This window comes from Lepisma saccharinum, chromosome 1 (assembly GCF_977018435.1).
Source record: "Lepisma saccharinum chromosome 1, izLepSacc3.1, whole genome shotgun sequence".
Classification (NCBI taxonomy): domain Eukaryota; kingdom Metazoa; phylum Arthropoda; class Insecta; order Zygentoma; family Lepismatidae; genus Lepisma; species Lepisma saccharinum.
The window spans coordinates 3,265,072-4,239,405 of NC_139229.1; the positions used below are offsets into that span (position 1 = coordinate 3,265,072).

General features: G+C 38.5%; 6 protein-coding genes across 23 annotated transcripts; 1 reads left to right on the plus strand and 5 right to left on the minus strand.

Annotated features, from left to right (window-relative positions):
• Nucleotides 1–1,514: 1,514 nt before the first annotated feature.
• LOC145992166 (thyrotropin-releasing hormone-degrading ectoenzyme-like) lies at nucleotides 1,515–58,496 on the minus strand. Of its 2 annotated transcripts, XM_083128457.1 has the most exons (15): nucleotides 58,411–58,496; nucleotides 46,064–46,694; nucleotides 41,764–41,919; nucleotides 39,040–39,336; nucleotides 35,120–35,303; nucleotides 31,169–31,325; nucleotides 29,959–30,040; nucleotides 28,103–28,286; nucleotides 26,690–26,882; nucleotides 9,626–9,903; nucleotides 8,604–8,803; nucleotides 5,287–5,448; nucleotides 4,914–5,057; nucleotides 3,465–3,546; nucleotides 1,515–1,933 (listed from the first exon to the last, which is right to left on the minus strand). In XM_083128457.1, exons 2-15 carry the CDS (start codon nucleotides 46,684–46,686, stop codon nucleotides 1,775–1,777), a joined length of 2,901 nt encoding a protein of 966 aa, XP_082984583.1. In that variant the 5' UTR covers nucleotides 46,687–46,694; nucleotides 58,411–58,496; the 3' UTR covers nucleotides 1,515–1,774. The 2 variants fall into 2 exon arrangements, with proteins under 2 accessions (XP_082984583.1, XP_082984592.1); XM_083128466.1 differs by lacking the exon at nucleotides 58,411–58,496 and having other exon boundaries at nucleotides 46,447–46,630.
• An 18,306-nt stretch (nucleotides 58,497–76,802) lies between these two features.
• LOC145991207 (catechol O-methyltransferase domain-containing protein 1-like) lies at nucleotides 76,803–134,976 on the minus strand. The gene is made up of 5 exons (XM_083127464.1): nucleotides 134,879–134,976; nucleotides 82,490–82,618; nucleotides 80,456–80,691; nucleotides 78,803–78,934; nucleotides 76,803–77,231 (listed from the first exon to the last, which is right to left on the minus strand). Exons 2-5 carry the CDS (start codon nucleotides 82,579–82,581, stop codon nucleotides 77,002–77,004), a joined length of 690 nt encoding a protein of 229 aa, XP_082983590.1. The 5' UTR covers nucleotides 82,582–82,618; nucleotides 134,879–134,976; the 3' UTR covers nucleotides 76,803–77,001.
• A 20,062-nt stretch (nucleotides 134,977–155,038) lies between these two features.
• Nucleotides 155,039–205,380, minus strand: LOC145992179 (catechol O-methyltransferase domain-containing protein 1-like). Of its 2 annotated transcripts, none has more exons than XM_083128502.1 (5): nucleotides 205,351–205,380; nucleotides 160,496–160,624; nucleotides 158,412–158,647; nucleotides 157,035–157,166; nucleotides 155,039–155,428 (listed from the first exon to the last, which is right to left on the minus strand). In XM_083128502.1, exons 2-5 carry the CDS (start codon nucleotides 160,585–160,587, stop codon nucleotides 155,199–155,201), a joined length of 690 nt encoding a protein of 229 aa, XP_082984628.1. In that variant the 5' UTR covers nucleotides 160,588–160,624; nucleotides 205,351–205,380; the 3' UTR covers nucleotides 155,039–155,198. The 2 variants fall into 2 exon arrangements, with proteins under 2 accessions (XP_082984628.1, XP_082984621.1); XM_083128495.1 differs by lacking the exon at nucleotides 205,351–205,380 and adding an exon at nucleotides 188,139–188,235.
• Nucleotides 197,266–243,892, plus strand: Spag1 (Spag1 axonemal dynein assembly factor). The gene is made up of 12 exons (XM_083128479.1): nucleotides 197,266–197,412; nucleotides 202,011–202,159; nucleotides 204,096–204,255; nucleotides 206,663–206,791; nucleotides 208,705–208,909; nucleotides 213,332–213,493; nucleotides 217,278–217,405; nucleotides 219,054–219,172; nucleotides 233,704–234,394; nucleotides 235,767–235,911; nucleotides 239,732–239,902; nucleotides 243,582–243,892. Exons 2-12 carry the CDS (start codon nucleotides 202,014–202,016, stop codon nucleotides 243,659–243,661), a joined length of 2,136 nt encoding a protein of 711 aa, XP_082984605.1. The 5' UTR covers nucleotides 197,266–197,412; nucleotides 202,011–202,013; the 3' UTR covers nucleotides 243,662–243,892.
• Nucleotides 243,893–246,232: 2,340 nt separating this feature from the next.
• On the minus strand, nucleotides 246,233–902,161 carry pHCl-1 (pH-sensitive chloride channel 1). 16 transcript variants are annotated; one of them, XM_083128521.1, is made up of 19 exons: nucleotides 901,746–902,161; nucleotides 489,091–489,178; nucleotides 469,717–469,812; nucleotides 467,465–467,518; nucleotides 465,844–465,906; nucleotides 464,274–464,336; nucleotides 453,493–453,537; nucleotides 447,607–447,669; nucleotides 443,937–443,999; nucleotides 430,678–430,760; nucleotides 421,480–421,542; nucleotides 407,124–407,188; nucleotides 375,748–375,974; nucleotides 362,997–363,079; nucleotides 339,116–339,253; nucleotides 300,945–301,312; nucleotides 271,320–271,451; nucleotides 261,576–261,680; nucleotides 246,233–252,832 (listed from the first exon to the last, which is right to left on the minus strand). In XM_083128521.1, exons 3-19 carry the CDS (start codon nucleotides 469,800–469,802, stop codon nucleotides 252,701–252,703), a joined length of 1,833 nt encoding a protein of 610 aa, XP_082984647.1. In that variant the 5' UTR covers nucleotides 469,803–469,812; nucleotides 489,091–489,178; nucleotides 901,746–902,161; the 3' UTR covers nucleotides 246,233–252,700. The 16 variants fall into 16 exon arrangements, with proteins under 16 accessions (XP_082984647.1, XP_082984639.1, XP_082984663.1 ...); XM_083128513.1 differs by lacking the exon at nucleotides 901,746–902,161 and adding an exon at nucleotides 720,287–720,469; XM_083128537.1 differs by lacking the exons at nucleotides 271,320–271,451; nucleotides 901,746–902,161 and adding exons at nucleotides 285,120–285,170; nucleotides 720,287–720,469.
• A 25,748-nt stretch (nucleotides 902,162–927,909) lies between these two features.
• Nucleotides 927,910–969,847, minus strand: Rab27 (RAS oncogene family member Rab27). Its single transcript, XM_083128637.1, has 6 exons — nucleotides 969,783–969,847; nucleotides 966,051–966,227; nucleotides 962,242–962,327; nucleotides 958,558–958,672; nucleotides 956,912–957,024; nucleotides 927,910–939,644 (listed from the first exon to the last, which is right to left on the minus strand). Exons 2-6 carry the CDS (start codon nucleotides 966,192–966,194, stop codon nucleotides 939,446–939,448), a joined length of 657 nt encoding a protein of 218 aa, XP_082984763.1. The 5' UTR covers nucleotides 966,195–966,227; nucleotides 969,783–969,847; the 3' UTR covers nucleotides 927,910–939,445.
• Between the last annotated feature and the right edge of the window lie 4,487 nt (nucleotides 969,848–974,334).

Below are 974,334 nucleotides of genomic sequence, written 5' to 3' on the forward strand. Positions count from 1 at the left end.
ATAATACCCTTCCCTTTCAAACGTTAGTAAAGTGTTCCAACATTTTTGTTCAAACATATTAAACAAGTGGTTTAATATACTATACATGACATACATGACCTGTAGACAACATCAAGGAAAACAAGTTTTCTTGTTAAATATTTTGTTACACATTTTATCTTGTTTCATTATGTCATGCACTGCAGAATCCTTCCTTCTTCGTACATTGAAGTTGCAGCACTTCAAGAAGAAGAAGGAGTATTCCTTAGCGCACGACACGATGAAGCATGATATAAGGTAATGGTTCTAAAATTTATAACATTGTAATCTACATGGTCAGATATATTTTCTTAGGCTGTGTCCGAAAGGTTCCAAATCGTACTTGAAGCGAGCATCCTCCGAGTATGGTCTTGGAGTGCGGTCTTCAAGTCGTGGACTGGAAGTACACGTCTTTGGAATTGCACTTCGACTGCAGCGCCAAATATGATCAGTACATGAAACTGACGACACGTTGTTTTCCTCGCGTTTTAAACACTTATTATTCACCATAGAAATCACATAGCATTTTCAAATGCTTGTACACATACATTTCCACACATTAGAAGAACTATAACCAACAACTTGCTGGCCCATAACATATATCTACCTGTGTTGCTGGCTTTCTACCTCCGTGATTTTAAACAGATGAACAACAAGTGTGGAAACCACGTGACCTAGTCACCAACAATCTGTACTGCGAACTGTGCACTTGCGTACTTCTGTTCTTGGTGCTTTCGAACTGTAGTAGGTGACGTCACTTCATTCAAGACGATACTTCAAGTCTGTACTTTGTACCTTTCGGACAGGGCCTCATATTCCATTAAGTTAAAAAATATGTAGCCTTGTTGTAGATTCTATAAATTCCTAGTACAGGAGGTGGTTGGTTCATGTAATTTGACCTTGCTCTCAGAGAGAGTAAACACACACAATGTGTAGCACAGTGGTTCCCAAACTTTGCACCATGGCACCCTGAGGTTCCTTGACTGGCTTACAGGTCACCACAAAATGTTCCAATATTTTCACTTATTATTCACTTTCAGTTATTCTAAATATGTGCTTATTTAGTACTTTTTACATGAACAAATGTTTCTGAATTTGAAATATGTGTTTATTTTTTAACTTAAGGCAAGCAACCTAACAACACTAACTGAACATTGCAAGTGTTAGATAAGCCTACATTCTGACTTGGGCACTGTGGAAAAATCTTGAAACTCTAAGGGTGCCATGAAATGAAAAAGTTTAGGAACCACTGGCGTAGCATAAATATCCAGATGTCATTCAGATAATTCTGCTGGATAAATTCTTTAATGAAATTAGAAAAAAATTGAAAGCCCAGAATGAAATAATCGTGTTATACTGCCAGTTTTGAATTATACACCATTTATGTAAGTTGGTAACACATTTCCAAAAACGATTCCATTTTTACAGGATGTGGTTGTGATTTCGAAATAATGCAATCTTTAGAAGTTGAGAATTTGAAATTTTTATTTACTCGCTTTTACCTTGCAAAATAAACACTTGATCTTAAAAGTATGCAATATATAAAAATATTCATTAATAATACTTGTACTTTTAAAATAGAGTAAATTTTAAGAGACAGGATACAATATTAGAGTATGAATACAAATATCATATGGTGTGAATTTTCCTGAAAACAATACAAGGTAGAGTTGCAACCAACAACAATCAACACCATTAAATAGCCACAGAAGGGTGGAAGTTCAAGAAGACTGAAGCACGTTGAAAATAAATTATTTCAGTTTGAACCTTTCTTTTGCATGTTCCAGTTTTGAAGCCATGCAGAAACCTCTCTGTATCTCTCAATCATCCACCTTATGTTGCTCTCAGCTGTGCTTAAGGGCATGTGGAGCCTGATACCTAATGCACGTTCAACGTTACTAAGAAGTTCTTTAACCTAAAATGAGATGTAAGAAATGTTTAAATTAGAACTGATTAACAATGTATCATTACGAACTGATGCCAGTGGATACAACCAATTATATTTAGTGACGTACCCAGGAATTTTGAGTGTGTGGGGATGAAGGGAGCTGGCACATGACTATAAAAAGCATAAAATCCCTCTACGATTTTCCACCAACTCCTCTGTCCATTGTAGCACTTTGCTATCAATTCTAGCTTGTATTCGTCAAGAAGTATGAGGATTTGTTGCACTACAGTAACTAAAATGTCCATAAATGTGCTTTAAATTATATATAAAAAAACACAATGGGCTCTCTTTAATTCAAACTCCAAGGTCACACAAAAAAGTTCAAATCATCCAAAATTCAAATGAACAAAAACATCATGTCGTTAAAGATGGTTTAAAGGGGAATAAACTTCCATTTGAATTACCTAGTACTTTGAATTATCCAAGTTCGAATTAAAGAGAGTCTACCGTATATGCTAACAACAATTTAAATGTCTATGGATGTATAATAAATAGGTAAATGAGTTACTTACTCTCTCAGCAAGACTTACTTTTAAAATGGATATGGAAGCCAACCCAGCAGTGAAGAAACAAGTTCTGAAATAGGTGTTTGCAGGGGCCACCGAAATTAATAGATCCTTTATAAGTAAGTCTCTCGGAAACAAATAGTAACTTGTTTAAGTATTTAATAAATTCCTAAGTGAATTCCGTGGGAGTAAAACATGGTAACCAACATTTTGGTCATCATTGAGTTACAAAGTTAAAAGAGCCATCCTTCAATTTTCACATGTAATTAATTGCCATGTCATGCAATTTGCATTGGACTCATTGATCCCTTCTGGAATTGGTAGAAATAACAGGAAAGCAATTTATCTACAGCATAGCTTCTAATAATAATGACAAAAATGTCACCATGTTTTACTTCCTAGCCCTTCACTTAATAAATGACATTTTTTCACATGATATTTTATGCAAGAATAAGAGACATAAGAAATAAGTAAAAACTATGAAATTTAATAGTTTTCTGTTTTATTACAAATACCTGTGCCCTATGATGGGATATTTCGATCTGCTTCTTCGTTCACTCTATAGGCTACTATAAGACCCAAGTTGCAATGTACACTATTGTTGTGCAAATTTTTCAATGTAAATAATAACTATTGTCAGCCAATAAATGCTTGCACCTAGAAAAGCTTGTTTCTACTTCAACTGACAAGAGCCTAGCGAAATAACTAAGTGTTTAAAGTAAATTATTTCACCCTGAAAAGAATAATATGCTGAGTATGACCGATAAGTTGTTAAAATATGATCAATCACAGTGAAAATATAAATGCATGCATATGCCCTATCAAAGCACCTTAATTTCAGTTTTTTTTATAATATGAATTTCTCTATAATTATAATATTATGTATTAAAAAAACGACTGGTTTGTTTTGTTGATTGCAAATTTAGCACTAATCTGCAGAAAAACTAAATTTAGGATATGAGACAATGTTTCGATAACATCTGCATACATACCTTTTCTAACTGTATTGCTGTATGAGAGACTGATATAATTCCTTTCATAACGGATTTCAGGTGAGGCACATTATATCTAAATCTGTAGGGGAAAAATAAAAATACATGTACAGTTTTCACACTCGTAAATATCAAATCTTTAAAACTGCTGCATCCACAAATAACTTTTATTTATGTTGTTTTGATTTGTCTATGTGTGTGTGTTACAAGCAAAGTAACATATTTTTTCAGTTATTTTTCAGGAGAAATTCATTCCTTTCATCAGATATTTATTAATAAATTCTGATAAAACAGCTGATTTTAACATTAGTTAGTAATGAGAAGACAATATATGTTCAAGTAATATGTCCACACATATTATGTTAATTTATTTTTGGAGTTAGACTTATTCAGAAAAATACAGTTTCACATTATACCACATTTGGTACATCCTGTCAGGTTTCCCATGCTTGCCGATCATTGACAATTCTAGCAGAAACCATGCAGTGTTGCCACTATAGACCGAATGAACCCAGCATTGGGGGAAGCTAAGGCAAGGCTGCGATTAAGATACGAGGGATTGCACAAATTCAACACCACGCTTACAAAGCAAGCTTCTTGCAGACACAAACAAGACACGTGGGAGTTAGATCACAATGTGGCAACAGCGATTGCATAAGTGCCTTTCCTCTGGCTTCCATTCACTGCTCAGCAGACTATTTTTTCCTAGTTTCTCATTGGTACCGGAACTGTCGAGCGATCGCTAGTGCGGGAAACCTGACAGGTTGTAACAATCGCGGTGTATATATTTTCAGCACAATTTTTTTGTGTCTCCACCAAGGTATTGCATCTGGGACCCTTTGATTATAAAGCGATGATGCTATCACTAGGCCATTTAATAATCATGTGGTTAATTATCACCAATCTACAAATAAATATCTTATGATGGGAGTGTGAATTATCCTAAAAGATAACAGTAGGATGTTTGTAACACATAAATCAAAGTAAAAACCTAGACAGTGTCCACCCTTTTGCGGTATCTGACTGTGCCATATTTAAGCACTTTAGTCACTGTTACTCTGCACTTTCACATGATAATGCCATGTAGTATAAAGTGACACAAAGACACAGAATCAATTATTCAATATTAGTACTAAATGACTTCACACTTATAAAGTAAAGCTGAGTTATGTTGAATTAATTCTCTCTGGCTATCGACCAGGTCAATTCTGGAAAGGTTTCCGAGGTTTCAAGAGCTAACATCACTCTCATCTTCTGCCCTGAAGATGTTAGCTCTTGAAAGCTTTGAGAGAATTTATTCATCATTCGTCGCCAGGAAACCTTCAAGACATACGTTATTTAACAAAAGATCAGCATGTTTCTCTATACTGTATTAAGTGAGAGAAGAACTAAGGGAATGTACAGTATGTTACAGTGACTATTTTGTCTTTCAAATGATAACTTCCTTACCTTGACAAAAATGTATTCCATTGATTAGAAATTATATCCAAAAGAATGGGAAAACCTTTTGGATTTTCTGTTAGGGAAACCAAGGCTTTAGCTGCATGGGCTGTCGTCAATTGTGTGACATTGTTTAGGGCAATGTTTATATACCTACAAAATAAACAATGTACATTAGAAAAAAGGCAAGCAAAAATCCCACAATATGTTAAATAATATTCATGATTATGTTTCATTTCTTGTATTACTCGTTTTGGCATGTGTTTGATTTTTATCAATGTTTCTACTGTTTCAACAGACTTCTTCCATTTATAACATGAATATGATGTTCTCTGTTTGTACCAGATTATACCAGCTACTATTCCCTTCTTCTGGAACATACCTTAAGATAGTGTGCTGTTGTTGGGAACATGAGAGGCTATGAAGCAGAACCAGAGATTCCTGTGGTCGATCTAACAACAATCTCCAACCAAAATCCCATTCCTCTTCTCTACCCATTCTAATAGCAGTGCAATACACAGTCTTCTTAAATGCATCTGAAATCCTGTTGAAAGATGAAAAATACAATATGTGTTAAGATTACACAGAAAATATTTTTTTCTTAGAACTCAAATACGAGATCTGTGAAAAAAGAAAAACTTTTTCAAAATTATTTTATCTACTTGTTATACAGCTTAATCAGGTTTCTCTCTTTCAAAGCAGTTAATATCCTGCCCCAATGTCATTTCTTTCATTGTTGGAATGCATTTTGTGGAATTCCCATAGCAAATTTTCTTTATCTTCTGTTGCCTGTAAACAGCACCCTTTATCGACTGACGAGACTTTCAAAGTCCCACATCCTACAAACGCTTGCTACATTACACAGTTGGATTCTGACTCAAAAGGTCCTGTGCGTCCCTGTTAATTGTAGTGTCTACTACTCACAACAAATGGAAGGAGCTGCCAGAAGTATATGCAAGGGAGCAGTAAGCAATTCCTTAGACCTAAGCGTCAGTAATGGAGCCATATTGATCTCGTAAGAGTGCAGTGGTCTTAGATTAATGAAAGCTAGATATTAGAATAACTATAAGGACCCAGAATTTTTTATATCTTATTTTCAGGTCACATAAATATGATTATACAATAATTTTGGCAAATATGATCGGAAAGTTGTTTTATGAGCAAAACCTCATTTGGGACTTTACGTTCCCAACAGGCTTCTGGTGTCTACTTTGCTCGAAAAGAATATTGATGTAGAATTTTCCGTACTTCTAAACTAGTAGCGTGCTCCAAATTTTCAAAACTGGTGGTATTTACATTTTTTCTTAGCAGACAGCTATCATTTTGCCATTTTTCCTAATTGTGACGTTATTTTTTTATGAATACTGAGCCAAATATGGGCTATGACCTCTTCCTTGCCCACCCCAATGTTCTAGACAGCTCTTTTTGGTGTTGTAGGGCTATGGCACAAATATCGATTTCGATGAGGATGTTTTAGGTGACTGACTGGCAGGAAATCTCTCAGATGTAGGGACACCATTTGAGCATAATAGCGATGAATGTAAGGTAGTGGTGTGCCCAACGGGGTGTTGGCAGGGGTAATAACACTCCTCCCTCTGCCCTTTAGCCTAGGAATTATTAAAAAGACTCAAAAGGGGGAAAGACGAAAAAGAAGGGCTGGCTTCTAAAAGAAGTATATATAGCCTACCCCCTTACCAAAATCCAGAGCACGTGAGTGTTGGAAAGTCAAGAGTGATGACTCATTTTATTTACTCATTCTTGCTCATTTGTCGTTTAATTTATATGTCTCTTCTGAGGAGTATATTCTAAAATGCGTAACAGGTAGGGTGTAGATATTTTGCATGTAAATGTTGAATGGAGTATATATTCTATAACCAAACACCATATGATGTACATAATTTATCTGTTTATATGCAAAACGTCAGTGGCCTGTCGGGACTTCTGGGTCCATTAGTTGTAATTAATATTATTACAATGTCAGATGATTTTTTGTTGTCAATCCTGCCAAAGGAAGTCTTACTCATACATATAAATGTTTCAAACTGCCATTTTGTTCCATAACAAAAATTCGTAAAGGGTTAAGAATGGATTTCATTTTGGGAAACAGAAAGAAGTCAGCAGGTGCGAAATCAGGAGAAAAGTCAAGCTAGGTTACAGCCATTGCCATCATGGAATTGGCATGGTGTAGCTTCCATCTTTTATTAGCCCTACACTCCCTCAATTGAATGCTTGCAGACTGGAAACAAAAGAACATTCAGTGATATGAAAAATGGACTATTACTTCTAAAGAATTCCACTAGGCAGCACCTGTAGCAGAATAGCAAGTATTGATGAATTAGTGTATATAAAAAAATAGAGGACAATTATTTTTTAAAACTAGCGCAATGTTATAAAATGGACAACTAATATTTACCATGAATCAAAAAACATGATTTGATTTCCACATTTTGGAATGTAAAAACAAATAAAATGATAAATTATATCAATCATGGTGTTAGTTATTGGGAGCGAAAGAGCTATATTTTTGTAATTTGACAGAAACGAAAGACATTAATCAATTAAAATGGCTAATTAAAAGAATGAACAAATTACCCGATGAGATACATTATTGGATGCATTGTCAGCAGAGTCATGAAGTCATAAATTCACATCCCAAGTCATTGACATTATTCATTAAAATACCCTCTCTTGATAAAAGCAATGTTACAACATATCGCAACTTCTACTGCCTTTTAATAAGAGATACAAGAACAGTAATACCGTCTATCAGAGCTTGAAGTGGAAATCATTAGGTGGGGACTGTTTGCTTGAGGCATGGGTGTAGCTGGGAGCATGCTTCACGTAATTCTACCTAGCTGGGGAATACCTTCACTTCCAGTGCTGCCATCTACATTCAAACAAAATAAAATGTGATTGAACCCCAGCTTACCAGAGAAGGGGGAGGGTGCTGTCAGGCCCACCATCTCTACTTTTTTTTATTTTTCAACTGAACATTTTTATAAAATATTTAAAATAAATTACATTGCTTCCTAGGATGTTCTCAATATTTCTGTATTACTTTTGTTGATAAAAATATAAATGTAATGCAAATAGGAGGCAAAATGCACTAGGAGGGCCTCATCTTTGCCTGGGTAACCACGTGAAACGTGGATACTCAATCAGTGAGGGGAATGTGGAAAGACTCAAGGGAGACATTGTAAGCTAAAACTTAAAGCAGACATCGATACTCGGCCAAGCAACACAATTTGAGACTTGCATGCCATTGAGAGTATAGAATTGGTTGGTAATGATGGCAATTTTGATAAATTATTCTAATTAATAAGCAACTGCACCTCTATAAACACAGAAGTATTAATTAAAAATGATTATGGTTTTTATGAGTTTTAGTGAATGGTAAAATATGTGTGTGACACTCATGAAGTAATTGGTTATTATTTCTTATCAATGTTAGTAATATTTAAATGACTGCACATTTATAATCAACAAAGGAAGCAGTAATTCAATAACAAAATGGTTTCATGAATTCTAAAGGAAAAAAATAAGTGTGGGCCTATGCGGCTTCCCTCTCAAGTAAGTTAGTTTCTCGTACAACACGGGTAAGCTAGGGTTAAGATACAAGCTTATTTAATTGTTTTACCACCAATCAAATCAGGCTTGTTTTCTAATTGCAAAAGCTGAACTGTGCTTGTGTGTACTTACGCTGCCTGGTGTGAAGTGTTGTAAGTCTCCATGAGGAAGTGATACAGATGTTGCGACCAGATGATGCAAGGCTCATAATCCACTGCACATGCCCATTCAACCAAGGTAGATGCAGAAAATTCATTTGGGTCCCTTTTGTTCGCCATCAGAATGTTAGCAAATTGGATGAAATGGGTTTCTAGAAGGTCACCAATGTATTTCTGCAATGAAAACCAACACTGATATGCAAGAAAAATTAATTTAGTTCAGAAGTTCAATGAGAATTATCTTACAGATGAAATGTAGCTATGTTCATAAAGTTAGTGGCACAACAGCACTTTTCATTGGGTAAAGTCCCATCAGCACTTGTATCGGTCCTTCAAGAATGAATTGTAGACCACTCCAATGGCGAAGTGGTGATGTCATGACCTTGTAACCAAGATATCCTGGATGCAGTACAATAGCAGGTGGAGGTGTTGCATTGTATACCCAGCCCCAATTAGCCTTTCTGTGCATAAAGTGGACTTAAACCAAAAAGAAAGAAAGAGATTCTGGTAATTGTTCTTTTCAAGTAGCAAGTATCTCTCCAAATGCCTTCAAGTAATTATTTTTGCTGGTGATTCCTCAACTACTAGATTTATTGCAGTAGTGTTTCTTCTTTTCTTTTGGGGGGGAGGGGTGCAGATTAAGGTGAAAAAACATTAAGGACAATACTTTAGCACACATAATATCTAAGTATTCAATTAGAATAATTTTAACAGGACTAGGATGTGTATGAGGCTTTTTTGTTTTTGTGTATGCGACTTTGAAGGAACTGAAATAGTACAACAAAATATTTATATTAAATTAGCTTCAGTTTATCTAATAACTTTTCATTTTTAAAAAACATTATAATTATAATTGTGAAGTATTGTGAAGCTCTGATTCGCGTAGCAAATCAAATGAAATTTGTGTAATCAATGAATTGAAATAAAATTAAAATCTAGATAAAATTTGCCAGATTAAAGTACATTAGGTATCTGAAAAAATACATGTTATCTTACCTGAAATACTGGGTAGACATCACTGTGCAAAAGGATACTTTTTAAAAAGTCGAAATTATTTAATGCTGCTTTCCATGGAATATATTGCACTTCATGTTTCAAATACTGCAACAAGTTGAAAGTTACGTTATAGCTCAGTAGACCAGCTCGAGCAAAATTTAATGAATCGTCTATTAACTGTGCTCTGTTCAACACTTGGATTTTGGAATAATGGCCATTGTTTAATTCTTCAATTAGTAATATCCAATTCTTAATGTCATAATTTACACGATAGTAACCTGCAGAAAATGAAAAGAGAGAAAACTGTAATTCAATGTAAGCTTGTATAAAAGGATAAAATATATGAAAGGAATATGGTTATATGCTTTGAGTGAGTGAATTTTCTGGTTTTGTTGATGTGGGAGTGCTGTTTCCTTGACTCATATTTGAATGTTCCCCCTTCTATTGGCGTTTATGTTGTCTTGATTTCTTTCCCTCTGAGACTGTCGCTCGAGGTTTTGGTCTTCTTGTAATTGTTAGGGGCTCACTGTGGTCGAGTGGTACGATGCGTGAGCTTAGAGATGGCCGCTGTTCCAATTTCATTGACTGCGGGGTTGCTGTCCCATCTAAGGCTGTCTCAGAATTTGGCTGCTTCTCGTCTTATGACCTCTTCTATTGGATCTATCTTCGGGTCTTCCTGTACTTGGATGTTTGTTGTATATCTGTCTTGTCTGCTGATTATCCTTGCTGCTTTCTTTTGGATGATTTGTGGTTCCTCTATTGTCGTCCTGACTGTGTGATGGCACGCTGGTATGGCATACAGTATGGCTGGTCTTATCATTGTTTTATAGAGTTATATCCTCATTGCATTTCCGCTTCATGGACCTTGAATGTCAGACAGGTATCCAATATAAGCCCTAGGTATTTTGCTGTGGATGTGTAAGGTATTTGCTGTCCAAATAATTCCAGTGTCTTCTGTTCTTGTCTCCTTTTGCGTGCAAAGATTACTGCAGTGCTCTTGGTGACGTTGGTATTGATGCACCATCTGGTCGACCATATCTGGAACTCTTGGAGTTGCCTGTCGAGTGTTTCGCAGCATCCTTTTAGTAGTCTGGCAGAATGCAAAGCTACATCATTGGTGAAGATTGCTGGGAAGCACGCTGGTGCTATCGGTATGTCCTCTGTATATAGTGCATATAGTATCGGAGCCAGTGTGGAACCTTGTGGTATTCCAGCCTTGAGGCTCCCTGGAAGGTTGTGATAAATGTTCTTTCCTCTAGGTAGATGGCTATTGGATGAGTGTGGGTGTCCTTGATGGGCATGCGGAAAAGCTTTCTGATAAGTCCTTGTATCCACACCTACTTACCTACTTAAAAATATCCTAGGTATACATTGATTTCCCTTCAAATATCAGCCAGTTTTGACCCTAAATTTCAGTCATTTGCATTAGATGTGTTGAAAAAAGGTACGGAACATAAAATGTAGCCTGAAATGTACTGAAGACAATGTTTTTTTGTTTTTTTTTTACCCCAGATTTCTATAATTTTTCTTAGCTGAGTTATCATAATTATCGCAACTGTCTGCATAGACCAAAAATGTTGCAAGTCATGAAACAAAAATGGCCACGATTTTCAAACAAAGTCTAATTTTAGAAAAATAATGCCTGTTTTGAACTACCATTGTACAGGGGTTACATCGACAAACAAATGAAAAATTTAAAAAATGGTCGAGCGACCAGTGCTGGACCATTTGGTACGGATTGACCCTGAAATTTTAGGCAATTTCCAAAAAACTTAAAATTTTTGTTAGAAGGAATAAAAAAAACAAAAATTTTATTTTTTGTAGAGAAAGAGCATGTCCTTACAATGATTTTCAACATCAAAAGTTTTTGGTTCCATCATACCCACATAATGAAAATTTAGATTTTCGTAACCTAGTTTTCCCACCACAAAAATTAGGCTACAAATCCATTATTAGTCTTTTTATAGGCATTTGTAAAACTTTTTGAGTCCTGATGTATTTTTCTGAAATCCTCATTATTTCATTGAACTTTGTGTAAAATTTCAAAGAGATAAGATGATTGGTTAAGGAGAAAATAAATAAAATGTAAGCAAGGGTATCTTGTGTCGAGGGTCTCAAGAGTGACAGACAACACTGATTTATGACATTTCAAAGTGCTGTAAAATTAAAACCATTTGAGATAGAGTAAAAAAAATGGGGGGGGGGGGGTTCTTTCAACCATGAAGGAAAGGTGTATACCAAATTTCATCGAAATCGTAGTTGGTGGGTGTCAAAATCTTAGATTTGGAGTTTAATTGATGTGGAATGACCCTCAAGTGAGACAGTAGGCTTTAGGGATGGAACAGATTTTTGATGTTTTCCATTATTCAGGAAAATGTCCTGTCATTAATACAGCATTGAATACAGTGGCATCGCATGCGGTTCACATACGGGTGTTCACAATAAAAATTTTATACTGATTGGAGATTTACTACTCTCCCTTGTAACTTCATCTTCAATATTGAACAAGTAAGAATAACAGTTCAACTTATTTTCAGCAATTTCCCCGAAAATCATACTATATCTGAAGTAATGCAATACTTTTTTATTCGATTAACACTCTTTTAATTACGTTATTTACAATTAGTGATGTCTAGCAAACTAATTAGTATAACATGCAATCTCAGGTATGTACAACGCAAGATTATCATACTTCGCAATATACTTTGTATTACATGGACCATATGTTAACCAACCACATTCATTCAGCATTAAAAGCATGTGCATCGTTACTGGGACAGAGAGGAGGACGCGTCCAGTCCAGAAAAAACTATTTTGTACATATAAGATATTTGGGTATTGTACAGAATGTCCCCTCACCCCGCCCACAATAACTCGGTTGTGATGCTTGTGACTGAAGTATCAGTCAATGTGACATTGCTTGTATTCCTTCTTTCCTATATAGTGTTTCGTATTTTTCCTCCTAGCCATGGTTCAGAGAGAGATTGATTTTCGACCATTTAAAGCAAGGGTTCCAAAACTTGTTTGCTTCACGGCTCCCTTAGTTTTTTCAAGACTTTACCGCGGCGCCTAGAATATAGCCCTCTCTAACACTTGCAACGCTCAGTTACTTGTAAGATTGCTTGTCTTAAGTTAAAAATTAAACACGTATTTCAAATTCCGAAACATTTTATATGTAAAAAAAAAAGTACTAAATAAGCAGATATTTGAAACATTCATATCATTGACTAACGATTCAGTGAAAATATTGGAACATTTCGTAGCGCCCCTGCAAGCTAATCACGGTGCCCCAGGCACACACTTTGGGAACCACGGATTTAAAGCGTATAGTAACATCTGTTTGTCGTCGTCATTAAAATATTTATCCGTCGTCGACTTGTAATCGAGGGGTCCCGGGTTCGAAAACCGGTGGATGCACACAGTGGTTCGGATTCCACTTAGAACTGTAGGTCCAGTCCCGATTAGCCTTACTGTGCATAAAGTGGACTTAAAGCAACAAATAAATAAATCAAACATGTTTACCATCCTTGATCTTATACGTTGCACGAAACGAGTCTCTTTTTAAGCGAGTCGCATGTGCAAATTGTAACAAACGCCCAGGATGTGTCCTGTGTTTGTCCATGAATTGCTGCCTCCAAACAACAAACAAGGAAAACAAAATTGCGCGATCACAACGTTGCTCCCACATAACCAATTGTACTTCTTCGTGTATCAGTAATTTTTGAAAGTTCTTTTAATAACGCATTTGGGAGTACTTACCTCTTGTACAATGTAGAGGTCCGGCTGGTGAGGGCTCATCCTTTTTCCTTGAGTTCGTTCTGCTTCGCTCAATCACGAAAATGACTTTTCTTTCAAACTCCTAACAGTATTCACAAAACACAACACTACACCACACACACGCCCACGTCTGAAAGCCAGTGCACATAATTTCACCCAACCGCTTGTCAATAGATATCTTGCTCTCGACATCGACACTAACCGCCTTTTATCCGTTGCCGCCAAAGAGCACAGGCTTTTTTGTTGCCCCGAAAAACTAATGGTACTTGGTCTTTCCAAAACAAACATGCCCCGTTACAGTTCTTCCACAGCAGCAGTGTTGCCAACAATTGAAATGCAAAAGTTGCTAAATCTTCAACATGCGCTAACTAAAAATCGCTGAATCAAATTTGCTGGTGAAAAATGCAAAATGTATTTTTTTTAAAATGCTGTGGGGAACAACTTACACCAGGTTTATTCAAAGTATGTGTGTTTATATGCACAGTAAAAATGCATTTAATTTCAATTGTGATAATTTAAATGCATATATTATTTCAACTTTCTAACTTCAAAAAAGAAAATATATGTGTAGCAAAAATACAGCTCTAGTTTTCTGAAAGTTATATTTTGTTCTTTACAATAAGCATATTCTAATAACGTAGAGAATAATAAAAATGATTTACTAATATCAATTGGTAACTTTTTTTGGTAAGAACTATTTAGGCCATACGAACCCATACAGAAAATTACCAGAAAAATGTGCATTGAATTGATGTAAATGTAGTCGGCACTTTCCTTTTCAATTTAAGTTGGTGAGAGTTATTTCCTTGGCATGAAAAACGTTCATTACTAAAGAAAGTTGCACAGTCTGAATTGCCCTTAGACGCACATGCGCAAATCATATAAACTTTGAAAGATATTATGTAACTCCTGCAGACTAGTTTTTAAAGAAAAGTCGCTCGTCACTATTCCGTGAATTTTAGCGCCCACTGGAATTTAAAATCTGCCAGGTTTAGCGACTTCTCACTAAAGGTTGCAACTATGTAGAGCCGATCTTTTCGAGTCCTCCTAGACATGCCTTGTATATGCTGCATCCTGGTGCCGAATGTAAGAAGTATTACCGCTTGGATCAGGGTTCGCACCACAATTTTCGCACAGCCCAGTGAACATTTTCGGCCTATAGCGGCAAACAGCCCCTTAGCTGCTAGTTCACAACACACAACACAGCAATTGTGTTCATCGCAACCATGGAACACAGTGGGAATCAGTGTTACCAACTATCTAAAAAAAGTTATCAGACGTGAAAGACGTCGTGTCAGAGTAAATTGTGTGTGTATACTCGAACATCAAAAAAGTATTATTTTGAAGAAATATATGTGTGTGCATTTAATATGTACGTAATTTACGTAATACAAATGAGTGTTCACGTACTCATGCGAACATTATCAGGCAACGTGCCTGATTGAATAGCTTCGTGATGAAGATGAGAGCTTTTCGTTGGAGTTTCTTCAGCATTTCTGGTGTAATTCTGTCTAGTCCAGGCACTTTATTGTTGGATACTTTTTTGATCGTGGCATAGACTTTCCTGGGAGTGGTGAGTTCTGGTTTCGTGGCTAGTGGACTACAGAAGGTTGTTTCACGTTGATGGTAACGATTTCGATCACCAGGGAGTAGCACGTAGGCATAGCACAGAGCAGCAGAGCCAGTAGGACGAAAGTATACTGTGTGTTGACTTGCAAAAACGATGGTTGGTGTGTGGGTGAGTGTTTATATGGCACCAAAAATTCCAGTCTTTTGGGAGGGGTACATCTGTGCCCTTTTCGACGTTGGTTATAGTTATAGCCAGATAATTAAACAGTGCCACATGAAAGCATTCCATGTGTCAAAGAAGGGCATCAATGCAGTGTTGAATCGCCATAGAGCTTGCACTGTACCTGTTGCTGGAACCAGTCAAAGTGGGCCTCGGACATATCGGAAGCCCAAGCGTTCCTTCGATGTTGTGCGGAAAGTGAGATCCTTGGTGCGATGTGAAAAGCCTGCAATGCAAAGAGTGATTGCACAGGCAGTGCAATGTTTCCCTGCAACTGTGAATCGCATCATAGCCCAAGATTTACAACTTGTGCGGAAGCACAAGGCTCAAGTTCATAAGCGGCGTGCCTCACATGTCCAGGAGAGGAAGACCAACAGTCGGAAGCTCTACGAACGCCCTCTGGCAGGGGACCGCTGGAAATATGTGGTGTCCCTGGATGAAGCATGGGTGTATCTGTCGGGATGTGGTAATAAAAGGGCCATCTACTATCTTCCACGTGATGCAAGAGGTCGATCTGAGTGGGTACGTGAATGTGCTGAAAGTTTTCCATGCGGGTTCACAGTTGTTGGTAGTTACTGCCATAACGGCAAACTTCCACTGCGCAGAGTGAAAAAAAAGGCTAAAATAAATGTAGCCTATTAGCAGACGAATATTTTGGAGCCACTGTACAGACATGATATTTCTTCTCTCTATGGCAGCGACACATCTCGTGTTGTCATCCACCAGGACAAGGCTTCCAGTCATACGGCAAAGTCCACGCAGGCATACATGGATCAGATGGCACGTGAAACGGCATCCTTTACAGACATCCCTGTGAAATCCCCTGATGCCTCTTCCATGGATTTTTGTGGGTTTCCGTTGTTGAAACGAGCCTTGGGAAGCAGACGGCCCCGCACAATAGAAGGTCTTTGGAAAGCTTGTCAGGAGGAATATGATCGTTTAATGTGAAGTGCCCTTCCCAGTGTGTGGCCATTATGTTTGCCTGTTCCTGTAGGTCAAAGGTTAGCTGGTTTCCATCATCCAGTACTGTTGTCCCTGCTGTGGTTGTCGTTCTGGTACATCCCTTGACTATCTTCCAGAATTCTCTGTGAGTTGGCTGCTTTCCTATGAAGATTCTTTCCCACTTTTTAGTTGTTGTTCATTGTAGTTGGTTTCGGACTCTTGTTGTGAGATCTTTCCATAGACACTTATATGTGGTATTCTGTGTCCTTTACCATCTTTTCTGGAACCATCTCTTGATATGTTATATTGCTTGGAGTTTCAAGTCCTCTGGAACTTTGTTATCTATAGGTTGCTGTTTTGTTGTGCTATGTCTAGCAGCCGACTGTATTTCTGAGGTTACAGTGGTCCTTACTTGTATATGTCTTCTGCTGTGTGGATCTGCTCATTTAGGTCGGTGGTTTCCGCCATAATTTTGGTAATTTGATTCCAGTCCATGTTGAATCTTGACCTCTTTGGTGCCTCGTGGGTGAGAATTTTTGTGGCACGATGACCTGTATTGGTAGATGGTCTGAGGATAATTCTTGGTGTACATGTCCTGCTGTCAGTATAGCATTTTTTAAGAGTTCAACATCCAGAACGTCTGGCTCTCCCCTTCCTTTCGAGTAGTAGGTTGGTTCTGTTGGTGCTTCTATGGTGAATCTGGAGTTTTGTAGTATTCTCTCCAGTTGTCTTCCAGCCTCATTTTGTACCCTAGAGAGCCAGAGTCTTCTACTGACGTTGTGTTCCCTGATTGTTTCTCATAGAATCGTCATTCGCTGTGCTTCTGATCTGCTGATGATGGGAGGTTGCTGGCCCCGCACTCGCTGTCTATCATGCTCTGGTGATAAGGTCTTCTCTGATTGGCTCTCGCTCTATCTTGATTTGCTGCGAATCTGCTCTCTTTGGGGAAAACATTCAAAACCCTATTCTGCCAAAAGAAAATGACGAAAATGGACAACAGTGCATCACTCTCACAAGAGATACCCTACTAAGTGAAAATAATAACATTCAGTGTGGTAAACAATCTTTGTGCTAGTCTACGGACAGAGTACAAAAATGCGCCGACCAATCAGCAACATCTTCTAACAAGAAAATTGAAGAAAACTTCGAGGAAACAAGATCGGAAAATACAGATGAAAAACTGAGGGGAAAAATTACGGATCTTGAATGTGAAGTGCTATCATTGAAGGAAATTATTCAACTGTTGCATAGTGATGTTACCAATGCAAAGAAGGAAAATGAGCTACTGAAGAAAAAAGTGCAAGTACTAGAGGCGGATAATGGAAAAACCAAGACTTGGAGTGAAGTTGTGAGCAGTGGAAAGAAACAATGTCATAAAAATGAAGAACAAAACGTCAATTTGTGGTGCAATTTACAAAATATGTTCAGTGTACTTCAAGATCAAGAAAACGAAAAAGGAAACGTTTACTTGGGGTGCGAACTACAGAATAAGTCCAGTGTACGTCAAGACCAAGATCAGGATAAAAACTGCATCTCCGGAATTTTCAAAGAGAAATGCAATCTCAAGCAACAACAAAATATGATCAATGGACTGGGAGAAGGAAAGAAACTGAAAGCAAATAAGAAAACAAAGAATGTAAAACCCAAAGTACTGATATTAAGTGACAGTCTTGGAAGAAATTGCTCAAATCTTTTGTCTGAGTATCTGCCGAACTGTGAGGTAAGTGGCATTGTAAAACCAAGTGCAAAACTAAAAGATGTTTTAGATGATTGTAAGAAACTATGTTCAGACTTTACTAAGGAGGATAATATTGTGATAATGGGTGGTACAAATGACATAGCGTACAATGAATCAGAGGTGTATTTGCGGGAACTAAAAACAAAACTTGCCATCCTGAAGAACACAAATGTGCAAGTAATCCAAATTCCTGTAAGACATGACCTCCCAGAATGGTCAATAGTAAACAAGGAGATTAAGAAGACAAACAGACAAAGTGAAAACCTCATCAATGAAATAGACCATGCAAAGGTAATAAAAGCAAATAACAACAGAGAAAATTTCACCATGCATGGCTTACATTATAATGTAAACGGAAAAACAAATTTGTGTCAGTCCATAGCTATAAGTATTGCAAGTAATCAGGGAAACGCATAATATCTGAGTCAGTACAGAAACTGACTCAGTCATCATTATCATTATCATTATCATTACCATTTACACAAAGTACGTTATCTATCTATTCACGTAATACTAGTGAAACTTGGCCAATATCTGCAGACAAAGTAATCAGGTCACAAAATCTGAACGCCAGTGTAGATGTACATACAGTTAATGTAAACAAAAATGAAAAACTTCTTATCTCTGAAAACAAAAATATTTTTAGGTTAATGAGTCAAAATTTTCAGTCATTAAGGAACAAGGTCCATGAACTGGATGTGATTCTTGGATCCCTCACAGAAGTCCCACATATAATTTGTGCCACTGAACATTGGTTGCAAGAAGAGTTTTCTTCCACACAAATTCCAAATTTTAATCTAGCGAGGTGGTGCTGCCATATTAGTTAAAAGCAATATACCATATGAAAATGTAACAAAAACTAATTATTTAAATGAAGAATTCAATTTTGAACATGCAGTAGTGAATTTAAAATTACAACAAAATGAAACAACAGTAGTTTGCTTATACCGAACACCAGATGGACATTTAGGCACATTTTTTGAAAAATTAGAAACAATGTTGTCCATTTTACTACATAAAAAACGACCCATTATAGTGATGGGCGACATAAACATAGATTTTTTAAAACACAGTCCGGAAAAAAATGAACTAAATACAATTCTAACCTCCCATAATTTGATTGCAACAATAAATTCACCAACAAGGATAACACCAACACGTAAAACATGTATTGATCAAATAATAATTAACCAAGATTTTTTTGAATATACCACAAATATTTTACCTTTAGCTTTGTCCGATCATGAAGCAGTTTTCATAAGTGTCCATATACCAGAGAATATAAAAGAAAAAACTGCAAAACATATCACTACTGTAGAAAAAAGAAAATTCACCAAGGAAAAGATAGGAAACTTTGTATATTCCTTAAAGAAAGAAAACTGGACTGATGTGCTCATGGAGGAAAATTTAAATACGAAACTAAGCTTATTCACAAAGACAGTAAAATATCATTTTGAAGTAGCATTTCCATACAAAACATACAGACAACCCCTAAATCAAACAAAATCAATTTTCTGGATAACTAAAGGGATAAAAAAATCCTGTGAAACAAAAAGAAACTTATATAAAGACATTCAGAAAAACAAGAATCCCATACTTAAAGACCACTACAAAAAATATGTAATTATTCTCAGGAAGGTAATAAACAATGCTAAGAAATTAACCATTGCAGATAAAATATGCAAATCTGCAAATAAATCAAAGAAACTATGGGAAATTGTTAATGATGAAACTCGTAAGAAAAGAAAGAACATGAATGAAAAAATAGAAATAATGGCTGATGGAGAGAAAATAAGCAATCCCCTTGATGTAGCACAAATTTTTAATACATACTTTGTGAACATTCCCAATACCATAAATAAAAATGCAGTAATCTCTGCACCTAGATTAAGAACATATTTCAACAGTCCCAGAAACACAAACACTATGTTTCTCACACCAGTAACTGAGGGAGAAGTCGAGAATTAAATTTAAAAAATAAGTATTCATCAGGGCCAGATGAATTTTCAAGTTCTCTACTAAAAAATGTGCGAATAGTATTTTACAACCACTAGTAAGTATTTGCAACACATCTTTAGAAACAGGTATTTTTCCTAGTGAGTACAAAATAGCAAAAGTGAGACCATTATTCAAGAAAGGTAACAAAGAAGAATGCTCAAACTATAGGCCAATTTCTCTTTTATCGGTCTTCTCTAAAGTAATAGAGAAAATTATGCTAAATAGATTAGTAACTTTCTTAGAAAAATACGACATTTTATTCAAACATCAATTTGGATACCAAAAAAGTAAGTCAATATCAGAAGCTATTTTTGAATTTACAAATAACATTCTAAAATCGAGAGACAAAAAAATGCATGTGCATGAATTATTTTTAGATTTCACCAAAGCATTTGATTTGGTTCAGCGTGACATTTTACTAGATAAAATGGACCATTATGGAATCAGAGGTTTAGCAAAAAAATGGTTCAAGTCTTATTTAAAAGACAGATGTCAGTATGTAGATATTAACAAAATCAAATCAGACCAATTGTTCCTCAATACAGGTGTACTCCAAGGCTCAATTCTAGGACCAGTTTTATTTTTACTCTACATGAATGATCTTCCAGAAACCTTATCAGAGTCTCAAACAATACTTTTTGAGGATGATACAAATATCATAGTAAAAAGCCTGGAATATGAGCAACTTCAAAAGAATTCCATTTCAACAACAACACAACTAAACACCTGGCTAAACAACAACAAGCTTTCCCTGAATGTTAATAAAACAGTTCTAATAAATTTTAATCCAGCAAAACAAATAAAAAACGTAAATGTAATTATTAACAATGAAGTCGTCAAAGAATGTAATGCAATAAAATTCTTAGGAGTATGGATAGACTCAAAAGTTAAGCAGGCTCTGCTACATGATGAGAATTTTGAGAAATGTTTTAACTTTGAATGATTTAAGGACAGTATATTTTGGACAGATTCAACCTGTACTTACATATGGTATCTCTTTCTGGGGCAGTTCACCCAAAATGCAGAAAATTTTTATTTGGCAAAAATGCATATTAAAAATTATGAAGAATGTATCCCTCTCAAACCCAACAAAACAAATTTTCAATGAATTTCAAATATTACCTCTTCCATGTTTGTACATATTAGAAACATTGTACTTTATTCATACAAATTCTAAAATCTTCTCAAAAAATCTGGACATACACAAGTACAGCACTCGTATGCATAACTCCCTCCATCTTTCTACTGTCCGCACATCCAAAACACATAGTGGTCTAGGATTTCAAGGTGTAAAACTCTATAACAAGCTGCCAGAGGAACTCAAGAATCATAATCCAACCAAATTTAAAATAACAGTGAAAAGCTTGCTTATGAAGTATTTGTTTTATAGCACACAGGAGTACTTAAATCATATTTTTCATTAATAGACATAACCTTTGATTTTCTTCCATTTTTATGTTCAATAATAGCCATAACCTTTGATTTTTCTTCTATTTTTTAAGTTATTCTATACTCTTTTATACTTTTTTATATGCATAAGTATGTGTTAATTCCTTTGTACTCAAAATCATACATGTAATTAACCTATCCCATATCATAGTGCTATTTGTACTTATAAGATCAAGTGGACGGAAATAAATCAAATCATATCATATCATATCAGACTGTCTCGTGACTGTTAAACTAATGTACTAGCAGTGTCATATTGTTTAATTGATTGAAATGAAAATTTTGTACATTTTGGGGGAGAGGACCAACATACATTCGAGGGTATGTGTTAATTCCTTTGTACTCAAAATTATACATGTAATTTTATGTAATTTTATTATATTTTTATTTTATACTATACTCTTTATACTTTTAATATGCTTAAGTATATGTTAATTCCTTTGTACTCAAAATTACACATGTAATTGACCTATCTCATATCATAGTGCTATTTGTACTCATATGATCAAGTGGATAGAAATAAATCTTATCTTATCTTATCTCATTGGTCCGTCTCATGGAAGGTTCCACTTTGCTTTATTACTTAAGTTTATGAGCATTGTGTTCATAGATGTTACTTTCAGCTTATAACAAAGCCCATTTAGGTAATACCTAATAATAATAATGAATATTAATAATAGTTCTCATAACACACAAAGATATGAAATATTTTACTTTAAATATTTATTATTAAAAGGAGAATGGATTAAATGCAATGATGCAACTGATCAGTCATTTTACTGACCAAAGAAACTTCTATCTATAAACAACCATTGATTGATTGATTGATTGATTTAGTTTATTTTACTTCGCGTTTTGTGCCTCTTGGCTAATTTGCGAAGATGGGGATGAGTGATGAAATGATGAAATTGATGAATGGACATTCACAAACAACCAAGCCCGACCAGCATTCGAACCCGGTACCCTGGGCATCGCAGCGCGATGTGCTAACCACTCGGCCACAGGGTCGGGCTATAAACAACCATTAATTTACAATTAATGTTTATATATTATACATGGGTTGGAAATTTAATAGTGGCAACTATTAATTTACAAATGATACAAAAGAGATACCTCTGTGAAATTTTTACAGCCCTTCGATGTAGTCACCAGTATTGTGTACAACCGTTGCTAGTGATGTGGAATTGTAGTATTTCTGTAACAGTGCCTGTTCTGTGGATGGTTCGAATGGAGTGGTGTATTGCTTGAAGAATCTCTGAAACAGTTCGGAAGCGAATGCCCTTTATCTTAGGGATTAAGTCTGGGAAATGGTAGAGCATCTGTCAGACCCATCGACCTAACAAATCATCCACAGCTTGCACTACATGCAGTGGCGCAGGAACGGGGGGGTACAGGGGTACATTGTACCCCCGCAAATTTTTGAAGGGGGTACTGTAGCCCCCTAAATCCGTAAATCCAGTTGTACCCCCTGTACCCCCCTTTGGTAATTTGACAGCAGACGGAAGGTGCTACTGTTAAAATGACCTATTATCAATTCGCCCAATAAAAAATGTATTATTGTTTATAAATTTTAAGCATTATAGTCCTTACCACAGAAATTCAAAACATTTAATTGTAAACTTATTATACTACATTGTGCTTGCTACTAGTTAGTTCATTGACCTAAGTTCTTGGAAACCTCTTGAAGGAGATGAAAATTGTTTAAAATGTGTGTGGAACGATGGAATCAGATTGACTTTCAGACAATTACGCTGCAGACGATTGCTGCTTTGCGTAAGGGAGGGTACACATTTCTAAAGCAGTGGTCGCCTCGATTCGAAGATAAGATACAAATCTTCATCAGAAGAGTATATGACTGACCCCATTTTCTTTTGAATATTTATAATGGAATTTATATATTAAGATATCTATATATATATTTTTTAAAAAAATAGAGTGCCGATTAGCCTATCTGAGAATGAGGTGAATTTGGAATAAGTTTTCATAACTTCATAACCGAAAGAAAAATAAGCACAAACAAGAACGAGAAGGACCTCACCACACAGGAGACGAGATGAGGCTGTGACAATTCTCGACTCATCGCATCGCGATATCATTCCTAGGTGAAATGAAATATTTCCTAGACATTTAAACAGGGTGCAATTTGCGATTTTATCAGAGGGGGGACTATTTTTTACCTATGTATTAGGTATACTTATAATTGGACATTAATTGCTTAAAATCTAATTGTGATATCGAATACAACACAAACACAACGCCATTTTATGTTAAACTCTAAGGACAAATTGTAAGAAAATTACATTAGTCAGATGAATGCACGAGATAAATGAGACTCACTGCAGGTTCTATTGGTAGATTTTGGATTTGATTTACAAGGTCTCTGGGAGTAAGATGGGAATATTTGATTGATTGATTTGGTTTATTTTACTTCGCATTTCTGCCACTTTTGGCTAATCGCGAAGATGAGGATGAGTGATGATGATATGATGAAATTGATGCACACTCAAAAATAACACCCATGGGCAGGCCAGGATTCGAACCTGGGACCTCAGGCGTCATAGCGCGCTATGCTAACCCCTCCGCCACGGAGTCCGGCGAGGTGGGAATGTGTTTTGGATTTTCATTGTAGATGCGAAAATCTTTAACTGTGACGTGCACATGCTTTTGCTTACATTAAAGTTTACCTTTTCACATAAACGAGAAATTGACATGTCATCCTAAAACACACGCATGTATCTGCATTTAATACCACTACATACGAAAATAAACCTTGGCCGGCACTTCACATTGTCCACCAAAAATTGAAAAGAAAGAATAAACTTTTGAGCGTATGGCTTTCCTTGCTACTTCTGAGAGCTGAAGGATTTCGGTTTTGTAAATGTACCGAATGATATTACTTTCAGTACTTGAAGAGCGTCATTACGTACAGCTAATTATATTACAAATAAATGATTTGTCAAATTTTTCACAAATATTTCAAAGTTAGACTTCTTACGAGTTGATTGGGAATTATCTGAACTCAGTTTTTTCTTTTTTAATACAACACCCTATACATGTCTGAGAAAATACCAAATACATGGCTTCTAAAAGGTATTGGATGTGGTACACATCTGCTACAAATTGTTTAAAGATATTTTTATGCGTAGCTATGGGAATTTTAAAATGATAATGAACGGAACTGAAGTGGAACTCTATATAACGTAGTTTCTATATCCAGTGGGTGGGAGATGGTTATTCCTGGTTGGGGTGGCTCAAGATCCCCCTCACTCCTGTTTTTCCGTTCCGTGAAATCCAAATAAGCCCAGAATGAGGTCCAGAGCTTAGCCTTATATGTTTCAGAATTGTTATCTGATTTTAATTTTTTTTTAAACTTAAATTCTAACAAAAACAATGAAAAATATTTATGCATATTTTGCATTAAATAACAGGACATTCGTGTGTGCTGTTCTAAAAGAGAATATTTCTTGTGGCTTCATATTATACCTAGGTATCAAGGGCGTTTTTGTGGGGGTCCAGGGGGTCCGGACACCTTCCCCCCCAAAAGACTTACCAAGTAGTAAAAGTAATTTATCAAAATATAATTGTTTAGCATTTGTTATACTCAATATCCATCAATGCCAACACCATGCTTGAACAGCATAACAATTAAAAGTTAGGGTGCGGCAGAAATATCTCCCGAATTTCATTTGTGAATAACAAAGCAACAATAGATGTTATGCAAAACTTTATTGCACAGTTGGAAAGAACAAGGTTGACCATTTTATTGCACATTTGCAAAGAACAAAATGTTCCAATTATTTTTTGTCAAAATTGCCACAAGTCACCATTTTGTGTGACATAGTTGACTTTGTTTTAAAATGATATCGTCCAAATGCCGATCTGCACAGTGTACGCATTTCTGAAGTCTCGCCCTGAAGTTCTGTATTACCCTCCTAGTCATGTCTGGTCGGTATTGCCGCTCTTTCCTGTCTGATACCATCTTTCAGATCATTGGCTGTCCTCGGCCTTCCTTGGTAAACTTTAGCCTTCAGGTACCCCCACAGAAAGAAGTCGCAGGGTGCGAGCTCGGGGGAACGAGTTGGCCATGGAAGGTGACTTCGAAGGGAGATCAGACGCCCTGGAAACATTTCACGTATCACGTTCATTGATGCGCGTGCTGTGGCACCATCCTGTTGGAACCACACAGCCAATTTGCCACGTTCATTCGATTGCGGCTGCAGGAAGTTGCGCAACATCCATACATAACGGTCAGACATTACATTAACTGCGTGCCGACTTCCTCAAAAAAGTAGAGGCGTTCATGGAGTTGTCTCGGTACACATGGGGAACAAAATGGTAATCCTTGTTCTTTCTAACTGTGAAATAAAATTTTGCATAACATCTATCGTTGCTTTGTTATTCACAAATGAAATCCGGGAGTTATTTCTGCTGCACCCTGTATACTCGATGGTTTCTCCGCTGAACTTATTGGAAGGCAAGGAATTTGGCTCATACGGCTTTGAAGGATTCCAAAGATTTATGCACACTACTAATGATAATATCCATAAAATATTAATCACGAACTTTACTTTTCGTTAATTGGATCTAACTCCTTTTTTTGTTATTCAATAAATATTCAATTATCTTTCTATCTGACATTAAATTCCTTGCCAGGGCAGTTGTTTTTATGCAAATCTTGGCGATCTTACCTACACGTACGCTAGATAATAAATACTTGCTGTTATATTTCTATTCTTTTACTATCTTTTACCTATTCATGTAATAATAACAGGACATATTTAATTAATTAATATATTAATTTAATTAAATATAATTATCCTAATTATTATCATTGCGACACTTGATTGGATATATATATATATATATATATATGGGAGGCTGAATTTTGTACCCCCCCCCAAATGAAAAACGCTCCTGCACCACTGACTACATGCGCCTGAGCATTGTCCTGCAAAATGACGGGAGGATTCAGCAGAAAGTGTCCCCCTCTTGTTTCGCAATGCAGGTCACAGGTTATGTTCCCAAAATGTACAGTTATACCACAGAGAAGTTAATAAGATTCTACTTCGCTGTGGTAATACTGCGCATTGACGGTCTGTACTGGAGGTGTGGCAAGAGTCACCAGAACTTGCACATTAGTGGTGTTCTGAGTCTGACTACATAAGTCTAGTCCTCCAACTCCAAGGATAGTCTATTCCTCTCGTCACTGCGCATGCACATAGCGTTGGAAGGAAGAGTCCCTTTTCTGGGAGGTAGATTAGGTATCAAACTAACATGTGGTATAAGTGAGAAACACCGATTCCATTTCATGGCGTATATACAGCAATGTTGCCACTATTAAATTTCCAACCCACGTATGTTTCTTCATTACCTGCTTGTTTCACGTTGAAGATTGCCCATGAATTGGTCTGTGGAAGGCCTCTAATTGTGAGTTCCTCTTTTTGAGAGGGGAACCAGATTTCTGGAGTTGTTTTATTAAAATCAACATCTGAAGCATGAGTGAACGTAACAGGGATCCACCACCTTTCATTTGAGTTTTGGTCTGGTAGTATCATGAATCTTTCCTGATGTAAACAAATAAAATAGTCATTGAAATTTAGCCATTTACTCAGGACACTTAGTCAAGTAGACTGCTGGTGAAGATAAAACATTCAAGTTTATAAATATATTTTAGATTTGTTTAATAAAAACCAAATATCAGTGATTGACACACTTTACAATTTCACAAATTTCTGGCACAGATATTCCAAAACAGAGCATCTAAATATGTTTCCCTTTTCTTTGATATTTTATATCTTTTGAGGCATGCTAATTCCACTTTGAAACAATATTCTTTCTGATTCCTACCAATACTGATACCAGTTCAAAATACTTTTTTTCCCCTTCCTTTCTTCATATTTTGTCCTTACTATTATTTACAAATTGAAAGTTATTCTGATAGTAATAATGTTATAACATAAAATATTACTTTCTAACTTCATAATGACTCTGTATCTAAATTGTTCTAAGTATAATCAAGGGATCCCAGGTTCGATACCCAGTACGAGGCACATTGCACAGTGGTTTGGATCCCACTTTAAACTGCAGGTCCAATCTTGATTAGCCTATTTTTCATAAAGTGGACTCAGAACAAAAATTCAAAATATTAAAAACTCAAAATTGTTCTTAAGTATTGACAAAATTATGGAATTACTCCAATAATAAAGGACATTTTTACAGAAATGCACCCATGCCATACATAAGTGTGTTACCATGAAGTAATCAAAATCCTACACTTTTCATAATGCATAGAGAATGTCTGGGCTTCAAACAATTTGTGCATCTTCCAGAAAAGAAAACAAACTCTGGAAGAAACATTAGTAGGTTGGTATTTGTGGAAAGAATGACGAATTCTCCCTCTCTGGATACTTGTGTACACCCTTTCCAGTTATAGTTATTCATCTTTGGGGGAGGGATACAAACAACTTGCATCAATTAGCTTTTCTTTGATTCAGCTCCTTTCATGGTCAGTGACAAATGGAGCAAGCAAGAAAATTTTTGTCTTCACCAACGTGTTCACATAGTCCTGTGCCTTATTTTTTGTTCAACTTTTTAATTTCTATTTGTTTTTCCCCACCTACCATCTTAGATGTAATTATTTCCGAGTTATCAAAAGTTTCTTGGGTATGAAGATGAAATTGTAGATAGACACTTTATTGCAGCTAACATACTGAAAATGTATTGATGGATGATAGATACCCCTTACAATGAGTTTACTGAATATATGTGAACATGGTTACAATACCTGATATAGACTGGCTGTTTCCTTTACATAATCTCTATGCACTGACAGAACAGGGTATCCTGGCTGTAATGTCCAAGTGTCCATGATCTCTTTCATACTCATGTTACGAGGAAGAATTTTGTCTTCATGAGCTACTTCTGAAAGTGCCTTCCAGAGGTCATCTTGGTCTGCATTGTCAAATTTCCTGAAATATATATATTAGAAAATAAAGACTGTGCTCCTGCAGACATCAAATATTTTTATTTGAAAAATCATAGAGATCAAGTGAAAACTTCTCTTTTTGACCATTTAATTTGATTTGATTTTTGTAATTTAGCATAAATTTTCTGCCAGTTTTAGCAAATCACGACAATGAGGATGAATGACAATATGATGAATTGAACACTAACAAAGAACATCCATGCCCAGGCTGAGGTTCAAACCTGGCATCACAGTGCACGGTGGTCTAACCACTCCACCATGCGAGTCCACTGTTGACAATTTAAAAAACTATGACATTCTACTATAATTTGCGAACAAACTCGTTTACTTCTGATTACTTTTCTACTTCTTGATCAGCTTTCAGATTATTTCTTTAGGAAATTCCGAAAATTATGAGATTGGTTGAGATTTGTTTTAAGTTCACTTTATGCACAGACAGACTAATTGGGATTGGACCTACACTTTAATGTGTGATCCGATCCTCTATGTGCCTCCACCGGATATCGAACCCAGGACCCCTTGATTCAAGGCGACAATGTTATCACTGTGTCATCAGGAAAGCCAAAAATTATGAGTACTTGTTTAGCATGGTGGTCGCTTGATGCACAGAGGCTAACAAGAACAGACGTACAGTTTTAAATGAAATCTGGAACTCATAATGGACCATGACTACGAGTGACGTCATGCTTGAAACTGAGTCTACACAATCCGAAACATGTGGCCTTTGCCTAGTGATTACAATGGGGTTTTCCATTGCAAGGGGTAACTTCTAAAACTGTGACAGAAGTCATGAAACCAAATTGTGATGTGTATCGTACATCAATGTAAGTATAAGATTTTGGAGAATACGTCTATATATAACAAATATCTTACAGATGAGAATGTAAAGAATAAATGGAGTAGGAAATCGAATAAAGCCAATGCTCCTAAAAGCATCCGATCCAGAATCACAGGCAATGGGAGCCTCTGATAGAGTCACGTATGGCTGCCGGTTTCCCATCCATAGCAGCTGAGTGACTGCATTTGAGATCGGGCTGACTTCGGCTGTGCTCGGAACTGGAATGTCTAGATTTTGTATAAAAGTGCATGGTTTTCTTACTCCAGTTAGGGCCTCCCCGATGGTGCAGTAATAGCATCATCGCCTTGTAATGAAGGGGTCCCTGGTTTGATACCCGGTGGAGGCACAAGTGGTTCGGACCCCACTTTAAACTGTACGTCCAGTCCCAATTAGGCTTACTGTGTATAAAGTGGGCTTAAACAACAAATCAATCTTACTTCGGTTACTTTTTCCCTTATTCTGTGTAAGGTATACGTGATATATAGTCGTATTCTCTGAAATCTCATCTTTACATTGATGTACGATTCACATCACAATTTTGTTTCATAACAGCTGTTGGAATCATTAAAGCAATCCCCTCCGAAGGAAAATTCTTTGCTTTTGAATAGGAGGAAAACGCTTATGCGATTTTTGTTTAGACTCAAAATGTAGTCGTTCGTCTGCTGTGATGTCACCACTAATTTGGTTGGTCCGTTTGTACCTTTGCTGGGTGTAAAATCTAGTATTCAATTATCTTATTGATAGCTCGTGTTTTTTGCAAGTAGCAATGGTGTCAACAATCTTTCTAAAATTGTGAGAAATTGAAGTCTGATCATACCTGTTGTTCAAATAAGATGTTAATCCTCTTCTGAACACCTCGCTGCCAAGTATGAAACTCATCATTCTAACAAGGACAGCTCCTGGAGAAAAAGACACATAATGGCATCTTCCAAAGAGTTTACATAAGCTGCAACCACACAAGACACTAAGTCGATCTTGTAACTGAAATAATGTCAGCTTAATAAAATTGTTCAAAGTAAAAAAAAGAAAAAAAAATCTACCTGAATGTCAAATTCTGAGATTTTCAATAACATGGAGATGGAAATAAACCCTATATTTTGTTGAGATTTGGATAAAATTATTGTTGTAAAAAAATTGAGGATTCAATATTCATATGTTTTCTTTGGAGAAAGTTGTCATTGTAACACTGGTATAAGAAGTAGCATTGTAACTACCAAAAGTCCAATAAAAGGCAACACAAATAACAAAGTACGGTATCTGCCATGGTGGAATTGTTGTTAGCAATATAAATACATAAATTGCTACAGGTGTTACAAATATCGCGGCTGAACACTGTTTTGTCATATCTACACCTTTTGTTGGAAATGATTTTATGGTGTTATCGTATCCCATACATGTTAATGCATCACATTCCGAGGCGAGAAATTTGGGCATAATGCAGATTATCAACAATAATAAAATGTTTGCGCAAATCCTGTATTCAAAATCCACTAGGGGCATGCTCAGGATTTTGAAAGTGGGGAGAAGGGGGTTACTTTTATATTTTTTATTAGTTAGCCCTCATTTTGCCAACTTTTCTTGCATTTGACTTTTTTTTTTAATAAATCTGTGCCAAAGGGGGTTATCGCCCACACCAATCCCCTGGGGCATGTCACTGAAATCCACATATGTTCAAACTTGAATCAGCTCTCTTGAAAAGCTAGTGCAGATGGACATATGACAACATAGTATTAGCCGCGATATGACAAATATGCTCTGTGAGGACTAAAAAATATTATCCTGAAAATACAGATACATCTCACAAGCTGTAGGCATGATAAGAATAACATTTCACCTTATATTCTACTGAATACTTTTTAAGAGCATATTAATTCTCATAGTCTTGTGCATACTACATGACATATTTTTTTCTCATAAGTTATATGTTAGTAATAGTTTCCAATGTAAATAAGTTCATTATGTACTACAATCTAAGGAGTAAGGATGAGAAAATTGGCCACTTTATTTGATTAAGCAAAAAAATGTACCTTTTCCATAAGTAATTTGATCTAATATCTTGTCTACATCTTTTGGGTCATCTATTCTAATAGAAAGTGGATGTGATGCTTCTAGTGATTCTAGATACATTGTCGGTTGGAGAACCTTCATCACAAACCATTCCATTATATTCCATGTTGGATCTATCTGAATGAAACAATGATAAAAACTTATGCAACTCAAAATATCCATCATTTTATATATATAAACTGTAAAAATTAAACATTTTTTTTCAACAGTAAAACTTATTTTGTCAACACTTTTTTTTAAAACAAAATAAACTAAAAAGATTATTAGTATTGACAACTGATAACACTTAGAATTTATAGCAGGGGTAATTTTGACCATATTTTTCATTGGACTTATGCAATAAGGAAAAAGTATATTTCAAATATTTTTGTGTATTTGGTACATTTATATAACTTTGTCTCATACAAAGTTTTAATTTTGCTTTTAGAGAAGGTAAGAATCTTGGAAATTAAGAATTCAAGAAAGTAGCTTAGTAAATTGTCATGTTTCTTTCATTTTGAGATGATATTTCAGATAAATCCCTTTATTCTCAGTGGCTAGAGAATTTTCCTGAAATTCTTCAGGAGCACATTTTTCCTTGTTATGCACATAGAGAGAATCCAGATGTTTGGCCCAGAAATATCCAAAATATTGTGAAACACTTGAACCTGTCGTCTCTTAGAACATTGATGATATTTCTTATGTTGTACCACCTCCAAATATTTGCGATAAAATTCATTGTTCCTGTACAAAACATGTTCTCCAATGTTTCACATCAACAGTAGAATGGATAAAGCTCAGACCATGATGTTCTTTTATGTCTTCTCCTGATGGAAACCTCCATTAATCCCAAGATAAGATGAATTAAAGAGTTACGGCAGTTACATTTACTCAATCACATAATAGACAAAACATGAAATTGAAGAAAATAAATAACAATGTTACATTTCACTTGATTTCTCAAGTACAATTCATAACAAATGTTACTCAAAATTTTTATAAATAGAATTTTAAATAGATGCCTATGCCCTAAAATGAACGGAGAGATAGAGCAAGAACAGTTAGGCTTTAGAAAACAATGAATGAATGAATATGGGTTGTCAAAATGAGTGGATGCAGTAATTCTAGGGGAAATTCCCTTCCCCAGTTTCATAAAACTACTCTCAAAGTTTCATATCTACATCTAAACTATCCTACAGACAATGTCACTGAAGATTAAGTACTGAGGTAAATTCTTTAAGCAGATAACTAAAAAATATTGAAACAGTCAAAGTGAAATAATTTGTGTAAAATGTGAATTTTAGAATGCAAATAAAAAAAAATATCGAGATATATAAATAACAAAAAATAGCAGGAAAACATATTTAATCTTACACTGAAATCATGAAAGTAACATGTGGAAATACTCCGCTAAATGCCTCTGAAATTAATTTACTAAGAACAGCATTCATAGAAGTAATGAAAATTTTTATTTAATAATACATAAATAAAGTAAGTGCCCAATTTGAAGGAGGAACAAGGAATACCCTTTGTGGTTTCGGTTTTGTTTTCTTTATTTGTCCCAGGGATGATATATGGAATGTTGTTTCTAAATGCATTTCTCTTTGTATTACGCTATACAAACCAAACATTTCTTGTTTTTCGGATGGCAAAAATTAACAGTGAAATGAAGTATGATAGGGACTGTGAGCTTATTTGAATACTTCCTCATCTGCTGCTAATTGTGAGACGTGAACTTCATGTATCCTCCTCTTCTGAGCCAGAAGAAAAAGAAAGGTCTGCTACTAACAGTCTCAGTGATTCTGATAGAATTCCATATTTGCCAACAGACAACGAAGACAGTCAATATGTTATTGCATGTCCTACCCTGGTGACAATAAAGTGAGAAAAGTTAATCCCATCCACAAAGATGTGCTAGTCTGCTAGTAATAAGAAGTTTGTAACATTTATTGTAGGCTACATAGATGGATAGCACAAGGGACGTTGGGGTTTATCTTCTCAATTTATTTCCAAAATGTTGTTCTGCCTACACAACTTTTATAAATAATGTCAATAGTTTGGGCATGAAGATATGAACCCATAAATGCGAATGGAGGCCCTCCCTGATGGCGTAGTGGTAACATCGTAGCCTTGCAATCTAGGGGTTCCGGGTTCTATACCAGATGTAGGCACATAGTGGTTCGGATCCTACATTAAACTGTAGGTCCTGTTCTGATTAGCCATACTGTGCAGGAAGTTGACTTTAAACACAAAATCAATCAACCAACCAACCATAAAGGTGATTGATTACATTTTCTATTTCTTTTTTTTAATATAATTTTTCTTCAGAAAAGTCGGGAAAATTAGGAAAAACACATCTCACACACACACACACACACACTCTCTCTTCTACTGCTTCTGCAATGGAAATATTCCATTAGATAATTATTTTTAACCTTTCGTTTTGGGTCATTCCATGCCAAACGATCCAATGGTGGTAGCATGGCTATTTTAGAAAAAAATAATTTTTAGTACATACGTTTGTACATGTTTCTAGATATCAAAACCAACGTTCAAAATAAATATTGTCTTTAGTTTGCCTGGGGCAGCCATTTTTCCAACATGGCGCATGTCTTTTTTTGCTCATGTAGCACTTTTTAGAAACCTTATATCTCAAAAACCATTAGAGCTAGAGAAACAAAATTCATTTTGTAGCTAATGAAGTATACTTTCTATGATATTCAAGTATGTTTTACTCAAAAATTGCATCATAAGAACGAAAATTATGGTGGAAATGGGGGTAACAATAGTTTAAAAATTGGATTTTTAAACCTGATTTTTGTCAATGAAGGTGTTTAGTCTAAGGCTTGATTTTTTTTCATGGGATGTAGTTTAACCTTACTTTGCAACGTCAGAATTTACCTCATATTGACCAAAATGAGTTTAATATAAAAGTTGAATTTTTACTGTGAGTTAGGTTCATACAGGGCTTCCTTTGTGCCAAATTTCAGAATTTTTCAAAAGGAGAATCTGAGATGTTTAACCCTGAAAACTGTCAAAATTCAATGAACAGCCATGTTTGAGCCCATGCTGTAAAAAAGGGTTGCATTTCTAAGCATTGATATTTTATTTACAGACACGCTGCAGGCAGGTATACACATGAAAAAAGAATCAAGCCTTAGACTAAACACCTTCATTGACAAAAATCGGGTTTAAAAATACAATTTTTAAACTATTGTTACCCCCATTTCCACCATAATTTTTATGCTTACGATGCAATTTTGAGTAAAACCTACTTGAATATCATAGAAAGTATACTTCATTAGCTACAAAATGAATTTTGTTTCAGGTCTCTAGCTCTAATGGTTTTTGAGATATAAGGTTTCTAAAAAGTGCTACATGAGCAAAAAAAGCCATGCGCCATGTTGGAAAAATGGCTGCCCCAGGCAAACTAAAGACAATATTTATTTTGAACGTTGGTTTTGATATCTAGAAACATGTACAAACGTATGTACTAAAAATTCAATTTTTCTAAAATGGTCATGCAACCAATAATTTTAAAATTGGTTCATTTGACATGGAATAACCCTTTTATGAAATGTATCAGTGGTCCTTCTAAATATGTCTGCATCCTGAGCCATCAGGTGTTCAAGATATATTTAAGTGCATCCCTTGATTATTGAGCGTAATAATCAACTCTTACGACTTTGAATATTATTGGCTGGTATAAGCAACAACATAACAACAACAACAACATAAACAAAATGCTCTGATAAAACAATATAGTCAGTTTCATATTGATAGTCCTTCTTAAATCTTGTGATACTTGCCAACACATGCTTTATAAATAAAAGATAACCCTGTTGTCACCAACAGATCATAAGTAAAATTTATAAATAAAAATTCAGAATTAAACATTAATTTCAAAGTGTAGGTAATTTCACTGTACGTACTGATTGTGCTGCTAAATGATCCATGTACCTTGAAATTCCTTCACTAAGCCATAAATCTCCCCACCATTTTGGAGTAACAAGGTTTCCAAACCATTGGTGTGCAATTTCATGTGCAAGCAAGGACACGATATCCTTCTTTGTGTTTTTTGTTGAGTGTGCACTATCATGGATAAGCAGTTTTTCGCTGGAGAAAAAACATCAAGGTCAGACGCTTTTTGCACATGCACACACAGTTATATATAAACTTAATGCATCTTCCTATATATCTATACTATGTGAAGTGACATGTGGAGTTGCATAAGGCTCTATCCTAAGGCCAGTACTATTATTTTACCAATGTTTTTTTTTTTACTGGCTATATCTTCCTTATATGTGGACGAGAAGCTTTACACTGACTGGCAAAATGTTCAGAAATTCTTAGGTCAAATACAAATAACACATCGTAAATGGTTGACCAGAAATAATTTCATGATACATAACAACAAAGCAATTGCAGAAAAATTTCACCATCATGTAAGTAAGAACATTAAGGAATCGGTAATAAAAGATGAGAACATCACATACATGAATTCCACAAAATTCATGGGCATTTGTGTGCAAGATAATCTCAATTGGAACACACAACTTCATTAGTTAATAGAAAAATTATGCAAAACCACATGTGGCATAACAATATTGAAACAGAATAAATAGAGGAAAATAAGAACAATAAATTGAGGATGCAGTTCAGAAATTTTTATTTTCAAGAAAGTAGTCTGAATTGTGTCAGGAAAGAAAATGAATGGACATCCTAGCTTCTCCAAACTTTTATCATCACTACAACATAGTATAATAACTTCAAGATTGTAATACCAACTCTCAATACCACCCCATTAGAAAAGAACAAACAGCCTCCCCGATGGTGCAATGGTAGTGTTGTCGCCTGTAAGGGGTCATGCATAGTAGTTCGGATCACACTTTAAACTGTAGGTCCAGTTCTGATTAGCCTTTCTGTGCATAAAGTGGACTTAAAATGAAAACCCAAGAAAAAAGACCAAATATTTACAGGCACCAATCTATATAACAAACCACCAGATTATATATAAAAAGAAATCAAAGGCAACACTAGTTCAGGTCATAGCACATTAAGTGCCTGACTTTTGGTCTCACAACCAAAGATGTCCAGCCTCAACCTCAGCCTCCACGAGCATTGCGAGGCTGAGGCTGGAGGCAGACCTTGAGCTTGGAGGCTGAGGCCATGTGAGGCTGGAGGCTGAGATGCAGTTCGGAGGTTGAGGCCAAGTTGGAGGTTGAGGCCTAGATGGAGTTTGGGGGCTGAGGCACTGTGAGGCCAGAGGCCAAGTTGGAGTTCAAAGGGTAAAGCCATGTGAGGCAGACCTTCAACTTGGAGGCCGAGAACCTCGCTCTGTAGTAAATAATAATACTTTTCTATTCTATTCTATTTATCGGTCATTTAGTCATCATTCATTCTTGTCATGTGATTAGCCAAAAGTGAAAGGAAAGTGATGCAAAATAACAAAAGATACAAATACAGGGTGTCCAACATGAACACTACCAAAAAGAAAGTTGTATAACTAAGCAACAAACAGGTTTATTGGCATGCGTTTTTTTTTTAAAAGACAGAGAAACTCAACAAGTTTTTATGGTAATCAGTAGATCTCCACGTGTGCACCACGTGTTGTGCGACAGACGTCCAAACGAAATTCTATCTCCTGCCAGGTGTTTTCCAGCATCTGCAGGGAGACTGTGTCACAAGCACTGACAATCCTCAAACGCAAATCATCCAAATCCAGTACTGGGGTTCTGTACACATTGTTCTTTATGTAGCCCCAAAGGAAGAAGTCCAAAGGGGTAAGGATCTAGAATCAGAGGATCTAGGAGGCCATGCGATGGGACCACCAATTCCAACCCAACGACCTTCGAGGACTTCATCTAAGCAATTCCTCACGTGAGTGGCATAATGTGGGGGGGGGGGGGCTATCTTGTTGGAACATGTATCCTTCCGGTATCTGAGGTAAATCAAAATTATCAAGCATGTCCAAATAAACATCTCCATTTATTGTTTGTTCAATACCAGGTGTGCCGGTTAATAATTCTTACTTTTGTCACTGGATGGTGCTGGAAGCAAGGGTTGGTGCAGAGTCTCAACTGCTACGTCAGTGTGTTGCCAGGACAGTACCTGTCAAAACGCCATGGATGTGCAACCGAGTGCAAGTGATCGTGATATTGGGTTTGTGTGGTAAACATGTCGACCTTCAAACCAAATAAGGAGCATGTGTTCAATCAAAAGAAAAACGAAAGTGAAAGCCATCGTATCCTTGTGGAAACATATGGTGACAATGTCCTAATGCAAGATGCGTGTGTACGTTGATTTCAACGATTCAAAAGTGGTGATTTCGACTTGAAAGACAAACATCGCCCAGGCCAGCCGAAAAAATTCCAAGACACCGAATTGCAAGCACTGTTGGACGAAGACGATACGCAAACACAACAATAACTGGCAGAGAAGTTAAATGTTGGTCGCCAATCCATATCTGATCGTCTTCATGCCATGGGAAAGATCCAGATTGGGCGACAAGACACGGAAAAGTGATTTGCAGCATGACAACGCCTCATCACACACAGCGAAAGGCGTCAGAGACACCATTTCTGCACTTAGCTGGAAATTCTTGCCCCACCCACCATACGCACCAGACTTAGCCCCTTTGGATTACCACTTGTTTTCATCGATGTCTCACTCAATTTCTCAGCAACACTTCAACAATTACAAAGATGTCAAACAATGGCTTGCTGACTGGATCACCTCAAAATGTGAACAATTTTTCTGGTAGGGCATCCACAATTTGATGGACAGATGGGCAAAATATATAGCTAGCGATGGTGCATATTTTGAATAAAGCATTTGTTACTTTTCTCCCCACATACACTTGTTTTCTTTGGGATCAATTAAGAATTATTAACCGGCACACCTGGTAAAAAAGAATGGACCGATGACCTCTTTCACTGTGAGACCTCACCAGACATTGATTTTCTTTCTGACTGTCTTGTTCAACTTCTCTCACAACGTGTGGATTCTCAGACCACCATATGCGACAGTTATGTCGGTTCACTGCACTAGATACGTGAAATGTACACTCATCGGAGAACACCATACGGCAAAGAAATTCATTGTCACTATCAATCTTGGTTAGGATACTGGCAGCGAAAGTGTATGTGGTAGGTAAGTCATTAGGCTTTAACTTCTGAACCAACTGTATCTTATAGGCATGAAGATGCAGTCTTATTGTGGACAACATCATGAATAGTTGATCTAGACATATCGAGTTCCCTACTTGCACGGCGAATGGACTTGGTGGGGCTTCGCTGGAATGTTTCGTGAATTCTATCGACATCAATCAGGGACACCTTCTTGCCAGGCCACACAATATTTTCTTCCAACAGTGACCTAGTTTCAAGTAGAGTTCTATGCCAGGTTGTTATTGAATATCTTTCTGGTGGTTCCTGCTGGTACTTGTGCCGAAACTTCCTCTAGACAGTTTTGGGAAACTTAAATTCTGCTAACCAATAGCAGCATTCGACTTTTTGCTGCACTGTAAACACCATTTCCACATGAAACGAACGCACAAGAAAATTCCGACCGAGCGAATACGCGACAGGCTACGAAATGAACAGGTGCGTTATCGCGTTCAATGGACTTGCATTGTTGCCACTGCCACTATAATAAAACTTGTTGAGTTCTCTGTCTTTTTAAAAAAACTGCATGTCAATAAACCTGTCTGGTGCTTAGTTATAGAACTTTCTTATTGGTAGTGTTGTTGGTGCCGGACACGCTGAACATGCAAGCAATGCTTTCCCCTTTTCCAGTCTTCTTCCAGGCTGTTAAATTGAAGAAACAAATATTACATATAATATTAAAGTACCTGGCAGTTATCAATCCCCAGTTTTCCATGGCACTGTAATGACTCTCTGGAAGGCCAACTACATCTAGTTTTGGCAAGGGGAACGGGAGCTGTAAGTAATCCTGGAAGAACTGCATAATAATTGGTGCAACATGCATTGCATACTGCATTTGTTCATGAAGGTCACTTCGTATCCACATATTTAATCCTGGTCCCATGTTCCACATGGATAAATTTGATATCATGAATGCAACTAAGTACGTGGGCATTAGTTCCGAGATGTGAAAGTGGTCCCAAAACCATCCAGGCATTTCTTCACTGAAAACAACATATGTATTACAATTAGCAAAGTTGTCAAAGAATGAATTATTAAAACTTACATATTTCGAACTTACTTTCTTCAATAACGAACTACTCTCAATATTTTAGCAAGGTCAATGGGCTATTTCTCAATAATGCACGCATAAAATACAAAATGGAAAACATTTAGAATGTAATACATTTTTCTCATAAATCAATGCAATATTCTTGAGAAAGGAATCTGATTATGTTTTTTAAACTGTGATTTTCAAGATTCTCATATTTGTTTTTTAAAAAGTACAAAAATAATTGTTTTGCTCTTAAAGGATCTTATAAATTAAAATAAAGATTATATTTGAAGATTTCTTGAAAGTAAGCATCTGTTGAATTCATAACTTGAACATATAAATCTTAGCTAAAGCCACTGGAACACCAGAGAATTTTGTTTAGGTGGACTGTGTGGACAAAATATTATAAGGTAGCCTCTGGTTCTGTGGTCATGGCTACCAAGTTTGTTTCATTCTTCTAATTTATCTTTATCATCCTTTTATCCATTCTTTCCTTCCCTTGCTTTCTATTTCACATTCCCTCTTGCATTTCTTCTCATTCTTTCCTGTTTAATCCAACATGAAAACAGACATGCTACAGTCAAAGAAATTGATGGATTGATTTGGTTTACTTGGCTTTCGGCCACTTTTGACTAAACGTGAAGATGAGAATGAGTGATTATATGATGAAATTGATGAAGGGACACTCACAAAGAATATTCAAACCCGGGACCCTTGGTGTCGTAGCGTGCTGTGCTAACCACTCCACAACCGGGGTCGGCTCAGTCAAGGAGGTGGTATCAATATTGGACATTAGTGTTGGATCATCATTCAGGACGAGCTTAAGTTCTGAAAAGTTTGGTGGGTACCAAAGCGATTGCCACCTGAAATAAAAGAGACGTGTCAATGACACGTCTCTTTTGCTTCTGAGGCTGATGGCGAAGCATTTATGCAGTGTATTTTCACTGTGGATGATAGCTGGGTACACTTCTACAAGCCAGAATGAATCAGACAAATCATGGAGTGTACCCACACCTCATCCCCAAACTGAAGAAGTTGCGGGTTCAGCATTCTGCAGGCAAAGTCGTTGACTTTCTTCTCGGATCACAAGGAGTTGATCTTAGAGCATCACATGCCTAGAGGAAGCACTGTGACCATTGCCACCTGCTCGGACCTTCTGAGGGAAAATCTGAAGCCAGCTATTCACCATAAATTGTGCAGGTTGTCAACAGAGGGAAACACCGTCAGATTTCCACATCTTCGGTCCACTGAAGGATATGCTGAGTAAAATTCACTTCTGGGACAACAATGAGGTTTTGTTGACAGTGCATGAGAATTCTTTCCTCACAGTTTCTACATGCATGTCAAGAACTGGCATAAGTGCATTAAACTAGGAGGGGACTATGTTGAACAGTCATAATGTAATTATTTCAATGTTTGCAATCAATACTCTGTGAACAAAAAATTAAGTTTTCCATTGAATATACCTTGCACAATAAATGTTCTAACTTAGATAAATGTTTTTTTTTTTATCTGTGGTTCTAAACAGCAATGAAAAAAAACTTGCCAGCTATCTATCATACGCGGACGAATCAAAAAGTAACTTACACCCGAGCCATGTTCCTGAACTAAAAGACAGAAAATGATCAAGCTTTGTGGCACTGTCCAGTATGTATTCTCCCCATACCCAAAGCAGCCATGCTGCAACTGCTTTAATATGAGAGTAGTCACCGTGTCAGTATGGCGTGTCTTACTGAGGTGGCATCCAACATTAAGTTGCACTCAGTCATCCGATTTTTGAGGACACAAAGGCATAATGAGAGTAAAATCCATCGCCAAATTGTCGAGGTGTATAGTGGGAATACAATGTCATATCCCATGATCAGTAAATTGCCAGATATTCGAAAAAACGAACGTGAACGACGAACAGTGTGTCAGGCAGCCTGCAACTGGAACACTATCGACAAAACGGAACATGTGAATGCAATCATCCTTGCCAACCACGATGTGAAAATTAAATGAGATTGCAAGTGAACTGAACATATCATACAATAGTGTGTCTCTGATTCATGACCAGTTGGGTGTATAGTAAGCTGTGCTCTCACTGGGTTCCACGATTGTTAACCTATGAGCACAAAAGTCAACTCAATTGAAATTGGATGGAATTTTTACACACAAGAAATCAAAAAACTGGTCACAGGATTCAAAAAGTGCTTGGAATACCTTGGTGACTATGTCGAAAAACTTAAATGTTCATGCATTTTTCTCCAATAATTATTTTATTTCTAATGTGTCTTGTTTGTTTTATACAGGGGGGTGTAACTTACTTTTTGATTTGCCTAATATGATAGAATTATACAACATGTGTTTAAGGAGGAAAAAAGAAAGATGCACTTACATAGGTTCTGTGCTTTTTCTTGGCATATTTGAAAGTGTAGTCATATTCTGTTTCCTTGCAAGGCTGATTTCAAACCTTGCTTTCATATTTGGTTCATCAAAGCAGGGAAATGCTTTTCTTGCATGAATTGGGAAGAACTGACTAATTGATAGCCACCTAAAATGGAAATCAAACATACTTTATATATTTATTTACATATTAGCAAAAATATTATTATTGTTATTATTATTACATGTAAACTCTTCTGATCTAAGGACTATTCTGCCAGTTTATATTGAACACCAACAATTTGAAAGAGAAAACTTTATTTCACAAATATACTCACAAAAGTATACTATTGTGTTGATACTTCTAAATTCTTGAAAGGAGGAAATGTGTAGCTCATTTGTTTTTGTTTTTTTCTAATTCGGTTGTATGTACAGTCACCAGCAATAAAATGGGACATCTAGATCCTAAAATGCTCACTTTCCTGCAATGCATTGTGTGTGTTGAATAACTCTAAGGTGATAAGTGGATTTTAATGGCAATTTCCACTTCTACCACTGCTGTAGAGTTTGGCAACAAACACAGCGCCTTGCAGGGAAGCGAGTATTTCAGGATCTAGGTGGCTTATTTTTATTACTGGTGACTGTGCACTACAAACAATGTATTATATTCTATTTTGTGGTGGCCATCAAAGAACACTGCAGTAAGGGTTCAACACTACTGGTCTGTGTACAAGTGCTTATAGGTTAAAAGAGGGCTTGCTCCATTTTGAGGATATCATACAACTTCTATCATTCTTAGATTACACTGGTCAACAGCCAAAATGCGACATGAGTGATACATACAATTTCTAGTCAATATTGGTCTCCTAAAAACGAAACTGTAGTTAAAAATCGCAATTGACTAATTATAATTGAGTTACAGGGCATTAATGATTTGGAGAAGTTCCCTATATATATGGTATTCCATAGCTGTAAGAAGTAAAAGTTGAGTTTTTCTTTTCTTATCTTATTTTTTTTATTTGTTGTAAGGAAAGGGGGAACTGTTCAAGATCAGCCACAAAACCTCTTTATTCATTGTTTTGTGAGGTGTTAATTTGTGCAGACGTGATTGTGGCTTTATAAAACTAGGTTGAGTGTGTGCATTTATCAAAGATCGTGTTTGCGTATTACGTGGTCCGTTTCTGGTAAGGTTGACATTTAATTAAATTGCTGAGTGATGTTAAAAAATATCACGTAAATGCATTATCAATGCTAACAATGTCTGTTATGTTTGTGGTCAAATTGTGTTTTCTGGACAGCGGAGAAATATTACCCCTGCTGTAAGAACAGCCTACAATCTATATTTCGGTAAATACTGCAAATTCGGAGATGAAGATAAGACTTGGGCTCAACATTTCCGTTGTAAGACCTGCTACACGAATCTGCTGGACTGTATGAATCACAGAAGATCATTGGTGTCATTTGCTATTCCCATGATTCGGCTGGAGCCCACTAATCATACAGACGATTGTTTATTTTTTTGTATGGTCCCATCAATACAACGTATGTCCAATACTAAAAAGAACACAATTGTATTTCCAAATATTCGTTCTGCTTCTCGTCCTGTGGCGCATAGTAATGAACTACCTGGTCCAACATCCCCTGAATCTTATTCCGTAGACTCACAAGACGAACCATACGATCCACAACCTTCCACATCTACAGATCCGGACTTTGGAGGTGATGTTAAACTTACAGAACAGCACAAGGTTAGCCAAGGGAGAGCTATAGCCTCCAGAGTTCAACAATGGAATTTTCTGGCTAATAATGTGAAGGTGTCATTTTATCGTGACGGTCAAAAAATGTTGGAAGAATACTTTTCTACCGAAGGAGATCTGATATACTGCAGTGATGTTAATGGTTTGTTGGGGGCTATGGGCATTAGCACATCTGCGAAGAGTGGCAGTTGTTCATAGATGCATCGGTATAAAGTCTAAAAGCTGTACTGCTTCATAACAACAATCAATTGACGTCAATCCTTATTGGTTATTCTGTGTAAAGGAAGGAATCGTATAATAGCCTAAAATTCCTCCTTCAATCAATTAAATAGAACAACTAGGTACATACCTATGGAAAATATGTGCAGATTTGAAAGTCATTGCTATTTTAACTGAACTCCAACAAGGCTATACCAAATATTGCTGTTTCCTCTGCGAATGGAATAGCAGAGACAGAGCTTCTCATTTTATTAAAAAGGATTGGCCATTACGTCAAAGTATGGAAACTGGAAATATGAATGTACATAATGAAACTCTCGTTGAATCTGAAAATATTATACTTCCTGCACTTGATATAAAGCTTGGACTGATCAAAAACTTTGTCAAAAAGTTGGATCAATACTCTTTGGTATTCAAATATTTACTTAACAAATTTCCAAAAATCAGTGAACAGAAGATCAAGGAAGGAATTTTTGTGGGCCCTCAAATTCGTCAACTTCACCAGGACGAGATCTTCTAACACCTGCTAAGTGATGTTGAGAAACGTACATGGAGTTCTTTCGGAGAAGTCTCCAACAATTTTTTGGGAAACAAACGTGCTGAAGACTGAAAAACTTGTAAATATTTTGGTTTCATCGTATCAAAAAATAGGTTGCAATATGTTCCTTAAATTGCATTTTCTACTCTCATCTCAATTTCTTCCCGAAAAGTTGTGGGGAGGTAAGTGATGAACACAGTGAGCATTTCCACCAACAAATATCTGTAATGGAGAAAAGATACCAAGGGAAATGGAGTAGAGGAATGCTTGCCGACTATTGCTGGACAGTAACCAGGGATGATCCAGGACTTCACTAGAAGAGGGAAGCAAAGAGGAAGCGGATTTAATCCCACGTAAGTAGTAAAGAACACACCATACAGTAGTATAGTAGAAAATATTTATTTTGTGATTAATGTAAAAACTATGATTCATGAATTTACTTGGAAAGGCAGTTCGCATAATACAGTTCAAGCGTAAAAGTCACATGCACACCAAGCATACGTCATTCCACTACGTTAGAACATTGGGAAACCCGACTTTTCGACAATACCTCGTATAATTCTTAAACCGGAAGTCGAGTGGCATTTTCATTGTCAGTTTCGTGTTCAGCATCATGGATTGATAAAGAAAAGTTAATTTTCATCCATGTCGCAAAAAAAAAATTAAAATTTGTTGACCAGTGTTATTGGTCAATTATGTGATGTGTTACTTATTGACATGGATTATTGTATACATAGTGTTTCCGTGGCCATGTAACCAACTTTCAGGGATGATGAAAGGGGACAAAAGCATCAACTTGAGATGAGGAAGCCCTGTATGCAAATGCCTCATTCAGAAGTTATAAGCCAAAATCATTGTGATGAATCACAAACATGTACGGACATGAGACCACTTTTTGACCACGTTATTGAACTATAGAAGCATCCTCTCACCTAACCCCAACCTCAACCAAGCATCCACTTACCTAGAATTTTCATTTCAAGTACATACTTCATAAAATTAATGGGGAAAAAAAGGTATTAGTATGGGGTGAGTTTATGAGTGTCTAATCTTAAAAATAGAAGTCAGGGAGAACTAATGCCCTGAGACATGCTTCTGTGCGTGGATGTGTCTGTTTATTTCTCCCAAACAATAGATAAAATTTTAACAGTTTTTTTTTTTTAAATAATACTTTTAGCACTTTACGCTCAAATTATAAATATTTCCTTTCTTGAGTTTGAGTTTCAAGTTCACTAATCGGGACTGGAGCTACAGTTTAAAGTTGGATCCGAACAGGTCCATAGCCAGAATTTTATTTTCAGGGCGCTCATCCCTTATCAACAGCCATCAACCATATAAAGGCAAAAATTTGGGGGGGGGGTAGAAGTCCTGAAGATTAATATCTCCATGCATTACAACTTATTATACAAGAAGTTTAATCCTGTTAAGGAAGTAAAAAAAAATCACAACTATACACTAATTCCAAACAAAACATTTGTAGGATTTCGGGGGGGGCTTCAGCTTCTAGAGTCCACACCCTGACTACGTGCTTGGATTCAAAACACTGTGCAATGTGTCTCCACCCAGGACCCCTTGATTATTTCCTTTCTTACCTCGAGACTTAACAGATCATCTAAGGTTCATTGTACTTATGAATCAGTTTGATAATTATGACTCAATGTTACATTTTAGATCTAAGATCTAATTGAACTCTCAATTAGGCTGTTATTGCCTAATGCCATAGTAAGCTGGATATCATGGCTACAAAAGACTGAAAAGTTAGAAGAAAACTCAAAACAGCAGACCAAGTATGTGATTACCTTTCATTCCCTGTCAACTCATCCTTATAGGAGCTCCGGAAAAAGGCAGTCATGGTACTGATGCTTAAAATACCAGTAAATTTTATGAACACAGTGTACTTTTGTCCAACTGACATTTCTTCTCCAAGATAAATGATGTAGAATTGTCTAACCTCATCGCGACTATAGTTAACCAATGGCAAAAATTTACCAGTTACATCATTTTCTACGGTAACATTCTCTTCTTCTATGGCAAGGTCTACTACATGCAATGTTACATTAAACGTTCTAACCAGACACCTTACACGGATCCAAACTTGACCTTGAAAGGTGGAATTTTCTTCCAGGAAAGTGATCAAGCGAATTCTGTAGTAAAGAGGTTTCAAAGATTTTGGAAGTCTTACATTAACTGATTTGGTCGTGCGTTGCATGTAGTTTCTCTGGTCATCTTCTCGTAACCAACAGTTGGACATATAGTTTCCAAACAGACCTGCTAAGATCATCACTGTTATCACCATAATGGTCAGGACCACAGCCAATTTTCTTGAAACAAAGCATCCTCTTCCATTTCCTAGTCGAACAAATTCCTTCGATTGCTCCGCAGAGAATTCTATCTCCTCCTTTCCTCCACTAGAGGTCTCCATTTCATTTCCTGCAAAGGTCAAATGCAGAGAAGATTAAAGAAAGGAAAAAGGATCAGTTTAACAAATTGAAACTGGAGCAACTGATATGAGACTAATGAACAAAGATATAGTGTGAGGCTCTCAAATTCTTCATATGCAATGTTTACTGTGGATATTTTTAGGGGTGAACCGATACCAATACAAATACTTGTAAATTGCAATAATTAAAATTTGTTCAAAATATTGATCAATAGTGGTGCGAAAATTTTCTTCTCAAATTATATGCATCACTTTACCAAGAAATTTGTTTTAGAGTATTCGAGAATTACATCAGAATATGAAAATAGATCATTATGTAAAAGTAAAGTGGTAATCACAAAATATAGTGTTCCATGCAAAATAAAAATTCATTTTGAGTTCTGCAAAACTTCGAGGATAAGTAGACTCTGCGAAAGTGTTGCTTGGTATTTTTGCGGACCTCGTGTAAGACCAATATGCCGGAAAAGTATCAGCTGGCATCGGTAAATGAATTCCAACCGATACTTTCCGATCGACTCAACCATAGTATTTTTATTTATATTTTTGTTATTTAGTGCCTTTTCTGCTCCCTTTTGAGTAATTGAAATGATGAGAATGAGTGATAATTAGACGAGATTGGTGAATGAATACTCATAAATAAAATACCCATGCGGGGTGTAAGGGGTACCTTCCACGTAGGCGCCCAAAAGTCAACCTCACTTCCACGTAGTGCACCCTGGACTAAAGACTAACGAGGCTCTGGCGACTGGCACTATGGCCAGTATAATTTTGTGTGTATTGTCCTGTTTTTTGTCCTTGTGTGTGCTGAGTGCCTGTTGACAGCCTCAGGTTTTAACAGAAGTCAGAACATTTTAAGATTTTTTAATTATGCAACGTTAGAGTTGTCATTTGTAATGGTAAGGGGCTGGCCCCCGTATAATGTGACGGGAGCAAAATAGCCTAAGTGCTGACGCTCCCACAATTTTAAAATCAAATTCAAATTCTAAAATACCCATGCCAAGGCAGACACTAGAACACAGGATCTTCGGTAGTGAGTTTGAGAACCAACCATTTAACATGTCTGGTCACTTTTCTGAGGGCTTGGCATTTCAAATCCACCCAAATTTCTTGAAAAACTCAATATGCTGACCAAGGCAGAAATTTATTTTATTTTAAAACATAAACTAAACGTAACGTTTCAATCTTCTAGCAACGAGGTACAAAACAGGAAGATATATGTACACACAAAAATTACTCACCTCCAGACACAAGATTATTAGAAAGTTGTTTCTGGAACATTCCAGCAGGTGTTCCCAAGCATCAAGAGGGGACACGTTTTGGACATTGTTATAAAGAGGATGGGACATGAAATTATAGGAGAATGGGATAGTGAAAGGGTAGTGAAGGCACTGGAAACCATTTGGAATAACGGTTACAGTAAAATGGGGGGTAAAATAATGTTAATGAGTGAAGGACTGAATATAGGCTCTATCCTAAGCCCAGCATTGGTTGAATTGGTTATGCATGAATGGGGGGGAAAAGTGGTCGAAAAAGGAGGTTATAAAATAATTCTGTTTTGCAGATATGTGGACGATTGTTTTGGCATATGGAAGGGAATGAAGAGGCATCTCAACATATTTGCCAAAGAAATGCAAGATAAAGAAAGAGGGATATTGTTGGAACTCGATATAAAAGAGGAAGACAAGATAAGCTACCTAGATATATTGATGAAGAGGAAGAGAGGACAAGAAATTGAAACCACTAGGCATCAGAAGAAGTATGCAGCGGGGGTATTATGCCACAAAAGAATGGATGTAAGTGAGATGACAAAAATAAATTTTATAAAGAATATGGAGAACAGAATCAAGAAAATATGCACGAAAGAATGTGAAAAAGAAGGCAAAATAAATAGCCTATGGAAACAGCTGGAAAAAAATGACTTCGAGAAGGAGGATAGACTGGACATAAACAGAAAAGGAAGAAAAGTTGTAGGAGAGAAGAGGAAGAGAAAGAAAGAGAGAGATGGTGTGGAATAAGGAGTTTGGGGAAGACCACAGAAATGATATGCAAAGTGCTTAGGAAAGCGGGTATTAAAACTTACAGGAAGGGAGGGCAAAGCATCTTAAAAATAGCGAAGAATAAACAAGAAAAACGAAAACACAGAAGAGGAAGAGGAAGGGATTATCTACAAAGTGAAGTGTAAAGAATGTCAGAATGTGTACATAGGAGAAACGAAAAAGAGGCTGAAAGACAGGTTGAAACAACATAGGGATGATGTACAACTTAAGAGAGAGAGAAATGCGATATTTAAACACACGAGAGAAACAGGACATGACATAGAGTGGGATGAGGCTAAGCAGTTAGGAAGGAAGAAGACAGTACTAGTGAGAAAAAGGAAGGAGGCCAAGGAAATAGAGAAGAAAGGAGAAGACACAATGAACTGGAATGGGGGACTCAAGATAAACAAAGAATGGAAGAAGGTATTAGAAAGAGTGGAAAGGACAAAAGCGAAAGATGAGAGAAGAAGGAAGAGGAAGGAAGAAAGAAAGGAAAAACAGAGTGATATAAAGAGTCCGACCACTTTCCAGATGAAAGGAAATGTTTAACTAAATCACCTGTCAGGTGAAAGTACAGTTGACAAGGGAAGACCACCTGCTGGAATGTTCCAGAAACAACTTTGTAGTAATCTTGTGTCTGGAGGTGAATAATTTTTGTGTGTACATATATCTTCCTGTTTTGTACCTCGTTTCATTTGTACTTGGTACAGAGTCTGATAAATTCATTTCTTAACCGAATATCTCTTTTCGGATGAAGATGAGTTTTTTTATAGCTATAACCAAGTTTCTTTATCGCTTGTAAGATTGTTGTAGTTGATATATTACCCCACTTCTTTGCTAGCTCTTTTGATGTCACACCAATATTTAATTCAAAAAATTCTTTAAAATCTTCTAGATTTTTGATTGCTAGAAGATTGAAATGTTATGTTTATTTAATAGTTTATGTTTTAAAATAAAATAAATTTCTGCCTTGGTCAGCATATTGAGTTTTTCATATCATGGAAACAAGGCTTAATGGTGTTACAATTCCAAATTTCTTGTATAATAATTATATCCTTTTTTTTTGTTTCTGACTAAATGCTCTTGTGTCATTAAGTTGAAATATTTGTCCACAGACATGCCATAACTCAACCAATCATAAAATTATAATATTAAATTCTGCAACTAAGTACGTAGAAAGTAGCGTAATCTAGTGAGAAGTTTGACTTATTGCATGTACCTTTTATCGTTACCTTTCGAGCATTTTTCCACACTTCAAAATATGCACACAACAAACAAAATTAACTCTTATCATAAACTCTGATTTCTTATGTGTAGATTTCTGAAATTATTATTACTATGACTGCATGCAAATATTAGAAACTAGCATTCATATTATGAAATTCTTGTTATCTAATCATGAAAAATTGGTGCATGTTTCTTCGATTATGTGAATTATCATATTTCATCGTGTGAGAAGCAGAAGGGATGTAACTCAAATTTATCAAATTTACAGGAGAGAGAAAATAAAGTATTCTTAGGAATGTGTCTGACTCTTCAAAAGAGTCAGTAAATTGAAGAAACGTGACTCCATCTTACTGCTAAGGAATATACTCCAAATAGAGCCCTTCAGGAGAGATTTAAATAAAACTTAAAACAGCATTAGGAGTTATATTCCTCTGGTTCTCATAGGACAATTTATAGGGCTATTATTCTAATTTGGCACATTTCAATCAGAAAAATATCAAGACTTTTAGGGTACCTACATAGCATTTCTCTTTCATACATATCTCTTGGTAGATAAGGAAAATGTGTCGCAATTTCCTGTGATTGCTACATTGAGAAATTACAGGGTGGCTCAATAAGTCACTTAACACCCTCAGTACAAGGCCACTGCGGCATGGAATTTGAAATTGGCGATGACCAATCGTTATCTGGCCAAGGGGGATCCACATTGACGCCACCCACACGGTCGGCGGCCATCTTGAATTCAACTTCAGAATTTTAAATGGGAAGGGGGTCGTGCGACATCAAAATGGGCTAGAATTTCACGAGAAATGCAATGGTGAAGGTTTTCTCGACGTATCTTTAACCAGTAAAAAGTTATGACTGAATTCTTGTACCAATTTGCTCCTTTTCGAGGTGTTAGAAAAATGCCTTAAAATTTGTTTAGCGCTTCGGTAATGCATCGAGATCAAAGTGTCGCCTATGGAGAGACGTTCGCATGCCATTGCACATTATTTTAATCGGATACATCCATGAAGAGCTGTGCATTATGAATTCAATAGGGAACAACACCAGAACACTTATGGGAACGTTATGAACCAGTTTTTGTCCAAAGTTAGTTATCAGATGACAAGGGTCACATATTCTGTTTATAAACTTCCTTATGAACATAAACATTAGCCTCGTGTGTTTAAATATTGCAATATAAAACGAGAGAAACAGGACATGACATAGAGTGGGATGAGGCTAAGCAGATAGGAATGGAGAAGAGAATGCTAGTGAGAAAATGGAAGGAAGCCAAGGAAATAGAGAAGAAAGGTGAAGAAGATACAATGAACTGGAATGGGGGACTGAAGTTAAACAAAGAATGGAAGAAGGTGTTAGAAAGAGTGGAAAGGACAAGAGAGAAAGAGGAGAGGAGAAGGAAGAAAAATGAAGGGAAAAGAGCGTGAGATTAAAAGTCCAACCACATTCTATATGGAAGTAATTGTGTTTAGCCTTTTAGGTGAAAGTAAAGTTGGCAAGTGAAAGTCACCTGCTAGAAAGTTCCCAACAACTTTCTAAATAGTCTGGAGGGAGTAATGTTTGTGTGTATATATAATACCCGGTTTTTGTATCTTGTTACTTTTGTACTTGATACAGAGTCTGAAGAAGACCTTGCTAGAAGGTTGAAACGTTACGTTTAGTTTATGTTTTTAATAAAATAAATTACTGCCTTGGTCAGCATATTTAGTTTTTCGTATGTGTGAAATACATAATTTTTGGTTGACTTTCATTTTCTAGGGGGGCACGGCACCCCCTTGTCCCCCCCTTCCGGACGCCCTTGCCTGAGTATGTGAAATAGTAAATGTAAACTCCGCGACTTAAATTAAATATTTTAAATATATACAGTATATGCCGTTTAACTGAAGCAGAATTAGAATTTTCTGGTATATATTGGAATAGATCAGACCCTTTTTATTGTTAATATATTTTTTGTGTGCATGTGTGTGGGTGGTGAGAGGCGGTAATATGTAAGGTTGAAAAATACAAAACATCTGCTTCTACCCTTGAATTTTTGGAAATTTCGACGTGAAAAGCGGGATTTATACTTGAATTTTTTCATGGTCCTACAGTGGACACCCTGAAAAAGATATTTTCAGACCTTTCAGAAAACCACTTCAGGAACGAGACAGTTGTGCTGGAGTATAGCTGTAATAAATGAATAAATTATTATGTTGAAAAATTAAAATAATTTTGAAATCTTTAAATTCGTTCTTTCATTAAGCCGATAACTTTTCAGACCACCCTCCTACACGGAGCACGTGGCTAACTCTACAAGCGGCATTGAAGCCAAACGCCCCTTAGCCCTAATGGCCAGTACGCCACTTGTCGTATGATCACGCCCCCCCCCCCTAAGTTTCGAGGGAAATTGGAAATCGTAACATGCAACAAGATAATGTAATTTTTTAATCAAGTGTTGCATTCTAGTCCAACGATTACTGGATCAGCAATTAGCGCGTCAATTAGCATTCGGCAACAGAAGTTTGTATTTGCTCCAGCGGGAGGATAGTAATTTGATAATTTTGTCGGTGTTGCGTCACCAGGCCCGTAGCTAGAGGGGGCAGGGGGGGCAACTGCCCCCCCCCCCGAGTGACTGCTTTGTCCCCCCTGTGAAAAATACAGAACACATTCTTACCTGGAATTCTCACTAATCTTTACAATTATATCATGTGTTACTCCAGCAACATAACGAAGACACTTATTGATTTGGTGATTTATTAGGGTGTATTGGATTCCGCATAATATCGTATCAGGATGGGGGTAATTCCCTTCCAGATTCAGACTTCGGGAAATGATTTCGCAATTTTCAGTATCTAGAACAGTTGTGACATTTTGAGTACTCTTGTATTAAAGGTGCCTAATGTGTTCGGATGTTTTTCTTGGATGTGTTGCTATGAACTTGGAACTGCTTACATTTTTGTTTCCTAAGTCTACCTTTTGGTAGAGAGAGGGAGTGGATATTTGATTCTTGTCACGCAGCGTTCGTTGCTTCTCTGCCACTTCTTGATGAAGAGACACTCATAAACAGTGACGTAAGCACAGGGGGCATTGTCCCCCCCACCCCAACCTTGCATGGAAGTCCATTCTAGGGGAAGCAAGCATTAAAGTAAAAAAACAAAACTAGGATAATCTAAGAATAGAAGGACAATTGGATACTCATGATGGATTTAGTTTTCACGTGTTCCTTGCATTTTCCTTCCAGACGGCCAAGGGCACTTGCAAGGGGAACAGAGGGGCAATTGCCCCCCCACTAGATTTCAAATTTTATACAAATAAAAATAGTTTTCGTAAAATTTTCTTGCTCGCTTCGCTCGCAATTTCTGCTGTTCTTGTGGTCCGAATTCAGAGCCATAGAGTCGGTCCCTGTGGCCGAGCGGTTAGCACATCGCGCTGCGATGCCAAGGGTCCCGGGTTCGAATCCCGCTCGGGCTTGGTCGTTTGTCAATGTCCATTCATCAATTTCATCACTCATCCCCATCTTCGCAAATTAGCCAAGAGGCACAAAACGCGAAGTAAAATAATTAAATCAATTAATCAGAGCCATAGCTATGAAGCGGCGAGAGTCGGCCCTTGGAGTCAAACGATCTATGAAAAAAAAATGTTAAAGAGAATGCCATGGCGCCCCGTAAAATTACTTGCGGCCTATTAAAACAATTTCTTTCTATGAAACTTAATATGAAATATTAATGACGACACTGTAATCCAAGAAGTCATTGATCAATCAAGGGTTTCCTATTTGTTTGTCAGGTGTCAAAATATGCTTAATACAATTCACACAATATTTTGCAAAATGGTTAACATAACCAGTAGGTAAACATTGTCTGTAGCGATCCAAGAGTCTCCCCTTTGAAGGAAATAGAGTCCGTGGTGGACTAAGGGACCCATGTTTTAACGTTTTAGCAAGTACAAAAAAATGTATTACAAATTTTTACACAGTTCATCAAAGTGTAGATAACATGTAACCATTATTATTTAATTAATTCTTTTTTTTCTTGCTTAACACAACACAATGGTGTTCTTGGATTCTCGTTAGATTCCTTCGTGCGTAAAAAATATTTCATACTGTAAACTAGAGGGAATCATTATGAAGCATGATTTATAAAGAGCTCCCTTAATCAGTTCTGCAGAGAGACCCAAAGCTGTTGATTAATCATCTATTAACATTATCGACCTGAAAATATCAAGAAGATACAGTCCCTATCAGCCTATTTATGTTAAACTTTATATTCTTTGGAAATCTGGAAAGGTGGTTATCGAAATATTGCTATTTGATGTTGGTCGAAGTTTTTTTGTTCGTTGCAGTTTCAAGATATCATCCCTTTTCTGTTACTTATCTCTTTCTGGGGAGGGGGCAAGTGCCTCTGCGTACCCTGCTATATATCCCAATGCGACACAATATATTAAAAATTTGCCCCCTCTACGATTGACTCCCCCCCCCTACAAAGAATTCCTGGCTACGGACCTGTGCGTCACGCACTCTGTTGCGTAGCTACGAGTTCACAGATCGATATTGAGATAGCCAGACTGGTTGCTAGGCTCCAAGGAGAACTGTAGGAAAAGGTGTCGGCGCCAAAGGATTAGCGACACGCTTGTGATTCTCGTTCAACTCTGGCCTTACTTTCACCAGGAACTACATACAGAAATGTTGATTTACCGAGTCTTTGGCAGTAACGACTTACTTGTGACACAGTTACGTTTTCAAGTAATCAGTAGCCTGCTATTAAGCTTACTTTGTATTTTGTTACTTCCATGTTTTCATTGATTGATTTGGTTTGGTTGTTTTACTTCGCTTTTCTTCCACTTTTGGCTGATCGTGACGATGAAGATGAATGATGAAATATGTGAAGGGACACTCAGAAAGAATACATATGCTCAGGCCGGGATTCGAACACGGTCCCTGTGCTAACTGCTAACTATTTCACCACGGGGATCGACGTCCATATTTTCACACTTTAGATCAATTATAAATTTACATGGTCATCAAGAAAAGCATCCTGCTTATATTTCATGCATGAAATATTAAATCTCGTCTAGAATAAGACTTTCAAGAATTGAAGGAGAACGCCAGACGAGCTGCTGACCACTTCTGCACCAGCATACATAAACAATCATTCTTTAAAGACACGTAGGGTGCAAGGGGAAAATTAATGAAAATAGTCGACAATTTGCCGAGCAATATTTGTGCATCCCACTGTAAATAATTTCTAACTACTGCACTCAAAACAATATTATTTGCCAACATTTATTGAACATAGTATACTTACATATGAGAACATTAAGGAATTTCGAGGCGTTCTTCTCAAAATAAGCGCCTTAAGTGGAAAATAATATCTGAGGGATGTTTCTTCGAGCCTTCGGTTTATACACTGGGGGTATTCTCCTATGGTTTAACATGGTGACAGTGAGACAGCTGGAGGAATGTTTTGAGAACATTTTGGGATCCCCTCTCACTTCAAGCACTGTTCAAGATATGTGCAAAGTGTGGCAAAATTTCCGATAAAACTATACGTCACGTGAATTCGATACTGAAAATGGATGAAAAGCGTGTTTAGCCTGCAATTTTGTAAGATATTTTGGGCAACAATTAACATTCTTTGGTCTCGCAAAAGTTGCAGAAAAGCGGAGTAAAATAAATCAATCAATCAAACCAAAAAGTCATTAATTTTCCTTTTTCTTTACCTTTTGGAAAGTTTATTTTAATCAGGGCTCGAATTGGAAATTTTCACGAAACAGAACCCATCACTTTCGTTAGCATGGTGTTCTTTTGTATCTGGTTACTAGAGCGACGAGATTAACGACTAGTTCAATAACGCACTTTATTACATAAACATCAAATAATATAAAATAAATTGGACACGAGTGTTCTGAAATTTTCTTCACTTTATAAAATGTAAACAGACGAAGATCGTGGGTGGTAGTCAGTTCGCCCAGCTGAGGAAAACCTTTTTGAATTAAATTTGTATATCCTTAATACTCTTGTCTTAATAATACTTATTAAAAATAAGTTTGTGAAAGTGAAAGATATTTCCATATTGTTATTTAGCGCATGATCAAGGATTGTATTTATTGTTTGACTGTTGGGTTAATCTGCAAGAACAATTGAACCGGTGAGACCAAGAAGGGAAAGATTCCACTTTTTGAACAAAATGGGCTGAATACTGGGCCAATCCATATGAAGTCATACAACATGGTTGCTCGTCCATTTTTAAAAAAGTTTATTTTTTGTGTAGTGTGAGCCTCATATGTTGATAGTTCAGAACCACCGTTATTTTATTTTTACTATCACCGATTTGAAGATGGCGGGCATTTTTTTATCATGGCGCGCGTCATTTTCTCCATTCGTAAGCATCAGCGGCAACTTTTTTTTCTCAGCTCTGGTAAGTCCTACGACAATGAGACAAAATCTGTGATGTTAAGCACATTATAGGCTACAATTATATTTCTGTGTAATTTTCTAAATATTATTCCTTCATAATAAATTTTAAGGTCAAAATTGTGTATTTTAATCGCTCAAAATGACATTTTTGAACATTTTTTTTTAGAGGAAGGCAGTTTTTTTGACACTTGAATTTTTTTGTGCAAGTACCTGTGTACCAATAGAGTATATCAAAATTATTTGAAGCTTGAGACTTTAATACTATTTTTTCTACAGGGTCATAAGCATGTACTTTTTGTTAAAAAATTCCAAGTTCAGGGTTAAATATCTCTGGTGGGCAGTTGTTTAAAAATATGAAATTTGTACACAATACAGTACTCCATGATAAGTAACTTCAGTAAAAATTTTGAGTTTGAGATTCAATTGGTTTGAAACATACAAAACTCGTGAAAATTTCAATATTTTGCATTAAATATGGTATGCCTAATTTCATTTCTTATTAACATTTTGTGTTAAAATTCTGCAAATTGTAATTTGGAATGTCAATGAACAACATTACAATTATGAAATGGATCTACAATAAAGTATATATACGAGGGCGTGCTGAAAAGTAAAGCTTCCTATCTTTTTATTTTCTTTGTTACCTTGTAAACGCATTTTGGATTTTGAGCAACCATACATTGCACTAATAAGACTTTCCCGCTACTCCATTGAAGGTTTCAAACTTCTATCGCCAGGGGGTGCTGAACTATTACGAGGAAAATGGCAGCATGTAACCATGCAATGTCGGTGGAGCACCTGAAGCAGCGTGCCGTGATCGAGTTTCTAACCGCAGAAAATGTGCTACAAATTGACATTCATCTGAGACTGAAGGCATTTTATGGGGATGAATGTGTAGACATCAGTACTGTGCTGTGCGATCTTGAGTTTATCATGCTCTTAATGAAAACCCCAACTGAAGAAATTTCAGCTATGTGAGAGAATGGAGTGAAAGGCCACGAACTGCAACTGATGGCGATAATCGGAATCGTGTTCAGCTTGGGTTTTTTTTTACGAGCATAAACAGCCCATTCATCCCCATAAAATGCCTTCAGTCTCAGATGAATGTCAATTTGTAGCACATTTTCTGCGGTTAGAAACTCGATCACGGCACGCTGCTTCAGGTGCTCCACCGACATTGCATGGTTACATGCTGCCATTTTCCTCGTAATAGTTCAGCACCCCCTGGCGATAGAAGTTTGAAACCTTCAATGGAGTAGCGGGAAAGTCTTATTAGTGCAATGTACTATTAACGAGTACTAACAATTTAGTTCACACTCTGAGGAGAAAAATGTCTAAACATCTAAAAACAGGAACGGTCGGTCACCACGGAACGAGAAGGTTCCAGATATTTACGAACCGGAACGCCGCTCCGGTATATTCTCTTTTATTTTATAATATATTTAGTCTTTTTTATATACATATGTATATATAATGGGAGTATACGCACATTCACATTACTGACTAGAAATCGAAGAAATATATGTAAATCAGTAAAGAAATGATCAATTTAACTTTATTAGTAGTGCACTTATTAAATGAATTTCTTAATTTTTAATTTCTTATAAATCCTTTTCTGTCTTATTCCTTTAACGCTGCAAGAAAAGCATTAGATTATAAATAGTGATTAACAAGGAACAAATAGATTGGATTTGCTGCTTTAAGTCCACTTTATGCACAGTAAGGCTAATCGGGACTGGACCTACAGTTTAAGGTAGAATCCGAACCACTGTGTGCCTCCACCGGGTATCGAACCCGGGACCCCTTCATTACAGGGCAACGACGCTACCACTGCGCCATCGGGGAGGCCAACAAGGAACGAAGAAGGCACACATGATTTCATGTTATCCTAGTTAAAACGCATTTTACGCACCATATGTCGGAAACGGATTTCACGCTCGAATAAGAGAGATGACACTAGTTTCATCTTTGCAACAGATGGTAATTTCGTTCACGGTTTCACAGACAAAAATAGCAAAACAGAAATTGGACTATCTTTTATCTTACCTTTACGTCATCAAACACGAGATGCTACGCAAGATGAGGTTTTCGAGATCTGACTCATCTCATCGCCGTGTCTTCCTTTCTGCGAGATTCTAGGCGCCAGGAATCGACACGCGCATGCGCCGTTGCCTTGGCAAAAGTCTGTAAAGAGATAGACTGAAGGATTTGGCACGGAAAGTGACAATGTTGCCAGAGCATATTATTTATCGTAGATGTCCCCATTTCAGCATGATTAATGAAAAAATGGGGCCCCTTCGTAGCCAAATGGTTAGCGCTCTCACCTTTGGTGCGAGAGGTCCCGAGTGCGATTGCTGGTGGACAGGTTTGCCAATTTTTTTTAATTTTTTTTTTTAAACAGAACAGTTATTTGTTTTAAACATGTATTACATGTTTTAAACAGTGTTTTAATCAAGAGGAAAAAACATGTTTTGAACAAATTAAGCGTTTAAAACATAATGCCAAAAATACTTATTTTCTAACGCCAAGTGAACAGTGTTGTTTCTTGTTATAGAATAAACACCGGAATTCTTAAAATACCTATTTGAATGCCGAGACCGTGAGCATGGCTGCCATGGGTCGCCAGATGAACAGCGAAAGTGAAATTTTCGCGGTTATCCCGTTCGCGCTTAATCTTTTCGCTTTTATTCCATCGCTCTTGTTTCGTACGCGCTTAGGCTGTTTCGCTCTAGCCGGTCCACGTGGCGGAGTGGTTAGCACATCACGCTACGACGCCAGGGGTCCCGGGTTCGAATCCCGGCCAGGGCATGGATGCTTGTGAGTATCCATCAATTTCTCATATCATCTATCATCCCAATCTTCACACATTAGCCAAAAGTGGCAGAAGAAGCGAAGTAAAATAAAGCAAATCAATCCGTTTCGCTATTGTTCCTTTTGCGCTTAAACGTTTCGCGTTTTTTTTCGTTCGCGCTGTATCCGTTTCGCGTTTAATCCTGTGTTACGTTTCGCAGTTGGGTCCTTTCGCGGTGTCAGCAACAAAACGCTCTGCATCAAGAGCAAATCAGGGGGATTGCTGAGTGCCCCTTTACAGCCTCGACTTTTAACCTACGCAAGATAGTCCTCAACTATCTAAAAATTTAATAAGGAAGGTTTTTTAACAGATATATTATATTTTCTTGTCAGGAGGCTGTCCTCAATTTTGTTTAAGTTAATAATAAAAAGAAAAGGGAGGAACCCCTCGAAGCAGCCCTCCTCCACCCGCATACATTCGAAGGTATCCGCTTAAGCCCTGGATATCTAAATATAAACCAGGATGTCTTTTGCTCCGAATTGACTGGTTCCGTTTCTCTTTTATATGTACTTTATTTATAATATTACATGTATTATAATAACTTTGAACATTATTTGATTTATGTATTTTCATTACAAAACTTTGGTTTGCAAGACTTGTTCTGGTAGCCAGAACAGGCCTAATTTACATAAGTACACAAATAAAATAACTTGTATTTTTCTTTTATATACCTATAACTGTAAACATTTTTTAGTGCCTTGTTGTTTTAGTTAAGGGGCTTATACCCTTATTGCACGACGGGTAAAAAGAGCCTGCCTATGTGCTGATGTGTATACATACACTCATTAATTGTATCTTTACATTTCTTATTTGATTTCAAATTGTCCATACGTTTTTCTTTCATCTTTCTTACTTATTTACTATTATTATTTTTTGTTTTGTTTTCTTTTTTTCAAATCAGATACAGCTGCCAAAAACATGGGAAAATTTACGGAAAGAAATCTCAGTAAGGCCTAGCGATTAAAAAGTTGATTTTTTTTAATCACGGAGAAAAAATATTCGTACTTTTGTCAAGCGGACACTAGCGATAAATAGTTGCACGATTTGGAAGACATCACGCTCTTTTACTAGTAAATGGCTGCGTTCCCTGTAGCTTTTCTTTTCAAACTGAAGTAGTTATTGAGGAAGTGTTCTCTTTAAATCACAGTCCATTTTAAGTAATAAGAACTGGAACAAATTGAATTATCAGTGAAAAAATTTCAGTTTTTTATACGTTAGTTTCACTGTTAAGGTCATTTCAATGTCACTGCTGAGAACAATTCTTCAAAGCCTATAAATCGAAAAATAAACAAAGATGTCTGCCTTCTTTTCTGCATAGGTCATATATTTTCCTTTCACAAAGTTTCATGTAGTTACCTGACACTTTTGGCTTGTTTAAGATCGAAATGAACATGAAAATATTAAAAGTTATCATGATCGCCAAACATATTGCGAAAGAGTATAAATATGTCCGAATTTGTTCTTCCTTTGATCTTCTTTCACGCCACTTTTCTACGAAGATCTCACGTAATTCTAGCCACAACTTTTCTTTCTCGTTCTTGTCCGAATATTCTTTCGAACGTCTATTTAAAACTTTCATATAAAACGTTCTGCATCAAACGACATTATACATTCGCCCAGCCCCGATACCCTGAGACTTCCTTTGCCCGAAAGCTAGTCAACAGCAATTAGAGTGCGCTCTAACACATTCCAATCCGTGTGTTTATTTTTTACGGAAAACAATTCCGTAAATCCCTTGAAAATGGAGCATGCTGTAACTTTTTAAACGCCTTGATTTAAAAGTTGCCAGTGCGCGCATTCCCATATTAACCCTTACGTTCTATTCCGGTGATAAAAAAAAAGTGCTCAAGCAGAGTGATTTTTAATCGCTAGTGCGGACTAAGCATAACGTAGAGACTGTCAGAGTTCAACTGCAGCACCATCCTGCACAGCCTTCCCCTATCACTTGTAGATTCGCTTTCTCAAGCTGGACTCGTCTTCTGTGTCTGGATATTACACGAAACTCTTCAGTGCTTCATGTAACCCATATGGAGCGTTTTTGAGAGCTTTGAATGACCCGTAAATATTTTTCTTTTGTGGCAACATTTTGCCCAAAGTATAGGTGGGTTTCATGTGGCGTCAGGATTCGCACCGCCGCCATGTTTGCGGCAAAGCTGTTTGTTTGTTGTCTGCAAGGAAATACCTACCACGCAGCGTTCGTTAAACCTGCGCCAAGTGCACGTTTGTTGTAAGTACTGTGTAAAATGTCTTTAACATTTCTTGAAAATGCAACGTAAATGCCAACTGTCTGTTTTTATCTACTTGAACCAGCTACCGGTCAATAAGGGGGTCCAATGAGGAAAACAATTAGGGAAAGCTGGAACAAATTTTATTATTTTTCTAAAAGGGTTCTTAACAACATATTAATTTTGCACCCCTGTGCCACCCCGGATTTGGCCATCTTTGAAAAATGGCGCCCAAAATCAGTTTCTTGCAAATATCTCGCTTGGAAAGCACTTTACAGCAAAAGAGGTTATGAAGAAAAATAATCTACATGAAATTATCTACACAAAAAGTTCTGTGTATTTTTCTTCTAGGATGCTTAGTTTGGGTGCTAGATGAGCGAGAAAGTTTAGGTTATTTTCCCCGCCCCGTTTTGCAAGCGCGCAACTCAAGGAAGCACCTGTTACATGATGTTTTGCAGTATATCTCTTCTATAAAACGGGACTTAATACATTTGTTCCTTCTTTAAGAATGTCATTCATGGTTCAATTGCTTTTATCATTGCATGCAGTACTTTGTAGGAAATAGTTTAGTGTGTAAAAAAGGTAAAAAAAAAAGGTAAAGTGCTTCCTTGTGCTTTGCACCATGCCAGTTTAGTGTGTGCGGGAGATAATATGTTTGGTTGGAAAGTCAAGTAATCTCCAAAGGAACATGTTGACCTTGTCCAAAAGGGCTATTTAACAATAAAACGCCAATCTAATCGAGGAGTCCCAGGTTCAATACCCGGTGGAGGCACATTTGGTGGTTTGGAGTCCATTTTCACCTGTGTTGGGTCCAGTCTCGATTAGCCTATTCGTGCATAAAGTAGACTTGAAACAATAATTCAAACCACAATAACACCATCACAAAAGTTTTGGTCTCTGATCTGGTCACTTATGACGACTGAGCCATGATGTGCCCCATGAAGAGTTGTGGGGGACGGCAGAGAAGTGACTGACTCAACGCTAACCAAGTGGATTTTTGGCATGCCTACTAGTTCACAGATAAAATAGATGAGCTGCATGTCGATGTACGAAAGTCTCCTATATCAAGGGATAAGCAAAGATTTCCAGTTCTTTTGTCAGTGATTCTCTCTCACCCATCATTCCCTGGTTTTGATTGTATGGAGCAGTAGCGTACGCAGGATTTCATCAAGGGGGGTGTTATTTCTAAAACTTTTTTCCAAATTCACATTACCATTGTTTTATTATACTTTAATTAAATAATAATAATCACAATTAATTAATAATACTTATAATTAATTAATTAGCTGAATTAATACTAATAATACTACTAATACCACTACTACTACTATTAAGTAGTAGAGATCTACATAAATATAGTATTTATGAAAACAATAGAACGAAATTACTTTCTAGTCATTCGATTTTTATCAAATCCTGGGAGCATTTTTTTGTTTCTTTGTTACGAAATAATTGTCTGGTCAACGAGGTGAGACATTTCAAGGGTGAAGAAGATCCATAAATACAAGAAAATATATTAAAATAAATTGAAATAATCAAAGTATGGAACTCATCCAAGGAGCTGCGGTGATCTGGTCGGTAGAGCGTCTGACAAGTGACAATCACGTTAGAAATCCGGATTCGAAATTCCCGAAATTGGTTGGAATTTTCCCGGCTTTTTCCCCGCATAAATGTCCCCGATAATTCACATCCTGCGTACGCCAGTGTGTTGAACATTGTTGCAACTGAGATACAAAACAACTGTTTTCTCTTTTAAATCATAGTTACCCTAACCTAACCTCATAAAACTCGTGTTTATTTTCAAAGCATCACTCTGAGAGACGCATGTGTTTGGAATGCTCTGCTTTTCTCCATGCTGCATGGAAATAATAATTCAAATTATTATTATTATTATTAGTAGTAGTAGTAGAAATAGTAATAGTAATATTATTGTCCCAGATGTTTGACTGTGAAAAATTGGCCATTTAATTTTTTTCACAAGCTCAAGGGGGGGGTTTAAACCCCGTAACACCCCCCTTGCGTACGCCACTGGTATGGAGTCAATAATTACAGGATTAACAGGAAACAAGAAAACCAATCCTTCGGCTGCTCATGATGTTAGAATGTCTCCAGTGTTGAGTATTTAGCAAATGTCAAGTTTGAACGAAATAAGAGAGATAATCACTGGATCAGTTGATCCAGAGGTTTTATTTAAAATAATATTTTACTAAAAAATCACAAGACCTATTCAGACTACAAACTGTCCCATACCCGTTGTAGCTGATGAAGTAGGGATGTGGAAAACCAAAAAGCCTGCTCTTTATGATTCTCTTTGAACCACTCTCTGAAAATTTCACAGATGGTATCAACAGACAAGGAAGCTGCACCTCCAGAGTTTCTTGGCATTATATTCTGTGAACGCCTTCAAGGTTCCACAAGGGGCCTTGTAGCTGTAGAAAATTGGGCTAAAGTGTTCAGTGATCTGTGAACATTGCAAAGATTTACCTGTTCAAAACCTGACACTGTTCTATACTCTGTTCGGGGAATAGAGAAGGAGATAAAGCGAGTGGGTGGCGCGAAGCACTGCAAGCTCCTGTAAACGGCTAGTAGCTACAGTAGTTTTCCCCCACCATGCAATTCTGTTCCGACTCACGCAGAGGTTTGGAGTTGGGGGTGTGGAGTTAGGGTCCCACACTTTCTTGAGCTCGGCCGAAGGTGGGCGTGATGTGATCAGCACCATGCCGCCTTTACCCCCAGTTTACTCCAGGTACCCACTTTATACGACGCTGTGTGTGCTGGAGCCGCTTGAACAAGTGGAAAAAAAATCTCCGTTCTTTCCCGCTGGAGATCGAACCCAGGTCTCTCACGTGGTGGTCAGATGCCCTGACGACTCTTTTTTTCGTCAAGGAATACTCCTATGCGGTAGTATTACCCGTCATTCACCATTTTCCCAACTTTCACACATATCACTTTTTACTAATATTCTAGGTTTTTCTCATTACGACATACACAGGCATCCATGATCCCTGGCATTGCAGCCTGCTGTGAAAACCAGTCCGCCACGGAGGTCGACAGGACTGAGCTACCGCGGCTCATACATTAGAATAGATATTATAATAAGAAATAAGACCTCAAGTTACCTTGTAAGAAAGTGTCCTTGTCTTTCGCTCTTGCAAAATAGAGTGGAGAGAAATAAGTGAAATTACTCGCTCCTCTAGCACCCTAACGGTGCTTCTTAGAACAAAAATGCACATAACCTTTTTTGTAGCGAATTTTATGTAGATTATTTTTTATCATAACATATTTTGCTGTAAAGTCCTTTCCAAGCGAGATATTTGCAAGAAACTGATTTTGGGAGCCATTTTCAAAGATGGCGGCCAAATCCTGGGTGGTACAGGGGTGCAAAATCAATATATTGTTAATAAAATTTGTTCCAGCTTTCCCTAATTTTTTTTTCTTATTGGACCCCAAAATCATCCAGTAAGTAACCTGTTTCCTGCTCGGGGTGGAAAAAAGTGGTTATCCACAACCTTGAGTACAGATTAACTGAAAATTCCAAGACTCAGCCATTCTCTTGTAGGTTTCCTTTTAACGTTTGTTCAAGCGTGTTGAGTTGTTCAAAAACAGTAATTTCACTCCTTGCTTTAACAATTTGGGATGTGCAGGCTTCTGTGACGGAGTGGTTAACTGAACGCACTACGATACTAGGGGTATCGGATTCGAATCTCGGCCTGGGCATGACTGATCTTAACGACAAGCCACATATACCAGAAAAACGAAGTAAAATAAACCAAATAAATCAATCAATTTGAGATACTTTGATACATCATTAACATGTTTCAACAAAGCAGTGCTTTTTTCTCACTGTCCCGCTTCAAGAGGTCTGACCATAACAGCCCCTTTTCCGCGGGGATCGTAAACTTGTGACGTCACCGCGGAAGCAAGGTTTACCTCTACTTTGACAGTCATTCGAAAGCAACGACGACGTGTTAATATTTTTCAATAGTTGCGTCAAAATATTTCATTCATTACGTCGTTCACTTCGTTTCTGGGGCATGGCATGGACGTAGGCCTAGATTATCTAGAAATATATTCGGGGAGGGTTCTCGGACGCTGGTCAATTGTATCACATGCAATAAGAATAGCAAAATTCTCTTGATATTACAATATCTGCTAATAATACTATATTATAAGACAAGGAGCGCATAAAGTGGTTGACTTTTGATATTGCCACCGAAGTTCCCGACCTGGGCGTGCATGTTATACATCAATTTCATCCAATTATCACTCATCGTCGCGATTAGCCAAAAGTGGCAGAAAAGCGATAAAATAACTAAGTAGAAAGAAATAGATACAGAATAGATAACACTTGTAATAATTATGGATTATTATGTCAATAGATTCAGAGAGCCGCGGTGATTTAGTCTGTAGGGCGTTTGGCTGCTACGAGACCCGAGTTTGATTCCCGATGTGGGTGATCTAAGGTAAGAATTTTTCCGGCCTTGTCCCTGCATGAAGCGACTCTGGGGTTCACCCAGCCTCAAATAAATGGGTTCTTGGGGACAACCCTCGGGGTGGGCTAAGTCGGCCAGAGCGTGATCCTGATCACACATCTAAAATGACGAGTGAATAATGACACGGTGAAATGCGCAATGGGAACTTTACCTTACCTATATGAACAGACAGTACTTAAGACCACTATTCTTTGTATCAGAGGGAGGTGTCTACCTAGAAAATTAAAGTCAAAATAAATGAATAGAAAAATGAGAAATTTATAGATTAACGGAAAGATCGATTTGATATGTTATCTGAAGTCCACTTTATGCACAGATATGCTAATCGGGACTGGGCCTACAGTTTGAAGTGGGATCCGAACCACTATGTGCATCCGCTGGGTATCAAACACGAGACCCCTTGATTACAAGGCGACGACGAGATTAACGAAAATGTTGATAGTTCCAGATGGTTAAAATGTAATGTATTATTATCATCACCATGCACTAATTTCCGCAGGCACTGTCAATACAAAACTAATTCATTCAATAGTTCCAGATGGTTAAAATGTAATGTATTATTATCATCACCATGCACTAATTTCCGCAGGCACTGTCAATACAAAACTAATTCATTCAATAGCCGGAACGCCAATCACAAATGAATAGACATGGGAACTACGTACTTTGATTTGATTCGGTTTATTTTACATCGCTTTTCTGCCACTCTTGACTAATTGCGAAGATGGGCACGAATGATGATATGATGAATTTTATCAATCGACCCTCACAATCACCCACGCCCGGATTCGAACCCGTGACCCTTGGCGTCGTAGTGCAATGTGCTAATCACTCCTCTACGGGGGCCGGCTCATGGGAACTATATTTCTGCTACTATTACTACTACTACTAATAATAATAATAAACGTATTAAAATAATGTCATTTGATTTAGTATATTATTATCATCATTAGTAATTTTTTTCGGGGAAGAAAGGTTTCGATACTCTTTAGGTTCCTTTGTTATATTATTATTATTTGTTATGTTCATCATAAAAACTACTATAAATATTGTGGTATGTTCATAAATGGTCGTGCGGGGTGTAAGGAGTGTCTCAAGACACTCAAATGTCAACCTCACTGGACTACATTATTCAGGGGCGTCTGAATCCATGGCCAGTATATTCCTCTATGGGGCTTCTGTGGCGTGCTGTCAATATGTATTTGTGATTGTCCCTCATCTACATCTTACCACCATTTTCCTTCGTCTTCACAATTAGCCAAAAGTGGCAAAAAGCGCCAAGTAAAATAAAACAATTCGGCATTCATAATTGATCGTGCAAGAGAAAAATGGAGTGATTATATTATTATTATTATTATTGCATCCTATAAACACAAGATCTATCGTGTCTGTCACTTCAGGAAACTGTAGGTTCTCAATTAAAACTTAAACGAATTGTACTGACTGAAATGTATATTATTTTTTCTACATTTCGGACCACCTAACCGACAAGAGTCAAATTTAGCTCTCTTTGCTCTTTACCTATTGTTCACAAGGTGTAACAAAGGATGGACTTCCGTGTATTATGTCGCAGCAGGAACCGAGTTCCGCCGACAAACTGAGTTCCGGAGCGTTGCGGCTCACTTTAAATCCTGCATGCTGCAATTAAGTATTTTGGTTATTCAATTTTAGTACTTGGCAACTTTTCCTCGGGAGATTGATCCCCTCGGACCCTCCCTCTAAATACGACGTTACATACAAAAACGCCAATAACAATTGCAACAAGTGCCTCCAATGCGCTTCCTTGCAAAAAGACTGGCGAAGGATGGCAAGTGCTTCAGCGATGACGTCACAGAATTCTCGACCGTTGTTAAAAAGCCCAGTTATGTCGGGACCTTCTCAGGCAGGAAGGAAGACCTTGCGCAAAACCTACTACCGGCACCTTTTCTCGTGAATAGGATAACAATTAATAACAGTTTGTGTTAATGAATTAAATATAAATAATCAAGTCCAAGCCTGCAATTATCAAGATGAATTTAACTTTGAATGTTATCATTTTTATCGTCAAACTTATCAACAACACCTTTCTACCAAATGATACGATAACAAGGAAACGCTACTTGCAAGTATGATAAAAAAAATACCAGTTCAATCCATTTGTACTAAAAGTCGCATTGAAATGAGATATATGAACTTACCTCAAAAGAAATGTTCACCCCCCCCCCCCCCCCGCTCTGTACTGTTTGTTTTGTTCATTAATGTTGGCAAAATTTATTCTCGCCATGACGGCGTGTTCTAATCAACAATCGGAAAATTCTGTGCCATGAATTGCACCTTCTGTTCTCGGAAAATTCTAGGATAAACGTGAGTGCCTGTTCGACGTAAACAACCTAATATTGCACAAAGTATACCTGCTTGAATTCTGAATGTTTACAAGTACCCGCCACAATCATGGCTGCTCGATTCCACAATGCGACAGTTTGTGACGTAGGTGAAACACACCTATATCTCCAAATGGAACAAAATTGTAAGCAGTGCATTGGACTATACCAGAGCAAAGCTAACACAGCGCATAACGGTTATCTTGACAAGATCCTGTTTCCCTGCTGGCCGCTTCGGGGAGGAGGGATTCTAAGGTTGCTGTTTGTTGCCCAGACAGACAGCAAGATTAGCTGTTTGATTACAAATTATTCGTAGGTAATTGCGACAACAGTGCGTTTCTGCCAGAATGGCAGGTCCCGCAACAGAAGAAAGCTTGTCTAGACTTTAGAACAAAATCGGCAACTATACCCTGTCCCAAATATCTCTGGAGCAAGGCCTCGCCTAGTGGCGGAGATGAAGGGTGTGACGTTGCGATTATATATTATATAAAACCGCACCATCGCAGTTTACAGAAGGAACTTTCGTTTGAGAAAATAAAAAACGAAGTTCTCATGTCTGCCGCCAGAGGGTAGCTCCCTCTGTCTGCTGTACACAGAAGTGCTGCCTCCTGGCGACACTACCCAGTACCTCCCTCAAAACTACGCGGAAATTGCTGGTCCTCCCACACTTCCATTTTCGTGCATAGATGGGAACCTGAAGGGACATACTTTCACCAGGCAGCTGCAGTCGCTCTTTTATCAGCCCGATATTCTAGAGTCGTTTTCACGTTCAGAAGAGAGAAACCGCACAGTGTTGCCAATGCAGCGCTAGCTCATGTCGCCGGGAAATGATGACCTTCCTTCACAATGAAGGTGTTACATATTTTGTATATATAATGATAATCATATTTAATTATTAACATTAATATTATACTGTGAACGTTACAGTTACCCTTTTTACTATGATCCATTGCGATCACTAAACACGCGAGTGTAATGCACGAATATGACACTTCAGAAATCACTTAACCCTTATGGACACGCGTGAATATTTGTGACACAACCACACGCATGGGGTGTTTTCCACCCCACACTTTATATTGCAGTTTTTTACAAATGTATGAGTAAAAAAGGTTTTCTGTTGTTTTTTTGTTAACAATTAGTCTTTTCCATAATAGTTAAACATATTTTAGCTATATAAAACAACTGTATAGTGGTTTGAATAATTGTTGATTAGACAGTTACATTTTTCTTCTGTATTTTAAAGTATCGTTAAAAAAGAAGTAAAAATGTTAACTGTACCCAAAAAAAATAGTTTTTTACTTGCATGTGGTTACAAGACAGGGCAATGAAACAACTGAAGGTATTTTAGTCATAGGTTTATTATACAAATTTATTAGTAAATCACCATCGAGTATTGGTCAATTTAGCCAGCTGTTTATAATATCATAAAAACTTTTTCCCAAACCAACAAAATTTTTAGAGTGCTTTTTTTAATTTTTGATAAAATCTAAACAAGAGTATTATTTAAAGAGATACATTTATAAAAAATTATAAAATTTAAATCAAATTTACAACATGTTACTTAGCTACTGACAAAGGTTTTTGTGAGTGAATGTTCAAATTTATTCTGGGCAGCATTCTTCGCAGTAGATTAAGGTGTGCTCTTTACAATGCTGTCTATTATGCTTTCATCTATCATACACAACCACTCATCAAGTGGGGTTTTTGGCTTCTTTAGCAGCGGCTTTTACAGTAGGATGATGTGTACTTACAATATTATGAGCTCTTGTCCTTGCGTTTTGTGGTGGTGTTTGTTTCTTCCATACAATAGTTTAATCTTTCCCTATATAAGTGTTAAGTCTGTAGGCCAATGGTAGTTTGCTGTCACTGTCACTTTCTTCACTTTTACCACTGTCACAGTCTTGTTCAGTTTCTGTATCATGTTCACTTTCGTGTAAACTGTCTTGTTCTGCATCACTATCTTCGCCGACAATTGATTCATTATCACTTCCACACTCATCCAACATGGACAGAATCCTCGCATGTTTGCTACCCAAATTATCCATTTTTGGAGTTTTTTTTAAATATGCAACTTAAAACACCATCTAGACTACAGTTCATAAAAAAACGTAACAATTAGTTAAAACAAATAACAGAAACTAAAAAAGCAGCATTTTGGAAATGTGTAACGTAAGCACACGCGTGGGGTGTAAAGCACCCCTGGCCAAGTTTGACGATGTTCACTGAGTGACAGCTGCGCGCAAACTGATTGACCTTGAGTCAATGACTAGAGGGGCAATCAACGGAAAGGTACCTGGAAGGCCACCAACAGAAACAAAACACTTTTAAACGTAGTAAAGAAGAGAGACTGTCTGGGGTGGATTACACCCCAACGCGTGTGCATAAGGGTTAAAAAAGTAAAAATCACTGAGAGCTCACACAACTGAAAACACTTTTTCGGGAGAGGGAAAAAGTCTAAACAGACCAAAGCAGATCTCTCACTCAAGTAAGGGGACCCTGGCACATGGGTTAGATTCAAGTTGAAACCCAAACAAACAAAAGATTTATGGCCCACGTGAAATGATAAGACGTGAATGACTCAAGCAAGGCATGTCATGTCATATTTCTATCTTGAAGCCCCATATTTTGTCACGTGTTGGAAAGCCTTTCAAAGGTTAATATGGTGTCTATGAATTTATGTTTACGTTGGAAACTGAAAGGTGATCTTCATTTCAGCATTAATGTCTACAGTAATGTAAACGAAAACAACGTGTATTTGCGACAGCACTAATGTTGCTCACAACAGCAGCATTGGAAATAATTGTCAATTATTAAATTTAAGTAATTTCAATTCTATTATAACAAACTGCATGAAGTTCATATTTTTACTGAATGGAAATAAAATAACTCCAAAACTTGGTGGTGATTAGCTGGAATGCTGCGGTGAGTCAGCTCAAGATGGCCAGACAACGTCTCCTTACTTCGCGCGCGGTTCGGGTTAAAAAGAAACTCCAAATGCATGGAAGTAATATTTCTGGGAACCTTTGAGTGGTTATAAAAAATAATTTCATTATTTTCTCCACAACTTTGTCGCTGGAAGGTTTTACTTGGAATTACAGAACAAAAAATGGCCAGCGACGACATATTCTACTGCACGAATATAAAAAATCTCCACATACTTTATTTGAATATTTTTTAATGCGAATATGTTTTAAAGTATTGATAAATTCTGAGTACCACCGTCACCTATGACAATTAAAAAACAGTGTCAATTTTTTTAATAATGAAAGCTTCAATTTTACGGCATGTTTCAACGTTAGGAATGAAAACAATGTAAAAATTGTGTTTTCACAGAAAATTTGCGTTTTTAATTTATCTAAAATTATGTAAGCAAGTTACCAGTTTTTTGTGTTCACCATCGTATTCTCTACAAAATTTCATGCAAAACTGCAGGTACCGATTTTACTTAAGCTAAATTTGTAAATCCAGAAATTTGACAACAGCGCGCTCGTATTTCCCATAAGAAAAGCATTGCCCATAAGAGCCCATTGTGTCTTCTGAACGTGAAAACGACTCTAGTACCGTATCATAGAACTTGAGGTTTTCATGGTGAGCAACAGGAGCATGCTTTAGACGATCTTGATACCGGACTGTGAATTGACTCGCCATGTCACCGAAGACAAAGTGTGTAATACACATTTAAGGCACGTAGAATCGGAAGGTTCTGGTAAAATTGCGACCACACACAAAGGACCTATAGTGAAGTGAACATAAAATTTTGAACTTAGTGCAGCAGGCCGTACACGTCTACTTTCGGACCTTTTGTTATTTTTTTGAAGCACGAATTCATTAGTTCCCTTTTGAAAAGAAACCACGGCACAAAAGGTGAAATTTTGACTGTCCCTTAAAATGGAAACAACACATATATTAAATTTTCGACCATTGCAAGCATGCTCTCGCCAGATTTGTGAAATGGGTATCCTGTAGTCAAAGCCGTATTCACGCGCATGATTGTTCTAGATTTTGCCCGTCGGCTATAGGATTGTGAATGCGTCATTAAACAGAGAACTGATCAAAGATAACTTCCATTTGGGCCATAGTGTAGATTATTCGTCTTGGTGGGAATATTGAAGAGGGATTGCAAAAGAATATTTAACAAAAAAAGGCCTCATACGTAAATTCTTGTGCGTCAAATTCCCCCACCCCCATTGTAGTTTTACCTTCCGTTAAGTTTTCCTTCCAAGTAGAAGCGTCAAATCGTTGGCTTTTGTGATAGTAAAGTTACATACTCATGTGTAAGTAACGCGACACAGATGAATAAATCCTTAAAATATAAATAATTGTTGGATGAGATAAAAATACGTAACCAAACCCTTGTACCTGAATATTGTAGTAATATAAATATATATATATATATATATATATATATATATATATGTGCCAGGCTCGCTGGTCGAGTTGTTGGTAACGTACGTGAACCTTTATGTGCGAATGTTACTAGATGCACGAAAAGGGGGTGTCGCATAAATTGTGGTTAAATTAATGTCTGTTATTTAAGGTGACAATAATATTGTTGATAGATGTGTTGGATATATATATATACGTACATTTACATATATGTGTACAATCAACAGCAAATGAATTAGGAGAAAAAAGATTTTCTCGACGAAAAATGAGTTGGCAATGCTGCGAACACTGAGGCAATCTTGATAAGAGGCTTGAGGAGCGTCGAGCTAACTTTCCTGAAAAGCACAACTCAACTCCAGTATCGAAGGTCATGCTACACGTGGATTGGCAACTTTCGGGAGCATGCTGTCTGTCTACACAATTCTCCCCAAATGCCTGTTTGAAGATGAACCTTCTGCTCGCATTTTATTTTTCAAATGTAGTTCTGACGTTGTAGTCATTTTACAATTATTTGTATTTGTTCTTATTTTGCTTTGCTTTTATGTCACCTTTAAAATTAATCGAAACTATGAAGATGGATGATAATGAGATTAAATTGATGAAGAGACACTTAAAAAAGAGATTGCCAGACCAGGACTCGAACCCGGAACTTAAAGCGGATAAGGTGGGGAGACCGCCAATAACCCCCGGCCATGAACTGGAGTATGAAAATTTGTAATTGCTCAGGAGTATTTTTTGTTCTGTTCATGACTAATACCTGCTTTCGGACACTTAATTTATTAGTGACACACTTCGTTCGGTGGGGACAAGCCACGTATTGTTTGAGAGGAGGGACACATCTCGTTCATATACTAGAAACAATCATGGACTATACTTGAAATGTAACGTGCTAAACAATACTTTCGGAGATCAGTTGGACATAGCAATTTTGATATACAAGTTGCATTTTCTCTACTTATTCATTATGCCTAATAGATAATCTCGCAACAACGCAAAATGTTTTAAGTGACTCGAATTCACAGTGACTAATATATACTGGACCTACATATTTTAAATGCAAAATCTAGGTGACGAAAATATGCCTCAACACGAAATGAAAATGCAATATTCATTCAATACACTAAAAAAGCTAACCAAAGCAGACTTTTAACAACATTACACACGTAACGTTTCCATCCTCTAACAGGGTTTTTGTTGGAGTAAGATTCACATGGCGTAATAGGATTATCATTCACTACAAAGCAATAGCTATAAACATGAGATAAACCTGAAATGAGGGGTTAGAATTCACCATAAGAGAAGTGCAGCAGGTAAAACAAAACACATATGTAAGGAAGATGTGTGTAAGTGTAAGTTTCTATGTGAAAATTGACTGAGTGGTAGCACTAGACGGTTTTACGTCAAGGATCCTAGGTTCGAATACCGATCTGGGCATTGGTGTTGTTTCTGAATGTTCTATTTATTTTATCTTCACTCATCTTCATCGTCGCGATTTCCCGAAAGTGGAAGAAAAGCGACGCTAAATAAAAATAAAAAAATATGTGAAAATTAGAAGGTTAATTAAGAGCTGATAGGTAAAATATACTCTATGAGCGATGTTCGATAGAAGTTCTGTTAAGATGTCAAACCTGTAAGAAGCAAATAGCGAAGTTGTGTGAAGGACTGAAGATAAGCTTCGATCACATGGTCACCTGGATTGTCTCGAGCTGAACTAGTAAATGGGCGATGTTTAATCCCCAAGGCCATTCTGCAAAACGAATGCCAAAAGAGGCTCGTGTGTGGATTTGGTCAGCATGAAATTGTTGGATGATGATAAGTGAATGGTATTTTTTCTGTTTTCGTTATTTTACGTTGCTTTTCTATCTCTGGATCTTGAATGACGAATAAATTAATTTGGTGAACTGATAAACACAAAAAAGCCAACCCCGTGGCTAATTGGTTAGCGCACGCGCTTCGAAGTAAGGTGAAGATGTGTCATTGTCTGCATCCCACTTCCATCTATCACATCTTCAACCTTCATCATTGCGATTATCCGAGATTGGTAGAACAGTGACGTGAAATAACAAAAATATCACCCTCGGTGTCGATTTCAAAGTTTGAAGTATTGCTGTTTTTGCATTCAATAGCAGCTCTAGATTGTGACAGTGATGTGAGATACTTCTGATTTTATAAGAAATAGTAAAACGGGAAGAGCGATAGATATTCCTCTATTTTCAATTTTCTCTAAAACTATTTTCCCCGACTGTGGTTATAATGAATTCTATGTAGTATGAGAAATATACTTTAATTTATACTAATTTATTCATATGCAACTGATTAAGAGAGCCTCCACGATGGCGCAAGGAAATCGTCGCCGCATTGTAATCAAGGAGTTCTCGGTTCGATGCCCGGTGAAGGCACATAGTGATTCGGATTCTAGTTTAAACTGTAGATCTCTTCCCGGTTTGCCTATTTGTGCATAAAACTCAGACTCAGAATGATTAAAGACTTTTCGAAATATTCTGTCTGTATCGGAATGGCAACTTTCTTCAGAACGAAAATGAATTCGTAAAGCAATAATACGCACAGCACTTCTAATTACCCACTGCCATTCAACACGCTACTATTCGTAAATTCAGAATTATTATTTTAGGGTTCAAATTCTGGCATCTGAAAGAGGGACACTTGGCCCCAAAAGTTTCAGGTTTGTTAACATTTACTAGTTAAGGATATTTTTATTAAGCTCCTGGGACCTGAGGAACAAAAATATAGATCTTTTAAAATGATTTCTGAAATTAAATGCAGGCTAGAAATTATGCAGCACACTAGCCCAGGGACGCTATAGCTTATTCATGGGATGGAAAAATTGTCATTTCCTGGTCTCAGCATGGAGTTCTATCTCTGCAGTGTTTCCTTATCAATTTAATGTAATTATCATCCATCCTCATAGTTGCGACAAATTATAAACAAAGCAAAATAAGAAAAAAAATATTGTAACATTACTGCAATGTCAGAACTACGTTGGCAAAAAAAAGTGAACACCAGATCATTTTCAAACAGGCATTTGGGGAGAACTGTGTAGAGGTAGACAGACAACGTACTCCCGAAAGTTGCCAATCGACATGACCTTCGGTACTGAAGTTGTGCGTTGAGAAAACTTTGCTTGAAGCTCCTCAAGCGTCTTATCGCAAATGCCTCGGTGTTCGCAGCATTGCCAACTCATTTTTCGTCGAGAAAACCTTTTTTCTCCTAATTCATTTGCTGTTGATTGTACATTTAATTGTTTAGTGACAGGTTTTGAAGTAAATAAAAGTCACGATTGTTAACGTTTTTGCTTGTGCTTTCTTTGCGTTTACACATCGCTATGCACTAATGTAAATTGGGTAACCATCCGTACGTTATCTTGTCGCGCAACGCGCACACCGCGTAATCTTGAGTGTATTTGAAATGTATGGTGTATTCCTTTTGTGTAATTAAAATTGTTTGTTTTCAGGCGTTGATATATATATATATATATATATATATATATATATATATATGTTTGCTCTTGAATTTTGGGGGTTGCTTTTTGCGTGGACTTAGTACTTTTGGCAGGGGAGAAATATTAAGCATTTTCATATCTTTGTTGGTAAAATTGGTACCTAACGGACGTATTGAACGCGTGATCCGTTCGACCCACTACAACAGGGCTTTGCTCGCTGATGTGCGCGTGTGGATCAAGCAATTGCTGGATGCACACGCGATAAAGGTGTTTGGGACGTTTTGCCTAGGTTAAATAAATAGGGTTATTGACTATTACCATCTCCGGCATTGCTTCCAACATACCGATCCCTCGCGGGCGTCGATAATCCCAAAACCAAAAGGACACGTCACAAGGGGAGGGGGGGAGGTCGATTGGGCAGAGGTAAGGGGAACAGGCTGCTAGGAAGGCTGGTAACTACAGTCGCTTTCCTCCTCTCCATGCATTCACATTCCCTCTCACGTGTTCATTTGTGGAGCTGTCTCGTGTCACTACTTGCACAGGGACTTCTTTTCGTTCGCCTGCTCCAGATATAAATGGGACAGAGTGTATGCATTGAAACTTCCTCATTCTACGCTGTACTACCCTAATATAGACACACATTATATATAGACACAAGAATAAATGTTAGGTTATTAATAACAACAAAATCTAATAATACAAAACATTTGTTTTTAACACACAAAATAAGATACAAAGTGAACATCAAAAAGAGTACAATCAGAAACACTATGTAGGAACTGAGGAATGTACAACAGCAATGAATGCATTCAAATAATTTATGGCACTCGAACACAATTGTTTACCACAGTCATGAACACTAGTTTTTCAAGGCAAGAGTTAGTCCATCGCCTATATTCAAAAGTGAGACAGTGACTCTAGCATCATCTCTCAGCTTTTCATTCAGTTCCTTTGTGTAGATGGTAGCAGCATCTGTTGGATTGGATTGGACCACAGTTCCTCGCCACAAAACATTATCAAAGGATATCATCCCTCCAGGCCTCAACAACTCCAGGCAACGCTCATAGTAATTCCAGTAGTTTTCCTTGTCTGAAATGAACACCACAAGAATTAATAACAACTTACTGAATGCCAAATGGTTGTAAGCACTTCAAAAGATTATGTTACGTAATCCAGAATAGGGCATTTCTTTGATATGTGAATTCAATTGGTTGACCAGGAGATAAACAACTGGGAAATTTTCTTTTGACTGAATTCTAAAAGTAAAACTATCTCCTGTGGATTGCATCATGTCATGAAGCAGGGTTTCTCGAATTCCTAGAATTCTGCGTGAATTATTTATTGGCTCCAGGAATTGTGCTTGAATTTTTCTCCGTAGACGTGAAAATCTGCAAGTTTTATTAATGCAATCTCATTGAATTTATAAATGTCCTGAGGCAAGTTTTTTAGTTTAGTTTTTATTTTTATCGAGAAAGGAAGGGAAAGCTGCGTGGAAATTAAAACATAATTCTCTCAATCTGTTTGCTTTGTTAGTGTCCTTTGCAGAATGAGATTATTGTGAGATAATGTATCTGGAAGCTGATCAGTTAAATTTGACTTCAAAATTCTTATTCAATTAACAATTATTTGTACATTAGTATATTCCATGCGTAACGTTCGTACTTGTATTTGGAATCTGAGTACCTTAAATGAAGTACCTATTAAATATTAAGGCTGTACCATTTAATTGAATTGAATTAGAATTTTTGGATACATTAATATCACACACACCTTTTATATTGTTAATTCTATATATGTGATCGCACACGTGTGTGTGGGGGGGGGGGGGGTAAGTAATACGTAAGGTTGAAATATAGAAAATATCTGCTTGTACCCTTGAATTTTTAGAAGCTTTGGAAACCGGGAATTATGCTTGAAATTTATCATGGTTCTAGAGTGGTCACTCACCCTGTGAAGTCCCACACATTTTCGTTCTCAGCCGTAATGGAGGTGATGTGATCAACACCATGCTCTAGACATATTTACCTCCCCCCACCCCAGGGTTGCCCAGGCTGGGTGAGCTTCTCAGCAGGGACTTTGCCAGATAAATTCCCATCTAGCACAAGCCACCCTAGGAATGGAACGTGGGTCTCTCACCTTGTAGTCAGACTGCCATACTTGTATTCATTTCATTCTACGTATTTCAGTTATTTGATGTTGCTTTTCTACCTCTTAGTTTCACAGTAATGATGAGACTGAATAATGAACTGATAAAATGAATGAAGGGGCAAACGGATTCGAACCTGGAACCTCTCTCCCATTGAGGCTGGTTGCCATACTTGTATCCATATAAGTAATAAACAGTTTCAAATAATATCGTCTCCTGTCAGGTATATTATCAGATGCAAATCGGAATATCACTCTACAACTTACATATTTTTTTAAAAACATACAAATTCCAAGTGGCACATGCAAATAGTTTTATTTTTATATTAACATAAAAGGAATTATGACACTTGACAGTTTCAAAGACCTCATACTTTCCCTACCTCCTAATAAGGAAAGAAGATTTTTTAAAAACATATAAAATTCAGCAAAATGTTAACTGAGAAAATATTGACACACTCTATTCCAAATGCATTTCCATCCAAACAATCAAATGTAGATTTTTTTTTTTTTACCTGCATCAATAAAAGCAAAGTCATAAGTTCCAGCTTCGCCATTCTGTAGCAGTTCGTCCAAAGTCTGCAATGCAGGTTTGATCCTCAGATCAATTTTATCAGCTACACCTGCCTCCTCCCAGTATGGACGTCCTGCAAAGAAATTACATTGCTGTAGAAACATAACAGACTTTGGGAGTTGAATAAAGTAAAAATTTATGTTACAATCTAGGAATTGCACCATTCAATGAAGGCACCTAGAAAATATATAGGTAGGTTTACACAAATCCTTGATCTTGGCAGTAATTGAGGTATCACATAATCCCACAGATAAAAGAGACAGATGATAAGAATTGGCGGGGTATTCAGCCCTTTTTTCTGAGCAAAGTCTGAGAAGTTTCGTGTAGGAAATTCTGAACTACGTTTTAAATATAGTGGGGGGGGGGTCTTATAATAGAAGAAAGACATTCTACAGCTTCAGTCTCTTGAAGTTGTTTGTTCCATCAATGGCATTGACTGGTAGGGAGGAGAAAGATCTTACTCTACACACACACATGTGAGCATATGTACTTATTTATTTTGTCATTAAATATATATACTTAGCAATATATCACTGCATATGAATAAAAATGACATGTTTTTTTCTGTCTTGTTCTGTATTGTTTTGGGTGAAGCGCTTCTATATTGCTAATTGGGTGTTATATGATTCTATAGTATAGTTTAGTAATTTATATTACATTATATTTGTGTATGTGTTCTACCTGTGTTATGTCTCACTGTATTATATTATGTGTTTCTCTTGTTTTTGTTTTTTTATTGGCTACCTTCTGTAAAAGGAGATAATTTCTCTGTTGAAGGAAATAAATAAATAAAATAAATAAATAGAATATATTAATAAATATTTAAAAAATACATTATTAAATACATAGAAAGAAATTAATTTGTTACTTTTATATATATCAGATATTTATAAAGTTAAGATAGTTTTATAATGTAATAGTTGACATGAAATATGTTTTGTTTAGTTTTTCCTTTCTATTAATAGAAATCGTATTTTTGTCTTGCATTCTTGTTTTAGTTTTATTGTTCATATTGTTGGTGTGGATCTGTTAATGATCTCTTGAAATAGATAGTGTGTGTTTCTAATATTATCCTTAGTGAAGTACAGTATTGTGCGAAAAACTATTTTAATATTCTTGTATGACTCTTGAATATTTTAAAGCAAAATGCTTGGTTAATGGATTCATACAATTGGAATGGAATACTTACACACTAATATTAATAAATATTTATAACACCTTTAATCAGTAGTGGCAATTCATTGTCAAAACTGAGAGGAAAGGGGGGGGCAAGGAGACTTAATTGTTGTCTTGGTAGACAAGGCTTAGCTTTAAGAGGACATAGTCTGGGGGTAACTGTCCCCCTGATTGCCGCCACTGCCATGAATTGTTACAATTTTCAAGCATTGGTATCAGTATTGGTGGTAAAATCAGTAAGAATATCAGCACCGGTATGGGTATCGGTTCAAAGTAGTATTTACTCAGCCCTACCATTAATGCTATATTTTGTTCCACAAATCGGACTTCATGGACTCACTGTATAAAGAAATCCTGATGTGCATTTCAGATATCAGAAATATTAGATAACAACACATTCATGCACTGAATTACTTGCCAATGTCTGCGAACTGCTTTTGCGTGTCGCAAGCAACGACCTTCCCATCATCCGGAATGCAAAGGGCTGCAGAAAGGGCACTGACACCTGTGTACACACCAACATCAATCACTCGCTTGGCACCAATGGTCTTCATCAAAAGCATATTTAAATTGATCACTTCCGGCGTTCCCATCATTCCACCAAACTCATGCTTTCGAGTTCTCTCATGCAGCTTCTCCTGTACGGGGTGGAACCTAGAATAGAAAATTAGTACATCATGTATTCATAGGTGAATGGAAGGGGGTAGACACTCTCTGGCCCCCAAAATATCCCCCTCCTCACATCTCAGTTAAAAATATATATATATATTAAATGAACAGATAAAAGGTGTATTTCAAAAACATTGGTAAGCTTTCTTTCTCTAAAGCATTTATTAGTCTCGGTGAGAATTATTTGAGGTGCATTTATTGCAAGTCCCAAGGCACTATTGTTAAAAGAAGGAACAATTTTGTATAGGTTACAGTCAGCGGCGGAGCCAGGATTAACCATTTAGGGGTGCTGAGAGGGTGCGGAATGAAATTTAGGGAGTGCGATGTTGCGATGAAAAATGCATATATGTTATAACACCATTAAGCCTTGTTTCCATGACATGAAAAACTCAATATGCTGCCCAAGGCAGAAATTTATTTTATTTTAAAATATAAACTAAACGTAATGTTTCAACCTTCTAGCAAGGTCTTCTTCAGACTCTGTACCAAGTACAAATTCTGCCTTGGTCAGCATATTGAGTTTTTCATGCATACATGCTTTAGCCACTAAATCAACTTCTAATAGCCTTCTATGAATATATGCCAATGACTTGATTCATTTTTGCTTGCTTCCTTTGACCATAACATGTTCAGAGAAGCAAATGTTGCTTCCCTTTTAGATTAGTATCAATGACTTGCCTGTAGTATACAATAATAGTGGCCTCTCTTCAATACTCAATATTTTACATATTATAATGACTACATGGTTTTCGTAAGTCAAAACGTAAATGACATTGCAACATATAAAAAAAATCTTGTTGAATTAACGAAACACGTTTAGTTAAGCTATTTGGTAACTGCAAACAATGAACATAGTACCATTTACTAAAGTTGGTAATTTTGAACAAATTCTATGATAAGTATGATAAGCACATATGCTCGATTACTGAAGAGCATTTAGTACTTGTGAATAATCATTTCTTTGTCGCTTGTTTAAACAAATGTTTTGTTGCCAGAAAGTATTTTTCAAAACTTTTTCCTCTGTGAGGAGCTAACAGTATTTTCGATAGAAAATTGGTTTTACGAAAGGGGTGTGGAAGAAAATTAAGGGGCACGTAAGCACCCCTTCGCACCTCCCTGGTTACAGTTAAAGAAGGCCCTTTTTCTTCAAAAAATTTCTCATACCAGCAGTACAATTATAACTTCACAACCTTGAAATTACCTTCTAATGCTGAACATTATTGAATAATAATGATAAAGATCTATGACAGTACTTTAGATCGACGTTTGAATTTGCCACTGAAGTCCCAAAGTTCGTGTCCTAGCCTGGGCAAGAGTGTTTTTTTATACTTTGAGTTTTGTCACATCATCAATTTAATGTAATCATTGCTCATCCTTGCAATTAGTCAGCAGTTCTCAGAAAAGCGATGCTAAATAACACAAATACAAATAAACAACTATATAACAGAGGCTATATTCTCAGGAGGGGAGAACATGGATTTAGAATTCAGAGTTGGGAATGTATTTAGAAATATAGAGCATTGGAAACAATATAGAAGCGGTAAATTATCTGTCTCCCCCTCCTCAGTGGCGTGCCCAGGATTTTCGAAAGAGGGTGTATACTTTTTTATTAGTCATTTCACATTTTGCCATCATCTTCTGCCTTTGACATTTTTAAAAAAAATTTGGGGGGAATACTGGGCTAAAGGAGGGTTATGACGCCCCACCAACCCCTCCTTGCACACGAAACCTCCCCCCTCCTTTCGACTCCAAAATGTTGAGTAATGAACAAACGTGTACTTACTTTGTCGAATGTGATAAACAGTATTCCAATATTTTATTCCCTTCGTTCCATGGTGCGATGCTCTTTCCTACAAAGCCCTTTGAGGATGTCATTCTGGCTTATGGTAGGAGAGGCGATTTTATTTTTCACCTGAAAATATTAAATATGTTGATGAGAAGACACGTGAAGAAAAGTAATTGTGATTTTAAAATAAACTTACTTATACAAAAAAAAGAAAGAAATTGATAACATCATTCTTAGAGTTAGAATTTTCTTCATAAATTCCAGAATGAATATTTGTATGCATAGTAATAAAAGAAAAAAACTTGGTATCTCTCCATCACATCAGGGACAGCGCCAGGGGTGGGCACGGGTGGGCAAGCGCCCACCCAAAAATCCCTGTGCCCACCCGATTGCCCACCCAATCAAATTCAATAAGTACATATACTTGGAGATATATGAATGACTCGATAAATAAGTATTCTGGTGTTCATAACATGTATATTTTACTTGTGAATATTATCTATGCTAGAAATATTCACATATTATCAACCCAAGTAGTGGGTTTTGTGGTATAACCAGGACCGGAAAGGAAGAGCCCTCCTCAAGCAGATTTACCTATACTTAAAACTAGCTCAACATGCCCATATGAGCTTTTTGCTCAAGTGTGGAACCCCCTCTAATCGAAGATTTTTGTAAAAAAGCCCTCATGGATTCCATGAGAAAGGAAGAGCCCCCTCAGATTGTTTTGCTTATACTTACAAAAGTTGCATCAGCCAAATTTTTGTCCATAAACTTGTCAAAATTGGCCACACTTAAAACTAGGCCAAGATACACATACACACCCATATACACACATATTTACTTCCAATTTAAGTTTAATTGGATACCAGCTTCAATCTAATATTAAAACAATGTAATATGCAGAGACCCTCTAGAATTGCTCCGTGACTCTCTCATTTCTTACATCATAAACATATGATTTTTCTCCTATGAGAATAACACTACATATGGTGTCATCAGGTAATGCCTCATGAAATTCACAGATAATTTTAATATTTGTTCTGTCATTCACTACAACTTGTTTTCTTTTTGAAGCATTGATTACAAACATGGGTCTCTGTGTTTTGAATTCATCTGGTGTGTAATACATCTCAGTATTGCCAGTAGTGACCCTTTTGAAAGCCGTAAAAGCCTCATATAATTTAAGAAAATCATCCTTTGACATATCTAAATTGTAATTTTCTCTAGGAAAGACCTCATTTCTGCCATTTTTAAGATATATGTTTTTGATGTTGCAGTTATCAAATTTGCTTGAATTTTTTTCCTGATTGTTGTGTCTTCCAGTCTGAAACAATACCACCACAAAATCAGGCATGTCATATTGAATACTGGAGAATGAATTTGTAGCATCAAATTCATAATATGTACCAGATGCAGGCTTCTGTACACATTGATATGTATAAAATTGCAGAGGAACCTGTGGATTTTTTATTATATCTGCTTTGTATTTAAGAGCATAACTGGCCTCATACTCAACAACAGGGATTCTTAACTCCATAGTCTGAATAATGCATTTGCCTGCATCTGGTAGGGTATTGGGCAGAGCTTCTCCTGTAGAGTTTATTGCACTGTACCTCATCAAAGCATTATTATCATTTGCAGCTCTTCTAAATGTGATTCTTAAACCACCCTTCCACATAATATCTTTATAATCCGAGAAGAATCCTGGCAACAGGCGCATCGGGAACAGCACTGTGTGGTTCTTAGATAATATCTTATCACCAGCTTCAAATCCACCGATTTTGTAGTATGAAGCCTCGGTTTTGGATAATTTTAATGTGGCCAAAGCCGTGGAGGTAATGCCGGGATAATCCACTCTGTTTATAACAACGCCATGCTTTCTGATCTCAATTTCAGAGAATAGATGCGGCACAAAATTATCTACAAGTCTTATATTTGAATTTGCCGGATAATCGGTACCATCGAGCTTTACAACATCAAATTTGATGTATAAATCTGCTCTGTGGGGGTGTATAAATCCATCCCCTACATCAAGATCAACCTCAATCTCTGTGTTGGGTTGATTTAAATTTGCAAATGTCCTCCTGTTTGGAGGGAATGATTGTAGCTCATAACTCTCAATATTTTCCATTTTCTTCTTGTATGTATTTTTATTTAAATATTAATCTCTATGATTGCAGTTGTTGTGGCTCCAGCAAAATCAACTAATTCTTCTTTTTCATTAGTGACCATCAATTCAATATAATCTATTCTATTATGACACACAGGAAAATATAATGTTGGGGATGGATTGTAGATGATAGGCTCCATGAATTCAGAATTAGGCTTGAATGTTGCAATGATGCCTGTTTGTTTGTGAGTGCCTATGCCATTTGATTTGGTGATCATACCCTCAGCCACATTACAGTGAATATTCAGAGTCTCTATGGCCAAGAATTTAGGTATATTCATAGCAGTGTGTTTGATGCCTGGTTCAAGTTTTGTGTTGTTCTCAAAGCCTAACAGCTCTCCTATAGTACCCAGATTCACTGTTTCTGTGGCAGATACAATTTCTACTCTGTGAGTGACAGAATTTTGACTTAACACTACACCTCTGGGTAATTGAGCATTTAGAGTGGATAGATTATACTGCCCTGGAGTAATGACAATTTTTTCATCCCCAACTGCAATTGTATTGTTGTGGTGTGTAATATTGGGGATTAGGTACATGCCATAAAATGCCCTGAGAGCTATTGTTTTGGGATATACAATATCATCATGCAATTTGAGTTTCAATATTGAATTTTGGCTGGTGAGATGGAATACCCCCATGATGTTTTAAATACCACAAGGCTTTTTGAAAATCTTCAATTGATGGTTTATTTATTTGAGACATGTATCTAAGAACAGATAAACACAAATGTCCGCAATTAACATCTTTGAAGTTTTGAACACGGGCATTATTGTAATAAAGATTAGGTGATTTTAGATATTTTATTAAATTTTCAGGAGGAACACCTCCAAATGAATCAAACACAAATGCCTTATTGTTTAAATATTTAAGATAACAAATCCAGTGAGTGCCCTGATTTTTGTACTCATCCAAATTAACAATGCCACACTCTTTGTTGAGTGGTTGTTCTGGTAAAGAATCAGACATGTACACACCTCTAAAATGTTTGATGCCCAGTGGCTTGATTAAAGCTTCAATATCTTGGTTTGTAAGCGGCTCTTGTTTTTTTTAAACTTATTCATGGCTCTCTTAACACCTTTGCCTTGTTTCTCAATGGCCAGGTTATGGCGCTTCAATTCATCTAATTCTGCCCTATTTTTCTTGGCATCTATTACTGTTTTTGCTATGGCGGCTGATCCCCCGGCCAAGCTCCCAACAGCCCCGAGAGCAGCTAAGATGGCAGGGATGGTAAATATAAATCCCCCCACATGTGATTTTTTTCTTGATTGCTGTAATTTTTTTAATTGGGGGGTACTAAGCAACAATTTCATACCATGCCCCTTTGCAATACAAGAATTTTTTTTCTTGCGCTGCTTTTTGGTCAAAAGACTGTCAATAGTTTTAAGAGATTTGAGACCTGCATAAGGTATTTGATACATAACACCCTTGGCCTTCATTGTAGGTTTATTATATACATATTCACAACCCCCACCCCAATTTTTGTTTGGTGTTCATAGCTATGGTGGTTCCCAATGCTGCTATTTTTTCACTCAAAGAAGCATCTTTGCTTACAAATCTGCCAAATGCAGCCTCTTCTAATTTCTTGTCTGCAACATGTCTCTTGTCAAGATCAGAATGTGTGTTGTATGCTATGTCATGGTCTCTACAAGCAGCATCTAGGGGATTAACACCAGGATCACCTCTGTTTAATCTATGATCCAATTTTGTGCCTGGACCACAATACTGATAGCCTGGAATATGTAGTTCAAATGGCAGCTTGTTTATAATGTCATTAACAAGGCCCCGACCCTCAGAAATATTCCAAAATTTAGGTGGTAGAGTATTAATTATTTTTATAAGATATCCAATCCCCTTAGTGTCATTCACTATAAAATTAGACAATTTTGTACTTATCATGTCCATAATTCCAACCTTTTCATTGTAAAAATTGTGGTTCCCAGCATTTTCCTCCCCAGCTATCACCAATAGCCTATCTACAAGTTTCCTGACATCATCAACCCACACAAATTCTTTGGGCAGGGTGTTGTATTGTTTGATTCCACTGCCAGTCTTGATCTGTGACCATATGGGCTTGATTAAATTATTGTATTTTGCCCCACTGCTCGACTTGACTCTTTTTTGTGTGGGATCATTGTTCTGGTATAAAGCATCTGATTTTATTAATATTTCTTTGTAATCCTCATAATCTTGATCTGTATAGCTGCCAGGCCTTTTCCTAGTCATCAGTTCCCACAATCCAGGTGTTCCGGAGTACTTAACAAAAGCACCTTTTTCTCCGAGACGAGATTCTGAATATACAATTATATCATCTCCCATAAATGTTACTCTGAAATTGCCAATTCTATGAATAATGCTACCATCAAGCTCTGTGTCAGCATATAAGCCAAACACCTCATCTTTATTGTCTTTAGGTGTGGTTAAATATTTTTGAGCAAGAAGACCCAATTCAATAGGATCCTGACTAGCCTCAATTCTTCTAGGAGCAATAGGACTAGGTGTGTGAATACTTGAAAGTGGGGTGAATGGATAATCTAATATGTTCCTAGCAGCTACAGGTACAAGCTCTGTGAGCAAATTTTGATTTTGCTCTGTAACAGTTTTGATATTCTTACCTAAATTATTAATAGCATCAATTACAGGCTGTTCTGTTTGTTTGTGTTTTTCATAAATTCCACGGTTCTCTGATTTCCATCCCTTAAATCTTTTTACAAGATAATCTCTTAACTTAAGATCATCAATGATTGGCCTTTTCATGTTTATTTATATACGTCTCTACGTCTAGAAAATTGTTGATTTTATTTCTGTATTTGCCACTATTGGGTGTTCTTGTCATATCAATTGTGACAAACCCATAACTGTCCTGGTTCCAGCACTTGCTGCAAAATTTGGAAAAATCATTGTAGCTCAAGTCCCCACCTACATATTCATCATGTATGTGTTTGAGGTTGGTATGGTCTTGATGAAACACACATATAAAATTGCTGTTGTCTCGGATCAGCTGCTTGGGTATTTTTGAAAAAGTCTGTGCCAGGTAGAAGCAATCAATGTTTTTGTGCCGGCCCTGTGTAAAAAAATTCCTAACCTTGTTTTGATTATCCAATATAATATCATCAAACACAACAACAGAATTATCGAGACAGTCATGAAGTGGCTTAACATCTGGTTCAAAAATGGCAATATCCAATCCATCATATAGCTTCATCAGCTGCTGATATTTTAATTGTTCCAAGCTCTTAGAGAAGATATACAAGTGCCTGTTTTTCCAGTCTAACCAGTTGGGTGCCAATAAAAAATTATCAACCATTAGTGTAGTTTTACCACAAGCAGATGGCCCAACAATAAGACACCTAATATTATCAGGCAGCAACTTGCCATTTCTCTTATTCTGCTGTTCAGGTTCTGGCAGCCTCTTTACAACATCCCAGGTGTTCATATTATCACTTTGTTTGCATCGATCCAGCTGTGTTCTGGAAGTCCCAGCCATTTGACAAGTAACTTGTTGCCTTTTCTGCGGATGATTTTTTCTATGAGATATGTGTCAGGCTGTTTAGTTTTGCTGAGCTCTTCTTCATAAAACCTGCCTTTGAGAATTTCTCCTCGGTGATCCTTTATTATATATGTGTTAAGGGTCCCGGGTTTAACTTGAACCACTGTAAATAATTCAGTGCTCCAGTTTCTTGTAAAGCCTCTCTTGAATAAGTGCTTATATTTGCTTATTCTTACTTGATCACCCACCTTGTATTTGGCCTTTCTTGTTGTTGGCTGATATCTAGGATAATAAACAGTGCTGATCAATTTTTGCTCATCAGATGAAGTTACTTCAGAGGGTTTCATGTTGATTGTGGAATGGACTGAGTTGTTATATTTATGTAGAAGTTCTGGAAGAATATTAATCCATTTATAATTACCTTGGAGGGTAAATTGTTTATACATAAGATTTTTTAAGGTTCTGTTGAATCTCTCTACAATTGAGGCCTTGAGGTCACTGTAACTCGAATAATGTTTTATTGCCTGGCTTTTAATAAATTGTTGAAACACTGAATTATAAAATTCTTTGCCATTATCTGTTTGCAAATAGCGCGGGGATCTTCCACTCTGATTGATGATTGTTCTGATGGCTTCTGTAACACATGTTCCAGTCTTGGATTTGAGTGGCACAGCCCAGGCAAATTTTGAAAATGTGTCTATTACAGTGAGTAGATACTTGTAGCCCTTGTTGATTTTGTCTAAGTTTTTCAACTGTCCACTTGCCATTTCAATCAAGTCGCTTTGCCATAAATCATCTATGCCCTTTGTGACTACTGGGAGTCTCTTAAAATTATGTCGGGCCTGTCTGTGTAATTCATCAACAATAATTTTTCTAGACATAATATGTGAACAAGAATATTGCAACTATGGGATGTTCAGCAGCTGAGACTGCAGGATTTTCTAAATATAATTTGTCCCCTATTTGTATTTTAAATTCCAGAGAGCCATCATCTTCAGTATATGCTGTTTCCAATGTATTGGGATCTGTAAAATCCTCCAATTCTACACTGGTGATTTTCACTTTGTTGTCAGCATTTGTTATTGATAGGGTAGTGGTGTGCCTGTGGCTGAAACCAATATTTGATCTTGATTGGTCTCAATGTGCCCCCAACAAAAAACTGGTAATAAAATTGTGCAGGGGACAGCATATATATTTTGCCACCTGGTGTAAATGGAGAATCATATTCTTTGTTGGGGATGCTGTACAATTCAAGAATTACTGAATGTTTAGGATTTTCAATTATGCCTGTTATTTCCTTTTCTGCTGTGAGCAATCTGCTTGTTACAGATTCAAGGTGCTCATTGATAGTCCTAACAATCTCATCGTGCCCAGGCTTGATTCTTATGTCCACAACAAGTTTTTTGTATTGCTGCACAATTTCTTGAAGCTGGGTGGCAAAAACAGACAGAGCATTTGCTTGATTGGATTCCATGGTCCCTAGCTGTTGCTTGATATTAGCTACAATTTGTTGCAAATTTTCAACAATTGCCAATTTTGAATTTTGAGCTGTAAGATCATGGACCTGCCTTCTGATATCCTCAAACAGGGCATGCAGTTCATTAATATGTTGATTGGTTGGTAGAGTGGCCACTGTCTGAGTGAGATGTTTGATCTCTGCCTGGATATTCTTGATATCTTCTGATTTCAATATGCGATTCACTGCTCTCTTAATATTTTTAAGTTCCTGTGATGTAGGCAGATTTGATACAGTATTTTGTAAAAATTCAAGTGCCAATTTCACATTGTTTAATTCAGAAGCATCAGCCACATTTTGCATAGCATTTTGGAGCAGAGCTATATCTGCCTGAGTGGGTGTGGATTGTTGTAAAATTTCAAGTTTTGTTTGGATTTCATCTATCAAGTGATGAAAATGAGATAGTTCAGATTCAGTATTGAGGTTTTCAAGCTTTGTGATTTGGTGCTGGACACTGACAAGGGTATCTACAATCCCAGGCAATCTGGATTCAAGTACATTTGCCAAATCACTTTGCACTGCTGCTATTGTACCTTCAAGATGGGTTATGGAACTTTGAATTTTTCCAAAATCTTCATATGTTTCAAGTTGCAGCTTAATATTTGCTACACTCCGAGTTATTGCATTCAAAGCATCAGAAGATGGCAAATTGTTCATAAAATTTTCAAATGTCTCAATTTTTTCTTTAACCTCGGCTATGGCATTGTTCAGAGGGTCCAGATTAGGTATTTGGAGTGATTGAATCTGTTCTTTTAGAGTGGAAATGACTAGATCAAAATCTTCTTGTGATTTTATGCTTTTTACAATTGTTTGGAGCTGTGTCTGGACATTATTTATTTGCTCTTCCAATTGTTGTTTCAATTGCTCAGAATTGGTGGCTTGGGTCTTAAATTTGGCTTGAAGAGCTGCAACAGCTTCTTCCAAACTTTGAAAATTATCCAATGTAGCCAGGTCAGTATATTTCTGAAGCAGCAATTTGAGTTCAGAATCAATTTTAAGAAGAGGGTCCATGCATTGTGATTGCAAATTTGTAATTTCTAATTGAAGACTGGCATTGAGTGTAGTTTGTAAAGCTTGTAAATCACTTCTTAATTTCTTGACTCTGACATCAAGCATCAGAATCTCATCACTGTGATCTTCATGTCTTGTATGGCCAAAAATATCATTAGGCATTTTTGATTTAGTAGTTATTTATTATAGAATATTTGATTCTTAATTCTATAAAAAAGGGTATAAGCTTGTCATATGATCCCGGGACCTCAATATATAAGCAGTCACCAGCAGAAACAGTATAAACAGTGCCAGAAATCATGTTTGAGTGCTTAATTCTGTAAATATTTCTCCCTACTGAAATTTTAACATCACCCTCAGGAGTTGTAATAAATTGCAATTGCCCACCTACAGGTAATTGGTAATGATTTAAATTATTGTTAAATATGTACAATGTTTTGCCTGTTTCATCATCAACATCTGTAAGTATGCTGTTCAGGTGAATAATTAACAAGCCACTCAGTTTAGACAGCATATCAGAAGAGGCTTGTGGTGTCGGCAGGTCCATAATACCTTGTTTTTTGAACCCAAATAAGTTCATAGGCATGTTTATTTATTTCAAATCATGCTCTGGAATTGGGCATTGATTGCCATTTTTCAAATCACAATGACCCCATGGTAAAGTATGTATGCCACATGATAAAATGCATCTCTTATCATCATGTGGGTCCAGAGCCACTTTTCTTACAACATTTGAAGTCAATAAGTGATCTTCACTCTGAATTCTGGATTCTGATGTTCTGATTGAACTCTGGGATTTGAGGCAATTTTTATAATCTTCAAATTGGAGCTCTTTTTCCACAGCTACTTTGCCAATGCCCTTGGCTTTTTTGACAACAGCACTACATGTTTTAAAACTGTACGTCTTGGCACTTAACCCAGCAAATTCCACAATAACATCACCAAGTGTCTCATCTTTTAACTTGCCGGGTACCTTTTTGTTGTGGGGTTGAATATTCAAATAGCCTGGCAATTCACTGGTATCAAAATATTTAAACAATTCAGGCTGTGCCATATCTTGATAAACATCTTCTGTTTGAATATCAAGAACAAAACTATCCGTGTCCATGTACATCAGTTTTACTCTATCACCATAAAAAGGTTTGAACACATCATAATACAATGTTAACATATGTAATTTGGACAATTCCAATATTGCAGCCCCTACATAAATAGGTTTATCAAACTTAATCTTTGTTTTTTTCATGTTGAAAAGTGCCATATCTTCATCATAAATTCTTCTGTAATTGAAATTAGGCTTTGCAACCAATTTTTTGCTCAGACTGGGGTCAGTAATTATTTTAACATTGGTATGTTTTCTGACATTTTCAATTGTTTTGCCATATACAGAATTAACCATCAATTTAAACAAGCCCTTATCAAATTGGCTCTTTGCAGATGTTCGAAGCTCCGTGTTTGTATTAATGTATGGTTTCAACCATTCTGAGTGCCTGAACCTCAAAACTTTTCTAACTTTGGTCACTTGAACAACATGTTTCATCAGGAACTGGAGGTACTTGTAATGTATGACATAGCCCTGTTTTGACTCCAGTGTCATCATGAGCTTCTTCTGTTTAGAGCCAGGTGAGCATTGAACCTCAGGAATTGGGGGCAGATCAGAAAATTTCTTATGTAAATGATTAGGAATTATCAGATCAACCTCTAAGAAGAGGCCATTTTCACGGTCATCTAAACCCTGAAGATCTTCAATATTGAAATCTTCAACCCATTCAAGCCCTGCATATGGCAGTTTTTGCATCATAGCGTGACCATAGAGGCTGTTGGCATCTACATATGCTATATAATTTGATGGCCGTGCTGGATCATAATTGGGAATAAGCTTGTTATTTGCTCTGGCATATCTCTGAGAACATTGCACCATCCCCCCTCTTATACCTTGCTCCATAAACAGGTACATATCTTGATCTTGGATCAGATCCAATGGCTTTTTGGTGTTTAAAAACATTGCAGCCCATGCTAGGCCCGGGGCACTGTAAAAATACACTGGGTCCAGTCCATAATTTTGCATAGAAGATTTTCTGAATGCCTGCATTATATCTGCTAAGAGGGTTACATCAAGTTTCAAATAAGCCATGTGATAATCACCAAATGTCTTGCATTTTAAATTGTTCCACACCAATTGGGCATGCTGATAATCATCATCAGTGATTCCAGATCCTCTGATTTTGCTGTAAAACTCTTCTTGTGGAGGCAGGGAGCACTCATCAAATTTAGAAAAATCTGTAACATAATCATATGGATATACACCCTTCCGCCTAATTAATTTCAGGTCCTGATTTGGAAACAATGCACGTGTGATTTTGAATTGATCATCAGATAATTGAGTGGCCAGTGTAGCCAGGCTAGCAGATAAAATTCTGTAAGAATCAAGAAATCTCATGTGAATAGGAACACCATTAACTTTAATTGTTTTGCTAATAGATATATATTTTTCATCATTTTCAGCTAAAATATTTAAATTCTGCTTCTCAAACCCCTCGTACCTGATCAGATGATGAAAATCATAATTGGATGCTCCATGGCAAAATATGGGGATAAATCTTGGTCTCTTGATCTTAATATTACAGCTATTACACAGGGCCATTAAAAATTTACCATCTGTATGAGAATGGTGATGTACCTTGATATTTGTATCTGAAAATTCAGAATCACATACCGGGCATTTTTCTGCATTGCTGAAATCTTCAATCTGTTTCTCTGTTAAAGGCAACATGGGTTTTGATTTTAATAAGATGTTAGATGCTATGTCACGGCACTCATTTTCTATTCTATATGCAAATATTTTGATGGCATCTGGTCCCATGTATGAATCTTTTTTGGTAACAACACCATCCTGTACAACCACATAACAAAAGCTGGAAGGTTCATGTAGCTGGTATGGTGTAATTGAAGATTCTTCAGGATCTGGATTGCAGGATGCAAGAGATTTGAGATTTGATTCAGAATCCCAGACAATATATGCTGTGTGTTCCAACAAGGCTTCAAACTTTTTGAATTTGCAATTTTCACTTGGATTAGGCATCACCATATGAACAGGTTTATGGTTCCCACAGTATTTCAGATGCTCAATTAACTTATTTTTTGCAATTTCTGTATTCTCTTCAGGAACCCCCTTCACCGTTTTTCTACCATCAAATACAGTTAAACATCTTCTGCACAACTTGAATATTGTATTGGATTTGTCAAGTTGTATTCTCACTAAAGCTTCAAGATTATGTATCAGAGTGTAATGATATGTATCGTCCCCTTCAATTAAGAGCAAATCAATTGGAACAGCAGATTCATCATCAATTGTACTGATTCTGAGAGGTGCTATCGGGCAATTGCCAGTGGAGCAAATAAATACATTAATAGATAATTGTTTGCCATTGATATGCCTGGCCTTTTTTTCAAATTTATCAATATTCTGAACTAACATTGGATATTCTAAACCCTCCATTGCTTCATCAAAATCATGTTCATGTTGTTTATAATAAGTTATTCTCTCAGGATGCCTTGAAACTGGATACAAAGCAGCTAAAATACACCACAAAAAGCATTTCTCATCATTATTTTTTATATTAACCACAGCTGTTTTGTTTTTAATATTATCAGGTAATGGCAAATATGTAGAACCTTGTAATGGGCTGAATTCAGAAATATTAACATATAACTTGTGAGGAGAGCCGCATAGGCTCCATCCAGACTCTTTTGCTGCAAATTCAGAGTGTTTAATATTCAATTGATCCATCAACCTGCTTATTATTGTGTCTGAATTTGCATTTGAATATACCGGTACAGTTTCTGTTATGTGGGGCTGTGTAAATTTTGTGCCATTTGGCTTCTTATATTGCGTATACAATTTGAGGGAGAGCTTATAAGGGCTATTTTGTGCATTTAGAATTGCCTGCAGATCAGGATTTACACTGTTCAAAAAATTCTGAATACCACATCTTGGCTCTGATACAAACCGATAATCCCTAAGTTGGGCATTAAAACTGCTATGGATAGGTGCAAAACATAGCTGCTTTGCAGGTCCAGCATTAACAGGTGCTTCATGCTTCCTTTTGAGACCAGATGTAGATGCTTGTAGGGACTGTGCAGAACAAGTATTTTTATGTGTATATGTGAAGTATTGCATGCTGTATTTTCTATGGCATTTGGGGCAAATTTTTGTGGGAGTTCTGTATTTGTCTGGGTTACAAATCTTTTGGTGTCTGGCCCAATTAGAGCTAAATATATTCTTATTGCATTGGTTACAATATTTTTGATTCGGCATTTTTGTTGTTGTTTATTATATACAATTTCCTGGGCTTCAATTCAAAATTCTATACTGGATAAAAATATCAGTTGGGTTCAGCACTGTGCTGTGTATATGCGTGTATGTATATGTGTGTGTGTGTGTGTTAATATTTTTGGCTTTGGTATTTATATAAAATTTCCTGGGTTTTAAATCTAATCTCTATGCTTAATCAGTTGGGTTCAGTACAGACAAAAAAACTGCATAGCTCTATGTCAATTAGTTCTTGAGATTTGTATTTAGGAACCACTTTGGGCTGTGTGGGGGTGGGGGTGGGTAGGTGTGGGTAGGGGTGCATCTTGGCTTAGTTTTAAGTGCTGTGTTCAAAATAAAAATATAATAGCTGGTAGCTGTATCCAAGCCCTATTATAATTTTTGTTTCTCTATTCTGTTACTAATTTTGATCCTAGGATAATTATATTTATGGGGGTGATTCTGCATAGCTGGAGTATTTTCTCCTGTGCGTACCTCCCGTTTCTCTGCTGGGTGTACATGCAATCAACACTGCACGCCATGCCCTGGCGCTCGCAGGAACTAATCCATCAAGGCAATTGCTGAAGGCAATAGAACAAATCAATATATTGATTCCCAGGCCGGTTGAGAACTGGGTCTTGAGAAGAAAGCAGCGGCCTTCAGAGGCACTGACCTAGCACAAATACCTGCACAAACATGCATGTCCCAGAAGGCACTGACCTAATGCCATGTGTATTGATTTTATATAACAACTTGGACAGATATAAGCCTGACTCTAAATATGAATAACATGTGTAACATGTGTAATATGTGTAACAAATATCAGATTTTGTATTAAAAAAATGCAAAATATCCCAGTTTCAATTCGATCCATTTATCTGAATCGAAGAAACCAACAATTCACATATCCCCATATCATTGTATGCTTGCCCTATTAGCACCTCTTTTGCTGTTGTGCTCAATTAATTTTCACTAATTGGCAATTTTCTTGAAGAGGCCTAATAGAACAAGATATGGCGGTATGAGAAATATGTGAATTAAAGATATTTTAGCAATATACGACGTCTTAAGAAAGGCATATTCGGCTCCAAAGTACTTTGTCTAATGCTTACTACCATTCCCTATTACTGGCAAAAAGAGTTAAAAATATTGACATATTGACTTGTTCCCAAGTGTTCACCGAGTTCAGACATTTGCACATAGATGGCCCTGTTGTTGTTGCTTATCAAATACTGGAATATCTCTAAAACAAGCAAATTTTGTTTACTGTTTTCTACAATTGGCAATACTGACATGTATTACACACCAGATGAATTCAAAACACAGAGACCCATGTTTGTAATCAATGCTTCAAAAAGAAAACAAGTTGTAGTGAATGACAGAACAAATATTAAAATTATCTGTGAATTTCATGAGGCATTACCTGATGACACCATATGTAGTGTTATTCTCATAGGAGAAAAATCATATGTTTATGATGTAAGAAATGAGAGAGTCACGGAGCAATTCTAGAGGGTCTCTGCATATTACATTGTTTTAATATTAGATTGAAGCTGGTATCCAATTAAACTTAAATTGGAAGTAAATATGTGTGTATATGGGTGTGTATGTGTATCTTGGCCTAGTTTTAAGTGTGGCCAATTTTGACAAGTTTATGGACAAAAATTTGGCTGATGCAACTTTTGTAAGTATAAGCAAAACAATCTGAGGGGGCTCTTCCTTTCTCATGGAATCCATGAGGGCTTTTTTACAAAAATCTTCGATTAGAGGGGGTTCCACACTTGAGCAAAAAGCTCATATGGGCATGTTGAGCTAGTTTTAAGTATAGGTAAATCTGCTTGAGGAGGGCTCTTCCTTTCCGGTCCTGGTTATACCACAAAACCCACTACTAACCCATAAAAAGCCAATTTTGTCATTAGAAAGTGAAAGTAAATACTAGAGCTATTAAAACAAAAACTGTGATCAAATCAATACTTCCATGATTAAAAGCAATTAGTAGGCTTAGGAGGCTCAAAATTATGCAGGGTATGATCAAGATTAGATCAGAATTTAGGGTGAACTTGAGGACTGCAGCTCCGGACCTCCACATACGTATATAAATCCCGAACTGGGTATGGTTAAAATAATCTCTAAATAAACAAATAAAATCATCATCTTAGCGTTACTTCCTCCACCAACACAATACATTATTTTGATTTTGTAATTATTATTATTAGAATAATTTAATCAAGAAGACTTAGATGGGCAGGCCATGTGACACGAATGGCAGAAGAAAAAAATAGTTTACAGGATTCTTGTTGGGAAACCTGATGGTAAGAGACCAATAGGAAGGCCAAGACGAGGATGGAGGGATAACGTTGAGATGGACCTAAAAGAAATCGGCAAGGATCGAAATGATTGGATTGATCTTGCCCCGAATACGGAAAGATGGAAGGCTTCTGTTGCTGAAGCCATAAACCTTCGGGTTTAATTATTCTAGAGCGTATAATATAGTTTTAATTAGCTCTGCATTAAAATTCCAGAAGTGTCCCTTTTTTATATACTTGTTATCTTCAAATATCAATATGGTATGCGAAATATCAACTTTATATTCATTCTACTAATAAGAAGGAATCACAATAATCACTACAATACCAAAGTGAATAAATTTTAATAAACCAGTTATGTATGGAAAAAGGTACAGAATTATTCAATTGCTAATGAGTGGCTGGCTTATCCTATTTATAAATCCTCGTTCCATACATAAATTTTGCCACATGAATCAGCCGAAAATGTTAACAGAATCTGTAGATGCAGCTTAAGTAAAGAAAAAAGTTATGTCACGAAGTATCCAGAAGACGATTTTATTAGTTTGTTTTTAAATCCACTTTTATGCTCAGATAGGCTAATAGGGACTAAACCTACAGTTTAACGTGGAACCAGTGTGCATTGTGCTTCCACCAGAGGAGGGGGGAGTCGAACACAGGACGTCTTCATTATAATGCGACAGCGTTATGCCTTTGGGGAAAAATATACAGAAAGAACTCGCACCAAACGTGGCATTTTATCACCACAGAAGATGCGTCCATTTAAGGAGGGTGATTGCCTGAGACAAATATGTGAGACTTTCGGAAAACAACATCATTGTTCACGGAATTAGCTGCCTTGACTTGATCCACTAATTAAACGCTGTGAAATTGAAACTACCATCTCAACTTTCTAAGAGGTATGAACTAATGCAACTCCATTTTTGGAAGAGTAAGTTGTGGTTGATTTGTTATATTTAACCTTTAAACAGCCGAGCCGGTTTTCGAGAGTAACCCCTCTCTCGCCGCGGCCTTTGCGCGCGATTTTTAAACTTTTACACTTATTTCAGAAAAAAACGTTATATCTCGGAGAATATTTGAGCAATCTACTTCAGATAACTTTTGTTCGGAAACAAAAACATCGGAGCAGGCGACCGTGTACAATTTAGAAAGCCCAAGTGAGAAAAACGGGGTTGGGAGGGGCCAAGTCCCCAAATTTCAATGAAAAAAATTGCGTTCGCCCCCTCTTCTCCCGTTATTTTGGAAAAAGGGCGCAAACTTTTGCATTGTTTTCAAAGAGTAGACCTTTTGCAACAAAGTGAAACTTGTTTCAAGTTCTAGTTCTCATACAAGCTGAAATATGACGCAATAAGTACAATTTGCATTTTGGCTAAAAATAGCTAATTTGCATATTAGAGAAAGGGGGAGGGGGTGGGTTTTCTTCCACGTGACATTTCAAAGTTTTATCTGAACATGTCAGCGTTTACAACCTCACATACAAGTATGAAGGTCCTAAAAGCACGTGAATGTTGTAATCGGCACCATGGGTCATATATGACCCATTGGCTGTTTAAAGGTTAAAGTCATTTTTCTGCTAATTTTGATAATGATGACGATACGGTACAATGGTGATTAGGTTAAAGTTAGGAAGGGGCGAAGATAAAAAGAAGCTCACACTCAAAATACAAACCCTCATAAATTATTACTTTGACAGTGGTTCCAAGCACCAGGGACTCGTTGCCTAAAAGAATCAAGTTTCCAGGGTGTGCTGCACAGGATAGAAGTTGACATTCTAGTGTGTTCGAAATGGTCACGTCATGCAAACCAAGTCATTATGAAAAATATATGAATTATTACTGGAACGGTGATCAACTTCGATGAATTCCTTGTGTCCTAAATCATTTTGTTACCTCAAAAAATATGTTCATGTAACCAACCATACGTGTATTGCTTCTCCCGCATTAGTAACATGACAATTCAGAAAACAAATATTAACTTAGCTAATAATCTCTTCAATTGTGAACAGATTTTTTGATCTTACTTGTTTGTGAGTGATATTCAGTCAAAATAGCCTTTCATTAGCCTAGGAATACTTCATGGACAATGAACAAAGACTTTGATTTCCGTGTGTGTTTTAAATCATTCCTAATAAGACGTTAATTTTAATCCAAACATTCAGTGGCGGCGATTAGGAGGACCGGGAAGTGGGCGATGCAGTTCCCCCCGCCACATTTTGCCCCCCGCACTATGGTCTCTTTATGCTAAGCCCTTTCTACCAATAAAAAGTATATTGTCCTTGCCCCACAAATGTTGGCACCCAATCGCTGCTACTACAAACATTGAGATAGATTTGTCAGTTGTACAAACCTTGTAAGCTAAGAAAAGTGACCCCCAAACGGTAAGATAACTCTTTCAGTCAAAAACTCATACGATGAAAATATTATGCTCAGGAACATGCATTTAAATTACGAGAAACTTCACGATTCTCTACCATCGCACTTTCTATCACTGTCGCCGAATACATAAAATCAAGTATGTGCCTTGTATTTGCAACACAAGCTTAAACCTAATTCACATTTATTGCACTGTATTAACATGCATGAAAGAATGTGATTAGAATGATGGCTGGGCCGCGGTATTTTGACCGTGCGAAGGTAGCATAATCATTAGTCTTTTAATTGGGGGCTAGAATGAATGGTTGGACGAGGAATAGACTGTCTTTAGTTAATTAATATATAATTTTACTTTAAAGTGAAAAGGCTTTATTTTTTTAAGGGTTTTGTATTATTAATTCACCCGAATAGCATAAATGATAATCATATTGGTAGGGCTAGGGTTAGGGTAAAGACTAAATGACTGCGCATGGGTAAACACTTCCTTGAAATAATTGTGTCCATCAGAGACAAAGCGATAGGGAATGGAACAAGATGCGACAATAGATTAGAAAAGAATAAGAAAGAAAACAAGAAAAGGGAAGGGAAAAGAAGTAAGAGGAAAATCGGGAGTGTAAGAGAGAGGGGGATACATACGTCTTACGTACACATACATGGTCTTACATTTATACTGCCCACCCTAACATATCAATAAGGAGCTTCTGCCCACCCGGTCGAAAATTTCTGGCGCCGCCCCTGCATCACATTCAGAAATATATTAATATTTCTGTAACAAGGAGAGCTATTTGTTATATATAGCATTAACGAGCTCTACTCTTGTCTGTGGAATCATGGGCGTCTGGAAGGTGTGACTGTCATCTTTTTATAACATTCACAATTAAGTTGTATTAATGATAAAAATCTTTGATAAGAAGAAAGACATTTCATTATCACTGTTACTGTTCTAATTATGTATTATGGGATATAGTGTAATATATACCAATTCGTAAGTAGATTTCTGTATTTTCTTTCATAAAACAAATAATATATTTTTACTAGTTGCTAATACAAAACTAACAGCAACAATTATGGCGACCTTCAGCCAGGATTCGTGAATATATAGTGTGGAAGTTATCTTCTGATTACTTTAAATAATGGATCGGAAGCAACATTCTTACAACTTAAGAACGGGAGTTTTCTTAAGATCCGATGTCGTCGATAGTTTCAGGGAAAATGAAACTATTGAAGAAAATGCTGACCCAATGAAGAATATTATTTGTTGCATTAACATTGAAGCAGATTCCCATCTTGTGAAGTGCAATAGCTGCAATAAATGGGAACATTTGGAGTGCAGAGGTTTGATTGTAATACACTGGGTAGCTCTTCTAATGAAAACTATTTTTGTAAATCTTGTAAACCAGATTTTGATCCTTTTTTGTTAAAATATTATACAATTACAGTGAATCCAAACTTGGACAAGATTATTGCTGCATTTCAAGTTACGGTTACCCAAAGTTTGCAGCAAAATAATGAAAATCTTCAAGAAAAGTTGCAACAGAACATTCGCTGTGAATTACAACAAAATAATGAAATGTTGCAAAAGGAGTTGCAAAAGGATATGCAACAAAAGAATGAAATGTTGCAAAAGGAGTTGCAAAAGAAGTTGCAAAAGGAGTTGCAAAAGAATATGCAACAAAATAATGAAATGTTGCAAAGGGAGTTGCAAAAGGATATGCACCAAAATAATGAAATGTTACAAAGGGAATTGCAAACAAAAAAATGAAATGTTACAAAGGGAATCGCAACAAAATAATGAAAATCTGGAAGAGAAGTTTCAAGCCATTCGAAATTAATTACAGCAGCATAATGTTAGGTTTAACGGCCGGCTTGATCATATTGAACATTCGTTACAAGATGTTGCCCAAACTTGTCAAAATGTTAGCAGTGAGTTGAGGTGTAAATTGGATGAAGGTATTAGTACAATGCATGTCGAAGTTTCAGTTATTCAAGAACAAATGAAGAGTCATGACGGAAAGTTGGCAAGGTTGGAAGTCTGCAATGAGGAAATTATGGAGAAATGTACTCAACATGAGGTTAGGTTTGAAACATTAAATGCGGAATTAGATAGAATGAAGGTAGTTCAGACTGCTACATGTAGCTCTGAAACCTTGGTAAATGACCTTAGAGATAGAGTTATTTCTTTGGAGCAAGGCAATGCCATCAGCAAGAGTGTTGCTAACGAAAGTTTGAATGGAAGACGAGAACTGAGCGAAGAGGATGGAAATAGTAAACAAACTGAGCATGTGGCTTGTCAAACAAATAATGCAAATTCAAATCGAAGATCACGAAATGTTAAATTTCGGGCTAGTGCTCGAAGTGACAAACGTGGTGTTGGTTCTTCCGGTTATGATTCATCTGATATTGATGTACCTGCAATTACTAAACGTAAATCAGGTCAGAACGCTACTTCTTTAGGAACTGATTTTACCTATAGGCTTTCCAATACATCTTATTTGTGGGATCCTTTATCACGTGACGAATCACCTGCTCATTTCACTACACATCCGTTGGCCAATAGGGACTTCGCACTTTCGGAGAATACATATAGAATGCCAGTTTTATGGCATTATGGAAGTCCTCTGAATGCCAGTTTTCATAATGAAACTCAGTGTTGTACAACGAAAGCTTATTCAAATAATCCAATTTCACAAATGTGTTTTCAGGATACACCTTCATGTGAGAAGCCATTATATACTGTGGCTGGTAATACAAATGCTACAACTTCAATGAGTCCGATGTTTTGTAATCAAAATTACATTCCCAGAAATGACATTTTCAATGATCCAATTAACATTGCTTCTAAGAATTCTCAGTCTCCAAATTTTGAATCAAAACAGTTTTGTAAACCTGCGTGTGCAGAATGTAATACAAATATTTCTGCAAGAAACCTATTTGGAGAATGCCCGGGTAAAGTTATTCGTGTAAATGAGCTAAGCCAGTTACCACGTTTTGGAGGTGACGTCTCGAAACAATCAGCTAGGGAGTTTATAGACCAGCTGACAACAATGTTAAATTTGATTGGTGTATCTTCTCAATATCGCCTGCAAGTTATTCACAAATGTTTCTACAATACTGCAGCGTATTGGTTCAATAGTGAAAGACGGAATTTCTCATCATATGATGATTTTGTGTGCAAGTTTCTTGAACAATTTGCTTCGAATGATTTGTTAGAAAGCCAACTGGCAGTTTTGCGTTCTCGTAAATACAGCACATCTTCTGGTTTATCATTAGAAGCGTACGCATTGAAGGTATATTCATCTTATTGCAACCTTGTAGAAAAGCCTAAACAAGCTGAGATAATAAGAGTAATTCTGAAGCAATTACCAGAAACAGTTTCTAAGAAAGTGGGTTGTCACGAAATTTCCAACCTTAAACAATTAACACAAAAACTCAGGACAATAGACTTATATTCTAGTGACAAAACCAAATCTTTGTCACTACCTGGTGATTATATAAGTGGGGAGTACAACTCGAATAGGTTCGAAAAATCTAGGCATTTTGTAAGGCAAGTGTCTATGGAAAATAAGTCATGCAGTGATTCATCTACCCAAACAGTAGCTTCAGAGAGACTTATGGGCCAACCAGCTGCTAGGAATCCCAGAAACAACTATAGGCAATCTGGAGCTAACCAAGAGAGCTATAGGCGACAAGGTAACGATCGAAGTTTGTACTTTCATAATAACAATCGAAGAACAAACACTCAAAGGAACGCTAGTAATGGCAATAATACAGATGCACCTAGATACAACAGGAATAGGAGATTTCAAAGTCCGACCAATACAGAATTGCGAGGTGACTACATTAACACTAACTCAGAGATTTCAGCAAGGAACAATGGAAATTTCCGAAATGGAATGAATTGCAATGACATTAGTTTAAATCAAGAATGTTCCTCAGTAACTAATGTTACTAGTGGGAGCCCTCCGAGAACATTAAACAACTAAGGCGGGGAAATGCGCTCCAATTCGCCCTGCCAAAGGATGACCACATGAAGCTTACTTGTAATTATGATCCTTACCTTTTGCATGTTAAGTCTTGTCTTGGTGACTTTAATAGAGTTAAATATTTAGGCGTTGATAAAGAAGATGTTTTACCTGTTGCATTTTTGCTGGAGTGGTTTGATTCAGACTGTTACAGATAAAGGAACTCCTACACCTTTACTTGAAGCACCAGAAATACAGGGAAGAATTTGTGACTTGTTTCTTAATTGTTTAATTGACACTGGTAGTTAATGTAATTTGTTGGATTACAAGGTTTGGATCACTCTAAGTTCTTTATTGCCAAGTATAAAGCTGGAACCAATAGAAGGAATTCAGTTGGCTTGTTTCGCTGGTGAGCAACGTATAAAAGTTGTAGGTTTTAAATATGCCATTATGCAGTTGGAAGATGAATTTTTCCACGTGGGTTTATATGTAGTTAAACAATTACATGCCGATTTGATCTTGGGAGCACCATTTTTGTGGCAGTACAAGGCTATAATTAATTATCGTATGTCTACTGTTGAACTAATTCATTCAAGTGGCAAGGAAGTATGAGTTCCACAAATAATACTTGCTCGCAAAATTCCGTAATTGAATCTTGTAAAACTTTAACATTTGAATCTTCTCATGTTAATGGTTGTGTTTATCTGGCTTCTGAAGAAGATATCCATAAGAAAGTTTATGGCAACGAATATTGTGAAGCTGGAGTTGCTGATAATTTATTTAATTTATTACTGAAGTATCAAGATGTGTTTTCGGACAAACCAAAGACAGCCAAGGTGGAATCTTATGACATAGAGCTAGATACGAATGAACCTATAGTAGCATCTACGTACCCTATTCCATTCGCTAGGCGAGATGATATGGAGAAAGAATTAAAGAAATGGAAAACGTGGGGAGTAATTCATGAAAGTACTTCTCCATACCGGAACTCTCTCCACATAGTTCCAAAGGCAGGTAGATTGTGGCGTCCTGTTGTTGATTTTAGGAAGCTGAATGAACATGTAATATCACCCATGACACAGGTTGAACCTATATCTGAACTTTTGCCTAGGTTGAGAGGCGCAAAATTCTTTTCGACGATTGACCTAACTTGTGGATATTTTCAAATACCCCTGACACCTAGATCTTATAAGTTCACATCTTTCTCATATCGTGGTATTTTAATCGAATTTCATTTTTTGCCTTTTGGTATTAAGAGTGCTGTTAGTGCTTTTGTCGACAGAATGCATAAAGTGTTTGGCAATGATACTAGTTCATTTCTTATAGTGTATGTGGATGATATTCTCATATTTTCATCATCACTGGAAAGTCATTTAAAACATTTGGACTACGTGTTGAAAACTTTGAAAGAAGTAAATATGTCCATCAAATTATCGAAGTGCACATTTTGTAAAACTGAAGTGAAGTTTCTTGGTCACATAGTATCAGGTGAAACCATCGCTGTAGATCCAGAAAGAAATCTAGCAATAACTGAATATCCTAAACCACTAACTAACTCCCTAGCCTTCTTAAACCCGAAGGTTCATGGCTGCAGCAACACAGCTCCAACAAATAGAAAAGCGTTAAGAAAATTTTTAGGAATGGTAAATTGGAGGAGAAAATTCATGGATAAGTTTGCAATGATTGCGGCTCCTTTATACGATTTACTTAGAACGAATAAGAAATGGGAATGGAATGAAGCACATCTCCAGGCATTTAAACGTCTGAAGGAATTGGCTTTGTCTCCGGAGATGTTAGCTCAACTTAACTTGAACAACACTTTCCATGTAAATACTGATGGCAGTAAAATAGGAATCGGTGGAGTCTTATGGCAATATTCTGACGATGGTGAAACTTTGATTATCCAGTATGCGAGCAGAGTTTTCCGAGGTTCAGAATAACATATTCTGTGCATGAAATAGAATGTCTTGCCATCCTTTTTTCCGTGGAAAAAATTTTCAATATATCTATTGGGCAGACCATTTGTAATACACTGTGACCATCAATCACTTTCTTGGTTAAATTCAGCAAGATCGTTAAATCCAAGGCTTAATAGATGGGCTTTGAAATTGCAAAATTATGATTATACAATTCAGCATGTTAGTGGTTCTGCAAATACGGCCGCGGACGCGTTAAGTATTGAGTTGGCAACTAAGTTCCCGCCGTTTTTTTTAAGGAAGGTGTTAAAAGGTTAGTTTTCAATAAACAGATACAAGTAGTTAATCAATAATGTATTCTCCTGTGTTGTTTACAACGTTTTGCCAACGTTCAACAAGGTTTTCAATACCTCGTCGGTAGAAATCACGTGGTTTAGACTCGAAAAAGTCATCCAACCAAGCTCTCAATTCTGCATCAGTATTGAACGAAACTCCCCGCATAGCATTCGAAAGAGATCGAAAGAGGTGAAAATCCGTTGGTTCCAAATCGGGAGAGTATGGTGGGTGTGGCAGCACTTCCCAACCATGAGCTTGAATGGCGTCCTTGGTCATATTGGCGATATAAGGGCGGGCGTTGTCGTGCAGCAAAAGAACACCATGCTGCCGATTCGGTCTTTTCTCTTGAATAGCCGTGTTGAGTCGTTCCATTTGTTGCACATAGAGTTCCGCGTTGATCGTTTGGTTCCTTTCAAGCAATTCGAAATGCAGAATCCCTTCCCAGTCCCACCATACGCACAACATCGTTTTACGCGGATGAAGTTCCTGTTTCGCGCGTGGGGTCACTTGTTTCCCGGGGCTCAGCCATTCCTTACGCCGCTTCATATTCATGTAAAGGCATCATTTTTCATCGCCAGTAACGATTCGGTGAAGAAATCGTTCCTTGTGTCCATGGGTTGCACGGTGCCGAGCAAGCAAACCAGCGGAGATTGTGGCTCGTTGATTTTTGTTGGTGACACTTAAAGTGTGAGGCACCCATGCTCCACACTTCTGAACCTTTCCCATCGAGTGAAGATGCTTCTCTACAGTAGTGTGGGAGCAACCCATTGTCTCTGCCAGTTCCCTTGTTGTTTGACGCGGATTTTCATGCAACAGGTGGTTCAATCGCTCTTCATCGAACTCAACTGGACGGCCAGAACGAGATGCGTCTTTGAGGTCAAAATTTCCTTTCTTGAACTTCGCATACCAATCACGGGCGGTTCTTTCAGCTATAGCACACACTCCATACACAGCACAAATGTTGCGAGCAGCTTCTGCGGCCTTAGAACCTTGATTAAAGGCAAAAAGGAGGAGGTGTCGAAAATGCTCATTCTTCTCAACTTGACATTCAATTTTAATGATCTGTAAATAACAAAAAAAAATGTGTCTTAGTAACAAAGAAACATAAATTTAGGTAGAACAATATATTCTCTTTCGCATGATGTACACCTTCGTGTCAAACGTATTTAATGTCATAGAGATTTTTCCAATTAAAAAAAACCGGCAGGAACTTAGTTGCCAACTCAATAGATATCCAATTAAGTCACAAAACAATTTGTTTCCTTTCACTTTACATGTAAACTGCACAGATATTGGTTTACTTGAAGAAGAATACTTTTTTGTATTAGATGAAAGTACAACAAAACGATGAATTATGTCAACGTATAATTTCTATGTTAGGTAAGGGTGATGACCATTTCGAAATTAAGGGAATATTTAAACTACATAAAAATATATTTTTTTATAGATCTATCAACTCGAATCATTGGAGAGTTTTTGTACCTGAAGCAGCTGTCAAGAAAGTTTTGTATGAACAACATGATTTGACTGGCCATTTCGGGTTTTCTAAGCTTTATAAGAAGTGTTCTAAATTCTATTTCTGGCCTAAGATGAGAGGAAGTGTCAAGTCATATTTAAGTGATTGTATGGAATGTGCAAGGACGAAACAAAAAACACAACACATTACCAAAGAAGAGCTTCACGTGATTTCTTACAAATTACATCAGTTCTTATCTTTAGACTTGATTGGTCCATTGCCATTATCTCAAGGATATCAACATATTCTGACTATTGTAGAATTAACCAGCAAATATGTTATGGCTTATCCTCTCAGGAAGGCAACAACTCGAGAAATTATCAACAGAATTAACTTAGGTTATTTCCATCATTATCCTATGTGTACAGTTATGTTAACGGATAATGGATCACAATTTAAATCCGGTGAATGGGAAAAATTTTTGAAGTCAATTGGTGTAAAGCATATTCTCACTTCACCATATTCGCCTCATGGGAATCCAACCACAGATCTTGGCCCAAAGTTTTAACAAATGTTATAAAATTACTAAATTACTCATATAACGAGGTTGTTGGTTTCACTCCGGCTGAAATTTTTCTACACGAGGAAGTTCGGGATAAAATAACTTCTGTTATTGACTGGCCAGAAGAGATGAGCGAATTGTCTTGGACAGCTAAATATATTCACTTAATTGAAACAACTAAACGTTCAAAATCTACAAAGAAGACTCATTCAAACGCAGAAACCCCTACAATTGTTCAAGGTGATTTGGTTATGGTTAGGAATCATGCAAGAAGTTTTGTCTTGAACAAAACTATCCATAAATTTTATGACTTATATGTGGGGCCATTTTTGGTGGAGGAAGTGAAGAACAATTTCGTGAACTTGGTGTCTTTAGATGGACAACAGATAAAGTGTAGATACAATTTACAAAATATCAAACCCTTCCACTGTTCATTGGAGAAGAAACACGAGTTGTTGTTGAATGTTAACAAATAGGTGAGTTTCGAATTGATTGTCATTCTTTGAAAGATTTGTTATAGTATTAAATGTTGTTTTGAATGTTGAATATTTTAAAGTTATGTAACTGTTCGATGTGTATATTTAAGATCTTCTATCTTTTTAAGACACCAAAGTATGATGTCTATATTTTCTTCACCCCAGGAGGGGAGGTTATTGTGACTGTCATTTTTTTATAACATTGACAATTAAGTTGTATTAATGATAAAAATCTTTGATAAGAAGAAAGACATTTCATTATCACTGTTACTGTTCTAATTATGTATTAGGGGATATAGTGTAATATATACCAATTCGTAAGTAGATTTCTGTATTTTCTTTCATAAAACAAATAATATATTTTTACTAGTTGCTAATATAAAACTAACAGCAACAAACGATGGGCAAGGGTGGCTGTGGCCCCCCTGGAAAATGAAAGCCAACCAAAAATTATATATTTTTCACATATAATTTCATTTCATCCACAATAATATGTGTTAGTTATTGCATGAATATGATAATTCAAATTTGAGCACTGTTTTTTGAAGGAACAACACTATTATTGGGGAAAATGTGCCCCTGGAAAAAAAATACCTTCCTTACCCCTCCCTGAAATCCTGCGGACGTCCATGTGTGGAATCTAGGGGTGTGTGGGATAGAATTTTTTGGGTCGGGACGGGAAATTTTTTAAATCCCGACATTCCGGACGGGAAAAATTCGCAATTTCCTGCGAAAGTCGGGAAATTTTCGGGACGGGAAATGTTTGGAAATTTCCTGAAGCTCTGAAAATCTCGAAATCTACACGTCATGTTCACTTTAAGTGATTGTTTTTGTATTTCTGGAATAAAAACTAACAATTTACGATAAGTTCCAGAAACTTACAATGCAGAAAACGTCGAGAAATAACGACTTTTTAAAATGACCATTCTGTATTTCCCAACTGCTCGGTGCCAAGGGTCCCGGGTTCGAATCCCGCTCGGGCTTGGTTGTTTGTGAATGTCCATTTACCAATTTCATCACTCATCCCCATCTTCGCAAATTAGCCAAGAGGCACAAAACTCGAAGTAAAATAAACTAAAATCAAATCAAATCAAAATCAAACAGACTGCTCGGGATCCCGAAAAGTCGGGAAGTCATTTCCCGAAGTCGGAATCGGGACGGGAAACTTTTTTCCTGATCCCGGTCCCGATTTTCGGGATCCCGCACACCCCTAGTGGAATCTGTAGAGCAAGGTGAAACGGAGAGAAGAGAAAGCAGTTCGCGCTGCTGCAAACGGCTGGTACCTTCACTCACTTCTCCTCACACGTTCATTGGGCTAGCCCTCTCGAGTCACCCCTTGCGCAGACTTGTTTTGGTTCGCTCACTCCAGAGATCAGTATTGCCAATTTAGCTCTTTTGGAGCTAGATCTGGCTCTTTCATACACTCATTGGCTCCTAAAATTTCGAATCGCCCCAAGGACCTTTTTAGCTCCACGACCGTAAATTTAACTCTAAATCTAGCCCTTTTAGTATTATACTGTCAAGTATAGTAAACAATATAAATGCCTCGCTTGTCCTAACGGAGGGGACTGGCTACTATATTTTTAGACTGGGAAATCTAGAAATTTTGAGACCGTGAAATTAAGGATCTATCCAAAATTTATTTCCTAAAACTGTCGCTTGGGTCAACAGTGAAATTTTGGAACTCGCACTCAAGGGCGTCGGCAGTGGGGATGGAAATTGATATCGTTCATTTCAATGTGTATGTATAAGAAATGGAAAGTTTGTTATTTTTATTGCTAATAACTAGGGAGCGGAAGTTGATGACCTAAAAAATATATGTATATGATCTATAGAATGTCCTAAAAAATGGGGAAAATGACGTAAAAATGCAAAAAATGACCATTAGATTTGTTAGTTTCAGGTTAAAAATTTAAATGAAAAAAAATTAAACAAATGCAATCTTGCTTTTAAAAAAAGGCACCAAATGATACCACATGCACGTTCAATTAAAATATGCAACGAGGATTTCCAATGGAAAAATCTTATCTTAAATTTGAGTTTGCCCCAAGACGGACACCTAGTAGTTTCCCCCGACACAACAAAGACCAGTCACCAGTTCAGCATTTCTTTTCTCGTAAATTGCAATCCAGCCAGATATATATATAGGGTCATTCCATGCCAAACAATCCAATGGTGGTTGCATGACCATTTTTAGTACATAGGTTTGTACATGTTTCTAGATATCAAAACCAATGTCTTTAGTTCTCCTGGGGCAGCCATTTTTTCAACATGGCGCATGGCTTTTTTTGCTCATGTAGCAGTATACAGAAACCTTAATATGTCAAAAACAATTAAAGCTAGAGACCTGAAACAAAATTCACTTTGTAGCTAATGAAGTATACTTCCTATGATATTCAAGTACGTTTTGCCTGAAATTGCATCGTAAGTACGAAAATTATGGTGGAAAATGGGGTAACTATAGTTAAAAAATTGCATTTTTAAGCCCGATTTTTTTAATGAAGGGGTTTAATCTAAGGCTTGATTTTTTTCATGTGTAGACCTGCCTGCAAGGTTTCTGTAAATAAAATATCAGTGCTTAGAAATGCACCCCTTTCTTACAGCATGGGCTCAAACATGGCCGTTCATTGAATTTTGACAGTTTTCGGGGTTAAATATCTCAGAAGGGTCCCCCTTTAAAAATTCTGAAATTTGGCACATAGGAAGCCCTTAATGAACCTAACTCAGTAAAAATCTCAACTTTTATATTCAACTCGTTTTGGTCAATATGAGGTAACATATGTCACCTAATTTCTGACGTTGCAAAGTAAGGTTAAACTACAATCCATACTTAGAATAATAAAGTCTTTTCTTTTTCTTTTTAAATTTGGGTTAAATAAAGGCTCAGAAAATATAGTAACATAAGGTTTTAATACTTGACTTACCATAAATTGAAATTACAAGGTATGACAATTGAAAATCTGCGAAATTTCATTGCAAAAGGTTTGATTTATTAGGTACCCACGACCAGTTGGTATTGTCAGCTCCAGTTTCCTATTCATTCTCTTTGTTAAATCAGGCCGGATTCTTTGTTCTTTCACTAAGTTCCTAAGTAAATTATCAGAAACCTTCAGTTCATCACATATTTTTTCTTGACCAAGTGGTAACTAATGATTCTGACCCTTTCAACATAAGTATTTTTGCTCATTTACATTTTTCTTCTTATAATTTCAATGATATGATTGTACTGGCCACGCAAAAGATTGTCACACTTGCTTTCCTTTTCTTCAGTTTAAATACTTAGTGAAAAGCAACTTTCCAGTTTCCTTTGCACTCCTTGTAGGATGTGAATAGTTTTTCGAGCAAGATCACTATATTGTTTTTCTGCAATCAGCCTCCTCAGTTTTGAAACAGGAGATGCATAAAAAACAGAAAAGACTTCGTGCATTTTCTTTAGTTTTCCTTTGCTTGGCAAAAAGACATGATTTCAATTCTGGCATATAAGTGAGTCACTTTCTCCACATATGAAACTTTTACTCCAACATATCAGGCATATTGATTTTACTGGTTTTCTTGACACTTTTTTTTACCTTACCTTACTTAACCTTTTCTTTAAGTGGTACTTCTGATGATCACAACATACTTTACCATATAAAAAGCTATATTTAATGGTATTTGCATATTGTCTCTAAACCATACACCTGTAGTCTTGACCTAAGAAGTGTTATCATTTTCACTGACTTCGTTAAGATTAGTTAGGTCTTTGGGAACCTTACCAAAAGGGTATTTATGACAGTCCTCTCCAGTTAGAAATATTACAGAACACTCCATTTCCTGTCACAGATAACGAACATTCACAAGTCACTACTCTCGGCACATTAGGCAAAGGAAGAATGACAGCAGAGATTGTACATGCACAGATCACTTCCAGGCTTGCCTAACATCCTATCAAAACATGTCTCCGAATCTTCTGCTGTGCATGACTCACATCTATTTCAACGAATGTCTTTTCTTGGAAGAAAAAAAAGTGGAAAATAAAGTAAACAAAAGATAATATATTCTACCAGCTTTGACACTCCAAAATAAATAGCCTACTTTCAGTGGAGTGCCCAAGGACATGGCCGTATTTAGAGGGGGGTTTCTAGGGTTCAACCCCCCCCCCGAAACTTCTGACATGTTGGATTAATGGATGTTCAGAAACCAAAATCTGTAACAAATTTTCAATTTTTTTTTCGAAGCATCACAAAAATACAAGGAGACAATGTTGAAACGATCGAGCTAGAATTTTCATACATTTGGAATTCTGAAAGTTCAGTGAAACAGAATTTATTCTCGGAATCGCAGCCCACCGGCGACCCCTCCATTATCACTTCTGCTGTCATCTTTCCAGTGTTATTCCTGCGTCACAAGGAATATAGACTCAAGATTCCCTTATGATTGTCCGAAAATTCCCCTTTCCAGCTTTTAAATTCCACGTCCGATAAAGTCGAAAATAAATCCCCCTTGATAGGAGTTCAAAACCTAGTACCTCCAGTTTCGTAGCGCATTACGTTGGCGATTGAGGTTACAATCCATGCACCAGGCTAAGCTTTTAAAGAGAATAACTGGTTCCACACTTTTCAAAATTCCAAAAATTTAATTTTAAAGTCAAACAACAAAAACTTTATGACTAAAATTTCCATCTAACTTTTAACGTTTTTTCTTGAAGGCATCTAAAGTTTAATGACGAAGTAAAATAATTGTGCATTACAGTACACACTGTATGAAACGTAAGAAAAACAAAAAGAAACTTATGCTGGATATTCACTCATCTGCTGGATTGAGTAAGCCCCCCCCAAAGAATATAACAATAATATAATAATTATTATTAGTAGTAGTATTATTATGGAATAAAATTGTTTTATTATTATTATGAAATTTTAATTATTATTGTACAATTATTATTATTTCTATTATTCAAATTTCTGGCGACGCCCTGGGAACAATTATGAATGAACCCCCCCCCCCCGAAATTTTTTCCTGCCTACGGCCATACCCAAGGAGGGGTTTGTGGGGGTCATAACCCAATACCTTTGGCCTAGTATTCCATAAACAATTAAGTCAAAGGCAGGATAATGTGGCAAAAACACGGCTGTATACTAAAAAAGTATATGTAATCCCCTCTCCTCCCTTTCGATATTCCTGGGCATGCCACTGCCTATCTTAAGCTGCATGTACTGCTACATTGATAAAAATATGGGGAAAGCTAAGTTTTGGAGCTGACAATACCAACTGGTCCTGGGTACCTAATAAATCAAACCTTTTGCAATGAAATTTCGCAGATTTTCAATTGTCATACATTGTAATTTCAATTTATTGTAAGTCAAGTATTAAAACCTTATGTTACTATATATTCTGAGCCTTTATTTAACCCAAATTTAAAAAAGAAAAGACTTCATTATTCTAAAGTACAGGAGGCCTTAGAAAGAGCGTTTCGCGGGCTAACAGCAGACGTCGCTCGCACACTGACTGCCGATACTCTCGTGTCGTCTGCTCCACAGCCGAACAAACAGGCCGAGGTAGCAAGAGGCAGAGGTTATTCACCCTTCCAGAAGGGTGCAGTCAGCTAGCTGTGGCAACCGGGCTCGCTCATTCGCGGACCTGATTGGTTCTCGCAGACACACCCCCATATTGTCGTCTGCTGTAAGCCAGCGAAACGATCTTTCTAAGGCATCATGCAGTTATAAGTATTGAATGTAGTTTAACCTTACTTTGCAACGTCAGAAATTAGGTGACATATGTTACCTCATATTGACCAAAACGAGTTGAATCTAAAAGTTGAAATTTTAACTGTGAGTTAGGTTCATGAAGGGCTTCCTATGAGCCAAATTTCAGAATTTTTAAAGGGGACCCTTCTGAGATATTTAACCCCGAAAACTGTCAAAATTCAATGAACGCTGTAAATGCTGTAAAAAAGGGGTCTATTTCTAAGCACTGATATTTTATTTACAGAAACCCTGCAGGCAGGTCTACACATGAAAAAAAAAAAATCAAGCCTTAGACTACACCTCTTCATTAAAAAGATCGGGCTTAAAAATGCAATTTTTTAACTATTGTTACCCCATTTTCCACCATACTTTTCGTACTTACGATGCAATTTCAAGCAAAACATACTTGAATATCATAGGAAGTATACTTCATTAGCTACAAAATAAATTTTGTTTCAGGTCTCTAGATTAAATGGTTTTTGAGATATTAAGGTTTCTGTATACTGCCACATGAGCAAAAAAAAGCCATGCGCCATGTTGGAAAAATGGCTGCCCCAGGAGAACTAAAAACAATATTTTTTTTTGAACATTGGTTTTGATATCTAGAAACATGTACAAACCTATGTACTAAAAATGATTTTTTTCTAAAATGGTCATTCAACCATTTTTTTAAAAAAATTAGTTGATTTGACATGGAATGACCCTATAGGCATATGTTCACCTTGGTGAAAAGACTCAGGAATATTACCAAAATGAAAGAAGTGACAAAATATGACGAAACAATACACCGAATATAGCGAAAAATGACGGGAAAATGCCGAAAATCGGGGAAAATGACCTAAAACCTGAAAATTGGCAAGAAAAAAATGCAAGAAAAATCATTTTAAAATTACCTTTTTTCGGATTCTAGACGCAATGTAATATTGTGTATATTTAATGGGCATCGTATCCGAGATGTCAGAAAAAAGATGATATTTCATCAACTTCCGCTCCCTACTAATAACACAAACAAATTTCAGGTAGTATGCGGACAGAATAACCAATGTGAACAAGGGCGTCTACAGGGACACTTGCTCACCTCAGATTAGGGGTGTGCGGGACAGAATTTTTTTGGCCGGGACGGGAATTTTTTTTAATCTCGACATTCGGGACGGGAAATGTTCGAAATTTCCCGTAGCTCTGAAAATCTCTAATTCTACACGTCATTTTCAAGTTAAGTGATTGTTTTTGCATTTCTGGAATAAAACAAACAATTTCCGACAAGTTCCAGACACTTGCAATGCAGAAAACGTCGAGAATTAACATATTTTTAAAATGACCATTCGGTATTTCCCGACTGCTCGGGATCCCGAAAAGTCGGGAAGAAATTTTTTTCCCGATCCCGGTCCCGAGTTTTCATTAGCTTCACGTTAGTTGTTAGTTCCTTCAAGAATTTTCGTGGACACTTATCAGATATATTTCCATTAAACTTGGGCTAGTGTTATAATTCATTAGGCTTAGGGATTCTGGTCTTATATTTTCCCACTTCCAAATTACTTCCGTTTACTTTGTCCAACCATCTTCCATTGTCGCTCCCTTCTTCACTACTTTTCCATTTCCTTTTCTTCCTCTGATGATTCCTTTTATGCTTTATTTTCTCCTCTGTAGTCGATTCGTCGCTACTACTTTCCTTATTTATTGTCCTCTTTTCATACTCTTCTTTTCCATCATTTCCTTCTCGCTTGAAGCCTATTGGCTTATCTTGTATTCTCATATCCTCTATTTTAGGGATTATTCCTCTCCATTGTACTTTATTCTCTTTCTTTCCTTTGTCGATCTTACTTTCGAGGGTTTGTACTTTCTTATTACTCTTCTCTAATTCTTCCATAACTTCTTGTCGTTCTCTAATTATCATTTCTCTAAATTTCAAAGTTTCCTTTACTATTGTTTCTTCTGTCACAATTTTCATTTCTTCTACTCTGTTTTCTACTTCATCTATTTTAGAGATGTTAATATCTATCTGCTTCTTATTTGCCAAAATTTTGTTTTCTAAACTTGTACTCCTCTGCTGGCATTCTTCATTCACTCTTGAAGCTTCCTTTTCGATCTTTCTATTGGTTTCTTCATGTCTTTCATCTGATATCCTTATCATTTCTTCTATCTTTCTCTCAAATGCTTTCCTGTTTTCTTCGCATACTTCTGCAATCTCTTCTAACCTTTCTTTAACTTCTTTTCTATTTTCTTCCATTTTCTCTTCCAACCTTCTACTGTTGTGATCTTGACTTTCTTTTATTACCATCATCGTTTTCATCAACATCTCCATCGTGTTTTGTTCTTCTTTCTTTCCTTCCTTTTCCTTTAACTTTACTTTCCTGCATTCCTTGCATTCGTATCCTTCTCCCCTTTCACATATCTTCTCATATTTTTCTTTCCGGATTCCTTCACATAACCAGTGTTTCATTTCTTCACATACCTTACACTGTATTATTTCTTCCTTATTTCCTTCTTCGCCACAACATATATATATTTTCCTTCTTCCATTTTTGCTTTACTTATCTTTCCAAATTCTTATTCTTTGCGTTATTTCAACCTCTGGTCTGTATCGTGCCCCACACGTTGGTCGCCATTAATCAATGCCACGTCCTCTCACGTGAGCATCTACCAGCTTAGCACAGGGGAGAGACAATGAGATACCTCTGGGCACAGATCAGGGTTACTAACGCTACAAATATATGGAAAGAAACAACAGATTTAACCCACTACTGAGGGTACAATTCGTACTATATTCTGGATTAATTATGTACAAATATTAAATAACTTTTGAAGTCTTTTCATACAGTAATTTTCTTCTATTTTTATTTTTTATTAATTCTAACCAGTCTTCTTCGGACTTCTTCTTCCTATAATCAATATGGCATCTTCTTCTTATGGCCTCTTCTTCTTATAACCATTATGGCATCTTCTTCTCATGGCCTTTTCTTCTTATAATCAATATGGCGTCTTCTTCTTATAATTAATATGGCGTCTTCTTCTTATAATTAATATGGCATCTTCTTCTTCTTATTAATGAAATTTCTTCTCCTTGTATCTAATAATTAAAGTGCCTTCTTCTTGCAATTAATAAGGCTTCTTCTTCTTATACTCGCTAATATTTCTTCTTCTATATATTTACATCTTTATTCCTCATCCTTTCTTTATTCTTTATTTATATCTTTTGTTTCGTTCATTGATTTTTTCTAAGGAACATTTTTATATCCTGGCTGGCTTGATTATTCCGTGGATTCTTTAGATGAGCTTCCGTAAATATCAAACTTCCAACTAAACAAAGAGAAAGGGGGTTAGTTAAAGATCGCCGCCTGGCCGGCGCTAACCTTAACTTGGAGCTACAATGTATGCGCTTCCAAATGTGCTTGGGTGCTGCCGAGAAATGGCGCTACACCTGGGGAAAACAACCCAAAAGCCGCACGAAACTCTCAGTTCGTGGGAACTGTAATAGACACAGAATCGTAATTACAATTCGACTTCTTTACTTTTATATCATGATCACTTATGCTATTACTGAATATTAATTACCCTTTCCACCTTATTTATATCCTGATATTGTGCTAAGTTCATTTATTTATTTCATTCTAATTACAGTAGAGCGTCGATTATCCGAAGTAATTGGGGGACATGGGTGTTCGGAAAACTGGTTTGTTCAGATAATCGAACTGTACATGTTTATTTGCCACAAGGAAGTACTGTACAGTAAATTTATTCATAAAAACAGGCATCTCTTTAAGTATTACAAAGTAACGTACAAAGGCAACTTTAGTAGGAATATATAGTATGTGGTACAGTTTATTAAACAAAAATATGTACATATTACATACGCATTTTGCATGAACAATACACACAGTAGGTACACAAAATTAACGTTTAAAAAAATCCTTTATTTTGGTCTGTCTAAGCAAGCCTACATGATGGACGGTAGGGTGGGAGAGTAACAGGTGCGAGCGAGTACACAGTTCGGTTAAGCGGTCGTTCGGTTGACCGACGTTCGGATAATCGACGCTCTACTGTAGTATTAATATCTACAATCATTATTTCACCACATCATCTCTTTGCTCCTTCTCCTTTCACAACGGCAAACGTCTTCTTGAGTGCTGCCATCTCTGGCCCACTTTCTAAACTGATTTATGCATCATCTTTTATAACCGTTGTTCCTCTTGCCTGCTGCCATCTATGGTCCTTTATTTCAAAGAATAGCAACGCACTTTGTGTACGTGACACATATGTAGACATTTTAGGTGGAAATTGCAGGCTCTACCAGGACCCGAATCCGGGCTCTACCAACTGAGCCACCTAGCCATCCTTGACTTCAACCGATTTTTCGTTAAAATGTCTACATAGTACATGTCCTGTGTATATCAAATCGTAAGGTGTTGCCTGTATAGTGAACAAGCACAGAAAATATAGGAGAGAGAAGAAAACTGAGGAGCATTCCCACCGGTTGAGGATAATTTTTTTCTTCTGTGGTCAACAAGAGCTACTACTTCGAGGTGACAATGACGGTGGCCTAATAAGAGAGATTTCACACCGTTGGCCTAATAAGGGAGATTTCAGATTTCAGCCTGAGGATTTCAGAAGTCGAAATTAGGTTTGTGCGGCCTTTTGTGTCGCTACGGTGTGAAACGTTGCTGTTGATTGGCCCATTCCAATCGACATGTATCGCGTGTCCCTTCGGTCTGAAACCTTCCTAAGTGTTGAAAATCCAAGTCACAAGGATGGAAAATTAGGGCCTTGTTAAGGTTAGGTGCAGACGACAGTCCCCTAAAGGATCATATCCAAACTGCAGGAAGAACGCATCTTACTTCAATCTCCAATACGGAATGATAAAAACTTCTGATGAGTTGATTTTAAGAAAATGTGTCCGAGATAAAGAGTGGCGTACCCAGGATTTTCGGAAGGGAGAGGGGTTACGCATACTATTTTTGGTGGTCAGTCCTGATTTTGCCATATTTTTCCCGTCTTTGACGACGTTCTTCTTCTTCTTCTTCTTCTTCTTCTTCTTCTTCTTCTTTTTTTTTTAAAAAAAAAAGGAATACTGGGTCAAATGGGGTTACGACCTCACCAACCCTCCCTTGGGCACGTCACTGGAGATAAATGAATAAACATTTGATCATACTGGGAGACGAAACATTAGATGTGTTGGAACGGAAGAGTTTTCATTGTACATTAATTGTTTCGTGATCCATCTGCATTCGAGAAGACTTCCTTTGTTTCGTGCCGATATATGACAAGACAGCGGAAGCTGTGACAAGCATTTTTGAACACTTGTGAGTGCTAAGGCCTGAATCTGAACAATTTGGTGGGTTTCGGCTTTTATAAGAGCTGCAAACATGGGAGGACAAGACACGTTAGTGGTGTTCAGGCTCGAATCACAGATACATATTCGAGAGCTGTCTGCGTCCAGTTCGCAGCCCACAATTTGACTCTTCGCGTTGTCAAGTGGATTGTCCATCCCATGCATGTGTAACAGCTTCGTAAAAACACTCAAAGACACCATAGATGTTTTTATGCCTGATGAGAAGAAATGGACAAACACACATACTGAGATGGTTCCGGCACACAATGTTAATGCATGGAAACAGAGGAGTCGGGTGGTAAAAAATGTTCTGATTAAAATGACAGCCTTACAGTGGCGACGTTTTAAGGGATAGTTGCTCCCCATTTTTGCCTCAACATTATGGCCTCCTAATGTTAAGCCTTGTTAAGTAAAGTAAACTTTCTTTGCACCGTCCTCCGCCCCCCCCCTTTTTTGGAACTCAATTGCCACCACTGTTCTTACACATACAATTGTGAGGTGAGGTTCTTCTTATATACCCCTTAAAAAAATGGTGTTGAGCCCCCCCGAAAGGAATTCCTGGATACGTGCCTGCCCCTACCCGAGATATCTGGAAAAAGTTCAGATTTTTATTCTATTACAAATATTTATTTCTGTGAGCTACAAGCTGTCAGTTGCAGCAATTAATTACCATGTTACAAGAAAATAACGAGAGAAAGTTCTCACAAGAGACATTGGAATCATGTTGACTGCCGTAACTAGATGTGTGCTGGACGGAAAAAAATTCATCAGGAAGAGATTGGGAGGAAATATTAATTACGTTCACGACTGAAAGAAATGCCCATTTCCCGACCTCCGGATTACGAAAAGTCGGGAAATCATTTCTAGAAGCGGGAACCTGGCCTTAATAGTTCACAACCCGTTATTTTCAATTATTACTTTTTTCTACGTTATCCTTCGCTTCGGCATGTAAAAACATGGAACAGAGGTACCATAGAGGACAGTAGATTAAGTGGTATAATAATAATAAATTTGGGATAATTTGTTTATTTGTAATATATTATGCTTTAATAATCATCATAACAATAATCAGGCTCGTACCCAGAAATGTTTGATGGAGGGGGGCCAGACCGATAGGCGAATTTTGAAAAGAATGTTCTCTCATATTATAGCTACACATATATGTGTATATATATATATATATATATATATATTAGGGTGATGACTTTTTCATTTTTTTTCACAAAAAATATTTCTTGTAGCACAAATGGATGAACTTTTGCCTATTAATGTCTAAAATGAGGTATATTCCACTGAAATATTGAAAAAGGTGACGCACAAACCATTTTTAAATTTTATGTATGCCATTTTACCATTTCATAAAATTGTATTAACAATATTTATATATAATATAATTCAGCAAACAGAGTTGTGCAATAATTTATGCACCAGAGAATTGTATGGAATATTCCAGAAAATCATAGAACGCTGTGCGCCGTCTGGCCGGATTGCGACGTCACGGTGACGTAATTACATGGGAAGCTTCTGTACAGTACTAAAATTTTCTTCAGCTGTTTCGCAGTGTGGTATAAACTGCTATTAAGCGAAGTGTCCAAAGCGGGTAGTTGAGTTTTGATTAGATTAATTTGGTGTCAACATTATTATTGCCTTATAACTATTGCGCAATGCGCAATTTCGCATTATCCAGAGTATATTATAAAGAAATCCTTGTATTATTTGGTGAGCTACATTTAACTCTCTTGCTAATTATAATTGAGCAACTAATATATTATTAGTGTCTGTCTTTTTTTTTATTTTCTATAATTGTTTTTTGCTTGTTTTTAAATAAAATATATGGAAACTCAATAAGTTTCTTTAATTTGTTACGTATTTAATATTTATGTTAAGGCCTTTTCTATTTCTGTTGCTGAGTAGAAGACAACATGTCGTTCAAGAAGACCTCTTCTAACACGGAGAAGAACAAGGAAACCTGGACAAAGAACTTAGTCCAGTTTCAAGCGCCATCAAGAAGAGGCAACGTGGCAATTTATGAAGCACCCTTGAGTGAACGGAGTCGCATGCCCCTGAAAAGCCACGTCATTGGACGCTTCAAATTTCTTGAATCCACTGCCAAAGAATGGAGAGAGAGGATCGGTCTAATTGTTGTGGAGCTTAAAGCCCTATGGATCAAAACATTGAACTTCCCGCATGTATCTGATCAAGCCATTTGTGCAAAACTAGCAAACCTTCTGAAAGAATATGAGCGATGCAGAAAGAAACAAAACTTTGATTCATTGAATGAACTGTTTGACGTGACCAAGGTGAAAGGCGAATGGATGTGCAAAGAGGATGAGAACCTCTACAAACTGCAAATTGAGAGCAAGGGCCAGGTTGGTTATTCCAGTTGCAAACATGCTAGTGCAAAGACCATCCACCCATCCAAGCGAAAGAAGGCAATGGAAGCGACTGTGTCAACACTTACCAGCTCAGCGTCACCTGATTGTTCCGACAGTCACACGGACTCATCCGACAACAGCAAAGACAGTCCTTGGGAGGATGAGAATGAAGCATCAACGAGCACAAGGAAGCATAACCCAACAGGCATTGCAAGACGCCTTTTTACAAGCTCAAAGATGTCGTCCCACGGAGCAGCAAAGATGTGCCGCCAGCTTTCTGGTGAGGGCATTGAAATCCCAACCCCATGTCAGTCAGCAATCCACAAGGCTATCTACACGAGAGCTGCTCAGATGAAGAAGCACTTGGTGAGCACGCTTCATCTGGAGAAGTGGAGCATACACTTTGACGGCAAACACATTGATGGCTTTGAATATCAGGCCGTGGTCCTCAAGAATGAAGCAAAATAAATTAAGTTGTCTGTACTCAAATTGAAAGATGGGAAAGCTCAAACAATCGCAGAAGGACTCCAGGATGTGTTAGAGGAGTTCAACCTGTGGGGATCAAGTGTGATGATTGTTGCTGACACAACAAGCGTGAATACCGGCAAGAAGACGGGCGTTGTTGTTCGGCTGCAGCAAATGTTCGAAGAGAAAGGTCACCCCAAACCCAAGTTCATCAGTTGCCAGCACCATGTGCTGGATCGCGTTCTTCGTGTTGTCATGGACTATGAGCTCCATGGTTCGACTAAATCACCAAACATCGAGTACTTCTTTGTGCAGGATTTGATGAGCAATTATGATAAATTGAAAGCAGCCTTCAGCAACGGTAAAACTGAGATAAAGGAAACAGGCAGCTGGAGAGACGACATGAAGTTTCTCTACCGCCTCACTCGTGTCTTCCGTCATTTCACTGACAGGAATGAGATCCCCTTCATGAAGTTTCAACAGATCCCAAACATCAGCAATTCACGATGGAACACTCGTGCCATTCTAGCCCTTCTTGAGTTTATTCTGATGCCTGAAACCCGGAGCAGGCTGCGTCAAATTTGTTCATTCATTTCCTACTCATGGGCTGACCATTGGTAATATATATGGGGAGGATAGGGCAGGCCCCTAGCCAGGAATTCTTTGCAGGGGGGGAGGGGGCGAAGTCAATCCTAGAGGGGGCAAATTTTTAATATATTGTATCGCATTGGCAGATATAGCAGGGAGCAGGGTATTCAGAGGCATTTGCCCCCTCCCCCCAAAAAAGAGATAAGTAACAGAAGGGATGATATCTTGAAACTCTAACGAACAAAAAAAACTTCAAGCAACATCAAATAGCAATATTTCGATAATGGCCTTTCCAGATTGCCAAAGAATATAAAGTTTAACATAAATAGGATAACAGGGACTGTATCTATTTGATATTTACAGGTCGATAATGTTAATAGACGATTAATATGTACCAACAGCTTTGAGCCTCTCTGCAGAACTGATTAAGGGAGCCCTTTATAAATCATGCTTCATAATGATTCCCTCTAGTTTCCAGTATGCAAAATTTTTACGCACAAAGGAATCTAACGAGAATCCAACAACACAATAATAATAATAGTTAGCCTACATATTATCTACACTTTCATGAATTGTGCAAAAAATTGTAATACATATTTTGTACTTGCTAAAACATTAAAACATGGGCCCCTTAGTCTACCACGGACTCTATTTCCTTCAAAGGGGAGACTCTTGAATTACTACTAGGGGTGTGCGGGATCCCGAAAAGTCGGGACCGAGATCAGGAAGAAAATGTCCCGTCCCGATCCCGACTTCGGGAAATGACTTCCCAACTTTTCGGGATCCCGAGCAGTCGGGAAATACCGAATGGTAATTTTTAAAATTGGTTAATTCTCGACGTATTCTTCATTGTAACTGTCTGGAACTTTTCAAAAATCGTTCGTTTTTGTACCAGAAATGCGAAAATAATCACTAGAAGTGAAAATGACGTGTAGAATTCGATATTTCCAGAGCTTCGGGAAATTTTGAACATTTCTCCCATCCCGAATGTCGGGATTTAGAAAATTTCCCATCCCGACCCAAAAAAATTCTGTCCAACATAACCATTTTGCAAAATATTGTGTGAATTATAGGTGAAATACATGTGTTTGACACCTGACAATCAAATAGGAATCCCTTGATTGATCAATGACTTCTTGGATTACAGGGTCGTCATTAATATTTCATATTAAGAAATTGTTTTATAGGGCCCAAATAATTTTACGGGACGCCACGGCATTCTCTTTAACATTTTTCTTTCGTATACATCGTTTGGCTCCCAGGGCCGACTCCCGCCGCCCCATATGGCTCTGAACTTGGACTACAAAAATAGCAGAGATTGCGAGCGAAGCGAGCAAGAAAATTTTAGGAAATGTACTTTTACTTGTATAAAATTTGTAATCGAAGTGCCCTTGGCCGTCTGGAAGAAAAATGCAAGGAACACGTGAAAACTAATTCTATCATGAGTATCCAATTGTCCTGATATTCTTAGATTCTCCTAGTCTTGTTTTTTTACTTCAATGTTTGCTTCCCCTAGAATGGACTTCCGTCCAAGGTCGGGGGTGGGGGAAACAATGCCCCCTGCCCCCTGTGGTTGCATCACTGTTTATGAGTCTCTTCATATATTTCACCAGTGGCGTAGCGTTAATGAACGCCCATACGCCCGGCGTTACCTTTATTTAAAATGAGGAAAAAAATACGTGCATCCTGTAAATAAAAAGTAAAACATTACTAATAGTACATATGTTTGACCTATGTAGCATTATAATAGCTATTTATCTCGGTTCACCTACAACGCTCCGCTAACAGCTCTCTAGCTAGCATTTTTCCAATGCCTTTGCTGGCTGGACGCCGAGTAGGTTTGGCGTACAAGACTCTGCCTTACAGATTAGAAGACTCTGCTGCCTGGAGGGAAACCTTGGATCTCTACAGCACGTGCGAAATGCTCCCTTTTACGCTGGCGTACGAGCCAGGGTTCATGCGACCCTTCCTGCAATGCCACCCTAGCAGAAGACGAAAACCGATTTTCTGCTGTTTTTTCTCGCGCGGGGAAGCAGGGAGGAGTTGACCTGTGTTGTTTTTCTTTCTTTGTGTGTTTGTGTGTTGTGTGGTGCTACAAAAAGCAATATGACTGACGTAAGTTTACCAGACTTAAACATACTAAATTTCTTAATGACAACTTCATTGGGTAATTTATCATATGAACAGCGATGCGTATTAAAATCTAAAAGACCAACACCGCTTTTGTCGATTAAAGAAGTCGGTAAAAATCGCGTTCGTAGTTTTCAGTACTCGTGGTATGAAAGATTTCCTTGGTTAGCTGGGTGCGCTGAAAGAAACAAAATGTTCTGCTACACATGTATTATGTTTGGGTTCAAAGACTCCGAATGGTGTAAGGAAGGTATTTCTTACTTAAGTAATCTAATTAAAAAAGCTATGAAACACCAGTCTTCCAAAAATCATTTGTTGCATAGTGAGGCATTTCATTTACTGGGCAAAACACGCATAGATCATGCTTTATCGGAAGCTGTCCGACTTCAGGCAAAAAAACACAATGAGATTGTGTTTTCAAATAGACAATACTTACGGCGACTGATTCAGTCTGTAATATATTTAAGCAAACAGGAGCTAGCCTTCCGTGGGCACCGAGAGGACGGGAGTGCTGCCAAAATGCTGGCTCAAAATGAATCAATTGTTAGAGATCATTTGCAGTCAACTTCATTATTAAAAGGAACATCGCCAGACATTCAAAATGACCTGACTGAGGTAATAACTGATTCTTTAAATGAACGAATCAAAACTGAAATAAATGAGTCTCTTTTCGTTGCTATTCAAGCCGACGAGACACTAGATGTATCTTGTAAGAGCCAAATGAGCATAATATTTAGATATTGCGTGAATGACAGAGTAGAAGAAAGGTTCGTTGGTTTTTACGACGTTTCGAAGGACAAATCTGCTTCTGGATTATCAGAAATAATACGTCAAGTTTTACTTGAGTGGGATGTGGACGGAAAAAAAGTTGTAAGTCAGACATATGATGGCGCCTCTGTAATGGCAGGTAGACAAGGAGGAGTTCAAAAACTGGTGAAATACTTTTGCCCATATGCTGTTTTCATCCATTGCTATGCCCATCAATTAAATTTGGTGCTTTTACATGGATCGAAAAATATAAAACAAGTTCGTTTATTTGTATGTGCCTTGACTGCTTTTCACAATTTCTTCAGTAAGTCTTCAAAAAGAACAGTTTTGTTAACTGAAAAAGGATTTAAGCTCCCACAAGCCAGCAGTACAAGATGGAATTTCCATTAGAGAGCAGTTTTCACCATTAAAAAGCATTTCACAGAACTGTATTGCACTTTCAATGAAATTATCGATGATGATGGCGGTGTATGGGACCATGAAACTGTGAACTGCGCAGTAGGACTCAAGAGATACATGGATGATCCAATTTTTGTGTATCTGCTCTGTGTTTTCGAAGCTTGTTTTGTACACATTGAACCTCTATTCAAACTCATACAGTCATCTACAGTGAGTATATTAACTTGTCATAAGGAAATAAATGCTGTCATCAAAAATATAGAAAACCTAAGGAACGAAGATTTTGTTGAGAGTTGCATTGAGAACAGCATGGTCTTGAATGGAAATGTGATATATGATGCTAAGAAGAAAGACACTTTGAGAGTACTGTGTTTTGAAATTATAGATTCTCAAACTAGGGGAAAGTGGGGGAATTGCGACCACCTAAGGGAGATTTTAAAAATCTCAAAAACTGTACGCAGTGAAACAAAAAGAAAATGTGCGCCTGAAAAAGCAATGTTTGTAGTACATCTCTGCGTATCACTTTGCTCCCTGTCGTTAATAGTTATATCTGTGAACGTCAAAAAGTAACAATGTGCGTGTGAGCGCAATTGCCCTATTGGTAGGGTAATGGCACTCAGTAATCATCCTAACAGTAAATCAATACTATACTATGTACTATACAGAAACTATATCTTTAAGTACTTATATTTATTAATATGCAAATACAAATTAAATTGTGCACAATTTTGCACAAAAATGCACACATGGGACGCTTATTATGAGAAACGTCTTTGCACCCTTCATGTTCCCATCACAAACAGCGTGAGCGCCATTACCCGATAGGTGCCAGATTATGTTATTTGTTTCTCGTCTCATGAAGAACCTCAAATGTTTACTTTATAATAATTAAGAAATAAACAGGAGATACTATTATTATATCTGTAAAATTTTCAAGACTCTAGCTTAAAAGTTCCGTCTACTTACCTTGCACTTTTTTCCTTCCCAATTTTATAAGAAAATATGACAAATTCGTTTTTCGCACCCTGCTTCTTAAAAGTCAACCCCACATGTGCCGCCTTTTGTTTGGTGCCTCGTAGTACTGGGTTCTAGATGTCAGCACAGGTTACTCTTCAATAACACCCTCCGTAACGACTACAGAGGGGTGAGCGCCATTGCCCGCTGAGCGCCATTCCCCCACCTTCCCCTACTCAAATGATATGCCGATTTGAAGATCTTCCTCATATACATTTCATGGAATTGATGTATGAAAATAAATTTAGAGACTATAGCGAAACATTTCCCCAGAACAAAGTAGATAACTTAGTAAAGCATTATAAATTCTTTGATAGCAACCAACTACAAAATGAACTTCATAATGTGTATGCAGATGAAACAAAATATTTGGCTCCTAAAGATCTCCTGAAATATTTTGTTGCAAATGGTCTAGATTCAGTCTATCAGGAAATAACAAAACTACTCCGCTTAGTGCTGACCATACCAACCACTACAGAGCCAGCAGTGAACGAAGTATGAGCACCCTGAAGAGGATCAAATCCTATCTTAGGAATTCCATGAACAACAATCGCCTGTCATGCTTGAATTCTTTGGCAATTGAGAAGTCCTTATTAGGTGAACTTTCATCAGAGTCAGCATTTCTTGATAGGGTTATAGACATTTTTGCAGAAAAGAAGAAAAGAAGGTTGGATCTAGTGTACAAGGTTGTGTAAGGTAAGTTCTTTTAATTTATTTCAAATGTAATATATTTTTATGCTTCTAAAAATGTTATTTTGTACCGAAAATTATAATATAGACATGTACGGTACTTATACTTGCATGTGCCACAAGTTTGTGATTTGTATTATTCATATTATGGCCACAAAAAGATCTTGGCGTTACCACCCGAAATGGTCATGCTACGCCACTGTATTTCACATCATCACTCATTGTTGCGATTAACTAGAAGTGGCAGAAAAGCAACTCTAAGTAACAAAATTCAAATATCCATTCCCTCTACCACATGAATCACTATTACCAAAAAGTAGACTTGGGAAACAAAAATTTAAGCAGTTCCAAGTTCATAGCAAAACACCCAAGAAAACATCCGAACAAATTAGGCGCTATTAATACAGGGAGGTTATTGCAGCATGCCACCGCTTCAGCGTCGGCCGCTTGCCGGCCCAGTCATGCAACAGGTGCCGGCAAATTGCGTAACAGATAGCCCGTTACACAAACCGCTTGTTTTGTAATGTTTCCACTTTTCACAATTATAGTTACAATTACAACTTAAATAAGCACGTACCTTGCCGCAAGGATGCTGGAAAAGGTGTCCTCTAAAATACAAATATTTCTGGCACTTTATTTTTGACATGTAATCTTTCTTAGACACCGCTTCAGCGTCGGCCGCTTACCGGCCTTGTCATGCATCAGGTGCCGCCAAATTGCGTAACAGATAGTCCGTAACAGAAACAGCATCGCGGCGCATAAAGCAAACCGAAAGTGTAAAATTATATTTAAAACTAATAATAATGATGATCACTAACCTTCTGTGTTATAAATGATGTTGAAAATGACCTCCTTCAACACCAATACATTTCCGGCATCTGCGTATGAAATTCCTCTGAACATCCATAAGCTCCTCAGGTGTGATTCTGGCAATTTCTCTTCTTATATTTTCTTTTAAATCCTCTATTGTACGCGGGTTATTCTGATACACTTTGTTTTTTAATGTTCCCCATAAATAATAATCACAAGGAGTAAGATCGGGGCTACGAGAGGGCCACAACTCAGTACTGATAATTCTGTCCTCAAAAATCTCGGCAATAAAATTAAGTGATTCATAAGCAGTGTGAGCAGTAGCAGAGTCCTGCTGAAAAAATGACTGCTGGCATTCAATGTCCGTTAATTGTTCAAAAAATGGTTGTAGTATGTCTCTTCGATACCTTTCACCATTGATAGTACCTTCATAAAAAATAGGCCCTATTATTCTGTGCGCATTCAAACCACACCACACACCAATTTTTGCAGGATGGAGCGGAACTTCATGCACAAGGTCAGGTTTTTCTGCGCTCCAATAGCGATTGTTTTGTGAAATAACTCGGCCATTCAATTCGAACCAAGCTTCGTCTGAAAATATGATTAATTCTGGATTTACTCTGCCAGCAACAATATTATCCAGCATCCAGTTACAGAATCGAACTCTAGTCGCGTGATCGCGCGGTTGCAATTCATGAACCACTGTAATTTTGTAGGGTTTTAATCTAAGTAATTTAGTGGCATTTCGTGCTGAGGATTTTGAAATGCCTGTTTCCTGAGCAAGCCGACGGAGGGATTTTTTTGGAGTATGTTCAAGTCGTTCACCAATTTCGTCTAGCTTTTCTTCCGTAAGAACACGTCGTCTGGAAACACGTTTCTTAGGTTCAAGAGATCCTGTCTCTCGTAATCTTTTAACGAGGTTGTAAACAGTATGTCTGTCCGGAACAGGATTGCCAGGAAATTTTCTTGCGAATCGCCTGACTATTTTTCTGCAAGAGTTCGTTTTCACGTAAGTATCGTACATAAAAACTCTTTGTTCAAGACTATATTTGTTTGGCGGCATAACTAATGAATGAATAACAATTAACACACGATAAAGCACTAGCACTGAACAACACGAGTACTGATAAACGCAAACCGAAGTGAACACGTCTAAACAACTGGTAGCCGACAGCTGTCGCATTCGCGTAGTATCGAGAGGCTTCTCGCGGCTTACCACTACTCCGATAAGCCGCTGACGCTCTTGCGACATCTGAGGAATTTCGCTTCTAGCGTCGGCTCTATAGACACTGGATGGACCAAATTTTGAGGGAAGCACAACAAAAGACTACTCTATGAGGATATGTAATGCTCCTGCCGCAACTTTGAAAAAAAAAAAAAAAATATGGAAATTACGACGTTCAGAAATTTTGCGTAATTACGGGGAAAATAGAACTTTGGGATTTGGCCCCCGTTTCCCCCTGGACTCACAATTGTCGGAATTTACATAAAATGTTGCTTTTTGTTCATTCTTACATTTAGAATTTAAATTTCTTAAAAAGATGCAGTTGTTGAGCAGTTATAGCCTTTTATATTCAGTTTATCCCATAGTAGCAAAAGGGGAAAAGTGCTTATTTCAAATGGCGCTCTCAGAAAGAAAAACGCACACAGTGTATGATCGCTACTTTACTTCAAAAAAAATATTCACACGTTAAAATTAAGTGACACTGTTAAATAATTCGTTTATCTGCGCTTTCGTTTTGCATAATAATGTATACGTAACCTCCCCCCTCGAAAATCTTGGGCACGCCACTGACTCTAGTGTTCAAAAGGATTAATCTTGTGTTATCTGCAAAATAAGAGTCACGGTTTTGTTTATTCGAAGGCAAGACAAGAATGAAAAATTGAATCCTTTATGTTGGATGAGTCATTGCTGTCAGAAGCGATATGGGCAGAAATAAAGTGCCAGAAATATTTGTATTTTAGAGGACACCTTTTCCAGCATCCTTGCGGCAAGGTACGTGCTTATTTAAGTTGTAATTGTAACTATAATTGTGAAAAGTGGAAACATTACAAAACAAGCGGTTTGTGTAACGGGCTATCTGTTACGCAATTTGCCGGCACCTGTTGCATGACTGGGCCGGCAAGCGGTCGACGCTGAAGCGGTGGCATGCTGCAATAACCTCCCTGTACAAGACTACTAAAAATGTCACAACTGTTCTAGATACTGAAAATTGCGAAATCATTTCCCGAAGTCTGAATCTGGAAGGGAATCCCCCCCCCTAATCCTGATACGACATTATATGGAATCCCATACACCCTAATAAATCACAAAATCAAGAAGTGTCTTTGTTATGATGCTAGAGTAACACATCATATAATTATAAAGAAGATTAGTGAGAATTCCGGGTAGGAATGTGTTCCATATTTTTCACAGGGGGGCAAAGCAGGCTCTCGGGGGGGGGGGCAACTGTCCCCCCTGCCCCCCTTTAGCTACGGGCCTGGGAGAGGGTGGGTAGAGAAATTTGCTCATTTTGTTACGAAATGTTGAAGAATAGCATATAGCATAGCAGAGAGCTTAAAGAAATTGTATGATAGGGGTTTGCAAAGTCCCTGACTTTTCCAGGTATTTTACATAACTGTGTAATGATTTAACATGCTAAAAAATAAGAGTTACACTTCAACTTTGTAAGTTAATCAAATGAATCACGTTTGTTGAACATTTTTCAAAATAAATTAAAAATAAAATGAAAGAACCTTTTTATAAGCAATGTTACCCAAGAAGGAAGATTGTTGGTAAGATGAAACGAAACGTGTTTCCGGTTACAAATTCTGCCAAGCAAAGATCATTTAATTCCCCTGACTTTTCCAGGTTTTGAAAACTTTCTTTAAAAAAATAATTTGTTTCCAATGACCTCAGTCCTAGCCTTGTTGGCCTCCTCCATGGTGAAGTGGTAGCGTCATTGCCTTGTATAATGAAGGGGTCCCAGGTTTGATACCCGGTGGAGGCACAAGAGGTTCGGATTCCACTTTAAACTGTAGGTCCAGTCCCGATTAGCCTTACTGTGCATAAAGTGGACTTAAAACACCAACTCAAACCTAGCCTTGTTTTCCTGATTCCTCCCTTGTCCAGGACTTAGAAGTCAGTGGGAACCCTGTAAATAAATTATCTGAAATGAACGTGTAAGTGACTTCACCCTGGCAGTGTATCTGCTGGCGTAATATTGTTGCTATAGTGTATTTTCGCTTTTAGAATCTTATTTGACAGTAAAAATAATGCCAGTGGCAACCAAGAAGCTATTTAACGGGGATGCATACAAGTGGGATAGAAAATGACATTATCAACAGCTCGTAGAATCGAATTTTTTGGACTTGATGTCTTCTGCACACTGTGAAAGTTGTCTGTTATACGGTCACACACAAGAAGAAAAGTTGCAGTAAATTCCGGTGGACAGAATTTCGAAAATAACAATGTACTTAATTTCTTGAGTGTTTTGGACAAATAACAATATATGTTAAAAGTAGTACTTCAGGCAATTTTTTGCCCCAAAAATCTAGCAATGATTCTGCTGTGAAGTGGATTCTCCTATTTACATAATATTAATTAACCCTAAGCCAATGAGTGGCAGAATGGACATCAGTTGCAGAAAAACCCTGATATCGGAGCAAGAAAACAAAGTTTTTTTGTCCTGCTCAGTGGTGGCGAAAAGGGATCACCAGTGACGTGCACTGAGGAGTAGCTAGTCTAGCAGAGATAGATCAATCCATCTCACATCTCGAATTATATTCAAATCACAATATTTATTGTCTTGTTAAAGCCACCACAGCTCATATGCAGCGCCTTTTTTTTCCACGCTCTTCTCGTCCATCGGTGTGATCCGCGGGCAAAGCTGACTGGATACCCTATCTCGCTCTTCTTCCGCCTGACCAGTTTCCAGTTTCCAGGTAGAAACGGCCACCCGAAAGAAAACGAAGATCTCTACCTCCCTTGCTCCCTCTCCCCGCTGCAATGGGCTGCAATGGTTGAAAGTCCGTGCTTTCAGGTCCCCCAGTCTATCTCCTATAGGACAGATAGGGGATTGGTTTCTCATAGATTTTTTTGTAAATCCTCTAAAGAACTCAGGGTAAAATTTTCTGCAGTTCTCTGTATTTACACATTTTACAATATGTATGTATAATATGGGATGAAGTTTTATTATTTATGAAATGGGAACGTGTTATGTGCAGACAATAATGTTATGCTTTCTTTCTTTTTTTTCAAGTATGGATTATATAATGATTAAATTACAAATATGTGCTCAGGCTCTCTCTCGTTTTAGTAGTGTTTTATTTAAATATACTACTCTTGGCCTCTAACAGTCATAAATATGGATGTAATTATTTGGGCAAGAGAACGCGCGTTCATGTTGTTGTTGGATTGGTTTACTTTACTTCGCTTTTCTGCCATATTTGGTTATTGCGAAAATGAGGATGAGTGATGATATGATGAAATTGATGAAGGGACCTCATATGAACAATCCAGGCCAGGATTCGAACCCGTGATGAGTGCGCATTCTTGTCCTGTGTGTTGTGCTCTGCAGTGAATAATGAAATAATTTGGAATGAAAAATGTATCTCAGAACTCAAAAAGCCAAATGAATATTATTGAAGAAACTACAAAAAAGTGTGTTTTGTTTCCTGTTTTGTTTCTGTGCATAAAGTGGACTTAAAACATCAAATCAACCAACTGTGCGGGAGTGGTTATCACAGCGCGCTACGACACCAGGAGTTCCGGGTTCGAACCCCGTCCTGGGCATGGGTGTTCTTTGTGTTTGTACCTTCATTAATTTTATCGTATCATCTTCGCAATTAACCAAATGTGACAAAAAAGCGACGCTAAGTACAAAAAATGAAATCAAATCATTGATTGATAGCTCGATTTGGTTTATTCTACTTCGTTTTTCCGCCACTTTTGGCTAATCGCGAAGATGATACGATAAAATTAATGAAGGGACACACACAAAGAATACTCATAGCCAAGCTGAGATTCTAACTCTGGCTTAGTAGTCAAACCAAATCGTTTATTATCTTCGAATGTGGGTGGGGTTTACGTGTACTTTTTTTTTAGTACTCATTCATCATTTTGTAATCTTTTCCTGTTATTGACATTCTTTTTTTTTAGGAATACTGGTCTCTAAAGGGGGAGGGGTGTGACCCACACCAACCCCCCCCCCCTTGAGCACGCCACTGACTGCTATCCCAAGTGCCGACGTCACCGCACGTCTCTGCAGAGCTTGCGGTGCGGGTGGAGAGCTAAATGCCCCTTATATGGTTGGTTTTGTATTGCAGTCATTGAGGAACCTTTCTTCCATAATGAAAAGCGTATAGAAAATTCCCCTCTATTCTAATTATGTGAAACATTTGTGACAGAGCCGAAGCGAAAAGGTCGGGACATGGATTAAAAGGAATGGACTGTCCCGACTAAATCGCAACGTCTGATAGCTTTGCATCAATGGTTATAGAACTAAAATGGCCCAATATTGCAGACCACAGACTTCTAGAGCCTGCCACTGTCCAGAAACAACCTAATAATTTGTGCAAGCTCAAAATCGAAATTCATGCAAAAATCAACGTAATTTTTGTAGGTTTTTTTATTCGTTCAAATTAAAAATTTTCATGGCTCGAAGGGGAGGGGGTATGACCCCCCTTGGGTACGGGCCTGACAATAATTATTGCCGGCCTCCGTGGATGTCACAGCGCGCTACGAAGCCGCAGGTCCCGCGCTCGAATGCAGGCCTTGCGTTCATTAGTGTCCCTTCATTGCATATCATCCCTCATTCTTATCTTCGCGATTAGACAATAGTGGCAGAAAAGCGAAGTAACGCTAAACCAAATAATTAATAATTATTATAGTTATTATTTCCACTATTCAAATTTTACCAATGGCCTGACACCCTTACAAATATTTCTAGCAACGCCCATGCTCGAACCTGGCACGAAATACTAGAGCACTAATTGTTTATTTTCTACTATACAAGGGAATAGCAACCTCAACACATGTTCTTCCACCTTTGCGCATGGCGCACTACTGCCCCACATCCTCTCGCTACAAGTAGGCCGGGCTGCTGCGACAGAATTGAACAAAACAAATGAACAGCGAATCAATATGCCACAGTTTGCTTCTTTTCCTTGCCATACGATATGTGTCTATGAAGAGCTATATACAAAAGTGCTAGTACTAGTAGTACTCACCGGTTATATCACAAAATGTTTCAAACAGTACTTGATTTCCCTATATCAACTTTCTTCCTGTACACAGAACGCGAGCTGTTTTCCTTAAACACGCCCACTGTCACGTGATTTCAAGGTCGTTGATAGGTCGTTGTGAAGTGCAAACTCATTCTTTCAGCTTGTAAACGGTGATTCACAATTCGTGGAAGAAAATCGTGATTGGAAAGGGTTCGAAGAAGCAAATGGGGTTTTGACCGTTTGATTACAATATTTATCCATATCTAAGCATGACAGTGGATCGTATTAATAAAAATGTACATTTCTCATCTTTTTGAGCACGTGCTCCATTTCGTCCGTTTTGATTAAGAGGATCTAATGTATTATTTTGCTTCTCTTCTAAAGTTTACTCTGAATTCTGCCACATGAACTTAACTTGAAATGTTATAGACCATCAACTTTGGAGGGCTGAGACCGCTAAACCATCAACTTTGGGGGGGGGGGCTATGACCAGAGACAGCAAAATACGACTTATTACTATATACTAAGTACGGTATGCGCCAAAATATACAGTACTGAAACTCTCACACCTCGAACGTGTGTATGTGTGTGTCGATGGGGAATTTAGGTAAAAATGGCAAAGGAAAAAATGGCAACGGAAAAAATGGCAAAGTGAAAATGGCAAGCGGAAAAAATGGCAAAGGGAAAAAATGGCAAAAGGAAAAAATGGCAATGGAAAAAATGGCAACGGTAGAAATGGCAATAATAGAAATGGGAAATGCAATGTATTCTGATTTTATGTGAAAATTGAGAAATTATGTCTATCGTTGCATCATTTGTAATTAAATATAATATAATTTTGATGTCTTAACAATGTCTTTGAATAGATAAATTGTATTTGATGTTCCCAAAAATTATTATTAAATTCTTCATTCTTTAATCTGGTAGAACTTGGGGCACCTATAAAATTACTATAAAATCACATGTTAATGAAAGGTGACCTTTTGAATAATTTCAAGCATGTGAAATGAAACTTGGAGGGTAGCATAACAGGTGTTTTAATTTTGACTGAAAACAAAAGTTTACATCTTGGGCGCACCTGCTGACCAATCACACGTGTTTAATACAAGTATGACTTCACCCCAACTCTTATCTACCCCCAGCACTAATTTGTGTCACTCATTCCGCTCAGGGAGACGAACTTGTATACTTCTTCGAAATGGAAATTGTTAGATTGCAGAAAGGTGGAGAGAAGCTCTTTTTCCTAGGATACGCGTATACAAAACAGTCTGATCTGAAGAATGTTATAAGGTGGAGGTGTGCTGACAGGAACAAATTCAAGTGTCGAGGAATTTTACAAACAAATTCATATAAACAAAATCTTGTGTGTTCCTATGACCATACGCATCCACCTGATTACGATGCTGTAAATTGCTCCTTCTGAGGCCGAAGAACTGGTAGACTACTTTGACGCGACTTACGTATCGGGAAGTTTCAGAAGAGTTGGAACACATGTTGACAACTCGTTGAGGCTCAGAAGCGTCCCTCCACGCTTCCCTCCGCATACTTGGAACACTCACGAGACAACGCTATCAAACAACCCTCATACAAATAACATCTGCGAGGGATGGAACAACAAGTTTTCGCATTTGGTGGGCTACAACAAACATCCTACAGTGTGGAAGTTAATCAGGTGCATCCAACAAGAAAATGCAGCAGTGAAAGCGATTATTCTGCAGGCTGAGAGAGGACAACTGCCAAAGAAGAAAACCAGGAGAATATATACCGACATGCAACACAGACTGCGAAATTTGTGCATTGATTACAGTGCTAACAAAAGAACATTGGAGGATTTCTTACGAGGAGTTTCACATAACCTAAAGTTGCAATGCATGTAAAGTGACGAAATCAATGATGATACATATTGTTAGTTAAATACAGAATTGTAAAGTGACGAAACCTAACGTGAATATATACTTGATTTGTTAAATACTGCATCAATGTTTTTCTTCCCTCCGAATTACATATGATTTGCTTATAACAATTATTTATAATTCCCTAGTTTTGGAACCCAAACACAACCACTGGATATGTACAATAAATAAGAATTGTTGCTGTAAACCAAGTGAAAGTTTCAGAATACGTGCCTATGACTTTTGCCTTTGTGGATACTTGCATCGTTCGCATTCTAAAAAGGAAGAAGAATAAGTCTGTAGTAATCGTATTCTGATACTTTGTTACGTTCATGCAATCATGTAAGATTGATTTCGAACTGTACCACGAACATTTTATTACGTTTGGTAACCTTATTCGGTAATATAGTGTATAAATTATCATAAACTAATTTCACACGTATCAGGTATTGCATTCTTAAGACCTGATGAATACTCTTTACAATTTACATGTGAATTATTTATATCAATTATTTATCATTTGCTTTTCCTTTCTTCTTGTCGGCATTTTTACTTTCGCCATGCTCACTTTTGCCATTTTTTCCGTTTGCCATTTTTTCCGTTGCCATTTTTTCCTTTTGCCATTTTTTCCCTTTGCCATTTTTTCCGTTTGCCATTTTTACTTGGCCATTTTTTCCGTTGCCATTTTTTCCTTTGCCATTTTTACCGGACACCGTCGATGGGGCATAGCTCCAGCCGCTCGTGTTCTCAGCAGTGAAAAGGAAGTTATAACTGTGTATGTAGTGTTTCTTTCTGGATAAATAAACTCACAGATGACAACAATGTAATGTTCGTCTTTGAATTTCAGTACTGTATATTTTGGCGCATACTGTACATAATTATGAGTATTGTTAACATTTTTACTAAAAAGAGTTTCAAAAGACGATGTGAATGAACTAGGGTAGTGGATGGGACGTTCGGGCTACAAATGTCTCTCACATGACATTCAGAACGAGATCGTTGATATATTAGGGAGATCTGTTTTGCGCTCCGTGGTAGCAGATATTTAAAGTTGGGAATATTTTGCTATTATGGTTGACGAAACTTGTGGCACATCCATCCGTGAACAATTGACATTCTGCATTCGAACTGTGAATGAAAATTTTGATATTTTTGAGGAAGTCATTGGCTTTTACGACATTCAGAACCCTGAGGCTAAAACTTAAAAAAGGGAGGGAGTGAGTCATTCATTAATTTATTTCAGTGATCAGAGCCCCCCCCCCCCCAATAATTTTGACAAGTCGGCGCCCCTGCGAGTACCTTATTGCGGTGGTTAATTTTTAAATGGGTTTTGGTTGATTGATTTTGATTGAGTTGATGTTTTAAGTGCACTTTATGCACAGTAAGACTAATCGGGGCTGGACCTACAGTTTAAAGTGGGATCCGAACCACCATGTGCCTCCACCGGGAATCCAACCCGAGACCCATTGATTACAAGGCGACGTCTCTCTACCACTGCGCCATCGGGGAGGCAGGGATTTTGGTTTTTAATATTTCTATAGTATAAAATTACATTACATTTTCAAGGTAAAAAGCAATATTAGTTTTTTGCTTACACTGGTCGTGAATTTTGCCCTCGCGCTAATTCAGTTTCAATTTTATTCCCTTCGAACTTACTCCGGTGGTGAATCCGAGTTCACGCTAAATCAATTTCGGTTTTATTCCTTTCGCGCTTATTCCATTGGTGAAATTTTTGGTTCGCGCTAGCAAATTTCGCTTTTGTTCCTTTCCAGCTTACTGGTGAATTTTGGTTCGCGCTAAATCAGTTTAGCTTATTCCAGTGGTGATTTTTTGTTCGCGCTAAACCAGTTTCGTTATTTCTTGCGCGAAGGTGAATCGGGCTAAATCAGCTTTAATTATTTTCATTGATGTTTGTCTATAAAAATGAGTGAGTTACAGACAGTGTGGGGGAAATTCTACTGGCTGTCTAGAGACATGAATGAGATAATTGAATTGTATTGATTTGTTGTTATAAGTCCATCGCCATCGGGGAGGCCTTGGACATGAGATAATGATTTTATATATATATATATATATATATATATATATATATATATATATATATATATATATATATATATTGATGTATTCTCTGGATCCTCGTTGTTACGCGGGATCTTGCCGTGAATGCAGTAGGACCCATGACAGAGCAAGAGGTTATATATACACACACACATACACGCGTGTGTGTTTAGGTATGTAGGCCTACGTTTGTGGTCACTAGAGAAGAGGGGTTGGGGAGGTATCTCGACAATTTTGAAATGGTAAATGTGGTCACTCCACACTTCGTTTTATGTCACTCAACCTTTAAAAAAAAAAAAAAAAACGATGATGACTTTATGATCAGAACAGCTAATCGGAACTGGGCCTACAATTTTTAAAGTGAGATTTTGACACCCACCCCCAGAAATCTACTCTGGGACCGAACTTTTGGGGAGCTCAATCGAATTTGCGCATCACGTTTGGGGTGGGATACAATTAAAAAGTTTTATACCCCATAAAAATAGCACCCAAGACTACCTTGCTAAATTGCGGTTATATTTGCAAAATCATAAAAATTACTCATTAACTTGCTTCTCAGGCCCTGTTCTGCAACACTCCACCCTTACCGGGCCGCCTCTGGCAGGAAAAACCCAAATAGACAACTAAATAGGCTCGTTAGTCCTGGTCCTATCCCGTTCCTCACCAGAGCGCTCGGAACCAAAGAATCAATCACAGGCAAGAACTTACTGATGCAGGGTGATTGCTGAAAACTCGCTAAAATGGGCTTTATACATTTATTTACAATTTAACAAAACAAGGCTCGGATTCTTCCAATAATTCTCTAATTTACATTATTTACATTCCTCTAACTTGAGCCCCACGGCAGAACTGCCAAGTGGAAGCTAAGCATCGGCAGAACTGCCTCGGGATGCTTTTTCTCTTGGGAGGCCACTAGAGCCCGAAGATCGCTCTGCCTTCTGCTATCCAGTTCCTAAACACACTCTACCTGTCCTCTGACAGAGGCCATAATTATACTTCCTCCCGCGTCGCATCGGGGAGGGCTGAAAGTTCAAACCTTATTGGCTCTTATAAGCTACACAGAACCATGGAAGAAACCCAAGCATACAAAATCATACACAATCACAGAAAAGAAACAAAAAAACAAATACTGTTTGTAACAGCCCTAAGAGCTTAACACAAGTTCCATTAGCTTGTTAATTCTGAAAAATTGTTAGGCGGGCAAGTGCCCCCGCCAAGCTACACTTATTAGACTGGGTGTTATGTCCTAATATGAATGACATAAACAGAAATAATTATCTCAAGATTGGAACTTCATAATTAATATATTAAAACTTGTAACAAGGTGGATTACATGATTAAAACTTAAACATCCATAAGACATATAAACAAGATGCATAATCGTTGATATGCACAGACTATGTACATTGGCCATAACTGCTAGTTCACCACATACAATAATGTATTTTATAATATATATCAATCTTCTCCCCTTCTAGAGAAAACAAACTTATGAGGGGTAAAACACTCTTGGCCTTTTTACTCTTTCAGATTTCCTTCTTACAAAATCACTTCCTCCCTTCGAAGACGAACTTGTTCCTGGACCAAGTCTGCTCGCTTCCTTCGAATATGAGCTACATTCTTGCTTCGGAGACGAACTGTGAGCATTGTGTTCTTCACTGTCGCTTAGTTCCTGCCGATGCATTTCATTTTTAATCGGAGGATATAAATATGCATGATATGCACTATCGTCATATTCCTTGGGTATTTCTGACTGATTTGAATCTCCTCCTGTTTCATGAAGAATCTTTAAAAAAGAATAGTGTACATTTCTGTATCTGCCACTTTCTATATCTCTTACTTTATACACAGCAAAACTGCATCTTCCAATAATCTCTCCTTTCCGATATATATTTCTTTCAGGGCAGTAATAATATACGTTACTTCCAATTGAAAATTTCTCACATTCATAATGAACATTTTTAGTGTCATCTTTAATGATTATATTACTTGCAGTGTTGTAAGAAAACATTAATGAACTTGGAGATGTTCCAGTTGATGGCAATGGAGTATTGTTATGCCAGTGTATTACTGTACGCAGTAGTGATTCTACTTCAGTATTCAATTTTCTAACATCCCCTTTTGGAAAATCTCCTATGATGGTTAGATACCTTTTCACGGTATTGACTGTTCTCTCAGCCAACCCGTTTCCCGAAGGTTTATATGGGCAGGAATGCTTTAGTTCAATGCCCAACCTTTGGCAGAACATCTTAAATTGTTCACTTGCAAAGGGTTGTCCATTATCTGAGACTAACTCTTTTGGAGAACCAAGTATGTAAAATTGGCATTTTAAATGTCTAATTGCTTCCTGAGCCGTTAAATTAGAACATTGCCAAACATTCAAAAATTTCGTGTGAGCATCAACACACAACAGGACTAAATAACCATTGAAATAGAAATGATCGACATGTACACGTTCCATGGGTTGTGATGTCGGTGTCCATGATGTAAATTGTCGTTTTGCTGGAGCTCTTGCATTCGTCTGACAAGCATCACATTTTGCAACAAAACTTTCAATGTCAGAAGTCATTTTAGGCCACCAAACTAAATCTCTGCAAATCTGTTTTAATCTCACTACGCCACTGTGAAGGCCATGAATTTGAGTGAGAAACTTGCATCGCAGTGTCTCTGGCAATACAATTCTATTTCCCCACATCAACAATCCATCTTCTGTTGACAGTTCCAGACGTTTCTTCCATAAAGCTACTGCTTGCTCATTGATTTGTGGATCAATTCCTCTTGGCCAACCATTCTTAACGTAAATTGTTATTTTAGACAACAAACTATCGCTTTTTGTATGCTCCTTGATCTCAGATATGCGTAATGGTTGTAACTTTTGTTCTAGATCTGCATACGCTGTCAAAACCAAATCTGATTGCAATTCTTCAGGTAGTGGTAATCTTGACAAAGCGTCTGCTATTGGAACCTTCTTAGAATACACTATTTCGTAGTTCAGAGATGCCATGAATATTTTCCATCTCTGCCAACGTGCATTGTGTTGCATTGGCACTGGTGTATTCGAATCAAGCAATGATTTCGCAGTCGTTGAATCAGTGTATATTGTAAATTTTTGACCTGCCAGATATAAGTAAAAATGTTTCACAGACGAAACAATGGCTAATGCCTCTCTTTCTCCCTGACAGTAATTCTTCTGAGCAGGTGAAAGTGTAGCTGAAAAACACGCCACTGTTCGATGTTCGCCATTTATCTTGTGCCCTAATCGTCCTCCAACACCGTAGCAAGAACTATCCGTTTCTAGGATTATTTCTTTTGAAGGATCGAAAGGAATTATACCAGGTGTCTGAACAATCTTATCTTTAACAGCCTTAAATTCCGATACACATTGATTTGACCACAACCATTTTTCGCCTTTCCTCAGAAGTCGATATAGGTGTGGTATTGTAGATGACAAGTTGTGTAGAAAACGGCTTTGAAATGCAACCATCCCTAAAAAACTTTGTAGTTGAACCTTATCCTTTGGCTCTGGACTTTCTAAAATAGCACGCACATGTTTTTCAGTTGGTGTGATTCCATTTGCCGTAAAACGTCTTCCTAAGTAAATCACTTCTTGCACTAGGAATTCAGATTTACTTAAATTGACTTTAACATTATAATCTTTAAAGCGTTCCAGAACTTGTTTTGTTCTTAGGAAACATTCTTGTAGACTATCTCCAGAAATGATAACATCATCAATAAATGCTGCAACTCTTTCCAATCCTGTTAAAATTGAATCAATTACCTGTTGGAAAAGCTGAGACGAAACATTTGTACCAAATGGTAAACGTTGCATTCTGTACAAGTGAGAATCATAATTTAAACATAATATGTTTTGTGAGTCTGGATGCAAACTAACTTGTAAAAATGCTGAACGTAAATCAAGCCTGGTGTAGTACTTTCCTATTTTAACTTTTTGTAAAATATCAGGAAAATCTGGTAGAGGATACACTAAACCATCGGTTTGAAAATTGACCGTCTTCGAGTAATCTACACAGATACGTATAGAATTATTTGATTTCTTAACTGGCACAATAGGACTTGCCCATTCTGAATGTTCTATAGGTGCTATAATATTCTGCTTACACATATTATCTATTTCTTCTTTTATTTGATCTCGTAATGAATATGCTATTCTGTACGCTTTCCTGAACACAGGCCTAGCATTCTTCTGTAAAGGTATTGATACCTTGATATCTTTAATGGGTGTACTAATATCCTCATTAAACAATTCTGCAAAAGATGTCAGTAATTGTGAACGACAGTCTTCAATGTTCATTTGTTTTACATTACTTGAATTATGTACGTCGCCTTTATGTTTGTTCATAATCATGGCTTTGCAATTTTGCCCTTGCACATTTGATGTTCGTGAACATTCACTTACGTCATCAATCTTCTGTACCTTTGGAGTATCCATTATGCCTGAACGCTGAATTTTCGAACAAGCATCTGGTAGCGAATCTTGTGATTCCAAACCTAAGCAAGCATATGTAGAATCTTCATTTTGAATGTAATCAGTTTCAGGAAACTCATTTAGAAGTTTGCTGCGCCAATCACCAAATAATATGTTCATTCCAACTCTGCCAATTAATATATTTGTATTAATCTTATCGCCAACAACAAAAGGCATCATGTACATTTTGCCATGATAGTAAAGTTGTAAGCTTAATTGGCCTAATAAACACAATCTTTCACCTGATATCGAAGTATATGAATTTAATAACGGACTCAGTGTGAAGTTGCCAATAAGATTGGTTAACAAATCTTTGGAAATGAAATTAGCAAAACTACCAGAATCGATAATAGCTTCTAACGATTGGTCTTGTATTATAATATCAATGTACAAAGGTAAACGTTCATTTCTCAATGAAATCTGATCAGATGTGTGTTGCAAATTAGAAATAGATTCGTTTGCTTTTTTATGGTACATTTGTTGCGTGTTTGTAGTTAAAAAAGTATATGCACTATCTTCTTGTACAGAGAATAAGCTAAGTTGAGAATTGCGTTCTCCATAACCATTACTTTTGGTATCCAAATTACTGTTTCTCATTTCACAATTTCCTTTATAAATACTAGATAAATTGACTGCAGGTTCCTTCCATTGTTTATTTCTTTCGAAACATGCAGCCAAGAAATGTCCTTTCTTCTTACAGAAACTGCAAATAGCATTTAATGCAGGACAGTTTTCTTTGAATGTACAACCTAACCTTGCACAGCGCTTACATTTTATATCATTTGCTTGATTTTGCCGTGATACAAATTTTTGGCTAAATGCAGTATGGGGTTTAGATTGTGACATGCCTTTGTATGCATTATTTGTTCCGAATCTTGATTCTCTTGTATCTTGTTTCTTTGAAAAATGAGCTTTAGCAAACGAATTGTTTGTACCGAATCTACGTGAGCCTTGTATTTGTTTATTTTCACCTATCAAAAATGCATTTTGATTGACTTTATTTTTATTTGTGCGTATTATCTCATGTTGGAGTACTACATCACAAACCTTTTCGAATGTGTTGGGCATGTCTGACAGTAATCTATCTTTTAGTATACTATCGGGTAGTCCGAACACGAGTTTTTCTCTAAGACGAGTGTCTAATTCATCTGTTGTAAACTCACAAGTTATTGCAGCAACTTTTAAACGATTTATGTACGATGTAGCTGTCTCACCTTGCTCTTGCTTTATTTGCATAAAAGCGAATCGTTGAATCCATTTATTTACCTGCTGTGCATATATTTTTCGCAATGTATCAAAGAGTTCCTCCAAGGTGCAATCTTGTGGATCCTTTGGACTTAATCTGTGTTCAAGCTCTTGATATGGTAAACTACCGATTACAGAAATAAGAGTAAACACTCGTTTCCTTTCTTGTATATCGTTAGCCTCAACAAAAGCCTTGAATCTTTTAATATACGAATTTATATCCTGGCTTGGGTCATAAGCCTCAAATGCAGGTATAAAACTTATGTGTTTTTCCATACTGGCTCACTTGGAATTAATTACTATAATTCTACTTACAGTAGTAATTATTTATCTTCTTTAATCCTCGTCGCCATTTTGTTATGTCCTAATATGAATGACATAAACAGAAATAATTATCTCAAGATTGGAACTTCATAATTAATATATTAAAACTTGTAACAAGGTGGATTACATGATTAAAACTTAAACATCCATAAGACATATAAACAAGATGCATAATCGTTGATATGCACAGACTATGTACATTGGCCATAACTGCTAGTTCACCACATACAATAATGTATTTTATAATATATATCACTGGGACTCCTTAAATACAAGACAATAGTGATTACCCCTACTATATATTTAACGCCCATCATTGTGTTCATAATTTCATGATCAATTGCTGTTACGGAACTGATCAAGAGAATGAATTCAATATTGATTGTTCTGTACTTTTAGTCATGATATTTTATAAGTGCGTTTAGCATTACCAACTTGGCAATGCATTCTAAGACCAAAAAATATTTCCAACAAAGGATACCACATTCCAACTTGTCCATGTGTTTTAATTCAGTGATGTTGAAAGATTTTGTATGTGTTGTCCACGGGACGAGACGAGACAGGCTTTTAAAAATTCGAGACGAGACGAGATTGACCATGTGTCATGAGACAAACGAATATTTTCGAGACGAGACAGCATTTCCACGAGACGAGACAGGCCAAAGTCTCGTCTCGTGGGCGACACTATCAGTGTAACTTCGTCACTAGATACATCAAGCCATGGCCATGTGATTTTCCATTTCTTAAATTTTTTGGGGGCAACCAACAACCAAACGTAACTCACCAGTAGATGCACTTGCAAATTTTCATAACCGATCCTTTGATTAACACATCCTTCACCGCTACCAGCTTCATCAGATTTCATTCATTTTGAAGGCAGATTCCTGATATTGCAGGGTCCAAAATTAAAGCAACAAACGGAAATTCTTTCCCGTGTATCCATTTGACCACTAATACGATCAGGTGAGAGTAATATGTATGATGTCATAGACAACTTGTTTAATATAGAAAATCAACTAACCTTAGTGTGCCAGGATTTATCTACCAAAAAATCACGATAGCAACAGGTTAAACTTGGCAAATTTATAAAAAAAATCACACGAGGAAAGGATTTCTGTTTGTTGCTTTAATTTTGGACACTAGTGTAGTAATGCTCGCTTTTTTCACTAATATTCTAAATATTCTAGCTTCTCAAAGAAATCTAGCTCATTATTCTAAATAAAAGCATACTTCTCTTTTTTTCATATATATAAAAAAGACTTCGTAAAGAGCTATAGCGCTCACGTCGAAAATTCCATGTAAGCTACCTTCATGCACTATTGTTCCACTCATATAAATACAGACGTTCCTGTGGTGCAAAGGCGTGGCGTGCATGTAGCCGCTGTTACCGCAGGTAACACCAAAATATAAGGAATCGAAGAACCCGTCTTAAAATATTATTACGTACATAAACTGGTAATATTGTCGTAAAGTAAACATTGCAGACTGACATTTTGTCTGACACCGGCAAAAGCGAAGAGAAGGACTGATCCGGTACCCTCCACAGGCAACATGAGGAAAGGGCCCTGAGCCCACGCAAGGAAGACTTCGCGTTGCGGCAAAGACTGGCCACGGGAGGAGGAGTTCGGTTTTTGGCATGCCTGTTTAGCCGGCGCATTTGCCGGTGATCCTTACCGGAAACATACCAGTGTTGCCATATTCAATTGACAGAAAAGAGCTAAGTCGCCTAATCGGGTCTATCTTACTCTGAAGGTGTCCAGTCACACTGGGGAACGATGGCGCAGTGGTAGCGTCGCCGCCTTATAATCAAGGGATTCCGGGTTCGATACCCGGTGGAGGCACAAGTGGTTCGGATCCAACATTAAACTGTCCCTATTAGCATTACTGTTCATGAAGTGGACTTAAATCGCCAAATCAAAATTTTAAAAAATCAAATCACACTATGGCAAAAGCAAACTACCAAGTGATATTTTGTATTTACACTAAATATCAGCGATTATGTAAGTCCTCTTTGTCCTTCTTCGACATCATGGGCGAGAAGGAGAGGAGAGAGATGGGGATGGTCAAGGGGTCCGCTGTCCTAAAAATGTCAACCTAAAATTCTATACTTCACACATATAATATTATTTCGGTTACAGGAATTTGTGATAATTGTTGATAATACTGATTGAGATTGACATACGTTGTCGCAGGAATGCAATAATTTCGGATTGAAGCAATGTTTTTGAGGTGGTAGAACTGTTTTTGGGTGAAAACAATACTTACAAGCATAATTTCCCGATTGTTATCTTAGCACGCTCTGAAGTGCCAGGTGTCGCAGGTTCGAATCCTCAGCAAGAAATGGTTATTTCAATGTTCGTTGTTATTATTTTACTTACATAATTATAAAAATTAATAATTACATACACAAAGAAATAATAATTTTATTTCAATAATTCACCATGCATCCTCATCGTCACGATTATCCTATAAAGCGAAAGCCTTAAAGGTAGCAAAGGACGTAAAATATACGAAATAGTAGTGGTGTCAGAAATGAGATTTCAGTGGATTTAACGAAACATGGGAGTGGGAGTAGTTAGGAAACAGATGAAGACTACATCTACTCTACATACGTCTTATTTGAAACGAAAAGTTTCGCGATTTGGGCAAATCTGGTTTCAAAAGAACTAAGATGGCAACATTAGTAGATCTGGACTTCTTGCAGGTTCCGAAGGAAATATTGGGGAAGGGCCGATGCTGAGAGGGGAGGGGGCAAGGAGGGTGCTTCACGTGTTACAAAAGTAAACAACGGTTTGTGGGAGGGACTGTACAGTGAGAGTTTTGTGACTGGTGTCTTTCGTCTTTATGTTGTTTTCGGGCATTGTCAATTAATTAATGGAGCTTGCTTCGAGTTCCGAGGTGGCGGGTTCATCCTATCTGGACAGTGTGTGTAATCGTGCGATAGAAGATATTTTGAAGCAATCTTCCGGTTCGTTCTTTTGCAGAAAAAATCGAAATTGTGGTGAAAGGGAGGCCAAAGCCTATTTTGAACGATTTAAAAACCAAATCGTCTGCTGGATATGACCGACATTTCAATGTTTCCTGGTATAACGACTATTTGTGGTTATGTGGATGTGCGCAGTTGTCGAAACTCCTTTGTTGGCCATGTACTCAATTTTCGGGTGAAAAAAAACGTCGAATTCAGGTGTGGATAACATGGACCATGACCATGACGCACCCAAAAATTCAAATTCAAATGAAAAACTTCTCTTTATGATAGCATCATAGAAGTTTTTTGATTTGATTTGATTGATTTTGCTTCGCTTGTGCCACTTTTGGCTAATTTGCGAAGATGGGAATGAGTGATGATATGATTAAATTGATGAATAGACATCACAAACGCCCATGCCCAAGCTAGGTTTCGAACCCAGGATCCCAGCATTATATAACTATTTTCAAAGTCGCATTGATCTGCTCTATAACTAGCCTTCGATGTTTCTGTAAGTATCAAATTACGTATTATTGTGTCAACAACCAATGTTTGCGATTTCACTTTAGTCCTTATGTCAACATTTTTTTTCCTGATTAATAACTTTACCAAAATCTAGTATTGAAATGCATACGTACCAGATTAATATTATATGAACTACTTGGAAGACATTGGGGGGGGGGGGGGCATGAGGTGGGGAGGCGCCCAAGCCTCCCTTAAATGTCCTACTGATAACCGGTAACACTTTTAAAAATCCACGCCACGCCACTGTATTGTGGCAACATTTTGCATAAAGTATAGATGGGTTTCATGTGACGTCAGGATTCGCACCGCCGCCATGTTTGCGGCAAAGCTGTTTGTTTGTTGCCTGCAAGGAAATACCTACCACGCAGCGCTCGTTACACCTGCGCCAAGTGCACGTTTGTTGTAAGTATTGTGTAAAATGTCGGTAACATTTCATGAAAATGCTACGAAAAAGCAGTCTAGTTTAGTGTGTAAAAAGGTAAAAAAGGTAAAGTGCTTCCTTGTGCTTTGCACCATGCCAGTTTAGTGTGTGCGGGAGATAATATGTTTGGTTGGAAAGTCAAGGAATCTCCAAAGGAACATGTTGACTTTGTCCAAAAGGGCTATTTAACAATAAAACGCCAATCTAATCGAGGAGTCCCAGGTTCAATACCCGGTGGAGGCATATTTGGTGGTTTGGAGTCCATTTTGACCCGTGGGTCCAGTCTCGATTAGCCTTCTCGTGCATAAAGTAGACTTGAAACAATAATTCAAACCACAATAACACGATCACAAAGGTTTTGGTCTCTGATCTGGTTACATATGACGACTAAGCCGTGATGTGCCCCATGAAGAGTTGTGGGGGACAGCAGAGAAGTGACTGACTCAACGCTAACCAAGTGGATTTTTGGCATGGCTACTAGTTCACAGATAAAATAGATGAGCTGCATGTCGATGTACGAAAGTCTCTTATATCAAGGGATAAGCAAAGGCTTCCAGTTCTTTTGTCAGTGATTCTCTCTCGCCCATCATTCCCTGGTTTTGATTGTATGGAGTCAATAATTACAGGATTAACAGGAAACAAGAAAACCAATCCTTCGGCTGCTCATGATGTTAGAATGTCTTCGATGTGTAGTATTTGGCAAATGTCAAGTTTGAACGAAATAAGAAAGATAATCACTGGATCAGTTGATCCAGAGGTTTTATTTAAAATAATATTTTACTAAAAAATCACAAGACCTATTCAGACTACAAACTGTCCCATACCCGTTGTAGCTGATGAAGTAGGGATGTGGAAAACCAAAAAGCCTTCTCTTTATGATCTTCTTTGAACCACTCTCTGAAAGTTTCACAGATGGTATCAACAGACAAGGAAGCTGCACCACCAGAGTTTCTTGGCATTATATTCTGTGAACGCCTTCAAGGTTCCACAAGGGGCCTTGCAGCTGTAGAAAATTGGGCTAAAGTTTTCAATGATCTGTGGACATTGCAAAGATTTACCTGTTCAAAACCTGACACTGTTCTATACTCTGTTCGGGGAATAGAGAAATAGATAAAGCGAGTGGGCGGCAAGAAGCACTATAAGCTCCTGTAAACGGCTAGTAGCTACAGTAGTTTTCCCCCACCACGCAATTCTGTTCCGTCTCACGCAGAGGTTTGGAGATGGGGGGTGTGGAGTTAGGGCCCCACACTTTCTTGAGCTCGGCCGAAGGTGGGCGTGATGTGATCAGCACCATGCCGCCTTTACCCCCAGTTTACTCCAGGTACCCACTTTATACGACGCTGTGGGTGCTGGAGCCGCTTGAACAAGTGGAAAACATCTCCGTTCTTCCCCACTGGGGATCGAACCCAGGTCTCTCACGTGGTGGTCAGATGCCCTAACGACTCTTTTTTTTCCTCAAGGAATACTCCTATGCGGTAGTATTACCCGTCATTCACCATTTTCCCAACTTTCACACATATCACTTTATACTAATATTCTAGGTTTTTCTCATTACGACCGGATCAAGAAAGTGTGGGGCGTTACCCCCACACCCCCTATACGCCTTCATGGCGTGGTGCTATGCACAGGGGAACACTTTACTTTTTTTTTTACTTTTTTACTCTCATTACGACATACACAGACATCCACGATCCCTGGCATTGCAGCCTGCTGTGAAAACCAGTCCGCCACGGAAGTCGACAGGACTGATCTACCGCGGCTCATACATTTAGAATAGGTATTATAATAAGAAATAAGCCCTCAAGTTACCTTGTAAGAAAGTTTCCTTGTCTTTTTCGCTCTTGCAAAATAGAGTGGAGAAAAATAAGTGAAATTACTCGCTCCTCTAGCACCCTAACGGTGCTTCTTAGAACAAAAATGCACATAACTTTTTTTGTAGAGAATTTTATGTAGATTATTTTTCATCGTAACGTCTTTTGCTGTAAAGTGCTTTCCAAGCGAAATATTTGCAAAAAACTGATTTTAGGCGGCATTTTCAAAGATGGCGGCCAAATCCGGTGTGATACAGGGGTGCAAAATTAATATGTTGTTAAGAACAATTTTTAGGAAGATAATAAAATTTGTTCCAGCTTTCCCTGTTTTTTTCTTATTGCACCCCAAAATCTGAAAATTCCAAGACAGCCATTATTTTCTAGGTTTCCTTTTAACGTTTGTTCAAGCGTTTTGAGTTGTTCAAAAACAGTAATTGCACTCCTTGCTTTAACAACTTGTGATATGCAGGTCTCAGTGACGGAGTGGTTAGAACAACGCACTACGATACTAGGGGTATCGGATTCGAATCTCGGCCTGGACATAACTGATCTTAACGACAAGCCACATATAGCAGAAAAACGAACTAAATTAACCAAATAAATCAATCAATTTGAGGTACTTTGATATATCATTAACATGTTTTAACCAAGCAGTGCTTTTTTTCTCTCCGTAAAGACTTTCCCCCACCCCGCTTCAAGAGATCTGACCATAACTGCCCCTTTTCCGTGGGGGGCGGGGATAGTAAACTTGTGTAGTCACCGCGGAAGCAAGCTTTCCCTCTGCTTTGAAAAAGTCATTTGAGAACAACGACGACGTGTCAATATTTTTCAATAGTTACAAAAAAATATTTCATTCATTACGTCGTTCACTTCATTTCTGGGGCATGGCATGGACGCAGGCCTAGAATATCTAGAAATATATTCGGGGAAGGTTCTCGGACGCTGGGCAATTGTATCATATGTAATAAGAATGGCAAAATTGTCTTGATATTACAATGTCTGCTAATAATACTATATTGTAAGACAAAGAGCGCATAAAGTGGTCGACTTTTGATAGCCTATCGCCACCGAAGATCCCGGGTCTGAATCCCGGCCTCGGCGTGCGTGTTCTTCATCAATTTCATCACTCATCGTCGCGATTAGCCAAAAGTGGCAGAAAAGCGACAAAAGAACTAAGTAGAAAGAAATAGATACAGAATAGGTAATACTTGTAATAATTATGGATTATTATGTGAATAGAGGCAGGGAGCCGCGTTGATTTAATCGGTAGGGCGTTTGGCTGCTACGAGACCCTAGTTCGATTCCCGATGTGGGTGATCTAAGGTAGGAATTTTTCCTACATGTAGCGACTCTGGGGTTCACTCAGCCTCAAATACTTGGTTCTTGGAGACAACCCTTGGGGTAGGCTAAGTCGGCCGAAGCGTGATGCTGATCACACATCTAAAATGACGAGATCGAAGATATGTGGTTAATGGCACGGTGAAATGCGCAATGGGAACTTTACCTTACCTATATGTAAGACCACTATTATTTTTATCAAAGGGAGGTGTCTCCCTAGAAAATTAAAGTCAAAATAAATTCATAGAAAAATGAGAAATTTATAGATTAACGGAAAGATCGATTGATTGATTTGTTGTCTGAAGTCCATTTTATGCACAGATAGGCTAATCGAGACTGGGCTTACAGTTTGAAGTGGGATCCGAACCACTATGTGCATCCACTGGGTATCGAACACGAGGCCCCTTGATTACAAGGCGACGACGAGATTAACGAAAATGTTGATAGTTCCAGATGGCAAAAGTGTAATGTATTATTATCATCACCATGCACTACTAATATCCGAAGGCACTGTCAATACAAAACTAATTCATTCAATAGCGGGAACGCCAATCACAAATGAATAGACATGGGAACTACGTACTTTGATTTGATTCGGTTTATTTTACTTTGCTTTTCTGCCACTCTTGGCTAATGGGCACGAGTGATGATATGATGAATTTGATGAATCGACTCTCACAATCACCCATGCCAGGATTCGAACCCGTGACCCTTGGCGTCGTAGCACGATGTGCTAATCACTCCTCTACGGGGAAGGCTCATGGGAACTATATTTCTACTAATACTACTCATAATAATAATAAAGAAAACGTATTAAAACAATGTCATTTTATTTAGTATATTATTATCATCATTAGTATTTTTTTCTGGGAAGAAAGGTTTCGGTACTGTTTACGTTCCTTTGTTATTATTATTATTTATGTTCATCATAAAAACTACTATAAATATTGTGGTATGTTCATAAATGATCGTGCGGGGTGTAAGGAGTGTCTCAAGACACTCAAATGTCAACCTCACTGGACTACATTATTCAGGGGTGTCTGAATCCATGGCCAGTATATTCCTCTATGGGGCTTCTGTTGCGCGCTGTAAATATGTATTGGTGATTGTCCCACATCTACATCTTACCACCATTTTCCTTCGTCTTCACAATTAGCCAAAAGTGGCAAAAAGCGCCAAGTAAAATAAAACAATTCGGCATTTATAATTGATCGTGCAAGTGAAAAATGGAGTGGTTATATTATTATTATTATTATTATTATTATTATTATTATTATTATTATTATTGCATCCTATAAACACAAGATCTATCGTGTCTGTAACTTCAGGAAACTGTAGGTTCTCAATTAAAACTTAAACGAATTGTACTGACTGAAATGTATATTATTTTTTCTACATTTCGGACCACCTAACCGACAAGAGTCAAATTTAGCTCTCTTTGCTCTTTTCCTATTGTTCACAAGGTGTAACAAAGGATGGACTTTCGTGTGTTATGTCGCAGCAGGAACCGAGTTCCGCCAACAAACTGAGTTCCGGAGCGTTGCGGCTCACTTTAAATCCTGCATGCTGCAATTAAGTATTTTGGTTATTCAATTTTAATACTTGGCAACTTTTCACCGGGAGATTGATCCCCTCGGACCCTCCCTCTAAATACGACGTTACATACAAAAACAAAACGCCAATAACAATTGCAACAAGTGCCTCCAATGCGCTTCCTTGCAAAAAGACTGGCGAAGGATGGCAAGTGCTTCTGCGATGACGTCACAGAATTCTCGACCGTTGTTAAAAAGCCCAGTTATGTCGGGACCTTCTCAGGCAGGGAGGAAGACTGATTTTACAGACCTTGCGGAAAACCTACTACCGGCACCTTTTCTCGGGAATAGGATAACAATTAATAACAGTTTGTGTTAATGAATTAAATATAAATAATCAAGTCCAAGCCTGCAATTATCAAGATGAATTTAAGTTTGAATGTTATCATTTTTATCGTCAAACTTATCAACAACACCTTTCTACCAAATAATACGATAACAAGGAAACGCTACTTGCAAGTATGATAAAAAAAAACACCAGTTCAATCCATTTGTACTAAAAGTCGCAGAGAAATGAGATATATATGAACTTACCTCAAAAGAAATGTTCACCCCACCGCTCTGTACTGTTTGCTTTGTTCATTAATGTTGGCAAAATTTATTCTCGCCATGACGGCGTGTTCTAATCAACAATCGGAAAATTCTGTGCCGTGAATTGCACCTTCTGTTCTCGGAAAATTCTAGGATAAACGTGAGTGCCTGTTCGACGTAAACAACCTAATATTGCACAAAGTATACCATCGTAATCAAGGTTCAAATTTCCCCCCGCCCGCTTGAATTCCGAATGTTTACAAGTACCCGCCACAATCATGGCTGCTCGATTCCACAATGCGACAGTTTGTGACGTAGGTGAAACACACCTATATCTACACCAAATGGAACAAAATTGTAAGCAGTGCATTGGACTATACCAGAGCAAAGCATTCACAGGGCATAACGGTTATCTTGACAAGATCCTGTTTCCCTGCTGGCCGCTTCGGGGAGGAGGGATTCTAAGGTTGCTGTTTGTTGCTCAGACAGACAGCAAGATTAGCTGTTTGATTGCAAATTTCTTCGTAGGTAATTGCGGCAACAGTGCGTTTCTGCCAGAATGGCAGGTCCCGCAACAGAAGAAAGCTTGTCTAGACTTTAGAACAAAATCGGCAACTATACCCTGTCCCAACTATCTCTGGAGCAAGGCCTCGCATAGTGGCAGAGATGAAGGGGGGAGGGGGTCGATTGGGCAGAGGGAAGGAGAACAGGCTGCTAAGAAGGCTGGTAACTGCAGTCGCTTTCCTCCTCTCCATGCATTCACATTCCCTCTCACGTGTTCATTTGTGGAGCTGTCTCGTGTCACTACTTGCACAGACACTTCTTTTCGTTCGCCTGCTCCAGAGATAACTGGGACAGAGTGTATGCATGGAAACTTCCTCATTCTATGCTGGACTACCCTAATGTAGACACACATTATATATAGACACAAGAATAAATTAGGTTATTAATAACAACAAAATCTAATAATACAAAACATTTGTTTTTAACACACAAAATAAGATACAAAGTGAACATCACAGAGTACAATCAGAAACACTATGTAGGAACTGAGGAATGTACAACAGCAATGAAAGCATTCAAATAGTTTATGGCACTGGAACACAATTGTTTACCACAGTCATGAACACTAGTTTTTCAAGGCAAGAGTTAGTCCATCGCCTATATTCAAAAGTGAGACAGTGACTCTAGCATCATCTCTCAGCTTTTCATTCAGTTCCTTTGTGTAGATGGTAGCAGCATCTGTTGGATTGGATTGGACCACAGTTCCTTTCCACAAAACATTATCAAAGGATATCATTCCTCCAGGCCTTAACAACTCCAGGCAACGCTCATAGTAATTCCAGTAGTTTTCCTTGTCTGGAATGAACACCACAAGAATTAATAACAACTTACTGAATGCCAAATGGTTGTAAGCACTTCAAAAAATTATGTTATGTAATCCAGAATAGAGCATTTCTTTGATATGTGAATTCAATTGGTTGACCAGGAGATAAACAACTGGAAAATTTTCTTTTGACTGAAATCTAAAAGTAAAACTATCTCCTGTGGATTGCATCATGTCATGAAGCAGGGTTTCTTGAATTCCTAGAATTCTGCGTGAATTATTTATTGGCTCCAGGAATTGTGCTTGAATTTTTCTCCGTAGAAGTGAAAATCTGCAAGTTTTATTAATGCAATCTCATTGAATTTATAAACCTTAGGCAGGTTTCTTAGTTTAGCTTTTATTTTTACCAAGGAAGGAAAGGAAAGCTGCGTGGAAATTAAAACAAATTCTCTCAATCTGTTTGCTTTGTTGGTGTCCTTTGCGGAATGAGATTATTGCGAGATAATGTATCTGGAAGCTGATCAGTTAAATTTGACTTCAAAATTCTTATTCAATTAACAGTTATTCGTACATTAAAATATTCCGTGCATAACGTTCGTATTTGGAATCTGAGTGTAAAATTGCAAATGTAAACTCTGCACCTTAAATGAAGTACGTATTTTAAATATTAAGGCTGTACCGTTTAATTGAATTGAATTAGAATTTTTGGATACATTAAAATCACACAGACCTTTTATATTGTTAATTCTATATATGTGCATGCACACGTGTGTGTGTGTTGGGGGGGGGGGGGGGTAAGTAATACGTAAGGTTGAAATATAGAAAATATCTGCTTGTACCCTTGAATTTTTAGAAGCTTTGGAAACCGGGAATTATACTTGAATTTTATCATGGTTCTAGAGTGGTCACTCACCCTGTGAAGTCACATAGGGGGTGTGGAGGTAAGGACCCACACATTTTCGTTCTCAGCCTTAGTGAAGGTGACGTGATCAACACCATGCTCTAGACATATTTACCTCCCCCCACCCCAGGGTTGCCCAGGCTGGGTGAGCTTCAGAGCAGGGACTTTGCCAGATAAATTCCCATCTAGCACAAGCCACCCTAGGATTGGAACCTGGGTCTCTCACCTTGTAGTTAGACTGCCATACTTGTATTCATTTCATTCTATTTCAGTTATTTGATGTTGCTTTTCTACCTCTTAGTTTCACAGTAATGATGAGACTGAATAATGAACTGATAAAATGAATGAAGGGACAAACGGATTCGAACCTGGAACCTCTCTCCCATTGAGGCTGGTTGCCATACTTGTATCCATATAAGTAATAAACAGTTTCAAATAATATCGTCTCCTGTCAGGTATATTATCAGATGCAAATCGGAATATCACTCTACAACTTACATATTTTTTTAAAAACATACAAATTCCAAGTGGCACATGCAAATAGTTTTCTTTTTATATTAACATAAAAGGAATTATGACACTTGACAGTTTCAAACACCTCATACTTTCCCTACCTCCTAATATGGAAAGAAGATTTTTTTTAAAATATAAAATTCAGCAAAATGCTAGCTGAGAAAATATTGACACACACTATTCCAGATGCATTTCTATCCAAACAATCAAATGTAGATTTTTACCTGCATCAATAAAAGCAAAGTCGTAAGTTCCAGCTTCGCCATTCTGTAGCAGTTCGTCCAAAGTCTGCAATGCAGGTTTGATCCTCAGATCAATTTTATCAGCTACACCTGCCTCCTCCCAGTATGGACGTCCTGCAAAGAAATTACGTACATTGCTGTAGAAACATAACAGACTTTGGGAGTTGAATAAAGTAAAAATTTATGTTACAATCTAGGAATTGCACCATTCAATGAAGGCACCTAGAAAATATATAGGTAGGGTTACACAAATCCTTGATCTTGGCAGTAATTGAGGTATCACATACCCAGAGTATACGCCGCTGGTCATTAAATATATATACTTAGCAATATATCACTGAATATGAATAAAAATGACATTTTTTTGTCTTGTTCTGTATTGTTTTGGGTGAAGCGCTTCTAAATTGCTAATTGGGTGTTATATGATTCTATAATATAGTTTAGTAATTTATATTACATTATATTTGTGTATGTGTTCTAGCTGTGTTATGTCTCACTGTATTATATTATGTGTTTCTCTTGTTTTTTTTTTTTTTATTGGCTACCTTCTGTAAAAGGAGATAATTTCTCTGTTGAAGGAAGTAAATAAATAAAATATATTAATAAATATTTAAAAAATACATTATTAAATACATAGAAAGAAATTAATTTGTTACTTTTATATATATATCAAATATTTATAAAGTTAAAATAGTTTTATAATGTAATAGTTGAAATGAAATATTGTTTTGTTTAGTTTTTCCTTTCTATTAATAGAAATCGTATTTTTGTTTTGCATTCTTGTTTTAGTTTTATTGTTCATATTGTTGGTGTGGATCTGTTAATGATCTCTTAAAATAGATAGTGTGTGTTTCTAATATTATCCTTAGTGAAGTACAGTATTGTGCGAAAAGCTATTTTAATATTCTTGTGTGATTCTTGAATATTTTAAAGCAAAATGCTTGGTTAATGGATTCATACAATTGGAATGGAATACTTACACACTAATATTAATAAATATTTATAACACTTTGAATCAGTAGTGGCAATTCATTGTCAAAACTGAGAAGGGGGGGGGGGCAAGGAGACTTGATTGTTGTCTTGGTAGACAAGGCTTAGCTTTAAGAGGACATAGTCTGGGGGTAATAGTTCCCCTGATTGCCGCCACTGCCATGAATTGTTACAATTTTCAAGCATTGGTATCAGTATTGGTGGTAAAATCAGTAAGCATATCGGTTCAAAGTAGTATTTACTCAGCCCTACCATTAATGCTATATTTTGTTCCAAAACTTTGACTTCATGGACTCACTGTATAAATAAATCCTCATGTGCAGTTCAGAAATATTATATATGAACACATTCATTCACTGAATTACTTGCCAATGTCTGCGAACTGCTTTTGCGTGTCGCAAGCAACGACCTTCCCATCATCCGGAATGCAAAGGGCTGCAGAAAGGGCACTGACACCTGTGAACACACCAACATCAATCACTCGCTTGGCACCAATGGTCTTCATCAAAAGCATATTTAAATTGATCACTTCCGGTGTTCCCATCATTCTGCCAAACTCATGCTCTCGTGTTCTCTCATACAGCTTCTCCTGTACAGGGTGGAACCTAGAATAGAAAATTAGTACAACATGTATTCATGTGTCAATGGAAGGCGGGTAGACACTCTCTGGCCCCCAAAATATCCCCCTTTTCCCATCTCAGTTATATATATATATATATATATATATATATATATATATATATATATATATTAAATGAACAGATAAAATGTGTATTTCAAAAACATTGGTAAGCTTTCTTTCTCTAAAGCATTTATTAGTCTCAGTGAGAATTATTTGAGGTGCATTTATTGCAAATCCAAAGGCACCATTGTTAAAAGAAGGAACAATTTTGTATAGGTTACAGTTAGCAACGGCGCCAGGATTAACCATTTAGGGGTGCTGAGAGGGTGCGGAATGAAATTTAGGGAGTGCGATGTTGCGATGAAACATGCATACATGTTATAACACCATTAAGCCTTGTTTCCATGACATGAAAAACTCAATATGCTGACCAAGTCAGAAATTTATTTTATTTTCAAACATAAACTAAACGTAAAGTATCAACCTTCTATCAAGGTCTTCTTCAGACTCTGTACCAAGTACAAATTCTGCCTTGGTCAGCATATTGAGTTTTTCACGCATATATGCTTTAGCCACTAAATCAACTTCTAATAGCCTTCTATGAATATATGCCAATGACTTGATTCATTTTTGCTTGCTTCCTTTGACCATAACATGTTCAGAGAAGTAAATGTCGCTTCCCTTATAGATTAGTATCAATGGCTTGCCTGTAGTATACAATAATAGTGGCCTCTCTTCAATACTCAATATTTTACATATTATAATGACTACATGGTGTTCGTAAGTCAAAACGTAAATGACATTGCAACATAGAAAAACAAATCTGGTTGAATTAACGAAACACGTTTAGTTAACCTATTTGGTAACTGCAAATGATGAACATAATACCACAATTTACTAAAGTTGGTAATTTTGAACAAATTCTTTGATAAGTACGATAAGCACATATGCTCGATTACTAAAGAGCATTTAGTACTTGCGAATAATCATTTCTTTGTCGCTTGTTTAAACAAATGTTTTGTTGCCAGAACGTATTTTTCAAAACTTTTTCCTCTGTGAGGAGCTAACAGTATTTTCGATAGAAAATTGGTTTTACAAAAGGGGTGCGGAAGAAAATAAAGGGGCACGTAAGCACCCCTTCGCACCCACCTGATGCCACCCCTGGTTAAAGTTACAGAAGGCCCATTTTCTTCAAAAAATTTCTCATACCAGCAGTACAATTATAACTTCACAACCTTGAAATTACCTTCTAATGCTGAACATTATTGAGTAATAATGATAAAGATCTATGAGAGTACGTTAGATCGACGTTTGAATTTGCCACTGAAGTCCCAAAGTTCGTGTCCCAGCCTGGGCAAGGGTGTTTTTTTTATACTTTATGAGTTTTGTCACATCATCAATTTAATGTAATCATTGCTCATCCTTGCAATTAGTCAGCAGTTCTCAGAAAAGCGATGCTAAATAACACAAATACAAATAAACAACTATATAACAGAGGCTATATTCTCAGGAGGGGAGAACATGGATTTAGAATTCAGAGTTGGGAATGTATTTAGAAATATAGAGCATTGGAAACAATATAGAAGCGGTAAATTATCTGTCTCCTCCTCCTCAGTGGCGTGCCCAGGATTTTCGAAAGAGGGTGTATACTTTTTTAATAGTCATTTCTCATTTTGCCATCATCTTCTGCCTTTGACATTTTTTAAAATTTTTTGGGGGAATACTGGGCTAAAGGAGGGTTATGACCCCCACCAACCCCTCCTTGCACACGATACCTCCCGCCCCTCCTTTCGACTCCAAAATGTTGAGTAATGAACAAACGTGTACTTACTTTGTCGAATGTGATAAACAGTATTCCAATATTTTATTCCCTTCGTTCCATGGTGCGATGCTCTTTCCTACAAAGCCCTTTGAGGATGTCATTCTGGCTTATGGTAGAAGAGGAGATTTTATTTTTCACCTGAAAATATTAAATATGTTGATGAGAAGACACGTGAAGAAAAGTAATTGTGATTTTAAAATAAACTTACTTATACAAAAAAAAGAAAAAAATTAAAACATCATTCTTAGAGTTAGAATTTCCTTCATACATTCCAGAATGAATCTTTGTATGCATAGTAATGAAAGAAAAAACTTGGTATCTCTCCTTCACATTCAAAAATATATTAGTATTTCTGTAACAAGGAGAGCTATTTGTTATATATAGCATTAACGATCTGTACTCTTGTCGGTGGAATCAAGGGCGTCCGGAAGGAGGGGCAAGGGGGGCCATAGCCCCCTGGAAAATGAAAGTCAACCAAAAATTATATATTTTTCACATATAATTTCATTTCATCCACAATAATGTGTGTTAATTATTGCATGAATATGATAAATTCAAATTTAAGCACTGTTTTTTGAAGGAACAACACTATTATTGGGGAAAATGTACCCCTCGAAAAAAAAAAATACCTTCCTTGCCTCTTCCTGAAATCCTGCGGACATCAATGTGTGGAATCTAGGGGTGTGCGGGACAGAATTTTTTGGGTCGGGACGGGAATTTTTTTAAATCCCGATATTCGGGATGGGAAATGTTCGAAATTTCCCGAAGCTCTGAAAATCTCGAAATCTACACGTCATTTTTACTTTAAGTGATTGTTTTTGTATTTCTGGAATAAAAATTAACAATTTCCGATAAGTTCCAGAAACTTACAATGGAGAAAACGTCGAGAAATAACGACTTTTTAAAATGACCATTCGGTATTTCCCCGACTACTCGGTGCCAAGGGTCCCGGGTTCGAATCCCGCTCGGGCTTGATTGTTTGTGAATGTCCATTCATCATTTCATCACTCATCCCCATCTTCGCAAAGTAGCCAAGAGGCACAAAACGCGAAGTAAAATAAACTAAATCAAATCAAATCAAAATCAAACCGACTGCTCGGGATCGGGACGGAATTTTTTTTCCCCGATCCCGGTTCCGACTTTTCGGGATCCCGCACACCCCTAGTGGAATCTGTAGAGCAAGGTGGTACGGGAGAGAAGAAAAAACAGTGCGCACTGCTGCAAACGGCTGGTACCTTCATTCACTTCCCCTCACACGTTCATTGGGCTAGACCTCTCGAGTCACCACTTGCACAGACATCTTTTCGTTCGCTCACTCCAGAGATCATAGTTCTTTTTGAGCCAGATCTGGCTCTTTCATACACTCATTTGGCTCCTAAAATTTCGAAATGCCCCAAGGAGCTTTTTAGCTCCAGGACCGTAAATTTAGCTCCAAATCTAGCCCTTTTAGTATTATACTGTCAGGTATAGTAAACAATATAAATGCCTCGCTTGTCCTAACGGAGGGGACGAAATTTTGAGACCGTGAAATTTTGGAACTTGCACTCAAGGGCGTCAGCAGTGGAGATGGAAATTGATATTGTTCATTTCAATGTGTATGTATTAAAAATGGAAAGTTTGTTATTTTTATTGCTAATAACTATAACTTGACAAGTTTAAAAACAAGACGCTGCACCTCACATCACATTTCCCCACTCCATTGTCTGCGGCGACGTTCGTTCGCAGTGTTGCAACCTGGAGGGAGCGGAATTGTCTGAGAATTTTCAACTAAATTTGAATGTGAAAGGCATGAATTAGTATCCCGTCACCTACGCTACCTATTCATTACACTAAATTCTAAATACATTTTGATATTTTCCCTTTAAACCTTAAATGAATTAAGTTATATTAGGGATATTTCTTACCAGCATAAGAAATGTATGAAATAAAACGATAGAAAAATGAAAAATATATAAACGATAGAACTGAGCTCACCTTCTAAATGTTTTTCAGTTCTCCTTCTTCAGTTTCACTCTCCCACTCATCCAAGTCTGTGTCTACCGATGAATCTGTGTCCGTGTCTGAATCGGCTTCACCAAATCTGATTACACTGTACAACACGAAATTTGTCCTTTGCTTAAAAATATGTTTTTCTAATGTATTTTTGCATGCAAAAGACGAATCTGCAATTAACTTCTTCGTATCACGTACAGTTTTTTGAAAAACGCCATCTTTATACATTATGTGTATTAATTACGTTTAAACAATTATAAATTCCTTTAACTGTTTTTTTTTCAGCGCTTGATAAAAATGATATCGCTATCAGTTCGCATTGTTACATAAAGAAACGTTTTGCTGGATCCTCTAGTGATAAATTTGTTACATAACAATAACCGTGCTGGCACCACTGACGAACAAGGGCTGCCGTCTGTTTTGTCCTATCCAAGGTGAAGGTTGTGATTTGCAATTGCAGGTGTTTGTGTAAAGTTTTAACGTTTGTGGCAGGTTTCTGTTAGTGAGGTGGGTATGAAAAGGAGGCTTCATTCAGTGGATCATAATGTCCCGTCAGTGTAAGAATAACCTTGATTCATTTTGTTATATATGTGGTGAACTGACGTTGAAAAGTCAAAGAACCCCTGTTGCCAAAAAAGCATATGAACTGTATTTTGGATGCCGAGTAGGCGATCAAGATAAGCGATGGGCAGCACATATCTGCTGCAATTCTTGTTCCAGGAACTTGCGAAACTGGATGCAAGGAAAGCGAAGTGGGCTAAAATTTGCCATACCAATGGTTTGGAGAGAGCCCAAAGACCACGTAAGTGACTGTTACTTTTGTTTGACAGATGTAATGGTCTTCTCTTCAAAATCAAAACATCACATCCGATATCCTAATTTGGAATCAGCAAGGTGCCCTGTGCCGAAAGCTCCCGAAAATTTTAAATTTGATACATCAATTGAAGAAGGAAGTTCAGGCAACGAGGACGTTGACTTCGTGCCACCAACCCTCTCAAGTGCACCACATCTCATCACACAAGAAGAGTTAAACGATCTGGTACGGGACTTAAATCTATCGAAAACAAAAGCAGAAATCTTGGGCTCTCGACTTGAAGAATGGAATCTATTGGATAAAAATGTCAAAATCAACACGTTTCGATCGCGACAGAGTAACTTTTCGTCTTGCTTTTCGGAGACTGGAGGAATTGCATTTTGTAACAATATTAATGCTTTATTTCAGGAGTTGGGCCATGAACACAATCCAGCAGAATGGCGATTGTTCATTGATTCGTGTAAGATAAATCTGAAGGCAGTATTGCTCCATATTTGTAATGCTTATCCATTAGTGCCAGTGGTGTATGCTGTTCACAAAAAGGAAACATATGAGGTAATGCGTGACATATTGCAGTACATTGAATATAATACATTCAAGTGGCGAATCTGTGTAGACCTGAAAGTAATTGGAATTCTTACTGGCATGCATCAAATTTTGTTGCTTTCTGTGTGAATGGGACAGCCGGGACCGAGTTAACCATTGCATGCGGAAAATATGGCCACCACGACAGGAATATGTAGAGGAGAGGAGGGTATTATGGAATAGTCGGGAAATATGGAATACCAAGGTTTTGGCTCTATTCGGTGCTGCTATCACGTGAGAATACCATGAACTACTCAAGAAAGACTCCCATGATGCAGTGCAGTGAGAGCTGACCGCTTGTTGTTGTGTTACCACTCGCTACAGAACAAAGTGTGTTTCGTGATTTTCAAGAGTTTTTGCAGGTAAGTTTTCAAACATTTTAACCTACTAGTACACATGTGACTGGAACATTGATGTTAAGCATAATATACACTAAAAGAATTGTAGTTTGTTATACTGTGGTCGTTTTTTAGCTGACAATGTTTTGTCCATCCGTTTAAAGGTTCATTTTCCAAGATGGCGTGTCGGGTATTATAGAATACTAGGTATTTCATAATACCCGACGTAAAAGTATAGTATTCCATATAACCCGACAAAATATACTGAATAAAAATTTAGTTAAAAAATGAGTTTTGCGTATAATATTGATAGCTAAACAATAATTATTACTACTTACATAAATAGTAATATAGCCTAATTTAAAACCAAAGTACATTTTTTTAAAAGCTAAATCCATTTGAATGAGTTGAGTTTGAGTTGGTGTTTTAAGTCCACTTTATGCACAGTAAGGCTAATCGGGACTGGACCTACAGTTTAAAGTGGGATCCAAACCGCTTGTGCCTCCACCGGGTATCGAACCCGCGACCCCTTGATTACAAGACAATGACGCCACCACTACGCCATGGGGAAGACCCTCATTTGAATGAAAACAAAACACAATTTTTCTGTTATTTGAAAATTAGTCTACAGTCTAGACCTACAAATAATTTGTTTTAAGATGTGTTTTATCTATTTAAACCTACCCCCCCCCCCCCCTTAGTTGCAAGAGTTCTAAATAGTCTGGTTTTTTTTTCCAGATATGCCTAGAAAGAAGGAAGATGAGGGAAAGAAGCGAAAGCTTTGGTGTGAGACGCAGATGGCTAAGGCTATAGAAGCTGTTCGTGAGAAGAAGATGGGGTACCTTAAGGCGTCCAAGGAATTCCAGGTTCCCAGAGCGTCTCTCTTCCGCCTTGTCAACAGTAAGGAGAAAAATGCAAAGGTAGCAAGCAGCCTCAACTACTCTTGGCCGTAAGCCAGTTTTTCCTAAACAACTAGAAGACAAGTTACAAACATATTTAGTTGAGATGGAGGCCATGTTCTATGGGCTCACAAAAAGGGATGTCTGCAGTCTTGCCTATCAACTTGCGGTTCGCAATAACATACCCCATCCATTTAAGGACGAAACTGCTGGCAAAGACTGGTTCTACGCTTTTATGAAAAGGAACCCGAAACTTTCAATTCGTAAACCCATGGGTACATCTTTTGCCAGGGCCAGGGGATTTAATAAAGAAGAAGTAGACAAGTTTTTTGACCTGATCGATGTTGTTTTCAAAAAACACAACTATCCTCCTAACAGGATATTTAATGTAGACGAAACTGGTTTGTCTGTGGTGCAAAGTAAAGTTCCTCATGTAGTAGGCCTAAAAGGAAAGAGACAAATTGGGTCCCTTACTTCAGCCGAAAGAGGTTCTCTCGTAACCATCATTCCCTGTATGAGTGCAGGAGGTGACTTTGTCCCGCCTCTTGTGATATTCCCGAGGAAGAACATGAATGAACAACTTCTTAGAGGTGCTCCACCAGGGACCATCGCATCGTGCCACCCGTCTGGTTGGATACAGACAAACATTTTTACTAAATGGTTTAAACATTTCATTGATGTAACAAAACCCTCAGCTGAGTCACCTGTCCTGCTTCTCCTTGACGGCCACACAACCCACAAGAGTAACATTGACGTAATTAGTTTAGCAAGGGAAAGTCATGTTACGATTGTATGTCTACCTCCCCACTGTTCGCATAAAATCCAACCATTGGATAAAACCTTTATGAGTCCATTAAAGTCTCACTATAGTGAGGAAGTGAGATCTTTTTTAAGGCATAGCTCAAGGCCCTTGAGTATTTTTGATATGATGGAACTGTTTGGCAGGGCCTACCTTAAAGTACAACGTGGGGACATAGCAGTAAACGGCTTCAAAATGACTGGTATTTATCCTGTCAATAGAAATGTTTTCAGCAGTGAAGATTTTATTGCTTCTACACTCACTGTTCCTAGGCCTCAGACTATGACACCCACAACTGACCCTCTTCCATATTCGTCTACCAGCTCTGATTCACCTCAACCCTGTTCTCCCAAGAGTCCTGATGTGGTTGTCCCTGGTACGTCTAAGTCAACAAATTTTGTCCTACCCATAGAGATATCACCACCACCTCCAAAAAAGCAAAAGTCAAATAGAGGCAGGAAAGCTGGATCTTCTTCTATAATAACCTACTCCCCATATAAAACACAGTTAGAGGATGAACTGAAAGAAATGGACAAAAAGAAGGAACCAGAAGCTTCAAAACAACAAAACAAACCGAGCATTCAAAGACCCCCCGTTCAGAAATTAAACTTAGACCGACCTTCTAGACCTAAACCTAAAAGAGATGACTCCAGTGTTAGCAGCGATGCATCGATCCATTCTGATGTATCATCTGTAATGGACTTCATGCCCTCAACTAAAGAACCGGAAAACAAAGACGCTGAATGTATCTTCTGTAACGGAAAATTCTCCGAAGATCAACGCGGGGAAATTTGGATTCAATGCTTCAGCTGTTCTCTGTGGGCTCACCTTGACTGTACCTTAGCAGAGAAAGAAGATTATATCTGTGACTTTTGTAAATAGACTCGAAGCAGAAATGAGTTGCACATAATCTTAGAAATATGGTTTTTATAGTTCAAAATAACTATGTTTTATGAAGTCTCCTTAGTTTTTTCAATGGTTTAAACCACCTATTCCATATTACCCGACTATTTCATATTAGCCTCCATTTGTAACTTTTTTTTTAAATATGTTTTTTTTATAACAGCAAAATAAATAGTATTTTTCTTACAAGTGACACTTCATTACAATTAGTTATAGTATGTACTCATGATGATTTTGGGTATTTTATTCAAAAACTAGTGCAGTTATTTTTAGAAATGTAAATGGTATTCCATAATACCCTCCTCTCATCTACCAGGAATCAAGAACGTATCACATCAACGACTCGTGAACCCTAAATATGTTTTTCTTCCCCATTACACATCAAACTTGGTGCACTGCTTCCAAATCATGGGATGCCACATGTCCCTGAAATTACATTTTTTGGATTCTCATTTTGACTTCTTTGAACAAAATTTAGGGGCTGTTAGTGATGAACATGGGGAACGGTTCCACCAAGACATTGCAACATTTGAAAAGCGGTTCAGTGGACGATGGAACGCAAGTATGCTTGCTGAATATTACTGGTCTATCATCAGAGAGACTCCTTCAGATAGATACAAGATAAAAAGATCACAATTATCATTTCCGTAGAAGTTTGTACTGTCTTTTGTTTGTATACCTGTCTAATGTCTGTGTAACAAAATGTCATGTGACTGTACAATACAAATGGTATGTCTTGGGAGAAAACTGACTTCACATATTGATTTAGTACCTTTAACTTATTTAAACTCACATGTTTTCAACCAAAGGACATTTTCGTAGACATTTTTTTAGTCTTTTGTTTGTATACGTTGATTTACCTGTCTAATGTCTGTGTAACAAAATGTCATGTGACTGTACAATAAAAATGGTACGTGTTTGGAGAAAACGGATTTTACATATCGATTCAGCACCTCCAATTTAGTCAAAATCACCTGTTTTCAACTAAAGGACAGAACATGACCTCAAATTTGTTGTACAGTGTTATCAGTTCATCTACACGCTTGTCCATAAGTCCATCTCTTTCAAAGTAAGAATCTTGCAGCCAAGAGTAAAGAGCATAAACATTTCAATGCTTTTGAAAAGAACACAGGCAAGCGTGTTATCAGATTGCGTTCTCGTAGTGATTGTTGTAGGATAAACAAACGAACCACCACCCCACTAGTTAAAAAAAAAATGGCCACTGCTCGATGTCGCATTCAGAAAATGAAGTCCTTCGCCCTGTAGTTTCTATTTGTTATAAACCTTAACGCACGTGCATAATACTACAGTTTACGATCGGCGCACCGCACGCATTTTCAAAGGCCGGATTAAATTAAATGAACCACTGATATAATAGGAGCCTGAATGCACCGTCACGCTAAACAGTGAAAATTGTTTGTCATATTTGTTTTAGCTTAATTCTGCTGAGTTGGCACCACTGGTACTCTCAACGCCAGACCAGTGAGTAGAAGAGTGGTGGGGAGGATGACGTAATAGGAAGTGCTCCGCAGCGATCTGCGCATATCGGGACTTAACTTGTCAGCCAATAGGTAGCGGAAGTTGATGACCTAAAAAGTATAAGTATATGACCTATAGAAGGTCCTAAATGGGGAAAATGACGTACAAATGCAGAAAAAGATCATTAGATTTGTTAGTTTCAGGTTAAAAATTTAAATGAAAAAAATAAACAAATGCAATCTTGCTTTAAAAAAAAGCCGCCAAATAATACCACATGCACATCCAATTAAAATATGCAACGAGGATTTCCAATAGAAAAATCTTATCTTAAATTTGAGTTTGCCCCAGACTGACACCTAGTAGTTTCTCCCGACACAACAAAGACTGTCACCAGTTTAGCATTTCTTTTGCTCGTAAATTGCAATCCTGCGAGATATATATAGGGTCATTCCATGCCAAACCATCCAATGGTGGTTTCATGACCATTTTAGAAAAAAATCATTTTTAGTACATTGGTTTTGATATCTAGAAACATGTACAAACCTATGTTAAAAAAAAAAAATATTGTCTTTAGTTCTCCTGGGGCAGCCATTTTTCCAACATGGCCCATGGTTTTTTTTTTCCTCATGTAGTAGTATACAGAAACCTTAATATCTCAAAAACCATTAAAGCTAGAGACATGAAACAAAATTCATTTTGTAGCTAATGAAGTATACTTCCTATGATATTCAGGTATGTTTTGCTTGAAATTGCATCGTAAGTACGAAAATTAGGGTGGAAAATGGGGTAACAATAGTTAAAAAACAGAACAGACTTCATGCATTTCCTTTAGTTTTCCTTGGCTTGGCACAAAGACATGATTTCAATTCTGGCACTTGAGTCACTTTCTCCACATATGAAACTTTTACTCCAACATATCAGGCATTTTGATTTAACTGGTATAGGGCTTTCTTGACACTTTTTCTTACCTTACCTTACCTTACTTAACCTTTTTTTTTAAGTGGTACTTCTGAAGATCACAACATACTTTACCATACAAAAAGCTATATTTAATGGTATTTGCATATTGTCTCTAAGCCATACACCTGTAGTCTTGACCTAAGAAGTGTTATCATTTTCACTGACTTTGTTAAGAATAGTTAGGTCTTTGGGAACCTTACCAAAAGGGTATTTAGGACAGTCCTCTCCAGTTAAAAATATTACAGAACACTCAATTTCCTGTCACAGATAACAAACATTCACAAGTCACTACTCTTGGCACATTAGGCAAGGGAAGAATGACATCAGAGATTGTACATGCACAGATCAATTCCAGGCTTGCCTCACATCCTATCAAAACATGTCTCTGAATCTTCCGCTGTGCATGACTCACATCTATTTCAACGAATGTCTTTTCGTGGAAGAAAAAAAAGTGGAAAATAAAGAAACAAAAGATAATATATTCTACCAGCTTTGACACTCCAAAATAAATAGCCTACTTTCAGTGGAGTGCCCAAGGAGGGGTTTGTGGGGGTCATAAGCCAATACCTTTGGCCTAGTATTCCATAAACAATTAAGTCAAAGGCAGGATAATGTAGCAAAAACAGGGCTGTATACTAAAAATGTATATGTAACCCCCCTCCTCTCCCTTGCAAAATTCCTGGGCACGCCACTGCCTATCTTAAGCTGCATTTACTGCTACATTGATAAAAATATGGGGGAAGCTCAGCTTTGGAGCTGACAATACCAACTGGTCGTGGGTACCTAATAAATCAAACCCTTTGCAATGAAATTTCGCAGATTTTCAATTGTCATACCTTGTAATTTCAATTTCTGGTAAGTCAAGTATTAAAACCTTTAGCCCAGGTTCCAGTGTAAACATGGTTATGCTTCAATGAATTGTATACCGTTATTACTCACTGAAATAATCCTTCATATTTACTGGACAACATTTACATGCTTCGTCATACTCCTATATTATTACGATAACTGCATGTTACACCTGCACACAGAACCGAAAACGTGTCAATTGACACATTTATTTTGACTCCAAGACAAAATTACTCATTTAGTTGTGTCGATTGATGCATTAAAAGTAAAAAATTGTTATGAAATGATCTTGTTTGATCTTCCCAATTGATGCATTTTTGATGCATCACACGGAACACCAGCTGATGAAAGTACCCTTTTATGCATTTCCATGTGTATATTTACACACCAAAAAGTGTATCATTTGCGGTTTATGCACGTTAGCTATTGGAGTCAATAAAAACTCCAAAATTGTGCTTGACCGTTTGTTTATAAACTTATTTTTGTTCTTTAATTTTTCAAATAATTTTTCCAGAGTTGAAAGGAAGTAAAGTTTTTGTGTACTTCTTAGTATACTTGTAGTAGTAGTTGTGCGTTTGTGTTTTTTTCTTGTGTAGTGGTTGTTATGTGTTTGTGTGTCTTGTGCAGTAGTTGTGCTGTGTAGTGAGTTTGAGTTTGTCTTGTGTAGTAGTTGTGGTGTCTAATGTGTTTGTGTTCGTCTTGTGTAGTAATTGTGCTGTCTAATGTGTTTGTGTTTGTCTTGTGTAGTAGTTCCTCCATTCATATTCATATTCATATTCATATTCTTTATTTCCGTTGACCTATGTCCATAGGTATGAAAATAGTCATATAACAATACATACAGTAATAAAATATTAATACAATTTTAGACAAGGATTACAGTAATGATTTTAAGAACTACTACATGAAGGAAAACGAAATACACTAATAAAATATTAATACAATTATAGACAAGAATTACAGTAATGATTTGAAGAACTTCTGCATGAAGGAAATCTAAATAGACGAAGAATACACTATTGGAGTGAAATTACATATAATATTTAAGGCGAGCACAATAATAAGCAAAGAATTCTTTTTTAGTGTAAAAATAAGATGTAAAAGTAACTATGTGACTTATACAACATGGAAGAATGCAATATATATACACAACTGATTAATGATCATTTAGGCACAATAATAGCATATAGTGAATACTTCATACATGATAATATAAATAGTATAATTCCATTTTCTGAACAACGGAACCCTCTTTGTTGACAATTTATGTAATTTAATATTTACAAATTTAGAAATTCATTTATTAAATAAAAACAATGTCGTAATAAGAATTTTGTTAATTCCCTCTTAAATTGGGTAGTTGATTCCATTGTTTTCATGTGATCAGGTAATTTATTATACAGGTGGATACCTACGAATTTAGGACCTTTTTCAAGGAGAGTGGTATTATGAGTTTGTATAACCAGATTGTGATTTTTTCTTGTGTTGTATTGACGTACTTCGTTGATACGTTTGGAGAAACTAGACATATCTTGTTTTACATAGCACAGTAAATGTAATATATATAGGCAAGGTAATGGTAGAATGCCAAGATCCCTGAAAATTTTCCTATATGGTTCATTTATTTTCTTTCCTGCCATAATTCGTACTACTCTCTTCTGCAAAATAAAAATTTTTGCACTGTTTCTAGCATTCCCCCAAAATACAATTCCGTATGTTAGTTGTGACTGGAAAAGACTGAAATATGTTATTCTTATTGTCTCCCTGTTTATTATGGTTCTTAAGGTTCATATACCATATATGGTTTTGCTTAATTTCCCTGCTAGGGGATTTATTGGGGGTTAGGCGTAGAGCTGACAACTCTGCACTGTAAAAAGACATGTCAAGAAACAGAAATATAAGGCCATGGATGTTCCCAAGATAAAATATTCCGGAGGTAAAATAGTCCCCCATTCGGGTCTCCGGGTGGGGACTACTTTGGGAGATCCCTGGACTAAGGATAAGATCTACATTAGAAATATGGATATTAAATTAGGCACCTGGAATGTTCTGAGCCTTTACCGGCCTGGGGCATTTCAGTGTACAATTAATGAAATAGCTAAGTATAAATTAGATGTAGTAGCTGTCCAGGAAGTTAGGTGGCCAGGAGAAGGGAATTGTAAAACTAAAAATTATACTTTTTTCTATGGTGGTACTGAAAATCATAATTTTGGAACAGGCTTTTTCATAAATAATAGAATTATCTCTTATTTATGAAAAAGCCTGTTCCAAAATTATGATTTTCAGTACCACCATAGAAAAGAGTATAATTTTTAGTTAATAGAATTATCTCAGTGGCCGCGGTGGCTCAGTCGGTAATGCTTCTGACTACCATGCTAAAGGTCCCGGGTTCGATCCCCGGCCGGTTCAAATCCGGGAACTTTTCTAAAGGTGGAAGCGGCCCCGGCGCACACCCAGCGTCGAATAACATGGGTACGTGGGGGAAACCCTGGGGGGTAAAGGCGGTCAGGGGCGTGATGCTGACCGGATCAAGAAAGTGTGGGGCGTTACCCCCACACCCCCTATACGCCTTCATGGAGTGGTGCTATGCACAGGGGAACACTTTACCTTTTTTTTTTTTTATAGAATTATCTCGACTCTTAAAACAGTAGAATTTATTAATGATAGGATATCATATGCAGTTTTACAGGGTAGGTGGTGTAAAATTATTTTAATAAACATACATGCACCAACGGAAGATAAAGATGATAATACTAAAGATGATTTTTATACAGAGTTAGAACAGGTCTTTGATAAATTTTCTCAGTATGATATGAAAATTCTGTTAGGTGACTGTAATGCACAGATTGGCAAAGAAGAGATATTTAAACCCACGATTGGTAAAGAAAGTCTTCATGAATTAAGTAATGATAATGGTATAAGATTGTGAATTAAGAATTTAATTGTGAAAAGTACCACTTTTAAACATAAAGATATCCATAAATATACCTGGTCTTCTCCAGATGGTAAAACTCATAATCAGATAGATCATATTCTCATTGATAAGAGAAGGCGGCATACTAGTATAATTGACGTTCGTACACATAGAGGTGCTGACTGTGCCAGTGACCATTATTTAGTAATTGCTAAATTAAGAGAAAGACTCTCAGTGATAAATCATAAGCAACAAAATCTAAAAGTTATAAAATTTGATACAGGAAAGTTTTCTGATGAAAGAATTAAGAAAGATTACCAAATTAAACTGTCAAATAGATTTGATGTTTTGCAGGATTTAAATGATGATGAAAATATAAATGAAACAGACATAAATGACGTAAAACAGGTGTAAATGAGTTTAGAAAGGGGTGGCAACCTAAAGTAAACTTGATAAAAGATAAAGATGGTGATTTTCTAGCTGACCCAAGCGATATTCTAAATACAAGTAGATGGAAGAACTACTTTAATGACCTTTTAAGATAAGATAAGATTTATTTCCATCCACTTGATCATATGAGTACAAATAGCACTATGATATGAGATAGGTCAATTACATGTATAAGTTTGAGTACAAAGGAATTAACTCATACTTAAGCATATTGAAAAGTATAAAGAGTATAAAATAAAATTACATGTATGATTTTGAGTACAAAGGAATTAACACATACTTATGCATATTAAAAAGTATAAGAGAGTATGGAATAACGTAGAAAATAGAAGAAAAATCAAAGGTTATGACTATTAGTGAACATAAAAATACAAGAAAAGTCAAAGGTTTCTCATCTGTGCTATAAAACAAATACTTCATAAGCAAGCTTTTTACTGTTATTTTAAATTTGGTTGGAATATGATTCTTGAATTCCTCTGGCAGCTTGTTATAGAGTTTTACACCTTGAAATCCTAGACCACTATGTGTTTTGGATGTGCGTACAGTAGAAAGGTGGAGGGAGTTATGCATACGAGTGCTGTACTTGTGTATGTCCAGATTTTTTGAGAAGATTTTAGAATTTGTATGAATAAAGTACAACGTTTCTAATATGTACAAACATGGAAGATGTAATATTTGAAATTCATTGAAAATTTGTTTTGTTGGGTTTGAGAGGGATACATTCTTCATAATTTTTAATATGCATTTTTGCCAAATAAAAATTTTCTGCATTTTGGGTGAACTGCCCCAGAAAGAGATACCATATGTGAGTACAGGTTGAATCTGTCCAAAATATACTGTCCTTAAATCATTCAAAGTTAAAACATTTCTCAAAATTCTCATCATGTAGCAGAGCCTGCTTAACTTTTGAGTCTATCTATACTCCTAAGAATTTTATTGCATTGCATTCTTTGACAACTTCATTGTTAATAATCACATTTAAGTTTTTTATTTGTTTTGCTGGATTAAAATTTATTAGAAATGTTTTATTAACATTCAGGGAAAGCTTGTTGTTGTTTAGCTAGGTGTTTAGTTGTGTTGTTGTTGAAATGGAATTCTTTTGAAGTTGCTCATATTCCAGGCTTTTTACTATGATATTTGTATCATCCGCAAAAAGTATTGTTTGAGACTCTGATAAGGTTTCTGGAAGATCATTCATGTAGAGTAAAAATAAAACTGGTCCTAGAATTGAGCCTTGCGGTACACCTGTATTGAGGAACAGTTGGTCTGATTTGATTTTGTTAATATCTACATACTGACATCTGTCTTTTAAATAAGAGGTGAACCATTTTTTTGCTAAACCTCTGATACCATAATGGTCCATTTTATCTAGTAAAATGTCATGCTGAACCAAATCAAATGCTTTGGTGAAATCTAAAAATAATCCATGCACATGTATTTTTTTGTCTCTTGATTTTAGTATGTTATTTGTAAATTCAAAAATAGCTTCTGATATTGACTTACTTTTTTGGTATCCAAATTGATGTTTGAATAAAATGTCGTATTTTTCTAAGAAAGTTACTAATCTATTTAGCATAATTTTCTCTATTACTTTAGAGAAGACCGATAAAAGAGAAATTGGCCTATAGTTTGAGCATTCTTCTTTGTTACCTTTCTTGAATAATGGTCTCACTTTTGCTATTTTGTACTCAATAGGAAAAATACCTGTTTCTAAAGATGTGTTGCAAATACTTACTAGTGGTTGTAAAATACTATTCACACATTTTTTAGTAGAGAACTTGAAAATTCATCTGGCCCTGATGAATACTTATTTTTTAAATTTATAATTACCTTCTCGACTTCTCCCTCAGTTACTGGTGTGAGAAACATAGTGTTTGTGTTTCTGGGACTGTTGAAATATGTTCTTAATCTAGGTGTAGAGATTACTGCATTTTTATTTACGGTATTGGGAATATTCACAAAGTATATATTAAAAATATGTGCTACATCAAGGGGATTGCTTATTTTCTCTCCATCAGCCATAATTTCTATCTTTTCATTCACGTTCTTTGTTTTCTTACCAGTTTCATCATTAACAATTTTACATAGTTTCTTTGATTTATTAGCAGACTTGTGTATTTTATCTGCAATGGCCAATTTCTTAGCATTGTTTATTACCTTCCTGAGAATAATTACATATTTTTTGTAGTGGTCTTTAAGTATGGGATTCTTGTTTTTCTGGATTTCTTTATATAATTTTCTTTGTTTCACAGGACTTTTTTTTATCCCTTTAGTTATCCAGGAAATTGATTTTGTTTGATTTAGGTGTTGTCTGTATGTTTTGTATGGAAATGCTACTTCAAAATGATATTTTACTGTCTTTGTGAATAAGCTTACTTTCGTATTTATATTTTCCTCCATGAGCACATCAGTCCAGTTTTCTTTCTTTAATGAATATACAAAGTTTCCTATATTTTCCTTGGTGAATTTTCTTTTTTCTATAGTAGTGGTATGTTTTGCAGTTTTTTCTTTTATATTCTCTGGTATATGTAGGAGATAAATCAGAAGTAAATGAAGAACACACAGCAGAACCTTTAGTTCCATAACCTAACTTGACTGAAGTTAAAGATGCTATTAAAAGGCTAAAGAATAACAAAGCACCTGGCATTGATTTAATACCAGCTGAGTTAATTAAATATGGTGGAAATTCATTAATATGTCAAATTCATAAATTAATTTGTTTAATATGGAATAAATAAGTGGCCGTGGTGCCTCAGTCGGTAACGTGTCTGACTACCATGCTAAAGGTCCCAGGTTCGATCCCCGGCCGGTTCAAATCCGGGAACTTTTCTAACGATGGAAGCGGTCCCGGCGCCCACCCAGCGTCGAATAACATGGGTACCTGGGGGGAAACCCTGGAGGGTAAAGGCAGTCAGGGGCGTGATGCTGATCACATCACCCCCACTCATGACCGGATCAAGAAAGTGTGGGGCGTTACCCCCACACCCCCTATACGCCTTCATGGCGTGGTGCTAAGTACAGAAGAACACTTTACCTTTACCTTTTTTTAGGAAAATCTTTGGACCTAAAAGGGATGAGGAGACAGGTGAGTGGAGAAGGTTACATAATTTAGAACTACATAATTTGTATTCATGTCCAGATATTATTAGAATAATTAAATCAAGAAGACTTAGGTGGGCAGGCCATGTGGCACCAATGGGAGAGGAAAGAGGAGTTTACAGGATTCTTGTTGGGAAACCTGATGGTAAGAGACCTGTAGGAAGACGAAGATGGAGGGACAACGTTGAGATGGACCTAAGAGAAATCGGTAGGGATGGAAAAGTATATAGATCTTGCTCAAGATAGGGAAAGATGGAAGGCCTCTGTTGCTGCAGCCATGAACCTTCGGGTTTAAGAAGGCTAGAGAGTTAGTTAGTTAGCAAGTATTAAAACGTTATGTTTCTATATTTTCTGAGCCTTTATTTAACCAAAATTTAAGAAAGAAAAAGAAAATACTTCATTATTCTAAGTATGGAATGTAGTTTAACCTTACTTTGCAACGTCAGAAATTAGGCGACATATAATACCTCATAGTGACCAAAACGAGTTGAATCTAAAAGTTGAGGTTTTAACTGTGAGTGAGGTTCATGATGGGCTTCCTATGTGCCAAATTTCAGAATTTTTAAAGTGGACCCATCTGAGATATTTTACCCCGAAAACTGTAAAAATTCAATGAACGGCCATGTTTGAGCCCATGCTGTAAAAAGGGGTGCATTTCTAAGCACTGATACTTTATTTACAGACACCCTGCAGGTAGGTCTACACATGGAAAAAAATCAAGCATTAGACTAAATCCCTTCATAAAAAAAATCGGGCTTAAAAATGCATTTTTTTTTTAACTATTGTTACCCCATTTTCCACCATAATTTTGCGTACTGCAATTTCAAGCAAATTATACCTGAATATCATAGGAAGTATACTTCATTAGCTACAAAATGAATTTTGTTTCAGGTCTCTAGCTTTAATGGTTTTTGAGATATTAAGGTTTCTGTATACTGCTACATGAGCAAAAAAAGCCATGCGCCATGTTGGAAAAATGGCTGCCCCAGGAGAACTAAAAACAATAAATTTTTTTGAACATTGGTTTTGATATCTAGGAAAAAGTACAAACCTATGTACTAAAAATGAAGTTTTTCTAAAATTGTCATGCAACCATTTTTTTAAAAATTGGTTGATTTCACATGGAATGACCCTATAGGCCTATGTTCACCTTGGTGAAAAGACTCAAGAATATTACCAAAATGAAAGACGTGACAAAATATGACGAAACAATACACCGAATATTGCGAAAAATGACGGGAAAATGCCGAAAATCGGGGAAAAAAACCTAAAACGTGAAAATTGGCAAAAAAAAAAAAATGCAAGAAAAAAATCAGTTTAAAATTACGTCTAATATTGTGTATATTTAATGGGCATCGTATCCGAGATGTCAGAAAAAAGATGACATTTTATCAACTTCCGCTCTCTACTAATAACACAACCAAATTTCAGGTAGTATGAAGAAAGAATAACCAATGTGAACAAGGGCGTCCACTGGGACACTTACTCACCTGAGATTAGCGGTGTGCGGGGCAGAATTTTTTTGGCCGGTATGGGAATTTTTTTTTTAGCCCGACATTCGGGACTGGAAATGTTCGAAATTTCCCGAAGCTCTGAAAATCTCTAATTCTACATATTATTTTCAAGTTAAGTGATTGTTTTTGCATTTCTGGAATAAAACAAACAATTTCCGACAAGTTCCAGACACTTGCAATGCAGAAAACGTCGAGAATTAACAACTTTTTAAAATTACCATTCGGTATTTCCCGACTGCTCGGGATTTCCCGATCCCGGTCCCGACTTTTCGGGATCCCGCACACCCCTACCTGAGATATCTGTGATTTATTTCTGTGAGCTACAAGCTATCATTTGCAGCAATTAATTACTATGTTACAAGGAAATAACGAGATAAAGTTCTCACAAGAGACATTGGAAACATGTTGACTGCCGTAACTAGATGTGTGCTGGACGGAAAAAAAATCATCAGGAAGAGATTGGGAAACAAATATTACTTACGTTCACGACTGAAAGAAATGTCAATTTCCCAACCTCCGGATTACGAAAAGTCGGGAAATCATTTCTAAATGCGTGAAACTGACCTTAATAGTTCACAACCCGTTATTTTAAAATATTACTTCTTTCTACGTTATCATCGCTTCGGCATGTAAAAATATGAAACAGAGGTACCATAGATGACAGTAGATTAAGTGGTATAATAATAATATATTTGGGATAATTTGCTTATTTGTAATATATTATGTTATAATAATGATCCTAACAATAATCAGGCTCGTACCCAGAAATTTTTGATGGAGGGGGGGCAGACCAATAAGCGAATTTTGAAAAGAATGTTCTCTCATATTATAGCTACACATATGTATATATATACTCCCTCTGTCCCATAATTATTGTCCGGTATACTTTTGTTTGTTGTCTCATAATATTTGTCCCATAGGCAAACTGTGACATTGGTCTATCCAGAAGTAGAAAATTAAACACGGGAATGAGTCATACAACGTTGTTACTCAAGGATCAGTACAAATTTGCCGAACAAGTATCCAAAAGAACATAAATAAAAAGTCACCATTTTGGCATACCGGACTATAATTATGGGACAGAGGGAGTGTGTGTGTGTGTGTGTGTGTGTGTATATATATATATATATATATATATATATATATATATATATATATATATATATATATATATATATATATATAGGGAGGATAGGGCAGGCCCCTAGCCAGGAATTCTTTGCAGAGGGGGAGGGGGCGAAGTCAATCCTAGAGGGGGCAAATTTTTAATATATTGTATCGCATTGGCAGATATAGCAGGGAGCAGGGTACACAGAGGCACTTGCCCCCTCCCCCCAAAAAAGAGATAAGTAACAGAAGGGATGATATCTTGAAACTCTAACGAACAAAAAACAACTTCAAGCAACATCAAATAGCAATATTTCGATAATGGCCTTTCCAGATTGCCAAAGAATATAAAGTTTAACATAAATAGGATAATAAGGACTGTATGTATTTGATATTTACAGGTCGATAATGTTAATAGACGATTAATATGTACCAACAGCTTTGAGCCTCTCTGCAGAACTGATTAAGGGAGCCCTTTATAAATCATGCTTCATAATGATTCCCTCTAGTTTCCTGTTTGCAAAATTTTTACACACAAAGGAATCTAACGAGAATCCAACAACACAATAATAATAATAGTTAGCCTACATATTATCTACACTTTCATGAATTGTGCAAAAAATTGTAATACATATTTTGTACTTGCTAAAACATTAAAACATGGGCCCCTTAGTCTACCACGGACTCTATTTCCTTCAAAGGGGACACTCTTGAATCACTACTAGGGGTGTGCGGGATCCCGATAAGTCGGGACCGAGATCGGGAAGAAAATTTCCCGTCCCGATCCCGACTTCGGGAAATGACTTCCCGACTTTTCGGGATCCCGAGCAGTCGGGAAATACCGAATGGTAATTGTTAAAATTGGTTAATTCTCGACGTATTCTTCATTGTAAATGTCTGGAACTTTTCGAAAATCGTTCGTTTTTGTACCACAAATGCGAAAATAATCACTAGAAGTGAAAGTGACGTGTAGAATTCGATATTTCCAGAGCTTCGGGAAATTTTCAACATTTCCCGTCCCGAAAATTTCCCGACTTTGTCGGAAATTTGCGAATTTCTCCCATCCCGAATGTCGGGATTTAGAAAATTTCCCGTCCCGACCCAAAAAAATTCTGTCCCACATAACCATTTTGCAAAATATTGTGTGAATTACAGGTGAAATACATGTGTTTGACACCTGACAATCAAATAGGAATCCCTTGATTGATCAATGACTTCTTGGATTACAGGGTCGTCATTAATATTTCATATTAAGAAATTGTTTTAATAGGGCCCAAATAATTTTACGGGACGCCATGGCATTCTGTTTAACATTTTTCTTTCGTATACATCGTTTGGCTCCCAGGGCCGACTCCTGCCGCCCCATATGGCTCTGAACTTGGACTACAAAAATAGCAGAGATTGCGAGCGAAGCGAGCAAGGATATTTTACGAAATGTACTTTTACTTGTATAAAATTTGTAATCGAAGTGCCCTTGGCCGTCTGGAAGAAAAATGCAAGGAACACGTGAAAACTAATTCCATCATGAGTATCCAATTGTCCTGATATTCTTAGATTCTCCTAGTCTTTTTTTTTTTACTTCAATGTTTGCTTCCCCTAGAATGGACTTCCGTCCAAGGTCGGGGGGAGAGGACAATGCCCCCTGCCCCCTGTGGTTGCATCACCGTTTATGAGTCTCTTCATATATTTCACATCATCACTCATTGTTGCGATTAACTAGAAGTGGCAGAAAAGCAACTCTAAATAACAAAATTCAAATATCCATTCCCTCTACCACATGAATCACTATTACCAAAAAGTAGACTTGGGAAACAAAAATTTAAGCAGTTCCAAGTAACACATCCGAACACATTAGGCACCTTTAATACAAGACTACTCAAAATGTCACAACTGTTCTAGATACTGAAAATTGCGAAATCATTTCCCGAAGTCTGAATCTGGAAGGGAATCCCCCCCTCCCCTAATCCTGATACGACATTATACGGAGTCCCATACACCCTAATAAATCACAAAATCAAGAAGTGTCTTTGTTATGATGCTAGAGTAACACACCATATAATTATAAAGAAGATTAGTGAGAATTCCGGGTAGGAATGTGTTCCGTATTTTTCACAGGGGGGCAAAGCAGGCTCTCGGGGGGGGGGCAACTGTCCCCCCTGCCCCCCTCTAGCTACGGGCCTGGGAGAGGGTGGGTAGAGAAATTTGCTCATTTTGTTAGGAAATGTTGAAGAATAGCATTTTCTAACCTATATGTATGCAACCACGTGATAAATATTTGCAGTTGACACTGTCATTTGTTTGTCAGAGAGCTTAAAGAAATTGTATGATAGGGGTTTGCAAAGTCCCTGACTTTTCCAGGTATTTTACATAACTGTGTAATGATTTAACATGAAAAAATAAGAGTTACACTTCAACTTTGTAAGTTAATCAAATGAATCACGTTTGTTGAACATTTTTCAAAATAAATTAAAAATAAAATGAAAGAACCTTTTTATAAGCAATATTACCCAAGAAGGAAGATTGTTGGTAAGATGAAACTAAACGTGTTTCCGGTTACAAATTCTGCCAAGCAAAAATAATTTAATTCCCCTGACTTTTCCAGATTTTGAAAGCTTTTTTTTTTTTAAAAAAATAATTTGTTTCCAATGACCTCAGTCCTAGCCTTGTTGGCCTCCTCCATGGCGAAGTGTGTAGTTCCGTTTCTAGGATCTTACAGATACGACGACGCATATATTAACAATAACAACTATTAATTACTGCCAAAACGGTAAGATACAAAATTGTACAAATTTCTATGACGTCTTCACCTCGAGACCGCCATTCTACGGGATACCCACAGACTATTGAATCCCGCGTAAAGTGAGCATAGTTGCCAGTGCGCAACATTCCCCCCTTTGCGAACATTACGCGCTAACAATACTATTTCTACTTTTACACATACACTAGCTAATACTAAATTATTTTACATGTATATGCCTTTACATATTTTCTCCATTTTTGATTTAGTCTCATTTTTAGTTAGTATATCAGCTTCTAGATTTTCTGAGTTTACATGTTGAAGATACACATTCCCATTTGCTACATCCAGTTTTACAAAATTATATTTTCTATTTATATGTTTAGTTCTTGCCTTTACATTGTTACTTGAGATCCAATCAATTGCTGATTTACTATCAGTTTTAACAATCACTGGTCTATTTACAAAATTTCCAACATCTAATTCTGATATTAAACTTATGACCCATTTTATATCACACAAACCTTCACATAATGCAATCAATTCTGCCTCACAAGTAGACAAAGCAACCAAATTCTGTAATTTGCTTTTCCAGCTGATGACTGAGTTTCCAACCTTGACAGGATAGCCAGTACGAGATTTTGCTTCTACTGCTGTACTCCAACTTGCATCCGTGCATAATTCAAGCTTACCACCTTCACTTGAAAAATTTAATGCATAATTGCACGTACCTTTCAAATATCTATATACTCTTTTTACTGCTGCTAGATGTATTTCCCTTGGATCTTTACTATACCTTGCCAATTGACTAACACAAAAAGCTATATCTGGTCTTGACCCTACAGATAAATACATAAGTGAGCCTAACATTTGTAAGTACTTTGTTTTATCAACTAGTTTTGACTCTTCAAAATTATGCAAATCTTGGTTCAAATCACCTGGTGTTTTCACTGGATTACAATCATGAAGTTCATACTTCTTTAATATTTTTGAAATATAACCCTTTTGTGACAACTGATAACCTTCTTCACTTACAATTATATCCATACCCAAAAATGAACTTAAGCTATTATTCTCTTGAATTACAAAATATTTCTGAATTATTTGCATTATCTTATCTATGCTTTCATTATTTGGACCTACTACCAAAAAGTCATCAACATATACTCCTATGTACAAAAGTTCTTGTCCTGTCAGTTTATAGATACAAGGATCACTTTCCAGTCTTTTGAAACCTATTTTGGTGAGAACTTCGTTCAGTTTCTCATTCCAACAAAGACCTGATTGTGGTAACCCATACAAACTTCTTTGTAATTTACAAACTTTGTTTTTATGCTTATCTTCCATGAACCCTTCTGGTTGTTCCATGTATATTTCTTCCCTTAAATTACCATATAAATATGCAGTTTTTACATCATAGAGTTTTACTTTCATTTTGTAATGTGCTCCCACAGTTAACAATACACGTACTGATTCCATTCTTATTACTGGTGAAAACGAACTCTCATAATCAAGGCCTTCTCTCTGTCCGCAACCAACTGCCACCAATCTTGCTTTTCTTTTGTATATTGTCCCATCCATGTTCTCCTTTGTACTAAATACCCATTTGCTTCTTACAACCTTCATGTTCTCCTCTCTGGGAACTAATGTCCAAACATTATGTGATTCCAATGCTTGCATCTCTTCGTTCATTGCAATCTTCCAATTTTCACAGTACGCTGAACTCATAGCTTCATCGAAGGTTTGTGGTACGACATCTTGTGCAAAATTTGTTTGTTCTCTTGCTTTTATCCTCTCAGATCTTTTCACACCTAGACTTTTAAGTTGATCTTCATTTCTTTTCAAATTTCCTTTGTGTCTTGTTTTTAACACTTCGTTTGTTTCTCCTTTCTTCCGTCCACTTCTTTTGGCTCCACTGTCTTCTATGGTTAACTCATCTGTTTGTATTTCTTCTGGTGTTAAGTCAAGAAATATGTCCGGTCCTCTTTCTTCTACCTTCGATTCATGCAAATGGACATTGCTGTTGTCATATTGCTTACTTTCCCTGTCTTCATCATGTTTATACTTCAAGTTGTTGAATTCTAGTTTCTCTTCCAAATTACAATTCATCAGTAAGCCTCCACAGTTTCTTTCATCGAACACAACGCTTCTAGCTTCATGTATTTGTTTTGTTTTGGGGTTGTACAGCCTGTATGCTTTCCTTTTTCTGGAATACCCAACAAATATTTCCTTTTCTCCCTTTGGTTGAAATTTGCTTCTACACTTCTTCGGAATGTATCTGTATGCCACACATCCATATACTTTCATATGTTTTACTGTAGGCTTCCTTCCCGTCCATCTTTCCATTGCAGTTTTTTTTGTGCCACCATCCTTGGTAGGTATGCAATTTTTGATGTACGCTGCCGTTGCAACCGCTTCAGCCCAAAATTCTATGGGTAACCTTGCATCAATTAACATTGTTCTTCCCATATCTAGTAGTGACCTGTTTGCTCTCTCAGCAATACCATTACTTTGTGGACTGTATGGAACAGTTAACTGGTGATCAATACCTTCTTTGTTAAACAACTCTTGAAACTTACTGTTAACAAACTCAGTACCATTGTCTGACCTTACACTTTTTATACAATTGTTAGCTTCCTTTTCATATTGGCTTTTAAATTTTACAAAGTAATCAAAAGCTTCATCTTTAGTTTTGAGAAAGTATACAAACACCCTTCTACTGTAAGTATCTACAATAACATACATGTATTTAGCACCCCCCAATGACTCTTTTTCTACAGGTCCACATAAATCCATGTGTATCAAATCTAGTGGTTTCTCACATACATCATTGCTTTGTTTAAAAGGAAGTTGTACAATTTTTCCTTTTGTACATGCATCACACAATTCTAATTTATCTGAAGTTTGCTTAAAATCTAAATCTCTTACCATATCACTGTCCTTCATTTTATTTAAATATTTTTCATTCAAGTGACCTAATCTTCTGTGCCACACGTATTTTTCATTGTTTACATTAGTTTCCATACTTAAGCATGCATCCTTACAATGACTTACATCTGATCTTACATAAGTTTGTAACGTGTACATACGATTCTTTTCCTGTGCTTCTGGCACTAACATGCCATTTTTGTCAATTATCCTTGCACTATTTTTGGAAAACAACACTTCATTATCATGATTCACTAAACCTCTAACTGACAATAAATTCAAACGCAAATCAGGTACATATAATACATCATAAATACATACATCGTGAAGTTGGCCATCATTTGTGACTGTTGATACCTTAATGTCACCTTGCACTTTGGCCTCCATCGATTTTCCTTCCTCCGCAAGTTGCACTTCACTTTGCACTTCTCTTCTATTTATCAGCCAGTCTTCTTTATTTGTCATGTGAGATGTACAACCAGAATCTATACACCATACCTGCACTTCTCTTCTGTCTTCCTGCATGTCGTATACACTGTAACCAGCTTCCATGTTGTCTTCGCATGTGAATCCCGTCTGTTTCATTTTTCCCTTCGGTGTTTTAGAAGATGTAGATGCAAAGGTAGACGTAGAAGGTCTCCTAGCTTGAGCTTTCCCACCTTCTTTATTGTGCCAACATTCTTTCGAAAAATGTCCTACTTTTCCACACGTCCAGCATCTTCGCACAGCTTCTTTATTCTTCCAATACTTCTTATCCCGTGCCTTGTATGCCTGTTCGGATTTTTCATTGTAGTCCATTTTATGCAACCTAACCTCTTCTTCTTTTAAGGTATCTTGCACTTCTTCAATTGTCGCACCCCTTTGTGCTCGTAATACTGCTGCGACGTTTTCATACTTCTGATGAACACCCCGTACAATATGATACACTACTTCTCGTGTCGTAATTGGTTGACCCAATGCAGCACTTCTTGACATTATGTTTCGTGCTCTCAAAACATATTCGTCAACACTTTCCTTCTCACCCATTTTTATATTCTTCATTTCCACACCTATATCTATTATTTTGTCCTGTGTGTTTCCCGTGTGAATGCGTTTAAGTTCATCCCACACTGTTTTTGCACATGTCTCGTTAATGAACAGTCCAGCCTGGTCGGGCGATAAAGTAACAACTATGACACCAAAAGCTTCGTCATTTTTCTTTTCCCAAACAATTCTAGCTTTTTCTTCTGTTGGTTCATCATTCAATATTGCGTCCTTGTACAATCCCTTACTTCGCAACACTGCACTTACCTTTAGTGCCCAGACATGATAGTTGCCATTGTTCAGTAATTCTATCTTACTCACGTCTGCCATTCTGCTAACTACGCTCTGCTACCACTGTAGTTCCGTTTCTAGGATCTTACAGATACGACGACGCATATATTAACAATAACAACTATTAATTACTGCCAAAACGGTAAGATACAAAATTGTACAAATTTCTATGACGTCTTCACTTCGAGACCGCCATTCTACGGGATACTCACAGACTATTGAATCCCGCGTAAAGTGAGCATAGTTGCCAGTCCGCAACAAAGTGGTAGCGTCATTGCCTTGTAATGAAGGGGTCTCAGGTTTGATACCCGGTGGAGGCACAAGTGGTTCGGATTCCACTTTAAACTGTAGGTCCAGTCCCGATTAGCCTTAATGTGCATAAAGTGGGCTTAAAACACCAACTCAAACCTAGCCTTGTTTTCCTGATACCTCCCTTGTCCACGACTTTGAAGTCAGTGCGAACCCTGTAAATAAATTATCTGAAATGAACGTGTAAGTGACTTCGCCCTGGCAGTGTGTCTGCTGGCGTAATATTGTTGCTATAGTGTATTTTCGCTTTGAGAATCTTATTTGACAGTAAAAATAATGCCAGTGGCAACCAAGAAGCTATTTAACGGGGATGCATGCAAGTGGGATAGAAAATGACATTATCAACAGCTCGTAGAATCGAATTTTTTGGACTTGATGTCTTCTGCACACTGTGAAAGTTGTCTGTTATACGGTCGCACACAAGAAGAAAAGTTGCAGTAAATTCCGGTGGACAGAATTTCGAAAATAACAATGTACTTAATTTCTTGAGTGTTTTGGACAAATAACAATATATGTTAAAAGTAGTACTTCAGGCAATTTTTTGCCCCAAAAATCTAGCAATGATTCTGCTGTGAAGTGGATTCTCCTATGTACATAATATTAATTAATCCTAAGCCAATGAGTGGCAGAATGGACATCAGTTGCAGAAAACCCCTGATATCGGAGCAAGAAAACAAAGTTTTTTGTCCTGCTCAGTGGTGGCGAAAAGGGATCACAGAGCTTGTGGTGCGGGTGGAGAGCTAAATGCCTCTTATATGGTTGGTTTTCTATTGCAGTCATTGAGGAACCTTCTTCCATAATGTAAAGAGTATAGAAAATTCCCCTCTATTCTAATTATGTGAAACATTTGTGACCGAGCCGAGGCGAAAAGGTTGGGACATGGATTAAAAGGAATGGACTGTCCCGACTAAATCGGAACATCTGATAGCCTTGCATCAATGGTTGTAGAACTAAAATAGCCCAATATTGCAGACTGCAGATTTCTAGAGCCTGCCACTGTCCAGAAACAACCTAATTTGTGCAAGGACAATATCGAAATTCATGCAAAAATCAACGTAATTTTTGTAGGTTTTTATTCGTTCAAATTAAAAATTTTCATGACTCGAGGGGGAGGGGGCATGGTCCCCCTTGGGTACGGGCCATACAATAATTATTGCCGGCCTTCGTGGATATCACAGCGCGCTACGAAGCCGGAGGTCCCGCGCTCGAATGCAGGCCTTGCATTCATTAGTGTCCCTTCATTGCATATCATCCCTCATTCTTATCTTCGCGATTAGACAAAAGTGGCAGAAAAGCGAAGTAACACTAAACCAAATAAATAATAATTATTATTTCCACTATTCAAATTTTATCAATGGCCTGACACCCTTACAAGTATTTTTAGCAACGCCCATGCTCGAACCTGGCACGAAATACTAGAGCACTATATGTTTCTTTTCTACTACAAGGGAATAGCAACCTCAACACATGTTCTTCCACCTTTGTGCATGGCGCACTACTGCCCCACATCCTCTCGCTACAAGTAGGCCGGGCTGCTGCGACAGAATTGAACAAAACAAATGAACAGCGAATCAATATGCCACAGTTTGCTTCTTTTCCTTGCCATACGATATGTGTCTATGAAGAGCTATATACAAAAGTGCTAGTACTAGCAGTACTCACCGGTTATTTCACAAAATGTTTCAAACAGTACTTGATTTCCCTATATCAACTTTCTTCCTGTACACAGAACACGAGCTGTTTTCCTTAAACACGCCCACTGTCACGTGATTTCAAGGTCGTTGATAGCACAGATTAGATATAGGTCGTTGTGAAGTGCAAACTCATTCTTTCAGCTTGAAAACGGTAATTCACAATTCGTGCAAGAAAATCGTGATTAGAAAGGGTTCGTGGGGTTTTGACCGTCTGATTATAATATTTATCCATATCTAAGCATGGCATTGGATCGTATTAATAAAAATGTTCATTTCTCATCTTTTTGAGCATTTACTCCATTTCGTCCATTTTGATTAAGAGGATCTAATGTATTATTTTGCTTCTCTTCTAAAGTTTACTCTGAATTGTGCCACATGAACTTAACTTTAAATACACATTTCAAATGTTCTAGACCATCAACTTTGGGGGCTGAGACCGCTAAACCATCAACTTTGGGGGGGGGGGGGCTATGACCAGAGACAGCAAAACATGACTTATTACTATATACTAAGTACGGTATGCGCTAAACTATACAGTACTGAAACTCGCGCACCTCGAACGCGCATGTGCGTTTGTCGATGGGGCATAGCTCCAGCCGCTCGTGTTCTCAACAGTGAAAAGGAAGTTATAACTGTGTATGTCGTGTTTCTTTCAGGATAAATAAACTCACAGATGACAATAATGTAATGTTCGTCTTTGAATTTCAGTACTGTATATTTTGGCGCATACTGTATATAATTATGAGTATTGTTAACATTTTTACTAAAAAGAGTTTCAAAAGACAATGTTCATGAACTAGGGGAGTGGATGGGAGTTCGGGCTACAAATGGTTCTCACGTGACATTCAGAACGAGATCGTTGATATATTAGGGAGATCTGTTTTGCGCTCCGTGGTAGCAGATATTAAAAGTCGGGAATATTTTGCTATTATGGTTGACGAAACTTGTGGCACATCCATCCGTGAACAATTGACATTCTGCATTCGAATTGTGAATGAAAATTTTGATATTTTTGAGGAATTCATTGACTTTTACGAGATTCAGAACACTGAGGCCAAAACTTAAAAAAAGGAGGGAGTGAGTAATTCATTAATTTATTTCAGTGATCAGAGTCCCTCCCCAATAATTTTGACAAGTCGGCGCCCCTGCGAGTACCTTATTGCGGTGGTGAATTTTAGGTTCGCGCTAAATGGGTTTTGGTTGATTGATTTTGATTGAGTTGATGTTTTAAGTGGACTTTATGCACAGTAAGACTAATCGGGACTGGACGTACAGTTTAAAGTGGGATCCGAACCACCATGTGCCTCCACCGGGAATCCAACCCGGGACCCCTTGATTACAAGGCGATGTGTCTCTACCACTGCGCCATCGGGGAGGCAGGGATTTTGGTTTTTAATATTTCTATAGTATAAAATTACATTACATTTTCAAGGTAAAAAGCAATACTAGTTTTTTGCTTACACTGGTCGTGAATTTTGCCCTCGCACTAATTCAGTTTCAATTTTATTCCCTTTGAACTTACTCCTTTGGTGAATCCGAGTTCACGCTAAATCAATTTCGGTTATATTCCTTTCGCGCTTATTCCATTGGTGAAATTTTTGGTTCGCGCTAGCAAATTTTGCTTTTGTTCCTTTCCAGCTTACTGGTGTATTTTGGTTCGCGCTAAATCAGTTTAGCTTATTCCTGTGGTGATTTTTTGTTCGCGCTAAACCAGTTTCGTTATTTCTTGTGCGAAGGTGAATCGGGCTAAATCAGCTTTAATTATTTTCATAGATGTTTGTCTATAAAAATGAGTGAGTTACAGACAGTGTGGGGGAAATTCTACTGGCTGTCTAGAGACATGAATGAGATAATTGGATTTGATTGATTTGTTGTTATAAGTCCACTTTATGCACAGTAAGGCTAATCGGGACTGAACCTACATTTTAAAGTGGGATCCGAACCACTATGTGCCTCCACCGGGAATTGAACCCGGGACCCCTTGTTTACAAGGCGACGACGCTACCACTGCGCCATCGGAGAGGCCTTGGACATGAGATAATGATTTATATTTTATAATTATATATATATATATATATATTTTGATGCATTCACTGTATCCTCGTTGTTACGCGGGATCTTGCCGTGAATGCAGTAGGACCCATGACAGAACAAAAGGTTACACACACACACACCCACACCCACACACAAACACACATACGCGTGTGTGTGTTTAGGTATGTAGGCCTACGTTTGTGGTCACTAGAGAAGAGGGGTTATTAACGACCGCCATGTTAGGCAGATTTCAGTTGTATATTGGCATTTATCTTATTCGTATACTTTCAAGTTAAGAACTTGGATTAAATTATTTATACTTAATTGTTTTTATAATTTATGTATATATTTACGTTTTATCATATGTTATAATATTATTGCAATATTTATTCAGAATTTATAGGCTAATAATTATCCCAAATAATATATGCAACGTTTTCATTGTTTAAGCACAAGTTAAATACATCTCTTCTTAATATCGATTTTTGTTCAACAATGTACAAGATTGAAGTAATTTGTCTTCGTTATAAACTAAATCTTTATTTAATCATTTTTATGTGCAAGGGCAAATATGATTTATTTGATAAAATGAGTTTAGTTATTTCTATATAGTTTAATATTGTAATATTATAGCAAAGTATTTCTCCATCGTTTTCAATAAAATATCGTATTCCTATTGGCTGTTTATGTTAGGAGTGGGGGAACCACGTTTCGTGTTCTTGGCGATGTAAAAACTTCCACGTTGGCATTTTTAATTGTTGCCAACCTGAACTTTAGCTTACTGTCGCTAATTAACATTGATGTGTTATATAAATTATCAGTTTTCCTTGTGTTATTTTATGTTATGAGTTTGTATTGTAAGTTAGAACAATCTGTTATGCTGCGCCTCGCGCTTGAGGTCTTGCTATTAACTGTGAAGGTGGTGCGCGGACTTTCGTGTTAAATAAATTGCTTGTCACTGCCTGCGAGCGTGCATGACCCAACAAAATATAAATTTTAACTTGTGCGAATCAGTATGTACGCGCGCGATTCGTGATTAAAGATTTTGGACATTTTAATTATAAAGTATTTGGAATTTTATTTACTGTCACGTGTCGAAATTCGGCGGTTTCCTTCCAGGAGGAAGGGTGGATCGTCTTAATCCCGATCCCTGGGTGAGAACTGGTGCTCCCAACTGACCAGCCGGAGCAAGGAGCGGTGTGTTGCCAATTCGAATCTCCATACCCTGGAGTTACGAGTGGTGACACGTTGCATTGCATTTTGTGGCAGCCAGCCGTGGGGCCTTGCAGGTTGGGGAGATATCTCGAGAATTTTGAAATGGTAAATGTGGTCACTCCACACTTCGTTTTATGTCACTCAACCTTTTTTTTTTTTAAAAAAAAAAAGAAAAATGATGATGACTTTATGATCAGAACAGCTAATAGGAACTGGGCCTACAGTTTTTAAAGTGAGATTTTGACACCCACCCCCAGAAATCTAGTCTGGGATCTAACTTTTGGGGAGCTGAATCGAATTTGGGCATCACTTTTGGGGGGATACAATTTAAAAGTTTTATACCCCATAAAAATAGCACCCAAGACTACCTTGCTAAATTGCGGTTATATTTGCAAAATCATAAAAATTACTCATTAACTTGCTTCTCAGGCCCTGTTCCGCAACACTCCACCCTTACCGGGCCGCTTCTGGCAGGAAAAAGCCAAATAAACAACTAAATAGGCTCGTTAGTCCTGGTCCCATCCCGTTCCTCACCAGAGCGCTCGGAACCAAAGAATCAATCACAGGCAAGAACTTACTGATGCAGGGTGATTGCTGAATACTCGCTAAAATGGGCTTTATACATTTATTTACAATTCAACAAAACAAGGCTCGAATTCTTCCAATAATTCTCTAATTTACATTATTTACATTCCTCTAACTTGAGCCCCACGGCAGAACTGCCAAGTGGAAGCTGAGGATCGGCAGAACTGCCTCGGAATGCTTTTTCTCGGAAGCCACTGGAGCCCGAAGATCGCTCTCCCTTCTGCTATCCAGTTCCTAAACACACTCTACCTGTCCTCTGACAGAGACCATAATTATACTTCCTCCCGCGTCGCATCGGGGTGGGCTGAAAGTTCAAACCTTATTGGCTCTTATAAGCTACACAGAACCATGGAAGAAACCCAAGCATACAAAATCATACACGATCACAAAAAAGAAACAAAAAAACAAATACTGTTTGTAACAGCCCTAAGAGCTTAACACAAGTTCCATTAGCTTGTTAATTCTGAAAAATTGTTAGGCGGGCAAGTGCCCCCGTCAAGCTACACTTATTAGACTGGGACTCCTTAAATACAAGACAATAGTGATTACGCCTACTATATATTTAACGCCCATCATTGTTTTCATAATTTCATGATCAATTGCTGTTACGGAACTGATCAAGAGAATGAATTCAATATTGATTGTTCTGTACTTTTAGTCATGATATTTTATAAGTGCGTTTAGCATTACCAACTTGGCAATGCATTCTGAGACCAAAAAATATTTATAACAAAGGATACCACATTCCAACTTCTCCATGTGTTTTAATTCAGTGATGTTGAAAGATTTTGTATGTGTTGTCCACGGGACGAGACGAGACAGGCTTTTAAAAATTCGAGACGAGACGAGATTGACCATGTGTCATGAGACAAACGAATATTTTCGAGACGAGACAACATTTCCACGAGACGAGACAGGCCAAAGTCTCGTCTCGTGGGCGACACTATCAGTGTAACTTCGTCACTAGATACATCAAGCCATGGCCATGTGATTTTCCATTTCTTAAATTTTTTGGGGGCAACCAACAACCAAAAGTAACTCACCAGTAGATGCACTTGCAAATTTTCATAACCGATCCTTTGATTAACACATCCTTCACCGCTACCAACTTCATCAGATTTCATTCATTTTGAAGGCAGATTGCTGATATTGCAGGGTCCAAAATTAAAGCAACAAACTGAAATTCTTTCCCGTCTATCCATTTGACCACTAATACGATCAGGTGATAGTAACATTTATGATGTGGTAGAGCAGCCACAAGCTGAACTTCGACCATGAATAAAGAAATTCTAAATTCTAAATAGACAACTGGTTTAAGATAGAAAATCAACTAACCTTAATGTGCCAGGATTTATCAAGAAAAAATCACGATAGCAACAGGTTAAACTTGGCAAATTTATAAAAAAAAATCACACGAGGAAAGGATTTTTGTTTGTTGCTTTAATTTTGGACACTAGTGTAGTAATGCTCACTTTTTTCACTAATATTCTAAATATTCTAGCTTCACAAAGAAATCTAGCTCATTATTCTAAATAAAAGCACACTGCTCTTTTTTTCATATATATAATAAAAAATGACTTCGTAAAGGGCTATTCGCGATTAAAATTAACCGATATGCCATCTCGTGGGATTTTCAGGAAGTACTCTAAGTAGGATACGTTGTGTTGTAGTCGTTTAAAGCATGGGGAATATGCGAGAGAGTAAGGTCTACTGTTCAGTTGTTTTTTTTTGCTCTAAATCGTTTTATGGGTCAGAACAAATTAAAAGTTTTCATGTGTTACCACCCTGTGGAATCAACAAAATTAAATGTATTAATAAATCAGGGAAAACGTAATTGACAGAAGATTGGTATGGGGGATATAACACTGTAATTCGGAAAGAAAATTACGAAGAATGCACGAGTCTGCTTACTTTATTTTTCAAGAGATAAATATATATTACCATGAAAGTAAAGTTTTAAATTGTACTTTATAAATAAAGCTTTTTTTCGAAAAATCATGAAGCGTCTTACCCAATGTGTCCATGTATTATCGGTATTACGTATGTGTGAAATTTGGAACAGATGCAAGTCGATTAAGAGGGAAGATGAAAATAGTTTGAGAATGAATTAATGTCAAATGTAACCAGAAAAAAGTGGGCATGTTAATGTTACTGTTTCATTCAGTACGATGTCCTTTTTCAGTGAGTATAGCCTAGTTATGAAATCGTGAATATTATTATTAAACCAGTCTTTCTCTTTCGAGAAAGAACTGCAACGATATATTCGCAATTTTCTTCTGTCCCAGCTTTTCAAGTACAGGCCAATTTCAATTCCTTTATTTTCAATCAATTTCCGAGAACCCCAGTTACATGACGTGCAGATGATACAGCACTGCTTTGGACAACCAGTGCGTATACATAGTTTCGTCTGCATTTTCCTTGTTATTTTTACCTATAATAATTAAATGCTTAGTTCTCAGTACAGCTTCACGTTTGTTAGAGCACCTGGAATTCACATCGCATTCGCAATATTTTTAAAAAAATGCGTAATTTAAACGTTTTCTACCATACCAGTCATGACAACACGCTGCTATTTTGTACTACTGCTGAATGTGAACAAAGATTTATCCTACTTAGAGCGGCCATATTGAAAGCGACACTAGCGCTCAGGTGGTAATTTTAATCGCGAATAGCGCTCACATCAAAAATTCCATGTAAGCTACCTTCATGCACTATTGTTCCACTCATATAAATACAGACGTTCCTGTGGTGACAAGTTCGAGTCACGTGATAACTCATTTGTAAGTTCCACATTCATTTTGGGTGGCTTTTTCCTGCCAAATTCTGTGGACAAAGAAAGGGGAAGAGGGGAGGTGGTGATCAACCCTGGCCACTCCTTTGACACTTTTAGGAAAAGAGCTGCGGCGCTTGTGGCCACATCTGTGTTCGACAAATGGAGATTCCAGTTGTCTGACAGAAAATGTTGCAATTGAATGGCGAAGTGGGAAAAAGTAACTAAGTTGCCAATAATTTCTTGTTTCCACTCCAAATATCATTCCCCCAGGGATAGAATTTATCTATCAGAAGGGGGACACAAGTATCCAGAGGGAGGAAATTCCCCCATCCCCCCTACAAAACCACATAGGTTACAGATATCGTTACTCGAAAAAGTAACTTACAGCAGTATCTGCAGTACAAGTAACTCGTTACTGCTGAACAATGGCATTATTACACCTAGGCAACATGTACCACGAGAAACCAGAGCGAGGGCCTCCCCGATAAAGTCGTCGAAGAGGTCCAGTGTTCGATATCCGGTGGAGGCACATGCCACAGTTGTTCGGATCCCGCTTTTAAACTGTAGGTCTAGTTTCGATTAGCCTTTCTGTGCATAAAGCAGATTAGAAACAACCATTGAAACAGAACCGGGATGAGTAAGATAAAGGAGCTACTCTCTTCGCGCAAACTACTCGGGAGGTACTGTCGCGAGTACTCGTTCCTCTCGTTTGCCCACATGGAGACGCCACTGTACGAACAGGCTCGGGGCCGATATTAATGTTTCTATTATATGTATATATAAAATTACATATTTCTCACTGAAGAGTATAGCAAGTTATTGTATCCTAATTTAATATATAGACCGTGTTAAAAATGTAAACATAAACATTGGTGAGGTCTTGCTCGGTCCCCCCGGAACTTCCGGTTTAGGCCAGTCCCCGTTGTTGCCAGTGCAAATTCACCAGCATATGAAGTAAGAAATGAGCACTTGTTTTCATCAGTTATGCGACGATAGTCAAGGAAGGTATTTGTTAAACTTCTACTATGAAGGAGTGGACGTCTAGAATCCGTCGGATGATCAACTGCAGAGCAGATTATTAAAATATGACGTGTCTTTGTGGCCGCCAGTTGTATAGCACACTACGTAAAACTACAGAATCTAGGTACATACAAGTATCTCATGTACACGCACGACGAACGTTTAAGTATATTGAATTATTTTGTAAATGGAAAAGTGAGAGAAAGATAATTCTATAAAACAAGTGATATTATTATATTATAAAGTATGCTTAAGTGAATCTTTGCCAACAAATCTGCAGAAGTAATGACACATAACAAATGCTAGTAAATATATGTGCTTTCAACGTCGCCTTTCAACCTGAGCGATTTAGGGAAAACCTATGATATGGTATGCCACTTTCACTTGCACGAATTTACTTCAAGCAACACTGGAGTTTTCAAGCGATATCGGGGTTTCGCACAGAGGCATTCGATCTAAAGCAAACCATTCACAAGTCACGCTTGCGCAAATAACAGACCGGGGCAACACAATGTACGGTATTGATAAAGCGGCCCAGTCCGAGCGACAAGCGACACCTGCAATTTGTTGTTTTTTAATATTGATTTCCAAGAGACACGTATCGCTGCAGTCTGAAAGCTTCATTACGTGTCGCTTGGACTGGACTGTTGTTTTCTCAGTACCATACATCGTGTCGCTTCGCTCTGTTGTACTCGTATGCAAGATGAATTGTTTCCTTTAGAGTAAAGGGGCTGTTGCTTGTCGCTTCGGTGTGTAATCTCCGTGCCACTTAAAATAAGTGAATTCTCAGTGATCAATGAAATTTTTCGAACCGAAGCGACACGACAAGCTGCACGTGTCGCTATAATTCCCAACAGCGTGTATTATGCCGCCTGAGACTTGATTTCCCATGAACGGTAAATGCTTATTTATAGACTAAATGGGCCTGTGTCGCTTGTCACTTCGGTACGAACCACTGCTGTTGTGTGTCGCTTGGGTTTGAAACCTCACTAAGAGGCGTACTTTTCACCACAACACAATACGCAGATAAACGATCAACACGTTTGTAACAAAACGCAAGTCGTAAAAATCCTTTCCGGGTACCAGTCCTTTCTCGTTCTGCTTGTATCAACAGGTTTCGTCTCTCTACGTTCTTCAGAAACCTACGAAGTGATACTTGACTCAATAAATTTGTTCCCGATCGAACTGTACAACCATATGCTACACAGCTGACACCCTATTTCCTTTTAAAAGAATCACCACTTTGCCCTTTCGTATTAACGTCCATAGCATCCTAAGCGTAACCGGATGTTCGAGGGGGACCAGACGAGTGCGCATGCTCCGCAGTAGCTCCGCCTTTAACACCGTCTTAACACCAGCAGAAACTTATTTTCGTTCCATGAAAACAGATGAATTCGCACAACAGCTTTCAATTTTCGCCATGACGTCATCTGTTGCTATGCCGACGGGTTATTTGGGCACTCCAATATGGCGCTTGTGAGTCGACTTTCAAACATGTGCAATTGGATGTCCGATGAGTTTTAGTTTTGAAGTTCGTCAGTAAGTGTAAGTTTGTTGCACAAACACGTGAAAAGCTGCATAATTACTACTGTTTGTCTTGCAAACTTTGTCAAAGGTAATTTATTGTTTGTTTTTCTACATATTTCTCATACAATTGAACTAAATACTCTCTGTGATTTCAGAACCTCTTAGTGAAGGCAGCCGGTTGTAGCAAATGTTTTTTTCTCTCAATGAACTAACAAACAAATACAACAGTACAGTCTCTATTTAACTACTGTGAAACGCTTCTAACTGTTACTGTTTAAAACATTTAATTTGAAACATATTTTATCAACAAGAACTGGCTGGCTACTCGTGACAAACTCGGAACCACCAGTTTTCTTTTTCTTTTAAAGAAAAGAATAAAGTATTAAACGAAATTTCGAACTGAGGAAACTGATCATAAATGCCATCACGCGTGGTCTATACTCGCATTAACATAGTGTTTTGCTGGTGGTAATTCGTATTTTTTGGCAAGAATATTTTCACCTAATTCTTGACACCATATTTCCAGTGTGATTTAGAAACGCATTGGAAAAAACACATGAACTGAATTTCTTCTAAATTTTAATTAATACTACTGGAGGCAGTTATATGTTAATGGACGAGTGAATAGAATTTTCCTAATGAAGGAAACTCTCTCTTAAAGCAGATCGGGTAACAGTATGGTATAGGGAAAACACATTTCACTCGTTCATTTCGTCATTTTTTACATTCGTACTTACCTATTATGCATTGCGAAACATTGTTTAAGGTGGGATTCTGCTTTTTTCACGAAAATAGCTTCAATTTTCCACATATCGAGTTCGTTCCTCTCACACACAATATGCCGGAGAAATCTTGACTAATGTTGTCGATGATCAGTGGGTTTGCAGTGTTGCAACCTTCTTCACCGAAAAATACCTACTTTCGTGTTACTCATTTTGTATTTTTTTCTGGGTTCGAAAACCCCACGAACCATGCATGGATAGCCCCACAAACCATGCACTTGTAGCCTCACACACCATTCACGGATAGCCCCACAAACCATTCTAATAGCCCCACGAACCATGCACGGATAGCCCCACAAACCATGCACGGATAGCCCCACGAACCATGCACACAAGGTTAGGTTCTTTGAGGTTAGGCCAACATAGTTAAAATTGTCATGTTCTGGCAAAATTTGTTTAATATGGAATAGAGAAGAAATCCCTCAACAGTGGAAAGAATCCATAATTGTTCCTGTGTTTAAAAAAGGTGATAAAATGAACTGCAATAATTACCGTGGAATTACTCTACTCTCAACAACATATAAAATATTATCTAACATTCTTTTAACAAGACTAACCCCATATGCTAATAAAATTATAGGTGATTGTCAATGTGGATTTAAACGTAACAGATCAACTACAGATCAAATTTTTCACATCAGACAGATACTTGAAAAAAAGTGGGAATATGATCAAAATGTCCATCAGCTATTCATTGATTTCAAAAAAGCATATGATTCGGTCAAAAGAGATAAATTATATAATATATTAGTAGAGTTTGGAATACCTAAGAAGCTTGTTAGTATGATAAAAATATGCATCAGTGAAACAGAAAGTAAAATTCGTGTGGGTATTAATATGTCTGACAAATTTACAATTCATGATGGGTTAAAACAAGGAGATGCATTATCTCCATTGCTTTTTAATTTTGCCTTAGAATATGCTGTTAGGAAGGTAAAAGAAACTAAAGAAGGACTAAAATTAAATGGTATGACTCAGTTGTTAGCATATGCAGATGATGTAGACTTACTGGGGGATACAATTAAGAATAATGCTAAAATATTTTTCAAAACTGCTAAAGAGATAGGTTTGTAAGTTAACAAAGAGAAAACTAAATATATGCTTACAGGCCGAAACCAAGTGTTAGGTAATAATCAAAATCTAATTATTGATAACAACTCGTTTGAACCCGTTTCCAATTAGGAGAAATATTAACAAATGAAAATTATATTAAAGAGGAAATAAAAAGTAGGCTTAATTCAGGAAATGCATATTACTTCTCTCTTCATAAACTTTTGTCTTCTCGTTTAATATCTAAGAAACTAAAAGTTAAAATATACAAAACCGTAATTTTGCCTGTAGTATTATATGGATGTGAAACTTGGTCCCTTACATTGAAAGAGGAACATAAATTGAGAGTATTTGAAAATAAGATCCTTAGGAAAATCTTTGGACCTAAAAGGGATGAGGAGACAGGTCAGTGGAGAAGGTTACATAATTTAGAACTACATAATTTGTATTCATGTCCAGATATTATTAGAATAATTAAATCAAGAAGACTTAGGTGGGCAGGCCATGTGGCACGAATGGGAGAGGAAAGAGGAGTTTACAGGATTCTTGTTGGGAAACCTGATGGTAAGAGACCTGTAGGAAGACCAAGACGAAGATGGACCTAGGTATGGAAAAAGAGTATATAGAACTTGCTCAAGATAGGGACAGATGCAAGGCCTGTGTTGCTGCAGCCATGAACCTTCGGGTTTAAGAAGGCTAGGGAGTTAGTTAGTCTGGCAAAACAATGGCGAGTTTGGAAACACTGACCGAGGGTTACGTCATTGCACGCATGGAACATTTGGTTCATGTAGTCGAACGTAATGGAGGCAAGAGCTTTTGTGCATCGAAGAGACATTAATGTCGAAAAATGCATGATTTACCGGCCGAATCAGTTGAACGAAGGGAGAAAACACTTCCCCGAGCTTTCAAAAGTCTACAGAAACTCAGTTCCGTAAGTAATTTCTCCTGTAAAGTTGAAGAAATGTGTTTTCCCTATACCATACTGTTACCGCAGATCGTATTTGGAATATATCCAAACCCACACACCTTTACACTTTATTTTCTTCTAAATGTGTATAACTCTCAAACTTTCTTTATTTCATTGCTGCTATAGAACACTATATATACTAATGTAAATTCATCACATTTTCCTTAGATGTAGCTTTTGCATATTTTTTTTAATATATAGGGCATCAAGTCATTATTTGTATTAATTTTGTTCAAAATGAAATGTTGTATGGCTTAATTGTAACCCTATGGAAATAATAAATAATAATAATAATATTTGGCCCAGGTTCTGATTGTGTAATTCTGATATCATCATGATACACATGTACTTTGTACATGTCTTGAATTAAATATCTACTATAAGCACATACTGAATATGTTTTGTGCTTACTTAATGTGGGGCTGTTGACCCGCTGTACCTCCTCGATAATTACATTGAATTTTTTTAATCGACAGATTTCAGTGTTTTACGTAATATGAATTTGGTTCCAGTACACAGAAAAAAACAAATAACACAGATATTCGATCCTAAAGTATTGCCCATGTAAGTAAAAAAACTGCCATCATGGAGTAATTTTGCTCCTTTTTATTAGTAAAATGTATTTGTATGCACACTCAAATAGCTAAAGAGCATTTGCAAAAGACCACACCATCAAACTTAGCGCTCCTAACCGGACAAAATCATTGAAAATTGCTATCAGTCCTAAACTAACAATATAAAATTATAAACACCAATAAATGTAACATTTCTAATGTTACTTTCACTTCTATTTTAGTTTTGTAAGTTTTCAGTCCCTCATGTATTGATTTATTTTATTTCATAATACATTTATGAAACTAGGCAACGACCCATCTGCTGCTGTTGTGGAATCATGTTGAGTGCTATATTCACTTTGCAAAGCCTTTTGGCATTCTGCTTCACACTAAGACATACTTTACCTCTTGGTAACACATTTCTGCAAGCTTTAAACAACTGAAAATGTTCATAAACAACATAATTTTCATACAGCATGCAAAATGTTACACTTTCTCAAAGGAGAACGTGGGTAAAGGGGATCCTACATTTTTTTTTTGTTTGGGCAGAAGAAATCTTCCATGGTACTACTATCTGCTTATGCAAATAGATTAGGTAGGTCAAGTTTGGTTTATAATGATGCTCCTATGTATTTGCCATCTTCATATTTATACATTTTATGTTGGTTAGGATTGTTATATTTGATTGCCTTAGTTTTTCCATACATTCCTTCATGTTATTCATATGTATGCAGTACTTTCTGTGCAAGACACACACATCACACAGCAGCTACTTTTGAACATGGTCATTTGCATAAACTATTTTTCAAAACATAATTACTTGCAAATGAATATTTTTTACACACAAATTTGATATCTCTGGATTTGAAATTTACTTCCACCAACATATCTGAACAGTATTCTGAATGCATTCTGCATTTTCCTGTACAACTTGCATTCAAATCATTACATCGGGCCTCCCTGATGGCACGCTGTTGGCTCTCTCTTGCCCTCCCCCCACTTAAAAAACTGATTTACAGGCATCCTCGATGGCACAGTGGTAGCATCATCGCCTTGTAATCAAGGGGTCCTGGGTTTGATGCCCGTGGAGGCACATAGTGGTTTGGATCCCACTTTAAACTGTTGGTCCAGTCCCGATTAGCCTTACTGTGCACAAAATGGACTTAAAACACCAATTCAATCAATTAATCAATTACACAATTAGAACAGAAACCTATTATTTTTAAGTATCATTCAGTTTACACCAACATTATGAGAAAATAATTTCTGACAGTAGCAGAATGTAACATAAAGCATTTTTTTTAAAAAAAAATTATTATTTTGTTTGTTTCAGTGAATGATGGGGGAGGAAGAGGGAGATTCTAGAGGAAGGAAACAATCTCTCTTGGAGAAATATGACATCCCAATTGAACACTTGGATTATGCATACATTGAAAAATGTAAGAATGTCAAGGAACTTGAAAGAATTGTAAGAATATTAAGGTAATGTGACGTTAGTTTCTTCTCAAAATTAGCTCGTGTGCAGTACATATGATATTGGCTTTTAGCTGCTACTAACATTGTAAGTGTTGAACTCTGGAGATGCCAAATGAAAAAGCAGTAATATTATTAGAATGTATATTAAACTGAAGTAACTATTCAGTTAACTATTTCTCTGGCACACACAGGATTAATATTAACATATTGAAAATTGTTAAAATTTTGGACTCTGCTATCTATCAAACTTGAGTCTTTAGTATTATGTAGCAATGCCAAATGAAATCACAATTTTGTCAGAGGTTCGATCCCCACCACTTAAAAAAAAAAGATTGTTCAACTGAAGATGAGAGAAGATGTGCTCTTTCTAGATGCGGTGTTAGAATAACTCTAGTTGAAAGCACTAATGATATTAGGTGGCTGGCAGAAGTTTACGCTGTTACCATGTTGGAGCCCAACCCCGTGTATTTGGAGGTTTAAGAGAATGAAAGCTCTCGTTGTAGAGTTGGTATTTGTAATGCATATGATATAAACTGACAGTATTTGCTCGAAAGGTCAGGGATGACACAAAAGTGCCCCAGAGAGAGGTTGGTCTGACACTCGATCTAGGCAACGCAGTCTGGTTGGCGTTGCCACACAAGAATACAAATGTAGAACAAGTGGCGAAATCATTGGTACCTTTTTGTATGATAGTAATTTAGCCAGTTTCTTCTCCAGGTGTGGAAATTTATATTTTGATATGCAACACAATTAATGAAAAGTATTTTTTGTAGATTTGTCCTTAAGGGGAAGAGTGACAATTACGCACCAGTTATGCATTTATTTCAATATCGTCAGAATGGGCACTAATACTAAAAGAACCCTTGACTGTTCAAGAGAGCAAATGGGAGTTTCGACTTTTCCTATGGCTAAGACAGTTCAACATGTCCTTTTTCCATCCATGTCATTGGATGTTTGATATTCCCGAGAGAATGAATAAAACAGTGCTCCCATAAGCGTAATGCATTTCTCCTTGCCTCTTACGGCCATCCTGGCAGTGTTGGCAAACTCAATGTACATAAAAGAGCTAAGTTTCACCTTAATCAGAGCTAAAGTTGACTTTCAAGGAGCTAGATTAACGAAGGCTTCATAAAGTGCCTCCTATGGTAATTTTAGGTGTCAAAGTGATGACAAGGTATTCTTTACTCTGATAAGCTTACTTTTCATTTTTCCTTGTAAATTTTTCTCGCAATCGGTTTTGCCACCCGGCTGGTGGCTTTGTCAGGCATGTACTGTCTTGCTGTGGATGGCATGGTTCCTTCTTCTTTCGCTTGTGCTCGTGGCGGCGCTAGTTGATGCGGTCCTTTCACTTTCTACCATTCTGGTGCAGGTGTATTGCTTCCTTCTTTTGCCGGGCATCAGGGTTTTGGCTCTGTACGCTATGGTTCTCTGTCTCGTCGTCTGCTTTCATGGAACAGCGTTTGTTCTCATGTGTAGGTGGGGTATTTTCACCATCTAGATCTGGTGGCATCACCCATCTCAATAATCCACCAATGGTTGCATGAAATTTGAAATAAAGGAATCCCGGTTAACAATATTATGTCATCTTAATGTCAGCTATGGCACTATAAAAAAGCAGCTGAGGAGGTAAGAGAGAGTGGGGCGATGCAGCCAATATAACAATATCAAATCACATGCAAAATTATATACTCATTGCAAAAGTTGGTATTTTTGGGTCAGAGCCAGTGATGGCATAACAAGGGGCAGGGAGCAGGTACCACAGTTCACAGGCAAATGAGTGTACGAAAGAGCCAGATCTGGTTCCAAAAGAGCAAAGCTGGCAACAGTGCTCGGAGAGAAGGACCTAGGGGAAATTGTTACTCCCCCTGATGTGTATAAGTGAAACAGAACTTTTCTTATGTTTTTAATATTGATGTAAACAGATCTTGCTTTCAAATTTCAGATCAGAGGAGGAAGGGTTGTTCCCACATCTGACTGAGTTTGCCGAAAATCATTTGCAGAAATTCAAGCCAAATAGTAAAGTCTTACGCCATGCAGAACCAGTTCTTACGAAAGCTATGTTGGACAAATCAGAGTGGAATAAGTTGTCAGAAGATATGGAGGTATGGCTTTATAAGATATATCTTTCCTGTTGTTTGTTTCTACATTATGCCACCTCTCTCTCAAGGTTATTTACAACCCTGGGACAATACAAGGACACATTCATGAATTTGAAGCTGGGATCTGTGGCTTCATTGAACTTTAAACTAATTAGTCTTCCACAGGCTCAGACTCTTATATATTTCTAGTAGAAAAGGAGCTAGTTAAGGTGACATTGGCCACTACAAATACTAGTGCATTTCTTAAATATGGAATTTTAAATTATTGGTTATTACAGCTACTTCTTAGAAGCACATCTTCCACAAGTTAACACATATCCAAAAATCCTGTTATTTAGTAATTTCTAGGAATGGACCAATATGGAATTTGTATAAAATTTACCAAAAAGTCGATTCACAAATGATCCTTGAAAACATTGAATGTCTCGTCTCATGTAATGAACATCACATGTATCATATATACCAGGTGAATTGCTCCCCAAATATTTCAGAAATGGAAGGTGCTATTGATGTGCTTTTTTCACAGAAATGAAGTGTAACCAAGGACTCATTGTAGCCCTTACACAGATTTTTATAATTATCAGAATGTGTATTTATTTTAGAAACTGACAACTGCCGGTCTGTACAATTTTCAAACTACGATAGCTCGAAAACTACTTGTACTAGAATCCTGAAAGAAACACCATTGACATTCTAATTTACTCTAGTTTCATTTTGTTACTGTCAATAGGCATTGTTCCATTTGAAAAAAAAGTAACTTTCTAAAATAAATACACATTCTAATAATTATAAAAATCTGTGTATGGGCTACAATTATGAGCCCTTGGTTACACTTCATTTCTGTAAAAACCACATCAATAGCACTTCCATTTCTGAAATATTTGGGGTGCAAGTTTTAGGTGATTCACCTGCTATATATGAGAGTGTGTAATTTCTTGGTAATATTTTTCTATTCCCATATAATTTTTATATAATGAAATATCCAGTGAGCCTAAATTGTTTATATGGCTTTTTATTACCTAATATACACAGTGCAGCAATTTGAAATCGAGACTGGTGCTGTAAAAAATAAATAAGTCTTCATAGAAAGTTACTTACCAGGGATCATTCAAAGTAGGACCCTCCTGCATCCACACATCATAGCGCAATGCCTACCGTGCATGGAAGGATTGCTGGAATTCGTTTTGTTTAACGCTGTTTAAAATCCATGTCGTAGCCTTCTTGATTGTTGGTATATCATAAAAGTAGAAACTCAGTGCAGATTTTGGTTTAGAAAATAAAAAATAATCACACGGATCCAGATCCGGTGAGTAGGCAGGGTGTGACAACACACAGAGTCGATTTAGGGTCAAAAAGTTCTTCGCAATTACAGTCTTGTGAGTTAGGGCACTGGCATGAAGCAGACGCCAGCTGCCATCATCCCGATACTTGGGCCTCTCACGTGTTATTCTTTGCATCAAACATTTCAGTACCTCAAGATAAAATGCAGCAGTAACAGTCAGTCTGAAATTTCATTCTTCAGTAATGATTGTCCTCACTTTGTCAACCAATTTTGGTGTTCTCAACGTCCCTGCTGCACCTGGATGCTCGTTGTGTTCAATTGGCTTCCGTCCTTCACTGAAACGCCTGAGACATTCAAATACCTGCGTACAGGATAAACAATTGTCCCTATAGACTTGCTACAACATGTGAAACATTTCTGCAGCAGTTTTACCCAAGAGCGCACAAAACTTGATGTTTGCTCTTTGTTCCATGTTGAAATCACGATGCACTTTCACGACACGTGCCCACATTCAACAACACCAGAAGCGGTAATGTCACTCAAGGTCAACAAGCTCTGCGTCAATTGTTCGTGAGATACCCGTTACTTGTTCTTGTCTTGATGTCAAATTGCCGTACTGTGTATGTTTACTGTTCCCAGGGCAATTATTTTTTGTGAGTCTATAGGTATATTAACAATTTGGTGAAAATTAACTGAGCAGAAATATGGTAATTTATATTTGTATTATTGATGTAATCCATTTGAGTTTGTTTTATTTTGAGGTCACTTTATGCACAGAAAGGCTAATCACGATGGACCTGCAGTTTAAAGTGGAATGCAAACCACTGCAATGTGCCTGCACCAGGTATTGAACTCGGGACCTCTTTGATTACAAGGCAATGTTACCACTACTCATCGGGGAGGTCTTGAGGTAATCAATTTGTTTACACTAGTTACAATTCTATGAAGTGTACGAGAAGCCATTTAATATGAAACCATTTTGTTGTATTTATTTGTTTGCATCAATAACAGCATAAATAATTTTTACCATTGTGGAATTCGCAAGATCAAAATTTCATGTAATATTTTATAAATACTCTCCTGAAATATTATGAAAATGGCTGGATGTTGATAGGTCGATATTTGTAGGCATGGACTGCAGACATGAAGAATCTTGAAGATAAATTTAAGTGCGATTGTAGTGAAGCAGTGGATGAACCTGCTCTGCCATCTATTCGAAGAGTGAATATTGAGAAGAAAACGAAAGAGAAAGAAAAGGTAACCTTTTTTGTGTTCTTTGAAAATTTTAAATAATTTTTGGTCTTTATATTGAAACCAATGAATAAGTGGCACACCATTGGTTAAGCCGTGAATGCCACAGAATTTCACTTCTGACTTGTTGAAGGTAAAGTTCCCCGTGCCGTGATTACACATGTAGAGGATGTGTGGGGTAGGGCCCCACACTCCGGCCATCTTTAACCCCCAGTTACCCATTGATTTGAGGTTGGGCGAGTCCCAGAGCCACTTTATGCAGGGACGAGGCTGGACAAATTCCAACCCTGGGAATCGAACCTGGGTCTCCCTTGGGCTGTCAAATGCCCTACTGACTAGACCATCATGGCTCTCATCACTTCTGGCTTGGCTTATTTTTATCTGTAGCAACAAGGAGTGTATATCATGTATAGCTCTTAAGAAATAGTGCATTAATTGCGGCCATGTGGTGCTGCTAAGACACTCTTTACCAGCCATCCGAAGCAGTTTACACATGCTGGTGAAACAGCTTTACCACCTGTCTCTTAAGGTTAAAATAAATCCCTTTAGTATTATGTGGGTGTATATATACAGGACTGTCTAGAAAGGTGGATCACAAAGGCAATGGGGCTCGATGTGTTGACCAAACTTTCATTGGCAATACAGTAGGTCCTCGATTGTAAGAAAGTCAATACAGGGTGTTTCCGGGCTGAGGATACAAAGTTTCAGGGATGATGGAGAAGGGCACATGTATCAATTTGAGATAAGGAACCCTGGTCCAGAAACGACAGTCGAAAGTTATAAGCTAAAATCGGTGTATGAAGATGTAATACTTTCATTATCTGCACAAGTTTCACAAGCTGCTACATTCACAACAGTTGTTCAAGGTGGCGTCCCCCAGCTTCCATGCAGGCATGACATCATCGCACAACGTTCTGGCGTACCCGTTGGAACAACCCTGGGGTCGTTCGAACAATGTCACAGGAATCGAGACTGCAGAGGATCTCCTCGCAAGAATTCTTGCTTCCTGGGTATGCCAAAACTTTGTGCGATGATGTCATGCCTCCAGCGAAACCGAGGGATTCCACTTTGAACAACTGTTGTGGATGTAGCAGCTTGTGAAACTTGTGCAGGTAATAAAAGTATTACATCTTCATACACAGATTTTCGCCTATAACTTTTGACTAAGTCGTTTCCAGACCAGGGTTCCTTATCTCAAATATATACATGTGCCCTTCTCCATCATCCCTGTAAGTTTGTATCATCAGCCCGGAAACACCCTGTATAATAATAATAATAACCCATGGCGTGACAGCACTTGTGAATGGCCTTGGTCTATCTCTCGACTGCCAGTCTCCCTCCCACAATCCTTCCTAGAGGTATGGAGTTCTTCAACTCGTAATTGGGGAGATGTGGGGTCAGCACGTTGAACCCTCAGCTGTTGTAGGAGATATCCGTGACCGGATTACGCTACAAAGATCAATGCCTCCACCTTAATGACTCTTCATATTGTTATCAGATTGCAATGAAACTTTACACACATATAATGCGATATGTTACTAATGCACACAATAGGTAGCCAACATGTGTATCTATTTTCACACAAACTTTCCAATTGTTCTTCCTTCAAAAACTTTTTACAGTAGAGGAGGAATTAATTTCGGGGTGATCTTTGTACGTTTTTCATGGGAGCAAGCCAGAGAAACTGCAAATGCAAGAAAATGTAAAATGGAAGAAAGTTTCATAACATTTTACTATGTTGGGACCATCAGGATTGAATGTATAATGCAGGAAAATGTAAAACCTGGGAACGTTAAATCTGAGTTCCACTGTACGTTGATATTTTATGGATTCACTTCTTAACATTCATTTTGTTTCTTGCAGGTTTCGTCATTTTAAAAATTATGTGCTGTTATTTAGCAAAATTCTTTTCTTTATAGACTGGAAATAAGTCCCAGAGAATTAGTTCATTTGACTATGCAGCTTGGGATAAATATGATGCTGATAAGGAGCTACTGAAGATGGAGTTGGAGGAAGAGCAAAGAAAGGAAGAAGTAGAGAGGAATAACAAACATAAGGAAAAGAAAGAAAAACTTCAGAAGAAGAAAAAGTTGGATGAAATGCAAGAAATAATTGAAGCAACTCGTAAGTGTATAATGCTGTCCTGAATGTTCGTATAATCACCATTTCACAATAAAATCTAAGCTGAACCATTTACGGTAGAAAATCAAACAAGCCATCAATATAATGAAAAAAACTGGAAGTTTTATTCCCACTCAGTGGTCTTATTCAGCTTAGCCGATGCTCCACTAGGATCATTATTGTGTCACAAAATAGCTAATGACCAGCAGAAGGCATATTGTGTGTTGGAGCTATCGAGAACTGATGCAATCACAATGGTGCAAAGACATTTCCGCATGCTTTTCAGTAGTAATGCATAAGTTTCACTCTCGCGAAGGATTTGCCAAAGTTACAACTGCGAATTGTTAGTGTCTTCGAAATTCTTGACAAGGACTTGCTGTCTCGTGTATAGCAAGTACTTGATTATCGTTTGGACCTTTTCTGCGTTACACGTGGTTCCCATGTTGAATCTTTATAATGTGAGTCATGTGAGTAAAACTTCAAGAGTTCTTCTTTATATTGATGCCTTGTCTGATTTACTATCATAAATAGTAACATCATAATAGCTGTGTAAAGTTGCACCATTCATTTTGAATTACCCTGTATAATGTAGCATTATTTAAAATATCAAGCTGCAAGAGTGTAACTTCTTTTCTGTTGTAGTATATTTATATATTTCATAGGGATGATTCGATATAATTTTTTTGTGATATTCTAGTAAGCTGGTAGAAGTTCCATGAAGAATGTCAATGATTCTCTCACATTCACCACCTTGATTAATGTTTGCATATACAGGGTGTTTCATAAGTTCGTTTACAATGCTTGGGAGGTGATTGTACGAGTGAAAATAAGGTGGAAAGTTCATGTAACGAAATTCCGGAAACTGCTTTGTTGTCGAGTTATTGACCTTTGAAAACGTGGGAAAATGATTTTTTGAAGTGAATAATGGCAAAACGGGTGGAGAGAAGTCGTCGGTGTTGGGCGGTCCACTAAGAAATTGGGTACGCTCTTGTCAAAAAATCATGTGGCAATGTTGTGCAATGTCGGCGCAAGGGATTCCCCAAAGGACGCGAACGAAGATGTTCACGGGAGTGGGGTGGGTGTACGTTCTGCGTGAGCTGATATCGACGAAAATTGGCATGTGTTGAATGGCACCAAAAAACAAAGAAAATTTCCTGAGCGAAGGGCACCATGACGTAAAAACGAAAAAAAATGAACTGTCGTAGATTGCATACCCTGAAGGGCACACAGTATGCTTAATGGAGATGTGAAGGGAACCTCATCACAGACGGTTTTCAATGTGTCCACCATGTACTTCCAAGCAGAGGCGACAACGGCGAATCAAGGATTGTCTAGTGTGACCCAACAACCCCGGCGTTTCTGCTATCGATGCTGCAGCTACATTAATACGGGCAACGAGGTCCTCGGCTGACAGGACAGGTGTTTCATAAACGAGGCGTTTCATCTCTCCCCAGAGGAAGAAATCCAGGGGCGTAATATCAGGCGATCGAGGTGGCCATCGCACAGGGCCTCCCCTGCCAATGCACTGGTTGTGGAATACGGTATTGAGGAAATGGCGCACATTCCGATTGAAATGTGGGGGTGCACCGTTATGTTGAAACCACAGTCTTTGTCTCAGTGTCAAGGGCACGTTCTCTAGTAGTTCAGGCAAAACCTCACTGAGAAATGCTTGATAAGTGGGTCCACATAGGCGAGCAGGGAGAATGTACGGTCCAATCAAATGGCCATGCAGTATTCCACACCACACATTCACTGCAAATCTGTGCTGATGATGTGCCACTAGCAGTGCATGTGGATTTTCATGTTCCCAAACATGACTGTTTTTACTATTGAACACACCAGTTTTCGTGAAGATAGCCTCATCAGTCCATAGTACCGTATTCTGAAAATTGGGGATAGTTTCAATTTGATGAAGAAACCATTGGCAAAAGTCCTCACGTGGGCCAAAGTCCCGAGGTAAAAGATCTCGCACTTTCTTCAATTTGTACGGCTGCATCCCCTCTTCTGCCAGGACTCGCCACACATTCACATGGGAGGTGTTTCGTTCGTGGGCTAGTGCGCGCGTACTGGTGCCTGGATGTTCCAACACTGCAGTTAGCACATCTTCCACAAACCGTCGTGTTCGCACACTTCGTGGTCGTCCAACTTCTCGACGAGGTGGCAACACTGATCCTGTTTCCCGAAGTCGAGTGTCTACAGTTTGAAATGAGGTGTGCGATGGTAACACCCTATTTGGAAAACGTGCTCCATACAGACGCCTTGCAGCACAGCTATTATCTCCAGCCTCCCCATAAACCAGATGCATGTCCGCCAGCTCTTGGGACTTGTATGCAGCCATCCCTTACACCAGGCTACAAGTGTTTATGGCCGTTAACACTAGTACACTTCACAGAACACGATGGGCTGTGGCTAAGAATTAACACGTAACACTGCTACATCAAATGTTTGCCCAACACTACTGTCCAAGAACCTCACGTCTTTCCATTCAACCGTGAATGTTTAACAACCTGCTGCTGGCACAGCACCTGAAGCACGAATGGCACAGACATGTGCTCTCCTTCATGAGGAAACCTACACTGTTGGCGCCCGTAGTGGGAAATGTGGTACTAAACGTCAGATCACATGGACACCCATGTGATCTGACGTTTTTACGTCATGGTGCCCTTCGCTCAGGAAATTTTCTTTGTTTTTTTGGTGCCATTCAACACATGCCAATTTTCGTCGATGCCAGCTCACGCAGAACGCACACCCACCCCACTCCCGTGAACATCTTCGTTCGCATCCTTTGGGGAATCCCTTGCGCCGACATTGCGTGATTTTTGACAAGAGCGTACCCAATTTCTTAGTGGACCACCCAACACCGACTACTTCTCTCCACCCGTTTTGCCATTATTCCCTTCGGAAAATCATTTCCCCAAGTTTTCAAGAGTCAATAACTCGACAACAAAGCCGTTTCCGGAATTTCGTTACAGGAACTTTCCACCTTATTTTCACTCGTACAATCACCTCCCAAGCGTTGTAAACGAACTTACGAAACACCCTGTACATTACAAAGCAAGTTTCAGGCAATTACATGGGAGAGTTAATGAAATGAAAACCTTAATTTGATTTTGTTTGTAAAGTAGATTTCTGTATGTAGGGTTGCACTATTTTACTTCATTTTAGCACAGACCTATCGCTGATCTACATATATTTTCAACTCTTGAGTTACTGCCTGTATACCTTTAGAAGAATAAGTCTAAATCGTTATAATTAGGCTTGCTGATAACCGACAGTACTTGAACAGTATTAGCCGATATAGGGATATTGGTTTATCGGTAAAATTACTGGTAATTGTACCAATCTGATATAACAAAAATATGTAATTTAGTGGAATATTGTGCCATTTTATTGTAATGTTTTGGATATAAACATACAACCTCATTCCGTATTTTTTAAGAAAATGCAGCACATAAATGTAATTAGCCTATCTGTGCAAAAAGTGGACTTGAAACAAACAAGCAATACAGCAAAGGGCAGGCTCATAGAATTGACATATACATATGAATCAAAGCTTTATAAGTTTGTCCTTCATTTAGTGTATTTTTAAGATATTTAGTGTGAATAGTAGAGTGCTGCAGGGAGAGCATTTCACTTCAGCACCAAATAGTTTGCATGGACGATGCTGAATTGAGAGCTGCTTCGCTCGAGCGAATAATGCTCGAACGGTCAAAATGATCGGTGTACGCTCGAAGCCCAGTAGTACACGTATAACCGTAATTTGTCTCTGGTGGTAAGCACTCAAATATGGACCGTTAAGTGAACAACGCAGTTAAATTGAAACTTAAGTGAAGATAGTCATTATCTCCATGTTAAAATGTAGTTTAGGCTATCTTACCAATACAGTGATATATGAAAATGAAACAGGTTTGTGGGCTGAAATTACCAAGGTGGATATTTTACATACAGTACATGTGTCTAGAATTATTGTCACATTAAAATGATATGGAATTGTATTTGCTTGAGCATAGCATGCTCAAGGGTGGAGACTCGAATGAGGACTAGCAAGCGAAAGTGGTCTGTCTCATGCAGTACTCTAATGTATAGTCATAGATGCATTTTTTAAAAGCCCCATCATAACTTTACAGATACTCTGTATATTTGGTGCCGGACCCTGTGGCCGAGTGGTTAGCACATCATGCTGTAATGCCAAGGGTCCCAGGTTCGAATCCTGCTCGGGCTTGGTTGTTTGTGAATGTCCATTCATCATTTTGTCACTCATCCCTATTTTCACAAATTAGCCAAGAGGCACAAAACGCAAAGTAAAATAAACTAAAATCAATCGATCAAACAATCAATCTGTATATATGGTAACCTCAGACTTCAACTTAATTTTGATTTTGACTGTACAGTGGCGAAATTGACATTTTTTAATATATTTGGTAGGTCACTACAGCCAAGCAGAGAAGGAAGTATGTGCTAACCGAGAACGTGAGAGAGGAAATGAATATTTCAGAACGCAAGATTATGAAGAAGCAATCCGATACTACACACGCAGCATTACAATACTGCCAACTCCTGCAGCTTATAATAATAGGGCACAGACAAGTAAGTCTCAAAATTTAACAACCATTTTATACACACTTTTTAAATTTCCTATACTCGAGCAATTTTTCATTGATGTATCAGAAGCATAGTAAGGATGCATTTTTTTCTAGTATTGCTGTTAATATACTAAGAGTTGTTGGAAATATTGGAACTTTGATATTGCGACATATCGTCAAGATAATATTGTCACAGATGATATGATACAATTTTTTTCTGCATCGTGATATCTGCGATATATCGTCTCCACGATATACATTGCCTAATATCATGACAACATATTGCTGACACAATATATATATCATTTAAATATTGTGATGATATATCACCAAAATATCATGACAATATATATCGCTGACATGATTTACCGTATTTACTCATGTATAATGCTAACTTTTTCCAAAATTTTTGCTCCCAAAAACTGTGGTGTGTATTATGCACAGAATAATTCGGACAGCCAATATGAAACCGTACAGGGTCATTCCATGATTTTGTGAGACTTGCATTGATTTTTCATGTTTATGGAACCCTTTCATTTTATATATTGTTGTAAAGCTTAAATCCTGCAGTTTATGATATGAATATGATAACAATATTACATACAAGATGGTGACACTAATGTGAAATGCAGTTGAAATAACTTCATCACAAAATGAAGGAACGTTCTGATTTTTATGGTACTTTGCGTGATAAGGAAAAAAAGAATAATAATTGAAATGTGTTACTGGCCAAATAATATTATATATATGGAGTGTGTAAATGCCTTAATGGAAGAAATCTTTTGCTGCTAACTGCTAGTTTGAGGGTCCTGAATGTGCCTCATATAAATGTTACGTTAGTCATGGAAAAAGTATATATTTTTAAGTTTTTTAGAAAAACTAAGGAAGGAATGAGTAAAACTGCGTATACTGTAACAGTTTGAAAGCCATTTCCCATGATTTTTCACTTTCTAATGTAATGTTCTGCGACACCAAAAAAAAGCAGTGCCATTCTAGCAAAATTCAAGAATGCACCTCCCCTTACATGGGATGTGTATCAGCTGAAAATAACTTCCTGAGCACTGCAAATCCATAACGTAATTTTGATCTCGCTGTCTACTATTACAGAATAAATACAGGATCCATTCTGAAAGTATTCGAACTTATTTATTTGCAAACAATTTATTGATGACAATTACAACTGCTGTCAATATTCTTCAATGTAGGCACCTTCAGCCTCAATACGAGGGCCACTATTTATATTTTGAGCCTTGGCAACACTGATTGAAGTTAGGCACGATTTGACGTTTGCACGGAATCGTCTGGCATTATTGACCATAACGTACTTCAAATGTTTTGTCAATAGCTTGATTTGTGTTGTTTATGTTGCCGTGGAGATTGTGCGACAACAATAAAATGGAATTAACTTGTGAACATTTTCGTGCGATGATTTTTTACGATTTTCGACGTGGATTATCAAGACAAGAGTGCATCGATCAACTTACTTCCACATTTGGCGATGAAGCCCCATCCTTTGCCACTGTGAAACGCTGGTATAACGAATTTAATCGTGGCCGCCATTCGCTCAGAGACGAGATTCGCGAAGGTCATCCAAAATCAGTTGTTGTTCAAGAAAACATTGATGCTGTGCAAAACCTAATACTGCAAGATCGTCATGTGACATACTGTGAGATTGAGGCAACCATAGGCATTAGATCCACCAGCATATATAAAATATTACATGATCATTTAGCTGTGAGAAAGGTATGTTCTCGTTGGATCCCACACAATTTGACAAAAACTCAAAAAGACGCTCGCGTTAATTGGTGCAAACAAATGCTCAATAAATACAATCGTGGTGCTTCAAAAGACGTATATAAGATTGTAACAGGTGACGAATCATGGATATATGCATATGAGCCGGAACGTAAACAGCAGTCGACTGTATGGGTGTTTCAAGATGAACCCAATCCAACAAAAGTTGTTCGCGCTCGAAGCACATCGAAACAAATGGTCGCCTGTTTTTTCGGGAAAACTGGTCATGTGGCAACTGTGCCTTTAGAGGAACGTAGAACGGTCAACTCTGAATGGTACACAACAATTTGTTTGCCAGAGGTCTTCGGTCAAATATGGAAAACAAACAAACGCCGTCGGATCATTCTTCATCAAGACAATGCCAGCTGTCACACATCTCGTCTAACAACCGACTTTATGAACAGTCAAAAAATCGAATTGATGGGTCATCCACCGTACAGTCCTGATTTGGCACCCAATGACTACTTCTTGTTCCCGAATGTCAAGAATAAATTGCGTGGACAACGATTTTCGTCGGCGTAAGACGCCGTTGATGCGTTCAAAAACCATATTATGGAGGTGTCTCAAGAAGATTGGAAAAACTGCTTTGACAAATGGTTCGAACGAATGCAAAAGTGTATTGACCATAAAGGAGAATACTTCGAAAAACAATAAAGCAGTTTTCAATGCCAAATTCCTGTTTTTCATTGTTAGGCTCAAAATGTAAATAGTGACCCTCGTACAGTGAGTATAACGACTTTTCCACTGTTCACAGCAGTCCTGGAAGTCCTTGACTAACACCCTCTTTACCACCCATGGTGGTCCCAGCGTGGCAGCTTGAACCTCTTCAATTGACGCAAAATGCTTCCCCTTGAGCACCCTTTTGACCTTGGGGAAACAAAAAAGAAGTCGGCTGGTGCCAAGTCCAGGCTGTAAGGGGGATGAGGCAGCATTGCCATGCGTACGTTGGCCAAAAACTCACCTACCAACAGCGCTGTGTGAGCCGGCACATTGTCGTGGTGAAGCACCCACCTGTCGGGGATGTCAGACCGGATGCGCTGGACCCTCTGTCGGAGATGCTGAAGCACTGTTTTGTAGTAAGCTGCATTCACGGTGGTCCCAGCAGGTACAAACTCTTTGTGCACGACCCCCTACGCGTCGAAAAAGACGAGGAGCATTGTCTTCACCTTTGATTTTGACATCTGGGTCTTCTTTTGACGAGAGGACGCAGGGGTGTGCAATTCTGAACTTTGTCTTTTGCTTTCGGGGTCATACTAGAATAGCCAAGTTTCATCCCCAGTTATCACTCGGTCGAGAAATTTCACAGCGTAGCGCTGTTCCAAAGTGCGCTCCATTTTCACCAAATCCACCAACTGCAAATTCTCGACGCGAAGTTTTTCCATGTACACAACACGAGCGATTGCACCTCAACCACTGCTCGCAGGCAACTGAACGAGGCCTTGTTTTGAAGGTTAAGGTTCCCACTGCCCCCTGGCATAGCTTACCTGAACCCTCGACCGATTCTTGTGCTGCGCTGCGGACAGTTCGGATACTTTCAGAACGGACCCTGTAAGGTGGTTAAAGAGTGAAAGCTTTGGGATCCTAAACACAGTGGAGGGAGAGGGGGGGAGGTGGTGACTCATTGCATACACAAGTGATATTCTTCTCCTCTTGGTCCACATAGTAACAGGTGATTCATTGAATAGGTATGATGTCATTCACTCTTGATCGACATAACAATAGCTTTACGACCTACAACCAAGAAAGCCATTTCTTGAAACTGGATTATACCGCACATTATATACGAGATGTAATTGTTTGTCACTTTTCCCTATCAAAAACCAGGGTGCGCATTATACACGCACGCGTAAATACAGTATATCGCCAAAATTGATATTGCCTGGATATTTTTTCAATATCGCGATATATCATCTGGATGATATATCGCCAACACTAGTGTTGAATTATATAATACTCGTACAAAGAAGTAATGAGTATGATTATTTATATTTTAGATTTAAAACTGAAGAAATATGGGTCTGCATTGCTCGACTGCAATCAGGTGTTGAGGTCTGAACCTAACAATGTAAAAGCATTGTTGCGAAGAGCTATGGCATATGAGTACAAAAGCGAGTTTACAAAGGTATGCATTCCTTTTCCAAGAGAAATTTTGTGTTTATTCGTTAGTCAGTAGTCAAGGCACTGTAGATGATTTTCAGCACAATAGCATAAGAGTAATATGTAAAAGTTTATTTATGATTGAGCGTGATAATGGATTTTAAGGTGCGGCACCATTCCAAAAATATAGCTGTTTTAATACTGATCGTTTGAGATATGTATTTTAGGACGTGAAATCAAGTAAAATGAACACACTTTGTTGCACCTTTTCATGAGATTATCTCATTTATCCCTTTTTACCCTTCTTCTATGCTTCAGCACCTTTTTCCTTCTTTTTCTTTCACGTTTTGTTAAAACATTGGACAGAAACATAAATGATTTTCATTCTTCTTGAGCAGCTACATAAAATCCTACAGTCTGATTTTGTAGAGCAGAACGATATTTCCCAAGATAATGTAGTTTCTCCACATATAAGGATCACCTGAGCTCAGAGTGTCAGCAACTTACATTCGAAAACATAGAAATGATGAGTTCAAGAAGTTGGTTGAAACGCAGTGAATGCCACGGTTTACTTACTAAATACTGGTTACTTTATATAATTACTGATTATGTTATTTGCTACAGTGTTGAATAAAGAACTTTAATGTAACTGGTTCAGACCTGAAGAAAGGCATTTTAGCATCTTTTTTTTTTTTTTTTGCACTTTTTGAAAATATTTTCAGAATCTTTTTCTCCTTTCTCAACCATAATTTTCACCTTAAAATCCTTTCCCTAGTGATAAATGCAGTTAAAGTATTGATCCCATTTCTTTAGTTTGTTTTTAAGTCCATTTTATGCAGTGGCGTGTCCAAGGGTGGTTGGTGTGGGTTATACTCCCCCCCCCCCCTTTTGGCCTAGTACATATTCCTAAAAAAAGGAACATCAAATGCAGGAAAAGATGGCAAAATGAGGGCTGACTACTAAAAATGTATACTTAACCCCTCGTTTCAAAAAACCTAGGCATGCCACTGACTTTATGCACAGCGAGGCTAATTGGGACTGTACCTACAGTTTAAAGTGGGATCCAAAGCACTATGTGCCTTCACCAGGTATCAAACCTGGGCCTCCTCGATTATCAGGGAGGCCCCACCATTTGCATAGAGTACTATGTGTGTTATTTGATACAAAATAATCCATGGCAATTATGAATGTGTAGCACTTGGCTACATACAACACAGGATAAAATTTATTTTTGAGGGCTAGTAGCTCTGAATAAGGGCCTGAACTATCCCTCTACACACTGCGAATTTTTGTCATTGGATCACAGGAAATTCTGTGTGTGTGTTGAGGGGGTCAAGGGGTAATAATTATGGTGGTTTTAATGTAGAACTTTGAGTTATACAAGGTGTATATTTTCACTTATATTGTATATATAAGGACCTCACAGGCATAGGTCACACAGAGTTCCACATTTCCTAACAGCAGCCCAGCTTTATTTTTCATTATCAGAAAAGCATCACAAAATAAAAAGGTAAAAAAAGTATGTAAGCATGTAATGCCCAGACTCATGGTCTATTCTTGTTTGAGCCCAGATTTTGTATATTTATTATTTTATGCAATTAGTTGTGTAAAAGGTAATGGCAAAGCATTGTACTACATGTTAAATAATATATGTATATTTTTTATTCCATTAGGCTCTAGCAGATTTCCAGAGAGTCTTGGAACTTGACCCAAATAATGCCACTGCCCAGAATGCCATAAGAGAGTTGCAGAAGAGGTGCAACATTAAGGAAGAAGGAATGAAAACAAAAAGGTACGTTAAGAGAAATCTTTCTTTTGCATGTCAATTGTTGTTCATTGGCAGGTTTGTGTAAAAGCCAATGTCTTCCATATTTCTATACTGCAATTTCTAAGCAATTTTAAGCGTGTTTTATAAAAAAAAATAGAAAAATATCAATTTCAATATAAAAAAATCATAAAAAATATTTTTTATTGATTTTTATCCACCCGGCCCCTAGTAAAAATGCTAAAATATTTAACTAATATTATTATTGTGTTACACTTTGTTGGCATTCAACATATTCTTCTGAAACATATTAGATATGTGCCTCCCTCTTTTAATGTTCTAATTCCTGGGATTTATTGAGGAAGAACCCAGATAAGTCTGAAGAAAACCGCTTTTTAAGTACAAAAATTTTTCCCTTTTTTAATAAAACTTTATGTGAGTGCATCATCAGTACAGATTAAAATTTCATATCAGTCCATTCCTAATAAATACTATTAAATGATTATGAGATTAATGTACTTTCACCAAAAGTGACTCTGATTTCTACATAATCCTTATGTACATTATTCTATAAATTATTTATTTATAGTGATTTAAATAAGACCTTATTTAAATCTCAATTTAAATCAATCAACTTTGTGGGCTGATATGAAATTTTGCCTTATAAAGGTAAAGTGTTCCCCTGTACTTAGCACCGTGCCATGAAGGCGTATAGGGGGTGTGGGGGTAACGCCCCACACTTTCTTGATCCGGTCATGAGTGAGGGTGATGTGATCAGCATCATGCCCCTGACCACCTTTACCCCCCAGGATTTCCCCCAGGTACCCATGTTATTCGACGCTGGGTGGGCCCCGGGGCTGCTTCCATCGTTAGAAAAGTTCCCGGATTTGAACCGGCCAGGGATCTAACCCGGGACCTTGAGCATGGGAAATTTTGCCTTATACCGATATAAAATTTGCCAATACTGATCTGATATAAAATTGTAAATGGTCCTTGAAGAACCTGATTAGTTCATTGACCTCCTTAATAAATATGTGTTTCAAGGTGATGGCACTACAAAAAAAGCTGCATATTTTAGACATTTACTTTTTTAAAAAGTAGGGCATGGAGATTATCCATGAAAATAATAATGAAATGGCAGAATTTTGCACTAAATTGTAAGATATTTATAAATATATCGGATTGGTAAAATAATATGACGATCTTTGTCATAAGTGTCTTCTTATGTGTCTATATTTTGATTTTGTTTGTGGGCTAAAACTATATATTTGTCAAAAGGATTGTTCTTAGACATTAAAGCCTATCGAGTACTTTGTTCGCTCACAGGTGGCAGCTGTATATGGTACAGCTGACTGAGTTGCTCTTTGGTACCAAGAATACTCAATAGATGTCATCAGTTCACGGTTGACATCGTATTAGCATAATTAAGTTGTGTTTGTTGAACTGCTTATAAATGTTATTTTAATTCAAGGATTATTAATGTCTAAATAAAATAACACATCCAAAATAATACGAACTTTATTAGAATTTCGACATGTATCTGGACAAGAGCGAAGGAAAACATTGAAGGTTGGGAGAATTGAATCGTCTTCAATGAACTGTTAAAAGAACGGATCGAGGAACTCATGGGTGTATCAGGAAAGCAATGGAGGTTTGGAGAACAGAATCGTTTCCCAGGAATCGGGTACAAGGAAGGGTTCGAGGAGGTCATGGGTGTATCAGGAAAACAATGGAGGTTTGGAGAATGGAATCGTGTCCCAGGAATCAGGTAGATGGAACGGATTCAGGAGCTGGTCAAGAGCAAGCATGGAGAATGGGCGTTGAAATTTAGCGAGCCTGAAGAATCCATGGAAATTGCAGTTATTCCTGGATTATAAGTTGATCAGATTAGCTCGTTATGTACGCTAAAGATTGCAAAGTGTGATATCTTATAAACATGGATGTGAACGTTCGTGTGACAATGGATAATTGAGCTGAAAACTGTTGTTACGGACTTTGATGGGAAACAGTTGTGATATATAAGTACACTTTATTATCTTCCATCCGAGTGACAATCGTGAGATTGCTCCTGAAATCTGGATAAAGTGATATATCAACACTTCAATTAATATGCTAGCATCCGTGTGGCATTAATCATGGCCATTCACGAATTTGCCTAACCATAAACCGTAAAACGTGGCGGGAATATAACGTGTCGCGCAGCCATCTTGGGAAAACTTGTTGACAAGTCAAAAATTAACGTAAAAGACAGTAATTGCAATTTACTTCAAGTATTAATGCACGGCACATTTGCATTCAATGTATAATTCTGTAAAAGATATTCAGTACAAAATGAAGCAAAGTTAGTGTGGAATAGTTTATATGAAAATGTCAGCTTTGTAAAGGGTATAAAATTCCTCACCTGCAATCAGTTTTATTTGCCTGGTATTGGTCTTATGAAAATTTCTTAAGGGTGTCAAAATTGAAATCCTACTAGGTTCTTCTTGGTGTCATGCTCCATTGATAACCAATGCATGTATGTAGTTATATGTTTTAGTAGGTATGACACTTTGTTATGAGTTCTATACTCACACAGCACAGTGTGCTTTGGTTTAAAATTTCTGTAAGCTATTGCTCATCGTGTAGGCGAATGTAATTGTACTGATTGGATAATGTCGCGATTGGCCTAGATGAGTAACATTAAGCGATGGCTGTAGACTTGTAATTAATATATACACCGTTCTTGATGCTGAATAAAAATATATATTTTGAATCTATGATTTTGGGTTTCAGCCCAAAATATCATGCAGGGTGTAGTTGATTAGTTATATGTGTATTCTTTTCCAGAAAGGGGGGAATGTTCATCTCTCACTGGTCACTATGGGTAATCTTTGTGCTTATGTAAATGTGGAAATATATAGGGGAATACTTTAAACTAAGGAATTTATGAGGGTCTGTCTTTTCGATTCACTTGGAATGAAATAGGGGCTCGGAGGGAAGAGGCTTGGTGGATGAGTTGATATAACATATGGTTTGTCCCTATCTATTAAGAGTGGGTGTCTTATGGAAAGTATTGTATAGGGTCAAATCAACCAATTTTTTAAAAAATGGTTGCATGACCATTTTAGAAAAATTTCATTTTTAGTACATACGTTTGTACATGTTTCTAGATATCAAAAGCAATGTTGAAAAAAAATTATTGTCTTTAGTTCTCCTGGGGCAGCCATTTTTCCAACATGGTGCATGCCTTTTTTTGCTCATGTAGCAGTATACAGAAACCTTAATATCTCAAAAACCATTAAAGCTCGAGACATGAAACAAAATTCATTTTGTAGCTAATGAAGTATACTTCCTATGATATTCAGGTATGTTTTGTTTGAAATTGCATCGTAAGTACGAAAATTATAGTGGAAAATGGGGTAACAATAGTTAAAAAAATGCATTTTTAAGCCCGATTATTTTAATGAAGGTGTTTAGTCTAAGGCTTGATTTTTTTTCATGTGTAGACCTGCCTGCAGAGTGTCTGTAAATAAAATATCAGTGCGTAGAAATAGACCCCTTTTTTACAGCATGGGCTAAAACATGGCCAGTTCATTGAATTTTGACAGTTTTCGGGGTTAAATAATCTCCGATACCCATCTTTACCCCTTTAAAAATTCTGAAATTTAGCACATAGGAAACCCTTCATGAACCTAACTCACAGTAAAAATCTCAACTTTTAGATTCAACTCGTTTTGGTCAATATGAGGTAACATATGTCACCTAATTTCTGATGTTGCAAAGTAAGGTTAAACCACATCCCATACTTAGAATAATGAAGTCTTTTCTTTTTCTTTTTTAAATTTTGGTTAAATAAAGGCTCAGAAAATATAGTAACATAAGTTTTTAATACTTGACTTACTAGAAATTGAAATTGCAAGGTATGACAATTGAAAATCAATGATCCCATCATTGATATAGGTCAGATTCCGTGATCCCGTTACAATAATCTGTAATTTTACCGATAAACCGATGCTCCGATATGCCTATATCAGCTGATACCGATATTGCACAGATTAATCTGTCCCATTTTTTATATTTTTTATAGTTAATAACAATATATGTTATTTTTATATGAAAGGTAAAAAAAAATGTAAAAATAGAGATGTGTTCATTATCTAGTTCATTTCTGAATGCAATGCACTGTACCTCATGCAAGGTTAGTGTGAATACTTATATACAGTGGCAGGTCGATAATACATTGAATTGTGGCCGAGTGGTTAGCACATCGCGCTGCAATGCCAAGGGTCCTGGGTTCAAATCCTGCTCGGGCTTGGTTGTTTGTGAATGTCCATTCATCAATTTCATCACTCATCCCCATCTTCGCAAATTAGCCAAGAGGCACAAAACGCGAAGTAAAATAAACTAAATCAATCAATCAATACATTGCATTGTGGATCAATAACCTAAATTGTTAGGAATTTTACATTTCCTCGCATTATACATTTCATTCCTCATCCCAATATAATAAAATAAGTTCTAATTATAATTATTGCCTGAATTTTATATTTTTCACATTTTTGGTTCTTTAACCTCAGGGCAATGTATAATCGACGTTTTACTGTATGTAAGTATTTCATTGCAACAATACCATATCATTTCATGAGAGGGTTGTTTATATATACAATCTTGATACAAAATTAATCATAATTGCGCACTTTCATAACTACCAAGACATTTGGACTGTGTGAAAATGTTGCATGAAATGTTGAGTTTATTGAGCAATTTTCACACCGATAGTACCCCTGGGGGCATTGGTGCATGTACATTACAAAAGACATGTTGACATCGCACATATATATATCTATACATCAATTTGGCAATTTTTTTAATAATAATATAACATAATATAATAGTAAAACACACAATGACAAATTATTTGTTGAAGTGAACTAGTGCTGTAAAAGTACATGTTATATAGTGTATACAATCTAAATTTATTTTATAAAGTTAGTTAATTCTTGAAATTCTTGAACTGAATATAATGTGTATTCCAATAACAATTTTTTCACTTTACTTTTAAAGATTGTGGTTCTCTCAAAATTTTTGTAACTTTTTGGTAATATATTGTATAACTGGATGCCTGAGTAAAAAGGTCCTGTTTGGAATGCAGTTAGCCGCACTTTGGGAATGTGGAAGTTATCTTTTTGTCTGGTATTGTAATCGTGAGTGTCTATGTTCCTTGGATAGTTCGATTTTGTTTCGTGTATGAAAGTAAGTGTTTCAAGTATGTACAGACTTGGAAGTGTTAATATACGTAATTTTTTGAAAAGCGGTTTACATGTATCAGTTTTATGTGCATTTGCCAAAATACGCAATGCTCTTTTTTGAATTTTAAAAATCCTCTGCGATTGAGCCGAGTTTCCCCAAAATTGGATACCGTACCTCAAAATACTTTCGAAGTTTGAGAAATAGATATTTAGCAAACATACTGTATTGAAACTATTTTTTAAGGTTCTTAATTGGTAACATGAAGAAGAAGAAGAAGATGCAGTAACGAACGTTTGTTTGTGCTCCGCAAATTTGTTTAATTTACTCAGTTTTTGTGTCTATACTGGATATTCCTGTTATAAAACAAATGCAGTAAGTACTGTAGATTATATATATACATAAATCAATCGAAACTAGTAATGTAAAGTGATATATTTAATCATTTCTCGTTGCTCAATACAATGTAAACAAAGAACAGCAGTTTCAACGACAAGTGTAGTCACATCGTTTATACAGCACGATTGGAGCACAATCGTTCGGCATGAATGCGTGTGCAGTGTGTTCGAAACCTGTTTCGAGGCAAGAACTTTTATCTAAAATACAGTGTAGCAACTGTGTTAATTGGTTTCACACGAAATGTGTTCAGCTGAAAGACGCAGATGTAGAATTTATAAATTCTACGAAACAAGTATGGCGCTGTAAAAATTGTGTAAAGGATAGACGCAGTAGTATATCTCTTGAAAGTGATTCGGAACCAAGTGAAATGAGTCAGCCGTCTATGATGGATGTATACAAACTATTGCAAACGCTATCAAAGGAAGTGGAGGAACTGAGGAAGCAAAATAAAGAGACAGAGCGGGAATTGAGCAAATCATTGGATTATGCTCATCAAAAACTGGATGAAAATGTTGATTTAATAAAAAAGCAATCCGAGACCATCGCCACATGTCTTGGGCAGGTGGAACGGCTGCAAGAGGAGAACACTCAACTCAAGAAACAACTTCAGGAGACGCAGTTGCAGCTTGATGAACTTGAACAATACGGGAGAAGAAATACAGTGGAAATTTTCGGCATTCCCGAAAACCCAAATGAAGATCCTTATGAAATTGTGAAAAATGTAGGACAGGCTCTAGATATGCAAGTGGAAAAGGAAATGATAGACACTTGCCATAGGTTAAGGAAACTTCCCTATCAAAAATCAGCAGGTATTATTGTCAAGTTTGTAAGGCGGGCAGACAAAGAGAAAATTGTACAAAAACGTAAGGTTAAAAGGAATCTTAATTGTATCCATGTAGGATTTTCTGGTAATGACAGTGTGTATATTAACGAAAGCTTAACACCACTTCGTAAGACCATATATGGTCAAGCAAGAAAAATAAAACGAGAGAAGAATTATGCATTCTTGTGGGTCGACAGTTCAGGTACGATTAAACTAAGAAAAAGAGAAGGTGACAGAAATGTTTTTGTTTTAAAGACAATTGAAGATATTACTAAATTGGCATGACTTTAAATGGCTTCCCCAAATGACATTTCCATTTACTATCAACATTTACATCAACATTTCATAACAATATCTGGTAGTGTTAAGTTAAGAATGAAAACAAATGATTCGGTGGTTCATATACTAAACTCAATAAATGATGTTCTCAACTTGAAGTAAAGGTATGACCGAAACCGATAACTATTTTTCAATATATTATCAAAATGTAAGAGGAATTAGAACTAAATTAGATCAAGTATACAGGAGTATATTAACCGCCAACTACGACTTTATATTGTTAACTGAAACTTGGTTAAATAATAGTATTTTTGACAGCGAATTTATAGATGATAGATACCTTGTTTTTCGTCAAGACAGAAATTATAGAAATGGGGGTGGTTCATTAATAGCTATCTTAAATTGCTTCCGTGCTCAACAAATTGAATTTAACATTGACAATGTACAAGTGGTTTGTATTAAGGTTGTAATAGACGGAAATGTTTACATTATTGTCTCAGTATATTTTCCACCAAATTCAAAAATTGAAACTTATGATGATTTTTTTGTAAAATTTGAAGATGTCATTAATTTCAACACTTATAATATTATACTTATTGGTGATTTTAATCTACCTCTTGTAACTGGTCCAGATTATGATCTACTGGAAGGTGATCGTATTTGTTTAGCATTAGCAAATTTTATTTCTATGTTTAATCTCCATTCTTCCAATAGTATTAGGAATGGCAATGGAAGAACCTTAGATTTAGTATTAACTAAATTAACTAATATTAATGTCATTAGATCTACTGATACGATTGTACCTGAAGATTACCATCACCCTGCATTGATTGTCGAAATTGTAAATTCTTTTATAAAATTCAGAGAAAAGATCAGTGGCGTACCCACTTATAATTATTCAAAAGCGAATTTTCTTGGCCTATATAAGGACCTGGAGAAAGTAAATTGGGGTCAAATAATTAAACATCATAATCCAAATATTGCATTATCACAATTTTACTCATTACTAGACGCAGTTATAAGTAGGTATGTCCCTAAAAGGAAAAGATATAAAAGATCATATCCAAGCTGGTTCACATCTGAAATAATAAGAACTTTAAAGAACAAAGAATATTATAGGAAAAGGAAGAACTTATCCTATTATAACAACATTATGTTTATAGAGACACGTAGGAATTTAAAGAGTATGATAAGTAAAGCATACAAGTCTTATTTGAGAAATGTTGAAGAAAATATCACTGATAACTCAAAGATGTTTTGGAATTTCATTAAAAACAAAAAGAGAAATTTAAGTAAACAGAAACAAATGACTTATGAAGCCCAAAATCTTGAGTCCAGCAAGGAAATTGCCGATTCCTATGCTAAGTATTTTAACAGTGTGTATTCCTCTTCTCCCTCATCATATTCAATTCCTGAACCTTCCTATACTGAAGTAACTCATTGTCTTAACATTCACTCAGTAACTAATGATGATTATAACGAATCTGTAAAAAAATTAAAATCGAGTAAATCTAGTGGTGCGGATCAAATTCCTACTTATATATTTAAAGCTTGCGCTGATGTATTACGCATACCACTTTGTCATATATTTAATCAGATATTAAAAACCCAAATATTTCCGGATATTTGGAAAATTAGTAAAGTAATCCCTATTTTTAAATCTGGTAATGCTTGTGATGTAAAAAACTATCGACCTATATCTCTTATATCCGCTCCGTCTAAGATATTTGAACAAATTATTTATAAAAAAATATTTAACCATGTCAAACCATTTATAACTACAGAGCAACATGGGTTTTACCCGAACAGAAGTACTACTACTAACTTGATCACGTTAACCCAATTTGTTTTTGACTCATTTAATGAGGGATCCCCAGTAGATGTAATATATATTGATTTTGCCAAAGCTTTTGACAAATTAGACCATTCAATTTTGCTTCAGAAATTATCAAACTTTGGCTTTTCCATAAGTTTATTAAAACTAGTAGCTTCCTATTTAAGCAATCGAACCCAATTTGTAACATATAATCAGGTAACCTCTTTTCCGTTTATTGTGCACTCTGGCGTACCACAGGGTTCAAATTTGGGCCCTTTATTTTTTCTATTATATATTAATGACTTACCACGAACAATTAAATACTCCAAGTGCTTATTGTTTGCCGATGATGTAAAAATATACAAGAGAGTAAATCATGAGACTGACTGTCTAGCTCTCCAATCCGATTTAAATAAATGTTGCGTTTGGTCACAAACAAATAAGCTTTCTTTTAATGTCAATAAATGCTTTGTACTTTCTTTTGCTCGACGACATATGAGATACACTCACAAATATATAATTAACAGTAATTCTTTAAGTAGAAAAAGCATTACCAAGGATTTAGGAATATGGTTAAACAACAAACTCACCTTTGATACTCATATTGAAAAAGTAGTTAACGACTCTTATAAAATGCTTGGCTTTGTTTTAAGAAACTCCAAAGATTTATTTAATATCAACTCTTTAGTATATTTATTTAATAATCTTGTACGAGCAAAATTAGAATACGGGAGTACGGTATGGAACCCATATATCTCATGCCATATCAATAAAATTGAAAAAATTCAGAACAAATTTTTACGACATATTTACTACAAAAAATACAAGAGATCTTCATATGCAGATCGCATCTCCTATGTTAAATTACTAAATGAATTCTCATGTGATACACTTCAACGAAGACGCGAAACGGCTGACCATATATTCCTATACAAACTTGTCAATGGTATACTTGAGTGTGAAAATCTTATACAGTTGATAAACTTTAACGTCAATTATAAGGTATTAAGAGTACGACAACCATTTTACTGCAATAAATCAAACACAAAATTCCATCAAAATTCTCCAATCATTAGATTATTAAGTAAACATAATAATATTGTCCCGAATGGAATTGATTTGGATTTTGCTTTTAATATTAAAAACTATCTATATAGTTTAAACAACATATTAGATATAATATACAAATAAAACAGATCTAATTCTAGAGTGATTTATTTATAGTCTCAAATACAATTTATACCCTTCCAAATTTTGTATACATATAAACGAATTCAAATTTGAACTTTTGCTTTGTATTGATTATTCCTGTTTCCTATTTAAATAGTGGTATTCGTATAATTTCTTTATTCTTCTCAAGCTTTTATAGTTTGTTACTTGTTTATGTTTTGTTTCTTCTGTCCTTTAGTTTTCTCCTCTGTTCAAAATTTGTAATATGTATATGTATGTAATTTTTTGTATTTGTGTAACTTTTGTATTTGTATAACTTTTTGTATTCATATTTATACCTATAATGTTTTGTGTAATAATTACTATGTGTTTGCATCATGTATTATATATTTATGTAAACTATACTGTATATAGCCTATTGTAATTGGAGCATTCGCTCTGTTATAGGTGATTGGTTAATAAATAAATAAATTAACATACGGTGTTTAGCCTCTTGCATAAATGATCTATGTGAACTTTCCAGTTTAGACACTCGTCTATAAATATTCCAAGAAATTTTGTATTGTTAGTAGCTGTTATAACGGCATGCCCTACTGTGAAATTATATTGCTTAATAGAAGAGTTTTTGGCTCTAGATACACCAAATTTTATTATATTAGTTTTTTCGTTGTTCATAGAAAGTTTGTTTGCTGAAAACCAGCTTTGTAGTTCAGTAAGAGCTTCTTCCGTTTTTTGAATTAATGTTACATCGTTAACAGAATCTACCAAAGCCGTAGTATCATCAGCGAAAAGAGTAATTTGGGCGGTATCAACATTTGCTGGAAGGTCATTTATGAACAATAAAAACAACAGGGGTCCTAGTATCGATCCTTGGGGGATTCCAATAACCACATCTTTCAATTCGGAGTAATATGTTGTTTGCGTCCCATTATTGGATATGCTATTTATTGCAACGCTCTGTTTTCTATTCGATAAATAGGATTCTATTAATTTGTTTGATACACCGCGGATTCCGTAGTATTTTAATTTCTCTAGTAGCAAGTGATGATTCACACAGTCAAACGCTTTTGATAAATCACAAAAAATTGCAACAACAGAATACGTTTTGTTTATGGCGGAAAGAATATTATCAATTACATCAAAAATGGCATTTTTTGTTGTTTTCGATTTCACAAACCCATTTTGTTGCTTTATGAGTATCTTTTTATCTTCTGCATACTTTATATTATTATCCTATTATAGATTAATTTTTCGAAAATTAGCCCTGTTGACTTTTTGTTTTTCATATTTCGAATTATGTTGGAAATTTCTTCGTCTGTAGTAGGGGTCATATAAAAAGAATGCGTGAAAGATCTTTTCACGTTATTTAACTTTTCTTTGTATGTGTCCGTTACGCTGATGTTACGTTGCAGGTTAAGTGCTACATTAACAAAATAATTATTAAAAGTATTAGCTATTTTTTGCGGATCTGTGTCTATTACATTACCTGTTTCTAATATGATATCTTGATTCGTGTTCGTTTTTTTACCTGTAATATGATTAACTATTTTCCATAGTTCTGCAGTTTTGTTTTCTGAATTATTCAACTTTTTATCAACATATAATTGTTTGCAATGTTTTAATGTTTTCTTGTAATTTTTGTTGAACTGTTTGTAATGATCTTTAAGGGTAGGGCTGTTTGCATATTTACTCTGTTTATGCAATGATCGCTTTAATTTGCTAAGATTTTTAATTTCCTTGGTTATCCATAGGCAATTGTTTTTGTTGTGAACTCGTGCTTTTTTTATGGGAAAACATTTATTAAAATGGTATCTTACAGTATCAAGAAATTTTTCGAATTTCTCGTTTACGTGTACAGCCATATTGTTTATAAAATCCCATGTTTCTGATTTAAGCGCTTTTCTGAATTTTGAAATGTTCTCATCATTGTTTGTGGGTCTGACAAATCTGAATTTTGCGCGTGGTTTATGATTTCGCTTGTCTTCTATTACGTTTACCTTAATAAGCTGAGAATCATGGTCAGAAAAACCTATGCAAGTTTCTACTGAATATTTAATAACGTTTATATTGGTAAAAATATTGTCTATTGTACTTTTTGTTTTTTTGGTGATTCTAGTTGAAGTTGTAATTGTATGAAACATGTGGCCTCCCCCAACGGTCTAGTGGTAACATTTTGTAATCAAGGTGTCCCTGGTTTGTAACCCGATCGTGCTTTAGATCCCACTTTAAAGAGTAGATCCAGCAGGGTTGCTATGCATCTGGAAAACCTGGAAAACAGGGAAATGTAAGGGAAAAATCAGGAACATGTCAGGGAATTTTGCAGATCGTCTGGAATTTACGTGCATTTTGGAGTCTGCAAAAGAAAAAGTTGCAAAATGAACAAGCAGGCCACTTCTGGATTCTGTTCTTGTGAATCCACTCCCAAAACCTTCTTTCTTTCGTTGTTGTGATTCTCTGTCTTGTGCAAAATTATGGTTCCTTCGAATCTCTGTAAAAAAAATCACTTTTATAATACTAGATATTACGAGGTGCATCCAGAAAGTAAGTTTCTCTATTTTAAAAAAAAAAAAAACCAACACAGTTTCATTAAACCATTTATTGGCAACAGGTACAGCAAAGTTTCAGCTATTTTTCAACATAGCAACCACCAGAATTGAGACACTTGTCGTATCGTGGTATCAACTTTTGGATCCCACTGTCGTAGAACTCTGCCGCCTGTGAATGGAACCAGCTTGTGACAGACGTCTTCAGCTCTTCATCATTGCCAAAACGCTCACCGGAGGACAGGAATTTCTTGAGGTGCAAGAAAACGTGAAAATCGCTTGGAGCCAGATCAGGACTGTAAGGTGGATGATCAAACAACTCCCAGCCAAATTCCGTCAAAACAGCTGCTGTGCGCCAAGCCGTATGTGGACGAGCATTGTCATGGAGGAGCACAACACCTGCAGTAAGCATGCCATGCCTCTTGTTTTGAATAGCACGTCGCAATTTCCTTAGTGTTTCACAGTAATGGTCAGCGTTCACCGTTTCACCTCTGGGGAGGAAGTCAATGAGCAAAATGCCCTTCCTGTCCCAAAACACAGTGCACATCACTTTCTGTACCGACAGCGTCTGTTTGAATTTCTTCTTGACCGGAGATCCACTATGCCGCCAATGCATTGACTGCTGCTTGGTTTCCGGGGTGAAGTGCGAAATCCACGTCTCATCGCCTGTGACGATCCTGTCGAGGAAATCATCGCCGTCATCATGGTACCGTTGCAGGAATGTCAGTGCTGCTCCTGAACGTTTCATTTTGTGTTCGGGTGTCAGGTTTTTCGGCACCCACCTGGCACACAATTTTTTTGAACAGCAGGCGCTGCGTGACAATCTCATGCAACACGGATCGCGATATCTTCGGAAAAAGGCTACTCAACTCCGTAATCGTGAAGCAACGGTTCTCTACGATGCGCTGCCGCACCAGCTCAACCAGATCATCAGTGATGAGGGACAGACGCCCACTGCGCTCTTCATCATGGACACTTTGACGACCTTCCGAAAACTGCCGACACCAGCGACGCACCATCTGCTTACTCATAATGTTCGGCCCATAGACCTCACAGAGCTGACGATGAATGTCAATTGGTGCAATGCTTTGTGCATTCAGGAACTTGATCACCGACCGAACCTCGCATGCGGCGGGAGAAGGAATACGAGCTTCCCATTTCGGACCACTGCTGCCTCGCTGCTGGCATGCGGCGGGAGAAGGAATACGAGCTTCCACTTCGGACCACTGCTGCCTCGCTACTGGCGCCGGGCGGGATCTGTCCGCCTGGCACATGATTGATACGTCTTAGCTCTGCTGCGTATGCGCAATTTACATGGCTCATTATGTTTACTTTCACGGGAAAAAAATAGGGAAACTTACTTTCTGGATGCGCCTCGTAGAAAGAATATCAAAGTAAAACTTGCAGTCCAGAAATCTGATTGATAACTAAAGTACATTGACAATATGATCATAATTATCGGAAAGGGTGGTGAAGATGAGGTTATCGTCTATTATTTTATAGATCTTAGTCTTGTTGGCATTTCCTATAGAATTCCTACATGCAACAAATATTTCTCCAGAAGCTGTGTACTTATAAATGTAAGGAAAAAACAGCATTTTCTACAATACTATAAATGTGCCAGAAAAAGAAAAATTGTGTATGGTTTATGAATTTTTTGTTTTTTGTATATTGCGGAGATCTGTTATGTTGAAATAATGTACCTCTTTTATCTTAGCCTGAAGGCTAGATGCACATGATTGTAGCACACAATACATTTGATGCCAATTGAAATTTTACATTTTACTCTTCGAATTTTCATGTGTTCTTGTGCATGTAGAATGAAATTTGCTAAAATAAAAGTTGTGAAAGTGAATATTCATAATAATTAACAGGTTATCTATTTAATTGAAAACAAGGTTCAAAAGCAAAAATCATGATGATAAACATGTCTAGAAAAATTTCATTTTTTGACTGGAAAACCTGGAAATGTCAGGGAATTTCATGATCAAAAAATCGTAGCAACCCTGTCCAGTCTTGATTAGGCTATCTGTGCATAAAATGAACTTAAGAATAAACTTGAGGGAAGAATTGGTTCAGTCTTAAATGTAAGCCAATTGTTTTCAATGCTGATGTGTATCTCTGTCATTTCAGCTCTAATTTGTAGTTATATATTTTTCATGTGTTCAAATCAGTCAAAATATTGTAAATGTACAAAAGAGAATTTTTACTAAAATGTTATTTATTATTGTGTGAATAAAAATTTAACTCACATAACCCTCAGAGTAAGTTATGGTTTTAAAAGTAGTATATTTTTCCTCAGGTTAATAATTGAAGACACAGACAGCGATCAGATAGAGAAAGACATGTCAGAACTGAAAATTGATGATAAAATTCAACACAAGACTGAATCTGAAGTGCTTGAGCATGATATAGAACCCAGCAGTGACGTTAGAACGAAAGAAAACGAAAATCCCGAAAGCAGAATTAGCAAAGAAGAGAAGAGAATACCTAGTGCAGAGCATGAACTAAACGACAGGACAGAAAATACATCGCAAGGTAGCAAGCAGGGAAGTTTATTGTTTAAAAAGGACAGTGATAAAACAATAACCATTGCGAATAAGTATAATAAGAGAACTGCAAAGGAAGTGCACAAGAACGATAACAGTGAAGATGAATTTGTGAAACCCTACGGTAGACCATTTACTTACCAGTGCAAGAATAGAATCTCAGAATGCCAGTTAAAGAATGCAGAAGCATTGGATAGTAAACCTCATGCAGGGAGTGGGAAGATGAAAGAAAGGCATAAAGTTAAGATTGAGGTAGAAAGGGAAAGTGACGAGGACGAGGCACAGGAAACAAAAGTTTCAAGTTCAAAGACTGGAAGTGGCTTTCCACAACAATGCACAACCAAACAAGTAGATCACTCCACAAGGCAACCAAATAAAGAGAACGTAGTTTCTGTTGTTGAGTTGAGCAAGAAAGGAGGAGGGGATTCGGTAATATTATCAAAGGTATGAATTCTCCTTCTTAATTACAAATATAGCTTGTTCATTTAATTTATAATATCAGGTGTTTCAGAAATAACATAGGGGGTTACAAAAATTAATTCCAAGTAAACTATTGAACTTGTGTTAATGAAAACAGTCCAGAATGAATGAGGAACACAAGCAGTTGGTGTGTGTGTGTTTTGTTAAGCTAAGAGTTCACCTTCTTGCCCATGCAACACTCACATCACTCACTGTTTTGTTCAGCTGCTGTGGTCTCCAAGATCACTGCACCTTACACTGTGTGACTTCTTTTTGTGGGGTTTCATCAAAGACAGGGTATTCGTCTCACCGATGCCGCATGATATAACAGCCCTAATTGAGAGTATCATCGCAGCGATAGACACTATCAACAGGCCCATGTTGATGCGTGGCAAGAACTAGACTATCATGTCGATGTGTGCCGTGTCACGCGTGGTGCACACATTTGTAGTTGTTAAAGAAACTGTTTGCGTTCCATTTTTGTTCTGGACTGGTTTCATTAATGTAAGTTCAATACCTTACTTGCAATAAATTTTTGTAATCTCGATTATTTCTGAAACACCTAGAATAAGACATGGAATTATGCTAGGATTGTGTGGCATCATTTTCTTCAAGCTTTGTTATTTACTGTATTCAATATTTGGCCTCAGTTCTTGAAGAAATGATGTCTTACTTAAAATCTTAAGTTTTCAGTTCATAGTCATAGTGATGGGCCTCCCCTATGGTGCAGTGGTAGCATCATTGCCTTGCAATCAAGGGATACCAGGTTTGATAACCGGTGGAGGCACATAGTGGTTTGGATCCCACTTTAAACTGTAGGTCCAGTCCCAATTAGCCTTACTGTGCATAAAATGGACTTAAAACAACAAATCAACCAACCAACCAACATAGTCATAGTGGAACTGTTACTAGTAATGAAGATGCTGCTTATGGTGGCTAAAACTTTATATTATATTAAGGATATTGATTCGGGTACTCTTGCTGATTCTTGCCAGTACCAGTACAGATGCTTGAAAATTATAACAATTAAAAGTTTTTCCAAGTATTTTTTTTAATATTAGAGAGCAAGTGTTCATTCCAATTGTAAGCATCTTTTTATCATAGGATTGCTTCAAAATATTCAAGGATTGCAACAGAATATTCAGATGTCTATTACATAATCACAAGATATACAGTTTCAACACAATATTGGTTACAAAGTGAATGGAGACTGCAACAATGTTTTACTGCAATAGTTTTTATTTATTGTATAGGAGGACGTGCCACTGACTGTTTATTGTTTTCTTTTTTTCATTTTGATTGTTAGTAGTACTTAATACTTTTGCAATGCACTGAATAAATTCTTTTCTTGTTTTAGGAAGCAGAGGATGCAAAAATTGAGAATTTTAACATCCAAACCCCCTTTGAATTCATTCAGGCATGGCAGGCTTTGAGAAACAATACAGGCTTAGAGCAACATGCTCAACTTTTACGGAGTTTAGATCCCAGCAAATTTGTAGCATGTAAGTATGTAAAAGTTCTAAAGTATCCTTTTTAATTTCAAACAGAAACACGTGAACATTGAAACACAAAATGAATTGATATGTTGTGAAACATACAAAAAAGTTATGTACAAATTGAAGCTCAGCCAGGATTCAAACCTAGGTCTTTGGCATTCTGTGCCAATGCTCTGCTACTGAGCCACCAAGCCAAACTCTTGAGTTCCCCATAATTTCAACCACTTGGATCTCTGTGTAATTTTTTATGTTCATTCCTTCACTTTCAGGAAGGTGCCATTAGTGCCCTCATGTGCAACAACAACAAAAAATTATCTATTCCATAGAAAGAGGTGACTGCCACGTGGGACACCTAGGTTTGATTCCTGAGGTGGGTGATCTAAGGTTGGAATTTTTACAGCCTTGTCCCCACATTAAACATCTCTGGAGCTTACCCAGCCTCAAATTCAATGGGTACCCAGAGCTACACGAGGTTCGTGATACCTGTCTCATAGAACTCAGGATTCTGTTGTCGGAGCCAAGCCCTTGCTTCATGCTTGACATCATCATCATCAGTATCGAGTGATTACAAGCATAAGAAAACAGTTTTTCTTTGTGACGTTTCAGGAGAACACACGCTCCTTTAATCAGACATTTATTTTAATTTTGACTAAATATACAGTTATAACAATGGTTAGTAATTTTTTAAACAAAAAGAATCCGTTATATAATGGATGTTGTCAATGTTACATTGTTGTAATATAGCAACTTAACTGTGAAAAAAGCAGTCTGTTTTATTTTTATTTGAGATTTTTAAAATTATGAATCCCAAATATCATCAGGTAATTCAAATTCATCATTGTTTTCACAAAGTCTCTTGATGTTTTCTGTTACATTAAATTTTAAAGATGGTGGCTTACTCCATTTGTGAAAAAGAAAACTCCATACTGGATCTATGTTACCATTTTCATTATTTAATTTATTCCAGTGTTCTTCTGCAATGAACGAAGCTTCCCAGACATTCAACTCTGTGTTTCCCGTTAATCTTTTTAAAACCCTTCTCTTTTTAATCAAATGTTTCCCTTCGATGATATGAGTTGACAAACCTGTTCTTGGGTTTAGATTTATAATGTCCAAATCGTGTTTGTGCCATCTTATTGCCATTTTCCTTGCTGTTTGCCCCACATAATCCTTTGAACATGAACAACTTATATTATATATTCCTGTGGTTTCCACATCTGGTAGAGTTTCTCATAATAATAATAACCGTAAACTACAAGAAAATAATTCTATAATGCAAGCAATGCGTACATACAAGAAAAACTAGTATCGAGTGAAACTGGAGTCTTCCGAGATGCTTCTTCAAAGGATCAAAGAGATGGTAATCACTTGGAGCAAGCTCCGGGAAGTATGCTGGATGATGGAGCAAATGCCACCAAAAACGAGCCAGGCCAGGACGTAAGGGTTTGGCTCCGACAACAGGACCCCGGGTTCTATGAGACAGACATCATGGACATCGTGTAGCTCTAGCAGTGGCGTACGCAAGGGGTGGGTTACGGGGTTTAAACCCCCCCCTTGAGCTTGTGAAATATTATGAAAAATGCTGTAGGAAACAAAATGAAATAGTCAATTTTTCAGTCAAATATCTGGGACAATAATATTACTATTACTACTTCTACTACTACTATACTACTAATAATAATAATTTGAATTATTATTTCCATGCAGCATGGAGAAAAGCACAGCATTCCAAACACACGCGTCTTTCAGAGTGATGCCTTGAAAATAAACACGAGTTTATGAGGTTAGGTTAGGGTAACTATGATTTAAAAGATAAAAAAGTTGTTTTGTGTTTCAGTTGCAACAATGTTCAATACACTGCCGTATGCAGGATTTTTTTTTTTTCGGGAGGGGCTGAAATAATAAATGTGGATAGCACATGGCTTCGTTTTGGAGGGCAGGATGCATAATAAAATATTTCGTATTTTTGGAGCTTTTCAGTCTATTAAAATTGTATTGAAAGACGAAAATGGTAATCGGGATTCACTTTAAAAGAGGTTTCGCATTTACACATTTTGATTTTTTTAAAGTTCTTAATGGATTTTTATTTGAAAATACTGATTTTCTCAAAATTTCGGTAGGGGCTGGAACACCATCGGCCACCCCTCCACGTACTCCAGCGTTCAACGAACATGTATTTTTTTTGTGTGAACAATGAGAATTAACTAAATAAAGTTGTTGGTACGTTGTAAGAGGTTAATGTATAGACAAAGGCTAGGCGGACAAGAATACAGTCACCAATTCGCCTTCCCATTGTATTGTTTACCACAGCACGTTTGAATGTCTCTATTTAAAATGTGTCACCTTGTAGACTAGACAATTATTCAAATGAAAATAAGCTTAAATTGTAAAATGTTTCATTGGTAAGAACAGGGAGACAATCCAGATGTGAATTATCGGGGACATTTATGCGGGGAAGAAGCCGGAAAAATTCCAACCAATTTCGGGAATCGAATCTGATCTCCCACGTGATTGTCACTTGTCAGACGCTCTATCGACCAGATCACCGCAGCTCCTTGGATGAGTTCCATACTTTGATTATTTCAATTTATTTTAATATATTTTCTTGTATTTATGGATCTTCTTCACCCTTGAAATGTCTCACCTCGTTGACCAGACAATTATTTCGTAACAAAGAAACAAAAAAATGCTCCCAGGATTTGATAAAAATCGAATGACTAGAAAGTGATTTCGTTCTATTGTTTTCATAAATACTATATTTATGCAGATCTCTACTACTTAATAGTAGTAGTAGTGGTATTAGTAGTATTATTAGTATTAATGTAGCTAATTAATTCATTATAAGTATTATTAATTAATTGTGATTATTATTATTTAATTAAAGTAAAACTGATAATGAGAATTTGAAAAAAGTTTTAGAAATAACACCCCCCTTGATGAAATCCTGCGTACGCTACTGAGCTCTAGGATAAATGCCTGAACCACGGAGGGATTATGTTGAGAAGTAGTGTGTGAAGTATCCTTTTTCGTGAGTCCGTTTGTATTAGTCTAATAAATACCTCCTGGAATTTGTAGGCTTTGTATTCTTTTTTTTTCGATCATCCCTCGTATATGCACAGGGAACTTTACTTTTACCTTACCCTAGAATGGTCATAACAGTGTTCAGAGATCCATGTAAGTTGTGGAAAATGTAATGCGACCAGGAGTTGCCACACAACTTAGAAGTGGAACAACAGAATGTCAATGTCGGACCTGGTCCAACTTACAAACAGAATGGGTTAATGATAAAACAGTTTAGCAGCGACTTCAGTCTTTGCTTACTATAAAAAACATGCATTGTACTCGAACTTACAAATTTAATATCATGTTCACATGGAAATCTATATGAATTCTCATTCCAATGCACAATGTATACCTAGGCATATGTATGTTGTCTATATTTACAGGCATTTTTTGAACTACAAATATTTCCAGCTGAGATTATATGCACCTAAGATGTAATTACTCTAATTATTCGTAATTTTCTTTGTAAATAATTACGATTTCCACATGACGACAGTTACCGAACCTCAAATTACATTGTAAGGATATTTTTTTCTTTTATTTTTAATATTTTTGGATGTTTTCGACAAAAAAAGCTTAACTTTTTGTCTTTTGATTCATTTGGTAGATAGTATCATATCCACCACACCAAAGAAATCTTTTTAGTACATGCTTTCAATATACATGAACTCTTATAATTACCATGAATTATGTGGTTGAAAGATCTTTAATCTGAAACCAAACCACGGAAAAAAATGTTATGATTATGTATTTTTTTTTTCAGTGCTGGGGAATAAATTGGATGACCCTATGCTGGTGACAATGTTGAACTGCATGGAAAATCATTTTCATACTAAAGATGATTTAGAACATGCCTTGGCTTTGTTGACAAGTCTCACCAAAGCTTCACGATTCAATATAGCATCTTTGTTTTTATCATATTCAGAGAAGGAAGGTAGGTGACACATTGAAAAAAAGATGTCAACATTTGGTAGAATAATATGATTCCTACAAGCACCTGAAGCATTTTGTTTTGTTACATTTCAGATCACGTGTTCCCTGTTAGACCCTTAAAAACCTGAAAAATATTTTGCCTCTTCATTTTTTTTAGTGTTTCAGTCACATGATACCTTTGTCATCTTTTTAATTGAAAACCAGTATTTTTTTTTACAATTAGGGTTTTGACAATGCTATAAGCTTAAAACTTGAGTTGAAGGGAAAATATTAGCAATAATATTGTACATTAGAGATGGGACAGATTAATCGGTATTCTTCAGTTCCGACCAATATCGGTGTATCAGTTTATCTGTAAAATTACCGATAATTTTACTGATCCAATATATCTATAAATATCTTAAAATGTAGTGCAAAATTCTGTCATTTTGTTATAATTTGTATGGATAATATCTGTACCCTACTTTTTAAAAAGTAAATGTCTAAATATGTAACTTCTTTTGCACTGCATTCATCTTGTAACATATATTTCATTTATTTTAATGTACCATTCAGGTTCTTTAAGGACCATTTTGAATTTTGTATCGAATCGTTAGAATATTCGTTACCGGCATAGGTAAATTTTATATTGGTACTTTATCGGTATCGGCCCAAATTTCACATCGACCCATCCCTATTGTATGTTAACAATAACAGTAAATGATGTGAAACAATTACCAGCTCTGCAGGTAATTGGCAGATTTGCATTATAAATTTACCAGTCTTCCCACAATTATTCAGGGTGGCCACTCTAGAACCAGAATAAAATTCGAGTATAATTTCCGGTTTTCAAGCTGAACTTTGCAAAAATTCAAGGATACAAGAAGATGTTATTTCTATTTTAACCTTATGTAATACTGCTTTGTACCACGCACACAATACTCACACAAACATATTAGAATACAAAGGGTCTGTATGATTCCAATGTGATCAAAAATTCTAATTCAATTCAATTAAACGATATTTACAGAGGTTGTTCGCTTTATATCCGACCATTTTCAATTTTGTGCTGCCACCTGGCGTATCATGCTGGAACTATGGGTCTCCTGGCGGGAGCACGGTTGTGTCTGACCTTGTAGGTGCGTGAGTGTTGGTAGTGAATGTTATCAAATGGCGCCGAAAAAAAACCGGTATTGGGAGGGTTACGTAATGGACCTTTTCCATGCTAAGTTTTCATACGTACACATTGTAAAACACTCAGGCCCGTTACACACAACAGGCTCTCCTTGTGAAACATTCACCCATGAAAACCACCAGGAGAAGGGCTGCAAACAAAGTGTCACATACCGTGACATTGACGGCAAGGGGCGCAGCAACTTTGTTCGTCAGTGCAGGGAAAGTTTCCCTCGTGGCTTTATGGTTGTGATGGGATTCAGATATGAGGGTAAGTTGATGATTTGCAAGGTGGACAAACACGTGAAGGTAAATGCCAGATACTTCCAAGACTCCATTCTGACACCTATGTATCAGAGAGACATCACACAATTGTATGGAATGGACGCGAACCAGGTGATGATGCATATGGACAAGGCTTCGAGTCATACCGCCAGAACATCACTACGTTTTTATCAGGAAATGACAGAGGAATTAGGAATTCGTGTCATTCCGTTTGAAGACATTCCTGTGAAAAGCCCAGATGTCAGTCCAATGGATTTTTGCGCATTTGGACTGTTGAAAAAACGTCTTCAATATCGCCGCCCACGCACCCTGGATGGTCTATGGAACGCTTGCAGGTAGGAGTGGGACAGAATTCCCATGCCTGTCCTGCGCCGGAGCTTGCTGCAATGGAAACTGCGATGCCGGACGATAGTCCACAATGCTGGGGGTCCAATAGAACATGATCGGTGGTGGCAGCGTGGTATCTCTTAAGGTGAGTACCCATCAAAAATGGTCGGATATAAAGCGAACAACCTTCTGTATATTTAAAATATTTAATTTAAAGTGAGGGATTTACATTTGTTATTTTCACAAACTCAGACTTGAAATAACATCTACAAACACAAGTCGCAAATGGTACGAGATATGCTAATCTACAAAAAATTAATTGTTTGAGAATTTAAAACTCAAATTTACCTGACTGACTTCAAGGTATCTTGCAATAATTTTCCGTTTGTCAGATAGATTGTTCTGCAAATGACACTAACAGAGTAATCGGATCAAGAGAATTCTGTTTTATTTTCCATGCAGTTTTATTTTCCTTCCTCAATAAAAGTAAATACTAAATTTGCCTCAGTGCATTTATAAATATGTATAAATTCAATGGAATTTGAATTCATAAAAGTTGCAATGTTTCACATCTACGGAGAAAAATTCACCCATGATTCCCTGTGAGTAGCCACCCTGTTATTGAAGATTTCTCCTTTCCAAATTAGGATGTAATGAATGTGTGATAATCATGAAATACTGAATAATCATCATAAATAAATGTTTCTCCAATTTGCTTGTAGAGAAACTATAATTTTCTCACTGGTGGCACTTTCACCTCTTGTCAGATAAGGGATGTTATAATCTGAAATATTACTAATATAGCACTTCTATAAACTGTGGATGAACACAAAGGTTACATGACATAAAGAATGTGCACACACACACACATGCATCCTCCAAGAACTAAAACTATGCAGTTGAAGTTACCTTTGTCACAGCTCACAGACATGGTCACTATTAAGAAACTCTGGCACTCCTAAACCTGAAGATTTATTGCTGCATCAACAGAAGTCTTCACATTTCATGTTTTCATCAAAAATGAAATATGCATGCCCCTACCAATACCTATACAGATTTTTGAAAATTGTAAAAATTCGAAGTTGATTAAAAATGTGGATTATTATTATTAGTGTGTAAGTATTGCATTCCAATTATAAGTAGAGTTTTGTTTCAAAATGTAAATGATGAAAATATAATTTATGTAATCATCAAGTACAGTTTTTCCACACATTGGTGGTGCAAAATAAATGGAAACTTAGAATTTTGCAAAATTTACAGGGTAATTTGACTCCACAAAAATGCCAGAGAAAAATTCCAACCAATACTTTCCGATACCGATACATCAGTATTGGTATCGGCTAAGCCCTAGTTTTAAGAGATGGGCAGATTAATCAATACATATCGGCCAATATAGGCATATCAGTGTATTGGTAAAATTATCAATTATTTTACTGATCTGGTATCTCTCTAAATATTTTATTTAATTCAAAATTCTGCCATTTTGTTATAATTTTTATGAATAATCTCCATGCCCTACTTTTTAAAAACATAAATGTCTAAATATGCAAATACATTTGCACTGCAGTCACCTGGAAACAAACATTTATTAAGTAGATCAATCAGGTTCTTAAAGGACCATTTGGAATTTTATATCAGATCAGTAGAATATCATTTATAGGTAAATTTTATATCGGAACTTTATCGGTATCGGCCAAAATTTCATATCAGCCCATCCCTAATTTCCATCATTGTGAATTAAAATGAAAAATTACCAAAAATCTATACAAGTTTTAACAATTATTAATACAAACACATTCCAAACCAGCAACCTTGATAATACTATTATGTATGCCATACATTTTCATTATGCCAGCTGTAGTGTATTGTAATAATGTACACTTTGCATTGTAACAAGTTACGTTAATATTTTTCAGCACTTATGCAATTCTTCAGCAAAATCGAAGCCCAAGGTTTTCTACAAGTTGCAAGTTTAAAGGAACTCTACAAATTGTAGTGCTAGTCGTTTATCATTTGCAGCAATGAATTTGAATAATACATAGTTTTAATTACAAGAAACTAGGACTTTCAGGTAGGATTGAAAAATTTTGTTAATTTATTGCATTAAATGTAATACAATCATTACAATATTATGTGTTTTACTTTTTTTTAAAAAAAAAAAAGTGTACACTTTTAAAAATATGTTGAATTCAAATTTTACCTGTAACTGAAACAGATTTTCTTTGGACAGTAAACCTTAAATCATACAATGTGGAGTTATTTTGGGAATAAATTAAGCTAAGAAACGCCATAAGCAAGATGACTTCTATTAATGTTATGTGGAGATTATCAACACAATATTCTACAAGAACATGAAGGTGGTAGAAAAATATAAGGTCAAAGCATACTTACATGTTCTTTTGGCCCTGAACCTCAACGTTTTCAGTCGAATTTCCCTTCACCACAATGGATTGGTTAAATGGTGATGTCACTAGTAGCCAATGTCCCGGATGTATGTTTCCAAACAAAACTTTCAACCCATTTACTCTATCCTAAAAACATTCGCAAGGGAAGTTCGTTGCGGACAACTTGACTGGGAATAGTGAACGGTTTTTAGAATTTTAGAGGTTTTTACAGTTTTTTTAAAAATTTTATACAGGAGGACCAAAAAGTTTTTATAATAGGTTTTAACTTAGGTAACGATGGCTTTTAAGAACGTAAATTGTCAGAGTGTAATCGATCTTCCTATATTTTTGAAGAAGAGAGAAGTTATCTCTCGAAACGTTGTAAATGAAGAACAAACTATACTTGCAAAAAACGTAAGTAAAACTGAATTTATATTGCATCGAAAATGTATTGGAAAGGGATAACTTTTGTTACAGTGACAGCAGTTAACAAGCAAAATAGTGAGGTATATCGCACATCAGTGTAAAGATTAGATTCTGGTGAATATGTAGATATTTTACTAATTACGTACAAACAGATGCTAATTAAGAAATAACGTAAGAAAATGGGGTATTTTTTTGAGGAAACTCATGAAAAATTGAAACGCTCGGAACATTGGCAGTTTTAGTCCATATTTAAAGAATAATTATGGGTGAAATCTAATCGTAGGAGGTTATCATTTGTTACTGTGACAGCAGTTAGGAAACAAAATACTGATGTCTGTTGTGTATCGGTGTAAAGAATATATCAATGTTTTTGTAGTAAATTGTTGATGTTTTTCTTGTAAAACTACTTGATTTTCTTACGTTACTTCTTCACTAAAACCTTATCCATGAGAAATGAGTAACATATTCAGGTGTTCCTGGATACACATTGATGTATGCAGAGGATATGGTGTGTATGCAAACATTAAATTGAAGAAAGTATGAATGGAGCATGCGTGAAACGTATATCAGAATACAAGAATACATAATTGATGATGTTACAACTAGATACTGTACATGGCTGTAGGGTTTAAGGCATCATGCTTTGGGCTTGGGCAATGTGGCACATGTTGGTTTCTGTCTCCTGGGGAAAGCTTAACAACTTTTCTCCTTACATGTTGAAAGCAGTTTTTGGAATTTTTAATATTACGAATTTTTAGGAGCAAACTTCAACATATGTTATAATAAATATATTTATATAGAATCGTTCAGAATTCACATGATACATTAGAATTACAAATATATTGAGAAAGGTTGGCCTTGTACACAAACATTTCATTCAAGTAAAATTTTAAGAAGACAAAGCTTTCAGCTAGTAACATGTGTCTTGGTAAAGGTTAGTCAATGTAGATGTTAGTAGACAGCCTCACAATGTCATCAATGGGAGCCTCTTTTTCCAGTTGGAAGAGACAAAACCGCTTGTACCATATGGCCAACTGCAATCGACTTATAGATTGCAAATACATTTGATACACACTCTGTCCAGGTTACCTCTGGAGCAAGCAAACGAAAACAAGTCTGCGCAAGTAGTGATCAAGACTGCTCCACCAATGAACACGTGAGGGAACGGGATTCCATGGAGGGGGGAAGTGACTGTGGTTACCAGCCTTTTGTTGTAATGCGTGACCTTGTTCCACAGACTCTAGGGATAGAGTATAAAGTTCCAGTATATTTTGCAACATGTAAATAATTCAAAATGGTTGCAAACTTCCAAAAAACACTCCAGCAAAGCAAACCAAGAATTGGAATTTACCAACAGCATGTGACGAGAAGTTTTCCAATCACATTCACAAAGTGAGTACGGCCACCAACCATTTGCAGATGCGTACACTGCTTCACTCTGCCTACTCCCAGTCTTCCCTTTTCTTACTTTAAGCGCCAGCCCCTGTGGCAGAGTGGTTAGCACATCACTCTACGATGCCAGGGGTCCCAGGTTCAAATCCTTCGCAAATTAGCCAAAAGTGGCACACAAAGTGAAGTAAAATAAAGCAGATCAATGTTACTTTAAGTGCGGCTTTTTTTTTTAATACAGATTCCTGGGACAGGGTATACATGTTGAGTGCATTTACGTATAAGATGATGCACGTTTTTAATGTGTACAATGCATCTGATAATACTACTTCATCATGAGTAAATAAAACATAAGCACATGCTTCTTTAAGATAATTGTGTAATCTTTTATTGAAAATCATGTTGAGAAAAATATACATGAAATTATTTACAGCTTGATATTTACAGTAAATTTATCAGCATATGTGTAAAACATTTTAACAAAACAACCATTTCTAAGACCAGTTTTTACATAATCTTGGTAACAAGGAAGTTGTAGAAAAGCTAGATCCATGAACATACTGAGAACTAACATTTGAAAATAATAGACAAATAATGCAGTACAATGTCATGTAATGAAAAATGGCATAATAATGAAAAATGTAAAGTGCATTAGGAATTATCACTGTCCTCATAGAATTCTACAAGGCTTCAGAAGGCATTCATAAATATGTGAACATTAGCACAGAAACTGTGTATAAATGTACTCTTTCACTTCCTCTCTCACTCCCTCTTTCTCAAGGCATTTACAATGTGGGCAGGATAAATTTTAGAGAGAATTCTCTGAACTTAATATTCATATTTTTTGCATTAACCGAAGTAATACTTTTTTTTTAAAAAAAAAAGAAGTATTGTGCTAAAAAAAATGAAAACTGCAATGTGTGCAAAAGAACATTTTTGGGAAAAAAATTGATTTTGGAGCTCAATATTAAAATGTATGCCACCATAAAATTATATAGGAATAACCAGACTAAAACCCTTGTGTTTCAATAGCCTTATTCAAACATTTTCAGCAATTTCGCTTTCTTTCAGTTGGTTTAATTTTATAAAAGAACTTTGGTTCCATTTAAACAAATTGGAAAAACAAAGAAAGGTGACTAAGCTAGTCATAACCTTTTGTAATTCCTTGTTTAAAATTTTGAAAGTACATATGATAGAAAACACTATCTTTTGAAAAATAAAAATCATATAATCTACATCTCACTTCTAGATATATATATATATATAACATTTACATTTTGAAAAATATGTACTGTACACAAATGCTTGTATTGATTAAATAGGAATTCTATTCGGGTTAGGTAACTGAACTCGTACAATTTTCTTAAAGAAGGAGGACATTATATAAATTTAATAACGAGGAAAAGCGAAGTAATTACAATGCTTTCTATTGAAGTGGAAATATAAACTACAGTTTTTATATGAAGTTTCAAACATGTCCTGAAAAATATTATGAGAATGAATTATTATTGTCATTCTTATATTATATTTCTTTCATAAGAATAATAACAGCATCTTGCAAACTTGTTTTTTTTGTGCCCTCAGTGTTCAAAGTAACAGGTATCTTAATGCTTCTCCAATTATCTTAACTTACGAAGCTGATACTACATTTATAAACAGATAATAATTGTAATAAATGTTTTAAAATATTGTTCATTTTCTGCACCCAGCAGAATTACATACGCACATTAGATACAAATTAATTATTCAATGAAGTGTGTTCAAATTAATCGTATGCATATAGAGTAATGACAGCTTATGTGTCTGGCATTTTATTCAGCAAATAACTGTTCCTATTCTTGGTCTCGTATATTTTTTTTGCATTTTACAGTGTTAATAATTTGCAAGAAATTAATGCAAATATGTACATGGCAGTGACACACTGTTTTGTGAAATAAACAAGGTGAAGTTAGAAAAAATATTATTTTGAAAGTTTTTATACATATTAACATGATAAATTATATTAATTTATAACATTTTATATAATTCATTTATAGCTGACAATAGCTTATGTGAAATTTTCAAACAAAAGCTCTGTTATGTTTTTATGTAAGAGTGTTAGCAATCATTACTTGAAAATTAACATTTGTTACTTTAATTCTAAATTTTGATGCAGTTCATAAGTCAATAATTTAGAATTATTGATTATATGCTTTACATGTCTTCCAACATATTGAATGTTTTTTGAATAAAATTTCATTTAAAAATATCTTAAAACATGAACTGAAGTGTGGCCCAATTTCATGTAAGTATGCTCGGTATTAAACTATGCCACATTAAACTTCAAAGTGCATCTTTTAAAGATTTTATAAACACAATCAATTTTTCTTACACTTTTTTTTGATATTTCCTGATTTCACACTCTCTGATCTCTTAGAATTCTATTTCTATTTAATTTCAAAGTAATACTGAATTGTATCTCTCACAGCTAAAATAATGTGATTAATACTTTAAAAGTTTAAAAAAAATAATTAGAAAATTGTAGAAAACATCTTATTATGCAAAGTTAGATTTTCTATGTTTGCTAGAAAAATTAACTTAAAATTATATTTTTTATAAAGTTAAATACTTGATCACAAGGGCTTTAGTCGGTTAACTTACAATATAAATAATCTCTTCTTTTTCTTCAAATACTGGTCACTTATAGAATAAATAACAAACTTGTAACAACTACCAACAGTAATGTTCTTATAATATGCCATCATGATATAAATAAAACACTGATACTTATGTTTTTTCTATCATAACAAAAACACATATTCTGTTTTCATGTTCAAGATATTGCTATGTTACTGAATTATAAATATTTTATTTTAATGAGTGGAACTATCAGCAGAATATGAAAAATGAAAAACCTCACAGAATTGTCCAAACAATTGCTTATAAATAGCATCAATGCATTTTCACACAGTGTGCTAGTGCAATGTTCATGATATCACACTGCTGTACTCATGTTTTGCAACCTTAAAAGACAATTAGATATTACTATTTGTTAAACACCTCAGATATCTTAAAAATAGCGAAAAAGAAGCTATACCAATTCCTAAAGTCCCTTTTTAATTACTTTAAATATTAAGCTAATCTTAAGCTTTCAATGATAAATTTCTGTTTTTTCCCCACTACTTGCTAAGAAATCTTTTAATGAAACTCAAGTCACTTTTCGAATGTATAAAGCACTTCTAAATTATTTTTGCATTTTCATTATAAGTCAGAGCAAAGGCACATAGCAAAGAACAGCTGATTTTTTCTTGAAACAAATTAATAAGTTAGACATTAGGAGAATATTGAAGGCCAAATATTTATCACGGGGCTTAGTTCTTCATAAATATGGACACACTTCACTTTATTTCTTTACTGTGTGAATGACAAATATTGTCATTACTAATGTTCATCATGTCATGTAGATTTTCCTGGTTTATGCGATAAATGTCTCTTGCATTATGAATTCATGTAGGTAGATTCTTGGTGGGTAGCTGTAGCTATATATATTATACACATGTAATAAAAATATTCAAAAAAGTTTTAATTTATGAAAGAAAATTACATTTTGCATGCATGTTGTTTCTACCATTATCAATGCATCTTTAAATATAAATTTGGTCTTTGATACAGATTCGATTATTTCTTATATGTCATACTTTTCTAAATCCCAATGTCTGATTGAACCTAACCAGCAATTTTTGTTTCTTGAAGAGGAATCTTATGATTCGGAAACTTTGTCTGTTCTCTTGCCAATTTTCTATCGACAATGTTCTATAATAATGTATATATTTATTCTTCTTTCTACCTACTTCTTTTAGAACCTTCATCTCTGTTTATGCTAAATATATATATATATATATGCAATGGACGTGAATAGTTTATATTTATATATATTTCATTTACAGCAAACATAGACTGTTTTTAACAGAACATGTGTTCATACTCCCACAACACAGGGTGAATTCAAAGACGTACAGCAGTGTGAACTAATAAGACCTTTTTATGAGTATAAATATGAAATACGTGAACCTTGTATATTCGTAATTGTTGTTAGAAAATGAAGGGGATGTAGCTTGCACTATACTGCCTTAACTAAACTTCTTTTACTACATCAGTAACAGCGTTTAGTAATTACATGACTAGAATAACAGCTCTCTCTGTCTACTGGCACAGCCTTCAATTACATGTTAAATATTTTTGCAATCACTTTATTTATATACATTTTAAATCCTGCATGAAGCAATGCAAGTTTCCCTTTTTTTAACAAACTCGTTTTATTTTTCCTTTTCCTTTTCGAAATATTTTATCTGCTTGCTCAACAATTAACTGAGAAAACAGATTATATTTTCACACAACCCAGGTTGAAAATAATAATGTTTGGAAGAGATTCTATACAGTTGCGATAACGATGCGTAAATTATCGTTTGAGAATATAAGCATTATTATAGTTCAATAACAAATAATTTTTTTAAGGGGCAATGATGCTTAATACTGGCTAAAAATATCTTAACAATGCTTTCGCTAAATAGTTTGTTGTTATTCCTCCTCCTCTGTGTAAATGTGTGCTTGTGATAGTGACGTTATTATTATTAATTTTCTGTTTTCTTTCAAGTTAACAATTATTCAGAGAAAAATCCACTGAACAATAATATTTGTATTCACTTAACAAATGGGATGAATGACACAGTATTGGACAGAATAGTCAAGTGGATTAAACCTGTAGCAAATTCTACTTTTCTTATGTATATAATAAGTTCAAATAGACAAGAGACACAGATGAATCTGATATGGCATAGCACTGCATAGTTTTGATGCACACTGACTAATTCTACAAGTTGGTCATATCTGAAGCACTTTATAAAAAAAAGTCTATAAGGGTACAGTTCGTATCATTAGTAGCACCAAGTTAATTTCTATTTTGTTAAATAAATAACTGTGTTACCCATCTCATCTCCTTGCACAGCAAAATCTTACCAAAAGTATTGGTGTTCGTACCAACGGTGGTTTTGGGGGACAAATACATTAAGTGAAATTACTCTACCATTCTAAATGTGCATAAAAAATGTACAATGATTCATAATATAACACTTTGCATATAAAAATTGTAGGAAATATTGTTAACATACCTTTGATTCAAGCTGTAGATCCTCACTGTAAGCACTTACATTCAAAAGTGTTTCTTTTTTAATCCTTTCAGTGAAAAAAAATGAAAACACGGTTGCACTTAAGTTCATATTATTCATTGTACACTGCTTGTATAGTTTTAACACTATGAAAAACATCCTGAAAGTTCCATGATTATTTCAAAATTCTCTGTTCTTCATTTCATAGTTTCATTTCTTATCGTTTGTCCCATTTTTTCACACATGGTCACGTTGGTAGATGCAATTTCCCTTTCCATGTCATATTCTATCTAAAGTCTCACTTATTATGTCATAAACTCAATAGCATAACAATAACTCATGCCGATAACAGCAGATATACGTATTGTTTTATGTGTACATAAGCATATATATACATATATATTACATTATTCTTCTTGTTACATAAATACCTTTATGTAGCAAAAAACATTCTCTTGCTTGCCATGTAGCTTATTCTGACGCTCGCTGCAAATCTTCAAAACATGGATGGTGTATGAAATAATCTGTAGGCAGTATGAAATCAATTCATAGTCCCTTGCAAAATTAAAGTTTTGCTTACATAGCTCGTTATTCAGTTTTAATATTGTTAAAATTTCAACATCATTATTAAAATTTGTATGTCATAACAAGCAATAGAAATTCTTTTCGATTATTACCATTAAACCTAATATAAATTATTTGGGAAAAAACAACAATAGTACCTGCGTGGAGAAGTGTTTAGGTATATATTTGAGTAGCGATTCACCTCACATTGAAGATTGTACATCACGCTACTAACACTAAGCCAATTTGTCTTCTCAAGACTGAAAACAACCTTATATCACTTAGTATTTAGCTATATACAACTGAAATATGCCTTTCTGAAAGACATACATCATACTTTTATCTGTGAATATTTGTGCATTTGTTAACACGATGTGACACATTATATTGGTCCTGAGAACAGCAGCGATTAGGTTTGAGCATCTCCTGTCATAAAAATCACACTCCCAATAGTAGCATAGTTTAGAATGGTATTAATTTTGTCGTAAGAAAATTCAAATTTATTAAAACAAAATATCAGGTTCTGCATCATCGTTACTAATTGATAATAGCATACAACTTCACAATATAATATCTTTAAAAAAAATCATGAAATCAACTAAGAAAAATAGAATGTTATTTCAAGAAGAAATATGTCCATGCTTTCAAAAATAAATTTGAGTTTCATATTTACAGCATTAAAGGCTTAATTTTTCAAACAATTTGCAGAACCAGTATCCTTAAGCCTTTCATTAAAAATTTGGCATTTTTTATAAGCAAAGCGATCATGCTGTTCTCATAAGGGTGAAAACAGTTAAGTTTTAGAAGATAGAAAGGCATAAAATCACATAAGGCCAGAATTATAAAGATAGTGGATCACTCGTGACAAAACAGACAGTGCCCCGTTTTCCCATTCTCAAATACTCCAGATGACCAAAAATATTAACTTAGTGAACAAGACCGAATACATCGGTCAAGGCAATTTCCCCTGTTCTGTTTCTAAATTTCCCTCCACGCACCATCAAGCTTATACAGTACTATTCAATGTTTAATGTTCATTATGAACAATGATTTCAGGTTACACATCATGATTCATAGCATGACAAATCATGCAAAAAAAGTACTTCACAGGCAAAATTTCTACATTCCTTATGAAAATGCTCTGTAATGGACAAAGAAGAAGATAAGGAAGATGGCATAAGCTGTAGGGAATATGATCCTGGCAATGACGTCGATAGTTTTTGCCACTCTGATCGGATGGGGAGGTTCTTTCTTGCGGACCTGTAAAAAAAGCAAGAGATTCATGAAGTGTGGTAAATATGAACAAAGTTTCATATTCCACTGTTCTTGTTCTAGCAACCAATTAATTTTGAAAGTCAACTGTCCATGGTAATGAAGGCAATGGATCTTCAAAATTAATAAATCACTAAAACAAGGCCAGCCTACTGTCGAATTAAAAAGTATGGATACTAGAGTGTGCACTCTAAATTAAAAATTAATGAGTAGATCTACGTGAAAACAAGTTACATCAAAATTTAGCTTATTCAATTCTGCGTTAAGCTATGGTAACCAATTTTTTTTTTCGAGTATGCCTTCAATTTTTTATCATCATAACAAGAAAAGAAGTACTTTTTTTGGCATTTTCCAAACTACCACTCTCTTTGAAATTCAATAAATGAAAAACTTGTCGGATCATGATGAAATTTACATACATACAGTGCAGGTAGAAAGGCTTTAAACAAATTCTTAATTTTCAGGTTTTGTAAACAGACAAAAACAAGGTTCTTATCAATTTCATGAAACAACTTTTTCTTAGTTTCATGGTGTTGTTTTGAATCTCTTTGCAGCTGTTTTTTGAACCCATATCATTGTTAATTCACATTGCAAAACAGATTTTATGTAAAGGTAGTGATTGCTGCTACAACTGTTTCAAGCATTCCCATTGGCTGGTAGCTTTTTGTGGTGGTAAGGATAGACTTGTTTGGTTTGGTTCTCTTAGAAGACGACGATGAAAAATTGTTGTAACAAGCAATACCGTCCTTATGCCAATTTTAATTCAGAGGAAAGATGTGTGTTGAACGTGGCTACACCGCTTGCAGTGACTGCCTGCAGTTTCCACAGCTTAACGGACATTTATTTAATTATTTATTCCAAGTTTCAGATACAGCACTTAAAAAGCCATTTTACACTGAAAACTAACAAGAACAAGTCAAGATGGTTTTAGGTAAAAACAAAAAAAATTTAAATACTAGGGTGAATCAAAATATTACACCCAACCCATGTTCCTGTACTAACAGAGATAAAATAATCACGCTTGGTGGCAACACTGTCTGGAATGTTTTCTTCACACACCAGAAGCACCCGTGCTTCAGCTGATTTAGTATCCGAGTAGTCACAGTGTGAGTATAGCGCATCATATTGAAGTGGCGTCCAACATTGAGGTGCGCTCTGTCGTCCGATTTTTGTGGGCACAAAGGCATAATCAGAGTGAAATCCATCACCAAATTGTTGAGGTGTATGGTGAGAATGCGATGTCACGCCCCATGATCGCAAAATGGTGCCAGATGTTCGAAGAGGGAAGATCGAACGTGAACGACGAACCGCATGTCGGACAGACTGCAACTGTGAACACTATCGACAATGCAGAGCATGTGAATGCAATCATTGTTGCTAACCGCTGCGTGAAAATTAAAGAGATTGCAAGTGAACTGAACATATCCTATGGTAGTGCATCTATGCTGATTCATGATCAGATGGGTTATCGTAAACTGTGCTCTTGCTGGGTGCCGCGCTTGTTAACCGATGGGCACAAAAATCAACGTTTTGATGCTGCGCTGTCATTTCTTCGGCGTTATACCACGGATGGTCCGCAGTTTCTGAGCAAAATCATCACAGGAGATGAGTCCTGAGTGCACCAATACACAAAGTGGGCATCCAAGAAATGGAGACACAAGGATTTGCCACCATCAAGAAAAGCCAAAACCTGTCCAACGGTTCGAAAGGTCATGCTGACGATCATCTTCGATTCCTAAGGCATTGTTTACAGTTAGTTTGTGCCCCCCGAGGAACAACAATCAATGCCGCAAGATACTGTGAGACTTTAGAGAAGCTGAGAAAAGCCATTAAAAATTGAAGGCCCGGAAGATTGAGTGATGGGGTGTTTGTTCTTCACGACAACGCTACCCCCCCCCCCATACAGCTGGTGTCACACAGGATTTACTGCAGAAATTCTAGTGGGAGGTGTGGTCTCACCCTCCCTATAGTCCCGATTTGGCACCCTGTGACTACCACCTTTTCGGTCTTCTCAAACAAGACCTAGGGTGTCAGCATTTCGTGTCAGATGAGGAAGTGCAGGAAGCAGTCTCAAAGTGGTTCGAAGAAATTGGACGGAATTTTTACACAAAAGGAATCGAAAAACTGGTTACACGATACGAAAAGTGCTTGGAACACCTTGGTGACTATGTTCATGCATGTTAGTCCAATACTTTTTTTCTTTCTAATGTGTTTTGCTTGTTTTTTCCAGGGGGTATAACTTACTTTTTGATTCACCCACTTATAAACATGATAAGACAAAAACAAGGAAACAAAGAAAAGATTTACATATTCATTCTTAGAGAAGATCGGAAAATATTTTCGGGGGCAAAAATGTTGATGGGTAGTTTATTATAGAACTTGCTCAGCCTGTGGAACAGAGAGCGCTGTAGAAGGGAAAGCCTAGCGGTAGGGTTGTGGAACAATTGAGTGTCTCGGGTCGATCGAGAGAACTCTGAAATTGAATTTTGTAAGGAGAAATTCAGATCTTAGTTTTCCATTGAGGATTTTATAGAAAAATTTCATATCTGCCATATCGCGTCGGGTCTGCAGTAACTTAATGTTCAAAGTAGTCAGGATGTCAGGTTTCTGAAGATGCCGCAGAGAAGGAATTCTCTAACGAACAATGGCGGTAAAGAAGCTGAGGAATCCATGCTAGAAAGATTTGTATTGGAAGCCATGGCCCAGACTGGAGAACAGTATTCGAGAATCGGAGAAATGAATGACTTAAAAAACAGGCTAAGAGAAGTTGGAGTATCAATTTCAGTGAATCTGTAGAGGAGGCCTAAGAGGCGCATTGCACTTTTAGTTGTAGCTGCGATGTGTTCCTTAAAGTTCAGTTTTTCATCTATGATAACACCTAGATCTTTTTGGGTTGCATCGCAGTAGTGCCAGAATGTGCTGTGTTGCCACAATTCGATGCGAATTAGAGTCCAAACTCAAGTATCCATAATTTTTAATCTGATAGTAGGTGGATACAGGGCAGGGGGAATCAAATATTCATTGCTCCTATAATCAACATTTTTCAGAAGTCTAATGAAAGCAGATTTTTGTTCCTTAGTACGAAGACCTATTTAATCATAATATAGGGTGCAGCAATGAATCGGGAAAATTTGCAACACTGAATATCGCTAGTTGTTGCATCAGAGGTAATACACGACTATCATTATCTTGCAGCCCTCTGCTTTACCATTCAGTTATGATGGAGTCTTGGAACGGGGCACAGCTTGCATTCTCCATAAAAAGTGCATTACAAAAACAATAGTTGATTGCATGTCCGTGCAGTTTTTTGGGTAGGTTAGAAAGCACATTGCGAAGAATGGCCATAGAAATTTGAGCCACCTCTTCCCAGATCCAATTTTAAAACATGCTTCCTCAAAGTTTCCTCCATGTTTTGGTCAGAAAGCACAGGGTCATGAATGTTAAAATGTTTCCAAAATGCACTCTGCGCGGACACGAGCCTATCGCCATTTTTGTTGGTTGGTTGATTTGTTGTTTTAAAGTCCACTTTATGCACAGTAAGGCTAATCGGGACTGGACCTACAGTTTATAGTGGGATCCGAACCACTTGTGCCTCCACCGGGTATCGAACCCAGTACCCCTTGATTACCAGGGGGTCATTCCACGTCAAATCATCCAGGCCATGTCACCCACCATCCCCGATTTTGATGAAATTCGGTATGCTTATAGAACTTTTGATGCTGATTACAAATATGACAACTTTTTAAAAATTGGTCAAGGGGTTCAGAAGTTACGCGCTTTTTAAGATCTCAGTGTACGCCACATGCGGCTCTACTTTGAATGACACGCATTAGGTTATAAACGATCGTATCTTCCCTTGGGTTTGCCGTAGAAACTTCAAGTTTGTTTTCTTTTGTTCAGAATAGTATAAGCTTTCATTTAAATAACGTTTCAGATGAATGCATCAATAAACATGTATTTTTATATATAGTTTTATGTTTTTTTTTAGAAAAATAAATGACTAACTTCAAGAGCAAATTTCATGCAATGCCCCCCCTTCAATTTCCCCCCAATTTTATATGTAGGTCGCTCAGAGTGTGTACTAATGCCTGATGGAAAAATTGGGATGGGTGGTTCAGAGACAGGGTGATAAAAAATAATTTGCATAAAATGACATTAATAGTAAATCTTATTAAAAATGCTTATGTATTTAGCACAAAGCCTGAAATACAATATGTTTCAAGCTACAATATTCAAAATTTATGTTCACTATGTGTGAATGTAAACATAGGCGTAAGCTGGTAGGGGCAAAGGGAAGCACTAGCCCCCTCACAAATTTATAATTAATTTTAAATTTGCAAGTAATAATTACAGTGGAACCCCAATTTAAGTTCTTCGATTTTACATTTTCCTTCATTTTGCATTCAATCTTGGTGGTCCCAACATAGCAAATTGTTTAGAAATTCTCCAAGATCTTACATTTTCCCGCGTATTTAGTTTTTCAGCTTGGTCTCCTGGATAACGTAAAATCGAGGTTCCACTGTATCTAAGTTAGTTTCAACTGTCTTCAATTTTTTTTAAATTATATATATTATATAATTATATATATAATCATTATTAACATTCCCAAGTTTAGCAAATTTATCTTCGAGAACATTCTTTTTGTGCATTTTATCTCAATATGGAAGTTCTTTTTTGGCTACTCTTCATGGGGATACGTAATATGAAGTAAGCATTAATACTACACATTTGTGCTGATTGAAGGTTTTTCAAATGGAGCTTTTTCGCCACATACCACAGAAAATATCCTTGTGACGGGATGGTTGGAACAGTAAAAATACTTCTATAGTATAAAGCAACAAGTATGGCAATTATGTACCAATTCCGTAGAAATAGTATTCAAGGCATAAATTTCTTAGTAATGATCTAAGGCGAAATGACAATAGCCCACAGTACAATGTGTCAGCGATTGCAAAGTACTACAACAGTACCAGGAAGTATGCACTATTTTGAACTTACAGGTTCCTTAAGTTACTTTTTACAAGTAACTGAGTTACAGTCACTCGTTTAAAAAGTTACTCAGTTACTTTTACTGGTACTTTGAAAGTAACTGAGTTTCTTTTACAGTTACTGTAACAGTAAAATACTGTTAATGATCATTGATTTGTGTAAAAGTTACACACAATCAATGACCATGAAGATTTCCGTGTTTTAATTATGTTTCTAGTACATAATATGTATACATATATTTACATTATTACTGCTAATAAATGATGGAAAACACAGTCAGCTTTGCTTGAACGATTATAATTTTTTTTAAAAAATCATTTGTATGCTGACCACAGTATTTTGAATATGGTGTCATTGATTGATTCCCCTTCCACCTATTTCTCTCTCCTCCATTCCAAGTTCAACAAGATCCAAAGATCCACTCCCTCGACAATGACATTTTCCTAGCTGGACAACCACATTCCAAACGAACACAGCAGTCTACCAAAAACAATGGAGTTTTCACATACAATTAGAAATGAATTACAGTAAAGCGTGGATGTTCTAAATTTAGCAAGCAACAAAGCATAGCTTCCTTGCCAGCAATTCCAAGAAAAACCTTTCACGTAGCATCCGGTGAAGGTACATATTTTATTTTTATAGTCTGGAACAGAATTGTACAATTTTGCTATTTCCCTACCGCGAAAAATAACTCTGTTACCGTTGTTAACGTTACAGGTACTTACTTTTAAAAGTAGCTAGTTACAGTTAGAATTTCTAAGTAAAAAGTAACTGTTACTTGTAACTTTGTAACTAGTTACTTTGAAACACTAGTTGTTTAACAGTCAGAGCAAAAATAGTAAGTGGTGATGTAATATGTTTTGTATAACTGTATGGTTTGACTTTTGTGAAGAAGTTACTTTCCGAATTCCAACTGTAAATAGTTATGTAGTAGCATGTGTGTGCATGACTCAAACTTGTTTGTAGGATTGCTTCAAAAGTCGACATGAAAATGGAGATGCAGCTATTAAATTCTTGCATCCACTTGGTCCATCAACTTCCTGCTACTGGTCAAAAAGTATCCTGTATCCAGTGGACATCAAACACAAATAGAAGGACATATTTACTTAGTGATAAGTCAAATACTTTAGTGTGTTTGAAATGGTCAAAATATCCATCTAAAATCTGAACGGCACAATTTATAGTACATGAAATTTTGGCATTGCATAGAGTACAATTTTTAGGTACTATATTAATAGGTGTAACTTGGAAACTATCTTTGGGTTGAGATAATCACGAAGTTTTCCATTGCATAAAAATAATGTCCAGGATTATTTGATAAATAAATTTGAAAAATCACAATTATTACTCTTTATTCATTTCTTCCTCAAGTGCCAGGAGGATCACAAAATATATTTAACTTGTACATTTTAATTAATCTATAAATTTGTGAGGGGGCTAGTGCTTCCCTTTGCCCCTACCAGCTTACGCCTATGTTTACATTCACACATAGTGAACACAAATTTTGAATATTGTAGCTTGAAACATATTGTACTTCAGGCTTTGTGCTAAATACATAAGCATTTTTAATAAGATTTACTATTAATGTCATTTTATGCAAATTATTTTTTTATCACCCTGTCTCTGAACCGCCCATCCCAATTTTTCCATCAGGCATTAGTACACACTCTGAGCGACCTACATATAAAATTGGGGGGAAATTGAAGGGGGGGCATTGCATGAAATTTGCTCTTGAAGTTAGTTATTTATTTTTCTAAAAAAATACATAAAACTATATATAAAAATACATGTTTATTGATGCATTCATCTGAAACGTTATTTAAATGAAAGCTTATACTATTCTGAACAAAAGAAAACAAACTTGAAGTTTCTACGGCAAACCCAAGGGAAGATACGATCGTTTATAACCTAATGCGTGTCATTCAAAGTAGAGCCGCATGTGGCGTACACTGAGATCTTAAAAAGCGCGTAACTTCTGAACCCCTTGACCAATTTTAAAAAAGTTGTCATATTTGTAATCAGCATCAAAAGTTCTATAAGTATACCGAATTTCATCAAAATCGGGGATGGTGGGTGACATTTTTAAAAAATTCTGGATGATTTGACATGGAATGACCCCAGGCGAAGACGCTACCACTCCGCCATTGGGGAGGCCCTGTCCCCATTTTTGTAATACAGTTTTACAGCAAATGCATTCCTTGTCCCGTTTCATAACTGAATGGTAAAGCAGGAGCTGCAAGGTAGCAGTAGTGACATGTTACCTCTGACAATTAGTGATATGCAGTGTTGCAAAATCACCCAAATCATTGCCATTCCCTGTGTAAACATTATTACATGTAATTTATATTTCGTATTATTATACGTATAAGAGCAATAAGCAGAAACTGTTTAAGATTTAAACTGAGAATTGTGTGAGGCTAATAAAAGTTTCAAAATTAGTGTTTGCTTTCATTTTCTGTGTGCCACAGGTGCAGTATTCATTATGTATAATTACAAAACTTGGTGTGTTCAATATCAAACCATTATTTTACCTAACAAAGTAGCAATTTTTAATCATATCCAATAACATAATCATGTTCTTTTAATTTTCATTGGAATTTGATGCTGTAGTGAATTTACAATGCTTCATATAAAATAATATCACACCATAATTTCATTCAGTAATTAAACAAAGAGTTGACTGAAATATATCAACACAATTTTCTTTAGGTACTATTTTTTAAGGATATGATTTCAGGATTGGATATTCGAAACACTAGCATCCTACAAACCCATAAAAAAAAAACATACACAATCAATTATTTTTAACAGGCCCGAGTTGCCGCTCCCTAGGGTCTGCCCTGAATATGAAACTTTTTTCTACATGTAGCAGAATTTTGTGATAACTGCACAATAAGTAATATTTTGAAATATTTCTTGAAGCTTTCCTGGCAGCGAACAATTTTTTTTCCCCTTGGGATATCAAGCAGGGGATTTCTGGATAGGCTTCCGAGAGCTAACTTCACACTCATCTTCAGGCATTGGAAGTCCCTGAAGATAAAGAGTGACGTTAGCTCTTGAAAACTCTGAAGCCTATCCGGAAATCACCAGGTTGATATCCCAAGGAAACCTCTTCACAAGTAATATTTTATAAACACATTAATAATGAACCAGTGTGATAGCAAAAAAGCACTAAACAATCACTAAAATTAATGGTATCAATATTCTATGTACCAAATATAAAATTTTAAATATTCCATAAAGAACTTGAATGATTCATTCACTTCATTAATTAAATAAATGTAATAAGAAGACTACAATAGCTTTTGCCTTGGAGAAAAAAGTTCAAATTTAGATATATCCTTGTTTTTTTTGTAAAGTATATTAATAATACCATTGCATTTCTTTTAAGAACATCAAATGTGAAGAATTTTGCACTAAATAAAATACTCTGTGCAAGAGGGGTGGAGCTTTCTGAAATTGTTAGTTACTGATGAGCTGCTTTTTCTTCTTCTATGCAAAGTTTCACTGTACGTGTGTGTATTACACATTGGAACCCCGAGTTTACGTTTTTCAGGGGACAAAGCTAAAAAAAACTTAAAATGCAAGAAAATGTAAAATTCGAGAAAAAATTCTAGCATATTGTTACATTGGGAGCATGAAGACTGAATGTATAATGCGGGAAAATGTACGTAAAATCAGGGTTCCACTGTGTTTGTGTATATAACCAATCTTATATTATGTAAACATTGCATAGACCTACCTCTGTTGCACAACCGTTATTGGCCGAGTGTGTGCATGGATTAGGCCCACAGTTAGTACAAGTGACGATCTCATTGGGTCCAGTGACATCACGTTTTCTGTCACCCTACAAGAAATTAGAGCAGTGTCAGAAAGTTTATTCAATTTCCACATTTTTATGATTTCTCTATAAAAGCCAATGCCACCTCAGAGTTATTTAGCAACTGCACTTGCAAAAAAGTAATGTTATATACTGACTTTTTTCTTCTATCATACTATCAACAGTAAAATTTACTATACAAAAAAAAGGTCACTTATCTAAGCAATATGTGGTTCTGTAAAAGAGGGAGGGTGATGAACTGACTGCACTATGATCTATTGACCCTGTATACATGTGTGTAAAAAATTAAAATAATGTTTTTGGTATTGAGTAATATCTCAGTATCAGCATTTCACATTTGTTGTCCAAATAAATGGAAAATTCGTGTTTAATTCTAGCATCCATGAAATACTGTTAAGTCCTGAAATTTATAGGAACTTCTATCAGTGAAAGAGGCATAAGAAACAAGTACTCAAGACTAAGAGAACAATTATGTATGATACAAACTGAGATTTATAAACGTAAATATAAAATGTTTTAAAATTGGGATTTAGGAATGGTTAAAAAAAAATGAGTCAAGACAAATACATCCATCTGTTGTGGTATTAAGGACCTGCATTTTTAATAAAAAAGTCTCTATAAGATGTCAACACGCAGTTGAATATTTAATATTGAATACAGCAAGTAATGATGTTCCAAAATATTTTCAAGACATTAGTTCTATAAAATTACTGTCTGTCTATGTAAGATATTAGAACATTTGTTTTTCCCTTTTGGAGAAAAATATATATTGATAAGCTTTGAGACTGAAATTTAAATTTATCATTATTTTGTAGAAAAGTATAATCAGCAGGATATTAATGATAATTATTTTTCCAATAACATTATGACAAATTATTTATATAATCTTAGATAAATGACCCTCTGTAGATGATATAATAAATGGTTAATTAGTTCTATGGCATAGGTGCTCTCACAACAATTAAAGCATTTACATTTGGGTGCCAGTTGCAACACTATTTTCTTGTGCACACAAACAAACACTTTACTTACTTCAGAGTCCATATAAATTCAGGCCTTGTCAGACACAACATAAGATATAGAAAGAAGAAGGCACTGTGAAAAATAACAAGTACACTTATGAACATGGCTGGACAATGCACAGAGGTTAGATTTGTGCTTTTGGGCTTCATGTGTGCGAGTGAAAATAACTTTTAGATAGGAATAAGTTTGTGTTGTATCAAAAATTATGATTATCCAGTTGATCTCATTGGTTCATTATTATCGAAATAACATTTTGCATATTCTAATTACGATCTCGCAAGTAGAATATAAATAAAAGAACTTTATATATTTTTTGGATGTGAAATATATTTTCTTTGTGTTTAAAAATATTTCTAATTTTCCAAATACATTAATGATACTAAATTGGAAAATAAGAAATGTTAAAATGTTTCTCAATTAGTGTCTTGGTATTTATGTTACAATTTTTTTGTTTTTCTCGAGATTTATGTTACGTATATTATTATATATCTTATTAATTTAATGTGTTTATTATTAATGGAAGATAATTTGGGTTTGGTGTGGTACTGGAGTTAGAACTTTCTTAAATGTGTTAATCCACTCACATAGCAGATGTAGAAATACCACCATTTCTGTCATTTACGTAAAATTCCAATATTGCTGAAAATCTGTACAAAACTGTTTGAACATATTGAAATCAGAGCAAGTTATCTTAACTACATCTCTTAAAAGTTTCACGAAGTCATTGATACAATAATATTATTATTCTGTCACAAAATTAAAGCATGCGACCATCATTTCATCATACTTGTAATTTGGCCAATGTCTTCGTTAAATCTTTGAAAATACACCAGAACTCTTCAATAATCACTATCTATTTCAATGAGCAAATTAGAACATACAAATTTAATAAAACAAATGTTGGATTAAAGATTTAAAACACCTTGCCACACCATTCCTAAAATAAGTCACTACTAGCACATCTTTTAGTAAACATATGAAAGTTAATATTGAATTTCTGGGTGAAAAAAAAAACAAAAAACATATAAATCAGCGACAGAGAAAAGGTTCATGCAAATAAAGAACACAATCAAAATTCAAAAGCTAGCAAATTATTGAAGAGTTTTCATACATGTAATTAATAAACTGTTAAATATGTTCATATGTAGAGGAAATTGAATTAGGTTTCTCATCTTACTGTGTGTTAGTTGCTAGTCATATTTATGAAATCATGTATTTCTTAGCCAGAAAATAACTGAGTTGTAATGTAGTTGCATAATTCATTACTTGCAAATATTATGAAATACTGTGTAGAAGATTTCTACAAAACGTGTTTTTTTTAAATGTAAATTTTATTATTCAACCCAAATATTGATGTAAATTTTGAAATGCATTCATCAATATAATCATTATTTGGTTATTATTCAAATAATCTGATGGAAAGGGAATTTTGTAGATGGTTAATTATATTGAAAATTACGCAAGTTAGATAAAGTTTCCCGTTCGTATTGCACCATGCCATGAAGGCACATTTAGGAGATATGGCCACTTTGGAGGTGATGTGATAAGCATCATGCTCCAGCCACCTTTACTCCCCAGGTACCCATTTATGTGAGGCTGAATGAACCCTAGAGCCACTTTATGCAGGAATAAGGCTAGAAAAAATTCAACCTTAGATCACCCACACCGGGAATCGAACCTGGGTATCCCATGTAGCAGTCAGATGCCCTACCACTGTGGTTCCTATATTGCAAATAAATATTGACAATTTTTTAAAATTTTGTACAAAGAATAACATTTATTTAATTTGCTTAGTTATTGTCAGAACATATTTGTTAAGAGAGTCGATTGTTCAAAATTTGCTTTGACTTTAGTTAATGCACATGAGTGTTATAAAAATCTCAAAATGTATTTAAAATAGTTTAGTATATATGCAAAGCATCTATATATTGAATGCACTAAACTGAAACTGTATTAAAGGTAAGGTTATTGTGCATTGCCCAATAGTACAACAGAGTATTTGGTGTACAGAAGAGAGACATTTAAATAATACAAACCTTATAGCACTGAAATATTACTTCCAAATTAAATCACATCTATATACACAAGGGGAAATATATATGTAGTATGAACAAGATGCACTTCCACAAGGAAAATGTTACATTTGCAGAATCAATAGATATGTGCTAGTGTGGAAAGATTGTGCGACATTAATCAGTTGAAACAGAAAAGGAGAGAGAGAGAGAGAGAGAGAGAAAGATTCATGAAACATTATCATTTTTCATATTATAGTTTGCTTTTAATTTAGTAGTAACTTTATGAATCTATTTCTGCTCCTTTTTATTTATTGTTCACTTATTTATGTGGTTGTTTTTAGGTCAGCTTTATTAAATCTGCTTTCAGCCATTGTTTGTTATACCAAAGAGTAAGTATAGTTTATTCCTACCCATACAATTTTTTAAGCTTTGTCATTACTGTGTGCACATTTCTTGAGCAAAGATTGTTTGTATCCACATTTAAAACCTTAAGTATCTATATGTTAAATATAAGTAATAATAAGAAAATACCAATATTTCAATATATGAAGTACAGTATTGGACTCATGGGAAATATGTTGCATTATAAGTATAATGTATAATGCTAGCGAGGTTCGGGTAACAGTAACATGTTTATAATGAATAGCAAACACATTAATATTATGTGAAACACTTTCTAATATTATTTAACAGTCGCATTTTAGAAGGTTCAGATGTACAAACGTGACAGTACTAAGGTGATTCCAAATTTACTATTTTGCTAATTTCTCCATGCTAGTGATTTTGGCTCTTAAGGTTGGTGTGGTACTTCACGATCTGTTTTAATTAATTAATCATATGAAATAATTGTTGCTACGCTGTCACAACATACAGAAATATACTTGGCTTTACCTTGCAAAACTTTAAATGTAAAAAGTCAATTCACACAACACAGCACAATAAAATTGCACTTTCAACACTTAAAACATTTCACAATTTTCATGGTCATTCCATGAGGACTTGCCTTAGCTTGTAGGGTATATTTTTTTTTTTTTTTTTTTTTTTGCATGGAACTAAAAGATTATTTTTTTAAAGTGCACCTTCATTCTGAAGGGCTGTGTGTTTGACTTTTCATGTTTGAATAGTTCTAGGCAAGTACACAGCAATTTGTTTTGAATAAAGGTAGTCTCAAAAAGACTTTATAACCTATGAAATTTCTACCAGGTTCCAATTACTGAAACTGATGAGCATACAGAGGCTTTACATGTGGCATTATTTCATTCATTTATAGAAAAGTTTGGAAAGATAATGACATGTACATCATTGCCTTTGAGTTTATTGGGGGCCATTGTGTATAATACACCAATATCTTACATATAGGGGCTATCCACGAGTAAACAAAAACATATCGAATAGCGAAATCGATTGTGGAACTGTAGAACAACTACTTTCGGTTCACTGCCGCTAGGTATTGAAGCGCGTACTTGCAGTGCGTGCTTGTGGCCTTTCTTCTCTTTTTGTTTATCAGATGAAATGGATCATGTAAAAACACTTAACGATGAGGAGAAAAATATATACCTGGACAAAGTAGAAGGTTTTCCACATCCATTGGATGAGCAACTACAAAGTAATATGGGATTATTCCAGGCTGAGATCTGTCTGTTCGCTTACCGTCGTTACATTTGGCGATATTTGTAAATATAATAGAAAGTAAATTTCCCTACACAGCCAAGCGCTTAAGGCATATAAATATAAATCTTTGGATCCCTACATTTATGTTTAAATTGAAAAAGTGCAAGATGTACGGACATGCAAAAAATGAAAAATAAGGCTTTCTTTTTTCTTTTTTCTTCAGTCAGGGTGTCAGCGGGATGCGGTAATGCACACGTGCTTATTTTGTTCCCGTTTGAACGCAGAAATACAAAACACTCATTGTCATTTTAAATCAATTTTCTACTATTGTGTTAATCATGACTATGTAGATGAATAATAAACTGGAAAAATTAATGATGGGACAAACACAAAGATACCTGCCTGACCAGTGTTCACAAACCTAGGACTCCTCCTCTATCAACATGCTAAAGACAAAATTTAATAACAATACACCCATTTAGTTTTCTAGTTACACAACAATATTTTTTCTTGTTACACTAAAATATTTCTTTCTGGTTACACAAAAATTTAATACAGTTCATGTGTTCTTCAAGAACGTAAAGTGTAACCTAACTGACTATGACCGAGCATCTTTTGAAATAAAAAGTAATATTTTTGCTCATATCACTAAAACAAAGAAAAAATCGAGATTTGAATTATTTCACTTTTACTTTTAATGAAGTTCAGGGTGCTAGATGCAAAATTTTTGTTCGAAATGGGATCAGGTTGGGAAATTTTGAAGACCCTGTCATTCAAGACTGGAAAGAAATGTTATTTACCGACAAAATTTGGAGATTTTTGGGACGGAAAATATTCAAAATTACCCCACACTGAAAAAAATGTATTAACCTCAGGTGATGAGTGATTTTGCATTTCTAGAATAAGACTGCTAATTTCAATAAACTTCAGATACTTATAGTGATTATATATATATATATAACTCTGTGTGTGTGTGTAGAAAATAAACCACTTTTATTTAGATTTTCCTTAAGTCGGGATGGGGACGGAATTTTTTCCCGGTCTCAACTTTTTACGATCCTGCACATACGTTGTGTTGTGATTACTGCGGAGTCTGCTGCTACTAAAGTGCTTCCAATTTTCACGCCTGGCAGCTTGAATGCAATATTTTTGGTGCCATGGATCTCGAGGAAATGAATGAAGAGAGATATGTGCAAGATTATTTAGCCCTGAACATAGTTTACATCCCACTGCTACACACCTATTCGTTCCTTTCCTGTATGACACTCCCTTTAGCGGCATGTTGTGAACCTACGAACCGGAAGTTGTTGTGCTACAACTATGGCGTCCGTGCGAAGGCACTTCCTTCCGATGGATAGCCCCTATACTGTACATAATACATTTCTCTGGATTATTGGGGGGATGCATCCCTCCCCAATGTTAAATGAACATGTGAAGAAAACATGACATGCAGCTTATTGCAAAGGAAGTATTCTGTTAAATATTTGTACAAAGAGTATAAATTCAGGATTAGAATTGAAACTTTCAAATCTCCAACTATGATTGCAAATAAAAGAGGCTTCACGTTTAGAGTTCTGAACTTTCGGACAATTTCTTTACAGGATACATATTATTAAAATGTTTATTAGAGAGTGGTTTATATGCAGTCATGGATATATCGGAATATCGGAATGCGGATATAAATGACAGAATTTGCAGAGATGTACAACAAAATGTAGGATTAGGCACTCAAATGGTGAGAATATTCCTTGTACTATCTGCGAATGGCTAAAATGAAGAAATTAAGACAATTTGATTTCAAATTGCCATTATACTGCACTATATACTTACTCAAAATAAACACTGATTACTAATATGCACAATTTCAAATGATATTGTATATAAAATATAATCTATCCTGTTCAATGTTGCAGTGTTAGTTTTTTTTATGTGTGTTCTATTGTAACAAAAAATTACACAGAATTCTTTTTTGTGCCAAATGTTTCTCCACAACATATCTGATGTCTGCATACTTTGCAAATAATTACCAAGATCATTAATCAAAATATTTTAGAGACAGATAAATTTCATACCAACTAGTCAAAAATGGTGTAATAATTTCATTATTGATCTTAAATTAATATCGAGAGTATGATGTAGAATCTATTTTATGGAAGAACTCATCCTATGCCACCTTGTCAGCATATTCAAGCTATATCCAAAGTTCCATGTTATTTAAAAAAGGTAAAGGTGCCTGCCTGTGCACAAATGCCATGAAGGTATATGGGGGTGATGTGAAGATAGAGCTCCACATATTCTTGATCTCTACCATAGTTAGGACGATGTGATCAGCATCACACCCGGTTGCCTTTACCCCCAGGTACCCACTGATACGAGGCTGGGTGAGCCTCAGAGCTGCTCAGAAACGGATAAATGACTGGAAAATAAGTATCACAATACACTTTTGGTTTAGATGCCATAAAAATTATGGTTAGAAAACAACATATTTACTGACTGAGAAAATTGAAACTTTTTGGTAAAATAGTTTTGGCATATTGATAAAATGGATTTATGAGAACTAACTATTCTTTCTATACACTGTGAAATTGAAGAATGTGGTAAAATATAGAGGAAACAGTGAAGCGAAATGCCATAAGTAACCCTCTGGCAGTAGATGGTATATCTGAATAGATATTGATATGGTCACAAATATTCATCTTTCTAGCTATTTTACTTCACAAAATAAGTTACTGGCAGACAATAACACAGTTTCAAGTCTTTATAATCTGTTTATTTGGTTTGCAGTTAAATATTTCTATTCTTAAGCAAGTCTATATGTAACAAACTTTCTTCAATAATGTATGGGCCTTGGTAGAGAGATGGTAGAACAATTGAATGCTGAAATATCATATTCAGTCTATTATGAGCAAAAAATATTAGTAAAAATTTCAATTCCATAGAATATTGAAATCTTTAAGAAACAAAATTTGAAGTGTAGGTATATCAAGTTGCTATTCTTTTCCTCTTGTTAATCACAGTATGATTTTATACATATAATATTACAATGGATAGGAAAGTAATGTGGATGTAATCTGTAGAACATAGACCCTCTTGTAGAAATTAGAATAATTTAATGAAAATTTTCAAGGAAGGAAAAATAACGTTTGTTGTAAAATTCAATTTTAATAACGGCAATCTATTTTAATGAGAAATATTATTTAAATAATTACCATAAATGCACCAAAAGGTTTCACGAAACAAATCATAGGGTTTCATGCTGATTTACAGGGAACTTTTGATTTACAAAGCAAGATGATGTTTTATTACTGATTTCACTTGTGTATTTTTAAGAAGAGTAATAGTACAACACATTAGTTATTACTTTCAGAATCTTTACACTGACTAATACTAAATATAATAATTTTAGCTTCCTAGTTAGTATGTAATATCTCGTCTTGTATTGTAACACAGCTGATTTCCCTTTACATTGAAGGAAAACTATTAAAACATATTAATGAGAGTATAATATGTCGTAATTCTTCTAACTTGTTTATTTTTCTTTCTTTTTTTTTTGTTATACTGCAGGTTGACATAACACTAAGTGATAATTACCATAAACCTACTAATTATCTATTGAACTTGCTCATTTAATTACAAATTTCCTACATACAAACGCAGATATTAACTATTTTCTGTAGAATAAGAACTCTTTACTAACATTTGATTTTTCAAAATTAAAATTACCGCATTACCTTAAGATATTTTGAATTAGTATTAGAATAATTTCTAGTTAAAAATTTTAATTATATGCTTAATGGGCCTCATTGATAATTTAGGGGCTATCACTATTGCCATGTAATCAAGGGTTCCTGGGTTCAATTCCTGATAGAAGCAGACTGCTATGGGTCAGATCTCCCCTTAGACTGTAGGCCCAGTGATTCTGTACCATTTTGTAATAGTTTTGATGCTAAAAGCCAAAGTTAGATATTCTAACGGCCTTATATGGCAATTGATTACATATGTATATAAATTTACATATTCCAAGAACTTCTACATAACATGTTTAAACATTATTTTAGAAATAATTGAGGGAGTTATGGAAAGTATTTAGGAGACATGCTATCCAACTAAAGTTGATCATCTCTCCGAAAAGACATTATATTTTAATTCATCGGACAGTTTATGGGCATTTAAATATAATTTCTGTTTTGTAAGTACCAGCTAAGTTTATTATCTGGAAAGTATTATTCTGAAGGTTTATTAACATGCATATCCATGCGGTTCAGGCATTTAGTATTTAACATTATGTCTTTTTGTGGCAGAGAAAATGATGCAAGATAAGTGATGTGTTTGTCACTACAAATTTACTTAATTTTCAATTATACTAGATAAAGTCCACTCGGCCAAAGAATGGACTTGAGGAAACCCAGACTTTCCGCCTCCAGTTCAAGAGGGAAAAAGCGGTGTTGATACCGGTTGCTACACGTCTGATTTTTGCCCAGTCGTACACGACGCCTCTTTCTGTCAACATGCCCCCTAGGCTCGCATTTCAGGGAGAGGCAGGGAAGGGAAGACCTATTTGCTTGGTGCGCTGCAGCACCATTAAACTTCGCCCTGTTTGACCTTGTTGGGAGTAGCCACATATTTCGAAAACAACTCGAAACGAAAAATTTGGCAACGCAGAATACCACAAGAATTTCCCCTCACCACGGCAACTGGACAAAGCCGATTGGTTCAGGGGTTCATGTGACCCTCCCTGGCTTTTGACGGAAATGACAAAAATAGATTTTCCAAGTCCGTTCTTTGGCCGGAACCACTGTAGATATAATAGTTATTTAGATAGCTTGAACTATTTTTTAGTTACAGTAGTGAAGAAGCTCTATTAAAGTGAAGATCTAGTTTATGCAAGATGCATTCCTTTTCCCGTCCCTACTGTGCGAAGTACAACATTTTTAGATTCAACACTTCTCTTGTGTGCTGTAAGAAAAATACACGATAACAGAGTTGCGGCTAATACCTGTCTTTCAATATGGGTAATTGACTCCTTTCCATTGGGAGTTAAAGTGGTCCGGGTTGAAAGAAACTTCTCAGTGAGTGGGGTAACAGGTGTGTCCTTTTCTACGTGTAGCGGGCTCACTCGGTGAAATAACTAGAAAAGTAATTCCAATACTTTATTCCAGATGTAGGCCAATTTCTTGGCTTTTTCCTCCCAACCAGTCGAATTCCAATATAAGATTTACCTGTCTTTCTACCAATTCCAATTATGTAATATTTTAGTGTAGTTTGTTGCTATATTGATTTTCGAAAATATTAGTATTTCAGATAATTTTATTTCCTTTCTAGAATCTTGTTTCACAAGTTTCTAGCAAATAGTGCACTACTTGTATTAATATGAAATTTGGCATTGTTGAAATCTAGAATTACATCTCAATTTTCTCAACAAAACGAAATTCGAAATCAAATTAATTTTAATGTTGGTTTCTGATAATACAATCCTAGTTCATTCACATGGAAATGTTATCTTGAAATTTTTGCTTGTTGTGCAAGCTATTAAAATGCTAACAATAAATTTATTTCTCATAATGAGGTACTTTTTTAAATAACAAATGTAATGGCAACCTATATTATCATGTACTGTACACCTTCATATGCATATGCAAAGGGAAATTTATCAAGATGATGTAAGTTTTTCTGCCATCATGATTGTATTGTGTTAATAAATTCATTAATTTGTTTTCTTATTACATTTTAGCAGTGAATAATACTAATTATTATATCTACAAACAATTTTGCATGATATTCAACGTAAAACTTTTAACTATACAAACCTAACGTAACCATGATTTGATGACCCAACATGGGAGAAATCACATGAAGTAATTCTACCTTTACATTTCTCAAATGTAATGTGTAAGGAAATAAATTTGCCAATTTTATAATATTTTCAAATTTCAAATATTCATGATTTCATCCCTTGAATTTACTCTTTTAATTTGTTTCATAAATGTTCAAAATTAAATCAAAACATAAACTCATTAATTGATCTGCGCTATTTGCCAGAATATTGCATTTGTTAATATAATTTTCAGTACAAAGTAAGTTTCACTCAAATGTTAACAGTCATCTATGACAATTTTCATAACTTAAAAGAATGGGAACTGAATGATACAAATTTAAAATTGATTATTTTCATATGACTATTATTTTATTTCAATTAATAATGAACCTTGATGTCTATAATTTAATATAAAAACCTACAGATATAAATATCTGGGTATTTCAACAATAATATTAGATGTGACATTTAACATTTAGAGTGAACATTCTACAGTACAATTGGAATTGGAATTCCTATATTATATCAAGCTTGTTGCATTGTGTTTGTATGTTTTCGGGTAGAATACATGGCACCAAATTCGGTAAATTATCTTCAACACTTTCACCAATTCCTGAAATAATTTTTAATAAAAAGAACAGGATATCTGTGAAAAATCTTAAAGCTACAAAAATTTTCATTTTGCATTTCTCTGTACATGTTCACACGTATTAAATATTCTATGGATGTAAAATTTCAGACTAAAGAAGTACAACAGTGAGTATTAATTTCTGAATAACTGGAGTTTATTTCTCCGATTTTAGTTAAAACTAAACAGAAATGCATATTAATAAAAACTTTTCAAAAAATGGATGATATTCAACTTGACGTTATCGTGCAGTGCACGTTGGGAAGAAACAGCATGAAGTGCAGCAAACATATTTACAGGTAGGAATTGTAATTTTCCTGGCGACTTGATTCAAACAAGTGTTCTCAGGTTACCAGCCAGGTTAAATCGGCGTTAGCTTCCAATTTTCGAGTGCTCTCATATTTACATGTGTTACGAAAAGAGTTTCTCTCCTTACAGTGAGAAAATTTGCAATGTTTCATGGAAACACATTGCTCATATGATCACGATAATCACACCTTGAATCACTTCGGCAAAGACCACACACACACAATGCTTACCCTGCATGTTTTCAACGCAGGATCTGATCTGTTTGCCCGAAATATGGCAGGGCAGGTACGATTTCATGCAATGAATTGTGTGGGAAGTAGTTCAATGAATATCATCCATTAAAATTGTGTATTTGTGTACATATAGTAGATGTAAAAGGCATTGAAATTACATTGATCAAATATACTAATTTATGCTATTTATTGATATTTAATTGAATTTCTATATCAACCAAAAGCAATAATTCCATAAAGTAAGCATGTTGCTCCAACAACTCCAGCTCTGACATTGAATTGTAAGGAAGAAATAATGAAAGAATCACTGTATAGAAGATCCTATTTCAGCACATAACCAAGACCAAATACTGCTTTACAAATAACCTGGTTTAAACACAATCCCTCACCGTCCCCATACACGTTTAGCATTTGACATGGTAATATAGTGGTGCACGAATTCTAGGATTTATAGCACAGAATTCATAAAATAAGATGAAATTAGTATTAAGCATCATTAATCTTATTCCACTCCTGTTAACAGAGAGAAAGGATAAAGCACAATTTGTATTTTAACTTGTATTTCTTATATTTTGTGTACCTTTCTGTCTCTTTCGATGAGTATGAATGATGGTTAGATGAATTTGATGAAGGGATACTCACTTCGAGGACTCAAAACCACAACCCTTCAAAGTAATCGAAAATCCAATAATATTGCATTTATAAGTACAGTTGATGACCTAAAAATGTTTTAAAAAATGAACCAAATATGTCAAAAAAATATGACTCGCTCTCAAAATGAATGATTGATTTCATTTCATAACTTTCAATAGAGTAGTTGAATAATTCGATAAAGCTCATTGTTTGGTGGTTTAAATTGCCAAAGCAAGTACAGTAAAACCTCGTTAATTCAGACCCCGATAAGCTGGACTTCACTTAATCTGGACAGGGAAAAAAAAAAAAAGAATGCAAGGTTTTAAATGTGGCTAGAAGTCAACAAGAGAACTTCCCAAAGAAAAGGCAGTCAACCACTGATGAAATTCTGTTTCCCGCAGACTTTGTACTGTATAGTGTATTTAGGCCTATGCCCTTTAAATACACCATAATAAACGTGTTTTGTTGCTATAAACGGAGTTTTAATGCACTTTCTACTGTTCTTTGAGGTTATTTCAGTTAATCCGGTCAACTTATCCCTCCATTAGTCCAGATTAACGAGGTTTTACTGAACAACCATTTCACACTCAGAATAACTGGAGTATATGAATATATTTTCTCCCTAACTTCTAACTCTGAAGTCATGATTAAGCAGAATTAATTTCCTAAATTAAAATGCTATAAGCTGCTATATCTTTGTGAAGTGTAGCTTTCCAATATGCAATCAATGGGCTACTATAGGGAGAGAACCACTTATGAAGTTGCCGAAGTAGGTGATGTTATGGGTCAGTATTAGACCATAAAAAATATTTCATTATATCTTTGAGAAGATATTTATGATATAGCTCCAAGAAGTTCTGTTATTGGACATTCATCTTTAGTAACAAGTTATCAAGAATTCTCCAGTGAACAGTGTCTCTTCAATTTCTTTTACACAAGAAGTGCATGGAGAGTGCATAAGCGTAAATAAAAAATCTAAAGTTCTTACCTAAATGGACTGGATTTTGGATTTAGAAACACAATGTGTAAAATAATAATTTTGTGTTATTGGTGAATGAAATCTTAAGTTTGATTTGGAAACTTTACACTTATATTCATAATCTTCACCTTCTATCACTTGTGTGAAATATTTTATGATTTTTTATTGCTTTTTAACCTTTACTTTCCCAATGGTCTATGAGTGTTCCATTCACAATATAGCCTGAGTCGCCCGATGGCACTCTCATGGACCATCGTGTTAATTAAACAATTCATGTGCTTTTAGGACCTTCATACTTGTATGTGAGATTGTAAACGCTGACAGATGTTGAGATAAAACTTTGAAATGTCATGTGGAAGAAAACCCCCCCACCCAGGACCCCTCCCCCCCCCCCCCGACTCCAAAGTTACATATGGAAGCTGGCGCGAATTTTAAATTTGTACACTTATTTGACAAAATGTTATAACTCGTAGACTATTTGACCAATCTACTTCGGGTAACTTTTGTTTTGCAGCTAAAACATAAGGGCATGCAACTGTGCAGGAAACAAAACGCCAAAGCCAATAAGAGGGGTTGGGTGGGCTGCGGCCAAAAACTTTCAATTAAAAAATCATAAAAATTGGGAGTTTGCCCCTCTTTCCCTGCTATTTTGGGAAGGGGATGCAAACTTTAGCCTTATTTTCAAAGCATGGTCCTTCTCAACCGAATAAAAGTCATTGCATGTTCCTGGGTGCATTACAGTATCGAATATGTGAAAAAAACTCCCCATTTTTATGATTTTTTTCATTGAAAGTTGGGGGCCATGGCCCACCCAACCCCTCTTATTGGCTTCGGCGTTTTGATTCCTGCACAGTTGCATGCCCTGATGTTCTAACTGCAAAAAAAAGTTACCCGAAGTAGATGATTGCTCAAATAGTCTCAGAGATATAATGTTTTTCTGAAATAAGTGTAAAATTTAAAAAATCATGCGCGAAGGCGGTGGCCAGAGAGAGGTTACTTTCGAAAACCCGCTCGGCAGTCTAAAGGTTAAAGAAGTTTTTTTATTCCCCTTTTTGCTGTAAAAGTTCTGGGACTCTTGGTATAACTAAGGGATAATCCAAAATCAAGGGAAAATGCTGTCTCAGCAAAGAAACTACAAAATTTGTATTTAAGAGATTAGTTCACCTTCTGATGTAATTATGCATTATTGCATGGCTAAATTTGGGGGTAAAATGTACTTCTCTCATTTTTGAAACCAAATGCAACGAACATTGTAATATGTAGGTATTCACCATTTGTTTTGTCTCCCTCCCTATTTATAACATAAGTCAAGTAAGATGAGTATACATACATGTTATATTTCAATTTCCAGTAGCGTAACTCTACTTTTCCACAGAGGAATGTATTTTCTCTGGAAAATAGTTTGCAGGCGGAAATACTCTTTTTAGTGGCATGCCAAGGTATTTAATAAGGTGGGTAATATTAATAATGTGGGTTTGTTATGGCTTATTTTTGGGCAGCCAGAACTATATTTTATCTTGTATTGATGCATCTGACAAGCCATTTTGAAAGTTCGGTCAAAAACAGGAAGTTCAAACTCTTGGGAACTTTACTGGACATGCCACTTTTGTATGTTCTTCCTGTAGTAACCAGCTAACCGGTGTTGCTTATTGAGGTATCCACAGAGCAGAATTACAGTACTGTATTCAGATGCAAATGTTCAATAATAAATTCCTTCTTTATAATCATTCATTCAGAGGAAGTGAAGAGGAATTGAACCCAAGTATATTGTTATATTATAAAATGAATGCCATAATACGTTTGTAACAATCAACAGAGAATGATGACCAAGTATATCTCGTTGAAAACTTGAATTTGTGTTGGATATTTCTCCATTTCTATAGTTTGTAAAAATATAAAACCATTTAACTACAAAGGCTGTCACAGAGAAGGTGAGACTAATTCCTGTATAGGAAAACAACAACCTCCATTGGCTAGCAAATGTACTAGGGTGAAAATTTTGTTCATTAGCTGCCGATTGAGACCAAAATGAGCGCAATAGGTCAAAAAGTTGTGACTGTGTAGCAGTTAAAAGACAAGCATGTACATGGACCCCTCCAAGCATCATTAAAGTGAAACAAAAAAATTACAAACCACAAAATTTTTATTCAGAATCAGCCATATCGAGTAGACGTACATCTGTTTCAAAATAGGCACCATTGACAGCTAATCAAGCGTCCATACGCTCCTGCCACTTTGTGAATGTCTTTGAAAATTCGTTGTCAGGTAGCGAACTGAAGAAAACTTGCGCTGCGGTGATCACTTCTTTGTTCGTCATGAAATGACGACCACGTAAAGTGGCCTTTAAAAGCGGAAATAGCCAAATGTCGCAGGGTGCAAGGTCCGGGCTGTGTGCTGGATGCAGGAAAATTTCTATTTTTCTCTTCGTCGCGTAATCCTGAAAAGCCCCGCCAGTATGCGGGCATGCATTATCGTGGTGCAATATGAAGGAGTTCTTCAAAATGCGTCCTCTTTTTTGCTACGTGCTGACTCAAGTGTCTCAATGACTCCTTGGTAATACTGTGGCTCTACTCAGTCTGTCTTGATCGGCATATGCCTGTTGCATATGTTTCTGCAGCACTTTTCCCTAAACGCCAACAAAATTTTATGGCATGTCGCTGTTCATCTTGAATACTCATCGCGAAAAGCAATGTTATACACAAAAACCTGGAGGGGTAAACGAAACACGTTCCACGTAAATCAACACAGCTGCTCACTAACGTGGTTTTGCAACATGTGACAACTTGCTATAGAAACAGAATGAGTCATCCTACACGACGCGACTAGTGCCGAAACCATAGGCAGTGTTGCCAAGTCAGGAAAAAATCTGTCTCACCTTCTCTGCGACAGCCTTTGTACAAGGATATTTCAACTCCACTTACATTCTTCGCATTCATACAGCTTAGAAGTTTTTAACAGTCAAATTCTATTCAAATAGTCGATCACCTTAAAATGATCTATTCCCATAAAAAATTACTGATATAATAAATATCACCACTAATCTAAAAATATTACATGTTGTCAGTTTTGAGAAATGTGCACATATCAATGACAAAGAATAACCAATATAGGAATAATGAACATACAAAAGTACTAATTTGCTATGCAATTTGCACTACTTACATTCCTCATGCTATTTGCATATACCTTTTGCACATTTAAGTTGCAAACTATGCACATGTTTGCATTTCAGATATTCCAGCTTTTTAACTTGCTCATATTAAAGTTTGAATATTACCATCAGCAAATATAGATATGGATACAGCACATAAGCCTTTCTCCTTAAATTTCTGAAGCAGTGTTTTATAGAAAGAAAACAATGGTTAATATAACATCACAATATAACTTACCATAATTGGACATGCAGCCTGAGAACATGATTACACAACCTTTTCAGTGTCTTTTTGATACATGCAACACACCACAACAAAAAACAACAAAAATTACACAATTGGAGCTAAAACATTAGGCCCATAAGCAATTGTTGCATATTAAAAATTATATAATTATCTTTGCACAAAAAACCTTATTGTAATGAACGAGAAATCATATTAAACAGTAAAATTAATTTGAAAGCAACGATGGTAGTGAATAAAATAAAACTGTTGAACACCAGAACACCAATCTGGTATAGATTTATTCTCTGTAATTGAAACTATATCCAAGTTTAAGTTTAAATAAATGTCTTCTTTTATAATAAAATTATAGCATTTTTTTATTATTGTAAGGATGTTTGCTAGCAAAAATTTCATCCAGTACTGAGCTGCCAAGACGAAAAAAAAAATTGAACTTCTCCTATGTTATAAGAGTTTATGTTAATTGGTAACAACATAAAATTTATATTAGCAAATTGTGTCTGTGTCTGTGTCTCTTTGAGTAAAAAAAAAGGTATATCAGATTGTATGTTCAAACTCAGTAGACTTTTATCCTAAATCGTGCACACACTCTTAAATTGACAGTGTATTACATTAAGGGTAGAAAGAAATTCACAAAATGTAAGGTTGAATTGTTGAAATTTGTGTTTGTAATAGCATTTGGAATAGAGTTTACTTGCAGGATTCACTCCAGATGAAATAGTTAACAAAACTAATAGAAGAATGGAAATCTATGTTCAAAAATATATGTAATGGTTTTTACTTCATAGTTGTATTCATATGTGCTGCCTTTCATAGTCTCCATTGTTGCTATATAGTTTTTCAAATAACCTACCAATGAAGTGCTGAGGTAAGGTGTCAATATACAAATCAAGAAAATATTTAAATTATTATTGTACCTGTGGTAAAGATACTTTCACTTTCAAACAAAATTTGTATAGCTAGTAAACAGAGTAGTATTTGAAGGGAAGAATGAGGGGCAGCTAATTGTTGGTGCTTTAGGTGAGGGGGTTGTATACACAATTCATACACTATCCCAATACTTCAAGAGAGATTACTGAAATTTCCCTCCCACTTGAATTTTGCCAAATACCACACTGCTAGTAAACCAGAAAGAAATACGTGACCGATATAATTTTACCAATACCAATAAATACAGCCACATACAGGTACTGGTATACTTATTTAATATAGAATTCTAAACATTAATATCAAACATAGCAAACCATAAATGAATAATTCATCCACTTAACCACAGGAGAGGAAGTGAATATTTGAAAATTATTTATTATTGGAGGAAAGTATAAGAGTTTTAAATAAATGCCAAGATTCACAAGATGTAAGTTCTGTTTGTTAAACTGACAAAATCAAAAAAAAAAATGCATTGAACAATATTTGAAAAGCAAATGTAGCTAAGTTCGAAACCTTCACTAAAGATTGTTATTAAAACAAGAAGGAACAAATGATAAATAATATGTAAAGGCTTATTGTTTTAATAACATTTCAGAAGTTTTATCAATAACTGTCATCCAAGGGATTTTCTAAAAAAAAAAAGTAATGTAAGATTTGCAGGAACCATCTGAAGTAATGTGACCAAAAAGAAGGCTTTGTATTCAGGTTTTCTGTTTTAAACCACAATGAGGGTATACCAATATGGCATTATTGGCTGATCATCACTATCAACTAATTAATTGGTCTTGTCATAATAGGATTGGAATACGAGGGCCACTATTTATATTTTGAGTCTTGGCAACACTGATTGTAGTTAGGTGCGATTTGACGTTTGCACGGAATCGTCAGGCATTATTGACCATAACGTACTTCAAATGTTTTGTCAATAGCTTGATTTGTGTTGTTTATGTTGCCTTGGAGATTGGGCGACAACAATAAAATGGAATTAACTCGTGAACATTTTCGTGCGATGATTTTTTACGATTTTCGACGTGGATTATCAAGACAAGAGTGCATCGATCAACTTACTTCCACATTTGGCGATGAAGCCCCATCCTTTGCCACTGTGAAACGCTGGTATAACGAATTTAATCGTGGCCGCCATTCGCTCACCGACGAGATTCGTGAAGGTCTTCCAAAATCAGTTGTTGTTCAAGAAAACATTGATGCTGTGCAAAACCTAATACTGCAAGAACGTCATGTGACATACTGTGAGATTGAGGCAACCATAGGCATTAGTTCCACCAGCATATATAAAATATTACATGATCATTTAGCTGTGAGAAAGGTATGTTCTCGTTGGATCCCACACAATTTGACAAAAACTCAAAAAAGACGCTCGCGTCAATTGGTGCAAACAAATGCTCAATAAATACAATCGTGGTGCTTCAATAGACGTATATAAGATTGTAACGGGTGACGAATCATGGATATATGCATATGAGCCGGAACGTAAACAGCAGTTGACTGTATGGGTGTTTCAAGATGAACCCAATCCAACAAAAGCTGTTCGCGCTCGAAGCACATCGAAACAAATGGTCGCCTGTTTTTTTCGGGGAAACTGGTCATGTGGCAACTGTGCCTTTAGAGGAACGTAGAACGGTCAACTCTGAATGGTACACAACAATTTGTTTGCCAGAGGTCTTCGGTCAAATACGGAAAACAAACAAACGCCGTCGGATCATTCTTCATCAAGACAATGCCAGCTGTCACACATCTCGTCTAACAACCGACTTTATGAACAGTCAAAAAATCGAATTGATGGGTCATCCGCCGTACAGTCCTGATTTGGCACCCAATGACTTCTTCTTGTTCCCGAATGTCAAGAATAAATTGCGTGGACAACGATTTTCGTCGGCGGAAGACGCCGTTGATGCGTTCAAAAACCATATTATGGAGGTGTCTCAAGAAGATTGGAAAAACTGCTTTGACAAATGGTTCGAACGAATGCAAAAGTGTATTGACCATAAAGGAGAATACTTCGAAAATCAATAAAGCAGTATTCAATGCCAAATTCCTGTTTTTTGTTAGGCTCAAAATATAAATAGTGACCCTCGTAATGTAAATTTCTAATTGAATTTATGATATATTTCTTATGAACAAAGATCTCCCTTACTTGCACACAGTAGATAAATTTTTCAAATGTAGAACTTTTGTCACTTGTTTAAAATATTTTGAATTAGTTAATTTATTGATTGAGTTGGTGTTTTAAGTAAACTTTAAGCACAGTAAGCCTAATTGGGACTGGACCTACAGTATAGTGGGATCCAAACCACTGTGTGTGTCCACTTGGAATAGAGCCTGGGAGCCCTTGATTACAAAGTGACGACACTACCACTGTGCTGTGCCATCAGGGAGGCCCCTTTGAATTACAGTTAATTCAACAGAAATGTTGAATGTTAAGATGCATAGTAAGATTACAATGCAGAATAAATACCTGCAGTTTTAATAATATTTCAGAAGTTTTTTATACCATCCAAAGATTGTATGTTGGGGATGTTTTTTTTTTAAAAAAAAATGTAATGGTGGATTTGCAGAAACAAGGAATATAAAACATTCAGCTACTACAAAAAAATTCTAGTTACCCTACTGCTATTTAGTGAAATAAAAACAACATACCATCACCATATGCACCATTTTGTGAATCTATTGAAAAGCAACCTGGGGAAATTCCAATTTTATTAATTATTCATTTGAGCTTGTCTTCTGTGATGCAATTCCTAAATAAAGAGCACAGAATCTATTGCGAATATTAGTACTAATGCCACGGCATGTGTATGCAACTCACATTTATTATCTGATTCTCAACTTAAAATGATGTTACATTTATATACTCTTAATTGGCAGATGAATGATAATGACAGCAGTTAATGGGATGATTTGTCATTTACATTTAAATTTACTTTTCTGTACCTCCGAGAGATATTTTCATGTGCAAGAATGAAGGGTAGGTGTTTGATTTCTTTATATAAGTAGATAAAAATCATGTTTCTGTTGAGAATATAAATTTTATGCGATACATTTTGACAGAATGTTAACCGACCAAAGACAAACAATTCTTGACTCTTAGGGCCTCGCTGATAGTGTAGTGGTTAACATCGTTACCTTGTAATCAAGAGGTCTCAGATTTAACCAGAGAAGAGTGATTCAATTGGTTTGTAGGACAAAACCTGATTCGCTTATCTGAGCACAAGCTGGACTTAAAAAGCCTTATGTCCAGTAACCAGAAGGATTTTGGAAAAAGTGACAAATGTCCTACATTTTGAGCATCACATAATTCGTGTTAAGGAAACATGTCTTTTAGTTGGAAAAATATAAATCATAGTGAAATTTGAGAAAAATTGATTTCTTGGAGAGAGCCTCTCTGAAATGTTATGGATTGAAAGTTTGCGAATTTTTATACTCGACATTTCATAAAAAATATGGTGCTAATTTCACATCATTTGTTAAACACATTTCCCAGTAATGTACGTTTCTTACTTTGAATAAGTGTGTCCTACATTTGCAGACAGCGTACCCTATTTTTTGCTTATACTGATTTGGTAACCCAGCTATTACTATATTATTCCAGCTTTTGGTTTGCTCGGAAACACAACATTTCCATGTAAATAACAAATACAGCTACGGAGGTGAAAAGTGTAATATATACACCATGATACCATTCCCACAGTGCAAATCACAAGTGAAAGTAAGGAACAACGAAGTTGAAGATGAGAAGACATGGAGAACTAGGATCCAAAATAATAAAAAAAAGGTAAAGGGTAAAGTGTTCCCCTGTGCATAGCACCACGCCATGAAGGCGTATAGGGGGTGTGGGGCTAACGCCCCACACTTTCTTGATCCGGTCGTGAGTGGAGGTGATGTGATCAGCATCACGCCCCTGACCGCCTTTACCCCCCAGGGTTTCCCCCCAGGTACCCATGTTATTCGACGCTGGGTGGGCGCCGGGGCCGCTTCCACCATTAGAAAAGTTCCCGGATTTGAACCGGCCGGGGATCGAACCCGGGACCTTGAGCATGGTAGTCAGACGCGTTACCGACTGAGCCACCGCGGCCATCCAAAATAATAAAGTTGGCAAAAACACAAAGGATAGGCGATTTGAGCCAATATTCATCAACAACAACAACTTCCAATTTTAATGTATAAATTAGAGTTAGTTATCATCATAACTGCAATGATACAGATGAAAACAGTCCAATAATGTGGAAACATTCTATTTCACTAGTTGAATGTAAGGAGGAAAGAAATTTTCCAATATAGTTTATCCATAACTTCTCACTATAGCATATCTATTTTCATGTTGTTTGATGCATTCAATCTCAAACACTTTCAGTGTGTTCTATTAAATACTGTTGTTAGACTAAACAGTAAGCTTCAAACATTACACCTTTATATATATTCTAAACAAATATAATGTAAATTGCTGTCATAATGTAAACATTAGATTTCAGCTTCCCCTGCAGCATTTAATCTAGGAAATTGATTAAAATCGAGCATACATTCCTCAAAATATTTTATATGTTTGTAGCCCAATATATATTTCTATATCAACATTTAAAACGATATTCATTTGCCTACCAGGCCAAAACATTATATTTATAAAATGCACAAAGTGTAAATTATGGTCTGAAAATAAAGATGGCATTTCATTGTTGCACTGTACTTCTTCATTCTCTTTTTTACGTTGCATCTGAAACACAATTTGAATGAAAGTTGGACTTTAATTTAATCAAAAACACACTCAAACACTGTATGATTATAACTGCAAAATGTTCAGTGATTGAGTGTGCTTTTAATGTTTAAAAGTAATGTCTTCTGAAATGAGATAACAATTTTGTTCGAATTTGATATTATATTGGCCATAATTGGAACAAAAGATTTTTTTTGTGTATCCTGAAATGTAAATATATTCACACATTACTTCAGCACAGCTTGTATAAAAGTTTGCCTAGTTCTTATGTTGTAAAGAATTAAATTGAAGATCAATTTGTGTTCCTAGGTGTTAGGCTGCAGGAAAGTGTTTATCGAATATGAATGCTCTCACGGCTGCTTTACGCTTTTATGAATCCAAGTTTTAAATTATACTCATTGTAAGGAAAAATCTGTATGCCTAGGGATTAAAGACATTATTGTAACATAGGCTAAAATATTAATTAATGATAACAGGTATGCTTACAGCAAAATGATTTCATGTGATAAAAGGAAAGAAACTGCATGATTGTGTAAGCAAATGAGAAAAAAAAGCATAAACACACATGATTAAACAAGGAAAGCAACATGTAGGAGTGATGGTGTGCAAATATGCTTAATTAAGCACTGCATGGCATAAATAGTAGTAGTACATGGTATACAGTTCTTATTCTCATATTGCAATTGACAAACCACATGTACATGTTAACAAGTATTTTGTAAACGAAGTGTGGGTTTTTAAGCACATCACAAATAGTAAGCAATATTTTGAATAGGCTACGAGTTCCTTACTCATGCTTTTAGAATAGTGTTAGCAGAAGGTACTGTCTTGGCAGCTCTGCCACTGGTATTTCTAAAATCACATTAGAAACAATAATTTTTATATGTATATATATATATAAACAAAGCACCAATGTGACACTAATATTCCAAAATATCACGCTCCATTATTTGCTTTACTGATCATGAAAATGAAAGTGGGCATTCAATCAAAACATGAATATATATTTATATATATATTTTTCATTTTTTTTACTTATCTTGAAAGACCATTTATGACAAGTGTCACATGGGCAAGCTATGCTGGAAGACAGGGCAGTACGTCTACACATGCAGGCATGCATCGCAAGACAATACCTGTCTTACCAACGGGCTCGCCAATATTATGCCTATTCTGCTCAGAACAGCTGGAAGTCGCTGGAAATGAAGATACGATGCTCTTAAAAAAGAGAATCATGCAGCTTTCTTTTACAGCAAATACATTGACCAGAATATGACATCACTAAGTTTCTGTCTCTCTGTCCGGACCTGAAGTGAAGTCAAGTACACAGTGTTCATGCGAGAGAGGAGAGAGAGAGTAAAGAGCAAGGTGCAAGTTCGTGTGAGCATGCACATATGCTAGAGAAGACATGTGGTTCGGAAGGAACTGTCGTGGTACTCAAGGTGCATTAAAATAGGTTATGCATGCAGATTAGTATCAAGAATCTAACACATGCATTTATCCTGCTAATATCATCAATTCTTCAGTTTTTGGTAAGTACGGGGTTCTTTAAAAATAACTGCCTGGTTTTGTGATTTTATTGTGGGGGACTTGTCGTCATTATATGGGTATACATCTTTGTCTTACATCCACAAGTTTTTATTTGAATAGTCTTGTACATCTCTGGTTCCACACTTCACTGCCAGAGGTTTGCAATGCAACATGGTGCCATGAGGTGTAGAGAAGGCATACTATGTCCTGCAATTCCACGGAACAAAGTCTGTAACGACCGTATGATGAGGGTGGACAAAATTTCAGAGCCACCATGGTAAAAAAGCTTTCTTAAGTGGTACAAACAATTTGCTGCTGTGCAAAGGGAAATCCAGTGGCCGACCCTCAGTGTCACATGAGACTGTGAAATAGGTCCGCGAAGCTTTCCAACGAAACACACAGAAATCAACAAATCAGGCAAGTCAAGAGCTTCAAATGCCACAAGCAACCATGTGGAGAATTGTCCGAAAGCATCTGTGAATGAAGCCATACTTCTTGCAATTGTAGAACACAGAATGGCTTCACCTCCAGATGCTAGCATGCTGCATTGCACACTCCTAGTGGAAGTTGTACAGTCACAGACACTGCCGGCTTGTAACGAATACCTTGACTGTACACCCATATAATGACAAGTTACCCACAATGAAATCACAAAGCCAGAAGTCCTTTTTTAATAACCTTGTATATTATTTGCTTACGAAGTTAAAATTTTTCAATGTAAACTTATTTTTAATTTAATGCAGGTAAGCATGGAATCAGATTTTAGTATTGACAAATCCACTAACGACATAGTTAATATAGACTGCTGAAGGTTATGGGGGAGAATACACATGCACTTCCATTATTGTATAATTAAAGATATGGATTTGAAGATTATTATTATTTTGGTTGTTTATATTGCAATATGATTTGCAATTTTTCAGTCTTCACTTCATTGTGCCACAGCTCAGTTACGTAGGACTTCATACATATGACTACGTATGTTGGAAATAGCCATGTTAGGTAGAAAAGTGACAAAATATAATTTATTATTGTTAGAATAACTATACTTTGAAATCATAATCAGTGTTTCAACAAAACCGACCTCTGTGATAGAGTGGTTAGCACAGCATACTACTAGCCAGGGATCCAAACCTGAGCAAGGGTACCTATTCTTTGTGAGTGTCCCTTCATCAATTTCATCATATCATCACCCATCATCATCTTCACCATTAGCCAAAACTGACAGGAAAGTTAAAGTAAAATAAACCAAATCAATCAATTAATTTTTCAATGAAAAGGTTCTACAGGTAAAAAGAGCCAACCATTGTGCATTGCACCATGTTGTGCAAATACAGAACATGTGGAGGAAGGGCTTTACAAGATTCTCGATCTTAGGCATACTGGAGAATATGCGATGCCGGGCATATTTATTTCCAAGGTATCCACTAATTTGAGACTGAGTGACACCCCAAACCACTTTATAAAGGGTACCCACTAATTTGAGACTGAGTGACCCCCCGAACCACTTTATGCAAGGACTTTGTCAGAATAATTACCACCTGAAATGATCTGCCTTGGAATTGAACCCAGGTTCTCTACCCTATCAACTGGACCACCATGGCTTACAAGGTCTACAGGAGCAATATGAAATGAGAAACCTTTAAAAATGTATATATTTCTGTCGTTCCTATTTGTAATTTACAGTACTATCTGACTGAAAAGACTATGTGCAATCTCTTGTAACCTTTCCAGGGTTAATCACCTATTACTTTTGGAGGACCACTGCCTCCATTATACCTAGTTCAAAAGCTTATCATCCTGAGATCTACATGCGATATGTATTTACCTCATTTATACATTAATGTTTACTTACGTCAATAATATTTGGAGATACTTGAGCATAAAACTAGTGAAAGGTCTTGAATAATTTGGGGCACAATCCATACAATTTTTCTTGGATAGGTTTATTTAATCTTTATATTGAAGCTTCTATAATTTTATCTTATTGCATATCTCTTCCAGTGTGTTAGAATTTTTGATTATTGTTCTGTAATACTCAATTTGAATTTCAAATTTTAATGAACATCAATACTTATTTAATCATGAAAATGATTATTTTATTGTATTTCTGACAATCTTTTATGTAAGCTGATGCTTTATTCATTGTTTATCTATTCCTATGCTTCTCATAACTAAATGAACAACAGTTTTGCAATAATATGTAAATTATATTGAAGATTATAGTATTAAATACTTGATACCAAGGTTGCAATTTTCTTCCATTCCTGTTATGCAACATTAACATATGTTGATATGTAGTTAGTACCACATCAAAACTAGTCTCTTACAGAAATTTCAATTTTTTAAAAAGAATAGGTTGTAAATATATTTTAAATCTGATTTCTTAGCATATTATAAATATTTGCAAAAGGATCCAATTGCAGTTTCTGTTTTGATATTTTCATCGATGCCTCCTCAACAGTGGGTCCCAAAATTGGGGGTGCGGGGGCGAAGACAGTATATTTCCCTTTGTATATAAGATTTAGCTTAGTGCGGAGCGAAAAGTGGGGGGGGGGGGGGCAAAAGTAACGAAAGTGGGGGGGGGGAACTTCCCCCCTCGCCGCCACTGCACCTCAATGAAAAAGGAAGACAGAAAAAATGTGTAAGAAATATGTTTTCATAAAATGTGAAGGAATCTATTTCTCAATGACCTTTAATATTACTTCATTGCATGCAATCATTTTATAATTGAATAAATATACTAAAAAGCAATAAACCTTACACTACAAAAGCTCTACAATAACCATATGCTAAGAAAGCATGAAATAGTTCTGAAAAATATAACATTTGCTTTCTATTGTTATCAAGCATTGAAAGTGAAAACAGTTTACACAGAAAGCTTCTTTACATAATGTTTAAACTAGAAGTGGAAAAAAATAATAGAATAGATTCACTAATGAAATACAATAATTGAAACTTGATAATATCTGCGAAGTTGATGTTGAAAGTTTATGAGTTTGACTATGATGGAAGTTATAGAAATGAACAATTTGCAAACATGAAGAGTGAAGAAGTAGGGGTTATTTGTGGTCACAAGTCAGTAAGTCAGTAATAAATTAATTAATTACTTTCTCTTACGAAAGAGATGGGGGGGGGGGTATTTTCCTGAACTGTCAATTACTATATTTATTGAAGTTTTAGTGTAAGTTTTAGAATCTACAGCATGTTCCCATCTCTTCTTTGTTTTTTCAAATTAACATACTTCCACAAGCATGTAATCTATTGTGCACACATACATCCTTAATCTCAATCACAATGGAGGTCACGTAATCAGCAACATGCTCCAGCTGCAGTTACCCCCATTTTCCCCAAGGTCATCCCCAGCCAATGATGACATGCTGAGTGAGCCCCAGAGCTCATTATGCATGAAATTAATGAAAAAAAAATATATTTAAGATCATCCACTTTGAGACACGAACCTGGGTCTCCAATGTGGTAATCAGTCACCCTACCAACAGCTTATAATACTTGTTTTATAATTTATTATTCCACTTACAAATATGAAGTACCCTTAATACGACTCAAATTTATAGCAACTAGTAACATATTGGCATAAATTTATTGTAACTATAATTAAAAGCTGATATATTTAAGGAAAATATACACAGTGTTCAGCCTAAAAGTATATCGTGGATGGTAATGCTGAGAAGTTTGATTCAGTGTACTTTATAAACAAGGATGTATTTAGAGGGGGTCCAAGGGGTCTAGATCCTCCCAAAAAACTTACCAAGTACTAAAATTAAATAATTAAATTATACTTGTTTAGCATTTCTTCTATAATCGAAGGCAAGGATTATATGGGTTTGAATAGATGGCACCCAAGAAGATTTATGCACATTACTGCTTATAATAATGCATAAAATATTGATCAGAAACTTTTCTTTTTCATGAACTGGACCTAACATCCTTTTTTGGTATTCAATAAATATTAATTTTTCATTAATTAATTAATTAATTTCATTGCCAGGACAGTTGTTTTCATACACATTTTAGTGATTTTTACTAAGCTAGATAGATGTTATATATCTATTGTTATGCCGTACATTTTGTGGGCAGATGGTATTTCGATAAACTATAGTGGTTGTCGCCATGCCATATGCAGCAGTAAATGGTTCATTACAAGCCACAAATGTCCATGACATGTAAAAGATGGTCCCGAAATAACATTTCACAAAACACTGACATTTCTGAGTATTTAAACCCATTATAAGCATGCTCTTAAAATCATAATATGAGCACTAGCAGACATGTTTATGAATGAATGAATTAGAATTTTTGGGTGCGTCGGCACTTAAGGCCTCTTTGCACCCTTCAATATTTTCAGGCAAATACCCCCTTACCTAAAATTCTGACTTAAGAGATTAAAACAAAGGGTAAAAAGCCCATTGGGAAAAAATAAAAATGCAAGGCTGTAAAAAGACCCGCACAAGACAAATACAACACAACACATTAAAAGGTCAGAAAAAACTAAAAGCTTCCTCACAGATGGTGGAAGAGACCAGATCTTCGTAAAAAGCTAAAAACCGTTGATAAAATACTGTTATCATCGCCCAACAGGGACGACAAACAGCTGGTGGTAAGCAAGATTTGCACATTCAACAAGAATATGCCGAATACTTAAAACTACATTACAAACACAACACAAAGGGTTGGGGGGGGGGGTTCCTGCCCTTGCAGCAAGTGACCATGGGTTAGACAGCTGTGTCCAATACGCATTCGGGTTAGATGAACTTCTTCTCATCGAGAGGGACGGGATGAGGAACACCAAGCACTTGCAGTGGGCTTAATAGCATGAAGTTTGTTTTCGGTGGTTGCATCCCACTCTTCCTGCCAAGTGTCAAGAAAGCTCACAACGAAACACATTCTGCAGGTCGCTAGCTGGCAGAAGATGGACGAGAATGTCGCCATCTGCATCAGCAGACTTGGTAGCAATATCGGCAGCTTCGTTCCCCTGTATGCCCACGTGACTAGGGACCCAGCAGAAGCGGACATCAGCACGAGCCGTCTGAAGATGCGTTGCACTACTGCATGCCGGGAATTTGGTGAATCCAGAGTTTGCAACACGCTGGTCGAATCACTACACACAAGGACATTCTTCAGGCCATTCATGCCAGCAAAGTCCAGTGCCTTGAAGATGGCGTACAACTCTGCTGTATAGATGGAACAGGCAGGATGTAGAGAGTAACAGGGACTTTGAGAGTCTAGGACGAAGGTGCAACTGACTGATTTCACTGTTTTGGATCCATTCGTATAAAACACATTAAAATTGGCACACGAAGTTCTAAAAACTGCTGCTGGTATATGACCATTGGTGTTTTTGCCTGTGGTAGAGCTGTCAGAGAAAAATCGATAAAAGGTGCAGGAAACTGCCAGGTTGGGAGAGGCGGAATGAGTGGAGATACACCAGAAGATCACTGTCAACACCAAGTGCTGACAGGATCTCGTCTGCACGAACATCAAATAGTCTAGTGACACTAGGGTGGAGCCAGTACCTGGCCAGCCTACTCTCACCTGAGAAGGTGTAATATGAAGGATGTGAGGGCGTTGAACGAAAATGGAGGAAGTAGTTCAGGGAATCCAGACACATCAGGGGACACGGACACTCCAGGGGACTCGGACAAAGGTGGCCAGAAGATAGCCATCCTTCCTTACACCAGAAATCTCTCCGGAGTACTAAGCCGAATCCTCAAGAAACATAGCATAAAAACGAGGCTCGAACTGGATCCAGATTGGTTAGCGTTAGTTAACCAGAAGCATGCACCCAGCAGACATGCCACCCGATTGGACTGCCATCTTCACTGGGATCCCCCTCTACAAACCTATATACACCGCGTTGACACTCAGAACTGCACTTCTACCCTGAAGATGAGTGTGACGTTAGCTCTCGAAAGCTTGAAATCCTCCACAGCTCACCTGGTCGATAGCCCGAGAGAACCTTTTTATCTTTTGTTGCCAGGAAAGCTTCAAGACTTACTTCAATTTAATTAATGATATACTTTTAGGCTGAACACCCGGTGTAAATGCTTCCTGCCTTACATGTACCTATTTTTAGTTTTGTAAAATGTTAATCTGCATTATGGTCCAAAAACTATGGTACATCATTTTTTTTCAAAAATCAGTAAATAAACTACTACCTTAACTTTCATGATGGGTTGATAATAATGATGTAAATATCTATACTTTACCTAGGATTTCACTAAAGTATAACAAGTTTAGCAGTACACTACACTAGCCACTAGACCATACAGCCAGCTGCACAAACATCTAAGAAGTGTAAAGTAAAATTTCATATGCTATTTGACTCTTTCTAAAATTAATATCTAGTATAACCTTTATTTATGGTCTAATTTGCAATCATAATTTAATATATTTTTTGCAAAGAATGGATGCTCAAACAGGACTTGAACCCAGGTCTCTTGGTTATTGTCTACCAACTGAGCTACCGAGCCAGCCACATCTCTCTCTAAACCAGGATGTCTCAAATAATTGAGGGGTTTCAAAAAATTATTGCAAGTATTGAATTTACGTTAATGAAGCCAGTCCAGAATGAAAGAGGAACTCACACCTACAAATGTTCAATGTGTGCACCACGAGTGACACGGCACAGATCAACACGACAGTGTACTTCTTGCCACACTCGCATCAACATGGGCCTGTCGATATTTTCCATCACTCCGATGATACGCTCTCTTAGGACTGCAATATCACGTGGGATGGGCGAGACAAATACCCTGCCTTCCATGAAACCCCACAGAAAGAAGTCACACAGTGTAAGGTCCGATGATCTTGGGGACCAAACCATTGCACAAAACACTGAGTGATGTAGGTGATTTGAGTGTCACCTAGCAACAGGGATGTGAACTCTCAGTTTAACAAAACATACACGCACAAACTGTTTGCATCCCTCGATCGTTCTGGACTGGTTTCATTAACGTAAGTTCAATAGTTTACTTGTAATAAATGTCTGTAACTCCTCAATTATTTACGAAACACCAAGTGTACAGACACACATACATGGGTTAAGTCATAAGCAATGGCAACTATTTTTTTTTTTTTTTTTTTTTTTTTTTGCAAGTTCAGTCGGTGAGTGACAGCGTTCAAAAATTATCCTACATGATAACGCAACAGCTCTCACAGCAGACATTGTTAGGCGTCGCTTACAGCGGTGGAGAATGGAAGGTTCTTCCACACCCACCTTATTCTCCTGATCTAAGTTCATGTGACTACGATCTCATCCCCAAAGTGAAGAAGCCATTGCATGGGAAACCGTTTGCCAACAAAGAAGAGATCGTAACAATATTTCGGCAAGAGGTGGCACACGTTAGCGCTGCACATGCAGTGGATGGTATTCAGCGCCTGCCTCATCGCTGGCAACGAACAGTGGATAATCTGGGTGAATACTTTGAAGGTTGTTAAAGAGTCTAGTCTTGTGTACTTGTTCATGTCATAATAAAACACTGTGTTCCAATGTCCTGTGTTCTGACTCTTCCCTACGAGAGTCTCCTGCATCCAGAGTTAATCTGGTGGCTTCATTCGAAGGTACATTCCATACACTTGCAAACGTATATCTTAGATTTTTCGTGTTGTTCCCTGTTCGCGAGAAAAAAAATAATTGCCATGACTTATGACTTAACCCTCATATATGTATGGAGAGGCAAGAAAGCAAATTAATGTACAAATACCTAAAACCATATTCATACAACCTTACTATCTACGATGACTTTATATTCAAATGTACAGTGGGATCCATGCGTATTACCGTGCAATTTGTCCATCACCATGTTCGTGCACTTTATTTGACCCAATAAGAGCTTCAAGAATTAAAAGAAAACTCAAAACAAGCTGTTGACAACTTCTGCACCAGCATACATAAAAATCCATCGCTTAAAATGCACAGAATGTTACAGAAAAATTAATGGAAATAGTCATGGACAATTTGCACGGTAATACTCATGGATCCCACTGTACACATAATCTAATATGAATATGAAATGATTCTTAGCCACCCAATAATGCACTACTGACTTTTCTAATGAATGGCATAATGAAAAAATGATAACTAACTTAGCCTAAGAAAACTGAACCTCCTTTCAAGATAAATGCTAAGAGATGGGAGAAATTATGAGATGCCTTACTGGTAGTGGCTCATAGTCATATATTGGTGAAGTGGTTTATTCATATTTTACTGATCCAATATTTTATATTAATAGCCTATAACGTGATGGAAAATTGGGCCGTTTTGTTATTATTTTTTTATGAAGTTTATGGTTTTGTAAAGTAAATGTCACAAATGGTTTCACTCTATCAGATTCTTCATTTTTTTTCAATTTTATAGCAGATTGGTTGCTAATCTTAACAAGTTCTACATCTGTAGTTAATCAGTATTGGAGAATATTTCATATTGACTGTTTCCAATTAATATTATTCAGTTTCTGCATGGATGTAGTTTCTATATTAGCGTAATTAGTCACTGTTCACTGATTTCCTGAATCGGACATATCAGTAAGTGAATTTACAAGTTATTTAATTTAATAAAAAAAATTGAAAATTGTGAAGGGGAAATATTCCATTTTGAAATGTGGCGTTTATGTGGTGCGTCAGTAATATTGATGACAGTTTCTTTAATGAAGATTTGATACGTAAAAAATAAATATTGTCAGATAAACAAAGATAATTTTGCTTCTAATTTTTAATTTGTAGCGATTCTGTCCTTATGTGTTAGTATGCGTACAGATTTCCACTGTTTTAAATGACCTTCAAAAACTAACAATTATGAGCACTGAAGTATAATTTTGACTCCCTACATATATTATGAACTATCGAAATATTAAAATTCAATGCATACCTCTTACCAGGAGGTACTGAAATTGAAATGAGCTAGTTTTTTTAGAAATATAATTTCTATAAAATGTCAAGTTACAGATGTTCACAGTGAGAAGGAGAAGATGGCATGTGAACATGTACAAAGCATGCATGGGGAACACACACACACACACACACTCGCAATCACACACATACACCCACACCCCCACCCCCATACACGCACACAAACAGAGGGTACACAACTGGGTGTACTTCAGAAGAGGAACATGCTGGGTGTCAACACCGTGTCCTAATGTCACCCATGTGAAACACACAAACAAAAATCAACAATATCAGAACAGTGTGAAAAGCAGAGATCATTCATCAACATAGACTGAGAAAAAAATGAATGAGAAAATTCAACGACAACAACACACTACACTTGACCAAAGCATACCTGTTTTTTTTTATAATATAAAAGTAGATATCTCGACTAGTTCAATAAAAAGTGCCCTTTTTACATAAAAAAGTTAATTACAGGATGGATAGCAATGGCTTTAGCCTTCCATAATTATCATTCAAATATATATTTTAACAATCGGTGCTTGAACCAAATTTCTTCATTCCTCTTCCTGATATACCATCCTGTAATTATCAATATGTAACCACCATGTTTCTCATTCTTCAAAAAAATGTAACAAAAGTCAATTATCTTACATTGTGATGAGAAATAACATAATGAAACTCATTCTTTGTAAATAATAAAAAAAGGCAAGTCTTATTTTAAGGAAAACTATATTTAGGAAATTGTTTCAAGATCAAATCTTGAAATTAAAAAAAAAATGTAGGAAGTAAGCTTGCATACATCTAAACAAATGGAAATTTAACCGTACAATTTAATGTAATTCTCGAAGCTTTCCTGGTGGCAAATGATGAAGAAGTTCTCTCAGGATATCATCCAGGTGATTTCCGGATAGACTTCCGAGCTTTCGAGATTTACGCCACTCTCATCTTCAAGGATTAAAGTGACGATGAGATGAGAGTGAGGTTAGCTCTTGAAAGCTTGGAAGCCTATCCGGAAATCGCCTGGCTGATATCCCGAGAGAACTTCTTCATCATACAATTTAATGTCCTTAAAACAATTATGATTCAAGGACAGTGGTGGTGATCATTGGGACATGGGGGCTGCCCCCATTTTTTGCCCATACACTATGGCCTCTTAATGCCAAGCCTTGTCTACCAAGAAAAAGTCAACTGTCCTTGCCCCCTCCCAGTTTACTGCTACTGTTCAAGGTATATAGATAGCTGGCTGGCTGCAAGTTTCCAATAGACAAAGAGAATTCAATGATGGGTTTTTCAGATATCAACATAGCTTTATGATGAGATAAAAGTAGGAGGACACAAGAGTTGAAAAGAAGCCATCTGTCAAAGAAAACGGGTACTCCCTTTTTGAAATGCATTTTATGTAACTTTCAAGAAATCTGCATTTATTCAATTGCTTTTGATTAATTAGCAACTCTATGTAGAAAACAGTTCAAATGGTTGTGTAGTCAAAAGCATATTTTGCAGAATGATCCTGTGCACTTACTATTATATTTTTAAAAATATGATGAACAGGAAAGTTAATTTTTAGATTTTCTTGAATGGAATTAACTATTTGCAGACTAGACATGAGGAAGCATTCTAAAATATCACAATAATGTGAATGTGTGCAGTACAGGCTTTGTAAAAGAAATATGAGTGAGACTTTGGGTGTTTTACAGGTTGAAACATTATACCGTTCCAGAAATAAGAATGGGACTTTGTGTGCTGTATGAGCCGAGACAATGTGACATGTTATAAATGTGAATGAGAACTTGGGTACTGTAAATGATTACATTTGCATGCACACGTCTGAAAATAAAATCAAGATGGATATTGATGTGATGCATAGTACAGTGCTGACAAAAAAAATTCTGAATAATGTGTGGACGTCTTGATAACCTCTTGAAATATCCAAAAGAGATTTCATGTATATGTGGAAATATATATCCAAAGCAGCATTTCTAACAGACATTCAATGGGTGTCTTTTAACTGGACATTGAAATATCCAATGGATATATCTTGTAAATTTGTACTATAGGAGTTGTTGGCTTTCATTTGAAAATTTCAGCCATCAGAAACTCGCATCATTCCTAGGTTGCTGCAAGAAACAGCTGAGTGCTTTAGTGACATGATCAGGATATCAAGATTTTATACTTTTTAATCCATTTTAGCTATTTTAATCATGTTTTAACTCTACAACAATCCATTATTTTTTCCATCCCTGAAGGCTATGAAAATTTTGAAATCAAAACGAGGTAGGTGTGTGCACGTGTGCTGTCATTTTATCTCAGTTTTTAATATGTTGATGTCAGATGTTTATTTTCATGATATTTTCTGTACTTTGTGAAAATTTTGGTTCTCAATATAGCAACACAGTACAAGTGCAAAATCAATAGAAATTACAGGACTATAATCATATGTGATGTTTATGATAATTTGATATATTTACATTAGAAATCTTCAATATTTTCTGATTCCCAAACTATGTATAAAACAATGCCTGTCACATTTCTTATTCTTCTCATAGGCTGTTCGCAATTGGTTTTGTATTTCTACTCTTCCTAAAATATTGTTACATTCTATAAATAAAATGCATACTTAAAATTCCATAAACATGGTGGTTGCATACCTACTTTGTTGATAACATATTGCATAAATGGTGTAACAACACAGTAAAAATTTATATAACATCCAAGACAGTAAAATACAATCAATATTTTCTATATACCAATGGAGCAATCTATAATAAAAATATCATTAGACATAATAATACTGCTACAGAACAACTACTACTACTTCTACTTTAAAAAGTAAAAGAAACTTACTTAAATGACAAAAATAACAACCTGCAATGAAAATTATAATTATAGTGTTTTACAATAATTTCATTCAGCAAACCCCAACTGTGAGTGATTTACATAAAAGAGCTATTTTTCTTTTCAAAATGAGGTAAACAAAGTATAGTATGAAAAATACAATCACATGCAAGTTGTCTATGTTACAAGTGTGATAGAATGACGCTATTTTTATTCATTATGATCCGTTTGAGCACTTGACATGTACATGTGACTTGTATTGTAAAAAAAAAGTAAATAATATCACTTTTGAGTTGCCTGTGCACATTATGTGATATTTATTGTAACATGTTTACGGTGAAAAGGTGTTGTAGACTTATTATTTTTTTTTTAATATTCTATTTATTTGTCACTGAAGTAATGACATAATGCAATGTTGGTATTCCTCCTCAATGGATCAGGGGAAGTTTGTGTATTATACCAATTACATTGTAATGTTAAAATTATAATATAAAGCACTCGTCTTCTTGAAAACAACCCATTCCAGGCTTATTATCATTCAGTTAACCCAGTAACTATTTCTCTTGTAGTCTACGGTTATTACAAGCATAAAAACACAGTTTTTTTGTTGTGACATTTCAAGAGAACACACGCTCACAGTAACTGCGGCGGATTTACATATAGGCTCTCTAAAAATGGTATTTTTTTTTGCGGAACCTCTATATATAGACGGTATTTAAAAATTAATGATTGTTGTATTTATAGTTAGTTATAGTTATTTTTTATGTTATTTATGATGAAACGATTTTGGAGTTGTATCTATATAGAGATGATTTCTTTTTTAAAGCACTTCCCTTCAATGTCGCCGCACCCATGAATTATGCCTCAATATTTATTTGTTAGTGTCCAAATAAATTTCAAATAAAAATTTAAGGAAAACACATTTCCCAAACTGCTGTAAGGTCATGTTATATCTGTCGGACATTTGTTTTGATTAAACTAAAAATTGTTCCTCCCATAATTGTCAATATACGTAAATTATTACTGCAGCATTGGTTTTCAGAGGGGAGAGAATATATTTGCATACAGATTTGGAAGCAAGTTACGTACATGAACAATTTGATTAGAAATCAATTTATACATATTGATGGTCAATTTCAGATTGGTACATGCATATTGATTACCTAATTAAGTTGCTGTATTCATTAAAGAAGAGCAATTTGCTTGTTTGAATACTGATAACCCATAAAGAATAATCAGTTGGCTTAAATCAAATGCACAAATCAATGTACGCAGTCATATCAATTTCTGTACAATAGTTTAACACCTTGAAATTCTAAATTATATAAAATGTTTTTTCACTTACATTTTCTAGTGTACTTATGATATAATATTTCATATTGAATATAAATGTATTCAAACTATAACTAACGATGGACATGAAAGTTTAATTATAACCAACAATCACTAAATATTTTGCAAGGAAAGTCATTACTATTTTTTTTCTTGTTTAAGATGATAAACAAGCTTGTAGAATGCAGAAATGTTCTAGTGCCTTTCATATTGACATACTATGTATTACATTATTTCACGACTTATTTGCTTGTAATATGCATAATTGTAATCAAAATTGCAGAATATCTGTTTTAGAAACTGAAGATAAATTAATTTGAAGAGGCATCAACTCAAAACTCTTTTGCAAAGGAACTTATAGTCAGTCTCTCTCTACACATTACAATAACTTATGGAAGATTATGCATACTTGCTCTACTAGAGAACATAATTACCTAACCAATGCACAGCTAGAAACTACATTTTAATTGTAGCATTAGAAATATGTAGCTTTTGTAAAAATGCTATTTTCCTGCTTGGTATTAATGTTATCATAAACAAGGTTCTACTGTAAGAGTGCACCTGAACCTTGAAACACATTTTCTAATGAAGGTACAACATTATTCTATGCTGGGCTAAAGTTCACTACTCATGTAAACATTTGCTTTAAATGTACAGCAAACAATACAGGTGTACTGTAATGAACAACCATAAATTATCTAGTTTCCATGCCATTGCATAACCATAATTGTTAACTCATGGGTGATATTTTTCAAATTTTGTGATCATTCACCAATGGACGATATTATCCTTGAAAACTGTGGTAATATGTAAACCAAAAAGATACTTTAACTTTACCATATTTTCATGCATGTGAATAAATATGATCACTCATAATTGTATAATGAAAGATTTTTGCTATGATGAAGCCATTTGATAAAATGTGATCTTCTTTATGTTATTAAGTCCCATTGATAACTCTAACACAAATAAAATAATAAATAAATAATATATTTACATGATAAAAATATAAATGAAACAAATAGTATAAGTAGTGTCTGCAGCTGTCCACAAAAATTATGGCCTTTATGAAACACTAAATATGAACGTGAGATAAAGCAATGTTTCTTTTTAAAACTTAATATAAACCCTTTTATATTTTACCATACATTACCTTTTCCTGAGATAGATAACAAAAGGTCTGGATATATCGACAAAGGATCTTAACATTTCAACAGTAAGGAAATAATTAGAAATGACAGAAATGGTAAATTCTTGCGATATGTGGACTAGTCGAGTGCCGTATCAGGGAAACTGCATCTTGATTGTAGCTATTTCATATCTTCAGTTCTGATACCAATATATTTTTTAGCAGACTTTTTTCACTAAAACTGCCAGGACCAAATTATGTGTGTGCTCACAATTTGTGCAATGTATGTGTGTGAAATTTGGGAGGGGGTGTAAACAATTTATGTAAATATGAGGGAGAAAATGTCAGTTGTCAATTGCCTAATGAATGCACATAAATTCTGCATCCATTATCATGATAATGTTTCATTACTAACAATTGAATTAGGTATATGGTACTCAAGAACATTTTTCTAATTAACATTGAACTTTCTGTCTATGAAACAAAATAAATAACACAGGGTCTTTAACAAATAATATCAGTAAACAGAATTACTGATGTAGCATAAAATATAATGTCAAGAAAATACTTTACTTCAAAGACTTGAGGAGGAATATTCAACTTTTATAGTAACCACTAAGTCTAATAGATAAAATATTTACTTTCTATCGTTAATTTCTATTGATAAAAATCTCTTTCTTTAATCATCTGTTGCACCGAGTGACACCATTATTTGGAATTAAGAAAATTGATGCCTTTACAAATTATTCTAAGATGTGTACAATTCTTGGCATGAATCATACATTATTACCTGAATTTTAAAAATGTTTGATGGTGGTGCCACCTATTGAAGTATTACAAACTTCCAGATGGTAGGGCGTGCAATTCATGCCAATGTTGATGGTTGCTTTAGAAGAATTCGTAACTGCATTTAATTTTCGAATTAACAAATAACAATACCATTATTTAAAATAAATGAGAGATAACGTTGATGCCAATATAAGCTGCCAACCAAGATACCAACCAAGAGAGCCTACATAATAATAATATACAGAAAATAATAAATTTATGTAATGTGGTGTAATTGCATGTATACACAAGGCGATATGTATTTCATCGAGGCAAAAAAGTTGAACAATAAAGTTGTGCTGTGTGTGATTTCAAGCAGTGAATTTAACGCATTGGATTGCACAAAAGAGCGATAAAAAAACACCTGGAAGGGAAAGGTACACTTAATGCTTTCATTATTGGATACCTGTGTGACAGGATTCTCCCCTGGTCGGTACACAACATTGTGTAGCGGTCTTTTCCTACCCACGTAGTTAACACACACAAACTCCAGCAGGCTGGCGTAGATGAAACACATGCACACTCCATCCCACACGTTCATAGCCGTGAGGTTGGACACCACAGGCAACGTGGACCGGAAGCCATTTGATGTTGTGAAAAAGTTGAGCATTGTCGTCACACCGATCATAACTCTTGCCGGCACTGCATTCCACTCTAGCCAGAACGTGATAAAGGAGCTCGTCACTAATATTATTCCTGGGATGAACACTGTTGTAAAGTAGAAGGAACGATCCCGCGTGAAGATGAGGTCAACTTGAAGGCAGCTGTAGTTCCCTGTAACAAGCATAAGGTCGAATTTCAGTACACCAGTATGGGCATCAAGAAAATAAGTTCCATAATATTACGCTGAGCTTTTGTTATTTCCTAAATCATCAACCCAATAGAGTGATTGGATTACAAGCAACAATCTGGAGCTTATACTTGAATTTTGGATCTTTTTGCTTAAACACTATGAGAAATTGATAACTGAAATTATAATAATCACATTGTTTGTAATATACATGGTCCCGAGTTCGAGGCATGGCTATAGAAAAGCATTTCTCACTGGACTTTCATCTTTATGACTCTCACACAAGTGCAGATGCCCGACTAAACTTACTTTTCTTTGCTATGAAAATTACATGAAAAGACAATTCAATACAGCATGAAAAGGTGACAAACTATGTGACCAATATTTTGTGGTCATTGTCAAGGCAGAGAAAAAAACAGGCAAAAGTTTTCACATCAATCAGACACAAATTGACCATATAGTAATGCTGTAATTTTGTTCCCCTGTGTGTTTTTATTTAATGAAAAGATAATACCAAGCAAAATTACAACTTTCTCAATGTATGGTTGTCAGTTTCAATAAAGAAACTTATATTTTTATCACTAAGATTCTCAGTATGAGCTAAACTTACATGGTATGAAATTAGTTACATAGTACACAAATAAACCAGCTCTACACTTAATTCAATTTTGATTACATATATATAGATTAGATAATGCTGGGGTACCTTTCCAAAATCAGTTGCAATGGTGACAAAAAATAATTATGCTTAGTTCATCATAAGAGCTACGAAATATATTTCTGTCATTAACAAAACAATGACTAGCTTTTTCCTTCCAGAAAAAAAGGACTGTGTGTGTGTATCTTTGTTATTTAGCATTGTTTTTTTTGCCACTTTTGGCTAATCGCGATGATGAGTGTGAGTGGTGATAGATGAAATTGATGAAGGGACACTAACAAATTCACCCAAGCACAGCCTGGGACTTGGAGATGGGAACTTTGATAGCGAAACTGAAAGTCAACCACATTATACGCTTGTATGTCATTTTGTAGTTAGAATCAGTGGCTTAGCCAGATGGGGGTTAAACGGAAGGCCCTCCTGTCCTTAAAAAGAAAGTATTAGATACATGAAAAGATAAATGAATATAGCACTGATTATTAAAGACAAGTTAATACAGTAAACTACATAAGCCAAATATTTGTAGAAGCTAATACACAATCATCATCTGATTTGATGAAGTAGGAAATAACAATTGTAATTAATAATTAGAGCAAAGCATATCTATCTATTATATCACATACTTCATACTAATTTTTCTATATTTTACTCTACGAAGCTCTGTCTAAATGTGTATAAAACTAGATGTAGATTCCTTCTATAGCGGCAATAATTCACTAGTTCAACAGCTTTGTATATCTAATTCATTATCAACTGTGTTAAATCATTGATGCAATAATGTGAATAATTTAAGTGAGATCTAATTCTACATCTTCCTCATCTACGGGCTACTCAGTGTTGTCTGTCTTATTTACAACTTCATTCTCTTTTAATTTATAGAAGTGGTAGATGTGTGCACGTTGATTATTCATCATTTAGGATATATTATTGGTTATATTTTTTAAAAAGTATTATCTATGCAAACTAAAAATTTAAGGTAACAAAAAATATTTAGAATTGATTTAAAACTTGCTTTAAATGTAATTTAGTTATTTCTCTTGACCTACTTGTCAATACAAAGTTTATTCTATAACTAATATCACATGTCTTCATATCAGTTTTCACCATGTTAATAAATTCATCTTTTTTTGGCTCTATGTATGCATGCTCTAGAAAATTATTCAAGAGAATGCATGCTTCAAAAAAATTTACTCTGATTTATTTCTGATTGAACTCCTGTGGAAAATTTTGTTTCAACTTGCTAAAATCTGAAATAGAAATGTTTGAAGTGTTAAATAACAGAAATGTCAATTTTAAGATATTACAATACACAAAAATTCGAAGGAACAGTTAATAGTTAGAAATTAGCACACTAGATGATATTGTCGTATATTTTTGATATTAAAAGCCAATTGATTTATTTGTGAACTTGGAGTATACCTGTGTAAGAAGGGGAAATGTCTTGTCCAATCTTGATACAGAGAAAAATATTTAATAACGAAGCATCATATTTGTATTGTTGTTATAACTAGCGATTTGCACATGAACCATTTTTTATCTTCAAAAACGTATCAATTTGACAACTGCAGTGGAAAAAATATTAGTGTTCACAGTGAAATGTAGTTAAAAATCCTACTGAAAGTATTTGAAAAATACATCTACAGTTACAGTTGATTATGAAGAGAATTTCTCTCTCACTGAAGGAGATAATTCAGAATCTATTTGATGTGGATTTATTATGATTACTGCTTCTTTAGAATTAATATATAATACTAAATATTACACAAGTCTTCTTTGGTAAATAATGGACATTGTAAATTATTGACATTAAGTGAAGATACAAACATATCTGGAGCAAAACAAATTGTGTTTTATATTTCTGTTAGTTTTTAATATTGAAAAAAGTGTATAAAATATAAGTTTGATATAATACAAAGAGTAAATATCAAATTTTGTTTTCTAACATTGCTGTGCAAAATAACATCACTGTACACACTAATTCCTTTAAAAAAAATAATGGAAACACTCCCTGCACCTTTCTCAAAAATGCACCTAAAGACTGCACTGATTATGTATATACAGGGTGTCATTAAAATGATGCACATGGATCACAGAAATGTAAAGAGGAGATATAAAAACATTTTTAGCAACATTTTTGTTGTTGGTGCATCCTTTCAGCACTAGGAACACTAAAAAAGGCAGTCTTGCTGCCTGTATGTTGGCAACCCAACATAGCATTTAATCACATCTGTGAAATCAAATAGCTTTGTCTCAAAACCCTGCACAATATCAAGTGGAGTTCCACAAGGTTCTATTATTGGACCATTACTCTTCTTAATATATATTAATGATTTGCCAATAAATTTAAATTCAGCAAAAACGACTCTTTATGCAGATGATACAAGTGTAGCCATCACCGGTGGTAAGGAACAAACCCTTAACTCTAATATCAAACATGTAACAATCAAACTCAGCAAATGGTTTTCTGACAATAATTTAGTATTAAACAGCAGCAAAACTGTGGCTGTCAATTTCCATCACACAAGGAATAAAATGATAAATGAACCAAATGTTACATTAGGTAATATGACAGTAAATCACGTTAAAACAGTCAAATTCCTGGGAGTATGGATTCATGAAAGCTTAAAATGGGACCCACACATAGATCACCTTTCCACAAAACTAGGTAAAATTATATTTGCCATTAATACACTGAAAACAATTTCAAACTTAGAAACATTGAAAATACTATATTACATCATGTTTCAATCTTTAATTAACATACGGTATAATCTTCTAGGGAAATTTCACTAATAGTAATAAAATTTTTGTGCTGCAAAAGAAAATTGTCAGAATAATAGCAGGAGCTAAGAGAAATACACCCTGCAGAAGACTTTAAAAATTTAGGCATATTACCCTCACCATGCTTGTATATACTTCATCTGCTGATGTATGTAAAAACTGACTTAGATTCCTTCAAATGTAACAACTCCTCACATAAATATTATACAAGGAATGGCAGCAACCTCACAATACCATCACACAACACCACATTATTTGAGAAAGGACCTAAATACATGGCTGTTCACTGTTTCAATAACCTTCCAAGTGACATAAAAATAATACAATCAGCTACCTCATATAAAAAGCATGTAAAAAAATACCTATTAGACATTGTTTTCATTCTGTTAAAGAGTACCTGACAATAAATTGCAAATTGTCACATCCTAAATGAACTCCTAGGACATGTATATGTATGTATTGATTTTATCTATTATATGTATGTAAATTAATGTAAACCTTGCAACTAACAGCACGAACAAGGAGAGTCAATCATAATGTAATCAATGTTTTTAAATGTTATGTATAATATCTTCATACTTGTACCTATTTGAAAATAATTATTAACTGTAGTGTTGCTGACATGTTCCATACCATGTGTGGAAAACAACCACTGTACAATGGTCAAAGGAATGAAATAAATCACATCATATCATATCATATAACAATTTTTTAGGTGCACAAGAAAAATTGCTAACACAGAAAGAATATTTTGGTCCTTGGGGGCATTCCCTCCTCCTCCCCCTCTGACAGAAATTTCGGGTTGCACCCTTGGTCACACTTGTAGCAAGGTTTTGCTCCTTTCCCTCTGACTTCAGTTTTTCCCACTTTCTTTTGCATACATTATTTGTTTTCCAATTGTTTTTAATATTGTTGCTTTATTTCCCTTTGGGTTACTGGACTCGTTTCCTGCAACACATCATGTGGATGTGTGTGTTCCTTGCAACCATGGCCCATGTAGTTTCCCAATAGGAAGAAACGTCACAGATGCGATTAAATGTTATGTTGGGTTGTCAGCATACAGGTGGCAAAAACAGGCTTCTTTCAACGTTCCTAGTACCGAAATGAGGCACCAATTACAAAAATGTTAAAGAAAAATTCAATATGCAGAGTCAAGAGTCTGAAGAAGACCTTGCTAAAAGGTTGGAACGTTAAGTTTAGTTTATGTTTTAAAATAAAATAAATTTTCTGCCTTGGTCAGCATATTGAGTTTTTCATATCATGGAAACAAGGCTTGATGGTGTTACAAAAATGTTGCTGAGAAAATATGTTTTTATGTTCTCTCTACGTTTCTGTAGTTTGCAGGTGCCAATTTAATGACACCCTGAATAAGGGATTAACTGGCACATGCTGTCAAAAACATACAATCATGTAATGAAGATGATGCAATGAGAGAAATTGGTAAACATGGTGCCAACTTTACGATCTATTCAAACTCTTTCATTTTGTGACTACCACAATTGTTTGCTGTTCATTTTAACCTACCCTATGTTTGTATGGGTGAGGGGAAAGATATATATATATATATATAAATACATACACACACAGTAGAACCTCAATTTTTACATTTATCCGAGGAACAAGATTATAAAACTTGAAGAGCTGGAAAACATAAAATTTGAGAAAACTTTATAACATTTCGCTCCATTGGAACCACGAGTACTGAATATAATACGGGAATGTAAAATTGGGATTCCACTGCATATACCTGATATTCTGTGAGCTATTTTGACTTTTTAGTTTCAGTGTTTTTACCCTGATTTTAATGTGGGCAAGACTACTTTGCTTTCCTACGTGTGCCATGTTCTTTCCTTTGATGCGACTATTTGCTATCCTCCTAAGAAACAATATATTCAAAAGAATTGTTATAATAGTTGGTATACTTCTAGTATCAATCATGTTTTGTGCATGACATGTTTTGTCATACAATAAATGTTGTTGTAAAAACAAAGAAAATATTATTAACATAAAATTTGATTAAGGTGACAAGATTCTCCATAATAAATAATTAATTATTTCAGTAACACAGAGAATTTTAATTAAATGTGATATTACCTAACACAATATTTACAATCTTCATGTTATAATATTAATTACAGCATATTTTTCCAAGGTCAAGTCATAAAATTTGTCTTCCATAACAACGACTGTGTTTTTAAGAAAACAAGACAATTGCAAGTACAAGCATATTTCAGAAATGTGTTCCTACTGTAAGATTTTGTAAAGAGAATAAACATACTTTCTATGAGAGTTCAAATTACAAAATAGCATTAAAATGCTATTGAAAAAATCTAGATAGAAAATCTGTAAAACAAAATATTTATAAGATTGATTGCAGTCTACAGAAAATTAACTACTCAAAAAAAAAAAAAAAAAAAAAAAAAAGTGTGAAAAAAAATTCCAGCACAGTTCATCGAAATACTTGCCAAATGTTTGCATTACCATTGTTGTTAAACTGGATTGATTTATTAGTGTCTACTACACATTTCTTAAATGTAGTACTCACATCCCAATCCTTCACATAATCATTTGCAAGAAGTGCCACAAGCATCACTGAAGGTAGGAAACCGAGTAGTAGGTGCAAACCAGAAATGTACCACTAAATTATGCTAGTTAACCACCAAAGACACATGTCTTTCGTTTTCTTTTTTAAAATATATTTTAGAGTACAGTATACTCAGTTTAAACTCAAGTGTTTCACATGAAGAACTCTTCATGTGAAAAATTGAAATGTAAGTATTATACTCAAGAAGTAAACCACACTACAAACATGGAGTATAGATATGGATCGGACAACCAGAGTTCATAGAAGGAAACTGCTTATTATATCCATTAAGCTTGCTATAAAAATGCTATTAATAATGAGAAACTTGAATAATTAAGCATGGGAGAAATATATATATACACACACAAAAGTATTTGAGGAACAGAATCAAAAATATGATGCAATTACATTTTGAGTAATAATTTCAAATCAAAATATTGTTTTGGGCCTCCCCGATGGCGCAGTGGTAGCGTCGTTGCCTTGTAATCAAGGGGTCCCGGGTTCGATACCCGGTGGAGGCACAAGTGGTTCGGATCCCACTTTAAACTGTAGGTCCAGTCCCAATTAGCCTTACTGTGCATAAGGTGGACTTGAAACACCAAATCAACCAATCAAAATATTGTTTTGAATGTATAACATAATTTTGGTTCAATATGCCGCCTAAAAACAATCATCCTGCCAGAAAAAAATAATTTCTTATTATTTTTCTGCATAAGACAGACACACACACACACACACACACACACACACACACACACACATAATTTATGGCTGTATATAGCATATTATATCAAGTAAAAATGGTACAAACAAATTAAAAATCAATAATAATAATAATAATAATAAACAACAATAACATCATATGTCAAATAAACAATGTCTTCATAACATATGTATGTTCTACATTTATAACATAAATGTTCATTCTGAAGCATATCATGAACACTTCTCTGCAAGACCTACATACAGCTCATAAATAAAATATTTCGTTAATATATTTTATAAAAACTACATTCTTCAGAAAATGGTTCAAGAACACAAAAAATGAATGAAATAATTAACATTCACATTATATTAATTTTAAAATAGATTGCATTTTTATTGTTTTGTTTCTAATTATTTTATGCAACTTTTGAACCTGAAAAATTAATCGCTCTAATCACCCTGCCATGCAAACTAAAAATTTCTCAATTAACCCTTAACCACAGTCGTGAACATTTTGGGCACTAACACAGTCATGCAGTCCACAGGACCTCTATGAAAAAAAGGAATATAAATATATCAAGACATATTTTAAATGATGTGAATTTAATCATGTCTTATGCTTTGTTATTCACTGAACACAATTACGTAGTTTTGAGAGCGAAACATTATTTTTTAACTTCCCTCAAAAAAATATTTTGTTTATATTGTGAGTTCAAGCAAAACATATACACCAATCCAAAATATCTCTTAACTGAGTATTTACACACAGCTGATCAACGTGAATTTAGTCCTTAGTTATTGTTTAACATTCATTCTTCAAAACCACGGGTCCCTGTATTCAGTATATGCCACAAATAAAAAAATCTGCAATTCTCTTGTCTATTGATCGTAATAAATCATCAGTGATTTTAACCCTCAAACACAGTCGTGACGTCCGCGGGACCGCTGTATATAAATAGAACACCACAGAAGCAGATAATGCAACCTTTTCCTTCAGGCTTTCACAGCACACTGAAGTTGAGGAAGGTACTGGAAGAGAGGCAGCCTCAAGGTCAAAACTACTGGCGGGGTAACAAGCAAAAGGAACATTCTGGTCCGTGGGATGTCACAACTGTAGTTGAGGGTTAAAAATGGAATGAGTTGAAATGCAGTTCATTTGCAGAGAAACACTACAAAGAAAACATTGCAATGAATTAAGTACTTCCTTGAAATTACACAAAATAGAGCAGTTGCCTACATTAGAATAGAGAATTATGAAAATATATGCTTTAAATAGGATACGAACACAGGACCCCTAGCTTTGCATCACTCTACACTAACTACTTAATCACTCCAGCACCGGTGTTGGCAATTTATCAAATGGACTTTGGACAAAACTAGATCTCAAAGAATTTTTATTTAGATGTGTCATTTGGACACAGACATCACCTGGGTGAAATTATTAATATTTTCTAAAGCAATGTTGTAGTAAAATTTTAACTATGTACACTCCTGTTCACATAAAGTGGCACACTTTTAGGGTTTAATACAGAGGTTCCCAAACATTTTCGTTTCACTGTGCCCTTAGTGTTTCAAGATTTTTCCGCTGAGCCCAAGTCAGAATGTAGGCCTATCTATCTAACACTTACAATGCTCATTTAGTGTGGTTAGGCTGCTTGCCTTAAGTTTAAAAATAAAAACATATTTCAAATTCAGAAACATTTTATTTGTAAAAAATAATAAATAACCACATAATTGGTATAAGTGTTCTTTCAGTGAAAATATGTGAAGCTTTCACGGTGCCCCTGTAAGCCAGCCATGGCACCCCAGGGTGCTGCAGTGCATACTAAGTGAACCACTGGTTTAACAGTTGAAAAATGTCAAACTCTATCTGAACAGGAGTCTACTTTTAGAATCATCCACTTCAGAGAAGTGTTGAATCCAGTTACTATCAAATTTCATGGCTGGGGGTGGGTGGGGGGGGAATGCCACTGGCTTCAAATAATAACACAAATATAAATATTATTTTAAAAATTGCCCCATACCTCTGATATTAAATTAAATTAAATTAAGTGTACTTTTCGTTAAGACTGCACAAGCACGCCACCACCATTCCACAGCAAACTGTTGACTGACTAACCGTTAAAATAGCTGCAGGAAATTTCTACCGTTTTCAGTAGACAAATTCTACTGTTTTCAAATGTCTTCTACTGTGTACTGTGAAATGTACTGAAATCCTATTGTAGATGTACTCTACATTAGGACTACTGTACTGTGCAGTAAGGCTACTGTACTGAAAAAACAATGTAAATAATAATGCATAATACACTGCTACCATATATTATAAAATCATTTATTGACTCCAAGAATAGACAAATTAATTCTTGACACTATACTTTCAGTGATTTTGAAGTGTATTGGAAAAACAGCACATGAACTGAATTTCTACTGTTTTCCTAATAAATACTACTGAAGTCAGATATATCTTAATGAATAGGTTACTATAATTCTTTCTTAAGAAATAACTAAACAAACCTTAAAGGAGATAGCAGTTTGAATACATGATCGTATCAGTTGATTTTTTCAGCATGGAATTTTCATGGTTATTATTATATCTGTGTAAAGCAATTGCAGAAAGGATCCATTTTTTGATCAATGTAGTCAACAGTGTTTGCTTGTTTTGATTTTTCAAGCATTGAGGGTCAGGTCTTCATTTAAACTAATTTTTTGCTGTTTTCATGTGAATATAGGAATAACAATATGTCAACTTAGGTATAAAAGAGTATGTTTTTCAATTTTCTACAAGTATGTTAACCATAATGAAGCTACATACTTAAAAACGTGTTCACTTTATTTGATTTCTTTGTTGCGTGAAGGCATTCCTAAGTATCAAGTTTCACATGCTTTACCATTCATTTATTTTAGTTGTTTATGCAATTTTTCCATTGCATTTTAAGTTGTATAGATAAGAAAATGTTCATTACTGACAAGAGTACTGTTTTGAGACAGCAATATACTGAACACAATAAAATATGTTAGTTGTACAATTATATTACTGCAAACGTTAAGAGTACAGTTCAACTACTTAAGATAGAGGATACAGTTGGACTACCAAAAACAGTAGAAAACATTAGCAGTACAGTTCATCTACTCAAAAAACAGTAGAAGACAGTAGCATTACAGTTGATCTACTGAAAACAGTAGATGTTTCAAAACACCCATTGATCTACTGAAATCAGTAGACAGAATTTTCAGTAGGGGTTGCACTACATCTGTCAAGTTTCAATGAAATGGAATTGTATTATATATAGCTGGTTAGCAGTTATCAAATCGGGCAATAATTTAAATTCATTCATTGTTTTGAATTTTAATTACAAAGATTGATTGATTGAATTTATTTTACTTCGCGTTTTGTGCCTCTTGGCTAATTTGCGAAGATGGGGATGGGTGATGAAAAGATGAAATTGATGAATGGACATTCACAAACAACCAAGCCCGAGCAGGATTCGAACCCGGGACCCTTGGTGTTGCAGCGGAATGTGCTAACCACTTGGCCACAGGGTCCGGCTTAATTACAAAGAAAACTGAATGTGTTTATTGTTACGAAAAAGCCAGAAAAAATACATTCTGCGTTAAAGTAAAGGAAGGAAAGGCAAAGTGAACATTGTTGTCAAATTTCTTAGTAGCTATTGTCTGAATGCTCTGCCAGGTTATTGAAATTTTTTGGGGGGGTCTATTTCTGGAGGGGATTTCTCACCCGGACCATCATCTAAATTCATCACTGCTTCACGTAAGCTTAGTTGAGTGCTTCCACCCTCTCTCACCCTCCCTCCCCCAATAAGCTTAGGTTTCTATTATGTCAGTTTAGATTGTTCTGGAATTCGATAGGTTAGTAATTATACCAACTTTTGTCATATCTTTTATTCAACACTGCACTTTCAATCATAACATTCAAGAGAATATTACTTGATATTACCTTGATGGATTTCAATGTAAACATCCCAGCATTGTAACAACACACAAGGTTACATTTTTCACTCATAGTTAAGCATCAGAGTGATCATGAGAAGAACACGACTTTACAGATTTTGTTTAACCAACCTTGCATACATTTTAAATTTCAGCAATTACAAGATTGGTCAATTTACATTAAAATTAGCAACATTGGCACCTCGACATCCAATTCCTCTTGATAACACTGTGCATCAGCAGAATCCAGACAAAATTCAAGTCGAAGTTTCCTTTAAATTTGACTTCAGCAGTAATTGGTTCTTGACGCTTCTAGAGACCAGATATGTGTGTGTGTGAAGTGTAAGATGTGCACAATGATAGAATGGCCAAGTTAGTGAGGCTGAGTGTGGAATACAACTGGAGAGCAGCAATTATGGCCAATGAAAACATAAGGTTCTTCAGATACCGGAGATTGACTGTATACAACGTCACACACAAGTATGTGGCTTCAGAGAAGTCTGAGGAGGGTTCGGCCCCTAAGAGAGAGAAGTTCATTCTAAGGGGAAGGTTGCAAGGACCCCGGCAGTTGTCCAAAGAGGCCAAGAGCTCATTTTGGAAAACCCAGGGATGTCACTTAGGAAATTGGCGATTACTATGGGCGAGCTGAGTGAGACCAGCATGCGTCAGATCACTGAAAAGAACCTGAGATATGCGAGCTATGTGAGCAACATTTGACAGATGTTGTCTGATGCTGTGAAGACCACGAGAGTTGCTCACTGCAACTTGCTTGTATGGTCTCCGAATGGTCCAGTTTTAAACCCTCTGGGCTATTATGGGTGGGGTGTTATTGAAACAGTTACTAACAAGTCCAGGCACCCCAACATAGCATCTCTCCAGGTCACTATTGTGGCAGTATTCTCGGATTTGGAGCAAGAGCATTTAAAGAGGGCATGCTTGCACTTCAGGCAGAGAATCGAAGCGAAAGGGGGTTACATTGAATAACAGGACTCATGAAAGATCCCTTCACTGACATGTGAAAGCTTGTTTGATAAATTTTTGTCAAATAAACACTTGCTATAATACACGGCTTGTTTTGGCAAGATTTTGTTGCCGCACCCTATAGTTAACAGAATGGCAGAAATTTATGACATTCAGTAACTCATGCTTGTATCAAAATCAATATACTGAAGAAGAATCACATCTACAGTGACTAAATTGTTGAAAAATTCACATTTTTTATCTTTATTGAAGATAATTCCAAAGCTTGAATTGAAGATAATCTTATGTAGAACAAATAAAATACATATACAGGGTGTACACAAATGAATATCAGAGTTTTAAACTTGTATATTTTCTATGTTATACACATTACAAATATGAATGATATATGAAATGAAAGAGTAACATACCAAGTTTTCATAATCTACATTACAAGTGTTCAATGTGGGCACCATTTGTGATACGGCATACATCCAGCAAGTAGTCCATTTCTTGCCACACTAAACTTAGCAAGTCTGGTGTAATTGACTCTACTGCTGCAACAATCCTGCGTCTCAACTAAGGTAAGCGGGCAGGTAGCGGTTGTACATAAACATGATATGTAGCCCCACAGAAAAAAGTCACAGGGGGTGAGGTCAGGGGAACTTGGAGGCCACTGGAGAAGATGCAAGTCGTCTGCACCATGATGACCGATCCAACAATGGGGGAAAACTTCATTTAACCATTCCCGCACTACATTATGAATGTTACCAAATGATGTGTTGTTTATCCTCCAGTTGCGGAAAGAGCAAATTTTGAAGCATGTGTAGATATGAAATTCCAGTAACAGTTTCTTCCATAAACTTGTTGTTTAGATACTGCACAAAATACATTAATTTCAGTTGAATCCTGTACATGCTGCAGAGTTTCCCGTGGGTTCTGCGACCCCCAGATATGAACATTATGTGTGTTCATTTTTCCACTTAGATGAAATGTGGATTCATCGCTGAAAATCATACAACTAAGAAAATCGTCATCTTCTTGATTAAGAATTTGTGTGCAGAAGTTTCTACGAGATAAATGATCTGCAGGCTTTAGGGCCTGTAACAGCTGCAGATGGTACGGTCTCATTTGGAGTCTTTTCCTTAACACTTTCCACACTCATTGTTGGCATTGCTAGTTCTTGACTCGCCTGCCCCACAGAATTTCTAGGACTGAGAGTGAAAGCCGTTTTGATGCTTTCCACCTTCTCATCTGATACATGCGGCCATCTGAAAATTTTACCTTTACACAAGCATCCTGTCATCTTAAACTGGTTATAAAACCCACGAATGGTGTTGTCAGACTTCCAAATCTTGGCCGATACCCCCGTTGAACTGTAAGAACTGAATTAGACCTCGAGAGTTCCAACACACAAAAAGACTTATGGTCGGGAGTCGCCATCTTTACAAATGGCTCCGCCAATCTGCAGAGTTAGGAAACAAATTTTTCACAAGCGTAGAATTGAAACTTGGTGAGTTACTCTTTCATTTCATATATGGTTCATATTTGTAATGTGTATAGCATACAAAATATAAAAGTTTAAAACTCCGATATTAATTTGTGAACACCCGGTATATTACTGCTTTATATGTCCTTTCCTTCAATTTATGATTAATATAAGCAAACAGTTTTTCATTCAGTTCACAATTATGAAATTTACCAATTTGAAAATGATCTGAGAATGTAGTATTTAAACACACTTAAAATCTCTTCCATCTATTTTATTTACCAATAGACTAATGCCTAATCAATATAAATTCAAAATATACAAAAGTATGACAATAAGCTGCTTTCAAGAACAGTGACAAGCTACCAAAGTGATGTTTAGCAATAAAAGCTTAGCATTTATTTTCCAATATTTGTAGATAATTCTAGGGCTGCTGGATAGTTGAGTATACAAAATGATATTTCATACTATTGTTATTACAGTACCGAAAATATCAAAATATTTACACACCAACCATCTATATGTTATTGGATATTAAGATATTTTGGTACTTTTTGACTCCAATATTCTGATTGAAATCATTTTATGAAGCAAGAACTAATTCCTAGTAGCTAAAATTCAATATCAAGCAGCTCTAGATCTTTTGCATAATCTACATACAGAGTTTTATACTTTCATTTAATGTGATACTTTATTTAGTTTATTACATACATTTACGTACAAAAAATGTTAAGTGATTCCTGTACTACATAGAATCAAATGCCAGCAGAACTACATTGTAGAGCACCATGCACATGCTAGCCAATGAAATTGAAGCTTCTAATAAGCTACTCATTATGCATTTTTACTAGAACAAATATGGATTTGTTTGAAAAGAAAATGCATAACAAGTGAATCAAAACATGACATTACTTCAGTGCGATTGCTTGTATGTACGGCAAGTGGAGCTAAGTAGTGCCACTTCTCTCTGAGACGTCATTATCTGTGAGTGTATAATTACAATGGCAAGAAAATAAGTTCCCTGAAGAGGACTAAATCTCAACTATTTTGTTTTTACCTCTGTCTGTATATGTGTTGCACATCAAACAATGTTTGATATCACTCCGATCTTGAGGTATCGATTCGGCTGGAACAGAATGTAATCACTCCGTTTAACCAAACCCGCCAAGTTAGAACGAACCCACAGCTGTGGCGGTAGAATCCAGTGAATGCTGTGGAGCCATAATTCTTGCAATGTTTTCATGCAATTTGTGGCAAATGGTTTTTCAATCATATATCTAACTACGCTACTCAATGGTTAAATTAGAGGAAAGGATGTGGTTATGTTGCATAACTAAGGTGGACGTTTATGGAACAGAGCGATATCTTCTCTAGTTTGTACTGCATTCTGGCTACAGCTGTCAAAACTAATGGATGATATTCAACTTGATGTCATCATGCAGTCCCGAGTAACCACAACCATTGGACCAACTGCAGTTTTTACGTGGGAAAGGTTGGGTTTACGTTGGTTGGCAAATTGAAGTTTGTTTTATGTTGGAAAAGGTTGTTGCCGCCAACGTTTGCCCAACCATGGAAAAGTGAGTCAAAATCAGTTTTAAAAACAACTTTCTCGTATTAAGACAACTTTCAAGAGTATGCTGTAATTTCGAGGGTGTAAAATAAGTGACATGTAAGTGTTTTTTTTTTCTTTTTCAAATATTTCAGTCACTGCACATACTGGACATATAATATTTTGTTAATGAAAGTAGAAGCTATTCTTAACTTATAGTCACTCACCAGTCCTTTGTCTGTTTAGCTGTAGCAGAACAAGAACATTCTTACAGGTATTATTGTGAAGGTGGTTAAACAATGTTATGTGCAGACTAAATTCCATGAAAGGTTGAAAACTAAGTAAACTCAAAAAGGTTTTTGTGCTACCACTTGAAGATATGGTGCCTTGAAAACAATGATACAATATGAATGAGAAAGTGCTGTGTATTTCCTTTATTTTACACAAACAATAGTTACTATAGTTTATATTTGGCCTCATAATATATATATATAATATCAGAATACAAACCTATCTATACTTTAGTTTTCAGTATGTTGGTCCAAGGTAAAAAAACAAGCCTTGGGCCAACGTTGGAACCAAGGCCAAAATTAAGGTTGCCCAATGACATGTTCTTACATTTGGCCAACCATTTTCAATACGGTTGGCCCAACCACTTGGTTACTTATGAGTGTACTCTGGGAAGAAATTGGGCAAACAAATTAACATGTGTTAAGGAAAGAGTAAGATAAGATAAAATTTGCATTTCACCACTCTATGCACTTTTTACGTTTTCTGTAAGACTTCAGAAAATGTAGAAAGTACATATTCCTCACATGACCGCAACAACCACACCTTGAATCGCTCAGGCAAAGATCATACGCACAATGCTTACCCGGCATGTTTTCAATGCAGGATCTGATCTGTTTGCTCGAAATACAGTGCAATGAATTGTGGGGGAAGTTGTTTGCTGAATATCATCCATTGCTTACAGTCTGTTGAGGTCTAAGAACATGGAACCCGATTGCTAGTATTTGCTGCAGGATTTGAATTACATAGGTACCAATTTTTTTTTCTAGTGTGCATATTGTGATGTCAACATTTTAAGACATTCGAGGGGTGTATGCTATGTAAGGTATGGGACCAGAAAGATTATGCAGGTAGTGAAAAGGGTCAATATGCTTGTTTTTCTACATGAGAATGCTTTATATAACTCCAGTTACAGAGGTACTCCATATCCACAACCGTATTCCATAAGTCCTACCTTTTTATTTAATATTCACTCCTTCAAAAGTTACAGTCACAACATATATTCAAAGAATTTGTACTGGATTGTAATAATTCCATTGAAAGCCACTGGGATTGTTGCAACCAATATAACACTATAAACACTATCTATAGTGTTATGAGCATTATGAAATTTCTATTTAACATAGAAAGAAAAGTTATTCCTGAATATATGCTTAGTTATTTCTATAAATCAAAATGGTATTTCACAACCACCTCCTTTAATCCATTAAGAACAACAAAGATATAACTTAAAAGTTTCTCCAAAAATCTACTGATAAACTAAGTTCACATTTCAAAATCTACATTATCATTTCTTAAATGAGGAAAACATTCATAACAAATATGCTAGAACTAATTTGTAAGGTACCAAATTAAATAGCAAATCCCAAAAAATATATGGTTTGCCGAGCAATTTTCACAAGCATATATCTCAAAATATCTGCTGACTCATATGTTAAGAATTTTATAGTAATAGTAATGCTGTTAATAGCAATGAAAAAATCAAGCCATCATTCATTGCAAATGTATAACATAGGAAAAAGTAAGAAATTACAATATTATACACTTATTGCAACTCAATTCACTATATGAATTTCTAGATTTCACCAAGTACCATAGATACCATGAAGACAAGTCATTTTAAAAAATAAAATATTAAATCACCTGAATTAGGTTAAAGAAATCTGAGAATATTTTATAACTTTAATGTCGAAAGGAAAGGATTTTTAAAATTTGACAAAATTACTCTATTTACATGATGAATTTATGACTCAATCTCTGATCTCTATTCTTTAATTCTGATTTCATATACGGGGATAAGAAAGAAATTGAGAAATAAATACTGAACTAATGTATAATTATTTTGTGGTTGTATAATTGTTGTGTCTGTACATGATAAAGAATTATAAGTTTTGCATATGATTTTGAAGACACATTATGATTTTATAAACAAAACTTTATTCACTTTATTATTTCTTATAAAAATTCTGATGTCACTACATTTTTACCAAAGTGAATTAGAGAATTCAATATATTATGTTTAACTTCTGTTAAATAATTTATTTCTTCCATTCAATATTGTTACTTGTTATGTTGAATATTCTTTGCTGCAAATTAGTTGAATTCATGAAGAAAATGCAATATTATGCATTCTGATATAATTTGCTGGTCTCACCTTGAAACATATTTGCATATTTCACATAAATTAAGAGATCTCACTACTAAATAACATACAGAGAAATCGTTTGCAATTGGCAACCAACTGCAAATAAGCTGTACACATTACAAAATAAACAATAAAAACTAACTATATAGTTATCATTGTGTAGGAATCCAAGAAATAATTATACATAAAACAAAATATCTCATCAAACTAGTGAAAATTGATACATCAAGAACTGTAATAATGATGAAATTATAAATTGATGTGAACTGCAGATTTGAAGGAATTGATTATAATTTGCAACAAATGAATTGCAAAAGAGTAACACAGACACATGTATTTTGAATATGACCATATATTTCTTCTTTGTGATATTTTGGACACACATACAAACAGCAAAAACTTTGTACATTTGCCCCACTTACAAAATTTCTACTATGTACATCTTTATGCAACATGTATTTTCTCTCTGAAAATTGCAAACCAGCGGACATATGAGGCACTTTACAAAGTAAGTAGCTTTTCGTGTTGGTCAGCTACTCTTTTGCCATTTATTATTATTATTATTTTAACTAATATCCCAGTGCTTTTTGAAATAACAGGCATTTCTATGTAATTTCAACATGTCATTACCCCAAAATTATACTTAACTTCACAAAACAGTGTGTTATTTTGGATTTTGAAAGATGCTTTACGAGACAAAATACTATACACATATACTATCAGAAGTGATATGAATAGGAGAAAGAATTATGTAACAAAAGTACCATCTTGGCAAGTTGTAAAATTCTTTATTGTATATTTCGCCAAGTTCACCTAGCTTGTACAGGGACATTGTAAATGAATTAAAATAATTGCCATGTGTCCAAACCACACAAATTATAACTATGAACACTTACATACTAGACTGCGGAGTTAAAAGTATAAAAGTTGGTATCCATATGAAGGTTGAAATTGTTGAGTACTACGTATAAAAGGCCATGGTTAAAACAATTTATGTGTAAATGATACCTTTTAGTTTTACATGTAGTGCTACAAGCATTTTAGTCTTCCTATGATACCTACTTTTATACTTTTACTGCTGTAGTCACCAGTAAGTAAGTGCTCCCGTTTCATAATTTATCCTTGAAGAAACCAAGTGAGCTTGGTGATATACGGGGTAATAAAACTTATGAAGTGCTAATGTATCTTTTTTTGTATTGAGATGTTAGCATGTGGCATGAGCCAAGCATTAAGGAAATAATTATGTTCTGCTAATAACATGTTTGTCTATTATTTCCGCCAATTTGACCTCAAATTTAAAAAAAAAAAAATAAAGTGATCATACCCTTTGAGGGTCACATTCTAGGCATGTATCCATGTACGACAAATATAAGAACCTGTGGCAAGGCTGGAAAATGTCGATCAGGTCCCGAACTTTGTGTGTGGTTTTTCTAGGTTCATTGGCACCCAACTTGGGGAAGGGGGAGACTTGCTGTACCCTCAACAAAGGAGATGTTACCCCAAGGTGACATTGAGACCAAGATGAATGAGACTACATCTTACATATTGCTGCAGCACTCAAGATTGTATAAAAGAAATTTGTTTATTCGTTTTCATCCGACATACTGCAACTGAACACTACTGCATAGTGTATATTAGAAACAGAATAAAATTATTTCAGCACGGTTCAATACTATTCCCACAATTAATTGACAATTATTATTGCTGGTACCCATGGCAGAGTGAAGACAGAAGTACCTGTTTTGAATCATTGATCACGGCCATCTTTATTCTGAGGGAGGCCAGAGTCTTCAAATTTAGCAACCCTGGTTAATGTCACATCAGCCAGTCGATGTTACTCGGAAGAAACAGGGAATGAAAGCATAGATGTAGAAAAGTAATAATTTTTCGTAATCTGTTCATCCTGTAATCATGTCATTCGCACAAATTGTATTCGCTAGAGGATTCAACATTATTTTTATTGAAGAAAATCAGTATGTTATTAAGTTGTTTAATATACATCAGATTTTCTGAGCCCCATACCAGAATTTCAGGGTGCTTTCCGTCCTTCTCACATGGTGAATCATCAAATTTAATAAAAGAAAATTGCATGTTGAGAAAAGTTGTGTGTATATGAGGCACCACATGCTAAGCTTTAAAGTCACTCATAAAACTTTTAAGAGCACAACAGGCCTAACCTAACAAAAACAGTAGAAAACAAATTACTCATTTCTTCACTATAACATATCTCCGCGAGAGAAAAACAACAGAAATGCAAAACCTTCTAAACCATGCAAAATTATCCAGTTTTTCGCAGCACCCAAAATGCCACTTGTTTAGGAGGATTTATTTCAAGATAATCAATTTTATGGAAGGAATTATTTTAGCCTGTACATATATATATGCACACAATACAAATATTTGCACACACGCACATCGTAATTACAATGTATTGTCTGTTGAACAAAATCTTGGTAAATTATGTCATAGATTGCTAAAATGAAGAAGCTGTACAGAAATATTATGTGCATAAGATGAATTTCACACTGACTGTAATACTCGCCCATGGTGGTTCATCGAATATAGCCTTATACCAGTGGCGTGCGGTGACATTTAGACTAGGGTACGCAACATGGGCCAACCGAAATGGATTATGGGGGCCAGAACCTCCCTCCCGTGTCATCATGTTATTCAGAAAATAACTTCCTTCTACAATTTTATAATGGGAAATTTCTCATCCTTGTATCAATATTCAAATGTAACGAGGTAAAATATATGTATGATATTTTATATTCGCAAATATATTCTGATAGTAGCTACGTAGAGGCCAACAATTCAACTTCTATTATTTCCTTCATGCAGTGCGATGAACATTGAACGGGAAGGAAATGGCTCAATCATTTTCCGTCGTTTCAAATTTCATGTAATAAATTTGATAAATCTCAGTATCCTCTACTATTTCACAACACCTTTCACAGAGGAAACCAACGAATAAGGCCAACAATAAAGTTTGACTGTTTTTCTACTCAGTCAACCACTCTGTAGAGATATTTTTTTCTTCTCAAAATGCCTAATATACTGCTTACCATCCTTCACAACTCCTGCCTGAAACAACTCTTGCAAATCAGGAACAGACCTTCCATTTCGGATTGTTTACATTTTTTTCGTAAATGCCGAAAATCTCTTCTCCAGAATGTCATCAATAACTCCCGGTCCCCTTATTTTAAAGTAAAGACGCCTAATATGAGGATGGTCCCTAATATGAGATAGAGGCCGATCTCGCATATGTGGAGCCACAGGCAATCGATGATGTATCAGATACATACGTAGCACCTGGCAAATCTGTTAGTCTCTGAGAAAATGTGCTGTGGTCGTTGAACAGTGTAGATGTGGGACGTGTTGGAAGCATTTTGTCAAGGCAGAATATTTTGCAGAGGTGGAAAACATTGTGGGTTTCAAAGGTAAGTTAATTGGGAGACATAAAATCATTGATGTACCGTTAATGGTAATGAACCAAGCAGTCTGCTGTCAGTTTTTGAAGATTCGCGATGGCAAATTTAAATAAAAACATGGTGGTTGTTTATTCGTGTACCAATGCTCCAAATATGAGACAGTGAGTGGTTCCCAATACGAGATATGTCTCATATTAGGGTAGCTTAGGTTAATCTACGATGCTCTGTTTATAATGTCTCAACACATCGAGATTAAGTGAATGTTCTGATTTAGGCAAAAGTATTTTTATGTTATTAACAATTATTTCTATTGTTGCAGATGGCACCGCGTCGAAGAAAAGCATGGTCCAGGGAGAATATGATAATGGCAGTGCATGCTGTTAGGAACAAGGAAATGGGTTACCTGAAGGCGTCCAAGCAATATGCTGTACCAAAGGGAACACTCGAACGATATGTAAAGGACCTGAGACTACCTGAACAACTATTATCATTCACCTTAGGCAGAAAACCAGTTCCTCCACCAGAAATTGAAGATGCATTGGAGTCATATGGCATAGAAATGGATAAAATATACTTTGGATTAAGAAGACATGATGTGAAGGAGATGGGCTTTCAGTTCGCTTTCAAAAACCAACTTCAGCATCCATTCAATCTACAGAAGAAAGCCGCGGGGAAGAAATGGCTTTGCAAGTTTATGAAGAGGCACCCGTCATTATCCTTCAGAACTCCACAAGCTATCTCCAGTGCTCGTGTACGGGGTTTCAATGAGGGAAATGTGGGAAAATTCTTTGATATCTTGGAACCTGAAATGGAGATGATCAAAGCTGCACCACAAAGAGTTTTCAATGTAGATGAAAGTGGACTGACTGTGGTTCAGCACAAGCACAGCCAGGTGATTAGTGCAAAAGGAAAGAAACAAGTAAATGCTCTAACATCGATGGAGAGAGGACGTTTGATCACAGTTTTTACTTGTATGAATGCCATTGTTTCGGCGGAAAAACATGAAGCAAGAGTTAAATAAAGCATCATTTAAATATTTAGTTTCTAAAGAGTTTCAAATATCATTCCGAAATGCTCTGTAAAAAAGGTAAAGTGCTCTCCTGTGCATAGCAGGCGTATAGGGGGTGTGGGAGTAACGCCCCACACTGTCTTGATCCGGTCGTGAGTGGGGGTGATGTGATCAGCATCATGCCCCTGACCGCCTTTACCCCCCCCCCCCCCCAGGGTTTCCCCCAGGTACCCATGATATTCGACGCTGGGTGGGCGCCAGGGCCGCTTCCAACGTTAGAAAAGTTCCCGGATTTTAACCGGCCGGGGATGGAACCCGGGACCTTTAGCATGGTAGTCAGACGCGTTACCGACTGAGCCACCGTGGCAACTGTTCCGTTCAAATTTCCAAACATGTCGTTCCTTTCAAATTTCCAAACATGTCGTTGTGGTATTAAAAGTAAGCAAGTCGCTAGTATTCTTTAGTTTCGTTAGCATATTATCATAGATGCCTACTAAAAGTTGATTAGTATTTGATTTGGTGTCTAAAACATTCATACATGCTTCATTTTTTTCTTTAGTTTCAAAATCACACTGCCTAAATTTCATTCCGCACCCCCTCAGCACCCCTATATGATTAATCCTGGCGCCGTCGCTGGCTGAGATCTATGTAATAACAAAAATTAATTATTACTATTATTGATAATGAGTACGTAATTGTAATTTATTATTACAATAATTTTTTGGATAATTGAAATTTTAAGTTATGCATCTAATTTCCGAGATGAGTTCAACATTGAACTAGGGAAAGTTTGAGATGATTCGTCGACAACACAGTGGAACATTTGTTTTATTTGTGACTTTCTACAGATTTCATTTCATTGCTATGAAATGTTCCTCGCGAGGTAAACTGGGGAGAATAATGAAAAGATGAAGAGAAGAGGGTGTGGTTGGGGAAGTATATCAATATTCTCATACTTGCAGACTGCTCTTTCTTCTATTTGTATCCATTCTCCTTCTTTATTTTTTTAGATTCTCGATTTCCTGTCGCTCCTAGGAGCTCCCACATAGCCTAATGGTTATCACTTTCATCTCTGGTGCTAGTGGTCCTGGGTTTGTTCCCCAGTGGGAGTCTCACAATCATGAGGGAATGTGGGTTATTTGAGAGCAACAATACTCGACTTCAGTCTCAAAAGATAGAAAACAGCGGCGATGGGACTCGATGTGCTGATCATGCACCACCAAATGAAGAGCTGCTTTCTTTTGTTTCTTCTATACTTTCCTTTGAGTTTCCTTTATTCCTCTTTTCTCTCTCTCTCCTCTATTTTCTCCCCCTCCCTCCCCACTCCATTTAAGCATTCAATTTCAGATATCCCATAAACACCATATCCCATATCAGGACGCAACTTGTTGATCTTCTCTAATCTTCGGACCTTCCCGATGGCGTAGTGGTAACGTCGTCGACTTGTAATCAAGGGGTCCTGGGTTTAATGCCCGATGGAGGCACATAGTGGTTCGAATCCCACTTTAAACTGTAGGTTCAGTCCCGATAAGCCTATCTGTGCATAGTTTTTTTTTTATTTTTGTTATTTAGCGTCGCTTTTCTAGAGCCTGACAAGTTAAGTCCCGATATACGCAGATCGCTGCGGAGCACTTCCTATTACGTCATCCTCCCCAGCACTCTTCTACGTACTGGTCTGGCCTTGAGACTACGAGTGGTGCCAACTCAGCAAAAGCAAGCTAAAACAAATATGACAAACGATTTTCACTGTGTAGATTGACAGTGCCGGCTCATATCAGTTTATCAGTGGTTCATTTGATTTAATCCGGTCTCTGAAAATGCGTGCGGTGCGCGGATTGTAAACTGTAGTATTACGCATGCGCGTTAACGTTTATAAGAATAGAAACTAGAGGGCGAATGACTTCATTTTCTGAATGTGACATCGAGCAGTGGCCTGTTTTTTTTTTTCAAAGCCGAGTGGGCAATCGCTAGGAGAAGGCAATCTGATAACATGCTTGCCTGTGTTCTTTTTTAAAGCATTGAAATGTTCTTGCTCGTTACTCTTGGCTGCATATTTTTGAAATGCAAAAATCAAATCATGCCGGGTCCAACGAAATCCACAATCTGCTCTGGAAAGCCCCTTAGAGGACAGGCCAGAGAAATTGTTTACAATGTTGCAACATATTTGCGAAATCAGAAGGAGTTACACAAACTTAAGTATAATGTTGTAGAGTCCACATGCGCCGCCACGAGAGTATCTACTCGTAAATGGATGGTTTCTCAAGTTTTAAAAGAATTGGATTAGATTGATTTGTTGTTTTAAGTCCACTTTATGCACAGTAAGGCTAATCGGAACTGGACCTACAATTTAAAGTGGGATCCGAACTACTATGTGCCTCCACCGGGATCCCTTGATTACAAGGCGACGACGCTACAACTGCGCCATCGGGGAGTTCAAGTTTTAAAGGAAGGAAAAGGAGTCGTTGGCGAAAGATGAGTTGAAGTTCTGTACTCCGACAGGTAGAAAACAGACCAGGAAAAAGGGAATACAAATTTCGTTGAAAATCCTCAGACCATTCCGCTCCCTCCAGGTTGCAACACTGCGAACCAACGTCGCTGTAGAGAATGGAGTGCGGAAATGTGGTGCGAGCTGCGCAACAGCTATTTGCAGCGTCTTGTTTTTAAACTTGTCAAGTTATACCACTTTTGACTAATCGCGGCGATGAGGATGAGTGATGATATTATGACACTGATGAAGGAGCACTCACAAGGAGCATCTATACCCAGGCCGGAATTAGAACGTGGGACTCTTATAGTGTCGTGCCGTGCTGAGCTAACCACTCCGGCCACTAGGCGATTAACGCAAGAGGTAGAAGACGATTTAAAAAGGCAGTTATGTCCCTATCAAATCCACTCCGTATATCATTTCCTGAGCATGCCTATAATTGTTATGATAATTTACATTTTTTATTTGAACTCCTCTAAAAACACGCTTTCAGCCCGCTGGATAAACTACCGCATTTGTGTTTCATCCCATTTGATATCTACCTTCGTCGGGATTTTAAATAACACGAAAAGGAAAGAAAATGACAGTATTATTTGGCAACACTGCAGAACTGAAGTTCATTGCAACAGACAGTCTGGTGCGTGCAATGCGGGTGGATGTAACATCGATTCTGCTGCAATGTTACGAATGAGACCGAGACACAAGAAAGGGGAGGGGGAAGGAGGGCGAAATATAACAGCGATAACGCGGGCTTCTGATAACGAGAGGGTTTTCGTTTCCGAAGAAAAGAGCAGGAGAAATGTATCGCAGGAAACGAGCGAAGGAGAGAAAAAACACCTTGCCCCAGAATCGTGCGAAACAGTTTCATGGAATGGAAGCCTCGATTCCGCCTATTCAGCTCATAGCGGCTGATGCAGAAGTGGAGATGCTGACATGCAACTTCTGGGAAAATCATACAATAACGAACGTTTGTCTTGATGGTGCTGCCATCTGTTGTCGAAAAGTTACTGCAAAATTGCATTTAATACCCCCTTAAGAATAATACTGAAATACATTTGAAAGCAGGAAAGGAGATAGGTTTGGAAGTTAGCACAGATACAACTAAAATGACGAAACCAAGTGTCAGATAATAAACAAAACCTAGTTATAGATAACATGAAATTTCAATCAATTTCTACATTCAAGTGGGGGAAGTGGAGGTACAGTAAGCGGCATTAAAAATGGGACACCTACATCCTGAAATACTCGCTTCCTTGAAAGGCATTATGTGTGTTGCCTAACTCTACGGTGGTGGTAGAAGTTGATATTATCCCCGTAAAGTTAGGCAACACACATAACGCCTTGCGGGAAAGTGAGCATTTCAGGATGTAGGTGTCCCATTTCATTGCCGGTGACTGTACATTCAGAATGTCGTCCATCTGCGCAAGTGATTCGATCAGCATCACGCTCAGTGACGGCGCCAGCCTGAAATAATTGGGGGGGGGCTAAAGATTTCGGAGTCAAATTCTCTGGGGCTAACATATACCAGCTAAAAGGTATTTATTAACACTTTCCTACGGTACATTTTTACCCGTGAGATATTTTTCAATTAGATCCAAAGATAAATCACTGCATTTTGTTGCATCACACACAAAAGCACTTTTAATCACGGATCTTTCATGTCAAGTAAAATGCAATAATTCTATTGTCGTGTCTTCCAAAATATTTTTTTAGTGGAATATCATCACAGACACAGGAGAAGGTCTAAATATGGGCGAAGGTTTAAATATGGGTTTTGGAGTTATCAGCGCTCCTGGGTGCTGCAGCCTGGCAGAGGCTATTGGAACTGGTTATCTGTCAAGGACAAAGGTCGCGGCGCCAATTCGCAAGAGAAAGTGGTGGTTAGTTTCGGAATTGAACGCTGTTATAGAATTGCGACCTGCGAAAACTTTTTGCAGGCATGTTTTAACTCTGCGTTTTCTGAATTCTCATCTGATTTGTATAGGTTATGATACTAGCGGTACATAAAACAAATGTGGGCTTTTATAATGCCATGATTTGTTTGTGAAATATGTACCACAGAGAGCGAAAATAAATTGAAGAAGAAAAATAGCGTAATGGTCTAAATATGGGCTATGACATGACGTCTAATGTTGAGATCACATTTTCAACAAATATTTGGATGTTTATCTTAATTTCGATTTTTCTCATTCCGCGTGATTTTCAAAACAACAGATTATTCATAAATATGAATTTCATAATGTTTTAGCGATAAATGATTGTTTTTTTAAATTTTAATTGCTTTTTGTGATATTGCCACTAGTAGCCCATATTTAGACCACAATTTTGAAATACATCATTTTACCATTTTTTGGAAATTGATTTTTTTTAGAAAAATGGAGGCCTTCTATACTTTAGCATGCTATTACATTTAAGTATATATTTCATAGATATGCATTTTAAAGGCAGGTGCTTGATATATTAATTTTTTCCTCCGAAAATGACAAGATAAAAAGGGGGGCCCATAGTTAGACCTTTTACTCCACTAATTACTATTCATATAAACAGTACAAAATACGTCATAAAAGCTACGGATAAACGTATATAAACATAACACTATTTCTATGTAAAGAGTTTGAGTACTTTTTTTTCTTTTTGCTAAAATGAGAAAATGAACCACATCAAGAAATACGATAAGATAGGCTACGTATATTTTCATGAGCAGTTACAACCTTGTTTAAATCCCAAGATTTTGCAAGCTCTTTCTCAAAGAGACAATAGATAGAGCACTAAACCTCTCGTTACCAATTCGATTACGAAGATAACACCTGATTTGCTGCAAACATCCGTTGATGAGGGGTATGCACATTTCAATAACACAAAGCTTGTAAAGTTCGTAAAAGGCAGTTTTTAATTTTCAACCATTGCAAGGAGGTGCTGAAAGGTCTTTATGTTTAGTTCCTTTCTACCTCATAGTGTGCCATAACTCTAAATTGTCCAAATCACAACAACAGGGAGCGGCAAAAGATTGTAGCTTTTCGTGCTTCATAAAAGTGGCACTAACTTAATACAGTAAAGTAAGCATGGAATAAACACCACCACCCTTGAATATAAAATGTGTTAATGATATTATTTACTCTGTTGTCATGATGAAATACCTTACGTTTTCTTGTTCAAGGACTGAAATTCAGAACTTAGACATGTCCTCCCCGATGAATCAAGGAGTCCCGGGTTCGATTCCCGGTGGAGGCACATAGTGGTTCGGATTCCACTTTAAACTGTAGGCCCAGTCCCGATTAGCCTTACAGTGCATAAAGTGGACTTAAAACAACAAATCAATACAGAACTTAGGGCTAAAAATGGGGAGGATACGAGAAATACCGTCAACATAGGAGGTGCCACTCTCAAGGAATAAACATATTTTCATTATAAATTCACCTCCATCAGGAGACAAATATATTGACATAAAAGCAAATAATAGAGTTGCAACCCTTGCATCGAGCATTTTGATTAGTGAAAATAACTGCTGAAGATTATAATTTTATTTCAAAATATATTATGCATAAATACTGATACGAATTGGATCAAAGATTGATTCTCCTGCACGGATACCATTATGACGGTACTGCAGAAATTACTTTCTAACCTCACAAATGATAATTAATTAAGATGTAGGACTAAGACTGCGAGCAATACAATTGCCCAAGCATGCTGATTTTCGCATCGTATTGCAATGATTAGTTGATTGGATTTGTATTAAGGTGCAGAATATGCACACAGACCTACAGTTTCTAGTGAAATCCCAACCGAACCACTTACTGAAATGTTATGCCTCGACCGGGGATGGAAGCCAGGACCCCTTGATATCAGGTTTGGGGCTAGACTATCGGGGGTGGGAGCCCAATTTTAATGTTAGCATTTAAGAATCAGGTAGTTTGTGTACTCTTTGATTCTTTACCATCGTATTTGTCCCTCTCGAATATTTACAGCGATAAGAATAGATATAACGACGAAACCAATGAGAGAACATCGCTATAACACTTGTGCAAATGTCTGGACTTCAATGAGGAACTAACAAACAGAAAAGATACATAACGCTTCTTTAGATTTTGAACGTCGTCCTACACATTCATTTTAAATTCATTTGTTACACCTGCTAGACCTATTTCGAAACTGTATATGCCAACAACCAAAGAACAATGTCACAGTCACTGAGTACATTCACCTACCAGACAGTCGTAGCAAGTTTGGCGACTCTATTGGCCAATTACTTAGTATCAAATAAATGATCAGTGGTCACCGTTATCCAGGCATATCTGCAGCTCTTCTCCCCTATTTAATTTTACAACACATCATAGATAAGGTAACCTTGCGATCTAACCGAACTAGAAAATGTATTTGGACATTGAACTTGTCCCAATGGAAGTTTTATAATGGAAAATGTAAACTTCTACTTTTTAAGTTTTCGATCGAAATGCATCTACCGTATTACAAAAATCTAGGGGGGCTGAGACAAGTTTTGGGGGGCTTCAGCCCACCTAGCCCCCTGTAGCGCCGTCCCTGATTACGCTCCGGCCGCCTTTGCTCCTAGGGTTACCTCGAAGTACTCATTTATTAGAGGCTGGGCAAATCCCAGAGCCGCTTCATGCAGGGACATTACTAGAAAGATCCCGACCTAAAATCATTCACCCTGAGAATCTAACCCAGGACTGCTGAAATGGGCTTCAGAAATTTATTGGTTCCATGTTTTCAGACTCTACAGGTTATGTCTATTTAATAAAAGTTATTTCAAACAAATTGGGTAAATACAGAAACAATAGCACCCAAGAAGCGCTATCTTAAGATATATATATTGACAACATGTTTACGTGTCGTTAAAACAAAAAAGAGAAATTGATTGATTGATTGATATGGGTTATTTTACTTCGCATTTCTGCCACTCTTGGCTAATCGCAAATATGAGGATGAGTGATGATATGACGAAATTGATGAATGGACACTCAAAAGGAACTCATATCCGGGGCGAGATTCGAACCCGGTATTCCTGTCGTCGTAGCGCTCTGTGCTAACCACCTTGCCACGAAGGTCGGTCCTTCTTTCTTTGTATCTCACTTCATTTATTCGTCTGGCTGTCTCTCACTCTCTATGGTTTCTTTAATGTCGTATTTTCTCTCTTTTCTTCGTCGGGCTCCGTGGCGGAGCACAGCGCGACACGACGCCAGGGGTCTCGGGTTCGAATCCGAGCCTGACTGTTCTTTGTGAGTGTCTCTTCATAAATTTCATCATATCATCACTCATGCTCATCTTCGCGATTAGCCAAAAGTGGCAGAAATGTGAAGTAAAATAACCCGAATCAATCAATCAATTTCTCTTTTTTTGTTTTGATGACACGTAAACATATTGTCAATATATCCCATTTACTGACAGTTTCTAATCATTTTATATGACTTTATAATAGCCACACTTCTAAAACTACTATAAGTAAATATTTACCGTCCCATTTTTTATACGTAGTTATACTGGATATATAATGTGAACAAATGACTGATAATATGACATAAACCTTAGTTTACTCTTATCTGCAGTAATGGAAAACAAGATCCCCGTCCCATATTCCTCACGATTCAATTCGATAACAGAAGAAAAGTAAAAGATCAGAATAAAGTCGAATACAAAACAGATATAAAAGAGGAATAAGGACAAAATTCATGGAATCAAAAGAAGAGAAGTAGAATGGACAAAAAAAAAAAGAAGGGTCGAATGCACCGATTTTGCTTAGAAACTCGTACGTTTCCAGCTGGGTGGCAGCACAAGGAGCTGCTGTGTTGCCAAACTTTTATGCCTTCGAGAAACACATACGTATGGGCGGTCATCCGAACTTCCCAGGCATAAATGCAGAACATTTGCAGTAGAAACATGGAGGAGAAAAAACTTTTAAAGCAAAACGTTCCGTTAACCGTTCCCCGAAAAAACATGCCATTTGCAAGACTCGCCAGTATTTTATCATCTTCGAGGAAAATATCATCGTGGCATTATTTTCCTTTTCCATTCGGGGGTCCACGGGCGAACCGCTTCCCTCTTCTTGCCAGAATTTGCATGCGTCGTCACAACAGTCGGGAGAGATAAAACTTGTCCTCAACGTCGTGTCCCATATGCGCCATAAAGCACGTCACAGAGGGCGTGTCCTTCGGGCGTAAAATGTAATAAAAGTTGACGAGCGGAACCTTGTAGTTAGTCCTGTCGATGTAATCCTGCTCCACGCGAGTTTATCTTTAGTTTTTGCTTCTTCTTCCTTCTTCCCGCTCTTTTTGTAGTCTGTTGGTCAGTGTGAAGCAAATTTCACTGTTGTCATGATGCAAATCGACACAGTTGAACACAAGCTGAAGCTACAGTTACGGGCAGTGTGCGAATTAACGGGGGGGATGCTGGGGATCCACCCCTCACAAAAATATAATTATTTCTATTTCTGCCAGTGATGTTTTTATTCCCTTCAAAGAAAATGAAACTGAAAGCATAAGCTTAACTATGTAACATACACAACTGAAAAACATCATTATCGAATATTTATTTACCGAAAAGGACACGATTCTGCAACTGACCAACCTCACCGAGCCAAGACAATAGAAGACTGTTCTCCACTAAGTTTCATGTCATAGTGCTGGTATTTTACATGTATCAAAGTAGACAGCAGGAGCGTATATTCGAGGCTAGCCAGGCTGTCTGAGAAGCCCAATGAATTTTAGATGAAGTTGCTAAAACAAGAAAGTTTTGCGAGCTCACATTTTAAGTTCACGTTCTTTGAAATTTGAATTTTTTTCTACTATCTTTCAACGCATAAACAAGTAAAATGAAACCATAATTTAAAATGTCAATTTGACTTGACAAAAAATGTAATCATTAAAACTATTATAACAACACAGCTGGTTCAAACCTAGTCCTAGTCTTTGTATTCGGTATTGTTTTGACAATGTTTAATGTTAACCTTATTTTTTCGTATTTCCTCGTTACTTACTCATTCTGTTAAACATATATTTCATTCCTTCGTTTGACCGAGGTTTCCACATTTATAGGCATGGGTCAATAATAATAACAGTTATAACTGTAATTATTACTGCTTTCATTTTTGAATCAAAAAACGTTAAAGAAGAAAGAACCTTCCCCCTTTCAGCACATTCTTTTTCCAATTCTAACACTCCAGTTTGGTGAGATAGCCCATATATTGAACTCAGCATACGCCATGGTACATAGGTTATGTAGACATTAAGTTTGAACTTGCTAATGACTGTTTCTAAATTACGTGTAAATGTTATCGTAAGATCTAATGGCCAAGGTTAGAACCAATGTTCTAAGCTACTTAGAACATCAAGGCAATAGTTTAGTTACTGACTGCTAACATATAATTTGCACACCCAAAAATAAATCACAAATACGCCACTGAGTGAGCATCCCCACCCCCAAGCAAAAAACGTAATTCGCACATTGGTAACGGATACCGGGTTTTCTAATCGTAATATAAGTTACTGCATGGAGCAACGTGTCAACAGGGAGGCCCAATCTCTGACACAGATTAAAAGGTTACGTCACATCCCGAGAAGATGATAGAATATAGCAGTACGACTCGAATGAAGAACCCGTAACACTCCCTGGACACGCCACTAGCTAAGAGAGGTTATAATTAAATGAGGAGCCTGCTTTTACTTTTCCCCAAAGAATTTATATTTAATAACAGTATATTCCCATTGAGGAAAGACATTTCTCTACCCTCTATCAGTGGTGATGGTGAAGCGTTATCATAAGAGGTCGATATTCTAACAAAATCGATATTTTAATGCAATACGTACGAAGGTCTACAGTGGCGCCCTCCAGGTTGTTGACGAATCGTATCCCGAATAAATATTTCACGTTATGGCTGTGTCTGAATTTATAAGCGTACCGTTACATTGTTCCCCGTTGCTTTCCTGTCCCGTCGAAGTCATCCGAATCGAAAGGCTCCCCAGCAGCACATTTGCCACTTTTCCCGCCAGGTGCCAGTTTGAACGTCAACCAACTCGTTCTGGGGGCGCAGGGGCAGAATACGCACGCCAACCAAACATCATAATGTGTTCCACATATTTACTACTTAAATTGAGAATGTGATTTCGCCTTTAACAATTAAATTAACAATTATCTTCAACCTAGGTAGATAAAGTGTATAATGTCATCCTATACAGTTCAGTTATCCACTTCATCACGTTTGACGAAGCTGTTTCATGTATTAAACTTACTTATTATTTTGACACTTCAGCAACGGTGAAAGTCTACCATGGTCGATTCTGCGTGAAGGTAGTAAAACTTTCGTTAAAGTCCTAAAATAAGCAGTTCTATGGATTACCCAGCTTCTTATCAATGGGTGCCTGGGGCTACCCTGAGGATAAACATGAACAGAGCGTGGTACTGATCACACCATCTCCAATACGGCCAAGTCCAGAATGTGTGATGCCTCCCAACGCGTCTTCATGATATTGGGCAATGCAAAGATAAGATAAGAGCTTTAGCTTTCTATTTTGATTCTTAATAATAACAATTCTCTGTTCATATTTCGCCTATTTTACGTCACTTTTGTACCCCTCGGGTTAATCGTGACGATGAGGATGATAATGTAAACTTGTGTGTTTTTTGATGGGACACCTGCCTTGTCTAGCGTTCGAACCTGGGACCTCTGGCTTTACAGCGCGTTACAGTAACCACTCCACCACCCATGTGGGCATAATAATAATAACAACAACAGGAAGAATGTCATGAACATTTTCTGAATACAGACGCAGCAATAGGGTGACTTTTGGCCGTGAAGCCCCTCCCACTCCAAAAAGGGGAGTGTTTACTAATCTTGAAACAGTTTCAGAAAACAATATTTTTCGCATGTCTTTGCATGTATGTAGCCTAACCGGTTTAAGCAAGTAGCCTATTTTGGAATTTGCCACACCCATACGTATTTTAGTACAGCGTCAGACTGTAAATCCACATTTCCATGTCATGTTGTTAACGCAGGTATACTTAACTTCTTGCTTTCATTAAACAAAAAAAATGCTTTCAAGCGATCACGCTGCCAATATTTTGCACCACGGAACAAAGTACTATATGGCACATATGCAGAATTGGGGGTATAGTGGTAAAAACAAAATCGGGGAACTTCCTCCCACATTAAATGATGCTAATGTCCTAAATAATCACTTTGTGAACGTATGCCGCGACTTGAAAATAAACCACGAGAAAGTTTCTCAGCTGTGTGACCGTTTTTACGCTGGCTGTTTCAGTGAGAGTGCGGCTGATTTCAGTTTTAGTGAAGTGGATGAATCCGTTGTCAGAAAATTCGTGTACAAAATCGGATCAAATGCGGCCGGAGTTGACGGCATATCTGTAAAAATGATAAAACTCTCACTTCCCCAAATCCTTCCGCCATTAACGCATATAATTAATTATTCCCTCATCACAGGCTGTTTCCCGCATTCTTGGAAGGAGGCAAAGGTCATTCCCATACCTAAGAAACAGAACCCGAGCTCTGTAAATGACATTCGCCCCATTAGTATTTTGCCGGTACTCTCAAAAATCATTGAGAAAAGAGTAAACGATCAAGTTCGTAAGTACATTGGCGACTATAACATTCTTCCTACGCAACAATCCGGTTTTCGTCCTCACTATAGAACGCAAACTGTTCTCCTGAAAGTGACCGACGATATTTTCCATGCAATGGACAAATCCCATGTAACAATGTTAGTTTTACTTGACATCAGCAAAGCTTTTGACACGCTACCACATAAACTACTTCTTGCAAAGCTACAATATTACAAATTCTCTCCAATAGCACTCAAATGGTTCGAGACGTATCTCCGTGGAAGGCAACAGCGTGTATTAACAGATAAACTGTCGTCGACTCTGCTAGTGGATGCTGGCGTCCCTCAGGGTTCAATCCTGGGTCCTTTGTTATTCACGTTAGCAGCTGCCGACTTGATTACGTCAGTGAAATATTGTAATGTGCACTGTTATGCCGATGACACGCAATTGTATATATCGACAGATACTTTTAATTTACAAAATGCGATTGCACTATTAAATCAGGACTTGAAAAATATAAGTAACTGGTGTGAATCAAATGGCTTAGTTCTAAATTTAAATAAATCTACATTTACTATTATCGGAAACAATAATCTCGTGAAACAAATAAATCTCAGCGAATGCAAAATATTAATTGAAACGCAGAACACAACATTCTGACAGACACTACGAAATTTGGGCTTGACCATGGATCAAAAATTAGACTGGTCTGAACATGTACTGAAACAGTGCGGTAAAGGATATTCAGTGCTAAAGAGCCTCTACACGCTTGTTGACTTTATTTCACCCAAAATTAAATTAAATTTGGTCCAATCTTTAATATATCCTCTTTTCGATTATTGCGATGTTGTTTACGGGCCAAGAATCACAAAAAGGCTCTCAGGCAAAATTCAGAAAGTCCAAAATGCATGCATGAGGTATGTCTACAGATTTAAAAATCACGAACACGTTCTCCCTGTGCTTAATCAGCACAAAATTCTCAACATGGCAAAACGGAGAGAACTGCACATGACCTGCATTACTTGCAATGTTATAAATAAAAACATCCCGGACTATCTGAGTGTAAAGCTTAAAGCCAGGAGTGAAACGCACTCTTACTCCACCAGAAGCGCCGCTAATCTCCATATACCTCGCTGCAGAACTTCTGTTTCGGATTCTTCATTCAGTTACGTGGCACCTAAAATCTGGAATGCACTCCCGAACGAAATAAAACAACTGAACTACAAACACTTTCGTAGGGCAGTATATGATTCACTGATTGATGATCAGAAGCAAAGTAAGACACATATGATTAAAAACTGTTTCCTGTGAATTATTGAAAAAACTGGACCGAAACTAAGTTAATACATGTATATTATTATCTTTTCATTTATTAGCACACACGCACTGTATATATTTTGTCATCTGTTTTCTTTTTGTGATTTTCTTTGTGTAGTAGTAGTTTTTCTTAGTTTCTTTTATGTTATTTTACTTAAGTAGTGTCTTATAATCTTCATCTATAATAATGTACCTAGGTACTTTGCTAAATTTTTCTTTGTCGGGTTAGGTGGTAGATCAGCATTTGCTGAACCTCGCCCAAGAATAAAGACCATTGAATTGAATTGAATTGAATATAGCACGTGCTGAAAAGAAGAACTCATGCCCTAAACGCAGATCCAACCTATTTTTGGTTTGTCTTTCGCATCTTATTCTCGCAAGTCGCGTCTGATGGATCCAGCCTACAAGGCAAAGGGAAATTCTGTTAGGGTCTCGGGTTTCCGCATTGGCGCTGCAGTAGGGCGCGTGTCACGCTTCCATTAGTTGAATTCCGCAATGTAATTTCCCTACTCCCCGCCAGAGGGCTGGGACAAAGAAGGTCGGAGCGTCCGCTGAGAGGGGCTAGGGTGAAGGGCGAATGACGTCACTGACAATGAGATTGGAAACGTTTTTTTTTTCAGAGTTAGATAGGAAGGTATAAACGCACGGAGGTAAATGAGTTAAGTTGCTAATCCTGATAGCAGAGAGAATTCAGTGAAGATATGCGTTGTGTAATATTTTAAGCTAATAAATAAGATTATAACTGATGATGTGTATGAACAGTGGCGATATGGGTATTTGGATAATAAGAGCTCCGAGTTTGTAATTAGGTCACTGATATGGGCAAGGTTGAAGAGAAAATCTCTACTGCAGCGCTCCTAGTGGACAATTTGAAAATACTGGTGTTGAAGTTTCTCCCATACACTTCCCCAACACGAAAAATAATTCGATTCCACTTACTATTATAACGGGTAAATAAGCATGGTTATTCAAATACATTTTAATTTAAACAACAAACAACCAATTGCACTCATACCGTGACCGAATAACTTCTATTTTCAATAGACTCATGGGCGGATCCAGATTTTTTTTGGGGGGGGGGGTTAAAGCACAGCATATTATAAGTGGGTATACAGGAAATTGATAGTGTGTACAATCTACTTCGGTGTATGTGAGTACACATTTACACAGAAAACCCATGAGTACTCACTACGACAATTACAAGTACGGAAAAATCTGTTCTCTTTACATCAACTGTTATGTATCCCACTTTTCCTATCCATAAGGTGTCTGCCAATGTTTAAGTCCAATTTATATCTGATGCAATATAATCTGGACTGGACCTTCAATTTAAAGTTAAATACGAACCAGTCTCCACTAAGTATCGAGGCACAGACTCCTAAATTACGAAGTGACAGCGTTAGCAATTTTTGTGTAGAAGTACAGGGTATCTGAAAAGTCATGCAACCGAGGCTTCGTACATACGCACGTAACATTTGTACAAAAAGCAATAGAGACATGCACTGGGTATTTCCTTTCTCTATGTGGATTTTTTTAAAATATTAAACAAGAAAATGATTAATAAGAGTAACCTAAGTAACTCTTTTGTACGATAAATTTCAAATCTGTTATATCATCCAGGCATTGATTGAATGACATAACCAGATGTCGGGCACCTCTGACACGACCAATGTTGCCAGCACACCTCGTAATTTTGAAATAAAAAAAATGTTTTATGAATGTCATAATTAACCCCATAAATGCACAAAATGCATAAAACTTTATCGTTCTTGCAACAATTAGATAAATACCCACAGAGACGATCGATACACATGGAAAAGTTTTGCAAGCGACACCACACCTGTATTCTATCCTTCTTTGTTTTTACTTCGTACAAAAACTTTTTCTTACACCTTAGTAACTTTTCTCCCATACTGAACGTTCATATAGAGAATCATGTTCTTGTTTATTATTTAAAAATCATCCACATAGACTGCACGGTTCATGTCTATCGCTTTTTGTACAAATGTTACGAACGTTCAAAGTCTTAGTTGCGTGACTTTCCGGACACCCTGCAGTTCTGTATTACCACTGATTTTTATTTTTTAAAAAAATTAATGAATGGGAATTCAGAATTAACTTCCTCAGTCGAAACTATGACAATCATCGGAAAGTTTAGTTTTGTCTCCATCAATGTAAATTTACGTACATTCGCACCAATAAGAGAAAACAGCAGCCAACTAGGAAACTACAGGGAAAAGTCTACCTTGCTGCTATTCTGTTTACTTCAAGTGGGCTTTGTGACAAAATCTTAGCTCACTTTATAGGTGAGTTTCATGTGACGTCAGGATGCGCACAGCCGCCATGTTTGCGGCCAATTTTATTTGTCGTTTGCAAAGAAATATCCACCACACCGTTCGTTACATCTGCACCAACTGAACGTTTGCTTTAAGTCACGAATATCTGTGTTGGTATCCCCCGCCCACCCGCTTGAATTTCTTATGCTTACAAGAACTGGCCTCAATCATGGCTGCTCGAAGCCACCATGCAACAGTTTGTGACGTAGGTGAAACGCACCTGTAGGAGGCAGAACCTCGCGACATCTATTGGCCTACATTTGCACTGCTCAAGAAGAATCCAAAGTACTTTATTCAGCTCATATTACAGTACAATGTGATGTAACTTGAGCTGAATTCTATACGCAAGGTGAACTATCTCTTGGTGGGAAAAAAGGAATGATGTTAGTTCGGCGAAAATGATTTTGCAGAAATTTTCATACAGTAAAACTTCAATTATGAGATCTTAGATCGCTTTTCATTTGAGGCCATTTACACTGGAAGAAACATGTCTTAACTAGAAAAGAAGAGAAGCATAACTCGCGCACTCACCTCGCCAGCTTGGCTTTTCACAGTTGGTAGTTTGATTCCGTATGAGGTATGCATTCAACGTAGACAAACTTGGTGATGTTTTCAAAGTTCCGTCTTTCGATTTCCAAACATACTCCATCACTGAACTCTCATAGGATACTGCAAAAGAGGAAGGAATAAAACGTACAGTATATATCAATATTATAATATTAAATCGACACGTATTATCCTACTGTTTATGAAACCTGTAATTCATTTCGAATCTAACATATACAAGAATATAATATTCAGCGGTAATTGTAAAGCTCACCGTGAAAGATGGTTTAAGATGCTCTCCTGTCACTGTCGGATTAAAAATTACAAACACTCTAGTTTGGACTCCAATTAAAAATTAACAAATAGACCTACATAAAAACGAATTACGTCAGAATTGTGCTTACTCAATTCTGCGTTAATTTATGGTAACCGTTTTTTTCTTGAGTGTACCATCTATTTTTTATCGTTGTGAGAACAAAAAAGGCACGTTTTTTTGGAGTTTTGAAAACGATCGCTCTCTTTGAAATTCTATAAATAAAAAAAAACGGGTGGGCCGATCGTGGTGAACTTTTAGTACTGTGCATGCAGATAGGTTTTAAACACAATTTTTAATTTTGAGATTTTTAAAATTTGTCAAAAAACAGTTCTTATCAATTTTGCAAAACAACATTTTCTTAGTATTGTGTAGTCCTACAAATACAATATTTATCTGGTTTTGAATCTCTTTGCAGTTGTTTATAAAAATCATAATCATTGTAAAATCTCATTGCGAAACAGATTTTATACAGATTTTTATTAAACGGAGTAAAGATGTACGTGAAACGTGGCAACACAGCACGCAGTTTGAACGACATGGTTGTGTGCGGTGTTGCCACGTTTCACGTACATCTTTACTCCGTTTAATAAAAATCTGTATAGAATCGGTTTCGCAATGTGAACTGACAATGATTATGATTTTTATACACAACTGCAAAGAGCGTCAAAACAAGACCAATGTGGTATTTGTAGGACTACACAATACTAAGATTTGGATTGGATTGATTTGTTGTTTTAAGTCCACTTTATGCACAGTAAGGCTAATCGGGACTGGACCTACAGTTTAAAGTGGGATCCGAACCACTATGTGCCTCCACCGGGAATCGAACCAGGGAACCCTTGATTACAAGGCGACGACGCTACCACTGCGCCATCGGGAAGGCCCCAATACTAAGAAAAAGTTGTTTCGCAAAATTGATAAGAACGTTTTTTTGTTTTTTTTTTGACATAACACATTTATCCTGGCCGGGACTTGAACCTGGGAAACAGCAGACACTGCATCAGATTTAACATTTCCTTTCACTTCGGAAAAACACATCTACAAGTTTTTGCGAAGTTCGGACCGACAAGATAAAAAGAAACAACTCCAAACATTAACTCACTGGCGGTTTTAATAATAAAACCAGGGCTGGGAAAACCCAAGCACTTATGGGTGACTAATTTTTAGTTTCCCCAAAAGTTCCCTCCCTCCAGAGCCCCTTCATTATTCGCATTGAATTTTTAACATCTCCCGTGATATATGCAACCCATGCGTACATGTAATAAGCTCGGGGCATTTCTCCAGCCTAATGACGTCAAGATTACGGCTGGCTGCTTGTAAACGCTTCTCATGTCTCTCTAAACTGCTCCGCGCTGCGACAAATTAATAAGGGCGCTACATGAAGCCATTATAACTTTCAACTTCCCCCCTCTCTGCCTTGCGTCACCCCCTCTCCTCTCTCCCACGCCGCTGATACTAATTTCCTAGCGCAACCCCCTCCCTTACAAATCACAGTGACCTTCCCGGTGGCAAGACCTATTAAAATGCACAATATTATATATATATACAGGGTGACTGGTAATTAGACGTAATCCCCGAAAGGGGTTAAGGTAGAGACAATTTGCAATAAATTTGAACATATGATACCCCGTCCGAAAATTAGTAGTTTTCGAGATAATCGAATTTCTATTGTTTTTTTTTTTAAATAATGACAATTTTCCACATAAAAAGATGAATTGAGAAAAAACTGCTCATTGTATGGAACTTATTTCAGCGTTTTCTGATAGCTAACAAATAAGTGGTTCGTTGAAAAAAAGTTTTTCCCAAATAACAATCACATGTAAGTAACGGGTGGGTCTAAACTTACAAGTGATGATAAAAAAATGCAACCTTAGTTTACTTGGCAACGTATTAATAACAAAAATGGTATGACACGAAGCGTACAAATTACGTAAATTACTTCCTTGTGACATCTGCTATCCAACAAGGTACAAATGTTGCTAACATTCACATTTGTGTACAGTGTCTCTCAAAAGTTTTAGGACAACGACATTTTAAACTAGGCAACCCAATTTACATAAGCCGTTGGTGGGTTGCGTGCAGAGTTAGGCTCAATTTCAGGGTTGCCACATGCACAATAGATATTTATAAAATATGCGAAAGAAATATAAACAAGTATTATTGTATAAAATTATTAAAAATATCACTATTATATCGCAAATGACAAAATTCTTTCTGAAAGAAAAAGAATAGGTTTTCTAGTATTTCATCGCTGATGAGTCTACAGTAAGGTAAAGAGGTGAGAGGAAACGAAAGGTTACAAAGGAGAGGAGAAAGAGAAAGCGAAAGGAGAAGAGGAAAACTAGAGGAGAGAAGAAAGAGAGGATAGGCGAGGAGAGGAGATGTAGTGAGGAGAATGGAAAAAGATTCGAGGAGAGATGAGGAAAAAGAACAAAGAAGAGAAAAGAGAAGGAAAACGAGACGAGAGGAGATGAGGAGACGAGAGAGGGAAGTGAAGAGTAGAGTAAAGGAGAGAAAGGAGAAGAACGAAAAAGAGAGAATAGTGCAGTGGAGTCGGAAATCTAAGACAGAAAGTAGATAAGAGGAGTGGAGAAGAGTGGGATGGAGATAAGATGCGAGAAAAGTAGGGAAGGCGATATGAGATAAAAGCATAACAGAAAGAGGGGAGAGAAGAAGGAGAAGGAACTGGAGAGAAGAGGTAGTTGCAGAAAATATCCTCTGAGCGTCAAGAATGGATGCATTGGTCAAATTATCGACATGAAACATTCAATAACATTTTGAAATGTATTGGAGAATATATTAGATCGGTGCGAAATGCCTTTTGGCTGAGTTCAGAGCAAGTTAAAATCTTTCATGTAAGATCTTTGATTTTACCTGCGATTACACCACTAAAAAAATGAACGTAATTTTTAATATTTATAATAATTATTCAATTTTTGTCCACTTCTCGGTTCGTTGAAATGGAGATTTTGTAATACAATATTTCCCCTCCCACCATCGTTAATTCCAAACGGAATCATTGCGTTTCACACGGCGTGGACAATGAACACAATGGGATATGTCTAAAACTTACGAAAATTTTCTGCCACCGGAAGGGTTTGAACCTACGACCATCAGATTGACAATCTTGAACGGGAGCCACTACCCTACAAGCTTTAGCTCCTTAAACCAGGTAGCAGAACCACTACACCACGCCTTTACCTTCGAATGAAACAACAATTGTTTTTACGTATTCTGTCCCTCCAATATTGTAAATGTCGTTTGGTATACGTGTAGTTGAACTTTTACTTTAATTTTCATTTGCTTTCTTGTAGTATAACCGATATCTTCGAGAAATAATTTTCGAAGTGATTAAAAACGAGAATATTGGTAGTTGTGAAAATGCAAGTTATTTCTTCTAACTTATTATTGTGATTAGACATTATTAATGGAAAATATCTAGAGGCTTGAACATTACAGGACGATGTTCTTTTCCTGTGATACTGCAACAGACAAGATGCTTGTTTACTGATGCAAGTCTTGTGTCCAGAACAGTCTTATGAAATGTATTTGCTGTTGCGTAAGGTAACACGAAATAATTACACCGTGTGCGAACTACCAAATCTGCGCAACGTTATACGTAAACAGGCGGAAAATTTTATTCATAAAATCATCTCACATTTGACAGTATGAGTCAAGGGAGACTCGTGGGACACTGTGTTAAGGTGCTGGACTAAATCCTTCTAATTTTTCTTCCTCGAAGAACAACAATTTCTAAGGAAAAGCAACAGTTATGCTCTTTCTTATTTCTTTTAAATGCTTACAGTTTCCTTTAATTGGGTTAAAAATAAATAAGATTATTGCTTGCATTTCTGTCATTGACGTAGACCAGGTCCGTACGCAGGATTTATTTGAGGGAGGGGCCAGACCCAATTATATATATATATATATATATATATATATATATATGTATATATATATATATGTATAGACAGAGAGAGAGAGACAGACAGACAGACAGACAGATATTACAAAATAGTTCAAATAGTGCGAGCCCCATTAAAAAGTCATGATAATTCTGTGTTTAGAAAATAATATATTTATAAATTAAATGTTGCGTACTTAGAATTATTCATAAAATAAAGATCATGTCTAATTGTGAGTTAACAAAAAAAACAATAATAAAGAGACATTTTCGCATCATATTGCAGTTCGAAAAAGTCGGGACAGGGATTGAAAGTAACTCACTGTCCTGACTAAATCGGTGAATCGGACGTCTGGTAGCCTTGGATCAATGATTATAAAACTAAAACCACCCAATATTGCAGCTTGAAGACTTTTGCGCAAGAAACCGTGAAACAAATGACTTGGTTTTCAAAGGCAGACAAGCTTGGTAGTCTAGCTTGCTCGCGATCAAAGTGACTCACTCACGCTATTCAAGGCCGCTTCTTATCGCAAAACACTGGCCTTCGATGCACAGTGTCTGCACCCAGCACGTTACAAGTGACCAGAGTCGAATTTTAAAGAGAATCTGAAGAATGGTAGATTTCATCAGAAGCGGGTAGGTAGGCACCAGCTCAACATGCAATAGTTTAAGTGATAATTCCAAAAAACCGTATTGAATAATTATTGGGATAGTAATACGTGTATCCGCTTCTTTTTAACAATGTAAGCTCGAAGACAATCTGTATTCCATTTATTTATATTGGCAACTTGGTCAACCGGAGGTTATTTTATCGCCTTCGATAATCGAATTGTCTGATCGATTATTTTTTGTTTACCCAGGAACATACCCCATAGGAGATTTCCGAGACCGGGTTACGCTACACACTCGTAGCTCCCCAATTTCTTCACAATGGTGGGTTGCTACCGGTCCCATACACAGGCCGAGAACCTAGAGAGTGAGCGTAGGTGGACTCGAATCCATGCCGTCCTGCAGTCGGAGTCCAAAGCACAGCTCCTTAGACCGCACGGTCACGGAGGAGGACTTTTCTTATTTTACCTTTGGCTAATCGTGACGATGAGGATGAATAATGAATAGAAAAATAAAGAAGGTCACGCACAAAGTAGAGGACGATCTTCAACCTCTTAGGTGACGAGTTCAAGCCCTAAATATGAGGATTTCAACCTTAGACGACCTCAATTTCAAAATTATAAACAAAATGCCTACTTACACTAAACTTCTCATCAAGGCCAAAATAGTTTGTAACTGTGAATACAAATTGACATTTTTTTTCCATGTGAGTAAGAATTAAATGTGTGGCATGCACAGATAGATGATACCTTTTGAGAAACAATTAACTGTATTCTGTCCCAGCATCTCTGGAGCAAAGCCGCGCATAGTGGAAGAGAAGTGGAGAGAGGGGATCGAGTGGACAGAGCGAATCAGTGCACGCTGCTGGGAAGGCTGGTAACTGAAGTGGGTTTCCTCCGTCCACGCAATCCCATTCCTCTCACGTGTTCATCGCTGCTTAGATACTTGTCTTCGTTCACCTGCTCCAGAGATAAGTGGGACAGAGTGTAGTTCGCATACATGTAGCAAGTAAAGAAACTTATCCCAGAATGAAAATTCCACATAGTTTTAAAACGTTTGTTTAAGCAATGAATGACTGGAAATGGATCACACATAATTCCCTTGCCAAAATCTAGTGGTCGAAAATTAATTTCAAGACATTTCATATCTATTCACCATATTCCAAGTTATAATGAACTATTTCGTAGATGTTCATGAAACCGTTATAAAATTACAAATAAAATATATTCACAAGCTTAGATACGAGTGTCTGTAACCCACTGATTACAAGTGAAGCTCTTCTCAATGCAGCTGTTGCATCGGAAACTCAGTATACTAATACCAAGAAAGAAATTCAGAGTTAAATTTCAAATGCATGTGAATAAAGTAATTCTAGAAGTACAGAGCTATATCTGAGTATTTAACTTCTTTTTTGCAGATGACGTTTACAATATTGAGGCGACAGAATAATTAGGAACTGTAGCTCCAAGAGAAACAAAGGGCGTAGTGTATTGGGTAGAGTTCTTGAAAGCATTGCGGTCCCACTTTCGATCCTCCATACTAGATGTTCCTTAAAAGAAAATCCCTTCCATTAAACAAGAGCATGGTAACATTATTTGTAACAGCAGTATATAGTGGCTACATTGTTCTGCATATGGAATTTATAAAAAAAATAAACAAATAAATGAATTGACACACGTTCAACGGGATATTTTTATATATAAGATCATGGATTATGATACTCTAACGATAATTGTGTACTGCTTCCAAGACATTGACAAATATTAATGAAATAACTATTTATATGTGTGGCAATTCAGGACATGCTAATTTTACCCCTTTTCCCACTCGGGTTCAATGCAAGGATACCTCCGCAAATATCGAATGAAAAGTTCTCACCATGTGCAATTCTCCATTAAATGTTTTCGCCGAGTCGTACTACTTTCGTTTTCTTTGTTACAAACAATACTTGTTTGCAAGTTACATGCAGGAGAGTTACATCTAGATTTCACATTGGTCAGCTCCTTCTACCTGGCTTAAGGAGCGAAAGCTTGTAGGGTAGTGGCTATCGTTCAGGATTGTCAATCTGATGGTCGTAGGTTCAAACCCTTCCGGTGGCAGAAAATTTTCGTAAGTTTTAGACATATCCCATTGTGTTCATTGTCCACGCCGTGTGAAGCGGAATGATTCAGTTTGGAATTAACGATGGGGGAGGCGAAATATTGAATTACAAAATCTCCATTTCAACAAACCGAGAAGTGGAGAAAAATTGAATAATTACACTGGGGAACAGTGAAATTGCGGCACAGTGTTTGAGAGCTAATTTAGGGCAATTTCATGCTGCTGAATAATGATATAATAATATTTTTCCTGAATTGGCTCTAATTTATGAAATAAATGCAACTAAACCAAAATGGCGGAAACATCAGACATACATATAAATGAACTTCCAACAACAATTTAATATTTCTTTTTGTGATTACAATCATTATTATAAAAATAAATTTATATAGGCCTATGATCATAATAATTAAGAAAATATGTACACAATGAAGTAACAAACTATGTGAAACATTTTCTATACAATTTCCTGCTGTATTGCTTTTTAGGACAATCCCTCTGTAAGCTCCAAAAGTAGTCGGCCATCATGTGTCGATCCCACCGTCCCTGGTACCTTTCTTCCATTATCCTTATATCCTGATGGAGCCTTTCTCCCTGTTCTTCACTAAAATCACAAAGGTTCTCAGGGAATCTGTCAATGTGGCTATGTAGAAAATGTATCTTCACACTCATATTAGCTCCCAATTTCTCAAAATTTTTCAACATAATTCCAACTATATCGCGGTAGTTTTCTGCTCTGTGATTCCCAAAAAGTTTTTGACGACGGACACAAAGCTCAGCCAGGCCTCAGATTCGATGTAAGACATGTAAGTTGTAAAATTGGCATCATTTATAAGTGTACAAATTTGTGGTGGTCCGTCAAAGATTCCTGCCTTCAATTTTTCAATACTTAGTCCTGGAAAAGTGTGGCATATATATTTGAAACAATCACCACTTGTATCTAAGGCGTTGACAAACTGTTTTATCAACCCAAGTTTAATATGCAGAGGCGGAAGGATGATTTTGTCCCTATCTATCAGCGGTTCATGAATGATATTAGTTTTTCCCACTAATATTTTCCCTTGGGGGCCAAACTTTTATCGTCCAATGCTTTTCTCTAACACGACTATTCCACAAACATAGGAAACAGGGATATTTTGCGTACCCACTTTGCTGTCCTAGTAAAAAATTCAACATCTTCAAATCCACACACACGAGCCACTTATGTTCAGCATATTCATTTCTTTTCTAAAACCATTTTTATGTTTTGGTATTCTTCCTTAAGCTTTGTTGAGTGTCCGATATATTGCCTAGCAATGCTTCATAAGTTGCCTAGCAACAATTTACAAATAAATAAATAAGTTTCTTAATAGAAATTTCAGTCCATTATCAAATTTTGATATTACCGAGAAAAGCATAGATTAATTTTACCTCCTACATTTTCCATGGTGTGTTTATTTTTATAACTGGAGTCAATTCAACTGAACCAATCATACAATTGGTAATCACAGCTGTTTTGTGTGTTGAAACTGTTATTAAACTTTATGCCACAAAATAAAATCTTTTTTTTGTTCCCCAGTGTTATTAAAAATTACGTTCATTTTTTTTAGTGGTGTAATCGCAGGTAAAATCAAAGATCTTACATGAAATATTTTAACTTGCTCTGAACTCAGCCAAAAGGCATTTCGCACCGATCTAATATATTCTCCAATACATTTCAAAATGTTATTGAATGTTTCATGTCGATAATTTGATCAAAGCATCCATTCTTGACGCTCAGAGGATATTTTCTGCAACTACCTCTTCTCTCCAGTTCCTTCTCTTTCTTCTCTCCCCTCTTTCTGTTATGCTTTTATCTCATATCGCCTTCCCTACTTTTCTCGCATCTTATCTCCATCCCACTCTTCTCCACTCCTCTTATCTACTTTCCTGTCTTAGATTTCCGACTCCACTGCACTATTCTCTCTTTTTCGTTCTTCTCCTTTCTCTCCTTTACTCTACTCTTCACTTCCCTCTCTCGTCTCCTCATCTCCTCTCGTCTCGTTTTCCTTCTCTTTTCTCTTCTTTGTTCTTTTTCCTCATCTCTCCTCGAATCTTTTTCCATTCTCCTCACTACATCTCCTCTCCTCGCCTATCCTCTCTTTCTTCTCTCCTCTAGTTTTCCTCTTCTCCTTTCGCTTTCTCTTTCTCCTCTCCTTTGTAACCTTTCGTTTCCTCTCACCTCTTTACCTTACTGTAGACTCATCAGCGATGAAATACTAGAAAACCTATTCTTTTTCTTTCAGAAAGAATTTTGTCATTTGCGATATAATAGTGATATTTTTAATAATTTTATACAATAATACTTGTTTATATTTCTTTCGCATATTTTATAAATATCTGTTGTGCATGTGGCAACCCTGAAATTGAGCCTAACTCTGCACGCAACCCACCAACGGCTTATGTAAATTGGGTTGCCTAGTTTAAAATGTCGTTGTCCTAAAACTTTTGAGAGACACTGTACAAGAAATAATACTTCATTCGTCTTCATGTGAAAGGAATCAATGAACAATACAATTAAAGAACATTACACGTCTTGCTCAAAGTGGGCACCTCCGTTACGAATGCAGGCACGCAGGTTTTTACGGACATTTGATCTCTTAACTCGTGATGTGATGGTGTCCTTGATGTGTTGACCAGCTGATAAGATCCTCTCCCTGAGCTCTCCTTGCGAGTTTACCAGTGTCTTGTCATATGGCTCCAAATGTATAAGTCTTAAGTAACAAATCTGGGGATCGAGTCGGCCAGGGAATCGGGCCGCCTCGGCCAATACATTTCTTTGGGTAATTTTCATCCAGACACTGTCGCACGGCCAGGCAGAAGTATGGATGGGCGTCATCAACAATCATTTGTTCGAGCCATTTTTCCTGCCCCAGATCTTAAATGGCATCACTCATGAACATTTTTTGAGGAACGGGATGGCAATGTTGTTGGAGGATGTGCCTTTAGCTACAAGACGTGACATGATTTATCAGCATGATGACTGCCCAGCTCGATCCCCCGATGGATTTGACGCCTTACCCACCCGTTACTTACATGTGATTGTTATTTGGGAAAAACTTTTTTTTTTGTTTACTAGCTATCAGAAAACGCTGAAATAAGTTCCTTACAATGAGCAATTTTTTTCTCAATTCATCTTTTTATGTGGAAAATTGTCATTTTTTTAAAAAACAAAAAACAATAGAAATTCGATTATCTCCAAAACTACTAATTTTCGGACGGGGTATCATATGTTCAAATTACAGCGCCTTGAATAACGTAGTGTGGAAAACGACCCAAGAAACTGGTTCCCCGAGACGATGACAAGTAGATGGCAGTGCGATCGACCCAGGTGCTAATTTTGTTATGAAAGTAATGCGGCTTAGTTAGTTTTTGGAATATATTGTGTAGATTTGTTTCTCTAGAAAGGCGGTAAGTGAATTGATGGAAACAGTTATATTTGTGGAGTGATTTGCAGTCACGAAATGGCATTAATTTGGAAAGAAAAGTAAAATAAAATTAATAAATAAATAGCATGCGTAACACAAGAAGAAACATCGCAATGTGATTCCGGACGTCAGGTCTTGGACTGTGTATTAGTTTATTTTTCTATGTTATTAGAATATAAATAGTATCCTGAGAGATATTTCATACCGAGGCGACAAAATACAAATGTCGCTTGAAAGCGAGCAGTCGGAAATCAATGCAGCCTTTCGAACCGTAGGGACAAAAGCTCTGACTGCACAGTTTCCTCAAGGAGATTTTACACCAAAGCGACACGCGACAAACGATACGAGGATTTCACACCAAAGCGACACGGGTCATTCGGTCCAAGGCAACTTTCATACCGAAGTGACACATGTTGCTTGGAAAGAAGCCAATCAAGAGCAACATTTCACATCGTAGCGGCATGACGGAAGCACAGGCCAGCGTTCGGTTGGTGAAATCCTCAAGCGATAAGTGTCGCGTGCCGCTTGTCGCTTTGGTGCGCAATCTCGCTAAAGCAAGACACTCATTGCATCGCGTATGCGCGAACTACAAACCACGGCAACATGTTGCAAGCTATTGAGGAAATGGCCCAGTTTGAGCGACGCAGAAGCGACAGAACGACACGTGTGGCTTATCGCGTCGCCTAGATCTGTTCTTGTAATGTGCGGTTTATCGTGTCGCCTATCTGTTGTTCGGAAGCAACGCTTGCTAATAGGCTGAAGGCACCATGTCGCTTGTCACTTAGTTGGGAACTCCCCCTGTAGCACGTCGCTTCGGTCTCAGCACCCTTCCTTTAAGGAGCTTTCCGACCGAAGTAACAAGTAGCACGCAAATACGACATATGAACGTGTCGTTTGCTGTTTGGACCCTCATGTGCAATGAATGCTATTTTACAGTCTGGAAGTGTGTGTCACTAGTGTGACAGTGTGAACATCCCGTGTCATTTGTCCCATTGGTTTGAAAGTTGCCTTACACTCATGTCGATGGCACTAAGAAAGTTTTGTGGGGTTCCCCTTGTCGTTTCATGCAATCATCATTATCATCATCGCCGCGATTAGTTTAAAGCGGAAGAAAAGAGACAGTAAATATCAAAAATACAAATGCTTCAGTGTGTATATCTTTAAATGAAATGATGTTGATGATAATAATAATGAACCTAATTCGTACACAAAAATTTAGTTGCCAAGAGCATTCCATGCGTATTTTTTCTCCCGTATTATTAACGAAAGTATGACGATAACAGGACGTGGTCGACTGTCTAGAATGTTCGTTAATATCTTCACGACCACTGTACCAAATATCATAGCAATTATCACATTCATAGAAATGCTTCATGTAAAAGAATCAGACGTTGCAGCGAAAACTACATTTACTTCTATTATAAGCAGTCGAACACCAAGCAGCGGGGTCAACACCAGCGCCTCTAACGGATCATTTTCGAGTGGAACCGGCCAGAGAGCGCAGAAGCATGCCGTTTTCCACCCTACGTTATTCTAGGCGCTGTAGTTCAAATTTATTGCAAATTGTCTCTACCTTAACCCCTTTCAGGGAATACATCTAATTACCAGTCACCCTGTATATATAATATACGAGGGTCATCCAGAAAAAAAGGAACGTTTTGGTGTATAACGCAAATGACGAATGATGTATGCAATAAATTATGATACTCGACATCTCTGCATATTCGCCATACCCATTCAAGCACTTATCATAGTGCAATACCAGTTTGTTATTACCGTCATTGTACTCGGTTGTCGCCAGTGTTTTCAACCATGTAGCGACATATATAAATATACAAAGTGGTCCAAAAAGGACTTTACAACTTTGTAAGTGCATGAAAATTTATTCGGAAACGTTACAGAACTGACTGTGGTGTCATTTTGCAAGTTTGACTAGCGTTGTGGAATAGTACCCAATTCCGCTAGTGCAAGCGCCACTGGCAGTTCCATTAAAAGTGACTGCTTTCACAGGTCAAGAGCGATATCGGTGTGTGTTCTGGCCGCGTCCACTCCCAACAACATGGCGCATCACCTTACTACGTCACCAAAGTCCGGGATATCCTCAGTAACAGATTTCCAGGCCTATGACTAAATCCCCAAAAGTGAAAATCGAGGTTGTCAGATCAGGTGAAGGAGGTGGCCATGTAATTGGTCCACGTCAACCTGGAAAGAGCTGGAATGAAGTGAAGTAGACGTCCATCAGAAGTACCAGACGAGATGATTTGTTGATAACTATATCTTTCATACGTTCCACAAGTGACAACAGGAACTAAGTCAAGTACGTCTTAACAAGGAATTAAACCTAAGGCCCTTTGCCTCGCAGCCTGATATGATGCTCTTGGTCTGTATCAAAGGGTCCCGGTTTCGGTTCCAAATGTAGAACTCATGAATATAGAACTGCTGGGCAATCGTATGCTATTAACATGTAATAATACTCTTAGTGTCTAGTCCTGACTCTCGTCGCTTTTCTGCCTATTTAGGCTATTCGCGACGATGAGGTTGCATGATGAAAGAGAAGAAGGGACACTGACAAAGGAACACTCGTGCGAGCGGTAGGAATCGAACCTGGGACCGTCGATGGCGAGCTCCTTAACCCAGTACTCAAGGTTCTGTGCCACCGATAGGCTATACGACTGGCTGTAGTGAAGTTGTTATAGGTCTTGTCTACTCTTACGGCGGACGATCCTCATGCTAGCAATGCAAGTGGGGAGCGGGGATTACGCCGGAGACCAACCAGACAACAGCGGTGGCGCCGAGAGTTACGACGCGGCGGGAGGAGGTGCTGCGCGCACATCGTTCTACAGGCTGCTGCGTTTCTTATCGTGCTGGATTGGTCGCTTCCCCGCTCACCACTTTGCGAGGATAGGCCCCTGTAAGAGTAGCCAAGACCTATAACAAAGATTTCATATTGCACGTAGTCAAAAGTTACATCCTAAAACGTTATGGAGACCCGCCTTACTGTAGTGTTATCTGGGTTGTCTACACACAAGGGTGAACCATAAGATGGATTGATTCTGTTTATTTCACTTCGTTTCTCTGCCACTTTTCGCTATAGTCCAGGGGCATTTGTCCATAGTCTGTGGATTTTTAATGAAGGGAAGAAATGGCTATCAGTGATACTTTGCTAATGTGGTAAAATCATGTACTAAATAATAATAATAAAGTTAGTCTTAATCGTAAGAAATGTAAAGTCATTCACGCGTGTCCCATACAATACTCACATAACATGTCTGGTGGTGGAAATTCTAATAGAGAATACCTTTACCGATCTCGGAGTCACTTTTGACCAAGGTGAATAAAAATCATGATTTTTTATTTAAAAACTCATTTTTAATGATGTTTTCAATTAAATCGATTGTTTTGATTAAAACAAAACACGCTTAAAATTGCTTGTGCGGTTTTGGGCACCATACATAAAGATATACCGTGCGTCCATTTCGATCTGCAGCCGAGAGATCGGGAGAAGCGTGGCGGGCGGAACTGACGGAGATGCCGACATTTGCGGCCTGAAATGCCCGCTTATTTTTATGGACATATGCAGACATTTATATAAATATTGCAAAACGAGCACTAACCTGTGTTATAAGAGTACGGTTTTAATTTTAGTAGCTTAGTGACTGTATGTGCCGATGATTTTGACACGCCCACCTCTTGTGAAACACGGCGTAGAGGTTTGTTTGGAGAACGTTCTAACGCTGCACCAATATCATCGAGTTTTGCTTCGGTTAGAATCCGTCGTTTTTGCTTAGGTGTTTTAAAATTTAACGATACAGTTTCTCGTAATTTAAGGACAAGATGTCTAACCGTATCTCTGTGTGGAGTTGAAACTCATGGGAATTTCTGTACAAATTACCTACACACGTCTCGACACGAGTTTGTTTTCACGTAGGTACGTGTCATACATAAAAAAAAATTGTTCTAACGTGAATCTTGCGGCTGGCATTCCAATCGTCTCACTGACACGTCACACATACACACTACAATAACACAAACAAGTAACTGCAAGTAACCAAGAATAACACTCTTGCGCACAGTACGAAATTAACACGCTCTTGGTTTACATTGCTCGCCACTATATTTACAACTCTGTCTTCATCTAGTCGCGAAGGAACAAAAAACTCGAGCTCGGAGATTTCGGATTGCAAGGAAGCTCACGAACACTATTGACTTTTAACGGTTTCTTCTACAGCGTAATCTTGATAGAGTGTTGCACATTCAAAACCTCCAAACGATCCCCATCGGCACAAAACTCTTTCAAGGATATAAACTTAAGCAGGTCAAAACTATGATTAAAATGTTTTATTATCTGTGACTCTTAACATCGTTTCTAAAGCGTATTTTTTTGTGTATATAAGAGCAGAACTTGGATGAATTACAGAAGAACTTTTGCGTGTTATAACACAGGTTAGTGATCGTTTTGCAATATTTATATAAATGTCTGCATATGTCTATAAAAATAAGCGGGCATTACAGGCCGCAAATGTCGGCATCTCCGTCAGCGCCACCCGCCACGCTTCTCCCGATCTCTCGGCTGCAGATCGAAATGAACGCACGGTATGTTTTTATATAGAAAGGATTTTTGTGGTAAACGGCCCTGTAAAATTGAACAGTTTCATTGAAGCAAGTAAAAAAAATATATGCAAATATACATTTTTCTGTTTCTGATACTGTGTAGATGAACCTACTAAAGAATGAATGTGTGTTAATGAAACTATAATAGAATCAGTAACCTTTCTTCCAGTGAAAATAAAACATTCCGGATGTACTATATAATTGTAACTTAAAATATAGTTTATTTACAGTTTAATGATAATGACACTATTTATGGTTTAACATGATTACCTACACAAAATGTTTGCTATTTTTGTCTATAAAAATTATTGAATTTTAAATCAAAAGAAATTTAAGTGTGTTTACACATTATAAAGGGTGTTTAAATTTCAATGTTACTTGTTTTTCTCTTTTTTGTAGGAGAAGCAGCAAGAAGTTTTGTGAGTTGGGAAGGAGGGACCTTGTGGTGAATGAAAATGCAACGCTACACCATTGAACAACGTGCCTTCATAGTGAAACAGTATCGCAAATGTGGGGAAACCTGTGCAGAAGTTGCTCGTAAATTCCGTACCAAATATGGAAGACAAAGTTGTCCGTCAGACATGGAAATCAAGAGAATCTGTGCCAAGTTTGAAGAAAGTGGTTCAGTGAGGGATGAAGTTAGTCCAGTACACCGTCGTCATGGTCGCTCCCAGGAAAATATCGCAGCCGTGAGTGCAAGTCTTCAAGAGAACCCAAACACATCAATTCGTCGCCGTTCGCAGCAAATAGACATAAAAAAACACCTTATTCAACATTTTACACAAAGATTTGCATTTAAAGGCATACAAAATACAGTTAACCCAAGAGTTGAAACCAAATGATCACACACTATGTCGTGAATTCGTGAATTGGGCCCTAGGGCAAGAAGAGGACAATAGCGAATTTTTCAACAAAATCATCTTCACTGACGAAACCCATTTCCACCTGGGTGGATATGTGAATAAACAAAACTGCCGGATATGGGGTACAGAAAATCCACGAGGAGTATTCAAGAAACCAATGCATCCACAAATGGTAACAGTGTGGTGTGGGTTGTGGGCAGAGGGTGTGATTGGTTCATATTTCTTTGAAGATGGTACTAATGTCATTGGAACTCGATATCGAGCGATGATTACACGTTTTCTGTGGAATGCATTGGAAGCCATAGATGTGGTTCCAACAAGACGCACTGCGTCCCCAACAATTGATCTTTTGCGTGAAAAGTTTGAGGGGGTGCATAATTTCACGCAGGGGAGACATCAACTAGCCGCCTACATCATGTGATCTGACACCCCTAGATTTTTTTCTGTGGGGTTATTTGAAAGAACAAGTATAAGCATGCCAACAACCCACAAACAATGCAGGACCTTAATGACAACATTATCGCTGCTACCGCATCAATAGACGTGTTTAAGTGCAAATATCATTGAACATTTTGATAAAAGACTGATTGCTTGCCGCAATTCCAGAGGGGGTCACTTGTCTGACATCATCTTCCATTGTTAACCGGAACATGTGTTATTTTCATTCCAATATTAAAGTTTTCACTTTTCCATTCTTTTTTGCGTTTCTTTAGCAAATCAAAGGTAACATTGAAATTTGAACACCCCTTATATTACATTTCAGCCTGCCCTCGTGGCGGAGTGGTTAGCACATCGCGCTATGACGGCAGGGACCCCGGGTTCGAATCCCGGTCTGAGCATGGATGTTTGTGAGTGTGCATTCATGAATTTTATCGTATCATCACTCATTTATGTACTTTCACGAAAAGTGAATCTGATATCAAAAAATCCTTATGTACAATATTCTGTAAATTATTTTTAAAGTGATTTAAATCAGTTATTTTTTTTAAAAAAATAGCCTGATTTAAATGAATCCATCTTGCTTTTGATCAGTCGTTAAGCTTTCAATCACACATTGCGCGTATCCTCAGCAAAGTCCATAGACACTTAGGATTCCTATTGAGTATGGGCAGCCAATTCAGAAAGAGGGGGAAACTTTCTTCTGGCTGTAGTATGCGTTTGTTAGATCGAAACTTAAATATGCCTCGGTTGCTTGGGATCCTCTTGTCAAGAAAGAAATAGACAAAATGCAAAAACTTCAAAATAAATTTCTGAGGTATCTATTATTTAAACTTGAAGGTGAATATCCGAAGATCACCCCGGGTGACATGTTGCGTGAAGTGTAGGGTGTTCCGTCGCTCGAGAAAATAAGACAAATACATCAATTAACTTTGCTATCTAAACTTGTTAACGAAAAATAGATTCCCAGCTCTACTCTCACAACTAAACTTATATCTTCCAAACGATATGTCAAGACCCAGGAATAACCTCTTCAAAATCTCGCATGGAAGAACCAACATGGCAGAAGTGGCCCGTCTCGATTACAGTCGGGCAAAACACCCCCTTCACAGTCGCCATCCTGCTGGTACAATTTCACTCCAGCAGTTGCTTAAATGTAGCCCTTTTGGCCCTTATTGAAAAACATCGCCAGGTTTCAATTCACCTCTTATCCCCGTCGCCAATCTCAACCTACCGTCCTCTGAATCCGAGATTCCAGAAACACCCCACCCAACCCCTCCCCCACCCTCCTGTGCTCCAATTCAGGATGCTCGCATTAACAAGCAAATTTCATTAACGAAGTTGCCCGACCACACCGGAAATTTATGCGCAACCTCCTCCTCCCTTCATGGCTCTCACTTATCGCACGATCCTCAAACACCTTTTTTCAAGCCCCGCCCTATGTCTTCTGACGTCAGGCTAAATGCTATCGTTGTTAGGTTGGGTAGGTTAGGTCTCTTAGCATAAGTAATACAGGGTGTTCACATTAAACCACCGATTTCAAATTACAATTGTGAAGAAGCTATTTTACATGGAGCCTTGCGGTTTGCGGTATAATGTAAAGCAACCCCATTTTTTATGTGCTGAGTAATTAGCAACGATGACGACAATCGCCAATTTCAAACGGGCGTTTGAACGGGAGCCACCAGGTGTAAAAACAATTAAGAAAAACTAAATATGCTGACCAAGGCAGAAAATATGTGACGTAGAGTGAGATGAGGCTAAGGAGATAAGAAGGGAGAAGAGAGTACTAGTAAGAAACCACAGGGTGGGCTCTTGGGGGCTGACCCACCCCCCAATTTCACTTCCTTAGCATGATTAAACATCTTGGTAAGTATACTGAGAAATTCATCTTTATGACTTCTACCCCCCACTTTTTTGCCTCCCCCGTGGCGCAGTGGTAGCGTCGTCGCATTTTAATCAAGGGGTGTCGGGTTCGATACCCGGTGGAGACACATTTTGGTTCGGATCCCACTTTAAACTGTAGGACCAGTCCCGATTAGCCTTTGTGTGCACAAAATGGACTTAACACAACAACTCAATCAAGATAGCGGGTGCTGATTAGAAATGATCACCCCCCCCCAATAAAATTCTGACTACAGGCCTGGTTGCTTTCGTTATGAGAAGCGCCGATGAGAGGATGACGTCATGAAAGGCTCCTAAACCAATCTTTGGACTGGAAAAACAGGGTGCAACGATTATGCAGTGATTATGCTAACAGCCCTAAGCCTAACATGCTAATAGCCGAACCTTGTGGCCGAGTGGTTAGCACATCGCGCCGCGACGCCAAGGGTCCCGGGTTCGAATCCCGCTCGGGCTTGGTTGTTTGTGAATGTCCATTCATCAATTTCATCATTTCATCACTCATCCCCATCTTCACAAATTAGCCAGGAGTCACAAAATGCGAAGTAAAAGAAACTACATTAATTAATCAACCTAACATGCCTAATCTAACAACGAAAGCAATACGAACTTACGTCAGAAGGAAAGGGCGGGGCTTGACGAGTGGTCGAGAAGTGTGCGATAAGTGCCAGACTCCTATTTCATACCCGAAGGTCGTCGTGCGAATTGCTTTGCTCGCTTTCCGATTTCATTCGCTCGATTTCGGAGGAAAGAAAGAACACATAAGTATTATTATTTCTCGCTCAGCCGATTTTAAGCTGTGCTCTGGGAGGGGCAGTCTACTACGAAAATGTAGCCGAGATAACGAACTTTGAGAATTGAAATATGTGTGAAAATGAAAAGGTTTACTTAAGTGACAATAGCCAGATGTATTTATCAGCAAAAGTGTACTCTCATTATTTTCATCTTTATTTGAAAGTCATTCTCCTTCTCCACTTCTCTCTCATACACAATTGTTTTTTGCCTTTTCCCTGAATCATTGTCTGTTGATTTTTGAAATTCTTTCTACATTTGCCTCCCTTTTCTTCCTTCTGTTTCTCTCTCTCATTTCTGATACTTCCTCTTTCCATTTTCTTTCTTTCTCTTTCTGTCTTCCTCTATACTTTCACTCTTCTTTCTCTTTGTTTTTATTTATCAATTTATCCTATCTCACTCTTTTGCCAAGTTACAATGGTGGAATTTATTTGTCAGTAGCAATGTACTCTCATTACCTCTCATTATCTCTCAATCAGACTAATTATCTCAAGTCACAATCGCTACTTTGACGGTACAAATTCGATTATTACCTCTCTTTTTCGCTTTCCATCTCTCTTTCTCTTTCTGAACTTGTACTATAATTTTCTTCCTTTTCGTCTCTTTCTCACTTTTCTCTACAGTTATAGTTTCTTTTATTTTAAAATAATCAACTTTCTCTCTCTGTCTTTTATCTTTTCTCACAGTAAATTTCTTTCCATTTCTCTTCAAGAAAATCATTGTATCTCTTTCTTTTTCTTACTGTCTCTCTCTCTGTCTTTTATTCTCACAGCCATCCCCTTTCTTTTCTCTTCCATTTATTTTTCAAAAGCATTATCTCTCTCCTTTAACTTCCTATCTTTCTCTTTTTCTCAGTCATTTTCTTTAATTTTCTATTTGAAAAATCATTCTCTCTCTCTTCTTATCTCCTATCATTTTCTCTTTTCCTCTTACTCTCTTTTTCTCGAAGCCGTGTTGTTTATTTTTCAAATTTATTATCTCTCTTTTTATTATACCTGTCTCTTTCTCACTATCTCTCTCCTTTAATCTCACAATCATTCCTTCTTTTCTCTTTAAAAACAATTATCTCTCTCTATTTACTTCTGTTTCCTTCTTTGTCGTTCTCCGTCTTTTATTCTCAAAATCATTCTCTTTCTTTTATCTTCAAAATCATTACCTCTCACTTTTCCTTTATCTCCTATCTTACACAACCATTTTATTTTCTCTCTCAAAACCAAAATCTCTCTCTGTCCATGAATAATTGAAGGACCATATAGCGATATGTGCATTTTGTTCACCGATTCACTTGGAAAGGTGAGCCTAACCTTATCAGTGCAATGCCCGTTCTGAAAGACGACCAGGAAAATAACACTTCCGAAACGAAAAGCAAAAATGTATCGACGCAACCTTGAGGCAAAATGCGACAAGGGACGAAACGCGAAACTTCACTTTCGCGGCTATTCCGGCGCCTCGACCGAACAAAAGCGGAAATATATCTCGACGAGACAACGACCGAGAGGGGAAACTTGTCAAGAGAACCTCTGCAATGAAGCAGATGAATGCTCCTCTGAATCTCAAGGGACAGCCTAACTTTAGCCACATTGTGATGAACTCACGGGAGTGTACGTATTTAATGCAATCTCTGGTGCATTTTGATCCGGGCCTTTTGTGAAGTCGACGACGCATGCGCAGAACAAAGGGAAACTTGGTTCAAAAACCCGAAAAGTTCCGAGGGTTTACAATTCGTCTTCTTTAAGCCGACACGGTTCAAGAACCAACGACAAAAGATTTAACAAGAGTGCCATTAATCAGGGAAGAAGAGCAGAAGTTTTCAGAGGTCCCAGGTCGACAGGGAAAGAAAGAGGACGCCAACTTTTCATTCCCACATTCTCATCTTCGTTCAATATATAATGCATCACGTTCCGCTCAGCGGGACAAGCATTAGACAGGCGTAACGGTAACCGAAACTTGTAAAATCTTGATGAGCGATTGAAAACGATAGAGTTTCAAAGAATCTAACGTGGAACTTCGTGCTGCTGTTCTTTCAGTATGGGGCCTCCCTGATGGCTTAATGGTTAAGTCGTCGCCTTGTAATCAAGAGGTTCCGGGTTCGATATGCGATGAAAGCACTTCCACTTTAAAATGTAGGGCCACTCTCTATTAGCCTGTCCGTACACAAGGTTGATCTGAAACAAAATTCTTTGGAGAACTTTGATACATAAATTAGTTACCTTGATTTCGTCATTTGTCATTTCGTCAAATTAAATGCTCAGAGAAAAATATTTAGACATAAAAGTGTTAAATCAAGAAGACTTAGGTGGGCAGGCCACGTGGCGCGAATGGGAGTGGAAGGAGTTTAAAGGATTCTTGTTGGTAAGACGGTAAGAGACCTGTAGAGATGAAGGTTGAGATGGACCTAGAGGAAATCAGTAAGGATGGAAAAGATTGGATTGATCTTGAACAGGATGGGGACAGATGGATGGCTTGTGTTGCTGCATAAATCTTCGGGTTTAAGAAGGTTAGAGAGTTGAGTCGAGTTGATTTCGTCATTTCTTTAGTGGACATCAGCATATCATGACCACCCGCCGTAAAGTAAGCTCCAATTTGTTTAAATAGCAATACCTTATGGTGAACCCATGTTCCAGTGCCGTGGGTGGTGCTAATGGAGAGCTGGGTGGGAGGTGTAAAGGGTTTTAACCTTCCACGTAGTACACCCTGGACTTCATTTTGTAGACTAACGAGGCTCTGGCGTCTTGTCCTTTTTTTGTCCTTATATTGCTGAGTGACCCTTTACAGTCTCAGCTTTTAACTGAAGTCAGAATATTTTAGCCACCGACATTACAGTCGTGTTCTTAGTTATCCTCTAGATAAGGTAAGAGGCTGAATCCCGTATCATGTGACGGGTGCAAAATAGCCTAAGTGCTGACAATCAATCAAAACCAATTGTGAGCTATTTATAGCCTCTAATGCTAATGAATGCGTCACTCAGCTATCATATTTGCTCTTAAGCAAGGTCTATGTACGCATTGATATCATAAATCATTCCACGTGTTTTACCCCAATATGTATATCTCAGTAAGGTCAAGAACGAAAACAAAATAAGTTCTACATGAAAAAAAGAATGATACGGCAGAAAATTACCAGGGATTATGTTTCTGATAAAGGGCCTGGCCTCCGGATTTCCATGTGCGTGTTGGTTTGCATGAAACCCTACTCGTCCTTGCACTATGATGGACTTCGCTACATAAATCACTTCAGACACCGGAGTTAACAAGATTAGGAACTTCAAAGGCTACCGACGCAACAATGGCGAGGTGGGTTAGCACCTTCTCTGTTCCCGAGCTTGGGTTCGAGTCTTTCCGGTCTAGGGATCTTCAGAATAACATTAAGTACTCTATTGTTGCAAGTACTAAGGACATTAACTTCCTTAATGCAAATACAACTCAGCACTCGTAACTGAGGTAGAAGAGTGCGGAAGCAAGTCTGAAATCGATCGTCTTTTGTTGTAAAAGTAATGCGAAATTTTGCCTAACTAGAGTACTGCATGGGACCATTTTCCAGTAAGGCAGTGGTTCTCAAACATTTTCCCCTTTAGTCGTAACCTAAACGTCTAATATATCCCCACCATAGGTTTTCTCCGAATAGTGGGGTTTGGGGATTTTTTTTGGCTGCCTGATCGGTGGGGCGTTTTTGCCATGTCGGAGGCGTGTATCTGTAATACAGCAAAATGGCATTCGGTCTGTATGTGGAAAGATTTTAAACAAATAATCCTACGTTTGTTATTATTGGGTGTTCCTACGTTTATAATCTTTATGATTAGTTACAAATATAAAACTGTGAAACACATGTATGCTAAGAAGTGTATAAAAAACTTTAATTTCTATATATTTTTTCCAGAGTTGTTGAAAAACAACTGTAAACAAACTGTCAAGCACAATTTAGGAGTTTTTATTGTAAATCCTCAGTGTTTCTTGTGAGAAGGATGTGCCTGCATAGTCTTGATGTCTGGTTGTGCACTTGAAACTTTCAAGCAGAGATTCGGCTCTAAATTTAGTCTACTATAAATTTCGAACGAGTATTTTATTTCAAATCACATGAACGAAGAAAAGATTATGAGTGACAAAATCAGCCTTATTTTCCAGTTGAACGTTACAGCTATGAAGTCTGCCCTACGCACCTGCAGCAAAAAAGTTGTCGTGTGGGTATTCTCGACACTTCTTTTCCAAGCTGATCGCGTACCCCCTTCAAGTCATTCATGTACCCCTGTGGGTATGCGTACCACAGTTTGAGATCCACTGCAGTAAGGCATTAGGAACGTCTGAAGCTAAGAATATAAGTTGAGCAAGTAGGATTTTTATGGGTTATATATGTACAGGCGACTAATCGAAAAAAAAATTCGGTCACAATTTCTGAAGCCAAAAAGTAAAACCGTAACAATTTCTGAATGTAAAATGTACCCCATTCATCATAGATGCCTGTCATATATGTTGAATCCTAAAAGAGCCTAAATCACGATTTATGAATCAAGAAAGTAACTCTGCCAAAATTTATGAATCCCGCAAGTACTTTAGTCTCAATTTCCGGGTCTAAAAACTTAACACATCATAATTACGACATCTAGAAAGTAAGAGTAATCTAAAAGTTTATGAAGATGAAGAATAATTCATCTCTACTTAATGCTGGTAAATGCTAGAGAATTCTTTATTAAGTGGACCATTGTCGCTATTTTCCAACTGGAACTTCAAACTGATAAATCAACACCTCTGTTTTCCCCCCCCCCCCCCGAGATATCTTGAATTCATCTGAACAATTTAACTTATAGGTCCCGCTCATTTTATATTCCCCAGGAATATTCAGGCTGTGCGTGTGTGTGTGTGTTTATGCACTTAATAGATAAGCTACTTACTACTCTCCATAGAGAAGGAACATTCTGGATCATCAAACGGGAAGACACTGATCATGCCTTGACAGGACAGTATTAGATGCCTCCTGGAAAGGATAAAAGTAATAAACATTCATTCAACTACAAAAACCCATTATAAGAACATTGTAAACTTAAATGTGGAAACTATGACGGTCACAAATACATACTTAATGAATAAATCACATTCTACTGACCGATAAAACATTCCAAAGCTTTGCATTTGTATTTTTTTTCTTATTTTACACAATTTTTCTTCCTCCTTAGGATAATCGCAACGATGAGGATGAGTAATGAAACATATAAGACAGGGCTCTAACCCAAAACTTTCGGTAGAGAGGTCATTAGTCACTTAGTGAGGGAGATTATAATTTTTTGCCGGGGTGATAGATCGGGGACATAAAGTGGATGCTAAAGGTTGAAGAGTGAGAAGGAGCGTCGTCGTGGAGCAAAATGGAACCCGATGCGATAACCTGGCTGCATTTGTGGCAAAGGATACAACAATTTCAGTTTGTGAATGAGATGAAAGAGAAACATATGAGTTCTTTGAAACTTGAAATCTGTATAAATATGGCGTGTTGTGAGAGTTGGAAAACACTTTAAAAATGCAGTCATTAAGAAATTTCCTCATTTTCTGGATATATTGAGTTGGTGAGTTTGTCCGGAGAGAAACATAACGTAATATACCAACCCTACATTCACACGAAACAAGTTACAGCACATTAATCACAAAACTGTGAAATCGCCATTCTATTTCTTCTTTGTATCTACTATGTGTAAAGGTAAACCAAATTGGTAAAGTTTATTTGAAGCTCTTTTTATGCTAAGATACACTAATTTTGAATTGGATCTGCAGTTTAGAGAGTACCGGCGCAGCGGAAACACACAAGGAAATAGTCTAAGGGGATTAAAACTCAAATTAATTACAATTCTTTTACAATTCTTGTACACATGGATGTTGTGCCTTCATATAATTACTCTTTAATTTCAATTGGTCTAAACTGCTACTGTAAACACTAACTAACTAACTGTCTAGCCTCCTTAAACCCGAAAGTTTATGGCTGCAGCAACACAAGCCTTCCATCTGTCCCTATCCTGGGCAAGATCAATCCTATCTTTTCCATCCTTTAAGTTCATCTCAACATTATCCTTCCATCTTCGTCTTGGCCTTCCTACAGGCCTCCTATCATCAGCTTTCCCAACAAGAATCCTGCAAACTCTTCTTTCGTGCCACATGACCTGCCCATCTAAGTCTCCTTGATTCAATTATTCTAATAATATCTGGACACGAATACATATCCATGCAGTTCTAAAAAAATGCTAAGAAAAATAAGGAATTGCGTTTGTAATATTAGTACAAATCTTATTGGAACAACTGAATAGACGAAGGAATTCACAGGGAATGAAAATAAATTTGCACGGAAGAAAAACTGAGGGACAGCGTTACGAGCTTAAAAGCCACTGAAACGAGAAACCCGAACAAAGAACGAACATCTCCGAAGATAAATGGATCAACATCTAAGATGAAAGAAGATCCTGGAAAGAAATACTAAGAGTGATATCAATAACCCATCGCAAAGGCCCAGAGACATAATAAATCCGAAACGATTTCTTCCATTAGATTCGGAGAGATGGGCAAGCTATTTCAAAACAAGCGATGAACGATATGTTTTGGAAGCTGTGGCAAATAAAAGTGTGGGAAGGAGGAATTGGCGAGATATAAGAAATGCTTCTTCTGCGCTGGCTGCTACAATGCGTTCGAAAAGTCCCCGCATTAATACTTTCTTTTTTTTAAAAAAAGCTACTAAGGTAGGGCTACCATATTTTGAAATGCTAAAAAGAGGACATTTTCTTCGAAAGCCACAGACACACATGTACCGGGTTTACAAACCATACACTCGCCTTCAAAATCGTCTCTACCACATCTAAAACATGAATACTTTTCTTGTAACTCATTACTACACTTGCACTTCCTTAGGGTGACCAGACATACTCTTTTTAAGAGTATTATACTCTTTTAGAGGTTCATATACTCTATACTCTTTTCAATTTGCAAAAATCCCCAAATATACTCTTTTTCCTTACTATTTAATTTCATTCATTATTTTACGCGTAAAAATGCCTTGAAAATCCACAGAACGGAAAACGTCAAGATGTCAACAAACTGAAGTATTTACTCCTTGACTCAAGAATTTCCTATGAACAATTTCAAGTGTCATTTTCATATTCCATCAACAAGCAAAACATATTTCAAATTCATTGGAATTTAATGATAATGATTAGGGCTGAGCCGATACCACTTTGAACCGATACCGATACTTGAAAATTGCAATAATTAAAATTTGTTCAAAATATTGATCAATATTGGTGTGTAAATATTCTCCTCCAATTATATGCATCAACATACCAAGAAATTTGCTTTAGAATATTCAAGAATTGCATCAGAATATTAAAATAGATATTATGTAGTCACAAAATATAGTTTATTGTGCAAAATTAGTGTAAAATAAAAAGGAAGTTTTAATTTTGCATAATTTCCAGGATAATTAGACTGTCAAGAAGTCGCGCGGGATTTTTGCGGACCCCGTGAAAGAGCAAAATGCATGCGCACCTTCAACCTATCGACTATACTCTTTTTGGTCAACAAATATCTGGTCATCCTAACTTCCTTTTAGGCATATTAGTAGCTTACACCGTGTTCGCAAACTCTAACTTCCACTTCGAAACACGAACAAACGAATGACGCGGAAATCACATCGACCGGAACTTGAAACTGTAACAAAAAACGACTAACGCTTAGCGCATCGTCCAGTACTGCCAACATCAGACGTTTAATGATTCGAAAAGTTGTAACTTCGTGATCTCTGACCTATGATGATTGGATAAAAGTAAAAACCCGGACATTTTAACAGAAAGTAAAAACCCGCCCGGACGCAAATTTCAGGGTCCGAAAAGAGGACATGACCGGGAAAACCAGGACGTACGGTAGCCCTAACTAAGGCATCTGCATGAGTTGGCAACCCTGTCAGTAGGAATGAGCATGACCTTGAAGAACGAGTTTAGAGCAGTACCACTGTTAGTCCTCGGTGTGAGACGTACGATCACAGATTGTCAACAATGCCCTTTGCGCGCGAACACCGAATCGCTTTGTTGGAAGCATGCTTTGAGTTTATATCATATGATAGATATGTGGAGAAACGGAAAAGTTTATTTCCCGAAGATCCTGCACCAGGTAAAAGAGCAGTCTATGTTTACTCAAATTTAGTTTCAAAATTATTTCTGTGTATTTCAACGCGCGGAAAGTGGTTTGCCGTCTTGTCAGTGTGTTATCGATCTGAGAGATTGCAGTATTACTCACATTTAGTTTACAAATATTTTTTTTTTGTGTATTTCAAGAAATCAGTCCGAATGTATGTACTATTCATTACGTTGGCAAATTCAATAAACCATAAAATTCTCAAACTTTGAATGCGGGGTTTTTCGAACGTTCTGTATTACAAGCATAATAATAGCAACATAGGGGAGACCGGCGCATAGCGATCCCCTGGCTCGAAAAAAAAAACGCATTTTACGGCGCTGCTTCCAAGCGGGAAACATGTCAACTGCAGAACAGCCATCTTGAGTGTGTTGTAGCCGATGGGTGTTGCGGAACGTGGGTTGTGAACAACAGGTGGCGATAAAAAAATTGGTTTTTGGCACGTCTGAACTAAAGTAAGCAGTTTATAATATCGTGTATACCTAACCTGTTTCATATTTTCTTCTCTGAATGAAACCTGTTTGCTTCAACTTGTTTGTGAGTTACTTACTTTTAATACATTCACTTTTTATTAATAATATTAATTAATTCTATACTTAAAATCGTATTTGATAATAACAATTTGAAAAGGGATCACTTTGCCCCGAACCCTTTTGCATTACCTTCATTTTGACCAAATTACTTCTTAAATACTCAATGAAATAACTTCAAACATACATTAATGTAAAAACAAATGCTGTGGTATCAGCTGTGTAAAGTTTCATATTCGTCGTCATACAGTGTTCTGTAGGAAGGGTCAAAGCTTAGGGGGATCTCCTACATTACTATATCTGTCAAGATAAAATGGTGACTTATTTACCTAGCAAATAATAAGCTGAGTAAACTATTCCGTTCGATCCATCCGCGTTAATGTGAAAGTGAAAATCGATTTGAATCAATCCGGTTACTTGGAAACGAAAGTATAGGAATAAAAGCAACGTTTAATATCTTTGCATTGGTCACATTTTCTCTTCATTTACGTGGAGGTTAAGCTTACTAGTAAAGAGCGTTACTACAAAATTAGACATGTATGCGATATCTATAGCTATATATGCATATACAGGGTGTGTTAGAAATATGGCTACACGTTCGAAGTAAATGTGTTACTGTACAATGTCGAGGGGAATGGTGAATGGTATATCAAATTTGAAACTCCATTTCTTCATTTCAGATAAGATAAGTATCACGCCCCCGAGCTTACGTCATTAGCCAAGATGGCGCTGAACATGCGGCAGAAATGTTACAGTTGCAGCGGGAGCAATTGCATACCAGAATGATCGTGAGACTGGCAAAACGTGATTTTAAGGTAACATTGTTGCCATCGACTGTGGGAAAGTGGAGAAAACGACTGGTTACTTCAAATTTTGTTTAAGTCCTTTGGTCTAGAGCTAGACACACCAATTTTACTTGAAACGTGTAACCACACTTCTGACTCACCCTGTATATATGTCCTATTACAATACATATTGCGTTATAAGTAGACCTCGGATTCTAGGTTTTTAACCTATTTTTTCCTTTACAGGTATGTAAGGAATAATAAGTTATGTCAGCGTTTTGTTAAAAAACTCAACAACTGATGAAGTTTTTTAGTGCCTAAAAAAACTATTTTGCTTGTTAGAACCTATTAGGTTTATGCGCCTAAATCAAGCCTTTTTTAAGGTTTTTATATATTTCTAAAGGTTTTACAGAATTTGTATGTCATACAAAGGCATTTGCTTTGTTTGGTCACGAAAAACTTCAATGACGAACGTGTTTGAAACGTCCTCTCTGTCGATTTCCCTTCCTCCGAGTCCATGGTGATTTCTCAAAGCTACAAAAAAAGCAAAATACCCGGTGCTTCTGTTACTGTACAAACCAAAGTGGTCTGATCTGTGTGGTCTTTCTCACTTTCGCGCCACTTCCGTGCTTTGTGGCATTCACGCCTTGCAAACTAACATTTCAGCATTGAAGTTTGCACCACTCACTATATTTTTGTTGAAATATTTTTAGAATATAAGATGATCCTCACAGACAAAATTACGGAGTTTGACTGTGGATAACATGAAAAACGATTGTTGCCTAACTATATGGCGAAGAGTGGATTTTAATAGCAAATTTCCAATGGTAAGTTCTGCCATCGCCGTAGGGTTAGGCAACACACATAACGTTATGCAAGATTTGTGCAGGATATAGGTGTCCCATACCTATCAGTATTTTTCAGGAATTTTGAAATATTTTAAGTTTTTTGAACTTACTTCAGGATTTTTCGAACCTAAGGTAACATTTTTAGGTCCTATTTTAGGGTTTTTAGAGCCTATTTTAGGAACCTAAAAGAACACTTTTTAGAACCTAAAAATGCGAGGTGTATTTATAAGCTTAGCATTGTCTTTGAAATTTGAATACAAGGTACGCTTTCCTGTAAGTGGAGAATTGTTTGAGAACCACGGGAGTAGAGAGAAACATCAGAACCCTGTACAGTCACGGACACTGCCGGCTTGTAATGAATACATTGACTTTCAATGGAATCGTTACAAGCCGGCAGTGTCCGTGACTGTACATAAGAAGTGTTTGTTTGAGTTTTTAAGTCAACTTTATGCACAAATAGGCTAATCGGGACTGAAATCCGAACCACTATGTGCCTCCACCGAGTATCGAACCCGGGACCTCTTGGACATAAGAAGATGAAGACAAAATTCGCAAAACAGAAAGAAATAGACCGACATTGTTGAGAAGGCTCTACAAAGAAAGAGGAACGTGATAAAGTGAAAACATTTCATTCGAGCACTGATGGACTGTAAGTATTCAGCCTTTCCTAGAAGAGAAATTCTAAATTTAACCACAAATTAAACAGTGTCAAGGTTTGAACCTGAGGCCATCCGAGTATCACCCCACGCACCTAACCGGCTATGTAGGTCACTCACTGTTGGGAACTTTTGAGGTGAATAATATATTAGCTTTTAGTAGGATAGAAAATGAGAGGAGATTTCCGCATCGCAGACTTCTTGCTTTTCGCAACCCCCCGCCCTTTCCAACCTACACAACGCCCTTCACCGCGCGCAGTGCTACTCTTGGGGAGACAGTGTGAAATATTCACGTCATCATGAATGATTCAGGAAGAAGTTCGTCCTCAATTCGCGCTGGAAATCGATCAGTTGGCAACGCTGATTTCCATCTCTGTGTAGTATAGGGTAGCAGGCCTATTAGAGAGGGAGGTTTGCATTTCGATGAGGTTGGACAGAAGGAGGGGGGAAGGTCTTTGTTGTGCAATTAACGGAAGCCAACGTTAGTTGTCTAATGGTTAGCGTGGGTTGCTTCGTCTGCACGAAACGTGTGATGGTTGGCAAAGTTCACTTTATGCACAAAGAACTAATCTGGACTTTGGAATGTTTGAGCTGCGGTAGGAATTAATTTTGGTACGCTGCGCGCAGAAAGGTTTTAAACATAATTCTTAATCTTCAGATTTTTAAAATGTCAAAAAAGCGCGTTCTTATCAATTTTGCGAGACAACTTTTTCTTAGTATTAGGCAGTCCTACAAATACAATATTGGTCTTGTTCTGCAGCTCTTTGCATCTGTTTTTAAAATCCATTGTCATTGTCAATTCACATTGCGAGACCGATTTTATACAGATTTTTTATTCAAAGGGGTAAAGTTGTACGTGGAAAGTTGCACACACCGCCCGCCCGCACTTTCCACGGTGCGACGGACTCGACGAGTCACAACGCGACACGATACGAAACGGGAAGGCAACTCCATTTCTTGCCTGAAATCGGACAGCAGATTTCCTCCATGCACGCAGTAGGTCTCGGTCTGTCCTTTTATAATTTGGGAACCGGGTAACGATACATCAGAAGTACAACAGTGATGTTAGATGTACCAGTTTAAATGTTGTGAATTCAATATCGGGTGTACACGATGAACCTCCAGGGTTTCGACGCAATGTTAAAAATCAGAACATAAAGTTACGTCAATCCAATCTTTTGTACATTAGGCGCCCTCTAGTTCGGCCACCTCGGGACCGAACCGTACGCCGAACTAAAAAATGACCGAACGAACCGAAGCGATGCAAAAAAGACCAATTAATCCTATAAACGGTACGGCCATCCATTAAAATTAGTTATATGCTAGTTTAAATCATGTTTAATTGCATTTTACTGTACAAAAAACAAACTACATCTGGCCTACTTAGTACTTACCGACAACGTGATGTTTTTCTCGTTGTCAGGTGTCGTCTATTTTCTTTACCTTCACCCATAAATGCAACTGTTGATAGCTGGTTCATTAAGTATGAAAATGAAACGAAAAATACAAAACACAACGGTATAAACACTGTCACTAATTTATATGAGACTATACAAATATGGGGCGGACCGAACCAATCGAAGCCGAACTAGAGGGCGCCATATACGCTCAAGTTTGTGTTTTGTTTTCTATTTTAGTTCCCGCGCGTCATGCTTGACAGCGCTGTCGTCGCTTTTGCGAAACAGGCGTCTTCTCAAGAGAAAGCACACACTGTGGTATGGTTTGCGGAGTCAAAATCAATTGTTACGGTGCAGAGTTAAGTTTCGGCGTGTCTTTCACAAAACGCCGCCAACGGACAAGAGCATCAGGGCATGGCACAGACACAGAGGTTTTCTGGAAACGGGGAGGGTGTTGAAGAAGGGGAGGAACGCCACGCGTCCCCGACGAGACAGTTGAGCAAGTTGGTGATGTTTTCGTCCCCACTCCTCTGGACTTCTTCCTCGGGTGTATGTTAAGGACGCAGTTTAATCAACGAAGGTGCCACACGTAAATGCTCTGCGTGACCGAATTGTTTCTGCCATTGATACCATCCTTGACGACGTGCTGCTGCGCGAAGTGGAATACCGGCTAGATATTCTTCATGTCACTAAAGGTGCTAACATATAGCTGTGAAATTTTTTTGTAAGAAACTTTTTGAGTTGCTCTTTGCAATAAAATTTCCAAAAAAATGTTCAGGTGCGTTCGTTTTAATTTCCCATCACTTCAAAATACCGGAGGTTCATCGTGTACACCCTGTATTTCTAGCAAATAATTGGTTAGAAGATACGATATTAACCATTTAATATAAGATTCAATGAGTGCATTGAATTGCAGGCTTCAAGTTGCCCCCGTTTCCGGTCTATGATTAGACGTCTGTGCTTGAATGGATTGGCGCATGCGCAAATCGTTTAACCCCAAGCTGCTCCACGCGAGACCAAATTCCACGGACCTTCGTTGCTTTGTCGGAAGGTGACTCGAGTCAAATGTTTCGTCCGGTGTGCGGCCTCCCTAACTAAACGTGCAGTTATATGCATACATAATATGCAGGTAAAAATGTATACTGCATGCGAGGATTAGATTAAAGGAAACCTGTGTCCTAATTTCTTTTCTTGAAACATCTCTCTCCGAGCAAAATCTGTTTTGAGTTAAAAACTAACGTTCAGATATCACACTTGAACCAGACTTACAGAGGGATCTAAACCATTTAAACTCCCCTTCCCCAGCAGGAATCGAATTTGGGCCCCCTTAATTACACGTCATCACGTTCTCGGAGAGGCCCTTTCCGAAAAACCAAGAAATGCTGAAACCCGGTACACAAAGGTGAAACCAGGGATGTTATAAATATCTCCTCCTTATTATTAACTTTGAGACCAACATCCGCAAAAGCCGTTACGTAACGATCCCGGCTTTGCAATATGCACAAAGGAGATTATGAAGGCAGTGTGGCGCCTCGAGAAACACAAACGGACGATTCGGCGAATCAGTGTTTCCATATGCAATTTCATAATTTCCTTTTAAGATTAAACTATATTTCACTTCCCAATAGGAATTTTAATCTTCATCGTTAACTACTTGCTATTTAGTTAAAGCAGCCCGGGAATAAAGTGAATTAGCATGTAAAGTTAATTGAGCCACTGTCTAGTGCTTTTAAAGTATATTTATTCTAACACTCCGTTCTCTCGCCTTCAGGTAAATAAAAATCTTCTTGCCTGTGGTGGCAATCAAACCTACGGCAGACATTTTAACCCTATCTTACCCGTGCCGTATTTACTTACCTAAGGGGGGGCTCACAGGCCCCCACTTTTTTATCATTAATATTCAAGAAACAATTTTTTTTATTGAATCACTGCTTCCTTCATTGAATTTGATTTTAAAATTGTGGGAACGTCAGCACTTAGGCTATTTTGCTCCCGTCACATTATACGGGGGCCAGCCCCTTATCATTATAAAGAACAACTCTAACGTTGCATAATTAAAAATCTTAAAATGCTCTGACTTCTGTTAAAAGCTGAGGCTGTAAGCGGGCACTCAGCACACATAAGGACAACAGGACAACACAAACAAAATTATACTGGCCATGGGGTCAGTCGCCAGAGCCTCGTTAGTCTTCAGTCCAGGGTGTACTAACGTGGAAGTGAGGTTGACATTTGGGTGTACTACGTGGAAGGTCACCCCTTACACCCCACTTCCTTCATTGATTATAAATGTGCAGTTATTTATTAATTATAATAATATCAAAAATTACCATTATTAATTAAAAAAAATAACCAAATATTAGACGAGTGTAATACACGTATTTTACCATTCGTCAACCCTCACAAAAAGATTTTAATTAATGTTTCTTTTTATAGAGGGGCAGTTGTTTATTAATTATAACAATTACAAATATTTCCATCATTACCACCGATTGTACACAGTCACTGGCATTAGTGTCTCGAATAACACACATTCAAGGATGGCGTTTGATAGGCTAACCAAGTGCATATTGCCTTTTATTTACATTACTTTTATGCTTTTATGAACGAAAGTAATGTGGAAATATTGAGAACACCTTTGGAAACAATTTAATTTATTTCCAATTTTAAAAAATCACAGTTGAAAAATCGAAAATATATAGGTGGTGGGCCTGACAGCCCCCCACCCCCTCGGATAAGCTAGGGTTAATACAAATCCGGTTCTGATACCAACTACTTCACTCCTACTTCTCTTTCCCTCTTTCGCTCTCTCCTCTTTTCTCTCTGTCCCTCTCTTTCTCTCTCCTTCTCTATCTTTCTCTCTCTCTCTCTCCCCTTTCTCTTTCATTCACTTTCTTTAGGTATATGCCAAAAAAGAAATTACAATTATAAAAGGTGAAAAGAATCAAAACGAATAAGCAAGATACAATAAAATATTTTAAAATACGTAAAGTTTATAATTGGCAGATATTTTTGTACCTTCTAATTGTATTAAAACTTGTTACAACAAAATGTTTCCTTCATAGTTGAAATGTATTTTATGAGAAAAATGAGGAAACAAGTTTAATATCCATTGGCAATTTATCCTGTTAGCATAGTCAGGAACATAAAAATAAGGTGAACTTAAGTTTCAAATGTTTTTGTTCTATTTAATATAGAATGCTGATTTCTGTACAAAACTATAAGGAATTGTGATGGGTCAGCCCTCTACTGGCCTGATCAATATTGCCCTTTTCAATAAAACTTCCTCTTTCCGTCAGGAAAATATTATATTTGAATTTCACTGCTTCTAGGGTAAAAAAGTTGTAAATGGCAACACTGCGATGGAAATGAATAAGATAAAATAAAACCGAGCTGGAAACTGGAAACGAATGTCCATCTACAACTTCGTGTGCCGCTGGGAATAAGGGAGATCAAGGCTGCGGCCCCCCAGCCCCCCCCCCCCCCCGACAACCTTCTTGGTAATCCAGCAGCAGTCGTAGCAGCAACAAAGCGAATGCTTTTAATTAGGAACTAAAAACGTAACTGGTTGGAATGGATTGTGTCTCTCTTCTTGTTCTCCATTTTCACGGATGACCAGCTTCGTATGAGAACCAGAAATAACGAGGTATGGTGTTGATTAAGATTAAGAGGCAGTGGATTCGGTGGAGGGTGAAATCATTTCTGGTGGGATCTGTTTTGTTCTCTCTCTCTCTCTCTCTCTCTCTCTCTCTCTCTCTCTCTCTCTCTCCATTTTTATATTTTGCTTTCACTCTCCCCCTCTCTTCAACTTTCTGTTTCTTTACTTACCATTGTGTCTATTTTTTTATCTTTCATTGCCTCCTTCTTTTTCCCCTCTTTTCTTTATATTTTCTTCCTCTCTCTTACTTTTTCTTCTGCTTCATTATCCTTTTTCTATCTCTCTCTCTCTCTCTCTCTCTCTCTCTACGTACTTTTCCTCATATCTCTTTCATTCCTTCCCTCTCTTCGTTGGAATTTCTTCTTGTTTTTCTTACTCTTTCTTCCATTCTGTTATCTTCCTTTCTTCCTTTGATTCATTGTCTTCTTTCTCTCGCCCTACACATTTCTCCTTATATTTCTCTCTCTTTCTTATCCTTCCTATTTTTCTTCCTTCTTGTATTTCTATCTTTATTTCTCTTTTTTTGTTTTCTGCCATTTTCTCTCCATTTCTTTATCCGATTCATTATATACCCCTGTCCCTCTTTACCTACCTTCTCTAATTAACTCTCTAACCTTCAATACACGTTTACACGTTGGTTATCCGAGAGCGTATTTACAAACCCTATAGTACTGCAGAACCTCTTGCGATATTTGGCTACTGATTGGCTGCCATTCCGGAAGTTGATGCAGCGTTCCTTCAAGTTAACGCAAGATGGCAGGGTTCAAATTAACAGTGTAGATTTCAGATATCCATCCCAACAAATAAGAAACCCATTTACATTAAGGTTCATTTTTTAGCAAAATTATTTAAATTAATGTTTTAGAAGACAGAAATCAGAACTCTTCTTGAAGGGAATGATTTTTCTATTTAAAGTGACACCAGTGCAAGCATTGTAACTACCAATGACTATTGAGAAAATTATGTATATCCACCGTATAGCATTTTAAACATTTATTTTATTATATAAACGTATATTTCTTAACGTAATTCCGACAATCTGTTTACAAACTTTATTACAATATAATCAAAAGTCTTATTTTTCCATACTTTTGCTGTAAGTGAAGAAGCAAGGAACAATGGACACGGAACATAAAGATTTCCGGTGCACACAGCCAATAAGAAAGTGTTATATACCTCTGGTTCTGCAACACTATAGGGTTTGTAAATACGCTACCCGAGAACACTTATTCGAATCACGTCGCCAGGAAAGCAAAATTTCTATTTATGTCGTATAAAGATGCGAATGAGAAAATTGTGCCACAAACAACCATATCACAACTATATTGTCTCCAGTAATAGGGAAGACAGTGAGAAAGCTGAATTCTCTGGAAAACAAGTCTCTGCCCAAGTGGTGACCCGAGAGCGCTCGACCAACGAACGCGTGAGAGGGGAAGTGAGTGAATGGAGGAGAAAACGCGGCTGCAGCTACCAGCACGCACTGCTTTGCTTCCCTCACTCGCTTTCTCCCCTTCTCTGCCGTTACGCGCGGCCATGCTCCACACATTCCCGAGGAAAACGTTCCTCACCAAAATCGATGGCAAATGAGCGTTCCTCGTTGGCACCTTACCTCATGACGTAGACGACCGTTCCGTTCCTGAAGATCCTCAGAGCGAAGTGAACAGGGATGAGGGGATCCTTGAAGTCCCCGTGCATGATGAAGTACGTGTCCGGCAGCCACACGTCCTCGTAGTGGTGGATGGCGTTCAAGTAGCTGAAGTTGGTGTCGGCGCCATACTTGTGCTCCAGGCGAGGGTCGCCCCACGTCTGCTCCAGTAGAAACTCCACTTCGTATTTCTGGAAATCAGAAACATACGCATTCAGCATTGATTTAAATTAATTCAAAGAATTAATTTATAGAATAATGTACACAAGGATTTTTGGAGATACCAGTCACTTTTTGGTGAAAGTACATTAACCTCGTAATCATTTAATAGTTTTTATCAGGCTCTAAGAAAGGAAAATAAAGGATACAAAATATATGTACTAATTTGCTGAAGCTCATTCGAAAGGAAATGTAATATGTTAACTTAAATTTATCTTGATTTAAAATTCGATAATGCTCGGCCCTCGTTGTGGAGTGGTTAGCACATCGCGCTGCGACGTCAGGGGTCTCGGGTTCGAATCCCGACCTGGGCATGGAGAGTCTCCTTTCATCAATTTCATCCTGTCATCATTCATCCCCATCTTCGCAAATTAACCAAAAGTGGCACAAAAAGCAAATTAAATAAAGCAAATCAATCAATAAAATTCGATAATGTTTATAAACAAAAATAGCAAACATTTTTTGTAGAAAAATATACAAAATACTAATCGTGTTAAACAATAAACAGTGTCATTATCATTAAACTTTAAATAACTATGGCAGCTGATATTTTGCAAACTATAATTTTAAAAAATTACCAAATTTTAGCTACAAAGATTATATAAAAATATTTTAAGTTACAATTATATAGTACATCCAGAATGTTTCACTTTCACTGGAACATAAGTTACTGAAATTATTACAGTTGCATTAACACACTCAACAAACATTTTCATAGTAGGTTCATCTTGTACCTACACAGTATCAGAAACGCAAAAATTATATTTACATAATATTTTTTTTTGCTTTAATCAAACTGTTCACATATTTTACAGGCCCATTTACCATGAAAAGCCTTTCAAGCGATTTTAAGTGTGTGTTTTTTAAACAAAAAAAGCATTTTTAAAAAAATCCGATTTAAATCAAAAACATCATCAAAGCTATTTCTTCTAATATATAAAAATGGATGTATGTGTGTGTGTGTGTGTGTTTGTTGCGGCATAACTCTCGAACGCCTGGAGCAATTTCAACCAAACTTGGTCCACATATCACTTGCAATATGAAAAGAAATAATGTGGGGTTAAGACGTCCCTGGCACCCCTAGGGATGGGAGCGGGAAGTGGGTGACATGTAAAAATAATCGAAAACGACTGATATTAGTGTGGAATCCATAGTTTGCGGGGTCGCTAAGATGAATAGTGACACTCCCAATGCCGTTCATTTTACACTATAATAATTAGAAATCATTATTTTCCCCTCTAATACAATATTGGGATAAATAAATACCGAGGCAACGCCGGACAATCAGCTAGTTTTAAATAAAATCATGGTTTTTATCCATCCTGACATTCAATATACCAAGGACAGACTTCTTCTATCTTCCCGACTCCTTACAGGGTAGGAGCCTTCGTTCAAAAAGACATATTTATTGAGCTGATCGGTACAACTGACTAATAGTCTTCAAAATAGGCACCTCCTGCATCAATGAACTTCTGTAGGCGGCTTTTCCATGACTCAAAGGCGTCCCCGAAGTCCTGTTCTGGGATGGCTGCAAGGGCTGCCTTGACATTTGCTTTGATGTCCTCGATGGAGTCGAAACGTTTTCCTTTCAGCACTGATTTTAAGCGTGGAAACAAGAAGAAGTCAGGAGGCGACAAGTCCGGACTGTAGCGAGGCTGGGGGACCACAGGAACGTTGACTCGGACCAGGTAGTCCTTGACGATGAAGGCGGTGTGGCTGGGGGCGTTATCGTGGTGAAGCTCCCAGTTGTCCTTGATGTCCCTTCGCTTGCGCGCGACGCTTCTTTTCAGCCTTTTCAGGACTTCCTGGGAGTAAGCAGCGTTCACGGTCTGTCCGGGCGGGACAAACTCGTAGTGGACGATCCCTGTCACTCCGAAAAAGGCGATGAGCATGGTCTTCGTTTTCGATTTGCTCATCCGCGCTTTCTTGGGACGGGGTGAGTTTGAGGTGTGCCACTCAGCGCTTTGTCGTTTTGTTTCTGGATCGTACTGAAAAGTCCACGTTTCGTCACCGCTTATCACTGTCTCGAGAATGGCAGGATCGTCTTCGCACAATTGCAGCAGTTCTTCGCATCGGAGCACTCGGTTCTGTTTCTGTTCTGCAGTCAAAACTCGCGGCACAAGTTTCGCGCAGACTTTCCGCATGTGCAAGTCCTTGGTAACAATGCGTTGCACCGTTGTCTCCGATAAGTTCAGGGCTTCTGCTACTTGGTAGAGACTCAAACGCCGGTCCGTGTTCAAAAAACCACGCACTCTCTGCACATTCACGTCAGTTCGGACCGACGACGGGCGTCCAGACTGGGATTCGTCAGTCACCTCTTCCCGGCCCTCACGAAAAGCCTTGTGCCACTTTTTGACTTGAGAAGAGGGCAGACACTCAGTCCCAAACGCCTGTTGAAGCATTGTGACCGTTTCGGAAGGAGACTTGCCCAACCGGACGCAAAATTTGATCGCGTAGCGTTGCTCTAACGAACTTTCCATATCACCGTGTCACGCACCACCGTATAGGGGCTACTGTTAAGGCCGATGCTACCGCTCCGAAAGCTGGGAGCCAACTGACACGCGTTGCGCTGCGAAGCAGCGTTGCCAACCCCTCAACTACGAAAAGTGCTGTTCGAACTGTGAAATTATGCTAGAATGCCACCCAATTGTGCTAGGCAGTATTATTATTATTATTATTATTATTATTATTATTATTATTATTAAAAATATATTTTATTACTATTTTAAAATGTTATATTTTATCCCACACGCTCAAAAATACACTGAAAGATGCACGCACGAAGAATTAAAATCATGCACAGGAACAACGCTTTTTTTTTGCCGCGGAGGAGACGGCTTCCGAAATGGTAAGATGTCGAGTTGACTGAACCGAACCGAATACAAGCTGAAGATAAAGATGGTAAAAATTTGCCGACAAAGGAGGGCGCCACATGAGCTTCATTTGTCAATGAAATTTTCTACTAAACATTCCTTGCGAAAATACAGGCACCGCTAATGGCTGAACCCTTGTGTCGGTGCTAGGAAAGGACAAACTTTTGATGGTAGCCCGCCCCAACCCTCCTCTTCGATTTTATGGCAGGAAGATGCGGAAGAGATGAAAGGCGTTGGTGAGGGACGGGATCCCTGGGCCGGTTTACTCTCTTTTGTTGGAAACATGTACACTCCTGAATTAGAGATGTGGTTACTTTTATTTTTACTTCTTCAGAGCACTTTCCTTTGAGTTCAATATCTACCGACGGTTGCAGATTATGCTAGATTTGGGTGTTATGCCAAACACAGGGTGCTAGGTGCCAAAGACTGTTAAATTATGCTAGGTTTAGCACCATTATGCTAGGGTTGGCATCGCTGCTGCGAAGCCAACACCCACCACCACCGTTCATGTCAAGCAGAGTGCGCTGCAGGGTGCGCACGCGTCAGTATAAAGTGAGGCTCATTACTTATGAATCCTACCCTGTATTATCCATGTTGGGAGATAATGATAGTGTATTATTATAGAGAGGATTCACACCGAAGCTTGGGAACTAACCAATCAGCAACAACGTTTCACACCGTAGCGGTATGACAGATCAAACAAGCCTGCGTTAGATTGGTGAAATCCTCAAGCGGCACGTGTCGCCTGTCCCTTCGGTGTGAAATCTCCCTACGTTACGTTTTTAGCTTTCTGAGAAGCACAGGCTATTTACACTGTCTCTGAGAACATTTTTAACGTCTGCAGACCTTCTTAATCTTTATTTCATTTACGGATTTGGTTTGTTTTACTTCGCTTTTCTGCCACTTTTGGATGAGGATGAGTGATGAAATTGATTAAGGTACACTCACAAAGAACGCTCAGGCCAGGATTTGAATCCTCAACCCCTAGGAGTATGCTATAAGTTTTAGTTTTAGCTTTTGGTGCGGGTGTAAGGAGTGACCCTTCCCGAAGATTCCCAATGTCAACCTTCCTTCCACGATAGTACACTCACCCTGGACTGTATTTTGCAGACTAGAGAGTCTCTGGCGTCTGGACTCACAGCCAGTATAATCCCCTGTGCGACTCGTGTTGTGTCACCAATATATGTCTGTGACTGTCCCTTCATCCATTTCATCTTATCACCACTCATTTCCATCGTCGCGATTAGTCAAAAGCGGCAGAAATTCCACGTTAAATCTAACAGAATAAAATAATAGACATTTGAAATGCGCTAAAAATATAAACATCATTGTCTAAACGTTGTAACTGTAATTGTGCATATATAGGGGGCCTGATGGTGTTGTTAGCACCGGGCTCCCAGTATATAAATCCGGATCTGGACTTAAGAAAACCTTAACGGTTAACGATTCTTCCAAAGATAGTAACTAATCTGTACTACTTTACCAACGAAGTAACTGTAACTCTTACTTCTAAATATAAAGGAAGTTTCCCAAGATAGCGTCAGTTAATGGTTTTGATGGATATGTTGTTTTAAGTCCACTTTATGCACAGTAAGGCTAATCGGGACTGGACCTACAGTTTAAAGTGGGATCCGAACCACTTGTGCCTCCACCGGGTATCGAACCCGGGACCCCTTGATTACAAGGCGACGACGCTACCACTGCGCCATCGGGGAGGCCCAGTTAATGGTTTTATGCATGGTTGTTAAGGGTCCAGGAATTTAAAATAAATTCAATTCCGGTCCAGGAGAGAAAATCAGCGAGCGTTAATGGGTTCTGGACTGTAAGGAACCTTTTTATCTGTAGAGGATTTCAATTTGATCCAGGAACGATTCTTTCGGGTCAATTTAAATACGGTCCAGGAAACCTTTTTCCGGATCAATTTACATTGAGTCCAGGAACATTTATTCCGGATCAGTTTAAATAGGGTCACAGTTCCTTATTGAAATGAAACATTACCCAACTTGGAACGAATTTAAATTGTAAAAAGGTTCCGGTCCTGTTGCGGAACCCAATAGAACCCATTAGAATGTAGCGGTTCCTGCATCTTTAACAATCCCAGGGTTGTTAAAGGTCTCGGAAATTGTAAATAGGTAAATTCAATTCCCGTCCGGGAGAGATCAGCAAATGTAAATGGGTCTTGGACCGCAAGGAACCTTTTTATGTTTAAAATATTTCAATTCGGTCCAGGAACCTTTTATCCAGATGAATTTAAATACGGTCCAGGAAAGTTGTGCGAGACAGAATTAAATTGTCCTGTTTGCGGAACCCAATAGAACGCATTAGAATTTATGAGTTCCCGAACCTATAACAACCCTGGTTTTATGTGATAACGCAGCTGCACATCTACAGAGCATTACAAGTGCTCACCTCTAAAACTCCTTCCGAGGCGAGAACTTCGAGAAAAAGATGATCAGTGGCCAGGTGCGGGAATCTCGCGAAGATCAACTTGTCCTCGGCATTACTGGAACCCTCGCCCCCACCCCACCCCATTCCCAAGCAGAAAAGTTTGCAAAAACCTCGCCCTGCGGCGCCACTGACGCCTTCTAATCCCCGCGAACAGTTGGCGAGAGAATTTGCAATTTGATACCTCGTGATGAGAGGCCCGTTTCTTTAAGCCTCGAATACAACTCGCTTCTCTTCTGATGCAACGGTTCGTTACACCCGCTCATGTTTTCCTCAACTTGAGAAGTTCAATCTCCTTCCTTCAACACCCTTCGCTTCCTGTAAACTATCACGTAACTTTCTTATTCTCTTAAGAAAGTTAATTGTCTGTAGTTATTTACAGGGAACAGTACCGTAATTTCAATTACCGTTACTTCAAAACAAGGTGCATTAATTTAAATCAGGTGATTTTTTTTAAAAAAAAATCATTGATTTAAATCACTTCAAAGAAATAATTTGTATAGAATAATGTACATAAGGATTTTGTAGATAACAGAATCACTTTTGGTGAAACTATGTTAATCTCGTAACCAATGAATGGTCTTTATTAGGCTCTAAGAAAGGAAACAAAATACCGTGCGTCCATTTCCTTGCGAGGCCGAGAGATCAGGAGAAGTGTGGCGGGCGGCGCTGGCGGAGATGCCGACATTCTCGACCAGTAACGTCCCGCTTAAGTTTACCCTCGAAAGCATTTTGCTTCGCTCGGCATCGTTTGGAGGTTTCGCATGTGCAACACTGTATCCAGATTACGTTGCAGACTAAACCGTTAATAGTCAATGGTTTTAGTGAGCATTGTTTGCAATCTGAAAGCTCCGAGCTTGAGTTGTTCTTTCCTTCGCGACTATAGGTGCCCTGGACAGAGATGCGAATGGAGTGAGGAACAGGCCTTGAACCGAATGCGTGTTAATTTCGTACTGTGTGAAATAGAGTTTACCGAAATAACCGTCATAGCATCGACGAACTAAAATACAATATATGGGCATAACTTGGAAGAATTACGGAAGAACTTTTGTGTGTGAATCAAAAGTTCATCAAACGATGCCAGGAATGTGTGAATGTAGATGGACATCACTTTGAACAACTCTGATAACACAGGTTAGTGCTCGTTTTGCAATAATAATACAAATATCTGCATGCTAAAGATATGTGCATAAAAATAAGCGGGAAGTTAATGGTCGAAAATGTCGGCATCTCGGCTAGCGTCGCCCGCCACACTTCTCCCGATCTCTCGGCCTCGCAAGGAAATGGACGCACTGTAATGTACTGACAGGGTTTAGCTCACTTGAATGGAAATGTAAACTGCAAACAAATTAGATTTCTCTTGATTTAAAATTCAATAATTTCTATAGGCAAAAGTAGCAAAAAATTTGTGTAGAATAATATGCAAAAAGCTAATCATATTAAACCGTAAATAGTAATTGAAACAGATCACTAAAATAGATAATTAAACTGTAAATAAACATGGCAAGTATCTTAAAAATGACGAAAATTCAGCTGCAAAGAATATAAAAAATATTTTAAGTTACAAGTATATAGAACATCCAGAATGTCTTATTTTGACTGAAAGGAAAGTTACTGAAATTATTATTAGTTTCATTAACACATTCAACGATATTTACATAGTTCGCAGAAACAGAAAAATATATATTTAGGTACATTTTTTATTTGCTTTAATCAAACCTTTCAAATGTTTTACAGGATCGTTTATTAGAGAAATCCTTCCTATAGAAAAAACATATCTATATGTATGGTGAAAAAAACCATACAAGCAATTTTAAGCGTGTTTTTTAAAAAAAATCAAAAGGTTGATTTAAATTTAAATAAAATCTTATTTAAATTTTAAAAAAAATATAAAAAAATATGATTTTTATCCAGCCTGCTTCAAATGTAACGCCAATTACTTGTTATCAAGAAGAGAAAAACCTCTAAACGCACGGCCATGAAATTAGGCGTGTGACAGAAGTTGTCGCTGTTGCCACGTTGGAGCACAACCCCTCGTGTTCGGAGGTTTAAGAGAATGAACGATATCGTTGTAGAGTTCGTCTACGTAATCCACGTGATACAAACTGACAATATTTGCTCGAAAGGTCAGGGATGACACAAAAGTAACTTAAGAGAGATCTCTTCCATGGGACGCTCGACAGATCTCTTTTAAGCCATCCTGAGGACCGTTACAGGAAGATGAGATTTGCAGAAAATGTCTCTCATGATATGTTGAATGGCCCAAACTGTTCGACAACATTTTGTGGTCAGATAAGGCAGTATTCCCCGTTGAGGGTTTTATTAGTATCAATATTGCATTGGTGAGAATCTTCACATTTGTGTTGAGAGGGCACAGGGACGCGCAAAGATAACAGTATGTCGCAGTACAGGAACAATAGTTGTTCAAGCTGCTCGGTTATGAAAATATGTCAAGAATGTTGGGGTTTATTTGGAGTTTTGAATTATGAAAAACACAACTTTACGGAGTGGACTGCATAGCAACACCAGTTGAAACAGAATTGGTTAGCAAATAATTGATTTGATTGATTTGTTGTTTTAAGTCAACTTTATGCACACTAAGGCTAATCGGGACTGGACCTACAGTTTAAAGTTGGATCCGAACCACTATGTGCCTTCACCGGGAATCGAACCCGGGACCCCTTGATTACAAGGCGACGACCACTGCGCCATCGGGGAGGCCGGTTAGCAAATAAATGAGTCAATCATTTAAAAACAACGAATTTTTATGTACTAGTCTTACGTCATTACGAATTAATTTTAGAGAAATTAGAAGGCGGTTTGAGACAGTGTTCGAAAACTTGTGAACAAATTCAGAGAAGCAGGTTCTGTTGTGGATAATGAAATAAATGGTGTGCGATTACAGAGGAGAAAGTAGACGACGTTGGAGCACAATTAGACGTTTCCATGACGTCTGCGTGGCGAGTTAGCAAGCTTTTAAACCTGAAGCCATGCATTAGAAGAATTGAAAGAAAATATCAGGGGAGAAATTGAAGGAATTTCGAAAGAGGAACTCATACGTGTTAGTGAAAATTTCCTTAAAAAATGCCGTAAATGTGTGGAAGCAAGACATCATTTCCAACACCTCTTGTAACAAGGTACGTGCGCATTTACATTGTAAATGTCAATGTAATTGTACGAGCTTATTTCATTAGACAAAAAAAGTGCGCGTCAAATCTCCTGCATATGGCCTTGAACGGCTGAACAGCAGCAGCGACGAATCACAGACGTGCGGCGTTGCCTAGTTCCGTGCTCTCCGTGACAAGGCGTTTAGCTCAAACACGCTCTCTTCTTTCCGTGTGAGACATGGCACCGCTGCAGTGCGCTGCTATTGGCTATCGCCATATGCAGGAGATTTGGCGCGCACTCTACGTAGCTAGTTGTTCCACTTACGCGGATGTTGCTTCCAGTTTGGCGGCAGACGCGCTCGCGTTGAGCGTTGAGCTAGCCGTCGCTTTGCGGGCACCGAGGCTAAGACATGCACTGTATAATTACACTAATTGCAACAGAATCCGTTAGCAAAGGAAGTAGCTATAATCATTTAAATATATTGAGTGACTTATCAGACATCATGTATTCCTAAAGTTTATTTAATTCTATTTTATATGTATATCTGAAAATTATTGTTGACGACACCAAAAGTGTCACGACACCAAAAGTGTCCCCTTTAAATCAGATCAGTTCTATCCCTTGGTTCTCGTCATCATGTACTGTCAACAAATTTGTTTAGGCGTCAATTGCTCTCTTAGGGACTGCATTTGTCGAATCAAGGCGCGATATGTTGAGCCATCCCCTCATTTTTCATTCTATTTGTTGTTCATCCCACTACTCCTGAGAAATGGTGAAGAGTCTAAGTGACAGATAAGTCACTTAGGGATCTATTACGTCGATTCTGGACAAAATGGCCACCAAAACTGTCCGAAAGTGATTGACAAGGGTAGACAAGTAGCTTATAAGGGTTAAGGTTTGGAACTTTTACCGTCCGACTTTTCCAGAGTTCGGAAAGTCTGATATTTGTTCACTTGCAACAACCGAGTTTAAGTGAAACTTACTTAGTGGATAGCAACTGTCTTGAATACGTAATTACAATAATTATTAATTTCTTTGAAATCATAAATCTTGATATATTTTTTTTGTTTCTCTTTGTGCACAGAATGGTTAATCGGGACTGGACTTGTAGTTTAAAGTGGAATCCGAACTACTATGTGCCTCCACCGGGTGCGTATTCACAAACCCTATAGTGCTACAGAATCTCCAGCGATATGTGGCTTCTGATTGGCTCTCATTCCGGAAGTTAATACAGTGTTTCTTCAAGGTGGCAGGGTTCAAATTGACAATGTTGATTTAAGATATCCATCCCAACAAGATAAGGAAGCCCTTCAAATAGGTTAATTTTGAGCACATTTTTTAAATTAAGGTTTTGAAAGAAAATAAGAACACTTATTGAAGTTAGTGGTTTTCTTATTTAAAGTCACATCAGTGCAAACATTGTAACTACTTATGCACAGTCTCATTTATTGTATATTTTCTATGTCACGTCCATGGTTGATTATACAGAAATGGATTTAATTAGTATATTCTAAGATATAAAATGTCTCCTATATGCTACAAGCGCTTTCAGAGATATCAACAATTTTATTCACGATGGCTTCTATTGTTTTTTATCGCCTGAAAACGATTCAAAAACATTTTTCACATTTTTTGCCATACAAATACATAATTTCGACAATTTGATTATAAATTTTATTTCTAATTAATCACGAGTCTGATCTTTCCATACTTATGCCGTAAAAAGACAAACAACGAACGACGTACAAGTCAATAAGAGAGCATTATGTGCCTCTGGTTCTGCAGCACTCGAGGGTTTGTAAATACGCCCACCGGGTATCGAACCCCCAGGATTCCTTGGTTTTCAAGCCGATGACGTTACCACTACTCCATCGGGAAAGGCATGAAATTATTATGTAGAATCTTCATTGTTAAAGGTAGAGATGGAGCTCTCCTTTCGCATCGTAGCGTGTCGTGTGGAGGAGTGATATTCTCAAGTTAAGGGAATGTACTGAGCCTCACGCCTTTGAGCCACGGATACTCATTGCTTGCAAGCTTCTTGAGCGTCAGAGCCGCTCGATTGTCAGAAGAAGAACCACCTGACATCACTTAGAAAGGAATTAGAACCAGGCTCACCAGCGTTGTACTGTTCCTCACTCATTCTACTTTATTTGTAATTCATTTCCTTTTTGTGGTTTAGTAGTTATATTTCTAGTTCATCTCTGTTAAATAATTTTCATTTATTCATCACAAACTTATTTTTGGTATTTTGGTGTCAATTATTGAAATGTTCTAGAAAGCAACTCATTTTGATTTGTTGGTCTTACTTCGGTTTTCTGACAGTTTGGGCTAATCGAGAAGATGAAGGTTTTGATTGAGTTGGTGTTTAAGTCCACTTTATGCACAGTAAGGCTAATCAGGACTAGACCTACAGTTTAAACTGGGATCCGAACCACTATATGCCTCCACCTGGAATCGAACCCGGGACCCCTTGATTACAAGGCGACGACGCTACCACTGCGCCATAGGGGAGGTCTTGAGAAGATGAAGGTGAGTAATGATATGATGAAATTGATTCAGTCAAAAGTGCCAGAAACGCGGCGTAAATTAACCAAAGCAATAAGATCTTGTTTCTAGATGTTACTTTTAGCTCACATTAGCTGTTTTCTCCTCCCATTCCTTTTTCTTAAAGAAATTAAAATATTTAATTACCCCTTCACAGTGAGGTACGCAGGAGCGGAGGCTGATAGGAGTACAGCCCCTGACTTTTTTTTTTTAAAAAAATCACATGCTCAAATAAAAAGAGTAAAAGTCTCGACCAAAAAGTGATAAATGCAACTCCACTTTAAATGACCCCGAATAACAATTTTTTGTCTTTGAACAATTTTTAAAACAAAGGTTAAAAGTACAATTTTATCGTGTTATCTCCCTTAGCAACAGCCACATTTACAGCTCCAGCCCCCCTCGGAAAAAATCCTGCGTACGGGAGTGCTGTTCCATGATTAACATTAAGACAAATAGATTTTATACATCTTCAAGGGACATAATGGGTCCGATTTCTAGTGCTACGATTCTATGAAACCCACCAACGTAGAAAAAGCATAACATCTACGTTTCGAATCAGTATTTTCGCATTATTATTGTTTTCCCCTTTTCTTCCTGGAAAAATTGCTGGGTCGTTATGCAATCTGCATAGTTCCGTTGAGCAAAAATCCTGCGGTAGGATCAAATATTCCCTGTGCGCGTTATCGTCGGACGAATATCCGGGGATCTGGCTGCAAAACGTCCCGTTGTATCGGTTTTTCATAAGCCGTGTAATCCTGGGTGTAATTATCTTGTAACACCTAGCGCCGCGTTCTGCTGTTTTGCGCAATATTGTGTTTCGCGGAGGGCGAGGCGAGGGATGGCACGATCGACGCTCTCTGCGTCATTTGGCGGTCGTCGCCTGTGATCCACTGCATGGTCACGTGATCCTCGGACATTGCTGGGCAGGAAGCTCCAATTAAGGTGGAGCTGCGTTAACGACCCTTGGTTCGCAATAGCGATTCGAGATGTCCCCGTCAGGGGCGGATTCAGTTTTTCTTTTCTGAGGCTGGGCACAGCATTTGCTATAAGTATATATATGTATATACATGTATACACCCCACACACACATAAATATATACATACATAAATGTGAGCATTCCATGTGAAAGTGCCACTGAACCTCAATTTTTAAAATTAAATGCAATAACTATAATAAATGATGTAACTTTATCATATCTTGTAAGTGAATGATATAAAATTGACTGTTGGATAAAAATTCAAGAATTATACATAATTAAGTTAGAAAGTAGAAGGTATTTTACATATTACTGCATTCGTTTATTTTAACTTTTTGATTTACTTGTGTTTCGTACTGTGTCCCACCCGTGACACCAAAAACAATTAATTTCTCCTTTAACTGTTAGATTTCCCCTCAAATCCACTAGAATATTCAAAGATCAATTACCTTCTTTCTTCGTCTTAAATAATATATTTTTCATCATTTGACAATTCACAGAAATTAAAACAATTTTCTTTTTAAGTAAACAGTCTGTTCCACCCGTGACACAAAATCTACAAATCTGGAAAGGTGTCTTAAGGGTAGTTATGTTTAATCAAAAGTGTTAAGTTTTATAATTCAATGCAAAGAAACTATAAGAAAAATGTTAAACATGTTGCTTAATTATTAGTAGAATAGTTACTTTAATTAAAAAATGTAATCAATGCCTCATATACATACATACATACATACATACATATGTATATATATATATATATATATATATATATATATATATATATATATATATATATATATATATATGGGGCATTGATTACATTTTTAATTAATATTATTAATTTATATTTATATATTAATATATATCTAGGGTGTTCATAAAGTCCCAGTACCTTTACCAAAAAACATAGCTCGGAAACTACATGCAATAGAACAATTCTGTTGATTGCAAAATGAGCTACAACTCTCCACATTTATACGCCATACACCTCAATGAGCGCCCCTCTAGTTGCTCTCAGAACATCAAGGCGGTAATCCACTTCTGCCCATACACGCCCCAGCATATCACCAGTAAGAGTTAGGATACTCTCCGTTATTCTTCTTCGAAGAGTAGCGACATCCGGAACAGGAGTGCGTTAAGCACAATCTTTGACATACCACCAGAAGAAGAAATCCAAGGGTGTGATATCAGGAGAGCGCGGTGGCCAGGGAATAGGTCCATCACGGCCTATCCATCTGCCTATCCAGAAGACCTCGAACATCCTTGGATCAATGATGGGGTGCCCCATCTTGTTGAAAAATTATGGTTGGCTGGAATTCCTCCAACTGAGGTACTGTTCAAGCATGTCGTAGTAAATGTTTTTTTGTAATGGTACCGGGACTTTATGAGCACCCTGTATTAGGGATTAGCTAATACCGATATCGATGTGTCGCAATTGGTATCGGTTGGATTTTATTTACCGATATCGGCCGATACTTTTGCGATGTTTATCTTTCCAAGGGTCCGTAAAAATATCGGGCGACACTTTCGCAGCGTAATTATCCTGGAGGTTATGCAGAGTGCAAAGTTTCCTTCTATTTTGCACCAAGTTTGTGTGAGAATTGCGTTTTGTGATTACACAACACGCATTTTAATATTCTGGCGTAATTATTGAACTCCGAGCGACAAGTTCAAGTTTCGTGCCACTTTCGTACATAAGGTTACATTTATTTCCGAAGGTTAATTTGCAAGTGATACGTGTCCCTTGCCATCTGTCGCGTGTCGTTTTGTTATGAAAGCTCCCTAGCGCGCTCGCATATGGTGAGTAAAACTTCTGTTGTGTTTGTAATTAAGTCAGAATGTCACAGTGTGTACATAGGAGAAACAAAGAAGAGGTTGAAAGAACACAGGGATGGTGTACGACTTAAGAGAGAGAGAAATACGATATTTAAGCACACGAGAGAAACAGGACATGACATAGAGTGGGATGAGGCTAAGCAGATAGGAAGGGAGAAGAGAATGCTAGTGAGAAAATGGAAAGAGGTCAAGGAAATAGAGAAGAAAGGGGGGAGAAGACAATGAACTGGAATGGGGGACTCAAGATAAACAAAGAATGGAAGAAGGTGTTAAAAAGAGTTAAAGGGACAAGACCGAAGGAGGAGAAAAGAAGGAAGAGGAATGAAGAAAGAAATGATAAGGACAAATAGCGTGAGATAAGGAGTCCAACCACTTTACAGATGAAAGGAAATGTTTATCTAAATCGCCTGTCAGGTGAAACAACAGTTGACAGGAGAAGGCCACCTGCTGGAACACCTGGAAAGGAATGTTCCAGATAAACAACTTTCTAATAATCTTGTGTCTGCAGGGGAGTGATTTGTGTGTGTGTGTGTGTGTGTGTGTGTGTGTGTATATATATATATCTTCCTGTTTTGTACCTTATTTCATTTGTATTTGGTACAGAGTGTGAAGAAGACCTTGCTAGAAGGTTGAAACGTAACGTTTAGTTTATGTTTTTAAAAGATATAATATATGTCGGCCTTGGTCAGCATATTGAGTTTTTGGTAATTAAGTGTAACAAATGTGTGCTCTTGTCTTCCTTAACATAAACCTATGAATTTGACTAACGTTCAGAAGTAATAATAAAACAGTTAATAGTGATATGTAATGGGATAGTTTCATTTATCTTTTTATGTTTCATTTTTGGGATTTCATTATAAGCTGTAAAATATATACATTTTTTCTTAGTTTATTTCTTTTCCACAATCGAATTTTATAGGATACAGCATACAGATTTTCATGTATTAGGAACATTCTTGCACCACATATATATACCTTTGTATTTGAGATAATATTGCGTCAGAATCCCTAGGATTTTCAAAATAATTGTAAAATTCTCTCAAAATGAGTATTCAGTTAATACATTTATTTGACGAAAACTCCTGAAAAAGATTATAAATTATTTTCAATATTAAATTTTACAAAATTCCCTCACAATGATAATACAACTTTTAAAAGAAAACCAGCACGTACTAAAAGGTAATATTAAAATTATTTTCCAGATATAAATTTATCATCAAAAAGTAAAATAAAGTGCTCCTCTGTGCGCTGCACCACGCCATCAAGTCGTATAGGGGTGTGGGGTTAGGGCCCCACACTTTCTTGATCTCGACTGGAGCTGAGGGTGATGTGATCAGCACCACGCCCCTGGCCGCCTTTACCCCCCAGGGTTTCCTAGAGGTACCCACTTTATACGACGCTGGGTTGGCGCCAGAGCTGCTTGAACAGGTTGAAAAAGTCCCGGTTCTCCCACACCGGGGATCGAACCCGGGTCTCTCGCATGGCAGACAGACTTTTTTTATCATCAAAAAGTGCTTTTGTTATTTGGAGGAGTTGCATGATTGTGCATCGTACACCTAACGGCGAAAGAAACAGTAGGCGAATTGTCCACCACCATTTTCATTCCGTCTGTAATACACATTGTGATGTAAATGAATTGAAATAAAGACGTCAATAAGCAGAGAACAACGCCTGCTTCGAACCAACATAGTTTCATTCCTTAAAACAACACAGGATGTAGAACAAGAAAGTAATGAAAATAGCAGTGGACAATTTGCTTACCATTATCTTTGCCGTTGACTGTACCTAAGCATATCATTTTTGAAATTCATGTAACTTTAACTCCAGAAAAGTAATTTCAAAATCCAAAATTCGTATGGGTATGGCACATCATTCGAAATAGACCTAGACTGAGTTTAATTCGTTCCCCTTTTACACGCCATTTTTCAAATGACGCATACTTAAGGAGGAAGCTTTTCATCTCCAACGAAAGAAGACATCCTGCCACACACTACAGAGCCAACGAGCGGCCTCAAGCAGCCCACCTAATGAAGTGTTCCATCCCCAAAAACAAAGCCTTCGAAGACCCGGAGCTGGCGACAGAATTGATAGACCGCCTCCGACACACATCTCCATAAAGATCAAGACCTTTCTCCCCCCCCCCCCCCCCCGCGGAGGGGTGAAAGAAGATCAAAGAAGACGACGAAGCCGCATTCCGGAAACACCGGAAAATCCTACCGAGGAGCGGCCCCTCCTTAATTACCGGAGTTTTCCCGGAGTCGAAGAATGCAGAAGTTTCAAGTTCTCCGGAGATGGTTGCTACGGATTTCGAAGGCGCGGTGGGGGGACGCACTAGCAAGCGGCGAAATTAGTTCTAGTACTTTAACTAAGAAACTTTGTCTTTTAGAATACCATCGGGGTTCGAGATTCTCTATTCTTGGCGAAGAATCTTCCTTTCATTTCATGGGGGCAAAATTTCCGTGCCTTCCCCCTCATGGAAAAACAAGAGGTGTTCATAAAGTTCCCGGAATGTTCAATATTGCCGAAACAGGACCTAGCCTTTGATTTAATCAATTAATAACACGTTGGTCTGTAAGTTTTTTTATGCTTTACGCCTCTTTTGTAAATGCAAAACAATTTGGAATCCCCAAAATATCCTTAAGACAAAAGTACAGTCCATTTGACTTGCATGTAAAAGGTAAAAAGGTAAAGTGCTCCCCTGTGCTTAGCACCACGCCATGAAGGCGTATAGGGGGTACGCGGTAAAGCCCCACACTTTCTTGATCCGTTCGTGAGTGGGGGTGATGTGATCAGCATCACGCCCCTGATCGCCTTTACCCCCCAGGGTTTCCCCCAGGTACCCATGTCATTCGACGCTGGGTGGGCGCCGGGCCCGCTTCCAACGTTAGAAAAATTCCAGGATTTGAACCGGCCGGGGATCGAACCGGTTCAAATCCGGGAACTTTTCTAACTTATGTACGGTTTTGAAAATGATGGGATATTCATAAAGTTCGCGGAATCTTTAATGCATGACCGAAATTGATACGCTAAATGCCTTCGTTGTTAGGTTTAGTTTTCTTAACATAAATAATAAGTTTCCAGTGCATTTGTGCTAAGAGAACAACCTAACCTAACAAGGAAGCCATTCCTTGCTGACGTCAGAACACGAATGTTGCTAGAGTCTTGTGCGATGAGTGAGAACATCACTGGTTGCACAGTGTAATCGGGACTGGAATCCGAACCGCTGTAAATTGTACCTGCACCAAGACACAAACCCAGGACCTCTTTGATTATACAGTGATAGTAGTATAAGTAGTTTTTTGTGAAACAGAAGTAGTCGTACGTTTTTATTATTAACATTGATTACAAAAAGGCTTATGCTTGGGAATTCATTTCCTCAGGCTAAACTGTCACCAACATGGGAAAATATTTGACCTAGAATGCTATGCCTTTGTGTTCATTAGCTAATGTTATTGGCTCGTAATCAGCAAGTCCCGGATTCGATTTCTGGTATCGATTTATTTAAGTGTCTATAAATCTAGCAGAGGTTTGCGGGACATTAATGTTTTAGACGGGACGGGAAAAATTCGGAACTTCTTTACTAAGTCGGGAAATTTTCGATACGCTTGAGTGATTATTTTTGTATTTCTGGTATAAAAACTAACTTTTTCCGAGATGATCCAGACACTTACAATGCGGAAGACATCGAGAATTAACGACTTTTAGAAATTACCATTTCCAATTTCCCGATTGTTCGGGATCGGGAAGTCATTCCTCGAAGTCGGGATCGGGACGGGTAAGTTGTTTTTCTCCCGATCCCGGTTACGATTTGATTTGATTTGATGTTAAAATTTTGGGTGCGTCAGCACTTAGGCTATTTTGCACCCGTCACATTATACGGGGTGCAGCCCCTTATCTTTACAAATAACAACTCTAACGTTGCATAAGTAAAATCTTAAAAGCTTAAAATGTTCTGACTTCCGTTAAAAGCTGAGGCTGTAAAGAGGCACTCAGCACACACAAGGACAAAAAACAGGACAACACACACAAAATTATACTGGTCAGAGTGCCAGTCGCCAGAGCCTCGTTAGTCTTCAGTCCAGGGTGTACTACGTGGAAGTGAGGTTGACATTTGGGTGTACTACGTGGAAAATCACCCTTTACACCCCCCGGTTACGACTATTCTGGATAAAGCACATCCATAAAATCTAGTCCCGATTAATTATTTGACGATCTGAAATAGAACTGCTAGAGAATTTGTTGTTCGTTCCAGTATAATGCTACTAATATTTTTATATTATTTAGTCATCCATTTTGGGAGGGGTACGTGCACCCCGTGCCCTTCCCGCTAAATCCGCTATTGCACGTATTCAATTAATGAAAAAGAGAAGGATTATATTTCCAAGTATGGAGCATGTTATATGGCACGTCGAGAGGCTTTGAAGCGTAAACAGAAGTCCAAAATCTCTATAGACAGCTCCGTGAAAAGTGTCAAGATTAGAAAAGCAACAGTTATGCAGATTTTATTCTCAATTTTTCTTCCTGCGAGCGAGGAAAATCGTAGCTGCTTATTAATATTCCTCTCGAACCGCTGAGCATACGCTACCCATCAGGAATATCTAATTACCCGACAGCTTCTGGCGAGGGATTTTCTCGAAAAGGATTAGTCTCGAGCTCCCCGGTGCCGAGTTAGCGGGCGTTTTATCTCTTCCGCGCCCACCTGAAAACCCTATTCACCCTAGCACCGGACTCATCTGTATCGCTTCCCACAGCTGCGGGCGGTAAAAAGGAGTTTTCTAATGGCACGGTTAATGAACACTGGCCAGAGAAAAAAAGTTTGAAATGGCAGGAACGGTTTTGCATATTTCGCGCTCTGTAAGGTGAATGGACCTTATAGAAAAAGTTGGACCAGCACGCTGCCAGAAAGAATGAAATATTGAAGGATGAATTTTTGTTGGCGTCAAAGAGACTCGCCTGTCAAGAGACTTTTAATTGCTAGAAAATTGGAGTTGGCTGTGAAGTTAATCTATTTCAATTGGTTTGTCCTACTTTCGAGGGAAAAGCAGCTTATCCAACTTTAATTTTGAGTAGAATTGGTATGAGACCACTTTATGTACAGAAAGAAAAGCGTGACAATAAATTTACTACAAATACTAATATTCTATGGAGTTCTGCTCTTTCACTTTGACAAATACTATACAGGGTAATTCAAAAAGAATGGTGCAACTTTACACAGTTATTATGACGTTACCATTTATGATAAGCTGTGGACGTTTTACTAACATGACTCACATTACAAAGATTCAACATGGGAACCACGTATAATGTGGTAAACATCCAAAGAATAATCAAGTGCATGCTATGCACGAGACAGCAAGTCATTCTCCATGGTTTCGAAGACACTAACAATTCACAATTGTAACTTTGGTAAATCTTTCGGAAGGGTGAAACACGTGCATTACTACCAAAACGCATGTGGAAATGCTTTTCCACCATTGTGAGTGAATCAGTTCTTGACAGCCCCAACACACAATACACCTTCTACTGGTCACTAGCCATTTTGCAACACTGGCGATCCTGGTGGAACAGCGGCAAAGCAGCATAAGCCCACTTAGGGAGAAGAAAAAGTCCAGAGTTTATATTGATATTGATGCCTTGTCTGATTTTCTATCGTAAATAGTAACGTCATAATAATTGTGTAAAGTTGCACTATTCATTTTGAATTACCCTGAACTATTTGATGCAGGGTTAAATACCGTTTTGATTACGCTGTATGTAAAACTTCGGAATTAACGCACATGTCTGTATTCAAATCAATATGATGTAGACTTACTGGGGGATGATATAAACACAATTAAGAATAATGCTAAAATATTTTTCAAAACTGCTAAAGAGATAGGTTTGGAAGTTAACAAAGAGAAAACTAAATATATGCTTACAGGCCGAAACCAAGTGTTAGGTAATAATGAAAATCTAATTATTGATAACAAATCGTTTGAACCAGTTTCCAAATTCAAATACTTAGGAGTAATATTAACAAATAAAAATGATATTAAAGAGGAAATAAAAAGTAGGCTTAATTCAGGAAATGCATGTTACTTCTCTCTTTATAAATTTTTATCTTCCGTTTAATATCTAGGAAACTAAAAGTTAAAATATACAAAACAGTAATTTTGCCTGTAGTACGTATTATATGGATGTGAAACTTGGTTCCTTACATTGAAAGAGGAACATAAATTGAGAGTATTTGAAAATAAGATGCTTAGTAAAATCTTTGGACCTAAAAGGGATGAGGAGACAGGTGAGTGGAGAAGGTTACATAATTTAGAACTACATAATTTGTATTCATGTCCAGATATTATTAGAATAATTAAATCAAGAAGACTTAGGTGGGCAGGCCATGTGGCACGAATGGGAGAGGAAAGAGGAGTTTACAGGATTCTTGTTGAGAAACCTGATGGTAAGAGACCTGTAGGAAGGCCAAGACGAAGATGGAGGGATTTCTACTCGTACTATAGGCCGAGAACTTTATTTTGATACAGTTCTCGTGAGGTCTTCCATTCATTGACAGGAGGGGAAGGCAACAGACAGCAGGTATTTCCGATGGCGTGTGGAATATAATCTGCCTTCGAAGGGCTTGGACAATTTATTCATTTTATTTGCTTGTATTTTTCCAGGACTTGTGTAACAGCATGTTTGCACCATTTGGCAACAACAGTTCGCAGACGGCAGACCAGTTAAAGCGGGGACCCTACGAAGCTAAACCTTTTGGCCTATAAATGATCGTATAACCTCAGATCTTGCTCTGATCAGGGGCGTGATCATCTGTTGAACGAGTGTGCGTTCTACTTCTGCACTACTTGCGAAAAATTTCAGAATCATTTGTAGCAGTAGATGGGTTGAAAGGGAGATAGAGAAAGAAGGGAAAAGGGGAGAAAGAAAGTTATAAAGAATGGGAGAGAAAGAAATTTTAAAAAGAAAAAAGTTAAAAAGATATAGAGGAGGAAAGAGAGAAACAGAGGAAGAAAGAAACCAAGTGAGAAACAGAACAAGAAAGAGATACAAAGTGATTAGAGAGAAAGAAAGTAAAAGACAGAGGAAGAAAGAAAGAAAAGTGAGAAACAGAGGAAGAAGGAGTAAATGAAAATTATGAGAGAGAAAGTGAGAAACGGAAGAAGAAAGTGGGATAGAAAAGAAAAACAGATAAATAAAAATTTCATTGGATTTTTGTTATTTAGTGTCGCTTTTCTTCCGCTTTTGACTAATCACGACGATGATGATGAGTGATGATTGATTTGGTTTTTTGTACTTCTCTTTTCTGCCACTCTTGGATAATCGTAAAGATGAGTGATGGTATGGTGAAATTGATGAAGATATATCGTCTAAATCTAAAGATTTGGGAAATCGTAGATGGCTAATCCAGCCTCGAGCACTTGATAAGCGAGAGGGACGGTTATACCAGTAAGAGGGGGTACGCCCCTGTGAAATGAGAACACACGCGCATTCAATTTAAACATTTCACTTGACTGAACAGGCAGGACGAGGAAAGACGATTCCCTGCTCGTAGCGAACACTGGATGCAAAGGATTTGCAGGTACGTGCTGTTAGCGAGCACACAAACTTGACCTGTCTTGTTTGTCCTTGAAAGTGGTCAACATGCAAGTGTTGCCAGTGATACTTTATAATCATTTTAGTTTGAAATTAGCTAAGTGAAGGGTCCTCAACAATTTAGGTTAACTACATGAAAGTTTTTGTTAAAATATTGATATACAAAGGGCGTTCAATAAGTTTTGCACAGATGGTTATAATATTTTTACTAGTTGCAATATGATGATTAAATTTTAGGTGAGCATACTTTGATTGTTTGGCTAGAAGTCCATGTCACTCAATGTAGCCTCCATCTGCTGTGACGCATCTCGTCCAACGTTCTTTCCATGCCTTGAATGCACTTTGGTAAAATTCAGGTGGCTGACTTTTACACCATTGTTTCACACAAGAAATGAGGTCCTTGTCACTGTCGAATATTTTTCCTCGCAGGTGTGACTTCAGACGACCAAACAGGAAGAAATCCAAAGGAGCAAAGTCAGGAGTATAGGGAGGCTGAGGGACGACTTCCCATCCCATTTTCATGATTTTTTGCTGTGTCATCATGGCTGTGTGATGCTTGGCATTGTCATGATGGAGTTACGACGTGCTCTTCAAACCAAGAGACCGGATCTGCAAGGTAAGGTCATCAAACTCCATCATGACAATGCCAAGCCTCACACAGCCATGATGACACAGCAAAAAATCATGAAAATGGGATGGGAAGTCGTCCCTCAGCCTCCCTATACTCCTGACTTTGCTCCTTTGGATTTCTTCCTGTTTGGTCGTCTGAAGCACACCTGCGAGGAAAAATATTCGACAGTGACAAGGACCTCATTTCTTGTGTGAAACAATGGTGTAAAAGTCAGCCACCTGAATTTTACCAAAGTGCATTCAAGGCATGGAAAGAACGTTGGACGAGATGCGTCACAGCAGATGGAGGCTACATTGAGTGACATGGACTTCTAGCCAAACAATCAAAGTATGCTCACCTAAAATTTAATCATCATATTCCAACTAGTAAAAATATTATAACCATCTGTGCAAAACTTTTTGAACGCCCTTTGTATTCCATCTTCCTTAAAATCAAATTTTACATAGGAAATGTAAATGTTAACCAACCTAGGTTACGTTTTGAACAAAGGGTAACTTCCTAAGCCATTTGTAGGTGTTAATATCAATTTTAGGTTAGGCTAGCTATGTTTAGTTCCCTTAGCCTAAATAATATTTTTTCATTGTATTTATGCTAATGGAACCTAACCTAACATGCCTAACATAACCTTGTAGACATTTCTCGTCTGACGTCGGAACACAAGGTTGGAAAACTGTTCTGCGACAAGGAAGACCTGATTAAAGAATGATCAGGGGTGAGTCAGGTCAGGTCAACAGGCACCAGTCTCCACGCAAGTTGGCTTATCACTGGCAACACTTGCATGATGACCAGTTTCAAGGACAAATAAGACAGGACAAGTTTAGGTGTTCGCTAAGAGCACGCACCTGCAAATCCTTCCGTAACTGTGTTCACTGAGAGCACGTGTTCGATACGAGCACGTTCGCTAACAGCACGGCACCGGAAAAACATAGGAGATGTTCGTTACCTGTAGCCCTGTTGGAAGATCTTGTCATTGGTGGTCCTCGCTTCGACGGGCTCCTAATCTGTAATAAAACGCAACTAAGGGGCGTACTCCGTTATCCCCAACACTACCCTACGTAGTCCCGATCACTTTCTACTCGTAACTCTCCTCTTTTCCTTTTGCTTCGACTAATTGGGAGCTCTGTCGCAATTACTACTTCTGATATCAAATTGAAGGCACCTAACAGCTCACCCGGACTATTTAACTGGAATTTGAACTTTGGATCGCTAAAACCGCCGTTGACTAGATCGCGTCCCTTGTCAACGGCGTTTTACAACTCCACTGAAGGTCGCTGGCGTGATTTGCTTTTAAGGAGCTCTTTTCCAATGCTTCAGCGGGACCCTTTTTTATAACATGATTAGATTATTTATTTACGACGCCCGGGGTTCTAGGTTCGAATCATGCCTGCGGAGTGATACGATATTCACAAAGAGTAAGCATCCTCCAGACCGGATCCCTGGTGTCGTGGCATGCTGTGCTAACCACTCGTCCACGGAAATGAACAGAGAAAACTATTAAGAGAAATGGAAGAAGACGTGGAGTTGAAGAAAATGAAACAAGGAATGAAAAATGAAAAGAAGGAAAAGAAAGAGAATCTTAGTAGCCATCATCTAGGGCCATCCACTCTTGAGGACACAACGAACGAAATTCTGTGTCGTCGTCACCAGCTTTCATGCTGTTGCTCAACCAATGTCCAAAAGCGAATTATACGCTCCGTACTAAGAAGACACACCACTTCCTCAACATCGTAGAAGGCGTTGCTAAAAATCAATGAAAGTTTTGCCAGCGATACAACCTACCTTCCTGACATAATTCAAAGTTACATAAGCCGCCCCGAAGAAACTGAAGCGTTCGATTCTTGATGGCCGCGCCGTCATGGTGCAATGCGGTAGCGGTGCCCGAGGGGTCCCTAACGTCACACGCTCCATGATAAATGATTTGCTCCTCTCAACCTTGGAATAAACTTGTTGGTCCCTCGTTGTATCCGAAAGGGCTTCCGCCAGATAAACACAGGCCGGCGCGGACGATGAAAGATTTCTTCCTGACGCTCATGTGATCACGACGACAACCGAGATGCGACTCATCCATCTATCAGAGCGTCGAGATAGCGTCTTCTCTTCGTTTGGTCCATGCAGCTTCCTCCTCTCCCACCCCGTCCTTTGCTTTCTACCAATGTTTTTAAGAAGACCGTTTATTGATAGTTGCGGGAGCGAACTTTGACGGCAAAGCCTTTGCTCTTCCCAGTGGTAGAATTGCAGAATTGTTGCCACAGATGCATCTTCACGTAGTTATTTTTGCGTGACTGCAAGTTACTTTCGAAATTAATTGAAAATACACGCTGGTTCTGGTTTTCGTCGATCCCAAAAAAATTAACAATATCATTCCGATGATAAAAATAATATTTGATTTCCTTAGTCTCAAAAACCTATAATTCGATACCAAACAGAATACAGTTGCCTCATGGCAACGATGAGGATGGGAGGTAAAAGGTAAAGTGCTGCCCTGTGCTTTGCACGACGCCGTGAAGGCGTATAGGGGATGTGGAGTTAGAGGCCCACACTTTCTTGATCACGGCCAAGGTTGGAGGTGTGATCAGCACCACGCCCCTGACCGTGTTTACCCCCGGAGTTTCCTCCAGGTATTCACTCTATACGACGCTGGGTGGGCGCGATACCCTTGTGGAGGGACGTTCTGGCTCACGTCCCACTATAAACTGTAGTGACACTCCCGATTAGCTTGTATGTGCCCACGGCGGGACTCGAAGCTGGGAACTTCGATGGCGAAATCAGAAGTTGACCATTTAACGCGCTCATTCACCGGTTATGGAATTTTAGGGAGCTTCGAGACCCAAGCGACTAGCGACGCGTCTCGCTAGGACCGTTTTCTAGATGTCGTGCATCGTGTCGCCTCGGTCTGTTGTTCGCGAATGCGAGGTGAATGTTTTGCTTTAGACTGAAGGAGCCCGTGTCGCTAACTGCTTTGTTGTGAAATTCCTGCGTCGCTTGTCGTATGTCGCATATCACTTGTCGCGTGTCGCCTACCACATGTCGCTTTCTTATTCTGTCTTTTTAATCATTACGCAACAATGACATTGGATCGGATATTTCAAAATGATATTCTTATCTTGTTATCTATCTTCTATGTATACAAAAATGGATGTATGTGTGTATAATGTTTGTTCTGGCATAACTATCGAACAGTGTTCGGAAAGTTACTTTTAAAAAGGTAACTATTTAAAGTTACAGTTACTCATTTTAAAAAGTAACTCAGTTACAGTTACCTGTACTTCAAAAGTAACTATAAGTTGCTTTTACAGTTACTTTCTGCTGAAAATTTTCTTGCAACCAAATTATACAAATCGATCATTAATTGTAATAAAATATTTTGTAAAGAGTAACATGTATTTTATTTTAGTTACTGGTACATAGTATAAATCTTCGTATATTTATATTTATTACAAAATAAAGTGCTCTCCTGTGCTTTATGCCACGCCATGAAGGCGTATGGAGGTGTAGAGTTAGAAAACCACACTTCCTTGATCATGGACGAAGGTGGGGGTGATGTGATCAGCACCACGTCCCTGGCATCCTTTATCCTCCAGAGTTTCCTCCAGACACGCACTTTATTCGACGCTGGGTGGGCGCTGGAGCCGCTTCAACAGGTGGAAAAAATCTCGGTTCTCCCCCACCGAGGATCGATCCTGGGTCTCTCGCGTGGTAGTCAGGCACCCAAATGACTTTTCTTTTTTTAAGGAATAGCGATATGCGGTAGTGTCCCCCGTTATTCACATCTTCTCAATTTTCACGTATGTCAATTTTCTGTATTCTTATTGGAACAAACACAAACATCCATGTCCGAAACAAACTAGAATCCAGAACCCCTGACATATAGTGCGTCGTGCTAACCACTCCGCCACGGAGGTTGACCTGAGCTACTGCGACTTAAACAGTTGTATTTATTATCATTGTTCTTCTTAAGGAATGTTCATTGGAGTGAGGGGGGATTCTAGAAACTGTATAGAAAGAGAGAGAGATATCACTCACGTAGAATATTTTCTAAGAAGGGAGGTCTGTTTCGCATAAAGGGCGCGTCAGAGAAAAATAAATTTGTTGTACAATTTCAAGCAGTGACGTATCAAGGGGTGGGCTAAGTGGGCGATCGCCCGGGGATTCGCGCCTGAAGGGGCCTCGCTTCGCGTCCCATGGGGCTTATACGAAAAATGTAATAAATAGAAATTAGAAAATAAGATGGAAAAGGCAATAATGAAATTGGGCGCAATAAAATATCTGGCTTTAAATTCTAGTTAAACGTTAAATTTGAATCAATACGTCAAAACGGGCAGGCAGGCAGGAGGACTCAAAACCTAAGAGTAGGGGGGGGGGCGAAATAAGTAAAAATTATTGTCGTATTTCTTATGTGAAACATTTACTAAAAACTCACGATACCTTGTGTGGATATTTACCCATTTATTACTTATTTTAATAAATGGCACTTATCTCGCCCAGGGCCTCACGATATATTGCTACGCCACTGGAAGCAAGTGTTGGGTATTTAAATGCTTGCGTTGCTTTCAGCTTCCGGAGAACAGAGAAATACATTTTGAAAGTGAGTAAAATTATTAAATAACGTTTTCGTCAGTAATTTAGTATTATTTAAATATGATCATTTGCTGATGTATCCCTGGAGATTTTGTACAGATTCACATTGATATTAAAGAATGGATGGGAGCCTCGCGATATATTGTTACGTCATTGATTTCTAGTGTTTATGAACCAGAAAATAATAAAAAATATAATGTGGTAGCCTATAATTGTGAGTTATCGATGAAGGTAACGAAGTGAAAATGGCATTTTAAACTTACCCCTTCAGTTCTCTCTGAGAGGATCACATAAACAAGCTAGGGTCTTCCTGATTCGTTAGTTTGCCACTTGAGTGTTGTAATTCACTGTTGTATCAATAATAATGGTGAGATCTGTTGTCTCTGTTATTTCAGGAAAATGGGTTCTCATTTAAATCTTAAACGAATAGCACTTACCAAAATATATTACTTTTTCAAAATGTCCAGAAATGCTGAATAACCATAAATAAGTGAATTCTAACCAGAAATATTTTTACTTCCATTTTTAAATTATCAGGAACTGGGTTGAATGAAATCACGTGGAAACAATTACTTTGTTTTCCATTCATAGGCGCATTTGCTAGCTCCCGTCTTCTTCAGTTTCGTTCATACTACCAGTATCGTTGAAATCTTTCGTTAAAACACTGAAATATTGCAGTTTCAGTTTTATCCAATATTATAGCAAAGGGAAAAAACTATCGGATGCTGCTTGCAAAGGGGGAAGTTATAAGGTCACAGAGGAACAAACTACAGAAACAAGAGGCATTTCACAGCACACAACTGACAATGGCAAACTGTCAGCAATAGGAAGGAATTCTCCTCCTAGAAGCTTATCTTCTCGCTTCTGGGAAATCCACCCTTCTTCTGAGGTGTGCATATCGCTTTGGAATTCAGGTCTACCAAACGAAAGATGAAACATATGATAAACCTTGAAATTCCTGGCACCTGGCTGGAGTCTACCGACTGAACACCTCCAGGAGACAAATTTAGTACAACCGCTTTCTCTTTTCCTCTTCATCTATTGTTTGTGAGAATTAATGTATCGAAGGATGGGCTTTTACTAGGGACGTTCAATATATAAGTTTCCCTGTACTATAAAATATTATATAAAGCAATGCCATTAAAAAGAAGCACATGGTTGACAAGCGCCATCCTTCGTCTACAAGGAACAACAATCGATTCGTTATCAGACGTGAAGGCGCATGCGCTCAAGGGCGAAAAGTAAATGCTTGTTCGGAAAACGCGGGCTCGCGTCATAAGGAGTTCAGAAGCATGTATGCTAAGGGCGTTCTGCTTATGGACTTTTTGCATCGAGGAAGAACAATTAATGCTGACCGTTATTGTCAAGCATTGGATAAACTGAAAAACGCAATTCGACATAAGCGACCAGGTCTCCTGTCAGCTGGTGTCATTCATCTTGACGATAACGCTCGCCCCCACTCAGCAGTGCAAACACGACACAAAATTGAAGAATTGGGGTGCCCCACCCTCCATACAGCCCCGATGTAGAGCCGAGTGATTTCCATCTTTTTTCGGTGTTAAAGTCTGAATAACAAGGTTACCGTTTCGAAACAGATGAAGAAGTGAAGCGGAATGTGAGAATAGTGCTCAATAGCCAGAGCCCTGATTTTCTTGTAAAGGGTATGGGCAAATTGGTGCAACGGTGGGACAAATGCCTGAATCTCTATGGGGATTATGTGGAGAAGTGAGGAAGGATCCTCCTACACATGTATGTATAGTTTTCTAATGTATCTTAAAAATAACATTTTTTACAGCATACGGAAACTTATATATTGAACGACCCTCGTATATCACAGCAGAAACTAAATTCCGGCTCACTTTGAGTCCTAAATCACCAATAATTTATGACACTTACATAGCAATTTAAGTGTCGTAAAGTAACTGTAAAAGTTACTGTAGAAGTAACTATCAAAACGTTACTTCTATCGTAAAAAGTAACTCAGTTACAGTTACTTACTTTTAAAAGTAACTAGTTACAGTTATATTTTCTCAAAAAAAGTAACTGTTACTTGCAACTGAGTTACTTGTAACTAGTTACATCCAAACACTGCTATCGAACGCCTGAAGCAATTTCAACCAAACTTGGTACACGTATGACTTACAATCTGGAAAGAAATACTGTGGGGGTAAGACACCCCTGGCACTCCTAGGGGTGGGGGAGGGAATGGGTGACATGAAAAAATAATGGAAAACGACCGATATTAGTGTGGAATCCATAGCTTTCGGGCTCGCTAAGATGAATAGTAGCACTCCCAATGCCGTTCAATTTATTTATTCTTGCTCCTGGAGGTGAAACTAAAAAAATTGTTTATAATCAAGTTTTGAGTTAATTTAATATTATAGTGAATTTGTAAAATATTTTAGTTTATAATTTATATACTGTACTTATACTTTTAAATACCTGTAAAGAGAATGTTATATTTTACACTATAGTTAGAATTCATTATTTTCCTGTCTAATAGAAGATTGGGATAAATAAATACCCTGGCAACGCCGGGCAATCAGCTAGTCTTTCTTACAGAATTTAAATCAGTCTTTGTGTTTTCGGTTTGGTGTGCCACTGACGTGGAATTAAGCAACACACACAATGAGATGCAGGGAAGAGAGTGTTTCAGGATGTAGGTGTCCTATTTGTTTTGCCGGTGACTGTACGAACTAGTCTTGCTTGTCTGAGACGAAAAGCAAGATTAATTCCTAAAATTACGTACACAACAGAGGAAGTCATGTTTTCTGTAGACTGTGCGCCAACATATTCTGTTTACTGTCGCAACGATACCAATTCTTGTTCTCTGCCTCTAGTCTAATTGTCTTTCCCCCATACACCCTTCTCGCGATTTCAATTTTCCTTAACTACGGGAAAGCAAGATAAGTGCTTTGCTGCCTTGGTTCCTTCACAAGGAAGGGCTTCATTTCCCGGAAACAAGGGAGGGAGGGGGGGGGGCAGAAGGGGCAGGAGCGTTCCGATTTTTCCACGGTGTTTATTTCTTTTTTCGCTTTTCCTCCCGTTTCTTCTTCACGCTTTACTTTTTCCCATTTTTACCGCCATTCCCCCGAGCGCCATTTCATAACTAATAACACAATCCTGTCTCATAGGATGTGTCATCAAACGCGTGGAAAGGCTATATCGCTGGACGAGGTCGAAGAAATGATTGAACGCCGCGATATAACGGTTTCTTGTTGCGAGGAGGAGGAGACGCAAATTGAACTCGAAATGCTGGATCTTGTCTTCCTCTACTCTGCGACGGTTGATTTTTCCACGTCACTGCTTACGTCACACCCATTCACAGTGAAAAGTTGAGGAAGATTCCTCCTTAGCGGAATGAAATTCGTCTCCACTTGATTGCACAGTAAGGTAACGTTATTCCTAGCGCTTGCGACATGAGAATACACCAGAAGATCAGAGATAAGGCTCAGCATGTTCTCGATCTCGACAGCAGGTATTGTTTATGTTTGTGTTTCGTTTATTTTACGTCTCTTTTCTGCCTCTTTGGCAAATCGAGACGACGAGGACGAGTGATGATTAGATGAAGTTGGTGAGGCTTCCGAGCCGGTTTGTGAATGGATATAAAGACCACTAATTATATTAAAATAGCTATCATATCATTCTTTTGCTTCACACATTTCTACATATTTCAATCGACACTACATATTTTGTGGCAATTTTACTCAATATACCGGGTGATCCGTTTGAGATGTCAGAAAAGTAAACCTTGATACACAAGAGGTTAATGTACGTATCTCCGAGCAGCTTGTTGTAATATAAGCAGAAAGGATGTAAGTTTCGAACGAGTAGAGGTTTACAGACTTCAGCCACATGGCTGCGCTACTGTGCATGGTAACGAAGGTGGTGATCACGTCACAACAGCGCACACAGTATGTCGTCTGGTATGCGACATTTCCGAGTATTACATGCATGGTACTGCCGCCATGCAGCTGAAGTCAGTAAAGCTCCACTCATTCGAAACTTACATCCTTTCTGCTTATATTACAACAAGCTGCTCGGAGATACGTACATTAACCTCTTGTGTATCAAGGTTTACTTTTCTGACATCTCAAACGGATCACCCGGTACATATGTTGAAAGTTTCAAATGACCTCAAATCTGTTCACGAGTATGAGTATCGTGGAATATGTGATTTAAAAACTAAATAGGTCAAAAACAATATGTATTTTTAAGATACGCTAAAACTACAAAACTACTGGCTATAAATGGGTGTGTGAATGGAATGTAACTGTGTTACAACCAACTAGTAACTTCCAAAAACTGTTCAACACAACTTCGATTTCAGTCACAACGTTATTGACCTGTCCAATGCGGTGTTTCTCTACTATATTGACCATCGTGTGTGGCGAGCTGTATAATCATCCCTTACACCTTGACAAGATTTTGAAAGACTGATCACAGTAAAAAGAACATGAGAGAGAGAGAGAGAGAGAGAGAGAGAGAGAGAGAGAGAGAGAGAGAGAGAGAGAGAGAGAGAGAGACTTTAAAACTACTTACCAAACTTGACTCGTCCGGTGACGCTAGGCTTAACAATAGGACGCTAATGACAACAGTCATCTTGGCTGGAAGACAAGGGAGAGACATGTTAATGAACTGTAACAGCAAAGTGATTTAGTAAGCATTGTTTATTTTCTAACATAATACTAAAATACTAAATCAATTAGTTCGCCAATTCCTAAACCTGCACGAAGATTACCTCAAAAGTTTGATAATTTGTTGCAATTTCGGTATTTAATATTGACGAATGAGCGATCAGACCACAAGTGGTGTAATTCTACTTTTTATTGGAAGGGAGTTTCATGTATAACTTATAAGTGCGTAGTATTAACATTTCAGTGCTAGAAGTAAGTATCTCCTAAGTTTCAAATTCTTGCTCTTAGAGGCGCCACTATGTTTGTGCTCCAACAGTTAGACATAATACTCAGTTATCTAAATGTTCCTTTTCCTCAAAACTATCTTATATGGAGTTAGTTACTTGTGTTCTGAACCCATCAGTATTTTATCACATTAACAACTACCAAATCTATTTATAGAGGGTTAGTCAAGATCTGTACACCCTTAATATTTGAGTGCAGCCACATAAATATTTCAGAATTTGTGCGGGTTAGGTATATGGTTCAATTGATCAAATACATTTATTTATGTATATGTGTATAAGTCGTGCGTGCACTTGTGAGTGATCGAGTGCATCGGTATTTCATAAAAAAATATGGTGATATCATTCAAGATTAATTTTTCTCATACATATTCTGTATCAAAGTTGATATTTATTTATTATTTATTTTAGATACTTTGTTAGTGATGCACTGATTTGAAATCCAAGAAATCTAAGGAAACTCTGATATAAGATTGGTCTCGTTTTGGTTTTATACTCCCGGATTTCCATAAGCAAGAAACAGTTTTTAATGAAGAACTCAAGATATGAAACGAAAATCTATTGAATCCGCATAAAAGTATGCAGTAGCCAAATACAATATTACCTGAATTTGGTAAATATTTTTAAACAGGGATTTCCATTTGCACACCCTCATTATCTTTGTGTTTTTCATACACAGTGAAGGTGGTATTTCGAGAAGAAAGATTTTTTTTCGCAATTCATATATTCTCGCTAGTCAAAGATATTTCTGTTTAGTTACCAGTGAGTCATTAGATAGATTGGACAGCTCTAAATGATTTAAAACGTCCCTCACATTATAATATATAATGGCATAATTATAAAAATGCAAAAAAAATTGAATCACCTAATAGCGTGAAAAAGAAATAAGTAAATAATTCTACTATTTCTGTATTCAGTGAACTTTCTAGCTAATAAATATTTCAATTTTTTAAAGTTTTGTGACTGAGCCAAATATATTCATTTATTTAATTTATTATGTATTGCTTAGTTTCGTGTTTAATATGCATGATGATATATTTGTGTTGTTATCAATTTCTATTTTGTTATATTTCGCGAAAATGTTATGTTGATTTAATATGATGTAAAATGTGGCGCAAAAGTAATCATCCTGTTTCAACTGACCTTTATTTTGACATCTTGTTTTTTATATCAGTAGTGTTTTGTCAGTTAAATAGAAGATACTCACGAAATTTATTGTGTGCGAAAATGAATAAGTATACCACACAAGGAAATGTGATAATATTTTTAAGGAATAATCTATCTGTAATCTTGCCACAACGAGGATTTAGACGACATTTTTCCAATCGTCCAGCGCCTTCGCCGCAAGCCATTCGACGTGTTGCTTCCTTTGGGGATATTTGAAGTCATTGGTTTATGTGAATAAGCCAGAGACGTTGCAGCAACTTAAGGACAATATTCAGCATGAAACTGAAAACATTTACCCGCAGATTCTTTCCTACATCATGGAAAACGCAATAAAAAGAGCCAAAATTTGCATCAATTCGAATGGTGGTCATTTATTGGATGTTATCTTTAAAAATTGAGGACATAAAACTTACAAATATCAATAAAAGTTTAACACAAAAAGACCTCCTTTGTTTAATTTAAAACCCAAGCTATAGGCTAAGAAAATCAGGTGATGACTTTTGCGCCACCTTGTATAACTAATTATGATCACATTGTTGATAATGTAAAATTACGATGTATAAATTTCTATATACATTTTGAGCATAGCAACGGAAAAGAAACAAAGGAATATATATTGATCGATATAAATGGGAATTTTAAGTAGTAACGTCCGAGTTTTCATTGAATTTATCAAACTGCAAGCAGATTTGGATAAAGGGAAATACTAGGATGTTTCGTTGAAGCAGAAGGCTTGCTTCAGTTTCCAAACAAACTATTTTCTTGGCATTCTAAGTACCACACGGGGTCAGAAATCTGGTGAAGTAGAACTTGCGTCACTATCCCGCAAAGAGTTAAGCTGGAACAAGTTCTTGTAATGTAATGGAGATGTCGTTTCTTCATTCCAATTAATTTTTAACCTAATCTTTCTGCCAGTTTCATTGGGTATGAAGGGAATACGTCCTTAATACTTGCTATTTCGCCTCGTGACATTCGCTTGCCACTAAATCTTAACTTGAATGGAATAAATAAAACTTAAATGACAGAAGAGAAGCTACCACCTCGCTGAAAAGCTGAATGCTCAGTGGGTCAGAGGACATTAAGAGCGTGGAGAAAAACGAGTGCATAAACTTCCAACGGCCAGATTAATGAGCGCTTAGCGATTGGGCTATTATTTAGCAATTCTGAATAGTGTAAAGGTTAATGTCCCGCTGGAAACCCCCTCGTGGGGGCTGAGTAATGGCCCCCTTTATTGGCACAGAGTTGGCATTCTAGCTGGTGAACCCAATTACACCCTGTTGTCATTCCAGAGCGACCAATCACTCCCCTGTCATTGTTGAAGGATTGTGAAATAGCCAATGTGTGTAATGGAGTCGTCAATGGGGCATTATAGCCTGTCGTCATCATGGCAGAGTGTGACGTTTGGAGCTTTGCGAATTAAACAATTTGAAATGTATCGTGAACGTAAACTTCCCCTTTACAGTATAGTTAGTACCATGGAACTGAGAAGGGGAAGGAGCAAGCATCGCGCGATTTTTCTGAAGCCGGGTCACGTGACAGAACCGGAGAAGCCGGACCAAAACATTCGAAGACGCCGTAAGAAAGCATGGGATTTTGTGTACTTTTGAATTAGATTTAGGAAGCAATGGTGCCTGCTCAGCACACGGCTGTACTAACAGAAGCGACAGGAAACCTGAAGGAATAATATTCCATAAGCAAATAACGCTAGTTATAGTCTGTTTTGTAGGATTTAAATGTAAAGTAAACCTCGAGTTTGCCTTTGTAGTTCGAGCCTACTTCCATGCTCCTTCCAGCCGCGTGCGCTTGCAGCAGCCGATGCGATGTTCTTCTGTCTGTTGAAGTCATTGGTTGAAGTAGATGCGGCCATCTTACGCAGACCATAAGCTCCGCCCACTGGCTTCAAAACAAAAGCAAGGAGTGATACGAGACTGCAGGCATCTGGTTAGTACGGTCATGAACGCTTTTCGGTTCTAACCATCCCAGAGGAGTTGTCCGTCGCAACCCAGAAGTGTCCGTGACTGTACAAGTCAATGTTCGGCATTATATTGCACCAGAAGTAGCACACACGTAGGGTTTCATGAAAGAGGTGGAGGGATCGAAATGAGGCCAATATCGTGACTACTATATCTGCAGCAAATGTAGACATTTATACAGAAATTCACATGTTAAAATATACTGATCGCAGGCCCGATTGGCGGCTGACCTACATAGCTCCATCTGTCCACCAATCGTCTTCGGAGGTGTGTGTCTCGATGAGTATCAACAACCTCGGTTGCGAAGTAAAAGCTGTAGGGGTAACATCGCTCTCCCGTTACAACGTTGCCAAACGTACGTCTGCTTTTGTCAGTTGCTTTTACAGAGGTTGTTTCCGATCTATGGTGACGATTTCAAACGGCACCTACCTTACGAGAAACCATGTCGCCACCATCGGGAGTGCTCTATTTGATGTCCCTGCATCTTTGCCATTGCCCGACAGCGAAGTTTCCGCTGTAGGAGACTGGCACGAAGTGTAGTCATGCCCAGCCTCAACCACTCCTCCTGACAGGCTTTCCATAGCCTTTCAATGGTGCGGGATCTCCTGTGGGACAAGGCTCGTAGGCCGAAGACGCAAAGGTCCATCGGTGAAGCATCATGTGACCTCACTGGCACGAATTCCAGTTTATTCTGCCATTTCTTGGAGGAAGAGGCGAGTTGAGCGAGATGTGTGACTTGACACCTTGTCTTGATGCACCCACAGACGACTTTGGTCCCTCCCGTAGAGGTGGGGAATGACATGGCGATAATAATTGGAATTAACCTTCGTATTTTTGGCAACACGATGTATGGTCAGCTTCCCATTATACGAGTATCCAGCAATGATCATGAAACCTGTATTTGCTTCTTTGTACAGTGTTTGGGTGTTTTGTGTACTAATTTTCCGTTCTTTGTGTACCGTTGTACACCTTTTCATCCAGTAACGGCTTCTCCGTTTTACAGTGCGTTTGGCAACATGCTGTGTATCCGACGCTCATTTGTTTTCTACGGCCAGGCTCTTTGGGTGCCTTGTGACTCGAAAATGCCCGATGTCAGTCGAAGAGAATTCAACTGATCGCTGATTCGTTGTTTCCCAGCCGCCAGATGGAAATGTGAGCGGTATAGACACCTCTTGTGACGGATCTGTTTAAACCGTTTGAAGAAATAAGACTAATAAGGGATTGATCCCATTTTACAGGTATTCCAATTTCTGATGATATTTTTTGGATCTCTATTCAGATTACATTTGCAAAGGGTTAGAAACTAAACTGACGACAATTTCAGAGTATTATATTAGATAAAAATGTTCTTAACAAACTTTTAACATAAAATGCGTAGTTTAGGAAGGGAGTTGAGCACATTTAGACCCCGAGAAATGTGTAAATATTTAGTTTTTGCCACAAAATAATTCTGGGCAATTGCTAATGTGTTGAATTTGGTAAGAATCGGTCCATATTTTTGAAGATGGATACGAAAACTATCCAATTTCTGCTCCCTCTTGTCTAGGTAGAATAATGTTTAGTTAATTCATTATTGGAAAATAATCATCCTTGGGATTGTTTTTGGTGTCAACTATTTTTTTATGTTTAGTATACAAGCAGCAACATCGCTTCTTCACCTAACTCCATCTTATCTAAGTAATGTTTGAACTAATTTCTTGTTCACACAGAAAAAATCAGAACAGAGAGATTTCATTTAGTGTTTCAATTATAACTTTATTTCATTATTATTATCAAGACCAATATTTAATACTCAACCGGAACTTGTGTCATAAAATCTATCATCGAAACTTAAAAGTTCACTTACGTATTTAGTTTAGTGCCTGCACAAGGCATTACCTTATATTCAGTACATAGTTAGCAATACTTGGCTACATAATAAGAGTTTTGCCGATGGCGTAGTGTAGTCGCCTTGTAATCAAGGGAACCCGGGTTCGATACCCGGTAGAGGCACATAGTGGTTCGGATCCCACTTTAAACTGTACGTCCAGTCCCGATTAGCCTTACTGTGCAATGGACTTAAAACACCAAATCAATCAATCAATCAATATGTAGGACGTAATATCTTGCGTAGTGAAGAGGTAATGATTGTTCTAAGTCAATTACGCGCATCATTCAACTTCGAGTAACCTTTCGTTCGAGGTTCACCAGTGATAAGAGAAAGTCATTTCTCGCCGGTGCTCAAAGCCGCATTTGAATACATCCCTTTTGAAAAGATAAGGATATTTTCTCTGCTTGTTTTAGTGCATCTACTATACACGCCTAACGCCTGTATTGCATCGTTAATCTAAGCTTCCTTCTCAGGGGAACAGCATGATGTCAACTTCAGTTTAGTGCGTCCACTATACACATTCGAAGTGCAGAAACTCGGGGTACATGGTGGTGCTACGCTCGGATGAATGCCCGACCCGCAGCTTGCATTACCCTCAGCTCTAACCATTCCACTCATTAGGCTTCTGCTAATTGCCTTGGATATCGAAATTTAACACCGGAACACCGTGTTGCGACCAACTCCCACCCCTCCCCGACTGTACGAAGGGCCTTCATTTCCCAGCTCTGTTCCACTTAATTTCCTTTCAAAGCATAAAAAAAATGTCTTTTTCGGTATGTATTTTTCGTCCATTCGCTTGTATCTTCTCTGATCTGAGCATTGGTCATCGTTGGAAGTATCCATATATTGTAATTTTCTCTATTTTGCACAATTTGCTTGGTCTCGTTATCAAAATTTCGATTTAGATAGAAATAACATCCAATAGCAATCCTTTCTCCGATATCCGTATTCCGCTTTTATAATTTTACTTACTGGACTCCACTCCCTACACAGTCCTTTCTTTGCTTCGTACTTAATTTTGTCGATTTAGATACACTACACAGGGTGTCCGGGCTAGAGGTGTACTAATATTACTATTTATAATGCGAAAACTACGCCTTATATTGTCTCGTAGTGAAGTTCAGTCCATAGACCATCGATCCCGGATTCCAGTAGTCAACTTGTACGATCAATAGCTGTTGAGAAACTTTGTGGCCTCCGAGATCCCCAGATTTGAACCATTAGATTTTTTTAATGGGGCTTCATTAAAGAGGTTGTGCACAAGAGGGAAGTTCACGATTTGGGTGATTTGAGACATCGTATCGTTGCGCTAATAACGCCTCAAATGCTGCTCAACACTTGGCTTCAGCTTGAGAATCGTTTGGATATCTGTCGAGCTATGGCGCTGGTAGTTTCAGAACATAATCATCTATTTATTTTCATATATTGCTATGTATTGGTAGGATAGACTAAATTACATTTTAACATGTTAACATGTTCACTTCAGTTTCAATTTCACTGCATCTTTCACCTCACGATCCATATTTGAGGGCGTACTACCACAGACAAATGACGGTGATACGTGTACTACTGAGTTTCGAGCGTATAACGATCGTTTGAATGTTCGAGCGTTATTCGCTCGAGCGTCATCCGTGCGAACTATTAGACGATCGAGCAAGAAGGCCTCGATGGAGCACTCTAGTGGCAACATTGAGGTGTACCAGCGTACATAAAAAACTTTCTGAGTTACGTTGTACAAAACTGGGACAAGAAAGTTAATAAACTTTACAATTGCTACAAGATATACGTGTATTTTTGTATACCTCTGGCCCGGACACCCTGTATTACTGTTCTGTTCATTTCAATCAACCTTTATCTGTACCATTCCTTCCCCTACATATCCTGCTCCTTTATTTTCCATTAACTAATGCATTTAGTGTATTTGCAAATATTCCCCGTGTATTTTTATTTCTGAAATTCTATTTGACATCCTTCCTTTTCTTCGCAGTCTGAAAATTTATTATAAATTGAGTTTGGTAATTTCCTGCATTACTGTCTATATCTGTTTGACTTTCTTTGGTATATTTTTCACATTACAATATCTGTACTAATTTTGATTTGTCTGTTTTTCTCCTTATTTTACGTCTCCCATTATTTGGTAGCTTCTCAGCATTTTTCTCAATCGCCTCGCTTGCATTATATATTGATAGTATTTTATCTGTTATAATTGTTTAGGTGTGTTCATTTTTGTATACTGTAATTGTCTAATTTATGTACCCTTTCTCCACTTTGATCTACAAACACCTCCATAAAACAGATAGTATGTCTGTAATATATGTGTAGTGAACAGTGCCTTCAGACAGAAGGAACTGGCACCACTGTTAACGGAAACATGACCGACAGTAAACGATCCTTGTAACAAACATCTTTGCTTGTAACTTCTTGAGTTCTTGTTATACTTCGTGTTGTACAATAAAGTACGTTGTTAAGTTAACGTTAGTCTTTAGTAAGACGACGAGGCAATGTCTATTTTCAATATTCAGCCACCACATGCTTGTCACGAACTAGCAGACTTTTCTATAGGGTTCCTGCTTATATAATAACCTCTCTGCAAATATTGACATTTTCTTGTCAGAACGCAGTTTTCGAGAATCGTTAAGAATGTTCGTGTAACTTAATTTTTTCTGTGCCATCTTAATGCCTTGTTTTGTTGTTTTCTTGATGCTACAGTTTCAGTATAAAATGGTCTTTCAGTACTGTATATGAAACTTTAAGTAAATAAATAAGGAAGTAAGTTACTCTAAAATAATATAAAGCTAATGACATTTGAAGTTAGTCAATATTTTCATAAGGCGAATTTAATTATATTGCTCCTACACCGAGCACGTATTATATGCACTTAAATTGACTTTATATTGAAATTCCAATTTCCTTTATTTTCATGGCTTCATGTTCTATTTTCCATCTCTTTCTAGTGGAGATGATGTGATCAGCACGACGCTCCTATCTCCTTTACCCCTACCCCAAGATACTTAACGATATGAGGCTGGGTGAGCTACAGAGCAGCTTACCCGGGGACGTAGTCAGAAGAGATCAGCGAGATCACTCACCCGGAAATGAAACCAGGGTCTCCTGCGTGGTAGTCAGACACCTAGCTGATGAACGGCAGTTCTGAAAAATAGTATTTTTCCTACGCTAAATTCCACGATAGTTCACGACTCTCTTCCAGAAATTGGTAAAATAATGTTTCACTGTTACGTGAAGGCTGAACCTTCGCTGTTTATTGCAACAAGCCATGAAGGCTCAAAGAAAGGCACATTTAGGATATCGGCCATTGCAGAGGTGATTTGATCAGCACCACGCTTCGGACTCCTTTATTCCCATGTACCTCATTTTATCAGAGGTTGGGTGAACCCCAGAACGGCCTTACGATGGTGTGAAGAATTCCCATTTGAGATCATGTGCCCCGGGTAGCAGACAGATTCCCTAACGACTTGATCATCATGGCCCCTGCCGAACCGCAATAAAAATTTGCAATGATCATTTTCGTAAGAAAGTGCAAAAATCTAATATGGCAAATTTACTTCATAATGTAGAACGACATGAGTTTGTGACGATCGCACTTTTTTGTTGTCAAGTAACCCATATCTCGTAATACAAAGATGGCAGCCGATCACGTGACCAGTCATGTCATACATTCTCTCATTTCACTCTCTCTCTTCTTTGCAAGGGCTGGACCCTCCGATGTGTCGCGTTTGTAATGTTTCTTAAAGTGTTCGGCATATTCTTGTTGAATGTGCTGACTTTGCTTTCCTCAGACAAACTTTTAATCTTCCCAGCTGTTGGTCATCCCTGTTGGGCGATGACTTCAGTGATTTCTCAAATGTTTTTTAGATTTTGCCTCTTCCGCTGTCTGTGAGGAAGCTTTTAGTACATTCTGACTTTCTAATGTGTTGTTAGTCTTGCGCAGATCTTTACAACCTTGCACTTTTTACACCCTTCGATTGAACTTCTTTTAAGATAGAATTTTTGGTAAGGGGATATTTCCCCGAATATATTGAAGGGTGCCTTATTGGCCTGAAGTGTCGACGCTTCCAACAATTTTAATTCATTCATTCTCTTTTTAACCTACTCTTGTGATGCCAAGATAGTGGTGGTTATCCTTCTCATAGATGGCGGGCGAGTGATAATACAAGGATGAACATGAAGAATTTTCGGGAGAAGCATAATTATTGTGAATATCCTACCAAAAACGTTAATAATATAAAAAACATTTTAATAACTTCGAGTATAACATCTCAATTCAATACGAGAGAAAAGTGCATTCTAGAAACTCGATGAAAGACTTTGCAAAGAGATAGAGACATAAACAATAATTTCTAATGTCCCTGGCGGTATTCAATAACATGCTAGTTCAAAGAAGGGCAAGGCGATTCTAAGTTATTATTGTAATTTCGCATACTTTCGTAACATTTTTATTTTTTTAGACTGGTGAACACAATTTTTAAAGGTCAACCATTACAAAAATCATCCTTGTGATATCGGGGCTTGAACTCGGAACCTTCGGTAGCGAGACAGAAGTTAATGGACAAGATTTGTAACAATCTAATGACTAGGGCTTGAATTTTGAAAATTATTTTCTTTTTCCTAGTGTCCGAAGACGAGGCCCAACATAATATAGCTATGTTCATTTGGGTCATTGTAGGACAGAAAAAGGTGGGTTTTATTTGTCGTTTTTTTGCCTTTTTCGGCGTTTTTTTGGCTTATTGGTCCTTTTTTAGCCTATTTTCAGGTGTTAACGGCTTGTTTTTGCAACTTCACCTTCTTTCGACTACGTTTTTACTGCCCATTTTCAATTCGAATCATCATCAGTTCATCACCTTTTAAACATCCTTTCTGTGGTAAAGAAATAAAAAAGGGAGAAATAAATATATTTGAACCGATCCCTGAAACGAGAGAAAAACATTTTTGGACGACTGAAGCAGGTACGGTACAAGGTCCTTCAACTATAACTTGTCTGGAAGGTCGCGCTGTAAGTAGCAACTTTCTCTTGTTTTGAAGCTTTCAGCACGGTGTATACGACCAGACAGCACATGCCTGCAAAGATCTCAAGGTGCCGCGCAGAGGGAGGGGATGGGGAGGTTAAAACTGAAGTTATTAATTAATTTGGATCAAATTTATACGCCCTTTCTTTCCGTTTTTAGGTACTTTTTTGATATTTTTAGGTCTTTTTATATGTCTTTTTTGGCAATTTATAGGTCTTCAACTTCCGAACCTTACTAATGACGCCCTTGCCTAAAGTAAAAGAAACATTTACAGAGCTAAAGACAATGAATCACGTGAAGACGGGCGAAGTGTTCTACCTCTATAGACATTTCTTTGTAGAGAAATAAAGATAATTGGCAACCAACAGTATGATCATTAACGCAGAGTTTTAATATAGCTTAAATAACATTATGATTAACTAGTCTGATGACTGGGCAGGAAATACAAATACGCAATATCTAAGACGTATTATTGTTGATTTGGAAGTTCACCAAAATTGAATATGAGTATTAGGGTCCAAACAGTGCTAACTCTATTTATTTTCCAATTATTTCCATATCGTGTGGAGATTTGAGGAACAAGAGTTGCCTAAATTCTTTACCAGACCAATCTGTTGTGAAGACCAATAAAAAATACTCATCCTAGATCTAGTTACAAACATTAATATTTCGAAGATATCCCAAATCGCAGGATTGCTTTCGAAGAACAAATTGACCCGTTGAAAAAGTGTCTGCCCTAGGGCTGTCAAGTAGCTACATCATTAAAGAATATGTTAGAAATATTATCACAACAAAAATTTATGAAAGAAACTTCTTTTTAAAATGTGCAATTTGCTCAGGTGCAGAAGAAAAATGAAATGTGTGTAGTTGTTCGTTTGAAAATAAATAAAATAAATTGATGTGCACATATTATCATAGCAAAGTGTTTAGTAGACTTTGTACATTAGAAACCATTCCTTACCGGTTTATGGGAAGTCAACATGGATGTTTTATCTACTTCTTTTAAAGGGAGATTTTAAAATTCTATTTAGAAATCTTATCAAGCGGGTGATTTCTGGAAACATTTCTAGGCTTTCACGAGCTAACGCCATTCTCATATCTTCGCAGTGACATAAGCCTAAATTCGATTTATATATCCGAAAGCACGGACTGCCGAGAGGACGGATCACCCGACTGACCTGCTACCTACACCTTGATCCGACGCACATGCCTTGAAGGTGATACTAACTTTCTTCTTTGAAAGTTAGAAAACTTTTACACATTTCCCTTGATTGATAATCCGAAATAATATTTTACTTAAGATGATATGATATTTCTGAATATCATCGATAACCATGCTAGTACTTTTATCTACAATGTTTACTGATATCTATAATTCTACCTTTACTTGTGTAGCTCAGAAATTTTAATATTTATATTTAACAAGCAGTTTTTATCTTTCTATTTTTCCATATAATTATTAAAATCATTGATTTATTCAAATGAAGACATATTAATTTAGGCCGATTTTTTTCTGATATCGACACTAGTGTTATTAGTATATATTTGTTATTGTTGCAAAAGAGACAACCACTATTTCGAAAAATTCATTTTTTAAACTCTTCGTTTCAAAAAAACAGTCATGAGCAAATGACAAGTCAGCACCACACTTATATTTTACTATTTTGAAATTCACGAGGAAGATATATTAGTGACAAATTCCTCTAAAATTCTCTAATTTCTTAACAAGATCGATTAAATATTAGTTTAAAACGTTGGAAAAATCAATGAATAAGAACGATTTAATAGTCTATTTGAACCGCTTTTAGAACACAGCTGTTCCTAAAGAAGTTTGATTTCCAAATATTTGTTCTCAAGAGGAGTAGATCTAAATTGATATTTGCAAAGACTACAGTATATAGTAATCTGCTAAGAGACTATCAACGTTTCTATTTAATTATTATGAGTTATATATTAAAAAAAAGTTACTTAAATTATTTGATGTCAAGGGCAAAGCTACGAGTATCACTTATTATGCTGTTAATTTGTGTTCTTTTATGATTTATATTATTCTAAAAAAATATATTAGCTGCGGTATAGCAGTTGATTACATATTTCTGGATTTGTGAAATCTGTACAGATACTACTAAAACTCTAAAAGTGCACAAACTAGAGTCTACTCCACTACTTTACGTGGTAGAAATAGTGTACTATAACATGCTTGTGATTTTGTGATAATTTAGAAATTCATTAATTTATCCAGTTTATTGTTGTTTTCTTACTGCACGCATTAAGAGGAAGTTTATGAAATATGAACAAGGGATTCATACTTATAACTGAACAATGTGTTGTTCTTTACATGTTAGGTTTATAACTTAAACTTCCAATCCAGGAACAAAAGTTTAAAAACAATTACAAATTTAATTAGTGGAAAAGCTTAGTATGAATTATTATTATTATATTATTATTATTATCATCAATTAAATTGCTGTTAAGTATGGAGTTAAAGGGATTATCAACGTTTGCATGCATCTTATTTGTCTAAAGTGTTTATCTTTGTTTATTATTACAAAATATAATAAACGAAATTGTTTATTGTGTTGTGCATATGATATATGTACTTTATATGTCTTGCAAATATTGCTACTAGAATTAGAAATACACAATATTTAAACATTTTAAATTTAACAAAAGAGAAATAGAAATAATAACTTAAAATTCAGATCGCTATGTAATATTTACATCTGCAATAGATGGCAAAGATGATGAATGCAGAGATGAATAGTAATGAATATTCTACCATACATTCATATGAGACATGAGAGAGACATAGAAATTTAATCATAGGGAAATAGGGGTGTATCAAGAATATTTGGAGAGCAAATACAAATTCCTATGAACAACAGGAAATTGATTCTGTATGTTCAGGATTGGTACACATTGAAGGATTGGTTTCAAGTGATACTGAACTAACAAAGATATACATGGTTTGATAAATGTGATCTGAAATTAGACTTGTGACCTTGATCAAGGTACAGTTTCGCAATTCCCTTCATTTGCTTAAGCGTTATAAACACACACGGCACTCAGTATGGTTCAAACATGATTCGGTATTAAGTGACGTCATAAGTTCGCAAGATGGAAGTCAAGTATTCGAGTCGATTAGCCAATAGACAGCAACGGTGCTGTGTACTTTAAGTTTCAAGGAATTTAAGATAATTTTCCGTTGATCTTTATAAATAAAATTTAATCGTATAAATTTGATAGTTCTTATCAATATAACGCAATATAAACTATTCTGAATAGTTTCTTGTCGTTTAATATATTTCACGGAATTCACCACTTTGAAATATTATTTTGATGAAACTGTAACTCTCCTAATAAGTAAATCAAATAATTGACACTATCCGTCTATAATTTTGTCTAGCATAAAAGTATATTGCCAATAAACTGTTCTCACCGTTCCAAATAAAACAAAATTTTTGTGCAATATAACAAGAATTTTAATTTAATTTATCGAAGCTCACCATCTAGTGAGTTTTTTGTAAAGCACGTTAGTTTTCCGCTATGAGAAATATATTGTCAGTATTGATATTATGACGTCACACATTTGTTGTCTGCTGAGGAAACTACGCTAGCTTTTCACAAAATCTAACCTGCCTAACCTATTCACATTTAATTTTTACTATTAGATGCATAAGTGAATAGATTAGGCAGGTCAGATATCGTGTGTTCCAAGTTGCTATAGACGTCGCTAGCAGCTCGTGTTTTTCCGTATTGGAATGATAAGTTCCCTCCCTAAGTTCAGTAACATGTTGACTTCAACATATGACGTCACGGAATGAATGGCTCTCCCTTAACGAAACAACCATGTACAAAGTCCTTGATCGTGTGTAGCAGGGCGAAAGAATGCAAGTGGAAAGCACAGAAGAAAGCGAAGTGATTGAACTGAGAAACAGCATACCGTTGGACTCACACTTCTCAGTCTTGGATGTGGATGTACCATTTTCTGGTTTGCAAGTTACGTCTGAAAAATTTAGAAAAAAAAAAGAAGAAAAGTCATATGTCATAGAAGTAAGAATTTTTTTTATCACATGATTAATGTCGTGTGAACATATCTGGAATGGGTCGAAAAACAATGCAATTCTTCATGTTATAAAGGTGAAATATTCTATGAGTGCATTAAACTTTAATATTCATTACAACATCAGTTCGTAGTGTTGCTTATATGTTCATTGCAATAAAAATAGAATAAAAGCTATGCAGTTTTTTTACAAATATTTTTGTAAAGCAATAAAATGTATCAAAAAATAAATATTTCAAAAATATTTAAATTGTGCATGCATCTTGTAATAAATTAGACAATCTTATTACAGCTTTAAAATTAATATTTAGAGAAAATTATGTTTAAAAATTTGAAAAACGAAAAAGATAAGAAAATGTAGTCACAGACCACTTGTTTAAATATGGCCTTAAATTTAGTTGAAAGCTATAAAATACCATTCATTCTATGATAGCGATGAAGTAAATGTTTAGTTATAAACGTGTATAAAATAATGGCGGGATAGAAAATCTCATAACAAGAAAGATGCAAGAATTCCAAAAGTGTTGGATAACGTTTCGAAGGAAAGAAAATTGTCAGCCTCAAAGCTCGAGGAGAGGAGGTACAGCTCGCATTCCGAGTAAGAAGTAACAATAGAAACGATGGAGTGGAGATGTGGATTTAACCCCAACCTCCTAGTCAATCGCTAATTACCAAGGAAGCAAAACTAGATAAATACACACTTATTTAGTACAAAGATGAAACGGTACACATTCAATGTGTTTGTCACCCAGACCGCCACACAAATCCGGACATGAGAAATTTTCAAACGAACGCCTTGAGAGGCATCTCAATACGGCGAATATTTGCTTGTAGACAAGTCAGACCCCAAGACAGACAGAAAAGGGGAGAAATCGAATGAAAATGAGAGACAGGAAGAGAATAAATGGAGAAGGATGAGAGATAAAGAGGGGATTGGGAGAGTTGGAGACATTACAAGATACAAGAGGGAAAAAATGAGAGATGGAAGGATAAAAGGGGGTTGAAAAATGCAGAGTTTTTCATAAAGAAAGACAGAAATGGGGATGAATTGAAATAGAATGAGAGAAGGAAAAGAACAAACGGAAAAGAATGAGAGATAATGAAGGAGAGAAAAATGAAGAGATGATAAAGTACAGAAGATGTAAAGATTGAGAGAAAGAGGGAAAACAAAGAGAAAGGAAGAGGGGAAACAATGAGAAATAAATAGGAAAAATAGAGAGAAAGAAGAAACAAAAAGAAAAAGTAAAAACAGAGAAATAAAGAGTAGAAACAAAGAGAGAGAGAAAGAGAAGAGAAACAGAAAGAGGAAAAACAAAGCTAAACAAAGCGAAAGAAAGAGGGGATACAAATAGGAAGAAAAAGAAGAGAAACAGAAACAGAAAGAGGGGAAACAAAGAGAAGGAAAGAAACAAAGAGAAAGAAAGAGGATAAACAAGGGAAATAAATAGGCAAAACAAGAGAAAAGAGACAAAAATAAATAAAATGGGGAAGAAATAAAAATGAAGAACAAATAGAAAGATAATAAACAAAGAATGAAGAGAAACAAAGAAAAACAAATAGAAAGAGGGGGAAATAAGGATAAACAAGAAATAAAGAGAAGAATCGATGGAAAACAAAGAGAAAGAAAAGGAAGAAGTAGAAGATATATAGTGATTATGATAAAGATGGAAAGAAATTGATATAAATTGATAGCCAATGAAAGAGGGAAGAAAATGAATTGAAAATAATGAGGAAAGCAGAAAGATGTCGAGGTAGAGAAATAGAAATTAAAAGATAAGAAGATGACAAATAAGGGAAGACTGAGAGAAAAGAGATTGAGAATGAAGATAGAGAGGGGAAAATAAAGGAAAGAGAGAAGAAAAATACAGAGATTAGAATAAAAAAGAAAGAAGGGAGAGAAAATGAATGAGAGGTAGGAAGAGGAGAAATTGAAGAGATAATGGGACACAGAAAATAAAATGGAGAGATAATACTATAGAATAGCGGGAATGAATGAGAGAAAAGGGTACAAGAAGAATGATAAAAGAAGTTGAAAACATAGAGATTATAACAAAGAAAGAAAGATAGAGATGGGAACAGATAAAAGGGAGCGAAAGACAATAGCTCTTAAGAGTCCACGAGTCCCGAAACGGAGCCCATTTGAAAACAATTCGGCCACCGTTGACCTCACAGGAAAGAAATTCTCTCGCGACATCACTGGGCGCCTACAAAATATTTTTTTATCTTACGCCGTTACCAAGTATTGATCGAGACAGTTGAAATAATATATAGATTCCAACGTTTATTTGGGTATTTTCTGATTATTGTGTGAGCCTCGTGATCATCTAACTGAAACTAAATCTTTGTCATCCGTAAACCCGAAGGTTATTTTCCGCAGCAACATAAATCTATTATGTATTTCTCTCTCTTGGGCAAGATCAATCCACTCTTGATCATCCTTACCAGTCTCTTCAGATCCACACTAATATTGTTTTAAATCTTCGTATTGGCCTATCAACAGCTTTCTTACCAGTGGCGTGCTCATCATTTTCAAAATGGGGGGTTATGTATACTTTTTAGTAGTGAGCTCTCATTTGGCAATCTTTTCCTAACTTTGATATTATATATTTTCTTAGAAATAGTGGTTAATAGTGGGTTATGACACCTAAACCCCAATTGGACACGCCACTGTGCCTTACCATCAGGTTTCCCAGCAAGAGTGGTGTGAACGTTTGCTCGTTGCCATCAGAAATAATCTTTCAATTATATCATAAAATTTACTTCAAGCCGGACCCTGTGGCCGAGTGGTTAGCACATCGCGCTGCGACGCCCAGGGTCCCGGGTTCGAATCCCGCTCAGGCTTGGTTGTTTGTGAATGTCCATTCATCAATTTCATCATTTCATCTCTTATCCCCATCTTCGCAAATTAGCCAAGAGGCACAAAACGCGAAGTAAAATAAACTAAATCAATCAAATCAAATCAATTTACTTCAATACTATAGAACTTGAATAAACCAAGTTTTCGGACGAATAAACAGAATCTATTATAGGTTCATGGTATTATAAAGTGTGTCTGCAGGCCACAAGAGTAACATGGATATGTCTGTTTTTCTTGCATCTAGTATTGCGAGACGATACCACGACGAGATCGATATTATATTCGATACTTAAAACAGAAGGAGACTGGAGCTTAGACATCGAGATGACACCAAAGAACGAGACAGGACGGTATCATTTCACATAGTGTTACATGTTTAGTGCATCGTGAAGTTTACCGAGACTGTGAAGATTTCCACATACACGCGAGTATTCTCAGGTAGTCTTCAATGGGAGATCATAAGAGAGAAAAGTATAAGATCTTATGAAGCTTAGAAAGGAATTAATATAAAAATATCCATGTACACTACGCCCCAGGACTCTCTGGAGGAAATTAACGAAAACAATTGCTTTGCGCAAATAGAACCGCGACTGCAGCTACCAGCCGTTTCTAGCAGCGCGCACTCCTTTGCTCCGCCTACCCGTTATCTATGTTCTCTACTGTTATGCGCGGCCTTGTTCCACAGTCCCTAGGCATACACTTCCTCTCTCAAGCGTCGAGCCGTCTACAGTCCCTACTTGCCCAGAGACATGTTTTTGTTAGCTTGCTCCAGAGATTCCTGGGACAGTGTGCAGCTTTGCCTAGTGAGTTTACATGAAATAAATGAAGCCTCCATTCTCGGTTAACATTTTTCGAATTATGCGCGAACTTTTTACCATTTAAATATCCCGAAGCAAATTAAATTAAGGAACGGTTTCTAGTTTTAATAATAATTGATCACCAGTATTCTAATTAAAGTATTATTATTATTAATCCTCCATTTCACTACGTTTGTATTGTTGAACCCCGATATTTATCATTATTTCTTAGTTTTATTGTTATTGCTTTTCTTAAACAAGAAAAGTATTTGTATTAAACTGAAATTATATGTAGGATTTTATTTAAATTATTAATGAAAATACAATTTCTAATTTCGGTAACGGACAGTTTTATATTATTATTATTATTATTATTATTATTATTATTATTACTATGTACGTGAGGGAAATTTCTAAATGGCAAACAACATCCTGAACTAGGGTATAGTGAAGTTTATGTAGATCCATAAGCACAATCATTTGTATTAAGAGTCTTGTGCTCGAACCAAACCTCTTTTTAATATTACTTATAATCATTATTTATGTATTTACTGACATTTATATTTACTAGTATTTATATGTATTTAACTAAATACAGAATATTTCATCTGTTTTCAGCGCTTTTATGTTACTTCGACAAAGATTAGAAATGCATCTTACATGAGTTAATATAATATTATAAACTAATATAAATTAGAATTAAGGAAAGATAAAGTACGTAAAGTGAAAAATGACAGTTTCATATAATCATAAGTAATAATTAGATGGAAATCACGTATTTCTATGATATTTTATGTGTTTCCGGAGTAATGTGCTACACAATGTAGTCGGTATAAAATTTCTGATGTATATAATGCGTAGCGTAATTCCAATTTAGAAAGGGAGAGATGAAATGTAAGCTGATCAAATAATTAAAAGAAACAAACAAATAATACCAATTTTGCATAATTGAATCACAACTGAACAAATAAAAGCATGTAAAATATGACGTCCACTAGAGAAGAGCTGGTTGCTTCGCCTGCTGAAATGTGGGATACACACAGCACCATCTATTGAGCGTTAATAAGTAACTTTTGTTAATAAGTATTTTAATGTTACTATTTTAACCCTTAGGTGGAAAGCCTTTCTTAGGAGCCGCTTGCGTCACAAGAGGAAGACGTACCCGAACTTTCAAGTCTTTACAGTCTGTTCCAGGAGTCTGCGAAGCAACACCGGAAAACACTGTCTGGGGAATCTCTGGAGCGAGCGAACGAAAACAAGTCCTCTGCGCAAATAGTAACTGGAAAGGGAGAGGGATTGCATAGAGGGGGAAAAGCGACGGCAGCTAACAGTCCTTTGCACCAACGTCCACTCTCCTTCTCCCCTTTGTTACCGTTATGCGCGGGCTTGCTCAACAGATTCCACAGAGGGCCGGTTTCGAATACGGGCATTGGTGTTCTTTGTGTCATCATATCATCATTCATCGTCGCGATTAGTCAAATGTGGCAGAAATGCGACGTTAAGTAAAAAAGAATCAAATCAAATCGGAAAAGACTTCCTTTCCTGTAAGCTCTTATACTTCCACTGTCATCTTCTTTCACTCTGAAGTACGTTGCTTCTGCACTTCTTTCACGCTCTACAAAGTTTGTCACGTGACACTCAGGTCCGAAGGTTACTTTCTGTATGGAGATATGCCAGCTTCATCGGTCGTGGAAAAGGTAATCTATTAGAAGACATTTTGAGCCCCATTAACTTGCAACTGAAACGCAATAGATTGCTCGTTCAGGCATTAAAAATAACTTCAAAATTTGCCAGAAGATGGCAGCTGCTCTTTCATACCGAGAACTGGTAAAGAATGCGTTTCTTGTCTTTTGTTGTTTAATGAGTAAGGATCCATTATTTCCAGCGTTAAACTTTACAAAGGAAATAAATAATTATAATCATGTACAAGAAATATTAATAGAATATAAATAACCTAGTTTGAAATTCTTGCATAAAATAATTTTGAAAATTAATTCAATAAATATAATTTTAGAAACGATTGGAGAAAAATAGGTATTGATTACAATTTCTTTCGAGTGTACATGGACATCTATATCCTGAAATACTCACTTCCCCGCAATGCGTTATGTGTGTTACCTAAATCTAAGGCGTTAAGTGGATTTTAATAGCAAATTTTCAATGCAACTTCTACTACCGCCATAGAGTTAGGCAACACGCATAACGCCTTGCACGGAAGCGAGTATTTCAGGATCTAGGTTTATCATTTTTAATGCCTGTGAATGTACACATAAATGGAACGTTTGCTGCAATGTTGATTGGTTTTCAAAAAGAGTTTCCATTTTTGCGACTAGTTCTTCTTCTTCCATGTCATGAGCAGTGTTGCCTCAAACTGAAGGTACAATTTCCCTTTCCGAGGGGCAAAATTCCCTTTACTATGGGCAAAACTTCCCTTTTTTGCATTCAATTTTTCCCTTCACTAAAAATCGCATACAATTATAATAAGTAGTACATAATCTGTACTAATATTGAGTTTGGTGTCTTAAAATTTCCATTGAATTTTGATGTTTTTCATTCCATTTCTTTTAAAATTTGATCCGAAATTTCCTTCATTTGGCAACACTGGTCATGAGGGCAGAGAACATGACTATTCCATAAGCTACCTACACTCTGTCCGGGAATCTCTGGAGCAAGCGAATGAAAAGTAGTGGCTAGAAAGGGCTCGACCAATGAATGCGTGAAAGGGGAAGTGAGTGCATGGAGGGGAAAACGTTGCTGCAGCTACCAACCGTTTATAGTAGCGCACACTACTTTGCTCCGCCCGCCCACTCGCTTTCTCCCTTTCTCTACCGTTATGCGCGGCCTAGCTCTACATATTCCCGAGACAAGAGTATAGCGTGTGTATACCCGGCCTTTGCTTTGCTATGGAACATATTATATAGAAACACACAGACACACACACATATTCAGTGTTGCAAAGGGGTTTCATATGATATATTTCTTTGCCACATCAAGATTTGGCATGTGTTGTTTCGAACAATTTATCTCGATCGTATAGAAGCCGTAGCCTATCGCGTGGATAGCCTCTCCAGCCAAGACTTTTCAAGCGCGCGCTTTTCAAACTTGTCGCGATATACCAAAAAAAAAATAATCGAGAACTAATTGTTGTACAGAGATTTAGTGGTTTTTGTTTTCGAAATGGCAGGCGGTTTAAGAGGAGGTGAAATTCATGCATTACACCTCTCAATAATGAAAATTAGAGGAAGAAGAAGGAAATAAAAATAATATATCCGGCACATATAGGGCAAAAATGACGTTCTTCGAGAGTCCTAAAAGAAAGAAAAGAGATTCAAAATAGAAAGAGAAAAACAGACAATGAAAGGAAGAAGGAGTAAAAGTGAGAAGTTCGACAAATTAGTAGAAAGAGAGAGATAGAGAAAAAGATAAAGAAAGAATATTGATAGAAAAACATGAAAAGAGAGAAATAAGGACGGAATGAAAGATGAAGAGAGAAAAATAGAGTAAAATTGATAAATATGAAAGGGAAAAGATAGAGTTAAATAAAAAAGAAAAACGAACTGAGAAATAGAGATGGGAAAATAAATAAGGAAAAAGATAGAGATTAAAATAGAAAATAGATGGAAAGCGAAAAAGACCAGGAATGAAAAATTTAGAGAAAGGAAAACAGAAAGTAGGAAAATAAATCTTAGAAACTGAGAAAATAAGGAAAGGAAGATAGAGGGCAATGATACCAAAATAAGGAGAGAAAGAAATGGACAAGTAAAGAAAGGGTATGTGATAGAAAAAAGAAGGAGACGGGGAAATTGAGGAGGAAAGAATGATAAGAAGTGAAAAGAAATGAAAGAGTGAAATAAAGAAAGAAAGGAAGTCCTCAGCAAAGTTATGAAAGATTTCTGTTGTCGTACGGAGACACCAAGTATAAGACTGAATGTACACCAGTTCCTTTGCTGAACTTCAACCAATAGAAAATTGGACATCAATATCCTAAAATACTCGCTTCCCTGCCTTGCGTCGTGTGTGTTGCCTAACTCTACGGCGATGAACGAACTTCAATGGAAAGTCTTCGCTCATCATCATAGAGTTATGCAACACACATGACGTCATGAAGGGAAGAGAGTATTTCTGGATATTTATTGCGGGTGACTGTACAATCAATGTAAACCTGCACTACAGGTGGTTTATTAGATGTGTAAGTATACCCTACAAGCTGCATTTATGTGTGTGTGTGTACACAATATTTGGAAAGCTCTACATATACAAAAGTTAAAGAAATGAAACTTATAGATGTAATGTTCATAATATAAACTAATGTTTTTCAACAATGAAATACCAAAAGCATGCGAGTTATAATACTGCAACAGATAACAGATGTACAAACTTTAATTTAATGTACTTAATTAATAGTTCAATTAATTAATTAATATCTCTGTACGCTGATTGGGAAAAAAATTGAGTTGCTTTATTTTACTTCGCTTTTTTGCCACATTTGACTAATCGCGAAGATCAGTGATATGATATAATGAAGGGACATTAAGAATGAAAACCCATGCCGGGATTCGAACAGAAGTAATTCTTTATAATGAATGTTTACTTCTGTAGGGACCTGGAAATTGTGAAGTGTCTCATCACACAACATACTAATATATAGATTTAGCATAAGCATCAAGGAAGTATCGAAACTGGAATTTGTTCTAATTTTCACAATTATCTAGTGTCATAATGATCAAATTATGTGTCATATCTAATGTCAAATTATTACTTAATATTGAATTTATCTACAAAGTAAGAAATTTGTCATCATAGAGACTTCTGATTTTATCCCAAATATTCAGTGCAAAATCATGTTATTAAGGTAGAAATTTAATAAATTTTAAGGCGAGAATAGACTTTTTGCAGAGTGTTAATAAGTCTACTCGCATTTTCTTTTTAGACTTACGTATTAAATAAGTAATTTAGGGTCTATTGTTATAGTTCACTAAAGTGGTACTAGATGCAGTGGTAGCATCATTACTATTAACAAATTCTTAACAAATTTCTTTCACATAATGACAGAAAAATTCATAAATTTAATGAACTATTATAATATGTATTAAACATGTTACAACTGATAATAGCTTTGTACACTTGTACAAAATCTAGTTGATCGTTCTAAGAACTCCAATGGTTGTTAAATAATAACTATATTACAGCTTACTAGCAATATTAAAAAACATGTTTCTGTTGCAATTGGCTATTTTTAAATATTACTCTACTAAAGCTCAAGTGTATAATTTAATACAAGCGCTGAGCATTCTTGTTGCATACAAATATAAATTTAACAGCTAATGTGTATAATACAGTGAAATTTCATTATGATTATCATTAACAATAATTGTAATTGTAAATATTACATCTCTACAAGAGAAAGATGAAAATAATCCTTACGTGATGGGGCTATCCTCTTGTCGTATCTATCCTTGCATAGCAACGTATCCAGGATTGCTTTGTCTGACCTTTCTTCATGCGAACTGAAAAAAAACACATTAATATCAGTATTACACCCTTTGAAATGTAACTTAATCATATACAGGGCGTCTAAAGAGTTCCGCACCATAAGCCAAATTACAGTATTCGTTCAATATGTACTCAGTAGAGTTCCACACAGGTCTATGAGCGGATCCACAAAGGAAAAGAAAATTCTTGGGCTGACATGGCATTCGCCCCCGATCGCGGTGAACAGGTAGGCCAGATAGCGCTGAACACTCGTGATTTCAAAATATAAAGTCTAACGGATTGAAATCAGGCGAGCGTGAAGCCCATTCAACGGGTCCTTTGCGACCAATCCATTGTTCCTGAAACGTGGCATCCAGCAACAAACACGCATTTGACCTACGGTGCGGGACTTTTCAGGCATCCTGTAGAAATGCGATCATCAGATCCACATTGTAATTGAATACAACAACGGAATTCATTGAACATTTTGATCAGAGGTCACACTATCTTGTTATTAAATATATGGATACTATTATAAATAATTATTAAATATATGCAGAGTATGCAGGGCACAGAGGGAGGGAGAAATCCTAGGCGCCCACATACAAGACAGGAGGACAGATCTCCTTCGAAATCGCGGAGGGGGAGGGGGGACGGGCTCAGATATTTAAACTGTGCGAAATACCCCTTATTCCATTTTTGTGTTCATTCCAGAAGAGAGTTCTGCTAAGCAAGGAAATCGAATTTTAAAATTACCTGCATGTAATTTCGTTTCAATAACAATACATTGGGCCAATTATTATGGAGGATTGATAATTACTGCTACGGGTCCGTTACAGAACGACAGAGCTACAAATCCAAGCAGTGTTTGGACAAAGTGCCTCAATTATCCATAAATGTACTTTGTTTTCTATTCACTTGAAAAATCTTTCGAACGGCTCTGATTGATTTGGTTTATTTATTTTCGCATTTCTGACACATTTTGGCTAATCGCGAAGATCAGGATGAGTGATTTTTTATGAATTGATGAAGGCGCAATCACAAGGAACACCTATGCCAAGGCCGGGATTCGAACCTTGGACCTCTGGAGTAGTAGCGCGCTGTGATAACCAGCCGAACGGCTTTGAGTGTTCATAATGGTTTATCTACCATGCGAGAGATCCTGATTCGATCCCCGGCGTGGGAGAACCGGGATTTTTATCTACCTGTTCGAGCGGCCACCCAGCGTCGTATAAAGTGGGTACCTGGAGGAAACTCTGGGGGGGGGGGGTAAAGGCGGCCAGGGGCGTGGTGCTGATCACATCACCCCCACCTTCGGCCGTGATCAAGAAAGTGTGCGGCCCTAACCCCACACCCCCTATACGCCTTCATGACGTGGTGCATATCACAGGGGAGCACTTTACTTTTTTCTTTTCCTTTACTATTAACAAGTAAATTAGTATTGGTAGATACTAATTATCAAAGCAATAAATTATTTTTTAAACGTAGTATTAGCAAGAAATGGAACTACTATTTTAGTTATTGAATTTGTAAATGAACAACCTCAGCAGGATGTGCTCCTTACTATTACTTTAATGTCAGAACTAACACAGCTTTACAGCTAGCTGTTTATTTGCATCATTTTTGGTGAGCAGGAGTGGTTCTCAATTATGGGTCAATCCATATGAAATAATACCAGCTGGTTGCTTGACCATTTTTAAAAAAGTTTATTTTTTGAGTGGTGTGAGCCTCATATATTGACAGTTCAGAACCACTCTTATTTTATTTTTACTATCACCGATTTGAAGATTGAGGGCATTTTTTTTATCATGGCGCGCGTCATTTTCTCCATTCGTAAGCATCAGCGGCAACTTTTGTTTCTCAGTTCTAGTAAGTCCTACGACAATGAGACAAAATCTGCGATGTTAAGCACATTATAGGCTACAGTTATATTTCTGTGTAATTTTCTAAATATTATTCCTTCATAATAAATTTTAAGGTCAAAATTGTGTATTTTAATCGCTCAAAATGACATTTTCGGACATTTTTTTGAGGGGGAAGGCAGTTTACTTGACACTTGAATTTTTTTGCGCAAGTACCTGTGTACCAATCGAGTATGTCAAAATTATTTGAAGCTTGAGACTTTAATATTTGTTTTTCTACAGGGTCATAAACATGTACTTTTTGTTAAAAAAGTTCAAGTTCAGGGTTAAATATCTCTAGTGGGCAGTTGTTTAAAAATCTGAAATTTGTACACAGTGCAGTACTTTAGGATAAGTAACTTCAGTAAAAATTTTGAGTTTGAGATTTAATTGGTTTAGGAGATACAAAACTCGTGAAAAATTCAACATTTTGCATTAAATATGGCATGCCTAATTTCATTTCTTATTAACATTTTGTGTTGAAATTCTGCAAACTGTAATTTGGAATGTCAATGAACAACATTACAATCCTGAAATGGATCTACAATAAAGTATATATACGAGGGCGTGCTGAAAAGTAACGCTTCCTATGTTTTTATTTTCTTTGTTACCTTGTAAACGCATTTTGGATTTTGAGCAACCATACATTGCACTTATAAGACTTTCCCGCTTCTCAATTGAAGGTTTCAAACTTCTATCGCCAGGGGGTGCTGAACTATTGTGAGGAAAATGGCAGCATGTAACCATGCAATGTCGGTGAAGTACCTGAAGTAGCGTGCAGTGATAAGAGTTTCTAAACGCAGAAAATGTGCTAGAAATTGACATTCATCAGAGACCGAGGGCACTTTATGGGGATGAATGTGTAGACATCAGTACTGTGCAATCGTGGGCTGTTCATGCTCGTAAAGATAACCCCAGCTGAAGAAATCTCAGCTATGTGAGAGAATGTAATGAAAGGCCGCGAAATGCAACTGATGGAGGTTATCGGAATCGTGTTCAGCTGGGGTTATCTTTACGTGATAAAAAAATGCCCGCCATCTTCAAATCGGTGATAGTAAAAATAAAATAAGAGGGTTCTGAACTGTCAATATATGAGGCTCACACCACTCAAAAAATAAACTTTTTAAAAAATGGTCAAGCAACCAGCTGGTATGATTTCATATGGATTGACCCTTATGTGAAACGAAACCAGTTACAGTATTTTGGAGTGTATATATTTTTAAGCTCACCTTATGCACATATAGGCTAATCGGAACTAGGCCTACAGTTTAAAGTGGGATCCGAACCACTATGTGCCTCCACCGGATATCGAACCCGGAACCCCTTGGTTACAAGGCGACGACGCTGCCACAACATTATCGGCGAGGCCCTCCTTAATGTTTAATTTTTAACATTAAGAAATACTAGACCAGGAGAATGGACGCACCCATGTCTCAATACAGGTCTCCCTTATCGAACAACGCGATGCCAACTTCTTGTTCTGACGCCATACGCGGAATGCCTACGTTGCTAGGTTTGGTTCTACGCGTATTAGCATAAATACACAGAAAATGCATTGGCGGTGTCTCGTCGGAAGTAACGTCACCTAGTGCAGTTCGGAAGCGCCAATTAAACAAGCAATACCACAGCTCGGAGCACGCGTCGTTGCAGGCTTGAGTACTTGGCTAGTGCACTCGTTGTTCGTTTGTTTGAAATCACGGAGGTAGAAAGCCAGCAAGGTGTTGGTTAAAGTTCTTCTGATGTGTGGAAATGTATGTGTTAAAACGTTTTTAAATGCAATGCGATTTCGACAAGGGAGACCCGTTTCAAAACAGTCAGTCGTAGCCGGGAAATATTGAAACAGCAAAACTACATGGTCTCACAACTACGAAGGCACTTCTTTGTTTTCCCCATGTATTTCGACGGAAGAAACAAACCTTGGCTAATTAAAAGCAAGAATATGTATCTCGTGGAAGTAGAGCAATTAAAAATTAAGACCATTGTTTATGATTTCCCCCATTTGCGCAGAGAACGATAAAACTTTTAAAGATGGAGAGAAAAAAAGAGTTCCCTTGCAGCCATGTTCCTTCTAGCATCAACGTCCACATTCTTCATTTCTTATGCAACTGTGGGAATATTTGTAAAGAAAAGGACACAAAATTCTTCTCTTTCTAGGTTTCATTATTTTTTTCTTTTCTTTTCCTTCTTAATATTCAAGCACCGAAAGGGTTATAAAAATGTTTCTTCTTAATTATGTATTCCATGCTAAAAATTTCTATAGCCTTCTTGTACTCGTATTGTGTTCTTTTATCGCAGTTTTAACCTACTCAGATTTTAAAAGGGAAAAGATTCCTTCCATTTACATTATAAACAAGTTAGTGTAATGATTTTGGATTCAAAGCAGAACCTTTATAAAACCTAGAAATGCGGAGCGTTGATCTGTTAAGCCATTATACAGGGTGTCAATATTGAAACTGAACAGTTTTAAAGCAGCATTTAGTGTAACGCGTATTAATGAGAGCATTGGGATATTCACAATTTGCTCGTTGTAAAATTGACAGACAAAAAATTAATACGCACAGTGTTGGTATTTCACTCCACAAACATTATAACTGCCGTAACTGTAAAAATTACTATCGCACAGCCTTCACTGGACCCTATAGGAGAAGTGTATTTTAATGGAAACGTTGTATGAGTTTCTAATAATAGATATAATAACAAATATAGTGATGTATAACAACTTTCCAAATTGATTGTCAACTTTTTCCATCTCTTGAGGCAATGGAGAACAACTGAATTAAGCAGTTTAATTTATTAATTAGGAATCTACCCAAAGTTATGAGACACCTATATTTATATATCTTATTAATCGTTCGTTTTCAGAACAAATAAAGTATGCTGGGCGTAAACAGCCACATGCAAAGCTGTAAGTCCAATAACATTTTGTTGAGTTTAGTTAAGTTGAGAACAAATAAACATCTATTGTATATGGACGACAGGCACTTCTAATTACAGACTGGAAATGATGCGCTTTTGTTTGAAGCATTGAATCATCGCTTGAGCATAGCCCGGAGAGGGAGGGGTAGAAATATGCTGGAGATTGCATTCTGATTTGAGTCTGCGGAATGAACAATTGAGGGTTTCCACATATTAAACGTGTTTCTTATTAGCTATATTGCTATAACTTTGTTGTTTTTGCATTCACTGCTCATTACTAGGACCCGGAAGTTGAAAACCTAAAAAATCCCAAAAAATGACCCATAGAATAATCTCAAAATTATTGAAAAATAACCTGTAAATATTTTTTCTCTTAAAATGAAAGCTAGATTTTTCATTAATTAGAAGAGAGTAGTTGAATAATTCGATAAAACACGTTGTTTGGTGACTTAACGAAAAAATCAATTATGTGCTAATATAGTTTTCTATATTATTGCCTTAAGGTTTCATGAAATACACAGTAAGGTTTATCTGTATAAGCCACCCACCTTCTTTCAAAGTGGACCTTGCACTATACAGTAGCCAGCATTTGAAAATACAGTTGCGTTTCGCGTGCATTAGATTATAAATTTATGTTGTGACAAATTTTATTTAATACCACAGATTAAAGCGATAATAGTGGCCAGCACGGGAACCTCAGAGTAGGCTTCACACAAAGTATTTTAAGTTTGCCGGAGGAAAAATAAATAATACATTGCCAAAGATTTCGGTTAAATATAACATTGTGCTCTTGCATTGACATATTTACGCACTTGCTAAAAATACCATGTTAGGGAATTTAAATATGAAAGTTATGCAAGCAAATGCATTTAAAATTCCGTGGGCAGTAAAAATAAACTAAAAAGCGTTTCAAAAATAAAACAAAAACAGCAAAAAATTACTGAAAAATGGTCTAAAGGCCAAAACATTCCGGTAAATGCAAAATAAGAATATGTTATGGTTCTAACTGAAGTAAAACGAGCAGTATGTATGACCGATTTGCGGCTATCTTGCCAATTTACTATGTTTTCAATCACAACGTAACAGCCTAAAACCACAGTCTCTCCACACCTTGACCTTCAAAACAGACATTTGGAACCTCAAGGGTTTTCAAAATAGGTATTTGGGATCATAGACACAGTTGATAAAGGCTTGATTTGGTGTCAAGATGTGGAAAAACGGTGGCTTTAGGCTGATACATTCTGATTGTAAACATAGTAATTTGGCAAGATGGCCGCAAATCGGTCATACCTCTACTAAAACGGACTACAATCATGTTTAGTATAGTCTATAAGGCCAAGAACCCTATCCATTACAGTCGAATCAGATCTTCAGGGGATATGTACAAGATGTAAAAAAAATACAACTCAGATCTGTTGACAGTGTCCCAAAAGGTGCTTTACAAGTTCGAAGTCTTATAGCACAACTTGTAATTGACATAGGATAATATACTTTGTTGTAGGTGATGCCTTTGTCAGGTATTGAATATTGTGCAGCACCACACCGGGCCTTAGAAGTGAGAGATGTCCTGGACAGATTTCCAGCACGTTGGATTGGAAGAGATGGTCCAATTGCCTGACATTACACCCCTGGACTTCTTTTGGTGGGGCTATTCAAAGACACGGTGTACGGAAGTCCTGTCGTTGATCTTGATGATTTGAAGGCCAGAATAAGACCTGCCATAGCCACAGTTCATAGGAATATGCTACAGAGCGACCACAAATAAAGAAAAAAACTTCGGCTAAAATCGTTTGAGCACCTTCCCCTCGATCCGTTCAGCTCGGGCCATAAGGAAGCGTGGGTCACACTGCCCCTTTCCGCCTCGCGCGAGTACGGCGCGGTGCACAAGAGTTATGGGTCTGCGCAGGTTTTTTTGCCTGTGGTTCCACTATAGAGAGGGTGCAGACAGAGATGCACGTGTCAGCAGAGCTGCTCATGTTGACTAATACACAACAAAACTTCATGCGTTGGTAATTAAAATGAAGTAAGGTATGTTTCCTTATGTCAATTGCAAGTTGAGCTGTATGACATCAAAGTGGTAAAGTACCTTTAGAGACACCCTGTATAATGAAAATTCAGTTTCGCCTGTGTGATAATTTTTACAATGCGCAAAGTTGCAACTTGTAAATGATTCACTACAAAAAAAAACCTCACCGAGATTTATTACTGCTACTATTGGCCATCGCCTACCTACGTAATCGGCACGGGTGGATTGTTTAGCCCGAATTATCCTCAGATAGAAAACGGGTAGCAGTTTCATAATGGCTGATTGAATGCGTCACACTGGTTCTCTGTAGAAAAGCAGTCGGTCGCTGGCAGAGAAAGTCTAGGTTGACAAAGTCACTTCCTAATTGCAGGTCCGAATAGCGCCACCTCATTCATATTCATGCGCCGCCCCTTCGGGCTTTGTCGGCGAGCGAGAAGGCGGAAGGAACAAAAACAAATGTAAATTGGAGCTGTTTGCTCGTGGAAGACCAGCAGCTCGCGGTTTCCGGCGACTGTAGTGATTGCAACGCCAGGCGGAGTGATGTTCTGCCGACTGACCCACGGTGAAAGGAATAGGTCGGGCTGGGAACAAGTTCTATTCACGCTGCAGTTTCAATACAACGAAGAGAACCTTCATTTCTTGAAGGTAAAGCCAAAGTTTCATCAGTGAAGGGGTATTTTCCCGAGACCCCGCAGCAGACAAAACTGATAGAATATTCCGTACTTTCAACTTTCAAATTTCAGAATTTCAAAAACTTGACTAATCGAAAGGCAATTTAAATTTAATATTTCGTTGGTTGTTCAATAAATAATGATCATTATTTGTTTTATTCAAATAGATTCTCGCTATAAAATTCAATATGTGTTATATTGCTAGCTTAATGTGTAATGTACACGCGCTACTAGTTACATTGTTTTGACTTCAGTTGAGAAATGTTCAGCTCCGCCTACGGCAATAATGTTCGCTCGACGAACAATACGCTGCGTTGAAATTTTGATTTCGTCTGAACAAATCTTCAGCCGAGGTCTATGCAATGCTACGGGAGGCCTATGCAGCGACTGTTCTGCCCTATAGCACATCAAGAAGGTGGTCTAAAATGTTTAAAGAGGGGTGACATTCAATTTCAAAGGAAGGTTGACCTGGAGCTCCGATCATCGCCTTTACGGAAGAAAACATCAAACCTCTGCCGTCATTCGGAGAGAAGATTGTCGAATTACTTTAAGAGTACTACAGTGTTAGTAATACTGAAATTTCATTGGGTGCCACCCACACGTTGGTAAGAGAAAAATTACGCATGAGACGTGTGTGTGTGTGAGTGCTGTGGGTTCCAAAACTGCTCATACCCGTATAACAGGACGTGCAGGTTTGCTCTCAGTTTGAAGATGATGTTATAGGAACACGAGGAGTTTCTTTCAAAGAGAATCACTGCAGATGAAACTTGGCTACATCATTTAGATCCGGAGAGCAAACATCAAAGCCTTAGCGGAAAGCATTGTCCACCATCAGAAGCAATAGCGAAGGCTGCGGAGGCGATTTTGAAGCACCTATCAAGAAACGACTTCCAGCATGGCTTTGAAGACTGGAAAAAACACTTGGACAAGTGCATCGCATCTAATGGGTACTACTTTGAGTACTACCATCAAAATTATGAAGGTATGTTGTAAAAAAAGAGATCATTCTATATTGAACAGCCCTCGTATATAGCATCCTCATTTCTCTTTCAACACTTTCAGGAACATTTAATTATTATATCTTACACAATTCCTAATACGAGTATTACTGAAACTACAGGGTTCACCAAAAGCATTAACTACTTATGTACATGGGCGCCGTAGAAAATTATGAAGGAAATTGTCCTGAAGTGACATAAACAGAGTGAGAAAGGGAGAAGATAGAAAAAAAGAAATGATAGGAAGAGACAGAGACAAAGTGAGTGTGTGAGTTAGGGAGATAAAGGAATATAAAGAAAAAAGGAGAAAAAAGAAGCTTGAGGGAGAAAGAGAATAAATGTCAAGGAGACAGAAAATAGGAGAGGAAAGGTAGTAATAAACAGGAAAGAGAGTAAGTAAGGAAAATAGATTATATGAGTGAGAAAAAGGAGAAAAGATATACTGCATATTCAAGAAACAGAGAAAGTAAAAATTAAAATTAAAATTAAAGAAAGAAGTAATGAAGTTTTCTTTGTTCCAGAGGGCGCCCATGGCCACATCGCTAGTCAACAAAAAACTCACAAGCAATGTCCAACCAGTTGATTCAATACGGCGGACGTATTACATTAAACATTAAAGAATAGTTACGGACCTGACGCACCAATTAGGGCCTCCGGTTAGCCAGGGCTTGCTCTTCATTGGCTTATTCGTTTGACGTCAACCAAGTGGAATAAAGCATGAACGACACATCGCAAGTTGTATTAAGAAGCGAGTATTGCAACTTTGACCTCAGTTGTGACATTACCTTGAGACTTATTTGCTGCGAGTTAAACTTAGATGCTAAGTACCAGAGCCTATGTATAACATCAGCCTGCATGGGTTTGGCTGACTCGCAGATGACTGTTGTCTCTGAATAATTTCAGCATGCTGATTCCAAAAAAAAAATCCATCTTTACCCATCACGTCTAGTTTTTTTTCAGAAAACAACAATATATTAACTGCCTTAATTTCACAATAAAATGTGTAGTTCCATCATTTTCTCAATAGATGGCTCTGTTTACATGGTGGCAAAGTATTGGTTTTCTAGAATACAAATCCTCCAATTTTCAACTAGAAATCACATATAATAGTAAGCATTTAATCCGCCTTCTATCCTCACAAGACACATTGACATAAAAATTGTAAACTTTGATTACATAAGTTCCATTTTCGAAATCCCTCATAAAAGTTTCCTTCACAAAATGTCGAAAACTCATTGTTATAATATGGTTGGTTGATTGAACTTAATGACGTGGAAAAATCCTGATCTAAAAGAAATCCTGACATTATGTGTTTTTTTTTTCTTTCTTTTTGTTTTTATTCATTTATTGTATCTTTGACAACGGTTGGTTGTAAGAACGGCCCATGAGGCCGAAACACGCCTGCTTAAATAAAGACCATTCTATTCTATTCTATTCTATTGTAATAAATGTGTCATATCCGTCATCAGCATTCAAAACACTTCCAGAATCACCTATTGGCTTGTAAATAACCGAAATTTCCTTGTTGAAATTTATTTTATTGCGTTCTGTAATAGGCGTAATGGAATGGCAAATATGAGAATTTTGATTGTGAAATTGTGAAAGATCCTGACGTGATGGAGGAAAATGTATGTCATTTCCGTGATCAGCATTCAAAATACTTACAGAATCACCTATTGATTTGAAATCATCCGAATTTTTTTTCCCAAAAATTCAGGGCTGTGTAATCCTTTTCGTTATCGATACCCAATTTCATTTTGGTGTTTGAAATATGATTTCTGTACCGTTCTCTGTGTTAAGCAGATATCCTGGGAAAGTAAATGTTTAATTTAAATTAGATTCGGTTCATTGTCTCGTTTGCCTGTATTAGTATTGGCGTCACTAACAACATAAATTGATATGTAGACTTCTATAATTTCTCTGTTACTCTTTCATCCTATTTACACCATATTTCTTTTCCCCCCTCTCTCACACTTTCATAATATGTTTATATAGAGTAAAACCTCGTTAATCCGGACAGGAAATAAGCAAAAAGAAAGCAGAATGCAAGGTTTTAAATGTGGCTAGAAGTCAACAAGAGAACTTCCCAAAGAAAAGGCAGACAACCACTGATGAAATTCTGTTTCCCGCAGACTGTGTACTGTACTGTATAGTGTATTTAGGCCTATACCCTTTAAATACACCATAATAAACATGTTTTGTTGCTATAAACAGAGTTTTAATGCACTTTCTACTGTTCCTTTATGTTATTTAAGTTAATCCGGACTTTCGTTAAACCGGTCAACTTATCCCCCCATTAGTCCAGATTAACGAGGTTTTACTGTACTTATGTATTTCCTCCTTATCTCTCTCTTCCTTCCCATGTTTTCTCTCTCTCTCTCTCTCATCCTATGGTTCTATTTCCTCTTTCAATACGTTTTCTTTCTTGCTCTCTCTTAATCTTTTAGCCTGTTCCTCTTCTAACCCTCTCTCTCTCTCTCTCTCTCTCACACACACACACACACACACACACACACACACACACACACACACACACTATTGTATCCTACGTTTCTCTCTCTCTATCTTTAATCCTAAATTCTTTCTCTTTCCTCTTTCACTCTTTTATATAGTATTTCTTTTTCCCCCTCTCGACTCTTTCTTACTGTTTCTATCTTTCCCCTCTATCATCCTGTTTCTCCTTTTTTCCTCTCTCTCTCACATTTTCATCCTATGTTTATATCTTTTCCTCTCTCTCATCTCTTATCCGACGTTTCTCTATTTTCATCTTTTTCTCCTTCTATCTCTTCCGCTCCATCTTTATCTTTCCCCCATCTCTTCCTCTGCGATTCTATCGATCTCTCTTTGCATCTTTTATTCTTTATCCATTCCTCTGTGTTTGTCCTTTACCACAAATGATTTTGATTTTTCTTTAATCTAGACCATCGTTTCTCAACGTATGGGGCGCGACCCACTACTGGGTCCCGAAGGGGCGTTTGTTAGCTCACGAAGTGGGGCTCGAAAATTTATTTACTGTGTCTTAAGAACCTATTACATTACGAAGATATATTGCTTTAATTATTTAAATTCAACCCGTGTTATACGTAGTGTAAACTGTTATTATCGCTCTACCATTGCTTTGTACCGGCATCTCTCTGATGTTTAACTCAAAGGAATCCGATATCTGTCGTTTTTGTTTCGGTCGCACCAAAGGGTTATTAATTTTCTGTGTGTCACATGCTTGTCGACTGAAGGTGTCGCTTGATATTTCGTTCTTCACCTCACATTGTGCGAAAAGGGATTTTCATCCCTGATTCAAGTTCAGAGTACAGAAATGGGCTCAGATTTACGACTTGAGTTAACCACCATTGAACATATCCCAGCATGTTTTCAATTTCAGCACATGCGTTTATATGTTAGACTATAGTAAATTAGTCTTTTAAATTACATATTTACTTTTCTAGAATGTGCAATTTGTCTAAGCAAGCGTAAAAGAAGTTTTCTTAAAGTACTCGATATTAGCAAAAATATGATTATAAACTCGGTGCACACCCCTACAAGTAACCAAAGACTTAATATGCTGACCAAGGCAGAAATTTATTATATTTTAAAGACATAAACTAAACGTTACGTTTCAACCTTCTAGCAAGGTCGTCTTCACACTCTGTGCCAAATACAAATGAAATAAGGTACAAAAGTGGAAGATATATATATATATATATAAACAAAGAATGGAAGAAGGTGTTAGAAAGAGTGGAAAGGACAAGAGCGGAAGAGAAAAGAGGGAAGAGGAATGAAGAAAGAAAGGATAAGGAAATATAGAGTTAGATAAGGAGTCCAGCCACTTTTCAGATGAAAGGAAATGTTTATCTAAATCGCCTGTCAGGTGAAACAACAGTTGACAGGAGAAGTCCACCTGCTGGAACACCTGGAAAGGAATGTTCCAGATAAACAACTTTCTAATAATCTTGTGTCTGGAGGGGAGTGATTTTTGTGTGTGTGTGTGTATATATATATATCGTCCTCTTTTGTACCTTATTTCATTTATATTTGGTACAGAGTCTGAAGAAGACCTTGCTAGAAGGTTGAAACGTAACATTTAGTTTATGTCTTTAAAATATAATACATTTCTGCCTTTGTCAGCATATTGAGTTTTTGGTTATCATGGAAACAAGGCTTAATGGTGTTGTCACCCTACAAGTACTTCTGCCGGCGCCCATGCTTTTGGGTCCCATGAAGTGTAATATCCTTCAAGGCGGGTCCCGGACTGGAAAGGGTTGAGAACCACTGCTGTAGACTGTTTGAATGGGGAGGTGAGGATCCGCTGAGATTATTTTACGATGACGACGTCCCTGAATTACAGGTAATCGAGTACAGGAAAATACTGAAAAGTATTTTAATACTTTTTTTATAGTGTGAAAGTTACATATTTAAAAAAAAAACTTGCATAATAGTAATTTTGTTCCGATTCATTTTCAAGATCATATCTTGTAGCAGGGCATTGATGGAGAAATTATTTAAATATAAAACAGTACCGTAACCACGATACATCTAAATTCATGCTTCTGATTGGCTGTTTAGACCTTTCCGAGCTCTGGATTGGCAGAGGTACTTGCAACTAAGTGTATTATCCGATAATCCACAGTTAAGGCCAATAGTCGAGTGGTTAGACACACATTGCCGCTAAAGAAGTGTTAGGTCACATAATCCCTTAACTCACCGCTCCAGCATTTGCCTGCAACCCTCCACCGGATCAGAGGCTTTTCGTGAAAAGCAAGGGTAGCTGAAAGAATACAGAAATTAAACGTTGGGTGCATGAGGGGCTGGTCCCACGATAGACCCCATAATAACGACAAAGCATTACGAAATTATGATACACTTGAGGAGGTCCTATTTCGTTGCATCGAGAACTGTCATTCTTTTGAATGAAGTGAACAATAAGGTATGAACGATAAAAAATATTTGAATGTACAACTTCTGAGATAAAGAACATGTAAATAGCCACCTCTACAGTATGAATTGGACTAGATTGCAACATATGACAAAATTCAAAATTACGTCACTAGTTTTTGTTTGTTCAAGTTTGGTTAGTTGTTGAATTAGACTTAGAAATATGATCTAAACTAAACTAACCACCGTAGTATTTAGCCAACAGGGGCATTACTAGACGTAAAATAGGCAAATAAAAACTCGAAAAAAATGCATTAGCGAATTGATTTTTAATGTTTTTATTCCTTATACACATATTTATTTTTTGTGATGAATTTTATCTCAGACATTTGTAACTTTAATAAACTGAGTAACGTGTAAAGAAATTTACAGATCTTTTTTTTAGTATAACTATGCATTTAAAGCCAGTGGCAAACTGATTACTATTTCCACATGTAGATCGCACTTCATTATGTGTGATATAAAAAACCGTGTACTTATTGCCCATGTAGTAAAATTACCGAAACAAATTAAGATTTTAATATTCTATTATATTGACAGGATTATTTTTTTAAAAAATCCATTAGCTCTCTAATGCAATTATTATTATCACTATCATTACATTCCTGTTAGAAATCTTGCTTATTAATACATGCGAAAACGTTGCTTGTTACTCAAATGCATTACAGTTCTTGACTAATTAAATGTCTCAATTATGATATTAGATTAAATTCCAGAAAGACATACTACTTAGTTATGTACTACATGACATACATATGTACAAGAACACAAAGGTGTCTAATAAAGTGTCTATCGTAAAGATCCCTAGATGGCAGACTTTATAATATTTTATGAAACGATAAATTAATTAATTAAATACAGTTCACTTTAACTGGCCTATTAAATTTTGAACGCATATATTTCATACTTAAATGAATTATGGTTTATAACTGTAATAATTACTCTTATTTAATTTATGCACTGATTTGGCTTATTACATTTGAATGTAAATGTACAAGGCTCAAACGACTGTTTTCGATGAAAAGGGATCGATGCCTGGCTCTCATAGTAACAAAACTGTCTAATAGAAAGCCTAGATCCTGTAAAGCTCGCTTTCTACGTGGTCTTATGTGCATGGCATGACTACTACAACGATGAACAAACGTCATTTGCGTAGCACGCTACAACGTCAGAATTTGTATGTTCGAATCTAACCGCTATAGCGATGTCAGTTGCTGTGAAAACTGCGAGAGGTGTTTGCCAATCGCAACACACGTCATTACTCCGTTGAATAAAAATTCTGTATAAAATCGGTTTCGCAATGTGAATTGACAACGATAATGTTTTTCATAAACAACTGCAAAGAGCTTAAATAAGATCGTATTTGTAGGACTACCCAATACGAAGAAAAATTTGTTTCAGAAAATTTATGAGAACCTTTTTCTTTTGGTCTGTTTAAAAAAATCTGAAATTAAGACTTGTCTTTAAAACCTTTCTACCTGCTCTGTAATTAAATGTCATCATGATCGGACAAGTTTGTTTTTATTTATAGAATTTCAAACAGAACGGTCTTTTGTAAAACGTAAAAAGCAAGCACTTTTTGTTCTTACGACGAAAATAAAATCAAAGGCATACTCGAAAATTTGTTACTAGCTTAACGCAGAACTGAATAACCTAAATTTTGGTGTAGCTGGTTTTTACGTAGGTCTAATTGTTAATTGTTAATTTAAGTCCAAACTCTAGTATCCATAATTTTTAATCCGATAGTAGGTTAACTATTATATAATTATTATTATAATCTAATATAGACATTAATAATTATGAATATATTGTGAAGCATTTTAACTTTTTCAGAATTCCAATCAACTGACACTTTTGAAACACTAATTACCCAAGATCCACCTGCTACTTCAGGGATACAGCTAACTTCCTTGAAGAAAAACAATAGCTTACCCTTGTGTTGTCTCAGGTGTGTGTGGTTTGCAATTAGCTGCTAAATATTGTGACATCATCTTAAGGTTCTTTTTTGTTTTCTTTTTTTACTTTCTTGTACAGCTGGCACAATATCCTTTTTACACTCATAAGCACTTCCTTCTAAGTTGCTAACAAACATTATTTAAACAAGAATAAAGATGGGACATCGTAAAAAGCAGATCATATTTGCCATGCAACATGCTCACAGATTTATTAAACTCATCTTTTGGAACCGTTCTTCATCTCCAGCTGAGTTCATGGATGTTTCCAATCTTTCATGAGTCTCAGAAATTAGGAAAGTTTCAAATACTACCTCTAAGGTGACTAGAAATATGATTGATGTAAATTTCATTTCCAATGCATTTACAACATGAAATTAGAGAATTAATAATGGCCATTAAGACAATTGTTCATAAGTTACTTTGAAGATTTTTCTAGAGAACCTACTTCCCTTATTCTTCATAACATAACTCTACATTTTCAATAAAGTTTGAGTCTACTTTTGTTATTAGCTTCCTATAAATTTTATTTACGATAAGTTAGTTTGGTGGTTGTCAATGTAATGTGCCCACATAGAGTATTGGTAAGTTAAACTATCCAGCCTAGCTCTTGCCTATTTTGGTTGGGAGCAGTATGATAGGATTAAGTGTTATCTCTATTTCCTCATTCTCACCAAATGGGTCACCAGCCTAGCTCTTGCCTATTTCTGGTTGAGTATTTAAGGATTAATTTTTCCCTCTTGCTCCATTCTCACAAAAAAGTCACCACACTTGCAATTGGCTATGCCCGGGGCAGTACGACAGGATTAGGTATTGCGTCATTGCAACCCAACAGGCCACCACCCTATCTTTGAGGAATTAGAAAAGGATTAAGTTAACACTATTGTTTTATTCTCACTTATCAGGACACCAGCCTAACTCTTGCCTACTTTGGGGGAATAAGGGTTATCATTCTTGCGCCATTCTCATCCAATAGTCACCAAGTTCCTAGACTTGCCTAGTGTGGATTGGTGGCTTTGAGGAGAATGGGTATTGCTCGAAAAATATTGTAATTTACAATGGGTTGTCTTGTTATTGAGTACTGCAAGACAGAAATATATGACTGCATTGGAATTCTTATAAAATTGTTAGTTTAGCAGTAAGCTACACCTATTTTCTAAAAAATCTTCAAACTGATCACAAATAACGACCTCACAAACTAGTCGTGGAGTTTGTGCTACAAGTATCGTCTTCTAATGGAGAAGTTCCTGGTTTGTTTCCCCCACAGAGCGAGCATTAGCCTCGTCGCACAAAGAGGAAGAAAAGAGAAACAGACAAGCAGAAGCAATGCAGGCAGCAGCCAGCAGTAAGGCTACGGAAGAGATTCTAACTTAGTGGATCAAAAGGGAAAAAAAAACAGCACTAAACGAAAGCCACACACAGTCACGGCTATGCAGCGCGTGTTCGCAGCAGATATTGGCAAACACACGCTCATTCACGTGAACTCACCCGTGGGAAATATATTCGCAGTTCTGCACTGATGATGAATATTTCGGCGAATAGCAGGGGTGACTGAAAGAAACAGCAAAATCAGATTTTATGGACTCACTATAATGACATTGACAATGATGGAAAGACATGACACAGAGATTAAGAATGAGTAAACGGGTTATGTATGTTAAGAAAGGATATGAAGAGATGAAAATTAATGAAAGGGAAGCATAAGAGTGGCGGGAATTGAAAACAAAAACCGAAATGGAAGTTGACAAAAGGAAACTGGTGTAAGTAGTAGGAGATAGGACTGGTGGTAGCTTAAAGCAAGGAAAGGTGTGATAATGAAGGTTTCCAGTAGAAAACAGACGGACTAAACATAATATAGCAGAGTTACAGCTCTAAGTTAGACTAGAACAGTGCTACCTGTACAATCAGCACTGCTCTATAGGTCAGATAGATCAGAGGTATAAAACTCGCGGAGTAAATGTGGGAAGATTTCGATGCAACTGGCTGGCTACAGATCAGAGTATTAAGTTAAATGAAATGTTGCAGTATTTGATGAGAGAGCACGATAAACAGAAGTTGGAAATGTATGAGTAGAGAGAGAAAAAAGTAATGACAATATGTAATAAACAAGAAAATAAAGATGAAGTAAGAATATAATAAAACGAACGGATACAACTGTGTGGATACAAGAAGTAGTTTTGAGAAGCAGGACAAGGAAAGATTGGAAAATGAAACGTTGCAGTATTCAAAGAGAGGGTAGGATAAACACAAGTTAGGAATAAATGAATAGAGAGGAAAGGTAATGACAAGAATAAAAAAGAAAATAAGATATGAAATAAGAATGTAATGAAGTAAGTGAATGCAACGAATGGGAGAGGAAATAAGAGTTTGCAGGATTCTTGTTGGGAAACCTGATGGAAGATGGAGGGATAACGTTGAGATGCACCTAAAGAAAACCGGTAAGGATGGAAAAGATTGGATTGATCTTGCCCAGGAGAGGGACAGATAGAAAGAACGCTTGTGTTGCTTCAGCCGTAAACCCTCGGAAGATTAGTTGAGTGAATGCAACCGTATGGATAAAAGAAGTGGGGTCTGGATAAATTGGACAAGGAAAGGTTGGATGTAATGTCGAGAAAGATTGATTATAAAGATTGAAAGTTAAGGAACACCAGTGTGTGGAAGACTGTCATGACAAAACTAGATTGCACTAAGAATAGGTAAATGCAGATGAAATTCCGCAAAGAAGATGTTCGAAGTTCGTTGAAGAGAACAAAGAAAATTGATGAAAGAAGATACAAAGCACAGGACGATTTCAAGAGTCAACATTTTGAAAGTTTAAAGAATGTCATAGTATACGGAAACAATTGCAAGAAGCAGCAGAGAGACCTACTTGGATGCAGAGTAACGATGAAGATATTTATAGAAGCACTGTGCTGTAGTTAACACGAGCTGAGCATGAAATCGTAATACGTGGAAATGGGTTACTGGTGACGTTGTGCAGGGAATTCCCAGGGGGAGTATGACGAAAACTGCCATTATTATGGTGACAATGGAAGAGGAAAGTAATTTAGTGGAGGATGTAATAACAGGTCTTATGAGAACGGCTGAGGCTGGAGCGTCATGTGAGGGAGGAGGGGATTAGTTAAAGGGAGAAGTGGATGTTCTCGAATAATTGGAATTTGGTTCTAAGCTGTGTAAAAATGGATTAATCATTAAACAAACAATACAATATGAAACAAGTTGGTTACAGAAGCGCTATGGACAATTCTCAAATTTGTTTTTGGGATAATCAGGAATACAATTTCAGGATTCAAAGATCTGCTTTCGATTTGAGAAACATGTCATCGCACATTGTAAATATTTCCTATAGGGATGAGAATTATATAACACAGTTGGAAAATTTTAAAATAGAGCACAGGAATACTAAGCCATGGGCATATCACTGCGTACGTGTCCATCATCTATTTCATGAATTCATAGTAGGCATAAAAAAAGCGAAGTAAAATAATAGAAACAGAGAAATAGCATTGTATTTCTCATACTTTACGTCGTTTGTCTTTCATTTCTGGCTAATCGCAACAGTCAATATGATTGAGTGGCTTTTCAGTCACTTTTGGATAATCACGACGATGAAGATGAATGATGATTTCATGGGTGTGATGCAAAGAACATCCATCTACCGAACTCCGTGGAGGAGTGGTGAGCACAGCGCGCTACGACTCCAGATGTACCGAGTTCAAATCCCGGCCTGTGCATGGGTGTTCTTATCAAGTAGCCCCTCATCAATTTCATCATATCATCACTCATCCTCTTCGCCATTAGCCAAAAGTGGTAGAAGAGCGAAGTAAAATGAACAAAGTCATTCAATCAAGCCCAGGTCGGGACTCGAACCGAGGATTTTCTAAAGCGAGATCGGAAGTCGACCACTCAAGAAGCCCGACCACCGACCCCGGCGATTGCATGATCAAGGAAGATGTAGAAAACAGCACGAGCTGACGGCAAGGAACTGGAAGAGAACATTCGCTGACCAGATGGTGAGTCGACCCACCACCCGACGTTCTACGGCATCGAAGCGGCTTAGAGGAATAAAGTTTAAGGGTTTGACACAAACAGAGAAATACAATAAATAATTTCTTTTCTATATACAGGGTGTCCCAAAATTCCCGCATCAATGGAAAGTTCTGTGTAGGTGCGTCATTGGATGGATTTGTCACAAGGATCAGCGAAGTGGACTCCTCATCACCTGACGTAAACCCATTGGAATTTGCAGTATGTGAAATCCAAACTGAACACTCTGAAGACCAAGGACTGCAGAAGAGTGCCATACCACCATACCATTCTGCGGAACATGCACGTTATGTTTTGGCATTGTCGTTGTAATAACAATATTGTAATTTACCCATGGATGCGAGACTTTTGGACCACCCTGTAGATACTCCAATATCTACAGAGATGGCAATACGGGATGTAATTTTCTTGCCATTAAAAACGTGTGAGCACTAAACAGGAAAAACCGACGGTTGAAGTAACTGTTAATTTTATAAGTAACGTTACTGTAAAAATAGTTATTGCAATAAGGTTGAAATATTTGCTTTAAGAACAGTAAAAATGAGATTTTGATGCATCTTTCTGGATGATGCATCTATTTGTTTCATCTGATGAATCTACTTTCCTGTGTGTTGGAAATATATTGAACCCTAGCGCATGGTAAGAGAAGGCTCGTTGTCTTTTATTTAAAAATCGGATAAGCGTATAAATTCGATTAGAACGAGTTTTAGTGTATACCATTACTTCAAAGACTGGAAAACAGGAACAACGATTGGTAGAAAGTCGCACGATTCAACAGATAAAAGGAGCAACATTGCAAAACTACACCGAAACAAGGGTTGTAAAGCACGTGATTGTGGCGGTTTGAGCAGCCATTTTGACAAAGCAGAATTAGGTTATAAAACAGAACGTTGGACGATTCGCACACGTTTCAGCCTTTAAAACGCACCCGTGCAGGACATAAAGCTACGGAGCTGGGCAAAGTTTAACTTCGCTGGACCAACCGAAAGTTTTCTCGTCCGGCAACAACGAAAGCCTTTTTATTTTGTGAGGAGAAACGTTGGACTCAACCGGCGAACACTCTTGGCGTTGCGAGTCTAACTCCAAACTAAGTGAAGCATTTTTCTTTATCCCACTAATATATACTCAGTCCCAGGAGTCTGCAGAGCAACGAAGTGTATAATGGTAGAGAAGGGGAGAAAGCCAGTGCGCGCTGCTGCAACCGGCTTATAGCTGCAGTCGCGTTGCCTCCTCCATGCAATCCCTTTCACGCTCGCTCACGCGTTCATTGGTCGAGCCCTCTCGAGTCGCTACTTGCGTGGAGGACTTGCTAACGTTCGCTTGCTCCACAGATTCTCGGGACAGAGTATAATAACTTGCTTTAGGGCGAAGACTCAAGTATTACGTAAGCAATGCTAGTGTGGACTCTCAAAATATGACGTCATCAAGATGACCGTCAGACAGTTTCGCTACGATGCATTTAACTACACTCTGTCTCGGTAATCTGTGGAGCAAGGCTGAGCATAACGGTAGAGAAGTGGGGAAAGCGAGTGGGGGAGAAAAGCAGCGCGCTACTTCAAACGGCTGGTAGCGGAAGTCGTGTTGCCCCATCCATGCACTCACGTCCCCTCTCACGCGTTCATTGGTCGAGCCTTCTTGAGTCACTATTCCGCAGACACTTATTTTCGTTCACTTGCTCCAGAGATTCCCGAAAGAGAGTGTAGTGATAACTTGTCACATGAGACATACAAGGGGTTGTTTTTATGTTCCCAAAAGAACAAGACGAACTTATAGTTAAAACTAGTTGTTGTCATAGTAAGCGTCTTGTTAACAATGTTGCCAGATGCTGGACTGAAACAGTTTTGAGTTTCTGCAACAGCTAACGTACAAGGTGTAGGAACAAGTTGCTTCTAAGTGCTTTCACACTTAAGTAGGAGAGCTAAGTAGCCAATCTGTTTGCAGACGTTCTTTGCACACAATTCTCTAGGTCTTCAGTCCTTCGACAGATTGGCTTTCTTTGTAATCTGAAAGAATTACACATGTTCAAAGGTAAACTTGGAGACCCAAATAACAGAAGGCTACCTAAGCATATTATCCTGTTTTAAATTTGTATTTATGGACTTCTGAATCAAATCTGAATATTATCAGTTGGAAATATGTCTGTTAATATTCTGTAATCTGTACGTACGTATAACAGAGTTAGGTTCATTATATAAAGTAGATATCTTACGAGCAGGCACGTAGCCAGGGGGAGGGCTGAAGCTTTCCCTGAAATCCTACAAATATATAATTTAAATAGTGTATAGTGGTAATTAATTTTACTTCCTTATCATCCTTAAACATCATAAAATAAGTTGTATTATACGGAGAAATTTATCTTCCGGGATTCTCCTCCACACTTTTTTTGTCTTTTGATTACGGTTGCTGATTAGGGATGAGTCCCACCCCTCCCCAAAATAAAATTATGGTTACGGGCCCGGTTACGGAATATTACAACGTGCACTTTTGCTGCTAAATTTTATTATTTATGTACACTATTGGAGGCACTCCTTTACAGCGAGCTTATATCATAATGACAAAAAACAATATAATGAAACATTTGCATGTTATTGCTTTTTTTGCTGAGGCTGCAATGTGTATCAATCGAGTGGGCGATTCCAAACGTAAAAGGGGAGGCAGGTAAAAATATGCACGAAACGTTGTGTTGTTTATTTCAGTATTTCGTTTACGTAGGTTCGGTTGTTTACTAGATCTCATATTCTTTACTACTCTTGAAATTCCATTGTTATAACATCAGCAATTTTCACGACCCAGTTTGCGTTCCACTTGAAGCCTCCACCCCTATTTTGCTCCTGGACTCGTCCAATCAGCGCATGCGCTCTTGCTTCGATGATCGCTACAAACGCTGACAGTTTCTTTATACATGCTGGAAGTAGTAGTGCCTGCATACTGACATAGAACAGTTGCCTGCAATAACAACTCTGCTTTCAGCATGACTTTGTACCAAGCATCCTAGGTTTGCAGTTTTGTTCGTTAGGTGTGTCTGTGTGAAATGATCAAAATGTTCAACGATCGATATAAACTTACCGTGCCACGTTGAAAACGAAGAACATAGAAATGAAGACTTTAACACAATCTAACACAGAATTGAAGAAAGGAATTAGTGCACCAGATTAACAAATCTTGTTAAAAAAGCAGTTGTAAGTGCTTAATGAGGTTAGTGTGGAAGAGAAGGGGTAGACCTGAACACGACTTCAACTTATTAGAAAATTAATAATTACAAAAAGGTGAGACTAGGTGAAGAAAGGTGAGAACAAAGCACACGGCACACGATAAAACAAAACTCACCACCAATTCGTAAGGCAATCTTGGATGCTAATGTTTCTTGGTTCACTGCAAATAGAAGAAAAGAAATGAAACTTCCAACAATGGGCTCTTCAACAATGAAATCCTAAAGCATGATTCATGTTGTTTGTAGAATGGATTAGTAATTGATATGCTTAATTGTGGTGACGTTTTGGAGTGTAAATCTGTCTCCATCCTGGGGGATCCATGACGAACAGCTAGTTTGTTTTTCTTCTTTTTGATCGCACCTCGTATATTGAAAAAACATACATTTTCCTAATAACGCATGGTCAGAAATGCATGTTTACAGTTATGGCCGTGTGATGGTGTTGATTACAATAAACACGTGAAATACTATAAACTGGTGCACGCCCAAAACTCAATGCGGGGACCTATATTTTGAAATTTTTGGTAGTGCAGAGCAATTTTACATACCTGGAAAGCAAGTGATCTTTCAAGTTTGATAATTTGGAATTGGGTCAATGCAATTCACGAAATGATGGTTAAATTAAGGTGTGAATTTTTCATCTCCAACTAGAGTTGATGAGCTATATCTTTGCTGGTGATTGTGGATACTCCTCGCACAGATACATTCCTGTAGTTTGCTTTTTTTTGCTTCGTTGTCAGGTTTTTCTTTATGAGCGTCAGAGTTTATTTTGCTTAAATCTCATTACACATGATTTTCTGATGAGTGCATTACATGCTTTGTTGGAATCCCTCCCGCAACTGTCGCAGGGAGAAAAAATCTAATTTGTTCCCAGACGACACAAAACAAACACGTACATATAACATTAAATCCGGTCAGAGAGCCGACAGCAGCTCTTGGAGAAGTTGCAATCTGGCCTCTGGATCTTGAGTACGGCGGAGGGCTTGAAGTCCATCCACCATTCTGCGTAGAGTCTGGAGAAATGTTGGTTCCAAAACAGAAGTAGTAGCCAACGCAGGTCCTCCATATGGTCGGTGATCGGAAGTGAAGGTCTCCACGTGGAGACAGATCCGTATCGGAGGGCTCGGAGCTTCGGACGGCGGTGTTGAAGTTGACTTGGAGTTTGATGCGGCTTGGAGGCGAGGTGTTTCCTTCTCCTTATTTTTTTCTGCTTCACCGTCGTATTTTTCTTCGAGCTGGGATTGCGAGAGGTCTGAAGTAAATGTTGGTACATAGGGCAACCCCTGTAATTTGCCGTGTGTATGCCCTCACAGTTGGAGCATTTGGCAGGCTGTTCTGGAGAGAGCAGAAAGAAATCGAATGTTCTCCAGAGCATTTGACACATCTGGGTTTCATCTTGCAGTAGCGCAGCGATGGCACTGCAACAGTTGTTGCGATCGGAGATTTCCTACGTCAACCCTGAAGTGGGCCTGGTATTCCACGTTGTAGATTTCCGAAGAAGATAAATCGTCTTCGGAGTCGAGTTCAGTTCGTCGTAGGGTGACGACGACCAGTGGAAAAGTCGCCGGGTCGGGATCCCGGGGTGTAGCGCCGAGACGAACTTGCTTTTGCCGGAAACATCTTCCGTTGTTTCAAGTGGCGAATAGAGTCAACGTTGAATTCTTTATCATGCAGAGTATGATATATATCTTCCTCAGAAAGATCTGGGAGTAGATGCCGAATGACCACCTTGCGGAAGCCTTTTGTAGCAGGTCCTGCAGCCACCTCAACTCGCCCCGACTTTTGAGTGAAAAGGTATTGCCAGGACGTGTCATCCGCATAGACACAACTCGTCAAGTCTAATTGTTATTTAAAATATGAAATATGTAAAATAAATTTAAAAAAAATATTAAAATCACTTTATATTTCATCTCTTGATAAGGTGACCATTGCGTTGAAGAACGCACCTTACAGTATAAGAAAGCATGGATTCGGTAAACTAGTAAAAAGCATAGCTATTTTGTAACTTTTAGCAATATTTGTAGGGTCATATTCGTGGACGTCCGGAAGAGGGTAATGAGAGTGAAGCCCCTTACCTTCACTGTAAAATGAATGTCAGCCTAAAATTATACAGAAGGTTGATCCGTCTATATGTGTCCGAATTTAAACCTTCACCCTTGCTCACAGAATGGACCGATCTGAATGATTCAAACAGCAGAACAAAGCCAAAGGCCTCTAGTATCGCGCCAAGTTCGTGTGTGTGTGGTGTGTGCATCATGGCTCCCAAAGTGAACCGATTTTGGGAAGGCTACGTCGTAGCACTTTTCCACCCTAAGTTTTCCGTGACACAGATTCAAAAACAGTGCGGGGAAAATGTATGTGCATTGGCGTTAACGACCATCAAGAACATAATTAATCGACATAAACACCACGACGTTCCAGCACTTCGTTCACCCACAAAGCGACCGTGTACTGCGGTGACTCCACCTGTAGCTCGGAAGATGCGCCGAATGGCCCTACAGGAAAACCCTCCTGCGCAACGTGTGATGGAAAGATGAGTGCACGTGGCACAGTTCACTGTGAACCGCAATCTACGTGACAAATTAAAGCTTGAGATGGTGTTTAAAAGTCGCGGACACTTCCTCACTGCGGCCCATCGGAGGGGGAGAGAGAGAGTCACTGCAGGCACCTCTACGAACGCCATCTATCCTGGGAAAAGTGGAAGTTTGTTGCCACACTCGATGAAGCATGGACTTATCTATCCGATTGTGGCAAAATTCGAGCCGTAACGTACACCCCACGTGGCGCAAAAACCCGTCCTGACTTCATCCGTCGGTGCAAAGCAAGTTTCGCGAAGGGATTTCTGGTTGTCGCGGGATACTGCTATGACGGCAAGTTAACGATCCGGCTGGTGCCTAAAAACTGTAAAATCAACTCCGTATTTTATCAGCAACATATCCTCACACCAATTTATACACACGATCTGCCCCGTTTGTATGGAAATGCAATAAATCAAGTCAGTGTGCATATGGATAAGGCCTCATCAGATACATCTCGTTCTACACAGAGATTTCTGCAACAAATGGCGGCAGACACCGGCATCCAGGCAATTCCCTTCCAGGACATACCAGTGAAGTCACCTGATGCCAGTCCCACGGATTTTTACGGGTTTGGCCTATTAAAAAGAGCACTTGCATCTCGTTGTGTCACCACTGTCCGTGGCCTCTGGAAATCCTGCCAAGAGGAGTGGCTCAAGATCCGGTTCCTGTACTTCAACGGAGCCTCCTACAATGGAAGTTACGGTGCAGGGCTATTGCCAGGACCAATGGTGCTCACATCGAGGGCAACCGCTGGTGGTCCCTGGTTTTTCCTAAAGTAGGTGAGACGTCAAAATCGGACACATATAGACGGATCAACCTTCTGTATATTTCACACGTATAGTTCCATTTCAGTCACAGTTTTAGAAGGTCGCAGAAGCATGCCCTCAAACAGAGAAGTGTTTTCTTTGAGAGGACAGCTCCTTTATGGGGAAAAGATGTCTTGTTTACCCCCTAAAAATATACCTTGCCTGGCCCTCCCTGGCGGACGTCTACGGTCTTGTTTTGGTAGTTTTAGAAAAAAATGCATGAAAAACAACTCTAGTTTTACCTATCTGCTATCACCTCGTATTTCAGAAACAATGTATATTCATCTCAACTGGTAAATTATTGTCATTTTTTATTATCTACACTGCATTGAGATTGTGTAAAATTAAAAAAAAATACGTAAGCAAATCAACTGGAAGCATCCATAGGACCAAAAATACAGTTCTGCCGATGTTCTAGGACATCTGCTGTATAAGTGTCAATTGTCAGCTTGATTGATACGTGTAAGTGTCCGATGAGTGAAAGACATGTCAGATTATACATAAAACTGGAGGAATTTGTGTACGTGAATCAAAAGGGCAATTGCCACTAGGCTATCCTAGGCTATAGCCTATGTGCAGCAAGTCCATGGCACAAAAGTGAGACGCTGAAGGAGGCAGGAGTGACAAAGACCATCGACTATTAGAATGCCTTACTACTGTGATAATATGGCAAGAAAACAACATGTCAAGCCCTTTTACTTTCTTATTTCATGAAAGAAGGTAGCAGGAAGTAGTTTTCAAAGTCAACATTTGCAAATAAATGCAGTGAAGAACTCGGGAACAACTACAGTGTTAAATGCAGAATGCACTACCAAATCTTACCAAAAATCAAAATTTCAGACGTTTTAGCGATATGTTCCGTGAATCACTTATCAACGACCAGAAGCAGGGTAAATCAACATATGAATAATGAAAAATACTGAGTTGCCAGAATTTATTTTTTCTTACTATTCAACTTTCTCGACTTCAATTACTTTATTATATAATTCACTGCTAATATTGTTCCATTGTATATGATTTTATCTCTATTGTATTTTATTGCACTTAAAAAAAAAGGTAAAGTGCTCCCCTGTGCATAGCACCACGCCATGAAGGCGTATAGGGGGTGTGGGGGTAACGCCCCACACTTTCTTGATCCGGTCGTGAGCGGGGGTGATGTGATCAGCATCACGCCCCTGACCGCCTTTACCCCTCAGGGTTTCCCCCAGGTACCCATGTTATTCGACGCTGGGTGGGCGCCGGGGCCGCTTCCAACCTTAGAAAAGTTCCCGGATTTGAACCGGCCGGGGATCGAACCCGGGACCTTGAGCATGGTAGTCAGACGCGTTACCAACTGAGCCACCGCGGCCACATTTTATTGCACTTTCTTGTTTAATTTCCTTAATTTTTTTGTTTTAATTTTTATTTGAATCTGTTCTATTATATGGGATGTTATTCAATTTTTTTTATTCTTTTGTACTTTCTTGTTCAATTTCTTTGTAATCTTGAATTTAATTTAATTTTTATTTTAATCTGTTCTATTGTATGGGATTTCATTCCATTTGCATTTTATTGTACTTTCTTATTCAATTTCTTTGTAATCTTAAATTTTATTTTAATTTTTATTTTAATCTGTTCTATTGTATGTGATTTTATTCCATTTACATTCTATTGTACTTTCTTGTTCAATCTCTTTGTAATCTTAAATTTTATTTTATTTGTTTTAATCTGTTCTATTGTATGGGATTTCATTCCATTTGTATTTTATGGTACTTTCTTGTTCAATTTCTTTGTAATCTTGAATGTTATTTTAATTTCTATTTTAATCTGTTCTATTCTATGGGATTTCAGTCCATTTGTATTTTATTGTACTTTCTTGTTCAATTTCTTTGTAATCTTAAATTTTATTTTAATTTTTATTTTAATCTGTTCTATTGTATGTGATTTCATTCCATTTGTATTTTATTGTACTTTCTTGTTCAATTTCTTTGTAATCTTAATTTTTTTTAAATCTGTTCTATTGTATGTGATTTCATTCCATTTGTATTATATTGTACTTTCTTGTTCAATTCCTTTGTAATCTTGCATTTTATTTCATTTTTATTTTAATCTGTACTTTTTGGGGTTAGGTGGTAGACAAGCAACGGCTGAACCTCGCCCAGCAATAAAGTCAATTCAATTCAATTCAAATGTAACCCCCCCCCCCCATTAAAATGACCCCGATTTCCATTTTTGAGAGTGAAAATTAAAAAAAAAAATATTTTTGTGTATGGAGCCTCCCTAGAAAGCTATCATCTTTAAAATTCCAGCCGCTCCCGAAAACAATTCCTGCGAACTTCAGTGGTTTGGCTGGTCATTTTCGTCTTCAAAGATTCTTTGAATTCTTTGCCTAGGATCTGTCATCTCTTCATATGGACTGAACTAAAAAAAAAAAATTAGCATCCCTACCCACACAAAGAGTGGGAATGACACAACTTTCAATGTATTTATAATTAAACATATAAATAAATGAATATTTACACGCAACATGAACACCAAATCGTACTATATACAAAAACAATAAATAAAAAAATTGAAATCCAAGCAAAGTAAGTACTGTACAACAAAAATAACTGCACTCTAGATACATTCCAAATTTCAAATTTCATTAAGAGATGACAGCACTTACTTAATTGTAATTAGCGAATCCGCTAAAGCTCCTGTATTCAAAAATAAAAGTTAGTAATTTCTTAGATCTATCTTGTAACTTCGACTTCAAAATAATGCTATTCCAATACCTAGAAATGAAAACAGCTCTACTAAGGAGAGAAATTTTGAAGACAAACTCTCGAAACAAAGTAGACAGGCATTTGTTTTCTTCCTTCGCTTTGCTTTCGTGTTATCATAGACATTGGGCTTCAGCCGCATTTTCACTTGAAGTGTCAAGCGCAGTATAGTACTGGCGTACGCAGAATTCTTTTGGGGAGTTGGATATTACATAGTAGCTACATAGATATTTCATATATTTAGAACTTTTCACTCTCAAAAATGGGATCATTTTAAGCCGAACTTGCATTTACAACTGTTTAATCCAGAGTTCTTCAATGCTTTGATATGAAATTGTTTCTTTTCTCAAAATGTTGGAGAGGACTGTGGCCCATCAGCCCCTCTCCTCTGCATATGCCAGTGCTGGTGACCGAAGGTGTACTCAAGCCCGCCGTGAAATATTCCTATCTCATCCAAAAGCTTACAAGATTAATTTTCATAATGCTTTACAATTGAGTCAACACCACACACCCATACACACAGGAATGGAAAGGATGAGAGACAGAAATTAAGACGTAGGAAAACAGAATAATAAAGAAAAGAATTAAAAATATAGAGATAGAGAAATTGGAAGAAAAAATGATTAAACAAAGAAGGGAAAATATAGGAGAAAGAAAGGAGAAACAAAGAAGGAAGGAGCAAAGAGAAAAACAGAGGACAGAAATAGAGAAAATAGAAAGAAAAAACGTTGCAGAAATAGAGCAACTAGGAATGAGGAAGGAAAGACAGGGACAAACAGACAAAGGAAGAAAGAGAGATAAACAGAGGGAGAAAGAAAAGGTTGGATAAACAGAACAACGGGAAGTATAAGAAGTAGAAAATAGAGAAAAGAGAAAATTGCTGAAGAAACAGAGCAAATAGGGGGTGATAGATTGAAAGAAAAAGAGACAGATAGAGAGAGAGAGAAACAGCGAAAGAGGAAGGGGGAAGATAGAAAAAATAAGAAAGGAAAGATAAACGAAGGATAGAGAGAGAGAGAGAGAGAGAGAGAGAAGGAAATAGGGGAACAGTGAAAGGGAGAGAAAGAGAGTGGTAGAAAGCTAGAGGAAAGAAGGCATACGAGAGAAAAGAGGGAAAAATAGTAAAATAGAGAGAAACAGTGGAACGAATAAATTTGAATTTCTTGAATTGATGTTTTTAAGTCCACTTTATGGGATTATCGGGAATGGACCTACAGTTTAAAATGGAATCCGAACGACTGCGCAATGTGCCTCCACAAGGTAGTGAAACGAATAAAGATGGGGAAAAAAATAGGTTAAAGTACAGAATTTTTCGAAGCTATCACCACCTGAAAATATTTCATCCCTCCCCCTTGAGTCCTCGTACTGACTACTCACTCTTGCAACGCCACCGCACACCCCTCCTCTCGGAACGCCAGTGGCAGTAACAGTCTTTGAACATCGCTCCGATGGCAATTTTTATTTAGTAGAAAATCCCATGCATCTCGAGTTACAACCTCCTTTCCCGTCGGCCCACATAAAAGGAGCCGGCACGCATTTTTCGCACAACGTATCGAAATCTCTTTCCCCGGAGACATATTGCATTCAGAACACATGCCATGCCAGTCTCCAGCGTGCCATAAATCCCGGATGAATTAGTGTACGGCGTGAGGCACGTGTAATTTGCGTCCGCTGCTCGTACGAAAATGATACGCGACGGCGATCAGAACAGAAATTCGTTTGCAGCCCTCTGAGGTCTTCTCTATGTGAATAATTACAGCGAAACAAGCTGCAGCGTCGCAAGGGCTTTGAAAACATATTTTTTTGTGGCAGTAAAGGTAGTTTTTGTACTCTTACATGTTGACATTCAAAATGGCATCCTCCGCGTTGGGCGGTAGTTCAAATATTTACGTATAGGTGGCAGGCAAATCGTAGTATTTACTTTTCTGAATCAAAGTTTCCTTTCTGCTTTCTTTTTAAAGACTTTGAAATTTCCATTAAATCGAGAACTTTCTGCTTAACAAAATACTGTCTATAAAGTATATCTTCCTGTTATTTTTGGTTCACACACACTGCTTTCTACGTTATATCTCTAGTTATCTTCATGACACGTGATCTTATTTATTGTGGCAACAAATTTGAAGCCAGATCATCATACTACGCCACTACCACAACTTTAAAACAGATGGGAGTCAAGGAAACGGTACTTCTACAAGAAAACTTCAAGAAAATGCAACGTTGCAACGTTCGAATTGATGTAAAGGTTCAATAAAGTACAAATCATCAGAAAAGAAACCTCAAAGCTGTTATGAACAATAAAATAATATTAAGAAATCAGTAGCCTAAATTTTCAGACCTTGTTATCATTTGAATGCAATTCAACTGAACATAAAGGCCATAAGGAGCGAGTGAACTTTTCAGAAGGTATTCGAGTGACAATACCACTTCCACCTAGTATTCTCTGGACTGAATTGTTTCCGTCTAACGAAGTTCTGGCGTCAAGACTCAGAACCAGCATGCTCATCCTTGGAACGGGTCGCGTTCTGTTCAGGTGTGTTTATGATTCCCTTTCATAAATTTCATCTAATCACACTTATCCTAATCGTTGCAATCAGCCAAAAAGTGGCCGAAAAGCAACGTAAAAATAACCAATCGGTCAAATCAATTGAACACAACTCCAAAGTTGTTTGTCTACGGGGTGTCCCAAAAGCAACCGAGACTTAGAACGTTTGTGCAAAAAGCGATAAGAGACATGAACCTTCCACTGGATATTAACTTACAAGTTACAATCGTACAAGATATGTAGGGTAGATTTGTGCATGATAAATTTCAACTCTTTTATTTCATCTTGGCATTAATTGAATGACATATCCAGATGTACGAGAACACGTGGCACTGACCTCCGACACGACCAATGTTGCCAGTACACCATGTAATTATGAATGTCATAATTAACCTTAAAAATCGTCTGGAATCCATAAAAATGCGTAAAAATTTATCGTTCCTTTTGCATATCGATAGAGACCCACAATGACCATCGATACATATAGAAATTTATTGCAAGCGACTGCATGGCTATCTTTCATTCATGTTTTTTTTTTCTTCTTTCAATAACTATATCTTAGTAACTTTTCTTCCATAATGAACGTTCGCGTAAAGGATCATTTCCTTGTTTAATGTTTGAAAAACATCCACATAAACACAGTTAATACACAGTGCAAGTTCATGTCTTTATCGTTTTTTGTACAAAAGTTATGTACGTTCAAAGTTTCACTTGCGTGCCTTTTTTGGACACCCTCTTCCTGCTAAAATAAATTTTAGTCTTAGATAAGAATGCACACATATAAAGCTAGCGACAACACCAAATACATCAAAACTGAAAGCAAGAATTGCATAGGTATTCATACGAAGAAATATGACTTTCCAAATTTCCCGATGAACTGTACAAATCAATATGCGAGATAAAAAGAAGTGATAATAATTGGAAAATATATACAAAAGATTCGTGAGTAATATAAAGTAGGCCGTGTGCGAAGGAAAAGACTCCAGAGAAGAATTAGGAAAGTTTATTCCAGAAGGAAAACTTCGCAGAAGTTTTGAACATGAAGATGAGCGTGTGGTAAATGATGTGACTCACTCACCAACTTGGATCGTCCACATAGTCTGTGACCGTTGGCGCTGTTGTCTGACTATGATCCGTTGGGCTGCAAGAAACACACACTGTCAATACAATCTTGCTCATGGTAATGATTGGGTGTGCAATAAGCCAGCAAAATCTGGCGAAAGTCTTGAAGAGAGATCGCACCAGGGTAGATGTTAGGCAGAAGCCAGGAAGAGAGGGACTGAGCCCGCTTGCACTAGTCAAGCCCCGTCATCGCATTTGTTCAAATCTTTCAAAGCTGAGCCCATATTAAAAAAATCTTCTGTACTTGAATCCACGCACACTTAAGTTGAAATTCTAAGAACAATAGCGTGGAATGTTATTGTGTGTCGTTTAAACGGAGGAGAAACCATATGCAAGGTGCTTCACTCGCTATCGGCTCCTCTTTGAAATTAATGGACGCAATTCAAGCAAATTTGACACGGATATAGTACTTTGGTATGAGAAGCATGGTTACGGCATGTTCATATCAAATTTCACTGAATTACGTTCATTCGTTTGAAAGTTATATGGGAACATCAGGGGCCGAGAGCGAGTGAAACACTCTGTATATACGTAGTTCTCATAAAGTTAATAATTCAAATGCAGTTTCTATAATCATAAATTCCGTACATAAGCATCGTGCCATGAAGGCACATTTAGGCGATGTGGGGGGGGGGGGGGTAGGGCCCCACATATTCTCATTCTCGGCCATCTTGGACGTGTGATCAGCACCACGCTTCGGCCGCCTTTACCCCCCAAGGGTTGGCTCCAGGTACCCATAGATTTGAGGCTGGCTGAGCCCCAGAGCCGCTTTATGTGGGGACAAAGCTGGGAAATTTCCAAACTCAGACCACTGCGGCTATAATCATAATTTAAATAGTGAAATTTCATTATGTTAAATATGCATTATGGTTGTTTTCATCGATGCCTTACTCAGGCAAATTATGCCTAAGACAACATCGAATGTAACAAGTAGCAGAACGAATATTCACAATAATTAGGGATAGAATCAATAATTGTTTGGTTTTCAATCGTGCGTGACGCTTGTTATTCGTTATCCTAAACGTTAGTGTGTTAAGTATTCTCTACTGGGTGAGGAAATATGTACTTCCGAAACGTTGACTTAACAACCGACGAGAAACTCACCTTTTGGAAATATTTGAGAAATCCATTCCTTCCGTTGCATTCGCTAGCAAACACTCAGGTGGACTGAAAATAAGTGAACTTAAATAAGTAAAGGAAACGAAAATCATAAGAACAAAATAAAAATGTACAAAACAAACATACAGCAATTTAACATTAATTGAAAATGAAACGTACTAATGAGAAATACACAAAATAAAATTTAAGTCATACAAAATAATACATAAGAAACTAAATATGTTTAAAGTAACGAATACATGAGTGAATGAAGTAAAAAATAAATATTAAAATATAACAATAATAAAATATGTGAGTTTGTTAGGATTGAACATAACAGGACCAGAATATCTTATGTTCAAGTTATTTTTTTTTTAAATTGAGGGTATACTACAGCTACGTGGAAATAACCTCAAGAACTGCTAGGAAATATTATGAAATACATTCTATCAGGGATATAAACAATAATAAATTACAAAAGGATTGAATTGAAAAAAAGAAGCGTGAACAAGGGGAAAGGGCAAACTTTTAACCCTATTGTAATAATGATATGCAAATATTTCTTGATTTCGTGTCCAACCGTGAAATTGTATTAATACAAGATGAAAATATGCCTAAATAAACTCGATAATGTAACCACTCTTATCAGTATTTATTATCTACTGGATATTTGTCATGTTGCTATTTTAAATTTAAACATTGTTGGATCGTTTTAATTTGTTTGTGCGATACTTGAGAATGTAAAGAAAATAAAAGTGCATATTATGTTACTGATTCTAGTATGTTAGTAGACAAATATACAGAGATGATAAATTTTTGCAACTTTTAGATTTGCAACAAGAGTGAAACTATATAGCCGCAATCTATTGTTAAACACGAATTACATTAAGCCACGATAACACTGGTCGACATGGCCTTGGTTGTCTCGCAGATGACTGTTGTCTCTGAATAATTTCAACATGCTGATTCCAAAAATGAAAATCATTTTTACCCATCACATCAAACTATTTCAGGAAACAATGTATTAACTGCCTTAATTTCACAGTGAAATGTATAGTTCTATCATTTTCCTTACAGATGGCTCTGTTTAGATGGTGGAAAAATATTGAGTTTCTACAATACAAATCCCCCAATTTTGAACTATAAATGAATATAGAATTGTAAACATTTAATCCATCTTCTACCTTCACGTGACACATTTGCATAAAAATTGTATGAACTTTGGTTACGTAAGTTTTAATTTTGAAATCTCTCAAAAAAATTTCATTCACAAAATGTCCAAAACTCAATTTTGTAAAATCGTGGGTTGATTAAACTTGGTGACGTTTGGAAAAGACCTGACGTGATTGGAAGAAATGGATGTCCGTGATCAGCATTCAAAATACTTCTAACAATCACCTATTGGTTTGAAAACATCCGAAGTTTTTTCTTCTTCAAAATGTCAACCATTGTAATTGATAAAAAGTATACTTCAATAAAGGGTAATAACTAAAGTTAAGTTGTTGTGAGGAGATTAGATTCGTTACTTTGGTTCCATTGGTTAGTGCAAAGTCAGAGGGTAATGAGGAAAACTCACCACTCTATACTCTCCCCACTTCCGATTTCTGACGAAGAATTACCCCAAGCACAACCTGGTGGGCTGTAAAAGCAAGTCTTCCTTATCAAAAGTGCAAGTAAATAATAATATAAAACAGCCGAAACAATATATATAGTTCCCAACTAAAAGTTCACATTAAAAAGGTAAAAATAAGAGTATATATCAAGCAGAGAACAAAATACCAAATTAATGAAGGAAATGACCTACGCTATTATTAACCTTTATAAATTTTGTGTGTTTAGTTACCCAAATAAATAACGTTTTTAAGTTTCATTAACATTTTCTACTATAATATTCTACATGGTAAATATGTTTCTTTCTTAAAGATTTTCTCTACATAAGTATTCTGCTATGATGTTATGTGAACTGTTTTCTAGTTTAGTTTAAAAAAACAGTAATGCTTCCCTGCTCAGTGTTTCCTGGCGACGTTACTGATAAAACTATTTTCTCCTCATAAAAATATTACAAAACAGCGAGTGATAACAGAATAGTAACAAAAAATTGACGAATTACTTTGAAAACCAAAATGAGTATACTAACGAACGATGTAATTTAACTTACATGAAAATATTCTACGCAATGTGAATCCTAAATAACCCAAATCCATTCTTTCAATCCACTTAAGTCGCCAAAGTTTGTATAATGAACTCAACCATGCGGGCATAGTGTTATATAGTGCAGGGTTAAAGGCACTGCAAAGAATAAAAAAATAAAACAAAATAAGGAAACACACAAATTTAAGGAAAAACCAAAAACTTAAAAGGCAACAGTTGTAATTTGTATTGAAAGGCACAGGCACAAGGATTATAGGGTAGAAAATGCGAAAACTCGAATAAAGAAAATGAACACACTACACTATAAATAAAATAAAAACAACACATGCTGCACAAATTGGATTTCTTTGACATTGAAGTTTGTTTATAGCTTTGCCACATTTGTAACCCAAGTTTAATGCTCACAATTTTCAATCATGAAGGCAAAAATAAAGTGTAAAATTTTGTAAAGATCAAAACACTAATATTTTTTTCAAAAGGATTCATAAATATTTATTAAAACAACATAAAACCTTACATGGATTAATAAAAAATTGACGTTTTCAATAAGAGAAGGATAATGGTTATGATAATTCAAATGAAAGCACAAGTTGTGAAATATGGAAATTCTTAAAAATACAATACGAAGAATTTATATTCTTTAAGAATTTCCATATTTTGCAACTTGTGCTTTCATTTGAATTTTCTTAACCATTGTATTGATGGATATAAGAATGTGTGTATTGATGAAAGTAGTTACTTAATTTTCTCAACAAGAAAGGAATTAAATTGAACAAAATGATAGAAAATGTAACTCAAATAACAAACATCAGAATTAAAGCATAACAAACCAAATAATTTTAAAAGGAAAATCGTGTAGACATCAATAACTGAAAAACTGCCTACATTCACTTGTTTTATTTTCGTAATTGGAATTTTTAGATCTTAGTTATCGTTAATCGAGACAGTTAGTGATTTGATAATTATGGGAAAAGCAGAGGTTCACAAATTGATGCAATTTAGTTTACTTGGAAACCTCTAGAGTTCGTTAGTAGCTGCGAACTCACCACTCTAAACTTGCGTTTACAGATGGCATTGCGAGCTCCTCACTTCCGGGTGGACTGTAAACAAAAATACATGTAACTATCTAAAAGTGTAATAACAACGCAATAAATTGACCTGAGATGGGAGAATTAAATGACGAAGTGGTGTTTCTCAGTGAAGGAAAGTATTACCAAATTATCTAAAGGCTCTTTCAGTATGCAAATGGAGACCAGTTGTTTTTCACTCATATCCTCCACCAGCAAATTTAATTAACTCCCAAGTAAAGACTACTCGAACACAGATAATAATTGTTTCTAGAAAAGTGACTTATATTGACATTTCGTGGTAAAATTTGTAATTGATAATAATGGTGTTCTCTATATTTCATGAGAAAGATTCCAAATAATGTATAATAAATAAATAGTAAGTTAGAAAACAATGTGTTTTGCTTGTCGGCTCTTGAGAGTATTGGTGTTTTGTATTTTTTAATATTCCTCCCTATGAAGTTGGTCATAACATAATTAGAACAACACTGTCAGGGATCATTCCTACGGAGAGTAGTAGCCCATTAAAATTTAATAAACTAATATAACTTTTACATTAATTCGAATGCTTATGTTCGTAATCTAAGTTCACAAAAATCAATTTGTAATAAACAAAGTAATGTTAAATAGAAATTTAAATATGTTTAACTGTTTTGAACAGCATACTTCTCGAGAGAACCTTTTTGGTGAAGAGGATTCTTTCAGAAACTGGTCACACGAAGAACCCACGCCAACAGAGATTCGGCCCTTGTAAGGACAACATATTCTGCCCTTCTAAGGATCATGAACATGAGTAAACGTCAAGCGACAGGCACAGAAGTTCTTTCAACCAGAATGTATCGGGTTACCACAATTAAAATTGTTCTATTCAGAGTCGTCTCGAGCCCGTTTGAAGCATCGGATTACGGTGAAACTTGGTAGAGAGGCTTTGGAGACAACAGAGAAGCGAATGCCGACGATAAAAGAACAGTTCAAATATTCACCACCAGGTGGCACTGAGGCGCTGCAGTAATTTGAGTTTATATTGGTATAGCAGCGTTCAGTATGCAACGTGAATGAAGCTTTGGAAGCGTAAGACAGCGTCATCAATGGTCTCACGAAGCGTTTCAATGTTTTTCCCTGTGCACTGATTTCAGCGCCAGATTTCAACCGGGTGGTGAAAATTTGAACTAATTTTATTTTCGTCAGCATTCGCTTCCACATGGTCTCCATTGTCTCTCTATCAAGTTTCACCACGATCCGTTACTTCAAAAGGACTCCAGAAGGTTCTGGGAAGGGCAATTTTAATTGTGGACACCCTGTATGCATGACGCCAACACAGCATCAACTCGCATCGAAGTCAAGGAAACGGAACTTTACACAACACCAGTCAAATTGAGCATCTGTCTGGTAAAACCCTGAAGAGGACATTCGTTCTCCACAGTATAAACTTCAAGATGTATTTCTGATCATTTAGAACAATCTGAACGACAAAACAAATGTTTCATGTCGAATGCATCGAAATTTCTTTGTTCTTCCGGTAATCCCAGAAATTTCTGCAGTTCTTCAATTTCCTCCACCTAGGCGCAAATACCGCAACATTTATATTTTGCTATTTGAAGCAGCTTCCTACGACTTTGAACATGAATGATGATCATGTGAAATAGATGAAAGTACAAACACAGTTATCCCTGGTCTTTTTAGATTGGAAGTTATGTTACGTCGCTTCTCTTCCATTTTTCACTAATCGCGACGATGAGGATGAATGATGACATGATGAAATTGATGAAGGGACACTCACGATGAACACCCATGACCAGTCCAGGATTCGAACTCTGGACCCCTGGCGTCGTAGCGTGCTCTGATAACTACTCCACCACTGTGGTCGGCTGATACCTGATCTGGACCAGCGATTACACCTGATGAGGTCAAAGGGCAACAATCTTCATGAAGGACATATATAGATTGCTTCATTACTTTTTAAGTACTACAAACACTATTAATTTCTCGTAAGAATGAACCCTTTCCTTCTTTGAAAAGAATCTCAGTTCTGCATCCCACTGTGCAAGATACACTGTATAAAGATAAGTAAGGCATCAATAGCAAGACATATTCGAATAATATATTTTCGTTATGTAATTATTTCCATGAAAACAAAAGGTGAATGCCAAATTCAGACATTTGCTAGCATGCAAAAAAAAAAAAAAAAAAAAAAAAAAAAAATGATGGATGGTCATCATCTTATTACTTACATCTTTGATGACACTTCCGCATTGCAAAGGTACAATGAAACGGCGATGAAGCCGAACCATGCCCAGCGCAAGAATGTCCGCACCATCTTAGGGCATCTGCAATAAGAGAAAGGTGTGTGATTGAGTATAAACACCTACATTTGTGCACATCGTGATATAAACGACATATGAGTAATACTAACAAATGAAAATGATATTAAAGAGGAAATAAAAAGCAGACTTAATTTAGGAAATACGCCTTACATTTCTCTTCATAATATCTAAGAAACTAAAAGTTAAAATATACAAAACAGTAATTTTGACTGTGGTCCCTTACGTTGAATGAGGAAAATATTTGAATCTTAAAGGGATGAGGAGACAGGTGAGTGGAGAAGGTTACATAATTTAGAACTACATAATTTTTATTCATCTCCAGCTATTATTAGAATGATTAAATCAAGAAGACTTAGGTGGGCAGGCCATGTGGCACGAATGGGAGAGGAAAGAGGAGTTTACAGGATTCTCCTTGGGAAACCTGATGGTAAGAGATCTGTAGGAAGGCCAGGACGAAAATGGAGGGACAACGTTGAGATGGACCTAAGGGAAATCGGTAAGGATGGAAAAGATTGGATTGATCTTGTCCAGGATAGGGACAGATGGAAGGCCTGTGTTGCTGCAGCCATAAACCTCCGGGTTTAAGAAGGCTAGAGAGTTAGTTAGTTTTCTTGACAATAAATTCGCGCCTAACGTGGATGCTCTTAGAACAACTTCAATCTGAAATACAAGATAAGCACAGCATTTGTAAAGAACACTAGGATAGTACATGGAAAGAATTAAAATAATTGATCTATAAAAATCTTGCCTGAAATGCTTATTAACTGAGTTTGCGGCCTGATATATCTGTTATTCTTTTGGCACTTATCGGTGGAAGCATTTCATCGGCTGTAACCTCTTAAATATGCAACACGACATATATATTCACAAAACTATTTTGGTTATGGTTTCAAGTGATGAAAAGTTCATTTATGGTGTACCTCGCATAGTCCGTGTTATAATTCCATTGCAAATGGGTATGGGTTATTTACAACGATAAAATACAAAGAATTAATGAAAAAATAACATTTTTGTGTGAAGGATTTAAGGTTATTGCCCACTGAGACGACGGAAGAGCACCACCCAGAACCTCCGAGTGGAAAATTCCATGCAACTTTCCAAGGTTATCCGGGTCGGGTCTTTGAAACTAGTCTTGCAACCTGATGTATATTTGTCAGGTGTTGTATCGGAAAGTTTCTAATTAAAGAAATGGTCAACAATGTCGATGTGAAACAATGAGCCCGAAGTATTTCATGTCAAACGTAGACCGACAATGTAGTGTTACCATTGTTGACATTTACAGTTTTGCACATTGTAGTTGCAAACAAACGTTTGCCGCTTTCAAACCAAAAGTATAACATCTAACATTATATTTATAATTGCCGATCTCCTGTCCGAGTGGTTGGTACAGCGTGCTACGACACCAGGTTGGATCCCGGCATGGGAATGGATGTTCATTGTGATGTTCCTTCATCAATTTAATCATATTACCACTCATCCTCATTCTCATACTCACGATTAGTCAAAACTGTCATAAAAACGAAGTAAAGCAACCAAGTCAATGAATCCCCGCTTTCGCAATTCTTCTTCGTCTTTGTGTCATTTTCTTCTAATCAACGCCAGTGCTGCAACAGCCAAGTCCGTCGTTCAAAATCTCTTAAACATTGTAGTTAGCACAATTGGCTGGCTTTTTATACAAAAAATCTGAGTACTCTGTGAAGAAACCAACACCAGACTCGCGTTGATCGTACCTTGACCGGGGCGAAGCTTGTTATAGTGTGGATACCTTCTGACCCTGACCGTGAGCGGAGCGTTAGGGGATGAGAGTAACCTGAGTTTTGCTTGAGCGTAGATGTGAATCAAGCTCACTCAGATGCGGCAATAGAACTTTTGTCTTTTGCTTTTATTGACATCAAATGGTGTAGCTCGCGAATGTCACACACTGTCGGCTACTGCAGTATGTGACATCAATCTATTGAACAGCCCTGCCCTATGACGCACGCTCTACAACGTCTTATTGTTGCGCTACTAGAAATATTCTTCTTGTTTGAGCTGAGCCTGCATATTGCCTGGATGTGGAATTGCTTCATTTAGGCAATAGGAACCTTAACTCCCGTGTAGCCACATAAATATGTATAAGGTTAACAAATGCTTCGTTGGCGATTTGCTTCAATCCCTAAACCTGCATTACGTGAAATAAACAGAATATACATGGTGATTCAGAAATTGTTCTGTATTATTTTGCTTTCGACTGTACAATCACCTAATGTTTGTAGGTTTGCATGTTTATTGAGCAGGACGTATTAAACTTTTGTACATATCCAGTTCCTTTAAAGTCAAAGCCTTGCCTTATTATTGTAGGATATAATCTTGTCCCACATAAACTGTATTGTAAATATTGTATAGATGTGGATACTTAAAATGTCGGTTAGTCATAAAATTTTTATAAAACTGAAGTGCATCTTGTTGCAATAGTCGAAGTAACAATCTTGGTGTGCGCTTAATCAAAATCTGACACTAGTGTCGCCATCTGCAAGGTGACCTGAAACTGGCACGGAATTTTCCTCGGATAGGAAACACGACGCTTTCGTGTGTATAGAACTGCATTGCGTGCCCCTTTCCTGCAAAAGACAGATTCGCAGCCATGTCGATAACCTCTTAATCGCGTCTGCCATCTTTGGTCTTTGCGTGATCAGTCGTCACGTGACCTACAACACTTGCCTCCCCTTGCAGTTGTGCACAACTTGGACGCGTTCCGAAGGAAGGCGTAGGTGCCAGAGTGTTGACTGCAGCCAATAAAGAAGCAATGGAGATTGGCTGCGTACTCAATTCATTAACAGATACAGTCAAATCTCACTATAAACTCATCCTCATTATTAGGGAACGGATTTTAAGGTGCGGCACCTTTCCAAAAATATAGCTGTTTTCGTACTGATCGTTTGAGATATGTATTTTAGGACATGAAATCAAGTAAAATGAACGCACTTTGTTGCACCTTTTCGTGAGATTAGCACCATTTTGATGCTTCAGCACCCTTTTCCTTCCTTTTCTTTCATGTTTTGTTAAAATATTGGACAGAAAAATAAATAATTTTCACTCTTCTTTGCAGCTACATAAAATCCTATAGTCTTATTTTGTAGAGCAGAACGAAAGCTATGAAATGGTATAATATAATCATTGTAGCCTCAATAGTTCCGAAGATAATGTAGAAAAACCCGCGAGAGAAAACACAAACTTCAACAAAACCTATTCGGCAGAAGCTCAGCTCTCTCTGCGGTCCGCGCGCATTATATACAGAAGGTGCAGAAAAAGAGAGCATTGAATTAAGGCATTTTATCAGCATCTTTTTGATAACATTTTCAGAACCTTCTTTTCCCTTTTCCAACCATAATTTTGCACCAATGTGCAAATCGCATTAACATACCGTAGAGAGAATACAAAATAAATTCTTGATGTATTTGTATTATGTAAAATATAATAGGCCATTACTACAAAATGTAAACTTTAAACGGTATATTAGACAATAGTTATTTCCTCAGCCAACTGCAATTAAATACTATGAAAATAATTTACGTGGGCGAAACTTATTAAATCTCAAAATACATAAATCTCAGAACTATAAGACTGGTCTATTAAGTAGAATGTGTGATTTGTACAATACACTTTCAATTAATAACCAGGCCTTAGATTTCTCATTGCCTTTCAAAATTTATACAAATGGACTGAATCAGAATTATAACAAATAACATCGTTTACTTTTTATTTTCCAGTATATTCTACAATTATATTTGACATGTATTCAATATATGTAAGTACGTAATTGATTACTTGTATTATCTGTTTATGCATGTTAGTTTTTCTATATAAACCAATACATGTGAATGTTTATCTACCGTCTATAATTGGAGGTTTTTACCTCTGTTGAGGACAATAAATAAATAAATAAATAAAATATACTCGCCCTCTGGAATGTGTAGAGCAAGGCCGCGCATAACGGAAGGGAAGGGGAGAAAGCCAGTGGGTGGAGCAGTATTTAGCAGTGCGCGCTTCTGCAAGTGGCTGGTAGCTGCAGTCAGATACCCTCTCACGAGTCCGTCTCGAGTCACCACTTGCGCAAATACTTGTTTTCGTTAGAGCATCGTATTATTTTCTGTCTCATATGGTAAATCCCTTCCTTGACAGTGTTGCCAGCCTCCCACGCGGAGGAATTCTGAGAACTTGTCTCGAGTTGAGTTAATGTCCCTGCATTAGCGCTTTGCAGGAAAAGGTCGCGTTAGGTAATTCACTTAGACCCTCTGCAAAGTGCCATTATCCTTGTTAGTCCTTACTTTCCGCCCACCACTGGGCACCTTATTGCATTCCAAACGCCAAGTGATCTATCTCGTAGAAATTTCCCGACACAGTGACGTTCTGGCGAGGAGTGCGCAGGGGCTCTTGAACACCCCAGATTCTCTCTGATGGCTTATTATTTCACATTACCCTCCTGAATTTGAAAGCTAATGTTCTTCCACGTGATAATGGGTGATGATTCCAGTTCTTATTACGTTTTACTACATTGCTAATTTTGTGACTTACAGTTCTCTATTGTTAAAGGAGTGTTGCGCTATGTACGTAAGTTCCTCTGTGCACAGGAATTATAATTTTCAAACTGTTTATATGTATACAGATATATATTTGTGCGTGTGTGTGTCACTATTTTTATTTTCCAGAAGGTCTTAATTTGTCGCTGTTTTTATAAATAACTCATTGGAGCTAGGCTTGAACACGCTTGATTTGTTGTTTTGTGTCCACTTTATGCACAGACAGGCTAATCGGGACTGGACCTACAGTTTAATGAAAATAGTAATGATACTAGAAGCTCAGTCGAACAAAACACGCTCATGTTGCAAGTGTCCCCCTCCGTTCGTCTGGGTAGTGAGCGGAGGTGTTCATTTTAAATCAACCTCTCTCTCCCTCACGACTCGTCTTCACCCTCCCGTTTTGCTCTCACAAGCCGACCGTGGTGGAGTGGTTAGCCCAACGCGCTAAGGGTCCCGCGAATCCCCGACTGGGCATAGTTGTTCATTGTGAGTATCCATTCATCAATTTCATCATATTACCACTCAACCTCATCTTCGTAATTCATTGATTGATTTGCTATATGTTACTTCGAATTCTGTGCCACTTTTGGCTAATTTGCGAAGATGGGGATGAGTGATGATGTGATGAAATTGATGAATGGACACTCACAAACATCTATGCCCAGGCTGGGATTCGAACCCGGGACCCCTTAGCGTCCTAGCGCGATGTGCCACTGGGACCGACGGTTCGTAATTAGCCAAAAAGTTAAACAAACAGTAATTAAACAAAGTTAAATAAACAATTAAGCAAAACTCAAACTAGATATTTCCATGGTTTCCTCTTCTCTACAGAAGCGAGGAAGCAATGAGTAATAACAGCACACACCTTGCATTCAATATTCATCGGTATTTGATTTAAATGTGATACAGTTGCTTCTTTTCTCAGCGTCGACATATTACAAACTGAGCGTTATTGTTTCTTCCCATGTGTGAGCCGAGAGAGGCTTCAGTATGCAAGAAGCAAGCGTCTACATGTGTGAGGTTAAGAGCAGACTCTGTCCAGGGAATATCTGGAGCAAGCGAACGAAAACAAGTCTCTGCGCAAGTAGTGACTCGAGAAGGCGTGAGTGCAGCCACCAACAGAGTGTTGCTCTGCCTCGCCCGCTCGCTCTCTCCCCTTCTGTACCGTTACGTTCGACTTTGCTCCACAGTTTCCCGAGACAGAGTGTAGACGCAACACGCACACACCTGAACGTGGCTTTACATCTTCATTCAATACACGCAAGTTACCAACGCTCACGAAAAGTTGAACAGGTGCAAGCGATACTAGAAATTCTGATTAACTTTCTGCATATTCAAATTTTGATGCATTTTCACTTTTTCAGCTTTTGTGCACTCCCTTTAGCTAATTAACCTGGATTGCGTTGAGAGTTTCACACACGAATTGATTTCCATTGTTAGGCCCCCGCCCCTTCTCCCCTTCGCCCTCCGCCGCCTCCGGGTTGGAAACATCTAATCAATTAAAGAAGTGGTCGGTTTCAATTGGCGCTCGAACGTTTACTATGGCTGGAGCGGTTCCAGATGGAATCCAAGAGAAATTTTCGCGGAACAGAAACGGAATGATGAGTAGCGGAAACTATATTGCTAGACCTGCGGTAGCGAAGTTAATACGAAATGAAATGATGGATTTAATGAATTCATAATGTAATCAGTGTTTCTGAAGAAATTGTCGGCGCAGTGGTACCGTGGTCGCCTTGCAATGAAGTGGAGCCACATAGTGGTTCGGATTCCACTTTAAACTGTAGGTCTAGTCCCTATTAGCCTGTGAATAAAGTGTACTTAAAACACCAAATCAATCAATCGAAGAAGGAAAAGTGGTTATTTGAACAATTTCCTGTGCCCCTTGCTAGTTTTTTTATTATTATTCAAGTCCACTTTATGCACAGGTGGGCTCACCGGGACTGGATCTACCGTTTAAAGTGGTATCCGAACGCCTATGTGCCTCCAACGGGTTTATGCATAGAAACGCTAACAGGGACAGAGCCTACAGATAAAAGTAGGATTTGAACCAATGCCTCTACCTGGTATCGAACTCGGAACCTCGCCTGTTGAGTAACTCAATCAATATTCCCGGTTCGAATCCAAGCAAAAGGCTTTATATTTCCTGCGGGAGCATTCGCATGGAACATACCCCTAAATATCCTACAAAATACAGAGTAGCCGACCTCAGTGTGGAGTGGTTAGCACGACGTCAGGGTAACCGGATTCGAATTCCGGAATAGGCATAAATTTTCTTTGAGAGTGTCCCTTTACCAATTTCATCATATCGTCGCTCATCCTCATGTTCGCCATAAGACAAAAGTGGTAGAAGAACGATGTAAAAATAACTAAATCAACAATACAGGCGAATTCAAAATGATCCACACGATTTCAACTGGTCACATGTTAGGAATTTGCAACGTTACAGTGACTGAGTGATACAACAATGTCAATGAAAAAGGAAAACTCATATATATCATATCTTGTAAATTCAACTTGACTTCCCTCAATAACACAAACAACATCGAGATGGTAGACTAGATCCCACATGCACGGTCCAGATGGGCAACGTTGACCTGTGTGCGGCACGGAAATACAATTAGGTGATCTGTTAGGCTAATGAACTCCACAGAAAGCCTTTTCCCTTACCAACCCTTTACACTGGTTTCTCGAAGAACTACATTGTCAGACGTGACATCTAGCGGACTGACATGAACTTCATGAAGATTTCCGTTTTGTAGATGCACTTACCACTTTGGCGTAGTAAATACAAAATATATGGCCATTTTAAATTGGATGAACAATTATGACTTATCTTGTATACCTATTTGGAATATAAGGGTTTTATTTTTCTAGTTTTACATACTCATTGACGGGCGGAAGGGGTGAGGTAGTCGACCTGATAGGGTGTCGACGCCTTTGCTGCCCTGTGGCGTCATCGCAACCCTTGTCATTTACACTCTGTCTCGGGAATATGTGGAGGGAGGTCGCACATAACAGTAGAGTAGGGGAGATAGCGAGCGGGAGGAGCAAAGCAGTGCGTTCTGCTGGAATCGGCTGGTAGCTGCAGTCATTTCTCCTCTCACGCGTTCATTGGTCGAGGCCTCTGGAGTCACTGCTTGCGCAGATCCTTGTTTCTGTTCGCTTGCTCCAGAGATTCCCGGGACAGAGTAAAGATTACCATGATTCATAGTACCGTACAAATCAATGGGTCTCCCCGATTGCGTAGTGTTAACATCGTCCTCTTGTTAATCAAGGGATACCGGGTTCGATACCCGCTGGAAGCACAGTGATTTGGATCACCGCGGTATTATAGTTGATAGGGCGTCTGACTGCCACGCGGGAGTCCCGGGTTCGATTCGATTCACGGGGTGGGTGATCTAAGGTCGGAATTTCTCCTGCCTTTTCCCTGCATAAAGCAGCTCTGAGGCTCACCAAGAATCAAATCAATGGGTATCTGGAGACAACCCCTTGGGGTAAAGGCGGTCGGAGCGTGGTGCTGACACCTCCAAAGTAGCCGAGATCGAGAATCTGTGAGGCCGTACCCTCACATCCCCTAAATGTGCCTTCATGGCTCGATGCTATTGATATGATCCATATTATTATGTGACGTCACCGGTAGAAAATATGTCACTAATATATTTATTTTTGTGAAAGAAAGCGTAATTTCCTTGTTATTATATGTAATATTGCACCTTGTTTGTAATGTATATCTTTGTTTAATATTTATTGTATTTTATGCTCTATTATGAGTAGTTTAATGTATCCTCATGTTTACGAGAGTGCACTATACGAATTTGTATTTCTAAACATGTATAGATGTCAGTTTTGTTGGTAGCATCTATTTGTAAATAGTGAGTGATTCATCTGTAGGCTACTTGAATCTGTGTTCTTGAAATAGTATAATCTAATAGCGAGGATATCGCGTAAGAAATATCACACTTTCGCCACGTATCGACGAAGCTTTTAAACCTAAAAGGAACTCCTCGGTGTTGTGCATACATCTTGGTGTGGTAGTTCGGGGCGCAAGGTAGGTCTATGTGATCATAGGCATGCCGATAGTCACGCATTGAGTTTATGCGTTTTTAGTTGAGTCAATTCATCGACAAAGGGAAATCCTCGCCTTCGTCTCTTGTATATTCGCATTATAATTGCCATAAATAAAGAATAAAACCTTTTAGTTTATCTACTGCAGCAATGTGGTTTTATTTCTCTGTGCTGTGAATATTGTGTTTGCCTAACACTATCCCTGTACCTGAGAGGAGTCTGTGTACTTCACCGAGTCTCATCGTTCACCGCTGAAGTATTATTAAGTCATTATTAATAATTATAATAGCTGCTTAATAGTATAATACAGGCTTAAACATTTCACTATATGCATGGAGAACTTTACCTTTACCTATCGCATTATTGGTCCGGTCCCGATTAATCTGCCTGTGCATAAAGTGGACTTAGAACAAATCCGTCGATGCATTTTACTTAGTTTGAAGTTATGTACGAAAGAGGAAACGTACGAGCTAATATCAGCATACACTGAAGTACACGTACATCCCTCCCCCCTTCCCTTTAGAGAGTTAGCAATGCGGAGAAAAGCCTTTGTGCATAACAGAATGAAACAAAGACATGAAGCTTGAGAACAAATGAGACACAGGGGTGGGCGGGAAAGTGGGTGAAGCTATTCGTGGCCATCTTGCCTCCACGCTGGTAACAGCCTAATTCTCCGGCCTCATCCGTTGAATTGCACCTCACCTCCTTCGTCTCACGAGCGGTAATACCTTCAAATTATCTCCCGCGTTCTGGATGCGCCAGTTTCCAGCATCCCAGATAATGCAGCAACATCTTTTGCGGACATATTAGATGCGTCTCGGAAAACGGGACGTTCCCGGAATTTATTAAAGGAAGGAACTGGGATGGAGAGGAGCAACAGGAAAACTGGAATGCATGTTGCATCGTGGAACGGACAAGGTACAGGAATGTAAACAGCTTACGATCAGTTACCTTATCTGTTCATTTACGATTACGACTGGTGGTAGGTTCAAAATTTAAAAAAAAATATTAATATCCATTGGCGCTAAGTTTTGAAAAAAACATTGAGTGGGCTGAATTCTGGAATTTAGTTTATACTTTTATGCAATAATATATGTCCTTAGGCTGAGGAAATGGCGTAAAGCACCTTTTTGTTCTTTGTTCAGAAAATGTAGACTTTTACGTTTAAATATCCATTCATTCCGTAGAGGCTGTTTTTGCCCCGTGCATAAAGAACCGTGCCACGAAGGCATATTTAGGGGATGTGAGGCTGGGGCACCACATATTCTCGATCTCGGCCATTTCAGGAGTGATGGGATCAGGACCTCGCTCCGCGCACGCGGCTCTGGCGTCTGGAGTCCCAGATAGTATAATCTTCTGTGGCGCTAGTGTTGGGTTGTCCCTTCCTTCATCTCATCATCATTGACCATTACCCAAAAGTGGCTGTCACGCTCCGGGGGTACTTTACATCGATAACAAAACAATTGAGGCGATCAGAATAATAACGGCAGATCCCAACCGACCTCGAATTTTGAGATATAAGTATGACGGTATATTGCTGCCACCTACGTTTCATATGCTGAAGTATCAAAAGAATTGGGATATGCCAAAACTCTCATATTCCACCTTTAAAATTCGGCCGTAAGGAAAATGAAAATATTTTCAGTGGAAAAATGACATATCCCAACTGTGTGTGCTTTTGGTTATGTCCGCTACGAGTTCGGCGGCGTTGTAGACAATATGGCAACGTCCGTGACTGAGTGTGTTGTTATGACAGAATCTCCGCAAAAAGGTCAAAAACGAATGAAAACTCAACTGAATGGGTAAAAAACAAACGGAAGTTATGCAGAAAGAGTGGCAAGTTATATGTAACAAAAACTTAAACTGTGGTTCCAGAAGAAAGACGTCAACCATTAGAGAAGTGCTGTAACTTTCCTGATTCAACTGGCGTGTTTCAACGTTTGTCTGACGATGTGAAGGACACTTCGTTTATAGAGTTTTATGGCCTTGGTGATTATAATAAGCAGAACATCCATTTGTTTAATTTAATCGAGAAAAATGAACCTCGAAAGGCATACAAAAAGGACAGAATAATCAGAGGCGAAAGTAGACGCAAGTTTACCTATAAGTAGGCCTATCATGTTACGGTAAAGAATGAAGCTATTGAGAAGAAGGGAAGGGAGATGCAGTGTTTGCATTGCCGCAACCAATGGTGTGATGTCATTGAAGCAGCAAGAGTAAAAAACTCTTTCACTATTAATAAAATGAACAGGGAAGGTTACTTGCATTATTGTGGAACATGATAATCCTGATATTGTAAAATATAGTTTATCTTATTCTGACATTGACGTGCATCAAACAGTTAATTTTAGTAAACGAGATAAAACTTTAGATGTTTCATTGTTTAAGTTTCAGCAGAACTACAGTGAACAGAGGAAAAGTTAAGAAAGCTAAATACACTGACCTGATGCAACTATTGAAATATATACTACCCGTCTATCATGATTTTTATAAAAAATCTTCTTCATGATGGTGTTAATGTTGAAGAAGAATGTGAAAATTTTGGAATGGAGCTGGATTAATACAACATGTTAAATAAATGTAATCTCAGTAAATAAGTTTTACCCCATTTTTTCACTTGTGTATATTTTCTCCTAGTAAACAGCACAAGATCTGTGAAACTATTAACAACAACGGTTCAAGAATTTGCAGATAAACTTTAAAAAACATATTTAAAACAAACTAAAAATATTACGTTCTAATGTTAAAAATTCCCCTGAGTTTTGAAATTAAACAGATAATGTTATTTTTTTCAAAATGAACTTTGGTTGGGATCTGACGTTACTATTCTCAGCGCCGCAATTATGTTTATTGACATCTTCGCCAAGGTAGGTGCGTCACGGTCGGAGCCTAAAAGGGTAGACTTCATGCGAGTCAATCTCACGAATCCATGAAAGATTCACAAAAGAAAGGACTGTCAGCAAAGGATTGTGGCCGCAGCGTTCACCGGACTTAACCACTTGTGACTTTTATCTGTGGGGCAGTCTGAAGGGAAAAGTGTACACAAATAATCCAAGGACATTAGAAGACTTGGAGGACAATATTTGTAATGAAATTTCGAGAATTGATGCCGCAGAGTTGTCCAGAGTGTATGATAACATGTTAAGGCGTGTACAACGGTGCATTGAAGCACAAGGCGGTCATTTTCAGCACCTACTGTAAAAGACAAGATCGTTTCAGTACGATTATTTCTTTTAAAAAGTTCAGACCTTTGCATTTCTTATTTGTTTTATTTATTTTATTTCTTGTTTGTATCTGCTCGTGGCAGGGTTCGGTTTTTCGTGCGCCACCCGATACAATCACATTTCAATTAAGGTGCGGCTTTTCCTTTATAACAGTGTGTTTTACAAAATTAACATCTCACGCAACTCAACGGAATAAATAAAAGATTGGACAGTTCTACAAGTGTTTATAAACCGGAAATGACTTCCGCTTCCGATGCCACTTTTAATTACACATAAGTCCAGAAACTATAAATTTGATAACACAAACCACAATATTACAGACAATAAATAAATCAAACAGGGTTCTGTGAAGTTAACAGAAAACAAATAAAATATTACATATGGCCAAAATTAACAAAGCGTATCAAGGTTGCGAAAGGGATGAGACGTCACTCCCATCACGCATCACAGTAAACAGCGAACGGGTTTACAGAAGAGAGAATACGACTTTCTTACGAACAGAGAAAACATACATTTATGCAAAACATCTCTCCTCTAGTAACTTCATAAATATTAATTTGCTGCCAAATACGTATAGGGTTGTTTGTTTGACCAATACGTGTATTCCCTTGCATGAAAGTACTAGCACTTCTTATTTACATCATGAATGTGCAACAGTGTTTACCACATCCGTCCTATCGACAATAAGTACAGGGTGTGTCAGAAAGGTGGCTACAAGTATGATTTACCTTTTAAAGAAGACGGAATATCGTCAATGGTGTCATCATCCAAGTTGGCGCTCAGCGTAGAGCAGCAAGTTACAAGTGTCCAGCATATTTATGTCCCGTAATATCTGTATAAATTATATTGTTGGTTCCATACTTTCGAATCGCCCTGTATTTCAATCCTCTCATTTTACATGTCCAACTACATTTGTGGGCAAGAAGCTAGAAATCTTATGTTGCCTGCTATTTTGATAGATGGCCGATTTCGAGAGTCGATAATGACAGAATCTCTTAGGGTATATTACAGCACAAGTTACCTTTTCTGCCCCCCTTTTCCCTTTAGCAATTTTCTGCCTACACTAATATTTCTGCCTAACGATGTGCCTCGGTAGACCATTGTGTGTACGGAACTAAATCTCAGTGGATGAAGGTTAAAATACCCTTCGTTAATTTTCAAAAACAAAACTTCAATTAAAATTAAGTAATCCTCAAACAAATTATGACATACATATTTACAAATGCAGATGTAACAAGTATGAACATGACTCATCATGACCTTACAAGATTAGTTCCGAAAAAATACGACGCTTTTGGACAGGATCCGGTTCCGAACTCGCGCACCATTTCAAGTTTTCCGCTGTGTTTAATTAGAATAGAAGGGTTCAGCGTGGTGATCCCGTGGTGGAAGGGTGTAATAGAGGAATATGTAACTGCCGGTGGGGCTGTTAACTGTAATTACATAGAGGCAACAATTCTTGCGCATGCGCGGTTACATTCCCCCTTCATTACACTGCCAGTTCCCTTCCCGCTAACGCAACGGTAACGATTGTCATTTATTTCGTACGTTACGTGGTTGCCACCGACCCAAACTAACGACACTGGCTCTACAGGATGCCCACAAAAAGTGCACTTTTTTACATCTGAATTACACATTGTATGTATTCCTAACGTACTGCGTGGGGAGACATACATGACCTGGTATATATTTGTATGAAGTGATTTTAGATATTTAGCGTCGCTTTTCTGACACTTTTGGCTAATCGCGACGATGAGGATGAGACATGATTAGATGAGAACGATGAATGGACGAAGAGGCCAGGACTAGAACCCAGGACCTTTGGTTTGAGTTTGTTTCTGAACTCTACTTTATGCACAGAAAAGATTGCAACACTATGTGCCTCCACGGTAGCTACCATGTTACCACTACGGAATGGGGAGGCTAAACAGAGCCTTTGAGACTAAACCTCGAGATGAATGTCGAATAATAAAATACTATTTATCCTCTCGAAAGTAAAATGATGTTTCGTCACCTGAAATTGGCACAAATCATCAGTGTGATTTATGTGATTTCTGCACGTAAATTAAATTTGTCTTCCGAGGTACAATACATGCGTGGATGAATCAAAAAGTAAGTTACACCCCCTGTAAAAAACAAACAAGACACATTAGAAAGAAAAACTATTGGACGAAAACGCATGAACATTTTACTTTTTTCAACATAGTCACCAAGGTGTTCCAATTACTTATCGTATCGTGAAACCAGTTTTTCGATTCCTTGTGTGTAAAAATTCCGTCCAATTTCTTTGAACCACTTTGAAACTGCTTCCTGCACTTCCTCATCTGACGCGAAACGCTGTCCATCTAGGTCTTGTTTGAGAGGACCGAAAAGGTTGTAGTCACAGGGTGCCAAATCGGGGCTATATGGAGGGTGAGCCCACACTTCCCATTTGAATTTCTGCAGTAAATTCTGTGAGACAGGATTTACTGCAGAAATTACTTAATGGTGGGTAGCGTGGTCGTGAAGAAGTACAACCCCATCACTCAATCTTCCGGGCATTCGATCGTTAATGGCTTTTCTCAGCTTCTTTAAAGTCTCACAGTATGTTGCGGCATTGATTGTTGTTCCTCGGAGCACAAACTAACTGTAAAGAACGCCTTCGGAATCGAAGAAGATTGTCAGCATGACCTTTCGGACCGTTGGCCAGGTTTTACCTTTTCTTGGTGGTGGAGAATCCTTGTGTCTCCATTCCATGGATGCCCTCTTTGTCTCGGAAGTGTATTGGTGCACTCAGGAATCATCTCCTGTAACGAATTTCTCAGAAACTGCGAACCATCCGTGGAATAACGCCGAAGAAATGACAGCGCAGCATCAAAACGTTGATTTTTGTTCCCTTCGGTTAACAAGCGCGGCACCCAGCGAGAGCACAGTTTACGATAACCCATCTGATCACGAATCAGCATAGACACACTACCATAGGATATGTTCAGTTCACTTGCAATCTCTTTAATTTTCACGCAGCGGTTAGCAACAATGAATGCATTCACACGCTCCGCGTTGTCGATAGTGTACACAGTTGCAGGCCGCCCGACACGCGGTTCGTCGTTCACGTTCGATCTTGCCTCTTCGAACATCTGGCACCATTTTGCAATCATGGGGCGTGACATCGCATTCTCACCATGTACTTCGACAAGTTGGCGATGGATTTCACTCCGATTATGCCTTTGTGCCCACAAAAATCGGACGACAGAGCGCACCTCAATGTTGGACGCCACTTCAATATGACGCTCCATACTCACACTGTGACTACTCGCATGCTAAACCAGCTGAAGCACGGCTGCTTCTGGTGTCTGAAGAAAACATTCCAGACAGTGTTGCCACCAAGCGTGATTATTTTATCTCTCTTAGTACAGGAACACGGGTTGGGTGTAACTTACTTTTTGATTCACCCTAGTAGATACATACACAATATTTAATGAGTTTCTTTTTATTAACGCACATAAACTGCTGACTTCATACTCTAGTTTTACTCGAGTTTCATGACGTGATATATACTATGAACTTACTCTGCCATCTGAAGTTCATTAATAATTATCAAGTTATAAAAACTTGAGTCTGAAAAAGAACATTCTTCGGACAAATCCAGTTGTGACAGTGATGTATCGGCACGACGTGGCAACACCGCAATCTCAACCACTAGCCTAGTTTACTGTCTCCGAGTATAGAACGGAACCTGGATTCAGGAGAAACTGGATTCACGGGTGTTGATTGGTATTAATTTAACTTTAGAATAAATTACAGTTAAAGTCTGTCCAGCAGTGTGATAAGTAGAAAACGGATTTTGAGGTGCATCACCGTGTTACGTTCCTTCTAACAGTTATTACCCTATGCTCTTTCTGTTGGGGCTTTAGGACTCTTCAGACCTACACTGAAGCCATCTCTGCATCATGGAAACACTTGACACCATTGTATGGGTTTGACTGTTTATTGGCAAAAATTTATTACAGTTAATTTTTTTGGTGAGAATGGGGAGTAAACTTCAATTTTTGGTATGAAGTTTAGGAAATACTAAAATTTGATGTTATAGAATTTAGAAAGTCTATCTAATTCCTGTTCCACACAGGCGTTTCCTTCCTATTAAACACAGGAAGTACTGTCTCTATAGCCTGTTCCACACAGATAGTAAGCCTCCTTCCTATTACACACAGGAAGTGCTAGAATATTATCCAAATTTGAGGCTTTTATACCTAAGGGTTTACTCTCCAACCCCCGGAGATTACATAATTTTCATATCATAATACAGTTTCATTCTTTTAAGTTTTTTATACATATGTTCATTGATCATTATACAATTTTAAAAGTTGAGTTATAATACATTTCTTTCTTTTATCTTGCTTCACAAAAAGAAAAATTGTAATTTACAAGTTACAGTTATCAGTTGATGCATCTGGTTATATACAGGTTAAACGCTTCTTTCATCTAAGCACTGATTGGCGGAACAATAAATGAGTAATACAACAGCGTTACATTTCTCAACATTTTGCATAAGAATAAAGCCGTAACAACCGTTCCACAAATATAGCTGTTTTCACACCGATTATTTGAGATATGTAGTTTAGGATATGAAATCAAGTAAAATACACACATTTTGTTGCACCTTTTCGTGAGATTAGAACATTTATCCCATTTTTACCCCCTCTTTGATGCTTCAGCACCTTTTCCTTCATGTTTTGTTACAAAATTGGACAGACAAATAAATGATTTTCACTCTTCTTGAGCAGCAACATAAAATCCTATAGTCTCACCTTGTAGAGCAGAACCAGAGCTATAAAATGGTATAATATAATCATTCCAGCATCAATAGTTCCGAGGATAATGTAGCAAAACCCGGGAGAGAAAACACAACTTCAACAAAACCTATTCGTCAGAACCACAGTTCTCAATGCGGTCCGCGCTCATTATATACAGAAGGCACAGAAAAAGAGAGGCATTTTATCAGCATTTTTTTGAAAACATTTTCAGAACCTTTTTATTTTTTTTCATTTCCCAACCATAATGTTGCACCTTAATATCCTTTTTGCTAGTGATCAGTCAAAAGTTTGATACAGACGAATGACAGGCGGCTCTCGTTATTTACACACCCCCGTATCGATTAAAGCGAGACACGGACAACTAACGAGCCAGGTTATGAATACCTTTTCCCTCCCCAACAGCGACAAATTAAAATCCAGGAAACTTGACAATCATTCTCTCCGTTGATTTTCCAATCAGGACATCGAGACAGGAAAAATATTCAGTAACTCTTCACGGGCTAATTGGTTTCCATTGTGGACCGTGATTAGCTTTTGTCTGTCCCGATCATCACCGATGGTCGCCTGCCTCTGACGTCTTCACAATGTCGTTCTCTGACCGCGCCACGAGATCTCAGGAGGTAAAAATAGCTATTTCTCTTTCATTGCAGCTAATTTCTATTCGTTTCCAGCAAGCTCCATTATTGCTGATCTCATCCATGCAATGTGGTCCCTCGCACGGGAAGGTCAGCCTCCACGGTCCACTACCGTGGCTGACGATGTGGTTGGTAGACAGAGGATGCAAGGGAGGAAGGAACTGGAGACCTATTTCAATTGTGTTTAGTGCAACTGGCTGTTTTTTCGGTCTGGTTTTGAATTATAAAGCGTCTGTCTTCTTCTCGTGTAAAGAAATCATCAAGACTTTATTTTGGAGCATTGAAGGGGCACAAAAGATTCTGTCTCGTTGATGTGTTTTGCGGGAGCAGGACTACGGAAGAACGACACACAGACACGAAAAACATATGTATTTTGGAGGAAAATATTCTTTCTCCAAGGCACATCAAGACTGAGAAGTGTTCGATTAGAACAAATTACCACTGGAAACAAGAATGAGTAATTTATTTTATTGCTGAAAGAACGGTTCCTGATATTATAATATTGGCGTCTAAATATTTTTGATTCCATAAAAAATATTAATGTTAATATAAAGGGTGTCTCAGAAACATTTTCGTTTTTGAATCCGCTCTATGGGACAATTTGCACATTACGGAGAAATGAGATAGATCGCAAACGCTTGGCAACATTGTTAATATTTAGTTCCCATGAAGCGCTTTACGGGGCAGCCATATGCTTTTGGTGTTTGTGCGTTTTATAAAAATAATAATTCTTATGTTGTTGTGCGTCGTTTGTCATTATAACCTGGCAGGAATGAGAGACGTCCCAAGCTCAAATTTAATTAAATATTGGGTGAGAAAGCTTGAAAACAGTTACTGAAAGAGTAAGGTATACACCCGAATGCCACAAAATTTGAGAGAATTGAAGCAAAGCATTACAGATGAAATTAATGCTATTCCTAGTGCCATGCTTCGGCGAGTGATCGAAAAATTTAGTTGAAGAATAATTGAATGTGAAAACATGAACGATCACAATTTATCCAATACTCTTTTCCACAAATAAAACTTTAATGTTTAAGCTTTCTTTTGGTAATAAATATATCTTTATACCAAAAGATTTTAAGTATTTATTTTAATAGTTTTAAAAACGAAAATATTTCTGAGACACCCTTTATATAACATTATTATTATACATACATACACACACACACATATATTCGCATACAGGTATAACACTCATACACGTACTAATGCCTCCACGATGGCGTAACGCTGTCTCCTCGTAATCAAAGGAATCCGGGTTCGATCTTAGTTTGAACTGTAGGTCCAGTTCTTAGTAACCTCTCTGTGCATACAGCAGACACAAAACGAGGTTTATCGTACGCGCGCGTGTGCAAATATGCCTCAAAGTGGCCTCAGAAAATTAGCTGGGAATGCTCCATGAAGTTACTGAAAACATACGCTTATACAATTATCTGGCAGCACGATGGAGTACCCCCGCACTATGGTCTTATTATACGGGAATTTCTAAATGAGTACTTCAAGGAGTGGATAGGGAGAAGAGGTACCATGTAGTGGCCTGCATGATATCCGGTCTTAACCCGATGTGATTTCTCCATGTGGGGAATTCTGAAAGACAAAGTTTTGACCGCGAAGCAGCGAGATTCGGAACACTTGAAAGAACTAATAGAACTTAATTTTTCACAAATATTCACACCATACTTATGTAATACCATCTGTAAATCAGTATAAAAAGGTGTAATAAGTGCATCGAAAACAATAGCGGCCATTTTGAGCAGTTGCTGTAACGGGTAATTTTTATTTCTATGTAAATACAGTCATATGGTTTGCATTTTCGGTAAACTGACTCTATATTACTTTCCCACCATTAAGTACTGTAAAATCTGTGACAGGTAAAGTTTTAAAACAACTAACAAGTTTATTGTAAATGAAGATTCCTAATAGTCTTGTTTTCATTCACTTTAACGTGTTAGGTCATTATTTAGTTCAAGGTTGCATTAATCGAAAAACAGTGTTGCCAACTAACCTTCCTGCAATGTCGACGTGGCACTGCTCTTTTCTAGTGACAGTCGTGTACCGGCGTGGCCATTATAACGCCGGGCCAAAGCAAGCACCTGGAAATAAATGGAAATGCACTGAGGTGAGAAAATTATACATATGCCACTTACAATTGTATTGAGTATAGTAGGTTATAACAGTAACAAGATACATAAATTAAAATTCACATGCAGAATAGCATTGAACAAAAACTGGTAACTCTGCAGCAAAAACATATATGCGCTCTGTCTGTGGATCAAGGCCGAGCATAACGGTAGACAAAGGGAGGAAGTGATTGAGCGGCTTAACCAATAAGAGATATGTTCGCTTGCTCCAGAGATTCCCGGAACGGAATATAGTATGGAACAGTGTTTGTGATTAAAGAGAGTTGATTTGGTTTATTTTACTTCGCTTTTCTGACATGATTGGTCAATTGCGAAGATGAGGATGAGTGATGATATGATGAAATTGATTAAGAAATACTCACAAAGAACACCTATGTCCAGGCCGGGATTCGAACCAGAGACCTCTGGTGTTGTAGAGCGCCATGCTAACCACTCCGCCACAAAGGTCGGCTGCGATTAAATATAAATTAGCTTTGGGCAGTAATCAGGTTTAGGAAAGTACAGGAGCAAAAATTGCTAAAAAGTGGGGGGGGGGGGAACTGCCCCCTAATCACTGCCACTGCATTTAACGGTACCAATCACTAGGAAGTATAAAAAAGGTAAAGTGTTCCCCTGTGCTTAGCACCACGACCACGCCATGGGAGAGAAGTATAAAGTATACTCTGTGTGGAATCTGTGAAGCATTGCCGCGCATAACTCAATAAAAGGGGAGAAAGCGAGTGAGCGGAGCAGTGCATAAAACTGTGTAGCTGCACTCACTTCCCCTCTCACGTGTTCATTGATCGAGCCCTCTGGAGTCATCACTTGCGCAGAGACTTGTTTTCGATCGCTAACTCCAGAGATTCCCGGGACAGAGTGTAGCTATCTCACCTGAGATGGACACGACCACCAGGTAATCAACGATCGGTGTAAACTGTTGCCCTACGAGAGTTCCTCCAGGTGCTGACGACAATCAGCGCCCCCAGAGGACACCTTGCGACCGCGAGTTCGAGTAAGTCCCCGATGGGGGAACCGCGTGGATACAAGGAGAGGCATGAATATTGATGTCTCCGAGGAATTGGTCCCGGTGGACGAGAGCCTCCCGTTTAACCGAATCTTTTGCTTCGGAACAAAAATTATTCCAGGGGGATTTTACGGTTTATGCCAAGTTTCCAGCCCTGTAGATCAGGGGAACTTCTGGTAAGTCACCATTAACAATTCCAAACAGAACTCCCAAACCACAGAAACACTGCAATCACGTACACTCACCGGCAATAGGAATGGGACGCTTAGGTCCCTGCAAGGCGTTAAGTGTGTTGCCTAACTTCACGCCATTAAATGGATTTTAATAGCAAACTTTCAATGGCAACTTCTACCACCGCTTTACAGGAAAGCGAGTAGTTCAGGATCTAGTAGGTTTGTCACTTTTATTGCCGGTGAGTGTACCTATAATGTATCCAGTGGCGAGGCCCTGGGCGAGATTAGAATGTGAGGCACCCATCCGATCTTAAAATTTGAAATCTCGATGTGAATCGATAGAAAATCTTCAAGGATACCTAAAAAATATTTAATAATTAGGACTAGGATTTTTATGACCTACTATTCACCAAAATATGCAAAATAAAATATGCTCGTATGACCTAAAATATTACAAAATATGCCCTATAATTTGAAAAATATGCCCCTATAACTGGACTGTTTCAATCATCAATATCTAACATATGCTGAGATATTTTTACATACCTACATTTTTTTAGTTCACTTTATGGACCCCGAGTTGTAATGCACAATAAATACTTTCTCTAAATTTTCAATTAAAAATGAAAAAGATTTTGCTGCAGTCCAAAAATACCTCGAGTGAACATGGGAATAAGAACGAAACAACTTGGAAAATGACTGTATATTTCTTGAAAAAGCAAAAATATGCTGAATTTGACCGAAAATCCATCAAAATATGCTCTATCACACAGAAACGACCAAATATGCCAAAATATGCCCTTAAAAAGCACCTTAATTTTATAAGTTTCTTCATAATATGAATTTATATATGTTTGGGGAACACATCACCCTTACCAAAAAATATATATATATATATTCTGAGTCATGAAAATCTTAGCCCTATTAATAATATTCGACGGAGAAATTTACACTGCTGACATTTTCTTTAACCGAAGTAGTGTAGGAACAGAGCACTTCGAGGTTTCTCGGAATTTTGAGGGAGCGGTATTTCCACCCCTCGCAAGTCATCAACAGGCAGGGTTGGGTGTTGCCGTTGCGCCCAAACAATGTTTCCAGCTCGAGTAGTTTGTGACCAGATTGAAGAATGACCGCTTGTGCGGCGGTAAACCGCATATATGCAAAAAAGTACAATTTGTCTCGCATCAGAGCGCAATACACGCTAAAACAAGTATAATGGTGGCGGGATGCTTATGTAGATTATCATATCTCCGGGCAAGTGCTATTATTCGCAGCAAATAACTATTCTACTATTGAGACAGCCTAAAACGAGCAACATGTTAAAAGTAATTATCTTTACAAACTACGATTTCTTGAGGCGCACATTATTTTTCTCGATTTCGTGAAGACCGATTTTGAGAATCCTCCTTAGCAAACGATGGCTCAGTGATAGCGTCGTGGCCTTGTAATCAAGGGGTCCCATGTTCGATACCCGGTGAAGGCACATTGTGGTTTGGACCCCACTTTAAACCGTTCCGATTAGCCATATTGTGTATAAAGTGAACTTAAATCATGTCTCAGCTCCTTAACAAACCTTTCGAAGAATAAAAAAATTAAACAAGTAAATACATTTTTGTCATTTTGAGGTAAATTATCATTTTGGTCTATTTTTGGTTCATATGAATCTGCCTCGCCCTCCTCCGTGTCCGTGCTTTGGGCTCCGACTGCAGGACGGCATTTGTTTTATCAGAAGGACCACCCCCGAATAAATATCTGAGGATGTTTTACAGGTTTCATCGCATGTAAGATGGGCTGAAGAGCCTGATGACGATGAAAAAGAACCGATTCATAGGTGGCAACACTTACAGGCAGAAACGACCTTGGCAGAAATGACCTCTGATTGGCACCATGTTGACAACTGACTCAAGAAGCCCCGCGACCGAAAGAACTTGAAGTGCTCGGATCCTATATTGGCATAAACTTTAATAATACGTTTCTAAAGATGTTCTTCAGGCGCTAAGACATAACTGAAATATCCTTAAACATGCTAAACTTTCTAAAAATTAGAAATGCAAACTACGAATCTTTAAAATTAACCTATATTGTTTTTAATTAGTTTTGCCTTTGCATCCTTATTTCAAAATTTGTAGGATGTAAATATCGCAAACAATGGCACACATTGACCCTTCCGGAAACGTTTTGACAGCACCTCGAAAAATCATTGCTCACATTAACCCTTTTTTTATAGAAGCGTGCTCCAGTCTCCCAGACAGGGTCCTTCGCACCAAAAATAAACCGACATTATGCGGGGTGGCATCCTTCATTCTAATGAGACACAAACCGGTAATCCTGAGAACAAAGTTTCCATTTTCGACTTCGCGCTGAAAAACAGCTTGACCGGCTTCATACAAACCTTCAACAATATGGAGAGAGAGAAAGAATTATGTGGTTACAGACTTGGCAGGCGGCCATCTTGAACTGGGCCTTGCTCTCTTTTTCACTGCACGTATGTTTACGTTCTCAACAGACCAAAAGCACAGACTTTTTTCCAACAGACACGCGCCCTAACCGCAACAATGAGTACACCAAGACCCTCGCACATCATTGCTTTCCTCGAGGCTACTATTAAAAGACGCAAAACAAAAGAACGTCTACGACAGGATGACGTGCATTTACGTTCGCGCCATATCGGCGTTGCCTTTGTTCCGTTGAGATAGGCTGCACATGGTTTGAGTGGCGTTATATTGCGCACAACTGTCCGTCTTTCACCCTGCTCCATAGCAATGTTTATCAGAGGTTTGTGAACAGTGGTTGTGAAATTTGGTTTTTCAAGGTGTAATTTCTACAGGTCGCTTGGACCAGAGGGACCCACCACCTCATTTTCTTTGATTTCTCAACTGTGAAATTTTTTATAAAAAATTGAAAATAAATTACATTGTTCCCTACGGTGTTCACAATATTTCTGTATTACTTTTGTTCATAAAAGCATAAGTCTAATGTAAATAGGAGCAAAATGCACTAGGTGGGCCTATCAGGTGATATCTTTGAATGCGTGTCATTGGAGACACTCATGCCACTGGGAGTGTACAATTGGTTGGCAATGGTGGTACTTTGTTTACTAAACCAACTGAACCTCCATAAACAAAAGCAATATATTATGGTTTTTGTGAGCTTTAGCGAATGGTAAAATATGTGTGCCACACTCATGCTATAATTTGTTATTAATTTATATTAATGATGGTAATTTTTGTAAATATTGTAATTAATAACTGCACATATATAATCAACAAAGGAAGCAGTTATTCAATAACAAAATGGTTTCTTGAATTCTAATTATGAAAAAAAAGCGTTGGGCTGTTGCCCCCCCCCCACCCTATTGAGGTAAGTAAGTTTCTCGTACGGCACGGGTAAGTTAGGGTTTAAGTCGGGACGTTCACGAAAGAAATGATAATGAAAGAAATGAAGATAAAGAATGAGAAACAGTGGGAGACTATAAGACGCGAGAAAGAAACACGAAGAGACAGAAAGAAACCAGCGATAAAGAAAGGAAGATAAATGAAGAAACGGGAGACAGTCAGAAAAAGAGAGAGAGAGAAGAAGGCAGGCAGTGGAAACGAAGGAATAATCAAAGAAGAGGGAGATAAAAAGAAAGACGATAAATAAAGGAAAAGAGAGAAACTAGGCATAGAAGATTCACAAAGCAAAGTGACATATAAAGGTGTAAATGAATTTAGAAAGGGGGTGGCAACCTACTGTCGGGACGCGCTAGCAAGCGGCGTGGAACCACCCACTCTGGTAGCGACGCGCTGTTGCCGGATTGACCTACTTCAGGATTTTCGCGAGCCCACAGAAACACGTGTAGGATTAAACATCTGGTTAAACAGTCAACAACGGGACACTTCCATTGTTCTCATTCCGACTCTGTTCATGTTTGATGGAACAACGTTAACTTCTGTGCGTGAGCGGGCGTTCGTGTGTGTGTTTGTAAGTAAGAGTTGTTTGGATAAATTGTACTGCAATGTCGGAAAGAAGAAAGAAAGTAATTGGTACACTGCAATGGTAGCCGGTAAGCAAAAACAACTGATTCTTTAACTACTACTTCTGTTCTTTCATTCATTTTTTATGTTTTTACATACAGGTAGCTCAAAGCATTAATAACACGTAACAATTGCCAAGCGTTTCGTTGTAATTTATTGAACTCTGTATTGCCAGAGCCTGTTTTGTCATGTAGCTTCCCAAATTATCTCACTTCACACACCCACATGTGCCTCCCCGATGGCACAGTGGTAGGGTAAGTGTTGTCGCCTTGTAATCAAGTAGTCCTGGGTTCGATACCCTGTCGAGGTAAATAGTGGTTCGGATCCCACTTCCAACTGTAGGTCCATTCCAGATTAGCCGTAGTGTGCATAAAGTGGACTTTAAAACACCAGCTCAATCAATCAATTCACACACAATTAATTTGTTCTTGATAAATTCTTCTCCGTAATGCAGTAATTCAGTTCTGTAAAATTCTGTTTTAGAGGTGAATTTTTGTAGGTTCCTCAAAATATAATTTAAAAACGTCTTAACGAAACGAAGTTGTACGTAATTTGCCCTAATTTTCAAGAAATACATTTCATTTGTACGTTCTGAAGCTTCAACAATCGCGGCGTGTCAAAGAAGGCAAAGAGAGGCGGCATGAAATCAAAGGAAAACGATTTGCCACAGTGTTGTTCATAACACAAGACGCATTTTCTTTTGTTGGAAATTGTGATACGATACAACATAAGTAAAAGGATGCCGGTGGCTGATGATTGCAATGTACCATAATAAAAACACAACAAAGGTTTTTTCAGTGAAGGTTTTCGGTTGCTGTGTAGAGCAGGAAGATAAAATGTTTCATGCTTGCCAGAATGCTCGAGCTTGCCAACAGCTGACTAGCCTGTCCGTGTGTTTGTGCGAACGTGGCAACGTAGAAACCCCCCAACCACATGGCAGCCAACAAGGAGACAGAATTTGGTCACGTTCTGCCGTTCTGCGTTCTGATTGCACGCCGCTTCTTATCGCGTCCGTACAATAAAGTAAACTTGATAAAAGATAAAGACGGTGATTTTCTAGCTGACCCAAGCGATATTCTAAATAGATGGAAGAACTACTTTAATGACCTTTTAAATGTCCATGTAGGAGATAAATCAGAAGTAAATGAAGTCCACACAGCAGAACCTTTAGTTCCAGAACCTAACTTGAGTGAAGTTAAAGATGCTATTAAAAGGCTAAAGAATAACAAAGAACCTGGCATTGATTTAATACCAGCTGAATTAATTAAATATGGTGGAAATTCATTAATATGTCAAATCCATAAATTAATTTATTTAATATGGAATAAAGAAAAAATCCCTCAAGAGTGGAAAGAATCCATAATTGTTCCTGTGTTTAAAAAAGGTGATTAAATGAACTGCAATAATTACCGTGGAATTTCTCTACTCTCAACAACATATAAAATATTATCTAACATTCTTTTAACAAGACTAACCCCATATGCTAATGAAATTATAGGTGATTATCAATGTGGATTTAAACGTAACAGATCAACTACAGATCAAATTTTTCTCATCAGACAGACACTTGAAAAAAAGTGGGAATATAATCAAAATGTCCATCAGCTATTCATTGATTTCCAGAAAGCATATGATTCGGTCAAAAGAGATAAATTATATAATATATTAGTATAGTTTGGAATACCTAAGAAGCTTGTTAGTATGATAAAAATATGCACCAGTGAAACAGAAAGTAAAATTCGTGTGAGTATTAATATGTCTGACAAATTTGCAATTCATGATGGGTTACAACAAGGAGATGCATTATCTCCATTGCTCTTTAATTTTGCCTTAGAATATGCTGTTAGGAAGGTAAAAGAAACTAAAGAAGGACTAAAATTAAATGGTGTGACTCAGTTGTTAGCATATGCAGATGATGTAGACTTACTAGGAGATGATGTGAATACAATTAAGAATAATGCTAAAATATTTTTCAAAACTGCTAAAGAGATAGGTTTGGAAGTTAACAAAGAGAAAACTAAATATATGCTTACAGGCCGAAACCAAGTGTTAGGTAATAATCAAAATCTAATTATTGATAACAACTCGTTTGAACCAGTTTCCAAATTCAAATACTTAGGAGTAATATTAACAAATGAAAATTATATTAAAGAGGAAATAAAAAGTAGGCTTAATTCAGGAAATGCATGTTACTTCTCTCTTCAAAAACTTTTGTCTTCTCGTTTAATATCTAAGAAACTAAAAGTTAAAATATACAAATCAGTAATTTTGCCTGTAGTATTATATGGATGTGAAACTTGGTCCCTTACATTGAAAGAGGAACATAAATTGAGAGTGAGTGGAGAAGGTCACATAATTTAGAACTACATAATTTGTATTCATGTCCAGATATTATTAGAATAATTAAATCAAGAAGACTTAGGTGGGCAGGCCATGTGGCCCGAATGAGAGAGGAAAGAGGAGTTTACAGGACTCTTGTTGGGAAACCTGATGGTAAGAGACCTGTAGGAAGGCCAAGACGAAGATGGAGGGACAACGTTGAGATGGACCTAAGGAAATCGGTAGGGATGGAAAAGAGTATATAGAACTTGCTCAAGATAGGGAAAGATGGAAGGCCTGTGTTGCTGCAGCCATGAACCTTCGGGTTTAAGAAGGCTAGGGAGTTAGTTAGTTAGTTATATATAAGAAATGATGACTATATACAGAGTGGGGCAGAAAAAACTTATGATATTTAAAATGATACACCACAGTACTTAAAAAGAGTTCGTCTTTTTTCATGTGCTAGCTTTACAGCCATATGTATCAATGCGCACAATTTGCAGGTTTTTTCTTCCCCAGAAAATAGAAGTTTCAGCAACCGACTCCAGCAGTGTGTCGACCAATCAAAATGGGCACCATTTGCAAGAGTTATTCCCGCACTTAATGTTGGTGTAAATCATAGTTTTATTTTTTCAATAATAACTGCATACATATGGCTATAAGGCCAGGACATGAATAAAGATGAACTCTTTTAATTTACTGTTATATAATTTTAAAAATCATCCTGTACAACCGTCACATAGAGCACCACTCGTAAAAATTGCACGTTCTATTCGATTTCTCTACTTTTTTGTCAGTTATTTCATATTATAATGATCTTGTTTCCGTATCAACAGCAAGATTGAAGTCTGACGTGCATGACAGCATTCTTCTGTTTCCTACAGTAGTTCAGATTCTCTCAGCTTGGTGCCTCTGTATTCAATATGCAAATGGTGGACACTGAGTGTGTTGTTTTGTTCTATACGGCAGAGGCAAGTGACAGTTTCTCAGATTGTAATTGACCGTTAGCAAGTGCGGAACAGTGTTGTATAAGCATTGTAAGTTCTTCCTTATTCCTGCAAGTTGCGAAATATTGGGTAATTGTGTTTGACACAAGTCCCTAAAGAAGAAAGAATCCTGTTGCGCTATTTCTCTGTAATCTGTGGAGAAATGCCATGCATAACGGCAGAGAAGGGGAGAGAGAGAGCGGGTGGAGCAAAGCAGCGCCCGCTGCTGCAAACTGCAGGACAATTTTTTGGGCAATGTTCAGAAATTTGTGGAGCAAATCACAGATTTATACCAATCGTCACTGAACCCGTACGACATAAATCCTTTATCCATTGATGAATAAAAGATATACACTAATCATAAGATGACAGAAAAGCAAGTAATGGTCTCAAATCAACAAATATAGGGTCTACCAAATTGAACGTCAGATCTTTACAATTAGATAGAATGGAAACCACAAGTGATAATGACATACATTTTGAAGAGCAAACAATGGCATTAAGTTTTGAACAGTATGTCGTTCAAATGTCCTCTGCTTCGGTGGGTGAATGGATTCTGGTTGTCCAATATTCCAGCACGTCTGCACATATATTGAGCGGTACAGCCTCAATGGTTCGTTCGATGTTCTATTTCAGGACACAAACTGTGCATGACTTAGTCTCATAGCCCTTAGATTTGACATAACCCCATAGTAAATAATCCAGGGGGGGGGGAGGGTTAGGACACATGATCCTGGTGGCCAGTTCACATCATCCTTTCTGGACAGAACTCGTCCGGGGAACTTTTCCTGCAATAATCCCATTGTTAGGTGAGCTGTGTGGCAAGTTGCACCATCCTGTTGGAAAAACACATTGTTGATATCAAAATTTGCCAGTTTAGGCCACAAAAACTGCACCACCATATTCCTCTATCACTCCCCATTGACAGTAATGTGATTTCCATGCTGGTCCTCAAAAAAATAAGGCCCGATCACACCATTGGCCCAAAAACCACACCACACAGTCACTTTCTTAGGATGAAGGGGTACGTCCAGAATCACTTGCGGAATTTCATTTGCCCGAATCCTACAGTTTTGTTTGTTCTGTCGGTCCATTATGTAGACCATAAATTCCTCTCAATGCATGAAATGTCTATCGAACTGAACACGAATTTTGATAATAAATTCGAATAATTTCTATGCGTTGTTGCATTGTGTATCTCTCCACGATAACTTGCCACAGACTACTGCACACAGATGTCACAGTTCCATCTCGTCATTAAAGTCAGTGTTGCCATAACACTCATTCAAAGTTCTGACGTTCAAATTGGTAGACCCTTTAGTAATTTAATAACTACTCTTCTTTATCACAACACGCCACTCCTTCAATCTTACCTGACTCTACATCACAAATGTCACCATCGTGAGAATTATTACTATTTAAGTAGGTTCCTTCATATGCAACATTAGATTTTAGCCTACGTGAATGTCTAGGCTTCGTTTCTTTAGATTTATCTGCCAAGATTGCACAGAATAATAATAAACTAAAGAAATAAAATATTTAGGGTCGCTAATTTTGTCTTCGCAACATGTTCAACAAATTGCAAATCCAAGACAAAATAAAATTTAAAAGTCTATAACTACCATTGCGCAAACTTCTCACCACGCATCAGAAGATTGTCCTTTCTTTTTTCAATCCTGGCTGTAGGCGCCAAATTATTGAAGCAAGCCTTTTACTTGAACTTCAACGAAGCATCCTAGTATTCACTTTACGAAATAGGAATTAGGATTTTGATAACTTCAATGAAACTCGGACGTCATTATTTAACATTTCTATATATTTTTTCACTTATTGATCTACTGTGTTTTGTTTCTTTTTTCGTTGCTATGGTCAAAAATGTATAATAGAAATGTATATATCAAGAATGTTATAATAATTAATTATACATCATATTAATGCAACAACGTTTTCCAAAATATAACAAAACAGAAATTGATTACATAGATATATCATCGTGCGTATTAAACACAAAATTAAACAAAACATAATAAATGAAATAAATGAATATCTTTGGATCAGTCACAAGTTACCGCTTCGGGGAAGGCGTTTTGAATCAATGGAATCCATTGAAGGAAATTCGCAGAAGGAACTCAGGGCGATACCGTCTTCTGCGTTTGAAAAGTGTATTGAAGACTGGGTTAAGCGTCGGCATAGCTATGTGTGTTGCATCTGATGGGGTCTATTTTGAAGGCGACAAAATAAATGTTGATGATTAACCACGTATTTTGTGTTTTATTCACAAATTCCGGGTACTTTTTGTACACCCACCGGCGAAAGAAACAGTAGGCGAATTGTCCACCACCATTTTCATTCGATCTGAATGTATGATGGCAATGAATTGAAATAATGACTTCAATAAGCAGAGAACAATGCCTGCTTCGAACCAACATAGTTTCATTCCTTAAAACAACACAGGATGTAGAATAAAAATGTAATGAAAATAGCGGTGGACAATTTGCTTACTATTATCTTTGCCGTTGACTGTACGTAGTAGTATAAATACAACTGTCTCATGCAACACTCTGAGTGAATTGTATGTAGTGGTTTATATTTGAACACATGTGTACAAGAATAAAAGTATTTATCGATAACAAACTACTTTGAACCATGAATTATAAAATGATAATACTTTTATTATTTGCATTGTTGTTAAGATGAATAGAAATATTACAGTGAACAAGTTATGTGATTTCAATGTAAGGAATAGTTTTGATGACACGTGTATGCCGTCTTAAGAACTATCGCAAAGTCCTAAAATATTACAAGTATAAACAGCATCTTGACCATTTGTTACAAATTAATCTGCCTGTTAATGTTGTATGCTGAACTCAGAATATCAACATGCTCGAGTGTAACAAGAATTACCAATATTTCATTTTAATTATATACTGTAGCGTGACGTCGGGTATGGTACGGGATCGAGTCACGCCGGGACGTATCTGAGATAAATAAGATAGGTCTTTAGTTTTGACTTAGCTAACCACCTCTGCCCTGAAGGAAGCTGATGAAGGTTTGTTGGGAGCATCTGTTGTTGAACGCTACTCACCCCTTGCTGTAGGTCTGGCCCTCCGCTTCAGGTTTCTGCGATGGTAGGAATTGGAGACGTGTGCCCGCTGAAGAGATCGCTGGCGGCTATAAGAGGTGGCTTTATTCTATGGAGCGCTGATTCTCCGGACTCGGGTTGGAGTTTAGGCTAATGATCTTCCGTAGTCCGAACTGTTTCTTGGGCTTCTCGCTTGCTGCCGCCTCGTAAAGTTGTGATCTCTCAACTGGCCGTCGTCGTGGTCTTGTTGATCAATTTGCTGGTAATTGTGGAGCAAAGTGAGAGATCGATTTACCGTCTCCAGGGGTTTTATACTTTGGAATTGAGTCATGACTTGGTGGACTTTGCACCTCCAGCTGTACACCTGGGGTATCCCTGGATGCAGATGGAGATTTACAGTGGAGGTGCACTCACCGCTGGCGACGGCCGTTGCCTTGCTGACTGTGGAGAGCCGAGTGGAAAATTCTTGTTGCTCGGCTCTGTATCCGGTGGAATGTGGGGTGAATGAGCGTTCAACTTGCGAGCTTCAGAGCGATGTTTTAGGAAAATTGATGTTTCTACCTTTATGCTCCTAATTCCTTCATCAATACATTGACTTCAACCACATCGGTTGAACAAGCAAAAGTATTCTCTACTCGAGCATATACTTGTACACAATAACTATCACTCGGTATAATCTTGCTTTCAACTGTACATGGCAATTAGTGCTTTTCGTCGAATTTTAACCAAAAAAACAGATTTTTCATGGATTTTCCTTACAAATGTATAATTCTTTTGCAGTTGCAAGTATACTGAAATATTTCTGCACTCACGATTGCAATAACATGTGTACTTGCAATGTCCTTTACAAATGAAATTAATGAATAGTTGTCATAAATACAGCAAAGGTACACGGAATATTCGCCTTGCATTTAGGCTTGATGTGCATACAGATCATCAACGCCAAGTCTAAATAACACCTTTGATAACAAAATTTGGTGAACGAAAGGGAGTTTGAATTATTAGTAATTCAAGAGATTTTGGAAATACTTGTTTTGTTATTACCTACTCTCTTCGTGTGGAAAACGAACGACTGATAATGCGTTCTCACTTTCACTGCAACTTCGTGCGAAAAGTTCCGTACTATAAAAATATCACATTTCGGTCGTCAAAACTTACATTAGACACACATATGCCACTTGGAGTACGTTCCTCATAACATACACGGCGTGTGAAGTTTGTATGATACTTATAATACATCAGTCCTCGAATTTATCGCAAGATGGCGACTTCCGATAACTTACATTTAACGAAAGTACATACTTTGCAACTGCGCAATTTTTGTCGATACTCAATTCACACTATTTGAAATAAATGTATTCTTCTTTATTTGAAAAGATGCGAACACGCGACGTGTAAGTAAAGTCTTGTTTCCTTTTCACTATACAAAGGAAAAGGCTTACCTCATCATGGCAGTAACATTCAGCGAGACAACGATGCCTTGCTTGTACCACTTTCTGTTACAGGATTCCTCCAGCAGATTCTCATTGCTTTATCTGCTCCTTGAGTATTAGCTTACATCGAGCTGAATATAGAATTCACAGGCAGAGTCCATAAACTGAGAAAATGTCACCCGTTTTTCCTTCCGGAGACCAAAACAACAACAGCCAGTACGGCTTCCATGTCACGTGATCCTTTATTCCTGCCTTTTTTCCCGCTCTGTGCCATATCACAAAATGTACACCAGCGGAGGTACTCCTTTCGGGAAACTCTGCGAACATGATTACATAAAATAACGCAATTATTACCTAACAACTATTAAACTTGCATACGTACATCCTTTGTATATGTTACCAAATAAACCTAAATACACTTTACATTCATTTACATTCTCTCATAAATAACTTCCAAATCTAAAGCGATAGATTCAACACCATCTAGCGTGAACTTTACAAAGTATAGTAATCACGTTCACAGTAAGTACACTGTTCTGTACACACACGACATCTGTCCACATTAGGACAAACTACGTAAGTGCAAACGTTATGACCAGTGATGTGCCGCAGACTAAGTTTACGTCTACATGCGTTGTCTACACGTAATCTACGCGTAGATTACATTGGGTTGTAGTTTACATAGACTATGTAGACAATATAAAGTGCATTAAAATTAATTTTCAAGAGTTTCATGAAAGGGAAGTGACATTTTCAACTATATTGGTTCCTAACGAAATGAAAAGAATCCTATTTACAACAAAATTTATCTTCTCTTCTATTATCAACTATGGAGGAAAATAAGTAGTATGCAAAAAACGACAACAGATGGCACTCGTGAGGCAAGAGTGGTCTTTTTCCCCAAAACACTAGAATATTTCCTACATTAGATTTCTTCCTAGGTGAGAAATTGTTCGAATTTGAAACAAAGAGTATGAAAAGTTCTCCTCACACACCAGCAACTGATACGCAGTATAATTTTATTTTAATTCCACGGCGCCCTTTGCTAAGTTATCACCTTTCGCCATGTTGTTTACATAGTTTACGTAATCTGATTGTATACAATAGTCTACGTGTAAAATGTACTATCGTTGTTTATGCATAGACGCACATCATTGGTTATGACACGTCATAGTATATATTAATTGTATGATACAAATATGTAGTGTGTGGAGAAAGTAATTTCATTTTGCATATACTTATCACTTTTGATTATAATTTTACATGAACTATACTCTATCCCAGGAATCTCTGGAGCGAGCGAACGGAAGCAAGTCTCTGTTTCCAATGAACACGTGCAACGGAACAGAATTACGTGGAGGGTGAAAGCGACTGAAGCTACCAGCTGTTTGTATCAGCGAGTACTTCTTTGCACCGCCCACCTCCTTCTTATCCTTCCGCCCCATCTTGCTCCATAGATTCCCGGGATAGAGTTTAAAGCAGATGAACGAACTTGGAGCAACGTTTTTGTTCTGCACAAAGCAGAACTTGGGACGCTGTACAAAAGTAAAGAAAGGGGAAGACACTTTTATACCTTGCTTTCAACGTGCACGACTATCTAATATGGTAAGCTCTCTGCATGTGGGTTGTAGAATCTGTTCAGAAAAAGTAACCGTGTGCTGGAAAATGAAACCTCGTATAAAGTTAAAAGCTTCCAGAATGAAACTCAATTTCCAGAAGCCTGGAAGTTCCACCACGGCTACGTCCTTCCCCGCAAATGAAATATAATGCCTGCTCGTGTGTGTGTGTGTCGGCCGTAAGGTGCAGTGAAACGAAAGTGCTGCCACCTGTATTGTGTTAGAAGTTCTTTCTTTGAACGTCCCTCTCGCGCGAAGAGAAAAGAGGGAGTGTGCGGGATTCCTCCCCCTTTTTCCTGCAAATGTTCCGTGCTTACTTAGAGCCAACATAAATCTCGTAAGGTGAAATAGAAAAAGTTTGAAAAAGTATTCAGCTAGATAAGTGGGGGAAAAGTGATGCTCTTAGTGTAGCACCGTATATAAATTATTTCATGCATGATATTTATGGAAATATGAATTTATGATTACAGCAATGCCTGGATAATTCTTTCAAGGTTCGCAAGGTATGACTCAAAGTTACTAAAAAGGGTGAAAGTTAAATACGAGGGGCAATAAATAAATAATGCATCCATGTTTTTAATTTCTGATCAAGTTGACAGACTGTGAATGTCCATGTACGATATTATAGAGGTATCATTACTTTACTAATGTATGATTTTTTTTTACAGATGGTTGGCTAAAACAACGAGCTGTCATTGAATTTCTGATAAAAGAGGGTTGCTCACCCTAGGGCATTGGCGTTTAAGAAGGGGTGCCTGATGGGGCTACAGTCACTCCGAAATTCCGTGAAATTGAACATTTTCAATTAAAGTATCTATAGCTGTGCCGCCGTACGAACCGGTCTCCAATCACAGCGCAGAACGGCTATTATGAGAAAATCCTGTTTCCCTGCCGGCTGCTTCGGGGAGGAGTGTTTGAAAGGTTGCCGCTTGTTGCCTAAAGAGGAGGCAGCGGTAGGTCTAATTGGCTGTTTGACCGCAAGTTCTTTCGTAGGCAAACGCGGCAACAGAGGGTTCACTGCCATCAAGACGCCGGCTGTAAAGGCTGCGGGATTATAGTGAAGAACACGGAAAAAACAGAGTGTAAATGCACCCCATTAACATGACCCCCTATTGCCAATTTGAGAGTGGAAAATTATAAATATATGAAACTGTGTGCCGCTCCTTTAGTATATAGTCTTGTACACTCGCCTCAATTAGTACTCCGGCATATTTGCAGATGATACAATTCAATCTACAAGTGTATCAATAAACGCTGTGTAAAACACGCCTTATTACTAACTTCTTTGACCACCTTTACAATTCCAGCCAATCCCGAAAATAAATCCTGCTTACGCCAGTGCCTAAGGACATCCACATTCGACTGCAGAACGCTTATGGGGATGCTGTAGTGGGCATTACCAATATGTGGCGTTGGGTTTCAAGGGGGGAGCATATAAACAGAATCGACAGCAGTCACTTATGAGAACCGTTGATGTGTTAATATGATAAGACAGACGCCCACATTTCAGAAGTTGGTGATGCATTGGACTTGTCATTTGGTTCCACACCAGGCACTCCGTGGCGGAGTGGCTAACACAGTGCGCTTCCGGGAGAGAATCTCGGCCTTGACGTTCTTTGTGAATGTTCCTTCATAAGTTTAATCATATCATCACTCATCCTCATCGTCCCAATTAGACAAAAGTGGCAGAAAAGCGACGCTACGTAACAAAAATCAAATTCAAATGAAACAGGCGGTAATCGAAACTATAGCTCTTTTCAGTTGTTAACGGCGTGCGCTCTAGAAGCTGGCAGGAGAAGTGGAGAGCGGGGAAACGACCTATCCAGCGCAACGAGACAGGCCGGTTAGAGAGAGAGACTGCAGCGTTGCCAGAGTAGCGGGAAAGGCGAGTTGAAATCGAAAGAACCATGAAATACAGACGTCCCATTGTTCGCGTATGGCCTGAGAATGCGTATTATCCCCATCTTGTGGTCAGCAGAATACCGATAATTGTACGATATCAAGTGTATACGTTGTAGGAATTCTTTCCAACTGTACCGAATGGTTGTCCATTACAATCACTTCGTCTTTGATGTTCCTTTCGTCAAGCGGATCTAAAAACTGCAAAAAACCACTGAAAACTAATTTACATTCCTGTAGAAAACCAGTGTGACTGGAACCTACGTGACAAACAATAATGCGCCCACCTTTACCCACGGGCAATTTTAAACCCCCTGCACCCTCTTTATTTTGCCAGTTTTTCGTTGGAGCGTAATTCCTATGTATGTACGTTTCATCTAAATGAAATACCTATATAGGGCAAAGGTTCCTTATTTTTTAGAAGATCCATTTTTCGCAAAAACGTTACTCTGGCTGTAACTATATCGGCTCTCTCCATCAGAAATCGTCTACCGTCATTGCTCTTTTTATACTTTAACCCCATATACTTCAGTATCCTCCACAACGACGAAACTCCCCACCGAAAGCTTATTTGTGTATGCAAATCAACGAAAACTTGTTCAGTGTTGGATATTCGCCCTTTACATAATACCCGAGGATAATTCTTCTTGTTATATCTTTATCGCAACCGTCGATTGTCTTTGTGATACTGTTCCTTTGGTTCGTTTGCGCGGTGATTCAAATGACGTGGAACCCGACGCCTCAAGACTGTCTTTGCCTTCCCTAACAATACGCTGCACAGTTCGCGTACTCACTCCAAAAGCTTCCAACACACTCTGTTGCACTTTGTGCACACTTACCAAGGGACCACTGTTTTCTGCTTCCTTTTGATAATATCCATGAACCCTACTGATTATTTTCCTGCCTTGGCTATAAACTACCCTCTTTCCTGTTCGCCATTGTACGATACTTACTGCCAGGGGCGCCTATTGTCAAAATTATTAGAGGGGGCTCTGATCACTGAAATAAATTAATTAATGACTCACTCTCTCCCTTTTTTAAGTTTTGGCGTCAGTGTTCGGAATCTCATAAAAGCCCATGAATTCCTCAAAAATATCAAAAATTTTTATTCACAGTTCGAATGCAGAATATTGATTGTCAACGGATGGATATGTCACAAGTTTCGTCAACCATAATAGCAAAATATTCTCGACTTTTAATATCTGCTACCAAGGAGCGCAAAACAGATCTTCCTAATATATCAATGATCTCGTTCTGAATGTCATGTAGCCCGAACGTTCCATCCACTCCCCTAGTTCATGCACATCGTCTTTTGAAACTCTTTTTTTAGTAAAAATTTTAACAATACTCATAATTATATACTTAGTATATAGTATTAAGTCATGTGTTTTGTTTTCTCTGGTCACAGCCCGCCCTAAGTTGATGGTTTAGCGGTCTCAGCCCCCCAAAGGTGATGGTCTAGTCTAGAACATTTCAAATGTGTATTTAAAGTTAAGTTCATGTGGCACAATTCAGAGTAAACTTGACAAGAGAAGCAAAATAATACATTAGAACTCTTAAGCAAAATTATTTGGGGGGCTCTACCCCCCCCCCCCATCGTTAACATTGGGGGGTCTCGAGGCCCCCAAGCCCCATGGAGTCGGCGCCTATGCTTACTGCGTTAATAAGCACAAAGCTCCCTATGGAACAACGAGAGTGCAAATAAACGTCACATCACATGCCATATACACGTTTATCGAAGAAACAATGCAGTTAGGTAATACACGACGCGACAACACGTATGTTATTCCTACATCCCGCTCATAACAAACAGGAATCAACACTGGGGCAAAATACCATCAGCAACGCGGTGAAGTGGCAACACAGCAACGTGCAGAACGAAGTTAGCGCAGCTTCCTCCCGCAACTGCGTAACTCTCGGCTCCACCGCTAGGTGGTCTGGTCTCTGGTTGGTCAGCGGCACGTTCCCCGCTCCCCACTTCCCCTGCCAGCTTCTAGAGCGGACGACGTAAGAACTGAAATGAGCTTTTTTATATAGCATTCTTTCAAACGGTACCATTACATCACGTCAAAAATGACGTACAATGAAGAATCAAAATTAAATAACTATAAAGCAACTGTTCCAAATTAGCACCACAAGCTATGAGATTAAAGTGTCACAAAATTAATGAAGTTACCTGACCTATTTTATTTTTTTAAGGGAAGTACCCCCCACAAGTTATGAGAATTGCCTTTTAAAACAGTTGAATTTGTTGTGAGAGATATCTGAAATTTTGATCGATGAAAACTTCTAAATTGCGCTGTTGCCACCAGGGAGTCGTAACGTACCCAATTTGCGTTACACGGTACGTTCCATTTTGTAGGAGGAAGAGTATGGTTCAGCTGCTGGTACCCATGGAACGTAACGAAATGCAATATGTTACAGACTGACGTTACAGAGAACGTAACAAAATGTATTATGGTAGATATTAACGTTATAAAGGAACGGAACGAAATGAGCACATTGGAACATAACGTAATATGCAATATGGTATATACTACCGTTACAAGGATACAAGGAATTTAGTAACGAAATGCATTGTGGTATATACTAGCGTTACAAAAAAACGTAACGAAATGCAACATGGTAGTAAATAACGGTACATAGGAACGTAATGAATGCAATCCTCCGTAACGGAACGAAGTGAAAGGCAATATGGTTAATTAACGTTACATAGGAATGTAACAAAATGTAAACCACTGTAGCGGAACGGAACAAAATGCAGTTGGGTACATACCATCTGCATAAGGAACGTAAATAAATTCAGTATGGTAGATGTTAACGTTACAAGGAAAGAACAATTCACAAATGTTTGCTAGTAACGTTATAGGTGCGTGACAAATATAATCTATTAAACATCAAGGAAGAAAAAGGAATAGCCCAAATCTCTTACCTTTCTTTTGAACATTGCGAAAAATAACTCAGTATATCGTATGGGATTAATGTGAAATAGCCGTTAAAAATATGGTTGTTTGTAAAAAAAATGAATTTCAACCAGGGTTGTTAAAGGGTCAGGAATTTTAAATCAATTCAATTCCGGTTCAGCAGGGAATATTAGCAAACATAAATGGATCTGGACCGTAAAGAGCCTTTTTATGTTTAAAATATTTCAATTCGTTCCAGGAACCTTTTCTCCGGATCAATTGAAATACGGCACAGGGACCTTCTTTCCGGATCAATTTAAAGACTGTCTAAGTTCCATATTGAAATGAAAGAATACGCAACTTGGACCGAATTAAAACTGTGCGATAAAGAAGGTTCCGGTCTTGTTGCGGAACCCAATAGAACCCATTAGGATTTATTGGTTCGTGGACGTTTAACAATCCTGATTTGAAAATTACATTTTTGGCTCGAAATTGAATACAGCTTCCAACTAGTGTAGAAATGAGTAGTCATAGACGTGCGCACGGGGTGCAAATGGGAGGGGGGCACATGCCCCACCCCCTAATCATTGACGTCTACCGATATTTTCGACGCAGGGACAAGCAAGGTATTTTTCCATGGGGCATATTAACCAGATAATAGTGTTGCCCCCTCAAGAAACACCACTTGAATTCGAAATTATCGCATTCCTGCATTCCCATTATAATAAATTAATGTACATTACTATGACTGGGATCAAATTATACGCGTGAAATATATACTTTTAGCTGACATTCGTTTTCTAAAGGGGAGATGTGGCCATCCTCGCCCCCTTTCAGATTTCCATGCTCCTATATTATTATACTTTAATCCAGAAATTTAGGGTTGAGGAATCTTATCGCCGGTTATTAAACGATATTATGCTCTTGAAGAAAATGAAGTATTACGAAGCCGATGAAAGTTCACAAAGCAACAACGGCGGAAGAAGGTGCAGTGGCACAACCACAGGGGGCAGGGGAGATTAGCCCTCAAACTTGTACGGAAATCAATTCTAGGAGGTAAGGAAGGCAAACATTGGACCATAGAAAGAAAGGTTGCAGAATCTAAGAGTAGCAAGACAAAGGGATACTGAAGATGGATTTAGTTTTCACGTCTGTCGTGCACTATTTCTTCCAGACGGTCAAGAGCACCTGCAAGGAGGCACAGAGGGGCAATTGCCCCCTCTTGATTTCTATCTTTATACAAATATAAATAAAGTTATATAAACTTGGACAGTTGCTGCTGCTTACGGTGTACGTTTTGCCCGTGTAAGGTAATAAATAGATGTATTATTAATTTTTGAAACCCCACCGTTCATTTATAAACACACTGTATATGAGTCATTGTGAATTCGAGTCAATTAAAACATTTTGCGTTGTTGGGAGATTATCTATTAGGATAAAATTTGGACATAATGAATCTAAGTAGAGAAAATGCAACTTGTATATCAAAATTGCCATGTCCAACTGATCTCCGAAAGTAGTGTTTAGCACGTCACATTTCAAGTATATTGTAATAATCTTCAATTAAGCCAAACGTTAACGAACAAAACAACTTTTATTTAACTTATAACTTCATGTTATATAAACTACATGAAATACATTTAACAAAGACAAAAGACAAAAGACAATCTCTCTCCAACTCGACTTGCTCACAGTATCTCTTCTAAAATTTTTATCTTTTATATTTTTCGTAACTTCTATCATATATGATTGATTAATTTGAGTCCACTTTATGCACAGTTAGGCTAATCGGGACTGGACCTACAGTTTAAATTGAAATCCCAATCACTTGTGTCTCCACCGGGTATCGAACCCGGGACCCCTTCATTACAAGGCGACGACGCTACCACTGCGCCATCGGGGAGGCCATTTCAAGTATAGTCCATGATTGTATCTATAGTGCGCGTCAAATCTCCTGCATATGGCGATAGCCAATAGCAGCGCACTGCAGCGGTGCCATGTCGAAATCTCACACGGAAAGAGACAGCGTGGTCGAGCGAAACGCCTTGTCACGGAGAGCACGGAACATTAGATAATATAACATATAATAAACATAATGGGAGAAAAGAACATACCTGATTAGGGACTGCATAATTCTTTCAATATTCTCAAGGTGGAAGTTGTGGAGCCTTTGTAAGATATTTTGTCCCGTAAAGAGTACGTTATCTTTTTGGTAGTAGAAAATTCGCCACGATCGTAAATTTCAAAGACTGTTCTACGAACTACGTCTTTTTTCAAAGTCATCTAAATTTGTCGTTCTTTTCGGTATATTAATGTGCTTTCTAGTCTAGGTTATTGAAACATTGGAGCAGGCCCCGATCCACATTGTTTTGCCCCCGAACATATCCGAGAAACGGTAGCTTGATTCACACCACACGCTTGAGCTGTTAGATCCTGGCACTTCTTAAAGTCAATTTTACTTCTTTGTTCGTCACTCGAACACTTTTTTTTTTTAAAAATGTACACCTGAAAAATCACCTGTCGTGCCTGGCTTCGTACAACACTGTATTTTTCCCTCTTCTCTCGCCATCACTACCACTTGGTTTACTCAACGACATGCTGCACACACCCACTAAACACATGAAAAAAAAAAAACGAACAATGACGGTATCCTCTTCCTCAACTTCTTCTGCCATCACTGGGAACGAACGTGCCCTGTTCCCTTAGCTAATCGGAAAGTTTCAGAATGCAACAGGAACGAAGGGAGAGCAAAAAGGATACAATGCAAATACGTTTATAATAACATTGCTTCTACAGAGGGAACGGTATAAGCTACAATCACGCTTGTTTTTCGTACATACTCGCAAATTCATTATCTTTCCATCTGTTGAACTACTGACACTTGAAATAATCTATTTATATCCGAGCGCCAGGTACACGATTTAGTAGCGAGGTGAAACAGCTTCTGAACTAGGCAACGCTGCACGTCCGTGATTCGCTGGTGCTGTTCAGTCGTTCAAGGTCATATGCAGGAGATTTGACGCGCACTCTAGTAGTATATGAACGAGATGTGTCCCTCCATTCAAACAATACGTGGCTTGTCCCTACCGAACGAAGTGTGTCACTTATAAATTAAGTTTCCGAAAGCAGGTATTATGCATGAACAGAACAAAAAATACTCGTGAGAAATTACAAAAATTATAAGTAAGTTCGTGGCGGGAGTTATTGGCGGTTTTCCCCACAACCTATCCGCTTTAGGTTCCGGGTTCGAGTCCTGGTCTGTAAATATCTTTTTTAGGTGTCTCTTCATTAATTTAATCTAATTATCATCCATCTTCATAGTTTCGATTAATTATAAAAGTCACATAAAAGCGAAGCAAAATAAGAACATATAAAAATAATTGCAAAATGATTACAATGTCAGAACTACATTTGAAAAATAAAATGCGAACAGAAGGTTCATCTTCAAACAGGCAGCATGCTCCCGAAAGTTGCCAATCCACGTGTAGCATGACCTTCGATACTGGGGTTGTGCTTTTTCAGGAAAGTTTGCTCGACGCTCCTCAAGCGTCTTATCAAGAATGCCTCGGTGTTTGCAGCATTACCAACTTATTTTCCGTCGGGAAAATCTTTTTTCTCCTATTTAATCTGCGGTTGACTCTACAATACAGCATATTAATCAAGATACAACAACTGAATTACGGCGAAGTAGGTTAGAAACCCTGCGTGCTCAAGAGCAGCTTCGATAAGGCACCGGAATTGTTTCGAGCTGAAGCAGGAAATGGGCGACGTTTATTCCCCAAGGCCATTCCGTAAAACTAATGCCACAAGAAGTTTTCTGTGTGGATTTGGGAGCATGAAATTGTAGGTTAATGATAGTACTACAAGACGTCAAGTGGATTTATTTTTCTGTTTCGTTATTTTATATAGCTTTCCTACCTATATAGTTTGAATAACTAATTAATCATTTGATGAGCAGACAAACACGAAGAAGCCGATCCCGTGGCAAATTGGTTAGCGTAATAAACTGCGAAGTCTAATGTCGGATTAGAGCCTGGACTAGAAAATATGGATGGGTTGGGTCATTGTCTTTATACCACTTCCATCACCTATCACATCCTTTATCATCGCGATTAACCGAAAGTGGTAGACGCGAAATAAAAATAGAACCTTTGCATGGAAGTCCGAAAGAGAGGCAAGGGAGGGGGGGGGGGGGGTTGCAAGACCCACCTGGAAAATGAAAGTCAACCAAAAACTATATATATATATATCACAATTCCATTTCAGCTGCAATAATATATGTTAATTATTGCATGAACATAACTAGCTAACTAACTAACTCTCTAGCCTTCTTAAACCCGAAGGTTCATGGCTGCAGCAACACAGGCCTTCCATCTGTCCCTATCTTGAGCAAGTTCTATATACTCTTTTCCATCCCTACCGATTTCCTTTAAGTCTATCTCAACGTTGTCCCTCCATCTTCGTCTTGGCCTTCCTAAAGTTCTCTTACCATCAGGTTTCCCAACAAGAATCCTGTAAACTCCTCTTTTCTCTCCCATTCGTGCCACATGGCCTGCCCACCTAAGTCTTCTTGATTTAATTATTCTAATTGTCTCCTCATCCCTTTTAGGTCCAAATATTTTCCTAAGGATCTTATTTTCAAATAAGATGAATATGATACGTAACTTCAAATTAAAGCAATGTTTTTTTTAGGAGACAACACTGTTATGCACCTTTTTTGCTCCCCCGGAAAAACTACCTTGCTTGCCCCTCTTTGGAAAAAACTCAACAAAGTGCATTGTGAGGGAAATGCGTTTCAAGTTGTCAGGCACAGTTCGAGCTCTACAAAAACTTGGTAACAGTAGATCGGAATGTTTCATGCGTGATTTTCAAAGATTTTATGAAGTTTGCACTGTGCCTGGCAACTTGAAACGCATTTCCATCACAATGCACTTTGTTGAGTTCGCCCTTCGTATCCGCAATGCCTCATATTTTCAATTACTTTGAAGCATTTTGGACCATTTTTTATTTTTATAAGCAACTGCATTAATTGATAGAATGATCTTAAACATGAAACTAATTGTTTCTTCCAATGATTAACTGTTTTCTTTGCCTTTCATTACGCTAGGTCACTCAGCCGCTATCTTCGTTGTGAGCCTAGATTAAGTGTGATTGGAGCTTATCCTATATGCTTTCTTCATACAGCATGGCTGTCGGCTACATGTTTGACATCTTAACACAACTTCTTTCAAACATCGCTCATGAAATGTATTTCACCTATCGTCCTACGGGAATCAGAGGGACGTAACTACAAAAATGCTGTTTTCAGTTTCGTGAAAAAAAAAATCCTCTGAAGAGTATTTGGAGTAAATCGACATTTTCCACTTCTAATGCTTATCTGTAAGGCGGAGTCACATTTAAGAGTCATATTCCTAAGAATACATTATTTCCTCTCCTATTAATTTGATAAATTAGAGTTAAGTCGCTCTGGTTCTCACACACGCTTTCAGCTCCTATTTTCCAAAATTTGGCACGTTAGGTATTACGCCAGGTGTGTCATTTGGGTACGATACTACATTTTTATTATATGCCTGTGGAGATTCGAACAGTGTTCTCGGCTTGCGAGCCAGGTTATATCGGCGTTAGCGTCCAACGTTTGGAGCGCGTATATTCCTCTAAGCAGGATGCTCCAATTTAAGCTGGCTCGCAAGCCGAGAACTCTTCGTCAGGAAAGCTACACTTTTTTACCCATGAAAGTTATTGTCCGTGGCCTGCAAGCAAGGTTCTTGCAACAAACTGCCTCGAGAGAATTATGCGTAGGCTATGTGTGACTTTTCTGTTTCTCAGACCACGTGTGACTACCTACAAATTATGTGAAACAATAACATAAACAACTTCCCATCTGAGTATGAGAAACCACTTGCATTCTAGCCGGGTTCGATTCCTGGTGGAGGCACAGTGATTCGAATTCCACTTTAAACTGTAGGCCCACTCCCAATTAGCCTATCTGTGCATACAAGTAAACTTAAAACAAGACAAACTTTCATTCTAACCTCAGTCACTTATGGGAGCTGCTTAGAAGTAGTAGTGTTGACTGCCATGACTAAAATTTCTGGATCCAAGTTCACTTCGTCTCAACGATTTTATTTGTTGTTTTAAGTCCCCTTTATGCACAGTAAGGCTAATCGGGACTGGACCTACAATTTAAAGTGGGATCCGAACCACTTGTGCCTCCACCGGGTATCGAAGCCGGGACCCCTCTCTCGACGATTTGACCGAGTCTGCACTCCCTGCGCTGCACTCCGCTGTCTATGCAATGTAGTTTTAAAAGTTGTTAACTGAGGTATCCTAGTCACCAATTCCACCGCTGCCACCGGTTAGTCAAGGTGTGACTCATCATCAGCCAGGCTCGGACGAAACGCAACTCATTAAACCGTCGCGGACGAACTGTATCATTTTTCTAGGAATTTCGCTTTCGGACGAAACGCTACTGAACCGTACAACAGTCCCAGTGCCTGCTCCAAGTTGCACAGCTGCTTTCGGAGCTCTTGGTTTGGAAAGGGAGTGGGGATGAGGAAAAGGTCTTGATTTTTCATACTGAATCTCGTTCATTTCGTTCTCCTATTTCTCTTGGTTGAATTTTCTGAGATACGGAATCTACCTCATTTTCCTTTTCATTACGTATTATTGCGTCACCCACAGTACTCTTACATGTACTTAACATTTTCAATTTCCCTGTACCTGCACCCTTTGGTTAGGTAAAAATAAATAACTGCAGTTCGTCAAATGTTGTATTTTTGTTTTTGTTACCCATTTTTCTCGTACTTCAGTCAGGGGCAATGGAGCTACTGGTAACAGACGTAGTTAGGAAATAGCATGAATTGTTTCTTCCCCGCACTGTAGTTGACCGATAAAAGAACTATGTAAAGTCTCGTTTCTATTACCACAAATTTTACCGCGCAACATGACACGCGGCATGCGACGCTGCATGTGCCAAGCATTTGTTGAAATGGAAACTGTCTGCAACATGCCGCGGCGCAAGTGCCGGGGACAAAATTGCCCCAAACGATTAAGACGCACAACGTGCGCGGCGACAATGGAAACAGCCTACAGCAAGTTCCTGGGCACGGGCATACGAACTAGAGTAGAAACAGACGACGCGACTACAATCTGTGGTCCAACAAGATTTAATAACAATGCAAAATCACTTGCAGTCATTCTTACAAAGTTTTCGTATCCACTTTGAAGACGTAAGTCTCTCATCAACGAGTTATATGCTCCTTCCGAATTTCTTTTCGCTTGAAAACTTCTAATCCACCATCTAGGTTGTTTTCGCCTCTTTTTTTTTATAGAAATTCATGATACGCGCCTGCCATAACCACAAAACCCGCCATAGCTTTATTGTTCATCTTTGCCCAAGTTAAATCACCACCAAATTATTACAATACAAGAGAAGAAACACTGACTACTCTAAAGCACTGCACAACGCTACACTGCGATCCTGCACTCCAGTGTTGTTGCGGACGTATTTTGAAGAAGTAGTTTTGAATTGGAAGCAGTACGAGTACACTAAATGACGCGCAACATGCGCCGGCACATGTTGCACCTCATGGATCTGGAACTTGTCAGAATGGAAACGTAGCTTAACAGAAACAGAAGGCTTTCACGATTTGTCTGAATATTAAAGTGATCTCTTCTTTCACACCCAAACATAAATAACTATTTTCAGATTTGAAACCGTAACAGGGGTGTAAGGGGTGACCTTCCACGTAGTACACCCAATCGTCAACTTCATTCCACGTAGTACACCCTGGACTGCTCTTTGCAGACTAACGAGGCTCTGGCGACTGACCCTATAGCCAGTATAATTCTGTGTGTTCTGTTTTTTGTCATGTGTGCTGAGTGCCCCTTTAGAGCCTCAGCTTTTAACCTAAGTCAGAATATTTTAATATTTCAGTTATTCGATATTACAGTTACGTTATTTGTTATGGTAAGGGGCTGGTCCCCGTATAACGTGGCGGTTGCAAAATAGCCTAAGTGCTGACGCACCCAAAATTAAAAAAGAAAAATGTAACAGGGAATATAGCTTTAATAAATGTCTATAAATATTTCACTATCGTTTATATTTATGTACATGTTGTTAATTTTGAAATATTGTGAAGAAATGCAGCAAAATGCTACATATTCGATTACTAATGTGAGCCACTGTACATGTTATGTTTTTATTTCATGAACAATGCGACACCACAGGTCCCGAGTTCAGATCCCAGCCTGTATATTGTTTTCATTATTTTCTTCGTGATGTCCTTTCATCAATTTTGTCATTGCATCACCCATCCTCGTCTTCGCGATTAGCCAAAAGTGGCAGAAAACCAAAGTTAAATATAACAAATGAAAATCAAACATTACTTTGCAAGACAAGAATGGATAGGTTCTTTTGAAGCTGCTGTTATTAAAAGCAAATTGTATGTAGCTTTCCTAGACAGAAGTTTCAAACACAGAAACTGATTGATTGGATAAGGGCTGTGGATTCCTACTCGAGCAGAAAATATATATGTTTCAATTTATTACGTACAACAATAGCAGACTGATTTCCCGCTAAATCAAAGAAAACTTGCATTCACGGTTACAAATTGACGTGTTGAATGACCTTAACTACAGACTTCGCTCACTCCAATTCTGATTAATCGAACAGCACATCACAACGTGGGTCATTAAATATTTCCAACTTACTCTCGAGTTCCTCAACTAAAAATAAATTGACTGCGAGACAAAAACTCCTCTGCGATAACTATATACCACGTTATATGCAGAGTATATGAAAGTTGAAATTCCATCATAATAATTTGAATTCTTCAAGTAGTAGCTACAAATATAATTTTTCATGCATATTTTCTTAGCATTGAAGTTTCTCACTTCACAAGGATAACATATATATAGTATTTCACAAGAGTTTTTAGTTCGAGCTAGTCGTAGGCCTAATATGAATATAAACGTCACTTCATTACTTAGTTTAAAAAAGTGCCAGGCAATCAAAATTCGAGGGTATGCCTGAAATTATTTGTAGTATCTCATGTATCAAGGGGGCTTTTTAAGTAGTAATAGTAGAAACGTAATTATACTGCATGTTGCAACTGAAACCCTAGCCTCGAAGACCGAAGTCGTTGGGTGATCCACTCATACACTCGGTACCAAACATTTCAAGTTCGAGTAGACACCTGGGCATGGCTGTTTTTTTTTTTGTAAGCATCCCTTCATAGATTTAATATGATCATCATTCATCTTCATCGTCGCGATTATCTACAAGTGGCAGAAAAGCGATATAAAACAAGAATAATAGTATAACAAACAAAAGAGGATAAAAGGATGAACTGAGTTAATGATAGGAAGTTTTATAAAATTACTGTTTCTTGAAGAATCCTGTCCTTTGTTACGATTTTATTTCTCAGTCACACGTTGCTCAATGTTCAAGTCGACTGTCGTCCTTACGTACTTGAAAATTACTTTCATGTCTGCCTATGCTCTTCTTTCAAACGTGGTAGGTGGGCGCTCTGTCTGTTTCTACACCAAAAAGTTTAATGAACCTCCTGTCCAAGAAGACAAGAATTACTGAAAGTAATTTTCAAAATTGTAAGCGGATGAGGGCCCTTGTAAATGATAAAATATACTGTCCTTTTATTCGCTTAGTTTTGAGAATCACTTCCCATATAATTCTTGCCTTCTTGAGAGTCCAATGGCCCTGTCTAGCCACAAACCAGTTGCACAAACGCGGTTTCGTTTGTTTCGTACAACAATTCCATCTAACGTTTCGTTTCTACGTAGTTTCTACTTGCTAAAAGTGCCTTTCATATCGCCCCAGGGCGTTCTCTACTCGGCTGCTTCGTGACCGAAGGTCACGTGTACAAAGTTTGAGGATTCACATTTTCCGATTTTGCGTGGTGCTGCTGCTACGAGCGAACACAAGGGAAAAAACCTTGGACGAAAAGTCCCAGCGCAGCTTCCCTTCTACTCTTCAGCTCGGCCCATAAGGAAGAACGGTCAACTCTCCCCCTCCCCTCCAGGCGGTAGTACAGTGCACAGGAGTCGCGGGTCTGCACAGGTTTCTTTCCTTGTGATTCAGTTCGCCTTATCAAGGTCGTGCAGCAAGCAATTATTTTTCGTCTTCCGATAGGAAAAAGCTTGCTTCTCGCTTACGTGGATGAACGCGTAGCACAGATGATTCTTTGGTTGGTCCTTTATGTTTCGTCCTTCAGCAACTTAATCTAAGCACGAATCATTCTCATCGCCAAACATACTGTATTTTTTTAATTGATGTAACACATGTAAACTGAAAGAGAGAGAGAGAGAGAGAGAGAGAGAGAGAGAGAGAGAAAGAGAAAGAGAGAGAGAGAGAAAGATAAACGTTTTCTTACAACAAACGTTTGTTTTCCTATCGTATAAAGTGAACGCACATGTTAAAATTCATCTTTCATAGATAATCAAATTAGAACAAATCCACGTAAAGTGATTTAGTATGCAGAAAATAAATATATTTGTGATAAATACATAGTTAATCAGTAAATTCCAATAACCAGGACTTCTGTCACGCCAAATCTTGTTTACGGATGTTTTCAAACGTTTTGTTTTACAATTTCATTTTTTCACTGACATCCAAAACGAAAATACGTATTATAATTTAATGACTTTCAAAATGTCAAAATACTGTAATGTTACTATGCTGCCGATCACAATTATGAGGCTTCTTCGAACCAGGGTTTCGGAGCGGAGCGGATCAACGCTCCAGCTGTTGCCCACGCTCAGGAGCGAGGAGCGAGATTCTAAGAAATGGTTCGCTCCGCTCCGGAGCGGAGCGATGTCTTAGCCCGCTCCGCTCCGGAGCGGAGCAGCGAGAATCGAAAAATTTCTCGCTCCGCTCCGGAGCGAGGAGCGAAATTTTAGAAAATGGTTCGCTCCGCTCTGGAGCGGAGCGCTACCTTGACACGCTCCGCTCCGGATCGGAGCAGAGGAAGTTGGAAATTTTCTCGCTCCGCTCCGGAGCGAGGAGCGAAATTTTATAGAATGGTTCACTCCGCTCCGGAGCGGAGCGATACCGTGTGACGCTCCGCTCCGGAGCGAGATTATAAGAACTTGCCCACTCCGCTCCGGAGCGCTCCGAGGTTGGATAATACGAGTGTATACAGAAAACTAACGATCAAGGGTTCCGAGTACATTAGTAATTTTGTTTGTGGAATTTGTACGGCATTTGAACATCGCCTGTTATTGTTGTTATAAAACTGATTATTACTAAAGCTAACGCCACGGAAACAGTCCAGTCAAGATCACGTCACTCACCTACAGTGTTGCCAATAAGCAAGGAATAATCCTTACACAAGACACCAGGGAAGGCACAATCAACCGCATACGTACAACGCGCAATGTGTCAACTGTGAAGCGTAGAAGAAGTGTGGAAAACCTGGAGAACCAGGGGTGTGTAGAAGGCAAGGGGAAGCTTTGATCTTCACTGGACTGTTTTCGTGAAGAGAGCGATATTATTATTATTATTATTACTATTATTATTATTATTATTACTATTATTATTATTACTATTTTCATTATCACTTTTACTACTCTACTACTACTTCTGGGGACAATATATTTCAATAGCAGGTGTGCCACCTGTGTTTTATAAGTTGAGAGAATGGAACTCTCATTTCCTGCCACCAGGGATCGCGACTAAAACTCATTTCCGTTCGACTTCTGGTTCGGGCTAAGCACTTCGGCATATCGGTCCGACGTTACAGTCCACACCGTGGGAGAAGTGAGTTATTCCGGAATATTGGTTCGAGTAACATTGGTCAAACTACTGCAGAGAATCCATTTGACCTTTCGAACGCCAGGAGCACGCAGAGGAAAGACGAAACAACGTGTACAGAGGAAGATGACAGGCAGACAGGTGTTCATGCAAAACAAAACACTCGCTGGTGCATGATTGCCATATCTAACTTTCTTTGCGCTGGTTATGATGATACTTTGAATGTAGCGAAAGATAAAAGTTTAAAGTAATTGGGAATTCAGGTTGCTAATTTTCACTGTATGTTTGTTCCGGCATAACTCTCGAACGCCTGGAACGATTTCAACCAAACTTGGAACACGTATCACTTGCAATCTCGAAAGAAATACTGTGTAAGACATCTCTGGCACCCCTAGGGGTGAGGGTGGGAAGGGTTGACATGTAAAACGACCGATATTAGTGTGGAATCCATAGTTTTCGGGGTCGTTAAGATGAATAGTGATACTCCCAATGCCGTTCAACTCCAAAACACCCCTGGCAACCCTAGGGGTGGGGTGAGAAGGGGGCGACATGTAAAAATAATAAAAAACGACCGATATTAGTGTGGAATCAATAGTTTTCGGGGTCGCTAAGATTAATAATGACACTCTCAATGCCGTTCAATTCCAAGACACTCCTGGCACCCCTGGGGTGGGAAGGGGGTGACATGTAAAACGAGCCCGACCCTGTGGCCGAGTGGTTAGCACATCGCGCTATGACGCCAGGGGTTCCGGGTTCGAATACCGGCTGGGCATGGATGTTTGTGAGTGTCCATTCATCAAGTTCATCATATCATCACTCATTCTCATCTTCGCAAATTAGCCAAAAGTGGCACAAGAAGCGAAGTAAAATAAAGCAAATCAATCAATTAATTAGTTAGTTCTACTATAGACCTTCAATGATTACCAAGGTTTCAGATGCATGGAACTAACGATTAAAGATTTTATTTGTCGTTGTTGTACATTGTTTGCAATAATTGTAGACAGCTTATAATTCCACTAACCGAGACTGTTTCGGAAGGATCCCTCCATCCGTGTTAAAAAAATATTTTAAATGCCCATAAATCAAAGTTCACAGGCACACATACTATGAACATACTTTTAGAAGAGAACACATATTTTAAAACGTCTCTTTAAGAAAGTAACAATACGCGTAAGCCAGAGTCGGTGTAGCACACTTTTAATACGATTGGCAACGCTGCATCTCCCTCGAAAAGGCAACGATCTGTCTGCCAAGTACGTACAACAGCAGAAGTCATGACGCAATGCACCTGCCAAGGAGCGAGCAAGACACTACGCGCCAGTTTCCTCCACCTTTCCTCTTGAAAGGGGAACAACAAGGCCAATCCGCTAGCCGGTAGCACTGACGTCAGTCACCTACACAAGAAGCGCAGAACACGAAAACAAACAGGGCTGTCGTGTGGGGGAGGTAGCATAAGCAAACGTACAATCCCGCAACACTGATTGCTTGAACGGGTTCATATCCAAATTAAGATAAGGATGAGATATGATGAAATTGAAGAAGGGTCAATCACAGAGAACTCCAATTCCCAGACTGGAGTCGTGAAGCGTTGAGATAACCATTGATGTGGGGGTAGGGCCCGACACATTCCCAATCTCGCTCGGCCATTTGGAGGTGATGTGATCAGCACCACGCTCCGGCCACCTTTACCCCCCCCCCCCGAGGGTTTCCCCTAGTTATCCATTTATTTGAGTCTGGGTTAGCCCAGGAGCCGCTATATGCTGGGACAAGGCCGGAATAATTTCGAAGTTAGATCATCCACCGCGGGATTCAAACCCTGGTCTCCAGCGTTGCAGTCAGACGCCCTACCGACTAGACCAGCAGTTGCGGTTACACCATTCATATATAAAAATAACTATCTCACCGGATATGAGCTTGCACTTCAAATGCTCCGATTGCGGATCAGAGCACTATTGTATCTCGCCCCGCTCCGGATCGGATCGTGCATGTAAAAATAAGTAACCACTCCGCTCCGGAGCGGAGTGCTGTCGTCCCACGCTCCGCTCCGGAGCGAGGAGCGGAGTAGAACTGACGCTTCGAAATCGCTCCGGAGCGCTCCTTTAGTACGCTCCGCACTCCGCTTCGAAACCCTGCTTCGAACACGCCTTTTAACGGTATTTGCTATTCGTAACGGATATGTGTATCACTTTTTCGAAACAGACTTTTGTGGAGGAAAAGAACTGTAACGTTACAAAAGTAACGAGCACAATTATACGAGAGACCTATGTTATTCTATCCGGAACACGGCATCGGACACGGTATTGCACATCGGAACGTCTGTATGATACCAGCTATCAATAACGTTGTTGCTTTGAAGCAAGGAGTGTAACGTTTTTACAGTCGTGGCCTCAATTAAGTTACTGGTTAATTGTAACGTTACTACCACTTTCCATACACACTAAAGTTACTAGTCAATACGTGACAAACTTGTTTCTTACCCTGTAACGTTACTGGTTGCCGGCAATGGATGTAACGTTAAAGCGTCACCTAACGACCTACTGCTTTGCAGATCAGTTATGGTTCGGTACCGTTATGCACACCTGTAACGCAATGTTCATATACCTGAGGTAACGTTTCTGTTCACGAAAAAAGTTATTCTGTTTCTGGTTGTAACGTAACGGAAACCGTAATTGAAAATACCGTTCCATTTCGTTACGTTACGACTCCCTGGTTGCCACATGTGGGAAAGCAAAGCGAAAGCGGGACAAAGGTCGCTCGTTCCCGCGCACTGTGTGGCAACGTCAAACTGGCTGCGTTGTCTAGCGTCTAGCGTCAGACCGTCCTCTCTCCGGGGGCACTTTTGTGTCATTCCTGACCTTTCTGTCCGTTTGTATCACATGGATTACAAAGACCAACTCTACAACGAGATCTTTCATTCCCTTAAACATCCGAGCACACGGGGTTGTGCTGCGACGTGGCAACAGCGCCAACTTCTCCTTGCTTTTTAGTATCTGTCAATACATTTTTGAAATGATCATTTCATATCAAAATAATAGATATTGTTTTACCCAGCCCTGCTACGAGTGATGAAATTTTACCTACAATCAGGAATGTATTACTCCGCGTAATCCAAATCATGACGTCCCATTGCATCTTGTGATTCGCTCGGTATTACTGGTGGCTGAAAAATGTCTAAATGCAAATTAGGTGTCAGGAAAAGATTGACATCCGGTAACGTCAAGCGTGAGACAAGCTGTTCAAGAAATATCAGTTTAACGACCAGAAGTAAACAAAGCACAAAAACAGATAAAATGTTTTCGGTTCTACGCAACAAACAGTACAAGCTCAAGACTTTCCGTTGGATTTCTTCCACCGTGGCAAGTTTCCTGCGACTTCAACGACATCTGACCGCAACATACCAAACTACAACAGATTGGGACATTGGCCAAGCAACGTCCGGACGAAAATCTCCAAGAATTATGTTTCTAGCGAAGTCGTAAGTTTTGTATTATTTGGCAGCCGAGAAACTGGATCCAAAGAAGAAAGCACAGAAGCATGATTTCGTAAAGTTTTCGCGCCCATAAGCACATTTCACGGTAAGTTAGCACGGATATGATAAGAAACCGCGGAACGAGGGGATATATATATCAAGTGGGAATAAAGTTTCCTCGCAATTTTTGTAATGTATTGTTTTAGGAATGTTGTATTTTGTATTCTGAGTAGTGTTGCCCACGAGACGAGACTTTGGCCTGTCTCGTCTCGTGGAAGTCTCGTAGAAATGCTGTCTCGTCTCGAAAATATTCGTTTGTCTCGGGACACATGATCAATCTCGTCTCGTCTCGAATTTTTAAAAGCCTGTCCCGTCTCGTCCCGTGGGCAACACTAACTGAGGTGCCGTTTTTCACCGATGACTCATGAATTGTACAGTCACGAACATTTCTGGGTTGTAATGATCTCATTGAATGTCAATGCGGTTGTTACAACCCAAAAGTGTCCGTGACTGTACAAGTAATGTTTCGAAGTCAAGGTTTCGGGTTCGGGTCCTGGCCAGAGCATGGGTTGGCATGTGAACCATATTTTAGATGACGTCACAATTTATAATATGTTACTAGTGTACCATATTGTAAAAGAAGATTTGATTTTTCCCTATGTTATTGTGTATCATATTGTACATTTTGTCGTAATGTGTTTTTGTGCACAGATTTTCTTATTATTTATTGATTATAATATACATATTACAAAAATAAAATAAGGAAATAAGGAGAATATACAATACAGTTACGTTAATGAAGTGTTGTTCGTCTGTAGTAGCTATAAACGGTATTAAGTATAATGTTTTATGTAATTTTATTTTTTTTAAATACAGAGCGAAAAGTGGGTAGTTAATTTATTAATTATTCGTTTCTATTGTAAATCGTTTTTATGATCTGCGTGATCGTTAATTTCAAAACTAGGTTATTATTTTTGTTTTATCATATTTTATTATGTTATTTAGTTTATAGATATCTTTCTGGAAAGAAACAGTGAGACTCATTATTTATATCGTTGGTTGGATGCTGTACGGCACACTGACGCTCGGTACTCTCGTCCGACCACAACCAGCTCAATTTCTAAATATTTCATCTTTTGCCGTCGTAAATGATCCCTATGTCTAGTGGCATGTTCCATGAGATGGCAACACTAGCATGACCCCACAGCAGACCAAGGACTTCTGCAGGAAATGTTCTATCAACGCGTGAGGTGTTTCTCGCCGATTCGGAGGCGATGAACTCTCTTCGAGAAAGAGCCATTTGTCGGAGAAATGGCGCCTCGGTCCAAGCTTAAATGTGATTAGATTTCGAAGAACAGCTGCTTTACCCACGCGCCACATGCTTACCGAAGAAAACATGGAGTTCCGTTTACGGCATTAGATTCGAACCGTCCACCCGCGGAAGATGAGATTACGCCATGTCTTGGGAATCTGTGGAGCAAGGCCGCGCATAACGGCAGAGAAGGGAAGAAAGCGAGTGGGAGGAGCAAAGCAAACTGCTGGTAGCTGCAGCTATTTTCCCCTCCATGCAAACACTTCGCGTGTTCATTGGTCGAGCCCTCTCGAGTGATTACTTGTGCAGCGCAGAGACTTGTTTCGTTCGCTTGCTCCAGAAATTCCCGGGACAGAGTGTAGCTCAAAAGAAAGAGTGTACACGTGGTAGGGGAGAAAAGTCGAAACATGCCGCGCAAGCTAAATTAACCGTGGTACCCGTCGTCAGCCTCCAAATTTGGATGCGGGAAGCAAAGCGCACCCCTGTTAATTTGGTTCGATCGCTCACCGCCACTGTCGCGAAAGCAATTTCTCTTATCCCAGTGGAACTCATACCCAAACTGCCATCTTGGGCTGCAAGTCGCTTCACCCTTGCGGCAGCCCCAACCGTTCAAATTCAAATTTGGAGGTTGCACGGGAGACAGTCAGTCCCCTCTCAGCAACTTTGAATTCTCACCGCACTTGCGAGAATGAATTTCCTCTTATTGCTGGTGAATCCAGAACGAAAGGCGGTTGCCAGCTTGGGCTGCAAGTCGCAAACTTCAAGAGAATATCTCGCACCGGTATACTTGACGCCATGACCCTTTACCGGGCCACGCCACGACAGTTGAGAAACACTGGGATAGAGGAACAAAGAGAGATCAAAATATAGAAAAGAGGAAGGGAAGAGAACCAGAAGAAGAAAGTGATACAGAAATAGAGCAAGAAAGAAATATGAAAAGAAAGAGAAAGCGAATATAGAAAAAAAGGAACAAAGAAAGACAATAAGAGTGAAAGCAATAGAAAAACAGAAGAAATATAAAACGAAAGAAAGAGAGAAAAGGATAGAGAAATAGAAGAAAATAGAGAAAGCTATAGCTAAATAGGAGAAATAAAAGATCGAAATAAAATGATAGAGAAATAGAGAAATATCGAAGTGTAATACATAAGAAATAGTGTCTCTCAAGACTCGTTGCTTGTAACTTGAGGTATTTTTTTGGAATTAATGAACCCTCAATTGGAAGGATGAAATTGACACAGGAAAAAAAACCTGAAGATATTAAAACCATCCACATAAACTTAATTCATTCTCTTTAATAACTGCTGCCACCTAGTGAGCGCCTACGGTAGTGAAGGACCTCCTCCGAAGCAAACAGCGGTGCTGCGACTATAATTATAGGCGACTGAGGCCGTATACGACCCGACCATCGGGTTTATGCTCCATAAACTAGCAACATATTCGTCACTGATTGACCGATCGATACAGTCCATTCTGTGTGACGTAATAGCACCATTTCGTAGCCATATTAATTTCATTTCAGTATTACCAACAGCCTAATGACCAATCCTGCAGAGCACGACCTCAGACAATTAAAATGTAATTAGAACGAGTGTGCAGAGAGAAAAAAAAGTATAATCACAACGAGTGTTCACACAAAGAATAAAATTGAAGTACAATGACAAACTATGCAGTCCAAAAAATGGCATTTGGTTAGAACAAGTATACGGTCCGGGAAATCTAATTGTATTAGAACAAGTGAAAATAAGTATAGAGAACACATTAAGTGGTACAGAAACATACAGGAAAATGAAAATTGAGTTAGAACTAGTAAATAAGCATAATAATAAAACTTAAATAGGAGTAAACACAGGTTAGAAGTATAATATTAAAATAGAACGCGAATAATGGTAAAAAAAATTTTAAAAAATCAATTAGAACGAGTATTGATTGATTGATTGGATTTACTTTACTTCGCTTTCTGCCACTTTTGGCTAATAGCAAAGATGAAGATGAGTGATGATGGACTGATTGATGGATTTCGTTTATTTTACTTCGATTTTCTGCTCCTGAGGATGAATGGAGATAAGATAAGGGCTGAAGGGACAATCACAAAATATATCTGGAACAAGCAAACAAAATCAAGTCTCTGCGCAAGTAGTGACGCGAGACGGCTCAACCAATGAACGCATGAGAGGAACGGGATTGCATGGAGGGGGTAGCGACTGTTGTTACCAGCCTTCCGAGTTCGCTTGCTCTAGAGATTCCCGGGATAGAGTATAGTTTGAATACTTACAGCGTGATTGGTTTCCGGCAAATTAACAATTTCACCGTTGCATTGTTCCAAAGAGAGTTTCTATTCTTGTCGCAGTGTTGCAGCAGTACAGTTGGAACCAAACTTTTCAATTTTCCCTCATCTACTTTCCGCTTCAAGGATAAGAGTAGCGTCGGCCGGCTTTGAAATCAGACTGGAAGGACTTTGAAAAGAAACGACACGTAAGTTCTTTGACGTAGTTTTCACTTGACGTGGTTCGATTCTCGACATCCCCTAATCCATCAAGCAAACCACTTACAGCCTGGCTCTCTCGACACAGTGACAGTCCGCTCAACCTTGGTGGTCCCATAATGTATCAAAGGCAGCCGCTGTTGGGAGGGATTGGCTATCGAAGATCGATCAGTTGCTCAGTCAGCGCAAACTATCCTCCACGTCTTAACGATAAGCTTCGACGATATGATACGGTGCTCCAAGAATGCCCGCAAATGGATTTCAACAATGTCCACTATACTCTGTCCCACTCTGGAGCGAGCGAACGAAAACAAGTCTCTGCGCACGAAGTGACCTGAGAGGGCTCGACCAATGAACCAGTGAGCGGGAACGGGATTGCGTGGAGGGGGAATAGCGACTACTGCTACCCTTTGCATCAGCATTAGGTTTCTCCCCTTCTCTACCGTTATGCGCGGCCTTGCTCCACAGATTCCCGCGATAGAGTATACGTTGTGGTTGTATGTAGAGCCACGAACAATTGAAGGTGGGGAATTTCTCCGTCTTTGACCCACATAAAGTGGGTCTCTTGTTCACCAAGCTTCTCAAAAATAGTTACCTGCGTGTGCGGGAAAAGGTGTCAGGAATGTGGTTCATCACATCATCTCCAAAAATGGGGCTTCCGAAGGGTTAGTGGAAAAGCCATTGTGTTGTAATCAAGGGGTCCCGGGTTCAATACGCGATAGATTCACATAGTGGTTCGGATCCCACTTTAAACTGTAGGTCAAGTCCCGATTAGCCTATGCAGGACTTTTTCATGACTTTTCTTGAGCTTTCATCGTTTTTCTTAACCTTTATTTGAAATTAGAAATTAAGAAAAATATACTATATTTAAAGAAAACCCCCTACCAAAGGGCCACTGATGAAAACTGAAGCTGTATTTAACAAGAGAATTAGACATGCTTTATCTTGCATCCTGGACTGCATTTGGTAGACTGGCGAGGCACTGGTGTCTGTACTCACATCCAGTATAACCTTATGTGGGGCTCGTGTTATTGTCTCCATATACAGTGTGGCCAGAAAATCCCTTTACACCCGAACTAATTGCATGTAACATTGTAAGATGGTAAGATATTTAAGATTTTTGCCTCCCATCCTGATTATTGATATGGCAACAGTACTCCTCACGTGAATTGCCACGTGTCTGCCGCGTAACTTCCACGTGACTGCCCGCGGAGGGAGAATAAAGTCTGTGCGTTGACCAGTTCATTGTCGCGCATTTCCGTCTTTGATGAACACCAATAGCAGATACCTGTGACTTCACTTTGGAGGAGCGCTTAGTGACGTGTGTATGAGTCCATGAACGGAAGCACAACAACGAAAATATGCCGCAGGTGATGGATAGGTTTTGTGAACGGTTCGGTAAGGAGCCACCAAGTCGTCAGACTTTGATCACGTGGGAGAAGAAAGCTTTTCGCCTGGGAAGTGTTTTGGATGCCACTCGTTCTGGTCGTCCATCAACCCGAAAGGAAACGTGTGCAGACGTTAGTGTGTCAGTGATGCGTTCACCCTGCAAGTCGACCAAAAAGCGTTCTGCAGAACTTGGAATTGCAAGGAGCACAATCCAGCTCCACACGAAAATGGACTTAGGCCTGCACGCATTCCGGCCAATGGCCATCAATGGGCGTATCAAGCTGTGCAGGGATCATGGAGGTGCACATACGGATATTTTGGACAACTAACTAAATATTATTAATGTAGGAATGAAATAAGTATAGGTGTAAAGGGACTTTCTGGCCACCCTGTATATGTAATATATGTAATTGTCCCTTCATTCATCTTATCTTACCACCATTCATCCTCATCTTCGCGATTAGCCAAAGGGACAGAAAAGTGATGTAAAATAAACTATATCAATCAATAAATCAGTCATTGTGATAGCAGAAATTCTATACCACAGTATAATTTCTTGACTTTTTATTGACTTCTTGGCCTACCTTTTGACTAGTAGACACCCTCATACAATATAAAAAAATGGACATTTCCTTGGTATTTCTGTAGTAGATTGTTTTTTTGTTTGCAGAAAGACGTACATGGTCGAGCTTCGTGGCGGAGTGGTTAGCACGGCAGGGGTCCTGGTATCGAATCCCGACCCGGGCATTGTAGTTCTTTGTAAGTGTCCCTTCGTCAATTTCATCACTCATCTCATCGTCGCGATAAGCCAAACGTGGCAGAAAAGCGACACTAAATAACAAAAATGAAATTAAATCAAACTTACACTGATCAAAACTAGGCCGAAGTTCTCAAGTTCAACGCAGCATGCAAACAAATGCCATTATAATTGTGCCTTCGCCGATTGGAGCGTGGCGACTCCAGCATCCATCTCGGTGCAGCACGATAGACGTTGGAGTTCAAATGCGTCCACCTCCAGCACGATATCGATTCGCAGAATTTCACCAATGAGCTTAAAGGCCGACAAAAGTTACGTCAGCCCCGACTTATTGTCTTTTGACTACATTAGGCATGTGTCGCATTTCCATGTGGAACAATAAGCCATACGTGTCGAACGAAACGCTTGCATGCGTAATTGTTCCACGCACGAAGCCTGGCCTAGCATTTTTATGCTCTTGTTTGGACAGAGTGCCACGAGATAGGGACAGAATTATAATAGGCTACGTCCGCAATGCATATACGCGCCTACACCGGCCCCCGTGGCTGAGTGGTTAGCACATCGCGCTACGACGCCAGGAGTCCCGGGTTCGAATCCCGGATGTTGATGGGTGTAAATTCATCAATTTCATGAAATCATCATTGATCTAATCTTCGCAAATTAGCCAATAGCGGTACAAGAAGCGAACTAAAACAAAGCAAAACATTAAATCGTATAGGTGGGTTTGATGTGACGTCAGGATTCGCACCGCCGCCATGTTTGCGGCAAAGCTGTTTGTTTTGTCTGCAAGGAAATACCCACCCCGAGGCGTTCGTTACACCTGCACCAAGAGCACGTTTGTTGCAAGTACTGTGCAAAATGCCGGTAACATGTCATGAAAATGCAACGAAAAGGCCAACTCTCTGTGTTTATCTACTTCAACCAGCTACATGGAATCAGTTCGTTTTCGTATTTATTAGTGGTTCGGATTCCGCTTGAAATATTTACATCCAGCAAGTAACCTATGTTTCCCGCTCGGGGTGGGAGGAAGTGGTCATCGAAGACCTTGAGTACAGATTAACTGAAAATTCCAAGACTCGGCCATTATCTTCAATGTTTCCTTTTAACGTTTGTTCAAGCGCAGTAATACGAGATGTTGAGTTGTTCAAAAACAGTAATTTCACTTCTTGCTTTAACAATTTGGGATTTGCAGGCCTCAGTGACGGAGTGGTTAGCACAACGCACTACGATGCTAGGGGTCTCAGATTCGAATCTCGGCTTGGATATGACTGATCAAAACGACTAACCACATATAGCAGAAAAACGAAGTAAAATAAACCAAATAAATCAATCAATTTGAGATACTTTGATATATCAGTAACATGTTTTAACCAAGCAGTGCTTTTTTCTGACAGTACGCAAAACCTAATACCGACACCTTTTCTCATGAATAGGATAATAATTAATAACAGTTTGTGTTAATGAATGAAATATAAATAATCAAGTACGAGCGTGCAATTATCAAGATGAATTCAACTTTGAATGTTGTTATTGTTATCGTCAAACTTATCAACACTTTTCTACCAAATAAAACAATAACAAGGAAACGCTACTTGCAAGTATGATAAAAAAAACACCAGTTCAATCCATTTGTACTAAAAGTCACAGAGAAATTCGATATATGAACTTACCTGAAAAGAAATGTTCACCCCCCCCCCCCCCCCCGCTCTGTACTGTTTGTTTTGTTCATTAATGTTGGCACGATTTATTCTCGCCATGACGACGTGTTCTATTCAACAATCAGAAAATTCTGTGCCGTGAATTGCACCTTCTGTTCTTTCTCGGAAAATTCTAGGATAAACCTGAGTGCCTGTTAGACGTAAACGACCACCCACCCCCCCCCCCGCCCCGCCCACTTGAATTCCGAATATTTACAAGAACCCGTCACAATCATGGCTGCTCGATCCCACAATGCAACAGTTTGTGACGTAGATGAAACACACCTATACGCTCCTGCAATCGGTAAGGCTGCATTCCTCTAAGCCCAGTAGTCGGTGAGTCGACTTAAAAAACCTCAGGTGATTGCGTTTATATCGGTATTAGTAAAAAACAAGGAGCAGATTTCAAATTGTTATTTCCAACAAACCATACGCGACAGGAACATAATCCGCACATCACTGGATAAACGAAGGTTCCAAGTTTGAAATTTAATTATGAGGCTTTTTGTTGAATCTACGGCGGAATTCACGTTGCACTTCAACAATGGATTCACACTTCGCAAATGCTAGCACACAAAATGACTTTCCCTGTGGCGTCGTCTTTTAAGAGTTACTGTTAGTGCAAGAACGAAGCCAATTGTGGTACAACAAAACTTTGAACTCTAATCTATCCAATGATGCGCGGATCATGTTTCTGTCGTGTACTGCTTGTTGCAAATAACACTTTGAAATCTGTTCCATCTTTTTTAGTAACCCTGTATTTATTTCTTGTTTTGGATGACGAAATTAAGGCACAAGCCTTTTCTTCTACTTAACCATCTCTACTTGAGATTTTACAAATTGATTACAATAGCTAATTGTTTGCGAAATATATAAAAACTAAAAACATTAAAAAACAAAGCAAAAGAAAATACACGAAAAATATACACTGCAAGAAAAGTGAAAAAATATAAATGAAACATACACACATACATAACAAAAGTACTTAATATACAGAAGAGCAAATGAGTTTCTGCAACAAAAAGTTTGCAAATAGGGTTGTTCTATTCTATATTTCTGTTTCAGTACTGGTAAGTTAGCTTCAGAAGGTGATTTTTTAATTCTGATTTCAATTGGCCGAGAGAAGAAGAGCTTCTTATGTAGTTGTAGTAAACATCGCCTACTGGAAGTGTGATTATGGTTAGGATTTTAGTGCACAATAAAGGACCAGATAATGCTCTATAAAAATTCAATAACACCCTAAAAAACACCGAAAACGCTTTGTAAAATATTCAAAATGCTCTTTAACAACAAACTTATGTGTCGGTCTCTTACATTGAAAGAGTATTAGAAAATAAGATCCTTAGGAAAATATTTTGTCGTAAAAGGGATGAGGAGACAGGTGAGTTGAGAAGGTTACATAATTTAGAACTACATAATTTGTATTCTTGTCCAGATATTATTAGAATGATTAAATCAAGAAGAGTTAGGTGGGCAGGCCATGTGGCACGAATGGGAGAGGAAATAAGAGTCTACAGAATTCTTGTTGAGAAACCTGATGGTAAGAGACCTGTAGGAAGGCCAAGACGAAGATGGAGGGATAACGTTGAGATGGACCTAAAGGAAATCGGTAGGAATGGAAAAGATTGGATTGATCTTGCTCAGGATAGGGACAGATGGAAGGCTTGTGTTTGCTGTAGCCATATACGTTCGGGTTTAAGAAGGCTAGAGAGTTTGTTAGTTCATTTCATCAGTCCTGCTTTGCAATCCACTACTAACAACATACGTATGTTGTCAAACAATGTGACTGTAAATAGCCTCTTAACAAAGAAATGAACATTGAAAAGCTCATTTCAACCTCTACCGCTCGTATAGGACCATACTTCAAGAAGACTATGTCACCAGCTTCCAAATTATCTGGCAGTTCCCCAGCAGCCGGCCCCCGTTTGTGAGTGTTCAATTATCAATTTCATCATATCATAACTCATTCCCATCTTCGTAAATTAGCCAAAAGTGGCACAAAAAGCGAAGTAAAATTAAAGAAATCAATCAATCAGTTCCCCAGTAGGAAAAGAAATCTCCAGACAAAACAGTAGCGATTGAACATAGCGTACTAAACCCTTCATTTTTGTTCAATCACTTGCTTGACTACTACCTTTCATACTTTCCCATTAACTTTTTCTAAGGCCCGCTTTACACGGGAGCATAATTTTAACATTTTTGATAGCATAAATGCTATGTAATGCTTCCAAAAATCTTATAGCAGATAGTATTTTACACGGAGCATTTCATGTTACACTTCAGTTACCTTTCGCGATTACAGTGTATAATATATACAGCACAAAAGGCACGCCGAGTTACACCATCTATGCTGAGTGCACGCTGTTCACAATTGAAACAACCAACATATCCTTCCATACGTGTACTGAGTACGCTATACAGTATGTATTCAAGCAGCGCCATTCCTTTGTACCTAATACCATTTTATGGGAAACGTTATTCATTTTGTTGAATAGGTATGGGCTTTTAAAAAGGTGAAGTGATAAGTTGTTTACATCTCACGCGGCCGCCATTACATCTGCACTTGTAACCTAGAGCTCGCATCTCATTGGTCACGCTACAAGAAATGCAATGGAAATATGACCGATTCTATCCTTGAGAAATGCCATAAGATTTTTGACCTTACACGAGCATTTTGGTCATGGCATAAATGTTAAGCAAAATGCTTTCGTCTAAGGCGGGCATAAGTTAGTTGTCACATTTTGCACTAGGTGTCTCTGTTCCAGAAGGAAGGATTCTTCTGATTTCCTGGAACTAAGGTTGTTTTGTAAGAAAATAAATAAAGAAGTCATTTTTCGCCCCTGTGAACCTGATGTGAAAAGTACCTCGCACAAACTCCATCTTCTCTACTTCCCTCTCCCCTCCCCCCCGACAAAAAAAACATATCACAGCCTCGGAAAGTTTTCGAATATTGATACCTTTCATGATTTAATGCGCTGGTTTATATTCAGGCGACCTCATTTTTATAAACTATTCATCCAATAACCTCAAAACTTTTTCCCCTAAATCGATTTTTTCGGACTTGCTGGAGCGAACCTTATAAGACTTTGCAACACTGAAAACGTCTCTCCCTTCACGGAAGGGTAAAAAAGAACCGTCTCCGTCCAGAACTCCTCAACTCTCGCGGTGATTATCGGAACAGATAATGCTCCAGGGCGTCTTCCCTCTGGAGAAATACCTGACTGGAAACAGGAATTATGTCAGTCAAGCAGGAGGCACGTCTTTCGGTTGTCAGTGTTGCGAAACAGCCCCGACACCCACGCCACCTGTGGGGATGCAAAACTTTCCAGAAAATTACCCAAGTTGCATTGCGAGACAGCTCCCGTACGTGCTGCCCTCTGTCCAGCCTGCCTGGCACGTTACATAACACCATGAGGAAAAAATGTGTACGCTCCTGTTCGTAAAGGCGTATATTTTAGTGCTGAACAGTTGAAGTGTGTGTCGCTTTATGTGAACAGGAGTATACATGGAGTATGCTTAACTTGCAATCTTATGCAGTTTTACTTGCATTTTTCTAAATATTACGTCTTCTTTTCCTCTCTGTCTCTTTTTTCTGTTCATTTCTCCTTTTCTCTAGTTGTTCTTTGTCTTTCCTTCCCCCCCTCTCTCTCTCTCTCTCTCTCTCTCTCTTTTACTGTTTCTCAAGCTCTTCCATACTTTCTCCTCCCCTCTTTTCCTACTGTTTATCTCTGTTTCTCTAGCTCATCAATACATTCTTTCTCTCTCTCTCTTCCTTTGTTTATCCTCCTCTCTCTTTCTTCCTCTGTTTATATATATCTCTGTTTTCCACCAGCTCCTCCATTCATCTTCTTGTCTTTCTTTATTTCTCATTTTCCCTGTCTTCACAACTTTTCTTTGTATATCCCTCCCAATTTTTTCCTCAACATTTTCATGTACAGTCACGGACACTGCTGGCTGGCTTATAATAGTTCCATTGAAAGTCAGTGCATTCATTACAACCCAGTACTGTCCGTGACTGTACAGTGCTTCAACTGGGCGTATATAGCTCACGTAAGGGCGGGGTTCAACCTTTGGTTCAATTAGGGTTCCTATATTTCATAAGTGAAAATCCGGGACACTACTGACCGGTAGCTTGTTGGCGAGCGGGGGGGCTGTGCCAGATAAAGTTGTATGTATGTACAACATAATTGTCATTTACATCCACATTGTGTGTGAACTTTATTTTAAAACTGAACAGATAGGCAACCAAGCACTGACTCTTTATAGTAAGCCCCGGCTTCGATACCCGGTGGACGCACATAGTGGTTCGGATCCCGCTTTAAACTGTAGTTCCAGTCCCGATTAGCCTTACTGTGCATAAAGTGGACTGAAAACACCAAATCAATCAATCAAATCTTTATAGTAAGCAGATTACTATACAATGGAAGAGAATCGTAACTGTAATTCAGCACTGCTAGCAGACGGCGGAGCCATAGTGAAGTCTAAGATGTTTGCAGTACCTTCTTGTAACTCGATAACTCTTGTATTATGGAGAGGAAGCGGTTCAATGTAGAGTTAGATTGTTTTGTAAAATGAGCATTTTAAAATTACGTCCAATTTTACGTAACATTTTAAAATATAAATAAAGTTGAGGAAAGTATAGTCTTAATTATTTCATCTCTCCCAACCGATTTCAGGACATTTGTGCATCCCGAAGAAACCATTCGGGACACCGGGACAAATGATACCATTCCGGTATTGTCCCTGAGAATCCGGGACGTATAGCGTCCCTAAGTATGATCTGGCTATCAAAATCCACTCTGTCACCACATGAAAGGCCACACATTTATTAAATTAAGTCTATCTACGAACTTCTAACTTTTCTACATATAATGAGCATAAAATGCTTTGAAAAAGCTAATCCCAGCTTCTCTTTAAAGAAGAATTACAATTAGTATTTTCCTCCTTGCTACAAAATAACATCATCGGTGTTATTTTAATATTCGTATGTATTTACACTTAACAGTACAGGGTCTATTAGTCGAGGATCTCCCGTTGAATTGCGAGGACATTATTTCAAACTCCTTAATGTTAGTTAAACACATCCTCTCGGTTGTTGAAGATGAAACTGGCAGTGTAGCCAAGATCACCAACAATTTGTGCATATTTGAGTACAAGAGCTTCTCACAATTTTCAACTGCCTACAATGCAGACCCTGAACATGTCTTTTCAAATACGGTTTGCCACATTATTCATTCAGATTTGAAAATGTAAAAAATATCAACCAGGCCATCCAACATTTTGACACACTGTTCCAATGAATGAGGAATAGGCATTTCATATTAGAATAAGTTGTTGCAATTTGTCAATGTGTTGACTGTGTTCAGAGAAACTTGGGTTCATTTCTACTACAAAATGGTCCAAAAATGGACAACATAAAGTTTCTGCTATTAGTGTATACGATTTCACAAGTCACCCTACTAAGTTTTGATAATTTTCTGTCCATCTTGTGTCGAACAACATGAGAACGTTACAGTACTTCCCTAGCTAACTTGCACTGCATTTTTTACAACCAAATTACTTTGAGAAGATTGATAGATTTTTGCATTATTTTACTTCTCCTTTTGTGCCACTTTTGGCTAATTTCCGAACATCGGGATGAGTGATGACATGATAAAACTGATGAATGGACGGACACCCACAAACGCCCATGCCGGGTTTCCAACCCGGGACCCACGATGTTCTAACCACGAAGGGCTGCTCCTTTAAGAAGACTCGAGGGAAAAAAAAATTATAACTGATTTGACACTCTCAATATCGCAGAAAATCTACAGAAATGAGCAATAGCCAGGGTTAAGATATGTGCCGACAATGTACAAAAATTACTTTTGGACACTTCTCTGAAATTATCTATCTATCTCACCCCCTTAATTCTACCACCCATTACATCAGCACCATCATATTCTTCACTAACTATTAATTTTTCTAAATCCACACCCACTCAACCCAGAGAGAGTAGAAGCACTATAATAGCTGAAGCTAACCCAGATGCAGTTACAATCTCCGGGACAAGTGTCCCATTCCGATCTAGAGTTAGGAAAATGGTTTATCGACTTTCTGGCTTATCAAACAGTTGGAAAATTTGAAATTATCAAGAAATTAGAACCTGAGGAATACTTAAATCTTGAATGGTATCAAACCATATCGGGAACTTCTAATGAAATTATAGACAATGCTTTTGTAAATTTTCTTAACTGGGGAGGGGGGATGGCTTCTCTGTGTTCTGCCTTTCCTCGAGCACTGTTCATGTATCTGGCTAGCCAGTGGTGGGAGGGATTCCAAGCAGAGTGCAAAATCATTGAAAGCTGGTGGGGGAGAAATATCTTAATCTACGCACACACACACACATATATATAGTATATATAATCGTATAATCTTTGATTTTATCACTGTGATTCCAAATTTCGTTTTTATGGAAGAACTAAAGATTTTCAACTTCTTGACAAAATTTCTCATTTCCCCCAGTTTTGCAACAAAGTGAAATTTATCAATCGTTTATTAATTTTTATGCAAATTTAGGCTTTTAAAACTCATATAATCTGTTATTTCGACCCAATGATCAAAAATAGATTTTCCTGGAAGCTTTCTCCAGTTTCCAATCCAGATGGTACTTTTTGCTCATCTTCGTATTTTCTTGCGGATCTAGACCTAGAAATGTCGTATAATCTTCCATTTTATCACTGTGATATATATACGTCGTTACATGTTGTGCATAATTTTAATGTTATTAAATATAAAAGTAAATTACTAAATATTTTTAAATACATTATTATTGAACACATATAAAGGAATTAATTTGTTACTTTTATATATAGCAGAAATAAAACTAATTTCTTTACTAGTTAAAGATGTCAATATATTATAAAATATAATGCTGGACAAAAAACTCTGACACCTTAATATTTGACATCTGAATTGCAATTACTTACGAATTACGCTCTCAGTTAAGTATTGAACAATTGAACATTCATTATTGAACATTTTCCATATTGTAATATAATTAAGCCTTGTTTCCATATTAAAACCAATAAGTTGCTGACCAAGGCAGTTTATTAGTTTAGTTCTTCGTCTGAGGAAGACCCTGATACAGGGTTGAAACGTTACGTGTTAAGTGTTTTTATCTTAATAAACTGCCTTGGTCAGCAACTTATTGATTTTACATTTTACATAGTTTTTCTGTTTATTATTTATCTATTTATTTATTTATTTACTCGTATTTACTTATTTGGAACACCTAGTAGGCTCAAAATTAATTTCATGCAATTTTGTTTTAATTTATTGACTTTCAATTCCTATTGATGTTATTTTGTTTAATGTCTAGAGAGGCATGAATTTCGGTTCATAATAACCATAGTAACAGATATTATTGACAGTGGCGGTCCCTCCATGGAACACAGGGAACAGGCTGTTCCCTCCTACTTATCGCCCATTGAAGCTATTTAAATTATCTATATTAACATAATAAGAACACTTCTTTCTCCCGAAATCAACATTTCCAAAAGTAACGCCGAAGAAAAACATTCACCGTGTCAGGGCGTTTGTTTACTTCACCTACCCTCGTCGTTCATCCCTCTACGGCCTGATGCTGAGTATTTCCGACCACGCGCGAAGGTAAACGATCCTCACCACGGAAGCTGAACTCTCTAGCTGTTCCCTGCGAGAGACATAGCGAATTCCTTTTCCTTCGAATTCTTGCTATGTGCTAAGTTTAATTGCGTCGTAGTGACAGTTTTGAGTGTAGTAAGTCCATATTTTCCTAATTTCATTGCAAAATTGCGTCTGTCATTCATAACGAACTGGAAAAATGTTCTATAGTCTTAGCGTCTGCTAAATGCTTTGGCTAAACGCTGCGAAATAGCTTCCGAGGGAACAGCTCGCGTCCATCTGTTCCACCAGCCCCAAGCCAAGGCTTAAGACGCACGCAGCGGCAGGACAAGAAAGCGAATGTTGCGAGTGTTGTATGATCGACCGGCTGAAATAGAAGGCGAAAGCTTTTAGTGCATTGGACTTTACAGAAAAGACAGCAAACCAATACCTATCCTAACTGGATTAAAGACTAAAACGAAATCATACACAAGGCATTTTCAAACACGTTACTCAGGCACGTATCCAGGAATTCCTTTCGGAAAGGGAGGGGGGCTGAACACCATTTTTTAAAGGGCTCTAGATAAAACCTCAGAATTGTATGTTTAAGGCCAGTGGTGACAATTGGGTGCCAAAACAGAGGGGAGACAAGGCTTAGCATTAAGAGGCCATAGTTTGATTGTGCAGGCAAAAAATGGGGAGCAACTATCCCCTAAATCGTTGCCACTGTTTAAGTCTGTCATTTTCATCAGAACGTGAAATCGGAACACTTTCTACCTATCAACTTATTTGTTTTCATGCTGTAACGGCACCACCTCAGTATGTGTGTTTGTCCATTTCTTCTCATCAGGCATCAAAACATCTATGTATCAGAAGTGTTTTTACGAAGCTGTTACACATGCACGGGATGTACAATCCACTCGAAAACACGAAATTCAAACTATGGCTGACAGTTCTCGAATATTTCACTCTGATTTGAGCCTGAACACCACTAATGTGTCTTGTCCTCCCATGTTATGTTTGCGGCTCTTATGCTCCGGAAGTTCCGCTGTCGTCAATGTCCTTAGCTTTGGGCCCGAACTAGAACTAGTAGTAGACTTCGTTACTTTACGGTATTTAGTCCTTTTCATTTTCGAATCAGTAGATCTTATAAAGCAACCAATGGACACTGACTGATCACTAACCGACTGCATGTATTGCCACACTTACCTCTGAAGTCTTATTAACAGATTCTGTTGTACAGATCAACCGCGAAATTGAAGCCGCGTATTTATACCTTCATTATATTTTATATAATGAGGGAATATAAAAACTATTCGTTAATATTGCCAGTAGTTCGACTCCTTCTCTTATTCAATAACGTTCCCTCTCGCGCCTTCCACAGATTAAAAGTTACAACGAATCGCCCTACGTGTGGTGCTACCTTTGTTGTGCAGCTTACAAATGCTGACAAGTCTCTACATAGTGTTAAGTTCGCTGCGACAACACCGAAAGAGCAAGAAAAGTTTACGTGCAATATTATCAAAAACAGGATTATAGTACATTCTCCGTCTTGCCTTGGTAAGTATTTCTCTCCTTAAATTATCGTCACATCATTCAAGAAAACAAAAACAATTTTATGTAGTGTAAACTAAAAAAAATCCTAGTGGGGGGGGTCCCCTCGAGCCGCCTGATCCCCACCTTGGATACGCGCTATTAACAATAACAGGATTATATAATATTCTCCGTCTTGTCTCGATAATTATTTATCTCGAATTATCATCACATTATTCAAGAAGCCAAAAACCTACGTAATTTTATCTAGTGTAAACAGAAAAATATCCTGAAAGGAGGGGGGGCTCGAGCCCCTGATGCCCACCTTGAATACCTGCTATTTACAATAATAGGGTTATACGTAGAACATTCTCCGTCTTGCCTCGATAATTATTTCTCCTTAAATTAACGTCACATTATTTTATTTCACACCACAAGAAACAAAAAATCTCATTTTATCTAGTGTAAACCGAAAACATTCGGGGGGGCTAGAGCCCCCTAAGCCCCCCCTTTGGATATTTGCCTCAAGTTACTACAACTCTGTAAAATGATTAACTGGATACTTTTCCAGCGGCAAATTATTATTGTCCTTGTTTGTTCCCGAGAAGGGAGTTTGGAACAGTTCGGGTTTTGTCACAATTTCTACAAATCTAGCGGACGTCATGAAAAAACTCGGCCATCTGAATGTAATCATTTCATTGAGGACTTTTGAATTACAAGAATACTCAACTATATATACTCAACGTAATATACAAATAGAGAGATGAAACAGGATTCGACCAAACATGTATTTCATCTGATCACTCATAAATTGCTTTCATTATTTTTTTCTTTGTTGTGCATCAATAATTTTGTTTTTAATGTTTTCTTTACATTATATCATATTTGTTTTAACAATGTTATTGTCATAATTTTAACGTGCTTCATGTATGTCACTTCTGACAATTTGTAACATATGTATCGTATATTTATTTAGTTCATTTCAGTAAGGGTTGAATTTTACTTTGTCTACTGCATTATATTACGACAGGCATGGGAGGTTGGGGGGAGGGGGGTGCAAGTGCAGGTCACCTGTTCCCCTGCCTGATTTAGCACTGCACGCCACTGTTATTGACATTGTCATTGCTGGTATTTTTCTTGCAAATGTATTGTAAGTTTGCTAGCTTGAAAATGAGACGTGAAGAGGTAGTAAAAGCAGTAGCTCTTCGTGATGATGGTCGTATATTGCTAGGGTGCTAAATATAGCACAAAGTACTATCAATGAAGCTCTCAGACGGTATGATGCAACTGGTTTCTATGGTAGAAGACCGAGTTCTGGTCGGAAACGATGCACAACAGCACGGGAAGATCATTTCATGCGTATCATGGTCTTCAGAGACCGTCGTACGACTTCAAATATTGTGGCACGGCGTTTGAGAAATGTTCATAGCGCTGTGATTTCTTCACGAACAGTTCGTAGAAGACTGAATGAAAGTGGTTTATCATCTCGGAGGCCGGCTACAGGTCCCAGGTTGTTAGCACGTCACCGGAAGCGAAGACTGGAATTTGCTACACAACACTTACATTGGAATGTGGAGCAGTGGGAAAAGGTTTTATCTCCGATGAGTCAAAATTCAACCTACGTTCATCAGACGGGCGTGGACACGTATATAGAAGACCTAATGAGCGTTATGCACAATGTTGTTTCGTTGAAATAACACCCTTTGGAGGCGGTGGTGTCATGGTCTGGGGATGTATTTCTTTACAAGGACGTACAGAGTTGGTTCTTGTAGAGAATGGGGCAATAACAGCTCGCAGGTATATTACAGAATGTTTGGCAGATCATGTAGTACCATATGCACCATTCATAGGCCCAGATTTTGTTTATATGCATGACAATGCGCGTCCTCACATTGCGAATATTGTCACGGAGTACCTGGACGAAGTTGGGATTCCGCGATTAGAATGGCCACCACAAAGTCCTGACCTAAATCCGATAGTGCACGTCTGGGATCAACTGAAACGACATATCAGAAACCGCGCAATAGTTCCAGAGCTAAAACGTGCTATTCAAGAAGAATGGGAGCAATTGGACCAAGAAGTGATTGCCAACCTTATTCGAAGTATGCCACGGCGGTTACAAGCTGTAATTGATGCCAGGGGAGGTAACACCCGCTACTAGACAGCTTATATACCCCATACCCCACCAGTACCAGTTAACAATATTAAAAAAAAATATTGCTAAGATTTTTTTTTCTATTTTTTTGGTAGTTTTCTGTAACTTTCGTTTATGTTCTAATTTAACTTATTAACAATAAATTTTAATTTACTTTCTGTTGAATATATTCAGGTGTTCTTATTTCCAATAATTTCTGCAACATTTGATTAGCCTTCGAATCAGAATTTATGCGTTATCACAAAAAATGCAAGTATCCGGTTTTTTTTTGTCCAGCAGTGTAGTTGATTTTTTTTATGTATAAGTTTTCGATTTTTATTAATAAAATCGATTAGATTTCATAGTTATATTTGTCCTATATTCCTGTTTTACTTTCTTGTGCGTATATTGTTATTGGTGTAGATATGTCAATGATCTCTTTTGCAGAGAGAGAGAGAGAGAAATCATACAACACTCACAAACACACTATTATGTGTGTGTTTTCGACTTATGCTTTCCAATGCATATTTCAAGTCAAAACTAATTACATATCTTTTGTTGTTATAACCAATACTCTACCCCAGAAATCTTTGGTAGGGGATTTTTGAGGACAGATTTTTGGTGGGGGGGAACTGCCCCTCTCCCCCAGGATTTTGCACCCTGGTGCCAATATTCTTCCACTATTGCATACCCTTACCCCCCATTGGTGACACTCCTACATAGCTTGCAATTTCAGTGCGTACATTTCCTAGAGACCCAATTACCTTGTATACAAGCCTTATTATCTATTCCCATATAAAGTACATAAGCAGGTGGTTCTTTAAGCAGGTGATGACATGTCGAAGGAGTATACACACAGTGTGACCATCTGCTATCTGACAGGTTCTCCCTCGTTAAACAAACACATCAAACATGTGTTGATTCATTCTTTGTACTTTTCTCTCTCTCTCTCTCTCTCTCTCTCTCTCTCTCTCTGTTTTATCTCTTTTAGCGTTAGAGTGATATCTTTTGATATTATATGAGCAGTATTCAGGGCTTTGCATTCGAGAAAATGACGACATATTTAAAAGAAAAACAAACATTTTTATAAGGGACAGTCAAATGAAACCCTTAATTTCTTTTGTTTTTTTTTATCTAACAGATTTCTTCATGTAGTATATATCCATTGCTGATCCATATATATTTTCAACTTTGAGTTAGTGCCTATATACCTTAAGAAGAATAAGTCTTTGGGGTCCACGTGCAGTCACGTATGAGGCACTGCGAAGGCCTTTCCACCCATCTGCCATTGTCGAACTGTCTCCTCCATTAGGAAACTTGCTTGTGTGTTAAGCATGCACAGAGATATTGAATTTTCATTTGCCGAGAAATTTCTGTAAGTTTTAGGCTGACAGAGGGCAATAAACTACTCCTCTTCACTGGTGCAAGTGTGTAGAGGAGGCGCCATCTTTAAAATAACAAAAATGGCGTTGATGCTCACTTCACTAGTGTTGCAGCTTTGAGGTCGTTTTGTAAATAACAGTTGATACCTCATGTAAATTTCATCAGTATACAGTTTGTCAAATAAGATTTATTGGACTTTTAAAGTTTTCTTTTTTGACTCTCCTAGTACATGGAAGGTATTAAAGTACTGTTATTTATTCATATAACATACAATATATATAAATATTTTTGCTTTATATTTTTCTTTATCTACATTAAACAAAGAAAAACATACACCAAGATAAACAAACCACAGTTAAAAACACAAAATTCATGAATACACACAAAATAATTATATAGTCTATATATGGTCACAGTAAATATTATTCCTTATTGTTCAATATATGTTTTAGCTTTCTATAAATTGTAGTAAAAAAGGGATTTCAAATTAAAGGGAGGGGAGAGGAAATTGCTCCCTTCTGGGTAAAATTTCCTACCCTTTGAGAATGTATTACCATCATATTGATTTATATTAATCACGAGTGGCTTCACCGATGGGGCAGTGATAACATCGTCGCCTTGTAATCAAGAGGTCCCGGGTTCGATACCCGGTAGAGACGTGCAGTGGTTCGGTTTAATCTGTAGGCCCAGTCCCGATCAGTCAATCAGTGCATGAATGGACTTAAAGTACAACGGCAAGTAAATAGAGAGAGAGAGAGAGAAATATTGACTAAGTTAAAATATAGTTTATAAAGAGAGAAGGAAATATTGATTTAATTAATTCGCTTCGCGTATGTGCCACTTTTGGCTAATTGCGATTATGATGATGAAATGTGATAAGAAATGGATTAAAGGACAAGCACACAACTACGTGCAAGGGAGATCGACATTTGGGTGTCTTGGTAAGGGGCAACCCTTTACACCGCAAGAAAGAAAGAGGAAGAAAAATAGTAAAGAATTGAAGAAAGATAAAGTAAGCAAGATATAAGAAAAGAGTAGAGAACAGATAGAGAAGGAGAGAGAAAGAGAGATAAATAGGACAAGAGGAATGGGACAGAAAAATGAAAAACCAATCAGAGACAGAGAGAGATCGAATAGTGGAAGAATGACATAGAAAATATAGAAACAGATAAACAGGAGAACGACGGGAAAAGGTAACAGAGTCGCGATTACCGAAATGGAATTCACTCTTCAAAGTACTTCGTCCAACTTGCGTCCACACCAACAAAATTCTCTTCTATGCCGCTTTAAGCAGTGCGAAGTTAAAGAGCTATGAAGCTGGCAACTTCTGTATCAGTAAAATAGCATTCCTTAACAGCATAGGCTGTAGAAGATGTACAATTTGCTTAGTTCCTTCCCTGCCCACTGCAGCGCTCCCATCGCACCGCATGGCTTAATAAATCACAAGAAACTTTTCGTCCTGCAGCAAGAAGCCAACTGGGAAAGGACGCAACGACACTCTTAACTGTCTCGAAACACGACCCTGTTTAGACCCTGGTAGCTTAAGCGAGGTCAAGGAGTTGCGAGGGGGTGAGAGATAAGGGTTGCGATGTTCGATTGTTCTACATTCCAGCGCCAGTGCGGACGATCGATGCATTAAGAAGACCGTCTAAGTAGGTCGTTGTGGAAGTTACCAAGCGAAGCAAATATCGACCTTAAGACATTTTTGCATGATGGTCAAAGATTAACTGGGATTCCCTGAAAGAGTTCGTACCACGGGAAGAAAATCATATAATATCACGTGGCGAAGATCTCAATAATTCTAGTTGGAGCTGTGTTCACTGCATAAGCGCGATTTGTCCTGTGAACTGCTAAACAGACAATTACATGGTTATTGAGTTTTGAACGAATAAGAATATTTTTATAACGTAATGAACTCTTATATAGGGTGTTCCGTATAGGACGCCGAATTAGAAAATCAAATAAAAATAGGGAAAATATCATGAAAATAGTTATATTTCACATATATGCAAGCAGAAACATCTCTCATTTACGTATGAAAAACAATGTCGGGCATATGCCCACCCCTATTGAGCCTGCATGCATTTATACGCTCCACAAAATTATTGATAACCCTCTCGCAGATGTCTGTCCCGATGCCTCCAATCACCCGTATGATTTCCCCCTTCAGTTCCAAAAGGGTTCGTGGTTTGTTGGCGTACACCTGTAATTTCACAAACCCCCCATAAGAAGAAATCACAGGGAGTAAGATCACACTCTACCTGCCAAAACCCACACCACACAGTCGTTGTCAGCGGATGGATGGATTTCACGCTCCTGGATTATTCGAGGATTTTCGGAAGGAAACCACAACAAACGAGTCAAAACAATTGAGGCTACATTAATTGGCATGACAAGAGATGCCATTTGTAAGAACAGGTCTGCTAACCTCAAAACAAAACATTAGCACTCGATTCAAATTCGGCGTCCTATATGGAACACCCTTTATAATAAGTATAACTAACTCTCTAGCAATCTTAAACCCAAAGGTTATGGCTGCAGCAATACTTCCACCTGTCCTTACCCTGAGCAAGATCTATTAACTATTTTCGATCCTTACCGATTTCCTTTAGGTCCATCTCAACGTTATCCTTCCATCTTCGTCTTGGTCTTCCTACAGGTGTGTTACCATCAGGTTTCCCAACAAGAATCCTGTAAACTATTCTCTCCTCTCCCATTCGTCCGACACGACCTGCCCACCTAAGTCTTCTTGATTTAATTATTCTGATAATATCAGGAATTTGAGTTCACCAAATTTCATGTTTCTGTCTCTAGTTCATGCTAAGTAATCGCATCTATCTGTTTCGATTTACACCTTGGTCAGGCAAAGATAGTTAATTTATTTTAATTGACATTAGAGTGATATTTCAGTATACCAAATTTGACATTTCTATTTTAAATAGTTCCTGAGATATCGTGACGTTAAAAATACAACTGTACATCTCAAATTGGAATTAACTTATCTACCTATATTTTCCCAAATTCATTATAACAAAATAGAATGATAGTAAAATATTACCTACACGGATTTTGAAATAATGTACAGTTACTTTGAAACTGAAAATTAAACTGAAATTGAAAGGCTGAAAATGGTCGGTAATTCAATTCACAAATCAATTTCAGGGAGGACTGAGATTACGGACCTGCTTTTCCTACTTTACTTCTCTTTCTCCTTACCTGAGGTTTCCTTATCTTCTCTCTCTCTCTCTCTCTCTCTCTCTCTCTGTCTCTCTCTCTCTCTCCTCTCTGCTTGCGGTCTGTTCATCCCCACTTCATCTCAGCTTGTGATCTCTTATTCATTTTGTCTATCACTAACTGTGGTATATTTCTATCTCGCTTTTTCCTGTTTATTCTCTGTCTGCTCTCCCCTTCAGCCTGTGGTCTATTTACCCTTTCTCTATCTACCTCTCCTTGGGGTTTCTTCATCCCCCTCTATCTGCCTGTTGTCTCTCTCTCTAATTTTGGTCTTTCTCTCTTTCCTTCTCTTTTCCTTTCTGTCTCTCCCTCTACTATATTCTCTCTCTCCCTCAGTGATCTCTTTCTCTCTTTATTTATCTCATTCTCTCCCCTTTATCTGTTGTCTCTTTACCCCTCTTTTGTCTCCTCTCTGCTTGTGGTTACTTTATCCTCTCTCTTTTCATATTCACCTTTGTCACACCTTTCTCTTTCACCCCATTTCTCTCTTTTTCCTCTCTCTCTCTCTCTGATCTATTTCTCTTTTTTTCTTTCTGACTCTTCTTATCATCTTTATCCCTTGTTTCTTGCTCCCTCCTCTATCTGTGATCTCTTTAACCACTCACTCGCTATCTTTCCCTCTCCTCTGCTTGTGGTTTCTTTAACCCCTCTCCTTTCATATTCACTTTTGTCACTACCTTTCTCTTTCACCCCATTTCTCTCCTCTCCCTCTCTCTATCTTTCTTCTCTCCCTTGCTCCCTCTCTTTGATCATAGTTTCACATCAGTACCATGTAGAGCTTGAATGGGAAAAGCCCGTACTGCCACAACATTCAACCTTGACTCGCAGGATATCCCACATCTAAAAATAATACCCCGTGGCTCTTTCACAAGCGTGTATCGGCGAAACGCCACGTGTCATTACAACAGGCCATCCACATGCTTCCAAACAATACAAAACACACGAAATTGCAATAGAGCCTTTTAGGCTGGAGATGAATATCAGGCGTGTTTGTTTACGGCCTTCGAAACTACTCTTTGTTTGCAGTGGCTACATGCACCAATGGCCTCGTGCGTGTTAGCAGCAAAGTGTGTCTGTGAGCTTTTGGGCGCGCTTTGTGCGGATAGTAGAGCGTCGAATAGACCCTTCCTTGTATTAATTTACACTATATAGGTTTCTAAATTGATACTGGACCGAGAATATTATGAAGTTAATAGGACAAGGTTTGCCTTATATGTGTGCTTGCGCCTCTTGTGCTTTTACATACGCAAACACTCACAACCTGCACGAAGTTTATAATATACCGGCTGTCCCAGAAGTCTTTCCCTGATTACAAACTTTATTCATATCCGCTATATGCAAGGTAGAGATGTGAAAGTGGTGCCAAAATGTTGGAAAACTAACCAAGTTTTTTTTGTTGCAGGTTTGAGTAACGTGGCTGTAGTGTAGCAGTGTCAGTGCCCAGAAAACCGGAATTGTTCACAAATCAGGAAAAAGCTCAGCATGTCCTCTGGTACCACGAGACCCGGTCACCAATAACAGTGCAGAGGAACTTTTAAATGTACAGAATCCTTTCGTCTAGAATATCTGCCATCAATAAGTTGGTATTTAAAAAATGGAATTTATCTTCATTCCCAAATCCTGTCGAGTCCAAGAAACATTGTATGGAAAGATGCCACCCGATGTCAAGAGCATTAATTCCGGATTCCTTGGCACTGACACTGCTACACTACACCCATATTACTGAAACCTGCAACAAATAAACTTTGTTAGTTTTCCAACATGTTGGCACCACTTTCACATCTCTACATTGCATATAGCGGATATGAATAAAGTTTGTAATCAGGGAAAGACTTCTGGGACACCCGGTATTTTATATGGTGTATGCATATGCACACGTGAACGTATATGCTTGTATACAGTGTGGGTACAGTTGTCAGATCAATACACTTGTTTTCAAGACAATAGAATATTTCAGTTGCATTTTGCATGCATGCCTGTCTTCCCACCCTCTCTCTCTCACACACACAACCTACATTCTCACAGTCTCTTTTTCTTTTATCTCTTTCCCTCTGTCTCTTCCTCTTTCTCTCTCTCTATCTTTCACACACACACACACACACACACACACACACACACTGTCTTTCCTTTCCTGTTCCTATCTTCCTCTTTTCTGCTCCCCTACTCTGTTTTTTTTTACTTTTCTGTCCCTGTCTTTCCTGCTCTGTCGCTGCCTCCTCTCGTTTTCTAATCCTGTAGTATTATCTCCCTCCCTCTTTCGTTTTCTTCCTGTTTCACCCTTTCTTTCTCTCTCTCTCCTTTTCTGTTCCTATTCTACTCTCTCTACCTTTCGTTTTTCTATTCTGTTCCTCTCTCTCTCTCTCTCTCTCTCTCTCTCTCTCTCTCTCTCTCTCACGCTCTCCTTCCTTCTCTTTCCACATTCAATATTACAAAACATGTACACGTCGATTTCCATGAAACTTTTACTTGGCAGTTTTCAAATGTACTTGGTACCCTATGGTGGGATCAATTTTAAAGTCCACCTATTTTAACTACATAAGTATTGATTGTTGCCAACAGGGGTGCCAACTTTTGAAAAAAACACTAGTGAGCTCAAACACATGAGTTATAAGTTCACAAAAACATCTCATATATTCTCTCAAATTTATTATTTTTTTTAAAACTGTTACTAACTGAATTCAACAAGTAATACACCACGAATAATGATAACAAATACACGTTAATAATAATAATAATAATAACACTACAAATTATACGGTGGGCTCAGGCCCCACGAGCCCACATAAGTTGGCGCCACTGGTTGTCAATACAATTTTACGCAAATGTACAGCTTCGATCGGTGCTCAGGTTGCTAATGTAGCGATAGTGCGACAGCAGTTCGTGAATCTCTGTCTTCGGAAACCTTCGGCTGTACTCGGCTGTGTGTCCCAAACAAGAACGTTGGGCCAACCTAAGCATGACCTTTGGCATCCCTTCGTCTTGGAGGGGTGTGTGTGTACTGAATAGTTTATAAAATGAATTCCGACGGTTGATTGATTGATTTATTTGCTATATTTTACTTCGCCTTTTTTGCTACTTTTGGTTAATTTGCGAAGATGGGTATGAGTGATGATATGATGAAATTGATGAATGGACACTCACAAACATCCATGCCCAGGCCGGGATTCGAACCCGGAATCCCTGGCATCGTAGTCGATGTGCTAACCACTCCGTCACGGGGGCCGGCACTCAATTCCGACGGGAAAGTTCTAGGAACAACATCGGCCTAGTTCAGGAAAATAATCGACTGCCGTCAGACAACGTTCTAGAAACAACATCGACTACTTTGCCGAGCGTTGCTTAGGCTCTGTCTGAAAGGTACGAAGTACGTACTTGAAGCATGGTTTTGGCGGAAGTGACGTCCCCTAGTACAGTTCGAAAGCGCCAAGAACAGGAGTACGCGTACGCAAGTGCATAGCTTACAGTGCAGATGGATGCTGGCTCGGTCACGTGATTTCCACACTCGTTGTTCGTTTGTTTAAAATCGCGGAGATAGAAAGCCAGCAACACAGGTTTAATATACGTTATGGGTCAGCAAGTTGTTGGTTAAAGTGCTTCTAATGTGTGGAAATGTATGTGTACAAACATTTGAAAATGCAACGTGATTTCTATGGTGAAAAACAAGTGTTTAAAACGTGAGGAAAACAACGAGTACTAAGTTTTATCTACTGATCATATCTGGCGCTGCAGTCGAAGTGCAATTCGAAAGACTTTCACTTCCAGTCCACGACTTCAAGACCGAACTACGAGGCCATGCTCGGAGTATGCTCGCTTCAAGTACGGTCTTGCACCTTTGGGACACGGCCTTAGTGTTGTGCTTCCGTTTTAATGGACGTACAACTTTCTAAGGTCCTTTTACTCATAATTTCCTCCGCGCTCAAGAAGAATCCACTCGCAAAAAGGCTCTTTAGCAACCTTCGCGTTTACAAGACGATCTATTCTGTTACGGATAGAACTTACTGAATAAATATCAAAAGTTTACGCCCAGTTAACTCGAAACATCAATCCATTGCTTTACCAGGAAACAAGAGCGATTTATAAAACTCGTTAAAGGTCAATTGCAGCTACGAAGGAAACTGCTGGCACGAGCGCTCAACAATCAGGTCAGCCTTTTTGCATTCTCTCGCTGCTTTCAACCGCCAAATGGATATTAAAACGTTCCATTAGGGTTTGGTGAAGGTCATCCTGGCACATGGCGTGCCTTATCGTCACTTTGATAAGATATCATTTGACCAGGGCGACACGAAACTGACTTACGCATGTGCTCAAATAATGGCGGAAAACACAAGCGCTAGAAACTTAGATATTCCATTTAGATTCACCGCATGCAATGGCCAAGATTCCGTGCAATTCACTTCCTTTGCTCTTTTCGTACGAAAAAAAGGAATAAGGAAAGACGAATCGTGTAGATTGTAATGTCTCGTATTAACTTATTTTTACATATCACTCAATCACTACACGCTAGCAGTCACGAATATTTCGTGATATTTTGACATTAAGTTTATCTGCCATTGCGTTACATGTCTATGCGATAAATGGATTTTAAATAAGGTCTTCATTATGGCAGATTTCTTGGAAAACTATCTGTCCAGCTTCCACGAACTGAAGTCTCATTGAATGCAACACTTGTTAATAAGTTTGGAATCCTTTGTTACATAGCCTACGTTAAACCATAACAGGGTGTCTACCAAGTTAACAAATCCAAAATTCTTGACTTTTTCATGACCTTTTTTTACCTTTTTCTTAACATTTATCGCCTCCTATTTAGGTATAGTTGGAAATTAAGAAAATAGATGTTTTAATGCAAAACCTCTACCACAAGACCAGTTAAGATGAAAACTGAAGCTGTACTTTAACAAGCGATTTAGACTTGCTCTAATTATTATTAACCCTTAACTGGTGTGGTACGGGTCAAAATGCTGTTGAGCGTGAATTTCCGTTTCTATAGTTTATGAGTTTCCCGGTAGAGAGCTCTGGTTCTCATGTTGCTATGGCGTGAGACGTGAACAAAAATTTGGCCAACGATTGTGACGCTATGCGTCGTTTGATTGAAAATGAAGAGTCAGATGATAATGCGGAAATTGATAGTGATGATTCTGAACTTGTAAGAAGTGCGAACTGCCTGTGTGTGGCATATGTACTGTGAGATTTTGCATATATTGTGACCCAAGTTAAGTGACGCAGAAAAAAAGAACTTCATAAACAATTTATAACTGTCAGTGTTTTTATTCATGTTTGTTTTCTTAATTCCATGTACTGAACAATTATCTTGAACATTAGCGAGTTCAGAATTTTCAAGAAAAATATCAGTCTCTGTAAACAGGAAAAAAATGGCAAATAATAGTTGATAATTTTTTAATATTTTAGTGTGAAGAATTTTAAGCAAAAATATGTTTTGTATGCTTAATTAACATTAATGTAATCAATTAAAATTCAATTTTCTAATTATTTGAACATCTACTCTCAAAATAAAGAAAATAATCCCTGTGTCATTTTCACCCGCTCCACACTACTAGCACGACTAAAATCCACCACACCAGTCAAGGGTTAATGCATGTAAAAATTAATACACCAGGCTTCATTCTGGATGGGGAATGGCGACATTACCGTATTTAATATTTTTATGCATACAAAATTGTAATTCTTAAGAAACAAAGTGAACAAATCATAACCACAACTCAATACAATTCTGGAATTCCAAATATTCAAGTTTATCAAAACCCAGTATAGATACACGTATATAACAATGCAAATTCACTTTACTGTAAAAAAAAATAGCAAAAATTCTTGACTACAAGCACAATTTCTTGATTTTTGTTGATTTGTTTTACTATCTTTACTGGTAGACACCCTGCATAAGGTCTGGATATGGCCCCTTATTTCAAAGCTTTTTAACTTGTTTCTTACTTTGTTGTTGTTGTTGTTGTTGTGTATTCCAAAAACACACACAGATCAAACTTAAAGTGTCGAGTATACTTCAAATGATATCCACCGCATAATCTTACATTCTTTATTCAACATCAATTGCCACTAAACATTTTACAACCAACTCCACACATAACAACAAAACACAATCTCTCACTGCAAACATATTTCCGTTTTTTAAGGTCTTATAAACCTTACAATCCATTTACTTTGGATTTACGATCGCAGCGTCACACACGACAGTTATCTTATTGCTTCTTAAATGCATACTCTATTTTTAGCTATTATTCACCTCCTTTCACATTTTTCCTGCCTTCTACTTCCTAATCTATTGTTGCACATATAATTTATATTGTCATTATTTTTCTTTTTATGTTTCTTACAGCCTGCATATCTCTAATCTTTTGCATAAGAATGCGCATATTTCCTTCCTTATGTTGCATGCTTTCGTTGTTCACTATTTTAGATATCAATTCCCTTCCATTTGATTACAGTTTATGTAGTATTGTCTGGAGTTACAGGAGCATATTTTAACCGACCTTTTTCTTCTTCTTCATGCCTATTTCTATTTTCCGTCAACTGTCTACTTTTTAGCCTAAATTAGTATCGTGGTTTCTTCCCTTTAAAGATGGTATATTCTCTCTTCTTGCCCATAGCATCGTTTAACGCCCACTTTGCGCACAGGTAAGCTAATAAGATCTTGTCATACAGTTGAAATTTGGATCCGAAATGCTGTAATAACACTCGCAGACAAGGGTGTATTTAGGCGGGGTGCAGGGGCCTGCCCCCCCCCCCCTCGAAAGACTTACCAAATACTAAAATAAAATAAATAAAATGTACTTTTCAGCATAATACTGTACTACATTGTAATAATCGATGACTATTTATTTCGGAAGGCAAGGGTTATTATTATATTTATTATTATTATTATTATTTGGTCACACTGCTTTGAAGGACAGTACCAAAGAAGATTTATACACATTACTACTTATGATAGCATACATAAAATATTAATAAGGAACTTTACTTTTCGTTTACTGGATCTAACGTTGCACTTGCTCCATTATTCGATAAATATTCAATTCTTTATCTATTTGACAGTAATTTACATTCTCTTTTATACAAAATTTGACGATCTTAAGTACACGCAAGCTAGATAATAAATATATGTTATATCTATATTCCTATACCATCTATTTACGTATTCATGTAATAATAAAAATGCAGTATTAATAAATTTACATATTTTAATTCATATTTAATATAATTATAACTTAATTATTTTAATTTAAACATGATCGTATCGCAACGCTAAAACTACGATGGGATCGAACCAAGAACCTTTAGATTGAGTTGGGTGGTGTGATTATTAATCATTCATCTTTCAGATGGTTATCATTCGCTTGGCCTAAATGTGATATATGCGAGAGGTTACATTTAAATGAATGCCGATAGAATTAACTTAAGTTAGGTTGTGTGTTTTGTACTCTCCATGACTGAACCGATACGGATTTATAAAGAAAAGGATATTACTTGCCTTACCAATAGATGAAGATTATTCCAACACTTGTCCTCTCAAATGTCATTTGTCTGACCTCCATGTCAGACATCAATCTCATCACACACCATTGTCCAATAATCGTTCTCCACTTCGCTTCTCTCTCACAATCCGCAGACCTTACTCTATCTCGTATTCTCGCCAACTGTCTCACTCCCTGTCAATTCCAACACTCCAAGCCTCCTCGTCTCCCAAGTCAATAACCTCACGTTTGCCTCATTGCTTATTCCGCATTCATATCTCTGTTTCCTACTATGCTAAGAATGACATAAGACTTGTCATTTCTATCCAATACCTTGGGTACGATACGGTATTATTATTGAGACACTTGGTTCGGACCCCACCCCGAAATATATTTCCAGATACGTGCCTGCTCACAGAAAACTCTTGTGCCATTAAGTTTCTTCTTTCTGTACCTTCTAAAAGTTTGTTGCTACCATCTGATTCTCGTTTTCTTTTACAGTGTCTTTCCAATAACTTTTCTTCATTTCATCCATTCTAGTGTCCGATTTTCATTCTGTATTCTTGATACTTTCAGATTCCTCATCCACACTTTCTGATTTTGCTATCAGGTCTTGCGTTGTCTATCTCCTTCTTGATGTTAGCATGGATGTAAACCAGAAATTTGAACTAACGATGCAATGAAATGCATGAGTACAAGAAAATGCATCAAAATTTGATTCAAGCACAAGAAGTATCCCAGTGTCTATTTTCATTCATCTTAACACTTAATTTTCTTTCATGCATTAAAATTGCTTCGGATCAGAACGGTCACTCAACAACGAGCCAAGGAAACAAGAATAATACGCTCTTGATGAATTTTTCAAATCCATGAAATAAATTCAAGGCATTTTGATTTCTGTGTGTAGACACGGCAATTCTGAGATGCTAGAATTTTGTGGAAACATAGAAGAATCTTCAGGTAACCCTATGAAATAAAATCAAATCACGAGGCTTGAGACAGGGTTCTGTGCTGGTCTTGTAATAAAGGTGTTCCGAGCTCGATACTCGAAGGCACCCTGTGATTCGGATACCACTTTAAATTGAAGGTCCATTCTCAATTAGTCTGAGTAAAAAAATGGATTTAAAAAAACCTTTGACATTAGGTTCAGATCAGGACAGTACGGAGGCCACTACACGCCACGTACAATGAACGCTGATGACTTCAGAAGTTTGGTGTGAGCAGTCACTTTGGAAACTTATTAGCCCCGTCTATTCTCTCTCTGTACTCGCACGTCTAGTTGGCTACATGGTGCAACACCGACTCGTCTACTTCGTTGATTTGGTGTCACGTAGTGTATTTGGTGTCTGCGCCGTTAGCACCACGTTCTGGAGCGGTGTAGTGGATGGTGTATGGTGCTAACTAATCAAATGAACGTTTAAAACAGCAGACAGGCATTTGTTGACTCTTCTGAACTTGAACACCGCTATTCGTGTACTTAGTTGAAGGTCATTTCCTTGCACCAGCCTACACCAAGCACCGATAAATGCAGCGACCTAGACGAGGCTTTTAGAGCCGTGGAAATTCACTCTACATTCATAAAACAGCCACGTCTCCATCCCAGTGCAGAATCATCATCATCAGCGTCCAAGGCAGCTTAATATCGCAACTCAGAGAGCATGAATTTCCCATCGCGTTCCTCGTGTCAAAACATACTCGGTTGGGACTGCACGCGCATCTCTCTTCTCCCCCCCCCCCCCCCCCCCGTCTTATTAAACCCCGGCTGATTCACCACCGGTGCTCAATGAATCAAGGATCGTTTGGCGGTCTTCCAGGGGCAAACAAACATCTTGGTCTTGGCGGCAGAGTTATATATACGTTCCTCTACGTTGCGGGGGAAGAAGGGGGTGACTGAGATTCCATCAAAAATCAACAGAGAGCCGTGATGGCCGCCCATAATTCGACTCCAAATAGCCCCAGGCGAGGTACCCGGGATATGTATCTATCTTCTCATCCACCTTCTGAAGCTCGGTCGACCACGATGAGTTCTCTGATCGAACTCTGACGTCACGCGGTCGGTGTTGATCGATATTAGGAACTTCAATGATGTGAAAAAGAGTATTACAGTTGCAGTTTGTGATTTTGGGGAAATGGCTTCATTGGTTGATTTATTTTACTTCGTTTCTCTGCCAGTTTCAACTAATCCTAAAGATGAGAGATGAGTGATGAAATAAAATTGATAATCGACACTCACGCGTGTGTTAATCTCGGCCCTCTGCAGCTGAAAACTGGAAGCTTCAAGTCATTGTAAAAGTGTAATGTTTAATCGCACCTCTTCTGACCAGGAAGTGTGGAGGTGTAAATCTTTTATGAGAATAAATCTTCTTGTGTTCTATTTGATTTTTGAGGGGATTCGAACCTAATCAAGGGAGGTTGGCTACTGTCACTTGAGAAACACTAAATGAATTAGTATTCGGATATTTAGTTTCTTCCTAAAAATGACTGCCAGTTTATCTTTCGGTTCATTGATTGGCTATGTTTTTAAACCCACTTTATGCACAGATAGGCTAATCGAAACTGGACCTACAGTTTAGAGTGGGATCCGAACCACTGTAAGGCGATGACGTTTCCCCCTTTCGGAAACTAGCTCAGTTACAATTCCTTCGAGAGCAACTCGAATTTATTTCTATGCAAGATGTCATCTTACAATCCGATAATTTTACACAGACTGTAGAGGACATTAAGGCGAACTCATATTCTTGCTTGCTTAGACGGGTGTGAAGAGTCACCGTCGCTTAAGGGACTCAATTGTCAATCTCCCTTTAACGCAGTACACCCTGGATTACAAGTCTGCAAGCTAACAAGGCTGTGTCACCTGGACCTACAGCCAATCGACGCTCAGTGGCTAAGGCAGCCTGTAGCTTCTCCCTTTGATGGTGCAGTTGAATCGTTGTCTTAAGTCCACTTTAATCACAGAAGGCCTAATCGGGATCTGAATCACTGCAATGTGCCTCGACAGAGTATCGAACACGGGATCCCCTGATTGCAAGACGACGGATTAACCACCACGCCATCGGGGAGACCCCTCCTTGCTACTGCGTTAACCGTACTTGGCCACGGTTCACCCACAAAGATACAATTATACAATTTGTTTACCGTAATAGTACAACATTGTTTTATATGTAGGATATAAAGGTACTGTTCACAATTAGAAAATAAGTAAAAAGAAGTTTACGTTAATTCTGTTGCAAATAATAATAATAATTAAAGGGAACAGTCAAATTTTAAGTTCACTTTATTCTCAGATAGGCTAATCGGGACTGTGCTTAGTTTTTAAATGGGATCCGAAACACTGTGACGTGCCTCTATGGGAGATCGAATCCAGGACTTCTTGAAAAGAACCTAACAAATAGAATTTGTAAACGAAATTTCAGTTTTCCTGCCCCGCTTTACGAAACAATATCTAAAACGGATATTTCGTGGTTTCGGGAATGTTTTTCAACGCACGGTCGTATGTGTGTGATTTGATTTCCTTTACTTCTGTTTTCTGCCACATTTGACTAATCGCGAAGATGAAGATGGGTGATGGTATGATATGGGAATCACAAACACAAGCGGACAGCACACAACACGAGCTCCATGGAGGATTATACTGACCGTGAGACCAGACGCCAGAGACTCGCCAGTCTGCAAATGAGGTCCATGGTGTACTACATGAAGGCAGGTTAACATTTTGGTGTCTGAAAAAGGTCAATCCCTAAGAGAGAATCTGTCCTTCTTCGTGGCCGAATGCGGGACGGCATGGGTTCGAGTCCGCCTGGGTTCAGTCTCTGAGTTCTCGGCCTGTGTATAGTACCGGTGACAACCCACCATCGTGAGGAAATTGGGGAGCTACGAGTGAGTAGCGTAACCCGGTCTCGGAAATCTCCTATAACGGCTGGGGGTTCGGCGTGCTGACCCCACGTCACCCAATTACAGATTGAAAAACTGTGGGAAGGAGACTGGCAGTCGGGACATCGGCCTAGGCCCTTGAGGGCTGTCGAGCCATGGGTTATACGAGAGAATTTACATCAAAGCGACAAGCTGCACGCGACAGACACTGAGAATTCGCACCGAAGCTGCAAGCGACACTAGCCCATTCAGCCTAAAGCAAAACATTCACCGCGCATGCGCGAACAAGAACACGAGGTGACACGATGGACGGTGTTGAGAAACTGGGCCATTCAGAGCGACAAGCAAGCGTCAAGCGCTCATGTGAAGCTTGTCGAGTCCCTTCTGTTCGAATTGACTATTGAGGGTTCGATATCAAGGGACAGGTGTCGCTTCGGTGTGAAATATCCCTTACACTCCATGTGTGTGTGTGTATTTATTGTGAACTGATTACGAAGCGAAATTTTCAACGAGCGTTTCTGCTCTGTACTAAACATACATTAAAGGCAACAAGCGTGATAATTACACGCATACTGTTCATCGAGCAAGGCTCAGAGCCACTCAACAAAATCGCCAGAAATATCCCAACAGGGTCCCTCTTGAGGACCCTTGCTCCCACATCAAATTATCATGTGCACGTCAACTCATTTACGAGGGATGTGTCATTATTAGGTTTGTACAATTGCGCTTGAGTTCACTCGAAAACAAATGTATCGCCACCAGGACGAGATGAACGCACTCGGAAAGGTTATCAATCACCCTTGCACTCCGGATAGATTGTCACCAACACATGTAGCCAGGTCGTCATAAGCCGAGAACACTAAGCGGATTTAGTGGTGCGACCCAGTTTATCAGCCAACCAGCTGTGGATCTCTTCATCTGACATTTTACGTGTCGAGAGAAACGGAAATGCATATCACAATTCAAGAACGAGAGAGAGAGAGAGAGAGAGAGAGAGAGAGAGAGAGAGAGAGAGAGAGAGAGAGAGAGAGAGAGGATAGGGGGGTACTTACGAATACAGTTTAACCCCTGTCGGCTTTGCGGAAGATATCTTGTTCACAGCTTCAACACGACGGAACATATGGTGATATTTTCGTGATGAAAGTTACGAAATGAAATCACCATGTTCGTGCACTTTATTTGACCCAATAAGAGCTTCAGGAATTAGAAGAAAACTCAAAACAAGCTGTTGACAACTACTGCAGCAGCATACATAAAAATCCATCGCTTAAAAACACAGAGGATGTAAGAGAAAAATTAATGAAAATATTCATGGATAATTTGGACGGTAATACTCATGGATCCCACTGTACAGGGTGAGTCAGAAATATGGCTACATGTTTGAAGCAAATGTAGTGTGTTACTGTACAATATAAAGGGAAATGGTGAATGGTATTAAACTTCAAACTTCATCATTTTTTATCATTTCAGATAAGTCACACGCCCGAGCTTACTGTAGCCGAGATGGCGCTGAACATGCAGCAAGCTACAGTTGCAGTGTGGGCAATTGCATATCAAGTTTAATATACCATTCATCATTTCCCTCTACATTTTACAGTACCACACTACATTTACTTCAAATGTGTAGGCATATTTCTGACTCACCCTGTATATAGGTAGGAGAAGAGAGTAGTGACAGGAAAGGATGTATTTAGAGGAGGGTCAAACGGGTCCGCAACCCCCTCCCGAGAAGATCTTACCAAGCACTAAAAGTAAATAATCAAAATAGTATACTTCTCCAGCATTTGTTATTTATTCCTGCCGACTTACACCAACGCTGGGATCATACGGCTTTCTACTGGCATTACCTTAGAAGATTTATACGAGGGTTGTTAAATGTCCAGTAATCCATACTGGTCCTATTTGTTTCCGCTGCAGGATCTGAACCTTCTTCCTCCCACAATTTAAATTCGGTCCAAGTTGCGTATTGTTTCATTGAAAAAATGTTCCTGGACCGTATTTAAATTCATCGGCAAAAAAGGTTCCTGGACCGAATTAATACTTTACAGATAAAAAGGTTCTTTACGGTCCAGAAGCCATTTACCTTTGATGATTTTCTCTCCTGGATTAAAATTGCTGGACCACAAACAAGGCTGGTTGCTACGAAATCATTCCGAGCAATGTCAAATTTACATATTTACTAGAGAATCATGGATTCCGTACCGATAGCTATCAAGCAACATCACGAATGGTGTAAACAAAATTACAAGAAAAGGTGAAAAGTGTTTAAGAATAAGAAACAAAATGGCTGAAGTCACACTACATTTCCTTCCTTAGCGCACACGAGTCTGGTAACTACATATTTTCACAGCCAATCCTAAACAAATTACTTGACGTTTGCAAGCATAAACCTTTTAATTGGCAAACATCACATAAAACAACAAAAAATGAACATCGATATTTATAACAACCAGCATATAAAAAGAAGCAAAGTACACATTACTTCTTCCCCCTCTTAACTGACGGGAATACTACTTAGGAATAATATTTGCATGGCTAACATGTACCTGAAATTCTTGTCCGGTTGAAGAGTGTGAAGATGAGGGTTCACGATTCCATAGAAATATTTACATTTTGTATGCATAGAATTGGGAAAAAATTGTCCAGAAAAACCTTCCCGTTTATGACCATCCAAAATCTTGTCGTAAACTCAAATGCAATAAAGTTCGATATTCAAATCCCAAGTTCAGGGTTATGATAAGTCCATTTCTTGCTTCTGTTACGTCATAGAGTTCCAGTGCCTTTGTCCAACCCTAGGTCAGATTTGCAGCTTGGGATTTCAAAGGCCAATCCTAGAGCTTCACAACTTTGGAGAGCAGAGAATCAAACCTTCTCATATCTCCTCCACTTCTTTTGCCATCCCCCCTTTTTTACAGTTGGCGAAAGGCGAGCCTTCCCTTTATGCTGCGTTTACTTCCCTCTTTTCTGCAGGGAATTGTCACGAAAAGCTTCCCTTTTTTATTGCCCGTTTCCCGATACAGGAGCAGGAATCTTGAATGGAACGCCTGGGAGCTAGTGTATGGAAACCGGGATCTGTTCTTCGCCTCCCGATTTCCAAAAGGGGATTTTCCTCAAAGTCATCCCGGTTCGAACTTAACTCCTCCATGAAGGCAAAGATGTCTTGCATAGGGAAAGAGAAATGGTCCAGTATATCTCTTATTTACTCTTTTGAAGGTGTTCCGAGTCGTTCCATACTTTTATGCGATGCACTATAAAGGTTCTGTGACGCATTCCTGTGGTAATGGCTTGTAGCAAGACCCTATTCTCTCAAGCTTTTCACTAGAACTAAGCACAGCTATTTTACTGTGGCACATTGAACTTCATATATTACCTGCTAATCCTTTTCTTTTAGAAAGAACATGCCAGAGAATATAAATTTACCGGGTGATCCGTTTGAGATGTCAGAAAAGTAAACCTTTATGCACAAGAGGTTAATGTACATATCTGTGAACAGTTTGTTATAATATAAGCAGAAAGGATGTAAGTTTAGAATGAGTGGAGGTTTACAAAATTCAGGCACATGGCGGCGCTAATGTGCATAGTAACAGTGTGTCGTATGGTATGCGAAATATTCGAGTATTACATGCATGCTTCTGCCGCCACGCGGCTGAAGTCGGTAAGCTTCCACTCACTCGAAACTTACATCCATTCTGCTTATATTGCAACAAGCTGCTCGGACATACGAACATTAACCTCTTGTGTATAAAAGTTTACTTTTGTGACATCTCAAACGGATCCCCCGGTATAATTTTTGCGGTCTGAGAAGAGTATACAGGGTGCACCTAAAAGAAAAACGCTTTGAGGCATTCCAGCGTTACGTGTGTGGCATTTTTTACACAAAATTCAAGGTTCTAGACATGAGATTGGATTAATATATTCGTAATGAACTGATTTCATAGAATTATGAAGTACTTTATGGCGTCTGCTAAGAAGTGAAGAAAACTTGAGTATGATGGCATAGCATGATGCATGAAAAGCATTAACAAAAGTGTGTGACCCTTTAAAAATGTAACAAATTTTGACTTCATTTGTCTGTGAAGCATGTAGGCTACAGATACCAGTAACGTTTGTTAGTAAAATGCGCAAATTATATGCATTCACAAACATCTAAATCTTAATGCAATTAAAAACAATAATTCATTTTGTTATTAACATGAAATAGGACCACTTTTCTTGGAATGTCCCTTTATAAAACTGTTTATCAGGAAGCATTTAGTACTGTATTATAGAGAAAGTCTTCAAGTGTACAGCGTCCACTTTTCGTGACGTCAGCGCCCTTGACGTCAGTCGAGCAATATGGCCGCTAGCCAGGTAGAAAATACTTTCTGTGTGCTTGTCATTTAACACCGTGTGACTACTTCTTGTGGGAATCAAGGACCGGACCGTGAGAGGGGAAAAAAGCGGCTGCAACTACTAGCCGCACTGTTTCGCTCAGCCCACTCGCTTTCTCCCTTGTATACCGTTATGCGTGGCCTTGCTCCACAGATTCAAGAGACAGAGTGTAATGTTCTAAAGACTTGCATTCTAATAAAAAGAAACTAACTTACCACTAGCGTAAGGTGAAAACTACAGGAAGACTGGAATCCTTACCTACAAAGAAGAAAAAATGCATAAGTCATCAATCACTACAAATAATTGTAATAGCATTATTGTTGAAAAAAATTGTTTCTCTGGTTCAACTCGTTATCAGCATAGATGGAAATGTTGCTCTCGAACTGTTTAGCCAACATATACCCTAGCTCAGCCTTGAACAACTCATGTGCACTTGTCGAGGTCAGCGAGCACTTCGTTTAAGTGCTAACTTACCACCTACACACTGCACATCAAGGCCAGTGCTTTATAAATAACATACAGCGTGTTTAAAAAAGAATGACCCGTTTTCAAATAATTATATTTAATAATGAAAGTGTGTTACAGGTACCCAGCAAATTCCAAAGGATTAGGTAAGTCTTGAGTTTCACTCAAAGTATTACAAATATTTTATACGTTCTCCACCTACTGCACGGAAAACATCAAGACGATAGCTGAATTCGTTCCACACACGTCACTCTGTCTGAGAGTGTCTTCTTGCACAGAATTTTCTGCATCCGTGATTCTGTCCTTGAGCTCATCCAAGTCAATGAGTATTGGTGGAACAAAAACATGTTGTTTTACATACCCCAGAAGAAAAATTGATTGATATGGTGTTTATAAGTCCAAATTATGCACAGTAAGGCTAATCGGGACTAGACCTACAGTTTAAAGTAGGATCCAAACCACTATGTGCCTCCACCGGGTATCGAGCTCACATATCTTGCTGAATTGGAGAATACAAAACACATTCTGTTGCATAGACGCCATTTTATGAACGAAGAGTCTATTTGGGCGCTACTAGTGATATCTAGCGGTAGTCATTTAAAACTCGAAGCCAAGGCGGTTCAAGTAGTGTAAATTTCATTGACTGACGGTGCGACGTGGTTGCACAGATATAAGGTTTTAAAATCGGGTCATTCTTTTTTTTAAACACACTGTATATAAAAAACTAACAACTGAATTCCTTTATATATATATATATATATATGTGTGTGTGTGTGTGTGTGTGTGTGTGTGTGTGTGTGTGTGTGTGTGTGTGTAGAGGAACCACAAGGAAAAACACCTGCGCAGACCTGCGACTATTGTGCACCGTACTCCCGCGTGGAGGGGAGGGGGAGAGTGGAGCAGGCTTCCTTATTAACCCAGTTGAACCGATGGAGGTGAAAGTGCGCGGAGACTTTGCACCGAAGGTTCTTTTCCTTATGGTCGCTCTATAATAATATATCATTTACCTTCATCTGTAAAACGTAATAAATATTATATAATTCATATATATGTATGTTTGTGTTTATAAATTAAGACTGTCCCGACCAGTGTTCACGATTTCGCAACCTGCGTGTATCAATGTTTTCTTTCAAGCTAGACAAGCTCCGCTTGTACGACAAAAGATCTCAACCTTGTACCATCACTATGCTCATGGTTGCAGAAAAACCAGTGGTGCCAGCTCCTAAACGATAGACTCGTTCTTAAGTCTATGACTAATGGCGACGTATCTCACGGTGGGAAAAAAAATTGGACACTGCAAAGATTTCCAAAGCCATTCTCGCATTTTTCTTCCACGCGAATGGACAAAATAGCAACATCGCCTGCTGGGTTTCTCCTAGCGTCGACAACAAAAAACAGCGTAATGGGAAACTCGTGTCCACAGTTCGAAGCGACCAGAACTCTCAGCTGGGCGCCGACGTGTTTGAAAACGACAGAGGCAATCGTCCACTCCGCGGTCCGCGCTCTGAAAAGGCCAATCTTGTATTTGCCTTTTTTGCCCCCTTGCACTCGAAGCTGGAAAACTTTTCTCCTTCTGCAAGGAAGTTCTGGTGCAATGCCTGACTCTCTACTTGAAAAGCCAAAGTTTCGCTTTAGGTCCACTTCAGGCTCGGATAGGTTAATTGGGACTGGGCCTACAGTTTCAAAGTGCGATCCGAACCAAAGTGATTCCACCGGAGATTGGTCTCTACCCGAACCTGCTCTCATGACTCGTTGCATAGGTAGGTAATATAGCACAGTGCCATGAAGGCACATTTACGGGATTGGGGGGCACACATTCTCGATATGGGCCATTTTGGAGGTGACGTGATCAGCAACACGCTCCGGCCGCCTTTACCCCCCAGGGTTTCCCCCATGTACCCATTGATTCGAGGCTGGGTAAGCCCCAGAGCCAGAGATCTAAGGTCGAAAAGTTCTGACTTAAATCACCCACCTGGATTCGTACTAGCTTACCGCCGCTCTGCGATACATAAGACACTGAATAATTGCAAAGCATTTACAGGCGCCCACAGATAGGTTTAATGTTCGAGGAATGTAATCATTAATTCCATAAAAAGGTTAACTTTCTGTGAAACAAGACTTTTAGGCATTTACGGTAACAAAATGAAAGCGGTATGAATGAAAAATGTGTCGTATGTGGCGCTGCGGTCGTTCAATAATGTTAATCGTGCACACACACACCTCTTAAAAGGAAGACTAGTGTGTAAGGGATAATCCTTTGTGGATGCACTCTGACTGCATTTTACACACTAACGAAGCCTTGACGACTGAACTCTCAGCCAGCTGAGGCTCGTGTTGTGTCGTCCATATATGATTTTCATTGTCCCTTCTTTGATCTCATCTTAGACCCATTCATCCTCATCTTCGCGATGGATCAAAAGTAGCAGAAAAGCGAAGTAAAACCAAGCAAATCAATCAAACAGAACGAAGACTGGCTGCAGTGTAGAGACTGTTATAAAGTTAGAGGGAGAGAAAGTGAGAGAGAAAAATACAAAGCAGAAAACGAGAGATAGAGAAGAATGATAGAAAATGAGAAAACTAAAAGCAATAGAGAGAGAGAGAAAAAGAGAAAACGAGAAATAGATAGAGGGAGAGAAGAATGAGAGAAAAGAAGAAAACGATAAGGAGAGAACGAGTGAGAGAAGAATGAGAGAAAACGAAAAAGAGAGAAAGATAGAGAAGAATGAGAGAGAAATAGATATGAGAGAATAATGAGAGAAAATGAGAAAACGAAAAAGAGAGAAATATAAAGAAGAATGAGAAAGAAATAGATAAGAGAGAGAAGAATGCGAGAAAAAGAGAAACTGAGAGAGAAAGATAGAGAAATAGATAAGAGATTGGATTTGGTTGGTGCTTTAAGTCCATTTTATGCACAGATAGGCTAATCGGGACTGGACCTACAGTTTAAAGTGGGATCCGAACCACTATGTGCCTCCACCGGGAATCGAACCCGTAGACAACAGAGAGAAGAATGACAGAAAAAAGAGATAACGAAAAGAGAGAAAGATAGAGAAGAATGAGAGAGTAATAGATAAGAGAGAGAAAGAGAGAACAATAAGAGAAAACGAAAAATAGAGAAAGATAGAGAAGAATGAGAGAAATAGATAAGACAGAGAGAGAAGAATGACATAAAAAGAGAAAAAGAAAAAGAGAGTAAATGAAAAAGTGATAGAGAAGAATGAGAAGAAATGAGAAAACGAAAAAGAGATAGAGAGATAGAAGAATGAGAGAAAAAGAGAACGGACAATATAAAGAGAGAGAAAGAAAGAGAATGAGAAAAAGGTAAAAACGAAAAACAGAAAAAAGAGAGATGAAGAGATTAGATTGAAAGGGAAAACAAGAAAAGATAACAAAAGAGATAGAAAGAAACAGGAAAAGTGGTAAAGAGAATAAAAGAGAAGGCTATTGACAGCAAACATTTTCCCTGCGGTTATTTTCCTCCGAAACAACCTTCGCAGTGTCTCGAGCTAAGACGGGAACATCACGTCACACGCTTGATTCAATTTTCTCCTCCGTGATACTCTCTCGAAGCACGCAGCGAGTCTTTTCCTTCATCGGGGAAAGTTAGCGAATCTGTGGAAAATCTTCTGGAAGATACACAGTTTCGCGCCCAAGAGGTATTGTATATTACATACTTGATTACTTTAGAAATAATGTGTTCATCTTGATAATTAACATACACACTTGTTACCATGGACTTGAACGTATAACCTGAAACAGATATTACAAAAACTAAATATGCTGACCAAGGCAGTAATTTATTTTATTAAAAACATAAACTAAACGTAACGTTTCAACCTTCTAGCAAGGTCTTCTTCAGACTCTGTATCAAGTACAAAAGCAACAAGATACAAAAACAGGGTATTATATATACACAAACATAACTCCCTCCAGACTATTTAGAAAGTTGTTTGGAACTTTCTAGCAGTTGACTTTCACTTTCCAACTTTACTTTCACCTAAAAGGCTAAACACAATTACTTCCATATAGAATGTGGTTGGACTTTTAATCTCACGCTCTTTTCCCTTCATTTTTCTTCCTTCTCCTCTCCTCTTTCTCTCTTGTCCTTTCCACTCTTTCTAACATCTTCTTCCATTCTTTGTTTAACTTCAATCCCCCATTCCAGTTCATTGTGTCTTCTTCACCTTTTTTCTCTATTTCCTTGGCTTCCTTCCATTTTCTCACTAGCATTCTCTTCTCCCTTCCTATCTGCTTAGCCTCATCCCACTCTATGTCATGTCCTGTTTCTCTCGTGTGTTTAAATATTGCATTTCTTTCTCTCTTAAGTCGTACATCATCCCTATGTTGTTTCAGCCTGTCTTTCAGCCTCTTTTTCGTTTCTCCTATGTACACACTCTGACATTCTTTACATTTCACTTCGTAGATAATCCCTTCCTCTTCCTCTTCTCTGTTTTCCTTTATCTTGTTTGCATTCCTCGCTATTCCTAAGATGCTTCTCCCTCCCTTTCTGTAAGTTTTAATTCCCGCTTTCTTAAGCACTTTGCATATCTTTTCTGTGGTCTTCCCCATACTCCTTATTCCAAACCATCTCTCTCTTTCTTTCTCTTCCTCTTTTTCTTTCTCTTCCAATTCTTCCCTGCCCGTTTTCTTCCTTCTTCTGTTTATGTCCAGTCTATCCTGCTTCTCATAGCCATTCTTTTCCAGCTGTTTCCATAGGCTATTTATTTTGCCTTCTTTTTCACATTCTTTCATGCATATGGAACGAAGAGGCAGCTTGATATTTTTGCCAAAGAAATACAAGATGAAGAAAGAGGGATATTATTGGAACTTGAAATAGAAGAAGAAGACAAGTTAAGCTTTCTAGATATATTGATGAAAAGGAAGAGAGGACAAGAAATTGAAACCGCTTGGCATCAGAAGAAGTGTGCAGCAGGGGTATTCTGCCACAAAAGAAGTGATGTAAGTGAGGTAACAAAAATAAATTTTATAAAGAATATGGAGGACAGAATCAAGAAAATATGCATGAAAGAATGTGAAAAAGAAGGCAAAATAAATAGCCTATGGAAACAGCTGGAAAAGAATGGCTATGAGAAGCAGGATAGACTGGACATAAACAGAAGAAGGAAGAAAACGGGCAGGGAAGAATTGGAAGAGAAAGAAAAAGAGGAAGAGAAAGAAAGAGAGAGATGGTTTGGAATAAGGAGTATGGGGAAGACCACAGAAAAGATATGCAAAGTGCTTAAGAAAGCGGGAATTAAAACTTACAGAAAGGGAGGGAGAAGCATCTTAGGAATAGCGAGGAATGCAAACAAGATAAAGGAAAACAGAGAAGAGGAAGAGGAAGGGATTATCTACGAAGTGAAATGTAAAGAATGTCAGAGTGTGTACATAGGAGAAACGAAAAAGAGGCTGAAAGACAGGCTGAAACAACATAGGGATGATGTACGACTTAAGAGAGAAAGAAATGCAATATTTAAACACACGAGAGAAACAGGACATGACATAGAGTGGGATGAGGCTAAGCAGATAGGAAGGGAGAAGAGAATGCTAGTGAGAAAATGGAAGGAAGCCAAGGAAATAGAGAAAAAAGGTGAAGAAGACACAATGAACTGGAATGGGGGATTGAAGTTAAACAAAGAATGGAAGAAGATGTTAGAAAGAGTGGAAAGGACAAGAGAGAAAGAGGAGAGGAGAAGGAAGAAAAATGAAGGGAAAAGAGCGTGAGATTAAAAGTCCAACCACATTCTATATGGAAGTAATTGTGTTTAGCCTTTTAGGTGAAAGTAAAGTTGGAAAGTGAAAGTCAACTGCTAGAAAGTTCCAAACAACTTTCTAAATAGTCTGGAGGGAGTTATGTTTGTGTATATATAATACCCTGTTTTTGTATCTTGTTGCTTTTGTACTTGATACAGAGTCTGAAGAAGACCTTGCTAGAAGGTTGAAACGTTACGTTTAGTTTATGTTTTTAATAAAATAAATTACTGCCTTGGTCAGCATATTTAGTTTTTCATAATCATGGAAACAAGGCTTAATGGTGTTATAAGATATTACAAGAATGAAATGAAAACCTTAAAAATCCAATAAAAATTGCAGACTGTACCAGCTCAAATTTACATGAGATATCAACTGTTATTTACGAAATGACCTCAAGGTTGCTACGCTAATCAAGTGAGCTTCAAAACGCCATTGTTGTTATTGTAAAAATGGCGCCTCCTATGCATATTTGCACCAGTGAAGAGGAGTGGATTCTTGCCCTCGGTCAGCCTACAACTTACAGATATATTTTGGTGTGTTCATTGATTATATGGATGATGCATTCACAGTTATACACACACAGTTCTCTTTCCTAACGGTGTGGGCGATACAGATGCGACCGAGTGGTAAAAAGGGATAGTGTATTCTTTGCATGTTGTTATTCCACGTGCACAGGGTGTAATTGAGGAAGGTAGAGGGTCAGAATACGTGGGTTGTAAATTTAAAAGTGGCAACACTGTCAGGAAAAGGTGATAACGCCGTTCATGTGCTATCACACATCGAGCCAAGACAGGGGCGCCGACTTGTCAAAATTATTGGGGGGCTCTGATCACTGAAATAAATTAATGAATGACTCACTCCCTCCCTTTTCTAAGTTTTGGCCTCAGTGTTCGGAATCTCGTAAAAGCCCATGAATTCCTCAAAAATATTAAAATTTACATTTACAGTTCGAATGCAGAATGTCAATTGTTCACGGATGGATATGTCACAAGTTTCGTCAACCATAATAGCAAAATATTCCCGACTTTTAATATCTGCTACCACGGAGCACAAAACAGATCTCCCTAATATATCAACGATCTCGCTCTGAATGTCACGTGAGAGCCATTTGTAGCCCGAACTCCCATCCACTCCCCTAGTTCATGAATATTGTCTTTTGAAACTCTTTTTAGTAAAAATGTTAACAATATTCATAATTATATACTTAGTATATAGTAATAAGTCATGTGTTTTGCTGTCTCTGGTCATAGCCCCTCAAAGTTGATGGTTTAGCGGTCTCAGCCTCCCAAAGTTGATGGTCTAGAACATTTCAAATGTGTATTTAAAGTTAAGTTCATGTGGCCCAATTCAGAGTAAACTTTACAAGAGAAGCAAAATAATACCTACATTAGATCCTCTTAAGCATAATTATTTGGGTGGCTCGAGCTCCCCCAAGCCCCATGGAGTCGGCGCATATGAGCCAGGGTTGTTAAAGGTCCAGGAATTTTAAATAAATTCAATTCCGGTCCAGGAGAGAAAATCAGCAAGCGTAAATGGGTTCTGGACCGTAAATAAACTTCTTATTTGTAAAGTATTTCAATTCGGTCCAAGAACCTTTTCTTTCGGATCAATTAAATTACGGTCCAGGGACCTTTTCATTCGGATCAGTTTATATAGGGTCCAAGTTCCATATTGAAATGAGACAATATGAAACTTGTACCGAATTTAAATTGTGCGAGGAAAAAGGTTCCGGTCCTGCAGAGGAACCCGATAGAACCCATTAGAATTTATGGGTTCCTGGACCTTACTAACCCTGCATTGAGCATTGTATAGTTGGGGCCTATGTCGATGTGTGGAATACCAAATTCGGTCGGTGCAGCGAGTGCTGTTGTGTATGTAGGAGGTAGAAATGAGCACCATTTTCTGTACTGCCCTAAAACATGTTTACAAAGGCGATTGTGGATCAAAATCCAGGTGGCCCGTGGCAAAAATGCACAAGAATATTATAACCGATGTACCAATTACCAGATGTACGAAGTACCATTACCATCGGTCTTTCTACGCATTTCTCCCCAAGATTTCATTTTTCTGCTCTATGAGAAAAGACAGCTGTCTCAATAAACCAGCATTCTTTCCCATGAAGCCCCGCATATATCACCGCCCCTACTTCGAGATAAAGGAGCCAGTGTATCCTGCAATAAACTCTCATATCCATCCAGTCCACATTCGGCTCACGTCAACATAAATTCAAGATCAGCCTGATGGCTGAAATCTAGAGATGCAGCTAATCACAGAACTTCAGGCATTTTAAAATGTAAAACCCCCAAGGAGACTCTCGCCCTCGTCCCAAACAAGGAACCTCTGTTCTCAAGGAAGTTCGCAGCTGGCCAGGCTCAGAATCGAGACAATTGCTCTACACATGGCAGGCTCGAAGAGATGTCATAACTTCTACGATCGCGCCCTAGAGTCTGGCTCAGTGACAGTGAAGTGACAAGGGTAAATAATAAGGAATCTTGAACTACAACCCTGCCCGAAAATATCTCTTCGTATCTCTTCGCCTCAGTGAAGTTTCGACAGCCACAGAAGGCATAACTTTAACGAAGTGTCCGAGTTGTGAGTAATAAAATTAATTAGAACGAGATACTTTTCGTTCTCGAGATCAGCTCTCAAACAAGGTGTTATTGTGTTTTTGTGCTACGCGATTATCACCCTTCAATCCCTTCAGAGTATGCGATTGCGATTCTCACCCCTTCAGTGTAAACATGACCACGTGTGGAAGGAGTTAACAGTTCGACATACACAGTTTAGAAGATTCCCAGTTTAGAAACACACAGTGCAAGATTCACAGTTCAGACTTTCGCATTCAGACTCTCATTTCAGCGCTTTGTAGGTCGGAGAGGACTTTATTTTCTCCTCTCTTGACAAAGTCTAGATTCTTAGCTTTTAGATTTAAACCTTAACTTTTAACTTGATAGAAAATCGTTCTCACGTAAAGGACTATAGCTTGTACGTATTGTTGGCCATCAGCCGCTGCTAAATTGTTTTGACCCGGTGCATCATGGGTCGGCGATAGTGTTTTGTCTATAATGGTGCTTGTGTAGGCGAGCGACAAGGTGTTGTAAGTATGTCAACAGCAGTTCATTAAATACTATGTCATAACATGTTTCAGTGTTCAGTGTCTTGATTTCTGATTTCTGATTCCTTCTTGTAGTAATAATTTTGGCTCGTAAATGAAGACCAATGTATTGGGAACGTAGGCGTCCTAATCCATCGGCCGAACTATTGGACCGTCGACACGACGTACAATACCGTGTCTAATCATTGTTGTACATTTATTTTTATTTACATAACTGAACATCCATGCCTAATAATTAACGTAAGACCAGATTCGAACCAGTAAACGGCCCCCGTACTTTCTTTAATTTCTAATATAATATCATCAATACTTGCATGAAGCCTCTAGCAAGAATCCGTTTCTGATGGTTGCACAATGGATAAGTGGAAAACTCAATATGCTGACCAAGGCAGTAATTTATTATAAAACATAAACTAATAACATAAAAAACATAAAATAAATTACTGCCTTGGTCAGCATATTGAGTTTTTCATATCATGGAAACAAGGCTTAATGGTGTTATAAATGGATAAGTGCATCAACATGAGGAAAATTACACTATTCTGGGTTCCCCATATTGTCACCATTGTGCAACCATAAGATACGGCTAGGTATTGTTGCTACAGGCTTCCTGCAAGTGTTGATGATATTCTCGTGCATTTTTTGCCACAGGCCACCTGGATTTTGATCCGCAATCGCTGTTCTGCATTTGTAAACATGTTTCAGGGCATTACACACAATGGTGTTCACTTCAACCTCGCACACACACCACTTTTGGCACTCCACAAATCGACTGACAGTTTTACCACTTTTAAATTTACAACCCCCGTACAAGAACAGAAGATTGATTGATTGATTTGCTTTATTTTTACTTCGGTTTTTGTGCCACTTTTTGGCTAAATTGCGAAGATGGGATGAGTGATGGTATGATGAAATTGATGACTAGACATTCACAAACATCCATGCCTCGAACCCGTGACCCCTGGCGTTGTAGCGCGATGTGCTAACCACTCCGCTACGCGGGCCGGCACACAAGCAGAAGAGAAAACAGAATGCCAGAGAGCGATATTTATATATTGGTCTAGTCAGGTTTGCTTTGTTGGCATGAAATCCAAACAGTTCATCATTAATCAACCACCACATATTAGATACAAAGAAGAATACATTTATAGTAGTGCATCAAGGAACCGTTGTGATAAAGTTCCAGTACATTTTGTAACATGTAAATAATGCAAAACGGCCGCAAAACTTCAGAGAACCTCTCCAGCGAAACCAACATCGTGTGGCGAGAAGTTTCCCAATTACATAGTGAGAGTTGGCCCTGATCAAAAAAGAGGAAAAAATGGTGGGAAGTTCTTGTGTTGTTTCTCAACTTTTCCCTGAATGAATCTGGCCCGCACCTGCTGAAAATTATCCAAGAGATTTAAGCATCCGGGGCGTTATATAATTAGGTTGTTTACCGGTGTTTATAAATTTCGAGGAAAACTCTTCCCCGAGATAAATCATCCTGAAAGGATTTTCATCGGAGTATGAGAGTACTTACTATCAAAACTTGACAAAACATTTAGTTATATCAGTTCTTTGCGTGTTGATACCATCACGTACTCTCGATATTGGTCCACCCTCCAGAACCATAAAGCTAAAGGTTTTATTAAACTGTTACAGATTTGCTAGTAATTAATTTTGTGGTAAACAAATTCTTATTTACATAAAAGTTTCGATTCCCTGCTGCTTTTTATTTCTTAATTTCACCTTCTAGTTTGTAAATTATGTTTAGTACAGAACCTATGCAGGGTGAGTCAAAAGTAAGGTTACATAGGATATCTTCCATGCGTTCACCTTGAACATCCATTTTGCAGAACGTTCGGCATAATCATGTCTGCACAATGCGTTCCTTCAGATTCTGAATGTTATGAATCTTAACTGAGCAGACGAGCAACTTTAACCCTTTAGTGCCAATTGCACTCTTCAGTGATTTTTGTTTTGCGTTCTTCACGAATGTAGGTTTTGCGGCTTTTATACTTCTGTTCTGGCATCACTGAATGCACGTAACACATTGAACCTCGGATTTGTTTGTTACTTAGGGTGTGGAGCTGACCGCACATTTTGAATTATCGTAAGTAATAAAGGCTGAGCAGGAAAGGTGTATTGTATTGTATTTATTTACATTTTCCTTGTGCGAGCTGTACGCTGTACGCACTACATTAATTTTACATTACACACACTTTCTCTTCCCTCAAAGTCATGTATTAATATTGTACCTTCTTTACGTTAGTATACAAATAACTCTTAGCAGTTGATCAGATACAAAAGAAAAAATTAAACATAATTAGTATATTTTAACAATCGAAATATTGCACATGCAAATAAAGTTGTGTGTCCGGTTCATTCGGCCTCCTGTCTGGAGACTTACTTGAATTTGAATTTCTTTGTTGAATAATGTGAAAAACAAAACAGAACAAAACAAAACAAAACACATATACATTGCACACTGCTAGACCCACAGTACACGTATTACACGCTCGGTTCACTTTGTGCGGTTTCTTCGTTCTTATCGCTGTCCGCTAACGCCTTTCCTCGTCGCTCCCTCACTTCCCACAAATATCTCCCCACTCGTTGCACTATCTCACTTATGATTCCTCTTCTGTCTTCTACCACTTCCATTATTTCCCTCTCTGTTACGTTCTCAACCCACTTGTCTCGTAAATCACGCGTAGAGGGGCAGGCAGAGAGCAGATGCTCGCCCGTCTCTCCCTCCCCGCACAAAGAGCATATAGTTTCCCCTGCTTCATTCTTAATTTTTACTTGTTTCCAACCCCCCAGTCTGAACCATGCTATCCCTCCCCTTTCTTTTTTGCCTACCAAGTTTATGTAACTTGCTTTCCCCCAATCCCTTGATTTCAAATGATCTCTTAGTGAAGTCTTCGTCTGACAGTCGGCTAGTATTTCTTGTCTGTCTATGTCCATAAGTCTCCCTCTAATTTGATTTTCAACTGATGTATCTACCCTCCCTCCTGCTTCCCAAACCCACCCCATCCCAATAGAGTTCAACATGTTTTTTATATCCCTCGCCCAGTTCCGTGTGTTTTCTTCTCTTACTTGCATTATCAGACATTGACCCTTAAGTGTCGTGTTACCCTCCCTTGCTAGCTGAAGCCAATACTTTAAAGTTCTCCTCCTAGCTTGTACTGTCTCTTTGCTTAGACCTAATTCTTTAAGTACCCCACAATTGGCAGTACTTCTACTTACACACAACACTTTTTTGTAGTATTCTGTTTGAATGCTTGCGACTGTGCTCCCTCCTCTTGCCCCCCACAGTTCAACCCCATAGTTCAAAGTTCCTGTTATTATTGACTTGTACAAACCCTGAATCACTGAGAACGGCATTTGCGGTACTTTACTTATGGTACGTATTACTTGGTCTATTGAGTGTATAGGAGTGTTTATTTGCCTTATGTTAAAAAAAAGTAAAGTGCTCCCCTGTGTATAGCACCACACCATGAAGGCGTATAGGGGTGTGGGGGTAACGTCCCACACTTTCTTGATCCGGTCGTGAGTGGGGGTGATGTGATCAGCATCACGCCCCTGACCGCTCTTACCCCCCAGGTACCCATGTTATTCGACGCTGGGTGGGCGCCGGGGCCGCTTCCATCGTTAGAAAAGTTCCCGGATTTGAACCGGCTGGGGACCTTTAGCATGGTAGTCAGACGCGTTACCGACTGAGCCACCGCGGCCACTTTACCTTCTTTTAACTTAGATGTTGGTTTTTCCCACTATATCAGATTTTATGTAAAATTGTTATTATTGTTGAATATATGTACTGATATTTAATGACTCCCCTAAATAGAGGCACTGGGTATAGCTGGGAAGGGTGCTTTAATATTGGAAGAAAAAGTTTCTGCTCATTAATAATAAACTGTAATTGCATTCAAGGGATGTATATTAATTTATTTAAACTTATAGTGAATTGTAACACGTAATATAATACAGGGTATACCAAAAGTCAGTATCCAATTCAATGAGGAAGAGATACATTGAAAATTGCCATATATTGTGTAACTCCACACATGTACAGATGCTCATGTGATAATCAATTAATACATGGACGTCTTCTGCAGTAGAATGTAGCATAGCATAGAATGCAACAATAGCTAATAATATGAGGTCTGCTCTTGACCTGATTACGTAAATCTATTATGTCACTGATATTGCTATCAAGAATTGAACGATGGATTGTTTCTTGCATGGATGGAAAACATGTCGAGATACATTGGACTGCGGTGGATGGCTTTGCATCAATTTCCTGATATTGAAACTTAAAGGATAGATGGCGTTGTAGAATTATGACTTTCCTTCAGTAGAATGGACACCTTATAGATAAAATGCCTGTCTTAAAAACAGTTTATTGCAAATTCTCTGGTAACATCTACCACCCTTGTGGTTACTTATTTATATATATTTTTTTTCTGTCAGGCTTACAGTAGGTGACATCGCAGCCATACTTGAAGAAGATGACAACGCTTTGGAAGCAGATGTGTTCATGGGTCCTCCAGAAAATGCTTGACTGAGTGAGGAAGACAGTGATGGGAAAGATCCTGATGGAGATATAAATCACTTGAGTGGAAATCAACTGCGAGGAAGTGCAGAATTGTTTGGGAAGAGAGTTAGAGCGGATGGATTTTTTTTTACTTCTCCGCTGAAACGTAAGATGACATTCACTGTGGTAATGTTGCATCTGAAGTCATAAGAACATCTGGATCTTCTGAACCAATAGATGATCTGAATGATGCATCATTTCCGAAAAACAGAGTTCAGAAACCAGCGCGTTCCCCGAGGTTGGAGAAAGTGTGATATTGCTACCAAAACAGAACGCAAATAAAATATACCTTAGTGGTTAGAAAAAAAAACAGTGGGAAGGCTAGTTTAGATCAGAACATATCAAAATACAGAATACATGTAAGAAATCGTAAATGATACTGGCCGTTAATTGCTCTTGCTCTCATTGCAATCATGAACAATGTGTGGTTTCCGTATGAGCTGCTACATAAAGGAAAGGAAGACTCTTAACAGTAAAATTCACACAGTTCATTGTGCAAACATATCTGCTGTTGTATGCTGCCAATCGGTCAAGACTTGGAAGATGCCCATTGGCACGTCCGGATATCTTATTAGATGCCAACAGATGTCTCCAAACATGCACTCAAGTTCGAAGTGCACAATGTCACAAAAATACCACAAATAAATGCAGAAAATGTATTATACAATTGTTTTTCACTATTCCACTCATAATTTATGTATAGCTATATATTGAGTGTAGCCATCAATAGAAGTAGAATTTAAAATTGCGTTGTAAGTATTTCTGAATACAAGAAAATATATTAAAAACACAACAAATAAATAGATTTACGCAATATTTCACAACTAATATGTTTTAATTTGCAAAATCCTCATGCTTAAAACACCCCTCCCTTTCATCCCCTTTGCCCCTATTTAGGGGCGCCTTGTATTATACAATGTAACAACTGATTTCAAGTTTTACCGTTAAGACTATGTTACATACCTTACCTACATGTAAGAAAAGTGATTTGAACAAACTCCACCCATAAATAAAAAGTTGGGCAGTAATGGGTTAAATGACCCCAAAGGAAAACATCCACTGGTGTCAGGTTTGGAGACCGCGGTGGCCACTCAGGAAAATCACCTCCACTCTTTCGTCTTTAGTCAGCATCTTCCTGCACTCGCAGTCAGAAACTAGAAACTTCCTATGTAACCTGACTTTTGACTCACCCTGTATATGAAAACTTTAACATATTTAATTTCATTTTCTAATTTTCATAGTGGCTACACTTTCTTTAGATTTCTAGAATATTTTGTACATTTGGTTTTAGTTATGTTTATCATCAAATCAGCTTTTCTCGAGTATTTTGCTAATTCAAACAATAGAAAACAAAGACAATGAAAACATTAATAATTATAATTAGGGAGCGGAAGTTCATGAAATGTCATCTTTTTTCTGACATCTCGGACACGATGCCCATTAAATATACACAATATTACACTTCGTCTAGAACCCAAAGAAGGTAATTTTAAAGTGCTTTTTTTTTTTGCATTTTTTGCCAATTTTCAGGTTTTAGGTCATTTTCCAGTCATTTTTCGCAATATTCGGTGTATTGTTTCGTCATATTTTATCACTTCTTTCATTTTGGAAATAATCTTGAGTCTTTTCACCAAGGTGAACATAGACCTATATAGATCTCGCAAGATTGCAATTTGCAAGCACAGATGCGGGAAATTAATGCATTTTACACCAATTCATCCAGTGTATACGACTTTTTCATTAAATTGTTTAAAAATTATTAGGTTGGTTCCATTGGAAATCCTCGTTGCATATTTTGATTGAATGTGCATGTGGTATCATTTGGCGCCTTTTTTAAAAATAATATACAAGATTACATTTTGTTTAATTTCCTTTTCATTTCAATTTTTAACCTGAAAGTAACAAATTTAATGGTCATTTTTACGTCATTTTTTCCCATTTTTTTAGGACATTCTATAGGTCATATACCTATATTTTTAGGTCATCAACTTCCGCTCCCTAATAATAATAATAATAATAATAATAACCCGTGTCTTAATTCTGCCGAGGTGGGAGATCACCCAAATAGACGTTCGGTATCCAGGACAAACACCCAGGCGTTGCTGTCGGTTTTCATGACCGGGTTACGCTACTCATTCGTAGCTTTCCAATTTCCTCACAATGGTGGGTGGTCACCGGTTACATACACAGGCCGAGATCTTAGGAGAGAAGTTGTTGCGCTTCCCCCAGGAGACTCCAACCTGCGCACGTCCCGTAGACGGAGTCCAAAGCTTCCATCTCAGACCGGACGGTGTCGGACAATGAAAACATTACTATGAACAAAATTTTCATTTACCAGCAGTGTGGCAGTACAAGCAGAGATACTTCATTAATATGTTTTCAGTGCAAAATCCTCTATGTTAAGTAATTTCCTTGGTTGAGATCGCCTGCTGATCGCTTCCTCGTCATCCTTTAGAGGTCTGTAACATGCACATTTTGCATGTACATAGATCCAGTGAACTTAGTCACCTTAGATGAGCGCGGTTCACAACAGGAAGCCCTGTGGATTGCATAATCGAAAGTCATCGCTGTCCACGTGCATTCTATAGCCTTGCCAGAAGTAAGGTCAGTAACAACAGGAAGCTGTGGTATCTACCGAAGGTTGTTGCAGTGGCCGTGAGCTCAGCTGTTACTATGAGTGATGTCACTCCCTGCAGCCCTGATCACTCAATGCCAAGGCCACCTGATACGATCGCCCACTGGCCTTCCAGACTTCCTGAGGCTGACATTAGCCTCGACGAGTAAAGATGCAAGATGAGGACAGTAGTCCTGACCAAGGTTACCAAAACCACACCCGACATATAAATACCCTAGTCGCAAGACTAGGTGTGTGGAAGTCGAGTGATAGATCTAAGCTGTAGCCGGAGGCGCTGCCATGCCATTCTCCACACCTAGATGGCTAACCACCCAGCCGTGTCCAGGCTGTCTACACGCTAATGGAAGATGGAACTGCTCTACATCTTATAAGTATCGCTATTCTCTTATCCCTTTCTTCCAAGTGATTCCTTGCCTTTAACTCTTAGGTTGAGATTTCCTCCATCATATCAACTACGCTCTTTTATATTTATGAACCATTGTTATTATTTATAAGGTGTTTCATTGTGTCTACGCCTTACAGGTATCACCACTTTAGAATTAAGGATTTACCTTAGAACCTAATATGTTATCTTACAGCAAAACCCCCTACGTCTGAGCTACGTTACCCTAACGGCTGAGTTGGGGGCCTTCAAACCCCAGCTGACCGTTACAGGTCCTCTCAGATTGCATGTTGTCGCCTTGTAATCAGCCTTGTTCAGCGTTGAATATGGTGGCACATAGTGCTTCGGATCCCACTTTAAACTGTAGGTCCAGTCCCGATTACTCGTAGAATACAGTGGACTTGAAAACAAACTTTAACTTGCAAACATCTATGTGCCAAACCATAGCCAGTAGTAGTCTTTTTCGCTGCACTTTTTGAATCTCTCTACACTCACTCCTCTATTTTTTTTAGTTGGTTCAACACCCACTCGCCTACTTCGTTGATTTGGTGTCAAGTAGTGTATTTGATGTCTGCACCGTTTGCACCACGTTCTGGAGTGGTGTAATGTTTGGTGTGTGGTCACGTGGTGCGTGCTAACTAATCAAATGAAAGTTTAAGGCAGCAGACAGTCATTTGTTGAATCTTCTGAACTTGATCACCACTACTCGTCTAGTTGGTTGAACGTCATTTCCTTGCACCAGCCTCACACCGGGATACACCTGCACTACACCTAAGCCAAGCGTCAAGCTACGTTTGCAGCAGGTTTTATGTATCAATCCGCGCGAGAACTGAGCTCAGAATCTTCCGTTCCAGTCTTGCCTCAACCGCCGAGCTGCTTACATCGCAGACACTGAGAAAATCCACAGTATTGCCAACCGCACAACACATCAAAACCAGCATGCATGTCAAGTAGAATGTATTTTTGCTTCTTTTTGTCTCCTGAAACATAAAATTTTAGAAGTACTTTACAACAATACGCCCCTCTTGAATTCAATGACAAATTATTGTTTTTGGTTTAGAAAGAAATACATTTATGAAAAACGTGGTTGCTTCGTTCGCAATACATTCGTTACTGTAAGACACACGCACTTCACTTTATACCAGCAAAATAGCATGATTTGTTATTGGTGACAATCAGGTGCATTGTCTGCTGCTATTACTCTGGTTTCAATTTATGAATCACTTCACTAAACCAGGATTCAAATCTTGGTCTGTTAATTTCTTGCTGATAATCACCCTTTCCTTTCTATGCAAGCGCAACAGTAAACAAATATCCGCCTTCATCAAAGACTACATTGCCGCCAGTGGGTGAAACAATAAACCTCCCCCTTCTCCTCTTCTTTTCTCGTCGGTTTCTTCAGCCCTGGCGGTGGTTTTGCACGGTGGTGTCCTTCAATGTTTGATTCAATGTACGCCCTTCGCCACCTCCCCCACACGTCTCGTCCAAATAATAAACATGTTTCTTATCACGGCGATATCTTGCCCGACCCTGTGGCCGAGTGGTTAGCACATCGCGCCGCGACGCCAAGGGTCCCGGGTTCGAATCCCGGTCGGGCTTGGTTGTTTGTGAATGTCCATTCATCAATTTCATCATTTCATCACTCATCCCCATCTTCGCAAATTAGCCAAGAGGCACAAAACGCGAAGTAAAATAAACTAAATCAAATCAAATCAAAACGGCGATATCTTTTAATACCGCGGAGATTCTTCTGTCAACCAACAATCGTGTCCGTTTCCGAAACTTAAACAGCAAATCATTCAGCACCCGTGATACAGTTCGTGCGCACATTGACGGCAAATCACCTCACACCCTGTTTTACTTTGATCATGTTGTCGTAAGGAGGATTATGCATTTAAAACAACTTGCTTGATTTGAAGAGCTTTTCCCTTAGGATGAAGCCCAAAATAACACTCGGGTAAAACCGCGCGGTGAACAGGAGACCTCGATTCAGCCATTCTCGCTGCTGTATAGCACCATTATTAATCAATCACAATAAACATAGGATTGTGGGATGTGCAACACTGGTATCACGGATTCCACGAGCTCTGCAACGTATTCAGTCTTGCTCAGACTATCTCTTGATCTTCAGCGATTCTTCAGCGCAATACAAACTCCAGTTGGCGAATCTGCGGATCCTAGTCGTCTGCACAGTGATTGAAACCCATCAAGTACAGACGGAATCAAATGAAACGTACTTCCCTTTTCCTACCAACTCAGAAGCGAGTTGGAAACTCTTCATTGCTCCTGTATAGATAAGAAAGTGGGGGAGGGCAGTAGCAGACAAGGCCATCACGCAAACTTGTTTCCAGCAAGCTTTCTGTTGGAGTCTTGGCAGTTTGTGGAAGGATTTTGTGTTCCTACCACCCTCCCCCCTCCCTGCATATATATATATATGTCTCTCTCCGTGAGGTCCAGGTCCTACCTACCGACTGCCGGTCTCACATCCACCTGCCGAGGTGGGAATTATGGGGTGACGTGTGGTCAGCAAGACAAGCTTTCAGCCTTTGTAGGTTTCCGTGACCGATCAACGCTACTCATTTTTAGCTCCCCAATTTCCTCACGACTGTGGATGGCCAGCGGTTCCATACACAGGCCGAAATCTCAGGACCAGGAGTTCCGGGTTCGAATCCCTACCTGGGCATGGATGTTTGTGAGTGTCCATTTATCAATTTCATCATATTATCTTCCCCATCTTTGCATAGTAGCACAAAAAGCTAAGTAAAATAAAAGCAAATTAATCAATGAAGTGTTAGGGCAGAACCATATATCACACAATACAGGTGAAAGTATTGTTGGTTGACGTGAATTGTTAATATGCCTAAACTCTTAAAATACTCTAATATCAGGTTTTCTGTTGCAATTATTATTTCAATTTTCAGGGCCTCCATGACCGAGTGCTTTGCATACTGCTCTATGAAACTGGAGACCCTATGTTCTATTGATTGATTGATTTGCTTTATTTTAATTCGCTTCTTGTGTCACTTTTGGCTAAACGCGACGATGAGGATGGTCGATGAAATGGTAAAATTAATGAAGGGACATTCACAATGAACACCGAATGAACACAATGCCAAAGCCGGTGATTAAGCAAGCTGTGCTAACCACTCTACCACGGAGGCCGGAATCCTTTTAATTAGGAGAAATGGTTCTTTGACATCGAACTAAGAACAGTTAATATTCGTCTCGTCGGAGTCATTATATTTTAAATTTCGAACATTCAATTGAGATTTATTCTTAACCATTCTTTTGCCTACATCAAAACTTCCACACAATAAGATCAATTATACTAAGGACAACAGCGTTAGGGTCAATTATTTAAGGAATGATTAAGCACACGATGATGACGGAAAATAATTCACATGATTATAATGAAGCATTACATCAGTGAAATATTAATTTTCAGTCATGAAGAAAAATTGGAAAACGCAGGGACACAATAACAGATTGATTGATTTATTTTATTTCACTTTTCTACCACTTTTGGGTAATTACAAAGATAAGGATGAAAGGTGTGTTATGATGAAATTTGTGAAAGGACAACTACAAACGTAGATGGATAGGACACAGTCCAAACCCCACAGACCATTATACGGGCCTTATGTTTAGACGCCAGATCCTCGTTAGTGTGCAAAATGCACTCCATGGTCACAATGACGTAAGCATTCGTAGAATTGATTTGTATATCTTTCTTTCGAAAAACCCGAGCTAAACTATTTCGCATTAATCTATGTGATGTGCTTATTACTTCTCAGGAACACTCGCGGCCTTCAACTAAGTTTTATCCTTAAACAAAATTACAGGTTAGGATGTTAACAGATACTTCCAAGACAATATCCAAAAAAATACTGTCACATACGCAGAATGTTTTTTTTTTATTTTTATTTTCTCGTTTCTACTAGCCGGCCCCTGTGGCGGAGTGGTTAGCATATCGCGCTACGACGCTAGGGGTCCCGGGTTCGAATCCTGGCCTGGGCATGGATGTTTCTGAGTGTCCATTCATCAATTTCGTCATATCATCCCGCATTCCCATCTTCGCAAATTAGTCAAAAGTGGCACCAAAAGCGAAATAAAATAAAGAATCAAATCAAAATCGTTTCTACTACATCCCTGGGGAGTAAAGACGGCTGGAGCATGGTGCTGATCATATGACCTCCAAAATGGCCGGATTCGAGAATATACGGCACCCTACTGCCACATCCCTAAATGTGCCTTCATGGCACGGTTCTATACGGACGACGAACTTTACTTTACCTTTACTACTACTAACTACTTATGCTAGGAGGTTTTGTATTTTTGATCATTCATTATGTCTCCGTTGCTAACCTGGTTCATTCCAAGTCGGACCAGCAATTAGTCAATGAAATACAAATAAGTCAAACTTAAAATGAAACAGGTGTCGAGCACGCGCACACACACACACAAACACAAGGGGAGAGAGAGAGAGAGGCGGAGAGGGGGGTGGTAGGAACACAAAATCCTTCCACAAACTGCCAAGACTCCAACAGAAAGCTTGCCGGAAACAAGTTTGCGTGATGGCTTTGTCTGCTACTGCCCTCCCCCACTTTCTTATCTATACAGGAGCAATGAAGAGTTTCCAACTCGCTTCTGAGTTGGTAGGAAAAGGGAAGTACATTTCATTTGATCCCGTCTGTACATACCTGCTAATGGATATATTTTTTTGTCTGTATTTTACAAATTAAATAACTGTTTTCTTGCAAGTATGCAGTTGCGTCTCAGTGGAACTATATTGGTGGTAGAGACAAAAAAATTGCTCTGCCCCACTCCATCCCCCCCCAAACCCCCACTTCAGTTACTCCCAAAGCCAACGCATATGTCCCGAATATTTGCTTAGAAGCAAAAATTATAAATTTGTCAGTCAAAATCTCAACCTGTCGAATTGAAATATACACGAAATCAATCAAACGTTCGCACAGAATTAATGTGAACCATATCTTCACATAATTCAATGGATCACAACCCGGCTTGACGTCAGCTGCAATGCATCACGGTTGTGTGTGACGTCATGCGGATTTTTTTGCTCTGGGGTTTTGCATAGCCAGAGGGGGAACGGGTGGCATTGTGCGCTGTTCTGCGTATTACTATGTGCTGTGCGCGATAGCAAACTTTGCGGCGTCTCGTGTTCGGAATCTATAATGGAAAATCCCGACCCGAATCGAAACGGGAGGAGTGAAAACACTTTTGTGCAGTCCGGTAATCCTATTTTGCAAATATGGTGAAACTCCGGTGACAGGTGAATAAGGAAAGCATTGTGTATGCAAGAGGTGAACTTTTTCTCTCGTTTTGGAAATTAAAAACTCACTTTTCGCCAGATAATTTCAATTTTCCAATTTGTTACACGCGTTCTGCACAGAGGCGTGTTCTCACCCTCGGAATAAGGAGGGGGGGGAGGGGGGGGGCAAAAACCATGATGAAAGTTCAGTATGGGAAAGAAAAACTACATTTCATCTCACTGTTTAACAAACTCTGTATTGGTGAGTACAAAACAGAGGCGTATGTAGAGTTGGTCCAGACCAGGGTTGTTAAAAGTCCGGGAACACATAAATTCTAATGGGTTCTGTTGAGTTCTGTAACAGGACAGTAACATTTTTCTCCTCGCACGATTTAAATTCGGTCCAAGTTGCGTATTGTTTCATTTCAATGCGGAACTTGGACTGTATTTAAATTGATCAGGAAAAAATCTTCCTGGCCCGAATTGAAATGTTTTAAACATAAAATGGTTCTTTATGATCTAGAACCCATTTACACTTGCTGATTTTCTCTCCCGGACGGAAATTGAATACAGTTACAATTCCTGGACCTTCAACAACCTGGTTCAGACCGCACAAAAATCGCATTCCTGTGTACCTTTAGTGTAATTATATCGTAACATACCCTACAGTATGTGGGATCGAACTGTGGGTGATGTAGCTCATTCATCATTCATCCCCCAATCATTGGCATACTTGCTGTTCATGGCAAACCTGATTGTAAGATTCGATTTGATTTGATTTGATTTAGTTTATTTTACTTCGCGTTTTGTACCTCTTGGCTAATTTGCGAAGATGGGGATGAGTGTTGAAATGATGAAATTGATGAATGGACATTCACAAACAACCAAGCCCGACCGGGATTCGAACCCGGGACCCTTGGCGTCGCAGCGCGATGTGCTAACCCCTCGGCCACAGGGTCGGGCGATAGTAAGGTTCGAGAGGTACCCAACTACACAGATAACTGGCAAAACACAACACTTGAGTTTTAAACCCCTACAGACTGGAAAACATGGTGTATGGAAATACTTGTCTTTCACTGCGTGGAAGTGCTCCCTCGAGGTGTCGAACCATGGACTGCTTTACAAAAGACGACGTGTCCGTCGTAGCGCAAGTCTGAAAGCCCAGACTTGTAGCTCGTTCTTCTGCACCCTCCGACTAATAGTGTCAAACTGCCCACTCTGACTGACTGCTTTTAACTGCCCCCTTTGACTGCTGGCTTAGAACTGATCACTGATCTCTCTCGTCCTAGATATTTATTCAGATTGATTTTACTAAGCAAATGCAGAGTCAGACCTGTAGTCTCTTCCTTGATTGCGATTGTTTACATCTGTTTGCAACGATGGCGATCAAGGAAGCTCGGCAATGTCTGAAAAGACATTCCTTAGATGTTTCTAGCTGTTTCCTGTCTGGAAAGGTGATGGCTAAATGTCTATAATTTGGGGTTCGTTGTATTTTACATTTCAAAGATTCTACATGTCATACTTCTGATACAAAAATGGAACTCGTACCAAGTAAACAAAACCGAATCTAAACAAGATTCTCTTCTAAAACTAAAACTTTCATTACATACACGCGTGCGAATTGAATACTCATATATTTACAAATATTGGGTAGGATCCAGAGTTCGAATCCCGGCCTGGGCATGGGTGTTCTTTGTGAGTGTCCATACATTTTCATGTTCGCGATTAGCCAAATGTGGCAGAAAAGCGAAGTAAAATAAACTATATCATAAACGAAAATATTCCTTCAGTCGATACAAGAGTTGTAAACACTTCCACTTCTTCACAGAGACATTACATAAAAATAATGCTTCCACCCCTCTCTATATATGTTAACTTCCCTTCCGACGCGTTCATTGGTCCAGCCCTCTCGAGTCACCACTTGCGCAGAGGACTTGTTTCGTTCGCTTCCTCCACACATTCCCGGAACAGAGTATCATCGATAGGTAACGATACACATGGTAACTAGAGTTGACGAGCTGTATCTTTGCGGGTAGCCTTGGCTACTCCGCGCAGAGTGTGAGAGAGATACGTTTATGTTGTTGCCACCTACTCGCCCTTTGCGTGGTCGACAGCAAGGACAGAACGCAAGGATAATGACGCGCAGCCGGTAGCTCCTCTCCCTTGCTACTGCGCAGCCGCGCTTGGGCAGGGTTCCCCCGCAAAGATACAGCTCGTCAACTCTAGCACAGACAAATAGATGAAACAGTCAATACCATTTAATATGCATGTAATTACGATGTTTGATTCATTTTTTTATATTACGGGCACATCAGCACATAGGCTATTTCCACCCGTGGCACAATACAGGGATGATCCCCATAACTAAAACAAAAATAAGGCAAGCCTTTAAGAAATAAATAAAATATGTCTATTAAAAACTTGCTCACTTAATGTTTAACCTAATTGATTCATTAATTAGTTAAGAAGAACTAAACCTGTTCTGTTCCGGAGGGTCAAATCTCCTATCCTAGTTGGCCTCCCTGATGGCGCAGTGGTAGCGTCGTCGCCTTGTAACCAAGGGGTCCCGGGTTCGATTCCCGGTGGAGGCACATAGTGGTTCGGATCCCAATTTAAAGTGTAGGTCCAGTCCCGATTAGAGTTACTGTGCATAAAGTGGACTTAAAACAACAAATCAATCCAATCCAATCCAATCCTATCCTAGTTAAAAGCTGAGGCACAACTCCACACAGGATAATCCTGGTCCATGAGTCCAGACGCCATAGCCTCATTAGCCTGCATGAACAGTTACCGGGGTTTACTACTGGGATGTGAGGTAGACTTTTGGGTGACTTAACAGAAGGTCACCCCTTACAACCCCTCCGGTATCGATTCAAGATGGAGACACGGTGATTCGGTTGCCAATAAACTGTAGGTCGAGTCCCGATCTGAGCACACAGTAGACAAACTTTCTTTTGACAATACGACAGCGGTTCTCCAACATTGTACCCTTCAGTCGTAACTAAACGTGTAATGTAACCCTCACCATAGGTTTTCTCGGAATAGTGGATTCTGGGATTTTTTTTTGGCTGCGTGATTGGTGGAGCTCTTTTGATATTTTGCAATAGAGCGAAATGGCATTCGGGCTGTATGTGGAAGGATGGTAAACAAATAATCCTGCGTTTACAATCTTTATGATTAGTTACAAGAATGAAAATATGAGACATGCATGCTAAGAAGTACATAACAAACTTGAATTTCCACAAATCTTTTCCAGAGTTAAAAAATAGTAAACAAAAATAATTTTGTAAACAAACTGTCAAGCACAATTTTGGAGTTTTTATGGTAAATCCTTAGAGTTTCTAGTGAGAAGGATGTGCCTGCATATCCTGACACAGTTTCGTGGTGTTGTGCACTTTGAGACTTTCAAGCGGAGATTCGACTCCAATTTAGTCAATTATAGATTTCGAAGGAGTATTTTGTTTCAAAACATGTGAAACAAAGATAAGAGCGTCAGCGACAATTTCAGCATAATTTTCCTGTTGAGTGTTAAAGCTATGAAGTCTGCAGCAAAAATATTGTCGTGTGAGTATGCTCAACGCCTTGAGAGCCTGATCGCGTACGCCCTACAAGTCGTTCATGTACCCCTGCGGGTACGCCTACCACAGTTTGAGAACCACTGCAATACGATATATATAGCTCATGACTAAGTTTCAAGAAATTTTAACTTTAAAGCTCTGATAGTTTTCCCAAACTATACCCTGTCCAGCGAATCTGCGGAGGAAGGCCATGTTTTCTATGTCCCGTGAATCTCTGGAGTGAGCGAACGAAAGCACGTCTCTGCGCAAGTAGCGAGTCTAAAAGGCTCGACCAATCAACACGTGCGAGGGAACAGGGTTGCTTGGAGGGGGGAAAAGGGACTGCAGTTCCCAGCCTGTGCAGCAGCGTGTTCTGCTTCGCTCCACCACTCGCTTTCTCCCCTATATGGCCCTCCTTGCTCCAGAGATTCCCGGGATAGATTATAGAGAAGGGGAGAAAGCGAGTGGGTGGAGCGAAGCAGTACGCTGTTTCTGCTAACGGCTGGTAGCTGCAGCATTTTCCTCTCCATGCACTCACTTTCCGTCTGGTGCCCTCTCCAGTCACTACTTGCGCAGAGACTTGTTTTCGTTCGTTTGCTTGCCCGACCCTGTGGCCGAGTGGTTAGCACATCGCGCTGCGACGCCAAGGGTCCCGGGTTCGAATCCCGGTCGGGCTTGGTTGTTTGTGAATGTCCATTCATCAATTTCATCATTTCATCACTCATCCCCATCTTCGCAAATTAGCCAAGAGGCACAAAACGCGAAGTAAAATAAACTAAACTAAATCGTTCGCTTGCTCCATGACCGTAGGTAGGAAAAATTTCGGGGGGGGGTTCATTCATAATTGTTCTTATTGGCGTCGCCAGAAATTTGAATAATACAAATAATGACAATAATTATATAATAATAATTAAAATATCAAAATTATAAACCAATTTTATTCCAAAATAATAATAATAATAATTATTATTATTATTATTGCTGCTGTTATTTCCTTGAGGAGGCTTACTCAGTCCAGCAGATGAGTGAATATCCAGCGCGTTTTTTTATATAAATTACGTTTTACGCAGCATGTAGTGTGTACTGAAATGCACCATTATTATAGTTTGTTATTAAATTTTAAACACCTTCAAGAGCAAGCTTTAAAAGTTAGATGGAAATTATAGTCATAATGATTTTATTGTTTGACCTTAAAACGTAATTTTTAAAATTTTGAAAACCATGTAACCAGTTATTCCTCTTAAAAACTGTACATGTAACCGCAATCGCGAACGTAACGCGCTACAAAACTGGGGATCCGAGATTTCGACTCCTATCAAGGGGGATTTTCAACTCTATCGGTAGGGAATTTAAAAGTTGGATAGGAATTTTGGAACAATCATAAGGGAAGTTTCAGTCTGACACAGCCAGGAATAATACTGGAAAGAGGACAGCAGAAGTAAAATTGGAGGGGTTGCGTGGGTGGGCTGCAAATCCGAGCAAAAAATACTGTTCACTCAAGTTTCAGAATTCAAAATGTATAACAATTCTAGATGGATCGTTTCAACATTGTCTCTTTGTTGTATTTCTTTGAAACTTTGAATTAATTTTTGAAAATTATTATTGATTATGGTTTCTCAACTTCCATTAATCCAACATATGAGAATTTTCGGGGGGGTTTAAACCCTAGAAACTCCCCCTGTAAATACGGCCATGGCTTGCTCCAGAGATTCCCGGGATAGAGTATATGCACACGACGGACAGACAAGGCAATCGCAATAGGGCAAGTTCGCCTGAGCTTCCATCATCCAAAACCATCAGATGCACAAAGAAATATCAACCTTACAAACCTTGCAACCTTTCCGAAGGTTGAAAGAAAGAACTTCCCGAGTTTACGATTGCATTGGATTCCCGAAGGTTCAACCAGAAGGGAATCCCCTCGTGACTGCTTTCCAAGTCCCTATCTCTTAAAAATACACCTTCTGCCAGAGTTTAAAACAAGCCTTTGTTTACTCCAACAAGGTCACGTGATCAAACACTCATCTACTTGAGGACTGTTCCCCCGCTCGCTTCTCCCCCCTTTCCCAACCGTTCCTTCTTTTATCCTCGGGACCTCATCCCAGATTTCAAAGCCCTCCCTGGCGCTCGTAACGACATTATATTATTAGGGACAGAAAAGACTTTGAGGTGCTTAATATGATACGTTTACGAGAGCGCGGAGGCTTCATAATACCCTCTCTCCCTTTCGTCATTGCTTCAGGTTCAAAGGGAAAGTCTCGAAGAAAGATTCTCATCATTATCCGTTCCTTCGCTTTCGCAAAATAAAGCATATTCTTCATTTTCGTCAAAAAAATTCCATTCGTGGTTTGAATAATCGAGGGGGTTTTCCCAATCAGCCCCTCCCTACCTACGCAGCGAAAAGTAGGACTTCACAATATATTTTCGATTTAAGTTGCTCAGAAAGGTTGAAGTTGATTCGAAATTATTTTCAGAGCATTCGTTCAAACTAAAAACCTGTCCACAGACTATGGACAAGTAACTCACGAAGTTTGGGCTTGGCAACACTGTACTCGCCGCACTGGTGACTGGGAATTATGACGTCACAATTCAAAATGGCGAGTGCTGAAGAAGAAAGCGATGTGTGCATTTTATTTTATCTAAACAAAGTTCATTATAACAATGCACAGAACTCAGAATGAAAACAATAAATCTAACAATATAGCCAAGCGTATGCAAATAACTATAAGTGTTCACAGAAGTTTTCTATCAATAATGGTATATATATATATATATATACACACGAGGGTCCTTCGGAAAGTAACTTCCGTTTGGGTATAAAGGAAACACCAGGACATTGCGAGAGTTTTTATTATATACAACTGAAAGAGACAACTCTAAGCTATTTTTTCTACGTAAGCACCGTTTTTGTTGAGACACTTATATCGGCGAACAAGGTTTGCAATACCCATGTCAAAGAAATCTGCCGCCTGTTCATTCAGCCATGCAGTAACACTGTCCTTGAGCTCATTGTTGAAGCGCTGTGCCCCTACTCACTTCTTCATTTGTGGAAAGAGGTAATAATCGCTAGGGGCCAAAATTGGGCTGTAAGGAGGGTGATCAAACAATTCCCACTGGAAATGTTGGAGAAAGTCCTTGGTTCAAGCAGCAGTATGAGGGCGAGCGTTCATGCACAAGAACAATGCCAGAACTGAACATGCTACGTCGCCTGTTTTGAATTGCTCCTCGCAATTTCTTCAAGGTTTCACAATACACTTGGGCGTTGATTGTTGTGCCTCGTTCCAGGAACTCCACCAACAGAATCCCTTTTCTGTCCCAAAACACAGTTGCTCAAGGGCAGTGTTACTGTATGCATGAATGCACAGGCGGCAGATGTCTTTGACATGGGTATTGTAAACCTTGTTCGCCGATATGATGAATGTCTCAACAGAAACGGTGCCTATGTAGAAAAATAGCTTAGAGTTGTCTCTTTCAGTTGTATATAATAAAAACTCTCACAATGTTCTGGTATTTCTTTTATAAGCAAACGGAAGTTACTTTCCGAAGGACCCTCGTATATATACGTATAATCGACGATATGACCTCCTCCAAGAACTCCTGACCACGCCCATTCCCCCTCTCCCCACTTCTGTTGCGGCTTAACTAGTGTTACCAGACGTCCGGTTTTTACCGGACATGTCCTATATTTTAGCCTTATGTCCGGCGTCCGGGAGGAATTTGAAAAATATCATAAATGTCCTACATTTTGAGCGTCACATAATTAATATTAATTAGGAAAAATACATGTTTCAGTTGAACAAAGATACATTATGCAAGTTACAAGTCTAGTGAAAGTCAATAGTGAAATTTATTTTGATTCAGTCATTACCCAAAAAGGAAATAAAGGTATCTGCTGGAACAAAAACTGAAGAAATTTATGAACAAAGTTTTCGGGTCCCATTCTGATGATGCCAAGTTATTGAACTAGAAATTACCCTAGATGAAACTTCTGGAACCATTTCAAGTGACGCTAATTTCTGAATATTTATTTGCCATTAATGAGAGAGTACTTTCATTTCCATCAGCACAAAGGAGTAATGAGAATTTATTTTCCAAAAAGTCTGTAGAATGTTTGGTACATGCGTTCAGTATAATTTCAGTGTTTGATTGTTCTGACTCTCATAAATATATTTTGAATATACCTAAAATTTTGATAAAAATTGGCTTTTCTGAGAAGTACTCGTATCAGTTAATAAGAAATGTATTGTTGATTGATTGATTTAGTTTATTTTACTTCACGTTTTGTGCCTCTTGGCTAATTTGCGAAGATGGGGATGGGTGATGAAATGATGAAATTGATGAATGGACATTCACAAACAACCAAGCCCAAGCGGGATTGGAACCCGGGACGCTTGGCGTCGCGGCGAGATGTGCTAACCACTCGGCCACAGGGTCCGGCAAGAAATGGAAATTTTGCATTTAATAATTCATTAAGGAATCATATTTTTAAAAGCTGAAAAGTGTTTATTTTGTATTACTTTCTAACATGTTCTGTAAATGTGTATTATTTATTGCGAATGTTTTGTGTCCTACATTTTGGTACAACATGTTCAACTTCCCTCGTAGCGATCTGGTAGCCACGGGCTTAACCAGATGGCGCCGGTGCATCATCCGCTGAAGTGGGACACCCAATAGCAAATAAATGCATGTTTGAACACGTTTCGTATATTTAGAGAACATTTCGCGCAGAAAATGCAGATGTCCTAATGCGATTCAAATGGCATTAGAAGGTCAAATCGGCAAATCAATTTATCGAATTGAAAGCAGGCACGAGCTGCTCTGACGTCTACTGTTTGCATTATTAATCGAGTTCGTCTGCTGCCCGCAAGGTCGATTGCGACACTCTGCTAACCCGTTGTCAATACGCTGCTGGAACATCGTGGATTACTTTATAATAAAATCAAGTCTCCCCCAGGAGGAGCCCCCCTCCCCCCCCCCCCCTCCGCTGATCGAAGGTGTACATGGACCGTGCAAGGAGGGGGGAAAGGGGTAATAAGACGAAATACAAGGACATGTGCTAACCCTAGCTTACCCAAGGGCGGGGAGGGCACCACCACTTTATTTTTTCTATTTTTCAACTGAAAATTTTTATGAAAAATAAATTACATTGTTCTCTAGTGTGTTCCCAATATTTCTGTATTTCTTCTGTTCATAAAAAACATAAATATTACGTAAAAGGAGGCAAAATTCACTAGGTGAGCCTATCAGGCGCCATCTTTGAATGCGTGCCATTCGAGACACTCATGCAAGTGAGAGTGTACAATGGGTTGGTAATGATGGTAATTTTTGTAATTATTGTAATTAATGAACAACTACACCTCCATAAACAAAAAGTGTTAAACAAAAATTATTATGATTCTTCTGAGTTTTTAGTGAATGGCAAAATATTTGCGACCACCATGCAAAAATTGGTTATTACTTCTCATTAATGATGACAATTTGTGTAATTATTGTAATTAATAAATAACTGCACATAAGTATAATCAGCAAAGAAAGCACTGATTCAATAACAAAATGGTGATAAAGTGCGAGACTGAGCCCCCCGCCCGCCCACCTTCAGATAAGCTAAAACGAAAAATGGAAGTTTTCACGAAACGGAACGTTTTTCTTTCATTAACTTGATTCTATGTTTTTAGGAGGGAAGATTTCGGCCAGCATATGTGACCGGTGGCCACCCACCATTGTGAGGAAATTGGAGAGCTACCAGTCATAGAAATCCTGCAACGACGACTTGGGGTTCGTCGTGTTCACCACACGTCACCTTGTAACTGGTTGGATGATCGCCCACCTCTGCTGAGGCATGTGACAATGAGGCCAGCAGTCTGTAGGTAGACCTTGGCCCTCAAGGGCTGTTGCGACATGGGTTATTGTTTATATAAAAACAAAGAATTTGTACATGAGAGGAAAGTTGAGACTGTAGTCAAATGTATAATACCATTGTACAGTGTCTCTCAAAAGTTTTAGGACAACGACATTTTAAAGTAGGCAACCCAATTTACACAAGCCGTTGGTGGGTTGCGTGCTTAGTTAGGCTCAATTTCAGGGTTGCCACATGCACAATAGATATTTATAAAATACGCGAAAGAAATATCAACAAGTATTATTGTATAAAATTATTAAAAATATCACTATTATATCGCAAATGACAAAATTCTTTCTGAAAGAAAAAAATAGGTTTTCTAGTATTTCATCGCTGATGAGTCTACAGTAAGGAAAGGAGGTGAGAGGAAACGAAAGGTTACAAAGGAGAGGAGAAAGAGAAAGCGAAAGGAGAAGAGGAAAAGTAGAGGAGAGAAGAAAGAAAGGATAGACGAGGAGAGGAGATGTAGTTAGGAGAATGGAAAAAGACTCGAGGAGAGATGAGGAAAAAAGAACAAAGAAGGGAAAAGAGGAGGAAAACGAGACGAGAGGAGGAGACGAGAAGAGGGAAGTGGAGAGTAGGGTAAAGGAGAGACAAGGAGAAGAACGAAAAAAGATAGAATAGTGCAGTGGAGTCGGAAATCTAAGACGGGAAGTAGATAAGAGGAGTGGAGAAGAGTGGGATGGAGATAAGATGCGAGAAAAGTAGGGAAGGCGATATGAGATAAAAGCATAACAGAAAGAGGGGAGAGAAGAAGGAGAAGGAACTGGAGAGAAGAGGTAGTTGCAGAAAATATCCTCTGAGCGTCAAGAATGGATGCATTGGTCAAATTATCGACATGAAACATTCAATAACATTTTGAAATGTATTGGAGAATATATTAGATCGGTGCGAAATGCCTTTTGGCTGAGTTCAGAGCAAGTTAAAATCTTCCATGTAAGATCTTTGATTTTACCTACGATTACACCACTAAAAAAATGAACATAATTTTTAATAATTATTCAATTTTTCTCCACTTCTCGGTTCGTTGAAATAGAGATTTTATAATTCAATATTTCCCCTCCCCCAATCGTTAATTCCAAACGGAATTACTCCGTTTCACACGGCGTGGACAATGAACACAATGGGATATGTCTAAAACTTACGAAAATTTTCTGCCACCGGAAGGGTTTGAACCTATGACCGTCAGATTGACAATCCTAAACTACCCTACAAGCTTTCGCTCCTTAAACCAGGTAGAAGAACCGCTACACCACGCCTTTACCTTCGAATGAAACAACAATTTTTTCTAAGTATTCTGTCCCTTTAATATTGTAAATGTCGTTTGGTATACGTGTAGTTGAACTTTTACTTTAATTTTGATTTGCTTTCTTGTAGTATAACCGATATCTTCGAGAAATAATTTTCGAAGTGATTAAAAACGAGAATATTGGTATTTGTGAAAATGCGAGTTATTTCTTCTAACTTATTATTGTGATTAGACATTACTAATGGAAAATATCTAGAGGCTTGAACATTACAGGACGATGTTTTTTTCCTGTGATACTGTAACAGACAAAATGCTTGTTTACTGATGCAAATCTTGTGTCCAGAACAGTCTTATGAAATGTATTTGCTGTTGCGTAAGGTAACACGAAATAATTACACCGTGTGCGAACTACCAAATCTGCGCAACGTTATACGTAAATAGGCGGAAAATTTTATTCATAAAATCATGTCACATTTGACAGTATGTGTTAAGAGAACTCGTGGGACACTGTGTTAAGGTACTGGACTAAATCCTTCTAATTTTTCTTCCTCGAAGAACAGGAGAGCTTAATTTGCATTTAGACATTATTTCCTCAACCAGTAAGAGCAGTCAAACAAAAATGACATAATTTGCATTTAGACATTATTTCAGCAACCAGTAAGAGCAGTCAAACAAAAATTATATAATTTGCATTTAGACATTATTTCCGCAACAAGTAAGAGCAGTCAAACAAAAAATATATAATTTGCATTTAGACATTATTTCCGCAACCAGTAAGAGCAGTCAAACAAAAATGACATAATTTGCATTTAGACATTATTTCAGCAATCAGTAAGACAGCAGACAATAAAGAATGACTTAATTTTGCATTTAAACATTATATATATATACACACACACACACACCATCACACACACACACACATATATATAGACAGAGAGAGAGAGAGACAGAGACAGACATATATTACAAAATAGTTCAAATAGTGCGAGCGCCATTAAAAAGTCATGATAATTCTATGTTTAGAAAATAATATATTTATAAATTAAATGTTGCGTACTTAGAATTATTCATAAAATAAAGATCATGTCTAATTGTAAGTTAACAAAAAAGCAATAATAAAGAGACATTTTCACATCACGATTGCAGTTCGAAAAAGTCGGGACAGCGATTGAAAGTAACGCACTGTCCTGACTAAATCGGTGAATCGGACGTCTGGTAGCCTTGCATCAATGATTATAAAACTAAAAAGACCCAATATTGCAGCTTGAAGACTTTTGCACAAGAAACAGATTCATTTATGCAAGAGCAAAATTGAAATTTTTACACATTTCAAAAATCGACGATCTTATTTTCGTATTTATTTATTATTAGGTTCACATTTAAATATTTCAGAGTTCGAGGGGGGAGCATGGCCCACATGGCCCCTCCCCTGGGTACTGACCTAACGTAGACAGTGGAAGAGAAATTTTTGAGAACCTTTCTATTAAATTTAGTATTTACATTCACCTTATGCTCAGATAGGTTAAACCGTTTATTGACAATCGTGAACTTTTCGTTTAATAGATAATATTTGGTTTTAAACGATGGGAGAACATTGGTCGAATTTCCTTTCTTGCTCTTTTGAGAGAATATATACTTCTACAATAGCAATCGCGTTCGGAAACCATGAAACAAATGACTTGGTTTTCAAAGGCAGACAAGCTTGGTAGTCTAGCTTGCTCGCGATCAAAGTGACTCACTTACGCTATTCAAGGCCGCTTCTTATCGCAACACTGTGCTTCGATGCACAGTGTCTCCACCCAGCACGTTACAAGTGACCAGAGTCGAATTTTAAAGAGAATCTGAAGAATGGCAGATTTCATCAGAAGCGGCTAGGTAGGCATCAGCTCAACATGCAATAGTTTAAGTGATAATTCCTGACAAACAAAAAACCGTATTGAATAATTATTGGGATAGTAATACGTGTATCCGCTTCTTTTTAACAATGTAAGCTCGAAGACAATCTGTATTCCATTTATTTATATTGGCAACTTGGTCAACCGGAGGTTATTTTATCGCCTTCGATAATCGAATTATTTTTTGTTTACCCAGGAACATGCCCCATAGGAGATTTCCGAGACCGGGTTATGCTACTCACTCGTAGCTCCCCAATTTTTTCACGATTGTGGGTTGCCACCGGTCCCATACACAGGCCGAGAACCTAGAGAGTGAGCATAGGCGGACTTGAATCCATGCCGTTCTGCAGTCGGAGTCCAAAGCACAGCTCCTTAGACCGCACGGTCACGGAGGAGGACTTTTCTTATTTTACCTTTGGCTAATCGCGACGATGAGGATGAACAATGAATAGAAAAATAAAGAAGGTCACGCACAAAGTAGAGGACGATCTTCAACCTCTTAGGTGACGAGTTCAAGCCCTAAATATGAGGATTTAAATTTCAAAATTATAAACAAAATGCCTACTTACACTAAACTTCTCATCAAGGCCAAAATAGTTTGTAACTGTGAAATAACCACTGAATACAAATTGACATTTTTTTTTATATGAGTAAGAATTAAATGTGTGGCATACAGAGATAGATGATACCTTTTGAGAAACAATTAACTGTATTCTGTCCCAGCATCTCTGGAGCAAAGCCGCCCATGACGGAAGAAAAGTGGAGAGAGGAGAGAGGGGATCGAGTGTACAGAGCGAAACAGTGCACGCTGCTGGGAAGGCTGGTAACTGAAGTGGGTTTCCTCCCTCCACGCAATCCCGTTCCTCTCACGTGTTCATCGCTGCTCAGATACTTGTCTTCGTTCACCTGCTCCAGAGATAAGTGGGACAGAGTGTAGTTCGCATACATGTAGCAAGTAAAGACACTTATACCAGAATGAAAATTCCACATAGTTTTAAAACGTTTCTTTAAGCAATGAATGACTGGAAACGGATCACACATAATTCCCTTGCCAAAATCTAGTGGTCGAAAATTAATTTCAAGACATTTCATATCTATTCACCATATTCCAAGTTATAAGGAACTATTTCGTAGATTGGGCCTCTCCCATGGCGCAGTGGTAGCGTCATTGCCTTGTAATCAAGGGGTCCCGGGTTCGATACCCGGTGGAGGTACAAGTGGTTCGGATCCCACTTTAAACTGTAGGTCCGGTCCCGATTAGCCTTACTGTGCATAAAGTGGACTTAAAACACCAACTATTTCGTAGATTTTCATGAAACCGTTATAAAATTACATTGTGGTCCCACGTTCGATCCTCCATACTAGATGTTCCTTAAAAAATATCCATTCCATTAAACATGAGCATGGTAACATTATTTATAATAGCAGTATATAGTGGCTACATTGTTCTGCATATGGAATTTATAAAAAAAATAAACAAATAAATGAATTGACACACGTTCAACAGGATATTTTTATATTTAAGATCGTGAATTATGATACTCTAACGATAATTGTGTACTGCTTCCAAGACATTGACAAATATTAATGAAATAACTATTTATATGTGTGGCAATTCAGGACATGCTAATTTTACCCCTTTTCCCACTCGGGTTCAATGCAAGGATACCTCCGCAAATATCGCATGAAAAGTTCTCACCATGTGCAATCCTCCATTAAATGTTTTCGCCGAGTCGTACTACCTTCGTTTTCTTTGTTACAAACAATACTTGTTTGCACGTTACATGCATAAGAGTTACATCTACATTTCTCATTGGTCAACTCCTTCTACTTGGCTTAAGGAGCGAAAGCTTGTAGGGTAGTGGCTACCATTCAGGATTGTCAATCTGACGGTCGTAGGTTCAAACCCTTCCGGTGGCAGAAAATTTTCGTAAGTTTTAGACATATCCCATTGTGTTCATTGTCCACGCCGTGTGAAACGGAGTAATTCCGTTTGGAATTAACGATTGGGGGAGGGGAAATATTGAATTACAAAATCTCTATTTCAACGAACCGAGAAGTGGAGAAAAATTGAATAATTATTAAAAATTACGTTCATTTTTTTAGTGGTGTAATCGCAGGTAAAATCAAAGATCTTACATGGAAGATTTTAACTTGCTCTGAACTCAGCCAAAAGGCATTTCGCACCGATCTAATATATTCTCCAATACATTTCAAAATGTTATTGAATGTTTCATGTCGATAATTTGACCAATGCATCCATTCTTGACGCTCAGAGGATATTTTCTGCAACTACCTCTTCTCTCCAGTTCCTTCTCCTTCTTCTCTCCCCTCTTTCTGTTATGCTTTTATCTCATATCGCCTTCCCTACTTTTCTCGCATCTTATCTCCATCCCACTCTTCTCCACTCCTACACCGACAAAAAGAACCATCTGTCATTCTTTTCCTTGAACTATATATATATATATATCTCCTTCTCAGTGCAGTAAGTACCGAACATACCTACCAATAAGCTCTGAAGTCAGATTATGCATATAGGTAATTGTTAAGGCAGTTAGCAACTCTGCTCTCACTGTCAGTGGAACTCTCGCATCGTCGCCCTGACGCACAGTGGGATAGAATCGAAAAAAGCTGGCCATTGGGGAAAAATCGAAAGTCCCAGTTTAACGTTGCCTTGTGTACCGACCGTCAGTTGGAACCCCAAAACACAAGGAAAACCGGTTTTCAAGTGTTTGATGCCACTCAGCAGTGAGTCAGGTCATTTCAAAGTTCAACGTGCAAGCGGACGCGTCTAACAAAAATACAGCGTGTATATAAAGTGCCGGAGAAATAGTGCGCTATTATCGGCATAATATTAGTATAAATTGTTTCGGATTCTTTTCTGCAAGGTATGTGTAATACGATAATTAAATCCAAGTTTATTCATAATTAACTGTAAATTAGTTATTAATAATTAAAGACACTCATGTTTTTTTCATTTTATTGAGAACATTTTTATAAACATTGAGCAAAAAGTTAACCACTCGACTTCACTCGATCGATGATTCTCACTGGAAAATGTTTGTTGAGCCCTTAACTTTCGATATTTCAAAGAATTGGCTGCTACAACCTGCTACCCTAGTATTAAGACTAATTGTTTAAACAATGTGCAGTCATAAACAAAATATAAAGAGAACGTACGTGGGTGGAAAATCGGTTAGATATTAATGAATGTTGTTGAAAATGGATACTCGGGGGTTTTTGAGGTCGCTGATTACGAATCTGACAATATTTTTCACAAAAACAAAATGGCGGATCCAATATGGCGGCCAAAAATTCACAAATGTTGATAAATATTAACGAAAATTGTTACCCGGGGGTTTTCGGGACCGCTGATTACGAATCTGACAATATTTTTCCCAAAAACAAAATGGCGGATCCAATATGGCGGTCGAAAATTCACAAATGTTGATAAATATTAATGAAAATCGTTACCCGGGGTTTTCGGGACTGCTGATTACGGATCTGATAATATTTTTTTCCAAAAACAAAATGGCGGATCCAATATGGCGGCCAAAAATTCACGTCAAATGATAATTAATGATACCGATACCGACACCGAAAGTGAAGTAGAGTCATCAGATGTTGGAGATGGCAGCAATTACGAAATTGAAAGCGATTAAATGTATTAATAATTTCTTTACTTTAAATCATTTAGTAATAAAAAATAAAAAACATTCCTTTGTCATTTTAAAATTATATATATATGTAATAAAACCTTTCGCTTAAATAAATTTTCACGGTAGAAACTGTATACTGCAATAAAAATTGTTTATAAAATATTATTTTTAAATTTATACACTTTTAAAACCCACGAGTAACGATTTTCGTTAATATTTATCAATATTTTGAATTTTCGACCGCCATATTGGATCCGCCATTTTGTTTTTGGAAAAAAATATTGTCAGATCCGTAATCAGCAGTCCCGAAAACCCCCGGGTAACGATTTTCATTAATATTTATCAATATTTATGAATTTTCGACCGCCATATTGGATCCGCCATTTTGTTTTTGGGGAAAATATTGTCAGATTCGTAATCAGCGGTCCCGAAAACCCCCGGGTAACGATTTTCGTTAATATTTATCAACATTTGTGAATTTTTGCCCGCCATATTGGATCCGCCATTTTGTTTTTGGTAAAAATATTGTCAGATTCGTAATCAGCGACCCCAAAAACCCCCGAGTAACGATTCTTGTCCCGATTTTTCAATTCTGTCTCGAGTTATTTGATGATGACCACCTTTTTCGAGTTTTATCCCACTGTGTGACGGCAGGCTTCTGCGCAGCTGAAAGCCAGAGCTCAAGCTAAACCGAAAGGATAGTACAGTGGCGGCGATCAAGGGGGACGTGGGAAGCGGTTGCCCTACCTTTTGCCACTTTTGCCCCAGCACTATGCTAAACCTCATATTAACTAACTAACTAACTAACTCTCTAGCCTTCTTAAACCCGAAGGTTCATGGCTGCAGCAACACAGGCCTTCCATCTGTCCCTATCTTGAGCACGATCTATGTACTCTTTTCCATCCCTACCGATTTCCTTTAGGTCCATCCCAACGTTGTCCCTCCATCTTCGTCTTGGCCTTCCTACAGGTTTCTTACCATCAGGTTTCCCAACAAGAATCCTGTGAACTCTTCTTTCCTCTCCCATTCGTGCCACATGGCCTGCCCACCTAAGTCTTCTTGATTTAATCATTTTAATAATATCTGGACATGAATACAAATTATGTAGTTCTAAATTATGTAACCTTCTCCACTCACCTGTCTCCTCATCCCCTTTAAAAGGTAAAAAAAAAAGGTAAAGTGCTCCCCTGTGCATAGCACCACGCCATGAAGGCGTATAGGGGGTGTGGAGTAACGCCCCACACTTTCTTGATCCGGTCGTGGTAAATAAAATAAAATTTCGATGTTATAGTGGTGAAAAATCGGATCAAAAGCAGTATGTAAAAATTAGATTTTGGTTTAAAAATTGTGACAATAATACCAAATTTTAATTTAAAAAACTGCACTTATTACACAAACTAAACATATCCCTTCTAAAGTGAAGTAAAGTGTTCCCCTGTGCTTAGCACCACGCCATGAAGGCGTATAGGGGGTGTGGGGGTAACGCCCCACTCTTTCTTGATCCGGTCGTGAGTGGGGGTGATGTGATCAGCACCACGCCCCTGACCGCCTTTACCCCCCAGGGTTTCCCCCAGGTACCCATGTTATTCGACGCTGGGTGGGCGCCGGGGCCGCTTCCATCGTTTAGGTCCAAATATTTTCCTAAGGATTTTATTTTCAAATACTCTCAATTTATGTTCCTCTTTCAATGTAAGGGACCAAGTTTCACACCTATATAATACTACAGGCAAAATTACTGTTTTGTATATTTTAACTTTTAGTTTGTTAGATATTAAACAAGAAGACAAAAGTTAATGAAGAAAGAAGTAACATGTATTTCCTGAATTAAGCCTACTTTTTATTTCCTCTTTAATATCATTTTCACTTGTTAATATTACTCCTAAGTATTTGAATTTGTAAACTGGTTCAAACGAGTTGTTATCAATAATATAACTCATATACGAAGTGGAAAATTCTGCCCTTGCCCGTCCCAATCGCCGCCACTGCTCTTGTATTTGTATTAAACCAAATACGAGGAAGAAGAAATACATACATAAAGAGAAATCTGCAAAGAGAAACAGACGAAATTAAATTAGATTTAAAATAATAAGAAAAAGCTATTCATAAATGAAGGAAAGCTAAAGAAAAAGTAACATATATATAAAAGGGACAATATTGGGCAAAGCATTACGAAAAGACTAAGTGATGAAATCACTAAAAAAAGCAAGAAATGAGTGTGGAAATGAACAGCAAAGCAAGAGATAAAGATGGAAGAGAGTAAAATTTGAAACAAACCCTTTTTGTCCCGAGGAATTTACTTAATGCTTGCTTCCTTTGCCTAAGAGGCTGCATTCTATATAGATTTATCGATTTGCCTCTGTCATTTTATGCGAAATAGCTCATTGCTATTTTTCTGCCCGTCGGGGAACGTTTGTCATATCTACAACGCCGCATTCCACTTACCTCTATATCGAATAACAAAAGGTATTCGCCAGTAATTTTCTCAGCTGCCCAACCTTATCCCTATTGGCTGGCTTCCAAAGAGAAATGGAAAGCCGAAGAAAATAAGAAAGAAAAAACAAAACCAATTTCCCTGCCAAGGAGAGGAGAATGGATGGATAACAAAGAAACAGCTACCCGAAGAACAAAAAGAAAACAAAAAAAGAAACTCCATTATGGAGATGTGACCTGATTTTTCAGATACTTTTCTTCAGGTCATTAGTGGAAATCCGATATCATTCTCCTTATTTAGAAGAAATCGTTTGGGACATTTTCCTCATCGTATGGCAGGGAATCCTGAATGACTCGAGGTAAGAGAGTTCCCTAGTTTTTGCGTGTTCATACGTAGAAGAATGGACACCACGGGTCCCGGGTTCGAATCCCGGCCTGGACATTAGTGTGAGTGTTCCATTATATCATGACTCGTCCTCATCTTAGGAATTAGCCAAAAGATTTATTTATTTATTGATAGAGCTCAACAGGCCGAGCTCAATTATAGTGCTCTAATTACATAATATTACTACAATACATTCAGTGTTCCAGTAATAGTATTTTGAAAATTGTATAAACTCATTGTAAAAATATCAATTGTGTTATTTACACATGAAATTGTGTTGAAAGAGTTGCACGCTCTCCACACCGGAGAGGTAGAAAGAATTGAAGTTTTCGCTCTCTGGCAATGGAAAATTTTGTGCTTGGGACGAGTTTTGGAAATGGGAACATTAAATGATACGGCTGATAATAAGCTGGAATCGTCTATTATACCGTTAATTACTTTATGCAGAAAGAGCAGGTCATTTACTTGTCGTCGGAGTGCTAGTTTGCTGAAGTGGGTTGGTCTCTGAGACTAGATTATCGTATGAATCGAATGTTGGATATTCTCCACAGGCTTTGAATTTGAGATATCTAAGAAACTTTGACTGAATACGTTCTAGATTATGAATTAAGTCTATTTGAGTGGGATTCCAGATTACTGACGCATATTCTAGTTTTGACCGTACGAGGGAATAGTAAAGTATTTTCGCTGGTTCTATTTTCGTGAAGTCGTGGCTTGACAGGATTATAAAACCTAAGTTTCTGAAAGCGTCGTTAGTAACAGTTTCAATATGCTTATTAAATTTGAGATTGGTGTCGAAGGTCACTCCGAGGTCTTTCATTTCATTTTTGCGCGTGATTTGTACATTTTTTATACGGCATGGAAACTCACAAGGTGCTTTGCATTTTGTGTAAGTGATCACGCTGCATTTTGTTGGGTTAAGATCAAACTTGTTACTTTCACACCAAGAGATCACTCTGTCTACATCTTCCTGTAGTTTCAAACAGTCTTCAAAGGTAGTTATTTCGTGGAAAAGCTTAAGATGGCGGAAATACGAAGTAAAATAAGCCTAATGAATCAATCAAAACGTGGAGCTTCTTTTCCATTCTGGACCGTGTCCGAATAGGCAGCTAGGACATTGTTCGACCTCCAGAATCCGCCTACGACGGTGTCCGAATCCGTGGCATATGTGGAGTTAGAGTGGAGAGGTGGAAGGCGTCACAGCGCACGCTTCAACTCGCTGTAGCCCTACGCTTGGCAGCCTTGTCGCAACTTTCACTTTGCAGAGGCGATGTTTCTTGATGTTTCCTTCAGTGCAACTTGGACATTATGAGACTGTATTACAGAAATTGTAAAATAAGAAATCGCATGCAATATTAGAAGTAGTAAATACATTTAAAACATCACAATGTATCGTTGGTGTCTAAGCACCGGGTCGCAATATAAAAACAGAAAGCACCTGGCGGGGAAAATGACAACTGTACTACTTGGGAGCTTCGATTGGAACGACTTCGGCCGTGTCCGAATTCGCAAGCGAACTGTACTCCTTCCCGTCACTTTTCTGTGCCGAATCGTACGAATCAAGATGATGTCTTACGAGCGGCTACCGCCAGCTATAGCAGCTTCAAGATCTAGAGGTTAGTTTTGATGGCTTTAGCATATTTAGCAGCTGCCTTGCAGCATACTGTGCCAGTTTCCGGCCAGGTGCCAGTTCGAACATCACCCGCCACGCCCTGTGTTGCAGGCACAATAAGAGGACACAAGGCAGACGCCCACCAAACATCAAAACTCTTTCCATCTATTTTGCTACCCAAATTGAAAATGTGACGTGTGATTTCTTCATTTACAATGTTTCTACGAGAGTGATTCAAACGAAAACATTAAATTAAAACTTAAAAATTGTAGGGCAGACTGTATACAGCTCAAATTTACAAATACATTTTTGTTATTTTAAAGATGGCGCCTCCTATACGCGGTTGCACCAGTGAAGGGGAGTGGTTTCTTGCCCTCTGGAAGCCTAAAACTTACAGAAATTTCTCTGCAAGTGAAAATTCAATATCTCTGTGCAAGTTTACTAACGGTTTGCAGGCAGATGGGTGGAAAGGCCTTCCCATTGGCTCATAAGTGACTGCACGTGGAACCAAAAGACTTATATTTTTCTTATGGTATACAGGCACTAACTCAAAGTTGAAAATACATATGTATATGTAGATGAGCAATTGGTCTGTGCTAAAGTTCAGCAAACTTGTTCAACCCTACATACAGAAATCTACAAGATAAGAATCAAAAACGACTTAAGGTTTTCATTTGAATCACCCTCGTACATACAGTGTCCAAGTGGGATTGACAAGGTGTCCCGAGTTCGATACCCGGTGGAAGCACATAGTGGTTCGGATCCCACTTTAAACTGTAGTTCCAGTCTCGATTAGCCTTACTGTGCATAAAGTGGACTTAAAACACCAAATCAATCAATCAATCAAAATCAAGTAAGTGGCATTGAGTTTTACATCATTTTTTCAGTAAACGTAACCTATCCAAAGTGACAGTTGCAATATGTCTGTCAGGTGTAGGGCTAAAGCGAGTTCAAGCGTGCACTGTCACGCCTGCAGATTCGGACACGGCCCACGACAAGACAGGAAAGCGGCTGAAGACAACGTAAAGGCGCGTTTGCAGATTCGGATACAACCTTAGCAAATGACCAGAAACTCATAGTAATAAGTAGAAGAATATATCATACGCACAATTTTCCAATTTGAAAAATAAGTAGGTGGAAAGCGTTGCAGTGCTTGCTTAGTATGTCTTCTGCTTTCATGTTGTGCGCATGCGCCACTCAAAACTGGTTGGAGTAGGCTGTCTCTGAGAGATGCAAGAGAGTAGTTGAGTTGAGTTGAGTTGGTGTTTTAAGTCCACTTTATGCACAGCAAGGCTAATTGGGACTGGACCTACAGTATAAAGTTGGATCCGAACCACTGTGTCATGTTCCTCCACCGGGTATCGAACAAGAGCATACTTGACAATGGTAACGTAATTCAGTCTTGGACTGGAAGCGGAAATCTTTCGAATACACTTCGACTGCAGCGCCAAATACGATCGGTAGATGAAACTAAGAACACATTGTTTTTTCCGCGTTTTGAACACTTGTTTGTCACCATAGAAATCGCATAGCTTGTACTTACATTTCCACACTTTAGAAGAACTACAACCAACATCTTTGACTCTTGACTTCCGCGATTATAAACAAAAGAACAACGAGTGCAGAAGTCTAGTAAAGAAGACTACAATCTCGCGTGCTGCATGTTACGGGCTCGATTGCTCGTGTACTTGGCGCTTTCGACCTTTACTAGGTGACGTCACTTCTGACAAGACGATACTCCAAGGCTGCTTTTTGGATCTCTCGGACAGAACCTGAATTTGGGCGCATGGAAGGAGGTTATGGATTCGGACACACTTGAATTGGAGTGTTCTCAAAAGTGAGGGAACACGATGGGCAATGCATTACGTCAGAATCATGTTAGTAGCTTAACATATGACCATTCGAAGTTTCTCAAAGCTTTTAAGTCTTCCTGAAAGCATTTGCTCTTATCACTAGATATACGTGAGCGTAGTGGTGAAACATTCACAAGAGGTGTCGCGTATGGAAGCAAAGTCATAGCTAATATCCCACGGACATCGGCAACCTTCAAAGGGAGCCCAGGGAAAAGCCGTCGCCTTAGAACTTGGATGAAATGCCCGCTTAGGATTCAGCTCCCGCCGCGCTTCCTGCGTTGCCAGGGAAACAAAGAAAATTAGTCACGTGATTTATAGTTACCAAGTTCACAAGGAGAAGGGCAAGGGGGGAGAAAACTCCAGAGAAGCGAGCCTCGGGCTTCCGAAAGCCAATAATGTGAATGCGAATAGACTTTTCTCCGCAGGATCTGCTTTTCTTATGGCTTCTCAGGGTGGCCAGTGACATGGTAATTTTCATTAAGTTCAGAAGTTTGGTGTGCAAGGATAAATCCTATTGATGCTATCAAGTGCCAAGTGTGGAAACAACGTATGCCACGATCAATGTCATCGTTTCAGATCTTGCTTGCGCGATTACCAGTTGCCAGAGGGAACGTTTCCCATAAATTAAACCACCACAAGCCACACAGCTGCGGTGGCCTAGTCGGTAGAGCGTCTGACTGCCACGAGATGAGACCCGGGTTCGATCTAAGGTCGGAATTTTTCCGGCCTTGTCCCTGCATAAAGCGGTTCTGGAGCTCACCCAGCCTCAAGTCAATGGATACCTGGGGACAACCCTGGGGGGATAAAGGCGGCCGAAGCTTGGTGCTGATCACATTACCTCGAAAAATTGCCCAGATCGAGAATATGTGAGGCCCTACCACATAGCGTGCTACGACGCCAGGGGTCCCGACTAGAATCATGGTCTGGGAGTTCTTATGACTTCCCCTTCATCAGTTTTCATCATAATAGCTCATCCTCATCGTCGCGATAGCCAAAAGTGGCAGAGAAGCGACGATAAATAGCAAAAGCAAATCAAACAAAGCACACGCAGCTAGTGCCAATACTTAAGCAACATTTACTAAAGGATTTTAATTTTTCATAAATTTCATGACTATTTTACAGCTAGTTTTTAAAGAATTTAGCTAAACGTAAAATTTCGGAACGGAAAGTTATTGGCCTAACCCCATCGTTTTCACTTCCTCATTGAGCTTTTCGAGATCAGAGATCAAGTGAGGGAACTAGTATCAAAATAAGTTCACGGTGATTTTTGATCCCTTTGCTAGGAATGTAACGTGGACAAAATAAACTGGGCTCTTTCCTACTAAACATGAGACTCTTAGAACGGGCATCATTTTACGTTTGTGAATTTGTTTTGAGTGGGTACAAGGGTTAAAATTCTGATCAAAGAATTAAAGAGGCACTGTACCCTCTTCCAAAACTTTAGCGGGTTAAATTATCCCTGTACGATCAAGGTTCTTACGCCACTGCCTGAATAATTTCAACAATATATAATAATTATAAACAATATACTTCAACATTCTGCAAGGATTCTACAAGATACGGCCAATGCACAGGAAACGAAATTGATTGTCAATCTAAGAGCGAAATAAAGAAATAATGAAGGAAAGCAAAAGTAAGAGAAATACGAAAAGTAAGGTTACAAGGGAATGAAAATACAAGAAGAAAGGAAAGGAAAAGACGAAAGGCAAGAAAATATAAATAAATGCACACAAGGGTAACACAAGAAAAGGAAGAAACTAAGAAATTATGAATAGGAAAAAAAATGAATTATAGATGAAAGAAAGAAAAGGAAAGAAAAAGAGTTGAAATGACAAGGAATTAGTAAAGGAACGGAGGGGGAGGATTAACCACGTGAAGAATTTTTGCTGTAAGTGCATTATATAGTGCAAGTAAATTGATCAAAATTTTATTAAATTGAATCACGTTAAATTTTTAATTTAAAATAGTAACCCGGAAAATGAAAATTAAATAACTAATTATTTTTCCTTTCTCTTTACTTTCCATAGTTCGATTTGTGTAGTATCTCTATTTGCATTATTTCCTTTTTACCTTTAAATTACAAGAAACAGTAACAAATTTAATAGCGTGCTCCACTAATAAGAACTTTAGTATTAAAATACATTATTACTACGTAACATAGAAAGAAATGAAACTTATACGTTTCTAGTTCAAGTTGCAAGAAATTAGGTAAAAAAACAGTTGCCTGTTCTCAGGCTAAATAAAAAAGCTTTAAGTGCTGCCATCTAGTGACATTTTGTACAGACAGCTCCATCCTCGTTAGTACAGAACGGAGACAATCCGGTGTGTTGAAGTGGCAACGGTGCTGCCATCTGGAGCGTGGTGTGTTTCTTGTGCCTGCGGGTAGCCAAGAGACGCGGGAGTCTCACTGATTCACACAGAGGCGCCACGGAAGCGGAGGAGAAAAGGAAACAGAGAAAGCATAGAGAAAAGAGAGAGAGAGATGGATTTTTCAGTCAAACCGCCCTCGTGTCAACAAGGCTGACTCCCGCGGCTAACTCATCAATCACAAACGCGAAGGAGAAGTCAATAAGAGAGAGAGAGAGAGAGAGAGAAAGACAGGCTTTTTCTGGCGAGAAATGTCTTGTCAAGCGCGAAAGGTTACGAAGACTAATTACAAAACGATAATGCAGTGCATGGGGGTGAAAATGTACGCTGCGACAAAACGTCATGTGGAAATGCACAACGCAGTATTGAATTTTTTTTATCTCGTTCCCAGAGACATTGGTATTGCATTAACCTGGATAAACTAGTGCTTACAGGGACCAGTTGGAAGTGTGTTTACGGTACAATAACCGTATCCGCCATGTACAGTTACCAGCGATGTGAAGTTCTCAATAGTATGTTCGCTTATCGCCTTAGAATTGGGCAATACATAGCTGTAATGCAATGTGGAGAAGCAAGTTTTTCAGGCTCAAAGTGTCTTTTGTCTATCTTTTTATTGCTGATGACTATACGCAAATCACCAGAGGCAAGAATTAATTTAATTTTTATTGTAGGTGCATGCACAAAAACATGAAGAGACACGATTTTGTCTAATTTTTATTGTGAGTGAATGAAGCAAATCACCAGTCACGATTGTGTGTGTGTTTATATGTAAATGTATACATACATATGTATTAAACATTCTGATGCCTACATCAGTCTGCCTCATAAGCACAGGCATGGAATGGTATTACGCTTTGTATCGGGAATCTGTGGAGTAATGTCGAGCGTAACAGTAGAGAAGATGAGAAAGCGAGTAAGAGGAGCAAAACAGTTTGCGCTAGAGGAAACTACGACTGGCTGCAGCCGCGTTTTCCCCTCCATGCACTCACGTTCCCTCACGCGTTCTCTCGAGTCCTACCTGCGCAGAGACTTGTTTTCGTTCGCTCGCTCCAGAGATTCCTGACAGAATGCTGATAATCTATGTAAGTCTTTCTTTCCCAAATTTTCAGTTCAATTACAATACCTTGCAACAAAGGCAGAAACATTATGATACTGGACGTTTTCAATAGAAGCAAAGAGAAAAAAAATACCGAACAAAGAAAGACACCAAACCTTTTCCCAGGCTTACACTAACCGCTAGACCATTTCGACATGATGAAAGTTAAGGTATTAAGTACACGATATTCAACCTCTTTTTTTAAGTCAGTCGATATTAACAAAAAATAATTGAAATCTTTTGATTAGTAAAAGGGAAAGTCCTTTGACCTTCCAATCTTGGAATTTGACCATTGACCCTTTACCTAAGCAAACGCATACACGCGACGCAATTTCGAACACATTCCTGAATCCCCTTTTATCCTTTAATCTTTATTATTTGCAGCATTACTACAAAACTTGACGGAATGGCAAATTACACTGCAGAAAATCCAGGGATAACACACAAAGGAAGCTTTTTCCAGGAATCTGATATTCTTTCAGATGAAATATTAATTCCTTTATCTGCACAATCCGATAAGCAGTATTCTATTTTTGAAAATGAAAGGAGGGGAGAGGACGCAATTCATGCTTTCTTTGTTTCGTTTGACCTCGATTCAGGTATCGACCTATCGAGCGTTTCGCATGACAAGAATTTTTTGCTTTTCTAATCAATTTCTGGTGGCACAACCGTTCCCTGTTTCCAGTCCGTTGTTGCAATTCCTTCTTCAGAGAGCGGGAATGCTTGAAGCGTTAATATTTGGAATCAGCAGTTGCTGTTTGGGTAATTTTGGCTGAAACAAAATTATACAAGGAAGTTTAGGTACGGTGTCGCCAGCGGGGGAGCATGGCTAGGCTGTAGCCCACCGTAAAAGTGTCTTCACTCTCCTTTCTGGACACCCAAAATGAGAAATTGTCAGAGTCATTCGGAGCAGAGCAGGAATCACACACAGACCGAAATATAGAAAGATAAAAATAGAATAAGAAGAAATTGAAAAAGGCAGGAAGAAAAAGCAGGGATAAAAGAAAGAGAGGACAGGAAGAGAAAGAGAAAAAAATCGATGGAGACAGAAGAAAGAAATATAAAAATAAAGAAATTGAAAAACAAAGTGATAAAAAATAGAGAAAAATAAAACAAAAAATAGAAAGATAAAAAGGAAGAAACAGACAAAGCGATAGACAAATAAAAAGAAGTGCTCCCCTGTGCATAGCACCACGCCATGAAGGCGTATAGGGGGTGTGGGGGTAACGCCCCACACCTTCGTGATCCGATCGTAAGTGGGGGTGATGTGATCACCACCACGCCCCTGACCGCCTTTACCCCCCAGGGTTTCCCCCAGGTACCCATGTTATTCGACGCTGGGTGGGCGCCGGGGTCGCTTCCAACGTTAGAAAAGTTCCCGGATTTGAACCCGGGACCTTTAGCATGGTAGTCAGACGCGTTACCGACTTTTTTTTTTTTTTTTTTTTTTTAAAGGAAAGCCCCCTAAGCGGAAGCTTCCCCCATCACATTCACTCATATCATTTCATTCACATTTCTATTTCAGGACTTTTTCAGGACAGACAATCACAAATACCCATGCCTTACCCGGGACTCGAACCCGGAACCCCTGGCGTTGTAGCGCGCTCTGATAACCACTTCGCCACGGAGGTCGACTGACTGAGCCACCGCGATAGACAAACAAAGGAAGAAATGAAGTGATAGTAAATAGAGAAAGAAAGAAAAATATAGAAATAGAGAAACAAGAGATAAAAAAATTAGAGGGTGAAAGACAGATATAGAGAAAGAGAGACAAACAAAGTGACAGAGAATTAGAGAGAACCGGGCAAAAATAGAAGGAGAGAGAAAACGTGATGGAGAATTGTAGGGAAAGAAAGACATAGAGGAAGAAAAAGGGGAAACTTAAGTGATAGAGAATTACGCGGAAAAGGAAAGATATAAAGAAATAGAGAGAGATAGAATGTTAAAAGAAAATTAGAGGAATACAGATAGAGAGTTTTATTTCTTTGACTAAAAAAGCCGCATGGGCATAGATTTGAAAATAGAATCAGAATCTGAAGAAAACTCAGTCCATCGACCGATTTACCTTTTCCCGGAATTATCGTTTCCTAGAATCGTCCATTCCTTTTCGACAAGCAAGGTCAATTTCTGCGAAGACAAGGGTCAAGGATACATATTACAAAACCAATGTTGAAATCGCAACTGTGGGCGTGTCTGAAGTCATCAACCAATCGGATTGTAAAATACAGCATTCTGGGAACATTTGCGTGGAAACGTTGATATTAAACGGCAAATTGTAACCGATCAAGGTTGTAGTGAGGAGAAGCTCCATCCTGCTGGGAATAAATACTTTTCGCCATCCTTCTTCTTCTTCTTCTTCTTCTTCTTCATGCCCCTCACCGCTTGTATGGTAGCAGTCTTGGGCAACGGTCTGAAAACATTGAGGGCTGGAAATTCGCGCACTAGTATAAACAGCACAATATTTTGTTCCACTTCACTTCACTGTCACTATAACACTGCAATGATGAGGCATGATATCAAAAGCGAAGTTCACACTGTCGAGCAAATCCATAGAGAATCCACATAATAGAGGGGGAAGGTGATGAAAGTAAAGAGGGCAAGGAGAGAGGAAATGGAACCTTTTTTCGAAGGAGTCTGTGAAAGAGTGCCTGACGTTGTGTATTCCATAGCGGGCATTGAAAAAATAAATGGGTGGGGGTTTGTTTATGTTCTCCACAGGTACAATTGGGAGAGGGAGTTTGGTGAATTCTTGCCAGATGATCGCCATCCTTGAATGTTTCTTTAAGTGTGGCGTTTCCTTAACAACTTCAACAGTGTTTGGCTAATTGTTTCTTCAACAATGCTTGAAACGTCAACTTCAACAAGTGAAAGTGTGAATTAATTCATTGGTAAGAAATATCCCACATGATATATTGTTTTCGATTTGCTTTTCATAATTGTTACAAAGAGGATTGTTCTTTTATGCACCGGTAGATTAATCAGGACTGGACATGGAATTTAAAGTGGAATCCGTTCCACTGCGTACGCTGGTATCGAACCGGGAATTCTTCATTATAAGGCAGCGACGTTACCACGGTGCCATCGGAGTGGCCTGCAAGTGCAACACATTTCTACATTTATTAGTCTAATAGCAGTAGTAGTAGTTGATTTATTTTACGTCGCTTTCCTCCTGCGTTTGGTTCATAATAATAATAATAATAATAATAGATCGTCTTTGTTAGAGAGGGCTTGTTTCGGCCTCAAGGGCCGGACCCTTTCTAGGAGATTGAAACACTGCAAAGATGTTATATAAGAATATACATTGAAAAATATGAAAAAGAAGAAGAAAAATGTTACATGTAAATTTCGTAGAGTAACTTAGAAATATCGAAATATACCGGGTGTTCCAGAAGTCTTTCCCTGATTACAAACTTTATTCAAATCCGATATATGCAATGTAGAGATGTGAAATTTGTGCCAAAATGTTGGAAAACTTACCAAGTTTATTTGTTGCAGGTTTCAGTAATGTGGCTGTAGTGTAGCAGTGTTGGTGGCAAGGAATCCGGAATTAATGCTCTTGACATCGGGTGGCATCTTTCCATACAATGTTTCTTGGACTTGACAAGATTTGGGAATGAAGATAAATTCCATTTTTTAAATACCAACTTATTGATGACAGATATTCTAGACGAAAGAATTCTGTACATTTGAAAGTTCCTCTGCACTGTTATTGGTGACCGTGTCTCTTGATACCAGAGGACATGCTGAGCTTTTTCCTGATTTGTGAACATTTCCGGTTTTCTGGGAACTGGCACTGCTACACTACAGCCACGTTACTCAAACCTGCAACTTGGTTAGTTTTCCAACATTTTGGCACCACTTTCACATCTCTACCTTGCATATAGCGGAATAGCCCGACCCTGTGGCCGAGTGGTTAGCACATCGCGCTGCGACGCCAGGGGTCCCGGGTTCGAATCCCGGTCGGGCTTGGTTGTTTGTGAATGTCCATTCATCAATTTCATCATTTCATCACTCATCCCCATCTTCGCAAATTAGCCAAGAGGCACAAAACGCGAAGTAAAATAAACTAAATCAATCAATCATATAGCGGAATAAAGTTTGTAATCAGGGAAATACTACTGGGACAGCCGGTATATCACTCATTAATAGTATCATAGGAATCTTTGCAAGTCAGAAAGTATTATCATTACATTCTAGTAACAAGAGATATTAGTGTTGAGCAAGCATTAAAGTAACACAGGTACTTGGAAATTGCTAAAGGCTTGATTAAGATTGGAATGTGAGGAGTGAATGACTTGGAGTCAGGAAATGTCAGGGAACTGAATAAAAAGAAAATACAAAGTAAATAAGAGGCCATTTTGTTATTGAAATGACCAGGAGCAGGGAGATGAATTAGTGCTCTTAAAGAGACTGGAGTTGGAGTTGAATACGGATCAGATTCATTCATCTACAACAAAGACACCTCATCTCATCACCTTACCTCATCATGCCAAGTCAGTCTTGAAGAGTGTAAAATCCATGTATTAAGTGTTGCCATTCCATTATTTGTGTACCTCTCGTATTGGGCCAATTGTGCCCTCAACAGCTAAGCGAGTAATAGTAATCTACGCCACTCAGAAATCGATCCCCATACCGCAGAGTATGCCACGACTTAATGGATTGAATATAAAAAGATATTACATGTAAACTATAGATATCTGATGTTCATCCCTTTCAGCTTTAGTACATGTGTGACTTACAGTCAACTGGAATAAAATAAAGAGGTATAGAATGTTAATCGCGACGTAAGGCTAAATGGGGATGAATAAAAGGGAGGGACACGCAACCCCACGTAGGATTATTCGAGCTGTGAGTCCAGACGTCAGAGCCTCGTTTGCTTGCAAGGATGAAGGGTTTACTCTCCGGAAGAGTGATTAGCATTGCAATGTCTGTGTATCACTCTAACAAGGGAGGTTATCTAAGTGTCAGATCCGCACTTCAATTTGTCCTCATCTTGACATTTGAAGGGGGTTTTGCCCCCTAAAACAGTTTTTTAGCCGAAACAAACAAATACGTATTTCTTCCTTTGGGCCCTTCTATACAGCTGCCAAGTTTCATGGCAATCGGAAGGGGACATAGGTGTCAGATCCCCACTTCAATTTGTCCTCATCCTGACATTTGAGGGGAGTTTTGACCCCTAAAACAGTTTTTTGGCCGATACAAAGAAAAACGTAAATCTTAATTTGGGCCCCTCTATAGATCTGGCAGGTTTCATGGAAATCGGAGGGTGACACAAGGGTCAGATCCTCACCTCAATTTATTTATTTGATTAATCCTGAATACAGAGAGAATCCATTTTATATCAAGATATCAACAGAGAGAAAAATAGAAATTAACAAATGAGAAGCACGTACACATATATAACAAGATTAATAAAATAAAAACAATAATAATAAAACAATAACTAGGCTAGGGTATAACAAATATTAATTTCTCTTCAGCTGCTTGATGCACGCATTTCTGAAAGCCTGCTTAGATAGATGGAAGCCTGGAGGATCATTTAGTGTATTGTACCTTGTTTGTAGCCTATAGAGAAATGACCTTTGTTCTAGGGATAGCCTTGAGGCTTTTGTGTAAAAGAAGAAGTTGTTGCATTTGCTGTTGGTACGTGGGATCCGGATGTGAAGATGTGACAAGAGTTCGTTAGGGAAAAGTTGTCCATTCATGATTTTGAAAAGAAATGTTAGATCTGAAACTTGACGGCGAAGGGACGGATCGTGAATTTGAAGAATGGATAGAATTTCATGTTTGGAAAAGTTTGCAAGAGCTGGACATCTATGTTTGACTATTCTGATAAAGAAATTTACCACTTTGTTTGTTCTCTTATATTGCTATCACAGGCCATTGACCAAATACAGGAACCATATTCAAGAATAGGTACGACGCACGTTGTAAAGTAGGTTTTGAGGGCAGAAACATGTGTGATATCTGTAAATTAGCCCAAGGGTTTTCATGGCTCTCGAAGTTATGTAATCTATATGGTGGCTGAAAGTGAGTTTGCTGTCCTCATCTTCACATTTGAGGGGGGGGGGCCTAAAACCGTTTTTTATCCGAAACAAGGAAACACGTATTTCTTCCTTTGGGCCCATCTATACAGCTGCCAAGTTTCATGGGAATCGGAGGGGCACATTTAGATAACTTTCCTTGTAAGTGACATAAAACAGGCGTTCATTAAACAGGGTCGGTAGCTGACCCTCGCGATAATTATTCCGAGCCGCGAGAGATTCTTCTGAAATTCTGTGACTTGCAGCCCGAGCTGGCAATCACGTGGAAAGATAGCGTTTCTTCGGGTTTCCGCTGCGATAACAGAAAATGCTTTCGCGACGGGGCGGGGATGGATCAAACGATCTAAAAAGGAGTGAACGCTTCTTCCCGCCCCCAAATTTCGCTAATCGCGAAGATGAGGATGACTTGTGATAAGATGAACGGACAATCACAAATATGTATGGACAACACACAACGAAGTTCCATAGAGGATTATACTGTTCATGGGTCCATACTCGTTAGTTTGCAAAAACAGTCCAGGGTGTACTACGTGGGAGTGAGGTAGACATGTGGGTGTCTTGATAAGGGACCACCCCCTTACACCCCACCAAATTGCTTCCCGTCGCCAAATTTGGAGATTGACGGTTGGGTCTTTCTGGAGTTAGACCCGGAAGGATGAAGCGACTTGCAGCCCAAGCTGGCAACAACGTGAAAAGATGGCCTTTCGTTCCGGTTTCCACTTCGATAACAGGAACGTGACAGTGGCGGCGCGATCTAACCGGGGTGCGCGCTGCTTCTCGATCCGAAACATTCTCCCTTCCAGTTGATTCGTAAAATAAACATAATGGGTAAAACAACTCAATTTCGTGCAGTTTGTAGACCAAAAAAAAAAAAAAAACAAGTTACATCAAATTCCAGGAATATCACTCCCGTAGCCTGATGTATCGATTATCCGCCACGCACGAGGTTCAAAACAATTTAATAATTTTCATAATTTGTTTATTTACTAACGTAGCTCTCTCCGAATCCAATACCAGATAATCTAATTTCAAAAGTTGGTAGCGGTGCGAGTTGATTCCATCGTGCGCCCGTGTCGTAATAGGGATTGATTTTCTTACTCTCTGTTTATTGCATTAGCGGCTCGATCGCTTCGTTTCTTCGTTCTACAGGCGAGAGGGATTCAAGTCGCTTCCTACAATGTTTCTGTATTTCTTTATTTGTATCCTTCTTTCTCCCTCTAATTCTCTATCACATTGTTTCTGTTTCTTTCTTCAGAATCTTTCCTTCTCCCTTTCTCTCTCTATCACAATGCTTCTGTCTTTTTTCTCTATATCTTTCTTTGTCCCTCTAAATCCCTCCTATTTGTTTCTCTTGTTTCCTTCTTTTATCTGTTATTCTCTGTCACTTTGTCTCTTGCTTTCTCCCTCTGATTCTCTATCACATTGTTTCTCTCCTTCTTTCTCCACAAATTGTTTCTCTTTCATTCCCCCTCTCATTTTCTATCACTATGTTTCTGTCTTTCTTTCTCTATATCTTTCTTTGTCCTTCTAAATCTCTATCACTTTGTTTATCTCTTTCCTTCTTTTTTCTATCTTTCTGTAATTCTCTGTCACTTTTTCTCTTGCTTTCTCCCTGTAATTCTCTATCACTTTGCTTCTTGATTAGAAGGGAATGTTCTCTCTATTATAACAGGAGGCATTTCTAACACCTGATGCATTTAACCCCTTTCAATACGTATCAATGGCGACAACCTTACGTTTGTAAGCAGCTCATCGCATTGAAAATACGAAACAGGGTCAAAACAAAGACGCGAAGTATCTGACAAAGAAGGAAAACAGAGGATCCAAATATTCCCGGAGAATCTGGTTTACTTCCAAGACAAAACCGAGCTATTTAGAACGCTACGAGGTGCCAAAAGAAACGAAAAGGCCGACGCACTTCAAAAACCGAAGGATTAAATTTACCAGCGGCTGGTCCAAGGGTGCACAAGGGAATAGAAGCTAACCCTCCAAACGTGCAGTAAAGTCATATGGGGGACGTGAAGAGATGCCGTTTGCGGAGGTGATGCGATCAGCACCATGCTCCAGTCACCTTTACTTACGGTGAGACACTATGGTGCAGACACCTAATCAACGAGTTAGGGCTTCACATATTCACAATCTTGGTAATTATTGGAGATGGTTAGCAGCACCGGGCTCCATTCTTCTTTAACTCCACAAGGACACGTTTATCAGAGGCTGGGTGAACCCTGGAGTCGCAGGGACGTTGCTGGAAAAATTCCCACGTGAAATCACCTCTCTTGGGATTCGAACCCAGGTCTTCCGCGTGGCAGTCAGGCGTCCGAACGGCTGAATCATCTCGATTCTCTTACCTTGCATTGTAAAATCCCTTGAATAGAATCGAACTCTTCTTTTAGCGTATTTATAAACACGAACATTTCTTTTGCAAGGAATGCTCAGATAGGTGAAATTCAAGTATTGTGTGGTACTGAAAGCAAAGAGAAGTCTGGAGCTAAAGATACAGAAACTACTTTTTCACGAGGCAACGCAATAAACAGTACGTCATCTTCAATAGTAAGTGATGTTTTCTTTGAACGTTAAGCTTTTGAAACTGGCCGGAATTACCCTGTATCCCGTTTTACTCCATTATAGCCACATGCAAGGTCTTTGAGAGTAAAAAGAGAAACGTTTAGTTAGTTTACCACCAGATGGCATTGATTTGGAAAAAGGGGCGTGGGTAAGAAATACCAGAGGTCGGAGGAAAGCGAGCCCCGTGTGGGAACTTCCCTTCCCACTGATTAGCTGAGGTTAAAGCACGTTGAGTTCTTGTGAGTGTAAAAAGGGACATACTCGGAATGGAACAAAGTCCAGGAAGTAGCGGTTTTTGTAGTGGTTTTGTGTTTTGTTTTATGTAATGTATTTAGTTGGGCTATTTTAGTTAAAGCACAGCACACTTTGTTCTATTCTGAGATAGGTATTTTGGGGAAACTAACTAACTAACTCTCTAGCCTTCTTAAACCCGAAGGTTCATGACTGCAGCAACACAGGCCTTCCATTTGTCTCTATCTTGAGCAAGATCTATATACTCTTTTCCATACCTACCGATTTCCTTTCGGTCTATCTCAACGTTGTCCCTCCATCTTCGTCTTGGCCTTCCTATAGGTCCCTTACCATCAGGTTTCCCAACAAGAATCCTGTGAACTCCTCTTTCCTAATAATAACTCCTCTAATAATATCTGGACATGAATACAAACTATGTACTTCTAAATTATGTAACCTTCTTCACTCACCTGTCTCCTCATCCCTTTTAGGTCCAAAGATTTTCCTAAGGATCTTATTTTCAAATACTCTCAATTTATGTTCCTCTTTCAATGTAAGGGACCAAGTTTCACACCCATATAAAACTACAGGCAAAATTACTGTTTTGTATATTTTAACTTTTAGTTTCTTAGATATTAAACGAGAAGACAAAAGTTTATGAAGAGAGAAGTAACATCCATTTCCTGAATTAAGCCTACTTTTTATTTCCTCTTTAATATTATTTTCATTTGTTAATATTACTCCTAAGTATTTGAATTTGGAAACTGGTTCAAACGAGTTGTTATCAATAATTAGATTTTGATTATTACCTAACACTTGGTTTCGGCCTGTAAGCTTATATTTAGTTTTCTCTTTGTTAACTTCCAAACCTATCTCTTTAGCAGTTTTGAAAAATATTTTAGCATTATTCTTAATTGTATTTATATCATCTCCTAATAAGTCTACATCATCTGCATATGCTAACAACTGAGTCATACCATTTAATTTTAGTCCTTCGTTAGTTTCTTTTACCTTCCTAACAGCATATTCTAAGGCAAAGTTAAAGAGCAATGGAGATAATGCATCTCCTTGTTTTAACCCATCATGAATTGTAAATTTGTCAGACACATTAATACCCACACGAATTTTACTTTCTGTTTCACTGGTGCATACTTTTATCATACTAACAAGCTTCTTAGGTATTCCAAACTCGACTAATATATTATACAATTTCTCTCTTTTGACCGAATCATATGCTTTTTTGAAATCAATGAATAGCTGATGGACATTTTGATTATATTCCCACTTTTTTTCAAGTGTCTGTCTGATGTGAAAAATTTGATCTGTAGTTGATCTGTTACGTTTAAATCCACATTGATAATCACCTATAATTTCATTAGCATATGGGGTTAGTCTTGTTAAAAGAATGTTAGATAATATTTTATATGTTGTTGAGAGTAGAGAAATTCCACGGTAATTATTGCAGTTCATTTTATCACCTTTTTTAAACACAGAAACAATTATGGATTCTTTCCACTGTTGAGGGATTTCTTCTTTATTCCATATTAAACAAAATAATTTATGAATTTGACATATTAACGAATTCCCACCATATTTAATTAACTCAGCTGGTATTAAATCAATGCCAGGTGCTTTGTTATTCTTTAGCCTTTTAATAGCATATTTAACTTCAGTCAAGTTAGGTTCTGTAACTAAAGGTTCTGCTGTGTGTACTTTATTTACTTCTGATTTATCTTTTAATAGGAGATATTTTGGGGAAAATGAATATTAAAATTCTATATTAAATTGAAATTACTATAATCCCTTTTGGTTAATTAAGTGTTAGAAGTCTGAGTAAGAAATACATCATAATGTAAAGATTTAATTGTATAATTTGCTTTCTGTAAATTTGTTTTTTGGTTACTTATTGAATGTCAATTGGGGTTTATATTCTTATTATTATAATTTATGTTTGTATCAAGCCCTTCAGGCATGATGTTAAATAAACCTGTTTACTATCAACCCTTTATATATAATTCCTCTAAACCTACAATTTTACGGCTTAAGCCTTCCACTGCCATATCTAAGTTATATTTCTGCTAGTTTAATGGACCAACTTTAGTTGTAAGCCTTGAGTCCTACTTTAAAGGCCAATATTTCTTGAGTAAATAATTCTAAAGGACGTGTAATATGAAGCTGGTCATACCATCTACCCTAAGCGCCAAAGATGAATTCAACAACGAACCGTGATTCAGCTCAGAACAAAACAAATACGGATCGGAATAACTACGAAAGTAACTGCAAGCACGTTAGTAAAGACAAATAGGAAAACAGAGATACGGAATGAGAGCGAAAGAGAAGCTCAAGACTGAAATAATAGCGAAATAAATAAGTATATCGCATGAAAGCAAAACCGATCTACTACATTTTTACCGCAAGAACTAAATGTAAATAGATAACGTGTAAATAATGGCGCGTAATAAAATAACAGCATACAAAACACCAGTAAAGAAATAAATATGGGTCAATAATGTTGTCATTGTTTGTCAATAGAGGGTACACAATGAACGCGATTGTAAATAACCAACATTTATACACAAACACACAGCAGTGATATATTTTATACTGTACATTACATTAAAATAATATGTAATATAAACTTTCACAGACTATAAAACGCACTGTGCAATACAGGACTTCATGTAAAAACATGACATCAAGTAATCTCAGGAATCAGATTACAGCGGATGGATTAAATGGATAGGAAACCACTGCTTTCGCAGAGCATTCTTTTTGAATTTCATACTGCTGGATACCTTTCTTCGTTTGACTGACCCGAAAAGTTTCACAAGGAATCATGATGTATGTCAGAAGCACGGTGGGAGAGAAAGAGGGGAGTGTTTATCAAACCCTGGAAGGAGTCCAACATCTTCGCTGACGGTGCCCTTATGTTGCTCTTGTCTTCGCGTCGATGTGTCAGTTCGTTCTTTCTTCTGACACATTTCTTTCCTTGTTTATTGAGGACGTTAGACAATTCTAGAAACTTCTGCATGACAATCACACACTTGTCTTCTGGATCCTAAACTTCCCCAGTGAACGCCATGCCTGGTCCAAACTCTGGATATAAGCACTAGCTCCATAATATGAGGGTGGAAACATTAACTTCTTTTTCCTATTTGCAAGTAAGATCGCAGTTTACCATCTTTCAACATAGACTATTGGTTGATTTGAGAGCTAAGTAGGTGCCTGGATATCTCTAGGATACGAGTTCCCAATCTCCTTCAGTCCACGCGGCCCTTCACGTGTCACATTTTCTGTGAGGCAAGCTCTGACCAAATATTGCCAAAGTATGCTTTCTTCTACAGGGTGTCAAAAGTCCCTGACCACCCCTTATAAAATGAAAGGGAGTTTAGATTGCAGCAATGGTAGTAAATATGTTAGGCCTAGGGAGAAACCTTTTGGTGCATGTCATGACAACGTCCGCCATATTGGTGACCGCCATCTTAGATCCAACTTCATTTCTTTAAATGGGAAGGGGGCATGTGGGGTATGGTTTTGGGCTAGAATTTCACCATGAATTCAGTGGCGGAGTCATATTTATGTCGTCATTTATCCTAATCTTCGTGATTGCCTCCCCGATGGTGTACTGGTTACATTGTCGCCTTGCAATCAAGGGGTCACCGGTTCGATATTCGTTGGTGGCACATAGCACAGTGGTTCGGATACCACGGTAAACTGTATGTCCAGTTCTGATTAGCCTTTCTGTGCATGAAGTGGACTTAAAACAACAAATCAATCAATCATCTTCGTAATTAGCCACAAGTGTTATAAAAACGACGTAAAATAAACCAAATTAAATCAAAATCTTGAATAATTACTTGAATATTTTATACATTTTCCTGAATCAAAAATGCGGAGTTTCATCTATGCATTTTCACTATTTCGCAGTACAAAAAAATGTCTTGGGCTTCTGTCATAGCGAACCAACACTGGCGATAGCCCAGGACGTCGTGACACCCAGTTTGAAAAACAATCTCTGCTCTCGAATTGACGTCATTGTCAAATCCTGTCTTTGCAAGTCTGCTGTGCTGGTAGGCATACAAAGCGATATTGAACATTCATTCACCAGAAAATTCTAAACTCTGTCTCGGGAATCTGTGGAGCAAGGCCGTGCCCTCTCTAGTCACTACTTGCGCAGAGAACTTGTTTTCGTTCGCTTGCTCCAGAAATTCCAGGGACAGTGTAGTTACCTTGGAGAGGTGGTTCAGTATTGCATTTGAGGAAAACCAGTCAACACATTTCAAGATGGCTGGCTTGAAACACAAGACGTGATTAATGCACAGAAGAGATATTTCAGATGTACTGAATGTAGAACGTGCAGACTTCCCTTCCATAATTTTTGAAATGGATGATTCTTTCGGAAAAAAAATTATACAACTTTTTTCTTGGATTTGCGCCGACAGGAAGTGCATATCTAACGTGATCGATATACTGCAATTTGTCCTCCTGCACAGGGTTCATTTCCTTCAATTGCATTTCTCGTCCCAAAAATGCATATTTATATCAGAGCCAGGTGAACTTGAACAAACAAACAGGCTACATAATTCTTGCAACTGCAGGAGACGTCATTTATCTCGCCTCAAAGAACTAAGCCTTTGAGGGGAAAAGCGAAAGGGAAGGTGAGAAAGCGGAACAAATTTATGGTTGAGATAACGTTTGCGGTTGCACCTCGCAAGAAGCGAAGGAAATCATAGACGCCAACAAATCGATAAATCACTTCCAGCAATGATTTGCACTTTCTAGGTTGGACGATTGGGATGAATGGGATTCCACAGAGAAAGGGTTGGGACGAGCGACAGACACTGCATTTCCTCTCCTCTCCCGTATTCCCAGTTTTCATTTGAAGCGCGTAACGAACGACTTCTGTCTCTTTGAGCATATATCGAGGCAAAAATTCCACCACGCCGCGGCGCTGCTTGTAATGTCTTCGAAATACATTCCAATCTCTACACATTTTGTCTGTAAGAGAGTAATATGTCGAGTATATAAAATTAATTTTCTATGTTGTAAAATCGACTTCAAGCAGTACCTACTTATTTGAACAGATATTTAAGAAATAATATAAATTAATTACTTTGGCGTGTCTGTTCGTTTAAGAAATGATAAGAAACTAGATTTTAAAGGGAATTTCTTTTTTAATTTTCAACACGGATTATGGATTAAATAAGAACAGTGTTGATAATCGCCAACAAGATTACATAGTTTTGACTTTCCTTCCCCTTTTAAAAACATTTCCTTGGTCTCTATTGACAAGATATCAAAAACTTTTTACGACTGTATTTTCTAGAAACGAAACATTCAACAATTGTTCGTTTGGTACAGATTAAAGGATAGACAGAACAACCCATTCTACCTACCTTCCCTGCATGAGTGTTGGGATTACATTTGCAGCGACAATGCGATCTAGGCTTAAGCAGTAACAAAAACATTGTAAGCGGCACACCTGTTGAGTTGATAACAATATATACCATTCACATAGGGCGTTCGGAAATGAATTGGACAAGCGTTATATAATCCACATTTGTTATATTCTACCTGTAATACAAATATGTACATTACCAGTAATCTCCCCCTGACTGAATGCACCGCTCCCATTTATCGGGAAGTTTTGTGATGGCTGCATCTTGGAGTAGAGTTGCACCACTCACGGACAGTGGTCTGGAGTTCTTCATTACATTGAAATTGTCGACCACGCAATGCGTCCTTCATTTTATCGAACAGTGCAAAATCCGAGGGGGCTAAATCCGGTGAATATGCAAGATGTGGGAACACCGTAAATCCCATTGTTGCCAATGCCTCCTGTGTTTGGCGGCTCGTATGCGGCTTCGCATTGTCATGCTGAAGAATCACCCCGAGAGCCCATTTTCCTTGCCGCCTCTGCTGAATTCTCCGTCGCAGCATTCCTAGAGTTTCACAGTAGCTGTCGCTGTTTACAGTTTGGGTAGTGGGAAGCCAGTCCACCAGCAAAATTCCACCTTGATCCCAGAAAACTGTACCTATTTGCATCTTGGGAGTGAGAGTCGGTCGAGGTATTTTGGAGCGTGGACTTCCAGTGTGTTTCCATTCCATGGATTGCCTTTTCTCCTCTGGAGTTTCGAAGAGGAACCAAGATTCGTCGCCAGTCACCAGTTTTTCGAAAAAATGTTCTCTGTCTTGGTTGTAACGGCGCAACAATTCTCTGCACATGTCCATTCGCTGTTGTTTCTGCTGATTCGTCAGATCGCGAGGCACCCACTGAGCACACATTTTCCTCATTTGAAGATCCTCGTGAATGATTGCATGCAGAGTTGCTCGCCCAAAACCAGTTTCACGTTGCAGTTGTTCAATTGTTACACGTTGATCTCCCATAATCAAGTTGGAAACACTTTGGATTGCTGCTGGGGTACGTGCTGACCTTGGGCGACCACTGCTGATACCTTTGTCCACACTTTCGTTTCCCCTTTTGAAATGTTGAACCCACTGAAACACTGCACTCCGTGAAGGCGCTGACCCACCACAAACGACCACAATTCAGCGATAAATTTCGGATGCCGAAACACCCTCTTTAAACAGGAACCACGTAGTCCACCTCTGACCAAGAGAATCACCTTCCATTTCGTAGCTTGTCCACGTATTCACTCACACCCGTTCACGTTATGAGTCAGCAATTCTCTGGTAGTGGCGCTAGCAGACCATCTTGTGGTGAAATGTAGAACTATGTCCGACCGTTAAGCAAAACAAAGTTCTCTTGACAGATGTTATTTGCAACAATGCAGTGTTGCCAGTCCAATTCATTTCCGAACGACCCATATATATAAAAAGGGAATACATTAAATTTCTTGCATTTTTACTTTACCTAATGAAGTAAAGTAAAAAATGCAAGATATTGTATGTATGTGTTTTTATATGTGAATCCTCTCTTGGTCCTTTTTAGAGCCAAATTTTTCCCTTTAAAATCCGGTCTCTAGAAATGATACACAGAAATCATACTGAAGCCACAACCACACATCTGGGTGATAATGTACATATGCGCCTTTCTGAGGTATGATTATAATACAATAGAAGAGAAGAGTAAGTAAGGGAAAGGAAGATTAGAAAAGGAAAGATAAGAGGGAAGAAGGGAAAATGAATGGTAAGGATCGAAAGAGCAGAGAAAGGAAGGGAATGGAAAGAAGAAGAGAAGGGAAGGGAAGAGGACGGAACAGAAAGGTAAAGAAGAGAATAAAAAGGCAGTGAAAGGAAAGCAAGAGAAGAGACTAGAGAGGAAGGGAATGAAAGACAAAAGAAGGGAAAGAAGACAAGGAAAAGAAGGGAAGAAGACAAGGGGAAAGAAGGGAAGGGAGAAGATGGGAAGGGAAAGAAGAGGAAGGAAAGGAAGGGAAAGAAGATAAAGAAGAGGAAGGAAAAGAAGACAAGAAAGAGGAAGGGAAAGAAGACGCGAAAGGGAAAAAAGGAAAAGGAAAGGAAGATAAAGATGAAAAGGAAATTAAGAAAAGAAAGAGAATAAGATAAAAAAACACAAATGAAGAGAAGAGAAGGATGGAGGCAGAAAAAGGATTGATTGATTGATTTTGTGTTTTTAAGTCCACTTTATGCACAGTAAGGCTAATCGGGACTGGACCTACTGTTTAAAGTGGGATCCGAACCACTATATGCCTCTATCGGGTATCGAACCCGGGACCCCTGCAGAGAAAGGAAGATAATAAAGTAGAAATGTCCTCATTCAGGCATGCTTAGCCATGAGTGCAGAATGATGTTTACATCACGGTTACCTTAAAGAGATATTAATTCCTCTATCATAAGCCATGCCTAACCATTGCATAGATACGTATTTGGAAAATCATAAGCATGCGCCTGTCTAGGATTGAATATACACAAGTCGTGGTGAGACCATGGCTACCCACTTAATACATAACAAATAGGAGTTTTACTCAAGTCCGCTACCAAAAAGGGTTTCTCAAGTTGCTCATGATGTTGGAATTGCTCAGTGTCCAAAATGAGAAGCGATCAGTAACACTTCGTGAGGACTCTTCTAAAGTTGATCTGATTTGGTTTATTTTTTTTTCGCTTTTCTGCCACTATTGGCTAATCGCGAAGGTGAGGAGGAGTGATATGATGAATTGACACTGGCAAAGAGCATCCATGACCAGACCGGGATTCGAACCATGAACCCCTAACGTCGTAGCGCGCTGTTCTAACCATTCCGGCAGGGAGGTCGGCCCGTAAAGTATTTAATGAAAAACGCAGAAGTTGAAGGCATGGGTAAGAATATTGACTGATATTATGAGGACATATTTTACTTGTAAAAGCATGGTTTCAATCTAGGGTAGAGAAGAGTGTTTCTTAAGCGCTCTGGCAATGTTGCTGATAAAACTGTAACAGGTGCACTCGCGAGATGCTGAAATTTGCCAACATTTCGCACAATACCTCTTCCTTGATCATACATCTCCACGAATATATATTCCCTCTTGCCGTAGCCTGGCATGAGAAGGGGCCATCTTTGTTGACAGGTCCGTGCATCACGCATTAAGAAGAAGGATATTACATTCCCAGAATGAAGACTGTGCAAAACACATGTGACAAGTAAACTACAGACCCAGACTAAAGTTTGGAGGTGACGTCACATTGACGACAAGCCTAATATTACAAAGGGCGCGGTTCTTGCTCTGGTAGATTCCTGGTCCGGAGAAGACGGTGATAAGGATGCGGGCGTCAGCCAGATCCCGACTATGCATCTTCCCCGACGTTGGGAAGCTGCGGGGATTACGAGAGGTGATTAATGATGAGCGCTCGCGGGGAAAGATACAGCGGTGGTTTTTCCTTGCGGTCCGCAATAAGTTAGGGCGCTGAGGTAGGTGTTCATTCTTCTGAAAGGTGGCGTGATCTTTTCTCAGGGAGGCGCGCTTGTTTGGAGAAATTCGGATGTTCTCTCGTGCATCTTTTCTTTACACCGTCTTCGCGCTGAAACAACGCATGAGGAAAATTTTCGCGCTTCATCCAGGTTAAGTCCTTCTACACTCTATCTGGAATTTGTGGCGCAAGGCCGGGCATAACAGTAGAGGAGGGGAGAAAGCGAGTGGGAGGAGAAAACGTAAGCGCTGCTGCAGCCGCGTTTAGCTCTCCATGAACGATGGCGTAGTGGTAACCATAGGCGTGCGCAGACCCTCTGATTAGGGGGGGGGGGCAAAAGCCTCGATGAAAGTTCAGTCGGGAAAGAACAACCTAATTTTATCTCGCTATTTTAGTTTCATTGCATTAATGGGTATATGTATTTATATACATGTACACAGACACACACACATATCATGACGAATAAATAAATTGGCTCAGAAATGTGCCGAGCAAGAAAAGTTTTAGCCAAACTTTTGCAAACTGAAAACAATATTGATTTAATATGGCACCAAAAATGCTCTGAACTTGGCAAGACTGCAAGAATAACAGATATTGCGAGCGAAGCGAGCAAGAATATTTTACGTTATGTATTTTTGTTTGTATAAAATTTGATATCGAGGATGGCAATTGCCCATTTGTGCCCCCTGCAGGTGCTCTTGGCCATCTGGTAGAAATAATGCAAGAAAGACATGAAAACTAATTCCATCTTGAGTATCCTTTGGTCCTGCTACTACTATTAGATTCTACCAGTCTTGCTCTCTTTTACCTCAACGTTTGTCCCCTTGCCCCACTAAAATCGTTTTCCGTCCAAGGTTGGGGAGGAGGGCAATGCCCATTGTCCCCCTGTAGTTGCGCCACTGCAACCCCTTCTCCCGCAGTTGCTTTGAACTTTAATCGGCTTCAAAATACTTGATTTTCTTTAAGACTATAATAATGTTTAATATCGGCGATAAGATTCCTCTACACTAAATTTCTAGACGTCTGGACGTCTGGAAGATGGGCAACGATGGCTACACCTCCCTCTTAGAAAGTGAATGTCAACCTAACAGTATAATTTGATTTCAGTCATAGTAATTTACATTAATGCGATAATTTCCCATTCAAGTGGGGTTTTTTGAGTGGAAAAAAATCTGCGGACGTCCATGATTAGAGGGGGCACTTTTCTCCCCCCCCCCCCATGCGCACGTCTATGGTGGTAACGCTGTCGCCTTGTAATCAAGGTCGCGAATAAGGCTGGTAACTGCAGTAGTTTTTCCCCCTCCAAGCAATCCCGTTCCTTCGCACGCGTTCATTAGTCTAGTCCTCTGGAGTCACTACTTGCGTAGACACTTGCACTCTCCAGATTCCCGGGTTGGAGTACAGAATGTTCAACCCGGCTGTTCGGATCGTAGTGGTTCTATGCGCCGTTGTAGACGACAAGCACTATATCCTATCCAGGCTATCTCTGGAGTAAAGCAGCGCATAGCGGCAAAGAAGAGGAGAAGTAGTAAACGCTGCTCGAAGGCTGGAAACTGCAGCCCCCTTCCGCTTTCATGCAAGGCCGTTCCCTCTCACGTGTTCATTGGTGGAGAAGCCTCTCGTCACTACTTGCGTAGACACTTGTTTTCGTTCGCTTGCTCTAGGGATAGCAGGGACAGAGTATAGTGTCTGCCGGGTTGGATATGGGTGTCTGATTAACGAGACTCTTATTCAAGGGATGATCAAGATCATAACACCTCGCCATTTCCACGGAGGAAGATTAGCTATAAACGTGAAATATAGCCTATATTCTCCTTTGAAAAGTATTAAATGCGAGGTTCACCTTGGGGCGGGAGTAGTGTAATTGGATTGTTTCAAAGTAACACTTTGTAGGTATGCTTTTTTTTATCAATTGAATATCACTTTTTGACATATTTTGACAATTTTTTTGTCAACATTTTAGCGTTTAGCGATGTTTTTAGTACAATTTTTAATGTATTATTTTTTTTCCTACTCACACTTGGTAGGTATTTCACGATCTTATGTGATATAACTTAACCTATCCTTTTTTGTTACTTGTTGTTTCAAAATAGTACTTTGTAGGTATTCTTTTTCTTTATCAATTGAATATTAGTTTTTGACATATTTTGACAATTTTTTTGTTGATGTTTTAGCGTTTAGCGATGTACATGATGAATCCACAAACAGATTTTTCCTAAGTCTTACCGTTTCCAAGATAACACCACTTCCGGTTGCCATTTTGGATTTCCGAGCATAGGTTCTATTCATATTTTACTTACATATAGGTGTACGTGATGAATTCGCAAACAGATTTTTCCTAAGCCTTACTGTTTCCAAGATAACACCACTTCCGGTTGCCATTTTGGATTTCCGAGCATAGGTTCTATTCATATTTTACTTACATATAGGTGTACATGATGAAACACCAAACAGATTTTTTCTAAGTTTTACTGTTTCCAAGTTAACCCCACTTCCGGTCGCCATTTTGGATTTCCGAGCATAGGTTCTATTCATATTTTTTCTCACATATAGGTGTATATGATGAATCACCAAACAGATTTTTCCTAAGTCTTACTGTTTCCAAGATAACCCCACTTCCGGTCGCTATTTTGGATTTCCGAGCATAGGTTCTATTCATATTTTTTCTGATGTATAGGTGTACATGATGAATCCCCAAACAGATTTTTCCTAAGTCTTACTGTTTTCAAGATAACACCACTTCCGGTCGCTATTTTGGATTTCCGAGCATAGGTTTTATTCATATTTTACTTATGTATAGGTGTACGTGATGAATCCGCAAACAGATTTTTTCTAAGTCTCACTGTTTCCAAGATAACCCCACTTCCGGTTGCCATTTTGGATTTCCGAACATAGGTTCTATTTATATTTTTTCTCATGTATAGGCGTACGTGATGAATCCGCAAACAGATTTTTTCTAAGTTTTACTGTTGGTGTAGTACAGGTGCCCCGGTTCAACGCCCGAAAATGAGGCTCGGTGAGGCTCGCCTTAATGGATTTCTCTCGTAAGGCATGAGCCTCATTTTCTCGCAGTGTTGCTAGCTTCTTACTTGAAAAAATCACCAAGGTTTTTTTTCTGGTCTAACCTAACCTAAAGCAAGGAGCTGGCAACACTGCTTGAGGCTTGCTTTAATGGTTTGCTCTTGTAAGGCATAAGCCTTATTTTCTTGCAGTGTGGCCAACACCTTACTTGAAAAAATCACCAAGGTTTTTTTTTGGTCTAATCTAACCTAAAGCAAGGAGCTGGCACTTGTGTGCTTGCAGTGTTGCCAATATTTTACTCGAAAAAATCACCAAGGTTTTTTTTTTTTTTTGGTCTAATCTAACCTAAAGCAAGGAGCTGGCAATACTGCTTGAGGCTTGCCTTACAGTACATAAAGCAGTGTTACCAACCTACTGGTATTTTTGCTGTAGCTTTTTACAAAAAAAAGAGAGAGAGAGAGAGGGGGAAAAGTTAAACAACCGACAATGTTGCTAATATTTACCTACAGCTTTTTTTTTACTTGGCAAGGGCTTAGCCAATTTATATACTGGCGTAACATACATACACTGGGCAAAGAGAGCCGGCAACAAACACACACAGCCGTAAAAGAGAGAGATGGATGGATGGATGGATGGCAACACAGTATGTGTGTGTGTGTGTGTATAATATGTAGCATTATTAACTAGAGTGTGTTGGCAACCCACCTGCAACTAAAAAAAGATAGAGATGCCAACATTGCTGTAAGATAAAGAGAGAGACCTATAGCTGGCAACAGTGGTGAGCGAATGCGCCTTATTTTAAATTTTTTCCAAGTCCCGGGGGCTAATGTTTATATATATTGTGACCTTTGTAAACCTCTCTCGCGGGAACGATGTGCCACACACGCGCGCGCGCTTTTTATTATTTCCGTATTGTGACGCAAACAAACAAATAATAATTGTTTTTTTTTTTTTAGATGGGGGTGTTTTTTGATATATTTTTTCGATAACTCTTACCATTTTCGAGATATTTGCAATTTTAAGATTTTTTTTAATGCTGGACTTAGAAAATTTTCGGTATATTTTTTTTGTTCCATGACGACCTATGTTTATTTTGGTATGGGAGGACAGAGGACACCGAGACTCGACCGACACACTAAACCCAACCTCTCTATGCGTACTCTACGTCACCAAAAAAGGTTAAAGGTTCCAAATAACAATAGTTAGAGTTTCGCCAATCTAGTAAAGTGGATTGGTTGAAATCTCCAAGGCGTATTTTGCATTTTTTTTTCAAATATGAACACGTTAAAACTGAACTGTCTTGGATTTTTGAGTTTTGTATTCGCCCTGAGAAAATTCTATATAAAATAACGTACCTGAAAATTATATTCACAGTAGATTGATTTTTTTAGTTTTGTAATCACCTCAAGAAATTCTATATAAAATAACATACCTGAAAATTGTATCGCTATATACTAGACTTTTTGATTTCTGTGATTTTGGAGAAAGCAATGGCATCCACCACCAGTTTCAATCGTAAAAATGATAAAACTGAATGTGTTACTTGTGGGAAGCTAATCTCAAGGAACAATTTATCGGTACACAGGACAAGATGTAGCGAAACAGGTTCGAGAATTAATCGTTCGTTACCTTCTAAGTCTTGTGCTCGATGCGGAAAGATGATCAGCATTGCACATTTAAGTAAACACCTCAAAATTTGCAAACCATCGACCGGACAAGCATCGAAAAGGAAAATCGATAATTCAAAAACGGAAGCTTCCACTTCCAAGCAAATTAAATTATCTAATGAACGCAAACCAATTAGATCTGCATTCAACGACCAACTCCAGGATTTTTCAATTAAGTCAGAACCAGGCCGTGACATTCTAAGTTTCTTGGATGAAACAAAAACATCTGTACTAAATATTTTGAAAGATAAACTTGAAAACAACTCTATAAAAGTATATGTTGTTTTGTTTTCTGAATACGAGAAAGTTGATGGCACAACGAGTATTTTTTATCATCGTACAAAAAACCAGACTCTTTATTTTGCTGACGTCGAAAATTTGGACAACTTCTATTATAAAGTTTCCAACGAGCTGGTTAAGAAACATGACGATTTCGAGGCTAAAGGGTCGGGGTGGTCTCTATGTGGAAGTCCTCACACGTTAACTGTTTACGTGAACCAATTCTCACCTCTTCGTGCATCCAGCTACGTTCCTCTTCCACCGAACATTCAACACAAGAGGGCTGTGTTAAATATACAGAACAGCGATAACAAGTGTTTTCTCTGGTGTATATTGGCAGAACTTCATCCGATTTATTGGTCAAATAATCCAGAACAGGTTTATCATTACAAGCAATACGAGTCCGAGTTTGAAAGTGTAATGTCTGGCATTGAATACCCGGTGACATTGTCGGATATAACAAAGTTCGAAAATCGTGCAGGAAAACGCATCGCTATTAATGTATATTCCTTCACGTCAGATAAATATCTTGTGCATCCTGTCAGGATAAGCGATATCGACGATGACGATGCTTGTGTAATAAATCTCCTTCTTATTTCCAACGAGGATGTCTATCATTACACGCTAATTCGTTCTCTATCACGTTTGGTCAGAAGTCAAACTACCAAGTATGCAAACAACATCGAAGTTTGCCCGAGATGCCTAACCACGTTCGACGATCGTGACCGACGTGATCATCAAAATCTTCATAGTCGTCAAATTGCTATCGAGAAACTTGCCGAACATAAAATTTATTGCGGTGACAACAGACCAGCTAGAATGTTGATGCCCGAAACGAACGAAGTCGAAGAATTCAAAATGCACAACGCATTGTTAGAACATCCCGCAATCATCGTCGCAGATTTCGAGGCGTTCCTGAAACCACTCTCCTACTGCGAACCGGATCCCGAACTTTCATCCACAACGCCGTACCAGCTTCATAAACCTAATAGTTTCGGCTATGTTGTTGTGCGACGTGATAAAATAAATGAAGCATATATATATCGCGGACCAAATGTAATCGAACACTTCCTGGAAAAAATGGTGGAGGAGGTTGAGGTAATTGGTAGCGTACTGCTTACATCAAAACCGATGGCACCTTTAACTGAAAATGAACTTCAAAATTACAATTCCACTGAGGTGTGTCCGGTATGTGATCAAAGTTTCACTGATGAGAACAAAAAAATATTCCACCACGATCATTTCAGCGGAAACTACATAGGTGGAATTTGCAACACGTGCAATCTTAAAATCCAGAAACCTAAATTCATACCCATATTCTTTCACAACGGAAGCGGATATGATTTTCACCACCTGGCGAGACATCTGGGCTACGATCCGAAACGTATAGGTGTCTTGGCCGAGAATGAAGAACGCTACATTAGTCTCAGCAAGCAAGTGTCGATTCCGGGAACGAAAAATACAATCGAGATGCGCTTCCTGGATTCGTACAGATTTCTGTCTGCAAGTCTGGATGCTTTAGCGAACAAACTCACCGACGATCAATTTAAAATAACTAGAGCTAGTTTTCCCAACGTAGACATAGAACTCGTTAGACGTAAAGGGGTTTATCCTTACGAATACGTTAGTGATGGTTCTAAATTTAACGACGACGCTCTCCCACCTCCAAGAGAATTTTACAGCAGACTCAGAGAGAAAGGAATCACGGACGAAGAATACCAACACGCGCAACTCATGTGGGAGAAATTAGAATGTAGGACACTCGGAGACTACCACGACGCCTACTTAAAATTAGACGTGACGATACTCGCGGATGTTTTTCAAGCGTTCAGGAAAACGGCAACGAATATTTATAAATTAGATCCAGCGTATTTCTACAGTCTACCGGGATTAGCGTGGTCGGCAATGTTATTCCAGACAAAGGTCAAGCTGGAACTGATATCGGATGTTGACATGTTGCTATTTATCGAAAGAGGGATACGAGGTGGAATGGTGCAATGCGTACAGAGACATGCAAAAGCTAATAACGTACACATGAAAGAAGATTACGATTCAAATCGAGCATCGAATTACATCTTCTACGCCGACGTTAATAATCTCTACGGACATGCCATGGTTCAGAAACTTCCTTACGGGGGATTCGAATGGTTAGATCCCACTTCGATAGACATTATTCATTTCGACGATAGCGAGTGTGGTTTCTTCGCAGAGGTAGATCTCCGATTCTCCGACCACCTGCACGACACGTTTTCGGATTTGCCTCCGACTCCCGAAATCAAATGTCCACCCGACTCGGTTCAAGACAAGCTTTTGTTAACATTGGACCCTAAACAGAGATACGTCGTCCACTACAAGAATCTCCGGTTTTTGATTGGGAAGGGTGTTCAGATAGTAAATGTTAGAAGAATACTAAAGTTTAAACATTCCACGTGGTTAAGACCTTACATAGAAACTAACACACAACATAGAACAGCTGCCACTTCCGATTTAGACAAGGACTTCTTTAAATTAATGAACAACGCGGTGTACGGAAAGACCATGGAGAATGTTAGAAAGCACGTAGATGTGAAATTAATTTCCGATAAGAATAAATGTCGGAAGTGGATAGCCGATCCTAGATTCAAGTCGAGAAAAATTTACAACGAGAATTTGGCACTTTTCAATCTAGATATAAAATTGATGAAATTCAGAAAACCAATTTACGTTGGCGCAACGGTTCTCGACTTGTCGAAACTTTACATGTTCGAATTTCATTACGACGTGATGAAACCCTTCTTCAATGATAAGATATCACTTTTGTACACGGACACCGACAGCTTTATTTACAGCATACAAACACCTAACCTCTATGAAGACATAAAAAATCCTTCCATGCTCGAGTATTTCGATACTTCTGCATATCCTCAACCCAACAGATTTGGAATTCCATCTCGTAACAAAAAAGTCCTAGGTAAACTGAAAGATGAATGTAACGGTGATATTATTGTCGAGTTCGCGGGTTTGCGTTCGAAGATGTATGCCATGAGAACAGAGAGTAGCGTCACGAAGAAAGCAAAAGGTGTGGGCAAGAATACGGTGGAGAACAAACTCACCTTCCACGATTACATCGATTGCCTTTACTCACAATCGACGATACTAAGTATAGAACAAAGAATCCAAAGTGTAGACCATGTGATTACAACAAACGAAGTGAGGAAAGTAGCATTAGATCCGCATGACGATAAAAGATGTATTTTGTCTTGTGGAATCCACACGTTGCCTTGGGGACACTATCGTTTAGAAATTAGTAAAAATTGTAGGCAATGCAAATGAAAAAAAAAAAGAACTTAAATAACTATAACTAAAATTAAAAAAAACAACTTTAACTGTCTCAAATTATCACATACACAATAAATAACTAGCAAGGACAATCAATCTCTTTGGTTTCCGAAAGCAAACAATGGAGACTGTACACCGCACGGCAGATCATGAATTTCTACCTTCCATGTTATCTAAACTCAACGGTCTGTTGATCAATTAATTTTCGGAACGCTGCTCTTCTTGCTGGAACAGTGACGATTTCGGATTCGCGACGATCGACATGACGAGGAAACCCAACGACGGAAAATACAGAAACAAAATCAACGACTTTCTAAACGTTGCAACGTTGTGAGAAACGTTTCTTACAACGTTGCAACGTTTAGAAAGTCGTTGATTTTGTTTCTGTATTTTCCGTCGTTGGGTTTCCTCGTCATGTCGATCGTCGCGAATCCGAAATCGTCACTGTTCCAGCAAGAAGAGCAGCGTTCCGAAAATTAATTGATCAACAGACCGTTGAGTTTAGATAACATGGAAGGTAGAAATTCATGATCTGCCGTGCGGTGTACAGTCTCCATTGTTTGCTTTCGGAAACCAAAGAGATTGATTGTCCTTGCTAGTTATTTATTGTGTATGTGATAATTTGAGACAGTTAAAGTTGTTTTTTTTAATTTTAGTTATAGTTATTTAAGTTCTTTTTTTTTTCATTTGCATTGCCTACAATTTTTACTAATTTCTAAACGATAGTGTCCCCAAGGCAACGTGTGGATTCCACAAGACAAAATACATCTTTTATCGTCATGCGGATCTAATGCTACTTTCCTCACTTCGTTTGTTGTAATCACATGGTCTACACTTTGGATTCTTTGTTCTATACTTAGTATCGTCGATTGTGAGTAAAGGCAATCGATGTAATCGTGGAAGGTGAGTTTGTTCTCCACCGTATTCTTGCCCACACCTTTTGCTTTCTTCGTGACGCTACTCTCTGTTCTCATGGCATACATCTTCGAACGCAAACCCGCGAACTCGACAATAATATCACCGTTACATTCATCTTTCAGTTTACCTAGGACTTTTTTGTTACGAGATGGAATTCCAAATCTGTTGGGTTGAGGATATGCAGAAGTATCGAAATACTCGAGCATGGAAGGATTTTTTATGTCTTCATAGAGGTTAGGTGTTTGTATGCTGTAAATAAAGCTGTCGGTGTCCGTGTACAAAAGTGATATCTTATCATTGAAGAAGGGTTTCATCACGTCGTAATGAAATTCGAACATGTAAAGTTTCGACAAGTCGAGAACCGTTGCGCCAACGTAAATTGGTTTTCTGAATTTCATCAATTTTATATCTAGATTGAAAAGTGCCAAATTCTCGTTGTAAATTTTTCTCGACTTGAATCTAGGATCGGCTATCCACTTCCGACATTTATTCTTATCGGAAATTAATTTCACATCTACGTGCTTTCTAACATTCTCCATGGTCTTTCCGTACACCGCGTTGTTCATTAATTTAAAGAAGTCCTTGTCTAAATCGGAAGTGGCAGCTGTTCTATGTTGTGTGTTAGTTTCTATGTAAGGTCTTAACCACGTGGAATGTTTAAACTTTAGTATTCTTCTAACATTTACTATCTGAACACCCTTCCCAATCAAAAACCGGAGATTCTTGTAGTGGACGACGTATCTCTGTTTAGGGTCCAATGTTAACAAAAGCTTGTCTTGAACCGAGTCGGGTGGACATTTGATTTCGGGAGTCGGAGGCAAATCCGAAAACGTGTCGTGCAGGTGGTCGGAGAATCGGAGATCTACCTCTGCGAAGAAACCACACTCGCTATCGTCGAAATGAATAATGTCTATCGAAGTGGGATCTAACCATTCGAATCCCCCGTAAGGAAGTTTCTGAACCATGGCATGTCCGTAGAGATTATTAACGTCGGCGTAGAAGATGTAATTCGATGCTCGATTTGAATCGTAATCTTCTTTCATGTGTACGTTATTAGCTTTTGCATGTCTCTGTACGCATTGCACCATTCCACCTCGTATCCCTCTTTCGATAAATAGCAACATGTCAACATCCGATATCAGTTCCAGCTTGACCTTTGTCTGGAATAACATTGCCGACCACGCTAATCCCGGTAGACTGTAGAAATACGCTGGATCTAATTTATAAATATTCGTTGCCGTTTTCCTGAACGCTTGAAAAACATCCGCGAGTATCGTCACGTCTAATTTTAAGTAGGCGTCGTGGTAGTCTCCGAGTGTCCTACATTCTAATTTCTCCCACATGAGTTGCGCGTGTTGGTATTCTTCGTCCGTGATTCCTTTCTCTCTGAGTCTGCTGTAAAATTCTCTTGGAGGTGGGAGAGCGTCGTCGTTAAATTTAGAACCATCACTAACGTATTCGTAAGGATAAACCCCTTTACGTCTAACGAGTTCTATGTCTACGTTGGGAAAACTAGCTCTAGTTATTTTAAATTGATCGTCGGTGAGTTTGTTCGCTAAAGCATCCAGACTTGCAGACAGAAATCTGTACGAATCCAGGAAGCGCATCTCGATTGTATTTTTCGTTCCCGGAATCGACACTTGCTTGCTGAGACTAATGTAGCGTTCTTCATTCTCGGCCAAGACACCTATACGTTTCGGATCGTAGCCCAGATGTCTCGCCAGGTGGTGAAAATCATATCCGCTTCCGTTGTGAAAGAATATGGGTATGAATTTAGGTTTCTGGATTTTAAGATTGCACGTGTTGCAAATTCCACCTATGTAGTTTCCGCTGAAATGATCGTGGTGGAATATTTTTTTGTTCTCATCAGTGAAACTTTGATCACATACCGGACACACCTCAGTGGAATTGTAATTTTGAAGTTCATTTTCAGTTAAAGGTGCCATCGGTTTTGATGTAAGCAGTACGCTACCAATTACCTCAACCTCCTCCACCATTTTTTCCAGGAAGTGTTCGATTACATTTGGTCCGCGATATATATATGCTTCATTTATTTTATCACGTCGCACAACAACATAGCCGAAACTATTAGGTTTATGAAGCTGGTACGGCGTTGTGGATGAAAGTTCGGGATCCGGTTCGCAGTAGGAGAGTGGTTTCAGGAACGCCTCGAAATCTGCGACGATGATTGCGGGATGTTCTAACAATGCGTTGTGCATTTTGAATTCTTCGACTTCGTTCGTTTCGGGCATCAACATTCTAGCTGGTCTGTTGTCACCGCAATAAATTTTATGTTCGGCAAGTTTCTCGATAGCAATTTGACGACTATGAAGATTTTGATGATCACGTCGGTCACGATCGTCGAACGTGGTTAGGCATCTCGGGCAAACTTCGATGTTGTTTGCATACTTGGTAGTTTGACTTCTGACCAAACGTGATAGAGAACGAATTAGCGTGTAATGATAGACATCCTCGTTGGAAATAAGAAGGAGATTTATTACACAAGCATCGTCATCGTCGATATCGCTTATCCTGACAGGATGCACAAGATATTTATCTGACGTGAAGGAATATACATTAATAGCGATGCGTTTTCCTGCACGATTTTCGAACTTTGTTATATCCGACAATGTCACCGGGTATTCAATGCCAGACATTACACTTTCAAACTCGGACTCGTATTGCTTGTAATGATAAACCTGTTCTGGATTATTTGACCAATAAATCGGATGAAGTTCTGCCAATATACACCAGAGAAAACACTTGTTATCGCTGTTCTGTATATTTAACACAGCCCTCTTGTGTTGAATGTTCGGTGGAAGAGGAACGTAGCTGGATGCACGAAGAGGTGAGAATTGGTTCACGTAAACAGTTAACGTGTGAGGACTTCCACATAGAGACCACCCCGACCCTTTAGCCTCGAAATCGTCATGTTTCTTAACCAGCTCGTTGGAAACTTTATAATAGAAGTTGTCCAAATTTTCGACGTCAGCAAAATAAAGAGTCTGGTTTTTTGTACGATGATAAAAAATACTCGTTGTGCCATCAACTTTCTCGTATTCAGAAAACAAAACAACATATACTTTTATAGAGTTGTTTTCAAGTTTATCTTTCAAAATATTTAGTACAGATGTTTTTGTTTCATCCAAGAAACTTAGAATGTCACGGCCTGGTTCTGACTTAATTGAAAAATCCTGGAGTTGGTCGTTGAATGCAGATCTAATTGGTTTGCGTTCATTAGATAATTTAATTTGCTTGGAAGTGGAAGCTTCCGTTTTTGAATTATCGATTTTCCTTTTCGATGCTTGTCCGGTCGATGGTTTGCAAATTTTGAGGTGTTTACTTAAATGTGCAATGCTGATCATCTTTCCGCATCGAGCACAAGACTTAGAAGGTAACGAACGATTAATTCTCGAACCTGTTTCGCTACATCTTGTCCTGTGTACCGATAAATTGTTCCTTGAGATTAGCTTCCCACAAGTAACACATTCAGTTTTATCATTTTTACGATTGAAACTGGTGGTGGATGCCATTGCTTTCTCCAAAATCACAGAAATCAAAAAGTCTAGTATATAGCGATACAATTTTCAGGTATGTTATTTTATATAGAATTTCTTGAGGTGATTACAAAACTAAAAAAATCAATCTACTGTGAATATAATTTTCAGGTACGTTATTTTATATAGAATTTTCTCAGGGCGAATACAAAACTCAAAAATCCAAGACAGTTCAGTTTTAACGTGTTCATATTTGAAAAAAAAATGCAAAATACGCCTTGGAGATTTCAACCAATCCACTTTACTAGATTGGCGAAACTCTAACTATTGTTATTTGGAACCTTTAACCTTTTTTGGTGACGTAGAGTACGCATAGAGAGGTTGGGTTTAGTGTGTCGGTCGAGTCTCGGTGTCCTCTGTCCTCCCATACCAAAATAAACATAGGTCGTCATGGAACAAAAAAAATATACCGAAAATTTTCTAAGTCCAGCATTAAAAAAAATCTTAAAATTGCAAATATCTCGAAAATGGTAAGAGTTATCGAAAAAATATATCAAAAAACACCCCCATCTAAAAAAAAAAAAACAATTATTATTTGTTTGTTTGCGTCACAATACGGAAATAATAAAAAGCGCGCGCGCGTGTGTGGCACATCGTTCCCGCGAGAGAGGTTTACAAAGGTCACAATATATATAAACATTAGCCCCCGGGACTTGGAAAAAATTTAAAATAAGGCGCATTCGCTCACCACTGTTGCCAGCTATAGGTCTCTCTCTTTATCTTACAGCAATGTTGGCATCTCTATCTTTTTTTAGTTGCAGGTGGGTTGCCAACACACTCTAGTTAATAATGCTACATATTATACACACACACACACACATACTGTGTTGCCATCCATCCATCCATCCATCTCTCTCTTTTACGGCTGTGTGTGTTTGTTGCCGGCTCTCTTTGCCCAGTGTATGTATGTTACGCCAGTATATAAATTGGCTAAGCCCTTGCCAAGTAAAAAAAAAGCTGTAGGTAAATATTAGCAACATTGTCGGTTGTTTAACTTTTCCCCCTCTCTCTCTCTCTCTTTTTTTTGTAAAAAGCTACAGCAAAAATACCAGTAGGTTGGTAACACTGCTTTATGTACTGTAAGGCAAGCCTCAAGCAGTATTGCCAGCTCCTTGCTTTAGGTTAGATTAGACCAAAAAAAAAAAAAAAACCTTGGTGATTTTTTCGAGTAAAATATTGGCAACACTGCAAGCACACAAGTGCCAGCTCCTTGCTTTAGGTTAGATTAGACCAAAAAAAAACCTTGGTGATTTTTTCAAGTAAGGTGTTGGCCACACTGCAAGAAAATAAGGCTTATGCCTTACAAGAGCAAACCATTAAAGCAAGCCTCAAGCAGTGTTGCCAGCTCCTTGCTTTAGGTTAGGTTAGACCAGAAAAAAAACCTTGGTGATTTTTTCAAGTAAGAAGCTAGCAACACTGCGAGAAAATGAGGCTCATGCCTTACGAGAGAAATCCATTAAGGCGAGCCTCACCGAGCCTCATTTTCGGGCGTTGAACCGGGGCACCTGTACTACACCAACAGTAAAACTTAGAAAAAATCTGTTTGCGGATTCATCACGTACGCCTATACATGAGAAAAAATATAAATAGAACCTATGTTCGGAAATCCAAAATGGCAACCGGAAGTGGGGTTATCTTGGAAACAGTGAGACTTAGAAAAAATCTGTTTGCGGATTCATCACGTACACCTATACATAAGTAAAATATGAATAAAACCTATGCTCGGAAATCCAAAATAGCGACCGGAAGTGGTGTTATCTTGAAAACAGTAAGACTTAGGAAAAATCTGTTTGGGGATTCATCATGTACACCTATACATCAGAAAAAATATGAATAGAACCTATGCTCGGAAATCCAAAATAGCGACCGGAAGTGGGGTTATCTTGGAAACAGTAAGACTTAGGAAAAATCTGTTTGGTGATTCATCATATACACCTATATGTGAGAAAAAATATGAATAGAACCTATGCTCGGAAATCCAAAATGGCGACCGGAAGTGGGGTTAACTTGGAAACAGTAAAACTTAGAAAAAATCTGTTTGGTGTTTCATCATGTACACCTATATGTAAGTAAAATATGAATAGAACCTATGCTCGGAAATCCAAAATGGCAACCGGAAGTGGTGTTATCTTGGAAACAGTAAGGCTTAGGAAAAATCTGTTTGCGAATTCATCACGTACACCTATATGTAAGTAAAATATGAATAGAACCTATGCTCGGAAATCCAAAATGGCAACCGGAAGTGGTGTTATCTTGGAAACGGTAAGACTTAGGAAAAATCTGTTTGTGGATTCATCATGTACATCGCTAAACGCTAAAACATCAACAAAAAAATTGTCAAAATATGTCAAAAACTAATATTCAATTGATAAAGAAAAAGAATACCTACAAAGTACTATTTTGAAACAACAAGTAACAAAAAAGGATAGGTTAAGTTATATCACATAAGATCGTGAAATACCTACCAAGTGTGAGTAGGAAAAAAAATAATACATTAAAAATTGTACTAAAAACATCGCTAAACGCTAAAATGTTGACAAAAAAATTGTCAAAATATGTCAAAAAGTGATATTCAATTGATAAAAAAAAGCATACCTACAAAGTGTTACTTTGAAACAATCCAATTACACTACTGGCGGGGGGGTTAATTAGGAAAATAATATGAAATTTTTCGGCAAGGGTTCTCTGCCCCTTCAACACATGAGTAGATCCAAGCGCTAAATTCCTCGATAAACTTTCGCTGCCAGACGCGGTATTATGCAGAATTTGCGGAAAACATTCAGAGCCCATTCGAATGCGTTTTCGAGTGCGATTCCAGATACCCTTTCTTCTACCACATCGCTGCAAAAACGACCTTCCTTCTCTTTAATGTTTTGCGATGAAAAATCGGTGGAAAAGTCCAAATCACTAATGAGGTCACGCTATGCATGAGCGCTAAAAACCAAGAGGCGTGAGATGAGAATTGATGCTCGTCATTTTTTTTAGTTCCAGCGCTCGTGTGCAGAGTGCGCCACAGTCTCCCAATTACACTGAACCGCTATAAATCTCCATGTATATAAAGCTATACGGATTTAATTATTTTTTGCGGCTTGGATACCTTGTTTGCGGGCAAAACGATTCAACTGGAGTCTCATACCACGAGTTAACCTTCTCCTCATGCCTCTTAATTTATGTAATGAGTTTATAAAAGTGCTCCTTTTAAATCCTTGAACCCAGAAGCTTTTAACTAACTAACTAACTAACTCTCTAGCCTTCTTAAACCCGAAGGTTCATGGCTGCAGCAACACAGGCCTTCCATCTGTCCCTATCTTGAGCAAGATCTATATACTCTTTTCCATCCCTACCGATTTCCCTTAGGTCCATCTCGACGTTGTCCCTCCATCTTCGTCTTGGCCTTCCTACTGGTCTCTTACCATCAGGTTTCCCAACAAGAATCCTGTAAACTCCTCTTTCCTCTCCCATTCGTGCCACATGGCCTGCCCACCTAAGTCTTCTTGATTTAATTATTCTAATAATATCTGGACATGAATACATATTATGTAGTTCTAAATTATGTAACCTTCTCCACTCACCTGTCTCCTCATCCCTTTTAGGTCCAAAGATTTTCCTAAGGATCCTATTTTCAAATACTCTCAATTTATGTTCATCTTTCAATGTAAGGGACCAAGTTTCACACCCATATAATACTACAGGCAAAATTACGGTTTTGTATATTTTAACTTTTAGTTTCTTAGATATTAAACGAGAAGACAAAAGTTTATGAAGAGAGAAGTAACATGCATTTCCTGAATTAAGCCTACTTTTTATTTCCTCTTTAATATAATTTTCATTTGTTAATATTACTCCTAAGTATTTGAATTTGGAAACTGTTTCAAACGAGTTGTTATCAATAATTAGATTTTGATTATTACCTAACACTTGGTTTCGGCCTGTAAGCATATATTTAGTTTTCTCTTTGTTAACTTCCAAACCTATCTCTTTAGCAGTTTTGAAAAATATTTTAGCATTATTCTTAATTGTATTCACATCATCCCCCAGTAAGTCTACATCATCTGCATATGCTAACAACTGAGTCACACCATTTAATTTTAGTCCTCCTTTAGTTTCTTTTACCTTCCTAACAGCATATTCTAAGGCAAAATTAAAAAGCAATGGTGATAATGCATCTCCTTGTTTTAACCCATCATGAATTGTAAATTTGTCAGACATATTAATACCCACACGAATTTTACTTTCTGTTTCACTGGTGCATATTTTTATCATACTAACAAGCTTCTTAGGTATTCCAAACTCGACTAATATATTATATAATTTATCTCTTTTGACCGAATCATATGCTTTTTTGAAATCAATGAATAGCTGATGGACATTTTGATTATATTCCCACTTTTTTTCAAGTGTCTGTCTGATGTGAAAAATTTGATCTGTAGTTGATCTGTTGCGTTTAAATCCACATTGATAATCACCTATAATTTCATTAGCATATGGGGTTAGTCTTGTTAAAAGAATGTTAGATAATATTTTATATGTTGTTGAGAGTAGAGAAATTCCACGGTAATTATTGCAGTTCATTTTATCACCTTTTTTAAACACAGGAACAATTATGGATTCTTTCCACTGTTGAGGGATTTCTTCTTTATTCCATATTAAACAAATTAATTTATGAATTTGACATATTAATGAATTTCCACCATATTTAATTAACTCAGCTGGTATTAAATCAATGCCAGGTGCTTTGTTATTCTTTAGCCTTTTAATAGCATCTTTAACTTCAGTCAAGTTAGGTTCTGGAACTAAAGGTTCTGCTGTGTGTACTTCATTCACTTCTGATTTATCTCCTACATGGACATTTAAAAGGTCATTAAAGTAGTTCTTCCATCTATTTAGAATATCGCTTGGGTCAGCAAGAAAATCACCGTCTTTATCTTTTATCAAGTTTATTTTAGGTTGCCACCCCTTTCTAAACTCATTTACACCTTTATATAAATCTCTGATATTTTTATTTTTGCTGTTTGTTTCAATTTCGTTAATTTTGCTTTTCAAGTAATCTCTTTTTTTACTTCTAAACATGCGGTTAACTTCTCGCTTTATTCTATTATAATTGTTTAGATTTGTATCATCAAAGTTATTTAACCACCTAAGTCTAGCCTGATTTCTTATTTCTATTAGATTATGACATTCATTATCAAACCATGGCTTACTTTTTCTCGGTTTATGATATCCTATACTTTCTTTAGCTGCTGATTCTATTGCATTACGTATGTGCTCCCAATTCTTATTTACGTCTGTTTCATTTATATTTTCATCATCATTTAAATCCTGCAAAACATCAAATCTATTTGACAGTTTAATTTGGTAATCTTTCTTAATTCTTTCATCAGTAAACTTTCCTGTATCAAATTTTAGAACTTTTAGATTTTGTTCCTTATGATTTATCACTGAGAGTCTCTCTCTTAATTTAGCAATTACTAAATAATGGTCACTGGCACAGTCAGCACCTCTATGGGTACGAACGTCAATTATACTAGTATGCCTTCTCTTATCAATGAGAATATGATCTATCTGATTATGAGTTTTACCATCTGGAGAAGACCAGGTATATTTATGGATATCTTTATGTTTAAAAGTGGTACTTTTCACAATTAAATTCTTTGAGGTTGCAAAAGTAATCAATCTTATACCATTATCATTACTTAATTCATGAAGACTTTCTTTACCAATTGTGGGTTTAAATGTCTCTTCTTTGCCAATCTGTGCATTACAGTCACCTAACAGAATTTTCATATCATACTGAGAAAATTTATCAAAGACCTGTTCTAACTCTGTATAAAAATCATCTTTAGTATTATCATCTTTATCTTCCGTTGGAGCATGTATGTTTATTAAAATAATTTTACACCACCTACCCTGTAAAACTGCATATGATATCCTATCATTAATAAATTCTACTGTTTTAAGAGCCGAGATAATTCTATTATTTATGAAAAAGCCTGTTCCAAAATTATGATTTTCAGTACCACCATAGAAAAAAGTATAATTTTTAGTTTTACAATTCCCTTCTCCTGGCCATCTAACTTCCTGGACAGCTACTACATCTAATTTATACCTAACTATCTCATTAACTGTACACTGAAATGCCCCAGGCCGGTAAAGGCTCAGAACATTCCAGGTGCCTAATTTAATATCCTTATTCCTAACGTAGATCTTATCCTTAGTCCAGGGACCTCCCAAAGTAGTCCCCACCCGGAGATCCGAACGGGGGACTATTTTACCTCCGGAATATTTTACCTTGGGAACATCCATGGCCTTATATTGCTGATTCTTGACATGGCTTTTTACAGTGCAGAGTTGTCAGCTCTACGCCTAACCCCCAATATGAATGGAGGAACTACTACAGAGGACAAACACAAACACATTAGACAGCACAACTACTACACAAGACACACACAAACACATGACAACTATAACACAATATAAACACAAACACACCACAACTACTACACAAGACAAACACAAACAAATTAGACAACACAACTACTACGCAAAACAAACAGTAGACCTATAAGGCCGGTACCACGCCCGAAAATGAGGCTCGGTGAGGCTCGCAGTGTTGCCAACCCCTTACTCGAAAAAATCACCAAGGTTTTTATCTCGGTCTAACCTAATTTAAAGCAAAAAGCTGGCAATACTGCGAATCTCACCGAGCCTCATTTTCTTGCAGTGTTGCCAGCTCGAGCGAGGCGTAGCCTTTTATGGTGTATGTTAACGGTTTGCTCTCGTAAGGCATGAGCCTTATTTTCTTGCAGTGTTGCCAGCTCACCCCAAGAATATTTCACCATGTGATATTTTACAGGCGAAGCTAACCTACAAATGGGAGTTGGCAACACTGGCAACATCAATTGCGGTTTAATATTGCCAACTCACCTCAAGAATATTTCACCATGTGATATTTTACAGACGAAACTAACTTACAGAGTAGTACAGTGTCCCCGGTTCCACGCCCGAAAATGAGGTATAGTGAGGTACACAGTGTTGCCAACCTCTTACTCGAAAAAATCACCAAGGTTTTTGTTTTTGGGTCTAACCTAACCTCAAGCAAGGAGCTGGCAACACTGCTTGAGGCTTTCTCGCAGTGTTGCCAACTCACCCCAAGAATATTTCACCATGTGATATTTTACAAGCGAAGCTAACCTACAAATGGGAGTTGGCAACACTGATTAGTGGAGGTGTATGGGTTCACCAGCATCAATTGGCGATCAGTGTTGCCAACTCACCCCAAGAATATTTCACCATGTGATATTTTACAAGCGAAGCTAACCTACGAATGGGAGTTAGCAACACTGATTAGTGTAATCAGCTCAGTTGAGCGCCATCAATTGGCGATGAGTGTTGCCAACTCACCCCAAGAATATTTCACCATATGATATTTTACAAGCAAAGCTAACCTACAAATGGGAGTTGGCAACACTGACTAGTGGAGGTGCACGGGTTGAGTGCCATCAATTGATGTTGCCAGTGTTGCCAACTCACCTCAAGAATATTTCACCATGTGATATTTTACAGGCGAAGCTAACCTACAAATAGAAGTTGACAACACTGGCAACATCAATTGCGGTTCAATGTTGCCAACTCACCTGAAGAATATTTCACCATGTGATATTTTACAGGCGAAGCTAACCTACAAATAGAAGTTGACAACACTGGTAACATCAATTGCGGTTCAATGTTGCCAACTTACCTGAAGAATATTTCATCATGTGATATTTTACAGGCGAAGCTAACCTACAAATGGGAGTTGGCAACACTGACTAATAGAAGTGGCCAGGGTTGCGTCCGAATCAGCAGCAGATGTCACCTACACTGTTCCATCCGGGACTCAGCCAATCTCTGTTGTCCGAATTTGCGGTAGACGTGGAGTCGGAGGGAAGAGCAGAGAGGTGCGACAGATGCACGCTTGAACTTGCTGTGACGCTGCGCTTGGCAGCCATATTCTAACTTTCACTTTGTACAGACAATATTTACTGATTAGAGGATGTAAAACTCTATATTTTAATATTTTATCGATAATACTGAATGCAGAAAACATAAATAATGAAATAGCGTGTTATATTTTTAATGTGAGTAGTTAGGTGGAAATCATTGTCATGTTTGTTTGCGCCCCAGAGCGCGGTGGGTGAAGTTCGGGCTGACACCTGGCGGGAAAAGTGACAGCCGTACTACAAGGGGACATGCAGATTCGGACGACTTGGACGCGACTTCGAGTGCACGCGAGAGCAACGGGAGAGAACAGGATGGAGCGCTTGCCAATCCGGACACGGCTTTTGTAAACCTCTCTCGCGGGAACGATGTGCCACACACGCGCGCGCGCGCCTATCGGTAGATTATGTTTCGCGTATTTATTCGTTGCGCTGACACAGCGTGATGAGTAAATAATGCATTTTCTTATTTTTGAAGTACGAATGCATTTTATCGTAATCTTCCAAGTCTCGGGGACACTAATGTTTGTATATCGTGACTTTTGTAAACCTCTCTCGGGAACGATGTGCCACACACACACACGTGCACGCGCTGGCGCCTCTTATTATTTCTGTATTATGGCGCAAACACATCTAGAAAAACTACAATTTTGCTCCCTCTCCTCTCTGCGTGTGCTATCAACAATACGTAGGCCTTGGGACGACGAAAGTTACACAACGGTGAGCCTCGTCAGTACACCTACCTCGCAACATCTGGAGCATGCAAGTACATAATAGCGGGTCGCTTGGGTGTATACAATTTGTTTTGTTTATATTTTGTTTCAGAGCGAGCGAGATAACCGGAGCATACAGGCACACAACAGCGAGCTGGGATGGAAGATCGTCAGCATATCCGGAGCGTGCAGGTACATAATAGCGAGCTGCTTGGGCGTTAGCGTGGCTTCGCCGGATGCAATACACACGATGCTTAGGTTACAACAGGTTGTTAACATTAGCTTTGGGGAAGAATATTCTAGAGAAGATTGTCTCAGAATATTTTCATAGTTTCACACCTCTATTAGATTGGTAGAAAAATATATTAGTGGGCAATAAAATCTGAAGAAGATTTGTGTCTAGCAAAAATAAGCTAAATAGAATTACACATGCATACAATATTTATTTTTTTCTATCTACAATCATATTTTTCTTATATATTTTTTCAATTTTTTTTATAGGGTTGATTAAAGCACATATTTGAGGAAGACAACACTCTACCACCAACCGATCACATATAAATAAACATACCCAAAAAAAAAATGCGCTCCATGAAAAGTTGCCCTGTGTGCAAAACAGCCATATCAAGCAAAAATTTTGCAAGACATTGTCGCACCTGCGTGCCAAGCAAGCATTTGGCTGCCACCGAACTGTGTTCCGGATGCAATAAATACATTACGATTGCGTATGCCAAGAAACATAAGCTTACTTGCCTAAGCAAAAATACATCTGGGGCACAGCTTTCGACCTCCACCAAGAGAGAGGCAGAAGCAGCCACCATCAATGCACCACCCGCCAAACGCGTCAAGCATGTGGCGAAAGCGAACCAGTCTGCTTTCCAGCGTTCGTTAGAGGACTTTCCTTTTACTTCGGAGGGCTCATGCGACGTGCGTAGCTTTTTAGAGAACGCGCAAGCGCAAATTATTTCCGTCCTCGGCGATGCGCTTGCAACGCACTCCACCAAATTCTACGCATCGCTTCGTTGCTGGTACAAGAAGCCGTCTGATGAAATTTACAGCTTCTGCCACAACACCAAGGCGAAGACGTTGCATCTGGCGGATGTCGACAACCTCGAGGTCATCTACAACAAGTTTGTCGAGGAGCTGCTGGCAAAGCAAGAAGAACATGAAGCTAAGGGCTCGGGGGGTTCGCTGTGTGGCGAGCCTCACGAACTGCGCGTCAAACTTTCCAAGTTTGTGCCTCTCTCCGCCTCCAGCTACGTCCGCTTACCAAAAGCAATTGCGGCAAAGACGGCCGTCCTGAACATCCAAAACAGTGACGCCAAGTGCTTTCTCTGGTCGGTGCTTGCGGCGTTGCACCCTGTTCACTGGAAAAACCATCCACACCGAGTTAACCACTACCTACCCTACGAGCCAGAGCTGGAAGATGCCATTGCTGGGATTGACTACCCGGTGGAGGTCTCGGACATTCGCAAGTTCGAGGCCCGCACACACAACCCTCGGTTGGCCATCAATGTTTATGGCCTCACCGACAAAAATGTGGTGTACCCCATCCGGGTGAGCGACGTAGACAACAATGATGCTCGAGAAATCCATCTCCTACTCATCAAGAACGAGACCCATCACCACTACACTCTTATTCGCTCCCTCTCTCGGCTTGTTTCGAGCCAACGGAGCAAACACGAACACCACATAGAAGTTTGTCGCAGGTGCTTGTCAATATTCGACGGACGGGATCAACGCAGTTACCAACATGTTCGAGGTTCCAACATTGCTGCCGAGAAGCTTGCTAACCACAAGCTCTACTGCAATGCCAACGAGCCGGGGGTGGCAGACTTGCCCGAACCTGGCACCGTGGAGCGTTTCCACATGCACGGTGCCATGGTGGAGCACCCCGCTATCATCATCGCGGATTTCGAGGCCTTCCTCAAACCCCTGTCCACTTGCGATCCCGATCCTGAAGTTTCTTCCACCACCCCTTACCAACTCCACGAGGCCTCAAGTTACGCCTACGTTGTGGTGCGACGAGACCAGCACATCGCCCCCGAGCCCTACGTGTACCGTGGTCCCGACGCAGCCAAACACTTCCTCGAGAGGATGGTTGTGGAAGCCAACGAGATAGGGAAGGTGCTGTTGGCCCCCAAGTCTATGCTCCCACTGTTTCATGACGATCAACGTAGACACGATGAGGCCATCGCTTGCCCTGTCTGCGTTGAGGAGTACACCGCCAACAACTATAAAGTCCGACACCACGATCACTTTAACGGTAGGTACGTTGGTCCTTGGTGCAACGACTGCAACCGCTTGGCCCGGGACCCGCGCTTCATCCCTGTGTTTTTTCACAATGGCTCGGGGTACGATTTTCACCACCTGATCAAGCATCTTGGATACGACAATGCAAGAATCAATGTCCTGGCGCAGAACGAGGAGCGTTATATTAGCGTCAGAAAGTGGGTGCCGATCCCCAACTCAAAAAATAGGAGCATCGAGCTTCGCTTCCTCGACTCCCTGAGGTTCCTCCCGGCCAGCCTTGATGCTCTTGCAGGGAAGCTGAGCAACGAGCAAATGCTTATTACCTCTGCAAATTTTCCAAACTTGGACGCCGGTCTCTTCAGGCGTAAGGGGATCTACCCCTACGAATACGTCACTGACTCTACCAAGTTTGCGGAGACGTCGCTACCTCCCCAGGCGAACTTCTACAGTCAGCTACGAGGCTCGAACATCACCGACGAAGAATATCACCACGCCCAGTCCATGTGGTGCGAGCTGGGGTGTCGAACTCTCGGAGACTACCACGATGCTTACCTCAGACTTGATGTGACGCTCCTCGCCGACGTGTTCCAGACATTCCGGGCGACCGCAATGAACATCTACCACCTGGATCCCGCCTACTTCTATAGTCTCCCCGGACTGGCGTGGTCAGCCATGTTTCTGGTGACGAAAGTCGAGCTGGAGCTTCTTTCGGACGTGGACATGATGCTGTTTGTGGAACGTGCCGTGCGGGGTGGAATGGTCCAGGTGTCGCAACGGCACGCGCGCGCCAACAACCATCACATGGCTACTGGGTACGACTCCACCCAACCGTCGAGCTACATTATGCACACGGACGTGAATAACTTGTATGGGCACTCCATGATGCAGCCACTCCCTTTTAGAGGGTTCGAGTGGGCTGATCCTTCCCAATTCGACATCGAAAGCTTCGACGATTCGGAACATGGGTTCTTCGCCGAGGTGGACCTTGAGTTCTCCGAGAAGCTGCAGGATTTGTTCTGCGATCTTCCCCCTGCACCCGAGTTCAAGTGTCCACCCGATTCCAACCAAAAGAAGCTCGTCATGGATTTCGAGCCCAAGAAGAATTACGTCCTGCACTACCAGAATCTCCGGTGGTTGATGCAGCGGGGGGTCACGGTCCACACAGTTCACCACATCCTCAAGTTCGAGCATTCTCCATGGTTGCGTCCATATATTGAAGTCAACACCAAACACCGCACCGCAGCCACGTCCGAGCTTGATAAGGATTTCTTCAAGCTCATGAATAATGCGGTGTTTGGCAAGACCATGGAGAATGTACGGAATCGCGTGGACATAAAATTGGTGACGAGGAAAGAGCGATGTCGTCAGCTTGTCGCGAGTCCATTGTTCAAGTCTCGAACAATCTACCACGAGCAGCTTGCTCTGATTCACATGAAGCAAGGTGTGGTGAAACTCACCAAGCCCATCTACGTCGGAGCCACGGTTCTGGATCTGAGCAAGCTCCACATGTTCGAGACGTACTACGACATATTACGTCCACACTACGGCCACAACATCTCACTTCTCTACACGGACACGGACAGCTTGGTGTACCATGTTCGCACAGCCAACGCATACGAGGATATAGCCAAAATTCCATCTTTGGTTAACCTCTTCGACACCTCGGACTATCCCCAGCCGAACCAGTACGGTATCCTGGCCCGCAACAAGAAGGTGCCTGGCAAACTCAAAGATGAGAAGGACGGAGACGTGATTCTTGAGTTTGCAGGTCTTCGCGCCAAGGCCTATACCATCAAAGCCGAGGGTAGCGTTACCAAGAAGGCCAAGGGTGTCGGCAGACAGGTGGTTCGGGAGCATCTCACATTCGAGGACTTCGTGGATTGCCTCAAGACCAGGTCGTCGGTTCTAAGAGCAGAACAGCGCATCCAGAGCGTCGACCATGTGTTGACCACCAACAAAGTGAGGAAGATTGCCCTGGATCCCAACGACGACAAGAGGTGTGTTCTCCAATGTGGAATCCACACACTGCCGTGGGGGCACTATCGCTTAGCAGAAAGCAAAACCTGCAACATATGCCCATCTTCAACAGAAGATTCATAAAACAAAAACAAAAAAAAACAAAAAAAATCATTTTGTTAGTTATTACAAAAAAAAAACACTGACTGTCATTACAAAAAAAACTTTGACCGTATTTTAAATAACCAGCATAATATGAATCTCTTTGGTTTCCGAAAACAAACCAACATGGAGACTGTACACCGCGCGACGACAGATCATGAATTTCTACCTTCCATGTTAACTAAACTCAACGGTCTACTGATTGTTCACCTTAATAGCATTTGGACGAAATTGGATGACGATGTAGGCAAGATGTTTTATGTCTTTAACAACAATTTACATTTTTACAAAATTCCGATCGATGGAAAACTTCAAATTACCGTGAATCCGGAAAACGTAGGCGAAATCAAAATATCTACCGGCAAGAACATTTTTCGAATCAAGCACGACAAGATGCTTTCTAACATTACGTACGATGTTTCTGCAGGAGATTGTTTATACGTGGAACTCCTAGGAGATTACGACAAACTCATTCCTCTCTTCGTAGAATTACGAATCGTCTATCCTATTATAAATAACCGTTAACCAAAATGCCTAACGATATTTTCGGCAACACTAAGCGTGTAGACCACGCAGAAGAGATTCTCATGTTGGACGTCCGAATTAAAAAGTTGAGGAGCGATTTGATCGCTTTGCAGGAGACCTTAAACAAAAGTTTAGAGTCGGAAATCGCTACGCTCCAAACGCAATGTCTCGACCCCATTCTGAAAATCGATTCCGAACTGAAAACGCTCATAAAAAATTATGTCGACGTACCTTCTTACGACAACGTTCAAAATATACAGTTGAGCGTGGATAAGCTTCAAAATGATTTGGCCAAATTGCAGCAATTTCAATCGAAAAATGAAGATTTGGAAAAATTAAAACTCGAAATCGAAGAACGAACTTCCGCAATCGAAAAGAATTTCTCTGAACTTCAAACCGTCGTGAAGGATATTGATGTAGAACGCTTGCATGTTGTTGTTTCCAAATTACAAGAAGAATTCGCCGGCACGTTGGAAGAAATTAAATCCAAGTTACAGACTTTGGAAGATACTATGACGAACCTACCATCGTCAGACGAACTGCAGGTCATCGGCAAAAGCGTCGCGAACATAAAAATTCAATTGGAGGCTTATCAAGATTTCGAACACATTCAAACCACCATCGCTACGCTTCAGGCATCTCTGGAGTTGATCAACGAAGAAATTAAAAATATTCACGCTGAAGCCAGTGCGTTGACGAGCATACAAGACATGTTGAGCACGGTTCAGCAGAAGATCGAATATTTAGAAAATTTGAACGTCGAATCAAACCTTGCTCATTTTCATCACGTACTGGACAACATACAGAATGACTTGGAATCGTTACGGACGAGCGTACCTTCGAGCGAAGATTTGGAAAAATTGAAAACGGCGGTGACGGCACTATCCGATTCGAGCGACATCAAAAGTTCATTGAGCGATCTCGAGAGTAGGGTGGCCAATCTCCCCACCTCAAAAGAATTACACGCTTTGAAAAGGAGCATATCACGTATGCTGAAACGACTAGAAACGGAAACGGCGAACGTGGAACAGATTCGAGACGAACTTGCTTCGCTGGTGTCGACGCTGCCCACTTCGCAGAGCGTCGCCGACCTTCACACGCAGTTTACCGATATGCGAAGCATCGTGAACGATCTTACCGAGAAAAGTTCGAAATTGAATCAAGTCGAGAACCTTCAGAGTATCGTCGTCAACATCAGAGATCAAGTTGGAGTGTTGGAATCCACGCAGGAATCGACGCTGGCCTCTTTCGGTGCCAAATTACAAGAACTCAACGAAAACTACAAGCAGTTGAACGTGGAAGTGAAAATCAAACCGTCATTTTCTACAGTAACGGATACCATCGTCGAACATTTGTTGCCCGTACAAAATACACTGGGACAGCTTCACAGCAACCTCGTTAGTGTCGATACTAAATTCGCTAAACTGCATTCTCTGCAAGCCATCGAAATCAACAGCGTACCCAATCAACAGAGAATCTCCACGTTCGTTGAAGGTAACAAACTGTACATGTTACATCCTTATCATCCGTACTACAAGTTTCTCCTCGATGGCACGATTCAGATAAACGAATTTTCGTACTGGTCTCACGGTAGAAAAGCTAGTGTTCCCACCATGACCTTGATATCGAATCGTGGTGTTCAGAAAGCAGGAAATATTCCTCTGGCACGTTGGAACGAAACGCGCAACATATATGAAATACACGAAGACGAAGATCTCACCGTTTTCGACGTGAGTGCCGGCGATAAGCTGATCATTCAAAACACGAGCGAAGTACCACCCTCTTTGAATCCCATCACGCTGGTGCTTCTCTTCAAACGTAATCTCTAAAAAAATGTCTAGGCAAGCCATCGTCGAAGAATTGCATAAACCTGCACGGCGCAACTACGAACGTTTGGCGGTGGTGACCAAGGGAATCGATGACCTCTGGCAAAGTGACCTTGTGGAGATGAGTAGCGGCAATCTAAAAAATGTGCATAAATTGAACAAGGGCAACAAGTACCTCCTCACCGTCATAGACACGTTTTCGAAATTCGCATGGGCTCTACCTTTGAAAGCCAAAACAGGAACGTGCGTCACGGAAGCATTCAAGACAATTTTTCGCGAAAGCGACAGACGACCTCGGTTTTTGCAAACAGACAATGGTAAAGAATTTTACAATGCCGTATTCCAAAAGTTTATTCGGAAACACGACATTCGATATTATTCGACCTTCAGTCACATCAAAGCCAGCATCGTGGAAAGATTTAATCGAACCTTGAAAACACACATGTGGAAACGATTCACCCTTCGGGGGAATTACAAATGGGTCGACATACTGCCGGAACTCGTCGACACCTATAATAATACGGTACACAGAACGATAGGCATGAAGCCAGCTGACGTTACGAAATCTGACGAGCAGCGTTTAATTTCTACAGTTTACTGTCCAAAGTACACTTCCACGACTACCAAGAAATCAAAATTCAAAATTGGAGACCAGGTGAGGATCAGCAAATTCAAACGCACCTTCGAGAAGGGGTTCACAAAAAATTGGAGCACGGAACTTTTTACGGTGGTTCGAGTTTTACCCGGAAACCGACACACGTATATAATAAAAGATAGTAGCGGTGAGATTTTGAAAGGAAGATTTTACGAAGAGGAACTCTCTAAAACAAAACATCCCGACACGTACCTCATCGAGAAAGTATTGCGTAGAAAAGGCGACAAACTTTTGGTGAAATGGCTGGGACTTCCGGAAAAGAGTTGGATCAACGCGAACGAAGTGATCTTGTAAGTACGTGGAACGTGGTGAAACGTCTACCGGATTCGGAAAGTCAAACGAGAAAAAAGAACGGTGAGTTGCTTCCCGACAGCATCCGCTGTCTGATCGTAGGTCCTTCGGGGTGTGGGAAAACAACACTGCTCGTGGACAATTTTCTCCTCGCACCGAATTGGTTAGATTGGAAGAACAGGCACCTCTACGTATTTTCGAAAAGTCTCGAACAAGCGAAATACCAGCAACTGATGAAACTGTACGATGGTCTGGACATTGCAACGTTCGCTTCGGAAATAAAACCCCTCGACGATTGTCGTGAAAATTCAGTTGTTGTGTTCGACGATGTTATCCTGGAAAATCAAAATGAAATTCGCAATTTTTTCACGCAAGGTCGTCACAAAGGAATAGATTGCTTCTTCCTAGCTCAAACATTTTCCAAAATTCCAAAACAGTTAGTACGCGACAACGCTAATTTCATATGTTTGTTTCGTCAAGATCACACCAACCTCAAGCACGCGTACGATGACTACGTAGGCGGAGACATGAACTACAATCAATTTTCGGAACGCTGCTGCTCCCACTGTTGGAACAGTGACGATTTCGGATTCGCGACGATCGACATGACTAGGAAACCCAACGACGGAAAATACAGAAACAAAATCAACGACTTTCTAAACGTTGCAACGTTGTGAGAAACGACGTGTATAAATAACGCTATGACGAAACGAAAAATCGAAGACGAAAATCTCAAGTTGCGAAACTACCTCGCGAAACGCTTCAAAGGTTGGAAATCCGAGAATCGCGGATTCTACGAAGAGAAGAAACGTCAAGATCAACCTGTGATCGACGCCATCAGCGATCTAGGTAAAGAAATTAAAGGCGTCACGGAACAAAATAAAAATTTGATCAACGAACTCGTACCACTTGCAGCTAAAAGTTACACCGTACCCACGCCCATTTCGAGCATTCCTTCGACGCCGTTCGAACTGAAGGACGTACCGGCACGACATCGAGCCATAGGTAGCACGCCGTCGTCTTTGGATAAAATCGAGTTGGGACCTTTGGCACGAGACTACCTGAGCACAGGGAAATTCGACAAAGATGAAGTGTTCGGATTGTATCCGAGCATGGAGAGTAACGAAGGCGGCGGTGTGGTTTGGAAGATTGGAAAATCGAAAGTTACCTTCGAAGGCAACGATATTAAAGTTAATTTAGGCGAGAAGAATAGTTGGAACAGGTATCCGGGTACGGTGGGACTGTGGGAACTCGTTGCCAAAAAGCAGCCGAAAGATTACACCGACGAAGATTACCAAAGTTACAAGGAAATTTTGATCATGACGGATGCCTTGTACCAGAACAACGACGCCTCGCAGAATAGGGTGAAATCGAGCAGCGGCGAGAAGTACAGAAATCTCATCAAACCGATTTGGAACCAGGTCAAAACAGGCAGCGGCGTCAAACTCTACAACACGTTACCCAAAGAATTCGTTTGGGTGGACGACGTGCGCAAGCTCATAGACAGGTTGTTGGTTATTGCAGGAGAGGAGAATGCAGGCAATCGTAATTTCTACAACGAGAAGGTTGGCATCGTGGACATGATCAGCACCAAACTTTCCAACTTCATCGTGAACGACGACAAGGGCATAGGTTACCTCATCAAAATCATCAACACGCTGCCTCCGAGATTCTGGAACGTGGCCGAAGGAAAGGGACTCGTGAACGACATCATCAACAAGTTACCTTTCGAGATGCATTTACCCGGCTACCAGTACTGCGGACCGGGTACCAAACTCGAGAAAAGATTGAATAGAGGAGACAAGGGCGTGAATCCGTTGGACGCAGCATGCAAAGATCACGACATCGCCTACAACACCACTCGCACCGATCTGGATGCGCGTCACGAAGCAGACAGAAAATTAGAGCACGCAGCTTTCGAAAGATTCGTTAGCAGAGACGCTTCGCTGGGAGAAAGAGTTGCAGCACTGGGCACCACCATCGCCATGAACACAAAACAAAAACTTGGGTGGGGTATATAAATAACATACAGTAAAAAAAAAAAAAAACATGTCTGGTATAACCGTCTTGCCACACGAACTGTTGTGTAAAATTTTTAAACACGCAGTAAACGGAGATGTTAATAAACTTTTAATCATAGCGAGATCAACGCCGGAATTTCGCATCCCTTGTGAAATGGCTGTTAAGGATTATCTTCGGGAGATCGGTGGCATGAGGTGGGGTGATCTCGACACTCTTCTTTCGGCTGCAGGGGAAAAATTAAACAATAGGTTAGATGATCTGCACGAGGCGAGGAAGGGAAGAAGACGATACACTGATGATTGGCACAAGTCTAAACAAGAGACGGAAGATATCATCACGCACATTATTGCGTTTTCCGAAGCACGAACTTTCTTCCTCTAACGCACACACATAAAAAAATCTTCGATGCAAATCGTGAAAAAAAATATATATAAATAACACACATTGTAAAAAAATCTTTGGTATATATAAATAACACACATCGTGAAAAAAATTAAATTTCTCTAACACACACACTGAAAATTTCTCTTCTTCGATATGACGACTGAAAAAATAAGTGACCTCCAAGCATTAAAACAAATGCTAAATTTGTCAGTCGAATATGTAAAAATTCAGGAATTGGAAGTGGACAAACCTTACACGATAACTTCCGGTTCAATTGTTTCTACCCAGTATGGTCCCAAGGCGCGTCTGTTGCTCAACGCACAATACAGTCTATTTTTACCAGATCGATACGCCAACATGTTATCCGACAAAAAGCTAGCTATTTTAATCGAAAACAAAACTCAAATCGTGTACAAGGGTACAAAGGAACTTCTTGGTAAGAAAACAAAGCACGTAATAGAATTTGTGTAACGGTTCTGCGCAAAATATATCCTTGAAAAAAATTACACGGAACAAAAAAAATTTCAGAACATTTATATATAAATAACATACCAAAAAAATTACACAAAACAAAAAAATCCTAGAACATATATATAAATAACATACCGTGAAAATAACATATAGAGCATCAACATGAAGCCCAAAGATGTCGTGTACCAGATACCATACTCCAATCTGAAAAATCTAGGTGCCCTCGATGGGTTACTCACCAAAAAACAACGCGAAAAGAAACGTTCTTGCTTGACGAAAGGACACGGAATGAAATTGCTTCTCAGCACACCTCAATTGAGACGCTTGCAGCGTTCGCGAAAACAGCAAAAAATCGGAGGTTTCATATTCAGCATCCCAGCCATCCTGGCAGCATTGGGGGCCGTTGGAAGTTTGGCTGGCGGAAGTGCCGCCATCGCGAAAACAGTCATCGACTCGAAGAAGAACAAAGCAGAATTGGAAGAACAGAAACGTCACAACATGGCTATGGAGAAGAAAGGGAAAGGTATAACCAAAAAACAAAAAAGCAACCTCGATGCTTTGAAGAAATATAAAAAAAAGAAGAAGCCCTGTCCAACTTCGATATTGAATCTCTGATCGAACTGTTGGGAATAAAAAACTTCAGGGGTGTTTTCATGTCCGATTCTCTACCCTCTACTGTGAAGAAAAAAGAGTATGGCGTGGTCAACCTGGACAGTTACAAAAATCCTGGTACACATTGGATATGCTACCTCAAAATTAACGATAACAATGCATTTGTTTTCGATTCGTTCGGTGGCACACCACCTGCCAGGTTGGTGAAGTATCTCAGTGTTGCCAACCTCTACTACAATGACAAACGCATCCAGGGTTTCACCGATGTTAACTGCGGCCACCTATGCCTTTCCGTTCTCGCATACATGTCTAAAATAAATAACCCGTCGGTGGAACATTTTCAGAAAGCATTGTGGAACCTTAAACACGATGGGCGTGTTCCATCTCACGAGCGAATCTTCGATCTTGAAACTCACGCTGCACGACGACATCGTCTATCCTAAATCCGTAGCTCTGCGTGCATTCTACAGCATGTACCTCATACCTAACGTCACGCAGCACAACAACAAAATTAGTGTCGGAAGCGAACACATCGTCGTCACGCCAGGCCAATACAATCTTTCCACTTTGCAAGCTCAGTTACCCAAAGGCACGTATTTTTCTCAAAATTCGGTCACGCACAGAGTGGAAATCGTGTCGGCGACGGAGACCGTGAACCTGGGCACCATGGGAGAACTTTTAGGTTTCGAGAACAACACAAAACTCGAAGCTGGCATCAAGCATACGGCAATCAATATTCCTAAATTTCTAGCCATAGAAACTCTAAACGTTCACTGCAACGTGGCGGAAGGCATGATCACGAAATCCTCAGACGGGGGGTTGCTGGGAAGTCACAAGCAGACGGGGATCATAGCCACGTTCAAACCAAGTTCCGAATTCATGGAACCGATCATCTACACACCCTCTTCGCCGATCTATTTTCCAGTATGCCGCAACCGCATAGACGACATAGAGTTGGTAGTGACAAACGAGAAAGGAGACGTGGTGGATTTCGCAGGTGCCACTACGACGGCCATCGTGGAGATCAACATATAATAAATAACACGCATAGTGAAAATGGAACAAATCGAAAGTTACGAATTGCAATCTTTTCCTCCGAACCGTCGCACGTTCGCCAATCTCAACGAAGCAAACAGGGAGATCGAATACGACGTGGACGTAGGCGACGGGTTTGTTCATCCTCACAGAGCAGACCTCTATCTTCAATTCGACGTGGTGAAGAAGGAAAGCGGAGACGCGTTTCCACCTAATGCAAATTTGATACTCGTGGACAACTTCGTGCCTCACCTGTTCTCGCAGGTGGAGGTGCGGAAACACAACACCGTCATAGACAGAATAGATTATCCAGGCATCACGTCGACGGCAGTGGGAACATTGAAATTATCCAAAACAGACGCAGCATACTACCAGGCGGGAGGATTTGAAGCGGGAACCAAAATATCGACGAGAAGTCACACAGTCCTCTTTCCCATGCGTCTGCTGCCGGGATTCTTCTCGGACTACAAGGACATCATGTGGAAGGGAGGATTGCGCGTCACGTTTCGAAGAGCAGCCAACGACAACGACGCACTGATGCGATACACCAACTTGAACGCCGACGGCACGCCGATAGCCAACACATTACCCGAAGCAGCCAAGTGCGTCATCCGGAGCATGGAATTGAGAATGCCGATCGTGGAATACGAAACAAACTACGCCCTCAAGTACAAAGCGGAGATCTTGAAGAGTCCGCAGGTGCCGATTCGCTTTCACGGTTACCAGTGCGTGCAGAAGGTGGCGTCGGGAAGTCACATGGAATTCGACGTGACAACGCAGTTCAACAACATACAATTCGACATGCCAGATTTCGTCGTGGTGCTCTTTCAAACCGGGCGCGATAACAACCAGGAAAAAGATTCCAGCAAGTTCGACGACTGCAAGATCAAGAACGTTTATCTCAAGAATGGTAGGAACGAAGTGTTCCCGCGCGAGAATTACAACCTCGACATGACCAAAGACGATTACCTAAAACTTTACGAAGCTTACACGGCTTACAAGCGCGTGACCGAGGGAAACGTGGACGTGTACTACACGCCCAGCGAATTCAAAATCCGCAGGCCGATGTTCGTCATCAACACGACGAAGAGGAAGCAGGTGGTGGTCAACGATCGCACCAACATCAAGGTCGTCTGCGAGTTCCACGACGCGCTGCCCGATGATACCGTGTGCAGCGTCATCCTGATTGCAGAGAAGTCTTTCGCGTACGACGTGAAGAACAAGAGGGTTACAGAGCAGTTTTAACAGGTTTAACATCTTTTTCTTGCACAAATAATAAGAGGCGCCAGCGCGCGCGTGTGTGGCACATCGTTCCCGCGAGAGAGGTTTACAAAAGCCGTGTCCGGATTGGCAAGCGCTCCATCCTGTTCTCTCCCGTTGCTCTCGCGTGCACTCGAAGTCGCGTCCAAGTCGTCCGAATCTGCATGTCCCCTTGTAGTACGGCTGTCACTTTTCCCGCCAGGTGTCAGCCCGAACTTCACCCACCGCGCTCTGGGGCGCAAACAAACATGACAATGATTTCCACCTAACTACTCACATTAAAAATATAACACGCTATTTCATTATTTATGTTTTCTGCATTCAGTATTATCGATAAAATATTAAAATATAGAGTTTTACATCCTCTAATCAGTAAATATTGTCTGTACAAAGTGAAAGTTAGAATATGGCTGCCAAGCGCAGCGTCACAGCAAGTTCAAGCGTGCATCTGTCGCACCTCTCTGCTCTTCCCTCCGACTCCACGTCTACCGCAAATTCGGACAACAGAGATTGGCTGAGTCCCGGATGGAACAGTGTAGGTGACATCTGCTGCTGATTCGGACGCAACCCTGGCCACTTCTATTAGTCAGTGTTGCCAACTCCCATTTGTAGGTTAGCTTCGCCTGTAAAATATCACATGATGAAATATTCTTCAGGTAAGTTGGCAACATTGAACCGCAATTGATGTTACCAGTGTTGTCAACTTCTATTTGTAGGTTAGCTTCGCCTGTAAAATATCACATGGTGAAATATTCTTCAGGTGAGTTGGCAACATTGAACCGCAATTGATGTTGCCAGTGTTGTCAACTTCTATTTGTAGGTTAGCTTCGCCTGTAAAATATCACATGGTGAAATATTCTTGAGGTGAGTTGGCAACACTGGCAACATCAATTGATGGCACTCAACCCGTGCACCTCCACTAGTCAGTGTTGCCAACTCCCATTTGTAGGTTAGCTTTGCTTGTAAAATATCATATGGTGAAATATTCTTGGGGTGAGTTGGCAACACTCATCGCCAATTGATGGCGCTCAACTGAGCTGATTACACTAATCAGTGTTGCTAACTCCCATTCGTAGGTTAGCTTCGCTTGTAAAATATCACATGGTGAAATATTCTTGGGGTGAGTTGGCAACACTGATCGCCAATTGATGCTGGTGAACCCATACACCTCCACTAATCAGTGTTGCCAACTCCCATTTGTAGGTTAGCTTCGCTTGTAAAATATCACATGGTGAAATATTCTTGGGGTGAGTTGGCAACACTGCGAGAAAGCCTCAAGCAGTGTTGCCAGCTCCTTGCTTGAGGTTAGGTTAGACCCAAAAACAAAAACCTTGGTGATTTTTTCGAGTAAGAGGTTGGCAACACTGTGTACCTCACTATACCTCATTTTCGGGCGTGGAACCGGGGACACTGTACTACTCTGTAGGTTAGCTTCGCCTGTAAAATATCACATGGTGAAATATTCTTGAGGTGAGTTGGCAACACTAAACCGCAATTGATGTTGCCAGTGTTGCCAACTCCCATTTGTAGGTTAGCTTCGCCTGTAAAATATCACATGGTGAAATATTCTTGGGGTGAGCTGGCAACACTGCGAGAAAATAAGGCTCATGCCTTACGAGAGCAAACCGTTAACATACACCATAAAAGGCTACGCCTCGCTCGAGCTGGCAACACTGCAAGAAAATGAGGCTCGGTGAGATTCGCAGTATTGCCAGCTTTTTGCTTTAAATTAGGTTAGACCGAGATAAAAACCTTGGTGATTTTTTCGAGTAAGGGGTTGGCAACACTGCGAGCCTCACCGAGCCTCATTTTCGGGCGTGGTACCGGCCTTATAGGTCTACTACAAACATACTAGACAGCACAACTACTACACAAACATACTAGACAGCACAACTACAATACAAGACAAGCCCAGAAGCTTTTAGAAATTAAAATTGATAGGGCAAGGTACAATAGATGTGCATCAATAACCCACATTAACAAAACTGATTGATTGATTTCTTCGCTTTTTGCGCCACTTTTGGCTAATTTGCGAAGATGGGGATGAGTTGTGATATGATGAAATTGATGAATGGACACTCACAAACATCCATGCCCCTGACGTCGTAGCGCGATGTGCCCCCCTTAAAAAAACAAATGTTGAATGTAAGGGGTATCCTTCCACGTAGTACGTACATACAATACTGACACCGTGCCTCATTTACCTCATCGCCTTCTTCATATAACGTAGCTTCAAAAATATTTATTTTATTCTATTTCTGATATTTTTCAATTATATAAATTTATAATATTCCATTTTATGTATACTTATAAACACATAGCATAACTGTATATTCATTCATATAAGGCAAAAAGCTGTATTTTGTACTTAAGAATCCATGTAAAGAAAATTGCAAGCTTAACTGTAACCCTACTTTAATAATAATAAATAAAAATAATAAATAATAATAATTGTCAACCTTACTTTCACGTTCCTGGACTGCATTTTGCAGACTAACGACGCTCTGGCGTCTGCCCTATGTCCAGTATAATCTTAGTAGGTCTGTGTTTGTGTTGTTCTGTTTTTGTCCTTGTTTGTGCTGAGTGCCTCAGTATACTCACTTTCTCTCTCAGGCGATCATTGGTTCAACTCTCTCAAATCACTACTTTCGCAGAGGATTTGTAAGATTTCATATATCAGTCACCAAGACGACAGCAATATGTATTAGCATTATGATAAGATGTTAATGGAAAATGTTTGTAAGATTACAAATTATTAAATTTTATTGACCTAAGTTCATTTAGTCCATAGTGTGGAAACTCTTGTATTTTTGCTGAAAATATATTGTTTCGATTAATTTTCAGATCACCAGTTCCTAGCGAAATTTTCATGGAACTCTGGGAAACTAAGGGTACCGACTTCGATTGATTACGTCACGTCCGGAGGTATATTTTTAATCAGGCACCATTTTTTTAGTCCTAAATGATATTACGGTTCCCTTAATGTGCTCGGAAAAACTTTTTCCTGAAGCGTTGTAGAAAGTTGATCAAATAATGCAAAAAACTAGAAAAAAGTCACGGACGAAGGCTGAAAAAAAAAACACTCTTGACATTATAGTTGCATACATAAACAAATAAAACCAACTGAGAGACGGAATCAGAATGAATCATGTGAAGAGTTTGCTCCGAAATCAAGAGAAATATAAGAAAAAGTATGAGTAAGAAGACATGAAAACTAGACGGAGAGAGAAGGAATGAGCAAAAAAAGAGGAATCCTAACCAAACGTGATGTTTATTCTGCATTAAAAGAATGGGGAAATGTGTGGATTGCAAAACGACGAACTGGTACACGGAAAAGCTGAAAAAACGCAGAACGAAAGCACGACTGGTAAATTAGCTTCTCTTGTTTCGTTCAGGGAAGAAGAAAAAGGTGGAGATTGTGAAAAATAAGTAAGAAACCATACGTCTTCTTTTTCTTGCTGCACACTGAAGCAAAAAATGACCGGGGGGGGGGGGGGGGGTAGAAATAATAAAAAGGTAAGCAACTTTAATATTGATGCGACTCGTGTAATTTAGCAGGTTCTATGCGCGCCAATTTTAGCAAAGCAAAAGACCCGTTTGTTAGAACTGTTTGAAGTTTCACAAAGCGAGAATCTCATTTACTCAGGGAGAGTTTCACGAATTCAACGGAACAATATTTCCAAGTTAGATTTCGTTAAATTTACTCGCTGCAGTGTGTGTATTGTTCGTGTAGAGTTACTGGTCAATGCGCTGGTTGCCCGTTGTTATGCATGACAAGAATGTTTTATGAAATTATTCATCTGTTGAGACACATTTTGTCTTATAGTTAATACTTCTAAAAGGTTTCGTCCAAATTTATTTAGAATACCGTTCGATAGGATACTTAACAGGCAGTCAACAAAAATAACTTATGCTAAACCTAAAATTTTCGAACCTCTTAACGAATTACATGTGATCATGGGCGTCCGGAAGAGGGGGCAAGGGGGGGCCATGGCCCCCCCCCTGGAAAATGAATGTGTACCTAAAAATTATATAATTCACACATAATTTCATTTCAATCACAGTAATTTATGTTAATTATTATAAATTCGTTGAAGAAACATGATAATTTCAGACTGAAACAGTGTTTTTTGAGGGGGCATCACTATTTTGGAGGAAAATATGTGTCCTTTGCCCCCCCCCTGGAAAAAATACCTTGCTTGCCCCTCCCTGGAAAAAATCCTGCGGACGTCCATGCATGTGATAATATTTTGTAACGTGTTCTTGAAATAACTACAAATACAAAAAAATATATACAGTAAAAACTGCATATCCCAGAACCTCTATAAGAAGGAAACCTGTAAATACGGGGGAAAAAAGTCCCCAGAACGGACCGATTTTACACCTGAAAATGACCTGCTTAAGGCGGAAACCTCCTTAACGCGGAAACGAAACACCATTTAAAGACCAACGAGATGTTTTTTTTATTCTCAGTAAGACAGAAATTTCTTCCTTTATTTTTCGCTCCCAAGAAGTGTAAGTGGAACATGCCTCTGTTGCCACTCGCTTATCGGTAACATTGTCGATATCAAAGAATGCGCTACAATACTCATAGCTGTTACGATTCCGTTTCTTTCTTTCATCTCTTACCCTCTTTATCCACCTTTCTTTGTCTATTCCTCCTCTGTTCTTTCGTCGTCTTTCTATTTTTCTTGTTATCTCTCTTTGTTTCTTTCTTCTTCTCCACTTTTATCTCAATCTTTCTTCACCTCTCTTATTCCATCTTTCAATCCTTCTCTTTCTCTCTATGCACATCGCGCTACGACGCCAGGGGTCCCGGGTTCGAAAATATACATAAGTACGTACTGTACGTTCTTACAATACTGTAAAAAGTGTACCAACATGTTGTGTAGTTACGTAATTGTAATCTCTGCTATGCTTATTGCGACTGTATCGCATTTTTATTCATGTACGTACATGCATTAGTACTCTACATTATAAGTAATGCGAAATGTAAATCTGTCTTTCCATTATTTCCTGCAGCGCTCTATACTGTATTTAAAGTCAACCCTGTATAAGAAGGAAAACTGTTAAGACGGAGAATTTTGCTCGGAACCATCATGTTCCGGGATAGACAGGTTTTACTGTAATACGATATACTAATACACTGGCTGACAAAAAAAGTTAAGCACCCAGAAGGAGTGGTTGGACGTGAATGAAACTACATATGCTGAAAGTCCATGTACCTTTATTGAACTGATTACAATATAGGTTGCAAGAGTCAAGGTCGTTGGCAGTTACAGGTGGAATCGTGGCACCAGGTCAGTAGGGTGTCGCACCCCCTCTGGCCGCAATGCATGCCCTTATGCGGTTCGGAATAGTGTCAAACAGCCTTTGGATCCTCTCCTGAGGCACGTTCGTCCACAGGTGTTGCAGCTGTCCCTCCAGGTCCCGCAGGTTGGCACTAGGACGGAGTCCTCGTCCAATGTCATCCCACACATGTTCAATTATGGAGAGGTCCGGGGATCGTGCTGGCCACGGGAGGACATCAACATGCTCTAGGCAGTCCATAGACACATGGGCTGTGTGTGGGCGTGCATTATCTTGTTGGAACACTGTCCCAGGGTGCTGTGCCATAAGGGGTAGGACGTGTGGACGCAGAATGTCTGTGACGTATCGCTGTGCCATCAAAGTCTGCCGAAGCACTATTAGAGGTGACCTGAACGCATATCCAATGGCTCCCCACACCATGATGCCAGGGGTCACACCTGTGTGTCTCTCCACAATGTAGGCATTGCCCTCGACGCCGCCACACCTGCACACGATGGTCATCGGGGGTCATGGAGAAGCAGGACTCATCACTGAACATGATGCGACGCCATTCGTCCTCTGTCCATGCCTCCCGAGCACGGCACCACACCAACCGCAGGCGTCGGTGTTGTGGTGTCAACGGCAACCGACGCATGGGGCGATAGGACCCGAATCCGGCCGATGCGAGTCGTTGAGACACTGTGCGGGAACTCACAGGATGTTGTAGTGTCCAGTACATGTTCTCGGATGACGGGTGCCAAAGTTGTGGGATCCCGCACTGCTTGGAGCGCCATACGACGGTCCTCCCTCGGGATGGTGTTTCTTGGTCGACCTGAACCTGCACGACGTGCATGGGTGCCCTCATGTACCCAATGATTCCAACATCGGGCCACTGTGGCATATGAATGGCCCACATGCTTGGCAATTGCCCGATACGACCAACCTGCCTCATGCAGCCCCACAATGCGGCCTCTGTCAAATGCTGTCAATTGCTGGATCGGCTGTCTAACGCATCTGCGAGGCATCGCCGGTGCTTCGTTTTCCTCTCTGAACTTCGTGCTGCACTGTCTGACTCACGGCAGGTGACTGGTCCCACCTTATCAGCAACAGGAGGTGACGTCACAAATGCCCTCTGGTGGGCGTTCTACACATTACAGATCCTTGTACATCTAATCATTTACTCACACATCAATGGTATGCATGTGTACCGAAATGGGGTAATCTTCGACCACTCCTTCTGGGTGCTTCACTTTTTTTGTCAGCCAGTGTATATTCTCCTTGGATGCAGCAAAAGAAAAAGTTGAAAAATATTTTCTACTACTAGCAAATTCTCTTTATTGTGTTCATATGTTTTAACCCGGCTAGTCACTCAAAGTCCTCCTGACATCTAGCGGAGGATGTGAACACTATCGGACCTTGTATTGTCAACCACACAATGGATCTCAAGCAAGCAAATGAGCCTTTTTAGTCTGCCATATGGTATTCAAGGAGCATACTGTATAAGAAGGCCCAATCTGAAATATTCACGTGCAAAATGAAGAGGCTCTGTCTCTATTTGGACAAGTGATCTGAAATGATGATATCTAATGTAAAAGGTTGAAGGAAACGTATGAAGGTCGTCTTTAAACAATAGCGAGCCGTTTACTCTAACGTGAAGGAAAGGTTATTGAAAATGGCTTAAGTTAAATAAGTGCGGAAGTTTTTCCCTATATTACACAAACTCTATAGTTTAGCTTGAGGAATAATATCTTTACAGTGAATTGTAATGTGCGTAAATCATTTTTTTCATTTGAATAAGAAATATACTGCTGGACAAAATAAACCGGACACTTGCATTCTTTGTGATAACGCATAAATTCTGATTCGAAGGCTAACTAAATGTTGCAGAAACGGAATTAAGTACGAATGCATAAACAAAGTCCGGATCTATGAATAGTGCATATGGTACGTACTACATGATCTGCCAAACATTCTGTAATACATTGCAAATCAGATGTCAAATATTAAGGTGTCCGGTTTTTTTTGTCCAGCAGTATATTATGTACGTCAAGTTTCTTAAGGCTAATATTTTCTCTTTCTTTCATGATTAACTTTTCTAATGGGTGTCCCAACAAGAACGCAGGATTTGAATTGTGCCATTTTCTTGTTGTTGTTGTTGGGTTGGCAGCACTGTTTATATACATATATGGTCTTATTTGAATGGTGTGGATATTGACCACTTGTGTTTCTAGGAGTGTGGCGCTACCTGCCACACCTCTCACGAGACTATTGCGTTGCTGCAACAAATTTCTGGGCCAGTCCCTTCGCGCAACGGCGACCAGAACTGGCCAGCGAGGTCGTATGACCTGACACCCTGCGACTTTTTTCCCTTGGGGGTATGTGAATTCAAGGAGGAAATTCGACGTGTCAACGGCCAAATCGAGGAGCAAGTCTGTGCAAGAGTCATGAGAGCAATTCGTGGACCCCACATGACATGTTTTTTCAAACTTAACTGGCAAGATGTACCCTTTGTAATGCTAGAAATATGTGTAATTTCATGAAAATAAAATACGTTTTTCACGTTATAAAATCCGGCGTTCACCTTACACATCTTGTACTAATCGCGACGATGAGGATAGATGTTGATGACAGGGAGGATGGGGCAAACACAATGATACACCCATTCCTTATCCAGTGTTCGACCGAAAGGAATCCTCACTTCAATCAAATGATGCACTTTAGTGTTTCTTTCATGACATACAAATGCATCAAATGTGAATCTGATTCTTTGAAGAAGCCATAAAACAGACTTTAGTGCATAAATCGATGCATTCTGGTGCATCAATCGATATGATGCATTTAGTTTTCTGTGTGTACAAAACAATAGTAAATCAAAATGTCGAAATAAATGAACAATATGTAAAATACTTACTAACTTCTAACTTAATTATTTATAATGCTTGATTTTTTTTAATGCAAATAACAAGTATTAGATTGTTCACTCATAAGATATGATAAAATTACAGCACTGCATTTAATTTAAAAAATTAAGGTTCAGTGGCACTTTCTCATGAAATGCACCACATCCAAAATAATTCGACCAGTACTGTATTTCCTTGCTTAAGGTAGACTTTAACAAACGTTATAAGTATTCCAAGGATCGAATCCTGAATCAAAGAAGTCTTCATACGCAATGCAAATTCTAAATTGTGCCTCAAACATCTAATTTTGCGTGGAATCTTTCTTGATGGATGTGTGTAGCGGGTAAACACGCAGGCAATCATTGCTTTGTTCTCGAGTCTTTCTTCCTGTCGCTGTTTCTCTCCGCAACAGCTATTTCCACCACTCCAGCACTTTGTATCCTTCAAATCAACTGAACACCGGGGAAATGCCCAAGGCAGAAATATATCTCCGTTGGCTGCTCAGCGTCCAATTTCGGTCACTGTGCGTCACCATTACCTCGAGAGTGAAATGATTCTTGTCTGGACTGTTGAAAGTAAGCGGTGTTTGGTAAAAGCTCGCAATGTTTCGCGTCAAACGGTAAAGAGTACACAACAGTCCTTTCATTCTCGTTGTTTATGAATGTGTATTTGCATGCATTTATTTCTAACGTAGTCAATAAAGGAAAAATGTCTTGTTTCTGCACTGAACGACATCTATACTCTGTCCCGGTTATCTCGGAAGCGAGTGAACGAAAACAACTCTCTGCCTAACTAGTGACGCGAGGTGACTCGACCAATTAACACGTGACGTAAGAGGGAACGGAATTGCGTGAAGGGCAAAAGCGACTGTAGCTATAGTCCTCGCGTTTACTTCGTTAACGTCGAAGAACTGAAGAAAGCCGCCGCCACGAACGTGGGTGGGGATAAACAGCGGGCGAGTTGTTATCGCCAAATCACACTCAACCTTCAACCAATGGGCGCAGCTGTCATTCTGCTCGTCTACCCCACGTGGAGTCTGTCACATGACTGCGGATACGCTGTTGCCGTGCTTTGCAACTTCAATGTGGAGACCGTGGGAAGGCGGAGGGACAAGGTGGCGTAGAGTAGATGTGTGGCAACGCTGTGCGTTCAATGCGATTGTTGTAGCTGGTGGGCGTGCTCCGTGGAATTCAAAGCCAGCCGGTCGTTAACGTAGCTAGCGCGTCAACTATACCAACTGTTTGCAGCAGCGCGCACTCTTTGTTCCGCCCCCTCACTTCCCTTCTCTACCGTTATGTGCGGCCTTACTCCACAGTTTCCTGAGACGGAATGTATGTGTGAAAATTCCATGTTTCAGCAACTGACGATTTTAACTGAACAGAGTTTTCCAATTCGCTCCACCTCTATTTTGACAGCGCATGCGCACGAGTCGATGGTCGCGATTAAAGCATATATCGCCCCCTGAGACGCGGAGAAATGAGCAAACAGAAAGCAACAGAACTTCTGTTGTCTGCTTCTATTGAAAATCAAATGGTGTAACGCCCACTACAGCGAAACGCGCGGAATTTCCGTGCCAGAAGTTTGCAGGTTATCTTGAGGGTTATCGCCCACCGGAGAAGCCGGAAACGCGTCTGTTGCGTTCTCTTGCCAGTGTTCCATTTTCAACACTTTGAACTGTAGGTCCAGTCCAGATTAGCCATTCTGTGCAGAAAGTGGACTTAAAACAACAATTCAATTCAACTACATAGATTTCTCCTTTGAAATAATCCAACACGTATCCATCAGCAAACCTTTTGAAACTCACTTATTCCTGCTTCATAAATGTCACTACTAGCAGCAATATTTTCTCGCTAATGTTCCTGATTACTTTCCTCTTAGAAATCTTTGAAAGTCATTTTATTTTCAATATCTTTGCACGAACACACGTCTAAATTCTCCGGCATTTCTTTATTCCTATGTTCATTATATATCTTACTCGTACAGCAGTATGTGCCATAAAAAGAGTACATTTTTTATTCATCTGTTTTTCACACACCTATTCCGTTAACTAATAATCTTTCAAAATCTCGATTTTCAGTAGTATGTTCCTGTTGTGCCTGAAGTCTGCTGTTTACCAATTCTTCCTGTGTCCTTTTTTCATATAATTATCTCATCAATGCACTTTTCTCATTGGCAACTATCCACAGCTTTCTCCAAACCCTGCAACTCTTACACCTTTTCTACTACAGCCTTCTTCCACCCTCATACGCTCTTGTGTCCTGGTGCCTTTAAATGAACGAGGACGTTAGTTTTCTCGGATCTTTAGTGGTTTCCCCCTTTTTTTTAGGTTTTATTTATTATTTCATACAAATGTACAGATATTATGTTACAAATATTAACTTTAACCATAGTTTCTATTTTGGTTTTGCAGTGTGATGGTTTTAAGTGTTGAATGTATCATTTCATTAGTAGAGCGAGATTACTTTCGTAACATCGCTGGCTGTTATAATCCTCTACGTCTCTTGTTTCCCCTTTAATACTAAAGAAGTGAGACGAGGATTGTCTTATCGGCGCAGTGGAACGTAATGATCATATATTAGGTACTTAAATTATACAATTTAAACTTAATATTCTTTAACACATATTCTTTATTACAAATAATATTATTAATTATACTTTCCAAATTTAGTTAACTCAACAGTAATTTCTATGGATTAACGTTCAGTTAAAATAGTACAGTTCGTCCCATTTGATTGTCACCAGTCAGTAAGTAACGGCTACACTAGACAGAGCCAACCGCCGTCCCGCCTAAAACCCCCACAGCCAACATGACCCGGAGCAATCCACCTAAAAAAAATTAAAACAAAAACAAATTCCTTTTCTTGCTCTTTTAAGAACTCAAAATAACTATTAACTTTAGGTAAATTACACCCGGCCATGCAGGCCCAAAAGGGTGATAGACGGTAATGCAGTATACTCAGCCTGTCCAGCCTGTGTCCAGTCCGTCCAAAGTCTCTCTCAGCCTGCAAGGATCTGCCACGCTAAACTTCTCGCTCGCCCAGCGCAGAAGCCCAGCCAATGGCATAACCTTCCTGAGTCACCTGTCTATTGAGTCTCAATACGTCATTCATGAGTAATATTACACTATGGGCTTACACTGTCTTGCATTGACAGCATTGGAGCGAGTCAAGTCCCGGAGCAGCCAATCAACAAACGAGCCGCTGGCGTCATCTCTACCCAGCACCTATCGCTATCCCTGTTGCTCGCGCTCTGGACTCTTGGTAGGCTCACTAACTGGACTCACGCGGTCAGCTGGAGTTGTTATGAAAATAATTGACTCTACGTAGTAGTTGAAGTATAGTAATTTCCAAGACTATATTATGCAGACCGATATAAATGTTGTTTAAAATGTTTGCAGCGACGAAATCGTGACAAAAGACATAGCCAGGAAATGTAACCAATGTGATGTTATTTTCTGAACCTCTGTCTCTCTTCAAAATGTATACGTGACTTTCCCTATCTTCCACCCCTCTTCAAGCGTGAAGCTAAAATTTCATTGCAGTCCACACCAAGGGTTTAGCTCAGTGGTTCTCAAACTTTTCCAGTCCGGCACCCGCCTTGAAGGATATTACACTTGATGGGATCCACAAGCATGGGCGCCGGGAGAATTACTTGTAGGGGTTTGCACCCAGTTTATAATAATATTTTTGCTAACATCGAGTATCTTCAAGAAGCCCAATTTTACTCTTGCTTAAACAAATTACCCATACTTCGTTCTAGAAAAGTTAATATGTAATTTATAAGACTAACTTACTCTAGTCTAACATCTAACTAAACACACATGCTGAAATTAAAAACATGCTTTCTTACTCGCCGACGGTTGGGGCTGCCTCTTCCGCGTAAGCTGTGTTAAATGGCGGTTAACTTAAGTCGTAAGCCTGAGTGCGCCTCAAGTCTATTCTGTATTTGCTTTTTACTTGAATCAGAAATGAAAATCAACTATAATGCCTCATCCGAATGGCGGTCGGAAATATCAAGCGACACCTTATGTCGACATTTGCATGTGACACACAAATAATTAATAACTCTTGCTGCAACCGAATCGAAAGCAACAGATATCAATTCCCTTGAGTTAAACACCAGAGAGGTGCCTGTAAAAAGCAATGGTAGAACGCGAATAACAGGAATGTAGAGTTTAGACTACGTACAACACGAGTTGAATTTAAATACAGTAAAACCTCGTTATTCCGGACTAATGGGGAATAACTTGACCGGTTTATCGAAAGTCCGGATTAACTGAAATGACCTAAAAGAACAGTAGATAATGCATTAAAACTCCGTTTATAGCATCAAAACACGTTTATTATGGTGTATTCAAAGGGCATAGACCTAAATACACCATACAGTAGAGTACAAAGTCTGCGGGAAACAGAATTTCATCAGTGGTTGACTGCCCTTTCTTTGGGATGTTCTCTTGTTGACTTCTACCCACATTTAAAACCTTGCATTCTGTTGTTTTTCCTTTCTTTTGCCTCTCCGGATTAAGCGAAGTCCGGCTTACCGGGGTGCGGATTAACGAGGTTTTACTGTAGTTAAAACAATATATCTTAGTAATTTAAACGCAATAGGTTTCTAAGACACAGTAAATAAACTTTCGAGCCCGACTTCGCGACCCAGCCAATGAGCCCTCGGAACCCAACCGCATGGGTTGAGAAACGATGGTTTAGCCAGATGGTTCCCACCCGCTACCAAACCATACAGGAGAGAGTCGAAAAACTGTCACTTTTACTCCTGAACATCCCATAAATTTGTGCTGCACAGAACGTAAACACACAAAGACCAATTTGTCTCCGCTGCCTCCTGCGGCATTGTATGTTAAGCGTTGATATATTACCGGACGTTAGAGCGCTCCAAAAAATGGCCGACCGCTCACATCACATGACATGAAGTACCAATCAATAGCAGAGAACGGTGTCGCCGGCAAGCATCGGAAAGTAGATAGCTGCAACAGTTTGGAACAGTAAAAAAAAAAGGGATTTCTTCTCATTTTTCAATGTGTTATAGCCATAGGCGTGCGCACGGGGGTGACAAGGGGGGCAGTTGCCCCCCTAATCATGGACGAGGGACAAGCAAGGTATTTTCCCATGGGGTATATTACCCCGATAATAATGTTGCCTCCTCAAAAAACAACACTTGAATTTGAAATTATCGCATTAGTGTAAATTACTATGACTGAAATCAAATTATACGTGTGAAATATAGCTATACTTTTAGCTTGACATTCGATTTCTAAGGGGGGGATGTGGCCATCCTTGCTCCCCCTTTCAGACGTCCATATCCCTACAGTATTATCCATTCACGTAGAAATTTAGTGTAGAGAAACCTATTCGCTGATATATATAGAGTTGGTTTGGTTTTAGTAGGTGTCTTAAGTCCACTTTATGCATAGTTAGGCTAATCGGGACTGGACCTACAGTTTAAAGTGGGATCCGAACTAGGGATGGCCAAACGGATCCGGATCCGAAAAATCCGGATCCATTCGGATCCGGATCCGAATCCAAAAGTTACGGATCTGGATCCGGATCCGAAAGTTTCGGATCTCGATCAGGATCCGTAAGTTCTGGATCCGAAAATCCGGATCCGGATCCGAGAGTTTCGTATCTCAATCCCATTATAATATTACCACACCTTAAAAGGTATTATGATCTTCGATTACAAAGAAATTTTTCATTTGTTAGTCCTACAATAATTTTTTTCAAGTGTTGTTCCTAAAATACTTTGCTACGCATCGACTAACACACTCGTACACAAAAATAGTCTTACTTGTTTAACATAAAATGTCAGAGGTGATTTTGTAAATGCCATTGAAACGAATATGTATTCATTCGAATGTATTGGAAATGGAAACACACATAAATGTGAGACATTCCATTCCAATATGAAACCTTTAACACATATAACAAGATAGAAATGTTATACAAAAATTATACAATTTTTCTACAGTTACAGTTTTACAAATTAAAATAAAACATTATAATATATGCAGTGTTAAATAATTACAAAATGTAAGACTAACAAGGGAGGTTATCTAAGTGTCCCCCTCCGATTTCCATGAAACTTGGCAGGTGTATAGTAGGGCCCAATGGAAGAAATACGTGGTGTTTTTTGTTTCAGCTAAAAAACTGTTTTAGGGGGCAAAACCCCCTCAAATGTCAATATGAGGACAAATTGAACTGGGGATCTGACCTCTGTGTTCCCCTCCGATTCCCATAAAACTTGGCAGGTGTGTGTATAAACGGGCCCAAAGGAAGAAATACGTTTTTTTTGTTTCGGCTAAAAAACTGTTTTAGGGGGCAACCCCCCTCAAATGTCAATATGAGGACAAATGTAAGTGGGCACTTGACCTCTGTGTCCCCCTCCGATATCCATGAAACTTGGCAGGTGTATAGTGGGGCCCAAAGGAAGAAATACGTGTTTTTTTTTTTTGTTTCAGTCAAAAAAACGGTTTTACGCGGCAAAACCGACTCAAATGTCAAGATGAGGACAAATTGAACTGGGGATCTGACCCCTGTGTTCCCCTCCGATTCCCATAAATCTTGGCAGGTGTGTGTATAAACGGGCCCAAAGGAAGAAATACGTTTTTTTTTGCTTCGGCTAGAAAACTGTTTTAGGGGGCAAAACACCTCTCAAATGTCAAGATGAGGACAAATTGAAGTGAGGATCTGACCCCTGTGTTCTCCTCCGATTTCCATGAAACTTGGCAGATTTATAGAGGGGCCTAAAAGAAGAAATACGTGTTTTTCTGTTTCGGCTAAAAAAAGTTTTAGGGGGCAAAACCCCTCAAATGTCAAGCTGAGGACAAATTTAAGTGGGCATTTCACCCCTGTGTTCCCCTCCGATTTCCATGAAACTTGGCAGATTTATAGAGGAGCCTAAAGGAAGAAATACGTGTTTTTTGTTTCGGCTAAAAATCTGTTCTAGTGGGCAACCTGCCCTCAAATGTCAAGATGAGGACAAATTGAAGTAAGGATCCCCCTCCGATTTTCATGAAACTTCGCAGGTATATAGAGAACCCCAAAGGAAGAAATACGTGTTTTTTTTTGTTTCGGCTAAAAAAAAATGTTTTAGGGGGCAAAACCTGCCTCAAATGCCAATATGAGGACAAATTGAAGTGGGGATCATCTGACCCCTGTGTCCCCCTCCGATTTCCATGAAATTTGGCAGGTATATAGAGAGGCCCTATGCCCCCTGTTTATTCCTATGCCATATTTACGTGGTTTCGGGGTCGGATCCCCACTTCAATTTGTCTTCATTTTTACTTTTGAGGGAGGGTTTTGCCCCCAAAACAGTTTTTTTTAGCTGAAACACAAAAACACGTATTTCTTCCTTTGGGCCCCTCCCTACACCTGCCAAGTTTCATGGAAATCGGAGGGGGAGACTTAGACCTCCCTTGTAAGTGTATTAATTAATTACAAATCGCGCACGCGCGCACACACTATATATATGTGGGTATGTATGTATATTTTATATATATATATATATATATATATATATATATTAGCAGGTAACAATGTGTTATAAAGACATTCTTACTTTCCAAAGAAACACATGTGGGATGGCAAAACGGATCCGGATCCAAAAATTCCGGAAAGTTTTGGATCCGGATCCGGACCCGGATCTGAAAATTCCGGATCCGAAAAATTTTAGGATCCGGATCTTTAGGATCCGGAACCAACCGGATCCGGATTTTGGATCCGCCAGGATCCGGATCTGGCCATCCCTAATCCGAACCACTATGTGTCTCGACCGGGTATCATTATCGCTGTTATTAAACGATATTATACTCTTAAAGAAAATAAAGTATTTTCAAGCCGATTAAAGTTCAAAGCAACTAAGGAGGAAGGGGGTGCCGTGGCGCAACCACAGGGGGGGGGCAATGGGGGCAAACATTGAGGTAAAATAAAGCAAGACTAGTAGAATCTAAGATTAGCCGAACAAAAGGATACTCAAGACGGAATTAGTTTTCAAATCTGTCTTGCATTATTTCTTCCACACCGCCAAGAGCACAAAGGAAAATTGCCCCCCTCGATATCAAATTTTACACAAATAAAAATACATTTCCTAAATTGTCTTGGTCGTTTCGTTCACAGTGTCTCTTTTTGTTATAGTCTTGTTAAGTTTAAAGCTGTAGCTAAAGGGTGGCAGGTGTTGGCCCTAGGCGCCGAACAATCTAAATGAAGGAAATTGTAAAAGAGAATGCCATAACGACCCATGATTTTTCTTGTTGCCATGTTAAATCAATATTGTTTTCAGTTTGCAAAAATTTGGATCTTAAAATTTTCTTGCTCGCTTCGCTTGCAATTTTCTTGTTTTCTGTAATGCATTGTAACTTGCCAGAGAGAGAGATTATAACTACTAAGTACTTCAGACTCTTGCTGCTAAACAGTTTTGTCTTAAATGCATGAACACAATTGTTTGGAGGAAAAGAAGCGCGGCACATTTTAGAGATAATTTATTTATTCGTTATGGTGCCTCTATATTGCTGCATTTTATACACACGCAAACATACACCCACGCACACACGCACACCCATCAATGCAATGAAACTAAAACAGTGAGATGAAATGAGGTTTCTCCTTCCCACTGAATTCCATGTCTGACTATGAGTGTCTATTGTACAGTACACATTTTATCTAGTGATGTCTACGCTAGAGTCCACGTTTTACTATGATTGTCTATTGTATAGTCCACATTTTATCTAGGGTTGTCTAGGCTAGTGTTCATCTTTTACTATGATTGTCTATTGTATAGTCCCCATTTTATCTATGGTTGTCTATGCTAGAGTCCATGTTCGCACAGCCTCGCAAAATCGGTTGCAGGGTGTGACGTCATCCTTCACATCCCATGGCGCTCCCTGTACTGATGCATTGCAATAACACAAGAGCAAGGCTATTATTTGTGAATATGCAAATATAGATACGTGCATGCGTGTGCTCAACATGCAGATTCTATGTTTGTAACGTGTATTATAATACAAAGGCCAACCATATAGATATTCACCAATGGCGGTCCTTGCGATGAATGGAAGTGGTAACGCATTAACAACATCGTAAATGCCTGTGGTATCATGTATTGTTGCTTGGTCCCAGGTGAACATGCTAAACAGATGTCCAGGGTGAGAAAAATGCGACAATTCTGACCAGTGTTGCAAACTTATGTTTTTGGAACTGAATTCGGTTCTTGCACGCTCACACTGGGTAAAATCATGCGAATTTTATCGCCTGCAGGAAGCAATTTCTGTCTGTTATAACCGCCTCCTTTCTGCGGCAGAGAAGGGAGGAAATGGACTGGGCAGCGAAGCCGTATACGCTGCTGCGAAGGCCGGTAACTGCAGTCGCTTTCCCCCTCCACGCAATTCCGTTCCCTCTCACGTGTTCATTGGCGAAGCCGTCTCGCGTCACTACTTGCGCAGAGACTTGTTTTCGTTCGCTTCCTCCAGAGATACCCGGGAGAGAGTATACAGTCTAAACACTGTAACACGTTGTCTCTAACAGGTATCGAACACAGAATCCCTTGATTAGGAGGATACTTTATCATCTGCCTCATTTGTGGTAGGGTATAAGTAATTGTGTAGTAACAGTGGCGGCGATTGAGTTCCAAAACTGGGGGGCAAGGGCAGTTTACTTTCCTTTGGCACGTAAGGTTTAGCATAGTGCTGGGGCAAAGCAGAAAAAATTAAGGGCAACTGCCCCCTAGGCCCCCTAATTGCCGCCACTTTGCTATAGTAGATAATGCCTTGTAATGAATGATCACCGAGTTAGATCCCAAATGGAGTCACACGTTAATTTCATATTTTCCATTCTAATTGCAATTCCACGTTACAACCTGAAATTCAACAAGTTCAATAACAAAACACAATCTCCAAAAACACAGTCTACCTTCATATTTACTTATTCTTCTCAACACCTCTGACATTTAAGCACATGTAGATGTATATATGAAGATAAACTCTTAAAAGAAGTTAAGCTTACCGAAGACGACAAGATCCTAAGAATTCATTGAAGCAGCTACTAACCTGAAAAGAATAGAAACAGTATTTTAATGATGATGCGAATAATTATAAGCAATAAAGGAAAACTTTAATTGATTGAAAAAAATGTCTGATACAGCACAAATGGCCATTTTAAGCTGAAATTATCAACACTAAATATAACATATATAAAAGCAACATACACAAAAAGATAATCCAAATGAGCCAAAAGATGGCAGTGTTTGACATAATTTATCAGCATTTGTTCTGATGGATGAGCGAACACTAACTTCTTATTGGAATTATAAATATATTTATGATTCATTTATGCATCCAAGACTTTTCATACCAACTGTCCTTCCCGTGAATACTTTCGTTCGACAAAACATGACATGTTATTATTACACATGAATATTTTTTTCTTTGTATGTAAGAAATACATAGCAATATTTTGCACTTTCATATTGAATTTCATATACACTGCATCTAAAAGAAAGGAATGGAAGCTTTTTTTATGTTGACTTCAAGAAGACATACACTCGGTCCCGGGAATGTGTAGAGCAAGTGAAAGGAAACAAGTCCTCTACGCAAGTAGGACTAGAGAGGGCTTGACCGATGAACCATTGAGAGGAGAAGCGAGTGCAGGGAGAGGGAATGCTGCTGAAACTATACCCTGTACCAAATATCTCTGGAGCAGGCGAACGGCGAGAAGGTTCCACCAATGAAGACGTGAAAGGGAACGGGATTGCGTGGAGGAGGAAGCCTTTGCAGCAGCGTGTACTGCTTCGCTCTGTCCACTCGCTTTCCTCCCCTTCTCTTACGCTATGCGAGGCTTGGCTCCAGAGAAAGTTGGGACAGGGTATACCAGCAGCTTGCAGCACTGCGCACTCCTTTACTCCGTCCACTCGCTCTTTCCCCTTCTCTACCGTTATGCGTGGCCTTGCTTCACATATTACCAGAGTGTATGCTTCGTGTACCGGAGAGCAACAAGCCAGTCTAGCCGCGCATAATTGTAGAGAAAGCGAGTGGGCAGAGCAAAATCCTGAGCACTGCTGCAAATGGCTGTCGTGTTTTCCGACCACGCATTCACTTCCCTTCTCAAGCGTTCATTGGTTAATCATCTCGAGTCACTACTTACCAAGAGGATATGTTTCGGTTTGCATGCTCCAGAGATTCCTGCGACAGAGTGTTGAACTGTTGTCGCCAACAATCACACAAGTACTATCATGTCCGACCACTAAACGTCGTCTTTCCATATCTTGTAGTTTCCGTGATACGAGATAGTGCGACTCATACGAACAGAATAAGAATACTTAGTTTTCACATTTTGGTAATTAATTTGCAAAAATGGTCACAGAGGTCAGCGACTCCGAATCTATTCCCTTTCCTTTGTCTTTCGTGTATCAGGACATTTTGCCCCGTATGCTGTTAGGAAGGTAAAATAAACTAACAAAGGACTAAAATTAAACGGTGTGACTCAGTTGTTAGCATATGCAGATGATGTAGACTTATTAGGGGATGATGGGAATACAATTAAGAATATTGCTAAAATATTTTTCAAAACTGCTAAAGAGAGAGGTTTGGAAGTTAACAAAGAGAAAACTAAATATATGCTTACAGGCCGAAACCAAGTGTTAGGTAATAATCAAAATCTAATTATTGATAACAACTCGTTTGAACCAGTTTCCAAATTCAAATACTTAGGAGTAATATTAACAAATGAAAATTATATTAAAGAGGAAATAAAAAGTAGGCTTAATTCAGGGTATGCATGTTACTTTTCTCTTCATAAACTTTTGTCTTCTCGTTTAATATCTAAGAAACTAAAAGTTAAAATATACAAAACAGTAATTTTGCCTGTAGTATTATATGGGTGTGAAACTTGTTCCCTTACATTGAAAGAGGAACATAAATTGAGAGAATTTGAAACTAAGATCCTTAGGAAAATATTTGGACCTAAAAGGGATGAGGAGACAGGTGAGTGGAGAAGGTTACATAATTTAGAACTACATAATTTTTATTCATGTCCAGATATTATTAGAATAATTAATAATAATTAATCGGTAGGGATGGAAAAGAGTATATACAAGGGTTGGATAAAAAGTAATGGCAACACTGCTGTCCCGTGAAAGGGGTGAGTCACAGCGCCACAAGCGTTTCGTGGCTGATAAAGGAATGTCAGACGAGGAAGTATAGTGAGTGGGTTGCCATTGTATGTTATTCAGTCAAAAACAGCAGTGCTCTGAAGCAGAGGACGAGTGCAAGCGCCCTAACAATATGTTTAGGCAAGAAGAACAACGTCTCTCAGGCAGACGGTCAACGCAGCCTACTTCTGCACCTTCTTGCAACACCACCTTCGTCTCGCATTAAGAAGGAAGCGACGGCACGGTGTCCCATCATCCTGCTTGACAATGCAAGGTGTCACACTGCGAACAATGTGACGGCGCTCCTGCATAACTGGTAGTGGGAGGTACTGGAACATCCGCCGTATTCACCGGTATGAGACCGTGTGATTACGACCGTTTTGTCAAAATGAAGGAATCACTGGGCGGGAAGCACTACGACACGCGCGAAGCCATCATACGTGCTATAGGGCGGTCACTGCGGGACATCGACAGAGATGGACGCGCTGACGGTGTATGACGCCTTCCATACGTGTGACAGAAGGTCGTAGAGATGAGGGGCGATTACTTTGAAGGAATGTAACACGTGCTCCTCTGCCAATACAGTCAAGTACCAATTATACCAGTGTTGCCATTACTTTTTATCCAACCCTTGTAGATCTTGCTCAAGATAGGGACAGATGGAAGGCCTGTGTTGCTGCAGCCATGAACCTTCGGGTTTAAGAAGGCTAGAGAGTTAGTTAGTTAGTTTTACTCTGAAATAATTAAATACAAAACAATTGCAGTGATGCTAGTTCCATTTCTTTCTTAGAAGATAATGATATATAGCCATTATTTTATGTAATTTAATGTAATATAAAGTTTTGTTTACATTTTTCTTAGTTAATATCAATCATGTCCACGTCCAATATTCGTTTGCGTTCAGTATATTTTTTTTCAAATGTACAATTTTATGCTATATTTCGTCGTGGCGCTTCCTGATTGTGCAATTTGCAGCAGGTTCCCTATCAGCACAGTTTGCTGAATGATAACAAGTGACTTCACAAAATTCTAGGGTGTTCCGGAAAAAACACTTATACCCTGTCCCATCTAACTGTGGAGCAAGGCTGCGCATAGCGTCACAGAAGCGAAGAAAACCGAGTGGCCAGAGCGAAGCAGTACACGCTGCTGGGAAGGCTTTCTCCCACTCCACGCAATTCCGCTCCTCTTATGTGTTCATTGGTGGAGCCGTCTCGCGTCACTTCTTGCGCAGAGACTTGATTTCGTTTGCCTGCTCCACAGTTAGCTGGGACAGAGTATATGTAACAATCTGTTAATTTATGTTGATTTCATTTTAGACCCATTGAATCAATTAAAGATAATATTATAAGTATAAATTTATATTGGCCACTTGTAACTGGACCTTTGGCATTCGAATGGGCGAATGTTTTCAAATTTTCCTCTCCATTCGAAAAACCTCTTGGATATTTCAAAATATGAAAACTTACATACGCTTAGAATTCCTTCTAGAGCATTGACTGGAATTTTCATGTAGTTTTCTTTCACTGTTGTCTAGATATTATCAATAGTTTAATAGACTTACGTAATGACGAAACTATTGATAATATCTAGACAACAGTGAAAGAAAACTACATGAAAACTCACGTCAATTCTCTAGAAGCAATTCTGAGCGTATGTAATTTTTCATATTTTGAAATATCCAAGAGGTTTTTCGAATGGAGAGGAAAATTTGAAAACATTCGCCCATTCGAATGCCAAAGGTCCAGTTGAGCCTGATGGTCCAACAGGCCTGTAATGTTTCCTATTAAAAGAATTAACATAGACAACCGTACCCTAGAATTCTCAATGGCAAAATCGGTTGCAACACACTCTTTCAGGTATTCCACATTAAGAGTTCCTACGCGCACAATACGTAAAACACACACAAAAAAAAAAAAAAAACTAGACTGGAAATCCAAAAAGAATTTCTCTTCTAGAAACATCCCACCTAATATAATGGACAGATACTGTCTCACAACGTCCCCATAGTGTGGTGGAGCTCCGTCCTGTTGAAAATATACTCTAGAAAAATACCTTATCCCGTAAGCAAGGATAAAAATCCTGTTCTACTAAAAATAATCCAAGTAGCAACCAATCACGTTGCACACATCACACAATCAAGTTACCAGCACAAACCATTCGATTGATTGATTTGAATTATTTTACTTCCCTTTTTGTGCCACGTTTGGCTAATTTGCGAAGATGGAGATGAGTGATGATATGATGAAATTGATGAATGGACACTCACAAACATCCATGCCCAGGCCGGGATTCGAACCCGGAAACCAACAAACCATTCGACTGGAATCTGTCCAATGTACGTTATGAAATGGCAAATATCCATATTCTCTTTTATTAACTTCACCATGAACATTAACATTAGCTTCGTCACTGTGAAGGACTTTTCATTCCAATGGAAGCGCCACAGTGTCATTGTTCGAGACAACCAATCATAAAGCTCAACTCTTCGTGGATGTATCCGATTAAAATCCTGTGCAATGACACGTGAACTTCTCATCCTAGATGTCAGTATGATCTCGATGCCATGCTAACGGGTTAGAGGAACTTTAATGCTTTTCTTTCTGACACCTCGATAGGAGAAAATGGGTACAAACATTCATTCATAACTTTCTACTGGTTAAAGGTATGTCGAAAAAACTGTCACCATTGCATTGCAGTGAAAGAAAACTACATGAAAATTCACGTCAATGCTCTAGAAGGAATTCTAAGCGTATGTAATTTTTCATATTTGGAATATCACAGCGGTTTTTCGAATGGAGAGGAAAATTTAATGGCCGCGGTGGTTCAGTCGGTAACGCGTCTGACTACCATGCTAAAGGTCCCGGGTTCGATCCCCGGCCGGTTCAAATCCGGGAACTTTTCTAACGTTGGAAGCGGCCCCGGCGCCCACCCAGCGTCGAATACCTGGGGGAAACCCTGGGGGGGTAAAGGCGGTCAGGGGCGTGGTGCTGATCACATCACCCCCACTCACGACCGGATCAAGACAGTGTGGAGCGTTACCCCCACACCCCCTATACGCCTTCATGTCGTGTTGCTAAGCACAGGGGAGCACTTTACCTTTTATATTGCATTTTTCGTGAGATTATAACCTGATTTGATATATTACATCACACCCTTCCTATTTTTTTAAAAAAATGAGTTGAATTCAATATGACGGCCAGCAACATGGCAGACGTCCGCTTGGAACACACCAATATTTTAATATAAATGTTACCGTTTACAGTGTGCAATACTTGTGAATTGCGTATAAACCTCTTGCCTAAATGTATGTAGATAAGTGTATATATATCTCATGTGTTACGTATGTTATATGTATTGTACGTGAATGAATGAATATACGTTTGTATATTTCCATGTAATTGTATTAATCAAACACAGTGTACGCCTTCTGTAATTGGAGGTTCAATCCTCTGTAGAAGTGCAAAGCATAAATAAATAAATAAATAAATAAATAAATATGGCTCCCCCTAGGTCTGTTTCTATCATGACCATTTGTACCCAGCCTAACTCCTTTATATTTTATAGGGGGTGTTAAGGGACTTTTGAATCACCCTGTACTTGAAAGTGTAAGCCCAATGCCAATCAGACTTTCTGTGCATACATTATACTTAAAAAATAAACTCAAACATACTTATTTACATGGAGAACTAAGCATTGTTGCTTCTATTTGTAGGCAGCTAAAACTGCCCGCATTTACATGTAAAAAGTCAACTCCATTGTCTTTCGTTACATGGAGAGGTAAGAAATATTGCACTCAAATAAAGCACCTATTTGGTGTAAAACGTAAACTTCTTTTTCATATTTACATCGAGGAAAGCAATCTGTACAACACAAGAGCGATGTTGCATGTTCAAGGGTCATCTCCCGTACTGGAACACTCTCTCTAAAAGCGATAATAAAAGGAGGAAGGTCGCCTCAGTGGATTCCCCTCCCCTTCGCAGCCTCCCTGCACCGCGGCAGATGCTGGTCCTCGCATCCATTAGCGAGAGGCGAGAGATGGGAGGCCGTAATAACAACATGTGGCGATCTCAGCTGGGCTCTCATCGACTTCTGTAACTCAATGAGTGAGAGAGATGAAACTTCCGATAACGCGATTGGAGCACACTCCGGAAGGAAGTTTTCGATTGGATGAATTTGGCATGCGTCGAAGATGGATCGCTTTACTGTTATGTTGACGTTTAAAGATGGCTTCAAACAGGCCCCTACAGAGGGGTCGGTAAGGGGGGGGGGGCTGTAGCCTTGGGCGTCATCCAAAGCTCATCCTTTTCTTAAAAAAAAATAGTAACAGCACAGTCATAATATGCGACGAAGAAATCTATACTCTATCTCGGGAATCTTGGAGCAAGGCCGCGCATAACGGCAGAGAAGGGGAGAAAGCGAATGGGCGATTTATGGGACTTTCTGCTTCCCAAAGTAGTACGTTTCTAAAGTTGTTCTTCAGATACTAAGACTGTAGTTCAAATATTCATAATTATGCTAAATATTTTAAACTCAGAAATGAAAATTACCAATCTTCAAACGTAACTTATATTATCTTCTAAAGTGTTTTTCTTTGTTTCCTCGTTTCAAAAATGTATTAGTTTACTTAGCTTTTCTGCTACTTTTGGCTAATCGCGAAGAAGACGAGGATGAGTGAAGATATGAAGAAGGGTTACTAACAAAGAACACCCATGCTCAGGCCGGGATTCGAACCCGGGACGTAAATATCACAAACCATGAAATAAGAAGGAAATATCGAAGGTCGCACATAAAATGTTGCTTTTTGGTAGTGCGTGGGATAGGGAGGGTGGAAAACCACAATCCTGCCTAGGGCTACAAAATATCTATACTCTGTCCCAGCTAACTGTAGAGCAGGCAAACGAAATCAAGTCTCTGCGCAAGTAGTGACGCGAGACGGCTCCACCAATGAACACGTGAGAGGAACGGAATTCCGTGGAGTGGGGGGAAAGCGACTGCCTTCCCAGCAGCGTGTACTACTTCGCTCTGGCCAATCGATTTCCTTCGCTTCTGTGACGCTATGCGCAGCCTTGCTCCACAGTTAGATGGGACAGGGTATAGCTACGGAGCTAGCTTCAAAAGAACTGGAAAAATGTATGAAACGAGAATTTAAACACCGTCGTTGAAGATACAAAATCCATTTTGATGACCAACCTACCCCCTCTCCCCTTCTCCGCAACATATCCATGCCACATTTCCGAACAGAGATTCACATTTTGGCTCATTATTCAACTTGTATGGCACCCAGGAACATGAAACATGTTTCAATCTCTTTGGAAACGTCCACTCTTTGAAGAGAATACTAAGGTTTGGGCCTTCTCCCCAAAATAGCGAAAGAAGAGGGGGCAAACTCCAGACTTTTATGTTTCTTTCATTGAAATTCGGGGGTCGCGCCCAACAAACCTCCCTTCCTCGGTTCATCGTTCTGAATTGTACACGGTTGCATGCTCTGATGTAAAACAAAATTTATCCGAAGTAGATTGCTCCTATAGTGCCAGAGTTATAACAATTTTCTGAGCAATATGCAAATTACCTATTTTTCGTAAAAAACAGTTTCACGTTTTGGCTTATTATTCAACTTGTATAGCACCCAAGAACATGAAACATGTTTCATTCTCTTTGGAAACGTCCATTCTTTGAATAGAATACTAAAGTTTGCGCCTTCTCCCCAAAATAGCAGAAGAAGAGGGGGCAAACTTTAGATTTTTAGGTTTTTTTTAATTGAAATTCGGGGGTCGCCCCCCCCCAAGCCCCCCCTCCTCAGTCCAGTGTTCTGAATTGTACACGGTTGCATGCTCTGATATTCTAGCTGCAAAACAAAACTTATTCGAAGTAGATTGCTCCCATATAGTGTCCGAGTTATAACAATTTTACTCCAAAAATGTAAATGACCTATTTTTTATAAAAAAAAATCACATTTTGGCTTATTATTCAACTTGTATGGCACCCAAGAACATGAAACATGTTTCATAATCTTGAGAAATGTCCATTCCTTGAAAATTATACTAAAGATTGCACCTTCTCCCCAAATTAGCGGGAGAAGAGAGGGGCAAACTCCAGATTTTTATGTTTTTTCCATTGAAATTTGGGGGACGTGCCCCCCCCCCCCCCAAGACCCCTCCTCGGTTCGGTGTTCTGAATTGTATACGTTTGCATGCGCTGATGTTTTATCTGCAAAACAAAAGTTAATATATATATATATATATATCCCCCCTGCCATCACTGGTTTCTGGCGACGTGGTTGTGTTGCACATAAAAGGGGCCTAAAAGTTTAGGCCGAAACTTACAAACGAGATTTCCTGTTCCCGTGCAGAGTTCCATATCGATATCTTTAAATAAAATAAAATAAAAAAAAGGTCAATGAAGACGAAATTCCCTGACATTTCCCTGACTTTTTTTGACACCTCAAATTCCCTGACTTTTCCCGGTTTTCCAGGTCTGTCGCCACCCTGGCAGTGTCAATACTACGTGTACAAATATAGTAGATCCGCTAAATTTTATCTTCTTCTCTATTCATACAAGACATCTGGAGGTCTCGTGTTATTGGTTGTTGATATGTACGAATAGAGAAGCGATTCATCGATTGATTGGTTAATTTTACTTCTGTGTTGATCGCGAAGACCAGGATGTGTTATGATACAATGAAATTGAAGGACAGTCACAAGCACCGATGCCCGGGTGAGGATTCGAACCCGGGACCGCTGGCGTCGTAGCGCGCAGTGTTAACCATTCCACCAAGGCATAGACTCCTTCAATCAATGTGTCACTTCGGTGTGAACTCAAGCTGCCCCGCGTCGCTTGACGCTTCGGTCTGGAATATCCCCAAAAGGTGCATAAAAATTGGAAGCGTGCTAAAAGATAATAGTTGATAAAGAATGGTAACAGACGAACTTTGTCAAAGAAATGTGGAGAAGAGATTAGAGCAATATTAATGGAGAAAATAAGAATGAAATTGAGCCGTCCCCTCGTGGCGGAGTGGTTAGCACATCGAGCTACGACGCCAGGGGTCCCTGGTTCGAATCCTGACCTGGGCATGGGTGTTCTTTGTGTGTGTCACTTCGTCAATTTCATCATATCATCACCCAGTTCCATCTTCGCGATTAGCCAAAAGTGGCAGAAAAGCGAATTAAAATGAACCAAATCAATCAATCAATTAAATTCTAGTAATATTATTGGGTAACTCTTACATATGAATGAGTTATAAAATGGGGAAGTGTTGGAATGGTAAATGAACAGAAGATATACGACGATATGACGATAACTTAAGACATGGTAGCTTGCTACAGAGTAAAATAGAGGATAGAGTTTAGATACGTGAACAGAAAACCCAATTGAGTATGAGAGGATATTATTTACTAAGAAGTAAAAATACTATGCCAGAATGGTGACAGGTGTGGAACAGCAATAAGCCAATCAAAAGATAAATAATTGTGCGTGAGGGAGAGATTAAAAATTACATACTGTTTCAAACCATCCTGTCAGTTATCCTTAAAAATACGCAGCAAGCATTACATTTCGCGCTAAAATAACAACACGTGCCCTAAATTGCCTCTCTAAAACGAGAAGCAGAGATAACGGGCATAAAAAAAAGCAACCAGCAACGAACGGTTTTCAATAAATTTTATGGAATCATATTGAGTCGGCGAAGACCACGGACGAAATTACCCAGAATGAGATCCGATACCGGATGACGCTGTTAAAAATGTAGGCATGAATCGAGAAAAATGTAGTCGTTCGCTTCACCGGTTCCATTCGAGGCGAGGTGGGGTAGGTTCGAGCGGGTCGGTCGCTATTCTGGAAACAATGTCACGCGATCTCTGCCTCCCGCCATTGTTGCGTTCCGATTGAGCCGCAACAATGCAACAAAGCTTTCGATTTCCAGAGCAAAATTAAGGCCGATGTAGCCACAGATCATCGAGAGGCGAAATAAAGTGATTGGGTTTATGCGCCAATGCAGAGTCGGTAAAAATGCCTGGGTAGCGGAAATATCCAATATATTGCCTTGGCATTAGTTCCATTTCTAACCGCCATGAGCGCTACCTTCGCAAGTTCCAACTCGCGCTTGTTTAAGAAATTTGATATCCCACTAATGAATGCAGGCCTATTCTTTAGGCACAGATAGCACTTCGTATCACATTAAAATTTAGCATTCATCACTACGTCATGCACTAGTAGATATGTAAATAGGAAGTAGAAATAGGCAGTAGTAACAAAATAGAGATATTATTGCAAGGTGGGAAATGATAAGCTCCAGAAGAATTGTAAATATGTAGAAAATACACGAATACTACAACCAAGACTAAACGTTTTACAATTGATAGGGAAACGACAATAATTGAAGTGAAACAGATACACAGAGAATAGAAAAATGTCATGAAAACTTAGAATATTAGTTAGTTACAAACACAACTATCGTTGTAAACTAATACAAGAAATGTGTGTGTGTGTGTGTATAATGGAGAATGGGTTAAAAAGATGAGAAATGCAATACTTGAAAAAAGAAAAAATATGTACGAAAATAGAATTAGGACAAAAACGTAGGAAGATTATACTAAATGTTGAAATGGTATTTACAAGTACAGTATACTTAAAAAATACAGACTACAATTTAATAACCATAGACAAAGATTTTGAAATAAACACATAAGGAAATCACAATCTAAGATAAAAATTGTATTAAAGGTTTAGAAATATATATCAGACTCTCAAAGAGGGTAGTTATTAAAATAATAATAATAATTAACAATTGTAAAAATTGCATTTGAAAAAAGTACCCAAACACTACCGAAACAAGATCAGAAATTTCTAAATGCCGAGAGAAAGAGGTAGAAGTAAATATTAAAACCGAAAGAGAAATAACATTTGGATAGAAATTAACTTTGAGAGACAAACCGAAATGTTCGAATGGGTACTAAAGAAATAACCAGGGAGTAAGATGTACTGTACACTGTAAAAAAAAAAAACCCTAAGAATCAGTAAAATTTCTGCTTCCGTGCTTCTTCGTAGATTGCAGCAAACACCACGTGACTCAAAGCCACGCATGCGCAGTAGACAAAAGCCACTCTGCTCATTTACCAAACGATGATGGCAGCCTATTTGTGCGCCAATCAAGTACTTTAAATTCAGTCCAAGTCCTTCTGGAACAACCCTCGAAAGTACTTGAGATTTTGAGATTAGCAACTGACTTTCTGCCGTTTTCCAGGTTCACCAATGAAATACTCTTAGCTTCTTCGTAAAATGAGGATAACGGTCATAAAGAAGTTTGCGATGCAATTCTAAAGTCTACAATGGCCTGTAAGAAATGGATATCTCGACAAAACTCAAATAGCAGAGTCTCTGAATCCCTTTCCCCAGCAGCTGAGAGGAGATTGATTATTCCCGACCTCCACTGCAAGGAGAACATTAAAAGTGATTTAATGGAAGCTGCCGCACAGCATGATGGGACACGATCCTTATGGATTAATTAATTCATTCTCTTTTTCTTTCTCCGCCAGCGGAAAGGGAGGGTGTAATTCATTTAGTTCGGGTAAGAAACACGGGGAGAATTTCTGTAACACAATTACCTTCGATGCAAGAGAAATGAAAGGCAAACTCCCAAAGTTGGCTTAATTGATTTTTTTTTACCTCACGAAGACATCTGAAAGGAGTTCAAACGGATACGGTGTACGAGCATTGAGAACGAATTAACGCGAGGTTTCTATCAAGAACTGACTGGTAGAAATCCCAGGATATTCGTGTTCCAATGGGGACTCAAACTCGAAAACCTCTGATTACAATGCGAACATCTTTAAGTAAAAATGTGGAGGCTCTACACTCTGTCCCGGGAGTCTCTGGAGCAAGCAAACGAAAACAAGCCCGTGGAGTAATTGGTTAAAGCACCGTATTTGAAGTAATTGACTGATTGATTGATTTGCTTTATTTTACTTCACTCTTGTGCCACTTTCGGCTAATTTGCGAAGATTGGGATGAATGATATGATGAAATTTGATGAATGGACACTCACAAACATCCATGCCCAGGCCGTGATTCGAAGCTGGAACCCCATGGGGGCCGACCCGGATTTGAAGCAAAGTCACAGATCTGTCGTAGGTCCGATTCCCACCACTGCGGTGGTGATGAAGAAACAGTTGATGAAGAAAATAAACAGAAGATACAAGCCAGGTTGAAGATGGAATTAGGCTGTAAATGCACCAAGCCAAATGGGAACTGCAACGTCCAACGACAAAAATAGCAAAAATATATTTTTCCCCAGAACTCCAAGAAAGTGGTGGATAACACGGAAATAGACAGAGACCTCGAGAAACGTGCCATGACCCTATAGCCACTATCTTATGGAATGGGCCTAGACGTAGTAAAATTTGAGATAGGGACCGAAAATAAAATTCAGCTGCACTTCTCGCTCTATCCTTTGTTCAACATGCCAGCTTCTATTCACAAGATACTTGTCCATGGCCCAGCGATTATTTCGACTGTTCTTCTGCCAATAGGAGAAACGTCAGAAGAGACTCAAGCTGCCAGAAATAAGCATATAAACAAAGATGCATTATGCGCAACATCGTACTCGAACCAGTTCTCGGGGGTAAAAAAGATGATGCATGTAATCCTTCGACTCCTTGAATTCAGTCATCTCCACAGAGCAGTCTGAGATAGACACTTCAAAACGGAAATTGTAAATACGTTGAACAACGCATAGGTCGTGGTTTACAGTATTGTGAGTGCAATTGGCATTAAAATATCACAATATTGTCCAATAGAGTGCTGCAATGAGCGTTTTTCGCTCGAGCGGCAAATAGTTCGCACAGGCAACTCTAGGTGGCACACAGAATTGATAGCGAAAAACGACCGAACGAGCGAAATACACTCGAACTCTCGAACCCTTTTGGTACACGTATTTCCGTCATTTGTCTATGGTAGTGAGCCCTCAAATATGGATCGTGAAGTAAAGGACGAAGTGAAATTGAAAAATAAGTGAACATAGTCATCATCTCCATGCTAAAATGCAGTTTTGTGTATCTTGCCGAGATGAAATAGATGATTATTGGCTGAAACTACCTACACTGGCATTTTATGTTTCTACGATTATATTCACATTGAAATGATGTTCGATTGAATGTTACAACTGCATTTTTTTATTTCGCAGAATATGATGATCCTTTTCGGTAAGTGAACAATGATGTGCAGCTACTTCTTGCGCTGTGATACTATATTTGTAATTGCTTGGTAGGTCTCTCAGCATGTGTATCCTCCATTTTACGTTTCGGTCTGTAGATATTGCATACTTTCATACATAATATACGAAATTATTATTTAGAATTGGTTTCCTTCCATGTATGGGTTTTAGGTTGACATTGCTGCTTATTAGGCTCTGAAATAAGGGACGATGCCAGTCATTCCACTACGAGTGCGGTACGTTCGAGCGTGGGAGATTCGAACGAGTTTTGTCCAATATTGTAACCTTCCCATAAAATGATAGAATATGTGGAAATAATCTGCATTCTGAGGTCACAGACCAAAAAATGAATTCTTACCAGTTTTTCCATGCATCTGGATCACTATGCAACGGGAAAAGAAATTTCACCTGAAGACGAGAGAAGAGTTTCTCTCTGGAAACGTAGTGCTAGAACGGGTATAGCAAGAAAGCACTAGACAATGGATAATGCCCAATTAACATTGCATGCTAGTATGCAGCAACTTTCAACCAAGTTGAAATTATTTGTAACCAAGTTTGTGGTATATTTCACTTTCGTGTGCCTGCCCGCTCAACAAGAAACACTCAACTTTTTGCCTCTCAGAAGCCGAGATTGTGCCTCATCCAGCGCTCTCTGTTCCATAGAATGCCCAGTGAATACAATAATCTAGGAAGCGAAATAGACATTTTTGAAAATCTGGACCGTTTTAGAAGAAAGTTAACTAAAAGTATGTAAGTCTCTTAACCACATGTAATTTTTCTATGTTATTATTTTTGTCCTTATGTTCTATAAAATCGTTCCAATGTAAAATGGCTAACGCTGTATTTGGAATCTTCTATTAAATAAATAAATAAAATAAATAAAGTGAGGTATCTTTAAACCAAGTTGGTGCATTTCCAACAATGGTTATGCTATCTTCAACCAAATGAGAATAGTTCTAACAAGGTATGTGGTATCTTTAAGCCAACTTGACATAATTCTAACCAAGTTTGAGGAATCCTTAACCAAAGTGAGATATTTTTAAACCAAGTTTACACATGTATAGCCAGTTTGTGGTATAATTAAACGAGTGCACATAATCCCCGCCAGTATCACAGCGCGCTTTGATGTCAGGGGTCTCGGTTTCGAATTCCGGCGTGAGCATGGGTGTCTCATTGTTATCATCGCTCATCTTCATCTTCGGAATTAGCGAAAAGTGGCAGAAAAGCGAAGTAAAATATACCAAGTTATTCAATCAAGTAGACCTTCCAATTCCATATGAAATCCAAGCGTTTGCAGTTCCAAAACGTGTACCACTCGTAACTTGGATTCACAAGCAGTGCGATAAAGAGACGCATGCATCCTCACACATGGCGCGGGAATCTATGAGAAAACATCCCAACGAAACGAGGCTGTTCAGCCATTGTCGTCCTCTTATGGCACTCTAATGAACTACTTTGCCTAAGAACCCACAGAGAAGCTTATGCAATTAGGACCTAAACAGGAAATTAATTGGTTTCAAGGTAGCGAATTACGTGGTTAATTGCACGCCGTGCAATCTGCAAAATAAAAACCCGATCTCGACGTTGTTAGGGACGTTGTTCTGGTCATTGGACGCAGCTTTCCGTGAATTTTGTAATTTGTGCAAAAATTCCAGAAATTGGCAGCGAAATGCAGGAAGAGATCGAACAAACGAACCGGAAAGTTACCGCCTCTTTGTTTCCACGATTTACAGTACTAATTAGCATTTAAGTTTCGTTTTTTTAAGATATCACCAATAGATTTTCAGTTTACTAATATCGCATCACCATACCTCTATAGGGGGATTCAAAAGTCCCTTAACACCCCTTATAAAAGGTAAAGGAGTTACGCTGCGTCATGATAGAAAAAGGTTAGGCATAGGGGTCACCATATTGGTGTGTTCCAAGCGAACGTCCGCCATATTGATGTCCGCCATATTGAAATCAACTATTTTATTTTAAATGGGAAGATGGTGATGTAACATATAAAATCAAGCTAGAATTTCACGAGAAATGTAATGGCGAAGGTTTTTTCAAGGTATCTCTAATCAGGAAAAAGTCATGACTGCATTATTGTAACAAATGTCTCATTTTCCAGGTGTGAGAAAAGTGTCGAAATGCTCTGGTAAAAAGTGCTGGCTGTACAAATTGCATATTTACACTTTGTTCCGGGAATTTTTGGAGCAAGCCAACGAAACAAGTCCTCTGCGCACGAAAGGACGTGACCGGTGAACACATGAGAGGGGAAATGAGTGCATGGAACATCAAACTATTGGTTCGTGAGATACACCGATTTCATGGACGTCCGCAGGATTTTTTCCAGGGAGGGGCAAGGAAGGTATTTTTCCAGGGGGGCCAACGAAGACAAATTTTCCCCAAAAATAGTGTTGTTCTCTAAAAAACATTGCTTAAATTTGAATTTATGGTGTTCATGCAATAATTAACACATATTATTGTGGTTAAATTAAATTATATGTGTGAAATACATATTTTTTGGTTGACTTTCATTTTCCAGGGGGGGCCACGGCCCCCCCTTCCGGACGCCCATGACCGATTTACAATCTTTCAAGTTAATTTCAATATTGACATTTCAGCTTTATATGTTATAAATTAGCTTAGGTAACAATACTTCTTCATTTGACAAAAACAGATTAAAAATCGATACTTAACAATAACTACGGCTCAGTACGCTGAATCTAAACGAAATAAAGTAGAATGAGTTTTTCACGTCGACAATGGAGTTGCTTAGGATCTCAGTGCATCTGCACCGGAAGCATATCCTATTTCCGGTTTCCAGAAGCTTCTCGAAGACGATGCATCCTACTAGAATATCCAGCACGGATGCAAGGTTAGTATCGTGGCAGTAAGAAGACCAGCAGGTGGATTTATAAAAGAATAAGGTATACCAGAAGACGCAAGGTTATGGAGAGAAAATTTAAAAGAGATGGATGTCCCGATATTTGATAGTGTTGCGTATGGTAATACTGCTGCGTGTGTTAATAAAATGGAATAGATAAACCTTACGTTAAACATGAGTCAACCACGGTGTTATTTTTACATCACGTACAGAGAAGGGTCATAAGAGAGTGCCCGCAGGAGAGGCCAGGGGGGCGCTTTCCTCCCTCCTCCCTGAGATTTCTGGAAAGAGTTAATGAAATTCGACTGCTGAAATTGTAGCGATATTTTGTAACCAAAAATATTGTTTTCTGTGACTTACAGGAAGTAAGAACAGCAACTATTATTATTATTATTATTATTATTATGTAAGTAGGGTTACATTTAAGCTTACAGTCTATTTTACACTTATTATCTAACTATAAAAAAACTATTTTTATCCTACATGAATTAATATATTAAATATCCAGTTATATAAATACACAGAATATGGAAATTACAAATGTATGTATTTTTAAAAAAAAAGCCTTAGTAGTAGTAGTAGTTGTGGTATAATAATAACCACAAAAATGAAAGCAAAATAATAATAATAACAACAGAAAAGGTAAAGTGCTCCCCTGTGCTTAGCACGACGCCATGAAGGCGTATAATGGGTGTGGGGGTAACGCTCCACACTTTCTTGATCCCTAAAATGAAAGCAATAATAATAATAATAATAATAATAATAATAATAATAATAATAAAAGTTTCTATAACTGACCTCGCTGAGAAAAAATCATGACGGCGCTCTTGGTCATAACTCTGTAGTGAAAGGAGATTCGGAAAGTGATAGTGACGTGGAAATCTTTACCCGTAAGAAAAGTCACACACATAACATGTTCGGGCCTCCCAGATGGCGCAGTGGTAGCGTTGTCGCCTTGTATTGTAATCAAGGGGTCCCGGGTTCGATACCCGTTGGAGGCACATAGTGGTTCGGATCCCACTTTAAACTGTATGTCCAGTCCCGATTAGCGTTTCTGTGTTAAATTTACGGCACTTTTCTGGATCTTTACGCCAGTCTCTAGAATAAGATTCTGTTATGCTCGTCATCGACCAGGGTGGCCACTCTAGAGCCATTTTAAAATTCAAGTATAAATCCAGGTTTTCAAGGTTTTGCTCCACAGATTTCCGAGAGAGTGTGTACAGCTCTTGTCAGGTTTTGCGGCTTACATGCTGAGAAGGGAAGTGGGGAGCGGGAAATCCGCAGCAGACCAACCGCACAACAGCGGTGGAAATGAGAGTTACGACGTCGCGGGAGTATGTGCTGCGCGCACCTCGTTCTACAGGCTGCTGTGTCTCTCATCGCACATTATTGGTCGCTTCCCCGCTCCCCACTTCCTTTTCCAGCATGTAGGGCGCCCGCCGAAAGTACACACAAGAGCAATACGTAAATATCTTTGACTTGGGTTTTTAAGTCCTCCTTGTGCACATATATGCTAATCCACTACAGTTTAAAGTGGGTTCCGTGCAATATGTCCCCTAAGGGTATAGAACCAGGGACCCCTTGATTACAAGCCGACGTCCTTACCACTCCGCCATCGGGAGACCTAATAAGTAACTGTCAATTATATCTCTGCATCTTTAGTAGTTTCATTTTTGCAGCTTGAATACTTTTGCAGATACCTTAACGCTGTTAATTTATTTGAAAATCTACTATACTTCTCCCACCAGCCAAATCTTGATACTAGTATGTGATAGCTTTGCCACCGCCTAAAACAATTTTCAACTACACATGCTAAATTTGACATTCCTATGTTATTAATTGTTAACTAATTTTTTCATCAGAAGTAGTTGTTAAATTACTACTTTTTGGTTTAAGAGATCATTACTTACTTTTCAGTCATCATGGTTCTTGTATAATTTTTATTAATCAGGGGGTTATTAATAAAATGCCTATAACTATCTCTTGTATAAGAACAGTTGTATATAACAACTGTTGCTGTTGAACTTTCTGGCGGTGTGGTTTGCATTTGCACAGCATACTACGACGACAGGAGTCCGGGTTCTAAACCAAGCCTGGGCATATATATTCTTTGCGAGTGCCCATCACCCTTCATCAATTTCATTGCATCATCTTTTATCCTCGCGATTAGCCAAGAGTGACAGAGAACCGATGCTAAATAACGAAAAATAAAACAAATCCAATCGGTTAAGGACTGACAGCGCAGTTTTCATTCACAGCCTACCATTTTTTTCCATGCAGTGGCGCCGATTTGGTGCCAAAACTGGGAGAGGCAAGGACAATTTATTTACTCTTGGTAGACAAGGCTTAGCATTAAGAGGGGCATATCATGGGCAGCGCGAAGAGTAGAAAACCAGGGGTCCTTCGGAAACCAGTGGTACCCACAGGGGCGGAATATTTTGAGGAACAAAATTGTATACCAATTATATACCTTCACACAAAAATGGGGGGATCGTATAGTTTGATTAACTTGTTATCGATTTTTAGTTTTGGTTATTATGTATAGTTTTTCTACCTACCTGTGGGTGATCGCGGCGATAGGGATGAAATGAAACACCACCTCTCATGCCTTTAGAATCGGTTTGGATGGAGGGGGGCGTGGTATTCGCATTAATACAAGGTTAGTGGATAAGACAAACTGTTAAGAATAAGGTTGACACTAAGAATGGCAATGAGCCTAAAGTATCTAAAGTAAACATATATTGCTTAAATATGTCTGTATTATAGCCTACAGTGACGCAACCACAGGGGGACAGGTGGTCATTGCCCCCCCTAACCTTCGACGGAAGTTAATTCTAGGAGGGCAAGGGGGGACAAACATTGACGCCCAAGGGCATTTGCAGGGGGGTCACAGAGGAGCAATTACCTCCTTCAATTTCAAATTTTATGCAAATAAAAATACATTTTGCAAAATTTTCTTGCTTCCTTCGCTCACATTATCTGCATTTCTCGTTTTCGAGCTGTAGCTAGGGGCGGTGGGGGTTGGCGATGGGCGCCGAATGATCTAAAGAAAAAAGTTGTAAAAGAGAGAATGTCATGGCATCCAGTGAAATTATTTGCGTCCTATTAAATCAATATTATTTTCAATTTCAAAAATTGGATCTAAAAATTTTCTTGCTCGCTTCGCTCGCATTCTACTTCTCTTCTGTGATGTATTTAAATAATATGTGTTGTATTATGTATATTTGTATTGAATAAACTTTGAATACGTACACAATTTAGTGTTAGCTTGTTGCATATGTAGTATTTTCTTATTTTATGTCGCTCCATGTTCCATATGTCTAAAACATATGTTGTACATGAAAGTTACACATGTATCTTTGGAATGTAATTATCATTCGTTTTCTGCCATTCAAAAATACAGTTTGTGTGTTTTATTTCCATTATTAGCTAATGCGAAATTGACTGTATTGAAAAATATTTCAAATCGTTTGTTCTAAACAAATGCTTTAGCACAGACTTCTACCCCCTTTTGCCTATTTTTTTTAGGATAATAACTAGTACCACTAGTAATACTACTACTAATAATAATGACGATATTATTATTATTATTATTGGTACGTTAATTATAGTACTTGCCCCCCCACCCTTCTAGACAAAAATTCGTGGTTGCACCTCTGGTATTATATTTTTCCGCAAATTTTGTCTGACAAAAATAATTTGAGTAATTAATTTCGCATAAACGAGGGGGGGGGGATATTCTACCTTTTGGGGGGAGCGCGTCATGGGGTTTGGGGCTGATGGGCACCCCTGGTGGAGACTGTCCCCTTGCGCCCCTAATCCTGACACAGGTCATATATGTCATTAACGTCAAAACAAAGGAGAAAGAGCGGGGAAAGGGAAACCTAGTGGGCAGAGCGAAACAGTACTCGCTGCTGCGAAGGCTGGCAACTGCAGTCGCTTTCCCCCTCCACGCAATCCCGTTCCTCTCACGTGTTCATTGGTGGAGCCGTCACGTCTTGACAGGGACTTGTTTTCGATCGCCTGCTCCAGAGGTAAACGGGACAGCGTGTAATGTATACAGGGATTATTTTTGAGTCTTTAGATCACCTTTCAAAAAATTCAACCACAATTTTTTTGGAACATCCTGTAAACCCGCTTTGGCAAACACTGCATAAATGAGTCGTAACACGTCATTTTTCCCTAGAGCAATCTGGGTCATTTTCCAAGGATTCCGAAAGGGTTTATTACATGAGGATAAGCGCCAGCACGAAATCGCTCGGCCGAAGACACGGCCAGGGTCGAACTCGACCCAATTAAATCGAGCTTAATTCGACTGGGACTGGGGGAAGATGCGCAATTAATGCCCCTCCCTAATTACGCACCACGTGCTACATAACTTCCAGCCAACAGCAATTACCCCGAAACGCAAACAGTCGCACCAGATGTCATTTCTTTTCTTTTGCAGCGTTACCAGCTTGCTTTTAATGACACTAACCATTGTAAGGTTACAAAAAATGAGGTGGCTCATTTCCTGTTATTTTGTCAAACTGTGTTTTGTTACTGATGGTACTCAACCGAAGTCTTCACGAGTTGGAACTGCGTTTAAATTATTTTTGCATTTACCACTTTAATTCTCATTTTCATTTAATCTCACTTTCATTTTAATTTTACTTTTAATCTTAATGCTAATGGTGTCTCTTGACTTAGTCTTATCTCCAACTTATTGGGTTGTTATTATTTGTAACAATTAGGTAGTATAGATATGTTTACTTCATAACAGAGTAAAAATGAAGATAATTCCACAATTAGATCAATTCTATAAGTATACACTGTATGCTAACATGTATGTATCCTATCATATTATGTATGTATCATATCATATTTTGTATATATTCTTACATTTGTGTTTTTGTATATCCACAAAACTCATCTCCATGTAAACGAAATAAATAGACAAACACGGAATATTAGAAATAGGAAACCAGATTGGATCAAACTCTTTATTGCAAAGTGTAAAATCAACGATTTCACATATCCCAACTAGTAAACAATTCCCACATCACCGGACCTAGCACTTATATATTCATCCAATTGCTACCCTCGCAACATATTTACAACTGTTCTGGATCCCTGAATGGCTTTATTTTATTTACTTACTCGCAACCCCCACCCCAAGAATGACATATAAACATACATACAACAAATAACCAATTTCCAAACTATCCATATGCTAACAGAGACGACTTGTTCTGGATACCAAAATAAGTATTGATATTAATACACATTTAGCTATTATAACATAAAGCATATCATAACCAAATTATGTGTGTAACATTGTTTTATTTCTTTTCTTTTCTTTTGTAGTATATATGTAATTGTATATTATAAATAAAGAATTTAAACAAGGGAAAAGCGGGGGAACCGATAAATTCAGAGCAACTAACGTTCTGGTTTATTTAAAGGCACCAGGACATAAGTGTATACCCTCGAATGTATGCGGGTTGAGGCGGGCTGACTTCAGGGGTCAGGGGTCCTCCCCCCCCTTTGTTTGTTCTATAGATACAGTACATGCTCCGTGGGATCAAGGACCAATCATAAACCAAAGGTTGTTTTTGAATTTGCAATAATTTAAATATTTATCGAAATATGCAAATTATTCATTCCATTGATTGATTGATTGATTTGCTTTATTTTACTTCGCTTCTTGTGCCACTTTTGCCTAATTTGCGAATATGGGGATGAGTGATGACATGATGAAAATTGATGAATGGACACTCACAAACATCCATGTCAAGACCGGGATTCGAACCCGGGACCCGAGCATCGTAGTTCTCTTTGATAACCATTCCACCACAGATTACATAATGAATGTTTCCAAATTAGGAATATGTGTTTCGTAGCCGATCTCCCGGAAGGAGTGGTTAGAACAGTGCGCAACGTCGCCAGCTGTCCGGGTTGGAATCCGCCGTAGGCGTGGTCATGGGTGTTCTTTGCGAGTGTTTCTTCATGAATTTCATCATATCCTTCTCATTTTCGCGAATAGCCAAAAGTGGCAGAAAAGCGAAGTAAAATAAACCAGCATAAACAACATATAATAACCTGTGGCTCGACAGCCCTTGAAGGGGCTAGGCCGATCTCCCGACTGCCAGTCTCCCTCCCACGATCCTATCTAGAGGTGTGGAAATCCTCAACCGGTAACGGAATGATTGGGGTCAGCACGTCGAACCCCCAGCCATTATAGGAGATGTCCGAGTATGCAACAACAAAATCAACAACGGCCAGTGACAGAAACAGAAGTAGTACATCAATAGCTCACTGCAGCGAAACGCACACAAACTAAAATAAAACCTTGTTAGAGAAATTGAAGGAAATATGATGTCACGGGTCTTACAAAATTTGTGAACTGTCTTTGGAGACGGAAAGCTTGAAATAAAAATCTCTGGTCCTTGCACTAATCTTGTGCATCGAAATGCATATTGTGTTACGTTGAAAGAACAAAAGTACTATTACAATAATTGAATCAAGACGACTCAGGTGGACAGGCCATGTGACACGAATCGGAGAGGAAAGAAGAGTTTACAGGATTCTTGTTGGGAAACCTGATGGTAAAGATCTGTAGGAAGGCCAAGACGAAGATGGAGGGATAACGTTGAGATGGAAAAGATTGGATTGATCTTGCCCAAGATAGGGACAGCTGGAAGTCTTATTGCTGCAGCCATAAACCTTCGGGTTTAAGAAGGCTAGAGAGTTACTTAGTTAGAAAGAACAAAAGTTAGTTCTCAACGCTTTTACTATGAAAATATTCTTAAATTCAGTATTGGAACACAAAAACCAATCCTGTGTCACGGATTAAGGGTGTTACGAATGATCTACAAATTCAGGTTCAATGTCAAATATGCATGCTAAGAACAAGAGTGAAACAATAACTCGTTGGACCCAAACAATTTGATATATTTTAAAGGTGTTAAAGTGAAAAAAATGGTTAATTACAAGAAAGAAAATTACCAGTATTCTCGCTTTTCATGGATTTGCTCAACTGTTTGTATATATTGAACCGTTCCAATTCCCAGAATCCACTTGAAAAATCAGAGCGTAGTCTCTTCTCCTCTACTGTACGTATTTGCTATGTACTCTGCACACACTCTTTCGTTATTACTTATTTATAATTCTTCCAGTACAACAGAATCCACTTTAAACAGTAAATGTAACAGCAGCCAATTATGCGTAACGTCAATTAGGGAATCGGTTGTGCGTTGTGAAATGCGATTGGAGAACGAGCGCGCTGTTGCCAAACCGAACGTCAAAAGGAGCGCCGAATTCTGTCGTCTGCTGCGTTGCGTGTATTTTGCCGACCAGGTCCGCGTTGTGAGGCTGTACCCCGGCCAACATTATCACTAGGGAGCGAAAGTTGAGGACCTAAAAAATATAGGTATATGACCTATAGAATGTCCTAAATGACGTAAAAAATGCTAAAAATGACCATTAAATTTGTTAGTTTCAGGTTAAAAATTGAAATGAAAAGGAAATTAACCAAAATGCAATCTTGTTTATTTTTTTAAAAAAAAGGCACCAAAATATGCAAAGAGGATTTCCAATGGAAACAAACGAATAATTTTTAAACAATTTAATGAAAAAGTCGTATACACTGAATGAATTGGTGTAAAATGGATTAATTTCCCGCATCTGTGCTTGTAAATTGTAATCTTGCGAGATCTATATAGGCCTATGTTCACCTTGGTGAAAAGACTCAAAAATATTTCCAAAATGAAAGAAGTGATAAAATATGACGAAACAATACACCGAATATAGCGAAAAATGACTGGAAAATGCCAAAAATCGGGGAAAATGACCTAAAACCTGAAAATTTGCAAAAAATGCAAAACAAATGCACTTTAAAATTACCTTTTTTGGGTTCTAGACGAAACGTAATATTCTGTATATTTAATAGGCATCGTGTCCGAGATGTCAGAAAAAAAATGACATTTCATCAACTTCCGCTCCCTAATTGTCACCATACAAGGGGCAAACCGATCAAGAACTGTGGGATCATTATTCTTCCTCTTTACTCCTTCTTGACAATAAAAAGGGTTGAAGAACTGACAACAGAGCTCAACCGCTATGTTCAGGGTTTTAAAAGTACAGTAACCCGTACCCCCCCCCCCCTAGTTAAATAAGTAATGCGTTCCGAAAACCTTTACCTAACTTGATTTTTACGTAAGTCGAATTTGTAAATTGTTTAAGTGTAACTTCGAAAGAAACTGCAAAAACGTAAAAATGTTCATAAGCTCTAGTAGTTGTAATTTTCGAGATTTATTACGTAACTCCGAATTTACGTAAGTCGCGTATTACGTAAGTTACTAGAATGGGAACGTACAGAGATCGCAGGTTCGAAACTATCATAAATTTCATCAACTCTTCATTCATCCTTATCGTCGCGATTAACAAATTTTCGGGAATCTCTGGAGCAAGTGAACGAGAACAAGTCTCTGCACAAGTGGTGACTCGAGAGGACACGACCAATGAAGAGAAGAAGGAAAGAATTAAGAAGAAAATGGGGGAAACCCCCGGAAAGTATCCGCCTTCACCGCCATACTTTCAGGGGTATGCGCCTATGTCCTGGTATCTAAAAACTTCTGTTTGTCGAATATTTGTTCCCCCATATATATATATGTGCTTCTTATTGTTTCATTTTGAGATATACATTTGCAGTTAGAGTAATGAACGTGTGACAGGGAAAGTGAGTGAATGCACAGGAAAACGCGGCTGCAGCTACCAGCCGCTTGCAGCAACGCGCGTTTAGCGTTTTGCGCGGCCTTGCTTCACAGATTCGCGAGACATGGTGTTGTTGACGCTTTCCCTTGGAACATAAAAACAATACCCAAAGTAGCTGGCCTCCGTGGCCAGTATAACTTGCTAGGAAGTCAGAGGTCTCAGGTTCGAAGGATGGGGTATCTGGTTTGTGTCATGTCTTGTCTCCCGGAACAATAAATGCCTAAATGCCGTGGGTGCCTATGTATAAAAATAGCCCAAGTTCTGTTGTTTCAGAGTTAAAAGGTTTTGTTCAACTAACTTCTTTCAGTGCCTCTTTATTATTAAAACGGTACCGCTTTCTAGAATAATTTCACCATACCATCACTCATCTTCATCACAGCGATTAGCAAAAAGTTGCGGAAAAGCGACACTAAATAACAAAATTTTAAAAAAATATACCACCTGGCAGAAGAGAAAAAATATTGAGTCATTTTATTCATTTTTTTGATTTTTGTTATTTAGCGTAGCTTTTCTGCAACTTTAGGCTAATGACGACGATGAGAATCAGTGATGATTTGGTGAAATTGATGAAGGGACACTCGCAAAGAACTCCCATGCCGGGATGCGAACCGGGGAGCCCTGGTGTCGTAGCGTGCTAACCACTCCGCCAGGGAAGTCAGTGGGAGTGTCGCATATTATATTCTAAACGCATTATATTATATAGAAGGTGTTCAGTAACGCTTTGTGCTCAATTTTTATCTCCATTTTCTCGCTTTGTTACTTCCAGTCGCATTTCTATATTTACGGTCAATCGCGACCATGAAGATGAATGAAATTAATGTCGAACAAACCATCAAATTTGAAATATTTATATTCTTATTGTTAATACGAGGTATTAATAATTTATTTAAACATACGTTTATGTAGCTTATATTAAAGCATGACATTGAAGCTGCTAGGAAAAATATTGATACGATTCGAATCTGGGCCCGTTGTCCTTTCCCATTCCAGTAACTATATAGTTATTTCAAAAGCAGACTTGTTCGAACTGATCACAATTTCTCCCCGACCAAGAATCATACTTCCGAATTCTTCGTGCATTCAAGCAAGGATTCTCGTTCCAAACTCCCACCTGGTAGGGCCTTGGATGACCCAATAATGTCTGTACTCTTACCTAATTCTCCACCATTATTCATGAAAACAAAAAGAAAGAAACGAATGATGAATGGCTGAAGCATCGGCAATGCGGATGTGACAACGTGGTTGCCCCCTCCTGTTTCCCAGGGGGGCAATTACGCGGAAAGAGCACGGGGGGTCCCTTTCAATCGGTCAATCCGACCGCTCCAGGTGAACGCAGAGTCCGTCAAGGTCATTGCGTGAGACAGGTATCGACCAGGGTTAAAAACGGCAGGTGGAGGGGGGTACCAGATGATCACCCCCCTCCTTTCCATCTCAATGTCCAGCCTGGTAGGCGCTCGGTCGACTCTAAGTCGAATCGAATCAAGCAACGGCCAGTCAACCAGACTCTCTGTCACCCATTTCCAGTCCACGGTGAAAGCTAGACCCGCTTAAGCAGAAAATGTAACCTTCCGTGCCATATTCAACAAACATTGAAGCAGAGCATCCAAGACTTGCTCAATCCTTATTCGTTGAACAAGTTCCTTCCGTCAGGCACGACGTGGATGAACACATCAAATAGATAATGAAGCAAACACAAAGATACACCTGACCAGGGTTCGAACCTGACACCTCTTGTTTCGGTACACTTACCACTCAGCCAAATAGACCTGCAGTGATCTTACTAACATGATGTTTATTTATTGATTGATTTTATGTTTAAGTCCACTTTATGTTCAGTAAGGCTAATCGGGACTGGACCTACAGTTTAAAGTGGGATCCGAACCAGTACATGTACAGTCTCGGTAATCTGTGGGGCAAGGCCGCGCACGACGGTAGAGAAGGGGAGAAAGCGAATGGAGGAACAGCAGTGCGCCCTGCTGTAAACGGCTGGTAGCTGTAGCTACGTTTTCCCCTCCATGAACTCACTTCGCCTCTCGAGACACTTTCTGCGCAAATACTTTTTTTGTTCGCCTGCTCCAGAGATTCCCGGAACAAAGTGTAGATGTCAGACATAAAGGATAATTAGTTGAAACCAATGTAAAAAGATGCATTCGATGAGACTTGGACGCAGACCGGTTCTTACAGGGCTTCTTTTTTTTCTGAAAGCCATCATTAGAGCAAGCCCAGGCACTTAGGATCCCTAAATGCACAAGAAAAATCGTAATGGAATTCACTCAAAACTGAAAATAACTATATTTTGCGCAAGCTTTATACTACTAAAACCACAGTCAAGAATACATTTTGACACAGATGTCTGATCCTGCCGCAAGATGTCAGTAAGGGAGAAAAATAAATAAAAGTTGCTGCAATTATGTTTGTATATGTAATTAATATTCGTGTTCAATCACTAAATTAAAGACAATAGAGGAAGAAAAAAAACTTAAGTCTTCTTTATCTAAACTCGAGATTTTCCAATACAGCATATTTATTCAACAATATTCCATAAGTTAATTGAAATTATTTCATTATAAAAATAACCGAAAAAAATATTCTCATTGATTGTAGACATCTACTCTGCATGCTCAGTCTCTGAATTAAACACATGGCGTACGCACGAATTGTAAAGGTAGATATTACAATATTATATATTGTATAGATCTGCGTTCTGGGGGAATTGGGATACTCGATACACTACAAAATATATCGTAATTTTTTGACCTTCGTTTTGAAACTTGTTCGAGACAAAAAAAAGTTTGTCTGGAGTCATTTTAATGAGTGCGCCTTTGCCGTTTTGATTCTTTCCAAATTCTTTCATTTGAAAACTTTGATTTTTTTAAAAATATTTCTGGATGGGTTGTAGCTCCATCAGCGCCACCCTTTGATCGATTGATTGATTAAAATTTTTGGGTTCGTAGGCACGTATGACCATTTTGCACTCTTCAGTGTATGCGGAAAAGATCCCCTTATCTAAAACCCTTAGCCCCACCCTTCGGTACGCCAGTGTATGCACGGAAGAACAATAGATTCTCCATTTACATTTCTAGAACTTCTAAGACAGTACATTTATTCAACAATATTTCGTAAGTTATTTGAAATTGTTGTTCGAATACCAAATGAAAAATAATTTTCACAGGCCCTTGTCATGTATTTTCGCAGAGATTAATTTTTGCACACGCGTAGGTTCTTCATATTACAGGGTTAGCCCTGTATTTTACAGGGTTACAGTTTAAACGTTGTTATAAATTTAAATTTGTTTGTTACATCAGAAAGCATTTAGTACTGTTGCTGTATAGAGAAAATCTTCAAGTTTACGACCTCCGCCTTTCGTTTGTTTTCTTGACGTCAGCATCACGTGAGCACCCTTGACGTAAGTCGAGCCGTATGGCCGCTAGCCAGGTGAGAAGGTCTTCTGCGTGATTGAATTTGCAAAACCAAATTCTGTTACTGTTGTACGGCGTCGTTTTAGAACACGGTGTGGCAAACAACCACCCACAAGGCACTCAATCTGCGATTGGAGCAAGACATTTTGAGGAAACTGATTGTCTGTGCAAGGGAAAAAGTCGTGTTTGGGGAGAAGTGGACTATCGCATTGATATCTGTCGTGTTACAAAAGGGTCACACATAGAACACTTGTAACTTACAAATGCAAACTTCAGGACACACTCTTCAAACCATGTAAGTATTTCACTCCACTTATTAAAACTCTTCTTTCTGTAGAACTTTGAAAGTGTCCATTTCTTTTAAGCTAACCTGTATAATAATTAACACGAGGATACTACGTATATAACGACGACTTAATATGAAACTTACAAAACCATTTCTAAGATTGCTTAACTCACACCCTTGGTAATAAACAACTTTACAAACAATTGAATGTTGACTCATATATTATGCAGACTAAACAGCCCTTTGTATTCTTCCCATGTACATGGCGATATTAAAGATCAAGAAAAGGTTAATTAGGGTGAAGAAGGTGTTGATTAGGGCAACAATAATAATGATAATGTTGTATTGTATTCCGGTCAAATATGAAAGTTGTTCGTAGTGTTTCTAAGGCTGAACTAATATAATTTTTAACCGATGCTTAAATATTGCAACAATTAAGTTGTTCAAATTATTTATTAATATTAGTGAGCGAGTTTTTCACTCCAATTATAATTGCTCTAAAATATTTAAAAAAATACATCACGTAACAGGGTGTCTACTGAAATAACAAAAGCAAAATTCTTGAATGTTTCTTGACCTTTTCCCCCTTCTTAAAATTCATTTAATTGCCATCCTACTTAGGTATAGTTGGATATTAAGAAAATTGATATTGTTATTAAATGAAAATTCAATATTACAAGGCTGGTTAAGATGAAAACTGCTGTACTTTAACAAGATATTTAGACTTGCTTTAATTATTAATTTCATGTAAAAATTAATGCTCCAGACTTCATCCTGGATGGGGAATGGCCACATTACTACATTTAATATTTTTTTGCATACAAGATTGAAATTCTTAAGAAACAAAGTGAACAAATCTTGGTACTAGTTTACTATCCTTCGGACAGATTTCTTCATTTCTACAGAAGAAACTACTTACCGCAATAAGTTCCTGTAGTATTGTCTAACAAAGGGAAGGTGTTTGTGTGAAATTCAGGTAAGTTTTCCGTATCCTGGAAAAGGATTTCTTCAAATTTAAAAGTTTGGGGCTCATTTGGGGGCAGGTGACTCCGGCCAATTTCTAACATGCCTTTAACAGGGAGTCTATAGAAAAAGCCGGGGAGCCGGAGCGGAGGCGGAGCCACGCTAGGTCAATTACCCCAGGGGCGGAGCCCGGAATCTGTGGGAAATTTGGACTCAAAAATTTCAAACGAAAATAATTTTTTACTTTAAATTTCCCACCAATTTCGGGATGGATAGCCCGAAAAACTATTTACGGAATGTTCCGCGAAGCAGATAGATAAGTACGAATGTCAAAAATTGTCGAAACAAAGAATTTATAGGTGTCCGAAGGATAGTAAATATTTACTGAAATCTTAACCACAACTCAATACAATTTTAGATTTCCACATATTTAATTTTAACAAATCCCAGTACAATGTAAATTCACTATATAAGAAATAGCAAAAATTCTTGACCACAAGCATAATTTCTTGGCTTTATTGACAGGTAGACAACCAAGAATAACTGTTCTGTATTTACAACAGGTTTTTTTCACATACTATTGGTACAAAATAAATAGATACTGTGAATGTTTGCATAACTTCTAGGATAATTAGGTTAAGTGCCGGGTGGCATTTTTTCGAACCCTGAGAACAATCAAAGCATCGGAGAAGTATAGGCCGGTATCAGCTCAGCCATATCTGTTCCTATTGAAAATATATCAACTCCTTGACCTTATGGATACAGTTCGTTCTAATGGTAACACTATCAAGACTTGTTTCCATGTTTTACAATACATTCCAAAAGCTTATCAAGGCAGAATTCATTTCAAAATAACACACTACAAACGTGACGTTTCAACCTTACAGTAAGGTCTTATTCAGACTCTGAACATGATTTGATTTGAATTTGGTTCAGAGTCTGAAGAAGAATCTAGGACAATTGAGATGGCGGACAATTACGACGAAGCCAAAATCATCAACTGCGATGATTTTGACGGTGAAACAAACCATTTTACAAATTAATGGTAGGACAATTGCGACAATCAGGACCTAACCTATCCAAAGGCGCCACAGAACTAATAATGCCGTAGAAGGTTGGAACAACAATACCTGGGTGTTAAAAAAATGTACACACACTTTAAAAGCATGTCATACATGCGCTTCAATAATTGGACCGTTCTTTTTCCAAGATGCTGTTACTGGCCAGGCTTACTTGGAGATGCTGGACACATTAATTTTACCATCCATTAGGGTTCTGTTTGGCGACGATCCATTTCGTACTCAAGAAGATGGCGCCCCGCCGCACTTTCATTTAGATGTGCGAGCCTACCTGGATAACACTGTACCAGGACGTTGGATAGAATGAAGGGGCCCGATTGATTTAACCCCCTTAGATTCTTCAAGGACGTAGTGTACAGTAAGAAGCCACGGTCACTACTCTGGAAGATGTCATCAGGAATGTACAGCATCGTGTGCAAAGGTGTTTGAATCTGGTGGTTTGCAGTTTGAGAACGTATTGTAATTGCACGCAGGAACTGTGTCTCTGTTGTAACTTTGCCCTTTGTAGTGTTGTAATACTCACAATAATATAGTAGCTATTCCATTTTAAAGTGTGTATACATTTTTTGAACAGCCCAGTATAAATAGATGGCTTGGAAGATCGCACCTAAAAATTCATGATGTTCTGGCAAGCTTCAAGAGCCAAGCAGAAGACACCAACATCAAGTACATATTGATGGAACTTAATCTAGAAGGGAAGAAAAGGAAGAAGCGTGACGAGAGAGTTTGAAAGCATATTCGCACATATGAGGAAACGGGTCACTTCAGAAGGTGTTCGTTGGCTCTAGCCCATGTTCAAAAACTTGATTGAACAAAATTCCCAGCCGAAAATATCAACATTTCAGGTAATTCTCTTTGTAAGAGGTATTATACGGGGTGTTAAGTCACCCTTCAATTTGAGAGAATGTCATCGCAATTGTCTACCCGCCCATTCAATTCTGTGTTCATCGCAATTGTCCAGCTACTCTGAAGAACCTTGCTCTAAGCTTGAAACGTCATATTTAGAGTGTATTATTTTGTACTAAATCATGCCTTGGTCATCTTTTGGAGTGTTTTATTGCTGTGGCACATTTTGCCCAAAGCACATCTCTCGAATCAGCTATATAAGTTCATTCAGCTACCACATCGATTATCCTAACCCTGCATTTGTAGTTCAAATCCAGCGCTTCGCCCTTCCGCAGAGGAAAGCAGATATCGTTCCACTTCCCAGCTTGACAGATCGATCCTAACTGTCCTCCCACGGAACACTGTAAAATTCACTGCATAATTTAGTTTAGCTAACAGCACGTAAGGTAAACGGGCGACGCTAGGCTTAAGACACGTTCTTAACGCTCCCTCCCCTTCTTTTGTTCAGAAGTTCCATATTTAAATTTAACTTCCAAAGCATGGAAGGTATTGCCTGGCAACGCTGCATGCACACGTAACTCTCAAATAAGCACAAAATATGCTTGTAATGCAATAATACCTCCTACTTGGATTTGTATTTTGTTCCTATTTCCTTTTGTATTATCTGGAGACACATAGTGGGTCGGATTCCACTTTAAATTCTAGGTCCAGTCCCGATTGCCTTACTGTGCATATAGTGGACTTCAAACACCAAATCAATCAAACAATTTTGTATTATCATTTCTGCTTTGCATTTCCTTTTATCTTTTATTTTGTATTTATTTTATAAATTATTACACATATATTATTATATTGACTAGAGTTCAATTAGGCTGAATCTCTACTAACTAATAAAAGAAAGTAATTTCTTGTAATTTCTATTTCAGTATTGGAAAGTTAGCTCCAGAAGACGTAAGATGTTAAAAAATTATTATCAATTCCGCTACATATAATAATTATTCCTTTACTAATTAGTAGAGATTTAGCCTGATATAACTCTGGCCAATATAATAATATATGTGTAATAATTTATAAAATAAATATAAAAAAGATGAAAAGAAATGCAAAGAAGAAATTATAATACAAAAGAGAATAGGAACAAAATACAAATAATTTGTTAACAAATACAAAAAAAATTATACCCTTCTTAGACGCAAACTTGTAGGACCAATCGGTAACGCGTCTGACTGCAACACAGGAGGTCCGGGTTTGATTACCGGTGTGGGCTAACTCAGGTGGGAATTTTCGACGACGTCGCCGCATAAGCGGCTCTGGGGCTTATCCAGCCTTCATTCAAGGGTACCTGAGTGGTAAAGGCTAATGGAGCAGGGTGCTGGCCACTACAATTCCAGTATGTGACCAAGATCGAGAATGTGTGGATGTCTACTTCAACAAATCACTACTTTATCTTCAACGTGGGAGGATAGAGGAGAAAATAGGTTTTTGCTAATCGAACACTGACGTTAATATTGGATAAAGTAAATGTTTCGTAAAGTTTGTTTAAGTTCACTTTTGTAAGCTTATTGGGACTGGGACTAGAGTTTCAAGTGGTGATACCCGAACCACTATTTTCTACCACTGGGAATAGAACCCGGGACTTGTTAATTAAAGACAACTGCACTGTCACTAAGGCCCTTCTCCTACTGTGAAATGTGCATTGAATAATAAGCAATAATATGTTCCAAGTTACGAATTTGTTGCTGTTAGCTACGGTGTGTTTGTGTAAAGGCATGGCCTGTAGCACTAATACACAAGAAGCACAGACAATGTCCTTTTAAATTAATTACGAAAGTTTTCATTGTAATTTTTCGTACTTTTGTAGGTGTCTTCCTTTCTCTATATTATTTTATTATTATTATCTTTACTAATTCTTACATGTAGAGACTTTAACTTATTTAATATCCTTCAGAAATAATAGGACAGGGGGAGTTCTACTCCCCCTGTCGTAACATATTACACCATTGTTTTATTACTAACATACTGATATATATATATATATATATATATATATATATATATATATATTACTTTATTGCACTACTAGCACATAAATCTTAACTGTAAATCAAGGTTCAAATCAGTTCATTTCTCCGGATTTCTCCAAATGACCCCACGGATTCAGTCAGCGAGAAGAGACAATTTTTCAATACTTCTTGAGAACGTTCGATTGGAGGGAACAACAGTCTCGTTTTGAAACAATTTATATATCACGTCGCTGGTGCATACAAGAAAGTGCTCATTTGTTCCCATGATCTTTTACAACAGGCAACGACTGTCGTATTCATCTCCTCTAGGGCGGGTATTATGCTTCACATCCTATCGTTTATGAAACCCGGTGAACCTTACTGTGTTGCTGGTTGCATAAGACAAAGGATTACACTTTTGTTTACATACCTGCCTATGGGCAATTCCATTTTGACGGGTGTGACATTCAGACAAATTTACATTCATTCTTTAATTATTTCCTTAGCACCTTCAAATATTTAACTCAATCAATTCATGTAACTTCATTTTCCTTGATGAAAGGTATATAATTTCAGAATATTCCTCCCGAATCTAAATTTTCACAGAAAATATTTTTTTTTGTACTTGTGACGGGCGTGACACTTCTGAGACATGACTTTAGGATCTTCCTCAGTCCTTCAGAAAAAACTATGGGTTTACTGAAACAATTTCATTATATTTTCACAAAGCAAACTTTACTCGACAGTTAGATGTTTTCAGTTTCTAAAAATATTACTACATACTTTTTTTATATAAACATTCTTTGCCTGTGACGGGTGTGACACCATGCACATTATTTACTTTGTAGTATTATGGAACAATGCAAGGGCCATGGAAATTATTATAATGGATTCTTCAAACTAAGGCTTGTTTCAGAAATGAAGGAGGACAATTAGAACGAAATTAGAATTAATTTAGTTTTGTTATGGTATGAAACTAAGTTAAGAAGACACACCGCACATAAAAACCCACTTCTAACTTCTACTATAGAAAGTAATATGTTTGAAACAATATGTTATTTGAAAGACATGAAACTAATGTTTGTATTAATAATTCCAAATTCTGCACAGTTTCCCTTTTAATTTCATACATAATAAGTGAGATTTTGAATGAAAATAAAATTATCCTCGTTTGTCCACTTTCACATGGAATGGCCCCTACGTTAATCCTTTACGAGTCATGTTTCACGGGAAGCACTAGAAAACCTCACAACGGGTTGATCTAATCTCGGGTCTTCGAGGTGTGGAGAATCGATTCGATCGAAACATATCGATTATCGAAATGCTTGTGAAAACAAGTCGAAATTGAGTCCTTTTGGTGAATTCTCGATAGGTCATTAGTGTTTGTGTGTACGCGTAATAAAATCTTTGTAACATTAAGTTGTTGCTGTTAATAAAATGGAGATAATAAGGTTTGTCAGTTGATTTGCTATTTAGCGTCGCCCTTCTTCCACTTTTGCCTGATTGCGATTGAGAGATACGGATATGAACGTGGAGTTGCAAACTAATTTGAAAACGAATATGTGTACACACGTACGCGCACGCGCGTAAGTGCGTGTAAATTGTTCGCATCGAGTAAATTATAGAGAAAGCTAACATTACAACTTGCAAAGTAAGTGAGTACTAACAGTGTATAAAATCACTACGTATACAACAGTATTTTCCACTAAACTGAGTAGCAATTGAGATGTTTAAGAGAATGGTTTTGATACAACAATACACTAAAAGGTTTCTATTTATTAATGTTATTGTTGCAGGTTACCGTTTATAAGTTGAAAATGTAAATTACAAAATAATAACACACACGCTTCCTATGTAAGAATAAACGTACGGGCTTGTTTTGGAGTGGGGGAAGCAACCAACACAACAGTGTTGCCAACTGCCAAATAAAAAAGTTTCGTTGTATTTAAAAAAAAACAGGAGACCTTACTTCAGCGAAGAAGTGAGGTGGCCAGCCATGCTTACAGTGATTTCAGTCAACCCAGGCGAATGCTAGGATGGTACCTTCGATGAAAGTCACGAATGTCTCCTTCATATTGCTTGTCGCTTCACTTCCATCACCCTCCCACCTCAGCGTCGCGATTAACCTAATGATACGGACACGCCACGTTAATGAATTCATTGCATAGTTATATCACATCAGGAACAGCAATTTTGATTTTGAGGTTAGTTTATGGTTAGTACGTGGAAATGTTTCACAAGATGACCGAAAACGTTCAAGACGTTCGCACGACAAACACCTATTACTATAGTGCTAATCAGACGTTTATGCACAGACATAGACACATGTCATTAAATATATATGAGATGCATCTGCTAAGATACTTCCCGTCAAATGTTCATATACCAATCAAACTACTCGTTTTCTTATGCTTCTTACAACAGCACAGATATGAATGTATTTCCTCTGGCATTTATCGATTCTAGCGGACAATATATAAAACGCTATTGCAGACTTTTGTACAAGACTGCTCAACCAGGCCATACCTGGTGCTGCAAAGTTTACGAATGCTATACACAAGTATTTCGGATACGATGCCTCAAAGATAAATATGATGCTATAAGCTGTTCAAGTTTATATCCTTTAAGAATTGTTCAGCTTGTCAATGTTATGGATGGGCATTCTCTGCACATATACAGATATTAATGACGTACAATTGTAGCGTGTTTCATCTTCAATGGACTGCTCGTACAAAAGATTGTGAATTGGAAACTTGCCTCCCTGTGTGGAAGAGTAGTGTAGGTCGTTACGAAGTCAGAATTTCCGCGCTTAAATCCTAAGTAACATAATGAACGCATTTCTCTTAACCGTCCATCGACATCGTTACGATTAACCAAGGGAGGCAGGAAATTAATTAAAGTAGCAATAAAAATGGGTAACATTTCTATGCAATAGGTTAAGAAAATTATCTTCCGGGGTGTCAGTTTCAAATAAGTTATAGGGTGGCAAGATGTATGTAAAAGATATTATTGAGGAATTTGAAGGGGGCAGAAGCTGCCCCCAAGAAAGTCGGCGCCCATGTTTCTGTCAGTAAAATTATGTGGAATCAAGGAAAATAAGATACCGATGTTTAATGCACAAGAACATTGACTAGTCTTGATTTAACGATTAACGCCAGCGCTAACAATTACATTTTGGTATCAATCCCACAAAACCATTTGTTATTTATTTAACTTGGCCTACATGATGTAAAAGTTGCCCAATTAAATAAGTTGCATGAGAAATTAAGAAGCTGAAGTTACCACAGAATAAGAAATTTTAAATAGCGTAATAGAATTATGTTACGAGATATAGAAATACAGTTATGTAACTCCAAATGTCGGACCAATGGCAGGTAAGCATTACATTGACACTTCAACGCCATCTATAAAAAGGCAACAGCAACGATAATCAAGGTAACATGTTCTTAAGGATAGAACAAAGAGTGCTTTATGAGTACAAGGTGTTAATTTAAACCATAAGTTTGTAAATTTTAGTTATCCCAATCGCTCTTACAACTTTTCTAGAATAAGATATGAAATGAGAATAAATTATAACGTGGTGAAATAGATAAAAGGGAAACCACGAAAGCAAAAAAAGGCATTTCCCGAAATTCACACCGAGCAACACACGTTCTACAGGGCATGTTGCTAACAGCTGCACCGTAGAGCTATCATGGAATCAATACAACATGAATGTTGGAAAGATGTTCTTGCGGATTTAGTCTCCCAGAATCAATCAATTCGTATCTCAGAAAGAAGGGAAAACCTTACCTGATCTCTAACCCCAGAACACTGGCACTATAGCGCATTACACTAACCACTACACCACCGGTACCGAATAAGGTCACAAATAGGATTCGAATAAAAAATGAATTACACCAAAGATCCCGTAACATATATATGGTGTTGGGTTGAGTGAGTTTTTAAGTCCACTTTATGCACAGTAAGGCTAATAGGGACTGGACTTACAGTTTAAAGTGGGAACCGAAACACTATGTGCCTCCACCGGGTATCAAACGTAACTTATATGAGATTGTACTCTATAAGGTATGACACTGTAACCACTACATCACGGAAACATCCGAAACTTATCTGGTGTTATAACTAAGACGCGTCACACTAACCACTACACCAAGAAGGCCGAGTACAATCACTTATTACTCCGATTCGAATTCAGGACATGCACACTATGCCCTACGTCACAGAAAAGAATAAGCAGCGTTATGCAGTTACCGAGATTCGAACCCAGAACTACTAACACTGCAGACAATGGAGATGGCCACTACACTACGGACAGGTAGTTAGGTATGCGACAGAATCAACAAGCTATGAGCACACTTTATTAACGACTTTCTACGAGTTGTTGGTGTCCGACAGTAGCCACTAATTTTCTTAGTGACTTCTTGACGTCTCTAACTCGGCAAAGACGGTCAAGAATGAAGCACTGGGATTTCCACCACGGTGTCCCGGGTTCGTGACCCACTCTAGCGGAGACAGAACGAAGCAAACACTCACCTGTCGGCCGTATGTCCTCCGCCGATCGCCCAACGTGGACCATTAGGTGACCTTCGCCGCGCACGGGACGACGGTGCTAGCCATGACGGTGGGGAACCGAGCCTCGCATATCAAGGGGCCACGTGTTCGATATCAACCGGAGACTCGCATGCACTGGCGTTCGCGGCGTCGTCTCGCTACCGCATCGGACCCCGTAGGGCAGGTCCACGACGGGACGCGCAGGGAGGGAAACGGAATCGACCGGCCCGCTGGAAAATCCTTACGTAATCTTCCTCCCCTTTCGGAGGTTGCTTCTCGCTGATCTTTTCTGATCAATGAAGTGAATGCGAAAGAGGGCGCCACGCGTATTGTTGTGAAGCTCAAACAATATGATCCGGGTATTTCAAGAATAGATCCGCATATAAGATGCGCGTTTGAATAAATTGATAGAACTTCGAACCTACTGTACGTATTTCGGATAGTGATTGTTAGGGGACTGCGGACGTTTAACGGTATGGTTAATAACAAAAGCGACATATCATCGCGCCGTTCTCCGCGTCCCAGGTTCGAACCTTAGCCTGACATTGTTGATAGATTTGGTTTATCTGACTTCGCTTTTCTGTCACTTTTGGATAATCGCGAAGATGAATTAGATATGATGAAATTAATGAAGGGACACTCACAAGGAAAACCCATGTCCAGACTTAGATTTGAACCCGGGACCCCTAACGCCGTATCGCTCTGTGCTAACCACTCCGTCACGGAGGTAACAGTGTTTATCCCATCACTCATTTCATCCATCATTCATCCTCATCGGCCGCATTAATCCAAGAGATAAAAAAAGATAATGACGAAAATAGAAAAAAGAAAATGATATTCAGGGTACACACGATTAAAATTCGGGGTTTAAATATCTTTGCAGAAGAACCAGGTAGCGTACAATAATGTAATTGTTCTTTGCTTTCTAAAATCTTCTCAAATTTATGCTCCTGATTTTTTACTGGTACAAGTTAGTCTTTCAAGGTAGCACATTTGTAAACATAGGAGTCACTTCAATAAGAAGCAGACTGTGGTTTGGTTTGCAGAAACAAAATCATAGTTATTGTCTAACTTAACGTTCGTTGTAAGAAAAACACGAGAAGTGGTATGGACCGATCCAAGGATAATTAATGCAGCATAGAGGTTCGTAATCTTCTAGGTAGGTGGATATGGCGAAGGGGTCCCTATCTTCTGGCCACCTTGCACTCCTGATAACACACCCCTGGATTTTATTCTGGTGCTTATGTATCGAGATGCCAGACGAGAATGCCTTGCGCCATAAGCACCAATCCCTCCGATATGCTTCAATGCACTTGGCACGAGGTGGTCCACTGGCTCCATATATACTTCACATCACTAATGGTAGTCAAGTGGAAGCTTGCTAATGTTTATTATAATGTGTTGGTTGGAAGAAACCTTTTCAGTTAGTTTATTATAATAAAATTATCCAAACACATGTTTGCATGCCAACTTGCATTTTTTTATCATTGAAAAATCCCGGAGGTTCATCATGTACACCCTATATCTTCGTCAATCGTGGTTATTATATTAAAGTGATGAAAACTTTATTTTACTCGTTTCTTTGCTATTTGTACATATTTAATTACACCGCAAGGGAACTGTTATTAATATTCATTGGGAAACAACAGATGTCACTTAGTGTTGAACTATAAGATAAATACATTTAAATTAATAGGTTCATGCACGTTCCTTATATTTTTGCAAGAAAAAAATTAACGCTAATTACTTCAATTATAGCTATGTTGGCGTTGATGTTATGAATAATAACATACCTTTTACACTTGAGCACAAAAACCGTATTAATCTGATAAGATCTTAAGTTCAGTTTGATTATAATAACTCTGTGCGTTAAACGTATGTTCTGTTATCATTTCTGCTATCACAATATCTAGGTCCAGTCCCGATTAGCCTATAAGCATAAAACGAAATGCGTTATGTTCCGTTACTCTTCAGCCACATTTCTTGTAAATGGAGAAGCCACAGGCTATACGAGTCCTTGGGCTTCGAGCTGAAGGACCCGCGAACTCTTGCCTTGAGAGGTTTCAAGTTCTAGGAATGCCTGGCGCTGAGGAAGTTTCCACGGACAGGAAAACTAATAGTTTCAAGAGCACAAGGTCTGGCCTCAGATATTTCACCTACACTTGAACGAACTGTGCAGTTGGCGGATATTCAGGGCACTTCGCAACCTTTTAATGTACAGTCACCAGCAATAAAGATGGGACACCTAAATCTTGAAATGATCGCTTCCCTGCAAGGCGATATGGGCAGAAGTTGCCATCGAAGATTTGCTGTTAAAATCCACTTATGTCTTCAGAGTTAGGCAACACACAACGCCTTGCAGAGGAACATTTCAGAATCTATACGCACTGCCATGAAATTAGACGGGTGGCAGAAGGTCGCGCTGTTGCCACGTCGGAGCACAACCCCGTGTGTTCCGAGGTTGACGAGAATGAAAGATCTCTTTGTAGAGTTGGTTTTTATAAACCATGCGATACAAACTAACAGCATAGGCGTAACTTGGCGGGGACAGGGGGGGGGGCAATTGCCCCCCAAATTTTAAGGTTACTAAATTTAAAAACTAAGGATACTTTTCTTAGCCTACTGTGACCTGAGGAGCAAAGTATTGAAGAGTATATTTTATGATAGGGCAAATGCAAGTTATTGAGCAAAATAGTTCTGGACTTTTTACAGGTTGGAAAACTTGTCGATCCTGTTCTGCCTCCCAAAGTCCCAAGTTTGATTCTCTCCCCCCAGCCCTTAAGTCTCAAATTCGATTTTGCCCCTTCAAAGTTAGGCACCAAGTTTCGCCAATGACTGACAGAATTTGCTTGAAAGGTCAGGGATGACACAAAAGTGCCCCGGAGAGAGGTCGGTCTCACGGTCGAACTAGGCAACGCAGAACGATTGACGTTGCCACTCAGTACGCGGGAACCAGCGACTTTTGTCCCGCTCTCGCTTTGCTTTTCCCACATGTGGCAACAGCGCAATTCTGCCCATCCACCTGTTTTAATTGCCGTGCGTTTAAGTGTCCCATTTGTATTGCCGCTGACTGTACATACAAACTTCGTTGATGCAAATTGATTTTTCGTACATAGTGACGTGTTCCAGAGTAACTCTTTCTGGAAAAGGTCTATTGTCCAGATTAAACTTAGCCGCGAGCCTGGTTTTAATAAAGTTGAAAGAAGCAAATAAACAACCTTCTTACATGGGAAAGAAAATGTTCTAAAATAGAGTTGTGTAACCAGTTTAACCTTCTGCACAAAAGCCATCTTTCAAAGGGAACCGCGCATGCGCAGAGACCAGCAAAGAAAACTCCTTGCGTCGAAAATGTCATCTCGATTGAATATTAATAATGAGGGACAAGGTATGATTGGAAATTTATTAAGTGTCGCAAGGCAGCTGGGATCGTTCCAAATTCATGAGCTCTGCGGACAGGAGCGAGGGGAGGCAGGTGTTCGGGCCTTCAATTATTCAAAGCTTCTGAGCGCAAGGACAGGGAAAAGTCAAGCCATACAGCGACAGGAAATATTTCCTTGTGGAAGCAACTCATAAGTCATATCTCGCGAAAGTGTTTCCAGCGGGTTTATCTGCTGTTTTTCTTCACTGATGCAAACGCAAGGATTTATACAGTGGAACCTGAGTTATACGTATGCTAAAGGGGAAGAGAAAATAATACGTATAACTGAGAAATACTTACAAGTCAAATTTAGATACCATGTCGTATCATTATTAAAATATTGTAATTGTATACTACATTTGCCACTTTATTAGTGAACACATTGATACTGAAATACTACAGTACACACTATAGTTTTATAGTTGTACTACCCAATTTTAAAGATTGATTGATTGATTTCGTGTTTAAGTCCACTTTATGCGCAGTAAGGCTAATCGGGACTGGACCTACAGTTTAAAATGGGATCCGAACCACTTGTGCCTCCCCCGGGTATCGAACCCGGGACTCCTTGATTACAAGGCAACAACGCTACCACTGCCCCTTCGGGAAGGCCCCCCCCCCAATTTTAAAGAATCGTCTAAAATAGCATTTCTTTTACTAATGACTGTGCAAAGTGTGGTATAAGCGAAGAATAAATCTGCAGGTATCTTAGTTCTAGTTTTATGTCATTAACGTCCACTTCCCCTATAAATATTACTTTCTGGTCAAGCGTGTAACTTTTACTCATGCTGTTTTCCAGAAGCTTAGTTACGTACAAATCAACTGTATTTGATTAAAATTAGTACGTATAACACCCAATTACGTATAAATGCATTACATACAAATAAGGTTTAATTAACACGTTTTTAAATTATATTCTGCCGGTACCTAGAGTAATTTACGTACACAACTCAGTTACGTATAAAGCAGACTCAACCGTATTCAATGAGGACCCCGGAACAAGTTGGAGCTGGCGTAGCTGCATCAGGAGTTGGTAAAATGAGCAGGAAAAGTAGGTTACGTGACCTATTTCAGCATACATGTATAGTTTCAGACCTCATCGGAACGCCACTTTACTTCAAAAGAAAGTTCCGAAAGATCAGTTTTCCTCTGACAAGTTAAGGTCGAGTCCAGTATATCCTCCCCTCAAACCTTTCCCACCAATAGCGTCCGTTGTAGGAGCTGACAGCACTTGTCAAGTCCACGTGGAGTAAATGAGAAGTTGCCAATTCAGTTTCTTTAGAGATTTCATAGCGTGAGGTTTCGGTCATCTTTGCTAGGTTGTGTTCTGCTATTTTTTTGATACAATGTGGACAACATGGTAGTATAACGTGGTAGTGAATGAAATGGATGTGTAAGTGTTGCAGGTAAAAGTGAGAACAGCACTTCTCATAGAAACAGGCGCTGGCTCGAAACCAGACACGCTTCCGGTCGGCTTCCTCTCGAGTTGTGTCAAAGATACCGAAATGACGTTCGAACGACGACTTAAGCTATGCATTATTCAGTCACGACATTTTATTATTACCATTATCATCATTATATATACAGAAAAATATGAGTCACAAAATCGCAATTAAGGCAACCACTTCAGGTTTCCTCTCGAAGCTGCCGACGCAAGCGCATATGAACTTGACAAGTGCAAAATGCTTCGTTACAATGGCTACGGCGCAGGTCTCCTTGGACGACAGATTTAACTCTGATTTATTTTTTTCGTTTCGATAAGGCGAAGACATTTTGTACCAGGTCAAGACTAAAATCGTTAAGCAGCTGAATTGATCGATTGAAATAAAATTTTGAGTGCGTCAACACTGAGATTATTTGTACCAATAACATTATTCGGGACACAGCCGCTTACCGTAACTAAATTCAGCGTGCGTGTCTGAGAGTTAGAAATCTTCTTATCGCAGTTACAAGCTGAGGCTGTAAAGGGCATTCAGCACATATATGGACAAAACACACACAGACCTAAAGAGGATTATACTGGCCTTGATCCAGGCGCCAGAGCCTCGTTGGCTTGCAAGACGCAGTTATCGGGGTGTACTACGAGGTTGGTTGGTTGATTTCGTGTTTAAAGTCCACTTTATGCACAGTAAGGCTAATTGGGACTGGACCTACAGTTTAAAGTGGGATCGGAACCATTATGTGCCTCCACCGGCTGTCGAACCCGGAACCCCTTGATTACAAGGCGACGACGCTACCTGTACTACGAGGAAGTGAGGTTGACATTTGGGTGGCTTGTCAAAATGTGACACCTTTGCTGTACTTCCAACACAAATTTCACTACCTCTGTCCCGGGAAACTGCAGCAAAGAAAGAAGACATGTCTGCGCAAGTAGACAGACCGACCAATGAACGCATGAGAGTGAAAGTGAGTGCATGGAGGGGAAAACGCGGCTGCAGCTACCAGCCCACTCACTCTCTCCCCTTCTCTACCGTTATGCGCGGCCTTGCTTCATAGATTCCCGATATAAGTGCTTTGCTTTCTTGAAGAGAACACGATCCCACCCCCCAAAAACACAGCATGTCCCCCGTCGCCACTGTCAAGTACGTGCCCACATGTGCTTGCGTGTTGTCACAGGGGCACTTCTCAGTAACCAAGCGTCGCCATGGCAACCACTTAAACTGTAAAATGCGTGATCGATTGAATTAGAGTCCACCGCCAAGGGCCTCTTGTTTGCCTGGCCATAAGGCTTCTTATAATAGACGGGACACGGCCCGTTCGTTCAACCTGGGGCGGCGCTTTTTGACCAGCACGCTCTCTCTACGCACGTGCCTTCCCGTGCACTCAGCGCTTTAATGAGCAGCAGCATCCTTTAATACAATTAAACTGAGAGAAGCATGTTGTGACGTCAAAATACAAGTGTAAACACATGCACAGAAGGCACTACAAGCTAAACACAAGAGTATATCACTGGAATATCTGAGAGACAAAGTGAAAGCAACTAAAGTCTACATTGTTAGACCATACCGTATTTACAATATTTTACCGTTAAAATTTAACGGTCTGTCGGTTAATTTGCAAAAACAGGACATGGCAGTTGTTCTTCAAGATCGCGGAGGCATTCATGACGTTACCTCTCTGTGCTGTGGTTACAATGAGAAGCAAACATGGTGTTGGAGTTCACGCACTAGTACTCATACTAAACGCACGGACATGAAATTAGGCGGGTGGCAGAAGTTCGCGCTGTTGCCACATCGGAGCACAACCCCGTGTGTTCGGAGGTTTAAGAGAATGAAGGATCTCGTTGTAGAGTTGGTCTTTGTAATCCATGTCATACAAACTGACAGTATTTGCTCGAAAGGTCAGGAATGACACAAAAGTGCCCCGGAGAGAGGACGGTCTGACGCTCGAACTAGGCAACGCAGCCCGATCGACGTTGCCACACAGTGCGCGGTCACCAGCGACTCTTGTTCTGCTATCGCTTTGTATATGCTTTTCGCATATGTTGCAACAGCGCAATTCTGCTCAGCCGCCCATTTGAATCAGGGAAAAATGCGCCCGGGAAAAATGCGCTCTCGCAATAAAAGTGAGAAAAATGCGCCCTGCCAAGAGTAACTACATTAGAAAGTGGCAAAAATGCGCCCAGCACACATGACCTTCACCAACTAATCTATTTCTAACGACCGCCATGTTAGGCAGATTTCAGTTGTATATTGGCATTTATCTTATTCGTATATTTTCAAATTAAGAACTTCGATTAAATTATTTATACTTAATTGTTTTCATAATTCATGTATATATTTACGTTTTATCTTATATTATTCGCGTATTTTTGCAATATTTATTCAGAATTTATAGACTAATAATTATCCCAACTAATATATGCAACGTTTTCATTGTTTTTCAAATCCAAAATGGCTAGGATTATTTCTATCTTTCACGCAAATTTTGTTATTTAAGCACAAGTTAAATACATTTCTTCTTAATATCGATTTTTGTTCAACATTGTACAAGATTGAAGTAATTTGTCTTCGTTATGAACTAAATCTCTATTTAATCACTTTTTTATGTGCAAGGGCAAATATGATTTATTTGATACAATCAGTTTAGTTATTTCTATATAGTTTAACATTGTAATATTATAGCAAAGTATTTCTCCCTCGTTTTCAATAAAATATCGTTTTCCTATTGGCTGTTTATGTTAGGAGTGGGGGAACCACGCTTCGTGTTCTTGGCGATGTAAAAACTTCCACGTTGGCATTTTTAATTGTTGCCAACCTGAAATTAGCTTACTAAGACTAATTAACATTGATGTGTTATATAAATTATCAGTTTTTCTTGTTTTATTTTATGTTATGAGTTTGTATTGTAAGTTAGAACAATCTGTTATGCTGCTCCTCGCGCTTGAGGTAGCAGTTGAGGTCTTGCTATTAACTGTAAAGGCGGTGCGCGGACTCTCGTGTTAAATAAATTGCTTATCATTGCCTGCGAGCGTGCATGATCCAACAAATTATAACATTTAACTTGTGCGAATCAGTATGTACGGGCGCGATTTGTGATTAAAGATTTTGGACATTTTAATTATAAAGTATTTTGAATTGTATTTAGTATCACGTGTCGCAATTCGGTGGTTTCCTTCCTGGAGGAAGGGTGGATCGTCTTAATCCCGATCCCTGGGTGAGAACTGGTGCTCCCAAATGACCAGCCGGAGCAAGGAGCGGTGTGTTGCCAATTCGGATCTCCATACCCTGGAGTTACGAGTGGTGGCACGTTGCACATTGAAGGGTTGGAATTCCCGCTTATCTAACTCTGTTCGTCTGTTTGCTTCAATCGCACACCTGGTAAGCTTTCCAATGAATCAGTAGTCATTACCAACCCATCTCTGGCATAGGTAGATGAAGGAGACGAGCAGAGAATCCTCGTTTTTTGTAGCTCTTTTCTCTTTCCTGACAGTCCCAAGCCTGTGTTAAGTGTGAGGGGAAGCTGGATAAAGGTTGTTATAATCAACATATTATCATATTGGTGAAGGTCGTGTGTGCTGGGCGCATTTTTCCACTTTTCATTGTGGTTACTCTTGGGAGGGCGCATTTTTCCCACTTTCATTGCGAGAGCGCACTTTTCCCGACACCGCCCATTTTCATGGCCGTCCGTGTAGTTACAAGTAAGAGTTACTTTTTTCTGGACCGGTAATTCTAACTGTAAATGGCTATTTTAAAAATAAGTAACTGTACTGTAAAGTCACTTTTTGCAATAGAAGTAACTCTATTAACAGTTACTTTTACAGTTGCTTTACAGTTAACTTGAAAATTTGTAGCGTGGGGGAAGAGATAGATTTCAAAGCTCGTAAATTTTCATAAAAATTGTATGACAGACTGTATACAGGTCAAATTTACATCAGGTCTTTACTCAAGGGGTGCAACACTGATCAAGTAAGCTCCAAAACGCCATTTTTGTTATTTTAAAGATGGCGCCTCCTGCACACACACACTTGCACCAGTAAAGAGGTGTTGTTTCTTACCCTACGTCAGCCTAAAACTTACAGAAATTTCTCGGCAAATGAAAATTCAATATCCCTGTGCATGCTTACCACACCAGAAAGTTTACTAATGGAGGAGAAAGTTCGACAATGGCCTCAGTTCGGTGGAAAGGCCTTCGCAGTGCCTCATAATTGACTGCACGTGGACCGCAAAGACTTATTCTTCTTGAGATACACAGGCCCTAACTCAAGACTTGAAAATATATGTGGATCAGCAATTGAAATATACTAAATGCAAAAATCTACTAGATAAAAAACGAAACAAATTAAGGGTTTCATTCGACTGTCCCTTGTATAAAAAATATATATACAAGAAATATGAATTGTTGTGGTATAACATGTCAAATTTTCAGGATACGAAACCGAATGATATACGCTTCAAGTAACTGACACGATACAAATTAAATGGAGGCTTTCAAACCCTCCCCGCCATGTGATAAAAAGAAAATATAGACACTCTCCACATACATAACAATCCCATCAATTTAGCAGTTCATTAACGTGGCACAATTAATATAAACAGCGTCAAAGCTCCTCTCTGTGGCCGACGTTGAAATTTATACATCGTGTAATGCCTTTTGCCCTGTCTCCTTTCTGAGGCCAGGCCTTGTTGTGTGCGTACACCGGACGCGGGGGGAGAAAGCTCTTCACGCAGTCTGCACACATAAAGCGGTCGCTGCCAAAGGCGGTCTCATACAGTTGAATTGCTCACACAACGCGGGAGAAAGGCCAGACCACAGAATGTGTCAAATGCGGGTATCAGACACAAAAGCCGACCGTCCTTTTAAGCAGCCGAGCGCCGAAGGCTTGTTTTTGTTTGCTGGACTTTTCAATTTGGGGGCGCACGGCCCTGCTGCAACAGCAATCCCGGCGGGACAAAAGTGTTGAGGTTACCTTCAGCAATCATTAGTTGAATGATAGCTTTGAGTACTTTAGGGTACAAGGTTAAATAGCGGGCGCGTCGTTAGAAAAAAAAAATACAAATCTCCAACAAGCAATGAAATAGTCACTCGGGGGGATACTCACAACTTTTTTTTTTTTTTTTTTGCAGTTTATAGCTTCGCTAAATGAAGAAGTGTCGCAATAAAAAGGATGTCAAATGAAAGCTACATGTTTTGTTATTGTTACCTATAAGTTTTATTACTGTAAGTCTTATAGCAAAAGAACCATAGATAAATAAACAGATGAACGTAAATTTGGGCAAATCACCCCGTATTCAGGGTAAAATGCCCAACCATTAAGGTGTAAAATGCCCAATACAAGAAACAATTGTTGTAATACTTGGCATGACATATTTAAAGGAAAATAATACACAGCATTAACTGGAAGATTATTAACGTTTGTTTCGTAAACAGAACATCATTTGTACAGACAAGCATAGCGTTTCTAACAACATTTATTTTGAATTTACCATAGCCTCTTTTACTGTTTACATTTGTGAGAAATTGCATTGCACTTTGGACACATGGACGTGAATTTGATACATATTTCATGCTTCCACATACTACAACGAATACACACGGACCCAGTCACATTGTGGCCCTTTCTTCTCATAATAATACCCATGGGCATATTGTACTTAATTTCTGTGGGCATATCACCCCACAGCTACAAGCAGTAGCTTGAATCACTGGGTTGGCAACTCTGAGCACCATGCAGCAGTTTCACTCTGCAGATATGTCTCCCTGACTCTTGATCTTTACACCAAATATAATTCAGTTTCTTTCTCTCTTGGGAATATTATTGCACACTGTTAATACAGCAACGTCCAATAAATTATTACCTCAAAAATTGTCTTCTTACCTCATGAAATTAACCCTGAATGGCTTCAGATTCTTTTCACAAGCTCCAAACCTGCTGACTCGTCTCACCACGGAGGGTACTTTCAAACAAGAGTCGCAGAGTTGACATAACATTAACGTTGCGCGAGATACGAGGAGGTGGGCATATTCCCCCGAGTGAGTATTCAATTTTCTCTTTGGAAGTCCTGCACGTTCCACACGGAAATTGTAACTTATGATCTGGCATACAGGTGCCTTGCTATGTAGCCTATAGTCCGCCTAGGGAATCTGGATGCTCCTAGGGGGCAGCCGATCCGGGAATCGCAGCCAATAGACGGCGCCTCTGCGGTCACGTGAGCCTGTTGGCCTATCACGACGCGGTAGTTGAACTTCGAAACGGGGATGGCTCGATTTTCATTTAACACACATTATTTCCTTACTCTGGTTATTTTTTAACTTCTCCTCTGTAAGTTATGTATAATATATGGACGTATTCTCGGAAATTTCATCTGTGCATTGATGTACGATACACATTACAATTTTGTTTCATAAATCCTGTCACAATTATAAAAGTTGCCCCTTGCGATGGAAAATCCATTGCTATCACATGAGGAAGCACCACATGACAGGTTTGTTTGGACCCAATCTTACTCAGTTTTTTTTTTTTTTTTTTTTTTGCTAAGTTTCGATTGTTCTTCAAATTGTCAGGGCAGTAATGCAGCTGTTTTTAATTTTTGTCTCTGCACCTGGTCCAACAATGCAAGAACGAGCTTGATTGTTGCGTAATGAGGAAAAATTGATGCACCCAACCTGCTGCAAACGTGTTGAAAACTGTTGAGACAGTTGATAATTTGATTATCAACTTTCTGCATTGTTGGAACCATTTAAATAATGATTTTTATCAAAATGTGAAAGGGGGGATTGTATAAAGTTGAGATTTCGAAGGCAAATAAATTTCCGCAAAGAAAAGTTGAACATTTTTCGACTGTTTCTCTCTCATTTCCGTAAAGAAAAGTTGTTCATTACCAAACTTGATCACGCCAAGTGCCTTTTTCCAGTTTCCCGCCAAAAGTAATGACTTTTTAAGGATCAAAATGTTGGATATGGGGGGGGGGGTATAAGGCTGAGATCTTGGAGAGAAATAAATTTCGATAAATTGTAACGTCACACTAATACGGTCCATAAAAAAGTATTGCATCTCCAGTGGCGTGCCTAAAAAAAAAAGAAGTAAAGTGCTCCCCTGTGCATAGCACCACGCCATGAAGGCGTATAGGGGGTGTGGGGGTAACGCCCCACACTTTCTTGATCCGGTCGTGAGTGGGGGTGATGTGAAAAGTTAGAAAAGTTCCCGGATTTGAACCGGCCGGGCACCAGTGGCGTGCCTAGGATTTTGAAAGCTGGGAGGGAGTTGGTATATTATTTTAGTAGTCAAGTCTCATTTTGCCTTTTTTCCTGTTTTAAAACGTTTCCTTTTTTTAGGCGTGCCCAATAGCCTTTGGGCACGCCACTGAATTCGTACCAGAGGGTCGGTGTTCCATTGTCCTTTTATCTATTTAATCTAATCATTCTTCATCACGAGTAATCTATTATCACACTATATGGTTAGGCGAAGTTTTGATACTCATTTGTGGGAATGGAAATCCTGCTTCATATAGTGGCTACTCATTAAGGGTGTAACAATACCAGCATCACTCATTTTGCAAAACACAACATATGTATTTGCAGGTATATTGGGAGGCAGAACAGAAATCAAACATGACGTGAAATCAATAAGCCAACACGCATGGCCCCAGCATATGGAGCGGAGACACATGTGATTGATGGCACGACGGAAGTGTCACTTGTCAATGCAACGAATAATTAATGGTCGGCGTTGCAGGTCGCATTCGTATCTCGCGTAATTGGGGGAGTACGCTATGCAATCTCCCATATTGAAAAACAATGTCCTTACGTGTCGCAGGTGGTTCTTGCATGCAAACCGTTGGCCTACAAGATCTTTACACGTATTGGAAGATGTGACCGGTTAAAACCGGATCAGACGATCAATGTGAGAATTCTAACACCGGTCCACATTCCACGCCTTCTTATCCAACTGCTAAGCACTTTGTTAGGAAAACACGAGTCCACTACACTGGACAGCGAGCGAAATGATAATTTCCTGTGGGGAGGGCAACAATGCTATCTAATATGGTTTGATTTATTGATAAAGATCAATTCCCCCGTGCATACAGCACCGTGCCATGGAGGCACATTTAGGGGTTATGGAGGTATGGCCCCGAACATCCTCAATCTCGGCCATGAGAGGTGTGATGTGATCAGCACCACGCTCCAGTTGCATTTACCCCCCAGGGTAGCCCCCAGTTGCCCAATGATTTGAGCCCCAGAGCCGCTTTATGCGGTGACAAGGCTGGAAAGATTCAGACCACAGATCAGCAAATCGGGAATCGAACCCAGGTCTCCCGTGTGGCAGTCAGACGCTCTATCGACTACACCACCGCGACTTTTTGGTTTATTGATTTTGATTTATTTTACTTCGCTTTACACCTTTTGGCTATTAATTCCGAAAATGGGAATAAGCGATTATAATATGAAATGGATGAAGAGAGACTCACAAAAAACACCGATGCCACGTTCGGGATTCGAACCCGGGACTCCTGGCGTCACAGCTCGCTGTGATATCGATCTAGGTGTTAGTACTCGGTGGTCAAAGGGAGCTTTAAATTTATGGGGGCGTACACCCTTACAATAAACAAGGGTCATATGATTTCACAACAGGTGACAAAGCTCTCAAGCTTTAAATTAAACTTCCATCAGTGATTTATCCACACACCCACAACATGCCTCTTACATCCCCCCAAAATTTCCTCAACATCCCCAATTTCTTTCAGGCAAGATGTATGGTTAATTTGGCTCTAAATTTACAATTACACTTGGTACATACGAATTTACACCCTCTAGATGGCAAAATCTGGATGGACTTCTGATTTTCATAATCTTGAACTGGAATATTAAATAGACATTCGCAAAATAATTTTGAGGGATCTTTCTCAAGATCCCCGAATATCAACCTGAGTTCCACCTAGTATACCTTGGACTCCTTGTGCAGCCTAGTGAGGCCCTGGCGTCTAGACCCACCACGGCTAGTATAATCCTCTGTGGAGCTCGTGTTGTAACGTTCCTGTGTGTTTGTGACTGTCCCTTCATCTTGTTACCATTTTTTCAATTATCCAAAAGTGACAATGGTAACACTGTTAAGCCTCGTTACCATGTTAATAAAACATTAAAATGCGGCAAGGCAAAATTTTATAGTATAAAAATATACACTAAAAACGTAATGTTTCCACCCTCTAGAAGGGTCTTCTTCAGACGAATATTCACAATAAATTGATGAAAGATACAACCATCATCTTATATATACACTCCCAGTACAGGGTCAATACACAAAACAACATGAAGGCACCAGCCCATATCTGAGAACATTCCTGTCAGGAATTCCTGAGTGTGGAATATTCTGACAAGTGATTGACAGGTACCTGGTGAGAGCCTGTGCCTTATCAATTCCTCCACTTCTGGACATAGACAGGTTCTTTATCTCCTCGACTTCTTCTCTCCTCTTTTCCTTCTTCGTTTCTCTTCCTTCTTTCCTCCTTCCTTTCTCTCATCCTTTCCACTCTTTCTAGCACTCCTTTCCATTCTTTGTTCATTTTCAGCCCCCGATTCCAGTTCATTATTTCTTCTTCTTTTTTATCTCTATTTCCTTGGCTTCTTTCCACTTCCTCACTATTCCTCTCTTCGCCCTCCCTATCCTCCTAGCCTTCTCCAATTGTATGTCGTGTCCCGTTTCTTTTGTGTGCTTGAATATAGCTTTTTTCTCCCTCTTTAATCTTACGTCATCCTTATGTTGCTTCAACCTGTCTTTCAGTCTCTTCTTTGTTTCCCCTATGTACACACTCTCACATTCCTTGCACTGAACCTCATATGTTATCCCTTCCTCTTCCTCCTCTCTGCTTTCTTCCTTCTTCTTGTTCGCTATCCTTAAAACACTGCGATCTCACTTTCTGTTCGTTTTTATGCCCGCCTTTCTAAGTACTTTGCTTATCTTGTAATGTTTTATCAAAAGTGACAGTAAAGCAAAGTAAAATGAATCAAATCAACATCAAAATAATTTTATTTTTAACTTTTTTAAAAGATGGATATTTTGAAGATAGCTTTTAACAGCTTCAAAGACATGTAAATTCCGAAACAGGCTATATTCCGTCGTTTCGTACTCATTAAAAAGTATGCCCTTAAAAAGTACTCTTGGAGCACAGATGAGGTGAGGTGAGAAGAACCAGGCAGCTAATTTGAACTCCATTGGATAGGCAGCTAATGCAGACAAAATAAACATTTTCAAAATTAGCAATTTCCACCAAAATCGAGCTTCTTAAGACGGCAGCATCTTTTCTGTGTTAAATTATTTGATAGGGGTATATCCGCAAGCGGAAATGGGTTCTAGACCATAAATAACATTTTTGCCTGTAAAGCAATTCAATTCGGTCCAGGGACCTTTTTTGCCGATGAATTTAAATACGGTCCACGAACCTTTTTTTCAATGAAACAATACGCAACTTAAACCGAATTTAAATTGTGCGAGGAAAAAGTTTCGGTTCTGTTACGGAATCAAATAGAACCCATTGGAATGTATGTGTTCCTGCACCTTTAACAGCCCTAGGTAAAGGGGTACAGTTCAGATGAACAACTCTGAACCCCACCCAAATTTTGCAGAGTTGCAATCTACAAATGATGAAGAAATTTCCAGGCAGGTTGAACCTGATGGCCTCGTGCACATGATGAAAATGCCACTTCATTGATAGCAGCGCCAAGAGTGGCGCACTGTCGGAAGCTACTTCGCATTTAATCCTCAACGAAATTCTCCTTCCTGCTTTGCGAATGGCGTGTGCTTATGTAAACAAATGCCAAGGCCGAAATTGCCGAATGCAGATGTCAGTCTCCTCACGCTTGAGTTTCTATTAGGAACGTAATTTGAGAATGGGTTATGCAGTCTGGTTTTAGAGGACTTTTCATGGTGTATAGCTACATTCTTGTTTCATGCCAAACTTAAGTGTTTTCTGAGTAATACGGAGTATATCACCGGACAGTCTTAACTGCCAATTCCTTAAACTATCAAGATATGAATACATATGGCTCGAAGCTTAGGTGAAAGTGTAGGGTCACTACGTTATACAGTTTGTACCATAAGCGAACTGAGTCTCTCCATAATATATACTATACAAACATACAGTTGCAAGAATTCGAAGAAACATTTTGTACTTCCTAAGCTCTTTTTTCGCTTGAAATAATGATTTACAAATTTTTAACACGAAAACCAATCTTCCTGCCAAACAAAAACGAATCGAAATCAAGAACTTTTAAAACATTGACATTCATACAATGTTCTTGAACTTAGCGCGTTTCTGTTAATTTACAAGCATATGCACAACAGAAAAGAAATAAATATTTGTTATTTGCGAATGTAGAAGAGAGTCGCAAGCAGAACTTATCTTTTAAAAAATGACAAGGTGTCAAAAATGTATTCAAAACTAAGCTGTTCTACTCGTGTACTCAGGGTATATGAAATATGTACAATTAAATATCACTATAATGCATTACAATTTGTAGAAAGTGGACCACTTCATATACCTGGGCACATTAATAACAAATAAAAACGAAGAAGATAAAGAAATACAAAGAAGACTGTAATCTGCAAACAAAGCATGTTATAGTATACTGGATGTAATGGAAAACAAAGATGTACACAGGAATGTAAAGTTAAGATTGTACAAAACAATGATGAAGCAAGTATTGATGTATGGATGCGAAACGTGGACACTAACACAAAGCAATGAAAACAAATGTGTTTGAGAGAAAAATACTGAGAAAGATATTTGGACTAGTTTGGGAAGGAAACAAATGGAGAGTAGGATACAACACGAAACTCTAGGAAAAGTACAGACAGAGATGTAGCATCAGACATTAAAATTAGGAAACTACAATGGGCAGGACATGTAATCCAAATGGATAAAAGATTATGATTCCAAGGAAAGTCGTAGAAGGGAAAATGTTTAGAAGCAGACCCGTTGGAAGGCCACGGAACAGATGGGAAGACAGCATAGTAGATGCTGAAGAGAAATCCTAAGAGTGGACAACTGGAAAAGGGAGGCAAGGAAGGATGGAGAGGAAGACTGAGGAAGGCCAAGGTGGGCTGTAGCGCCATGGATGATGATGATGTATTACACTATATGTGTGGAGTGTATAGTTTTATGACGCAGAAACCTGGACGCTACAAAGTAAGGAAAAGTGACTACACTCTATTCCGGGAATCTCTGGAGCAAGCGAAGGTAAAAAAGTCCTCTGCTCAAGTAGTGACTCGAGAGAGCATATTGCTTGATCGTTTGAATTTCCGAAAAGTGTGCGCACGGTGGCGGCAAACGTTTCTGGGATGATGATGTTGAACGTGAGGTACGAGTGTGTCTGGGACATCAATCCAAAGACATTTATGCAGCAACTGTGATAAAACGATGGGATAAGTGTATCATTAGCCCCGTCTAGTGTGTTTAGTAGGCGTAGTGCAGGCGTGTCCCGGTGTCACGCTGGTGCAAGGAGATCAGAAGATTCAACAAATGCCTGTCTGCTACTTAAACGTTCATTTGATTAGTTAGCACGCACCACGTGACCACACACTACACCGCTACGGAACGTAGTGCAAACGGTGCGACACCAAATGATCGAGTCGGTAATGTGCCGTTTGCACCGTGTAACCAACTAGACGAGTGAGTGCAGAGAGAGTCTAAAGTACAGTGAACTAGACGGGGCGACCTACTTACTGACTTACCCTCGTATTTTCATTATTCGCATTTACATACAACTATAACTGGCTTTAGTGCACATAATTTTCCAGTCATTTGTTCCTTTCATGGTGCCTCGTGGCAATTATCGACTCATTTCGCATGGCTACCTACAAATCCATACTTGACAATCACGCTGCATGATAGATTTGTACTCCTAGCTCCCTTACTAATGATTATTGTACTCCAATTTCAACACAAAATGCACCGCTTAGCACAAGTCAACAGCTTCCATACTAGGATCCCTCTTTAACTAGATCTAATATTGACAACCGTCTCCTGAGAACGGATAATTGGGTTCCTCATTGTCTTCCCAACGAGATGAATCTCCCTCGCGCCGCCATTGTGAATTGTAGCTCGTCTGAGACCGGTTCTATTGCCGGAGTTTGTCGAATTAACTTTCGACAATGGGAGGCCTCTCTTGTGTCTTCTCTCCGGGTCACTTCGTGCGCCCCCTTTCATCTCAGTGACGTCTAAACGCTCCTCTGGCGCTGCGGAACTTTGTTGGAGCGGCATTCTAAGGTAGTGCGTATCTCTTCTTCTTAGTTTCTTAATTTCTTTAAGTGGCGTGGTCCCTTGGATGCACGTTGGAGGGTCCGTGCCTTGGGAGGTCATGTGAACAATTAGCTCTCCTTTCACTCTCCGTCACTTTCTATCTAGTCCCATCTACTTCTCAATCTCTGTCCCTCTTCTAACATTCCCCTTCTACCCTCCTCCCTCTTTTCCTTTTGTCACCCAGTATCAATCCCCTTCTTCCTTTGCTCCCCTCTCTCCCCTTCTTTCACTCTCTTTCCTTCTCTGTGACTATCTACTCTGTCTACTTCTCCCACTTTTACTTTCCCTCTGTTACTCTATCTATCCCTTTCTACCTCTCCCTCTTCCTTTTTCTCTCTGTCACTCTCTATCTACCCCTTTCTACCTATTTCTCACTCTGTCACTCTTATCTACCCCTTTCCACTTCTCCCTCCCTGTTCTTCCATTTCTCTCCTTGTCACTCTACCTACCCCCATTCTACCTTTCCCTCTGTCACTCTCTATCTACTTCTTTCTACCTCTCCCTCTTTCCTTCCTTCCCTCTGTCACTCTCTATCTATTCCTTTCTACCTCTCCTTCTTTCTTTCTTCCCCTCTTTCTTTATTTCCCTCTGTCACTCTCTATCTACTTCTTTCTACCTCTCCCATTTCTTTCCTTCCCTCTGACACTCTCTACCTACTTCTTTTTACCTCTCCCTCTTTCTCTTTTCCTCTGTCACTCTCTATCTACCCCTTTCTACCTCTCCCTCTTTCTTTCTATTACTCTGTGTCTATATCTATCCCTTTCTACGTCTCCCTTTTTATTTTCCCCTCTCTGTTACTATCTACCCCTTTCTACATCTCCCTATCTGTTTATCTCTTTCCTTCCCTCTCTGTCACTTTCTACGTATTTACCTCTTTCTACCTATCCAGTTCTCTTTCTGTTCCTTACTTTCTTCACCCTCTTTCACTTATTAATCCATTTTTACCTTTCTCTCTCTTTTTCTCTGTGTGTGTGTGGGTGTGGGTGTTTCTTCGTCTTTCTCCATATATCCCTCTATTTCATTTCCAGTACTTCACTTCCATTTATTCCTTCCCCTCTGTTCCTTCACTCTCCTTATGACACTCTCTTCTTTTATATACCATCATTCTCACTTTCTCCTTCCTCTAATTTCCCGGGTTCGATTGCAGGTGGAGCAACATAGTGGTTAAGATCCCAGTTCGGTGCAGTCCCGATTAGCCTTACTGTGCATAAAGTGGACTTAAAGCAACAACAACAACAGTACTGAGAATCAAAGTTGTCCCAAATGTGGTGCGGACCTTCCGGGACCACTGTCCGTGTCCCTTTAACACTAATGTAGTGCACTAGAGTCTATCACTGGTCAGTCATACAGGGGTGCCGAGTTCGAATCCCGGCCTGGGTGTTTGAGTGTCCCGTCATCAATTTCATCATATCATCACTCATCCTCACCTTCGAAATTAGCCAAAAGTGGAAGAAAAGCGAAGTAAATAAACCAAATCAATCAATAAGTCAGATATAACTTTGATCATCGACAAGGAGAAGAAAACGTTGAACCAAAGACAAGAGATGAGGTTCCATTCTTGAAACAAACTAGAAAGAACAATGAAAAGGTGGTTGATTTGAAGAATGAGAGTCACGTGATATTGGAAGTAATGGCAGAAAGACCAGTTTATTGCAGAAGATTTTGGTGGAAATGAATTGAATAATGAATGAATTTATTTGCTTTACTTCGCATTTCTGCTGCTGTTGGCTAATTGCAAGGAGGATGAATGATGGTAGGATGAAATTGATGAAGGGACAATCACAAGTCCCATAGAATATTATACTGGCCTGGGTCGAGACGTCGGAACCTCGCTAGTCTGCAAAATGCAGTCCAGGGGGTATTATGTGGAAGTGAGGTTGACATCTTGAGAAAGGGTCACTCCTTACACCCCGAGTGTATATAGAGAACACACACAGTGAAAGGCTGAGATAGTAAAGTACATACATGTCCAACAGTAGAACCAGGCGTGGACGGTGGCGATTCTCACGTGGAAATAAGAACAGCGCAGCAGAACCTACTCTATCATAACCTTGTTGTTTCCTCCGACGGAACCACTCCGGAAATGCGACTGTGACGTCACAACACATATTGATCAATATGAGCTGTCGGAGAACGAGCACCTTCAAAGGGACTCTGCGGCTCCTGAGTGTCAAGAGAGGAGGCATGGGCTTCGTCAGTTGCCCCCCCCCCTCCCCCTCCATTCACTCTCGCTGCATCATCGCCTGCGAATCAGTTCGTGAGAGAAGTCATCCCGGGATTCGAAACCCTCACCGCTTCTATCGTTCCGGTTGTCTGGCTGACGTATCCATGAGGATTCTATTTCCAACGGGGAAAAACCGTGGGAGTCGCTTTCTTATCTTTTCGAAAGCTTCTGGTGTTCTCTCCACTTCTTGATTGGATTCCTTCTTGGTTTATTCCGTCTTCTGTTACAAGTTGTCGTATTACTTTCCGCTTTGGTTCAACCGTTCGTTTCAATGTTTTGGTAACTTTTAAAGTTTATACCATGTACTTCTGTTGTTCGTTTCCAAAGTTATAGTGCTTCTTCATTCCTCAGTTCAAAAGTTCTCACATTTTGTCATGCATTTGTACACTGTCTCGGGAATCTGTGTAGCAAGGCCGCGCATAACGATACTAAAGGAGAGAAAGAGAGCGGGAGAAGCACATCAGTGCCCTGCTGCAGCCGCGTTTTCCCCTGCATGCACTCACATCCCCTCTCACGCAGTCACCATCTCGAGTCTCTACTTGCGCAGAGAACTTGTTTCCGTTTGCTTGCTCCAGATATTTCCGAAACAGACTCTGTCCCCGGAATGTTAGGAGTAAGGCCACGCATGAAATGGGTAGAAAGCGAGTGGGCCGACCAAAAGTGTGAGCGCCTCTGCAAAAGACTGGTAGTTGCATCCGTGACTGATTCACTGTGGGGCCAATAAGGCTCCGTGATGCCCGTTGCAGACGAGCAGTACGTCCTGTATTTTTATTGGTATTCAATTGCCCCACCATAAACGACCCTAATACTAGTTAAATGGTACTATTCGATATTTACCCATTCTACTGAATACACTATTAGACTTTCGTGAAGCGAACATCAGAACTCTTCAGGTGTATACCGTGTGGAGCACATCTGAATATTCTTCTTTACTCTATGCCATTGGTTTCTCTATCTCTCCAAGCAAATCGTGACGATGAAGATGATTGACTGATTTGGTTTATTTTACTTCGCATTTCTGCCACCCTTGGCTAATCGCGAAGATGAGGATGAGGGGTGATATTATGAAATTGATGAAGGGACACTCACAAAGAACATACATTCCCAGGCCGGGATTCGAACAAGGAACCCTGACGTCGTACCGTTCTGTTCTAACCACTCCGCCACGGTGGCCGGCAGTGAGACACAAATTAAGAAGAAAATTGTAAAATATTATTCTCAAAAAAACAGACTATGGTAATTGTAGACTAACATATATACACTTTTGAGAAATAATATATCTTCCAATAAAATTAGGATGTATACGAAAGTAAGAGAATATATGTCACAAAAAGTACCCCCTCCTCTCACGACACTACATGTATCAAGAAGAATTGGTTAATGTTCGTGGATAGAAGTTGGACACTGTCCAGGCCTCGTTTACTAAGACCCCTTCTAGAAACTGTGGCTATTCCACGAATATCAGGGTATATTATCCTGCCATAATCTAATACAGCACCAACGTAGCCCTTCGATTCCATGTTACGAGATTAGCCCTTTTCTCTGAGTTGTTTTCCAGTCCCTGCTATTCCAACTGAAAGGTTTTCCTTGTTCGTGAGAATATCTTATTTTGGAAAAGGAGAATTCTCTCTGTTGTTCCACGGATTCTTTATTCCTCCGTAGGAAAACATGTTTTACCTCCACAGGCAGGCAGGATAGTAAAAATACAGGTATTTTGCAGTTTGAACAGTACGTTAATCGCGATGTTTTTTCCAGTTTCAAATGAGAACAAGTGGCGACTCCAGACATGTCATTAAGGACGTGTCCCAGGTGGGCTAAAGTATAGTTACAGTCTCATAGTTTTCGTAACATCTCCAGCTGACTGTGCAAGTCCGGTCAGTGAACCTACCAACAGCCTATAGCGTGAGAAAGAACATTGGCGATAGGTGCTGAGAAGAGATGACGTCATCGTCTCGCTTGTTGATTGGTTGCTTCGGGAGCTATGACTCGCTACGAAGCTGCAAATTCAGAACAAACGAAGACGTTACGGAAACAATCTCTTCCAGTGAATCTTGTTTGGGTACGTTTATATAAAGGAATCTTAATAATGTTACATCATTATTTAGAACTATGTTGTTGACGTTCCACCCTGACATATATTCCAATCCAGCAGGCTACAGGATTCTAGTCTTAATGTTACCATCTATACAGAAGAATACAATTTCTTAAATAACGAGAGAAAATACAATACATACAGAGGGTAAGAAATAAGATCAAGAGTGATAAACAATAACGGTACTTCAGAGCCATCTATTGTTGTCATTACCAAATACGCGTGAACATTACTTATCCCGCCTGCTATACCACGTAAATGGGTGAAAGGGGGCGATGGAGCACTTCATCAAAAAAGGAGCCCCCCATTCCATGCTCACAGTTTACAAACGTCCTGGCCTCCAATAGAAAATTCATGGAGGTTCATTTCTGTGCCTGTCTCCTCGCTCTTAAAATATGCAAATTTAATTCCCTTTCGAATAAGATAAAGACTCTTCCAGCATCCCCTTGGCCTCTGCTTTAGCCTGGACCTCTTTCTTCTCTTGGGCTATTGATCCACAGCTGAGAAAAAGAAAAAGCAAAGTAACACCAGGGTTATCCTGCATGGACGCAACCCCCACGGCGACGACAGCCCAATTACCCGGATGTATAAACTATGAATTATGCTCCAAGATTCTAAAGTTTCCTCCTGGGTTTATTCTTGCCTGTAAGGTTAAACGAAAATGCTCTCCGGTGGAGCGTGGTAAAAAGAAAAGGTGGCATGATAAGTAGAGGGGGAGGGGGTAATGTGCGTCACCTGATTCTTTTGTTCAAAGAGGGAGCTGCGGTTTTATTAGTGATGTACACATTCATCTCTCAATGTAATCTGACTTGAATGGAAAGTTGTTTTTCTTTGCCTTTTTTTTATAGCTTAAGCTCTATAAAATTATATAGGGTGTTTCATAATTCCCTCCGAGATTTCGGAAGTCGGTTGCTCAGAGGCCAACTCACCCAGGAGAATGAAAGCATGTATTATTCAAAGGATAATGGTTAGGGATTCCTATTATCGATTTTATATGTAATGTTTTTATCTTATAAAAGGCTAATAAAATTCCAAGCTACTTCTGTAACTACAAGGAAACCGCGTTTAAATGAGCTAGAAGGAGTAAATTACTATTTTAATAGTAAACCTTAGTTCGAAGAAATAATTAAACGAAATAAATATGTATGTGTGTTCCAGCATAACTCTCGAACGCCTGGAGCGATTTCAACCAAACTTGGAACACATACGACTTACAATCTGGAAATAAATACTGTGGGTGTAAGACACCCCTGGCACCCCCATGGGTGGGGGTGGGAAAGGGGTGATATGTAAGAATAATGGAAAACGACCGATATTAGTGTGGAATCCATAATTTTCGGGGTCGCTAAGATGAATAGTGACACTACGAATACAGTTAAACTCCAAGCACAGGGGGTGAAAAATAATGGTGTCGAATCCATAGTTTTCGGAGGGAGTCGCTAAGCTAATTGGTGACATTCACGATGACATTTGAGAGAGATCGAGAGAGAGGGGGGAGAGAGAGAGGCTTGCTTTCTCGATCACGATCAACACGTCACAGGGGAGTGCTGCGGAGTGGATTCAAGATCGCCATGTTTCTCCCTCAGAAAACTTTAATAGAAGATTGGGATAAATAAATACCCGAACAACGCCGGGAAATCAGGTAGTATAAATATTACGGTACTACCTGACAATTATCAACTTTTACTAATGTTAACGGTTCTCATTATCCCTCACTGTCTAATTCGATCACTACTCAGGAAAGACAGTAAATATCCAAGCTATTAACCCTAACTTGCCTTTGAGACAAGTACAGGGTGCTGGAACTGCAACCAGCACACCATACGCAGTATTTCGTGTTTTCTTCAAATTCCCTTTTTCACTGATATCCTGTCGTCCTATTTTCCTCGTCCAATTCATCCCAAGGGTAAAATTTCAAGTCAGTCAAAAAATATATCCAAGCCTTGATCACATGCAAAAATAACAATATGTAAATATATTTTACTTTTTTTTACATTACTTTTTAATAAGACAAGAGGATAAGAAAAATAGAAAAAAAGGTTTGAAACCGGGAAGCCATGCCTCCACCACTTAAATGGCCTAGCAATCTATGGTAGATAGAGCACTGTTGGTAAAGGGTAGTAATTTTGCCTCTTTTCTTGGATCGAACAGAGACGTCATCGCCACGTAAACAAGGTGCCCCGGGTCAGATAGGGACACATAAGTGTTTCGGATCCCAATTTAAACTATAGGTGTAGTCCCGATTAGTATATCTGTGCATAAAGTGGACTTAAAACTTAAACAAATGAACGGATCGAACGCGACAACGCTATACGCTATCCTGGGAATCTATGAAGCAAGGCCGCACATAAAGGCAGAGAAGGGGAGAAGGCCAATGAGCAGAGCGAAACGGCTGGTAGCTGCAGTCGTTTCCCCCCTCCACGCAATCCCCTCTGACGCGTTCATTGGTCGTACCCTCTCGAACCAAAACTTGCGCACAAGCATTTGTCCACGAAAACTTTCCCTCTGTGTCCATGCCCAAGATATCAGGAGTTGGCATGGACCGTCAGAACTTTGCCGATCTGTCCCATACAAGGGAGCGCTGGTCGGGAAAAACGCGTAAGCTCATTTGCGTGTGTATCTCGCGTTTATAATTCTCCATAAATATGGATTTTGCGAAAGAACGGGAACCGGGAATCACTCCGCCTGGAACGAGGCGCTTCCATCAAGCCGTTCAGAGGATCGGAAGAAAAGAATCATCGGGTTTTCTGGCTGCGGGAACTTTCCCCATGAATAGCGAGGAGGAGGGGGGATCGATTCGGTGACGTAGTGGTAAATTATTTATGACGTTCTCTGTCAAAGGTTGCGGAAACATCTCCTCCACCCAAAAATAACGTTCTCTTCATTTGGCCGCAGTCACGTCTGCTCCGCCTTGAGGAAAAAATGATCCCCCCCCCCCTTGGAGATCCTTCTGCATTAGCCACAGTAACTTAAGAAAGTAAGAAGTGTCCGCAAAGTTACTTTTTAAAAGCAATTCGGTTACAGTTGCTTGCCTCAAAGAATAACTGATTTAGAGTTACTGATTTTAAAAAGTAACTCAGTTACAGTTACTGTTACTTAAAAAGTAACTGTTACCTTTATGGTTACTTGCTGCTGCAAATTTTCTTTCAAACAAAGTACACACAATCATAATTGAAATAACATAAGAAGACGTAAAGAAGTTTAGGAATGATCAATTTTTGTAGTCGCAGAACGAGTTTTGGTTACCTAGACCTGCAAGACGAAGAAGAAGAAGAAATAAGAAGACTCACGTATGTTATATTATGTTCCTGCTACTCATACAGTATGTCCGAGAAGTCCAGACCTTGCCCCTGCTTGTATGCATCCTGTCGAGACAGTGTTGAAAATTGGCCGGTATTCGGTTGCTTGGGGAAGATTTCGTTTTCGCGGTTGGCAACCCTGGTCTGAAGATTACGTGGACCGCTCGCTCGAATTCGTATGTCAGTTGTTGCGCCATGGATGATGTGAGCGGGCATAGTTAGGGTGCTGAGGAACGACTAGTGACGTTTGTGGGGATGCACGAACGATATAGTGTAACGCAATGTAAAGTTATCAAGTATGTTGTAATGTAAATAAATTGATCAACTGTTATAATAAATGAATGTCATATATATATATATATATATATATATATATATATATATATATATATATATATATAGGGCAGAGGCGTCTCGTGAACGCTTGCGGTGCATGCTGCGCATGAGTCAATTGTGCTCTTCGACGACATTCATGAGCATTTGTACATTCTAATTTCTTCATATAGGAGAAGTATTTATTTTATACGAGAGCGCTGAACTATGCTTATATTACATTTCTTGGATCTGAAGTGAAAGAAAGTAATAATTATTTTCCCACAATTGACGCATGCGCAGCATGTACCGCATGCGTTCACGAGATGCCTCTGATCTAGGGGTAATGTTACTAAGTAATATAATCTAAACTTCTTGGACATCCTGTATATTTACTTCATTTCATCAATGATTAATTAAAAAAAACATTCATTGGCTGCCACACGTGGTGGCATCGATACCAAATGCACGTATTATTTTTTTCCTTTCCATTCGAAGCGCAATAAGACAAAATCCCTCGACAATGAATATACCTGTCCCAGCTAACTGTGGAGCAGGGCCTCGCATTGCGGCAGAGGAGGAGGGGGGAAATCGAGTGGCGAAAGCGCAGCTTTGACGGCTTGTCAAAATTTGCTCTTGCAGTTTTATCCTTAATATTTCCCTAAGAAATTCTTAAACCAATCGTACGGACCTGGACAAAAGTACGGTCCGTTTGCTATGTGCGTTCGGTACTATCCTTTTCAAAAGTTTGCAACGCTGCAGAGCGATGCAGGGAAAGCGGGTAACTCCCGTCGCCCATTACGCAATCCCTTTTCTCTCACTGTTCATTGGTGGAGCCGTCTCGTTTCACTACTTGCGCAGAGACTTGTTCTCGTTCGCCTGGTCTACAGTTAGCTGGTACAGGGTATAGCTCAGGTACTACGTTCCAAATTAATACAGCACCAAAGCAACAAAGTTTTAAATTAACATGAAACGGAGCCTAGCTTCCTTAACTTAAGCCCGATTCTACGAAAATTCTTTCACAGTTGTATTCAGAGGAGTTTCCAAACTTATCTCCTTCCCCCACGTTACAAATTTTAAAGTTAATAGTTAATGGTAGTAAATTAACTGTAAAAGCAACGCTACTTCTATCGAAAAAAGTAACATTATTTACAGTTGGGGCTACTTACTTTTAAAGGTAACTAGTTAGAATTCATCAAAAAGTAACTGTTACTTGTAATTGAGTTACAAGTCACTAGTTACTTCCAAACGCTGAAAGTAAGTTACTTGTAATTGAGTTACAAGTAACTAGTTACTTCCAAACACTGAAAGTAAGTTACTTGTAATTGAGTTACAAGTCACTAGTTACTTCCAAACACTGAAAGTAAGTTACTTGTAATTGAGTTACAAGTATCTAGTTACTTCCAAACACTGAATCTAAATTACTTTTCTCTCAGGTAACTTTGGTGAAATGAATTTGATTTGATGAGTGTAAGAGTTGAGAACACTCCATTTCAAACCCTCTGGAATTTCTATCAGCTATACTCACATTTTTCGATATCGAAATATATCCTCATGTGACCTACTGCCCTCTCGGACATTACTACAACTGCAACACCAAGATCTAGGTAGAAAACCTACTAGGTTACAGCAGTGCAATTCATCTTGAAATTGTCAACTTCTTGCAAACCCTAGAGAGTTAAAAAAGATTCCCAAAGGAACTCCATGATGAATAGAATAAAGAAGAGATCGCAACAAATGGACAGATCCTTCGATCGATGCTTGTAACTCGAGGAAGAAAACAAATTAACTCACCGCCAAACTCTTGCGACGTCATTTTGTGTTTTATTCAATTCGTCGTGAAACATTAACACCATGAATTATTTATTCAGTGGCCGAGAGTATCAATTTCTTGGCGGCACGTTCTCGAAGCAAGAGTCACGATACAAACACTCGTGCAGAGTTACACTAATTCCCTTGACAATTTCTCGTGCAAGTTAAATTCGGTTAGGAATCGACCGGTGCGCCACCTGTCGTCTTTTGTTTGTTTTAAGCTTGCCAAATATTATCGGCTCTTTGAAAGTAATCGTTACTTTACAACGCCATCTCAGTTACAGTAACTCAAGTTACTTTGATGCTATAACGATAAAGGAAATAACAGTAACATTCAGATTTGCCCTCTCGACATTTTGCTGCTTTTCATTAGATGGACGTTGGGAGGCAGTAGCCCCCCCCCACACACATTTTACCAATTTTGCCCCCGCACTAGGGCCTCTTAATGCTAAGCTTTGCCTACTACAACTCTTGTCTATACCCTGTCCCATCTAACTGTGGAGCAAGGCTGCGCATAGCGTCATAGAAGCGAAGGAAATCTATTGACCAGAGCGAAGCAGGACACGCTGCTGGGAAGGCAGTCGCTTTCCCCCCCTCCACGCAATTCCGCTCCTCTCACGTGTTCATTGGTGGAGCCGTCTCGCGTCACTACTTGCGCAGAGACTTGATTTCGTTTGCCTGCTCCACAGTTAGCTAGGACAGAGTATAGTCTAACGGCGGGCGCTCTGCATGCTGGCAAGGGAAGTTGGGAGCGGAGAATACGCAGCAGACCAACCAGACAACAGCGGTGGTGCCCAGAGTTACGCCGTCGTGGGAGGAAGTGCTGCGCGCACATCGTTCTACAAGCTGTTGTTTTCTCATCGCGCTGGATTGGTTACTTCACCGCTCCCCACTTCCCTTGCCAGCATGTAGAGCGCCCGCCATAAGACTGGACATGAGCTATAAGAGAAAGTTAACTGTACTTGCTCCCCCCCCACACACACACACGCACAAATTTGACACCCAATCGCCGCTACTGTCTGCAAGGAATCGAGAATCAAAGAATACATAAAACGTACAGCAGCTTTTATTGGTTCGTCGTCCATGAACACTATATATTGCACTCTGTCACGGGAATCTCTGATTGATTCATTTGCTTTATTTTACTTCGATTTTTGTGCCACTTTTGGGTAATTTGCGAAGATGGGGTTGAGTGATGATATGAATAAATTGGACACTTACAAACATCCATGCCTAGGGCGGGATTCGAACCCGAGACATCTGTTGTTGTAGCGCGATGTTAGAAGGGAAGAGAACAGAAGAGGAAATAAGAGAGAATAAAATATGACAAAGGAAGGGAAAGGAAGGCTAGAGAAGGGAAGATAAAAAGAGGAAGGGAAAGGAAGACTAGAAAAGGGAAGAGGAAGAGAAAGGAAGGCAAGAGAAGGGAAAGGAAGACTAGAGAAGGGAAGAGGAAAAGAGGAAGGGAAAGGAAGGCAAGAGACGGAAAAGGAAGACTAGAAAAGAGAAGAGGAAGAGAGGAAAGGAAAAGAAGGCAAGAAAAGGAAAAGGAAGACTAGAGAAGGGAAAAGGAAGGGAGGAAGGGAAAGGAAGACGGAGCCGGCTGGGGAATCTCTGAAGCAAGGTAACAAAAGCAAGTCTGCACAAGTAGTGGCTAGAGAGGGCGCGACCGATGAACGCGTGAGAGAGGAATACGCGACTGCATCTACACAGCAGTTTCCAGCTGCACGCACTGCTTTGCTCCGCCCACTCGCTTTCTCCCCTCTATAACGTTATGCGCGGCCTTGCTCCGTAGATTTACGAGACCGGTTGTATGTGCCAGAAGTGTATGATGCAACGCTCCGGACAGAAAAGTATCGTAATGGATTGATTGATCTGGTTTGCATTTCTGCAACTTTTTTTCTAGGGAGGATGAGGGTGAGTAATGACACGATGAAATTTATGAAAGGACATTCGATCCCGGGACCACTGGCGTCGTAGCGCGCTGTGCTAACCACTCCGCCACGGGGTCTGGCTGGATCGTAATGGAAAATCATTCAGAAGTAAGATATTGAGAAATCTTGATCACCTTGAGGTTCTCTATACGTGCGAAAGTTTGAAGGTAATGTACGGCAACAACATGTGCACGAGTGTGCATTTGTTTAAAAGATTTGTAATTAAAATTGTTCCACCTGTGATTCATTCTGTCAATGGGACCGAACAGCAAGGGGAGGGGGAGTGTTACCTAATAAGCACTGGGGTTCAAACCTCAACCCTCTCCATACGTAACCATCGAAAAACCTTTGGGCAGGCTAAACATAGTATGGTTCAAGTCCTCATTGGAAAGCCAGTTCGGTATATTCGACACAACTCACCGACTGGACGCGTATCTGGTTTGGAGCCATCACCTGTTTTTTCTGAGTCACTTTTACCTCCAGTGTTTAGACGTTCATTCATTCACTGCGACGTTATACTCCCAAGGCCTCCACATTGTATAGCACAACACAACCAGGCAAAGATAATCGCAACCTCACGCTGTGAAATCTCTAAAGAAACTGAATTGGCAACATCTCATTTACTCCACGTGGACTTGAGAAGTACTGTCAGTTCCTAAAACGGACGCTATTGGTGGGAAAGGTTTGAGGGGAGGATATACTGCGCTCCACGTGGGCTTAACATGGGCTTGTCAGAGGGAAACTGATCTTTCGGAACTTTCTTGAAGTAAAGTGGCGTTCCAGTGAGAACTGGAACTTTTCATAAATTACATGTTTACCTGTCACAAACCCCGTTATTTCAGTACACCACAATGACACGTTGAATATAAGCAGAAATAACTCATTGAAAATAGCACGTACAGAACAAATTATGTACTTACGATCTCTTTGTAAGGGTTGTTATCTATCTATATTTTCGTCTGTATGTATAACGTACCTGAAACAAAGAAAATGAACGTATGTTAGGAAGATAACGAAAATATTCTTAATCGTATTATACAAATAATGCAGATATTTTAGGATACACACACAAGTATATCTCAACCACTGAAATATCTTCAAGTGTAGTGAAATAAAATGATCAAGATTGCGTATTAGTACAACAATTACGTGTATGACATATCTTATATCCGTTAGCCAAGCTAGAAATTACAAGTAAGTGTTTTAGATTATCTTTATCCATGCTCGTTCACTTCCCGATGACAAAATGTTTGGTACGGTCAATAAATAACCGGATTAATAGCGTGAAAAAGCGAAATAAAGTGACAGAGCGATGAAACTTACGGGATATGTAGGCCAGGTTGGGGTACGCCAAATGTCTGCGAGACGAGTTCCAGACCGCGTCGCTGGGTGGCAGCACTGGCAGGGAAGGGAGGTTGTGTATGTCCAATATGCCTCCAAGGCGCCAGTCAGTCATTCAGTGAGGTGAGTCATGGCGTTCACAGTGTCAGGTGCCACAAAGGAGACTCAGCGATCCGTGATACAGTTTTTGACGGCAGAGGGCAACACACCAGGGAATATTTACGAGCGTATGACTGCTGTGCATGGTGGTGAGTGCATGTCCCGAACACAAGTGTATGAGTGGGCGGGTCTGTTTCGAGCAGGACACACAACAGTGCCGCGCGTAGTGGGCGCCCTAATGTGCCAATACGAATGAGTCCATTTCTGCCGTTGATGACCTCATACGGGAGTGTCGGAGGATTAGTCTGAACCAGATTGCAACCGAACTCGGCATTAGTCATGGTACAGCATACACTATTGTTCATGAACACCTTCAATACCGGAAGCTGTGTGCAGCCTGGGTGCCAAATACGCTCACAGAGGAACAAAAGGCTACACGGGTGGGGAAGGGTCTCACGCATCTCCTGCTCCCTCCCTGCCAGTGCTGCCACCTAGCGACGCGGTCTGGAACTTGTCTCTCAGACATGTGGCGTACCCCAGCCTGGCTTACATATCCCGTAAGTTTCATCGCTCTGTCACTTTATTTCGCTTTTTCACGCTATTAATCCGGTTATTTTTTGACCGTACCAAATATTATATTAAAGTTATTCAAATTATTATGTAAAAAACCAAGTTCTGCAAATATTTCCTCCAAATTGCTTGTTTATGTCCTCTTTTGTCAACTTAGTTGTGTGTGGTATCATAACTCAATTGAGATAGACGTCGCCCTTTTATGCATATCTTTCTGCCGTCGGATATCAACGGAAGTGAGGGAATGGTTGATCACATAGCTTGTCACATGAGTGCCAAGAGGCATTTCTGGGTATTCCAAAAGGAAAGAGATGGGGGTGGGGAGAGAGAGGAAGAACTTGAGATATAGAAAGGGACACCGAATGATCTCAAGTTGAACTTTGCTTTGACACAATGTCAATATGAAACCTGGCTTCTAAAGTAAAAGGAATTTTATTTTATATCAAGACAAGAAGCACTGGTTTTCATAAGGGAGTTTTTTCATTGAGAGTAAAGAAGCATTAACATCAGAACCCTTCTGGATTCCTTGCAGTCAATATGTTATGGTAATCACATTGTGAAAAATGGCTTTTATTACACTTTACTGTCTTGAAGGATAATGGGAAAATAATGATTTCAAGTCTTTGAGCAGAGACACCCAAAGAATTGGATGGGAAATTCATTTTTAAAATGAATTTAATCATAGGGCTCACAGTGAAAACAAGCTAACCTAATCTAGTGGTGTAATGAGCATGACAAAAGATTTATAAAACAACATAAACAATCATTTCTTCGTACAATAGCAAAACATGGGGAAAAGTTTAGAATTCTTATCAAAAGTAAATTTATACAAGTTTCCTAAATGTGGAACTCTTGCTTAATTAATTGTTGAAGTGGTATTGGTTGTTTAAAAGTGTAAATATTGCTTGTTCATGGAAAATGTTTGTGTCGTTCTTGGTTACGTATAAAGAAATAGAAGTAGACGTGTGGTGATGCATACTTCTATGCATGTATGATGGACAAAAGTAAGACAACGTGAACGCTGCCAGGATGTAAGGTTGTTTACCATTACATGCGCCCTATATTACCGAGTCTTCAAGACGCTGAATGCAACAAAGAATTCAAGAAGTTAACAGCAATGTTAGAAGATTCACTGATTAAATTAGATTATATTTTACGTCGTTTTTCTGCCACTATGAGGATGAGTGCGACTATATTGATGAGGTATAATGAGTGACGATAGAGAAGAGGCTCGCTTAATGCTCTCTTTGCACTGTTCATTAACCTGACGTTTCCGTCGACTGCCTCTAAATTACCACAGGAATGCGCTGCATTTCCTAATGCCCCCTTACTGAGGTTATACGGGAGGTGACGAAAGGACACCTCACCGGTAGAGGACTTGAGGAGTAACAACCTCTAGTCCGGCAGGAGTGTAAAATATGAAGTCCGGAAGGGCACCTCTCTCTCTCTCAGTTAACTTAGCAATTCGTCCCATACACTCAGCGCGGGTAAACGGAGGAGCGTCAGTCAGAGTCGAAGTACGGACTCTGACAGTAGATGCGACTTGTGAATTCGTCTAGTACAGCACTCATCAAGAACAACGGGCAAGTATGATAAGTGTGGAGCGAGCATTTTCACCCAGTTATCACTCCATCTTTCCTTCATTGGCCGGGACGGGACCTTTCACAGACATTATGAACCTTAAACCTCTCGTTTCATAATTTGCTACATCCCAGTGACTCTCAATCCCCAAGGTTTATCCGAGTCACACTTCAATGGTATATATGAGGATGAGTGATGGGATGATGAAATTGATGGACACTCACAAGTAACACCCAGGCCGGAATTCGAACCCGGGAACCTTGGCTTCGCTAACCACTATGACATAAAGGTCGGCGCTCAAGCCTTGCCTACATACTCCTATTCCAAAAAGAAAACTTCAAACTATGTACCAAAGCATAGCCAGTTGTAGTAGTTTAGTTTGCTGCACTTTTTGACTCTCTCTGCACTCGTGCGTCTGGTTGGTAACACGATACAACACCAACTCGTCTACTTCGTTGATTTGGAGTCAAGCAGGGTTGTAAAGCAGGTCCAACAACCCATAAATTCTAATGGGTTCTATTGAGTTCCGCTGCAGAACCGGAACCTTTTTTCTACCACAATTTAAATTCGATCCAAGTTGCGTATTGTTTCATTGAAAAAAGTTTCTGGACCGAATTTAAATTGATACGTAAAAACCGTTCCTGGACCGTATTTAAATTCATCCAGAAAAAAGGTTTCCTGGACCGAATTTAAATTGATCTGGAAAAAAGGTTCCTGGACCGAATTAAAATACTTTACAAATAAAAAGGTTCTTTACGGTCCAGAACCCATTTACACTTGCTGATTTTCTCTCCTGGACCGGAATTGAATTTATTTAAAATTCCTGGACCTTTAACAAGCCTTGTATCAAGTAGTACATTTGGTCTTCCCACTACGTTCTGGAGCGGTGTATGGTCACGTGGTGCGTGCTAACTAATCAAATGAACGCTTAAAGCAGCAGACAGGCATTTGTTGAATCTTCTGAACTTGAACACCGCCGTTCGTCTACTTCTTGAACGTCATTTCCTTGAACCAGCTTGTTACTGGGATACGCCTGTGCAGCGACCTAGACGAGGCTAGTGGAAGCCAGCATATCACGTGGTGGTTCTTTGCGAGATTTTCAAGTTTACCTATTATCCGTTTGCGAACACCTTTCCAGCCAAATGTGCCTCTAATGACGTCTTAAAGGAAGCGCAACCGCCTCGCTTGAAACGAGCCCCATCTTGAAGCCCGTCCAGCCTTCCACGTAAAGATTAAAATCAGGCAGCGGCAAAACGAGACCGCTCTTTCCTTATTGCTTGCCCATTGGGTGATATTTCGAGCGGCGCTCCTTGATAAGGGCTCTCGCTCCATCCATCACGGGTGAAATGAGGGAAAGGTTTCTCCAGGCGCCCTCGCACGTCGCTCCATTTCACCGTCGCTGCTCGCGACCGGACATCGTGACGCTTCCAAGATATCCCCATTCGGGGTTCGTAAATTTGCATTTGACGATAGTGTGAAATCACCAGTCGCAACCGGATAACGCCAGACGCATCTTCCTTCAATTGTTGCTCCACTGAGAGGCTGGGAGTTGTAACGGGCGTGTCACAATCTGTGAGCGACAAGGATGGAACGTTGTTTACGGCTCCAGAAGAGTAATGAATAGGGAGCGGATTTTAGGCGCTAAAAAACTGAAAAATATTTATTTCTTATGCTCTATAAATAACGAAAATATGTGGCTAAAGAAAGTAAAAAAAGTATAGTGCTCCCCTGTGCTTTGCATCACGCCGTGTGGAGTTAGGGCCCAACACTATCTTGATCACGGCCGAAGGTGGAGGTGATGTGATCAGCACCACGCTCCTGGCTGCCTTTACCCCCAGAATTTCCTCCAGGTACCCACTTTATACGACGCTGGGTGGGAACCGGAGTCGCTTGAACAGGTGGAACAGAATCCCGGTTCTCTCCCACCGAGGATCTCTCGCATGGTAGTCAGAGGCCCTAACGACATTCTTTTTAATATGTGGCTAAAAGTAAAAATATTTTCATTCGAAATTACCGACTGACTCCCCACTTTTTCATGTTCATACACAGATCTACCCGGCCGGAGCGTGGTGCTGATCAAATCATCTCCAAAATGGCCGAGATCGAGAATGCGTGGGACCGTACACCCCGCATCCTCTAAATGTGCTTTCATAAAACGGTGCTATTTGCATGCCAGTCCAATATAAAATCAAGTGTGATTAGATATCGACAGATCCTTCGAATGATTTTATTTAGCTTTTCTGTCACTTTTGGCTATTATGAAGATGAGGATGACTAGTGATAAAATGATGAAGGGGCAATCTCGAACATATATGGATGACACAACACGAGCTCCACAGGTCCAGGCCCCAGAACATCGTTAGTCTGCACTCCCAGGTTACGTGGAAGGAAGATTGACATTTTGGGTGTCTGCGGAAAGGATCATCTTTTACACCCCAAATTTTTCGATAACAATTACTAACTCGCATGGACAAATAAAGTAATAGGGAAAATACACGTTATCTAAGCTAGTATCTGTTAATTTGCTGGCCTAATTTAATCTCCCTAGCTCTATTTATTCCAGAGACACCGACCGTTGCTCAAGGGCGCTTATCCTAGCTAGAGGGTAAAGGGAAAAGCGCATCTGTGGAAATTTCAGTGGTTCTGTGAATGAAGCGAGACGAGAGTGCTCGAATGCCTTCCCCACTTCGGTGTGCATTCGCCAAGCTCGCGAGCGGAGGGGTGGCTTTCAAATGGCTTAATTGAATATCCAGCAGAACCCAGGAATCCAACATTGTGACGTCACTTCCCTTATTTCAATGCGTTGGATAATAGGAATCTTGGTCTGGAGTTCGGAGCTATCTCGGGAACCGACACACAGCTCGTGGAATTCACAGCACGCTTTTAAAAGTGTGTTTTTTTCTGCATATTTACACTTCATATTTCGTACTACATGGACTCGTAGCTGTACAGTCAGAATTTGAGATGCCGCAGCGGTTTTTCGGAGGGCCTTCACAGCCCTTCATACTGTTCCCCTTCCTTCAGGATTTTCGTTCAACTTAACGAACAGTAAAGTACACACAGAATCCAAAGTGTGTGTCTTGGCACAAATGTGTTCGCTCCAGTGCACATAAACTGCTAATGATGTACTTTTCGTGCTTCAAAATACACATAAAAATGCATAAAGGAGTACTTTTATCCGCTGTCGCTCCGTTCGATGCATTAAAATATATAATTTGATCGAATGATTGATTGAAATTAAAATTTAAGTTATGGGTGAGTCAGCACGTAGGCGATTTGCACAAATTGCATTATACGAGCCCAATCCCCTTATCGTAACTAAAAATCAAGACTTGTCTCTAAGGACGAAAATCTCCTTACCCATGTTAAGCTGAGGCTGCAAAGAGGCACTCAGCACATATATGGACAAAACATGGCCCTACAGAGGATTATACTGGCTGTATGTCCAGACGCCATAGCCTCGTTGGCCTGTTTGACATTTGTCTCATATAAGGCCACAAACTTACGCTCTTACAGGAAATCGAAAAGTAAAGGAATGCATTGTTGCAGAGATTTCTCCAATACCTCTGTAGATAAAGCTGTCACTACTTGGCTACACTCCGTGTCGGGAATCTCTGGAGCAAGGAATCGAAAACAAGTCTCTGCGCAAGTAGCGACTCGAGAGGGATCAACCAATCAACGCGCGAGGGGAGAAGTGCATGCAGCTACCAGCTCCTTGCAGCACACTGATTTCTTCCGCCATCTATCTTTCTCCCCTTCTCTGCCGTTATGCGCGGCCTTCCTCCACAGATTTCAGAGACAGAATGCACTAATCAAGAGGTACCTGTAGACACCCGTTGCGGAATGGTTAGCACAGGGCGTTACGACGCCAAGGGTCCCGGTGCGAATTCCGGCCTAAGTGTGGGTGTTTCCGTGAGTAGCACTTCATCATGACATCACTTATCTTCATCGTCCCGATCAGAAGAGAGTGGCAGAAAAGCGACGCTAAGTAACGAAAACCCAATCAAGAGGTTCCAGGTTCGATTCCCGGCAAATTGCACAATTTCAACTTCAAAACCACAGGATCAGTTCCGATTGGCCCATCTGAGCATAAAGTGAGCTTGAAACATACTTCGTACAAACCCAACAAAGACAAGAGTCACTTTCGATGTTTACAAAGCAGCATTTGACTGACAATTTGATTTTTTTTTATTTTGATTTGCTTTATTTTACTTCGCTTTTTGTGCCACTTTTGGCTAATTTGCAAAGTTGGAGAGGAGTGATGACATGATGAAATTGATGAATGGACACTCGCAAACATCCACGCCGGGACCGGGATTCGAACCCGGGACCCCTGGCGTCGTAGCTTGATGTGCCACTGACAACAGAGTGCTCGTGGGATCACATTCGCTCGCTCGTACTCGCTCGAAAGTTTACAATGGAATCTCACTTTAATGTGACAACAATCGTAGAAACATTATATCCGTCCTGGCAGTTTCAGCCCACAATCATCTGTTTCATTTGCATATGAACATGGAGTTGATCACTATGTTCACTTAAGATTCAATTTCACTGCATCTTTCACTTCACGATCCATATTTGCGGGTCCTCTACCACAGACAAATGACGGAAATAGATGTACAACTGGGCTTCGAGCGTTATTCGCTCGACCGAAGAATCTCCCGATTCCGTACGCCATCTAGTGTCGTCCGTGCGAACTATTTGGCGCTCGAACGAAATGCTCTCGCTGCAGCACTAATACAGTTATGCAATATCAGTTTAGACAACTTCATTAGAGATTTCGTCGTTGTATCTGATGAAGCATTCAATTCGTTGAGACAGAAATCAGATGATATTTCAGCCGTTAATGGCGTAAACGTTACCCTGCAAGGAGAGAAGAGTCATTCACATCTAGAACATCTAGGTAATGAGAAAGCGAAGACAGAACAGGAAGGTAATCAAAGAAGTGGAGTGAGACAAGATCGTAACCTCCCTTCCTTGCTATCTACGCAATTCCATTGACGAAGCAAAATACAATATTAGCGAGGAAGTAAAAATTCGAGTCAGATGACAAAGAGAAATCGTGAATTTTCGAGTTTGCTGATATTTCCTATCTTCAAAGGCTCTTGCAAGAAATCAACGAAATTCTAAAGCTTGAATTCGACGTGCTGATAGATAAGAACAGAGGTTATTGTGCGCCCGAACGAGCTATGACATTAAAACATGAAATTTGACACTGAGGATGTCTGGAAATCAGTAGGAAGCAGAGTAACTGACGATGCTAGAACGGAAAACTCAAATAAGCAGCCTTCACACAAGGAGATTCTGAATACAAAAGCAAGGCTAATTTTACTTCCTGTACAAGGAACATTGGTGCAAAGTCTAATCAAAACATATGCATGGCTAGTCTCCATGGTGTAGTGGTTACAGTGTCACACCACGAAGTCAGGAGTCGCATGAAAGTATCATTGTGTCTTTTGTCGCAAACAAACACATACATATACAGGGTGGCGAAAGAAAGGTAACCGAAATGTAGAAACGTTACCTTATGTGTTCGGTTACTTTCTTTTGGGCCATCCTGTACAATGATAAAATGTTGTTAAAGAAGTAGGAAAATGTACTGTAAAGTCGACGTTTATTTCAGAAAATCTGACGAAATGCAAAAAAGATGGTATGGGCAATGCAGGACGACAACAGATCGAAGGAAATGAACAATGTACATTCTAGAGATGGCCACAAATTTCGGATAACGGATATCCGGATTTCAAATTATCCGATATCCGTTTCGGATGCAACAGATAATCTGGATATCCGTATAATTCGGATAGAACAGATTTGATAAAGGATTTGTAGAAAATCCGTGCAGTGAAATACGAAAATGTTTCCGAGCATGTGGATAAACGATAAAACTGTCCGGATAATTCACACAATCGGATATCCGGACATTTCGGATAATCCGAATATCCTGATAATTCGGATATCAGAATATCCGACATCCGGAAATTTGAAATCCGGATAGAAATTATTCTATATCCGGATTTGGCCGGATATAGAGAAGAGAAGAGGAAGGGAAAGGAAGACTAGAGAAGGGAAGAAGATGAGAGGAAGGGCAAGGAAGACTAGAGAAGGGAAGAAGATGAGAGGAAGGGCAAGGAAGACAAGAGAAGGGAAAGGAAAACAAGAGAAGGGAAGAGGAAGAGAGGAAGGGAAAGGAAAACAAGAAAAGGGAAGAAGAAGAGAGGAAGGGAAAGGAAGGGAAGAGAAAGGGAAGGAAAACTGGAGAAGGGATAGAAAGAGAAGACAAGAGAAGGGAAGAAAGGGGAAACAAAAGGAAAATAACAAACCAGAAAGACAGGGAAAGGGAGACAAGAGAAGGGAAGAAAATGCAACAGGGAAACGAAAGACAAGAGTAGTGGGTAGGGAAAGGGGAAAAAAGAAGGAGTATGGATAGAAGGATTAAAGAAAGGGAAGAAGAAAATACAGGGAAAGGAAGACAAGAGAAGGGAAAACAAGAGAAGGGAAAACAAGAGAAGAGATAAAAAAGGCAAGGAAAAGAAGACAAGAGAAGATACTAGAGAGACAGCATTGAAGGGATGGAATGATTGTACGTCAATGCATCACTTGGTGCGTTTCTTTATGCACATTCTTGCATCTTTCTCGATGATGCAATAAAACATTTGGTCTGAGCAACAGACTTGAAACAAAAAATGTATCAACTTATACATTTGCTCTTCTGTGTATAGACTAGAATCTATAGGAGTGAGGACTTGTACGAAAAAAGGAGCACTTGCTCCTTCCTCGAGAACCTGCTCTTCTAGCGTTGGAGTAAATGACGCAAGAAATGTAATGGAGAAAAAATCTTGTCATGCAAGATTCCTCTCCTCCTTTACTTTATTATGTAGAGTCCCAGCTTGAAGCAAAGAAACGAAAAAGTCACCCTTAGAGCATTACAAAGACAAAGGAGGGTACATAACAATCTCTCTATGTGTATTTATATATGTGTATGTACACAGAGGCTCCCTCGGGAGCTCACTAATCCGTAGCAAAAACAGCTGGAAGTTATGTCAAGATTTCTTTTCCAGGACTGGAGCCAGCCAATTAGGAATATGAATTAATTAAGAAAGGCAAGCAGCGGTAGGGGGTGCTGGGAGTTTTGTTAATACAAGGCTCGGCCCTTTCCTCTTGGAAAACTCCCGCTCGGAGAGAAACGGCAATTTGGAACCAGCACTCGTATTAATTGTGTTTGTCCAATGTTGGACTGCGAGTTGTTGGGCATTGAGAGGATGGAGTGATGGAATGAGGGATGCCTCTCCTGACTCTGTGCAGAGAGAATTAAATTCAGTTGGAAGCAGACGAGTCTAGAGGTAGCACGGCGCTTGGGAATATATCCTGAATAGCTTTCGCTATGGTTACCTTTGGATTATACTTTTCTTGTGACACGATGTCTGTTGTTAGTAGTAATTTATCACATGTAGTGGGTAAAGGCAAAGGGAAGAGGTGAAGTTCCCTTACATGTAGCACCGTGCCATGAAGGCACATATAGTGGATGTGGGGGAGCGCCCACACATTCTCGATCTCGGCCATTTTGGAGGTGATGTGATCAGTAAATTTACCCCTCAGGGTTGTCCCCAGGTACCTATTGATTTTACATGAAAAACTCAATATGCTGACCAAGGCAGAATTTTTTTTTAATTATAAAACATGAACTAACGTAACGTAGGAGAAACGAAAAAGAGGCTGAAAGACAGGTTGAAACAACATAGGGATGATGTACGACTTAAAAGAGAGAGAAATGCGATATTTAAGCACACCAGAGAAACAGGACATGACAGAGTGGGAAGAGGCTAAGCAGATAGGAAGGGAGAAGAGAATGCTAGTGAGAAAATGGAAAGAGGCCAAGGAAATAGAGAAGAAAGGTGAAGAAGACACAATGAACTGGAATGGGGGACTGAAGATAAACAAAGAATGGAAGAAGGTGTTAGAAAGAGTGGAAAGGACAAGAGAGAAGAAGGAAGAAGGAAAAAGAGTGTGAGATAAAGAGTCCAACCACATTCTAGATGGAAGAAAATATGTTTAGCCTTTTAAGTGAAAGTAGGCTACAGTTGACAAGGGAAAGCCACCTGCTAGAATGTTCCAGAACAACTTTCTAATAGTCTGGATGTGAGTAATATTTGTGTACTATATATATCGTCCTGTTTTTGTACCTTGTTACATTTGTACATGTTGCAGAGTCTGAAGAAGACCTTGCTAGAAGGTTGAAACGTTACGTTTAGTTTATGTTTTATAATAAAATTAATTACTGCCTTGGTCAGCATATTGAGTTTTTCATATCATGCAAACAAGGCTTAATGGTGTTATAATTGATTTTACATTTAAAGCAATTTTTTCGAGTTTTCATTTCTGCATACAAGCAGTGTTATGATTTTGATTCTTTTTTTTTACCTCGCTTTTCTTCAACTTTTGGCTAATCGCGAAGATGAGGATGAAAGGTGGTAAGATTAGATAGACGAAGGGACAAACACATAAGGACAGCACATAACACGAGTCCCATGGAGTATTATACTGGCTGTGAGACGCCAGAGCCTCGTTAGTCTGCAAAATGCAGTCTAGGGTGTACGACGTGCGAGGGAGGTTGGCAACTTGAGAAAAGGTCACCCCTTACAACCCATCATGATCTCCAGACTCTACAATAAACATTATATCTGAAGTTAAACAAATTGTTCAAAACATTCAAACAATAATTACAATAGCACAAAAAAGGTAAAGCTTCCTTCCCCCTGTGCACCGCAACATACCGTTAAGGCATATGGAGCGATGTGGAAAAAGGACCTCGCACATTCACAATATAAGCTATTTGGGGATATGATGTAATCAGCATCACGCTCTTAACGTCATTACACCCACCCCTAGAGCAGCTCCATACAAGAATAATGCTCGAAAAATTAACGCCTCAAACCACCCGGCTCTGAGGTTCAGCCAGCCTCTAATAAATTGGTATCTGGAGGCAAAATTGGAGGGTAAAGACGGTCGAAGCGTGGTGTTGATTACATCACAAAAAACAAATAAAGGAAGAAAAACCTCCTTCCTGTGTGTCTTCACAGCAAGGTGCAAGAGGAAATTTACCTATAATAGTAGTTGCGTTGTCAAAAATTTCGCTCGGGGGTGGGGGCAGGACATAAACGGGTTAAGGGTTCCCTTTTATTACGAATTAGTGCAATATTTTACCATATTTGCACGTATTTTCTGTTTCATGGATATAGGACACTCTCCTAAATTCCAGGATCAATATTTGCAACGTCCTCCAGTTGGACACAAGTCGTCATAAATTTAGTCCGCTACTCCTCGTGTCGGGAACATGAGACTCAACTCCCAAGGCTCGCTGGGTAATAACACAACACTACTTTCAGAGATTAGACAATGTATATCTATAAAATTCTATACATATCAGTTTACAAAAAGCCTACAGATTGATATCCGTGACTTCAGTCCAGCTACTCAACGCCAGAATGGATGGAAAGATCAAGTCTTGCAACATTTCAAACACAACGAGCTACACAATACAAGAACATTCAAAATTAACATTGTTCAATTCTCACGTATAACACAAACGTTTCTGCACGTAATTAAATATTCACGTACTTTCGAGTATTGCCAGAAAGACAAAAAAATATGGAAAACTAAACACTTTTCTTGGATTCTACGTATTTACGTTGCCATGTTCCTGTTGATTCTCCTTCTTCTTTTGTTTTCAACTTAATAAAATTGTATTGGACTTACAGCTTTACACGTGGCTGTTTACGCCCAGTATACATTTCAAATACATAGGATACATTTTAACATAACACAAATTCCAATACGCTCTTAAATACCTTTTTATATAACTACATTCAATCATCCATTAACAAAAATAAATTACAATTTATATTAACGTGTCCCAAAAAAGCAAGTATAATATATGCAATTCTAATATCTGGTGCATACAACATTGAAGTCAAATTAATGGGAAAAGGAACATTGATTTTTGATAATGTTTTATATAAAGTCTTTTGTTTCTCTGAGTGGATTGGACATTCCGAAATAATATGTTGTGCATCGCCCCTTAAATTACCAGTTTATCGTCAGGTAGTAATATTCAGGCGGGTCCATTCACTTCTCAGGTGCGTTAGAAGTGTGACGTCAACAATGACAAGTTATGGCGCATTTCAGAATATTGAAGTTCCATAAACGGCTTTACCGTCTAATTATAACTAGTTGTATGTGATATAATTAATATTAGTTGAAATAACAAACATTTGAAAACAATCTTAAAATCTGAACAAATATCAAACCTCAAACACTCAGGTTCGTTACACATTACTATTACTACAATGTGACTGACAGAACAATTAGGCGCCACATGACTCCCAACAATTCTTAAAGTATATTTCATGCGTTTTACATTTCTTGGTACAGACTTTCAAACAAACTTCACCTAACAATTTACTTTGGAAATCAATTACGTCATAGCCTGAAAAAAAGAGCAAAACAGAGGCACGAAAGTTAAACAGAGCTAGTTCCCGATCGACATTCATGCATGTAATACTAATTCCCCTCTGGCGACGCACAGTCCCCTCCCCCCCTTTACTTATTCCGCAGACTTCGTTCCGCCTCTAGAATCGATCCTGGGTCCACCGCGTTCGCTTACTCAGCGATGATCGAACGTCCAGCCCCCTCCGCCCCCCACGGCCACTGCGCCAAGCACGGGATACCACCGAGTTACGCTGTGAAAATTTCATCACGTTCGACGGAATTTCCGCGACACTTGTTCGGCCTATTACGCGACTCAGGAGAAAGGCCTTTTGTTCCAGAAAAGCTCTAATCTGGAGAAATCTCGTTCTCCAGATGGTTTCGGTGTCTTGCCTTCCTGTTCCAGAAACTCGAACGTTTCGACGTGTACGTGTTCACCGAAAGATCGTGTCTAGTGACGGACGATATCGGAAATTTAATATCGCGATATATCGTCAAGAAAATATCGTCACAGACGATACGATACGATATTTTTTTCCTTATCGTGATATCGTCACCACGATATGTATCGCCAAATGTCGTGTGTATATCGCCGACACGATATGTATCGCAAAAATATCATGACGATATATCGCCGACACGATATATATTGATAAAATATCGTGACGATATATCGCAGACACGATATATATCGCTAAAAAATTGTAACGATATATCGCTAAATCGCTAAATATCGTGACGCTATATCGCCGACACGATTTACATCGCTAAAATATCGAGACAATATATTGTTGACACGATATATATCGCTAAAATATTGTGTCGCTATATCGCCAAATATCGTCACGATATATCACCGACATGATATACATTGCTAAAATATCATGACAATATATTGCTGACACGATATATATATATATCGCTAAAATATCGTGACGATATATTGCGACACGATATATATCGCTAAAATATAGCGACTATATATCGCTGACACGATATATATCGCCAAATATCGTGACGATATATCGCCGACATGACATATATCTCCAAAATATCGTGGCAATATATCGCCGACACGATATATATCGCCAAAATATCGCGACGATATATCGCTGACACGATATATATCGCCAAAATATAGTGACGATATAACGCCGACACGATATATATCGCCAAAATATCGTGACGATATAACGCCGACAAGATATATATCGCCAAAATATCGTGACGATATATCGTCTAGTTGATATCGCCTGGACGATATTTTTTCAATATCGCAATATATCATCTGGACGAAATATCGGCCAACACTAATTGTGTCCCTATAAATTTTCGTTTCTTTTTTAACTTTAAAATAAAATTAGTCCGAACGAATTAATGCAAGAAAATGCATCAAAGTTGATTAACGTACACAAAAAACGTTCAGTGAGCTTCTTGATACATCTTAACGAGTCGTTTCGAGATGATGCATTAAAAATACATCATATCAGAAGTTTCGATCAACGACTAAGAAAGGAGAAAAAACAATCGCACTCTCAATGGCATCAATTGATTCATTCCATAATGCATGAGGAAAATTGTGCCTTAACCATGAATTTTCGAACAGCCCTCGTATATCTGTGGAAGACGTTACAAGAATATTATAGAGGGAAGCATATAAAATAAGGATCTCTGAAACGTTATGAATAAAAAGGTTTACCATGTTTGAGGCGTCCACGTTTAACAACGTCAAGCAGGCGGCTTGGAATAGGTGTGCATTTTTCGGAAGGAAGGAAAAATAATACGGTTCGCTTTTTTGTCACAACGGATACACTCCAAAGAACGTAGCTGTGGTGGTATATTTTCGGAGACATAAATCTAACATTTTGGTTGAATATTCAGAGAGAATTTTTCCATTTCCAGACGATTCTCTCGGTTGTAACAGTTCCGCAAGTCAGCCGGTGGGAAAAACATGACAATGAGAACACATGGTCGCCATAAGAATGACGTAGCGCCAGTGTAAGTGTTGCCAACCGCCAAGGAAAGTTACCCGAATCTAAGAACAGCGAAAAACTTAAGAAGACTGATTGGTATGATTTGTATTACTTCGCTTTCCTGCCAAATGGCATTCATGAACGGATAATCAGAAACACATGTGGACACACAATTCGTACAGAGGTTCAGACGGCAGTCTCTCCTGTGTCTGCAAGAATGCAGTTCTGGGTCACCACGTGGAAAAGAGGTTGACACTTGAGTGCATTTTTAGAATGTCAGAATATTGTAAATACAAGGCAGAGTCAAATGAAACCCTTAATTTGTCTTTGTTTCTTATCGAGTAGATTCCTGTATGTAAGGTTGCACAAGTTTGCTATATTTTAACACATCTACTGGTGCTCTACAAATATTTTCAAGTCTTGAGTTAGTGTCTGTATGCCTTAAGAAGAATGAGTCTTTGGGTCCACGTGCAGTCACTTACGAGCCAATGGGAAGGCCTTTCCACCCATCTGCCTGCGAACTGAGGCCATTGTCAAACTTTCTCCTCCGTTAGTAAACTTGCTGGTGTGCTAAGCATGCACAGAGATAATGAATTTTCATTTGCAGAGAAATTTCTGTAAGTTTTCGGCTGACAGAGGGCAAGAAACCACTCCTCTTCACTGGTGCACGTGTGTACAGGATGTGCCATCTTTAAAATAACAAAAATGGCGTTTTGAAGCGCATTTGATGAGTGTTGCGGCCTTGAGGTCGTCTTGTAAATAACAGTTGATACCTCATGTAAATTTCAGCAGTATACGGTTTGTCAAATAATATTTATCAGACTTTTAACGTTTACAGTTACTTCAAACAGCGTGACGTCATTGAATTGCTAACATTAAATTTATAGCTTAGAAAAAGTGTGTAAGGAATCTAGACGTCCCAACAGAGGAAATTATTCAAGTTTTGTTATTTTTAGCAGAGCTGTTATCACATCAAAGGAATTTTAGAAGCCATTTCACGTTCTACAGAAATAGTACTCAAATTAGTCAGGCGCTTTCGGTACAGGGTCAACGAATTTAGTAATAGCCTACGGTGTGTTCTTACAATGATGTACTTATTTTTTACTCTTTGTACACGTGGTTAGGAGCTTTCTCATCTTCATCAATAAGAACGAGAATTATGTAACAGGAAGGTATAGAAACTTTGGCTTTATCGCAATCCAATCATGTAGGTTTGAATTGTATCCTGTGCAAATACGCTGTATAAAAATAAACAAACTGTTGGAATGCTAAGTGAGGCCAGTGTACAATAATGCTCCTCAAACAAGTCCCAAATATACTTACGACAGAGGAAGCACGATATTTGAAAAACAAACACGCTGTGACAAAAATAAAAATGTACATCAATATCTCCTTTTGAAATCAACGTTTTTTTTAACGATCAACGTCCTTGTGAATCCCTCACTAATTTTCACTTACCCTCCCCTCAGATACAAACCAGCAGCAGTACACTGTAAAATGTTGAACAGAGAAATAACGGTCCAAGACCGTCAATTTAAACTGGCATCCAACCACCGTTAAAAATACGGTCATGACCGTTTTAAAAGAATTAAGAGCGAGTCATCACATAGTTAAACCTAACAGGCGTAATTTTTACTATCATGGAATTCATTTACTGTATATATATATATATATATATATATATATATATGTATTTAAAAAGTGTTAAATATGCTCTATACATACAATTAGTTATTTTAATCAAAATATGGACTTACAATTGTGAAAAATTGCCATTTTCATTACGCAGGCGGTTCACCTAGCTAAATAAAATGCATTAGGACATGACATTAATTTCAAAATGTGCTTCATTTCTGTTAAAACAATGGATTACCAACCTTTAATTTAAGTGTTGAAACGTGAATCCACTCCTATTGTTCCAAAAGACATATTTATATTGACTGAAACCATAGCGTAACTTGGTGGGGCCAAGAGGGCCACCCTCAACAAATATCCAGGTTTAGTGTAATTTACAAGTTTATGATACTTTTGTTAACATCCTGTGACCTAAGAAGCTAAGTAATAAAGAGTATTTTTTATGATTTCGCAAATGTAAGTTATTTATGAAAATAGTCTTGGACGCTATTTTTATGGGATAGAATTTTTTTCCCATTCTGACCCCGAAAATTAGGGCCCAAGTACGAAGGTGTTCACCGCGGAAGCCTCAGCTGGTATTCTCTACTGTTAACAAGAATAGAATAACAGATACATTGTTTATGTTAAATCTCAACAATAGACAGAGTACAAGACGAACAGGATACAGATTAAGGCAGGGCAACAAATGTTGCCGAAATTTGAACGACACTGCAAAACCGTCATGATTACTCCTGTTCTGTCCTGAACGGAAGATATTTGGTATTTAACGCAAGAAAGGAAAATGTAACCATAGCATGAATATGGATACACCATATGTCGGAAAATGTTCGAAAATATGGAATTATATGTGAAAATAAGTAAAATATAAAAATATGAAAAACAAAATTAGCATTTTGCGCCCTTACAAGCCACGTTTCGGAAAGATAAAACAAAATAACATTGATTTTAGCATCATAAGAAGATATGCATTTACATATAAATCTCTTGATGATTCATGTTTAAAATGGTGCATGTTACTGCAATCTATCTTTATGTATTCACATTTAAATAAAAAACTATTGCTTCTCGTTTTTTGTAAACTGACAGGCAGACTGTTAAACAGAATAGAGTAGAATATTTGGGTTAACTTCAGTCTTTACTGCAGTCCATGCAAAGGCCTTCCGACATGCATACTATAGATATATATTCGGTCCAAAAAAAAATGCCATTGTATCAATCCGCTCCACTTTTCCAATACCGCATGCATTTCAGCAGAAAACAATAGCATTACATGCGGAACAGGAAGGAACTATGCCCCGTGCAACATTAAGATAACCCGCCCTCCTCTTCAAAGGGAAGTTAATGTCATAAATCATTGTTTGCGTGTTGCATTGTTCGTTCGGAAAACGACAGGTATTGTTTACCAGACGCCATATGGTTTAGATTTTTTACAACTGCTATCAAAATGCAATGGTGGGTTGCATTACATAACAATTGCTACAATAGCAGTACACTTACAAGTTTCTTTTGTTGGTTATATAATGACTTAGTGTCGATTTGTTGTTGATTATCGAATATTATGGAATGCGAAATTCAAAACAAAATATATATTGTGAATAATTTTCACTATTTTCATATTATCCATTACAATGATGTGTCTTTTCATTTTAAGTAATATAACAATTTAATATTGTATAATTTTCGGATATTATTAGAATGATAAAATCAAAAAGATTTAGGTGGGCAGGCCATGTGGCACGAATGGTAAAGGAAAGAAGAGTTTACAGGATTCTTGTTTGGAAACCTGATGGTAAGAGACAAGTAGGAAGGCCAAGACGAAGATGGAGGGATAATGTTGAGATGGACATAAAGGAAATCGGTAAGGATTGATGTTGCTCACGATAAGGGAAAGATGGAAGGCTTGTGTTACTGTAGCCATAAACCTTCGGGTTTAAGAAGGCTAGAGAGTTATTCAATGACTTCTTTTTTTAGAAATAAATTGAATTGTTTCTAAATTTACTTCTCTTTAAAATGTTTTAAGATAGGTTTATAAATATAAAAATATTATTTGAAGGGTTCATTTCATCTAACATTTAAATAAAGTCTTCTAACAAACATTTCAAAACCTTAGAATATAGGTCCGAGAATTATCAAGACTTTCAATTCGCGGTTATTCATATAAAATTATGTAAATAGTGAGATTTCTACAAAACTACTATTTGTTTACTTTTCCAAAGTAGCTATATTGAATTGTTACAAAAGTTTACACTATTTGGAGTGTTTCTGATATAACCGGACGTTGGTAGGTGCCACCGTTCCAGAGATGCATCAAATCAAAAACTACCCAATATGGCGGACTCTTTTTTTAGATGAAGAGCGTAAGTACACAGATAGCGATTGATTTTTCGACTTGCTGAACATATACGATATTAAATGGTATAACAATCAATCCTACCAAGTGTGCTACGACGCAAGGTGTCCCGGGTTCGAATCCCGGCCTGGGCGTGGATGTTTTCAAGTGTCCATTCATCAATTTCATCATGTCATACCTCATCTCCATCTAAGCAAATTAGCCAAAAGTGGCACAAAAAAGCGAAGTAAAATAAAGTAAATCAAAATAAATAAAAATCCTACCAAGTATCTCGGTTTTATTAAAAAGTAGAGATTTTACCACCTAGCTATGATAAGTCGCTACGAGATTCACTGTTTGGAACTATCTCCATTTGGAGACACATTTTACAGTATATATATATATATTACATATCATTCATTAAAAGTAGATCAAAACTAATATCGTTGTAAAGCTACAATGGCCTCCTCGATGGCGTAGTGGTAGTGTAGTGGCCTTGTAATCAAGGGGTCCCGGGTTCGATACCCGGTGGAGGCACACAGTGGTTCGGATCCCACTTTAAGTTGTAGGTCCAGTCCCGATTAGCCTTTCTGTCTACGAGTGGACTTAAAAAGCAACTAAATCAATCAATCAAATTCGGCTACAGCAACTTTTAATTCAAACAATTTCCTGTCGCTTAATTTATTCAAAAGTTACAAGTTAAAAACTTGAAAAAAGTACTACAATTTTTTTTTTGTTGATAGATTAGTTTTCAAATTACGGCAAAAGCATTCACATTAGAGAAGAATCGAATATAACGTTTATTTTATCTATCTAATAAGGATTATGACTAAAAACAATTATGACCATCAAATACGGAGATATACGTCATAAACTAAGTCTGTAAATCTGATGGTTTTAATGGCGCTGGGGAGTGCTAGGTGATTGGGGGACGGGGTGGAACGGTGACTTCTCGGATTTTGCACTCCCAGTTATGATCTAACAACTGACCAAAATTCAGGTTTTAGGGATTTATTCCCGTTTTCTCTGCCTCATTGACTGGACTATAGCTCTCGTCACAAAACAGTCCAGTCAAGATCGGAGCTTCCTCTTGCCTCCTCCACACCCCTGGCCCTCCAGTGTTGCCGCAGTTCTTCTAAGCTGACCATTCGACACTTCGCGCGTTGTACGTATGCGATTGATTTCGTCGGTTGAAATTGCTGCTTATTGGCAACAATGTAGGTGAGGGGCGTGACCTTGATGGGCTGTTTTCGTGGCGAGTGCCCTATTGGGTAATGAATTCGCAATCTCCTACATATCAATATCTTCAGCGTGGTTTCCTGGAGCTGATCACACATTACTGCTTCCTTCAGATCAAAAATGCAGCATCAAATGTCTTTGATATTTCTTTATCCGTGTGCACTGGGAATATAAATCAAAAGAAATATTCACTTCCTTTAATAAATCAACTTTTGAAGTCCGGTCAACGTCTAGATCTCCAGTTGACTTATGCATTTGATAGTCTCGCTCCCACAAGCATGATTCCAGTAGACATTGGTTTCTTGTTTCTGCTTTCAATTTTGTTTAGAAATGTGTTTCCTGCTGTACCGTATATTCCTTATCTGCAAAAGTATATCTTATATGTCTTTGAATTTAAGTGAGACCACTCCCCTTCTCGCTTGCTGGTACTTTGTTTTGACAGTTTTCAATGCATGCAATGATCTCTCTGTTGTGGTATATCTGAAGCACGGTAACACGTGCCAGCGATTGGCAGTAGACCTTTTATGAACGGTCGGCTCGGACCTAGATCTAAACATTTATTTAAAGAAAGTCGAACGCTTGTCCAAAATATAATCTATATATATACACACGCACAAACACGCACACGCACAAACACACACACACATGTACAGGGTGAGCTAAAAGTCCCTTTACCTCGTAGGTGTGTGATAATGCATTGTGGGGTTATATCAAACAGCAAGTTGCCGGTACGCGTTACCACACAACAAACGAACTGAAAGAAGCCGTTCGGCCTTTATTTGTCACGATCACTCGCACAATGCTGCGTAGAATTTCACACCGTACGTGGAAGCGCATAATTCTCTGTTATGAAAATGATTGTGTCCACACAGACATTCTGAACTAAATTGTTGTCTGTAACCTCCTCAGCTAACATGTCTCGTCTGTTATCATACTCTATTTACTTCAGATCCATAACCTTCCGTCGTCGCAAAATACATAGAGGGTATTGGGACTCTTGGCTCACCCTGTCTACCGGGTGAGTTTTTTAGCTTGACACAACGAAATATCTCGAAAAGTACGCATCTGATCAAAAAAAAGTTCTGAATGAAATTTGTTCGTCACGAAGGGGCTCATCCAATGTTGCCAAACTCCACCCCCCACCCCACCTGCTGGCGGTGGGGCGAGGGGCAACTTTAAAATCTCCCATTTTGTATTGCAGATTCGGATTCTCCAGACCAAAATACGTAGGTATTGACTTAAACTTTTTTGTGGATCTGTGATAGATAGTGCTGTAATCGCAAAAATTAATTTGCGGAAATGGTAAAAAATGCACTTTTAATCGCAAAATAAAGTGAGAGGCATGTTGAATTTTTATAAGAAACTGCATTTAGTTAAACCCAGGAACAACGACGTGGACGTAGCGGTATTTTGTTCCCATCGGGGTGCTTTTGTAAGATGAGTCCCCTCGCCTCTCACCATCAGGGTGCTTGTTTGTAATAATCATTTTACAATAAGTGCTCGAAAATATCACCACCCACTTCGATACACCGATTTATCCGCACTTGGAATGATTGGACACAACTGAGAAACGTGCCCGGTGTAATCTTTCGACATGCATTGGTGATTCGCTCAATCATGTTCTCACGCGTTGTTGGGAGTTCATTATAAACTTCGCTCTTCACGTAGCCCCACAAACAAAAGACAGGCGAAGTAAGATCTGGCGATTTTGCAGGCCAAGACACTGGACCACCTCTTCCGAGCCACCAACGGTTGTACACGCGATCTAATACTTCCTGTGCTGCAACGGAATAATGTGCTGGACAACGTCATGTTGAAACCACATTGTTCGTCGCACGTCTAAGGGAAGGTCTGCAAGCAATACTTGAAGTTCGTTCTGCAAGAAGTTTCGATATTTCTCACCATTTAAGTTCCCATCGATAAAATATGGACCAATAAGTTTTCGCCAATTATTCCACACCAAACATTTACATTCCAAGGGTGCTGATGTTCAACTTGGCGTAGCCAATGCGGGTTTTCGACACTCCAATGATGCATGTTGTGTCGATTAATCGTACCGTGGATTGTAAAAGTCGACTCGTCAGAGAACAAAACTCGAGTAAAAAAATTGGGTCTCCTTGTATTTGCTGAAGCGCCCATTGACAGAATGTCACTCGGTTCTGAAAATCATCGCCATGAAGTTCTTGATGCAACGAAACATGAAACGGATGATATTTTCTACGCTTCAGTATTTGGCACACAGTAGTCTGCGAAATTCCCGATTCACGACTTACATGTCGAGTACTAACGTGGGGGTTATGAGCCACTGCAGCTAATACCGCAATTTCATTATTTTCTCCAGCAATTGTTCTTCGGCGATTCCTTCTTTTGGTTGTACAGTTCCCTCGGTGGAGAACTGTTGAACAACTCTGCGAAAAGAAGCGTGCGATCGCACCCGGTCTGGAAAACGTTGAGCATAAAGAATCAAAACATCATTGATATTCCTGCGACTTTTTCCATAAATGTACACCATTTCAATTTTCTTTGCACCGTTATAGCCTGCATTATAACCACTAATGGAGTCAAGGAAGAAAAACACTACTTCCGTCCTCTTCTTCAGGCTTCGTGGCAGATTATGCCGTGTCTGTTTGACTAGGAAACAAGGTCAAATGTTCTTCAGGAGAAAACATGCGGTCTTGCAACATGCTCGGCAATCTGTTCAAAACGTTGTTAACCACTTATAAAACTGTCAAACGTTGAACATTTCAAAACTCCGTAAAAACCATTGACCATGTGAAAATAAACAATCTCACTTCCGCGGAATGGATCGTCGAGTTAGTCGTCTTCACAGCTAATGTTGTGCTGCTGAAGTACTGCTGATGGCTGGTACTGGCCCCGCCCACTTGCTTCCTCCCTCTCCCTCCTATTCCCCGCTACTCCTGCATTATTACGTCATCCCTCTGCCTTGGAACTCCTCTATCATCATGAACGCTCGTGTCATTTCTTTCGTTACATTAAAACCTATTTGTTTTTATCTTCTGCCATTTTTTTAAACATATTTACACATATTTCCTCTACATTAGCCTTCTTCAACGTTTTCCAATTTTATAATTGGTTAACCTCGTTTTTAACAGATTGCCAAACATGTTTCAGGACCGCATGTTTTATCTTACAAACCATTATACCTTGTTTCCTGGTCAAATAAACACGGCATAATCTGCCAGGTAGCCTGACGAAGAGGACAGTGTATTACTCGAGAATTGCACCAAATCTTAATTTTTGCGATTACAGCGCCAGCTATCACAAATAAAAAAAAACAGTTTCAGACAAAACCTACGTATTTTTGTCTGGAGAATCCGAATCTGCAATAAAAATGGGGGTTCCCATTTGAGATTTTACAGTTGCCCCTCGCCACACCCCCAGAAGGTAGGGTGGGGGATGGAGTTTGGCATCATTGGATGAGCCCCTTAGAGACGAACAAATTTCATTCAGAACTTTTTTTGGATCAGATGCGTACTTTTCGAGATATTTCGTTGTGTCAAGCTAAAAACCTCACCCGGTGCATGTCATTTTAATTGCGTCCACAGACCACAGAAACGTGGGGAGGACATAAAAACAAACAGTAACTTTTCTCAGTAACTTTTTTTATTGTTGGTGTGTCGTTTCGGCGCTACAGTCCTTCTAAAAAGTCCGTTTTGCCCCCTCAATGCTGGCAACTCAACACAACATTTGGCTGCATCTCTGACGTAACTTCCTGCGGTAAAACGACGCGCGGCAGTGTTGCAAGGAAGACGCAAATCTTGTGAAAAATGACAAACTACCACCACATTGTGTGCTGTAAAACGAAGGGAGGAACTTGTCTAGTAGACCAACGGGTGATCCAACGACATAAAACAGTCGCGTTTTCCCCTCCATGCACACTATTCCCCCTCTCACACGTTCATTGGTCAAGCTCCTTCGAGTCCTACTTGTGCGGAGGACTTGTTTTCGTTCGCTTGCTCCAGAGATTCCCGGGACAGAGTGTGTGTGTATACACACGAAAATGTATAGGTGTGTGGCAACATTGCACTAGCTTAGTCAGTCTACTATGGTTTCAAAGACAATCTTGGTCCACTAGAGCGCAATTACATCGAACCAGCCTTGCAAAAAGGGCCACATTTCCACCCACACCACCAGCGGTCTAAGATGGTTATAAAGAGTGATAAGCCGACCTGCTTTCCAATGAAAGACGTGCTTAGTAAAAGCTCCGAGGCGATTGGCTGAAGCCATAAAAGCAGGGTCATCTTATCTCTGCCTAACGACACCCGATGCCTCTCTCCACTGTAATTTCCCCCCAACTCCATGTTCACCGCGAAGACGACGAGAGACTAAAAACAAGAGCGCAGAGCGTGGTTGTTGAAAACCGCCATTAGGGCGCTGCTGTCGAAAGTTTTATGGGGGAACGGAAGTCTTTGCGTTCGAAAAAGGGCGGACGGGTGAGCTTGGGTTCTGAAAAGTCACTGTTAAACATTGAATTTTAATGGTGAATTTGACGATCTGAAATTGTCCACTGGCAACACTGAAAATGAATAACGATGAGCTTTACAGTTTGTTAGCAGTGGTTAAGACAGTGAATTCACATTCATTGTGTGTCTGATCTTCACAAGACGTGAAAGAAGGAGAAGCAGTATTCGATTTGGACCAAATGTGGACAGGGTGCTACAGAATTTTATTTGGTTTTGAAGCTATGTGACCTGTTTGATGCTTCATCTCTGCCTCTAGGAACCAGGGACAGTGGCGGCGCTTGGGTTAAAAAGTCGGGGGTCAAGATGTCAAAACTGGGGGGGGGGGGCAAAGACAGTATATTTCCCTTTGTAGACAGCAGGGGCAAAATTGGCGAAAAGTGGAGGGACAACTGTCACCCCTCGTCGCCACAGATCATGGATATAGTATCAATGAATAATAGGAGAAACACAAGGTGTCCATCCCACACACATGAGGATTTTCTCAGAATCAACGAAAGCAGGATCATGCACACACATGTAGAGAAGGAAGGAACAGCTGAAGGGAACAGGTGAAGAAAGGAACATAGAAAGTTAACAATTTATAAAGCTTGAGTTTGAAGTTAAATTTCTGCAGAGATAGACTAATGGTAACTGGACCTACAGTTTAAAGTGGGACCGAACCACTATGTGGTTCCGCTTTGTATCGAATCCGGAACTCCTTGGTTACAAGACAACGACACAATATAGCGTAAAGAGATTGATAATTATGTATAAAAAGAAAGGAAGGACAATCATTGAAAATCAGGAAGAGGAAATTTAGTATTATAAAAGATATAATTACTTCCGGACAGTTAGCAATCAGCCCAGCCAGGAAATATTAATGGAATGCTTATGTCAGCAATTGCCGAGGTGGATTTAGGTCACTGAGGAGCATAACAAGGTAGTGTGCGAGTAGAAAGGATGACACCTGAATAACTAGGGGAAAGAGATGAGAATAAATAGTTGGGGGAGAAGAGTGAAGGGGGATTCAATAGTGAGTCGTTGGTGAAGCAGGGATTGAGAAATTATCTCCAGAGTTCCGAGGAGATTCACGTCTATCGCTGAGACGGGAAAGAATTCTTACTTTCATATCCAAATATGTGTTGGGTCCAACCATGACGATGTAAAATGCATTTGAGTGTGCGAGTTCCTAAAGTCCTTTATGAAGTTGTGTTTTCACCTCTCGAGCTGAGTCTATGGAGGCCTACCATTATTCGTTATGTAAATAGGATCGAGATTATGCACCCCAGGAAATCGATCCCCGTACCAAGAGTATGTTACCCAAGGAGGTGAGCCAATCTCTACAGTTTACCGGTAACTGAAGGTACGATACATGGTGAATTTGCGGGATTTGTTGTAGCTTTTGTAGTCGACCGTGCGTGGTATTCAAATTTTTACGTCACTCACTGTATAACTTTTCACTCTTTTAATTCAGAATCAATCACTACTAACTAGGGTCTAGCATTTAATCAGCAAATGCGAATGATACACAATATAGTACCGATATTTTAAGAGAAACAGACGTGGAAGAAAGGAACATGGAGGAGAAACAGAAGGACGTAAATAAGAGAACACAGATATATAGAAAAAGAGAGGAAGAAAGGAACATAGAAAGTTACAATACGAAAAAACACAAGAGAAAAAGGGGAAAATGGATAGATCAGAGGAAGATGGAGATATTAAAATAGGAAACCAAAGAAAGAAGTGAAGATAGAGTGAGGAAAAGAAAGAGACACAGAGTAAGAAAAAAATATTGAGAGTAAGAGACGAAATAAAGGAATAACAAAGAACAAAAAGATAGGGAAGGTAGGAAGGGAGAAGAGCTAGAACAAATCTCAAGATCCATGACGAATGACGCAAAGTACACCTGAAAACATTTCGTTGATCCGACGTCTGCTACTGCTAGGAACTAAACATCACAATAACATATGCTCTCATATGACTGCCCACTTGTTATAATTTTACTACTGAATGAAGAGTAGTCAATATTCTTAGAAGAAAAATAACTGCGCACGTAATATATCATTAATCAAAGGTGGTTCAAAATGTCCTGGAGCAAATAGTTATGCCGACCCCGTGGCGGAGTGGTTAGCACATCGCACTACAACGGCAAGGGTCCCGGGTTCGAATCCCGGCCTGGGTATGGATATTTGTGAGTGCCCATCAGTGACGACGCCAGAGGGGGCAGACACTTGGCCCCACCCTGTCCTTCTCCCCCCCCCCCCAACGCTATTTAGTAAAATACATTCAATACAGATTTGGTTGGTTGGTTGATTTGGTGTTTTTAGTGCACTTTATGCACATTAAGGCTAATCGAGACTGGACCTACAGTTTAAAGTGCCTCCACCGGGTATCGAACGCGGGACCAAAAATGATCCAAGAAAGCCACTGTCAGTTGGTGTGGATGCCTCGCGGTTTCTTACTATTCAGGGACTTGCTTTTCGATATGATGAGTCTGAGGCAAACCTTACCAAAGGGAATTTCTTCGATACTCTTGAAGTTAATTTCAAAATGAGGGGATATTATTCGGAAATGTATTAAACTTGAACCTTAAAATGCAAATTACACTCAACATTATATTCAAAACAAATTAATCTGCGTAATGTTCACATTTATTCTCAAAAAATAAGCCAGGAAATGGATGACGTGAGAGTATTCGCACAGATGTCAGATGAAACAAAATACATTGCGAGATAGGAACAAGAAAGATAGTTGTATCGCGGGCAGGTAAAAGAACGCTTTTTAAGATTTGCCACTCTTCAATCATTAGAAGCAGGTTCGCTTTTCCTCGTACATACCAAAATCGAAGAACTTCTTCCCAACAACTCCATACGTTCCTGTAATTGTGTAGCACAAACATACTTTGGAGTGGTAGAGTGAGAGGTTCATCAGGGTCAGAATAAAGGTAAAAGGTAAAGTGTTCCCCTGTGCATAGCACCACGCCATGAAGGCGTATAGGGGGTGTGGGGGTAACGCCCCACACTTTCTTGATCCGGTCGTGAGTGGGGGTGATGTGATCAGCATCACGCCCCTGACCGCCTTTACCCCCCAGGGTTTACCCCAGGTACCCATGTCATTCGACGCTGGGTGGGCGCCGGGGCCGCTTTCACCGTTAGAAAAGTTCCCGGATTTGAACCGGCCGGGGATCGAACCCGGGACCTTGAGCATGGTAGTCAGACGCGTTACCGACTGAGCCACCGCGGCCACCCCAGGGTCAGAATATTTCTTGAATTATGAGATAACTGTAACCTTTTTCAGATTTTTATTCCTGTGATAACATTTCCCTGAAAGATGAAACGCAGATTTTGCCCAAAACTCTTCAGCGTTACGAAGATGGCACGGAAGTACTCCACTTAATGGATTTAGATTTTTTCGAAATTCTAGGAAAGTATAAATTGGCATTTCACAAGGCTCACACTAATTGTATTCTCTCCAATGCAGCATGTGAAAGAACCTTTTCGTGTTTGAATCTTTGAAATGTTTTGCTCGAAACAGGATGCTGGATGCAAACTGCCTCATTTGGCTGTACTTGCCATTGAACAGAAATGTCAATTCCTGTACGTACCAAAGGTGAGCAATGTGTTCTCCAAAGCCGATACAGCAGAATTCTCCTACAGGAGAATTGCACTTCACTAAGTGACTTTCGTTATTTAGTTTCTTCCAACGTTATGTTTATCTTGCAAGAAAATTAAACTGTTCGAAATTTTTTTCGTCATTTATATTATTATTATCTTATAACTTAAATATTTATATCAGTAGTTTCATCTCAAGAAAGATGATGAATTATAATATTATAAATGTCTTCCAATACTGAAATAGGCCACTACAAAAAATGCAACTTGTGCCAGTTCCCACGAATAAAAAAAAGAATTAATGCCTTTATTAAAGCGAATCATATGGAGACAAACTTGTAATCAACAATTTATTTAGACAATAAACGTCCATTCTGAATAAAGGACAATCACCAGTGGCGTGCCCAAGGAGGTGGGGGGGGGTTGGTAGGGGTTATAACCCCCCCCTTTTGGTCCAGTATTTATAAAAAAATGTCAAAGTCAGGAAAATTTAGCAAAATGAGGACTGACTACTTAAAAAATGTACACATAACCCCTCCCTTTAGAAAATCCTGGGCACGCCACTACTAACAATCACAAACACCATAATGAATATAGTTAATAATAATTATTATTATTATTAGATATTAATAATAATATAAGTATTATTGTTATTATATATTTATATATAGTGTTTTAGGGCGTTTCAACGTGACTGCCCCCCAACAATATTTGTCGCCACCCTTCCGTCCCCCACCCCAGTCACTTTTCCCTGGCGCCGTCACTGGTGCCCATTCATCAGTTTCATTACATCATCACTCATTCCTATCTTCGACAAGCCGAAAGCGGCACAAAATGCGAAGTAAATTACGAGTAAAGCAAATCGATCAATCAAATTAGTTACTTTAGAACGGAGTCAGAATTCTGTTTCACACCACCTCTGTGGCAAAGTAGTATAGTGTTACGAAGGTAGGGCCCTGAATAGGTAGCGTATATATTCCATTAGCACCGTCTACTTTGCTGCACTTCTTGACACTAGATGTTGTGTAGGCGTATCCCCGTCTGAGTCTGGTGCAAGGAAATAACGTTCAACCAAGTAGACGAACAGCGGTGTTGAAATTCATAAGATTCAACAAATGCCTGTCTGCTGCTTTAAACGTTCATTTCATTAGTTAACACCCACCACCTGATCATACACCACACATTACACCGCTCCAGAACGTAGAGAAAACGGCGCAGACACCAAATCAACGAAGTAGGTGAGTGGGTGTTGCACCATGTAACCAACTAGACGAGTGAGTGCAGAGACAGCCAAAAAGTGCAGCGAACTATGCTCTGTCCCGGGTATCTCTGGAGCAAGCGAACGAAAACAAGTCTCTGGGCAAGTACAGCTCACCGCTCACGAGAAGATCCCCAAACGAGGGGAGACGGGGAGAGGGTGTGAAGGATAGGACCGGTTCATTTGCAGATTTTAGGGATAGCAGAAAGCCTTCCGCTGTGGCTTTTCTAAGTGCGTGGGAGTTGATTTGCGTCAATCACACAGAGCGTGTGTCCGCAGCCAGAATAGTTTTGTATTGCTTATTCTGTGCATTATTTAGAAGAATATACGGCAACGACTTTAGGGTTACCAGATGACAAACTTTAAAAAAGGCATTTTTAGATTGCAAAATGTTGTTAACTTTAGACGAAGACACACGTTTTGTGCTTACTGGTGTTTTGGTGGGCTTATAGATCGATCACACACCCCTGTAAAATAATTTTACACCGTTTCCGTATAACTAATAATAGGCCTCATTGTAGGCAAATGACTTAATATTCTAATATTTATTCACTATGCTCCTAATATTATACGGTTGTGAAGCTTGGTCTCTTACTTTAAAAGAATGACATAAATTGACATTCTGCCTCGGAGTTTTTTTTTTCTTCCAGGTCTAAAGTCAGGAAACCGTTTTTGTAAGACGTCACTAAAAACACATTTGCATTTTGGCATGGTTCAGATCGCTGATCGACAGAATTTCACTTCTCCACTGCCATGTAACAACAAGAGTACGGCAGTTAAAAATACTGGTTTTTTTTCTGAATTCTGTCATGAAACTCAAATGAAAGTAAGCCGCGGCGAATTGCATATTCTTACCTATTGTCAGAAACTTGCTGCTCGCCAAGAGCCGCGGTAGATGTCACAAATGCTTTGAAATAAAAACCTCACGCGGCGCGGCGGTGACAACAGAAGAGACGCAAAGGTCCAACAGTTTCTCTTTGTTGCAAGAAAAGTTTATTTTCTTTGCGCTTGCAACTGAGAGTGTTGTTTCTTTACTTTGAAATTGAAAACGGAAACAATATTAACAATTGTTTAAAAGTAACATTTTGTTACTAATCTTGAAGTTAAGCAGCTGTCTATACCCCAAAAAATAGGATATTTCCAAATTTTCCTCAAAACCCGCCAGGAGCATTTTTAGTGCCCGAAAAACAGGATTTGTCCGTGTAAAAGAGAACTTCTGGTAACCCTAAACGACTTGCGTCGATTCACCGGTTAAAGCGAGCCCACATGTGTTTTTCACTCAGGGTGCAGAAACTCCTCGCGATGCACGGCTAACAAGCACAGAGAAACGTCAGTGCACGTTGCGGAAAGAAACGAAAATTAACAGAGACTACTGCACCTCAGCACATCTCCCACAAATCAAGAAGAAGAGAGAAGCTTTCGGAGATGGATGAATAAGTAAACAAAGAAAATCCAAAGAGATCTCGCAAAAACCAAACAAAAAGGTAAAACTCGATGCATCTCCGGACGAGATTCAAAGGGAACGCAAGGCATGATGGGAACAAGGCCAGGCAGAGGACGTAACTCGATTTTATGGCACCTCGCTCATCGAGCGTTTCCTCTCTCTCCCTTCCTCCTCCTGCTGTCCTCTCTTCTTTATCGTGTCCTGAAAATAGCCCATTGTCCATTGGATTCGAAGCATGATCGGAATTTCCCGTGGGAACTCAGGGATGTACTTTATCGCCTCCTTCTAAGAAGCAGGCTTTGAATTAACTCCGAATAAAGAACTGCACGCTCGAGTTGCTACGAGATGGCGCTGAGAAACTGTATTTAAAATTACCCCGTTGTCCATAAAATATCCAGAGGTAATACATTTTCAGGGGTAAGAAAACCGGAACTCTATGGATCGGAGAAACAAGAAATAAACAATAAACACGTCTCTAAAGCACCTAGCGCAATCTATTATCTATTTCTTCTACTCTTGATTTGTTTCCTGTACTTTTCCTTTCTTTAGAGCCGCGGTGGTTTCGTCGGTAGGGCATCTGACTGCCAAACGGGACACTTGTTCGATTCCCGTGATGGGTGATTTAAGGTCGGAATTTTCAGAATTTGTCTCAGCATAAAGCTGCTCTGGAGCTCACCTAGCCTCAAATCAATGGATCCCTGGGAGTAAAAGAGGCCGGAGCGTGATGCTGATTACATCATCTCCTAAATGGTCCAACACCCAAGGGTCCACATTTAGTTACACTTCATTTGTAAATTTTCGTACTTCTAGTTTGTGAGATTTTTCTGCTTGGGGTAAGGACGGGGCAAACGGACATCCCCTAAGAAAAGTACGAATAATTTCGGTTTGAAGTTAGCAACAGTGCAGCAGTTGGAGTTACGTGCAAAACCTTGAATACTAAAAAAATGTGTTGCGAACACAAGGATTGCATATGTTACTATGGTCCCGCCGAAGTTGTGATTTGAAGAGTGGTGAAGGCAGTGATTCCTTTATACTCTATGTGATCAAAAGTATCCGGACACACCGAGAAACGTGTGTTTATCATAGAGGGCGACAAAGTACTGCAATCTACCGCGTGGAACACATAGTCAGCGAACTCAGTAGTCTGCAGACAGTGTGAGACAGCAGTATGGGATGGTCTGAGGAACTCGCACACTTTCAACGTGGTCAGTTGGTTGAGTGCCACTTGTGTAGGAAGTCTGTGTGAGAGATTTCCACCCTCCTAAACATCCCTCTGTCCACTGTTTCCGATGCTATAGTGCAGGGATGTGTACAACCCAAAAACGTGCAGGCCAACCTCCCATGTTGACCTCCAGAGACCATCGAGTGTTGAAGAGGGTCGTACAGTATTATCTTCAATCATCCATCGCCACCATCACACAGAAATTCCGAACTGCATCAGGATCTACTCCAAGTACCATTACTGTTTGGCGCAAGGTGCGGCAACTTGGTTTCCATGGCCGAACAACTGCCCATAAGTCAAACTTCACACAGACAAATGCCAAACTCCGCCTCGTGTGGTGCAAGGAGCGTCGAAACTGGACCATAGAACAGTGGACAACCGTTGTGTGGAGTGATGAATCACAGTACACAATGTGGCGATCCGATAGTAGGGTGTGGGTGTAGCGAATGATTGGTGAACGACATCTACCAGCCTGTATAGTGCCGACAGTGAAATTCGGAGGTGGCTGGATTACAGTGTGGTCATGTTTCTCCTGGAGGGGGCTTGGCCCCCTTGTTGCTTTTCATGGCAATGTCACGGCACAAGCTTACGTTGACATTTCCACAGCTTTCATGCTGCCTACCGTCGAAGACCAGTTCGGGGATGACCATTGTGTCTTTCAACACGACCGAGCACCCGTCCATACTGCAGGGCTTGTGGGGGAGTGGTTTGACGACAACAACGTTCCACTAATGGACTGGCTTGCGCAGAGTCCTGATTTGAATCCCATAGAATATCTCTGGGATGTTTTGGAATGCAGACTTCTTGCTAGACCACACCGATCCACATCAATACCTCTTCTCATTTTGGCACTTTGCGAGGAATGGGCTGCCATTCCTCAGGAAACGTTCCGCCACTTGATTGAAAGTATGCCTGTGAGAGTGAATGCTGTCATCAAGGCTAAGGGTGGGCCAACACTGTATTGACGGCCAGTGTTTCCGATGGCGGGTTGCCCAAACTTGTACTTTATTTTCAGGTGGGTGTCCGGATACTTCTGATCACATAGAGTATATACACACGTGTTGTCAACATTGTGCTGCCATGTGGTGGACTTTTTCGGAATGTAAAGTCAAAGTCTACAAGTGGGGCAGATGGACAGGTTGCCGTTGGGGCAAACGGACATAGATGAATTGTGTTGCATTTAACTATTGTTAGGTACTTTTTGATTGAGATACTAATGTGTATTTGACTCAGTAATGGAAATGGCAAGTATGAATTGTATAGAATGCATTTTGTACAATTCAAATGTTTGTGTTTCTAATACAATGTGCCCTTGTTACAGGATAGTGAGACATCGAGAACGAACAATGCTGTAAATGGGTTCAATGCTTATGGAATATATCCCGTTAATCCACAACGACTGCCTTGGCATGTCTTTGTTCCTGCAACTGTCCATGTTCAAGATGAGCGATCATCAGAGCCTACAGCAAGAGAAGAGGATGTGTCATCTCGTGGAAGTTTTGAGGAGCTAAACCCTTTGCCATCAACTTCTTGGACCTGCAGCAGGAAACGGAAAACTAGGCAATCGCATGTATTGAGGGATCCTTCCTTCATCGCTTGCCTCAAGTACAAAAAACTGAAAGCTGCAGCCAAACATCAAAAAAGTTTAAACGCACCACAAGTGATGAGTGCCGTAAATGCAAAGATGTGAACAACCAGGGTCAAAATTGGGTGCAGTGCTTCGAGTGTTCTCTCTGGTTCCATGTAAATTGTGTTGCAAAGGGAAATGACCCATATTATGTGTGTTGTTATTGTGAGAGTGATGATAGTTCATAAATCATCACGTGTCTATCTGCCCCGATCAAATGTCCGTCTGCCCCGAACGTGCGGGCTAAACGGACACTGCCGCATCCGGGGATTGATCAGACTATTTTGAGACAGATGTTCATTTGCTTGCATACTATGTGCTATCATGTGTTAACTGAAGGTTCACACCTTTTATGCCAATAGTTATTTTTATTCTTCAATAAAATGTTTCACAGTTATTTTGAAAATTGTGCTTAGGGTGTCCGTTTGCCCCGTCCTTACCCTCCCTTCCAGTAATCTTTCACTGAATTGTACATTCTTATGAGGATATTTCGTTGCCAATTGACATTAGATTCTTACCTATGGTCATTGGCTGCAGGAGCTGGATCCTCCAACTTGTCGTGTGTACGATAATTCTACAGGGTGAGGCAAATTTCCTCGCCGCCCTTTTAATTTGAAAACGACTTGACGGAGGGCGATGAAATTTCGCATATAATTGGGGTGGGGGCACACCAGATGGCTTAGTGTGAATCATGGTGGCCATCTTGAAAGCCGCCATGTTGGAATTACATCCACATTTTCAAATGGGAAGGGGATAATGTAGCATATCATTTTACATGTGCGTTTTCTCAGAAATAAGAATATGCAGTTATTTTTCCTGGTGAGGATATTTTCACAGTTCGTATTTCTGAGAAAACGCACATGTAAAATAATATGCTACATTATCCCCTTCCCATTTGAAAATGTGGATGTAATTCCAAGATGGCGACTTTCAAGATGGCCACCATGAGACACACTAAGCCATCTGATGTGCCCCCATCCAAATTACCCATATCCGAAATTTCATCGCCCTCCGTCAAGTCGTTTTCAAATTAAAAGGGCGGTGCCGGACTTTGCCTCACAAGTGTTCGGCATATTCTTATCGCACGTCTCGATTTTACTTTTCTCGATCTTCCCAACTGTTTATCATCCATGTTGGTAGATGATGGCAGTGTTTTACCCAATGTTATTAGCTTCTTGAGAAAAGTGGGTTTCTCAAAGTGTCTCTGGGGGAGTTTATAGTCTCTCCTTACCTTTTTAATTTGTTGTTCATGTCACATGCACGTCTCTTTACAACCTTGCACGTTTAACCTTTCTCATGGGGCTCCTTACACCCCTTGATAAACTTTAGGTAACGGTTTTAGGTGAGAGGATTTTTCTTCGTATGCATAGAAGGGTGCAAAATGGCCACACGTACCGACGTACTCAAAAATTTTAGCTCATTCATTCATACACAAAATTGTATTTCTTTGTGTTATTCTTCAAACATTTCCCACTCACTTCTCTTCCACTCCCGCTTACTTCTCCAACCTCATCCTTCTTAACTTCCTTTATGGATTTTTTAATTGCCCTATGCCCCAATTTCTACTTTCGTTAATTGATTTCAGAAACTTCTCTCAACAATTCTTCTTCTGACTTGTTCTCAATTTATAATCGCATTGAACTTACATTAGAAATTTCCATTTATTTGTTTCTGCGTTTAATTTTTATCAATTTGTTTCACTAATAAATGTTTCCATCATCTTACATTAGAACCTCAAATGTTCTCAACATGCATCAGTTTCTTTCAATTTCTACTTCCCTTAACGTTTTTTTAAACAATTTTTAATACACTTCCTACTCAATGTCCATGTTAATAATTTACGATTATCTGTTCTAATTTTATTAAACACACGTTTATCAGGTAAAAGTTACCAGTACCTCAACTTCAGCAAACTACTTTTGCGCATGAGCAACTAAAAAGCACACATTCAAGTACAAAATTACTAATGGACATACGTTTTCAAACTTTCAAACGCTTTCCTCATGCTCCCGTACAGCATTCAGAGGTCAGAGCAGGAAATCGCATTCTTGGGGGCTAACGAGACACTGGCGCCTGGGCCAGCATCGCTGATTTGGATTTACAGGGTGTATCATAAGTAATAGCGCAAACTGACACAGTTGAAAGTACACGATAATAGAAGCAAAAAAGTCTCGGTAAACATGGGTCTGCAAACGAGCAGTTTTGGAGATAATCGCGAATGTGTAGTTACAAGCCGCCACTGACTTCATTGTTTGTAAACTTCGTCCTAATTGGTAAAATGCTAATAATACAGTAAGAAAAGTCATTCGAGATCTCATTGCTTTTATAGAACATTCTACTTCCTTTAACAAACGTTTGTATGTTACATTCGTAACTGTTGAAGGAGGTGTTCAAAGTGACTTCCTTCCATCCGGATGCAATACTGTACGCGATTCCTCATTGAGTTTCGAATTCTTTAGAACACCCTGGTTCATTTCGGAATTGGTCACAAGAATGTACAATTCTCTGTACTGATTGTATCCATCCTGTTTCAATACACCACCACCTCTCGGAAATGTTCTGTTTTGTAAACAAAGAGCAAACCTCGAAACGTGCAAGGACTAAAGCACTCGGTGTTTACAAAATGCAATCAATGACGGCTTCTAACCACACATTATTAGCATTTTACAAACTAGAACGACGTTTACAACAATGAAGTCAGCGGCGGTTTGTAACCACACATTCGCAATTATCTCCAAAACGGCTTGTTTGCGGACCCATGCTTACTGAGACTTTTTTGCTTCTATTATCGTGTACTTTCAACTGTGTCAGTTTGCGCTATTACTTATGATACACCCTGTATAGAAATGTGGAGCCCTGGGATTTAAGAACATCTTCAGCCGCTGTATTTATTTTTCAGGTAGGGTCTTCTGAGGTAAAAACCTACATTTTCTAAGTCTACTGGTATGATTATATCTCCTACTGAAACTTCATTTAGTCTTGTTTCCATGGATCTGTAAATGTTATACGACCTGAAATTGGAGCAATTTAGTAAAACGATGCGTTTGGCCATCTGTCTTAAGAATTTAATGCGAGACATGATAAATAGTGTTTAATTTAAGCCGAAATAGTTTAGAATAGAGTTTTACTGTCAAAATATTTACATTATCAAAAGCACTCGTTATGTTGAACGAAAAGCGAAATATTTTAAAATCATTACATGACATACAGGGTGTGTCAGAAGTCATAGCGCGAACTAAAAGGATGAAAAGTACACGATAGTAGAAGCAAAAAAGTCTTAGTAAACATTGGGTCGTAAAAGAACCGTTTTCGAGATAATTGTGAATGTATGATTACGACCCGCCACTGACTTGTGTGTACACATCGTATGCTCTTCACGTGTGAGGTGCCATAGTTCTACTCAGTAACAAATAACAGAATTAAAAGATTCATTCGCTACACATTTACTGTTGCTTTTATTACCAAGGACCAGTGGCGGCGATTGGTTCCCAAAACCGGACAGGCAAAGTGTCGAAACTTGGGGGGGGGGGGGGGGGCAAGGACAATACATTTCCCTTCGTAGATAAGATTTAGCATAGTGCGGGAGCAAAAGTGACGAAAACCCATAGCCAAGGACTATTGTACTGTACGGTATGTTACATGTTCGGCAGTGTTCAGTTTTAAACGAAGAAACCTCGGACTGCGCTGGAGACAAGCAAGCGATGTGCACCAACAATCGAGTCAGTGGCGGATCATAAATACATTCACAATTATCTCAAAATCGGTTCTATTACGACCCCATGATTACTAAGATTTTTCTACTTCTACTATCGTGTACTTTTCACCGGTTTAGTTTGCACTATCACTTATGATAGTGTATAAACAAGAGAAAATTGAAAATTTCTAGACAAATTAGTTTTTCTTTAAATAGAAAATATGTCCTAATTACATTTACTCATATTCCTCCCAGGCCTATTCGTAGTTCTTTATTTCCCCTTTCCCTCACACCTATCACCATACAACGCAGTTACGTCCAAACACACTACAAAATATTCTAATGATATCTAGATCCGTTGGTATACTTGCAATGCATTAAAGTGTTGTCCCGTTATGAAAAGATACTTTTAAATTAATTTTTACCTTAAAATGGCACACAATGGCATAACTATATTTAATGGTGCATAGCACAAGCAGTTTACGTCGCGGTCTGTTCTTTGCACTGCACGGTACAAGAACAGCCGGATATAACAAAAAGGTTCCCTTCTCCAGCCAACAATACCGGTACGGGATGTATGCTAATGTTGAGATAAAAAACCATAACACCGAACTCACTTCCGAAGACATCTTTCCGAGTTGTTAACCACACCATCACGGATGACTCCAAACGTTGGCGGTGCATCCAAGATTGTGTCAAGTCATTGTAAAGGGCTTTTTTCTCTACGGTAGGGGGATCCGGTTGTACATTACGACGGTAATGAAAGAGCTAAAAAGCCCTGCCCTTCAAGGTCTGCCTTTGTTTGTGACGACAAACCATCAGTGCTGGAGAGATGCCAAATAGAGCTTTCCGCGAGGAAAAACCTTCTTTCGCGTCGCCAGGCAAGGAGAAACAGACATGCAACGTCTTTAAGGACCCTCAAATCTGTACAGATAGGAGGACAAGAGTCGTTTGCCCCTCCTCCGATGGCTTCCATGGCAACGAGTAAACAAGAAGCTTCGTCCTCGAACGGATTAAAAACATCGTCTTTTTTCTGTTGGTCCAGTGGCGTTCCGGCCGGACTATCACAGAGCGCTTTCATTCCCCTCTCAAGGACTGAAACATGTTGACGCTGCGGTTGCTGTACTATATACGTTGTTACAAATGAGTGAACTTTCTCTCATTTAAGCCTTCCGATACTTGATGCCAAGAGGATATACGCACTTTAAAATGCATGATATGCATATGCAAATGCATGACATGCATATGTTCGCTAACTTTGTCGCAGTCATTTATTTGTCAGTAGCTAAAATTCCTGCTAGAAGGCGTGAGAAGACAGGTGAATGGAGAAGATTACATAATTTAAAATTCCATAATTTGTATTTATGTTCAGATATTATTAGAATAATTAAATCAAGAATACTTAGGTGGGCAGGCCATGTGGCACGAATGGGAGAGGAAAGAAGAGTTTACAGGATTCTTGTTGGGAAACCTGATGGTAAGAGACCTGTAGTAAGGCCAAGACGAAGATGGAGGGATAACGTTGAGATGGACCTAAATGAAATCGGTAAGAATGGAAAAGATTAGATTGATCTTGCCCAGAATAAGGACAGATGGAAGGCTTGTGTTGCTTCAGCCATAAACCTTCGGCTTTAAGAAGGCTAGAGAGTTAGTTAGTTAAAATTCCTGTTAATAGTTTTTTCTTGTGCTGGTTATGGAACAGGCACAACATGCTTAGCGGCAATTTCAATGTGCTAGAAAGCGTTGTAGCCCTTTAAAAGTTGGTTATAGTACGCCTATGCTTAATTTAATTTTGTGAATATATCTAAACACAAGATCCACATATCACATGGCCCAAGGCTCAGCTTGTCCAATGGAGAAGGTACGTTTTGCACAATAACGCATATTTGTGAATGTCTCGTCATCAATTTTATCCCACAACAACTCATCTTCATCGGCGCGATTGGTCAAAAGTGTCAGAAAACAACGCAAAATAGGAAGAAAATACAGAAAATAGCAGCTATGTGACCCAGGAAAGAACCACGTGGCAGGCTCTGTCTCTGCGCCACGGAATTTTCTTAGTTTTGATTTCAGCATGAAGCCGATAGATTCTCACAAATCTTCACTAAGTAATTATTTAACAATGATCTTATATGCTCTAATAAACCATATATTAAGTATACATTGTAGCTACGGTTACCGCTAGAGAATTTTTGTAACAACAAACGCGAGTTCATTTGGTGAAAACTCAAACGTTGCCCTGCAAAATTGTTAAGAAGGGGTTAAGCGTTTACGAAATATTTATTCCTCAGAATGCAATGTAAGTAGAAGCAATAATTACGTAGACAAAGCAGCTTAGTAGGTTGAATTTAAAGAAACAATAGTAGAAATGCAACTATTATCTGTCCACGGTAAGGTTGAACTAGATGAAAACAAAGGCACGTGAATTTGAGCTTGCCAATTGACTAATTCTTAACTTCTTCATAGATATATTGAACGTAAGTATATATGGTAACGGTTCACATTGTTTTATGATTATTTTCAAATTCTCCTAGCAGAAAGACTAATATTTTGGCAATCATTGTCACACGAAATTTGAACCTTCACCAAAGTAATGCGCACTGTTTGGATTTCGAGAAAGGTATTTATGTTGAAAAAAACAACAACTTAAAATTACCTGTAGCAAGTATACGCACTTCGCATGGACAATGTATTTCCGTTCACAAGCAACTGTAAGTATCGTAGACTAGTGTGAATGAATGTAGAAGTAAATCGGAACCTTAGTAGGATGCATTTTAATGCTAAGAGAACCAAACCTGACCTGCCTAACCTAACTACCAAAGCATATATTGAACAAAATCTAATCGCTAAGACTCCGCAGTATCCGTTAACAGAAGTAAATCGAAATCGAACCATGTTAAAATTGCATTCGTAACATGATGAAACCGCAATATAACAAAATGAACTTGGGCCGTATATATGCTAAATTATAAAATATAAGGTCATATAACATCATAGTTTAATGGTATACTGTATTATTGCGGAACAGCTGCCATCAGAATTAGAATTTCTCAACAGCAACAACTCCACTCTTATGACGGACGGGGTTTGGAAATACTATGAATAGAAAGTGTCAAGTAATCGACTCGAATTGCAGGATGTATTTCGCTTTAAGTGTAAGCACTAATATTGCTTAGACAAAAATCAATCTACGAGGGGGCACGCAAAAGTGAATACAATTTCGAATTTTCATGGTTGTCAGACCTTTAAATCGTAAAAGATGCATTGTTCTAGCTGCGGTTACGAACAACACTTCGCGATTTTATAAAATGTCCAGGATTTTTAAATGAATTTTCACAATCTTATTCAAAAAAGCATTTTCCTAGCTGAGATTCATGCCTACCTAACCTTTTTTTCTTTTTTTTCCATTTGGGAGACTTTCCCGGTAAGCAACAGGACTTTACTGAGAGATAGTTGGCTCTTGTGTATATACAGGGTGTCCCAAAAGTCCGGTCTCATAGGGAAAGTCGTACAAATTGTAGTAATGATACTTTTTTTCTGGTAAACGAATCTACATTAAAGATGAAATGGATGCCAGGGATGGAAAGTAAACTATGCAAGAGAAAGCCAAAATTGTGTTTCTCAGGTCTCCCCCAACGGCAAACATGGAATGAATTTCAACGTCGTCATACAAATAACCTAGGGTTATTCCTATGGGGGCACCTTAAATCTGTTGTGTACAACACGTGTCCACGCTCAATTGATGATCTCAAGGAAAACATTCGTGCTGCATGCCACGCTATCACACCAACAATATTACGCAATGTACAAAGAGCTTTCCATTCTCGTATCCATACCTGCAGGGTTCAAGAGGGATATCAATGAGAACATTTGTTCCCGTAATGAGTTTCTTACCTGAAACAAAGGCTATATTATCAGTATCCAACATTCATCACTTCAAGACTTCCGACTTTCCCTATGAAACCGGAATTTTGCGACACCCTGTATACAATACTTACCATAATAAAACATTCCTACTGGCCCAAAGTTCTATAGAAATATGTTGTCACCAGAAAGAAACTGGCAAGAAACGCAGCAACAATATGCTTTCGTAATAAATACAATTAATGTTTAATAAAATGTAACAACATAAACACAGTAAGTAATTATAGATTATCTCTTTACCCTCAAGGAGACATAACTCCAGTGAAGAGTCAACAACACAAGCTCTGCCGACTTAGACTGGGACCACGAGTACACATCGCCACAACGAAACGATTCACCTTCCATCACGTCGGTTGGCACAACGGTTAATCTCGACGAGAGGAGTACGATTCCAGGCTTACAATAAGATCAAGAGTACTCACGACGAGATGAGAAAGGCATAAATAAGACCACGACGAGTACTCACGACGATAGAAGAAACATTCCAGATTAAAATAACACCACGAGACGTCACCACGAGATGAGAAAGTTTCAAAATAAGACCACGGGTACTCACGACTAGATGAGAAAGGCTAAAAATAAGACCAGGGGTATTCACCACGAGGGAACAAAGACTTAAAATAAGACCACGAGCACTCACGACGAGATGAGAAAGACTTCAAATAAGACCACTAGTACTCACGACAAGATGAGAAAGGCTTATAATAAGACCAGGGGTATTCACGACGAGAGAACAAAGGCTTAAAATAAGACCACGGGTACTCACGACTATACGACGCACGCTTTTAGAAGCGATATCGGGCGGGGCCACGCAGAGGATGTGCGTGGCAATCAGCCAATGGTAGGAGTGCAACGTTGTACAGTTAGGAGACTGCGGCGCGAAGTTAAAAGCCGTGTTCTGTATTTTTCTTATGCGCAAGAAGTTTTCATAAAACTCACCACTTTAAGGTTCATCATAACATGGGGAAATGCATTTTGAACCTCACTGTCCAAGTCCCATGAATTTCCTTCGCATACAGCCGGAATTATCGTTCCTTGAAGAAACAAGGGAAACATCACCTTTCATTTCCTTTTTTTCGTTGCCACCGTGTTGACGCAGCTGAGTTGTTGTGTCTAGGGAACACTGTGGGTGTTAATTTTATCCTCGATATAAACAATGATCCTTCATTGTTCTGGGCGTTCTCGAACATTAAAAGTCTTGGTCAGTTTGAGTTCAGCGATTTCGTAGCAACGCCGGTGTAAAATTATTCGCTTATCGTTCACTCGTGCGCCACAAAGAAGTTTGTGAAAAGATTAAATACAGCCCTCTCGTGAATAGCCTGTGTTCCGTGTGTTCTTTTTATTTTAAATAATGTCACTCTCAAAACCTAGCACCAGTAGTACAGGCACCAAGGGTGCAAAATCTATTCATTAACCTCCAGGAGAGTGACTCGGAAATGAGTGAAATCAGTGACGCGGAGACCGAGGAAGACGACGAGAGCGGTGATGAAGCTTCTTTCAGGTATGGGTTTCTCGTATATGCTACAGTGATATGATATTATAATCCTGTGTAGAAATATTCACTATATTATTTCACTGTACTCATATATACTGTGCATGCATTATCAAAATAATGGACACCGCGAAATTTCTGTCCTTCCCTTGCGCTAGCAGTTAGTGTGGCAACAGCGCAGTAGCACTGGCTGGGTATTGGCCGAACTCATGTTCCTTCTAAAAGCGTGCGCCGTATAGATGAGAAAGACTTCAAATAAGAACACGGGTACTCACGACAAGATGAGAAGGGCTTAAGACCACGAGTACTCACGACAAGAAGAGAAAGGCATAAAATAAGACCACGGGTACTCACGACGAGAAGATAAGGGCAAAAAGTAAGACCACCAGTACTCACGACGAGAGGAGAAAGGCTTAAAATAAGACCACGGGTACTCACAACAAGATGAGAAAGGCTTAAAATAAGACCACGGGTACTCACGACTAGATGAGAAAGGCTTAAAATAAGACCACGAGTATTCACGACAAGAGTAGAAGGCCATAAAGTAAGACCACGAGCACTCACGACGAGATGAGAAAGACTTCAAATAAGACCAAGAGTACTCACGACGAGAGAAGAAAGGCTCAAAATAAGACCACTAGTACTCACGACAAGATGAGAAAGGCTTATAATAAGACCAGGGGTATTCACGACGAGAGAACAAAGGCTTAAAATAAGACCACGGGTACTCACGACTAGATGAGAAAGACTTCAAATAAGACCACGGGTACTCACGACAAGATGAGAAGGGCTTAAAATAAGACCACGAGTACTCACGACAAGAAGAGAAAGGCATAAAATAAGACCACGGGTAGTCACGACGAGAAGAGAAGGGCAAAAAGTAAGACCACGAGTACTCACGACAAGAGGAGAAAGGCATAAAATAAGACCACGGGTATTCACGACGAGAGAAGAAAGGCTTAAAATAACACCACGGGTATTCACGACGAGAGAAGAAAGGCTTCAAATAAGACAGCGAGTACTCACGACGAGATGAGAAAGGCTTAAAATAAGACCACGGGTATTCACGACGAGAGAAGAAAGGCTTAAAATAACACCACGGGTACTCACGACGAGAGAAGAAAGGCTTCAAATAAGACAGCGAGTACTCACGACGAGATGAGAAAGGCTTAAAATAAGACCACGGGTATTCACGATGAGAGAAGAAAGGCTTAAAATAAGACCACGAGTACTCACGACGAGAAAAGAAAGGCTTCAAATAAGACAGCGAGTACTCACGACGAGATGAGAAAGGCTTAAAATAAGACCACGAGTACTCACGACGAGAAAAGAAAGGCTTAAAATAAGACAGCGAGTACTGACGACGAGAGGAGATAGGCTTAAAATAAGACCACGAGTACTCACGGCGAGAAAAGAAAGGCTAAAAATAAGACCACGAGTACTCACAACGAGATGAGAAAGGCTTAAAATAAGACCACGAGTACTCACGACGAGATGAGAAAGACTTACAATGAGATCACGAGTAGAAGACAAAGATCCCAAGGAAATATAGAAATGGCAATGTTACATGAAACGTACGTAGGCATGTAAATTTTGATATTTTGCAGCCAAAGCTGAAATGTATAGTTACTGATAATTTGCGATAAAATATATAAAAGTATATATTCTTCCGTTGTATGTTATATCCTACTTAACTGTTTTCTATTCAAGAAATATGATAAAAAGGCCTTTCTTTCGATACTCATCTGTACCTGGACCCATAGCTTTTGGAGAAAACATGCTTAGATTGACTGGGAATTACACTACATAAGTTGCTTTGCTAAATAAATAGTGCAAACATATTAGACGTTATTGTTATTTGATGGAAGTACAAAAAAAGAAAATCTGATACAAATGACATACGTTGCTTACATTATGCACACTTTATTTGAACAAAATTGAATGTTAAAATAGTCAGGAATATTAGTATAGATTTTATAAGGCTATGCCTAACGTATGTATCGTATAGTGAACCATCAATGCGCATCCTAGTAAGGGTTTGAGGAATAATTCTAACTGTGGTATCATTCATAGGACATTGTTCGTTTGAGCTAATAGATGCAACTCCTTATCCTCTTTTTCTTATTATTATTTCTCCATTTATATGGTATGTTGCGTTTCCTTTCTGTAGCGCAATCACACATTTATTTACTTAAGACCAATAAATTCTGTATGACTTACGTGTCTGCCATCTGTTGTTCGATTTTGTAATGTTAATAGAATGCAACTGTATTGTTCATGCTCTATACGATAAATGAATCCATACGTATGCCTTCTTATACACGTTTGGCCTTATTCTGTATTGCGCTACGAAAATTAGAGAGAAATGTTACATAGATTACGTAGCAATGGCACTTTTACCTTCAAGTTTATTTTTGGTAATTGTATTTTGTTTGCTATTTTAGCAGCCGCACATCTAAAAGCTTTTCTGTCCATATAATTGCAATTTTATACAATAAATAATAATTGTTGCGATAAAGCAGGTAAGATTTTCAGAATACCTCCTTTGTACAAACAGGCAGGGTTGTTAAAGGTCCAGGAATTTTAAATAAATTCAATTCCGGTCCAGGAAAGAAAATCAGCAAGCGTAAATGGGTTCTGGACCGTAAAGAAGCTTTTTATCTGTAAAGGATTTTAATTCGGTCCAGGAACCTTTTATTCCGGTTGAATTTAAATACGGTCCAGGCACCTTTATCCGGACAAGGGGTCCCGGGTTCGATACCCGGTGGAGGTACAAGTGGTTCGGATCCCACTTAAAACTGTAGGTCCAGTCCCGATTAGCCTTAATGTGCATAAAGTGGACTTAAAACACCAACTCAGATCACACCAACTCAGACCTTTATCCGGATAAATTTAAATACGGTCCGGGAAACTTTTTTTCAATGAAACGATACGCAACTTGTACCGAATTTAAATGGTGCGAGAAAAAATGTTCCGGTCCTGCAGCTGACCTTTAACAACCCTGCAAACCGGAACCAGTGTTTACCATCTCTGTTTTTGTCCGGCAGCAGAATGCAGGGATGCATCGACCGTGAAGGTACGGGAATCGAGTCCAGGGGATGGCAAACTTCTAAAAAAAGAGACGCGCTTCCACAAATACACGCTCTCTGAAGCTATTTTGATCCTCAACCAGGGAGGGAGATTTCCGCGACGTTTCAACAATGGAAAGGAAATCTCCCTTGTGCTTAGCACGCGCTTTGTCAGATCGAAGCACTTGTTTCGCTTTGAGAAAGGCATCGGAGTTAGTACAGTGCGCTATGCCACTTTCTTCTGGGGGCTTTAATAGGCATAAAATTTTATTACCAACAAAACAAAACTACCATATTTTTAAATTGTCCCTTGCTTCTCAAAAGTAAGAGTCGCGGTAGCTCAGTCGTTAGGAATACCATGCGAGAGACCCGGGTTCGATCTCCGGCGGGATTTTTTTCGCCTGTTCGCCGGCGCCCACCCAGCGTCGCATAAAGTGGGTACCTGGAGGAAATTCTTTGGGCTAAAAGTGACGGCCAGAGGCGTGGCTGATCACATCACCCCCACCTTCGGCCGTGATCAAGAAAGTGTGGGGCCCTAACTCCACACCCCCTACACGCCTTCATGGCGTGGTGCAAAACACAGGGAAGCACTTTACTTTTTATATAATTAGGTATAATTAACTATCATTTCAAAAATTAAATTATGAGAATCATTAAAATGATATTATATCATGCAATAATTTACATTTACAGCAAGCTAAGGCATCTAGGCTTTCTACAACATATCTGTGGATGACGACATCAATGAAACTTTCCGTGGGTTCCCCTCAGTAGACACCTTCACATAAGCTTGAAGCGTTTCCTGATCCATTCTATTTCTTAAATTGGCAGTTATCAAAACGGATGATAATTTAAATTCGTTCATTATTTTCACTTTGTTATAAAGAGGATTGAATGAGTGCTTATTACTACGAAAGTGAACATGGTTGCCAAATTTCTTAGCTATTGTCGAATGCTCTGCCAGGTTACTGAACTTTTCAGGAGGGGTCTTCATTTCTGAGGGATTCCCCCCACCCGCTCGACCACCCCGTGAATACATCACTGGGCATGGGTGTTCTTTGTTGATTGATTGATTGATTTTGTGTTTAAGTCCACTTTATGCACAGTAAGGCTAATCGGGATTGGACCTACAGTTTAAAGTGGGATCCGAAGCACTTGAGCCTCCACCGGGTATCAAACCCGGGACCCCTTGATTACAAGGCGACGACGCTACCACGGCACCATCGGGGAAGCCTAGGGTGTTGTTTGTGAATGCCCCTTCATCAATTTCATAATATCATCAGTCATCCTCATCTTCGCAGTTATTGACATAAATATTAAACATTTTTCAGTCTGGGTCACTATATGGGTACTTTCACAAAAATATTGTGAACTTACGAGACTATCAAAACCAAAAAAGAATTCAGATTTGTTTAATTTGATGTTCCCAAGATAAAATATTCCGGAGGTAAAATAGTCCCCCGTTCGGATCTCCGGGTGGGGACTACTTTGGGAGGTCCCTGGACTAAGGATAAGATCTACGTTAGGAATAAGGATATTAAATTAGGCACCTGGAATGTTCTGAGCCTTTACCGGCCTGGGGCATTTCAGTGTACAGTTAATGAGATAGTTAAGTATAAATTAGATGTAGTAGCTGTAGTACTGAAAATCATAATTTTGGAAGAGGCTTTTTCATAAATAATAGAATTATCTCGGCTCTTAAAACAGTAGAATTTATTAATGATAGGATAGCATATGCAGTTTTACAGGGTAGGTGGTGTAAAATTATTTTAATAAACATACATGCACCAACGGAAGATAAAGATGATAATACTAAAGATGATTTTTATACAGAGTTAGAACAGGTCTTTGATAAATTTTCTCAGTATGATATGAAAATTCTGTTAGGTGACTGTAATGCACAGATTGGCAAAGAAGAGACATTTAAACCAACGATTGGTAAAGAAAGTCTTCATGAATTAAGTAATGATAATGGTATAAGATTGATTACTTTTTCAACCTCAATGAATTTAATTGTGAAAAGTACCACTTTTAAACATAAAGATATCCATAAATATACCTGGTCTTCTCCAGATGGTAAAACTCATAAAACTCATAGATCATATTCTCATTGATAAGAGAAGGCATACTAGTATAATTGACGTTCGTACACATAGAGGTGCTGACTGTGCCAGTGACCATTATTTAGTAATTGCTAAATTAAGAGAAAGACTCTCAATGATAAATCATAAGCAACAAAATCTAAAAGTTCTAAAATTTGATACAGGAAAGTTTACTGATGAAAGAATTAAGAAAGATTACCAAATTAAACTGTCAAATAGATTTGATGTTTTGCAGGATTTAAATGATGATGAAAATATAAATGAAACAGACGTAAATAAGAAATGGGAGCACATACGTAATACAATAGAATCAGCGGCTAAAGAAAGTATAGGATACCATAAACCGAGAAAAAGTAAGCCATGGTTTGATAATGAATGTCATAATCTAATAGAAATAAGAAATCAGGCTAGACTTAGGTGGTTAAATAACTCTGATGATAAAAATCTAAACAATTATAATAGAATAAAGCGAGAAGTTAACCGCACGTTTAGAAGTAAAAAAAGAGATTACTTGAAAAGCAAAATTAACGAAATTGAAACAAACAGCAAAAATAAAAATATCAGAGATTTATATAAAGGTGTAAATGAGTTTAGAAAGGGGTGGCAACCTAAAGTAAACTTGATAAAAGATAAAGACGGTGATTTTCTAGCTGACCCAAGCGATATTCTAAATAGATGGAAGAACTACTTTAATGACCTTTTAAATGTCCATATAGAAGATAAATCAGAAGTATATGAAGTCCACACAGCAGAACCTTTAGTTCCAGAACCTAACTTGACTGAAGTTAAAGATGCTATTAAAAGGCTAAAGAATAACAAAGCACCTGGCATTGATTTAATGCCAGCTGAGTTAATTAAATATGGTGGAAATTCATTAATATGTCAAATTCATAAATTAATTTGTTTAATATGGAATAAAGAAGAAATCCCTCAACAGTGGAAAGAATCCATAATTGTTCCTGTGTTTAAAAAAGGTGATAAAATGAACTGCAATAATTACCGTGGAATTTCTCTACTCTCAACAACATATAAAATATTATCTAACATTCTTTTAACAAGACTAACCCCATATGCTAATGAAATTATAGGTGATTATCAATGTGGATTTAAACGTAACAGATCAACTACAGATCAAATTTTTCACATGAGACAGACACTTGAAAAAAGTGGGAATATAATCAAAATGTCCACCAGCTATTCATTGATTTCAAAAAAGCATATGATTCGGTCAAAAGAGATAAATTATATAATATATTAGTAGAGTTTGGAATACCTAAGAAGCTTGTTAGTATGATAAAAATATGCACCAGTGAAACAGAAAGTAAAATTCGTGTGGGTATTAATATGTCTGACAAATTTACAATTCATGATGGGTTAAAACAAGGAGATGCATTATCTCCATTGCTCTTTAATTTTGCCTTAGAATATGCTGTTAGGAAGGTAAAAGAAACTAAAGAAGGACTAAAATTAAATGGTGTGACTCAGTTGTTAGCATATGCAGATGATGTAGACTTACTGGGGGATGATGTGAATACAATTAAGAATAATGCTAAAATATTTTTCAAAACTGCTAAGGAGATAGGTTTGGAAGTTAACAAAGATAAAACTAAATATATGCTTACAGGCCGAAACCAAGTGTTAGGTAATAATCAAAATCTAATTATTGATAACAACTCGTTTGAACCAGTTTCCAAATTCAAATACTTAGGAGTAATATTAACAAATGAAAATTATATTACAGAGGAAATAAAAAGAAGGCTTCATTCAGGAAATGCATGTTACTTCTCTCTTCATAAACTTTTGTCTTCTCGTTTAATATCTAAGAAACTAAAAGTTAAAATATACAAAACAGTAATTTTGCCTGTAGTATTATATGGATGTGAAACTTGGTCCCTTACATTGAAAGAGGAACATAAATTGAGAGTATTTGAAAATAAGATCCTTAGGAAAATATTTGGACCTAAAAGGGATGAGGAGACAGGTGAGTGGAGAAGGTTACATAATTTGGAACTACATAATTTGTATTCATGTCCAGATATTATTAGAATAATTAAATCAAGAAGACTTAGGTGGGCAGGCCATGTGGCACGAATGGGAGAGGAAAGAGGAGTTTACGGGATTCTTGTTGGGAAACCTGACGGTAAGAGACCTGTAGGAAGGCCAAGACGAAGATGGAGGGACAACGTTGAGATGGACCTAAAGGAAATCGGTAGGGATGGAAAAGAGTATATAGAACTTGCTCAAGATAGGGAAAGATGGAAGGCCTGTGTTGCTGCAGCCATGAACCTTCGGGTTTAAGAAGGCTAGGGAGTTAGTTAGTTAGTTAGTTTTAATTTGACATGGAGTGACTTCATTATAACCAGGGCCCGGATTTTTATGATATGTCATTTTTTTCCCTTATGTAGTATGTATTGTTCTTAAGTATTAAAATCCTGGATACAAACCTCTGGTTATAAAAATGTGATTCTTTTTGTGGATTTTTTCATAATTTGTTATTTTTTAAAGTTTTAAGTCATTGTTTCAAGTTTTACGTATTTTCTTTGGTCATTTTTAACATTTTACGTCTTCTTCTGGTATTTTTTTTTTTTTTTTTGCCTAATATTACATTTTACTCACTCATTTTTAGCCAGGAACTGACATTTATCGCCTTGATGTCTGTAACAGTGAAAAGAAGAATTCTTATGCCACGTGATTGTAGGAACAAAGCAACATGCCAGTCGACATTACCTACTGCAATAATTCTGAATAAGTTAAGATTTTTACAGATTTTTAAACCTAAAATTCACATACACTTTATAATTGCAGTTCTAACGTTACGGAAGCAAGAACTGTGCCGTACTAACTGTCAAACCCTGAAATAAAAACAAAAGTTTAGTCATTTCTAAGTTTTTTTTACAGATATTTTTAGGTCATCAAAATCCGGGCCCTGGTCATAACAATATCGAATAGTTGAAATTATCGAGAACATGTTCTGACGCCCAATTGGTAGTGCTAAATTAACGTAGAATGCTGTCATAGCTCCGTGCACTGCAATGGATTGAACAATGCATTTCCCGAAGACCCCTGCATGTGTTATGAGCGAACTTTAATAGCTTCGTGAAATTGTTCTCGTGCTTCCAGCTGCGAATCCAATTACAAACCCAGGTGGTTCTCACATACACAATGGATCAGTTTCAGGGTACTCGCCAAGTGACAGGTTCAGTACGGAAAGTGTGACAAATAGCATGGGAAGAGGTGACATGTGACAAACACTCCCATTCACAATCGTTGGGAGCGCTGCACCAACCAGTGGATCCTTTCACATTTGTGCAAATCATAAGCATTTATAAGTGAGAGCGAAATTAAAACCTTAATTTGCTTTTGTTTCTTATCTAGTATATTTCTGTATTTGCTGCTTTTTACCACAGACCTATTGCTCATCTACATATATTTTCAACTTTGAGTTAGAGCCTGTGTACCTTAAGAAGAAGAATCTTTGGGGTCCACGTGCAGTCAGTCACTTATAAGCCACTTTCCACCCATCTTCCTGCGAACTGAGGCCATTGTCGAACTTTCTCCTCCATTAGTAAACTTGCTGGTGTGGTAAGCATGCACAGAGATATTGAATTCTCATTTGCCGAGAAATTTCTGTAAGTTTTAGGCTGACAGAGGGCAAGAACCCACACATCTTCACGGGTGCAAGTGTGTGTGTAGGAGGCGCCATCTTTAAAATAACAAAAATGGCGTTTTGAAGCTCACTTGATTAGTGTTGCAGCCTTGAGGTCGTTTTGTATATAACAGTTGATAGCACATGTAAATCTGAGCTGTTTACAGTCTGTCCTGTAATTCTTTGACTCTTGTATTAAAAATAATATGAGGCTATATTCCTGACAGTTTGCTATTAGGCATGGGATGAACTGTGCTTCAATTTGGCAGGCGCTGTTCTCAATATGAAATTGTTTACAGTTGTTGATAGAAATCAGATAGCCATGATCAAAGTAGATGGGCTCTGTAATTAGGTATGTAATTGTTGAATTCAATAAGTAAATAAATAAATAAAGGATTCATTGATTGAATTAAAATTGTTGGGTGTCGGCACATGTCAACACTTTGCACCCTTCAATGAATATGGGAAAATATCCCTTTTTATTTAAAATCCTTACTCAAAAAGTTTAAAACAAGGAGTCTAAGAAGCCCCTTGCGAATAGATAAAAGTGGAAAGGTTGTAATGTGGTCTGCACAAGACAAACCCAGAACATTAAAAAGTAAAAATAAACTAAAAACTTCCTCATGGACAGTGGAAGAGACCAGCTCTTCGCATAAAGCTAAACAATTTGTTACGACACTGTCGCCATCTCCCAACAGGAATGATAAACAGTTGGGAAGATGAAAAGTCTGCCTCAGGAAAGCAAATTCGGCATATTCGAGAAGAATATGCTGAATACTTAAAACGATATTACAAACACGACACATCGGAGGGTCCAGCCCTTGGAATGAAGTGACCATGGGTGAGACGGCTGTGTCCAATACGGAGTTGAATGAGAAGAACTTCTCGACGAGAGGGACGAGACATGGAACGTCATGCACCTATGGTGGGCTTAATACCCTGAAGCTTGTTCCCCGTTATGGCATTCCACTCTTGTGTCAAGAAGGCTACAATGAAAAACATTCTGTACTTCGCTATAATAGCTGGCAGCAGGTGGACGGCAAAGTCGCCATCTGTATCAGCAGACTTGGCGGCAGCATTGGCTGCTTCATTCCTCTGTATGCCCACGTGGCTAATGACCCAGCAGAAGCGGACATCAGCATTGGCGGATAAGGACACGAGCCGTCGAAAGAAGAGCTGCACAACCGGATGCCGGGTTTTCGGCGATTGCCGACTCTGAAGGACTCTTGTCAGAGCATTGACGTCAGCAAAGTCCAGTGCTTTGAGGATGGCGTACAACCCTGCCGTATGGATGGAACAGTCAGGATGTAACGAGTAACTGGAACTTTGAGAGTCTATGACGAAACGCAACCAACTGATTCGACAGACTTGGACCCATCCGTATTACTGCGTGCGAAGGTCTAAAAACATCTGCTGGTATTCGGCCATTGGTGTTTCTGCCTTTGGGAGGGCAGTTAAAGACAAGTCAATGGAAGGTGCAGCAAATTCCCAAGTCGGGAGAGGCGCTATAAGTGGACAAACGCCAGGCAGATCATTATGAATTCGAAAAGATAGTGGTAGTAGAAGAAGGTGTCAGACAGCAGTTCATCCAGAAGTTTCCTTGAGGGGGGAGGTGTATTTAGAGCCAAAATGCCCAGAATTTGGACCTTTATGGAAACGTTTAAGGGGTGTTGCAAAAATGTTGGAACGTTTGTGTGTGGATAAATCTATTTTGCCTATTCACACGTCCACTCTCAAATAAATGTGCAATGCAAATAATACTTATTCATTGAATACCATCTCCTTCAGAACATCAAATGTTCCCACTTCTCTTCACCTGCCATTTTGCTTCGCATCCACAGCGTCTGCCATCTCTCCAGATGATTGCCAGCTCGGGTTGCAAGTCGCTATATCCTTCCGGGCTCCAACTCGAGAAAGGCCCAACCATCAACCTCCAAATTTGGAAGTGAATACTTGAAAGTGAAGATCTAGTCACCATTTTCTTATGTGAACACAGAGTAGCCTAAAACACATTTTCCCAAACTTACCTCCGCCCCCCAAATGTAAATATACATACACTTCTTTGCACCTCCAGGGTGACCACTCTAGGACCATGATAAAATTCAAGAATAATTCCTGGTTTTGAACGTGAACTTTCCAAAAATTCAAGGATACAAGCAGATCTTTTTATTTCAACCTTACTACCCGCATACACACACACACAAATATATTACCAATATAAAGGGTCTGTGTCATTCCAAAGTATTAAAAAATTCTAATTCAATTCAATTAAACGGTATATACATTTAGAATATTTAATTTAAGGGGTGGAGTTGACAACATTTGCCATTTCACATACTCAGACTCGAAATACATCTACAAACACAAGTCGCAAATGTTACGGGATATACTAATTGTTAATTGTGTATTTGAAGCTCCAATTTGTCACGGTCCACGGATTATTATCAATGGATCAACTTACGTTTATTCCTCAACGGCGAGCCTGAGACTTACCAGCCTACTTTGAAGCCCTCAGGTAGTGGGAAATCAAATAAGGATATGTTAACCTAAACCTTGCTAACTCTCGCACACCAAAAATATATTTAGTTTTCAGTTAATGTTAATATATAACACTTGCACTCACAATTAAACTTCTTATTACAAACTTAATTGTATTAAGATCATAATACTTCTTGACTAAACAAATTAACACATTCACATTTCCAAAATCACTTTCATTATCCACCAACAGAGGGGGCCACTCCGCGACTTGCACGTTATTGGCTAGAGCTTGTGACGTCACCAAGCGGACACGAGAGGAAGAAAGCTATGTGTAGAATGTAACAGATGGCCCATGAAACGCTGTGTTTTCATGCATCTTTTGATATTATACACCAAAGCTGTTAATTTAATTTGACAACAAGAGATCAAATACGCGATAGAAGAATACACTTATTCCGAAACAATGCATAGTTTATGTTTCATACATTATATGCGTGATATCTTGTCCCTGTAGGCTGTAGTCCACTGCCAGCTTTTCTTTCCAGCTAACCTATTGCATTTATTTTAAATGTCTAATTCTAAGGAAAGTTCTTGTCCGGGCATATTCTGATATGACTTTTTACTGAATATCCTGGAATTTCCCTTTAATATTTTTACGCTACTTTTCAGATTCTCCAGTTGATCGCCAAGATGGGGATAAATTTGTTTTTGTTATTTAGTGTCTTCTTCCACTTTTGGCTAATTGCGACGAACAGGATGAGTGATGATTAGTTTAAATTGATGAAGGGACACTCGCAGCAGGCACGTATCCAAGGGGGAGCTTAGGGGGCTTGAACCCTCCGAAAGTTTGCGGTTTACAATAGTTAAAATGAGGTTTTTGGTTTCTTGTGGTGTGAAATAAAATAACGTGACGATAATTTAAGGAGAGAAATAATTATCGAGTCAAGCACGTATGCAAGGTGGGAATCAGGGGACTCCAGCACCTCATTCAGGAAATTACGCTACATAAAATTAGGTTCATGGCTTCTTAAATAATGTGATGATAATTTGAGATAAATAATTTTCAAGCCAAGACACAGAATGTTCTATAACCCTGTTATTGTTAATAGCGCGCACCCAAGGTGGGATCAGGGGGCTGGAGACCCCCTTAATTTTTTCAGTTTACACTACATAAAATTAGTTTTTTTTTTGTTTGTTTTTTATTTGATTTATTTTATTTTACTTCGCGTTTTGTTCCTCTTAGCTAATTTACGAAGATGGGAATGAGTGATGAAATGATGAAAACGATAAATGGACATTCACATACAACCATGGCTGAGCGGGATTCGAACCCGGGACCCTTGTGCTAACCACTCAGCCACAAGATCCGGCAAAATTAGGTTTTTGTTTTTTTGAATAGTGTGCTGATAATATATAAGAAGAGAAATACTTACGAAGGCATGTTAAAGTTATGTTAAACTTTATATTCTTTGGCAACCTGGAAAGGTCATTCATTATTGAAATATTGCTATTTGATGTTGCTCGAAGTTTTTTTTTTCGTTGCAGTTTCAAGATACTATCCCTTTTCTGTTACTTATAGCTTTTGGGGGAGGGGGGCAAGTGCCTCTGTGCACCCTACCATAATATGTGCCAATGCGACACAATATATTAAAAATTTGCCTCCTCTAGGATTGACTTCGCCCCCCCCCCCCCACACAAAGAATTCCTGGCTACGGGCCTGATTGAATAGCTTCTTTGGTCATTATTTACATGACATTTCTTCTCATTGATTGACGAGAAGATTGAAAGGATGTGCAGGGGAGAAACTCCTGTCCTGTAAGTCGTACATTATATTTTCAGCACAATTTCTCAACAAACGCACATAAAGTAAAGTAACAGTGCAATTGTTAATTAGTGTTCGCTACCTACGAGATGTTCAAAGTATTATTTTCGCGGACGATGTTTCAACTTCAAAGCTAATAAATCTTATCTTGCACTCGATATTCAATGAAGCAATACTTAGAAACTGAGATTCGATTGTGTAAAGGTTTTTGAAAGTTGCATACGTGATGATATGGAAGGCGAGTGTGGAAGATAAGGCCGGAGGCGCATCCACAAATTTTTATCTGGAGGGAGAAAGTACCAGGATAAACGTACCAATAATAATAATAGTAATAATAATAACATTAATAATGGCATTATTATTACTAGTGGTAGTAGTAGTAGTATCAAAGACGTTATTATCCTCATAAATTACGCAAAAGGGAGGTAGATGTCTGTGCTAAAGCATTTATTTTGAACAAACGATTTGAAATATTTTTTCAACAACAGAAATTTTACATTAGCTAATAATTGAAAACAAGTACAAAAACTGTATTTTTGAGTGGCAGAAAATGAATGATAAATGCATGCCGAAGATATTTTTCTTGTACATATAACATGTATAACTTTCATATGTTTTACACATATGCAACATGGAGCGACATAAAAATAGAAAATACATATGCAAGATGCTAACACTAAATTATGTACGTATTCAAAGTGTTTTCATTACATATATACAAAACATATTATTTAAATACATCACATTACAAAAAACAATTATATTGCGAGCGAACCAAGAAGAAAATTTTTTGATCCAATTTTTGCAATTTAAAACAATATTGATTTAATAAGGAACAAATAATATCACATGGCGCCAAGGCATTCTGTCTTTCACATTTTTTTTAAAAAAATAGATTATTTGGCGCCCATGGCCGACTCCCGACGCCCCCTGAACTTGACGAGACTGAGAAAAGCTGGCACTGCAAGCAAAGCGAGCAAGAAAATTTTACGAAATGTATTTTTATTTGTATAAAATTTGAAATAGAAGGGGGCAATTTCTCCTCTGTGCCCCCTGTAGGTGCCTTTGGCCATCAATGTTTGCCCCCCCTAGAATTGACTTCCGTCGAAGGTTGGGGGACAATGCCCCTGCCCTCCCCTGTGGTTGCACCACTGGGTAAGTCCGAAATTTGGAGGAACAAATTGAATCAATCCTGCTACAGCAAGTTTTTGGGAAGCGATGATCACTTTATTCCAGGCGATTTTCTTCTATTATTATTGCACGTGGCAAGAGCACAAACAAATTGATTTGTTCTCATTCCACCGGCATTCAAGAAAAAGTGTGTATAAGTAAATAATCGACCCATTTATCTCAAGCTTCCGTATACGATAACGAAGTAAATTCCATTCTGTCCGCTTAATGACGTCATAGCGCGCACAGAATCATGGGAGAAAATCTCGGAACCTCGGGAATAGCCTACCTTATAAAGGTACCTTGATCCACCAACATTCATAATACGTATCTCTCACCTCACAACCCACAAATCCAATGTTTTAAGGTTAGTCCATAACCATAACAGACTACCCAATTGAACAAAACAAATTGCGTCGTAATAGACAATTAACATATTAAACATATCAAACACTTAAAATGATACAATAAGTGGGTGCGTATCAAATTTACGTATTCAACTTCAGGATATCTTATCTTGCAATAATCTTCCGTCGGTCAGATAGATTGTTCTGCAAGAGACACTAACAAAATAAACGGATTCTCTTTTATTTTCCACACAGCTCTCTTTCCTTTTCCTACCTCGATAAAAATAAAATCTAAACTGTGAAAAACTTGCCTCAGGGCATTATTAAATATGTATAAATTCCATGAGATTTGGATTAATGAAAGTTGCAATTTTTCATGTGTACGGAGAAAATTTCACGCAGAATACCGGGAATTCCACCCTGCCCTTCCAAAATAGACACTGTATTCGCCTATGCTGCAACGCATTCATGTACCGGTACCTCAACACACAATGTTGGTGGGGGGATATCTGGACATTTTCTTCTAAGGAATCTAGTTAGTAGCAGGATTCGATTAAGGTGTAAATTGCCAATTACTCGGAGTAATCAATCGTAGACAAATCCATCAACAATTAATACAGGACAGAAATGGCAGGCAGAGGTTCGATGCTGAACATGTGTATATCATTATAAGCGTTGTTGCCTTCGAATAAGGAAGAGCATGGTAACAATGTCGTATATGTACTAGTTCTTAGTTGATTTGATTTAATTTACTTCACATCTCTGCCACTTTTGGCTAATCGCGAAGATGGGGACGAGTGATTATATAATGAAATTGATGAAGAAACAGGCACAAAGAACAGCCATACCCAGGCCGGGATTCGAACCTGGGATCCCTGGCGTCATAGCGCACTGTAACCACTCCACCACGGAGGTCAGCTAGTACTTAGTGTGTATGTATAAACATATATTGTATTCTTGACATGGACGAACACAGGGTTTTTATCCGGGGGAACAAACTATGCACATTACCCACATAATTGTGTTCCTGCCCCAAAAAACACTCCTTCAGTCTGAAGTTATCATGTTCCTGCAATGAACTTGTAATAATTAACAAATTACTGTGTCTGAAATTAAATTAAATATATAGTTTTAGGTTGATATTCATGTTCTAGAGGGGGTTGTTCATCTTGCCCCCCCCCCCGCTTCTGGACTACTAACTAAATAACTCTCTAGCCTTCTTAAACCCGAAGGTTTATGACTGCAGCAACACAAGCCTTCCATCTGACCTTATCCTGGGCAAGATCAATCCAATCTTTTCCATCCTTACGGATTTCCTTTAGGTCCATCTCAACGTTATCCCTCCATCTTCGTTTTGACCTTCCTATAGGCCTCTTACCATTAGGTTTCCGAACAAAAATCCTGTAAACTCTTCTTTCCTCTCCCATTCGTGCCACATGCCCTCCTCATCTAAGTCTTCTTGGTTTAATCATTCTAATAATATCTGAACAGAAATTCAGCCCACTCCCCTTTGTGGATGCCCATGGATGGACGCCCATCTTTACCTTTAAAATCGATTTTTTGCATACATGAGACACTCTTTTTCGAAATTTTTGGTTTATTCAAAATTATGAGATTATTCAGTCAAATGTGTAGGAGGAAGCTCAAGGCACTGCAATCTAGCATTTCGTGCGCTGCAGAGGAGACTGTGACGTCACTGCTCTAGCAGCAATAACTGGACAAAAACAGGCAGGTCCAAAGCAGATAATTCACAAAACAAAACATGCCAGGTTTGACCTCGCAAGAAAAATGAAACAGCATTGTTGCGGTGATCAGTGTTGCAAGGCACGTAACTTGAAAGCCACTTCTCCGAATTTCAAACAAAAATACGAGAAGGGTCGTATTTGTGTGCTTGTTATAATCGTTCGATAAGTTTGATGGAAGCACCATTGTAATCCGACTACAAAGAAGAGCAGAAACAAGGGATTTGCAACTACCATTTCCAGGGCAGACAGAGACGAAATGAAATTACTCTTTTTTCGGCCAGCCGAAATGTAATTTTACCTCCACTCTTTCATTTTCCTCTAAAAAAAGAGTCGCCATGATTGGTACAGGGCCGCAAAAAAAGGGGGGATTGTCGCAACTTGTTCTAAACGTCCATGGCTCGTCAGACTGATCCAGTCCAAGCGATTATTTTTCGGTGGCCTAATTTAAATGTATATTGCATGCTACGGTAGCTGGGAAACTTGTTTCGTTACGAGATTGGCATTTTAGAAATTGATTTTCTGGGAACCGTGTGTTGCATTTGAATAGCGGATGGCTGTTTTAAAAAAAGAGGAATTACCTATTACGTGCTGAAAGCATAAAAATATGGTCGGAAAGTAACGAAAGACATTCACAAATTCCAGACAAATCCAATCAAGTCACATGGGGAGGTAGAGTGCCGCTCGTTGCGAATTTGTGAGGCATGTGGCCCTTCCATGAGGTATGATCCACAATAGCCCCTGGCATACATAGGGAGGAGCCTGATGGAACCATGCCTCTTTCAGAAATTTTGAAACGGGACTGTCCCGGCACTCTAGTCAGAAGGTGTTTGCGCATGGACCTAAAGCGCGAACTTGTCAATCTCTCAAGATCCCGCCCTTGTGCAACTGCTACGGCAGATAAGGAGCCATCGAGCAATATGGAATGTTTGGCCGAAACAAAGAACTGCTGTAGCAAGAACACTAATCCCATTGCTTTTCACTTAGCCAACTACCCTTTCTCAGTTTGAAATAGGCTGCAAACATATTCAGTAGACTTGTTACGTGCTCTTTAGTCCATGAGCCAGGACCTCAAATTTACGCGCTCGGTACCACTCGGGGGATGGGTTCTCATATGATTTTTTTGCAAGGTGTGGATGCCTGGAACTGGAAAATGTGTGATATCTTATAACTCTTTGCTTTTTATATAATATTATTGAATTAGTAACCATAATCGAAAAATAACGTTTTTTATAAAAAGCATATAATTTGATCACAATATTTGAATAAATAAATTTAATTTCATCATACTTATTAAATTCAATATCATTTTATAATATTATAACTATTAAGTGTAATAATATTAATATAATCCTTTTAATAATAATAAAACTTTATTATATTGCTTATATATTGACATAGATTAAATGCATAAGTTTTACTTACAATTTTCAATAAAAATAGTGGCTAAATCTTAAATATGCATGTATGTTATAATTTAACATAAACAAAATTTTATTATTTACATTCATCATCATCTTCTTGTGAATAGGTGTCATCACGCATTGATTTTCTCATGTGGGTAGTCGGCACTTTTCAATGCACCTGATGTTATCTTAGACAGAAGACGCAGTTTGTAGTTTCTAATGAATTGGTTGGTTGGTTGATTTGGTGTTTCAAGTCCATTTTATGCACAGTAAGCCTAATTGGGGCTGGACCTACAGTTTAAAGTGGGATCCGAACCAGTATGTGCCTCCACCGGGTATCGAACCGGGGATCCCTTGATTACAAGGCGGTGACGCTACCACTGCACCATGGGAGAGACAGGTGTTAATGGAGCTGCAAGCTAGTAGATCTAACAGAGTTTAAGATGCTGGCTGCCATTCCATCCAAACCATTACCAGCTCCTCTGCCCCATCGTGTTTTTTTCAATGTCCACCTTCTCACACTTAGTCTAGGTGTACGTGGATCATTCAGAAGACATCTCTTGCATATAGGGGATTGATAATCGCATTTTAAGCATGTTTCTTGCAAGTTGATAAATGTCTATGTCACCCTTCTTTGCACAGAATAGACGACATGTCATGTCATTCACACAATGTACGGAAGATTTTGGAGCATACAGTAAGCACGAGAACTACAATTTGCCCATTACTTTTTCATTGAGATCCCATTGATCTCCGAGGAAACCTTGAACATTTTTCTGCAAGTATGTCTCTAATGTCCATGATAATAGTTCTAAGAGAAAGCCTATTTGAAGATTCCGATTCTGTGCTGTCACAATAATTCGACCAAATAGTGCATTGTCTGATAATTGACCTGCCATAACTATCCACTGCCTTCTTCTTGGATCAAGAGACGAACAGAAAGAACTAGACGAAAACCGTGTACAGCCAATGTTTATGGAACTGAAAGAACATTCAGAGACAGATACAGTAGAATATGGATTAGTACAGGTAACAGAAAGACCCTACAGTCGCTTGAACCAATGCTCACATGATGTGCGTCACTATAGCGCAATGTATGTACCAATAGAACAGCTCAGAAATGGACATGGTGACAGCAGTAACTGACCCCTAGTATGGTGTGTGATCTCCAACGGCCAACACCGCTGCACATCTGGGTGGCATGGACTCGATGAGGTGATCCATGAGAGCTTGGTGGATTCCTCGCCACTCTTCACTTTGGGCAATTTCAGCTTTGGAAGAGTTGAGGGAGGTGCCATCCTACCTAGAATGCGTCTGCCAAGTGCATCCCAGACATTATCTATGGGATTTAAGTCCAGTAATCACGGTGGCCACTCCATACTCACTATTCCCTCGTCCTCTGGCACGTTGCGCACTAACAGAACTCTGTGAGGACGAGCATTATCGCCGGTGAAAAGGAAACAATCACCTATTGCATCTGCGCATGGCATGGCAAGAGGTCTGAGGTTCTCGTCCCATATCTAAGGGCCAACCAACTGCCATTTTGGATGACGTGGAGGTCCGTACGTCCCACAATTTTGATTCCAACTCACAAAATCATTCCACCACATCCATTCTTGAACAAACACAGGGTTATAGCATTCCCTTTAGATTAGGCACGTCTATTGTAAGGCTGGGGGCTCATCGGAGACCACCGCTCAACCCCATTCGTTGTGGCCCCAATTGCGATGTTCCTCAGCTACGTTTCTACGGACTGAAAGCTGTATGGTGATGGAACACACACCATGAGCCTATATGCATAGAGGCCATCTTTAAGAAGGCGATTGCAGACAGTTTGAGATGACATCTGCGCCCTTTTGCTGTAAGAATGATGGCATGTTGTACTTTCGTTGCATTCTATCGTCTGTTCCAATCGGTTGTTAACAAGAGGTACCTGTTGTCTCTTGCTGTTGTTGCATTGTTTGGAACCGAATATACAGGCGAGAAATGGCACTTTGAGCAACTCCAAGGGCTACAGGTACCTCTCGCTGTCTGTCCAACTTCCATCCAACTCTCCACGCTATTGATTCACGTAAATCGCACTTTAGAGGCATTGCACCACTTGCCCACGTTCCTCAATGAACTCTCACACTGTCCTTGGACTGTTACTGGCATTCTCACAGCTGCGCACTTCAGTTGTTAATTCAGATATATCGGCATTAATGATGGGCAAATAGCCAATTGACTCCAGTAATGGTATTAAATACCATCCAACTTGTCAATTAAATTATTAAAATATTCACATATTTTAATTAGTGTTATTATTATAATCTTAATTATCATCATTAATATTAATTTAAATAAGAATTACTGTAATTGTTATTTCTAATAGTAAGAGACAAAATATTAAAAATTATCACAACTTTCTATTTACATCAAGGTATCTGGGGAATGGAGTGATGACACAAGTAAGGCAAAGAGTTATGACATGCTATCACATATTTTCCATCTCTAGGCATCCCAACCTTACCAAAAATCATATTACAACCCGTCCCCCCGAGCGGTACCTACAACTTGCCTGGTTCAATGCCTACTTGCATTTAGTATGAAAATAAGTGATAGGCAGGAACCAGGATGGACTAAATTCGAAATCCGAAGTGCCTTCTAAATCTGTATCTCCTCCGAAATCCGGATTTCAAATTTTCCGGAATCCGGATTTTTTTGGCCATCCCTACAGTAAACGCATTGATTTGTACAGACAACCCTCGGTTGAATAATTATATTATCGTCTTTTAAAAATGTGAAGTGATACGTTGTTTACATCTCACGCGGCCGCCATTACAACTGCACTCGTGACCTAGAGGTCGCTTCTGATTGGTTACGTTGCGAAAAATGGTACGGAAATAGGATCGATCCTATCCTTGAGAAATGTCATGAAATATTCCATGGCATCTGAAATGCCATAACATTTCTCGCTTTACGCGGTAGCATTTTGGTCATGGCACAAATGTTAAGAAAACTGCTAAGGAAAATGCTTTCGTCTAAAGCGGACTTTACGTACTCGCAGTATCAAGACAGCTTGCTCGAATTCGATCCTCTACTTTCTCCAGTTCGATATTTGAGCTCGGGTTGACAGAATTGGATCACAATTACGTCATCCCTCTTCACGAGGACATTGACCCAACTTACCTGTGTGACCCCCACCCTCCCACGCAGCCCCTCTCGGAAGGCAATTGACCTCGAAGTAGGTCGCTGCTGTCGACCTGGACAGGGCGATCGATATATGCACCCCCGCCCCTACCAAGGATCTTCCCCCTCTCCCCCCCGTGACTATCAAAAAGCGCACCTGTGCCAAATTGCTCACATGTTAGATATGGCCTCCCTATCTTTTTCTTCACACGTTTCTTCCATTCGAAAGGAAACACAGCCAAGATCCTCACAGCAGCTAAAAGAATAAGATTCGTGCACGATAACCCCGTCTATACTATGTTCCGCATATCTCTGGAGCAAGATCACGCATAGCGGCGGAGAAGGGGGAGCCGAATGGGCAGAGCAAAGGCTGGTAACGGCAGTCGCTTTCCCCCTCCACGCAATCCCGTTCCCTCTCACGTGTTCACTGGTGGAGTCGTCTCGCGTCACTACTTGCGCAGAGACTAGTTTTCGTTCGTTTGCTCCAGAGATACCCGGGACAGAGTATAGTTCGCTGCACTTTTTGGCCCTCTCTGCACTCGCGTGTCTAGTTGGTTACACGGTGTTAACACCGACTCGTCTAATTCGTTGATTTGGTGCCAAGTCGTGTTTGCACCACGTTCCGGAGCTATGTACAAGGTGGTGCATAATCACGTGGAACGTGCTAACCAATCAAATGAACGGTGAAAGCAGCAGACAGAAATTTGTTGAATCTTTTCGACCTTAACACCGCTTGGTTCAACATGGTTTCTTTGCACCAGGGGCCCGTCAAGTATCTGAGCAACGCTCGCTGAACAAGATTTTCGCTCGTTGAGCATACAGATCATTTACTTTACGCTGTTTGCTCATTGATCAAAATATCAGTACCTTTGAATAATCTGTGGTCAATGTGGCTGCGTCGAGTGGACAAGATTTCGGTGTTTGAAAAGCTGTTAATTATGGAAATAGAAAAGTTGATGTGAACAAAACTATCGAAATTTTCAATTTCACACACTTGCACAACTTCCCAAAACTACGGTGTATATTTAATATTTATTATTTGGAATAAACAACACTTTCATTATAATACCATTACAAAAACTGTATTATTACATCACCTTCTGTTACTTGAACTTCCTCTGTAATTGTAATTACCAAAGCCGTTCATCATAAATATTTCCTCATTGATCGCCACCCCGTCATCATTTTTCCTCCTCTTTCCCTTTGCCTCAAGAGATCGAAAGACTAAAACGCTATATTCTGTGACGAGCAAGGTTCAAGTTCGCGCAGTGATCAAGTGAGCAGCGTCTATTTGGCCGTCAAGAAGCTGAGCGATCACGTTGCTCGCTGAGCGCTCAGATACTTGACGCGACCCAGCCTGACAGTGGGATGCACCTGCACTACACCTGGTGTCAAAAAGTGTAGAGTACTGGACGGGGCTATTATTTGGATTTTACCATTTTATACAAACTTGACCTTGAAAATGTACACTAGACTGTAATGGTTATTCGCCATTCACTGGAAAAAGGAAGTTAATGTGAACAAGACAGTATGACTATTGATAAAGCGTTTCTTTCCTGTGTTGTTATACTCTGTGCCAGGGATCAGTGGAGCAAGGAGGCGCGTAACGGCAGAGATGGGGAGAAAGCGAGTGAAGGGATCAAAGCAGGGTGAGCTGCAGCCAACACCTGGTAGCTGGAGGCGTGTTGCCTCCTATATGTCCCACTTATTCTTCTAAAGCGTTCATTGGTCGAGCCTTCTCGAGTGATTACTTGAGAAGAGACTTTATTTCGTTCGCTCGCTCCAGAGATTCCCGGGACAGACAATAGCTACATTTTTTTTTATAGTTTAACACCTTAAAAAAGATATCAACGAGTTTCACTTTTGTTCTTAGCATTTCTATTCGGTATCGAACTTGAATGTGAAGATCATTCGTAACACCCGTAACAAAACAAATGTAACACCCGTGACACTGGATTTTTTGTTTCTTTACAATCGGATTTACTTTGTTCTTTATACTTTAATATTTAAGGCCCATTCAAGGACCAGAGGTTTTTTTTCTTTATTTCAAGCTTTATACCTACAAAAACAGTTCACAAATTTTGTTACACCCGTGACAGCATATTTCCTTCAATTTCTGCTCCGAAATTAGTACAGCGCACTAAGACCTCCATGGGTTCCGGGTTCGAATCCCGGCCTGGTCATGGGTGTTCTTTGTGAGTGATCGTACATCAATTTCATCATTCCATCACTCATCCTCATCTTCGCCATTACCTAAAAGTGGCAGAAAAAGTAATTATAAACCATAGCAACCAATCAAAAAACATACTGCGAAGAGAAATGTGATGTCGATATGTGCCTTGTTATTTGTTATTTGGTAATGATTTAAGATATATTTTATTGTATGGTATTTTGTAATCATAAACGTAATCTCTATATAATGCTTCCCTTTTGATAATGAAAGCTATTTCCAAATATTCACTGTCTTTAGATCATATAATAATAGTCTACCCCTATCCTTCTCCTAAAGACAATTCGAAAAATCATGTCGTAGGTTGACCTTAAATTCGTAAAATGCAAACGTAACTTGCACTAGCGTATGGAGGATCTTTTTTCGAAGAGGCCCGGAATTGTAAAAGTGAATATATACCTGCGTTCTTAGGGGTGAGCGTTATACAGGATAAAATATTTCGTAGTTGCCCCTTCCAAACCTTTGTTTTAAAAGTTGTTCCAAGATAGAAATTATAATCAGGGTGATTTTAAAGTGGGTTTGCATTAACAACTTTGTTTCTTCCCGAGTTCTATTTCTATTCTACTTTCAATTGAAAATTTTAATTTTCTAAAAATTTCGGGAGGGGCTGCAGCCCCATCAGCTCCTCCTCTGTGTACGCCAGTGGTAACTTGACGCCATACACTATAAGTTTACATATACATGCGTTGCATACACGTAATATACGCGTAGATTACATTTGGTTGTAGTTTACATAGACTACGTAGACAATCTAAAGTACGTAATTTTGAAGGCTTTCATGAAAGGAACGCGACATTTTCAACTATGTTCCTAACGAACTGACAAGAATCCTATTTACGTACAAGATTTCTCTCCTCTCGAAAGAAAATAAATATTATGCAAAAAAAGACAACAGATGGCAGTCGTGAGGCAAAAGTAGTCCATTTCCCACAAAACACTAAAATATTTCCTACGTTATGCTTTTTTCCTAAGTGAGAAATTGTTGAAATTGAAAGGAAGAGTATGAAAGGTTTTTCTCACACATTATACGCAGTATAATTTTGTTTTACTTCTACAGCGCCCTTAGCTAAATTTTCACCTTTCGTCATGTTGTTTACATAGATTACGTTATCTACGTGTAGAATGTAGAGCTCACTGAGCAATTCAATTCTTAGTATAAGCATATGATCGTCATGAGCCTTTCCTTTCCCTATATTAAAGAAGAAACTACAATTGGAATCTTACTTATTTACAACATTTCCACGTAATTAATTTCTGTCTGCGGCCCAAACAATTATTCATGGAGTGAAAAAAGACCGAACTAACGCAATGCAGGAATTGTTGACAGGCCTTGCCTCGTTCGTTCGTTAAATGCGGTGTTATGGATTTGTGAGTGCAGCTGCTGCCCTCTAACGAACAAAATGTGCACTTTTACCAGCCACGCCGTTCTTACCCCACCCGAAGACTTTTTATATGGATTCTAGACCGACCCACTTACCTAATTCTTATTTGTATTTTGTTGAGTTTATGCCTCTTTCTTCAACCTCCTAAAATTAATCGCACCGATGAGTGAAATATTAGGTTAAACTGGTGCAATACTCGAACCTTCGTTTACTAAGGTAACCAGATTTTAATTTTTTTTTTAAAAAAGGGACTTTTTCATATTTTTCTGAAGGGACGGCAAAATGTACACATTTCTTAACATATAGAAACTCTTTCATCATATGTATTGATGTTTGAAAACTAATTAAATAAATTAAAACTGAGTAAATAACTTGCATAATATGGTGATTTGGCGATTAATGGATCTTCTTCAGTACAACCTTATTTTCAAATAATATCTTGTGAAAGTTTACACTCATGTGATTGAAGTTCACCATATTAATAAGCATAGTCATAGGCGTAACTTGGCGAGGCCAAGAGGGGCGCTTGCTCCCTAAAATTTACAAGTTAAGGATACTTTTGTTAACACCCTAAGACCTGAGGAGCTACGTAATAAATAATTGATTTCGTAAATGTATCAGTTATTTAGCAAATAATTCTCGACACAATTTTTATGGGATGAAAAATTTTCGACTCCGCCTCCCACCCCAAAGTTAAGCCTCAAGATCCTACCTGCCCTCCAAAGTTAAGTCCCAAAGTTACGCCCATGAACGTAGCTTTCAAAGTTTTTACTGAAAGTACAGTGGCGGCGATTGGGTTCCAGAACCGGGGGAGCAAGATGCCAGAACTGGGGGGAAAAGACAGTTTGTTTCCCTTTGTAGATAAGGTTCAGCACAGTGCGGGGGCAAAGGTTCAGACAAGTGGGGGGGCAACTGCCCCCCTTAATCGCCGCCACTGTGAAAGAGCATTCTTGTCACTTCTCCACAAACAATTCATTTCCGAAACACTCATTCAGAGGGAGGCATTAGTTACAGGTAAACAGAGAAGAAACTCCATATTCTAATAAAATTGGAATATGGCACATTGTAAAAAAAAGGTAAAAAAGGTAAAGTGCTCCCCTGTGTTTAGCACCACGCCATGAAGGCGTATAGGGGGTGTGGGAGTAACGCCCCACACTTTCTTGATCCGGTCATGAGTAGGGATGATGTGATCAGCATCACGTCCCTGACCGCCTTTACCCCCCAGGGTTTCCCCCAGGTACCCATGTCATTCGACGCTGGGTGGGCGCCGGGGCCGCTTCCAACGTTAGAAAAGTTCCCAAATTTGAACCGGCCGGGGATCGAAACCGGGACCTTGAGCATGGTAGTCAGACGCGTTACCGACTGAGCCACCGCGGCCACTGTTGACACAGAAATGTGAAATAATTTCTAATCAACAATGCCGTAGTTCATAGTAATAGTAGAGAAGGTGCATTGTTGTAGTAATTATATCCATATATCCCTAACTCGCCCTCCCCCCTCTCCCGCCCCCTACCCTCGTGAGGACGCCTATGGTTTCTTCTTGTTTGTTCCTTCATCATCTTCATAGTCGCGATGTTTGATTGAATGATTTGGTTTATCTTACTTATCATTCCTATCACTTTTGGCTAATCGCGAAGATCAGGATGAGTAATGATATGATGAAATTGATGAAGGGGCACTTACAGAGAACACCCAGGCCGGGATTCGAACACGGTACCCAGTAGCGCGCTGTGATAACCACTCAGCAACAGAGGCCGGCTCATCGACGCGAAGTAAAAGCGACGTAAAATTACCAATTCTATATTTGCAAGGGAAAATACACCGCAAAAGACCGAGAGGGGGGAAAAAACGTTCCCGTCAGATCTCATAAATGCCGAAAGAAAGATAATTCCATTTTTGATTCCCTGGAAGAAGAAGATAAAAAAAACAGGGGGAAAGAAATACTTTCGTAATATCGTAATAAACAGGGTCACTCACTTAAGAGCGGTTGCCATGGAGACGGCGTTCGAAAATAGAGCGGGGGAATTAAATTACTGCCTTTATTCGGGAAACGAGCAGAGGTTATGCTCTTTCGTGGCGTCGGATGGAATCGCAAAGGAGAGTTCCTCGTTCCTCCGCCCACCGCTCCATCTGTCAAATGAAAGGGATGCTGGGGAAGAGATGTCTCCCCTCCCTCCCGTATCTCCATGTCATCTCCGGGCGCTGCTGTAACCGCGCTATCTTAAAAGTCATATCATGGATCGGCACCAGCGTACTGTTGGGGGAATGGACGCACTAAAAGAATTCCAAATGCAACTTCTTGCTTTGAGGGAGATTTCAGACAGAAGCGGAAAGCGAGACACGGGCCCCTTCAGTCTAAAGCAAACCATTCGCCTCGCATGCGCGATTTCTCAGAGTTTTGCATGTTGTCATTTGTAGTAGAAGTGCTAGTTCAGAAAACAGCGTTAATCGGTCTCGACAGGATGACCACCCATTTCAATATTTCTGCAGTTGTTGTCATAGGCTTCGGATAATTATGCACTAAAAAAAATCTTTAAATATGCATGCAAATATGCTCTGAAAATGTTCGAAATATGCTCTTTAAATGATCAAAATATGCATTTAAAATTTTAAAAATTGACATCAAATTGGCGTAGATTAATTATCATCAATGGACTACAAATCTTTCTTAAATGGTATTTATGTGTGAACCAGCTTTGATAGAGATTGGAATAGAAAAAACAAGTAATTATTGCAACACCAATCACTTTAATCGAACTCAGAAAATTTAGCCATAGCTAAATTCCACGGTTTACATAAGTAAAAAAATATGGTTTGGCTTGCCTTATTGACAATTGGCCATATTTGACATATAGTTTTTGTATATGTATTATTATCATAAGTCCACTAACTGTTTCCGACTTCACTGAACGTCACGATTAGCAGAAGGTGGAATTTCACCAGCTGTCTCTCATTCTACTCAGCATGAAAGGTTACTAAAAAAGTAAAGTGAAGTGCTCCCCTGCGCTTAGCACCACGCCATGAAGGCGTATAGGAAGTGTGGGGGTAAAGTCCCACACTTTCTTGATCCGGTCGTGAGTGGGGGTGATGTGATCAGCATCACGCCCCTGACTGCCTTTACAACAAATGAACACCTGACAAATGAATCATGTTTCTGAATTGCTCCAAAGGAAAGGAAACTACAAACTTTCAGACAGAAACAGCAGAATATGCATTTGTAAGAAAAACACTGTAAAGTATGCAATATATCCTGAAGACGCTGAAAATATGCATTTTCATATGCTATATGCAAAATGCATAACTATCCGAAGCCTAATAATAATAATGGAAAGAGTTAAGCATGCAATCAATTTTAAGCGTGTTTTTCTAAATCATCAAAATTGAATTTTAAATAAAAATTATGGTCTTTATCCACCCTGCTTTCCATGTATATTTTAACTTTCTGAATGAAATTATATACAGGGTGACTGGTAATTAGATGTATTCCCTGAAAGGGGTTAAAGTAGAGACAATTTGCAATAAATTTGACCATATGATACCCCGTCCGAAAATTAGTAGTTTTCGAGATAATCGAATTTCAATTGTTTTTTTAAAAAATTACAATTTTCCACATAAAAAGATGAATTGAGAAAAGACTGCTTATTGTATGGAACTTATTTCAGTGTTTTCTGATAGCTAATAAATAAGTGGTTCGTTGAAAAAAAAGTTTTTCCCAAATAACAATCACATGTAAGTAACGGGTGGGTCTAAACTTACAAGCGATGATAAAAAAATGCATTCTTAGTTTACTTGGCAACGTATTAATAACAAAAATGGTATGACACGAAGCGTACAAATTACTTAAATTACTTCCTTGTGACATCTGCAATCCAACAAGGTACAAATGTTGTTAACATTCATATTTGTGTACAAGAAATAATACTTCATTCATCTTCATGTGAATGGAATCAATGAACAATACAATTAAAGAACATCACACGTCTTGATCAAATTGGTCACCTCCGTTACGAATGCAGGGTTTTACGAACATTTGGTCTCTTAACTCGTGATGTGATGGTGTCCTTGATGTGTTGACCAGCTGGTGAGATCCTCTTCCTGAGCTTTTCTTGCGAGTTTGCCGGTGTCTTGTCATGTGGCTACAAATGTAAAAGTCGAAAGGGCGGAAATCGGGGGATGGAGCCGGCCAGGGAATCGGGCTGCCTCGGTCAATCCATTTCTTTGGGTAATATTCATCCAGCCACTGTCGCACGCCCAGGCAGAAGTATGGATGGCGTCATCAACAATCATTTGATCGATCCATTTTTCCTGCCCCAAATCTTAAATGGTATCACTTATGAACATTTTTTGAGGAACGGGATGGCAACGTTGTTGGAGGATGTGCCTCTAGCTACAAGACGTGACATGATTTATCAGCATGATGACTGCCCAGCTCGATCCCCCGATCGATTTGATGCCTTGTGACTTTTACATTTGGAGCCACATGACAAGACACCGGCAAACTCGCAAGAAAAGCTCAGGAAGAGGATCTCACCAGCTGGTCAACACATCAAGGACACCATCACATCACGAGTTAAGAGACCAAATGTTCGTAAAACCCTGCATTCGTAACGGAGGTGACCAATTTGATCAAGACGTGTGATGTTCTTTAATTGTATTGTTCATTGATTCCATTCACATGAAGATGAATGAAGTATTATTTCTTGTACACAAATATGAATGTTAACAACATTTGTACCTTGTTGGATTGCAGATGTCACAAGGAAGTAATTTAAGTAATTTGTACGCTTCGTGTCATACCATTTTTGTTATTAATATGTTGCCAAGTAAACTAAGAATGCATTTTTTTATCATCGCTTGTAAGTTTAGACCCACCCGTTACTTACATGTGATTGTTATTTGGGAAAAACTTTTTTTTCAACGAACCACTTATTTATTAGCTATCAGAAAACACTGAAATAAGTTCCATACAATAAGCAGTCTTTTCTCAATTCATCTTTTTATGTGGAAAATTGTAATTTTTTAAAAAAACAATTGAAATTCGATTATCTCGAAAACTACTAATTTTCGGACGGGGTATCATATGGTCAAATTTATTGCAAATTGTCTCTACTTTAACCCCTTTCAGGGAATACATCTAATTACCAGTCACCCTGTATATATATATATATATATATATATATATATATATATATATATATATATATATATATATATATATATATGTAAGTGACGTGGAATGTACCATTTGTTTCGGTTTATTGTGCTACTTTGTTTCCATTAGTGCCTAAGCCTTTTTGCCTGCTTATTTTAACCAAAATATGCCTGGACATCCTGGCTCCAGCCGTAAGTTTCATTCAATTAACTTATGCGCTTGCTTTTCTGTGCTGAAGGAGACCCAACATTAAATCTACTCCCAGTGCACGAAAGAAGGGGGAAAAGCCAATCGCCCCCTTAACCCAGTTGCCGAGTCACACAGTCTGCGCCGAAAACAACGGCCGTCCTATAATAAGCGGTGCCGACCAGGGACTTGGCTCCTTGCCTCCTCCGGCATCCTGCGGAGATGAATCCCATCGCGACTCCCTCTGCCGCATCTCCTGTCCGTCTGCTGACAGATGACTGTCCGCTCAGATACGTCGGACGGTCATATTGTGACAAATTGCACCTGCATGGTTTCCCACATGGCTGCACCTTGAGTTGGAAAAGCCACCGTTGGACAACGAGGTGGTGATGTGGTGTTTGTAGTGTAACGTAATTTTTTTAATACTTACGAATATATTTCATACTTGGATTGATTGATTGAGTTAGTTAGTGTGTTTTAAGTCCGCTTTAAGCACAGTAAGACTAATCTGGACTGGTCCTAGGGTTTAAAGTGGGATCCGAATTACCATGTGCATCCACCGGGTATAGAACCCGGGACCCCTTATTACAAGGCGACGACGCTACCACTGCGCCATCGGGGAGGCCCTTCATACTTGGAATCTATTCTTGTTTGTTTGTAAAAAAAGAAAAAAAAAAAGAAAAGCCTTAAGGCAATATGCTTGCCAAACAAAACGCCAACAACCCAAAGCAAAACATGTAAGTAAAAAAAATACCAATTTACCCAGCGCACATCAGGCTCTGAATAGTAAAGAGGGGGAAAAAAAACAGGAAAAACACAACCCAGATAAGGAAAAGATAAAGAAAAGAAAAGTTGAAGGGGAAAAGACCTCAAGTAAAGAAGATAAAGCTAAGGGAAAAAGGAAAGAAATGGAAAATTACTTTAAAGGGAGGGAAAGAGGAAACAAGTGAAATAATGAAAAGGGAGAAAGAAGACGAATACAAAGAGAAGGGAAGGAAAAGAAGGAAATGGGTGGGAAATAAAGAAAAATATATGTATAGAATGAAGGAGAAGAAAAGAATGAAAAGGAAAGAAAAGTAAGCGATACAAAATAAGAGAATGGAAAAATAGGAGTGAAATGAAAAAAGGTAGTGTTAACAATGCAATTGGGCAATTCTAAGATTAGGAGACAATTGAAGTCCCAGCTCTATAACAAGAGTTACTACGCTTGTGAGATATATCTAAACATTTTTCAATATTCTAAGTACACAACCCCTTACGTTCCACCAATTATGATTAAAACAATGTTCAAAAATCAAAGATAAACAATATATTCATCTAATTTGTCATTAGCATGGATGGCTGGCATGCTGTCTAAGTCCCATTCTTTCCTGTTATTTTTTATTTATGAACAAAAAAAATTGTATAAAGTATGATGATTCATAATGCCATGAAAAGAAAAAGCAATAAACAATACAATAGAAAGGGGATGCTAATAAGCTTTCCCTCCTAGATTCTATGTCATCAGCATATAACAGCGATATTATTTTTCTTTAGAGTAATAGTACAAATGGCAACACTTTTTCAAGTTACAGAGAGTGACCATGTGCTTTAGAGGAATGTCGTTTGATTAAATTACAAATATCTTTCTTCTGAAGCCAAAGTCAGTGTATTAATTTCTTATCATTGGCATAAACTAATTCAGGAGAATAATAATATAATTACAATAAAGTTAGAATTTACTAGTTAAATGATTTGAAATCTGAAGCCCAAATGCAACCCAATATCCTGAAGATGGCCGGTTTGTCATCAGCACGACCAGTGGCAGTGATTAGGGGAGGCTTGGGGAGCAGTGTCCCCCCCCCCCCCTTTACTTTTTGGTCCCGCATTATGACCTCTTATTACTAAACTCGTCTGCCAAGAGAAAGTAAACACTCCTTGCTTTCCCAGTTTTGGTAACCAACCCCGCCACTGGACACGACTTGAGTTATTTGCACGGAGGAAGGACGTATGTATTTAGAGGGTGTCCGGACCCTCCCCCCCTGAAAGACTTACCAAGTATTAAAATTAAATAAACAAAATATAATTGTTTAGCAATTGTTACATAATCGATGGTTATTTATTTCCGCCGAACATATTGGAAAGCAAGGAATTGTGATCATACGGATTTGAAGGATAGTTTCAGAGATTTGTACACACTACTACTACTAATGTGCATAAAATATTAATCAGGAACTTTACTTTTGATCAAATGCATCTTACTCCTTTTTTTGTTATTCAATAAATATTCAATTCTTTATTATATTTTACATTAATTTCCTTGCCAGGGCAGTTGTTTTATACAAATTTTGACGATCTTAATTACACGTAACCTAGATAATGAATACATGTTTTATAGATCTGTTCCTTAACCATCTTTTTACCTATTCATGTAATAATAACAATACAATATTAATTAATCTACATATTTAATTAATATTATATTAATTTAATTTAATATAATTATTATATTATTATTTAATTAATATTATGCCAATTTAATATAATATAATTATTCTATTATTATTGGGACACTTGGTCGGACCCCCCCCTCGAAATACGTGCCTGGCATGGAGCATGACATTTTTCTTAAGTTAGTGAAAACTCAGCCAAGTTATCGATCTTCAAAAAATTTGTTTCTGGCTCGAATGGGAGAAGAAAGAAGAGTTTACAGGATTCTTGTTGGGAAACCTGATGGTAAGAGACCTGTAGGAAGGCCAAGACGAAGATGGAGAGATAACGTTGAGATGGACCTAAAGGAAATCGGTAAGGATGGAGAAGATTGGATCGATCTTGTCCAGGATAGGAACAGATGGGAGGCTTGTGTTGCTGCAGCCATAAACCTTCGGGTTTAAGAAGGATAGAGAGTTAGTCAGTAAGTTAGCGTTCCATTTCGTATGAATGGAAAGGCTCAGTGCGCGCTCACATTATCTGTGCTCACATTTTGATATTAAAAACCCAAAAAGGATCTACTCGTATTCAACCGGTAAGACTGTTGATTAAATTTGCCTAAAGTCGTAAGGTGTTAATTTAACTACATCTCTGAAATAATGAGTCTTTCTTTGACTGTAATATATGAAAAATAGCAAACACTTACTGATGAAGAACTTCACTGTGATTCAAAAGAAGAGTTTGAAGAACCTACCTGAAAGAAGAAATATATTTGTCTTAGTACATTGAAATTAATTAGGCTGCAAGCAAAAAATAAATGTTGAAAACTTAATATCTCTTTACTAATTATTTGTTGCCATGTATTGTTTAATTATGAAGAGTTTAGTGAGGATTGTGAGAACACTGTCCCGGTAATCTCTGGAGCAAGGACAAGAAAAGTCCAATGAACGCGTGAGGGGGAAAGTGAGTTCATGGAGGGGGAAACGCGGGAACAAACGAAACATAAGCTAAATGTAAGAAAATGAGTGAATGAAAAGTAAACTAAAGGCAAGGAAAGGAAGGAGCTATGAAAATAGGGAAGCGAAGGAAAAGTAAGTTATAGAAAGAAGGAAAAGAAAAGAAATGAGGAAGGGGAAGAGAAAGAGAGAGGAAAGATAAAATAAGAAAAAGGGGAAAGGAAATAAAAATATTTAGTACACTACCAATTAGGTCTAACGACATAGAAAAATGATAGTAGTGTTTTTTACGTCTTAGTTTTCATATGAAATGTAAGTCCCTCTACGCTAAATGATCTACAAACCTTGAGTACCCTTGCTTGCCTCCAAATGTGGTCTCCTGCTGAAATAACGACTGATCATTGCCGTGTCCCTTATGGCTTATTTTCACTTATAATGGGTTGTAAATAAAGTAGTGGCAACACTGTCAGAAAAAGATAATGACACCGTGCATGTGCTATCAGGCAGTGAGAAATGTCAGTATGGAGCCATGCTGATGTGTGGAGTGTCAAAAGTGGTTGGTGCAGCGAGTGCTGTTGTGTACATAGGAGGTTGAAATGAACACCATTTTCTGTACTGCTCTAAAACATGTTTACAAAGGTAGAACAGTGATTGTGGATCAAAATCCAGGTTTGATCGTGGCAAAAATGCACAAGAATGTGATCAAAACTTGCATGAAGGCTGAAGCAACAATAACTAGCCTTACCTGATGGTTGCACAATGGTGACAATACCGGGAACCCAGCATGATGCAATTTTCCTCATGTTGAGGTTGTTCTCACGGACGCATCGCAACCTCCTAAAGAAATGCACTTACCCATTATGCAACCATCAGATACGGCTAGGTATATTGTTGCTACAGGATTCATGCAAGTTTTGATCACCTTCTTGTGCATTTTTGCCACGATCAAACCTGGATTTTGATCCACAATCAATGTTTTACCTTTGCAAACATGTTTTAGAGCAGTACAGAAAATGGTGTTCATTTCAACATCGTACGTACACCACAGCACTCGCTGTACTCACCACTTTTGGCACTCCACACATCGACATGGGCCCAAACTGACATTGCTCACTGCCTGATAACACATGCATGGTGATGTCACCTTTTCCTGACAGTGTTGCCACTAGTATATTTACAACACACGTATTTAGTTCGAGAGTGCGCAACACGCTAGGAAACTAGGGTTCTAGGTTCGAATGTTGGCTGCAGCAAGGATGTGTCATATTTTCGTCTCAAAATAATGATGATATGTTCAGAAGACAAATCGGACTGGATTTACATTAAAGTGGGGTCCGAACCAAGGTGCAATGTGCCTCCACCGGGAATCGAACCCGGAACCCCTTGTTTACAAGGCAATGGTGTTATCACTACACTTGATTTTTGGCTCGTCAACTACGTTGTCAGTTTCTGAATCATCCCCACTGTCACAATTAACCCGAGACACAAAAGTAAATGAAACCAAAATAATTATTTCAGCTTGGAATATTCCTTATCGCGATGCTAGCCCCACTAGCCCCACTTCGTCCATTGTCCAGAGCCAACGCCTTCTGCTCACAAGGCCAATGCAACCTCTCACGGTTTACATATGACGTCATCATTGGTAGGCCATGGATTTCAACAAGATATCAGTATTGCAATTATCACCCTTAAACTGTTATTTTTCGCCTATTCAACATGGCACTACTAATGACTTATTACTTATCTTTACTCCACAGTATACATACTAATCAATTCAATGTATTATTTTTATTTTGTTATTGCATAATCTTTATATTATCTTTATGGCCTCCCCGATGGCGCAGTGGTAGTGTCGCGCCTTGTAATTAAGGGGTCCCGGGTTCGATACCCGGTGGAGGCACATAGCGGTTCGGATCCCACTTTAAACTGTAGGTCCAGTCCCGATTAGCCTTACTGTGCATAAAGTGGACTTGAAACATCAAATCAATCAATTATATTATCTTTGATAATTCATTGCATCTGTGACAAGGGTTGGTTGTAAGAACGGCCCACGAGCCCGAAACACGCCTGCTTACATAAAGACCATTATATTCTATATTCTATTGATATTGACTTCATGTAGGCCTACCAATGATGACGTTGCAGCAAAGAGCTTCTGCAAAGGCCTTGTCAAATAAGAAGGTATTGCCAGAAGCTTTGCGTCGCCAGACGAGAGCGTGAAATATGAGAAACCGATTCTCGAAACTACATTGGCAGCACAACAGTAAAAAATATTAGTATTCAGCGCGCCAGCCAATTTTCGCCGATTCAATTCAAAGCGTTCCCTTTTGAAGCCTTCCACGTTCACATCGAAGGCTTCCCGGTTCCTGTAGGAATTGCGACGAGGGAGTCCCGGTTCCTGCTGGATTTCTTTTTTACCCTTGTTGATTGCGTAGACGTGTCACTCAGCGGGAGACGAAGACACGTAATTCGAAATTGGAAGCAACTTCCTAGCAACTTGCTCCCTCCCAACTCCGCTGAAACTTTGCAAAGACAAACATGGACTTCCCCCAACCCCTCCTCCTTGAATATCGGCAATTCTCGTCCCTCGACGACGGTGCATGACGTCAAGGAAGCTGCAGACTTAACGGCAAAGCAAACAAGAATTCTTTGGAAAGTTATGTGCGAATATACATAACCTGGATGTATGCAACCACGCAATACAGATTCAGTGTTGCCACTGGTGTTTTTTTTTATTTTGTTGGGGAAGATACTGAAGGTTATAGTAAGTCATGCGATACAATACTGTACCAGCTACGATCCTGTAAAGGTGAATTAGGTAGCTTAGCTATTGTTCAGCAAGTTATGCATTGAGCACATGCACACGCGTGCTGCTTATCGTAATTGATGCATTCACAATAAAGAAACTGTAGTATCCCTGCTGGCGTAGTGGTAACGTCGTCGCCATTTATAATCAAGTGGTCCTAAGTTCGATATGGTAGAGGCACACAGTATTTCGGATCCTACTTTAAACTGTAGGTCCAGTCCCGATTAGCCTATCTGTGCATAAAGTGAACTTAAGTTCTTAAATTTCTTAGCATATACTATGTCCCGGGTATCTCTGGAGCAAGAGAACAAAAACAAATCTCTGCGCAAGCAGTGACTCGAAAGGGCTCGACAAATCAACGCGTGGGAGGGGAAAGTGAGTGCACGGAGGGGAAAACGCGGCTGCAGCTACCAGCCGAGTGCTGTTATTTATATGTTTATTGATTTGCCATCTACAGAAATTAAGAGGCATTGAAACAACATAAATAATGTAAATATGAATATAAATGAAATTCAATACTATGCTCAATGACAACATAAATATATTTACATAGAGTACTGACGTGCTCATATAAAATATGTATAAACTTATCATTGGAGACTACAGAGTACATATGTAGATAAGATTTGTCCAGAATAAATATAACCATATAACAAAGAAATAACAATGAAATAAATTCAATTAAATAAATTCACACATTTTAATACCCATATTAATGGACTTATATCCATACATACATATATCTACATTATACACATAGGCGCCCCCTGAGATTTCTGGAAAGAGTTAATGTAATTCGAATGTTGAAATTTTAGAAATATTTTATAACAAAAAGTATTGTTTTCTGTGACTTACAGGCCGTAAGTTACAGCAACTATTATTATTATTATTATTTGAAATAGGGTTTGAAATAGTCTATTTTACACTGATTAATTATCTAACTATCGTAACGACCTATACGCTATAAGAAACAGCTTTTTGTCTGTATACAGTTGTGCAAATTGTATATGGATATATAGAATATGGAAATTACAAATGTATGTAATATAAGAAAAAAACATTAGTAGTAGTAGTAGTAGTAATAGTAATGTAATAATAATAATAACAAAAATAATACAAAAATAGCCGTAATAATAGCAATAATAATATTTATAATAATAATAAAAGTTCTGTGATTGCCCCCTGAGAAAAAATCCTACTGGCGCCCTTGATTCCAATTGTGAAAGTGTATCTGTCAAGTGTTTCTTCGTGGCATTTTTATAATCCAAAATTAAAATTAAAACCAATATTTGGATTTGTTGAAGTTATTCTGCTACTGATTCTAATTAATGGTGATCATGTATTGTAAATTTATTCTTCTTAAACTGCATGTACTACCAGTGGCGGTGATTATGGGGGCCAGTTGCCCCCACCTACTTTTCGCCACTTTTATTTATTTATTTAAAGTGTTTTTAAACTGCCGAGAACAGCTTTTTAGCCTTAATACAGGAGTATTACATGTTACAAGGTTACATATTACAAGGTATCCAAAACCACAGTATTGGACAATAGAGCATTTCAAAATATTTAGCAAACATAACCTAAAACTACAAGAATTTTACAAATGCATTAAAAAATATACAATTGTTATATTTCAACTATAGAACTATAAAAGAGTTCTTAAATAATTATCCTTATATATGAAGTTGAAATTATTTTAACAACATTATCAATATCTATCTCACGGTATTCGAATTATAACTGTTTATGAGATACAGAACATACTTGTTATTTTTGTGGTTCTTATCAAGACATAATAATTCGCTATTTCCTCTCAAATTGTATGATTTCACCTTAAGCCATATCATTCGAAGGAGTTTTGGTACCATATAATTTCCCTCCAAGATTCCTTCCATGTAAGATATAATTCGCTTTTCAGCTCTGACGTCAAGTCTGTCTATTTCTAAGTGAGTCAGCAGGTTATCATACTCATAATAGTATTTGAATAGCTTGAATTTGTAATATATAAATGTGATAAATCTGTTTTGTATTTTTTCTATTGACTGTTTCATCGTAGCACTACAGGCCCTCGCATTATGCTAAACCTTATATACAAATGGAAATACACTCCCCTCAGTTTTGGCACCCACCGTGGACTACCATTGAAGGACATTTGGTGAAGAAACTCTGTATTATTCAACAACCCAGTTTCTTATAAAGAAATATCTATTATGCGCAGCCTTGCGTCACAGATTGCCGAAGTACACACAAAAATCCAAGTGTACAGTTACTTCCGATCTCCACTGTACAAAATATGCTCATACAAGGGACAAAATAAGCATATAAAGGTAAATTAGGCTCCTAATAGGTCTGAAACAACATGCCATGCGCAAAACTAACTTCCACAAACGAATTTAAAACAGCGGCCTACGACTGCTTGTCGCCTCTTCACCACAACTTCAAATTTCCACGTAATCGATTGTCGACATGTTTCGCGAAATGCCTCTGAGTTTAGGATAACTAACCGCTCCACCCTTTCCATAAATCTCCATCTAGCATTACAACACTGACCCATATTAAGCACGGAGGTAGGGGAGAGCAGTGTTGCTAGCTTCAGAGATAAAGAACTAGACACAGAGATCTACGCCATTTTCATTGCCATTTATTACAGTGTTCCAACCGGAAAATAAATGAAACTTCCAGCGTTCCTGGTCCACTTTTTCTTCACAATTGTTTATCCTGAAGGAAGAACCGATCCGGCTTGTCACAAATGCAAAATGTAACTGTATTTCAATGACATGTTTGAACATGACATCCAATTTGCACAGAAACTAACATGTATTTATCACACAGCTAGCTTAATGGTTGACAACTGTAACGTACAAGTGTTTACATGTTTCCGACTTTATTTCTACATTGGCTTTTCAGTGCGATTTTCTACGGAGAGCACTCGATGAGATGTCTTCAGACTCCTCGTGTCTTTTATATTCCTTATTTGGAATGATTGATTTGCTTTATTTTACTTCGCTTTTTGTGCCACTTTTGGCTAATTTACGAAGATGCGGATGAGTGATGACATGATGAAATTGATGAATGGACACTCACAAATATCCATGCCCAAGCCGGGATTCAAACCCGGGACCCCTGGCGTCGTAGCGCGATGTGCTTCCTTATTTGGAATAAGGACAAAACTATTAAGGAAGTGTGGATTGCTTACTTCCTGCGCTCGAAACGAGGCGACAAAAATTACCCTGCGGAGGCCATCCCCTAAGTATAAAAACCCCAGTAAAAGGGGTGGCAGATCTGAGGTTCGACCGGAGGCGCTCTCCAAGATGACCATCTACCAAGCCAAGTCCAGACTGTCTCCAGGCACTTAGAAGATGGCAAAGGACCTACGCTTACAACTCGCTAAGTATCGCTAATCCTGTATTTTCTTTGCAAGCAGCTCCTTTACCTTAGGCAGAGATACTCTTCATATATCGATCACTATTCTTCTTATAATAAATCTTGTTAGTGTTATTCATTACTTATGTGTCTATACCCTACAGTATTGTATTGTATTGGCTTGGGGCGGCCCTCTATACCCTACAGGTTCTCCCACTTAGTATCCATGCTCTACGAAAATAATAAATGTATTCTCTTACAGCTCAAAGCCCAGCCATCCGAGATACGTTCTCCAGCGATAATACGGTGTCACTCGACCCTACCATTACACATCGTGGTAATACTTTACTTCCAGCAATTAGTTTAAGTCAAATAAGTGACATTTTATAGACATTTTACCGAAAAGAGTGAAACGCATATCATCTGTGACAAACCGGGGTGCCTTAGAACTAAGAACGTATTTTTGCACCGTTACTCGTTAGAAAGCGTAGATGGTAACACTGTCAGATCACTGTCAAGTCATATTTAGTCTTCTGAAATGAAAATTCGATCTGCCATGTCATACTGAGAGGCGTCCGCTAATCATTAGGCATCAAGAAACATCACAGAATAAAACAAACCTCGATAGAGACATCAATTGCTCACTAAATTATTTGAAAGAACGATTTGGGAATTCTAATTTCCATATTTAGAGTCATTTCACACGCACCACAATGTCTTTCTGTAGATATTATACTCCCAAAGAAGCATTTAATTTGAAAGCATCGCTCCCTCTAGTTCCAACAGTGCAATTACGCCTTGCTCCATATGCAACACGCACACATTATAGCAGATCGGGTTGCCTATTACACGGTAACACACTGCTGAAGGACTTTTGCTCCTGGGTGTACAGGCCACCAGAAAGATATTAGGGAATAAATAATACCCGCCTGGGACAAGTGCCAACATGCAAGCAGACAAAAGCCGCTGCAGTTTGCATGGTAATGACGTCCCACTCGCTTGTTATGGACCTTGTATTCGCATATGGGAGGAGGCGAATGGTGTCTGGGGAAACTAAACTATTTTTCAAGATTTCTTTTTAATATTCTCGTTTTTCTATTGTAGCAGGATGTTCCTTTGTCGTGTTTTTTTCTTATGACGCACAATACTTAAGTTTAAGTTGATTCAAGCGCCTGCCAAACTCCGTCAAATATTTAGCCGCACTGCAGATGCTGGGAATGACAATAAGATACGACAGGTCCGTATAGGATGCGTTATGGATGTGCGTGGAGCTCTGGTCTAGGCTCTTCGTGATGGGCCTCCCTTATCGCACAACACTAGAGCAACCTTGGAATGCTTTTATTGTTAGACCAAATGCCCAAGTTGCTAGGTTAGTCTAGCTAGGTGTTCTCTTAACATAAATAATAATTTCTCAGTGTACTTATGCTAATAGAAAAAACCTAACAGACGTAACCTAACAATGTAGGCATTCCTCGTCTGACGTCAGAACGCAAGGTTGCTCAAATGTTGTGCGATAAGGGACACACCTTCGTGATGGCACCTCACATCCGGGTCTTTACATGTAGTGCAGAGGTTCCAAAACTTTCTCGTTTCACGGCGCCCTTAATGTTTCAAGAACTTTCCGCGGTGCCCAAGTCAGAATGTAGAGCTATCTAGCACTTGCAACGCTTGGTTAATATCTAATTTTAGTTAGGTTAGGTTTCTTGCCTTAACTTAAAAATAAACACATATTTTAAATTCAGAAACATTTTATACGTAAAAAAGTACTAAATAAGCACGTTTTTGGAACAATCATATCATTTCCGTGAAAATATTGCAACATTTCGAAGCGCCCCAGGGCGCCGCGACGCACAGTTTGGGAACTATTGATGTAGAGTAATATTTCAATTGAACTACGTAAGCGGTATAAAACTAAAATCGGAAGTTGATGAAACCTAAAAATATCAAAAATATGACCTAAAATGTTTAAAAAATGAACCAAATATGTATTAAAAAAAGAAAAATTAACTTTCGCTCTCTCATAACTTTCATAACTTGCAATAGAGTAGTTGAATAATTCGATAAAACTCATTGTTTGGTGGTTTAAATTACGGAAGCAAGTACAGTAAAACCTCGTTAAGCCGGACTTCGCTTAATCCGGACGCGTATTTACAAACCCTATAGTGCTGCAGAACCAGAGGTATATAACACTTTCTTATTGGCTGTGAGCACCGGAAGTGTTTATGTTCCGTTTCCATTGTTCCTTGCTTCTTCATTTACAGCAAAAGTATGGAAAAATGAGCCTTGTGATTATATAGTAATAAAGTTTGTAATCAGATTGTCGAAATTATGTTAAGAAATATACGTTTATATAATAAAATATAATGTTTAAAATGCTATACGTTGGATATAAATAATTTTCTCAATAGTCATTGGTAGTTACAATGTTTGCACTGATGTGACTTTAAATAGAAAAATCATTCACTTCAAGAAGAGTTCCGATTTCTGTCTTCTAAAACATTAATTCAAATAATCTTGCTAAAAAACGAACCTTAGTGTAAATGGGTTTCTTACCTAGTTGGGATGGATATCTGAAATGTACACTGTTAATTTGAACCTGCCATCTAGCGTTAACTTGGAGGAACGCTGCATCAACTTCCGGAATGGCAGCCAATCAGTAGCCAAATATCGCTGGAGGTTCTGCAGTACTATAGGGTTTGTAAATACGCAATCCGGACAGGCAAAAGAGATAAAAAAAAGCAGAATGCAAGGTTTTAAATGTAGCTAAAGTCAACAAGAGAACTTCCCAAAGAAAAGGCAGTCAACCACTGATGAAATTCTGTTTTCCGCAGACTTTGTATTGTACTGTATAGTGTATTTAGGCCTATGTCCTTTAAATACACCATAATAAACGGGTTTTGTTGCTATAAACGGAGTTTTAATGCACTTTCTACTGTGCTTTTAGGTTATTTCAGTTAATCCGGACTTATCCCCCATTTGTCTGAATTAACGAGGTTTTACTGTATGACAGTATTTTTTTTTAAAAAAAATAATTTAAGGTTACATAAAATACACCACACAGTATTCTTTTTCTCTACAAGTTAAATCACCTGCTTCCCAAGTGGGCCTTGCACAATACAGTAGTGTCTCAGCATGTGAAAATACAGTTGTGTTCTCGAGTTCATAATTTTACTTTAAAACCACGAATTAAAGAGATAAGAGGGAACATCAAAGTAGGCTTTACCCAAACTATTGTAAGTTTGCTGGATGAATAATAAATTTACCACAATTATGGAATGCATTGCCAAACATTTCAGTTAAAAATAATAATATGCTATTGCATTGACCATATTTTTGATTAATGATATACTTGCTAAAAATACATTGTTAGATAATTTAAATACAGTAAAACCTCGTTAATCAGTACTAATAGGGGCATAAATTGACCGGTTTAACGAAAGTCCGCATTAACTGAAATAACCTAAAAGAACAGTAGAAAGTGCATTAAAACTCCGTTTATAGCAACAAAACACGTTTATTATGGAGTATTTAAAGGGCATAGGCCTAAATACACTATACAGTACAGTACAAAGTCTGCGGGAAACGGAATTTCATCAGTGGTTGACTGCCTTTTCTTTGGGAAGTTCTCTTGTTGACTTATAGCCACATTTAAAACTTTGCATTCTGCTTTTCTTTTTGCCTGTCCGGATTAATCAAGTCCGGCTTATCGGGGCCCGGATTAACGAAGTTTTACTGTATGCAACTTAAGTGCATTGAAAGTTCACGAAGTAACGGGGGGAGGAGAAAAATAAATCTTAAAATTAAAGAGAAATGTAAGAAAAACGGCAAAAAGAAAATACGTTTTCTTTTTTTAACTGAAGGGAAACGGACTAACATTAGGTTTAGAATTATCTTCAAAGCTCATTATAAAAGATGATTCTTCATCACCTTCCGAGCCATGATGATAAGTAGGTCTCGGAAGTTGATTAAAAATTCCTCTTTAACCCCCCCCCCCTATTTCACACACATTAGATTTAAAAATAAGAACGTTAACAAGGTCCTACCACGGCTAGAGATGATAATCGTGAAGAGTCTGAAAAATTGACTTCTCAGCTTAACAGACAATAATTATGTGATAAGAATAGTCCGTAATGTTTTCTACTTTAATCCTGTGACAGTATTTCGGGTCACGTTTTTCAATTATTTCAGCACTCTTTGCCGGCACCTCCCAATGTTGTACATTGTTATTGGACTCATAATATGAAAACACTGGATGGAAATTTTCCAAGGGAAGGGAGAGGGTGAATATCGGAAAGGTGTGACCTTATGTCAGATATACTGACATGTATAGGTACATGTCATCACAATAAAAAATCATGTATTTTTAGAAAATAAGATATGAATGAATGATAGAAAAGAAAGAGAAAGGAAAATGTACGAGAAGAGAAACATAAGTGAGAAACATAAAGAGAGAGAAATAAGGACAAATACAAAGAGAGAGAAAGAGAGAGAGAGAGAGAGAAAAGAAAGAAAAAATAAGGATGCGGCAGAGGAAAAGAAAAGAAGGAAGATATAAAGAAAAGGAGAAAGAGATACGTTTTGTTGTTGTTTTATTTTTATGTCCATTTTATGCACTGAAAGGCTAATCGGGAACGGACCTACAGTTTAAAGTGGAATCCGAACAATTATGAGAGAGAGGGGGGAAGGTCTAGAGAAGCGAGAAAGAGAGATTGAAAGGAAATAGCACGCGAGGGAGATAGGTATTTTTATTGACAAATCGGCTCCAGGGTAGGTGGACCAGGAGTAATTAGAAAATTTGAAAATCGCATATAAACCATATTAAGTTAGAAATAATGATGACTAAATTATCTCGTCCGTGATACCACTCTTCTACCAAAGTGACTGTATGCTGTTTCCACAATAAACTGTTGAAATGATAATCCAGAGGGGGTAGAAATGAAATGAAATACAGACACGAGGAGAACACAGAGAAAAAGAGAGAAAGAAGAGAAATGAAAACGCTGAAGAGTGAGAGAGAAACAAGAGTTACGAAGGAAAGATATAAATAAAGAAGCGAGACAAAAAAGAGAGAAATGCAGAAGGAAGACAGACAGAAAAAGAGAGGGAGAGAGGAGGAAAAGGAATATTGGTAGAAAGAAAGAAAAAAGAGGTAGAAAATGAGAGGGGAAAATAAATGATAAAGAAGAGAGGAAGTAAAAACGAACATATCGTACTAAATCTAAGATACAGTAACCCCCCCTCCCGACTTACGTAAATTCGCACTTACGTAATAAACCTCGAAAATTACAACTACCAGCGCGTATGAACATGTTTGCGTCTTTTGCGTCTTTGACATCCATTGCAGTATGCAACGACATACTGCATATTCTTTTATATATTTTTCATATTTTTATAGTTTATATATGAGTAAATACTGCTGCATGATGGTTCATTTATAAAATAATACACTGTAAATAATATACATATAATAAATATTGCAGTTTCTTACGAAGTTACACTTAAACAATTTACAAATTCGACTTACGTAAACGTTTACGGAACGCATTACTTACGTAACAAGGCGGTTACTGTACAAGGAAAGAAATAGACTTAAAAATATGAGAGAGGTAGGAAGCAGATGTAGGCAATTATTCCTCATTACAAAGGGACCTGTACCGCTCTGCACACTTCAAATAAAGATAAAACATTACCGGTAATATATTTAATGTAGACGTTTCTTAAGCAAACTTTGGATTTTAACTATTTAGTTCACGCTAGTTTTCATCAACCGAAAAGGTCCAGAATTCCAGTCTCCAAGATATATCATGCGAGAACCCCATCTGCCTGACCCTTTCTGAAATTTGAACAAAAGAATGTTAAATAGCGCACACCTCTTTGCGTGGCCTTCGTCACGTTAATGCATTGCGTGCGGCACTGTTCCTCCCCCTTCGAGCATGCCTCAATAAATCATCAGATGTTGTCATGGAACAATTTCTTGAATTTAATAAAATTCCCCGGAGAACAATTGCCCGCGCTTCTGGCACCAGCACTGAAAATTAGAGAAAGACTGTCCCCACATGGCTCTGAAAAGAAGCCACTTTGTCAAAGTGAAATAAAAAAGCTGTTGAAAAGTAGGTCACAATGTCTACATCAAAATGGCGGCTGGTGGTCAGTGGAATGTAGGCCTAATCATTCTCCTCCCAAGGACCATGCTGGCCATTATAACGCAAGCCTGGACACTTAGCGAATTTGAAACGCTCAAGAATTACCCTTATCCCACTAAATTACAACAAAACTTAATTAATCAGGGTGATTCAAAAGTGTGGAACCACCTATATAATTTCCACAGATGTCACTTAACATGAATGGAATCATATGCAATATCTACCAGACACTACTTCATCTTTGATGGGTGTTACTCAGGGTACGAAATCATTTAAGACTGGTGGGGGGGAGATCTTAATCTACAAACCCCCTCACCCACAAACATACATATAAATTAGGCGATATACATATTTATAATGTTATTAAAAATTAATTACTATATTAAAAATATATTATTATTATTATTATTAATTACACATAAAGAAAATAATTTGTTACTTTTACATATATCAGATATTATAACGTAGCAAACCAATTCCCTTACTAACTGGTTAAAGACGTTAACAAATTTTAAAATACTAGTTGAATTAAGTACTTACTTAGCTTTTGCTTTATGTTAATATAAATGAATTAGATTTCATAGTTATTATTGTTTTCCATTCTTGTTGTACTTTTATTGTGCGTATTGATGTAGATTTGTTAATGATCTCTTGAGATAGAACTGGCATTGAACACTCACAACTACACTAATTTGTGTGTGTTTTCGATATTATTCTTAGTAAAATATATTTGAAATTAAAAGTAATTGCTTATCTTTTGTTTGTTGGAACAAAAACTCTCCCCCCGGAAATTTTTTGTAGGGGATTTTTGAGGCCAAAATTGTTGGTGGGGAGAAATCCCCCCCCCCCCCGGTCCCAACCAGGATTTCGCATCCTGGTGTTACTTAACCCGTCCGCCATTTTGGATTCATCTTAATTTTTTCAAATGAGAATAGGGGTATGTGATATATCAAAATCTTGTGAAATTTTCCTCCAAATCGAATGGTGAATGGTATTGATTGATTTGGCTAATTTTACTTCGCATTTCTGCCACTTTTGGCTAAACGCGGAGGCGCGGATGAGTGATGATATGACGAAATTCATGAAGGGACAACGACCATGCCTAGACCGGGATTCGAACCCGTGGCCCCTGGCATCATACGCCACGGAGGTCTCGGCACCAAAGTTTCCGGACTCAGCGTCCTTTGTGAGCGTCACTTCTCAATTTTATCACTCATCCTCATCGACGCGATTCCCGAAAAGCGGCAGAAAAGTGACACTAAACAACAAAATTACAAATATAATATTACTGGACGATTCGTGCGTTTAGTGAATCACAACGCAGGTTGGCAACACTTGCACCTCACCTTCAAGAGATTAGGAACCCTGTTCCCTGTAACAGGATGACAAGTTGCTCCCTGGAATTAGAGTTCAAGGAAGATCAGCTAGTCAGCGCCTCCGGGAGAGGATCATTAAGGAGGAAGATCTCTCCCCAGCATCCCTTCCCCTCCCTCATCACCAGAGAGATATTAGATGTCCATTAACCGCCAGATTCTTTCCCACACTTTTGTGGCACTTTGTCAAATGTCACGATATGAGGTTCTTGGCCGTCTTCTGGATCAACTCCAACAGTGGCCATTGGCGTCGCCTGGAACCAATATATCACAGTAGCGTCGCAGTGCCACAACCTTAGATTCCAATCTTTGATTGGGTGTTATAATTAGGATTGAAAAGTATGTGCAATTATATGAAATTATCTTTCTAATTGGGTGTTTCATGTCAAACAGGGGGAAGGGTATATCTTCAAAGTTTAAAACACGCATTAACATACACAACAGGCACCCGCTTCAGGCATCGTGAAGAGGATGGTGCCTGCCGATGGTATTCGACCTCTTCCACATCGACGGTGGCGTGCTGTGGACAATGCGGGAGATTATTTCAAAGGTTTGTCATAATCAGACAAGTTTTTGTAACATGTGCACATGTGTATGTCACAGGGTCAGACAGGTTTTTGTAACTTATACATTAATACATGTGTATGTCACGGGGTTGCTTGGGCTTTCTTTCATGATTCCTACCAACAAAATATCCATAATGGATACTCTTTCAGTTGTATATAACAAATTCTTAATACATCCTTCGATTGTCGAATTATTACTGGGTTGTCATGACTTACTCCCCAACCCTCGTATATAAATTTCTAATATTCTATTCTATGTATATTTATAAACAAATAGCGGAACTGTACATTAATTAATGTAGGGCAAAAAGGTGTTTTTATAGTTACAGAATCAATGTAAAGTAAAAGGTAAGCTTAAGTGTAACTCTACTTCAAATAATAATAAAGAATCTTGTATGGTACTATGGTAAAGCGGGGCCATAGAACCTTTAACCCCCTTTTCTAATTCACTGCTCTCTCTGCAAACAAAGCCCATTTTTCTGTCTCTACCCTGCACAAAACTCTAATTCAGTCATTGCTAATTTCTTTCAATGGTCTACCATCTTTTTCTAATCATTCCTACATATCTCTAACAGGGTGTCTACCGAAATAACAAATCCAAAATTCTTGCCTTTTCTTGATTTTTTCCCCTCCTTTTTCTTAACATTTAATCGCCCCCTACTTAGGTATAGTTGGAAATTAAGAAAATTGATATTTTAATTCAATGAAAAACGTCTATCACAAGATTAAGATGAAAGCTGAAGTTGTACTCTAACAAGAGATTTAGACTTGCTTCGATTATTAATGCATGTAAAAATTAATGCTTCAGACTTCATCCTGGATGGGGAATGGCTACATTACTTCATTAATATTTTTTACAAAACTCCACGCATACGAGAATGTAATTCTTAAGAAAAACAGTGAACAAATCTTAGCCACAACTCGATAATACAATTTTAGATTTCCAAATATTCAATTTTATGAAATCCCAGTACAAGTATATAACGATGTAAATTCACTATTCTGTAAAATGGTAAAAATTCTTCACCACAAGCATAATATCTTGACTATTTCTTGACTTGCTTGACCTACCTGTTGATTTCATGACTTTTTCTTCACTGGTAGACACCCTGACTAACCATTGGGTTACCCAATAAGGACCTTGTATACTCATCTTTCCTCATGCAAGTGCAACACAGTTTGTAATTTACTTTTGAAGTTCAGAATTTTGTAAAGTTCTTTTCCTCACCACATGTCGTACTCTGAATTGTACAGTTGGGTAAAGCTACACTCTGTCTCGGTAATCTGTGGAGCAAGGCCGCGCACAACGGTAAAGAAGTGGAGAAAGCTAGTGTGCGGAGCAAAGCGGTGCGCGCTGCTGCAAACGGCTGGTAGCTGCAGGCATATTTCCTCCTCCATGCACTCACTCTCTCACGAGTGAGTGAGTGAGTGATTTGTTGTTTTAAGTCCACTTTATGCACAGTAAGGCTAATCGGGACTGGACCTACGGTTTAAAGTGGGATCCGAACCACTTGTGCTTCCACCGGGTATCGAACCCGGAACCCATTGATTACAAGGCGACGACGCTAGCAATGCGCCATCGGGGAGGCCCTCCTCTCTCACGAGTTCATTGGTGGAGCCGCCTGGAGCCACTACTTGTTTCCGTTCGTTTACTAGAGAGATGACAGAGTGTAGAAAAGATTATTTTTCATTTGAGACGCATCCGTATTCATCGCATGCCATCTCGGCTGTCTTCGTGTAGTTCCGGCATTCCTTGTAGAGGTAAACAAAAGGCAAATGCTATATGCAGTATATGGGCGGACGATCTCCATGTTCTCGTGCGTTCCATGAAATGTTCCCCGCGCCGTTTCAGAGCGTCCAGGTTTGGGGCGCCGTAGTATGCGATAAGCTTTCCATGGCGCACTTAGTTTTAATTTAATACATGCTTGCATTATTTACCATTGCCTTTTGAGGGTATTTAGCACCAGATTTTAAAAAAAAAGGGAAATTCACGTGATGATTGCGTCAGTTCGTTCTTCCACGTCAATTATCTACACCTCACAACTATTGGAAATACAAACAAAAGATTTGAGTTCACAATATCTCTACCGAAGATTCCAGGTTAGAGTCCTGCCTGGACATGTATGTTCCTTTCTGAGTACTCATCCCTCAATTATATCTAATCATCATTCACGTTCATCCTCATAGATTAACCTAATGAGGCAGAAAGGCGATGTAAGATAAGAAAATGTTTTAAAAATAGAATTATCTTAAACCTTTCGAGCTCTCGCATGGCCGGTAGGTTTACACTCCTACCTTCGGTGCAAGAGGTCCAGGTTTCGATACTCGGATGGATCTACACCGTTTCGGGTTGACCCAGTATCGTGAGGACAATTGTAAGAGCAGCGGACTTCGGCCTCAATAGCCAAAAAACAGCGACGATGGAACTCGATGCCCTGACCAAGTGATTTCAAGTCGACAAAGATATCCCTAAAATCACGATACTCATCTTATGATGTTTCCATCAACACGGAAGCATGAAAACTTCAGGGCTCCTGGCAACCCTGGCGCGCGGAAAACGATCAATAACTTGCCCTCCTTTCTGTCTCTGCTGTGACCTCGCTTGAACCTGTGACCTGAGTGCCGAGAGGAAACCTTTCCCTTTCTTCTTGTCGATCAAGTCGGTTTCAGTTTCAGGGTTCTGAAAGAGGTAAAAGTTTCTGCGAACACTTGCGTCATCTCCGAGGGACCTCGAAGAACGAAGAAGTTTCTTGCATCCTTCGGTCTTCATAAAGAAAAGCACACGACGTCCTGCGCTACGAGAAACAAAACTACTGTTTCGACCAGTGTTGCCAGCAGTTGTTTTAAATTTGTAGTTGTGTTATGTGAACTTCTGGAGCTAGTGAACGGAAACAAGTCACTCGAGAGGGCTCGGCCAATAGACGCCTGAGCCGACCTCCGTGGCGGAATGGTTGGCGCAGTTTGCTACCAGTCGTTTGCAGTAGCGCGCACTGCTTTGCTCCGCCCACTCGCTTTCTCTCCTTCTTTACCTTTATGCGCCGCCTTGCTCCACAGATTCCCAAGACAGAGTGTAATCATGAAAGTGGAATCCTTTACCTAGTATCCCGCAACGGTATATCAAGATCTTATGTGTGAAATCCAGTACTGAGTATTGTAAGCTTAAGAAGTCGTTTGGAACTTACGGAACGCCACAGTTTGCAGTGTCATTCGAAAGTTATTGCTTTACTATGAGCCTTTTTCTACCTCTCTAATCGCGACGATGAGGATGAGTGTTGAATTAAAGATATGAAGAAACTAATAAAATTCCTCAACCAGGATTCGAACCTCGGGCTCATAACATCTTACAGCTTTAACCTACTAAATCAACCATGAAAGGTCGCCGTAAAATGTACATTTAAAAATAACTACAATTGGTGGTAAATACATACGGTTGGCAACGCTGATTCAGAGTTCCAAGAAGGTCTGAAGACATAACATCAATAGCGCGGGTCCAATTGATTCAATAAGGTTGAAAGAGAAGTCTGTTTACTCTTAAGCGAGGAGTAATGTTTTTTATGGGTTTCGAAGGCACCCAAGTAGAATAACGTTTGATAAAACAGCGAGAAAGAAACTGATCTTCTCTTAATTTCATTACATGAAGTTCAGAAAGGAGAAGCGTGAGAACTCTCAGTTTAAAATGATGTAACATAAAGTTGGTCAAGGTTTTCTGTAAGTCCACTTATGCCCACGTGGATCTACATTTTAGAACGTGATCCGAACAACAGTGTGTTGTTAAGGACATCAAGATGAACAATAATAACTTTTCTGAATAACAATATGCCCGTTGACGTCTCGTTTCGACATTACAATTCAACTAAGTTGGCACTCTTCTATCCTGTACGTATGCAATCACGAGGTACATATTCAAGATTGCCAATGGCATTTATTTTTTCCGTCGGGAAAGATACTACAGCGGTAGTATTCTGTGGAAACAATATCATGCTTTAAGAAATGAGAGATTTCATCAACGGTAAGCTACAGGGCTTGCTCTGAACACCTTGTAAGGTATTAAGGTGTTCCGGTTTCGATACCCAGTGGAGGCACATAGTTGTTCGGATTACAATTTAAATTGTAGGTCCAGTCCCGTCATAATGTGGACTTAAAAACAAATCAATATATGCATTCCCCCCCCCCATCTCTCTCTCTCTCTCTCTCTCTCTCTCTCTCTCTCTCTCTCTCTGTCTACCCATACTTTCATCCTTGATTCTGCCCGCTCCATGCATTTCAACATATTTTTCTCATTTGACGCCGCTTCTCGGCCATGTTAGACTAATCGCGACGATTGATTGAATTTGGACGACATTATGCACAGATAGGCTAATCGCGACTGGGCGTTCATTATAAAGTAGGGTCCGCCGAACCACTATGTGCCTCCACCAAGTATCAACCCGAGACCCATTGCTTTCAAACTGATGACGCTACCACTACCCATTGTGGAGGTCCAACTAACAGTGGCGAAGCGTAGAGTTCCTAGCAGGGTAGGCACAAAAGTGCGATAATTTCCATTAGTTGTTTAAATCTGTAAAAAGAAAGGGAGGGGGCTGTCTCATGGAGTGTGGTTCAATGTCTCTCCTGGCCGCTTCTTTACTTGCCAGTGGCGTGACGTTTTCAAGAGCGTTGTTACCGGCCATCAGTACGATAATTATGTGTTAGACGTTCTCTTCCCGCCCACCAGATGTCATCCATCTAGATTTTTGTTCATTTCGGGTTTTTAAATTAAAGAATTAAAGATGATCAGGAAACATTGACATGACCACAATTAGGTCACCTGGCTTTGTAACGTGTTAGGATGACCACTATGGGGCATTCAAGAAAAAAACATAAGTAAAGGGGACCTCTCTCATTCAGTGTGTATACTTCGCATCCTAGTCTGTTCTACCCCTTGTGTTAGTAGACACCTTTACGTGATAATAGAACATAGGATCCTTGTTTGGGACCCGGCAACACGACAGGTTACTATGTAACATATAAACAGGTTATAATAAATGTAGTTGCTTGAGAGAATAGAATCCCAAATTTTGTGACCAAAAAAAATTGCGTAAATAATTCGGTATAAAAGGGAGGCGCGGAGGTAATGTTCTACCTTTTGAGAGGCAAGTGCGTCATAACCCCTGACTCACCATTGTGTTAATCAACTGGAGGGGGTGCCGGGGGATTTATCCCACAAAAAATATCTCCGGCAAAAGGAAGTTATTTCTTTCCCTGCCAGTGATCCTTTAATCCCCCTCAAACAAAATTGAAACAGAATTGAAAGCCAGGAGCGTATATTCTAAGGTAGCTAGACTATCTGCGAAGCCTGAAGTCTAGAGAATAAAATACAGGAGAAAAATAGATCAGAAATTGTAAACAATATTATTCATATCAGTGAGATGATGATGCTGATTCTGGAGTTGGCAACCTGATTTCTTACGAGTTGGTAAACCTGATTTCCTGTGAGTTTGTAACCTGATTTCCTATGAGTTGGCAACCTGATTTCTTATGAGTTGGCAACCTGATTTCCTATGAGTTGGCAACCTGATTTCCTATGAGTCGGCAACCTGATTTCTTATGAGTCGGCAACATGATTTCCTGTGAGTCGGCAACATGATTTCCTGTGAGTCGGCAACATGATTTCCTGTGAGTCGGCAACATGATTTCCTGTGAGTTGGCAACATGATTTCTTATGGGTTGGCAACCTGATTTCTTATGGGTTGGCAACCTGATTTCTTAGGAGTTGGTAAATGTATTTCTATTTATAACCTAGGACCACGTGACATAGTGAGATGACCCAGATCTTGTACTCAGTATACGCCACTGTTGAAAGCATATATAGAATATCCTTTTTTATCTGTATAACGAACACAATTGAAAAATCCTCCAAATATTTCCCTGGAAGAAAGTAAGTGGATTAAAGAAGAACACCATTCTGCAACTGACCAACCGAGACAGCAGCAGTGTTTTCCAAATTTTTCATGGCAAGAAACTCCTGATATTTTACATGCATTAAAGCGTTCAGAAGAAACTTGTAGGTAGATTAAATGGCAATAGAAATTTGGTCAGGTTTTTGGTGTTAGTAGTTGGATAGCTCATTTGTGTATAAGTTTTGGTTTTCTTAGAATGTAAATATTTTATTTCTAAATTACGTGTAAATTTTATAAGATTTAATGGCATACGTTAGTTTACCGACTAGTATATAACATACAAAAATTTGCATGTCTAAAAAATCTACCTCCCAAAATAACATCACAATACGCCACTAAGTGGGCATCCCCCAAAGTAAAATGCTTCACCCGTAACTAGCGTGGTGTCAGATTGCAACGCAAATGGCGTGGCGTGGCGTGGTCCCGTAGACCACCAACTGGTATTTACTAATTCCGTAAGTTATCGAAACAGTAGCGAACTATTCACAAATTATCATCTGTTTCGGACTTTCTTTATGGAATTATAATAAATTTTTGTCCACTATTTCCGTTATTGCGGTTTTTATTACTAAATTTATCGGTACCAGTTTCATATATCGGAGACACATTAAAATCGGATATTTTGTGTTTCGAATGGTTCGTACTTATCAATTGTGTTTGCGGAACATAGTTCAAGGTACCATTATGCTTTTTACGCGAAAACAAAACACTTTTTCTACTAAAATAACTCATTTTTCTAAGTGCTACCGAACGCACGTAACGATGCGATATCGCTTAGTTTGCGAATGATATCGCTTCTTTTGTTTCGAATATCAGTGTTTCCAACCTTCTTCACCGAAAAATACCTACTATCGTGTTCGTCACGTGTGCAAATTGTACATTATGCACGGACAGCCCCACGAACCATTCCGATAAGGTTAGGTTAGGTTTGGTTAGGTTAGGCAAGCATAGTTAAAAAAAAAAAAAAGGAGTGGGAACACTGACATGATATCCCGGTCAAATAGATACCACGATGAATGAAAATACCTCGACTAACGTTGGAAACCTTAGAGAAACTCATTTCCGTAAGTAGTTTCTTCTGTAAAAATGAAGAAATGTGTTTCCGATGTATGAAACTGTTACCAATTTATCTAACGCTCCAAAAATCTATTCGTTTTTCGTAAACGGCTCTGTAAATACATTTTCAGAGGACTGCAAGATACAAAAGATCATTTAGTTGTTCAAATATTACAGAACATACATTTAATTACCCAAAGAAAACAAATTCATACAAAAAAAATCTGCACAATGTCAAAATGAGGGGGAAAAGCTAATTAATCATAGTGATAGTCAGTGGAGATAAGTACTTCATTATCACTGTTATCAGACTCCAGATCTGATAATAATTCACTTTCGCTGGCAAATTATTCAAGTTTATTTCCCATTTCAAGAATATTTTCACTAAAAAACGGATCGTCAATTCTGATTCTCGCACCAGGTTCCTTGCCGAAAGACGTACGTTTGAAGCTACCGAAAAGGAGACGGAAGCTAATGTTACTGTTCTAGGCCGCGGGCCCCAGGGACCACGCCACTCCAGTTATGTGTTAATTCGCACTGTGGGAACTCACGAAATAACACACATGCCCAGAACAGGAATCGAACATGGGACACTTGGTTCAGACCCCCTTGAGTCGAACGTTCAGCGGGATCGGTAACCAGTTAGTGATAATTGATCGTATGGTCGTCGAAAATGAGCCTGTAAGATTTAGGTTTAGTGATAAAAGTATATCTCCTGCCATCGGACAAACTCAGTCTACTACCCCCGATGCCTACCAGACGTTCTGCACCGGTATTCTAGGTCGCAGGTTGACTCCATGCAGCATGCACCAATTACGGCAGGGTTGCCAGTGCAAGAGGTCAATTTATCATGACATCGCGGGTCAATAAAATAAACAATCATGCAATGTGAGTTCTGATTAATTCATTAATCTGGCTTATTTTACTTCAATTTTTCTGGCTAATGGCGAAGATGAGGACGAGTGATGATATGATGAAATTGATGAACGGACCCGGAAACCCCTGGCTTCGTATCGCGCTGTGTCAACCAGTCCGCCACGGATATTCATAAGGAAATGTTTCCTGTTTACGGTGAGAAGTGTTTGTCGCATAAAGCGGTGCACAGCTGTCCTGATAAATTCTAGCAATGAAGGTCAAACGTTTCGCGGATGAAGATGTCGAATGTGAGGTGAGGCTGTAGCTGGGACAGCAGCCCAATGACTTTATGCAGCAGGTTTTGGGGGACCGATAAAGTGATGAGATAAGTGTATCAATGTTGGTGGAGATTATGTTGAAAAACAAAAAAAAAAAAAGTTTTCAACTCGGCATATCACTTAGTTAATAAACGTTTGTGACCTACTTACTGATTTACCCTCGCATTTATTGATTTTGTTATTTCCTTTTTATACTTTTGGTTAATCGATACCGTGTTAATATTAAATTGATGAAAGGACAGACACGAACACACATGGACAGGAGCAACACAAGCTCCGCAGACGATTATACTGGTTGCGAGTTCCGACTCAAGAGTCTTGTTAGTTCAGGCTGTACAACATGGAAGTGACGTTGACACTTGAGTGTCGGTGAAAGGTCTACTCTTTAGACCCTAATTGACATAAATTCAATGTAATCTCATTAAGTTGTAGCAGTGACAGAATAACTACAAGCCAAAAACAAATGTCCAGAGGAAAAAGGCACGACAGCAATAAGTGAATGATGTCTCGGTAAGCCCTCTGTACTCTACAGCAGCGTATTTCAACCGCTAGGCTTCTGGCCGGTAGCGGGCTATAACGTCAGATATGCGGGCCGCGACTTGCAGTCCGAGCTGTCAACCACCTGGAAAGATGGCCTTTCGTTCGGGGTTCGCCAGCGATAAGTAGAAATCCTTTCTGGCCAGTGCTGGTGAGAATTGAGGTGGCCGCGGTGGCTCAGTCGGTAACGCGTCTGACTACCATGCTAAAGGTCCCGGGTTCGATCCCCGGCCGGTTCAAATCCGGGAACTTTTCTAACGATGGAAGCGGTCCCGGCGCCCACCCAGCGTCGAATAACATGGGTACCTGGGGGAAACCCTGGGGGGTAAAGGCGGTCAGGGGCGTGATGCTGATCACATCACCCCCACTCACGACCGGATCAAGAAAGTGTGGGGCGTTACCCCCACACCCCCTATACGCCTTCATGGCGTGGTGCTAAGCACAGGGGAACACTTTACCTTTTTACTTTTTTGCTGGTGAGAATTGAAAGCCGCTGAGAGGGACTGACATCAGTGCAGCTTCCAAATTTGGATTTTAACAGTTGGGTCTTTTCGAGTTGGAGCAGGAACGGTGGAGCTACTTGCAGCCCCAGCTGTTAACCACCCGGAAACATGGCCTTTCGTTCAGCCTCGAAATCTGAATGAGTTGGGTCTGTCTCGAGTTGGAGCCGGAAGGATGAAGCTGCTTGCAGCCCCAGCTGGCATTTTTAAATAAAAGCAAGGCCTCCCCGATGACGCGGTGGTAGTGACGTCGCCTTGCAATCAAGGGGTCCCGGATTCGATACCCGGTGGAGGCACATTGTGGTTCGGATCCCACTTTAAACTGTAGGTCCAGTCCGATTAGCCTTACTGTGCATAAAGTGGACTTAAGACACCAAATCATTCAAATAAAGGCAGTGAAGTATCATGGAAAAGCCAAACTGACAAATGCAAACTACCCTTAAAATGAATCCCGATTACTATTTATAAATGTGGAAACGTCTAAATATAGAAATATCTTGTGTATGCCGCCCCCGAAAGCAGCTATGTAGACTATGCACCTTTACAGTTCCAGTCCCTCCCGAATGAATAAATCCTGCGTACGCCAGTGTGTGTGTTGGGGAGGAGGGTGAGGGGGGGGGGCTACAGGAGAGAGTTCCTCATGTGGAAGTCGGGATGCTGTGCGGTGCACGCACTGTACCAACCACGCTGCGGAGAGCTGATTCTTCTCTTTGCGGAGGGCGTATTGATCGGGCTCTCCTCTTTCTCGCTCTCGCTGTGTGGTTTTGTTATTATTTCTCTTACTGTGAACAGTGGCAGGAATAAACACAAGAGGACTACACTAGCGTAACAAAAAACATGTTTATTCTCTCTTTTTCTCGCCAGGAGCATATCTGGATTGTTCACTACGTAGAACATGGATTCATTTTTGTGTTTATCTTTTTTGCGTGTCTTTCGAGATACGTTCCATAGAGGTAAACAACTTTCTCCCTCCAGAAACTGGTACACGTCAGATAAAAGCAGCTATGGCACAAAGGAAAGGGAGAGTGGAACGTCGGTGGGAATATTTTATGGAGGGGTGGTAGAATTTAATATGCCCTTATTTCTAATACACATGAAAAGTTAATTTAAACATCAAGCTGTTCTTTTGCTTGTTGATGAGGCGAGCTGAGTTTTTGCTTTATATTTACTTTATGCACAGATAGACTAATCGGGATTGGACCTACAGTTGAAGACAGGATACGAACCACTGCACAATAGGCGCCAGGATTAATCATCTAGGAGTACTGAGGGGTTGCGGAATTAAATGTAGGGGGGTAAGATGTTGAAAATGAATAAAACATGAAACACGTATGCAACCTTTAGCCAGTACATCAAATACAATCAAGTTTTAGTAAGCATGTACGATCTGTGTGATATTTAAGAAATTTTCAGTGGGGGGAAATTCTACTGACTGTCTTAGAGTAGACAGCATGAGATAATGCTTATATATATATATATATATATATATATATATATATATATATATATATATATATATATATATATATGTATGTATGTATGTATGTATGTATATCTTCTTTGCAGTGGCATTTTCCTGCAAAACTCCGTAGACAAAGAATAGGGAAGAGGACGAGGTGGTCCTCAACCCTATCCAGTTGTTTGACAATTTCAGGAATAGAGCATTGCTTCAGACCACATCTGCCAAATGGAGCTCCAAGTTGTCTGAGAGATAAGTATTGCAATTGAATGGCTAAGTGGGAAAAAGTAACTAAATTGCCAATAATTTGATGTTTCCCCCAAATATCATTCCCCCCAGGGATAAAAATTATCAAGCAGAGAGGTGGACAAAGTATCCAAAGGGGGAATTACCCCTCATCTTCCCCTACAAATACCACCCTGTGTGTGATAATATGACAATGAAATTGAAGAATGCTAGTGACTTCTTTACTTCTTGCTTGATTTTAGCATAACAACGACACAGTAGGAGGAAACTGAAATCGTTTATCAGTAATTCAAAAAAAGGCTTGTCTCTTGCGTCCAATAACAGCGATCTCACATCAGAATCTTGCATTCTACGCTCAATATTATGACATGGCATAATATAAAAACAGAAGGTTTGATTGCTTTGGTTTATTTTACATGGATTTTTCTGCCACATCGCGAATATGAGAATGAGTATGAATGGAACACCAATGATTACGCCGGGATTCAAACCCAGGATCCATGGTGCGTAGTCGCGCGCTGTGATAACCACACTATAAAAGTTAATGTTTTCGGTTGAATATACTTATAGGTTTCGAAAATGGGGTGTTGAAGAAAATTAATGGGTTGGGTAGCACCCTTTCGGCCCCCCCGTCTCCCGGTCACTACAACGTTGAAGGAGACGAGGGCGTGTTATGTCCCAATTCCCTGTCCGAATCCTTGTTCCAAGATTCAGAACATATGTTCCGAAAAGGCTTCTTCTTGCCAGGATCTGAGATGGAGGAAGATTCCATATTTCCCATCCTCGCGGCTCCAGCAATGCCTCACGTGCAGGTGTGGCAAATTGCCAATGTTCCAGGGGCGGAGGACACCGGGCGACACGTCCAGTCTATGGCGATGATTCAGAAATAATATGTGGAACGGCTTATTCCACATTAGGCATTCCACGCTCAAACCGAAACGGGTCATTCTTTGTGAATTACAAGCGCGGGTTTCAAATGGATGGTTTCCTTCCGTGACGTCTATTGGCCAGGCGGAGGCACGTACTGCGCATGCGCGTGTGTAGCTATGAACTTCACTCTGCTTGTGACGCTTAGAACTACTCATAGTCCTCTGATGCCCGTTCGAAGCAACGGATTCCTGTGAAACTTGGCATACGCTATGGAGACCATAGGGAAGCGTATTCTGATAAAAAAATATATATATAGTTCAAACGTTCACCACCAGGTGGAAATGTGGCGGTTAGAATAAAATTTTCCCTACTCGGAGCACTCTGGAGCCAGTTCAAAGCAACGGATTGCTGTGGAGACCATAGGAAAGCGAATTCTAATGAAAAAAGTTCAAATTTCCACCAACAGGTTGAAATGTGGCGCTGAAGTAACATCAACCAGTAATTTGAGTTTATGTTGGTACAGAATAGTTCAATATGGGCCCTGTCAACAATAATGACACTTTCGAAGCATGACAGTGTAATCAATGGGCGCACAAAGCATATCCCGGGATGTTGTTCACTATGCACCAGATTTCGGCGCCACATTTCCACCTAGGGGAAAATTGAAACTATTTTATTTTCGTCAACATTCGCTTCCCCATTATCTCCATAATAGTCTCTACACAAAGTTTCAGCGCAATCAGTTTCTTCGACTGGGATCTGAGTAGGGAAAATTTAATTTTAAGCGCCATATTTTCACCTTGTGGTGAAAATTTTAACTACTTTTTTTTTTTGCCAGCATTCGCTTCCCAATGGTCTCCCAAATCTGTATACCCAGTTTCAGCGCAATCCTTTGCTTCAAACGGGCTCCAGAGCGCTCTGAGTAGGGCAACTTTAATTGTGACCACCCTGTATGATGGAAAGTACAGGAAGTAGAGCAAATATCAAAGTACAAAAATTAAGTTACGGTCACCGAGTATTGGAATATACCAGCAGAATTTTAAACTTATGTATCTTCACACAAAAATGGGACAGCAGTAGTTTCGTTTGATTGACTTCTTATTGATTGTTATGGTTATTATGTAAAGTTTTTTTTGTTTTTTTACCACCTACCTGTGGGTGTTCGCGGCGATGGGTTTAAAATGAAACACCACCTCTTATGCTTTTATTATCGGTTTGGAAGGAGGGACGTGCTGTTCGCGTTGTTACAAGGTTAGTCAAGCAGACAAACTGTTAAGAATAAGGTTCAGCACTCTAACAATACGTGTCTTATATTTTAAAAATGATGCAAAATGAGGAAATTATCAATAAGTTTGCTGCAACAACTTTGCAACGTCAGAAGTCAGTGACGACGATTAGGGGGGGGGAGTTGCCCCCCAATTTTGATACTTTTACCCCCGCACTATGCTAAACGTTATCTAACAACGGAATGTGGCCTCCCCGATGGCACAGTGGTAGCGTCGTTGCCTTGTAATCAAGGAGTCCCTGGTTCGATACCCGGAGGAAGAAAAAATAGTGGTTCAGATCCCACTTTAACTGTAGGTCCAGTCCGACTAGCCTATCTGAGTATAAAGTAGACTCAAAACAAGCTTCAACTTTTCAGAACAAAAGGAAAACACGGAATTTTGAAATTTACCAGATATTTACAATTTGAGATAACTTTATGTAAATGTTGTCACTTTATTCTCTATTTTACCCATGCCGTACGAGAACATTAATTACCTGAGGAGCGGGGGGGGGGTCTCGCAGGCCCACTCTTTTTTTCATCACTAAACTTCAAGAAACCATTTAGTTATCGAATCACTGCTTCCTTTCTTGTTTATATAAGTTTAGTTATTTATTAATTGTAAAAATTACAAAAATTACCATAATAAATAAATAATTAATATATTGAATGAGTGTCACATTCATTTTATCATTCATTAAAACTCCCAAAAATCATGTAAATTTTTCATCAATGATTTTTTGTTTATGCAGGTTCAATTGCATATTAATTATAATAATAACAACAATTGTACACTGTTACTAGCATGAATGTGTCGAATGACACGTATTTAAAGATGGCGCCTGATAGGCCCACCAAGTGCATTTTGCCTCCTATTTACATTACAGAAATATTGGAAACGCCCTAGGACAGCGGTTCCCAAAGTGGGACTGGCTTACAGGGGCGCCGAGAAATGTTCCAATATTTTCACTGAATTGACACTTATTCAGATTGTGCTTTCTTAGTTCCACTGGGAGACGCGGAGCCGCCGTCAGGAGAGGGTTACGTTAGTCCAATCATCCTGGGGAGAGCCATGAAGGTTGGCCGGAGAGAAGTCGTCGAAGATGATGAATGACCTAAAAACCATCTCTAGGGATAAAATTATATAATAGCATAATAACGGGGGGGAAACTGTAAAAGAGTAATATCAGAACCCCACACTAAATCGTGACTAAAGTTTCTTTAATAATGAATCCAAGATGAGGGACCATAAACTCTTAGAAATGTTAACTTGAAAATTCCTAGACTTGGAATCTGCTGGAATCCAGTAGGCACCAAAGAGACTTAATATAAAAGGAAATTTCGAAAACACAAACAAATTAAATTTAAATTAAATTTTTAACAATGCAAGTGTAGTAAAAACCATGAACATACATTTATATACTTATTATTAATTAGTATAATCTAATATAAAAGGTTGTTTATCTATTTCCCTTTTTTATAATTGTTATTATTATTATTATCATCAAGTCTACATATAATTATTTGCGTATTTTATGTCATATTTATCTATTACATATCTAACAATTCCAGTTTCCGCTTAATTAGCATGCTATCAAAACTTAGTACCCTGTATTAATGATTCACGTTAAATTATGCGGCTGCGATTTCATTCTGAGATCTCATAGCAGCCTCAGTCTGCACGGACATTGAATCTCGCACGGCCACTGTCGCTAGCGTGGAATGCAGAGTCAGCTTCATGTCGAATAACCAAGTTGACACGGAGTACTGACGCCGGTACCTTATCGGGCGTGTGTCCTCAACACATGACTGCAACAACGGCGAGATAAATAAGAAACTACAAAACCTCTTACAGTAAGTGTTTATTAGGATTCGACATCCACTAAATTAATGAACTAGCCCAGTATTTCAGTGCACTTAACTTCCTTCCAAATAGCAAATTCTCGCCACACACTACAATGATCTGGAAACCAGACAGGGAACTTGCGTCCGTGCAGACTAATCCAAGCCATCACTCACCCCAATCTAAACTCTCACCCCATCATACTCTCCTCTCAAGCTTAAAACAGTTCTGGATACCAGAATGGTTGTCCCTTCTGTACATAGCATTCCCTACTATCTATACGACAACTAAAACTAACCAATAAACTAACACAAATTAATCCATAACTACTATTAACAAGTTTAATTAATTACCAATCATACAAATGCACAGTAAATTTACAAGAAATCTTAAGACTTGTTCCGTTTAGCAGAACGATCTATTAAAATAATGCAAACTAAAAATTATTAAATGTAGCTACGTATAGCATCTTCATGTATTTTCTTTTCTTTTTTGTACTCGTATTTGTATTTTATGTATGAAAATAAAGACGAGAAGAAGGAGGATGAAAAGGCGGGGGAACCGTTTAAATTCATGAAACTGACGTCCTGGTTTATTTAAAGGAACCAGGACATTAAGAGCATACCCTCGAAAGTACGCGGATGGAGGCGGGCCACTTCGGGGGGTTCCCCCTTTTAGATATGTATATATGTGCTTTCTTAGTACTTTTTCCAGATAAAATGTTTCTGAATGTGAAATATGTGTTTATTTTTTAACCTGAGGCAAGCAGCCTAACCACACTAAGTGAGCGTTGCAAGTGTTAGATTGGCCTACATTCTGACCAGGGCGCCGCGGAAAGATGTTGAAAGACTAAGGGCGCCGCGAAACGAAAAAGTTTGGGAACAGCGGTCCTACGGAACAATGTAATTTATTTTCAATTTTTATAAAAAAAAAAAATCAGTTGAAAAATTGAAAATCTAGAGCTGGTGGGTCTGACAGTCCCTCCCCCCCCCCCCCCCGCTCGGGGAAGCAAGGGTTAATACTTTTGACTACTTTTGTACTGTGGTAAGAAACTTTTATCCCTCTACTAATTTGCATGAGTTTGCACTTTTGTGCTGAGCAGACAGAGTAATCAGTATCCAAATCTAATTGTGTTGACAGTACCCTTGCCAAAATAACTGAAGGGGACACCGAGGTCGTCATCTTTCCGTGAAAAGTGTCAGTAAACAGAGTTCTGTTATCCGACCTCTCCAACTGAATGGAGTAGGAAGAAGGCAATTCCACACACGCACACATACACACACACACGCAAGACAGTGCCTCCCTTTCGGTTGAAATTCGCACATCCTTGGCGCGACAATGCTATGTCCGATTTCTATTTTTAAAGCATAGCTTTGTGTTTATCGCAGTGCGCTCTGCTTTTGTTTTCAGATCTCGAACGTTGCGTGTCGTGTCCTTCCCTGCCTCTCACCAGGTGACTTGCATTGGGCAACCCTGGCGTTCTGCTGCGGCGTCTTGATTCTTGGAAAGTGGGGAAAGAGTTCTGCTGTCCGCTGCACTCTCCGATTTCACTCTTTTCAGCCTGTTTTATGCTCGTTTTGCTCATCAAGCATTCGTACGGCAAGTGAGGAATGCAAAAGCTATAGGGTGTTTCAAAAGTAGTGTCGTCTTAATGTCACCAAAAATGCATTGCTCAAAAGAAAAAAATATTGAGAGGTAGATTCAAATTGTCACCTTAAAAGTCCGGCAAGTATCACAGGACAGATTGTATACAGTTCAAATTTACATGACTTACAAAATTTAGTGATTGATTTTTGTTATTTACGTCGCTTTTCTTCCTTTTTTTTAGCTAATCGCGACCATGAGGATGAATGCCGATGTAATGAAATTGATGAAGGAACAAGCACAAACACACATGAATAGGATAGGGTCTCCACGATGGCGTAGTGGTGTCGTCGTTGCCTTGTAAACAAGGGGTTCCGGGTTCGATATGTGAAGGCATAGTGGTTCGGATCCCACTTTAAACTGTAGGTCCAGTTCAGATTAGCCTCACTGTGAATAAAGTGGACTTAAATCACCAATTCAATCAATCAAATCAATCAAACATGAACAGGATAGAAGAAGCCCCATACGCCAGAGCCTCAATAGTCTACAAAACATGTAATATATCAATTCTTTAATTGTGTTTTAAAAGATGGCCTCGCCTTTGTTATCAACTATGGTAATCAAATTGGTTTAAAGTATATATTTCTTTAATCTATCCGACTTCCATCCCTCCTACTTTCTACCGAATCTACTCCCCCCAAAACTCAGTTAGGTCCGCCCCTGATCAGGGTTCCGGCACGTAATATTGAAAGTTTTTCAAACTAACTTACAAACTGCACAGTTATTGTTGTGAAACGTTTACAAAACAGTTCCGTAACTAATTTTCTTCAATTAATCAGTGTTTACTTCGTTCAACGAATAATGATCTTGAAAAGGTTGTTCACATGTTATAAATTTCATACACATTAAATAAATTTAAATTTTGTAGTTTAAATTGTGTAATATTGAAAGATTTCCGTTGTCATTATTATGGATTTTTGAAAAATATTTTTGATTCGCTGAGCACACTTTCCGATTGTCGATGAAAAAGTTGTTTATCCCAGACCGTTCTTCTGGAAATCCCGCAGTGTCAGCAAAACTGCATAATAACCTCTAAATTAAATAGACGGTTCTAAAAGCACAATGGAGATTTGAATTAAGAAAACAAACTGTGCTGACATTCTCTTCCAAGAACAACAAACCATTCATCCAATAAATGTCGTTTCCTATGGTCTGAATGCATCACGTCAAGGCTCAAGTAGGCAAATAATTCGATCATCAAAATAAAGACATGGCGTTATTTGGTTTGTTCCCAGCAGTCCTTGCGCATGAGCTTCTAACAATAACGTCCCTCCGATCTTGTTTTCGCAGGAAACACCCTAATTCGGGAAGCGGTTTTCTTCAGGGAATCTAAAATCGAATTGTTCCTACTCCGCAGAGTGTGTGTGTGTATATATATATAGCTCTATAAGGAAACTTTCATGTCACATTCCACAATTTCGGAGCAGCGGCACGTTTCGGGACTTTGTGTGACGTCACTCTGACGCCGGTTGCCCAATGCCTCCACGTGGATTGCTTCCAGCACCTTCAAGTTTTTCGTATCGATCTTCTTTTGTTTCTACACACGTTTTGGGGGAGGAGCTGTTATATTTCACCTTCCGCCATACATGTGTCTCGTTTCTTAGGTCTCCAGAAGACTATTTTCCGTCCAGTGTGGTCGATGCAATTGCAGAGCACACAAATAAATCATGGCCATGAACATTAGCAGCTACTTAAAGTGATGGTGAAATACAAGAATCGAAACAAAACTGTTTCAACATTTTGATCGTGCTCAAAGGAGATTCACGTTTCAAGATTCCTTTCTAAATATTTCGTGTCACATACATCGAATATAATAATATGTATATTTTCTCTTCTTAGCATAAGCACAGCGCGGTACGACGCCAGGAGTCCTAGGTTCGAATCCTTTCCTGACCGTTCTTTGTGAGTGTCCCTTCATCAATTCATCATCACTCATCCTCACAGTGGCGGCGATTGGGTTCCAAAACTGGAGGTGCAAAGACAGTATATTTCCCTTTGTAGATAAGATTTAGCGGTAATAATTCACTATGGGGGTGACGGATTTCTTCAAATTTACAGGAGAAAGTACTTACGGAAATCATTTTCTGTAGCGTTGTGGAAGTTCGTGAATGTAGTTTTGATCTATTTTAATGCGAATACATGTAATTTTCTGCGAAAATCTCTGTCCGACACGCTGTTTCTGCTGCCGCCATTTGCACGAGAGCACAATGTTCCGTGTGTTAGATGACGTAAACCCCGTAGTCAGTGTTTCAAACTCGCCGTGTTTTCACTAGAACATGACGTGTCGAGTATTTTTAATTTTTTAAATTTTTTTTAAACTATGCTTGCCTAACCTAACCTTACGGAAAATGTTTTTTGGGGCTAACGTGAATGTTTTTTGGGGCTAACGTCAATTGTTTTGGGGCTAACGTCAATGGTTTGTGAGGCTAACCTCAATGGTTTGCGAGGTATTAGCATAATTTCAAATCCGGGCACGAAAGTAGGTATTTTCCGGTGAACAAGGTTGCAACACTGCATAAATCGACAAAACACTCGCACAACGCGCAATGAACCAGTACACTGTCGCCATAATGTGTGTTACAGAAACGAAATAACAAGAAACAGTAAGTACTCGTAAATGTAAGAAAAAATCATTATATCTTACTTAGAAATGCATTATTTCACCGTAGGAAATGTTCCGCATTCCAAAATAGTACGTCAGCAATCTAAAAAAGTATGAAATATATGATTTATAGGTGTCACCCACATAGTGAACTAGTACCGATTTAGCATAGTGCGGGGGCGAAATTGGCGAAAAGTGCATGTATTGAGTTCGGCGGTACTAAATACCCAGAAATATTTTCTCGTCCACCACCCCTTACTCTATCTATCTCGTCGAGGGTGGGTAACGTAGGCCCATCGTCCCGTTTTGATCGGGACAGTCCTGTTTCAGAGGCTTGTCCCGGTCGTCCCGTCGATATAATTTAAAAAGCACTATTTGTCCGGTTTTGTTAAAGTGTAGGAGAAATCAAAATCTAAAATTGAGAGACATTTCTTGCTAAAAAAAAATAATAATAAAAGCTGAATGGGATTTTTAAACTAAAGTGCGCGTCAAATCTCCTGCATATGGCAATAGCCAATAGCAGCACACTGCAGCGGTGCCAAGTCGAAATCTCACACGGAAAAGAGACAGCGTGGTTGAGCGAAACTCCTTGCCAAGGAGAGCACGGCAACGCTGCACGTCTGTGATTAGCTGGTGCTGATCAGCCGTTCAAGGCCATGTGCAGGAGATTTGAATGCGTTTCAAGCACTTCATAACAATCAGGATGTTCCATTGTAGTCGGAAGCTTACTGTTATGTGTAAGTTAGCTCGCATCGCGAGTTGTATTGCTATCTGTGTTCAGTTATTTGTAGAGCAATGATAATGGTGACCAAGAAGCGTACATGTAGTTTCAATACGAACCTGCAACTAGAATTTTAATTCCTGCATCCTGACGCAAACTCAGAAGAAAAATCTCGCTTTGTGTGTACTATATGTGGGGGTTTTATGAACGGTTGGTGTAGAATAAAGCTGTTGTCAATAAGATTGGTTCTTCTGATAAATACTTCTGCCACTGCTAAACTTCAGCGTAGGACTGACATCAAATATTATCAAAAGGGACCAGAAGCACCATGTAAATGTATTATAATTAGGCCTAACAGACTTTTCAGGAAAGGGGAGGGGCGGTTAAACTGGCCTCCTTGGGGTGTCCCATTTGTGGGTCCTAATATTATGATAACCCTACACATGGATGCGGTTACTAGGGAAAAGCTCACATCGCCACGGTCTGTTCCTGAAATATGAAGCATCACTTATCACGTAAATAATATAATGTAATTATGTCGCACTACTCAAGTATTCTATAGGTTTTTAAGTACTTCTAGCTGCCTAGTACTACATTCTGAGATACCATATTTTTTCTACGTTGTCGAACGCGTGACATAGTACTTGCTGAACATGAAATTTGCGATTGACAATCTTTGAAACTATTAAATTTAGTCTTTGATTGAGTTAACACGGCTTTAGTAGATATTACACTAAAACCGAAACGACAAAGAAGTTGTTTAAAACACTCGTCTCATAGGAGGCGTTAAAAAATCTAAATGATAAAGTGTCTCGTTGATAGCAAGACAGGCGTTTGTTTTCGTTCCTCGACACGTTACATTTGCTACGGCAGCACCACCCAGCGAGAATGTTATCAAACGACAGGCCTAACTTGTCAAGGTTGTAGACAGGAAGGATCAGCAGACGGGGAGATATTATCAGCGTTAAAATTGTTTGTTTGTGGCAAGTTGATGCATGTTAATTGCCAGAGCGGGACTCAGAAGTTCTGCTGCGCTACAGAGTTAGGTAGAGACGCTACTTCTGACATTCTAGCTACATTTGATTACTCATAAGATGCGTAATTATTTGAGTCCATAGCTTGTTTGAATCGTTGTTTAAAGTCCACTTGATGCACAGATGGACTAATCTAGACTGGACCTACAGTTTAAAGGGGCATCCAAACACTGACGTTCGCAGGATTTTCTTTTCGGGAGGGGCTGGAATTGTAGAGGAGGGTAGTTTAAAGCTGCTTTCAGAGGTGAGGCGTTCACAATAGGGATGGCCAAACGGATCCGGATCCGAAAAACCCCTGTGTCTCCCTCCGATTTCCATGAAACTTGGCAGATTTATAGAGGGGCCCAAATGAAGAAATACCTGTTGTTGTTTTTTTGTTTCGGCTAAAAATCTGTTCTAGGGGGCAACCTCCCTTCAAATGTCAAGATGAGGACAAATTGACGTGGGCATTTGACCCCTATGTTCCCTTCCGATTTCCATGAAACGTGGCAGGTGTATAGAAGGGCCCAAAGGAAGAAATACATGTTTTTCTGTTTCAGCTAAAAACTGTTTTAGGGGGCAAAATTCTCTCAAATGTCAAGATGAGGATAAATTGAAGTAAGGATCTGACCCCTGTGTCCCCCTCCGATTTTTTTGAAACTTCGCAGGTGTATAGAGGGGCCCAAAGGAAGAAATACGTGTTTTTTTTTGTTTCGGCTAAAAAACTGTTTTGGGGGCAACCCCCCTCAAATGTCAAGATGAGGACAAATTTAAGTGGGCACTTGACCCCTGTGTCCCCCTCCGATTTCCACGAAACTTGGCAGATTTATAGAGGGGCCCAAATGAAGAAATACCTGTTTTTTTTGTTTCGCCTAAAAATCTGTTCTAGGGGACAACCTCCCCTCAAATGTCAAGATGAGGACAAATTAAAGTGGGGATCTGACCCCTATGTTCCCTTCCGATTTCCATGAAACGTGGCTGGTGTATAGAAGGGCCCAAAGGAAGAAATACATGTTTTTCTGTTTCAGCTAAAAACTGTTTTAGGGGGCAAAATCCTCTCAAATGTCAAGATGAAGACAAATTGAAATAAGGATCTGACCCCTATGTCCCCCTCCGATTTCCATGAAATTTGGCAGGTGTATAGAGAGGCCCTATGCCCCCCGTTTCTTCCTATGCCATATTTACGTGGTTTCGGGGTCAGATCCCCACTTCAATATCTCCTCATCTTGACATTTGAGGGGGGGGGGCCTCTGTACACCTGCCAAGTTTCATGGATATCGAGGCACGGATCATTATTATATTATATTATATTATATTATATTATATTATATATTATATATTAGAGCCGCATTGGAACAAACTGTTATGACAGATCTGCTAACCAAAGATTTGAATAAAAATTCGAATGAAATTGTATGTGTATTCCGGTACTGCCCATACCCCCTCCTCTAGAGAAGTTATTCATATGCAGCTCCAAAATGTAATAATAATTAGTGAACAACAAAAATCCAGGATAACCAATCATCTACTATTCATTAAATAATGCCTGCGACGCCAAGGGTCCCGGGTTCGAATCCCGGTCGGGCTTGGTTGTTTGTGAATGTCCATTCATCAATTTCATCATTTCATCACTCATCCCCATCTTCGCAAATTAGCCAAGAGGCACAAAACGAGAAGTAAAATAAACTAAATCACATCACACACATCATTAAATAATGTGTAATCTACGAGAGTTGTTTAAGTTATACACTTATCCCAGCGTTTAACTAACGGCTGGAATGCTTTGGCATATAAAGATTTATCATTACGGCGGAACCATTGTAGGACAGCATTCTTCACTTCATCATCAGTGTTAAAATGTTTTCCTCCAAGGAAGTTCTTCAGGGGTCCAAACAGGTGAAAATCACTTGGAGCTAAGTCAGGACTATAGGGGTGTGTGGTAATATCTCCCAGCCGATTTCCTGGAATGTTTGGAATGTGCGTTGAGCGGTATGCGGTCGTGCATTGTCTTGCAAAGAGAGAACACCCTTTGTGATGAAACCCGGACGTTTCTTCCGTAAACTCTTATGCACATCACGCAGAACATGGCAGTAATACTCACTGTTGATAGTGACACCATGGGGTAAAGAATCAACGTGAATAATCCCCTGTTTATCCCAAAAGACAACATTCCACGGTCTGAATGTTCCCAGGAATGACTGCCGTGGGCTGTGATCCACAACAACCGGGATCGTCCATCTTTGAAGCGCTTACACCATTCAAATGTCTTACTGCGACAGAGTGTCTCATCACCGTACTGAGTCTGAAGTCTTCTGTAAATTTCAGAAGGTTTTCTGTCCTCGTTCACTAAAAACTTCATCACAACACGCTGTTCCATGTAGACGTTCACACTGTTGTCCGCCATCTTGAATAACGGTCTATGCAGAAGCGCGGGAAATGAGCGCCGCCTACCAGTAAGAGCACACAGTTGCCAGTTCCTACTGCGTACAAAACTTCCAGCCTAGGCGTCTATTTAAACCTGGGGGGAAAAAGTCCCCGATTGACTTGAACGGGTAAATACGTCCACCCACGTAATTACACATTATTAATGTTTTCTTCAACTCGCATTCTCTATTGTTGATAACAATATTAGAACAACAGAGAATTTTATATTGTCAAGCTTTAAAATAAACAGAATACACACTTTTTTGATGAATGACCGTCCTGTACACTAAATATGTAATAAACAAAAATGGAAAAAATAAACTCGACGAATAACAACTTGTCAAAAAGGGAGAAATATTGGGTTGAGGAATAATTCACGAGCGTTTTTTTTTGTAAAAATTCACGCAGAAATAAAACGCATTGGCAAAATGTTTTATGTTACTTGAAAGAGAATTGTTTGCTCTACAAGATTTATGTTATTTTTTTTAATGTTATTGATTTTTTGTGTATTTTCAGATCATCAAAATGGAATGTCAAGTGGACAAAACTGAGCATTTTCGACACCATTTGCTTTTTGCATTTAATCGAGGTGTTAAGCCCGCCGAAGCTGCTCGTGAGATTTTTGTTGTGTATGGAGAAGGAGCAATGCCCCAAAGTACCGCCCGCCGTTGGTTTCGCGCTTCAAAAATGGGAATTTCGACCTTAAGGCTCCTTCATACATTGACGAAAACGCGCAGTGCAGACGTTCCGTTTTAAACAGATTTTTCAGTTACGAGAAAAGATAAGATCTCGGGGTTTGTTTCTTATCCTTCAGAAAATATGGCTGCGTGATTCCTACAAAGCAGAAATTTTAAAAAATACCCTGCTTAAAGTGTGGGGCGTTACCCCCACACCCCCTATACGCCTTCATGGCGTGGTGCTATGCACAGGGGAACACTTTACCTTTTACCTTTTTACCCTGCTTAATAAGTAAATTGGGCATAAAAATGGGGAAAACCGTAATTTTCACATGCAATTATCTCGTTAACCACACAAGCTTATGGAAAACTGTTTTGTTCGGGACGTGCAATGTTCATTGTACTTGACATTAACATCATCACTGTAGAAGTCAGTTTTCCTATTTTGAGACTGTTTGAGGAAAACGAAACCCTTGCAATACGTAAAAGTGTCCCTGCACTGTGGCGACACCTCGTGCAGATAGTTAGAAGCGTTCTAAACCCCACCCACAGTAGAACGCGGAGGGATACAACAAAATAGTTCGTGAAGACAAAACACGATCGCAAGTGGCAGGAAGTGTGCATGCGTCAACTGGACGTGTTCAATTGCAAAATATGGGTGACGGCAGAAAGTGTGTTTGGCGTAAGATGTGGGCTCCGAGAAAATCGTCTGCTGCAGAAACAACAATGAAGTTTCAAGCGCTACAAAATCGCCGGCAAAATAACTACACAGACGTTCACGTATTGTGGAAGGGTTCAGAATGAATAATACCTATCCGTTTATTTATCGCTTTCCATTAGACGTTTACATTGTACGTACGTAAACCAGTAACGTTATTTTGAGTAATTCAATTAAATCTGTCTCCTTGGCAAATATTACGCTATAATACGTAGAACAAGTTTGCTGGGGGTCCGGACCCTCCCCGAAAGGACTATGCAGTACTAAAATTAAATAATGTAAATATACTCCTTTAGCAATTTTTTCATATTCGATGGATAATTTCCTCTGAACGCGTATTGGAATGGAAGGATTATAGCTATAAATATAATACGGCTTTGAAGTATAGCACCTGAAATACTTATCAAGTACTACTATTTTTACTCTGAATATATTGGAAGGCAATGATTAGGATTGACATCATAGGGCTTTGAAAGTCATAAAGTATTTATTTAGGGCAAACGAAAAGATTACCAAGTAATAAAATAATAACAATACTCGTTTAGCATTAGTGAATTTATTGGATGGCAAGGATTATATTGGGATCGTACGGCTTTGAATGATATTAGAAAGAAGGTTTATGCATACTACAACTCATAACAATATGTATACAATATTAATCAGAAACTTCACTGTATCTAACATTTATTTCGTTATGCAATAGTATTCAATTCTTCTTCTATTTTACATTAATTTAATTGCGAGGCACTTGTTCTTATGTAAATGTTTCTACTTTTAACTACAGGTAAACTACAGAATGAATATACACTGTTTGCCTCTTTACCTAGTCACGTAATAATAATATATTAATTTATATATTGAAATTAGTATTACTTTAATTCAATTAAAATATTATTATTATTATTATTTGTAGACATTTCGTTCATACCCACCCCCCCCCCCCCGAAACATTTCTGGATATGCCACTGATTGTGCAGAATTTTCTTTGTTCCACTTCGAAACGGTTTATTACGAGGTGTAAGAGCTATCACGAACACAACACAGCGAGCGAAAATAAAACTACACAAACAAACGCACCCAGATGAAATATCACAGCATTCGATGACCAGATATTTGTTGACCAAAAAGAGTATAGTCTATAGGTTGAAGGTGTGCATGCACAAAACAAAAAGAAAACTAAAATAAGGGTGGCTATTTGTTATTGCTTCTATTATAGCCCCTATAAAATAGGCCTACACTCTACAGATTTAAATTTTATGGGTCCAATGTAATTAGCTAATTTCAAATACTTTCTCACCAATGACACCATCGTTCATGCTTCTGGGATGATTTTGCTTTCTTGAGTATGTTTAAGTCGTCCTTTATTGCCAGTCCAAACTCTTCACAGGTCATGTCCACATTGAATTTCACTTCCATTACTTGTTCGAGTGTTGACACCAGGAGTGTACTTTTTTCCTCTCGCCAATAAGTTTTAATAACACTGAAGAGTCTTTCACAACCAACATCTGTACCAGGCAGAGTAAACAAGAATTTTATAAGAGGCACAATCACTTTTAAATTTGACCCAGCCTGTACTAAATCTTTGCACACTGACCTCCACCTCCACATCATTGATTCTTTTCTTTCCCCCCAATCTTCAAGATGTTTTTCAACGGCTTTTGAAATTACACAGTAAGTTTCAAAAATATCATTATTAGGGCTGAGCCGATACCGATGCCGATGTATCGGTATCGGAAAGTATCGGTTGGGATTCAGCTACCGATACCAGCCGATACTTTCCGGCATTTTGGTCTTTCACCGGGTCCGCAAAAATCCCGTGCGACTTCTTGACAGTCTTACTTATCCTGAAAATTATGCAAAATTAAAACTTCCTTTTTATTTTACACTATCGGTGGGAATTGATAAGATAATCGGTTCAAAATGGTATCGGCTCAGCCCTAATCATTATCATTAAATTCCAATGAATTTGAAATATGTTTTGCTTGTTGATGGAATATGAAAATGACTTGAAATTGTTCATAGGAAAGTCTTGAGTCAAGGAGTAAATACTTCAGTTTGTTGACATCTTGACGTTTTCCGTTCTGTGGATTTTAAGGCATTTTTACGCGTAAAATAATGAATGAAATTAAATAGCAAGGAAAAGAGTATATTTGGGGATTTTTGCAAATTGAAAAGAGTATAGAGTATATGAACCTCTAAAAGAGTATAATACTCTTAAAAAGAGTATGTTTGGTCTGGTCTGGTCAATGAACCTGTTGTGATCACTGACTGGGCAAGCTGAAGAAATGTTTAATTCATGCTCTGTTTTAAACTAATTAGTATCACATCCAGCGAAAATATAAACAGTTCATATTACTAGATTACTATTGTTAATAAATGTTATAATAAAAATAATGTATTGCCGGTCCCCGTGGCGGAGTGGTTAGCACATCGCGCTACGACGCTAGGGGTCCCGAGTTGGAATCCTGGCCTGGGCATGGTTGTATGTGAGTGTTCATTCATCAATTTCATCATATCACCACTCATCACCATCTTCGCAAATTAGCCAAAAGTGGAACAAAAGGCGAAGCAAATCAATCAATCAATCAAAAAACAATGTATTGTTTTTATTACTATAAATACTAAAATCTAAACAAACTTGAAACACCTCGCGACAAAATTCTGCGTAAGCCAATTATAGTTACAAAAATTGTAATTTCTATTTAGGAACTGTAGGTACAAAATAGGAACAGTTTTCGGTTTTCCTTTCATTGCTCTTTATGGAAGATTAAAAAGAGAAAGAGAAAGAGAGAGAGAGAGAGAGAAAGTGCCTATTCCCCTTCCTGCCTCTCCCACATAATGATATAGCCAAGATTCAAGACATGAAAGCGCGGCTGTGATTACTATCTTCCATTTCATAAATGTTTTAAGAATCTTTTGTCATCAAATTACGGTTTTACTATCCATGAAAAATTCGTTACGTGTTAAAAGAACGATAATTCATGTGCTTTCTTCGCTCGCCTGCCCGCCAGATTGTCAACTGCTTCACAACAAACAAATTCTCCTCCTTCCACCCTTGCAAGCGATTGTGTAAGTTTCCCCTCAGGTACCCCACCCCACCCCAACTGCTCTCCCGTCAGCCGCGAACAGTAAACAACGAATGACTACCTTCAACGATCTCATATGAATATCTGTTTCCATGTGTACGTAATCTTTTATACTTTTTTAAAATCATTTCGCTGTTTCTTTAACATAACTTGTGTAGGTTCGTTAGGGACTATTTACTGCGTCGGAGCTCTACGAGGCAGTAGAAGCTGAGACCCAAGAGAACTGTGAAGACTGCCAATCTCGTGACGTACTCTGTTACGTCAGAGATCCGTACAGAGTAAGCCACGCAAAAACCTACCCATATGACCCTCCTTTTTTCTTCTTCTTCCTCAGATTCGACTTTCGTCAAATGTATGAAGGAGCCTTAAGGACGGATGACACGCTGGTCGACTAATTGAGTTCGATGAAGATGTCTTGAATCACCTTCTGCACGAAAATCCACGTCAAACGATCAGAGAATTGTCGGAGCGATGGATTGTGATAAAAAAAAAAAACTGTGGTGCTTCACTCAATGGGCAAGGTTCAGAACTTGGGCGCCACACACTTTGAGCGAAAACAAGAAAAAACAACGCTGCACAATCGCCGACAGTTTGCTTGCTCGTCATCGCAACACGGTCACAAACAGCGTTTTCTTTACCGCATTGTCACTGGCGATGAAAAATGGTGCGTTTACGTCAACATGAAGCAGTGGAAAGACTTGCATCTCATTCGATCGCTTTGCTATGCGCGGTGTATCGTTCAATAATGACATGGAATTGAGGGCTTGGTTGGACGAATTCTTTGCGTCAAGACCGGGAGGTTTCTATCGCAGAGGCATCGAAAAACTTATTGACCGATGGGAGGAAGTCGTAAACAACAACGGAGAATATATTATTGATTCATTTGTTGTAGTTTTTTGCCTCAAATATATTTGAAAAAAACGCTCATGAATTATTCCTCAACCCAATATAAGATCTCTAAACTGCGAGACTGGCAGAGAAGACACTTAATAACTTCAAGAAAGAATCCCCGCCCCCAGTTCAGTCTAACATAAAATAAAACAATGATGAGTCAAGATCTAAAGAAAGACTAAAACTTAATATGTAAACCTGCCAGGATTACGGATTACGAACGAACAAAATACAGATGAACGTAAAACTTAGGGTATTTAACCAAATTAAGTAAAATGTAGTCACAGCACATGGCACATGGCACCTCCCCCAATTCAAATTTTCACACTGCCTTAATATATAAATAAACCGTCGACCCACGATCTAAAGAGACAGATATAGAATGCGGGCTGGGCGAATTGATATTTGGCGCGTGTAGGGAAAGAGTCTGGCATTCTACAACATTCATTCATCAAATTTTGAAGCTCCTTTCCTGTACAGGTTGCCAGCTTCATCAACGTTTATGAATGGACAGAGATACTCGGGTGAAGCTCGATTATACACAGCTGTCACCTACATTGTGTGTATGAGAGAGAGAGAGAGAGAGAGAGAGAGAGAGAGAGAGAGAGAGAGAGAGAGAGAGAGAGAGAGAGAGAGAGAGAGAGAGAGAGAGAGAGAGAGAGAGAGAAATTTGTCCAAATTCAAAAAGTTGATTCACAGGGTGTCTACAATTTTGTAAAAACAAAATTCCATGTCTTTTCCAGACCGAAATCAAAAATCTTCCAGACAGTCATTAGGGCAATTCACGTATTTAAATGTGTGTAAGAACGGAAACTACATTTTTAGCTGCTAAACACCAGACTTAGAATCCCCTTTAACCAAGCTTTCAAAATATTTCCTTCACAAGAAGGGAAACTGAACAGAAATTGACCGTTGGGTGTAGTTTTACGTAATACTTGGCACGTACTGACTAACAGTAAACAAATAATTCTTTTTTTTTATATTTAAAAGATCATAATCATAGCAATCACACATTTAAATAATACATAATTACAGTAAAATTTTGTAATATATGTATTAATCGAAATATCAACCAAACAACCCAAACATCGAAACAAGATTCCACTTACTGCAGTACAAGTAATTGCAAGTACAGTCATAAAATCTAACTCTTGGATTGACAAATTGGAACGCTAGTGATGGTAAATGTCCCAGTGTACAGAAATAAAATTGGACAATAATAGTATAAACTAATTTAAGAATTAGAATCTTTTTTTTTTGTTATTCTTTTTAATTTCGGACTTATGTATTGAATGTATAGGAAGGCTGTTTTATATTGCTAACTTACTCTGTAAAATAATTTTGTGCATATATGTTAAATACGCGGGGTTGTATAAATGTGTAAATCTGTTCACAACACTTAAATAATTTCAATTCAATTCAATATTATACAACTGTTATATTACTACAAAAATATAGTGCCTAATTTTTATATATATATATATATACAGTGGCTCCGGAAAGTATTCGTCTGAGCACAATCAGACTATCAAACCACGTATAGCACTTTGCAAAAGAAGAAAAGCATGAGCAAAATGTAATACCGACACACGTCCACATTCGTTCTGCGAAAATCAAGAGAAAAAGCAAAGATATCTCCTGCTGTGTTCGAACACAACACAAATATCGAAAATCATGTCATATTACGCACCAAACTAGTATTCGTCTGCGACATAGTTCCATGAAATCACGCCCCCTAGGTACTCGCTGTTGAGAAGCAAGGTGAATCTCGTGTAGTGCAAGTACGAGCTTTCTTTCGTTTCAACAGGGAATGTGCGTTTTGGAGGCCAGGGTTGGACCTGTGTGGAAAAATGGGGCGCAAATCGAGGGAAACTACCGAAGAGGAAAGGCGTATTGTGGTGAGTTTGTTTCGTAGTGGTAACTCTTTCACAGACATAAGCAAAACACTCAGTAGGCCAATCACCACAATAAAAGTATTGTGTATAGGTTTAAGAAAATAAGAACATAGAAAAATGCCCCAAGAAATGGCCGACCTCCAAAGTTAACACAGAAAGAGAAACGTGTGATAGTGCGGAAAGTTGCGAAAAATCCGAAATTGAGTGCCCCAAAGTTGGCTGCTGAGGTTGCAAATGAAACTGGAAAAACGGTCTCACCAGAAACAGCAAGAAGTGTTCTCCACCAAGCTGGGTATCGGGGAAGAACTGCCAGTAGAAAACCGTACATCAACAAACGCAACAGGAAGAAAAGGACCGACTACGCCAAAGCACACAAAAATGACACATATGACTACTGGAAGAAAGTCATATTCACAGATGAGAGTAAATTTAATCTTTTCAAGTCAGATGGACGGGTTATGATGGTGTGGTGGAAGAAGAACACAGAACTGGCTGAGAAAAATCTAACATCGATTGTGAAACATGGTGGAGGTTCAATACTTGTATGGGGGTGCATGAGTGCCAGTGGTGTTGGGAATCTGTGCTTTGTGGAAGGCATCATGGATCATAAAGCATACATCAACATCCTGAAGTCCCACCTTCCCAAAAGTGTGCATGATATGAGTCTATCCGATGGATACATCTTCACCCAAGATAATGACCCTAAGCATACAGCTCACAACACCAAGTTGTGGTTACTCTAAAATACACCACACTGGATGGAAACACCTCTACGGTCTCCAGATGTTAATCCCATAGAGCATGTGTGGAATATGCTGGAGAAAACATACACAAACACAACATTTCTAATAAAAATGATCTGAAGAAAGCTATGACAGAATGGCGTAATATTTCACAGGAAACGACAAGTAATTTGGTTCGATCAATGCCACGAAGGATGGAAGCCATCCTTAAAAGCAAAGGTAGTCCCACCAAGTATTAACCATTTGTAAAGATGCCACACTTTTATTTTTATGTATTGCAGACGAATATTTATTTGGCATCGGATGATGCGTGTTAATGAATTTTCTGTTGTAATTCACTTTATATGACAAATACGACATTTCCTTTTGTATATTTTCTTGTGTGCAAACGAATAAGTAATCGAGTGCAATTTGTGTTCTTTTTCATTGTAATTTAATGCCAGTCTGTACATCCAATAACCCATTCCTCTATACAGACGAATACTTTCTGGAGCCACTGTATATATATATATATATATATATATATATATATATATATATATATATATATATATATTGCGCTGTCAACATGTTATAATCTGTAATGTACATGCACCAATGCCCATCAGGGGTATTTTCGGTGCCAAAAGTTCTCAATAAATCCCAATATGTCTAATGTAATAAGAGGGACGGACAGTCAAATGAAAAACCTTAATTTTTTCATTTGCTTTTTATCTAGTAGATTTCTGCATGTAAAGTTGCACAAGTTTTCTGCATTTTAGCACAGACCCATTGCTGATCCACATATATTTTCAAGTCTGAGTTAGTGCCTGTATACCTCAAGAACAATAATATTTGGAATCTTTGTGGAGTCAGTTATGAGTAAAGCCCGGATTTCTATGTAATTACATATTTTTTCCTTTATATGTACAAGCGTGGAATTAAAATATATTGAATTACGTCAGTAGAGATGTCACAGTGAAGTTTTATATTACATATTTTTACATATTTTACTAAATGTTACATATTCCCAAGATATGAAATATTTTTTACATAAAACAGTCCTTAAGAGGAAAATCAAATGAACTTTTGGCTTACTAGTTAAAAAAGTATCTTCTCACTTCCCCTCCCCATTTCCAGGTCTAAAAAAATATAGTAACTTAAAAGTGCGATTTGCCTTCGTTATACGTACATAGCAGTTCGTTGATTCGCCGCATCGTAACAATTACATCAAGATTCGATAGTGTTTCAGTTTCCAGTTAGTATCATGGAGCGGCAAGCAACACACAGCGAACGAAGAGAACCAACAATGGAAGGCGGCAAGTACAACGCTGAGAGGCACTTACCTTTCATCCGTACATTGTTGTGATCGTTTTGATTTTTGCAGCAGGCGGCGACAAATCTTGAATGAAGTATTGTTAACTGAACCGTAGAATTTCGTATATATATTTCGTCGCCTTTTCATTTTAACCATTGGAGTTTTAAGAAGAGCTTGCCTCAGTATTTAAACAGTGTTTTAGCTGTAGAAAGCTGGAATGGCTCCGCCTACCTCCTCGTTATCTCAAAAGTTGCGATCTTGGATAGCAGTCGATGATGCATTTACTACGGATGGTAAAGTTATTTTTTGTCGAGTGTGCGATAAAAAAGTTGGGTGCACTATGAAGTCTCAATTAGATCAACATGTTCGCACTTCACTTCATGTGAAAAACAAACAACTACGGAGTGAAAAGAAGCAAGTTTTACTAACCCAGATGCAAGAGGATTCTTCATTCAGTGTGTTTTACAAGGAAATGTGCGAAGCAATGATTGCAGCAAACATCCCTTGGTATAAAATTCAAGTACCGAAGTTCCGGGATTTTCTGGAAAAATATTGTGGCCGTAAACTTCCTGACGAGTCAACCCTTCGAAAGCGATATCTTCCACATTCCTACAAAGAAACTTTAGAATCAATTAGGGCAGAAGTAGGCAGTTCCTATGTGTGGATTTCCATCGACGAAACAACTGATGCTTTGGGACGGTATGTAAGTAATTTCATTGTTGGAACGCTAATTGCTGATTCTCCATCTACACCACATCTCATTGCATGCAAAGTTCTAGAGCGTACTAATCATTCCACCATAGCACGATTTGTGAATGACAGTCTTAAATTGTTGTATCCGGATGGCGTACAAGAAGAGAGAGTTCTTCTCATGTTCACAGACAGTGCGTCATACATGTTAAAAGCTGCTACGGCACTTAAAGTGTTTTGTCCTAACTTGATTCACTTTACTTGCTTGACACATGCTCTCCAACGCATTGCTGAGGAGGTGAGAGGCAATTTCCCGGAAGTCAACCAACTTATTTCTTCCACGAAAAAGGTGTTTCTGAAGGCACCACAACGTGTGAAAGTTTACAAGGAACAATTGCCAGGTGTACCACTTCCTCCAGAACCTATTCTTACTAGATGGGGCACTTGGATCCGGGCAAGTAAGTTTTACAACGAACATTTTGAAGAAGTGAAATCTGTGCTTGACTCATTTTCGGCGGACTCAGCTGTATCGGTACGCTCTGCTCAAAATCTCTTCAAGGACACCAAACTTGCTTGCGATATGGCATACATAAACAGCAATTTTGGTTGGATTGATACAAGCATAAAAAAACTTGAAACTGTTGGGCTTCCTCTCCTGGAAGCCATGGATATATATGAGGATGCAAGAAAGAAACTGTCTGCTGTTGGAGGAGATGTGGGAGAGAAAGCTCGAAGAAAATTTGACGCAGTGACTGAAAGAAACCCAGGTTATGTCAGCTTATTTACAGTGAGCCGCATTCTCAATGGTGAAACAGTTAACCCTCCCAATGATATTTCTCCCGACCACATTCACCTCCTGAAGTACGCTCCGGTTACTTCTTGTGACGTGGAGAGAAGTTTCTCTGCGTACAAGAACATATCTGATCGGCGACAAACATTTACTTCTGAACATTTGGAAATGTACCTGGTAACATATTGTAAGTTAAATAATTAAATACAGTGCCTGCCCCAAGATCAAAGGTAACCTGAATTTTTGTAAGTGCTTTTTGAGTGAAAAATTTGGGCAACGAAAATTTACTACTGAACATTTTGAATGGTACCTGGTGACATTGTATATTAAATATTGAATATATTCAAATTGTGGTTAATATTTTTGCTCTATAAGAACATAAAAAATACTTAATGTAAGCATTGTAATATTGTAACTTCAATTTTTGTAAGTCTTTTTGAAATAAACATATCCCTTTGTGAGGAAAAAATGTAACAAAAATAGGAAGTAACGTTTGGAATAAATATTTATAGTACATATTTCATTATGAATTTACATATTTTTTACATATTTCAGACATTTTTATTACATATTTATGTACATATTTTAGGGGTTGATATTACATAAAAATCCGGGCTTTAGTTATGAGCCACCGCGAAGGTCTTTCCACTCATCTGCGTGCGGGCTGAGGCCATTGTCGAACTTTTCCCTCTATTTGTAAACTTGCTGGCGTGGTAAGCATGCATAGACATATTGAATTTTCATTTGCCGTAGAATGTCTGTAAGTTTTAGGCTTCCAGAGGGTAAGTAACCACCGCTCTTCGCTGGTGCATGTGTATGCAGGAGGCGCCATCTTTAAAGTGGCAATAATGGTGTTGTGAAGCTCACTTGATCAGTGTTTCAGCCTTGAGGTCGTTTTGTAAATAACAGTCTATACCTCGTGTAAATTTGAGCTGTTTGCAGTCTGTCCTGTAATTCTAGTCAGACTTTTAAGGTTTTAATTTGGCTCTCCCAGCTTGAGAATACGAGTAAAGATGTTTCAGTGTTTCAAGTTTGAATACTACTGGGGCCATACTGCGGCAAAGGAACATGGCGTACCTCTGTACAGAATGACAAAGTGAGTACGACTCCGCACAGATGAAGAGAAGAGACGTCTAATTTTCCTCCTCGAGTTCTCCATCCCCCACCGCGAAGAAAGAAGCCGAGCAGCAGTCATTAAGATCTTATCGCCCTTTTAATTAACGAGGGTAGATACGAAAAGATAATTATTAGACTTTCTGGATTAATTCTACGAAGTTGCTCTTTTTTTAAAAACCTCGTTATGAAAGGGAAAGTGCAAGGAAAGACAACGAAATGAGGCAAGTAATTGCTACTAAGCTACTTCCTTAACACAAAACCACTATTGTCTTGAGTTACTTAGCGAAAAAGCGTCTTTAAGACAGCCTAAAAGGCATCCGCTTCTTGTGATTGGGGTCATTCAATGTCGAAAACACCTTAAAAAGGGGGCACATTTGTCCTCTCCCCAACCGATTGCGATCAAATTTGCAGCACTTGTTCTGTCAGGTCCCCTGAGTATGTGCGTTAGAGTACTGCATTGGGCCACTTTTTCTCGAAAACACTCGATCGAATCTCCCACGCTCGAGCGTAATTCGCTCGAATATATAGAATTTAAAATATAATTTCAGTGGAACAATAATCGTACAAATATATGTGTAAAAATCCATCCTGGTTGTTTCAGCCCATAAACATCTATTCATTTTCACATAAATGACGACTATGTTCACATAAGTTTCAATTTCACTGCTTCTATCCCTTCTTACATATTTGAGGGCCAACTACTACAGACAAACTGCGGTTATACGTGAACTACTGGGCTTCGAGCGTATACCGGTCGTTTGAATGTTCGAGCGTTATTCGCTCGAGCGAAGAAACTGTCCATTCCGTAAGCCATCTAGCGTCATCCGTGCGAACTATTATACGATCGAGCAAAAATGCCTCGATGTGTGCGTATTTCCTTGGGAGAAAAAACGTACCTGCTTCCTGACTGACGGTATTTTGAAAATTACAGGTATTTTGGGAGACGAGTTGCACTTTCATCGCTGTTGTTCAGTTTTCATATTTCCCAGATAAATATCTCTTCAACATATTCGCAGAGTTTGATGCACAAGCAGCGACTGAAACTGGTGTCAATTTCCAAAAAAAAAACTTCTTTACATTAATAGTCAATCTCTCTCGTTCCCTGAATTCGTTTTTGCAATTATTATTTATTTCTTATTTGTATTGTTTGCATCTCCCTTTCTTGGTTTCACTTTTACTTTTTCCTTTCGTTAATATAGTTTTACATTCTTCTCATTGCAGTTTCCATCCTTTGCCAGTTTCTTTTATCTCTTTTAAGCAGTTCGCAAAAACAGAGTGAGTGCTCACTTTAAACTTCCCTGTCGAGAAACAAAAGAAGAAATGTGCTTCTTCTTTTCCTTCTTGAAGTTCTAGTACCTCCGGAAAATTGAGAGAAAGAGAGAACGTCTTTCTCTGTCCTCCCTCTCCTCAGTTTACAGTTTCAACATTCCCGGTAATTAAATGTTCAAAGACCAAAGGGAAGAATGAAAAGGAAGAAGTAAAACAGTGGACACTGTCCACTATCAAGTGAGGTTGCCAGTGTCTGATGAGCTGTGTTGAAAAAATTTTTAAGAAAAGATAAAAATAATGAGATTATAAATCTTGATATTGCTGACCTCCGTGGCGGAGTGGTTATCACACTGCGTTACGGTGACAGGGAGCCCACGTTCGAGTCCCGACCTGAATTTGTGCGTTATTTGTGAGTGTCCGTACATAATTTCATCATATGGTCACTCGTCCTTGTCTTCGCGATTTGCCAAAAGGGGCAGAAAAGCGAGGTAAAATAAACCAAAACAATAAACCGTGACACCACATTTTTGTATACATACGTGCAAACCAGGCCCGTACCCAGGGGGGCAAGGGGGCCATGCCCCCCCCCCCTTTCTCGAGCGATGAAATATTTTGATGCAAACCTACAAAAATAACATGGATAAATTTTAAGATTTTGCAAGAATTTAGATTTTCTTCTTGTACGAAGAAAAATGAATGAATGAATAGGTTGTCTCTGGAGAGAGGAAGACTCCAGAAGTCTGCAGTCTACTTCAGATTTGGTTCAAGGATTTGACTATTTGGGTATTATATAGTGTATAGTGAATCATGAGTTACGTTGTCATTGTCGATACAAAGAACACCAGTGATAACGTAATATTAAAATAATCAATTTAAGGGACAAAAACATCTTTAAAAAAAGCTCAGTGCTGGTAATGGTTATGGTTATGTATTATAATGAACTATATACTAATTTTATATTCATATGTTTAGTTAATGAACTTACTGCTCTTTCGTTCTTAATGGGTATTTAGTTGTTTATGCATTATTTATGCACAATAATGAGTATTATGAATCGGTACTGGTAAAATTTTTCAGCTTACCAGGCTTGATAGTTTCTTGATGTCCTACTATATCGTTTCAAAGGAATTTCTGACATGTAAGAACCAATAAATGATACACTCAGACAAGCGACCATCGGAGATGACGCTTCTTGACAGGGGAGTATGTTGACTTGTAGGTAAAAATTAGAAGGTGTATTTGAAAACGAAACATTACGGAGACACGATGTTCTCGTCGGTTTGGAATGCAGACCTTACAATTTCCATTACTTGTCTCATCCGTGGAAAGGTACCAGCCTGACAGACGGATATGAATCGACAGGTATTGGAATTTGTATAGCGAAGCAAGGAAATTTCGAGATCAGTTTTGGATTTGGTTTGAGTGAGTCAACATCGTGGAAGAAAGAGCGCAGGTATGTACCTGGAGGACGGAGGCGTCACTCCGAACTTATAAAGGTCTGAGCCTATTTACACAACCTCTCGCTAGTACCTTTTCTTCACCCTATACTTAGATCCCGGTAATAAAATAATAAAATAAGGGAAGGAGGAAACAATATGTAGTAATTTTAGTTTTATAACGATTTATGCGAAGCTACTAAATGTTCCAATTTGGTCGGGACAGTTCACCACATTTACTCCCTGTTTTGACTTTTTTAGAACTGCAGTATTCATACGAAAATGTCCTCTTTTTGTGGTTAATTTACATTGAGAGATGTTCTTCATTGTAAGGATAATTCCATAGCGTTGGTGGTCATATTCAGGGTACGAATCCCCATGGCGGAAAGGGGATCTCCCACCTTGCCATCAATGATCTTGTTCTATTAAATTCCCCCCCCCCCCATAAATTTTCAGAGGGTAAGAGTTTGTGTTATAACAACAAAGCTAAGCAATTAGTTTTGACTTCAAACATATAATACTTTACTAAGAATAACACCATAAACTCATAAAAAGAAGGAATAACGAAGAATGATGTCAGCCTGTGTGTGAATGTTGCATACATCTCTTGTTCCTTCTCTCTCTCTCTCTCTCTCTCTCTCTCTCTCTCTCTCTCTCTTTAGGGCTGGTTACAGCATGGGGTAAAAACGTATTTCTACAGTCATAGATAAGATTTTAAAATTGTATCAAAATGGACTAGTAAGAAATGGAGTCGTAGCTGCGAAGGTGGTTGTCATTGTCTCCCTAGGCCCCTGGAACATAGAAATTAGACCGACCTGTTATTTCTCCTCCATTTCTCACCTCCTTTCGTCGGGAATAAAACATAACACTTACATGTTAATTTAATAGAAAACTAATGTATTCTTAAAGTTTCTCATTTTTTGTCTCTCCACCTAGTCATCTTTAATTTGCAATCGATTTTGTAGATGTGAACAATAACACACACTCCTTCAATGAAGATGGTGTGGGATGCACAATCGACTGTCCTTTTATTAGCCACATTTCTTGAATGCTAAGTTTTCTTTTCATCGAATTCAACGGAAAAGAGTAGGTACATACAATTTCTACAATGTCTAAGTATGTCAGCTACCTCTATATACGGGGGTGCAAATTCGGTGCAGGGGATGTGAAAATCATTCTCGTCCTCGGCGCTGAAATCTCTAGCTACAACTCTGATAATAAACATTTGACAATACATTTGTACTTTGTGCAGAGTCTGAAGAAGACCTTGTTAGAAGGTTGAAACATTACGTTTAGTTTATGTTTTATAATAAAATAAATTACTGCCTTGGTCAGCATATTTAGTTTTTCAACTCTGATAAGGAAATATTTCCTTTCTAGAGACCATTAATAGATTTACATCAATATAAAATTTTAACACAATAAAAGTATAAGAAATTTAATTACCATTTTTAATTAAAAAGCAATAATTAAATAATGTTTAACACTTATTAAAAACATTTCACCTATCTTCTAATTTCTTGACATTTTGAACCAGTCGTTAAAGTGATTTGCCCCCTCAAAAAAATCCTGGGTACTGGTGCAAACCCAGGACATTTGGGAGTTCATTTACCAGAAAGGTCAAAGTGTATCCTGATTAGCTTTTTGTAATTAAAGAAATTGTACGCACGGAACATTTGGTCCTGAATTTCAATGAAAAAGCTCTAAGAAGGACTATGATGTACAGATGGGGGACAAAATAATACGAACACCTGTGGAAAAGTATGTCACATTTCACACCGGCAATATAGCAGCACCACCTGGCACTGAAGTCTGCCACCTAGTGGCCGTGAAGGGGAAGGTATTAGTCTGTCAACAGCAGTCATTGGTGGTGCATTCGTCTATTGTACACTCTCAAGAGACGCTGCAATGTCAGACCTGACAGAGTTCCAAAGAGACATGATTGTTGGAGCACGTTCAGCTGGAGGCACGGTGACGGAAACCGCAAACCTTGTGGGGTGTGCAAAGAGCACAGTATCAGCCGTTAGGACAGCGTACACAACACAAGGTAAGATGGCGTCTTCAAAGCACAACAGTGGACGAAAGACAAAGCTTGCTGCTCGGGATAGGAGGGTGTTGAAGCGCATAGTGGCCCGAAAGCACAAGCAATAGTTATCCGAGATAACATCTGAAATGAACAGGCATCTCCAGGACCCTAGTTCAACCAAAACTATCAGAAGGAAACTCCATGCTGCAAACATTCCTGGCAGAGTGGCAATTTGTAAGCCATTGGTGAAATCACGTAATGCTGTCAAGCGACGCCAATGGTGCAGAGCTCACAGAAGTTGGTCCCCACATCAGTGGCAACAAGTCATCTGGTCTGATGAATTAACATTCACGTTATTTCAGACCACCGGGCATGTTTATGTGTGGAGAACGCCCCGAGATGAGTTTCATCCTGACTGCATCTTGCAGACTGTAAGCATGGAGGTGGGTCCATTATGGTATGGGATGCGATAGTGTGGGACCACTTGTTTTTCTGCATGGGACGATCAACGCCAATCACTATCGGGGCATTCTGGGGGATCATCTCCATCCTTTTGTCCAGACTTTATTTCCTGGGGAGCGGCTGCTTTTTCAAGACGACAACGCTCCTATCCACACTGCTGGGTCTGTCCAAACATGGTTCGAAGAACATGACGATGAAGTAGGATATCTTGAATGGCCCCCACAGTCTCCTGATTTGAAAATTATAGAACATTTGTGGGGATATTTGGAGTCCAAACTGCATGCTCGAAGTCCGCCTCCAGCCATACTTTTGGAATTGGAGACTGCTCTGGAGGAAGAATGGCTCCATATTCCTTTAAACATTGTGCATGATCTCTATGCATCCATCCCACATCGCATACAAAGTGTAGTTCAGCCACAGGGTGGTCCAACCCCATATTAATACAGATTTTCTCTAATTTCACAGGTGTTCGTATTATTTTGTCCCCCATCTGTACATACTTTCATTTGAAGTTGTTTCCTTAAAACATGCCACACCGTTTTTTCTGTTACCTAACTCCCCTACACCTGTAGTAACCAACAATTTCGGGTTCCCACACAACCAACGAGTATATGAAAAGCACAAGCGCTGTGGAATCGTCGGCGATAGCTGGCAAAATTTCGTTAGGGTGAAGAACACATGTAATTTTAATTATTTTGATTTGATTTGTTGATTTGTTCTGTAGAACTCGTTGGTGGTAACATTATGTAGGGTCTCAATATTTCTCACGACCATAGTGGTATTAAGTTCTATGCACTTTGCACGAAACCATATGCGAATGTCACCGGATATAAATCTTCCATTAGTGTTGCCAGGCACTACTGAATTTCCAAATACAGATACTCTACGAAGTTACCAAGTAAACTGATATAACACAACGGCCCATTTGAATGTGACTGGCCTTCGCATTTGGTGTTGCTTTGAAGCTAACAGCGCAATAAGACACTAAATATAAGGTAATATTCTGTGCTAGACACCGAGCTTTCTTTGATCTACAAAAAATTATATATCTTGTATTCAGCAATATTTGAAATGGATTTTCCATCGTTCTAATGATGTTGCTCTCATAAATACTGATATAAAACAGGCGTTATAACCTTATTGATAATCAGCCTACATTCATTAACAACAAGACGACAATTCTAATTTAGATTTCAATCCCGACAGTTAACAGTATCAAGTTCTTAGCAAGTTCTGGCGAATGTTATCACAAGTTTCGCAGACCCACGTCTAGTGGCGCTGGGATAGCTAATCTGAAGCGTCATTAACGAAAAACAAACGTCTGCTGAGCTATCAACGAACGTCTCGTAACTGCGAATTTAACAGACAGCTGCAGCGAGTTGCAGTCAGTTTTGCATTGTTGTGAGTTTGTTCCTTCATTACAAGTTTCCACTGTGAGAAGCTTATCTACAATTCTGACAAAACTGGTCGGTATTTTCGTGTTTGAAACGTTATTGTGAGAAGCAACATCTTCTAGATTCCGTTTCAACAAAGCCTTATTAAAAGCAGAATAGCATTATCGAACGTGATGGAGTAACAGGAAATCTTTATCTAAATTAACAATCTGCAAACATTCAATATGTATGAGATTTGTATGAAGAAGCTTCTCGGAGGAATATAACACCCTACAATGCCAATTGTTTCATTTCTATTATAAAGGTATTAGTGAGGTAATATTACCAAAACGAACTGGGCTTATGACTGTAATTTTGAAGAAGCTATCTAGTTATCACGATGAAAAACATGTTCTTTTGTATCATTCGTCATTAAACTGTGATACTGATCATATTGTGAGTATATTTCAAACTGAATAAATGCACTAGTTATTTATTAACTATAACAGTGAGAGTTTATTTATCACGTTACTTTCGTCACCTCTATATTAGTATTGTTTAGTAATTATTAATACCAATATTAAAGTGAATTAATATTTAGTGTTTATGTCACTTTGTTATTATTACATTAGTATCTATTATAGTTAATAAATAGGCTCTGAAAGTTAAGAGTATCCTAATCATAAAAATGAGCTGGGACTCTGAGGGAGTGAGAATAATTCCTGCAAAGAGCAATTCGTGTTCTTGGACTAAAGTTTATTTTTTTGCGGCCAGGTTGACCGTAGCTCGCTGCCCCTCCCTTGCGGGGTCGTCGTTGTTTTGAATATGTATTTCCCCCCACTTGTGGCTAATATCAGATATGAAGATGAATGATGATGATAATATGTAATTGCTGAAGAGACGCTCAGTCAAAGACTTAAACCCAGTACACTCGATGATGAGACGCTAAGACACGATTATTTAATGCGCTTGAACACCGAGGCGGCTGCTTTAAATATAATTTCACTACTGTGGTACAGAGTGAACGAAGAAACTACTCTTCGAATTAACGGGCCTCCTTGATGGCGTAGTAAAACGTCGCCCCCTTGTAATCAAAGGGTCCCGGGTTCGATACCGGTGGAGACACATTGCACAGTGGTTCAGATCCCACTTTAAACAGTAGGCCCAGTCCCGATTAGCCTATCTGGCCTTAAAACAACAAATCAAACAAATCCTCGAATTACCTATAGCTATACGTCCCAGGAGCATGTGTAACATTGTGGCGCATAACGGTAGAGAAGGGGAGAAAGCGAGTGGGCGGAGCGAAGCACCACGCAAACTGATGGTAGCTGCAGCCGCGCATCCCCCTCCACGCAGTCTCTTTCCCTCACGCTTTCATTGGTCGAGCCCTATTGAATCACTACTTGCGCAGAGGACTTGCTTTCGTTCGCTTGGACTAAAGACTCCTGTGAGAGTATGTGGTACAATAAATCTTTGTTAGATGTTTTCTCGGAATATCAACCAGATGATTTCCGGATAGGATTTCGAGGGCTAATATGGTACAATAATTGAAATGTGTGTGTGTGAGTTCTCCCATATTTCAAAGTACAGTGGTCGCCCTCTTAACAGACCTCGGTTCAACCGCCGCTCAGCTGAAAAAAAAAATGTCTTCTAGAATACAGTACAGCCTTCTTTAAATACGCGTAATACTCTATGTATTTTTAAAGTTGTAGTCTACAATTGTTTAGTTTTAAAATTTGTACATACTGTACAGTGATAGATATACAGTAGTTTTCTGTTAATAAAACATTCAAATGCTGGCCAAGGCAAAATTTGGTCAGCATTTTAATATTTTATTAACATGTAAACAAGGCTTAACAGTGTCACCGTAGTTTTCTGCGATTTTTTCCGCTCATCTTGAGAAGTAATGTTTACCGTATTCCATTATATAATTAGGTTTAACCGGCCATGTCGTTATTCGGCCAAGAGGCCGGTCCCGTGGTGGGCGTTTAAGAGGGCGCCACTGTAGTTAAAACATCCTCAACGGACGAAGATTTAGTGTAGAATAATCGTGAGTGACTATAATTGTAAAATTATAATTTTGGTTTCTCAACTTTCGAATCACCCTGTAGACTATATAAAGAAAAGTCCCTTGCAATAACGAAGGTACCACTCGAGTTCTTCCAGTGTTGAATCCAGACGCACCTCATTTCACGAACTCTAGAAACTGGAGACGATTTCAAGTCTAGCGAAAGAGGACCGGAAGCGGAACTCTGGAGAAATTGGAAGGCTTCGGAACGGAAATCCTTGTTAATCCGAAGAAGTGGAAGAGGAAAGAAGTAACAAGGAAACGGAGAAGGAAGGGTTGCAAAGCGCATTGCCAACTAAACTTCAGACACAGGGATATGGCCTGGAAGGCAGTTGCAATGCAGGTAAGACCTCCCCCAAGAAGCATGAGGCAAAATAGCAAAACCGGTTTAATGCGGCAAGGTACAGCGTGGTTCAAAAGATTGGAATTCGCATAGCCAAAGATATATTTAGAGGGGTCCAGACCTCCTGAAAGACTTAACTAAAGTGAGAATCATAGAACTTAAGACCTTCTGTAAACAAAAGCACGTGTACCCTAACAGTGTTGCAAACTTATGGAAAAAATAATCCACATAGCCTACAAGGTGTAAAAACATTTGTCAACAGATGCGGAATAAGCAGTGTATCACTGAGTGATGACCTGTTGTTGAAAGTTATTGAATGTATGTTAAAAAAAAAGTTTAAAAATGTACATCTTGCCTGGTGGCCGATTTTCAGACTCATTACCGAAGTTCCCTGTCTCGAATCCCGGCATACGCCTTCATGGCGTGGTGCTAAGCACAGGGGAGCACTTTACCATTGTTTTTTATCACATTTTATTATACGCTACATATAAAATAAAATGCATATTTGGGGGTGAATTTTTAAATATTGTCACATTTTTCTTCTCTCTTGTTGTGAGGTGTTCACTTTAAATCAACCTCCCTCACCCTACGGCCTGCCCTCCTTCACCCGCAAAAGTATTCCGGAGTGTGAGGATGTCACCATCCTGATGGTGAACACCTCTGGATTATAGATCGACTCCTGCGTCCCAACCCCTTCCCCATCCCCGGAGGATCGTCACTGACAATGTGAAATCACACTATCATATGCCGACAATCGACATACCACTTCCATTTCTGTACTTGACTTAGTGAGAAGTATTGCGGTTGGCAACAGCCTAATAACGGATTTCTTCCGCATCATGTAGTCCGTCCTATGAAAGTACGCTAATGGAAGAAAAACGTGTAAATTACATTGGATTATACATTTTAAAATATATTTTCATTAAAGGTTTCTGTTTATAATAATAATACGTGATTATTGTATAAATTACAGTCGATCACGTGAACAGCAAGAAAATAGCGCCAGTTTCGAACATGGCGACTTCCATGCGTGCAGGAAATACAGCCGTTTGAAAAGTGGCAAGAAGCAGGTTGTTCTTAACGTTTATGTGACGTTGTGTCGGTGTTATCCTGAGCAAGCAGTGAAGTTGGTGTCCCAAGTGTAATTGTGTGTCTGCGTCTTTGTGTTTTCGGTGTTGTGAAAGAAAGGAAAACGACCGGTCAAGTTGTGAGTCCCGCGAAAAAAACACGTTGTTGCTCGTATAAACAAGTACACCGATTTTGAAATAAGCTCAATACAATGCGATGTGCTTTCGTATTCTTTCAATCAAAGAGCCGTCCTGTCCACTGTGGCGAAGATGTTGATAGTGATGATTGATGACGATCTCCCCAATTTTAGCAGTCGACGTTATTTCGCATCTTGTGCCACGTTGAGTTCCTTTTCGGCAAGCAAATTTGACAGACCGTACTCTGACAGGATGATGTCTAGCGCCGAAAATGCCTCAAGTTCAAAAACGAAGTACTGAATCAAGGTAAGAAAATACATTACTTGCATGAGACGTGCGTAAATAATGTGCTTATTATCGTCTTCTTGTTTTGTAGTGTACAAGAAACCGAGAGAAAGATAAACAATCTCTTTTTATTCCCCGGCTTATCTTTGTTTAGCTTCTGCTAAAACTGGCGGTATATTTGCTGCACAAAGGAGAAAACAATACTCCACATGTCAACAATGTTGGGCAATAATTTGGTGGAAATAAAACCAAAAGGCTTGAATTACTGAAACGAATATCTCTCTCTCTCTCTCTCTCTTGTATAACTTTGGCGCTGTCATACTGAGAGAGGAGGGGGGAAGGGGGATCTGTTAACCCAGTGTCAGATAAATTGAACTTTTGGCGTAGAAAAATATGTTCATTCTTGAACAAGAACACGTATTTAAACACTTGTAGAAAATGTATTATACTTCAATGTGTAGATTATCTGTTAAAATAAGAATACGTTTTTACATGTTACGTAAAATTAAAGGTTGCGAGTGAGCAGCATATGATGGCCGCACCATTCACGAACAGCTGGCCCGGAGTGATACGTTACTCGAAGTGAGACTGTTGTTTACAGAAGGTCGGAAGGTTCGTGATTCTTACTTTAGTATAGTGGAAACACAAGCAAAACAACCTGCGCAGATCCGCGACTCCTGTGCACCGTACTCCCGCGAAGAGGGGAGGGGGAGAGTGGACCATGCTTCCTTATGGCCCGAGCTGAAGGGAAGAAGGGAAACCTGTGGTCGATCTATACTAAAACTTAATAACGAAAAAAATATGCTTGTTTAGTATGTGTTGTACAAATCGAGGTTTATTTATCACTGAGCTTATTAGAATGCAAGGATTAGATTGAGAGGCTTTGAATGACGGTACCAAAGATGATTTATGCATACTACTATTTATAATAATATGCATAAAACATAAATCAGGAACTTTACTTTTCGTTAGCTGGACATAACATCCTTTTTGTTATTCAATGAATATTCAGTTCATTATATTTTTTAGATTAATTACCTTACCAGGACTGTCGTTTCAATGCAGATTTTTCTATCTTAACCACATAAGTAAACGTAAGGTAGATAATGAATGCACACACTATTCTTTTACAGTAGTTTTACCTATTCATGTAACAACAACAATGCAATATTAATTTACATACTACATAATTTTGCATAATACATAATTACATATTAGTATTACATGTAAATTATATTAACGCTTTAATTCAAACATTATTGTTATTATTATTCTCAGGCACTTGGTTCAGACCGCCCCTAAACATATATCTAGATGATTGCCTCCGCTTGGTGTATATTTACTTTTTAAACCCAACACAGCTGGGTGATCACCGTACTGAATATGAAAGGGTATTTCAATTACGTAGTTTTAGCATCTAGAAGTGATTGGCATAATCGAAACATAACCGTAAAAAGTGTGATGCACGGATTCAAATACTCAGTCATGTGTCACAGCAATGGCGGCGACACGGTTACTGCAGACGACACGGTGCGGGGAGTGTGAGGTAAAGGGGGCTCCTCAAAATGTTAGTTCTGTACCACAGCCATTACGAACATGTCTTCTAACCATTGTTAAATTCGTAATATTTAGAGAGCTTTCAGATCGAAGTTACACGCCACAGGCGACAAGCGTCGTGTGAAAGCGAACCTGCAGTATTCAGTGAAACTTTTCGAACCAAAGCGACACAACAAGCTGCACTTGTCGCTTGCATGCCGCTCGGGCTGGGCCATTTTCACAATACTCTGCATCGTATCGCCTCGGTTTGTTGTACGTACACGCATGTGCGGTGAGTGTTTTGCTTTAGACTGAAAAGGGCCGTGATGCTTGTTGCTTCGGTAATACGTGTCGCTTGTAGCGTGTTGCCTGCCGCTTCGGTCTGAACTCTCCCTTGTGATTTCTTTCCACTTATGGAGTTGAAAAGTGTGAAAAAGGTTCCCGTAATGTAGAAAGCAACGTGTTCACATTCCGCATACAAAATTCTATGCATAAAACCTGTCTGTACGTGCAATAAAAATAATACAAAATATTACTGACATCTTAATCGAAAAAAAAAACATTCGTTATTGAATGGGTTCCTTCCTAATACTTTGTCGAGTGTCGCACAAATTTTTGACCAAAACAAAATTAACACAATTGTAACAGTGACAGCAATATTTTGTAAAATTATATGCGCAACAAGTGCAATGTAGAAATGAAGTTTTGCAAAGTCTCCGTTCTGTGGGCTCGGGATTCAGTTCGCTATTTTATATTCTTGCACATTAAAGCTGTATTTTTGATCAAAGAATTCTCCTTGGATATTTTACGTGTAACAACGTATTGTAAATTACACTGAAAAATTACAAAGCTATTTATAAAGGGCCCTTATTCAGTTCTGCAGGGTGTCCCAAAAGTATCGACGCCACTGAGCTCAGTGTTAAATACGCCTAGAGCGCCGTGCTGGTAACACCATCTCATATAACATAGAAATGAATGGTGGTGCCTTACGTTCGCAATTAGAAATAGTGGCGTAATCAGGGAGGACCATAACTCCCCCCCACTCCACCCCCGACCCATATATTTTCTAAAAGAAAAAGGTCGGATACATGCAAGATGAGGAACTACGTATATCCCTTTACCACTAAGAAAAAAGCACAAACATTCATTACAATATTTTTAGATACACTACAGCTAAAATTGCTTGCCATGAAACCGGAGATTATTATTAACAGAATGTGTTGACAAAGGCACAATGCAATAAATTACTACTTTCCGATACAATTGTTATTAACGGAATTGCGGAAACGTGGTGATGCGCTTAATGATATAGTACTTCCTGCACACGTGCCACCGCTCCACTAAATAATTAATATATCAATTAGCAAACTCAGCCATGCGCCAGTAAATTCCCAATCGAATATCACTGCGAATAATCTGCGCAGGACACATGCCAATAGCAGGATAACAAGATTTTCTTAACCCGGAAGGAAGTTCGCTACACACTTGCTAAAAAAAATGTTTCCTGATTCTAACAACAAATCCAACAATAGTGTTTGTCCCTGCTTTTTTAAAATAAAGAATTCGTAAAAGCGGATATTTTGAACCGGATCTGGTCTTTGTTATTCTATGTTGCATTTTTTAAATTAACCGTGATAATTAGCATGGATTATTACCTGTTGAAACTGATGACAAACATCAATATCATACACACAATTTCCTGTATAAATTATGTACAGTGGAATGCATAAGTATTACCAAGCAAATTGTCCATCAGGATGTTTGTTTATTCTTTTTCTACATTATATTGACAAGAGTTAGGTGGCAGAGCAGCAATTGGGTGAACCTCGCCTGCTTAATACTGAAAATTTATTATTATTATTACCCAACGAGAGCTTCAAGAATTGAAGCAAAACGTCACACAAGCTGCTGACAATCTCTGCACTAATATAACAATAATCCATTCCTTTAAAACACGTAGGATGTAAGCAGCAGCGGCGATTGGGTTCCAAAACTGGAGGGGGGCAAGGTGCCAAAACTACGGGGGGATGGGGGCAAGAAGAGTTTACTTTCCCTTGATGCATAAGGTTCCGGGAGAAAAAATGGGGGGCAACTGCCTGCCCCCCCCCCCTAATAGCAGCCACTGGATGTAAGAAAAAAATTAATTAAAATAATCGTGGAGAATTTGCCGAGTAATATTTGTGCATCCCACTGTACCTGGGTATAAACAATATAATCATTAGTACCTTTGCCACATTGTCAGCGATATCAGCGTTACCCCTTCCAGAAACGTGCCAGAAGTGTTGAAATAAGGAAGATGTAAATGTGAAAATACACTGTGATATATATGTGTTTTGTTTTGTTATTGAAACCGTTGGGGTAAGTTGAATACAAGATGAAGGAAGTGTAATTTTCATAGAGACTTTTAATTATTGTTATTTTTGCCCGAATAAATTAAGTAAATGGCAGTTTCTACATGCGTATCACTTTGCAAAACAAAAACATTGTATGTATTGTTAATATTATGTTGATTTTTGTGTTGGTCCGAAAATTCTTGACACTCGACCAACAAATACCCTTTCATTAATTTCTTAAGAGTGCAATGTCAATTATGTTTTATGTTGATATATTTTTTCCCCTTTTGCACGCACATTCACAATTTTTGTTGCAGGGAATTTTGAATTCCGAATATGAAATCATTGCTTCTTAGTTTATGGAAACCTTCAGCAATATCCTGGGAATCTCTGGAGCAAGGCCGAACACACTGGAAGAAAGTGAGTGGGCGAAGTGAAGCAGTACACGCTGCTGCAAAGACTAGTCGCTGCAGTCCCGTTTCCTCCTCCATTAAATCCCGTTCCTTCATATGTGTTCATTGGTGGAGTCCTCTCGAGTCACCACCAGCGCAGAGACTTGCCTTCGTTCCCGGCTCCAGAGATTCCCGGGACAGAGTATACCATTAATTTGAAAAAATAATATATTTTAAATGTATTACATTGCCTGTTCCGTCAATCGCAAAACAGTATGTAAAAAGCCAACCAGCGCCATCTCTTGGCGTTAAGAATTACTAAAAACAATAGAACGTCGTCGAGCAGACAACAGAGACAGATTGCGTTGCATAAGTTCGTTGTTCATAACGCTCTGCATTATCATATGTAGTTCACTTATATTTCTATACAATACATCCACATGTAATCATTACGCGAGTGTTGTCTTTATCATAACCTCAGCGGTGAAAGATGCACAACAGTCCGGAGCCGCAACATTGCCAATGCTTAGAAACAAAGTTCTGTAATAAATGTGACAAGAAATCAACAATTTCATGGGGGGGGGGGGGGCTTTTAACTTGGAGGTCCACCACACCACGAAGTCTGCGGGGTCCTACCACCGCCTCTGCTCTAACGTTTGTCTCCAGCTGAATATTCTATATACCAAAATACACTCCTCACAAAAGTTTGAAATATTGTTATATTAGGCGATAGGTTTTGATTGAGCGATTTTGTGTCTTGAGTCCACTTTATGCACAGTAAGGCTAATCGGTACTGAACCTGAAGTTTAAAGTGGGATCCGAACCTCTATGTGCCTCCGCCAGGAATCAAACCCGGGACCTCTTGATTACAAGGCGGCGACGATTAGACGATAGGTGATAGGCAGGATGGCATATGTCAGAGAGAACAAGAGAACGTGCAGCAGACAGATACCATATGTTGTTGAATTCCAAGATCTTGCCTATCACGTATTGCCTAATACGTATAACAATATTCCAAACATTTTGTGAGGAGTGTAGATTACAATATTATGAACTGGTATTTTATTGCTTAAATTTAGTTCTAGATATTTACAACTTGTAAGATCCGTTCCTAAATCTATTCCGTATACTAACAAGGAAACAACACGGCATAAAATTACAACTTCTGAATAAGACCTAGGTCATTTGATTCAATTTTCAAACACCCTATTACACCCTATTTGACTCTTATCTTTCGAAACCCTTTTCAGTACAAATGAATTACCTATAAGGGAAAGAAGTGTGTAAAAGTCGAGGCGAAATCCCGGTGCGCCCTGCCTCTGTCAGGATGTCGAAAAATGCATTTACTATACACCCATACCATTCGAACACCCTATTCACTCATACCTATTAAGCCATTCTTAATGAACAATTAAATTACGCTATAAAAATATAAAGCTTGTATTTTTCTTTCATAGATGGCAACATGATATAGTTAATGTTTGTTGGTTTCAAAAGTCATGTAAAGCTAGAAAGATGAAGATTATTATTGTACAGCTTTATGTAGACTGTAATTGAATCCTAAAAGAACAACATTAACTGGTTGCCTTCGAAAGAATAGCTAATAATTAACAATTTAAATTATACTCTTTTGGGTTAAGAATGTACACAAATTCATTACTAATGTTCTGAGGCAGAAAATTCTTCAGTAAGCTATATTTTTTATGGTCTTCCATCTTAATACAGGGAGGTTATTTCAGTCGTTCACCGCCAGAGTGACGGCCGTTCGGCGGCCCCTTCATGCAACAGGTCCCGGCAAATTGCATTACAGGAAGTCCGTAACAGAAACCGCTTGTTTTCTAATGTTTCCACTTTTCACAATTACAGTTACAATTACAATTGAAATAAGCACGTACCTTGTCGCAAGGATGCTGGAAAAGGTGCCCTCCCAAATACAAATATTTCTGGCACCTTATTTCTGACATCTAATCTTAGATTAGACATCGCTACTTTATCCTCAGTTGTCGCGACAGCGCCGGCAACTTATCGGAGGTTGGGGGAGTTGTCAGCCGCGAGAGGGCGCTTCAAACTGCACGTATCGGCAGTGATGCCAACCGTAGGGACATGTCCCTACGCATAGGGACTTTTCACTAAATTTCGCCCGCGTAGGGACGTAGGGACAGATTTTGCCAAATGAGGGAAATCGTAGGTACTTTTTACAATCTTGGAAAATTACATTTTATGTATTAGTTTATCTGGATACTTTAGCGAGGAGGAAAAAAAAGAACTAACTGACAAGTCTCCATCAGAATTTTGGAACATGTTATCGGTTACCAAAAACTTTCAAGGCACGTTCTTTTTTGAAAACATTTCCACTCTCGCGAAAATAGTGCTAACATTGCCCCATTCTAACGTGGAAACGGAAAGAATATTTTCAATGTTAAGTGATACAAAAACAACAAAGGGAAATAAAATGGGACCAAAATTGTTAAAGACTGCAGGAAATACAGCATATATCACCAACCAACATCTATCTCTTCACAGCAACACCATGTATGACTTCAAATAACATAATCAATAGTAAACGACTCAACGTTATTCATTAGGGGTGTGCGGGATCCCGAAAAGTCAGGACCGGGATCGGGAAAAAAAATTACCGTCCCAATCCCGACTTCGGGAAATGACTTCCCGACTTTTCGGGATCCCGAGCAGTCGGGAAATACCGAATGGTCACTTTAAAAAGTCGTTAATTCTCGACGTTTTCTGCATTGTAAGTTTTTGGAACTTATCGAAAATTGTAAATTTTTATTCTAGAAATGCAAAAACAATCACTTAAAGTGAAAATGACTTAAATTTCCAGTGCTTCGGAAAATTTCGAACATTTCCCGTCCCGAAAATTTTCCGACTTGGTCGGGAAATTGCAAATTTTTCAGTCCCGAATGTCGGGATTTAAAAAAATTACCGTCCCGATCCCGTCCCGACCCAAAAAATTCTGTCCCGCACACCCCTATTATTCATTAAGGCAAGAATTTACAATACCGGACCCTTCTGTAATTTCTATGCTACGTCTTATACTCACGAAATAATTAGTCGTGATGATTTATCTCAAGTTAACATGTTGGGGTGAGGTGAAAAAATTGTTCATTAACGTGTAGAAATTGTAAAATAAGCTTTTCAATTCTCGCAATGATTCTCCGTATACAAGTATGGTAGCCATATTTGTTGATATGAACAATAGACGTTTGCAATTAGTTACGCTTTCTACAGCGTTGCCACACTGTTGATTTCATACTTGGAGAGCATGAATTGTGTAATAATGGCGGAAGAGAACAGTAAAAAGTTGTTAATGTTGTACAGATTGTTAGGTTGAGTGTGCAGGAGGATGGCTGTGGGCTAATTAATAAACTTATGGATTTCAGTATATTGCCCAAAGAACGTCCTTACATGTGACAGCGACAATCACGATGTAGAAGAACTGATTTGATTACAGGTAAATTTGGCAACAGTACATCAATCATAAAATTGCAGGATACGAAAATGGCGTCTTCGATGATGAACGTTTGCCGTTAAAGTGCTACGAAAATAAGATTTTTTATCGGTTCGTAATCACCATTAGCGCAAAACCATTCACGGATAGCCCCACTGACCATTCTCGGTAAGGTTAGGTTAAGTTAGGTTAGGCAAGGCAACCATAGTTAAAATTTGGGCTCGAAAAAAACATGCACGGGTAGCCCAACAAACCATTGACGGATAGCCCCACGAACCATTCAGGTACGGTTAGGTTAGGATAAGCAAACATAGTTAAAATTTGGGGTCGTAGTAATATCATGAATGTATATTTCGTTTTTTAAGTATTGGAAACACAAAATCTTCCGGTAAATAATGAGCAATCGTGCCGATCGCGGACCACTCAATTTAACTTATTTTGCAATTTCTACACGTGACCCACAAATTTTAACTTCAAATTCGTGATTAGGAGGCCTCAATTAGTGAGTATGCCAAATATTACAAAAATCGGGGAGGGGTCCTGTACTGTAAATTCGCTCCTTCATTAATTGTGGAAGCACCGAGCAGAAAGATTTGGTAAGTAAATGTGTATATTTTATCTTCTGTCTTGCATGCTCATGAGGTGTTTTTTTTTTTTAGTCGCTTTACGTGGAGCAGGAACATTTGGTCAGTTGTAGGGACATTTTGACTACGTCTGTAGGGACATTGCCGAAAAATGGTTAGCAACACTGTCAGCTACCAGACGTAGTCACTGTACGTTCATGTTCACTTCTGTTTGCGTTTATCAGTACGCGTGTTGTTTATACTGTGTTATTGTAATGTGCTACTCATGGCCAGTGTTTATTGTGTGTTAATTGTTATTCATTCATTACTTATGCCGTTAAACAAATATACTCTTGAACAGAGAGTTTTTATGTACGATAATTACGTGAAAACGAATTCTTGCAGAAAAGTGGTCAGGGAATTACGAGAGACAGGATCTCTTGAACCTAAGAAGGTTCAAGGAGGTCATTTTCAACATCTCTTATAACACAGGAGGTTAGTGATCATCATTATTAATACTTTTAAATATCATTTTACGCTTTCGGTTTGCTTTATGCGCCGGGATGCTGTCTTCCCTTAATGTCAACTGAGGATAAAGTAGCGATGTCTAATCTAAGATTAGATGTCAGGAATAAGGTGCCAGAAATATTTGTATTTGCGAGGACACCTTTTCCAGCATCCTTGCGACAAGGTACGTGCTTATTTCAATTGTAATTGTAACTGTAATTGTGAAAAGTGGAAACATTACAAAACAAGCGGTTTCTGTTACGGACTTCCTGAACGCAATTTGCCGGGACCTGTTGCATGAAGAGTCCGCCGAACGGCCGACACGCTGGCGGTGAACAACTGAAATAACCTCCCTGTACTAACTTGATCAGCCAGTCTGTCCATGAGAGGACAATTGATCAGAATTGACCTGTCAATATCTCACCAAAATTGACTCAAGTTGAAAACCTGACAGGTGTTAGTTTAACGTGACGTAAATTATTTCGATTGGGCCGTCTGTTCGTCAATGGAGTTCCAACAATTGAAAATCAACAATAGATATATTTTGCCATAGACGTGGGCACGGAGGGGGGGCAAGACGGGGCAGTTGCCCCCCTAATACTCTCACTTAGAAATTTAGTGTAGAAGAATCTTGTCATTAAACAATGTTATTATACTCTTCAAAAAATATATTATTTTCAAGTCGGTGAAAGTTCTAAGCAGCTATGTAGGGAGAAGGAAGGTGCATTATTTCCTATGAAATTGAACTATCCAACTTCATGCTTCAGAAAATGTATTATTATAGTGGAACCACAAGCAAAAAGCCGCGCAGATCCGCGACTCTTGTGCACCGAACTCCCGCGTGGAGGGGAAGGGCAGAGTGGAGGATGCTTCCTTATGGCCAGAGTTGAATAGGTGCCGGGGGCTGCCTCGAGTTGATATTTTCCTGGAGATGAGGGCTTGCTCGAGGAAAAGCTTTATTATCCAGAAAGGGAACGTGCACGGAGACTTCTCGCGGAAGGTTCTTTTGTTTGTGATCGCTCTATAACACTCCCACACACTTCATTCGTTATAGTTCTGTTACCTCTATGCGTTTGCAGAATAAATTGCCCATACATTGGAAATCAGTAGCGCCGATTGCGTAACAAATGTGTGAAAGGAGGCAAAGGAGAGCTTACTTTCTCTTTGTACATAGGCCATGGTGCGGGGAGCAAAAATCGCCATCGCTGTTGGGAATCTGCTGTGCAAACCATGTTTATATGTAAATAGTATCTCAACCACAGAGAGGAGGAATAAAGAGGGGGCGGCAAAGAACATTGGTTCCACGGAAGTTTGAATTCTTCTAGTACAGTGATTTTCGGCGAATCCGGACAAACTCTACATGCGCCCCTGTTTTGTACCCATCAATACAATAACACAGTGAGATGAAATGAGGTTTTTCTTCCTCCAATTAAACTTTCAGCAAGGTTTTTGTCCCCCCCTCCCTCTCCCCCATAATCCGAGGGTCTGCGCACGCCTATGCTGTAGTCTTTTGCAGCTGCTGCTACTAAACAAAGCTGAAAAAAGTACCTTATGAGTCGGTCGTGTTTGTTTCAACTATAGGTATCTCAGAAATGGCAAGAGCTATATAGACCGAACGCCAATTTACAGACACATCAAATAATAGCTAAACGCAGCCAAAATTAATTTATCGACCTGACAGGTAACAATCAATCTGAAGTAATGTGTCGATATCTCGAAAAGTAACAAATTTAAAGATCTAATCTGCTCAGAAGTATGTGGAGCAAGCGAACGAAAACAATTCCTCTGCGCAAGTAGTGCTCCAGAGATCTCGACCAAACGCGTTAGAGGCGAAGTGAGTATATTCGCGGCTGCAGCTGGCAGCCGTTTGCAGCAGTGCGCACTGCTTTGATTCACCCACTCGTTTTCTTCCCTTCTCTACCGTTATGCACGGCGTTGTTCCACACGTTCCCGAGACAGAGTGTAAAAAGTTACATTGTTGAAGAACTTGCAAACGTAAATTATTTCGATTCAGCAACCCGTCTGTTTGTACACCCAACGGCAAAAGAAACAAGTAGGCGAATTGTCCACCACCATTTTCATTCGGTCTGTATTGCACAATGTGATGATAATGAATTGAAATAAATACGTCAATAATCCCTGTTTCTCACCAACATAATTTCATTCCTTAAAACAACACAGGATGTAGAATAAAAAGTAATGAAAATAATTATGGACAATTTGCGTACCATTATCTTTGCCGTTGACTGTACAGTGGGATCCATGAGTATTACCGTGCAAATTGTCCATGACTATTTTCATTAATTTCTTTCTTATATTCTATGTGTTTTTAAGCGATGGATTTTTATGTATGCTGGAGCAGAAGTTGTCAACAGCTTGTTTTGAGTTTTCTTTTAATTCTTGAAGCTCTTATTGGGTCAAATAAAGTGCACGAACATGGTGATGGACAATTTGCACGGTAATACTCATGGATCCCACTGTACCCGTAAAATAATCGAACAATTTGTAAAGTTTAGATATCACAAACTTCAAGCTCCAAGTGTCAAGTTGAGTAAATTGTGAATTATCAACTTAACTCGATATACACGTTCTAGATGGGCTTGTACAGTCACGTACACTTCTGGGTTGTAACGATTCCATTTTCTCTGTTTTCGACAACAATCGAACGCAATCCACTCAATAAGAAACTACCAGATAAAGATTTAACTTTGTGGACTCAAGGACCTACGCACGACTGCGACATCAAAAAAGTCGATCGCAGTAAATAACGCTGTTGAGTAATTGATTAAAGCCTCGGATTTTGAGTAAAATCACAAGTCTGTCGTAGATTCGATTCCCACCACCGGAAAAAGAAATTTCACCTGAAGACGAGAGAAGAGGTGCTGTCTCGAATTGCAGATTTAGAATAAGTATAGTTTAAAGCACTTGACAATGGATATGTGTAATTAACATTGCATGCTCAGGAAACAGACGACTAATTAGAAATGAGATATCTGCGATTTTTATTTTATCCAAGAGTGTATGTAGGGTGGAGGGGTTAAGTAATACACTGCGATACTCGTGGTGAGTCTGTGGATCACTCACTTATTCTGCGGTCTAAACTTATGTATATGAGTATTTTAAAATTCTAAAGAGACACGTCACAACTTAGTTTTATAAAGTTAGAAGTCGTCAACATACAGGGTAATTCAAAATGAATGGTGCAACTTTACACGGTTATTATGACGTTACTATTTATGATAGTAAATCAGACAAGGTATCAATATAAAGTAGGAACCATGTGTAATGCGGAAAAGGTCCAAACGGTACTTGCTATGCACGAGACAGCAAGTCGTTGTCAACGGTTTCGAAGGTACTGACAATTCGCAGTTGTAACTTTGGCAAATCTTTCTGAAGGGTGAAACATATGCATTACTACCGAAACGCATGCGGAAATGTCTTTTTACCATTGTGATTGAATCAGTTCTCGATAGCTCCAACACACAATACGCCTTCTACTGGTCATTAGCCATTTTGCGACACTGGCGATCCTGGTGGAGCATCGGCTAAGCAGAATAAGCCCGATAAGTGGGAATAAAACTTCCAGAGCTTTTCTTTATATTGATACCTTTTCTGATTTTCTATCATAAATAGTAAGGTCATAATAACTGTGTAAAGTTACAGCATTCATTTTGAATTGCCCTGTATATATTTCAGTGCGGAATTTCGTACATTAAGTAGAGTTATGTGGGATATCGTCCCATATAACAACATGAACTTGTAAAAGTTTGTTTTGAGCTTTTAAGTCCGCTTTATGCACAGATAGGCTAATCGGGACTGGACCTACAGTTTAAACTGGTATCCGAAACACTAGGTGCCTCCGTCGGGTATCGAACCAGAGACCCCTTGAATAGAAGGCGACCACGTTACCGCTACACCATTGGGATACACTGCAAGCTTTTGTCTAAGTGGGTGCGATTAGTTGTATATTTCTTAATGTAAGTCGCTTTTCTGCCACGATGAGGATGAATAATGATTATTTGAAATATATAATGAGTACTCACAAAGAAGCACAGATGTCCAGACCCGGACTCGAATCTGGTACCTTGGGTGGCGAGATAGCGAATGTACCTCTGAACGGGCTCTGCCACTGAGGCGTCATATGAGTGTGATTATTGCTAACCCATTAAGGCTGTTTTTTATTTATGCATAACTCCAACTTTCCAATCCTGACTACAGAATAATGGACTGCACTTTTGTGTGAAATAACGTGAAGAAGGTTTTTTTTAAAGTTGCTTTATTTTACTTCGCTTTTTGTGCCACTTTTGGCTAATTTGCGAAGATGGGGATGAGTGATGATATGATGAATGGACACTCACAAACATATATGCCCAGGCCAGGATTCGAACCCGGAACGTCTGGCGTCGTAGCGGGATGTGCTAACCACTCCGCCACGGGGGCCGGCTTACGTGAAGAAGGATTAATTGATCAATTTAGTTTATTTTACTACGCTTTTCTGTCACTTTCATCTAATCGCGAAGATGAGGATGAGTAATCATATGATGAAATGGATGCATAAAACTACTATAGAAGATGGTGTACCGTCGGAATTATGTCAGTGTTCCTGGGATTTGATAAGAGGCGAATTGACGCAATGGGTTAATGAAGTGCTGCCACCCGGGACAATAGGGCAGTCTGGTAGCACGGGAGTCATAGGTTTAGTTCCAAAAAAGAAAAACCCATATGAAGGGACACTCACAAAGAACACCCATGCCCAGGCAGGGATTCGAACCCGGGACCCCTGGCGTCGTAGCACTGTGCTAACCACTCTGCCACGGAGGTCGGCGATAAAATAGAGAGAGGTAACATTTTTTTACGCTTTCTTGGATTATTACTCGTGAAAAAAAGAAACAATAGGGAAAGATGTAATTTTAGCTACGCTTATGGTCATAGGCGCCGACTTTGGGGGGGCAAGGCATTTTCGGCCCCCCAAAATTCACCTAGAAGGGCACATTTTGTGTATATTTACATATAAATTATTGTTTACGCCGATCTTGCCCCACCAAAACTTTACCTTGTCTCCCGAAAAATGTATCTGAAGTTGGCGCCTCTGCTTATGATACCCATTTGATTACTTATCGTGGAGAAAATAAACAATAGGAAAAGAAAAGATGTAAGCTTTCGCTACGCGCATGATACAAATTAGATTATTTGTCATGACGAAACGAAACACAAGATAAACCGTAACCTTTCACTATGCTTGTAATACCCATTTCTCAGTAACTTTCTTGTTGCTGATAATGTCATCCTAATGTTTCCTTGCGTACAAAACTTGTTCCGAAGCATTGAAATAGTCCTCCTATCTTTCTCACCCAGCTTCAGCCGTAACGGAATTTACGACGATAAAAATCCACAGCAATGCGCACGCGGTTTACAGTTGTTCGCGTATCGCGGTGGCTAAAATGTCTTCAAAATTTGCTCAAAAACAAGCAAAATAAGTTGGTTCGTCAAGTGAAAAGGGCAGGAAAACGTGCCTTGAACCTAATTTTACCGCTAAGGGAAGTCTAAATAAAGACAGACCTAGGTGACCGGGAGACAAAAAGTTTTGCTCTACTTGACAACAAGTCTCCTCGTTTTATCGATCAACGCTTACCTGCAGTGGTGCCAATGAGCCTCACTGGTGCAACTCTCTTCTCCTCCGGAAAAGAAACGATCGTTTTTGCGTCAAACACACAGGTAGGATAACATCCTCAGGCACACGAATCGACAAAAATGAAGTTCCAATTCAGTGACGATTCATTTTCACACAGCGCACTTCACAACGATAAAGAGGGGTAAAAAAAACTGAAAAACAATCCTTCAACTGTTTGTCGCAAGTTTGTTTTTACAGACAATCGGCGAACACTACTAAATTCCCAACATTACGATGCGTCGCGACTGGGATTTGTGTGATATTCCCGCCGATAGCAGACTCCTGGTGCGGAATTTTTAAAAAAATAAACAAAAGCAAAACGACAAGGATCACCTCAGGCTGGATGGTTACAGGCAGTTGGATAATTCGCGACTTAATGCGGACTAGTTCGGTCTGCGTCACACCCGGACCGGCGCGCCTCCATGCGGGAAATTTTGGCAACTATTTCGCAGGGCATTTCGCCAAAGGCATCAGGCCCAAACTGCTACGGAGGCGACGAATTCTTAACATCTCGCGTTCTAGATCCCCTACAGGAGTAGGACGAATGTCAGTCTTTCGGAAGTCACCTGCGGCACATCAACAAATTACAAGAATTTGGAAACTAAAGTAAAGGGGGGGGGGAGTTTCCTTGCTACGATTACGAAGCCGTAGCGCGAATGCAGTTGTATGCAGCGAATACACAATAGCTTACATCTGCAGTGCATATATGACGTCGGCCTCCCTCGCAACCCCTTCCCAAAATTTCTTCAGACAATATTGATGATATATATCTCTGACATGTCTCGTCTTCAAATGCAGCGCGGGTTTTCATTACAAGAATCCTTTTTTTCTTCAACATGTTTCAGTTTCTTATGCGGCACGAAAAGCAGATTCATTACATCGTAAGTGTGTTTGTTTCGAAAATAAATTGATATTAATGTGTGGTAACTTTAGTTTATAAAAGGAACATACTGACATAATCTATGATCTTCTGTAATGTGCTAGATAGTTGGCTGCTGCAGTGGCGCCAACTATCATGGCCGTAGGCAGGAAAAATTGTTCACAAGAAATTTGAATAATTGAAATAATAACAATAATGAATATTAATTAATAATAATTAAAATGTCATAATAAATAACTAATTGATTCCAAATGTATTATTATTATTGTTATTGCTGTCCTTATATCCTTGAGGAGACTTTTCTACTCTTTTGTTATTAAATTTTAGATACCTCAAAAAAAAGCTCGAAAAGTAAGAGAGAAATTTTAGTCATAACGTTTATATTGTTTGACCATTCACATAAACTTAATTTTTGGAATTTTGAAAACCAGTTATTCTTTGGATTAAATGGTAAAGCATAACCTGGTGCCTGTATTGTAACCTCAATTTTTCGATCTAACGCAGTTTCTCTTTGGTTATTTTGTTCGAATACTATCTAACTGGACTTTATTTCCGTTATTAACAATAAAACTAACAAACGTCCTGCTATTTTGTAACTTGCAATTAACGATGTCAATTTGGGGGGGGGGTTCTATAGACCAGTTCGATCCCACTTTCCGACGCTCATATTGTTCCTATATTTACCAAACAGCATTATATACAAGCACTATGCACTATACAAGTATGTCCTTTATAGAACGCATATAGGTTAAATGTATGTACTATATCGAACCGTTGGGTGAAGGCTAGTGAATGCAATGTGCTACCAAGCTGGATATCCTAGGTTTGAACTCTTATAAATGGGGATTTAAACCCTTATCGAACAGGGAATTTAAAAGTTGGAACGGGAATTTTGGGACAATCACAAAGTAATTTTCAGTCTGATCCAGGAACAGCACTGATAAGAGGACAGCAGAAGTGAAAATGAAGTAGTCGCGGTTGGGCTGCAATTCTGAGAATTGAACCAGTTTCTCTCAAATTTCAGAATTCAAAATGTTTGAAAATTCTAGCTCGATCGTTTCAGAATTGTGTCTCTGTTGTATTTAAGTGAAACTGCGAATATTTTTTTGAAAATTTATTGTGTTACAAATTTTAGTTTCTGAACTCCCATTAATCCAACATGCCAGAAGTTCCGGGAGGATTTGAACCCTAACCCCCCCCCCCCTCTAAATATGGCCATGCCAACTATGGACGAGTGGAGGAGACATCGCACACTCTCAAACGAGCAACTTTGATTTGACTTGATTTGTTTTATTTTACTTCGCTTTTCTGCCACTAATCGTGAAGATGAGGATGAAGGGCAGGGTGCGAAATCATTTAAGACTGGTGGGGAGAAGATCTTAATATACAACCCCCACTCCCCCACAAACATACATATAAATTAGACGATATACATATTTATAATGTTACTAAAAGTAAAAATAAATTACTAAATTAAAAGTATATTAATATTATTAATTACCCAAAAATAAATAAATGTGTTACTTTTAAATATATCATATATGATAAAGTAGCAAACTACGTCCTTTACTAACTGGTTCAAAATGTTAATAAATTATGAAATAGTTGAAGTGGTTTTTACTATGTATAAATTTTCTTTAGTTTTGGTTTACATTAATATAAATCAATTAGATTTCATAGTTATTATTGTTTTGCATTCTTGTTTTACATTTATTGTGCATATTGATGTAGATTTGTTAATAATCTCTTGAGAGAGAAAAAGCATTGAACACTCACAACTACACTAATTTGTGTACGTATTCGATATTATTCTTAGTACAGTATATTTGAAATTAAATGTAATTGTTTATCTTTTGTTTGTTGTAACAAAAACTCTCCCCCCCCAGGATTTCGCACCCTGATGAAGGGTGATACGATGAGATGGGCGAAAGGACGATTAGAATCACATTTGGACGAAACAACACGAGACCCACAGATGATTACATATGCTGGCTGTGAGTTCAGACGCCAGAGCCTTGTTAGTGTGCAAAACGCAGTCCAGGATTATATGCGATTATAACACAATCGGATTTACAATAAGTGTAATATATCGCTAGAAAATGTTAGTAGGTAAATAACGTGGAAATGAACCATTTTATGTTCAAAAAGTAATTTAAAAACTTCTAATCAGTAGCTACCACTTGTCTCAGGAATGTGCATTACGACGAAAGGGAGTTCCAGGATGTGATTCGAGGCATAGGTGTTCCTTGTGAATGTTCTTTTACTATTTCATCACATCATCACTCATCCTCATCGTTGCGATTAGTCAAAATTGTTATAAAAGCGACACTAAGTGACAACAATCAAATCAAAAAGGACGGGATCAGAGTTCGAGATGGGAAATATTCACCATTTCCAGAAAAGTTCGGGAAATTTTCGGTACGGAATCTTCATGGCTTACAAACACTGGGAATTGTGTGCGCCCTTTTATCATGAAGTGATTGTTCTAGTAATGTCTGGAATTAAACTTGTTATTTCCAACAATTTCCTCCACTTACAATGTTTAAAAAATGTTGCAAATCAAGAATTTTAATACACGACCGTTCACAATTTTCCGCATCCCGAACATCGGAAATTCATTTCCCGGGATCTGGATTGAGACGGAAATTGTTTTCTCGAGATCAAGTTAACAACCACACACACACACACACACCTAGTTCGAAGCATGCTGCTCCAAGAAGCCAATTTTTCTGAATTTTCCCACTCATGGTTTTCTGTTCCTCAATTGAAAAATGTGTTTTCTCAATGCAAGTTATGTCGGATCTTAAATGTAGGTATCTTAAGATTTCTTCCAAATTTCTCCCGGACACCACACTGAACTCTAAAAATCCATTACGTGTTTCGAAAAAGAAGGTAAACTTGGTACACTGAAACGCAGACAAGGGTATATACCCTTATCTGTGCACTGAAAGGTATACTTAATAGTTAATACCAACGTAATTGAATTAAATTGATATTTTTACCTTGTTACTATTTCTGGAAATATTATATTCAATAAAATTTCACTGTAAAGCAGGTCACACTTTAATTTGGTAATCTTTAAATTCTTCCTAACATATTGCGTTCCCAATTTTAATGTTCCGTTAAAATAACTCATTTTGAGTGGCTACACTAGCAGCATATCAACTTTAAAATTTAATTTTATAATTGGGTCCCGCGTTCGATACCCGGTGGAGGCCTATGGCACAGTGGTTTGGATCCCACTTTAAACTGTAGGCACAGTCCCGATTAGCCTATCTGTGCATAAAGTGGACTTAAACAACAAATCAATCGATCGATCTTTTCGTTAATCTATAAATTTCTCATTTTACTATTTATTTATTTATTTTGACATTAATTGTCTAGGTAGAACACCTCTCGCTGATATAAATAATAGTGGTCTTATGCAAGTAGAAGGAGGAATGTGTTTTGTTAAATGCATATTCTTGCACCATCTCTTTACTGTTCATATAAGTAAGGTAAAGTTCCCATTGCGCATTTCACCGTGCCATTAACCACGCATCTTCGATCTCGTCATTTTAGATGAGTGATCAGCATCACGCTCCGGCCGACTTAGCCTGCCCCAAGGGTTGTCCCCAAGAACCCATTTATTTGAGGCTGGGTGAACCCCAGAGTCGCTTCATGCAGGGACAAGGCAGGAAAAATTCCGACCTTAGATCACGCACATCGGGAATCGAACTAGGGTCTCGTAGCAGCCAAACGCCCTACCGATTAAATCACCGAGGCTTCCAGCCTCTATTCACATAATAATCCATAATTATTACAAGTATTGCCTATTCTGTATCTACTTCTTTCTACTTAGTTATTTTGTCGCTTTTCTGCCACTTTTGGCTAATCGCGACGATGAGTGATGAAAGTGATGAAGAACACGCACGCCCAGGCCGGGATTCTGACCTAGGACCTTCGGTGGCGATATCGAAAGTCGACCACTTCATGCGCTCTTTGTCTTATAATATAGAATTATTAGCAGACATTGTAATATCAAGACAATTTTGCCATTCTTATTGCATGTGATGCAATTGACCAGCGTCCGAGAACCCTTCCCGAATATATATCTAGATATTCTAGGCCTACGTCCATGCCATGCCCCAGAAACGAAGTGAACGATGTAATGAATGAAATATTTTGTTGTAACTATTGAACAATATTGACACGTCGTCGTTGTTTTCAAATGACTTTGTCAAAGCACAGGGACAGCTTGCTTCCGCGGTGACGTCACAAGTTTACGATCCCCGCCCCCGGCGGAAAAGGGGCTGTTATGGTCAGACCTCTTGAAGCGTGGTAGGAGAAAGTCTTCACGGACCTTGGTGCTAGCACACTATGAAACAGCCTGCACCCTGCGCCCTCTCTCCTACTTAGCCTATAATAGAGATGGACTGATCCGGATCCTTGGGATCCAGACACAAATTTTTTTCGGATTCGGATCCGTTTGGCCATCCAACATGAGCGCTTCTTTGGAAAGTAAGAATGTCTTTATAACATATTGTTTAATGCTAATATACATGTGTGTGTGTGTGTGTCTGTGCGCGCGCGCGCGTGCGTGATTTGTAATTAATACACTTACAAGGGAGGTTATATAAGTGTCCCCCTCCGATTTCCATGAAACTTGGCAGGTGTATAGAGGGACCCAAAGGAAGAAATAAGTGTTTTTGTGTTTCAGCTAAAAAACTGTTTCAGGAAGCAACCCCCCCCCCTCTCAAATGTCAAGATGAGGACAAATTGGAGTGGGGATCTGACCCGAAACCACGTAAATATGGCATATGAAGAAACAGGGGGCATAGGGCACTTACGAAATTTCACAGAAATCGGAGGGGGACACAGGGGTCAAATGCCCACTTAAATTTGTCCTCATTTTGACATTTGAGAGGGTTTGCCCCCTAAAACAGTTTTTAGCCGAAACAAAAAAACACGTATTTCTTCTTTTGGGCCCCTCTATACACCTGCCAGGTTTCATGGAAATCGGAGGGGGACACTTAGATAACCTCCCTTGTTAGTCTTACACTTTGTAATTATATAACACTGTTAATGTTTTATTTTAATTTCTAAAACTGTAACTGTAGTACAATTGTATAATTTTTGTATAATATTTCTATCTTGTTAAATGTGTTAAAAGTTTCATCCTGGAATGAAATGTCTCACATTTATGTGTGTTTCCATTTCCAATACATTCGAATGAATACATATTCGTTTCAATGGCATTTACAAAATCACCTCTGACATTTTGTGTTAAACAATTAACATTATTTTTGTGCACGAGTGTGTTAGCCGATGCGTAGCAAAGTATTTTAGGGACAACACTTGAAAAAAAAATCTTGTAGGACTAACTAATGAAAAATTTCTTTGTAATCGAAGACCATAATACCTTTTAAGGTGTGGTAATATTATAATGGGATTGAGATACGAAACTCTCGGATCTGGATCCGGATCTAGATCTGTAACTTTCGGGTCCGGATCCAGATCTGAATCTTTCGGATCCGGATCCAGGTCCGGAATTTTCGGATCCGGATCCGTTTGGCCATCCCTAGCCTATAGATGACGGAAATAAACATTTTATTGCTTACAATAAAATTACAAAATTCTTAGCAGCAAGAATCTCCGAAAAGGAGCTCAACAGATAAAGTTTTGCCCACTCCTTTGCCCACCTGAGTAAAAAGACAAAAAATATAACTAATCATCTAACGTAGGGGAAGGTGGGGCAAGACGGGCTCACTAATGTTTGGCCACATGTTTGAAGTACAAAATGAAATCAGATATGATTTTTATTGCCACAAATAGTTTTATTGGTTCTTTGTTAATATTTAAAAATGTGAAAACTGAAGAGACACGCCTAATATTTGGACTATATTGTGATTTTTTTTTAAAAAAAGAGCTTTTGCCCCACATGCGGGTCAAAGTTGATTTGATTTAGTTTATTTTACTTCGCGTTTTGTGCCTCTTGGCTAATTTGCGAAGATGGGGATGAGTGATGAAATGATGAAATTGATGAATGGACATTCACAAACAACCAAGCCCGACCGGGATTCGAACCCGGGACCCTTGGCGTCGCAGCGCGATGTGCTAACCACTCGGCCACAGGGTCGGGCATGCGGGTCAAAAGCTTAACTGTTTGCTCTACATACTACTTAATTGTAACATTAAGTTAGAATAATCATAGAAACATAGTGGACGTTTTAATTGTAGAATTGTGTGAACTTTCTCAAACAATTCAGTTTCACACAAACCACAAACATGAACAGCGTTTTCGTCTTCGCTTGACACTTGTACAAGAATTATGCGCCCATCGAATCGTGCAGAAACACGACACCTGATCCAACCTTCATCAGAAAAATCCTGACAGTAGAGCCTTGTTTGTGTTTCTTGGCTTTGGAAAGACCAACTTGCGCTTGGGTGCTGCTTTCATTATTTGATGAGTTTGTTTTGCTCTGTACGGTGATTCTGTTAGAGCTGTCTCTCTCGTCGTTTTCAAGATTTTCTTCTGTTCTCTTGATCTATGTTTGGAATAGGAACTATTAATTGAGGACTTGCAACTTTAAAGAAGGATGACGCTCGTCCCTCAGCAGCAATGTTGATGGCTGAATAGAAAAGGTTGAAGCTATTCTATTTCTGTTGTGGCAGCATCGGGAGGGAGTTGAATGCTGAATGTCGGTTGTTGCAGACGGCAAGAAGTCTGCTTCACTAAACACATTACTGTCAACTGGGGTAGTACCCCGTTATGCGCCACCCCATCATGCACAAACGTCACATTATCAGCTTACACGATCGTAACACAAAATGTGTGAATTGAAAATAACTACATGACCTGTTTTATGACATGCGACATGCATGCTAGACATATAATATAAGCATGCGTTCACAATAATAACCCCATTGTAACTTACAGCAGCAAAAGGTTTGCCGAATTATTGCAAGAGAGGTTGAAAAATGTACGTACATTCCGTTCTTCCTTGAACATCGTCGTGTCCAGATAAAGAGCAATATGTGCTTATGAAGTTCCAAGAACATCAGATGAATAGCACCTCTTATTTAGCAAAAAAAAAACCTGTACCCCGTTACCCCGTTTCACCGGCTTGCCCCGCCTTCCCCTAACTTAGCATAAAAGTTAAAACTGAAATGTTGTCAGCCCTGGACCTCTACATACAATGGTATACCAGGAAAGGCATAGGCAATTTGATACGTCCCTTTCTCATTTCATCACAATTTTTATGTACATGTCAACTTTAAACAACGATATTGTATGCAAAATAATAAGTTTATGTTCATTCTGCTTAATGAGAAGCACTCATATTAATTACTACAATAGGTGTGTTTCACCTACGTCATAAAGTGGTGCATTGTGGTAAAATTTGCCGCAAACATGGCGGCTGTTCGCATCCTGACGTCACATGAAACCCACCTATACCGAGGTGGCTAAATTTTTATGCAACAGTTCTGTAGGTTTGGAAAAGGAACTGCAGAGTGATTGAGTCGATAAGGAGTACCAATCCTTATAAAAAGTTAGTGTGGATGCACGAGAACAATATTTCCAACATCCCCTGTGACAATTAACGTGTTTATTTTTAATGTAGTTGTAACTGTAATTCTGAGAACTTGTAGTTATTTGGAAACCAATGGTTTCCATAGCGAAGATATTACACGCGATTTGACGGGAGTTGCCGTCTGGCCGGGCGCCAAGCGGGCCGCAGGCAGGCGCACAAGGGACGGAGAAACGCACTGTACATACAGGTATATTTTCCCTATCAGTTACGCAATTATGTAATTCTCTTGCGATTAACTTGCATATAATTAAAATGAGGGAAGAAGTGGAAGGAAAAATTTAGTCGGAGGCGTTAGAGGCTTATAATCAGACACGACTAGAAGTTTGTATTTTAGAAGCATCAGAGATCAGGCGAAGAACTCAACAGCATTTGTAAATACAACTGAAGTAAATAGAAAAGAAAATACGTCACAAAATAATCAGAAAACGTTTTTGCTCAAATAGCCTATTCTGTACCAGAGTTACAGTTTAAAGTTCCATTGTTTCTCCACCGGTGAACGAACTCGGAACCCCTTCATTACAAGGCGACAGCGCTAGACCATGCAGAATAAAAATCTAGAAAAAAACCGCACCAGCCCAGTCATTTCATCATAACAGAAAATGCGTCTATTTAGGAGGTGCATACACAGTAGTATTACCATTGCATTGCCTGGGCATTAAATTTAATCACCTTATAAACAGAAATATTTGAGATTTTTACAGAAAATAACGTCGTTGTTTACTGAGTTAGTTGCCTTGATCCCCAGATGAAACGTTTTGGAATAGAAACTGCTATCTCAAGTTTCGAAGTGGAGTGGTATAACGTAGTGAAATCTCATTTGTGGACAAGGAGGCTTGAATGTGTTCCGAAAACGTCACCCTTAACAGCCCAAGTGATTTGTAAAAACAAGAGACGAATTACCGGGCAGCTACAATGACAAACTGTATCCACATCACTTTCTCTACAAAATGTATACTATTCGTTGCCTCATTTACTATGCATGTTGGTATCGAACCATACACGTATGTGCATCCCTTCTTCGCATAAGATAGACCAAAACTTACTTAGAAAATGAATAGGAACTTTGCAAATAATCGCTTCATTTCGTAACAGACTTTCAATGTTAATTGTTTACTACTTTTCAGTGATAGTTTGTAAAAATGCTGGTTTTTTTTTAGGCCACGAAAACTGTGTGAGAGCGAGAGAGGTTAGATGGAGAAATGCATATTTTTAAAGCTCATATCAAGACAGGTTACTGGACATACACAGACAAGAAATAATAGCAGACTGCCAAACAAAGACCTCAATCAGGGAACAGCTAAGAGAATGGGGGAAAGCGAAATATATCCAGGTTGTGGGAAAAAATTAAAGAGGCGCGCTGGCATGGTTCAGATTAGGGGGGTGGAAACAGCTAAGAAAGAGAAACGGAGCAGGGGAAACGATATGTCCTTTGTGCGATGGGAAGGAGACGGACAAGCATATCCTACTGAACTGCCCTTCTACACGTGACCTAAGGGATAAATGGATGAAAAACGTAACAGGGAGGGAGGTGATAGAAGTGACAGAATAAAGATAAAGGAAACGGGACATCAAGTGGGGAAATACCTGGGAGAAGTAAGAGAACGGCGGGGGAAAGCTATTAGAGAAGGCAGCGAAATCATTGATCACGCTCCAGACGAGCCATCTTTATAGTGTAAGTGTGTGTAAAGCAAAATGTATGCGTTTTTTGGCGAGAGTGCAGGAAAAGAGAAGTGGGGCGAGGAGGAAGGAAGAAAGACTGGAAGAAGAACTGAACTGTCGAGGGAGGGGGAAAATATGTATATAGGGGACAAAGTAAGAGACAGCTTCAGGGGCGTCGACTTGACAAAATTATTTGGGGGAAGGGTCTCTGATCACGGAAAAAAATGAATGAATGACTCACTCCCTCCCTTTTTTAAAAATAAAAATTACGTCTTCGTATAGAAGTTTTTAATCATGAAAATGAAATGTAACATGAAAAACGTTTAGAAAATGTTTCAAAGTCTCTTTATGTCTTTTGTGTCTGCTCATTTGTTTTTTAGATAACAATTACTATTTTTATTGAAAAGTATGTTTTTACATTAAGAGACCAACCTAAGAGTTTTATGCCGGCCTCGGTAGCCGAACGTATTGGGTGGTCGACTCAACTCGCTTTGATCCAGAGGTCTCAGGTTCGAGTCCCGGCGAGGGCATGGGTGTGTTTTAATGTCCGCAACAGACATGTGATGGGTTCCAAATAACCCATAAAATAACGAATATTTACAATATTTGACAGTTTTATTTAATTATTTACATAAATGCTAACACAAATCGCAGGAAAATAGTTTTACTTTATTGTTCTTGGTATAATATTTTACTTTTTAAATTTAATTTTGCAATAATAAAAAAATAGCATGTACACTAAGATATAAAGTGACATACACAACAGAAACATATAAACATGATTTAAAAATAAAGCGAACGTTGCTCTACGCAGTGGGTTATTTTTTTATGAACTCATTAACGAGCGGTCTCAGGTCCGAATTATGAAGCACAGTTTATGTATGTGGAGTACCGCTAAGCTGCTTAGTCTCTTCTGCCTCACTGTAGATCTCAAATATGTCTTTAGTCTGCTAATAGCACTGAATGACCTTTCGGCTGTGGCTGTCGTCACTGGCACAGTGCGGAGGACCATCATGAATTTGGCTCCTGGAGGGTCATGTCTTCCAAAAGAAACTTCCTTATGTCACGCATGGTAGTTAGAACCACTTTCTTCTGTTTGGCGATATCACCAAGCATAGACATGTGTAAGGAGAGCCTATCGGCATCCAAATCTTGGTGAAAGAATTCTCGCGTTTGCTGAAAGTTTGTTGTGCAACTGTGCACAGCTGAGATGCATTCTTTATCTACGGCTGTTACCTTTTGTAGTCCTGTATATTCATGTCATTGTTTAACATGATTTTGCTGTGTCACACACTAACTAACTAACTAACTAACTCTCTAGCCTTCTTAAACCCGAAGGTTCATGGCTGCAGCAACACAGGCCTTCCATCTGTCCCTATCTTGAGCAAGATCTATATACTCTTTTCCATCCCTACCGATTTCCCTTAGGTCCATCTCGACGTTGTCCCTCCATCTTCGTCTTGGCCTTCCTACTGGTCTCTTACCATCAGGTTTCCCAACAAGAATCCTGAAAACTCCTCTTTCCTCTCCCATTCGTGCCACATGGCCTGCCCACCTAAGTCTTCTTGATTTAATTATTCTAATAATGTCTGGACATGAATACAAATTATGTAGTTCTAAATTATGTAACCTTCTCCACTCACCTGTCTCCTCATCCCTTTTAGGTCCAAAGATTTTCCTAAGGATCCTATTTTCAAATACTCTCAATTTATGTTCCTCTTTCAATGTAAGGGACCAAGTTTCACACCCATATAATACTACAGGCAAAATTACGGTTTTGTATATTTTAACTTTTAGATTCTTAGATATTAAACGAGAAGACAAAAGTTTATGAAGAGAGAAGTAACATGCATTTCCTGAATTAAGCCTACTTTTTATTTCCTCTTTAATATAATTTTCATTTGTTAATATTACTCCTAAGTATTTGAATTTGGAAACTGGTTCAAACGAGTTGTTATCAATAATTAGATTTTGATTATTACCTAACACTTGGTTTCGGCCTGTAAGCATATATTTAGTTTTCTCTTTGTTAACTTCCAAACCTATCTCTTTAGCAGTTTTGAAAAATATTTTAGCATTATTCTTAATTGTATTCACATCATCCCCCAGTAAGTCTACATCATCTGCATATGCTAACAACTGAGTCACACCATTTAATTTTAGTCCTTCGTTAGTTTCTTTTACCTTCCTTACAGCATATTCTAAGGCAAAATTAAAGAGCAATGGAGATAATGCATCTCCTTGTTTTAACCCATCATGAATTGTAAATTTGTCAGACATATTAATACCCACACGAATTTTACTTTCTGTTTCACTAGTGCATATTTTTATCATACTAACAAGCTTATTAGGTATTCCAAACTCTACTAATATATTATATAATTTATCTCTTTTGACCGAATCATATGCTTTTTTGAAATCAATGAATAGCTGATGGACATTTTGATTATATTCCCACTTTTTTTCAAGTGTCTGTCTGATGTGAAAAATTTGATCTGTAGTTGATCTATTGCGTTTAAATCCACATTGATAATCACCTATAATTTCATTAGCATATGGGGTTAGTCTTGTTAAAAGAATGTTAGATAATATTTTATATGTTGTTGAGAGTAGAGAAATTCCACGGTAATTATTGCAGTTCATTTTATCACCTTTTTTAAACACAGGAACAATTATGGATTCTTTCCACTGTTGAGGGATTTCTTCTTTATTCCATATTAAACAAATTAATTTATGAATTTGACATATTAATGAATTTCCACCATATTTAATTAACTCAGCTGGTATTAAATCAATGCCAGGTGCTTTGTTATTCTTTAGCCTTTTAATAGCATCTTTAACTTCAGTCAAGTTAGGTTCTGGGACTAAAGGTTCTGACGTGTCACACACGTCAGTGTATATTGATTTATAATACTATTTTGGAGTGTAGAACTTGTGATGTTTGGCAGCATCAGGATTTTCAAGTCTCTTAGGCACGTGACTTTGCAGGGTAATTCTGGCTCATCGACGAGGCTCGTTTGCCCTCTGTGCATTTCAGCCAGAACTGCTCAAAACACATTCGCTTTTCTTGTAAGATGTCAGAAGTATTTTAGTTTTGATTCCACTTCTGTAGCACTAATGCATGGAGACTGAATCTTACAGTTTACCTCTTCTATTGAACCCATCACATGGCAGTAGAAGGAGAGAAAGAAAAATGTCTTGAAGTGAAGCATTGTCTCCAGGTATCCAGCACATTTTAATGCTGCGTCAGTAGAATCGTCATCAGAAAATTTCTCAAGAAAATTGAGAAGGTTCTCATAGTTCCTTAAGATCTGTTGCATACTGGAGGCTCTCAACGTCCACCGACGAGGGCAAAGTGGTCGCAGTCCAGTATGGCCAGCCTTCTTATTCACATCAATAATATTCCTACATATTTGCATTCTTATAGGGGATTCCCAAACAGTCTTTAACAAGTCGTTGGCTAAATTCATTATGTCTCTGATTAATATATGTACAATAGTAAATAATAATTATATACTTAGTATATATTAATAAGTCATGTGTTTTGCTGTCTCCGGTCATAACCCCCCCAAAGTTGATTGTTTAGCGGTCTCAGCCCCCCCCCCCCCAAAGTTGATTGTTTAGCGGTCTCAGCCCCCCCCCCCCAAAGTTGATGGTCTAGAACATTTGAAATGTGTATTTAAAGTTAAGTTCATGTGGCACAATTCAGAGTAAACTTTACAAGAGAAGAAAAATAATACATTAGATCCTCTTAAGCAAAATTATCTGGGGGGGGCTCTGCCCCCACATCATTAACATTGGGGGGGGCTCGAGCCCCCCTAAGCCCCATGGAGTCGGCGCCTATGGACAGCTTAAAAGAAAACTAATGTAACAAAATATTGTAGAATAATCAAAAGTATGTAGTGCGTACAGCCTATGGCTCGCACAAAAAGAAAATAAATCTAAATCTAAATGTAAATATTTATACCTGCCCACCCGAATTTAACAACATACAGCTTGCACCCACCCGGTCGAAAATTTCTGGCGCTGCCCCTGATTGAGATGTTGAAATGCTACATGAAAATGAAATGACGTACAAATGAAATAAAATAATAATATAAAGCAACGACGCGCAGATTATCGTGCCTCAAGACAATGACTTAGTACTTCAAATGAAATACATTTACGTACAGTATAGATAAATAAGGTTGGAGTACGTTATCTGTCAGTACACAGGTACCAGCAAGCACGATGCATATTACACATAAATACGCGAACTTGTCATCAGAATTACAATGCTCCTTTGTAATTACACTCAATCCACAGTTTAAAATATTCTAAAATGTATCGAACTTTATTTCAGTTATACTGGATATTCATTCCGAATCTGCAGGCACTCTTACTTGCCAGTAAAGTACAACTTCAAACGCGAGACTGTTCGCAACAAGGTTAAGTTTTGTACTACTTATTTTACTATTAAGTTTGAATTTAAATCACTCTAACTTGCTATCACAAATTATATATTTAAACATTAATAATTATGTGGAATTTACGACTTTTAAAGTCCATCTATTCCTTATTTTAGTTGACAACATATATTTTAGTGCACTATTTATCACTGCAGTAATGACGTCTTGTTTCTAGGGTCTCGCGTTAATTTTAGGCTAGATGCCTACGTTGTAAGGTTAGGCTACCTAGGTTTAGTTCTCTTAGCCTAAATAATAATTTTTCATTATATTTATGCTAATGGTACTTAACCTAATAGGCCTAACCTAACCTCGTAGGAATTTCTGACGTCAGAACACAAGGTAGCAAGACTGTTGTGCAAAGAGGAAGACCCGTATTTCCTTATCGCATGCCATGTCTTGGTTAGGTCTGACTCGCCTTGGTTCGAGGTATTCAAGGTTGTGTTGATTCGATGTGTTACTTGGGTTTGCTTATGGCGAATACGTGAAAATAACGCGATGTTACGAATTCACAACGTACTCTATCAATTGTGCAATTGTGCTTTACTTTTAACAATCCTTTACTGATGCACTGATATGAAGTTTCATTTATTTTTTTATCAATTATTGTATTGCGAAAAACTTACTCCAACAGAGTTAGCTGTTCTTGTTGAATTACTAACACCGCCTTCACAAATGGCAAATGTGCCGATTATGCAATGGCAAACGATCCAGGTTTAGTTCGGGATCTGAAAGGTAACGCTACCCTTTCAATGCTGGAATGGGGATAAAATACCTAGAAATATATCTATCACCTTGCATTTTACCTAACATTTGTCGGCACTAAAGAAAAACACAGCAAATGGCATTGTACCTGATACACCTGGTACCTGTAAACATCAGTGATAACTTGTACGAACAGTAAAATATGTAGGCTATATATTGGAATCAAAATATTTACATAACACACACCTTACAGGTCCCCCTGACTCAACCTTTCATTCTCTCACTCATTCATTCTCATGGGGTATTTCAACATGAAAGTACACATACAAGGCTCGTATTTAATCAACGTACTCTTCCTTTTTTCGTTTAACATGAACTTGAATTAGGTCGTTAATCTTTCTGAACCTGTGCTCATTACTATCAATATGCGCAGCCCTCGGAAAAACAATTATCAGAATGATAGGTCGGCGTGGTTGACCCTTTCGTTCAAATGAACATACGCATATCTATACCGCAAGCATGGCATTTACCAAATTTCTCGGACGGGGGTATTACAACAAGCCTCTCTCGTCCTTTGAAAACAATTACACCTCTACAGAGTGAAGCAATACTTAATTAGGCTCTAGCTGCCGGAATACTTCAATTAACCATCGGCGCGAGCAAAAAATTACAATATCACTATACAATAGAGAATACCACACTTGCACGACCAGGGCAATTTAACATACATATTCAACAAATAAAAGACTAAACAGTCGACTTTCGGTCGGGAATTCAAACTAGGTTCCATTGTGACGAAAAAATGTTCCTTCGGATGTCAACCGCGACGAAGGGCAATGGTGATGAAATTTGGCACTTTCGCTTCCTCTCGACGTCGCGTATCTCTCCTTCTCTCAAACGTTGGTCGGCTGGACGTTCTCATCTCGGGTGTCGGCTGGACTTTCTAATCTCAGACGTCGGCTGGACATTCTCATCTCGGGCGTCGGCTGGAAATTCGATGGTTGGGCGATCGCAACGACGGCGTCGCTGGCCGGTTTCCAAGGCATGGTACGTCAATGATGTTGGTGTCGGCTGGCACTGATGTAGCTTCGCGCCTGATGGTAGTGGCAGCGTCGTTGCGGGACTCGGGAACTCGACGTCCCCACTCGTCTCTATCCTCTTAGCCCGCCATAGTTATTGATTGTCCTTGTTTCGCAAAACAATTCACCGCGTATGACCTCACAGAATCAAGTACACGCGAATCTAATCACTGGCGCTTACTCGCTGACGGTTCGAAAGAAACTAAGTCCACGAAAACAGTAAGTATACGGAGGTCTACCGCAGATGTGCTCTCGCTACAAAAATCCTGACAAACTGTGTTGACAACTCGGAGTCCTGCAGTTTTATACCAGATTCGAAAATGTCAGTTGGGAAGACGTTAAAAACGAGCGTCGCTTCTGTTCCAGCGGGGTACATTAACACTGGGTCTATTGTGTTTCAACGCGGTCAACGGCGTGTCTTCACGTAAGTGCAGCGGATTAAGTCCTCGCCTCTCTGGCGTCTATCTTGGAGATCCGTAGTTGGCCTGTGAATCACCTATAAAAAACCAATTCGCCCTTACGTCGTGGATTCTCGGTTGATCTCCTTGAAATTAAATTCAGATATCATTTATAACGTGTCGCTTCGGTTGTCCAAATTTCATGTAGATCCGCCAACGGAAAACGGAGATATTTCATAAGGTGCAACGTAAGGAATGAACCTTGTTGACGATCGTTTTCGTGACTCGGAGAACCTGTCACCCAACTCTCGTCTTGCTCGAATTTCATTTTCACAACAGATACTTATGAACTATTCAAATGACAAAACCAAATCTCACGCCTTACATAAGTCATATGATGGTTAATGATGCATAATGAAAATTATTGAACTGTTTTTATTTACATGTCACTGAATACCGTGACATTACTCATATTTAAATTCCATTGATATTTACTTGCCCTATGTAGTGGCGAACACTCCCCTCGAAAAATGGGTAGTGGAAGCTACAAAATACCCACCCCACTAGCGTATGCAGAGGGGGCTGAAAGGGCTTCACGCATTTCCGATTTTCATCCCCTCCCCCTTCGCTAAGCTGAACAATGTTTCACTTCGCGATATAAACATGAAATTTAGTATGCTGGTCATGGTAACTCTTACAGAAATAGTAAAAATGCGAACGAAGCTAGCAAGGCTTTTTTAAAGCTTTTTTCTTTGCAAACTGACAATATATTATTATGGCTCAAATACTTCCGCAGAGCACCACGACGCGTAGTACTCTTTTCGAACTTTATTTTTGCTCGTTTTGTGCCTCGATGTATACGGCCCCACGTGACGTACTTAAACCACAGGTCCTTCCTCCAATAAAAAGATAATGCACGTACAGTGGAGCCGACCGCGAATATAAGATATTTCATTTTTCTTTCAACTTTCAATTCAATTCTTGAGCCTCGTATTACGGAAACCCGTAAATAAAATGTATTGGGTACAATTGTTACAACACACAGACAATTGTTAACATATGGACACTGTATTTATATAACAGGATCAGTGGCGGCGATTGGGTTTCAAAACCAGGGGGAGCAAAGACAGTATATTTCCCTTTGTATATAAGGTTTAGCATAGTGCGGGGCAAAAGTGGCGAAAAGTGGGGGGCAACTGCCCCCCTAATCGCGGGCACTGCACAGCATTGTAAAATTAATGCATCTGTTTTAAGTATTATAGAACGTCTATCAATACCGTATCGTACCCAAGGTATTGGATAGAAATGACAAGTCTTATGTCATTCTTAGCATAGTAGGAAACAGAGATATGAATGCGGAATAAGCAATGAGGCAAACGTGAGGTTATTGACTTGGGAGACGAGAAGGCTTGGAGTGTTGAAATTGCCAGGGAGTGAGACAGTTGGCGAGTGAACGGGATAGTGTGAGGATTACAGATTGGAGAGACAAAGGAATTTGGGGGGGCGATTATTGAACACTGGGGGATAAGGATTGGAATTTTTGAATTTGAATTTAAAATTTTGGGTGCGTCAGCACCAAGGCTATTTTGCACCCGTCACATTCTACGGGGTCTAGCCCCTTATCGTTACAAATAACAACTCTAACGTTGCAGAACTAAAATCATAAAATATTAAAATCTTCTGACTTTCGTTAAAAGCTGAGGCTGTAAAGGGGCACTCAGCACACATAAGGACAAAAGAACACGACAATACAAACAAAGTTATACTGGCCATGGGGAGAGTCGCCAGAGCCTCGTTAGTCTTCAGTCCAGGGTGTACTAACGTGGAAGTGAGGTTGACATTTGGGTGTACTACGTGGAAGGTCACCCCTTACACCCCTGGGGGATAAGGAGAGTGAATGTCTGACAGGAAGGTCAGACATGTGAACAGTGAGAGGACAATCTATGGAAATGACCTTCTAATTGTGAAGCAAGTAATATCCTTTTCTTGATAAATCTGTATCGGTTCAGTCATGGAGAGTACAAAACCCATATCTAACTTAAGTTAATTCTATTGCAATTACTTTAAATGTAGCCTCTTGCATATATCACATTTAGGCCAAGCAAGTGATTACCATCTGGAAGATGAATGATGAACAGCTACATCACCCAAGTGACAATTCATGCAGGGCCTCTGGTTCGATCCCATCGCAGTTTTAACATTGCGATACGATACGACTATACCATAATGCAGCTACAGCTTCAGCATATGCAATCATAACTTCAACAAAACGCATTTTTCGATCTTGGCCGTTCCTTATTTTCCAAACACACCTGCACACAGTATTCGTAGTTAGTTATTTCTCGGTACTCCGCACATCATGAATAAATCGTATACAATAACTGCTTTTAGGAAAATAAAATGCACTTGTTGTGACCAGGGTTGGCATGTTTAAAACAAAAGTGTTTAAAACACTTTGTTTTAAACGTTTGAAACACAAGGCTTTGTTTTTTATAAATGTTTTAAACGTTTAAAACAATGTGTTTTAAACATGTTTTGTTACTTGTTTTTGGTACTTGATATTTTATAGTCTGTGATAATTTGTTTATTTGGCAACCCTGTCTTTTCATTGAATCTGTGTCAATTAATACGTGCTTTACGGGTCTCATTTATCGCACAACACTTGAGCAACCTTATGTTCTGATGTCACGGGAGAAACCTTTTTAATTTTAGGCTAAATGCCTACGTTGTGTATTTTTTCTTTAACGACTTTAACTATAATTTACTGGGAAAAGGTTGACTTTCTTTTGTTTAAAACATGTTTTTGTAAACTCATGTTTAAAACAAAAAAAAAACATGTTTTAAACAAAAAAAAAGTTTTTGTTCTTTTTTCAAAAAAAAATTGCCAAACCTGGTTGTGACCATTACAGAAAGCAGTAACTTAGTGATTTATCCAGCCCCCCCCCCAATTCCTCAACACCTCCTAAAATGTTTCACAATGACCCGGTTTATGGTCATTTTGGCCTGAAATTTACCCCCTTACACCCCCCCCCCAAATGGAAAATTCTGGATAAACCCCTGCAGCAAGCGTCCCCTTCGTCTCGCTACCTCCCTCTCGACACCTTATCCACGCCTGCTTAGCCGAATATCCTATAGAGCTACAATAACATTTCAGATAATGAAAATAAGCATTTTAATTTTGTTAAATGCTGAGAGAAATATTAAACTTTCTTAGCAGCCATGGTCACCGAAACAAGAGCCCAGCTGATAACATTTTGTCCACGCCTACGCAGAGCACTGGTTTGTTCATAGGCGTAACTTGGCGGGAGCAGGGGGGATGGGGTTGGCCCTTTAAACATTTTCAGGTTTTACAAAATTTACAAATTAAGGATACTTTTGTTAACCTCCTGGGACCTGAGGAGCGAAGAGATGGGTGAAGGTTTGTTTAAGGAGTATTTCTTTATGATTTGCAAGTGTAAAAGTTATTTAGCAAAATAGGTAGAATTGAAATCTTTCGATTCTGCCCCCTCCTCTCCAAAGTTAAGCGATGGTGCGAAATCACTGCAGATTGGTAGGGAGAAGGAGCAAACACACACACACACTATATATATACAGGGTTAGTCAAAATTATGTGAACACTCAAATGGCAGAAACAATGTATGAACAATGAACAATGAACTTGACAGACATCTATAAACATGGAATGTAGGCAATGATATGCTGCAAGTGCTACAGACTTTCGCACTGAACCTGTGCGCCATTACATTCAACACATAAAAACCACCGATTAACAGCAGCACGTAAAGCCCATTTCACGAGGTATGGATAATATCACATCCCGTATACGGTCTTTGAGGTCATTGATGTCGCGAACCTTCCTACCGTAAACGCGCTCCCCCATAACCAGAAGTCACAAGGTGTTAAGTCTGGAGAGTATGGAGGCCAGCTCAATGGTCCATCACGACCAATCCATCGTCCTGGAAACGTCTCATCGAGATAGTTTCTAACAACACGGGCCCAGTGCGGTGGAGCGCCATCTTGTTGGAAATACCCTGCACGGCGGATTTCTAGTGGTAGTTCATCAATGGCGTACTCCTGCAACATCTGTAAGTAAACGTCATAAGTTACTGTTGGTGTATCAAAGAAGTAGGGTCCAATAACTCCAGCGGCGGTCACAGCGCACCAAACATTCACTTTGGGGGAGTCTCGTTCATGCTCCCGAATGACTCGTGGGTTTTCGGTGGCCCAGAAAATCGTGTTGTGCCGGTTCACAAATCCACTTGTGTGAAAAGTGGCTTCATCGCTGAATGCCATGACATTCCCAATATCCCGACGGATATTCGTCATTTCAGCTAAAATCTGACAGCATTCCACCCGCTTACGTTTCTGCACCACTGTTAACGCTTAGCTGACTTGGATGTGGTATGGTCTCATCCCAAGGTCATGTTTCAAGATGAGCCACGCGGTTTATTGAGGAATTCCTGTTTCCAAACTGCATCGTACACATGATTTAGAAGGACTGTGCAACACGGCTCCCTGTACAACAGCGATGTTCTCTTCACATCTTCCTGATCTTGGACGTCCTGCATTGCCTCGATAGTTGTTAGCTACTGATCCCGTAGCCACAAACTTCTTGTAAAGGGTGTTTCATAAAGTGCGCAGTTTTTGAAAATGCAATAACTCAGCCAAAATTGCATGAAACTTGACATTTTTTTTTATTGTTTTACACATTCACTACGATTTAATAATTGAAAAGTGAAAAGTGTCCAGCATATGCCCGTATGCGATTTAAAAGTGAAAAATGATGTCTGGCATATGCCCATATGGCATATTTCTTCGTTTCGCATGATCGGTTGCTTTGATCTCTTGCGTCAACTGAACCTTGTAAGGGTGCATATGAAGGTGTTCTTTCAGTATTCGTTGCACTGAGGATACCGATATTCCCAACTGTTGTGAACGACGGCGAAGTGACTTCGCGGGGCTTCACACTGTCTTGCACTACTGCCATGTTTTCATCTGTGCGACGACTGCGTTTTCGCCCAGGCGAATTTATGGTTGCAACTGATATCTCGAATTTCTTCACCAACCTCCTAACTGTTGTTGCAGTGAGGGCATTGTTACGTTAGAAGATCCCGCGAAGATTACGAACTGTCTGTGCATGAGACTCCCCGTTTCTGTAATGTGTTTTCAAAACAACGACGCGTTGCTCGATAGTGAACCGCTCCATGGCAACTAAACTGAACAAATGCCAAGAAATTGCTCAAGTAATAATCGGAGTGATCAGAGATTACGAAAATGATAAGAACAGTGTTGCCAACCTTCAAACAAACAAAATGACAAGCGATTTAAAAACTGCGCACCTTATGAAACACCCTTTAGATGCGGTACACTGTTAAACGGCTTGGTGGGTCACGTGCAAATCGCTGTCGAAACTTTTCACGGACAAGGGTCGGCGAACCCTACACTTCCATCGTGCTAGCTACATATCTTCTTTGCTCCAGTGTCAATCGGTCGGCCATTATGTCACCTAAAAAGAGAAAGAGAAGAGATTGAAGACATTTCCAATGATCAGCTGTGCACCACCTACAAATCTAACAATACATGTTCCAATACATTTCAATCATAACTGTATTTCTGACCTCTACTGTTTTGTCCATTGCGTGTTAACATAATTTTGACTAACCATGTGTGTGTGTGTGTGTGTATATATATATATATACCGGGTGTACAAAAAAGAATGTCCTACTTTTGAACCTCTGTTCTTTTATCCATATTTGGCGTACGACAATGATATATATATTAAACGAAAGAGTAACACTCACAGTTTTTTGGTTCACAAATGTTCAGTGTGTGACCATTTTGTGTCCCGGCACACATCCAAACGATAAGACAGCTCTTCCCACACTCTAACAAGCATGTCTGTAGTGGTTGAGGTTACAGCTATTCGTATTCGTTTCAAATTACTTATACCAACGTGTTATGTTCTTCGCAAGTGGAGCTTCAACATGGAACTTCGCACGAAAAGCTCGCTGCACAGATATCACTGATTCACATTTCGCAAAGTTCAGAACACAGAAGGACTTCTGCTCGGGGCTCGCCATCTCGCCTATTATATTCCTTTGCTACGCCAGAGCCACCAACCTGGAAAACGGAGAACTAATGAACACCAACAAAATTTCAAACATGCAAGTAAAGAATGAACACTGTTCACGTATTATACAAGAAGTTATAACAATTTAAAACTAGGACATTCTTTTTTGTACATACTGTATTATATGCTCGCGCACCTCCTATACAAAACCTATATTGTACCGAAAATATTAGCTCTTACAGTGTCATATTATGTCATGTCGTCATATTGAGGGCCGAATGTTAGATACAGTAGACTCGCGATTATCCGAACTAATTGGGACCAAGACTACTTCGGATACGGAGATAATGTGCTAATAGGTCGTAAATGACGAAACAACACTTAAAACTGTATAGTAATTTTTTATTGCTAGTACAACATAAATGAGAAGATTACTTTTTCAAAAAGTCTTTCGTAGTTTTTTGGACTAACCTCTTTCCTATCTTCGACGCTGCGATGTAACGCCAACGCTGTAGGGGAGAGTAGATCAAGCGGCGTAGACTCTTCTTGCTGTTCAATGTAGGCTATAGCAGTGGCGAAACGTCATAAGAGGCCCGGCCTACCCTAATATATTTGTCTATTACGGATTATTTTATTACTTTCATTAAACGACACCTTAATAAAAGAAAACGGAAATTCTATGCCTTACGATAATTTCCACAAATTTCCATCCCTGCCAGGGGCTCTATCTTTGCATGTCGAGCCACTTCTCAGAGGGCCTCAGCTGGTCCCATAACATTCTATGTGGTTCATGCGGGAAAGCATAATTTCAGGGGCATGTTCGCTTGAAATAGACACAGTGAGTTCGGCCTCACGCAGTGATGCCAACCCTAGCATAATTGTCCCTAAACGTTGTACAATTTGAACTTTATTGGCACCCTGTGTTTGACAATATTAAAATATAGCATCATCTATAAACCGAACAACGAGCCGTTATTGATATTTGGAAAGGAAAAAAACGAACATCCCAAATTATCAACTTTTACTACTGCGAAGTGTCTCTGGGACCACGCTGAATTTATATTTTACTTTATTTCTCGCATCCCTCCAAACACGAGTGAACCTTATAATAAATATTAAGGCAATACCAGGCCATTAGGCCCATTGGTAGCGTTGTCACCTTGTAATCAAGGGGTCCCAGGTTCGATACCCGGTGGTGGCTCATAGTAGTTCGGATCCCACTTTAACTGTAGGTCCAGTCCCGATTAGCCTTACTGTGCATAAAGTGGACTTAAAACACCAATCAATCAATACCAGGCCATTGAGATAATCAGTGGCGGATTAAGCTTCCTCGCCGCCCCTAGGTACAAACTTAATGTGCGCCCTTCTCAAAAGAAAAGTAGTAACTTATATGCAGTATTTTTACAGGCTAATATAAAAATTAGTGAACATACTGAAATAAAAAACAAAGGATAAAAATTAATAACAAACAATTCATTTTCTGTATGTGCTATACCTAAAATTATGTAATGTATTGAGAAATTAAATTCACCACTCACCAGTCAAATTGTAGAAGACAAGTAGCTTGTATGACCTTTCCCCAGATTTCCATACCGTTCAATGTGTTCTGTAAGAAATGGATCAAACTCGGCAATAAGCTCTAGAGACATCATGTATTGCCCGTTGTGCAGAGAATGGAATTTTTCTTCGTGATCACGTAAGGGAAGCCCGCGACTTGTCAACTTCTTTACGACAGAAAAAACTCTTCTCAAGACACTGGCCCAGTACGTAAGTTCCGTCTGAATATGTGATTGAAAATGGTTCTCCAAGGTCCCAACAGATTTCTGCCTTGTTAGGAGTGCCAACTCGCAGTTTTTGTGTTCTTCAGAATTTTCGTGTGATGCTAGAATATTTGAAATGTTTTTCCAGTCTGAAATGCCGTGAGTTGCGATGTTTGTCTTGCCCTTGAACAACCTGCATGATGCACAATAAACGGCACCAGTGCTGCACGAATATACCAAATAATTCCGCAAAATTGATTCGCCATTTACAAGTTTACGAAAAAAACACGCTATTATTTAAAAATCTTGTCTTACCTGCTATGAGTCCTTGCGATTTAGAAAAATCGTTTTCAGCATTCTGATTAATTCCACGTCTTAGAAGAATGTCAATTGTAGACTCATTCAGACACCACTCGGCAGGATCGCCAGTATCGAAATCTGCACTCTCACTGTCACAATCAGAAACTCCTACTAACTGAGAGGACACAACCTCAGGTGCACTTTCTTCCTCCACTAAACCCACAATATTTTCGACATTTTGCGTTTCACAGAGTTCACTCGATGTAGCCGCTTCCACTAAATTTTTGAACTGCTTTCTGAAATCACTTGTTCCTTTCGCCTAAAAAACGTGTCCACTGTACCAAGCTTTTTCTGTAAGGTTGCTCCTCTTTCACGCTTTTCGTTTGCAAGTTTACGATAAGCCGCCACACTTAACTTTGTTTGTACCTGCTGCATAAAAAAAAAACACCAAATCGCAAACACACTAGCAACAAACTGAATGCACCAGCCAGAGAATACAGTAAGACAAGAACTAGTTGCGGTCCACACGAAAGCTGCACTCACTCACTTATCAGCAGTGTTTGTGTGTTTATTTTTTTCTAAGACTGGCATTGTTTCAGATGCGAGTTTCAAACAATCAGTATTCTTTCCTGCCTGGCCATTAACAATAACAAACGCTTAGTGGAAGATCGAGGTGTATGTATTTACAAGAACAAACCAACAAAGGCTGGGGGCGGCTTGCAGGGGGAAGCTTGCATTGCCATTGTAAGCGATAAAAGCCACGGCACGGGTTAAAATCAAATTGATTGGCGCCTGAAGGAGGCAGAGCAGACGAAATATTTCTTGATAACACATAAATCCGATACATCAAGGTTTCTTTCGTATGAAGCGAAAGTATTGCTACCCGTTGATTTGAAACATTGGTTTCATAGGTCTTAAATTGTCACTGTGTACGTAAGACACTTTTTATATTTCTTGATATTCTGGAAAAAAGATTTGCCGCCCCTAGGCACGTGCCTAGTGGGCCTATTTGGTAATCCGCCACTGGAGATAATTAATAGTCGATTTTCAGAGGTGCTACATGCATTTAAAAAATGCTAGCATATCAACCTGATCACTTCACCATTCATGTGAGTTTACATACACATTAAAAACATGCAATTGAAAGTTCAAACATGTACTAAACATGATTAAATTTTATTATGTGTTAATTTATGATAAGAGTAATAAAGTGTAGGCATTCTGTAAGAATATATCTTGTAAAATAAACACTAAATAAAGGAGAAAAGTTTCAATTTCTTTATTACATTAGTTTCAAGATTCATATATAATTACACATTATATCTATAACAGTATAAACCTGCACAATGTATATAGAAAATAGTTTGCTTTCCTTTAGCTTATATTATACAAAAATTTCATTATGCATTTTAGAGTAAGTTAGATGAACTCTGTATGATATGTAAACATCAGCTTTCTGTGTGTTCCTTGGTACAGAACTACATATGTATAAATAGTGGGCAATTATGAAATTTCATGAAAAGACAAAATATTTTTGTTTGAAGCATAGAACAATTGCATTACCTTGAAACCACCCTAGTCCTTATAATTATTTTTTTTGAGGTCATGTTGCATATTTCAGTAAATTAGGTGCATGACAACTTATCTTTGAAACAATCATGCAGATCATAAAACACCTAACTACAGGGTGGGTGGAAAGTAACTCACTATTGAAAAATGTTTATAACTTTTGTAAATAGTGCCGCATTTGCACGAAACAAAATGTATAGTGATCACTGAGGTGGTAGAATTTAATTGCTAATTTGTGTTTTCACATGATAAGAGAAGCCCATAATGGCCCTATGTCTGACACTGTGAGTGTGTGCCCAGCTGGCATTTCGTTGCGAAGTGTGGCAGTCCGTGGTACAGGTGCAGAGATGGTAGCAGGGTGTTAATGGACCTCGTGCTTCAGTTGATGCCAAGACCATCAGAAACTGCGATTCCAAGCTGATGACTGCGGGACTTTGAACTAGGGCTACCAGATGTCTGGTTTTTCCCGGACATGACCTACATTTCAGCCTGAAGTCCGGCATCCAGGAGGAATTTGAAAAATTTCAAAAATGTCCTACATTTTGAGCATCATATAATATTAATTAGGAAAATACGGATTTCAGTTGAACAAAAAGAAATCATGCAAGATACAAGTCTATAGACTACACTCCCACACTCAATAGTGAAATTGCACAAAAAGAAAATAAAAGGTTTGTCCTGCTAAAACAAAAAATGGAAACAATTTATGAGCAACGTTTTGGGGCTACATTGTGATGAATGAAACCTTGGGGTTTTATACTGATCGAACAAGGTGCTTCCCATTCTCTTTCAATATTTTAATTGTAAACCAGGAGTATAGAGAACAAAGTTATTGAACTAAAAACTACCCCAGATGAAACTTTTGGAACCATTTCAAGTTACGGTAATTGTTAAATATTTGTTTGCCAGGTAATAATGCAAACTCATTACCATCAGCTCAACAGACTCATGAGAGATTCCTTTTTCCATTACGTCTGTAAAAAATTCACAACTGGTTCAGTATATTATAAAAGTGTTTGACTGTTCAGTCTCTCATAAATACATTCTAAACCTGAAATATTGAGAAAAATTGCCTTCTTGTTTAGCATTGATTACAAGTTTGGAATTCATTAAGAAATAGTTTAAAAAAACTGAAAAGTATTAATTTTAAATTACTTTCTAACGTACTCTAAAAATGTGTTTTGTGTCCTACATTTTGGGACATTATGTCCTACTTTTCCCTTATAGCGATTTGGTAACCCTACTTCGAACAAACATACTGGTATTGAAGAGGTTTTCTCGGGCAATCAGCCAGGTGATTTTCGGGCTGATTGCCCGAGAAAACCTCTTCAATATTCGCCGCCAGGAAAGCTTCAAGAGGTAATCTGCACCACTTGCACATTTTCCTCCAATATGGATGTTGAGAAACAACTGCGCCTGCACGTTTCTATCACAGATCCCATGGTCATCAACTTGGAAGGGCAGTCTTGTTAATTTGTTTTTTCTTCTCACGATTACAACTAAATTCTACCACTTCAAGGATTCAAAACATGTAAATGGGGCACTATTTACAAAAGTTATAAGCGTTGTTCAATAGGGAGTTACTTTCCACCCACCCTGTATATGACAGATAATATGATCAGATGTATTCAAATTTCAAAGTAACCAATGATATACTAATACAATGCACATAGTAGGCTTGATATGCAGGTAGTATGATATCTATTTTATCGACAATGTTGTTTACGTAAAATACTATTAGTTACTGTAAATATAAAAACACATTTAGGTCCATGTGGAACAACACTTGCATCGTACCAAGTGAACACTTCTTGCAAATTGTCTTTATATAACAATTGACTAATTTCAGTATTTCATTAAAAAATACTAAAACTTACTTACAAGCAACTAATGATACATAATGTTCCCTCAATACAGCCAAATGAAATCTGTGGCTTTGGGCATAAGGAAAAATCATCTATAGACTTCTCATATCCACATACCTATAATCAGTGGCGGTGATTAGGTGAGGTGGGGGGGGGGGCAGTTGGCCCCTCACTTTTTGCCACTATTGCCCCCACACTATGCTAAACCTTATGTACCCCTCCCCCAGTTTTGAAATCCAACAGCCCCCACTGCCTATGAAGGTGACAAGTTTCACACACATAATGACAACAATGTCTCATTTAAATAGTTCGCTGCTTTGGTTACCTGACTAGCTATTTGGATAACCCTTCTTGCTCTCCCACAGAGCAATAGTTCTACAAAACAAAAATTATTCCAAATAGAACACAATGCACAAAGTTTTGTTACTCAAGCAAATGCAGGAAAAGTAATACAATATACAGCTATTATCAAAATAAGTTTTGTCCTAACAGGACATGTTTTGTGAAGAGACATAGTGGAGTTTTGCAACACATTGTGAATGATAACTACATTGTGTCGCAAACTGTACGTTCACTTGTATAAAATTTGGCTACAGGTAGTTTGATCTGGCCTTTGGAAAAAATTAAATACTACAGCACTACAGGGGTTGTCTATTTACAAGAAAAATTCCAAATTCTTTGCAAAGCACAAACTCTTGGGTTATATGAATATTAAGATGAGGAAACAAGGAGCAATCACATCTCTATCTTTCTGAATACATACGTATCTACATACAAACACACATATATATGAAAAAGGAAGGAAAGAAGTGCTAAAGGATATATCAAAATGAAGCTGTTGGTATTTCATGGCTACATCACTTTGTCACACTAGAACAGCCAGGATGTAAAATATCAATAGTTTATTTGTGCTTATTATTTTGCTCGATTTTGACATACAGTAGAACCCCAATAGTGAGTTACCTTTCCTTGTCCTAGTGCAACACTATAATACCTAGAATAATCTTCCTGGATTTTAAGCTCTTTAACAGTCCTTCAAGAAATTATAATTGAGGTTCAGCTGTATACATTTACATACACATACATGCATTTATATACTCAGGTCAAGTGTTGATAACTTTAAAGAATACCAGATGCTTTCCACATCTTCAATTTTTTTTTTTCAAAACCCAGCCCAAAATATTTATTTTTCAAACATAGCATGATATTATTCTCTCTAATTGTCAATTGCTTTCCGTACATTAGAAGTTAGATTGTATAAACACATTATATTGTTTGCATAAGCTACATACTCAACCTTTTCCACAAGCAGATGCAGATTATCACAGATTACGCACTAAGAAGCACATCACTGCACCTATGTTAAGTTCTGATTAATTAGTTACATAAGATTGCAGCAAGACTTCTCAATCAGCCTGACAATTAAAAATAATAAAATCTGGGCTTCATACAAATGCTATTTTCTGTGGAGCTATAATTTTTGCTTGTAATCCTTTCTATATTTGCAGCAATATTAGCACTCGATCAATATTAAAATCACAGAAAATATTCAAAGATCTCATTAAAGGGTATGTGTACAATGAAGCAACATGCTATTCACCACACACACTGCACGAGATCATGCTGCATGCTATGTATTTTAAAACCTGCAAAAATCAATTTATGCTGCAGACTTCAGCTGTGGTGCAGGAACCAGAGGGGGGGGAGAGGTGGGTTGTACAGGAGTAATCTTCTTCTTTCAAAAATGGGCTGCAAATTTGCTGATTTACAATACCAAAAGAAGTCAATGTGAATTACAAGACCCAAAGAAGAATGGCTATGCTGCTTTTACAAATATGTATTTACGAATGCATAACTGTGTGTGAAATTTAGTACCTTGAGAAATTGCAGTAATTTCTAGCTTCATACTATTTTTTTTATTTTCTTTGATTGGGAACCTTTAATAACAATTTCCATGAATTGTATATGGTATACTCGTACTTAGGTAGCAATGTGATTTCAGTTTGAAAAGATACAAACATCACATACCATGTCTTCAATAAATTATTATCAGCACTAAACGTACAACAGACTGAGTGACAATGCTAACTATTACTTTTTGGCACTTTTTAACAAAAGAGGTGCCCACACACATAAAAATAACAGGTCAGTGAATGAAACAAATATTCAAGTGCAAATTCATCTTAGTCTTATTGTCACATTTAATTGAAATGACCACAAAAACTAGAAAACACAATGCTTAAACAGTATCAAGTTTGAAATTTCAATAGGTTCAAATACCTGTCTCAATCTTACTTGCTCTGTTTTGAAATACAAGTACTAGAGATTTATTCTTGCAATGCACTTATGAAACGATTCAGGTTTCAAAATTGAAGTGCAAGGATTGTTCGGAAATAAAGAATTTAGTTTCCATTTGTGTGCTGACAAAAGCATATGAATTTTTTTTTTGAACTAGAAATCTAGTAAAAAAGAATAGTGAAATATAGAGAACTTTTCTGTTTTGATGACTACTAAAATCTTCATAGAAAAAAAAAGATGTAGGAGAGGATTTAAGATTGCTCTGGGTGCTTTCTTGCTGATACTAGAGATGAACGGACATTTTTGTATTGTTTATGCTATTTTTTGTGTGTGTGTACTATTAACAGTGTTAAAGGTAAGAAAAATATAACTTTACAAGTATGCGGCATGAAACTGAACTCAAGCATGGTATTCTTGTTGACATGTTTCAATGCATTATCTGATCTATTTGGGCAATTCTTGTATCAGTTGTACAAGCTTCTCTCTTTTATATTTTACTTAATCAACTTCATCAAAAAAAATAAGATAAAAAAGGTAAGGTAAGGATTCCCAGGGTGGTTGATGTAAGGTTAAAATTTCTCTGGTCTTGTAACTGCATAAACCTTTGATGAAAATTCTCTGTGCACCTTTCCCTTCCTCTGTTCAGCTCGGGCTGTAAGGAAGCATGCTCCACTCTGCCCCTCCCCTCCATGCGGTAGTAAGGTGCACAGGAGTTGCGGGTTTGCGCAGGTTTTTCTTGCTTGTGGTTCCACTATACCTGGGGGTAAAGGTTGCTGGAGCATGGTGCTGACCACATCACCTCCAAAATGGCCGAGATCGAGAATCCCCTAAATGTGCCTCCATGGCATGGTACTACATGCACAGGGAACTTTACCTTATGTTACATGTATATAATATATATAATAATATGTACACCTCTATTTTCTGCCCAGAGTTAAAAAAATATGGCATTTATTTACATGTGACAGCACATCAGAATGAAACCAGATACTTCTGTATATTTGAACTCTCTTTGTATTCATAATTTGAGATGTGACACTTCACTTTCACATAACATTTTACTGAGGTTTCATTTTCTGAGGAACAATGGCACAGTGACCATTAAAAATGCAATTTCACAATATTTATACAGAAACATGCACACACAAAGTATAATCACATATCCAGTAGTTTCAAATAGTATTTGGATATGCAACAAAGTTAACGCAGCACTAAACTATCAGCAACAATTATACATAATCAACTTACTTTGATAATACAATCTACAACAATTTCAACACTCTTTCTACACTAAATATAATGTTTCAATGGTTTATAAAAAGTAAATTACTTGCAACCATTTGAATACTTTTTAACTCTTAACAATACAATTTACATAATAATAGTTTCTTTCAATTACAACACAATCTCCAAGAATCTTCATTACATCAAAAAAAAAAAAAAAAAAAAGATCTGCCCAACATGGTAAGTGGTGCACAACCTTTTAACTGTCACTGCCTTTGTTTCTACATAGCAGAGAAAATCTGTAGAAAACGTAAAATCCAGATCTATATACCGTACATGCATATACTTTAAATACAAATGCAAGACAATATTAGTCAAAACGTTCCAAGAATTTCCTTCATTATACAGATATAATAAAAATTCACAAATGTGCAGTGTGTCTGGTTGAAAATTCGTTCCTTTTTACATTAATGCTTACGAAGTGTCTAAATTCTTAATTACAATCTGACAAAGTGGTATGTTTGTGTATTTATTGGTTGTCTCACCATCTAGATGAAAATACCCTATTGGCCCAAAAATAAGTCACACTCAGACATAAGCCACACCTGTAAAGTTTGAGGAAAGAGAAAGGAAAAAAGACAATAATCGGAGAGATTGAGGGAAGAAAAATTACTGGTAGCAATTTTATTTTATGAGGGATAGTCGGGAAAAAGGTTTCCCGAATGTGTATTTCCAGAAAGCATGGAAATTTTGGGTTCGTAATATGTTGAGGATATAGAGCCATGATCTTTCTTTTGTTCCTTGCAGAGGGCGCCAGCGTACTGCTGTGTTGAAGACAGAAAGAGTTGATAAGTGGCATAAACAACAGAGGAGTGTTGCAATCATGGACAAAGGATGACGCGCAAGCTGTTGTTTGCTAGGAATGGACATGTAGGACCTCTGGTACGGAAATTCATAACCAGCTGGTGGAAGTGTATGGGCCTCACGTAATGTGAAATCAATTGGTGTGGCTATGGTGTCAGCAATTTTGAGATGGCCAAGAAAGTTTGAGGGCTGATGCTAGACTCAGGCTGCCATTCACAGCCACTAGAGGGGACAACATCAGACAAGATGATGAGCTGATTCAAGGGAACAGGAGTTTGACTGTCGATGATATCACCACTGAACTTGAAACTTCATCCATAAACAGGGCATGCAGTTTTACGAACAGGGTTTCTGGAAACTTGTAAAGCGGTAACCCAAGTAACAAGTGCCTGAAAGTCATTGGGGACTATGTGAAAAATAGTGTAATGATGCCTTTTTCTGCTCGTCATGTTCACTCTCCAGAAGAAAATTCTGTGCAGATGGCAGACTAAGAAAACGTTTTCCGACTATCCCTCGTATATATATATATACCTAGTATTTCAAAACCAATATGTACCTGCAGAATTTCCCTTTCAACGCATTTATTTTCTTGTTAGCCATGCTATCAATCATTATTAACTTCGGTAGTAACAAGTTTGTAAAAACCATCTTAACATCAATATCAAACATTGGGCTGTTGAATCAAGTGTATTTCAGACGCCAGCTGTATTGTTGCATTATGTGAAAATAATAAACAAACACCATTTTTAAACAGCATATGATTATGATGAAATGTTTGTAAAAGCTAAGGTCGCGAATATAAACTGCACTTTAACTTTCACAGTTGAAATTTGAATAAAAAGTGCAGCTTATTTTCAGGCCAATACGGTAATCCCCACAGAAAACAGGCAGTTTTGGCACTTACGTACTCTTGCCAGATACAAGACTATTAGATAAAAACATGAAGCAAGAAAATGTAAATACAAAGTTACATGTAATGTATTAAATCTGGTAACAATTATGTATGCATGCAAATATTAATAATATTTGTGCATTTAATTTTTTCATGGCTTTTTATGTATGTGTTGTTAAAGGCATATCAATGTCTTCATAAAGATGATGATTATTTTCCCAATCCAATGTTAAATATATGAGCTCATGCTTAGTTGAACGCTTAGGATACTTTGCCTTTGATGCAAACAGTCCTGGGTTTGATCCTTGGTGGGACCTAAAAAAAATTGGTGAGAATGTTGTGAGGAAAATTGAAGAGATACTTGAGAGCAAGAGTAGCAAACTCCATCTAGGAAGCCGGAAAACTATGATTTTCAGTAAATTTAACAAATGCTGTTGCTTAGCAACAAGGTTAAGCATACTGTAAGGCCAGGTTTGAGGGTTTCAAGTTTTGAATACAGCATGAATATTTGAGCTCAATTCAGGTTCTCGTTATCAAAGTCTTACATCTGAGTTTAGTATAATTTGTAATTTGCTTGCAGATAAACTGTCTTGTGGTGCACAGACAACTCAAAATAGATACTTCCACAAAACAGAGAGGAAGGCCAAGACGTTCAGATAATAGATACCTAGATTTCAAATTATCCGATATCCATTTCAGATGAAGCACATAATCTGAAAATCCAGAAAATTTGGATATCTGGATAGAACAGGTTCGATGAACGATTTTTAGAAAATCCATGCAATTAAATGCAAAAATGACGAATAAAAGAATATGTAGATAGCCAATAAAATGGATAAATAATAAAACTGTCCAGATAATGCACACATTCGGATATCCAGACATTTCAGATAATCTGCATATCCTAATAATTTGGATATGCTGATAATCTTGGCAATTCGGATATCAGAATATCCAATATCGGGATATTTGAAATCCAGATAGAAAATTATCTGATATCCAGATGAAATTTTATTTGGATATGGCCATCCCTAGTTAAAACAAGCAGGACAAAGTAAAATAAATACACTTGCTGGACAAAAGCAACTTGGTTTAACGACTCAAAAAAGAAAACTGTTGCTTAATGATGTTACTTCCTGGCAAATACACACACACACACACACACTGCTTATGCATCAATCAAGTAGAGTAAAGTGAAAAGATGGAACAATGTTATCAGCATGAGATTACTTTAAAACAGTATATTAATTTACATTAGGCTAAGATATGGCAACGTATGTATGGCACCTCTAATAATATTAATCACAGGCCACTTGTGGCACAGTTGCCGCAGGTTATGCACCACATGCTATAACTTGTAATACTTTAGCATTTGGCCCACAAAAGTGGTTCTCAAATAGTTTCTTTAAATACAAGTATACAAATACAACTGTGATTTCTACATGTTTAGAATATCTTAACATTAAAGAAATATTTCTCTTACATTTATAATCCAACATTTATGCACAATAACAATACTGTAGTACATATTTTTTTGACAGACTTCTCAAAAATACATTCAACAAACATACACAATATATATCGGTATGTTTAGAAAGGCATATTAATTTGTGCCACAATGAAAAATGTCACTGTTGGTTGGTGAATGTGAAACTGCAAATGACAATCAAAGATTCTCTAACTTCATTCCAAAAGTAACAAAAGTTGATAATATTACAAAGAGAAACAAACAAACATTTGTTTCAAAAATACATAAAACATTAACTTCGGGTAAGTGTCAATTTTTAAATGTAATATTGCTGTTTACAAGGTTCTAAAACATATATATATAAAATGATAAAAAAAATCACAGTTTGAACATTTTCATAATTCTCTACTTTGTGCATTTTTAGTTTTCGAATAAAGTTAAATACAATATCGAGAAAGTGTACATAATTTTGTTTTAACATGAGTAAAACATTTGGAATACTGAAAAAAATGACATAGTTGCCATGATGTAATACTTATATTATAATCATACTGTTTCCTTGATGAGTTCAGTCTAAATTTTTGTATTTCTTAAAAATCTGAAATTCGACAAACAAGTTATCCGTACAATTATTAATTTTAAAGTTCGGACTGAAATATTTATTTGAAAGCACTGTGTCATAGAATAACAATTCAATACACTATCCAGAATGGGAATAACTTTGTGTGATTTATATTATATTTGAATTTTCAATATACTGATATTGCAATATTGTAATGACAATTGTTTAAAATACTTTATAAAAACACTCACATTTAGTCTCAACTTATCAACTTGATAATTGGCTGATAATACTTTAGTTCTTATATGAGAATTATTTCATTTCATTTACATTCCTTGAGAAAATTGACTGATTGGTTTGCTTTATTTTACTTTGCTTTTTGTGCTACTTTTGGCTAATTTGTGAAGATGGGGATGAGTGACGATATGATGAAATTGATGAATGGACACTCGCAAACTTCCATGCCTAGGCTAGGATTCAAACCCGGGACCCCTGGCATATCGAGATGTGCTAATTTCTAGAGAAAAATCGAAATATCAATAAACTTATTAGTATTGTAAATTATATTATTCTGACATACAACAAACAATCTACAAAGGTTTCAAATCTATTGTACAACAGTTGATAAATAACTCTCATTCTGTGTTCAATATCTGCCAGCAATTGGGTTACAATGACTTGACAACTTTTGATCTCAATATCAAAATGCATGATAATAACTGTGATCCAAGTAGCAGCCATTAAAGTTCCAGTTTTGTAACATGCAAGGAAACAATAACAAAAAAAGTTAGTTGCGCTTAGTGCATTGTGTGCTCCAGGCAGAACTTTTGAGCAATTTTTGTATTGTGATTTTTTTTCCTTTCATTGAAAATAAAATGGATTTCAAGAAATGCAATGAAGACTCATTGAAAAGATGAATAAGTTAAACTATTGAGGCAAAACTATGCTTCCATTGGTAGCTTATTTGCAGTAAAACTTTGCCATAAGATTTCTTTCAAAATTATTTTACACTTTCATAATTTGCGAGTACAGATAATTTGTCTATTGTGCTTCTAATGATTTAAAAACTGCAGTTACAGCTACACATTTTTACATTTATTTGTATGATTATTACAATATTGCAATAAATTTAATTATTTGTAGACAAGTTTGAAAAATGAACACACGATAATGCAATAGTTCACACTTATTATTTTAAGGTGACATTTCATCCTTGTTTGGTAGGACATTCTAGACATTCAGAAAATCAACATAGATACAGATTCACAGAATTAAATGCTCGGCCATGAAATTAGGAAGGTTTAAGAGTTGGTCTTTGTAATCACCAAAAGGTCAGCGATAACACAAAAGTGCCCTGGAGAGAGGTCGGTTTGACACTCGAACTAGGCAACACAGCCCAATTGACGTTGCCACGTAGTGGGTGGGAACGAGTGACTTTTGTCCTGTTCTTGCTTTACTTTTGCCATTTGTTCCACCAGAGAAATTCTGCCCAGCTGCATATTTTCATGCCACTGCGTTTAGTAAAGACATACAAAGAAATCTGGTCTGAATTACAACTTTTCAGAATAAATATACCTTAGTTTCATGGATATGTCTACCTTGATATTTTTGGTTTGCGTAAGTTCTAGAAAAGTTGGAAAAAATATAGCATCTAGTACATAAAAACTACTAAGTATGAACTATTCTCTGATGGGAAATGAGACAGTTCCAACAAACTTCATTTAGTGGAATAATGCAAAAATTCAAACTTTAAAGTACTGACTTGAATGAAGATAAAACAGACTAATATATCTTAACATATGTTATGCAAACAAGTTCACTTTTTTTCACTATGGTACTAACACAGGGTGTAAAATATCACCTGTTTTTAATTTTATAAACCTACCGATTCAGACCAACGGCAAACATCAGAACCAATATCGGTTCACCACATAATTTTTTGTTCATCTTTACTAATTTTCACATTCACCACCACAGAACGATAAATGCTTCTCTCACTTAATCTGTTCTCATTGCATCACACCCTGAAGAGCTTGAATGAAAGGAAGATCAACAACTGCAGGAAGATGCAGACTGAGTCTGGGAATTGATGATGAGGTCATCCTCTGGCCGAGGACGGCCTCTTCTTCCTGGCAGCATTGCACGGTCAACAGCGGTCTCCATCCGATGCATCACTTTATCCAGCAAGACCTCGACAGCACGAGCTACGTTGTGTCCAGTCGCTGCACTTGTTTCGACGTATGCCAAACTGAAAAAATAACAGAAATTATAAAAAATATGTATTCTCACTTTCTTACCAGTAAACAGAGGTCAAACAAAGGGAGTTGGCATAGCAACCGAGTTCTTGGCCTGAGAGATTTTCATTCATTTACTGATGACCAGGAGCGAGAATTCTTTTTATTACTATTTTATTTTTAATAGGGTGGCTAGCAAACTAAGAAATCCAAAATCCTAGACTTTTTTTTTAATTTTTCTGAACCTTTATTTATACGAGCCCTGCTTAGGTAAAGTTGGAAATTAGCAATTAAGATGATAATATATATTTAATGAAAAACCCCTACCAAAAGGCCAGTTAAGATGAAAACCGAAGCTATATTTAATTTTAAGAATTAGACTTGCTTTCTCTACTAATGCATACTGGACTGCATTTGGCAAGGTTCTGGCATTTCGACCCAGCCAGTATAATCAATCTTACGTGGGGTTGTGTTGTTGTCCCTATATATTTGTGATCGTCCTTTCATCCAACTCATCTTACCACCATTCGCCCTTATCTTTTCAATTAGCCAAAGTGCACAAAAGTGTAGTAAAATATACTAAATTAACAAATCAAGTCATTGTGATAGCAAGAATTCTTGACCGCAAGTATTATTGCTTGACTTTTTATTGATTTCTTTACTTTCTCTTCACTTTCTTGACGGGCAGACACCCTGTTTTAACATGAGTACCATCTACGAGGGTCATTTAGATTGAAGTGGCAACACTGCTGTGAATTGCGTGTTGTTTGGCCGGGAGACAAATGAAGAGCGTGGTGTGTTCCTAGGCAGTGTAGCGATGGGATCAATGTGTTCGTGCTCCCATATTACGGTGTGTGTGGTCAGTGGACGGTGTTAAAGTGAGGTGTGTGTGACATAGCACCCTAAACAACGTTTATCCATGCAGAACAACGTTAAGGCCATGATGATAATGGCCTATGACCACGGAGGCATTATCCTCTCACATCAAGTGCCACAAGGGTTACCGTAATGCTGCGTAATATGCCTCGTACCTGAGTCACCATTTGTGGCCAGCTTTGCAATGCAAACGACCGCATCTCCTGCAGTCTGGACCAATTCTGCTTCACAACAACTCCATGTCATACTGCCCATGTAGTACGGACTCTCTTACGATGATGGGGTTGGGAGGTACTGGAGCACCCGCCATATTCACCAGATATGAGCCCCTGCGATTTTTTATTTTCATTTGTTCCCAAAAATTAAATATCCACTTCGAGGACAATGTTTCATTGTTTAGGGTGCTATGTCACACACACCTCACTTTAAAACTGACCACACACACCATGATATGGGAGCACGAACACGTCGATCCGATTGCTACACTGCCAAGGAACACACTACGCTCGTCATTTGTCTCCCGGCCAAACAACATGCGATTCACAGCAGCGTTGCCACTTCAATCTAAATAACCCTCGTATTTGTGATGTAACAATAGGATGAAATTATGAAGTGTAAAGTAGAATTGTTCACTTTGAATCGACACAGCAGGAGCACCTCAAAGTAAATTTTTCTCCCTAGCAGGTGAGTTTTTGTTGCCCTCCCTACTTTCCACCCTCCCACCCCCTCCCCTAACTCTCTTCCCTGGCCACCTACTCTCCACCTTCCTCCAATAAGAAACATGACGATTATGTATACAGTAAAACCTCATTAATCTGGACAGGAAAAAGGCAAAAGAAAAGCTGAATGCAAGGTTTTAAATGTGGCTAGAAGAGAACTTCCCAAAGAAAAGGCAGTCAACCACTGATGAAATTCTGTTTCCCGCAGACTTTGTTCTGTACTGTATAGTGTATTTAGGCCTATGCCCTTTAAATACACCATAATAAACGTGTTTTGTTGCTATAAATGGAGTTTTAATGCACTTTCTACTGTCCTTTTAGGTTATTTCAGTTAATCTGAACTTTTGTTAAACCGGTCAACTTAGAGAAAAAATTATAGTTGGGACAGATTAATTGGTACTCTTATCGCAAGGAAGTGTTTATGGGGGGGGGGGGGGTCCAATGGGTGGGAACCATATAACATGCCAAATTCCCCATCATGGTAACCTCTCGGTACGAAATATTAGCGATGTCAATTACATCAACGAATGGTTCTTTAAATGACCCACATTTTAAGATGTACGATGTCTTACAAATCAGATTCAGTGTCCTTGAACAAGCACACACAAAAGTCAATATCTCGAGGCTAAATTGAAATGCAAACATTTCCGAGGGAAATTCAACTTGTATTTGTTCAGAATCAAAGTACCGTTGCTGGTAAACATGTGTTTCCACCAAGAAGACATTCCAGTTGTGTTTCTTGGGAGTGTTTTAAGACTTATTGCTGACCCTGATTGCTATTTCATGAGATAAAATTACTCTACAAGTTACAAATCTCCGTGACCTAGTAAACATTGCTCCACATTTTCATGTCAATTACAGAAACAAGAACCACCAAGTAATGTAAACATGTTATCACATGGGATAAATCAATGTTTCTCATTGGCTGAAATATCACTCTGGTCAACCAATAAGATACTGCTCAAGAGAAAGAAGATTGGAGTTAGAATTTAAACATAGTGTCCTTCAACATTCCATCAAGTGCTGACCGAGAACCTCTACGAAAACTGTTGAATCCATATGTGAATTGTTGGCAAATAGGTGAGTATGGATACGGACTGTTTCATAGTGTTTTTGCACCCAAATTCTGTCTTATTTTTTGTTAAAATTCATAATTGAGGAATTTTGTACAGGACACACGTATAGTTTGATTAGTTGGTTTGCTGTTTTACAAACAGCATTGATTTGTGAGTCGCAACCAGCTCTTGAAGTGGAAAATGTTAGCTGGGAGGACATTTGGATGAGCATTGCGGTTATCTATAGGGATGCTTCTATGGTTTAACATGGTGGCAATGAGACAGCTTTGCTCAAATATAGCTATCTGGGGGGGGGGGGGTACCATCCACCTTCACTTTGAAATGAAAGCGGGGCATTCATCCTCAACAAAGCACAAACATTTTCAACCAACAATGCACAATCAGCTACCTAAGTGGCCGAGCTTGTTGAGAGTTCAAATCAGAATCTCGTCAATGGAATTTTCATGTTTGAATCCTGGCGTGAGCATTCATTTGCTTTTACCCTTTCAACAATCTTATCAGTTATTCATCCCAGTTTTCATGATTATCCTACGCAAGCCAAAGAAAAACCTACAAAATAAAAATGTGTCCAGACCACAAATCCAGTAACAACAGGCAGGTTCTGTGATTTCCATTTCCAACACCTTATGCATCCAGGACAAAATGAGAGCTGAGGACATCCTACCACTGCTACAGTCAAATTCAAAATCTGTTTGGACATTTGTTACGTTGTAGTGTTTCGGATACATGGTTGTGAAATTTACTACCCGGTTTCTGAAAGCAGATGTCCAGTTTCTTTGCAAGATGACCTGACATGGGAAAAAAGCATCTGAAAGATATGCGAGTGGGTTACACAACAGCTTCAGTAGTCGTGTCCCCAGTCACAGATAGGGCCCTGTTTGATGTCAGTTTGTATTCGAAGCAACTCTGGTCAATATTGAAGACTACATTTGCATCATTTGTCAATTGCATTGACAGGAATATAGTTCGTAAGCTCTTGTAAAATGGTGCTCTGATCTTGCACATTGGTGTCCATAGTAACATTCTACAGGGTGTATCAGAAGTCCCTTACCACCCCTTGTAAAATCCGCAGTGATGTATTTCCATGGAATTTGATATGGGCGATACAAAATAGGCCTAGGGGACACCTTTTGGAGTATGTCACGGGGATGGCCGCCATCATGGTTCCGCCATCTTGAATTCAACTTTTTATTTAAAATGATAGGTGGGTCATGCGAACATGACCACACGCTAGAATTTCGTCAAGATGTCAAATCTGAATTCAGATTTCATGTAACTTCATTTGGTGAAAAGTTATTGGCAACTGAAAGTGATCTTTACCTGTTTGTTGCAGGTGCTGAACCATGCCGTTAACAACTGAGGAACACATCCAGATCGTCAAACTGTGGGGTGGGAGAAGTGCCCGTGCAGTGGTTGCCGATTTCAACCTGCGTCATCCAGAACATCACCCTGTGTCACATGTTGCAGTGGCACAGTTATTAACCAAATTCGAGGAGACGTGCTCGGTCTTGGACAGACCGCGTAGTGGACGACCGCGGACAGTCATGGATGAAGCAACACTTACGGCAGTGTTGGCCTCCTTCTCGACGTCACCGCAGCGAAGCACACATCGTATAGCAATGCAATGTGCTATGAGTCACAGTTCAGTGTACAGGGTGCTACAGACACACAAGTGGCATCTGTATAAGGTGCAAATGCAGCAATACCTCTCCGAGGGGGGCCTCCCTGATGGTGCATTGATAGCATCGTTGCCTTGTAATCAACGGGTCCCAGGTTCGATACCCGATGGAGGAACATAGTGGTTCCGATCCCACTTTAAACTGTAGGTCCAGTCCCGGTTAGCCTTACTGTGCATAAAGTGGACTTAAAACACCAATTCAATCAATCAATCAACCTCTGCGAGGACGATCCAGATCGCCGCATGCAGTTTTTGTGAGTGGGCTATCGCGCAATTACGGCTAAATCCAAACATCGCTATGCAGTTACTCATTCTGATGAAGGGAACTTCTACGTAAATGGGGAGGTGAATAGGCAAAACATGCACTATTGGTTGCATGACAACCCCGCATGGACAGATCCCTCCAAAATGACCGGTGCAGGCAAAATTATGGTGTGGGCAGGCAGGCATATGGGGAACATGGATAATCAGTCTAGGACCATTATAAAATTCAAGTATAATTCCCGGTTTTCAAGGCGAACTTTCCAAAATTCAAGCCTACAAGAAGATGATATCACTGTTTCAATCTTGCGTATTACCGCCTCTCACCATCCCATGCCCCATCACATAAGTACAGTATATTAATAATAATGTATTCAAAAATTCTGATTCAATTTCCATTAAACTAATATATATAAATCAAAGAAGGTAAAAGGAAACACTCACCGGACAGTAGAAAAATTCAAAATTTTCGCTAATTTCATAGCATCATCGGTGTGAGGAGAAATAGACGGAACCGGAAGCGGTGCGTGGAACAAAAAAAACACTGTTTCGTCACCAGGCTCGTCGTAAACTGTGAGTGTGTGGGATGAGCTGGGAGGGAGGGAGGGTGGGAGGGATGGGCATTACTGGGTGGCCTTGTTCAAACCAGGTGGAGTGGTTGCACTCATGGCCGATGAGGGGAGAGGGCCTATATATATATATATATATATATACACACACACACAGGAATAGGGTTAGAAATGGTGCCAGAAGGGCGGATAAATACAAATAATGAAGGAGACAGTAAACACTTACCACACGAATAGAAATAATTCAATATTTCGCGATCTGAGTCGCATTTTCAAGAAGGTAGATAAAAGATCGACGACACTGTGAGTAGAGGCACAGAATACTGACCGTAGCGTCTCTACGGTCAGTGTTGCCAGAAACAGTTGAAAGGAAACACGAAATACTTTAGCCAGTGTTTACTGTAAGGTGGGTGGGTAGTTTCGGGGAGGAGAGGAAAGAGTTACTGGTTGGCTAGGTTGAGTCCGGGGGGTATAGTGGCGTGCATGCCTGCTATATAGGCCCTTTCCCATCGCCTGCGGAAAGATGTGTCAGAGCAGGGGGGTAAAAGGTGGATGATGGCAACACGGAAGCAGTTATTGAAGGTGGTGTTATGGCTGTTGGTGTGGATGGCAACTGTGAAATCGGAGTTTTGGGTGGAGGAACGGTGATTATTTATCCTTAGATTCAAGGGGGTGGAGGTTTCGCCTAGGTAGAAGTTGCCGCAGATTTGACAGATGAGGGTGTAAATTAGGTTGGATGAGTGGCAGGTGCCCTTAGGGTGAAGGGTGAACTCACCTGTTGCTGTAGGGATCAGGAGGGTGGGGGAGGTGATGAGTATGGGGCAGGTCTTGCATCTGGGTTTGTTGCACCTGTGGGCTGGGGGAAGGGGTGCGGAAGGGGTGGGGGTGTTTCGGAGGTTGGGGGGGCGACGGAAGACGACCCTAGGTTTTTCCCGAAAGATGTCTCTGGTCTCGGGATCACTGTGCAGGATGGGGAGGAGGGAGTGGAGGGTATGTCTGATTTTCGTAATGTGAGGGTGGTATTGGGTGATCAAAGTTGGAGGGTTGGTTTTGGGTTGTTTGGTGCGGTTGTGGGAGTTAGCTCTAGTGATTTGTTTGTTGATGAGGGTGGAGGGGTAGCCACGGTTGGTTAGGGCTTGGTGCAGGTGTAGGTTGTAGTTTTGGCGGGATGAGGGGGATGAGTTGAGGCGCTGGCCTCTGAGGGCAAGGGAAAATGGGATGGCTTTTTTGGTGTGGTAGGGGTGTGAGCTGGAGTAGTGGAGATACTGGAGGTGGTTGGTTGGGTTGGTTTGATATGTATGGATGTTTCCAAGTGGTCTCCCGCAATGTGGATGTCCACATCGAGGAAGTTTCAACTGTTTCTGGCAACACTGACCGTAGAGACGCTACGGTCAGTATTCTGTGCCTCTACTCACAGTGTCGTCGATCTTTTATCTACCTTCTTGAAAATGCGACTCAGATCGCGAAATATTGAATTATTTCTATTTGTGTGGTAAGTGTTTACTGTCTCCTTCATTATTTGTATATATATATATATATATATATATATATATATATATATATGTATGTATATATATGTATATGTATTTACAGAAGGCAGTGGATGAAACAATAGGCTACAGGGAAAGGAAAAGTGCAAAGAAACCATGGATTACTGAAAGTATGCTGGAAAAAATGGAGGAACGGAGAAAATGGAAGAATGTAAATACAGAAGAGGGAAGACATAATTACAGGATACTGAACAACCAGCTAAGAAGAGAAACTGACAGGGCAAAAGAACAATGGATGAAACAAAAATGTGAAGAAATTGAAGAACTGGAAAAAAGAGGAAGGTATGACTTGATGTATCGTGAAGTAAACTGCTTGGGCTTCCAAAAGAAGAAATGGAAAACAATGTGGATGATAGAAGACGAGGAAGGATGTGAAATCACAGACAAAAAAGGAATATCGAATGTGTGGGGAAAGTACGTTGAAGAGCTCTACCAGAAAGAGAATCGCCCAGACAGTCTGAATGTAGAAAATGAAGACGACGTGCCTGATGATGAGAAAGGATACTATATCCTGAATGAAGAATTTGAGCAAGCACTCAAAGAAATGAGGAATGGGAAAGCAACGGGCACTGATGAAATTCCTGTTGAACTTATCAAATGCCTGGGAGATGGAAAAAGAGAAATACTACACTTATGCAATGAAATCTATGAGAAAGGGGATTGGCCACAAGATTTCACGGAGACTGTTTTGGTACCTCTGCAGAAGAAAAGCAATGCCAGAAAATGTTCTGAGTACAGGACAATCAGCTTGATATCTCACTCGGCAAAAATTCTTCTAAGAATTCTGAACAGACGCCTATACTCGAAGGTCAGTGGTGAGTTAGAGGAAGAACAGTTTGGTTTCAGGAAAGGAAGAGGTACAAGGGATGCAATTGGTTTACTGAGGACCATTGGGGAAAGATATTTAGAGAAAGGAAAGGAGGTGTTTGTAGTATTTGTAGACCTGGAGAAAGCCTTTGATAGAGTGAATTGGGTTAAACTTTTAGAAATTCTGAAGAAAATTGGTGTAGATTGGAAAGAGAGAAGACTTCTAAGCAACTTATACATGAATCAACGAGTTAAAGTGAGAACAGGAGACGAAATGACAGAAGGCTGTGAAATTGGAAGAGGAGTACGACAAGGATGCTGCCTATCGCCTACTTTGTTTAATATCTATTTAGAAGATATAGTGAAAACTTGTTTCCAGGGTACAGGAGGTGTCAAATTGGGAGGAAGAAGAATAAACTGCATAAGATTTGCTGATGACATGGCATTATTCGCTGAGGATGAAATAACCATAAATAGTATGTTAGAAGAGTTAAACAGCAGCTGTGAGCAGTATGGAATGAAGATTAATGTAAAGAAGACAAAGGCAATGGTTATAGGACGGAAACCAAGGAATATTAATGTGAGAGCAAACAGTGAAAGAATCCAGCAAGTGGATAGCTTCAAGTACCTCGGATGCACTATAAGCAGTGACATGAGCTGCAACCAAGAAGTGAAAATGAGAGTCGCAATAGCAAAAGAAGCTTTCAATAGAAGAAAAAATGTTTTTTGTGGACCCATGGACATAGGTCTAAGGAAGAGATTAGTGAAATGTTTTGTGTGGAGTGTAGCACTATATGGTGCAGAAACCTGGACATTGAGAAGAAATGAAGAGAAACGACTCGAAGCTTTTGAAATGTGGACATGGCGAAAAATGGAGCGTGTAAAATGGACGGACAAGGTAAGAAACGAAGCTGTACTGAAAAGAGTTGGTGAAAAAAGATCAATACTGGAGACCATCAAGAAGAGGAAAAGAAACTGGTTAGGACACTGTCTAAGAAGGAACTGCCTGCTAAGAGATGCCTTGGAGGGAATGGTTGAAGGAAGAAAAGTCCGTGGAAGAAAGAGATATCAGCTTATGGATAATATTAAATTAACTGGGTCGTATGCTATTACGAAGCGTAAGGCAGAGAACAGGGAAAGCTGGAGATTGCAGTGAAAAACCTGCCAATTAGGCAGAAAACAATGAATGAATGAATGAATATATGTATATGTATATATATATATATATATATATATATATGTATATATATATATATATATATATATATATATATATATATATATATATATATATATATTTATATATATATATATAAAGTATTTAATTTAAGGTTTAGAGTTTACATTTGCCATTTCACATACTCAGACTCCAAATACATCTACAAAAAAGTCACAAATGTTGTGGGATATGCTAATCTACGAAAAATACAAGAATTTCAAACTCAAATTTTCCTGATTAAAATTAAAGATATCTCAATATGTTGTCATTTTATTATCAAAATGTTTGTGGCTTAAATACTAAACTAACGGATATGTATCTGAGTGTGTTAGCGAACAATTATGACATAATTGCCATAACTGAAACTTGGCTTACGGCTAATGTAACGGACTCTGAATTTAGCGATAATAGGTATGTAATTTTTCGATAGGATAGAATGGATAAAAGGGGTGGATGTGCTTTAATAGCTGTAAAAAGTAATTATTATGTAAGAAACATAGATGTTAATATTGAAAATGTTGAGATTGTATGCATTAAGATTGGGCTTGAAATTTACTCTTTAATTGTAATTTGTGTATACTTCCCGCCAAAGTCAAATGTTATAGCTTATCAAACATTTTATGCATTTGTAGAAGATATGTTTAATATATGTAGCTGTAAAATTATAATAATTGGAGACTTTAATATTCCGTCTATTATTGAGTCGACTCATGATTTGACACAAGGGAATCAAATTGAAATGGAATTGCATAATTTTGTGTCTCTGACTGGTCTTGTTAGCATAAATAATATTAAAAATATCAATAATAGAACGCTTGATCTAGTATTAACGAACGTAGATAATTTACCGGAAGTTCGAATGTGTACGGATCCTCTCGTGAAGATTGATAGACATCATCTGCCGTTAGAATTACATGTCAACACTGGTAATGCAAAAAGTAATATTAAAAACAGAACTACTAACATTCTTAATTTTCGGAAGGCGGACTTTTATAATATGTATAAAGACATTAAGGAAGTGAACTGGGATGCATTAGGTAACTTTGATGATCCAGATAAAGCTGTATCGTATTTTTACAAAATATTAAATGAAGTCATCACGAGACGAGTACCTAAAAAGAAACATAAGAAACGGTCTTATCCATGCTGGTTCACTCAAGAAATTATAAATGTGTTAAAGTCAAAGGAAAATTATAGGAAGAAAAAAAACATTCAGCTATTAATCTATTAAGATTTAAGAAGCTTCGTAAAGAATCAAAGAAGCTGATTAATGCTGCATATAGAGCATATATTAGTAACTCCGAAGAAGCTATTAAAACTAATCCAAAATGCTTTTGGGATTTTATTAACAATAAGAAGAAAGGGAATACTCGAGTGAATACAATGACATATAAAGGTACGGTTCTTGATTCTAATCAGTCTATCGCAGACTCGTTTGCTGAATATTTTAGTAGTGTCTATGAAAAAGAGGATACAGAGCTGTTGGATATTGGTAATTTAACCATGGATGTGAGTCACTGTTTAGTTGTAATGGAGATCAAGGAGGATGAATGTAAACAGTCTATTCGGAAATTAAAATCAAGTAAATCTTGTGGGCCAGATGGAATACCCTCGTATGTATTTAAAGGTTGTGGTGAGTGGTTATGTTATCCTTTATGTAAAATTTATAATCTGATTTTAAATTCGGGTAAGTTTCCTACTTTATGGAAGATAAGTAAAGTTTGTCCCATATTAAAATCTTGTAACCCTAGTGACATCACAAATTATAGACCGATTTCATTAATATCTGTACCTGCTAAAATATTCGAACAAATACTCTACAATAAAATATTTTTCCATGTTAAACCCTATTTATCTTCTTGTCAACATGGATTTATACCGAGAAGATCTACTGTAACTAATCTCGTTACCTTTACTCAATATATCGCTGAGGCAGTTAATCAAAATCAAGCAGTAGATGTAATTTACACTGACTTTGCAAAAGCGTTTGATAAGCTAAATCACCGCATCCTTTTACAAAAATTGGTACAGTTCGGTTTCTCGGATGATTTAGTTGCTTTATTTCAGTCTTACATATTGAATAGAGAGCAGTATGTTCTTTATAATGCTTGTTCATCGAGTACATATATTAGTCATTCGGGTGTTCCACAGGGATCCAATCTTGGTCCCTTATTGTTCTTATTATATATTAATGACTTACCTTCTGTTGTTAATTACTCAAAGTGTCTCTTATACGCAGATGATTTAAAACTCTACAAGAATATTGTAAAATTTAAGGATCTTACAGAATTACAGTCCGATTTGAGTGAATGCCATCAATGGTGTATAAGAAATAAGCTCTATTTTAATGTTGCTAAATGCTTTTCCATGACATTTACAAGAATTTCATCTCCATTTTTATTTAATTATACTATTGGTAATGTGACTCTTCAGAGAGTCAATATAATTAAAGATTTAGGAATAATTCTGGATTCTAAACTAACTTACAAGAACCATGTTGATAAACTAGTAGTTAATGGTTTCAAAACTCGGATTTATATTTAGAAACACAAAGGAAATGCAGTGTAGTAAAGCCTTAACAGTTGCGTATAATGCTCTGGTGAGGAGTAAATTGGAATACGCTAATGTAATCTGGAGTCCTTACTTCCAATTATATATTGATAAACTCGAACGAATCCAGAATAAATTTTTAAGATATCTGTTCTTTAAAAAATACAAAAAATCGTCTTATGTGTTAAGAATACCTTATAATAGGCTACTAACTGAGTTTGAATTTTCCCTCTTTGAAAACTAGATCTGATATTGCAAAGCATATTTTATTATATAAAGTTGTTAATGGTCTAACCGAAACCGAAGAAGTTTTGCAAAGATTAAACTTCTGTACTAAACCTCAATCATTAAGATTGCGTCAACCGTTTATATGCACTTTTTCCAAAAATTTGGTCCATCAGAATTCTGTGGTCATTAGTATGTGTAGACTACATAATAATATTGTTAAAGATAAAATTGATGTAGATTTTGCATTCCCTTACGCAAAGTACATATCAGTAATAAAGGGCTACTATTCAAGACAAAGTTAAGATGTAACGATAAATGGTATTTAATTTTCTTATTTTTATGTTGTGTATTGTATGTATTGAATTGCACTTAACGTTATGGATTTGTATATTATCTTTTATGTTTGTTTATAAAAAGTAAAAAAAGTAAAGTGTTCCCCTGTGCATAGCACCACGCCATGAAGGCGTATAGGGGGTGTGGGGGTAACGCCCCACACTTTCTTGATCCGGTCGTGAGTGGGGGTGATGTGATCAGCATCACGCCCCTGACCGCCTTTACCCCCCAGGGTTTCCCCCAGGTACCCATGTTATTCGACGCTGGGTGGGCGCCGGGGCCGCTTTCACCGTTAGAAAAGTTCCCGGATTTGAACTTTGTTTATATGTTCGATAATCTGAAAAATATCAAAATGAGAGTTGGGTGTTTATCTCTTTTGCTTAGTGCGGGTTTTAATATGGAGTTTCGTTATACTGTTTGAAGTCTGAAGCTTCAGTATATTGGTACTATAGTATTATTCTAATTTTATAATTTTTATTTTGTTGTATTAGTTGTATTATGTTTGTCGGTGGGTATATTGTATTGTACTTGTATTTTATTTTTTATCTTTTTATTTTCTTTTTTCTTTTTTTGTGTTGCATAATGTGAGTATTGTTGTAATATCCCATTGTAATTGGAGCATTGCTCTGTTATGGGATTGCTTATAAATAAATAAATAAATAAACGTCCGTCTGTCAGATAGATTGTTTTGCAAAGGGCACTAACAAAATAAACAGATTGAGAACATTCCGTTTTATTTTCCACGCAGCTGTCTTTTCTTTCCTTCATAAAAATATGCTGGTAAAGTCGTCTACTACTCCCGCGCATAGGTGCGGCCATGTTGGCTGTATACAACCGGTTGCTAAGTTGCCAGCATAGGGAAACGCTATTGGTGCAGTTTGGAAAGATGAGTCGAAAACAATGAAGAAGGGGGAGTTAGCACATAAGGTAAAACACTTGCAGAGCTTTAGATACATAAGATAAGAAGGTATCTTCGAAAGAAGGGTGCAACGAAGCATGAAAGAAAAAGAATACTCCCTCTGTCCCATAATTATTGTCCGGTACACCTTTGTTTGTTGTCCCATAATAATTGTCCGATATTCAAACTGTGACATTGGTGTATGCAGAAGAAGAAAATGATACATGGAAATGTGTCATACAACTTTATTACTCAAGGATCAGTACAAATTGGCCGATCAAGTATCCAAAAGAACCTAAATAAAAAGTAATCAATCCAGGATCAATACAAAGTGACCAAGAAGTTCGACAAAATAAAACATCAAGACGAAAGAGATTGTTGGTCCAGGAAGATTATCATCCCATCAACGAGCTAGATCTAGTGCTGAAGTGCTGCTGTAGCCTTGGCGTAAATGTTCCGAGGACACTCCAAGCGAGATTGCATGACGTTGCTGTGGTTCAAGTGTGCTTTCTCCACGTGGGGAATCCTGTAGTTGTTCCCACCTTGGACGCGGATAATTTCAATGAGACAGGACTGCAAAGTGAGAAAGACGTTGTAGAGCTTGTCGCGTGTCAGATTAGAGAAAGATGTTTCAACGGCGGCGATCAACTCATCAATAGTTTGTGGAGCTGCCTGATGCTGGAGAGACAATTACCCGGAAGTACCCCACATATAAAACATTCATGTCCGGACTGTTTGGCAGTTGGCATACGAGTTCCGAAGTGATTCCACTGGCCGCTGCAGCATCCATCCAGGCGTGGTCTTTGGGAACGATATGCAGACGTGCATTGTCCTGCTGAACGGACACCTGGATTCTCCCTGTGTGCAGTCCACGAGGCCATTGTGCATCTGTTGCTGGGATTAACTTGTTGATGACCATGTCCCGGTAAACATCTTTGGTAACAGTTAATGGTTTGGTGACCATTGTACCAGCAGGATGATTCCTGCTGTTCCTCTTGGCAGGTTCCTTGCTGACGAAGTGCCAAATGACTAAACTTATAGATCGACCACAAGGAAAAAAACCTTGGGACGAAAAGTACCTGCGCAGCTTTCACTTCTTCCCTTCAGCTCGGGCCATAAGGAAGTATGGTAAACTCTCCCCCTCCCTTCCTTGTGGGAGTATGGTGCACAGGAGTCGCGGGTCTGCACAGGTTGTTTTGCTCATGATTCCACTATACCATTAAACCACTGCTTGGGACCAGGATCACAATGAGGCCAGGCGACAGCAGCCAGAAACATGATCTTGGGAATGAACGATTTGCTTTTACATGTTCGCTGCGGGTTCGTTGGGCAGTAAGTACAATTTCTGACCGTCCTTCATCAGGTAGAACCATTTTTCATCCACATGAACTGTCTCCAATATCATGTTGAACTTCGGATTTCCACTTTCAGGACAAGCGACTGAGGTGGGATCCAGCATTGACAAAGCAAAATTTAGACGTTCCGTCTTGTTGCTATCCGTCAATAATGGCTTCAGCACATTCGTATGCACTTTGATCTCTCATGCCTTCACACGCCTGTGTAGGGTACTCTTAGCAACGTTTAGCGCCACTGCCATTAAACAAATATTCTGCAGCTTTCGCAGCAGTAGGTGCTGTAGTCGTTGTAGGGCGAGATACTTCTTTGGTCCGACTTTGCCTTTCATCCGAGATGCAAAAGCAGTACAAATGGTCCCATTTTTCAAAGATTGCCGCCCCTGTTGCCAAATGCAACGTGCTGTTCTCGTACTTACATGAAATTTCTCGGCCGCACTTGTCATGGCACCTTTCTTCATTATGCCAGCCGTACTGTTTTCCAACAGAAACTCGTACACTGCCTGTCGTTCACTGTCCGTGAGGTTCTTGCTACCCCTGTCGCTTCCTGTGTTCATGGCTGTTCTTCTCACACGTACTCACTGAAGGAGTGTTCTACTAACGATTTGCAGCGTGCCTTGCTAGACCGGTTTGCATACAGTGCCACACCGGTGTGTTACAACCCAACGCCCCCTTTTGGTAATCATCTGGGCAGTATTTGTTGCTCGTTACGATAAGGTCACATTGTTCCTCTTCACAATCTTGAAGACTGATCTACTGTGCATCTCCTCATGCGTGTGTTTTCCATCTGCTTCTTCGCCTGTAATTCCTGTACTACCATTTTGGCATACTATGGGACAGAGGGAGTATGATATTAAGCAAAGTGCTAGTCAGATGATGTCGCACATGTTGCGACAAGCACTTTTTCGAAATGTCTACAGCAGTTTTCTTAATAATAACTTTGTGTGCAAGCGAAGAAATGTTTACGGTAACCAGATTAAGTATTATTTAACCAATGTGATCTGTATTCCTTTGTTACAAGGTAACCACGAGGACAAAAGGGTTGAACACAATATGTGCTGTTTCCTCTATTCGTAACTATTTTGTCGTTCTTATTCCAATTTATCATGCTCTTCTATGCAAAAAAACATTCGAATGAAAACAATATGTTGTAATTAATACCAGTAATGATCTGCCAAGCTGAAAACATCTTCAGGTCAATCTGAATTAACTAACAAGTGGACGAGTTTATGTAACTCTGCAATTGATATTTCATGAGGAAGGGAGAGAAAATATTGAAATCCTCTAAACAAAAATATCAGCAGTACTGATAACTTTCATTTAGTATTCACAACATATAATTCACTTTATCTCATATATATATTTTTCTTTATGTTATTATTCTTTATTGTTACTTCCATTGCTGTTTTTGCTGTTATTTCCGTTGTCTTTAAATTACAATGTAAAATGGTCAATGCTGTATTTGGAATTCTCTGGTAAATAAATAAATAAACAAATCGAGCGAATGAAATTTCTAGACTAAAAAAAATGACATTAGCATGAATTATAGGCGTAGGGAAGGGGAGTCGAATCTGTTCTTGGACACCCATGGAAATTGACATAGTTCATTTCAAGTAAGGGAAAAAAAAGCAGAAAGGTCATTGTTAGTAAGAGAAATAGAGAGCAGAATAACCAAAGTCAAAACTGCATTGGGTTGGAATAATACAGAAACCAGGTTATTTTTTTATCTCTCTGTCTCTAGCCATCTTAAACCCGAAGGTTCATGACTGCAGCAACACAGGCCTTCCATCTTTCCCTATCCTGAGCAAGTTCTATATACTCTTTTCCATCCCTACAGATTTCCCTTAGGTCCATCTCCACGTTGTCCCTCCATCTTCGTCTTGGCCTTCCTACAGGTCTCTTACCATCAGGTTTCCCAACAAGAATCCTGTAAACTCCTCTTTCCTCTCCCATTCGTGCCACATGGCCTGCCCACCTAAGTCTTCTTGATTTAATTATTCTAATAATATCTGGACATGAATACAAATTATGTAGTTCTAAATTATGTAACCTTCTCCATTCACCTGTCTCCTCATCCCTTTTAGGTCCAAATATTTTCCTAAGGATCTTATTTTCAAATACTCTCAATTTATGTTCCTCTTTCAATGTAAGGGACCATGTTTCACACCCATATAATACTACAGGCAAAATTACTGTTTTGTATATTTTAACTTTTAGTTTCTTAGATATTAAATGAGAAGACAAAAGTTTATGAAGAGAGAAGTAACATGCATTTCCTGAATTAAGCCTACTTTTTATTTCCTCTTTAATATAATTTTCATTTGTTAATATTACTCCTAAGTATTTGAATTTGGAAACTGGTTGAAACGAGATGTTATCAATAATTAGATTTTGAATATTACCTAACACTTGGTTTCGGTCTGCAAGCATATATTTAGTTTTCTCTTTGTTAACTTCAAAAATCTCTTTAGCAGTTTTGAAAAATATTTTAGCATTATTCTGAATTGTATTTATATCATCCCCTAATAAGTCTACATCATCTGCATATGCTAACAACTGAGTCACGCTATTTAATTTTAGTCCTTCTTTAGTTTCTTTTACCGGCCTAACAGTATATTCTACGGCAAAATTAAAGAACAATGGAGATAATGCATCTTCTTGTTTTAACCCATCATGAATATGTGCCGATATTACTGATACTTAAGAATCATTTATTACTAAACTGTTTTTTAGTGTAAGATTAGGGTGCACAGAATATTCGTGAATATACATAAAAATGGAATACAGTCCAAATCAATCCACATTACTTCCTCATGACATTTTAGCAAATTTTTTTGGGTCTGAAAAAAATTAATACATTAGTACTTATTTGTGTATTATAGTAGAAATATTACACTAGAAAAAATTACTACAGTATAACAAAGTACGAATTTACAAAATTTAACGTGTGTCCGAAGATTCTGAGCTGCTGTCATTGTTTTTCTCACTGTTGCAACTATTACACGAACGGTTGTATGCAGATTTTGAACTGAAAAATCAGAGTGTGACCATTATGAGGTGGAGACGATTATGCGTAGAAATACAGTATTCATAATTAATTCATAACAATTGAATTTGTACTACTTCATAGCATAAGCAGACAAACAAATTTAAGATGATGCTTACCCGTACTCCTTTGCCATCTCCTTTGCTCTTTCCTCACTGACCTGTCTTTGACCTTCCAAATCTACTTTGTTCCCACATAAAACCACATCCGGGCTTTCACAGTACGCATGAGTCTGAAATAATGATTAAAAACAATGAAGCAAATAAAAGCATTAACAGGTATGTGTTTACAGTAGTCTAAATGACTGCTCTTATAATACCATAAGAAATAGGGCACAGACAAGATTGGCCTTTTCCTCAAGATCAAGCTTGAATTTTACTTCATTACTACAAATTCATTGTCACATTTCAAAATATCCTGCAAAAATTGTAATTGTGTTACTTGATTGGGTTTATTTTAATTAATTTTCCCCCACTTTTGGCTAATTGCGAAGATGAGGATGAGTGATGACATGATGAAATTGATGAAGACATTCAGAAACACCCATGCACAGGCTGGGATTCGAACCCACAACCTCTGTTGATGTACCACGCTGTGCTAACCACTCTGGCACAGATGCCAGAGTAATCGTGTTACTAAAACAAAATGTTCCTGATTTTGTTCTCTAAACATTAGAGCATCATTCTAAGTCAAAATTATGTCTACAAGTTTTACATATCAAAAAAAAATTGAGTTTTTAATTAAAAATCAATTTAATTGTTTCAATTACCCGTATCCCATGCGTGAATTAAGTTAAAATAAAATAAACTGCTAATAATATTTTCAAGCTTATGAAATGAACACACAAGTTTATAAAAAATCAAACTTCTAATAATAATAGTAAATAACATTAATAGCAGTAAGAAAAGTGTCTTCAGATATTACAATATTACAAAGTGCTCGAGCATGTTCCACCACTGCATTCTGATATCCGGAAACTTTAATAGCAACGATCTTCTAGTTACACTAAAGTACAGAGCATTCCCTGATGTTCGCTACGAGACTCGGCGGCAAGCTGCCCAGCATCAGCGCTTGTCTTTCTCGGTGAACAGGATCCGCGACAGTCGCTAGAGTCGGCTATTAAAATTACAGTTTTCATATTGTGTACTAATCTTGACTACAGAAGGTGTTGAAAATTATGTCCCTCTGCTGCAACACATTCCTGGCATCTCCAAAGGAAATTTGCATTTACACGTACAAGTTCGTCAACTGTAATTCTCCCGATTTCTCGTACATTACTCACTTTTAACTCACGGATGGTGTGCAGATTGTCTTTGTATACTTTATTTTGTAGATTTCCCCATTTTTCTTTCCACTTTCATTCAAAACTGACGCTGTTACGTTTTTACGAGGTTTAATATAGTGGTCCTATGTGGAACGGGAACACCAGGAAGTTTCGTTGCAAAACGTCATCGTACTTCTCCACAATTCCTCTTTCCAAAGTAACACTCGACAAGATAAATCCTTTGATGTAATGTAAACTTTTGTGGTGCCATATTAAGCCACAATCTTCAACACACGGACACGACACAACACAACTTCCGAGGGAGGATTATACTGGCGTCAGTCTGCAACGTCAACAGAAAGGGAAAGAGAGCGAAAAAACAGTGTAGTGTGCGACTGTCGCGGACCCCGTTTACCGGGAAAGACTAGCGCTGATGCCGGGCAGCTGAGTCTCGTAGCGAATGTCAGGGAATGCTCTGTACATCAATTAACAAACACATACCTTTAACTGCACTAACCAATTCCTTACGTCTAAAAAGGACTGCTCGCTAGTCAAATCAAACAGTAGAAGAAACCCCATAGCATCTCTGTAGAATGCAGTTGTTAGACTACGAAACCTACATTAAGAGTCTACAGTTAGTAAAGGATATAACATGTTAAGAACATTAGCAAAAATGGTTAAACTAGCTACATGAAGCTGAAATTGTTAATATTTATATTAATTCATCTACAATTCTTTTAAAATAATACATTTCCAAGCTAGGCATGCCCAAGTAACTTACATGTTTTATATTACTACTCACCACCTTAAAATTATCATATATATTGCTACCAGATCTGCTTGTTAGTGATTTTGATTAATGCAGTTTTTCAATCTGTTACTTAAATTAGAACAATTTTTTTTTGTTATGAGTTCACTTTATTCACTGATAGGCTAATTGAGACTGGACCTACAGTTTAAAGTGGGATCCAACCTGCTATGTGCCTCCACCAAGTATCAAACCTATCAAAACCCTTTGATTACGAGGTGAAGACATTGCCACCAAGCCAATGGAAAGGCCAAAATAATAAACACTTCTTTACCAGAGAATGATTTGATTTGTCTTATTTTACTTTGCTTCTTGTGCCACTTTTGGCTAATTTGCGAAGATGGGGACGAGTGATGATATGATGAATGGACACTCGCAAACATCCATTCAAGCAAATTTAATTTCACAGTATGCATTTGCAACTTGGCTAAACCCAACTGTGCACTATTTGTATACTATTTGTCTATCATGTGACAAACCATGCTGCCAAACCAGTTAGTGTACTAATGAGGCCAAGCAATACCTGGAACTACTGTAAACCTTGAATAGTCCTTCAGTTGGCTAACATGCACTGGCTCATTCTAAGGCACGCCATTCAGTGAATGCTAGTAGTACTCTCAAAGGTCATCCTGTACCAACCGAAGCCAAAGTATTTCCTATGACAATAGACTACATTTGCATATATGAGGAACGTTCAATTATGACATGGCACTTTGATTTATATGTTAAAGATGATTTCAGCCATCGAAAAAACAGAAGTTCTTACTTATATTAATTTCAAAATGAATATGGCTATGTGAGCCATTTGCAAAGGTTTAAATTTACATTAATAGTTTTTCTTGTATGTACGCATTGCTTGCATGATAGAATTATTTTCCTGTAGTTTACGGTTATTACAAGCATAAGAAAACAAACATAAAACATAACAAAGAAAAAACTGTTTTCTTATGCTTGTAATAACCGTAAACTACAGGAAAATAAATTTACATTACCTGAAGAATGGAGCGACTCCATGGTGATGTTACAAATGAAGTTCTGTATACTTGTGGCCTCTCAATTCAAAATGGCGTTGGTTCATGTGAGCTTGCACGTGAAATACTAAAGCTTGAAATCAGTTGTAATTAGCAGAAAATTCTAGGCTTTTTGAATAATTTGTAAGAACTCAGGATATCTTTTAACAGTTTGTGATGAACAATAGCCCAAAAACTCAAGTTTGAACTTTTTACCTGTGTTTTTGTGTTGCTTCTGTGTTACATGTTACAAGTTAGGTTGAATATACAGTGTGTCCACTTATTATCTTTACAAATTTGCACATTAATTATGAACACCCTATATTATGTACGTTCATGGTATTTGCTACATAATAAACTGCAAATATCAGTTTTAATTAACATTGCCGTTATTTGTTGCTTGTGCCCCACTGACGTAGCAGGCTGTGTATTATGAGACAGTGGTCCCCGCAAGAGAAAACACAGTTCGCTGCTTGGTTCATCGAAACAAAAAATCTGATATGCAAATGCAGCACCATTTCTTGAGATTGGAGAGGATATTTCTGGTACCATGGTGCCATTGCATGTACAGCAAATACCATGAATATACATAATAATATAGGGTGTTTGTAATTAATGTGGCCGCGGTGGCTCAGTCGGTAACGCGTCTGACTACCATGCTAAAGGTCCCGGGTTCGATCCCCGGCCGGTTCAAATCCGGGAACTTTTCTAACGGTGGTAGCGGCCCCGGCGCCTACCCAGCGTCGAATAACATGGGTACCTGGGGGAAACCCTGGGGGGTAAACGCGGTCAGGGGCATGATGCTGATCACATCACCCCCACTCACGACCGGATCAAGAAAGTGTGGGGCGTTACCCCCACACCCCCTATACGCCTTCATGGCGTGGTACTAAGCACAGGGGAACACTTTACCTTTTTATTTTACCTTTTTTACCTTTGTAATTAATGTGCAAAGTTGTAAAGATAATTTGTGGACACCCTCTATTCTTGTATTGTCATAAATGGTTCTTTGGGTAATCTATTTAACAATTCATATTTGCAACAGTCATTTATGAGGTGAGAACAAAGGAAAAAAGACACAAGTAAATGGGTAGCAGTAATGAAGCACTTGTCACAGGTACAATCTCAGCATTCACCAGGAGTGGCTGAAGGACAACCATGGATAACTTAGGTCAATAATGAATTCCAAGTAGGATTGTAACTTGTTCACTGCCAAAGTATCATGGAACTTGAGGAAAGAAATGATACTCCTACAGGAAAATACACATCTCCTAGGCTAACAAGTGCTTCCCTATCCTCTTTAGAGCACTTTCAACCACACGTTGCATCTCGCAAAGTGTTCTAGGTAGAGAAATGTCCAAGATTGTCACGAAACTGCAATCACACACGATCCAGTGACTAAGCACTAAATTGTACTGTGTAAAGGGAGGTTTTTTGTAATAATATTATAAATTACAGGCATTTTTGGGTTATCATAATTCCAAGTCATATCTGAATGATCCTCATAGTTTGAGTGCACACCGTATGTAAAAAAAAATCTCCCAGAAGTCATGCACCAAACTGCTGCACTCGTGCACACTACACTCCTAGCGTGCTAACTAAATGCTATAAGAAAAATTAATTAATTACAGTTGAATCTCAGAAAGTATTCCTTGACTTTTCTCCGATAATTGTCCATGAAGTACAAATACTGGAGCCAAAAGAGGTATCTGGAATATTTTAAATTTCATTCAGTCGTAAGTTAGTAAAGGCCTAAATCAATATAATTCATACTTAAAAATTCACTAGACAAAGACAAAAATGCTTTCACATTGTTCTAAAAAAAATCACAGCTTTACAGCTAGGAAAAGAACCCTTCCAGCAATCAGCTAGACAAGACTGCATCTACTCCCCAGCACCACCGAAGCAACACTAGATAAATATAAAAATAAAAGTGATGCTATGTAGTCTTCTGTATAGTTTGAAGGATGAAAAATGGTAAATGTTCTGTCTGTCTAGTAATTAAAATTATTAAATGGTTTAAATGACATCAAATGAAGTAAAAAAATAAATTAAATTAATAAATAAAATTATTTCGTACAAAAAAAAGTGTTAAAATAGAAAATGGGCATAAAGTGGTGCAATCTAAGCTACATACAATGCATGAAAAGAAATTCTATAGGAACAATATAAATTCACAGAACATAAAATATATTCCAAAATGTATTTATAACTGGAGTTTAGAAGTATTAAAATACTAATATGTTATACTGCTGCCTTCATAGGGCAAGTAATAATGGATACTATCAAAATAAACAGAGTTCAAGTATGGACTTTATGGTTGGGGTGTAAATGAAACTGTAAATTGTCTGTAAACTATAGTCTTACCTCTCTTGACCAGCTGTATCCCAGAGTTGTAAATGAATTCTTTGGCTTCTACCCTGGAACCCATCTGGATTCTGAGCTCTATAAACCTGAGAAGAAACAGATACTGCAAATCAGCCATCAAAAAATTTCAGTGCTACTTTAGAAATAGGGCGAAATGAAAGCATAACCAATACCGATAGAGTACTTGTAAACCTATTCTACAAATCTGCTATTAAACACTAAATGAATGTTCCATAAAGAAATCTGAAACATGAAATTAATTCATGTATGAAGCTATGTGACTATAATTTGTTTTATCTTTGAGAAGAAGGGCCTCCCCCATGGCGCAGTGGTAGCATCATTGCCTTGTAATCAAGGGGTCCCGGGTTCGATACCCGGTGGAGGCACAAGTGGTTCGGATCCCACTTTAAACTGTAGGTCCAGTCCCGATTAGCCTTACTGTGTATAAAGTGGACTTAAAACACCAATTCAAACCAAACCAAATCTTTGAGAAGAAACTGCACATCTATAAATTCACTTCACAAGTTATTCAAATAAATGATCACACAATGGAAAAATTGTACACTCTACATGCTATTTGTAGAAGTAACAGATTGGAAACTGACACGTCAATATCCCTATACAAGCAAATACCAATAAGAGTACTGTCCCCCATCCCTAATCCTAATAAAACCAATAAAATTTTATTGGAGAATTGTTGCTTCATCCTTACTTGACCCTGGGAGCCTGGTATTTTGTATTAATGATCTCACCAAATGAGTTATCAAGCCAATTATTTATTGCTAGACACACATATTCTTGTGGTTGCGGTGGCTCAGTTGGTAATGCATCTGACTACCATGCTAAAGGTCCCGGGTTCGATCCCCAGCCGGTTCAAATCCGGGAACTTTTCTAACGATGGAAGCGGCCCCGGTGCCCACCCAGCGTCGAATAACATGAGTACCTGGGGGAAACCCTGGGGGGTAAAGGCGGTCAGGGGCATGATGCTGATCACATCACCCCCACTCACGACCGGATCAAGAAAGTGTGGGGCATTACCCCCACACCCCCTATACGCCTTCATGGCATGGTGCTAAGCACAGGGGAACACTTTACCTTTTATTTTTTTTTAGACACTTTGTGTATGGAATGTCAATTCCAGAACAAAATGGAACAAAACCAACCACTGGATCAATAATATTCAAAAAGGTGATAACTTGATTGATTGATGAAATCAAAATTGTAGATGTGTCAGCACTTAGAATATTTTGCACCCCTCGCATTATGCAGGAACCAGTCCCTTCCCGTAGCTAAAATCAGTACCTTGCGCTGAGGACTAAAATATTCTTGCCTGGGTCAAACACTGAGGCTGTAAAGGGCACTCAGCACACATAAGGACAAAACACACAGCCCTACAGAGGATTATACTGGCCGTAGATCCAGGTACCACAGCCTCGTCGGCTTGCAAGAAGCAGTTACCGGGATGTACTACATGGAAGTGAGGCTGGCATTTGGGTGCCATCTGAAAAGATCATCCCTTTCACCCCAAAAAAAATATGTGCTAACTGATGTAAGAGAGAAAAAAAAGGTGCTAACTGATGTAAGAGAAACTCACTACATATACTTTTCTAATCTATAAAAACATGGTAATGGTTCCGATTAATTTATGATTTTTTTTAATTCTCCTAGCAGGAAGACTAATTATCGTAGAATTTTGGCAATCATTGTCACACGAAATTTGAACCTTCCCTAAAGTAATGAGACAGTTTGGATTTCGAAAAAAGTTATTTATGTTGGAAAAAACAAACTTAAAAATTACCTTACACAAGCATGTGTGCTTCCCATGGACAATTTATTTTCCGTTGACAAGCAATTGTAAGTATCATCGACTAGTGGGAATTAATGTAGAAGTAAATAGGAACCTTAGTAGAATGCATTTAGGGACTTTATTTTAATGCTGAGAGAACGAAACCTGGCCTGCCTAAACTAACTACGAAAGCATATATTGAAGAAAATTTTAAGTAATCACTGAAACTCTACAGTATGTGCTTGGGCCAAAAACACTTTAAAAATACATAACAAATTAAAACCGAAAGAGTACAATTTACAATGAGCAATGTGTCTGTATTATTAAATAAGCATCATAATTTCAGTGCAGAATTTCACCAAATAAACAAGCAATAATAGTTGGTGTACTCAGTGACGTGCGGTGACGTCGACATTTGGGGTAGCAATCAGTGGCGTGCTCAAGGGGGATTGGTGTGGCTCATACCCCTCCCCCCTTTACAGCCCAGTATTCCTAAAAACAGAACGTCAATAACAGGAAAAGATTGCCAAATGATGAATGAGTACTAATAAAAGTACATGTAACCCCCACCCCCATTTGAAAATAAAAAAGATTTGATTTGACTACTAAGCGAGAGATCCTGGGTTCGAATCTCGGCTTGGCCATGGGTATTCTTTGAGTGTGTCCCTTCATCAATTATATTGTATCATCTTCGGGAGTAGCCAAAAGTGGCGGAAAAGCGAAGTAAAATAAACCAAATCAAGCAATCAATGAATGATTTGACTTCATTTTCGTTACTTAGCGTCGCTTTTTCTCACATTTGGTTAATTGCGAAGATGATGCGACAAATTAATGAACGGACAAACACAAAGAACACCCATGCCCAGGTCGGGGTTCGAACCCGGAACTCCTGGTGTCCTAGCGTGCTGTGATAACCACTCCCGCACGGTTGGTTGATTTGGTGTTTCAAGTCCACTTTATGCACAGAAACAAAACAACAGGTAACAAAACACACTTTTTTGTAGTTTCTTCAATAATATTAATTTGGCTTCTTGAGTTCTGAGATACATTTTTCATTTCAAATTATTTCATTATTCACTGCAGAGTACAACACAGGAACAAGAATGCATGCTCATCTCGGGTTCGAATCCCGGCCTGGATTGTTCGAGGTCCCTTCATTAATTTCATCACATCATCCTCATTTTCGTGATAACTAAATGTTGGCAGAAAAGCGAAGTAAAATAACCAAACCAACAACAATATGAATGTGCGTTCTCTTGCCTAAATAAATACATCTGTTGGAGGCCAAGAGATTAGTATATTTTTAAAAAAACACTACTAAAACGAGAGCGAGAGAGAGCCTGAGCAAATATTTGTAATCTAATCATTATATATTCCATATTTGAAAATAAAATAAAATAAAATAAAAAATAAACAAAGCATAACATTATTGTCTACACATACCACGTTCCCATTTCATAAATAATAAAACTACATCCCATATTTGTACATACATATTGTACAACGTGTAAAAGGTTGTGTAAATACAGAGAACGTAAGTACTGCAGAAAATTTTACCCTGTGTTCTTTAGAGTATTTACAAAAAAATTATGAGAAACCAATCCCCTATCTGTCCTATAGGAGATAGACTGGGGGACCTGAAAGCCTGGGCTTTCAACCATTGCAGCAGGGGGCGAGGAGGCGAGAGAGGTAGAGGTAGAAATCTTCTTTTTCCTTGGGCCGGCCGTTTCTACCTGGAAACTGGCCTGGCTGAAGAAGAGCGAGCTAGGGTATCCAGCCAGCTTTGCCCGCGGAGAACACCGATGGACGAGAAGCGCGTGGAAAAGGTGTTGCATATGAGCTGTGGTGGCTTTAACAAGACAGTAAATATTGTGATTTGAATATAATTCGAGATGTGAGATTTATTGATCTATCTCTGCTAGACTAGCTACTCCTCAGTGCACGTCACTGGGTGTACTATAATTTACATTGGCAATTGCATAATTCATGCTTGTTATCTTTAAATTAAGAAATCAATACATACCAGTCTTTTTTCTCTGAAATCTATCCCCACTGTAGAAATAAATCTTTGGTTAAATGTTCCATCGGTGTATTGGTATAAAAAGCTAGTCTTTCCAACACCTGAATCTCCAAGAGCTAGGAACTTTATAAGATAATCGTATTCCATTCTCACACAAAATAGGCCTGTTTTCAGTCAGTGCTGAAAGGAAACAAAGAAACCTCAAATTATTGGAACGTCTGAGAAACATTATGGAAGTACAAGTACAATTCTATGGACCAATGTGTGTTTGAGTGTATTGTACATTCAATATTTAGCTCTAGATGCATGGAAAGAAATCTTTGGCTGGCCGTTTACCCACCGTACACCCTCAAAAATTACGTTGCAATTTGTATTAATCGACAGATTTTGATGTTTACGTAATATAAAATTAGTTCCAGCGCACGAAAAATACAAATAACATCAATCACAAAGTATGGCCCACGTAAGCAAAAACCTGCCATTTCGGAGTGCTTTCGACGCTTCTTATTATTAAAACTCTCTGTATGCACACTCAAATAGCGAAAGAACACGTCGATAACTATTGGTACCAAACCTAGCAATGCTAACCTAACTACGTAAAATTATAGTTGCTGTTGTGGAATGTCACTTTGAGTACCATCTTTGGTGCCTGCTGGTATCCATTAATTACTAAATGAACACCTTTATTTCTGAGTAGGAGAATCAGTTACAATACAGTTGATATAAATGTTAGTGACCTGCAGTAAATATACACTATAAATACCATTTTGAACATGTTTTACTGTTCATGGTTAGGAACCTGAAAACAGAATTATGCTTTTTCAATATTGTTATTGAGGGCTTCCTCGATGGCGCAGTGGTAGCGTCGTCACCTTGTAATCAAGGGGTCCCGGGTTCGATACCCGGTGAAGGCACAAGTGGTTCGGATCCCACTTTAAACTGTAGGTCCAGTCCCGATTAGCCTTACTGTGCATAAAGTGGACTTAAAACAACAACTCAACTCAACAATATTGTTATTGGCTTTCTTTAACGTATCTGAACATACTGAGTGGACAAAATTAAATTTGCCTTACTCAGAGCCCCCTGGAGGCTATACTGCACAAACGACCCTTGTGTTTTACCGTTTCGAAGTAAACAAAATATATGTTCACTAACGGTACATAATTCATACTTCGACTTGGTACTGTGCATTTTTTTAATTAGATGTTCCAGTTCTATGAAATAATAATAACTTTTTACTACATTACTTGCCATAGCTGCTTTTCTTTATCAAAATCCATGTTGTAAACACACAGTATTGCCAGGTCGAACTTTGGTTTTCAACATGGATATATATATATAAACTACTATTCAACTTTCTTTATTTTGTGTTTCATCCGTATTTATGATTTTCATTTTATTTTTGGATATTGGGGTTTGCATTTCTTTATAACTGCAATTTAATTTCATTAATTCAAGTTGTTTTTCTTCAATTTGTATGGAAAATATATGGGTTTTTGTTATTTTTTTGCCATATTGACGCTTCTGTTGCGTGTCTGGTAATTATATTTTTGGTGTTATGTTGCTCCTTGGCGAGTTTGACTTCAAAGGTATCCATTATCGCACAATGCTAGGGCAAACTTGCTTTATGACATCACTTGACGAATGCCTGCGTTGTTAGGTTAGGTTCGTTAGGTTTGGTTCTCTTAGCATAAATACACTGTAAATGTATAATTTATGCTAAGATAACTATACTCAACATGCCTAACATAACGAATTAGGCATTTCGTTTTACATCTGCACGTAAATTAGGCTGATTATGCCTCATTTATAATGAAGGATTCTCAAACTTAATACTACGTCTTTTCCCACTTCCCATTGTTTCCTCACCATGAATCCTACATTTCTGGAATCCTTGATTCATACCCTTCCCAACGATGTATCGTACATATTTCGGTAAAAGTTCGGTATATCAGTGACACATTAAATATTTTGCATTTCGCATGGTTCGTACCATGACACACAATATGGCGGGCACATTTTGACTCACGTTGTGGGGAATGCAGTGTTTCCAACCTTCTTCACCGAAAAATACCTACTATGGTGTTTGACACGTGTGAAAATTGTACATTATGCACGGGTAGCTGACGGATACCACCACGAACCATTATGCACTGTAGCTGACGGATAGCCACACGAACCATTCACGATAGCCCCACGAACCATTTCCGATAAGGTTAGGTTAGGTTTAGTTAGGCAAGCATAGTGAAAAAAAGGGGGGTTGGAAACACTGACAGGGGATTACGTCATCAAACGTACGCAGCATGCTGTTCACGTAGGCGAAGCAAATGAAAGCAATCGCAATTGTGCATCGGTGAGATATTTCTCTTGAAAAATACATGATTTCCCGGTCAAATATATTCCACGATGAAAGAAAACACCTCTATGAACGTTGGAAACCTTGTAGAAACTAATATCCGTAAGTAGTTTCTTCTGTAAAATTGAAGAAATGTGTCTCCGATATACCAAGCTTTTACCAAACTTGGTATAGAGGTTATGGAGACCATGGGAAGTGAATGCCACGAAACAAAAATAAAAAGAGGGCCCAAGTGAATCTGGTTAAAATTTGTCGGCAACGTCTAGAAATTGCAAAATAAGGTATAATTTAACAATACAGGGAATTTCTCCAATTTGTTTCAAATTTCGGATACTTACTAATTTGGGTCTCCTAATCACGAATCTGCACTTAAAATTTGGCGCTCACGTATAGAAATTCCTGAATTATGGCTAGTCCCACGGACCATTGGCGCTAGCCCCACGAACCATTGGTGCATGGTTAGGTTAGGTTAGGAAACATAGTTAAATTTTAGGGTTGTAGTAATATCAGGAATATATATATTTCGTTCTTTAAGTATTTGAAACGGAAAATCTTGCGATAAATAATGAGCAATTGTGCATTGTCGGTTGCGATGACTGACCCTCTTATTTTGCAAGTTTGACACGTGAGCGCCAAATTTTAACTTCAGATTCGTGATTAGGAGCCCTAATTTAGTGAGTTTGCCGAATTTAAAACAAAATGGAGAAATTCCCGGTATTGTAAAATCGCTCCCAAAATAACTGTGAACCATTGACGGTAGTCCCACGAACCATTGACGTGTGGTTAGGTTAGGCAAACATAGTTAAAATTTGGTGCCCTTTTAGTATCAGGATCTAGAAATTGCAAAATAATTGTGAACCACTGACGCTAGCCCAACGAACCACTGATGCGTGGTTAGGTTAGGCAAACATAGTTAAACTTTGGTGTTATGGTAGCATCAGGAATATATATATTTCCTTCTGAAACAAAAAGTTTCGCGAAAATCGACGGTTTCCATTCCGAACACTCACGAACACCCCCCCCCCCAAAAAAAAAACTAGCGGAAGTCACATTGACAAGACAGTATATTTCACAGAAATACTGCGAATTGGCTTTGAAGCACGCAAAATAACCTACATAAAATACAAGATAGAGTACATATATACTTTCTTACTGTAACTTTTATGTGTAAGTTGAACGTCACTGACACCGATCCTACTTTTTATCAATATTGCTCCAATTCCGGGTGATTATTATTATCATGCATTTCGCATTTGCTGTATACATGATAAGCACATTCTGATAAAAAGGACAGTGTATGAGAGGGCTTCTCAGTTGATTAATAACTTACAAAACTGAAAATGAACCATTTAGTAAAAAAAAAAAAAGTCATATACAACCTGTTGCCTGTTAAGTTCAACATAAACACTTTCTTCTGCTATCACGTTTCTCCATGTTAAAGCAGGTACTTCCATCTATTGGTCAAGTTTTGCAGAATCGCTTTGCGTACGTCATTCACAAGCAATTATGCAGGGGATTTTAATAAATGTTAGATCCTGAAATACTCGGCTGCCTGCGAAGCGTTCTGTGTGTTTCTCTATGGGCCGGTAGAAGTTACCATTTATTTTTTTTTAAATCCACATTGTTGTAGAGTTTGGCAACACACACTTTGCAGAGAAGCGGGTATTTCAGGATTTAGACGTCCGATTTTTATTGTCGGTGACGAATGAAGAGACTTCCAAAATTGCGAGGTTGGCGATGCGCTGATGAAAATGAACGGGTGTGCAACCTGGGACTGAGTCTTCACTACGAGAGAACGTGTTTTCTTCCTATCTAATGCTATTTTCCTTCGGAAGGGGGTAGTTTTAATTATTGTGACAGCAGTTAAGAAACAAAATTGTGATGTGCATCGTACATCAATGTAATGATGAGATTTCGGAGAATACGTCTATACAGGATGTTCCGGGAGGAAGAGGCAATACATTGGGAACTGGTAGTATGGGTGATTCTAAGCAAAAAAGTTCATATGAACATGGGTCCGATTTTGAACGATAACGGAGATATGAACAGAAATAAAAATGATGTAGGAAAACGTAAACAAAAACAGTAACAAGTAAAACATGGCAATGTAATGTTAATTTTAAGTAAATACGAGAAGGGACATGCTGATACTAATCTTTATTGCATGAATTTGTGGTGTAGTAATAATTAGTACATTCAACATCTGAATTCCACCTACCCTAATCGATGGATTGATTGGTCGTTGTCCTCGTAGTCAGGTTGCGTGGCCACCTCGTTCTCCCGACCTAACCCCTCTTGATTTCTGTTTATGGGGGTGGATGAAGCAGGAGGTTTACCGGTAAAGGGTGAATACAAGGGATGAACTTCACATTCGCATTATGAATGTTGCTGCGTTAATCCGGGAACATCATCGGGAACTTTGTAGTGCAACACAAGATGTCCTCCGACGCGCTCAGAAGTGCATTGATGTTGGTGGTGGTATTTTTGAGAATCTGCTCTAACCTGCTATCATTTCTGTGGCCTTTTCCCTCCGCACATTCGTTCATGTGAGTACTGACCAGCAGGTGTTAACATTTCATTTTTCTACATTTATTGCTTGCTTCATTACTTAATTATCGTGTACTAATTACTGCTACATATAACATATACCTTACAGATAAGTATATGAAGAATAAATGGAGTAGGAAATCGAGTAAAGCGAATGCTCCAAAAGAAATATCAGCCAATGGGCGTCGTCGGTTCAATCGCCTGAGGCAGCTGGTTTTTCCACGGTTTCCCACCATCCATAGCGGCAGATCGGGTGATCTTCGGGTCCGCTTCGGCTGTGCTCGGAAGTGGAATGTTTTGATAATGCATGATTTTCTTACTCCGGTTATTATTTACCTTATCATCTGTAAGGTATGTGTGATATACAGGGTGTCGCAAAACTCTTTCAACAACGCTTGGGTGCTGGTAGATATCATAAAAACAAGTAACTTTTCCCCACAAAGTTTACCTCGAAAGCGCTTATTTCTGCGCTATAAGCGCTTAAAATCTATCCTGTACGTATGCAACCCAACACAGCAAACGCTTGCTCTGACATAACTACCAGGGGCGCGTGGCAGGGTTGCCACTAGCTTTCCTCGTTAAGAGAGACGACTTGAAAACAACAACTTGGGAGTCTTGCCTGAGCAAAATCCAAAACATTAATGATACTTGCGATGTTGTAAGAAGCATTGACAGTATTTATAAACTGACCAAGGCAAATAATGGGCAGACTGAAATTCAAGATTACTCATTCTAAAATATCTCCATAATTGATTGATTGATTTGGTTTATTTTAATTCGTTTTTCTGCCACCTTTGGCTAATCGCGAAGATGAGGATGATATGATGAAATAACAAATGACACCAATGTCTAGGCCAGGATTTAAACCCGAAATACCTGGCGCCGTAGCGAGCTGTGCTAACCACATCACCACGGCGTGTTTCGTGTATCATGCGATATCAACAATTGCAAGGGACACGTGAGATATGAGAAATCCACGAACGAACAAATGTAAACATGTGTTTGCTTCCTCGTCTCGAACACGCAGACTATAATGTTATTACAATTTATTTATTAGAAAATTATTCCTATCTGTGTTATTGCTAATCGTGTTCGTCTCATAAGGAAATAATTGCAATGCTCTTTTAATTTAATGATTGATTGATTTGCTTTATTTTACTTCGCTTCTTGTGCCACTTTTGATTAATTTGCAAAGATGGGGATTAGTGATGATATGATCAATTTGATGAATGGACACTCACAAACATCCATGCCCAGACCAAGATTCGAACCCGGGACCCTTGGCGTCGTAGCGCGATGTGCTCACCACTCCGGCACGGGGGGTGGCTCTGCGTGTTCGAAACGAGGCAGCAAACACATCATGTTTACATTTGTTCGTTCGTGGATTTCCCATATCTCACGTGTCCCTTGCAATTGTTGATATCGCATGAAACACGAAACACTCCGTGGTGATGTGGTTAGCACAGCTCGCCACGGCGCCAGGTATCTCGGGTTTAAATCCTGGTCTAGATATTGGTGTCATTTGTTATTTCATCATATCATCCTCATCTTCGCGATTAGCCAAAGGTGGCAGAAAAACGAATTAAAATAAACCAAATCAATCAATCAATTATGGAGATATTTTAGAATGAGTAATCTTGAATTTCAGTCTGCCCATTATTTGTCTTGGTCAGTTTATAAATACTGTCAATGCTTCTTACAACATCGCAAGTATCATTAATGTTTTGGATTTTGCTCAGGCAAGATTCCCAAGTTGTTGTTTTCAAGTCGTCTCTCCTAACGAGGAAAGCTAGTGGCAACCCTGCCACGCGCCCCTGGTAGTTATGTCAGAGCAAACGTTTGCTGTGTTGGTTTGCATACATACAGGATAGATTTTAAGCGCTTATAGCGCAGAAACTAAGCGCTTTCGAGGTAAACTTTATAGGGAAAAGTAACTTGTTTTTATGATATCTACCAGCACCCAAGCGTTGTTGAAAGAGTTTTGCGACACCCTGTATAGTCGTATTCTCCGAAATCCCTGATGTACGATACGGATCATAATTTTGTTTCATAACTGCTGTCACAATAATTAAAGCTACTCCTTCCGAAGGAAAATAGCATTGAATTGGATAGGAAGAAAACACGTTCTCTCGTTGCGAAAACTCAGTTCCAACTCGTCGTCTGCTTGTGACGTCACCACTAATGGACTCCATTCCATTCTCTCGTGTGTTGCAGTTGAAACTGGCAGTGTGCCACAGATAAAGTAGCTCAGATTACAAACAATTTGTGTATATTTGGGTAATATGGAGGTTATTCCTGAGTAAACAAAAAATGATCGATCAGACAATTCGATTATTGATGGCGGGGATAGAACTTCCGGTTTGGCGAATTTTCCAATGTAAATAAGTGGAATACAGATCGTCACCAAGCTTATTTTCTCATAAAAGATCGGAAACAAAATGGATCACTTGAAATTTTTGAGTGATATAGAGAAACAAAGGTACCTAGATAAGATTGGCAATTTCCCAGATCCTTTGGCTGCTGATATAACGGACCATACTAATATTTTCGAAGGAAATGTTGATCTTCTACCATCAGTTTCATTTTTGAAAAGACTTCTCCAGGTTGAAATGAAGCTTACATTAATTATAAACATTGAAATACTTCGATCACAACATTAAAAGAAATAATACTGTATAATTACTAGCGTTGTGTATAGAACAATTTAAAAATATGGACAGTCTGACATGGTATTTAATTCAAATACACATCAATTGTTACGTGTTCGACCAAACTGTTTGGGGGATATTATGATGAACGATTTTATAGGGGGTCTTGAGTAATTGGCACTCCTGTTTAGGGAAGAAAGACAGATCAAGTATAGTATTCAGTAAAGCTAAGGAAAAAGTTACTTTTGGTAGACACGCTGTCGTAATTAAGTACTTTGTGGGGATTATGATATGGCTTGAGGGCGCGAATGATATGATTTGGGGGGATGCTCCATTGGCCTTGGGTTGGGGGGGGGGGCCTGGAAGTATGCAACTATATCTTCAAAGTTCAATGGGAACAAATCGGAGAGAAAATTTCTCGTTCCGATCCGGACTTTGGTAAATGATCTATCGACTTTCTGGATTATCAAAAACTCGGAAAATATTCTTAAAATTCAGCCCATAAGAATCCGGAAATTGTAATGAAAGGTTAATAATATTCGTGCTGCAAGTTAAAAAAAACATCGGCTTCGGGCAGAAATTACATGTTATATTATAGAATAAGCGAAATGGGAATTTTCTGAGCATTTTATATCCAGGGAAATTCTCGAAATTATCGTGAAATTGTCTGGAATTAATTTCTTTTCCTTTTTACTCCTACACGTCTCGCCATGGAAAATAAATAAGTGTGAAGAAA

Bases quoted from the DNA above. Each gene is read 5' to 3' on its own strand.
- LOC145991207 (XM_083127464.1), bottom strand. From the start codon at position 82,581: ATGACATCCTCAAAGGGCTTTGTAGGAAAGAGCATCGCACCATGGAAC. The intron at 78,935-80,455 runs GCAAGTAATTCA...ATTTCTTTGCAG, and splicing joins AAAGCAGTTCGCAGACATTG to GACGTCCATACTGGGAGGAG. The intron at 77,232-78,802 runs GTAAAAAAAAAA...TGTTCATTTCAG, and splicing joins CTTTGCTTTTATTGATGCAG to ACAAGGAAAACTACTGGAAT.
- Rab27 (XM_083128637.1), bottom strand. From the start codon at position 966,194: ATGGAATACGATTATCTTATAAAGTTCCTAGCTCTTGGAGATTCAGGT. The intron at 957,025-958,557 runs GTATGTGTTTGT...TCATTATTTCAG, and splicing joins ATTGGTTAGTGCAGTTAAAG to ACTCATGCGTACTGTGAAAG. The intron at 939,645-956,911 runs GTAAGCATCATC...TTATTTTTTCAG, and splicing joins GAGATGGCAAAGGAGTACGG to TTTGGCATACGTCGAAACAA.
- pHCl-1 (XM_083128521.1), bottom strand. From the start codon at position 469,802: ATGGTGCGGACATTCTTGCGCTGGGCATGGTTCGGCTTCATCGCCGTT. The intron at 464,337-465,843 runs GTGAGTTTTCCT...ACTTATTTTCAG, and splicing joins AGTGGGGAGAGTATAGAGTG to TCCACCTGAGTGTTTGCTAG. The intron at 363,080-375,747 runs GTAAGGTGCCAA...TATCCTTTCCAG, and splicing joins ACGGTCGTCTACGTCATGAG to GAGGCATCTAATACTGTCCT.
- LOC145992166 (XM_083128457.1), bottom strand. From the start codon at position 46,686: ATGGAGACCTCTAGTGGAGGAAAGGAGGAGATAGAATTCTCTGCGGAG. The intron at 41,920-46,063 runs GTAATCACATAC...TTTCCATTTTAG, and splicing joins GAGTTGACAGGGAATGAAAG to GTGGCTATCAATTAGTCAGT. The intron at 5,449-8,603 runs GTAAGTACACAC...ATCTTTCAACAG, and splicing joins AACACTTCACACCAGGCAGC to GATTTCAGATGCATTTAAGA.
- Spag1 (XM_083128479.1), top strand. From the start codon at position 202,014: ATGATGGGGGAGGAAGAGGGAGATTCTAGAGGAAGGAAACAATCTCTC. The intron at 213,494-217,277 runs GTAAGTCTCAAA...TTTATATTTTAG, and splicing joins TAATAATAGGGCACAGACAA to ATTTAAAACTGAAGAAATAT. The intron at 217,406-219,053 runs GTATGCATTCCT...TTATTCCATTAG, and splicing joins ACAAAAGCGAGTTTACAAAG to GCTCTAGCAGATTTCCAGAG.
- LOC145992179 (XM_083128502.1), bottom strand. From the start codon at position 160,587: ATGACATCCTCAAAGGGCTTTGTAGGAAAGAGCATCGCACCATGGAAC. The intron at 158,648-160,495 runs GTAAGTACACGT...TTTCTATTCTAG, and splicing joins TGTTTATCACATTCGACAAA to GTTCCACCCTGTACAGGAGA. The intron at 157,167-158,411 runs GCAAGTAATTCA...ATTTCTTTGCAG, and splicing joins AAAGCAGTTCGCAGACATTG to GACGTCCATACTGGGAGGAG.